At 45.3% G+C, this 1153433-nt stretch overlaps 2 protein-coding genes across 2 annotated transcripts; both read left to right on the top strand.

Moving 5' to 3' along the window:
* Positions 1 to 22208: 22208 nt before the first annotated feature.
* LOC146808939 (uncharacterized) lies at positions 22209 to 46486 on the top strand. Its single transcript, XM_085614256.1, has 3 exons — positions 22209 to 22780; positions 44357 to 45174; positions 45472 to 46486. The coding sequence occupies exons 2-3, from the start codon at positions 44748 to 44750 to the stop codon at positions 46359 to 46361; spliced, it is 1317 nt and encodes a 438-aa protein (XP_085470382.1). The 5' UTR covers positions 22209 to 22780; positions 44357 to 44747; the 3' UTR covers positions 46362 to 46486.
* A 468960-nt stretch (positions 46487 to 515446) lies between these two features.
* KCNN4 (potassium calcium-activated channel subfamily N member 4) lies at positions 515447 to 1113925 on the top strand. The gene is made up of 9 exons (XM_085615741.1): positions 515447 to 515939; positions 706614 to 706709; positions 745590 to 745996; positions 841597 to 841732; positions 910412 to 910522; positions 992153 to 992271; positions 1023955 to 1024024; positions 1068280 to 1068447; positions 1111085 to 1113925. The coding sequence occupies exons 1-8, from the start codon at positions 515649 to 515651 to the stop codon at positions 1068439 to 1068441; spliced, it is 1392 nt and encodes a 463-aa protein (XP_085471867.1). The 5' UTR covers positions 515447 to 515648; the 3' UTR covers positions 1068442 to 1068447; positions 1111085 to 1113925.
* Positions 1113926 to 1153433: the final 39508 nt, after the last annotated feature.

The raw sequence follows: 1153433 nt of genomic DNA, 5'->3' as shown, positions 1-1153433 counted from the left end.
TGTACTTCTACATTATGAATTTTTACAACTGGAAAAGAACGACGAGATTTACAAAACTCCTGAAAATGACCAGTTCTCTTGCATTTGCCACACTTTCTATTCAAAGCTGGACAAGATGGGAAATTTGCAATGTGGTTTTTGTTGCCACAGCGAAAGCAAAAAAAATTCTTAGAGTCTTCGTTAACTTTAATAGCAGCTACAGTGGAAAATTCTGAATTGTCTGAAACATATGAAATGGGAGAATGACCTTCTTGACCTGACAATGCCTGTGAAGATATAATGGAACGCTCAATACTTTTTCCAATGTCAATAACTTCAGATAGAGAAGGATTACGACAGGTTAAAAGACGTTCTTGCATTTTTTTTGAAAAACAGTTAAAAACAAATTGGTCTCTGATGGAGACATCAGTATAATTTTCAAATTCACAGGTAGAGGCAAGAACTCTCAGCGCAGCTATATATTCTTCGACTGATTCCTCACTGGCTTGTTTCCTTTTAAAAAAACTGTGTCTCTCCAAAAGGACGTTGGGTTCATCTGAATACTGTCTTTTAAGCTTGTTAGTAGCTTCAATATAAATATTCCAGGTGCCATCGCCAGAGGTTCTAGGAAATGGAGGCAGGTTGTCAAAAACTTTCTGAGCTGCGATCCCAAGATGATTGTAAAGTAGAGCTTGCTTTCTTTCCGGAGAAAATTCTTTCCCATCGATGGCAACTAAATAATTTTCAAAAATATGAAACCATTGTTTCCAAAGAATTTCTGGTTTGCCAGGTCTTGGCAAAAATGGAGGAGGATGTAAGGCAGCGTCTGAAGCAGACATGAAGACACCAAAAAATAAAATTCCAAACAAAGGCAATAAAGTACTTTTCTTATGGTGAAAGCCTTTGAAAATGAAGAAATCCGGATGTTTCCGCTTTAAATACAAATAGGAGTACTCCTAATATCTCTAATGCAGTTATAGAGATCTTTTGGAAGATAAAAGCTTTTAACAATGAAGAAAATCCATTAATATGAAGATAAAAGCTTTCAATAATGCAGAAAAATCCATTAAAGAACGTTCCTTTAGCCAGGAAACAGTGAGTGGTTAGTTGCTAGGATACGAGCAACAAAGGCAGTAGTTTGCGTAGGATAGAATGTAGCACTTATCACAGAGCGCATGAAATCTGCCAGAGAACAATGAGCGGCTTGTTGCTAGGAGATGAGTAAACGCCGAGTAAATGCAGACATCAGCTCCCGCTCGTGTTAGATACAATGTAGCGCGAGAAGGAGCTCGCTCACGGCAGCGCTCGCGTTGGATACAATGTAGCTCGTGAGCAGGCTTACTCTCGAGGTACAATGACGGTTGGGCCTCGCAACAAAGTCTGAATAGAAGGCAAACGTAAAATAAAATAAGGTCCAACCTTTCTCTGCGGGTCCTTTCGTGAAACAGGAACAAATAAAATTGTTTCTTCAACGAACTCTTGATGAAGCAGGAACGAAGAATCCGGCGAATCTTCTACGATGAAGGACGAGAGTTGTTCGAATAATTCTACCCCACTTCTGGTACCAAAAATGTGGCGGTAGATAACAACTCGAGAGTCGCTTTACTGGAAATCTTTTATTCTTTAGAAATAAAGTCTCTTAATAAACGGACCCGCAGAGAGACCGTTCTGTCACGATGAACGAGTAAGCTAGAATGACATACTCGCACTCACATTCTAGAATACAACATCATGGAAGAAACAAGAAATAAAGAAGAAATACTTACAGGGATACTACACAGCCAGAGCAGCGCGTTATCTTCCTTTACAGGTAGGGCCCTGGCACTAGGAGTGGGAAGGGGCTGGGATAGAGTAGAACGAACGATAGAGTAGGGGGGTACTGATCTCTCTCTTTCTTTCTCGTTACAGGTCTCCCTCCCTGCTGTCCCCTTCCTTTCCTTCCCCCACTGGACCACCTCATAGAGTCTGTGAATATCTATTTCAGACCTTGAGGGTGTCGAGAGGTGGACCCCTATAGAGCAACGCACGATCCTGAGGATTCCTGGCCGCGACAAAAGGAGAGGGACTGTGCCTGCCATATCCTGATCAAGGTGAAGACATCTCCGGAGCCCAGCCCAAGCCAAGAGACTCCAAGAGCCAGCTGACTGGCATCCTGTTCGCAGCACAGGAACACGACAGCTGAAGAAGCCTGCTGGGGCGAGATGGAAGGCCAAAGCTTTTGACCCGCCACCAACCGCCGCCATGCAGCACTAGGGACCAAAACCTGACACACAAAGTTCTCACCCAGTCTGCTGAACGAGTAGTGCCATCAGACAGCAGCTGGAACCTCCAGGGGGTGAGTTACGGACCCAGAAAGGATTGACCTTTGATCATGATACTGAGTGACCGGTAGTCTAGTGGCCACTAGACTTCTGCCAGCACCCATAGGTCTTCAAGCGGCATAGTTCTTGAGACCATGATCACCTCACCCCATTCGTGGAGGGAGGAGTAGTCACAGCAAGACCCCGTCAACTGCATCCACAGTATCCTTTGCGAATCTTCAGCATCCTTCATGCCCTGCATCGATGACCACTTCCATAGGGAAGCCCTGCAAAGGATAAAAGTGCCTGCAAAATGAACTGAAGTCTATTTCACCTGCTGAGGTAACTGTTTCTGAGATCCTTGCTGGTCCCCCTGACTAGCTCCTCACTGGAATTTTCTCCCAAAAAGACTCCGAGTGGCAGCATTACAGCTAGATCAAGGTTTTGCTGAAAAAGTTTCTACGTGTCAAATTTGTAGAATTTAACAGTGCTTGTTCGTGGGCGAGTGAAATGCTTTGATTACCTACACTTTGCAAATTCTATATCTCTGGAACTCTCGTGGATCTTTTTTGTTATGGTGTCTAAAGATGTATAAAAATACAGGCTATTTTTATAAATTGATATCAGACTTTTTGGTATCTTGTTAATTTCTTCTTCAATTCTTTTGGTGCTGTTTAAATACTTTACACGTGTTGCTTTGTGTAAGCCTTACTGCTCAGAGCTACAGCTAACCAGGGATGAGCTAAAGGTTTGACCTAAGGGTCCTGAAGGGGTTGGTAAGTGTATTAGACGGTGAGGTGGCACAACCACACTATAAATAATACACCCCATTTCCTCACAGCACACTATTGGGGAGTACACCACTTTAGGCCGTATTTAGGAAGAACGTAGATAACTTTGATCACAAACTGTTAATTCACTTGTTTGTTATAAAAACAGCACAGTTTTTTATCCTGTCTGCAGCAGTTAGCAAGGAACAGACAGACAGAAATAGTATGGATAAAAATAAAAATTGTGAACAAGTTGAATGTGTAATAAATCCTGTGAGTGTGGTGCTGGAGGGGGTCTGAGGGTGGAACAGTGAGACATGGTTTAAGCAGAAGTTCAAGTTTAGTGCCTTCTGGATAATGGAGTAACGAGAAGTTGAGTCTGTTGCTGGTAGCATTAGGCTTGTAAAAGTGAATTTTAGGATCAGCTCACAAATATCACATCAACACAGGGTCATATAACACACATCAATTGTTCAGTATTTAGGGTTTGTTTCTAGGATCCAAAAGTAATATTCTAGGGCAATGTCCGGGTTTTCTCCGTCACTGTTTGACAAATCTTGTGGGATACCCTCTTTCTTTCTTCCTAAGGATGAGAATGTCTTATTAATGGAAGAAATCCTCCTTACTTTGACATATTCTCATAATTCAGAGAAACTGGCCACAAATAATGGGGCTGATTACTAGAATACCTCAAAAGGTGTATCCAGAGCAACATCTTAACTAGTTATTGGATGGATTCTATTATTATGGGTACAATGAGTTACTAGACCTTTACCCTGACTAATGTGAAACTGTACCAGCTAATGTTCATGTATTTTCTACATTGTTTCATAATTTTGTCACTACTGTCACAACGCACTGCCATGGTTTTAACTTGGAGAACCTTGCCTAATGTGTTTCGCCCATAGAAGCCTTTCATAGAAGACTTTATGTACAAAATATTACTGTGAATGCTGTTTTTGTGATTAACTCACTTGGTCTAGCATCAAATGAGTTACTTAACTGTAACTGTGATTCTCTGGCATTGGTATCTTTCATAGATTCACATGCTTGAATCATTCCCCATCGTCGAAGTAAGAGCCCCTCTGTAACTTTACAACAGTAGTAAAAGACAATGCCAGTTATGAAAGCCACACTTTTACTAATGAGGTGAGAGCCCTTAACATCTCGGATTTAAAAGTACAAGAGTTGAAATATCAAACCATGCAAGCATTGTCTGAGATGAGCCTCTCTTTGGGGGAAATGATGGTCCGCATGTACATCTATGAAAGATACCGATGGTGGAGAGTCACAGTTACATGTAAGCAACTTGCTGAAATTTCCAGCATTGGATCTTTCATAGATTCAATGCCTGAATCTGAATATTAAGCTGTATTATGATTTCAGTACATTATGTACATTAAGTAAGGATGGTCTGGATATAAAAATAAGCAGGCTGAACTTACTTGAATAAATGATGGATCACTGTATCTCTGTTTGTAACTGCTTCCACGCAGTAGTGTCTTGTGAAGGTGTGTCTGCTCCGACATATATTGCTGATCGGCAAATGCCTAATAATGGCTCTGCTGAAGAGAGTGCTGATGAAGTAGCCATGCCTCTCGTAGAATGGACTTTAAATGTCTGAGTTAAACTCTTCCTGCCTTTGTGTGATATAGTGCTATTATCGCAGCTACCCATTTTGAAATTCCCTGTTTTATTACAGGGTACATTTACGTGGTACAGAGTAAGAAATTAGAAGCTGGTTGTATATTTTTATTTGCTTAGTGTGAGAAGCTTACCTGGTATATGATGTACTCTTATGTAAGTGGACACCCTGCACCAGTCCAGACAACCCCTATGGGGATTTCGGAGGTCTTAGACAACCATACAAAGCCCTCTAAGTGGGAGCTGTGGAGAGCAGCCTTCAGGCTTAGTCCAGAAGGAGTGAAAAGCAGCTTGTTTTACCAGAACACAATGTTATATGTATCGATTAAGTGAAAATGAACCACACAAGGTATTTATAAAAATATGTATTTATTATATAATACTCTCTATCAAATACAGATATCTCTTACTCAGAGATATGCAGAAGGCACACAATACTTTCAAGTAAATCAAGTAAATAGCATGAAATACACAGTAGGCCCCAGGGGGGGACAAAACCATTCACTAAGAATGTGGTATAAGAACCACGACTTGGGTCAAGACAATGTCGAGAGGATGTAGAAATCATGGGGACTCCCGGAACCACCCAAGGTGAGTGACTAGGAACCCCACGGAGAGCGTGTTCTGTGTGGGAGCACGACCACATGCTCCATACAAATCAACGTAGAGTTTTAAAGATTAAAGACCCTTCCCAGTGAACCCTGAAGAAACCCCGTAGGAGACAGAAGGTTGGAGAGCCACCCCACCTGTGGATAAGCTAGTACCCACGTTACCTACACCAGAGAAGCCAGGTGCATAGGTGTGAAGTCAATCAGTCAATCAAAGAAATTTATAGAGCGCGCTACCTACCCGTAGGGTCTCGAGGCGCTTGGGGGGGGGGGGGGGGGTGCCGCTACTGCTCGAACAGCCAGGTCTTGAGCTTCTTCCTGAAGGAGAGGTGGTCTTGGGTCAGGCGCAGGTCGGCCGGGAGGGAGTTCCAGGTCTTGGCGGCCAGGTAGGAGAAGGACCTTCCTCCAGCAGTGGTTCTGCGGATGCGTGGGACGGTGGCGAGGGCGTGGCTGGCGGATCGGAGGTGGCGTTTGGGAGCGTAGAAGTTGATTCGGCTGTTGAGGTAGCTCGGGCCTTGGTCGTGGAGAGCTTTGTGTGCGTGGGTAAGGAGGCGGAAGGTGATTCTCTTGTTGACCGGGAGCCAGTGCAGGTCTCTTAGATGTCCGGAGATGTGGCTGTGACGTGGGATGTCGAGGATGAGTCTGGCTGAGGCGTTCTGGATGCGCTGGAGTCTCTTCTGGATCTTGGCGGTGGTTCCGGCGTAGAGTGCGTTGCCGTAGTCCAGTCGGCTGGTGACGAGGGCCTGGGTGACGGTCTTCCTGGTCTCTGTGGGGATCCACCAGAAGATCTTCCGAAGCATGCGCAGGATGTTGAAGCACGATGAGGAGACGGCGTTGACTTGCCTGGTCATGGAGAGGGAGGAGTCCAGGATGAAACCCAGGTTGCGTGCGTGGTCTGTCGGTTTGGGTGCGGTGCCCAGGGCGGGGGGCCACCAGGAGTCGTCCCAGGCGGAGGGCGAGGAGCCCAGGATGAGGACCTCCGTCTTATCTGAGTTCAGCTTCAGGCGGCTCGTCGTCATCCACTCGGCTACCTCTCTCATCCCTTCGTGCAGGTTGGCTCTGGCGGCGGCGGGGTCGTCGTTGGTCAGGGAGAGGATCAGCTGGGTGTCGTCGGCGTAGGAGATTATGTTGACGTTGTGTTGGCGTGCGATGGCCGCGAGAGGGCTCATGTAGACGTTGAAGAGAGTCGGGCTCAGTGAGGATCCCTGAGGGACGCCGCAGATGACTTCGGTGGCCTCTGACTTGTATGGTGGTAGGCGGACTCTTTGTGTTCTTCCGTCGAGAAAGGAGACGATCAATTCCAGCGCCTTCTCCTGGATTCCGACGTTGCTGAGGCGCTGAGCTAGGGTGCGGTGGCAGACCGTGTCGAAAGCCGCGGAGAGGTCTAGGAGGATGAGGGCCGCTGTTTCCCCGTTGTCCATCAGGGCTCGGATGTCGTCAGTGGCGGCGATGAGGGCGGTCTCGGTGCTGTGGTTGGCACGGAATCCGGACTGCGATGGGTCGAGGGATCCATTCGTCTCGAGGAAGGCGGCCAGCTGTTTGTTGACGGTTTTCTCGATGACTTTGGCTGGAAACGGGAGTAGAGAGATGGGGCGGTAATTCTTGAGTTCGGTGGGGTCTGCTGTAGGTTTCTTGAGTAGAGCGCTGAGTTCGGCGTGCTTCCAGCTCTCGGGGAAGGTGGCGGTGTCGAATGAGGTGTTGATGATGTCCCGCAGGTGGGGTGCGATGACAGCGTCGGCTTTGTTGAAGACGTGGTGAGGGCAGGGGTCGGTCGGAGATCCGGAGTGGACGGAGTTCATCGTGTGGACGGTGTCTTCGGTGTTGACCGGGGTCCAGGCGCGGAGGGTGGTGGTGGGTGGAGTTGCTGCGGTCGTGGCGTGGGTCGGATGGGTGCTGAAGCTGTTGTGTATGTCCGCGATCTTGTTGTGGAAGTAGGAGGCGAGGGAGTTGCAGAGGTCTTGCGAAGGGGTGATGTCGTTGCTTCCGGCGTTGGGGTTGGAGAGCTCTTTCACGATATTGAAGAGTTCCTTGCAGTTGTGTGCGTTGTTGTCCAGTCGGTTCTTGAAAGCCGTCTTCTTGGCGATGCGGATCAGTTGGTGGTGTTTCCGGGTGGCAAGCTTGAGGGTGGTCCTGTTGTCCGGCGTGGGTTCCCTTCTCCAGGCTTTCTCGAGGGCGCGGCAGTTCTTCTTGGAGCTCTTGAGTTCGTCGGTGAACCATGGGGCTCTCTTGCTGCCGGGTCTGCTGGGCGGGGTCCTCAGTGGGGCGAGTTCGTCCGCGCAGACGCTGATCCACTTCGTGAGGTTGTCGGCGGCCTGGCTGGGGTTCGCTGAGCTGGCCGGAGGGTGCTGGCTCAGGGAGGCGGCGAGCTGGTCGGCTGTGATCTTGTTCCAGCTTCTTCGGGCAGCCTGTTGCTGGTGGTGGTGGATGGTCGTTCTTCTGAAGGTGAAGTGGATGCATCTGTGATCCGTCCAGTGGAGTTCTGTGGCGTGGCTGAAGGCGATGTCTTTGCTGGATGAGAAGATGGCGTCGAGTGTGTGTCCGGCGAGGTGGGTGGGGGTGGACACCAGCTGCTTGAGTCCAAGGTTGGCGAGGTTGTCGAGCAGGGTGCTGGTGTTGCAGTCGTTGTTGTTCTCCAGGTGGAAGTTGAAGTCCCCCAGGAGGATGTAGTCGGCGGAGGGGAGGGCGTGCGGGCTGACGAAGTCGGCGATGTCCTCGCTGAATTGAGTGCGTGGTCCCGGAGGTCGGTAGATCAGGGTGCCTCTGAGGGTGGTCTTCGGGTCGGTGTGGATCTGGAAGTGCAGGTGTTCGGCTGAGGGTGGGGAGTTGTCGGTGCTGGTCGTGATGCGGATGGTGTTCTTGTGGATGATGGCGATGCCTCCTCCCACCTGGTTGGCGTTGCGATCCTTCCGGGTGATCTTGTATCCTTCTGGGATGGCGATGGCGATGTCGGGCGCTGAGGAGGCGTTCATCCAGGTCTCCGTGATGAAGGCGACGTCGGGGGCTGTGGTGTCGATGAGGTTCCAGAGTTCGATGGCGTGTCTGTGGACGGAGCGGGTGTTGAGCAGGATGCACTTGAGGTGGTAGCTGCTGGTGTTCGGCATGGCAGGTGCTGGTGTCGGGCAGGTCTGGATGCAGGTGAACTTGCAGGCGTGGCAGCTGAAGGGTCCGTAGGTGTGCTTCGGAGTAGCTCGGTAGCATCCCTGGGTCCCGCCGGTGTTGAGTGCGATGAGGGTGGCGGCGTTGTACGTCAGGCGGGTCGGTCGGGGTCCTCGAGGGCCAGGGGTCCTGGCACTGGGCGCGGTCCAGGCGCGGACGGGCGCAGACGGGCTTACCTTTGGCGCGCCTTCGGCGCACAATCGGCGCGCCCGCTGCGCGTGACCGCTGCGCGTTCGCACGGTCGCCATATATGGCGAAGTGCGCGGGTGGGCGGGGCAGCTGGGAGGCGGGAGCGGGGAGGGATACAGAAGGCAAAAGGGGCGGGGCTTAGCGGCGGTGGCGGGAAGCGGGGGGCGGGGAGGGAACAGAGGGACAGAAGAGGACAATGCTGACAGTTAGGAGACAAATGCAGAAATCACAAAAAATAACAAAAACAGATCTAAATAGGGTTGACAGGAGGCAGCAGGGCACAGGAGCAACCACGGACCTCGAGGCTCGAGGGAGGGGGCATGGTCAAGCGGCAGCAGCCGGGCAGCGAGGCACAGGGCGGAAGGGGCACACGCAGCAGCTGGTGGCCGTGCGGCGCGGGGGTGTCCTACAAGTAGGTCACACTCACCTGCGTCGCACGGTCGCCATATATGGCCAAGTGCGCGGGTGGGCGGGGCAGCTGGGAGGCGGGAGCGGGGAGGGATACAGAAGGCAAAAGGGGCGGGGCTTAGCGGCGGTGGCGGGAAGCGGGGAGCGGGGAGGGAACAGAGGGACAGAAGAGGACAATGCTGACAGTTAGGAGACAAATGCAGAAATCACAAAAAATAACAAAAACAGATCTAAATAGGGTTGACAGGAGGCAGCAGGGCACAGGAGCAACCACGGACCTCGAGGCTCGAGGGAGGGGGCGTGGTCAAGCGGCAGCAGCCGGGCAGCGAGGCACAGGGCGGAAGGGGCACACGCAGCAGCTGGTGGCCGTGCGGCGCGGGGGTGTCCTACAAGTAGGTCACACTCACCTGCGTCGCACGGTCGCCATATATGGCCAAGTGCGCGGGTGGGCGGGGCAGCTGGGAGGCGGGAGCGGGGAGGGATACAGAAGGCAAAAGGGGCGGGGCTTAGCGGCGGTGGCGGGAAGCGGGGAGCGGGGAGGGAACAGAGGGACAGAAGAGGACAATGCTGACAGTTAGGAGACAAATGCAGAAATCACAAAAAATAACAAAAACAGATCTAAATAGGGTTGACAGGAGGCAGCAGGGCACAGGAGCAACCACGGACCTCGAGGCTCGAGGGAGGGGGCGTGGTCAAGCGGCAGCAGCAGCTGGTGGCCATGCGGCGCGGGGGTGTCCTACAAGTAGGTCACACTCACCTGCGTCGCACGGTCGCCATATATGGCCAAGTGCGCGGGTGGGCGGGGCAGCTGGGAGGCGGGAGCGGGGAGGGATACAGAAGGCAAAAGGGGCGGGGCTTAGCGGCGGTGGCGGGAAGCGGGGGGCGGGGAGGGAACAGAGGGACAGAAGAGGACAATGCTGACAGTTAGGAGACAAATGCAGAAATCACAAAAAATAACAAAAACAGATCACAGGGCGGAAGGGGCACACGCAGCAGCTGGTGGCCGTGCGGCGCGGGGGTGTCCTACAAGTAGTGGTGTCAAAAACCGCTGTCGAACCCAGTGGAGGACTTCAGGAAAGTGCCACTGCTGAAGAAGGAGAAAGTGTCCGGTGGAATTCGAAGGTAGATTCTACTTGAGAGATACCTGCAAGCAGAGGGGACAGAGTCTATGTCACTCAGGAGTGACCAGGAGATCTGGAAGACGAATGCCCACAAACGTCCGGAGTTGCAGGAGAGTTGACGAGGACCTTGACTCTGCAGCTGTGCGGACCAGGCGATGCTGAGGAAGACCAGGAGCTGTCCCATGCAGGATGTCGAATGCTGAGGGGTCAGTGTCCGGCGGGAGCACCAACAAGCCTTGGCAAAGGCAACCCATGCAGAATTCAAAGAAGCTGCAATGTCAAACCAGCAAGGTCCAGGGGACTCACCACTAGCAGGGGAGTCAGGGCAGGCCCCAAGCAATCAGTGGAGCCCAAAAGAAACAAAGCTGACCCTCAAATGGAGCCACAGGCCAGAGGCACTGGAGTCATGAGAAGACCTCAAGCAGCTCACCAAAAAAAGCAGGCCACGATGCAAACAATGCGGTGCGGCCAAAGATTCTGGTCACTGGAGATGCTCGTGATCGGGGCTATTAGGAGCCCAAAGATTTTCTTGGAAGGAAGCCAACAAGCCTTTGCCACTGCAAGTTGACGGGGTGCACAGGGGTTCGATTATTGCAGCCCTCACGATGAATACTGGCCTCAAACTTGGTGGGAGGGTAGGTCAGGCCTAAAGAATTGTAAAGAACTATGGCCTGTGTTGCAGAACCTTTCAAAGTCCTGAGGAGCTCGGGATCAGCAGATCGGTCGACTTAGTTGCGGTGCCTCCTTCACTTCAAAGGAGATTCCTTCAGGTGTCTTTGATGCCCGCACGCCTTGGAAGGTTCCTGTATGGTGCACAGGCACAGATGAAGGAGCAGACTGGAAGGGGGATGAAGTTGAGCCCAAACAAAGTCCAATGAAGTCCAGAGTGCCCAGAGGGTAGAAGAAGAAGTGGTGTCTGATCTGAATCTTGACCCACAACGAATCTAGGGACCCAGCCACAGGTAAACCCTTAAGTACCCTTAGGAAAGGGTTGGGACGATTCAGGGGAGCCTCCCTGGGGATGATCTGGACAGGAGGGAGGTTACTCCCATGTCCTTTGTCTAGTTGCGCACCAGAGCGAGAGCCAAATGCTCCCAGAGCTGGTTTGAACTGGGCTATGCACGAACGCACCAAATATGCCCCTCATTGTCACTGATTGGCTCTGACATGTACACTCACACGAGCCCCAATACACTAAATCAGCAAGAGGGCAGAATCGTGCCTCTGGTCGGCAGCAAACATTTTGTGCTGTCTGGGTCTAGAAGGCTGGCACTGGGAACACTGAGAACCTAACAGAGGGCTCTTTCAGTGCTTGGAATCATACCATCCACACCTCTTACAGTGTGGGGGTATGAATCCAACATGTTTGATACAAACATGATAGGATTTGTTGCAGCCAAATTCGAGATGGTCATCGCGTGAATATGCAGTGAAACTCTATATTGTATATGGCTGCTTCACTTACAAACCGGGAGAATGTACTCCGTAGGCAGTAGGAGTGTCCTGCTCATGCAGGGGCTCCCACCACTTAGAACCATGCACCCTGCCTTCAGGATTGCAAAGGCCTGCTATGGGGTGACTTATAGGTTTTAAGTGCAGTGACCCTAGATATAGGAAACCTATATCTTTAGTAAGTGGTGCTAGCACAGGCAGCAATGGCAGGCGTTTAGTTCCATTTCAAATGGTCTCCCATGGGGACCTCTGGGGTACCTATGCCCTGTGTACCTTAGTAGCATATACTAGGGACTTATAAGGGTACCCCAGTATCCAATCTGGGATGTACCTAAGTACTGAACATAAAAATTTAAGGGAGGAACAGACAGACTGGGGTCCTGATTAGCAGGATCCCTGTCAGACAATTCAATCACAGCTTAGTACCAGGCAAAAAGTGGGGATAACCATAAAGGCAGATCCTACTTTCTTACACTCAGTTCTGGCCAGACAGAATTTGAGCAAACACAATAAGATGATAGACGGAGTGCTGAAACTTTTCAACCACTCTCCCCAAGTCAAGAGATCTGGGTTTAATCCATTGTTCTTTTGCTCACTATGCCACCCCAGTTTGGACCCAGCCATATGCAAAGCAGTCTTGACCCTGCTCCTCATGGGAAGAGTCCAGCCCGAACTGCCATGCCAGGTCCTCCCTGGACTGGAAACAAGCATCCTGGGACTGGTTTCAGGATATCACCACTCATCGGCCAGGCTATATTAAATCCAGTGGCACAGCGAGCAAAGGACCCATGTGTGGGCATACCCTTGGTCACTTTGGGCGAACATAGCAAACACAACAAGATGATGGATGGAGTGCTGACATTTTCAACCATTTACCCCCAGTCAAGAGATCTGGTTTTAATCCTTTGTTCTTTTGCTCACTATGTCGCCAAAGTTTGGACCCTGCCATATGCAAATTAGCCTTGACCCTGCTCCTCAGGTGAACAGTCCAGCCCAAACTGCCAGGCCAGGTTCTCCCAGGACTGGAAACAAGCATCCTTGGACTGGTTTTGCTGTATCACCCCTCATCAGCCAGGCTAGCTTGAATCCTGTGGCACAGAGAGCAAGAGACCCACATCTGGGCATACCCTTGGTCCCTTAGGGACAACAAAGCAAACACAACAAGATGAGGGAAGGAGTGCTTACACTTTTCAACTACTCACCATCAATCAAAAGATCTGGCTTTAATCCATCGTTATTTTGCTCACTTCCACCTCAGTTTGGACCCAGCTCCTCCTGGGAACATTCTAGCCTGGGCTACCAGGCCATGTCTTCCCTGGAAAAGAAACAAGCATCCTGGGACCGGCTTTTAGGTATCACCCCTCATCAGCCAGGCTAGCTTGAATCCAATGGCACAGCGAGCAAGGGATCCACATTTGGGCATACTCCTGGACTGACTGACTGACTGACTGATACCCGAAACCTATCCCAGGATGCTTGTTTCTGGTCCAGGGAGGACCTGACCTGGCAGTTCGGCTGGACTGTTCCCATGAGGCACACAGTGAAGATTGATTTGCATGTGGCTGGGTCTAAACTGGAGTGGCATGGTGAGCAAAGGAATGATAGATTTAACCCAGATCTATTGAGTGGAGGTGAATGTTTGATTTTCTCTGCATTCCGTCCATCATCTGTGTGTCTTTTGCTTTCTCACCCTAAGTGTGCCAGGTATGCCCAGACGTGGGTCATGGGCTCACTGTGCCATTGGATTCAAGCTAGCCTGGCTGATGAGGGTCAAGATTGTTTTGCCTATCGCTGGATTCAAACTGGAGTTGCATAGTGAGCAAAAGAACGATGAATTAAACCCAGATCTCTTGACTGGGGGTGAGTGGTTGAAAAGTTTCAGCACTCCGTCCATCACTTTAGCGTGTTTGCCAACATAATTTAAGACACCATTTGACATCCAATGAGTGGCGAGCTCCTTCCGCTGGATTTACTGGATTTGCAAAGAATGTCTTGAGGATTACTAGTTCACTGAGGTGAGATTAAGTTGGAGCTTTAGGTATCAATTTGGGGTTAGTCCTTGGTATGAATTTATCTTTTGAAAATTGCAGGAAATGATATGTGATGGTAAAGGCTTGGATCTCACTCACTCTTCTTGCCAATGTTTATGGCTAAGAGGACAGAGGAATGTAGTTTTCCGGGTTATCACCTTTAAGGTTGCTTTATAAATAGGTTCCATTAGAGCTGCCATCAATAGTGAAAGCAGTGCATTAATCTCCCAGGCCACTGAAGGTGGGAACAATGAATGAGCCTTTAGAAAACTCCTTGACTACTCTCCGTGACCTTATAGATGGCTCACTCGGTCTTCATTTGAAACGTGAGATAACTGCCTGGTGAGTCCTAATTGAGGCATGCTTAAGTCCCGCTTTTGATAGTTCTAGAAAAAATGGGTGAATCTGATGGACATGAATATGAATGGGATGGAGTCCATTAGTGAGACACCACATTCTAAATCTTTTCCATTTAGCGGTGTATGTTTTATTTATTGATACAACAAGTTGATTGTGCCAGGATGTCCTTACAGCCTTGTGTTACATCTAACTGTTCAAATTCATGATGCTCAGGAGACAGGCCAGTAATTAGAAAGTTTGTGGATTGGGATGAAGTTTTTGACCTCAAAATCTGCAAAGAAAATCCATTGACACCTTCAGCAGGATGAGTGGTTTTTGCACTCGTTGTAGCAGGTCCAAAACCCGGTACTGTCTTGACAAGGGTTCACTTTTTAATTTGGATGTCAGTTTTGGTTGGAGGGGAATCAGCAGAAATGCATAAGCAAACATCTTCTACCACCCTATCAAAAGAGCATCTCCCAGGTGTGCAGTTGTGGATGTCTGATTGCGTAAGAGAGGCATTTCGAGTTCTTCCGTGTAGCAAATAGGTCTATTCTTGGTTTTCCAAGGTCTGGAATATTTGATTTAGCACAGTGGCTGTAGGAAACCGCCTCTCTGTGCAGTGTACTAAAATGAAGTACACTATGTAGAGAGTGCGAGAGATCCTCAAAAGGCAGGTAGAGGCAAAAGTAGATAATACTAACTCTTTTTGTGGTAGTGTGGGAAAGCAGCTAGGTTTACACAAGAGTAGTGTTAACCGTATGCTGTACTCACAGAAGCAATAAATGAGACACAGACTCAAGAATAAATTAGACCTGGGTGTAAAACTCCACTCTCCTCACGGAGTTTGCGGATTTGGCAACTCCACGTTCCATGGAGAATGCAGAGTTACTGATAAACTCCACACTACGCAATGGAGCGGAGGTTTTTCTTGGGCAGTTGCACTCGAAATGTCTTTTTGCGTGTGCGGGGTGGTATGAGAGACTTGCCAGGTGCTCGTGAGTGCCCACTTGATTTTCTAGCTGCCCACAAGCTCCTGCAAGATTTTGCTGCTACTAGCGTTGCTTTAGGCCGCACCAGCGACTTCCAGAGCTTCTTTTGTGATGAGCGCGAGTGAGCGCAGTCGACCGTGGCTGCAACCTGGGAACGATTCTCTCCCTAAGAAGTAGCTAAATCTCCTCAAAAAGACAATTTGGAGTTAAAGACCATCACAAATATACTGTTTGTGTTGTTGTTTTGTGCGAGGAGTCCTTATTTCTTTTTAACTTTTTTTTCCAACCGGAAGGAAGTGACGCAGAGTCTCCAACTTCCAGTTTCTCTCCAGCAGGCTCCTCCCAGTGCTTTGTCTGTATCCTGGTCACTTTCCGTTTGGATTTGGAGCTCGAAGGAGCCCTCTCCTTGTCTGCTGCATACATACAATTGGATTTAAGGCCTTTGTATTGGAGATTTCACAAGTAAGTTGAAAAAAACTGTTGTATAAAGGTGTTGTTTGTTCGAAATGATGGACACTTTATTATCAAAGTACATGCACAGAGGTGAAGGACACTGGAGGAAATGAAGGACACTTCATAATCAAAGTGCATCCACAAAGATGAAGGGCACTGGCAGAAATTAGGTAGACTTCATAAAGTGCATCCACAGAGGTGAAGGGCACTGTCAGAAATGAGGGGACACTTCATAATCAAAGTGCATCCACAGAGGTAAAGGGCACAGGCCCGGGTACAGAAATAAACAAAGGGTGCTGAAATGTGAGGGTAGATGAGGGACAATAAACAGCTAAAAAGTGGACTTGAAGAACACATAAATAGGTGATTACAATGACACAGATGAGAGGCACAATTAAGTAGAAATGGCACAGGTAATGGGTAAACGTTGGTGACATATTTGGCTAATTTCAGTTGAGGGGTATGACAACCGTGATTGGCATGGTTGGGATTTGCAGTCTCAGGTGAGGGATTGTTAGACCTGGATATTTCATTTAGATTTTTGGCCTCTGTTTTTGACCCTGTTTTTGTTGGTTTTAGTACTCTCAGTACTTTATCACAGCTGCTCACTGCTAAAGTGCATATGCTCTCTGTGTATATTGTTATTATGGATTTGTGTTTGCATGACTGGCTTATTTGATCTACTACTAAGTCCCTAGTATAGTGCACTGTGTGTGCCCAGGGCATGTAAGTCTAATGCTGCTAGTGGGCCTGCAGTACTGACTGTGCCACCCACACAAACAGCCTTTCAAAGGGTTCTCAGACCTCCCACTGCAGTGTCTGCGTGCAGTCTGGTAGTGCCATGTCGACCTGGCAAGTGCACCCACTTGCCTGGCCCTTTCCTTCCCTTTTATTACATGTGAGTCACCCTCCAGGTAGGCCCAAGGTACCCCCCTGGGCAGGGTGCAGTGTATGTAAAAGGTAGGACATGCACTGGTGTGTGTAATATGTCCTGATAGTGAACAGTAGTGTATTTCGTTTTTCACTATTGAAAGGCTCTCTGTCCCATAGGATAGAAAGGGAACTTGTTTATAACATCTTATAAGTATAATTTATCATTGGGACAAGATGGGAAAGTGAAGTTTAGTATGCCTGAACTCAGAATCTAAAGATGCATCTTTTAGTAAGGATGATTTTTACATTCTGTGTTTGCAAATACCACTTTTAGAAAGTGGGTATTTTCTTGCTTAGCCATCCTGTGTGCCCCTACTGGTTTGTTGATTGACTGTCTGGCTTTGGAGTGACAGGGTCTGGGGATGTGCATTCTCTGTAGACAGCCACCAGGGGGTTGAGGTGTGTCCTGCCTTTCCTGGATGAGTCAAGGCTGAGCTGAATAGACCTGGGCTGCATTTAGAGTAGGGGTAGGAGATTTCCTTTCACCTGAATGGGCCTGGTCTGCCTTACACAATGCTGTCTTCACCTCCTGCCAGGAAGCTGCACCAGAGAGGACAGGACTGGTTTTGACTGAGCACAGAGCCTCTCTGATACCAAATAACAAGCAGAAATGCTGTTTAAATATTGGGGCCCAGACCCCAGAACTTTAGAATACTTCTGGACTCAAAAGGAACCTCTGCCAAGGAGAAAGCTAGGAAAGCTGAAGGAGAAGTACTGCCCCTTTGCTGTGTGCTGTCTGGGTTTGGCCTGCAGTGGCTGTTTCTGCAAAGGACAGGGCAAAGACTTTCCTGTGTGCTGTATATCCTGCTTGAAGAAGCATGAAATCGACCTTACCTCCTGTTCTGAAGTCTCAGGGCCACAAAAACTTCACAACCAGCTCCCCTGAACTTCCTTGCTGGGAGTTCTGACATGTCAAGAGGTGCCTGTTGCTGAAGTGGGCATCTGGAGGTTGTTTGTGCTGTTGGGAGCTGGAAAAGAGACGCAAATATGAGAAGCGCAATGCATTCGCACCTGTTACCGACGGATCGCCGCTGAAGAAACTGAGGCAGCGCCCGCCTGCAGCTGGAGGAATCGCCGCACGCTGAGATCACTGCATCGATTCAGACACAGGTCCTGCTGTGCAGCTGCAAGAAACAACTCATCATGGGACGGCGGCTAGAGAGACCAACGCAGCACCATTGCCACAGCCGCATCAAGCACCGATGCATCCCCAATCCCCATGCATCGTACGCGAGCTCCAAATCTACAAGGACACAGGGGCCGCAGTAAGTAACTGACGCATCAACTCCCCGCACAGTAAGAAACCGACGCATCACCTTCCCTTTAGTAAGGAACCAATGCATCACCTCCCCTATGTGGCAGTAAGTAACTGAAGCATCACCTCCCCTGGAGTAGTGAACTGACGCAACACCTTCCCTGCGCGTAAGGAGCCGACTCATCACCTTCCCTGCAGCTGTTTTGTTTCTGATTGTGACGCATCCAAGCTACTTTGTGTTGAGAGTGTCGCATCTATAGTTTGCTATGGACAGAACTGTTTTTACCTTCTAAGAAGTACATCTTGATAACTGTATTGTGGATTTTTGTCATTTTGTTCTTGCTGGTTTAGATAAAGATTACATATTTTTCTAAACTGGTGTGGTGTCTATTTGTAGTGTATTCACTGTTTTACTGTATGTGTGGAAAAGTGCTTTACACCCCGCCTCTGACATAAGCCTGTCTGCACGTGACAAACTACCAAGGTGTTGAGCAGAGTTTAATTTTGGAGTGTATCCCAATTACTCTGACTAGGAACATGGGTCCATACTTGGACAAAGGTAAAAACCATTGCCAACTAGAGACCCCCATTTCTAACAGTGGTCAGTGGTCCAAGCTATGGTGCAGTTGAGGAGTATGACAACCGCTGATTGGCATTGTGGGGATATGCAGTCTCAGGTGAGGGGTCCAAGATATGGTGTAGGTGAGGGCACAGAAACAAGTGGTTGGGATATAGATTCTCAGGTGAGGGGTACAAGTTATGGAGCTTTTGAGGGGTATGTTAACAAGTGTTTGTTCTGGTTGAGATGTACAGTTTCAGTTGAGGTGTCCACTTTATGGTTCAATTGAGGGGTATGACAACAGGAGATTGACATGGTTGATATGTACAGTCTCAGGTGAGGGGTCCAGGTAATGGATCTACTGAAGGGCGCGAGAACAGGTGATTGCCATAATTGGGATGTGCACAACTGCTGCAGCTAAGAGTGCAGCGGCAGTGGGGCTGGCTGGGGGGCGGGGAGGGAATTCGAGAGACGACCACAAGGGAGAATTAAATACATACATAATTTCTCCCTCGTGGTCGTCTCTCGAAAGCCCCACCACTCTTACCTGCAGCAGCCGCAACTGGATGTGCAGTGTCAGGTGAGTGGTACACGTTGTAGTGCAATTGTGGGGGGGGGGAAATGGGTGATTGGGATGGTTAACATGCACAGGGCCAGGTGAGGGGTCCAAGTTATGGAACTACTGAAGGGCTCGAGAACAGATGATTGGCACGGTTGGGATGTACAGTCTCAGGTGAGAGGTACAATGTATGGTGCAGTCGAGGGATATGACCACAGGCGATTGGCATGGTGGGGATTTGCACTCTTGGGTGAGTGATACAAGTCATGGTGCAGTTGAGGGGTATGACAACAGGTGTTTGGCATCATTGGGACCTACAGTCTCAGGTGAGAGGTACAAATGATGGTGCAGTAGAGGGATATGACCACAGGCGATTGGCATGGGGGGATTTGCACTCTCGGGTGAGTGAAAAAAGTCATGGTGCAGTTGAGGGGTATGATCGCCAGTCCTTCACATGGTTGGGATGTGCAGTCTCAGGTGAGGGGTACAAGTTATGGTGCTCTTGAGAACTGTTGATTGGCATGGTTAGGATTACAGTATTAGGTGAGCAGTCCAAGTTATGCTTCTCTAGAAGGGAATGAGAACAGGTGATTGGTATAGTTGGGTTGTAGCTTCAAGTGATGGGTACAAGTTATGGTGCAGTTTTCGGGGACAACAACAGGTGACTGGCATGGCTGGGCTGGCATGCACAGGCTCAGGTTAGTGGTCCAGGTTATGGTGCTCTTGAAAGGTACGGGGACTAGTGATTGGTGAGGTTGGGATGTACAGTTTCAGGTGATGGGTACAAGTTATGGTGCAGTTGTCGGGGACAAGAACAGATGACTTGCATTACTGGGCCGGCATGCACAGGCTCAGGTTAGTGGTCCAGGTGATGGAGCCCACGCTCCATCACAGGTTATGGTGTTCTTGAAGGGTACGAGAACTAGTGATTGGTGAGGTTGGGATGTACAGTCTCAGGTGAGTGGTCCAAGTTACGCTACTCTAGAAGGGAACGAGAATAGGTGATTAGTATAGTTGGGTTCTACAGTTTCAGGTGATGGGTACAAGTTATGATGCAGTTGTCGGGGACAAGAACAGGTGACTGGCATGGCTGGGCTGGCATGCACAGGCTCAGGTCAGTGGTCCAGGTTATGGTGCTCTTGAAGGGTACGAGAACTAGTGATTGGTGAGGTTGGGATGTACAGTCTCAGGTGAGTGGTCCAAGTTACGCTACTCTAGAAGGGAACGAGAATAGGTGATTAGTATAGTTGGGTTCTACAGTTTCAGGTGATGGGTACAAGTTATGGTGCAGTTGTCGGGGACAAGAACAGGTGACTGGCATGGCTGGGCTGGCTCAGGTGAGTGCTCCAGGTTATGGTGCTCTTGAAGGGTACGAGAACTAGTGATTGGTGAGGTTGGGATGTACAGTCTCAGGTGATGGGTACACGTTCTGGTGCAGCTTCAGGGGACAGGAACTGGCATGGTGGGTCTGTACAAGCTCAGGTTAGTGGTCCGAGTTATGGTGATCCTGAGGGGTGTGACAACAAGTGATTGGCGCAGGTCAGGGGCGCTAGAACAGGAGAATACCACGAGCTTGGCTGAGGAGCGCTGGAACAGATGAAGGGCATTAGCGAGTGGTACTAGAACACAGAGAATTTTAAGGCATGGGCAAATTGGGCAATTGTCCAGGGCCCCCGCCTTCCCCGGGGCCCCAGGGAAGGGACACTTTTTCTCTATCACCGATGTGCGTATTCCTCCTCCTCAGCTTTTAACGCATTGTGTAATATTAATTGGCATTATAGGCTTAGAATTATCTGAAAATAGGCATTAAAATACAAAGCTGTTCCCGAACATTGGCCCCTAAAATATGTGTAGCCCAGGGGCCCCAAAAACCTTAAGATTGCACTGCTGGAACGGGTGAATGCACAGCGCACGGGCTCCGGCGAGTAAGCCGGGTTACTGGCACAGATGAGCAGCCTGGCAGGGTGGCCTGGCATTAAACACGTCGTGCCTTCCACCTGCCCAGAAGGAAGCGGTGGAAAGTTCCCGCTGTGGCCCATCTCCAGTTGCAACAAGGCTCAGTAGATTTCCACAGGTACCAGGATGTTGGAAAGACACATCAGTGCTTCTTAAGCCACGCCGAGTCACGTGAGGAGAAAGGGATTGTTGTGTTGTGTTTGTCTGGTGTCCAGGAGGTGAGGGTTCCACACAGAGTGGCAGCAAGGCTCTGGGGAGGTGCCAAGTGTCATTGATTTGCGGCGGTTCAGGGAAGGCGAGGACACGGAAGTTCCGGAGTGGTGAATGTGGAGAAAACGATGTGCGTCGGCCCCTGGAGCCACATCTCCTCTGGAAGGGCCGGCCCCGGCTGCTGGTCAAGCGGAACTACCAGCAGCATGTCCAGGGCATCACTAGGGGATGAGAGGGTTCCTCCTGCTCCCGGTCCAGCTCGGAGAGCCTGGACAAGCAGGGAGCGGTGGGCGTGTGCGCGTGCCAGAGAAGGGCTGTAAAGCTGCAGTACATACATGGCTGTCCTTCCTACACCTTACCATGTTAGAATTAGGACGAAAGAGCTTAGGTGCTGCAGGAGGTCAAACTCCAGCCCCTACCACATGCCCCCCCCCATAGGAAGGACTTGAACTTCATGTAAGATTTTTAAATAAAAGTCATCAAATGTCATGCCTCAGACTTTGGACGTTATTCCCCTTTTCAAGGAAGTCCATGCCTTCAAATTTGCGAGTAAATCAATAAAGTAAATGTGTGAAGTTCCCGCCTATGCCCTTCGGACTGCGTTTTACATTCAGAACCAAACCAGATGACAGAGCAGCCAACAGGATTTGTAAGACCCCAGTTTGAGCTTTGAGGGCCCAGGGAAGGGCTCAGGGGCCTTCATCTGGAAGCAGATGTGCCATACTCCAGTCTTAGGTGTGACTTACTCCTGAGCCGTGCCTGCTCAGGAAGACATGGAAGTATAAAACTGCGGGTCATCCAGCTTAAGAATACTTCTGAAGCCAGGGCAAACCATGAAATCACAACACAGCACTGACTTCAACTTATTTTTGGAGTTTAGGGGCATTTCTGGCTTTGAAAACATCAAAAGAAGTGCTGGGTAAATAAATGAAGCACTTACAGGACATCAAACCATGGCCAGCTGTCACACAGACTACCTTTCCTCCATTGTAACCAGGGCTCGAGTCGGGGTACCACGCGGGTGGACGGCGTCCCCCCACTTATTTTACCAGGTTTTTCCGGGTGGACGCCGTCCCCCCTGCCCAAAAGCTGGACAGCATTGTGTGAGCAGAGAGAGCCCGGGTGGGAGGGAAGTTTCCCGTAAATTACCAAAGATATGCTCATGAGATTCCTGTTGTGACGTCACTTCCGGTGACAGCGTCCCCCCACTTCTTTTCATGGGATTCCTGTTGTGACGTCACTTCCGGTGACAGCGTCCCCCCACTTCTTTTTTTAGGACTTGTGCCCTGATTGTAACTGCTTCCCTTCTGCTCCTTCAAAACATTGGGGTGCAAAGTTTTGAAACTTGCTATTTAACTACGAGTAATCCTGAACTTTTTCCCTTAAAAACAAACAAACTTTAGATTTTTCTGTGGTTATAATTAATACCTTTTTTACACGGCGAGTATCTGCAGCTGCGGCCTGAGCCCTGCAGGTGTGAGATCTGCTCTTTACATTTGCCATAAACAATAATACTTTGCGGCGGACACGGAACTGAGCTGATTCTTCCTTTCGGGGCATTTTCCAGGAGCCAGCATCACCCTGGTGGGATTTCCGTCCCAGGGTGTATCTCCAGCCTGGGCCGCAACATACCCTGGAGGGACTGCAAGTCCCAGGGTGCCCTGCGAGACACGTCACTGCACAGGTGCGGGGGAGGCGCCCAATCGCGCACAAAAGCGATGCCTCTCTTCCCGCAGTGCGGGATGCGCGCGGACCGTGCCCCGGTGAAGCTCGGGACAAGGGAAGGCCTGTCCTTGCCCGTCATTCCCAGGAAGAGGCAGGGCAGGGCCACCCGCCTTGGCGCTGATTCCTAAACACTGCCATGCCGGTAAGACTTTGTGGACCATTCATTTGACTTATAAACATCCAGTATTTTCCTATTGTACTGCACGACCTTGTATTAACCTTCCCACTGCCAGCATGGACTTATAGTTCTTTACTGGCAGGGGCTGGTGGTGAAACCAGGAAAGTGTGCCCCTGTAACCCATTTGAACACTCGAGTAAGCTACCTATGCATTGCAACAGACTGGTTAGTACCTGAGTCATTTTTCATTGTAACCACTGAACATTTAATTTCCTCGTGTTACTTATTTGTGTCTTCTTCAACCGACCCACTTGATTGTATTTTGTCGCCCAGTTGCATCTATAGTCTTTTGCCTAACTCCATCCCAGCCCTATCTGGTTCACTCTAGTGGAGAGGCTGTACTTCAGCTTTGATTGATTTAAAAATGGGTAAGCGCGGGAAAGGGACCACTTTTTCTCCTATGCTCCCAACCTCAATTGACAGGATGCTTCAGAGGGCTATAGGGGTTGTAACCTCTGAAATAGAATTGGCTGAGAGGCACCTGTCTCTAACTCCAGATATCTTCTGTCAGGTGCCTGAGCCATCCTCTCCCAAGCTGTAATCCCTGTGTCTTCCCCTAGGTTATTAGAGTCCATACTCAGGCCAACAGAGTCCCTCCCACCTACACCGCAAGAGGTACGACTGAAGCCAACAATTCGTAAAGGCGAAACCACCACTAGTACATCCAACAATGGGAAGCGTAAAATTGGAAACGGGGCAGGAGCTACGAGGAAGAAAAACATCGAGTCAACACCTAGTGTTAACAAATTAGCTAGCACTGGGGGAGCAGCAGGACCCCCACTGACCCTCAGGCAGACCCTGATTGTCCATCTTGGGTACGGAACCTGTCAGCGGATCTAGAGACCCAGTTGAGATCTACTGTGAAAGAAGAGCTTTCTCATTTACTCGACCACATAGACACAGGGCATTTAATTGATGGTGTAGGCCCAACATCCCCTGGGAAGTATGGTCCCCCGAGGGATGGACTCCCCAATGTACCAATGGGAGCCAGTAGGGCAGTGGATTATAGCACTGAGACAGCTGAAACCACTTTGTCGCACTCAGAAAGGCAAGGCACCCAGCAGGCCCAAAACCCAAGGACTGTTACTGGGCCCAGGAGCCTTATTAATGCCAAAGGGAGTCACAACCCTGTTTCCCACAAGGGGGGTTCAAACAAAAGCAGACCTGCTCGAATAGAGCCCCGGGAAAGTAGGGAAGGGGCGGATCCTGTGGAGGATGCTGGGAGAAGACATGAGGTAGTGACTCTCCCGACTATAAATACACCCCCAGCCTCACTTCAGTATGTCATTATACTGACAGGAGTACCCGAGATTGAGGACCCCCAGAGGGAAACGCAGTTGGACTTAAGGAACAAATGCCTTTTCTAGTTGGCTAGGCACAGGCAGTTTTCTTACGACAGGGCAGGAGAGATTTTAAAGGTACCCAGAGTTGGCTGGGTGGGTATGAGACAAAAGACAATGCAAGGGGACTGTATAGTAATCAACTTCAGTAATCCCCTGACTAACCACACTTTAGAAGGTCAGAATTCCTGTCACTATGCACCATGTACAGGGATTAGGGTTTACACATTGAACTATGTTTATTCCCACAGTCATAGCCAACCTAGGACCCTTAACACAAGTGCTCCAGTTAACTGGTCTCAAACATCCAACGGTGGGCCCACCCCCCAGACCTCTTTTATTTAACATTCCAGTAGCGAACAGATTTAGGCCCTTAGAGGAGGTGGACTGACTCGCACTGGAAGATTGCCTTGTCCCTGGTCTTGGGCGCCGGGGGTCCAGTAGGGATTTAGGGGAAATTAACAGTGGCCAGTTGAGACATAATACTCCCTGCAATAACGGGGTTGACCTAGGGGTTCAGCAAATCGAAACCCCTCGGGGGGCCCTTGATCTTTCCGGGGCTTGTGTAAAATCATTTAGCAACCCAGTTCTCATATCTCAGACCCCTTAACCTCTATTCCATCCAGGGGAGGTCCCCACTTGGAAGTAGCAGAAGTAGCCCACTTGGTCCAGCTTAAGGTACCCAAAGTCCCTACTCCAACTGCCGTAACGCCCTGTGTGACAACTCTAACCCTGACCAAAAGCTGAGAGTCCTTTCCTGGAACATCGCTGGATTAAAAAGCAAACTGCATTGCCCAGAATGGGGGCTATTTGTTGAGAGATATGACATGTGTATGTTCCAGGAAACCTGGGCAAGGGATTACATTGTGAGGATGGGGTATGCAACTTTCAATGTGCTGGCAATTTCGGGGGGGAAGAGGTTGACCCTCAGGGGGCTTATGTACCTGGGTTGCCACGCACCTGGACTGTACAGTGGAGCAGCTGAATCCCCTGTCCAATGATATTCAGTGTACTGTACTCACCTTTTCATCTAGCTTCAAAATTGCCTTCGTTAACATCTATTCCCATCCTGTAAGCATATGCCACGAATCCCGGACCATCGACCAACTGAACACCTTCATTGATACAGTCCCCCCGAATATAAGACTGGTTATAGGGAGAGACTTTAATTGCCAATTTGAGCCCCCTGCTGCCCCTACTGATGCATTCTTTAGTGACGAGGATCGACATTGGTTAATCCCTGACCCTCAAATCCAACCAATAAAGGCCTGGACCCGGTTGGCACTCCAGATCAATGCAGTTATATTAACCCATTCCCTTAGAGCGTGCAACGTCCGCACACAATCAGATAGACCAGGAAAGCTAACCTTTAACAGAATCAGACAATCTCCCCTGCTGGACTATATTCTAGTAGAAACAAAACTATGGCAGAGGGTTGTTGACCAAAACGCCTTGACCATGGAGCTAGAGTTCCCAGATCTTTATAATTCCACGGCCAGCGGTACCCCCATAGATAGTAATATAACACTCGCTAACAATAGAAGGAGAATTAGATGGGGAACAGTTGAGCAGTCATGAGAAAAGGTAGCCAATTTATATTCTCTAACTATATTGCCCTTGTTAGAAATGGGGGAGGCTGTCATGATATTGGACTCTTCCCAAACCTTCACCAGAATAGCAGCATTGCAAGTAGAATTGACGACCAGCTTCACTAATATATTCTAGCCTTTGACAACCCAAATGGCGTAAAAGGGTGCCAAACAAACCTGGTTCAATAATACCTGCCATAAGGACAAGAGAGCCCTCATAGATGCCATCAAATGTATGGACAGATACCTAATTAAACAAATGAGGGCCCTCTATTGAGACAGTGCCCAACAAGCTAAGAAGAACTGGGAGTTAGAAAGACGGGATGCCATTAAAACAGCTTTGTCTAAAAGGGATATGAAGGCGTTCTGGTCACTAGTGTGCACAGATAGTAGCGAAGGGAAGCCAGCCCTAGAGCCTAATATTGCTGCGGCCGTATGGAAGTCTCATTCCCAAGCTCTATACACCATTGAGGAAGTTTCAGACTTTAAATACGAATCACCCTTAACAATCCCAGGGATTGTTTTTGAAGAGGCCCAAGAGTTTACTTTAACATGAGTCTTAAATGCAATTAGGAAGCTTCTTGTTGGAAAAGCTCCAGGACTAGACAAGCTAGCAAGGGACCTATTTCAGGTAGAACCAGAAATCTGGGGACGCTATATATGGGCAATATTTAACTCTATCCTGAGAGGTATGGCGATCCCTGAAACCTGGCTAAGGGCTGAAATCTTCCCAGTCTTCAAAAAGGGTTCACGTCTCCTGCCGACCAACTATAGGCCGATCAGTTTGATCGATGTCACCCAGAAACTGTTTGCCAGGACCCTCCTCGATCGCCTTCACGTATGGATGGAGGAGTGTGAAATCTTGAGTCCTTACCATGACGGTTTTAGAAAAAACATCTCTACCATCGACCACATTTTTAGGCTCCAACTATTATACTGGAAAATGATGTCAATAGAGAGTGCCAGCCTCTATTTGATATTTGTTGATCTGGAAACGGCCTTTGATTTGGTCCTCAGAGACAAGCTATGGGAGATACTTAAACAACTAGGAATGCCCCCTACCTTCTGGCATTGATCAGGAGACTGCACGAGGGCAATTTTGCCCAAGTAAGGTATGGGAAATTTGGGGAGTTAACCCCTCGAATCCCAGTTAATAGAGGAGTAAAGCAGGGGTGTATGCTTGCCCCTACCCTGTTTTGTCTTTTCATGAACGCTCTGGTTGCCCAATTAAACTATGTCCAGGATAATGATGCCCCAAAGCTGGTGCATAGCAAGGTGCCCGCAATGATGTTTGCGGATGTCACCTTGCTGCTGTCTAAGTCGCCTATGGGCCTCCAGACAGTTCTTGACAGCTTTGCAACATTCTGCAAAAACAGGGGGCTGGAGATTAACACATTAAAGATCAAATTTATGGTCTTCAATCCAGTCAACACATCCCACCCAAATCCCTCCATAAATGGTAAAATGTTAGAGAGGGTAACTGTCTTTGACTATCTTGGTGTTACTCTGTCCGAAACGTTCGAGTGAGGTCCACAACTAGCCAAAGCAAGTCTCAAGCTAGCTCAGACTGTGGAGTGTATTACAAAAATATATAGGAACTCCTCCCACAAACCGGCTGGACCGGTGGCTGAGATCTACAAAGTGCAAGCCAGGAGCCCTGCAATGTATGGAGCTGAACTATGGGGCCATCGCCCCGCTGGGGGACTGTCTAAAACAGAGAATAGTTTTGAGACAGTTGGTAGGCCTCCCGGCAAGTACCTCATTCATCCCCCTACCGCTGGACCTAGGAATTAGACTTATTGCGGGGGAGACTGGACTTATACCATTAACCTTTTGGCGTAGACTGTGGGTATCCCCGGAACTAGTAGTTTATCAGTTGGAGTTAAAGGAGATTCTAGGCCTCCCAGTGTGGGCAAATTACCATGGTTTTTATACATAAGGGATGTATGTTGTAGACTAGTTATTCTAAACTTATTGAGTAACCCTGAGGTAGTGTGCCCCAAAAACTCATGCCTAGAACTAGTAAGAGCCTACAGATTGCTCAAACTAGCTGACACCAAGGGGTACACTGGACTTGGTCACCTGATTTCTTAAATATTAAATCTGAGTATCAGATTGAGCCCTTTCTGAATGATATCTAACCCACTATGGCAAGGAATTTATACATCCAGTTTAGAGTAGGGACCTTGACGCTTCGTGCCTTCACCAACAAATGGCGAAAAGCGACTCCCCTTGGGTGCCCTGCTTGCAACTGTGTCGATGAGACTGAGCTTCATGTTTTTTTCATTTGTCCTGGCTATAAAATAGCCAGACGCGATGGCTCGTCCAACTTTGCAGGAATCTGGGGTGTAGGCAGTGTAGGGAGGCTTTTAGAATTTTGAAAATTGATACTCACCCACCCATTGTTTTTGCCCTGCCCCGATTTTTAAACTCCATGTGGCATAGACGTAGGGTGCTGCTAAACTCACCACTGCAATTATAAATCTCCCATAGTGCATACTTTGTCACATTCTAATTATTTTAATCTTTTTTCCTACTTTTAACCCTTTTCCACATTCCATAACCTATATTAATGATGAACTGAAATTTGAATTTACCAAAATGAAATGTGGATATTTTTTTATGATGCTCCAGCCTTGCTCAGGGAACTTGATGTGGTATTTGAGGGAGGTCGAGAACAAGCTATGAATTCTATGAACCTCCCACCCTCTGATAAACTTTAATGTTGCCAAACATCCTAGTTGTGTTTTTATTTTATTTGTACTTATTGGCTTTTGTTATGTGTTTTTACTGCTATTGTTTATATTATTTACTTTTTATGGTCTACATCGACCAAAATAAAGTTTGTTGGAATGGAATAATACATAGCCAGACAACTGAAGAAGGCTAAGGTAAAAACGGCAGAGGGTCTGACGTACATAAATTGTGCAATATACACCTGTGCATCAGGATGTAGCATACTTTCCAGCCTGGAAGCATGAAAATGAATACCCCACACACAGAGCTCTGTAGCATACCTCTTTATTCTTCAACATACGGCTATCCTCTGCACTCCTTATGTCATAACCTTTAATAACCACATCTTAATACCTCCTAACAGATTATGTAATCCCCCCTAGAATCCACCCATAACCTCTTGGGGTGTTAGCGCACATGCTGTAGATAAAAATACATCTCCCCTTTTTTTAAATAAAAAGTACAAACAACATGAACCTTATATTTCTTCAATGAGTCTTTGAGGTGCTCGAACTGGTCTGCCAGATTGGGTGGCCTGTGGTAGTTGAGTTGCACCTTGATTCTGCCCTGATGACACAAGTTTGGATGTGTGACCTGGACATTTAGGCAAAGTCGGCTTGCTCATGGTCTTGAGAGCTAAAATGTGTTGAAGTAGATGTTTAAAATGGGACGAGTCCCTGGTGATGGACTTTCCATGACTCTGCGCAATCCCATATGTCCTTTGTAGGTTACAACTCTTAAAGGGTCAACAGCAAACGAAGGTCTGTTTTCCAATTCCGTTTCTGTTTCACCTCTATTGTAGATTGTTTCCTTGGCGCTTTGGTGTTGATCTGCATTTGTTTTCATCATGCACTTCTGAGAAGTGTCTGTGTGAAGAACCTTATCGGCACTCAGCAATTCGTCCAATGTCCCTTGCGGTAGTAGGTTCTGATAGCTCTCCCAGATAGCAAGGTGGAAGGACTCTCACAAGTGGTGGAGTGAGGAGTTGACTGATAGGCACGAAGGGCTTGACACAGGGCTTGATTCAATGATTCCTTCAATCGCTGTTCACTAAATCACTTTTTTGAGGGAGCCCATAAAGTGTTCAACAACACCATTGGCTTGGGCCTAGAGAGGTGTTCTCTTTTGACACTTGACATTGAGTCGAACGAGAAACTCATGGAATTCTTTGCTATTGAAAGGCAGGCCATTGTCAGATTTGAGAATAGCGGGATGCCTCACACCTCAAAATTGTCATCAAGCCACTCAAAGATTTTGTCATGGGTTGTTGAAAGGCAGGCCATTGTCAGATTTGAGAATAGCGGGATGCCTCACAATGCAAAATTTTCATCAAGCCACTCAAAGATTTTGTTATGGGTTGTTGATTAATCTTCTACCAACGGAAAACGCGAGTATTCTTCAGTGACTACCATAAGATGATGTCCATTTCCTAGAGGCCCAAAGAAATCAACTCTCACCCTCTTCTAGGCGTGCAAAGGAAGGTCAGACATATTCAATGGATTCTGTGTCACCTAGGGGGATAAGCAGTTACAAAGATGGCACAATTCCAGCTCGTTTTCAACTCGTTCATCTAGATGGGAGAACCACACTCGGCCACTTAGAGCTCTCTTGGTGGCTACAATGTCACAATGTCCTTCATGGGCTAGCTCACTGTGGCGGCTCCTCCACTATGGCGGAGGAGCATCGCCCCACTGCTTTCAAGCAGTGCGAGAGGGGGAAACATAACATGATAATAACATTTTGTTATTATCATGTTATGTTTCCTTTGCGGGCGGGTGGGCTGGGCTGCTGTGCTCGTGGAGCAGGGCAGGTACGGAGTGGTTTGCCCACTCAAGTGCGTAATGACTGTTTGGTCGGCCCTCTCGTGCCGCCCAAGCCAGTAATGCACACTTTTTCTTTCTCCAAGCTGGCTGCCATGTAGCCTGCTTGGAGATCAAGCCGAGGCTCCCATTCCCTGGTTGAGCGTCCAACCAGGACGCTCACAACATTGGTCAGGGGAGCCTGGGTGCCTACCAATCACAATGCTGCAAGCAGCGTTGTGATTGGTCAGTAGGGCCTGGCTGTGCAGTGCTTCTGGAGAGGAGCTGGAGCAGAGAAGTAGAGCCCAGCGGGAAAGTAAGGTCATTAAAAAAAATTATTATTATTCTTGACTACTCGCCATCCGCACACCCCCCACCCAGCGTGACCCGCGAGCCGCCCACCCCGCCACCCGCTAGCCATGCTGGCCGCCAGGGCCGGACTGACTACCGGGCGTTTTGGAATTCTGCCGAGCAGGGGGCTGATTTCACTGCGGTGGGGGCTGATTTCGTTCATGGAGACCTGCGTGTACTTCGAAATAGTTAAAGCAAAACGAATTTCGTTCAGTACACGCAGGTCCCCATCAACGAAATCAGCCCCCAGCTCAGCAGCATTCCAAAACACCCGGTAGCCAGTCCGGCCCTGCTGGCCGCCACTGCTAGCTCAATGACTTGCTGTCTCAGGCTCTCGGGTATGACAATTCTCGCGCCTCTCAGTCAGTCAAATAAGTCTTTATTTGTCCGGAGCCATAAAAGCACACACAAAACAATAAAAACATGATGCATTAAAATTCCTGACATTTTTGATCATATGACAATTTTAAATTACTCAAGATACAGGATCAGAGAGACAAGCTGATGCATAACAATTTGGATAAGATTCCATTTGATAGCCCAAGACGCCAATACTGAAAGCAAATTCAGCATATGAAGGGCTCATTCAATTGACAGAAAATGAATGTATGTTACTTGCATTCGTCTATTAAATTTTATGATAAAGTTGACATTCATACTTTGCACATTGAGAGGTGATTGTACTAAAATTAAATAAATGTAGCAGGTTTCAAACACACATATTTTACTCAAAATCATCCATAAAATTCATATGTGTACCTAATGTGAAACGCTGATTTTATAAAATCTAACATCACATGACAAATTTCTAGGGACCTTAGAGACTGCAGGAATATTAACACTTATTTATAATGTTTCAAATTTGACTTGCAAAATAATGGCGCCAGGAAAGAATGTCTCGGCCCTGCGTACAAAGTGCAAAACAAAGTAAAGTGGTTAATGCATTGTGTCGAGATGTTATTGCGCCCACAAGGTGGTAAGTCCAGTTTCTAGGCCCCTGGCTTGGGGAAGGCAATGGGCGCAGCCAAAAAATGTGTAAGCCAGTGGCGATACGTGGGGTTCATAATCCACCGTAAATAATGCTCCATAGAGCGTGTTGTCGACACATGGGCATTAGTAACAATTGATTCTTTTGCCTGGGCCATTTCTAAGTGTTTGTTCATGCAGTGTTCCAAATATCGTTCTTTGACACGTGGATTATATTCTGGCCCGATTGTATGTGAGTATTTATATAAATCTAGTAAACCTGAACCATTGAATTAATTAGTCAGGTATTTTTCTGTGGTATGAGAGCCTTGGTATTTGATCTACCCCATCAAGTGACAGGCAGTTGCTGATGCAAGTTTTGGTCAGGCCAGCTTCGGATGAACCCCAAATTTTAACACAAAGTAGTAGAGGGGCTAACCAGATTAGGGCTTCCAGGTATGACATCACAAGTTCCTCATGACAAATTAGAGTGGCTTTGTCTCTCGGACCGACAATAATCTATGCATGAAGAGGTTTTCTGCTCGTTGAAGGATGCCCGCTCTGCTGTAGCCCCATAGACCAGCACCATATGCTCCCACTGTAATGCACTTACTCCTATATAGGCTCAGTATTTCTATGAGTGGTTTGTTTCTTAGCTTATGGGCATCTATAAATATCGCCTCAATAGTCCTACTAAAAGTCTAAAGTTTAAGAGGTAAAAGTGGTGTTCAACTTCATGATTGATTAAAAAGAATCCCAAGATAGTTATAATTCTTCACCTTTGCTAAATTTTTATCCCCCATAATAATGTGCTTGGGTGACCACATGTCATAATATATGACGTTCTATTATTTACCTGGATATCTAGATCTGGAGACTATTTGCAGTACGCGCGATCTAAACTGCATCATCAGCATATAATAAAATTCAAATAGACTTATTTCCAATGCGTGGCATATCCTTTTAATGTTTCACCAGAAAATTACTGATCTCATTAATATAGAGCAGGAAGAGAAATGGGGCCAGGATGCACCCCTGCCCGACACCCCTGGTGGAGCTAATGTGGGGAGAACATTCATCAAGGGGACCAAAATGCACCCTTACTGTGAGATCTTGGTGTAGTCGCCTAATAAGTGTTAAGAGTTCAAGCTCCACTTCCCTTTTGCCCGTTAGATTCCACAGCTTAGAGTGGTTCACAAGATCAAAAGCGCTTGACAAATCAATGAAAGTCAGGTGCATGGAGCCCTTTTTCGCCTTAACGCTCTTCTCCACTATATTAACTAAAAATGTAAGCATTGTTTAATTGTCCCTATGCCGGGTCTAAAGCCATATTGGACTTCAGGCAAAATATTTTTAGCCAGGGCCCTGTCTTCAAGGTGGGAGAGTAATATTTGCCCTAAGATCTTGGTGCTAGATTCTATCAAAGAGATTGGCCGTTAACAGATCAGCTGGGACCGATCCCCTTTTTTGGATATAGGGATTACGCTGGCAATCTTCCAAGACTCAGGGATTGGCCCCTGGACTATTGATCTGAACAAGTTTGTAAGTAGTGGAGCAAATATGGGATATTTGATTTAAAAATATCAGCTGAGACATCATCCGGTCCCAGGGCTTTTCCTGAAATACTCTTTTTATGGCTGTAATTACCTCATGGACTTCAAACGGGGTTTGGAGCTGCCAGAGAGACTCAATAGCTGGAATGTAGGTTAGCCCTTGAAACTTAGACATATCTCCTGCTGATAAGATTTTAGTGAAATGAGAAACTCATGATCTGCTAGATTGGGTAGTCTGAGGTAATTAAAGTTGCATATTGATTCTTCACTAATGACACAGATTCAGATATGTAAATTGAACACTTACGTGAAGTCGCCTCACTCATAGTCTCAGGAGCTGATGAGAGTTGGGTTGGATGTTTAAAATGGGACGAGTCCCTGGTGATGGACTTTACGGAACACTGCTTGAATATCGTGGGCCCGATTCACAGAACTAACTTAAGACAAAATCCTAAACTTACTACCATTTTGGTATTCACAGAAGGCACTTACTCATTTTGGTATTCACAGAAGGCACTTACTCATTTCGGTATTCACAGAAGTTAGGAGTCCTAACTTTAGGACTCCTAAATGCCTTCTGTGAATACCGAAAGCCTTAAAGTTAGGATTTTTCTCAGTTTAGAAGTCCTAAAGTTAGGAGTCCTAACTTTACTACTCCTAAACTGATAAAAATCCTAATTTTAAGACTTTCGGTATTCACAGAAGGCATTTAGAAGTCCTAAAGTTAGAAGTCCTAACTTTACTACTCCTAAACTGAGAACAATCCTAACTTTAGGACTTTCGTTATTCACAGAAGGCATTTAGGAGTCCTAAAGTTAGGACTACTAACTTTACTACTCCTAAACTGAGAAAAATCCTAATTTTAAGACTTTCGGTATTCACAGAAGGCATTTACGAGTCCTAAAGTTAGGAGTCCTAACTTTACTACTCCTAAACTGAGAAAAATCCTAATTTTAAGACTTTCGGTATTCACAGAAGGCATTTAGGAGTCCTAAAGTTAGGATTCCTAACTTTACTACTCCTAAACTAAGAAAAATCCTCATTTTAAGACTTTCGGTATTCACAGAAGGCATTTAGGAGTCCTAAAGTTAGGACTCCTAACTTCTGTGAATACCGAAATGAGTAAGTGCCTTCTGTGAATACCGAAAATGAGTAAGTGCCTACTGTGAATACCAAAATGGTAGTAAGTTTAGGATTTTATCTTAAGTTAGTTCTGTGAATCGGGCCCCATATGTTCGTTGTATGTTACAACTGTCAAAGGGTCGGTAGCAAACAGAGAGTCTGGTTTCTGCTTCCATTTCTGTTTTACTAGCACCCAGTCCACTCCACTGAAGACTGTTTCCTTGGCTCATTTATCTACATATGTTTTCATCTTGCACTTCTGAGCAGTGTCCATGACACGAACCTTATCAGCACTCATCAATCAGTCTGATCAATCAGTTTGATGTCCACTGCAGTAGTTTGGTTCTTATAGCTCTTGCAAATAGGAAGGTGTCAGGACTCTCACCAGTTGTGGAGTGAGTAGCTGATTGATCGGTATGAAGGTCTTGACACAGGGCTTGATTCAGATGATTTCTTCAATCAATGGCCGCTGAATCACCTTCTTGAGGGTGCCTATAATGTTTTCAACAACACCATTGGCTCAGGGCCAGACAGTTGTGCTCTTTGGATTCTTGACATTGAGTCGCACAAGAAATTCCTTGAATTCTTTGCTATTGAAATACGGGCTATTGTCAGATTTGAGAAAAGCGGGAATGTGCCACGCTGCAAAAATGTCATCAAGCTGCTCAATGACTTTGTGTCATGGGTTGTCGATAATAAGTCTTTCACTGAGGAAAAACATGAGTATTCATCATTGACTATAGTATTTCTCACACAAAGTGTCATACGGAAGTGTTTAGTACAGAAGAGAAAAAGAACGACAGTACTACGCATCACATTCAGCGCCAGGACACCTTCGGGTAGCAGTTGCGCTCTATAAGTGCCAATAACATTAACATTAACAGCTATCTTATATTACTTACAAATATTTGTAACTCACACTAAATATAGGGTTGTGAAAATGACTACAACTTGAATGAGGTAGAACAAAAGGAACAGTGTGTGTAAAGGTGGGCATAACAATTATATGGACGTAAACCCTCACTCACCCAAGGGTGACGTGCTTCATCATTGGGTTCCTTCCACACACCGGGACCACAAGGTACCCAGTGTGGGCTACAACTTCCCCTCAGTGAAGGAGCAGGAGTGTTTTTGGAAAGCATGTGAATGTGTCTACACCTCTTTTGTGTAAATAAGGGGAAGAGTGTAAAAGGGGGTCATAGATAGAACCAACCATACGCAATTTGTCATAATCAAATTCAGAAGATCTGGTGATCCTAAATCACTGTATATAAGTCGTTTCTACCAACTCCAGAGTCTTATCACCAGCAGGACCCACTAAGGATTCCTGTTTTGTGGCGTTGTCCGGCTCTGGGGGAGTGCACCGCGAGTCAGCTTATGTACAGTGATTTTAGGATCACCAGATCTTCTGAATTTGATTACGACAAATTGCGTATGGTTGGTCCTATCTATGATTTATTTTTTGTTCACATAATTGTGCAGAGTGACTAGATACTATGGTCCTGGTGAATGCCCCGAACAACTCATTGTCATTTAGGGCAGAAACATGTTGACTGCTAGACAGGGTAGATATCCATAACCCTGTGTCTTGTTACTTTTTAACTCTATCCAGTAGGACTTTAGAATAAAGTTTGGTTGTATCTACTGAGATAGTTTTAATTCACACACTACACCCCCTTTTGCACTCTGCCCCTCATTTACACCATAGAGTTGTAGACACACTCACGTGCTTTCCAAAAACACTCCTACTCCTTCCCTGAAGGGTAGCCCACACTGGGGACCTTCCGATCCCGGTGTGTTGGAGGAACCCAATGATGAAGCATGTCACCCATGGGTGAGTGAGGGTTTACATCCATATTATGGTTATGCCCATCTTTACACCCACTGTTCCTTTTGTTCTACCTCATTCAATTTGTAGTCATTTTCATTACCCTATATTTAGTGTGAGTTACATATTCATTATTGACTACCATGAGATGCTGTGCATTTCCTAGAGGTACCAAGAAATCAGCTTCAACACTCTCCTAGGCATTCGTAGGAAGGCCAGACATATTCAGAAGATGCTGCGTCACCTTGGAGGATAAGCAGTTACAAAGATGGCACGATTTCAACTCTTTCTTAACTTGTTAATTTAGGTGTGGGAACCACAATTGGGCTTATTTACATTATATTGGAGTAGAGCAGCACCGCAGGCCTTCTAGCTCGCTGCTCTGTGTCAAAAGAAAGGGGCAGGAATGTGCCGTATACACGTGATCCTTTTTGCCAGCGCCAGCACACAAACTGCAGCCGAGTGCCAATGCAGGCACCCTTGCGCCATGATGCAAGGGTGTCTGTGTTGTTTGCATGCTTGTTTTCTTGCAGCAAGGGACACCTTCCTGCACAAAAACAATCCAATCAAAAGAGACATTTTCCTCATTCTATGAGGAAAAACAAGGAGAAATGTGAACATTTCTTCTCATTATGCCTACTTTGGGAAGGCGCTATGTTGGTGCTGCCCCCAGATTTACGCGATGTTGTAAATATGGGGCAGTGTCAAAAACCATGGGTGTTACGTAGGAACACTGACAGCAACACCCATGGAACACCTCTTCCATGCTGAGTAAGGCATTGCCTTACGCCATATTTACAAGGCCATGAAAAGTCATGCAGGGTGGCTTTGCGTGGCCTTATAAATATTGGCCAGCATACTGTGCCTCCGGAGCATCACAAAAGTGACGCTCCGGCAGTGTAAAAGTGCCACAGAGGAATTGTAAATATGCCCCTTGTTTTCTTGGAGCTCTCTTGGTGGCTACAATGTCACAATGGCCTTCGTGGGCTAAATCAATGACTTGCTATCGCAGAATCTCAGGTATGACAATTCTCGAGCCTCTCAGTCTGATACCCTCTTGAGTGACCGATAACTCATCCTTTACATTTTGGAATTTTTTTAATTAAACATCATCGGCAAAAGGTCAACTGCTTTTCTTCCAAGATCGTGTCATTTTAAGGTCTTTGAGGATGAGAATGTCCTTATCTGCATTGATAGTAGCAATGATTTATTCAATGAATAGAGCTGTTGGCGTGCTAAACCTTACAATTAAATTGATATACTCTTCAGCCGTTCTGGATGTTGAGATGTGGTGATTGAGTGGGTTTTGATCTTTTCCTGACTTGTGTACAATCACATAGTCGTACTCTTGCAGTCGCAACCCCAACCTTTCAACGGGAGGAAGCACCTTAGATTTTGGGTTTCCAAAGACAGTGATCAATGTTTGATGGTCTGTAATAAGAGTGAAATGTTTCCCATATAGAAACACATAAAAATGTTTACAGGCCCACACTACAGACCGAGTCTACCTTTCTGGCTAAAAATAGACATGTTCTGTTTCAGACAGGCTCCCACTGGCATCAGCTGCAATGTGTCTCTGAGCATTTGGATGGCCATTATGTTGTGCAAGAATCATCCCCAGCCCCACCGGATTTGCATCGACAATGATCTCAGTATGTAACTTGGGGTCAAAATAGGCCATTTCAGTCGCATTCTCAATCACATGTTCTATGTCTTTGAATCTTTGGTCACATTCAGAAGACAGTTGAATTGGGACATTGCGTTTTGTTAAGTCTCTTAATGGGGTAGTCACTGTAGCAGACACAAATGTAACTTGGGCAATAACTGGCCATGCCTAAAATGGATTGCAGCATGGTTACATCTAGTGGGGGGCAAGTAGGTGACAATGATTGCACTCTCTCTGGCCAGAATTCATTCCCCCATCAGAGAATATGTGCCCAAATAATTTAAGTTTGGTTTTTTGAAAGTCACACTTTGCTGCATTCAGAGTGAGAACTGCATCAGTAAGTAATCGGCACACTTGTGTAAGAGCCTTGTCATGCTCCTTTTGTGTTGTCCCAAACACTAGTATGTCATCATTGTAATTGAAATCATGTGTAACAGGTTGAATAATTTGGCGAATGACATCCTGAAATATCTCCGCAACCGAAGATCTTCCAAAACTCTGTCTTTTATATCGGAACAGAGCACCATGAGTTGAATAAGTAGTAATGTACCTACAATTCTCTTCCAGCTCGAGTTGATGGCATCCTTCGTTCATGTCAAGGCAGGAGAGGATCTTGGCTCTGTTCAGCTGCATGATCATGTCTGCAATGTGGGGGCCAGGATCTAGTCCCCTCTTGATTGCTTTGTTTGCCTGGCTCATATCACCACATGTGCGCACTGTACTTTTACTGTCCTGTTTTGGCACCGCAACTATGGGCAAAACCCACGGTGTAGGACCTTTCAATGATGTCATGCTTCAACAGTGATTCTAGTTCTTTCTCCAAGACTGCTTGTATATGAAAAGCAACTCTGCGGTGCCATTGGGCATCATGGCAAATGTCCTCATTAATATGGAGTTGCACTTAAATTTTCTTGAGTTTCCCTAGACCATGGAACAATGATGGGAAATTGCTTACAATTTCAGACTGAGCACGTAGGTTGTAATTGATATATGTCAGTCCCAAGTTGGCAGCAGTGGCAAAGCTAAGTAGGCATATACTAGGTGAAGTTCCTGGTAGGACATGAATAGGTGCTTGCACTGATGTCCACTTATGTTATATTGTTGCTGTAAAGGACCCTTGACTTTGTAATGGTTTTGAAGCAGCCCATGTGTATACCTCCATATTTGACAAATTAAGGCGAGGCACATGAGATATGCTGTTTTACTTTTCTACTGGCATGATGTTAATCGATAAACAACTGTCTGTTGAAGGGTGCGGACGTCATTTGTGGCGGCGAGGAGGATGGTCTCGGTGCTGTGGTTGCTTCGGAAGCCGGATTGGTAGAGTTCCAGATTGTGACTCGTGAGCAGTACCCCTGTGATCGGCTCTGCATGGCATCGTCAGTGTCGTCTACACCGGAAGTGACGTGCGCTTTCCTTATATAGGCACCACACCAGCGAGCTGACGTCAGTTACTTTTCGCAACTTTCCACGCCCAGAGCACAGAGCCATGAAGAACACTGTCCAATGGTTTGGAAATCAGGGGTCTAAAAGGGTAAAGCCCTGTCCCTTGAAATTTGTTTACAGAGAGGGAAGGATGGGTGGGTCAGTAAGGAATCTGTGGCTAGAGACACAGTCTCTACCAGATAAGGCATTACCAAAGGTAAGGAATGTGTTCCTCCGGTAGAGCATTCTAGCTGCAGATCCCTTCCCTCAGAATAGATGCTCAAGCAATACCTCCCCAGTGGTGGATTTGTGGATCAACTTCACATGAGGAAGTCATGCAGGACCGAACCGGCAAAGTGTCTGACCCGACAGACCTGACTGTCCATGCAGTAGTGTTTTGTGAATGAGAGGTTCACGTTGCAGCTTGGCAGATGTCCAGGACCATAAATCCAAGTGTTAATGCAGTGGTCATAGCCTTGGCTGAGGTGGAATGAGCCTGCAAGCCCTTATAGAGTTGCTTCTCGGTCAATATGTAGTAGATTTTAATGCAAAGCACGATCCACCTGGAGATGGCTCATATCTGCACAGCCTTCCTCTTCTTCGCTACGACATTCCCCATGAAGAGTTGGTTGTACTTTCATGTGCAGTCAAGGTAGAATGACAATGCTCTTTGTGGGTCCAGTCGGTGAAGTCAATCCTCTTCCTTAAAGGGATGTGGCAGAACATAAAAAGTAGGCAGAGTGACAGACTAGCCTATGTGAAAGGGAGTAGCAACCTTCAGCAGAAAGGAAGCTCTAGTCTGTAGAACCAGCTTATCTGGGTAGATGTTCAGGTAAGGAGCGTGTTCCTCCAATAGAGCATTCTAGCTTCAGATCCCTTCCCTAAGAATAGATACTCAAGCAATACCTCCCCAGAGGTGGGTTTGTGGCTCAACTTCACATGAGGAAGTCATGCAGGACCGAACCGGCAAAGTGTCTGACCTGCCGGACCTGCCTATCCATGCAGTAGTGTTTTGTGAATGAGAGGTTCACGTTGCAGCTTGGCAGATGTCCAGGACCATAACTCCACGTGATAATGCAGTGGTCATAGCCTTGCCCCAGGTGGAAGCCCTTAAGGGCTTGCAGGCTCATTGCATCTGGGTAGATGTTCAGGTAAGGAGGCTTGGATGGCAAAACCTGAAGCTCACTGACCCTCCGGGCAAATGCTCTCACCACCAGGAAGGCCATCTTTATTGTAAGCAGCCTGAGAGGACAGTTGTGCAAAGGCTCAAAGAGAGCACACATCAGGAACATCAGAACCATATTACGGTCCCACTAAGGCATAATGAAGGGAGAACGAGAAATAGGTTGCAAACCTTTCAAGAACCTATGTACAATGGGGGATTGGAAAAGGGAAGGTTGGTCAGGCAACCTTGCAAAAGCAGATGCAGTAGAAAGGTAGCCCTTAACAGTGCCCAGAGCAGAGCCCTGCTGGGCAAGGGAAAGACTAACAGAAGAACTTGAGAGAAGGGAGCAGAAAGAGGGCCAACCTGTTTCTCTCCACACCATGCCACAAACATGCCCATAAACTTGTACCAACGGCAGACATCTACCGTTTTGGTTGAGAGTCTCCTGGCTGCCAGAATAACATTGCAGACTGCAGGGCAACCTGATCAGAGGACCAACCGCCAAGCACAGCAGCTCGGGATACCAAACTCTCCGAGCCCAGTCCGGACCCACAAGAATCACTCAGGCCAAGTTGTTCCTGATCTTTTTGAGAACTCTGGGCCGGAGTGGTATGGGCAGAGAGGCGTACAGGAGGCCTGACTGTCACTTGAGATTAAAAGAGTCTCCGAGTGAGAGTCACCTTGGAAACTCCAGCACGCAGAACTGCTGACATTGTACGTTCTCGGCAGTGGCAAACAGATCTAACCAAGGCTCTCCCCACAGCTGAAAGAGACCTGGCACCAACTCTGGATGGTAACCCCATTCGTAATCTGCCAGGCATCTTCAGCTGAGTTTGTCTACCCTGGCATTTAGAGAACCCACCAGGTGTTGAACCACCAGGAAAATGCTCTGATGTTCCAGCCACGCCCAGAGATGCAGGGCCTCTTGACAAAGGGTCCACAACCCACCCACCCTGTTTGTTGCAGTACCACATGGCGGTGGTATTGTCTATGAACACCTGCACTAGCCTTCCCTTGACATAGGCCAGAAATGCTTTTTATGCCAGCCGGATCACCCAGGGCTCCAGAAGGTTGGTGTGGAGTCTGGATTCCACCAGAGACTTTTGATCTCCACCTCTCCCAGATGGCCGTCTCATCCCAGGAGTGACGCATCTATCACAACTGTCAGATCTGGTTGGGGATGGAGAGGGGTCTGCCACTGACCCAATGGAAGTTCATTGGCCACCACTGAAGTATTTTGCAGTTACCTCTGATATCTGGACTATGTTGGTTAGATTTACCTGATGCTGATGCTGCGCCCACTGGAACTTCAAGCCCCACTGCAGAGCTAGCATATGCCAGTGAGCATTTGTCACCAGTAGGATGTAGGATGCCATGAGGCCCAGCAGCCTGAGTGTCTCTCACTGAAATCCAGGATCGAGGCCAAAATATCAGTAACATAGCCTGATTATCCTGGACATGCCGTACAGGATGATAGGCCCGAAACTGCACCATGTTCAGAACAGCTCAGATGAAAGGAAACATCTGAGAGGGAATCAGGTATGACTTGAGCATGATGAAAGTGAACCCCAACAAATGCAGAAGGTCTGAGGTGGTCTGGAGGTGGGAGACGACAGCCTGGGACAAGCCCGCCTTTAACAGCCAGTTGTCTAGATAGGGAAAGACTGGCACCTCTGATGTCCGCAGATGAGCTGCAGCCACCGCCATGACCTTGGTGAACATCCGAGGGGTGCTAGAAAGGCCGAAGGGGAGCACAGCGAACTGAAAGTCTACATCAGGACCGAGAGTGCTCGTGTGTATCATTCTGAGTGACTTTCATTCTGCAACTACAATGATGTTTTGAATGCAAGTTTCTGCAACAATACCTGAGGATGTTTATATAACCTGCCACATAGTCTAAATGGGTAAAATGGACCAGGACCACCGCCAAACGAAGTTATCATTTGACCAAAAAAACGATCTGTAAGACACTCTGACAAAGGGTACTAAACAGCCAGAGGTCTCCAAATACAGCCTGGCTTCAGAGGATGATGAAATAAAGCTCAAACTACTGTTGAAAGACATGCAGAAAGCAAATGAATGAGAATGTACCACATGAAAGAGGCTAGGCAAGTGTGGAACAGGAAGACACACTTTAAAGGTGCAGGATCCAGTACCCCAGTATTCACATCCACTTCAAATTCGGTACAAGATAGAATTTCACAGATTGGCTAATAGATTCATAAAATGCAGAGGGATTAACAGCCCTTTAGTTAAATTTGCAGCAACAACAAATATTAGAACACAATAAAAAGATACCACACAAAGCATGCAGGAAGAATTGATACGGTTTGGAGACATATCTCTGTAATGCAGATGATGATAATGTCAGAGGATGAAAAACACTGAAAATGGAAACATTTCTTGATATCATTCGGAGATGTGAATGAAAGTAAGTCAAGTGCAGTAACTGTACTCTGTAGATCTGCAGACGAAAACACTTCAAATGTAGATACTGTAAAAGAGGTTTTCTGTCATTGAAACCTATAAAGGACACCACACATCTTGCCCATACAGAAAAGAAATCTGTACCTTTTCCATTAAAAACAGAGCTTAACCACACATCAAAGAAAAAGATCAACAAAAACAAACAAGCACTGGCATGGCAAAAAGGACTTCTAGCCATTAGATTTTAGCCATGTTGTACTTTGCGGCTCCATAATCCCACAATTCCAATAGCCCTGCTGATGCTGTAGAAAACATTTTAGGGTACAGTTGAACTCCTGGGCCCCTTTATTTCCAGGTATTATTTATGTTGTAGACCTGGCCAATTATTAACACAAGATTATACAGTGAGATCAATTGTAGTAAAGCTTACTGCCCAAAAAAGATGTAGACTGTCAATAATAAACGTGAGAGAGGTAGGTGGTGGGGAGCCCTGAATAGGGCATGGAGTGCCCTACGGTACAGTACGGAGGCAATAGAAGAACGTCCAGGGAGTAAAGGGGGTGGGCAATGGGGATAGTATGGCATTGTCAATGTCTTTTAGCCTTGCTTAAACTGCTCAAAAATGTGGAGGATGCGAAACTGTAAGTGCTATACAGGCACATGCATCAAAATTAAAATTAGCGAATTCTTAATTGCAAAAAATAAGGAATCGCAATTAAAAAATCGCTATCTTGAATGCATGAAGCTACTCGCGAATAAATAGCGAATCGCTATTAATCGCAAAAACGATAGTGAGGACACAAAAGCGACTCACAAACCCAGAAAATCTCAAATTGCGATCTCGCTATTAGCAATCTCGCTATTTGCGAAATCGCTAATAGCGAAAATCACAAAAAGCGGGTCGCATTTTTTATTTTTTTATTATCGCATTAAGTTGTTGAAGTTGTTGAGCTCACTCACTGTTGATGGCTAAGTATACTAATACCACTGAAGTAAAAACGTTATCAACTAACACAGCAGCGCGTAACACACATGTTGATTAGTCCACCTTCTATGTTCACGATACCACGTTAAGACACCATACATAACTTGCACTTAACCGGCAGACGCGAACCAAACACACTTACACGCGGTAGCTTCTGAGGAGAGGAGCGCGTTATTATGACTAACCGGTAAGCGATTCGGGCAGGGGCTGGGAGCTCCGCGCATGGGAAGGCACTTTTGATACAATATAGCACGGAGGGGAAGGACGAATAGTGGCGCCGCATGCTACTCCATAGGTTCGTTATAATCACGTAGGCACTATCAACACGCCGATATTAGCGAAACACAAGGCGTTTAAGAGGCACGCTAATAAATCACACAACGACATTGACAACGGAATGCATGACTTTTAGGAGGCACGCTAATAGATCACATAACGACTCTTTCACGTATACAGTTAACCACATTGCTGAGAGTGAGCACAAACATAGATGCACCTTTTAAGAAACCACAACTAGTATGGTGGTGATTATATCTTGTTTGGTGGAGAATCCCCTGATTAAAGGAACGTTATTTTTGCTTTTCCTAGACATTCCCCTGAAGAAGGCAGCAAGCCAAAATGCATAGGGAGAAAGAAATGAAATCGCTTTGTATAATGCAGAAGTGATGCATGTTGGGATATGAAGTTCCAATTGGAATGCAATTGAAATAATTGTGAAACAAAAGAATTAAAACTTAAAGAAGTTCAAGCAAGAAATGATGTGAAGAGAGTTTTCATTTTGGCTGTAGATACAGCAATTCGACCTGTGCCCAGGGAGACACCCCATGGAGGCAGGGTTGCGACCACGGTGATCACAACCAGGGAGTCATCCAGTCCATGCTTCATTCAGTGCCCTAAGGAGCTCAGAGGAGGAGGCAGAGTACTGAAGCTGACCTGGAATACTTCCTAATCTGTATCCTGGTACTTTGTCAGACACAGGATGGACAAAACATCATCAGGGGAGAGTGCCACGCCCAGGAAGAGAAAGATGAAGTTCTCTGAGAGGGAACTGGAATATCTAATTGAGGAGGTCAGCAGAAGCCATGATAAATTGTTTGGCAAATTGTCTCTGAAAGTGCCAGAGGCAGAAAAGAGGAAGATATGGCTGCACATCAAGGCAAAGGTGAATGCTGTGGGAGTCACACACCGCAGCATTGATGACTTAAAGAAAAGGTGGTACGACCTGAGGATACGTGCCAAAGAGCGCATGGCCGAAAGGCTGAAGGAAGCAGGTGCCACAGAAGGGGGACCATCGACTGCACCCACCAACACAGCCCTGGAGGACCTTGTTGAGGCGACAATCCAGCCTGAGGAAGTTGTTGGAGTCACACAGCTGGACACATCCGGCGCAGCAAGTACCACAGAAGGTAAGATGCATGCAAGCTTTAATCCTTTGCGTTGTGTATAATCGTGCACATCCCCCCAGGCAAATCAGTGTACAGATCAAACTCCAGGCCACGTTTCCCCTCATACACTAAATGCATCATTGGAGTTGTAGTCATGTCAGCCAAGTGGGCATTTAAAAGCAACAATGGCAAGCAAAACACACCAACACTGCATGGCAGCCTGTTTTTCTAGTCAGTGATTTAATCTGAGCAAGTATGACAAATGAAAAACAATTGTAGGATTAACCAAAATTAACATAGCACTATTTACCATTACAGATGCAGCTGAGGCAGACTCCAAGGATAGTGACCGCCTTCACATCTCAGAGACACCTGCTGAGACCAATGTAGAGACTCCAGTGGCCCCAGCATGTACACCACCCCCACCACCAAAACGCAGGGCACATGTACCCTCACTGCAGCCAATGGAAGCTGAGCTGACTCCAGCACCCACTACAGGCCCGAGCCAGCCACGTGTTGCAACACCAACTCCACCACAAGCACAGGTCCAACCAGGACAATGCCGCTGGTCCAGGGCCTGTATTGCTGCACGTGATGAGCAGGCAACGAATGTGTATGGTGACGTAGAGTCACAGATGTTACACACCCAGCGTCTGCAGGGGAAACACATGGGCACAATTAATCAACAGATCTCAAAGCTGGCAAAGAACATCAGCACAATGGCAGACAGTGTGCGTGAGCTGACAACAGTGGTTGCTGAGGGTACTCGGCAGACAAACTTGAGCCTACAGGAGCTCACCAGGGCGGTGCTTGCAGGACAAAGCACTAAGCGGAGAAGGCATTGCCAGAGCTTGATCCGCATGTCAGCGAATATAAGGGCCATCAACAAGCTCAGCAACAACACTGCGCTATTGGCACGGCGCTCTGTGGCAGCCCAAATCGATTTTGGACATTTCTGTGGGGATGTTGCCAGGGCCTTAGGACAAGTGCCCACTGCTGTGGAACACATCCAGTCCGGGACTGTGAGTGCCATCAACTTGGAAGGGGAGGAGGGGAGTGAGGAGGCATCGAGCCTCCGTAGCCTGTCGGTGCCTGTGATCACTGCCAGGAGGCGCAGTTCACGCAGCACCACATCCACAGTCACACCTCAGGGTGATGTTGCAGAGGCAGGCGAAAGGAGGCTGGGGGTACGTGGCAGTAGGCGCTAGCCATGCATATCCTCCTATTTTTGGCTTTGGTGGTGTAACCATGGTCAATTACAACGTAGTGATTGCTATCCAGTGCTTTGAACTTTTTCATTTGACTTCACACCTCAATGCAATCATCATCCTAATTTGCACTATTCTCTTTGTTGATTGACATGTGCTCATGTTAATAAAACATTAACGTTCACCATTTAGTTCTTATGGCTCATTATTACTTACCTCAGAAATGATATTGTGTGATGTGTGCACTTCTCCTTTTCCCTTCTGCGGAGTTCGCAACATGTGCTTGTTGGTGATGTGCGGGTGGTTGGTCGTCCCCATCAGACTCACTGTCGGACATCTTGATGTGCATGCCTCTTCTGGTGGCAATGTTGTGCAACATAGCACATGCAGCCACTATCCTGGAGCAGGTCTCTGGACGGTACTGCAATGCTCCACCAGTTTTGTGTAGAATACAAAAGCAACTTTTCAGTATTCCGAAAGTGCGTTCAATCACATTCCGTGTGCTGATGTGTGCCACATTGTACCTCTGCTCATGTGGTGTGGCTGGGTTGCGGTATGGTGTCAAGATATAGTCCAGCACCGCGTATGGGCTGTCACCTACAGGGTGGAAAGCAAAGGGTTACCCACAGTTATGCAATTACATTTGTTTGTTGATGTAGCAAATAGGTATATGTGTGTAGCAAGTAGATGTCCCTCGCCAAATTCACCCCTAAGCAGACGCCTGTGGATGCCACTGTGCCAGAATATATAGGTGTCATGGGTGCGTCCAGTAAATTGTGCCACGATGTCCGTTATGATATGCTTAGCATTGCACACAACTTGCACATTAATTGAGTGATAGGATTTCTTGTTCCTGAAGATGTATTTGTTGTCTGCTGGGGACAGCTAGGGACATGCGTGCAGTCTATGCATCCGATCACATAAGGGAATTGGGCTACCTGGTAGAAGTCAAGTTTTGTCTTATTCAATTCCTGTGGGGTTGTGGGGAAGGTGATTTGGGTGTGGATCCTTGTCATCATGGCGCACTCACGAAAATCCTCTCCTGTATCCTCCTTCTGCGCTGGGCTGCTGCATTGATCCTCGTCCTCCTTGTCAGCATGTAGAGGGCTGCCATTGTGAAAGGCTTCAGGGGTCTCCCGAGGCATTTTTAAAGGGTTTCAGATTAGTGGCACCTGTGCGAATGTTTTTTTTCTTTTTTTTAACTTTACCACCTGATTGTGATTCCCCTTATTCTGCACTTGCGATTTTCTTGTAATTCGCTATTTGCAATTTTCTGTGCATTGCATTGCGATTCTTTAATTGCTAATCGCTATTTGCGGGTTAACTGTTAAGGATTCACACTGTAGCTTCTCTCTAATTTTGCGGCTGGTGTTTTGCGATTTTCTTGCATTTACAGTATTTTGGTTGCTGCATTGGAAACTGTTTGTTTTGCGGTCGCAAACGGTCTATTTTACCGATTCGCAATTTTTGCGAGTTGATTTTGGCTTGATGCATGTGCCAGTAAGTGACTTAAAAATGAATTGTGTAGATATATATGGATAGATGGATAAAAGATAGATAGATAGAGAGATAGATAGAGAGATAGATAGAGAGATAGATAGAGAGATAGATGGATAGAAAGATAATAGATAGATAAAAGAGAAATAGAAGGGAGGTAGATAGACACATAGATAGATAAAAGATAGATGAAAGATAGATAAATAAAAGATAGATAGACCGATACAAGATGTATGGATAGATAAGAGATATTAGATAGACAGATAAAGACAGATAGATAGGTAGATATATTGATAGACAGACAGACAGACACTGTCTGTCTGTCTGTCTGTCTGACTGTCTGACTGACTGACGTGAATGTCTTCTAGAGCCAGCGCATGCCCTGTCGAGAGCCGAGACCTAAAAGTAAGGTATAGTTCCTGGTTTACTGCCACCTACTAATAAATTCCTGCTACAATGCTCTACAGGTGAAGAGATGCCCATAAACATTAAGGGCAACAGCATGCATTCCACACTGGGACTCAAATAGAAAAAATCCTGGGCCTGTTTTAGTGTACTTTTGTTTCGTTTTAGTTTGTTGAATTTAAATTACATCTTATAGCTTCATGAAACCAACACAGACTGTATGTAATAATAATTACATTCTGTTCCGGCCACTGGCATTAATAAGAGTCTGCTCAGTCCTGGAGACTGAATCATGGTGTGTCTCTCAATTTGTTCTAATTTTTATGGCACACAGACCAGTCTGGCCTATTGTTTATGTTCGGGAACATGAACGTTTTTTTTACAGGCCTTCCCAGAGAAAGGGGAAGTTATAAAAGGTGATGCCACCCACCCAGAAGGAATGTCATGTGTGGATTGGGGGCAAACTCCCAGCTACGGGGAAAGGATTCAATGGCGGTGGAGAGAAGTAGAAAATGTCCATCTCTCACAGACCAAAAATCCATTTAAAGCACAAGGCCATCACTTCTTATCAATGCTGCCGTGGATCATTATCCCTTCCAGTGCTTGGGATGGAACTGGCTTTGCGCCCCCGTTTTGTAGTGGGTGAAGCTTTCCAAAAAGATTTTGTCGATGTAATTTCTGTACAACTCCTGTGTCTTTAAATAATGTAAAAAATGCCTTGAAACTGCAAGATAGATTAACCAACTGCAGAGCTTGTGCGCTCGCATCATGGCCAGTCCTTAGAGGACGTTTGGTGAGCATTCTTTCCAAGATGTGAGCACTATTAGCAGGCAGAAATGGAGGAAACACCTGGAAGACATTCTGCACTCCATAATACGAATGGGAGGAAGATGGTGTGTTTGTAATTAGAGAAGTGGTGGGGGGATCCTGATAATTATGAAAAGTGTGCACAGGGCAATTAATGCTCTCTCTCACAGCCTCTAAATATGTGTATTCCACAAAAAAGCTCCGTATTTTTTTGCAATCACCAAAGCCAACATCCCTTCAGCTCCCAAAATCAACTGGGCATAAAAAAGAAACAAGGTCATCTAAAATAAATTGCAAAACTCTGTCCAGTGGCTCCTCCCCACAAACCTAAAAAGTGTAAAAGTAGGCACAATGTTAATGTTCTCTCTCTCTCGCACCCCTCCTGGGTTCTTCCCCCACCCTCTCCTACTACAGGGTACGGTCACAGGTGAAGCATGTGGAAAGGAAATAAACGGCGCTCCCTGGAACAAATCTGCATTGATAGCATGCTCTTGGCAAATGTGACGTGAAAAGAACAATATTTACAGCCCTATTCATGAAGGAAACCTGCAGCAGTGATCCGGATGCTGCATTCCTCTGTGTGTAGATGGCACTGGGAGATTAAGTGAACTTAAATGCAAACAATAACACCAGCAGAAATCAATGAAAAAAATAGTCCACAAAACAACGGATAAACAACCAAGGCACAAAGATGCAGTACTTGGTCCCTGCTTTGTGGGAGGAAATGAAAAATAAAAAGGAGGGACAAAGAGGCAGGACTGACCACTAGCCAGCAAGGATTTTTAAAGAACACTCAAACAATCAAATGAAAAGCAGGGGGCAGGCCTTAAGCCCACACAGAAGTATATACTAATGTATATGTAAGAAGTCTCTAAAGCACAACCTTAAAATCCCTGCAAACAGAAAAATGTAAAAAAAAAGTTCAAGTAAAACCTTTTAGATAGAAGACACAACTAGATCCTCCGAAACTAAACATAACCCTTTAAATAAGCCAGTGTCCTTCACAGCGTTCTGTCCTGACAGCGCTCTCTGTAGCGGTACCAAACTGTTATCATCAGCACCCATTTGGCGCCAATGAGAGCAACCAACTTCATCATTCTGTTGTGGTTCTGCAGTAACTGGTCTCGCCATTTTAATACAGAGGACTGCTGCCAACGACTGTACGGCATCGATCTTTGTTACCCTGACTACTCTATATCGAAAGGAAGTGGTATTACCCACGTCCTGAGCCTTTATTCAACTTCTACCCTGTGAGGAACATCATAGGAGACATATGTTTGATTTCTTTTTTGGATACATTTTCTACTTTTGCGATCCTGGTACGGACTCAACCTTCTGAAGACCTAAGATTCACCTGTGTATATATTGTTTACAAATTCCTATCATCTTCCCTGAAGTTGACTGTGGCTTGTTTGGGTCCCTTACCCTAGAGGAAGTAATTAAATGGCCTGTTAGAATTCATTAGTCCTGCTATCTAACTGTGCCCCATTTTTCATCAGCATAGGTTTCCACTGGTATCAGTATTCGGAGTGTTATATCTGTGGCTTTACTGATGATGGCGCTTGGGTTGCTGAAACGCGCATAGACTTGATCCCAAGAAGATTCATCCATGATCGAAGCCACTCTATTGTCTCTCAGAACAGATTTTCTTATTGAAATATTCTTTTGTTTATTGCATTAATGGACACAAAAAACTATCCCTGTCAACTATTAGTAATAACTATATCAGAAAAATGTTGCTATGATTGCAACAGTTGTACCCAAACAGTATCAGATCAATTTACCTGATATAGATTACATTTGATTATGGTATTTACCCCATGAGAGACAGTTGTGTTATGAATTACACTGTTTTTAAACTGTCATGAATATCATTGATTTTAACCGTATTTTGATATAATAAAAGGTTATTTTATATACTGTATCCATGTGTACATATAGCCTTCTTTAGAATGAATTAGCCATTATTTTATATAATGCTGAGTTAAAGAGTAGTTGCCTAGGTTTGTACAATTGTTTTTTCCCTGCCCTGTGAACAGTGGCAGGGGGTCCTGATATATGCACCGACTGCTGTAACCTTGTGACACAGGATTTCTTCCAAAAACAACAAGTCTGACCAAGTTCCATTTTCATTTGGGTGCAGACTTTACAGCATTTTAGAAACTTTTATAACTTTTCTAAGTTTGGTAAACTTGGTCCAGGAAATGGCCCCCATTGATGCCTGGATTTTAGTCCAGCTCCCAACATTTTACACACAATATTTCACAACTTTCCGCTAATAAAAATAAAACATTTTCACATGTAACTTTCTTTCTTCCTTATTTTTCAAGTTATCATCCACTGACACATCCACCCAAGCCTAATTCAATCTCACCCAAATGGGAACCAGTTTTGACTTTGGTTTCCTGCCCCTACAAACTCAAATTGATTCTTGCCTGTGGTGGAATGGGGAAAAAGAAGATAAACGACCAAGCGCTTTTGTACATCCCATTGACCTGAGCCAGTTTGATTCCTTCCTTGATTATTTTTAGAACCTCTCAATCATTCAATTTGTCTGTGGTTGGCACAGAGGCCATTTCTTCTACCCTATGCTGTTATGCTTTTAAAACTCTTCCATTTCACCGTAGCAAAATTGGACACTGTTCTCCATCAGAATACTTTTCGGCATTCCCTCCCTCCTGAAGATGCCTTCAAAGAACTTTATCACTGCACCAGATGAAATGCACCTCAGACATGAAATTGTAGGCCTTTGGAAAAAACCGGTCTACAGCCACCAACAAATAGGGAGTTGATCTATCACCTCTAACTAGCCCTACAATATCATCTAAATTTCCTCTCATGGACCACATAGTACTTCACACCACACCATTAGGTGCACATGTATCTTGTAGACTGTATCACTGTCAGAACATTCACTGCAATTCCTGATAGACTTTTCCACTTCTAGGTTTAGGCAAGGTCACAAAGTCTTCCTAGATCCTTTCTTTAGTCTTTACAATGCGTTAATGGCATTCATGGGATAACATAATGAACTTGTTCCTGAGACCGTATAGAAAAACTAGCATGGTACCCCTAAACATGAGTCCACCATCCTAAGATAGTTCACATTTCACTGCCCAATAAGGCTTGCAGTTCTGAACTGGCAAACCCATCAAGGGTCTTCCCTCAGAGATACACCACAAACAGGTTGCCAGGAATTTATCAAATGCCACCTCTCTCTTCTACACTTCCTCTATAACCTTGAGTTATCACACATACACTTTCCTCCAACCACACATCATCTTCTTTTCAACCTTCCCTATCCTCTTCAAGTGATACCAATTGTCGCCTCGCCACCACTGTTTGCTGCTGCTGATTGCCACTGGGCAGTAGGACTCACATGACCATAATCCCCATGGCATTGAAGGAGGTAGGGGAGTAAAAAGGCACCACAAAGGGGCGGAAGTAATTTACAAAAACCCACAGTGCAGGACATGCCCCGGTGCGGCCCACAGCGAACACCAGGCCAAAAGCAGGCCCGTCTGCACCTGCTCCAGACCAGACTGGGTCACCCCTCTTGGCTCATTGTCTTCTCTGCTGGAACATGGTTAAGCGTAAATCCAGTAGGGTTAATTTACTGGATAAGCATCCCTGTACCAGTTCCTCTATTCTTACGTACATAACGTCGGCAGCTGGAGTACTCAAGGAAGAAATTAACGTAGTGGAAGAGCAATTAGGCTTAGGGCAGCGATGAGGGTTCAGCTGACATTATAAACAAAGGTGACGTTCCATGCACAGGTGACCCTATTTCTGTTCCACTCCCAGGAGGTAGCACTCATACTACTCAGGCTTTAGGACATCAGCAGCCCCAGAATGTCATTTCTGTAATTCAGTCGTTCAGCAAAGGGAAAAAGAATACTAGTTCTCTGAAGAGCGATCTGGAGAGGGGATAATGGGAAAGGAAGGGGAGGCCTTCGCAAGCACACAGCCCTTGAGTTTTGGTTGAGGAGTATTTCAAGAGACTTCAAAATCTTGTACAAAGTCTTTTGACTCTTGTATTCAACGATTAAACAAGATGAAAAGCGTGGTCTCAAATTTACTCGAGTCCATTAATGCTCCAGTGAAATCTAATGAGCTAACCGCAGTTGTCCCACCTAGTCTGAGTGGGAAGTCGGCCCATACTTTAATGCCCCCCCCCCAGAGTAATAATGTAATTTGTATGACATGTCTGCCAGATACATTTGTTCACAGGGAAGATTCCCGTACGATCTCTTTAGATAACAGAGGTGGGCAAAGTAATGATTGGGGGTAACGGCCTCCAACTCTAGTCCAACTCCCGCTCTCAATATGCTGCCCGTGCACCAGGGAGGTCCCAGAACTCTTCTGAGGTGACCTACTCTGATCATAGGGGTGTAGGGAACCATGCTAAACCTCTACTTGTGGCATCAATACTTGACTTAGTACCTGGGCCAAGGTGTCGCCTCTAGGGAAAACGTTTTTCACAGTTGAAAAATAAGGTTCTTCATTGGCTGAACAGGTGTTTGGACTGGGGCCAGTTTTTTCATCCGGTAAACATGGTCAGAACCGTTTCTTGGGCAGGCAGGGACGTTAAAATATTTGGGGGGAATTGTTTTGTGGTGAACTTTAACAACGCCTTACTCGCTGGTCATCTTCTAAGGGCCCTAGCCTCCCCTAAGGAACCATAGGCTGAAACTTTGTCTTTGATGTTGGGTTCTACAGGCCACAAGGTTTGACTTGTTATGCTGGACACTCCCTTCAGGGGAGAATTTAGCCATTAGGGTTTTAGAAAGCATTCATTTTATACCTACAGACAGCCGATTTGAAGTATTTTTCAACTGGGACAACGTCCCCTTCTCCCTCCCACATGGACTTCACTGTTCCTCTCACTTACTCGGGGTGGAAGGGATTCTCGAAAGTGTTAAGATGGAATATTGCAAGCTTGGCATATAAAAAGGAAGATGTTCATTGGTGCATTTTTTTAAAGGAATTTCACATTATATGTTTACAGTAAATGTGGTATGTGGGAAGTAATTTCTCCCTGGAGGGCTATAGCTCCCTCGTTATTCCTTCCATCCCAGCTGTGCATCGGAGGGCCAAGGGTGGCCTCCTAATTTTAATTGTCTTACGTCTGAATTGTCAAATCAATTTACTGGATACTGGTTCCCAGAATCTAGCAGCTATTTTGCTGTGGTTTATAAAAGCCAGGAGTTTGGTAATCTTGAATTTGTACAACTCTAACTTTACTTAAAATTCTGATGTTCGTGTGTATGCGCTTAAAAGGTTTTTAGATAATTATTCTAATTTTAGAAATATTTTTATATCAATTATGTTGATGGGTGAATTTAATGTAATGGCTCTTATTTTTTAGACACCAATAAGTATGACTGTGAGGTAACAAATTCGGAACACTTAAGACATTTGAAACATGGGGGCGTGGCTTGCGCGCCGCTGCGAGATGGCGGTCTGCGCTTGAGCTCTGCGCTGAGCAACGGCCGACGGAGGTTTTGATGCCGCTGCGAATGGCCCCCTTTACGCCAGAAGGTGATATCATGCCTACGATGCTGTCGTGCATACTTTGAGGAGGTTTCCTGATCTTTGGTGCTGCCGGTGACCGTATTTTGGACGTCTGGTGGTGGCGCTCGGTGTTTCTACGAGCGGCCGCCATTTTGTCTCCTCATTGACGCAGATATTTCTTCTCCTCAGCGGACTGGTCGGAACTGAAGATAACCATGAGCTGGTGACGTTTTTAAGTCTATTTTTTTTTTCTTTCTTCCTGCTGCATTGCTGCCGTCTGTGAGCTTTTTTTTGGGGGGGATTTCTTTTCCTCAGAACGCCGACAAGGCCTATGTAAGGGGTTTCTTGGCTTTGGTTTTTTATGCCTTCGAAGCTATTTTTTGAGGTCGGAAGGAATCCTTTGGTGCCTGCATGGCTTACTACTTTCATAGGTGGTTCCTTGTCCTGTCGTTGGAAGCCGCATTTAGTACTTTGCTCTTTTCCGGATGTATGACGTTACAACGCACACTATTACAACGCATGCACTTACAACGCATTTTTTACAACGCATAATCCATTACAACGCATGACATTACAACGCATGACACTACAACGCATTTTAAAAAAATACCTTTACAACGCACTACCATTACAACGCATACTACCTTTACAACGCATACCATTACAACGCATAATATTAAATTACATTTAAGGTAAGTATTAGATAGTATAGGGGTAAAAATTACTATTCTAACTCCAGGGGGTGCAACAGTAGGGTAAGTGTTGGATAGTGTAGGGGTAAAAATTACTATTCTAACTCCAGGGGGTGCAACAGTAGGGTAAGTGTTGGATAGTGTAGGGGTAAAAATTACTATTCTAACTCCAGGGGGTGCAACAGTAGGGTAAGTGTTGGATACTGTAGGGGTAAAAATTACTATTCTAACTCCAGGGGGTGCAACAGTAGGGTAAGTGTTGGATAGTGTAGGGGTAAAAATTACTATTCTAACTCCAGGGGGTGCAACAGTAGGGAAAGTGTTGGATAGTATAGGGGTAAAAATTACTATTCTAACTCCAGGGGGTGCATCAGTAGGGTAAGTGTTGGATAGTATAGGGGTAAAAATTACTATTCTAACTCCAGGGGGTGCATCAGTAGGGTAAGTGTTGGATAGTATAGGGGTAAAAATAACTATTCTAACTCCAGGGGGTGCATCAGTAGGGTAAGTGTTGGATAGTATAGGGGTAAAAATTACTATTCTAACTCCAGGGGGTGCATCAGTAGGGTAAGTGTTGGATAGTATAGGGGTAAAAATTACTATTCTAACTCCAGGGGGTGCATCAGTAGGGTAAGTGTTGGATAGTGTAGGGGTAAAAATTACTATTCTAACTCCAGGGGGTGCAACAGTAGGGTAAGTGTTGGATAGTGTAGGGGTAAAAATTACTATTCTAACTCCAGGGGGTGCAACAGTAGGGTAAGTGTTGGATACTGTAGGGGTAAAAATTACTATTCTAACTCCAGGGGGTGCAACAGTAGGGTAAGTGTTGGATAGTGTAGGGGTAAAAATTACTATTCTAACTCCAGGGGGTGCAACAGTAGGGAAAGTGTTGGATAGTATAGGGGTAAAAATTACTATTCTAACTCCAGGGGGTGCATCAGTAGGGTAAGTGTTGGATAGTATAGGGGTAAAAATTACTATTCTAACTCCAGGGGGTGCATCAGTAGGGTAAGTGTTGGATAGTATAGGGGTAAAAATAACTATTCTAACTCCAGGGGGTGCATCAGTAGGGTAAGTGTTGGATAGTATAGGGGTAAAAATTACTATTCTAACTCCAGGGGGTGCATCAGTAGTGTAAGTGTTGGAAAGTATAATGTAATATTATGCGTTGTAATGGTATGCGTTGTAATGGTAGTATGCGTTGTAATGGAATGCGTTGTAAAGGTAGTTTTTAAAAATGCGTTGTAGTATCCTGCGTTGTAATATCATGCGTTGTAATGGATTATGCGTTGTAAAAAATGCGTTGTAATGGTAGTGCGTTGTAAAAGTTGCGTTGTAAAGGTTGTTCCCCCTCTTTTCCTTTTTTCTTAGTGTGTTTTTATACAACCTCGGGCATTTCCTTTCCGTGTTGTTACCGGAAGGGTATATTTTGCGCCTGTTGTGGGGGTGTGCTCTATGGCTGCGAATATGGGCCCGTCATCAAATGCTAAAGATGCAAAAGACTCTAAAGCGTCCCTCAAGAGGTCCAAACAGGTTTCCCCTACACCTGAGTCTGTTTTGAAGGACCCTAACGCCACTCTTGAGACTATCCTATCGCGCCTTAATGAAGTGCATGAGATTGCGCAGTCTACTAAGACTAACACAGATTTACTGCAAGTGGAGGTGTTAGCCATTAGGAATGATTTCAAGGCCCTTTCCCTTCGTGTTTCAGACACAGAAGCACGTATTAGTGGCGCTGAAGATTCCGTGCAAAAGCAATCTAGATCTCTCTGTCAGTTAGAGCGCTCAATGGCGGCATTGCGGAAAGACCTCACTGAGCAAGAAGATCGTAATCGCAGATCCAATCTGCGTATTTTTGGTCTTCCGGAAGAGGTGGAGAAGGATGCACCTTCCTTGATTGATTTCCTTTATCAATGGATTCCCTCTACGCTGCAAATTTCTTTTCAAAGGGATTTTGAGCTGGAACGTGCACATCGTGTCCCTACCTTTCGCCCTAAGTCCGCTACTCAACCTAGAGCAATAATTTTTAAACCTCTGCGCCATCAGCACACAGAACAAATTTTGGCCCATATGCGGAAGGTTAGAGTTGTCTCGTGGAATGGTCATCGCATTTCCATTTCTCAAGACTTTGCCAGAGACACAGTAATTCGGAGGAAGGGGTTTCTTAATCTTCGGAAACGTTTATCTGAGATGAATATCCCCTTTTCTTTTGCGGGTCCTTCAAAATTCCGAATTACTTTCAAAGGTCGTTCCAGAATCTTCGATGAACCTACTGACTTGGCCTCGTTTTTAGATAATCAGATGGAGCTACAGATGGATCTTCAAACGGAGGCCTCGCTCGTGCCTGGTTCTTCTGGCACCTGATGAGGTTTATATTCTGATATCTCTTCTTCTCTTTGCCAGATCTCTTAAGCTTCGGTGCTTTTAGATCTGTGTGGTGGTCTTCATGTCCATGGGTTTCGTTGTGTCGTTGTCGTCTTCTGGTGTTTCCTCCCTATTCGTTATGGTTAGTGGTCTTTCTGGTCGTTAGTTTTATTGTGTGATTCTTCCAATATTTTGTGATAGTATCTCTTGATGTTTTGTTTTCTCTCCTGCTCGCGTGTCGTCCTCCGCACCCCTCTCCTTCCCAGTTTGTCCCTCGCCGTAGTAGGTCCTGACCTGTTTCTTAGTCCGTTGTGTGACTTCTTTCTTGTTGCCAAATTTCATGTGAGACGTGGTTTTTTCTCTCCTTGTTTTTTGTCTTTTTTTGTCTATGGTAGTCTTTTGTTGTCTTAGTTGTATGGAACATACCACTGTTCTTTGATAGTATTGATGTTTAGTTTGCGTTCAGTCTGAGTTGTAGTTGCATATTGGATGTTTATGTTCTGCTAAGTTAGTGTTAATATGCCTCCTCTATATATTTTGTGGTTTACTTTTTTTTCACTGCTATTTTACTGTTTGATTAGCTCATTTAATTATTGATTATATTTTTCGACTAGGTCGGATTTCTATAGTTGTTTTGTAATTGATAGACTTATGTTTTTCTATTTTTATATTCATATAATTATGTGATTCTTATCTCTTTTAGCTATTTGAGTGTATCCGGTTCTATATATTTGTTGATAATTATTTGTAAGCTTATTTATAGATTCTCTATATATCTATATATAATATTATTCTCTTATTTTTCTGCCCTAGGGCTTCATTGTTTGATGCATTGAGATGTTTATTACATACTATTCTCTACTATGTCTCAATTACTGTTTCTCATAATGTACCATATAATATGCTTTGGAATGTATTTTCTTATCTCTTTTTCTTGCTCTTTTCTTCTTCATGATGCCTGCTTTGTTTTTTGCTCTACCTAATATTATTATTAGCTCTTCGCTCACTTTTCACCAGCGCTTGGTTTCGTTTTTGCTTTCTCTCTTCTTTTCTGCTTTCTCAATTTCTATGATATGTCTTAGTTGTTACTTATTTATCAATTTGGTTCAATGTGATGCCGTTATGGATTTTAATGCTTACTGCTTCCAGTATACTATAATTAACTATAGTTCATATTGTTTAGACAGTTCTTACTTTTATACACATATATTCAGCTATGTATTGTGTTGGGGCTATTTATGCTGATGTTTCTTATCCCTCTGGTTGGACCCCTTGCTCATTTTTCCATGTTCCCCCTTGTATGAATTTGGTCTTTTTCAGACCTGCCTTTTGGGCCCTTTTCTTTCTCTCTCTGCTGGGGGGGGGGGGTGCTAGTGTGTGGTAGCGGGCTTCCCTTGATGTTGTAGTTCATATATCATACATGAAATATCTTTTCCTTCTATTTTTGATTCTATGGCTGGTTTGAACATTCTTTCCTTTAATGTAAAAGGGTTAAATCACCCAGTTAAAAGGTCGAAGATTTTAGACTATTGCAAATCTTTCTTCGGATCTAGTCCTTTTTCAAGAGACAAAGGTCTCTGCAAAGGAGGCGTTATTTCTGAAGAAAGAATGGGTTTCTGATGTTGCTTGTTCAGATGCTCGTGGTAAAAGGAATGGTGTAATTACCTTAGTTTCTAAACACTCTGGGTTGTCTATTGTCTCTTCTGAGCAGGATACAGAGGGTCGGTGGTTGCTCTCTAAGATGTCCGATGGTAATGGCGATCTCTTTGTCATGAATATCTACGCCCCTAACAAGGATGACCCGTCTTTTTGGAAGGCAATAACTAAAAAGCTTAATGATACACCTCATTCTGGCAATCTTATTGTAGGTGGAGACTTTAATTTACCAATGGATCCTTTTCTGGATAGGAACTCTGCCTTTAATTTTCGACCACCTCAAGCACATAAACATCTGATTAATATGTGTTCTCTGATCCATCTTCAGGATTTCTGGCGTCTTCATAATCCTACGGGCAGTGATTTTTCCTTTTTTTCTTCCCCTCACTCGTCTTTTTCACGCATTGATTATCTTTTGGTTCACTCCTCTCTTGTTCAATCTTCTTCTTCTCCGCTTATTCATCCTATCTTGGTTTCAGATCATGCCGCGGTGACTTTCACTCTTATGTCTTTTGCCCCTAGGGCAAGATCTCGTCCGTGGAGACTAAATACAGAAGTGTTACATGACGATTCCCAGGTTCGAGAATTTTCCAATGACATTGAGACGTTTTTTCTTGAAAATGTTGGCTCAGTCAGCTCTCCTGTGGTTCTCTGGGATTCTTTTAAATGCACTTTCCGTGGTCAGGTCATTAAGTGTATGTCAAGAAGGAATTCAGCGATTAAAAAGGAGCTCACAGATTTAGCAGATGATATTAAACGTCAAGAGTCCCTTTTTCGTCATTCTCAGGATAAGGCCTGTCTCCAGTCTATTAAGAATTTAAAGTATAAGTACAATACTATAGTCACCAAGAGAGCTCATATTGGTCTCCAGGCTCAGAAATCTAAGAAGTTGCTCTTAAAAAATCGTGCGGGTAAAATTCTTGCAGCCACATTAAAGCTCCAGGAATCCTCTTGTAAATCCTCCCAAATCTCTTCTATTACTGACCAGTTTGGTAAGAAAAAATTTAAAACTGAGGAAATTCTTGAGGTTTTCCGCGATTTCTATAATAAGTTATATACCCCTTCTACTCAAGCTTCCTTTGAACAATGCCAGGAGTTCTTGAAGTCAGCCCCTTTGAAAGTGGTACCGGAAGAAGATTATAACTCGTTGAATGGTCCGATTACATCTGACGAAATCATTGCTGCAATTAAAGCTACTCGTTCTGGTAAAGCTCCAGGCCCTGATGGTTATCCTATTTTGTTTTATAAAACCTTCATATCTGTGCTTGTGCCGAAACTTCAATCCCTTTTTGACGCCTTTATTAAAGAAGGTTCTGTCGCTGGCTCTGCTGCTGATGCTACTATTGTTGTAATCCCCAAAGAAGGGAAAGATCATTCAGACCCCAAGAATTTTCGTCCTATTTCCCTTCTCAACATGGAGGCTAAGATTTTTGCTAAAATCTTGGCTAAGCGTTTAGAGTCCTTTATTCCGCAATTAGTTCACCCTTCACAAACAGGTTTTGTAAAGGGGCGTCTTGCACGGGATAATATTCGTACTTTTTGTCATATTCTAGGTGCAGCTAAACGATCTAACCTGCCGGCGGCGGCCTTGGCCCTGGATGCTGAAAAGGCCTTTGATAAGGCTTCTTGGCCTTTTTTACGAGCTGTTTTATGTGCACACAACCTTGGTGAATCCTTTATTCGAATGGTTATGTCTCTTTACTCCCGACCTAGAGCTAACATAAGAGTGAATGGAGCTACGTCGTCCTTTTTCGCCAGGGGACTAGACAAGGCTGCCCTTTGTCTCCTCTCTTATTCTTGTTGTCCATTGATCCTCTTCTCAGAATGATTGATGTACATCCTGACATTAAGGGGTTCTCTTTTGGTTCTCATCAGCTAAAAACAGCTGCGTACGCTGATGATGTCCTCATCTTCTCGAATGATATTGCTCGGGCCATTCCTGCCATTTCTGATACGATCTCTGTTTTCTCAAAAGTTTCAGGTTATACCCTGAACAAAGATAAGATAGAAATGTTCCCTCTAAATGCTTATTGCTTCTCCTCTCACATGGGCTCGGCGGGCTTTAAGTGGCAATCCAAGCAACTAAAATATTTGGGTATTTATTTTTGTTCCACCCTTTATGCTACGGTTACTTATAACGAATCTCAAACTATTCTTAAGGTACGAAGTCTTTTAGACAATTGGTCTCCGAAGCATATTTCGTGGTGGGGCCGACTTCAAACTCTTAAAATGATGATAACACCCATTGTTAATTTTGTTTCTTCTATGCTGCCGGTAAAGCTATCTGATACCTTTTTTCATGATTTGGATCTATTAACTTCCAAATTTTTATGGAATAACAAAAGGGCTAGAATTGCATATAAATTCTTGCGGAGGTCGTATGATATGGGAGGATGCAATCTTCCTGATTGGGAGAAATATCAATCTGCTTTTCTGGCCTCAGGGTGCGCTGTGGCTTTCCTCTCCCTCTACTCATGTTCCAGCTTGGTTGCTAATTGAACAGGAACTGGCCTCCCCTCTTCCGACCGTCGCTTTTTTAACCACGAATACCCTTTCTATTCCATTTTCTAGATCTATTATTCTAGACACTATTGCGGCGTTACGCAAGGTTGATAAGAGATTGGCGGTCCCACTGCAAAAAACCACTTGGTCATCTATTTGGCGGAATTCCAAATTTAAAATCAACATTGATTCAGACTTGGTGTCTTACTGGGCTGGCAAAGGTATCTCTCTTGTCAAACATCTTTATGATTCTAACAATCATCCTCTCCCTTTTTCTAATCTGGCTCAACAATTTTCTTTATCTAATCTAGACTTTTATACCTTTCTTAAGATTAAGGTAGCACTTGCTAAGGTACACCTGCATCCTTCCTCCTCTTTGATTACGCTTTTTCAATTATGGATTAGGTCTGGTCATGTGGCTTCTAGTTTTTATAAATTTTTGTCGTCTTCTACACTTCCTTCCCAGACTGTTACACAGCAAAAATGGCTGCATCACTTTGATCATGGGGTTACCGACCATATTTCTTCAGACACTTGGCAAGATATTGGGAAATGTTCTCTTCGTAATAAAATTGCCCCTTCATTAATGCAATCTAAGTTTTGTTCTATTAATCTTCTTCATTGGACCCTCACTCGTTTATACTCGCTAGGTTTAAAAGAAGACAATCGTTGCTGGAGCTGTGATCTTGCACCAGGCGATTTTCAACATATGTTTTTTGACTGCTCTCTTCTTCAACCCTTTTGGGGTTTAATTCACAAACCTCTAATGATTATCTTTAATATCAAGTTTCAACTCTCTTTCCCATTAATTCTGTTAGGCCCGTTGGCGGCCTCGGTCCCTTTGCCTTTAGATTCCATGGAGGTACAATTATTGGATCTTTTACTAACTATTGCTGTCAAAGTAATTCTCATGGATTGGAAATCTTTCTCTTCAGTCTCTTACCATACTTGGTGGGCTTCCTTTTTAAGGAGTGCTCATACTTCAGTTGATAATGCCCATATCTCTCCTTCTATATCTAATGGTGTGTGGAAGGCTCTAGATATGTATATGGAAAGGGCTTCGGAGGGTTTGGTGGAACAGTACCCCTTTTGATTTGTCTGGTTAATACGCTCTTGGTTGTTGGGTGAATCCTTTGGAAATCCTTCTCTCTCCTTTTACTTCTTCTTGTCTTTCCTCAGCCTTACTCTATTTTTTCTTTCTTTCTTTCTTTGCTTTCTTCTTTTCTTTCCTTCCTTACCTAAAATATTATCTGATAGTGATACTTTTGATAATTACTTCCTCCAGTCATTATTTGATGTTTCTATAATTTAATTGATTTTCTGTTATATACAGATTATTCCATATTGTATGCTCCAGCTGATATCATTTGTATCACTTGTACTTGTATTTTATGTTTTCATCTGTTCCTTTAAAATAATAAACTCTTTTGAATTAAAAAAAAGACATTTGAAACATGGAGATTTGATGAATTCTGCTATATCTGTCTTCAATCTCCATTTTATTGGATTCCCAGCCTGGCTCATCGGGTCCAGTTAGTATTCCTACTTTTACTGGTAGAGAAAACCTGCCTATCATAGGTGTTATTCTCATTAACTTGAGCTTGCTTCACTCACCTATAGAATGTAAGGTTTTATGGGACGGCCGGAGTGACCATAACACGCGGATAGCCTCTTTTGAGTGGAATTTTGGAATAAATGGTAGGGTCCACAATTATTTGCATGATACCACCACGGGACGAATGGTGTACACAAAAATGGGCTCCGATTATGCCCATAACATTTTGCACAAAGATACTTCAGAAATGCGCGCACACGTTTTTATGTGTCTCAAGGATAGTCTCCTGGTTAATCTAATTCTGCTGTCTTTTAATTATATTTGTGGTGCAGGTAAGTCTATGTTATCTAGGCATGGCAATAGTACTCCCATGAATAGGTGGTTTGACCACTCCTGCCCCAAAGCCCATTGAGAATTAAAGATCTCACTGAAACAAATTCCTGGAGACAGTGCTTTAGTCTTCTTCTGTCGAGCGAACTGTAAATCAGTTTTAAGGATCATAGACAGCAGCAGCCCGTGCAGGCAAGAGCGGTGGGGCTGGGTTGGGGGGGGGGGGGGGGCGTTTGACAGATGACCACGAGGTAAAATAAAATAAATAATGAATTTTGCCTCTGCGTCTAATGCCAAATCCCACCCTCACCCGTCCCTACCACCCCACCATTCTTACCTGCACGGACCTCTGCTGATCATAAAACACAACTACGAAGGGAGGCTTGAGAAGAACATACTTTTGCTTGTACCAAGAGAAATAGTGAACATTGTTAACTGTCCACCTGTTTAATCTTAATCCAAGGCCTGAGTTATCTTCATACATCTCAGAGGATTCCTCAGTGAAGCATCTTGAAGCTTTTTATGATGACTCAGATTGTACATCTGTTGCTTCTTTGCTTGGTAAAAAGTCAAAATTGAGCTTTGAATGGAGGAGGTGGAAAAGGCTATAATTGCCTTACCAAGTAATAAAGCCTCAGCTCCGGATTAGTTCCAGGCAACTGGTTTAAATATAACGTTGAGTTGTGGGCCCCTCTGGTCACTATACATGTTGATGCTGCAGTGAGTTATAGATTGCCAGACTCATGGTCCCGCTCAGTATTCGTGCCAGTTTTCAAGAAGGGTTGCAGGGGATGAGGAATGTAATATGTGAGGTCATAAGCAGTGCATTGCGGGGGCGTGAGTTCTATTTAGCTTAAGTAACTATAACTGCTGAATTCACTGGTTTTGTACGAGTAAAATCTGAGCCTTACTATAACGTCCCAGTAACCTTTGATTCTTTTCATTGAATTTCTAATGATTTTTTTCTATTTCCAAACTATAATGTACCTGTGTAAAACAAAAATCCAATTTCCACTGATGTGTAGAACAAGAAAGACGTTCATTCCCATGAACAAGGCGATGGGTTCGCCAAAACGCGTTGGGTGTCTGTTGTTGGGCTGTGAGCACTTGGCTGGTTCACAAAGATAATTCCAATAAAGAATTAGGCCGCAACATGCTGTCAAATTGTGTGTCATTCTTCTACTGCATGTAAGTGGAAGTTGGATTTGTGTTTTGCATACCAGTGGGCCACCTCGCCCGGACGCACTCCGGCTGTCTTGGACTTCAGAGTGAGAGGTACTCTGTGAGCAGCCCATACATATATATCAACACTTCTCTCTCACCAACTCAAGAGACACGCACTCCGGTGTCACAAAAAGTCAATCGAGTTGTATAAAAAAACAGTTTTATCGAAGTTATATAGTGCTATCACAGTGCAGCAAAAACAAGAACGGCGTGTTTGGCTGTTCAGGATGCATTTTTCCCGGGTTAGTCATGTGATGATCAAAATACCAATAAGGGGTTATTCCAATCCGGGTCGGACACCTCTCCGAGAGCTGTTCGTAGCCTTACCTTGCGACCGACCCGTACCCGGACCCGGTCCGTCCAGTTGATGAAGTACGATGCGCATAACTGCCAAAAATCCGACCGACACGTAGGCTGTGATTCAAGCTCCATTCTCTGTCCGAGCCGTAACTCCTAACGCCGAACCAAGTCGCCCGGAAGCAGTATCCATAGCAGTTTCCGCCCGGACAAGTACGATGCGTACTTCCTACGCGCTGGACGGGTTGCAACGTACGGCACGTCACAGCATCCGGAAAAGAAACATATCAGGTACGATTCGCGCCACAACTCAATCCACGGCTATGAGACGGACCAGCTTGCAACGGGTACGAGACGGAGCAACTAGCAGCGTGTACGAGACTAACACATCATGAATCCCATCGCGCAGGTCATACCAGTACTCTACATCTATGACCGGATCAGGAACAGACGCGGACGGCGCAGATGGTAAGTCAGACACCCACCACACAAACAAACGACACGTACCTGCAAACTGTCACACCCACACAGGGGATCCATATCCTGGACACTAACAGGCCACCATAGGGGTTGTATGGCCAGCACCCAGAGGGCTCATGTTCCCCATCACCACTGCCACCCCCACCCATAGGGGACATGTTGCCCAGTACTCCTGCCACCCCCACCCATAGGGCTTATGTTGCCCATCACTACTGCCACCCCCACCCATAGGTACTATGTTGCCCATCACTACTTGCACCCCCACCCATAGGGGACCTGTTGCCCATCCCTACTGCCACCCCCACCCATAGGGGACCTGTTGCCCATCACTCCTGCCACCCCCACCCATAGGGGACCTGTTGCCCATCACTACTGCCACCCCCCATAGGGACTATGTTGCCCATCACTACTGCCATCCTACTTATAGGGCTTATGTTGCCCAGCACTCCTGCCACCCCCACCCATAGGGGACCTGTTGCCCATCACTACTGCCACCCCCACCCATAGTGGACCTGTTGCCCATCACTCCTACCACCCCCACCCATAGGGGACCTGTTGCCCATCACTCCTGCCACCCCCACCCATAGGGACTATGTTGCCCATCACTACTGCCACCCCCACCCATAGGGCTTATGTTGCCCATCACTACTGCCACCCCCCCCTCATAGGGTGTATGTTGCCCAGCACTCCTGCCACCCCCACCCATAGGGGACCTGTTGCCCATCACTCCTGCCACCCCCACCCATAGGGGACCTGTTGCCCATCACTACTGCCACCCCGACCCATAGGGACTATGTTGCCCATCACTACTGCCACCCCCACCCATAGGGGACCTGTTGCCCATCACAACTGCCACCCCCACCCATAGTGGACCTGTTGCCCATCACTCCTGCCACCCCCATCCATAGGGAACCTGTTGCCCATCACTCCTGCCACCCCCCCATAGGGACTATGTTGCCCATCACCACTGCCACCCCCACCCATAGGGACTATGTTGCCCATCACTACTGCCACCCCCACCCATAGGGCTTATGTTGCCCATCACTACTGCCACCCCCACTCATAGGGCTTATGCTGCCCAGCACTCCTGCCACTCCCACTCATAGGGGACCTGTTGCCCATCACTACTGCCATCCCCACCGATAGGGGACCTGTTGCCCATCACTACTTCCACCCCCCATAGGGACTATGTTGCCCATCACTACTGCCATCCCCACTTATAGGGCTTATGTTGCCCAGCACTACTGCCACCCCCACCCATAGGGGACCTGTTGCCCATCACTACTGCCACCCCCACCCATAGTGGACCTGTTGCCCATCACTCCTGCCACCCCCACCCATAGGGGGACCTGTTGCCCATCACTACTGCCACCCCCACCCATAGGGGACCTGTTGCCCATCACTCCTGCCACCCCCACCCATAGGGGACCTGTTGCCCATCACTACTGCCACCCTGACCCATAGGGACTATGTTGCCCATCACTACTGCCACCCCCACCCATAGGGGACCTGTTGCCCATCACTCCTGCCACCCCCACCCATAGGGGACCTGTTGCCCATCACTACTGCCACCCGACCCATAGGGACTATGTTGCCCATCACTACCGCCACCCCCACCCATAGGGGACCTGTTGCCCATCACTCCTACCACCCCCACCCATAGGGGACCTGTTGCCCATCACTCCTGCCACCCCCACCCATAGGGACTATGTTGCCCATCACTACTGCCACCCCCACCCATAGGGCTTATGTTGCCCATCACTACTGCCACCCCCACTCATAGGGCGTATGTTGCCCAGCACTCCTGCCACCCCCACCCATAGGGGACCTGTTGCCCATCACTCCTGCCACCCCCACCCGTAGGGGACCTGTTGCCCATCACTACTGCCACCCCCACCTATAGGGACTATGTTGCTCATCACTACTGCCACCCCCACCCGTAGTGGACATGTTGCCCATCACTCCCGCCACCCCCATCCATAGGGAACCTGTTGCCCATCACTCCTGCCACCCCCCCCATAGGGACTATGTTGCCCATCACTACTGCCACCCCCACCCATAGGGACTATGTTGCCCATCACTACTGCCACCCCCACCCATAGGGCTTATGTTGCCCATCACTACTGCCACCCCCACTCATAGGGCTTATGCTGCCCATCACTCCTGCCACCCCCACCCATAGTGGACCTGTTGCCCATCACTACTGCCACCCCCACCCATAGGGGACCTGTTGCCCATCACTCCTGCCACCCCCACTAATAGGGCTTATGTTGCCCATCACTCCTGCCACCCCCACCCATAGGGACTATGTTGCCCATCACTACTGCCACCCCCACACATGGGGACCTGTTGCCCAGCACTAATGCCACCCCCACTCAGAGGATGTATGATGCGCCACACATCCATCATACACCAACACTAGGTAAGTCAGTAAAATACATCCCCCTAACATCATGAGAACAGTGTGTAGTCTGTGACAAATGCCCACAACAGTGATCATGACTTCGAACATACAATGTAACTACCATCACATGTATGACCAAAAACTGAGTGTGGCCTACACAAGGCAAGCATCACTAGCACTGTGGCAATGTAAAAATAACACCCCCTCACTGTGTAGAACAAAAGTCAAGTGGGGGGCTTCCAAACTGCAGCAGATGTTGAGCATTGTGGTGATGGGGTCTAAACCCCCCCTCATCACAGTGACCAAAAGGTAAGTGGCATCATGGACAAAGCTGCAAATGCCAAACAGCATGTATGTTTTCTGGTCCCAACACATGAAACACTTTGGGGGCAAAGTAGTGGTTGTGTCCCATACCCACAGAGATGTGGTGAGGCTAACAGTGCTGTGATAACCTAACATACTCTCGGCCATGTGCAGACAAGCACCACCCATGGGGGATGACAATGCATACAGTGTACAATGACACAAAAGCAGAAGTGACCATCACAAAGCATACACACATCTCGAAAAAAGACACACTAATCAAAACAACCTCTGTAGACTGTAGGTGTCAGGTCACAAACTCCCATTCTATGCCAGCAATGGCACCTGACAACCAAGATGAATGTGCACAATGATGTGATATGACTCACAGAGACAGCAGGGTAAATCACAAAAACAACATTCAGACAATGGCCCACAACAGCAATACCAATGCACTAGTGCAGATGCACGAACACAAGCAGGCAACCTCACACTGCACATCTGACACGTGTGTGTGTGTCTCAGTATCCCCAGGCAACTACACAACACATGAGGGGGGATGACCCACAGTGAGACAGATGTGGACACAGTGCCATACAAAAGTAACCCATCAATGGGCCCCCCTTAGTGGGCAATCAGGCATTGTGAGATGAGAGGGAGCACAACAGACACATGTGACACAAGCTGGAATGAACAGCAACTAACACAACAAGAGACTGACACACAACAGCACTACCCCCAGGGACCAGACATTGGGGTGACACAAGCATGCATGATACCTCCACTGTGCTGACAAAGCTAGATGTTGTACAAACTGTGAAACCCAGACATGTGTCCTGTGCCACAAACGTACATCACACCTAGAGAAACACAAATCACTCAGCATGACCTGTCATCCATGGACAAAAGGGAGCTAGGGGCCCATCCATGCAAACATTTACATCAGTCCACCCTCAACACCACACACCCTGAACGACACCAATGTGCATCTGTGAGGCCCACATGGACAGGTTACATTGCACATGCACCCATGACAAACACAGTAATGTTGGGAGGAACTAAGGTGCACAGACTCCTCACACAAGAACAGTTTACAACCCTGGTGAATGACAGACATACTGCACAGTATGCGGTACATGGCCATGACGTCAAAGCTCACGTAACCTGCGGCATACCTGCCACAGTCCCAGGACAATGCAGAAGCCAAGGAGACCCACAAGGCACACATGCTGACACCTGCAAACATTGCAGCTCTGAACCGGACAAGTGGGATCAGTCACACAAACGTACACATGTCTCAATCACTGAAAGGTACCACCTAGGGACAACTACATGATATTGCGAACAAACAAGTGCCTTGGGGACCTCTGACTGTGTCCCATCTGCGTCTGACAACATCATCACCACTCAGAACTGACAAATCCCAATGATGAAACACCAATTAACAGTAGTGTGTCATGCACACACACATCTGGTAGCCCATGGCAAAGCTGTAGGATGAACACAGTACCACTCAGCAAGCATCGACAACAGGAACATATCAAGGGAACACTGCCTGTGTATGAAAAGGGATGTGGACACACACACAAACATGCCTACACAACACACAACATGGGCCCTGGCAATGTCACGGAACAACACCCTTACTTGAGGGGACTCAACTCCTGTGGAAGCTCAGCTGTGCCAAACATAGCCCCAGCAGGTCTCAGTCATGTCAGCAGAACACTTGGTCAGTCAGCCATCAGTTACCACACAATGAAGGCTCTGGTCACAACAGCCTGGGTACTGCAGTGTCCCTTAAGTCATCTGCACATACTCAATACATATGTCCAGCAAGTTGCACAGAGGACCCAGTTGCTTCTGCAACAATGATGCCCAAACTTACATGTCCAGTGGAGATGCGCCCACAGTCAGGGAAATAGACAAATTGGACAATGGGAAGCACAACATAAGTCCATGTGTGCAAGCCACAGATGTGATCATGCAAATGAAATGTTTACAGAGTGTCCACTAATTGCTAATCATGACACACCCATTTAGCTGCAAAGGATGATATGGATAACGATCAGAATAGGATACACATCTCATGGACCACATGGAGTACCTCACATCAACACCTGTGGGGCACAAGTCAGATGGGGTGGGTGCCGGCACAACTGCAGTGGGCAGGTCAGATGGAGTGGATTGGGTCCCCACTGCAGTGCCCAAGTCAGACGGGGTGGTCGTAGACTCCACTGCAGAGCCTAACTCAATGGGAGCGGAATGGGGCTCAGGTGAGGTCGGCAGGGCAGAGGGGGGGACACAGTCCCCACATCAGTGGCATTAACCGTCTGACCGGGGGTGGAAGAGCAAGTGGTAGGGGGGGAGGGCCTCAGCATTTTGGGCATGGTGTATCTGTGGGTGGGGGAACCTGGGGCAGGGTGTGGCGGGGGAACCTCTGGAGTGGTGGCCTGGGGGATGGAGGACGGAGACTTCACCGTGGAGCTGGGGGGTGGGGTCTTGCTCTTCCGTCTCCGGGGGGGACTTGCGCCTGGGGGAGGGTGTCCAGGTGTGAGGGGCACTCCCCTGTGTGTGTGGGGACTTCCTCTTCCCCTTGTAAGATGGATCTGCTGGGTCGGTGGGGAAGAGGCCAAGGTCACAGAGGAAGAGCTTCTGTGGAGATGAGGTTGCAGGTGAGGCAAGGGAAGGGGGCTGGGAGGGAGAGGTATTGGAGGACTGTGGAGTGGTTGTGGATGACTGTGTGTGTGTTTGCAAACCATCCCCTGTGAGTGTGGTATCAGTCCCCTGCACTTGCTTGTGTGCACGTCTAGACCTTGGTTTGGGTGTTTGTGTGCTGCCCATGTCTGTGTCTTTGTGAGAATGTGCAGGTGTGTGTGCTTGGGACAGGTAGGGTGCTAGGAATCGTGGGTGGTGCAGGGGTAGGAAGGGTGCGGGACTGTTGGAGGAGGGACACTACTGCTGTCAGGGAGGAGGCCATAGACTGATTGGTCCTCTGTAGGGCAGACATGCCCGATAAAATGCCCTCCATGAACGACACCAGTTGTGTCAACAGACTGGTGTGTGCATGGAGGACACTCAGCATTGATGTCTGCCCTACATGGATCTGTCTAAGTAAGTTCTCAGACTCCTCACTCAGGGCAGCAGGGGACACAGGGGCAGTGGGTGCGCTGCCTGGCACAAAGGAGACATGTTCCCGAACACGGGAGCCTCCACGGACCTCTGGGATGGGAGCCGATGGGAGGGTGGTGATGATGGTGGTGGGGGCGGTGGCGGGGACAGCCTCACTAGCTGGGGTTTGGTGGCTGATGACACCCACCTCCACAAGGGAGCCATCCTCCGAGCTGCTGTGGCCCTCAGCTGGGGTGGATGGTGCTGAGGACTCCTCGGTGTGGCTCCACTCGCCCTCCGTGCCACTGGGTCCCCCCGAATCCTCGCATTCTGTCCCAGTCAGGCTCTGTGGCTCCTCCTGGTCCGTGGAGCTGTCCCCTCCTGTGGCCGTGGATGTATCTGGATAGAAATAGGAAAAAAGAGAACAACATCAGTCACCTGCACTGACTGCACACACCACAGTGAGTACTTCACATCACAGGGCAAGCCCCGGCATCATCAGCTGAACACTGCTCAAGTGCTCACACTGTTTAGAATAAGCCAATTGTCATTCTCACCATCAACCATGTCACTCATATCCCTCCTGGACTTGCACCCATATGTCTGTTGCATGTTGGATGCTAATATCCCAATGTGCCGACATGCACCACCCACACATTTGTTGGACATGCAAGTGAACATGTAGGAGTATGTCACTATACACACAGCACATCTCTTGCCACTGACTCAGTACAGGTGTCCATATGAAGGGATGGGCAGAGACTCATTTCACATGCTTGTGATGCATGCTAGCAACACACACTATGATGTTCTCATGTCCTGATAGTCAATGCCACAATGGGGTGCATGGAGCACACTTGAACACAATGCAGGATCACTCATAGCAAGTTAAATGCCATGGCACTGGCATGCCTGGAAAGTCAATCAACACTGTCTCCTGACACAGGGGCAGGGCATCCAGACAACAACAGTATGCACTGTGTCACAATCATAGCTCAGGGGTAAAGCAAACTCTGCAGCTGACAAGTGCACTTGCCCATCACCTGCAAACAACATATCCTGGACCCAAAAGACCCCACATCATACAAATCAGACATATGAGTCTCTGCGAACACAACTCCCTGTACATTAGCACATCAGTCTGCTGTGCATGTAACCCAGCTGCCTGAAGTGCACAGTTGCATACACCATTGTGCACTATCAAATGATCACGCACCTATATGTCACACAGGTCTTGGCTCTCATAGTCACATCTCAGATGTCCAGGCTGGCCCTCAAACTCATGAACACCCCAGTTATACATAACAGGAAGCCACACCACAATGACACAGGGGCAGACACCTGAAGGCACATGTCACTAAGCACAACCTGTAAATTGATACACAGGAGTGGGATTACATAGTGTTTCTAAATGCCCTTGAGTAGGCATGACTGCCCAGGTCTACGTGAAACAGTGTTTAGCCCTGGACAGTAGTCAGGTGGCTAAGCAAGTGTGACACACTTGATATACATACTCCTGAGGCAAACACATTGGAGTCCCCTGCTGCATGGGTTTGTTTGAAATACCCCAGCCACATGTGGCAAGTCAGACCAGCAATTGGAACACATATCAAGGGCACACACACATCACATGTCCGATCTCAGGCATTGGGTAAACAATTGACCCACCCATGAAACACACAACAGAGTCACGGGAACAGATGCTTTCCGAAAGCTGAAGCATAACTGACTGCAGGGACACAGTGCCCTAGTGACACAAGCAACAGACTGTAGGGACCCCACCTGTGGATCAGATGAGGAGGGTGCATCACGCAATTGAGGGACATGAGTATTGGACTACAAGACCTACGTAATGTGGAAGTGTGACCAGGCCAAAAGACTGCAATTAGCATGTCCGACATAGTACACAGATTAGGCATGGATTTACCCCCTCCTTGCTGCTGTCTGGCCTTCAGCTGCCTTTCCAGGTCCGGGAAGACCACCGCCAGTTTCCGGAGCATGTGGGGGGTCAGGGTCCAGTGTCCGCCCCTCCTGCAAGGAGGCAACAGCTTCAGCTGGACCCTTGCGATCCTCCGGGTCCAGCCCCGAAGGTCCTGCCACCTCTTCTGGCAGTTGTGGATCCGGCGCTTGTAGAACCCCACCGAACAAATTGCCCGGGCGATGGTCAGCCATATCTCCTGCTTCTGGTGGGCATCAACCTGTGTGGATGACAAAGTTAAAAGTCCATTAACACACATGCCCCATATTTGTGCTGCACACATTTGGATATACATGTCATCATCACAAAGGGAAATGAGTGACACAGGTAGTGTATCCATGGAAAAGGACAAATGACCCGCATGTCTGACATGTTAACAATGCCTGGGAAGTTTAAGCTTGCACAACTGCACTTTAGCTGCAGAACACCTGTTCATTACATGTACCTACACACTTTGGGGGATGAAAGTACTCAGTGAGTATGCTTGCCACTGGTGTACACACTGCTGGTACTGCTAGTCAGACAACATGCATAATTAGGAAGGCAGTGGACTGCACACTCACCTGCTCCCCTGGTTTCCCATACAGCTTGCTGTACTGTGGAAGGAGCCCATCCAGCAGGGCCTGGTTCTCTTCCTCAGTGAAGGCTGGGGCCCTCTCCAGAGTAAATGCCATAGCAGTAGCCAGAGGATGCAGAGACAGCAGCAGTGGTAGCAGGGATGTGGTCCAGTAGTATGTAGTGCAGGCAAGTGAGCTCCCTGGGGGACAGCCAGCCCTATATCTGTGCGGCAGAGGCAGACTCTGTGCCATGTGTCCCCAGTGATAGGTCCAACACGGATGCATTCTATGAATCTGGCCAATCCATGAAAATGTATGACTCATACACGTCTTCCGTATCGTTCAAATCTTCACCTTCATAAAACCCTAGGAATTGCAACATTGTTGTAGGCATCCAACTGAATTTCCAGCGCACAACTCGTACAAGTTTTGAATCTGCATCCGTCTCCATGACAGTCCAGGACCAATGGGTGCGCCCGGCTCGGTCAACTGACTGTACAACGCGTATTTTGAAAATACACATGCACCCGTCTCCATACGATTCAATGGCCAAGGTGTACGCCTGTCTCGGACCATGCCTGCCCGACACGCATGCATGCTAGTCATCCGCGTCGGACCTCATTGCAGTCAATGGCAAAGCGTACGCACTGCTCGGTCATGAACCGTGCAATGCGTACGCATTGTCACCCGTGTCGGACCTCATTGCAGTCAATGGCAAAGCGTACGCACAGCTCGGTCATGAACCGTGCAATGCGTATGCATTGTCACCTGTGTCGGACCTCATTGCAGTCAATGGCAAAGCATAAGCACGGCTCGGTCATGAACCGTGCAATGCGTACGCATTGTCACCCGCGTCTGACCTCATTGGTGTGACTATTTGACGGCTTCAACACACAATTACTTGCCAGGGACACATGTGCACACCTACCACACTACAGCATTGGCCACACAGTGTCCCATGGCATGTAAGGCTCCATTCCCTGTGTGTTGGGGGGGGGGGGCAACATTTGGTTTGTTGTGTGACACTTTTGTTCAGCCACTCCCAGGCTGTGCACGTGTTCATGGGGGCAGAATCCTTTGTGTGTTGTGCACATTACCACTGTGATGTGCAACTGTACAATTATGGGCATGAGTCATGGACACAGTTGCAGGTTGGATACGTTTAGAACATGTCACATACACCCGGAGTCCTGGGAGTGAAGGCATGTACGTCACAGTGAGACCTGTAGCCACAATTCTGATTTACACCCACAGTTTATGTGCATGTTGTGTCTCTATGTGGCTGATCAAATGTGCCCAATAGGAGACAGTCTCCACATCCATGTGGTTTGTGCATCAACCTTGATGTTGTGTGTGTGTCTAAGAGACCTACATGTAGGGCCTGCAGAGACGACAGTGGCTACTACCTGTGGAACTCACGCTTGCCTTGTGGCGTGTATGCCATGTCATGCCAGTGTCGATGTGGCAATACAGGGACCCTGGTTATCTGCATGGCAAAGATCTGTGATGCCTGGGAGACATCAGGCCTCACTTGTCACTGTGGTGTGTGTTTGTAACGTCACAGCAGTACATAGGAAGGGTGACACAGCCCAATGATTGGCCATTGCACTACATGGGACTTATGTGGCCATGTGGACTTGAGATGTGAGGTGATGTCCATCTAGGTGACATATGTGTCCATGCCCAACAGCACACACCTCAGTACATTGTGTATTGTCATGATGTATCATGCGATATTTTGCTTGGTCATGGCCACATGGGTGGATGAACCGACAATCTTCCTTTGTGCATCTCTGTTCTGCAGGGCACCAGCTGTCCATAGACCGTTCCCAGACCTTGAAACCATGCAGGAACGTGACTGCATCCGACGGTACCGCTTCACCAGGCCACTGATTGAGGAGTTGGCGGAGCAGTTGGCGCCACATCTGCTACCTGGCCGGACATACCCTACAGCACTGCTCCAGAGGTGAAGGTGATGGCAGCCCTGCACTTCTTTGCTACTGGTACCTTCCAGTACACTGTGGCTACTGCTGGTGGTATGTCACAAACTATGTTTAGTCGTGTGCTACGCGATGTCTTGGATGGGATGTTGTATTTCCTTGACCTGTACATCAAGTTCCCTAGCCCATCTCAACTCCCTGAAAACAAGGATGCCTTTTATACACTGGGGAGGATGCCGAACATCATCGGATCTATTGATGGTACACATGTGGCCCTGATACCACCACAGGCACATGAGCAGGCATACCGGAACAGGAAACATTTCCACTCCATCAATGCTCTGGTGGTATGTCTTGCAGACATGTGTATCAAACATGTGTGTGCACGTTTCCCCGGTTCGCGCATGATGCCTACATCATGAGGAGTAGTCGCATTGCAACGCGGATGTCACAGATGCCAGACCAGCGTGCCTGGCTTGTCGGTGTGTACTGACTGTTTACCATTGTGTGTGTTTGGCAATGTTGTATTCCGCACTCCTGCAAAACTCAGCTAATTGTTCAATTGTTTGTGTGTAGGTGACTCCGGATAACCCAACATGTCGTGGTTGCTGACACCCCTCAGGAACCCTGTGACACCAGCCGAGAGACGCTACAATGAGGCACATGGTCGGAGCAGGAGGGTGATTAAGCGGACATTTGGTCTCCTGAAAAGCTGCTTCCGCTGCCTGGACAAGACCAGAGGGGCCCTCCCATATGACCCTGCAAAGGTGTGCAAATTTATCCTTGTATGCTGCATGCTACACAACATGGCAGTGCGGAAGAAGGTGCCTCTCATCCAGGATGACGGTGACCGACCTCCGACACCTGTGGAGGATCCTGGCCTGGGCCACGATGCCAGTGATGATGAAGATGAGGGTGACGTCCGCACACAGCTCATCAACCACTTCTTCACCTGAATGTGAGTTTACAGGGTAGTTATTTATGGAGTTAGCCTGAAATGTGTTGTGGCTGCTCTGTTGCTGTCTGAGTGTGTCTGTGTGCCACTTGACTAGATGCGTGCAGTGATGTGTCCATTCAGGTGCTCTGTACTCCACAATAGTGTAGTACTGCTAACTTGTTTCTGTGTAGGTTTCTTGTGACATGTTTTGTGCATGTTTATTGCATTTCTCTCCTGATCTGCTGTGCTTTTGACTGTGTCTTGTGTCTGTCCTTCCCAGGGTACTTTGCCTGTTATTTGGTCAACACTGACCCCCAACACCCAGAATCCAACACCAGTGTGGGAGTAGTCAATTGCTATCAAGTGATGTGCCACACACCCCTGGACTTCAATTCTCAGACACTCTGTGACTGTGTGCCCACCATAACGTACAATTGCCTTGCAACTATTTTAAGAATAAACATGTTGCTGATGTGTAATGAACCTGTGCTATGCTTTGTTAGGTGCGTTGTCTGTCTTCCCACATCTGAGTGACATTTGCTTACCTCACCTGTGGACTTGTTACCACTGACTGTGGATAGGTGTTGTGTCTGTGCATACCAATGGGTTTCAGGTCAACATCATTGTGTGGGATGAGTAACATGGCCATGGTGAGTATGTGTGTGGTGCCATAGTGGTGTGTCTCCCGCACATGGGTCACATCACCATGACTCACATAACGGTGGTCACATTGTTGTAGTATTTGGCATGCACTGTGCTGTTTAGCAGATCAACATCTCCATGACACATAACAAGTTGGAATCACAACAGAGGCAAGTATGGTGTACTGGTGAGTTTATTTACGAACATGTGTGAGGAAAGTGCACAGGATGGTGGGTGCTGTACATTGGGTTTTGAATCCAAAGTTCACAGTAGAGTTGGAAGTGTTGGTAGATGAAATGTCCAGAGTAAATTCCACAGTCATCTGCTACATTGGACCAACATGAACCCTCCATGTCATGTGGGCGAGTTGTGTCCGATCAGACAAGGTGAACGGGTTGCGCACAAAGAACATTGTCCAGAACAGGGTTAGAGGCCCTGGGGAATGTGCAGGGATTTCTGCGTCTCACATGTCCTTCTTTGGACGACCCCTCTTCTTCTTGGGGGGATCTCAGGTGCAGGCCTCTGCGGTGTAGGGGACTCTCCGCCAGAGTCCTCCTCCCTCCCTGTGGCACTGGCATATGGTGTGGCAACAGATGTTGTGGCCACACAGGGAGGTGTGGACATGTTTGTGCTGATCTGGTGGAGGCATTGGAGTATGTCTTGATGCACTGCACTAAGTGCATCCCACTTTGCCTCCATGCAGGCATGGTGGGGAGCCTGCTCCTGTTGTATGTCCTGGATGTTCCCTACTACCTGTCCAAATCCTTCAGTGCTATCCTGGTACGCATCTACGATGCGTGCCAGTTGGGGGTCATCATGCAGTCCAGACCCCTCTGCAAGGCGCGCCCTCTGCCTCCCACCCCTCCCAGCACCCCTATCCACACGGGCAGGACCAGCGGCAGCACGCACAGGTGACACTGGGACCCCTTGGGTGTTGTTGCTGGTGGCGTTGGCTGTAGTTTCCGAGGGGTCCTGTGTCCCTGTGCTGTGGGTGTTCTGTGGCCTTGGTCTGTCAATGTTGGCGGGGGTGCCCTGTCTGTTTCCAGATGCTGGAGGCATGGGTACAGGTGGTGCAGATGTTGGTGCTGCAGGATGACCAACACCAGAGGCGCCAGGTTGTTCGTCGTCATCCGAAGAGGACAGAGACAGAGTCAAACCAGATAGCTCAGTGTCCACCAGAGTCTGGGACTGGGAACCCTCTTCATTTGGTGCTGTGTCCCCAGCACCACCTGTGTTTGGAAGAGACACACAATGTAAGTTATGTTTCTACAGGCATCAATGGTTCACAAACATGACATTTTCTACTGTACGAACGGATGCCTGCCTGTACACTGCCTTGTTCCGAGTTGTCACGGACAGAGATTGATAATGTTGTTGCACATTGCCCAGCCAAAATGAAACATTTCAATGTGCATGTTGAAGTGTGTGCATGCCCAGCTCATGGATAGATTCGTCTGTACATGACCATTACTACTCAAGGGTCATCATGTTGCTGAAACAGGTGTGTCATCCCTGTACACATGTGAGATTTAACAAGGACATGCATGCTATTCCACTGGGGATATGTTGTACTATTGGGGCATGTGTGGTAGCAGAGTTTGCTAGTCTTTGTGTGCCACATTGGTGTATTGGTACGACATGGTCACAGTCCGGTATGCCTGTGATCTCTTTGGAGGAAGTTTTTTTTACAGTGTTCCTAGTTCCCATCTCATTTCATACAAGTGATGTCACCATCGTTACTGAGTTTTGTACGTGCATATGTGATTTGACTTGTCAATGTTCTCCATGGTGACATGGATTGGGCAAGGTAGCACTCTGGCTTTTCAATTCTCATGACCGTGAGGGCCGGTGGTGTGTGTGTTGCAGTTTGGCTGCTGTGAGTAGCATGTCTCCTCCAATGCTGTCCAGGTTTGAACTTGTGTCTACAGTGTCTATGGTAGTGAGTGGGCGTGTTGTGTTGGGGATGCCTATGTTTCAGCACGATGTAGGAGTGGAACGCAGCTCACAACAGCACCGAGTGTGAATGCAAACATGCTATGGTTTCGGCTATATTGGTGTGTCCATTCCATTCACTGTCAGATGTCCCCTGTCAATGATGTATATGTGAGTTCCTGTGTGTTTTGTGCAATGTACCATATGTGGCTCTCCACATTTGTCATCTGCAAGACACACCTCCCCTGCCCGGCCAGGGGGCACCCCTGGACACTGCATCCCCAGACAATGATTTTGAACATATGGTTGCAATGGCTGTGTGTGCGACCGGGTTTTGTTTGGCCAGTGCATATGTGTGATTGTCAGCCACATCATTTCTCAGGCCCAGTGTCAGACATCTTGTCAGTCCCTTCCCACTCCCTGTGAGGCGAGCATGGTTCAGTGTGTGCTTGCTGGGCCATGTGGGTGGCTGGGGATTGTCTGTGACTGCAACTCCCATCATGCTCTTGGCTACACCCCCTTCTCAGCATGCCCATACTTCCTTCCTCTTGACTCTGCTTCCCTGTGAGGGGGTGTGACAGCAATGGCAAGATGGCTGACTGTGAAATCCTGGTGTTTGTTTGGCTACAAGTCCAAAGAGAGCCCCTGTGCTTCACACAGCAGCACCCAGTACGGTGTATCGTTTGCTGATATTACACTGAGGTGTGGGTCAATGCATTCTACCCGGTGAGTTGTGTGGAGTTTGTGTTGAGGGGGGTGTGTGTCTCTACATGCTTTTAAGTATGGTCAGAGCTGTCAGTCCTCCTTCCCACCCAGCCAGACATCCCACCATGAAACGTGCTTCCATTGGAGGGCGTGCAAGTTGTCTTTCAGAATGTCAGTCAGTGGTGTCCTGCTTCTGATTTGCACACAATCCTTACCAGGGCCTTGTGCTCCGCACAGCAGGACCCAGTGTCAGCCATCTTGTCAGTCATTTTCCACTCCCTGTGATGTGGGCATTTTTCAGAGAGGTCTTGATGGGCCAATTTGGAGGGGGAACATTATCTGTGACTACAAACCCCATCATGCTTTTGGATACACTCACTTCACCTGCATACCCACTATTTCTTCCTGTCAGGCAGCTGCACTGTGAGGTAGTGTGTTTGTATTGGCAAACTGTCTGACAGTGTTTATTTGGCTTTGTGCCACTGCCTTGCTCTATTTGTTGGTAGGTTTGTACATGTCATGATACAGTTCCAAGTCACTATGAGATAGCAGGTATTGTGTTTGTCTGACTAGCATACACAATTTGGGATGATTATCTATTGGTTACTGTGGCTTTGCTAACGGTGCATGGTTTCACTGTCCCCTTGCCACACAATATTGAGTATGTTGTTTGTGTACTCACCAGGCTCTGGTATGTCTGCTAGACCATGAACGCTCTCTAGTGGTAGGATGACCCGCAACTTCTCCTCCCAGGTCCTGAAGTAGACTGGTTTGGCAGGAGGGCCACCGCCAGTGTGCTGACTCAAGGCGAGATCTTTCTCGATGAGTTGCTTGACCCTCCTGCGCACGTCATACCACCTGTTCTGGATATCATCCTTTGTGCGCAACATTGTTGCTTGTGCGTTCACCTTTTTCACAATCCTCGCCCACATCTTTGTTTTCTGTGACATGGGGGTCCTTTGGACCAATGTACCAAACAAATATGGCTCTACTCTGATGATCTCGTCTACCAGCACTTCTAACTCATCATCTGTGAACTTTGGATTCTTCTTTGGGGGCATGGGGATGGGTGGTGGTGGCGAGTGATGTGTGTGTGAGGGTGCAAGTGAGGGTGGGTTAGTGTTGGGTTTGCTGGCTGTATGTGTGTGTGCTTTTGGTAAGGTGCTAATAGTGTATGAGTTGTGTGATGGGTGAGTTGTGAGTGTGTCTGTGGTTGCTGTGTGATGGTGTTTGCTGCGGACTGCTGCCTCCTATTTGCAAAGGATCATGGTAGTGATTGATGTCCTTTATATAGGTGGAATTGTGGGTGTGTCTTTGTCCCAGGTTTTTTTTATTTTATATTTATTGGCTTTGTCATTGCTTGTTTGGTCATTTTTTTTGTCTTTTTTCCTCTGGGTTTTCTAGGCATGAAGGAGACGTTCTTCTGACTGAGATGGGCGCTGATGTTGGCTCGTACGGGCTTCTCCGCCTCGTTCATGCTGACTTTCTTCTGTTTCATACGTGTCGGTCGCGGAGATCTCTATTGCTTGAGGGCCCTGTTTTCTGTGTGTGTCGGTCATGCGGCTTGGGCTCCGTGCAAGTTGGTCTGGGTTTACACGCATTGCATCGTACTGCGCAGATCGGACATCACGGGTACGTGTCGGTTGGGTTCATTCCGGGTACGTGTCGATCGGTGCAACTCCCGTCGATTTTCCGGCCGAATCACTATTTTCCCTTCGGCTCGGTCGTACGGCTTGTATTCCGTACGTGTCGGTTGTAATTCACACGTGTTGCATCGTACTGCACGGATCGTATGGCGCCGGTCCGTGTCGGTCGGTCTCTGGTCTGGGTCCGTGTTGGTCGGTACGTTTTGCGGCCGGAATTAGAATCGGACCCTATATGTAAAGCAATGACATAGACATAGTGAAGTAGCCAGAGATTTCGAAACTCTTCAGCAAATGGTGGCAATCTAATCCTATGTTGACAAATACTAACAAATACAAGAAAGTAATAATACATGAAATAGGAATAAACGAAAATCATGAAATAGCAGTCAGGAAAAATCAACATTTATGGCTTGTTGCTTTTCATATCCTAAAACACACATACAGCGGTTCTGGCTGCTAAATATGTCCATTTAACAAGTCCCACCAAAGCTGCCGAACACTGTTAAGATGGCTGCTCAGTTCAGTGTTCGGCAGCTTTGGTGGGACTTGTTAAATGGACATATTTAGCAGCCAGTACTGCTCAGCAAAGGCACGTTCATAGTTGACTTTAAGTCGGAGATTTTTGAATCAGAGTTTGAATAGCCACTGGGCGAAATACTTACTTGTATGTGCCTGAGGACTGCAGTATGAATATCCCCGGCAGACGAGGAAAAAGGTTATAGTTAACAATGCATTCCTAAGCACAAACGATGTCAGACTGCAATGGATTTTTTTTATAGCAAATAAGTGGCAGCTGATATGGGAACAATTGAAGGGGGGATGAAAAACGTACCATTCGCTTGTCGAAAACAACAGCAAGTATTGGTAATAGCAAGACTGCGTGAAGTGTTGATATTTGATTGACATTATTTACTTGATATGAATTTTGCTACAGGATGTCATTAAACATTTGACTTGACAAGATGGTGACAGAGAATAATGGATTGAACTCTAATGGCGCAGTCCTGCCTTTGTGTCCATTCTCGTGCAGAGACAGAATATCGAATCAAAAATATCGATTTACACAAATATCGAGTAAAACACATTGTGGGACAGAGATCGACAGACAAATTCTCGTGGACAAGAATATCGAATTTAGGTAAGTAATATTGATTTAAAAATATCGAAGTGTAAAATATCATTTGCATAAATATAGTTTTTTATGTATTTATTTATTTTTATAAATTTTATGTATTTTAGTATACATTTTATATGTATGTGACCTATGGGGCCGATTACGATGGCGGAAGTACCGCCACCGCCAGCCATGCGGTGGCTGTCCCTCCGCTTTCGGACCACAATTTTCCCCCACCACATAAGGATGGCGGAGGGATCCAGACTGCGACCTGTCCACCACGGAACCACCACAGGCAATCGGACCGATTGCCTGGCGGAGCGGTCTGCATGAATAAAATGGTGGCGGTGCCTAGCAGGCACCGTCCACCATATTATGATGCAGGCTGTCAGCCAGCCTTTCCATGATGGCAACACCGTCATGAAAGGTTGGTGGAGATCCTATTTAGGGGCCAGTTGCAGGCCCACAATGGGGGGAATGTATGTGCACTGGGGGAGTACCCATGGCACCCCCCTACATTTCAGGGCACTACGTGGCAGGCACCAAGTGGTGCCTGCCACGTAGGGCCCTGAAATGCACAACAAGCATTTTCAACATTGCAGCAGGTTCTGCTGTCAGCAGCACCCGCCGCAATGTTAAAAATACGAGATGTGACTGCCTTAGTGGCGGTCGCATCCTAATATGGTGTGCGGAACAGCAGCATTTATTGCAGATGGTCCCGTTCCCCACCACAATGGCAGACGGACTCCATCGTAATCGGCCCCTATGTTTTTTTTAATAAGATTTGTTTGTATTTTTAATACATGTGTTACATTTTTGTAGTTATTAAATATTATTTATTTGATTTTTTCGCTTTTAGTTCCATAGTGGGTTGTGGATTTATAGGGGGATAGGGTAGAAAGTAATTTAATTATATTACATTCATTGAATATTTTTTATTTATTATTTTTTATTTAATTAAGCTGTTATAGTGTTAAATAGGTAAAATAAGTTATTAATGAATTAATAAGTGGTTGTTAATTTTAATTAGATAATTGGCAATCAACTATGGTAATTGTGTAATTAATTATATGTCTGTGTTGTGGTGTTTATAGGTGTAAAGGGTGGGAAGTAATTTATTTTTAATTGATGAATTAATAATTGGTTGTTAGTTAATTTTAATTAATTACTTAGTAATGAATTGTGGTAATTGTGTAATTAATTTTAGGTGTTGTGGTGTTTATAGGAGTAAAGGGTGATAAGTATTTAGTGTTTAATTTATTATTCTATAGTTATTCAATAATGTTAATTATTAGATATTTTTTGTGTGTAATTTATTTTTTGTGTGTTTTTATTTTTAAAGGGGTAAAAGGTGGGTATTAAATACATTTTTAAATATTTAATAATTAGTCGTTAATAGTAATAGTTTTCTTTTAAAAATAATATTTAATTGCGTTTTATTATTTTATAGTTTAATTTATGTGTGTGTGTTGTGGATAATATAGTGCTAAAGCATGTGTATGCAATGAATGTTTATTTTTTAATGAATGCGATTTTTTTTAATTGATTATTAGTTATGTTAACTATGGAAATAAATGTAATAAAAAATGTTGAAGTGTTTTGTTATTGGTGTGGGGTCAAAAATAAAATAAATGCCTTTATGTTTTAATTAATTGTTTTGTTTGTTAATATTTGCTACTTTTAAATAATTATTGTTTATAAATGTATTTATTAATTTATTTTACATATTATTTGTAGGTTTTTGTTATATGTAATGATATTATAAAATGTGTTCTTTTTATATGCTTAATATATATTCAATTTTATATCTTGAAAATATTGTTTATTTATTTTTATGATTTTAAAATGTTGTAATACTTTTTGGGTTTTTTCAATCGTTTAAGCGTTATTAGTAATTTTTGTTTCTCTGCTATCCAACACTTTCTCTAATGTTGTAATCACTGGAGTGGGAATAGAAATATTTACCCCTTCCGCTATCCAACACTTTCCCTACTGTTGCACTCACTGGAGTGGGAATAGTAATGTTTGCCCCTCCCCTATCCAACACTTTCCCTGCTGTTGCACTCACTGGAGTGGGAATAGTTATTTTTACCCTTCCGCTATCCAAAATGTTCCCTACTGTTGCACTCACTAGAGTTAGAATAGTACATTTAATTCCTCAGCTATCCAACACTTTCCCTACTTTTGCACTCACTGCAGTGGGAATAGTAATTTTTACCCCTCCGTTATTCAACACTTTCCCTACTGTTGCACTCTTTGAAGTGGGAATAGTAATTTTGCCCCTCTGCTATCCCACACTTTCCCTACTGTTGCACTCATTGAAGTGGGGAGAGTAATTTCTACTCCTCCGCTATTCAAACATTTTCCCTACTGTTGCCCTCACAGGAGTTGGAATAGTAAATGTTATTCCTCAACTATCCAACACTTACCCTATTTTTGCATTCACTGCAGTGGGAATAGTAAATTTTACCCCTCCGCTATCCAACACTTTCCCTACTGTTGCACTCTTTGGAGTGGGAATAGTAATTTTTGCCCCTCAACTATATAACACTTTCCCTACTGTTGCACTCTTTGGAGTAGAAATAGTATTTTTTTCCCCTCCGCTATCCAACATTTTCTCTACTGTTGCCCTCACTGGAGTTGGAATAGTAATATTTACCCCTCTGCTATCCAACACCTGCCCTACTGTTGCACTCTTTGGAGTGGGAATAGTAATTTTTACCCCTCTGCTATCCAACATTTTCTCTACTGTTGTACTCTTTGCCTCTCCGCTATCCAACACTTTCCCTACTGTTGCACTCATTGTAGTGGGAATAGTCAGTTTTTACCCCTCCGCTATCCAACATTTTCCCTACTATCGCACTCACAGGAGTTGGAATAGTAAATTTAATTCCTCCGCTATCCAAAACTCACTCTCCTTTTGCACTCACTGGAGTGGGAGTAGTATTTTTTATCCCTCCGCTATCCAAACTTTTCTCTACTGTTGCACTCACTGGAGTTGGAATAGTAAATTTAATTGCTCTGCTATCCAACACTTACCATACTTTTGCACTCACTGCAGTGGGAATGGTAATTTTTACCCCTCCACTATCTAACACCTTCTCTACTGTTGTACTTTTTGCTCCCCCCCGCTATCCAACACTTACCATACTTTTGCACTCACTGCAGTGGGAGTAGTAATTTTTACCCCTCCACTGTCAAACATTGTCCCTACTGTTGCACTCACAGGAGTTGGAATAGTAAATGTAATTCCTCTGCTATCCAACACTTCCCCTAATATTGCACTCACTGGAGTGAGAATAGTAATTTTAATCCGCTATCCAATACTTTCCCTACTGTTGCACTTAACGTATTGGCAAATTTAAGTTTAATTTTTTCAATAGTCACATTTTTTAATTTATTATGGAATGTTTTTTTAAATTTTACATATATATATATATATATATATCTACTGGCTGTCGCTAGTAGATAGTTCTAGTTAGGACCGTGTTTCCATAGGAAATCCGCAACATTCTATTTGGAATAACTCTGGCGCCGGTTGACGAATCCTCACGAAATTTTCAAAATAGGTGGGGTGCTCCGCTCCGCTCCTACCCTGAAAGTCTCGGGGGGGGGATTCGTCAAGTGGGGGCTGAGAAAAAAGGGGGGTCCCAAAACGCGTTTTTCCCATGCAATTTTCCATAGGGACCTTTAGTCCAAGGTACAGCCCGAACGGCTGAACAGAATTACTTGAAATTTGGCAGAGAGGTAGTCCTCAGCTCAGGGATGTGCCTTTTCCATATATGGTGTCAATCTGTTCAGTAGTTCCTGAGAAAATCAAAAGTAAAACCACATACATATCTGGGCGGAGCCTAACGACACATCTCATCGTGAGATCTGATTGGCTGTCAGTACTTCATCTAAGAAGTGTTGGCAGCCATCTTGGGACCAATATACATGATAGCACCTCATTAAAAAGCATTGCAGTTAATAGAAGGTTTTAAGACTTTAGTTACATTATAAATCATTTGTTGATGGTACCATACTCATTTTAGGAATTGTGGTGTGTTCTAAGGTGATTTTACCATGTGAAAAAGCCTTCTGCTGTGATATCATGAACCATGTTTGAGAAAAAACAATTTTCTCATGCTTTTACCACAGAGGTTTAGAAGGTGATCTATAAGCTAAACTGAGAGCATATTTTCTGTAAATTCACATTATCTTTCTCGGTCATGTAAGAATGAAGTCTGACATTCTCAGTAAAACATGTACATCCAACAGGGGCAGAGACTTTCAGTTGATTCCTTTGTGTTCTACTGCAGCTTCCCAGAGTGCTCTAAAGAACAACTAGAGCGCTAACAGTCTTACTTATGACAAAAGTATGGCACACCTGAAGCCATCTTGATTGGAATAAAGTGGTAACACTTAAAACATTTAATTTACAAAGGAACAAAATGAGGGGGTTCATTTTGCCATATAAATTATGATTAGTGCTGCAGAAAGAAAAACTAGGGCACATTTTGACTTCTGAAATTCTCTTTTATTTCATTAAAAAATTCTGACATGCAGACTGAAACATGCACTTTGAATACCAGCAGCAGACTTGCCTGGTGAGCAGTAGCTTTACTACAGTGATCTAAGGAGCAACTAGAGTGCTAACATTCAGAATTTATGGAAAATGTGTGACATATCTGAATGTCTTCTTGATGGAATCAAAGTAAAAAACTGAAAGTATTTCCTACTGAGGAGACTGCAGTAAATGAGGAAATTAGGAAACTTCATAACAAATCTCCTAAAATGGCCACCAGAGACAAAAGAGCCCACATGTAGCCCAAATGTAGCCCAAATATCACCCAGATGTAGCCCAAATGCAGCCCAATGACAGAAGTGTGCAAAACACTTATTTTTTGTGTATTTGCAGTTTTATATAGTGCAGACTTGTCAGGTATTGGAGTGCTTTACATGAGCATCGGTTACATCACACAAGATCAAATTCATTTTGTTTGTAGACATGGGGAGATTAAGTGATTTGACCAGAATCACAGAATGTTGAGCTGAAGCAGAAACTCCAACCTGGTTCCCCAGTTGCAAAGTCTGCAGCTCTGGAAGTAACACCACACCCTCTCCCCTTGGATGCAACATTTAATCAAGTGGTCAACTGGATAAAAAAACTAAGATTACAAATAATTTAAAAGTTCTTTGTCGCTATTTGAAAACTCAGAAAATATGTCCTCATTTTAGTTTTTTAGAGCACTAACCATAATTTTGATGCAAATAAGACCCTTTCATATATGTAATTTCTAAAGGAAATGCTCTAGGCATTACAGTTTTGATTACATCAAGATGACGTCAGGTGTTCCACACTTTTGTAATAAATATAGAATGTTAGCAATCTAGTTGTTCATTGGGATACTGTTGAGAGGCAGAGGTCAGGGGCACGGACTCTGAAAATTGAAGGCAGGTAGGAGAGTGCAGAGGCAACAATTTGACCACACTAGGCAGGCAGGAAGGGCAGTGGCAGCACAACAGACTATGGAGGGCAGTGGAAAGGGGGGCAGGGGCAACAAACCAACAATACAGGACTGGCAAGAGAGGCTGTGGCAATATAATAGACCATTGTGGGCAGAAGGAAGAGGCAGCGGTCATACAACCATACATGCCAACAGACCCGTTTCAGCCAGGAAACGTCCAATGTTTTTAAGCTCAAATGGGCTTTACTTGATCTGTTTCCTGTCTACAATCTTCTCTTTTTCAATGTAACTCAAAGGGGAAAATCAATACCCCAGTTTCATTTCAAAATTTCCCTCTTACCAAGTTCAAAATGTTCGCAAGTATGGTAAATTGGATCATGGTAGGCAGGAGGAATTGGGGTAGGGACATGGACTCGGATAACAGAGGACAGGAGGGACATGGAGAGGGGCACCAAACTGACCCTACAGGGCAGGCATCAGGGTTTGCAGCAGCACAATACACCACACAGGGCATGCGGGACGGGAGTCCAGCACAACAATCCATAGAAAGCAATAAGGAGGGGACAGGACCATGCACATGGACAACAGACAACAGAGGGGAAAGAGGCAGGAGAGAAAGCTGTAGCATAACAGTCCATAAAGGGCAGGAGGGAGGGATCAGGGGCATTACAATGGAACCGACAAGCCAGGAGGGAGGGAATAGGGGTCTGCACATGGAAACAGAGGGCTGGGGGCAAGGGGCAGGGCAGGAGCAGCAAGATGACCATGGAGGTCAGGCAGGATGGGCACTAGAAACCAGACACACCATGGAGAGCATCAGTGAGACTATGATGGCATACACACAGACCAGGAGCAGCTAGCTGACCACACAGGGAAGGTGGGAGGGGCCATGGCAGCACAGAAGACCATGCATGGCAAGCGGGAGGGTAAGTGGCAGCACAATGGCTATGATGGGCAAGAAGGAGGGTGCAGGGGCATGCACAAAGGACCATGGAGGATAGAAAGGAGGGTCAGGACCTGGGCACAGACAAGAGTTCAGGGGAAGGGGCCTCACAACAGACCGCGTGGGGCAGGCAGGAGGAGCAGTTGCAGCACAACAGACCAGGGAGGGCAGAAGGGTGTGGCAGTAAAATGGACAATGGAGGACAGGAGGAAGGGGATAGGGGCATGTCATGTGGACAGGCAGTGTGGAGGTGGCAGGGACAGGTTACAGTCATCTGACAATGCTAGGCAGGTGGGAGGGGAGCTCAACAGAACACTCAAAGTAGATAGGAGTGGCAGGTCCATGGAACATGGTGGTCAAAAAGGATGGAGCAGGGGCATGCACAAAGACATCGGAGGGCAGGGGGAAGGAGAATAGGGGCAGCAAGCTAAGCACAGAGGCTAAGCATGAGGTCAATGATGGGCCATAGAATTGGGCAATGGAGGGCAGGAGGAGTGGACTGGTACATCATGCTAAATGGAGGGCAGTGGCAGCACATCATACCATGCATGGCAGGAGGGAGGAGGCTAGTCCATGGATTCAGACAACAGAGGATAGGGAGGAGGTGGATGGGGCAGCAAGCTAACTGTTCATAGAAGGTGGCTATTAGGAACTTTATTGTTTTTAAAATGTGTGTCTGTGCGAACTACTTAAAATATGAACAAGTATGCAGCATAATCTCACTTTTATTCAGGAAGAAGAGGACGTTTGGGACTGTGACTCCGGGCTCACTTGGCAGAAACATCCCCTGACCCTCCACCCCCCCATCGCAAAATGTAATGCCCGTGAAAAGGGTAGGTGGACGCAGTGTTATATAGAACATAGTCCTGAGAGCATGATTGAAAATGAAAACTAGATATAGTATATGGTATAAACTATGCACCAAAAAGTGTGATATAATTTGAACCGGGCCTTGAAATATTATATGCAATACATTGTGCGCAATGACAGATTCATTGGAGAGCGCGAGATAGCACAGGCACTAGCGCTTGCTATGTGATATACGCCTTGGAGTGTAATATGCATAGGGCAGTGTTGTATAACCTAAGTAGTCTCTAAAGTTGTAATATAAAATATGTGCTGGGTAGTGTAACATTGCATATGCACTGTGACAAAGATATGGATCCCAGATTATAATATGTATGGCATAGCGTTGTGCTTTTAACATAGGCATCGAGGAAGGCACGTTAGATGGGGCAATATAACCCATGCGAAGGCAAGTGTGGCATGACATATTCACGGGGTGGTGTTACAGTGCACATGGGCTAGAGAGTGTCATAGCATACGCACTAGCTGGTGGAATACAACACAGAGGTGTGTGGCACTCAGTGGGCACTGGTGGGTGTAACACAGCATTGGGCTCAGCCAGGAGCACGCTGTGACTCTCAAGTGAGGTTTGTCTCCTTTCCAGAGAGTAAAATAAAAAGTATTACACATCCGGCGGTGGATGTGTGTTTTATTAACCGTGAGGGGGTTTCTTGCATAGTTTGGTCGAATTTTTGTCGAATCCCCTTTGAATGGCTTGGTGTGCATGTGTATTAAATGTGCCCGTCAATATCTACCCATGTTTGTATAAATAAACGACAAGGGTGTCTACTTGGAGAGTACCCACCAGCGGAGGCGCCGGGATTAGGCACGGTAGGGTGTCAGACATGTCAGAGCTTCACTAGCGGTGTGAATACATTCTACGTGGATTCATTGTATGCATAGTCGCCTTTTAATGAATATCACGCAAATCGTCATGGTGATAGGTACATACGGTTTGTCCAGCATGTCCTAGGTGTTTCTATAAATATATATATTTTTTTAAATAATAAAAATCAAAGGCCGGCCACGGGGGATGGGGTCCCCGGGGCCATAAGTGGCCTGAGGAGGGGGGCAACACAGCCCCCCTCCTAAAGAATAAAGAAAATAAAATAGGCCATGACCCGGGGGTTAGGGTCCCCGGGGCCGATTAAGGCCTTGGGAGGGTCAAATTAATTTTTTTCAACAAAAAAAATTAGGCTGCAGGCCCTGGGGTATGGGGGTCCCCAGGGCTAATAAATTAGAAAAAGAAAGGGGGCCACACAGCCCTCCTTCTAAAAAAAAATAAAAATAAAAGACCGGCATCGCGCCGGAGGCCATGCCCCCTCCTTGCAGCACTCTGCAAACGCGCCCCCTGGCCAGTTGTAAGTTGAGGAATTAATTCCCCTTCAATACTGAGGGTCCCTGAGGGCCAACTAGCCCAACAGGTATCTCAGTATGCGCCAGGGAGCTGCGTTGCAGACAGGTGTTCTGAGGCCACGCCCCTTTTTACACCTTCATGCAACGCAGCTCTGTGGCGCTTACTGGAGGTACCTAGTGGGCTAGTTTGACCCTAGGGACCCTTAGGATTCAAGGGGACTTAATCTCTCAACTCAGAACGGCCACAGGGTGGGTTTACACAGTGGTGAAGGGAGGGGACGGGGCCTGAGGTGACGTGTGCAAACACGCCCTGTGGCGCGTTTTTAAGTTGGGGAAATAATTCCCTTTCAATCCTGAGGGACCCTGGGGTCCAACTAGCCCACCAGGTGCTTCCAGTAAGCACCACTGCTCTGCGTTGCAGAGAGGTGGTGCAGGCCGTGCCACTTTTTACACCTCTCTGCAACGCAGCTCTGTGGCGCTTACTGGAGGTACCTAGTGGTCTAGTTGGACCCTAGGGACCCTCAGGATTCAAGGGGACTTAATCTCCCAACTTAAAATGGCTACAGGGCGTGTTTACACAGTGGGGAAGGGAGGGGACGGGGCATGAGGTGACGTGTTCAAACACGCCCTGTGGTGCGTTTTAAGAGGTAGTTTTAATCCCCTGCCCTATTATATACTAGGGGCTTACAGAGGAGGTCATGTTAATCACAGGGGGACCCCAACGCATAGTGTGCCCTAGTGTATGTAGGTGTTTTCACTGTATTCTGAGTGTCTTTTAACATAGCACTGGCTCTAGGACTGGTTAGTCAGACTCAGTTACCACCAGTATCCGTCTGAAAATATTGAGGGTACAGGATGATTTTGCAACAAGGCTTGTTTCTGCTCTTCTGTTTGTTCTTTCTGCACGTTATACTTCTTCCTGCACTTTTCTTCGTCTTTGAGGACTTCTGTTGCTTCTTTCTGCATTTCTTTTTTTTCTTTCTGTGCGTTTTTCCTTCTTTCTTCACATGTCCTATCTCTGTAGGCATAGCTAGAAATTAGTATTTAAAAAACCTTTGAAATTCACTGAAAAAACCATAGGTTTCAGGCACGTTATAGCTAGGAATTAGCATTTAAAAAACCTTAGAAATTCACTGAAAAAACCATATTTGAAAATTTTAATTTCTATTTTCGAATGTGTGTATCAAAGGTTATATTAGGGGGAGAGGAGGTCTGCCACTCTATCACAAGGATGATGTCATCAGTGATGTCATTGACCATGTCATGAGTGATGTAATATGTGACGTCATCAGCAGTGCATTGCGGGCGCGCGAGTTATAGTTAATAGAACTAACTATAACGGGGGAATTTCTATGGTTTTGTACGAGTGAAAAGTCCAGCTAACTACAACGCCCCTGAAACCTATGGTTTTTTCAGTGAATATATATATATATATATCTATAATCTACTGGCAGTCGCCAGTAGATAGTTATAGTTAGGACCGTGTTTCCATAGGAAATCCGCAACATTCTATTTGGAATAACTTTGGCGCTGGTTGACGAACCCTCGCAAAATTTTCAAAATAGGTGGGGCGCTCCGCTCCTACCCTGAAAGTCTCGGGGGGAATCGTCAAGCGGGGGTTGAGAAAAAAGGGGGGTCCCAAAACGCGTTTTCCCCATGCAATTTTCCATAGGGACCTTTAGTCCAAGGTACAGCCCGAACGGCTGAACAGAATTACTTGAAATTTAGCAGAGAGGTAGTCCTCAGCTCAGGGATGTGCCTTTTGCATATATGGAGTCAATCTGTTCAGTAGTTCCTGAGAAAATTGCAGTTAAAAGCACATACATATCTATAGCCGGACACCGTGCGCGCACCATGCGAGCACCCTAACGTTCGCGAGCGTAATTCTGATTGGTGGTTACATGTTAGTCAACGTTCGAATCGGTCGAAATCAGGAAGTGTCGGCAGCCATTTTGTTTGTTTTCAGTGCGAGAGTGAAAAAGGAAGGTGGCGAACATGAAAAGGGGGGCAGGGTAGAGAGTTCCTGACCCCCTAGCCTTTGTCAGGGGGTCCCTGAAGGACCCCGAAGGCAAAAAATTTTTTTTAATTTTTTTTAAAAAATCGCGGGGGTGCGCGCACGGTGAAAACCCCCCCCCAAAAAAAAAAATTTTAATACGTAGTTTCTTGTAAAATAAATATATAAAAAAAATAATAATGCATATATAACTTAGCATTTCAAAAACCGTACAAATTCACTGAAAAAAACATAGGTTTCACACACGTTATAGTTAGGAATTAGCATTTAAAAAACCTTGCAAATTCACTTAAAAAACCATAGGTTTCACACATGTTATAGTTAGGTGGATATTTCACTCGCAAAAAACCAATGAAATTCCCCCGTTATAGTTAGTTCAGATAACTATAACTCGCGCGACCGCAATCCACTGCTGATGACGTCACATATTACATCACTCATGACATGGTCAGTGGCATCACTCATGACATCATCCTTGTGATAGAGTGGCGGTCGCGCGAGTTATAGTTATCTGAACTAACTATAACGGGGGAATTTCATTGGTTTTTTCCGAGTGAAATGTCCACCTAACTATAACCTGTGTGAAACCTATGGTTTTTTAAGTGAATTTGCAAGGTTTTTTCAATGCTAATTCCTAACTATAACGTGTGTGAAACCTATGGTTTTTTCAGTGAATATATATATATTCACTGAAAAAACCATAGGTTTCAGGCACGTTATAGTTCGGAATTAGCATTTAAAAAACCTTAGAAATTCACTGAAATAACCATAGGTTTCAGGGGCGTTATAGTTAGCTGGACTTTCACTCGTACAAAACCATTGAAATTCCCCCGTTATAGTTAGTTCAGCTAACTATAACTCGCGCGCCCGCAATGCACTGCTGATGACGTCACATATTACATCACTCATGTGATCCCCAACTTAAAATGCGCCACAGGGCGTGTTTGCACACGTCACCTCAGGCACCGTCCCCTCCCTTCACCACTGTGAAAACGTGCCGTGTGGCCGTTCTAAGTTGAGAGATTAAGTCCCCTTGAATCCTAAGGGTCCCTAGGGTCAAACTAACCCACTAGGTACCTCCAGTAAGCGCCACAGAGCTGCGTTGCATAGAGGTGTAAAAAGGGGCGTGGCCTCAGAACACCTGTCTGCAACGCAGCTCCCTGGCGCACACTGGAGATACCTGTTGGGCTAGTTGTCCCTCAGGGACCCTCAGTATTGAAGGGGAATTAATTCCCCAACTTACAACTGGCCAGGGGGCACGTTTGCAGAGTGCTGCAAGGAGGGGGCGTGGCCTCCAGCGCGATGCCGGTCTTTTATTTTTTTTATTTTTTTAAGGAGGGCTGTGTGGCCCCCCTTCTTTTTCTAATTTACTGGCCCTGGGGACCCCATCCCCCAGGGCCTGCACCCTAATTTTTTTTGTTGAAAAAAATAAATTTGGCCCTCCCAAGGCCTTAATCTGCCCCGGGGACCCCAACCCCCGGGTCATGGCCTTTTTTTTATTTAAATTCTTTAGGAGGGGGCTGCGTTGCCCCCCTCCTCAGGCCACTTATGGCTCCGGGGACCCCATCCCCCGGGGCCGGCCTTTGTTTTTTATTATTTTAAAAATATATATATTTATAGAGACCCCTAGGACATGCTGGACAAACCGTATGTACCTATCACCATGACGATTTGCGTGATATTCATTAAAAGGCAACTATGCATAGAATGAATCTGCATGGAATGTATTTACACCGCTAGTGAAGCTCTCACGTGTCTGACGCCCTACCGTGCCTTATCCCGGCGCCCCCGCCGGTGGGTACTCTCCAAGTAGACACCCTTGTCGTTTATTTATTCAAACATGGGTAGCTATTGACTGGCACATTTAATATACACGCACACCAAGCCATTCAAAGGGGATTTGACAAAAAATCAACCAAACTATGCAAGAAACCCCCCTCACGGTTAATAAAAAACACATCCACTGCAACGTTACACTCCCCAGCACATATTTTATATTACAACTTTAGAGACTAGTTATGTTACACAACACTGCCCTGTGCATATTACACTCCAAGGCGCATATCGCATAGCACGTGCTAGTGCCTGTGCTATCTCGCGCTCTCCAATGAATCTGTCATTGCGCACAATGTATTGCTTACTATATTTCACGCCCCGGTTCATCTTACATCACACTTTTTGGTGCATAGTTTATACCATACACTACATCTAGTTTTCATTTTCAATCGTGCTCTCAGGACTATGTTCTATATAACACTGCGTCCACCTACCCTTTTCACGGGCATTACATATTGCGATGGGTGTGGATGGTCAGGGGGTGTTTCTGCCAAGTGAGCCCGGAGTCAGTCCCAAACGTCCTCTTCTTCCTGAATAAAAGTGAGATTATGCTGCATACTTGTTCATATTTTAAGTAGTTCGCACAGACACACATTTTAAAAACAATAAAGTTCCTAATACCCACCTTCTCTGAACAGTTAGCTTGCTGCCCCATCCACCTCCTCCCTATCCTCTGTTGTCTGAATCCATGGACTAGCCTCCTCCCTCCTGCCATGCATGGTCTGATGTGCTGCCACTGTCCTCCATTTAGCATGATGTACCAGTCCACTCCTCCTGCCCTCCATTGCCCAATTCTATGGCCCATCATTGACCTCCTGCTTAGCCTCTGTGCTTAGCTTGCTGCCCCTATTCTCCTTCCCCCTGCCCTCCGATGTCTTTGTGCATGCCCCTGCTCCATCCTTTTTGCCCACCATGATCCATGGACCTGCCACTCCTACCTACTCTGAGTGTTCTGTTGAGCTGCCACTCCCCTCCCACCTGCCTAGCATTGTCAGATGACTGTAACCTGTCCCTGCCACCTCCCCCCCTGCCCGTCCACATGCCATGCCCCTATCCCCTTCCTCCTGTCCTCCATGGTCCATTTTACTGCCACACCCTTCTGCCCTCCCTGATCTGTTGTGCTGCAACTGCTCCTCCTGCCTGCCCCGCGCGGTCTGTTGTGAGGCCCCTTCCCCTGAACTCTGTCTGTGACCAGGTCCTGACCCTCCCTTCTATCCTCCATGGTCCTTTGTGCATGCCCCTGCACCCTCCTTCTTGCCCATCATAGCCATTGTGCTGCCACTAACCCTCCCGCTTGCCATGCATGGTCTTCTGTGCTGCCATGGCCCCTCCCACCTTCCCTGTGTGGTCAGCTAGCTGCCCCTGACCCCCACCCACCTTCCCTCCATGGTCCGTGTGTATGCCACCATAGTCTCATTGTTGCTCTCCATGGTGTGTCTTGTTTCTAGTGCCCATCCTGCCTGACCTCCATGATCATCTTGCTGCTCCTACCCTGCCACCTTGCCCCCAGCCCTCTGTTTCCATGTGCAGACCCCCTATTCCCTCCCTCCTGGCTTGTCTGTTCCATTGTAATGCCCCTGATCCGTCCCTCCTGCCCTTTATGGTCTGTTATGCTGCAGCTTTCTCTCCTGTCTGTCCATTATGGTCAGCTAGCTACCATTGCCTCTTTCCCATCTGTTCTCTGTTGTCCATGTGCATGGTCCTGTCCCCTCCCTATTGCTTTCTATGGATTGTTGTGCTGCTCTCCCGTCCCACATGTGCTGTGTGGTGTATTGTGCTGCTGCAAAGCCTGATGCCTGCCCTGTAGGGTCAGTTTGGTGCACCTCTCCATGTTCCTCCTGTCCTCTGTTATCCGAGTCCATGTCACTACCACAATTCCTCCTGCCTACCATGATTCAATGTACCATACTTGCGAACATTTTGAACTTGGTAAGAGGGAGATTTTGAAAAAAAACTGGGGTATTGATTTTCCCCTTTGAGTTACATTGAAAAAGAGGAGATTGTAGACAGGAGACAGATCAAATAAAGCCCATTTGAGCTTAAACACATTGGACGTTTCCTGGCTGAAACGGGTCTGTTGGCATGTATGGTTGTACTACCACTGCCTCTTCCTTCTGCCCACAATGGTCTATTATATTGCCACAGCCTCTCTTGCCAGTCCTGTATTGTTGGTTTGTTGCCCCTGCCCCCCTTTCCACTGCCCTCCATAGCCTGTTGTGCTGCCACTGCCCTTCCTGCCTGCCCAGTGTGGGCAAATTGTTGCCTCTGCACTCTCCTACCTGCCTTCAATTTTCAGAGTCCGTGCCCCTGGCCTCTGCCTCTCAACAGTATCCCAATGAACAACTAGATTGCTAACATTCTATATGTATTACAAAAGTGTGGAACGCCTGACGTCATCTTGATGTGATCAAAACTGTAATACCTAGAGTATTTCCTTTAGAAATTACATGTATGAGAGGGTCTTATTCGCATCAAAATTATGGTTAGTGCTCTAATAAACTAAAATGAGGACATATTTTCTGAGTTTTCAAATAGCGACAAAGAACTTTTAAATTATTTGTAATCTTTATGTTTTTTTTATCCAGTTGACCACTTGATTAAATGTTGCACCTTGGCGAGAGGATGTGGTGTTACTTCCAGAGCTGCAGACTTTGCAACTGGGGAACCAGGTTGGAGTTTCTGCTTCAGCTCAACATTCTGTGATTGTGGTCAAATCACTTAATCTCCCCATGTCTACAACCAAAATGAATTTGATCTTGTGTGATGTAACCAATGCTCATGTAAAGCATTCCAATACCTGACAAGTCTGCACTATATAAAACTGCAAATACACAAAAAATAAGTGTTTTGCACACTTCTGTCATTGGGCTACAAGTGGGCTACATCTGGGTGATATTTGTGCTGCATTTAGGCTCTTTTGTGTCTGGTGGCCGTCTTGGGAGATTTATTTGTTATAAAGTTTCCTAATTTCCTCATTTACTGCAGTCTCCTTAGTAGGAAATGCTTTCAGTTTTTTACTTTGATTCCATCAAGAAGACATTCAGATATGTCACACATTTGCCATAAATTCTGAATGTTAGCACTCTAGTTGCTCATTAGATCACTGTAGTAAAGCTACTGCTCACCACGGAAGTCTGCTGCTGGTATTAAAAGTGCATGTTTCAGTCTGCATATCAGAATTTTTTTAATGAAATAGAAGAGGATTTGAGAAGTCACTCAAAATGTGCCCTAATTTTTCTTTCTTCAGCACTAATCATAATTTCTATGGCAAAATGAACTCCCTCATTGTGTTCCTTTTTAAATTAAATGTTTTAAGTGTTACCAGTTTATTCCAATCAAGATGGCTTCAGGTGTGCCATACTTTTGTCATAAGTAAGACTGTTAGCGCTCTAGTTGTTCGTTAGAACACTCTGGGACATTCTGTCATTGGGCTATACTTGGGCTACATCTGGGTGATATTTGGGCTACATTTGGGCTCTTTTGTCTCTGGTGGCCATTTTGGGAGACTTATTTGTTATGTTTCCTAATTTCCTCATTTACTACAGTCTCCTCAGTAGGAAATACTTTCAGTTTTTTACTTTGATTCCATCAAGAAGGCATTCAGATGTGTCACAAATTTGCCATAAATTCAGGATGTTAGCACTTTAGTTGCTTATTAGATCACTGTAGTAAAGCTACTGCTCACCAGGGAAGTCTGCTGCTGGTATTGAAAGTGCATGTTTCAGTCTGCATGTCAGAATTTTTTAATGAAATAGAAGAGGATTTGAGAAGTCACTCAAAATATGCCCTAATTTTTCTTTCTGCAGCACTAATCCTACTTTCTACGGCAAAATGAACCCCCTCATTTTGTTCCTTTTTAAATTAAATGTTTTAAGAATTACCACTTTATTCCAACCAAGATGGCTTCAGGTGTGCCATACGTTTGTCATAAGTAGCACTGTTAGCGCTCTAGTTGTTCTTTAGAACACTCTGGGAAGCTGCAGTAGAACACAAAGGAATCAACTGACAGTCTCTGCCCTTGTTGGATGTACATGTTTTACTGAGAATGTCAGACTTCATTCTCACATGACTGAGAAAGATAATGTGAATTTACAGAAGATATGCTCTCAGTTAGCTTATAGATCACCTTCCAAACCTCTGTGGGAAAAGCATGAGAAAATAGTTTTCTCTCAAACATGATTCATGATATCACAGCAGAAGGCTTTTTCACATGGTAAAATCACCTTAGAACACACCACAATTCCTAAAATGAGTATGGTACCATCAATAAATGATTTATAATGTAACTAAAGTCTTAAAACCTTCTATTAACTGCAATGCTTTTTAATGAGGTGCTATCATATATATTGGTCCCAAGATGGCTGCCAACACTTCTTGGATGAAGTGCTAACAGCCAATCAGATCTCACGATGAGATGTGCGGTTAGGCTCCGCCCAGATATATATGTGATTTTACTTTTGATTTTCTCAGGAACTACTGAACGGATTTACACCATTTAAGCAAAAGGCACATGCCTGACCTGAGGACTACCTCTTTGCCAAATTTCAAGTAATTCTGTTCAGTCGTTCGGGCTGTACCTTCGACTAAATGTCCTATGGGAAAATGCATGGGGAAAACGCGTTTTGGGACCCCCCTTTTTTCTCAGCCCCCGCTTGACGAATCACCCCGAGACTTTCAGGGTAGGAGCTGAGCGGAGCGCCCCATTAGTTTTGAAACTTTCACGAAGATAAGTCAACCGGCGCCAAAGTTATTCAAAACAGAATTTTCAGATTTCCTATGAGAACTCGGTCCTAACTATAACTATCTACTGGCGACCGCCAGTAGATAATATATATATATATATATATATATATATATATATATATATATATATATATAATCGGCAAATGCCCAAAAGCTTTAGGAGGTCACTCACAGCTCGCCTTCCATCTGGAATAACTTTTAACACTCGCCTCCAAACTCCCGGTCTGATTTCCTTTAGCCAACGCGTTTCAAGTCACACAGACTGTTCTTCCTGGGCTGTTAGTGAAATGAGGTACAGACTCGTTTTCCATCAGTTTCAGCTCTTTTATCTAAATATGTGGCCCCCTAGTGGGCCTGGCTCACGTTGTTCAAGCCACTTTGCATATTGGGAATCGTAGTCCTGGAAACAAGTTGAGTTTACCCTGAGTGGGTGTATCATTCATTTAACATCTTTTAACTTTTTAAAATCCTTTTAGTAAGGTCCGGTCACCTGGTGCAAGTGTTCTTTTCATTAGACTTACTGTACTGCAGTCGACCGGGAGCAGTTCCCGATCACAGCCTCCCATTTCATTTCCAGGGATGGTGCCCCTCCTCACGGCTCAGGCGGCCGTGCAGAAAATTGTATATGTATATGTATATATATATATATATATCTATATCGACTTCAAAGCATTCAGAGACTTCCAGCACTCGGCGACAATGAATACACAAACTCCTCTTCGTTGGTGAATAGAGATTTTTATTACTCCCTTCTGCCTTCCATGACGCGTTTCGGCCGGTAAAACGGCCTTGATCACATGAGGCTGGCTTTGCGAGAGACATTTTTAAAGTAGCAGCACCCGTGTCACATGATATATAGACATAGAAGATATACTGTTTTGAACAATTAATTGTCCTGCAGAAGAAAGATTTTATATACACAAGCGGTTACAGCTCTGCATAATATACTTGTTTTTAAAGCAATGTATAAAACAAATAATTAACATACATCCTTTAAAAAATATATATGGTGTGTTTAAAGCATAAATGTTTTTAACATGATTGTCACAGTACTAGTAATCATAATCGAATAACTGCATAAATTGTTGAATGCTTAAAAATAATGTCACTATGCTGTATGGATTGACTGAGAAGGTTCATGAGAACGGGCAATGTATGAATATCATAATGATAGGAATTATGTTCCTCGCCCTGCCATGCCTTCTGAAACAATCATATTTGTTCAAATGTAAGGTACCTGGTAATATTGGAAGACAGAGCAAGAATACCGGGCCTATTCATATTGCTGCATAAATGGAAATTTGTGAGAATTGGTCACCTGTCTGATGCAATGTGTCCAGGTGATAGTAAGGAGAAAAGAGATACCATAAAAACTAAACACTCACAAATATAATTATGGGATGTGTAAAACTGCAGTTAAAAAATATATTACTAAAAACGTATATCAGTCTATCTGTAAAGTGACCTCCCTTAAAGCTGATCTGATATATGATGAGTGCATGTTTATAGATGTGCAAAGATTGCCGTGAAGTGCAAAGTGCAAAATTTGTCTAGATCTAAAATGTTGAACTAATATGCACAATCAGATAGATCAAATGGGAACTGTGGATAAACGCTTATAAATAAATATATTGTTAAAAAATATATTATTAAAAAGTGCTGACATAATTAAAGATAAAAGAAGTGGTGCGCGAGGTAAAGATAAATACCAGTATAGAAATAGAAAATATATATAATAAGTATATATAAAAAAGGAAGTTTCATGTCAATGTTAGTAGTATTCCTGTTATGAGAAGAGTATAGTCACTAGAGTTCATCTGTATCATAAGAAGGTGTGAAGGGCTTCCGTGGTATTTAGTCCAAATGGGGTTTTACTGTCCAGTTCTATTATCATGCAGGTCTCAAGTTGCCTTAGGATGCGTTCTCTGTTGCCTCCCCGTTTTAATTTGGGGATGGCATCAATCACAAAATACGTGAGGTAGTTAAGATCATTTTGATGTGTAGTTATGAAATGGCGTGCCACCGGGTAGGTGGCATCGTTGTTCACAATTGCTCTCAAGTGCTGTAAGATACGAGCATGCACTTGGAGTTTAGTACTGTCTACGTAGTTGAGGCCGCACGTGCATGTGAGGATGTAGACCGCATATTCAGTACGGCAGGTGTAATGCCCTCCTATTTGAACTGGTGTGGGACTAAATGGAGTGCTGTAGTGAGTTCTATATATTTTATATATAATTTTAAAGTTTAAAAATTAAATAAAGATAATAATAAATATCTGTATATGTATACATTTTTATGTTGGGCTTTCACACTGGCCAGGCGTTCCTGATCATTTAGGACATAATATTACGATGCTCGCAGTCTACCATGTATTTTACGTCACAGTTAGTCACTTGTGAGGTGCTCCGGTACGTTACTGCTTTCCGAGGCGTACAATATATTTGTCATTGTAATTCAACCTCACATACGTGGAATGGTAGAGGATGTTCATTTGTTCATCTGCACTGTTGGTCTTTCATGCATTTCGGTACTTTGAATCTGTATTGCATTAAGCTATCAACAATGTTTACCTATGCTGACATTTCCAAGATGCAAAAACAACAATTGATGGACAGAATGCAGAACAATGTCATACATTCACCCCAGTACAGAGATCTGGGCCTAAAACCATCGTTTTTTTGCTCACCATGCCATTCCAGTTTGAACCCAGCCATATGCAAATCAGTCTTGACCCTGTGCCTCATGGGAACAGTCCAGCCCGAACTGCCAAGCCAGGTCCTCCCTGGACGGAACCAAGCATCCTAGGACCGGTTTCGGGGTTTCACCCCTCTTCAGCCAGGATAGCTTGATTCCAGTGGCATGGAGAGCACGGGACTCACGTCTGAGCATACCCGTCCCACTCGGGGTGACAAATGCAAAAACAACAATTGATGGACAGAATGCAGAACAATGTCATACATTCACCCCAGTACAGAGATCTGGGCCTAAAACCATCGTTTTTTTGCTCACCATGCCATTCCAGTTTGAACCCAGTCATATGCAAATCAGTCTTGACCCTGTGCCTCATGGGAACAGTCCAGCCCGAACTGCCAAGCCAGGTCCTCCCTGGACGGAACCAAGCATCCTAGGACCGGTTTCGGGGTTTCACCCCTCTTCAGCCAGGATAGCTTGATTCCAGTGGCATGGAGAGCACGGGACTCACGTCTGAGCATACCCGTCCCACTCGGGGTGACAAATGCAAAAACAACAATTGATGGACAGAATGCAGAACAATGTCATACATTCACCCAGATCTGTTGACTGGGTGTGAGTGTTTGATTGGTTCTGACGCTCCGTCCATCACCACCCACTTTTGTACCGCTTTGTTCGCCATAAGTTGGCAGGGTATGCTCAGACGTGAGTCCCTTGCTCACTTTGCCACTGGATTCAAGCAAGCCTGGCTGAAGACAGCTGAAATGCCAGAAACCGGTCCTAGGAAGCTTGTATCCGGTCCAGGGAAGGCATGGCTTGGCAGTTCGGTCTGGACTGTTCCCATGAGGCACAGGTTCAGACTGATTTGCATATGGCCATGTCTGAACTGGGGTGGCAGAGTGGGCTAAAGAACGGTGATGGATCAAACCCAGATCTGTTGACTGGGTGTGAGTGTTTGATTGGTTCTGACGCTCCGTCCATCACCACCCACTTTTGTACCGCTTTGTTCGCCATAAGTTGGCAGGGTATGCTCAGACGTGAGTCCCTTGCTCACTTTGCCACTGGATTCAAGCAAGCCTGGCTGAAGACAGCTGAAATGCCAGAAACCGGTCCTAGGAAGCTTGTATCCGGTCCAGGGAAGGCATGGCTTGGCAGTTCGGTCTGGACTGTTCCCATGAGGCACAGGTTCAGACTGATTTGCATATGGCCATGTCTGAACTGGGGTGGCAGAGTGGGCTAAAGAACGGTGATGGATCAAACCCAGATCTGTTGACTGGGTGTGAGTGTTTGATTGGTTCTGACGCTCCGTCCATCACCACCCACTTTTGTACCGCTTTGACATTTCCAAGATGGCGGACGCTGTCTTTCACACAGTCCTATTTTGACTCCACTGCCCTCAATAGTTGTGTCCATTGTATATAGTTGCATAAAGTTATTCATTACACGGTTCCATGTGAGCAAGGCTGCGGACGCAGTCGAAACGCGTTATGGAATAAACCTGGTCACTATTATAACCTGGATGTGTCGTTTACTGACCTGAGAGCGCACGTATCTTTGAACTTTGGTGACATTTTTATGTTTGTGTGTTTATATTTTTCTAAATTTCATTTATTTGTTATATTTAGTTAAAATGTATATTACATTTAATTTGTATTGTTAGCAATAATATTAATATTTAATATATTTACTATATACTATTTTATTTTACATAATTTTTGAATCGATATTTTTTACATCTATATTTTTTACCTGGGTATTTTTGATTTGATATTTTTGTACTTGCATGTTAAGTTATTGGAGTCGATATTTTTGCAGTCTATATTTTTTTCGATATTTAGAACATCGATGTTTGTTACATCGATATTCCATCAGTGAACCGTCCATTCTCTGGCCACCAATGGGAGAGCGGTATGTAGAATTTAAACAGATTTGAGGGAATAGCGACAACAGTACTGCAAAGGTATCCTAGAATAGAAAAAAAAAACCTGAGAAATTCATTGAAAAAACATAGGTTACAGGGACATTATAGTTAGGAAATAGAATGAAACAAAACTTAGAAATTAACTGAAAAATCCAAAGGTTAAAGGGACGTTATATTTAGGCTGACATTTCATTCGTACAAAACCAGAGAAATTCAGCTGTTATAGTTAGATGAGCAAACTATAACTCGCACCCCCACAATGCACTGCTTATGACCTTACATATTACATCACTCAGAGGGTGCTCTATACAGGAGCTGCTCTCCACCTAAATTTAGGAGCTACCCAGAGTTATCTTCTTCTTTTTTGCATAATTTATGCGTCACTCTATGCCTGCAAGTGTATTCTTTTAGATATATATCTATATATACCTGTCTGGGCATTCAGCGCAGGGCTGTATGTATGTATGTGTGTGTATATATATATATATATATATATATATATATATATATATATATATATATATATTCCCTACTGGCGGTCGCCAGTAGTTAGTTATAGTTACAACCTAGTTTCCATAGGAAAAGCATTTTTTGATTTGCTAATAACTTTGGCGTCGTTTGACGAATCTTCGCAAAATTCTCCCAAAAAAAAGTCTATACAGGTCAGCTCCTATCCTGAAAGTTTGAGGGTGATTCGTCAAGTGGGGGCTGAGAAAAAAGGGGGTCCCAAAACACGTTTTCGCCATGTTAATTTCCATAGGAAATTTTGCGGCGAGCTACAGCCCGAACTGCTGAACGGAATTCCCCCAAATTTGGCAGAAAGGTAGAGCTTGGTTCAGAAAGCGACCTTTTTTTTAAATGGTGTAAATCCGTTCAGTAATTTTTGAGAATTTCAAAGAATAAGAGTAAAAAAAAACAATTTCCCATGGGAAATTTTGTGCAAGGCTAGAGCCGAAACTACTGAACGGAATGTCCCCAAATTTTGCAAAAAGGTAGTGCTTGGATCAGAAAGCAACCTTTTTTTAAATGGTGTAAATTCGTTCAGTAGCTGCTGAGAAATTAGAAAAATAAAGGTTTTGATATCTGGGCAGAGCTTCACTGTGATTGGCTGTCAACACTCAAAACCAGGAAGCGTTGGCAGCCATCTTGTGACTCGGTAGAAGTGAGTCACCAGAAAACAGAGAAACAAAGGTATAAAACAAGAGAAGGGGGCATGGTAGAAACACACTGACCCCCAAGGCCTGCTCAAAGGGGGCCCAGAAGTACCCTCAGGGCCAAAGAAAGCATTTAAAAAAATATATTAATCAGAACTATTCGAGGTGGGGTCGCGGGTTCTGGCGTTTTATTTTAATGAGACCCCGGGGTGGGCTAGGTCCCGGGGGCATTCCTTAAAAAATAATACCAGGGACTCGGTGGGCCTGAGGGGGCCTGCTGGGGTCCCCGCAGACCCGGGGCTTCACTCATGTTGGGAGGGGGGATGCGCGGCCCCCCTCCTGGAGCCCTCCATGTGCTTATAACTATGGCGTTGTTTGACGAATCTTTACTAAATTTCCCAGAAAGGTTCTCTTTTTTGATCAGCCCGTATCTTGAAATATTAGGGGTCCAAAAAAGTGATTTTGCAATGCATTTCCCATAGGAAACTTTAGACAAGGCTACAGTTCAAACTGATGAACGGAATTACGCCAAATTTGGCAGGGAGAAAGGTCTTGGTCCAGAAAGCGTGCTTTTGTTGAAATGGTGTACATCCGTTCAGTAGATTTTGAGATATTAAAGGAAAAAAGATATATATATATATATCTGGACAGTGCCTAACTCCTGAGCACAAGCTTGCCTCTGATTGGCTGCTAACACTTCAAACCAGGGAGTGTTAGCAGCCATCTTGTGCCTCGCATCAAGTGAAAATATAAAAGAAAGGTCCCGGGGGCAATTTAATAGTCTGGAGCTCTGTCTGTGTGAGATACCGCTTTCATGCTGCGCCTCCCTACATCAGCAGGTAACGTACCCTTTTCCACCATCAACAACATACCTCCAACAACATTCTTGGGCCCACTAGTCTCCCTCTGCGAACCATTTGTTGGCTTACAGCTCTTCGGGTGCGAGTTCTCGGGCCCACAGTTGTATCTGTGAAGCCATGACTGGAAATATACCGCAGGTCTCTCTCTGCGAGATACGCTCTTCACGCTCCCTCTCTCCACATCACTGTTCCGCAGCTATCCCTTTGCAAGCTGACGGCCCTCACCTTTCCCAATACCAGTCGGCCCGCAGCTGTTCCTCTGCGAGCCGGCCCGCAGCTCTCCCTCTGTGAACCGACGGGCCGCAGTTCTCCCTCTACGAGCCAGCCAGTCGGCTCACAGCTCTTCATCTACGAGCAAGCCCGCCGGCTCGCAAGTCTCTGACAACAGATGCAATGGAGCCAACGATCATGCAGGTCGGACACTCAACACTCCTCCGACACCCCCGCCAGTTACCCCTTGTCCGCCATCCTCCCTCAGCCCCACCCCCCACAAATTGGTAATGTTCTAAAATTTTTAATATGAAGATGCTTGTGAGGTTGGACAAATAAGAATCTTAGTCATGTATGGATTTACATATACATTTTTTTATTCAAATAAAACTATGTACAGCCATGTCGTGTCATCGCTGGACCATTTGTGAATCACAGCCTGCAAGACAAAAAGAAAGATAAGATGGTGCATCATGCGTCCAGCAAAGGAGAAAGAGAGAAATAGTGAGGGAGAAAGAGAGAGAGAAACAAAGAAAGAGAGAGAGGAAGACAAAGAAAGAGACAGAAAAAGAGAGAGAGAGTGAGAGAGAGAAAGAGTGAGATACAAGTAAGAGAGGAAGAGAGAAACAGTGTTAGAGAGAGGAAGAGAAAGAGAAACAGAGTGAGAGAGGAAGAGAGACAGAAAGAGTGACAGAGAGGAAGACAGAGAAAGAGTGAGAGAGAGTAAGATAGAAGGGAGAGAGAGAAACAGTGTGAGAGAGAAGAAGAGAGAAAGAGTGAGCGAGAGGAAGAGAGAGAAAGAATGAGAGAGAGGAAGAGACAGAGAAAGAGAAAGTGTGAGAGAGAGAGAGAAAGGAAGAGAGGGAGAGGGAGTGTTGACACTGGAGAAAATCTTCGCAGCTCACCTTTGTGTCACCGGTGTGTCTCAAACTACGTGCCGGGACATAGTGCACCCTCAAGTTTAGTCATCTGAAAGATAGTATAGAACTCCCGTCACCCAGAGGTGTCTGTCTGGCCTGCGCACCCAGGCTGCTGCACCCCATCCTTCCCACTGGCCAGAGGTGTCTGTCCTCTCCTGCACACCCAGGCTGCTGCACCCCAACCACTCCCACTGCCAGAGGTGTCTGCCTGCTCCTGCGCACCCAGGCTGCTGCATACTATCCACTCCCACCGCTCAGAGGTGACTGTCCGCCGCTGCGCAAACAAGCCTCTCTGCTCACCTTCTGCCACCAGCATGTGTGTAAGAGGGTGCACCACATGCCGAAGCAACTTTCTACGCCGTTGTCGGGATGGCCAAGCATCATTGCAGGTTCTACACGCGTTCAGCTGTGGTGGTGTTGGGGGGGACGTTGATTCGTGAATCACAGCCTGTTAGATAAAAAGCAAGATAAGATTGTGCATCATGCGTCCATCAAAGGAGAGAGAGAGAAAGAAAGAAGGAGTGAGAGGAAGACAGAGAGAAAGAGAGAAACAGTGGGAGTGACAGGAAGAGAGAGAGAGAAAAAGAAAGAAAGAGTGAGAGGAAGACAGAGAGAGAGTGAGAGAGACAAAGAGAGAGAAAAAGTGAGAGAGAGAGAGAAAGAGTGTGAGAGAGGAAGAGAGAGAGAAAGTGTGAGAGAGAGGAAGAGAGAGAAAGAGAGAGAGGAAGAGAGAGAGAGAGAAAGAGTGAGAGAGTGAGGAAGAGAGAGAGAAAGAGTGAGAGAGGATGACAGAGAAAGAGAGAGAGTGAGATACAAGGAAGAGAGAAAGAGAAAAACAGCTCACCTTTCTGCCACTGATGCGTCTCCAACCACGTGCCAGGATATAGGGCAGCCCTCAAGCTCAGTCATCTGAAACATAGTATTGAATCAGTAATGGATGAGTACATGCAAGTTCACAATGTGTGAATCACAGCCTGTAAGACAAAAAGACAGCTAAGATGGTGTGTCATGCGTCCAGCAAAGGAGAGAGAGAGAAAGAAAGATACAGAGAGAGGAAGAGTGAGAGAAAGAAAGAGTGAGAGAGAAGAAGACAGAGAAAGTGAGTGAGTGAGAGAAAGAGTGAGATAGAAGAAAGAGAGAAACAGTGTGAGAGAGAGGAAGAGAGAGCGAGAGTGAGAGAGAAGAAGAGAGAGAAAGAATGAGAGAGAGGAAGAGACAGAGAAAGAGAGATTGAGAGAGAGAAAGGAAGAGATAGAGAGTGTGAGAGAGAGAGAAAGAGTGTGAGTGACAAAGGAAGAGATGGAGAGGGAGAGTGAGTGTTGACACTGTGGAGAAAATCCTCACAGCGCACCTTTTTTGCCACCGGTGTGTCTCCAACCACGTGCCGGGTTATAGGTAGCCCTCAAGCTTAGTCATCTGAAGCATAGTATGGAATCAGTAATGGATGAGCACATACAACTGCGCATGCCTAAATCGCTGTCCCGCCTTTGTGTATCGAGGCTAGTGTACCCCATCCACTTCCACTGGCATGTGCCTTTTGCTTAAATGGTGAAAATCCATTCAGTAGTTCCTGAGAAAATCAAAAGTAAAATCACATATATATCTGGGCGGAGCCTAACCGCACATCTCATCGTGAGATCTGATTGGCTGTCAGCACTTCATCCAAGAAGTGTTGGCAGCCATCTTGGGACCAATATACATGATAGCACCTCATTAAAAATCATTGCAGTTAATAGAAGGTTTTAAGACTTTAGTTACATTATAAATCATTTGTTGATGGTACCATACTCATTTTAGGAATTGCGGTGTGTTCTGAGGTGATTTTACCATGTGAAAAAGCCTTCTGCTGTGATATCATGAATCATGTTTGAGAGAACTATTTTCTCATGCTTTTCCCACAGAGGTTTGGAAGGTGATCTATAAGCTAAACTGAGACCATAGTTTCTGTAAATTCACATTATCTTTCTCAGTCATGTGAGAATGAAATCTGACCTTCTCAGTAAAACATGTACATCCAACAAGGGCAGAGACTGTCAGTTGATTCCTTTGTGTTCTACTGCAGCTTCCCAGAGTGTTCTAAAGAACAACTAGAGCGCTAACAGTCCTACTTATGACAAACGTATTGCACACCTGAAGCCATCTTGATTGGAATAAAGTGGTAACTCTTAAAACATTTAATTTAAAAAGGAACAAAATGAGGAGCTTCATTTTGCCATAGAAAGTATGATTAGTGCTGCAGAAAGAAAAATTAGGGCACATTTTGAATGACTTCTCAAATCCTCTTCTATTTCATTAAAAACTTCTGACATGCAGACTGAAACATGCACTTTCAATACCAGCAGCAGACTTCCCTGGTGAGCAGTAGCTTTACTACAGTGATCTAATAAGCAACTGAAGTGCTAACATTCTGAATTTATGGCAAATGTGTGACACATCTGAATGCCTTCTTGATGGAATCAAAGTAAAAAACTGAAAGTAATTCCTACTGAGGAGACTGTAGTAAATGAGGAAATTAGGAAACTTCATAACAAATACATCTCCCAAGATGGCCACCAGAGACAAAAGAGCCCAAATGCAGCACAAATATCTCCCTGATGTAGCCCACATGTAGCCCAATGACAGAAGTGTGCAGAACACTTATTTGCAGTTTTATATAGTGCAGACTTGTCAGGAGTGCTTTACATGAGCATTGGTTACATCACACAAGATCAAATTCATTTTGGTTGTAGACATGGGGAGATTAAGTGATTTGACCAGAATCACAGAATGTTGAGCTGAAGCAGAAACTCCAACCTGGTTCCCCAGTTGCAAAGTCTGCAGCTCTGGAAGTAACACCACATCCTCTCCCCTAAGTGCAACATTTAATCAAGTGGTCAACTGGGTAAAAAAACATAAAGATTACAAATAATTTAAAAGTTCTTTGTCGCTATTTGAAAACTCAGAAAATATGTCCTCATTTTAGTTTTTTAGAGCACTAACCATAATTTTAATGCAAATAAGACCCTCTCATATATGTGATTTCTAAAGGAAATACTCTAGGTATTACAGTTTTGATTACATCAAGATGACGTCAGGCGTTCCACGCTTTTGTAATAAATATCGAATGTTAGCAATCTAGTTGTTCATTGGGATACTGTTGAGAGGCAGAGGCCAGGGGCACGGACTCTGAAAATTGAAGGCAGGTAGGAGAGTGCAGAGGCAACAATTTGACCACACTGGGCAGGCAGGAAGGGCAGTGGCAGCACAACAGACTATGGAGGGCTGTGGAAAGGGGGGCAGGGGCAACAAACCAACAATACAGGTCTGGCAAGAGAGGCTGTGGCAATATAATAGGCCATTGTGGGCAGAAGGAAGAGGCAGTGGTAGTACAACCATACATGCCAACAGACCCGTTTCAGCCAGGAAACGTCCAATGTTTTTAGGCTCAAATGGGCTTTATTTGATCTATCTCCTGTCTACAATCTCCTCTTTTTCAATGTAACTCAAAGGGGATAATCAATACTCCAGTTTTTTTTTCAAAATCTCCCTCTTACCAAGTTCAAAATGTTCGCAAGTATCGTACATTGGATCATGGTAGGCAGGAGGATTTGGGGTAGGGACATGGACTCGGATAACAGAGGACAGGAGGGACATGGAGAGGGGCACCAAACTGACCCTACAGGGCAGGCATCAGGGTTTGCAGCAGCACAATACACCACAGAGGGCATGCGGGACGGGAGTGCAGCACAACAATCAATAGAAAGCAATAGGGAGGGGACAGGACTATGCACATGGACAACAGAGAACAGAGGGGAAAGAGCCAATGGTAGCTAGCTGACCATAATGGACAGATAGGAGAGAAAGCTGCAGCATAACAGACCATAAAGGGCACGAGGGACGGATCAGGGGCATTACAATGGAACAGACAAGCCAGGAGGGAGGGAATAGGGGTCTGCACATGGAAACAGAGGGCTGGGGGCAAGGGGGCAGGACAGGAGCAGCAAGATGACCATGGAGGTCAGGCAGGATGGGCACTAGAAACAAGACACACCATGGAGAGCAACAGTGAGACTATGATGGCATAAACACAGACCATGGAGGGAAGGTGGGAGGGGGTCAGGGGCAGCTAGCTGACCACACAGGGAAGGTAGGAGGGGCCATAGCAGCACAGAAGACCGTGCATGGCAAGCGGGAGGGTTAGTGGCAGCACAATGGCTATGATGGGCAAGAAGGAGGGTGCAGGGGCATGCACAAAGGACCATGGAGGATAGAAGGGAGGGTCAGGACCTGGACACAGACAAGAGAGTTCAGGGGAAGGGGCCTCACAACAGACCGCGCGGGGCAGGCAGGAGGAGCAGTTGCAGCACAACAGACCAGGGAGGGCAGAAGGGTGTGGCAGTAAAATGGACCATGGAGTACAGGAGGAAGGGGATAGGGGCATGGCATGTGGACAGGGAGGGTGGAGGTGGCAGGGACAGGTTACAGTCATCTGACAATGCTAGGCAGGTGGGAGGAGAGTGGCAGCTCAACAGAACACTCAGAGTAGATAGGAGTGGCAGGTCCATGGAACATGGTGGGCAAAAAGGATGGAGCAGGGGCATGCACAAAGACATCGGAGAGCAGGGGGAAGGAGAATAGGGGCAGCAAGCTAAGCACAGAGGCTAAGCAGGAGGTCGATGATGGGCCATAGAATTGGGCAATGGAGGGCAGGAGGAGTGGACTGGTACATCATGCTAAATGGAGGGCAGTGGCAGCACATCAGACCATGCATGGCACGAGGGAGGAGGCTAGTCCATGGATTCAGACAACAGAGGATAGGGAGGAGGTGGATGGGACAGCAAGCTAACTGTTCAGAGAAGGTGGGTATTAGGAACTTTAATGTTTTTAAAATGTGTGTCTGTGCGAACTACTTCAAATATGAACAAGTATGCAGCATAATCTCACCTTTATTCAGGAAGAAGAGGACGTTTGTGACTGTGACTCCGGGCTCACTTGGCAGAAACACCCCCTGACCCTCCACCCCCCATCGCAAAATGTAATGCCCTTGAAAAGGATAGGTGGACGCTGTTATATAGAACATAGTCCTGAGAGCATGATTGAAAATGAAAACTAGATATAGTATATGGTATAAACTATGCACCAAAAAGTGTGATATAAGATGAACCGGGGCGTGAAATATAATATGCAATACATTGTGCGCAATGACAGATTCATTGGAGAGCGCGAGATAGCACAGGCACTAGCGCGTGCTATGCGATATGCGCCTTGGAGTGTAATATGCACAGGGCAGTGTTGTGTAACCTAACTAGTCTCTAAAGTTGTAATATAAAATATGTGCTGGGGAGTGTAACATTGCATATGCACTGTGACAAAGATATGGATCCCAGATTGTAATATGTATGGCATAGCGCTGTGCGTTATAACATAGGCATCGAGGAAGGCATGTTAGATGGGGCAATATAACCCGTGCAAAGGCAAATGTGGCATGACATATTCACGGGGTGGTGTTACAGTGCACATGGGCTAGAGAGTGTCATAGCATACGCACTAGCTGGTGGAATACAACACAGAGGTGTGTGGCACTCGGCGAGCACTGGTGGGTGTAACACAGCATTGGGCTCAGCCAGGAGCACGCTGTGACTCTCAAGTGGGGTTTGTCTCCTTTCCAGAGAGTAAAATAAAAAGTATTACACATCCGGCGGTGGATGTGTGTTTTATTAACCGTGAGGGGGGTTTCTTGCATAGTTTGGTCGAATTTTTGTCGAATCCCCTTTGAATGGCTTGGTGCGCGTGTGTGTTAAATGTGCCCGTCAATAGCTACCCATGTTTATATAGATAAACGACAAGGGTGTCTACTTGGAGAGTACCCACCGGCGGGGGCGCGGGGATTAGGCACAGGGGGGCCACGCGGCCCCCTTCCAAATTAATTTTTTTCAACAAAAAAAATTAGGGTGCAGGCCCTGGGGGATGGGGTCCCCAGGGCCAATAAATTAGAAAAAGAAGGGGGGCCACACAGCCCTCCTTCTTAAAAAAATAAAATAAATAAAAGACCGGCATCGCGCCGGAAGCCACGCCCCCTCCTTGCAGCACTCTGCAAACGCACCCCCTGGCCAGTTGTAAGTTGGGGAATTAATTCCCCTTCAATACTGAGGGTCCCTGAGGGCCAACTAGCCCAACAGGTATCTCCAGTATGCGCCAGGGAGCTGCGTTGCAGACAGGTGTTCTGAGGCCACGCCCCTTTTTACACCTCTATGCAACGCAGCTCTGTGGCGCTTACTGGAGGTACCTAGTGGGCTAGTTTGACCCTAGGGACCCTTAGGATTCAAGGGGACTTAATCTCTCAACTTAGAACGGCCACAGGGCGCGTTTACACAGTGGTGAACTGAGGTGATGTGTGCAAACACGCCCTGTGGCACGTTTTAAGTTGGGGAAATAATTCCCCTTCAATCCTGAGGGACCCTGGGGGCCAACTAGCCCACCAGATGCTTCCAGTAAGCGCCACTGCTCTGCATTGCAGAGAGTTGGTGCAGGCCGTGCCCCTTGTTACACCTCTCTGCAATGGCGCTTACTGGATGTACCTAGTGGGCTATTTGGACCCTAGGGACCCTCAGGATTCAAATGAACTTAATCTCCAAACTAAAAACGGCCACAGGGCGTGTTTACACAGTGGTGAAGGGAGGGGACGGGGCCTGAGTTAATGTGTGCAAACACGCCCTGTGGCGCGTTTTAAGTTGGGGAAATAATTCCCCTTCAATCCTGAGGGACCCTGGGGGCCAACTAGCCCACCAGATGCTTCCAGTAAGCGCCACTACACTGCGTTGCAGAGAGGTGGTCTAGGCCGTGCCCCTTTTTTATACCTCTCAGCAATGCAGCTCTGTGGTGCTTACTGGAGGTACCTAGTGGTCTAGTTGGACCCTAGGGACCCTCAGGATTCAAGGGGACTTAATTTCCCAACTTAAAACGGCCACAAGGCGTGTTTATACAGTGGGGAAGGGAGGGGACGGGGCAGGAGGTGACGTGTACAAACACGCCCTGTGGCGCGTTGTAAGAGGTAGCTTTAATCCCCTGCCCTATTATATACTAGGGGCTTACAGAGGAGGTCATGCTAATCACTGGGGGACCCCAACGCATAGTGTTCCCTAGTGTATGTAGGTGTTTTCACTGTATTCTGAGTGTCTTTTAACATAGCAGAGGAGGTCATGTTAATCACAGGGGGACCCCAACTCATAGTGTGCCCTAGTGTATGTAGGTGTTTTCACTGTATTCTGAGTGTCTTTTAACATAGCACTGGCTCTAGGACTGGTTAGTCAGACTCAGTTACCACCAGTATCCGTCTGAAAAAGTTGAGGGTACAGGATGATTTTGCAACAAGTCTTCTTTCTGCTCCTCTGTTTGTTCTTTCTGCACGTTATCCTTCTTCCTGCACTTTTCTTCGCCTTTGAGGACTTGAAATGAAAAGTGAGGTTTCTATAGCGCGACTGTCACTCCTGACGGAGTCTCCTGGCGCTGCAGATAACTGAGAACTAACTGTGACTGTACAGGCTAGATCATAGCTAAAGAGGAAACATCTGTTAAACCGAAAATCCAGGTCTTAAGGACTCTTCTAAACAGATCTTCACATTGAATCGCTCTTAATTCTTTTGGCAAGCTGTTCCATGCTTTTGCTCCCAGAACCGTGGCTGATTTCCATCCTTTAGATGACATTTTAAACCTAGTTATTGCAAGTAAGTTTGCAGAGCTAGATCTTAATGTCCTTGTTGTGGAGTATGATTTAAATCTAGTGGAGAGATAAACAGGGCCTACTCCACGAGAAGCTCTAAATGTCGTCAAAAGCAATTTGAACAGGATTCTTTTATGAATCGGAAGCCAGTGCAGAGTCTTCAAAGCAGCAGAAGCAGACGCTCTACGAGGAAGTCCCAAAACCAGTCTGGCCGCTGCATGCTGAACTGCAGTGTTGAGCAGAGTTTTAATTTTGGAGTGTATCCCAATTACTCTGACTAGGATGATGGGTCCATACTTGGACAAAGGGAAAAACCATTGCCAACTAGAGACCCCCATTTCTAACAGTGGTCAGTGGTCCAAGCTACGGTGCAGTTGAGGAGTATGACAACCGCTGATTGGCATTGTGGGGATATGCAGTCTCAGGTGAGGGGTCCAAGATATGGTGTAGGTGAGGGCACAAAAACAAGTGGTTGGGATATAGATTCTCAGGTGAGGGGTACAAGTTATGGAGCTTTTGAGGGGTACGTTAACAAGTGTTTGTTCTGGTTGAGATGTACAGTTTCAGTTGAGGTGTCCACTTTATGGTTCAATTGAGGGGTATGACAACAGGAGATTGGCATGGTTGATATGTACAGTCTCAGGTGAGGGGTCCAGGTAATGGATCTACTGAAGGGCACGAGAACAGGTGATTGCCATAATTGGGATGTGCACAACTGCTGCAGGTAAGAGCGGAGGGGCAGTGGGGCTGGCTGGGGGGCGGGGAGGGAATTCGAGAGACGACCACAAGGGAAAATTAAATACATACATAATTTCTCCCTCGTGGTTGTCTTTTGAAAGCCCCATCACTCTTACCTGCAGCAGCCGCAACTGGATGTGCAGTGTCAGGTGAGTGGTACATGTTGTAGTGCAGTTGTGGGGGGAAAATGGGTGATTGGGATGGTTAACATGCACAGGGCCAGGTGAGGGGTCCAAGTTATGGAACTACTGAAGGCCTCGAGAACAGATGATTGGCATGGTTGAGATGTACAGTCTCAGGTGAGAGGTACAATTTATGGTGCAGTCGAGGGATATGACCACAGGTGATTGGCAATGGGGGGATTTGCACTCTCGGGTGAGTGATACAAGTCATGGTGCAGTTGAGGGGTATGACAACAGGTGTTTGGCATCATTGGGACCTACAGTCTCCGGTGAGAGGTACAAGTCATGGTGCAGTTGAGGGGTATGATCGCCAGTGCTTCACATGGTTGGGATGTGCAGTCTCAGGTGAGGGGTAGAAGTTATGGTGCTCTTGCAAGCCATGAGAACTGTTGATTGGCATGGTTAGGATGTACAGTATTAGGTGAGCAGTCCAAGTTATGCTTCTCTGGAAGGGAATGAGAACAGGCGATTGGTAGAGTTGGGTTGTAGTTTCAAGTGATGGGTACAAGTTATGGTTCAGTTTTCGGGTACAAGAACAGGTGACTGGCATGGCTGGGCTGGCATGCACAGACTCAGGTTAGTGGTCCAGGTTATGCTGTTCTTGAAGGGTACGGGAACTAGTGATTGGTGAGGTTGGGATGTACAGTCTCAGGTGAGTGGTCGAAGTTCCGCTACTCTAGAAGGGAAGGAGTATAGTTGATTAGTATAGTAGGGTTCTACAGTTTCAAGTGATGGGTACAAGTTATGGTGCAGTTGTCGGGGACAAGAACAGATGACTTGCATTACTGGGCCGGCATACACAGACTCAGGTTAGTGGTCCAGGTGATGGAGCCCACGCTCCATCACAGGTTATGGTGCTCTTGAAGGGTACGAGAACTAGTGATTGGTGAGGTTGGGATGTACAGTATCAGGTGATGGGTACAAGTTATGGTGCAGTTTTCGGGGACAAGAACAGACGACTTGCATTACTGGGCTGGCATGCACAGGCTCAGGTTAGTGGTCCAGGTTATGGTGCTCTTGAAGGGTACGAGAACTAGTGATTGGTGAGGTTGGGATGTACAGTATCAGGTGATGGGTACAAGTTATGGTGCAGTTGTCGGGGACAAGGACAGGTGACTGGCATGGCTGGGCTGGCATGCACAGGCTTAGGTTAGTGGTTCAGGTTATGGTGCTCTTGAAAGGTAGGAGAACTAGTGATTGGTGAGGTTGGGATGTACAGTCTCAGGTGATGGGTACAAGTTCTGGTTCAGCTTCAGGGGACAGGAACTGGCATGATGGGTATGTGCAAGCTCAGGTTAGTGGTCCGAGTTATGGTGATACTTAGGGGTATGACAACAAGTGATTGGCGCAGTTCAGTGGCACTAGAACAGGAGAATAGCACGAGCTTGGCTGAGGAGTGCTGGAACAGATGAAGGGCATTAGCGAGTGGTACTAGAACACAGAGAATTTTAAGGCATGGGCAAATTGGGCAATTGTCCAGGGCCCCCGCCTTCCCCGGGGCCCCAGGGAAGGGACACTTTTTCTCTATCACCGATGTGCGTATTCCTCCTCCTCAGCTTTTAACGCATTGTGTAATATTAATTGGCATAATAGGCTTAGAATTATCTGAAAATAGGCATTAAAATACAAAGCTGTTCCCGAACATTGGCCCCTAAAATATGTGTAGCCCAGGGGCCCCAAAAACCTTAAGATTACACTGCTGGAACAGGTGACTGCACAGCGCATGGTCTCTGGCGAGTAAGCCGGGTTACTGGCACAGATGAGCAGCCTGGCAGGGTGGCCTGGCATTAAACACGTCGTGCCTTCCACCTGCCCAGAAGGAAGCGGTGGAAAGTTCCCGCTGTGGCCCATCTCCAGTTGCAACAAGGCTCAGTAGATTTCCACAGGTACCAGGATGTTGGAAAGACACATCAGTGCTTCTTAAGTCACGCCGAGTGTACAAACACGCCCTGTGGCGCGTTGTAAGAGGTAGCTTTAATCCCCTGCCCTATTATATACTAGGGGCTTACAGAGGAGGTCATGCTAATCACTGGGGGACCCCAACGCATAGTGTTCCCTAGTGTATGTAGGTGTTTTCACTATATTCTGAGTGTCTTTTAACATAGCACTGGCTCTAGGACTGGTTAGTCAGACTCAGTTACCACCAGTATCCGTCTGAAAAAGTTGAGGGTACAGGATGATTTTGCAACAAGTCTTCTTTCTGCTCTTCTGTTTGTTCTTTCTGCACGTTATCCTCCTTCCTGCACTTTTCTTCGCCTTTGAGGACTTGAAATTAAATGAAATGAAAAGTGAGGTTTGTATAGCGCGACTGTCACTCCTGACGGAGTCTCCTGGCGCTGCAGATAACTGAGAACTAACTGTGACTGTCCAGGCTAGATCATAGCTAAAGAGCAAAGATCTGTTAAACCGAAAATCCAGGTCTTAAGGACTCTTCTAAACAGATCTTCACATTGAATCGCTCTTAATTCTTTTGGCAAGCTGTTCCATGCTTTTGCTCCCAGAACCGTAGCTGATTTCCCTCCTTTAGATGACAATTTAAACCTAGTTATTGCAAGTAAGTTTGCAGAGCTAGATCTTAATGTCCTTGTTGTGGAGTATGATTTAAATCTAGTGGAGAGATAAACAGGGCCTACTCCACGAGAAGCTCTAAATGTCGTCATAAGCAATTTGAACAGGATTCTTTTATGAATCGGAAGCCAGTGCAGAGTCTTCAAAGCAGCAGAAGCAGACGCTCTACGAGGAAGTCCCAAAACCAGTCTGGCCGCTGCATGCGGAACTACCTGAAGCCTTCTCAGGGAAGACTTATTCGTCCCTGCGAGGAGGCTGTTACAGTAGTCCAGCCGAGATAGTATGAGAGCTACTGCCACTGTTTCCCTGGCTGCGAGCGGGATGAGATTAAAAAACTTTTTGAGTGTTTTGATATAACCGAAACAGGTCCCTGGTAGTTTTGAAACATGGGGCTTAAAGGACAGAGAAGAGTCAAACAATACTCCCAGATTTTTTACAACCTCAACGTAGAGGGAGGGGCTACAGTATCATCTGGCCACCAGTCTTTGGGTCGGAACAGATTGTTTTTTCCGATAGGAAGGATTTCTGTTTTGTCAGTGTTACAGCAGAGATGGTTATTGTTCATCCATTTGGTGACTGCCGTAAGACAAGCTTTAAAGTTTTCTTCCGCTTCTGTCGATCTCTCTTCTAATGACAGAATAAGTTGGGTATCGTCAGCGTAAAATGTAATTTCAATCCCAAAAGCTGAGATTAGTGAGATAAGCGGCGCCATGTATATATTAAAGAGCAGGGGACTGAGAGAAGCCCCATGTGGGGCACCAGTTGAGACAGTGAATTAAGATGAGAGACAGGAACCCAAAGAGACAACCTGTTTTCTGTTAGACAGAAAAGATGTAATCCAGGCCAATGCAAGGTTAGTGATGCCACAAGATCGTAGTCTGTCTAGAAGGATGTCATGGGAGATGGTGTCAAACGCGGCAGACAAATCCAAAAGGATCAAGACTGCCTTTCTGCCACTATCCGTGATGAATTTTAGGGTGTCTGATATCTCGAGTAAGGCTGACTCTGTCGATTGTTTAGGGCGAAATCCAGACTGGCGGGGATGAAGAATAGATGTAGACTCAGTGAAGCTAGAAAGCTGTTTGTACACTATTTTCTCTGTGATCTTACCCAGGATTGGTAAGAGGGATATAGGTCTATAATTAGATAAAATTGATGGATCGACGTTCTGTTTTTTTTTAGGGGTTTTATTATAGCAAATTTCCATTCCTTGGGTAAAATACCCAAGCCTAAGGAGGATTTCACTATACTATTGATAATCGGGTTCACAACATCAATGATGTGATGTAAGAGAAAAGGGGGACATGCGTCCAATGGTGAACCAGATTTACAAGCTAATATGGCCTCTTTCGTTTGAGCCAATGTAGCAGCTTGAAATGAATGCAGGACAGGAGAAATCATTCCATGGTCTGGTATTTTTTCATCAGTGTGATCTCGAGGCCTATAAGTCTTGAAATTCTTTTGGATGTTCTTGACCTTGTTATCAAAATAAAGTGCAATTTTGTCGCAAAGTGCAGAAGACGGAGGGATGGCAGAATGCAAGGCTTTAGGGTCTGTGAAGAATTTTACAATTTTGAATATTTCTTTTGCTTTTTTCTGCATTTCTTTTTTTTCTTTCTGTACGTTTTTCTTCTTTCTTCACATGTCCTATCTCTGTAGGCATAGTTAGAAACTAGCATTTAAAAAACCTTTGAAATTCACTGAAAAATCCATAGGTTTCAGGCACGTTCTAGTTAGGAATTAGCATTTAAAAAACCTTAAAAATCCACTGAAAAACCCATAGGTTTCAGGGGCGTTATAGTTAGCTGGACTTTTCACTCGTACAAAACCATTGAAATTCCCCTGTTATAGTTAGTTCAGCTAACTGTAACTCGCGCGCCCGCAATGCACTGCTTATGACGTCACATATTACATTACTCATGACATGGTCAGTGACATCACTCATGACATCACTGATGACATCTCAAATGACATCACTGATTACATCATCCTTGTGATAGAGTGGCAGACCTCTTCTCCCCCTAATATAACCTTTGATACACACATTCAAAAATAGAGGCTAAAATTTTCAAAAGAATGGACATACCAATACCAGTTACAACAACCTATTCAGTAATTCTAAGATCCACACACACAGCCACTCATTCACCAACAGTCCTATACAGTCACTCATACATGTACTCACTCATCATATGTACTCATACACCTATACATCCTGTTACACAACTCCACTCATCCATAGAGTTACTCACACACATAGTCACTCATGCTAATAAAGAATCAAACATCCATTTACTTGCATATACAGTTATACACACACCACCACACTTCTACAGAAACTTACACATACTTAGTCTTTTAAACAATCACTTATAGAAACACATACTTATTCATACAGGAACTCTTCCAATCTCTCACATATACTCGCTTATATACACCAATAGTCACATATACTAGTTTAAAACATATGTAGTTACTCATAAAGATACTACTGAGACAGTCATTCACTCACTAACACACCAATGCACACACTCATCCACCCATACAGTCCTGCACACATGCTGTCTTCAATACATACAAACAGTGAGTCACTCATTCATGCACCTATGTACTACGTAATACCCCCCACCGAACCATACAGACACTCAGACACTCATACTGATACTCAAAAAACCAACTAATAACCTATATAGACACTCATGCAGCTACTCACCAACCCATGCAGCCACTTATACACAAAGTGAGAGACTGATACAGATATTTACATATTTAAACATTACTCACTAAGCCATGTATTCACTAAGATGCACTTAATCAGTCAGTTATACAATCAATTTTTCAAAAACAAATCATCCATTTAGACACTTATATACCCATTTATTCTTCCATCGACCTTGAGATATACATATATAAAACATATGTAATTTTCAGAAAAACACACATTCACTGGATGATGTCATCAGTGATGTCATCAGTGATGTCATTTGAGATGTCATTAGTGATGTCATGAGTAATGTCACTGACCATGTCATGAGTGATGTAATATGTGACGTCATCAGCAGTGCATTGCGGGCGCGCAAGTTATAGTTAGCTGAACTAACTATAACGGGGAATTTCAATGGTTTTGTATGAGTGAAAAGTCCACCTAACTATAACGCCCCTGAAACCTATGTTTATTTCAGTGAATATATATATATATATAAATATATATATCCAGCACCTCTTGCTTGTATTCGACCGCCGCAGCTCCAGACCATAGGGCACGTCGCCTATGCGGACCACCCAAGCTCGGTTCATAATAAATCACAAAAAGCTTTCCCTCGACCAACAGCAAAGGATGACGACACCGTGTCTTGCCACAATATTGATTTAGTTGTCAGCTGTCAATTAAATCAATATTGTGGAAAGACACGGCGTCGTCATCCTTTGCTGTTGGTCGAGGGAAAGTTTTTTCTAATATTTTATATATATATATATATATATATATATATTTCCACAGTTTTACTCCCTTGCTTGGAGGCGCACTCAGGAATCAAGCAGGACCCCATTCTTTTGGTGCAGAGTCCTTTAATTTCAGCAACCGGCATTCTTTTAAAACCAATACAGATGCCCTACGCGTTTCAGTGCTGCTTGCACCTTGTTCACGGGCTGGTGTGCTATTTACTGGCAGATTCTCGAGGGCGCCAGGTCAGCTCCTTTAAATATCTGTTGCCCGCCCCCTGGTGGGCTTGCTTCGGTGCAAAACAATTAAGAGGCATTATGGAGCTTGAAGTCTTCCTTCGTGTACCGACGCCCTGCAGTGATTGCTGTCATCAATAGTCCTTCATTTCAATCCTTTTTATTTCCCTCCAGTGGGTTGTTTGTGAAGAATCCAGTTTTCCATTCACGCTGTTTGAACTTGACCCTCTGCTACATGCTGAGACTCCGGTGCCTCGCAGCAGTCCATGTCTCTTTAATGGCGGTGCAGTCTCCACGACCGAGAACTGGCCGTAATATGTATTTCCACAGTTTTACTCCCTTGCTTGGAGGCGCACTCAGGAATCAAGCAGGACCCCATTCTTTTGGTGCAGAGTCCTTTAATTTCAGCAACCGGCATTCTTTTAAAACCAATACAGATGCCCTACGCGTTTCAGTGCTGCTTGCACCTTGTTCACGGGCTGGTGTGCTATTTACTGGCAGATTCTCGAGGGCGCCAGGTCAGCTCCTTTAAATATCTGTTGCCCGCCCCCTGGTGGGCTTGCTTCGGTGCAAAACAATTAAGAGGCTGGTGTGCTATTTACTGGCAGATTCTCGAGGGCGCCAGGTCAGCTCCTTTAAATATCTGTTGCCCGCCCCCTGGTGGGCTTGCTTCGGTGCAAAACAATTAAGAGGCATTATGGAGCTTGAAGTCTTCCTTCGTGTACCGACGCCCTGCAGTGATTGCTGTCATCAATAGTCCTTCATTTCAATCCTTTTTATTTCCCTCCAGTGGGTTGTTTGTGAAGAATCCAGTTTTCCATTCACGCTGTTTGAACTTGACCCTCTGCTACATGCTGAGACTCCGGTGCCTCGCAGCAGTCCATGTCTCTTTAATGGCGGTGCAGTCTCCACGACCGAGAACTGGCCGTAATATGTATTTCCACAGTTTTACTCCCTTGCTTGGAGGCGCACTCAGGAATCAAGCAGGAGACATGGACTGCTGCGAGGCACCGGAGTCTCAGCATGTAGCAGAGGGTCAAGTTCAAACAGCGTGAATGGAAAACTGGATTCTTCACAAACAACCCACTGGAGGGAAATAAAAAGGATTGAAATGAAGGACTATTGATGACAGCAATCACTGCAGGGCGTCGGTACACGAAGGAAGACTTCAAGCTCCATAATGCATCTTAATTGTTTTGCACCGAAGCAAGCCCACCAGGGGGCGGGCAACAGATATTTAAAGGAGCTGACCTGGCGCCCTCGAGAATCTGCCAGTAAATAGCACACCAGCCCGTGAACAAGGTGCAAGCAGCACTGAAACGCGTAGGGCATCTGTATTGGTTTTAAAAGAATGCCGGTTTGCTGAAATTAAAGGACTCTGTACCAAAAGAATGGGGTCCTGCTTGATTCCTGAGTGCGCCTCCAAGCAAGGGAGTAAAACTGTGGAAATATATATATATATATATATATATATATATATATATATATATATATATATATATACATACACATATATATATTACTTACCGGCGGTCGCCAGTAGGTAGATATAGTTAGGACCTATATTCCATAGGAAATCTGCAACTTTCTATTTGAAATAACTTTGGCGCCAATTGATGAATCTTTGCAAAATTTTCCAAACTTTTGGCCAGCTCTGGTCCGCTCCTATCCTTAAAGTTTCACGGTAATTCATCAAGCGGTGGCCGAGAAAAAAGGGGGGTCCCAAAATGCGTTTTCCCTATGTATTTTCCCATAGGACCTTTAGCCGCAGCTACAGCCCGAACTGCTGAACGGAATTACACCAAATTTGGCACAGACTCATGCCTTTTGCTTAAATGGTGTAAATCCGTTCAGTAGTTCCAGAGAAAATTACAGTTACAAATACATATATATCTATGGCCTCGGAGGATCCGCGCACCCTTCCGATCACGAGCTGAATTTTAATTGGCTGTCAACACTCTGAATCAGGAAGTGTTGGCAGCCATCTTGTGCCTCGGTAGAACCGAGGCACAAGAAACCCCCCCAAAAACTTCGCCAAACGCGAAAAGGGGGCAGGGTAGAAACCCCTAGGCCTGCCCAGGGGATCCCACAAGGACTCCAAGGCCCAAAAAAGTATTTTATTTTTTTTTTAAATGGGAGGATGTGCGCTGGATGAGCGCTGGATGCGCGCATCCTGCCGATAGAAAAAATAATCAGCGCGGGCTCCCGCTCTAAATATGCTAATTAAGTGTGGGGGGGTTCCAATCCCCCCACACTGCCCCGGGGACCGCCACCCCCGGGGATCTAACATAATATAGGTGGGGGCTCACAGCCCCACCGCAGCCCCGGGGACTGCCACCCCCCCGGGGCTTCTTTAAAATGGGTGGGGGGCAATCAGGCCTCCCAGCCCCGGGGGCCGCCACCCCCCGGGGCTTCAAAACATTTGGTGTGGGGGGCTCTCACGCCCCCCCAGCCCCGGGGACCGCCACCCCCTGGGGCAACTTCAAAATGTGGAAGGGGGGCCGAGCGGCCCCCCTCCTGGATCCTTGTATAGGCCCTGGGGACTGCCACCCCCCCAGGGCCGGCTCCTGCAGTGTCCCGGGGTGCCCACACCCCGGGACAATGTAGTTTGCAATGACAGGGCGGGAGCTGGCACCCAACGAAGAGGGCCAGCCCCAGGGGATCGGGTCCCCGGGGCTAGTAGTTGCCCAGGAGGGGGGCCATGCAGCCCCCCTCCTAAAATAAAACAAAAAGGCAAAAAAAAAAGGCCCCGAGTGATGGGGTCCCCGGGCCCATAAGTGGCCACAGGAGGGGGGCAAGGCAGCCCCCCTCCAAAATAAAAAAATAATTAAAAAAAGGGCCATGTCCCGGGGGATTGAGTCCCCGGGGGAAAATATGGCCTCGGGAGGGGGGCCGCTCGGCCCCTTTCCCGATTTAGAAAAAAAAAAAATAATAATTGGGGTCAGGCCCTGGGGGATGGCGTCCCCATGGCCAATAAATTAGAAAAATAAGGGGGGCTACACAGCCCCCCTTCTAAAAAAAATAAAAAGACGGGATCGGGACGGAGGGCACGCCCCCTCCTTGTACTACTCTGCAAACGTGCTCCCTGGCGTGTTTGCAGAGGGGGAACTAATTCCCCTTGAATACTGGGGGTCCCTGGGGGCCAACTAGCCCACCAGGAACCTCCAGTATGCACCAGGGGGCTGCGTTGCAGAGAGGTGTAATGAGGCCACGCCCCTTTTTACACCTCTCTGCAACGCAACTCTGTGGCGCTTACTGGAGGTACCTGGTGGGCTAGTTGGCCGCCAGGGGACCTCAGGATTCAAGGGGACTTAATCCCCCAACTTAAAATGCGCTACGGTGCGTTTGCACAGTGGTGAAGGTAAGTGGCGGGGCCTGAGGTGATATGTGTGCAAACACGCTCTGTGGTGCGTTTTAAGTTGGGGAATTCATTCCTCTTCAATCCAGAGGTCCCCTAGGGGTCAACTAGCCCACCAGGTACCTCCACTAAGCGCCACAGAGCTGCGGTGCAGAGTCTTGTAAAAAGGGGCGTGGCCTCTGAACACCTCTCTGCAGCGCAGCTCCCTGGCACATACTAGAGGGACCTGGTGGGCTAGTTGGCCCCCAGGGGACCGCAGGATTGAAGAGGAATTAATTCCCCAACTTAAAACGCACCACAGAGCGTGTTTGCACACGTCACCTCAGGCCCCGCCCCCTTCCTTCACCATTGTACAAATATTCCTCTAAAATCAGCCGAACAGCGAATTCCGATTTACTCACCTGCTATCAGGAGAGAACCCAGTGCTGCATCTTTTAGCCCAGCACTGACCCTGAAAAGTAATTCTAAGCGTACTTACCAGTAACTTGTATTTCCTTCCATAGGAATCCATTGTGTGGTTTTCAGCAGAAAAGTTTCTAAGTGTCTATTTTCACAAACTAAAAATATTCCTAAAAAATCGTCTGTTTGACTTAAACACATTCTTTCAACTATTTACAGGAGATTCACCAGTGCTGGATCCAGGATCCACCACTGAGTAAGAAATAGTAACGATAACACTACTTACCTGCTAAGTGACTTTTCTGCCATAGGATAACATTGTTGATTCTATGTGAAAAAATTTCTGTGTCAACTTTTAAAATACCATAATATTCCTTAAAAATCACTACTGTAACCAAAACGCTTTTACTCAACTGTTTACAGGAGATGTCCAAGGACTGAATCTAGGATCCAGTCCTGTGGTTAGAAAAGTAATCCATAAAGTAACTAATTGCATTTGACTAGAAATTCACATTGAGCTCAATGTTGCATTGTGTTTGAAATTGTGTTGCCCATTGCAACTGTAACTGTAATCAGTATAACAATTAATACATTAAAAATTGTCATTTACAAAACCTTTGAAATTCACTGAAAAACCCTTTGGTTTTGCTTTGTTCGCCCTAAGTTGGCAGGGTATGCCCAGACGTGGGTCCCTTGCTCACTTTGCCACTGGATTCAAGCTAGCCTGGCTGATGACGGCTGATTAGCCAGAAACCGGTCCCAGGATGCTCGTTTCTGGTCCAGGGAAGACATGGCTTGGCAGTTCAGGCTGGGCTGTTCCCATGAGGCACAGGGTCAGACTGATTTGCATATGGCCATTTCTGAACTGGGTTGGCGGAGTGAGCTAAAGAATGGTGATGGATTAAACCCAGATCAGTTGACTGGGGGTGAGTGCTTGCAATGTTCAACACTCCGTCCATCATCCCCTTTGGTTTTGCCTTGATATATGTGACATCATCAGCAGTGGATTGCGGGCGCGCGAGATGTAGTTAGTACAACTAACTATATCGGAGGAATTTCAATGGTTTTGTTCGAGTGAAATGTCCAGCTAACTATAACACCCCTAAAACCTATTATTTTTTCAGTGAATTTCCAAGGTTTTTTAAATGCTAATTCCTAACTATATCAGGCCTGAAACCTATGGTTTTTTCAGTGAATTTCAAAGGTTTTTTAAATGCTAACTCCTAACCTTATCAGGCCTGAAACCTATGGTTTTTTCAGTGAATATATATATATATATATATATATATATATATATATATATATATATATAACATACGTGTGTGTGTGTGTGTGCACATATTATCTACTGGTGGTCGTTAGGACCGTGTTTCCATAGGAAATCTCAAAATTCTATTTTGAATAACTTTGGCGCCGGTTGACGAATCTTCGCGAAATTTTCAAAACTAATGGGGCGCTCCGCTCAGCTCCTACCCTGAAAGTCTTGGGGTGATTCGTCAAGCGGGGGCTGAGAAGAAAGGGGGGTCCCAAAATACATTTTCCCCATGCATTTTTCCATAGGACCTTCAGTCGAAGGTACAGCCCGAACGGCTGAACAGAATTACTTGAAATTTGGCAGAGAGGTAGTCCTCAGGTCAGGGAGGTGCCTTTTGCAGGTCTGGTGTCAATCTGTTCAGTATTTTCTGAGAAAATAGCATTTAAAAGCATATAAATATCTATACGCGCGCACCGTGCGCGCACGGTGCGCGCACGGTGCCGTGCGCGAGCGAAATTCTGATTGGTTGTTAGATGTCAGTCAACATTCGAATCGGTCGAAATCAGGAAGTGTTGGCCGCCATTTTGTCTCTCGCACTGAAAAGGAAAGGGGGAAAAAAGGTGGAAAACGTGAAAAGGGGGCACGGAAGAGAGTTCCTGACCCCCTAGCCTTTGTCAGGGGGTCACAGAAGGACCCCCATGGGTGAAATAAACATTTATTTTTTTTTAATAAAAATCGCGGGGTGCGCACACGGTGCGTGCAGCGCACCGTGCGCCCAACGCGCGCACCCCGTGCGCGCAGCGCACCGTGCGCCCAAAGCGCGCGCACAGTGTGCGGTGCGCGCACGGTGAAAAACCTTAAATATATATATATTCACTGAAAAAACCATAGGTTTCACACATGTTATAGTTAGCTGGACATTTTACTGATAAAAAAACCAATGAAATTCCCCCGTTATAGTTAGTGCAGGCAACTATAACTCACGCGACCGCAATCCTCTGCTGATGCTAATACTGTATTTAGACACTTATTTGCCCATGTCTTCTTCCATTAAATTTTAGCTATACATATATTACAAATATTTTTTTTTCATAAAGACACATATGTCATCAGCAGAGGATTGCGGTCGCGTGAGTTATAGTTGCCTGCACTAACTATAACGGGGGAATTTCATTGGTTTTTTATCAGTAAAATGTCCAGCTAACTAGAACATGTGTGAAACCTATGGTTTTTTCAGTGAATTTGCAAGGTTTTTTAAATGCTATTTCCTAACTATAACGTGTGTGAAACCTATGGTTTTTTCAGTGAATTTGTACGGTTTTTTAAATGGTAAGTTACTTTACGCCATTCGTGGCGTGCGCGCCCACTTAACGCAGCACCGCGCGCCCACTTTACGCAGTTAGTGCCGTGCACGCACGGGCACGCGGTGCGCTATGTGCACCGCGTGCCCACGTTACGCTGGATGGGCCATGTACGCACGATGTGCTTCGCGCACCGTGCGCACATGGAGGACATATTATGCGCTTCATTGCGAAAGGAAATCTTTTTTCTTTTCAGAAACAGTTAATAAATATGCCATGCACAAATGGTGCCCTACGGGCACAATTTGCAGACGGGGTAGGGAGAATGTGTTTGATTTTTTTTTTTTTTTGGTAATTTTTACCGTACACGTACGGTAAGCGTAATCGCCGATTTTTCGAAAATAATTTAAATTGATTTTTTGACCTTGTGGGTTCGTTGGGGACTCCATCATCAAGGCTATGTGATTAGGAGCTGTCTAAACAGCCCCTTTACATGTTTTTTCCCTTTGTTAATCCTCCACCCCTCAGAGTGCGAGAGAGAAAATGGCGGCCGCCGCTTCCTGGTTTCGACCGATTCGAATGTTTACTAAGATCTAACAGCCAATCAGAATCGCGCTCGCGCACGTCACCGTACGCGTACGGTAAGCGCACGGTAAGCGCACCGTAAGCTGGCTCAGATATATATATTGATTTAAAGGCTATTTTCTCAGAATCTACTGAACAGATTTACACCAAACCTACAAAAGGCACTTCCTAGACCTGTAGACTACCTCTCTGCCAAATTTCAAGGAACTCTGTTCAGCCGTTCGGGCTGTAGCTGTGTCTAAAGGTCCTATGGAAAAATACATGGGAAAAACGCGTTTTGGGACCCCCCTTTTATCTCAGCCCCCGCTTGACGAATCCCCCTGAGACTTTCAGGGTAGGAGCGGAGCGTAGCGCCCCACCTATTTTGAAAATTTCGCGAGGATTCGTCAACCGGCGCCAAAGTTATTCAAAATAGAATGTTGCGGTTTTCCTATGGAAACAGGGTCCTAACTATAACTACCTACTGGCGACCGCCAGTAGGTAATTAATAAATACATAACTTAGCATTTAAAAAAACGTACAAATTCTCTTAAAAAACCATAGGTTTCACACACGTTATAGTTAGGAATTAGCATTGAAAAAACCTTGCAAATTCACTTAAAAAACCATAGGTTTCACACAGGTTATAGTTAGGTGGACATTTCACTCGTAAAAAACCAATGAAATTCCCCCGTTATAGTTAGTTCAGATAACTATAACTCGCGCGACCGCCACTCTATCACAAGGATGATGTCATCAGTGATGTCATGAGTGATGCCACTGACCATGTCATGAGTGATGTAATATGTGACGTCATGAGCAGTGGATTGCGGGCGCGCGAGTTAGTTATCTGAACTAACTACAACGGGGGAATTTCATTGTTTTTTTATGAGTGAAATGTCGAACTAACTAGAACGTCCCTTTTTTCAGTTAATTTCTACGGTTTTTTAAATGCTAATTTCTAACTATAACGTACCTGAAACCTATGATTTTGTCAGTGAATTTCAATGGCTTTTTAAATGCTAATTTCTAACTATAACGTCCCTGAAACCTTTGTTTTTTTCAGTGAATAGGTGTGTATATATATATATATATATATATATATATATATATATATATATTTCTAAAGCTCCAAAATGCCCCTAGGGCAGACACGCACTCAGACAATTGGCATAACAGCATTTTATATGGTAAAAATGCGCCTCCAGGACAGAATGCCTTTACAGTCTCTTATACATACAGCCGCTGACGCGTTTTGAAGCCACCATGCTTCTTTCTCAAAGCCTCGGCTGTCACATGCAACGTCGGACACACCTTCTTTTAAATTGATACCACGACCTGTATGTGCTAAGAATTATGGTCTTGTGGTAAATATTTCATTACCGGTACTATTTTTTATGCGGTAAAGTTTAGTAAGAATAACTCAGTAAATATAAGAGGCAGAATCCGTGGTATTAGAGGTTTTAAAAGGCTTTATTCCTATACAAAGGAATACAATTCGAATTGTGGGCTTCTATTCCATCACCACGAAAGTTCAGGAAGGAAGGGCATACATTATTGACAGATAATCAGTTTTATAGGAAAATGCATTACAGTGAAACAGATGCAAGAGGCGTAACAGCTGATAATACAGATAAACTGAGCATACGTAACTAATAGAGGCGGTCATATGGGCGTAATTTAATAAACGTCATTATGCATGATGTCACAAGTGGGTGGATCCATGAAAGAATCCTGCAATGTCAGCAGAAATATTTGGCAGAGATGCGCGCGCAGCCGCATGACGTGTGATTGACGTGCAACTAGAGGGTGAAGGGGACTTGACATTTAGCTCTACATGTGGAGACAAAAGTCTGGGGGTTATGTCAACCTAATCCCAAATCATATCTGATATCCTATGTTTAAAGAACTGTGTTATCCAAAAGGAAAGGTCTCTAGGATAGAATCTATTCTATACTGACTGTTAGTGCGTGTACAAGCGTCTAAGTGTCTACATGAGATGCGAGGGGGTAGGAATATTCCATGGTAACAGGGCCATGAATTACTTGCATGAGGACAGCGAGGCCTGGCCCTTTGCACGGTAGCTGGAGGAATGTTTACCTAAACTACTAGACAGGAATGCATCGGATGAGGAGCGGAGTAGATAATCTTGAAGGTGAAATACAATTTTTGGCAGGGAACAGGCTGGATCAGGCACCGTTAGCCGCGCAGGGAGTAGGACAAAGTTCATAGATACAGATGCAGGCTCAGACTGGAGCTTTCAGAGGCAGAAGGCAGGAAAAGGCTTGATGACAGAATTCAGGGCCTACTTGCCTGAATCTGTAAAATGGGGAAAGTGAACCATATAAAGTCGGTGGCCTTTCATACTTAGGAATGGAATATCTGACCCATTCATGGCGGATCTGAAAGAGGACATGTTGACGGTGGACGCACATGTATTTGCGTCTTCAAAACTGGAACTGGAGGGAACATACATGTACTCATAGCATGCACATGGAGCCGTTGGGGTCTACGATAGGGGACATAACTGATCACAAAATTCATATTTCCTCATTCCCTCCTTGTCCCCTACGGACCCTCAGGAGATATCGATCTTCATCAATCCATCGATCTGTTCATATAGCATCATTTGTTCTTCTTTCTTCTTCCGGGATCTTGAACGAAAACTTGGAGGTGGGATACACGATGTGGCACACAGGCCACAAATCGCTGGCCCACATTGTAGACATAAACAGCAACTGAATAGTATGAGAAAGCCAATACCTAGGAAGGATAGGATTCTCCATCCCCAGGCTGACAACACGCCCCAGAACCAACCGGACCAAGTCCAGGTGCCTGGACTCTGGTGTATCTGGCTTATAATCTTATGAAGGCGGGTTATGGCTTTATATACCGACGGCGAATTTTCTGGTATGAAAATGCAGCAACTTGATCCGATGACCCTACAAGCTCCGCCCCTATCGGCCAGGATGACGTCAAGGACAAGGCGATTTTGAAGCACAACAATCCGCATAGCAGACTGCTCTTCTGTTAAATTGCCTAAGGCGGAAATAGTTTCGTTCACTACTGCTTCAAGGGTTCTGGTTAATCTACGTATCAGCTTACTATTAGTGACTGTACCTATATAGGGAAAGAAACCTTTATTGAAATCTGTGTATTTTTCCCATGCTGTTTCAGTGTAATCGACAATTGGGAGATCTCTCTGCTGTCTATTGTGTACTAAATGGGTATTTCTGTGATAATCAGGAGGAGCTAGGAAAACAGGTGGTAGAAGGAATGCTATGTAACAGGTACCATCCCAATCTAGAGGTAGACATATATATGCGGTCTGGCCACATATGAAGTAGGAATGATGGGAAGCTCTAAATGTAGACTTGCCTTGGTCACTGAATTTTATTACAGTGGTGCATTTACTATGGCCCATGTGTATGGAACCATTCTTTCTTACACATAATTCCCCTTTAACTGGGAATACTGACATAGCGGGCAAGATTGGTGTGGCTTCAGATTCAACGTTCAGGATCATGAGGTTAAGTGTAAAATTACCTAATCCATATACTTCATTTTCTAGATCAGTTCCTGTTCTTTTGGGAAGTCCCTCCTTGTTAGGGTAGCAGACTTTAAGCAGAACTAGGTTCAGGTTTCCCCATACCCAGTTGTCTTGATAACCTGCGGAATTTGAATCTAGGGAATTAATCAAACTAAACCATGCTCCACAGGAGCCATTGTGTGTGAACGGATATGGAAAGAGGGGCAAAACTCCCTTATAGTTCTGATAGGGAGGGAGTCGGCCACATATCCAACAATTTGTGGCATTGCTGGTCTGATGGGAATGATGTAACATACTAATGAATGTGTTGTTGCGCAGCGCAAATCTATAGGACAACTCATGCGGAGGTAATTTGCTAAAAGAATGTTCTGCAGTTACATTGTAAGCACGCTTAAGAATAGGGTAATACATATGCAATAGTACGCTGAAAACGATAATCAGAAGACTTAGAAAAAACAAAATTAATAGTGTTACTGTGCAGTGACTACGAAGTGATTTACAATACGCATGCTTTTTAAGCTGTATCTGTTGATTTCTTTCTCTATTCCGGTCTAGAGGATACATGTCAGAGACGAATTCAACCGATTCACCTTGGAGAGGACTTAAACAATCAAATTGTCTGACTTGCTAGACCTTAATTTTAGTTTGTAAAGTTCTGGTTTTGACTGCTCAACCAAGGGGAGCTTTGAGTCTGTTTGTGAGGGAATACAAGGTTGAGTATTCACACTGGATGGTAGTCCATAAAATTTCTTGATATGACTCGAGTGCAACCACCCTTTGCGTCCCTCGATCTTCACGGCTGTCCTTGTAGTTAGTAGAACTAGCTTCGGCGACTTCCACCTAGGCTCCAGTTGGGTCTTCCGGTCGAAATTCCGGACCAGAACCAGGTCACCAGGAACCACGTCATGGGGCTTCCCCTCAGTATTATCGGGAAAAGCTGCGGCTACCTGTGAACGACAAGATTGTAGTGCAGACATCAAGGAAGCCAGGTAATCTGTCAGCATATTACAGTCAACATCAGTGATTTTGCGAGGTATAGGCGTCCCCCACATATTTGGTGGTCTACCGAAGATCACCTCGTACGGGGATAGCCCTGTTCGAGAATGTGCTACCATTCTCATGTAAAAGAGCGCAACTGGTAAGGCTACTATCCAATCGACACCTTTTTCTCTACATATTTTGGACAATCTAATTTTCAGAGTTTGATTATGGCGTTCCACGAGACCTGCTGCCTCGGGATGTCGGACACAGTGGAATTTCCATTGGTAGCCTAACAAAAGGGAAACGTGTTTCATTAGTTCGGATGAGAACGGTTGGCCGTTATCTGAGTAGACAACACGTGGTAAACCGTACCGTGGGAAGAATTCTCGAACTAACTGTTTGGCAGTAGTCGGGGCAGTGTAATCTGAAACCGGGTAGGCTTCCGTCCAACGGGAAAGAGCACAGACAACTACAAGAACATATTTGAATCCTCGACATCGTTCCATCTGGATATAATCCATCTGGAGGACTTCAAAAGAGTGATCAGGAGGTTGAAATCCACCCTGCTCTACGGGGATGCTTTTACCTGGATTAAACTGACAACATATCATACAGGTACGAACTTTTTGTTTAGCTGCTGCTCGCAAGTGTTTGTTGAACCAAATGTGTTGAATGCTGTCTAGCATAGCTTTTTCTCCTAGGTGCGCTGGACTATGTATTGTATTAATGATGACTTGAACCATGGAGTCGGGAAGAAACCATATAGATTTTTCCTTCGTCATCCATCCTTGATCCGTTTGGATCCCTCCTAATTCAGTCCATTTCTTTATTTCTTCTGGTGTAGCATGTGTCTGTATGTCAATTACATCAAGGGAGCGGGATCCTTAACTGTCATGCATTGTCTTTGTCATGTCAGTTGTGTGAGTCTGTTTCTGAGCAGTCTGTTTAGCTGTTCTGTCCGCTAGGTCATTACCCTGAGAAATGATGTCGGTAACTTTTGTATGGGCTTTGCATTTCATAATCGATATTGCAGTAGGTAGATGAATCGCGTCTAATAGGGCTTGAATGAGGGGTCCGTGTTGGATGTGGGCACCGTGAGAAGTTAAATAACCTCTCTCTCGCCATAGTACGCCGAAGTCATGGACGACTCCGAATGCATAACGTGAATCTGTGTATATGTTGACTTTCTTATTTTTGGCTTGAATACAGGCTTGTGTCAGAGCGATGAGCTCTGCTGCTTGAGCTGACAAAGTGTTAATACGATTTGTTTCAATGACTTCAGTGTCTGTTGTGACTGCGTAGGCGGCCACTAACTCTCCTGTACTTGTTCTCATACATGACCCATCTACATACAATGTCAAGTCTGGATCTGACAAAGGGATATCTGTCAAGTCTTGTCTGGGTTTCGTCGTGATAGTAATGACTTCGACACAATCATGTGCCAATGGATCTGTTCCGCCTACTGGTAACAGTGTGGCAGGATTTAACGTATTACAACGTCTGATTTCTATGTGTGGCTGAAATAATGTCAATTCGTAACCGGTAAGTCTCGCTATAGTCAAGTGTTGTGTTTGTGTGCGGTTCAAGAGAACCTCTACTGCGTGTGGTACTTGTACTGTCAGTTGGTGTCCTAACACTATGGCATCGCTTTGTCTGATTGCTAAAGCTGTTGCTGCCACCGATTTCAGGCACGCAGGAAGAGCCTGAGCTACTGGATCTAATGTACTAGAAAAATAAGCACATGGTTTGTGTGATCCTGCTTGTTCCTGAGTGAGTACTGACAAGGCAGTACCTTAGTGTTCTGTAACAAAGAGTGTAAACCGTTTACTGTAACATGGTGTTGCTAAAACAGGTGCTTGGCATAAAGCTTTCTTTAAGCTTTCAAAGGCGTGTGTATGTTCTTGAGTCCAAGGGAGGACAGTCGATGTGGCTGCCTCCTGTGTTGTTAACTGGATGAGTGGTTTTGCTAGAAAAGCATATTGAGGGATCCACTGCCTACAGTATGAAGTGAGGCCTATAAAAGCCCGCACCTCTTTTTGTGTCTTGGGTGGTGGCATGTTAGCGATTAACTGGATACGGTCGGGTGTAAGCTGCCTTCCCTCCTTGGACAGCGAGTGCCCAAGGTAAACAACTCGCTGGACACAGAATTGCAGCTTAGAAGGGGACACCTTGTGCCCCTTGTCGGCCAGAAATTTTAAAACCGTCAGTGACGCTTTTTCACATTCAGGTTCGCTTCGGGCGGTGATCAGCAGATCATCGACATATTGAAGCAAGGCAGTGTTAACTGGCATGTGGATACTGTCAAGTTCTCGTTTCAGTGCTTGGCTATAGATGCTGGGGCTTTCTGTAAATCCTTGAGGTGCGCGTGTGAATTTAAAACTTCGTCCATTTAAACTGAATCCGAACAGGTATTGACTTTCCGGATCTATTGGGACGCTAAAGAAAGCATTCTTGAGATCAATTACAGTGAAGAACGTTGCTTCTGAGTCAATAGCTGTTAGTAATGAAGAGATATCTGGGACCACAGGGTATTGTGGTACAATACATTTATTTAATTCGCGCAAATCAATAACTAATCGATATACTGGTGGTGCTTTTGGATCCGTTCTTTTAAGAATCGGAATTATCGGGGAATTACATACATTGGAGTCGGTTTCGACAACCACTCTTTGTGCAATGAGCTCGTCAATGATTTGCAGCAAAGCCACAACAGCATCGGGTGGTAACTTGTATTGTCGCATTCGTGGTAGTATTACTCCTGTTTTTAGTGTGACTCGATATGGTGTAATGTTCATGCAACCAACATCAGTGGGGCCTTGTGCCCATAAATGTGTAGGTAAATTCTGCAGTCGGTGATCCATATCTCTTGACACGTAGTGACCTTTGAAGTCACGTAGAAATAGTCGTACTCCTTCCGGAGAACAACATATTATAGCTCCTAGAGCTTTCAATGTTTTTATACCTAACAAGTTTTCTGGACATGATTTAGTAAGCAATAAATCTGTAGTACGTGTCAATGGACCAATCTTGAGTGGAAGAGGTTGTGTTACGTCATTAATGATAGGTTTTCCTGAGAATCCAAGGGAAATATTCTGTGAGCCTGAGAGGGGTGCCCCTGGAACTTCACTGCGTCTTATAGTTGTTCTGCTTGCCCCTGTATCAAGTAAAAACTTTCTGTCTTCCCCTAATAGTTCACTATGTACATAAGGTCCCTCTTGGTCTACAGGAACCTCAATAAGGGGTGAGCCAACTTCCCTCTCTAGGCTATTTCATGTGTATCGCTGATAATCGGGATAATCTGCTTGTGCATACTGATACATTTGTTGTGTGGTTGCTTGTGTTGCAGCAATAGGCTGCGCTTGTGGTGGTGCTACGGTCTGTTGTGGAGCTCCCTGTTGCGGAGCTAGTTGTTGCGGAGCTAACCTAGGTTGTGCATGCTGAGGGATTTGTTGTTGATTCTGATCCTGTCTAGGTGGCCGTGGTCTCTCCTGGGTTCTACCTGTAGCAATATTATGTTTCAGGACTGGACAATCGTGTATATAATGACCTTGTTGTTTACAATAGTTGCATGTCCCTTTTGTAGGACCTGCGGAATCACCCTTTAGATGACCATCGGCTGGAACTGACTGTGCAACAAGCATTTTCATTTTCGTATCTTTCATACGTCTTTGTTCGTGTTCTTGTTCTTCTCTAATTCTATTGTGGTGATATTGTAACATCTGTAACATCTGTGATGGGGTATTACCTTGCCAGGTACTTTCGAATTTCAATACTCTATTCTTGACTTGTAGCAGAGAATTTTCAACTAATTTTGTCACAAACAAATGTGGATATGACTCACTACTGGCTTTTATACCACTATTTATACCAAAACATTTTTCAAACCGGGAATAGAAATCACTAGTGTCTTCGTCTGGCTTTTGTTTACAGGCTGATATTGCACCCCAGTCTTCCTTTTTCGTAGTTAATAAACGTGGCAGTACCTGCACTAGTAGTCCTGCTAGTGCTGTAGTCTTTTCCCCAAGTCCTGCTCCTGCAGCTCGGGCCCTTTCTTCGTTTTCTAATGCTGTCCAATCTATCTTTTGGTCTCCCACCTCCCATTCCTTTTCTTTGAGTTTCTCATAAACACCGGCGGGTAATAGGACTTTTAATATTTTCATAATGTCGGGGTAGGTATACTCTCCCATGAGTAACATGTCTTTTATTTCACGGTGGAAACCTGCTGGATCCTTGTCATGGCTGGGTACTACTTTCTTCATTTCTAATAATTCCAGTTTAGTTATAGGCGTGTACACAAACACGCGTGTAAAGTTATTACCGTCACCTCTGATTGGGTGCACTTCGCGTAACGGGTTCTGTCTATCTATGTGATACAATTTTCTTCCCATAATGGGGACTGGAACGTGTTCTGGGCATACAAAAGTTAAATATTGGTTTCGGAATTCTAGAATTTCTTTAATCAAATCAGTACCTGACCCTCTCCATATATTCGTGAGTAGTTCTGTCAATATGTCAGGTAAGGGTCCTGGATCGGAGTGTTGGCTTTTATATAATATAAGGAGGTGTTGAATCATGTATATGCTAGCTAAACGCTGTTCGTATGGGTCAAGATTCAGAAACGTGTGTGCAAGTACATCATCATTGTAGTCGCTGGGACTGTCAGCCCATTGTACTGCTGACCTGGCTAATTCTTGTTCGTACATGGAATCGAGCATATGGTACCCCCTTCGATCTCGGAGTAATTTATCAGCGGCTTGGAATAGGTGTTCAGGGGATCTTGTATTTAACATAGGGGTTTGAAAATGTCGATTATATTCTGGACGTATCGGACGTATCGGGTCATTAAAGCCTCTAGTATTATTATGGGGTCTTCCTCTACCTACATAAGCTATTGTTTCTAATTGTTCTGATTCTTGCTCCTCCTCCTCTTCTGATTCTACTCTGTCTGTTTCTCGTCTTTCTTTATGTATTCGTTCTACTTCTTTGCGGATCTTTCGACACATGGCGATTATACACGCCTGTCTATCATGTTTCTCTTCTGATATGTTCTGACCCCATTTGACAAGTTTTTGCATGGTGTCATGATCTGCCCCGGGCCTGTCTTGATTCCTAATTACACAATTTATGAAAAAACGTAGTAGTTGTCTTTGTACATCCACTTTCTGGTATTCCATAGCTTCGTTAACACTTTCTGAACCTCGCCCTGTTTGGACAAAGCGATATATATTGTCTAGGTGTTCAACCATTCCTGGTATCGTCATTAAATACAATGTAGCTCGTCGTATACGTAGTGATGATATGAGCAATTTGTCCTGTCTACCTGGCACTGGATCGTATCTACAATCCACAAGCTGTTCTTTAAACATGTCGGATGTCGCTAATTGGGGTGTACGTTGGAGTGCTAAATCTCTAAGGGTCTGTTTATTTCTCGGCGGGGTGGCAAACATGTCTGTCGTACCTCCTGTAGCACCATCTGAGGCGCTAGGCACGAAAGGATTCGTTGGACGTAGGATAGAGATTGTAGATGTGGGAAAAACTGTAGACACAGACGGACCTGTGGGAACTTGTGTAGGAGGTTGTAGTCGCGGGGATACAGACGGATGCTCTTGGTGTTGAACACCATCGGCAAGCGGTGTGTGTGGTATGGCATTAGCATACTCGGGAGCTACGTCGTCTAAATAGGAGGAAAGGAAAACGTCCTTTGCTGTTTTGGGATGTGTTTTGGGATGTGCTTTTATCGGGAGCAATGGAGGAGTTAAGTCTTTTGGTATTTCCGGGGTAGCCTTAGGTAACCCATCGGCCAGAAGAGGATACATACCATTCATAAGAGTGTTTCTTTGGCTATCTACTTGTTCTGAGTTTACTCGGGTACCTTCCTCAATTAATAGCTTTTCTCGGGTTTTATTTAAATTCTCTCTACCTTTCTCTTCCTGTCTGAGTGCTTTTTCTGTACGTCTGTATGATTCTTTACGCCATAATTCAATGGCATCTTTCTGTGACTGTCTGGCTTTCTTTTTCCATAATTCTTCTTCTACTCTCATGATGCAATCTGCATCCCAGGTCCCCGCTGCGGGCCATCTCTGACTCTCTGGTAATTCTTTGGTGTAGTCCACCCATAAATCAAGAAATAATACGGCATCTAGGCCATGCTTATGATACATAAAGTATCCTGGAGTGTCCCTAGGTGGAATGGGAACAGCTTCTTCGAGTACACCTTTTCTAGTTTTGATCTGTCTTAATTTCGAAAAGAGCGGCATTTTTAGATCTTATTATTAGAACACACTTAATACAGTAAACACAATAATGAACAGTCATTCACACCACAATGTATAGAACGTATTAAAACATTTAACATTTAACAGTTTTAACGAACAATGATAACTAATAGAAAACTAGTTACTGACATAATACTGACACTAGATAATACTTATTTATATGCAAGACATACTAGATATACTGCTAAACAGTACAGATACACTGCTGAAACAGTGCAGACCGGATTTGTGTACCCAAACCCGTCTTGACCGGCACAGACTATGTGCACGTTAAATGCCTCCCCGGTAATGGTACTCACCGGGTAGCTCGGAACGGAAGGCCTCGGAACGGAACTGAAACTGGACCGGACTGGACTGGACTCGACTGGACTCGGAACTTCGGAACCTGGTGGGCCTCTGTATACCTCGGATCTTGCTCTCTCAGCTAGGCTCTGGTCGGGATACTTCGCACTTCTCACCGCCTCGTCTGGGTGTTGATCGCAGCCTCAGTCGCCCCCGCTTGGCCGGAGGGAGATACAGGAAATCCTGCAGGTACGCGTTTTTGTCCGTTCAGCTATGGCAGGAGACCGGGCCTGCAACGCACCTCCGGCGCGTGAGATGAGAAAGTGTCCCTATTCGGGCGCCAATTTATGTGGTAAATATTTCATTACCGGTACTATTTTTTATGCGGTAAAGTTTAGTAAGAATAACTCAGTAAATATAAGAGGCAGAATCCGTGGTATTAGAGGTTTTAAAAGGCTTTATTCCTATACAAAGGAATACAATTCGAATTGTGGGCTTCTATTCCATCACCACGAAAGTTCAGGAAGGAAGGGCATACATTATTGACAGATAATCAGTTTTATAGGAAAATGCATTACAGTGAAACAGATGCAAGAGGCGTAACAGCTGATAATACAGATAAACTGAGCATACGTAACTAATAGAGGCGGTCATATGGGCGTAATTTAATAAACGTCATTATGCATGATGTCACAAGTGGGTGGATCCATGAAAGAATCCTGCAATGTCAGCAGAAATATTTGGCAGAGATGCGCGCGCAGCCGCATGACGTGTGATTGACGTGCAACTAGAGGGTGAAGGGGACTTGACATTTAGCTCTACATGTGGAGACAAAAGTCTGGGGGTTATGTCAATCTAATCCCAAATCATATCTGATATCCTATGTTTAAAGAACTGTGTTATCCAAAAGGAAAGGTCTCTAGGATAGAATCTATTCTATACTGACTGTTAGTGCGTGTACAAGCGTCTAAGTGTCTACATGAGATGCGAGGGGGTAGGAATATTCCATGGTAACAGGGCCATGAATTACTTGCATGAGGACAGCGAGGCCTGGCCCTTTGCACGGTAGCTGGAGGAATGTTTACCTAAACTACTAGACAGGAATGCATCGGATGAGGAGCGGAGTAGATAATCTTGAAGGTGAAATACAGTTTTTGGCAGGGAACAGGCTGGATCAGGCACCGTTAGCCGCGCAGGGAGTAGGACAAAGTTCATAGATACAGATGCAGGCTCAGACTGGAGCTTTCAGAGGCAGAAGGCAGGCAAAGGCTTGATGACAGAATTCAGGGCCTACTTGCCTGAATCTGTAAAATGGGGAAAGTGAACCATATAAAGTCGGTGGCCTTTCATACTTAGGAATGGAATATCTGACCCATTCATGGCGGATCTGAAAGAGGACATGTTGACGGTGGACGCACATGTATTTGCGTCTTCAAAACTGGAACTGGAGGGAACATACATGTACTCATAGCATGCACATGGAGCCGTTGGGGTCTACGATAGGGGACATAACTGATCACAAAATTCATATTTCCTCAGTCTCCATAGTGTGTCCAACTATTATCTTCACTGTTACCGGCAAAGTTCCAAGCCCCTAAATGGGCCTCCATCCCAGAGTTGCACTTAAGATCCAGTAACAATTGTCCCACATAAAGGCAAAGCCAATGCGAAGCCTCTTGGCACCCACAGATCCAGGGTTGGTGCATGTCCTCGCGGCAAGGGCGGCTGCGTTTTACATAAAGCTCCAAAATGACCCTAGGGAGACACGCACTCAGACAATTGGCATAACAGCATTTTATATTCACAGATAAAACCAAGGTTAAAGGGTTGTTATAGTTAAACTGACTTTTTACCCATACAGTACCATAGAAATTCAGCCGTTATAGTTATACTTGTGTTAAAGAGCTATGGGGCATGTGAATGAAAATTTAGCGATTACCAATTTGTGATTTTTACCGAATCGCAAATAGGTAACAGCTATGTATATTGTATGTAAAGAAAGCACATGAAATTTCCGATTACTAAAAATTTGCATTTGCAAGTAGTGATTACCTTTTTGCGAGGGTTGCAATTAGCGAATCGCAATCAGGTAATCGCTAATTGCTAATGTCGCCCTTTGGAGCAGCATGATGACCTCACAACCAGGAAGTGAGGCTTCCCATGCTGCCGCAGAGTGTCTGAGGCTGTGTAGGAGGCTGAGAGCAGGACCTCAACACTCAGGATCACATCCACAGTGCAGAGGCAGATGCAAATACCCAGCACGGCACCCACGGAGAACACAAAGGAGGCTGAAGGCCAGCACTCCTAGCAGCGTGAGAGCTGGTTGGTTGGTTGTCCCTATCCAAGACCCCGGCCACAAAGGAGGGCTACGCTTGACACAGCTCAGGGGTCCTGCGCTCCCTGACACCTTGCATACTTTAAATGCAAAACTTTCCTTCAGACAAACTCCGAGCGCTCACAGTGCTCGAGGATAACAGGAGCGAGATCCCCCCTCCCCTCAAGCCTCCACCTCGGCTCTCTCTGGGCAGGACGTGGCTGTGTCAGTCCCCAGTGCTCTCGGTGTGTGTGTGTGTGTGGGGGGGTGTGCTGGGGTTTGTGTAACAGGGAGTGGGGTGAGAAGGGCACCGGGGAATCTTACTTGTTCCCGTTTCTAGGCCATAACTTTGGGAAGGGCAGAGTAATGGGACATGCTAGCACAGCTGAGCGAGGTGCAGAAACCTACAAAGAAGGGACGGGGTGTGAGGAGGGAAGGGAAGAAGAGGTGGCGGGAGAGGAGACTATAATGAAAAGTAGGTTTAAATGGGGACGAGAGAGAAGAGAAAAGAAGAAGCGCAAAGAAAACCGGAGGAAGGTGAAGCGCAGAGAGCGAGAGTGTGAGGAAAGAGAGAAAGAACACTAGATGGAACAGAAACGTACAGACACCTAGGAAGAGAAGGGGCAGGGGAAGCGAGAGGCAGGCAGCGACAGAGCCGGAGGAAAGGTATGAGTGCATGCATATTTATATTCAACTGTTAATGTATCGATTTGATATTTATGTGTAAATATCATCTGTGAATATAAGGTTTGTTTGTGTAAGGACTGTTGTATTGTTTTCGATTTTTGTTTTTTAAAATTCCAAATAAGTCATAATCAAGTGATCTGTTTTGTTATTTTATGTTATAATTATTTGGCATCGGCTGTTAGGGGTATTGCCTTATAAACCCCACTGCGAACGGTGTCTTGTCACCTTCTTTTAAAGGATTTCATGGCAGACTGGGTCTTTCAGTGCTCATGCCATGTGATTTGTGCAGTCAGTGTGACAATGTTTGATTGTTGTTAATGATATGTGTTGTCCGTTTCTTGGGTGTGGCCGGAGGTCTATCTACCAGGTTTATGCGCCAACTGGTGATCTGGTTTGTTTATTATCATACAAGTTTGCATATGTGTGTATTAACTTGATGTTGTGGGTGCTGTTTGTGAACTTGGATAGCCAACTGATGCCTTTCGTGGGCTGTGTTGTGTGGAGTTAAGGAGCTCTGTTTACACACATTCTGTTGTATGTTGGTGGGTCCTGATGGTGTGTGCAAGCGCTGTTGTGGGCACAGTAATATACATCTAAGTGGTACATCTGTGCAGTGCTGTAAGTGTGTTAGGTGTTCCATCTAATATTTTGTATTTTATGATGCTCTGCGCTATTTAGAGCTGTTGTGGGCACACTGACACCCGTGACTCTATGACATATGTATATCTGACCTGGTGTTTGTTTGCCCAGAGTTCTGTCTAACTCAGTATAATATTTTGACTAATTAATAACATGGCGTTACTGAGCGAGGATTACCAGGTTGAAGACATTCCGCCCAACCAAGGCAGTAACCAGATGGAAAATAAACTATCTCCACCCCCCTTCCCACTTTGAACCAAACGTTTCAGGGAGGGGGAGTCGTATACAATATCTTCTTGTGCAAGGAATAAGATGCTTCCAAATTACTTTACCCTTTTACTGCCATGCAGTGAGTAGACCGATTAGGGCAGCGTTCTCATTATATCAGTTTAACAGCCTCTTTCATTATGCCGTGGCTCCTGTTATATCTGGGTCTGGATTCTTGCAAGGTTCTCACTTTGCCACCTTTCCACAGCACTGCATACAGGGACTAGAAGTAGGCGGGAAGCGCTAGTTCCTGGTTTGGAATGCCCCATGAGGCTGTGCACACCCATAAACTTGCATGTTAAAGGGTATTCACTAACTACTCTGCAATGTATAGCATCACTCAGCAATTGCATAGGACTTTTTAGCGTGGCACACCGGAGAGAATACGCTTTTTACAGATTCAGCGAGCAACACTAAATTAACGCATTTCACTTTATTAAGGAGAGCAGAGGCTGCCAGAACAAGGACCACAGTTTATAATTTTAAGGTTAAGACATCTGTAATTGAATTCCTCCACACTCTTTACTAAGTTGGCTGGCCTGTCATTTTTTCAGAATTTGCGTTATAATAATAAATTCCAGCGTATAAATCATTAAGGGCCCATATTAGCTCTCTGTACCTCCAGTGGTCTCTCTGTATATGTGTTAGCCTGTCTTCTTATCTATCAGACCATGCGTCAGCTTCATTGTATGTTTCTATGCCTCCAGGTCTGTGTCCTGGTCCGTGGTAGGTAGAGCCTCCAAGACAGTGCATGCGCTGATGTAAGGCATATTGTGGGGTTTCTAAGACCATACATTAGCTTAGAGCCCTCCCATTGATTACAACTGATTGGATCTCCTGCCATTCTCTTTTGCCTGCTTCTTATTCGAAGGGTTTCCTTCTCCAACCTGTGTCTGCCCCTCCCAAGAGCACTGCCAATTTACTTGCGTCCTTCCCAGTGCTTAATTTGTGCCGGTGGTGTCCCACAAGAAAGCCTAGGGTCTCGAGTTGGGTAGAGCCAACCCAGGTCCACCCTTCTTTTCAAAACATTTGAGGAACAGAGGAAGGCAAACTCTGAAAAGGAAAGCTTACAGCGATTCCATCTCAAGCCCCGGAGGGTTTGGTTACTGCCCCCTCCCAATGAGTCTGGTGATAATTATACATCTAAGGATTTCTGGAGGAAAGGAAGTAAGTAAATCAACAGAACGTATAAAGATCACCCCTTCTCTATGCTCCTTCTTTAAGGTTCAGTCCAAAATGCGAGAAGCACATAACTCCATATCCCCTTAGTTCTCTCCTAGTGGTCAGAGCAGAGTCACAGGAAAGCTACAGCAGAACTGTGGAGGGGGCAGGGGAAGAAGGGGCTGTCCCTCAGTATCAGCTTTTCTTCCCCCATTCACACCTCACTCCTTTGCTTCTCTCCATTTTTCCTTCACTTTCTGCCCTACGTCCACGTTTCCTCTTAATGGCCGCCTCCCCTCATTTACTGCTTTTCATTTTACACCTTTGCATCTTTCATTTACACTCTCCTTTCATGCGATCCCCGCTGTCTGCTCTTCTTCCCTTGCCTTTTACTCTTTCCACTTTTCATTCTCATCATGTTTCACTCCAATCTTGCATTCTCAATCTCCTGCTTTCCCCACTTCTTTTCACATTCTTTGTCTACCTTTGTATCTTTGTATCTATCCTTGCCTTCAGACATCTCCTTCTTCCTCCCTTTCCCTTTTATGTTTTTCCTTCTCATACATATCTTTATATCCACTCCAGGAATCTGTGTTTGATCTCAGGGTCATACATTTAAATCTTGGTGTGGTCACTCAGTCTTTCATCTTTCTGGGGTCGATAAAATGAGTGCCATTGAGCTGGATAGCAACATTTTGAATTTGGTGTCAAGGCCAGCTCTGGTGAATATGTGCTTTACAAATATACATGGTGTGTTAAGGACACATAAATATATTTTAATCTTTTGTTTTTCAATTTCTTTGCAATATTATACTGTCATTATTCCCTCTGTCCCTGCTTCATCCAGTACCTTTCAAACTCGCATACATTCCCTTGACCTCCTTTCTTTCCTTCGTCCCATATTTTTCCTTTTTCTCTTCCTCCGCCCCTCCAGCCATACCTCCTTTCTTCTTTCCATTCTTGCTTCCATACATCCTCATTCAGTCCCCATCCTTCCTCCCTTGGTGCACTTTTTCCTCCATTTATTCCTTACTTTCTTTTTTTCCCTTCTCCTTCCTTCACCCCATTCTTTAATTTCTTCCTTTCTTATCCTCAAACCTTCCTTCTGCTCTTCTTCCTTTCTTCTTTCTATTTATCCATTACACATTCACTTCTTTTCTCGCACTATTCCCTAATTTCTTCCTTTCACTTTTTCTCATTTTCTCCTTCTTTCATCCATCACTTATTTGTTTCCTCACTCCAGTACTCCCCTTCGCGCCTGCATTTTTTTCTGCCTTCTTTAATGTATTCCTTCCTTCATCCCTTCCTTTCTTTTGAACAGCGCAGTGCAAGCACATTCTCTTTAGTTTGCAAAACTGCTTCAAGTACTCAAATGACCTTTCCTAAAGCTCCATTTTGAGTTTTATATACATCCTCTAATTTGAGTTCATTTTTAAGTTGTTGTCATAGGCTTCCTAAATGTTATATTATGTTATGTAATATTGATTTGTATAGTGAACTAATCACTCAAGATCGTATCCAGGTGCTTGGGCAGGTATGGAGGTGTGAGGCCCCCGAGGTAGCGCTGATGTGTTGAGGCTTATGGGTATGGGCGGAGCCAATAAATTAAGTGGGTGGAGCCACTTGAGGAAGTGGGAGGAGGTGGGGGAGTGGGTGTGGCCCCCTAAAAAAAATGTGAGCACCTGCTCTTAATATTTTACAAATTAAGCACTGGGACCAACTAGCCCACCAGGTACCTTCAGTAAGCACCACAGAGCTGCATTGCAGAGAGGTGTAAAAAGGGACCTGTCCTCGGAACACCTCTCTGCAACATAGCCCTGTGGCACTTACTGAAGGTACACTGCAGGAGCTGGCCCTGGGGGGTAGTGGACCCCAGGGCCATCAAGGGCTCAAGTAGGGGGGCCCCCTCCCAACATTTTAAGCTCCGGGGAGGTGGGGGTCCCTGGGGCCTGAAGGTCCGTAACAGACCCCCGCATTTCATTACAAAGTGCCCCTGGGAGGTGGTGGTCCCCGGGGCAGTGTGGGGGGCATGAAGCTCTTGCTCTGGAGGGTTCGCGAAGCCACCGCGCCCACAGATATAGAAACATTTTCTTTTTCTAATTTCTCAGGAACTACGGATTTACACCATTTAAAAAAAGGGCTCTTTCTGAACCAAGACCTACCTTTTTGCCAAATTTGGTGTAATTCCATTCAGCAGTTCGGGCTGTAGCTTTGTCTAAACTTTCCCATAGAAATTTCCATGGGGAAAACCTGCTTGTTGAATCACCCCGAAACATTCAAGACAGGAGCTGACCAGAGTGGGCCACTAGTTTTGAAAATTACGCGAAGATTCGTTAACCGGCCCCAAAGTTATTAGGAAAAGAAAAAACGCTTTTCGAATAGAAACAAGGTCCTAACTATAACTACCTAATATAGAACACCCACCCTCTATGCTTGCTCAGGGGGTCCCACAATGACCCCCAGGGCCAAAAAAAGCATTTTTTTAAAAATAATTTAGGCGGAATTCACTTTGGGGTCGCGAATCCCACAGAAAATGTAAAATAAAATGAAGCACGGGCTCCCGCGCTTCATTTTAATGAGGCCCCTGAGTGGGCTAGGTACCAGAGGCAATGTGGTTTAAATTTGCGGGGGCCCATGTGGGCCCTGACAGCCCCGGGGACAGCCACCTCCCTGGGGCTAAACTAAATAAGGGCGGGGGCCTCGTGGGCCCCCCAACCCCTGGGGACCGCCACCGCTCCAGGGCTGAAATCAATAATTAGTGTGCAGCGCTTCAGCCCCCCCACACTGCCCCCGGAACTACCACCTCCCCAGGGCACTTTGTAATGAAATGTGAGGGTCTGTTATGGACCCCCGGGCCCCAGGGACCACCACCTCCCTGGGGCTTAAAACATTGAGAGGGGGGCCGCACGGCTCCCCTACTGGAGCCCTTGATGGCCCTGCGGATGGCCACCCCACAGGACAGGCTCCTGTGGTGTCCTGGGGTGTCCACCCCGGGACACTGCTGTTTGGCATGGCATGGCAAGAGCCATGCGGCTCCCGCCCTGTCATAGCAAATGCTGCTTTGCTTCCTTGAAGCAAGAGCAGGAAAACTTGCTCTCGCTTCAATCAAGCAAAGCAGGATTGTTTTTGAGCAAGGGGAGCTGCATGTCAGCAGCTCCCATTGCTCAAAAGCAATGCCGGCTGCCTCAGGAGGCGGGTGAGCCGGCGGGACTGTGGGGGCATTGGAACTCCCCCCACGTTCCCCAACCATGAGACACAGCCCAAAGAGATGGGGTCCCCGGGGCAAGAAGTGGCCCGGGAGGGGGGCCATGCGGACCCACTCCCCTGCAAAAAAAAAGATCAAATAAAAAAATGGAAATGCCAGCCCCGGGGGATGGGGACCCCGGGGCTAAATTAAATAGGGGCGGGGGGCCTCATGGGGCTGAAATCAATAATTAGTGTGGGGGGGGCCAACTAGCCCACCAGGTATCTCCAGTAAGTGCCACAGAGCTGCGTTGCAGAGAGGTGGTCCGAGGCCACGCCTCTTTTTACACCACTCTGCAAACGCGGTTCTTGGTGCACTGCTGGTGGGGCGATGAGGTCCTCTTGTGTCCTGAGGACCTCAGGACACAAGTGGACTTCATCCTTCGAGCAGCCATGCGACAGAAGCCGCGTTTGCAGTGTGGTTTAAAAAGGCGCATGGCCTCAGAACACCTCTCTGCATTCCAGCTCTGTGGCGCTTACTGGAGGTACCTGGTGGGCTAGTTGGCCCCCAGGGACCCTCAGGATTTATGGGGACTTAATCCCTTAACTTACAGAGTGCCAGGGTGGCACGTTTGCACAGTTGTGCAGGAAGGGGGCGGGGCCTGATATAACAAGTTAGCAATCTTGCTGTGTGGGGCTTACTGGAGGTAATAAAAGGGGTAGTTGGCCCCCAAGGTTGACATAGGGGGCTAACTACCCCTCCTGTTACCTCCAGTAAATCCCACAAAGTGTAATTGCTAAAAGGTGTTTGGAGGCCACGCTCACATTTCTCCACCACTCTGAAAATGAGACTGCTATGTTATAGTTAGAAATTAGCATTTAAAAAACCTTTGAAATTCACTGAAAAAACCATAGGTTTCAGGGACGTTATAGCTAGAAATTAGCATTTAAAAAACCATTGAAATTCACTGAAGAAAACCATAGGTTTCAGGTGCGTTATAGTTAGAAATTAATATTTAAAAAAAACTTAGAAATTCACTGAAAAACCATAGGTTTCAGGGGCATTATAGTTAGTTGGACATTTCACTCAGACAAAACCAGAGAAATTCTGCCGTTATAGTTAGTTCTGCTAAATATAACTCGAGCCCCCGCAATGCAATGCTGATGACGTCACATATTACATCATTCATGACATGGTCAGTGACATCACTGATGACATCACTGATGACATCATCCAGTGACTCTGTGTTTGTTTAAAGTTTAAATATGTTTTATATATATGCCAAGCTGCATTGGAAAACGGGTGGGTATATAAGTGTCTGAATGGAGGATTTAATAGGTGTGTGACTGAGAGGTGCATTTTCAGAGTGGTGGAGAAAGGGGGCTGGGCCTCCTACCAGCTCTCCGGAATCCTACTGTGTAGGACTTACAGGCGGTACCAAGAGGTACCAGGAGGGCTTCTTGGCCTCCATCTCCCAACAAGTAGTGCAACTTAAGCCACGTTTTCAGGGTAGTAGAGAAAGGGGATGTGGCCTCCAAAGACTTCTCAGCAATCCCACTGTGTGGGGCTTACTGGAGGCAACAGGTCTTGTTGGCCCCTAAGGACTGTAAGCAGCCAAAGGGACTTCATCCCCCAACCAACAGCGATGTCACTGACCATGTAATGACTGATATAATATGTGACGTAATCAGCAGTGCATTGCTGGGGCGCAAGTTATATCTAGTTCAGCAAACTATAACGGCTACATTTCTCTGGTTTTGTACGAGTGAAATATCAGCCTAACTATAACGTCTCTGCAACCTTTGTTTTTTTCTGTGAATCTCTATGGTTTTTTAAATGGTAATTCCTAACTATAAGGTCCCTGAAACCTATGGTTTTTCAGTGAAAAAAAAAAAAAATATATATATATATATATATATATATATATATAACAAGGCCTAATTTCAAAGAATACATGTATTTGAAGGTCGACCATCCCACCATTGCAACAAGCTACTTTCTTTTTTTTTTATTTTTTTTTTATTGAAATCCATATATTACACAAATTAGCATCTTAATAATCATACATCAGATTAGCAGGACTTATAATTTAACATAAAACACCTAATCAATAATTCAACAAGCTGACAAATCAGAAACTGCATTTTAGATCCAACGAGATATAACACATATTGTCTTAAAACAACATCCATTGCCCCATATTCCCATCAATTTTAAACATATACGCAGATCTTACATTCCTAAAATATGAAACATGTAAAATCATATATCAAAAGTGTAACTTGATCCTATTTAGTTTACTAAGATCGCAAGAACTATTCTAAACGAAATATAGTGCTACTACTTTTCTCCTAAGCATCATAAAAGTCAGGAAACCTCCGATGAAAATTCCAATTCTGCAGATTAAGCATCATCATTAAAAAACTCAGCCCAAATCTTATCGAACATCTTCAGCTCACCCGTTCGTAAGACATACGCTCGTTCACTTCTTTTAACCTGTGCCATTTTCCGGACCAATTCATATTTTGATGTTATTAAATCCGATCGCCATCTTTGGAGTAGAAGTGATCTGACAACAGCCATTCCGATATATAGGAATTTAATTGTTTTGTCAGGTAGGCTGAGGTCTGGATCATAACCAAGCACTATCAACAGAGCATTGGGCCCACTTATTAATATGCATTCTGTTGTTAAATAATCAAAAATGTTGATCCAAAATTTCTATATCAGGGGGCACTGTAATATTATGTGCATCAAATTGGCAGAAGGGTGATTGTGGCACCGAAAACACTGCCCCGATTGGTTTGGATAGGCCTTGGCTATAAAGCTAGGAGTTCTATACAGTAGCCGCTTACTAAAGAATAACATCCTTCGCCAATTAGCCCCTCTGACCGTGCTGAAATTTCATTTATTAATTGTAGACCAAACATTTGCAGTGATTTCCAACTCCTCATATTTTTCCCATTTAATTATAGCCTTAGCCTCTAAATCTTTCCCCTTGATTGAGGCTAGACGATTTTTCCAGTCCCCAGTTTTTTTTAAAACCGTATCTTCTAATAATTCATGAACTAAACTTTTCTGATTGATAATCTGGGCCAAGTCGAGATTACTAAAAAAACTTCCTAAGAGGGTTATATGACCCCAGGAGAAGAAATCTTATATTCAACCATCTATCATTCCACAGGAAATCCGAAAGTTTCCGGAACCCTGCCTTAGTCCAATTTTGAATGATTATAGACGAATCTTTAATTCCTGCAGAGGAAATCAGACCCGCTATAGGAGTTTAATTATTAATTGCTAAAATTGTGTATCTTCTATAGAAAGCCTGACGTTTATGATAAAACTAATGTAGACACTTATAACGTACTAATTTAGGAGATCTAAAAATTGATAGTGGGCAATGGATCTGGTTTTCTGTACAAATTAAATTCATGGAACAATTTACAAAAAAACTGAATGTAATTCCTGCTTAAATCTAGACATATATTGTGCGAAGTATGCATAGTAATATTCCTTCAAATTAGGGAGAGCTAACACGCCGTCTGCCCGCTCCTCATATAAAGTGCTCAGTGCGATTCGGGGGACCTTTATGCCCCAGAGAAATGATGTAAACATAGACTCTAGTTTCATAAAAAAGGAATGAACTAAAACAACTGGAATTGCTGAAAAGAGAAAGTTAAAAAGTGGAAGCACTGACATTTTGATCAAAGCCACCCTGCCTAGAATAGATAATGGGAGAGAATGCCATCGGGTAAACAGATCTTGAACTTTTCTTAATAATGGAACGAAATTTAAATCATACAGGGCCAGATGTATCAAAGGGTTTTATCCATTCTGTGTCTATGGGAAAATGTGTTCGTACATATGGCCCATAATTCCAAAATCAATGGTGAGAAGTAAACCTCTAAATATCTCTTCGGATTTGTGTTTAAACATGAGATAATATCTGGGTGCAAATCCCTAGATGCCCCACCGCCGCAAAGTAATTTTTCTGTTTTTTTCAAATTAATTTTTTACCCTCCAAATGCCTCATACCGTTCAAAAATCTGGAAGGCCTTTGCCTGCACTTCCTTCTCTGGCTTTATAATGAGCATAATGACATCAGAATATCATTTTATTTTATCCAGATTTGGAAGCGGACTGCAAATATCCATATTATTTCTTATAGCTATCGCGAGGGGTTCAATAAAAAAGGCAAATAGCACCGGGGATAACGGACATCCCTGTCTGGTTCCTCTTTTGACTTTTACTTGGCCGGCATTAGCTGCATTAATAATAATGTTGGCCTCTAAATTCGAGTATAACTTCTCAACCAACCCCGTAATTTTAGAGGGAATACCAAATTTACCCAAGAAACAGATTAAAGATTCCCATATCACCAGATCAAATGCCTTTTCAGCGTCTAAAAAAAGCGCTAATGCTGGTATCTTCTGGGTATCAAAATAGTCCAGTGCCTCCACTAAAAAGTGCGTGTTCATGCCAAGTTGCCTTCCAGCAATAAAACCATTTTGATAATGATGAATTAAATATGAAGCAATTCCATTAAAACGATTAGCTAAAAGTTTAGTTATTATTTTGAAGTCCGAGTTTAAAAGCGTAATGGGGCGATATGTGTTGGGATCCTCACTATTTTTACCTTTTTTAAAAAAGCTGATTACACTTCCTACTCTAAATGACAGAGGAATAGGCCCGCCCTCGAAAATTGAATTTATAACTAATAGATAGTCCCCAATTACACCTAAAAACGTTAAAAAAATTTGTCCGGCAGACCATCCGGGCCGCAGGCTTTATCATTTGGAAGATTTTTAATGACCTCCCCTAACTCATCATTTGTAAAAGGGCTCATCATGTGCCCTTTATCCTCCTCAGATAGCCCAGGTAATTCATATTCCGGAAGAAAATCTTCCAAAGACGATATATCAATTGGTAATTGCTGGCCATAGATATTCCTGTAGTGTTGGACCATTATCTCCTATTTCTCCCAAATCCTCAGTACAAGAACCGGAGGTGGGGCATCTCAATGCCAATATTTGATTCCTTGCGGCCCGTTCCCTAGCCTGCCATGCCAAAAATCTCCCAGTGTAATTACTTTCTTTATAGATCTTTTGCCTCTTCATCAGCTAGCACAGATAACTCTGGTAAAGTCAGAATAGACCCTTCTGGGGCCGCCAGAATAGGATGACCCCTGGACCCTTCTCCAACTGATGGGTTTATCACATCTGAGGATGGAGGGGTGGAAAGATAGAGAAGGCTGCCAGTCTTGGTGTTTAAGTTTTCCGGGCCTAAGTCCAAAGAGTTATCAGCTAATAGGAGGTTGTTACCTTGCATCTCCTGCTCGGCTCCAGCCAAGGTCCCACCCTATTTGGCTTTGAAAAAAAATAGGGTACTTTCTAAACTCTGTAGATTCCCCCACTACGCCACCGGATGTCGGTGTAAAAGCAGCAGATATTGCTGAATCCGCCCTTAAGGAAGCCATCTCACTAGGGCTTATGGAGGAGTCGTCTGAATCCGCCAGAGCTGTTCCCTGAAGGTTTTGTTTAGTGGCCTCAGCACATGCCATCTCAGCAAATTCAGATAGAAGAGGAAGGTCTTTTCTGAGTGCGGCTGCGTGGTTCGACCACGCCGCAACCTGGCCAACTCGTTTTTGGGCTTTTTGGACCAGATTCGGAGACACAGACTGAACAATCCCTTTAGGTCCTTTGGTGAGCTTTCGCATGATGTACTGCTTACCAAGCACTTCTGCCCCTGTGCCAGTCGCTGACCAGAAAATGCTGCCCAATTTACTTAAGGAACCTTAAAGGACCCTATGGAGCATTCCCAGCGACCCTCAACCAAGGTGAGTAAAGGACGAAATCTTCACTTACCACCTCTTGGAGAGAAACCTGGAGCTTCAGAAAAATTATCTCCAATCCTCGTGTCTGGGTGCCACAGCAGTCAGCGCCCGTGAGATCCAATCAAGACCAGAAGTATCCTGGCTCTGAAGAAAGAAGAGTTTTGTCCTGCGTCTTCAATAACGCCAGCTCCAGAGTCTTCTATTCCTGCTGTTCTGTTACTGCTGCATTACAGGCTCCTCGTGCTTAATGAAACTGGGTTCCAAAGAGGAGGAAAAAAAAAGGTGCATCCAGACGGAGAAATATAGATCCCTTCCCTCCTCAATTGTTGTAACTCAGCCCTGCCCGCTAGAGTATCAAAAAATCTGGTTACTGAAGCTCCGCGGCTCTGAAACCTCAGCTTTGTCAGCGGCGGCGGTGGTTTTGTGGCTTCTTGGCTATTGCTGGTGTCTGACGTTCAAGGGGAAGTGAGGGGAAGTGGCTGCGTCCTCTCTCTCTGTCGATCAGCCTCGCGTCTACACAACAAGCTACTTTCTACCGAAAGTGCATAAGTCAATCACGAATCTGCCGGGACGACCAATAGTAAGCTCCATCGCATCTCTGCTTGAAACAGCATCCCTATTCGTTGACCTCTTCCTAATGAATTATGTATCTAAGAGATACAATGGACTGCCTCAATAAAATTCAGAAAACCCCATGGAAATGATTGATTTGATTTTTAAATTTATCGAGCGCAACGATTGCCGGAGGGTGTCTTGGCCCTTGACTTGGCTGGACGTATATAAAACTGAGATGCTTTAACTAGCAGGCCATGTTTTTAAAGATTTCCTGAAGGAAATTAGAGAGGTGCTGTTTTTAATCGCTAGTGTTAGAAGATTCCAGGTTTTCGCAGTTCCTAACAGAAAACTTCTGCCTCCCCATCGTGCCTGTCTGTACCTGGGTATTTGAAGCAGTTTTAGCTGTGAGGATCTGAGATTTCTAGGTGGCACATAACATTTCAGATGTGATTTCAGATATAGGGTACCTGTGCCCTGGAGTGCTTTAAATGCAATACATTGCGATTTAAATATTATTCTTTTTTTCACTGCTAACCAGTGCAGCGCTCCTAGTCGATGTGACACTGATTCATATTTTGGAATGTCCAATATCAATCTGGCTGCAGCGTCCTGGAAGCGCTGTAGTTTTTGTAGATATTGGGTCTGGATCCCCACATAGAGGGTGTTACAATAGTCCAACCTGGACAGCGCTAAGGTGGTTACTAGGGTTTTTAGAGCATCGGCGGGGATAAAGGAGCGAATCTTCCTTATCATTTTCAGAATACCCCAGAAAGTGGAGAGATTATTGATTTGGCCGTCAAAAGTCAGTCTATTATCAAAGATCACGCCTAGATTTTTAGCCTTGATGACAGGTATTGGGCAATCTCCCAGGTTTGCCGGCAACCATTTCGGCGACCAGACTGGAGGGTTAGAGCCTAACAGCAGGACTTCTGTTTTCTCCCCATTCAGCTTTAGGCAATTGGTCTGCATCCAGATGTTAACATGAGACATACAATTGTTAAAGTGATCAGCAGTCTCGTCCTCGTTGTTAGTTATGGACACGACGACCTGGGTGTCGTCTGCATAGGAGATCACGGAAAAGCCAAACTGCCTGATCATTGAGGCCAGAGGAGCCACATAAATGTTAAACAGCGTGGGGCTCAGGGAAGAGCCCTGAGGCACCCCGCATGGTAGATTGAAAACTTTGGAGCTGGAGCCGCCCAGTTCTACTGAGAAGGATCTATCAACAAGATATGAGGTTAGTAGAGCAGTAGCGGATTCCTGCAAGCCCAGCTCCGCCAATCTGTCAATTAGTATTGTGTGATTGACAGTGTCAAAGGCCACCGATAGGTCTAACAAAATCAAGGCAGCCTTCCCTCCTTCATCTAGCGATTTTCTAAGCTCCTCAGTTGCTGTAACCAGAGCAGTCTCAGTTCCGTGGCTCTCTCTGAAGCCATATTGGTAGTGATCTAAAAGATTGTTTGAGGAAATATAGGAGGTAAGCTGGGTGTTAAGCAATTTCTCCAGTACCTTTGATGGAAATGGTATTCTGGAGATTGGCCGATAGTTACTAGGGTCCTCTGGATCTAGATGGGGTTTCTTCAACAAAGGTAGTACGGAAGCTACCTTCCAGGCCTCAGGGAACTATCCTGAAAGTATTATTTCAGAGAACAGTAAGCCCAATTGTTCACTAAGTATTTTAGGAAATAGATGGTCTCATCATGGCAACAATAGATGTAACATCTCTATACACTACGACCCTCCACACTGATGGAATAGCCGCTGTTAGACACCGCTTACAAATGAGATCCATAAGTTACTAGAAATGGTAACATACTGTTTACATCATTGCATATTTCTCTTCAAGTGTGACCTCTTCCGACAATGACAGGGGACCGCAATAGGGACATCTTTTGTGCCCACCTATACCAACCTGCTTATGGCAGTATGGGAGGCCGAAGTTCTGAAGACTCAAGGTAAATCCAACATCAAAATCTGGACAAGATTTATTTTGACGATCTCTTCGTAATATGGGAGGGGGATCGCACGGATCTTCAGAACTTCATTAATTCACCGAACAATAATAAATACAATTTATCCTTCACATCTACGATCAGTGAACCAAGTGTCATCTTCTTGGAGGTGGTAGTTTTCGTTAAAGACCAAAGGCTATGCACCAAGATGCACAGAAAACCCACCTGTGCAATATCATTCTGCACGCCAATAGCGGACATCCACAAAACTTAAAACGGAGCATACCTTATGGAGAGATGTTGAGAGCGAAAAGAAACTGCTCAGAAGTCTCTGATCTGAAAATTCAACTAGATGAAATGAGCAGCCGCATCCTTGACCAAGGCTATCCGATGGAAGTCATTGAAATCGCAAAAGTCAAAGTAAAATTGAAAATAATAAGAGATCTCTTAACACTACGCAGAGAGAATCTAGAGGAAAATAATAAAGAAGATGTAACAACTCAACTGATCATCGATTTTAATACCCAGAATAAAGAGTTAAGAGAGATCATTCAGAAGACCTAGACAATACTGATGCTACATGAAACCTTAGAGAGAACGCTGTCTTCAAGTCCATGCATCACGTACAGGAAAACAGCCTCCTTTGGAGATATTTAAAAGCAAAGCTATTTAGAAACAACAAAAAAAACAAATACATCTTTCTGGCTAAATAATCCTGGCTTCTGGAAATTCTCAAAATGTAGAGCCTGCGAGCATGGCCAAAACTCAATGACATACCAACTCCAGATTGAGAAAATTGAACGCATACAAGATCACATCACATGTGAATCAAAGTATATGGTGTATATATTAGAATGTCCCTGTAAGAAACAATATGTGGGAAGCACAATCAACAAACAAACTGAGAACCCTACAACATCTGCGGGCCATCAAGAATAAAGACTTTACCTATTCAATGGCCAAGCATTTCCATGAATGTGATAGCCAACAGTTAAAATACTTTGGCATAAAAATGATGAAGTGAAGAGAATGAGGAGGTGACAGAAAACTGAATTTAAGACGAAAAGTATCACAACTCATTTTAGCAATCGGCACTGAAAACCCATATGGGCACAACCTGGATGCAGAATTGCACATTCATTTATAAAAAGGGACATTTAATATGTGATAAATCAAATATTGGATGGCAATGAAAAGTAAGTTTCTGTCGACCTCAGCTTCACACACAACCAAGAAGAGAAAGGAAAAAAAAGAATCTTTAATGGGACAAACTAGTATTCGAATAATGCTGTGCTGTTTCATCTGTCTTTTATTAATTTGACAAAGCTCACACAAATTTGCAAGAAACATCTATGAAATATCTTTCAATGCAATGGGTCAGAAGAGTTTTACATGATCAGACAAAATTGGAGGATATGAACCTTCCCTTTATTCACCTCTCTTTAAATCGAATTGCTGAAACTCCAACTAAGGCATGGTATAGGGATTGACGGTTGTACTTCACGATGAAACTCTGATGAAATGATAGAAGCGTAGACTTATTGGGTTTTAAGTCAAAATGTACTTTACATTGAATAGAATGAGAACTTCTTACCAATATTGCACAAACGCACTAGTCACTTTGTCAATTGGTAGCTTTTCCAGAACTTTATGTGTAGATATGAATTGAGTAACATTGAGGGATTGACAGTTGTACTTTACGATAAAATGAACTACAAGAAAAATATTACCTATACCATATGAATCTACACATTGTATTATATGGAGAACTCTGATGAAATGACAGAAGCGTATACTTATTGGGTTTTAAGTCAAAATGTACTTTACATTGAATAGAATGAGAACTTCTTACCAATATTGCACAAATGCAGTAGTCCCTTTTTCAACTGGTAGTCTCTCCAGAATTTTATGTGTAGACATAAATTGAGTAACATAATTTCTTGTCGGAAATATATTAGAGTTGAGAAAAAAATTGTAATTGTGTAAAAGAGACTCCAAAAAAAGTCCTCCCATTGCTTAAATTTGAATTAATTTCTCTGTCAGGAAAAATAAATATTTGCACCTGCACTTTGTCATTATAGCAATTTAATATACTTCGCATATGATATGATAAAATGGCTGATGAAAATTGCGATTGTTTGCACATGAGGATTAGCAGTCTAATTACTGAATAGCAGTAAAAAGTAATGAGGGATTATACACTTGAGCACTTTCAGAGATATTCTAGACAAGATGACTCTATGGGAGCCTAAACGTGTAGACTGTCCTTAATCGTTTGATTTGCACTATGGTGTGGTAAATAAACGCCTTTAAAATGTACCTTCTGTTGTTGTGCCGTGAACTCTCTCACCGTGTGGAGGAGCGTAGGAATCTTGGACACACATATATGTATATATATTTTGCCTACTGTCACTCGCAAGTAGGTAGTTACAGTTAGCATGTAGTTTCCATAGGAAGAGCATTTTTTCATTTGGCAATAACTTTGGCAGGGTTTGACAAATCTGCACGAAATTTGATGCAAACTTTAGCTGCTGTCCTTTCAATTTCAGGGTGATCCGTCTTGCGGGGGCCGATAAAAAGGGGGGGCCCAAACACTTTTTCTCCATGTTAAATTTCATAGGAAACTTTAAACATGGCTACAGCCCGAACTGCTGAACGAAATTACACCAAATTTGGCAAAAACGGAGCTCTTGGTCCAGAAAGCACTCTTTTTGTTAAATGGTGTAAATCCGTTCTGTAGTTGTTGAGAAATGTAAAGATTTCTCTGATATACAACTGTGGATGTGGTGGATCCGTGACCCCCTCCCGATCTCGTGCCTGAGAGCTGATTGACTGCCAACACTTCAAAACGATGTGTTGGCAGTCATCTTAAGGGGGCAGGGTAAAAAAACCCTGACCCCCTAGGCCTCTTGCAGGTGTCCCACAGGGACAAATCAGGGCATAAAAAAAACATTAAAAAAAAAGTTTGGCAGGAATCGCAGTTGATCCACGAATACTGCTGCAAATTTTTTAAAAAGGAAGTGCTGGTTCCTGCCGTTTGTTTAATTAGGCCCCCGGGTGGGCCTGGGGGCAATTAAAAATAATGATGGGGCCATGTGGGTTCCCCACAGCCCTGGGGACCGCCACCTCCCTGGGGCTAAAGACAAAGGAAATGTGAGCCCTGGGGACCGCCACCTTACCGGGCCTATATTCATTAGTAATGAGAGGAGGGCTTCTGCCCCCCATGCAGCCCCGGGGACTGCCACCTCTCTGGGGTTAATTCATTCAAACGCGTGCGGCCATGCGGCTGCCCTGCAGCCCTGGGGACTGCCACCTTTCCGGGGCTGTATTGATTAATAATGCGTGTCATTTGAGATGTCATTAGTGATGTTGCCAGTGATGTCACTGACCATGTCCTGGGTGATAGAATATGAGGTCATAAGCAGTGGATTGCGGGGACGCAAGTTTTAATTAGCTCAGCTAACTATAACTGCTGAATTTCTCTGGTAATGTATGAGTAAAAAATGAGCCTAACTATAACTTCTCTGTAACCTTTGGTCTTTTTCAGTGATATATCCACAGAAAAACACTCGTTGAAACCTCAGGACCCGTGGAGGGTGGGAGCACCCGGTACCTTAATCCCAAAACATCCTTTGTAGTCACACGAAAATAATGCACTCTCAGGACTTGTGCAAAATTCTAAATCAGGAAGTTTATTGTTGCTTCCACGCTACGCGTTTCAGCAAAAAGCCTTGCTCACATGTAGGAAGTTAGATGTCAGTCAAAGGTAAATACCAGTTTCCACATACATCAAAATAGAATAATAGAAAAAGGACTCCCATTCGTCATGATGTTACACAAAAAGACAGCAGCCATCTTAGCGCTAGTGAGAGTTACATATAGGCATGTAAGTAACCAAGTAATACGCCTCCTGGAATTACACTGTACAATTTAAATGAAGCAGTGAATGTATATATTAAATGCAACATGTGAAAACATTCATAAAAATGGTCTTATTTTATATTTTTTTATATACACTCCTCATTTCAGTTAACACCTTCACCAGATGGCGTCACTCTATGCTGCCGTACTTAAGTCAATAAACTTTATTGTACACAAGTCCTCTCTACCCAATTAACAAAATCAGCATGTGGGAATTCATTAACCTGTGATGGTACTAGTGCGAAAAATAAACAAAATGTGAGAACAATGTGAAGGTGATAAACAAAGGTGATTAACACCCTTGAAACCCGTTAAACAGTTGCACTGGAATCCGTACCCAAACATTGTATCCCATGTAAGTGGGATCTCAGTGGGTTAATAGAATGTTGACTCCTCCAGGTGCACCCAGTCGCCTGTTATACAACAACGGGCACAAGTCAAAGCCCACTTACAGTGTGGACCGTTAACTTACACTTTTACCTCCCACAACATACTTGGAATGAGTACATGTACATGGTTAACTAAATATATAATCTGCGTTGGGAAAGTGCCCTATTTATCATAGGATAAGTGTAACCATGTTCTCCTGAGACATGAATATAATATTGCAAAATCGATTTATCACGCCTCTGAAAGCCAATGCTATTAATTCATTAAGAAAGGGCTAGTGCCCAAACAACATACTATATGTAATCTGAACCTGTCTTCAGTGAGTAAAGCCAACCCAGCACACAGTAGAAATACTGCAAGTTAAGAAGTGCAAAAAGGAGAATAGAAGGAAGGGAGAGGAGAGAAGAAATATATATGTAAAATGTATACTATAATAAATTCCATAATGAGAGCAGGACCAGTAACACGAAATGAAATTAAATCAAACCAGTGTGCAAAGTCTTGACTGATGTGAAGCTGCATCGCCATGTGTCACCGGAAAAAAGGTTAGGGTACCCGTGAAATAGCTACCAAGGTAGTGTGGGCCCCTTCCTTTCCTTCTGAAATAAAAGAAACAAACAGGGAGAAAGATGTTAAAAACACTTTATGGCCCAGTCATGTACCAAATTGCCACACTACACCATGTACTGAGGACAACTAAATGTAAGCAATAAATCCTAATTCTCAGACGAGGAATGAACCACTCCTATGCTTCATCTTGTGTATAGATGTACACTAAGGGCCAGATTCCCAGAACTAACTTAAGACAAAATCCTAAACGTACTACTTTTGGTATTCACAGATGGCATTTAGTAGTAGTAAAGTTAGGATTTTGTCTTAAGTCTGTCTTAAGTCTGTCTTAAGTCTGTCTTAAGTTTGTCTTAAGTCTGTCTTAAGTCTGTCTTAAGTCTGTCCTAACACTTTTGGTATTCACAGAAGGCATTTAGTAGTAGCAAAGTTAGGATTTTGTCTCAAGTTTGACTTAAGACAGAGTTAAGACAGTCCTAAGACAAACTTAGGACAGACTTAAGACAAAATACTAACTTTGCTACTACTAAATGCGTTGGGTGCACAGTTTCTCTCGTGTTGGGTGCGCGGTTCCTAACACGTTGGGTGTGCGGATCCAAGGAAAAAAACCTGACATTTTTGGGAGATAAACATCAAGCTTAAGTGTTTTGTTCTTGAGTGGCTCTAAAAAGAGCCGTTGTGTAAATTGACAGTTTTTGGTACTTATAAGTAAGTACCTATACAGAGTATAAAGTTGTTGAGGAAGACTGTTTCCTTCATCAGTAAAGTGTACTCCATCTCTCCTCTACATCTCTTGCATATGAAAGCGCAGATTGTTATTGTAAATGGACCCCATTCTATAGTCTCGGAGAAAAGCAGTTTCCTAGCTTTCTCAATTTGTGGACAAAAATGATTGGACCAGTTCCATTTCTGCCTTTGGCATATGTTAGAATACACAAAGGCAGTTTTGGGAAAAAGTGAAATCAATTCTGCATACATGTCCTTCATAAGCATTTCCAGACCTACACCAGTCAAAGTGCCTAGGTCATTGCCACCACAGTGCACTATTATGAGGTCAGGGTGTTGGATATGCATAAAGGATTTTACCAATGGCATCAATTGGTGCCACTTTAACCCTCTCTGTCCAATCCATTTAATGTCTGCATTTGGCAAACCTAGGTCTTTGTGAATGCCTTTGTTTTCTGCATACCTTTGGCTCCAGAAAATATAGCTGTGTCCCACAATTCACACTCTAAGCATCTTGAAGGGAGGTCTGGATGCACTCAGATGGTCTCTGTAAATGAAATGGCAGTTTGAAAAAAAAGATTTTTCTAAAATGGTGGCTAAGATGCAGTTTTGAAAAAAGACAGTAAATCATTGGTTGTTTGACAACCTTCTACACTGAAAGGTAGGGTGCATGTTTCTGTTTTTTAAACGCATGATTCTTATTGGTTAACAAAAAGTGATCGAAAGGAACATTATATATGATAAGCTGATATGTTGAAAAGTCAAGCACACTTGCTGTTTTGATTAGCAACATTGTGTGCTGAACTTGTGACCTGTGTGCTCAGTTCAGTGTTCCATGACCTCTTTCTATGGTAACACGCAGAAGGCAGATTGGGGGTAGGGTTCAAATTTATGTTATTTGGAAAGGGTTGTATTGTTTAACCAATAGAAATGTGTGTTAGCTTTTGAATTTATGTGGGAAGGAATGAGATTTGATGTTTACATGTGTATGTGTGGAAAATGAGAGGGACACTTTGCCATTCTTTGGTTTTGCTGACAGGTGCACAGTGCAGAGATTCTGTATAAGAAAATCTGGTGTGTGACTGATATACTTAATCTACAAAGCAACTTGAAAGGTGAGTTATTTAATTGTGAGGGGATGTATGTGGTCTATTTTGATTTTAATCAGACTAATGTATTTCTCCTGCTAAAGTGCAGGGAGTACTTTTCTTTGTCTACAATCTTATTGACAGTGTGTGTGCATGTATAAATCATTCTGTGATAAGCATTTGTGTTTTTCATGTGTTTGCAGACAGATAACTGTGCTGTTTTTATACACTAAAATGTAGTATTCGTAGATTAAGAAATGTGTTTTGGTATAGTGCAAGGGGTAGTGTTGTTTGTCTAGGATCACAGTGAGTCTGTGTGCATTTAGGAATCATTTTGAGAGAAACATTTTGGTACTAATCTGTAGTAGTAGATTTTCTGCAATGCGTGCAGTCACCTTAGATCTTGTAGACTAGTAAATGTGTTTTGTACAAGGGATAGTTGTCTGTCTACAATCACACTGTGAGTCTGTGTGTATTTGGGTAAGCATTGTGAGCGAAGCATTTGGTAAAATTATGTATTTGCTGACAGACAACTGTTTTAAAACCTGTCTTGTTGTCAAGTTTTAGTAGCATTAGAAGCCAGTCTTTGCTTATGCTTTGATTAAATGAGTCAGACTTTGATACTAAAGTGCAGTCCTGAAATATGTAGATTGTGTGCAGTCCCCTTACCCCTTCCACAGTAGTGAATGAGTTTTGGTAAACTCCTAGGGATAGTGCTGCTTGTCTAGAATCACACTGTGAGTTTGTGTGCATTTGGGAACCACTGTGAGAAGCATTTGGTAACATCGTGTATTTGCTGATTGATAACTGTTTTAAAACCTGTCTTGTCAAGTTTTAGTAGCATTAGAAGCCAGTTTTTGCTTATGCTTTGATTAAATGAGTCCGGCTTTGACACTAAAGTGCAGTCCTGAAATATGTGGATTGTGTGCAGTCTCCTTACCCCTTCCACAGTAGTGAATGAGTTTTGGTAAACTCCTAGGATAGTGTTGCTCGTCTAAAATCACACAGAGTCTGTGTGCATTTGGGTAAGGATTGTGAGAGAAGCATTTGCTAACATTGTGTATATGATGACAGATAACTGTTTTAAAACCTGTCATGTTGTCAAGTTTTAGTAGCATTAGAAGCCAGTCTTTGCCTATACATTGATCAAATGAGTCAGGCTTTGACACTAAAGTGCAGTACTTAAATATGTAGATTGTGTGCAGTACCCTTACCCCTTCCAGACTAGTGAATGAGTTTTGGTAAACTTCTAGGATAGTGTTGCTTGCCTAAAATCACACTGTGAGTCTGTGTGCATTTGGGTAAGGATTGCGAGAGAAGCATTTGGTAACATTGTGTATTTGCTGACAGACAACTGTTTTAAAACCTGTCAAGTTGTCAAGTTTTAGTAGCATTAGAAGCCAGTCTTTGTTTATGCATTGATAAAATGAGTCAGGAATTGCGAGTTTGCACATTTAAACCTTTGGTTTGCTTATTTGCACATCGCTCCCCCTACCTACACTTTATCCAGTGAAGTGAGAGCAGGCCGCCATCTAACTCGTACTTTGATTGGCGCTCTAGGCTTCCACCAAAATACATATTTAAGCCGATGCCAGCGCGAGCGCGCTAGAAGACACCTGAGGCTTGAGCCGGGTGTGAAGGAAGGCGCGCTAGTCAGCGAGGTATTTGGTGAATCTTACATTTTGGTTTTAAGACTTTTTACATAAAAGCTGTGATTGCGAGTTTGCACATTTAAACCTTTGGTTTGCTTATTTGCACATCGCTTACCCTACCTGCACTTTATCCAGTGAAGCGAGAGCAGGCCGCCATCTTACTCGTACTTTGATTGGCGCTCTAGGCTTCCACCAAAATACATATTTAAGCCGATGCCAGCGCGAGCGTGCAGCGGACGCGCGCAGCGGGCGCGCCGCTGGCGCGCCGAAGGCGCGCCTAAGGCAAGCCCGCTGCGCCCGTCCGCGCTCGGCCCGCGCCCTGCGCCAGTACTCCTGGCCGGTTCCCCATGGTCCCTTCGGGGCGCCAGACCTACTCTAGCGAGTCACTGCATACGCTTAATGTCGCAAAGCTTAATTGTAAGCGTAAATGCATTTATCCTGATATTTCACCCGGTCCCAGTAGCACCACATGCACTAACTGTGGAATAAAGATACAGCTACTCGGACACAAGACGGCCAATAACAGAAAATCGAAATTGAGGGCAGGAACAAGTAATGATATCAAAGGTCTGATACTCAACGCTAGATCACTAGTAAAACATAGCACGGAACTCGCTCACCTCATCGAAAATGAAGGAACTAAAATAGCCTTCATAACGGAGTCATGGACAGATGAAGCCTCTGGCCCGGACATCGTTAAAGCCACACCCCCTAGTTACATCTGCTATAACCAGAACAGAATTAACAAAAAAGGTGGTGGATTAGTTATAATCTATCACGAGTCCATCAAAGCCACCTTTAATAATTCTACTAACTCCGACTGCGAGGCATTGGATTTTTGCCTTCGCCTCTCCCATCGATACACGTTTAGAGGTACGCTATTATATAGACCTCCTGGTCCCAAAGCAGGGTTCTTAGCACAAGCAAGCACCTGGGTGGAAAATGAACTAGGATCAAGTTATTACTCGATCCTAGGAGACTTTAACTTCCATCGGGAAGCTGAAGGGGACCCAGACACGATCAAACTCATTGAGTTATTCAAGACAATTGACTTAACTCAACAAGTTACCGGACCCACTCATAAGGCTGGCCACACTTTGTATGGTATTTTTACTAATAACACAGATGTTACTTTTAGGGAAATGCTACCAGTGACCTGGTCGGATCATAAAGCAATAACTTTTATGATCTCACCCTCCAGGCATAGCACAACAAAAACCACGGCTAACCATACGGAGTATCATTCCTGGAAAAAAGTTAACGCCGATGACTTAAATAATCACCTGAAAAAATCTCTCCCTATTATTCCTGAAGATTTGGAGGCTGCAGCCATCAACTATTCCAAGTGGCTGGACTCAGCTTGCACAGAATTGGCTCCCAGGAAAACACGCCACAATTTCAGAGTCCGACCATCCTCCCCATGGTATTTGCAAGACCTTAGAGAACATAAACGTGCCTGTAAACGTTTAGAAAGATTATGGCGCATTAACTATGATTCTCAGGACAAAAAATCCTACATGATCTGTTTATCCCTTTACAAACAACACCTTCTTAAAACCAAACAAGACTTTTTCGCTGCTAAAATCAAAGAAGCTGGAAATTCATCTAAGGAACTATTCAAAACGGTAAAAACCCTCGCTGAGCCCACTATCCCCCCGATAGAATACAGCCAAGAACTGTGCGACAAAATAGCAAACTTTTTCTTTGAAAAAGTCGATAATATCTTCTCTACTTTTACACACTCAGCCAATGTCTCAATCACATTAGGGTCGGCAGAACTCACATGATTCTTCCAATAACTCTGGGACGCTAAATATTTTTTCTCACACCTCCTCCGTCGAGGTTCTTAAACTCTTGGAGTCTACTAGATCAGGCTCCCCTATGGACCCCTGCCCCCTTTCAGTACTTAACCTAGCTCCTGAACCAGTCACTGAAACCCTCAAATCAATCTTTAATTCCATTTTCGCTAAGGGTTACTTCCCCAGGACTTGGAAAACAGCATCCATCCTTCCGCTACTAAAAAAAACCCCAGCTAGATCCCCTGGACCCAAACAACATCAGACCTATATCTAGGTTCCCTTTCCCTGCCAAAATAATCGAAAAACTCATGAACATACAACTTAGCAGATTCTTAGAAGAGGCCCAGCTACTAGACCCCACTCAGCATGGTTTTAGAACAGGACACAGCACCGAATCGGCGCTAGTCAAATCAACCGAAGAAATCAGAGTTACTTTGGATCAGGGTGGAAGGGCTGCAATGATCATGTTGGATCTGTCTGCAGCCTTTGACACGGTCCATCATGGCTTATTGATGGACCAGCTTCAAGAAATTGGTGTCAAAGACAAAGCATGGAGCCTTATCAAGTCTTTCCTAGCAGACAGAATTCAGGCGGTCTCGCTGGGAGACATTACTGCTAAAGCCTTCTCCCTACCATGCGGGGTGCCACAGGGGTCCTCCATCAGTCCCACTCTTTTTAATGTATATGTTAAACATCTTGCACCCTTGATAGAATCCTTTGGCTTCAACCTTACATCCTACGCAGACGATACCCAGATTGTGGTATCAATTCTACCTGATGCCTTAACTAGTGTAGCGGAAGACTTTAAAGAGTGTATGACAGCAGTAGGCAGATGGATGACTCAAAACTGCCTCAAGCTGAACTCCAACAAAACTGAGGTGGTTTTGTTTGGAAATGATCCTAGTTTCTGGACACCTACTTGGTGGCCAGACTCACTGGGTCCACTACCTACACCTTGCAGGAAAGTCAAGAACCTGGGCATTAGCATCGATGATAAACTTTTGTTTAAGGACCAAGTTAATTCAGTAATTTCCTCTACATCTTTCATTCTGAGATCATGTAGGAAGATACTGCCTCTGCTCCCCAAAGAATCGCATAGGATGGTGATTTCGGCCCTTGCCCTATCCAGACTTGACTACTGTAATAGTCTCTATCTTACTATTCAGGAAGAACTACAGAAAAAATTGCAGTTATTGCAAAATGCAGCGGCAAGACTGATATCTGGCATTCCGAAATATGCCTTGATCTCAGCTGAGATAAAAAAACTACATTGGCTACCAATAAACAAGCGAATACTGTTCAAGGCGCTGTGCATGACACACAGAGCCCTACATAATAATGGACCCCTCCATCGTTTAAGGCTCTTTCAATGGTATTCTCCTGGAAGAACTCTGCGGTCTTCCAAGGCCAAATTTGTCGCAGTCCCCAAAGTAAACAAAGCTATCTGGGGAGGGCGCAGCTTCCTGGCAAAAGCCACCAAGGCCTGGAATGCACTGCCGCCATACCTGAGACACATAACCAACCACCTAGAATTCAGGAAGGCGCTCAAGACCAGCCTTTTTACACCTTAATACCCCTAGCCGCTGCCATTACTCAGGAGGGTCTTCTGTTCTACAGCGCCAGGACACCTTCGGGTATTAGTCGCGCTCTATAAAACGGAATAACATAACATAACATAATAAAGTGCAGTACTGAAATATGTAGATTGTGTGTAGTCCCCTTACCCCTTCCACAGTAGTGAATGAGTTTTGATAAACTCCTAGGGATAGTGTTGCTTGTCTAGAATCACACTGTGAGTCTGTGTACATTTGGGAACCACTGTGAGAGAAGCATTTGGGTACTTCATATCTTTGAATACGCATAACTTCTTTCCTGTTCTCAAGTTTTGGTAGAATTAGAAGGCAGTCATTGCTTATGTATTCACCCAGGAACTGTCCTTGCAATACTGTAAACATTCAGTTAATATTCAAGTAGTAACGGAGTGAGGCAGGCCTTAGCACATGCATTGATTCAAATGCTTATCCACTATGCATGCAGTCCTCTAACCATCTACACAGTTCTCTTTCACACCTTTAATTCCACAGCCAGTATCCATACAATTTCCAGCAAACCCCCTGTCACTCCCCGTGTACTCCTCTAGTGACCCATTCAGCACCATGTACTAATCCATTCACTGCGCCAAAACCCAAAAACTTAAAAATTCACCCAGACCCTCTGTTTGCAGTACTCTAATTATTCAGACAGTATCCAAGTACTCACGCAGCGAGCCAGGCCTTACAACATGGACTGCTCCAAACCCCTATCCAGTATGCATACAGACCTCTAGTCACCTACACACTTGTCTTTCACTTCTTTAATTAACTAGTCAGTATCTATATACTTCAATAAACATCCTGTCACTCATCTTGCACTCATCCAGTGACTGATCCAGTACCATAAACTAATCTCTTCACTGCGCCAAAACTGAAAAACTTAAAACTTTTACCCAGGCACTCTCCTAGCAGTAGTCTAATGATTCAGTCAGTTCCCAGGTACTCATGTAGTGAACCATGCATTACCACATAGACTGCTTCAAATGTCTATGCAGTATGCATGCAGTCTTCTAACATACTATACACTTTTCTTTAACAGCTTCAATTCTCCAGTCAGTATCCATGTACTTCCAGCAAACATCCTGTCACTCCCCTTTCACTGCTCTAGTGCCTTATTCAGCACCATGTAGTAATGCATTCACTGCGTCAAAACTGAAACACTTATAAATTCACCCAGGTACGCTTCTTGCAATAGTCTAATCATTGATATAATATAAACTTTATTGCGTGATTTAAAAGTAAACCATTGCAAATACAAACATTTAAAATTCAAGGTTAATTTAAGACGATAATTTCATAAAAAGTTGATATGTATGGATAATAAGGTAAAACTTCAGTTTAAAAAGTCATATTCAAAGGAGCCAGAAGCAGCAAGTGAAGATTTAGCAGCATTATTCCAATGGGGGATCGCAGACTCTGGACAGCTCAGTATGTTTTTTTGCAGCGCACTCCATAAATCTTACTAGGGCACAATTTAGTTTAGTGTTCCTAGGATCGAAACACGCCAAAACTGCTGCTCTACAGCTTCTAATCATGTTTCTATTCCAGTGATGCTTGAGTAAAGCCCGTCTCTCTGTCAATAGTAGAGGACACAGGCATATGATGTGTATAATGTCTTCTTTGGGAGACCCACAAAGTCGGCACTGTACTTTTCCATGTTCTCTTTTCCATTTTGGCCGATGTGTCAACAGATTGATGACTCCCAGTCTCAGTTTTAAAAAACTTAGTTTCGTCCGAGCACTAAACAATGTGGTAAGGTACGGCTGTGGGATTAGTAAGGCATAGGATTGAAGGGTCATCCACCCATGACTTCTTTTTGCGAGGCTGGCTTTGTCTTCCACTCTTGACAATTGTTTAGTGCTGATTTTCGCTAGCCTTTTGAATTCCTTCTGACTGGCATGCAGGATCCAGAGGTCATTTAGGCACAGAGTTTTTAAGCCTTTTGACCAATATTCGTGTCCTGCTCGCCATAAGTTGTTATCAATGCAGGCCCACAAATGGTAACCTAAACTTCCCTCCTTTGATGACCTCAACTTGTGACAGCACACGAGGAAGGACATGGCTCTAGCCAGTCGTTGTTTGCAGATGCCAAATTCCAACCTGATTTGTGCAGGTGATGTGTGGTTTGGTAATTTAAACACGGACCTGTAGATATTAGTGATTATTTTATCCAGATGGTCACTGTCCAATCCTTTTAAAGCTTCACTGCCATAAGTTAGAGTGGGAATGATTTTTGCCTGAGCCACCTGAAGTGTGGGTGCAAGAGTAGGGCCTTGAAGTTTCTTTTGAATTATACCGATTGCAAAGGCAAGTGCCGTGCCCTTCCTTTTTTGCTCTTCTAGTTGGGATTTGTATTTTCCGTTGTTGTTAAAAATGACACCAAGGTACCTTTGGCAGTTGGATTCGACAATGCGTTCGTTATTCAGAGCCCAAGACAGCTTCTTTGCTTTCCTTGAATGCACCGCTAGAATTTTCGTCTTCCTGTTGTTAATGCGAAGCTCATTATTGTTGGAGTAGTCGGAAATAGCATCCAGAAGTCTTTGCATTCCGATCTTTGTTTTACTTAACAGTACCACGTCATCAGCATATAATAGGTTTGTCAGCGGCAAACCGGATAATTTAGGAGCGTGGGAATTGACCTTATTGAGAACTTCGGGAAGGTCGGCTAGGAATAGATTGAAAAGTATTGGGGCCAAGACACATCCCTGTTTGAGGCCTTTTTCTGTCGAAATCTGGCGAGACAGTCTTGAGCCGTCCCCGATCTTAATTCTAACCCATGTATCCTGGTGCAGGAGTTGTATGGCTCTTAGAAGGGCCTCTGGAATGTTGAAACTGGACAGCTTCTGCCATAATTTGCTTCTGTTGACATTGTCAAAGGCCGCTTGATAGTCGATAAACCCCATATAAAGTGAACAAGAGCAGAATTTAGCTTGGTCAATTAGGCATGAGAGGGACATGAGATTGACTGAAGTTCCAGTGTTTATTGTGAAGCCTGTTTGATTCGGGGGAATTATGGAGTTTTCCACAGCCCATGACCTAAGTGAGTTTAGCAGCACTCCCGCAAAATACTTTGCTTCGTTGTCAATGAGTGCGATGAGGCGGAAATTCCCAGGAGATTTTTTGTCCCCGCCTTTAAAGATTGGTGCAAGGATAGATCCACGCCAGGAGGGCGGTATGATGTTGTTTTGGAGACATGTGTTGAAAAGGGGGCTTAGTTTCGCAGCCCAAAAAGTTGGATCTTCCTTGAACAAAGCTTGAGGAATTCCCCCAGGGCCAGGCGCGACATCCTGACGTCCTTTTTTTATTATTTTCTCAATTTCGCCCTTCTGGACTGGCACTAAGTTAGCGCAGCTCTGGATCGAATGAATTACTTTTATTGGTGCCATTTTGTGGCCGAGCTTTTTTGAAGAGTTCTGATGAGATTCTGATGAGATTCTGAGGCAGTCTCTGATTGTAGTAGTGTGTCCCTGAAAGGGGGATATTGATCATTAATGCGCAATTCCTGGTCATTGAAGTGGGAAGAAAGATATTCAACCCACTCTATTTCGAGAATGCTCGAGGAAGCGACTTTGGAAGAGCGTCCAGATGTACTATTGATTGTGCGCCAAAACCTGGCAGAGTTGTTTGATTTAATATCGTACTGTAATTTGACCCAAAACAGGTTCCATTGGTTTTTGCGTAGTTCACGTTTAGCTTTCTTAAGATGATTACGTGCCTCTCTCAGTTTTTTTATTTTGCTGGGATCCGATGGGTCAGTTTTTAAAGCCCGCCATGAGCGATTCATTGCTCTTTTTGCAGATAGTATCTCACCGTTTGAGCGCGGCATGTTCTTTTGATCAATTTGGCTTGCATGTTTTGTTGGTTTCGCAAATCTATCCGTAAGTTCGGTAGCAAATATTGACCAGTTGGCACATATATTGCCCGAGCACGTTTGGCGCTCAATTATTTGTTTGGCCTCGGCTGATATGGATTGAAGATTCTTAAGGGAACATTTGATGCGTTTGAGGTTGATTGTGAGGCTCTCAGATGGCAAGTCCCTTACCTTTTTATGTTGTGTGAGGCCAGTCCTCAAAGTAATTTCTTGCGGGCAATGATCACTTTCTATTCTGTTTCCAAGACAGTATCCAGCTACTTGATGGAGCAAAGAGATGCTGACAAAGGTATAGTCGATTAATGAAGTGCCTTTTTTCGATAGGTAGGAGAATCGAGGTGGCTTGTCAGCAGGATAACGTCCGTTTAAAGCTCTTAGACCCAGATTTTCGAGGTTACCTTGTAGAGAACTTCCGTGAGAATCCTCCTTATGCCAACCCGGCTTGGCTTGCGGTGGGATCACCCAGATGCTATCGTGTGATTTGGTGACCTCATTTTTATGAAGAACTGACATTAACCACATGTTAAAGTCACCAGTGAGTAAAATTTCTGAATTTGGAAAACCTGTTTGCGCTCTTACTACTGATGCCGATACTTCATCTGCAAAGGATTTCCTGGATGCTGTATTTGGGCGAACATAGACGTTCATGAGTGTTAACCTCCATTTTTGGCCATTGTTCACGATAAGAGAGATTCCCACACATTGGAGGCGATTTGATGAGGCCGGCAAGTCCCAGGAAGTGACTGCGTTTTTTGTTGATATATAAACTGCTAGACCGCCACTCCCCCTTCCCGGACGATTCAGTTTGTGCGCTGGAATGTGGTGGATTTTGAAGCCTTCTAGATGATGCGGTGCCATGAGCCATGTCTCTTGTAATAAGAGTATGTCAAAACCCCGAAGGTAGGGAATGGTAGTGTTGTCCTCGAGTTTGTTCGTGAGGCCATTTATGTTCCATGAACAGATTTTTAAAGGAATCTTATCGTAGCAGTCCACCCTGCTAGGATGTCAGCGTAAAAGACGGGTTGTATTCAGGGCGCCGGCCAGCCATGACCAAGAACCCACCTCGTCCAGATTCCTATTTGTTGTGCACCCATCTTCTTTTGCTTTCCTCATTGGGTGGGCAGAAGTGGGAGTTTTATTACATGCTCCCCTAAGGACGGAATAAACTGTACCCCTCCCTACGCTTCTATTTACAACACCGCAGCTTCCCTGTAAAACGTGTGGGTAACCCTCTTCCCTTCCCGGTTGTATCAGTATTCCCCATTGTTTGAAGGTGTCGATTGACCCTAAAATTTTGTTCATTGCTTCAGCAGTTTTCCAGGTGATTTTTGTAGAATCATTTGATTGGCCTTGACATGGTGCGATGAATTCTACCGAGATTATGTCTTGAGAGGTAATTTCATCAGACAGACCTAACGCTTGTATCAGCTTTAAAATGTTACCCCGATTTAGGATATCGTGGCTGCCTTTAGACTTGTATTCTGGATAGAAGAGGGTAGAGTAGTTGTCCCCACTCCGAACTGTGCTATTTGGCCTGGGCATTGCCTTGTTTTATCCATGAATGGTAATTGCGCTATTTTTATCAAAGGACCCTTGAAGGGGATCTCATTGCGCGTAGTGTCAGGCTTTTCATTATTTACATGACCAAAGTTCCAGTTTTTATTTACTGGGAGTGGGCCCTGTTGATGATTGGCACAGGTTGCTGGATCTTCCAGCTTTAAGATGGGGCCTCCAAGCGGCCTTGTCGCAAGACTCGGAGCATGATTCACGTCTATTTCGTTCTGCTTGATGTGTATGTTGGGGGGAGCCAAGTTGGTGGTGGTTTTTTGTTCTTTTGCATCAATGGGCAAGTATTTTCCCGAAGGGACCGTTGGTGGTTCCTTTACTATTGGCGTGCTGGAAGTGAGACTCTTCCTTTTGTCACAAACTTGATTGATTGGTTGTGCTTCCGTTGTTGTTCCTGGGACAGAGGGAGTTACTTGCTTGACATCTCCGGAAACACCAGGTGGTCCAAGGCTGTTAAACATCGGGTAGAGGTTTAGGACTTGTTTGCCCCTTTTCATTTTATTGCGTCCTTTCCGCTTTCTCTGTCTCTTAACTTTCCCCGCAGGGTTTTCCTCTTCTTGTTCAATTGAAGAGAGAGGGTTGGAACTGGCTCTACTAGTAACCTGCTTCCCTCTCGTGCCACCACTTTGCGCCGTGTTCTCTTCGGGTCGTAGGGAGTTGTCAATTTCTTCCACACTTGGTCTTAAATTAAAGACTGTTTTAGATTGACGAGCTTCGCTTGGATTTCCTGGGTCTGTATCGCTACCGTTCCCAGAGGTAGGTGTAGGTGTAGCTTTTGCTATTTCTTTTAAGTCCGCTACCAGCTTTTCCATTATGCCCGGAAGCGAACTGAGTTTCTCCACAATAGGTAAACATCCTTGCTGCGGGCGATCTACAGTTTCCTGGGCCCGTCTGATCAGACTGTTTAGATTTGAGATCCTTTCGTCGATTTTGGCAACGTATACGGCAAGTGTGTTTAAGAGGCTGATTTGTATATCCATTTTGTCAGCCTGATAGAGCATAGCGTCTGCTGACTTTTGAAGGATATCAAGGGCGGTGGCCCATGCATTTTCTTGCGAGGGTACCTCACCTTTGTCCTGCCTTGAATTTGCTGGTGGCTTGGGAGAGCCAGGATTTGAATTCCCATATGAGTTCAACATTTTTGCCCATTCCGTTGATTCGAGATAGGAAAGCTCCTTTATGACACCCTCAGCGTCTTCTGTGTTCGTTACAGTTTCATTATGCACTGATTCAGATTTGCATACACAGTGAGAAACCTGTTGGTTGCAACCACCCCCCCCCAGAGAAGGTGCCTAGCTTTTCCGTCATAAGGGAGGTGTTAATACCCTTAATAAAGTGAAGCGCAGATTCTCTGTTTTGACTGCACGGGATGGTTAAGCTAACTTCAGGAAGCGTACAGTTGAGATTTCCCAAAATCCTGTTGTTTTCCGCCACTGATTCAGTGTCAGTTTCCTTTATGATGAGGTCAACAGTCCTTGGGCCCCCGTATACTGAGCGATCCTTGGAAATAATCACCAGTGGGCTTAGGGGGGTTGGGAGCCCGGTGATGTTCTTGTTGCTAGAAAAAAACGCTGACCCAGCGTCCTTTAAGTAGTTGAATTTTGTTGTTATCTTCGGTTGGTTCCCTATAAATTTACTGGCCCTTGTATCAGAATGCTTCTTCAAGGCCTGGGGCTCGATAACAGTTGTGGTGTCGGTGTCGCTCAGCAACAGAATAGGTGACCGACTTGGGTCAGAGACTGTCCTCTCGTTTCTCCCTTTGCTTTTCTTTTTCCTTTGGGGAGCCGTCGTCCTCACCCTGCCAGATCTCATCTCAAGGCAACAAAGTAGAGGGGGACTTGACTGAGGAAAAGCTCACGGGACTACTGCCGGACTTCTGCAGCGACAGGGCTTTGATCAAATACTACCGGCCAAATGAGCGCTGCACGATTTCCATTCAGTCAGTATCTAAGTACTAATGGAGTGAGGCAGGCCTTAGCACATGGATTGATTCAAACGTGTTTCCCCTATGCATGGAGGCCTCTAAATACCAACACAATTGCCTTTCAGACCTTCAATTTATCTGTCAGTATCTATAAACTCCAATAAACACTCTGTCACTTTAATTGCACACCTCCACTGACTCATTTGGCAGTAAGTACTAATCTATTCACTGCACTAGAATCCAAAATCTTGAAAAGATTCACCGAGTCACTCTTTTTGTAGTACTCTAATGATTCAGTCAGTACTCAGGTAGTTTTGCAGTGATCCAAGTGTTACTCTATGGACTGTTTCAAACGTCTATCCACTATGCATGTAGGTCTCTAGCCACCTACATACTTGTCTTTCACACCTTCAATAACCCAGACAGTATTCATACAGTTCCCGCAAACACTCTGTCACTCTCCTTGTACTTTTCCAGTGACCCATTCAGCACCATGTACTAATCCATTCACTGCGCCAAAAGCCAACCACTTATAAATTCACCCAGGCACTCTCCTTGCAGTACTCTAATCATTCAGTCAGTACCCAAGTACTCATGCAGTGATCCATGCCTTAGTACATGAATTGCTTCAAATGCCTATCTAGTATGCATGCAGTCCTCTAACCACCTACACACTTGTCTTTCACACCTTCAATTCCCCAGTCAGTATTCATACACTTCTTGCAAACACCCTGTCACTCCCCTTGCAGTCCTCTAGTGACCCATTCAGCACCATGGACTAATCCATTCACTGTGCCGAAACCCAAACATTTATAAATTCACCCAGGCACTCTCCTTACAGTACTCTAATCATTCAGTCTGTACCCAAGTACTCATGCAGTGATCCAGGCCTTAGCACATGGACTTCTTCAAACACCTATCCACTATGTATACAGTCCTCTAACCACCTACACACTTGTCTTTCTCACCTTCAATTCCCCAGTCAGTATTCATACACTTCCAGGTAGTTTTGCAGTGATCCAAGTGTTACTCTATGGACTGTTTCAAACGTCTATCCAGTATGCATGTAGGTCTCTAGCCACCTACACACTTGTCTTTCACACCTTCAATATCCCAGACAGTATTCATACAGTTCCCGCAAACACTCTGTCACTCCCCTTATACTTTCCAGTGACTTATTCAGCACCATGTACTAATGTATTTACTGCACCAAAATACAAATACTTATAAATGCATCCTGGTACTCTCCTTGCAATACTCAAAACATTCAGTTAGTATCCAAGTACTATTGCACTGAGACAGGCCTTATCATATGGATGGATTCAAACAAGTGTCCACTATGCATGTAGGTCTCTAATCACCTACACACTTGTCTTTCACCCCTTCAATTCCCCAGTCAGTATTCATACACTTCTAGCAAACACCCTGTCACTCCCCTTGCAGTCCTCTAGTGACCCATTCAGCACCATGGACTAATCCATTTACTGTGATCCAAGTGTTACTCTATGGACTGTTTCAAACGTCTATCCAGTATGCATGTAGGTCTCTAGCCACCTACACACTTGTCTTTCACACCATCAATATCAATGTCAGTATTCATACACTTCTAGCAAACACCCTGTCACTCACCCAGTGTGTCGCCTTATAGTACTGTAATCATTCAGTCAGTTAGCATGTAGTCTTTTAGTGAGGTAGGCTTTAGGGCATGAACTGCTTCAAAGTAGTATGCACTATGCATGTAGGGTTTTAACCATCGTTACACTTGTGCTTCAGGGCTATAGTTTCTTAGTCAGTTTTTATATAAAATGTGTTTCTACAGTAATATAATAGTATACATTTAAAAGTTATTAATATACTTTTGTTTGTGATTCTTTTTTACAAATACTGTTTTTCAACGTTAAAATAGAGAAATCATGCCAGAAAAAAAAAGAAAAAGAAAAGAACAGAGACAGGAGAATTACTTGAAGAAACATCAACCACAAGTATTGAATGTACAAGATAATGTGGCTAAACAGAAAAAAATCTTCTGGTAAGATCACAAAGCAATTTATTAAAAATGTTTGTAGGAGCAAACAGAATGTACAGAATGCTGAAACCACTGAGAATGCTTCAACTAGAAAAAAATTTCAAAATAAGCGGAAAAGGAAAAAAGCAAATGTTCAGTCAAAGGAGACAAAGTATGGTAAAAGAAGGCAAAATCAGTATAAGGAATTACGCAAAAAAATATTTTACAAGAGTAGTACATAATTCTATGAAAGATGTAAAGAAATATAAAAAGAGAGCTCTATTTTATAAAAAGAAGCATATTGAAAACATTGTTGAAAAGGCTTTTGAAGTAAAAAGGAAACTATTCATTTTAGTATTAAACAGAATTCGATCACTAGATAAACCAATCCATTTAATGAAGGCCAAAAGTAGGGGGAAAAGAGTAATTAATAGAAAAAAATGTGTGATTTTTTTTTTGGGAGAATGGAAACACAGTTCCAGTTCAGAGCCTTTCTTTAATGAAGAGAGTTATTTACAGAGCAAAAAATTACTGTATGCAGTTGACACCAGTGGTAGAGGTTATGAGGTTAGAGATGGTTGTCCAATTGAAAGAGAAAATGGTTGAAAGAAATGCAGAAAAAGGGATAGCTGATGAAGTTCTAGGGAGACGTCCTAAACACCCTGTGTACACTTGGGATTGCAGTAGTATTTGTAGTGTATGATAGGAATCTATTGATAAATTATGTAGTTTTTTACGAGCATATAGTAAAAAAAAGTGTTTAAACAAAAGATTAAGGTGTTGCAAGGACTAGACCCTTGCAGAGTGAGAAAAAATACTGGTTTGCAAGGTCATTCTCTGGCTTGTCTTTCTAGGAAAGTTTGTCAAAGTGTTTTTCACCATTTCAGGATGCTGGCAGTAAATCATACTCAAATGCGGAAGTTAGTGAGAAGGTTGTATTATGCGAAAAGTCCAGCACTAAAGTTAAATGAGTTGAACAGTGCTCTTTTGCGTGGCTCAGTATCAGATGTGAAGAAGGTTTGTGATGATATTGATTTTTGTAACTTTGGTCCTCAGCAAGAGAGTACAGAAACTGACACATTAGTAGAAAAAATGTTGAAGGCAATGTAGAATCCGTAATTACCAAAGATTTTGAGGATGAAATCACAAAGTTTAAGGTAATTTAAGGTGAAAGACCAAATGTTTCTTGTATTTGTTGTCGGCGAACTCACTATAAAAATCAGACTAGGGGTGTCAATCTGTATTTAAAAAGTGAAATAGAAGATAATGATAAGTGGATGGAATTTGCAACTTATTTGATGGTAGAGGATTGTTTTGATTTGGGATCTGAGCAGCGTATTTGCAAATATTGTTATAACAAATTAGATGAGAATAAAATGCCTGCTAGAGCTGTTCATAATAATCTAGAGTTGGTTGCTATTCCTCCAGAGCTGATAGATTTAAATACGTATGAGTCTATTCTCATTCAATGTGGTCACCCGTTTCAGGCTATTGTTCGTATGGAGCCTAAAACAGGCAAATTACCTCCATCAGAGTTGCAAAGAGGATTGAAAGGAAGAGTTGTGTATTTACCATTAGATTTAAGGAAAAATATTGAAACTATTGGTGTAGACCATGCAGAAAATGAGCCACTAGTCATTCTAGTTAATGGTGTTCCTACTAAGAATAAGAAAATCTGGCAAGAGTTAGTGGATGTTAGAAAAGTGCAAAAGGCATCATTGTATCTGTTAAAAAATAATGAGTACTATAGAAATGTGTTTGTACGAGAAGAAGAAATAGATTTAGCAGAAGATACTGAAACATTAAGTGGTCAAAAAGAAAAAGTGGATATGTCCAGATGTGAAGAAATCTATGAACATTACAGTGTACATCCACTTCATTCCAAAGAGGTGATGGGGAATATGATTGAGTTGTTCCAAATGAAAAATGCAACAGGAAGTCCCATGAGTGTATGGGAAGAGAGCTTGGAAGCTTGTTGTTTCCCGCAATTGTTTCCAACAGGAAAAGGTGGACGATATGATGACCGTCCTGTGCAGATTCCTGCATCTGAATATCGAACAACAAGATTATATGCAGAAGATCCAAGATTTCGACAATGTATCCCTTATATGTTTCATCTTCTGTTTGAAAGTGACTTGTCTGGACTTTCATATGCAGTATATCACATTTTAAAAACTGGAATGCATCTGCAAAATGTAACTGCAAAGGATTTTATGGATAAATGCATCAGAGAGATGATCATTTAGAATCTCAGTTGATTAATCTGATGGCATGTCAGCGTGGGACTAATGAATATTGGTACCGTCGTCATGGAGAACTGAAATGTATGCTACGGAACTTGGGAACTCCTACATGGTTTGTTACACTAAGCTGTGTTGAGTATGCTTGGGATGATTTACTTGAATTTCTTCGAGAGGCAAATTCCAATATAAAAAATATTGAATACAAGACACCTGGAGAATTGTGCTCTTTGGATCCTGTTAATGTATGCAGATATTTCAATCCTAGATTTGAAGCTATGATATCTTTCATCTGCAATAAAAAGAATACTCCTCTTGGAGAAGTTGTGGATTTCATTTGGAGAAAGGAGTATCAAGCAAGAGGTGCTCCTCATATACATATGTTGTTATGGATCAAGGACGCCCCCAAATTTGGAACAGATTCAGATGAAACTGTTTTGTCTTTCATTGAAGATTATGCCACATGTGCTGTACCCAATAGCAGAGGAGATAAAAACTTAAAACAACAAGTCTTACGATTCCAAAGCCATAGGTGTGGAAAATACTGTCGACGAAAGTACAAGTCAAAGGATAAGTTTTATACCAAATGTCGTTTTGGATTTCCACGTCCTGTATTATCCAAAGGAAGAGTGAACAGTTTTATGTCAGCTATGCGACATAACATCACAAGAAAGTCTCCGAAAAATAACTACAACTTAAGAAGAAGCGAAGAATCAAAATACATAAATGACTACAATCCAGTTATTTTATCCATGTGGAACGCTAACATGGATATTCAATATGTTGCAGACAATTCCATTGCTGTTGCTCGATATGTAACATCCTACATTACTAAATCAGAAAAGACTGAATTGAAAGAAATGTGGGAAGAGATTTCTCACGAGAAGACTAAGTAAGAAATTATACAGTTTCAGTTTGAAGATGTTATCGCATCGTGAAATTGGAGCATATGAATGTTCAGATCGGTTATCAACTGCAAGTCTATGTTCCAAAAGTAGAAGAATCATTTGGGTGAGTCTAGGTCTTACAGGAATGCGAAATCGGGTACTGAAATCTGTTCAAGAAATTGAATATTTAGCAGAAAAAGAGTCAGAAAGTACAGATATTTTGAAAACAAATACGTTGGACACATATTACGCAAACAGAAGTCATCATCTTGAGAACATGTGTCTCTATGAAGTGCTGCAAAACTACACTTTTAAACGGAAAACTACAGGGAACATCAATGATGGAAAATATGCAGTGATTAGTTCTGAAGGATGTCTGGTGAAACAAAGGAAAGGAAATGTAATTAACCACAGGAAACTGAGTTGCGACACTGCCAATAAAAGGGAATTTTACTATTTAGCCCTTTGGCAAATGTTCAAACCATGGCGTTCAGAACTGGAATTACTTGGAGATTTTCAGAGCTATGAAGATTCATTTAATGCTTGTAAAGATAGCATACAATGCAGTGCTTTTGCAAATTATGTGAAAATGTTGAATGATGAAATTGATCAAGAAGCTACAATTGCAGCTGAGATTGCTAGAGACAGTTCTCAAGACAGTCAAAGTTCTGCTGCACTGAGTCAAGATCCACTTGGACAACCAATTGTTGAAAATGAAGCAGCAACTGCCATGTATGAGGTAGAAACAGCAATGTATCAAGCTCAAGAAGATGTAATACAGTTAGGAAACTTGGAAGAACAACTACATGTTGAACAGTAACAAATATATGAACAAGTGAAAGAGCAGATTGACCATGGATTACTTCATGAAAAGAAAGGGTGCTCATGTACATCATTTCAACCTATCCGAATGTATGTAAGTGGTCAAGCTGGAGCAAGTTATCTGCAGGAAACAACTGATTCGCATTTGTCTTGTGTTGTCACTGCTCCAACTGGGTTGGCAGCACATAACATTAAAGGAATTACTTAACATCGTTTACTAATGCTATCAGTAGAGCATGAGAACAAATTGGAATACCACAAGCTATCTGGAGAAGCTTGTTGTGAAGTTTCAAGAGTCCTGAAGAAAATTAAACTTCTCATTATTGATGAGGTGAGCATGGTCTCAAACTTGATGCTTGCCTTTGTGCATTTAAGAATGCAGCAAATTCTTAAAACAGAGTATGACGTGATATTTGGAGGAAAACACGTCATAGTTTTTGGAGATCTATAATAATAATAATCTTTATTCGGTTATATAAAAACAGTTATAACCATAAAAGCTTTTACACAGAGAAAAACATATTATCCTCAGTATGCACACAATATGAAATTATTTAGTTTAACACAAATACTTTCAACCCAAATTGGATCTGTGATTATAAATACACTTTAGAAACATAGATACACTTTTTGTGATCAGTGTAGTATTCAAAAATTGCAGGTGCAGCATAGCAGGACGACATCTTCTAAAGCCAAGCTTTCTTAACAACGGGGTCAACCATAAATTGCGATGAACAACATAAAATTTACAAAACAAAACAGTGTGCATGGTTGTTTGTGTTGAAATTTCATCGCAAGGGCACGCCACTAGAGTTCGTTCCCAGGAGTTACATTTTGGGAAGGCTACAAGCCTATGGAAGACGTTTAATCTGAAACGTGTCAGCAGACGGCGCTCAAATTGGGACTCAACATAGGTCAAGTATGGTTCAATGGTGAGAGAAGTCTCAACCATCAAAGAATGTTGGACCGATATTTTACTTGACTCTTTTGTGATCCGTAATTCTTCCAGATGAGAAAGTGCTCTTATTTTTAGGTCTTTCTTCGAAATCTCGGACATTAATTCGGGATTATCATAATATTTGATCAAATCTAAATCATTGAAAAACTTTTTTATATACAGTAGCCATTCTATTTTTCCTGTGTGCTCCAACGTCATGCAATCTGCTATGATCTCCTTTGTGAATAGATTTTTTGATGACATCCAAATACGGCGCCACAATAGAAGAGGTTGGACTTTAGCCAAGTCTTCAATGTGGGCCATACCAAGTTCGGCATGACAGGAAAACGTAGACACACGTTTTGGGGTCATCAGGAGAAATCTCATGAAAACATTCTCTGCAATTTGAAGTACGTTCGTACTTTTATGGCCCCACAAACCTGCCCCGTAGAGTGCGATAGAATGGCATTTTGCTGTATAGATACGAAGAAGTTCTACGGGTGGTCTTTTCCCCAATTTCTGTGAAAATTTTATGAGTGCCATAATTGCGCGCAAAAGATAATGTTTTCTAGCATTAATGGCCGCTTTCCAATTGAGTTTTTCATCAATCAATACTCCAAGGTATGAGTATTGGTTGGTGAATTCCAGCTTCTCTTTATTTAGGAATATTGACTTTCCCCTTTTCCTGTCCTTTCCCGCCACCATTACATAAGTTTTTTTGATGTTTATTTTTAGGTCTAGAGTGTCCATGAACTGGGCATACCTATCAAGGGATTTCTGTAACTCTCGCGGAGTGCGCGCTAAAATTACCGCGTCATCCGCGTAAAGAAGCGCTGGGATAAGACGGTCTTTTATTCTAGGGAGATCCTGGGCCCCCCTCAACATTGCGACCTCCAGGCCGTTGGTATACAAAGAAAAGAGGAAGGGGGCCAGGACACACCCCTGCCTCACACCGCGTTCCACCCGAAATGACTCAGAAACTTCGCCCTGTGTACCAAAACGGACCCTCGACGTAGGGTTAGAGTATAATGCCCGAAGGAGGGTTACAAGGGCTGGATCTATTTCCATGTCAGTTAGAACAGACCAAAGTTTTGAGTGGGAGACGCAATCGAAGGCCGCGGAAAGATCGACATATACCATATACAATCTGCCTTCTTTTGCTGTTACGTATTTCCCCATCAATAGGCTTAAATTCAGTGCCTGTTCTATAGTTCCGAATCCTTCTCGGAAACCAAACTGAATATTTGATAGTATATTGTGGTCTTCTGCCCAGTCTTGAAGTCGTTGTAAGACCACTCTACCCAGGACTTTACCGAGGGAATCCAGAAGTGATATTGGCCGATAACAAGAGACCTCGTCTCTGTTTCCCTTCTTAAAGATCGGGATCATAATTGATTGGGTCCAAGATTCAAGTAGCCCATGCCTCATTGTCGCATCAAACACCCTTTTTAGGATAGGTGCCCATAAGTCAAGTTTAAATTTAAAGAAATCGACTGGGACACCATCTGGACCGGGGGCTTTTCCTCCTTTACTTGCTTTCACTGCCTTAATTATTTCGTTTAGTTCAAAGCTTAGAGGGATCGGAAATAGAGTGTCTTGGGGACTATCCTCCTTCTTCTCATCTAGGTCTATTATTTGAGTTTTACTGAACACTTTAGCAAAGTGGTTTACCCATGTCGGGCCATCAATCGCTACATCGATTGAAGGCTGGTCGCTGGAGTCGGACAGGAAGGGAGTCTTCACTATCCTCCAGAACATCTCTCCATTTTTGGACTGAGAGCTCTCGTGCAGTTGATCCCATAGGGAATCTTTTATTTTCCGCTTCCTTAATCTGCAAGCTAGATGGTAAGAGGTCCTTAGCCGGCGAATTTCATCTTGGTCTCTTACAGATTTTGACAATGCTTTTTTCAAAAGTTTATGAGCTACCGTGCATTCGTGACTAAACCACCCTCTTTTATGACCTTTCTTCCCTTTATTATTACAAGTTAAAAGATTATTTACTTTCTTTAAAATAACACTAAAATTAGTTAATAATACTTTTTGGTTGGTGTTGCTATCTAGACATTTCATGATCGCCGGATAAACGGCTTGGACCACCTTCTTGGTTATTAATTCTGGTTCGATCTTGCCCCAGCTTAAGGCGTAACCATTTTGTTTTGCCAAGCGAATGTTATTTTGGGCAAGAGCAGACATCAGCGAGTATGGTTTAAATTTCCCTGCATCTAGGGTTAGGTTAAAAACCAACGCTGCGTGGTCACTTAATGTGTTAATTATTAATCTAAAATTCTGTGCTCTGGTGCCCAGCGTAGCTGTGATCAAGATATAATCAATTGTTGTCTCCCACCCTCTCCCCAGGTATGTAGCCTGCAATTGTCCTGATATGATATCGGAACTATTTAGGATCATTAGGCCTAGTTCCGACATCATTTCATTAAGTAATTCTCCTAACTTTGTATGGCTGAAATGGGTCTCGTGGTTATCAGTTTCTTCCCCATCCCCACAAGCGCAACAGTTTGACACATTACAGGGATGGTGATTAAAGTCACCGCCCCACACAATACTAGGGACAACTGTCCCTTGTATTCTACTAATCAATGTGAAAAGTTTGTTACGGATGGTCTCAAGTAGTTCTGGTCTCTCTGATTCTGGGAGGTTGTCGTACGAGTTTACTAAAAAGATAACCCCCTTCCCTTCGAACGAGAGTTTTAGAATCTGATAGTTAATATGTAATCTCAGGGGAGTGACTTTTAGCCCAAGTATGGTGTTTTTTATAAATATCGTCAAACCCCCCTTCGCCCTACCATGTATGCCTGCAATAGCCGGTGAAAAATAAGTTTTGTATCCCAACAGATGTTGTTCGTTGGTAGACCATGTCTCTTGAAGACAGATTACGTGGTGGTCTTCAACAAACTTCATAAGGGTCCCATCCAGTACTTTATCTCGTACACCCGCAATATTCCATGACATAAACTGTACATTAATACAAGCGTTTCTTGGGTCTGAGCTTTTACAAATATTAAGTACTTTGTCTGCAGGCGAAATTTCTGCCACTCTTAAATCTGTGACCCCCGCCTGTTCGGGTGATAATTGATGTGACCTCGATAAAATAGAATCAGAAACCCTATGCTGTAGAGGGATTGGTACAGAGGGGGGGGTCCTAATTTCTTTAGATCTAGTTTCCACGGATTCAGATACATGATCCAAAGCTTTGGAAGACGGATGGTGTGATGCGATAAATTTACCAATTTGGGTCTCTTTGATATTAAGTCAATCTACATCTTCCAAACCGCACAAGGCGGCATAACGATTAGAGGTAGGGATATTAAATCTCTGGTATATCTGAGAGTTATTATTCCTTGGAGCCTGGTTTGGAGCTTGGAATAGTTGGTAGTTATTGCTCATAGGTCTACTATTCAGCTGTGGATAGAAAGTATGGTTATGTACAGCTTGGAAGGAGAAACGATGATCCGTTTTACCCCAATTCATAGGAAGATCTTGTTTAACGTCTGGAATGGAGTAGGCGATCAATTCTCTAGGGTAGAAATAGTCAACCAGGTGTGTAGCAATTGCGACCTCCCCTCTGGCCTCAAACCAATCACCTATGCATCTGACCGCTCTGTGATCTCTGAAATTTATGATTATCACATCGCCCTTCTTATCTTTAGGTCTAGTACCTACCCAACATGTACGTCTCACCATAAGAATTTCCCCATTTATATGCGCAGGGAGGGGTCTATTTGAGTTCAACCAATGCATAACTTTATTTTTTAACGCATGGAAGTCCTCCCTTGCACCTGGTGTTAGTTCTGGGACCCCTGTCATGATGACCGTATATGGGGCTGATTCAGGCGGTAGGTCCACCCTTCTGCTTACTGGGAAATATTGTGGCTGGATTGACCAATCATACTTCTCATGATCTGTTATGTCCTTTTTCTTCATAATGGTTGTTTCCGAAGAATGAGTTCTATTTTTACTTTTTTGTTCTTCGGTGTCCTGACTAGTGGCAAATTTCTGTTTATTACCCATATTATTGACCCCTTCAGTGTCTCTACTATATGTTGTGAGCTGTATCCTGCCGTGATCTGCTGTATTGTTAGATGGTTTATCCGCGGAGTTTGCCTCCAAGATGGTGGGCGAATTTGTCAAATGATCATCCGTGGGGAGCCGCACTACCATGGGGGGGGGAACATGTTCCTTCACATTATTTTTAGTCTGGGTATTTATTGATTCAGATATAAGTAAATTATTCATTCCCACTTGTTTACTTAGATCCTCTAGGTGGAGAGTTATTAATCTGGACCTTTCAAGAAGGGGAAGCAAAAGGGATTTGACCATTGTCTCTAGTTTGGCGAGTAAATCGCTCAAGATATCCGGGCTGGATAACGATCCTGAAGTGTTTGTGCACAAAAGAGGAGTGTTTATTGCTACGGAACCTACATGTTTCTGTTTTTGTGTGAGCGATTTAACTTTTTTCTTTTTCATCAAGAGTGGTCTAGTAAGTATGCCTCGTCTCTTTCTTGTTGGTGGTCTAATTACCACAGGGGGGGAGGAAATAACTAAATTTGGTGAGTCCGAGAGCCCCGATAAGGTAAGTGTGATAATATTATCATCAGGCTGAGGGACCTCACCGAGGGGATTAACATGTGACGTATTTTTTGTTATTCCTGGTGTTGAGTAGGATCTAGAAATTCCGGTACCCACATTCACCACCTCTGGAGATAAAATTTTGCCAATTGTGCCCAGTGAAGAGCGTTTGCCTGTTAGAAGGTCTAAAGATAGTCGTTTTTCCGTATCCGCTATCTCCTTCTCCAAGACAGTGGTCACACGCTTAAAGAATTGATCGATAGTGCCAGATACTGGGCCTTTAGATGTGTTTACAGTTAGGGTACGCGACTTATCAACACTTTGTGACATGATGTTATGTTGCGGTAGAGCTATAGCAACAAAGATATCACAGTGAGTCAGTGTCCACAACAGACGAAGGTTTCAGGCAATTTAAAACAGTATGCGATAGATGCTCTCACCATTAAATGAAGGTTAGGGAGGTGGCCCGTCCCGTCCACGATCGTCCTCGGACGGCCTCAGACGGCCCACCCTTTGCCCAGGCTTCGCCCCAGTCTGCGCCCCGCTCGCGTCCCGCTCACGCGAGGAGGGGCGGGAGTTAAATAGCGAGAGGAGGAGGGTCCGGGAAGAGGCACCAGGTGCGTCCTGTGATGGCGAGGCAAGGCACCCTGGGCCTCGCAGTCCCAGCGCGTATCCACAAGCAGCCTTCAAGCAGTTATTCCGCCGGCAATCTTCCTTCGGCACCAACCACTTTAAAAATCAGCGTCCTTTAAGATATCCACGTTCTACGCCTACGAGCGGCTCCCACGAAGTGGGGGCCGCGAGGCGTTTTTGAAGAGAAGAGTTGATGGGAGGAGGGTCCGGGAAGAGGCACCAGGTGCGTCCTGTGATGGCGAGGCAAGGCACCCTGGGCCTCGCAGTCCCAGCGCGTATCCACAAGCAGCCTTCAAGCAGTTATTCCGCCGGCAATCTTCCTTCGGCACCAACCACTTTAAAAATCAGCGTCCTTTAAGATATCCACGTTCTACGCCTACGAGCGGCACCCACGAAGTGGGGGCCGCGAGGCGTTTTTGAAGAGAAGAGTTGATGGGAGGAGGGTCCGGGAAGAGGCACCAGGTGCGTCCTGTGATGGCGAGGCAAGGCACCCTGGGCCTCGCAGTCCCAGCGCGTATCCACAAGCAGCCTTCAAGCAGTTATTCCGCCGGCAATCTTCCTTCGGCACCAACCACTTTAAAAATCAGCGTCCTTTAAGATATCCACGTTCTACGCCTACGAGCGGCACCCACGAAGTGGGGGCCGCGAGGCGTTTTTGAAGAGAAGAGTTGATGGGAGGAGGGTCCGGGAAGAGGCACCAGGTGCGTCCTGTGATGGCGAGGCAAGGCACCCTGGGCCTCGCAGTCCCAGCGCGTATCCACAAGCAGCCTTCAAGCAGTTATTCCGCCGGCAATCTTCCTTCGGCACCAACCACTTTAAAAATCAGCGTCCAGTGCTGACCGCCTACTGGAAAGAAGTCTTGGACGAGGTGGATGAGCACTTTGGGATAGAGCTGCCGCGTCTCCCGGCGTATGTCCTGCTGGGCCTCCCCAATGCCCTAATGTACCCACTGAAGTCCCGCAGGGGTAGGCAGATTGCAATAGCGCTGGGGTCTGCGGTTCAGAACATTCTGGTCCACTGGCGCACATCCACCGTCCCCTCCATCACCGGTTGGTTGCATAGGCTCTGGCACGTGCTGGGGATGGAGAAGCTGTCGCTTACGGTTGCGGGGGAGGTAGACCAATTTGAAGAGCTATGGCAACCCTTTCTAGCGCTGCTGTCCACTGAATTCCGGGAGCTCACCTGCCCGAGGTACCTTAGGCTTCTCAGGCTGAGGCCGCCGGTGACCCCGGCGGACTAGCTTACATGTGAGATGGGGACCCCCGGGGAGGGGGGGGGAGTGCGGGGCTCCTGGCTAGGGCTGCTTTGATGCGGGACCATAGGACGGGGGGGAGGGGGGAGGGTTGTTGTTTTGTTAATGGGAGGATGGGGGATGGGGGGGGGGGGATGGTGTTCTGTTGAGGTGTTGATGGGGGGGGATGCTCTTGCTCAGCTTTGGGGTCTCGGATACGCGCGTGGGATTCCACAGCTTGCAATTCTAGCGTTCAGTCACTGTGTTCTTCCCTCTGAGCCACCGCGCCACCTATTGCCAACCCTCTGGAGATACATCCCCTCTTCTTTGACTGTATTCCATGTATCCTGCCTCCTATCCCCCTCCCCCATGGTTTGTTTTGTTTCAATAAAAAGTTTTAAACATAAAAATCAGCGTCCTTTAAGATATCCACGTTCTACGCCTACGAGATCTACTGCAACTGACTCCGGTAAAAGGACAACCCGTATTTAAAACACTTGCACATGAAGATACCAGAAAGTCTCTTGGTAGCGTTGGTAATGTGAACATTTGGACTAATTTTGAATACAAAGAACTGAATATGCGACAGGCAAATGATGCTGAATATGGAAGTATTCTTCAAGATATAAGAATTGGAATTCTTACAAAACATGGCAAACAAGCTTTGGAGAGTCGATTACTTTGCAATGTGTTTCCAAATGAAAATGTAGTTCCTGCAAAAGTGTACATGAAAATTGCTGAAAATAAATCAGTGATCTACTTAATGCCAACACTGTGCAAGTGTTCCATAATTAACGAAGAACTATTGAAACTGGAAAATGAAGAAATTATAAAAATGGAAGCCATCGATAAAATAGAGCATGAATGAATCCCTATTATTTTGATGGGAAAGTTGAAAACAAAACTGGATTGTTTAGGAAAAAAAATATCTAAAACAGCTGGTTTAGAAAAGACACTATATGCATGTGTAAACTGTCAGGTAATTTTAAGGCGTAATTTGGATGTAGAAAAAGGTTTAGTTAATGGCGCAATGGGTAAAGTGGTGGATTTTGTTAATTATCAGAAAAAAGAAGGAATTGAATTTTTAAAAATTAAATTTGATCAGATTGAAGAAGTTAAAGAAATTGGTCGTTGTTCAGTTAGTTTTTTGCTTGTTAAAGATTTATATGTCCGTAGGAAACAATTTCCATTTTCTCTGGCATATGCAGTGACTATTCATAAAACTCAAGGATTAAGTGTAGACAGTGCATTGGTGAACATTCTACCGTATTTAAAGAGGGTATGGCATATGTTGCTTTGTCGCGAGTCAGAACATTATCTGGTTTGTTTTTGATTGATTTTGATGAGACAAAGGTTACTGCAGATGCAAACTGTGTAAAAGAGTATAATAGGTTAAGAAGGGTGTATGCTCCAAATTTAGGTCAATATCCTGTATTTGAAAAGCGTGTGGTTGGTCGAAAAAGAAGGTCTGAGAATATCTGTTCTGAAGGTGTAGAGAAGGGAAAAGAACAAGATAATGTTGTGATTGCAAGTAAAAAGAAAAAGGACACTGTTCAAGAGATTGTTGGTTATCAGTTTGAAAATAGTTCAGGTGTCAACTGCTATGCTAATGTAGTGGTCAATGTTGTTTTTTATCTTGAAGGTTTGCAAGAATAAATTATGCAGAATCGGCAAAAAAGATTTTGTTCTCTGTTGCATTCTGTTTATGAAAAATTGACAACTGATACAAGTAAAATATAATCTGTTTCAGATGTTCGTAATCTTTTGGATGTGTGTTCTGGTTCTACACAATTTACACAAAATATCCAACAAGATGCTTACCATTTTTGAAAATGAAGGTGTAGAAATAGAAAATATTTTTTGCCTTTCTTACAAATGGGTACATCATTGTGAAAATTGCATGTATACATGTACCACTGATGTAGTCACTGAAAGATTTCTGTATTTAACATTACCAGACTGTAAATCAGTGTCTTTCAATAAATTAGTTAAAGGTGCAAATCAAAACATGGAGTGTAGCCAATGTAAATCAGAAATGTTATCCACATTATTTTTAACAAAATATGGGCGATACATAATTTTAATGATGCAACGTTGTACAGCTGATGGAAGAAAATTGGATACTTTAATAAAGCAATTTGTAGCAGCACAACTATCAATATCAGGAAGGACTTTTGTAGCAATTGCAATAATTTTCCATGATGGTCCTTCCAGAACATCTGGACATTACACTGCCTATCTAAAATGTGACAAAGGCTGAACACTTTGTAATGATTCCCAGTTGGTTTTCAAACAACGTTTGCCTAGGGAATTACCAAATTCCTACCTAATATTTTTAAAGTCAAAGTTTTAGGAAGATAATTCACTCTCTGAGGAATTTATTATTATAATTTAATAGGATTACCATTGGACAATTTACATAAAAAGGAGTGCAAAAATACCATTTGGCCTCAAGGAAAGGTATGTGTTTGAAATATGGACTTTTTCATGCTCATTGATTCGGTGAATATTTTAAAGCGACAACATTTACAGTTTTTATAAGTTAAAGTTATAAAATTTTGTTAGCCATAAGCATTTCATATATGTGTGATTTGTATTTTCTGGTATTTTACTGAGAATAGCATGTTCGGTTTTTTTAAACAATCTTTTTGATTGATTTTTTTTTTTGCCCGCTGTTAAGTGATGAGTACGATTGAAATCACTATTTCTAGTGAAATTCAATATATTCTGAACTGCAAAAAAGGCAAACAAATTACTTTGTTTAAATTATGCTGTGTTGTAAAAAATGTATTATTACATGTTATAACTATTTTTTCTTTTCTTTCACAGATCCTAATTCTAAAATAAGCAATTTACCCCAATTTCCATTACAAAAAAAAATCTAAAAAAAATGTGTACCATTTTTAATTTCTATTACTGTGAAGGTAAGTTTAAACGTACAGTCCGGTCACAGCTTTTTAAATACTGGGGTTGGTATCTACCGGCCTCTGTATGTGGGGTAACAACCTGAGATTGAGTAGGAGTCCGCCCGCTGAGGCCTATTTGCAGGCTTTTTTCAAATTAAAATCAATTTCAGCAGGACAATATGAGCACAGTAACGGAAACTCATTTCCCGCCCGCACTACGACTCCCACAGCACCTTGCGCAGTGTCATTCAGAACGGCCCATCAGAGGGCACGCAATCACGAGTATTTAAAAAGCTGTGACCGGACTGTACATTTCCATTTCACCAACAGCTTTTGAAGAAGATGACTTCAAAATGCGTCGGCGTGATTAGTGGTACGGCTGTGAAAGAGATCAGCGGCTCAGAGTCTTCCATACCAATAAATGAGCTTATGCTTGAAGCTCAAGGTTGTGCTTGAGTGCCTCTCGCTTTGTTGGTTCAAGCAGGAGCAGAACATATTAGGCGGTGGCCATACCGCGAGAGGCACCACCCCATGAATCCAGGGGGCCACAGGGGTTGGTATCTACCGGCCTCTGTATGTGGGGTAACAACCTAGGATTGAGGAGGAGTGGGCCCGCTAAGGCCCATTTGCGGGCTTTTTTAAAATTAAAATCAATTTCAGCAGGACAATATAAACACAGTAACAGGAACTCATTTCCCGCCAGCACTACGACTCCCACAGTACCTTGTGCAGTGTTATTCAGAACGGCCCATCAGAGGGCGCGCAATCACGAGTATTTAAAAAGCTGTGACCGGACTGTACGTTTCCTTTTCACCAACAGCCTTTGAAGAAGAAGATGACTTTGAAACGCGTCGGAGTAATTGGTGATATGGCTGTGAAAGAGATCAGCGGCTCGGAGTCTTCCATACCAATAAATGAGCTTATGCTTGAAGCTCAAGGTTGTGCTCGAGGTGCCTCTCGCTTTGTTGGTTCAAGCAGGAGCAGAACATATATATATATATATATATATATATATATATATATATATATATATATATATTCAATGAAAAACCATAGGTTTCAGCGGCGTTATAGCTATTTGGACATTTCACTCGTACAAAACCATAGACATTCCCCTGTTATACTTAGTTCAGCTAACTATAACTCGCGCGTCTACAATGCACTGCTTGTGACGTCACAGATTACATCACTCATGACATGGCAAATGACATCACTAATGACATCACTGATGACATCCTCCTTGTGATAGTGGCAGACCTCCTCTCACCCTAATATAACCTTTGATACACACACTCAAAAATACAAACTAACATTTTCAAAATAATGGACATACTAATACCAGTTACAACACACCTATTCAGTAATTCCAAGATCTACACACACATCCACTCATTCACCAACAGTCCCTATACAGTCACTCATACATGTACTTACTCATCATATGTACTCATACACCTATACATCCTGTTACACACCGCCACTCATCCATAGAGTTACTCACACGCATAGTCGCACACGCAAACAAAGTATCAAACATCCATTTACTTGCAGATACAGTTTATACACACACTACCACACTTACTTCTACAGAAACGTACACATACTTACTCTCTTAAACAATCACTTATAGAAACACCTACTTATTTGTACAGGAACTCTTCCAATCTCTCACTCTCACATATACTCCCTTATATACACTAATACTCGTATATACTAGTTTAAAACATATGTAGTTACTCATTAGGACACTATTGAGACAGTCATTCACTCACTAACACACCCATACACACACTCATCCACCTATACAGTCCTGCACACATGCTGTCTTCAACACATACAAACAGTGAGTCACTCATTCATAAATCTATGCACTAAGTAATACCCCCCACCGTACCATAAAGACACTCAGACACTCATACTGATACTCAAAAAACAACTAATAACCCATATAGACACTCATGTAGCTACTCACCAACCCATGCAGCCACTTATACACAAAGTGAGAGATTAATACAGATACTTACATATTTAAACATTACTCACTAACCCATGTATTCACTAAGATACACTTAATCAGTCAGTTATACAATCAATTTTACAAAACAAAAATCATCCATTTAAACACTTATATACCCATTTATTCTTCCATCGACCTTGAGATATACATATATAAAACATATTTAATTTTCAGAAACATCCACATTCACTGGATGATGTCATCAGTGATGTCATTTGAGATGTCATGAATGATCTCACTGACCATGTCATGAGTGATGTAATATGTGACGTCATCAGCAGTGCATTGAGGGTGCGCGAGTTATAGTTAGCTGAACTAAATATAACGGGGGAATTTCTATGGTTTTGTACGAGTGAAATGTCCAACTAACTATAACCTCCCCTGAAACCTATGGTTTTTTCAGTGAATTTCTAAGGTTTTTTAAATGCTAATTTCTAACTATAACGTGCCTGAAACCTATGGTTTTTTCAGTGAATATATATATATATTTATTATACTATGTATACATGTGAAAATGTCCCGGTCCGCCTGTTTGCCTCGGTGGCACAGACAAAATGGGTGGAACTGACGTCAGCACGCCGACGAGGTCCTCTTATGGCTCTGATGACGTCCTACGGTGTCGCTAGTAGAGCCGTGTTATTATGACGTCCTTGTCGACGTGGGAGAGCTAGGAAAGAATTTTCGTGGAATGCTGGTGCAGGGGATATTCACCTAAGTGTTCAGGCCAGTCCTTTGGGAGCAACTGTTTATGTTGCCACTCCAGAAACCGAAACCAGTGATACGAGGGCAGAGGCCCTGCAGATGGCACACGAGGTGGGGTGCCCAGTCATGTGCACCGGCGGGGCAGTGAAGTGACAAGCACCACAACCCACAAAAAAGGTAACGAGGGCACTGAATAACACAGGATCTTCTCTTTGTATATGGCAGGAACAACAAAGTTAAAATGCCCTAGTACCAAAATGTAGAATTAGTGCTACAACGGTCTTCAAGAGGACCTGCGATGCCGCTTCTGCCTCCTGTACCCTGGAGGCGGCATATGGGTCACGCGGTACGGTCATACTGCGGTGGGACGCATACTCGTTGACCTCTCATAGCACTGCTCCACACTTCAGGGAGGACGCTTTCCATTAGCTATGTTTTCTGATGATGTGTCGCGCCGGCCCCGTCCAACAACAGAACTCCTTTAGATCCAAACAGATTCTTCCACTTTCTCACCGGAAGTGAAACCAGGCCACGCGGACACTTTCACAATACTACAGCTGGGAATCCACTTTTCGGTAAAAAAAACACATTCCTTCCTCCTAATTAATCAAATAAACGTCTCACTGAAGAAGAGGGGCCAGCTTTGATCGGTAAACAGCCGTTACAACGACTTTTTTACTTTGCGATAACATTACAACGCATGCATTACCACGCATGCGTTGTACATCGCGAAGTCATTACTACACATTTTTTTAGAACGCATGGTCATTTACCACGCATGCATTTACAACACATTTTGTTGTGAAGGTATGTATGGTAAATGACCATGCATTCTAAAAAACATGTAGACGATCCACGTTGTTGTAAGGAAACAGAGGCTGTTCCGTTTCCTCACAACGACGTGCACCGCCCCTCAGAGATGATGTGAAGCAGGAACCACGAGAAGTGAGAGGTAAGGGGGATTGGCCATGGGGTGGTTTTCTTTTTCTAGGGTTTAGGGTAGTGCAATGGTGTTTGGGTAGTGTAGGGGGCTGTGCTGGGGGTAGTGTTTTAGGGTAGTGCAGTGGTGTTTGTGTAGTGTATGGGGTTGATCCTTCATGTAACCATGTTTCAGTAAGAAACATTATCTCCGGCTGACTATCTAGAAGGAGATCATACAGCTGAAGTTCATGTTTATTCATCGACCTTACATTCAGTAAGGCAAATTTTAATCTATCTTGTATTAGTTCCGCTGCACCCGGCTTACCTGGCTCACCAACACACTCCCTTCCGGGTTGGAAATCCTGGTCCCTAGGCTGGATACTAAAATTCCGACAGCAGATGTTGCAAAACAATGTGCTCGAGTCAGCCGCTAAGCAGTGACGGGGGCATTGGCATCCCTCCTTATCCAGCTCCCTCAGTTGCTGCCTACTATACGCTAAAACGCGACGACAGGTCGCGGCATTAACTGAGTCTAATCCGGCATGTTTTCTGGCTCTGGTCTCTCCCGGGTCGCGGACGGGCGCAGACGGGCTTGCCTTGCGGCGCGCCCGCTGCACGCTCGCGCCGCGCCCCCTTTTATATTTGCCAGCTTGTGTAATGACTAGACCGCTCCCCGCTCCAAGATGGCGGCCAGGGGAGGCGCGTCAGAGCCCAGAGACCGTTTCAAACTTCCCGCTACCCACTTCCTTTTCAGTGCTTTAATTCAGGTAACAGCAATTTAAAATCGGTTTCCACACAATATTAAAACAAAGTTTCTAACACCCCAGTGCACAATTTTTAAAAAGCTCGATCTAAAATTCTAATAGCAGCAATAGTTCCCCACAAAGGATATTTAGACTAAAATATTAGCATCAGCCATATATGTCACATAGAACAATGTGCAAAAAACGCAGTTATTGTTTCAGAACAGTGGCAGAGAGCAGCCGCTACTCTGCCCTGGGTCGCGCTCGCGCCGCGCCCCCTTTTATATTTGCCAGCTTGTGTAGTGACTAGACCGCTCCCCGCTCCAAGATGTCGGCATGGGGAGGTGCGTCAGAGCCCAGAGACCGTTTCAATCTTCCCGCTACCCACTTCCTTTTCAGTGCTTTAATTCAGGTAACAGCAATTTAAAATCGGTTTCCACACAATATTAAAACAAAGTTTCTAACACCCCAGTGCACAATTTTTAAAAAGCTCGATCTAAAATTCTAATAGCAGCAATAGTTCCCCACAAAGGATATTTAGACTAAAATATTCACATCAGCCTTATATGTCACATAGAACAATGTGCAAAAAACTCAGTTATCGTTTCAAAACAGTGGCAGAGAGCAGCCGCTACTCTGTCACTCTTGAGGAAGGTCTCCATAAGTTTATCAAATCCTTCCAAGTGCCCCGCGTTATGCTTAACGCCCCTTTTATTCCCCATCTGGGAGCTACTGGGACCCGCCACCACCAGATCTAGGTCACTGAACACCCCAGGGATGCTTTTCACCAGCTCATCAACCTGATCCCTAAGAGGAGCCAGCGTCCTAGAAATAGCCAGAGAGAGGGCTTGGTCCACTGCTGGAGGGAGAAGTTTGGGGGGCCATATCTCCTCCACTTCCTGGTAGGAGGAGTAAAAATGGTTTTCTGGAGAAGACATGATAGCAGAGGGTGTGAGCACAGAACAAATTCCCTTAAAATTCTTAAGGCAGCCCCCTCGCCGGTGCTGCAACACCTGGGCTTTCCCCGAAGCTGTTATAAGAATAGACTGAGGCGCAATACCAATTACCACCACCAGGTGGCGCTGGTCACAAACGTGGCCCTGTGGGGAAATCACCGCGTAGCGGTGTCAAAATTAGGCGAGGGTTGGTCGGGAATCAAGCGGACACTAAAGGAGTGACCGGATTCCCAAACACTCGTAAAGACCAGCAGGAGCGCTCGACGGAGCTGCCTCGCTCGGACCAGACGCGCCTGTCAGGTTCTCACCGCGCGCAGAGCGCACAGCGGGAGAAACTGCGAGGGGGAGAATGCTCTCAGGCAAGAGCCTGCTGCGCAGGGAATTTGAAACAATACCAAGGCAATAATGCTAATAACGTACACAAGTAACGGCTATACAAACAGCAACAGCGTCAGATTAAGCCAAGAATGTAAGGAATGCACTTAACTGATGAGCAGTGAAGAAGGAGGAAGCGGAAGGGACGTCACGATATTATATACGATGGACTGTGATATGATTGGACTATAGTTGCCTTGGAGACTACCCCCCAAAGGTTCATGGGTTGTGTAGTCTTTTGTTTAATGATTGTTGTGTTATGTTTTCTTTGAACTGCTATGCAAATAAAGTGAGGAAAGATATGCATAATCCTTGCCTCCGTCCTGCCATAGAATTCATTAAACTTTATTCGATCTGATTTAGAAACCTAGATCACAAAAGTGTACATAAAAACAGTAAATCCTCTTTCCTAATACAATACAGTGAGAATTAATTAAAACCAGTAGGTAAAAACGGATGTTACAAAGCCCTGCTCAGAGCAACTTCAGGTTAACAGAATCGTAAAGATCATTGTTTCGCAAGATCAATCTCATGTACTTCGTGCAAAATATGGAAAAAGGGGTCCAAGTAAGAAGTAACGCTCCAATACCTGACCAGTCTGCACTATATAAAACTGCAGAAAAACTAAAAATAAAAAGGGTTTTGCACACTTCTGTCATTGGGCTATATGTGGGCTACATCTGGGTGATATTTGTGCTACATTTGGGCTCTTTTTTCTCTGGTGGCCATCTTGGGAGACTTATTTGTTAAGAAGTTGTGGTATTTGCGTTGTAATAGTAATTGTACCTTTAACTCTATTATGTGGAGCGTGGGGTGGAATACTCAATGTCACCATCATGAGTTCCAAACCAGGACGTCAGTTGTTACTGGTGTCCTGGAGTGGAGGTTGTACCGCCTGACGCTCACCTGTTTCCTGGCATAATAAACCTTTATCATCCTCACCACGCATCTTCATTTCTACAATTGGCGACGAGCGGAAAAAGCACCTAACATCAGAGCCCACGTAGCAACAAGAAGAGGAATCTCTTTTATTAATTCATTTTTTTTAACGGAAAAGATCTTCGGCGTGACTGTGGCTGCGCATGAACAACCTTGTGGCGTTTTCGGACCTTAGGTAAAGTATACAGGAGCAGGAATAACTGTTAGGAAAATAAAGAAAAAGAAAAGTCACTTTTGTTGTTGTGGATTGTCGCGTGAGCCAACGGCAGCATCTTTCAAACAGCCGAAGCGAGGTACGTGAGCGGAGTGCTCGCAGCTGCATGCGCATTGTGCAGCCATCAGCAGGCACGTCATTGCGCAAGGTTACGTACGTGACCTTTGCGTGGCGGCCATTTTTACCTACATAAGCCATAAGGAGAGTTAAAAGGAGATCGGAACCGCTATCCTTTTGCCGATTTTGAAACTTTTTAAACGGCAGGATTGTATTGAAAAGCATGAATTAAGAAAGGCTGCAGGAAACAGGTGAGAGAGTGGGGGTGTAATTAAATAACAATATTTTGAGGAGTTGAAATAGTTTTGAGCATTGAACTAGCGTAGTATCAAATTCTTGTGGATTATTTAATTATTTTTTTTTTTGCTGAGAGACTGTACTATGCCGAGAAGAGTGATGAAGACCTTGTGTGGGCAACATTGAATTTATTTATGGATCAAGGAGACAAGGAAACAGAAGAAAATATGGCACAACAGAATTTCACAATTAGTAATCCACATGCATTTTGGGTGAGTGGTTCTCAGCCCAGCATTAAATGGGTAGAGTGGAAAGAGTATTTTGTTAATTATATTGAGGCTATCGATGAAGCAGGAAAAATGAAACCAGAGCAAAAAAAGAGGATTTTACTTCACTCTTTGGGCCCAGTAGGTATAAAAACATATTCTCGCATGTCAAAAAGTGCAGGAGCAGAAGAGAATGTGTTCGACGCTACCTTGAAAGACTTGGATAAATACTTTGCACCTAAAGTGTGCATTGGTGTAGTGAGACGTACATTTTTTCAAAGGAAACAAAATAAAGAAGAACTTGTGGATGACTGGCTGATCTGAAAAGACTTGCGATCGACTGTAAGTTTGAAAACTTACATGACGATCTTATCCGTGATCAATTAGTCATGCACAGTAACAATTTTTCCATCCAAGATCGATTGTGGGTGAATGGAGATGCACCCTTAGATGATATTTTGGTGATTGTGAGAAAAGCCGAGATGTCTGGGAGGTGTGCCACAGTGGTCAAAGAGGCAGAGAAAGACAGTGGAGGTATGTTTAAATTACAAAATCAAACTAGGATCCAAGGACAAAACGTGAATGGACAGTGGCGGAACCAATTTCAAAGGAACACAGTAGTAGAGAGGAAATGGGAAGAGAGAAGATGTTATCGTTGCGATAGCAGAGAACATCTAGCATTTAGTAAAAATTGCCCAGCTTTAAAAAAAAAATGTGGAATATGCGGGCTTTTAGGACATTTCAGCAAGATGTGTCGTAGGAAAAATAGTGTAAAGATTGTGAGTAACAATGAGGAAGAGACTGAAGGTGATGCTGAAGTTGAAGACAGTTGTGTCAAGAGTTTACAAGCGAACTACCTTTTGAATGTAGTGGACAATTGTGTGAAAGGGAAACCAATATGTGAAATATCCTTGGGAGGTGTAAAAGTCAGTGTGTATGCAGATTCGGGGTCGCCTTACACAATTGTTAATGAAAGTGTATGGAAGAAGGAATTTGTGGATAAAATTGGGAAGCATTTAATTCCTACAGATGTGAATCCAGTGAGTTTCACTGGGGAAAAAATTGACATGCTTGGTTTCAGGTGGCTTACATTTTTGTTCAAGGGGAGGTCTGCAAGAGGTAAATTATATGTAGCAAAAAATGGTCCGTCAGTACTTGGTTGGTTTGACCAAAAGAATTTACACACCATCCCCGATCCAAACAGTGTGGAAAAAGTACTCAGAATGGATGAGACTAGCAGAGTGGGTGATGTTTTAGTAAAAAAAATTCCAGAAGTTTTTGGAAATAGTTTAGGAGCACTTAAAGGTTTTGAACATAAAATCAAATAAAGGAACAAGCGGAACCTAAGGTTCACAAAGTAAGGCCAATACCTATATTAATAAGAGAAGAAGTCAATAAAGAGCTTCAGCGGTTATTGTCTAAGGGGGTAATTGAAGAAGTGGAGAGTTCAGAATGGATTTCTCCGGTCGTAATCGCACGCAAAAGCAATGGTAAAATCCGCTTATGCATCGATTTGCGCCATTTGAACAACAATATTGTCATTGAAAGATTTCCCCTTCCAAAAATAAATGAAATGGTTTCTTCCTTAAGAGGGGCGAGTTGGTTTTCTACAATAGATCTATCGGCAGCGTACCACCAGATTATGCTGTCATCTGAATCTAGGAAACTCACGGCATTTATTACACCATTTGGGTGTTACCAATTTAAACGCATGCCGTTTGGTTTAGCCTCAGCTGCTGCTGATGTTTGGAGAAATGAAAGGGGTAAGTTTCTTTCAGGATGACATTCTAGTAGTATCAAAGAATGAGGAGGAACACAACTTTATCCTCTATAAGGTTTTAGGAATATTACAAAAAGCAGGACTAAGTGTAGAATTTAGCAAGTGTAAGTTTGCACAAAGGAGCGTATCGTATCTTGGACACGTAATAAGTGCAGAGGGGGTGAAACCAAAATCATCTTTGGTGAATGCTATCATAGATTCACCTGCCCCAATTAATAAGGATGAAGTCAGATCATTTCTAGGCATGGCAGAATATTGTGCCAAATTTATACCGAACTTTGCGAGTAAAACTTTCAACATACGCTCCCTTCTCAAAAAAATGCAAAGTTTGCATGGTCAGATGAGTGTGGGAAAGAGTTTGAAAGGATTAAAAATGATTTGGGAAGTGTTAATGCCTTAGGCAGTTTCGACCCAAATCTAGAATGTTTGTTGACCACGGATGCAAGTGACAAGGGATTGGGTGCAGTGCTTTCACAGAAAATGGACAATGGCACTGAGAAAATCATTTTATTTGCGTCGAGGGCAGTTTCTCCTTCTGAGAGTAAATATCCAATTATTGAGAGGGAAGCCTTAGCTTGTGCTTGGGCATTAGAACATTTCCGAGCATTTGTCTGGGGGAAAGCAGTTACTATCCGTACAGACCATCGGCCGTTAGTAAGGATTTTAACTAGCGAGGGTAGTGTTGGAGCTTCTGCTAGATTAGCAAGAATATCTATGAGAATGAAAGAATACATTTATCGGATTGTGTATGTGCCTGGCAAAGATAATGTTGTGGCTGACTGCCTGTCTAGACTGCCCTCACCACTTGAAGAATGCCTAGATGATCCGTGGGGTGAATTCAACATTGCCTTAATTCATGATTCGGGTGCACCGTTTATTACTAAGGATGAGTGGATGAATGAACAATCTAATGGCGTGTTGTTACATGCAGTTTCCAATCATATTCGCAAAGGGTGGCCAAAGAAACATCTTATTCGTGGAGATTTGAAAGCATTTTGGGATGTACGGAATGAATTGTCTTTGGATAGAGATTTATTACTTAGGGGTGAGAGGATAATTCCACCTAAGAATGTGCAAAATAAAGTGTTACAATTGTGTCATGAAGGACATTTTGGCATAGTTAGAAGCAAGTTGTTGGTCAAAGGAAATTTTTGGTGGCCAGGTGTTGACATGGACGCAGAGAAATTTGTAAGGGAATGTTCAGTCTGTTCTTCGGCGGATAAATCTTTGAAGACCTTGAGACCTCCAATGAGCGAAGGTCTCATCCCTGATCTTCCTTGGGAAGTGATAGCAATCGATATCTTTGGACCAGTTGGAGAATCAAAAGAATATATATTAGTTGTGATTGACCTGTTCACCAAATGGCTTATAGTTAAAATTGTAGAGAAAGTGGACACTAATGCTGTTTTGAAGTTTTTAGACAAGTTATTTTTATCAAAGGGCTGCCTGTTTGCCTGCTAAGTGACAATGGAGTACAATTCACGTCGATATTGGCGAAGGATTATTTCTAAAAATGTGGGATCAAACACAAAACTACCTCTCTTTATAACCCAAGTGGGAACGGTACTGTTGAAAGATTCAACAGAGTATTAAAAGGTGTGATTCAAGCTGCAATGAGTAAAAGGTTAGAGTGGAAGATTGAATTACAGAAAGCTATTTGGTCATATAGGTATACTAAGCATTCTGCAACAAATGTATCACCTTTTGTTATGATGAGAGGTAGGACTCCGAGATGCAAATTTAACCCGAGTTGGATCATGGGTGGGAAGGTTGAACAATGGTCACCTAGCGAGGTTAAGGAAAATTTAGTTTGTTCACATATGAAAAGTAAAGAGGATAATGATGCACGACATGGCACCAAGAATATCCCTGTTGTGGTAGGTGATTGGGTTCGCATAAAAAAACCGATCAAAATTCCAAAGGGTGAGAGTATGTGTGAGGAACCTCAGCAGGTGGCAGAGGTTCTTCGCAATGCTATAAGACCCAAAGATGGTAGAGTGTGGAACTTGAAAAGTGTTGCTCTAGACCCTAATCAGAAGCATGAAGTAGACACTAGCAATTCTGAGCATCCTACTGATTTTGAGTGGGTGGAGGATTATTTTGATCAAAGTGCCTTACAATCTAAGTTGGGGGTGGACTCTTGTGCGACAAGTAAAAGTTTTGTGTGTGATAAACCATCTATGACAGACCAATCTTCAAAAGGAGTCTGTGAGGAAGTTTTTTCTCCTCAAGACTTCTCTTCTTGTTTGAGAAGGGAGAAGGGGATTGCTAGTACTTCTAATTGTAACAATGAACTTTTTCAAGAAGGTGACAAGGTTGTCATTGCTAAGAGGAAAAGAGTTCTTCCAGGGTGGCTGAGTGAATATGTTAGAGAATAATTTTTCATTGTTATTACTGTCATATTAGACTAGGTATTGTTATTTATTTATTATTTATTTTTGCTTTTCTCTTTGAAAGGAGGGGGATGTGTGGTATTTGCGTTGTAATAGTAATTGTACCTTTAACTCTATTATGTGGAGCGTGGGGTGGAATACTCAATGTCACCATCATGAGTTCCAAACCAGGACGTCAGTTGTTACTGGTTTCCTGGAGCGGAGGTTGTACCGCCTGGCGCTCACCTGTTTCCTGGCTTAATAAACCTTTATCATCCTCACCATGCATCTTCATTTCTACAGAAGTTTCCTAATTTCCTCATTTACTGCAGTCTCCTCAGTAGGAAAAGCTTTCAGTGTTTTACTTTGATTCCATCAAGAAGGCATTCGGATGTGTCACACATTTGCCATAAATTCAGAATGTTAGCACTCTAGTTGTTCATTACATCACTGTAGTAAAGCTGCTGCTCACCAGGGAGTTAACTGGAAGTCTACTGCTGATATTGAAAGTGATTGTTTCAGTCTGCATGTCAGAATTTTCTAATGAAATAGAAGAGGATTTGAGATCTCACTTAAAACATGCCCTAAATTTTCTTTCTGCAGCACTAACCATAATTTCTTTTTTTTTTTTTTTTTTATTCACGCTCGTAGATACATACAGACATACTGGAGACAGGCAGCATTTAGACAAAACAGGATACAAACAGAAAAAGTATAGCTTTTGTTAATCGAATTCACTAATCCAGTCATTGAGTGGTCTCCAGATCTTAAGTCCCTTGATTCTTCCTTTTTTCCCTTTTCGCATATAAAGGGCCTTCTCCAAATTAAAAATATGAAGCATACGCATTTTCCATTGTCCAAAAGTAGGTGGTAACGGATCTAGCCACGAGGAGGCAATACATACTCTAAGTATTGACATAGCAATAAATATAAACTCCATGCTATTATCCACTGGTGTAGATACACCCAAAGGCATGAGTTGGGGGGTTAGCAAAAAATTTCTATTCAAAACATATTGTAAAAATGTTGTAACCTCCTGCCTTAAATTATCCAAAGCCGGACATGTAGAAAAGATATGGACCAGATCCGCCCCCCAAATATTGCATCTAAAAGTCTTATAGCATTGAGCCCTAAGATTTGCTGTAGTTAATACAGTGTTAGCCAGACCAACAGCACTTTCCAACCCTAAGTCTGTAATCTCAAGCCTTTCCTGCCATGTTAAAGAATGTTTCTCGATATCATCAGGAACCCCTTCAAGAAGAGTTTTATAGAGTACGGAAATTGAGGGAGGAAAATCACTGGTGATAGCCTCCAGCAGGGGTATCACAGAATAACCTTTTGCACCACCTCTTTTTTTAGTTATAAAATCACTCAGTTGTAAGAATTTAAAGAAGTCTCTATTACTGAAATTAAATCTATTTTTAATTATTTCAAATGTAGCTGGTTGATCACCAACCAGCAGATCGGAAATTCTGCAGACCCCCACCTTAATCCATCTCGCTAAACATCCATCAGAAAGTGTTGCAGAGATCTGAGCATTATCCGAAAATGGGGTATATCTACTAAACCTGCCCAAACCAAGTTTATTTCTAACATGAGTCCAATTTTTATATGCTGTGATCAAGATCTTAAATCGTGTCTTTTTAAAATAACTAGGCTCATATATTTTTAATAGGCATCCTCTGGCATCCTGACCCATTAAAATCTCAAATATGGAAGGGACATCTTTCAAGATCGGAGAAACGTTTTTATCTGCTCGAAATAAAGGCCAATAATATTTAAATGATGCTGCTAAATAATACATTCTAATATCGGGTAATCCTAGTCCTCCTCTTTCCACTGGGAGAGATAAAAAACAGTTTGCGCGGCGTATTTTTTTAAAAGACCAAATAAACCTAGCGATCTCGCGATTGATCTGGCAAAACCAAATATTGTGAATTTCTAGAGGTATTGTGCGAAAAATATATAGAAGCTTTGGAAGGACAATCATTTTGATCAGATTGCATCTCCCTATTATGGATAATCTCAAATTATCCCATCGACCCGTATCCTTCCTAATTCTAGCAATAATAGGGGTGAGATTAACATCAACTATGTCCTTCATTTGGCCCTTTACTCTGATCCCAAGATATATTGCCTCCTCTACGATTCTTTCATCCATATAGGCCAAATGTTTGTTTAATAAAATCTGAGTTTTACCCCTATTAAGCTTGTAACCAGAGACTCTGCCAAATTTTTCTGCCAAGGTTTCAACTTCAACGAGCGTGTTAGATAGTTCCGAAGTCACAATTGCGACGTCATCTGCATATGCCAGGATTTTCGTTGAAAAATCATTCAAAATAAAAGGAGATATGTTCTCCGAGGCTTCCAAGGCCCTAATAAAGGGATCCATATATAGCGCATATAGCAGAGGGGAGGATGGGCAGCCTTGCCTTGTCCCTCTTTCTATAAAAAAGGGTTTGGAGAGAAAACCCATAATCTGAACCTGTGCTACTGGTTTATAGTAAAGAGCCTGGATTGCCTTAATAAAGCCTTCTCCTAGATTATTCGCTTCTAAACATTTCCAGAGATAGCACCAGGAGACACGATCGAATGCCTTTTCAGCGTCTAAAAAAGCGACCGCTAAGGGAAGCTTTGTAACATCTGAGGCGTCCAATAATGTAATGAGTCTTCTGATGTGATCCTCAGTCCCCCTTCCCTGGATAAATCCGTGTTGCCATCGAGAAACAAGATGTACCATAACTCTATTAAGACGTGAGGCAAAAATCTTGGAGTATAATTTGGTATCACTGTTTAAAAGAGTGATGGGTCTATAGGAGCCCAAGTTTAGCGGGTCCTTCCCCCTTCTTTAAAAATACAACAATATTTGCAAGCCCCCAAGACAACGGTGGGACCGCTCCAGCTTTAACAGAGTTGAAGAGAGCTAAGAGTTCCCTTCGTATCTCCTTAAAGAAGGTTTTATAAAGCTCTAGTGGTAAACCATCTATACCCATAGCTTTGCCGGATGGTAAATCAAATAAGGCTTTCTTTAATTCCTGACACGAAATTTCTAAAACAAGATGAGATGCCCCCTCTTCTGTTAATTTTGTTTGGGGAGAAAAAGAGGGTCACAGACTATGTCCAGGGAGGTGTCTGTTGTGTATAAGGCTCTATAGTAATCTTTAAATGAATCTCTAATTTCTTTCTCGTCTGAAATTACATCACCATTGATATTTCTAACTTGATGTATATGTCGAGCGGATATTTGTTGCCTGGTTTTAACTGCCAATAAACGCCCAACCGTCTCGCTGTATTCATAGCATTCCTGCTTTCTACCTAAATAAATACCAGCTTGCTTATTTAAATACAGATCGCTTAAAGCCGATTTAATTGCAGAGATTGAATCCAGCGTTCCTGTTAGTTCAGACTTATTTCCTACTTTAGTTATTAGTTCTGTTTCCAAAAAAGAGAGCTTCTGATAATAGTTCTTGACTTGCAGGATATGTTTCTTCTTTTTAAGTGCTCCGAAACTAATAGTTTCACCTCGTATCCAGGCCTTGAATGTGTCCCAAACAATCCCTGGTGATGCGGTACCATTATTAATCCTGAAGAATTCCGCCATGCTATTCTTCATGTAATCTCTGTAATCTTTATCTAAGAGGATGGTCCTTTCGAATGTCCATTTTTTCACTATATTCACCATACCGTCCCGGGGGATTTGGAGAACCAAGGGATTGTGGTCTGATAGTAACCTTGGATATAATTCAATTTTTGCTTCCTTTAATAAAAGGGGGGAAACTAAGAAACAATCCAGCCTGGCAAATTTCTGATGGGGAGCTGAATAATAAGTAAATCCCAGATCTGAACCTCTTAATTTAGGCCAAGCATCGATAAGCCCCAGAGTGATTATCAAATCATTAAATGCCTTGCGTATTTGTGGTTTACGTTCTACGGTCACTGTACTATCTGATCTTTTGGCGCCATTGATATTTAAATCCCCGCATAAAACATAAGGCGCTGGCCATGATGGAAGCTCCATTGCAATATGTCTCAAAACTGAAGGATCATCTAATACAGGAGAATATATTGAGGCTAGAGTAAACACGCTTGATCCACATTTAATGGCCATTAAGGTCCATCTACCCAACCTATCCGCAGCCTTTCTATCGCATCTAATACTACTATTTCTAGATAGTACAGCACCACCCTTTGTCCTGCAGTCCTGTGTAGTATGGACAAGTCTTTTAAACCCCAAACTATCTAATAAATTGCTATCTCTACTAGCTATATGCGTCTCTTGCAGACATAGCAAATCTATATTAAAAAATTTAAGATCTTCTTGAAGCTTTCTTCTTTTGTTTTTATCGTTAAGTCCGCAAATATTAATAGAGGCTATACGAATAACCGAACTAGCCATCAATTGATGTCAATTTTCTTGAACAACTATCTGTCGCCAGCTGCACTAAACTGAAAATACTTGTGTCAATTATGTCAAAAACGAGCGTTTTTTTTTATTCCCACCCCCCAACCCCTCCCGATCTCCCCTCTCCTCCCCCCACTCCCCAGCAGCACCACCCATCCCACCCAGCAATGTGGTCACAAACGAGACCTCATTCCCCCGCTGGACCCCCCTCCCCTTCAACGAGGCATTAGGACAAATAGTCCCAAGGATGTGAAGAGCCGAGCTGCCCCGGGCCGTCCCACAGTGATAGAATGAATATATATACTTAGGAATAACATTTAGCAGATTTCAAAGAGATTATTTTATCTTTGCTTAAAGCACAAAGCACACACAACAACACAAAAAAAATACCAAAATAGGCTACATAAAAGGGGAGAGGTCAACTTTTTGATAAGATTATAGAGAGAGTAGAAATAGCTTAGCTGCAGCTTCAGAGGTGAAAAACTTTGTTTGATCCTTACTATCTTAAGTCTAGCAGGATTTAGAAGATACGCTTGAGCACCTTTATTATTAAAAGGGGTAATAAGCTGACGCAGCTGCCATCTAGTTTCAACAGTAACTGGGCAATAATCTGGGCGCACGAAAAACTCAACCCCTTTACCCAACTTCTTTCGATCAGGGCGGGCTAAATCATATAGGGCCTCTCTTGCAAGAAAATTATTAACAGATATTAAAATAGCTCTAGGACGAAGAGAACCCTGTGCTTGCTTTGATCTAGCTCGTTGAGTAAAGGGAGATCTATGGGCGCGCAATATCTCTGAATTCCAGTCCCATTGGGTTAGGGTAGGGAAGGCTTCGATAAATAGATCAATAATAAATCGACGGGCGTCAGATCCTTCCATTCCCTCCGGAATATCAATGACGCGCAAGTTATTCCTACGCAGACGGTTTTCCAAGTCTGTTAATTTCCAAGCAATGTCATTTTTTGCTGCGCTTAAAGTCTCTGTAGTATTTTTCTGAGCTGCTAGCTCATCTTCTAAGCTGGAGATTCTAGCATCAGCCTCCGTGAGGCGCGCCGTAAACTCAGCACAGGATTTCTCTATGCGCCTCACAGTATTCTGCAGTTTGCGACAGGCCCCCTGAGCCCTTTGGCTTTCGGCTCTAGTTTCTTCCCTATGTGCTTTAATGCTCTGAAATATATCTGCCAAAGAAACATTTTCGGGATCGTCTGGCGAATTGATAATGCTACCGCTTACTTCTTCAAATTGTGGAGTAAATGAGTAGTCCCACTGTAGTTTCTCTGATTCTTCTTCAGGAGTAACCAATGTGGTTGGACCCCTATGGCTATTTTTTTTCCGTACGGTTTGAGGATTTTCAGCAGCCAGGTTTTCCTTTTCAACTTCTTGGTACTCACTTGCCTGGCATCCATTAGATTTAGATTTAGATTTAGATTTGGCCGTTGGACTCTCGCAGTCTGATACATCAAATTCATCGTCAGATGAACCAGAAAGAGAAAAAAAATTGCCAGAATCCAGATCCTTAGCACCCTCCTGCTGTGGAGCCTTAGCTAGGCGCTTTAAAGCTATATTACAGACATCAGCCACAGGCGCCTGGGTGTTCAAAGGGTTATTTATATCACCAAATAATCCATCTTTTCTATCTTTTTTCCCAGCCAATACATCAGTAATTACGCCATTTCCAGTAACAAATGCTGCTCCTGAAGTTGATTTTTCAATTATGGCTGTATTTATTGACTCAGTCAGTGGGTCGTCTACAGCGTGATGCTCTGACATTTTCTCAACGTTTAGAACAGAGCCCTGCGAAGGAATATTGAACCCTGCTATGTTGTTTTCAGTATTAGGAAGTGAAGAGGTAGCGTTTTTCTTGCCCTTTTTAGTGAAGATCGTAGGGACTAATGGAACAGCACGCTTACCCCCTTCAGTCTTCCTCTCCCCCGGGGTTGCAGCCCTTCCCTTGATGTTTCCTCCTCCTCCGAGCGCCGAGCCGCCAACAGCTGAATCGCCAGCGGTCCCGCTCTCTGCTGCTCCACGGGCTCTGCCCCGCCCAGCCTTCTGCGGCATCCTGGAGGGTGTTGCCGGATCACCGCCGCACCGCCAGCGCCACGGCCGTCCGGAGAACCAAGCCTGCTTACAACGTCTTCTTGCCGCGGACAGTGTTAGAGAGTGTAGAAACAGCCAGAGCATATCGAAGCGCTAAGCGGCAGGTAACAACTAGCATGGCATAGCGTATTGAATCAAATCAGTCCATCGTCAATCCGCCATCGTTCCATCACTGATTAGCCCGGAGCAGAGAACGCAGCTCATACAGCCACAGCAGCGGCCGCCATCTTGCCCCCTGACTCTGATCACTAACCATAATTTCTATGGCAAAATAAACCCCCTCATTTTGTTCATTTTTAAATTAAATGTTTTAAGTGTTACCAGTCTATTCCAATCAAGATGGCTTCAGATGTGCCATAATTTTGTCATAAGTAAGACTGTTAGCTCTCTAGTTGTTCTTTAGAACATTCTGGGAAGCTGCAGTAGAACACAAAGGAATCAACTGACAGTCTCTGCCCTTGTTGGATGTAAATGATTTACTGAGAATGACAGACTTCATTCTCACATGAGCAAGATAATGTGAATTTACAGAAAATATGCTCTCATTTTAGCTTCATTTTTCTCTCAAACATGATTCATGATATCCCAGCAGGAGGTTTTTCACAGGGTAAAATCGCCTTCGAACACACCACAATTCCTGAAATTAGTATGGTACCATCAACAAATGAATTCTAATGTATCTAAAGTCTGTTATCAACCTTTATAGTTCTCCTTTTGGTAACCCTCAAAATCTTCGAGTCACTACAATGCATTTCAATGGGGTACTATCATATATATTGGTCCCAAGATGGCTGCCAGCAATTCCACGATGAAGTGCTGACAGCCAATCAGATCTCACGATGAGATGTCGTTAGTTTCTGCTCAGATATTGAAACTTTTTCTTTTTCTAATTTCTCATGAACTACTGAACGGATTTACACCATTTAACAAAAAGGGATCTTTCTGAACCATGGGCTACCTTTTTGCCAAATTTGGTGTAATTCCGTTCAGCAGTTCGGGCTGTAGCCGTGTCCAAAGTTTCCTATGGGAATTAACATGGAGAAAACATGTTTTGGGCCCCCCCTTTTTTCTCGGCCCCCGCTTGCCAAATCACCCCGAAACTTTTAAGATAGGAGCTGACCGGAGCGTCCCACGAGTTTTGAAAATTTCGCAAAGAGTCGTCAACCGACACCAAAGTTATTGGGAAAAGAATGTTATGATTTTCTTATGGATAATAGGTCCTAACTATAACTTCCTACTTGCAACCGCCATTAGGTAATATATATATATATATATATATATATATTCTAAATCCACAAATATCGGTAAAAGAGTCAGGCTGTCATGGGCGGTCCGAGATAGGATACCGATACTCCTTGTAATATATTCCAAAACTCTTCTCCAATCCAGAAAGAAGCTCGGACACTCGAAATGCTGCAAATAGTTTTAATGGCAGGGTAAAAAACGACGCGTTTCAGCTTTATGCCTTGTTCACGCTCGTATACATAAATATTCTCCGTGTTTAAATACACTTCCTGGTTGTATGTTCCAAAAATAGAAAAGGGACTCATAAAATCAATGCCCCCCACATCAATGTTACTGTGGCGGCCATCTTAAAAAGATACAAATGTCAGCATTATTGATATAATACATCCACAGTGTGACACAAAACCATCAAAGAATCACATGCTGATGCAAATTAAATTTCAATGTTGACCAGATTACGAGTCCACAATACGAACCGCTAACTCATACGCTGTTGTCCATATGACATATGTCATATGATATTCCAGCACACGTCTAAATTTGAAAGGATTTTTTTCGTGTGGTCACTGTAGAGCGTGCCACAACAGCCACATGCGGAAAAAATATAATACACCTGTAGCAGAAAAGAACATTGAACAATTCCTAACATGTGGAACCACATTTGTCATCTATATTCTTGAATGCCCTTGTCACCTAAGATATGTGGGGAGTACCACTCTGGCAGTTAAAAAGAGAGTGTTGGAACATATGCGTGCAATTAACAACAAAGATCCACACTACCCAGTGGCAAGACATTTTGCCAAGTACCATCTATCCAATAACTCACTTTTATCATTTTTTGCAATTGAACAGATAGAGTTCAAAAGAAGGGGTGGTAACAGAGAATTGTAATTGAGACAGAGGGAGTCATGGCACATTATTAACCTGCAAAGTAAATATCCAGGAGGATTGAATCAAGACGAGGAATTAAGTGTACATTTACGAAAATAACATTTGACTGTTTATTCTGTATATCTAATTGATCTGTATGTCTGTGTATGAAAGAGGTAATTTTGAATAACTTTTATTGCAATTATTAAAGTCTAATCATTTTTTAATTTTGTCATGATTCGACGTCGCCGGCCCTAGCTCGCGAAGACAGCGGGAAGAAACTACACTTCCCAGGAGGCGCGGCAGCCACGCGCGATCACGTAACGTCCCAGCAACCGATAAGACCCGCATCCACCCAGGGGGCGTTGCGGTTTCCAGCCCGCTGTGTACCTCGAACCGTCGGAGCCTCCATCCGACCATTCAGGAGTTGCTGCCTTCCCTCGACGTCGCCACTGCCGGTACCTGGTACACTCGGTGAGTACCGCGACGTACCTTGTCAGCCTCTCAGCCCCCGTAGTCCCGGACCAACGGTCCTACGGAGCCCTCAAGGCAGCCCCCTCTCCAGGAGCCTTGAGGCGCCTTACTCCACGACCAAAGCCCACGGATTTCCGGGCAAACACCCCAGTGCGCGCTCCTCTGCTCACGCCAGGGAATCGAGCATGGAGTAGAAGCGCGAGCACCGCGTGGGTAGAATCTCCACTCTACCGTGTCAGCATTCTGTTCGCGTCTCCAGACTGTCGGGTAGAGACGGAACAGAACGCCTCATCAGTTTACGATCAATCCTCTGAGGGGAGGAAAAACCTTGCCAGCTTGGCGCACCTCCGCCCTTGGATTTCCGGGCGTGGAAGTGGTAGCGCCAACCAACCTCGTGACTCCCTCTCGCAGCGATCTACATCTCATCCTTGCTTTACCGTGAAGTCGACGGGACACTTTCCTGCGGGGGTCAACGGGGCCAAGACATCACCCCCATTTGACCCGCGATCCCTCGTCATCGAGAGACACGAACACCAGGTACCAGGGAACATACCCGCACAATGGGCTGTCCCCATCGTTCGCAGAGACGACGCCCTCTTATACGACTGGGACACATTTCGACTTGAATTCGAGAAAACCTTCGACCGCAGGGCGGATACTTTCTCTGCTGATCGTGACCTCCTTGATCTTCGCCAACACAGCTCGGATTTTATCGGGTACACTAACAGCTTTCGGCGGCTGGTGGCGGAAACGGACTGGCCCGAAACAAAGCAAGCCACGATCTTTTACAGAGGGCTCACCGAGGAGCTCAAAGATGTTTTCACGCAAATAGACCCGCAACCAAGCACCTGTGCAGCCATGATAGAGCTAGCTTCCCGCTTTGAATACCGGCTCAGAGAAAGAAAAGGCGAACACAAACGCAAAGAAAAGACTCCGCTGTCATATGAACACCCCCGCACTCAGGAACAGGCGTCTTCCAGACCAGACCCCATGGAGATAGGGATGGTGCGAGCCTCCCTTACCCTCAGCGAACGAGACCACCGGCGCAAACAGGGCCTCTGTTTATATTGTGGCAAGAAAGGCCATTTCTTGAGGGAATGCCCCATACGCCCCAAGAACAGCTGACTCCGGGTGGGACAAGCAGCAACTATAGCCAGCGACGGACCACCGGGAAACTCAAATGCTTGAAGGAACATGAAAGGAAGCCTTCAAGCTGTCATTACATCCCTTCTATGGAACAAAACACCACCGATGAACCGGACCACTTTTTCATTTCCGTGTTAATTGAGATAGGCCAAGAGTCCCAACACGTAAGGGCGATGATTGACTCCGGAGCAACTGGCTGCTTCATGGATACCAGCGAAGCCCACAGGTTGGGGATTCCCCTTTTGTTCAAAGACACCCCTGAATGTGTTTACGCCGTTGACGGCAAAGAGTTGGAATCCGGACCCATCAGGTACACTACACCTACCCTAAAGATGTCCATAGGAGAGGATCATAGTGAGCGGCTCGCCTTTAACATTATACAAGCTCCTCGATGTCATCTTATCCTCAGATTACCATGGTTACGGCAACACAAACCCAGAATACACTGGGCTACCAACTCGGTAACCTTCTGCTCCCTCTTTTGTCATACCCATTGCAATCGTAGCCAGCCCTCTCAGGAGCCGAACACAATGATCGCCCACCACGTCGCCACAGCTGCGGAGAAGGACGTGACACTCCCTGACTGTTACTCCCACTACAAAGGAGTATTCGACCAACAGAAAGCCGAGGAACTACCTCCACATCGCGACTACGATTGTGGTATCGACTTAACACCCGGAGCCACCGTCCCGTGTAGCAGAGTGTACGTCCTCACAGGTCCTGAAACCCGTCATCTCCGCGAATATCTGGATACCTACCTAAAATTAGGGTTCATTCGCCCCTCCAGATCTCCTGCCGCGTCCCCACTCTTCTTCATACCAAAGGCCAACGGTGAGCTACGCTGCTGCATAGACTATCGCGCCCTCAACACAATGACCATAAAGAATCAATACCCGCTGCCTCTCATCCCCGTGTTAGAACAAGTGCGAGGAGCACGGGTATACACCAAATTGGACCTCCGAGGGGCATACCATCAGGTGCGGATACGTGCGGGGGATGAGTGGAAGATGGCGTTCAAGACCAGATTCGGCCTTTTCGAGTATTTGGTGATGCCCTTCGGGCTCTGTAATGCCCCAGCCGCTTTTCAATTCTTTTTGAACGAGGTATTGAGGGACTTCTTGGACATTTACGTGGTAGTGTACGTAGACGATATCTTGATCTTTTCAGCCAATGCTGATGAACACGTCGGCCATGTGACAGCGGTGTTAAAAGCCTTACAAAAACACCACCTATTTTGCAAACTCACAAAAATGCGAATTCCATGTAACCACGGTGGAATTCCTTGGTGTCCTGCTAACCCCGACGGACAAATCATGACGGACCGCAAGGTACAAGCGGTTGCCCCATGGCCCCAGCCGAGAACAGTGAAGGAAGTCCAAAGTTTTCTTGGATTCTCGAACTTTTATCGAAGATTCATCCATCACTTCTCGCACATGGTGACCCCACTCACCAAGTTAACACGGAAAGGAATCCCCTTCCTCTGGTCGAAGGAAGCCCAAACAGCGTTTGAGCAACTCAAGACAGCCTTCACCACCGCTCCCATCTTGCGTCACGCTCAACCTGATCTTCCGTTTATAGTGGAAGCCGATGCGTCAGACGAAGCCGTGGGAGCAATTCTTTCCCAACGCCATCCGGATTCAGGACAGCTCCATCCTGTGGCCTTTATGTCTAGAAAACTGAACCCAGCGGAGTGTAACTATACCGTCTCGGAAAAAGAGCTCCTTGCAATCAAAGACGCATTCCTGGAATGGCGACATTGGTTAATGGGGGCACAACATCAAGTTACGGTGTTCACAGATCACCGAAACCTCCAGTTCCTGCGATCTGCTCGACATCTCTCTCCCCGGCAGAAGAGATGGGTGCTCTTTTTTGCGGAGTACCACTTCCTTGTCACATACCGACCAGGAACACAAAACAAAAAAGCCGACGCCCTGTCACGACAGACCCTCCCGCACCTCCCTGCAGAAACCCCTGACCAGCCTATCCTATCACCAGAGCAAATCATCTGTAGTGCGAAGACCGAATCCTTTCTGCAAGGGGTGAAGCGAGGGATACAAACGTTCGCCTGGACCTCCTGGCTAAAGAGCCATAAGGAATGGCGCATACAAAACGGCCTCCCCATAAACGGCTCCCGGGTACTGGTTTCCACTCTTAAACTCCGTAAGCTCGTCTTCGCCTGGTGTCACGACCTACCCTGTGCCGGACATATGGGAGGTACCAAAACCCTGGAAAAGGTGTTGCGACAGTTCTGGTGGCCGTCCATTCGACCGGACGTCTTACAGTGGGTGTAGGAGTGCTCGGTCTGTGCCCAAATGAAAGTCGACCACCGAAAGTCCCAAGATCTCCTGATGCCACTGCCTACCCCTATGAACCCCTGGGAACGAATTTCAATTGACTTTGTAGTAGGTCTACCTAAAGATCAAGGATGCACAGCTATAGTAGTGGTTATTGACTATCTCACCAAGATGGGACACTTTATAGCCTGAAAACAGGTGCCCACGGCAGGTGCATTGGCGAAACTCCTCTTAACACATGTGGTGCGACTTCATGGCCTACCACTGGGGATCGTATCCGACAGAGGGTCTCAGTTTACTGCTCGGTTTTGGAAGGTCTGGTGTGAAGCACTGGGCATCCGCTCCTCCCTCTCAACGAGCTTTCACCCTCAAACAGATGGACAGACGGAGAGGCTCAACCAGACGCTCAAGCAGTATCTTCGTTGCTACGCGGATCAAGCTTCGGACAACTGGGTGGACTTGCTATTGGTGGCGGAAGTGGCATACAACAACTCCCAACACTGCTCCACCCATCACTCTCCTTTCTTTCTTGCCGCAGGATTTCATCCGCGCTTTATCCCCTTCCTTCTCCCTCGAGAGAACGTCAGCCTCCCTGACCTCCAATGTAGACTCCGCACCATACGCTCAGCCCTGAAACAGGCCCGTGTACACCTCCGGCTTACAAAGGCCAGATACAAAACACAGGCAGACAAACACCGCAGACCCCCTCCAGTGCACCACAAAGGGGATAGGGTATGGCTATCCACGAGAAACATCCGCTTTAGGAAGCCGAGCATTTTCAATCCCAAATACATAGGGCCCTACCCGGTAGTACGACACGTGAACCCCGTGGCAGTGCAATTGCGTCTTCCACCGCATATGCACATCCACCCGGTGTTTCACGTCTCCCTCCTCAAACCTTCGCTGTGTCCTGTCCGGAGGGTCCCGGCTCCGGTGTGGATACAACAAGACCAGGAGTTTGTTGTTCGGCGTGTGCTGGATTCCAAGTTGGTGAGGGGGAAGTTGTGGTACCTCCTGGCCTGGAAAGGTTACGGACCGGAAGAAGACTCCTGGGAGCCTGCATCGGCGGTGCACGCCGATCGTCTGGTGGCGGCCTTTCACCGTCGTTGTCCTGCCAAACCCGGGGGCCCCGGGAGCGGTGACTGCGGGGTGAAGGGGGATGTGCTGTCATGATTCGACGTCGCCGGCCCTAGCTCGCGAAGACAGCGGAAAGAAACTACACTTCCCAGGAGGCGCGGCAGCCACGCGCGATCACGTAACGTCCCAGCAACGGATAAGACCCGCATCCACCCAGGGGGCGTTGCCTATGATTCGAGTTATCCTCTCAACGGATCTTCGACTACTACCCTTGCGGTTTCCAGCCCGCTGTGTACCTCGAACCGTCGGAGCCTCCATCCGACCATTCAGGAGTTGCTGCCTTCCCTCGACGTCGCCACTGCCGGTACCTGGTAGACTCGGTGAGTACCGCGACGTACCTTGTCAGCCTCTCAGCCCCCGTAGTCCCGGACCAACGGTCGTACGGAGCCCTCAAGGCAGCCCCCTCTCCAGGAGCCTTGAGGCGCCTAACACCACGACCAAAGCCCACGGATTTCCGGGCAAACAACACCCCGGTGCGCGCTCCTCTGCTCACGCCAGGGAGTCGAGCATGGAGTAGAAGCGCGAGCACCGCGTGGGTAGGATCTCCATTCTACCGTGTCAGCATTCTGTTCGCTTCTCCCCATACTGTCGGGTAGAGACGGAACAGAACGCCTCATCAGTTTACGATCAATCCTCTGAGGGGAGGAAAAACCTTGCCAGCTTGGCGCTCCTCCGCCCTTGGATTTCCGGGCGTGGAAGTGGTAGCGCCAACCAACCTCGTGACTCCCTCTCGCAGCGATCTACATCTCATCCTTGCTTTACCGTGAAGTCGACAGGACACTTTCCTGCGGGGGTCAACGGGGCCAAGACATCACCCCCATTTGACCCGCGATCCCTCGTCATCGAGAGACACGAACACCAGGTACCAGGGAACATACCCGCGAGGGGAGGGTTAAGTGGAAAGGGTATAGGTCACCTAGATCCTCATCTGACCCTCTGCTTCTTTTCCTCTAGGTCTCGCACCCAGCTGTTCCTACCCCTCCTTCCCTCGCTCACCCGTCTCCCTAGTCCGCGTGGATATTACCCTTCCCGGACTGGGGACGGACGGGAGGGGGACCCATACTTAGCGTCAGTGTCATCCCGAGGAGAAGATCACAGAGGACCGTGGCAAATTTGTTTTAATTTCAGGAGGAAAGGAAGGGGCCGACTCCGGAAGGGAATCGAGACATACCCCTACCCTTTTCTTCCAGAACATGAGAATTGAATCACATGACAGATAAGAGAACCTTCATATTCCTAATGATATGTTTCAGTTCTTTTCTGTAATTTATAGATTATATAGGGTAAAAGGTGGCACATATATTTAGTATCTTTGTTGATAAGGGTGTGGATCTTTAGTTATGGCGGGGACAAAATTTAGTCACGTACTTTAACAATGGGAGAATCAGTTAACCACGGATAATACGTTTTTTTGACACTATGTCAACAACAAGCATAGCATAATTCTTGACAGTTCAATAAGCTAATGAATGTAGAAAACAGCAATTTTTTATTACATTGTTCTAAGTGTATGTTCATCCAGAGCACTATGCTAATATAATAATGATTTAACATGAGGAACATGTATTTTTGATTATGAATAGGTCTGATTTGAATTATGAACCTAATAATTCAAGTCTTGGTGATACAATGTTATGTTATGTTATGTTATTTTTATTTATACAGCGCACAGCTGCCCCAGCAAAGGGGCGTCCTGGCGCTTTGAGAAGGTGAACACAACACAGCACTAAAAGCTGACAAAAGGAGACGAGACACAACAGATGAGCTAAACAAATAAAAAGGTCTTGATAGCCCGTCTAAACTGAAGGAGCTCATCGATGGCCCGAATTTGTGGAGGAAGAGAATTCCACCAACTCGCTGCCAGGACTCGAAAGGAGCGGCCACCAATTCTGCTCAACTTAAAATGCGGGACCACTGCTAAATTCTGGCCTAGCGATCTAAGAGTGCGAGAGGGGACATAGGGGATCAGCAATTTCTCCAAGATTTGTGGGGGAGTACCCTTTAGGATTTTAAATGCAAAGCAGAGAACCTTAAATCTAATCCTCTGCTGCACAGGGAGCCAGTGGAGAGAGCGCAGAGTATTGGACACCGAGCATCGCCTAGGCAGACCTGTCACCAATCGGGCCGCAGCGTTTTGAACCCGCTGGAGCCGCAGAGATTCTGACTGGTTTATCCCCGCCAATAGGGAGCTGGCATAGTCCAGCCTGGACAGCACTGATGCTTGGACCACCAGCTGTCTTGTGGGTGCATCAAAGAACTTGAGGATGGGTCGAAGTCCTCTGATGATGCCATAACAAGAAGCCGCCACCTTCTTGGTATGACAGATAAAACTCAGAGAAGGATCAAGCCACACCCCCAAGTTTTTTTATCTCTGCCGTTGGGAGGGGAGTCACACCCAACTCCGAAGGCCACCATTTGTCATCCCACAAAGCCACCTGTTTACCAACCACCATAATCTCCGTCTTCTTTGTGTTTAACTGGAGACAGTTGGAATTCATCCAGTTAGCCACTTCCCGCAGACCATCACAGAACCTGGGAGCCTCCAGGTCTGGGTCCCCATTCAGTGTGACCGCCAGCTGCGTGTCATCTGCGTAAGAGACCATGGTCAGGCCCCACCGCTTGACGACCGCAGCCAACGGTCTCACATACAGATTGAAAAGGGTGGGACTCAGTGAAGACCCCTGTGGGACTCCCTGGTCTAGCGGGTGGGATGACGACTTACCGGGCGGGATCGCCACCTGGAATGACCTATCCGTAAGGAAGGAACAAAATCAGTGCAAGGCGGAGCCAGAAACGCCCACCTCCTCAAGACGCCGAATCAGAATCCCGTGCAAGACCGTGTCGAAGGCGGCACTAAGATCTAATAACGTTAGTGCCGCCGTCCGACCGGAATCCAGCACGGAACGCAGATGCTCGACCATCGAGAGAAGGGCCGTCTCCGTGCTGTGACCCGCACGGAACCCGTTCTGGGTAGGGTCGAGAATGTTAAGCCTACCAAGATGGTCTGTAAGAGTGGCATTCACATGGGCCTCCGCTATTTTCGTGGCCCAAGGGAGAAGGGAGATAGGGCGGTAGCTTTCAGGTTTAAGGGGGTTAAGGGTCGCCTTCTTCAGAATTGGCGTGACTACTGCCTGCTTCCATCTAATGGGAACCACTCCAGAAGAGAGAGACAGGTTGATCAAGGACAGCACCGGAGTACGGCAAACCGGTGCCAGGGTCTTGAGTTGGGACGGTTTCAGCGGATCTGCCGGAGATCCAGACTTGATTTTGGCGCTGAGAAAGTCAAACACCTCCAAAGATAAGGGGGGTAAGATGGAAAGACATTCCCCCTCACCTAAGGTGCGCCCAACCTGCTCTAGCATCAGGGAACCCGTTGGGAAAGTGCGATAGATGGCTTGCACTTTTTCATGAAAGAAAGAGGCCAAACCCTCACAATGTGAGTCCGAGCATATTTCCACTGCAGTTGCTCTCTTCGCCATCAAGTCCTTTAATACTTTAAAAATAAGTTTCGATGGATTGGCAGAGTTCTGAAACTGTTGAGCATAAAAGGAAGCGCGAGTTTGACACACTGCCCTGTGATAAATCTTGACCTTGGCCAGATAACATATTTTCAGATCTGGGTCGTACGACTTCCTCCATAATCTTTCGGCCTGTCTACAGGCCCTCTTAAGAGATGCCAAGGAAGTGTCATACCAAGGGCTCGGCTCCTTCCGGTGACACTTGGACCAACACATAGGAATCAGAGAGTCGAGGGCACCAGATATCCACTCACAGAAGGAGTCGTATCCACAATCAACCTCGGTGAGCGGACCTAAAGGAACCTTCTCGAGCTGATGGTAAAAGTCCTCCAGTCTTAATTTGTTCCAGAGTCATTTAAGAACAAGTCTATCCTGAGATAGAAAAGGAGAGTCAGACAAAGAGCATGCCGTTTTCACCAGCATGTGGTCTGTCCAAACCAACTGAGAGGAACCAAGAACTCTGAATCCTTCTAGATTTGTGAAGAACGGGTCAAGAATATGACCAACTTTATGTGTGGGGAAAGTAATCATCTGCGAGAGCTGTAGAGCCTCAAGATCCGCCAGAACGCTCCTAATAGAGGGTAAAGAAGGGCAGTCCAAATGGAGATTAAGATCTCCCACAACATTAAAATTTGCACATCCTAGTGCCTCTATGCTAATATACTGAGGAAGAGCAGCCCTAAAAACAGAATCTCAGCCCGGAGGCCGGTAAATTAATAGCCCAGAGAAGGTAAACTGGTGACTAAACGCTATTTTAAATAGGGCACCCTCACACCCCAAAAGTTCAGCGGCTTTCCACTCGCAAGGATAACACCGTTTGGTGGCCATCGCAATACCTCCACCTCTAGTCGTCCGATTTAAAGTGAAAATAGCATACTCTGGGGGAAAGGCTAGGCTAATTATCGAGGAGTCAGAGTCCTGGAGCCACGTTTCCGTCAGAAAAAGCACATCCGGCGAACCATCAATAAGAAGGTCGTAAACCTCCTGATGGTGCTTTACCACAGATCTGACGTTTAAGCTCCAGATACTCAGGTCCCGTTGTCCTACCCTCTTTATAACAGGCCCCGAGGGGCGTATAAAAGAGGAGGCTTCCAATGACCAAGCACCACACCTACAATGATATGGGCCACACAGCGGGACTACAGGCGAAAACTCGCAGGGTGTACATCGGTCCCGAAGGGCCAGTAGATCGGCCCTACTATAAGTTCTCAAAGGTATAGTCATGATGGCCAGGTCCAGAGATCTGGCGCGAGCCGCGCTTCCTTAGCGCGGACGGGCGCAGACGGGCATGACAATATAATGTATGAGGACTTATATAGCACTAGGCTTAGTACATGCTATTGAACCTGTTTATGACTAGCTTAAAATGGCCGCCATAGTAACGTACACTGTTGTAAAGTAAGGTTTGTTTTCTGTTTGAATACAGTCTGTTTTCTGTTTGAATTCCCTGAAGGTATATACGTGTACACAACCCTCTATTCAATGTGTGATCAAGCCTGCTGTGTCAGGCGAAATGCGTTACCTAAATTAAAAAGATCTGGTGAAAGAACAGCTCTGTGGTGGTCGTTATGCTTGTCGATTTCTGAATATATATATATATATATATATATATATACACACAAGAAAATCCAGCTCCCACAGAAACTCTACGGCAGAAGGCACGGACTTGAGGTGTTAAAATTCAGCATTAATTTATTCAGGCAGGTTGCCCTCAATCCCACAGGCAAAGAGAGATATGCGTTTCGGCTTCATCAAACACTATATATTACCTACTGGCGGTCGCCAGTAGGTAGTTATAGTTAGGACCACATTTCCATAGGAAATCCGCAACATTCTATTTTGAATAACTTTGGCGCCGGTCGACGAATCCTCGCGAATTTTTCAAAATAGGTGGGGCGCTACGCTCCGCTCCTACCCTGAAAGTCTCGGGTGGATTCGTCAAGCGGGGACTGAGATAAAACGGGGGTCCCAAAATGCATTTTTCCCATGCATTTTTCCATAGGACCTTTAGACAGGGCTACAGCCCGAACGGCTAAACAGAATTACTTGAAATTTGGCAGAGAGGTAGTCCCTAGGTCAAGGAAGTGCCTTTTGTAGGTTTGGTGTAAATCTGTTCAGTAGAATCTGAGAAAATAGCCTTTTAATCAATATATATATCTGTGGCAGCTTACCGTGCGCTTACGGTGCGCTTACCGTACGCGTACGGTGGCGTGCGCGAGCACGATTCTGATTGGCTGTTAGATCTTAGTAAACATTCGAATCGGTCGAAACCAGGAAGCGGCGGCCGCCATTTCGTGTGTTTCACTCAGAAAAAAAAGAGTGATATCTTGAAAAGGGGGCAAGGTGGAGAGTTACAGACCCCCCTAACATTTGTAAGGGGGTCAAAGAAGGACAGAAAAGTTCAAAGAAAACATTTATTATTTTTTTTAAAAAATCGCGGGGTACGCGTACGGTAAGCTTACGGTAAGCTTACCGTACGCGTACGGTAGAAAAAAAAAATAAAAAGAGAAATAAAATTCAGATTTAAGTGTTTAGATATTAGGGGGCTCTAAAAAGAGCCGTTGTGTTTATGAAGTGATTTTTTTAGTGGTACCTACAAGTAAGTACCGATGCAGAGTCTAAGGTTCAAGAGGAAGACTCTGTTCCCTTCATCATTGAAGTGCACACCATCTCCTCTATAAATGTCTTGCATGTCGTAACGCAAGTTGTTGTGGTAAATGGAACCCATACCATAGTCACGGAGGAAAGCAGAAACAGATTTGTTGACGTGCTTTCTTGCTTTGTCAATCTGCGGACAGAAATGATTGGACCAGTTCCATTTTTGCCTTTGGCATATGTTAGAAAACACAAAGGCAGTTTTAGGGAAAAGTGAAAACAGTTGTGCAAAGGTGTCCTTCATAAGCATTTCCAGACCTACCCCAGTCAAAGTGCCTAGGTCATTGCCACCACAGTGCACTATTATGAGGTCAGGGTGTTGGATTTGCATGAAGGATTTCACCAATGGCATCAATTGGTGCCACTTTAACCCTCTCTGACCAATCCATTTAATGTCTACATTTGGCAAAGCAAGGTCTCTCACCATACCTGTTTTCTCTGCAAACTTTTCACTCCAGAAAACATAGCAAAAAAAGAGCAGTAAGTGTGCTTTCAAATTGGCAAAGAAATTTCGTTTTGTGACTAATGTGAAAACATGACTCTGTGTGCAAAGAGGAATTATAGGCAGAGATTTATTGCGTGTTGCTCTGGTGATTTCACAGTTGCATTAGATGGAAAGGGGGAGCCATTTTTTGGTGCAGAAGCAGACTCTTAGCACACACCCAGCTGCTTACCATGTGGAATCATGCACAGTATTTACAAGCGAGTGGGGTTTGAGGTTTCAGTCAGTAATGCAAATACATTCAGCATCACTAAGGCTGGTTGCCCTTGCTGGAATGTAGGCAGTCACCCAGGTTACACATGGTGGTGGTCTGAAAAAGCAGTTTGGACATGTGCTTTTAAAAAAATCTGAAAAGTGGATTCATAATGTGCCAGTCTGTAAAAGTGATTATCACTTGTCAAAAAAAAGAGCAGTAAGTGTGCTTTCAAATTGGCAAAGAAATTTCGTTTTGTGACTAATGTGAAAACATGACTGTGTGCAAAGAGGAATTATAGGCAGAGATTTATTGCATATTGCTCTGGTGATTTCACAGTTGCATTAGATGGAAAGGGGGAGCCATTTTTTGGTGCAGAAGCAGACTCTTAGCACACACCCAGCTGCTTACCATGTGGAATCATGCACAGTATTTACAAGCGAGTGGGGTTTGAGGTTTCAGTCAGTAATGCAAATACATTCAGCATCACTAAGGCTGGTTGCCCTTGCTGGAATGTAGGCAGTCACCCAGGTTACACATGGTGGTGGTCTGAAAAAGCAGTTTGGACATGTGCTTTTAAAAAAATCTGAAAAGTGGATTCATAATGTGTCAGTCTGTAAAAGTGATACAATTACATTTTAATTATAAATTAAATTGTTGGGTGGGACAGGTAAGTGAGAAATTAGAAGGTCTCTTTCTTCCACTTTATCTCAAAAAGATTTTTAAAAATTAGTTATTAATTTCTCAAGGATCTTGAGATGTGGTAATTGATTTTTAGTGTTTTTAAAAAAAAAAAAAAAATACGCTTACCGTGCGGTAAAAAAAAAAAAAAAAAAAGTTTCAAAGAAAAAATTAAAAAAAGTTGAGAGGTAAGGTTGGCTCTTATAAGAGCCGTTGGGTTCATACAGGGATGGAGGAAAGAAAGAATGGGAGTATTATGAACGTCTACAAACATGCTGGTCTATCTTATTGTTAATAAGGGGAAGACTGATCTCCCCAAAAACAATAAGACCACCACATCTTGTACACCTCATTTCAACCCTCCCAAATCGAGGGTTGGTGTCCACAGGAAAAGAAGAAGGTGATGCTCCAACATCAGAGGAAGGGCTCAGCTGAGCTGCCGATGATGTACTCGGCTGAGCATCTGAGGCTGGGCTCTGGTGACTTACTGAAGAGTTTTCTCCAGTATGTCGAGCAAAGGTCCTTGGGTGTCTGTCCTGGAGGTGTCTCTTCATAGAGTGATTTCCAAAGGAATATTTCTTCCTTGGATTTCCTCTTGATAAAACACGACCACAAAGTATGCAAGTGACCAATTGAGCATTCACCTTTTTCTCCCCCTCTTGAAAAGTGAAATACTCCCATACAAAAGAAGTCTTTTGTTTCCTCCTTCTCTGGATCATGGTGGTGCTGCTAGCCTCACTCTCAGAAGAGGTCTGCTGTTCTGCCATTGTATCCCAATGTCAATCCAGCTCCTGCTCCTAGAGAATCACAAGCAGAAATGAGGGGAATGGGTGTGGTGTGGGAAGAATCTGGAACTGAAAGTAGTTTCAACCAATGAAAAGTGTTCTTTCAAGCAGTAATGAGGGGAATGGGTGTGGTGTGGGAAGTTTCTGGAAGTGAAAGTAATTTCAACCAATAAAAAGTGTTCTTTGTAAGTCACATGACCTGCCGTGCGCGCACGTGACGCTTACGGTGTGCTTACGAAGCGTGTACGTCACACTCGCGCATGCGCATTACACGCCCCTGCATAACCGCGACGTTGCTTGCGGGTGTACGCGTACGTCACGCACGTATTGCGTATCGCGCATGCGCATTACATGCCCCTGCGTACCCGCAACGTTGCTTCCGGGTATATGCGTACGTCACGCACGTATCACGTACGCGCACCGTACTTATGACGTACGAAGCGCGTACCATCAGCTTACCGTACGCGCACGGAAAAAAATGCATAAAAAAAAAAAAAAACCTTTCCATAATGCAGGATATAGTACATATATTATTTTATACAAAGGCTTACAAAAAATGACAAAAAAAAATTTGCATTTAAAAATCCGTACAAATTCACTGAAAAAACCATGGGTTTCACACACGTTATAGTTAGAAATTAGCATTTTAAAAACCTTGCAAATTCACTGAAAAAACAATAGGTTTCAAACATGTTATAGTTGGGGATTAGCATTTAAAAAACCTTACAAATTCACTCAAAAAAACATAGGTTTCACACACGTTATAGTTAGGAATTAGCATTTAAAAAACCTTAGAAATTCAATGAAAAAACCAAAGGTTTCACACATGTTATAGTTAGCTGGACATTTCACTCGTAAAAAACCAATGAAATTTCCCCGTTATAGTTAGTTCAGCTAACTATAACTCGCGCGCCCGCAATGCACTACTGATGACGTCACATATTACATCACTCATGACATGGTCACTGACATCACTCATGACCACTGATGACATCTCAAATGACCTCACTGATGACATCACTGATGACATCATCCTTGTGAAAGAGTAGCAGACCTCTTCTTCCCCTAATATAACCTTTAATACACACATTCAAAAATAGAAACTAAAATGTACAAAATAATGAACATATCAATATCAGTTACAACAACCTATTCAGTAATTCGAAGAACCACATACACATCCACTCATTCACCAACAGTCCTCTACAGTCACTCATACATGTACTCACTCATCATATGTATTCATACACCTATACATCCTGTTACACAACGCCACTCATCCATAGAGTTACTCACACACATAGTTACTCATGCTAAGAAAGAATCAAACATCCATTTACTTGCATATACAGTTATACACACACCACCACACCTACTTCTACAGAAACTTACACATACTTAGTCTTTTAAACAATCACTTATAGAAACACATACTTATTCATACAGGAACTCTTTCAATCTCTCACTCTCACATATACTCACTTATATACACCAATAGTCACATATACTAGTTAAAAACATATGTAGTTACTCATGGAGACACTATTGAGACAGTCATTCACTCACTAACACACCCATGCACACACTCATCCACCCATACAGTCCTGCACACATGCTGTCTTCAACACATACAAACAGTGAGTCACTCATTCATGCACCTATGCACTACGTAATACCCCCCACCGAACCATACAGACACTCAGACACTCATACTGACAAAAAACCAACTAATAACCTATATAGACACTCATGTAGCTACTCACCAACCCATGCAGCCACTTATACACAAAGTAAGAAACTGATACAGATATTTTCATATTTAAAGATTACTCAGTAAGCCATTTATTCACTATGATACACTTAATCAGTCAGTTACACTAAAAATACCAATTTATTCTTCCATTGACCTTGAGATATACATAAATATAAAACATATTTAATTTTCAGAAAAACACACAATCACAAGGATGATGTCATCAGTGATGTCATCAGTGATGTCATTTGAGATGTCATCAGTGATGTCATGAGTGATGTCAGTGACCATGTCATGAGTGATGTAATATGTGACGTCATCAGTAGTGCATTGCGGGCGCGTGAGTTATAGTTAGCTGAACTAACTATAACGGGGAAATTTCATTGGTTTTTTACGAGTGAAATGTCCAGCTAACTATAACATGTGTGAAACCTTTGGTTTTTTCATTGAATATAGATATGCACAGCTATTCAAAATCAAATAAACAGTCTTGCAGCCTGAAAAATATAATTTTATATATATATATATATATATATATATGTGTGTGTATATATATATGTAAATAAGAACAAAAAAAAGAAAATAATATATGATTATTAATCTACGGAGAGATCTGTTTTTAGCACCATTGGTGAGGGACCTTGCCTCTTATGTGCAAGATTCACAACACTTTTTTAAGACTGATTGAAGGGATAACAATGGAGAACGACATGATATTAATTACCTTAGACATCACAAGTTTATACACGTGTATCCATCATACTCAGGGCTTGCGTGCAATCAAGTGATTTTTAGGTAAAAGGCCACTTAAATTCCAGCAGCACTATCAGATGCTCCTGGACATGGCACAATTCTGCTTAGAAAATAAAATTTTTATCTTCGCAGGACAGTTGTATAGACAACAATGGGGAACTGCGATGGGCACGTGCTTCACCCCCAGCCACGCAAATCTTTTTGTTGGCTGGTGGGAGAAGCACGTGGCCTGGGCAGGAAGGAGAAATGATGGGTTGACAGTATTATACTGTGGGCAAGATGTATAGATGACCGGTTTGTCATTTGGCGAGGCAACCGCTCCTCGGCTGAGGAGTATGTCAAATCGCTGAATGACAACGAGTTAAATCTATTTTTCACTGCTACCATCAGCAGTGAGACAGTCTGCTACTTGGATCTGGATGTATATATTGAGAATAGCACACAACTTACCAGATTGTATAGGAAACCTACTTCAGGTAATTCTACTCTCCACGCAGGAAGTCACCATCCTAAGAGCCTTATTTCCAACATAGCGTATGGGGAACTATTGCGTATTAAACGCAATTGCACCATAGATGCCGAATACCATCTAGCAAAGGTAGGGGCTCTCGAACGCTTCACTACTAGGGGTTATTCCATTAATGGCCTCCGCACAGTGGAAGCTAAAGTAAATCAGATACCGAGGACACAACTATTGATGACTAAAAACACCAAGAGGAAAGGCCTAGTGGGTAAAACTACAGAACCGGTGAGGATGATCACACAGTTTAACAGCAGATCTGCTCAAATTATGCAGACCTTCAAGAGAAATTGGAGAATTCTCCAAACTGATCAGATATTGCGTGGAAATATCCCTCCCAGACCTATGATCACCTACAGAAGAGGAAAATCTGTGGGTGATCATCTCGTGCACAGCCATTTCCAATCCACCCGTCCCAGAAAAGATCTGGTTGCAGACTTCTTCCCTTGCATGCGCTGTAAGGAGTGCAAATATAGCAAAAAAGTCTCCAGCTACAGGATTAAGAATAATGACCCCAAAAACCTGTGGAAAATAAACTTGCTACTCAACTGTCATTCTTAATATACTGTCTACTGCTTAACTTGTCCTTGCAATAAGCGGTATATAGGTAGCACGATACACCCCGCTAAAAAGAGAATTCTGGAGCATATGCAGGCGGTTATCAATAAAGATACTAATTACCCTATCGCCCGCCATTTTGAGGAAGCCCACCAGAGCAACAGAGATCTACTCAGCTTCTTTTGTTTAGATCAGGTACCGAAGAATGAAAGGGGCGGGGATAGAATTAGGAAGTTAAGGGTCTTGGAATCAAAGTATATCATCAAACTTCAAAACATGACTCCTGATGGCCTGAATGAGGATGAAGAGATGTGGGTCCACTTAGACTAGGATTCCTACTCTTCTCCTATGTTTTATTGCCGCACATATGAAACAACATCTTAGATAATACCTTTTATTCTGTAAGATTGTGTCCATCACTGCCCTAGATCTTTAGAGATTTTCTTTCTCCCACTCATTATACACATAGATCACATACATGACATGTAGGAATTTTCCGGATTTAGTTTAAACCAGCGCTTTGCCATTCCAGCAATACATGCAGAATGACCAAATGAAATGCGCAGCTTGTTTAAAGTCAATATGTAGTAAAATGATCATAGATATTGTGGGATTCATGAACTTTAAATCCTAATATCAGCTCAACCATTATGAATTGTATATTGTTTAAGAATTTAGCCCATTCAGGGTGCAATTATGAGGGGTTTGTGAGTTTCTCTTGAGAATTGAAATTTTTATGCACTTTTTATTAAAATAGCTGTATATTTCTCTTCAATTGGAAGAACATGATTAATGTGCATTTCTATCCCCTACACAATGTAATTATTTACGTTTTTCACTATTATCACTGATTATTATTTTTGCACGTTCCAAGATGGCCGCCATGAGTTTAAGCCGCCAATACTGTTTCTTATTTCTATTCTTATTTATCTCAGAATCACATGCACCAATGGGATTGTACTTAAGTCATTTCCTGGCTTGAGGACACCGACATTGAGAAAGGCGTTTTACGCCGAAATGCGTCTGTCAGCACAAGCACTTTAATAAGGAAGATGGACATGGTAAACTTAGAAAGTTCAGAGTGGAAATACCACAAGTCAAGAAAACTCACTGAGTGAAGTGAGCTCAGATAGTGGTTCAGAGGTGGAACAGGAAGATCCTGCTAGAAAAAATGCAACCAGTATAAGGCTCACAGTAACGGATGAGCTTCGTTTTTTTACAACTGGTTCAGAGAGCGGACCATCAAACATCAAGGGGCCGGGGGAAGCCAAGAGAAAGAGGAAGAAGAAGAGGAAGCACAGGAGAGGAGGAGAAGGATACCGGAGGAGCACAAGGAGGAGTAATAGAGAGATCAATGCGCTCCGATATGAGACAGAAATCAAAACAGTAAAATCTAATAACAGAGTGATCAATTTGAGTACCATTGAATTGACCGAAGAAGACAGATCGGTACTGGAATTAGGTCTTTCATACTGCCATGAAAATGAATTTAACTATGCAAGCTGCAGAACGGACCTATATAAATTTGTTTTAAAATTAAAACTGTCTAAATTACACATGAGCAGAGGTATCCATGAATCCATACAATCGGTACAATTTCCTTCAGAAACTATTCCCCAATTAGAATCAACTAATTTAACTGTAATGGACATACCTATTCTTGAAGACATGTGGTCACTACAAAATGAGAATAACGATGAAAAATAGATAACAGACGAGCTCTCAATTGAAAATGCAAGAATTGATTCTACAAATTTGATATAGGAAAGTGAAGATCATACTCCTTTTCACCCCAAGTCACATTTTATACCGCAGATGGTGAGAGACAATCTAAACATCTTCTCTGAAAATGTGATAATGGATTTACGACGATTATATTACAACATGGGGAATCAAAAAATTAGAGTAGACCCGAAAGAAGTACAAATCCATAGAGTAATACGGAAAATTCAGAAAGAACAAGGACTTTTAGTGAAACCCTCAGATAAAGGAGAAAATGAACCAACTAAACAACAGAGAATGTTACAAAATAATTGAGACAATAGATTGCAAATGAGTAATAGATCTATTTTTAGGATGAATAACTGGAAAGAACATAAAATTAACAATCCACCAGGGAGGCCTAGAATTTAATTGTGCAATAGTCTGTTTGAAAATGTTTCTAAGTACATCGATTATTTTTTTTAATCCAATTGTAAAGACACTTCTATCTCATATAAGAGACTCAACGGATTTTTAGAAACACATATACGATGTGAGATGGGATCAAAATATGGTGTTATTAACTCTTGATATTGTCACACTGTATACCAGTATACGACATGCTGATGGATTAAGGACCACAGAACATTTTTTGTGCACTAAACCAATGAGCTTTGTAAACCACAAGATGCTGCTAAAAATGATGGAGTGGTGCCTTACTAAAAACATTTTTATGTTTAGAAATTAAATGTTTCAACAGGAACAGGCGACAGCTATGGTCAGTTGTGCAAATTTACATCTTGGCTGGTGGGAGGAGCAGGTGCTCGGAGGGTCCAAGCTGGAACATTGGACAGATAATATTTTAATCTGCTTGAGGGTCATTGATGAGGTTTTTGTGTTGTGGCAGGGCACGGAAGCAAGTATAGATATATTCATCAATGACCTCAACAAAAACGATCTTAATCTGAAATTTGTGGGACACCATAGCAAAATCTCAATAGACTTCCTGGATGTTAGAATATTAGTAAGAGGGGAGAAACTGGAAACTACAATCTTCCGAAAACCTACAGCAGGGAATACTATTTTACCTGCGGTGAGCTCCCATCCAACGCCATTCATTCAAAGTATTCCATTCGGTGAATTTTATAGGGCAGGGAGAACATGTAGTACCCTAAAAGATTATGAGATAGTGGAGAAAGAAATGATTAATCGTTTCATTCAGAGAGGGTATTCCCCCAAAACCATACACAAAGCCTCAGAGAAAGCTAAAAAATTAAGCAGAGAAAAAGTACTGTTTGAGCCATCTAAAACAGAGAGAAAAAAGAAAAAACTCAGAGAAGAAATGAAAACATAGATTTATAATAACTTATAATACTAAACACTAGGAAGTAAGATCTATTTTAAAGAAGCACTGTCACCTTATTAAAGGAGACCCTACATTAGGCCGTATTGTTAAGAAATATCCCAAAATAACATACAAGAAATCAAAATCCTTGAAAGATCCTATTGTCAAAAGCAAATACCAAGAAAACACAGGTAATCAAACCTGGCTGGAACAGAGAGAGGGATTTAGGAAGTGTCTAAACTAAAAAGCCTGTCTACATGGGGAGAACCTCACAAGTTTTAAAACAGCTTTTAATAAAACTGTAAAAATAAGAGGATATCTAACCTGTGAGTAAAGCTTTGTAGTTTATCCATCCATCCATGGTAACTTTATTTCGGTCAGAAGACCATAAAAGTGCAATAAGATATGTACAAGTACAAAAATAAAACCATAAATACAGACAAGGTTTTAAAAAAGTTACTAAACAATAAGTTATCATGAATAATAGTAGAAGAGAAAGATAAAAGCCCAAAAAGCCATTATTTTATGTTAATAAAACCCAGCCTTCTCCGCCACATACCATATAAAAAGCGGGAAACTACAAAGACAATGAGAGGATCAGTGTCATAAGTTAAAACTCTGCAGGCTTGTGCACATTGTCTAAGACCCAAATTTTTGCACAGAGGAATAAGCCAACATTTTCGAATCGCACTGTATGCTGGACAAAAGAACCGGATATGCACAATATCTTCATTGCAAGTTTTGCAAGCAGGACAATTACCCTCCATCGATTTTTCCCATCTAGATGTCAGCGCCCCAATTGGAATAGAACCATGTCTCAGCTGAGTATACAGTTTTCTTGCCAATGGAGGCTGTACTAAGTCCAAAAATACCTCCATCTTAGATTCAATTTTCACCAATAGGAACTCAGAGGTCAACCTGGCCAGGGAGGTTGAACAGTGTAATGTTTTGAGATTATAAGATCTAACAGCTGCCAATATCACAGACCTTTGAATCCTCACACAACTAATCTCCGGAGTATCCCAGAGTTGGGGCAAACCAACTTGATAGAGGAAAGTCTTTATATGAAGTAACCAGGGTATACTCTTGTACTTTAGCTGCCCCCAAATTGCAGTGAATTCTGCTCTAAAAAATGCAAGCTCAGGCACAGACCAAAGCCTTCTCCAATAAAGTAATGGTCGTGCCGCTGCCAATTCATTAACGGGTTCCAGATCCATATCCAACCGCAGTGGTATGAGAGGCGTGCTCAGAGGAAGGCCAACCAGACCACGCATAAAGGTTTGTTCTACCTTCCGTAAATTGAGTGTATTTGTGTGGCCCCAGAGTTCAGCAGCGTACAAAGCTGCTGGCCTCACCTGTATTTTATAGATCTCTAATACTGGAGTAACAGGTTTAAATATAGAAGTTCTATGGAATCTACCGATACCCCCCGTTATCTGAGATAGCCTCAGGGAAGATTTTGCTACTTGTGCATCCCATACAAAGTGCTCAGTCAGCGTGACCCCCAGATATACAAAAGTTTTAACTCGTTCTAGGGGAATACCACCAAGTACGGGATTCGGGCGGGTGTGCCTCGGGGGATTGAAAATCATAAACTTGGTTTTCCCCATGTTGATCTCCAATCCCAGCGAGGCGCAAAAGGTCATAAACCCATCCAGGACCCGCTGGATGCCCGATGATGTCCGCGACAACAACAAAGTGTCGTCCGCGAACATCAGAGCGGGCACTCGACCAGAGGCCAATCGCGGGGCATCATTGTCCCTGAGACTATTTAGTTAATATATCAGTCCATTAACATATAGGCTGAAGAGTGTAGGGGCCAGTACACAGCCCTGGCGTACCCCCCGAGTTACAGGGAAGCGAGCCGATAGTTCCCCATTCTTCCCACACCTCACCTGTGCAAAGTTCCCTGTATGAAATCGGATCAATACATTTAGTAAATAGGTTGGGAGACCAAGTTCCTCCAACACCATCCAGAGCTTTTCCCTAGGAACCAGATCAAATGCGGCCCGCAGGTCCACAAAAACAAGGTAGAGGCTGCCACCCTCTACTCTTGCAGTTTTCCAATATAGGACCTGGAGCCGGAAGATCTGGTCCAAGGTTGAAACACCCATTCTAAATCCGGTTTGTAAGGGAGTCAGTATTTTATTCTCCTCCATCCAGCCTAACAATCTATCCAATAAAATTCGGCCCAACAGTTTTTGAGTAGTATCCAATAAACTGATGGGTCTATAATTGGATGGGACTAGTGGGCAGCCCTTCTTAAAGATGGGAACAATCTCGGCTCCAAGCCAGGTGTCCGGCAATGCGGAGCCTTGCAGAACCGCATTGAACAGAACCACCAGGTATGGAGCCCAGATTTTTGGTTGGGAACGGAAGAGGTCCCCCGGGAGCTTGTCGAGTCCTGGTGCTTTATTTAGGGGCAGTCTCTCAATTGCAGATTCCACTTCCTTAAAAGAAATGGAATCGAAGTAATTAATGTCGATCCTATCCTGAGGGTCCTGCAAGCTTATCCCTTTCCGAGTACCCAAAAGTCCCGGCAGACTATATTCATGGGGAGAGTCTAAGGGCGCAAGAGTCCCAGGAGCTAGTATATTATCCTGGTCCTGGCACACAAAAGCCCTCGAATCAGGACTTGTGTAAAGTACTTTAAAATGCGCCTCCCACACTAGGGGAGCAATATTTGAGACCCCTTCCTCTCTCGCCCCACTCATCGTTGAGGTGGCGATGCCCCAAAAGGTCTTAGAATCCTTTGTGAGGAGTGCTTGTCTCAGGCCGTTCCATCTGGATTCCTCCCACTCTCTCTTACCCCTGGTTAATTCCTTCTTATGCAGCATTCTAGATGCTCTGATTTTAAGAGTGTCTTTAGATTTAATTGCTGCAAGCAAATCTCTTTGCTATTTTACAAGCATGGTCATACCAGGGGTGTGTTCTAGCCCTTGACTGCCTAGTCCCAGTAACTGGATAGAATACCTTCCCTAGGCTCGTAGTCAACTTCCTATGTATCTCTATAGCCTGCCCAAAGGAGATAAGACCCCCCATTTCACTTATGAGCGGAGTAGCAATCTGATAGATTTCTGCAAGTCGAGTCGGAGATTCCACACATGTTGGCCACTTAACCCTTCTCCTGTTTATATATCGAAATGCCTGTGTGCAAAAGTCTAAATAGGGAGCACAACCTTACCAGCACATAAGAGAATCCTGCAACACAGAAGAGCGATGATTAACAAGGATAGGAGTTAGCCTATAGCAAGGTATTTTGAGAAAAACCATCAAAGCAATCCAACCCTGATGTGGTACAGCTGTATCGCTGAGATACCCAGAAAAAAGAGGGGAGGGAATAGAGAAAAAGAATTGCGAAAATTAGAAATGTATTTTATCCTTGGGTTTGATAGCAATGAGCCAAACGGATTGAATATTGATGAGCATTTGTTTACATGCCTGTATTGAAAACTGCTGTGAAGTTTGTACATTCAAGAAAACCATTTTTTATAATTGAAAATTATTGAACATTTTAGGAGGAGGACAAAGGACACAAGCACTTTAACAATAAGCACTTTATAGAATAATTGGAATAAGCACTAGCACAAGCACTAGCAGTTAAAATAAAAAGAAAAGAAAATAGTATATAAGTATTAATATACAGAGAAAAAAGAGAAATAAATTCAGCGCAAGCAATTTAATAAGGAAGATGGACATTGTAAACTTAGAAATTCAAAGTATAAAGTAGGCAGCTAAGGAACGTTAAGCACTCATGCACTTTGTATATAAAAGGGAACTTTCAATTTTTGTTGTATCTTCTGGCTTTGGATTCATTGAGTACATTTGAAATTGTTATTCAATTAGAGTTTAAAGAAGATATTATGCACTGGCATATAAAAAGTGATTGCATGCAATGTGATAACACCCGTTCCAAGATGACGCCCGAATTTACATGATGTATTGCCTTGACGTGCAATGGGGTTTGTCCTCTGTCGTTGTTAATTTGTCTAACCACTATATGTATTTGAGCAATCTGAAATGAAAATGGGGTTCTGCATTGTGAACAAGGCTGCGTGTAGCAGCTGAAAAGCGTGTAGATACCATCACTACAAAAATTAAAAAACAAGTGATAAACCCCTGGAGTGCTGGTTTATTGCTGCCGAAAGACGGAGCTTGTCTTGTGTGTGTATATATATATATATATATGTGTGTGTGTGTATATTATCTACTGGCGGTCGCCAGTAGATAGTTATAGTTAGGACCGTGTTTCCATAGGAAATCCGCAACATTCTATTTGGAATAACTTTGGCGCCGGTTGACGAATCCTCGCGAAATTTTCAAAATAGGTGGGGCGCTCCGCTCCGCTCCTACCCTGAATGTCTCGGGGGGATTCGTCAAGCGGGGGCTGAGAAAAAAGGGGGGTCCCAAAACGCGTTTTCCCCATGCATTTTCCCATAGGACCTTTAGTCCGAGCTACAGCCCGAACGGCTGAACAGAATTACTTGAAATTTGGCAGAGAGGTAGTCCTCAGGTCAGAGATGTGCCTTTTGCAGGTCTGGTGTAAATCTGTTCAGTACGTCCTGAGAAAATAGCATTTAAATCAATATATATATCTGTAAGCGCGCTCCGTGCGCTTACGGTAAGCTTACCGTACGCGTACGGTGCCGTGCGCGAGCTCAATTCTGATTGGTGGTTACATGACTGTAAACATTCGAATCGGTCGAAATCAGAAAGTGTCGGCCGCCATTTTCTGTCTCTCGCACTGAAAAACAAAGGTGGATAACGTGAAAAGGGGGCAACGAAGAGAGTTGCAGACCCCCTAGCGTTTGTCAGGGGGTCCACGAAGGACCAAAAAGTACGAAAAATACATTTAATAATTTTAAAAAAAAATCGCGGAGTGCGCGTACGGTAAGCTTACCGTACGCGCACGGCAAAAAAAAATTTTAAAAAAAAAAACGAAATAACAATCACATTTATTAAATAAATTGAAGGACCCGCAAGGGAGAAAAAAAAATTGTTACTGTGTAAAAAAAGGCGAGGCGCGCACGGTATGAACTGCGCAACGTGTGCGCTCGGTGCGCGAAGCGCACCGAGTGCCCATTGCGCGCGCACGGTGCGCGCACGGTGAAAAACCAGAAAAAAAAATAAAAAATAAATACATAACTTAGCATTTAAAAAACCGTACTAATTCACTGAAAAAACCATAGGTTTCACACACGTTATAGTTAGGAATTAGCATTTAAAAAACCTTGCAAATTCACTTAAAAAACCATAGGTTTCACACATGTTATAGTTAGCTGTACATTTGGCTCGTAAAAAACCAATGAAATTCCACGTTATAGTTAGATCAGGTAACTATAACTTGCGCGACCGCAATCCACAATGTGTCATTTCAGATGTCATCATTGATGTGATGAGTGATGTCACTGACCATGTCATGAGTGATGTAATATGTGACGTCATCAGCAGTTTATTGTGGGTGCGCAAGTTATAGTTACCTGATCTAACTATAACGTGGAATTTCATTGGTTTTTTACGAGCCAAATGTACAGCTAACTATAACATGTGTGAAACCTATGGTTTTTTAAGTGAATATATATACACACACATGCACAGCTTTTCAAAATCAAATAAACAGTTTTGCAGCGGAAAAAGCCAAATGTTAATTGATAGTCTTCTAAAAAAATTTAAAAAACAATTGCATTAAAAAAAAACACTGATATAAGGATAGTCATAGAAATATATTTTTAATATGACAAAGGAAACTAATGGTGATGTAGACAGGGAAGCTGCAGAACTCATAAACCAGAAAACTGATACTATACCTTGAAGGAGTCACAGACCTCAAATATCATATTATGCTCTGTCAGTGGCAGTTAAGTCAGTTTATTTTTATGAAAAAGGTATAAATGTAGGCATTAGGTCTTAATTGCACCTCATTCATTCCTATGGGAAAGCTGAAGAGTTTCCTATGACTTTAATAGGGACTACCCTGTATGACAAGGAAGATTACTTTAAGAAACTTTTACTCCTCCTCTGGTGACTTCATTATTCATAATAAGCACAAATTAGGAGAGAAAGCCCTTCCCAAATAAGATTTGGAGGAATGAACTTGGGATAATGTGCTTTACGCAAAAAGGATCCTTTAGGAATCCTGCCCCAGCTGAGCGTCAGCCCTAGAATCTGTTTCAACTCAATAATGTCTTATATAAATATGGACAGACCTCCAAGTGGTATCCATGCATACATCTGAAATTAAAATGTTTCTCAGAAGAGCTGCTCTGCTCTTAGTAGAATGGATTTTAAGACGTTTAGGATTTTACAATTTGCTTACAATTTGCTACCAGAGTAAAATGCAAAATACTATTCAGCTAGAAGTGTGCTGTTTTGTAGTGGCTAAACCCATTCTAATGTGCCCATAATTTTCAAATGAATATTCTAATTGTCTGAGGTATGTAGTTTTGTCTTGGTAAACGTTTTTCAGTCTCTTAACATTCAGAGTACGAAAGGACCTCTCCGCAGGAGAAGATGAATTTTGAAAATGTTGGCAAATTAATCTTATTGATATTAAAATGCGATTCTACTTTGGGAAAGAACCCAGATGAGCTTTCCTATCCACTTTGTTCTCATAGAACATAGTGAAGGTTCATGGCAGCATAAAGCCTAAATTTCCCAAATTTTCCCGACTATAGTTACAGTTACTAGGAGCATAGTCATCTCAAACAGATGATGTAAGGATGGTTTAGGCTATGAGTTGGAAGGGGACCAAACTACTTTACATAGGAATTAGGTTCCCAAGATGGGGACGAGCTTCTAACAGGTGAAACAACCATGTGTTTACCCTCTAGAAAATTCTTTCACCACAGGGACTCTGAAGAGAAGATTATGATGGACATTTTCTCTGCATAGTAATAGCTGCAAGACGCACTTTAACTGAGAAGTGCAACCCTGATCTCAATAAGTGGTAAAGTTAAAGGAACTTGGAGGGATCAAAGCTGTTCTCTATCCACCAGATAAGGATTCTTAAAAGCTATGATGTTCTGGTTGATAAATGCTTAGCCCCTGTCAAATTGTTCATATAGTGTGGAGGTCGATTTATTTGCCCATGCTGTATGAGTTCAGGAGCCACGCAGCCAAGTTCAGCTATGGACTATGGGACGCGAGATTTGGGCCCAAGCTTTTGAAGGAGACTCAATCTGTACAGTAGCCTCTTGTGTGGTCGGTTTGCCCAGGTAAAGACGGTCTGTAAACCACAACTGACATGACAATTTCAAACCTATTAAGATCATAGTGGCCTAGCTGTGTGTTAATGATGAAACCAGATGGATGGAGGAAAGGTGCATAGAAGCATCCCTGATCAGTCTATCAAAGTGACATCCCCCTCATCCATAGCTGACAATATTTGGGCCCCTTATTATGTAACAGGTGCACTGTCCTCGTTTGTGCTACAGAGCACTTTTAAACAGGTTTGCAAGGTGTAAACAGGGACAGTTCACTCCATTCCATCAATACCCTGCCCCAAGCCTCTCACAAACTCACATATTAGTGAAAGACAGATCAGTTACTCGAAATAGCCACCCTCTTTTCCACAGTGCAGGGAGCACTTGCCTTCACTTTAAAGGGGGGGGGCAGAGATCCCCTTGCATGTGGGTTCAGGGAATGACTGCACCCCTCTGCAGGGGGATGTCTGGGGTGTCCAAGGCACCACTTTTCTCCTCTTTCAGGCGGCTGCCCTCAGGGGGAAAGAGTGGTGCCTTCTGGTTGTCGTAGTCATTTTGACGCCACCGCAGTAGTTGGACCCAATAGGTTTCCTTGCAGGTAGCGGATGCCATAGAGTGCAGGTGGCAGGCCTCCAGGTTATTATATGGCAAACAAAATGTCAAACTTATGCTTCTTCTTTTTCGTCCAGGCATCACGGACTCCATGAGATCCTGGTGGCAGGTGGAGCTTGCCAATATAATGTTTTCAATCATAGATGGTGGTCTCTCTATTGTGAATCACATGAACTTCCTAATCTATGATCAGACAGAGACTCGTTCACTAAAGTCAGGTCCTGTCTTTAGCTTATAAAAGGCCATGCAGAAAGTATTGGGCACAGTGCCAACACCATGGTCTACCACTAGGAGATGAATCAGCATGTTGATGATAATGTGGTGTCATCAGAGGCAAAGATGGTGGGTGATGTTCTTCAGGCCCTGGAGAGGGGGGTTTAAAAGTCAAGAACAGAAAGACAGATCACTAAGAAGAAGTCTCCTTCTTGGGAATCAAACAACTATACCCAGGAGTAGTCAGTAGGTGCGAGGAAGCAGGCTTTCTGCAGGTTCACCCCCACCTTTTGCCACGATTTTGCACTGGTGTAATGACTCTGACCCTTCAAAAATGTATCCCTAATTGGCATGCATAGACTTACTTGAAAGCCCCCTAGTATATGGTACCAAGGTACCTAGGGCCTGTAAGTTAAAGTGTCTATCGTGGACTGCAGCACTATTTGTGCCACCACGAGTGTGACAGAGCAAAAGCATTGCTCTCAGCCTGCCACAGTTGGCTGGCAAAGCAGGTTTGAACTGCTAACTCGACTTTGCCATTTCAAGCAATGGCAAATCCAAAGCCTTACGTTTTTAAAGTTTGTAAGTCACAAGATCTCATGGCTGCATGTTATGGTCTGTAGATTATGAAGAAAGAGTCAGACACACATTTTGTTTTGAACTGAAATGGTTTATTGACAATATGAAGAGTAAACAATGAATATTTGCCATTATTATGAATGCTATTGACTATTAGTATTGGTTCTACTGGTTTAAATGGTGATGCAAGACCGAAACACGACACACAGCTGATTTTATTAAAGTGGGGTCAGTGGTAAGGGTGGGCGGAATTTGCGAAATTGACTTTCGCAAATTATCGCGATATTGCACAAAATCTCCGCAAGCATGCAAAACTTTCGCGAAGATGCGGAGATTGCTTTTCCCGCCCGTTCGCGATGTGTTTTTGCGTGCTCGCGGGGAAATATATCTCCAACTTGCCCATGCGGTCGCTAATGGGTGTGGCCATCTTGCTCGCGATGCTTATTTCCTGTTGGCGATCGCAATGACGTGTTCGCGATCGCAAACTCTCGTGGGATAGCACGACCAGCTACCAACAATCCAACATCTTGTGGCGCGCGCGAACGGATAGGAAAACTCGGTGGCGAACGCAGGGACCCGGTAAGTCGCACCTGCATGCGCGAGAATGCATTTTTAAAGCGCGAACAAGGAAAATACTTCCGTTTCGCGACAGGTTGCGAAAGTTTTGACATTTTCGCGCTCTCCGCGGAACGCGAAAATGTCAAAATATCGCAAATTCCGCGAACGGAACGAAATTTACCGCCCAGGCCTAGTCAGTGGGCCTACCATATTTCAAATGACACCTCCTTATGTTGTGATGTTGCATCTGGCATAGGTGGGAGTTATTGTGATTATAGGTTTCAGGAACCACTTGGGTGAATTGTGATATGAGGGTGTCACCAAAGGTACTTCCATCTATCTGAATGTATATGTTTGCAATTTAATTGTAGTATTTAGTAGTGTGTGTGTAATAAATGTACTTTTCCTTTTTAAAAGAAAAGGCACTGACTGAACAATAATTTATTGAGTGTTGTTGTTGTGAGCCAGTGAATTAGGATTGCTAGCCCACACCACACCCAGGAGCAGAGAGTCAGGTGCTACAATGCGGTGCCTGGATCCCATTTTGTTGCAATTTTTCCTCCATGCAATCTTGGTCCACCTGTTTGTGGAACGTCTGACTCTGGACCTTTAATCTTGCTTGGCTCTTGCTTGGCTCTTTTCTACCTCCTGATTTCAGGTGGAGTTGATCACCTTTCTAATTATTACCAATGCAGAGTCTACTTCATTAATCAATATATTTTTCCCTCCTAACTATGATCCTCTAAAGCAGACACCTGGCACCTTTAACCAAAGCTGTTTTAGGCAGGGTTACACCATGACTACTGAAGGGAGTTGCAGTTTCGTCTGGCAATCTCAAAGGTACTAAGCAGACCTACATGAAGTCCAATTCATAACAAAAGAAGACACTTTAAAGCCAGATTGCATGCTCTCAATTCCAAAAGGTTGATGTGGCACGAAACCTTCTTGAACTATGTCTTCTGCACTCTGAGGTGATCTATGTGAACAGCCTATCCCATGAGAGAGGCATCTCTCAGAGTTCTCTGTGTCCAAATATCTTGATGGAAAGGAACACCCTTCAGCAGATTTTGATGATGGGCGTCCTCCACTGTTTGTTTTTCCAATAAGATATTTACTTTCAGTTGACGTTGTTCGCAATGGAATTAGGAGGATCTTTTTGGAGAAATAACTGAAGGAGATCACAGCCAGAGAGAATAGCCATTCTTAATATTCAGCACCCATTATTCTCTTCCCATTTTCTGTCACTCTTCTAGGAGGTTTGTGATATTTCCCTCCATCTGTGTCACTAAAGGAGAATGGGGGGTAGCAGAGACACTGCTTCACTGGAGGCTTCTATGACGCCGCTGAGGGTTAATGACCATTTATTCTTTTAGCGCCAATACTGTCTACGCTGCTGATGTTGTTGATGGGGCAGCTAAGGGGTTTGATGTCTCGGAGAGTAGAAAGGCCTGTCAAAAGATCTGTAATGGTATTTGGTTCATTCTGTCTTTTCTAAAGACCAACCATCTTCGGTGCCTCCATCTCTATTTTTTTTTGGGTTTTTTTGTTGCATATTTATATAGCGCGAACTCGACACGAAGGTATTGGAGCGCTTTACATGAGCACCGTATTTACATTACACGTTCAGGCACGGGGAGATTACGTGATTTGCCCAGAATCACAGGATGTGGACGTGAACTCGAGGCTCGAACTCTGGTTTCCAGCACCAAAGTCGGCAGCGTAGCCGACGGACCACATCCTCTCCCCTTTGATGTGAGGCACTTTGCTGTTTTGCCTTATGTTTAAAGCCAGGTAACTGAAGCTGAGAGCTGTGTCCCAAGGTAAGCCAAGACTGTAGCCATGAGCCGCTACATGAGAGAAGTTCAATGCAGGACTAACAACCAGGTTGGAAACCAGCGTACACTTATTCAGGAGTTCCTGAAAATCTTGCCTATCCACTTGGAGCAACCATACTTGCCTAGCAAGGTGGAAATGCTAGCAGCTGAAATGGTTCCTCGCATATACCTGGTCATGGAATACCGGAGTGTTCTCTCCTTATCTTTAGGGAACGTGGACGATGGTCCTGTTGAATGGTATTTCCTAGCCACTGATATAATTAGCAAGCCTGGTTCTGGGTACACTCAAACGAAAAGAGTCTCTTATCTGGAGGCTAACATTTCTTAAAAGCCTAGTAGCAGCTGATTTGGCAGAGGAAGATGCAAGAAACTCTTGCTCTGTGTGAGAAGTTGGCCTGGTATATGCTGGTCACTAGTTAAAGTGGCCACCTTGCACCAGTACAATTCGACTCTTATGGTAGATAGGTTTAAGACAACCTTTTAAAGAAAGCTATCCTAGTGGTAGCTGTGGAGAGCAGCCATCAGGCTAAGTCTTTAGAGGAATGTAAAGCAGCTTGTTTTACCTTATAATCTCTTGAATTACTAAATGAAAGGACACCACACAGGTATATATATAAAATATATATGTATTTATTACTAGACACACTCTACTAATCTCTTTATGAGATTAGAAGTCAAGGACATATGCACGAATCAACATTTCACAACAAGTTAAGCACAAATATGGCTGGGGCCCTAGGGGCGTACCAGACCATATACTAAAAAAAAGAGACTTAGGAATATCGACTTGAGAGGGAACAAGGCCTAGGGCCTTCAGAAGTGCTGGGGCCTCACTAATCCACCCAAGGCAGGTAAGTAAAGGACCCACGGGAGACGCATGCATTGTGAGAACACAGCCGCGGATCCCAATAGACTTCAATGGAGCAAGTCGCGGTTGGAATTTTAAAGATTTAGGATGCTTCGGGAGACTCTACAAGCAAGTCACTTACAGGGTAAGTAGTTCTAGAGCCAACACACACAGGAGCACCATAGTGCTGGAGTTACCTCACCCAGGGAAGCCGGGTGCATAGGTGTCTTTTGGTGTCGGGTCGCGGCGTCGTTTTCAATCGGAGCCAAAGAAGACTTGCTGCTTGTGAAGACAGAAGAAGTGTCCGGTGGAATCCAAAGCTGGATTCAGAAGAAGGAAGACCTGAAAGCAGAGGGGACAGTGTTCAAAGGCACTTGGCAGTGACCCGGGGCACGGAAGATGGATGCCCACAGTCGTCGGGTGATTTCAGGTGATCACGGGAGGTCCAGGAGGTGTCGATGATGACCAGGAGCTGGATTTGGTGTGTCCCACGAAGTCTGCAGCGTACTGAGGTGTCAGCGACCATATTGGAGCCAACCAGCATTGGCAACAGCAAGTCTCGTGGAAAGTGTAAAGAGTCAGCGGTGCAGACCAGCAAGGTCTGAGGGACTCACCCAGCGAGGGTAAGTCAGGGCAGGCCTGGAGCAACCATGGGAGCCCTTTGGTTCTGCAGAGAAATCTTCTGCGGACCCACAAGCCAACCGGCAAGGGATCGTGAAGACGCCTCAGGAGGATTCACTCACCAGGAGCCCACGGGCACTCGGGACGAGGTAGTCCTCTGATCTTCGGAGGAAATCCTGCTGGAGGCTTGGACCACACGAGGTCCAATCCACAAGTTCGTAGAACATTGTGAAGGGGTTGCACTTGAAAATAGTGACCGGTACCCAGGTATTGCAGTACCTCGTCACTCGTGGGGTCCACTTGCCTCAGCGTTGGTGGGGGCTCACGATGGCCTTGGAGAAGTCAGGAAATCTACTTCTGGGGCTGCAGGGACTTCAGACTCCGGCGGGAGTGGAAAAGTTTGCGACTGTTGATTCAAAGTTTTGGTGCCTGCCAAGCAGGGGAGTCACTCCTTGACTCCAAGGGAGATTCTTCAGTCTTCCAGAGGTAGTGGAACATTGAAGGTCCAGGATTCTTCTTCAGAGCGTCGTCCAGGGATATCTAGTTTGCAATGCAAGGGTTCCCTAACTTATACTACAAGGAAGGGAGGGACTAGCTCTATGACCCCACCTATGGGAGGGTCAGGGGAGTGGGTGGCTACACCCACTTCCCTTTGTCCAGTTTCACGCCAGAGCGGGGGCTGGTAGCCCCTGAACCGGTTTGAGCTGGCATATGCACAGAGGAGCCTACTGCTCCCCCAGTGCAGGACTTCAAAGCACTCTAGGAGTGCACCCACCCAGCCCCAATACACTAAACCCTGTCTGGGAGGTGACCACACCTCCCTGTGACAGGATGCCTATTGTTGGGCCTCCTCCACTGCGAGTTTCGGTCAGCAGCAGGAGGGCAGCCCAGTGTCTGTGACTGGTGACATCCATTTTGTGATGCCAGGGCTCTTCAGGATTCGACTGTGTTTCCACAGTGGTTACATATCTATCCCTCTAGAAGGGTAGGATCATACTCCCACACCAGTTACTGGTGTGGGGGTATGATTCCAAAGTGTTTGACACCAAACACAACATGTTTTAATGCAGCCATCCCAAAGTTAGCATTTACCGCTAGGTTATAATGCACTTAAGAGTATATGGTTTAACCGCATCCACAAACAGCTACAGAGAATGGACTCTGAGAGCTGCAGAGGGGCCCTGCTCAGGCAGAGGCACCCCCTCACATGGAAACCAAGCACCCTGCCCTCAGGATTGATAGGGCCTGGCTTAGGAGTGACTGATAGGTTTATATATGTGTGTGTAAGGTGAGATATAGGGAACCTATACCTCAGTGAGGAGTGCTAACCCTACCTCACCCAGGCTGCAGTAGCAGGCCTGTGGTGTCAGATTTAGTCTGCTTTCCAGGGGTGGCATAATACATGCTTCAACCCCTGGTAGGCCTGTGAAGCACCTATGCCCTTGGTACCTAAGGTACCATATACTAGGGGCTGATAAGGTACCACAGTATCCAATCACTAGTGCATCTAATATGCCCTCCAAGTTGTTTAGAGAGGACAGAGAGGCTGGGGCCCTGATTAGCAGGGTCCCAGCCAGACTATAGCCAGAAACCAGTGTAAATATCAGAAAAAAAGTGGGGGCAACATAAGTGCAGATCCTACTCTCCTACAGTCTGCCTATTCAAGGAGATCAGGCATCAATAGAAGAGGTCTAAATGCAGACCAATAAAGTTCACTTTCACATGTAACTAAGGAAGGGGATGGGGGTGCAGGGACTGAAATATTTGGTTTTGCTGCTCCACCTACGAGGGGAGGCATATGTTCTCTGTGAGTAGGAGTAGCCAAATGATGTATCAAGGTCAAGTATACAAGCTGGCAAATAGGCCCTTAGGTAAGGCTAATCAGAGGTTTAAAGGAGTCGTCTCATTTTAAGATTTGTAATTTACTCATTCAAAAGATGCATTCTGCTCGACATAGCTTGTTATATTCCATACAGGTACCCTGATATAGGCCCAGGTAACTTCATAACCCTTCACCTATATTCTTCCCTACATTACACTTATAACGGTTTACAGGGACTGACCTTTTACCTAGATATGACACTGCATTCAGAACGCGGGTTTTTCCCTAGTTCGAAAATCTAATACATTATGCATGAGGATTCTACCATCTCCTGTATAATATCGATGTATAAAGTTCATGCCCAACGTCATCCTTAGGCCGACACAGTAATACAGTGAGATAGGACCCCTAGGGAGACCTATGGGTATATATACATCACATCTTGCTAAAATAGACAGAGGAGATCAAGACTTCCCGGCCGACACACTGACACGAGACGCTGAGTTTCCTGCAGGCAGATACTCCAGCTCGCAGTGGTGTAACATCCCTCGCGGGGTGTCCAACTCGAGACCAAGACGGGGTCCCACAGTCTCTCAATTTAGGTAATGGGGTTGACTCTATCCTAGAGGGATTCTTGGTTTAACACCTACACACATGCCAGGTATACGTAGATCCATCTAGTTAGGTAGACATCGTAGGAGTAGGCATCTTTTTATTAACATGTATTTTATGTACTTGTATGTATTCATGATTACTGCAAGATGGTAGAGCTTTACCATCCGTTTACTTTCATAGTGCTCATAATCCTACATATCTTCTACTGTCTAATGGTTGTTGCAGCTCATCTATTTTACACCAGAATAACAACTGTTCAATAAATACTTATTGAAAACAGCCGGCCTGTGTATTCTGTGTATCTCTCTAAGACAGACTAAGTAAGCACCAATGACTGAGTTAAAAGTAGTACATTGTTTCCACGGTCCTAAGGGATCAGGGTTGTCATGTTCGATGGTTGCCAAGAACTATTCTCTCCTTGGTAAGAGGAGATTCTAGTGGCACTGTGAGCTAGCTGGTACAAACGGCCAACATACCCAGTGGGGGTGTACAGAATCAGTCTGACACCAATCCTACAGTGTATGCTGTCTGAACGTGCAGATCCTGTATAGGTTTTATGGGAACTACACGACAAGCTGAACTTGATGCCAGCTAATGCAGATAAATTCTTCAGCATTGTTGCAATCTTTGACAATGAAAGATTCCACTGTGACGTCAAGCAGTGGTTGGACACAAGAGGATGCATCAAATGATGTCCGGATGGAGAGAGGTTGAATGCCTCAGAGGTGGACCTGCTGTCAACGGCGAGCATATTGCCACAATGCCCATCCTGACATCGAAAGAGAATGCTGTCTTTTCTCCTGGGCATCTCTTTTCTCCATGTTATACCTATTTTTATATCTACCTTTCTGGGAATTTTGGCGACAGTAGATGGACATTTTCTGAAGTAGTTGACAGTCTTCAGGGTGATGACCCTCAGGAAAACTGGAGAAGAATATGAGGATTAGCTTGGGACTTCTTCCCGCCACAGGTATAGCATTTCATAAAAAGCAAAGGACTTTTTAGAAAAATATAAACAATTCCTGTCTGGATACTTTAACTAAACATTGTAAAGATCAATAACTGTAGACTGAAATGATTTTAGAAAGGTTTGAAAGGGTTTTCAAAAGATAAAAAGGCATGAAGGTCGAGCTCACTGCTCCATGATCCTGCCACAAGGAGCTGAAAAGGTCTATGGTTACTCAAAGCTGGGGCTTGGCCAGCAAAATGGCTGACCAGCTGTGCTGAACTGGTGATCCTGAACAATCCTCCAGCCTGCTGGGATGCAAGACCCTCGTACTGCCTCCTCATCTGCACTGGAACCCGTTGGGCAGGCGAGGGGGCTGCTAAAGAGGCATTTGATGCCCTGGGAGCTGCCTGGGAGACCGCTGCAGTGTAGTGCAGCAGGTGATGTCTGGGAGAATGGAGCCACCACAAGGAGAGGTGCCGCCACCTCCTGCCCTGCTATCAGTCTTCACAGAGGGCCTCCATCACCTGGAGAAACAGTAGGAGCACTGCCGTGGTGTCTGTCCTCTGCTGCAGGCCCACTTGGAGGTAGGAACGCGCGAGAAGGGCTAGAGGAGACGCCAGGGGTTGCCACTCTCATGGTGAGGTCCAGCATATGGGGACTGTGCTGGGGGCCTCATCAGTCGCTGCCGGCATGACTCATCCGGAGGGGACGCTCTTTCTACGAGTGAGTAGAGGAGTATCTTCATCTGTTCGATGGATGTTGAGTGCAAGACCTAGACCTTGGTAATGGTGCCGGCGGTGGAGGAGGTTGTGTCGGAGGTGGTGGGTGTGGGGGTGGTGGAGAAGGAGAAGGAGGAGGAGGCAGAGGCGGTGTTGGCGTGCTTGGTTCCACATCTGGTAGTGGAGGTGGAGGCTGCTAAAGAGAAAGCATTGGCGATGGAGCTAGAACGTCCTTAGATGGAGAAAAGGTACTCTGAATCCAATAAATAAATTCTTCTCTTTTTGTGTGCCTCCTGAAGCCTTGAAGAGGCTGGCAAAGTTCCTGAAGATGTCCCACTTGATGTCGATCTGCACATCGATGGCGACTGTCTCGTCTTGATGTCGAACGGTGGTGTCTTGACGCCGATCAACGATAATGCCTTGGCGTCGACCGACAGGGAGAATGCGTGGATGATCAACGGTGGTGTCACGACGTCGAGTGACTATGACAGTGGGTCGATGTCGCTCGACGGGGTGCATGGAAACCGATAAGGACCAGTTATCATCTGCTGTGGGCTGTTTGATGCCACCAGGGTGTTCTCATCATCGGCTTTGTAATTGGCGTAGAAATTCTTCCTCTCGACGTGGAGCGTTGACGTTTTTTGGACCCTGAGCCATGGGTTGACGGTGAACAGGTCGGCACTGTACCCCCTCTCGATGTCCTTCTACTCGACGTCGACCGGGACCGGGGCAGTTTTTCAGCCCTTCTGTGCTGGAGAGCCTTCCAGAGGGTGAAGACAGAGCCCTGGTAGAGGACTGACCCCCTCCTCGCTCTGAAGACCCACCTGAAGACTGAACCTGCTGTTTTCACTATTCTTCTGCTCCTTGGAGTCTAATCTTCTCTCTGTCATGCAGAGTGTGCTTTGAGAAAGTTTTACAGATGAGACAAGAATCAGGGACATGACTTGCCGGCACGCATAGTATACATACTCTGTGATGATCAGTCTTAGCCTTCTTTCTACCCTAGTCTGGACACATCAAAAAGAGATGGTATTTTTGAGCGAAAACTGTAGAAATTCCTGTCAGGAAAATACAGAAAAAGGTAGGGAAAGTCCAAAGGCATTGAGTGAAGTCATTCGGCAAATTCAGAAGTGGATTTTGAAGAAAAAAACTAAATTGGACAAGCTCAGTGCTCCAGGGTCCTGATAGCAGAAGCTGGAAAAAAGGGCTGAAGTAACTGCCACTTGCTGTACATGATGGGATACTGGTGGTCTATGGGTTCTGAAAGGCACAGCTTCTATTTTCAATACAGACAATGGCAGCCTATGAGGCTATTCTGTCCTCAATCCTAGCGCTGCTCTCATGCTGATTAACAGCATGAGAGTAGAGTCTGGACTGGCTACAGCAGCTGACTCTGGTGACGTCACCCAGGCCATGCATGCCGGTGCAACTCGCAGAATCACTGACTATTGGGAAAGCAGTAGTAGAGAGGGAAGTCTTGTGCTTTGGTTGCATAAGTCCAAATGTGCACTTTCAAATTACAGCAGGCCAGGGGTGTCACTACAGCTCACCTGAGCAAAGACAGAGGCATGACTTCCTTGAGCCGACTTGGTGATCCGCGGGGAAGTGTTTGTCGTTGTCTGTACAGCCTGTTTGTTCATCCCATCACTTTAAAATGTTGCCAGCCGCTACTACTATGAATTCTCCTTCACAACAGGACTTGGGCGAGAGTGCTCTTAGATTGCGGAGCAGAAGTCACAATAGTACATTAGACACTTCAGAGGTTTCTGATGGCCAATCCAACTGATGAGTTTATACATGTTGAAACTACAGATAAACACTTAAATCCTTCCAATAGGGTTTATGATTTCTAATTACATTGAAGGGGACATACCACACACTGGTAAAGCTGTCCTCTGGTCACATTTATCTGAGGATTATGACATAATACTAGCTGTGGAAGACTGGCCTTCAGTTTTTATTATGAAGGTGCCCTGGTGGAGGAAGTAATTAGGGTAGTTTTTTCTCCCATCGGTGAATGGGCTGTAAGACAGGCTCTGGCCTTAAAAAGAAACCGAGCGGTGGGATAAACATTCTATTCCACATGTCATTCCCTTGCGCAGTGAACCTCAAACACAATCTAAATACCCTTTAAAGTCAGATGCAAAGTATGGTATTAAAGCAATATTAGATCATTTGCAGTATCGGGGCAAAATAGCACCTTGTCTTTCACCAATGAACACGCCCCATTCCTCCGTCGGATCCTATAGGATGGGTTTGGACTACAGGAAGTTAAACGCACATAGAAGAACATATCTGGTGAAAAACACACATAGAACAGATTTAATGATGGACCTTGTGCGGTAAAAATACAAAACAACTTTCTCTAATGGGTTTTTCAGTCAAAATATAGTGTCTGAAAAAGAGTATCTACCTGCCTTTTGTTTCGACAGGGTAAAGTTCTCGTTTTGACGCTTACCTATAAGCTAAAAGAAAAGTCCTTGCTTATTTTCAATGCGGATTATGGAGATTTTACAACCAGATCCCAAGGTATTGTCATAAATTTATGATATCTATCTCAATGTTGATGACCTGGACGTACACCTAACTAGGGTGGACAAAGTTTCAGAGCTATTAACATCAAACGGTTACAGGATTAACTTTAAAAAATCAAAGACTGGCTACCTTACATTGACCTTCCGCGGGTACGAGTTATTCAATGAAGGCAAGGCCTGGCTTCTGAGTTCCTTCAGAAGTGTGCTATCTTGCAGGCTCCTACCACACTGAAGAAGTTACATTCCCTGCTGGGATTTCTGAATTTTCCACTAACTTACTTGCCCCATTACCGCTGGGCGACCAGAGACCTTGTATGACTTGATTACTTCCAGGTTTTCAGCAAAACAGTGGATGAACAAACAAACTAATATCTTGTGTGGTCTGTTAAAAACTAAATATTTACAAATGAGGGACAGTAAGACCAGCCGAGTTCCTCGAGTCATACCAAGCCACTCCGATTATACCTACATGACCTACAATGAGGGACAGACTGTTCCTATTGCATACAAGTCTCACTTGTATTCCCCATATAAAGCATGTTTTGCTTCCATTGAAAATATGTCACACCAACTTCGAGAGCACATTCAGTATTATGAGAGCATATTCTATATGGATGTCTTCTCAATCAGTGCTACGAACGAAATACAAGCACCCCCTAACCTGCGTGGCAATATAAGGTGCGGTGAAAGATGGCGAATTCCATCTGCACCCACACTAAAACCTTAGGCAACAGCACTGTGCAACATGCAGAAATTCATGCCCTGTTACATGCACTGCAAAAGGCTATCCATCAGTTCCCCCACTAATAGTGTTGGATTTATCCCTCTGCTTGGAAGGGTACAATGTTGATTTACAACACTGGTGTTTGAATAGATTCAAAGATTCAAAGGGAAAATCGATTAAGGATGAACAATTCTGCAGAAGGATAGCTGTCTTACAAGATAATCCATGAGAGGCACACTTTGGGCCATCAACCAGATGGATTTCATGCCAAAGGGAACTGTGCGGCTGACTTCGCTGCCAATGCTGAAATTCACACTGTTTGAGTACAAGCCTTAACCAGATTTCAAACGAAGATTGACACAGATATTTAACAGCAATACATACCACAAAATAAACCAGAAAGCCTCCTGCAGGCTAGCCTCCTAAATGGTTTTACACCCTTAATCCAGATCACACTTCTTTAGTGACTCTATCAAGAGTGGGAGACAGGATAATACCTAACAAGCTGTCCAGATTAGATTTAATCAGGGAAGCTCATGAGGGATTGGAATCTGCCCATGGTGGAGCTGATGCAATCATAGCAATGTTACACAGCAACACTACTGGTGTCTTTCTTTATATACACGGACTATAGACTGCCAGAAAATGTGACATTAGTCAACAGATCATCAATCTACTGTTAAGAGACCCATGACAACTCCCCTTACAGTCTCCAACATCCCATCCACAGTAATTTATTTGGAACATATTGGCCCAATAAATTCTGTTAACCAATATAAATCTGTATTGGTAGCTATTGATTCATTTTCTCAATTCCTATGGGTAGTCCACAGATAAATGTGAGTGATTCAGTGGTTGCAAAGGATTTACAGTGTCTGGTAGCGATCGGCTCAATACATTCAATTTCACTTGGATAATAGGCCTGCGTTCACCTCCAAGGCTTACAGTGATACTGTCAGAACCCCTTTCAGAGGGTCATGTGGCACACAGGGGCTACTGGGCCCAACAGTGGTGGTTGAGGCCTTTTACTCCTGATGTCTCGGGCCCGATCTACTATGGATCCTGCTCAACTGGGCCAAGTACCCCTTCTGCACTTGACTATCAATGTTAGCTGTGGTCCAGCAGTCAAGGCTCTCTGGGAAGGAGGGGATGTAAGAACACGTCAGTGAACACGACTCATAACTCAAAGTGCTAATAGTACAAACAATAAATCAATGTCCAGCCAAATACTTCTTTTTATAAGAAAAATAAGTATTTTATTTCTAATTCTACACATGCAAAGTAATACGAAATTCTGAAGCAACTAATCCCCTTGAGGTCAGGATCTCTAGTACTTGTCAGGCAAATCCCTGCCCCACCCTCCTTCGTGTAATGTGCTCAGGGTTATTCCCCATTCACTGGTGGCCACATCAAGGAATGCAAACTATAAGTCGTGCTAAAGAGTCCCTCCTTCTGACCTTTTTAGGAAATTAGTCAAAGTGGTGCTGCAGCACCAATTGCAGCAAGTTCCAATTGGGCGTAATGGCCCAGTTATGTCTTACCTGCTTCTGCAACACAGTAGATATCTTCAAGCACATACCAGCAAGTCCTGCTTAGTTTGGGGAGGTCGGGCTGCTTGCAACTCTTGTCGTAGCACTGGACAGCGCATGCTTTCTCTCTGGATTGGTGCTGCCAGAGGTCACTCATATGTCAGAGGATCTCTCTGTAAGTTGACTTTGTTCAATGGGATTGGGAATCCTTTCTTCAGCTCCCGAACCGAGCCATTGAGAATGCAACGTCATCAACAGTGTCTTGGCAATCCTCCGCAGTCAGTCATTGTAGCTCCCTTGCAGCTTGGGTCCAACTCGCAAGTCGTACCCTCAGATTCTCCTTTAGGGGGCGGCCTGAATCCTTTGGTAATGTCGGCACCAGCAGCCCTTCCTAGCATAAGGGGCTGTCGCGGTATGTGGTGACAAGGGCGCAGGCCCTTCTAGTCGCTGTACCTCGACCCGGACAGTCACAAGTCTTGGCATACGGGGTCACCTTAACACCTTCATATGGGTATAGCCCACCCTGCACAGTGCTAAACACACAGCTCAGTCTACTATGGTCATCTCCTGGCATGCTGCACACGAAGGACGGCAGGATCGGTGCTAAGCAGAATCCTCACACCTCGCACAGGGAGTCATCAAATTAGGGCTCCGCACTCTGTCGCATGGATTCTGTCTGGAACCAGAACCGTGCCTTGGGATAACAGGATGGTAGGATGTAGGGACTGAGTGTGGTATAAAGATAGAATATCGACGGGAAAATATCGACTAGCATTAATATCGTGGTAAGAATATCGACTGTGAAAAATATCGTAATAGAAAATATCTTTTTAAAAAATATCGTTTCGTGAGAATGACAAAAATATCGATGAACAGAATATCGTTGATCAAAATCTCGTTTCATATAATATCGACAGAAAAATATAAGTTGTTATAAAATTTATAAAAAAATATGTATTATGTTTTTAAAAAACTTACAAAACTCCTACTAGTAATAATATGTGTAAAAAAATATTTTCTACAAAAGAATTGTTAAAATTTTAGTAGCGGGTTATATAGGGGATAAGGGTGGGTAGTAATTTAAAATTTGGTTTTAAAAAAATTTATAAAATATAAACAAATTAGAAAATATTTAAGAAATCCAAATTTTAATTTGAAATTTCGAATTCTTCACGAAATTTAATTTGTAATTAAATTTTATAATTTCAAATAAAAATTTTAGGAGCGGGTTTTTGGTATTATAGGGGATTAGGGTGGGTAGTAATTTAAAAATGTAGTGTTTAAAAATTGTATAAAATATTAATAAATTAGAAATTTATAATGAAATCAAATTTTAACCTCGAAATTTAAAACTTTACACAAAATTTATTTTTTAATATTAATAAAAAATATTACATTAATATTGAAGAAGCGTTATTTTGGTATTATAGGGGAATAGGGTCTAAAAAATAATTTAGATAGAAAAATTTATATTGTTTACTAACCTGCACATTTCCTGACTTATGTTGGATTGGAGTTAGAATAGTAAATTATTATAAAATATAAAAAAATTAGAAAATAATTAAGAAATTTTAAATTTAATTTTAAATTTCTAATTGTTTACGAATTTAAATTTGTAATTAAATTTAAAAATTTCAAATAAAAATTTTAGGAGCGGGTTTTTGGTATTATAGGGGATTAGGGTGGGTAGTAATTTAAAAATGTAGTCTTTAAAAATTGTATAAAATATTAATAAATTAGAAATTTATCATGAAATCAAAATTTAACATCGAAATTAAAATTTCTACACGAAATTTATTTTTTAATATTAATAAAAAATATTAAATTAATATTGAAGAAGCGTTATTTTGGTATTATAGGGGAATAGGGTCTAAAAAATAATTTAGATAGAAAAATGTATTTTGTTTACTAACCTGCACATTTCCTGACTTATGTTGGATTGGAGTTAGAATAGTAATTTATTATAGTTTACTATCCAGCACTTTCCCTGAGTTATGTTATGTTTGGAGTTAGAATAGTAATTTATTATGGTTTACTATCCAGCACTTTCCCTGACTTATGTTGGATTGGAGTTAGAATAGTAATTTATTATGGTTTACTATCCAGCACTTTCCCTGACTTATGTTGGATTGGAGTTAGAATAGTAATTTATTATGGTTTACTATCCAGCACTTTCTCTGAGTTATGTTATGTTTGGAGTTAGAATAGTAATTTATTATGGTTTACTATCCAGCACTTTCCCTGACTTATGTTGGATTGGAGTTAGAATAGTAATTTGTTATGGTTTACTATCCAGCACTTTCCCTGAGTTATGTTATGTTTGGAGTTAGAATAGTAATTTATTATGGTTTACTATCCAGCAGTTTCCATGATTTATGTTGGATTGGAGTTAGAATAGTCATTTATTATGGTTTACTATCCAGCACTCTCCCTGACTTATGTTATGGTTTACTATCCAGCACTTTCCCTGACTTATGTTATGTTTGGAGTTAGAATAGTAATTTATTATGGTTTACTATCCAGCACTTTCCCTGACTTATGTTGGATTGGAGTTAGAATAGTAATTTGTTATGGTTTACTATCCAGCACTTTCCCTGAGTTATGTTATGTTTGGAGTTAGAATAGTAATTTATTATGGTTTACTATCCAGCACTTTCCCTGACTTATGTTGGATTGGAGTTAGAATAGTAATTTATTATGGTTTACTATCCAGCACTTTCCCTGACTTATGTTGGATTGGAGTTAGAATAGTAATTTATTATGGTTTACTATCCAGCACTTTCCCTGACTTATGTTATGTTTGGAGTTAGAATAGTAATTTATTATGGTTTACTATCCAGCACTTTCCCTGACTTATGTTGGATTGGAGTTAGAATAGTAATTTATTATGGTTTACTATCCAGAACTTTCCCTGACTTATGTTGGATTGGAGTTAGATTAGTAATTTATTATGGTTTACTATCCAGCACTTTCCCTGAGTTATGTTATGTTTGGAGTTAGAATAGTAATTTATTATGGTTTACTATCCAGCACTTTCCCTGACTTATGTTGGATTGGAGTTAGAATAGTCATTTATTATGGTTTACTATCCAGAACTTTCCCTGAGTTTACAATTTATTTTTGATCAAAAGGGTATTTAGTCCTCTGGAACGCGTAGACCCTCGGTTTGAGTCGTCACATACTGTAACTACATATTCTGTGGGAAAGTTATGTCAATCCTGGCTGCGACATTCCACCTTAGCATCTGTCAAAGTTCATTTATCGAAGTTACATGACAAAATAGATTTGAATTATTTTGTTAAAGGTCCTGTGGGTGGCAGAACCAAAAGGTGGGCGTATGCTATTTACAACGAAGTGTGGAAATTTTCGCAAATTGAGGCGGCTTCAAGATTGAGAGCTATTGACCAAGCAAACATGGAAAAGGTTTTAGCCGTTATAGATAACAGCATTAGCACTCTCTCTTCCAGAATTTATACATTAGATAATATTGTTTCGTCAGTTGTTGATATTGTGCATGATGATATGTCTGTGTTATATAATGGTCAAAACCAGTTGCGTTCTGTTATGCAGTTTGCATGGACATTGCAGACGTTAAAGGCAGGGAGGGTCCCTTGGGACTATTTGAGGACTACATCGTTATTCATTCCTTTTAACATTACTGATAAGCAGCTATTTATGTCCATGAAAGATGCTACATATTCATTATTACATATTGAAAAATTAGAACCGTTACCTTTCTCTGTGGCGGAAATCAATTCAGTCACGTGGCTTATACACGGGTTGATAACTCTACCGTTCGCACTTCTTAAGTTTACGTCTTGTATGAAACATTATGCTCTGGGTAGATATGAACAGCTGGCCACCGCTTTCATACATGAGGTTTGGTCCCTCCCCTTTACGTATAGATGTACTAGGGACGGAACTGAGGTTTATCTGAAGGGTGAGGAATGTACCACGACACCAGATCATTCCTTGGTATGTAGGCACATTCAATTACACGGTGCATGCAATGTACAAGCCCCGATTTTGGCCTGCGTCCTACGAGGTGTCCCAGTGCCTGTGATTACGCCTTCTTTGACGCTGCTTGCAAACAGTAGTTATTTAATTTTGAATAATGAAGCTTGCTGCGGGATGTTAGTGGGAATCCCATATATAGTAACTGTATCGCAGAGGGTTGTCTGCTGCAATAATGTTCTCTTTTCACCCCCGCACGGGCGGCTGGATGTTTCCATCTGGCCTTCGATTCCAACCTTGAAAGCAGAGTTCAACAAGTTGAGCAGAATAAGAGCTGTATTGTCCCAAAAAGAGGTGTCATTGACTTCCTCTCGTGAAACATTTGTCCTTCACGTTGCTAATACGCGCACTGAGGTACAGGCGGTTTTGAATACTGACCTCCCCCTACATTTCGGAGCTTTGATCCTAACTATTTTCAATGCCTCGTCCACGACCGGCCTGGCTCATTTTTTTAAACTTGTAGGCTCAGGCCTCGTGACCTCTTTCCAAACTATTTTTGGTGTGATTCCGGCATTTTTTCATTCGATTTTCTCGAGCATCTTTGGAGGTGTTCCGCTGCTTCTGGCGCTGGTGGCAGGTGTGCTGCTTTTACTTTTCATACTACGGAATGGCTGCTGTTTCTGTGCCACACGAGCACCTGTCCCGTCTGCATCTTCTTCGTGATAGGATGCTTGACTTTTATGGTACTCTGCCATTGGCGACTTTAAGCCTGGCATATGGATTATCCTTCAGGTATTCCTACTTCACCTGCGTGCAACCTGTATTTCACTGCCTGGATTGTCCCTTTGAATGGCCTCTGGATTTGTGCTTGACCAACACGGTGTCTCCGGTGCCGGATTTCGATCGACTGATGAGGCCCTTAGTGTCTCACGAGTTGGCCTGTTCTGGTGTCCGGATTATGGCTTGTGGTGCGACGCATGGTATCCTGGGTAATTGGGACATATCAACGGCTGCCTACGACTTCTTGGCTATGAGCTATTTAGAGGAACATTCCGGTTGCCCTCTGATTGTGCTAGAGGCTCCGATGGTTGAAGAACACGTATGTTCCTTTTCTTTAATTAATTGGATGGCTGAGACTTTTAGTGGCCCTGCAAACGATTTTTTGTTGGAAGCAGTTGCCACGTATGCTGCCTATACATTCATGGATTAACTGAACTATCCTCCTTTGCGCCTGTGCTACTGGACAGCAACCTAGCGCAGCATTCATTTTTTTTTTCTAATCATTGTGTTACTTATAGTATTTGGATGATAGTAGTTGTTAATATATGAAGTAAATTGTACATTTACTTAGCAAGTTTAAATAATTTTTGTCAGCTATCTAAGTAGACATGGATAAGGTAGTTAATAAATGTTTTTACATGTAAGTTTCTGGTCGTTGTTGATAAGTTCAACATGTTCTTTTTTCACTCTAAAGAAGAACACTTTTTAATTTAGGGAGTTTATCTACTTTATGCTAAGTTCGAATGAAAAAAGCAATGGGATTTTACTTACTTCAAGTGTAGTATGACGTTTTGTAGTTGTAGTCGTAGGTTTGTATTTTCTTCTCTCAGCAAGGTAACTGTTTTTCTCCAAGTTTGGCCCAAAAATGGTAAATTACGTTAAGTGTATAATTGTTTTTATATTAGTGAGTTAATTAATGGTAGCTTTTGATTGGTTCAATTAGTGAAATTTCAAAATCATTGGTCGAGAACGTTATTTTGAATTAGAAAACCGTTAAATAATTATATGTGTGAATAGTTTTGTAAAGTAAAATAGTTAAAAAAAGTGTGTAAAATAAAAGAATAGTGCATATCGAGTTGGTAATAAAAAGGCGATATTTTTTGTATATTTCTATAAGCAGATAGGTCGTCGATGTTAGTGTAGTCGATATATATGTCTAAGGTCATGTTATTTAAAATAAAGTCGATCATGTAGTAGTCGATATTTATGTTGTCGATATTAGTGTGAACGATATTAGGGTTGTCGATAAACAAAAATCGATATTTGTGTGAATCCTTGTTTAAGTATAGGATGACGATATTAATGTAAGCAATATTTTAGTGACGATATTTATTTCTGACGATATTTATGTTAACGATATTCCATCATGGAACCCTTCCCAGAGTAACAGGTGATTTAGCAAGCTATAACATGACCCCCTAGTCCCCTTGGGAACGGTGGAAACAGATCTTCACCTTTCGTTTCCCACTCATGCACTCATGCATGTCCATATTAAAAAACAGGAAGACACAAAGATGGTTAACAATATTGAAACTATTGTGCTCTATTATGAAGCAGTTGTGCTGTGATTAGAAAACTTATCCAAGTAAAATAATCAACATTACTAGCAAACTGTATACAAAAACAGCCCTTCAATGGCAAATTATAAGTCCGTGTATATATGATAAGAACTGCTGTGTTGGAAAACAGCAGCGGTGCTACCATGTTGTGTCTAAAATGTTAGGAGATATTGCTGACCGATCACAGGAAAACAGTACACCATGTTGGTTGACCTTGTACAAAATGTTCAGACTAAATCCCCAAAACAAGAACTGAATAACAATAACACGTGCAGCGTATTTCTGAAATAAAATGGCACAAAAAGAAATGTGTTAAGTGTGAATGTGCATAGCAAATGCTTCTTCCAACATTCTCCACTTCTTAACAGGGCACACTGATCTTGGAAAGCAGGCAGGTAATGGTGCTCAAGGCTCCAGAGCTGTTAGTCTTGGTTGCCCTTGTCGTGTAGTTCCTATAAAACGTATATAGGATCTGCGCGTTTAGACAACATACACTGCGGGATTGGTGTCCAGACTGATTCCAGACACTCTCACCGGGCATGTTGGCCTGTGTACCAGCTAGCTCACAGTGCCACTAGAAACTCCTTTTACCAAGGAGAGAATAGTTCATGGCAACTATCGAACATGACACTCTTGATCCCTCAGAACCGTGAAAACAGTGCAATACTTTTCGCTCAGTCACTCGTACTCACTTTGTCTCAGAGATATACACAGAATAAACGATATGAGCATTTTTCAATAAGTATTTATTGAACATTAGTCATTCTAGTGTAAAAGAGGTGTGCTGAAACAACAACTAGACAGAAACAGATATAAATGATTAGAAGCACTAAAAAGGTAAAAGGATGGTACGTTTCTACCATCTTGGTATAACCATGAATACAGGCAAGTATAAAAAATACATGACAATAAAATGCGTACTCCTACGATGCTATCCTAACTAAATGTACCTAAGTGTACCTAGCATGTATGTAGGTGTTAAGCCAAGAATCCATCTAGGATAAAGTCAACCCCATTACCTAAAGTGAGAGACTGTGGGACCCCGTCTTGGTCTCGAGTTGGACACCCCGCAAGGAATGTTCAGACCACTGCAAGCTGGAGTGTCTGCATGCAGGAACCTCAGCGTCTCGCGTCGGTGTGTCGGCATGGATGTCGTGATCTGCTCTGACTATCTCAGCAAGATGTGATGTTTATATACCCGAAGGTATCCCCAGGGGTTCTACCATGCTGTGCCACTGTTGGACTTAGGATGATGCCGGGAATGAACCTTGTACATATTTATTACTCAGGAGATGGTAGTCCTGCTGAGTTTCCGAGAATCCAAGGATACTCATGCATAATGTATGAGGCTAGCAAACATTGCCCGACAGTCCTGGTCACAGGAAGAAGTCTTGTAGAGCTTCCCATTCTCAAACAGCCCATCTGGGGGCTTAGCAGATGGCAAATTTTGGTGGACAACCTCTCCTTCTTTTAGTCCTTTTCCAGACACCTACTGTAATTTAAAGTCTAGGTCTTTGAAGTTTTATTTGGGTTCTGCTTCTTTTGAAGTGGTCACTTGTCCTTTTCATCTTCCTTCATGAAAGAGGTCTGCCAAAGCAGGAATGAGTCCCAACTCCGACTACACACAGTAATTCATGGGTGTAACCAGAGTTTACACCTGAACGTGTGATATGTGAATCAAAGGGTCCATCTCAGACCCCCAGTCCTATGCTTTAAGACTCTCGTATCAGCCACATCTGCCTTCCTGAGATGTGTCCAGGACCCTTTCTTCTGATCTTATCAATGAATGGAAGAACAGTCTTTTGTAATGTAAAGGGACTCTCTTCCTTCCCTCCACTGTGTCCCCATGCAGCTGGCAGGAATTCAGCAATACACAAATCTGTCTGGGGGGATTTCTCTCAGCCTCATCTTTATCAGTCAGGCCTGGGCTTCCCAAAAGTGAACCCAGGGACCTCTATGTAATGTAGCATTGCAGGTACACTTACTAAGTATACCTTCACTGCACACTTACTGTTCAACACTAGCATCTCCATGCATTGTACCTTTACATGTAAACATGCATTCAGCACACACACTGTGCACACTATTGAGCACTAAAGCTTTCCTATATTTAACCAGGGTGTGCTATTTCAAAAAACATGCACTGCCAGCATCCACAATCATGATATGTGTGCTGCAGAACTCTTCACCCTTCATATGTTGTAGTTCACTCAGGCATGCATACATCCAGAATATGAGGTCCCCGAGCACGCATGGCACAGCACTACATCTCTCTTGTAATGTGTTCCTCTCAGGCATACATACACCCTTCACATACACTAACTACACATGTACTGCACAGCACTGCACCATATTTGCACTGTATCCTACCCGGGCACACATGCATCCAATGTAGTCACCACTGCTGCGCTATGCAGCACTCCACATCTACCTGATGTAAACCAAGTTTGAGTTATGCAAACAGCAGCAGAACTTTAAAAAAGGTGAGTGAGTCTGTAGGTCACACTCCAGTTACACAGGATGAAAAGATCTGGTTCACCAATACTGGTAACTACACAGTATGCTGCCACTACTCTGCTTGTGCTGCCTAACTCCTGGTGAAGGCGGTAGCATTCCACCACTATGAGGTTATCGCTTTGGGGGCTCATACCAGTCCAACAAGACTGAAATTTGGGAGGCAGGCCTATGTCATGGTGCACATGTAAGATCTGTGTTCGACTACAACAAAAACGTCAGCATTAGTGATCCACAATACAGTATAGATGGCCACTCAGGGCAGGGGTATACATCTTTTACCATGCAGAGGACTTTTACGTCCCAATAGATACCATGTCTGCAATTCAGCAACCCGTTTAGAGTAGAATCCAACTATTTAGTTGAACGTTAACCACAAGGGTACCAAGTTCAGGTCTTACTTGTTACAATATTCTGTATGGAGTCCAGAGAGCATTTAATAACTTGCCTAGACGAGTATTGGGGAATGCAGTCCATATGAGGTTCTCTTCGGAGTTCCTATGTCTGTGCCTGGCCTAGATAATTTTGGTATGGTGACGGATGAAGAAGAGTTTGAAATGGAAAAATGTTTGAATATCTTACAGATTATCCAAGAGGTCAGAGATAAGCTGTCTAATGCGAACCATTCTGAAGCTGTCACCAGCCATCAGAAGCCTGTAAGCATTGCTGATAGATGGATCCCTAAAGTAGGGGTTCTAGTTTGTGAAAAGGTCAATGAAAAGCAAGCTTTTGAACCATCCTACAGATCATTCATTATAGTCCCGCGAGTAAAAAGCAAAAGAACTGTCATTCTGCCTCTTTTGTCTGGTTCAGAGAAAAACAGACAGGGGTCTATCAACCACTTGGCAATGCACTAAGGGACCTCCGCTCTACGGCAGACTACTAAAGATACCAATAGAAATTCACAGTAGAACCTCTTAGCCTCTCCCTACTCTAAATGAAATACCCCTTTATGAAATCAGTAACATACTAGTTTGAGTTCCCAGCTGCAGATATTTGAGTGGACTGCTTCTCCAATGCTACACTGACCAATGAATTTCACAGAGGAATCTGATGCTGCCATCACAGCAGTTGCCAATGTTTCACGTAACTCCATGATTTATTACGAAGTACAACCTGAGCCCACATCACTGGAGAGTATGCCTTTTCGGATAATATCTTTTTAAGAGAATGACTGAACTTTACACAGAGGACTTTTGATGATGCTCCCAAGTCACACTATACCTTAAACTGCTTCTTGCCTATCATTCATAACAAATACTTAACTCCACCTTGATCCTATGTCTGGACCACTTTAGGAGTCTTTTACTCATCATATGGCTGGCAACAAGGATCACTGTGCTGCAGCTACTTAATGGAAACAATGTTCTAGAAACAACAATTGCACAACCAGAGGTTTATGTATGACAGACGCATCTTTCATCTCAGAGAGCTCGATAAAAAATCTATACGCATCAAACATCACAGATGATCCTGTGGGTGAGGGCATAGCTTGGGAAAGCACCTACTGAGACATTGCACTTACCTATGTTTTGAAAGTTTCAATGAACAATATAATATTTCCTGGTTCTGTTTTAGATGACTGGGATACAGAGAGTGCTGAAGAAATGATGTCTGATTTACAGGCATATGCCTCTTTGAGCAATGAAGATCCTTATTTGAATTTGGTTGATTACAAAGAAATGTATTGTTAACACCACAGGCACGCTATTACATACATAGAACTAGCTATCCCTGTGAAATATACAACCACACACAATGGAAACATTGTGTAGCTCCACCTCCTAATAGCCACCCACTTTTCTTGAAGAAATGTCCTTACTTCCAGAGTGACAATAGGTCACATCATCTATTTTTCACAAAATCCACGACGACTCCAAAAGAATCTGATCACAATCAAAAAGCTGATCTATTCATATGATTTCAGACAGAACGTGGCCATCCAAGGCTATGAGTATTGGAAAGAAAATGCTCACGAGAAAAGCATTAGGGGAGCCAAATGTTGGCAGATTCACGGCAAAGAGGCCTTGTTGTGGGCCTGCATTATAATTGATTAAATTATTTTCTTGAACAAAACCATCCAGCAGACTACCTGTCCTGGATTTGATACTATGAAAGACTTAAAAAAACATTCTATACCAAAAGTTAATTTGCTTAATAATTGGCAATTATAAATGAACATTTCTGGCTCTGATGTAAATGAAATGATCCAGAATGGAAGAAACACTTCTACTCTGTTCCCTCCTGAAGGTTTGGCTTCATGGCCCTAGGATTCCAATACCTGTTGCTTTCTTTCCAGCTCTCCTGGTCCTAAAGCTAATCGGCATGATCTACGACACAACACACAAATCCCATGTACAAGTTACCACAGAGTGTGGGCAAGACCTGCCAATGCTGGTTAGCAGATTCTAGTCTTCTGACTGTGAAAGAACACTTATCTTCCATCAAAGAAAACATAGTTGTTTCTGACTTTCTACTGGGACCACATCACACTAGACATAAGCGATTCATAGCAACAGTGATATATGCTGTTTATAATGAATGGAAGAAATACTCTGAAAATGAAGCTACAGAAATTAATAGGCAGATAGAGCCGGAAAATCGACAATTTTTAAAGTCATCAACAATGGCATGTATATGCTTTCCAAGACTGTACTCATTGAATCGGATTCTGTCCTCTGCCTTAGACCACTTTAAAGGAAACTTGGGTCTGTTACAACACAGGCAGGCTCAGTTAAGAGCTATTAAGCACATAAATTGGGCTTTACAAACACTCTGATCTGGCTTCATGCTATGGCAACTTTTAAACAAAGCAGCCTTTTTTCAGCCTTAGAAATTTGATCTCAACAGCCAAAACAATGGCTTAAAAGGAGTTCGCATATACTCTGCAGAGTATCGAACAAGTAAAAAAAAAGGATCATTCTCAGTTAATGGCCACCCACCTATCACCTGGCTAACCCACTGGATTATTTCCCTACCAATTTCAACTTTTCATTTTCACGACTGCCAGAAATATAAATCATTAGGCCAGTACGAAATAATGCAGCATACATATATGTTCTATTCGTGGAAGTTTCCTTTTCTTACATGTATTTGAATGAAGATGACCTCTCCCTTCTGTGTGATACCATTTCCTTGCATGGAATGTATAGCGCTTTGATGCCAGGGATAAGTTGCGTTTTATCAGTCACTTCCACTATATCCATTCCCACACCCCATGATCTACTGTACAATGGCTCCTCTTTAGTAGAAAGACATTGTTTTTCTATGTATATAAATGCACAATGCCTTTGTAAAACAATACAGATGTCTTTCACAAACCCTTTTTTAGTAGACTATAGAAATGAAGCAGCATAGGACAGTTTAGCCTCATAGGCTGCCATTATAAGAGCTGAACATATATGTGGTGCCTTTAAGGACCCAGGGACCTCCAGTACCCCATCATGCTTGGCTTGAGGAAGTTACCTCAGTTCTTTCTCCCGGCATCGGCTGACAGGACCTACGAGCCCTGAAGTTGGCCTTACCTGAGCTTTTCTCTTCATCATTCACTTGTGAATTTTATCACAAACAACTTCACTCGAGTTCTTTCAACTCTTCCTTGCTTTTTATGCAATTTTATGGCAAGAATTTTGTCTTTTAAAATGCCATTTTTATTTGCTGAGTGACTTTATGGCCCGGGGACTTCCAATATCCCATCATGATTGGCTAGAAACAGTTACCTCAGTTCTTTTTGAGGTGATGAATGATTATATGTATAAGGCCCATGAGCACATCTGTCCATTCCACCAGGGAAGATGGAGTGTTGCTTAAGACTTATTATAGAAATTTCTCTACGAGAGAACTGTCGTTTCAGGTAAGGAATTATTCCTTCTCTCGTAGGAGATTTCCATGTAAAGTCATAAGCACTGAATAGAATAGCAAGCCCATCCCTACTTAAAGCAATAGAAAAGATAGAGAGTGAATTCTTTAAGCAAATAGATTTTTGAGGGAGGCCTGCCCTAGTATCAGAATCAAGGCAGTAATGTTTGGTGAATGTGTGACGAGAACTCCATGTAGTTGCCTTGCAAATCTCAGTAATGGGGATATTCCACATAAAGGCAGCAGTGGCTGCTTTACCCCTAGTGGAATGTGCTTTAGGTCTGGCTTCAAGTGTTTTAGTAGCTTTCTGACAACATAACAGGGTGCAAGAAACAATACATCTTGAAATGGATTGTTTGCAAGTGGATAGGCCTGTGCGGACCATAATCAACAAATAATTGGTCTGATCTGTGGATTTCACACGTTTTATCAAGGTAAAACTTTAAAACCCTCTGTACATCTAGAGAATGAAGTGTTATCTCAGCTGGTGTAGATGGGTTCTGAAAGAATGTGGGTAATGAAATGGTTTGATTAACATGGAAATCTGAAACCACCTTTGGGAGGAATTTTGGATGAGTTCTCATAACCATCTTGGAAGAATGGAAGACAGTGTATAGTTTGTGAGAACATAAAGGTTGGATTTCGCCACCCCTGCATCCTGATGTGTTTGCTACAAGGAAAGCAGTTTTCCTGGAGAGGTGTTGGAGAGATGCCTTGTGTATGGGCTTGAATGGGTCATGCATAAGGCAGGAAAGGACTACATTAAGCTCCCATGGAGGGGAAAGACGTCTAATGGGATGAAACATTTTCTTCAAACCCTTTAGTAAATCCTTGATGATGGGGATTTAAAAAAAGAGGTTTGTGAAGGACATTTCCAGTATGAAGTAAGAGCTTCCAAGTGTACTTTTATGGAAGAGAAATGGAGGCTAGATTTTGCAAGATGTAATAAGTATGGAAGAATAACATCTTCCTGGCAAGTTGTAGGATCCACACTTTTGGAGGCACACCAGATGCAAAATCTCTTCCACTTTAAGGCATATGCTAACCAGGCAGATGGTCGCTTGGCCTCTCTCAGGATCTCCATACAGTCTTGTGGTTGGTTTAAATGTGTAACAGGAGTCCTGCAGCCAATTTCAAGGAGGAGAGATTAGGTGTACCATCTAGTCTCAGAATTATATCAGCAGGTCAGGTCTGCATGGGAGTCTGAGATGTGAATGCTGTGACTGGTGGAACAGGTCCAAGTACCACCATTGACGTGGCCATTCTGGAGCTATGAGGATCATCTTGGCATTGGAGTGGGACAGCTTGATCAGACTCGCGGGATCAGGGGAATCTGTGGAAAGGAGTAAAGAAATTTGCTGGATCAGTCGATCCATAGGGCATTCCCCAGTGTCCTGGCTGGTAGTACTTCGAGGCGAAGCTGTGGGATTTTTTGTTTTGTGCTGTGGTGAAGAAATCTAAGGTGGGCATGCCCCAGAGCCCAAAGACTCATTGAACGACATTGTCGTGCAAGACCGATTCGTAGTTTTATTGCAGAACTCTGCTGAATTCATCCGCCTGTGTATTCTGCAAGCCTGGAAGGTGAGTGGCTGTGATTCTAAAGTTTCGGGTGATCAACCAATTCCATATTAACTGGGCTTCCAGTGACAATGGCCAGGACACTGTCCTCCCTGCTTGTTGAGGTAGTACATTGTGGTGTTATTGTCCATTTGAACAAGCAAGGTCTGTGACTTGAACGATGGATGCAAAGCCTTGAGAGTTAGATGGACTGCTCTAAGTTTGAGGAGGTTGATGTGATTACACATCTCTTTTGAGGACCGCATGCCTTCGATCTGTAGATGATCCATATGGGCTCCCCGCCCTTAAAGTGATGCATCCATCACTCTGATCTGAGAATGAACCCGTTAATGAAAAGGCATCGCTTGAAGCAGATTGTCAGAGGAGCACTGCCATTTGAGGAAATCCTTCACTTGAAGGGACAATTGTATCTTGTCATCCCAATAGTTCATTAGCTGATCCCACTGGTCCTCTAAGCACACTAAGGACACACTTTTGTTTGGACAGTGTCACTAAGACCTCATGAAAGGTGTTAATGTGATCTATCGGGTAGTCTCTAGGTGTTGGAGAGTCCGTTAAAGTAGGTGAGTAGCGTCCTGTAGACGTGGAATATGAATACCTGGAATGATGGTGAGGTCGCGATCGTGATCATGATCTGGGTCTGTGTCACCAATGGCGATGAGGAGACCTCCTTGGTGATGAATGTCGAGATGTATGGTGGCTGTGAGAATGATGGCTCGTCCAGGAATGCAACCTTGGCATTGGACGAGATGGCCATCTGCGGCTCTGTGTTGACGGAGAGTGAGTTTTCGACGATAACCTATCCTGTCTTGACATAGATCTTCTCTTTGTCAACGTCGAACCAGCTCCCGATGGTTAACATGTCGGTGCCATAGTTTTTCTTGACGTTGATGTTCTCGACGGGGAATGACGCCGTTTTTGAGCTGAAGACCTCTTTTTGGATGTTTCTTGTCCACCAGAGTTTTTTTTTCTTTTTTTGTTTTTTTTAAGTAGGTTTTTATTGGGTAGAAGCAGTGTATTACAAAATCTGCCGCTCACAAAGTCTCTATAAAAGTACTCCCCCCGCTACTTCAATAATAAGAAGGCAAACAGTATAACAATGTACATACAATAAAAACATCTCAGTCAATGACGGCGTTTTCCTGAATGTCCTCTGTGTTACATACATAGGCACAGCACATTCCGATCTCACCCCAGTAATGTATTGTCCGAGTGTTTATTAGAGTTTTAAAAAAAGTACCAGATCATGTGAGGTTATTCCGAGCTCAATTCGCTCTGTGCCTGGACGTATTCCCTAAGAGAAGCCTGTTAGACCTGTCAGCCCTTTGGGTGGTCCCTCCTCATCATTATTTATTTTGTCCCACTTTTGCCTCCAACCCTGTTAGTATTTTTTCCTTTTTGGGAACCACCAGACTTTTTAGTATTGATGCAGATTCAGGGAGCCATTTTATCTACCCCTGGAACTTCTGTCTGAGGGCCTGGAGCACAAAATGGTGGCCACCCATTGTCACCTGTGACATCACTGGAACCTACTAGAACCTTCTGCAACATTCTGGAACCCTGTGACAGTTGGAGGCGGTTTGGAATGTTGGGAAGCTAAGCCGGAGTTGACAGTTGGAGCTGGCAGTTGGCACCTGACTGGTGAAGAGAGAGCAGCAGAAACCTGAAGGAGGAAGGAGTGAGGCAGCAGGGGTGGAAACTTGTGCCTGGAGTGGGGTCCATAAACCCACCCTTGATACTAGTCCCTACTGACTGAGCCCAGCCTGGAGCTCTGTGTGGGAGAAAGCAAGAAAAACCATCTTAAGGACCTGGACAGCAGGAACAGGCCTTAAAAGTAAAGAACAGCGAGTACCTGACCTGGTTACTGGTAACTACCTGAAGTCCGACGTCGAGAAGCCTAGAGACCTGGAGCCCGAGGTGGAGAAGCGGCGCTGACTGGAAAGCAGACGTCGTACCCGGAGCCGCCAGAGGTCGAGAGAGGGCGCCGACGGAGGTCGTGGAGAGTACCAGAGGTCGAGGAGGAAGTCACCCGAGGTCGAGTGAGCGGCGTCGACGGGGGAGTGAAGTCCGCCCTCCGGAGTCGCCGGAGACCGAGGTGAAGCGTGCCGGAGGTCGGGAGTGGAGATCGCACTCCGGAGTCACCGGAACCTGAAGAGAATCGAGCCGAGGCCGCCGACATCGAACCGGAGCCGGCGGAAGTCGACATCGAGCCAAGACTGCCCGACGTCATCGAACCAGAGGTCAACATCGAGCCAAGGCCGCCGACATCGAACCGGAACCGCCTATCGACGTCGTCAAGAACTGACATAGCGCCGAGGCCGCCGACATCGAACCGGAACCGCCTCACGGCGTCGACACGACTCCAGCGGCGTCGGAGCTTCATAAAAAGGGCAGTAAGTGGAATAGAGGGCGCCTAAGGCCCTGTGGAGCCCTGAGAGACTATCCTAGGGGCTAGAGAGGTGCTGGAACCAGCTTGATTGTGCCAGGGGTGAGCTGAGACTGATACAGAGGGGTTGTGTAGTGTGGGAGAGTCAGATCTCTAGATTCCCCCTTGACCTACCTCAGTTTAGGCCTCAGCCTTGTCCAAGCCAGGGAGCATACCCCTCAGGCCATCCACCTAACCACAAGCTGTGACTGGGCCAAATCAGCCCATAGTATTTTAAATGTGATCTGATTTTACAAATGTCATTGTTGGCTGATATTATTTATTGAGGGTACTGTATTTATTGTATTTATCTAAGTTATTCCGGTGATGTATTTATTGTCCTGAGCTAACTTATTCCTGCACAGTATTTATTGCCTCACAGTATTTATTTGACCTGATCCTATTTATTGCACCTGTAAAGTGTTATTATTTATTTGACCTGCACTTTTTAAGGAAAAGCCTTGTGTACTGTGATTGTATTATTATTTATTTAATCAGCAACTAAGAGAAAAGAAGATAAAGATATATTTTCAGTATAATTTTTAAGGTGTAGTGTCGTTTTTGGAACGGATGCACGCATGGTTATTGTGTGGGTATGACGTATGCTTAGCACGGTGCCTGACCCCTGACCACTTGAGCCAAGCTACCACAGTGTATGTCCGGGAAAATCCCATTACCACCCTTCCGGTGTGGGAGTGGGGTTTTTCTAACATAATTGGTGTTCAGTGGTGGGATTGAGCTGTGCCTACGTATACTCGACAATAACTGTGGGTGGTCCATAGGCCTACACCTGGAGTTTTCTCAAAGCGGCCTTCCTAATTGTGAGTTTTTGTTTTTCCAAATTTACTCTGATGGTGGGAGGAGGTATTATATAAGGTACCCCCCTGCATTGCTTCTGTAAAAACCTGTCTTCTGTTCTGAGTGGGCAAAATGGAATTTGTCTTAGAAAATGTGGAAAGTTATACTGTGGCCCAACTCAGAGAGTTCTGTCAGAGAGAGGGGGTGTACTGTCCCCCAGGTGCCAAGAAGGCTGAACTACAGACCATCTTGAGGGCTTGGTGGGAGGCACGACGAGAGAGTAAGGCTGAGCAGGAAGACAGGGATGGAGAGCCTGACAGCGAGGGGGCTGGGTTGTACCAACCTGAGGTGGGGAACCTAGTAGCGGGGCCCAGAACCATTTCCAGGAAGGGCAGCACTGTCTCTAGCGGTGGCTTATCTGAAGTAGAGTTAACTGACCGGAGGGAGAAAAGACAGCTCACATGGAAGTTAGCGGAGCTGGAGAAAGAGAAGGAGGGACAGAGGATGGCTCACGAGTTAAGGCTGAAAGAGATAGATCTTCAGATCCTAAGAGGTAGGGCACACCCTGTTCCTAATGGTGGCAGCAAAGACCAAGAGTTCACTAGGGAACCCAAACCCTACTTGCCGAAGGACATAGTAGCTAGCTATGGAGAGGGTGACGATATCGCCAAGTGGCTAGCGGCCATGAGGTCTCGTTAAGGGCCCATGGGGTTCCAGAGAAGAACTGGGGAGGGGGATTGTACAAGTACATGCCTCCAGCTGGTAGGGATGCATTATTGGCCCTAGAGGAGGATGAGCAGACCCACTACCCCACCATGAAGGTGGCGCTCATAAGAAAGTTTGGACTAACACCCGAAAAGTACAGACAGAAGTTCCGGGGTAGTCACAAACTGGGCACACAGAATTGGGTGGACTTCCTGGACTATGCAAAGAAGGCACTAGAGGGTTGGATTCAGGGCAGTGAAGTGAGGAACTACGAGGGGTTGTTTGATTTAGTACTGAAGGAACACCTGCTCGAAAAATGTTTCCCTGAACTGCGTCAACACCTGGTGGATAGCAAGCTGACCAATCCCCGGAAGCTTGCTGAGGAGGCGGACATTTGGGCTAGTACCCGGGTGTCCACAAGGGGGACTGGAGGATATACTCAAAAGGCCGGACAGGGCGCCCCCAGAAGAAAGAGGGAGGGGAAAAGAAAAAGGAGTTCTCCAAAGGCCCCCAAAATAATTTCCAAGGTAAGGGAACAGGATTCACCCCTAGGGCTAACCCACCCAGAAACCCTAATCCTGGCCATAGTCAGCAGCCAAGGGTTGTCCATTGCTTCGAGTGCGGTGGCGTTGGACACTATAAGGGAGATGCGAAGTGCCCAAAACGACCACCCCCTCCCATTGGAGGAAAGACCCCCGGAGTAGCTAGTGCAGTGCTCGGGGAGGAGATGCCCTTAATTAAGGGAAGGGAGTGGGCGGGTGTCACTTTAGTGTCCCTGGGAGAATGGGAGATGGTTCCTAAGATCCAGGTGCCCGCAAATACCGTAAAGTATGGGCAGTGGGTCACCATCAACGGCCAAAGAGGGGAGGCTCTGAGAGACACAGGAGCCAGTATGACTATGGTACGTAGCCAACTGGTGTCTCCAGAGCAGGTAATTCCCGATGTACTCCACCCAGCTGCGATGGCTGATGGCAGAACAGGCCACTATCCGGTGGCCGAGGTTCCCTTTGAATGGGAGGGGGTTGCAGGTTCACTTCGAGTTGCCGTAAGCCCTGCCGTGCCAGTCGATTGTCTACTGGGGAATGACATGGAGCACAATGCTTGGAAAGAGGTGGAATACCGGACTCATACTGAGATGCTGGGTACACCTGACTGGGCCTGTGTGAGCACAGGGTCCGCGACTACCCGGAGAGGGAGTTCGTTTAGGCTGGAGCCTGGAACAAAGGCCCAGCCAGCTGCCAGTCAAGGGAAGAACCGAGGACAGGAGGAGCCTGCCTCGGCGTCCACACCCCGTAGGACGGATAGGCCACCGGAGGTGGTGGACCAGGAGTCTGCGGTGGGGGATGTCACCAAACTGGAGGACCTACCCATCCCGGCCGAGTGGCACGTGGAGGGAGGCCCAACCAGGGAGGAATTCTGCCAGGGCCAGAGGGAGTGCCCTACCCTTGAGGGGCTGAGGCGTCAGGCCAAAGCCCAGGCAGCAGGGAACGTTGAAGGGAACTACAGTGTTTACTGGGAGGATGGCCTCCTCTACAGTGAACCCAAGGCACCCCTACATGTATCGTCACGAGCCTTGGTAGTCCCTCAACGTTATCGAGCCTTCCTTCTGGAGTTGGCTCACGAGATCCCCTTGGCAGGACACCTGGGGCAAGACAAGACCTTCGCCCGTCTTGTCCCACACTTTTATTGGCCTCAAATGAAAGTGTCGTCCGATACCTACTGCCGGACATGTGTGTCTTGCCAAGCCAGTGGGAAAACAGGGGTGAAGCTGAAAGCTCCCCTGGAACCACTTCCTGTCGTTAGCACCCCCTTTGAAAGGGTGGGCATCGACATTGTGGGTCCATTAGATCCGCCAACGTCAGCTGGTCACAGGTTTATCCTGGTTCTGGTGGATCATGCCACACGGTACCCAGAGGCAATACCTCTGAGGACTATAACAGCACCTGTTGTGGCTAGGGCCTTGATGGGAATCTTTACCCGAGTGGGTTTTCCCAAGGAAGTTGTGTCCGACAGGGGGACCAACTTCATGTCAGCGTACATGCGGGCCATGTGGAAGGAGTGTGGAGTGACCTACCGGTTCACAACTCCTTACCACCCCCAGACCAATGGTCTGGTGGAGAGGTTTAACAAAACCTTGAAAGGCATGATCAGAAGTCTGCCTGAAAGCCTGCGGAGGAAATGGGACATCCTCCTACCCTGTCTACTCTTTTCTTACAGGGAAGTGCCACAGAAGGGAGTGGGCTTCAGCCCCTTCGAGCTTTTGTATGGGCACCCTGTACGTGGACCTCTCAACCTGGTGAGAGACGGATGGGAAAGAACTCCCAGAAAGCTTCCCCAGGACGTGGTGAGCTACATGCTGGCCTTCCGGAGCCAAATGGCTAAGTTGTGGAAGCAAGCTTCTGACAACTTGGAGGCCAGCCAAGCAGTAATGAAGGCGTGGTATGATCACAACGCTCACCCGGTGGAGTTGGAGCCTGGCCAGAAGGTGTGGGTGATCGAACCAGGAGAGCTTAGCGCCCTCCAGAATCGCTGGTCAGGACCCTTTGAGGTATTGGAGAAGAAGGGTAAGGCTACCTACTTGGTGGATCTTAAAACCCCTCGTCAGCCCCTACGGGTGCTGCACGCCAACCGCCTCAAACCCCACCACGAGAGGCCCGAAGTCATCTTGATGATGGTGACTGACGGAGGAGAGGACGTGGAAAGCGAGCCTCTCCCCGATTTGTTTGCGTCTCAAGAGAAGGATGGGTCGGTGGAGGGAGTGATTCTCTCCCCATCTCTAACTCCTGAACAGCAGGAGGACTGCCGCCAGGTCCTGGGACAGTACTCTTCGTTGTTCTCCCTTGTTCCGGGTAGGACTCACCTGTGCGTCCATGACGTGGACACAGGAGACAGCCCACCTGTGAAGTCCAAGATCTACCGGATGTCAGACAAGGTGAAGGCCAGCATTCACAGTGAAGTCACTAAGATGCTGGAGCTAGGAGTGATCGAACCTTCTAGCAGCCCCTGGTCCAGTCCGGTGGTACTAGTGCCAAAAGCTGCACCACCGGGTGCCCAACCGGAACTGAGGTTCTGTGTGGACTACCGGGGACTGAATTCAGTAACCAAAACTGATGCTCATCCGATCCCTAGGGCGGATGAATTGATTGACCGGCTGGGAGCTGCCCAATATCTAAGTACCTTTGACCTTACTTCTGGGTACTGGCAGATCTCTTTGACTGATGGAGCAAGGGAAAGGTCAGCCTTCTCCACACCCAATGGCCACTACCAGTTCTGTGTGATGCCCTTTGGGCTCAAGAACGCACCTGCCACGTTTCAGCGCCTGGTAAACCAGATCCTCACCGGAATGGAGAGTTTCTCTGCTGCTTATCTGGATGACATAGCCGTCTTCAGTAACAGCTGGGAGGATCACTTGCGTCACCTGCAAGCTGTTCTCCAGGCCCTGAGACAAGCTGGGTTAACGATCAAGGCCAGCAAGTGCCAGATCGGGCAGGGGTCGGTAGTGTACCTTGGACACTTGGTGGGTAGGGGAGCGGTGCAACCCCTCCAGGCGAAGATCGAGGCCATCATGGCCTGGGAACCCCCCAAGACACAGACTGAGGTCCGAGCTTTTCTGGGCCTCACGGGATACTACCGCCGCTTCGTGAAGGGGTACGGAACCATTGTAGCCCCCCTCACGGAGCTTACGTCCAAGAAACAACCTCGACGGGTAGTCTGGACGGAGGCTTGTCAGCAGGCCTTCGTGAAGCTGAAGCAAGCCATGTGCGAGGCCCCGGTCTTAAGGGCCCCAGACTTTTCCAAGAAGTTCATTGTCCAGACAGATGCATCAGAACATGGCATTGGGGCAGTGTTATCGCAACTCAATGAAGAGGGTCTGGATCAACGCGTGGTCTTCCTATCCCGGAGACTACTTCCCAGGGAACAGAAGTGGAGTGCAATAGAGCGTGAAGCCTTTGCAGTGGTATGGGCTCTGAAGAAGTTGCGGCCATACCTGTTTGGCTCGCACTTCCTGGTTCAGACCGACCACAGACCCCTTCGTTGGCTGATGCAGATGAAGGGGGAGAATCCCAAGTTGTTGAGGTGGTCTATTTCCCTACAGGGAATGGACTTTCAGGTGGAACATCGGCCTGGAGTGGACCACGCCAATGCAGACGGTCTCTCAAGGTATTTCCGCCTTAGTGATGAGAACTCCCAAGGGGTTGGGTAGCTCTCCCCACTTTCAGCTGGGGGGGACGCGTGTTAGACCTGTCAGCCCTTTGGGTGGTCCCTCCTCATCATTATTTATTTTGTCCCACTTTTGCCTCAAACCCTGTTAGTATTTTTTCCTTTTTGGGAACCACCAGACTTTTTAGTATTGATGCAGATTCAGGGAGCCATTTTATCTACCCCTGGAACTTCTGTCTGAGGGCCTGGAGCACAAAATGGTGGCCACCCATTGTCACCTGTGACATCACTGGAACCTACTAGAACCTTCTGCAACATTCTGGAACCCTGTGACAGTTGGAGGCGGTTTGGAATGTTGGGAAGCTAAGCCAGAGTTGACAGTTGGAGCTGGCAGTTGGCACCTGACTGGTGAAGAGAGAGCAGCAGAAACCTGAAGGAGGAAGGAGTGAGGCAGCAGGGGTGGAAACTTGTGCCTGGAGTGGGGTCCATAAACCCACCCTTGATACTAGTCCCTACTGACTGAGCCCAGCCTGGAGCCCTGTGTGGGAGAAAGCAAGAAAAACCATCTTAAGGACCTGGACAGCAGGAACAGGCCTTAAAAGTAAAGAACAGCGAGTACCTGACCTGGTTACTGGTAACTACCTGAAGTCCGACGTCGAGAAGCCTAGAGACCTGTAGCCCGAGGTGGAGAAGCGGCGCTGACTGGAAAGCAGACGTCGTACCCGGAGCCGCCAGAGGTCGAGAGAGGGCGCCGACGGAGGTCGTAGAGAGTACCAGAGGTCGAGGAGGAAGTCACCCGAGGTCGAGTGAGCGGCGTCGACGGGGGAGTGAAGTCCGCCCTCCGGAGTCGCCGGAGACCGAGGTGAAGCGTGCCAGAGGTCGGGAGTGGAGATCGCACTCCGGAGTCGCCGGAACCTGAAGAGAATCGAGCCGAGGCCGCCGACATCGAACCGGAGCCGGCGGAAGTCGACATCGAGCCAAGACTGCCCGACGTCATCGAACCGGAGGTCAACATCAAGCCAAGGCCGCCGACATCGAACCGGAACCGCCTATCGACGTCGTCAAGAACTGACATAGCGCCGAGGCCGCCGACATCGAACCGGAACCGCCTCACGGCGTCGACACGACTCCAGCGGCGTCGGAGCTTCATAAAAAGGGCAGTAAGTGGAATAGAGGGCGCCTAAGGCCCTGTGGAGCCCTGAGAGACTATCCTAGGGGCTAGAGAGGTGCTGGAACCAGCTTGATTGTGCCAGGGGTGAGCTGAGACTGATACAGAGGGGTTGTGTAGTGTGGGAGAGTCAGATCTCTAGATTCCCCCTTGACCTACCTCAGTTTAGGCCTCAGCCTTGTCCAAGCCAGGGAGTATACCCCTCAGGCCATCCACCTAACCACAAGCTGTGACTGGGCCAAATCAGCCCATAGTATTTTAAATGTGATCTGATTTTACAAATGTCATTGTTGGCTGATATTATTTATTGAGGGTACTGTATTTATTGTATTTATCTAAGTTATTCCGGTGATGTATTTATTGTCCTGAGCTAACTTATTCCTGCACAGTATTTATTGCCTCACAGTATTTATTTGACCTGATCCTATTTATTGCACCTGTAAAGTGTTATTATTTATTTGACCTGCACTTTTTAAGGAAAAGCCTTGTGTACTGTGATTGTATTATTATTTATTTAATCAGCAACTAAGAGAAAAGAAGATAAAGAGATATATTTTCAGTATAATTTTTAAGGTGTAGTGTCGTTTTTGGAACGGATGCACGCATGGTTATTGTGTGGGTATGACGTATGCTTAGCACGGTGCCTGACCCCTGACCACTCGAGCCAAGCTACCACAGTGTATGTCCGGGAAAATCCCATTACCACCCTTCCGGTGTGGGAGTGGGTTTTTTCTAACAGAGCCCATATATCCTTGGGACGAGAGGACGTTGGCAATTCTTCCGTATATAATTCCAGCTGTTCACGGCAGTAAACCATGTCTTTAAGCCACAGATCAGCTTTCGGGCTCAGTCGGCTGTCCCACGTGAATAAGACCCGCCGTTTAGCTACCAGCAGGGCTACTCTAATGAACCCCTCACAACTGTCAATTGGGGGACATATCCGAGCAGACACACCAGTGGCGTACACTGAAGCACCTGGCCAGTCATAATATTTATAAGACCAATCACCTTTTTCCATATTGGCACACTCTCATACATTGCCATGCCAGATGAAGAAAATCTGCCCTATCCAACCCGCATCTCTTGCAACAGGCCGATTCTCTCAAACCCATTCTGTGAAACTTATTATGAGTGTGGTACACTTGATGAATATATTTTAGATGAATGATACACAAGTTGCAGTTTGACGTGAGTCTACCCGTTAACATACACATCTGTTTCCACTCTGTGTCAGTGATCAGTGGTACCACTACCGTGTTCCATCTCTCCAAACGTTTGTCCACCTCATGAGCTGTGTCCCCCTGAATTGCTTTATACAACTTGGTTACCAGCTTCTTTCGATTTGGGGTTAGTAGTATCAATTGCAGCGCCTGCAGTGTTTCTGGTTCCACCGGAAAACTAGTGTAGTGGTCTTTCATTGCTCGTCGGAGTCTATAACAGGTGTACTGAAATAATGGTGTGGGATATTGTATGTAGGCTAAATACCTGCTCACGATATACCTCCCTCCTGGATATAGATCACTCATGAGTGTGATGCCTGCCACTCCGAGAGCTGTGACAGGGCCGCGCTCACGGGCCACTGATAGGGCAGCATGCCCTGCAAAAGGTAATGCTGGGGCGTACAAAGGAAGTTTATGAGTTTGCTTCCCAATCTCTTGCCATGCTGCGATGGTGGCCTCTATTGTGTTTATCTCAGATTTAGGCGTCTGTCTGTTGGTGTGAGTAATGATGCTCCTCAATTGTACTGGGTGCGCATCCCCTTCCTCTACGGCTACATGCGGAATGGAAGCATGTGGCTTAAACCAGTAATACGCATATTGAGCCTGTCCACATAAGTAATATACATAGAAATCCGGCGCATTAAATCCCCCTTTTTCATAAGTCAATGTGTGCCAGCTAATCCTCGGTTGTTTATTCCCCCATACCAACTTCAGCAGTTGAGGAACTTTAGGAAGAACGACCATCTTGATCAGCGCTATGCGATCTGCCACGGACAATGGCAAACCAACCCAGCGGTCAATTTGCTGCGCTAGCAGCGAGTATGTCCTACCATAATTCTCTCTAATCACTACCTCAGGATCTCGGTGGATCCACACCCTTAAGTACTTTACTGGCTCTTCGGACCACATTAGGGGAAATTCGATCTGGGGCAAGGCTGTCACTAATGTTAAAGGAATAATAACAGATTTTTCCCAATTTATCTGAAGACCCGAGAAGAGGCCGAATTTAATATATTCACGGATAACCTGGGATAGATAGCGTTGCGGTTCACGAACATACAGGACCATATCATCCGCGTATAGAGAGATTCCGACCTGTCTATTTTGGAAATTCAGAGCAGCAGCCCTGTGGGTCTGTCGAATTTTACATGCCAGCGGCTCCAAAACTATAGCGAAAAGTAAGGGGGAAAGGGGACAGCACTGTCTGGTGCCACGCTCTATACAGAAAGGCTCTGATGTGAGTCCGCCCACCCTAACCCTCGCAGATACTTCAGTATATAGAATCTGTATCCCACAAACGAATACGGGAGGAAACCCCATTCTGTTTAGAATGTGCCACATGTATTTCCATTCTATAGAGTCAAAAGCTTTCGCAGCATCCAACAACACTGCGACTGCCGAAAGATCAGGATTGAGCACATGGAACATAGCAAACATGGTGTGGAGATTCAAGGAAGTATAGCGGCCCGGTATGAACCCAGCTTGGTCCGGGAGCACAAGAAGTGACATTAGGGGCTGTAGCTTGGTAGCCATAATTTTTGCTAATATCTTAGCATCTAGGTTAATCAATGATAACGGGCGATAGGAGTCGCATCGCAAAGGAGATTTGTCTTTCTTCAGCAATGTGATAATTAAGGCTTGCCTCATCAATGGAGGTAGTTTGCCTGATTCGTGAGCCTCTGCATATACTTCAAGCAAGTGTGGTATAAGGAGATCTGCATACGCCTTATAAAATTCTGCTGTTAGGCCATCCGGCCCGGGAGCCTTATTATTGGGCAATGAAAAAATCGCCTCCCTGATATCGCGCTCTTCAATAGGCAGACTTAAATATTTCCTGTGATCATCAGATAGCCCTGCACAGGCTGTGTCTCCTAAATAATCATTCATCGCTTCATCATTCATGCCTCCTCGAGTAGTATACAGGGAAGCGTAGAAGCTACGAAATTGCTCTACTATAGCGCTTTGAGAATAGTGAGCTACCCCATCATCATTAATTATATGATCAATCGGGGGATTGTCTAGTCATTCTGAAAGTCTATTTATCAACACTCTCCCTGGCCTACCCCCCTCACCATAGGCCCTGGCTACGTGCCTTTTGGACAAATATTTAATTTCCGTGTCCGCTAAAGAGTTATATTCCACTACATGTTCATGTATTCTGGCCAAAACCTCAGGGGATGGTGCACTGTTATATTGAGATACTCGATCCCCGAGCTGCTGTTCGATCTTATGTAATTGTTCCCGTATATCTTTAAGAATTCCCGCTGAGGTGCTACAAATCCCTCTGATCGTCGCCTTGAAGGCATCCCACAGAATCGCCTGACTGTCAACAGAGCCCACATTCTGCTCAAAGTACCGTGTAATAGCAGTTTTAATACTCTCAACATAAAGCGGGTATAACAGTGTGTCTGCTCGAATGCGCCATGTGAATGGACGATGCAGGTTCGCCGGTATGATCATGTCCAGCACCACAGTATTGTGGTCAGACAGAGTCCGTGGGAGCGTGTGGACCCCCTCCACCCAGCCATTAGCTTCCGCATTGAGCAGCCAGTAGTCCAGCCGAGACCAGCTGCTAAATGCTGGGGATATGTGCGTACCTTCTAGGACACCCTCATGTCGCAGGCGCCAGGCATCCACTAGCCCCATTTCCACCATTACATCCCGGATACATTGTGCCACTTTAACCATGCGTGCCCCAGCTGGGTTGGATTTATACACATGTGGGTCAAGGTGTGTATTGAGGTCACCCCCCCCACCCCAAATAAGTGCAGCCTCCGGCCAAGTTCGCAAAACATTAATCATTGCCAGGAAGGGCGTAGCATCATCCACCGCTGGTCCATCTGTGTTGATTATCATCACCAATACTCTACCCAGCATGCCCTGTACCATAGCCCAGCGGCCCTCATTATCCACGCAAGTCTTTACAGGCGTGAATGGCACCCCCTTCTTGATTAAAATAAGAACTCCCCTCGCATATGTGGAATACGATGAAGCAAGACGGTAGGTCGCCCATCTGCGCGCAACAGCACCTTCAGTGTGCCTATGTAAGTGAGTCTCTTGCAACAGAGCAATTTGCACCCTATGCCTGTCTAGTTGCGCCAACACTTGCCTGGTCTTTTTAGGCGTATTTAAACCTTGGACATTCCAAGTCATACATTTATAAGATTCATCCTTCATCTATGGTAAGAAACAAGGCGGAATTCGCAATTCACTGTTCCAACAGATATGTATACAAGCAACACAGAGGTAAGGTTTCAATGTGTCTCCAATTTGTGTGCCAATGACTGGAAAAATGAGAACAATCCCCCCTTCCCCCACCCACTTCAGCAACCCCAATTCGCTAAAGACCTGCCCCGTAGAAACCTTCCACCCCAACAAAATTAACAAACCATTATATCCCAGGTGGGGAATACCCATTGGGGGTGTAGCAGCGTGATCCACTCCTAGATCTACTAGGGAGGGGACCGCCAATATTCAGTGACTTCCCACCACCATAGCCATATCGTTATTCACACCGAAATCACATTAGGTAAAGCCATCCACTAAGACCCCTGCAACCCCCCAAAGGCTAGCGCGGGTCAAGGAAGCATACAATCAACCTCTTGACTCTTCACATGCAGAATCAAACTCTTGCGCAGTGAAACAAGAACACAAGAAAACTGCCATGGTTCAGACTGCAGCATACGCTCACATCAAAATTCAAAACAACGGAGCAAATGTAGGATCACAGCAAAGCAGTACAAGAACAAGCAAGTGACTCAGACAATCCACACAGTCCATATAGTCTGAGAGTTGGACCAACTCCATGTGCGGGGCAAAGCTCCTCTTACTATTCAGTCATCGATGTCTGATGTCTGGTCCGAGGATTTTTGCTGATGTTTCAGGGACCTGGCGTGGTCCATCGCGTGCTTAGGACTTGTGAAAAGCCTGTCATCCGCTGCTTCCCCAATGCGCAGCCTGGCTGGATAAAGCATCGCATACGGGATCCGTTCCTTGATCAATACCTTCTAGACATTTTGCAATTCCTTCCGCACTGCTTGCACATTTGCTGTAAAATCCGGGTAAAAGGATAGAATATTATTTTGGTAGGTCGTTGTGCCCTTTTGATGTGTTGTGCGCCGGATAGTGTCACGGTCCCTAAAATTTAATAGCCTGGCAATTATTGGCCTCGGAGGAGCGCCAGGTGGAGGGCGCGTTGCCATAGCTCTGTGAGCACGTTCAACCGCAAAGAGGGTAGATAAGTTATCAGTCCCACATATTTCGCAAAACATCTCCTCCATATAATCCTCCAATCGCCCCACATTCGTAGACTCTGGAAGGCCCAAAACGCGAATGTTATTGTGCCTTGAGCACACTTCAGTATCCTCATTCTTTGCTTGAATGACAGCTAGGATTTTCGCAATGTCTGATGTCTTTGCAGCAACCTGTTGTAACCCCTCCTCCTCATCGGAAATGCGCTGTTCCGCCTCTCCAAGCCGCGCCGCCTACTTGTCTAGCTTGGCAGAAAAATGATCCATTCTACCGTTTAGAGCCTCGATCTTGCCATCTATTGCTTGGAGACTTTCGTGAATTGCGGCAAGCAATTTCTCCAACGCTGTAGGGGCCTGCGAAGAGTCCAATTCTGAATCTGAAGCCGCAGTTTGCGCCGATGTGGGTCCCTTCCGCGGTTCAAACGTGAGACGCGGTTGAATCTTCTCCGATTTGCCCATAATGCCTCCACCTGCCTGCCCGACTCACACAGTAATTATGTAGCGCCTCCTCACTCTCCCAGCCACAGGCCGCCTCCAGCGAAGCACGAACCAAGACACAGGCAGCGCGGTCAGGGAGATGCCCCTGGAAAAGTCCTCCACAGATTCTCAGTCTCTTTATCCACACAAGTATAGCGTATGGGGTGGAAGGCGGGGCAGCCAGCTCGTCACAGCCAGTGTGTTATTCCACAGTGTACTCCAGGCGGCAACTTCTGACTCCCATTGAGGACCAGGAGGAAGCTCAACGCATCATCCACACCGTTCTGGCCCACAGCAGTAATGGAAAGAGGGAGGGTGGGGGCACCCACGACAAACAAGACGAAGTAGACTCCACACAGGGGCCCTATTCCGATACCTATCCACCTCTCGAATCTCTAGCGCCCATTCCAGCCAGCGTGTTCATGGCACATGTAGGCAACGAAGCAGCGGTGGAGCCGCACACTCTATAGTCGCGTCGCCAGTCGCATGAAGGGAGGAGGGGGAGAGGAGATCTCAACAGGGCCGCGCCGCAGCAGGAGAATGCCGCCTGGCGCACCCACTGTCTCGTAGCGAGCCCGCGACCTGCCCCGACAGTCCGCGCCGGCTGCTAGCATAGTTCCAGGTCCTCAGGCACCATGCTCTGGTCCTCCGCTCACAGCCAACATCCACCAGCTCAGGTAAAGACGCTTAGCCCAGCTGCGAAGGCAGCGTCACCGCAGGCAGCGCACTCCGCCTCTCGTTCCGGGCCGGCCAGCGTAGCAGTCGATGAGGCTCGTGCAGCTCCAGCACACAGTGAACGGATCCTCCGATCTCACCGCGCTGCCATTATCGTCACGCCGGCTCTTCTTTTCCGCCGCTGATCCACCCAATGTATGCACACCGCGGCTCAAATTATATCGCCACAGAGGTCTCGACGTCAGCAAGGCAGTTCCATTAAGTTGAACAGCAGATGGCTCAATGGGGGAAGGATAGAGTCAGGATAGTTGTCGGCGGCCGGCAGAGCAACATTAAAGTACGGCCATCTTGCCGAGCACAAAGCCACGCCCCTTTGTCCACCAGAGGTTGCTGATAGAGCCCTGGTAGTGATGAATACAGGCCCCAGCTAGGCCCGGAGGACATAAGGGTTCGCTCTCCTGCAATGGAATCTATAAGGAAGTTGGCACGGAAACTGCAAAGTACAAAGACAAAGTTTATTAACCCTTAAGGGTGGTCCTACAATCCATACAACACCCTTCAGTATTGCATAGAGTAGCACAAAGAACTTGCGTACACGGTCCCCTTTTATACACAACAGAGGGGCTCATAAGTGGGTGGATACAACATGAGGCAAAGAATATTACCTTTTATGGACATTTTCGATACAAGATCAATATGTGGGCGGAGCTGACACACTCCTTGAGCCCGCGAAAACATGGTCAAGCAAGGACTAACTGATAACAGATGTGGTCAAGCCTGGGCATGCGCCAGACGGACAAAGGAGCTATTTATAGACTGTTACTAGGCAGATTGCAAGAGCAACTAACACGAAGATAGGACTCTTCTTGTGTTGAGCACGTGGAGACATGACAATACAAAATGGAGTCCAGACTTTAGTCAACATAACGAAAAAGACATGTTCTAAGGAAGGAGAATTCATGTCTTTAGTAAATGCTTAATCACATCGTCGTTTCAATTTACAACAGACGACCCTTTCAGCATTTACTGAAGTCATCCGGTTTGTTAGGATAATCATCATATATGTCAATTGTCATCATTTCTTTTACTTCTTTAGCTAAATGTTTCTGATAAGTGACATCGGCAATAGCTTTCTTATCGGGAATACAGAATGATACACATAAGGAACAGAGCAAGGGACCACATTGGACACAGATGCAACAAGAAAACAGAACTGCTACGATTATACAAAGACCAGTTAAAACCTTCCACCCCCAAGCAGTGATCAATGCCCAAAACCATCCAGAAAAGGACCAAGTGCCGTTTTCTGTATGGATTTCAGCTGCAATTTTATGTAACCTGTTGATAGCATTATAAACTGACGGCGTGTGGTCAGGGATAAACACACAACAACTACTTCCGATAATTTTACAAGCTCCACCTCGGTCGGCTAACATAACATCTAGCACCATACGATTCTGCAATGCAACAATTCTAGTAATCTGTAATTCTTCCGTAAGATTCCCAAGAGCAGCAGCGGTTTGGTTTGTCACGGCCTCTACCACTCTTGTTAACCTTCGAACTTTCCTACTATTTAGGGCAGCTCCAACGAAGAAAAACAATCCTAAATTAAAATCAATATACTGCTGCAGACTAGTGTCAGTCTGATCCACATCATCAATTGATAGAGTACGTTTATACCTATTTACAGTCACATTATTTAACAACTTCAAATCCTTATGATAAGATGCAGGTGCCAAAAATACAGGGGGCAATAGGAAGGCTACATAACATACCCCAGACCAACCGGCTGGCAAACGGTAATAACCTTTATTTCCACATACGAAGTATGTATTATGGGATGCTAAAAAGGTACTGTTATTCAACCCATCGATGTTTAATGTGGTAATGCAATCACTAACACCAACAGGAATATAACCCACACTCTGGACACACAGGTCCGCTTGAGCTTGTGCCACTTGAATCACAAATCTGTCTTTTCCCACAGTGTCTCTGGTGTTCGTGAAAATATAAGGAATCGATTCATTGTCTGGTCGATACTCTTCCCATTCCCAAATTGTCCCATTCGCTTGCGGATATCCATCTTTATCCTGATGACATTCTTTATTGAGTCTGAAGAGTAATCGTCCCACTGTGGGCTTCCGGGTGGCAAAAAGCAAAGTGTACCATGCTCTACAAGAGCCATTATGAGAGAAAGGAAGAGGTATGAATGGCGTTCCTCCTTTCTTCTGGTGAGCTGGCATCATACCACATATCCAACAGTTCGTAGCATTCGTGGCAACGTGGGTGTGATGCAACATCTGGATGAAAGTGTTATTCAAATAAGACTGACGATGCTTCAATTCTTGATACGGAAGGGTATAGAAGTAGTGCTCCTCAGGCACGGGAGTAGTCAACACAAGTAACTTTCGAGCAGGAGTCACATCCTCCACGAACCATGTGGTTATCCCCACAATAGCTACTGTAAGCATAAAACCTGTTGCACAAAGGATTTTCTTCTTCTCCATGTCAAAAATAAGAATCAATATCTTCCTGAAACTAAAAGGTTTGTCAGAACTCTTCCCCTTAGGCAGCGGTCGATTTCTTCACCAACGGGCCAAGACGGGTGTCGCTACACTAATGCAGGGCTGATCCCCCCCCCTTGCCTCATTGGCTCTCCGTTTCACTAACCCAAGGGCCGTTCTGACAACATGTCCCGGTACTGAAGAATTCACTTCCTTGGCCTGAGATGATATCGCTTTCCTCCAGGAGTCGCGTGGTCCGGAAAGAGCTCCTCAGTGTCGTTCGGTTCCCCACCACGGCCTTTCTCTGCAGTCAGAATTTCTCGTTGATCGGTCAATACAGCAGACTCCACCAATCCGGGCGGTACTTTGCGGCAGTGCAGGGAATGGATCCAATTCTTTCTGTTGGAAACTCGCACAGCCGTCCTCGTTGCAAGTAGGACCTGCTCAGGACCAACCCATCTCGGCTCCAAGCTGTTCGTCCTGTCAAAGATCTTCACCATGACATAGTCGCCAGGCCGGAGACTATGTCCTTCACCGGTGGACCGAACAGGGAGCGCCTCCCGGACCTGTTGATGAATAGAAACCAAGTTATCCGTTAACTGCGCCAGATAATCATTCATCATTACACAAGGTGGATGTATGACGTTACAACGCACACTATTACAACGCATGCACTTACAACGCATTTTTTACAACGCATAATCCATTACAACGCATGACATTACAACGCATGACACTACAACGCATTTTTAAAAAATACCTTTACAACGCACTACCATTACAACGCATACTACCTTTACAACGCATACCATTACAACGCATAATATTAAATTGCATTTAAGGTAAGTATTAGATAGTATAGGGGTAAAAATTACTATTCTAACTCCAGGGGGTGCAACAGTAGGGTAAGTGTTGGATAGTGTAGGGGTAAAAATTACTATTCTAACTCCAGGGGGTGCAACAGTAGGGTAAGTGTTGGATAGTGTAGGGGTAAAAATTACTATTCTAACTCCAGGGGGTGCAACAGTAGGGTAAGTGTTGGATAGTGTAGGGGTAAAAATTACTATTCTAACTCCAGGGGGTGCAACAGTAGGGAAAGTGTTGGATAGTATAGGGGTAAAAATTACTATTCTAACTCCAGGGGGTGCAACAGTAGGGTAAGTGTTGGATAGTATAGGGGTAAAAATTACTATTCTAACTCCAGGGGGTGCATCAGTAGGGAAAGTGTTGGATAGTATAGGGGTAAAAATTACTATTCTAACTCCAGGGGGTGCATCAGTAGGGTAAGTGTTGGATAGTATAGGGGTAAAAATTACTATTCTAACTCCAGGGGGTGCATCAGTAGGGTAAGTGTTGGATAGTATAGGGGTAAAAATTACTATTCTAACTCCAGGGGGTGCATCAGTAGGGTAAGTGTTGGATAGTATAGGGGTAAAAATTACTATTCTAACTCCAGGGGGTGCATCAGTAGGGTAAGTGTTGGATAGTATAGGGGTAAAAATTACTATTCTAACTCCAGGGGGTGCATCAGTAGGGTAAGTGTTGGATAGTATAGGGGTAAAAATTACTATTCTAACTCCAGGGGGTGCATCAGTAGGGTAAGTGTTGGATAGTATAGGGGTAAAAATTACTATTCTAACTCCAGGGGGTGCATCAGTAGGGTAAGTGTTGGATAGTATAGTGTAATATTATGCGTTGTAATGGTATGCGTTGTAATGGTAGTATGCGTTGTAATGGAATGCGTTGTAAAGGTAGTTTTTAAAAATGCGTTGTAGTGTCATGCGTTGTAATATCATGCGTTGTAATGGATTATGCGTTGTAAAAAATGCGTTGTAATGGTAGTGCGTTGTAAAAGTTGCGTTGTAAAGGTTGTTCCCCCACAAGGTACATCATACACAGTCTTAGGTTTTGGTGGACCCCAAATATTCATTGGGCGTCCAAAGACAATCTCGTACGGTGTAAGACCGGTTCGAGAGTGCGGTACCGATCTAATTGACAATAACGCCAGCGGTAAAGCATCTGGCCAAGTCAAAGACGTCGAAGCTTGGATTTTTGCGATCTTGAGCTTCAGTGTACCATTATACTTCTCGACTAGTCCCGCAGATTGAGGGTGAAACACTGCGTGGAACTTCTGGGTGATGCCCAGACCCTTCAAAACATACTTTATAACATCCGCTATAAAGTGGGGTCCGTTATCACTCCACAGAAGTCTACAAACGCCATATTGAGGGAAGAACTCCTTCAACAGCATCTTGGCGGTAGTCATTGCAGTATTGTCTTTCGTAGGGTATGCCTCAACCCATTTGCTAAAGGCACAAACCACTACTAGAACATACTTCAAATTGTTACAGCGCTCAAGCTGGATGTAATCCATCTGCAAAACCTCAAAGGGTGCAGTAGGTGTTACAAATCCTCCTGCTGGAGTTCGAGTACCCTTCCCTGGGTTGTACCTCAGGCAGATCATACAGGTCTGCACCACCCTCTTTGCCGTGCTAGCAATCTCTGGATGCTCCCAGACTTGGGTAAGCAATTTTACAATTGCGGAAGCTCCAACATGTGCTAGCCCATGTGCCATCTGAACCATAGGTTGTACAAAAGCCGTGGGTAATTTCCATCTATCCATCTGCTTATTTCTCCAGCAACCCTCATCGTCCAATTCTCCCTCACTGGACCATTGCTCCCGTTCTTTATCAGAAGCGGTCCTCTGTATTTCTCGCACTTCTTCCTTCGCATCGTGCCATCTTTCTACTTGCGACTTCACTACATACATGGCAGTAGCACCGGGCTGCATCGCAGTCTCCCGTGCCACCCGGTCTGCTAACGCATTCCCTTCTCCAACTTTATCGACTACTCTCCTATGGGCGCTACATTTAACGATGGCAATTTTCTTCGGATATGTCAATGCAGTTAAAAGATTGTGAACTAACTCCCCATGCATTATTTGTACTCCATGTGACGTTAAAAACCCTCTCTCCTTCCAGAGCAGGCCGAAATTGTGCGCTACTCCGAAGGCATACCGGCTATCTGTATAAACATTCACACACAATCCTGTACTGAGCTCACATGCTCGTGTTAATGCTATCAGTTCCGCTGCTTGAGCTGATTTCTGTGGAATGCGTGCTGTCTCCACTATTGTTTGCAATGTGGTAATTGCATACGCTGCTGAAGTCGTACCATCTGGTAGCTTCAGGCATGACCCGTCCACCCACAGTTCTCCATCCACATCTGGAAAGGGCGTATCCTGGAGATCAATACGACCCTTTGTTTGTTCTTCAGTCAGAAGAATACAATCATGTGCTTTCTGTGCTTCAGACTGAATCTCGGGGTATGGCAACAATGTGGCCGGATTTAAGGTTACGCACCTCTTTAACGTAATATGAGGAGCCAAAAGCGTCAGCTCATATCCCGTTAAACGGTCGCTGGTCAAATGCTGCGTCTTTGTCTGATTAAGCAGGGCATCAACAGCATGGGGGACTAATACCAACAGCTTATGAGATAACACAATTCCCTCGCTTTGGCGTATTTACACGGCTGTCGCCGCAACCGAGCGAAAGCAACCAGGCAACGCTCGGGCAACAGGGTCAAGTACAGCCGAAAAATATGCACAAGGGCGCTGCTTGTCGCCGTGCATCTGCACTAAAACTGATAATGCACATCCATCTTTTTCATGCACATACAGCGAAAAAGGTTTTGTATATTCAGGAGTCCCTAACACTGGTGCTGAACAAAGGGCCTGTCGCAATTTCTGGAAGGCAGTGTCACACTCATTTGACCAAGGAAGCGGAATAGGTGTGTCTTTTGTCAAAAGGGCTAACAATGGCTTGGCTATGTGTGAAAACCCTAGTATCCATTGCCTACAAAAAGAAACAAGACCCAAAAATGCACGCACGTCCTTCTGCGTGGACGGCGTCGGCGTGTCCAGAATTACTTGGACACGATCTGGTGTGAGTGCACGCCCCTCCTTAGACAAAAGGTGACCCAGATAAGTCACCTTTGGTCTACAGAACTGCAATTTCTTCCGAGATACTTTGTGATTGTGGGATGCCAAAAAGGAAAGCAAAGACAACGTACTCGTTTCACACAACTCCGGAGTGTCGGCCGCCAGCAAGATGTCATCGACATATTGAATGAGGGCGACACCCTCGGGCAGAACAAAGGAGTCCAATTGTCTTTTCAAAGCTTGACTGTAAATGCTAGGGCTTTCCGTGTACCCTGAGGGATTCTACAAAATCGATAAGACCTATTATTTAGCGTGAAACCAAAAAGGTATCGGCTATCGGGATGAATAGGAATCGAAAAGAAGGCATTTTTCAAATCAATAACTGAAAACGTGGTCGCCGTAGGCGGGACCAAAGTAAGCAACGTCGTGATATCAGAAACCACTGGGTACTGAGGTATCACGATCTTGTTTACTTCTCTCAAATCAATTATAAACCGATAGACTTTGGCATCCGTATCCTTTTTCAAAATGGGTAGAATCGGGCTATTACAGACGTTGTAGGGAACTTCCTCCACTACTCCCACCTTAATCAAATCCTGCACAATCTGTATAAGAGCCTCTTCCCCCTCCTGGGAAATACGATACTGTGGGAGGCGTGGTAACACCGCCCCCTCCTGGACACTAATGTGAACAGGCGGAATCACCATCTGTCCCACATCAGTATCCGAAGTGGCCCACAAAGCACAAGGGAGGGTAGCTAACACAGCATCCTCTGCAACCACACACATCCGTTCAGACCGGGGGTAATTGTCATTTAATATCACCCGCACTCCAGCAGGGGAGCAGCGGATCGTAGCTCTGAAGTGCTTTAACATATCAAGGCCCATAATGTTGTCCGGCGTGTTCGGGGCAAGCAAAAACGGACAGGGTGCAGAAAAAGAATCAACCTGAAATGTGAGGGGCCGCGAAAGAGGGCTTCGGGAGAGTGTACCGTCAAACCCTACCGATGTAACCATTCAGCCAGATGGGGGAGCCCTCGGAACCAATTGTTTAGACAGCGCACTACGAGTCGCTCCTGTATCCACTAGGAACTGATCAGTAGAACCCAAAACCTCAGCTAATACGTAAGGACCCTTCTGATCAACCGGCACCTCAACTGATTCTAACCCCCATCCAACGCGTTCCTATGCATGCTGAGAATCATGGTACCCAGAGCGGTCATTCCCCGACACTTGATACTGGTTTTGTCGATCGAAAACATTAGGTCTATCTCGTTGCTGCCCGGCAGGGTCAAAACGAGCGTGATCGTTAGAATTCCCTCTAAAATTCGAGAAACCCCCTCTACCTCTCGGGCCACCCTGATTATGTCCCTGACGCGAAGCATGCAACGCCGGGCAATCTCTGGCCCAGTGTCCCGATTGCTTACAATACGCACATTGATTCTTGTTCAAATCAGATCGGCCCGAGGGAGGACCATAAAATCCTCCCCTACCTCTATTGACACCCCAGCGGACCATATACTTGCGCTAACATCACCTTCGTTTTTAAATCCTTCGATTTCTTCTCCTCCTGTCCCTTCGCTTCTGGCTCCTGGCGCTCATAATACTGAGCTATAGTCAGGAGGGCTGTCGGGGTCGCAGTGGACCAAGAACTTTCACTCGCTTTTAGGCGGGCTGCGATCGCCGGTAGTAAATTCGCCACATATTTATCAGCAAAGAGGTGTCGACCCGTATCATCCGTAAGTGACTGCCCACTAAAATCATGAAACGTCTCCTCAAAGCGCGTAAAGAAATCTGCAACTGATTCGTCAACTTTCTGCTTACACGAGGCTAGCATATTCCAGTCAATCTTTTTAGGGGGGATGATTGTCTTCAACTTAGTCAGAATAGCAGCAGGGAGATCTAAGATAAGCTGAGGTGGTTTCTGCGCGGGCTTCCTCTCCCTATCCTCATCCTCCAGCTCAGACCACCGAGCTTTAAAAGCGGCAACATCGTCCACCTTCCGCACAGATCGCCACATATCTGGTGGTAAAATAAGCCCAAAGAACAGATCTATATCTGCTAAGGTCATAGTACAAGAATTCAGGGCCCCCTCCACTTCTTCGTAGAAGGCCGCTGGATTCTTGCGGGGATCAGGCAATGCATTTTTTAACGCCATGACATCAGCCCTATGCCAGGGAGTATAAACCCAATTGTACACAAAATATCCCTTAGCATCGGCGGAGGTAATATCCGAACTAGTCCCCGCTCCTTTAGGAGGAACATACAAAGGTGCCGCCTCTCGCATTGGTTTAGCATGCACTAGGTCACTCTTATCTGACTGGGAGGAGGATGAGTGGCCATCTCCGGTATGCGAATCCGACTGCTTCTCCTCCTCAGCTTGTTGGCGTGCTTTCTCTTTAAGGTCCCTCACCGCGTCCCGCAATGCAAACAGCCGCCGAACCGCATCAGGCGCCTTAGAGGGAGAGAAAACACCATTACGCAATGCTTTAGCATCTGATACCACATCGTCAGGCTCAAAGACACTGGAATATTTCCGGAAAGCAGCAATCACTTCATCAGAAAAGTGGCCCAAAAAATACAACTTCTCTCTATCCTGCCACTTCTCCCAAGAATTCAACAACTCAGCAAGGGATACCTTGCCCTTAAGTGCACGATAGGAAACTTGCCGAAGCTCACCCATTCGGTCAGCCGATAACATGGACCGCGTGTCTACCTTACCCGACACCGATCCAGAATCCGGTGGTCCCGGGGCAGACGCGCCAATATAAGGGGGCGGAGAGCGATCTAGTAAATAAAAATCATCGTCAGGATTATTAAGGACAGGATAAAGTGACTGACGGACAGCATATTGACCCGAGACTTGCAACCTACGCTCTTTCTCCTGTCTCTCCGTCTGTTCTCTTTCCTCCCGACGCTTCGCTTCCTGTGCTCGCACATGATCATTCTTCCGTTGCTCTTTATCAAACAGCGCTTTTTCACGTTTCTCTCGCTCACGCACTTCCTTCACCCATAATCGCACACATTCAAACATGTCTTGCCGAGCACGCCGTTTACACATACACTGTTCCACATACTCAATCTTACGCATATCAAACGATCCATACAAAGGCCATCGCAACTCAGGATCCTTCTTGGTGTATTTCCTCCATATCGTGCTGTACATTATAGAGGAAAGACCATGCTTCACATACATATCCCTATTAGGAGTCCCCTCTGGGGAGGCTAGAGCAGATTCCTCGAGGTTTAACCGGTTTCCAAAACAGCAGCACCACTTACGGAGTGCGCTAAAAGCAGGCATGCTCAAAAATAATGCAAAATATGCAGTATTATCAGAAATGGCACTTAAACGTTGTGCCGTTCAAAGTTACACAGTTCCGGAGAAATATCTCCACATTACCTGCCTATATGTGTTGCAACGCATATATTCTAACAATAGCCAATACAAGATATGACCGGTCATCACAAATCAAACTCAAATAGCCAAACCAGGCTTCAAAAACTCGGAGCAAGTACCGTACAACGGTTCTTACCAATCAAGAGTCCAGATTCCAACTGCCAAGCTCCAAAATTCGCCCAAACGGCTGTCACGGCAGGACCGACAGAAGAGGTCTCAGTCGAGGACCGGCGCCACCCAGATGGTCAGCTCGGAAGGGAAGGAAGAAAACCTCGGGATGCCAGGACTAAAGTGCCTCTGGCAGTGATCACATCCCCGGCCAAATTCCTCACCTTCGTCGCGACCAATCCTTCGAGCATCCGAGTCGCCGATGAGCCCCACGTGACGGGCGCCAATTGATGAATACAGGCCCCAGCTAGGCCCGGAGGACATAAGGGTTCGCTCTCCTGCAATGGAATCTATAAGGAAGTTGGCACGGAAACTGCAAAGTACAAAGACAAAGTTTATTAACCCTTAAGGGTGGTCCTACAATCCATACAACACCCTTCAGTATTGCATAGAGTAGCACAAAGAACTTGCGTACACGGTCCCCTTTTATACACAACAGAGGGGCTCATAAGTGGGTGGATACAACATGAGGCAAAGAATATTACCTTTTATGGACATTTTCGATACAAGATCAATATGTGGGCGGAGCTGACACACTCCTTGAGCCCGCGAAAACATGGTCAAGCAAGGACTAACTGATAACAGATGTGGTCAAGCCTGGGCATGCGCCAGACGGACAAAGGAGCTATTTATAGACTGTTACTAGGCAGATTGCAAGAGCAACTAACACAAAGATAGGACTCTTCTTGTGTTGAGCACGTGGAGACATGACAATACAAAATGGAGTCCAGACTTTAGTCAACATAACGAAAAAGACATGTTCTAAGGAAGGAGAATTCATGTCTTTAGTAAATGCTTAATCACATCGTCGTTTCAATTTACAACAGTAGTGGACTGACCCTCTCCTCGCTCTTTAGGATCATGTGCAGACTGCATCAACTTCCTGTGCTGTTCTTCTCCGCCCTGGAGGCAAATCTTTCCTCTATCACGTACAGTTCACTTGGGAAAGTTATTGCAGTGTTGACAGTCTTCAGGAAGATGACTTGCTGGATGACAAAGAATACAGACACCATGAGGGTCTGTTTTGGGTTTTTTCTCCCATAGGAAGGGCATTTATTGAATAAGATGGCATTTTAAAAGACAAAATACCCCAATCCCTGTCAGAGAAGTGCATAAGATGCAAGGGAGAGTTGAAAGATGTAGAGCGAAGTTGTTTTTGATATAAAATTCACAAGTGAATTTTGAAGAGAAAAGCCCTAGAAAGGCTGATTTCACTGCTCCTAGGTCCTGCCAGCTGATGCCGGTAGAAAAAATGGAGGTAACTTCCTCTAGCCAAGCATGATGGGCTATCAGAGGCCCCTGGGTCATTAAAGGCACCACATCTATGTTCAGCTCTTATAATGACAGCCTATGAGGCTAAACTGTCCTATGCTCCTTCATTTCTATACTCTACTACAAAAGGGTTTGTGAAAAACATTTGTATTGTCTTACAAAGGCATTATGCATTTATATACACAGACAGCTCTCCTGATACCTTTTGTATCTACAAAATGAACAATTTGACTGTTGTAACCTTCTCCTACAGGCTGCATAATATTTATTTTCTTACATGACTCTGCAGGTCTTCCCGAAAAAAGGCAAACATCTACTCTTCAGAAAATATATTGGAAAAATGCTCTGTAGTGGGCGGGACTAATCAGTGCTTATGACTATACATGGAAAGCCCCTACAAGAGAACTAATGTTACTTGTTGCGGCTTAAAACCAGGCCAACTCTATCTTATTACGGTTTCTAAAACAGTACCGTGTTGTGGAAGGACCTTGAACCCACCGCCTCAACATGTAATATAACATTTCCTGTGGTCCAGTATTGATATGAGAGGCGTGCGTTTTGACAACATTAGCAAATTAGTCACAATGCGCCATATGTACGAAGCCGTTTTGCAATTCCGAACAGTGTCAATCACTATTTCCGGCCGTTCGGAAATGCAAAACGTTGTGTTCATCTGTACTGTGCACAAAAGATTTCCAAATTCCAATTAGTCGCAAAGTGGCAATTTTGGAAATGCAAATACAATCAATTTGTTTCAGGTAGTAATCGGGTAAAAACTATAAAAAGTCACCAAAATGCAACCTTGCTCTTTTACAATGGCAGCTGTGTATGTCTCAGTGAGACGATTGAGAATTTTGGCTGGTAGGCAGAGATAGAGTGGATATTTAGGGTGAGGGTCACCCCGTTTGAACAGGCTGAGGAGGAGCTTTATGAGCAGAATAGACAGAGTAGTAAGTTAATTTTGGATCTAATTGCTAAATTACATCCTGAGCTACTACCCCCAAAAGGCAGAATCAAGGCAATTACACCACATGTGAAGGTATTGTGTTGTTTACACATTTGAGCTTCAGGCAGTTACCAGGGAGTTATAGACGTAGCAGTGAGAGTTTCACAAAGAGCATTTACTAGTTATTTTCATAATTTCATAATTTTAATTTTTTGGACGTCATGGTTGCCAAATTGTACTGATTTGTTATTTTCCCATCACTCCCCAAGACATCCAACACCCTACACTAATGTTTTATAGGATTGCAGTTTCCAAACGTTATTGGTTGCAGATTACAAATTCTATTCATCAAGTGTTTAATAGAATGTTTATAAAATAATCAAATTGTTTCTCCTTCGAATAGTATTTAAGGAGACAGTGCATATGCCTGGCGCTCTTGGATACTGACACCATACTTGAATCCAAGAACCAGAAGGGAAACGCAGCACAAGGCACATAAAACAATGCGATCAATAATTGAACTGACATTTGGAATACTAAAATCATGTTTTAGATGTCAGTGTATGTCTGGTGGAGCACTACCCTGCAGACCAGAGACCTGTTGCAAAATCATTGCCACACGTGCTATCCTTTACAACATAGCCATGAGGAAGGGTCTTCACAATGTCAGCATAGACCCAGAATCAGACTCAGAAGACAAACTACCACCACTACAGCAGGACAGGACACATGCAGCAGAGGGTTGAGCATGATGCACAGAGATCACAGACAACTATGTTTAAGGTAAGAATGATGAACACATCTAAAAAATAGCCAACACACATGATGGTAATTTGGTTCCATTCTTAGAAGATCACCTTTTATTCAGGTTGTAATTATGTTTTGTAATTGTGTATAATCAAGTGTATCCTTATAGGATGCCATTGTTTAAACAAAGCAACAAAGTTTGCAAATACAAACAGAACAATCTTGTAACATACTTCTGAGTGCATAAAAAAGTTACATTTTACGACCGCTGGTGTTGGTCGCTTTCTCAGCCGGACTTGGCTGTGGAATTGGGGATATATCTGTGCCGAAACATGTGGCAGTGTGTTCGCCTTGTAAAGCATTGTTCTGTATCAGATATGCCACTGAGGCTAAAGCCGCCTTTGCCTTCAGGTGGTAGTATTATGTTGGGGACTTAGAGGTTATGTGTCTGAATGTTCTCCAAAGCGGTGGTCACTTGGACCAGCCCACAAGCTACATTTTGTCAGCAGTACCCATGTCATTTTGAATGTTCACAATTCTCCTGGAAAGAGTGGTGATGGCTACTGCCAATTGGTTAATTGATTTTGTAAATGCGTAATAGCGTCCCATGTGCTACTTGTGCCTGCACTTTGCATACATTGCTCCCTTTCCACGGCAGCAATCAATCAATCAATCAATCAATCAGAACATTTGTAAAGTGCACTACTCACCCGTGAGGGTCTCAAGGCGCTGGGGGGGAAGGAGGGGGAGGGGTGCTGCTACTGCTCGAATAGCCAGGTCTTGAGTAGCCTACTGAAGGATAGCAGGTCCTGGGTCTGCCGTAGGAGGATGGGGAGGGTGTTCCAGGTTTTGGCGGCAAGGTGGGAGAACGATCTGCCGCTGGTGGTCGCTCTTCGCATGCGGGGACGTTGGTGAGGGCGAGGTCGGCGGAGCGGAGCTGGCGGTTCGGGGTGTAGAAGGTGAGTCGTCTGTTGAGGTATGCTGGTCCGGTGTTGTGGAGTGCCTTGTGTGCGTGGGTGAGGAGCTTGAAGGTGATCCTCTTGTTGACGGGAAGCCAGTGCAGGTCTTTCAGGTGGGGGGTGATGTGGCTGTGGCACAGGATGTTGAGGATCAGGCATGCAGAGGCGTTCTGTATGCGTTGTAGTCGTTTCAGGAGTTTGGCTGAGGCTCCTGCGTAGAGGACGTTTCCATAGTCAAGTCTGCTGCTGACAAGGAACTGGGTGACCGTTCTTCTGGTTTCAGTGGGGATCCACCTGTAGATCTTGCGGAGCATGCGGAGGGTGTTGAAGCAGGAGGACGAGACGGCGTTGACTTGCTTGGTCATGGAGAGTGTCGAGTGGAGGATAAACCCCAGGTTGCGTGCATGGTAGGTGGGTGTTGGTGCTGCTCCCAGTGCGGTCGGCCACCAGGAGTCGTCCCAGGCCGATGGGGTGGAGCCGAGGATGAGGACTTCCGTCTTGTCCGAGTTCAGCTTCAGGCGGCTGATCTTCATCCACTCGGTGACAGCTTTCATTCCTTCGTGGAGGTTGGTTTTGGCGGTGAGCAGGTCCTTGGTGAGGGAGAGGATCAGCTGGGTGTTGTCGGCGTAAGAGATGATGTTGAGGTTGTGTAGTCGGGAACGTGAGCGAGTGGTGCCATGTAGATGTGGAACAATGTTGGGCTGAGGGATGATCCTTGGGGTACGCCGCAGATGATCTCGGTGGCTTCGGATCGGAAAGGGGGAGGCGGACGCTCTGAGTTCTGTCTGAGAGGAAGGAGGTGGTCCATTCCAGAGCCTTGTCACGGATCCCTGCGTCGTGGAGGCGTGTGCGTAGGGTGCAGTAGCAGATCGTGTCGAAGACGGATGATAGGTCCAGGAGGATGAGGGCCGCGGTTTCGCCGTTGTCCAGCAGGGCCCTGATGTCATTGGTGGCGGCGATGAGGGCAGTTTCGGTAATGTGGTTGCTGCGGAATCCGGACTGGGACGGGTCGAGTATGCTGTTCTCCTTGAGGTAGCGGGCGAATTGTCTGTTGACGGTCTTCTCGATGACCTTTGCCGGGAACGGGAGCAGGGAGATGGGTCGGAAGTTCTTGAGGTCCTTTGGATCAGCCTTGGGTTTTTTGAGTAGGGCGTTGATCTCTGCGTGCTTCCAGCTCTCTGGGAAGGTCGCGGTCTCAAAGGAGACGTTGATGGCCTTGCGGAGATGGGGTGCAATGGTGGCGCTGGCTTTGTTGAAGATGTGGTGTGGGTCTGACGGAGAGCTGGAGTGGACGGAATCCGATGCTCTTGACCTTTCTGCAATTACAGCATTGAACATGACATGCTTTGCAGTTACCTATTAACTGTGTTTATATATACTCATTTATACTTTATATGTATATACCAAATCTCATGAGATTACTTAGAACATAGAATTTTATATATCTTATTACTCTGATAGCATGGATATTACAGTCAAAATTCAGATGTACAAGTCGGAGATGACGTAAAGATAATAAGGCCTGACTCCATTTTAAGTAGGCTGAGGGGTCCATTTTCAGTATGTTTGTAGAATCATTAACATAGTTGCCTTTGAAGCAGATGTCATCTGCTCTTATCTTTCCAAGAGCCTGTGAAAGTGTCAAGTAACTCTGATAAAGACATTATCAAGACACCTGACATGAATTCAGTCTGGAACAAGTTCCTTGTTATCTCAATTTCAAGGCCAACAAGAACATAAGACTAAACAATGTAGTCTGAATTGTATTTTGTGCCTTATTTGTTTAAAAGTAAGCGTCTTAGACTAGCATCTTGATTCTCATTGGTTATTATCAAACCAGTGGAGACTGGTGGGTTTTAAAAGATGTAGGGAGTAAATTTTCAACCCAAATAGAAAATGCGCAAGCACATATGAACAGGAAAATACAGGTGTGGGGGCGAAAAGGGGCTCCCCTGTACGAACATTTTGAAAAATATATTCTAATGGTTGATTTTAAAGCATCTATTTACTGCACATTTCTGGAAAAATATGATCCAGGCTGACTCTGAGTGCAGGGGATGTTTACTCTTTTTGTAGACTGGCCTTATTTTGGGTAGTCTATGAGTGAAGGTCCCCTGAACTCAGTACTCAGAGGGCAAGATGACAAGAGAGAACATTAACTTGCCTACAATTCACTTTGCAAAGCTATCAAAACAGGTCAGAGTTTGTGAGCGCCTCAGCCTCTCCTTCAATGGGTTTACAGTTGGCAGCTCAGCACTTTATTCTTGTTTACACCATATAGGTTTCATATTTTATTTTATTACAGTAATAGCTTGCTTTGTATAGAGAATCATTACCACTTGTCTGTCGTTTTGAATCACTGTCAGTAACAATCAGGTGTTACCATTACCCACTGTAATAGTCCTTATGTTACCAAACTACAATACTTTAGGGGCCATATGTAGGTAACATACTATTTACCGATTCATAAATACCGAATTTTACCGATTCGGTATTTATGAATCGGTAAATAGTATGTAGGTAAACAATCGGTAATTATTACCGATTCGGTAAATATCGGTATTTATGAATAGGTATTTACCGAATCGGTAATAATGCATCCCTTCCCATTCATTCCTATGGGCCTGGAGGCCCATAGGAATGAATGGGAAGCCATCTACTATTACCGATTCGGTAAATACCGAATCGGTAATAGGGGAAGCATAATCATGGGTGGCAGGGTGTCACATTGACACCCTGTTGCACCCCTGATTCGTGCATGTGTGCACATGTGGCGCACATACATGCCCTAAGGGCATGTATGTCTGCCACATGGCACTGTCAAAACAGCAAAAAATAGATTTTTGAAAGGTATTCGATATTTATCACCAACCTGTATTTGGTGGTAAATACCGAATCCTGAATACACTGAAACACTCACTTGAGTGCTCCCTACATATGATTTAAGGATTCGGTAATTTACAGATTCTGTATTTTACCGATTCGGTATTTTACCGATCCATTACCGATTCGGTAAATTACCGAATCCTTAAATCATGCCTCCTACATCTGAAGTGCCTAAATACCGGTCGGTAACGGGATATTTACCGAATTTCGGTCGTTACCGACCGGTATTTAGCTACCTACATGAGGCCCTAGGTGCCTAGCCGGGATTTGAACCACTGCAACCACAGGTTGCAGTAGTGAACGTTTAACTCTGTACGCACTTCTGCCAGCTTGTGAGAGGTTCATGATAGGTTATGGCCTTAGAACTCACATGCAACACAGCACTGGAGACACCTTGCATTTTAAAGCCTCAATATTCAAGACAGAATATTTAAACTGGCTGAGAGTTGTAGGGTAATCGGTACAGTCCTGTTCACATGTATCGGGTGATAATCAATTATAGACTACTATAACAGTGACTTATAACAGTGATGTAGATCGGGGAGGTTCAGTGGGAATCAGGACAGACCCTCGAAGGGGGAGACAATCTGCACATGTTCCCACCAAAGCACTGCTTCCAAACAAAACTGATTTAACCATGACAGTCACCCCCTTCCCAACCTGGCTCCAGGCCTCAGCTTGCCATGTAGTTCCTACAAATCTATATAGGGTCTGCACATATAGAGAACATAAACTACGGGATTGGTCTCCAGACTGATTCTCAACACCCCCAGAGGATATGCCAGTCTGTAGAACATCTAGCTCGCAGCGCCACTACAAGCCTCACTACCTTACCAAGGAGCAAATTGTTTTTGGCAACTATCGAACATGACAACACTAACCCCTCAGGGATTGTGGAAATAGTACAGTACTTTCCGCTCAGTCACTCGTGCTCACTTGTTCTCAGAGAGATATACAGAATACACGATGGGGAAATTTATTGAACCAGCGTCTTTCCAGTATAAAATACGTATGCTGCAACAACCATTGGACAGAAGCAGATACAGATGAGTACAAGCACCAATAAGGTAAATAAAAGGTAGAAATCTACCATAGTGCTAAAACAATGAATATATGCAGGCATATAAGTACATGACAGTAATAATGAGTATTCCTACAATGCAAACCCTAACTAGATGTACCTAAGTGTACCTAGCATGTATGTAAGTGAAAAGCCAAGCATCCCCCCCGGAAAGAGCCAACCCCCTTACCTGATGTGGAAGAATGAAGGACACCGTCTAGGTCTCAAGTTGGACACCCTGTGAGGGATGTCAGACCACTGAATGCTGGAGTGCGTGCGTGCAGGTACCTCAGCGTCTCCAGTTGGCATGTCAGCATAGAAGTATTTTTCCTCTGGTTTGCCCAGCAAAGATGTGGTGCTCATATACCTGAAAGGTACCCTCATCGGGTGTCATGGTCCTGTGGGCATATCGGCCAAGGATGACGATAGTGGTGACCCTTATACAGAGTTAATATGCAGAAGATGGTAATCCTCATGAATAATAAATGAGGCTAGTTTTTGGAGAAAACCACACAACATTTATGCAGCACCTAACTAGGTAAAAGGTCAGTGCCAGACCCGTAATTTAGGTCGTCCATTTTAGGACAAATGTAGGTAAAAGTTTGTGCAACTACCTAGGCCTATATTGGGGTACATTGGGGTTCTTAACAAGCTGCTCCTTCGTGTAGTGCTGAGCAGTCCTCCCTGATGGAAACAGCGAGGTGACCCCAGCTCAACTGGGACTGAGGACAACAGCTGGACCCCCTTCAGATATACAGTATGGGCCAGCGTTGGCCCACATCTGGAATAGGACATCCCTTTGTTTGAACGAGAGAAGTATCAAGAAGCAGAGGGCCGCCATCATGGTCCTTGCAACAAACTCACTCCCTCCAACACCTAGTTAACAATCAGAGGAAAAAGTGACACGCCTGATAAAAATCTGAAGCCCTTCTTCAATGTATGTCACCCCCACAGGCCCCAGCAAAACAGCTGGTCATAGAAATCTTCAACCTCCTCCCGCATACCAACTTGGAAATGCTAGGTCTGTGTTTTTTTTCTTTATTTTTGCTATTATATGAACTCTGTTCTTTCATGAGCCAGGTTAATAATTCTTCAGTGGTTGGGGTACATCTCTGGTTTTCAGTACTTTCCGTCTCAAAATGAAGAAGTGCAGGCAATCTACTGGACAGGACTAGCTCATTTAAAGTATTGTAAAAGTGCACATACTGATGGTTTTTTTATTTGCAGTGTGCCATCGATTTAACTCTCCCATAGCATTTCAGAATGCTGCATTTTGTATAATATGTCCTTATGTAGTTAGCTGCCAGTGTAACATGCAGAAAGTCTGAGTGCACAATCACCAGTCAGTGTCCCTGTGAGGGGTAGGTCACTCTTGCGTTATCAACTGGCAATTCTCACAACTCGTAAAATGGAATGTAAAATAGTGTCTCAGACACTGTTTGCAATTCCTAATGGGGTCACAAATTGAATGCCTCATTAATATTCATGAGGCAGGTGCCATTTGCGACCCCATTAGGAAAGGCAGGCACACCCAGGGATGGTGGCCTGCTGGGGTCAGATGACCACCATGTCTGTGACTACTTTTCAAGTAAAGCAGTTTAAAAAATTTTAATGGCAGGCACTGGTCCCTGGGACATCTTCCTGCTCTTAAAAATATTTTCGCACCCATTCAGAAAGGGGAAGGGGTCTCCCGGGGACCCCTTACCATTTGCGAGTGGAATATCACCTACTTGAAGTAGGTGGTAAACTACGAGTATTTTGCAGTCGCAAATGTGGTTGCAAAACAATGGTGCATTCCATTGTGACTCGCTATAAGGAAGGGATTCGTAAACGCTATTTTGCGAGTTACCGACTCGCAAAATAGCGTTGTTACATGCCAGGATCATTTTTTGTGGTCGCAAATGGGACGATTTCCCGTTTGCAACTGCAAAAAACAGTTGTACATCTGGCTCTTAAATCCCAGTGCCTGTTCACAGCTAATGACCCTATCGAGTTACGCTGCTTGCATACTCTGCTGTCACTGTCTACATTGTGCACACTCAGTCTCCACTCCCATGCAGTCAATTATATTCCTCCATGCAATCCAGGATGTGCTAGTAGTAAATGAACTGTGTGTGTACTACGTTTAGTAATAAGCGAAATGCATTAACCAACGGGGAACCCGAAATGCCTTTGAAAACATAATATGAATGAATGAAAATAGTAAGTACACAAATAGGGCCATGTGAATATAGCATTCCGCAGCCCCTCGTAGCACCATAAAATGTGTCTCTGTGTAAATGCAATTGTACATTGTGCTTGTTCACTCTGGTTCCATTCTCAGTGAAGATATCACTAATTTGCCCTCATGCACTGCACTCACCTTACACCAAGGAGTTTCAATTCACAATCAGATGCCCTGTGCCATCCTCCATTCACAAAGTGTTATTAAAATAGTGCCGGAGAAGTAGTGGTGGAGCATATACTGGCTGAGCTACCCACAATCCATACCATACAAATGTTTCAGTGCTTTCTTTTCCAGTGACCTTAGTTCTCCTCCCGCCACGCACTGTCAGTCAGCGCACAATCAGATGCCCTTATGCCATACATCAGTGTCACGTTATAGAGAACAGTGGTCCCTATTCAGGAGGAATACAGTGTGATAGATAACCATACACTTAGAATAGAATGTATGTCTTTTGTCCAGCCGGACAAGAATTTATTTTCATAGTATTTTTCAAAAGTAGTATCAAATAAAACATTCAAATGACAAGTGGGCACAGCCGTGACCAACAGAACACAAGACAGAACAATGAACACAGAATTGGCCAAAAGGCAAGCCAAAATGGGTCTGTACAGTTGTTCTCAGTGTAGACAGACACAAATTAATCATTTAACACCGTTGCACAATGTGTTATAGCTTGAGTCTAGTGCATAGGGTGTTTGGGTGTCGACGACGTTTCGATGCCACATTAAATATAGGGCATCATCTTCAGGACAAACAAATAATGCACTGCTGTCTTGATAATATATCACAACTTTTTACAATTCTAAGGTGGCAGAGAGTCAACGGTTCATTATAGGCGCAGGAGCGCTCAACATCTGGGCTTTGGGGGTTGCTGACACCAGCGGGATCAATTCTGTTTGCTTTATGGCAGAAAGTCCTGTTGGGTGCTGTCTGCCAGCTGTTGGAGAATGCACGATCGCATTACTTCAGTGAGCGTGGGCAGTATCGCCGCATCTGCTTCGGAGTTTCAATGGAGACTGATAAAAAACAAGAAGGGAACATTGAAAGTATATGGACGAATGAGAACTATAATACTTATTTTAAATTGAGAAACAAACAGTAATATATGAATCCAACCTAGACCATATGTTAGAACTGGAAGAAGATGGTTTCGCAAGAGTATGGAAAAATGAGGGGTGCCATTCCCACCAAGTTATAGATTTCAGTGTAGTAGAAATAAGGAAATCCAAAACTTAACAATCCGTAGGAGCTAATACAGGTTTATGGGGTAAAGACCTAAAAAGTTAAATAAAGAAGGATAACGGTGCTTGGATATCAAGAATATGAGTTATAATATTCCATGTATCAGACCAAAACTGATAAATAACAGGACATTTGTATAATAAATGTTGTAAATCTCTAGTCATGGTATTACAATGCAAACAATTCAGGGTATCTAAAAGTTTAGCTTCAAAAAGTTGATCTGGAGTCCAAAAGCATTGGTATAATAAATAAATAGTTGTTTGTATGAAAGTAGTCAGGAGATGACTAGCAGTGTTAGCCTCCCATATCCGTCCATGCCACACTTGAAAAGTGGATATTTATGTATAATGGCCATTTCTGAGTAAAATGTATAAAGGCGTTCATAGGAGTAGAAAGTTTTGTACATACTTTAGAGTCTATGTGTTCTGCATGACTACACATGTTAATGCAAAACTCCATACTAGAAAATTGTGTCATAGGTAATTTTGAGGATACGCATTAAGAATGGTATTAAAAAAAAAGGGGGTTTTGGGGGCACGGAAGGATCTATAATACACTGCTTTTCCTACTTTTCTTTTTTCCATTTCTTTCTCTCCTCTCTCATATCTTGTGGGCGTATTTGTAAATGTAACAGTAAAGACAGTAAAGATAGTAAAGACAGTAAAGATGGATTAAAACAGGACAGGAGCTCAGTAGGAGTGCTATCTACTGGAATTTCCAGATAGATAAAGTAAGGGTTTCCCATGGGGAGGGGGGAGGTCTGGGTGGGCACGGGGGGGGGTGGTGCAAGTAAAAATTTCTAAAAAGTCCTCTTTTTTTGCCCGTTGTTACATTCTTTGGGTATGGAGAATCATGATTCTGCAAGAGAAAGTTAGTATTATTAGTATCGCTAGCATAGGTTTTTCTTTTTGTAGCTATGGGGTGAATACCTGGTTGGGGGTGGAACTTGTCTCTATGGATAAGCTTAGAGTTCTTTCATGGAACATTAATGGCCTTCGCTCTAGCCCAAGAAAATGGAAGATTATGCAGTATCTCCGAGATTTTGATGCTCAAGTATTGATATTACAAGAGACGCATCTTACGGAAAAAGAGATGCTTTCTTTAGTTAAAAAAAATAGATGGGTCGATTTTTGTGTATCTACTACACAAACCTCTAATAATAGAGGGGTCGTGATTATCTTTAAAAAATCATTAAAAGCCAGGTTAGTTGAAAAACTTGTTGATTCAAGTGGGAGGTGGATTATTGTTTCTGTAATTATAGCTGGGGTCCGAGTTACCATAGTAGGCTATTATGGGCCTAACCAGGATAACCCATCAGTTCTAAGTACCGTCTTCTCCCATCTTCTTCTTTATCCAGAACCGATCATCCTGGCTGGAGACTTTAATGTGGTCTTAGACCCTCTTCTTGATAAATCTTCATCTAATAGACCTATATCTTCATCTAAAACTAGGTCTCTTTTACTTGAAAAAATGAAAGAGTTCGGATATGTGGACGTATGGAGGCTTAAATCTGGTCTAAGACAGGGCGTCTCATTTCGAACTACAAATATCAACACCAGTCGAGGATAGACTTAGCATTGGTCAGTCAGGAATTAGTTAAACTGGTGCAAAAGGTCTACTATCTCCCCTTTCATCTCTCTGACCATGCTGCTCTATGCCTTGAGCTGGTTGGGCTGTCGGAAACCACTGCCACTGCCAGAACATGGTCGTTTGACCGCTCGTTCCTTAATGTTCCAGATGATATTTCTTTTTTAAGAACTGAAACGCAGTATTTTTTTGAAAACAACACTGGCTCAGCTTCGTCCGGCTCTGTATGGGACGCATTTAAGTCTGTTTTGCGTGGCCTAATTACCAACAAGGTCTCATATAAAAGGAAAACTTATAGAGACACGGTCATCTCGTTGGAAGCAGATTTAGCTATGGTTCAGGATAATATCTTGTTACATCCTGTCGCTCCTCCAGAAATATTAGAAGAATGGCAAAATAAAATACTTACATTAAAGGGGGAACTGGGTTCCATACTGAACTTACGAGTTCTTCAGAGATGGGAGGCCAGTAAGATGGCCCACTTTGAATACGGGGAAAGTGCGGGAAAGCTTTTGGCTTGGAAAGCAAAAACAGATCGTATTAGAAATAATATTGATCAAATTTTGGCAGAAGGTACGGTCCACTCAGCGGACAATGATATCAGAAATGCCTTCCGTGATTATTTTAAGAACATATATCATGAGGATAAGAGCATCGATGCACGACAAGTTGATGACTGGCTGAGTGGAGTATCTCTTCCCTCTCTTTCTCCTGTTCAGAAAGTTGCCTTGGATAGACCTATCACAAAAGAAGAGGTAACTGGAGCTATCTTTGGTAGTAAGAAGGGCAAGGCATCAGGTCCGGATGGCCTCCCTTCGGAGGTTTATCAGGTTTTATTACCAACAATAGTTCCCTTCCTAACTCAGCTGTTTAATCAGATCTTTTTGGAGGGGGTGTATCCTCCTGAATCTTGGAACGAAGCCTCTATTACTTTGATATTAAAACCTGGTAAACAGGCTGATAGCTGTGGGTCATATAGACCAATTTCTATTCTAAATTCAGATTACAAGCTTTTTTCATCTGTCCTAGCTAAAAGGTTGGGAGAGGTGGCACCCTGTATTCTACATCAGGATCAGCGGGGCTTTGTGAAGGGTCGCCAGCTCTTTGAGTTGACCTATGATCTGATGGGTGCTATCGACATGGCGACTACGGACTCCTTGCCCTTAGCTGTTATCACGTTGGATGCCGCCAAGGCCTTCGACAGGGTGAATTGGACATTCCTGTCGGGGGTCTTGGCGAAGTTCAATATTGGCGAGGGTTTCCGTGGAGCGGTCGGTTTGCTGTATCGGAATCCAACAGCTTCTGTATTAGTCAATGGTGAATTGTCAGATCCCTTTAATATCACTCGGGGTACCAGGCAGGGCTGCCCACTCTCCCCTCTCCTATTTGATTTATACATCGAGCTCTTTGCCCAACGATTGAGGGATGATGTTAATATCAAGCCCTTTATCTATAGGGGATGGGAGAGGAAGGTAGCCCTGTATGCGGATGACATACTAATTTTTTCTTCTGACTTGAGTACAGCATTACCCGCGATCATTGCACAGGCCAATAACTATGGTGAGATGTCAGGTTACCAGATTAATGCATCCAAAACAGAGATGATGATATGGAATGAGGCTGAGCCAGTGGTAGGGGTCCAGCCCAACTGTTCCATGCGGTATCTCGGACTTAACATCGTTAGAGATATAGACAAAATTGTACCGCTGAATCTAGACATAGTGACAAGAGATTGTAGAAAGCTTATGAGGTCGTGGTCTTCGCTCTCCCTTTCCATCTTGGGTAGAGCTAATTTGGTAAAGATGTTTATTTTACCTAAAATTTCTTTTCTGTTCAACAGTATTCCATTGTACTTTGAACCTTCTATTTTACAAAAACTGCAAGGTTATATTAGTTTGTTTATTTGGAATGAGCATACACCTCGGATAGCATGGAAAAAGATTAGACGCCGCAGAGAAAAGGGGGGATTAGCAGCACCTGATTTACAGCTATATGCTTGGGCTTTCCAACTTTCCCATGCCAGGATGCTGCTTAAGATGCCAACAAATGTGGGTATAGGAAGCATGTTTGCTGCATTATTGAGAGGAGGGGGAGTAGACCAGAATGGTTTTTTGTTTAAATTTGGGGATCCCAAGTTTTTTTAAAAGATTAATTTGAAGATTTTGTTGGGTTTCATAAGAACATGGGTCAAAATAAGAGGTGCAATAAAGGTGGGTTATTTCTCAGGTAGGTCACCATTATGGAACTCTCCCGGTTCCCCGGTGTGGCTTCTTGACAGCTTGGCAGCACCTCTGAGAGAGGCGGGTCTGGAAATTTGGGGAGATCTTTTTTTTGATGGAGTTTTGCTATCTTGGGACCACATACTAGCTAGAGTGGGGTTAGGTCTCTCTAAATTTAAATATCTACAGATAGCAAGTTGGGCCCGTATGCAGAGCTCTGTCAGAGGTAGGTTCGAAATAGGTGGTGAGAGTAGTATAGTGACCTTGTTGATGGATAGACCCCCTGCACCTAAAGAGATTTCGTTTTGGTACAACTTGTTACTAGATGAAGTTGATGGGGAGTTTGCCTTACCTGAGACATTATGGAGTTCCTCTTTCCCAGGGGAAGACCTTGAGAACATCTGGTATTCCTCTTGTAAAATCTTATGGGATACGGTGAAGCCATCATGGTTATGTAGGAACCACCTTTTTACTTTACACAGGGCTTATTACTCCCCACAGCGGCTATCTAAATTTTCTACTGAATCCACTGTGGCATGCCCTAAATGCGGATTGTTAGCAGCCTCGGATCTACATATGTTTTATGAATGCCCACTGGTGTTACCTTTTTGGGATGCTATTAGCACACTGTTGACAACATCTGTGGGACATCAAATTTCAATTAATGCACTGTTCGTAATTTTTGGAACATCACTGGAAGTTCAAGGTTCGGTTAAAAAGCTTTTGTTTTATTGTATCCTACTTGCAATAAGAGAGATATGTAGGAAATGGAAGGATCCACTGCCTCCCACCTTGCTGGACTGGCGCTTATCAGTATTGCGTACATCAAAAATAGACCTAGTAAGATCGGGTAATCCCGAAAAACGAGACTTTTGGCACCTCCTGAATTGGGCCCAAGTGTGTGCTTGGGTTTTTTTTTTTCTTTTTTTTTTTTTTCCCCCCACATTGTCCGATGATTAACGCTGCTTGGTCTGCTCTCCCTCCTATATATGGATATACCCAGATATGGCTATTTAACAGCAGCAACATTGCCCCTATATGGATTAACATTTCGCGGTGTTTACTCTGGAGAGTTTCTGAACAACACTGAGTGCTATCCTAGTATGTGAGAGCACTACCAGTTTATCTGTGACAGTGTATCGTATCACTTTTTCTCTCCTAGAGTTTCTATGCGACTCTCCAAGGGCAAAATGAGGACAAAAAAAAAAAGAATGGTATTACATAGTAACGCATACTTAGGAAATGAAGACAAAGGTAAATTATATTTGGCTTAAAGATCATCAAAAGTATAAAACAGATTTCCATGACATATATCAGTAACAACGAAAATAGCAGCAACAATCCATAAATTCCAAAAAGAAATATGTTTACTGCCCACCGGCCATAGCCTCAAGATCGTGAAGAGCACAGGAATGACCTCTGGCCAGACCATGCTTCCAACCTCCCCAGGGGCACCCAACCCACATTTTCTTTTCTTTTCCTTTTTCCTGCAATACCTGTTTACACGCTTCCAGGCTCATAGTACCTCAGTACCAGCTTTCATGCTACTGTGGTAGCATGGGGTGGAAGTTTGTACAGCAGCTCCCGAGGTACTCCCACAGCATCTGATGGGCCAACCCTGGGGGAATACCATGGTACCCGCAGCCCAATGTATTTTTTTTTTACCTTTGGGGGTCTCTTTGTGCTGCCCGTACAGTGCCTTGGGGTCAAACTGTCTCTACCCTGCTCCCTTGTTACGCCATTTTTGAAAACCTTTTCCAGGATATGTTCATAAAAAAAAACAAGGATAAAGTGACGATATAGTTAGATGTTGAAAGAAGGTAACAACTAATGTTTAAAAACAAAAAAACTCTAAAAGTCACCAGTTAAAATGTACTGAATTAACTATAAAGTATGCCTCTGCCATGCACTGCTACTGACTTCACGAACTACATCTCTCATGACATGCTTAGTGACATTATTGATGACATCACTGTTGACATCACTAATGACATCATACAATCTTTGTAACACCATCCTATCAGAATTGTGGATTTGAATTAACTCAACACACTACACCTCTGGATAATTGTTTGCTCAGTTTTTTCAAAAACTTCAAATGACCCACAATTGTAAATCAAAAAGCCGGCAGGTATACATTTGCCACTGTAAATACATCTTTTGTCAAGCCCTATTGACTACACTTCGTAGTTTAGTAAAATACATTACACACATTCAATGATTATAACACCAGTACGAGATAAATCACCAGTAAGAGGGACACTCCTACATTCTACATTATCCAATAATTTACAATACCTTGAAATGAACATTTACATCTTATAGAATTTGTCTATACCACTGTATTACAACTATTTACCATAGGCCTAGACACCCTTTGGTGGATAATATATTGTCAACAGCAGCTTTTGCCTTTCAAACTGATATTTTTAGAACAGGCTTTGCCTTTAAACCACAGCCTAATCTCAACCATACCTCTGCAACTCACATCAGGTGTTTAACATAGAGTACTTTTTCCACCTTAAACTTAAGTGATTTGTAAACGGTGTTCGATATAACTTTTAAAATGCACTATTACAGTTGTCTCCAGGGCTTATGCTATTTCCATGCTATCGACCTGCAGGTGTAGACTCAGTTACTCTATGCTGTACATGACAATGGTGTTTTCACTGACATCGACAATGATGCCATTTAACGTGTCATGAGTGATGTAATATATGTGAGGTCACAAGCAGCGCATGGCAGGGGCAAAAGTTATAGTTAGCAAATTAAACTATTACTGGTCAACTTCAGAGGTGTTTTGGTTTTTAAACATTCGTTTTTACCTTAATCCAACACAACTTACTATGATGTCACTTTAACCTTTGTTTGTTTCAGTGAATTCAAATTTTTAACGCAGGCTAAGCTTCCATTAGCATGCCTATCTGTAATGTCACTTTAACCTTTCTTCTGCATATTTGTGTTCCAAAGGACCAAGTTACTTACCTTCTGTAGCACTCTTTCTGTTGGATAATCTAAAAAGTCACAGATTCCTCACCTTGTGTACAGCCCTGGGCACCAGACTGGATCTACGGAACTTTCTCAGCAAGTCCCTCATGCGTTGGTAGGTTGTATTGTGCCACCTTGTGAGAAGTTGGCCTGGTATATGCTGTCCACTAATTAAAGTGGGCTCCAAGTACCAGTCCAAACAACCCTCATGGTGATTAGGTCAAAGATAACCTTTATAGAAAGCTATCCAAGTGGTAGCTATGGTGAGCAGCCTTCAGGCCAAGTCTCGAAGGAATGGTAAGCAGTTTGTTTTACCAGAATGCAACCTTATAGTATTGGTTAAATGAAAGGGAAACCACACAGTAGTTATAAAAATATGTATTTATTGTATATAACACTCTCTAGTATCCTCTACACAAGGATAGAACACAAATCAAATAATACATTTGCAAAGAATCAAACATAAGTAGCACAATACAAAGTGGACTCCAGGGGGAGACCAAACCATATACTAAATAAGTGGTATAAGAACCACGACTCTGGACTAGACCTAGTCTAGAAGGTGTAGAATCATTGGGACCCCCTGGATGACGGGTGCAGAGTGAGAAGACAACTGTGTGCTCCGTACAATTCAATGGGAAAGTTGCGGTTGGAGAATTAAAGATTAAGGACCCTTCCCAGCAGATTACGAAGACAACCCTTGGAACTTAAGAAAGCCACCCCACCTGTGGATACCTTTGTACCAGTGTTACCTATCCTAGAGGAGCCGGGTGCATAGGCACAAAGTGGCGCCGGAAACCCTCGTCGTTCTCTATGGATGTCTACAACGAAATGCTGCTGCTGGAAGTAAGAAAAGTGTCCGGTGGAATCCAAACATGGATTCTAGATGAGAAGAACCTGAAAGCAGAGGGGACAGAGTCTGGGTCACTTTGGAGTGACCAGGGGCTCGGTAGACGAATACCCACGGATGTCGGGTGCTTCAGGTGTGTTGACGGTGATCTTGACTCTTCAGCCGTGCAGATCAGGAGATGTCTTGGACAACCAGGAGCCAGACAAGCAGTCCCACGAAGGATGTCGAGTGCTGAGGGGTTAGTGTCCGGTGGGAGCACCAACAAGCCTTGGCAGCGGCAAGCAATGCAGATAGTCAAATTCAATGTCAATCTGGCCCAGCAAGGACCAGGAGACTCACCACAGCAAGGGGAGTCAGGGCAGTCCTGGAGCAACCAGGGGAGCCCAAATCAGGCAAAGTTGACCCTCAAGTGAATCCACAGGCCGAAGGCACAGGAGTCGCAAGGGGACCTCAGGATACCAGCTAGCAGGGCACAGAGTGTGAGGATGCCGGAGTCCTTCTCAGAAAAGATGCGCTGGAGACAGGGCTACAAATGGCCCAATGCACTAAATTGTTGCATGATAACAAGCATGTGCAGCTGCAAATAAACGCGGTGCACAGGGGTAGGGTTATACGGTCCCCACGAGGGATATCCGCCTCAAACTTGGAAAGAGGGCAGCTCAATCTCAAAGACCTTCAGAAACCCACCTCCTCTGTTGCTGGAGCCTTCGGAGTCCGCAGGAGCCCAGGATCAGCAAACCGGTCAGATGCATTACGGTGCCTGTGTTTGCAGGGAAGTGACTCCTTCACTCCAAGGGAGATTTTTCTGTTGTATTGGAGGTCCACAGGGTACTGCACGGAGCCTGTACGTATCATGGACACTAGCGAGACTTGGACCGGCAAGGGTAGATAAAGTCGAGCCTAAGGGCAATCCAGGGCGTCCAGACTGTTGAAGTGTAGTGGTATCTTCTTGCTGAATATTGTCCACGTAAAATCTAATGTCCTATAGCCAGGTAACTCATTTTATACTCACGGGAGAGGGTTGGACATATTCTAGGGACCCTCCTCTGGGAGGGACAGGACAGGGGGGAGGCTACTCCCATGTCTGTTGTCGAGTTTCACGCCAGAGCAGGAGCAAATGGCTCCCAGAACTGGTTTGAGCTGGACTATGCACAGGGACACCAAATGTGCCCGTGAGACAGACTTTCTGGCACTGAGGCAATGCACCCATCCAGCCCCAATACATTAAGTCCTTTCTGGTAGGTGGTCACACCTCCCTGTGACAGGATGCCTATTGTACTGCCTTCCCCTGCTCGAGCTTGGCTTAGCAGCAGGAGGGAAGACTCATGTCTGTGTCTGGCAGCATCCATTTTGTGCTGTAATGTTTGAGAAAGTTGGTACCGGTAGACTTGGGTACCCCCAGAACCTCGGTTCTGAGGGGAGGAATCATACCTCCCACACTAGTTACTGGTGTGGAGGTATGATTCCAAGGTGTTTGACACCAAACACGATATACTTCGTTGCAGTCGTTTTTGAGATGGCATTTACCGCGAGGTTATAATGCACCTCTACCTATATGTCTGGTAGTATCACAAACGGGTAACAACCTTTACAACAAAGTCATTACATCGCACTACCTTTACATAGCAGTCATTACATCACAACATCCTTTACATCGCATGTCATTACAATGCAGCCATTACATTGCATGCCACTACAACGCATGTCATTACAACGCTTGTCACTATAACGCAGGCATTACATCGCAAGTCATTACAATGCATACCATCACAATGCATAGTACCCTTACACTATCCAACACTTACCCCACTGTTGCACTCACTGGAGTTAAAATAGTATTTTTTACCCCTACACTATCCAACACTTACCCTACTGTTGCACTTAGTGGAGTTAGAATAGTAATTTTTATCCCTACACTATCCAACACTTACCCTACTGTTGCACTCACTGGAGTTAGAATAGTAATTATTACCCCTATACTATCCAACACTTACCATAAATGCGATGTAATGGTATGCATTGTAATGGTATGGGTTGCAAAAGTATTATGCAATGTAATGGAAGGCGTTGTAAAGGTAGTTTCTGAAAATGCTATGTAATGGCATGCAATGTAAAAGAATGCGTTGTAAAGGATGTTGCGATGTAAAAACTGTGTTGTAAAGGCATGCATTGTAAATGTATGCGTTGTAACGTCATACATTCCAAACAAACAAACAGCCCGGGAGAATGGTCCCTGAAGGCGGTAGAGGGGCCCTGCTCATGCAGGAGCACCCTCTCACGCAAAACCCAGCACCCTGCCTTCAGGATTGATAAGGCCTGCTATAGGGGTGACTTATAAGGTTTTAAGTGGAGTGATATATATAGATATAGTGAGCCTATATCTCTCGTAAGTGGTGCAAGCACCAGCTTACACAGGCTGTAGTAGCAGACCTGAGGTTCCATTTGGCATGGCCCCTCAGGGGTGGCATAATACATGCTTCAGCCCCTGGGAGGCCTCTGGGGTACCTATGCCCTGGGTACAGGTGTCCCATATACTAGGGACTGATAAGGGTACCCCAGAAGCCGATCTGGAGTTGTACCAAAGTACATACATATCAATTTAAGGGAGAAAGCAGATAGGCTGGGGTCCTGAATAGCAGGATCCCAACCGGATTAGTCAAAACAGTGGGTGCAAAAAGCAAGCAGTGGGGGTAACCATAAGAAGCAGCTCCTACTTTCCTACACACTTCCATCTGGTCTATCCTGCAGTGGGTGACATTGAGGCCCCGACTTAGCTGCCATCTTTGCATGTGTAAGTCAGTTTCCTTCTGATATCTGTCTTCTCCGTAGAACACACAGCCTTTAATTATCAGTTTGTGGCAGCGTGCAATTGCAAGGCAAAATAACGTTTTCTTCTGACAGATACTTCCAAGTGCAGATTCCTCACTTTATGAAAAGATGCCAAAGCAGTACCTCCCTAGGTAGCGTGTCTGTGGAATTGCTCAAACTAGGAAATCCAGTATGACAGAATGGGCAAAATGCCCCACAGTCCAGACCTGCCTATCCAGGCAATAGTGCTTTGTGAACATGTGGAGTGGCACCCACATAGCAGTCTGGCAAATTTCCAAGATTGGTACACCACACACCAGCATGGTGATAGCAGCCTTTGCCCTGGTAAAAAGAGCACATAGGCATTCTGGGGGCTCTTTCTTGGCCAGTCTTTAACAGATCTTGATAATCAAGACAATCCATCTGGAGAGAGTTATTTTCTGAACAGCTTTCTCATTTTTGCACTGGAGAACCATACAAAGAGCTGATCGCCCACCCGATATTCGTTGCTGCGATCAATATGAAAGTCTAGGTTTCTCCTTGGGTCAAGGTGATGAAATATTTCTTGCTCTTTAGTTGGTTGAGGCGGGGCAATAAAAGATGGTAGGGTGATAGATTGCCTGATGTGGAAAGGCATTACAACCTTTGGGAAAAATGTTGCTATTGTCCTGAAGACGGTTGTCCGGTAAGAAGGTAGTGTATGGCTGCTGGATAGACAGTGCCTGTTTTGACCCATGTAATGCACTTATGTGATAGCTATGAGGCATGTCATCTTTGGCGTAGGTAGGCACAGAGAACAGCTGTGCACTGGTTCAAGCTGGCAACATATGAGGAAAGTGAGAACCAAATGAATGTCCCACCGAGGCATCACAAATGGTATTGGCAGGAACATATGGGTCTGCCCTTTCATAAAATGTGTCACAATAGATGGTTGATCATTTAAATGTAGAAAGGCCAAAGGGGCTGATAGTTAATCTTTGTTGGCACAGCAAAGCCTTGATGGACTAATGAAAGAGAAAATTGGTGTGTCAGACAACTGCACCTGTAGAGGATGAATATTTCAGGAGGAACATCAGACAACAAAGTCTCCCAGCGTCCTGAATGAACTGTTTCAATAGAGGGACACCTGGTTGCCAAGATGACACCTATGACTAGGGGAGGAAATTAAAACGCCATTACTGTCTCTGCTTAACTTCCACGCATGGAGGTGGAGGTTGTGCATGCTTGGGGTGCAAGACCCTGCCCTGCTGCTGCGATAGGAAGTCTTCCTAAAGGGGCATCTGGGTTGGAGGAGAGATGGTCATGTCCTGAAGTTCTGGGTACCACACTCTCCACATCCAGGGGCAGATTTACCAGAAAGTGACGCATCTGTAGAGATGCGTCAATTTCCTCACCCCACCCTGAGAAACCCTTGAGCCACCATGGATGCGCTTTATTTACAATAAGACGCACCATGGTGCAAGGATTGACAGATGAGTCCGAAATCCTGACGCATCTGTTGGGACAAAAGTCACGCATTGCTAGAGTCGTGTCGCAAGCACGATGCAACTCCAGCAGTGCATTTTGAGGCCTATTCCCACTATACTGCGTCAATCCTTTTGGTTGGCACATCAGAGGCTGTGGGAGTACACTTTTACGAGGATTTCCTGCGTGGGAACGCCCACCCTGCATACATTATACCTGACGCAGGTGTAATGTAACGCAGGGCTTTACAGCTTGAAGCATCTCCCTAGATGCGTCACGGTGTGAATTGGCTGCCGTTGCATCAAAAGAGACGCACCAGCGGCACAAAAATGTCGCAAGGGGCTTGTAAATCTACCCCCCAGTCCAGAGCCACTAGGATGGCTTGGTCCACCGGTCTTTCCTGATCTTCTTCAGAACTCTGATCAGGAGAAGTAGCAGCGTGAAGGCGTACTTGAGTCACAAGCTCCAATCTAAGAGAACGGTGACTCAGAGTGAGAGCTGCCTTGAGAATCCAAAAGTGCAGAAGCTTGGACACTGCGTGTTGTCTGAGATGGCAAATTGATCGATCCACAGTTTTCTCCTTTGCTGGAAGATGCTCTGTGCCACTTTTGAGTGGAGCCACCATTCAGGATTTAAGCAATGTCAGCTGAGTTTGTCTGCCCTGGTGTTCAAAGATCCTGCTAGGTGTTGTATGATCAGGAAGACACCCTGACCATTCAGCCATTTCCAAAGGCATAAATTCTCTAGGCACAGGATCCATACTCCCCACTCCACCCTGTATCTTGCAGTAGTGCATCCCAGTAGAGTTGTCTGTGAGAGCATGCACTCGTCCCCGCTGAATAGACAGGAGGAACGCTTTCAGTACCAAGCATATTACCCACAGCTCCATCAAGTTGATATAGAGACGGGCTTCTGCCGAAGACCAGAGTCCTCTGATCTCCACCCATCCTAGCTACCCTCCAGGTGCCTTGGTGCTGAGCCCACTGAAACGTCAAATACCACTGCACAGCCCACATGTGCCTCCTGGTGCAGTCCACCAGCAGGGTATAGAAGGCCAAGAAGCCAAAAGGTCAATCTCACTGAGACCCAGGTCGAAGGTTGGTCCAAGGGGATCACAGCCCAAATGTCCTGGACTCATTGAGGTGGAAGGAAGGCTCATAAAAGCTTCGTGTCCGTAAGGGCTCTAATGAAAGGGAGCCTCGAGGAGCGAGTCAGGTGTTACAACATGCACCTCGTGCGCGACGTACTCTCGCCACAGAATGCTGACGGCTGCTCCAAATGACTCCGGTGATATGTAACACAAATATGTTGACTCCCTAGTCACACCCACCCTCCACTGCTCAGACACTTTTAGTTTTTATTTTTAATTTTGATATATTGCGCAAACTTGACCCAAAGGTATCAGGTATCAGAGCGCTTTACATGAGCACCAGTTGCGTTACACAGGGACACATTCATTTTTATTCTTTTTTTGCTAGGCACAGGGAGATTAAGTGATTTGTCCAGAATCACAGGATGTTGAGCTTCATTGCTGAGACTCAAACCCGGTTCCCCAGATTTGAGATCGACCACCTTAGCCGTTAGGCCACATCCTCTACCGCTTCTTCCGTAGTGTCAGCACGATTACAAGAATGTGTTCAGGATTTGATTATTATGTGACAGTCAACACTGGCACTTTATAAAATTGGCAGCCGCCACTCCTCACACCTTGTCAGGGCCTCCTTCAGTGGCATAACAAAACTTGAGGGGGCTCCCCTGCAATGTGCGTGGAGGGGACCCCTCTGAGCTCAATCAGCCTCTCTCTGGCCGACGTACTGTGCTGAGGGGGCCCCCTGAATCTTTGGGAGCCCCCGCACCATGGGGGCTGCGGGGGCCTGTGTTACGCCCCTGGCCTCCTTCCGTTACTCAGGGACTAGAATTATGAGATCTCGGCTCCACCCGATCTCCGCTGCCATGTTTGCCTATATAAACCACACCCTTTCGGCTCTAATAAATCAGTATGCTTACTCCAAGCTCCCCTGGACCTACTTGTGACCACTCCTCTGACTAGTCAAGGCCCTTTTGGACCTAGCTGTAGTACCTCGAGGCAACCATCTTGCTTGCTTCTCTCCTTCTTGCTGTCTTTCGCTCTCTCACTCACTTACTCACTCACTCTCAGTGACCTCTAGCACCATTTTTGTCTCTGTGCCCCTTTGTGCCGTTTTCCCTCTGTTTGACCTTTTGTGATCACTTTGTGCCATTTCATCTTTATCCTTTTTTTAAACTGTTTTTATTTTTTGTTTTCAACATAGAACAAGTGATTTCTGCAATGTTTTTGCTAGTCTGTAGTAGTTACATCTTACATCATGAGACAATTCTCCCAATCCAGCTCTAGCACACCCAAACCCGTCCCTTTCCCCTTTGCCCCACCTCAATCTGAAGGAAGGACCCCGCCTCGATCTGTACTTCTGTTGTCCGGCTCATTTTACCCTCCCAGCATTTAATGTCCTCAGTTCTGGGTCTTATGTCTCCTGCCCTTCCCAATTCAAGCTATAATGCTCCCTCCACCTGCCCAGACCTCAAACGTCCCTGGGTAACCTTGGCTGAAGTAAAGCCCTCATTCTGCTTCCATGCCCAAAGTCCACTGCCTTTTGGTCGTAGCAAACCCCACCTTTTAGCTAAGTCCCTTTTTGTCACTATGAAATCCAGGCTGCACAACAGTAGGTCGGCCCTGGTAGGATGTACTGCTGTGTCCTTGGGTTAGTTGCATTGAGCACTGTTTGCAGTTCCTTCACGAATGTGGCCGGTGAGCCACTTTGGTTGGACACTCCCAGAGTGGGTGCAGAAAAGTGCCTTCAGCTCCCTTGCACCTAAGACACATGGGGCTCGGGCCGGCCGGGTTTAAGCAGCCAGCTTCAATTATAGTATATTCTGTGGAGGATCATAAGTTGCACAAGCCTCAGTCTGGACTTGATGGCCACCTCTCTGGGCTGCATTAGCAGATCCTCCCAATCAATATCTTACATTGAGACTACATCCCTTCCAGTGTGGCCTGGAGTTTCCAGAGCCTGTCTGGCTTAATACTCATGATCATGCAGTATATTTGTGAGACCACCTTGGTTTAAATCTCTTCATCTAGTGGTTTGCTTTCTATGGAGATACAGTCTGGGGTTGTTGTTAAATGTAAATCCAGTATTTGTAAAGCACGAACAGCTACCCGAAGGCATCCCGGCGCTGGGGGCTGTCGAGAAGATTACGCAAGCTATTGCCCAGAGTCACATGGTGCTGGACTGACCTGCCGCCGGTGCCGGGGATCAAACCTGAGCCCCAGATTCCAGCGTCAGTCGCCCTGGCCTTACAGTGTACCCCATTGACAATGGTGTGTGTTTTGTTAACTTTCACCTCGAAGCCCAGGTATCAACCAACTTTATCCCAGGAGACCAGTGTGGTCCTAGTCAGCCCCAGCAAGGACCTCCTTGGTGGGCGCTGTGCACCTAGTTTATGTACTTATTACTGTCCATATGCGCTCTCTCAAGCCTCGACGCTGGGTCACCTCTTGGGGCAAATCTCCATTTGTTGATGGTCTGTAGTTGGGGCGCATGCTAGGACTCATCGATGTCTGGCAGGGCCACTTCCCCACTGCAGACTTTGTAACGTGATTCGTGGTATAACCCTGTTCCACAGTAAGGTCCTAGTGGTCTCGTTGACCTTGTCAAAGTATGTGTCTAGGGTTATAAACGGGGTGTTCTGCAGCTTATAGAGCGATTTGAGCCGCGTGACCATTTTAAATATTGCTGCTCTTCATAGCAGGGACAGGGGAAGTCTCCCCATCTCTCTGCATCCACTTGATGCTCTCGAAGAGCTACTTCTATGTTTCATTCTACAGAAAGAGATCTGGGAGAAGTGATCTCAACTCCAGGGTACTTCAATCTTTCTCTTGTAACTCGAAGATCCCTTCCCATGTACCCAGTGCATGCAGTACTGATTTTTCTCAGTTTCTCCTATATCCCAAATACCTTTCAAAGGCCCAGAAAATGGACAAGGACATGGGTTGGACATCTCTGGTTTTGTGGGCTACAGAAAGACTTTGTCTGTCTATAGTTGGATTTTTTTCTGGTTGCCCTCCAACCTCTGAGAGGCCTCTCACGTCAGCCAGTTTCCTCACACAGCACACCAGTGGTTCAAGGCAAAGTTCAAAGAGGAGGGGGGAGAGTGGGAAACCTTGCCTGCTACCCCTTTCAAGGAAACAGGTAGTGGGCAATTCTCTATTAACCATTACCGCTGCTTTTGGCAATGTATAAATTAGGACCACCGATGTGCACAAATTGGCACTGAAACCAAATGCTTTTAGTGTCTGTTGTAGATACCCCAAGCTAATCCAGTCAAAACTATTTTTCTGCATCTAGTGACCATATGGCTAGTTGGACCTGTGAGTGGCCCAGCTTGTCAATCCAGTTGTGTAGTCACTTGAGATTGAGGCGCGTCACCGTGCCCGACAAGAACCTTTTCTGATCCTTCTGTATTAACGTGCTAATTATCTTCACCAGGGGTGCCTCCATCATTTAGGCCAGCAGTTTTCATGGTAAGGAGGGAGATGGGCCTGTAAGCCATGCACAGGTTTCTGGCCTTACCAGCCTTGGAAATCACCATCACAGTCATGTGACACAGGTCAGGTGGGAGCTCCCCTCTCTCCCTCGTCTCCCTAAACAACTTTAGCAGTGAAGGTCCCACTATATTAGACTACTTTTTTTACAGCTCCGTTGGGTATCCATTGGTCTCTGTTGTTTTGCCATTTGGAATACCTTTTGGGACCCCTTGAGTTGTTCCAAGAAGAACTCTTTCTTCATTGATATGCGGCTGTCAGGGTTAATGGATGGGAGGAATAATTTGTCTAGAAATTCCCTTATGTGTTTGTTCAGGGGATGATCACTTCTGTGGGTATAGAGTGTGGTAGTAATCCACAAATTGCTGTGCTATAGCTGTATCGGAGACAATGTTTTTCAATTGGATTTGTCCATCCACCTATCCACCTCTTCTCCCTTGCCTAGCCACGTCAAAAATGACCCCAGCTTATCCCCTATATCATATAGCCCTCATTGTTGCACTAAGACGACATGTTAGCCTCTTGATTCTCCGTGAATCTATATTCCACCCTCAGGACCTCCTGCCTTCGGAGGGTAGTAAAAGAGCTCATCTTATGTCGGCTTGTCTCTTGGTCCTTAATTTCCCATTCTAACATCAATAGCCTTCATTCTCCAAGTTGCTTGACCTGTGCCACTAAGTTAATGAACCCTGCCTCTGAGGGAAGTTTCGTAAGCTTCCCATGGTGTGGTGTGGGATTCTACTGTGCCTGTAATGTGTTGAAAATAAAGTTCTTCTATTTCTGAGAAGGTAAGCAGAGACAGGGCCCAATCCACCTCGTGCATCCAAACCGCACTCAATCGCGGTCAGCCACAACCTTCAGCTTTCTCCTGGCCTTGTGCGACTAGATGTTCGTGGTTGGTGCTCTGATCTTTTAAGCGCTCATTTTTACTTAAAAAACTTTCAAAATGCATGACTCCGGTTCCATTGACTGGATTTTTGTTGTATTGGTGTCAAATAATGTATTACATTTTACTCTATTTTACCAACTTGGTGTAGGATTTCTTGTGCTGTGTTTTTAATGTATTACTGTTTAAGTGCTGCATAAATACTTTACATTTTACCTCTAAGTGGAGCATGTGTTTATTAAGAAGCAAGGTAACCCTGTGAGTCAAGAGGGACCTAGGGTTTGTAATGTATTCTAAGATACAAGGGTCCCTATCAAAGATGTATGGAGCAATGGTACACAGAATCACATTAAGACCTGTGTTGATTTTATCCAAATGGGAAAGCAATGTATTTATTACACAAGCAATCAAAAAAGAACAAAGCAAAGCAAAAACATGGTGCAGTGGGTAAACAGGTTGGAAGTCAACAGATTGCCAGACCTCAGGCCTTTACAAACACAATGCAACAAACACCTTGCGCTCCAGATGAATTAAAATGAGCCAGTTTGGAGTCAAGATGTGTTTGTCGACGACGTTTTGATCCCGACTAGGATATGGGGATCATCATCAGGACACAAAAGTATATGCCTGAGAGGTTGCAGTGGGGCAGAATACCAATGTACTGTAAGAAAGACCCCTTGCAACAGAGCTGGTTCCAGTTAGGCTAACGTGGGGAAATAAATACTGTGGCAGAGTATCGATGACCACGCCCCCATACAGCAGGAACACGTTGCAGGATGAGGTTGAAGCCGGTAGTGCACAGTGGCAGGATAGAGAACCCGGGTGTGGCAGAATACTGCAGTATTCCGCTGCACCCGGGTTCCTTATCCTGCCACTGCGCACTACCGGATTCAACCTCATCTGCATCGAGGTTCTTCAGTATGGGGTGTGGTCATCGATACTCCGCCACAGTATTTATTTTCCCAGGTAAGCCTAACAGTACTCTGCTCCTCTGCTTTTGTTGTCTGTGCCCCCTTACTGTGTCTCTGTCTCTGTGTTTCCACTCCTGTGCCCCTTTTCTGACCTCTATGAGCCCTTTGCATCCTACTCCTTACCTGACCCTCGCGCCTCATTTTCCATCTAATTTTATTCGCGATTGCACTGCTCCCAGCCCTGCTCACCACCCCTAGGCTCCTCCCAGGACCTACTTAATTGTGGCTGCATCATGGCCACGCAGTAGATGCTTGCAACAGGTGCGCTGCTGCCACGTCAAAGGTGTGCCAAAGCCAAGCCCATCTACACCTTGCTGCATCTGGACTGCGCTATGATCCCTGGTCTGACCAATACCCAGGAATACTCAGCAGAGCTCCTCCAAATTCACAACCTGGGACTGCAGTCGCCAAATTTCTGATGTGCAACTCTGCAGAAGGACTCTTCCCATGCAGCCACTGCTGTTTCACATGCAGCAGCTCAACCGCCACACAAGCACCACCTACATCCACACCTCCATAGAGTGCAAGACCACCTGCATAGAGCATCTGCAGTTGAAACTATGAATATTGGCCAATTTCCCCCTGAATAGAACGCTAGTCTACCACTCACCAGGCCCACAAACAAACTTCACGAACAACATTGCTGATTTCATCGCCCCTCTCTCCATCAATTCCAAAGCCAGTCCAGGAGACCTCAACTTCCACCTGGAAGATTGGATCAATCCCAATTCAGCCACACTCCTTGAAAGCTTGGGGAACCTCAGACTGACACAACAAGTCACCGAGCCCACACACACTGCCGGACACACCCTTGACCCTGTTTTCATCTTGTTCATCAGCCTCAAGGTTGGTGCAGCCTTGCCACTCACCTGGAATGGCCATATCATCGTCCACTTCCAGATCAACACCCCACTTAACAAAACAACCACCACCACAGGTCAGGATTGCCGAAGCTGGAAAAACATCACGGAAACAACCTGGTCACACAACGTACCCAAAGACCAGCACAAACACACTGGAGACCTAGCCAGAGACACCAACCATTTTGACAAATGGATCTCAGACTGTGCTGATGCCCTGGCACCCAGCAAACAAAACCACCAGGTGATAACTCGTAAGCAGGCTAACTGGTACATGAAGAACTCTGATCAACCAAGAGATACTGCAAATAAATGGAGCAAAAATGGAGAGTTAACCAGAATGAATCTGGCAAGATCACCTACAAATGCGCACTAAGATGCTACTACCAACAAATCAGAGAAACCAAGAAGAAGGCCCTAGCTAAGTGCATAGTACTCAGCTCCAAAAGCAGCAGGGAGATCTTTGTAATCATCAAGGACTTTTCCTCCCCAAAAGACACCACCACCAATATCAACCCCACTTTAGTTACTTCTTCAGCAATAAATCACAACTATCTACAGCAATTTTGACCCTCAACTGAACCCCAGAAGCCTTGCCACTAGCCTACAGATGGAAGACACAGTCAGCACCATGTTCACATGAAAACCAATCACCACAGAGCAGACAGCTACCATCATGAGTACTATACACCCTGGAGCCCCTGAGAACCCGTGACCTCGCCACATATACAATATAAACAAAGAGGGGGACCCAGGAGCCAATAAAGGTCCAGTATCCATGCTCCATATGCCAATATCAAAACCAAAAGGGGGATACTGTTCCTATAGCATGGTGCAAATAGTCACCATTGCATCAAGGTGCAAAAAGTCACCTATTGATTAAAAAGGAAAATTGAAAGAAGAAAAGGAAAAGGGAGAGAAATCCTAGGTGAGAGGGACCCACCAGTGAAGTGAAAGGACACATGTAGTCCTCTGTTGCCCTCACACACCCCAAGGAGTGTCATGCTTCATCATCGGGCGTTTGCTCCTCGTGGGGCCGGCGCTGCAATTCCCCACGGGTCCCCCGAAGGGTCTCTTTGTCGGAGATCTTTTAGGACTGCCGGATGGTGCATGCGGGTGTGTGGGGTGGGGGTCTAATGAGGGTCAAGGTAGTGCGTGCATAGTGATGAGTCGGTGTGTAAAGGGTAAACGTGCAGCAATTGTTGGGATTGTATACCCTTCACAGACTAGACTACTGTGTAAAATCTTGCCCCTGCAGCGCATTATGCCTGGGTGTGAGCAAGTTTTTTTACAAAAAATAATGGGGTGACCCGGTGTCCCTCAGAACCTGGGTATACGTATTATATGAATACAATGGTTCTGTCGGGGAAGTTTCAATTGCTTTAGGGTGTTCACAGTATAAATACATTACATGTAACACATATCCATAAGTAAATATAACAAAACACACCCAAGCTGAATTTTTCAATCGGTATTATTTTTAGAAAAAAGGAAATGACAAATAAACGAGGCTACAGTTATACAATTGACAAATTTGTGAAGAAAGAGTGACATGTAGTGGTAAGTACAGACGATACACTGTAGTATGACAGATAGAGAAATCACAAAAAGGTTATTTTAGGGGGGATACAAATTTTGATTATGTCCATATGATTGATCACATATGCTTCATCATCATGTGTAAGTTAATTTTTGAACTGAAGCGTTGTGTAGACTCATAGTATGCGTCGACGTTTCGACCCTATGTAAAGCGCAATATTTAATACGCGTCACGGCGGGTCTTCCTCGGGACAGGGGGGTAGGTGTGTAGCCTATGGAATAAAATGAAAAGCTGATTTGGGGGTGTGTGTTTAAAAGAACAGAAAATAAATGGATGTTCCATTAGGTAGTGGTGCTTACCCTGAGCAGAGGGTCATGAATCACTGCGCATGCGTTGGGTTTCTTAGTCCAGCAAAAAACGATTTAGACCTATGGGGTGATAATATAGTTTATAGAACTCCCAAGGTTGTGATAGCTTAAAGCGCAAGTTAATCACGGAGCTGTGAAACATGGTATTTATTGAGACAATCCTTAAATGAAAGCAAGTCACAACGGTAAACAATTCTGGCATTTATTTAACCAAACCAACAAGGAATGGAAATATATAATTAATCATTTACTGAAAATGCCAAGGTTAAGTCTAATTAGAGGTGAAGACCTCCGCGCATAGGCAATGCTATTCAAAGTTATTTAAACATGTTGAAAATCCTGGGGCAAGCCTTAAAATGAAAGCAAGTCACAGCGATAAACACTTCTGGCATTTATATAGCCAAACCATAAAATAAGGAAAGCTAATTAATCATTACTACAGAAGCGGAGGTTAAAGAGGAGGTCAGTCTATTTAAAAGTGAAAATTCGAGCATAGACAGTGCTTTTCAAAGTTAATGAAACGTACCTCAAAAGATATAAGAATCTTGGAGGTCTGGGAATAATTTCCAAGGGTTAATCTTTATGAGCCAGTCGGATGATTTACTGCAACATAAGTGAAAAGGAAGGTTTTAAGAAGCGAAGAGCTTCTAGAGGTGGGCTAATCAAAAGATAAGAGCACTTTAAAATGTGAGTTTACCACGATCTGGTGGATGCACGTCTCTTCCAGTTCTCAGTCTGATACAGTACTGAGGCTGGAGACAAAGGCCTGTATTTAATGACAGATTGACGTGCCTGCAACGTGCACGTTATCCCGTGACGGTGAGAGCAGGGAAAGACAACACCTGTGCTCTGTTACCCTGGAGTCAAGGGATGTGGTGTAAATTCTGAATGGTGCATGTGAAATGCTCACACATGCTCAATTAAGCAGGAGTCAAGGGATGTTGTGTAAATTAAATAGTGTATGTGAAAGTGCAGGTATGATAATCAACGTCAAGCTCACTGTTCAATATCACAATGACATGTGTTTAACAATGGTTTAACACAGATGAAAATTATGTCAACAATTTAAATACAGTCCTGCCAAACATTGAGAATAACATCATTGTTCAATATATGAGTAAAACATTTAGCATAGTGACATGTTTAAACAGATGAGAAAACATTTCAACAACTTAAATAGAGTTCTGCCAAACATTGGACATAATTATTCTAAAAAAAAAAAAAAAAAAAAAAAAAACCCAATTCAATTAAGTAGTTCAGCGGAATGTGTGATTACATGGCAATTCTATTTCGTGACAACAGTCTAAGGCAATTACGTAGAGGAATTGCGTATATGTACATCATGGCACATGGAAAGTGGACTAGAGACCTTAGTTGAGATTGCGCAATTTACAAAAATGAATCAGATTCGCCTGTTGTTTTCTAGAGAGCTAGCGTGTTGGTAGATAGAGTGAACCCGGTTGGATATAAGGTTCTACAGTCTTATCATTTGCTTGTATGTCTCCTCCTGTTCGTTCAACCCAGTTTTGACTGAGTCTAGGAGGTGGATCCATCTGCATTCTTTGAAATTAAGTTGTTGGAGTATGCTGCCACCCCTGGGATGTACTGTGGCCTTTTCAATTACCCACCATTGTAGGTCATCTGCAGTGTGGTCATTTGTGGTGAAATGGTCAACCAGGGGAGCTCCCTGGACATTGCATCGGATTCTACTTTGATGCTGCAGGATCCTGGTCTTTACTTTTTGAGTTGTTTGACCCACGTAAATTTTTTCACAGGGGCATTTAATGGCATAAATCACATTGTGACTATTACAGTTACTGTGATGTCGCAAGTGATATGTCTTTCCCAGGTGTTGAAAGGCAGTACCCGTTCGTGTAAATTCACAGGCCTTGCAAGCACTACACTTGAAATGTCCGATTAGTGGTGGTAGATTAAGTTGTTGTCTCAGGTCTCGTGGTTTCTCGGTTTCAAGAAAGGAACTTACTACATAGTCTTTGATGTTTTTGGCTCTTTTAAAAGCAAACATGGGCTTCTCCTGTATCCCAATTTCCGTGCTTACCAAATTCCAGTATTTTAGTAGCACCTTCTTTATTTCATGACTGCGTGTGTTGAAGGTGGTCACACATACCAATTTCTGAGTATCTTCTGTGTGTGGTTGTATTTCTAGGAGAGTTTCTCTGGGTCGATACCAGGCTCTTTTCCGCGAACGATTTAGGAGGCCCTTGGGGTAACCACGGTCCCTTAGTTTCTTTATGAGAATGTCTGTTTCTTTGTAGAAGTCGCTTCTTTTGGAACAATTCCGCCGTAGTCTCAGGAATTGACTCACTAAGAGAGAGAGAGGGCATTCGGTGTGCGAGCCATCAACACTGCATCGTCGGCATACAGTAATGCAGGCATCGATCAGGAGCCGTATACATCATGCAGATGCAGCCAGTTCATAGGTACACAGGCTCACTGCCCGCCCTGTTTTATTTAGAGGGCATTTTAATTATTTCACGTGCACCTTACAGTTTTGGTCCTGAGGAAGCGCCAACGACCACTAAGGCAACAAAGGCGCGAAACATGTTGACCTACGACCTTGCTCACACCCAGGCATAATGCGCTGCAGGGGCAAGATTTTACACAGTAGTCTAGTCTGTGAAGGGTATACAATCCCAACAATTGCTGCACGTTTACCCTTTACACACCGACTCATCACTATGCACGCACTACCTTGACCCTCATTAGACCCCCACCCCACACACCCGCATGCACCATCCGGCAGTCCTAAAAGATCTCCGACAAAGAGACCCTTCGGGGGACCCGTGGGGAATTGCAGCGCCGGCCCCACGAGGAGCAAACGCCCGATGATGAAGCATGACACTCCTTGGGGTGTGTGAGGGCAACAGAGGACTACATGTGTCCTTTCACTTCACTGGTGGGTCCCTCTCACCTAGGATTTCTCTCCCTTTTCCTTTTCTTCTTTCAATTTTCCTTTTTAATCAATAGGTGACTTTTTGCACCTTGATGCAATGGTGACTATTTGCACCATGCTATAGGAACAGTATCCCCCTTTTGGTTTTGACTCGCCACATATACAACATGATCAGCAAAACACTCACCTGCATCCTAAACACCTCCAACACCACTGCCACCTTCCCGGAAACCTGGAGACATGCAGCCGTCAACTCATTCCTACAGAACCCCTTTTCAGGGCCAACACAGCTAGCAAACTACCACTCATTCTCTTACTGTACTCCGTTAAGGTCATGGAAAAAGTAATCAAAAAGCGACTCATGGACTACCTCAATGAACATGGGCTTCTAGACATCACACAATCATGCTTCAGACCCAACCACAGAACTCAGACAGCCATCATCGCAAAAACAGACAATATCAGGATGATCCTCAACCGAGGGGAAACAGCGGTACTAATTCTGGTCGACCTATCAGCAGCTTTTGACCCAGTCTTCCACGCTTCTCTGATAAGAAGACTCCACAAGACTGGCACCCAAGGACCTTCCCTCACCTGATCTGCTCCTACCTAGCCGTAAGAACTCAGAAATTCCACATGCCACCTTACACTTCAGAAGCCAGGAACCTCATCTGTGAGTCACCCAAGGATCTTCACTAAGCCATGACTCTTTTCAGCCACGTTGCACCCATATTACACCACACCTCAGGAGATTCCACTGGCTACACATACACAAATGCACTAAATTGAAACTCAGTGGCGGCTCGCTGAGGGGGTGCTGCAAGGTGGTGAGGCGGGGTGGGGGAGCGCAGGGTGGGGGGGTAGTGGCCTCAGACATACAAACGGCAGGACTCAGAGTAAGTCTTACTCCGATTTCTGTCCGTCGTATGTCCGAGTCCACTACCCCTCCACCCTGACCCCCCCACCCCGCAGCACTCCCTCAGCGAGCCGCCACTGAAACTCAATATAAACACACATACATGGCACTACACAACATATGCCCCACCTATCTTAAAGGTTAAATGCACTTTCACTATCCCTACAGACACCTCTGCTCAGCTGAACTCTCTGTGCCATAACTACCCCTGCATACTCAATTTTGATTTGATTCGATTTCATTATTATAAAGTGCTAACAATTACCCAGAGGTGTCTTGGAGCTACCTATGACAGAGGGGACCAAGAAGAAAAAGTATGAAATTTCCCAGAAAACATCACTCGGAGATCCAGGGAGAACAGCCAGGTCTTTAAGTCCTTCCTGAACCTAAGCTGAGAGGTGGCATTTTTCAGGTACCAGGGGAGACGATTCCAGTGTAATGCCGTACACCGTATCAGACTCCTGCCTGCCCAGGTAGTTCGTCTGTGAAGGGGAACAATCTGATCTCAAACTGAACTTGAACGGAGAGTCTTTTGGGAGATACCATCTAATCTTGTCTCTAAGGTACGTCTGGCATGGCCCTGTGGGGCCTTGTAGGCTGTGCAGAGTCCCTTACAGATTATGCATTTTCTCACTGGCAGCCAATGAAGACTACTGATGGCTGGAGAGACTGAGCCAAATCTAGGAATCTTTGTGATAAGTCGAGCTGCCACATTTTGTACAGTCTGCAACTTTTTCAGCTATTTCTTGTGAAGTTCAAAAACCATCTTGAGCATGTCTGGTGATAGAAGTAGGGCAATTTTCCTAATTACACGCAGAGAGAATAAGGTGGTTGAAAAAACTTTCTTTATTTGCTCCTTATAGGATAATCAGACATCAATCATGACACTCAGATTGTTTCACCTTCACTACTGGTTTGGAGAGAGAGACCATTTCTTGGGGCCTCCAGCTAGGGAAGGAGAGCGAAGCAGAGCAGAGACATCGTAACTTCTCAAACCTCTTCCTCAAAGCATGGAACGATCTTCCACAGCACATCAGAGCCTCACATCACTTCTAGAGTTCTACAAGAAGCTGAAGACCTGGCTTTTTTAATAAAACCCCTGGAGATCTCGGCCTACCCACCTGTGACCTGCCTGGATACCCTCACGGGTAATTAGAACGCTATACAAATCTGTACAACATAACAAAACATAACCGTTCATTTTGATTCTAACGTGAGTGATGCCATTCATATGACTTAAGTCTCTTTTCTCTCTAGAGAAGGCTGGCACGCTCCTAGAACTGAGGTACCATGCAGGCGGTACAAGTGGGTGGTTCTAAAGTGGGAAACCTCTTGTGGCTCAGAAGGATGGATGGGCTCGCCTACCATAGAACTAAGGTTGCCAGTGACAGAAGTCTATTTTTTTATAGAGTCAGTGGTGCAAATCTAACCCAGAACTGAAGTGCCACGCTATTGGTAGAAATTGTTTTGACTCCAGAAGAAGGTAGTTCTCGCCTATTGCTGAACTGAGGTGAGGCCCTTGGAGGCGATAGAAGACTTTTGTGACTCTAGCGGTGGTTGGTGCTCATCTAGTACATAAATGAGGTGCCATCCAGGTAGTACTAGTCTATTCTGGCTCTAGAGGAGGCTGGTGCTCACCTAGCACATAATGAGCTGGTAGATGTCTATTTCCAATCTAAAGGACAGTTGTGACCGACCAAGACAGTCAGTTGGTATTGCTCCAGTCCCAACGCCTAAATTTAGCCTTGTCAAAGTCCAGAGGCTACGCCCACCTGGATAAGGAGCACTTTGTCATTATCTGCTTCATTCTGTGTATGTCCGGCATGAATCTGTGCACATTTCTTTTCCTTGGTGAACTCAGGCATGTTAGCGGTCACATCAACCATGAGAACTGTGTATATCTTTCTCTGAAAGACAGCGAGGCAGTGTATACACAGACAACATGCCAAAATGATACCTGCTATGGCAACCAGAAAAATAAGGATCTTCTAACCCCAAGTGGCGAAGAGGCCCCAGAACCGTCCTGTGTATGGCCATGTACCATTCTCCTGATGTATATCCGAGGCTATTTTATCCAATTTCTCTATAACAGCGTACACAGTGGGGGCATGGTCAGAAATGTACACACAACAGCTACTGCCAATGACGAAACAGGCCCCACCCCAATCAGCTAGGATAACATCTAAAAGCATACGGTTTTGGAGGGCAACAAGTCTTATAGCCTGGACCTCTACTGTGATATTTGTCAAAATTCCTGCAGTCGTATTAATGACTCCTTCCACCACTCTAGTGAGCCGTCTAATATTAAGACTATTAGCCATAGGGCACCTGCATGGTATGATGCCTTTCAGTGCGTCTGTGAACTGATGCAACTGTCTGATCTATGTCATCAGTGGTAATCATTCTCTTAAACTGGAGCACATGGACACCTCTACGCTGTAGGTGGTGGTCCCTATGGTAATTGGGAGGGGCTATATACACAGTTGGCAAGAGGTAAGAAAGGTAACACCTTCCCGACCACCCTTCAAGAAGCCAAACATAACCATGAGCTCCACAAACAAAATAGACATTAGGTTGCGGGATCAATGGAGGACTATTTGTAGCTCTCAAGCTATAAGTAGTGTTGCATCTGCTCTCCCCCACCTCTATTTCTCCAGCCCCCTGGACACAGAAAGGAGCCATGACATACACCACTGACAAGGGTATCAGCTTATCTTCAGTAATGTTGCAGGTCTGAAAGGACTAAGAGTATTCTGATGCGTTGAACTGTAGAAAATTGTCCCTTTCCACCTGAGACAAATTTCCTTTCCTCACTTCCTTGGACGCATGCATGCAAGAGCTCAAGAACAACCTGCCAAAGGCTCTCGGCCTGTGGGAGCACCGGGAGGTACTCTATGCTGGAAACGTACATTCTCAATCAGGGTACGAGGACTAGCACTTTTTCGTTCCAATGTATCAGCCTGGTGAAATGAACGGACCATGCTGAGAAATTCAAACCACCCCTCACAGCTACTAGCATATGACAATGGCATGGATAACAAGTTCTCACCTCTATGAGTTACTGAGGGCAACAATCCACATACCCAACATTTTGTCGTATATAAGCAATGTGCGTTTGATGCAAGGTCTGAATGAACACATTATCTTTATAAGACTTCCTGTGCTCCTCCTTGTAAGGCACCAGAGTAACAAAGATATGCTCGGGGGGAGCAGGTGTAGTACCAATCAAAGTATGTACAGGATATTTCTCCTCCAGAAAACACGTTACCCCATGTATCAATATTAAAGAAATTAGAATAATTGCTACAAACACAACTTTACTTTTCACATACCAGGAGGACCAGACAGGCCCATCCCGCTCAGGACGCAGAGATGTGAAAGGCTGCTCTTGCTCCTGAATAGGGAGACCAAAGGGATACAATCTTGTAAAGCAGCGGAAAGACTTACACTTGGAGCCAAGCTGGAATAAAAGCAAGAAACTGAGACAATATATATATTGTTCGTTAGGCGTAGGCACTGTTGAGCACCGGTGGTGGAGCCGTTCATCTAGCTCGGATCCAGATCCCACGTTGCAGGGCAAAATATCTTCTCCTCAGAAACACAGATTGTTTGCCCTGATCGGTGACTGTCCAAATAACGCACCAATCTCCGTGTCCCTAAGCTATCGTTGGTACCACGGGCAGGGTACATTCGTCCTATTCTTCAGCAATGCAGTCTATCCCTACTAACCTTCCCTTTGGTGCACTGTTCCCCTTACGGGGCGCAAATTGTACCTCAACACTCCAGGCACAGCGAGATCAAAGAACAAGGGGTCAGGCTCAAGGGGACCAAGGGGCAAAGGGTCAGTTTGGCAGGTCGGTGCATTGGGGCTCAACTGGACGTGACTCAATCACAGGTGGGCCAACAGGCTGGGGCTCCTGGATGGCCTTAATTTCAGGTGGCACCACCTCATTCAGCACTTCATGACTCTCCTCCTCCGTCAGTGCCCACGTGAGATGGGCGTTGAGGAAGGGAATGAACCGTGGCACCTGCTCCGTCTCACAATCCCCAATCCTGTCCACGACCCACTGGTCGTAGGACAGCGGGAGGGACACCCCCTTGCAATGAGTGCTGTGGATCCAATTCTTCAGACTGTCGACCTTTACCACTGTCCTGGTGGCCAGATGGACATGCAGGAGTCCCTTTCAGTGTGTCTCAAAACCGCTCTTCCACTGAAAATTCCGGGCCAGGATCCAATCACCTGGCCTTATCTCGTGACCCAGGCACTCTGGATGTTGCTGCAATGTTTCAGCGATCTGTTGGTGAATAGAATGCAAATTTTTAGTCAACTCGTAAAGGTAGTCTATAAGCAAGGTGTAGTCGATGTCTGAGAACCTATGAGGTCGCAGGACGCCCCAAACATTTGCTGGGCGTCCAAACACGACTTCACACGGGGACAATCCTGTTCTAGAGTGAGCCGTGACTCTCATAGACATTAGAGCTAGGGGTAAAGCATCTGGCCACTGCAATCCTGTGCTCTCTTTGATCTTGGCCATTTTCAGCTTGAGAGTACCATTGTACTTGTAGACCAAGCCTGCTGATTGAGGGTGGCTCACTGCATGAAACTTTTGCCTAATGTGCAACCCTTCGCACACCAGTTGGATGACCTTGGCATTGAAGTGGCTGCCATTGTCATTCCAAATCAAACAGGGCAAACCAAAACGCGTGAAGAACTCTTTCAAGAGTACCTTCACCGTCCCCATGGCGGTGTTCTCTTTAGTGGGGTAGGCCTCAATCCATTTACTGAATGCACAGACAGCCACTAACACATATTTCAGGTTATTGACTCTTTCCATTTCGATGAAATCCATCTGGAGAACCCCGAAAGGGAAGGAAGGCGGTGCAAAACTGCCAACAGGGGTGGGGGTACTCTTCCCAGGATTTTGCATCAGGCAGATCATGCAGTACTTACCAGGTGGACTGCAACTTTGGAAATATTGTCATTCTGCCATACGGGGTCTAGCAGCTTGTAAATCCCTTTCGCATTTATGTGTGCTGGCCTGTGCGCCATGGTAACCACAGGGAGGACATAGGCATCCGGTAACATCCATCTCTGCTTTCCGGATTTGTCAGTCCAGCACCCATCCTCATCCAAATTAGCCGTGCTCTCCTGCCATGTTGCTAACTCCTCAATTGTTGCCTAACTCTGAATCTCCTTGACGTTCTCCACTGTATTCTCAAACATCACACACACAGGCACCCATCTAGCAGGACCTGCCACAAACATCCTTTTCATTTTGGTCCGTGCTGTCTCCTTCCCTGTCTGATCTGCAAATGCGTTCTCCCTCCCAACATCATCAGTTATTGCCTTGTGAGCACTGCACTTCACTATTGCTAATTTCTTAGGGAGTGCCAGGGCTGACAAAATCGTTGAATTAGTGGGCCGTTCTGTATTCTCATTCCATGGGACATTAGAACCCCCCTCTCCGCCCAAAATTATGAGCCACGCTAAACGCATACTGGCTGTGAGTATATATATTGACAGCCAATCCCTCACTCAACTCGCAGGCACGAAGAAGGGCCACCAACTCTGCAGCTAGCACTGATTGATAGGGAACTTGTGATGTATCAACTACAGTACGTAGGGTGGTGATAGCATAGGCAGTTGTTGTTGTGCCATCTGGTAATTTAAAACAAGAGCCATCGACATATAGCTCCCCTTGGGGTTCAGATAGGGGAACATCAGTCAGGTATACCCGTCCCCTCGTCTCTTCCTCAGTACGGAAGATGCAATCATGCACGTCTGTCTCCCCACTCTCAGAAAGGAGGGGTAGTAATGTGGCTGGGGTCAGGGTAACACATCTTTTAATGGTGACATGTGGTGCAAATAGGGTCAGCTCATAGCCAGTCAGACGTGCACTGGTAAGGTTCTGCGTCTTTGTTCTGTTCAAAGTGTGTCCACAGCATGCGGGACCTTGACTGTGAGATCAGTATCGAGGACGAGCCCTGCCGATTGTCGGATAGAAATGGCAACAGCCGCGACTGCACTCAAACAGCTCGGGAGGGCTCTGGTGACGTTGTCAAGCAGAGCAGAGAAATAGGCACACAGCCTTTGCTTACCTACAAAGACCTGTGTTAAGACAGAGAACGCGAAGACAGCCGTTTCGTGTACGTGCAACAGGAACGGCCTCTGATAGTCTGGTGTGCCAAGCACAGGTGCAGAGCAGAGTGCTATTTTTAGTTGCTCAAAAGCATGCTGACAGTCATGCGTTCAAGGCAGGGGTTCATGCACATCTTTAGTGGTTAGGCGCAGCAAGAGCTTCGTTCGTAAAGCAAAGTTAGGGATCCAGTGGCGGTACTACGAAGTAATACCTGTAAAGGTTTGCACATCCGGTTGCGTCTTAGGGATGGGCATCTTAGTTATAGCAGCAATGCCCTCAGGTGTTAGTCTCCTTCCCTCCTTCGACAGTAGGTGACCTAAGTAGGTGACCTCCTGTCGACAATATTGAAATTTAGAAAGGGACACTTTATGTTCATGATGGGCCAATATAACAATAATTTAACCGTTGCATCCTTGCAACCCTCTTCAGTATCTGAAGCTATTAAGAGGTTGCCCACGTACTGCAAAGGACATTACCTGTGGGAAGGACGAGGGAGTCCAATTGGCTTTTTAAAGCTTGGCTATAGAAACTAGGGCTTTCAGTATAGCACTGAGGAGCCTGACAGAATCTAAAGCTTCTGCCGGCCAGGGAGAACCCAAACAGATACCTGCTATCTGGGTGTATGGGGATGCTAAAGAATGCATTCTTCAAATCAATGACAGAAAAGTATGTGGCAGAGGGAGGAATCATGGTCAGGAGAGCAGTGATGTCGGGAACAACAGGGAACTGGGGGACCACAATCTTATTCACCTCACGCAGGTCAATCACAAAGCGGTAGACATCAGGGTGATCATCTGGGGAACCCGATGGTGCCCTTTTTAAGATGGGAAAAATAGGGCTATAGCACACATTCGCAGTCATCCCCTCAACAACCCCAGACGCAATCAAATCCTGTATAATCTGCAGCAGCACCCGTTCTCCAGCCTTTGGTATCTTGTACTGGGGAAGACGAGGCAGCACAGCATTTTCCTTAACTCTGATGGAGACCGGAGGTATCTGCAACAGCCCTACGTCTGTATCACCTGTATCCCACCAAAATGTTGTCAGCACCTTCTTAAACTTAGCGGGAAGGGGCTCATCCTTTGACAAACACTGCTTAGAATTCACTACATTGGGTCCTATGCTCATATAGACGCCATCCGGGGAGCACAAAATAGTCGCATGTAACTTCTTCAACAAGTCTAAACCCATTAAATTATCTACACAGTTAGATGTCAATAAGAAGGGTGAATCTACGGTAAAGGGACCGATAGTCAGCGCCAGTGGCTCAGAGATGGGGCTCACAACCGGTATACCTGAGAAGCCTACCAAAACTTTATTTTGGCCAGACAGGGCTGCGCCTGGGGACCAGTGAAAGAAAAACCGAGCTATTCATTGCACTTGTGTCCACCGAGAATTTCTTAGCTGACCCCTGCAGATCAGCAGTAACATAGGGTCCCCGCTGATCCACAGGGATCTGAACTGATCCCTCACCCTGCCCTTGGCTGTCCTAGCCGTGAGTAAGTCCCGTCACTTTGTCCAAATCATAATCATCATGTTAATACTGTCGCCCCCTCGAGTCATTGAAATAGTTCCTCTCAGACCGACCTGGCTGTTCCACTCCTCCCCACTCTCCGCCATAGCCACCTTCTCCCCGGCCTCGTCTTCTGGACCCCCCTCCCCTCGGAGCCTCAACCCTTTGCAACAGCGTCGGACACTCTCTTCACCAATGCCCCTCCTGCTTACAATATGAGCATGGTTCGGCCCCACGGGTGTAGTATTCCTGCTAGTGCAGGGCAGCTGCTGGACCAGACCACTGCACCGTCCTCTACAGTTGCCCCGTGACGCCTGTTGCATCAACACCTTCATCTTCAACTCCTGATTTTTCTTCTCTACTTTCTCCTTCTCTTCGTTCTCTCTGCACTCGTAATACTGTGCCATACTTAATATTACTGATGGAGAGGAGGTAGTCCAAGTCCACTCCGAAGCCTGCAACTGAGTCACGATCTCAAGAAGCAAGTTCGTAACAAACCTGTTAACAAACAGCTGGACGCCTCCCTTCATCGACAAATCCTGTCCTCTAAAATCCCAAAACACTCCTTCAAACCTAGTGAAGAAGTCGGATACACTTTTATCTTTCTTCTGGCTGTATGCTGTTAACTTATCCCAATTTACTCTTTTAGGTGGGATCAAGGAGTGCATATACGTGATAAATCGACCTGGCAAAGCTAGTATCTCAGCCTAAGGCTTCTCACCAGGCTTCCTCTCTTTATCCCAAGCCCTGATCTCACCCCAAGTGCCACCCAACTCCACTAAGTGGTCTTACGTGTGCACCTACCGCCAAATATCAACTGGCACCTGCAAACCGAAAAACATCTCAATATCGGCCAGCGTCATCACCGTCAAAGACGCAAACTCTGTCAACTCTTTGTAAAAACAGTCGGATATTTTCTAGGGTCTGGCAATTGAGTCTTAAGAGACAAAACCTCTCTCCTTTTCCAAGGAGTATAACCCACTGTTCCTGGAAACGGGCCTCTACTCGCTGTCTGATGACTTGTTCCTACCCACTTCGTAGCTCTGGTATTTCGGGGTGGTAGATGGGATGCACTTCCCTCATCAGGAACGGAGACACTGCAATCGGGCTCTTTTTGATCAACCTGCCTAGGTATCCAATCAACGTGGTAACATTAGTAAAAATGTCATTAGGGGCCATGCCAGCTGCATACACCCTGTCCCGAATATCATATATAATTTCTGGGGCAAAACCATTAAAACACTGCTCCCATAGCCCAATCAGGGTAGCAGACATATGATTGAGGGCATGCTGTTGTACATACGGAACACATCCTCCACACTGTAAATCGGACTCCGGGTCCACTGAGAGGCCTGGTCAGCCACCATCTTCTTCTCTGCGTCACCCACATCAGACCAAATTAACACTCGCCCCATTCTTTCCTTAGCAGCCTCCCGATCCCCACCATCCAGTCCCCGCACCGGTGTGCCAGCATACAACATGGCGAGGAAAGTGAGTGAGGAGAGGACACACTCGTAGATGTTACGGGAACTGGGGACACTAATGTCTGTGTAGTGGGTGTAAGCGAGAGAGGTAGGGAAGAGCCAGGGGCAACGGGCACAGCAGATCGGCCTATAATTGCTGCAGTCTCGGCTGATGGAGCTGAAGAGGAAATGATGGGTGCTCCATTTGAAACGGCTGAGTCAGGGTCAGGGGAACCGAAGGCAGAAGCATGGGAGGCAAGGTGCTGGGTCGGCAGGGCTGCTATATATACCCTTTGTGGGTCATAAGGAGGTGGCGGTCTCACATCTCACAGATCCTCCATGAAGGGATCGCCTTCTTCGTGTGTAACATAAGACTTATCGCATTGCAATCTAAACTTCCGGTCAGCACACTCTATACCCTTCTCTATCTTCTCTCTCTCGTACGCTATTGACTTTTGTGTTACTATCTGCATCTTCCCTCTCCGGGCCTCCTTCTCCGCTCTTATCCGTCTTTGCTTAGCTTTCTTTTGCCATACCTGAAGATAGTCAAACATTGACTGCCGGCTTCTTTTTGCAATCAATTTATCCTGCAAGAAGTTCAATTTCTGCTCATCAAAAGTACCTGTCAAAGGCCACTGAAACTCAGCATTGTCCCTCGTATATTTCTGCCATACTGTACTAAACATAATAGGGCCAAGGCCATGCTTCACATACAGATCAAAGTTTTGAGTGCCTTATGGAGGTGCAGGCTGCCTCTCTTCCAATCGAGCATCAGCAGAACAACAACGGCACCTCAAACAGCAGAACTTGCTAAAACAGGGCATCTTCAAGAATAAAGAGAAACAAATTTGATAGTTGTACCCGACATGTGGCTTACCAATTACTTCTCACAGATCCGTCCTTGGACCTTACTGAATGCTCACACACCAAAAACCGCTCCGCAGGCCGCACCAATTCTTCAAATCAGACTCCGCATCATAAGTCCTAAACACTAGTCAAACCCCAGGCGTTTTCAAGAAAAAGCCAAATTCACCAAGTCGCCTGGCAGAGGGTTCACAGATACCATGAAGCTCCAAAGCGGTCCGCAGATCTATCAAGTTCACAAACAAACCAAGAAATGGTCTCCAGACCATATCCAAATCATGCAAGACGGTGCCATATTTACCAAGAATTAAGACAAACTCACCTGGTGCACACAGGTCGGACAAAGTTATTCTCCACTGTCGACTCTTCTGACCAAACGGCCAATTCCAAGGGTTTCGCCTTTCATGACCCCAGCCGGGAGGACCACTAGACGAGTCTCCGCCCGATCAGACAGGCAGGGCAGCTGTGAGAACTAAGCTCGGTCGTGTGGGATCCCCGATCTGCCTGTCCGACCTGACGTGACCGCGCCCTCCACACCCGATTGCGGGCGAGGATGGGACCCCCGGTGGAGTCCCTGTTCAGGTGCCAAATGACGGAAGTGACCCGATTAGGGTCACCTGGGTCGTTCACAACCACCTCTCTGCCTTCTCAATAAATGAAGAGTCGGCCAGACAGTAGCGAATACAAACCAATTAGTTTATTACTAATACGCTGCAGCGGAACTCAGTCTGACCAGTCTCCTGAGATGACTGCCGAGGGACTGACCCCCGTACACACGGTAACAAAATATGCATTTCCAACACCTCTAAAGTCCCGTTCAAACTGGAATTTTCCAGCTCAGGCCATGGTGAACAAAGAAGGCAAACAAGGATGAGCCATAGCACAAGGCTGGGTAAATGTTATCTCGACCCCAAGGCCACTTGACCAGTGCTTTCCATTCTAAGATGTGGGAAAGGGTTTATCTAACAGCAAAGGAATGCAACAATAGATCGTACATTCAATAGTGCAGTGAAGCTTCAACCTTGAGAAGTACAAGCTGTAGGCGCAGAGGCAGCCTTTCTGCTGAGGCAAGCATTATAAGACAGGAGCTTGATCTCAGTTACAAAATAAGATGGTGCCAAGAAAGTTGGCGCCATGAATGCTAACTTAACACGGAGTAGAGTATAAGCAGTGAAAAGGGAACACTTCAAGTCTGTGCATTATGGTAATAACAGTTCAAATCTAACAGTGCTTTGACATTGTAACATTCTAGGTGTTTTGAGATTGTGAGTAACATTCTAGGTGCCTTGACATTGCCTTGACATTGTGAGTAACATTCTAGGTGCCTTGACATTGTGAGTAACATTCTAGGTGCCTTGACATTGTGAGTAACATTCTAGGTGCCTTGACATTGTGAGTACCATTCTAGGTGCCTTGAGATTGTGAGTAACATTCTAGGTGCCTTGACAGTGTGAGTAAAATTTTAGATGCCTTGACATTGCCTTGACATTGTGAGTACCATTCTAGGTGCCTTGACATTGTGAGTAACATTCTAGGTGCCTTGACATTGTGAGTACCATTCTAGGTGCCTTGACATTGTGAGTACCATTCTAGGTGCCTTGAGATTGTGAGTAACATTCTAGGTGCCTTGACAGTGTGAGTAAAATTTTAGATGCCTTGACATTGCCTTGACATTGTGAGTACCATTCTAGGTGCCTTGACATTGTGAGTAACATTCTAGGTGCCTTGACATTGTGAGTACCATTCTAGGTGCCTTGAGATTGTGAGTAACATTCTAGGTGCCTTGACATTGTGAATAACATTCTAGGTGCCTTGACATTGCCTTGACATTGTGAGTACCATTCTAGGTGCCTTGAAAGTGTAAGTAACATTCTAGGTACCTTGACATTGTCTTGACATTATGAGTAACATTCAAGGTGCCTTGAGATTGTGAGTAACATTCGTGGTGCCTTGACATTGTGACTACCATTCTAGGTGCATTGACATTGTGAGTAACATTATATGTGCCTTGAGATTGTGAGTAACATTCTAGGTGCCTTGACATTACCTTGACATTGTGAGTACCATTCTAGGTGTTTTGACATTGTGAGTAACATTCTAGGTGCCTTGAGTTTGTGAGTAACATTCTAGGTGCCTTGGCATTGCCTTGACATTATGAGTAACATTCTAGGTGCCTTGAGATTGTGAGTAACATTCTAGGTGCCTTGAGATTGTGAGTACGTTTCTAGGTGCCTTGACATTACCTTGACATTGTGAGTAGCATTCTAGGTGCCTTGAGATTGTGAGTAGCATTCTAGGTGCCTTGAGATTGTGAGTAGCATTCTAGGTGCCTTGACAGTGTGAGTAAAATTCTAGATGCCTTGACATTGTGAATAACATTCTAGGTGCCTTGACATTGTGAGTACCATTCTAGGTGCCTTGAAAGTGTACATTCTAGGTGCCTTGACAGTGTGAGTAAAATTCTAGATGCCTTGACATTGTGAGTACCATTCTAGGTGCCTTGAAAGTGTAAGTAACATTCTAGGTACCTTGACATTGTCTTGACATTATGAGTAACATTCAAGGTGCCTTGAGATTGTGAGTAACATTCGTGGTGCCTTGACATTGTGACTACCATTCTAGGTGCATTGACATTGTGAGTAACATTATATGTGCCTTGAGATTGTGAGTAACATTCTAGGTGCCTTGACATTACCTTGACATTGTGAGTACCATTCTAGGTGTCTTGACATTGTGAGTAACATTCTAGGTGCCTTGAGATTGTGAGTAACATTCTAGGTTCCTTGAGATTGTGAGTACGTTTCTAGGTGCCTTGACATTGCCTTGACATGTGAGTAACATTCTAGGTGCCTTGACATTACCTTGACATTGTGAGTACCATTCTAGGTGCCTTGACATTGTGAGTTACATTCTAGGTGCCTTGAGATTGTGAGTAACATTCTAGGTGCCTTGAGATTGTGAGTAACATTCTAGGTGCCTTGAGATTGTGAGTAACATTCTAGGTGCCTTGAGATTGTGAGTACCATTCTAGGTGCCTTGAGATTGTGAGTTACATTCTAGGTGCCTTGACATTGTGAGTTACATTCTCGGTGCCTTGAGATTGTGAGTACCATTCTTGGTGCCTTGACATTGTGAGTAACATTCTAGCAGTTTTAGAAGAAGCCTGGTACATTTGATCAGCACTTTGTGAACTGCCACATAAAACATATATTATGCACACACAGTACAGGTGCAGTCTGACCAACATTTGCCCTACGCTCTGGAACCTTGGCCTGGACGCTAGCACGCCAGTCTGCACATTGGCACCCTCCGTGCACTACTCTGGCAGGTTTCAGCAGCACCATTGCGCACTGCGCCTGACCCGCTCCTTTTCTAGCCGCATAGCGCACCGAAGCAACCTGTCGTGTCTGAGTAGCACCCTGTATATTATCAGAGCAAAAATCCCGCCACACTGAGCAGTGCCCAGCAGATCTGAGCACCAGCCTGGCACAAAGAGGCGCGCCCTGTCATATCAGGGCAGTGCACTGGTGCAGCGAGCACCGCCCTTGCATGTTTGATTCATAGACCCCTGCCTGACAGATTCGCCCTCTGGCGAATACAGCAGACTCAGGGGCACAGATGAAGCGTCAGCAAGAGAAGAGCGCTGGCGTTCAGAACGATTCCTAAGCTCCGGATACAGCGCGTGGACATGTGTCTCAAAGTGTGTTTGAACGCACTACCCCCCAACTCCCACCGCCCTGACGTGCCAGTAGCAGTGCCGTGGGCAGGGCAGGGAGCCCCACATGACACCAATGATTACACGCTGTGCGCCAGAAGGGCTGGAGCGGCAGGGGGAGGGGCTCCGATCTGCCTCATATCTGCTGCCAACGCCCCGCGCAGGACCCCGGGCGGGTGCACAGCAGATAAGGGACCCGTGGACTTCTCCTGGCCTCCAATAGGGTTTGTTGTTACTGCGCCCGGGGCGCCCCGCTGTATGCCATGCCCACCTAGAGCACTGCACACAGCTCTGGTAAAGACCCGCAGCCCTGACCCGAGCCACCCCTGCTATCGCAGGATTCAGGGAGGAGCACACCTGTGCGCAATGCCCCTGAAACTCGAGCTGTGCTATACAGTGGGCATACACACAGCTCCCCCAAAGGATCTTCTCTCTGATCTGCCTCAGCCCCCTGCTCACCCACTGCAGGTTACTCACACAACTGCTGAGCCCCCTGCTTCCCCGCTACAGGTATCTACACACAACTGCCTGAGACCCCTGCTTCCCCGCCGCAGGTATCTACACACAACTGCTGAGCCCCCTGCTTCCCCGCTACAGGTATCTACACGCAACTGCTGAGCCCCCTGCTTCCCCGCTACAGGTATCTACACACAACTGCCTGAGACCCCTGCTTCCCCGCCGCAGGTATCTACACGCAACTGCTGAGCTCCCTGCTTACCTGCTACAGGTATCTACACACAAATGCCTGAGACCCCTGCTCACCCACTACAGCTATCTACACACAACTGCTGAGCCCCCTGCTTCCTCACTACAGGTATCTACACACAACTGCCTGAGACCCCTGCTTCCTCACTACAGGTATCTACACACAACTGCCTGAGACCCCTGCTTCCCCGCCGCAGGTATCTACACACAACTGCTGAGCCCCCTGCTTCCCCGCTACAGGTATCTACACGCAACTGCTGAGCCCCCTGCTTCCCCGCTACAGGTATCTACACACAACTGCTGAGCCCCCTGCTTCCCCGCTACAGGTATCTACACGCAACTGCTGAGCCCCCTGCTTCCCCGCTACAGGTATCTACACACAAATGCCTGAGCCCCCTTCTCCCCTGCTACAGGTATCTACACTGTTACACACAACTGCCTGAGCCCTGGCTGCTTCCCCACTACAAGTATCTACACCCAAGTGCCTGAGACCCCTGCTCACCCACTACAGCTATCTACACACAACTGCTGAGCCCCCTGCTTCCCCGCCACATGTATCTACACACAACTGCCTGAGTCCCCTGCTTCCCCGCCACAGGTTACTACACACAACTGCTGAGCCCCTTTCTTCCCTGCTACAGGTATCTACACACAAATGCCTGAGCCCCCTTCTCCCCCAGTACAGGTATCTACACACAACTGCCTGAGCCCCCTGCTTCCCCACTACAGGTATCTACACACAACTGCATCAGTCCCCTGCTCACACACTACAGGTATCTATACACAACTGCTGAGCTCCCTGCTTCCCCGCCGCAGGTATCTACACACAACTGCCTGAGCCCCCTGCTTCCCCGCTACAGGTATCTACACACAACTGCCTGAGACCCCGGCTCACTCACAACAGCTATCTACACACAACTGCTGAGCCCCCTGCTTCCCCGCCACAGGTATCTGCACAGAACTGCCTGAGCCCCCTGCTTCCCCGCTACAGGTATCTACACACAACTGCCCGAGACCCCTGCTCACCCACTACAGCTATCTACACACAACTGCTGAGCCCCCTGCTTCCCCGCCACAGGTATCTGCACACCACTGCCTGAGCCCCCTGCTTCCCCGCTATGGGTATCTACACACAACTGCCTGAGCCCCGTCCTCCCCGCTACAGGTATTTATACACAAATGCCTAAGCCCCCTGCTCCCCCGCCTCATGTATCTGCACACAAATGCCTGAGCACCCTGCTTCCCCGCTACAGGTATCTACACACAACTGACAGAGCCCACTGGTACACCGCTACAGGTATCTACACACAACTGCGTGAGCCCCTTCACCCCAGTTACAGGTATCTACACACAAATGCCTGAGCCCCCTGCTCCCCGCTACAGGTATCTACACACAACTACCTGAGCCCTGTCCTCCCCTGCTACAGGTACCTACACACAACTGCCTGAGCTACCTATTCCCCCGCTACAGCTACCTACACACAACTGCCTGAGCCCTGGCTGCTTCCCCACTACAAGTATCTACACCCAAGTGCCTGAGACCCCTGCTCACCCACTACAGCTATCTACACACAACTGCTGAGCCCCCTGCTTCCCCGCCACAGGTATCTACACACAACTGCCTGAGCCCCCTGCTTCCCCGCCACAGGTTACTACACACAACTGCTGAGCCCCTTTCTTCCCTGCTACAGGTATCTACACACAAATGCCTGAGCCCCCTTCTCCCCCAGTACAGGTATCTACACACAACTGCCTGAGCCCCCTGCTTCCCCACTACAGGTATCTACACACAACTGCATCAGTCCCCTGCTCACACACTACAGGTATCTATACACAACTGCTGAGCTCCCTGCTTCCCCGCCGCAGGTATCTACACACAACTGCCTGAGCCCCCTGCTTCCCCGCTACAGGTATCTACACACAACTGCCTGAGACCCCGGCTCACTCACAACAGCTATCTACACACAACTGCTGAGCCCCCTGCTTCCCCGCCACAGGTATCTGCACAGAACTGCCTGAGCCCCCTGCTTCCCCGCTACAGGTATCTACACACAACTGCCCGAGACCCCTGCTCACCCACTACAGCTATCTACACACAACTGCTGAGCCCCCTGCTTCCCCGCCACAGGTATCTGCACACCACTGCCTGAGCCCCCTGCTTCCCCGCTATGGGTATCTACACACAACTGCCTGAGCCCCGTCCTCCCCGCTACAGGTATTTATACACAAATGCCTAAGCCCCCTGCTCCCCCGCCTCATGTATCTGCACACAAATGCCTGAGCACCCTGCTTCCCCGCTACAGGTATCTACACACAACTGACAGAGCCCACTGGTACACCGCTACAGGTATCTACACACAACTGCGTGAGCCCCTTCACCCCAGTTACAGGTATCTACACACAAATGCCTGAGCCCCCTGCTCCCCGCTACAGGTATCTACACACAACTACCTGAGCCCTGTCCTCCCCTGCTACAGGTACCTACACACAACTGCCTGAGCTACCTATTCCCCCGCTACAGCTACCTACACACAACTGCCTGAGCTACCTATTCCCCCGCTACATGTACCTACACACAACCACCTGAGCCTTTTGCTACCCACTACAGGTATCTACACACAAGTGCCTGAGCCCCCTAATTCCCAGCTACAGGTATCTACACACAACTGCCTGAGTTCCCTCCTCCCCCGCTACAGGTACCTACACACAACTGCCTGAGCCCCCTCTTCCCCCGTTACAGGTATCTACACACGTGCTCTTCCTACCCATATCTACACACCAGGCGCGCGACCGCCTATTGGGCTGAAAGTGCTCGCCCCAGCAGTCTGTAATCACGTGACACAGAAAGTAATTGGGACAATAACTATCTGGCAATGAGTTTGCCATCACAAAAAAGCAAATTAACGGATTGTGAAATTAGAATGTAGTTGTGGTTTATTTTATGTCGTAGTGCTTCGAGAGCTTTCAGAACTTGCTAAGTTATTTTAAGTGAAAAGAAGAAAAGAAATGTGGCATTGCGGCATGCGTTTAATACATATTTGTCATTTTATTGTACAAATCATAGCGCCTTTCAGATTTTTCTATGTGCTGGAGCAGGTGCTACTAATGCGCAATTTAATGGTCCTCAGTTTACCGGTCTGAGAAGGATGGAAGGCTCAGCCTGCCTTGTGGAAATCAAACATTTCACCTGAAAATAACATGATATGTCAGTAGAAAACATTCAACTGTGTGAGGTCTCAATCACTCTACCTAAAAGGAATGTGAAGATGTGTGTGCATAAGTGCATATCTCTGGGGTAGACACATGTGTCAGTTCTGTGCTGTCTGCTGGGATCTCTATGCGATCACCAGCGTTCGCTTTGAATCCCAGCAGGGCATGGCAGCCTTTCATCTTCCCGAGACTGACAGCCCAGGTATCAGCTAGCCGGCGATGGGGCGCTTGTTAGCTACAGTGCAGTAAATCCTGAAGCAAGTCACGGGTATGTATAAGAAAAGGTGAAATGTACTTGTTAAATAAAAACAAAGGTGCAAATGAAAGTTAAGGTTACAATGGAGACAGACTGAAAACCCAACAAAGAAATAGTATTGAAAGACTTCTGGCAAGGTGATTTTTTTCTTTTAAAACAAGCTAGCAGTATACAAATAATCCAACTTTCCTGGAAATATATATATAATCAAGTGGTGCGTTGTGGAGTATTTATGGTAATTCTGAAGTGGACAAAGGTTTTGAAAAATACTGTAATCCGTGTTAGTGAAACGCATCTTGATTGTTCTGCTGTTGCCCTATTGTGCCACCAGCAGCAGCAGCATTGATGAGGTGAGCTGCAAATGTGGCTACTTCACTCAGGACAAGGCGGGCAGAGGGTGACGCAGATACAAATATTTTTTTGCCCCCTGCACCTTTCCTGCTTGTGCCCCTTGCACCCCTAATTCTCATCGGAAATATCATGGCATGTTGTTTTTGCATTTTTTAACAGTTTTTATTGAATTCCAACAAATAGAAAAAAAAAACTTTTAACAGCATATGTGTTAGGTTATATACAGGGCCACTGGAATTATGTGGCACAGGAGGATCACATTATGTGTCAGGGTTAACTAAATTGTGCAGCAATGAAAGGCAGATTATGTGGCTTAAGAAACAAGTTACTTACCTGTACACTGTGGTTCTCCAGTATTGATATCTTTTATAGATTCACATACTTGAATCTTCCCCATCGTCATGGTGTGAGTCCCACGGTAACAGTAACAAAAGAAGTGCTAGAGCAGAATTGATCTGCAAACTACTGTGCATGCCCCCGAAGTGCCGCTGCTGGCCTCATTCCTCTAAACATTCTGCCAGCCGCAGGACCTCCTCATCCACTCGTCCGTCTGGACCTCCTGGGAGTTTCATTCCTTCCTTCTTCACCTCTGCTGCAGCTGTGTCCTATCCTGGGCAGCGAAGCTGAGTGGCAGCACGGTGGGGCTCACACCCAACTGCTGCTCCCGCAAAAGTTCCCAGGCTGACCTAAGGGCATTGCCGCTGCGGCGCATGCCCCTGTAACCTCTGCCTGCTGGGGGTGGCCAGGGGCGGGGTTTGTCCACCACCCCGCACGCCTACGGCATGTAAGCCGCTCTTGGTCCCAGGCGTCTGCTTGGGGCGGGGTCACCGCGGAAGGCCAGTGCTTCGAGCTGTGGGGTTCTAGCACACTCGACCGCCATGAGTGCCTTCTGGGTCCTGGGAGGCTGTTGTGGCCGCTCATGCTTTCCCTGCAGAGCCATATACCCGTCCTGTAGACTGCCTCCTTGAGCCCTGGGTAGGCTGCTGCTACCTCCTACTGGGACAAAGATCTGCCTAGGTAAGTGAGTGCTGAAACACACGGCTGGGACCCACTGACTGGGACTGGGACTGTTGCCATTGGCTGCTCTTTCTCTCGGCTTCTGCCTTCCCTCCTGATCTGATTGCTTTTCCTCCTTTCATATTTTGTGCTCTTCTGTCACGCTATTCACCTTCTGCATCCTCTGTTGTTTTGTCACTTTATTCTCCTGCTTTCTGCATTTTCTCCTCCCTTACCGCCTGTCACGTTGTGTCTTTCCTCTCCATGTCCCTGCAGCTGCTAGTCCCCTGCAGCCCAGCCATCCTCCTGCACAGCTCTCCCCTTTCCTGCTTCCCTGCCCCCTGCTGGCCAGCCCTTCCCGTCATGCCAATCCATGGTCACTGCAGCGCGTCTCTGCAGCGGGCACGCCACAGTGTGCGACAAAGGCACCTGGAATGCTCCCATAACCACGGACCCCGGTCCTTGGACTATCCCCCGCTACAACGCCACAACCCTCTACACCCTCAACACCGGACACCATACTGTCTGCCGCCGGGGATCACTGAATGACACCCAGAGTCCCTTCCCCTGTAGACACTGCCGCTGCACCTTCCCATGCCACCACACACCAGGCCCACCCACTGCATGACCAACACATACCAGACCGACTCTCTCAGCTGTGTCCTGCTCAACACACGCTCCCTCCACAAACACATAGAGGAGATCTGAGACCACCCTGCCATCGCCTTCCTCACGGAAACCTGGATGAACTCCCCCTCTGCCACCGACATCACCACAGCCATCCCGGACGGCCACAAGATCATTCACAAGGGCAGCATCAACAAACCGGGTGGAGGCATCGCCATCGTATGCAAAGGCACCCTCGACTCACCACCCACTCAGACGACCAAGCAACCAACATGGAGCACCTTTACTTCCAGGTCCAGACCAACCCATACACCACCCTCCGCGGCACCCTCATCTACAGACCTCTCGGACCCTGTCCACCCTTCAGCGACTCTATCCTCTACTTCATCGCACCCCACGCTCTTGTCTTCTCTGAGTAAATCTTCCCCGGTGACCTCAACTTTCATCTGGACAACCCGAATGACAAGAACACATTGTCCCTGCTGGAAAACCTTGCCACCGTCAGACTCAGACAACGGGTTACCTTTCTGAACCACTCAGCGGGACGCTCGCTCGACCCCGTCTTCTCTACCAATGATAATGTCTCCTTCAGCCACACATCCGAGCTGCCTTGGACCGACCACTCTTGCATCACTTCTCCTTCACCAAACTCACCATACACCACCACGTTCACCGCTACCCTCGCAGAAGCTGGAACAAGGTCACTGAAGAACAGCTCCGGACGCTAATACCTCAGCTCACAACCTCCACCAATTGCTCTCCAAAAGCACCAATGCATTGGCTTCTATCAAGAAAGTGCCAGGCAAATCACATACAAAAAAAGCCAGTTGGTTCTCCCCTGCCCTGCATGAGTACAGGCAGTACTGTAGATGGCTCAAAAAGAGTTGGAGGACGACTGCTCAGCCTTCAAAACCGCTGTCACTTCACATCATCACCTCATCAGAACAAAGAAAGAGGCCCTAAAAGAAAGGATCAATCCTTACGCGCACCACAGCTAGGAAATTTTCACCATGGTCAAAGATTTCGCCAAACCCAGCACAGGGACAGCAGACATCCCACCCTCACAAGCCCTCTGCAAGAACTTCAGCGCCTTCTTGCACCACAAGATTAAGGAGATCTATGACAGCTTCAACAACTTTGATACCCAAGACCCTCTCACCTCACTTGCAATCATCACACCCAAAGACACCAGACCCCAGCAGACCCTCATCAGTTGGACACCCCTGACCACTGATGACACACTCAAGATCATGAAGAGCATCCACTCAGACTCACACACAGAACCCTGCCCCTACCACATCTTCAACAGAGCCGGCAACTCCATCGCCTCCAAGCTCTGCCACACCATCAACTGCTCCATCAACTCCGCAACATTCCTGGAAGACTGGAAACACACAGAGATCAACCCCTTGTTGAAGAAATCCTCTGCCGACCCGAAATACTTTTTTTTTTTTTGTTAAAATTTTTATTAGAAACCGTTTGTACACAATAAAATACAGACAAGGGCCTACAACCACCAGGGCCGGCCGCTATGGAGCCCGAGGGCCCGCAGTGCAACACCACACATTCAAATGAACCAGAGGCAAAGCTCCCGGCAGTTCGTGAGCACATGTAACAGGCCGCGGCCATAGGCCAGTAGCAATCGGAATAAACAGTTTCATTTTTAATTAAATATAAAACACACTCAAGGCAATGAGAGTCCGAAATAGCAGCGTGCTCTTCCCAGGACTGGGAACAACGTATAGTGTCCAAAGCAGTTCTTGTCTGGAAGCGGTAGAGGGGGGCAACGGGAGAGCAAAGCATAAACACACCTCATACCATCCCGCAGAATGCGTGGCTAGGGGGACAAAGCAATATTGATCTCTAATGGCAGAGGCGGGATGCAGATACGTCCTCGATATAAATTCCATGGACCCCATACCTTAGTCCACTTCCCTGGTTTGCCTCTCGCCACATACACCGTCTTTTCCCTGAACATACACCAGTCCATATTCTCCTTCCATACCTCGATCGTGGGCGGCCTCGGGGAGCCCCACAGCTGTGCAATGTTACGCTTAGCCACCATGTACCCCAAGGTCACCCACTGCGTCTGTGCCGCATTACAATCATTCAGTTTCCAGACATTCAACAAGCACCTCCTAGCCTCTGGCAACAGAGCAACGTGCGTGACCTCCTCCATTACGGTGTGGATACCGTTCCAAAATCGCACAACCTCCGAACATTCCCATAAGATATGGAGAAAGGTACCCGACAGGCCATCGAGTAACCCATGCGCAGCAAACCGGGCCCAGTGACATACACTCTATGAAGGATCTTTAGCTGTACGAATCGTAAGCGGGCCGGGATCGCCACCTCTTTTGGGGAGGCGAAACCCAGTCCTCATCGTCCAGTTCCAAGCCATCGCCCGTCCATGCCTCCCGCAGACGGAGCAGCAAGTCCGCGCGATCGTTAATGAGTTTTTTATAAATCAGAGAGATGGTGCTGTCGGGCACGTAGCCATCCAACACTCTATCCTCCAGTGGGGAGTACTCGGGGATAGCAGCAACGTCTGGAAAAGCCAAACATAGCGCATGGTAGACTTGAGCATACCGGAAGTACTCTCTATCTTTTAATTTATATTCAGTTTTAAGCATTTCAAACGTTTTGAAAGACCCCTTCGCCCAAAGATCACCCACCTTACATATACCAATCATATCCCATTTCTCAAAGCCTTTCGATCTCCACAAACAGCCCAACCGCGCAGAGGCATACAACGGCGTCGCCCGAGTCAAGCGATCCCTCCACCCCATTGCAGCATTCGCCGCGTGCCACACACATACCGCAACCTGCGTGGGTCCTGTCAACCGCGTGTCCGGGGTCACTGAGTACAGCGCTCTATTATAGTCTCCGCCCGGGAGCAGAAATGTATCCATCTCGAAGGCCGGATTCAGGGCAGGACCGTATATCCCGTGGTTCAACGACGCCAACTGAGAGGCCCAATAGTATCGTTTAATATCGGGGAGGGTGACCCCCCCATCGTACCAAGGGAGCGTCAACTTGGCGAGAGCAATCCGCGGCCGCCCGTCTCAAAACAGTTGGCGCTGAAGACCCTCCACCTCCCGGAAATAACGGGCTGGCACGACATCTAGAGTATTTTGCAAAGCGTACAAAAAGCGAGGTAGCGACATCATTTTAAACAATGCCGCCCGTCCAAGTGGCGAGAGCGGAAGTCGGCGCCACCTCGCGACGTCGGCCTTCAGTCGCTGGAGGGGAGGGAGAAGGTTTCGCTCATAGCGGACCGCGGGATCAAGTGAGATAAAGATTCCCAGATATTTGAACCCCAGGGTAGCAATCTGGATAGGGCAATCCCGTGGCAGGAGGGGGGCCTCACCCGAGAGGGCGTAAACACACGACTTGGCCCAGTTGATGACCAGGCCGGAGTTGCGACCAAAAGAATTCAGTACGTCCACCAATACAATTAGCGACTGTCGAGGAGAGGTGAGATACAGAAGGATGTCGTCCGCGTAGAGGGAGACACGGTCTTCAAACTCCGGCGTCCATCTAATGCCTCGCAACGACGGCTCCCAACGCAACCAGGCGGCGAGAGGCTCCAAAGAAAGTGCAAAGAGAAGGGGTGATAACGGACATCCCTGCCGCGTACCTCTCCCCAGTGCGAAGGGAGCCGATACCCTACTATTCACCACCACCTGAGCCAGAGGGTCAGCATATAGTAATTTTACCCAACCAATGAACTCAGGGCCGAACCCAAATTTCGCCAACATGGCCCAAATATATGGCCACTCCAAAGTGTCGAACGCCATAGTAGCATCTAAAGATGCCAAGATGGCCGGCTCACGTATAAATTCCGCTCTAGCAAGCACGCCGTGCAACCGCCTCAAATTTAGAGCGGTATTCCGATGAGGTATGAAACCGGACTGATCCTGATGAATCAAGTCGCCCACGACCCGAACCAGCCGATTAGCCAATACCTTGGCCAGAATTTTGGGTTCTGCATTCAACAGCGAAATGGGCCTATAGGAGGCGCAGCGATTTCGCGGCTTCCCCTCTTTGTGTATCACAACTATGTTGGTGAGGCATTGGTCGGGGGGGAGGAAGCCCGCCGCACGTGCCGCGAGAAACATGTCCCGAAGATGCGGCGCTATCTTATCGGGACGCAACTTATATAGTTCGATGGGAAGACCATTAGGACCCACAGCTTTACCCGATGCGATCGAGCGAGTGGCCAGAGCGATCTCATCTGACGACAACTTCGCCTCCATCAATACTGCATCAGCCTCCGATAGGGTTGGCAATGCAATGTCTCTAAGCAACAGATGAGAATCTTCCTCCGAACGCACAGAAACCGGAGAGTATACCCCGCGAAAATGGGCTGCAAAGCAGTCAACGATCTTCACCGGGTCAGTCACACGCACTCCATCCATTCTTTCCACAACGGGCACCACCCTGCTCGCTCTCTCCTTCTTATCCAACCAAGCAATCAACTTTCCGGCCTTATCCCCCACATCATACAGTCGTCCTTGCTGCTCTCTACTCATCCCTTTAGCGGCTTCCGTGACCAACGCTCTATAATCTGATTGTTTGAGGCTGAGAACATGCACTTTCTCATCAGTAACTCCCCGCTCCAAGTCCTCCTCCTTTTCAGCTATTTCAGTTTCCAGGCGAACCACCTCTGCTCTCTCGCCCCTCTTAGCATGGGAGATAAGGGGCAAGGCCTGCCCCCTGACCACCACCTTCTAAGCCTCCCATATGGAGACGGCCGACGGCACCGACCCCACATTATCATTAAAGTAGTGATCAGTGGACTTGACCAGCTCCGCGCGGATCTTAGGGTTACGTAGATACCAGGGGCTAATAGGCGCAACTCTCCCCTCTGCCCCAGGGACAACCCTCAGTTGCAACCATATAGGGGAATGATCAGAAATACCTCGGGCTAAATGACACACCTCCCCAATCATCCCAGCCTGGATCGCCGGCATAAGCATGTAATCAAGTCTCGAGAGACTCCCATGGGCCCCCGAGTGAAAGGTGTATTGCGCCTGACCCGGGTGCATCAATCTCCAGCAATCTACAAGTCCCAAAGTGTCCAAAAAACCACTCAACCAGGCCTGAGCCCTAGGGAGATCCCTGGGGGGGTGACGGTTCTCCAACCCGGAGACAACGGCATTAAAGTCACCCCCCAACACCAGAACCCCCCCAGGGAGTCCCAGGACCAAACACCCCAAATCAGCAAATGTAGCCGTCTGTAACCCCGGAGGCACATACACAGCAACGAGCGAGATAGTCCTACCCTCCCATCTCCCCACCAGTGCCACATAGCGCCCCCTATCATCGTGAAGCACCTCATCAACTTCCAATGGGAGAGAGGCCCTAACCAAAATGCCCACTCCCCTAGAGCCAGAAGTGAAACCAGAGTGAGCGGCAAGGCGATAGCCCCTCCTATTTAGGGCATGGAAGGAGTTCCCAATCACATACGTCTCCTGCAGGAAAACAATGTCGGGCGAAATCCGCTTCAAAAACTGCAGCACCACCCCGCGCTTGATCCTGTCCCCAAGTCCATTCACATTCCACGAAAGGATTCTCAATCCCCTACCCCCCACCCCACTCCCGTGCATGATACCCACATCCCGGAAAGCACAACCCGGCAGAGAACTTCACATTGCCTTGCGAAACAAACAAACAATCCCCAACAACCCCCCTCCCCCACAATCCCCAAACCACAACTCCCCCCTCCCTGCACCCCTGCTTGAGCCCGAACAGCCCCCCCAACTCGCAGTGTGCCTGTCGCCCTAACATATACCACAAAAAGAACCCCAGAAGGAGGAAAGGGCCCCAATAAGCTCCCTACAACCCCCAAGCATTTGAAGGGCGTAATGTGCCAATCTAGGGTCCAGTTGAGCCAAGGTACAAAACGTCACCAGTTCAGTCCATTACCAGGAACCAAGTTCTAGTCCTGCGTCACCAAATCCCGTCCGCTCTCCGCTATCCGACTGTCTCGATCCTGTGCCCGAGGCAGGGCATCCAACCAGTCTCCAGCCGCCTCCGGCCGGTCGAAAAAGTGGGAACGACCCTGGAACTCAACCCGCAGCCGCGCCGGGAATAACATCGCATATTTCAGCTCCATCTCTCTCAAGCGTCGTTTGACACCCGAGAATCCCAGCCGTTGTTTCTGAACCGCTTGCGTGAAGTCCGGGTAAAAGCTGACATTAGAGTTCTCAAACTTCAGCGGCCCGGCAACCCTCGACGCCTGAAGGATAGCATCTCTATCCCGAAAGTTAAAGAGCCGGGCGATTATAGGCCGCGGGGGAGCACCCACTTTGGGCGCACCACCCGGAATCCTGTGGGCCCGCTCCACTGCAAAGAACTTGCTCAGTCCCTTGGGCGCGAGATGATTGGTCACCAGATCCTCGACAAAAAGATCCACAGCAGATTCCTCCGATCTTTCCGGCACTCCAATGATACGGACATTGTTCCGTCTAGCCCTGCTTTCGGAGTCCTCAAGGCCACGGTCCGTCAGATCACTGGCTAGCCGCAACCTACGGACCTCCGTCTGCAGGGCGGCCACGTCCACAGTCAGACTCAACGCCGCTTGACTCAAGGAGTCGACCCGCTCGTTAGTTTTGGACAGGTCTGCCCTGACCAAATTCACATCGATCAGGACCGCGTCCAGTTTATGAGCCAGGGTATCAAACTGCTGACCCACAGCGGTCTTCATCTCCTCAATGGCGCCCATGACGTCCAGCAGGGTCAATTCCGACAATGGGCGGGAGACCTCCTTAGACCTCTCAGGCGATTTATGCGAGCCACCAGGGGATCCCTTTGCCTGCGCATAACGATCCATGTTATTGACCTGGGTATAGGCACCCCTCCGGGTTGACTTGGGTTTCGAATTGTCTCCGTCTAGTCTCGCCGCCATCATCCGGAGGCCCCAAGGCCGGCACCCGCCCGCACCAGGAAAAAAGGGACCAAGTAGCTAAGTCAGTTAGGCACAGCCGTCGCCGACAGTCAGCCCATGTATAATCCGAGAGTCAGGCCAGACACTTCGCCATCCGCGCCCCTCGGAAACACCAGAGTCTCGCGGTCGATATCAAAGAGCAAGCTTGAAAACGAAAGTGAAAGTGCGGGGTCCGTGGCAGGTCAAGCCCAGCCAGCCGCTGTTGTTCACTTCGTGCCCGGGCACATCACCAGCTCGAGATCGGGACCAAGGCAAGAGCAGGCCGCAAACTTCGGAGTACAACCATTCCGGGTCCCGGCGTCCGATCTGAATTTAGAAAACGGGTGGCACCTCAGCGCAAGTTCATCTGCAAAAGCCCATCAAGTAAACCAGGATTAAGTCAGGATAGACGTGGGAGGTTGCGGAGGCCCTCGAGAGCCGTAAGCCTACGCGGCCATCTTGGTTGCGCGCTAGGCTCCTCCCCCCGACCCGAAAGACTTTAAGAACTTCAGACATATCTCTCTGCTGTCCTTTCCAGCCAAGGTAATTGAGAAGGCAATCAATGCCCAACTTTTCGAGTTCATCGAGGGGAACCACATCCTGGACCACGTGCAATGCTGCTTCCGAAGCAATAACAGAACAGAGACATCCCTACTTGCCGCCACAGACGACGACCGCACCCTCCTCGACTGAGGCAAAACTGCAGCCCTCATTCTCCTGGACCTCTCGGCTGCCTTCAACACCATCTCCCTCCGTACCCTATGCGCAAGACTCCACTATGCCGGAATCCACAAAAATGCCATGGAATGGATCAGTTCCTTCCTCACTGGCCGAACACAGAGTCAGGCTACCACAGTTCCGCTCCTCCCTGAGCCCCATTCCCTTCAACATATACATGGCCCCGCTCACAGCCATCGTCAGGAAGCACGAATGACACCCAGCTGATCCTCTCCCTCACCAATGAACCCACAGTTGCCAAGAGAAACTTACACGACGGGATGCAGGCTGTCACCACCTAGATGAAGGACAGCTGCACAAGCTAAACTCAGAGAAGACCGAAGTCCTCATCTTGGGCTCCACCCCCTCCACTTGGGACAACTGCTGGTGGCCTGCAGATCTTGGACCTCTGCCCACACCCACAGACCACGCAAGAAATTTCGGCATCATCTTGGACTCCACGCTCATCATGAAACGCCAGATCAACGCAGTCTCATCATCTTGCTTCCACATACTACGCCTGCACCGAAAGATCTTCAACTGGATCCCCACCGAGTCCAGAGAGACGGCCACCCACGCTCTCATCAGCAGCAGACTCGACCACGGCTTTACACTCTATGCCGGCATCACCCAGAAACTCCTCAAGAAACTGCACAGCATCCAGAACGCCTCAGCCAGATTCATCCTCAACATCCCCCACCGCAGCCACATCACCTGCAAACTGAGAACCCTATACTGGCTCCCGGTCAACAAAAGGATCACCTTCAAGCTCCTCACACACTCCAACAAAGCCCTACATGACACAGAACCACTATTGTTGAGGATATCCTGTGAGCAATACTAGCCCACGTTAAGGCTTAACTCTTTCTTGGAGCAGGGAAAGAAATGATCAATTTATTTTATTTTCAGAAAGTTTTCGTCCTTTGCAAGTAGAACTTCAAACGCTTAATGTCCAATTAATGCAAGACTATCTCTGCGGGCAAAGATGGATTGAAGAAAAAAGAAGGCAAAATGACTGGCTCATCGAGGTAAAATGTTGACAGTACTTTGGGGATGAATGAAGGATTAGTGCACAGCAGTACTCTGTCTTCAAAAAACTGTAGGTAAGATTCTTTAATTGTGAAAGCCTGAATCTCACTAATATGCCTGGCAGATGTAATGGCTGACAGAAATGCCACCTTTCATGAAACAAATTTCAATTCGTACTTATGAATAGGTTTGAACGGAGATCTCATGAATTGCAACAAAACAGTGTGATAAATTTACCTCCCCATTCACAAGCTGGTGCTAACAGCCCACAGCACCGTTAAATCAGCGATAGCAGCTGCAAAAAACATTGCCACAGACGACCCGCGCAACTATCGCTAATGAGCTGCAGAGTGGGCGTTCCCGTGCCAAAAGCCGCAACAACATCACACCTCAACATTCTCAACAACCAGCCAGATCGGCGATAAAAACACAAAATAGGTGATAAGGCGCGTTAGCACCAGGAAATCTACACCTGCTCTGACCTGGTGTAAAGTCGGACTGCAGCCTGCACCACAAAAGGGAGCACAGCCCAGGGCCACATTGGTAGGGCAACAGGTGCCATGGAGCCACCCATCATGCGGCCCGGACACCCAAGAGGGCCACAACACCCACCGACACCACCCCAGGACCACAACCCACACCTGGAACACCCCCCCGGACCACCAGAGATGCAGTGCAGACCCCAGGAAGAGTACCAGCTGCACAGACCCAACCTCTGACAATGTCACCATCCACCACAGGCTGAAAGGGACAACCATCCCACGCATCCCGACCATTCTCGCCTAACAGGCCTACGGCACAAGCAGAGTTGACAACCAACTTCCCACCCCACACCAAGCCGCCGGCTTGGCCTCACCTGTTGGCCCCTGGTACCCCCCAACCAACACCCACCAGAGTCGGAGGACTCACACAGCCAGCCACAACCAAGTCCCCCACACCTGAGCCGTACATCACCATCACCCTAGTATCCCAGTCCCCATTCGTCCAACACAATGCGCAAGATCCACTGGAGACCAAGCAAGGACCATATACCCTAGCTGGATGCACGCACATATTGGGGGCAATCCACAGCACACATGTCCTACCTGTTCCCCCTGCTGAAACAGTACACAATCACCACAACAGGAAGCACACATCTCACATCAATGTGCAGACAACATCAGAACACCGTGGAACCTCCAACAATGTCGCCACCAAATACACAGCCAGTGTGCACGACACCTTCATTCTCCGTCAGTCCATCATCAACCAGCGAACCCAGGATGGCAACAAGGGAAATGCACAGCCCCTTGGCAAGTTCCAAATTGACACCCCACTCACCTCAACACCACAACCATGCAACTCACAACCCTGGCAATGCACACGTCACAAAATCACAACCAACATGCAGAACAACATGCTCACCCACCAGACACGACAGAACAACTTCCAATGGGAACCTGGGCAAGCCCTGAACATGAGCCATCAACGGCATGGCACCTCAGCCACACAATAGCCGAATGTGGGGAGAGGTGGCAAATAGGCATGTGTGAAGGATTTAGAACCATGATTGGAAAGGCACACAATGCCAAGAGTGGCGGAGATGTGCTGGACAGACCGCAGTATGCAGGACACACCCATATCCATGGCGACATACACCTCTGGTGTATGGAGTGTAGTGGACAGTGGACGCAACCATGCCACCCCAGCCAGTGGCGGACCTCACGTAAATGTTGCCTGTTACGCCCCCCCCAAGCGTGACCGGAGTGGGATGGCCCGGCGTACACCACGCCAGCGTAGGGGTGTGAATAAAAAGCACGTTGCCCTGGGTGTGGTCCTCTTCCGGAAAGCCTAACGTCTCTGCCGGGGCGGCGCCTCCCACCCCACCACAAGGCCAACGCCGTCCTTGTGAGCGGAGTTGCCTGAGATGCTGTGTGCCTGCCTGACCCCGGCACGCTGGACAACGAACCCATCAGGCCCGCCCCTGCGCAGCCGGGCCACACTGACCACCTGCCGACACCAGCGTGTGTCAAGGAGGGCCCACCACGTGCCGCTGCAAACTCCAAGCCTGAGGCACGCGACCCAGGCAGCATCCTCAGACCATAACGGCCTCCACGATACAGGCCCACTTTAGTCCTTTTTCGTTGACTTATTCTACTGCCGCCTTCGGCCTACTCTTTGGCCCAGTAGGTCCCACATGTGAAACTGTGTCCTGAGTCATGAATGGCAGCGAATCCAAATCTGGGCCAGCGGCCACAGCACCAGACCCCACTCGATCGGTGTAGCATAGTTCCATATGGGCATCTTGCGACACGTGGTGCCACTAAGCCTGTTCAACGCCAGCCGGCTACACGTGGATGAGGGACCAGGACTACCCTGCGGACCAGTAGGTCCCACATCCAGCTCCTAGGCGCAAATCACGAATGGCAGAGTCCACACCAGTGGTCGCACGGAGAGGAGTAAGAGGAAGATGCGGCTCAGTCCGGACAAAAGCTGGGTCACATATATGGAGGTGACCGAACACGTGGTGCCACTGAACCTGAACTACGCAGGCCGGTGGGGCCAACCAACCTATGCCGGTGACACTCAGTGAATGGTCCGTGCTGACCGCTGCCTCCGGCCTACACTGTGGTCCAGGAGGTCACAGTCTTGATTTGGCAATGGTGGAGTCCATGTCAGTGTACCAGCATCATCGCAGACTGCATCCCCTCTCAGCCTCAGCACCCGTGCCACTGAGTCTGTTACCCGACATTCATGGACATTCTCTGGTCGTGCATTGGTGGCGTCTGAGTCTATGGATGAGGGGCTGTTTTCATCTTCATGTAGCTGAGACTGAATTGGTGGTGAAAACGAGGCTGGGGCTTTCCACTTCTCCATTTGCTGCTGCCTGATGACATCAAACCTTCCGCATCATGCCCTGGAGGACACCTTCCTCTGTCCCCCACAAGCCTACGCCACATTCACTTTGGACATCGATGAGGACCCGCCCAGTGCGTGTGGACCTACCTCAGTGCACCGCAAATCACCACCCCGTTGCAAGGTGCCTGTGCTGGCCGCTGTACATCAGTGGCCACTAACTCTGTGCTGGTCAGGTCCTGGACCCCTTCTTCTGAGATATTGGATGGCCTCTGAGGCGATGGCCTGAGGTTCATCAACGCCATGTGTCTGTGGCCCTGCGCTGTCCGCTGCCTCCGGCTTCAACTGCGGTCTACCAAGGCTCACACATCAAATCGAGGCCTGACCGGCCCACCGCAAGGACCAGCTCCAACCACAATCTGCCAGAGTCGAAGCGGTGGTCCTGACGGCCTTACAGAGTTACTCACACCTGTCGTGGATGCCATTATCAGTCGGATACCCTGCTCGGCACTCCAGGTGCCCCTGACTCAGTGCACCGCAAGCCATCGTACGTTACTGATTGAGTTTTGTGTTGTTGAGACGTTGCGCAGCAATGTCACTTCAAGCAGTGTGGGAGACCTCGGACGCTGATAAGGAAGATGATGCAGGTCTAACACACCCCACTGCATCTGCATCAGGAATGTCTCAAAGGGACACAATCTGAAGCTTTTCCTTCATATGGGCACGCTCAGCTGTAGTGCTCCTACCTCAGTGCACTGCAACTCACGGACACTTCTGTTTGCATGTTGTGTTACCTCAGGACTTTCACCGTTCCTCCCATGTTGTTCAGCAGTTGACTCCGTCATTCAGGTGTTTTCAGTTTCCGTTGCACTGTTGTCCACTGTTCATGTGGTTGCCAGCGCCAAGCACTCCATGCGGGCTGGCTTGCACTCACCTCACACGCATCCAGCACAGGCGTCACTGTACATGTGGCCCTGCCAATAAAGGGGCCAGGGGCATATGCACATAGCCACTACAACATAATCTCTACGTGTGTCCCTGTGGTCTCGTTGTATGCATGAAGGCCTTGGGCCCTAGGACAATACATTGTGCTGTGTACATCGGATGCAGACATGTCACCGCAGGCAGCGGGTTGGAGCTTGGACTTGTAGCTTTGTCGTCACCCACTCAATTCGTAACGGGAGTGGCCAGGGCCATCGTAGGCCGTGCCAACGTGGGTGTGTGATTGCTATTTGCGCGCCCCTGGGCTTGGTTCTGTACTGTGCATGTGCATCTGCATGTGTCTCTATTGCAGTGTGGGGCTCCTTTGTGGGGTGTGGGTTGTCCCTGAGGGTGATAGACACCAACGTATGTGTTCTAGCTCACCTTCCATGGGTTTGGCACCCACCCCCACCTGTTGGGCCACCTCCTTTGGATGTGCTGACACATGGCATTGGGGTGCCATATGTGGGTGGGTGAAGTGTCGTGCACCATCTGTTCTTGCGGGTGCTTCCTGCTGTGTGGTCTGTTGCAGGGGCTGTGTTCTCCTCTGAGTAGCTTGTCTACCCTGGTCCTGGTGGTGGGTTGCGTGGGATATCCATGGGCCGTTGTAGGGTGTCGTTTTCGACAGTGTGGCGGTCCTTTCGGGCATCACAGATGTGTTGTCTTCTGTGCTCTGCTGGAGGAGTTGTGTGCCCCTCTGCACTGTGAAGGGGAGATGCATGTTGACATTGTGTTAACATGTATGTTGGCGAATTGTTCTGGTTTACATGCAGTTTGTATGGCAATGTACATTGTGACTGTTTGTGAGGTGCTGGATTCTTCTGCGGAACAGTGTAGATTTGGACTACCTGACGGATGTGAGGTCGTATGCATACATTTCCATTTCACAGTTTCCTGCTCTGTCATCGATGTGGGTGTGCTGTTCTTGCTATGTGTGTGTGCTGCAGTGTGCCAAGGGGATGAGGGACATGATCCTGGGTAATTGTGGGTGTGCAGTGTGCTACGCCTCATTGTGCATGTGTGTCATTGTGCCCATCTCCCCCCGTCCCCCCAGTCCCTGTCCGCTACTTTCCCTGTTGATGTTGTCAGGTCCTCTCGAGCTGTGTCATTACTCCCTACTCCTTGCACCATCTCCACACAGATGACTGTGGCCTGGGTTTCCTCCAGCTTCTCCTCTGGTGCTGGACTGCCACCTCCTGTTGCGGCCTCTTGGCCTCTTCCGTTGGCCTCCTCGACACTCTGGCTGCATTCACGGTAATATGCTTGTGTGTCAGTCGCTGGTAGTGTTCTGCCACCTCCGTGACGCTGGTTTTGTTTTTCTGCGGTCTGCACCCTGTCTTCCTCTCCCTTTTCTCCTTGGCCTTCCCAGAGCCTGTTGTTCCTTGCTGTGGGGGTTGTGGGGTTCGCGATGTCCTCTGCGCTGGGTCAGGGTGCATCCATGTTGCTCTGTCCTTAGGCTTGTTTCTGGTGTGTTGTTTCTGTGGTATTTTATGGTGCATTTTTCCGCAAGACGCGTGGGATTTGCAGGCCTGTGGCTGGTTTTCGCTACTTTTTGTACCGCGATTGGCCTCACCACATGATTTTCCGCGTTTCGCATTTTTGCAGCGTGGCGTTGATTTTCACGCTGACATTTGACACATTATCTGGTGTCTATCGCATGCTACCGCCTTGTTGCGAATTCCACGTTGACACGGGGTTATTTTCCTGCGATAGGCTTCGATATAGAAAGTTGCGTTACGCTACTCTTGCGGTAGTTATCACACGTTCTTGTGAATATATCCCTAGGTGTATCTTAATAGATGCATGCTTACGGCCCGATTTGGCAGATGTAGTAGATAAGGTATCAGATATCTGTTCAAGTGTCTTCAAGAAAGGATGGCAAGACTGAAAAGCATACCCTGAGCAGAATCTTTTCCAGTTTACTGAGTTGCATTTGAGTGTTGAAGGAGAGCAGGCTTTTTGAAGGATGGATTTGCATTTGTCAGAAATAGTTATCGCTCAGACTTCTGCATGATGAGGGGCCAGGCTGACAAGTTGAGAGTGCAAATTTGTGGGTGAACCACTTGGCTCTGGTTCATTTAGAGGAGATCCTCAGTTGGATGGAACTGAATGGGTGAGCATTCTAATGGGCGATGAAGCTCAGTGTACCAGTATTGCCTTGTCAATGCCGGGACAATTAGAATAAGGGTTTACTGACAAAATATCGAAACCACAAATATTGTGGGACATAATTATACTGTCAAGAATATCGAGCACAAAACTATCGATATCCTATACTTATAATGCAAAGATTGGAAAAAAATATTGTTATACACTAATATTGAACACAAAAATATCGTTTTTTGATATAATAATTGTTAAACATAGTAAACAATAAATATATTAATATTAAACAGTAATATGATGTAAATTAAATATATAAATAATTAAAAATTATATAATTTTCTTTATACTTATTTAAAAAATCCTCACATATATGTATGCGTTTATTTAAACATAATTAATTGAAAACTATTATTCAAATAATAATTATAATTTATATTACAATTTACTACTTTTTTTGAAATCTTAAAAAAAGAAATATATATATATATATATTCTTGATTACTTTTTTGCCCCCTTTGTTACCAATCTGAGCTCATACTGCCCTGATAGTACAGACTTCCTGAGTAGGAAACATGATGTAAAATGAGAGGAGACATATATGATGATATCATTGGATGTTTGTTTTCTATAAACATGCATTGACCAAAAGAAGAGGGTCAATGCTTGCATGTATTTCTTTCAAGGTAGGCCCATATCAATGTTGGATCATACAAACATGCTGCAATCCATGATGCTGTACTGCTTATAACAGAATATTTTTCTTTTTGAAAGAACATTGTACAGACAGAAGTCAGGTACAGCTATGGGCACCTGCTTTGCCACTACCTAGCGAATTTATTTCTGAGATGTTGGGAAGAGCAGGTGGTCTGGGTGGAGACTAATGAAAAATACACTTAACGTATTCCAATTTGGATAAGATATATTGATGATCTATTCCTAATTTGGGATGGTGATGAAAGTCTAGCGTGGAATTTATCAATACCCTAGCCGAAAATGATTTGAACCTTAGATTCACACATAAGTATAATAGAACTTACTGTAAATTCTTGGATGATAGGTTGCATACATCGCTCTTTAGAAAAGAGACAGCAGGAAACCGCATTTTCCATGCGCCCAGTTATCATCCTGCTCCACTTATTCAAAGCTTACCTTATGGTGAATTCCTGAGAGCACAACGTATTTGCAGTATGGATGACACTTCCATTAAGCAATATGACGTTATGACACAGAGGTTAAAAAAGACAAGGGTACTCCCACAAGACGTTATCACAGGCAAGTGTAAAGTTACAAGGTGTGAAGCAGGAGGACGTTCCATTTAAAATAAATGTATCTGCTAAGAACAAACAAGAAAATAAAATCCTAGACCAATCACCACCTACAATAAAAAATCTAATCAATTCAGAAAATGTATAAAACGACATTGGAGTTTAGTGACATTGGATCCAGTGATCTGTACCACAATAGGAAATACTCCTCTTGTAACATATAGGAAACCCTGGTCATTGAAGGATATCTTAGTACATAGCTTTCAGGATCCTACATCGGCTATACCCTGGATAGGAACACAGGGGAGTTTTTACACTTGTAATGCTTGCAAAGCCTGTAGACACAGTCAAAGCTGCAAAAGCTATACTACTTGGAATGGGAGGACTAAATAAATGTTGTTAGAAATGGGATTTGTGGCTGGCTACGGCGTGCGCCAAAGCCAGGCAGAAACCGCCACTCTAGTCAGGGCAAGGAAGTTACACGCCCATGATAACCCATGCTCACCCCCTTGGTAGCTTGGCACAAGCAGTCAGGCTTATCCCGGAGGCAATGTGTAAAGCATTTGTGCACGCACCCAGCAACAACATCCCAGGTCCACCACAAAGGAAACTCCACACAAGGTTATATATAAAAATAGCCTTTGTATTATCATAACATATTAGAATAGTACGCACATATTATACACTGTGCCAACGGGCACTGGGCAATATTTACAAGGGATTATTTACACCTGACAGGGCCAACTGGACCACTGTCAGTACCATCACAAAGTGAACTTAGTAACTGTAGAACTTATCATAAACAGAGAACATAACCAGTAACTACTGGTAACCACTGTACTTAGCATCAACCTGTAACATAAACCACATTATGCACAGTATCACATTAGGCGCCAAACGCATTGTACGCCAAACTCATCAGCATAAACACATTATGCAATTCTCTCACAAGTCTAAACCCATTAGACCCTAACCTCCTAAGCATAACTACATTAGGGAATAACTCTCACTAGCATCAACCATTATATGCGAACCAACCTCATAATCATAACGCACATTTAGAGGTATCAACACGGGTGCGTAGATCATTCTACATACATTACATTTCCTAGCACCCAAGAATCACAGTAGGACCTGGCGCCATATAAATCTAACAATCCCCCCCTGGCCAACTGGCCATCTCAGGAAGTGGACTCAAATGCCCTGTGTCCAAAAATGTCAGGGCGGCTGCCTAGGCAGCGAAAGACAAGGTGCGCCATTGCACAAACCTAAACGTTGCAGCTGCCCACTACTTGCTGGGCAGCTGAGAAAGATGGGGCGAAGGAGTGCGTCTCACTCCTAACTTAAAACACATGTCCCTCAAAGAAAGAATACCCTAAACGGTGCAGTTGCCCACTACTTGCTGGGCAGCTGGGAATATTCAAATGAGGCATGGGCTCTCAATGGCCCTTAAAACAAATTTGCGCCCTTCGTTGGAGCCACGTAGGCTCTGAAAATCACTATGCCCACATTGGAGCCACGGGGGCTCTGGGAATGATTAATGCCCTAGAAACAAATGCCAACGTTGGAGCGGCCCTATGGCAGGCGGGGCCGCTCAAGAAAGAAGCACTGGCACCAAACAACATGCCCCCCAAAGCGTTGGAGCCACACGGAGCTTCTTAAAATAAACATGCCCACTTCGTTGGAGTGGCCCGCTCTCTTGCGGGACCACTCAGCGCCAATGCCACCACAGTGCCGCGATCGACACCAACAATGCGCCTAGCCTCCCCCTGTAGCCGTCTTAACTCATTGGCTCTTGGCGGGGGGTCTTTCGACGGCGCCACTTCTCCCTTCAAGGTCCAGCGCGGGGTGGGCTCCCGCCTGGATTCATTGGATTCTTCACCCGGCCCCCCTCCTGGGAACCAGGACTCGGCACCATCCAGTGCGGGGCTTCCCTTCCTCATGGGAGCCCCGCTCAGCACTCTTGTCACCGGCGGGCGGGACTTCCTCTCCCGGCAAAACGTGCCTGACTTCCTGGTCGGGAGGACCGGGCCGCAGCGGCTCCTTCTTTACTAACAATATAAAGCGGGGTGGGCACCCGCTCAATTAATAAAAGCAAAGTCGTGGGGTGGGCACCCGCACATTAATTAAATTGAAAGCGAAGATGCAGGGTGGGCACCTGCTCAATTAAATAAAAATAAGCGGGGTGGGCATCCGCGAAACAATGAAAAATGCGGGGGAATCCCTACGTCAGGATTCCCTCGAAGGTGATTGCAGCCCAGCGCTGCGAGTGGAATGCAGAAGCGCTCCCTCCCAGAATAAATACAGCGCTCTGAAAGAAAATAGAAATAAAGCGTTCACGAGGCGCTAGGAGGTAAAAAAAACACAAAGTCCCAAAGAGTAGCAAATGAAGCAAAAGGTCCCAGTAGTCCTTTAGGCATCTAGGGGCAATGCAGGGCCCAGGGGCCAGCACACAGGGTCCTCCAGCAGGGAGGCAGCCCCCATGGCGGTCCCTCCGGGGCCCCACCAGCAGCAGGACCCCCTCCATCAGGAACAGAACAGGAACTGAACATTTTAATGGGGTCACAGCCCCTATATTTATACCACTATTTCCCTTGCCTAAAAGGTGCAGGTAATGGGAGAACCAGATACAACTGGTTCAGGAGCACTTTGTTTTGCTCAGCTCCACTCTCTATTCACAGGACAGGCCAGGGACATCAGACGCACCACAGGAGGTGGAGCCAGCATTGTGAAGGGAAGGCCCGGCCCCATTCAGGTCCCAGGTGCAACTCCTCCCTCCCATCTACATGCATATCTCTCCATTCACCACCGGGCAGACTCATCCTGGCTCCTGGAATTCCCCAGCCCTCTCAGCTCCTGTCAATCACAAGCCAGACAGGCAATTCACATCAACAGCACACAGACATGCCAACCTCTAGAAGTGGCACTTCTCCACCAGTCACAATAAATCTGCGCACACCATTACGCAGCATTTATTCTCATGAGTTCGCACATACCAAACTCGCCCCTGCACTCCTCTCACATCAGGCACTACCATGAACACACATATCCCCCATGCATTCCTATGGGAGGGCAGGCCAGTCTCATACAATGTCACACAGAGCGCACGCACTTTACACTGGGACACAGTGCTAAAGTGCCTAGAGGCCTAAAACTACTAACACTACATAGGGAAAAAGGCCAGGATAAATGCAAAAAGTTTAGGGGTGAACCTGCCAAAAGGGCCAGGTCCAACAAATTTGAAAATGTATAACATGCACCACTGATTTTGCCATACACGTCCTGGAATGCCCTTGTGGCTTTTGATATTTCAGTAGAATCAAGTTATCGTTGAAGATGAGAATACTTCAACATCTACAAGCTACAACCAATAAAGATTTTAACTGTCCTTTAGCTCAACATTTCCAAATCATGCATGATAGTAATAGCGATCAGATAAAATTCTTTGAAATTGATCGCTTCTGGAAGCACACAAGAGGGGGTGACAGAGAGAAATAATTGCAGATTTTAGAATCAAGGTTTATAATCTGAATACCAGAATACCTAATGGTATGAATAGCAGTGAGGAATTCAGTATACACATTGGTAGATAGAAATTTCCTTTACTATCTCTCGTATCTCTTTCAGTAGATACTTATTTTAACTCACGAATATCACTCATTTCACTAAGCTTTCACTCACAATGGCACTTTTAGTATAGGTTGATACCGATAATCTTACAATAAGGGCACTGACCCTTGATTGTTTATAAATAAAGAAATAATAAAAAAACGGAATTTCAGCAATAATAGGTGGTTTCTCTTATATCTGAATAGGGAGCCCATATTCCATAATTGTAGTTAGTGATATTTTTCACAGGCAGAATATTGGGTGACTGGTTGGTTGTATATATATATACACTGTGCTGTTTCAATATTTTCACAAATACTCACACTGGGGAACATATTGGACATTTTCATATACTTGTCATCAATTGATGAATTTGTTACGTTTATATAAATTCTGAATTTGATTAATTTTTGTTTCATTATCAATTTAATTTATCTTATGAAACGAAAAGGATTGGGCATTGCTTATTTCACACTGTACAATAATGGATTTTGCAAAGCATGAATTTACAGGTAATTTAACCTGTACAGTATTTTGTTTATGTCCATCATGTTACTGCTTATTTCCACGGTGAGTGCAACACATTCTGTAAACTTGACAGAGGCCCCTTCTCTGAAACGTGTTGTTTTGCAAAATAAACATTTGTGCTTTCACTTGGTGTGCCGCATCCGTCATTCAGGATTTATGGAATGGATTTTGTTCTGAATATTTATATCACATATACAGGCACTTGCAGGGGATAATCCCAGTCAGGATTTATTGCCACACAAACAACTATCAACAACAAACGCGTTTCTGCGGGACGCCTTCTTCAGTGTTGACGACCGCCGCGTTACACCTCATTTAAATACATCTACACACATCCTGCTTGGGGGATAATTGAACGAGAGGCAAGGCATTCGAAGGTCAGACAATGCAAATAGCCTCCATCATGCTGGAGTGGTAAAATACCATGATTAGACTCTTGTTGTTTATACCTGAAAATCTCTATTACTCTTACTGAGCTTAAGTACAGAGACCTACCCTCTTTACAGAGAGAATTGTCTTTAAAGATAGTGATACACTTAGTCTTCAAGGCAAGCGCTAACAAACAGCAATGTTAGATTATAATTTATAATTTAACATCAACACGACTACGTAAATGGTGGTGATTCAAACAATGATAATCAAATGGCATAGATATGCTTAATCTCAAATCATGCTCTGGATGGGCCGTTGCCATGAAGGCCATGTAGATTCTCTTGAACATGTGCTGGTAAGAGCCAGTTTCAATCCAGCCCTGAATGGGCATAACCCCTCCCGAGTTATTACCTACTCGTCTCCAACCCACAACTATACACACCTATTTACAAATGCACCCCTAAGTCCTACCCCATGTTGAGGCCCATCGGTGATTTCGTCACCATGTCGCGGATATAGCGTGATTCTAATCTACGCAAACTTTTCTCTCTGTCCCCTCCTCTCATGTCACGTGGCACATGATCTATGGAAAAATATCTCAGCAGCTGTCTATTGCTGCTGTGATACTTTTGGAAATGTCTTGCAACAGGGTAGTTCTGATCTTTGTTGTGAATGGCCCGCTGATGTCCTTAGATGCGGACCTTTGCTGGATGGATAGTACTCCCCACGTACCGTTAGTTACACAGGCACGTGAGGCAGTACACTAACAATGGGGTGGTGCAGTTCATAAACTTAGTAATATGAACCGATTTAGTTAAGCCCCTTACTTTATATGTAGTTACCTTAGTGCTGTTCCCACAGGCCTTACATCTACCGCAGGGAAAGAAGCCTGATAGGCCTGAAATGCTTCTTTGCCCTTTAGGGGTGACAGATGACTGTCCACCAGCTGGGCTCTGATGGAGCGAGTTCTCCTGAATGTGTCACCGATGGGATGGCAGTGCCTTTCCTATAACTGTGTCAGACTTCAAGATCTGCCAGTTGGCCTGCATGATTTTACGTACGCTGTTAGCTGCCCTCGAAAAGCTTGTTATGAGCCTAAAGTTGTTTTTAGCTAGCTGGTGATCCTTTTTACTCCCATCCTTTAATAGGTCTGCTCTTTGTTGCTACCTTCAGAGTACTGCTGCTGTACCCCCTTTCCTGGAATCTTTGGATACTCTCGGATTTCTCTCTTGCATAATCTTCTTCCCTTGAGCTATTCCTTTTGATCCTCAGTAGCTCTCCAAATAGAATGCTGTTTTTCAAATTGCTGGGATGACTACTGTTTGTGTGCAGCACTGAGTTTCCAGCAGTTGACTTCCTGAAAAGAGATGTCTATATTTTTCCCTCTGCTACAAATATTCTCAAGTCCAAAAAGGTGACCTCCGTCGAGCTGATATTGCTCGTGAACCTGAGGTTCAGATCGTTGGAACTGAGATATTCAATATATTGTAGGGCTGATTCCTCATTGCCTCGCCATATCAGAAAGAGGTCATCTATGTAATGTCTCCAACTGACAGTGCTCTCCACCCACCTGTCACAGGCATCTGACCAGGCCACCTGCTTCTTCCACCAGCCCACAAACAAGTTTGCGTACCTTTGGGCCAAGCAGGCTCCCATGGTCGTTCCCCTCAGCTGTTTGTACATATGTCCCTCAAAGATAAATATGTTATTATGTAGGCAAAAATATAGGAACTCTATCAGCATCTCATTGTGTTCTGCATCTTTTAGGGGCGATTTCTTAGAAAATGCCTAGTCGCATTGATTCCATCATGATGTGCTATTCTGGTGTATAAACTAGCCACATCTAAAGTGGTCATGAGGAAGTCAGATTCCCATGCCACCCCCTCAATATGCTTCAGAAAGTCCTTCGTATCTCTGGTGTACGATGATAGTTCCAACACATTGGTAAATAAGAAATAGTCAATAAACCTGGACAGAAAAGCAAACTCCTCCACTGAAAGCATTCCTTTAGCATGCCATTTCAAGATTTACTGATCGCAATCCCGTATGCTATCCATGTACACAAGGACTGTTATTTCAGAGTATATATATCATTCAACAAAACATCCCCAGTTGAAGACGCACTCGAAGAGCAGATACATTCCACTGATTCTTTTATTAAAGGAAACGGGCATTTTCATTCAGAAGCATATCTTGCCTTACGCATTTCAGAGCAGCAGCTCCTTGGTCACAGACCTCATGAAACTGCACAGAAATAGTGAAAAGGCACTGCCCTATGCATGTCCATTTATTTGGCCCTCAGTGGGCCTCACAGGTGAGTTCAACTAAGTTTTGCATGCTTGCATCAGTAGTGCTCTTTCAACATTCCTTTACCTTTAGTAGGTTTCTGTGCTGTAGCAGAGTGTTCATTTAATGTAAAAGCCCTCCAGTGGGCCTCTGAGATGAAAATGTTCAGTTTATTTTTTCCCTTCTGCTGTTCCACTAAGGAAGACTCGGAGTAGTTCCATGTGCTCGTGGCCCCCTGACCTTGACCTTGAGGGGTGGCACAGTCTTCTCGAAGGACTGACGTTGCTCCTTGGTCACAGGCCTCATGATATGGCACAAAAAAGGTGAAAAGGCACTCCCCTCTGCATGTCCATTTATTTGGCCCTCAGTGGGCCTCACGGGTGAGTTCAAGTAAGTGTTGCATGCTGGGATCAGTAATGCACTTTCAAAATTACTTTGCATTTAGTAGGTTTCTGTGCTGTAGCAAAGCAAAGTGTTCATTTAATTTAAAAGCCCTCCAGTAGGCCTCCGAGATGAAAATGTTCATTTTCTTTTTTTTTCTTTTCTGCTGTTCCACTAAGGAAGACTAAGAGTAGTTCCATGTCCTTGCGGCCCCCTAACCTTGACCTTGAGGGGTGGTGCAGTCTTTTTGGCTGGAACAGCAGAAAATAAAAATAAACTGAACATTTTCATCTCAGAGGCCCACTGGAGGGGTTTTAAATTAAATGGACATTTTGCTACAACACAGGATGAGTCATCTTTTTACTAGCGCGATACCAACTTGAACCTTATATTTTATCTGATATCATATCTAAATGTTGATGTGTTCAATCCGCCAGTGCGCCTGCTCATACAATGTATTAAGTGCACTATTGTGTCACTGAACAATTTGCAGTACGGTTTTATCTTATGGATAGGTATATAATTACCATTCATTGTTCCTTGAATGAGTATTTCAGGACTGTGCCATTAACATTAGAATGCATTTCACTTACTTTGATATGTCGGTTTGCACATTGAGGTACACTGTGTATCACATGATGAGCCATCTTTATACTAGCGCGACACCAACTTGTTATTGAACCTGATATTTTATCTAATATCATATCCGAATGTTGATGTTTTCAATCCGCTAGTGCACCTGCTCACACAATGCATCAATTGCAGTATTGTGCCACTAAACAATTTGCATTATGCTTTTATTTTATTTTTTCTTATGGACAGATACATCCTGAATAATTTTGGTATTTTACCTTAATTTGTTCCACAAATTAGTATTTCAGGACTGTGCCAATAACAGTATTTTGCATGTTACTTACTTTAATATGTTGGTTTGCATACTCCAAAATGTACAACACGTTTGAGTTCTACCCCTGATCTTTGTCCTTCTTCATCGTTTCCTTGCAATTTTAAAAAGGCACATGTGATCAAGGCTGTTTACAGCCAAAACGCGTTGTGTAATTAAACAGCTTCAGCAACTATTTTGGAATGTTTCCACTGTTCCTGAGATAGTTATAGTTAGGACTTAATTTCCATAGGAAATCCGCAACATTCTATTTGGAATAACTTTGGCGCCGATTGACGAATCTTCGCGAAATTTTCAAAACTTTTGGCCAGCTCCGGTCAGCTCCTATCCTGCAAGGGTCCCCGGGGCCCGGAATTGGCCATGGGAGGGGGGCCACCTTCCCGTAAATATATTTTTTTAATTTTAATTTGTGGGTGAGGCCCTGGGGGATGGGGTCCCCAGGGCCCCAAAAAAGTAAAAGGAAGGGGGGCCACACAGCTCCCCTTTCAATAAAAAGAAAAAAAAAAAGACGCAATCGTCCCTAGGCCCCGCTCCCTCACAAACACACTCTGCAAACGCGTTTGCAGACATGTCACCTCAGGCCCCACCCACTTCCTTCACCATTGTGCAAATGCACCCTGTGGTGCGTTTTAAGTTGAGGAATTAATTCCTCTTCAATCTTCAGGGTCCCTAGGGGCCAACTAGCCCATTAGGTACCTCCAGTATGCGCCAGGGAGCTGCGTTGCACAGAGGTGTTCAGAGGCCACACCCCTTTTTACACCTGTCTGCAACGCAGATCTGTGGCGCTTACTGGAGGTACCTTGTGGGCTAGTTTGACCCTAGGGACCCTCAGGATTCAAGGGGACTTAAACTCCCAACTTAAAACGTGCCATGGGGCGCATTTACACACTGGTGAAGGGAGGGGACGGGGCCTGAGGTGACGTGTGCAAACACACCCTGTGGCGCGTTTTAAGTTGGGGAAAAAATTCCTCTTGAATCCTGAGGGACCCTGGGGGCCAAGTAGCCCACCAGGTACTTCCAGGAAGTGCCACTGCGCTGCGTTGCAGAGAGGTGGTGCAGGCCGGGCGCCTTTTTACATCTCTCTTCTACGCAGCTCTGTGGCGCTTACTGGATGTACCTAATGAGCTAGTTGGACTCTACGGACCCTCAGGATTGAAGGGGAATAATTTCCTCAACTTAAAACGCACCACAGGGCGTGTTTGCACAGTGGTGAAGGGAGGGGATGGTGTAGGAAAGTGGCTCTATATATACTGGAGCGAAGTAAAATCAGCCGAACTACGAATTCCAATTTACTCACCTGTTATCAGGAGAGACCTCAGTGCTGCATCTTTGAGCTCAGTACTGATCCTGAAAAGTAATTCTAACCGTACTTACCAGTAACTTGAATTTCCTTCCATAGGCTAACATTGACTGGTTTCACTTGGAAATTCTTCTAAGTGTGGAGTTTTGGAAACTTAAAATATTCCTCTAAAATGAGCCGAACTACGAATTCCGATTTACTCACCTGTTATCAGGAGAGACATCAGTGCTGCATCTTTGAGCCCAGTACTGATCCTGAAAAGTAATTCTAACTGTACTTACCAGTAACTTGAATTTCCTTCCATAGGCTAACATTGACTGGTTTCACTTGGAAATTCTTCTAAGTGTAGAGTTTTGGAACTTTAAAATATTCCTCTAAAATGAGCCGAACTACGAATTCCGATTTACTCATCTGTTATCAGGAGAGACTTCAGTGCTGCATCTTTAAGGCCAGTACTGATCCTGAAAAGTAATTCTAACCGTACTTACCAGTAACTTGAATTTCCTTCCATAGGATATCATTGCCTCCCACCCCTATTCCTGTTTAATAGTTTAATAGTACTCCCGTTAGTCATTGAGCTGACGAGCTGGCGGATGAAGCACCTGCATGCCTGTGAGAGGTACATGACCTGAGAAAGATGTTGGCAGCCTACTCAGCAAACCCCACATTTCAATGACTGTAATGTCTACTGATGACGCTTAAAGAACCAGAAACACGTGTCTAGAGATCAGCACTATCTGCGCCAACTGTGGCGAAACACTCGAACACTCTTGAAGCAAGCAAGTAACCGAAACTGCATTTACCACAATGCCAGGGGCGAACCTTGCTCGGAGGTGAAGCGGTGGGCTCCCACCCCTGTTCCTGCTTAATAGCACTCCCATTAATCATTGAGCTGACGAGCTCATGGATGAAGCACCCGCATGCCTGTGAGAGGTACCTGACCTGAGAAAGATGTTGGCAGCCTACTCAGCAAACCACAAATTTCAAAGACTGTAATCTCTACTGATGACGGTTAAAGAACCAGAAACATGTGTCTAGAGATCAGCACTATCTGCGCCAACTGTGGCGAAACACTCGAACACTCTTGAAGCAAGCAAGTAACTGAAACTGCATTTACCACAATGCCAAGGGCGAACCTTGCTGGGAGGTGAAGCGTTGTGCTCCCACTCCTGTTCCTGCTTAATAGTACTGCCGTGAGTCATTGAGCTGACAAGCTCGTGGATGAAGCACCCGCATGCCTGTGAGAGGTACCTGACCTGAGAAAGATGTTGGCAGCCTACTCAGCAAACCCCAAATTTGAAGGACTGAAATCTCTACTGATGACGGTTAAAGAACCAGAAACACGTGTCTAGAGATCAGCACTATCTGCGCCAACTGTGGCGAAACACTCAAACACTCTTGAAGCAAGAAAGTAAATAAAACTGCATTTACCACAATGCCAGGGGCGAACATTGCTGGAAAGTGAAGCGGTGTGCTCCCACCCCTGTTCCTGGTTAATAATACTCCTGTGAGTCATTGAGCTGACGAGCTCGTGGATGAAGCACCCGTATGCCTGTGAGAGGTACCTCACCTGAGAAATATGTTGGCAGCCTACTCAGCAAACCCCAAATTTCAAAGACTGTAATCTCTACTGATGATGGTTAAAGAACCAGAAACACGTGTCTAGAGATCAGCACTATCTGCGCCAACTGTGGCGAAATACTCAAACACTCTTGAAGCAAGCAAGTAACCGAATCTGTATTTACCACAATGCCAGGGGCGAACCTTGCTGAGAGGTGAAGCGGTGTACTCCCACCCCTGTTCCTGCTTAATAGTACTCCCGTGAATCATTGAGCTGACGAGCTCGTGGATGAAGCACCCGCATGCCTGTGAGAGGAACCAGACCTGCGAAAGATGTTGGCAGCCTACTCAGCAAACCTCACATTTGAAAGACTGTAATCTCTACTGATGACGGTTAAAGAACCAGAAACACGTGTCTAGAGATCAGCACTATCTGCGCCAACTGTGGCAAAACACTCGAACACTCTTGAAGCAAGCAAGTAACTGAAACTGCATTTACCAAAATGCCAGGTGTGAACCTTGCTGGGAGATGAAGCGGTGTCCTCCCACCCCTGTTCCTTTTTAATAGTACTCCCGTGAGTCATTGAGTTGACGAGCTTGTGGATGAAGCACCCACATGCGTGTGAGAGGTACCTGACCTGAGAAAGATGTTGGCAGCCTACTCAGCAAACCCCAAATTTGAAAGACTGTAATCTCTAATGATGACGGTTAAAGAACCAGAAACACGTCTCTAGAGGTCAGCACTATCTGCGCGACCTGGGGCGACACACTCGAACACTCTTGAAGCAAGCAAGTAACAGAAACTGCATTTACCACAATACCAGGGGCGAACCTTGCTGGGAGGTGAAGCGGTGTGCTCCCACCCCGGTTACTGTTTAGTAGTACTCCCGTGAGTCATTGCGCTGACGAGCAGCTGGATGGAAGCACCCGCATGCCTGTGAGAGGTACCTGACCTGAGAAAGAGGTTGGCAGCCTACTCAGCAAACCCCAAATTTGAAAGAATGTAATCTCTACTGATGACGGTTAAAGAACCAGAAACATGTGTCTAGAGATCAGCACTATCTGTGCCAACTGTGGCGAAACACTCGAACACTCTTGAAGCAAGCAAGTAACTGAAACTGCATTTACCACAATGCCAGGGGCGAACCTTGCTGGGAGGTGAAGCGGTGTGCTCCTACCCCGTTCCTGTTTAATAGTACTCCCTTGGGTCATTGAGCTGACGAGCTCGTGGATGAAGCACCCGCATGCCTGTGAGAGGTACCTGACCTGAGAAATATGTTGGTAGCCTACTCAGCAAACCCCAAATTTGAAAGACTGTAATCTCTACTGGTGACGGTTAAAGAACCAGAAACATGTGTCTAGAGATCAGCACTATCTGCGCCAACTGTGGCTAAACACTCGAACACTCTTGAAGCAAGCAAGTAACTGAAACTGCATTTACCACAATACCAGGGGCGAACCTTTCAAGGAGGTGAAGCGGTGTGCTCCCACTCCTGTTCCTGCTTAATAGTACTTCCATGAGTCATTGAGCTGACAAGCTCGTGGATGAAGCACCTGCATGCCTGTGAGAGGTACCTGACCTGACTAAGATGTTGGCAGCCTACTCAGCAAACCCCACATTTGGAAGACTGTAATCTCTACTGATGACGGTTAAAGAACTAGAAACATGTGTCTAGAGATCAGCACCATCTGCGCCAACTGTGGGGAAACACTTGAACACTCTTGAAGCAAGCAAGTGTCTGAAACTGCATTTACCACAATGCCAGGGGTGAACCTTGCTGGGAAGTGAAGCGGTGTTCTCCCACCCCGGTTCCTGTTTAGTAGTACTCCTGTGAGTCATTGAGCTGACGAGCTCGTGGATGAAGCACCCGCATGCCTGTGAGAGGTACCTGACCTGAGAAAGATGTTGCCAGCCTATTCAGCAAACCCCACATTTCAAAGACTGTAATCTCTACTGATGACAGTTAAAGAACCAGAAACACGTGTCTAGAGGTCAGCACTATCTGCGCGAACTGGGGCGAGACACTCGAACACTCTTGAAGCAAGCTAGTAACAGAAACTGCATTTACCACAATACCAGGGGCGAACCTTGCTGGGAGGTGAAGCGGTGTGTTCCCACCCCTGTTCCTGTTTAGTAGTACTCCAGTGAGTCATTGAGCTGACGAGCAGCTGGATGGAAGCACCCGCATGCATGTGAGAGGTACCTGACCTGAGAAAGAGTTTGGCAGCCTACTCAGCAAACCCCAAATTTGAAAGACTGTGATCTCTACTGATGACGGTTAAAGAACCAGAAACACGTGTCTAGAGATCAGCACTATCTGCGCCAACTGTGGAGAAACATTCGAACACTCTTGAAGCAAACAAGTAACTGAAACTGCATTTACCACAATGCCAGGGGTGAACCTTGCTGGGAGGTGAAGCGGTGTGCTGCCAACCCTGTTCCTGTTTAATAGAATTCCCGTGAGTCATTGAGCTGACGAGCTCGTGGATGAAGCACCCGCATGCCTGTTAGAGGTACCTGACCTGAGAAAGATGTTGGCAGCATACTCATCAAACCCCACATTTGAAAGACTGTAATCTCTACTGATGATGGTTAAAGAACCAGAAACACGTGTCTAGAGATCAGCACTATCTGCGCCAACTGTGGAGAAACATTCGAACACTCTTGAAGCAAACAACTGAAACTGCATTTACCACAATGCCAGGGGCGAACCTTGCTGGGAGGTGAAGTGGTGTGCTCCCACCCCTGTTTCTGTTTAATAGTACTCCTTGAGTCATTGAGCTTACGAGCTCGTGGATGAAGCACCCGCATCCCTGTGAGAGGTACCTCACCTGAGAAAGATGTTGGCAGCATACTCAGCAAACCCCACATTTGAAAGACTGTAATCTCTACTGATGATGGTTAAAGAACCAGAAACACGTGTCCAGAGATCAGCACTATCTGCGCCAACTGTGGCGAAACACTCGAACACTCTTGAAGCAAGCAAGTAACTGAAACTGCATTTACCACAATGCCAGGTGTGAACCTTGCTGGGAGATGAAGAGGTATGCTCCCACCCCTGTTCCTTTTTAATAGTACTCCCGTGAATCATTGAGCTGACGGGCTCGTGGATGAAGCACCCACATGCGTGTGAGATGTACCTGACCTGAGAAAGATGTTGGCAGCCTACTCAGCAAACCCCAAATTTCAAAGACTGTAATCTCTAATGATGACGGTTAAAGAACCAGAAACACGTGTCTAGAGGTCAGCACTATCTGCGCGAACTGGGGCGAGACACTCGAACACTCTTGAAGCAAGCAAGTAACAGAAACTGCATTTACCACAATACCAGGGGCGAATCTTGCTGGGAGGTGAAGCGTTGTGCTCCCACCCCGGTTCCTGTTTAGTAGTACTCCCGTGAGTCATTGAGCTGACGAGCTCGTGGATGAAGCACCCGCATGCCTGTGAGAGGTACCAGACCTGAGAAATATGTTGGTAGCCTACTCAGCGAACCCCAAATTTGAAAGACTGTAATCTCTACTGATTACGGTTAAAGAACCAGAAACATGTGTCTAGAGATCAGCACTATCTGCGCCAACTGTGACGAAACACTCGAACACTCTTGAAGCAAGCAAGTAACTGAAACTGCATTTACCACAATACCAGGGGCGATCCTTGCTGGGAGGTGAAGCGGTGTGCTCCCACCCCTGTTCCTGTTTAATAGTACTCCCTTGGGTCATTGAGCTGACGAGCTCATGGATGAAGCACCCGCATGCCTGTGAGAGGTACCTGACCTGAGAAATATGTTGGTAGCCTAGTCAGCGAACCCCAAATTTGAAAGACTCTAATCTCTAATGATGACGGTTAAAGAACCAGAAACACGTGTCTAGAGGTCAGCACTATCTGCGCGAACTGGGGCGAGACACTCGAACACTCTTGAAGCAAGCAAGTAACAGAAACTGCATTTACCACAATACCAGGGGCGAATCTTGCTGGGAGGTGAAGCGTTGTGCTCCCACCCCGGTTCCTGTTTAGTAGTACTCCCGTGAGTCATTGAGCTGACGAGCTCGTGGATGAAGCACCCGCATGCCTGTGAGAGGTACCAGACCTGAGAAATATGTTGGTAGCCTACTCAGCGAACCCCAAATTTGAAAGACTGTAATCTCTACTGATTACGGTTAAAGAACCAGAAACATGTGTCTAGAGATCAGCACTATCTGCGCCAACTGTGACGAAACACTCGAACACTCTTGAAGCAAGCAAGTAACTGAAACTGCATTTACCACAATACCAGGGGCGATCCTTGCTGGGAGGTGAAGCGGTGTGCTCCCACCCCTGTTCCTGTTTAATAGTACTCCCTTGGGTCATTGAGCTGACGAGCTCATGGATGAAGCACCCGCATGCCTGTGAGAGGTACCTGACCTGAGAAATATGTTGGTAGCCTAGTCAGCGAACCCCAAATTTGAAAGACTGTAATCTCTAATGATGACGGTTAAAGAACCAGAAACACGTGTCTAGAGGTCAGCACTATCTGCGCGAACTGGGGCGAGACACTCGAACACTCTTGAAGCAAGCAAGTAACAGAAACTGCATTTACCACAATACCAGGGGCGAATCTTGCTGGGAGGTGAAGCGTTGTGCTCCCACCCCGGTTCCTGTTTAGTAGTACTCCCGTGAGTCATTGAGCTGACGAGCTCGTGGATGAAGCACCCGCATGCCTGTGAGAGGTACCAGACCTGAGAAATATGTTGGTAGCCTACTCAGCGAACCCCAAATTTGAAAGACTGTAATCTCTACTGATTACGGTTAAAGAACCAGAAACATGTGTCTAGAGATCAGCACTATCTGCGCCAACTGTGACGAAACACTCGAACACTCTTGAAGCAAGCAAGTAACTGAAACTGCATTTACCACAATACCAGGGGCGATCCTTGCTGGGAGGTGAAGCGGTGTGCTCCCACCCCTGTTCCTGTTTAATAGTACTCCCTTGGGTCATTGAGCTGACGAGCTCATGGATGAAGCACCCGCATGCCTGTGAGAGGTACCTGACCTGAGAAATATGTTGGTAGCCTAGTCAGCGAACCCCAAATTTGAAAGACTGTAATCTCTACTGATTACGGTTAAAGAACCAGAAACATGTGTCTAGAGATCAGCACTATCTGCGCCAACTGTGGTGAAACACTCGAACACTCTTGAAGCAAGCAAGTAACTGAAACTGCATTTACCACAATACCAGGGGCGAACCTTGCAAGGAGGTGAAGCGGTGTGCTCCCACTCCTGTTCCTGCTTAATAGTACTTCCATGAGTCATTGAGCTGACAAGCTCGTGGATGAAGCACCTGCATGCCTGGGAAAGATACCTGACCTGACTAAGATGTTGGCAGCCTACTCAGCAAACCCCACATTTGAAAGACTGTAATCTCTACTGATGACGGTTAAAGAACCAGAAACATGTGTCTAGAGATCAGCACCATCTGCTCCAACTGTGGCGAAACACTCGAACACTCTTGAAGCAAGCAAATAACTGAAACTGCATTTACCACAATACCAGGGGCGAACCTTGCTGGGAAGTGAAGCAGTGTTCTCCCACCCCTGTTCCTGTTTAGTAGTACTCCCGTGAGTCATTGAGCTGACGAGCTTGTTGATGAAGCACCCGCATGCCTGTGAGAGGTGCCTGACCTGAGAAAGATGTTGGCAGCATACTCAGCAAACCCCACATTTGAAAGACTGTAATCTCTACTGATGACGGTTAAAGAACCAGAAACACGTGTCTAGAGATCAGCACTATCTGCGCCAACTGTGGCGAAACATTCGAACACTCTTGAAGCAAACAACTGAAACTGCATTTACCACAATGCCAGGGGCGAACATTGCTGGGAGGTGAAGTGGTGTGCTCCCACCCCTGTTCCTGTTTAATAGTACTCCTTGAGTCATTGAGCTTACGAGCTCGTGGATGGAGCACCCGCATGCCTGTGAGAGGTACCTGCCCTGAGAAAGATGTTGGCAGCCTACTCAGCAAACCTCAAATTTCAAAGACTGGAATCTCTACTGAGGACGGTTAAAGAACCAGAAACACGTGTCTAGAGATCAGCTCTATCTGCGCCAACTGTGGCGAAACACTCGAACACTGTTGAAGCAAGCAAGTAACTGAAACTGCATTTACCACAATGTCAGGGGCGAACCTTGCTTGGAGCTGAAGCGGTGTGCTCCCACCCCTGTTCCTGCTTAATAGTACTCCCGTGAGTCATTGAGCTGACGAGCTTGTGGATGGAGCACCCGCATGCCTGTGAGAGGTACCTGCCCTGAGGGAGATGTTGGCAGCCTACTCAGCAAACCTTAAATTTCAAAGACTGTAATCTTTACTGATGACGGTTAAAGAACCAGAAACACGTGTCTAGAGATCAGCACTATCTGCGCCAACTGTGGCGAAACACTCTAACACTCTTGAAGCAAGCAAGTAACTGAAACTGCATTTACCACAATACCAGGGGCGAACCTTGCTGGGAGGTGAAGCGGTGTGCTCCACTCCTGTTCCTGTTTAATAGTACTCCCGTGAGTCATTGAGCTGACGAGCAGCTGGATGAAGCACCCGCATGCCTGTGAGAGGTACCTGACCTGAGAAAGATGTTGGCAGCCTACTCAGCAAACCCCACATTTGAACGACTGTAATCTCTACTGATGTCGGTTAAAGAACCAGAAACACTTGTCTAGATATCAGCACTACCTGCGCCAACTGTGGCGAAACACACGAACACTCTTTTTTTAGTTTTTTGTTTACCTTTGGCAATATTATTATAATATTTTTGTTGTTGTTGCTATTTAAACATCTTTTATTGATTTTATACATCAACTACACAAATAGCAAAACAGTATCCGATTAGCATATTATTTATACATTGCGTATCAAATGCGTTTTTTTCTCATCTATAAGCTGATCTAGGCATTATTTCTGAGGACCTCCCTAAGTTCTTAAATAACGTTGCGACATTTCTTGGGTACATTAACGTGGGTCCATGTTTGTAGAAAAGTGTGCGCTCTTATGACTCATGCGAATCCAACAGAAATCAGCCAAGTTATACCATTTAGATAAACAAAATCACGTTTTCTCATTTTATATCGTATTAAACTTTGAAAGAATTATCATCTACTCAAAAAAGGAAACCAAAACGTGCTGGTAACATTCCATATTATCCATAATCTCATCTCATATAGTATTGGTTATTTACACAGGTAATGTCTTGTTGGGAGCTACAGTAAGTCACCTCCCAAATTGTCAAAGTGCCAGGACCCTCAAACCAGGGCACGTATCCGGCCCTTAACTGGTCTTTGTGGGTTACTCGCTTAGGTCCGGATCCGATTCTTCTGCTGGGGGGGTACAAATATTGCCACGGAAAGAGTTCCACTTACCCCACACCCGCTCCCACTTTTTAGGGCACCCTCTGTGTGTAAAGACTGCTTTTTCAGCCACCATTGCTCTATCCATTACTTGGCACCAGTGTCGCTTCAGGTGGGCCGTGGGCGCACCCCAGTGTTGTGCGATGTTGCACTTAGCTAACATGATCCCCAGAGTCGCCCAGTACCTTGCAGCGTGATTAAGGTCGGTTGGCTCCCATATATTAAGGAGGCATCTTTTTGGCTCAGTCGAAACTTCAAAGCAACACACCCGGGTAATGGTTTTCATGACCGTCTCCCAATATTGTGCTATGCGGGGACAATACCAAATCGTGTGGAAAAAGGTGCATCGTGTCCCGCATCCCCGCAGGCAGAGCGGCGTCTCAGCCCGGCTGATTTTGTGAAGCATGGTTCTAGTATAGTATGTCCTATGCAGGATCTTCAATTGCACCAACTGTAGTCGGGACGGGATCTCCACCTCACGCGGGGACTCCAACGCCTACTGCGAGTCCTGGTCATCCATGTCCCCTAGGTCAATCTGCCACTTGTCTCTTAAAGCTTGTGTGGGATCTTTCTGATTATCAATTAGCTTACGGTAGGTGAGAGAAATGGCTTTTTTGGTTAGATGATCGGTAAGGAGGCGGTCTTCGAGTAGTGAGGATTCGGGGAGAGCGGTGTCTCTGGGTATGCTCCTTGTAAGTGCATGCTTGATTTGTGTGTAACAAAACTGTTCTGACTCGGCCATTTGATATGTTGTTTGTAGTTGGGCGAACGTCACCACTTCTCCCTTTTTCCAGAGGTCCCCAATTTTCGAAATACCAATAAGGTCCCATCGTACAAAGCATTTGCTGTAACGGAGCATGCCTAGATTAGGCATGTCCCAAAGTGTTGTGAGTTGTGTGAGGAATCCCTCCCAGCTGAGCGTTTGTTGCGCAATGAACCATATGCTTATTGTGTGTGCAGTGGGGCCGATCCATGTGTCCTTTTTGCTTTTGTGGTAAAGTGCCACTAGGGGTCCGTCGGCCCCGAGAGCGTGCCTGTCAAGCCGGAGAACCGGCTCCCCCTGCGGGGCATGGATCCACTGGTTCACTATGATGCACTCGAACACTCTTGAAGCAAGCAAGTAACTGAAACTGCATTTACCACAATGCCAGGGGCGAACCTTGGTGGGAGGTGAAGCGGTGTGCTCCCACCCCTGTTCCTGTTTAATAGTACTCTCTTGAGTCAATGAGCTGACGAGCTCGTGGATGAAGCACCCGCATGCCTGTGAGAGGTACCTGACCTGAGAAATATGTTGGTAGCCTACTCAGCAAACCCCAAATTTGAAAGACTGTAATCTCTACTGATGACGGTTAAAGAACCAGAAACACGTGTCTAGAGATCAGCACTATCTGCGCCAACTGTGGCGAAACAATCAAACACTCTTGAAGCAAGCATGTAACTGAATCTGCATTTACCACAATGCCAGGTGTGAACCTTGCTGGGAGCTGAAGCGGTGTGCTCCCACCCCTGTTCCTTTTTAATAGTACTCCCATGAGTCATTGAGCTGACAAGCTCGTGGCTGAAGCACCTGCATGCCTGTGAGAGGTACCTGACCTGAGAAAGATGTTGGCAGCCTACTCAGCAAACCCCAAGTTTCAAAGACTGTAATCTCTACTGATGACAGTTAAAGAACCAGAAACACGTGCCTAGAGATCAGCACTATCTGCGCCAACTGTGGCGAAACACTCGAACACTCTTGAAGCAAGCAAGTAACTGAAACTGCATTTACCACAATGCCAGGGGCGAACCTTGCTGGGAGGTGAAGCGGTGTGCTCCCACCCCTGTTCCTGTTTAATGGTACTCCCGTGAATCATTGAGTTGACGAGCAGATGGATGAAGCACCCACATGCCTGTGAGAGGTACCTGACCTGAGAAAGATGTTGGCAGCCTACTCAGCAAACCCCACATTTGAAAGACTGTAATATCTACTGATGATGGTTAAAGAACCAGAAACACGTGTCTAGAGATCAGCACTACCTGAGCCAACTGTGGCGAAACACTCGAACACTCTTGAAGCAAGCAAGTTACTGAAACTGCATTTACCACAATGCCAGGGGCGAACTTTGCTGGGAGGTGAAGCAGTGTGCTCCCACCCCTGTTCTTGCTTAAAAGTACTCCTGTGAATCATTGAGCTGACGAGCTCGTGGATGAAGCACCCGCATGCCTGTGAGAGGAACCTGGCCCGAGAAAGATGTTGGCAGCCTACTCAGCAAACCTCACATTTGAAAGACTGTAATCTCTACTGATGACCGTTAAAGAACCAGAAACACGTCTCTAGAGATCAGCACTATCTGCGCCAACTGTGGCAAAACACTCGAACACTCTTCAAGCAAGCAAGAAACTGAAACTCCATTTACCACAATGCCAGGTGTGAACCTTGCTGGGAGCTGAAGAGGTGTGCTCCCACCCCTGTTCCTTTTTAATAGTACTCCTGTGAGTCATTGAGCTGACTAGCTCGTGGATGAAGCACCCGCATGCCTGTGAGAGGTACCTGACCTGAGAAAGATGTTGGCAGCCTACTCAGCAAACCCCAAATTTCAAATACTGTAATCTCTACTGATGACAGTTAAAGAACCAGAAACACGTGTCTAGAGCTCAGCACTATCTGCGAACACTGTGGCGAAACACTCGAACACTCTTGAAGCAAGCAAGTAACTGAAACTGCATTTACCACAATGCCAGGGGCGAACCTTGCTGGGAGGTGAAGCGGTGTGCTCCCACCCCTGTTCCTGTTTACTAGTACTCCCGTGAATCATTGGGCTGACGAGATCGTGGATGAAGCACCCGCATGCCTGTGAGAGGTACCTGACCTTATAAAGATGTTCACAGCCTACTCGGCAAACCCCACATTTGAAAGACTATAATCTCCACTGATGACTGTTAAAGAACCAAAACCAAGTGTCTAGAGATCAGCACTATCTGCATCAACTGTGGCGAAACACTCGAACACTCTTGAAGCAAGCAAGTAACTGAAACTGCCTTTACCACAATGCCAGTGGCGAACCTTGCTGGGAGGTGAAGCGGTGTGCTCCCACCCCTGTTCCTGTTTAATAGTACTCCTGTGAGGCATTGAGCTGACGAGCTCGTGGATGAAGCACCCGCATGCCTGTGCGAGGTACCTAACTTGAGAAAGATGTTGGCAGCCTACTCAGCAAACCCCAAATTTCAAAGACTGTAATCTCTACTGATGACGGTTAAAGAACCAGAAACACGTGTCTAGAGATCAGCACTATCTGCGCCAACTGTGGCGAAACATTCGAACACTCTTGAAACAAGCAAGTAACTGAAACTGCATTTACCACAATGCAAGGTGCGAACCTTGCTGGGAGGTGAAGCGACGTGCTGGCAACCCTGTTGCTGTTTAATAGTACTCCCGTGAGTCATTGAGCTGATGAGATCGTGAATTAAGCACCCTCATGCCTGTGAGAGGTACCTGACCTGACAAAGATGTTGGCAGCCTACTCAGCAAACCCAACATTTGAAAGAATGTAATCTCTACTGATGACGGTTAAAGAACCAGAAAAATGTGTCTAGAGATCAGCACTATCTGCGCCAACTGTGGTAAAACACTCAAACACTCTTGAAGCAAGCAAGTAACCGAAACTTTATTTACCACATTGCCAGGGGCGATCCTTGCTGGGAGGCGAAGCAGTGTGCTCCCACCCCTGTCCCTGTTTAATAGTACTCCCGTGAGTCATTGAGCTGACGTGATCATGACTGAAGTACCCGCATGCCTGTGAGAGGTACCTGACCTTATAAAGATGTTCACAGCCTACTCGGCAATCCCCACATTCGAAAGACTATAATCTCTACTGATGACAGTTAATGAACCAAAACCAAGTGTCTAGAGATCAGCACTATCTGCGTCAACTGTGGCAAAACACTCGAACACTGTCAGAGCTCACCTTCAGCTTCTCGCTGGTTTCTGTAGTCTTGCACAGGAACAGAAGTCGCAAACTTCCCGACTCCCACTACTAACCACTCAGCCCCGAGAGAAGTTACTTGGCGCTAACTGATCAGTGAGGGGGAAGGGGGAAAAGTGGATAAGATAATAAACAATAAGAAGAGACTGGTCCTGGACCTTCTGGTTTTCTGTCTGGAATCTTCTTCAGCCTTTGATCTGCCTACCGAAGTCTCCTAAGGAAAACTAAAAACACAACAATTATATGTTTTCCCTTCTCTACTCTATCCTACTTCTTATTCCTATAATTTCTTGTGATTAGCTACCTACCCAAGATCCTAAGACACCTTGCCTCTCTTCTTCACCCAATGTTCCCTTTTTCTCTTCCTTGTTAGAGTGGGTCCTTATTATCTGTAAAACATTTTTCATTGATTAATCACCTAATTTATTCTTTGTTCGTATTATGTTACTCCTCTACTCTTTTACCTACCGGGTGTGTTTTATTTGGGCTTTTTCTTTAAACCTTGTAGTTTATTCTTTTCTTTTTACATTAGCTATTGTCAGTTTGGGTTTTTCTTTCTTAAGCTCAAAATTATTTACTGTTCGCCTTCTTTCCACAGGAAACCTCAGCGCAGATTCGACTCTGGTAAGTTTTCTCCACAGATAGTTTTTTCTCTATCCTTTTAACTGTCTTTAATGCCTTTTTGATTTACGCCTCTTTAATCTTGTTCTCAAAATTAATTTATCCTCTCTTATTTTCTTTACAGGTTCCAGCGTTTTTAAAACAACCGCAGTCAACGGTAAGTTTAATTGTTCTCTCAAATTGGTATTCTTTCACATTTACGTGACAACATTACTATTCCTTAAAACACTCTCTCGTTAATCACTTAGCTTTTCTTTTGTTTTCTTTTCAGGTGTAGCAGAATCACGGCTCGGCTCCGACGTGAAGAAAAACGAAGCTCCGTGCTCTGCTCCGGAATTTACTTCAACACGGAAACTCCGTGTGCATCTTCTTTCTTCAGGTAAATATTATTTTCAGTTCTATGACTAGAGAAGGGTCACTAAGGTTCAGACTATTCTTCAAAAATCTAGGATTTAAAACTTCAAAACTACGGGCGCTAGAATATCTACCTTCTCTAAGGAAACACATTAGTGAAGTGCGCAATACTGCAGGTGTGCGCGCGTCACATCAGCCCTCTCTGGATTTGAAAATCAACTAGACCGCACACCCCAGCATCTTAGCGGCCATCTTGGAGTTGCGGACATGCCACCAACTCGACCACTGATGTCTGGTTTTCGACCCTGTGGCACCGCTAGAGTTTAACCGATTGCGAATCTCTTTGGGACTTAAACTAGGGATCCTGACAGTACCCCCCACCAAAGATGGTCCTCCCACCCTGGGTTTGGTTGGATTGCGCTGATAAAAAAGTTTTATGAGTCTACGAGCATGTACATCCGAATCTAATTCCCAAGACCGCTCCTCTGGACTGTAGCCTTTCCAATCAACCAGGTAATACAGTTTTCCTCTAACTAGTTTTGAGTCTAGAATTTCTTTTACCTCAAACTCCACTCCGTTGTCTAGCTGAATTGGGTGTGGCATTGATTCTTTCCTCAGATTTGGAACTGCTTTTTTCAATAGGGAAACGTGAAACACTGGGTAGATTTTGAATTTAGAGGGTAAAGTCAACTTATAAGTCACTGGGTTAATTTGCTCTGCAATGGGGTAAGGACCAATGAATCGGGGTTGGAATTTTCGGTTCCCTTTTAATCTTAGATTTTTGGTATTCAACCAGACTTCGTCTCCTATTTCTAAAGGAGGAGGTTTCTTTCTTTTCTTGTCTGCGTACTTCTTATACCTTTCCTTAGCCTGTTCTAGATTCTTTGATGCTAATTCATGTACTGAACTTAAATGAGACACCAAGTCCTTTACTGCTGGGACTGAGAGCTCAACATCTTGTACTGCGGAATTTGGATGTCTTCCGTAATTTAAATAGAACGGAGAGTACCCAGTGGACACATTCTTTGCGTTGTTATGAGCAAATTCTGCTGTCCACAAGTAGTCAGGCCATTCCCCATCCTGTTTCAAGGAGAACAATCGTAAGTATTGCTCCAATTCCTGGTTCACTCTTTCCGTTTGTCCATCCGTCTCCGGATGGAAACTGGTGGAAAAACGAATTTCTACTCCTAATCCTTTCATAAAAGCCTTCCAAAAATATGAGACAAATTGAGTTCCCCGGTCCGATACTATGACCTTGGGTATTCCATGCAACTTTACAATCTGTGTACTAAAATGATTTGCTAACTGTTTCGCTGTTGGATTTCCCTTTAAGGCCAAAAAATTTGTAATTTTCGTGTATGCATCTACTACTACTAGGATTGTGTTTATTTGATGACATGATGGTAAATCTGTAATTAGGTCTAAGGTGATTGTGTGCCAAGGATGAGGAGGAATGGGCAAGGGTTGCAACAGCCCCTGGGGAGCATGCCGTTCTGATTTTCCCTGAGCGCATATCTCACAGGTTTTCATATATTGTTCTATATCCTTATTCATCTGTGGCCACCAATATTTTCTTTTGATTAAATCTGCCGTCTTGAACTCTCCCTTGTGCCCAGCTAACAGATGATCATGACATTCCTGCAAGGCTTGCTTCTGCAACGCTATAGTTGGCAAATACAATGCACCTTCTTTGTAAGGTAATTCATCTCGAACTTCTCTTCCATGCTCGTGTTGAGCCCAATCCAGCATTTCTTCGGGGGTCAGAGCTTGGATCACCTGTTCCTTGAAGTTCAGAATATCTGTGGCACAGATGATTTTAGTGTCTGGTATGATCGCTTGAGCACTGAGTGGGTTCTTTTCTTCTCCGGTTCCCATTCTGGACAAGGCGTCCGCCTTTCCATTTTGCGTACCCGGCCGATAAGTTATCACAAAGTCAAAATCAGCAAAATACAGTGACCAACGAAGTTGGCGAGGTGTTAGAGTTCTGGCTGACTTCAGAAATTTTAGATTGCGATGGTCCGTGTACACTGTTACCACATGGTGAGCTCCCATTAGATAATGTCTCCACTCCTTGAAAGCGTCTTTTATAGCCAACAACTCTTTTTCCGTAATTGTATAGTTAATTTCAGCTGGCGTCAACTTTCTGGATCGATAGGCCACTGGGTGCAATTGGCCAGTTTCTTTATTCCTTTGAGAAAGTACCCCACCAACCGCAAAATCAGAGGCATCTGTCTCCACATAAAAGGGCTCCATCGGATCGGCACGAAGGAGGATGGGCGCAGTAGTGAACTCACTCTTCAATTCCTTAAAGGCTTGCTCTGCTTCTTCTGACCATTCGAATCGTGTCCCCTTCTTCAGTAATCGCGTCAAGGGTAGTATTCGTCGAGAAAATTCTCCAATAAACCTCCGATAGAAGTTTGCAAATCCAATAAACGCTTGGACTTCTTTGACACTGGTGGGTGACTTCCATTCAAGAACTGCCTGAATCTTCCGTCTGTCCATATGAATTCCTGTTGGCGAGATCACGAAGCCCAGAAATTCCACCTGTGAAACTCCAAAGGCACATTTTTCCAACTCGACAAATAATCTGTTCTCTCGAAGTTTTTGTAGGACTCCTCGAACTTGTATCTGGTGCTCCTGCGTATCCACTGAGTAAATCAGTATGTCATCTATATATACAATAGCGCATTGATCAATGAATTCACTGAGTACATCATTTATAAAGTGCTGGAATGCTGCAGGAGCATTACACAAACCGTAGGGCATCACCTGGTATTCAAACAGCCCCAAACGTGTCCTGAAAGCCGTCTTCCACTCATCTCCCTCTCTAACTCGAATAAGGTGGTACGCTCCCCTTAAATCCAACTTCGTAAATATCTGTGCTCCCTTGATCTGGTCCAATAAGACAGAGATAAGAGGAAGAGGATACCTGTTCATTTTGTAATTCGATTGATGGCTCTATAGTCGATACACATCCTCAGCTCGCTCTGCTCCTTCTTAGGCACAAAAAATAGTGGCGAGGACACAGGGGATTGGGAAGGACGTATAAATCCATTTGCCAGATACTTGTCGATATACTCTCTCAGGTGATGATTCTCTTGTTCTATCAAGGCATACACCCGACTGCAAGGCAAATTCGCCCCTGGTTCCAGGTCTATCTTGCAATCGTAAACACGACGAGGCGGCAATTGCTCAGCTTCCTGTTCGTTGAAAACATCTTCGAAATCTTGATATTCCGGTGGTATTGATTGCGTATTGATTACGCACACAGAGACTTCGGCCGTACATAAGGCGTGAGCCGGGTTCTGTTTACTCATTTCCTTTAAGACTCCAAAACAGTTCTCTCTACAATACTCTGAATTCATTTCGATTGTCCTGTCATTCCAATTTATTGAGGGATTATGCTCAGTGAGCCATGGAAGCCCCAATATGAGTTGAAACTGAGGGGCATCGATTAAATTAAAGTGAATAGCTTCTCTATGCCCATCTTCTCGAATCAACTCAACCAATTCAGTGTGACTTATTATAGGCCCAGAGGATAAATTGGTACCATCAATTGCTCTAACTGGCTCACCCTTTGCCTTGGCGATTGCTTGCAGCCCAATCTTTGCCCCGAATTTCAGGTCGCAGAAATTGCCTGTGGCTCCTGAGTCCACAATAACCGCAACTCCTTTCATTGCTTCTTGACGGAATCGTATTGTCATGGATAGAATCAAATGCGGTGAAGACGACTGTAATGTATTTGCCAACTGGTGTTCCTGGGGAGTTGATTTCTGATTCGCATCCACCTGCACAACTCCTTCTACATGTGGTGCTGCGAGTTTTCCTTCGGCTTAAATGAACCCTTTGGCTTTTTTGGACAATTCCGCACAAAATGCCCACTAGAACCACAATACATACATAAGTTGCTGACTAGTCTTTTCTCCTTTTCTTCCTTAGTAAGTGGCCCCCGAATTGTTCCTATTTGCATAGGTTCTGATCCAGAGAAACCTTCTGTGCCCTTCCCAGCTTCTGTCTTTGCTCTGTCGAAACGTGGAACCGTACTCCTGAATTTTCGCCTTTTCTCTCCTCTCCGCTCCCCTTGCCGGAAATCCAATTCTAGTACCAGATCTATAAGGGCGGAAATTTCAGTTGGACGGTTCGGTATCTGAGCCAAACCGTCTTTTAGTTCATCTCGCAGACCTCTATAGAAAATTGCTGTCCTCTTACTTTCCGGCCAATCAGTTTCCATTATAAGTTTGTTGAACTGGGCCAGGTAAGCCACTAAGTCTCTATTTCCCTGCTTCAGCTCCAATAGTTCATTATCTACAGCTTGAGATATCCGTCTTCGGTCAAAGATTCTCAGAAATTCTTTCTTGAACTCGTCAAAATTCTGCAACAATGGATCATCTCGTGAGACTATCGGCATTGACCATGCCACATCATCTCCGCTTAAGTACGACAAAATGAAGGCTACCTTAGATTGCGCATCAGGAAAGATAGAAGAGCGACACATGAAATGAAGTGAGCATTGTGTAATAAACACCTGCGCCTTTTGGGGGTCCCCACTGAATCTCTCGGGTGCTGCCAAAGGTATAAATGGTGACAAGGAATGTATGACTTGTGGTGTTAGCTTATTTGTGTCTCCCATCGATGTGGTTGGACCCTCCCTTCCAGCAGGGTACGGTTGCCTTATTCTCTGTGCTAGATCTGCCGTCTCTTTCCTTGAATTCATGACCTCCTGCCTTAGACTTTGATTCTCTTCTTTAACCGCTACCAGTTCCTTTTGTATTGCCTCTAGGACCGACCCTAAGGTCTGCAAATGTATTCCCTCAACCATTTCTTTTCTGTTCGGGTGCAAGATTTAGGACGTGGGCACTTCACTCTGTCAGAGCTCACCTTCCGCTTCTCGCTGGTTTCTGTAGTCTTGCACAGGAACAGAAGTCGCAAACTTCCCGACTCCCACTACTAACCACTCAGCCCCGAGAAAAGTTACTTGGGGCTAACTGATTAGTGAGGGGGAAAAGTGGATAAAATAATAAACAATAAGAAGAGACTGGTCCTGGACCTTCTGGTTTTGTGTCTGGAATCTTCTTCAGCCTTTGATCTGCCTACCGAAGTCTCCTAAGGAAAACTAAAAACACAACAATTATATGTTTTCCCTTCTCTACTCTATCCTACTTCTTATTCCTATAATTTCTTGTGATTAGCTACCTACCCAAGATCCTAAGACACCTTGCCTCTCTTCTTCACCCAATGTTCCCTTTTTCTCTTCCTTGTTAGAGTGGGTCCTTATTATCTGTAAAACATTTTTCATTGATTAATCACCTAATTTATTCTTTGTTCGTATTATGTTACTCCTCTACTCTTTTACCTACCGGGTGTGTTTTATTTGGGCTTTTTCTTTAAACCTCGTCATTTATTCTTTTCTTTTTACATTAGCTATTGTCAGTTTGGGTTTTTCTTCCTTAAGCACAAAATTATTTACTGTTCGCCTTCTCTCCACAGGAAACCTCAGCGCAGATTCGACTCTGGTAAGTTTTCTCCACAGATAGTTTTTTCTCTATCCTTTTAACTGTCTTTAATGCCTTTTTGATTTACGCCTCTTTAATCTTGTTCTCAAAATTAATTTATCCTCTCTTATTTTCTTTACAGGTTCCAGCATTTTTAAAACAACCGCAGTCAACGGTAAGTTTAATTGTTCTCTCAAATTGGTATTCTTTCACATTTACGTGACAACATTACTATTCCTTAAAACACTCTCTTGTTAATCACTTAGCTTTTGTTTTCTTTTCAGGTGTAGCAGAATCACGGCTCGGCTCCGACGTGAAGAAAAACGAAGCTCCGTGCTCTGCTCCGGAATTTACTTCAACATGGAAACTCCGTGTGCATCTTCTTTCTTCAGGTAAATATTATTTTCAGTTCTATGACTAGAGAAGGGTCACTAAGGTTCAGACTATTCTTCGAAAATCTAGGATTTAAAACTTCAAAACTACGGGCGCTAGAATATCTACCGTCTCTGAGGAAACACATTAGTGAAGTGCGCAATACTGCAGGTGTGCGCGCGTCACATCAGCCCTCTCTGGATTTGCAAATCAACTAGACCGCACACCCCCGCATCTTAGCGGCCATCTTGGAGTTGCGGACGTGCCACCAACTCGACCACTGATGTCTGGTTTTCGACCCTGTGGCACCACTAGAGTTTAACCGATTGCAAATCTCTTTGGGACTTAAACTAGGGATCCTGACAAAGACTCTTGAAGCAAGCAAGTAACTGAAACTGCCTTTACCACAATGCCAGGGGCGAACCTTGCTGGGAGGTGAAGCGGTGTGCTCCCACCCCTGTTCCTGTTTAATAGTACTACTGTGAGGCATTGAGCTGACGAGCTCGTGGATGAAGCACCCGCATGCCTGTGCGAGGTACCTAACCTGAGAAAGATGTTGGCAGCCTACTCAGCAAACCCCAAATTTCAAAGACTGTAATCTCTACTGATGACGGTTAAAGAACCAGAAACACGTGTCTAGAGATCAGCACTATCTGCGCCAACTGTGGCGAAACACTCGAACACTCTTGAAACAAGCAAGTAACTGAAACTGCATTTACCACAATGCAAGGTGCGAACCTTGCTGGGAGGTGAAGCGGTGTGCTGGCAACCCTGTTGCTGTTTAATAGTGCTCCCGTGAGTCATTGAGCTGATGAGATCGTGAATTAAGCACCCTCATGCCTGTAAGAGGTACCTGACCTGACAAAGATGTTGGCAGCCTACTCAGCAAACCCAATATTTGAAAGACTGTAATCTCTACTGATGACGGTTAAAGAACCAGAAAAATGTGTCTAGAGATAAGCACTATCTGCGCCAACTGTGGTGAAACACTCAAACATTCTTAAAGCAAGCAAGTAACCGAAACTTTATTTACCACAATGCCAGGGGCGATCCTTGCTGGGAGGTGAAGCAGTGTGCTCCCACCCCTGTCCCTGTTTAATAGTACTCCTGTGAGTCATTGAGCTGACGTGATCGTGAATGAAGCACCCGCATGTCTGTGAGAGGTACCTGACCTGACAAAGATGTTGGCAGCATACTCAGCAAACCCCACATTTGAAAGACTGTAATCTCTACTGATGACGGTTAAAGAACCAGAAACACGTGTCTAGAGATCAGCACTATCTGCGCCAACTGTGGCGAAACACTCGAACACTCTTGAAGCAAGCAAGTTACTGAAACTGCATTTACCACAATGCCAGGGGCGAACCTTGCTGGGAGGTGAAGCGGTGTGCTCCCACTCCTGTTTCTTCTTAATAGTACTGCCGTGAGTCTTTGAGCTGACAAACTCGTGGATGAAACACCCGCATGCCTGTGAGAGGTACCTGACCTGAGAAAGATGTTGACAGCCTACTCAGCAAACCCCAAATTTCAAACACTGTAATCTCTACTGATGACGGTTAAAGAACCAGAAACACTTGTCTAGAGATCAGCACTATCTGCGAACACTGTGGCGAAACACTCAAACACTCTTGAAGCTAGCAAGTAACTGAAACTGCATTTACCACAATGCCCGGAGGCGAACCTTGGTGGGAGGTGAAGCGGTGTGCTCCCACCCCTGTTCCTGCTTAATAGTACTCCTGTGAATCATTGTGCTGACGAGTTCGTGGATGAAGCACCCGCATGCCTGTGAGAGGTACCTGACCTGAGAAAGATGTTGGCAGCCTCAGCAAACCTCACATTTGAAAGACTGTAATCTCTACTGATGACCGTTAAAGAACCAGAAACACGTCTCTAGAGATCTGCACTATCTGCAAACACTGTGGCGAAACACTCGAACACTCTTGAAGCAAGCAAGTAACTGAAACTGCATTTACCACAATGCCAGGGGTGAACCTTGCTGGGAGGTGAAGCGGTGTGCTCCCACCCCTGTTCCTGTTTAATAGTACTCCCGTGAGTCATTGGGCTGACGAGATCGTGGATGAAGCACCCGCATGCCTGTAAGAGTTACCTGACCTGATAAAGATGTTGACAGCCTACTCAGCAAACCCCACATTTAAGAGACTGTAATCTCTACTGATGATAGTTAAAGAACCAAAACCAAGTGTATAGAGATCAGCACTATCTGCATCAACTGTGGTGAAACACTCAAACACTCTTGAAGCAAGCAAGTAACTGAAACTGCTTTTACCACAATGCCAGGGGCGAACCTTGCTGGGAGGTGAAGCGGTGTGCTCCCACCCCTGTTCCTGCTTACTAGTACTCCCGTGAGTCATTGAGCTGACGAGCACATGGATGAAGCTCCCTCATGCCTGTGAGAGGTACCTGACCTGACAAAGATGTTGGCAGCCTACTCAGCAAACCTCAGATTTCAAAGACTGTAATCTCTACTGATGACGGTTAAAGAACCAGAAACACGTGTCTAGATCAGCACTATCTGCGCCAACTGTGGCGAAACACTCGAACACACTTAAAGCAAGCAAGTAACTGAGACTGCATTTACCACAATGCCAGGGGCGAACCTTGCTGGGAGGTGAAGCGGTGTGCTCCCACCCCTGTTGCTGTTTAATAGTACTCCCGTGAGTCATTGAGCTAACGAGATCGTGAATGAAGCACCCACATGCCTGTGAGAGGTACCTGACCTGACAAAGATGTTGGCAACCTATTCAGCAAACCTCACATTTGAAAGGCTGTAATCTCTACTGATGATGGTTAAAGAACCAGAAACACGTGTCTAGAGATCAGCACTATCTGCGCCAACTGGGGTGAAACACTCGAACACTCTTGTAGCAAGCAACTGAAACTTGCAGTACTCTAATCATTCAGTCAGTATCCAAATACTCATGCAGCGAGCCAGGCATTAGCACATGGACTGCCACAAACCCCTTTCCACTATGCATGCAGTCCCCTAACTAACCAACACACTTATAGTTCTGCACTTATACATTCAACAAAAAAAATAATATTTCAGTTTCAATATTTTAAAAAACATTTTTATTTCATTTTTATTAAAAATATATAATGTAATTTAAAAAACTAAAATATGTAAAAATAAACAGTTAAAAAACAGTAGAAAATCAGTATGATAAAATACATACAACTATTATTACATTTTAAAATTATCATTTAAAAAACCTTCGAAACTCACTGAAAAAACCATAGGTTTCAGACATGTTATAGTTAGGAATTAGCATTTAAAAAACCTTAGAAAGTCACTGAAAAAACCATAGGTTTCAGGGCTGCTTTAGTTAGCTGGACATCTCACTCGTACAAAACCATTGAAATTCCTCCGTTATAGTTAGTTGTACTCACTATAACTCGCGCGCCCGCAATCCTCTGCTGATGATGTCACATATTACATCATTCATGACATGGTCAGTGACATCACTGATGACATCACTGATGACATCTCAAATGACATCACTGATGACATCACTGATGACACCATCCACGTGACATCAGATACACCTCATCATACACTAGTATAACCTTTCATCACTCACTGTAAAATACAGAGTACCATATTTGAATCCATTGACACACCAATACAAGTTTCTAAAAACCCACTCAGTGATTCCTAGATCCACACACACATCTAATCACTCACCTATAGATTCACTCATACATGCTGTCAATGATCAATAGAACACTATCAAATATACTTATACTCCTATATCGACATTACACACCAGCACACATCCTTTTCACTTATGCTGTCATCCTACTCATTTATGCAAACAATGAATCATACTTACATTTACTCAGCTACACACTTATACAAACACCACTTCATTTATTCATATAGATAGTAACTCATACTTAGTGTGTTATAAAATCACTATTACAAGTATACAGTTATCCATACAGTCACTCATACAATCACTGAGTCTTATGTATACTTATTTATATACAACAACTGTCACATACACTGCCTTTTATTTTTCTAGTTTGTTGGACATGTACCATTGAGAGATATATTTGCTCATCACCACACCCATAAAGATATTCACTCACCCAAACAACTTTTATAACATGTGGTCTTAACCTCATATATCAACTAGTATTCACACATCTTTCGGCAGTCACACCCACCACTGAACCACACACACATTCACTCTCCCATACAAATACTCAATTAATTAATCAATAACTAATATAGACTTTCACATAGCTAGTAACCAACTGGTGCAGCAGTTTACACAACAACTGACAAAGTGATACAGATATTCACACAGTTTAGACACTATCCAATATATTTAGTGAGACACTTTAAATTAGTCACTTAGACAGTCAATCACAGTGCTACTAAATCCTCCATCCAGATATTTATATTTATATATCCACTCATTCTTCAATGCAGATTGCTATATATATAATAGATATTTAACTAATGAACCAAACCACATTCACTGGATGATGTCATCAGTGATGTCATCAGTGATGTCATTTGAGATGTCATCAGTGATGTCATCAGTGATGTCACTGGCCATGTCATGAATGATGTAATATGTGACATCATCAGCAGTGGATTGCGGGTGCACGAGTTATAGTGACTACAACTAACTATAACGAAGGAATTTCAATGGTTTTGTACGAGTGAAATGTCCAGCTAACTGTAACAGCCCTGAAACCTATGTTTTGTTCAGTGAATTTCTAATGTTTTTTAAATGCTAATTCCTAACTATAACATGTCTGAAACCTATGGTTTTTTCAGTAAATATATATATATATATTACCTACTGGTGCTCACCAGTAGGTAGTTATAGTTAGGACCTATTATCCATAGGAAATCCGCAACATTCTATTTGGAATAACTTTGGCGCCGGTTGACGAATCTTTGCAAAATTTTAAAAACTGGTGGGGCGCTTCAATCCGCTCCTGTCCTGAAAGTCTCGGAGTGAGTCGTCAAGCGGGGGCCGAGAAAAATGGGGAGTCCCAAAACATGTTTTCCCCATGCAATTTTCCATAGGAAACTTTAATCGCAACTACAGCCCAAACTGCTGAACAGAATTACACCAAATTTTGGCAAAAAGGTAGCCCTTGGTTCAGAAACATGCCTTTTGGTTAAATGGTGTAAATCCATTCAGTCGTTCCTGAGAAAATCAAAAGTAAAATCACATATATATCTTGGCGGAGCCTAACCACTCATCTCATCGTGAGATCTGATTGGCTGTCAGCACTTCATCCAAGAAGTGTTGGCAGCCATCTTGGGACCAATATACATGATACCACCTCATTAAAAAGCATTGCAGTTAATAGACGGTTTTAAGACTTTAGTTACATTATAAATCATTTGTTGATGGTACCTTACTCATTTTAGGAATTGTGGTGTGTTCGAAGGCGATTTTACCATGTGAAAAATCCTTCTGCTGGGATATCATGAATCATGTTTGAGAGAAAACTATTTTCTCATGCTTTTCCCACAGAGGTTTGGAAGGTGATCTATAAGCTAAACTGAGAGCATATTTTCTGTAAATTCGCATTATCTTTCTCAGTCATGTGAGAATGAAGTCTGACATTCTCAGTAAAACATGTACATCCAACAAGGGCAGAGACTGTCAGTTGATTCCTTTGTGTTCTACTGTAGCTTCCCAGAGTGTTCTAAAGAACAACTAGAGCGCTAACAGTCCTACTTATGACAAATGTATTGCACACCTGAAGCCATCTTGATTGGAATAAAGTGGTAACTCTTAAAACATTTAATTTAAAAAGAAACACAATTAGGGGGTTAATTTTGCCATAGAAATTATGATTAGTGCTGAAGAAAGAAAAATTAAGGCACATTTTGACTTCTCAAATCCTCTTCTATTTCATTAAAAAATTCTGACATGCAGACTGAAACATGCACTTTGAATACCAGCAGCAGACTTCCCTGGTGAGCAGCAGCTTTACTACAGTGATTTAATGAGCAGCTAGAGTGCTAACATTCAGAATGTATGGCAAATGTGTGACACATCTGAATGCCTTCTTGATGGAACCAAAGTAAAAAAACTGACAGTAAATCCTACTGAGGAGACCGCAGTCAATGAGGAAATTAGGAAACTTCATAACAAATAAGTCTCCCAAGATGGCCACCAGAGACAAAAGAGCCCAAATGTAGCACAAATATCACCCAGATGTAGCCCAAGTATAGCCCAATGACAGAATGTCCCAGAGTGTTCTTAAGAACAACTAGAGCGCTTACTGTCTTACTCATGACAAAAGTATGGCACACCTGAAGCCATCTTGATTGGAATAAACTGGTAACAATTAAAACATTTAATTTGAAAAGGAACACAATGAGGGGGTTCATTTTGCCATAGAACTTATGATTAGTGCTGAAGAAAGAAAAATTAGGGCACATTTTGAATTCTCAAATCCTCTTCTATTTCATAAAAAAATTATGACATGCAGACTGAAACATGCACTTTGAATACCAGCAGCAGACTTCCGTGGTGAGCAGTAGCTTTACTACCGTGATCTAATGAGCAACTAGAGTGCTAACATTCAGAATTTATGGCAAATGTGTGACATAACTGAATACCTTCTTGATGGAATCAAAGTAAAACACTGAAAGCATTTCCTACTGAGGAGACTGCAGTAAATGAGGAAATTTAGGAAACTTCATAACAAATAAATCTCCCAAGATGGCCACCAGAGACAAAAGAGCCCAAATGCAGCACAAGTATCACCCAGATGTAGCCCACATGTAGCCCAATGACAGAAGTGGGCAAACCACTTCTTATTTTTTGTGTTTTTGCAGTTTTTTATAGTGCAGACTTGTCAGGTATTGGAGTGCTTTACATGAGCATTGGTTACATCACACAAGAACAAATTCATTTTGGTTGTAGACATGGGAAGATTAAGTGATTTGACCAGAATCACAGAATGTCGAGCTATAGCAGAAACTCCAACCTGGTTCCCCAGTTGCAAAGTCTGCAGCTCTGGAAGTAACACCACATCCTCTCCCCTAAGTGCAACATTTAATCAAGTGGTCAACTGGATAAAAAAACATAAAGATAACAAATAATTTTAAAGTGCTTTGTCGCTATTTGAAAGCTCAGAAAATATGTCCTCATTTTAGTTTTTTAGAGCACTAACCATAATTCTGATGCAAATAAGACCCTCTCATATATGTATTTTCTAAAGGAAATGCTCTAGGTATTGCAGCTTTGATTACATCAAGATGACGTCAGGCGTTCCACACTTTTGTAATAAATATAGAATGTTAGCAATTTAGTTGTTCATTAGGATACTGTTGAGAGGCATAGGCCAGGGTCACGGACTCTCAAAATTGAAGGCAGGTAGGAGGGTGCAGAGACAACAATTTGACCACACTGGGCAGGCAGGAAGGGCAGTGGCAGCACAACGGACTATGGAGGGCAGTGGAAAGGGGGGCAGGGGCAACAAACCAACAATACAGGACTGGCAAGAGAGGCTGTGGCAATATAATAGACCATTGTGGGCAGAAGGAAGAGACAGTGGTAGTACAACCATAGATGCCAACAGACTCGATTCAGCCAGGAAACGACCAATGTTTTTAAGCTCAAATGGGCTTTATTTGATCTGTCTCCTGTCTACAATCTCCTCTTTTTCATTGTAACTCAAAGGGGAAAATCAATACCCCAGCTTTTTTTCAAAATCTCCCTCTTACCAAGTTCAAAATGTTCGCAAGTATGGTACATTGGATCATGGAAGGCAGGAGGAATTGGGGTAGGGACATGGACTCGGATAACAGAGGAGCGGAGGGACATGGAGAGGTGCACCAAACTGACCCTACAGGGCAGGCATCAGGGTTTGCAGCAGCACAATACACCACACAGGGCATGCGGGATGAGAGTGCAGCACAACAATCCATAGAAAGCAATAGGGAGGGGACAGGACCATGCACATGGACAACAGAGAACAGAGGGGAAAGAGGCAATGGTAGCTAGCTGACCATAATGGACAGACAGAGAAAGCTGCAGCATAACAGACCATAAAGGGCAGGAGGGACGGATCAGGGGCATTACAATGGAACAGACAAGCCAGGAGAGAGGGAATAGGGGTCTGCACATGGAAACTGAGGGCTGGGGGCAAGGGGGCAGGAGCAGCAAGATGACCATTTAGGTCAGGCAGGATGGGCACTAAAAGCAAGACACACCTTGGAGAGCAACAGTGAGACTATGATGGCATACACACAGACCATGGAGGGAAGGTGGGAGGGGATCAGGGGCAGCTAGCTGATCAAACAACTAAGGTGGGAGGGGCCGTTGCAGCACAGAAGACCATGCATGGCAAGCAGGAGGGTTAGTGGCAGCACAATGGCTATGATGGGCAAGAAGAAGGGTGCAGGGGCATGCACAAAGGGCCATGGAGGATAGAAGGGAGGGTCAGGACCTGGGCACAGACAAGAGAGTTCAGGGGAAGGGGCCTCACAACAGACCACGTGGGGCAGGCAGGAGGAGCAGTTGCAGCACAAGAGACCAGGGAGGGCAGAAGGGTGTGGCAGTAAAATGGTCCATGGAGGACAGGAGAAAGGGGATAGGGGTATGGGGCCCGATTCACAGAACTAGCTTAAGACAAAATCCTAAACTTACTACCATTTGGGTATTCACAGAATGCACTTATTGCTTTTGGTATTCACAGAATGCACTTACTACTTTTGGTATTCACAGAAAAGATTTACGACTACTAACTTTACGCCCGCACTCGGGCTGGAAATTCCGTCCCAGAGGCGAAGCTTCCGGCCCGGAGGCGGAGCTTCCGGCCCGGAGGCGGAGCTTCCGGCCCAGAGGTGGAGATTTTGGCCATGGCTACATCTCCGCCACTGTCCGGAATCCCCACCTCCGGACCGGAAGCTCTGCCTCCGGCCCGGAAGCCCCACCTCCGGGCCGGAAGCTCCGCCTCCAGGCTGGAATTTCTGGCCTGAGTGCGGACGTAAAGTTAGTAGTCGTAAATCCATTCTGTGAATACCAAAAGTAGTAAGTGCAGTCTGTGAATACCAAAAGTAGTAAGTTTAGGATTTTGTCTTAAGTTAATTCTGTGAATCCGGCCCATGGAATGTGGACAGGCAGGGTGGAGGTGGCAGGGACAGTTTACAGTCATCTGACAATGCTAGGGGCAACGCAGCTCCCCTCCTAAAGAATTGAAAAAATCAAAAAAGGCCATGACCCGGGGGTTGGGGTCCCCAGGGCCGATTAAGGCCTTGGGAGGGCCAAATAAAAATATTTCAACAAAAAAAATTATGGTGCAGGCCCTGGGGGATGGGATCCCCAGGGCCAATAAATTAGAAAAAGAAGGTGTTCAGAGGCTACGCCCCTTTTTACACCTCTATGCAACCCAGCTCTGTGGCGCTTACTGGAGGTACCTAGTGGGCTAGTTTGACCCTAGGGACCCTTAGGATTCAAGGGGACTTAATCTCTCAACTTAGAACGGCCACATTGCGCGTTTACACAGTGGTGAAGGGAGGGGACGGGGCATGAGGTGACGTGTACAAACACGCCCTGTGGCGCATTTTAAGTTGGGGAAATAATTCCCTTTCAATCCTGAGGGACCCTGGGGGCCAACTAGCCCACCAGGTGCTTCTAGTAAGCACCACTGCTCTGCGTTGCAGAGAGGTGTTGCAGGCCGTGCCCCTTTTTACACCTCTCTGCAATGGCGCTTACTGGATGTACATAGTGGGCTATTTTGCCCCTAGGGACCCTCAGGATTCAAGGGGACTTAATCTCCCAACTTAAAAAACGGCCACAGTGCGTTTACACAGTGGGGAAGGGAGGGGACGGGGCCTGAGGTGACGTGTGCAAACACGCCCTCTGGCACGTTTTAAATTGGGGAAATAATTCCCCTTCAATCCTGAGGGCCCCTGGGGGCTAACTAGCCCACCAGGTGATTCCAGTAAGCGCCACTGAGCTGCGTTGCAGAGAGGTGGTCCAGGCCGTGCCACTTTTAACACCTCTCTGCAACGCAGCTCTGTGGCGCTAACTGGAGGTACCTAGTGGGCTAGTTGGACCCTATGGACCCTCAGGATTCAAATGAACTTAATCTCCCAACTAAAAACGGCCACAGGGCGTGTTTACACAGTGGTGAATGGAGGGGACGGGACCTGAGTTAACGTGTGCAAACAAGCCCTGTGGCGCGTTTTAAGTTGGGGAAATAATTCCCCTTCAATCCTGAGGGACCCTGGGGGCCAACTAGCCCACCAGGTGCTTCCAGTAAGCGCCACTGCGCTGCGTTGCAGATAGGTGGTCTAGGCCGTGCCCCTTTTTACATCTCTCTGCAACGCAGCTCTGTGGCGCTTACTGGAGGTAACTAGTGGTCTAGTTGGACCCTAGGGACCCTCAGGATTCAAGGGGACGTAATCTCCAAACTTAAAACGGCCACAGGGCGTGTTTACACAGTGGGGAAGGGAGGGGAAGGGGCCTGAGGTGACGTGTGCAAACGCCCTGTGGCGCGTTTTAAGAGGTAGTTTTAATCCCCTGCCCTATTATATACTAGGGGCTTACAGAGGAGGTCATGCTAATCACAGGGGGACCCCAACGCATAGTGTTCCCTAGTGTATGTAGGTGTTTTCACTGTATTCTGAGTGTCTTTTAACATAGCACTGGCTCTAGGACTGGTTAGTCAGACTCAGTTACCACCAGTATCCGTCTGAAAAAGTTAAGGGTACAGGATGATTTTGCAACAAGGCTTCTTTCTGCTCTTCTTTTTGTTCTTTCTGCACATTATCCTTCTTCCTGCACTTTTCTTCGTCTTTGAGGACTTCTGTTGCTTCTTTCTGCATTTCTTTTCTTTCTTTCTGTTTGTTTTTTCTTCTTTCTTCACATGTCCTATCTCTGTTGGCATAGTTAGAAATTAGCATTTAAAAAACCTTAGAAATTCACTGAAAAAACCATAGGTTTGAGGGGCGTTATAGTTAGCTGGACTTTTCACTCATACAAAACCATTGAAATTCCCCCGTTATAGTTAGTTCAGCTAACTATAACTCGCGCGCCCGCAATGCACTGCTGATGACGTCACATATTACATCACTCATGACATGGTCAGTGACATCACTCATGACATCACTGATGACATCACTGATGACTTCATCCTTGTGATAGAGTGGCAGACCTCCTCTCCCCCTAATATAACCTTTGATACACACATTCAAAAATAGAAACTAAAATGTTCAAAACAATGGACATACCAATACCAGTTACAACAACCTATTCAGTAATTCTAAGATCCACATACACATCCACTCTTTCACCAACAGTCCTATAAAGTCGCTCATACATGTACTCACTCATCATATGTACTCATACACCTATACATCCTGTTACACAACGCCACTCATCCAAAAGTTGAGGGTACAGGATGATTTTGCAACAAGGCTTCTTTCTACTCTTCTGTTTGTTCTATCTGCACGTTATCCTTCTTCCTGCACTTTTCTTCGTCTTTGAGGACTTCTGTTGCTTCTTTCTGCATTTCAATTTTTTTCTTTCTGTGCGTTTTTTCTTCTTTCTTCACATGTCCTATCTCTGTAGGCATAGTTAGAAATGAGCATTTAAAAAACCTTAGAAATTCACTGAAAAAACCATAGGTTTCAGGGGCGTTATAGTTAACTTGACTTTTCACTCATACAAAACCATTGAAATTCCCCCGTTATAGTTAGTTCAGCTAACTATAAATTGCGCGCCCGCAATGCACTGCTGATGACGTCACATAATACATCACTCATGACATGGTCAGTGACATCACTCATGACATCACTGATGACATCTCAAATTACATCACTGATGACATCATCCTTGTGATAGAGTGGCAGACCTCCTCTCCCCCTAATATAACCCTTGATACACATATTCAAAAATAGAAACAAAAATTTTCAAAACAATGGACATACCAATACGAGTTACAACAACCTATTCAGTAATTCTAAGATCCACATACACATCCACTCATTCACCAACAGTCCTATACAGTCACTCATACATATACTCACTCATCATATGTACTCATACACCTATACATCCTGTTACACAACACCTTTCATCCATAGAGTTACTCACACACATAGTCACTCATGCTACTAAAGAATCAAACATCCATTTACTTGCATATACAGTTATACACACACCACCACACTTACTTCTACAGAAACTTACACATACTTAGTCTTTTAAACAATCACTTATAGAAACACATACTTATTCATACAGGAACTCTTTCAATCTCTCACTCTCACATATACTCACTTATATACACCAATAGTCACATATACTAGTTTAAAACATATGTAGTTACTCATAATGACACTATTGAGACAGTCATTCACTCACTAACGCACCCATGCACACACTCATCCACCCATACAGTCCTGCACACATGCTGTCTTCAACACATACAAACAGTGAGTCACTCATTCATGCACCTATGCACTACATAATACCCCCCACCAAACCATACAGACACTCAGACACTCATACTGATACTCAAAAAACCAACTAATAACCTATATAGACACTCATGTTGCTACTCACCAACCCATGCAGCCAGTTATACACAAAGTGAGAGACTGATACAGATATTTACATATTTAAACATTACTCACTAAGCCATGTATTCACTAAGATACACTTAATCAGTCAGTTATACAATCAATTTTTCAAAAACAAATCATCCATTTAGACACTTATATATCCATTTATTCTTCCATCGACCTTGAGATATACATATATAAAACATATGTAATTTTCAGAAAAACACACATTCACTGGATGATGTCATCAGTGATGTAATTTGAGATGTCATCAGTGATGTCATGAGTGATATCACTGACCATGTCATGAGTGATGTAATATGTGACGTCATCAGCAGTGCATTGCGGGTGCACGAGTTATAGTTAGCTGAACTAACTAGAACGGGGGAATTTCAATGGTTTTGTATGAGTGAAAAGTCCAGCTAACTATAACGCCCCTGAAACCTATAGTTTTTTCAGTGAATATATATATGTATGTATATATATATATACCTAATGACGGACGCCAGTAGGTGGTTATAGTTAGGACCAAAGTTGACAATAACTTTAGTGCCGCTTGATGAATCTCCATGAAAATTTCATAAAACTTCCCCTTGTTGGTACAGCTGCTGTGTTTAAAGTTTCAGGGTGATCTGTCACGTGGGTGTTGAGAAAAACGCATTTTCCCCATGTTAAGTCAATGAAGATTTTAAATTTTTTTAACATGATTACAGTCCGAACTGCTGAACTGTATTACACCAAATTTGGCAGAAAGCTAGATGTTGCTCCAGAAAGCGTGCTTTTTCTGTGGCTTGATGTAAATCTGTTGAGTAGTTTTTGAGATATCTATCTTTAAAAACATAGATATCTGGGGACGTGAGTCCTTGCAGTGGACTTGAGAATCCTACAAAAATTTGATTGACTGACAATATTGGGGGGGCTCACAGACCCCCCCACCCTGGGTACCGCCACCTCCCGGGACTAATTTAAATACTACCAGGGGGGCCTCGCAGACCCCCCCGCATTAGGGACCGCCACCTCCCTGTGGCACACTGTTTTTTTTAAGTAATGCGGGAGACTCTGTAGGACAGCCACCTCCCTGGGGTACATACTTTTGTAAATAAAAAAAGTGGGGGTGGCCCTATGGCCTCCTCCACTGTCCCTGGGTCTGTTGTGGATCCCGACCCCAGAAACCACCACCTCTCCGGGGCACATGTGACCAAAAAATGGGGGGCCCACCCAGCATTCTAGAGGGAACAAGAGATGATTTTTACCTATTGAGTTTGAGGCCCTAGGGATTGGAACAGTTATAGACAGGCCTCTGTGGACGTCTTTGCCGACTGGAAGGAGGGTCCTTTGATTAACCAATCATCCAGGTAGGGAAGTACCAGGTGACTGGACCGTCAGAGAAACGCCAGCACTGGCATCATGCACTTGATAAATACTCTAGGGGCTGACTTTAGCCGAAGGGTAGCACCTAGAATTGATAATGGCACCCTGCAACCTTGAATCTGAGAAACATTCGGTGCTTCGGATGTATTGAGACATAAAAATATGAGTCTAGTAGATCCAGGGAAAGAGATGGTCCCCTGTGTCCACTAGTTGCAGAATCTTATGAAGAGACAACATCCTGAAAGGTTGTCTTTTGGTGAACTGAGATCCATCACTTGCTTCCACTTTCCTGACATCTTTTTGATCAGAAAGAAATGGGAATAGAAACCTCAGTTGTGTTGATTGTGCGGCACCTCCTCTATTGTTTTTTTGGAGAGAAGCAATCGGATTTCTCTTTTGAGAATTGCACTCTGACGATGGGAAGTCTTCCATGGCGGAAAATTTGGAGGCTTTTGAACAAATTCTATGGTGTCACCATGCTGCAATATGTCTAACATCCATTTGTCTTAAGATATGAGCTACCATTGATTAAAGAATTTGGATAACCCATGACCTAATTGAAGTGGGACTGCGGTGACAGGGGCCTGTGGTACATCATTGTCTCCTGTTGGTATCTTGAGACCTTCATCCTGCTGAAAGGCGTCAATGACCCAGATGTCTAGAATATGTGGACATTGTGGTTGGTCTGTAGGACTAAGTGGAATACTGTGAGCAGAAATCCCTGTTGTGAGCAGTGGTTAATTTGTAAAAAAAAATAAAGTGTCAGGGCTCTTGTCAGGAGGCAGCTTGCACTAGCCCATTTTTCTTGTAAGCGGCGCCTAAAACAGAACTCCTGTGCCTACCAAAAATGAATGTTTCTGTGCTCCAATACCTTTGGGTGGCGTTCACGCTATACCCACGATGTTCATGACTAAGTGCCGGTGGTGAGCACCGGAAAAGGCCGGCTCAAATTAGGCACTTGTTGTGAGTAGGGTTCAAAGCGCTGCTGGAATTGCGGACGAGCGGTATGCTGGCCTCTACCCCTGCCTCAAAAGGGCTGAAACATCCTCTGCTGCAAGCTGCTGAGTGACTTGGACGTGTCTGTGTCTGACTTGATTGACAACAATGCTTGATATGCTTCCCAAAAACGAACTCTCCGTCGAACGGCATGTCCAGTACCTTGGCCTGCACCTCTGGATTGCATGAAGTCGCCTTAAGCATAACTGGCGTCTCAATACAGCAGCTCCTGCCATCCCTCTGAAGGTGGTGGGAGAAATATCCTTGCCCATATCTATGATCTAGGACGAGGACTTTTCACCTTCTTCCAGAATATCTCTCAACTCTTTTTTTCTTGTCCTTCCGGAGATACTCCAAAAGAGATGAGATGTCAGACCACCTCTGTTTTAGAATGACAGACACCACAGATGCTGGAGTCTTCATTAATTTAAGGGTCTCTTGCCATATAATACCCACGATAGGGATAGCACTAGTGATGCGTTGTGTTCCTGCTGTAGAAGAAACACTCTGATTAGCTGGCATAGGAAGGTCGAAGCGCTTAGATTCTAAAACAGATCATAGAAACTGACGATATCCACAGGCGGTGAATCTTCCGGTGCTGGGATAGGAGATGTTGGCATTAGTGAGATGTTATCATCCCACTCATCATGGACATTAGGATCTGTCTGAAGATCCTCCTCTTCTAATTGCTGCTCATCACTATCCTGGAAAGAATCCGGATTTAATACAGGTGGTGGTATAGGCCTGTCTTTCTGAGGCCCAGGTGTAGCCTGCAGAGCAGGAGGTGCGTCGGGGACTTCCTGCCACGGTGGAGACTGGTGGGCGAAGTTGGCCTCAGGAAGCCATTTATTATAGTCATTGAGCATCATACGCAAGTTTGTGACCAGTGAAATCAGAACATTGATGGAAGGTTCCTGAACATGATGCTGCTCATCCTTTTGTTCCTCATAAGGATAATGCGCCTGGAATGTATCAACTTGTTAAACAGAGGTAATTGCCTTCAAGTTAGACTGGCTGATCACATTCTGGTTTCTTGTCCTCAGAATCCTGTCACTTCACCCTTAATTGTGAAGGCTGTATGCAGTGCCAAAAATACCTTCATCCTCAGATTCCTGAAAATCCTGGAGGCAGTGGAGACATTTTTGAAAAGTCCTGAGGGATGGAGTTTTACCCCTACAAGGAACACGCTGGATGTCATTCTCCCCCATCGACCAAGTCGTCAACGGCATTGACGACGTGATCATGGGCGGAGGCACTGATGACGCGACTCTGAGAGGAATCTTCATCGATGGGCCAGCAGTGGGTGCAGCCTTCAATGTTGAAGTGGTCGACGAGAAAATCTTCATCAACGGAGACGGTCTCATCGTCACCGATGACAGTGTTGTCGTCATGATTTTCATCAACGATGCAGCCACCGACATCGTCTTGACCCTCAATGTAATGGAAGTCGCCGTCAATGGTGCGGATGCTCCTGGAGAAGTAGATATCGAAGACGGTAAGTTCTTCATCGACGGTGATTTTTCTTTGAAGAGGGCTCCATCAAGGGACTATGAGGAGCAGTAGGCGGTGCTAAATCAGACCTTTGATGAGAGGAAGAAGGACCAGCTGGCTCCTTTCTTGATGTTTTTTCTTCATTAATTTCTCTGCTGTGAGACCTTAATTCTAAGGTATTTTAATAGCAGTATATTTATGACTGCAGAGTCACAGCACACAAAAAGATAGAGCAGTCCTATCTTTTTATCCCCGCAGTCGTAAAGCTACAACTAGTAAAATACCTTTGTGAATAGCACACAATCGTAAACTTACATAAAAACGTAAGTTTACCTTTGTGAATCAGGCCCTCAGTTGCAAAATGCATCAACTTGAGGTCAGTCCTACGCTGCATGTAGGGAGGTTCCTTCACACCGCATCTCCATAGACACTCACTCAATGTGATTCTAGCAAAATGGGCAAGTTGTATGTAAGTAAGTTACAGATAATGCAGGATTTTTAATTGGATCGATCTGAACACCTCTTGCATTGCCACCTTTGAGGGATGTTTACATGCTTCTTCCCAATCTATATCTTCCAGTGTGTCAGCATACTTCTACCACTGCTTCTAAGGATCCCTGGTATATCTGTGGTGTTGTAGAGTAATGTTTCTAATGCTTTTGATATTGCTTTACTAAGTAGTAGTTTGAGAAAACTCTGTATTTAAGTGGTGAACTATGGTGAAGGCTATCTACTTATCTTCGCCAGTAGATAGTTATAGTTAGGACCGTGTTTCCATAGGAAATCCGCAACATTCTATTTGGAATAACTTTGGCGCCGGTTGACGAATCCTTGCGAAATTTTCAAAATAGGTGGGGCGCTCCGCTCCGCTCCTACCCTGAAAGTCTCGGGGGGATTCGTCAAGCGGGGGCTGAGAAAAAAGGGGGGTCCCAAAACACGTTTCCCCCATGCAATTTTCCATAGGGACCTTTAGTCCAAGGTACAGCCCGAACGGCTGAACAGATTTACTTGAAGTTTGGCAGAGAGGTAGTCCTTAGGTCAGGGATGTGCCTTTTGCAGGTCTGGTGTCAATCTGTTCAGTAGTTCCTGAGAAAATCAAAAGTAAAATCATATATATATGTGGGCGGAGCCTAACCACACATCTCATCCTGAGATCTGATTGGCTGTCAGCACTTCATCCAAGAAGTGTTGGCAGCCATCTTGGGACCAATATACATGATAGCACCTCATTAAAAAGCATTGCAGTTAATAGAAGGTTTTAAGACTTTAGTTACATTATAAATCATTTGTTGATGGTACTCATTTTAGGAATTGTGGTATGTTCTAAGGTGATTTCACCATGTGAAAAAGCCTTCTGCTGGGATATCATGATTGAGAGAAAAATATTTTCTCATGCTTTTCCGAAAGAGGTTTGGAAGGTGATCTATAAGCTAAACTGAGAGCTTATTTTCTGTAAATTCACATTATCTTTCTCAGTCATGTGAGAATGAAGTCTGACATTCTCAGTAAAACATCTACATCCAACAAGGGCAGAAACTGTCAGTTGATTCCTTTGTGTTCTACTGCAGCTTCCCAGAGTGTTCCAAAGAACAACTAGAGCGCTAACAGTCCTACTTATGATAAACGTATGGCACACCTGAAGCCATCTTGCTTGGATTAAAGTGGTAACTCTTAAAACATTTAATTTAAAAAGGAACAAAATGAGGGGGTTCATTTTTCCTTAAAAAGTATGATTAGTGCTGCAGAAAGAAAAATAGGGCACATTTTGAGTGACTTCTCAAATCCTCTTCTATTTCATTAAAAAATTCTAACATGCAGACTGAAACATGCACTTTCAATACCAGCAGCAGTTTTCCCTGGTGAGCAGTAGCTTTACTACAGTGATCTAATGAGCAAAAAGAGTGCTAACATTCTGAATTCATGGCAAATGTGTGACACATCTGAATGCCTTTGGAATCAAAGTAAAAAACTGAAAGTATTTCCTACTGAGGAGACTGCAGTAAATGAGGAAATTAGGAAACTTCATAACAAATAAGTCTGCCAAGATGGCCACCAGAGACAAAAGAGCCCAAATGTAGCCCAAATATCACCCAGATGTAGCCCAAGTATAGCCCAATGACAGAATGTCCCAGAGTGTTCTTAAAAACAACTAGAGCGCTTACTGTCTTCATTATGACAAAAGTATGGCACACCTGAAGCCATCTTAATTGGAATAAACTGGTAACACTTAAAACATTTAATTTAAAAAGGAACACAATGAGGGGGTTCATTTTGCCATAGAAATGATGATTAATGCTAAAGAAAGAAAATGAGGGCACATTTTGAGTGACTTCTCAAATCCTCTTCTATTTCATTAAAAAATTCTGACATGCAGACTGAAACATGCACTTTTAATACCAGGAGCAGACTTCCATGGTGAACAGTAGTTTTACTACAGTGATCTAATGAGCAACTAGAGTGCTAACATTCAGAATTTATGGCAAATGTGTGACATATCTGAATACCTTCATGATGGAATCAAAGTAAAAAACTGAAAGCATTTCCTACTGAGGAGACTGCAGTACATGAAGAAATTAGGAAACTTCATAACAAATAAATCTCCCAAGATGGCCACCGGAGAGAAAAGAGCCCAAATGTAGCCCAAATTCACCCAGATGTAGCCCAAATATAGCTCAATGACAGAAGTGTGCAAAACACTTATTATTTTGTGTTTTTGCAGTGTTATATAGTGCAGACTTGTCAGGTATTGGAGTGCTTTACATGAGCATTGGTTACATCACACAAGAACAAATTCATTTTGGTTGTAGACATGGGGAGACTAAGTGATTTGACCAGAATCACAGAATGTCGAGCTGAAGCAAAAACTCCAACCTGGTTCCCCAGTTGCAAAGTCTGCAGTTCTGGAAGTAACACCACATCCTCTCCCCTAAGTGCAACATTTAATCAAGTGGTCAACTGGATAAAAAAACATAAAGGTAACAAATAATTTAAAAGTGCTTTCTCGCTATTTGAAAACTCAGAAAATATGTCCTTATTTTAGTCTTTTAGAGCACTAACCATAATTTTGATGCCAATAAGACCCTCTCATATATATTTAATTTCTAAAGGACATGCTCTAGGTATTACAGTTTTGATTACATCAAGATGACGTCAAGCGTTCCACACTTTTGTAATAAATATAGAATGTTAGCAATCTAGTTGTTCATTAGGATACTGTTGAGAGGCAGAAGCCAAGGGCACGGACTCTGAAAATTGAAGGCAGGTAGGAGGGTGCAAAGGCAACAATTTAACCACACTGAGCAAGCAGGAAGGGCCGTGGCAGCACAACAGACTATGGAGGGCAGTGGAAAGGGGGGCAGGGGCAACAAACCAACGATACAGGACTTGCAAGAGAGGCTGTGGCAATGTAATAGACCATTGTGGGCAGAAGGAAGAGGCAATGGTAGTACAACCATACATGCCAACAGACCCGATTCAGCCAGGAAACGTCCAATGTTTTTAAGCTCAAATGGGCTTTATTTTATCTGTCTACTGTCTACAATCTCCTCTTTTTCAATGTAACTCAAAGGGGAAAATCAATACCCCAGTTTTTTTTCAAAATCTCCCTCTTACCAAGTTCAAAATGTTCGCAAGTATGGTACATTGGATCATGGAAGGAAATGGGGTAGGGACATGGACTTGGATAACAGAGGACAGGAGGGACATGGAGAGGTGCACCAAACTGACCCTGCAGGGCAGGCATCAGGGTTTGCAGCAGCACAATACACCACACAGGGCATGCGGGACGGGAGTGCAGCTCAACAATCCATAGAAAGCAAGAGGGAGGGGACAGGACCATGCACATGGACAACAGAGAACAGAGGGGCAAGAGGCAGGACCATAATGGACAGACAGGAGAGAAAGCTGCAGCATAACAGACCATAAAGGGCTGGAGGGATGGATCAGGGGCATTACAATGGAACAGACAAGCCAGGAGGGAGGGAGTAGGGGTCTGCACATGTAAACAGAGGGCTGGGGGCAAGGGGGCAGGGCAGGAGCAGCAAGATAGCCATGGAGGTCAGGTAGGATGGGCACTAGAAGCAAGACACACCATGAAGAGCAACAGTGAGACTGTGATGGCATACACACAGACCATGGAGGGAAGGTGGGAGGGGTTCAGGGGCAGCTAACTGACCACACAGGGAAGGTGGGAGGGGCCATGGCAGTACAGAAGACCATGCATGGCAAGTGGGAGGGTTAGTGGTAGCACAATGGCTATGATGGGCAAGAAGGAGGGTGCAGGGGCATGCACAAAGGACGATGGAGGATAGAAGGGAGGGTCAGGACCTGTGCACATACAAGAAAGTTCAGGGGAAGGGGCCTCACAACAGACCGCACGGGGCAGGCAGGAGGAGCAGTTGCAGCACAACAGACCAGGGAGGGCAGAAGGGTGTGGCACTACAATGTACCATGTAGGACAGGAGGAAGAGGATAGGGGCATGGCATGTGGACAGGCAGGGTGGAGTTGGCAGGGACAGGTTACATTCATCTGACAATGCTAGGCAGGTGGGAGGGGAGTGGCAGCTCAACAGAACACTCAGAGTAGATAGGAGTGGCAGGTCCATGGAACATGGTGGGCAAAAAGGATGGAGCAGGGGCATGCACAAAGACATCGGAGGGCAGGGGGAAGGAGAATAGGGGCAGCAAGCTAAGCACAGAGTTTAAGCAGGAGGTCAATGATGGGGCATAGAATTGGGCAATGGAGGGCAGGAGGAGTGGACTGGTACATCATACTAAATTGAGGGCAGTGGCAGCACATCAGACCATGCATGGCAGGAGGGAGGAGGCTAGTCCATGGATTCACACAACAGAGGATAGGGAGGAGGGGGATGGGGCAGCAAGCTAACTGTTCAGAGAAGGCGGGTATTAGGAACTTTATTGTTTTTAAAACGTGTGTCTGTGCGAACTACTTAAAATATGAACAAGTATGCAGCATAATCTCACTTTTATTCAGGAAGAAGAGGACGTTTGTGACTGTGACTCGGGGCTCACTTGGCAGAAACACCCCCTGACCCTCCACCCCCTATCGCAAAATGTAATGCCCGTGAAAAGGGTAGGTGAACACAGTGTTATATAGAACATAGTCCTGAGAGCACGATTGAAAATGAAAACTAGATATAGTGTATGGTATAAACTATGCACCAAGAAGTGTGATATAAGATGAACCGGGCGTGACATATAATATGCAATACATTGTGCGCAATGACAGATTCATTGGAGAGCGCGAGATAGCACAGGCACTAGTGCGTGCTATGCGATATGCGCCTTGGAGTGTAATATGCACAGGGCAGTGTTGTGTAACCTAACTAGTCTCTAAAGTTGTAATATAAAATATGTGCTGGGGAGTGTAACATTGCATTTGCACTGTGACAAAGATATGGATCCCAGATTGTAATATGTATGGCATAGCACTGTGCGTTATAACATAGGCATCGAGGAAGGCACGTTAGATGGGGCAATATAACCCGTGCGAAGACAAGTGTGGCATGACATATTCACGGGGTGGTGTTACAGTGCACATGGGCTAGAGAGTGTCATATCATATGCACTAGCTACTGGAATACAACACAGAGGTGTGTGGCACTCAGCAGGTAATGGTGGGTGTAACACAGCATTGGGCTCTGCCAGGAGCGCGCTGTGACTCTCAAGTGATGTTCGTCCCCTTTCCAGAGAGTAAAATAAAAAGTATTACACATCCGGCAGTGGATGTGTGTTTTATTAACCGTGAGGGGGGTTTCTTGCATAGTTTTGGTCGAATTTTTGTCGAATCCCCTTTGAATGGCTTGGTGTGCATGTGTATTAAATGTGCCCGTCAATAGCTACCCATGTTTGTATAAATAAACGACAAGGGTGTCTACCGGGATTAGGCACGGTAGGGCATCAGACATGTCAGAGCTTCTTCACTAGTGGTGTAAATACATTCCACGTGGATTCATTGTATGCATAGTCGCCTTTTAATGAATATCACGCAAATCGTCATGGTGATAGGTACGTACGGTTTGTCCAGCATGTCCTAGGTGTGTCTATAAATATATATTTTTTAAAAATAATAAAAAACAGTGGCCGGCCCTGGGGATTGGGGTCAAAAAAATATAATTAGGAGACAGGCCCTGGGGGATGGGGTCATGAGGGCCAATAAATTAGAATAAGAAGGGGAACCACACAGCCCCCTTCTTAAAAAATTAAAATAAATAAAAGACTGGCATCGTGCCGGAGGCCACGCCCCCTCCTTGCAGCACTCTGCAAACGCGCCCCCTGGCGAGTTGTAAGTTGGGGAATGAATTCCTCTTCAATACTGAGGGTCCCTGAGGGCCAACTAGCCCAACAGGCATCTCCAGTATGCACCAGGGAGTTGCGCTGCAGACAGGTGTTCTGAGGCCAAGCCCCTTATTACACCTCTCTGCAACGCAGCTCTGTGGCGCTTACTGGAGGTACCTAGTGGTTTAGTTTGACCCTAGGGACCCTTAGGATTCAAGGGGACTTAATCTCTCAACTTAGAACAGCCACAGGGCGCGTTTACACAGTGGTGAAGGGAGGGGACGGGGCCTGAGGTGACGTGTGCAAATACGCACTATGGCACGTTTTAAATTGGGGATATAATTTTCCTTCAATACTGAGGGCCCCTGGGGGCTAACTAGCCCACCAAGTGCTTCCAGTAAGCGCCACTGAGCTGCATTGCAGAGAGGTGGTCCAGGCCGTGCCACTTTTTACACCTCTCTGCAACGCAGCTCTGTGGCACTTACTGGAGGTACCTAGTGAGCTAGTTGGACCCTAGGGACCCTCAGGATTCAAATGAACTTAATCTCCCAACTAAAAACGGACACAGGGCGTGTTTACACAGTGGTGAAGGGAGGGGACGGGGCCTGAGTTAAGGTGTGCAAAAACGCCCTGTGGCCTGTTTTGAGAGGTAGTTTTAATCCCCCTGCCCTATTATATACTAGGGGCTTACAGAGGAGGTCATGCTAATCACAGGGGGACCCCAACGCATAATGTTCCCTAGTGTATGTAGGTGTTTTCACTGTATTCTAAGTGTCTTTTAACATAGCACTGGCTCTAGGACTGGTTAGTCAGACTCAGTTACCACCAGTATCCGTCTGAAAAAGTTGAGGGTACAGGATGATTTTGCAACAAGGCTTCTTTCTGCTCTTCTTTTTGTTCTTTCTGCACGTTATCCTTCTTCCTGCACTTTTCTTCGTCTTTGAGGACTTCTGTTGCTTCTTTCTGCACTTCTTTTTTTTCTTTCTGTGCATTTGTTCTTCTTTCTTCACATGTCCTATCTCTGTAGGCATAGTTAGAAATTAGCTTTTAAAAAACCTTTGAAATTCACAGAAAAAACCATAGGTTTCAGGCACGTTATAGTTAGGAATTAGCATTTAAAAAACCTCAGAAATTCACTGAAAAAACCATAGGTTTCAGGGGTGTTATAGTTAGCTGGACTTTTCACTTCTACAAAACCATTGAAATTCCCCCGTTATAGTTAGTTCAGCTAACTATAACTCGCGCGCCCGCAATGCACTGCTGATGACGTCACATATTACATCACTCATGACATGGTCAGTGACATCACTCATGACATCACTGATGACATCTCAAATGACTTCACTGATGACATCATCCTTGTGATAGAGTGGCAGACCTCCTCTCACCCTAATATAACCTTTGATACACACATTCAAAAATAGAGACTAAACTTTTCAAAACAATGGACATACCAATACCAGTTACAACAACCTCTTCAGTAATTCTAAGATCCACATACACATCCACTCATTCACCAACAGTCCTATACAGTCACTCATACATGTATTCACTCATCATATGTACTCATACACCTATACATCCTGTTACACAATGCCACTCATCCATAGAGTTACTCACACACATAGTCACTCATGCTAATAAAGAATCAAACATACATTTATTTGCATATACTGTTATACACACACCACCACACTTACTTCTACGGAAACTTACACATACTTAGTCTTTTAAACAATCACTTATAGAAACACATACTTATTCATACAGGAACTCTTTCAATCTCTCACTCTCACATATACTCACTTATATACACCAATAGTCACATATACTAGTTTAAAACATATGTAGTTACTCATAAAAACACTATTGAGACAGTCATTCACTCACTAACACACCCATACACACACTCATCCACCCATACAGTCCTGCACACATGCTGTCTTCAACACATACAAAGAGTGAGTCACTCATTCATGCACCTATGCACTACGTAATACCCCCCACCGAACCATGCAGACACTCAGACTGATACTCAAAAAACCAACTAATAACCTATATAGACACCCATGTAGCTACTCACCAACCCATGCAGCCACTTATACACAAAGTGAGAGACTGATACAGATATTTACATATTTAAACATTACTCACTAAGCCATGTATTCACTATGATACACTTAATCAGTCAGTTACACAATCAATTTTTCAAAAACAAATCATCCATTTAGACACTTATATACCCATTTATTCTTCCATCGACCTTGAGATATACATATATAAAACATATTTAATTTTCAGAAAAACACACATTCACTGGATGATGTCATCAGTGATGTCATTTGAGATGTCATCAGTGATGTCATGAGTGATGTCACTGACCATGTCATGAGTGATGGAATATGTGACGTCATCAGCAGTGCATTGCGGGCGCGCGAGTTATAGTTAGCTGAACTAACTATAACGGGGAATTTCAATGGTTTTGTAGAAGTGAAAAGTCCAGCTAACTATAACACCCCTGAAACCTATGGTTTTTTCAGTGAATATATATATATATATATATTCACTGAAAAAACCATAGGTTTCACACACGTTATAGTTACGAATTAGCATTTAAAAAACCTTGCAAATTCACTTAAAAAACCATAGGTTTCACACATGTTATAGTTAGCTGGACATTTCACTCGTAAAAAACCAATGAAATTCCCCCGTTATAGTTACTGCAGGCAACTATAACTCACGCGACCGCAATCCTCTGCTGATGACGTCAGATATTACATCACTGTATTTAGACACTTATTTACCCATGTCTTCTTCCATTAATCTTTAGCTATACATATATTACAAATATTTATTTTTCATAAAGACACATATGTCATCAGTGATGTAATATCTGACGTCATCAGCAGAGGATTGCGGTCGCGTGAGTTATAGTTGCCTGCACTAACTATAACGGGGGAATTTCATTGTTTTTTTACAAGTGAAATGTCCAGCTAACTATAACATGTGTGAAACCTATGGTTTTTTAAGTGAATTTGCAAGGTTTTTTAAATGCTAATTCGTAACTATAACGTGTGTGAAACCTATGGTTTTTTCAGTGAATTTGTACGGTTTTTTAAATGGTAAGTTATCTATTTATTATTTTTTTTTTTTCCAGTTTTTCACCGTGCGCGCACCGTGAATTATTATTTTTTTTTCAAAATCGCGAGGTGCGCGCACCGTGCGCGCTCTGTGGGCGCTCGGTGCGCTTAGCGCACCGAGCACCCACGGGTCGTATTCCATGCCGTGCGCGCTCAGTGCGCGCACCTCGCGATTTAAAAAAAAAAAAAATTGTCTTTTTCTCCCTTGGGGGTCCTTCTGTGACCCCCTGACCAAGGCTAGGGGGTCAGGAACTGTCCACTCTGCCCCCTTTTCAAGTTCTCCACCTTTTTTTTCCACCCCTCAGACTGCAAGAGACAAAATGGCGGCCGACACTTCCTGGTTTCGACCGATTCGAATGTTTACCGACATCTAACAACCAATCAGAATTGCGCTCGCGCCCGGCAGGGTGCGCGCGCAGTGCGCGCACGGTGCGCGCGTATAGATATTGATATGCTTTTAAATGCTATTTTCTCAGGAAATACTGAACAGATTTACACCAGACCTACAAAAGGCACTTCCTTGACCTTATGGCTACCTCTCTGACAAATTTCAAGTAACTCTGTTCAGCCGTTCGGGCTGTAGCTGTGTCTAAAGGTCCTATGGTAAAATGCATGGTGAAAACGCGTTTTGGGACCCCCCTTTTTCTCGGCCCCCGCTTGACGAATCACCCCGAGACTTTCAGGGTAGGAGCTGAGCGGAGCACCCCATTAGTTTTGAAAATTTCGCGAGGATTCGTCAACCGGCGCCAAAGTTATTCAAGATAGAATTTTGAGATTTCCTATGGAAACTAGGTTGTAACTATAACTATCTACTGGCGACCGCCAGTATATATATATATATATATATATATATATATATATATATATATATATATATTCACTTAAAAAACCATAGGTTTCACACATGTTATAGTTAGCTGGACATTTCACTCGTAAAAAGCCAATGAAATTCCCCCGTTATAGTTAGTGCAGACAACTATAACTCACGCGACCGCAATCCTCTGCTGATGACGTCAGATATTACATCACTGTATTTAGACACTTATTTACCCATGTCTTCTTCCATTAATCTTTAGCTATACATATATTACAAATATTTATTTTTCATAAAGACACATATGTCATCAGTGATGTAATATCTGACGTCATCAGCAGAGGATTGCGGTCGCGTGAGTTATAGTTGCCTGCACTAACTATAACGGGGGAATTTCATTGGTTTTTTACGAGTGAAATGTCCAGCTAACTATAACATGTGTGAAACCTATGGTTTTTTAAGTGAATTTGCAAGGTTTTTTAAATGCTAATTCGTAACTATAACGTGTGTGAAACCTATGTTTTTTTCAGTGAATATATATATATATATATTCACAAAAAAACAAAGGTTACAGGGACATTATAGTTAGAAATTAGCATTTAAAAAACCTTAGAAATTCACGGAAAAACACAGGTTATAGGAGCGTTATAGTTAGGCTGACATTTCACTTGTACAAAACCTGTGAAATTCACCCGTTATAGTTAGCTGAGCTAACTATAACTTGCGCCCCCCCATGCACTGCTGATGACATCTCAAATAACATGCAGCATGCAATGCAAGGTAAAGGGGCACTTAGCCAACAGTTTATTTCAATCAGAGTATCGGCCAACCACTTTGCATATCTAAAAACCTCAGAATCCATAAATTATTCTCTGCCACATATATTTATAAAGCACCCTCATATAGGGAGATCATGTTATTGCATTCTCTATCCCCCAAAGTTCACTAACTAGCACATCTTTGCTCACCAAGCAAGGCATTGGTTCAAGCACTAGTACAAAGAGCTGCTGGGACAAGTGGCAGCCTTGTCATAGCCTGTAAACCAAACTAAAAAGGAGGAAGTGACAGCATACCATTAACCTTCACCCTTTCATTTGAGGTAGTATACAGGAGTCTTACCCACAATAGGAACTTTGAGCATAGTCCCATTTACCAAATCAAAAGCCTTTTGGGCATCAGGTGATAAAAGAACAATCTGTCCCCTGACTCATTTAGCATATTTCAGAAAAGACTGCAATCTACACAGGCACAGTTTTGTTGACTAGTAAGGCATAAATTCAGACTTATCTGGATGCATGAGTCCATTTTAACATTGCCATCCTATATAATCGGTTGGCTGTTACCTTCGCCAAAATGTTACTCTCAGTATTTTGCAGGAATATGGCCCATTCATGGTGCGTTTCTGAGGTGCTTTCCGGACTTTATGCAATAGCGTTATTGTGGCAATTCATGTCCACACTTAAGTCTGGTGGCACACCCTCAATCAATGTAGCCTCTTTCAAATATACACAAAATATGTGTAGGTGGCTGGCTCAGTATATGGTGTTTACCCATTGGTGAGGCACAGTTCACTGAGTCCAGGCAACCCACAGTGATAATAGAAGTGGTTCCTGATAACCAAAGCTCTCAAGGGGTAGCAGTGGAGAGCAGCCAAGGCTTATTCAGGAGGGTGTAAAGCGGGTACATTAACATACAGGTAAGTATAACACATAAAACACATGGGCACCTATGGGAGGACTAAACCAAATGCTAAGTAAATGGAATGTGAGGTGAGTAGCAAACCATGACTTACACCCAAGGAACTAGGGACCAGGGGGAGCACGTAACCACCACAGGTAAGTAACTAAGAGTTGTCTAGCACCCGTGTGTGTAGGTGATACCCCAGGTCAGTGTCCAAAGGATAACGTGGGCAAGTCGCGGTTGGAGTTTACAGTTTCAGGACCCTTCCCAGAGAATACAGAGGAAACCCCTTGGAACCAGGGAGGTTGTAGAACACCCCCGCCCGTAGATACCCTGAGAAGCAGGATACCTACACCAGGGAGCACAGGTGCTTAGGTGCAAAGTGGTGTCGGAAAAGTCTGTTAACGTCAATGGTGAACCTCGACTGTCCGGCTGCTACAGAATCTCATGGACCAGGTCAGTGGAATCCAGATGTGGATTCTGGATGAAGAGTACCTGCAAAAAGAGGGTACAGAGTCCAAACCACCTGGATGTGTCCAGGACGAGCAGAAGCACAATGCCAGTTCTTAGTGTAGCACAGAGGTCTTCAAGGTGCTGCTGTGGAGCCCAGGCAAAGTTGCAGAGGCACAGGATACATCCACGAGCTGTACCACGTTGGTTGACGAGATGCAGGAAGGTCAGTGGCCGACAGGACCCCCAACAAGCCTTGGAAAATGCAACAGAAGTGTTGCATGATGAAATGTTTAGTTGCAGACCAGCAAGGTAAGTCGGCCGGCCCTCAACAAGCAGGAGAGCCAGCAGTAATCGATGGAGACCCCAGGAGGATGCTCTGGCAGCAGGCATAAGGAGTCATAGGGAGGCCTCAGCAGCACAAAGAAGATAGAGGCCTACATCACAGGAGATTCAGTGGGGATGTCACAATTGGAGTTGTGTGATGCTTGAGGCTGGGGCTTCTTGGAGATCAAAGATCTTGGGCCAGGGGAGACAATAAGTTTGGCAATGGTAAACAGATGCAGTGCACAGGGATGTGCTTTGGAAGGCTGGAGAGGTATTGCAGTTTCCCATTTTGTCCAGAAGACATGTCAAGCCTCTGGGGAGCCACCAAACCACCACCTATGTTGTAGAGCCTTGAGGTGCCCGTGGAACAGCACGATCCACAAGTCGGTCGTTGTTGTTAAGTTGCCTGCGGATGCAGGGAAGTGACTCCTTTACTCCGATGAAGATTCCTTTTTTGCTAACTTGATACATGCTGAGCCCTTGGCGACTCAGGAGTATGCACAGCCACAGAGGCTGCAGCACTTGGAGGAGCATGGATACAAAGTTGCAGCTTCTTACCGGAGGCAGTCTTGTCTTGGTTCCTGGCTCGGTCCAGCAGCAGAGTTCAGTGTCCTACAGCAGAAGACTCTTTAGACAAATCTTCACATTAAGCTAGTCAGTTCTTGAAGACAAAGTCTGGATGAATCTAAGGACCCACCCTCAGGTGAGCCCTAAAGTAACCCAGAAAGGGGGTAGGACTACTTCTGCGGTGACCCACCTATCGGGGGAGGGGGTCAGGGATGCTACTCTGGTGGACTGAACAGTCAGATGCTCCCATGGGCCTCTGTCCATCTAAGATTCAAGACGGAAAAATCAAGTAGCCACCTGGAAGAGCTCTAAAGCCCCTTTCCAGGGTAGCAGCTGGGCAGTGGGGGGGGGTCGCTCCTCTGTCCCTTGTGTAGTTTTGCACCAGAGAAGGAGCCAAGGTCTCCTGAACTGGGGCAAACCAGTTTATGCAAGTAGGGTACAAAATATGTGCTTCTAAGCAGTCTGGAGGTGCTCGGAAGCACCCCCACCCTAGCCCTTACCCCGAATTCTTCCTTTTTCTCGCCAGCTCTAGGGATTCCCTATCAAGTGCAGATGCTCCCTCATCAATTTGAGCTTTGCCTTCTCAAATCTGAGCATGCTGTACCCTCTATCTAAAGCTTCTACCTCTATTTTAGAGTGGATTGACCCAGCGTGAGATGCTAAGGAGAGTGGGTATGAGGAGGACCTGTTCCTCCTAGGAATCCTCTGTACCAACCCAGGGGGAGGGAAAATGGGCCTACTGCTGAAACCTCCTTCTGTACGATCAGTACCTTTAAAGATGTAGGGTTGTCCATTTCTGATTCCTGATGGCCATATCCAGAGACAGAGCCAGCAGTACTCAGTAGTACCTCCTGCTCCTGTCCTATAGAGTCATCCTCCCACCAAGGTCTCCCTGATCTAAGTGTCTCCCAGGATTCTGGAAGACATTTTGACAGAGTATCTCTAAACGATAAGCCCTGATAGGATTACGACCTGTCTTGAATTTTCTAGTTTTACACAGGCCCCTTAGTTCCTGGATCCTAAAGTCACTGTCCCCAGACACCTGAGTCTGGCTAGATTCCCCAATAGTAAGTAGACATGATACTAGTGTAGTGTATGGGTATCTCCCCTGCCTAGTATTCTACACTTTCAAGGGATTGGAGAAAGGGCTATGCCAGACCCCTGGCACTCAACCCAAAAGTTTAGCAAAATACACTACCTATCCAGTATAGTGCATTCCCAAGTTAGTAGTGGTTTCTTGTGAAACCTCACTTATGACAAAGTGGTAAAGCAATGCAAGTCTTATCCCACCACTAATGTAGGAGACTGGCTCAGTATATGGTGTATACCTGCTGGTACACTGAGTCCAGGCAACCCTTAGTGACAGTAGAAGTGGTCCCTGATAACCAAAGCTCCCAAGGGGTAGATGTCGGACAGCAGCCAAGGCTTATTCAGGAGGGTGTAAAGCGGGTACATTATCACACAGTCAGTCAGTGAAGCTTACACACAGGAAATAACTACACCAGTGTTAGAAAAATACCTTGTATTTATTATACACCAACACTAAAACTACTTTGGTATCTCTCCTACCTGAAGATATCAATATACAAAAAATATACTTCAAAACAGGTAAATAAAGCACATAAAACACATTGGGCCCTATGGGGGGGCGGACCAAACCATATACTAAGCAAACAGAATGTAAGATGACTACCAAACCAAATTTAACACTCAAGACACATCTCCTAGCCCTCAAGATGTCATCTCTTATCATGGATCGACAGCCCCTTACCTGCCTAATCCAATGGATAGCTTTGTTTTTTAGGGCTTCGCCATATTTAGATTTTTTGTTACAGTCGAGCTGTGGTACATTAATCATGTAGATGTTAAACTGAGGAACGACTTTGGGAATTGAGCATGGCCTTAGAAATAGGGGACCTCGCTACAGCCTTCCGGTCGCTTGAGTGGGTCATTTACCTTAGCAATGTAGGGTCTGGTCAGACCCCTACGGTGTTCTTTGTGACCTCCTCGAGATATGGCGTGATTAGGTGTATTGCAATGGTGGCCCCCCTTGCTGCCACCTCAGTTATCAACTAGAGGTGCAGGAGTGGTGATTAAACTGTTAGGTATTACTTGTGTGCTATGGGTGGAAGGTGATTTGAATTAGCTATCGTGGGTGTGCTCGAGGAGCTAATGAAGGATGGTATCTTGGATGTATTGTGGTAAATAATTTAATTACCGGGACTTAATTTGATACAGAAACATAATAAAATAGCTCAGTAAATAAGAGGCAGAATCCGTGGTATTAGAGGTTCGGAATGGGCTTTATTCCAATGGTCGATTATAATCGGTTGCTCCAAGTTCCATCACCACGAAGGTTCAGGAAGTGAAGTACATACGTTATTGACAATCAATTACTTTTATACAATAAGCATTACAGTGAAGCAAATACAAGAGGCGTAACAATTGATAGTGGAGATAATATATTCATACGCGGCAAAGATAGGCGTAACTGGGTGTGTTTAAAGAACGTCATCAGATGTGATGTCATAAGAGGGTGGTTACATGAAAGAATTTCGCAATGTCAGCAGAAATACTTGGCAGAAATGCGCGTGCAGCAGCATGACGTGTGATTGACGTGCAACTAGGGGGTGAAGGGGACTTGACATTTAGCTCTACATGTGGCGACAGAAGTCTGGAGGGTCAAGTCAACCTAATCCCAAATCATATCTAACATCCTATGTTTAAAGAACTAAGTTATCCAAAAGAGAGGTCTTCTTAGAGCAGAATCTTATTCTATACTGACTATACTGACTGTTAGTGCGTGTACAAGCGTCTAAGTGTCTACACTAGATGCGAGGGCAGGAATCTTCCATGGTAACAGGGCTATGAATTACTTGTATAAAGACAGAGAAGCCGGGCCTTTGCTCGGTAGCTGGCAGAATGTTTACTTAAGCTACTAGACAGGGATGCATTGGGCAGGGAGCGGAGCAGATAATTTTCGAAGGTGAAATACAGTTCTTGGCAGGCAGCAAGCTGATGTCAGGCATCGTGAGCCGCGCAGGGAATGAGACAAAGTTCATGGTCACAGATGCAGGCTCGGACTGGAGCTTCAGAGACAGAAAGCAAGAAAAGCTTGATGACAGAATCAGGGCCTACTCGTCTGAACTGTAAAATGGCATAAGTGAATCATATAAAGGCGGTGGCCTTTCGTACTTAGGAATGGAATATCCGGCCCATTCATGGCGGATCTGAAAGAGGACATGTTAACGGTGGACGCACATGTATTTGCGTCTTCATAACTGGAACTGGAGGGAACATACATGTACTTGTGATTCATACATGGAACCGTTGGGGTCCAAGATAGGGGACATAACTGACCAGAAAAATCCATATTTCCACATTCCCTCCTTGTCCCCTACTTGCCCGTCAAGAGATATCAATCTTCATTAATCCATTGATCTGTTCATATAGCATCATTTGTTCTTCTTTCTTCTTCCGTGATGAATGAAATCTTGGTGGTGGAATACACGATGTGGCACACAGACCACAAATCGCTGGTCCACATTGCAGGCATAAGCAGCAACTGAATAGTATGAGAAGGCCAATACCTAGGAAAGATAGGACCTTCCATCCAAAGGTAGATAATACACTCCAAAACCAACCGGACCAAGTCCAGGTGCCTGAGTTCTGGTGTATCTGGCTTACAATCTTATGAAGGCGAGTTATGGCTTTATATACAGATGGCGAATTTTCTGGTATGAAAATGCAACAGCTTGATCCGATGACCCTACAAGCTCCGCCCCTATCGGCCAGGATGACGTCAAGGACAAGACGATTTTGAAGCACAACAATCCGCATAGCAGACTGCTCTTCTGTTAAATTGCCTAAGGCGGAAATAGTTTCGTTCACTACTGCTTCAAGGGTTCTAGTTAATCTACGTATCAGCTTACTATTAGTAACGGTACCTATATAGGGAAAGAGACCTTTATTGAAATCTGTGTATTTTTCCCAGGCTGTTTCAGTGTAATCGACTATCGGGAGATCTCTCCTTACTCTATTATATACTAAATGAGTATTTCTGTGATAATCAGGAGGAGCTAGAAAAACAGGTGGCAAAAGGAATCCAATGTAGCAAGTACCATCCCAATCTAGAGGCAAACGTACATATGCCGTCTGACCACATATAAAATAGGAATGGCGGGAAGCTCTAAATGTAGACTTGCCTTGATCACTAAATTCTACTACAGTGGTGCATCTACTATGGCCCATATTTATGGAACCATTCTTTCTTACACATAATTCACCTTTTACTGGAAATACTGACATGGCGGGCAAACTTGGATTAGCTTCGGATTCGACATTTAGGATCATAAGATTAAGCGTAAAATTATATAATCCATACACTTCATTTTCTAGATCAGTTCCTGTTCTCTGGGGAAGTCCCTCCTTGTTAGGATAGCAGACCTTAAGCAAAACTAAGTTCAAATTTCCCCATACCCAGTTGTCTTGATAAACTACAGAATTTGAATCTAGGGAATTAATTAGACTAAACCATGCTCCACAGGAGCCATTGTGTGTGAACGGGTATGGAAAGAGAGGTAGAATTCCTTTATAATTCTGATAGGGAGGGAGTCGGCCACATATCCAACAATTTGTAGCATTGCTAACCTGATGGGAATGATGTAACATACTAATAAAAGTGTTATTGCGCAGCGCAAATCTATAAGACAACTCAAACGGAGGTAATTCACTAAAAGAATGTTCAGCAGTAACATTGTAAACATGTCTAGAAATAGGATAATATATGTGCAACAATATACTTGCGGTAATTATTAAAAGACTTAAGAAAAACAAAATTAATAACGTCACTATGCAATGACTCCGCAGTGATTTACAGTACGCCTGTCGTTTCAACATTTTTCGGGTGTTATCTCTATTCAGGTCCAAGGGATACATGTCAGAGACAATTCAACCGCTTCACCTCGGAGAGGACTTAAACAATCAAATTGCTTGACTGATTGGACCTGAGCTTTAGTTTATAATGTTCGGCATTACTCTTTTCAACAAAAGGAAGTTTTGAGTCAATGGGTGAAGACACACGAGGTGTGGTATTCACATCTGCTGGTAGTCCATGAAATTTCTTGATATGACTTGAATGAATCCAGCCTTTTCTGCCTTCGATCTTCACGGCTGTCCTCGTCGTTAATAACACGAGCTGAGGCGACCTCCACCTAGGATCCAGCTGAGTCTTTCGATCAAAGTTCCTCACTAAAACGAGATCCCCCGGAATTACGTCATGGGGTTTCACTTCAGTGTTGTCAGGAAAAGCTGCAGCTACCTGTGAACGACAAGATTGTAGTGCAGACATCAAGGAAGCCAAATAATCTGTCAGCATATTACAGTCAATATCAGTTATTTTACGTGGTATAGGCGTCCCCCACATATTTGGTGGTCTGCCAAAGATCACCTCATACGGGGATAGCCCTGTTCGAGAGTGTGCTACCATTCTCATGTAAAAGAGTGCAACTGGTAATGCTACTACCCAGTCGACACCTTTCTCTCTGCATATCTTGGACAATCTAATTTTCAGAGTCTGATTATGTCTTTCTACGAGACCTGCTGCTTCGGGGTGTCGGACACAGTGGAATTTCCACTGATAGCCTAACAAAAGTGAAACGTGTTTCATTAATTCGGATGAGAACGGCTGGCCGTTATCTGAGTGAACAACACGTGGTAAACCGTATCGTGGGAAGAATTCTCGAACCAACTGTTTGGCAGTAGTCGGGGCAGTGTAATCTGAAACCGGGTATGCCTCCGTCCAACGGGAAAGAGCACAATCAACTACGAGAACATATTTGAATCCTCGACATCGTTCCATCTGGATATAATCCATCTGGAGGACTTCAAAAGGGTGATCAGGAGGCTGAAATCCACCCTGTTCTACGGGGATGCTTTTTCCTGGGTTGAACTGACAACAGATCATACAGGTACGAACTTTTTGTTTAGCTGCTGCTCGTAAATGTTTATTGAACCAAATATGTTGAATGCTGTCTAGCATAGCTTTTTCTCCTAGATGTGCGGGACTATGTACAGTGTTAATTATAACCTGGACCATTGAATCAGGAAGGAACCACACAGATTTTTCCTTCATCATCCATCCTTGATCCGTTTGGATCCCTCCTAATTCAGTCCATTTCTTTATTTCGTCTGGTGTAGCATGTGTCTGTATATCAATTACGTCAAGAGTAGGATCTTTAATCGTCATGCAATGTGTTGGCGTCGGGACTATTGTCTTTGTCATGTCGGATGTTTGAGTTTGAGCAGTCTGTTTAGCTGTTCTGTCAGCTAGATCATTGCCTTGAGAAATGATATCAGTAACTTTTGTATGTGCTTTGCATTTCATAATCGATATTGCAATGGGTAAATGTATTGCATCTAATAAGGCATGAATGAGGGGTCCGTGCTGAATGTGGGCACCGTGGGAAGTTAAATAACCTCTCTCTCGCCACAGCACGCCGAAGTCATGTACAACTCCGAATGCATAACGTGAATCAGTGTATATGTTGACTTTTTTATTTGTGGCTTGAATACAGGCTTGTGTCAGAGCGATGAGCTCTGCGGCTTGAGCTGACAAGGTATCTATGCAATTTGTTTCAATGATTTCAGTGTCTGTTGTGACTGCGTAAGCGGCCACTAGTTCTCCTGTACTTGTTCTCATACATGAACCATCTACATACAACGTTAGGTCTGGATCTGACAATGGGACATCTGTTAAGTCTTGTCTGGGTTTCGTCGTGATTGTAATAACATCAATACAGTCATGGGCTAGTGGGTCTGTTCCGATTACAGGTAAAAGTGTGGCAGGATTCAATGTGTTACAACGTCTGATTTCTATATGTGGCTGAAACAATGTTAGTTCATACCCTGTAAGTCGTGCTATAGTCAAGTGTTGTGTTTGCGTTCGATTCACAAGAACCTCTACTGCGTGTGGTACTTGTACTGTCAATGGATGTCCTAACACTATGGCATCGCTTTGTCTGATTGCTAAAGCTGTCGCTGCCACTGATTTCAGACATGCAGGCAGAGCCTGAGCTACGGGATCTAATGTACTAGAAAAATAAGCACATGGTTTGTGTGATCCTGCTTGTTCCTGTGTGAGTACTGACAAGGCAGTACCTTCTCGTTCTGTAACAAAGAGTGTAAAATGTTTTCTGTAACATGGTGTTGCTAAAACAGGTGCTTGACATAAAGCTTTCTTTAGGCTTTCAAAAGCTTGTGTATGTTCCTGAGTCCAAGGGAGAACAGTCGATGTGGCTGCCTCCTGCGTTGTCAACTGAATGAGTGGTTTTGCTAGAAATGCATACTGAGGGATCCACTGCCTACAATATGAAGTGAGGCCTATAAAAGCCCGTACCTCCTTTTGTGTCTTGGGTATTGGCATGTTAGCTATTAACTGAATGCGGTCGGGTGTAAGCTGCCTTCCCTCCTTGGACAGCGAGTGTCCAAGATAAACAACTCGCTGGACACAGAATTGCAGCTTAGAAGGGGACACCTTGTGCCCCTTTTCGGCTAGAAATTGTAAAACTGTCAGTGATGCTTTCTCACATTCGGGTTCGCTTCTCGCGGTGATCAGCAGATCATCGACATATTGAAGCAAAGCAGTGTTGACTGGCATGTGGATACTGTCAAGTTCTCGTTTCAGTGCTTGGCTATAGATGCTGGGGCTTTCTGTAAATCCTTGAGGTGCGCGTGAGAATTTAAAGCTACGTCCATTTAAACTAAATCCGAACAAATATTGGCTTTCCGGATCTATAGGGACGCTGAAAAAAGCATTCTTGAGATCAATTACAGTAAAGAATGTTGCTTCGGAATCAATAGCTGTCAGTAATGAAGAGATGTCTGGAACTACGGGAAATTGTGGCACAATGCACTTGTTTAATTCGCGTAGATCAATAACCAATCGATATACTGGGGGAGCTTTTGGATCAGTTCGTTTAAGAATCGGAATTATCGGTGAATTACATACATTGGAGTCGGTCTCCACAACCACTCCTTGGCCAATAAGCTCGTCAATGATTTGCAGTAAAGCCATTACAGCATCGGGGGGTAACTTGTATTGTCGCATTCGTGGTAGTACCACTCCTGCCTTTAGTGTGACTCGATATGGTGTAATGTTCATGCAACCAACATCTGTAGGGCCTTGTGCCCATAAATGTGTGGGTAAAGTCTGCAGTCGGGAATCCATGTCTCGAGACACATAATGACCTTTGAAATCACGTAAAAACAATCTTACTCCTTCCGGAGAACAACATATTATAGCTCCTAGAGCTTTCAGTGTTTTTATTCCTAACAAGTTTTCTGGACATGATTTAGTAAGCAATAAATCTGTAGTTCGGGTCAAAGGTCCTATCGTAAGTGGAAGAGGCTGTGACACTTCATTAACAATGGGTTTTCCTGAAAAACCAAGGGAAATATTCTGTGAGCCTGAGAGGGGTGCCCCTGGAACTTCACTACGTTTTATGGTTGTTCGACTTGCCCCTGTATCGAGTAAAAATTTTCTATCTTGGCCTAATAATTCACTATGTACATAAGGTCCTTCTTGATCTACAGGGACCTCAATAAGGGGTAAGTCAACTTCCCTCTCTAGGCTGGTTCATGCGTATCGTTGATAATCAGGATAGTCATACTGTGCGGTCTGGTACAGTTGTCGTGTCGTGGTTTGTGTGGCAGCAACAGGCAGCGCTGGTGCTGCTGGCACAAACTGTATAGACTGTGGTGGAACTGGCATGGACTGTGCATGTTGCGGAGCTCCTTGTTCATTCTGATCCTGTCTGGGTGGCCGTGGTCTTTCTTTTGTATTACCTATGGCGATATTATGTTTTAAAACTGGACAATCGTGTACGTAATGACCTGGCCTTTTACAGTAATTGCATGTCCCTTTTACAGGTCCTGTTGAATCACCGGAATGTGTCGTACCCTTTTTATGTCCTTCAGCTGGAACTGTCTGGGAGACTAGCATTTTCATTTTCGTGTCTTTCATGCGTCTCTGTTCATGTTCTTGTTCCTCTCTAATTCTATTGTGATGGTACTGTAACATTTGTAACATTTGTGATGGAGTGTTACCTTGCCAGGTACTCTCGAATTTTAATACTCTATTCTTCACTTGAGGCAAGGAATTTTCAACTAATTTTGTCACAAACAGATGTGGGTATGACTCGCTACTTGCTTTTATACCACTATTTATACCAAAACATTTTTCGAATCGGGCATAGAAATCACTAGTGTCTTCATCTTGCTTTTGTTTACAGGCTGAGATTGCACCCCAGTCTTCCTTTTTCGTAGTTAATAAACGTGGCAGTACCTGTACTAATAAACCTGGTAATGCTTTAGTTTTATCCCCAAGCCCCGAACCTGGACCTCGGGCCTTTTCTTCATTTTCTAATGCTGACCATTCTATCTTTTGGTCTCCTACCTCCCACTCTTTTTCCCTGAGTTTTTCATAGATGCCAGCAGGCATTAATACCTTTAATATTGTCATAATGTCGGGATAGGTATACTCTCCCATGAGTAACATGTCTTTAATTTCTCGGTGGAAACCTGCTGGGTCTTTGTCATGACTGGGTACCACTTTCTTCATTTCTAACAATTCTATTTTCGATATGGGCGTATATACAAATACGCGTTTAAACTCATTGTCCTCGCCTTTTATTGGGTGTACTTCTCGTAAGGGATTCTGTCTGTCCATGTAATACATCGGTCTTTCCTTGATGGGCAATGAAACATGTTCTGGACATACAAAAAGAATGTACTGCCTTCTGGATTCTAGTATTTCCTTAATTAACTTAGTACCTGAACCTTTCCATCTATTCTTGAGTAATTCAGTCAGTATTTCAGGTAAAAGACCGGGATCTGAATGCTGACTCTGATATAGTATAAGGAGTTGTTGAATCATATAAATCCCGGCTAAACGCTGTTCATCTGGGGTGAGATTAAAAAATGTGCGTGCTACTGTATCATCACTATACTTTCCGGGACTGTCAACCCAATGGACAGCTGACCTGGCTAATTCTTGTTCGTCCATAGAATCGAGAAAATGATAACCCCTTTGTTCTCGGAGTAATTTGTCAGCGGCTTGGAACGAATGCTCGGGGGACCTTATATTTATTATAGGTGTTTGGAAATTCCTGTTATTATCTGGACATATCGGACGTATCGGATCAGTAAAACATCTGGTACTATTACAAGATCTTCCTCTACCTACATAGGCTATGGTTTCTGACTGTCCTGTGGGCAGTCCTGATCCTTCCTCCTCCTCGTTTCGTTCAAACTGGTCTACCGCTAGTCTCTCTTCGTGTAGGCGTTCTATTTCTTTACGGATTTTTCTGCACATGGCTATTATACAGTTTTGCTTATCATGTCTCCCTTCTGATATATTCTGGCTCCATCTGGTAAGAATCTGCATTGCTTCCGGGTCTACCCCAGGTCGGTCTTGATTTCTGATCACACAATTTATGAGAAAATGTAACAGTTCCCCCTGTATCTCCACTTTCTGGTATTCCATAGCTCTGTTAATACTTTCAGAATCTCGCCCTGTTTGGACAAAATGATATATATTATCTAGATGCATAGTCATTCCTGGTAACTTCCCTAAATACACCGCGGCTCGTCTGATACGCAATGACGCCAGGATCATTTCGTCCTCTTTGCCGGGCACCGGGTCATATCTACAATCTACAAGAAGTTCCTTAAGCGTGCGGGAATTTATGAGTTTGGGGGTACGTGAATGTGCTGACTCTTGAAAGGTAAGTTTATTTATTCTGGGTGGCGTAGAAAAAATATTGGTAGCACCTCCCGTAGCCCCGTCTGGAGTATCGGGCGTGAAAGGATTCGTCGAACGCGATACAGCGACTATAGGTGTGGACACAGCCATAGAAGTAGCTGTAGGAACAGATGTAGAAACAGATGTGCTTGCCGGAACTTGTGTCAGGACTTGTTGCTGTAAAGATACAGGTACTGGATCTTGGCGTTGAATATCCCTGGCAGGCGGTCTATGCGGGGCGGGATTAGCATACTCGGGAGCTGCGTCATCTAAATATGAGGAAAGAAAAACATCTTCTGCGGTTCTAGGATGCCCTTTAGGATGTACCTTTATTGGAAATAATGGGGGTGGCAAGTCTTTTGGTATCCCCGCACTAGCCTTAGGTAATCCCTCGGCCAGAAGGGGATACATACCCTTCATAAGGGCATTTCTTTGTCTGTTTACTTGTTCTGATTTTACTCGTGTACCTTCTTCAATTAATAGATTTTCTCGAACTTCATTTGAATTCTCTTTACTCTTCTCTTCCTGTCTACGTGCTTTTTCTGTACGTCTATGAGATTCTTTACGCCATAACTCAACGGCGTCTTTCTGTGACTGTCTGACTTTCCTTTTCCATAACTCTTCCTCTACTTTCATGATGCACTCTGCATCCCAGGTCCCAGCTGCGGGCCACCTCTGACTTTCTGGTAATTCCTTGGTGTAGTCTACCCACAAATCAAGAAATAATATAGCGTCTAAGCCATGTTTATGATACATGAAGTACCCTGGAGTGTCCCTAGGAGGAATAGGAACGGCTTCTTCGAGTACCCCTTTTCTTGTCGTGATCTGTCTTAATTTCGAAAAGAGCGGCATATTGAAAACTGATCTGATACTTGATTTTGAACAAACTTAATACAGTAAACACAATAATGAACAGTCATTCACACCACAATATGCAGAACGTACTTAAAACATTTAACATTTAACATTTAACTGAGCAACAATGATGATGACGATTTAAGAAAAACTTAATCACTAAACATAATACTCGACTTTAACTGAATTATTCTGAATTCATATACTTGATATACTAGATATACTGCTAAACAGTACAGTTACACTGCTGAAACAGTGCAGACCGGATTTGTGTACCCAAATCCGTCTTGACCGGCACAACCTATGTGCACGTCAGAACGCCTCCCCGGCAATGGTACTCACCGGGTAGCTCGGAACGGAAGGCCTCGGAACTGAACTGGACTTGAACCGGACTGGACTCGACTTGAACACTTCGGAAACCGGACTCGACTTGGGACTTCGGAAACTGGTGGGCCTCTGTATACCTCGGATCTTGCTCTCTCAGCTAGGCTCTGGTCGGGATACTTCGCACTTCTCACCGCCTCGTCTGGGTGTTGATCGCAGCCTCAGTCGCCCCCGCTTGACCGGAGGGAGATACAGGAAATCCTGCTGGTACGCGTTATTGTCCGTCCAGCTGTGGCAGGAGACCGGGCCTGCAACGCACCGCCGGCGCGTGAGATGAGAAAGTGTCCCTGTTCGGGCGCCATTCATGTGGTTAATAATTTAATTACCGGGACTTAATTTGATACAGAAACATAATAAAATAGCTCAGTAAATAAGAGGCAGAATCCGTGGTATTAGAGGTTCGGAATGGGCTTTATTCCAATGGTCGATTATAATCGGTTGCTCCAAGTTCCATCACCACGAAGGTTCAGGAAGTGAAGTACATACGTTATTGACAATCAATTACTTTTATACAATAAGCATTACAGTGAAGCAAATACAAGAGGCGTAACAATTGATAGTGGAGATAATATATTCATACGCGGCAAAGATAGGCGTAACTGGGTGTGTTTAAAGAACGTCATCAGATGTGATGTCATAAGAGGGTGGTTACATGAAAGAATTTCGCAATGTCAGCAGAAATACTTGGCAGAAATGCGCGTGCAGCAGCATGACGTGTGATTGACGTGCAACTAGGGGGTGAAGGGGACTTGACATTTAGCTCTACATGTGGCGACAGAAGTCTGGAGGGTCAAGTCAACCTAATCCCAAATCATATCTAACATCCTATGTTTAAAGAACTAAGTTATCCAAAAGAGAGGTCTTCTTAGAGCAGAATCTTATTCTATACTGACTATACTGACTGTTAGTGCGTGTACAAGCGTCTAAGTGTCTACACTAGATGCGAGGGCAGGAATCTTCCATGGTAACAGGGCTATGAATTACTTGTATAAAGACAGAGAAGCCGGGCCTTTGCTCGGTAGCTGGCAGAATGTTTACTTAAGCTACTAGACAGGAATGCATTGGGCAGGGAGCGGAGCAGATAATTTTCGAAGGTGAAATACAGTTCTTGGCAGGCAGCAAGCTGATGTCAGGCATCGTGAGCCGCGCAGGGAATGAGACAAAGTTCATGGTCACAGATGCAGGCTCGGACTGGAGCTTCAGAGACAGAAAGCAAGAAAAGCTTGATGACAGAATCAGGGCCTACTCGTCTGAACTGTAAAATGGCATAAGTGAATCATATAAAGGCGGTGGCCTTTCGCACTTAGGAATGGAATATCCGGCCCATTCATGGCGGATCTGAAAGAGGACATGTTAACGGTGGACGCACATGTATTTGCGTCTTCATAACTGGAACTGGAGGGAACATACATGTACTTGTGATTCATACATGGAACCGTTGGGGTCCAAGATAGGGGACATAACTGACCAGAAAAATCCATATTTCCACAGTATTACGGTCTTCTATGATAAAATAATTTGGAAATAAGTGTGGATAAGGTCCCTATTGTTTCTTTAAGTGCCATGATTTCCCTCTGTAGGTCAGCATTGGTTGGTATTATATCAGTAACCTGGGTCCTGCTGCTCCCTCGGCCGGTAATTATATTCCTCCCACACACTTCTGTGGTACTGAGCCCCGTGCCCTCCTTATGTGAGTGTACATGTAACTTTGTCATCCGCAAGGGGTGCAAATCTATTGCTCAAAGGTAGATCAGATAGAATCCTACCCTGGGCTTCCCTGGCAGAGGGCTCTTCCGTTTCATCAGGGGCTTTTATGATCCGTTTCTTACTCGCTGCTTTTTTTAAATAGGCTGGGTAAACTACCTGGGCCGTTATTGGCGACTACAGTAAAAGGGGAGGGGGATGGTTGGGGGACCTTATGTGAGGGAACAAGCGTGGTGTTTGGTGGTGCGGGTGGCATGAGCAATCCCTCACAATCGGAAAGTCAAGACTCAATTTGATCTATCACATTCTCCCCACGGTCCTCTTCCCTCTGATCCCCCGGGCAGAGATTCTGTGGTCGTTTTTTTGGTCTTTTTCCTCAGGGCTCCTCCCGTAACTCCTTCAATTACTTTCCGTTTTCCCATATTTGAACCAGCTGCAGATGGACGGAACAAAACAGAAGGACTAGTTATTACTAAGGGGATCAGGGAACCAGACTTTGCTTTGGAGGAGAAAAAATAGTCACAGTACCTCAGAAGAAATCAGTCTGTGGTCGTTACGCTTTCTAGTAAGAGATTTCAGGGGGGTGGCCCAGCCTCACCCAGGCTCTGACGGGCAAGGACGGGCCCACCCTTGGCCCGCGTGTGTCCCACGCTGCGGGGGGAGGCAACGCTTTGTAGCGCGATGAAAGCTCCTCCTCCTCAGTTACGGCAGTCGGAGAAGCACGCGTTGCACCCTGGGACTTGCAGTCCCACCAGGGTGTGGAGCGGGCCTGCAAGGAAGGAAGAAGAGGAAAGCTGTAGCACCCTGGGATTAAGATCCCACCAGTGTGTGATGTGGCGATGGTTCCTGCCCCCAAGGGTGGCCCAGCCGAGTCCCACAGTCAAGCAGCATCCCGCGCTGCGGGGGGAGAGGCAGCGCTTTGTAGCACGACGGAAGCACCTCCCCTTCAGCTGCGGCGGTCGGAGAAGCGCGCGTTGCACCCCGGAACTTGCAGTCCCACCAGGTTGTGGAGCGGGCCTGCGAGGAAGGAAGAAGAGGAAAGCTGTAGCACCCTGGAATTAAGATCCCACTAGGGTGTGATGCGGCGATGGTTCCTGCCCCCAAGAGTTGCCCAGCCAAGTCCCACAGTCAAGCAGTGTCCCGTGCTGTGGGGGGAGATCAGCGCTTTGAAGCGCGATGGAAGCACCTCCCCCTCGGCTGCGGCGGTCAGAGAAGCACACGTTGCACCCTGGGACTTGCAGTCCCACCAGGGTGTGGAGTGGGCCTGCAAGGAAGGAAGAGGAGGAAAGCTGTAGCACCCCGGGATTAAGATCCCACCAGGGTGTGATGCGGCAAAGGTTCCTGCCCCCAAGAGTGGCCCAGCCGAGTCCCACAGTCAAGCAGCGTCCCGTGCTGTGGGGGGAGAGGCAGTGCTTTGTAGCGCGATGGAAGTGCCTCCCCCTCAGCTGCGGCGATCGGAGAAGCGCGTGTTGCACCCTGGGACTTGCAGTCCCACCAGGGTGTGGAGCGGGACTGCGAGGAAGGAAGATGAGGAAAGCTGTAGCACCCTGGGATTAAGATCCCACCAGGGTGACATGCGGTGATGGTTCCTGCCCCCAGGAGTGGCCCGGTCGAGTCCCTCAGTCAAGCAGCATCCCCCATGAAACTAGGGACTAGGGGGAGCACGGATCCACCACAGGTAAGTAACTAAGTGTTGCTAGGCGCCCGTGTGTAGAGGTGATACCCTGGGTCAGTGTCCATAGGATAACATAACGAAGTCACGTTTGGAGTTTTACTGCTTCATGACCCTTCCCAGATGACCCAGAGGAAACCCGTTGGTACCAGGGAGGTTGAAGGACAGCCCACGTATAGACACCCAGAGAACCAGGATACCTACACCAGGGAGCCCGGGTGCATAGCTCCGAAGTGGTGTCCGAACCGCCCATTGACATCAATGGAGATCATCAGTTGTTCGGCTGCTACAGAGTCTCGTGGACCAGGTTGGTGGAACCAGATGTGGATTCTGGATGAGGAGTACCTTCAGAAAGTGGGGACAGATTCCCAACCACCTGGAGGTGTTCAGGAGGAGCAGCAGCACATTGTCAGTCCTTACAGGAGGTACTTCACTGTAGCAAGGAGGTCTTGAAGTTGTAGCTGTGGAGCCCAGGTGGCTTTGCAGAGGCACAAGAGACTTCCACCAGCTGTCCCACATTGGTTGAAAAGATACAGGAAGGTCAGTGGCAGGCAGACGACCAACTAGACTTGCCAAATTCAACAGACGTGTTGCACAATGAAATGCTTACTTCCCAACCAGCAAGGTCTGAGTCACTCACCCAAAAGTGGTATGTCTGGGTCGGCCCACAGCAAGCAGGAGAGCCAGCAGGAATCGATGGCGACCCCAGGAGGACCTTATGGTAGCAGGCTGAGTGAGTCGAAGGGAGGCCTCAGTAGCGCACGGAAGATGGAGGCCCACGTCGCAGGAGATGCAGTAGGGAGATCACTCTTAGAGCTGTGTGATGCTTGAAGCTGGGGTTTCTCGGAGCTTGAAGATCTTCGGTCATGAGAGACAACAAGCCTTGGCAATGGCAAACAGATGTGGTGCACAGGGATGCGTTTCCGGTAGGATTGCAGTCTCCCAAGTTGCCGTGAAGATAGGTCAGGCGCCTGGAGAGCCACCAAACCAGTACCTATGTTGTACAGCCTTGAGGTGCCCATGGGACAACAGGATCCACACACCGGTCGTCATCATTGAGGTGCCTGCGGATGCAGGGGGGGAAATAAATCCTTCACTCCAAGGGAAATTCCTTTGTGTTATCTTGATGCATGCAGAGTCCTGGTAACTTAGGAGGATGCATGGCCACCGAGACAGCAGCACTTGGAGGAGCACAAAGACAAAGTTGCAATAGTAGTTGTCCTACCAGAAGCAGTCTTGCTTTGGTTTCTGGCTCGGTCCAGCAGCAGAGTTCAGTGTCCCACAGCAGAAGAGCCTTTAGACAAATCTTCACATGAAGCAAGTCAGTTCTTGAAGACAAAGTCCAGATGAACCTAAGGACCCACCCTCAGGGGAACCCTTCAAGTAACCCAGAAAGGGGGTAGGACTACTTCTGTGGTGACCTATCTATCAGCGGGGGTAGCAGGGACGCTACTCTGGTGGACTGGCCAGTTAGATGCTCGTAGGGGTCTCTGGTCATCCAAGATCCAAGATGGCAGAATCAAGTGGCCACCTGGCAGAGGTCTGGGCACCTTCCAGGGGAGGAGCTGGACAGGGGGGTGGTCACTCTCCTTTTCTTTGTGTAGTTTCACTCAAGAGCTGGAGCAAAGGGCTCCTGGACTGGGGTAAGCAGGTTTATGCCCTTCAAAGCAGTCTGGAGCCGCTCGGAAGCACCCCAACTCTAGCCTATGACACCTATTTCTGAAGGAGAGCTAGCTACGCCTTTCCTCTAAGGGAATCCTTTTCTTCCTTCCCCTGCTCGACTTAAGCTCAGCAGAAGGAGGGCAGAACAGTGTCTGGGGTCAGCAGCAGCCCTGGCTTGCACGCATACCCCATTAGGCTACACAGGTAGACATGGAGGAGACCTTTAAGGAGCCCCCCAGTACATAGGCTCATGCAACTATCACTGGTATCAGTGTAGTGGCATGATTCGAACATGTTTGATTCCAAACATGACTGGGTTCGGCGAAACCATTAGGTGGCTGGACATCTCGACTTTGCCAGGGTCTAATACAGACCTTAAAATGGCTTCCCGGCACTTAAAACGTCAGAGAATGGACTCAGGGGTTTGTAGGGGTATCTTTGCTCATACAGTGGCAGCCTCACACTTAGAGCCATGCACCCTGCCTGCACCCTGCCTGTGTGCTGTAAGGCCTACCTTAGGGAGTGACTTATAGGTTTTAAGTGCAGTGACTGGGATACAAGGAAAACCTCATATCTGAAGTGAAAGGTGCATGCACCATTTCATGCAGGTTACAATGGCAGACCTGCAGACACAGTTTGCATGGGCTCCCGTGGGTGGCACAATACATGCTGCAGGTCATGGGAGACCTCTGGTGTACTAATGCCCGAGTTACCTTAGTACCATATACTAGGTACTTACAGGGGTACACCAGTATACCAATTGTGGGGTGTATAAAGTACTTACCAATCAATTGAGGAGAGAGAGAGCACAGACACTGGGGTCCTGATTAGCAGGATCCCAGTGCACTACAGTTAAAACACACTGGCACCAGGCAAAAAGTGGAGGTAACTTGGCCAGAAAGATCCTACATTCCTGCAATATGTGCTGCCATTTAACTAGAATAACCTGCACATTTCAGCAGGGAACCTATTTGGTCTAAGGGCCTTCCCTCCCTTTAATTGACTTGAAGTTCTATTTCTTCACTGTCACATCCGCTTCCAGCCTCTTCCTGTCTTCTGCGCTCATTTGTAGAACTGGTAACTGCAAAAAATTATCTTTGGTGTCTGACCATCTGACGTTCAGTCCCTCCGGCAGGATAGGGCAGTCCGGCAAAAGGAACTGGAAGAAACTGGACATAACTAATTTTATGTCTGTATTAGATTCTGCTCCTTTGGAAGAATTATTTAACACTAAGGACATAGAGATTGTAGCCACAAATATAAACAAATGGCTACTTGGAGCTCTAAACATCTGTCTCCCGTTGGCATGCACAAAATTTACATCTCACAATGCTCCTGCGCCTTGGTACAACGAGGAACTGAAGGTAGCTAAATCCAAGTGTAAACGCTTGGAACGCCTTTGGAGGACAGACTACTCCCCTGTAGCCTGCATGACTTACCGAAAAGAACTCAAACTCTATCATAAAGCATCCACGGCTAGAGCTACCTACGTGGCGAAATCTATTTCAGATGCCACCAACAAATCCAAAATTTTGTTTAATCTTGTAAGAGAATTAGCGGGCTCAAATGCTTCAGCCAAACCCCCTTCATTAAATAACGCCCAACGTGAAGAATTGGCGCGTTTCTTCACAGATAAGATCGATACAATTCACCAGGACATAGTAAAACAACATCAGACCCAAGCAGGGTTAGATCGGGAACTTGACCCGAAGATGGATGTCATCTCTCCTGCGCCTTATTTGTCTTACGAGCCACTTACAGTCTGGCCTGAGATGAATAACCAGGGTCTCCAAGACATTTTAGGGAAAGTTAAATCTGGTTCTCCCAGCGACCCCCTCCCAATCTCTGTACTTAGACTTTTTGACACCCCTCAACTTTCCATCATCTGCCAAGCTCTAAATCTATCCCTTTCCACAGCAAAGGTTCCAGCCATGTGGAAACATGCCATGGTGTCACCCCTCCTTAAGAAACCATCGGCGGATCCGAAAATCCTGGCTAATTTCCGCCCAATATCCCTCTTACCCGCTTTCTCCAAAATTATGGAGAAACATGTCCACACACACCTTGCTAGGTTTTCGGAGGCAAACAACATACTACATCCCTCCCAATCGGGTTTCCGCCCTGGCTTTTCAACGGAGACAACTCTGCTTGGTGTGATGGAAAATCTTCGCCTCTTAGTCGATAGAGGTGACTCCGCTGCGCTGATCTTACTTGACCTCAGCGCAGCGTTCGATACCATCTCCCATGACATTTTGTTAAACTCACTTTCCACCATGGGCATTAGGGGCAAAGCATTAGACTGGATATCATCTTTCCTAACTCTCAGGACGTTTCAAATCACCTCCAGTACTGCGACCTCAAATGTCCACCCATCCCCTCACGGTGTCCCTCAGGGCTCGGTGTTAAGCCCTCTGCTCTTTAACTTATACGTTACTCCGCTTGCCCAGATCGCTGAAGCTGCAGGTCTAAACATGTTTACCTATGCTGACGATTCCCAGATCATATTTTCACTCTCAAATGGAGATCATGACTCCTCCTCCCTTCTGCAGTCTGGCCTTAGGAACATCTCCACCTGGATGAGTAAAAACATGCTCAAACTTAACGGTAGCAAAACGGAGGTTTTGACTTTGGGCCCAAATCAAAACCTCTGGAACTTAAGACACTGGCCATCCGAAATGGGCTCCCTACCCACGCCATCACAAAAAGTTCGCAATCTAGGCATTATCATTGACAACGGCCTAACCATGGAGCCCCAAGTCATTAACCTGACATCCACCTGTTTCACCATCTTGAGGTGGCTTAGGAAAATCATTTGGATGCTACCTGACGACACTCAAAAGTCCGTTGTCAATGCATTAATCACCTCCCGTTTAGACTACGGAAATGTTCTTTACCTGGGGTCTTCACAAGCAATCATGCGTCGCCTGCAATTGGTGCAGAACGCTGCAGCAAGACTGCTCTGCAAGTGCAATAGAAGGGAACATATGTCCGGTCATCTTAAGGCTCTCCATTGGCTACCTATCGCAAATAGGGTCAAATTTAAAACACTCAGCCTTATGCACAGAATCAAATGGGGCAATGCCCCCAGTTATCTGCAAGCCCTTGTGCGTGCTTACACTCCGGCTCGCTGTCTGAGATCTTCATATCAAGGTCTTTTCTGTGTACCCAAAGTTCGCCTTGCGAGGATGGGGGGCAGATCTTTTTCCCTACTGGGTCCCAAGCTTTGGAACTCACTTCCTCAGCATCTACGTCTGGAAATCAGCCATACCCGCTTCCGCAAAGCCATCAAGACCTGGCTCTTCTGCCAGTAATTTGCTCCAGCCCCTCCTTTGAGTTTTTAGATCTGCTCAAGTGGTTAATATCTTTTAGCGCCGGGAAACCCTTTTTGGGTAGCTGTCGCGCTTTAAAAATCTAATAAATAAATAAATAAATAAATTTGAAATATGAAATACCTGGCCAGTACTCACTAAACGTAATATTTGTAAACACAAAAGCTACTCAAAGTTTATTGACTTTTAGACTAAGTTTCAGATATTAGAACATTTACAAAACTAGAATATTTATGACTGTACGTTAAGGATAATTAACTGATTACTGTGCACTGTGGTTCTATTTGTTTCTATAATGCTGATATATCTTATCAGGTGTAAAGTTAAGTTTAAGAATAGTAAGAGAAATACAATACAAGACAGAGAATTTATTAAAACTGGGGGAGGATTTCTGGGAAGACAACCACAATCAGGTTTGGGGATGTCAGGTCTTTAACCAAGGTAAAAGAGGGTGGGAAGAAATGGGTTCATTTAGAGGGACGATCAGTGCATGAATTTGAAAACATCTTGTGTAGGTTTTTGGTCTTTTGTAGTATGTACTTCCTTTCAGAAGATCAAAAATCAAATGAGGTTGGAGTTAGGATTGCCAGTGTGCCTACTTCATGCCTGTTACAAACAGTAGTCTAAAGAATATTTGCAAATAACTCTTATCTTCCAATTAAAATTGCTCCTCATTTCCAGTTAGCCCCACCACTCTTTCTAGTTGACAGATGCATGCACTTACAATTCTTTCTGCAAGAACCTTGTTTTGCTATTAGTTGCTGAACACAAATTCTCAGAAATATCCTAGAATTTCATAGTCTTACATTGAGCTTTTCTCTAGACACAGTTTCCAAATAGTGTAATGTAGTACTGTGTGCTATAGTGCCTTGACATGAAGGGCCCACTCCCTCCTGACGGCAAGATAGTTATAAAGTTATAACTCCTGTTATAAAGTTCTCTCTTGAAATGCAGTGAAATTAGCGTATGCTGGTAAATGTAATATGAACAAAATATATAAAGAAATGTGCTTAACTAGCACCATTTGCCACCACTTTTCCAAAACTGGATTTTGGGCCAGGGCACACAAATATCTCCTAAAAGTTGTTTTTATTAAGCCTTTTAGGGTGAGAGCTATGAAATGGTTCCAGTGAATTTTAGAATGCAAAAGAGTGACCCAAGAACTAAAACTCGAAATTCCAAATCATGCTGCAGGTCAACAGCATCTTAGAATGCAACATTTGTAATGCCTGCTGCTAACAATTTCTTGAGCAAGAACAATAAACCCACTGTAAAATGTGTTCTTGTTATGCACTTTATGATTCAATAAACTCCACTTATTGCCCAGGAAAATGATATAGCCTATTATGCATTATACTAGAACACCCACAAATAATTTTCACTTGGGCTTTGGAGCTGTTTTGGTAATTGCTGTTCAAAGTTTTAGCCCCTACCCCCAACATTTGGGTCTGGTTGCGCCTCTGGTGACCCCCTTGCTCCCCAGTATAGGTATCTAGATAAAACTGCCTGAGCCCCCTGCTCACCCACTACATGTATCTACACACAACTGCCTGAGGCCCTGGCTCCCCCACTACAGGTATCCACACACAAGTGTCCCAGACCCACATCCATGCAGTATTCAGACAAAGTATTGAGAAACAAAATATTGAGTAGCTGAAATATCGAGTTTAAAATATTGTGATGCACAAATATCAAGAGCAATATCATTGACAAGTATATCGATTTTAAGGTGAGTAATATCGATGTTAAAAATATCTATGGGCCTCATTTGCTAGAAAGTGCCGAAACGCGGCTCCGCAATCCCTTTGGCTGCGCCACGCTGTGGCACTTTCAAAGCACAGGGATGCAACATATTTACAATAATATGTCGCATCCCTGTACTTTCCCCTGCACTGGCGCACAATTGGCTGCCATGCTCCGATGCAGGGTGCAAGGATGCCTACGTCAGGGGGATGATTGTTTATGTACAGGAAGGGTTCCCTGCCTGTACATAAACAATCTGAACAATCTGAACAATCTGAAATGGCGTTCCACAACTTCTATATGTACTGCATTAGCACACATAGAACTTGCAAAATTTCCTTTTTCTAAATGATGGTTTATGTGCAGGAAGGGACACCTTCCTGTACATAAACAATCACCAAAGGTGATTTCTTCATTCTATGTGTGTTGCAGAATGCAGCACGCATAGAAAGAGGAAAAAAACGAGGAGAAATAAATACATTTCTCCTCGTTGCACCTCCGTTGGGGAGGCGTAGCATTCAGAAGCATTTCCAGGTTTACGATTTCTTGTAAATGTGGATATGTGTCAGGTTCCATCGGTGTGGCGTGGAAACACCCACAGCAACACCCATGGAACACCCCTTTCATGCAAAGTGCTGCATGTAAAGGGGCCGTATTTACAAGGACAGGAAGAGCCACGCACTACTCCAAGTTAACCAATACCTGTAAGCAAAAAAAAGTCAACATTCTCCCATACCTTCATCATCTGTCAGTGTAATCTCCTTCCCGACATGATCTCTCCTTGCGCGAAGCAGTAATCTGCTCACTACCACCTTCTCCCTTTTCAACTCATGTGACGTGACCCGCCCCTCCAAATCGATCAATTACGTTAACATCCTCAACCCTCATTCCTACAGATCCCATACCGCACTGCTTCGAACACCTCATTAGCACCGATTTACTGTTTGGCCAATGTTCGTTAATTGCACTGACCCACTACCTGTTTGGGTTCCCAATTTGGTGGACGGTGCCTGCTAGGCACCACCACCATTTTAGGCACCCTGCACCGTCCTACAGACAATTGGACGATTGCCTTTGGCGGTGAAGTGGCGGATGGACTTTGCATCCGCTGCGGTACCCAGCACTATCCTAATTGTGCGGTGGTAAAATCCTGTGCGATGGTGGAAGGACCGGGCCGGCGGTGGCAGTCTTTCCGCCATCTTAATGACCCCCATAATACAGCTGTTAAAATATATTATGTGTTTAAAGTGAGCTACTCTCTTTCTACTGTGCACAAACTGGAGTGAGAATAGTAAATTTGACCCCTCCACAATCCAACACTATTCCAACTGTTTTACCGACTAAAGTGGGAATAGTAAATGTTACCCTCTGCAATCCAACACTTTACCTACTGTTGCACCAACTGGAATAGAAATAGTACATTTTACCCCTCCTGGAGTGGGAATTGTAAATTATTACCCCTCTTGAGTCCAATGCTTTCCCTAGTATGGCACTGATTGGAATGGGACTGGTACATTTTACCCCCCCACAATCCAACACTTTCCCTACTGTTGCACCAACTGTATTGAAAATAGTAAATTGTTACCCCTCATGAGTCCAACCTTTTCCCTACTGTTGCACCGATCGGAGTGGGAATAGTAGTTTTACCCCTCCACAATTCAACACGTTCTCTTCTGTTGCAGTGACTAGAGTGGGAACAGTGTTTTGTACCCCTCCTGAGTGCAATGCTTTCCCTTCTGTTGCACTGACTGGAGTTGGAATAGTAAATGTTACCCCTCCGCAGTCCAACACTTTCCTTACCACTGCAGTGACTGTGTGAGATGTAAATGTTACTCCTCCTGAGTTTAAATGATTGCCTTACTGTTTCAGATATTGGAGTGGGGATAGTGAATGTGTTATTCCTGCAATTTTATGGTTTTGTTCATATTGTTTACAGTTATATTATTATATTTTTGTGCATTTAAGTTTATATAGTTTTTTATTACCAGTTAATATATACTTTAAGAATAAGATCAGCACAGTGCTGTCCATGCCAAGCTCGAAAATGACAAAAGCCTTTTACCAGTCCAGGCACAGTATTACAGCTTTGGATTGGTAAAATTGCATCCAAGAAAACGTGAAATTAATAAGAAAGCAACCTCTGACACGTGTTTCTTCAGAGAGGTTTAGCTTTGTTGAGACACAAGGGAGAACCCAGTATAAGTCAAAACAATACCCTTTTAGGCAGAGAGTGGTGCATAAATTATGAAAAAAAGAAGCAGAGAACTCTGGGTAGTCCCAAGTTTAGGTGGAGGGCAGATCATGTATAGAGCACCCTACAACACCAGCGATACTGAATTTGCTCACCTCAAATGTCTGCTTTTCTATCAATGTTTTTAGGCTACTTTTGTTCATATTGTTTAGATTTATATCACCATGTTTCTGTGTATGAAATTCAGCAGATGTCATTGACCATGTCATGAGTGATGTAGTATGTGAGGTCATATGTAGTGCACTGCGGGGGCACGAGTTATAGTTAGCTCACTAACTATAACAACTGAATTTCACTGGTTGTGTACGAGTGAAACCTAAGCCTAACTATATAACATTTTCATTGAATTTTTAAGTTTTTTAATTCCATTTTCTAACTATAACGTCCCTGTAATCTTTGTTTTTTTAGTGAATTTCTATAGTTTTTTAAGTAGTAGTCACATTTGCAGAGTGCTGGAGAAAGGGGGAGGGGTCTCCCACCAGCTCTCATGAATCCCGCTGTGCAGGACTTACAGGAGGTACCAAGAGGGCTTCTTGGCCCCCAAGTCCCTCAGGAGTAAAGTGGACTTCATCCCCCAGGACGTCTTTGGGGGCCAACTGTTACCATCCTGGTGCACTACTAGTTGTGGGGTGAGGTCACCTTGGCTCTTGAGGGTTCTTGGAGGCCAACTACCCTTTCTGTTAGCTCTAGTAAGCCACACACAGCAGGATTGCTAAGAGGTTGTCAAAGGCCACTCCCCCTTTCTCCACCACTTTGCAAACGCGCCACCGGAGCTCAATAGTGCTACTCAGCATGCTAATAGGAGGTGCTGCAGGAGTGTTGGTGCAAAGCTGTGTTTCTGCCTGTGACCAAGTACCAAGAAAGGTCTGAAACACGTTAGTCTAAAGAAAGGAACTTCAATGCCAAATGTAGTTTTTTAGCCTCATTAAATACATTACCTGCTTGGGAGTGCATCTTCGAATCGTGGATACATTTGGTTTTGATGTTTATGCGACAGTCCAGTTGCGAAGACAGCACCACCACTGCAACTGACAGGTGGGTCTGCCTTAGGCAGTCTCATTGAATGCCTGTGATCAAGGAGCTGCAGCTCTGAAATGCCTAAGCCAGAGAAATACTTCTGAATGAAGAAATGCTAGTTTGCCTTAATAAAGAGCTGTTGGAATTCTTCTGCTTTAATGTGCGTCTTCAATTGAGGACAAATTGTTTGCATCATATTTATGGCAGTCCAGCCATGAAGACTGCACCACCCCTCGAGCTGGAAAAGGAGGTGACGAGGTACAGAATTCCTCAGAGTCTGCGATCAAGAAGCTGCTGCTCCGAAATGCGTAAGGCAGAGAAAGACTTCAGAAAGAAGAAATGTTGGTTTGCTTTAAAAAAGAATCATTGGAATTCTTCTGTTTTAGTGTGCATCTTCATTTACACACACACATATTTTTTTACTTGTTATTTTTTTAGTTTACAAAAATGTGTTCATTGTAACATAAATTATTAATATTATTTTAATACTAGTTTTAAATTATATGTATAAATTATATATGTTTTTAATAAGTGTAAAATGTAGCTATAATTTTTAATTATTTAAATATATTTAATTTACATTGTTAGGTTTTTAAGGTTAATATATTTACTACTTACTCTCTAACTAAGTTTATAATAAAAAAAATGATATTTTTGTGTTCGACATTAGCGTAAACTGATATTTAAAAAAATTTTTTTTGTTATTTACATTATAAGTGTAGGATAACAATATTTTTGTGCTTGATATTTTTGACATTATATTTATGTCCCACAATATTTGTGGTTTGGATATTTTGTCAGTGAAGCCATACATGCTACCGCAGAGCAAAGATTCTAAGGCATATCCTTCCTGATTCCCAGTGGTCCATATTTTGGTAGTATGGAGGGCAGTAGGGTACTGCACCCTGAAACTGCAAGGCACCAGCTGCAAGTGAGCTGTTAACCCATTGCTGCTTATCAGCTGTTAAAAAACAGCACTTTCTAAAGGAAATTCCATATTCAAGGTAACAAGTTTAGTATTTGTGGAATTCTTTCTATGTGCTACAACTGTGACATCTCCATGTCACAATTTAATGATGTAGTGGGATTGCTGGTGTTTTGGTGGGGTGCACCTTGCAAACGCAGGTGAACCAGGACAAACTGGAAATTCACCACATAGAAAGCACAATCATTTGATTCGGGGAAATGCACTGGGTATTGCCTTTCCAGGGTGGTTACATAACTCACAGAACTCCACCACTGCCTGTAGATAACAGGAGTGCAGAGGAAGGGATCTCACCACAGGAAAAAAAAATCCTATTGAGAAAAAAGAGGGAAAATCATGCACTAACACATATTTGCATATTATTTATGCACGCTGATTTTTTCACCTGATGGAAAATCAGAATACGCAAACCTTATAGAATGGAGTCAATTTTGTAGATTCTCTGGAGCATGTGCTGGATCCATTGAGAATCCGGAAGAAGTTAATGATCTTCTCCAAATATAGGAATTACCCTGTGGAAGCAGAGACTTTTTAAGTTTAGACCTGAAATCCATCCCCCAGTGTTTAGAGAATACCAGTCATTTTGCCTATTTTTTAAGGTCCAGTGTTTGGAACCCTACAAACTGCACTTGGATACAGGCACGAGCACAATAAATCATTGCAGCGGTGTCCCGGACCGTTTTGCCAATGCTAGATCCCAGGCAATGGTGCCTGTATACATTCAGTGTGTTTTTGTCATAAAGAACAATCCCTTTGGGCTCCTTTATCAAAACATACCAAAATGACTTTCAATCAGTCATCTCCAACCCATTCGTCAGCACTAAATAGAAACCAAAAACATAATATAAAATATATATATTTATTATTTTTAGTATCCTTGTAGATTCATATAATGTACAAAAAGGTTAAAAACACATATATATAATCAGTACATACAATACAAATATATATAATGTGCAAACATAAAGATTTAGTCAGGCTTTACTTAAAAAAGGATTCGACACCCAAATAAGTCAAATATGCACTCCAAGTTTCAGAAGAACAGGTATTTTTTACAACACTGGAATGATATATGGTCACGTTCCTCCTTTCACTCTTTGCTACTCAGACCAGGTGTTGCTTGGGTGCTTTCCTTAACCAAAGCTTCCAATCCTTTTTTAAGTAAAGCCTGACTAAATCTTTATGTTTGCACATTATATATATTTGTATTGTATTTACTGATTATATATATGTGTTTTTCACCTTTTTGTACATTATATGAATCTACAAGGATTCTAAAAATAATAAATATATAGATTTTATATTATGTTTTTGGTTTCTATTTGGTGCTGATGAATGGGTTGGAGAAGAATGATTGAAAGTCATTTTGGTATGTTTTGATAAAGGAGCCCAAAGGGATTGTTCTTTTTGACAAAAGTGTCTATTGTTGGTGTCCTGTCCCTTTGGTTGAGTAGGACCCCTCTCTTTAATTTCTACATTCAGTGTGCTTCACTGATCTTATTTTCCTTTCCGGTAGGACAGACTCACTTCAAGGTCTATCCGATTAATTTTGTGTCCAAGCGGTGTTCTGGCTGAGATCCTCTGGAAGTCAAAATCAAGCCTTGGCAAAGTCAAAGAGCTATAGGCTTTGTCAATGAGTTCATCCATGTAGTACTCCAGCATGCCTGCGGTTCAGCGTGGCTAAGTAAGTGGCATAAAGGAAAGTGGTGTGGAGTAGAATATCATAGAATGGAGTGGCGAGGACTGGAGTAGTGTCGTGGAGTGGAGTGTAATGGAGTGGAGTATCATGGAGTGGTTTTTAATGGAGTGGAATGCCGTGGAGTAGAGTGGTATAGAGTGGAGGGGCATACAGTGGAAGGGCATAGAGTGTCATGGAGTGGAATAGATTGAAGTAGAGTGCTGTAGAGTGAATTGGCTTATAGTGGAGTGGCATACAGTGGCGTACAGTAGAGTAGTGTAGAGTGGAGTACAGTGAAGTAGTGTGTCATAGAGTAGAGTGGAGAAGAGTGGAGTGGCAGATTGGAGAAAGGTTAGAGCAAGTTGAGTGGAGTGAAGTAGAGTGTTGTAGAGCGGAATGGCATAGAGTGGAGAAGAATGTCATAAAGTGGCAAAGAGTAGAGTAGAGTGGAGTGGCATATATTGGAGTAAAGTATCATGGAGTAGAATGGCACTGAGTGGAGTAGAGTGTCGTAGAGACAAGTAGCATAGAGTCAACTGTGGTAGAGTAGAATGGCATAGCATAGAGTGGCATAAAGTGTCATTTAGTAAAGTGGGGTAGCGTAGAGTGGAGCGGCATGGAGTGCATTGGCATAGAGTGGGGTAAAATGTTGTAGAGTGGAGGGACCATTAGTGGAGGGGCATAGAGTGGAGTAGCATAGAGTGTTGTGGAGTTGAGTGGCCTCGAGTGGCGTGCTGGGAGTGCTGTAGAGCGAAGTAGTAGAGTGTAGTACAGTGTTGCAGAGTGGTGGGGCATAGAGTGGAGTAGAGTGGAATAGAGTGGAGTCATGCAGAGTGAAGGAGAATAGAGTGGAGTGGCATAGAGTGTCGATGAGTGGAGTGGCAAAGAGTGACATATAGTGGAGTGATCTAGAGTGGAGTAATGGAGTAGAGTGGAGTGGCAGAGAGTGGAGTAGACTGTTGTACAATGGACTGGATTTTCATATAGTGGCGTGTCGTGGAGTGTCTCTAGATTTGAGTGGTGCAGAGTGGAGTAGAATGTTGTAAAGCAGATTAGAGTGTCATAGAGGAGAATATCATAGAATGGAGAGTCATAGCATGACGGGCCTGGAGTACTGTGGAGTGGAGTGTTGTACAGTGAAGTGGAGGGTTGTAGAGAGGAGGGGCATAGAGTTGAGGGGCGTAGAGTGAAGTGGCAAAGAGTGGAGTAGAGTGGCCTGGCATGGTGTAGAGTGGAGGAGTGGAGTGGAGTGGCGGGGCCTGGATTAGCATGTCGTGGAGTGGCATAGAGTGGAGTATCATAGAGTGGCATTGTGTAAAGTAGAGTGGCGTACATTGGAGAATAGTAGAGTGTCATAGAGTGGAAGGGTGAAGAGTGGAGTAAAGTGTCGTTGAGTGATGTAGATTGGAGTGGAGTAGAGTGGAGTGGCATAGCATAGAGTGGAGTACAGTGTTATAGAGTGGGATGGCACAGAGTGGAATAAACGGGTGTGGAGTGTCATAGAGTGAAGTGATGTATATCGGCATAGTGTGTCGTAGAGTGGGGTGGGGTAGAGTCTAGTATCGTAGAGTGGGCTGCCATAAAGTAAAGTGGCTTAGAGTGGAGTGTTGTAGAGTGTCCTGAAGTGTCGTAGAAGGAAGTGCTGTAGAGTGGCCTACAGTGAAGTGGAATAGAGTGGAGAAGAGAGGAATAGAGTGGAGTGGAGTGTTGTCTGGTGTAGTTTCTTCAAATAGAATGTAGCAGAGTTGAATGTCGAAGAGTGGAGTGGGATAGAGTGGAGTGGTGTGTCATGGAGTAGAATGTCATAGTAGGGCATTGAGTGGAGTGGCGTAGAGTGGAGTGGCATGGAGTGGAGTAGAACACAATGAAGTGGCATAAAGTGGAGTGCGTAAAGTGGAGTATGTATGGAGTGGTAGTGCACTGCCATTTCAGACGACACATTTTCAATGACCATTACATTTGCACATACAGTTTTACTGATAACACTATGCAGCGCACAAAAGATAATGTATGGAAATGGCATCATCTTGTGTATTGATTTGTTTTGATCATATTAAAATATTTGTTTCTACTACACTTCAGAATTACAAAAAATGAGCTTAATTTGTGCTTTCCTAATTCTGACCTACTCTAAAATATTTGCACAGTTCATTTACAGACATTTACATTTTGTTGTGTGCTAGAACAGCAAGATTGGCACATAAATCCTCTCACTTTGAAGTGAGAGAAAGAGAAGTATACACCATGCTCCCTTGGAAGACAGAGCCTAACATTTGACTTCTGTCTTTGAACACAAATCAAATGTGACATGGTAAGAAGAAAATGTAAAGGCCTGTTTATAGAAACCAAGCACTTGTGAAGGAATACAAGGAGCAAGTCAGAGAGGTGGTACACAAGATATGCTCTACAGCAGAGACAAAGACATGGTGGGCAGCCTACAACTACTAAAGCCAGCAAATAGAAAAGAAGCATATGAGAGTTACAACCCACAAAATAATGGTAAGCAATGGGTGGAATGCATTCCCAGGGAAGCTTTCAGAATACCCCAAGTAGTCTTTTCACAACCAGAGAACAATGCTGTCTGGTAGGCTTTGTACCTAATGAGCACAACTAAAAGGAACCTCACCATCCAGTCAGAGCACACACAGCTGTCTATCAGAGGAAACAAAGATACACCTGTGGAGTTCAACTTCCCAAGTTGTTAGGAGAGACACAGAGTTTTACAAGTGTTTTTGACTCTCTCAGGCTCTGGGTCTACGTCAAATATATTGTTGTATATATGCTCTGTCGAAATGGTAGGTATGTCTGTCCATGTATTTCAGTCTGCTAACAACCGTCTGACAGCACAGAAGGCAGACTAACATGTATTACTACTTATCTGAACGTATTTTAACCAAACATAGCATCATCAAGATTGGGTTAAATCAGCAAGTTTTCAAGTTAATTCCTAGCCTGAAGCAGGCACATAACCCTACAAACTACTGTAACATTATTGTAATTAAAGGCCACAGTATCCACAATGATCTCTGCGGTGACAATTTTAATCCATAGATACATCTTACACAAAATACAAATCTATGACTACACTTAAGACCTATGCAGCTAGAACAATACTGCTCAGCACAATTATTTGGTTACAGCTTGTAACCAGAGGGTACCAGAGAGATTTTTATCAAGTGCATTAAACACCAGGGATATCCTGCCAGCATTATACCCTACAAACAATGGCGTTACGCAAAATGTTGCGGTCCCCAGCACAATGTAATGTGCGGCCCTGGAGTCTCCCTGATTTGACAGATATTTATTTGTTGGGCTCAATGAGGGTCCCCTGAAGGGTTCAGAACCTCCATAGAGGATCGGAGCCGCCTCTGTCATGCACCTTCACTGAGCCTCTGTCTGCCAGCAATATTTACTTGAAAAGTTTGAGATTTTGCTTCTTTCTGCTCAGAAAGCAGAGTGGCTTTCCCGATGCGTGTTCTTCCATCAGGCAATGGCATGGCATATGGGCTGACGAGGGCCCCTACCAATACAAGAAATCCTGGTGCTGTGGGTGCCTCCCTTATGCCCTGTCTCAAACCTGCAGGATATACATAGATTCTTGAACAAGTGTATCAACCCTATAAACCAGTTTGAATGCAGTCTGTGTGTGTCTAATTAGAAAGGGCGGAATAGTGTAAGTAGTCCATCTTTCCTCTGTGCATAGGGTGACTGTTATGGATTATGCTCTTCATGGTGCCAACTCCCATGACTCCACTCCTCATGATTGCATTCCCTTTCTACCACTATTTCCCACTCTCCAATTTTAGGTTCCCGGAGAAAGTATTTTCCATTTCCAGTAATGCTTACAGGAGTGAGAATTTTCCATGAACAAACATGTAATGAACAAGACTTGCTATTTCAACATCCCCTCGAACCCCAAGGGTTTGGGTTCATGTCCAAATGATTTTGATCCTGAATGTTTGCATTCCCAAAGACTACTGCATAGCCACATGATTGTTATAATGTTCTGTTTATTGTTTGCAGTTTGGATCCCGGCCCTCAGTGTTGTTTTATTTGGCTCTGTACATTCGTTATTGTATATTATTCACATTTTGATGCAATAGTAGGCTTACCCTCTATAGTACGTTGTTGCACAATAAGTCTTCCTCACTAAAGCCAAATAAGGAATGAGTTCTTTATTACAGCACAGGGAACAATCAGCTTAATGGAGTGGGGACCCACAGCAACTGCCATCCAAAAGACGATTGTTATGGAAACCTCTAATCAAACGCTTCTATAATTCTACTAGAATGTCACACATTCCACTCCGCATATATTAACAGATAACTTAGATTAGGAAATTACATTAAAATATAACAGCAGAGCAACTTCCTTTATATACAACGGTTGATAAACCATGGATAATAAAGGAAGATACATTAAGATAAAACATACAGCACAAGAGTTGCAACTGATGTTAAAGAAAATATAAAATTAGAGGAAACCTCAGACAGACAAAAATAACACCACTGTCAGCAGTGAGCAGGTAAAACTGTATGTAATCAAAGAACAGATACAGACCCAGCTTACACAAGGACAGAGTAAAGGTAAGGGTCCAGAAGAGAGCAAAACACAAGATCAGCAAGTTCAGTAAAATAGGAAGACATGATTAACAAAGCTTGGAAGAATTCATGATCACAGCGCACAAGCACACACTCCATTCCCATTATTAGCAGAGTTGTAGTTCAGAAAATATGTGGTCAAAGGTAATTCAATAGTATAGAAAGCAAGATACGAAAACCTGAGAACAGCAGAACAAATACACACTCGGGAAGGAGAGGTTAAAGAACAATGTTTCATCAAAGCTCTGTCAGGATTAAGATCAGGGAAACCAAGGACATGAGTTCAAGGTGTGGTGTTTACATGGAAATATATAATTAACTCGTATTATTCTGTGACTTGTTATTGCTTTTTAAGATGATATCTATGGGGACGCTTGCACGACGCCTTTCAAGATGGCCGCCTGAGCTCGGAGGTCTGCGCTATGTCAGGAGATCTTCAGGGTATTTTGGTGTATCAGCACTGTTTCCTGGATTCCATGGGGAGGTCTCTGCTGTGGAACGTCCCCTGAACATGATGCTGCCTTTTGGATCCTTCCTCCTACCTCTGACAATATAAAACGTCGTGGGATACCTCTTCCTGCCTTCCTGCCACCATTTTGTTTCATCCCCTGACTGGAATATTTCTTCTCAGTTCTGCTTCTCGCATAAGGTACTGTGTTTGCGCATTGGCTATTGAGACTTGCATCTTTAAATCACAGTAACTTGCTCTAGCTATTTTCGAGGGACATTTTTCACTCCGCCTGTCTTTTTATTTCTCATTTTTCATCAAAGGGAGAACTTATTATTTATTTTTTTCATACTGGATCAATTGGAACTTTTTATTTCATGGGCAGATCTAAACATCTGTTGCATCCTAGCAAAAGGTCTACTGCCGGCCTGCCTGTGACACACTCAGCTTCCTTGGCACCCTCTATGGATGACTTGCATAACCCTGTCAGTATGGCTCATTATAATTTTTCCAAGGCAGTTTCTTCCTCCATTGTGTCTTCAAAATTAAATTAGCCCTCATATACTAACAAAAGACTCAAACAAGATTCTCCTTCTCCACCGAAACCTGCTGCGCCTGCGTCTTTCGACAGTGTTCGGGAGGAAATATGTGCTATACAACCATTTATAGAGGAAACCAATTCACACCTACAGGTATTGGATACTAAATGGTTTTTGCTTGACTCCAGGATATTCACGGTCTAACAACAACATCATTATTATACCTCTATAATAATTTCATCATTAGAGAAGGAGGTGACTCTCTATAAGAAATCTGCCGAGGATCTCAAAAATAGGAATAGGTGCAACAATCTTCATCTGTATGGTCTTCCTGAGCGTATCGAGGGAGATGATCCTGTGACCTTTTTCACCTCTTTTCTTTCGAAGCTTTTGGACCTCCCTGCTTCGACTTCTCTGAACATCCAACATGCCCATAGGCTGGGCCCTCGCCTCTCTTCTGGATCTGCTCCCTCAAGACCTCATGGCGTGATCCTTCTCTTTTTTACATTCACAAACATTTTGCAAGTCCTAAATGCAGCCAAACTTATGAAACAGCTAATATGGTATGGTTCTAAAGTGTTCATATGCCAAGACGTCTCTACAGCAACAGCTAAACGACGGAAGGAATTTCTAGATCTTAGACCAGCTTTATGTTCCATTAGTGCTCGATATGGTTTATACCATCCTTGCTTGTTCAAAGTAACTTCAAAAAACACATCTACTTTTGAAGAACCTGCAGACCTTCGAAGATTTCTTCACACCCACTCTGCGACTACCATGGATACAGCTGGTCCTCCTTCCATAACGTGACTCTTATCTGATAGTCTCTCTGATTTTTTTAAAGGCTCATGTAACGCTCATTCCAACCCTCATTAATCATTTCCTTTGCAGGTTATGTTTTGGTAGTTATATCTGTTTAATCACCCATCTTGTATTTTTTGTTCTTATTATTTTCATTATTATTATTATCGTCTGGATTCCCTATATATCAATTTCCATAACCTTGGCTCCTTTTTGATTTCCCGACGTGGACCGTCTCTCCAGTTGGATGTGACGTGTTTGTAGTCTGTCGCCAGTCCTAGATTTTTGTCTGTTTCCCCTTCAAGTATGTATTACAGTCGTAATGTTTTGTATAACATGTACGGTCTTTTCTTATTATCTCACTTATTCCGTCTCATTTTTCCCTTCTCTTTTTCTCTTTCCTTTTTCCCATTGTTCTCATCGGATTTTTCATTCTATATTTCTCTTCTCTCAATATTCTTCTTCTTTCCCTATATCAATGTTGATCGTATGATCTTATATCTAAACCATTTCCTTTACAATCAAAGTTGTTTCCTGGAATGTGGAAGGTTTAATTAATCCTATAGAGGCAGAGAATATTATCTCATTTAGCCACATATAATCCTGACTTAGTTTTACTGCAAGAGACTCATTTGACAGAGACAGAGGCTTTGAAACTTAAAAGGCAATGGGTGGGTTTAGTCTTAGTGTCTCCTACCACCACTTAGAAAAATGGGGTCATTATTCTAGTTCATAAACGTTTGAAATGCTCTGGTATATCTAAGGAAATTGATTCAGAAGGTAGATGGTTATTAGTTAAGTTGCTCATTAACAATATTTCTCTTACAGTTTTTAATATTTATGTCCAACTCAGCCGGATTATTCCTTTTGGCCTAATATCACAAAACAATGCATTCAACATAAAGATAAATTCTTTATTTTAGGAGGTGACTGTAACCAAGTTATTGACCCTTTCATTGATCGACAATCCCAAATCCATTTCATCCCTCACAAGACCCACAAACAATTTCAAAGTACAATATCTCAGGCAAACCTTGTGGATGCTTGGAGACTTTGTAACCCTGACAATACAGAATTCTCATTTTTCTCTCCCCCACATGGTACTCTGACCCGACTGGACTACATTTTTCTTTCTCTTGCTTTAACACAGAACCCTATTTCCTCCTCAATTGAAGCCATTGTCATTTCTGACCATACCCCGGTTGTTGCTGATTTCGACTTGCTCCGCTAACACCCTAAATCTTCTAGATGGAGGTTTAATAATTCTATCATGATGGACCCACTCTTTTCTTATTCTTTCATTTCATTTATGGAGGAATTCATTTCTTTGAATACGTCTCTAGATACTTCTCCTTCACTGCTTTGGGACCCTTTTAAAGCTACAGCATGTGGCTTTATTATAGACTTTATTTCCTAGAAAAATTAACAGTTACTTAATCAGCAAAATATCTTGATAGCCAATATCAAATGTTTAGAACACCAATTTTATACTTCTTCATCTGAACCTGCCTTACAGGACCTTGTTGGGGCGAAACTCGACTTTAATAAAACAACTACTGATTAGGCCGCATCTGTTCTTCTCCGAACAAGCGCTCGGTATTATGGTGGACGTAATAAAGCTGGCAAGCTCCTGTCAAATTATCTTAAATCTCGGCAGGAACATGTTTTGATAGATTCCATTGATTCATCAGATGGAAAACTCCTCTTCAAGATTCAGGATATTTTAAATGAATTCATGGAATTTTATAAAACTTTATATACCCCAGAGTCCTCTTCACATCCCTCTTCTATCGATACATATCTTAACCATGACCCATCCTCATCTCATGTAGACCTAGACTCTGTTTTATCCACCCTGGAAATATCTCAATCTTTAAGGCTTCTTAAGAAAAATAAGACTCCAGGCCCAGATGGTTTTATTGTAGAGTTTTATTTACACTTCTCAAATCTTCTTCCTCTAAAACTGTGACAGCTCTGTCAATATTTTCATACTACTGGTAAGGCACAGGGTACTTTTTTAGAAGCTACAATCTGTTTAATCCATAAAAATGGTTGTAATCCCAAACAGTGTAAAAATTACCGGCCTGTTTCCCTAGTGAATGTGGACTATAAAATCTTTGCAAAATTGCTTGCATTGTGTCGTGAACCCCTTTCACCTAAACTAATTGGTTTAGAGCAATGTGGCTTCCTTAAAGGTAGATTAACATCTGACAACTCTTGTTTATTATTTAATGTTTTGAATAAGGCCTCAACTCTTTCATATCCTTTAGCTGCAGTCTCCATTGATGCCGAAAAGGCTTTTGATAGAGTGAACTGGTCCTTGTTATTTAAAGTGCTTGATTGGCATGTTTTTGGTCTTAAATTAATTTTTCTGATCTCTCTGTTATATTCAGGTCCTAAAGCTTCTGTTGTACTTAAAGGTCTTGTCTCGCAATTTTTTAATTTACAGCGAGGTGTATGCCAAGGTTGCCCTCTTTCACCCCTCCTTTTTATTTTATCACTTGAACCCTTTTTATCTCATATCCGCCAGAATACACCTATATCTGGTTTTATTTATGATGATCAACATTTGAAGTTATCTGCCTATGCGGACGATATCTTGCTCTTTATATCTCATCCCGTAACTTCTATCCCTCCTCTTTTGCAAGAAAGTTCTGATTTTTTCCTTGTCTCAGGTTATAAAATTGATTCTGACAAGACAGAAATTCTCCCCATCACCAAATTTCGTTTTAAACAACATTTTGATGCCACTGGGTTCCATTGGAACAGTTCTAAAATCAAATACTTAGGTATTTGGTTTAATAATTCCACATTAGACTCAGTTGAAATCAATATGATGGAAGTGCTTGATTGTATTTCTAAACTTCTCTTCTCCTGGAACCCTCTCTTTCTCTCTTGGTGAGGACATCTTGATTCTATTAAAATGATGATTTCTCCATTTTTAATATACATTTTTTCTATGATTCCCACTCACATCCCGAACGTTTATTTTAAAAAGATTGATTCCCTGCTCTCTAACTTTTTATGGAACGATAAAAACTCTAGAATTTCTCCATCACATCATCGTAAACCTAAATCTGTGGGAGAAGTGAATTTTCCCGATTTTCGATTGTACCACAAGGTCTTTTGTCTTCGACTAGCTTCTAAATGGCTTCCTACTGAAGTCTCCCCTTTTACACCTTTGTGGGTCACAATTGAACCTTCCTTACTTGCACCTATTTCTGTTAAGGAGGTTCTTGCCTTCACAACAAAGGTCAATGTTACCTCTCTTCCGCTGTTTAAACACACTTGTTCATTATTAAAACCCCACTATCAATTGGACATTATCTCTAGGGATGCTTTCCTTCAGTCTCCCTTTTGGTACAATCGTCTCATTACCATTAATAATAGGCCTCTTGCCTGGAAATCCTGGAGACTTAAGGGAATTATCTGGGTTCAGGATATGTTTGATGGTTTATCTCCAGGTTCCTTTCCCCAATTTCAGAACACCTTTAAATGCCCACGCTCGTTCTGGCACTCATGATAATAATTCTGAACGTTTTTATTCTCTCCCCCTTGATCTATAAACATCTTCTTACCCATGATGTTGTTCACTCTAAATCTAAGATAGAAACTGCTTGGGAGACGGATCTGGGCTTTGATTGGAGCATAGATTTTTTTAACAAACTATGGGATAGGCCTTTGAAAATTTCTAGATCTGCCTCCACTACTCCGTCCATGTTCCTTCTTTACCATAGATTATATTTTACACCCTCATCCATAGCTAATTTTACACATACTAATGATAAGGCTTGTTGGACCTGTCTTTCTACTATGGCTGATTTGATGCACCTGCTATTTTTTTGACCCGCTGTCTCTTCCTTTTGGAAGGATGTTTGGAAGCGCCTTTCATCTATTTTCATCCTACATACTCCTTTATCAAATACTATTCTGTTTACAGGAAGTTTATCGGAGTCATTGTAATGTAGTGTAATGTAATGTAAATATAGTTTATAAAGCGCTGCTCATGCCCGGGGGCGTCTTGGCGCTATATAATCTGATCTAGGTCCACTACGGGTAAAGCAAGGGGGTGAAGGTGCTTTTATCCATCCCGTGAGAAAAGCCAGGTATTTAAGGCTTTTCTGAAGCTCAGTAGGTAAGGAGCTGTTTTTAGAGTTGATGGCAAATGATTCCAGAGTGTTGCAGTGGTCCTGTAAAAACTCCTTTCCCCCAGGTGGCCTTTTTAAAGGGGGGGCCTGAGCGTAGTGCTCTTGCCGGTATGTACCATTTAAAGTTTTTTCTTAAACTGGTCATGCCCGAGTCCGTGCAGAGATTTAAATGCTAGGCAGAGGGCTTTGAATTTGCAACGTTTTCTGACTGGCAACCAGTGCAGTTTTCTAATGGCTTCTCTCGCTGATTCGTATTTGGGGATTTTAAAGATGAAACGGGCAGCAGCATTTTTAAAAAATCTGGAGTCTATTCATAAGGCTTGATGTTAGAGTGAGGTAGAGGCTATTACAGTAATAAAGACTCGTAAGGACCGTAGTCATGGTCACTGTTTTTAAAAGTTCTGGGGGAGGTATTTTTCGATGTTTCTTATCAACCTTATGGAGCAAAAGGATGCAGATGTAATTTTATTAACTTTGAATTTCAGTTCATTGTCTGACATTACTCCTAGGTTCTTAACCTTAGTTGAGGGTGTAGGTAGTGAGTCCAGTTCAGGCGGCCACCAGTCCGGTGTCCAGAGAGAGGGTTTATTGCCGAAGACGATGACCTCAGTCTTTGAGGCATTCAGCTGCAGGCAATTGCAACCCATCCAGTTGCTTAGCTTTCTCATACATAGGCTGAATGCCTCACCTGGGTTGTTATCACCATTAGTCAGTGACACCACAATTTGGGTGTCATCGGCATATGATGCAAGGTGAAACCGGCATTTTTGATGATTTACGCAAGTGGCGTAACTTAAAGGTTAAAAAGTGTTGGGCTTAGTGCTGATCCCCGTGGAACTCCGTACGGGAGAGAAAACTGCCCATTGCCACATTTTGTTGTCGATTTGTCAGAAACGATTTCAGGAGATCCATTGCTGTGCCTATTATCCCCAGGCTCTGGAGCCGGTCTACTAAGATCTGATGGCTGACCGTATCAAAGGCAGCAAAGAGATCAAGGAGAATCTGCGCTGTCATCCCCGCTCTATCAAGAGCTTCTAGTATTTCTTCCGTTGCTTCAATTAGTGCTGATTCGGTACTACGATTTTTCCTAGATCCATGTTGGGTGTCATGCAGTAACTAATTAACATCTATGTATCTGAGATCTGTTGGTTCATTATTTTCTCGGACGTTGGACAACTTTGGTGTCTTCTGCAAGCATCGGGCCTGGAGACTAATCTCCAAAATAATAAATATATGGCCTTTAACACAGGCAGTACCACTCGTTTAAATCCCAGCCTAAATGGGCAAGCTTTAGAAAAGGTTAATACCTTTGATTACTTGGGCATTACACTTTCCTAAATCCATGTTGGGTGTCATACAGTAACGAATTAACATCTATGTATCTGAGATCTGTTGGTTCATTATTTTCTCTGCCAGTTTAGCAGCGAAAGGGAGTCTCGATATGGGGCGATAATTGCTGGGATCCGCAATGTCCAGATTATCTTTTTTAGAAGTGGAAGGATTGAGGCAAGTTTCCACTGGGAGGGGAAAATCCCTTTGGAAAACATATTGTTAAGGATTTGTCCCAGGTATTGTGCCACTTGGGCAGGTATCATGTGCATGATGCTAGGCGGGCATGGATCTTGTGGTGCACCAGATTTAATTAGTGGAATTAGGTCTATGAGTTATTTCTCCGAGGGGGTCTTAAAGGTGGAAAAGCTGATTCTGCCCTCTAGGTCAGTTGGAGCTTGTTCATCCAGGTGATTAGCTACTTTATTTGCTGCAAATATTGTAAATATTAACAACCTTCTCTTGAAAAAAGCTTGACAGTGTGTCGCAAAAGTCTTGATTTGTACCTGCGTGACATGCGCTAGTTGGTGTAGCCAGCTTTTTTACTACAGAGAAGAGAGTTTTATTTGCATGGCAGGCGGCTTTGATATTCTCTGAGTAATAGGTGGTCTTTGCTGCTAGGATGCCATCTTTGTGTTTTGCTAGTTTAACTTTATAGATGATCTTTTCCTCTGCCTCATAGTTTTTCCTCCATTTTTGTTCTTGTCTGCGACAGTCCTGCCTTGATAACCTGGAATTCTCATTGTACCAGGGCTGGGACTTTTTTGTTGTTGTGCTTTTACGTGTACTGTGTTCAACGCAGTGTTTAACCAGTGCGTAAAGTTTTCAACATTTTGCTCCAGATTATCCCCTAATTGTCAGGGGTTGGAGGTAGTTGCATCTCCTAGGTCAGCAGAGTGTATTTTATGCCAGGCTCTGCCTATGGATTGTTGAATAGGGTGCTTGTGTTTGATGGTTTTCTCGATCTTTATTAGCCATTTAATCGCCCAGTGGTCAGATCAAGTCACTGGAAAACATGGCAGTAAATTGATGGCCACATTATTAGAGAAAATGCCATCCAGCATGTGACCTGCCCTGTGTGTTGGACCTTTGGTTATTAGGGAGAGTCCAAAGGCATCCATGGCATCGATAAGTTTTTGAGAGTCAGGGTCCTTTCTTTTTTCCAGATGGAAATTGAAATCTCCCAGTACAGTGAAGTTCTCATTGATAATTAGAGATTCTATCACCATACTGAGTTTATCAATAAAGCTTCTCCTTACTCCTTGCGAACGATATACTAACATCCCCGTTATTGCTGATGAGTCTGGTGGTTGTACCGAGAAGGCTAAAGCTTCACAGCTTATAGTGGTTAGTGGTTCGAATCTTGTTTTGAAGTGACTGCGATAGAATATCGCCAGTCCCCCTCCTGTTTTTTTGCTGTCTATCCAATCGATATAGGGCAAATCCAGGGGGGGTGGCAGTGACGATATCCGGGCTGGAGCTAGGGTCTGCCCAGGTTTCTGTCACAAATGTCACATCAGCATTCTGGGTTTGGACAAGATCATAAAAATCTAGCTGGTGTTTCACCAGAGATCTCGTGTTTAGTAACATTCAGGAGACATTAGGGTTCTTGGGGCCAGAGAGCTTCCTTTGCTGCTGACCAGTTGTTCCTGCCTGATCTGGATTACATCCTAATTTAAGGCAACCAGTTTGTTTAGAGTGGTGAGGGAGGCATGAGGTTATAGTGGGGGTATTTGATCTTAGTGCCAATAGTGTGCTCAAGAATAACTAATGCCCTGGTTTGGATGAAAGGACCAGGGGGACCGGCACTGGGCGCGGTCAGGTGCGGACGGGCGCAGATGGGCTTGCCTTTGGCGCTCCTTAGGCGCGCGCCCGCTGCATGTCAGCACCACAGCCTCTTTTTATACTGCCAAGCCTATCTGGGTAGGGAACACTAGACCGTCCCTTCTCCCAAGATGGCGGGTTAAACGTGGCCCAGTGGAAGGGAGTCACCTTGATTCACCGATACCTCCTTCCACTCAAACAGCTGACTAATGGCTGCAATGGACCGGGGAGATATCGACAGAGAAGAAGGAGCACTGCCTTTCCAAGATGGTCGCGCTTCAATCTGGAGGTTAGTGCAAATGAGCAAATTAGTGCAAAAAGCGCAAGTTAGTGCAAATGAGCGAAATTCACATGTGATTTGCTTTCTTACAAACTAGGACTAAGACCCCTAAGAGAAAAGCTAAAAACAGTTAAAAAGGTATATTGTTTTAGGATCTAAAAAGCATTAAAAAGCACACAGATAAATGCGTATGTCTATTCTTGCCTCGTAAGGTTTAATCTGTCTTTCCTGATCAGCTGCGCGTCAGCACCATAGCCTCTTTTTATACTACCAAGCCTATCTGGGTAGGGTACACTAGACCGTCCCTTCTCCCAAGATGGCGGGTTGAACGTGGCCCAGTGGAAGGGAGTCACCTTGATTCATTGATACCACCTTCCACTCAAACAGCTGACTAATGGCTGCAATGGACTGGCGAGATATCGATAGAGAAGAAGGAGCGCTGCCTTTCCAAGATGGTCACGCTCCAATCTGGAGGTTAGTGCAAATGAGCAAATTAGTGCAAAAAGTGCAAGTTAGTGCAATGAGCGAAATTCCCCAGTGATTTGCTTTTTTATAAACTGGGACCAGGACCCCCTAAGAGAAAAGCTAAAAACAGTTAAAAAGGTATATCGTTTTAGAGTCTAAAAAGCATTAAAAAGCACACAGATAAATGCGTGTGTTCTTTTTGCCTCATAAGGTTTAATCTGTCTTTCCTGTTCATTGGGATTGTCTTTACATGAAAAATGTTTAATTAACTTGATGTTGGCCTTAGCCTTCCAGCAAATGTCACTTAACTGGAAATGATGCTCAACTAAAATTTCAGTCCTATTGGAACAATGTCTGTCATTATCATAGATTAGATATTGCATTTGCCTCCTTTGTCAAACCATATGTAAATAGGGATTTATTTTGGTCTTAGTTAACCAATTATTTAACTAAGATTTCAATTAATATGTCACATACTCGTTCTGAAAATGTTCAGCCTTCAGAAATCATTATAGTCTCTGCTTTCTCCCCTACATTAGTTTCCACTTTTCCTTTCATTATTAAACTGCATTTCTGATGTTTTAAGTATTTACATACTTCTTTAATAGGTTTATAATTTGTACTCAAGATCTCCAATTATAGAATTGTTTTATATTCCCTTTTCTATTTTCCTTTTTTCTTCCCTCCTTTCTTCCTATGTTATTGATAAAGTGAAAACAGCTTTCTACTCTGCTTTATTGCCTATTTCTCCATTTTTATTATATTACAGATATATTGTTTTTCATGGCCTATTTTTTATGTAACTGCTATGTACTTAATAAAGCTTGTTGAACACAAGATGCTATGCATGAAGTCAGCATAATATGGATATAAGAAGCTGCCTGCATGTAGCAAATTGACAGAGTCTTCAGTCCTAGGTGGCTGACTGTCTCCCGGTTATATTGTAAACCTATTTCATTTTGCCAACGACCTGTGTCTTTGATTTTTTCTTTCCTTGTTAACGTATGGCGAGCCAGATAGTAGTCAAGTCCAGTCGACTGTGCCCCGATTGAATAGAAGTGCACATAAATCAAGGTAAGCAGACAACTTGTTTGACTAAAGTCTGTCTGTTTACACGGGCGGGTCTTCCTGAGGTTGTGCCGTCACATAGGTGAGACTGACTCTGACTACGTACCTCTTTGAGTATGTGACACATGTTTTTGTCAATTTAAAAATATATAACAGAAAAGTGATGTTTTTTATATTTTGTGGATTCCTCATATTCCAGAAAAATATGAGATGAGGTATGACCCAAGTTAGACCGGATGATTAAATCTTTTATATTTTGTGGGATCCTCATATTTCAGAAAAATATGAGATGAGGAATAACCTGGGTTAGACCGGATGATAAATATTTTATATTATGTGGATTCAACATCAAAGGGGGGAATGGATCACTTTTCCCTGCAATACCAGGGTCAGGTGTGGTAACCTACCTAAAAACCCTCAAGCACGTACAACAACAAGAGCGATATATCTTGATTCTCTGCCTCTAGGGACGTGAAAGCATCATCATTGGGTTTTGTTTTGAAGTGCTTTCCTCCACCTGGAGGTAGGACCACCGGTTTGTACAGTAGTGACCAGAAATAGGGTGAGAAGTGCAGTGAAGATAGGTGAGAATGAATTAAAATTGCCTTCTTCTGCTTCCCAAACACTCTTTATTCGGAAGGAGTTGTGGCAAGGTTAAAAAGAGAGTCGGTACTTCTATAGAAAAGTTACTGCTCTATGGCCCCATCCTGTTCTAGTAAAGGTCAAAAGGTCGACATGTTTCAGCCCCGTATTCTCGCCCAGGAGGGGTCGAAGGGCTTTCTTCAGCACCTACATAGAAAACAAGGGTCACAGATATTTATAGTACCCGGAGAGGGTGGTATATCGACTCACCCTTGTTCTTGGCCACAGGCCAGTAGTACCTGTAACTGAAAGGACAAAAAACAACAAACAAACATAACACAAACTTTCATATGCGCTTCATGTCATTTACATAAGTAGTCCAGAAAGTAGTGTTAGGCCAGGTGGTAAAGCCAAGGAATACTCTTGACAACTTCACACAATGGTGAAAAAGTGGTGAAATATACGTAAGAAAAGATGCAGCACCATTACAGTTATCATTAAAGAGTTAAGACTACATTGTGGTTCATGGTAAGTATGTTGGCATATTCACTGGTGGTAGACGCGTGATCTTTGGTAAACATGAGGGATTAGGCAAGCAAACAATGCAACAAAGCAATTAGTGCTGTTTCAACTGGTAATCTATTAACAAGGGCTTTATCTCCGCTTTTTGGGCTATAAAAGCCAAAGAAGCGGAGATAAAAATATCGCCCTATCAACAACAGGGCGCTAACATGCAAAATCGCATGTTAGCACCCTTTTTCACTACGCTTCCCTTTGCATCTCTAATGAGATGCAAAGTGGGCGTTCCAGATCAAAATAATAGGAGAAATGTCGCTAAGCGACATTTCTCCTTTATGAGGAAGAACAGCGCGGGGTCCACCGTCTGAACACACACCTAACAGGGTTGAACGATGATATTCCCTGGCACGCATTCTCGCAGTGAGACCTCCCATCTGGCGTTTATAATCATCCATGATGCTTTACCGAACCAGAATCTTAAGCATGGTTCATACCTCTCAGCAGTGTGATAAAATAGAGTCCTGCACCTCTATACTAATCCTTTAAGTCACTTGAAGTGGTCGATCGCCTGTCACCCACTGTAACGACCTTTTTAATTAAAATCCAACAAAGAACTTGGATAACCACTGACTCCTTGATAAACCGCTACACATAGCAACATCTGACCAAAAAATTGATGGCCCGCCTCCTGGGATATGTAGAGTCTAACTCTTGAAACAGGGTGTAAGGATACATAATTTCTTCCCCACTCTTGAAAGATATGCTATATGGGGTATTTACATTGAAATAACATTCCTGACTGGCTATTCCTTATACTTTAAAAAGTAATGCATAATGTTCCAAGAAAAACATGTCCCATTATATTATTTTATTTTATTCTGTTTTGTTAATTTATTTTTTTCCAAATTAGAGGCCTCAGAAAATCTGATCGCCCCATACATAGACTTGCTACTATGTGCACTCCCGTCCTTAAAATCAACCTTGGACTGGCCCACGCAACCGGAGCTCCGTCAGAGGCACGAACAAGTAAAGAAGCCTGCTACAATCAGGTGAGCGCTCAGACCGCTAGCTACTGGGGTCCTCTTCCCTTGCGACTGCGCCCGCTGACCCCATTCCCTTCTCACACCGGCAGGCAGGACCCTCTGCTCGCCAGCTCTCCGTTGAAGCCGCATTTAGGCTACATTCTGGTACGTGACCGCTTCTACTTGAAGCCGCGATGCATGTTAAACGCTGACACACGCCGCTCCAAATCCACTACCAGGCAGCTGCAAGTGCGAGCGCGTTTAGAAATATTGTATTGTCATTCTGCTATTAAACAACATAAGTTCTTTAACGCGCACTGGTTGTTTAATTAAGCAAGCAAGCTTTGACACTTAGGGGCATATTAACAAGGAACAGGGAAAATTAACGCTAAGGGTGCTTAGCGTTAATTTTTTTAACGCCCGCTATCGCTGGATAATATCGCCTGGTTATCGTGTTATTAGCAACACTAACCGCCTAGGCGATAAAAAATCCAGCGATAGCGGCATTTTGGGAGGTTATCGCGGGTAATGCAGCGATAAAACTACAAGGATAGGGATATCCTTGTTGATAGCCCATGGTGGATTTAGCCATGTAATCCACCTCCCATTGGATTACATGGCTAAATCTGCAAAATTCGCAGATGTAAAAAAGCAGCGTTAACCGTGGTTAGCGCTGCTTTTTTCATCTCTAACAGGGTTAGCGTGAAGAAACACAGAAACCTCTACCTAAAAGAGAGACAGTCACCGCAGCCTGGAATATGAATCCCATAACAGGCCACTACCCTTGTGGCGCATGCTCGGTGTGTAAACTGACTCAACCTACAAAGCCATACAACTGACACCAAACTTGACCTGGACAATCCGGTACCATACTAACTGCAACACAACTCATGTAATCTACATGATAATTTGCCCATGCGGCAAGAGGTACATTGGTATGACCTGTCGCAAAATCAAGCAGAGAATTTGCCAACATAGGAGCAATATCAAGTGCAAAAAGGTGACCACCAAAATGAGTAAGCACTTTATTGAAGCAAACCATACAGTTGAGGAGCTCGAATGGATCGTCCTAGAGATACTGCTGACCCGAGATTACAATGCAGAACGGGTTCTTTATGAGAAAGAACAGCGCTGGGTCCACCGTCTGAAAACACACCTAAAAGGGTTGAACGATGATATTCCCTGGCACGCATTCTCGCAGTGAGACCCCCCATCTGTCGTCCATAATCGTCCATGATACCTTACAGAACCAGAATCTTAAGCACGGTTCATACCTCGTAGCAGTGTGATAAAATAGAGTCCTGCACCTCTATACTAATCCTCTAAGTCACTTCAGGCCAGTGTGAATAATGATCAATCAATCCTGTTGGACCTGACATCCTTGGCGTGGTTTCTCTCTTACTTTTTGCCTTCAACCCTTCTGTTTAGCTGACATTGTTTTTGCTGGCTTTAGGCCTGCACTCTCTACCACTGCTAACCAGGGCTGCAAGTGCTTGTGCTCCCTCCTTAAAACCTGGTAGAATTGGCTTATACCCGATTGGCATATTTATTTTACTTGTAAATCCTTAGTAAAGTGGCACAACCTGTACCCAGGACCTGTAAATGAAATGCTACTAGTGGGCCTGAAGCACTGTTTGGGCTGCCCATTTAAGTAGCCCTATAAACACGTCAGGTCTGCCTTTGCTGCCTGTCTTTGCAGTTTTAAACTGCCATTTCGATCTGGCAAACAAAACCTTTTTCTAGACCTAAACCTTTCTTTTTAATACATATATGTCAACCCTAGGGTAGGCCCCGGACAGCACACAGGGCAGAGTGCAATGTATTTAAAAAGATGGACATGTACTTTGTATTTTTACATGTCCTAGTGGCGAAAAACTCTTAAGTTTGTTTTTCACTATTGCTAGGCCTACTTCTCCCATAGGATAAGATTGGATTTCCCTTATTACATTTAATGAGCTGTGACTTCCAAATGGGCAGGTAACCAGTTCATGTTTGGTGTCTTTGAAATTGTAATGAAAAACCATTTTGTTTGGTAAAGTCTGATTTTAAATTACAATTTAGTAAATGGCACTTTTAGAAAGTTAAAGTATACAAAAAAGTGATGGCTGGAATGCTTGAATTAATCTCAGCCACTGGTAATTACTCGGCTGCATCCCAATCCATCCCTATTTTTCACACTATGTCACCTCAGTTTGGACCCAGCTATATGCAAATCAGTCTCGACCATACTCCAATCGGAACAGTCCATCCCAAACTGTCAAGCCAGGTCCCTACTGAACCTGAACCGAAAAACAACCAACCCACCGGTTTCGTCCTAGCTATGGGCTCATCAGAGGGTACCGCTTGATTCCAGTGACACAGTGTGCACGGGACCCACATCTGTGCATTCCCGTTCCACTTAGGGTGACAAACTAAAGTATACAAAAAACTGATGGACGAAATGCATAAATCATCTCAGCCACTGGTAATTACTCCAGGCCGCATCCCAATCCATCATTATTTTGCACACCATGTCATATTAGTTTGGACCCAGCTAAATGGAAATCAGTCTCCCAGTGGTGACAGAAAAAAGTCAACACCAGCTACAGGACCGTTCGTCCGCTGACAACTCGTATGTCAATGTTACTAGCACCAGGGCCATACACAAACGCAGGTGTAGTGGCGACTCAACACATAACACATAGCTAAAACCCATTAACATTGCCAACACCTACAGCTCTCCAATTGGTGAGACCTATTGGCTTTGCCAATACTTGTTCAACAAGTAAATACCCTGCCTTGAATGTTATAATGCTTGGGTTCTAGCACTATGAGAAATGAAAGATGGCTTTGAATTGCAATCTTATGTCTCTGGTACCCCATCCCATTCCCCCTTAGAAATGCCGATCACTGATTCACACCTTGTCTTTCAGAAAGCAGGAGTCTGGCAATACATGAGCATTGTGCACGTTCAGAAAGTAAACAATGTGAAAGGTCCTGGCACAACCATTGGGCACGTATCATAAATTGGTGGTGCCCAAGCCCCATAAGCCCCTATAACTTGGCGCATACCAGCCGGACACAGCACCTTCCTTCTCTGCCACCCGCACCATGGGACTCCTCCAGGCGCCACTGTGGGGCTTCTTTGTGCTGTGCCTCACATGTCCTCACACACAAGCTCAGGAGCCAGAGTTCAGCAATGGGTGCCCAGAAGGAAGCTGCTACCCAGCTGCAGGCGACCTTCTTATTGGCCGAGCGCAGCAGCTGAAGGCAGACTGCACAAGCCTGAGTGATATTGTATAGTGAACCACCTGCAGTCTGTCTCATCAGTGTCCCTACCACATACTCAACAACCTAGCAAAATACATGTAACACAAAAGAATCCCGCCCTTGCAACCTCTCCTCTTATATTTATTGCAAAACGTGAACCTTGGCAGAATTGTTTCTTGAGTATCTATCAGACCAGACAGTGGCCACAGTCGGATGGACAAGCAGCAGGCTTTGTATGCGTCTGTCCAAGAGTGATTTTAAAGGTCTGTGGGAGGGCTCTATTTTGAGACTCTCGCAAACCCTTTGGAGTGTTCGTATCCAGTTTGCAAAGGCTAGAAGCGTGCCTTTGAAATCTGTGTTAAGAGAAGGTAGAGGGTCCAGCGGAGGGCTGCCTGTGTGCTTTGTGGCCAGGCCCGAGCTCGCCCGACGTGTGGTCCTGGGTACGCTGAAGTGCTCCACCATGCCCAGGGACCGGTGCATGCGAGACTCCTATGCACCATCTGATGTTTGGGAGGTTACCACTGATCTTTGGCAATATGGCCCCAGGTCCACTGTACTTGCCCCCTGTACCCAGCCGACTGGTAATAGGGAGTCCTTCGTGGCCGACATGGAAGCACCAACTTGCGCCAAAGGTGAGCCCACGGCCACCTCTGACTTGGATATCCCCGTGGACTGTCCCACTCGGCCGCCCTCTCTCACTCATCTCAACCCCCAGTCCATGCGCTGAATTCAGCAACACCGAAGCAAACTTTTGTAGCCCCATCAACACCCTGCAGGCCTCTGGGGATCTCTGCTGCTGCCTTGGAGTTGTTGAGGCAACCGGGAGGATGGACAGCATGGGCATGGGGGGAATCTGGACATCACCATCTCGAGGATCCCTCCAGACCCTAGATAACTGCCCTGAGAGCAACAGCACCCTGAAGGCTTGGCTGAACGTGCACTGCAAGAACCCCAGCAATGGCAAGAAGACTATGCTCTGTAAGTATGTAATATATAGTTGTCCAACATTATTTGCTTCAACTCTTCCTAAAATGTAATCTTGAGTGAATTCGCAGCTTGTATACAAGTATCTCTAACTGCTAATTTCTGTAGTAGACATATGAACTTGGCGTGATGGCATGCACCACGCCTAGTTGTGGTCGCGCAGGGAATGCACAGTGGGGAGCTATGATGACACGTACACGATCAGAGGCAGTATCGGAGATGAACCCCGAGTGGTTGCCTCCCATTTTATTCACTCCCCGCGAGCCAGGATGACAAGCAACTGCATCCTGTGTGCAACATAAGCAGCAGGACTGCTGACCTGCTACATCCCTTTCCAACTTGGTCTTGCAAAGAGTTTATGATTTTCAACACGCAAAGACTTTAAGCCCCTGGCTTGCTTGAGAGTTCGGACGGAGACTATAGCAATGGGACTGACCTCAACAAGGCGACTCAATATGTAGGGGTGTACTCGGTGAAGTGCATTGGTAAGGTCCTGGTGTATCTGCCGGGCCTCCATACTGGGCGCCCCTTTTGACGGTGTCTCTGCCTTCCCTGTCCAGCCATCACCTGTCCTCTTCCTCTGTCGTCAGGCCTGAATCATAAGGGGATGGTATAACTTCTTTAAAACAGGAGATATTTTGTAATATTTCCTCAAGTCCCTTCCGAGCCGTCACCATGGTGTCATTGTTAACAGTGACTGTCCAGGTCCTGGGTTCGTATGGGGTCCTGAACTTCCACCCTGAGCTGCAGTGATCTCGGCCCGGCCCACATCCATATGCTGGCTTGTTCATTGCGCTGCTTGCAGCGTGCTTGGGACTTTTGGATTTCATGAGGTGGTGATGTCCACCCTGGATAGGTGGGGATCAGGTCTCTCCGTGGCCCGTTGAACATCAGGGCCCACAGGGTCTGTTGGGTTGTGCAGTGGGGGGGGTGCTCCGGTACTTTCGGAGGAACAGGTAGAGATGTTGTTCAGGATAGACCTGTTTGCCGGTGGCCATGCATAGTGTCTTGTTTAGCGTGCACATGAACCTTTCAATGTCCTAGTTGGCTTGCGGCCACTGTGGGGTAATATGGTGGTGCTGGATCCCTCACAGCTTGAGGAACTCAGCAAATTCAGCCGCATGGAAGCTATTATCGCTCTGGATTTCTGAGGGAAGGACAAAGGTTGCAAACACGTTTTCGAGAACGGGCGTGTGAACAGTTAGGAGCACGTATAGAGAACTGTCCCAAGAACTCCAAAATGGTGCACGCGCTGCCCCAGCCCGTAAGTGAGGTTAATGCTCGACAGAGCCTGAAATGCAAACAGAGCAACGGGGGATAAAAAGAGACCGTCAACAAGGAGCAAAGGAAGGAAGGAAGAAAGGGAGGCGGAAGGATCGATGAAGACGCAGAAACTACTAGGCAGCGGAGAAACAGAGCAGGAGGAGCCAAGCGAGCCGGAAGAGGACGGAGACATTGTCAACGAGGAGAAACCTGACGATGCTGTAGGATACCGCTTAGGGAGCAATACGGTTGAGTCCAGTACTCGTACAAGGGAAGCGGAAGCTGCCACTCCCCTCCCCACAGCCCAGGAGGGTCGTGGGTTAAGGCAAGTGTCTCGGATACCATTATTTTAACTAAAAGGTTGGTGGGCAGGGTTGCGGGACGCACCACCTTAATTGTCACTGTTTCTTTCTGCACTGAGGCACAAAGCATGGCAGAACAACGGTGAAGAGTGCGCACTAAACCCCCTCCCTTTTTGCTTTGTGACTGAATGTTACTTGGGCCATATCCTTACCCCGCTTTACTTTATCTTTCCGGTTCCCTTGTGAGGAGATGACCCCGACGGCGTTAACTTCAGGAGTACAAGACAGGATCAGACCCTATTCCCTGTTTAACTGGTGACCCGGACCGAGACTAAGGCCAAGCTATAGAAGTATTCTCATTTTGCTGTTGTTCTAAACTCAACTTATCCATCCCAAGAAGTATCGGAACTATACTGTTTTGTCAATAAATATCACTAACCCTTACTCCAGGCTTGTGTATCATTGAGGGAGAGACCACTCCGGAGCACCCCTTGAGTGCGAATCCTTTCATTTGATGTCAGAGGTGGGACTGGAGTGTCTAGCCGGCATGACACAACCCATTACAATGGAGACAATAATAACCCATTTGACGGAGGGCCAACAACACTTACAGCTAATCTTTGAACAACAGACTAAAATAGCCCAGAAGGAACGCGCTGCCCTCCATTTCGCTCTGAAAGACCAAGCGTCCCTTTTGACAACTAACCAGCAGGTACAGGACACAGCTATTCTAAGATTCACTGACGCCATCTCAAGTGCACGGGTGCACCCCAACGTACCAGGGAGTGTACTACAAAAGTGTCAAGAATGTGATGACCCTGACTTCTTCTTTGTAAATTTTGAATGGGTCGCCACCACAGCTGCCTCGTCACCATGGTCACCAGAAAGGTGGGGTCAATACATAGCCCCATTGTTGTCGGTGAGCTTCAAGCCGCATACCAGGCAGTTAATCTGGCGGGGACAACCGCCTATCCAGACATAAAAAAGGATATATTCGAGCACTTAGGTTGTGACCAGGAGTACTACCACAGTTGTTTCCGGAAAGAGAAATAGTCTGCAGGAGACAATCCATAAGCCCTATATTACTGAATACGAGATCTAAGAAACAGTTGGTCACAACCTGCATCTTCCTCCATAGACGACCTCACTGAAAAGGTCTACTTGGAACAATATCTAGAAGCACTCCCCTCCAATACCAGGGCATGGATCAAACAACATCCCAACCACACGGTCACGGTAGCTGTTGATCTTGCCTGTGCCTATCACCGGTCTCCTGAGTTTAAGGTCCAACCCCATCGTCTTCCCATCAGCCTCCCCAGACCCGGAAGTAGGGCCCCTACTCCACCCACAGATCATAAAATTCCACCAGCCTTAAAACATCCTCCCAGACCTACCTTGGGAACAGGTTCTTTACAGGGACCCCAGTGCTTCCACTGCTCTGAGTGAGGACACGTTGCTCTAAATTGTCCTAGACGTACCCCTCCCCAGGAGCCCATGGAAGTGGGGAATGCTCGTTGACGGGTGTTAGTGGCAGGAGGGCCCCCAGAGAGGTACACAAAGAAAATTAATCTTAATGGGAACCCCATAGTGTGATGGGTGAAGTCAAGAATTTGTTGCTTTGTGGACGATGTCTTGACAAGCTCCCGAAGTCTCGAAGAAAAAAAAGGGAAGAAGGAGCCTTATATTGTGAACCCTGTCATGTCTTGCCTGCTCCTGTCCTTCTTTACCCAGACATGCCACATCACCAAGTCGGCGCTTCTGAACAGTCCAGAGGGACGATGATACCCTACATCATGCCTGGGCCCAAGCACAAGAGGTCCACCCCAAAAAGGTAGGCTCCTTTTGTGAGAAAAGAGGCCTGTTATATAGGATTACCCAGGAGAATAAAAACACCAAGGAGCAGTTGTTGGTCCCGAAAGCCTTTCGGGAACAAGTGCTAGACCCAACACACAGTCAGACAGGTGGTGGTCATTATGGTAAAGAAAATACCCTATTAGACTGTTTTTACTGGACAGGAGTATACCAGGAAGTCGCCCGATTGTGTGCTTCCTGTGTTAGATGTCAGTTAGTCAATGCACCAGTCCTTCCCCGTGCTCCATTACAACCACTCCCCATCATTGATGTCCCTTTCAAGAGGATGGGTATGGACCTAGTGGGCCTGTTGCTTACCTCAGGCCGAGAACACCAATATATTCTGGTATTGGTTGATTACGCTACACGCTATCTAGAGGCAATACCTTTAGCCAGTACTACCAGCTCAGCAGCAGCTCAAGCCATGGTGTCTTTCTTTTCTCGTGTTGGTTTCCCTCATGATATACTAACTGACCAGGGCACCCCGTTTGTGTATAAACTGATGAAACAAGTATGTGAAGTTTTAGGGATCAAACAGATACGAACAGCAGTATACCACCCTCAGACTGACGGTCTAGTTGAAAGGTATAATAAGACCAATAAAACAATGCTTAGACAGGTCATAGACAAGGCAGGACGAGACTGAGACCGCCAATTACCTTTAGTACTGTTTGCCATTCATACACACAAGCAGAAATCTACGAGGTTTTCACCATTTGAACTGCTGTTCAGAAGAAAACCCCGTACCCTACTAGACATGGCGGTTGAACAATGGGTCGGGGAGGAAGATGAGAGCAAACCCCTGTTTCAGTACTGCACGCCCCTTTTATGACACCCTTGCTACACAATGGGAGGAGGTACACACTAATATGGAGAAGGCACAAGACCAACAAAAACAACACTATAACCAAAAGACCAAACTAAGGGCATTTCGGGTGGGAGACCATGTACTCATTCTTCAACCCAGTATAGAGAAAATGTTATTGGCCACATGGCAGGGTCCCTATCAAGTCTTAGAGCGGATCACTCCTGTCACATATCGCGTGTCTGTAACCCACTAACCCCAAACAGGACAAGCGTACCATGTAAACCTCTTGAAAGCCTGGGAAGGACCCCTGCCTGTGTCTCTTTGCACAAAAACACGCATACATCAGGTGTCCCTAGAGAAACCCCATGAGATTTCCTTAGCCCCAGAATATCCCAACAGAAGTGAGTTTGTTCATTTCGGACAACAACTCACAGAGGAACAGAAACACCAGCTCCAAGATCTCTGTGACTCCTTCTCCACTGTAGTCTCCGGAAATCCAGGATGCACATCATTAGTCAGGCATAAGATAATCATGGGAGGAGCTGGTCTAATACGGTTAAGACCCTACTGTATTCCAGCTGCAAGGAGACAGGCTATTGACCAGGAAATAAAATCCATTTTGGAAGCAGACATCATAGAACCCTCCCACAGTGCCTGGTCGTCCCCAATCGTCCTGGTACCGAAACCCGATGGAAGTATAAGATTCTGTATTGACTTCCGTCAATTAAATGCCATATCAAAATTTGATGTCTACCCAATGCGCCGGGCTGACGAGTTCATAGAGAGGTTGGAAAATGCCAGAGTGATCCCCTTTGGTCTTCATGGCGCCCCCACCACATTCCAAAGGCTAATAGATGTTCTTTTATGCTCCCATCAGGAATATGCTGTCGCCTATCTAGACGACAAAGTCGTGTACGGCCCAGACTGGGAAACACATCTTCTCCATCTAGGGGAACCTGCACACACTCCAACGAGCAGGTCTCACTATGAACCTTAAGAAAACAACATTCAGCACAGACCACATAGAATATCTAGGTTACGATGTTCAGGGAGGATGTATCAGGCCACAAATAAATAAACTAGAAGTCATCACCAAAATCCCTCGTCCCACGGTTCTTTTTTGGGGCTGGTAGCGTATTATAAGAGGTTCATTCCACACTTCTCGGATACAGCCAGCCCCCTCACACACCTCCTAACAAAACCAAAAGTAGGAAAACCCATCCTATGGTCCAGTACTTGCGAAAACAGTTTTTGCCAACTAAAAGAGTCCTTATGTAGCTCTCCTATCCTAACTTGCCCTGATTGCAAAAAAAAACTTAGTTCTGCAAACCAATGCCTCTGATAGGGGTCTCGGTGCGGTCCTATCCCAACCTGACAGTAAAGGGGATCTACATCCTGTTCTTTTCCTTAGTAGGAAGTTATTCCCCAGAGAGACCTGGTACACGACTATAGAGAAAGACTGCTTGTTAGTAAAATGGCCATGGGGGCCCTTCAGTATTATCACTTAGGTCCTTCCTGTTTACTGCTCACAGACCAGGCTCCTTTAACTTGGCTTCCCTTACATAAATACTCCAATCCTAAAATTCTTTGCTGGTTCCTTGCTTTACAGCCATTCAACTTTCAGACCCTGCACGTCCCGGGTAAGCTGCAGTCAAATGTGGATTTCCTATCCCATTACCCTGTTTCCGAATGACCCTCACATCCATTAATGGAGGGAAGGCAGTGTGAACAGTTCGGGACATGTATGGAGAACTGTCCTGAGAACTCCATGATGGCGCCCGCGCTACCACAGCCCGGAAGTGAGGTTAGTGCGCCAAGCCCCTTGACAGAGCCTGAAATGCAAACCCCAGAAATCCGACTGCTAGACAGCAGAGCAACGGGGGATAAAAAGAGACCGTCAACAAGGAGAAATAAAGGAAGGAGGAAAGGGAGGCGGAAGGATCAAAGAAGACGCAGAAACTACGAGGCAGTGGAGAAACGGAGCAGGAGGAGCCAAGTGAGCCCGTAGAGGACGGAGGTACCGTCTACAAGGAGAAACCAGACGACGCTGGAGGATACAATATGGTTGAGTCCAGTACTACAAGGGAAGCGGAAGCTGCAACTTCCCTCCCCGCAGCCCAGGAGTGTCGTGGGTTCAGGCAAGTGTCTCGAATACCATTATTTTAACTAAAAGGTTGGTGGGCAGGGTTGCGGGCCGCACCATCTTAATTGTCACTGTTTATTCCTGCACTGAGGCACGAAGTATGGCAGAACACCGGTGAAGTGTGCGCACAAACCTCCCCCTCTTTTTGCTTTGTAACTAAATGTTAGTTGGGCCAAATCCTTACCTCGCTTTACTTTATCTTTCCGGTTACCTTTTGAGGAGATGACCCCGACGGCGTGGACCTCAGGAGTGCGAAACAGGATCAGACCCTATTTACTGGGTGACCCGGACAGAGACTACGGCCAAGCTATAGAAGTATTCTCGTTTTGCTGTTGTTCTGAACTCAACTTATCTATCCCAAGATGTATTGGGACTATACTACTTTGTAAATAAATATCACTAACCCTAACTCCAATCTCATGTATTATTGAGGGAGAGACCCCTCCGGAACACCCCTTGAGTCCGAATCCTTACAGGGTGCCACAAGGACAAGTGCAGAAGAGGTGATAACTTCCACTACTGGATATTTGGAGTGGGAATCCACGTGGACAAGGGTGGTTTTTCCATCGGGAAAACTCCTAAAATCCATGCTTAGTTTGGACCAGGGATCATTACATGGTTCTTCCATGATCACCGGAGCTGTTCGTTCTGGCATGCTTGTCATCTGGCATGATGGGCGTCTTTGCACTAGGTCTTCTACCATCACTTTCAGCACCGGGAACCATACTTTCTCTCTCATCCCGACTTCATTTTGTGGCACTTTGATGTCGACCATGTGCCAGTTGAGTGACCTACAGTCTAAGTGCTTTGGGGACCCAGATGGGAGACCCTCGTGGTAGGATTCCATGTTGGGTAGCACTAAGCTTGTCTTGCACCCTCCACATTTCTGTCAGTGCTTCTTTGTCCTCCTGAGCCCAATCGGCCACATCCCGGAGGAAGTCTCTCCAGTATCTATCTTGGATGGCTTTGAGAACCAGTGCGAGGACTGGGTCTGATTCTGCTGCCCTCTTATTTCTTCGCAGGTCAGAGCTCAGGGACATGCTGCATTCTAAATCATCTGGATATACTCCTCAGCCTCGTCGGTGTGTTCGTGTTTCCCCAAGGGTGTTGGGTGGCGAAATAGGAAGTCTGCCGGGTTCTTGGACTCCAGCTGGTAGAGCACCTCTATTTCGTAATGTTGCAGCTGATTGGCCCACCTCTTGATCCTCGATGGTGGGTGAGGAGCCAAACCCTTTAAAAGCCGGACCCAGGGCTGGTAGTCAGTCACAACTTTAAATGGCTGGCCGCTCAGGTAGAGGTGGAAGTGCTTGCATGCGCATTTGATGTCCAATGCTTCTTGTTCGATCCGGTCGTACTTCGCCTCCGTCGGGGTCAGCGCCTTGCTTGCAAATGCAAGGGCAGCCCATCGCCCAGGCTCCTGTTCTTGAGTCAGCACTGCCACAAGCCTTACGGGGCTGGCGTCTACTAACAGGTACTTGTGTTTCCCGGGGTTAAAATATACCAGCGTGGCTTCACTGAGGAGGGCGTCTTTGATCTTCTGAAACAATTCTTCCTCTCGGGGGCCCCAGTTCCACTTAGCATCTGACTTTGTGAGGGCCATGAGTGGTTCTGCCAGGGTAGCAAGGTCAGGATTTAACCTCCCGCAGTAGGTAGCCATGCCAAGGAAACTCCTCACTTCGAAGGGTGTGCCAGGAGCAGGTGCCCGTTTTATTGTTTGTGACTTACTGGGGTCTACTTGAATGCCTTCTTGGTTGATTACATATACGAAAAATTCCAGGGATGGTTGGAAGAATGAACACTTGTTGCGGTGTAGTGTCACCCTGTGCTCACTGAGGCGTTGCAGCGTGTCCTTCAGATGTTTATGGTGTTGTGGTGCAGTGATGGAGTGAATGAGGATGTCATCGCTGACATTCAGGACGCCGGGGAGGCCGGATAATGTTTCACGTAAGGTGTTCTAGAAGGCTTTGGCAGCTGACGGGATCCCAATATTCAGGAGCTTGTACCGGCGTAGCCCAAGTTGTGTGCTGAAGGTTGTTATGTACCAGTTTCACCCCTTGCTGTTCCAATTTCTCAAGATCTTTCGCCACCAGTGGTCCTAGGTGGACCGGAATGTGGCGGTGTCTCAGTGCCACCGGTGCAATTTGCGGGTCAATGTGCAACTTGATTGGGGCAAATTTGAGGCAGCCAAGGCATTGGAATAGCTCGGGGAATTGATCTAGTAGGCTATCAACTTGGTGTGTCTGGACATTCCTAGCGGAGGAAACTAGACTCAGGTCTTCGTTGGTGTGGTTGCTGATCAAGGTGTCCGCCTCTTGGCCAATGACGTGGATTGTTGTCATGACTTCTTGCTCATCCGACCTCCCAGGCACTGACATCCGCACTTTAAGGGGTAGCAGGGAGTGGTTCCCATAGGCGAAGATCTATGTTTGGTTACCGCGAGACTGTTGGAAGGCGAAATACGAACGTTGGAGCAAGTAGTGAAGACTCCGCGTCAACAATCAAAGCAGTGCGTCTAGAATTATCAGACTCAAGTTCAACTCGTAAGAATCCTTGATAAAATTTGTTACAGAGTAAAGAAGAATTTTCTTATTTTCACCCCGGTGTTACTCGGCCACACCGTATGATTCAAATAAGATTCATTTTCGCCTGCGTTGCTGTTTGGTCCTGAGGAGAACCCAAAAATTGAAGAGGGTTCGCGACTGCCGGTGGGAGCCCGCTTTTGCAGGAGTCAGCCAGCCTGAAGCACCCAAGAACTCGCCGTGAGGGGAACGGCTTAGGGAGAGTGAGCAGGGCTAATTCAGCCACAGTTTTTACCGGCGCCGCCGTGAGGGGAACGGCCAGCATCCCAGGACTCCATCCCCCAGAAGCCTCCCTGCCAGGCGCTCGCCTTTGCTGTCATCAGGCAGCGCCTGGCTACTACATCAGTCTCGCTGGTGCCCCGCAGCGCGGGACGCGCGCTGGCGTGCCCGGCCGTTGCCCGGGCAAAGCCCGCGCCAAGGGCGGGCCCATCCGCGCCCGTCAGCGACCGAAGGAGGCCGGGCTGGGCCAATCCCCCAACGTTACACAATGGGTAAGCGTAAACAAGCTGCATCCTTAGAAGGGAGTGGGAAGAAAGCGAAGGTGCCTCGCAAATCTGAATCTATTATCTCATATTTGTCATCCGCTGTTGGGGTGCTCTCAAAGGAAATTGCTAATGCAGAACTTGAACTTGGACTGGTACCTCCTATTGTGCCCTGCGATCCTAGTGAGGGAGTGGTTACACCATATATCCCCCTAGACCCCGTAGTGATAATTTCCAATCCGCCGCTTTTAAATGAGCTTGTTTCTTCTACCCAGGGCGTGGTAGATCAATCGGAGTCACAGGCTCGTGCCAACGCGGGTGTTGCGACAAACTGTAAGAGGAAGTGCTCGAAACGGTCCAAACCTAAACTGGTAAAACCAGCATCGAACTCGGAGGAGCATTTGGGGACCCCTATGGCAGACATCCCAGAAAATCTAATCGCATCACGGATGGAACATCTACTGGTCGGAATTGCGAAAGACATTGTGGAGACTCTTAATGCATGTGTAGCAGACTTGCTTAAAACATGTTCTAGCTTGGTAGCCTCCATTAAGGAGCTTCATCAACAGCAGCAGGTGGGAGATAGGGTGGGATCAGACCACCTACATGGGCTAGAAAGAGGTAATGGTGTTTCTTCTGGACCATTGATTCAAGCAGACTCCCCCAGGGAAGGCATCCCCCCTTGTAGGGAGTCGTCATTGGTCCCCCCCCACCAACCGTACAATCGCTACAAACCACCCATACGGATAGCCATAGGGCGGGCGTGGCCAGTAATGATGATTCCCAGCCCGCAGTGAGGAGCCTGAATCAGGATAGAGGCAGCCAGGTTATACTTGATCTTCCCCCGGAATCTGTTCCCCTGGTTGCCGTCTTTGTAGGGGTCCCCCCGCTTCAAGTGGGCATATTGGAATCTACGCATGACCTACTGAGGCTTACCAGATCATGGTGCTCAAGGCACAGTTGTGGAGGTCGGGACATATCTTCAAACATCATTATGGCCAGAAGGGTGGGGTGGGTGGGACGACGCCCAAAGCGACTGGTGGGTGATTGTGTAATTATTAACTTTAATAGATCAAACATTGCTGACAGTCTGTTCTGGGATGGCTCTGGGATTAGACAGGGGGAAATTAGAGCAGTCCCCCTTGGGTTTTTCTATCAACCTACCCCTCAACTCCCTTATGGGTTGCACAACCATCAGGTTTTAGCCCGCAACTTAAATTATATCCCGCCCCCACCCCATAAGCCCCACCCTCTACCAAGACTACCTTATTCGGGAGGGGTCCAAAATCTTGGAGCCCCGCAAATGCCTGTGGGTTCCCATGCTTCTCAGAATATCTTGCAATCACATCCCTCGATTCTGACCTTGAACAATTATTATTCCCCACTGTCAGATTTGGCAGATAACGATTGACTGCCTGATTCGGCTCAGTCACCTGATCCCTGTTCTGCTTATTCTGCGGGTGGGGCTAGGTGCAAATTACTTAGCTGGAACGTGGCTGGGATAAGCTCTAAAAGAGCGGACCCATCCTGGTTGGACTCCATAGGCAAATATGACATTATTGCTATACAGGAAACGTGGGACCCCTCTATTAACTTCTGTCTGGATGGATACTCTAGCTTTGTCATCCCTGCTGTTACGGGGGGGGGTCGCCCCAAAGGGGGTTTACTGCTTCTTTCTTCACTACACCTGTCGGGTACTTTTACCCGGCTGACTACGGAGTCTAACAACTTCCTGTGTGTCGAATGGCTGGCCTCCCACACTTTGAAATTTTTACTAATTAACTTTTATAATGCAAGAGAAGGCGCTGATCTCACACAACATGTGGCCGCCTTGCAATCTTTTATGTTGGAATACAGTCAGAAACAAAACACTGGTTTCGAGTTCGTCCTTATGGGCGATTTTAATATTCACCCTTGTATGGACGAGTGCTACTTAAAGTGCCTTGATGTGTATGAGGGGCTGGTTGGCGCCGTAGCTCCTCATTTTGAGCATACTAAGCAGGGGGAGGCCCTTGAGGTTCTCCTCGCCACCACCAATATCTTTGAGTCCAATCTTATAGAGGTTGGAGGCAGACCCTCTACCTTTAAAGGCTCTTCCCGGGGTTCAGTAATTGATTTTTTTTTTTTATCCTCCGGTATTTTGGCTAGGGTCCTTGCCCACACAGTCATCTCATCTATACACAGCGATCATAATCCGGTATTTTTGGAGATGGCTTTACCGAAGAGTTTGGGCACAGCGCATTATGCCGGTCCAAGAGATCTCCCCTTGACTGTGAAAGACCAGGGACGCAGGGTAAAATGGGCCAAGGTGGTCCCTGCTTCTTTTTTAGAGGAGCTCTGTGCTAAGATGGCTGGGCCCTGGGCCACTTGCTTGAACAAACACTCGTCCCCAGAGGAGGTGGTCGGGGCCTTTGAGGCCATTTGCGCGCAGATCTCCAGGGATCTGACTACTACCAACTCTCGCCGAAATAGTAGTAACCCCCCGAGATGGTTTGACGGGAGTTGTTCTAGACCCATAGGACCCTGTATGACGCGTTAAAATAGAGCCCTAGGGATCAGGGGGAAATCTCACACGCGAGAAGGGCCTATAAAGCGGCCATTGCCAAGAGGAAAAAGGCAATAAAATCTGAAGCTTGGAACAACCTTCTATCTATTGATGTCCTTCGGGACAGCGGCAAGTTTTGGGCCACAATAAATAACCCTTTCTTTTCGGATGCTGAGGGTACCACCCAGGACTGTGTAATTCAGGATGAGCTTTGGTATGACCACTTTAGCAAAATTTATGGGGCATGTGGTTCTAGCTCTATTAGTGGTCCTTTTCCCTTAGTTTCTTGCCCCTTGCCTTCTTCATTTTTTGAGCTGGGGGATGTGGAAAAGGCGATTAAGGATTCTGCCAGTAATAAGGCACCTGGTCCTGACGGTGTTCCAGCAGACCTTTTTGCCTATTCTCCGAGTATTTGGGCAAGGATTCTAGTCAATGTTTTTAATGCTATTTCAAGCCATAGGTTTCCAGCCTCATGGGCTACTGCACTAATTATACCCGTTTTTAAAAAGGGCCAACGCGATGATCCCGCCTGCTACAGACCTATCTCCCTGCTAGACTCTGCAGTTAAGATATTGGGCTGGGTCTTACTTGGTAAACTCAGGGGTGCTCTAGATAGTCGGGGCATTTTGTCTAACCTGCAATATGGTTTTAGAGCAAAAAGGGGGACTCTGGATCAGTGTCTAAATCTTCAGCTTTTAATTAGTAAATATACGGTGGCGAAGGATGGGTCCCTGTTTATGGCTTTCATGGACCTGTCCTCCGCCTTCGATTTAGTCAACCGGTCAAAACTCTGGTGTATCATGATGGATTTGGGTATTGATCCGCCTTTAGTAAGTTTTCTCGCAGCCTTGCACCAGGATCTATCCGCATCTGTGAGGGTCACACAGGATGGGAAATGCACGAAGCACTTTAAGTCAGAGAGAGGGGTGAGGCAGGGGTGTATCCTTGCCCCCCTCCTCTTTACTATCTATATTAACGGTCTGGAGGGCTCTCTGGGGGTTCCGAGAGCAGATGCGCCGCGTGTAGGGGAACTGGTTGTTCCGGTTCTTCTTTACGCGGATGACGCAGTTTTGTTGGCTCGCACTGCGGTGGGGCTCCAGAGACTGCTGGATGCCTTTGGCGCCTTCATGGCTGCTCTGGATCTTAGAGTGAACATTAAAAAATCCCATTTTATGGTTGCGGGGAAACAGTGCAAAAAGGCCAAGTCTAGACCCCTGTTTTGCAACGGGGAAGAGATTTCTAGGGTTAAGGCTTTCTGCTATTTGGGTGTTCTTTTTGATGAAAATGGCTCTTGGGGCCCGCAAATTAAATTGAAACGTAACTCTGTAGCCAGGTCTACCTCAGCTGTGATGAGTTTTGCCAAGAAGCTGGGGGCAAGGCCTATGGAGGCCCTGCTGAAAGTCTATACTGCAAAAAGCCTGGCTATCGCCACTTACGGCGCGGCTCTGTGGGGCTATGTTACGCAGGATTTGATTCAAGTCGCAGAAAACAGATTCCTGCGTTCATTGCTTTCAGTTCCCCAATCAACCCCTGTTTTTTCCATTCATGCGGAGGTTGGGTTGGGCTATGTCTCTGATAAATTGAAGCTGGCCCCATTGTTATTCTGGGTGAAAACTTGGTTAAACCAGGAAATTTCTCTTAACCATCAGATTCTGAAGGACGTTTTAGCCTTAGACCATGCTAACAGAATCCCCTGGCTAGAATATATCAGAGTGGCGTTCTCTAGCTTGGGGCGTCCTGAGCTTTTTTCATCCCCCTCACTTATAGTTAAAGCTGATATTGCCTGGACCAGGCAGTTTTTTCTAGATAGGCTCACTATGGACCGCGAGGAGAGGGAAATTCGAAAACCAAGTGTGAGAGCGCATTTTCTGCTTCTCTCGTCTCCCTCGCTGGAACCCTATCTAAATATTGTTTCAAACCCGTTCCATAGATTTTTATTACTCCGTTTTAGATTTAACATGATCCACTATTCACTTGGCTCTTATTTGTCGTGGGCTAAGCCCGAATGTAGCACACCTTGCCATTGTGATGACTTCTCATGCCAGGACACATTGCACTTTATTATGTTTTGCGAGTTTTATTCTGCAAGCCGCAAAAAATATTTACTTCCTATTTTAAAGGAAGCCGGCTTCTTACAAGTCAGACCTGCTCTGTTGTTTCTTCAACAGCTGAGCAGTACTCGCATTATCTTTAGTGTGGCAAATTGCCTGGTGGCTGCTATGCGCTGCAAGGCGAAAAAACCCTTTTAGCTTGTGCAATATATGAGTGATTTTTAATGAAATCTTTATTATGTTTGTATGTTGTTTTTACTATATGGATTTATTGTAACCTTATTGTGTATTGGATATGTTATGGTACATGCCTTTTTTATGATCTTCTGTGCTTTTATGATTTTTATTAATCGAATAAAGTGTTTTTTGACTGACTGACTATGTTCGGGAGAGTGTTAGGGGCAGCTTGGGTTGAAGATGTTTGTACTGCTGGATCACCATTATGTTGACCGATACCCCCGTATCGATGATGGCTTTGACCTTGGACCCCGCTACCTTGATGATGCATGTTGGCTGTGGTCTTCTGCAACATTTCAGCTCCTTCGTGAAGGAAATGAGAAAGGTCCCTTCTTCATCGTGAGAGGAGTCTTCAAGACATCTGTATGATTTTCCTGCCCCCTTGGGGTCATGCTGTTGTGCTATGTTTGTGATGGATAGTTGGCGTACTGTCTTTGTCAGTGGTCTCTGACTTCTGGTGTGTTTTCCTCAGGACTTCTTCTGGTAGACTACCGCAAAATAATAGGGAATGCCGCAGTTGGCACAGGTCCATCCCTGCGCGGGGCACTCACTGGGGGTTTGTTCGTCACGACCGCAGTACCCACACTTTGACTTGGTTTTTGGGAATTTCTATTTTCTGTTTTTGTTGTTCCTGTTCCTTGCCCGGATTGCATAAGCTCGCTCTGTCTTGATTTTTACTGGTTTCTCTTGCGCTCTTGTGAGGGCTTGGCCCATTTCGCTGGCCCGCACCGCCAACAAATTGTGCGTTCGCGCCAAGGTCAGGATGTCTTCTAGGTTTATATTGCATTGGTGCAGGATTAGGCCTCTGAGTACCTTGTCTCGACATCTTTGGATGACCAGCGTCCTGATCTTCTTGGATGGTTGTCCGCAGTGCAGGTGCTGGCCAGTTCACGTAGCCTGGCATAGAAGGTATCAATGGATTCTCCTTCATGTTGTTGGGCTTGGCACAGCTTGAACCTCTTGAAGTCCTGGTTGAGCTTTGGGTCGAAGTGGCAATGGAGGGCTCTCACTGCTGCGTCATAGTGTGTGGCAATACCTGTGTCTGTTAGGTGTTTCAATAGCTTTAATATTTAGTCTCCGGCATAATGGAGGAGCAGCGACCTCTTGACGGCTCTGTCCGTCTCTTTTGTGACAACAAAGTAATTCTCGAGCCGCTTCATCCAGATTTTCCATCATGGGTACGCCGTTGACGGGTCTTCTAGTTCACTGAATGGTGGCAGCACCACGGTGAGGGTGTGCTGCACATTGGCCGTCTTCTGGAGAGGGACTCAAGTTTCATCCGCCATGGTGAGTTACTTCTGTATGTCACCTTGATTGTCCCGGACTGTGGCCAGCTAGATTTTTCTTCCCCCACTTCGTGGGCCCACACCCGCTCGGGTCATTGTAGGGATTGCTGGGATCATGACCTGTCTTGACCATGGTCTTTCAGAGCTTCTTCCTCTGTTTACTTCAATGTTTTCGGCCCTCCTTGTGGTCCCTTTTATTGTATTACTCCTTTTTTGTGTTTAAAAAAACTAATTTTTAGTCTGTCCTTCTCATTTTTTAATGGGAGACTGTTTCAGTACCACCGAGGGGCTCTGGCTCTGGCAGGGTTCTGCGCATGCTTGATGTGCCTCCCTGAGATGGTATTGCCGGGAGGAGGCCTCCTGGGAGTACACATGGCATTGTGGAGGGCAAGGCGAGGCCCGCTCACCGCTCAGTCACTGCGGAGCCCCTCTTCTCAGTGGGCAGTGTGAGAGGCTGGCTAAGTATATGGTGCCCACTTATGTAAGTGTAGCACCCTGCACTAATCCAGACAACCTAATGGTGATTTTAGTGGTCTTAGAAAACCTTGCAAAGCTCTCTAAGTGGTATCTGGGGAGAGCAGCCTTCAGGCTTAGTCTAGAAGGAGTGTAAAGCAGCTTGTACTTAACCTTATGGTATAGGTTAAGTGAAAAAGAATCACACAGTGTAGTTATAAAAATATCTATTTTATTACAAACACTCAATAACACATTGTATTATCTCCTACCTGGAGATAGAAACACAATATTTAGGAAATAGAACATGTAAGGGGCACAAATACACAGTGGTCTCCACGGGGAGACCAAACCATATACTACAATAGTGGTATGCGAACCATGGCTCAAGTCAAGAAGGGACCCAGAAGATGTGGAAGAGACCCGGGGACCCAAGGTACCACCCTAGCTGAGTATTTAGGAACCCCACTGAGGTTGTGTGCAGAGTAGGAACACGACCGCATGCTCAATGTTAGTCAATAGGTAAGTCGTGGTTGCAATTTTAAAGAAGAAGGACCCTTCCCAGCGGACCCTGAAGAAACCGTGAAAGATGGAAGGTTGGAGAGTCACCTCACCCGTGGATATCCCAGGAAGCAGGATAACAGCACCAGGGGAGCCTGGTGCATAGGTGCCAAGAGACATCAGAAACCAATGTATACCACAATGGAGGACTTCAGGAAAGATGCCTTAGGAAAAGAAGATGAAGGAGTCAGATGGAACCCAAAGGTGGATTCAGGATTCAGGATTTGGAGAGAGAATGTAGCCTTATGGCTATGGCTTGAAGCTGGGGAACTGGGTTCGAGTCTCGGCATCAACACTCGACATCCTGTGATTCTGGGCAAATCACTTAATCTCCTTGTGCCTAACAAAAAGGAATGTGTCCATCTGTAGCGAAACTGGTGCTCATGTAAAGCGCTCTGATACCTGATATCTTCGGGTATAGTTCACGCTATATAAAACAAAAACAAACAAAAAAGTACCTGCAATCACAGTGGACAGAGTCTATGCCATTAAGGAGTGACCAGGAGGCACGGAAAATGAATGCCCACCAATGTCAAAGATGCAGGAGAGGTTGACGGTGCCCTAGAAGTTGCAGCTGTGTGGACCAGGTAATGCTATAGGTGACCAGGAATTGTTCACGAGCTGGCCCATCTCGCATTTCGTGAGCCATGGGGTCAGTGTCCGGCAGGGGCACCAACAAGCCTTGGCAGCGGCAAACAACGTAGTTGGCGGACCAGCAAGGTTCAAGTGACACACCTCGAGCAAGTAAGTCGGAGCAGGCCTAAGCAAGTAGGGGAGCCCTCTGAAGCCAAAGAATTACCCCAAGAGGACTCAGGGACCGAAGGCACAGGAGTCACAATAGGGAAGCACAAGCAGCTCACCAATAAAGAAGGCCCACAGTGCAGAGGAAGTGGTGAGGGTGAAGATCCTGGCTGCAGGAGTTTCTTGAGGGAGGAACTTTTTGGAGCCGAAGATCTCTGGAGGAGAGTCAACAAGCCTTGGCAACAGCAAGTCTGCGCAGTGCACGGGGGTCTTGTTCCAGAGGTTCCGACGAGAGATACTGGCCTCAAACTTAGTATGAAGACAGTGCCGGCCTCGAGGGAGTAGCAGAATCTCCACCTGTGCTGCTGAGCCTTTCAGAGTCCATAAGAGCCCAGGATCAGCAGACTGGTCAGCTGTGTTGCGGTGCCTGCAGATGCAGGGGAGTGACTCCTTCCCTCCAAGGGAAATTCCTTCACGTGTCTTGGATGGCCACAGGTCTGGTGAAGAACCTGTATGGAGCACAGGCACATACGTTGCAGAAAAGAAGCAGGACGACGAGACCAGGAGAGCAAGAATCTTCCCCGTTGCAGTCCCGGTTCCCAAAGCGAAGTCCAGAGTGTCCACATGGTCGAAGTTGAACTGGTGAGTGATCTGAATCTTGTCCCACGACGAATATAGGGACCCACCCACAGGTAAGCACTTAAGTACCCTTAGGAAAGGGTTGGGACGATTCAGGGGGCTATCCCAGAGGAGAGCCAGGTCAGTAGGGGGGATACTCCCATGTCCTTTGTCCAGTTTTGCACCAGTTTTTGTGCCAGAGTGGAAGCCAAAAGCTCCCTGAACTGGTTTGGACCAAATGTGCTCTTCAAGCAGTGTGAGTGGCGCTGGTAAGCGCACCCACCCTGTCCCAATACACTAAACCCTGCCTGGGAGGTCATCACACATCCCTGTGTAAGGATACCTATTGCTCTGCCTTCCCCTGCTCAAGCCTGGCTCAGCAGCAGGAGGGCAGAATCGTGTTTCTGGTCAGCAGCAGCCCTAGCTTGCTGTCCGGTTCTAAAAGACTGGTACCAGGAGCACTGGGGTCCTCCCAGAGGAGCTTTACAGTGCATGGAATCAGACCTCCCACACTGTTTACGGTGTGGGGTATGGAAGGTATGATACCAAACATGACAGGGTTTGTTACAGCCAGTTCAGAGATGGTCATCGCCTGATGGTGCATGGCCACTCCATATGTCGTAATGGCTGACACACTTACAGCCCGGGAGAATGGACTCTGAAGAATGTAGGGGTGTCCTGCTCATGCAGGGGCACCCTCACACTTAGGACACAGCACCCTGCCTTCAGGATTGAAAGGCCTGCCTTAGGGGTGACTTATAGTTTTTAAGTGTAGTGACCTCAGATATTAACCCTTTCGATGCGCATGACGGAGCGGTTCCGTCATGCGCGTCGGTTGCGCTGTTCGCATGACGGAACCGCTCCGTCATGGCCCCGCCTGCCCGCGCACCGAACCTTCAGCACAGCGCGGAAATCCGCGCCGCGATGAAGGGGTTAAGGAACCTTTGTTGTAAGTGGTGCTAGCACCAACTTACACAGGCTGCAATGGCAGGCCTCTAGTCACAATTTGAGTGGTCTTTCATGGGTGGAATAATACACGCTTCAGCCCATGGGAGACCCCTGGTGTACTTATGCCCTGCATACCTGAGTACCATATACTAGGGTCTTATCAGGGTCACCAGTAGCCAATCTGGAGTGTACCGAAGTACTCACCATGTCCAAATTAGGTAGGAAGCACAGAGACTGGTGTCCTGGTTAGCAGGATCCCAGTCAGACTAGTCAAAAAAACATATCAACACCAGGCAAAAAGCAAAACCATGCAGAAGGATCCTACCTTCCTACTTAACCTCCCCCACTTTCCCCCCCCCCCCAATGAAAGGAGATAAGGCTACCTTGCCCAGTTGAGTCTTTACTTCGTAAGTGGCCATTTAAGGAAGGTCCTGCACTGGCATAGCTACTCCTTAATTTATGGTCCCCTTAGAAGTTCCTCTCCTGTAGGGGCTTGGATCTTCTCAAAAGTTGGGGGTGTCTATCTCTCAGCTGCTTGAGCCAAGAGAGAGGCTAGTGGGATGTCTGATTAGGGAAATGAGGCCCTAACAGGGTTGGTCACAACTTCCTCAGAGCACTGGCCATAACAGAGGCCTTTCTCTTTAGGACTGACCAGTACTTATCCCTGGGATAAACCTTGTGTTGCTTACAGCGTTGAACCTGTTTGGCTGGAACAATGTAGGGCCAGTGAAGGTTTGGGACAACATTGTCCCACGTTTTTCTTTGCCCAATGGAGTCCATTTGTATTGTAATTGCATTTATATAGTGCTTACCACCACTGACAAGTCATAAAGTAATATAATGCCATGGAATCGATACAAATGCTATTCAATGAAGAGGTAGTTTAACCAAAGTTTTTTTTGTGAACAAATCTAAATTTTCAAATCCAAAGTCAAGAGGTAATACAGCACAATAATATATCCACTGGCAAATAAGTGTCAAAAACAATTATCATTATTTATTTCTCATAATGTATATATCAGAATTTTCTATACATATATACACACATTTACATTTAACACCTTTTCTCTTTACCCCACTACTCAATAAGGATGCTATAAATAATTTATCAAACCAGCATTCCTTTGAAATGAAGATCACTCTCTTAAAGAGACTCAAAGGTTCATCTATTCCACCATATATTTCTAGAGTACTCTTTATATCTATTTGATCATATTTGACTTCATATGGGTGTCTTCAATTTGTATGTCGACGCGTTTCAGCCCTAATTATTTCAGGCCTCTTCAGGACTAGGGCAGTTGAATGTGCAACTTCACGATTTCAACCTAAAAATTAAATACACCTTTTAAACTACATATGTACAACATGTTTGCCATTATTGAAATATATATACATGTGGGAACCGTAGACTCCACTGACAAGGCTTCAAAGAATTTTTTCGGCAAGTAGCACGCTTTTCCGAAACCCACAAAAGATAAGTGGTGTATTAGTATAGTGAAAATATGAAAGTAATTTGAGTGGTGGATATGTTAGTCAGTTATTTGGATTGAGAAGGATAGCAAAGGGGTAGAAGAGGTAAAAAGGTTTGCATTTATATAGTGCTTGCTACTCCTGATGAGGTGTTGAAGATCTTTTTTGGTGAGTAGCATTCTACTCCGGAACCCAGAAAGGATAAGTGGAGAATTAGTATAGTGAAATATGAAATTAATTTGAGTGGTGGACATGTTAGTCTGCTATTTGGATTGAAATGGATAGTGGAGGGATAGAAGAGAAGGATTTGGAATTTTTGTTTGGTTGTTTTGGAGCTCATAGCAGTAGGAGGAGGCTTGGGATGAGTAAAAGGGAGGTGAAGGGGATGAGTAAAGGGGAGGGGAGGAGTCAGAAGGAGGGTTTAGAATTGCTTGTTTTGGGGAATTGGAATAATAAAAAGTGATATGAGATGATGCAAGGAGGGGTGGAGTAGGGAAGCGTCTCGAAAGGGTTATTTTGGGGATCATAGGAGTGATGTGGGGTTTGGGATGAATGAGAAAGTGGAGGTAATGGATACATTGATAGAGTTATATGGTGAGAAATAGGCTAGTGCATTGGAAAGAGTAGTAGAAAGTGGTTTGAGATGAGTCAGAGAGTTGAGCTAGAAGATATATTGTGAGCGGTATAGGGTGAAAAATAGGGTAGTGCATTGGATATTCTGAATTAGAAGAAAAGTAATAAATAAGTAAAAGTAATAAATATATAGATCCAAAAGTAATAAAGATATATATCCATAAGTACATGGAAGGTATATAGCTGCATAAAGGAAGGTAGTATATTTAGATTAAAGATGCATTGAATAACCCTGGCTTTCAAGTGTTATACTTTAAATTAGTTGTATTTGTTTATATAAATATTTTTTAGATCAATAGTGAAGCAATTGTAGATAAATAGCTATGATAAAAATATTTACTTATTTATGCAGTCACTGATATACATGTTAAAAACATGGAATAATGTAACTATCAGTAATATGTACATTTCTTAAGCAGAACTAATGAATATCTATATATAATAATTTGTTTAAACATAAGTGTTCTACACATTTATACATAGCAAAACACATATTTGGGAAACATATCTATAGTACAGATAAATGCTTATATACAGAGAGATGTGCTGCATGTTTATATCTTTTTTTGTTGTTTATTTATGCTTTTCCGTTTTCCATACAAATAAAACAGCAGCAAACAATATACAATCTCTCAAAATGCAGCATTGGCATAGTATGCACTTGACATTCACATATATTACGTAACTCATAGTGCGGCATGGTACATCAACCAGGGCATACGGAACCACAGATATAACATTCCCATAAAATACAGTGCAGGGTGAACATATGCAAGTGAGCAGACGACCAGCTTTGGGGCCTCAAATATCAGCAATTCTCAACAGATAGGACGTGAGCGGTCCCCAGATATCCCGCGGCTTGGACGTGGCGGGTAGCTCCTCTGCATAACATGTGAACTGATCCCAGCAGTAGGTCAGATCTTGCAACCATAGCTTAGTGGTGGGTACTGCCCTACTTCCCCAGAACAGGGAGATCCTACGCTTAGCCAATAGCAACGCTATGGAGACAAATTTCTTGTTGGATGGATTCACCTTAGCACCAATCCCCAGCACACACACTTTTGGACCCCATTCTACCGCTTCATCAACCATTAGACCAAGAACTCTCGTAATGGAGCTACAGTATTCATTGATTTTGGGACATGCCCATGCTAGATGATAAAAGTCAGCCCCCGGGGTTCCACAACGCTTACAAGTGTCAGCCGGCTGCAGCCCGTATCGATGAAGCTGCGCCGGCGTGTAATAGAGCTGATGCAAGTATTTATAGTGTACTAATCGCAGATTACCATTGGCTGTCAGTTGACCTGTTAGACAGCAGCTATCCAACCAGTCATTCTCAGAAAGGGGCTCTGGCAGTACAGCATTCCACCTGGCCAGCGCGGCTGACTCTCCAAGTGGCACATGCTTCTGTGATGTGTTATAAAGCCGGGTAACTAATTTGGCTCTAGACGTAGTAGTGTATAGCAATTGCAGTGCCTCCAGAGTGGGAGGCTCGGTAGGGAAAGTGGGGTAAAGGGCCCGCATCGCAGAGCACAGTCTAGTGTAGGCAAAGAGATGCATAGTGGAAACGTTGCCTCTGGCACTTATGTGATCCGAAGTGATGAACCGGTCACTCGGGAACACATCTAACATTGTGACCAACTCCATGTCTTTAAGGGTTTGCCGCATGCCAGCCTCACTAGTGACCGAAAGGTCTGAGTGGTGGAGGAGCGGCATTCCGGGTGCATATAATGGCAATTTATGCGCTCGCTGACCAAATTCGTGCCAGGCCCTAGCCGTAGTTTCCACAGTATCGACTTCCCCCTTTTCAAATACCGTATAGTGATTCACTATCATCGCCTTAAGCGGTATAGGGCTCACAGCACCGGCCTCTACTGCCACATGCGGAATATAAGCTTGATCTTGTTGCCAATAATAGGCATAGTGCGCCTGTGCACAAAGGTAGTATAGGTGAAAGTCAGGCGCTGAGAAGCCACCTTGATCATAAGGGAGGGTAAGAATCTCCCACCTAAGACAAGGCTTTTTACCTCCCCTGCCTAGCGTGATCAAGAGGGAGGGAAGCCTGTCAAAAAAATGTTGCGTCAGGTGCACTGGGATGTTCAAAAAAAGATACAGAAAGCGCGGGAGAACCACCATTTTCATCAGCGTTATCCGATCTGCGCACGATAGCGCCAACTTAATCAACCTGTTTACCTGCCTCTCAAGCCGCGTGATGGCAGTGCCGAAGTTAGCCTGTATGATGGCTTGCGGGTCCCTACACAGCCAAATTCCTACATATTTTACAGCATCCGAGCACCACGTTAGAGGATAGTCTACGTCAAATTGCTGCGTACTCTCCTTGAGTGGCAATATGGTCGACTTGGACCAGTTGATGCCCAGGCCCAAGAAGCGTTTGAACCGAACATATTCCCGGAAAAGCTGCGCAAGAAACCTCGCCGGTTCCCGGACATACAACACCATGTCGTCCGCATACATGAAGACTGCAAGCGGATGCTGCAAAAACCGCAAAGCCGTCTGGGCATGACGCTGACGTAAGATACAAGCCAGGGGCTCTAATACCAGAGCAAATAACAGCGGGGATAATGGGCATCCCTGCTGTGTACCCCGCTGGATAGGGATTGCTTCCGAGAGCTGCCCATTAATCCTAACCCGGACCACCGGATTGGTATATAATAATTTAATCCAATTCGTGAAAGCAAATGGAACCCCCATGCGATGCAGGACCATGATCATATACGACCAGGATATCGAATCGAATGCTTTTGCAGCGTCTAGGAGGACTGCTACCGCCGGCAGTTTGGGCTCCAGAACATGCATAACTGCAAAAATCGTATGCAAATTGTGCGACGTGGATCGAGTGGGGACAAATCCCGACTGATCCGGAAGGACCATAACAGGAAGGAGTAATTGCAGTTGAGTGGCTAACACTTTTGCTAAAATTTTAACATCCGTGTTGATAAGAGATAAGGGACGGTAAGACTCGCAGCTGTCAGGGGCCTTCTCCGGCTTTAAGAGTGCATCCATTAGTGCCTCACGCATGGTGGGCGGCAAGCACTGAGCTTCATTTGCCTCGTCATATAATTGCAGGAGACATGGGGCCAACTGGTCTACATATTCTTTATAGATCTCGGCCAGTAATCCGTAAAGCTGCTATAGCATCACGCACTTCACCCAATGTAAGCGGGTGCATTAGGAAATCTTGCTGCCTACGTGACAGCCATACCGAAGCAATATCCTCAAGATGGTGCTCGAGCTTGGCCGCATCAGCTGTGGGCTTATGGGCATATATCCCGGCATAATAGTCTGTAAAGTAACGTAGAATATTCGGCGTATCATAGTATGTGCCCGCATCAGTGGTGATTGCTTGAATCATGTGTGCCCTATTCTGGGGTTCCAGTATAAGGCTAGCCAACACCCAGCCCGGCCTGCACCCCTCCCCATAATAGCGTGCCTTGCACCGATGTGACGTATGATTTATTTCTTGGTCAGCTATTGCATTGTACTCCACTATTTTTCCCTTAATGAGCGCCAACGTACTGGGGTCCGCTCGGTCATCATATTTGCGTTCTAAATCACCGAGTTCCTTTTCCAGCATAGTCATGGAGCGACGTAATGACTTTAATACCCCGGCCTGAGGACTAATACATTTCCCCCGTATGGTTACTTTAAATGCTTCCCACAGCATTTCCATAGTCTGAACGGACCCTGTATTGAATGCGAAATAATCAGAAATAGCCTCCCGGATCCCCTCCTTAAACACCTGATCTAGTAACGAGGACGATTGTAAGCGCCACTGAAAGGGAGGAGGAACATGAGATGGCAAAGTTATGTCCAAGGCTACCGGCGAGTGATCCGCCAGCGTCCGAGGCAGATGCCTCACCATCGTGGCCCATGTGCAGACTTCCGGCGTACCTAGCCAGTAGTCTAAGCGGGACCAAGACTGTTGCGCATATGAATGACACATACCCTCTCTATCGTGCGGGTGCCTGAAGCGCCAGATGTCCGTAAGATTCAATGACCGCATCCCATCCTGCACAGCCCTAGCAGCTCGTCAGGGGGGCAGAGCTGTCACAGACATCCGATCCAATGCAGGATCTAAAACTACATTAGGTTACCCCCACAGATAACCGCAGCAGGCGGTAGTTGGTAGTTTACACCATATTTTATCAAAAAAGGCGGGATCGTCCACATTGGGACCATACAAATTCACAATGGTCAATTTTGTGTTATACAGCAGGCCTTGCACTATTATAAAGCGTCCTTCGACATCCTCATCCACATGTGTTGGCACAAACGGAACACCCCTTTTGACAAGGATCATAATGCCCCGCACATACGAAGAGTATGAGGCAGCCAGTTGCACCCCCGCCCATCTACTCACAGTCTGTGAGACATTCTGTTTAGTAAGATGCGTCTCTTGCAACAGGGCAATGTGGATATGATGCCGGTCTAAATAAGACAACACCTGTCTCACTTTCTTGGCATTATTAAGACCCAGCACATTCCAGCTAATCCAGGAAATATTAGACTGTTGTATATCCGTCATGCCCGCACCCTTTAGTCACAGAGCCCATCACACAATCTAGAAAGCATGAGTTACACCAAACCGTGCTCGTTGTACCAGACCAGCCAATGCCAATACAATACGATATTGAACCCCAACCGCCCCTCCCACCCACAGCAGCAGGAAAGACATACTGCAAGCAAACCCCCCCGTGAACATAACATAAACAAAACTATCCTTCTCTCACAACCCACATTGAGCAAGACATGGAGAAAAACAGCGCCCCCGTAAGGTTGCCCAAAGAAACCCCATCAACAAACTAAACCTTTTGGGGTATTCCCATATAGTGGGTCGCTAGTAGCGCTTCGGTCCCCCGCATAGACAGGGTGGGCCGAGATAGGTAGAGTCAGGATAACCAACACATGACGTCCCATCAAATGTCAGTGGCTGATAACCCCAACCAATCAATGAGACAGCAACTGGCGTTGTGTACTCCCCGGAGCCTGAACTTCTGCCGACATAACGCCGATCCATGACACGACCCCATCTAACAGAAGACAATACCCTATGAAAGCCTATCTTAATGCAGGTGCTATCCCGAAAGCAGAGACCAATCAAACACTTTGCACATAAAAGACTGTCATCATAGGACTAGCAGTATAGTTATATGGAACTCCAACAAAGCCGCACGGGCTCAGTCTTCTGGATCAGAATTCCCACCCTTCTCACGTGGCATCTCCTGTCGTTCAAGTCGCTGGATATATTGAAGAGCTTCTTTCGGCGTCATGAAAATACGCGCCTTCCAATTGTGTTGGATGCGTAAACAAGCAGGGTAAAGCATGGCATACTGAATCTGGAGGGTTTGCAGCTTTTTCTTGACCGTTTGAAATTCTGGGCGAGCTTGCTGGACTGCGACCGTGAAATCAGGGCATAGCTCTATCTTCATCCCTTGGTACTCCAGCCGACCCTTTTCCCTAGCCAGCCGGAGCGCAGTGTCCCTGTCCCTATAATTCAAAAGTCTGGCAATTATAGGGCACGGAGGAGCACCCAGGACCGGCCGAGCAGCCAGAGAGCGGTGGGCTCGCTCGACTATGAGCACCTTTGAGAAGTGCTCCGCCCCCAGCAATGTGGTGAGCATCGTTTCGACATACAATTTCATGGGGCCAGTGTTGGTGGTCTCCGCAACCCCAGCTATGCGAAGATTATTCCTGCGTGAGCAGGCTTCAATGTCCTCATTCTTTGCCCTGATTACCTCCAGTATTTTTTCCATGCTAGCACACGTCGCACTAACTGCCTCCACACGATCTTCCGCTGTCGAAATGCGCTGCTCAGCTTCTGCAATCTGTGAGTCGTGTTTCGTAATCTTCGAGGCCATAGTATCCATACGCATGTTAATGTGGTCGATCTTGGCGTCAATAGTGTGCAGACTTTGTTGCATACTGAGCATCATACGCTCCAGTTTCGTAGCTGCACCCGCCTCCAGGTCAGGTTCCGTGTCCGAGGCGATAGGTGTTGTGGCTTTAGTGTGCTTCTTAGCCTCAAACTGCAATTTGGTTTGCTGCTTGTCAGCTTTGCCCATTCTGACAGACTGCTAGCTATCAATCTCATGAGCTGGGGCGCCTCCTGAAGTGTCAGAGAACAATGAACCAGCTCGCCCCGGGACGTGACCAGCTCAATCCAAGTAGAAACAGTCCCGCTCTATAGAGCCCCAGTGCTGCAGAGATTAAACCAGTGGCAGGTTACAGAAGCCGGCCTCAAACGCAAAATGCCCCCAGACCGACAGGACACAGTCCCCAGCGCCGCCAGACAGTGGTAGGGCAAAGCACACTGCGCAGCAGATTATCGTTCACGAAAGGCCACCACTGTGTAGAAGCAACAAGGCAGGCGCAGTCCTGTTCAAGGAAACCAGGGAAGCGAGCCGCTCTCCGCGCCAGTAGGAGTCGCAGCCACAGCTTAGGAGTTAGATTGCCACTTGTAGATTGCAAACCATGGCCCGGTATAGTACATGCAGGGCAAGCAGGCTTTCAACCAGTCAGCACAGAGTCGCCCCCGACACCTCCAAATACGCCAGTAGCGGCTATCAGCGCCTTACCGCATACGCTGCAGCTGAGGGTCTGTATGAAGTGCCAGAACCCCACACATCACTCAGTGGGCACCAATATATCCGTAGGAGATGGAGCCAGCTACATGACAAAACCCTCAGTATTGATGGCAGGCAGGCGGTGTACACTATGTACTGTAGGGCGGCCGGGGCTAACAGTTCCCAAGCAATGGAGTAATCCTCAGAGGCGACCAGCGAGTGCCGCTGCCAACTGTCCCCAGGCACTGCGGGAGTCTGTATGCTACCAATAATATGCAGGAGCTAGTTAAAGTTCACACAGCGCACTCTCAAGCACGAGGCAGCTGCAGAAGCAGGCAGCAGCAAAGATTGAGCCGCCACCTCAGCCACGCGGGGCCCGCATCGCGTGCAAAAGGAGTCCCCCGCTGCCAGCCAGATAACGGCTGCCGCGCTGCAAACCCAGACGTGGCCTCAGCCAGCGCCCAAGCCCGCACGCACCACCTCCGGCCCGCCGCCCGCAAGCCCCTGGAGAGGAGTCCCGCCCTTCAGTCGCAGTCCGAGGTGGAGGCCGGTGGGCAGATGGCGTCCCTTAGCCCCTCCGTCCTCCGAATCCGCGAGGCAGCAGCCGGCGATACCAACAGCGGGGACAGCCTCAACGTTGACACCAAGTGCCAGGGGCCAGGCAGGCGTCCCATACAGCAACGACCCTCCGCAGAGCCTCAGCAGCCGCTCTGTTGCGCCGGCCAGGGACTAGTGGATCAGCCCATGCTCCGGGGGGCCGCCATTTTACCGCAGGTGAGGCCCAGCAAGAAGATGTGAGATGCTGGCAAGCAGAAGCATTCAGGGCCCCCAGGAAAGCTACCAATGTGTTCCTCAGCATTATGCAGCCAGTTACTGTCCCAGTTCAGCCATGGATGGCGCCAGGTAACGCAGATATTAGACGGATTGTTATCTCGGCCAGCAGAGCTGCACTAGAGTGCGGCCATTTTGCTCCTGGCTCGCTAGCGCCCCCTGCATGTTTCTATCTTTTAGCACATGGTGGTTATGTGGGAGAGAGCCAATTCTTGAGTAGTTTTCTGTGGATTTTATGTTGAGGGTAGAGAGTTCCATATTTTGGCTGCTTCAACAGAGAATGATGTGACACCCATTGTTTTTTTTCTTGTATCTTGGGATTTTGAGGCGAGATGCAACTCTAGAGCGGAGGTTCCTTTGTTGAATGTGTTAGGTGATTTTGGGCACGATGTAGGTAAAATCAGTTTTGCGAGTCCTTAATAGCGATTTTTAGTGGATCGCTAGTAAGGACTCGCAAAATGGAATGTATGTAGGAAACGCAATAATAATTGTGATTCCTTAATATTCCTTAATTGCGAATAGCATATTGCGATTCACAAACAAGGAATACCTTCCCATTCATTCCTATGGGCCTTGAGGCCCATAGGAATGGATGGGAATTGCGCACGCAATTTGCGAGTACCCAATAGGTACTCGCAAATTGCGTGCGCAATTTCAAGGGTGCAAGGGTTCCAAAAGGACACCCTTTTGCACCCCTGAAATGTGCATGTGTACATATGTGACGAACATACATGCCCCAAGGGCATGTATGTGTGCCAGATGGCACTTTGAAAAAAGCAAAAAAGTGCTTTTTTAAAGGATATTGCAAATTACCACTAACATGAAGTTGGTGGTATTTTGCGATTCCTTAAGGCAATATCGCAATTTGCAATGCCTACTAGCATTGCATTTATGAATCGCAAATTGCGATTCTCTAAATGCTTGCGCAAAATGAGGAATCGCAATTTTTGCGATTCCTTATTTTGCGAGTAGGTATTTGCCTTCCTACATTGCACCCAGCTGAATTGCGATCGCAAACGCTGAAATTCAGTGAATTTCAGCGTTTGTGATCGGAATTTGGCATGCTACATCTGGCCCTTTATTCCCAATGAAAAGCTGTCCCGTTCCATGTATCGCTTTGTGGGTGATACAAAGCAGCTTGAACGTGGATTTTCTGGCAACCGATAACCAATGCTGGGCTTTCAAGGCAGGAAGGATGTGGTCTTGCGGTTTTATATGTAAGTGTAGTCTGGCAGCCTAGATCTGAATCTGCTGTAGAATTTTCGTGGTAGTTAAAGGTGATCCATGGTAGTGGCTATTGGCGTAATCGAGTTATGACAAAACAAGGGAGATAATAGCCTGGACCTTGTGTGGAAATCCGAAATGGGGGAAGATTCGTTGAAGAGTTTTTATAGTGACAAAGCTTGATCTTGGTAGTTTGTCCACTTGGGCATTCATCACTAGGGTGGAGTCCATGGTCATTCCAAGGTTTCTTACTTCCTTCGATATTTTAGGCAGTGTTCCCAGATCATCAAGCCACATGGCGAGCGGGTCATAATGTTTCCAATTACCACACGTGAGTATTTCCATTTTGGAAGCATTAAATTTGAGATGGTTCCACATCATCCATTGATCCACAGCTCTGCGACAACTGAAAATTGACGAGTTTCCAATGTTTTTGGGGCATTGCAGTTGTAGGAGTATTGGCGTGTCATCTGCATAGTTTTATCATCTGAGGTGAAATTGATTGATCAGTGCTGGTAATGACTTCATGTAGATGTTGAAAAGCAAGGACTTTTGTGAAGTACAGTTTGAACGAGAAAGTTGGGGTATGGAAAGGTGGGGTATGAATCACATTCGTTCTGTAGCAAAGGTAGGACACGATCCACAGTAGAGCAGTCCCCTCTATGCCAGCTTTGTGTAGTTTTTGTATCAGAGTGTCATGGTCAACCATGTTAAAGGGAGGTGAGAGGTCCAAGAGAAGTAGTGCAGCAACCTCGTTACAATCAATTGTCTTCTTCAGGTTATCCCAGATGGAAAGAAGGGCAGATTCTGTGCCTCTTCCTGGACGGAATCCCGTTTGGAAGTCTGAAAGTATGGCATTCTTTTCAATGAATTGTGACATCTGGGTGAAAGCTGCTCTTTCTATCAGTTTGCCAAGGAAAGGTCCATTTGAAATCAGTCTGTAGTTGTCAGGGTTCAGCTGGTTCAAGTTTGTTTTCTTCAGTAATGGGTGTATGTATGACTTTTTGAGTTCATCTGGAAACATTCTGGTAGTTAAGAAGTTGTTTGATTATTCTCCTAACTGGAGTGGCAGCAGAGGCTGTTAGAAGAATTGTCTTGAAGGTTTGCGGTGGACACAGATCAGGAGAGCTGCCAGCAGGCCTGCTTGCTTTGTCCAGGTCCATAAATTCATCATGTGAAATGTGTTGAAAGAAACAGAGAGGTTGGGTTGGAGTATTCTTGGATTGTAGCTTTGTAAAAGGGTTAGTGCTGATGCTTTACCTCTGTTTTAAGTATGAGTCCAATGTGTCCGCTTTGTCCATGTAATGATTTGCCAGTGTGTCTGTGAACTCTTGAGTAACAGGATGAGCTACTTATAGGCAATTTAGTTTACGAAATTCATTAGGAATTTTATAGAATTCTTTATTTGCAAATTTAGCATTTTGAATTCTGGATGCATGTAAGGTGGTTTTAGGTGCGTCGCTTAGTGTTAATTTATGTTGGAAGGCAAGTAAATGTTGGTCTGACCATTTAACTGGAGTCATTGTTTGAAAGGTAACTAGTTCTGTATTAACAAAAATGACATCTAGGATGTGTCCAGCGATGTGTGCGGGTGCATGGACAATCTGACGCAGGTTCAGTGCTTCTAGGCCAGCAATTATTGTTTTCGGATGAGGCATATTTGGTTTATCAAACAAAATGTTGAGGTCACTCAGAACGCAATCCCCCTAGCATCTTGGTACCCTCTGACTGGGCACTTGTGGGTATCCCAACATAGGACAGTGGCAGGAAGTGAGTCTCTGCATATCGCAATATTAACAAACTAAACTGTGATGAACAAAAGCCCATGAATAACCAAGTAGGCTGTGCCCTCACCCAAGGCATGACCACCAAGTGACCACATAATCAGAGCTTTAAACCCCCCAGCTTGTACCCACACGTCGTCTGGCAAGTAAACTATTTTTGTACCTTATTAGACAGGAGCACCCGCACCGTCCTATATATTCTATTAGAGATGTGCTAGGGCAAATAAGATGTACACAACTGGACATTCATGACTAAACGTTACACTACACTTTATGCGTCCAGCAGACAAGGGGACTTCCACCAAATAGGCACCTTTCTGGACTCTGCTTAGCTACCTACTCTATCTATTGACCAACATCTAGAGTTAGATTCCCCCTTATCAGTAGATGAGATTCGGGAAGCACTTGCATCACTGGCATCGGGGAAGGCACCAGGCCCCAACAGACTTCCTACAAAGTTTTTAAGACATATGCGGAGGTATTGGTACCATGCCTGCATGCGCTCTACATTGGACAGCTCAGCCCTTCCCCCCTCATTATGCACTGCTAACGTAGTCTCCTTATTGAATCCAGGCAAGGTCCCATGGCCCTGTGGTCTTACTGGCCCCTAGCGATCTTAAACACGGATTATAAAATTCTGGCTCACAGGAGGTTAGGAACAGAGCGGGTCCAGCAGGGGGTGTTTACACTGAATTCAACAGCATGCTGTAAATTAGCACTCGAAGGCAGGGAGCTTCAAAGAGCCCATCACCTTTGGTATGCAAATCTGGCTTTCCTCAGAGGTGAGGGAATGCTGACCCCACCAGCCCCCCAGGCCAGGGTTCATATGGCACCTGGACTGGCAAGAAAATTAGTAGTCAGAGAGCTATGTTCACCCTCAGGCTAGTTCCACCACTAAAATGGGCTAACCTGAAGTGGACACGAAAATAAAAAGTCTGCCATCTTGGTGATGGCAGAATTAGGAACTCTGGGACAGGGTTATACCCACTTCCCACAGGAAGTGGTCATATAAGGGGCGTAAGTAGCCCATTGGCTACAACCCTACACACCCCCAACACCCCATAATCTAGTATTTAAAGGATCCCCTGGCACAAAAAAATCAGATCCTGCCGACCTGAAAGAAAAAGACAGACACTGAAAAGTTGCAAGAACAGAAGACCAGCAACTGATTTGGTGCCAACCCTGCCAGCCTGCCTGCTGTCTTCAACAACTGTGCCAAAGATAACTCATCCTGCAGTTGCCTGTGTCTCCAAAAGCCTGGGCCAGCCTTCACTCAAGACCCAGGAGCTAGCATGGAGTAGCAGAGCTGCTCCCCTGCATCCTGCAGGCACCACTGCACCCGTGCCCCTAGCCAGAGTTGAAGTGGGCCAGCTGTGCCAGTGTTGTGCCCTGACCCTCCAGATCTGAAGGCCACCTTGGGTTTGCCAACTGTGGACTTCCCTACGCTGCCTACAGCCTCTTTTTGCAGGCCCCCTCTGCCACAAGTGTCTCCAGTGACAAGAACCAGATGCCTCAAAACACCTCTCCACCCGGCCCGAGGAGAAGAGTACCAAAGATGTCCTCACGTCCCTGAGCATCGTGAAACCAAAACCCTCTTGTTGGTTCATCCAGACTAGCCTCCCAGTCCCAGCGGCTGTGTGACCAGACCGATCATCATTGACTTACACCGGGCACCAGACGCTGTATAGCACACCTGCACCGGGCTGCCCCAGTGCTGCCTAAGATGACCTTCTGGTGCTGCCTTGGACCTTTCCCTGTATTCACCTTAAGTCCTGAAGATTGGTCCCGTTAGTCGCTGTGAAGTATCTGTATGCAGTATATGTCTTTCTTCCATAGGATAACATTACAGCTTCAGAAATTGCACTAAGTGTTGGTTTTTGAAAACTATAAACTTTTCTATTTCGCATCTGGAGGTGTCACTTGCTAAGTGTACATGGGAACCCTCAGATTGCTGAGGATTCTTCCCCTGGTGAGAACTACTAGGCTAAGGGTCCCGAGTCTATGGATGAGGGGATTCCTCTTGGCAGTGCGCCCTGTGGGGTCCCCTGACATCCCTGGCCTCTGCAGCTTACTCAGGCAGGGCAGAGAGGGTCAGTATATCTGCTCCAGACTGGCTACCTCCTTGGAAGGCTTCCCTGTCCTCAGTTAGTCTGGCAGGACAGACCTGACCTCCCTGGGGCAGTTTCTTCACAAGGGGTAGGATCAGTTCCCTGAGGAGGCTGACCCTCACCTAAGGTCTGGGGGAGAAAGACCTTTTTTCCTCCCTTGTGCTCTCTGTTGGAGAGGGGTGATCCATTTTTTCAGGCTCCACTGTTCTTGGATTTCCATGGGGTTGGACTGGAGCCCTGAGGGTCACACCAACCTGCTCAGGGAGGCCTAACATTTCTAGATGGGACTTCAGTTTTACTTCAGCCCAGGCTGAAGTTCCCATATCATAGCCCAAGAGGCAATCTACAGGTAGGTGTGGGGACACTGCAACCCTTTTAGAGCCAGGGACCCCTCCCCATCTGAGATTGACTATGGCCATGGGATGATCTATCTTAACACCATCAGTGTTGGTCACCTGATACATGTACCCATCTAAAAGCTGAAGTGGGGACACCAGTTTCCCTGTCACCATGGTGACACTAACTGGGCTACAGCTTTCTGACCATTAATCAGAGGCTCCCGACTACTTGCCCAAGGTATTGAGACTTACAGTAAAAGTGGCACAACCCATGCCACCATCACAGACTAAGGTGGCCTGTGTGGGGGCTCTTGCTAAGCCAGTATCCACCTCAGTACCACATGAGAACCCAACTAAACTTTTGGGTGCACTACTATAATCGGGAGGGCTACTACTTGGGGCACTAGGGGTGTAGTCGTAGAAGTAGTAGTCGTAGTAGTGGTGGTATTCTTATTGCTGCCTTGGGGCAATTTGAGTCCCATTTCTTGTGGCCTTTCTCTTTGTAGACACAGCAATAAGATTTCTTTCCAGGGGAAGAAGGAGTTTGGGCCCCACCCCCAGAGGAAGACTTTTGGGGAACTTCAGAGAACTTCTCTTTAGACTTATCCCCACCTTTCTTTTGGGCCTTTGAAGAATTCTTCTTCTGGTCACCACCACCTCCATGGTTTTTCTGCTTAACCCTGGTGTGGACCCATTTGTCTGCCTTCTTTCCCAATTCTTGGGGAGGGGTCAGATCAGAGTCCACCAGGTACTGGTGCAAAAGTTGATTATTAGGGATGTGCTCCCTCATTAACAAACTGTACAATCCTTCATAGTCCTGTACTTTGCTTCCATTAAGCCAGCCTTCCAGAGCCTTAATAGCACTACCAATGAAATCTACCCAGACCTGGGTGTGTGTCTTCTAGGTGTCTCTGAATGTAATCCTGTATTTCTCAGTGGTTAAGACAAACCCATCAATGAGTGCACTCTTCAGAACTGAATAATTGTCAGCATCCTCTTCTCTAGCAGTGAGGAGCTTATCTCTTCCTTGTTAGCAAAGGAGAGCCATGGGATAGCTTCCCACTTCCCTTGAGGGACCTTCTGAACTTTATAGGCCCTCTCTAAAGCAGACATCCATTTCTAAATGTCATCCCCCTCCTAGTAAGGAGGGACTATCCTGCACAGGTTCCTAGTGTCAAAGGATGGTTCCCTGATTCTAGGTACCCTTGGACTGCCACCATGGGCATCTAAGCCCAGATGTGTTCTAGCTTTTTGGACTTCCAGGGCCTCCTTGTCACAGGGCCAACTGATCTCGCTTGAGCTTGAGTCTAACTCTCTCAAGTTTAATCCAGTGGTATTCCCTCTCTAAGGAGTCCTCTCTCTCGCTAGAGATTGAGGTCCCAATGGAATGTCGGAAGCATTGGACTCAGCAGATGGAGATCTAGATCTCCTCTGCCTGCTGCTCCAAGGAGGAATAAAGGGGGGCCTACTTCTAAGGACATCTGCACTATCCCCTGGATCAGAGTTCATCAAGATGGAGTCCTCAGACTCCTGTTGGTCATGCTCAGAATTAGGGCCCCAGGGGGTTACCCTCCTGGCCCATCTTATGAAGCATCCTCGCCCACTTTTTCCTGATCCTCTGGCCTGTCAGGTTTCTGGAGATCATTTAGGATAAGCAGCTCTAAGAGATGCTTGGTGGTTGGATTGTATGTATGTATGTATGTGTGTTCTTATATAGCGCTCGACTTACCCTTGGGCATCTCGGCGCTTGCATTGGGAACCCGTCCTGGCTTTTTCCCTGTGAGATAACCCGTACTGGGCATCCCCAAGGTGAAAGCCAGGCATCCCGCCGCGGGGGGGCCGTAGTGGAGATTAGGCAAGCTATTGCCCAGAGTTGCAGAGTGTGAATCCATGATTCGAGTAGGCACCGAAGTGAGAATTATCGAGTCCGTGGAAGCTAGGGCTCAGACCCTGCCGCGTCGGGAATTGATCCCTGGTCCCGGGTCTGACCTCTGCTTCAGGGTATGCCTCCTCTAACCAGTGAGCCACACTTCTCCACGACAGGATTGCCACCTGTCTTTAAATTCCTAGAAGTACACTAGGTCCTTAGTTCCTGGAATTTAAGACCACTGTATCTAGAAGACTGGGCCCCATTGAGGTCCATTACTAAAGACATGTTGAGGTGTAGTGTGGTGTTGCACCTACCTACACTAGCGGAAACTAGTTTCCAAGATTGAAGCAAGGGTTGTGCTCGACCCTTAACAACCAATCTATAAATTCAGTAGAACTTACTTAGTCTATCTAAATATTATATGTGCCTAATGCTAGTGATGATTTTTCATTTAATCCACACCTAGATTAGCTGGTAAAACAATTCAGGCTCGAATCCCAACCAGGCACACCAATGTGAGAGGCTGGCTTAGTATATGGTGCTCACTTATGTAAGTGTAGCATCCTGCACTAATCCAGACAACCCTTTTGGTGATTTAAGAGGTTTTAGACAAGCTTAGAAAGCGTTCTAAGTGGTAGCTGTGGAGAGCAGCCTTAAGGTTTTATCCAGAAGGAGTGTAAAGCAGCTTGTTTTACCAGTACTTAATATTATGGTATAGGTTAAGGGAAAAAGAATCACACAGTGTAGTTATAAAAATATGTATTTCATTACAAACACTCACTAACACATTGTATTATTTCCTACCCGAGATAGAAACCCAATATAGACAATACTTAGGAACTAGAACACGTAGCACAAATACACAGTGGTCTCCAGAGGAGACCAAGCCATATACTAAAATAGTGGAATGCAAACCACCACTCAAGTCAAGGAGGGACCCTGAAGACGTAGAAGAGCCAGGGACCCAAGGAACCAGCCTAGGTGAGTATCTAGGAACCCCACAGAGGTCGTGTGCAGGGTGGGAACATGACTGCGTGCTCAATGTTAGTCCAGAGGTAATTGGTGGTTGCAAGTTTAAAGAAGAAGGAACCTTACCAGCAGACCCTGAAAAAACCCTGTGGAAGATGGAAGGTTGGAGAGTCACCCCACCCATGGATACCCCAGGAACCAGGATATCTAAACCAGGGAAGACGGGGTCATAGGTGTCAAATGACTTCGGAAACTGCCGTACTCCACAATGGAGGACTTCAGGAAAGATGCCTCTGGAGAAGAAGATGAAGGAGTCTGGTGGAACCCAAAGGTGTATTCAGGATCAGAGGTACCAGCAAGCAGAGCAGACAGAGCTATGCCACTCGGGAGTGACCAGGAGGCACGGAAGACAAATGCTCACCGATGTCAGAGCTGCAGGAGAGGTTGACAGTGCCCCTGAAGTTACAGCTGTGTGGACCAGGTGATGCTATAGGAGACTAGGAACCATTCACGCGCTATCCCACATCGGATGTCGAGAGCCATGGGGTCAGTATCCGGCAGGGGTACCAACAAGTCTTGGCTGCGGCAAACAATGTAGTCGACGAAAAAAGTGCAATGTTGGGACCAGTAAGGTTCAAGTGCCTCACCGCGAGCAGGTAAGTTGGAGCAGGCCCGAGCAAGCAGAGTTGCCAACTGAAGCCAAAGAAGACCCTCAAGAGGACCCACGGGCCAAAAGCACAGGAGTTGCAAGAGGACCTCGAGTAGCTCATCAATGAAGAAGGCCCACGTGCGGAGGAAGCAGTGAGGGTGAAGATCTTGGCTGCAGGAGTTGCTTGAGGTTGGAGCTTCTTAGAGCCCGAAGATCTCTGAAGGAGAGAGTCATCAACCCTTGGCAATGGCAAGTCGATGCGGTTACACAGGGGTCCCGTTCGAGTGATTCCAACTATGGATACTGGCCTCAAACTCAGTATGAAGACAGTGCAAGCCTCGAGGGAGTAGCAGAACCACCACCTGTGATGCTGAGCCTTTCGAAGTCTGTGCGAGTCCAGGGTCAGCTGTGTTGTGGTGTCTGCAGATGCGGCGAGTGACTCCTTTACTCCAAGGGAGATTCCTTCAGGTGTCTTGGATGTCCACAGGCCTAGTGAAGAACCTGTATGGAGCAAGGGCACAGACGTTGCCGAAGACCAGCAGGACGACAAAACCAGGAGCAGCAGGAATCTTCCCTGTTGCAGTCTCGGTTCCCAAAGCGAAGTCCAGAAGAAGTCCAGAGTGGCCAGACAGTCAAAGTTGAAGTGGTATGTAATCTGAATCTTGTCCCACAACTAATCTAGGGACCCACCCACAAGCCCTTAAGTGCCCTTAGGAAAGGGTTGGGATGATTCAGGGGTCCCTCCCAGAGGAGGAGCTGGACAGTAGGAAAGATACTCCCATGTCCTTTGTCCAGTTTTACGCCAGAGCGGGACCTAAGGGCTCCCTGAACTGGTTTGGACTGGAGTATGAAAGGAGGGCACAAAATGTCCCCTTCAAGCAGTCTAAGTGGTGCTGGCAGGCGCCCCCACCCTGTCCCAATACACTAAACTCTGTCTGGGAGGTGGTCACACCTCCCTCTGACAAGATACCTATTTTCCTGCCTTCCCCTGTTCAAGCTTGGCTCAGTAGCAGGAGGGCAGAATTGTGTATCTGGTCTGGTCAGCAGGAGCCCTAGCTTGCTGTACGGTTCTAGAAGACTGGTACCGGGAGAATGTGAGATGCTGGCCTGGTGTATGCTGTCCACTAGTTATAGTGGGCACCTTGTACCAGTCCAAACAGCCCTTATTAATGACTAGGTTAAAGTCAACCTTTATCGAAAGCTATCCTAGTATAGCTATGGAGAGCAGCCTTCAGGCTACGTCTTGAAGGAATGTAAAGCAGCTTGGTTTATCAGATTATAACCTCTTGAATGCCCAAATGAAAGGAGAACCACACAAGGTATATATATAAAATATATGTATTTATTTCTAAACACTCTCTACTAACCCCTTTATGAGATTAGAGAGCAAGGCACACAATATTACAGTACTAAAACGACTGTATTAGCACAATACACAGTTGGCCCCAGGGGGAGACCAAACCATATATTAAGAAAGTGGTATAAGAACCACGACTTGACTAGACACAGTGTCTAGAGCACATAGAATCGCTGGGATCCCAAGGAACCACCCAAGGTAGTGACACAGGGGACCCACGGGGGACGAGTGCAGTGTGAGAACACAGCCGCGAGCTCTGTCCAATCCTATGGGTACCATATATCAGGGTACACCAATAGCCAATCTAGAGTGTACCTAAGTATTCACCGTGTCCAATTTAAGGATGAAGCACATTGACTGGGGTACTGGTTAGCGGTATCCCAGTCAGACTAGTCAGAAAACCATAGCAACCACAGGCAAAACGTGGGGTAACCATGCAGAAGAATCCTACCGTCCTACAGTCGGCGATACTGGAGCTGGTGTCCAGTTATGGGGCTGCTAGAGGCTGCAGCGGGGGTCGTGGGCACTTGTGGCAGCGGAGAGGCAGCAGCCGCTGGCCAGGAGCGTGTCTCGGCCTCTGCGGGTGGGGGTCTACTGCAACACTCTGGTGGGGGAGTGTGGGGCACTGCCCCCCAGTCGCCAGTGTGATGGCGCACCCCAGGCCTAGTGGTGGTCACTGGTTATGCAGGGACTGCACAGTGGGCACAATGACGACACTACATGATCAGTGTACATGATCAGTGGCGGTATCGGAGATGAACCCTGAGGGGTTCACTTCCATTTTATTAACTCTCCGCAGGCCAGGCGTGGCCCGGAGATGACGTGCGACTACATCCGGTGTGCAACATAAGCAGCAGAACCGCTTGCCTGTAACACTTAGAACCATTCTTATGTGACTTTAGAGTTTATATGTTTGTTCGTATATTTTATGTTATTTATGTACTCTAAAGTCCTTATGTAATGTAGCGCTCTGACACCTTCGGGTAAAGTTCGCGCCATATAAAAGCGCATAAATATATAATAAATATGTTTAAAGCACTCTAGTGTGGGTGCAGACTCGACATGAAGCCGAAGGGATGTTTCTGCACAGTGCAGCATGTGGCCGGGTTTACTCCTGTATTGCGTGGTGTGACATTGTCTTCTCGCGCGGCATTATTTTTGGTGGCGAACATTTTCAATGGAAACTGCAGAACTAGTAAAGGCTCCCACGGAAACGTACACACTTTGTATAGAAGTTGGTATTGGGTACGTTTTTCATTGTATCGACCTGTGGAAATTGCTGGATAACGACACAGACAGAGTCCGCAGCCCAACTTGCCTTTAGCGGTTTAGCATGCAGATTGCGCCCCCAGGGTCACATAATTGCCTTTTCCTTGCCACATAATGCATACAATCCAGCCGCATAATTCTGTCCTCCTTTGTCTTTTATTAATTCCAGTGCATGTAAACATCTACCAAGCCGGGCATGGGTGATGCACTTTAGCCGGTGCCCCTCCTTAGTCAAACTGGCAGCGTCCTCGGCGAGGAGGCGCTATCCTGCCAGCCAGCCACCAAACTCTGAAGCAGCCTCAAACTACCGTCACGTGCGTCTGAAGAGATAAAGAATGAATAAAGTTCAAACAGTCGGAAAAGAGACCCGTCGCTGGGTCTGAAATCTGATCGCAACTGGGCCGGCGTGATCCCCACCTTGTTAAAAAAATAAGTTAGTCATAAACGACTAAAAACAGAAAGAGTGAAGGAGGGCGCGGCGCGCCAGCAAGTGCGCACTTGGCATCCTCCCTGCCGAGGAAGTCGGCGACTTCCGCTACTCCTGGCCTGCCGGTGATCTGGAGGGGGTGGCACGCACATGGGCCGAGGGGGTTGGCCCGTGTTTACAACATGCCTTCCTGCTGCCCCGGCTAAGGAAGCGCACACGGAGATGCAGGGCAAAGGCGAGGCCACTGAGGTGACCATTCTGAACCCCGGCAACAGCGCGCAGCGCCATGGCGCGCGCAACGACAACCTGCGCAAGCTGCGCCGGCGCCAGGCGCTGGTGGAGGAGAAGAAGTCACTGGCCGCCTGCAGCCTGGTGTTGGCGCTGCTGGGCATCCTGCTCATGGTGCTGCACACCGAGCTGCTGTGGTTCGGGCACTGCCAGGTGAGCGGCTACTTTACTCCCCTGTCTTATGAAATGGAAGTATCACCTTTTATACTGTGACCGACATGGCGCCTAGAGGCGGTTCAGTGGGCACTGCCTAAATCTAAATAGGATATAGTTACACCTGGCCCTTTTTAGCTTCTTCCAGGTGTGCGGAATATAGTAACCTCGGCAGAAAGTGTGCGCTAGTCTGTGGAGCAGCGAACGCGTTGCCCGGTCTCCGCGGCACACCACCTGTTCGCTAGCTTTGAGGTACATCACCTGATGCGCGCGCTTCACAGAAAGGCGCAATGTGGCAAGGAGGGCTGGGGAACCATACATATACCATCTGTACCTCACCCGACACCGGTTACCTATTCCTTGGGACTTCCAAAAGAAAAGGACGCCTGAAGAAGTCTTAACACGGTCGGCCCATTAAAATAGCTCCACAGACTGAGTGGAGAAGAGAGCTGACGCAGCATCGTTATGCAGCCCCCACCACCATGCTAGCCAAAATGAAATAACATAGATGGGGTATTTGGAAAGCTCAAGACCACCACAAGGGGGTGCTGCTACTTTGCGCTAATGTGAGATGTTTGATATTCCCCAACTGAACCTATACTCGTGTTATTATCACCTTCCGAAGGATGAAAGACTGAGCAGCCCTGCCAGGATCCAAACCTGCTAAGTTGGATACCTCAGTTGTATCAGTTGTCTGGGGTATCAGTTTCTCTCTTGGCCTAACCTATTTCATCTTTCTCTCTGGTCCTCTTTTCCCCTTTTCCCCCTTTTTTTTGCTATTATTTTGGTCCTTCTTTCATTTCGCCAGTTTCTCTCCCTTTCCTTTGCACCGTTTCCCTTCATTTCTTTCTCACTTTCCTTAATCGCCTTCTTTATTCCCAAATTACTTTTTTATGTTTTATTTATTTTTGCTTCCCTTCTTTTCTATTCTACCTCCCTTCACTTGTTTCTTTCCCTCTTAGCTTTTCTCAGTTTTCTCCCTTTCTTCTTCTCTTAATTCTCGCCTTAACTTATTTCTCGTTCGTTTTTACCTTTCAACTTTAATTTATGTTTCTTTTACTTTCTTTTCAGGCTTTCTTCTCTTGCTTCCTTCTTTTGTTCATTCGTCCTTACTTTTATATAGCTCATATTAATGTCCTTCTGTCTTTCTCACTTTTGTTGTGTGACTTCTCTTACAGTGTTTGTCCAATCTTTCTTTTTCGTGCCTTATTCAGCTTCCTTTTTTTTCACTGCTTTCTACTGTCATACATTTCTTTTTATTAAACGGTCAGTGTTTCTCCGATTTCCACCCACCCATCCGTTTCGTTTTAGCCTTAGTTCATTCTCCTGCCAAAAATGTTCCCTCTATTCCCTTTACTAGACGGCACTCACTAGTTAGAACACGTGCACAACCGGATCTACTTCGTTCGTTGCATATGATATGCACATGTTTTAACAATCGGAATAGAGCCAGCAGGCTGTGAAAACTTTGCACAAGATAGTTGGCCAAACCCATATGTTTGGTTACTTGACACTGAAAATCTTTCAATGACTGAGTGTGTGTGGTTGTGTGGATGGGTTATTGTGAGAGTCAACAGTTAGTTGGAGGGATACGTGAGTGACTGGATGAATGAGTGAGTGAGCACATATTTAATGGGTGAGTCGATGAATGGATGAAAACCTTTGAATTCGTGAGTGCACAATGAATGCCTGAATGTATAGATCAATGCATACATGGATAAGTGAGCAATGGTTCACATTTAAACCACTCATAGAGGCTGAGGACTCAGCAGTAACGGTAGTGCCATAAAATACAAAAACAATGTACCAACAGATGATAAATACCGAACTACGGCCATTATGCAATTGTAAGCATTATCCAGGCCGGCGGGTATTGTGAGCACCTCCCCATGTCTTTGCAGACACTGCTTGTGCTTGCAGTCCTGTACTTTACTGAGATAGCCTATTGCATTCTGGGTGTTGTAGTCTTTCCTTGCTTCCACTGAACTAATTAGACTACCACACCTGAAATATATGATTGTTAGGTGAAATATTCAGGATTGGAGGCAGTGCTGCAAGACCCTGGATGGAGGTGGCCACACTAACTGGGGCGAGCGCCATCACTCTAGCGTGTCTCCAGTTCACCTGCGATTACAAGCACTACACCAGTGCAAGCAATGCACCGGAGTGTTCACCATTGCGCCAAGAAGCCCGCAGTCTGCCCAGGATTGCCAGCATTACGCGTTTTGAGATTTGCCCTTTCCTTGAGTTGCTCTTGGCGTATGTGATCACTCGGTATCGGGCATGCATGCTGAGATGCGCCCTGAGAAACCACGCGTGCAGCCCGGTTTTCACCATCACGTCCAAATCTTGGCTCTGGTTTCACATGTATTTATCTGTGACATTTATAAAGTGTCGCGCGTGTCCATTTGGCTACTCGAGAGTCCTGGAAGATTAGAACATAGACACATTAGTTCCTAGAAGGGGCGTGTCCGTGTCCGATGTTCCTTAGTTGTGACCTCTTAATGCCTTGCCTCTCTGCCGTCGGCAGCCTTGAAGGGTCTCTCTCTGCAGCTTGCTGCGCCACATGTGGATTGTTCGGCTGCCAGCTCAGGGTTGGGTTCCTTCGCCGCGGGCCGCGAACCTCCAAGGAGCAGCTTCTGTTTGTAGCCGCTTGAAGGGCCGCTGAGTGACGAGGCGAGCAGGCAGTGAACTTGGAACCCTGTTGAATGGTGGGCGCGGACGCCAAGCAGGGGGGTATTTTCACTTTCACGCAGTCAGCTTTGTGGACAATGCGGATGACCTCAAACTTGCTCTTTGCCTGCACCGGGAGCGCGTTGAAGGGTAGCCCGGGCCCGTTCGGCAGGTTCTGGAACATTCTCCCTCCGAAATCGGAAGCCTCTGCCAAGTGTCTCTGGATATTAAGGGATCCCATGAGCCGGTGACAATACAGAAGTCAAGGCGTGCCGTGACCCATGCTCTCGTGTACTCCACGCACAGCTAACTGCTCAGGGGAAGGAATGCAGGCTATGTTTGATTGGCATGAGAGGTGCATATGAACCCTTTTAACTACTTTTAAAACTAGCATGGGTGCTGGATGCCGTGACGGAGCCAGAAAGTGGGTATAAAGGTTTATTTACACGTTAGAAATACACCCACCACTGGAGAGTGTCTGGCAGCTTCAGGAACAAACAGCAGCTGGCGTAACTTTGTTGGGAGACACCTGAGGCTACATGGAAGGAGCATTATCACTTAAAACAAGCACATCCCATCGATTACCTACTGCGACACCTTGCCCGTTTCCAGAAAAACAACAGAAAGTGTGATGGGTGCATATGGTGCGCTTGAAGCAGATGTTAACAAACATAAAACAATATACAGTCACGAAGTTTTCTCAGTGGCTTTGTTTGACAAACTTCAAACTTTCGTTTCCCTGGAATTATAGGATGCATGTGTAGGGTAAACCTGAATCAATGTTAATAAAACGTAAAGCAAATCACAGCCGTTGAGTTTGCTGGGCGCCTTTCTTTGATACACTTCCAGCTTTCTTTTCGCTGGTTCACTCGTCACATTGGACTGCACATCCTGAGAAGGTTGAACATGTGAAGGCTCTGTACAAGAGGTGCTATTGATGGCAACCTGAACGAACCTCAGACCCTGGGAAGATTGGGTACCTGTTTGCACCTCCTCTGAATACAAGGTCGCCTCTACTGGCTGCAACCAGCGAGGCCATTTACAACCTTCTATTTTATCACTACCATTGCCTCTTATCGACTCTGCTTGTTGTTTTCAAATGATGGATTTAGGCCCAGATCTCTGTACTGGGGTGAATTTATCACATTGCTCTGCATTCTGTCCATCAATTGTTGTTTTTGCATTTGTCACCCGAGTGGGAAGAGTATGCCCAGATGTGGGTTCTGTGTTCTCCATGCCACTGGAATCAAGCTATCCTGGCTGAAGAGGGGTGAATCCCCGAACCGGTCCTAGGATGCTTGTTTCCAACCCACGGAGGACCTGGCCTGGCAGTTCGAGCGGGACTATTCCCATTGGACACAGGGTCAAGACTGATTTGTATATGGCTGGGTTCAAACTGGAATGGCATGGTGAGCAAACAAACGATGGATTTAGACCCAGATCTCTGTACTGGGGTGTATGTATGACATTGTTCTGCATTCTGTGCATCAATTGTTATTTTTGCATTTGTCACCCCAAGTGGAACATATATGCCCAGACGTGAGTCCCGTGCTCTCCATGCCACTGGAATCAAGCTATCCCGGCTGAAGAGGGGCGAAACCCCGAAACCGGTCCCTGGATGCTTGTTTCCAGTCCAGGGCGGACCTGGCCTGCTAGTTTGGGCTGGACTGTTCCCATTGGGCACAGGGTCAAGACTGATTTGCATATGGCTGGGTCCAAAGAGGAATGGCATGGTGAGCAAAAAAAAGATGGATTTAGGCCCAGATCTCTGTACTGGGGTGAATGTATGACATTGTTTTGCATTCTGTCCATCAATTGTTGTTTTTGCGTTTTGAAATGTGAACAAGGTTACTCTTGTTTCACTAATCTTTGCTGTGAAGAAGAACTGAACCCTCCCTTACCTTTGCTACTTGAACTGCTGATGAAAATGTTGATACACCTGTCTGAAATCTCTTCGGATTCTTTATCAAATCCCAATCACCAACGTGTAAGTCTGTGTTCTCAAAATTCGTCCCTGCATCAACATATTGCTTCATTTGATTTTGGTTCTGTAACACATAAAACTTTATTTCGCCACCTGCCTCTATTTCCTTTCTGTCACCTTTACACCTCAACCAATCTGGAAATAAGTTTGTGTGTACTTTTGCCCCCTGATTAACATAAAAGGAGCTACTCCAGTGGTGGTACGAGGCGTTTTGTTATAAACCCATACTCTTGTTTCCACAATATCCTGTACATTCTGCCCTGAAGATAAGGCCGTTTGGATGCCTTCTTTAACTAATCTGTTGGCCCTCTCCACAAACCCCTTGGAGGATGGACAATAGAGGGCCACTTCGAAGTGTTGTACATCATGAAATAAAAATAAAACATGCTCATATGGTGTGATGCAAAATGTGTTCCATTGTCTGCGACTATTGTCTTGAGAAAACCCTCTAACGCAAATATAAATTGCAAAAATTGAGCATCACAAAATAAAATTCTTAATCCATTTTAAGTAGTAATCAAATAGCAAAATTAAATATGGTACCTCGTCATAAACTTTGGGTAGTTTTGGAGGAACTGGGCATTCCACCTTATTTGCTCACCCTGATCAAGCGATTACATACTGGAAATTTCGCACAGGTTAGATATGGGAAGCTCGGGGAATTGACTTCACGCTTCCCAGTGAATAGGGGTGTAAGGCAGGGGTGTGGTTTGAACCCCACACTGTTTTGTCTCTATATAAATGCTTTGGTGGAACAACTAAACCGAATCGCCAATATTGATACCCCAAAGCTTGCCCGTAACAAGGTACCAGCAATGATGTTTGCTGACGATACCTTGTTACTTTCTAAATCACCTATGGGCCTCCAAAGGATTCTTGACACCTTTTTTATATTCTGCAAAAACAGGGGGCTAGAGATTAACACAGCATATGGTATCTAATCCTAGCAGAACTTCTCGTCCCAACCCCACCCTAAATGGCACCCAGCTGGAGAGGGTGGCAGTCTTTGATTACCTGGGTGTCACGTTAATGGAAACCTTTGGGTGGGGCCCGCACCAAGAAAAGGCAGGCCTGAGGCTAGCTCAGATGACTGGGGGCCTAGCAAAATTATATAGGAACATAACATCAAGACAACTGGGTCCGTTAACAGAGATTTACAAAGTTCAAATTAGGAGCGCAATCATGTATGGGGCTGAACTCTGGGGACATCGCCCTGTAGGTGCACTGCTTAGAACTGAGAATACGTTTGAGACAACTCTTGGGCCTACCGCCAAATACTCCTCTTATCCCCTTATGCATGGACCTTGGCCTTAGACCCATAAATGAGGAAATTGAGTTGCGACCCATGACCTTTTGGCGCCGACTATGGGCGACACCCGAACTACTAGTTTACCAGTCGGAACTCAAGGCGATACTGGGGCTTCCAGGGGTGGGAAAAATATCTTGGCTGGCGCATATCAAAGACTTGTGCTTTGGACTGGGCTGGCCAAATTTATGGACCCACCCGGAGGAAGCGTCTCGGTCTATTTCACGCCTCGAGCTAGTTAAAGCTTACAGACTTTTTAGATTGGGAGAACTCTATAGGAATGCTAAAATGGTTGTTTAACTTCTGAATTTTTTTATTTTAAAGACCAATATTTATTTGAGACTTTTCTTGATGACGTCTGTCCACTTGTGGCAAGGAAACTTTACGTCCAATTTAGATGGGGTTGTCTAGCAGTTCATGCACTTACAAACAAATGGACCAAAGCCTCCCCATCTGCCTGTCCGGCCTGTGAGAATCAGGAACAGTCCCTTACACATGTTTTCTTTTTTTGCCAAGGTTATATTGCAGCTAGAAGGTACTGGCTCCTACCAATATGCAGGAACCTGGGGTTCAGACAGACACGGGAGGCTCTTAGAGTCCTGCGAACTGGAACGCACCCCCCGATTATTTTTGCAGTGTCCTGCTTCCTTAATTCCATGTGGCTTAGGCGTCGCAAGTTCTTAAATTCCACTAGTGCAGTCTAAACGTACCTTTTCCGTCTTCCATAGCTTTGAACTTATTAAATATGAACTCATTGTTTTAAATCTTTTAAAATTTTAATAACTTTTTAACTTGTCATTAAGGTTGTATAATGAATTGTTATCGGCTATATCCTGTGACGCTTAACATTTTTTTTTATGTATCATATGCTTTTTTTTCTGCTGCTTTTATGGTCTGTAATGATCGAAATAAAGCTTGGAAATTGGAATTGGAAAATTAAATACGTGTTGTTACCAGATAACAAATCAATGTTCCTGAAAAATCCCCTTCCACTTTTTCCCATGGATTATCTGGAAACGGCAGCTGATGAAGCGGTGTGTCAATGGGTCTCCAGTGCTTGTCTGAATGGAGAAATTCAGTAAAACCATCAATGATAAATTTTACCTGAGCATCCACGTAAGGCCAGCAGTTATATTTCTTTAAACGTTTACAAGTTTTAGTGATACCTAGGTGTCCCTGAGGAGCTACACAAATAATGTCTTTTCTTAGACTTTCAGGGGGAGCAAACACATCATGGCACCTGACCTAATCAGCAATGACAGACAACTCGGTAGCCACTTAAGGAAAAGTTTTTAGTTCCCCTGACAGATTTCTACTTTTCAGCCATCCTTTGATTACGAAATGCTTAACCCTATTGAGTGTTTCATCAACAGAATAAGCATTTTGCCAAGTTTGTTCAGTTCTTTTAGGAGCACATTCCACTGCAGCTACCACACACACATTCAGTGTCATCCTGGTCACTATCAAGTGTTTCTTCATCCAATGCCATTCCTGATAGCCGATCGCCATTTAAGTTCTTACCCCTAGGAAAATGTATAACTTCTAAGTGATACTCTTGCATCTTGGAAAGTAAGCATACTAGTCTACCAGTTGCTTTATGAGTGCCATCAAAGGTTTGTGATCTGTATAGGATTTAAAAAACATGCCCCCATATGCAGCTTTTGAATTTTTGTACAGCCCATACGCTTCCAAGAACTGCACGCTGAATTGTACTGTAGTGTGTTTCCCCTTGTCTTAACATCCAGGAAGCAAAAGCAACCGTCCGTTCTCTTCCTGAGACCCACTGACCAAAAATGGCACCTAGACCAGATAAACTGGCATAAACAGTGATTATGCATTTACAAATATCCTGACATGGACGTTACGCTAAAGCTTCATCAATACATTTTTTGACACTTTCAAAGGTGTTACTCAGGTCATCCGCCCAAATTAAATTTACACGTTTTCTTAACAGCGCCCCTAAATATTCTAGAGTCTGAGCACAACCGTGAACAAAACGAGCATATTACTCCGTCAGCCCTAAGTAGGAGTGGAGTGCATCCCTGTCTCTTGGTGTAGCAGCATCACAAATGGCTTTAATTAGAGAACATTTGGGCCTAATACCATCTGAGTTCATGTGCCCCAAGCAATCAAGCTCTTGTATGGCAAATTTGCATTTGCCACTTCTTACTCTCAAACCAGCATGAGAGAGCGTAAACAACAGCTTACCCAGGATCTCATTATGCGCTTCCCATTTGCCAGCAAATACCAATATATCATCCTGATATGTCTGAACTCCTCGCATCTCCCGAAAAAGATTATCCATGAGTTTCTGGAAGACACTTGGCGCCGGAGCAAGACCAAAAGGCAGTTTTAAGTATTGAAAAGCTCCAAATGGAGTTACAAATGTGATCAGTTCTTGAGACTCAATCAAGAGTGGTATCTGGTGACAGGCTAACCATAAGTCTATGATTGAAAAAATACTTGTCCCCCCTCAATTGGCGAACCACGCTTGAATCTTCGGGAGAGGATGGCAGTCAATGAGAATGATTTTATTTAATGAACGCAAATCAGCACAATGTTGACTTCTCCAGATTCTCTTGTTTGACAGGTTCAGGACACCACCAACTCCACCCACCACAAGTGGTGAAACCCACATGGATGAATCAGATGCTGTGATAACCCCTTCAGAACATACGTTTTTCAACACCAATTTGAGTTAATCCCTCACGCTCAGTGGTATAGGGCGAACCTTGTGAAGTTCTGGTTGGGCATCTGGTTTTAGCTGATGTGATGCTCAAACCCTTTAACTGTATCCACACGATCACTAAACACCTCATTGTGTTGATCACGAATCCTTTCAATTCTAAGTGTGAGTGTTCTTCTACAAATGCTATTGGCATTTCCCTTAAGACTACTCAGTTTTCAGCACCAGATATGAGGGTCAACCACATTCTAGCTAGGTCTTGCCATCCAATTATATTTCTTCCCTTGATGGGCACATACATCTTCTTCAGGATGTCTCTGCCCAAACAATCCAATTTTGACATAAAGTACCCAAGCATTTACATATCCTTTTCCCCAAATGCCTTGGGATTAATAACCATTTGTGCAAGCGCAACCTTATCACCCCACTTTTCGTGAAATGTCACATCTGATTAAATTGTAATTGGTGAACCAGAACTTCTAGATTCACGTCTCAAATCATCGTATCACACAATGGGCCTTTTACTCTATTTTAATTGACCAAAGCATTACATTCAAACGTCAAAACGACATTACCCTGTCTCTCTGCATACATCTGCATCTTCTGAAATCTCTATATTATTAACCCTTAAAGACTTTTTGGCACTATCTTTGCATACCACTTGGAAATGACCTACTTTTTTACACAACAACCAGCGCTTTCCTATCGCTGGGCAATTCATACTAGTCCACAATGTGAGTGTTTGGCCCACATCTGAAACAAAAACTGTTGAATCTCTTGGTGGTTGTCTTACTACTAGCTTTTACAACATTAACAGTATTTTAACGGTATTCCCAGAATCATCACTATTCATAGCTAAGGTATTCACTGAATATACATTGTGAACTGCTTTTGAGGAAATCATGGAACGTTCTATTCCTTTTGCCAAATCAGTAGTTTCAGCTAATGTAGGATTTCTGCAGCTCAGTAGTCTTTCTTGTATTTTCTTTGAGTGGCAGCTAAATACAAACTGGTTTCTTACGTAAGTGTCACTATTCCTCCTCCCCCAGGCTTTTTTCAAATATCCTGCTCCTCTCTGCACTCCTGCCATACCCTGGTTGCTTTTGGGTATACGCAGAGCTGTTGGGAGGGACTTCGGAGTGCCCTGTCTATGAGGTGCGGTGGGGCCATGGCAGATAATGGGTTGGAAGTGCTGCCTGGATCCAAGATGGCACCCCACATCACTGTTGGCAAGAGGCGGTATTGTTGAAATCCAGGGTGGGGTACACACAGCAGACCAGGGCCCGGGGCTGATGCGGGATGAGACTTGTGCCTCTGACCCCCTGCTGGTTACACAGCGCATTACATTCTGGAGACTACACTGCCATGGGTGAGAGCGACCGGGGCTACGTGGACGTGCAGCTTGCTCATCAGCTGGGTGATTTCTGGTGTAGGCCAGTAAAGTTGGAAAGCCACAGGGCCATGCCGACCTTCCAGGGTTTAGACAGCTTGATCATGGGGATTGGCACTTTCTAGTGAGAGTCGAACAGGGGAGTGCTCCTTCTTCCCTCTGCTCCCTCAACTGTGTGGATATTCCCCAGAATTTGGCAGCAGGGGCAATGTATGGAGCCCATAGGATGAAAATCACTGAGCTGAGTGACTGATGTTGAAGATGCTGGTGAGCATTTCTTGGGGGTAAGATCTATTTGCTGCATTCAATACTGTGTCCCATTCCATTCTTCTGAAACAGCTGGCTGGTATCAGGGTGGCTGGTCTTGCTCTTAGCTGGATGAAGTTCTTCCAGGAGGACAGCAAGTTGACTGTTTGAATGGTCCCTTATTCGTCAGACAGCAAGCCACTACACTTTGGGGTGCCACAGAGTTCTTCTTCAAGTCTGACCTTGTTCAGCTTCTGCGTGACCCCATCATCTGTCATTATTAAGTCTTTTGGCTCTAAGGTCCTCTTTCAAGCTGACAACACTGGTTCTCTCTTTTGATCCATTGCCAGCCTGTATGTAGGCCACATTTAATATCAGTTCATCCAGGGTTATTGAGTGGATGAAAGCGGGTTACATGTAAATAAATTAGACTAAAATAGAAGTCTCATGTTTCTGGGCCAGAACAAAGATCATTGGTTCACAAACTGTTGGCCTGAACATCTTCCTCCTCCACCACAACCAATTACAGTGGTAAAGAAATCTGGGAGTAAAATTTGAGTGTGACCGCTCTTTTTGGCCTCAAGTAATGTAGGTAGTCGCCATGTGTATAGAGTTGCTGCAATCCTTAAAAAGTTTCAGGAGATGTTCTGCCTACATGATCACGTAAAACGGTGGCCCGTGCCTTCATCTTATCTAGGCTGGACTCTGTCAACATTTTCTAACTTGACCTTTCAGATGGATTGATAAGCAGCCTACAGATAGTTCAAAATACTGATGTGCAGCTCATTTTGAAGATCCCAAAATGGGCCCCTGTCATTCATTGGCAACCTGTTTGTGCATTTTACAGGTTTGGGCTCAGATATCTTTCAGACATACCCTGCACTACAGGCCTATCAGGACTGTCCGATCATCTGATGCCTTGCTGGCACAGATCCCCAGGTTCATTCATACTAGATCTGGAGACTGCTCCTTCTCTGTTGTGACGTTAAGGAGAGCAACTTACCCCCATTTAATTTGTGTTGCACCCGCAGTGAGACTATTTCGGAAACATTAAAAAACAAGACCATTGGTTATTGTATGGTATTGCATTGCGACATTTAAATAGCGGTTACTACTCCTATGTGTGGCGCTAAAGGGCTTGCTTCCATGGATAGCACGCTACACCATGTAGTATTTGAGGCTGGAAGTGTTTTGTCTTTGTTTTGATCCTGTGTCGGAAGTGTTTCCATGTTGTGCGGGAGTACCCCAGAGGAGCAGTTATCTTGTATTGGGGTGCAGCGCTGAGCAGTGTGATGAATATCCATTCAGAGATGCTGTGTTTAAAGCTTACGGTCCTGAGTAGGCTTAGAGGGTGGAATGGTGGAGAGGTCTGCTGAGATAAATTTCATTAATATCATCCCAAACATGATTGTCAATGTGCGGTACCAAGAAGGGATCATAGTATGTTGCTAGTCGGGACCTGCAGTGTTGGATTAAATTAGAGCCACCCATTGGCCTGTGATTTATGGCAGATTTCTTCAGTTATACTGTGCCTGTGCAGTTGGTGATTGTGAGAAGTTGGCCATATATATGCTGTCCACTAGTTATAGTGGGCACCTTGTATCAGTCCAAAGAACCCCTTATTGGTTATAGGTTAAAGACAACCTTTATTGAAAGCTATCCTAGTGATAGCTATGGTGAGCAGCCTTCAGGCTAAGTCTTGAAGGAATGTCAAGCAGCTTGTTTTACCAGTCTATAATCTCTTGAGTCACTAAATGAAAGATATCCACACTAGGTATGTATATAAAATATATGTATTTATTACTAAACACACCCTCCTAGTCTCTTTATGAGACTAGAGGTCAAAACACATAAGTTACACTTCAATAATCACAGTAAAATAGCATAAATACACGTCAGCCACTAGGGGCGAGCCAAACCATATACTAAAATAGTGGTATAAGAACCACGACTTAACTAGACACAAGGCCTAGAGCCTGTAAAATCGCTGGAACCCCAAGGAACTACCCAAGGTAGTGACACAGGGGACCCAAGGGGGCCGTGTGCAGTGTGTGAACACAGCCGCGAGCTCCCGTTAGATTCTATGGGGAAAGTCGCAGTTAGATTTTTAAACATTAGGGACACTTAGAAATGAGTCAGGACCAAACCCTCTTGGACTTAGGAAGTTCTAGGGCTAGCAACCACGGGAGCACCGGAGTACTCGTGTTACCTCACCCGGGGAAGCCGGGTGCATAGGTGTCTATTGGTGTCGGGTCGCGTCGATTTCAATGGGAGCTGGCGAAGAAGTGCTACTGCCATGAAGATGCGAAGTGTCCGAAGAGATTCAAGCCTGGATCGAAGATGAGAAGAACCTGAAAGCAGAGGGGACAGAGTCTGGGTCACTAGCCAGTGACCAGAGAGGCGATGAGCAGATGCCCACCGATGTCGGGTGATTTCAGGTGAAAGAGGTGAAGCTTGACTCTTCAGCCACGAGGACCAGGAGGCGTCGAGGATGACCAGGAGCTGGATTCGAGCTGCCCCACAAAGGATGTCGAGTGCTGCAGCGTCGGTGCCCAGATTGGACACAACAAGCCTTGGCAACACAACCCACGCAGAAACGAGAAAGATGCTTCGGTGCAGACCAGCAAGGTCTGTGGGACTCACCACTTGGTTGGGAGTCAGGGAGCGTCTGGAGCAACCAGGAAAGCCCAAGGAAATACAAAGTTACCCCCTGGGGGACCCACCAGTCAACGGACCAGGGATCGCGAAGGGACCTCGAGAAGAAACACAAAATGGTGGCCACGGGTCACTCGGAATGACCAGGCCAACAATCTTCAGTGGATTCAGTGCTCGAGGTGGGGGCTACAAGTCAGCCCAGCACGACTTCAAGAGACGTCGAGAAGTCAATGCACTTGCAGGAATTCACGGTGACCAGGAGTTCCGGTTCCACGCTACTCACGAGGGCTGTGAGTCTCGGCTTTGCTGGGGTCTCGGATTGGCCTCTGAGATGTCTAGAAATCCTCTTCCGGGGCTGCAAAAACTTCGGAGTCCGGCGGGAGCTCCAATGATGCAGACCGACAAATTGCTTCGTTGGTGCCTGCCAAGCAGGGGAGTCACTCCTTGACCCCAAGGGAGATTTCTTCAGTCCTCTGGTCTTGAGCAGAGCGTTGAAGGTCCAGGATTCAGCTTCAGAGTTTTGTCCAGGGTAATCTAAAGTCCTAAGGACAGGGGTCCCATACTTATACTAAGGTAGGGGGTTGGACATACTCTGGGGACCCACCTATGGGAGGGTTTGGAAAGAGGGGTGCCTACACCCATTTCCCTTGTCCAGTTTCACCCCTGAACCGGTTTGAGCTGGACTATGCACAGGGACACCAAATGTGCCCCCAGTGCAGGACTTCAAAGCACTCAGAGAGTGCTCCCACCCAGCCCCAATACTCATAAGCCTGTCTGGGAGGTGGTTACACCTCCCTGTTACAGGAACCCTATTGTGCAGGCCTCCCCTGCCGAAGTTTCAGTCAGCCAGACCCGTGTCTGTGGCTGCAGCATCCATTTTGTGATGCCAGGGCTCTATTAAGTTTCTACCGGGTATACCAGTGCTGTCATGTCTCTACCTCTCAGTTACCGGTGTGGGGGTATGATTCCAAGGTGTTTGACACCAAACACAACATGTTTCCGTGCAGCCAGTCCAAAGTTAGCATTTACCGTTTGGTTATAATGCACTTAAGAGTATATGGTCAGGCAGCACTACAAACAGCATCAGAGACGGGTCTCCGAACGCTGTAGAGGGGCTCTGCTCATGCAGGGGCACCCTCTCACATAAGAACCAAGCACTCTGCCATCAGGATTGATAAGGCCTGCCATAAGAGTGACTTATAGGTCATATGTGTGTATATAGGGTGAGATATAGTGAACCTATATCTCAGTAAGGGGTGCATGCACCACCTTACCCAGGCTGCAGTAGCAGACCTGTAGTGACATTTTGGGTGGCTTTCCAGGGGTGGCATAATACATGCTTTAGCCCCTGGTAGGCCTCTGGGGTACCAATGCCCTGGGTACATAGTATACCGTATACTAGGGACTTATAAGGGCACCTCAGACCAATCTGAACTGTACCTAAAGTACATGGAATCATTTTAGAGAGGAAGCAGCTAGGCTGGGGCCCTGATTAGCAGGGTCCCAGCCAGACTAAAGTCGAAAAACAGTGAAACACCAGCAAAAAGTGGGGGTAAACATGTGAAGCAGATCCTACTCTCCTACGGTGATGCATGATTTATTGATGTGGGCTGGACCAGTACTGGGTGATGGATATGGCACTTACCAGCTTAGTCTTATGTGAGTGTAAGTGTGTCAAAGAGTAAAAGGAAATTATTAAGCAGCCTGTATGAACTACAATCGACTGTCTGACTGCTGAGTGTTATGGTGTTAGTTTTAGTATGGGTCATATATTGTACTGTAATTGCATTATATGGCACTTACTACCCCTGATGAGGTATTGTTGTACTTTTATGCTGGGTAGCAAACAGTTCCAAGTCCCAGGCTTAGGTTTTTTTTTTTGGGGGGGGGTTATTGTGGATCGTTTGCATTAGTCTTCAGCTCTAATGGAACTTTCCCATGCCTTTACTCCATTTTCTATGTTGGATAGGACGCAAGCAGCGTCCTGTGACTAATTTGTCTCTAAACCTTTTTCTGTACCTTGTTATTTTCATCAAGGCTCTTCCTTAAGCCCGACCCTTTTGAATTTGTATGTCTCCCCTCTGGCATCCTTGATCAGGTCTTTTGGACTCCGCTCTGTCCTATGCAGATGACACTCAAATCCTTGTCAATATCATCAATGGAATCCAATCTACTGCTAACAACTTCCACGACTCTATGTGGGAAGTTAGAGAGTGGATAAGCCAGGTTTCTTGTGTCTGTGTTAATATTCTTTGGATACTTAAGAACTGTTTTCCTTTTCTTAGCAGGACTCATGTCAGAAAGTGGTGGTGGCTCTGATTTCCTGCTGATTGAATCACTCTGGTTTTACCTGGGTGTTGCTGTAATAGATGGCGGGACCTGTAGTTGGGCTTCCTAATAGGTGTGTTTCTCTACCCCTAAGTAGAAGTGTGCTTTCATTCTATGCGGTTGAGTCAGTCAGTTGTGCTGACTGGGTCAACAGTTGCTGTGCCATGCCAAGTTCTAGTTGCAAAGTGTTATTATTATATTACTTTTGACAGACATGTAAATAACATGGAAATGTGATGTTGAATTGGCCTTAAGGAACTTTGATAAGATGCAAATAAATATAAAAAGTGAAATACAGTGAAAATGGAGCAATGGCCAGATTCGCATCAACTTTCACTATCTGAGCACAGGTTTGCAGTTACTCATTAACCATTAGTGTATGTTCTGATGTGCACTGCCAGTCGCTAATCCTGAGTCCATGCTGGGAGCTCTATCACCCGGCAATATTCAGTGCATTCTCTAGTTGGCACCAGCACTCATAAATTCTGGACTCGTGCCCAGAATTGCACAATTGCTTACAAATCGTAGCTGCATACCAAGCTTTGCACAATCATTCATTAATCCTTCGTGCATTCTCAGATGTAGCCAGTACCTCAGCAGTCCTTTGTTCATGTTCATATTCGCCCCATCCATCAGTAACCCTGAGCACAGGCTCAGATTTTCATCATTACTCAGTCTTATTAGCAAGCCTGGTACAGCCTCGCCCTCCATGCCAGGGAGTCTCCGTCACTTCGCTCTCGGGAAAGTGCTCACCCTAGCACCCACACAGAGACCTTGTGAGAGGAGTGGCCGTGCAAGCAGGCATGCAGCGATAGTAGTGCGCCTGTTTTGGTGGAAGTGAGCATCAGAGAAGCAGCTACAGGTAAAGGGCATCTTCAGCTGCCTGGCACCCAGGCACAGAGCTCCATCACGCATCACTTACACAGGCACCAATGTTTGTCAGCAACTTGTCAACCCGAACTGTCGACTGGTCCACAAATGTAGGAGTCATCATTCCAGCGCATTGCATCTCAGTAGCATTCCGCGACAGCCGTCGTGTTCAGAACCAGTGGCCGCGTTAAGCTTTGACAGACACTATGGTAAATCCGGAAAGTTTCAGGAAGCCTGTCAATAGAGCGCTCTTCCTGCCTATGGGGTCTCTGCTGCTGATGTAACGCCATCTTCCACCTCAGCTGCTATTCGTCCTGCCGATAACTATAGTAAACCAACAAAAGTCCATATGTCGTGACTGGCCGTCCCCACTTCCAATGGCTGGTATGTGGGCTGATTCAAAATGTGAATGAAAGTTGCAACAATTATTAGCTTCGGGGTGGGGGCTGAATCGCTGCCTCTCTGTGTATTATTGTGTAGTGATGTCATATCTAGATTAGACCTAAATATATGACTCATCTGTGCTAAATGTTGGTTAGCTTACAGTGGACTTAGAGCCCACCCATTCCTTACCATTGATTGAATTCAGTCACTCTCTATAGGAAGCTGGCTAGGTATATGGTGTACACTCTGGAGTGAAGCACCCTGCACTAATCCAAACAATTCTTATGGGATTTTAGAGGTCTTTGATACCCACAGAAAGCTCTCAAAGTGGTAGCCGTGGAGAGCAGCCTTCAGCTTATCTTTGAAGGAGTGTAGAGCAGCTTGTTTTACCACATTTAATCGTCAGTGTAGATTAGATGAAAAAGAACCACACATTGTTTTATAAATATGTGTCTATTTATTACACAACACAATCACTAACACATTGGTATATCTCCTACCCAGAGATATCAACAATACACAAGAATACTTCAAAGTAATCAGGTAAGTAGCACAAATATACACTGGTTTTCAGGGGGAGACTGAACCATATACAAAGAAAGTGGAATGCGAACTGCAAAGGAGAATGGGACGTGGACCGTAAGACTCAGAGGAGCTGGGGACACGAGGAACCACACAAGGATCCCCACGGAGGCTGTGTGCACAGTGGAAACACAGCCGCGTGCCCAATGGAAGGCAATGGAGAAGTTGCGGTTGAAGTTTGAAAGAAGAAAAACCCTTCCCAGAGGACCCCAAAGAAACCCTTTGGACGACAGAAGGTTGGAGAGCCACCCCACCCAAGGATGCCCCGGGAAAATGGTTACCTGCACCAGGGAGTCCGGGTGCATAGGGGTGAAGTGATGTCGGAACCTGCCGTAGACAACATTGGAAGACTTCAAAGACAATGCCTCTGGGAAAACCTGTGAAGAAGTCCGGTGGAATCCAAAGGTGGATTCTTGAAGAAGAGAACCTGCAAGCCTAGGGGACAGAGTCTATGCCACTCAGAGGTTACCAGGAGGCACGGAAGCACAATGCCCACCGATGTCCGGAGAATCAGAAGTGATGATGATGACCTTGTCACAGCAGCTGTGAGAACCATGGGATGCTGAGGAAGACAGGAGTTGTGTACGAGCTGTCCCACCTCGGATGTTGGCTTCTAGATGGTGGTGTCCGTCAGGAGCACCAACAAGCCTGGGTAGCCGCAACTGGCGTGGAAAGCGAAGAGATGCAATCGTTGTGACCAGCAAGGTACAAGGCACTCACCAAGTGCAGAAGAGTCAGAACAGGCCCCAAGCAAGCATGGGAGCCCACTGAAGCAAAGGAAGACCCTCGAGAGTACCCATAGGCTGAAAGCACAGGAGTCGCAAGAGGACCTCAGGCAGCTAACCAAAGCTGGAGGTCCACTGTGCAGAGGATGCAGTGAGGATGCTGATCTTCGAGAGATGAGGTGCTGGAAGTTGGAGCTTCTTGTAGCCCGAAGATCTCCATAGTGCAGAGCCAACAAGTCTTGGCAACAGCAGGTCAACGCAGTGCACATGGGTTTTGCCCCAGTGGCTCTGACGAGGGATACTGTCCTCAAAATTGCTGAGAAGACTGTCCAGGCCTCTAGGGAGCTACAGAACCCCCACCTATGTTGTTGGGCCACAGGAAGACCGTAGGACGACAGGAGCAGCAGACTGGTCAGCTTTGTTGCTGTGCCTGCAGATGCAGGGGAGTGACTCCTTCACTCCAAGGGAGATTACATTGGATGTCCTTGATGCCCACAGGCCTTCTGGAGAACCTGCATGAAGTACAGACACAGACAAATCAGAAGACTTGAAGAACAGTGAGATCAGGAGCAGCAGGAGTCTTCCTTGATGCAGTGTTAGTTCCAGTCGAAGTCCAACAAAGTCCAAGTATCCAAAAGGTCGAAGAGTGTCTTGGTTTCAGAGGAGAGTCTTGTACCATGACAAATCTGAGGCCCCACCCACTGGGGAGCCCTTAAGTACTCCAGGGAAAGGGTTGAAACAATTCAGGGTCCCTACCAGAGTTGGCGCTGGACAGAGGGGAAGATACTCCCCTGTCCTTTGTCCAGTTTTGTGCTACAGCAGGAACCAAGGGTTTGTTGAAGTGACTCAAACCGGAGTATGCACAGATTGGCACCAAATGTGCCCTTCAAAGCAGTGTGGTGGCACTGGAAAGCGCCACCACCCCTGCCGAATACACTAAGTCCTACCTGGGAGGTGGTCACACCGCCCTGTGACAGGAAACCTATTGTTCTACCTTCCCCTGCTTGGGATTAGCGCAGCAGCAGGAGGAGCATCAACTGTTTATTTTTCCTTTTTTCTATGCACACTGCATGTGTTTTCAAGATGTCTCCCTCATGTGCTTCTTCACCCTGTGTTCCTATTTATCACCCCCCCCCCAGTTGGTATTCTTGCTTTCCCACACCCACCTTCCCTTGCAGTGCTTGCTTCCCCATCCACCCCTTGTCCATTTGCTCCCCCAACCCTGCCTGCCAACCCTCCGTTGTCCTTTTGCTTCTCCAGTTTATTGCCGCCCACCCTCCGTTATCCATGTTTTCCCTTGTTCTAACCCTGACCCGCAGTTGTCCGTGTGCTTCCTCATACCCTCCTGCATGCCCTTCATTGTTGTTGTGCTGCCCCTGCCTGGCCGCCAGTCTTCTAATGAATGCTTGCTTCCCCATCCCCTTCTGCCCGGCTTCCATTGTCAGCTTGCTTCCCCTTCCGTCCTGATCTCTGTTGTGAGATTGATGCCCAAGCCCCTTTCGCCCGCCCTCCATTGTCAGTTTACTGCCACAACCCCTTCTGCCTCCCCTCTATTGTTAGCTTGCTTCCCCAGCCCCTTCTGCTCACCATCCACTGTAAGCTTGCTTCCCCAGACCCTTCCTCCTACCCTCAAGTGTGTGCTTGCTGCCCAGAAGCTCCTGCCATTGTCAGCCTGCTGATGCAGCCCCTCCTCCTACCCTCTATTGTAACCTCCACCTATTCACTCTCCATTGTCTGTGTGCTTCCCAATTGTCACTTGCATGTTCTCTCCCCCACCCACAGCTTTCTCTCCCACCCTCTGTCCGTGTTGGCTCATCTCCCAACGGACTATACTATGTGCTTGCTTTTGTAATACAAAAAAAGCACACCAGCACTTATCGCGTCATATTGTTTAGAAAATTATTTTCAGTTTTATTGCAGGACAGCTGCACTGCTGCACAACATGGCTAAAAATGATTGCCAAAGCCAAACGCTCTCATAAGCGAGACCTAGTGGCTTTGCCAATGCTTGTTCTTCCTATGTAAACATAGTAAAAAAAGAACTTCACTTTAAGCCTTTTTTTCACCATGGTAAAATATTTTATTGGATATATGTAAAGGAGTTCAGGTACCAATTATTCAAACACTAAGGGCCATCTTATGAGTTTGGCAGTGTGGCAGCAGGCCGTCACACCAGCGCCCCGCTGCTACACCGCCAAACCCATGATGTGTCCACTGACTGTAATCCAGGTCGAGTGGTCCTGGGGCAGCTGGCCCACAGCAGTGCCATGTTAAGGCTCATATGTGAGCCTTAACAAGGTACCGCAATAAGAACGCCATTTCGCTTTCGCGCAGGGCTTGGACTGTCAAGTCCATGCACTGCAGGAACTGGGGGTGCATGCAGTCAGAGGGGCACACCATGTGCCCCTCTGAATGCATCCCCTGGCGCAGAGGCAACAGGGAGCACTATAGGGCCGCCTTAGTTTCCTCATGCCACACTTTTCATCACCGATGCAAGACCGCCAGGGATTGCTAATCCCTGGCGGTAGCAGTGGTTCTGTGGCAGTTCGACATTATAGTTAGGTGTTTGAATGAGATATGAGCTAACGTTAAAAAACACTGAAATACTCCTGTTATAGTTTAGTCAAGAGCCTGGACTTTGGAAACAAGAGATCCCCATGAGACTACTTCTGTTGGCCAGTGAACTGTAACCCACATCCACGCCCACCCTCACAGACCACAACAGAAACCTCGGTATCATCCTAGACAACAAACTCACATTAATAAACAGGTGAACGCAATGACCCCGTCCTGCTTCCTCATTCTCAGAATGCTCTGCAAGCTCTTCAGATGGCTCCCCACATACACAAGACACACTGTCTCCCAGGCCCTCATAACCAGCAGACTAGACTATGGTGATGCACTTTGCATCAGCATAGCCAGCCAGCATACTCAAAGACTCCAGACCTCCCAAAACACTGCTGACAGACTCTTCCTAGATGTCCCCTGAAGCGCTCACATCACTACCTACTTCACAGAACGTTACAGCCTACCCATCCAGAAAGTATGCCAATTCAAACTGTTTGTCCACACCTAGAAAGTCCTCCACAACACCGGACCTGCGTACCTCAACGACTGGCTCCAAATCTACCATCCAGCCAGACAGCTGCACCCAGCCTCACTCGCCCTCTCAAATGTTCCGTGCATCCACAGAAGCAAGTCAGGAGGGCGCTTCTTCTCCTGCATTGCCGGCAAGACCTGGAATGACCTCCCTCAACACATCAAGACCGCCCCTTTTCTCAACATCCACAAGAAACTGAAGACCTGGCCGTTCAACTAGGAGCCCCATCCAACCTACGTTACTGCTGCAGCACCTGGATACCCTCACAGGTGGTAAGTTGCGCCATACAAATCAACCTAACATAACAGTTGAATAACTGTTCAAATGAATGGCAAAACAGGAATGAGAATGTGGGTTAGGTGTTTGCTCAAGGATGGGTGCAGAGCCTGGCGAAAGGCCAGTGCATGATGGAAGCAGACGTCATCGTTTTTTGAAAACTGTAACTTGGATATTTCTGTGTTTTTTTTGGTTTATTAACTTTAGCTCATGTTTCAAACCAACACCTAACTATAACTTCACTTTAAGCTTTTTTTTCAGTGAATACACACACGCACGAAAACACACATATATACATGTTTCCCATCCTTGCGGGGGCTCTGTGTGCATACTTGCCTTGTGGGGAATAACCATTACCAATATTTTGAAAATGCACTAATAACAGAAAAATGATAAGAAAAAAATCATGATACAGGCTCCTGCTTCAAATTTGCGAATATATTGTTATTTAATGGTGCACACAGGATCATACTTGTGGGGACTTGAACAAGTGCTACCATCCTTGCGATGACCTACTCACAATTACAATTTGGAATTAAAGGCAGGCAAGGCACATAGTTAGATCTTTATTTTATTAACAACATACACAAATAACATCATAATATATTTATATATGAATTAACATACATATCACAGGCCTACATAAAAGATGGATTATGCTAATAATGTGTCAGAAAATATATACCGTGATTACCGAAAGGCACTTAAAACTGTACATGACTAATTGCATAGTGCTCAAGATCTTAAAACTAAAACATAAAGAGATTAATAGATGGAATCAAGCAATATTATCAAGTGAAACCCAGAGTTTGAATATTTCCTTAGATTTTTATCTAAGTAGCTATTAGACTACATCTCTCTAGAAATGCATGTAATGCTAATGTCTTAATTGAAATTGTGCGTGATGATGCCCACAGAGGTGGTATATGTTCACTGCATTAGGATGGTGTGTTATGATGCCCACAGAGGTGGTATGCAATTGAAGTAGAGCTATGGCCGCTGCAGATATACTATTTAAAGCTGTGACAGGGTTGTAACAGTTTTAATAGTTTATGTGTTTTTTAGCTCAAACCTAGGCAGAGGTACAGTGTGAAGATAATTATATTGAAGTACCCACAGATATAGTGTATGATTATTGGAGTGTTGAAGTCCTCACAGAGATTGTAGTGAAGGTAATCATGTTCAAGTCTCCACAAAGATAATGTGTGATTATTGGGACTTTGAAGTCCCTACAGAGATAGTGTGTGAAGAGGATTGTGATTAAGTCCCCTTGAAATAGCATGTAAAGACAATGCTCAAGTCCCTGCAGAGAGAGTATGAAGATAATGATGTTCATGTCCAAACAGAGATTGTGTGTAATTACTGGAATGTTCAAGTCCCCACAGAGATTTTTTGTTATTATAATGATGTTCAAGTCCCCACAAAGATAGAGTTATTATAGTGATGTTCAAGTCCCCAAAAAGATAGGGCCAGATGTATCAACATTACATTTTGCGAGTCTATAATAGCGAATTTTACCGATTCGCTATTATTTTTTTTAACATCTTTTTATTGCCATTTATATATGATACAAGAATACATCCAATATAATTATAGTATCAGTACAAGAGGAGCACCTCGTTCTGTGTAAGTATTCAGTTTTCAGAGAGTTACAACAGCCAACTACAATGGAAACAAAGGACTTCTATATTCATCCGATCTCTTGCCCACATTGAGTGTCGTCCCAGACAGGCTTCTCAGCATATCATGGAGGTTCAATGATGTGATCGCGCTCTGCAGTCTTAGCAACAATAGGGGAGTCAATACGACGAAAGTGAATAAGCCATTGAACAGGAAAAGATAATAAAGAAACAAAAAGAAAAGAAAAAGAACAAAACTAAAAGAAAGGAAAACCTCATATCCATAATAACCTACAATAAACATACTACAACAACTAAATACAAACTGCCAGGGGTCTGTCTTGCCAATTCGCTATTATAGACTCGCAAAATGCAATGTATGTGGAATCTGGTAATATTTTGCGATTCCTTCGCATTCCTTAATTGCGACTCGCAAATTGCGAGTCGCAAATAAGGAATGGCTTCCCATTCATTTCTATGGGCCAAGAGGCCCGTAGGAATGAATGGGAATCGCATGCGCAGTTTGCGAGTACCCAATAGGTACTCGCAAATTGTGAACGCAATTTCAAGGATGCAAGGGTTTGAAAAGGACACCCTGTTGCACCCCTGAAATGTGCATGTGTGCACATGTGACGCACATACATGCCCTAAGGGCATGTATGTGAGCCACATGGCACTTTGAAAAATGTAAAAAAGTGCATTTCTCTAGGAAATCGCAAATTACCACCAACTTGAAGTTGGTGATAATTTGCGATTCCTTAAAGCAATATTGCAATTTGCGATGGATGCTAGAATAGCATTTGGGGAATCGCAAATTGCAATTCTCTAAATGCATGCACAAAATAGGGAATCGCAAATTTTGCGATTCCTTATTTTGCATGTGGGTTTTTTCTTCCCTACATTGCACACTACGATTTTGAGATCGCAAACGGTAAAATTCTGTGAATTTCACAGTTTGCGATCGCAATTTTGCTTGATACATCTGGCCCGATAAAGTGTTATTATAGTGATATTCAAGTCCCCACAAAGTTAGTGTGTGTGATTATAGTAATTTTTATGTCCCCACAGGAATGTGAACATAACCTTGTTCAAGGCCCCACTGAAATAGTCGAAAAACAATGTTGAGGTTTCCACACTAATAATGGGTGAAGATAATGGTGTTCAAGTTCCCACAAGGATGGTGTATTATTATGATGATGTTCATGTCCCCACAGAGATAGTGGGTGAAGATAATCATGATAAAGGCCCACTGAAATAATGTGTAAAGATAATGTTCAAGTCCAATACAGAAAGTGTGTGAAGATAGTCATGTTCAAGTCCAGAGATAGTATGAGTTTAGGCACATAGCCATGTTCAAGCCTCCACATGGATCGTGTGGGTTTATAGGATTGTTATAGCCCTCGCAGAAATGGTGGTTATTGTTATGTTCAAGTCCCCACATGTATGTAAAGATATTCTTGTTCAAGATCCCACTGAAATAGTGTGTAAAGACAATGTTCAAAGCTCCACACAGATACAATGTGAGTATACAGATGTTTACATTCAAACAGAGGTAATTTGTGATTATAGGAACATTCAAGTGCCTAGGGAGAGATAGTGTGTGAAGATAATCATGTTCATGTGCCCACAATGATAGCGCATGACTAATGTGATGCTAAAGTCCTCACAGAGATTATGTTCTGTTGTAGGGATGTTCCGGTCCCCAAAAACAGTGTATAGTTATAGGGATGTTCAAGCCCCGACAGAGATAGTGTTTGAAGAGCACTGTGTATATATATGTAGAGCACTGGACCGAAACAAGTTGGGCATTGTACCTGCATGCAATAAAAATAGCAGAGAACACCTCCTGCGAGTGCGTTTTCATCACTGATGCTTCGCCAACAAAAATTGGTATCAATATATATGTATATATATATATATATTTTTTTTTCCTCGTATTGCTCCTTCTGTCTCCCCACGCCCAAGGCAAGCAGGTCGTCCAGTGACGGCGGAGCACACCGACTTCTAAATTTCACAAATGAATAATTGTAACGACCACCACAGGGCTAATCTTCCACCAGATCTTTTAATTTAGGTAACGCGTTTCGCCTGACACACCAGGCTTGCTCACACATTAGGTAGTGGGTTTAGGTCACGTATATACCATTCGGGATTTCAGGAAATGATGAAAACAGAAAAAGGGGACTACAATCCTCGTATCAGTAGTCAGAAAATTTGGCGGCCATTTTAAGCTAGTCAATTGCATGTCCAGTACTTTGTTACACGTTTGTATTTCTCATCACAGAATTCGTATTTTATCAACATAGTGTTTCTAATTATTCCTGAATATTTAATGTAATTGTTATTAATCTATCACATATATCTCTGAATATCTTCATTTGCATTCCATCAGCATAGTGCTCCAAACAATTGCTCAATATAATATGCTGGACATGCAATTGACTAGCTTAAAATGGCCGCCAAATTTTCTGACTACTGATACGAGTATTGTAGTCCCCTTTTTCTGTTTTCATCATTTCCTGAAATCCCGAATGGTATATATGTGACCTAAACCCACTACCTAATGTGTGAGCAAGCCTGCTGTGTCAGGCGAAACGCGTTACCTAAATTAAAAGATCTGGTGGAAGATTAGCCCTGTGGCACTGGCCCAAGCATAAACTGTAGTAGTCTCCATATGTATATTGACAATTGTATTACTTGCATGTGCTTCTCCATGGTCACTGTGATGTCAGTGCCATGGTGATGGAGTGTTATACTTTGAATCTCCAGGCTGACCAGTTGGTTCCTGGGAGCTGTGGAGACAGGCTGACATTAAACCTCTCTGCTTCATGTAAACTGTCTGCAGAGTGATTACTACAAAATTGGCGACGAGATTGGTCTCTGTCTCCACCCACGCGTACTAGGGCATACCTAGTGAAGTTAGACGTTTCTAACTTCGTATTTTCTAAAGTTATCACGATCAACGTCAAGACGACGAGAGGTAGACGACATCGTTACGACTAGAAAATACAACAGAGGTCCTTAGCAAGGGTGACGACGTATGTGGCAAGCGCGACAACGTTTAGCCAGTCTCCCGAAGTTAAACGGACTCTAATCTGGATAATACAAACGGAGGTGAATGTGGTAAAAAGGAGGTGGTCGCGTTACCTTCTTTTACGTGATTCTGACGACTCGACCTTCCATCCGTGACAGCAATCGTCGGGAGGCTCCATACAGTCCTGCGTGAGTTTGTTTGACATTTCCTTCTTGGCTCCTGTCAGTGGATTCCGTTGTGCTGATCGACACGGTCCCGCTGCTGCCTAGAGAGGAGTGATGACGTACTGGAACGTACGGTAGGATTCAGCGAACAGCGGTGTCTGACGAACGCACGAAGTGTTCCCGGACTGCACATGCGCAAGGGAGCGAGGAGAGTACTGCGTCGAGCGTCAAGCGTCACCGCCTGAGAGGAACCGGTAGTATCTATTTACTGCGTCGAGCGTCAAGCGTCACTGCCTGAGAGGAACCGGTAGTTTCTATTTCTGCTCTGAAGAGTGTGCAACGTTGGAAGTGTGACGGAAGTCTCTTGTGTGGTTAAGTACACACAGTTATGCGTTTTTTTTAGTGACTATCTACTGTGCCAGAACAATTTGGGAAAAGTGTTGGTAACACAATATCTGAACGTTTTGAACATCGGTGGTAATATACGTTTATTTATCTTTCTTTTTGACATTTTTACATTGATGTGAAGAACCGGAGCAAGTGTATTGACCATTTTAATAGTCTACTGCAAGGAAAAGACTGAGCTAACAGGCAAAGATATACAAGGATATGAGTGAATCATTCTATCTTGTGTTCCTTGGAGGTCTGAATGTGTAGTACCCTGATTGTGTAGTACCCTGATTTTATCTCAGTTATCCATAATTTCGCAAACTGTCATTTAATTCTGAAAAAAAAGAGGAAAAGAGGGGATGAAGGTTATGGGTTTTTATTTGATTTAAAGTCGTATAGTGAATAAGCTTGTTTAGACTTTAGACTTGTAAATCTGGTCAAGTTCATTTGTTGTGTGGGGTGTGGTTTTAAATAAGGCAACATGCAAAATGTACAAGCTCCTCCTCCTTTTTTACAGCTTCCAGGAGATCCCCCAGTTAAGTGGAAAATTTGGCACAGAGCTTTTGAAAAGTATCTTGGGGCAATTGGGGGTTCGAGATTCAGTGCTGAGAGGAAGAGATTTATTCTTGAACACAATTTAGGATTTGAAGGACAAGCTGTACTTGAACATCTACCTCCGATACCTGTAGTAGTAGGTGAAGAGGCTTTGAATGAATACGATCAAGCATTAAAAATGTTAGAAATTCAGTTTGATGTGGAAAGCAGTTTAGTAGTATCCAGGCATAAGCTCTTTACCAGGGAACAAGGAAGTGGAGAAAGTATAGTTTCTTATGTAGCAGCACTAGGCATATTAGCGTCTGAATGTTAATTTGAACATTTTTGTTCACAGTTAATACGTGATCAAATTGTAGTTCATTGCCGTGAAAAGAAAGTACAACAGAAATTACTCACACTAAAGAATACTTCTTTAGAAGAGACAATTAGTATTGTGAAAAGTATAGAATTGTCTGAGAAATCTTCCAATGAACTTAAACCTGAGAAAAGTACAGTAAGTGTGGTAAAAGAACATAATGAGGACAAAGGGTAAAAAGATTCGAGAGAAAGCAGCGATAAAAGTAAAGTCAGCAACGATCAGAGAGGTGTTAGATTTCCTCAAAACAAGTTTGTGTCAAGCAAATTAGGGAAGAAAAGTAATTATGCGAGGAACCTGTGTAATAAGTGTGGTTTCCCTTCGCATTTTCCTGATGCACGGGTGTGTCCAGCCAAGAATGCTATGTGTCGTAAGTGTGGGAAACCAGGTCATTTCGCAAAAATGTGTATCTCTCGTGGGAGTGTTAATGTAGTTTATGCAGAAGGTACGAGACAAGATGTTTGTGATGAGGTTATCAGTTCTTTAACAGATTTTGTGGTGGTTGTGAAGGATGATTTGGAAGATTGTGTTGATCCTGTGGTTGATATTTTGGTTGATGGTAAGTGTCTTAAATTACTGGTTGACTCAGGGGCAAGAATGACTATGATAACAGAGGAACTTTTTGAGGAAGTTTGGGGAGATAAGCCTCTGAATCCACCGGACAGAAGCCCCGTTTCGTATGAAGGGAGACGCATTGATTTGAAAGGGTTTTTTGATGCTTCATTGGTTTTCGAGGACAAATGCATTCAAGGGAAAGTCTATGTAGCAAAAAAAGGACTGAACATTTTGGGGTGGTACCATCAGGGGTTGTTCAGGATGACGCTCAGACCTGGGACTTTGGAACAAGTTTCTATTGTGCATGATGAGCCTAAAGATTTGGGGTTGGGTCCTTGGTTGGGTAAGTTTCCTAAAGTTTTCAGTGATAAGTTAGGATGTATCACAGGATTCAGGCATGCAATCAAAGTGAAAGAGGGTGTCTTACCCGTGAAGCATAAGTTACGGAATGTACCGTTTAGCATCAGAGATGATCTTTCTCTTGAGCTCAAAAGGATGTGTGAGAATGGGGTAATCGAACCAATTGAGTCGTCCTTGTGGTTGAGTCCCTTGGTCGTGGCCAGGAAGAAAAATGGCAGTCTCAGGGTCTGCATTGATTTGCGCAGCCTTAACAGAGAGATTTGGGTGGATTCCCATCCTCTTCCACGCATTGATGATATTCTTTCTAAGTTTGCTGGAGCTAAATGGTTTTCTAAGATAGATTTGGCTTCAGCCTATCACCAGATTGAACTAGATCAGAACTCCAAACATCTAACTGCTTTTGTGTCTCTAGTTGGGACTTTTCAGTTCCGGAGGATGCCCTTTGGATTGGCTTTGGCGGCGGCCGTTTTTCAACGGGTCATGGAAAAAGTATTGGATGGGGTCCCAAACACAGTAGTGTTTCAGGACGATATTCTGGTGGCCGGCAAAGACAAGATTCAACATGATGAGAATGTGTGTAGGGTTCTAAAACGGTTAGAAATCAAAGGGATAGTAGCGAATAAGCTCAAGTGTATGTTTGGAGTGCAGTCAGTAGAATATTTGGGGCATCGTATTTCAGGCGAGGGTATAGTACCTAGAGAAGGTTTGATTGATGCAATATCCAATGCACCGTGTCCTGGATCTAGAGATCAGGTATCCTCATTTTTGGGGATGTGCGAGTTTTATGCCAAGTTTATTCCAAATTTTGCAGGGAAGACGGCCAACATGAGAGAGCTATTGAGGAAAAAGACTGTATTTTGTTGGAGTGCTGAGTGTCAGATTGAGTTTGAGCAAGTAAAAAAAGAATTGGCTACTTGTCAAATTCTTACCCCTTTTGATCCGTTGTTGCAGTGCACAGTATCGGTGGATGCTAGCCTTGATGGTTTGGGTGGCATGATATCTCAGATCAAAGAAGGGAAGGAGTATACTGTGGGGTTTGCGTCCAGAGCTTTAAGACCAAGTGAAAAGAACTATTCAGTCATCGAGCGTGAACTGTTGGCGTGTTGCTGGGCGGTTGAGCGTTTCAAGTGTTTCATCTGGGGAAAAACGTTTAGACTGCTGACGGATCATAAACCGTTAATTCCTATATTAGAAGGGAAGGTAGTAAAAGACCACACGCCTAGGATTGCTAGGTTGAGTGCGAAATTGTTGCAGTACAACTTTCTTGTTGCACATATTTCGGGTGGTAAGAACACAAGGGCCGACTATTTGTCGAGATCACCTTTACCTCTAAAAAATGATGAAGGTGATGTAGACATAACAGATGAGTGTATCATCGCAGCTGTTGATGCTTGTTGTCTTGGTACTTTTTCTGAAAGTGATTGGTTTCGTGGGATGGAGTCTGATAATCTTCTCAAGAGAGTAAAAGAACTCATAGTGTTGGGGTGGCCTAAAGAAAAACATTTAGATCCTGATCTTCATCCTTTTGCAAAGGTTGCTGATGAACTTTCAGTAGAGGAAGGTGGTATGATCATGCGAGGAGACAAGTTTGTGCCCCCAGTGTCTATTAGGAATCGTATAGTTGAGTATGGCCATGAAGGACATTTGGGTCAGACCAACACGAAAAGAAGGATTAGGGCGGTTTATTGGTGGCCTTCCATGGATCATCAGATAAATGATGTTGTGGAAACGTGTTTGACGTGCTGTACGAGTGACAAAGTGATAAAAGTGTCATCACCGCCGGTACAGCATATTGAGAGGCCTGATGGTCCTTGGTTAAAATTGGCCATAGATTTTGTTGGTCTATTCACCATTTTGCCTAATAAATATAAGTTCGCTCTGGTGGTAGCTGATTATTTCAGCAAGTGGTGGGACGTACATTTTATGACGGATCCAAATTCTAGAGAAGTTATTAAGTTTCTTCAGGCTCTTTTTGGTAGAGAAGGATTTCCTAAGGAAATAATTTCGGACAATGGAGTACAATTTACATCAAAAGAGATGTCAGATTTTTTGTCTCAGTCAGGTATTACCCATCGACGAGTGGCGTTATATCATCCTCAAGCCAATGGGTTCATTGAACGCAATAACAGAGTGTTGGTGGAATGTATTCAGTGGGCTGTCTCGGGTAAGGTGGACATCATGGAGGCGGTCCAGAGCATGTTGTGGGCTCATCGAACGACTCCCAACCCATCAACTGGATCTAGTCCCTTCGCTTTATTGCGAGGGAGGGAGGCTTCATTTTATATGTGCCCAGCTTGGATGAAAAAGTGGGAAGTGTTGTCCAAGAATTGTGGAAGTGGTGGTAACAAGGAAGGTGTACGTGGTCCTGTTGCTGAATCTGAAAGAGATGCTGAAGTTTACTCTAAACCTAGGATTAAGATAGGGGATTGGGTTAGGATTAAATCTCCTTTGCATATTCCCAAGGGTTTATCTAAGTTTGGTTCACCAGTTAAAGTAGATGCAGTGTCACGTTTTGCCATAAGAGTGAATGGGAAAAATTGGTGGAATCTTTCTAGAGTCTATAAGGTTCCAGTGAAAGTGGTAACACGTTTGGGTTTAGGGTCAGATGATTTGAGCCAAGCTCAACCACAAGTGGGGGAGGAGTCGTTGCTTATGAAATATGTCCCTCCACGAAGAAGCAATAGGACAAGTGTTCCACCCAATCGTCTAGATCTGTAGTTTTAAGTTGATGGGTGAAAAGCAATAGGACAAGAGTTCCACTCAATTGTGTAATTTTGAATTATGGGGTTTTGTGGGCTATGCTTTTGAGTTTGCTGTTTTCATTTATTGTTCTACATTTGGGAGGTATTATTTATGTGTTTATGGTCATGTTTAGATATAATTTTATGCATGTTTTTTATGTTTCTTTTTGTTTTATGATTTCTTGAGAGAAGGGAGATGTTGTAGTAGTCTCCTATATGTATATTTACAATTGTATTACTTGCATGTGCTTCTCCATGGTCACTGTGATGTCAGTGCCATGGTGATGGAGTGTTATACTTTGAATCTCCAGGCTGACCAGTTGGTTCCTGGGAGCTGTGGAGACAGGCTGACATTAAACCTCTCTGCTTCATGTAAACTGTCTGCAGAGTGATTACTACATAAACCTTACACAAGCATGGTATTTCACATTACAACCCATGTCTTACGCGCAATTTCGCATGATTTACGGACTCTGGAACTTTGGAATCTTGGACTTCTTACAACTTGTCCATACACAATGTACGTGCTCATACAACGGCTGCCCCTCATATGTTTGACATTATCACGAACTGTTAAAATTGTTTAGCACGTGCACAATTATTGATTGCACTATCCTACATGTTGACACGTAGATGCAGTGTATTTCAGACGAGAATCAATTGTTTCGCACTTTTGTGCGCATAATTATATATATATATATATTGTCTTGCGGGAGTGTGTATTTTGGACTCTCGTTAGCATGCCTGCAACACAGTGCATAGCTCGAGATTTGGCTGTTTTCAACTGTGGGGCACATAATAGAAGCACGCTGTGCATGCACAATTATCGACTGATTGCATGAATTAATGATGCGATGTGCAAATGCACAGATGATTTGTATATAACTATACATTATATTTGGATTTAGGCATTTTACATGCAAGATGTACAATTTCGTTACAATTTCTGACATTCGATTCAGTTTGCATCACAACATTCCAATATGTCCGCCATACTCACGACATTTGTGTACGATTTACTTTTGTTGTCCCTTGTCAGTTTTCATGTTCTTAAACTTTATCAGTCACCTTGCTGTTTGCACCCACTGTTACGTGAACAAGGGTTTGCAAGGAGCTGAAACGCGTCGTAATATTAAACACCTCTTGAAACGATTTGGATGTGGAGTCCGTAGTTACTGAGAGCGCATTAATTTGTGACAAACCTGGGATATTTACAGCCGGCATGCTCCGCCGGCGTATGCGCCACCTCTCTTGGGTCCCATGCGGTCAGAAGGAGCGCTGATGTTGGGATATATATATATATATCTCTGCGTATACATATATATATATATATATATATATATATACATATATATATATATATATATATATATATCAACTTCTTGCGGTCACCACTAGGGAGTTATAGTTACATCTGCTGTTTTTGTGTTGCTAACAACTTTGGCACCGTTTGCTGAATTTCCACAAACTTTCCTAGAAAGGTGCTTCTTTTTGACTAGTTTGTGCATGGAAAGATTCAGATCCAAGAAATAATGGGCGGTCCCAAAACGCAAAATCCCCATGCATTTTCCATGGATGTCTTTAAGACGGGCTACAGCAAAAACTGCTGAACGTAATTACACCAGATTTGGCTGCAAGCTAGATCCTGGTTCACAGATTGTGCTTTGTGTGCTTTGGTGTAAATGTGCTCAGTACCTTTTGAGAAATTAAGGTAAAAAAATTATCGTATATTGGGACGTTTGGTCCGCGGGAGTTTAAAGAGACACATTTGGGAGCGCCATTTTATAAATAGAGCTTTTTGATTGGCCTAGGAAGCTTTATTTCCCTTGAGCCCTTTCACTCCCATGGGAGTCAGACTCCGGTGAGAGTAAGCACTCTGATTGGATGCCTGCAACATGAAAAAAATGTTCTGGCAGCCATTACAGGACTTGGGGACTTAGTCCCCTGTTCTGAACATGTTTAAAAAATATATATATAATGGAGCAGAATAGGGATACCCTGACGCCTTAGGCCCGATCAGGGAAACCCAGAGGGATACCCATAAGGCCAAAAATGAAAAGAAATTGGTAAAAATTGCTGTGAACTCGCAAGAAGCCCCGGGATCATAAACAATTAATGCATTCTGGGGCTGCTTATTTTAATAATGGGAATGGGGCATGTGGCCCCCTCTCCCAGTCTTTACAGGCCCGAGGGGCTCAACCCAGGGCCAAACTTAATATATATTAGGAGGGGGAACATGTAGCTCCCTCACCGAGCCATCGGTGGCCACAGGGGAGCACACCCCCAGAGCCAAAAAGATTTGTTTATGAGGGTGAACGCATGGCCCTGCTCCCTGAGGCATCAGAGACCCTGGGGCCAAAATCATTGATTTAGGGGTTTGGGGCCATGTGGCCCCTCAACTTGAGCCATGACAGGCCCCAGGGACCCCATCCCTGGGGCCAAAACTACTGTAAATGGGGAGCGAGACAGCGCGGTCCCCCCTTCCTGAGCCATTAATGGTCTGGGTATCACACCCCCTGGGTCTCGCTCACATGAGCCCACCCCTGGTCCATAGCAGTTTCCCTGCCCGCATCTGTGCAGGCAGGGAAACCTGTGTTTGCTCCCGCTTGGCAGGAGCATTTTTTATTCTCCCGCCACACAGGAGCAAAGACAAAGTCTACTCCCAGCCTGCGGGAGCATAGATACGCTCCCGCCAGCTGAGAGTAGACTTTTGATCTGTTTCCATGCCCGCACTGAGGCGGGCAGGGAAACAGATCAAAATATTGCTCCTGCCCAAAGGTAGCAACTTTAGTATCTGCTCCCTCTGACAGGGAGCATTGCCGGCCTCTGTTGCATGCGGGGAGCCCAACTAGTATATATATGGTGGGTGCCCCAGGCGGTCACCAGGGCACACACCTTAACAGTAAAAGCCTTGGGGAATGGGTTCCCAGCGGATGCAAAAGGCGTGGGGAGGGGTGCGATGCGGGCCCTTTGCTTTCATTTTTAGTAGTGGCCCTGGGGTATAGGGTCCCTGCAGCCTAAAAAGGCTAGGGATGGGGGGGCCACCTGGCCTCCCTCCCCTTTAATTGTAAAAAAGGGCCCTGGGGGATGGTGTCCCCAGGGTCTAACAAGGCTAGTGGAGGAGGGCTGTGCAGCACCCCTCGCCTTTCAATAACAAAATGGCCGTGTGGATGGGGACCCCAGGGCCAACAAAGGCTCATGGAGTGGGGCCATGTGACCCCTCCTCTTTAATTAAAAGGAACGGCCCCAGGGGATGGGTCTCCAGGGCCTAAAAAGGCTTGTGGTGGGTGACCACGTGCCCCCCCCCCTTTCATCTAAAAAAAGGGGCTGGGGGGGGGTTGGGATTCCCAGGGCCTAATAATGCTCGTGGACGAGAGAACACGTAGCATCCTTCCCTTTAATTAAAAAAAGGCCCTGGGTGATATAGTCCCAAGGGCCTAAGAAGGCTATGGGGGCAACGCTGCCCCCGCCCTTATAATTTGAAAAAACAACCCTGGGGAATGGGGGCCCCAGGGCCTAACAAGGCTCAAGGAGGGAGGCCACGTGGCCAATCCCCTTTAATTGTAGTAGTAGCCCTGGGGGATGGGGTCCCCAGGGCCTGAAAGGGCTCGGAGAGGGGGGCAGCACAGCCCCGCACCCTTTATTTCAAGTAGTGGGTCCTGTCAACTTTAATTTAAAAAAATAGGGCCATGGAGTATGGGGTCCTTTGGGCCTAATAAAGATCGGGGGTTGCGCGGTCCCACTCTCCTTTATTTTAGGTAGTGGCCTCGGAAGATGATGTCCCCGGGGCCTAATAAGGCTCCGGGAGGGGACTCCTTCCCCTTTATTTTAAGTAGTAACCCTGGTTGTTGAGGTCCCCAGGCCAAGCAAGGCTTGGGTAGGGGGGGCCACATGCCCCTCTCCCCTTTAATTCAAATATGGTCCTGAGGGATGCGGTTACCAGGGCCTAAGAAGGTTTAGGACCTTCCCTTTTATAAAAAAGGCCCTGGGGGATTGAGTCCTCAGGGCCTAATAAGGCTCAGAAAGGGGGGCACATGGCCCCTCCCCTTTAAAAAACATAAGGTCCTGTGGCCATCCCCCACCGCGCATGGTTAAAGTAACTGTATAGTTACGTGTGATAAAAATACGTGATTTTTTTTTTTAAATCCTTCGAAATTTACAGAAAAAAACCAATGGTTATAGTTAGGTGAATATGTCAGTGACAACATTAACATTTGAATTTTAAAAAATCTCTGAAAGTTCCCCATGTATATTTAGCAGAGCTAACTATAACTTGCGCCCTGCATGCACTTCTTATAACCTGTTCTATGACAATATTTATGACATCACTATTGAGATTTCAAATAACATCATTGATGACATCACTGAAAACATCATCCAAGCTTCTATTGTACACAGTGCTCTATACACGGGTATAGCATTAGAGCTATGAAAGTAAGTTCAAAATAGGTTTGAATATTATGAAGCATCATTAGTGCTATTATGCATACAGCCCTATATTTAGAAAGCTTGTGTTATGTGCAACATTTACCCTATAACAAGCACTTCATGGGTAGCCAAGTTCATTTTGACTATGAAGCACAATCTGTATACAACTGTTCAGAGAAAACCAAGTTCCTCCAGATACTGGAGCCCTGTTACATAACTATCGCCATACTAAGGACAGTCTTTACCTGTATCAAAACCCTGACAGTCACAGAACCTACATTGAGAAAACAAGCTGATATGAGGAGAAAGGTGGGTACTGTAAACTGTGTTTACTCTACGGAGAATTTACTCTGTACCACACTATTTGCAGACATTGAAACTCTCATGAAAAATACACCACAGAGTATTTAAAAAGTATTTAGGACAGTGTACACTCAAAAAAGAGATTATGAGCTTAAAATAAACAAGGTATTTCCCTTAAAGAAGAAGCATGGGGAAAAAGATCTTCAGCAGTCCGCATTCATAAAATTGTTAACTGCTGCAAAAAACCTGTCTATGCTAGATGATATGGCTTGTCTGAGCAGGCGCTCTTATGTCTGAGCAGTATTCCACTCGCACGAACCACAGAAACAGCAGCCATTATCACCTGTACTTATTCAAAGGGGTTAAAGTCTAGGTTTGTAGAGCTCAGACTGGGGAGTAGAATTTGTCGGGTCACACCCCGGTAAGGCGGAATCCCACAAAAAAAGAAGAAAGTTGTTGACTCTGTAATCAGAGTAAGTAATCTATCATCCACATTTTGAGCATCTGTCCTTCCATGTTACAGCTAAGGAAAGACCTATCATGAAGAGCCTTCAACCGTCTGGGGATCCGAACCTGCCGCCAGGCTCGAAATCAGAGAACAACATGCTAAATGTTAAAATCTTTAAGTTTTTTCAAGCTGCTGCTGCAAGACTAAGCATAGCCAAGAAAAACACTGATTTGGTAGCTGGATTTAAAAACCGATTTACCCCCGAGTTGATCTTCATACCATGTTTACTATTTTGCTTTTTTTTGCACTTTCTCCACCACATTTTAACTTTCTGGCCTTCTGCTATTCTGGTGCTACCCTGCACTTTGCAGCTTTTTTAGCACCTTATTTAATGGTACGAGGTGGACAATCTCAAAGTGCATAAACAGATGATGGTAATTGCGGCACTCAATCTGGTGTGAAGTAACCTCACTTAGGTGTTGTGTCTTGCTGCTATTCTGTATTTGCACTTCTATCAAGCACTTCATTTACTGTTTATGGGTGGATGATCTGAAAGTGCAAGACAGTATGATGATTATTGCGGCATTTAACTCGGTCCAAGGTAACTACGCTTGTTCCTGCCAAATAAGGCATTGTGTCTCGCTGTACTTTGCACTTTCCCTCTAATATTTTAGTCAAGATCCTTATTCAGTGTAGCTTGTTGTTTTAACTTTTTCTATTATGTTTGCAAATTGTTTGCCATGTTTCTGCAAATATTATGTTTTAATTATCTTGTACAGCATAGACTGGCTGAGTTTTTGATAAGGTTTTAATTAACTGAACAATAAGTTAATACTACCACATAATCAACGTATGAAGGTGCTAAAGATCATACTACCTGTAGCCTTCACACTGTGGTGAAAACTTTACAGATATCCCATCTTCTGAAGCAAAACAAGCACATGTACATAAGTTAGTACCTGGTGCACACAGTCTTCTATGTTAAAAAGGAATTGTCATGCTGAGATTATTCTGTTTGATAACTGAAAGCTGCTTACAATACTTAGTATGCAGTACGGAGAATGTTTGTCCTGTTGGAAACTTTTTCTGCTGTAATACAAAAACTTGTGTGGAGCATAATAATCGTCAATTGTCACTTGCACACAAACTTACTCTTCAATGCTTAGATTTCTAACGTGTTCAATTCCTCTACACAGCTATGATGTATTAGGAGCACATGCATTTTGTACACACTTACACCCATTAGCCAGACACAGGCTGTAAAAAATTAGGTAGAGAAGTACTATGGTAGGTACCCGCCACTACGTAAACTATAAAACAAACTAATACTCACTGGATGATGTCATCAGTGAGGTCATCAATGATGTCATTTGAGATGTCATCAGTGATGTCATAAATGATGTCATAGAACATCTCATGAGTGATGTAATAAATAAGTCATAAGCAGTGCATGGCGGTGCCAATTTATAGTTAGAGCTGAGAACTATAACTGAAGAATTTCTGTGTTTTTTTTCAGTTCAAAACGTTAATGCTGTCTCTGATATGTTCACCTAACTATAGCATTACTTTAACCTTTGTTTTTTCCAGTGAGATTACATATATGTATATACATTACCTACTGGCGGTCGCCAGTAGGTAGTTATAGTTAGACTGTAGTTTCCATAGGAAAAGCGTTTTTTGATTGGCCAACATCTTTGGCGCCATTTGTCGAATCTTGGCGAAATTTTCAAAACTAATGGGACGCCCCGGTCAGCTCCTGTCTTGAATGTTTCGGGTTGATTTATAAAGCTGGGTCGAGAAAAAAGGGGTATCCCAAAACGCGTTTCCCACATGTTAATTTCCATAGGAAACAGGCTACAGCTCGAACTGCTGAACGGAATTTCACCAAATTTGGCAAAAAGTTAGCTCTTGGTACAGAAAGCGACCTTTTTTAAATGGTGTAAATCAGTTTGATAGTTACCGAGGAACTAAAAAAGAAAACTTTCGATATCTGAGCACCGAGGAGGAGTCGTGACTCCTCCCGAGCATGAGCTTCATTCTAATTGGCTGCCAACCCTCCAAACCAGGAAGTGTTGGCAGCCATCTTGTGACTCGGTAACCGAGTCACAAGAAATCAGTGAAAAAAAGGTAGAAAACAAGAAAAGGGGACCGGGTAGAAACACTCTGGCCCCCTAGACCTGCTCACGGGGTCCCACAGGTAACCCCAGGCCCCAAAAAAACATTTTAATAAATTGGCAGAATTTGCGCTGGGTGCACGAATCCTGCCAAGAAAATAAATTAAAAAAGAAGCGCAGGCTCCCGCACTTCGTTATCTGTAAGCCCATGGGTGAGCCAGGTCCCGGGGGCAATGCCAAATTATATAGCTGGGGCCCCTGCAGCCCGGGGACCGCCACCTCCTCGGGGCTATACTTATTATATGCGGTGGACACATGGCCCCCCGCAGACCCTGGAACTGCCAACCTCCCTGGGGCTTGTTTTAATAAGATGCCGGGGCCTCTCAGGCCCCCCAAGCCCCAGGGACCGCCACCTCCCCGGGGCTTCATTTAAATAGGTGTTGGGGCACGCAGCCCCCCCCGCTGCCCGGGGGACCACCACCTCCCCGGGGCTAAAATTTGCATTTAAATAATGTGTGTGGGGGGCCTCATGGACCCTCCCAAGCCCTGGGTACCGCCACCTCCCCGGAGCTTTCTACAATTATTTGCGAGGGGCCGTGCGGGCCCCCCAAGCTCTGGGGACCACCACCTCCCCGGGGCTTTAGAAACATTGGGAGTGGGGCCGTGCAGCCCCCTCCTAGAGCCATTGATGGCCCTGGGGACCGCCACCCCCCAGGGCCGGCTCCTGCAATGTCCCCGGGTGCCCACCCCCGGGACATTGCTGTTTGCTATGGCAGAGTCATAGCAAACACTGCTTTGCTTCATTGAAGCAAGGGCAGCAAAACCTGCTCTCACTTGAATGAAGCAAAGCAGTATTACTTTTGAGCAAGGGGAGCTGCATGCCAGCAGCTCCCCTTGCTCAAAAGCAATGCCGGTTCCCGCAGGAGATGGGGAGCCGTTGGGACCGTGGGGGCATTGGGGCTCCCCCCATGGTCCCCAACAGTGAGGCCGGGCCCCGGGGGATGGGGTCCCCATGGCCAAAAGTGGCTCGGGAGGGGAGCCACAAGGCCCCCCCTCCCCAATAATTATAACATTTAATTTTTTTAAACGGAAAGGCCGACCCCGGGGTCCCCGGGGCCATAATTGGCCTTAGGAGGAGGGCTGACCAGGCCCCTGGGGATGAGGTCCCTGGGGCCAGAAGTGGCCAAGGGAAGGGGGGCCAGGCGGGCCCCCTCCCGTACAATTTTTCTTGTTTTTATAATAAATACGAGGCAATGCACCGGGGGATGGGGTCCTTGGGCTATTATAGGCCTCAGGAGGGTCACCACGCGGCCTCCCTTCAAAATAAAAATTAAAGAAAATGCTGGCTAGGCCCCGGAGGATGGGATCCCCGGGGCCAATAGCGGCCCAGGGAAGGGAGGCCACACGGCCCCCCTTCCCGTTTAAAAAAAAAAAATGCTTAGGCCCTGGGGGATGGGGTTGCCGGGGCCAAAAAATAGAAAGAGGGCCACACAGCCCCATTCTACGAATATAAAAAGCCGGAATCTCGCCAGAGACCCCGCCCCCTCCCTGCAGCACTCTGCAAACGCACCCCCTGGCGCGTTCTAAGTTGGGGGATTAAGTCCTCTTGAATAATGAGGGTCCCTCCAGTAAGCGCCACACAGCTGGATTGCCGAGAGGTGGTCTGAGGCCAAGCCCCTTTTTACACCACTCTGCAAACGCGCCTCTTGGTGCACTGCTGGTGGAGCGATAAGGTTCTCTTATGTCCTAAGGACCTCAGGACACAAATGGATTTCATCTGCTGAGTAGCAGTGTGCCAGGAGCTGCGTTTGCAGAGTGGTGGAAAAGGGGGCGTAGCCTCGGGCCACTCTCAGGAATCCAGATGTGTGGTTCTTACTGGAGGTACCTGGTGGGCTAGTTGGCCCCCAGAGACCCTCAGTATTCAAGGGGACTTAATCCCTCAACTTAGAATGCGCCAGGAGAGGCGTTTGCAAAGTAGTGGAGAAAAGGGGCGTGGCCTGTGTCCGGCTTTCAGCAATCCCACTATCTTAGACGTACTGGAGGTATCAGGTAGGCTAGTTGGCCCCTAAGGAATCCCAGCAGCGAAGGGGACTTTAATCCCCATCCAAGAGCGAGCCAGGAAGTACGTTTGCAGAGTGGTGGAGAAAGGGGGCGTGGCCTGCTATGACAACTTGTTACCTCCAGTAAGTCCTACACAGTAGGATAGCTAAGACGTCTTCAGAGGCAACGCCCCCCTTTCTCCACCACTCTTCAAACGCCTCCAGGCAGACTATGGATGGGGGTTAAAGTCCAATTTACTCCTGAGGGACTTTGGGGCCAAGAAGCCCTCCTGGTACCTCCTCTAAGTCCTATGCAGCGGAAATCCTGAGCGCTGGTCGGAGGCCCAGCACCCTTTCTCTACCACTCTGCAAACATGACTACTACTTAAAGAAGCATCTTTCTGCACCTCTGACTTAGGGGTAGTTTTAACCCCCCTACCCTATTATGTACTAGGGCCTTAGAGAGGAGGTCATGTCAATAACAGGGGTACCCCAACGCATAGTGTTCCCTAGTGTATGTAGGTGTTTTCACTGTATTCTAAGTGTCTTTTAGCATAGCACTGGCTATAGGCCTGGTTAGTCAGAGTCAGTTACCACCAGTACCCGTCAGCAAAAAGTTGGGGGCACAGGATGCCTTTGTAACAAGGCCTCTTTCTGATCCTCTGTTAGTTCTTTGTGCACATCTCTTGCTTCTTACTGTACCTTTCTTCATCTTTCTGGACTTCTGTTGCCTCTTTCTGCATTTCTCTTGCTTCTTTCTGCGCCTTTCTTCCTCTCTCTGTAAACATGCGCCTGCTCCTCCATTTGAGCTAATGTATAGAGCCACATTGCAGCATCTTTCTTGGAAAGTTGCCTTTTTAGTAGCAATTAATTCTGCCTGGAGAGTCAGAGAATTACAAACCTTGTCATCCACTGAACCTTACTTGAGTTTCAATCACAACAGGGTAGTCTTAAATACACACCCTTCTTTTCTTACCAAAGATGTCTCAGAATTCCATGTTTATCAGACAATTTCTCTTCTTATTTTCCTCCTCAACCCCTCTTCTCCAGCAGAGAGATCTCCTCACTCTTTAGATTTAAAAAGAGTAGTCTTAAAGTTTTATATGGATAAAACTAAACCTATTAGAAAAACAATACAACTCTTCATTAACTATGATCCTTTACGCACAGCTTCATCTAAGCATACAATAGCTCATTGGATAGTATCCCTCAAAGCATATTTCTACCAATTAGCAAGTAAACTTTGTCTGGTAAACCAACATCACTTTCTACTAGAGGAAAAGCAGAATTTAAAGCTTGGATTAGAGATGTCCCTCTTGCAGAAATATATGAGGCAGCAACTTGGAAATTATTTCATACCTGCACAAGACATTATTGTCTAGATGTAGATTCATGAAATTATTCCCTTGTAGGTCAAGTAACTCTAGGACATTTACTTAAATAACCATTATTTTTTATTAATATTATATGGTTGCTTTCTTAAATTGACAGCTGCTAAATTGGGATATGCTTACTGCTCTATTTTGTTCTGGACTATCAGTGAGAATCCTAAAATGGAGAAGAACAGGTGTTTACATGTTATCTTTATTCTGCATCGTAGGTATTCTCACGGAAGTCATGAACAACCCTCCCCCCTCTAACTGTAAATGCGACACAGTGTTATATAACTCCTGTATGGATTTTTTTTTTTAAACGGAGCCTCTGAGGCAAACTGCCACTACAGTACATTTTGGGTAGTGGAAGCAGCTGGATCTCTTAAAGCAAGAGTGTATATTATGTGCATCAGATGCATTTTTAACCATACAGGTACCTTTCCCTTCCATTATCTCTGTAGTTATAGCAGGGTGTTTTATTTCATTTTTGATTATATGGCACATTTCTACATTAATTGCTTCAGTGTGGTTTGCTATCTTATTTATATTCCTGTAGTTTTCTGCAAATACAAATGCAGTTAAAGCTGGCCTGTCATAGACCTATGGAGTTATGTGATGTTGGAGTTAAAACCTCAATGGTGAACTGTCTGGTAACACCTCCATAAGTCTGTGACAGGCTAGCTTTAACTGCATTTTTATATGCAAAGAAGTGTTCAAGGAGTTCCAATAATGGGTGGGACTGTTTTACACTCATGACTATCAGTGAGAATCCAACGATGCAGATAGAGATCTTTATCTATCAGCTACCTAGACGGGGGATTGAAAAGTGCATTCACGTCTGTCCACTGACCTCATTGCAACAGCAATACTAAGAGAAGCTTTGGGGTCGCTGAACCCCTTTAAACACATTCAAAATGGTCTGCACTGATGACGTAGGCAACTATTGCCATTCCACTGAAGGCTTCTGTCATGAATTACCCTCACACATCTACTTCCTAGTTCCTAACAGTACCAACCATATCCCCGTCACTGTCCTCACCTGCCAGTTTGATGTTGCTGTAATAAATTTTATGAAACAAGTACCTAATAAGCTAAGCTGTAAACCTAATCAGCCAATTTTCTTTAAATTAGTTTTCTAATTTTTCTTTGGCTGATTGGACTTGCCTCTCAACAAAAGCAAGCGAAGGAGCTTGCACATCAATGTGTGAAATGACCTTATAGGAGGAAGAGGCTGAAGGAGCACAACAGGTGTTTGGAGGCTTTTTTATCTTGTCTTTCAGATGAGGGGCATCTCCTGCTTCCATTGCTCTCCCTGTTTTCCTCAGCACTTGCCCTTAGCAGAGAAAGCTTCCTTTGTGTCCGCTATACAGGAGGAGTGTTGCCCTCCCCTTCCAGCAGCCCAAATAAAATAAAAATAAAACAATAATAAACCGTGGTTTGTTATCATTTTATTATGTGTCCTGGAGTCTTAGGTGCGGGGCCTGGGGGATAAAAGGCACCAACGGGAGTGGTATGCACTTTTATCAGTGCACATGACAGTTTGGTCAGACGTCTCAGGTCGACCAAACCGCCATGCGCACATTGTATGTTCTCCATACAGGCTGCATTACAGCCTGGGTGGAGATCATTCCCAGGCTCCCAGTACCTGGCTGAGTGCCAAACCACGGAGCTCAGACCAATCACAACGCTGCACTGCCTTAGAAATTTACTGAAAAAAAACAAAAGCTATAGGGACGTTATAGTTAAGAAATATATATTTTTTTAAACGTAACAAATTTACTGAAAAAAACAAAGGTTACAGGGACATTATAGTTAGGCTGGCATTTCACTCATACAAAACCAGAGAAATTCAGCAGTTCTAGTTAGCTGAGCTAACTATAACTTGCACCCCCTTAATGCTTTGCTTATGACCTCACATATTACATTACTCCTGACGTCACTGATGACATCTCAAATGACATAACTGATGGCAACATCCAGTGACTGTGTTTTTAAAAAAGTTTATGAGTGTTAAATATATATACCAAGGTCTATTGGTGAATCAGTGGATGTATAAGTGCATGTATGGATGATTCAGTGGGTGCATGACTTACTATATAAGTGAGTGATTAAGTGTTTAAGTGAATGTATGGGTGAGTGACTAGGTTATGCGAATGTCTGTATCAGTCTGTCAGTTGGTGTCTAGGTGGCTGTATGGGTTAGTGAGTGGGTACGTGAGTAGCTGTATGGGTTATTGATAGTCTGAGTACCTGTATGCGTTTCTGTGTGGGTGGGTGAGGGGGAGTGTCACAGCCTGCATGGATCAGTGAGTGGGTGAGTCAGTGGCTGTATGGATTAGTGAGTGTGTCTGTGAGGGCTGTATGGGTGACTCAGTGTGTGTATGGCTGTGTCAGTGAGTGAATGGATGTGTCAGTAGTAAATGGGTGAGTAACTGCATAAGCAAAAGGCAGTATAGGTGAGTGTTAGGAGTATATGAGTGACTGTATGTGTGAATTAGTGATTGTGAGAGTGGCATACGGATGAGTGTGTGCTTGTGTCAGTGACTGTTTAGGTGAGTGAGTATGTGTTAGCTTCTGTATGAATAAGTAAGTGGGTGTATGTATAACTGTATAAGTGAGTAAATGGCTGTGTAATTAACTCTGTGGGTGAGTCACTAGGTGTATGAGTAGCTCTATGGGTGACTGACAGTATGAGTGGGCCGCAGAGCCAGTCGAGGGCGGTTCCCTGTATGCTAGCATTGTGGAGTCTGACTGTGAGAGTGTGGTGGGAGACGGTGTTGAAGGATGCAGAGAGGTCGAGTAGGATGAGGGATGTGGTGTGGCCTTGGTCGAGGAGCATGTGGATGTCGTCTGTGGTGACGAGGTGGGCGGTGTTGGTGCTGTGGTTACTGCAGAAACCGGATTGGGAGGAGTTGAGGATGGCGTTCTCTTCGATGAAGTTTGTCAGCTGGGCGTTGACGATGTTTTCGGTGACTTTGGCTGCAAAGGGAAGGAGAGAGATGGGTCGGTAGTTCTTAAGGTCCGTCGGGTCTGCAGAGGGTATCTTGAGGAGGGGCTTGACTTCTGTGCATTTCCAGTAATTGGGAAAAATGGCAGATTCGAAGAAGGCGTTGATGGTGTGTTGTAGCTCGGGCGCTATGGCGGCGGAGGCTCTGTGGAAGATGTGCTGCGGGCAGGGGTCCATAGGGGCTCCTGACTGAGTGCTCTTCATGGTCAGGGTGGTATCTTCGTGGTGACCGAGGACCAGGCGGTGATGGTGGGCTGGCGGTTATCGCTGGAGGGAAGGGTGGTTTCTGGAGTCTGCTTGCTGAATTTGTTGTATAGGGCCTTGATTTTCAGGTGGAAGTAGGAGCCGAGCTTGTTGTAGAGGTCCTGGGAGGGAGTGACGCCTGTGGCTTCGCTGGGGGGTTTGGTGAATTGCTGGAGGATGTTGAAGAGTTCCTTTGAGTTGCTGGAGTTGGTGAGGATTTTGCTCTGTATGAAGGTCTTCTTGGTGGATCATATGCGTTGGTGGTATTCTGTCATGGCGTTTCTTGTAGGTGGTCAGGTCTTCTGTGGTTTTGCTGTTTCTCCATAGTTTTTCAAGACGTCTGCAGGAGCGTCTGGCTTCTTGGAGGTCGGTGGTGAACCAGGAGGCCTTCAGGGGGTGTTGTCTGTTGGTGGTGCAGAGAGGTGCGAGCTTGTCTGCGTAGTTGGTGATCCAGAGGTGTAGTTCCTTGGCTGCAGAGTTGGTGTCAGTCGAGGCGGGGGGTGTGGATGAGGGTGAAGTTGAGGTGCTACTCTGTGACCTTGCTCCAGTTCCTTTGCGGAGGGCGTGGAGTGGGTTTGTGAGCAGTGGTAGTGTTGAAAGAGAAGCGTACGCAGTGGTGGTCCGTCCAGAGGGGCTTCGTGGTGTGGCTGAAGCGGATGTTGTTCCCCCTGCGAAGATGGAGTCGAGGATGTGTCCTGCCTTGTGGGTGGGGTTGGTGGTGAGCTGTTTCAGTCTGATGTTGGCGAGGTTGTCCAGGAGGGTGGTGGAGTTAGGGTCACTGAGGTACTCGAGGTGGAAGTTCAGGTCTCCGATGAGTATGTAGTCCATGGAGTCAATGGCGTGGGGTGCAATGAGGTCAGCAATGATAGTGGTGAACGAAGCACGAGGTCCGGGGGGTCTGTAGGCGAGGGCGACGTGAAGAGTGGTTCTAGGGCTGGTCTGGATCTGGAAGTGAAGGTGTTCATGGTGGCGGAGGAGTCGCTCGTGTTGGAGGTGAAGAGTCAGAGGGAGCTCTTGTGTGCAATGGCAAGTACTCCTCCTGGGCGGTTGGGGCGGTCCTTCCTCTGGAACTTGCATCCATCGGAAATGGCAGTGGCGATGTCAGGGCGGAGGAGGTGTTGGTCCAGGTTTCTATGAAGAAGGCGATGTCTGGCGAGAGGGTGTCGAGGAGGTCTCAGATCTCTATGCCATGTCAGTGTAGGGAGTGTACATTGAGGAGGATGCACGTCAGGGTTTCGTGATGCTGGCGTCCAGCATGGGTGCGGGGGTCGTGGAGGTGCAGAGGATGGTGAAGGATTGTCGGCAATGTTGGCAGGAGAACTGGCCGTGGGTGGTGTTCAGCATAGACAGCAGGCAGTTGTTGCTCCTTCCAGGGTTGAGTGTGAGGAGGGCAGCAGAGTCGTAGCGGCGGGAGGTCAGAGGACGAGGGTCCCTGGCGCTGCTCGCGGTCCGGTCGCAGACTGGCACAGACAGGCTTGCCTTTGGCTTGCCAGCGGCGTGCCCGCTGCGCGTGGCCTCCATTAAATAGGGAAGGGGGTAGGGAAGCGCAGCTGGGAGGTGGAAGCGGGAAGCAGGCAGGGGGAGAGGCTGCGGGGGCAGCAGCGGTGGGGAGGAACGGTCAGAAAATCACAGTATCAAAACTAAGAACTAAGAATAACTAAGAATTACAGAGGCACAAACAAGAACAACACAGACAAACAAGAACACAGCAAAACGGGCACAATAACAAACACACAGAAAATGGACACAATACAGACCACAGCGGGACCAGCACGAGAGCAAGGCTCTCCCACTGGACCACCAGGGCCTCAAACACCTACCAGCTGAAGTGAACGGGGTTCAGCTGCACTACAGCAGAGCTGCTGGGGAAGAGAGCAGGTCTCTGAGCAGGAGGTCAGAGGTCTTGCTCGCACTCCCTCGCAGCAGCCGCCATTAAATAGGGAAGGGAGAGGGAAGCGCAGCTGGGAGGCATGAGCGGGTAACAGGCAGGGGCGAGGGGCGAGGGGGCAGCAGTGGCAGGGAGAGAACGGGCAGAAAATCACGCAAACAATCAAAACTAAAAACCAAGAACAACTAAGAATTACAGAGGCAGAAAAAACAACAACACAGGCAAACAAAAAGACAGAAAAATGGGCACAATAACAAATACACAAAAAACACAATACAGACCAGAGCAGGACCAGCATGAGAGTAAGGCTCTCTCCCACTGGACCACCAGGGCCTCAAACACCTACCAGCTGTGGTGAATGGGGTTCAGCAGCAGCTGCACTACAGCAGAGCTGCTGGGGGAGAGAGCAGGTCTCTGACCAGGAGGTTCTGTGGATGATGTCATCAGTGATGTCACTGACCATGTCATGAGTGTGTAATATGTGAGGTCATAACCAGTGCATTGCGGGGGGCTGAGTTACTGCTGGATTTCTCTGGTTTTGTCTGAGTGAAATGTCAGCCTAACTATAACGTCCCTGTAACCTTTGGTTGGTTCAGTGAATATATACATATATGTATGTATATGTAGAAACCACAATCCTGTAGCACCGACCACTTGGTGAAAATCAGGTACGGACCCCAGCATGCTTTTTCAGAGTGAAGTGCTTTATTGCAAGTGCCCAGCATTACGCGTTTTGATCGCGTTGCCACGGTCTTGATCACATGATATATATATATATATATATCACAAATGTCAATAACTTCATAAATCTGTTACGCGTTTCGACTGACTAGCAGTCTTGATCACACACATAGGCGATGTTACATAGCCTCTTAAAACATAGTTCAGGGACTACTAGATAATTTCAGTGTCGAGAGAAACACACAGTGGCGGCCATCTTAGAATGTGTATCTACTGTCAAAATATGCCCGAATGTATATGAAGATGTTACATAGGCCCAGTGCCAGAGGTGCGGGGAGGGATGCACCGCAAGTAATAAGAGATAGTATGAGTGTAACAGAGTTGAGGGTCTGCTGCCAGTCAGTGCTGCACATGTGTGGGTATGTACTGGGAAAAATATCCCCTTCCCAACAGTGTGTGCTGTGCAGATCCTGCTGGCAGCCTGGATGAACACGTGGAAATGAAGTGAAACAAAATGAAATGTCATTGCTGTGGCCCACCAGCGGGTATGGTATAGAATGTCCTGGGCCACAACTTGTTAGGGACCCAGGTGGATCAAGAACAAGGCTGCGTGGACTGAGTGTACAATGCCATAAAAGTCCAAAACTCAAAGTTCAGGGTGAACGACGTCCAAAACACAAGGACACATTGCCGAGAAGGTACTATTGAAATAATAATAAAAGTGAATAGCTCCTTATCTCGTGCACGTGGAACACCAGGTGGTCACTCCATGAAGAAATGGGTAGGGTACTAGTGTGGTAGTCACCGACTCATTTCGGTGGGCCCCTTCCTTTTCTCCTGTAAAACAGACAAATATATACAACATTAGATTAAAAACATGGGGTATAAATATAATTACTAGACTTCACAGTGGGGGAGAGGATAGAAGCTAGATACAGGAACAGCAGAGATGAAAGTAAGAACACAGTCAGACCAAAGGATGATGGTCTAATCTTCCTGGAGATGTATGCCCAATTCTTCATCCATATTGTGCTCAACTGAATACTTTGTTTCTAGAACAACAATGTATCTGGAGTTCCTCCTCCTGAGCTTGAGCATCCTAATGCTTCCTCTGGAATCTGGGTGCACCTTTTCTACTGTAAAATATCTCAGTTTAGAACTGTCAGAAAAGGGATGGGTTTGGAAGTACCTAGCTATATGAAATTATCTACTAGTCCTTCAACTATGTTTTCAGAAGCTATGTAACGTCACCTATGTGTTTGTATCATTGTGTAATCAAGACTGCTAGTCAGTCGAAACACGAATCACTACATTTGGTTTTCGTTGACTGAGTGTGCGTCCTTTTGGAATTCGTGGTTTATATTGAATTGCCAGCAGGCTTTGCCAGCTGGCGTGCCACCTCCCACAGGTCACGGATTTCTGTAGGAGTGACTTGTGTTTTGATAGATATTTATATATATAATGATGTCATTGTCCCCCATGCCAACCGCTTCTCTAATTTCCTCCTCTTGGGTGACTTGAACATCCATGTAGATTGCCCGGGGGCTTCTGACTCCAGGGAATTAATGGATTGTTTGATCTGGCAGAACTGACCCAGTGGATCAAGTCTCCCTTTCACAAAGGAGGACATACGATCGACTTGGTGTGTTCCAACTTTGCCTCGTCCGTTACTGACCCCCTTCAGGTCACTTGGTCTGATCACTATTTGGTCCGGTTTTCCTCTATTGCTTCGGCCCAAAGCAAGCCTGTACGGAAGATTGATATCCGCGTCCTTTCCAAGGCCCTTCTACATTCACGCCCGTCAGCATCCCATGATCTTGAACGAGCGGTAGATAGCTTTGCCACCTGGATCAGTCAAGGGTTTGGCTCTGCTTCTAAACTCCTTTCTAATAGGCGATCAAGGCTAATTCTATCTCAACCTTGGTACTCTGGCACTCTTAGAGAGCTTAAATTGGGATGTAAAAAAACTGAAACAACGCTGGCGTCGGGAGTACTGTCCCTTGGCCAAAATTGCTCTTCGCAAAGCCCAGAGAGAGTACTATGCAGCCATTGGGGAGGCGAAAAGTTGCTTTTATGCGGAGCGGATTGCCAAGGCTAATAATGATAGTAAGGAGATTTTCTCCATTGTCAGAAGTTTTCCCTTCCATCTTCATCGCAATGGTGTGAGGAGCTGTCTTCTTTTTTATTGAAAAAAAATACAGATCATTCAAGATAGCCTCGGTACGGGCTCCCGGGTGCCGAGGGATCCCTCTTGTGCCCCTTTCAGCTCCTACCCCATCGGCCCTTCCATTTATGAGGTTTTTGCCCATAGTTGGGTCTGATGCATTGGCCATCCTCAAATCACTGAAGTCGGGTTCCCCGACAGACCCATGGCCACTGCATCGATCACTGACACATCTCGGATTTCTACGCATCGTACCAGTCTGACGCATTACCCGCAGACCAGTATCGTCTTGGTATCGACGCATCAAAATCCCCCTACAGATTGGATACGTGCGTGCAGCAGAACTGTCGAATCACCGCCACAAGGTCTCAGGAACTGACGCATCTCTTTGTGTTCTTGATGCTTTCCCATCCCTGAAGCTGTTTGGCCTTGTGAATTGTGTCGCAACTACAGGTACTTTGAGAGAAATCATGCATCCATAGTTTTCTATGGACCAAGTTGTTTGAAACCTTTTTAAAGCCATATTCATATTAAATGCACGTTGGTTTTTTGTCGTTTTGGCCTTCTTGAGTTTAGATAAAGATCGTTTATTTTTCCTAAATTAAAGTGGGGTCCATTTGTGGTATTATCACTGTATTACTGTGTGTTTTGAGTACAAATAATTTACACATTTCCTTTCGGCTAGGCCTGCCTGCTCGAGCCAATATACCCGGGGGGGGGGGGTGAGCAGGGGTTATCTAAAGTGTGTATCCCCCTTACCCTGACTAGAAGCAAGTGTTCCTATTTGGACAAAGGTACCTACCTCTGCCAACTAGAGACCCCCATTTCGAACATACATATTTAGTGCTCTATGCATATATTGACAATTGGGAGTTGTAATTGTGGTCCCATCAATGATAAGCACAATAGAAAAAGAAAATAACCAGGCAAAGGAATAAGATACCAATAACAAAACTGTCCTGAGGGTCTGAGTGCTAAAGAAGCATAGAGGGACCTGCTTTAATTTGTATATTTCTAATGGTCCCAAAACATTCACATCCTTATGCTGGAGGTAGGGGAGGAAAGGGAAGGCATCACAGTCTTCCCAGTCAAACAGGTTTCTGTTAGTCATCTAGACCACTTCAAGGGGATTCCATGGTCCCTCACCTTGCAGAGGGCCATCCTAAATGTCCTCCTCATTATCATTGTTCCTGCTATCACAAGCTCCAAGCACCTCCCCCCAAAGTCCTGCAGTGGGCGATGTCTTATCTAATCAGGGCTCACTCCTCTGCTCTCGCCCATATGTCAACATCCCTTTCCCATGTCACTACCGCTGGGTTCGTCCCAGCTCTCCATCGCATTGCTATGAGTCTTCTTGCCAGGACCAACACCAAGTCCACAAATCTTGAGCCAACTTTAGGCACTTTGTTTCTAGGAACAATCCTCAGAGGCAAACCTCCGCTGTGCAAGGGAGAGAGCAATCAAGCACCCCATTAGGTGTGGCAACTACTGTATTCCAGAATACTTGCAGTGCCGGACAGCTCCACATCATGTGTCCGAAATCTGCCTCCGGCTCCATGTATTTAGGAGGAGTCCGCAGGTCTCCAACATGTATTACCTGCAGTCTCTGGAGGTTCAGATCAATAACAGTCCACTTCTGCACACAGAACCCAGACCTTTGTTGATACTTTATTGATTTGCTCTTTTTTAACACCAGTCTAGCTAACCCTTCCACCACTTGCAATCTAACATACCACCATCATGCCTTGTGTGGCATTTCTGTTAGAACTGCCTTAATTCATATAGAAATATAACACATCTCTTCTGAGCCTGTACCGGTAAATTGCGCTGGTAATACCAAAAGGGCATATGGTTTATTTCGGTGCAGTACAAGACAAGGGAGGTAAGTGTATAAGCAGCTCAGCAGAATTTTGGAAAAAGGTGCAGCTCAGGAAACGCAAACACCCTGGCAGAAAATTGGCAGAAAATCATTTGTAGCTGTACCTGAGCTCTGAGGGAGTATCATAACTTGAAAAGAAAATTAAATGATCTCAGCCGTCATTTTCTGTTTGAAGAAAAGGGCTACCAGATGGTTCAGCATGAAACTCTAACTGGTGGCGCCAAGATGAAGGGCAACCATACTGAAAATTGTATTTTGAAAGGAGGAAGAGCTTGTAGTAAATGACCCATCACTCAGCTAGTCTTCAGCATTACGTTTATTCTATACAGCCCCGGAGTCCAATGCCAACCTCACCCACAAACCAAGTGAACATGATGGAATTTAGAATCATTAAATTATATACATATCATAAGAAATATTTAAGTAACACAAAGAGAAGGATCTACAACAAAGAGAGTACTTAACTGGAAACTACTGAAGGATGACTAACAACACTACAGGGCTTCACAAGAAAAGGAAGGTTGTTAGTGATTATGTTGGAAACCCGTTTTGCAGGTATATTGTTACAACTGTGGCTGTTTAGAATGAAACAGAAAAAACCTGACTCACGATTTGGGCTTAACCAATGATATCACAATGGCAACTGTGTTCATTTGTAGGTTTGGCCTGGACAGCGCTTGTGCTGTGTTTGTGAAATCAATTGTATTTAATATAAATCTTAAAAGGGGCTTACATTCCCCTCTCTTGCTTTTCATTGGTTCCTGTGCTTGCCACTCACTTTTCCTTTGTTTATATTGGCTGTAGCATACTATTTCCTGTTATTCCTCTCGTGTGCTTCTCTTATCAGTATCCTGAGGCCCAAGTACTGTTTTCATCCGCCTTGTGGGACATTTTGTTCTTTTGCTTTTCCCTGAACAGCGCTTGCCCTGTGCTTGTTTTTCTCTCCTTGCACAGCTCCTCCCTGAGCCAAGTGAGAACATGCACGTGCCCTTCCACACCTGCGCTACTAGTGCCCAGAACACCAACAGCCGCCGGTGACAGCTGCTCCGCCCTGTCCGTGTGCAACAAGCCTCATCTGTCACAAGTGGAAGCCAAAATTTAGCTCTTCCTGCTACATTTTTTAAAGACCTCAACTTGGCCATTCTGCCTCTTTGGTTGCAGATTATTCATGAATCTCTCCTGCAGGGGGGCATCCCGGATTGCCTCAAAATTGGGCAAGTCACGCCCATCCCTAAGAAGCCCAACTCAGGTTTATCTGATCGCAACAACTTCAGACCGATCACTAACATCATGACGCTAGCCAAACTGCTCGAGAAATGCGTCCACAAGCAGCTCTGTAATCATATAGAGAAATTTCAACTACTGGACCTCTATCAATCCTGTTTAAGAGCAGGACATAGCACTGAAACTGCACTAAAGCACATTGTGGATGATGCCCTGAAAGCCCTGGATCAAAATGTCCTTTGTCTTCTGACCCATCTGGACCTGTCTTAAACATGAAACCTTGATTATTCTTCTCCATCAGAGAATGGGTCTAGCTGGACTGGTCATAAATTGCTTTACATCATTCTTACATAACCAAACACAAAGGATCAAAATCAACCAGTCCCTTGCTTCCAGTACCCAGGTCAGGATTGGAGTTCCGCAAGGATCCGCACTCTCGCCCACGCTCTTCAACCTATTTATGGAACCTCTCACTGTCATTCTAAACCAATCTAACTCTCACTACCACATGTATGTGGATGACACACAACTTTACTTGAAGGTCTCCTCTCTAGATGACATTAAAACTTTAAATGAGGCTCTTTCACAAACGCAACAATGGTTAGCCCAGAACAGTCTTCTAATGAATACCCTCATAACTGAATTCCTGCTGATTGCCGCAAACAATCACTCTGCACAGCCCTGAACTGCACCCCTCACGTGGTTGATTCCGCTAAATCGTTATGCATTACTTTGGACAAATTCCTGAATATGCAAGCTCACATCAGTGCCACTATCAGGGGAGCCAACTTTCATCTTAACACCCTCAAGAAAATCAAACCTTTCCTTCAGACCGATGACATACAGCCTGCAGTACAATCCCTTGTGATCTCTCATTTTGAATATGGTCTTGTGACCCTTGCAGGGCTGGCTAAAGCGAGATGGGCCCCTCTCAGAGCCACACTCAACGCATCGGCCAGGCTCATTACAGGCTCCAAAAAACACGATCACATTACACCTGACCTTGTGCAGCTTAACTGGCTGTCTATGGAAGCGAGGATTCATTTTAAAATAGCTTTCCTCACGCATAAAGCCTTGCATCGCAACACTCTAGCCTATCTGGCAAACAAGCTTGTTTTTTCTGGCTCGGGACGGAACTTAAGAAGTAAGTCCATACTTCTCTTAAAACCACCCAAATTCAAGAAGAAAAGTACATGCAAACATGCATTCTCCGGTCTTGCGCCGAGAACCTGGAACGCTCTTCCTACTGAGATTAGAGCCAATCCTTCCACTGCCTACTTCAAGAAACAGGCCAAATTGATTTTCCTGAGTGATCACTAACTACATCATCGTGATCTTTTTTACATGTCCCCATGTTGACAGACTTGACATTTATCCCAACATATCTCTCTCCATTTATTTCATACTTGTTTGTCAACTGTTATTTTACCCTAGGGCCCTCACCCTACAGTTTTGTTACCTATTTTACTATACTATGCTGTAAATATTTTGTTGAGCTCACTTTTGTTTGTGTTACTGAATGTTACAGGAAATATTTTACACCCTAGGAGAATTAATTCTACAGTGGCCCTATACCAGATCCCTGATCTTGAGGTGTTGACCTTTACTGTACGGAGTTTATTCATGCTTTCACCTTTTGTACAGTGCTCTGATACCCGCAAGGGTCGTGTTCGCGCTTTATAAAACTTTCTAAATAAATAAATAAATGTTGGGGCCAGGCATTGAAGTGCTTGCCCTCTGCTTGTGTTTGCGCTCCATGCGAAGCTACTCCCTGTGCCAAGTGAGGGGCGTGCACCCAGCCCATCCTGCCCAGTGCTACTGGAGCGCAATGCCTTTCAGAATACCACAGTCCTGCCAAGTATCACGCAACAGGCGTTAAACTAATGCATTTCAGTGTGGTGGTGCGCATCACCGCACTGAAATGCATTGTCACGCAAAATAGCCCCTACTGAGCTGTTATGCAGGAGCACTAGTAACCATGCACCACTCAGCGGTACTGAACCTAACGCTGGAGGGAGGAGTGGCAGTGCGCCCTGCACTCTGCTCACGGGGCCGTCTCGGAGTCTGCAGCTGTGGCTGCTAAGGGTTACAATGTAACATTTATACTAGGATTCACCACCGGCAGCAGCAGGGCATATTTGCTACATTCATAACTTCCGTGACTCAGAGTCAGGAGGTCAGGACGAGTTTTCTAGCACACGCGTCGTGCTGCAGACAGCGGCCAGAGTTAAAGTTTCAACAGGCTCGCACCACGGTTAATTTAAATTAATACAAATGTTGCTCCAGCACCGGAGGGAGCCGACCCACCGCACCGGGGCGCCGGCGGTTGAGGGAACCACCCGCGGCAGGCCTTGCGCTGGAGTTGTTCAGCACATAAGGCGCACCAGTCTCTCCACGCAGCTGCTGAAGATCAGAAGGCGGAGTCGTTGAGGCCACGGCAAGGGCAAAGTGAATGCAGCCTGGAGTGTGAACTCTCTCTTACTCTGATTATAAATATGCTTTCACTATATAGGGCTTGCCGCACCCTGTCATCCTCCTTCAACCGATCCGGGTTTTGCTGATCCCTGTCTTCCTCCTTCACCCTTGTTGATCCCCCGGTCCACCCACCTTGCGCTTTGTGTCTTGCGCCTAACAGTCAACTTGCCATCCCAAGGGCCCTTGCTAAGCCATGGTGTTGTGGCCAGTAGCTATCGCTTGTACACCAGCTTTTGGTCCCCGCAAGTGGCCTAGCTCCCAGTTCACTTCCCCACAGTTGGCCTCGGGTCTTCGCCGCATTTGCGGTGACTAATGGCAGGACCGACCCTGCGACCAGCCTTGGGAGCTCCACCCTGAAACAAGATATCTGGGGACTAACTCCTATCATCTTGGAGATGCTGGGCTCGGGTACAGGTAGAGTGGTGACAGGGAGAGCATGGTGTGGGAATATAGTGGCCAGGGGTTATGGTTAGGTATGGGTCAGGTGTGCAGGTTGTGAGGGGTGGCAGGAGGCGACACTTCTAGAGGCTTTGCTTTTCAGCGATTCACTCCACACATTGACCACAGCTCGACGTGATTTAAGAGGCTTGCATGAATGAGGAAGGGCTTTGCTGCATAGTGACCAAGTGTGTGTTTCTGTCCCCTCCTTTACGTTTGCGGTTTATTTCTCAAAACCGCTGGGTGTAATTTAAAACATGTTTCTGACAGTCCTAAGTTGTCTGCTATGTTGTATGAGAGATTACTGCACCGGCCTCAGCCTGTGAGGATAATTCAAAATGGTGTTTGACAGCCTGTCTTGTGCTAGTCAGCTGAGACTGTGTGACTCTTAGGCAGCTCACATGGACAGAGAGACCATTTCTGGTGCTTTGCAGCAGTTTTAAAATCTTCTTGGAATTTCTTGTGGCTCAATGGTTGTAAATTCTGATATTTATATGTTCCCGTCGTCTACATTGCTTGATTTAGCTAACAAGAAAGTGTCACTCATAGTCGTTGAAATGTCACTCATAATTGCACTGAAATTATTTTAATGTCACACATAGCTATCTGAAACCACCAGCCGCCGGTGACAGCTGCTCGGCGCAACAAGCCTCATCTGACAGGGGTAGAAGCCATGTTGGGGTCAGGTGCTGAAGGTCGCCACTTGGGAATGTGAAACGGTTGCCTTTAGCCCAGTGGTCACTCTACATTGTTAACTTGTATGTCACAAAAGCTACGAGGAAGGCGACCATCTCGTAGAGAGGAAAAAATATATTATTGGTGGAAGGAAAGATGCAGAAATAAAACAAATTATCTTTTCAGTTAAAACAGTATGAAACCAAATTGCAGTCTCTATAACAAGGTGTCCACATTTACAGTAAGTGAGCTGTAGTAAGTTGACACTGTTATGTATAAGAAACAGGATTTACACAAATAGTAATATAAGGTGCTTCTTTTTAATCTAAACGTTAAATACTTTAACATGTCCCAATGTCTGCGAGAGCTCCTACATACACTGAGAGGGAAAAGTGATACCCAATGGTAAGAATTCTTACGCAACGCTACGGCACTGACAGGTATTTAGGCTTTGCAGAAAGCTTAGACTTGCTCTGCCAGTACAGTTCAACAATCAATCTGGGTCATTTATTTAATGTCTATTTTACACATTCCAAAACTCTTCTGTTTCCTAGGACTTTGCATTTCGCTTTTCATGGGCGCTCTTTAACTGATAGGGTTATATTAGTGCAGGCACTGTGGCTTCACGCTGTCCATCTTTCATTTCGATGACCTTGCACATTCTTCCATTGTGACGCAGTTGACCTGGTGCAGTTCGGATCACTAAAATTCCCCCTGCTTCCACGGACAGAATGATTTCTCAGTCGCACGCATATACACACATCACACACTGGTGGGGCCCATAACACCAACATTCATTCCCTCAAACTATCCGTGCCTACAAAGGGATATAAAATCCAAACCACAGCTGTTCGCTTTGATAGAGGAAAACCACTTCTACTGAATCACCCTAACAATTCCTCCATCAGGAGGTCAATCGGATCATTTTGTTTAATGATGCTTTTAACTCTCAACTTAATTAATAAACATTTCAAAGAAATAATCACCCGACACAGTAATTCAAATAATGATTTTCTTTATCTAATTCAAATGCAGGTTAAATCCTAATAATGTAATATTATCTTTTGTCATATTTACCTATTCTGGCTAAATGTTGTTCTCTAAGTCAGAACTGGTCCTTAGTAAATTCATCAGAGTTCTAAAGTCTCCGTCCTCTTCCGTCAGCATAAGGATCTCTGATCATCGATTCTCCATCAATAGCTTCGGCATAAAGTGACGTCTAGCGAAGAGCAGCAGCGCTTCCCTCTCTCGTCTACTAATATTTATACTAAAATTTACATATAACAGTTACATTTTCTCATTTCCCAGGCCCACGATTGGCTGGATTCAAATATATCTCAATACATTTAGGAAACATTTTCAAATTTTCTCATGTGGAAGAAGTCTCAAAGTGGATGTATGGGAAAGACTAATCCCAGGTCCAAATGTATCAGTTCGTTGGTAATAGGTTGAGTTCGACAGTTCACTTTTTTCCATTAGCAACATTTGCTTCACGTTCAGGGACATTGGCACCTCGCCCAGGGTAGTCTTCATGGGCATGGTCTGACAGGTCACACAAGGGACACGAACGAAGTCAGTGCAGGCGCCTTTCTCCATTGTTCGAATGATGAAGTAATGTACTCTAGTTAGGTTTCAGTCGGCGGCCATCTTTTGGTAGGCCAGAATAGTCAACTTTAAGCAAAGAAACACAAAATCGTAATTAATACATAGAAATGATTAAAACAGTGTTATTCCCTTGCTAATACCCTTATGTGTATGTATTTATCTAGCCATATGCAACATTCAAAGCCATTAATGCTGGTTTATTTAAGCGCAAATCACATTTAACACTGCTCAAGCAACATCTATCGTTTTAATATGCATACAACTTAGTTCACTTATTAATTTTAGCCATGCCAATGCATTCCCACGTGTATTCTCTTGGTTAATAAGGTTGATTTAGTACCTTCACATCAAGCCATTAATTATTATAATTAATTATTAATCATTTTAATATAAACTTATATAAATGGATTGGGTATATAAAAAGAAAACATTTTATCCGCTCCATCAATCCCCCCTTTGGTGATTTTATTACCACAAACAAAACCCACAAAAAAAATCATTTTATTTCCCCTTTTATGGAAATTCGAAATGTTTTCTTGCTCAATTAGAATTCTGTTTCCTTTTCATCTTCTCTTTTGGTTTTGTCATACATACTCTCCTTCCATTCTTCCAATTCTATTTCATTAAAATCTCTTTCTTGTTTCTTTTCCTTCTTTTTGTAAATTTCTCGTTTAACCTTCTTTTTATTTCTTCTATGTCTACAACACATACATCCTAATCTAAGTATTAATAATATGAAAATCACACACGTTAATGGAAATAATATTTTCCCTAATATAGTACTACCTAATTTACCTAAGAAAGCTTTAATAGCAGCCATCTTATTACTAATTCTAGTCCAGATACTTTCAACCTCCAGTGGTATTATTTCATCATGCAGTTCTGTAATATTCTTGATATATACTTTTAGATCTTTGCTTTCATCAGGAATGTAAGTGCAACAATGTTGAACTTTCAGCATTCTACAGACTCCACCCTCTTTTGCCAATAAGATATCAAGGGCAAGTCGATTTTGCATAATCATAGCACGCATGGCAACCATTTCAGTGTTTACCAAAAGAAATCCTCCAGCGGTGCTTGTTGACAAGCGATCCACTATGGTTGACAATTTCCGAATATTATTTGCATTCAAAGATATTCCCACTGCTGGTATCAAGGCTCCAAAAATATCACCTACAATTTCTAACCAGGTTTCTCTTCTGCTACGCATTAGTAGGTTATGTGGTCCACTATTTTCTACTCTATCCATGTGAAAAATCTTTGGAAAGACCAGGCCAACATAACATGTGCCATACCAATGGTCGGGAAACCTGTAATAAGCCTTATTCCCACAAATATAGTATAGTCCAGGGAAAACTGGATCTTCTCCGCCTCTAAATCCCCATCCAGATGCAATAAAATATGTATCATGACACTCACTTGTCCCTATATAATAATAATCATATTGGGATCTTTCTCTCATAATGCATAATTTGCCTTTCTGTGGTGAATCTATAGCTATTGTTGGTCTAGCATCACCCTTTGTCTCCTTTTTCCCATCTATTTCCCAAATGTTTTCCCCTTCTTTATGTCCTTCTGCATTCTTGTGTATTTTCAATATCCTCTCTTCGACCATATCCAAAAATGTTTTCTCTTCTGTCTTCAAACTGCAAGTTAAATTGTTTTTAAAAATATATTCTAAAGTTAGTTCTTTAGTTTCTATAAAAATCTCACCTAGTACGTTAGCAGCTTTAGCTGGATTCAATTCATTATTCATGGGCAATTGTCCAAGAATATCATCTATATTAGACAAATTATTTTCTAATTTCCCTACTTGATAAAATATACTAGTTAAAACGCTACATGTTATTCCATAAGTTGCTGGGATGTGATGATAAGTAACCCCTTCTGAAACAGAGGCAGGTAACTGCATGCATACATAGCAATCCCTTACATCCATTGTTTTTACATATTCATACAATAATTTTGAAAAAACATTTCTAGAAAAATCAATTATTGACCTATCCTTGTGCATATGCTCAGTGCTTGTTCTAAATGGAACTACCTTTTGTGAACTCTTCACTATATTAGTCATATTCTCTGTATGTCCCTGTAGCGTATCTAAGGTTACTTTGAAAGAGATCAAAAGAGCGAGTATGCTCCAAAGTAGCATTAATAGTCCTGTACAACAACAACATGTCTTGCACCATCTTCTCATAAAGGTACATCTACTCTTGTTATCATCTATGTTAGCCATCTTGTTAAAATTAACCGTGTCTTTTGACTTAGCCTCTTCTACTCCGCCTCTTGTAGCTTTCCTGCAAGAGCTAAGCCCTTATCAGGTGATCCAAATACTTCAATTTCTTTTTCAATCCTTTATATTTCTACAAGGACTTATTTGAAATTGCTCAGCTTGGCCTCTCGTCGTTTTTCACTTCCTTCTCGTCATCCACATACAGTATTTCCTGATCTTCCGCTTCTTCTCCAATATCGGATAGGATAACTCTCAGGATTTCCGCTGTTTCTTCTTCCTTCACCACTCTCAGTAAAGTCTCCTCTGGATTTCCTTGACTATCTACCTCTTCTCCTTGTTCAGGCAGTGCCACGTACATCCATTCAGGTGACTTATACTTCTGATTTGGTTTTCTCGATCGTTTGTTTGCTTCAGACACTTCTGCCTCTCCCTCCTTTTCTTTGTGCTGACTGGTTACTTCATTCACTTGTTCAGCTTCTGAGGGTTGACTTGTGTCAATCGATATCTCAGTCTCTTAATTTTGTTTGGCCAAAGATCTCCTTTAGCATTCCTTCTTGTTTTGCCGTCTTTACTGTTTCTTTCCTCAATCCAGGTTCTTTTCCTTAGAACTCGACCCTCTGGTATTTCAGTCTCACTGTCTTCAGATTCTGTCTCGTTTGGTTTTTCCTTTTCAACAGTCTCTTTTCCCACCTCTTGTGTTGGCCCTACTTCTGTCCCTCCTCGGGTCTCCGGCACACAATTTTTCTGCTGACTACTTGTCCCTTCACCTAGCTGGGTGTTGCAGTTCCCTACACCTCCTCGGGGTTCTTCCGCAATCTGTCCTTCTCTTTCTGTGACTGTCCCTTCTTCTCCTTCCAGTATTTTCTCAGGTGGAACTTCTTCTACTCTCTCATTTGGTGTAAATGTTACTTCTGACTGGACATTCTTTTCTTTTCTTCTTTCTGTGCTCACCACTGGCGTTTTGTTCGCCTCCAGAATCTGAACCATCTGAAATCTGCAATCTCTTCCTCAGAATTTCTTCTCTTGGAGTCTGAACTAGTCTTGGCTCCTTTTCCCCCCTTTCAGGATTTTCTTTTGACTTTGCATTCTCATCGCCTGAATCATCACTTGATCCCGAATCATCGAAATATTCTTTCCCAATGCTATCTGCTGGATTTGGAACTCTCAAAGTGTGACCTGCATGTATCCAATTTTTCAATCCAGCACACTTTACGGCAGTTGTTGTGGTCAAGATGACTTGCCTTGGCCTTCCCAACCTTGGAACCAAGAAATTCCGTCTTCTGTGGACTTTTATTCTCACCCAGTCCCCTGGGCTCAAATCATGGGCTGTTTTCTTTTCAAGTGTGGTGGCATCCGTTCCAACCTGGTGAAACACAGAATGGACTGCGTCAGCCAGGCCTTTACAATAATCCAAAATCATGTCATCAGTTATTGTCATCAATTTGTTGACTGGAACAAATGCGTGTCTCATGCCACGTCCCATGATAATTTCGTGGGGACTTAAACCTGTAGTTCTGTCTGGAGTGGATCTGATGGTCATCAAGACTAGAGGCAAGACATCAGGCCATTTCATTCCTGTGGCTAAACACATTTTCCCTATTCTGTTTTTGATTGTACCATTCATTTGTTCAACCACACCAGAAGCCTCTGGTCGATAGGCACAATGTAGCTTTTGCTGTACACCCAATGCTTCACAAATCAATCCCATGATCTCATTGTAAAAATGTCCTCCTCTGTCTGATTCAATGGTCACTGGGAACCCGAACCTTGGGATGAATTCCCTCAACAAGAGCTTAGCCACTGTGATTCCATCATTACTTCTGGTAGGGTATGCTTCCACCCACCTAGAGAACAGACAAACTACCACCAAAACATACCTCAGCTTGTTATAAGGTGGCATTTCAATTAAATCTATTTGCATTCTAGTGAAAGGTCCTCCCTCCCGGCCTATGGTGCCTAGACTCACCACGGTTTTCCTTCCAGGATTGTACTGCTGACATATCAGGCATCTTTGACAGAGACTCTCTGCTATCAACCTGAATTTTGCATTGTACCAGGTCTGCTTAAAAGCCCTTATAATGGCATCCCTTCCCAGATGTCCTTGGCCATGATACATCCGTGCCATGGTTGACATCATGCTATCAGGCATTACTGGTCTTCCATCCCGATAGACCCACACATGATCTTTCTCCCTTGCTGCACAACCTGCTTTTACCCACTGCTTCATTTCTTCATCACCTGCTTCATCCTGCAACTGTCTCACTTCATCCCATGTTCCCACAACGTTAGTAAACATTAAGGAGCAAGAAGACATTTCCCTTTCCTTTGACCGATTAATAGAATACTGGTTTCGTGCACAATACTGAGCCATGTCATTTGCAAAACGATTCCCTGTAGTGATGTAATCACTTCCTTGACCATGAGCAGCACATTTTACCACAGCCAGTTCTTTGGGCATTTGTATTGCCTCAAGCAATTTCCCAACCACTTCTGCATTCTTTATGGGAGTTCCACTTGAGGTCAGGAAACCTCTTTGTAGCCACAATTGGCCAAAGTCGTGGACAACTCCGAAGCCATACTGGCTATCAGTCATCACAGTCACTCTCACATTCCTCCCAATTTTGCATGCTTTTGTCAATGCCACTATTTCTGCTACTTGAGCGGATTTAATTCTTTTCAAAAGTGATGCTTCTATAACTGCTGAAACTGTGCATACTGCATATGCTGCACTCAACACTCCTTCATCTGTTCTCAGACAAGATCCATCCACAAAAAACACATAATCACTTTCTGGCAATGGCAGATCTCTTATGTCAGGTCGAGGTTTCGTGCAATAGTCAAGCACATCCAGACAATCATGATCAACATCATCTCTTATCTCCACTCTCTCTGCATCAGGCAAAAGTGTAGCTGGATTCACATTCACAGATCTTTCCAGACTCACATTGGTTGCACCTAGTATGACCGTCTCATACTTAGTCAGCCGACTATGTGACATGAACTGTGTTCGACTCCTTGTTAAAAGGATCGCCACACTGTGAGGTACAAACACTCTTACTGGATACCCCATCACGATTCCTTCTCTCTGCTCTAGGCTTCGGCATGTAGCAGCTACTGCTTTCAGACATCCTGGCAGACCTACCGCCACTGGATCTAACATTGACGAGAAATATGCCACTGGTCTCCTTTGCCTTCCATGTTTCTGTATTAACACTGAGAGTGCACATCCGTTTCTCTCACTGCAGTATAACTCAAACTTTCTCATAGTCTGGCATTCCCAGAGCTGGGGCTTCGCAAAGACTGTTCTTTAGCTGTCTGAATGCTGCCAATTCTTCTTTGTTCAGTTCAAGGGGGTCTTTAACCTCGCTTTTCGTCAATTTTACCAATGGTTTAGCAATCAGGGAGAAGTTACTTATCCATTGACGACAGTAACCAACCATTCCTAAGAACATTCTCACCTCTCTTTGGGTCATTGGAGCTCTCATTCCTCTAATGATTCTGATCCTGTCTATGGTTACTTTCCTCAGCCCTTTTTCAATGGTATGACCCAAATATTGTACTTCTTTTTTACAGTATTGCAATTTTGTCTGAGATACCTTTAGTCCTCCATCCGCCAAATGGTTCAGTAAAGCTATTGTGTCCATTTCACAAGCTTCGCGTGTCTTTGACGCCACCAATAGGTCGTCAATGTACTGAACCAAAACCGAATTTTCAGGCATGGTAAGACTTTCCAGAGATTTCTTTAGCAATTGATTAAAAATAGAGGGGCTCTCTGTGTACCCCTGTGGGATTCGGCACCATGCCAAAATACGCTCTCCAAACCGAAATGCAAAAATCGGCTGGCTGTCATGATGCAACGGAATGGAAAAGAAAGCCTGACACAAATCAATTACTGTGTACCATTCTGCATCATGGGGAATCTGATACTAAATCACTGATGGATTTGGAACAATGGGACAACATGACACAACAATCTTGTTAATCTTTCTCAAATCTTGCACAATCCTGAATTTTCCATTAGGCTTTTTCAGTCCCATTATAGGTGAGTTACATGGACTGCTCAATATTTCTCTTAACACTCCTTGCTGGATCATTTTCTCAATTAAAGGTGTTACTCCTGCAATTATTTCGGGTGTCAGTCTGTATTGTGGAATGTTTGGGAAAACTGCTCCTTCCTTTACAGAGATTTTCACTGGGTCTACATTTCTCATCAGGCCTATATCTTCTCCAGTGAAATCCCAGACTGCTGCCTTCACTGTCTGTTTCAATTCTGGGGGCAATTCATCTGGATTGAATATGGCATAGGTTCCAGCAACCTCATTCTCTCTGTTAGCTATGGTCATTTTATACAGAACATCCTCATCTGGTGTTTCAAAAGCTATTCCGTCTGGTGTACAGAATATGGTGCAATTCATTTTGCACAACAAATCCCTACCTAGCAAATTCACAGGACTGGTGTCACACACCACAAATCGGTGCATGTCTGAGAATTTCCCTATTCTAACCTTTACCGGTTCAGTAAGGTACGTTCTAATCTGGGTGTTTCATACACCAACTACTTGGATTTTTTCATCCGAAAGAGGAAGATTTTTCACGTCTGCTGATCTGACAGTAGATCGCGTAGCTCCAGTGTCTACTAGAAAAGTAATGCTTTCATCATTAACTTTCCCATCCACAAATGGTCCTGTCTGATCTATTTCTAGAGTTGCGCCAAGTACGCACCCTTCTTCCTCTTTTCGGCGCCGTCAATAAATCTCCTCTGACTCACTCTCGTCATTTCGCAGCCAATATTGTGACACAGCGCTCGCACGTTGCGGTTTGTTTACCTGTTCTTCATTGTAGAATCTCGCTTCCTAGCTATATCTTTGGGTGTTCCTGCTTTGCGGTAGTGTTGGTTTTGGCACCTGATTCTGTGGATTAACTGCCTTCTGCTGTTGCGGCGGTGGGCCACTCCCCTCACACTGCACCTGTGGATTTAATGATGGATTTTCATTATTAATACTTGGTGGATATTTACACTCGGATTTCCAGTGCCCTAACCTTCCGCAATTGTGGCATGGAAACTTCTTTTTAGCTTCTTCTATATTACCCTTTCCTTTTCCTGAGCCAAATCTTGGTTTAATGCCTGGGTTATTGGCTTGTTCAACCAACTGAGCTTCCTGTCTCTCTGTGACTTTCACTTGAGCCCACATTGCCTTTTCTTTTAGTTTTCGCTGCTTTGCCTCAATCTCATCACTAAAGTATTTAGCATGCCTTAGGATCTCGTCTATTTTCTTGTTCTGCCAGTCCACGGTATGCTGCTTAATCATGTCCCCAATCTCGGGACGCAGACCATACACAAATCTGTACATAAAATGACTCAGGTCCTTTTCTCCCAGATTGTCATCCCCACTGAACTGTTTGAAAGCTAATATTAGCCTTTCATAGTAAGCGTGAACTGACTCTTTCGCTTCTTGATGGGTTCGATCTATTTTAACCCAGTCTGTTTCTTTGGGAGGCACTTTGTTTTTCAAGAACACCATGACCTGTTCATATTTCTTCATTACCTCTGGGTCTGGTGGTCCTGTTTTGGGATCTCTCGGGTATTCTTTAGTTGGACAATCTATGACTATCTTGCATTCTGCCCACAAGTCTGCTGGCACTATTATATCAAACAGACTATTCAGGTCAATCCACAGCACTTTTGACAATTTAACGAATCTGTCCACCTGTCTGTACCACTCCACTGGCTTTTCTCGTAATCGAGGGAAGTCATTTGTAAATGACAAAATGTCCTGTCTTGTCCATGGAACATGCACGTATCCCCCTCCTGGAATCTCTCTCATGGGGAACTCTGCCACTACCTTTTCCTTTTCTCTCACAGGAAATGCTGGAAAAGTTCTGTCTGAGGTTTCATCCCGCTTCCTATACCACCTGCTTTTCCATTTGTCCACATCTCCCCATTTCCTCAACACTGTGATTATGTCCCTAATCTGCTCTATTCGTCCTGCAGTGTTCAGATTCTCAATATCCTTTTCCGTGAAATCCACTCGGTAAGGCTTCTGTAAAGCTTTTACCTTGTCCATGTCAATTCCCATTTCACTTGCTATTTCTGCTAGTCTGTCATGTAAATTCTTAGCTCTCCAAGTGACACTTTTGCACAAAAACAATAGTTCCTCATCTTGGTAATTTTTCAGCTTTTCTGTGGGGATAGTTCCTACTATCAATTCTTCTAACACCATCCGTAATTTTGCCACATCAATGGTATGGGATTCTTTCTCTTTACCTTGCAAGCCCTTCAGCCATTCGCTCAATTCATCTGTAGTTATACCCACTGATTTTTCTACATTCCCTGGTTCTGTCAGTCTCTGTGGTTCTAATATTGGTCCTCCTACCATTCTGCTTCTCTCTACAGTATCAGGACAATAAAATGGGTTATTTGACACATGTAATTCACCTTCACTCATAGAGTGTCTCCAGGAATTCTCTTTTGCTCTCATCAGGGGCTGTTCTGTCTGTCTATCGTTCACATACGGGACTGTTAGACCGTGCTCACTTTCTTTCTGCTTCTCAAAAATAGGCATAACAGGACCTACGGTCACAGGGACTGTAACTGCTTCTAGATTTTTCGTCAATTCTCTTATTTTCTCTGTCAGTTCTAATGTGGTTTTGGCTAGTTCCCTGGAATTTTCACTCTATACCTTATTTTCCATTCCCCGTTCCCTAAGAGAATTCCTTCTCTTTACCTCTGGAGCGGTTGGCGTTTCTGATTCCTGCCTGTATGGAGGTGGACTTTTGTAAAACATGTCATCTAAGACATCATCTTCTGTGTCATTCGCTCCGTACCTTCTGGTTTCTACGTTGTTTTCTCACTGGAAACAATCCTTCAGTCATACTTGCGTCTCGCCACCTTCTCATTTGGTCACAATGAGTTTCGCGATCGTTTGGCCGTCCGAACATATATCGATATCTACTGCCATTTCTCTGTTTTTCTCGCTCATGCATCTCGGCTTCCCACTCTGTCAACGCCTCAAACTGCGTAGGTCTAGGTCGCTGATCTAAGCTCATCATCCTCTCCCTTAAATTCCTTAATATTGCCAAATTAAAGGAACCATTTTCTGGAAACGCTAAAACTCCGTCTTCCTTTGTATACTTCGCCCAGTTGTCTAGCCAAATGCAAGTATGGTGCTCATATTTCGCAACCATAAAGGATGCGGGTGTCTTTGTCGGAGGAATTAACTGTCCTTCCCTTGTCACAATCTCTTTGTCTTTCACGAACCACCCCTTGATTTTACTAAATAGGGATTTCTTCTTCTTTTCGGCTGAATGATAATACATTTTCCCCTCTTTCGTGAACCCCTAGGGTTTCCGTCAACTCTACCGTCTCTAGTCCAGTAGCAACGCGACTCTCACTTACACACCAATCCTGGGCGTCTACGTCACTGTCACAATCCTCAAATCCCTGCACGACTCACACTAACGCACCAATCCTGGAGCGTCTACGTCATCCTGTACTTCTCCCAATCCTTTCGCGGCACACACTAACGCACCAATCAGGGCGTTTCTGCTGTTCAGACCCACTGTCCAATCCCAGCGCGGTCTTCCTGACGTCAACAGTCGCTGCAGCAGCTCCTGCTCCTGTCTACTGTCTCCAGTCCACCCCTCCTTTACAAAACTACTCGGCAGACTTTGTTTCAATTTTTACGATACTGTTAGTCACAACATACAAACATCTCCATTGTCTGCTTCGCTAACCACAGAATAGCAATAGACCTTTCCCACGAGAATTCTGCTTTTCCCGAGAGCAGTGCCCTACTACAGAATCATTACTTTCGTTGATAAAGTAGCACATCCCTCTACTTCACCCTTCTATCAAGCATCAATTAACTGTTTTCTCCGGAATTAAGACACATAGTTGGAAACGCAATGCTCCTGAGAAATAAACCCAGAGTTCCGCAATTAACCTGAATGCTATATCATTCACGCACTTTCACACAAGAAAATGTAGTACATTTACACAGAATCCTGTCTTTTCTAAGAAGAGCGAACAGTCTGTCCTATTACAGAATTATGACATATGTTAACAAAGCAGCGCTTACCTCTACTTTGTCCTTCTAACAAGCTCAGAGAACACCTGCTACCTTTTCAGTGATAAGCGTTATCGGTATGCCAATTGGTTTCCGGGTACTTAAGAGCAAAATTTCACAGGTAACCCTTTGCTATCATTCACACTTCTCTCACACAGAGAATTTCACTAATGGCAACACACGGCGATGTCACCAAATCAAACCCAGACAATGCGCCGTGCAACTTCAATTGTCATGTTCTTCCCGTGTACCTACGGGCAACCACAATCCCGTCTTTCCCGAGAGAAGCACTTACCTCTGCTCTACTCCGGAATTGTTATCAATTCCCGACTTCCTACCTCCCAGAAGCCGTACAGACAACATAAAACTCAATACGACTTCAACATATAGTGTTAGTACATATACCAATACCAATCAATAATCAATAAGCTATATAGATGCCAAAATCATTAAACCAAAAACAATAAAAACCATCTCTAGCTACCAGAAATACTGGTGCAGTTCGGATCACTAAAATTCCCCCTGCTTCCACGGACAGAATTATTTCTCAGTCGCACGCACATACACACATCACACACTGGTGGGGCCCATAACACCAACATTCATTCCCTCAAACTATCCGTACCTACACAGGGATATAAAATCCAAACCACAGCTGTTCGCTTTGATAGAGGAAAACCACTTCTACTGAATCACCCTAACAATTCCTCCATCAGGAGGTCAATCGGATCATTTAGTTGTTGTTTTGTTTAATGATGCTTTTAACTCTCAACTTAATTAATAAACATTTCAAAGAAATAATCACCCGACACAGTAATTCAAATAATGATTTTCTTTATCTAATTCAACTGCAGGTTAAATCCTAATAATGTAATATTATCTTTTGTCATATTTACCTATTCTGGCTAAATGTCGTTCTCTAAGTCAGAACTGGTCCTCAGTAAATTCATCAGAGTTCTAAAGTCTCCGTCCTCTTCCGTCAGCATAAGGATCTCTGATCATCGATTCTCCGTCAATAGCTTTGGCATAAAGTGACATCTAGCGAAGAACAGCAGCGCTTCCCTCTCTCGTCTACTAATATTTATACTAAAATTTACATATAACAGTTACATTTTCTCATTTCCCAGGCCCACGATTGGCTGGATTCAAATATATCTCAATACATTTAGGAAACATTTTCAAATTTTCTCATGTGGAAGAAGTCTCAAAGTGGATGTTTGGGAAAGACTAATCCCAGGTCCAAATGTATCAGTTCGTTGGTAATAGGTTGAGTTCAACAGTTCACTTTTTTCCATTAGCAACATTTGCTTCACGTTCAGGGACATTGGCACCTCGCCCAGGGTAGTCTTCATGGGCATGGTCTGACAGGTCACTCAAGGGACACGAACGAAGTCAGTGCAGGCGCCTTTCTCCATTGTTCGAATGATGAAGTAATGTACTCTAGTTAGGTTTCAGTCGGCGGCCATCTTTTGGTAGGCCAGAATAGTCAACTTTAAGCAAAGAAACACAAAATCGTAATTAATACATAGAAATGATTAAAACATTGTTATTCCCTTGCTAATACCCTTATGTGTATGTATTTATCTAGCCATATGCAACATTCAAAGCCGTTAATGCTGGTTTATTTAAGCGCAAATCACATTTAACACTGCTCAAGCAACATCTATCGTTTTAATATGCATACAACTTAGTTCACTTATTAATTTTAGCCATGCCAATGCATTCCCACGTTTATTCTCTCGGTTAATAAGGTTGATTTAGTACCTTTACATCAAGCCATTAATTATTATAATTAATTATTCATCATTTTAATATAAACTTATATAAATGGATTGGGTATATAAAAAGAAAACATTTTACCCGCTCCATCAGACCAACCGGAGAACATTGAAAAAGAGTCATGCAAGTAAACCAGGCAGGAGCGAGCCAATAAGGGCTTCCCAACCGTTCCATAGGCGGGCAGTCACAGCGAGTCAAGGCATATATATGGACATAGTGGACAACCTGGGTACATGTTAAGTTTGAATTTAATTGATTTGCTTCTCTTTATCAAATCTTCAGAGGAGCAAAGAACAGAAACCGCAAAACGAATATAAGAAGAGATAAATAGCACATGTATTTTGTAAATAGCTCAATATTTTTGAGGCAAATAAATTAAGAATTGGCCAATAATTTGTTAAAACATTTTCCAATTGTTTAAGAACAGTTCCTCTTCGCTTTGTCTTGAGGATGCGCCATTTTAAGATGGTCGACTTCGGCACACAGAGCTTAAGGCACGTACCAGCCCTGTCTCTCTTATTTCAGTCGTTAACGTGTCGTTGCCTTGCCATACGGCCCGCAATGGAGGAGTGGGCGTGGCTTAACACCAAAATGCCCCTATTTGGCCAATGAAAGTTTGAGCCTATAGAACGATGGTGCCTGGGGCAGGGTCACAGACTTGATGCCCCTCCAGCTCTGATTGGTTACACGTTTAGGAAGGTGGATAAAAAGGAGATCGGAGATGGTCCGCAATATGACATGCATTAGCCAATGACTGATGCCAAACCGCAGTTACAGCCTGCCAGTGTTGCGGAGGTGTCCTTAATAGAATTGAAAATTCTTGTCGCGACAGCTAGAATTTTTTGTATTCTATGTCAGTCCACGGAGGCTCTGATTATGCTAGTTTAAAGTTGTTCCTCCACCGTAGAGGCTACATCAACAATCGGTTTGTGATAAAACATTTTAAATGTTGAATCAGAGGGCCAATCTGCCGCACTGATAATGTCTTGTAACCGGGACCCGGTAGAGAAAGCTTTAAAGGCCATTGCCCCTCTTACAAAATGTGCACCAAACATTGCAGTATCAATACCTGCTTGCCTTAATAACCAAGTAACCCACCTGGGTAAAGTTGCTGCAGTGACTGGGCGGAAAGGTCTCTGTAGTGAAATCAACAATTGCCCTGCAACATCGTTTCTGAATAATCTAGTACAATCCTCATAACATTTCAAACATTGTACCACACATAACTTGCTATGATGAGGAAACACAGGATATGAAATACATTTGGGATTTCTCTTTGTCCTCCTTGAACTTGTGAAAGATACTACCGAAGGAGTAAATACTCTACCTGCTAGATCCAATGCTCGCACATCCGAAACACGTCTGCAGGACACAAGACATAACAACACCGTAAGTTTTGCTGACAGTTGCTTACGTGATAATCCCTCGTTTGCTGGCCAATTCTTAAAGGAAACGTAACACTACATTAACATCCCACAAAGAAGAATACTTGGGCTTCGGAGGGTTAACCAATCGGATGTCCCTCACCACTTTACACACCAGGGGATGTTCCCCCACCGGTTTACCATCCACGTATGGATGTCCCGCTGAAATTGATGAACGAAAATTATTAACTGTCCGATAGGCCATGCCTGACTTTGCCAGTTCTGAAAGAAAATTAACTATCATATGGATACCGGATCCCAAGGGATCTCCTTGCCGTTCAGAACACCAATTAACCCATCTACGCCAGGCTGATTCATATTGTTTGTGCATAGCGGGTGCCCAAGATTGAGATAGGAAGAACAGAGTCTCCTGTGAAACTCCAGGCACTTGCCACTGTCGCCTGAAAGTCTCCATGCCATGAGTGATAATTGGTCTTGCATCACCAGCGGATGAGGCGAGCCCAGAGGGTACTCCAGTATCTCTGGAAACGAACGTAGACGCACTGGTGACGCACAGGCCAAGGTCAGAGCCACCGGAAACCACGCCTGTGTTTTCCAACATGATGAGACCAGTATCACCTCCGCTTTCTGCAGGCAGATCTGTGCTAATACCCTCGGGATTATGGCGAATGGCGGAAAGGCATATAGAATGCCTGTTGTCCATGACTACAGGAATGCATCCGAGCTGATCGCCAGAGGATCTGGACGCCAGCTGTAAAACCGAGGTTGATGTGTGTTGAGTCTGGACACAAACAGATCCATTGAACATGGACCCCACTTGTTGTTCAGATCCCTGAATATTCTGGGATGCAGCCTCCAATCGCTGGCATCCCGTAGGTACCAGGAATTCTAGTCTGCTCCAAATTGAAAGTGCCCGGAATGTACTCTGCCGTCACAGATATGTGATGATCCAGGCAATAATGCCAAAAGTCTTTGGCTATCTCTACCAGAAGGCGAGACCTCGTGCCGCCCAGACAATTGATGTATCGTACTGCTGACACATTGTCCATTCGCAGTAGAATACAGCAACTCGCTCATTGCGGTGAGAGTGTCCGAATCGCAAATGAGTCTGCAAGAAGCTGCAGGCAGTTCATATGGAGTTTTAATTCCTCCTGGGACCACTGACCCCCAGACTCCACAGAGCCGCATCGGGCTCCCAAGCGCCATCTGCTGGCATCAGATTCTATGACTATCTCCGGGATTGTCTGCAAAAATGACCTTGCCATTCCATGCGTCCATGTGGTCCAACCACCAAGTCATCTTTGTCCGGGCCTCTTTGGAGATCAGGATTTGTTCTGCATAACTCAAAACCTTGTATAAGTGCAGAATCTTCAATCCCTGAAGCACCCTGTAATGTAAGGGCCCCGGAAATATCACCTGGATTGATGCAGCTAAAAGCCCCACCAGTTGGGCAAGCGTCCTCAAGGCTATATTCGGAGAGGCAAGCGCCCTCCTCAACTCCTTCTTGATAGCTACTCTCTTTCTCAAAGGTAACAGTAGCTGTGCTGCAATCGAGTCCACCTGAAACCCTAGGAATTCCATTGATTGTGTTGGAATCAGAATAGACTTCTGCGCGTTGATGACGAATCCCAACTCTTGTAAGAGTTGGACCGACCAGGTCAGATGATTAAGAACCGGGTCCATATTCTGTGCCATAATCAGAATATCGTCCAAGTAGATTATAAATCTCATTCCTCTTTCCCTCAGGTACTGAACTATGGGCTTTAGCAACTTGGTGAAACACCAAGGGGTGGACGAGAGACCAAATAGCATGGCCGAAAACTCGAACCATTGGTCTCTCCACTGGAATTGCAGAAACCTCCGGTGAGGAGGAAAAATGGGCACTCCCAGATAGGCATCTTTCAAATCCAGATGCACCATCTAATCCTTCTCCAACAGGATGTCTTGTAGCAAATGTATGCCTTTCATTTTGAAATGGCGATACACTACCCAGGAGTTGAACTCTCTCAAGATTTTGCACCAGTCTGAAACCCTGGTCCTTCTTGGGCACTAGAAAATTGTACTTACAAAACCCTGCGGGTGTGGAAATGTTGGTACTATTGCCCCTTTTTTCAGCAATTATTGAACCTCTTCGTCCATGAAGGAAATCTCTACATGGGAAAAATGAAGGGGCGGAGGAAATTGTGCCTGATGAGTAGAGCCATAAAATTCTATTTGAAACCCTCGTACCGTCTGAAGTATCCAAGGGTCATGTGTGAGACTCTCCCACCTGTGGTGGAACAAAGCAATACTACCTCCCACCATGGTGTCCCCAGTTTGCATTAAGTTTACCTGAGTAAGAGGTGTCTCCAGAGAGATTGTTCTGTCCTTTGTAGCCTCCTCTGTTTTGTCTACCTCTGCCACCGCGATTGCGTGTAGGGTAGAAGTTGGAGGGTTGGACACCGCCTCGACCACGTTGTTCGAAACCTCGAGAGGCCTGGTTAAAACCTCGGCCGGTCGCTCGACCTCTGAAGCGCCTGGCCCTATTAAAAAGGGCAGTTTGAAAAACTTTCTTAATGTTCGACTGTGCTTTATCCAGGACGGAGAATGTGGCCATGTACTTCCCCATCTTTTTTACAAACGTATCCCCAAAAAGCATGCCATTTGCCAGGGTGCCTGGTTCTGTGGTTGCCATTTCTGCCAATTGAGGGTCAATTCGCATAAGGAAAGACCTCCTCTGTTCTGTCGATAGGGCGCAGTTCGCTTTACCTAGGAAGCACAAAGCTCTTTGTGCCCACTCCAGAAACTCCGAGGGGTCTAACGGGGTGTTAGATTCTTTGGTGGTTACTGCGGCATCCTGTCTCTTGGTAGGGGGTACTGAAACATCGAGGAGCTTATTTTGACACCCCCTCCAAGCACAGTTGAGCCCTTTCTTAGGGTCCTTTGCAAATTTCCTCATAAATGTGGCCATATTGGGGTCTAACTCCGGTGTCTCTGCCACTTTTCCCAATAAGGAAGGTCTGGGGCATTCAGATCGCAGTGTAGCCCGAACTTCTTATTCGAAACCTCGCCTTAGGTTTTGCTGCACATAGTATGCCACCTCAACACCGGGAACCCACTCGGTGGACCTTGGGTGCATTATGTTTCTGGGGTCAAACAATACATTTTTATTCTTCTGCATGTCTTCTACGTTATGGGACTTGCGCCTACGCTTCGTCGCCTTTTTTGGAGCTTCTGACTTCTGATCCTAATCAGACATGCCAGGCGCGCTAGGAGAAGACTCCTCCGTCTCCCCTGTATGTGTCATAGACGTGTTACCAGACTGAGGGGAACCAACATAACCATGATCTCTCATCACATTATGTGCCATCCATGCGAAAACCTGCGCCCAGGTATGACTTGAAGATTCCCCTTGCGAAGCACCAAACTTTGCTTGCCATAATTCTTTATCGGTTTAGTAAACGGTTGTAAGGCTTTTATTAACGCCCTGTTTACAGAGCCCTGGACGTGGGTATCCAAAGCCTCTGCCAATTGCTCCTCCATTTGGTGCTCATAAGGCTCTTCCTCATAATCTGCGTACTCGTTAAACTCTACCAACTGATTTTCCTCCTCGGCGTAGTAGGCCATTGTGCTGCAGGAGGTCTGGAGGAGCTTTAGGGGGGGGGAGACTCAGGGGTAACTTTGTAATATAATGATCCTTATCACTGCCTAATCTACCCCTACGTAATTAAGAAAACTCTCCCTATACAAACTGATTTATTTACTTAGTTAAATACTGTATTGCTGTATAATGTATTGCTGTGGAGGGAGCCACCCATAATCTCCCTTCAGGCAGAGCCCTGATCCGGAGTGCGCTCTGGTAACCGTTCAAAAAGGGACCGGGAATCGAGCAGCCAAGCTGTGCACCGATGCGTGACGCGCCGTCCGCAGAGGAAAAACGAAAGCGGCGGTTCGCGCATGCGTGCACAGCATGGGAGTGAAAAGGAGACTGCTCCCCAAGTGCGCCAAGCGCGTCTGTCCCGCTCCCACTCCACCGAAACAACGCCCCGCGAGTGCCGTAGCGCCTCTAAAGTCAATTTGAGCAACAGTCACCAATGAAACAACAATTATGGTCAAATACAAACACACGCATAAAATTAAAACGGAACGCGCGTGAAGCGCGACTATAAAGCACCCGTATCGGCGCAATCGTTTCCAAATCCTTAATAGCTGGAAAAGAACAATACAAATCATTCCATATATCACTTCATAAATAGAATAGAAAGGTACTTATCTCGCTGTTGCAGCAAAGAAAGAGGAAGAGAAAGATCATACATGGACTCTCATGTATGGGACTGATGTGTGATTGGTGCATACGATGGAGGGGGTTGTCCTTCCGGGGTATGCTAATTTAAAGTTTATTGGCTACTGTTAATGTCAGTAAAGTAAAGAGAAGCATATTCAGAGCCTCCATGGACTGACATAGAATTGGCTGCAGGTTGTCATCAGATGAGATTTTCCTTATTTCTTTCTTTACGCTTTGTTTAATTTTTTCCTTCTTCCGCACTTTGTATCTTTCTTCCTGCTCCCTTTCTTTTTCATCATTCCTCTATCTTGCTTTATTCTTCCCCCACTTTTCTTTTCTTTCTCTCTCACTACTTTTCTTTCTTCTTCCATGTCTGTCTGTCTGTCTTTCTTTCTCACTCACTGTCACTTTCTCTAATGCCATGCCCTTTTTCCTTTCTTTCTCTCCCTCCCTATCGTAATGTTCCTCCCTTTTATCTCTATTTTTTTGCTCCCTTTCTTACTCCATCCCTTCCTTCCACCCCTTTTTTATATACTTCCTCTACTTCACTTTTATTCTTTCTACTGCCCCTTCTCTTTTCCCTAACTCCCATCATCCCTCACTTTCTCGATTCTTCCCAACCTTCTTCCCTTTCTCTCTTCCATCTTCTGTCCCTCACCTTGACTTCTACTATTCTTTCAGCGTTTAGCTTCTTAAAACAACGCTCTATGGCTCAAGAGACATATTTCTTTTAGAAATGTATGAAACATTTGTTTAACTTGCCAAATATATATTGGTAATGATCCTAGTTATGGGTGCAATGAATGCTTGGTTTTTCATCCACCTTTACCCTATTCTCCCCATAGCTGCACAAATGTCAAGCCTACATATCAGTGCATGTATTTTTATCATAGTACCACCCCATTTATCAAATCTCTCCACTTTATAATAAAACCAATAACAACACAATATATTGCCTTTCTTAAGTCATAACACATCAACAGACTTTTAATCACTTATATTGCACCAAACTACAACTTACAACAACAAATAAATTATTATTAATCACATAGGCGAAACCAAATGCATTTACCAGTGCTTGTTAATATTCAGTTTAGTAAATAAGGCGCACAGCAGTTTCTTCTCTGTATTTGCACAAGTCTCAGGGCAGCCTGAAACTTGCCACTAATGGCTCTGTGGCAGAAAGCCAGGAGGCCCAGGTAGTGTGCGTGAGCTGCTTGTGCTTCCTAGGAGACGCCACGTTTCTCAGCTCCCGGATGTCCTGCGGTTTCTGAGCTGCATTTTTCTGGGAATTTGTCACAAACCCATCTAGGTGATCGCACTTCCAGTACTCACCTGAAAAGTAAAGATCCTACTTTACCCATTGCCAGTGCTGTTGTGAATCCAATGCCTTCCATAGACCCTGCTGAATGAATAACAACTCTCGTGCCACTCTGTCCGCAGAAGAAGAGTTGTTCTATGCGCTAAGGTGTGCCAGATCATGTGACTCTGTTGTCTTAGTGGCAGCCAGTCACATTACATGGTTTTAAGAGACTGTGACCGGTGACCCCGCCTACTTGTCTGAAATTCAAATATTCATTGTTTTTCCCTCAACTGACACACGTGCCAGAGGCACTTCCTCTTCATCTGATCCAGGCTGCAGCAGGAGGAGTTCTTAAGGCAAATAATAGGAGGGCACCAAATTATACCTCCGGGAAATAACTCCAGAACAATATATAGTAATGTACTTTTATGTCTACAAAACACTGTTGCCACCAGACGCGCTTCAAGCCAAGCTGTAACTGTTCCCTCAGTAACTCTGAGTGCTCAACAGTGTCGGCTCCTCCGCTAAGGCGGAGGAGCGAGGCCCCACTGCTTCAGCTGTAAGCTGAATACAAAAAAGAAAATTATAATAACGTTCGTTATTATCATTCTGTTTTTTGCATTCAGCTTGAAGCTGAAGCCAGGCGGGAGGGTTGGTCTCTCCGCGTCACTTCGGGAGGAGTGGTGGCAGTACCTAAAGTGCGCATGACGCTTTGGCCGGCTGTCACGGGCTGGCCAAAGCGCCATGCGCACTCTGCATTTTCTCCATGCTGTATTACAGCCAGCATGGAGAACATGTACACCCTGCCAGCCCCTGTCTGAGCGCTAAACTATGGCGTTCAGACCAGTCACAATGCTGCTGAGGCAGCGTTGTGATTGGTCAGACAATTCTGGGAGGCTGTGTGCTTCCTGCCAGGAGGATGGAGAAAGAAGAGGCGGCGGCCGGCAGTAAAGGGGTAAGTACATTTTATATTTTTAATTATTTCCCCCTCTCCCCCGCCTCACCAGTCGGTAGCAGCTGCTACTGGTGCAAAACATAATCTACAACCGACAAGGTATAAAACACTTAAGAAACACATGGACAATTAAGTGGGCTAACACATTACTTGTACCTCTAACCACTGCACCTACTCAAAGCGATTGAGTTGTGACGCCCATTACAAAGCATGAACATGGCTACTCTCTAGACCTTCTCATGAGCCAAGGCCTTCCTGTCCTTAGCCAATAGGCATCTATTGCACACTTTTGATGGGCATGCTCAAGCTTTTCATTTGTAACAAAGGTCTGTCCAATCGCATCCAATGAACATCTTATGTTCTTGGTTAGTCTCACGTGCATGGACTAACCCCAGGGAACAAAATGACATGGGTACACCTACCTGTGATGTGCTTGCCAATTTTTTCCGCGAAAAGACTAAGGCCACCGAGCTCGACATCAAATCTAAGTAGGCCATCCTGCAACCTGTGGCCCAAGACACTAAATGTTGCGCACAACTCAAAGTTCATTTTAATACTCCAGGGAAAGTCATTAAAAAAATGCCTCATGGCACACCTCCTCGCCAATCTCTCAACAAATAATCTTCAAGCAATCAACCCCTCCAATCACTTCTCCGACCCCCTTCCACCTGCCCTATTCAATTTGTTAAAAACAACTATCCTACCTCTATGGGCAAAAATAGTAAACGCCTCTCTGGGACAAGGCTCTATTCCAGACTGTCTTAAAATAGGACAGAAAGCTGACTCCACACCATCTGATCTCAACAACGACCTCCCTATATCCAACATCCCCTCTCTGGTGAAACTGCTGGAGAAATGTGTACAAATCCAATTATGCAACCATATTGAGAATTACAACCTCCTAGACAGTCACCAGTCTGGTTTTCATCAAGGCCACAGCACAGAATCTGCACTCACACACATAATGGATGACATGCTAAAAATGTTTGACCGCAACTAATCATGCCTAATGATACTTCTGGACTTATCCTCCGCCTTTGATACGGTCAAGCACGACAACCTACTGTCTCTATTGGAACGAAGGATGGGCCTCTCGGGCAGTGTTACAATGCTTCTCCTCCTACCTAAATAACAGAACACAAAGAATCAAGATGAAGAATTCACTATCTCAACGCTCTGAGGTCACCCTGGGCGTTCCACAGGGATCAGCCCTATCACCTATTCTTTTCAACCTATCAATGGAACCCCTGGCGAATGCATTGAAAGCAGCGAATATTCTATATCATCTGTATGCGGACGACATCCAACTGTTTTTGAAAATCTCCACTCCAGAAGACTTCATTTCCCTCAATGCTATTCTACAGAACCGGCAAAGCTGGCTCACTAACAACCACCTCATGCTGAACACCAAAAAAACTGAATTCATTCTCATCTCGCCACCGAATCACACACCTAAGATAGACCTATGGTTGAAACATCTAACCTCCTTTGACAGTGTTCCCTTCATCATTGACTCCACAAAATCCCTAGGAGTCACCATAGACAAACACCTGAATATGCAGACGCACATCTCTAATGCCACTAAGGGAGCTAATCACAAGTTGAATATACTAAGGAAACTCAAACCCTTCCTCCCTCAGGCCGACCTAAAAATGGCAGTGCAAGCCCTAGTGCTTCCAAGATTAGACTATGGAAGCACCACTCTTTTCGGTCTCCCCAAATACAAGCTGGCTTCGCTGAGGGCATCACTTAATGCTGCAGCAAGACCGGTATTATGAACAAACAAAAAGAAAGATCCACATCTCTCTGACCATGAAAGCTCTGAACTGGCTGCCCTACGAGGCAAGAATATACCTGAAGGTTGCCCGCATGACCCATAAAGCACTACATAACAATACACCCAGTTACTTAGCTCTAAAGCTAGAAGGTCGGGAGGTTGCAGACAATTACGAAGTGCGAGTACTTTACTTCTGAAACCGCAATCCTTTCACAAGAAGCAAACTGGTTGCTGAGCCTTCTCAGGAATTGCACCAAAGATTTGGAACTCCTTACCTCCAGGGATACGTGGAATCTCTTCCTTTACCGCATTAAAAAAGAAGCAAAAATACTACTAATGAAGAAATTCATGTCCTAAGACTTAATTCTAAGCTAACACTGAGTCACCCATACATCATTGCCTACCTCCGGTGGACTGAAGGAGATTATTATACGTATGTTTATTACCACAGCCACTTCATGCTCATTTGCTGTATTTAGTGTAAAGATCAACTGGCCACGAGTCTACTATACTATCCAGATACCTCATACCCATGATTGATCGAAGGAGAATATTCTATGTATGTTTATTATCACAACCAGCTAATGCTCAATAACTGTATATAGTGCAATGTCTTGCTGGAAACGGGTCCCCTATGTTACCCACATACTATATACCTCTTTTGTAACTATTGACAAATATCAAATGTTTGTATACTACCTCATTCTTTTATGTTTTACACAGTATACTGTAAAGCCCTCTGATACCCTCGTGGGTCACGTTCGTGCTATATAAAACTTTACAAATAAATAAATAATGGACGTCATTTAGGGATCGCCAGGAGTCCCATCTGCGACCCCTACCTTGCCTCTTGCGACCCCTGGCACTGCCTTTGAGACCTCTGAACTCAGAGGTGGCAAATTCAGTACTAGGAACACGGGGGCTGTTCGTCCTTATGGATGTCGGTTGGGGGCTTGCTTTACTTTTTTTTCCTGTCAACTTTTTATTACACTAATAGTGAATAAAATATCAGTCACTATTAGTGTAATAAAGAATAGAGTACAATTAGCTGGAATATGTCCGTCTCCGGCAGCTGAGGTAAGTAAAAAATACTCTTAAGCGCAGTGGCGGCCGGTAAGTTTAGGAGGGGGGTGCAGACAGAACACACACACACACACATACACTTAACAGTCACAGCCATGCATTCACATGCGTGCACAAACACACAAACATCCATTCACAACAAACATTCAGACATACACACACGCACCAAACAGTAATTTAAAAGAAAACACACACTTACCTGCAACCAGCTCTACCTTGGAGGTTCCAGGAGGCTTGGGACTGCTGCCTTATCTCATTGGCTGACCTAAGGCAGCAGTCCCAACGTCATCACAGAGTGGGATGGGGTCAGTCAGACTACTGAACCCACCCCACTCTGTGATGAAGTATCACTGATTGACAATCGACCCCGGGCGCTTCAGGGCATAAAACTGAAGTGCCCAGATGCGAGGCAATCAGTGACGCTACCCCTCGTCACTGAGGGAAGGGCCTCAGAGACCTTTGCTGAGCTGAGGATGTTACACCCACAGGTGCTGTGACTTCCTCTGCCGAGCAAAGTTCAGCTCAGGCGCCTGCGCATTTAGCACATGTCTGGCTCCTGGCTGCCTGACCCGAAAATGAACAGTGTCTGTCAGACGCTGTTCATGAGGAGCAAAAGGTGGAGGGGCGTGGCCCCTCAGCCCCAATAGACTGGCCGCGGCTGTTTAAATGTATGTTATCAGCATGCTTGCCAGTAACAGTCTGTTTATGTTACAGAGAGTGTGTGTATATGTGAATGTGTGTGTGTTTAAGCACGTGTGTCAGTGAAAGTAAAGGCCAAATGGGGTGTGTTGCCACATCTGCTACCCTAGGAATGTTGGTGAATTGAAGTTCATGCTCACGTGTGCTACATTTATTGTAACGGCTACATCATGAGCAGGGATAGACAGTCCCATAAAACTGTAATGTAGAAGCATGGATAATAAATTAATATGCCTTGGTATTCTCTGCACAGCAACATGGTGTCCATCCTCTTCATAAAAATGGAATGATTCATGATCAGTCTCACTTCTTCCAGGCGTGGACAAGAGACATTCACTCTATCTCTCCCTTTAAAATCCTCACAACTGGAATTTGCATTCTACAGCACTTCACCAGGCATGCAAAAAGCCCAAGAGCTGCTGTTGTGTTGATCTCTATTCTACAACACTTCACGAGGCACGTCAAGAGCTGCCGTTGTGTTGATCTCCATTCTACAGCACTTCACGAGGCACGTCAAGAGCCCAGGAGCCACAGTTGTGTTGATCTCCATTCTGCAGCCTTCACGAGGCACGTCAAGAGCCCAAGAGCTGCCGTTGTGTTGATCTCCATTCTACAGCACTTCATGAGGCACGTCAAGAGCCCAAGAGCCGCCGTTGAGTTGATCTCCATTCTCCAGCACTTCACGAGGCACGTCAAGAGCCCAAGAGCCGCCGTTGTGTTGATCTCCATTCTCCAGCACTTCACGAGGCACGTCAAGAGCCGCCGTTGTGTTGATCTCCATTCTACAGCCTTCACGAGGCACGTCAAGAGCCCAAGAGCCGCCGTTGTGTTGATCTCCATTCCACAGCCTTCACGAGGCACGTCAAGAGCCCAAGAGCCGCCGTTGTGTTGATCTCTATTCTACAGCCTTCGGGAGGCACGTCAAGAGCCCAAGAGTCGCAGTTGTGTTGATCTCCATTCTCCAGCACTTCAAGAGGCATGACAAGAGCCCAAGAGCCGCCGTTGTGTTGATCTCCATTCTACAGCCTTCACGAGGCACGTCAAGAGCCCAAGAGCCGCCGTTGTGTTGATCTCCATTCTACAGCACTTCACGAGGCACGTCAAGAGCCCAAGAGCCGCCGTTGTGTTGATCTCCATTCTACAGCCTTCACAAGGCACGTCAAGAGCCCAAGAGTCGCAGTTGTGTTGATCTCCATTCTCCAGCACTTCACGAGGCATGTCAAGAGCCCAAGAGCCGCCGTTGTGTTGATCTCCATTCTACAGCCTTCACGAGGCACGTCAAGAGCCCAAGAGTCGCAGTTGTGTTGATCTCCATTCTCCAGCACTTCACAAGGCATGTCAAGAGCCCAAGAGCCGCCGTTGTGTTGATCTCCATTCTACAGCCTTCACGAGGCACGTCAAGAGCCCAAGAGCCGCCGTTGTGTTGATCTCCATTCTACAGCCTTCACGAGGCACGTCAAGAGCCCAAGAGCCGCCGTTGTGTTGATCTCCATTCTACAGCCTTCACGAGGCACGTCAAGAGCCCAAGAGCCGCCGTTGTGTTGATCTCCATTCTACAGCCTTCACGACTCACGAGCCCAAGAGCTGCCGTTGTGTTGCTAATGGGCATGTGAGGTACACGTACTGACGTACACAATTGCTTATTGGTCCTTTGTCACAATTATTTAACAACATCCTTCCTTATTTAAAGTGCTTGAACACTTACAATGTCATAAGGTAAATTGAATCTGTGTGCATTCCACCACTTGTTATTATTAATAGCTAGTTCATTGGCAATTGCACTTACTCTAAATCTCGCACGGACACTTAACCATCATTGTGTAGCGTGACGTATTGTGTGTGTACAAAGCACAATGACTCAAGCAAAGCAGGTCCCCAATCCGTTAGCTCATATTGCTTTCTAACACTTACCACCGAGATCATGATCAGTGGTAAAGTCTCAGCTCATACCAGCCACACTCTGGCGACGTTAGTGTCATTTGCACGAGTGTTGTGCCCCTGCGTGCACTACGAGCTCCAAATGACCCCACTGCTGTTCTGCTCTTTACTTTATAAAAGGAAGTCTGAGACTCTGCACCCTGCGTGTGTGGCTGTACGCGTGTTGTTGTTCCCACCTCCCTTACCAAGGAACAGGAATAATGAATTCAGTCAGCTGTGAGCCTTTGTGTCCCGAAGAACCACTTACTGCTTTCCTTTCTGGGATGGAGCCAAGCCCGCAAATAGCACGAGACCAGAGGCCCAGATCTGAATCCAGGAAGAAACTTTATACCAGCAGCAGCCCCACCTCCCCAATGTACTCCACTTGCAACGCGAAATTAAATACAGTTATCAAATGCAGTGTACGTACAATAACACGGGGCTCGGGGCTCCAGAATTCCACCCACTTCTAAGAAGTGTCATCAACATCTAAATGTTTGACAATATCTCGGATGTTATAGCACAAGTGTTTCTAGAGGTGCTGAATATGCGGTTTTACACTCTGGCCCACAGCAAGGTATTTAGGAGACCATTACATCAAATCCAGCAGCCAAGGAAACGTCAGTGCAGCTCGAATGCACTGCCACAGGCTAAAAGACCCACACTGACAGAATCAAGGAAATGAGATGGGTTCAGTAAGTGTAAGAACCTCTGAAGTGGGTCGTGGACCAGCCCGCTCGGTTGCATCAGAAACCTTGAATTGAGATTCGGGAATCAAGTCTTGAGAGCAATCCAGAAATCCTCAATAACATTTCCCGCCAAGCGGTCATCGCGTTTGTATTGCCAATCTAAGTAGGGCACAACAGGACACAATGGTACAAGCAGTATATTCCAGTCCACTGTCTATTACTAACTTCTCCTTGTTTTAACAACAGATATTAGCAAAAAAAGAGAACTAGATCAATTAGCATTTAACTCATAATTGCCACCACCCTTAAAATTGGTGCGAAAACGTTTGCAAACAGGTTTTTTGCACCCGCGTTGAGTGTTGCAGAACAACTTCTAACACCAGCAAACAATGTGGAACTCAAGTATGCAACAGTTAAGAGCAACCTTTCAATGTGATGCGCCCGCAGCAACTTCATACACTCATGGCAGGTGTAATCAGCTCATATATTTTACCCAATAGCTAATGGGCTACTTATAAAACAAGTATTCGGACACAGCTCTTATCTGGTGGTCTAACATTGAGTTACTATCTAATTAAACTCCCAGATTTGTCACAGCTAATTTGGGGCCTCGGAGAGAAGCCAAGAGATCTGGCCACTATTGAGAACACAAGAGTTGGGCCATACCAGGATTTTGGTTCTACTGCTGTTTAACTTCAGACAGTTGAAGCCCATCCGATGCGCCACAGTGATCCACAATGTCTGCCAGAGGATGGACATATAGGTTGAAAAACGTCATGCATAAAGACGATCACTGAAATGCACCGAAAGAAATAAGCAGAGGCGTGGATAAAAAAAGTTTTTTGCCACCTGAAGACTCAGAGCTCTCGGAAAGATCTAAACCGCTCTAAAGCCGTGTTACAAGTCACACAATCCACCAATCAAACAATCAATATTTGTAGAGCGTGCTTGCTATCCCGAGGGCTATCTAGGCACTGCGTGAGGAGGTGCTACTCAAACAGCTAGGTTTTGAGTCCATTCCTGAAATCGGCGAGGGAGGTAGAGGTTCGGAGGTGGATAGGGAGGTCGTTCCAGGCTTTGGCTGCAAGGAGAGAGAAGGGGCGACCTCCTGCTCGGGTACGATGGATCCGGGGGATGGTAGCGAGGGCGAGGGAGGCAGATCGCAGGTGTCTGGGGGTCAGATGGAAGGTCAGGAAGTAGTTGAGGTATTCTGGTCTTGTGCCGTACAGGGCTTTGTTTAAAAAAAGCACTATGGGGCATACCCAAATGACCCTCCCATACCTGGGTATAGACACATCTAATCTGTATAAAGAAAAACAGCGTAGAGGGATAAATCTCTTGTTTTATTTAAACACAAGAAACAATGAATTTTCTTGGCAATCTATTTTTTCTTTTATCAAAACTTTCAATAATTGATTTTCAGAAGCGGATATCTCTTAGTAGACATCAGAGTACTTTACACGTAATATATTCATAAACAAACACAAGACGGTTCATTACACTACAACCTCTATATACAACTTCATACAACATATATACATCTTATATACATGACAATGTATCATATATAAATAAATTCCCCTGACTATTGTTACAAGTATGTACACAGGGTCTACTTGACAGAGGTAGACAGGCCAGCTGGCACATGATGATGTACTTGGGAGCAACTGTCAGGGAAACTCAAACCAATAAATGGCTAACAAAAAGGCTGAGAGACAGGTGGGAATTCAGGGTCAAACACAAATTGCCCAAGGAGAGCTTATTAGGACATCTGTCCTCTTGAACAATCACTTCTGTTGCAGAGGCATGAGGTGCACATGTTGCATAGACCCCAACTAGATATGGCCTGTACCTAAGCAGCACAACTGTCCATTCCTACACCTCTCCTTCTTCACGTGCTTCTCAGCATCTCTCCCCAATCAGGCCTCGTAGGAGTTGTGAAGCTTTCTGGTGCCAGACAGACATTGGCCAAAAAAGGCCAAAAAGTCATCCTAATTTTTCACTTGATCTGATAAATAGTTGGGGTGAGGGTGGCAGTTACGAATGATCTGGCTAAGTACATAGATTATTTATATGTTTCCTTAGTTGGTTGGGATTCAGTTGCAGGGAGGATGGGATTGTCTCTAGACCATGGCATTTGGGGTTAGATTTGGGGAGGGGTAGAATGCAACTCCTAGACGGATAGAACATGAGGTTATTGGAAAGTGGTTTATTAGTAGTGGTAAATAAGCATCTACCACTGGCAATAAGGCCACTGACACGGTCTACGGCTTAGTCCAGGTATCAATAAATTATCCCCATACTCAACCCTTGCTAGGTTGACTGCCAGCAGGCAGGCTTAACTTAGGAAACAGGTATGTAAAGCATTTAAAAACACCAGTTCAGTAAATAATTAAGGCACAACACATAATAAAAATCCCACAAGAATTTATAAAAATAGGAAATAATTTTATCTTTAAAATGACACCAAAACGGCAAAAAATGTAATGTAGTGAACCAGAGATATTAATTTTTAAAGAATAAACACTTTCTAGTTTGTAGAAACCTATAGTGCCACTCAGGCTTGACCGGAACAAAATTCAGATTTTCCACAGCATGGGTGGGTAGAAAATCATGATTTTATTAAAGACACGAAGGCTGATATTATGCATATTTCTTTAATTGCAACTCACAGCAGCAACACCAAACAATGTAAAGAATTTAGAACATTTGTTTAACATTACAAAGTCCATATCATCCTGTGACAGCCAGCCATATTCCTTCTTTAAGCTGCGAACAAGTCAAAAGATTTACTCCATTTCCAAAACTAAATAACGTAAGTGAAGAAATCCAGAGAACGAAAAGAATCTCTTCTGTAGATTACTTCTTCACATCACCACCTGAAAGTCAAGAACAAAAAATATATCAATGGGAGGGAAAAAAACAGGGAGGGATAATATCAGCCTCTGTGTCTTTAATAAAATCATGATTTTCTACCCACCCAGGCTGTGGAAAACTGAATTTTATGGCAAGGCACGGAGGCCAATTTTATGCATGTTTAAAACCTTGCCATAATATTCCTTACAGGACAATCCACAGGCTTAAAGTAAAACTTCTTAAACACAGAATCAGAAGACCAATCCGCCGCGGCTAAAATGGCTGTTAAACCACCACCCGAGATGAAGGCCTTAGAGGGCATTGCCCCTCTTGCAGAATGTGCGCCAAATGTATTTAAATCGATCCCCGCTCTATTCATGACCTCCTTGACCCAAAAAGACAAGGTAGGGGTAGATACAGCTTTATGTGGAAACTTGAAGGAAATGATTAGTTGTGTTTCCGAAATGTTCCTAAGAGATTCAGTCCTCCTTTCATACTCACGTATACATCTCACAACACACAGCTTTCTACAATCATCAAAACTCGGGTACAAAATTGATCGAGATATAGTCTTGGTTCTTTTAGAAATAGAGAAATAAACGCCTTCGGGGACAAAACGACGTCCTGTGATCTCTAAAGCTTTCACGTCTGAAACTCTCCTGAAGGAAACTAAATACAGCAACATAACCAGTTTCAAGGAAAGATCTCTGAGACTTAGAAATTCATTTTCGTACCAACTTGCCAACTCCTTCCATATGATGTCAACGTCCCAAAGAGATGAATATTTTGCTCCAGGAGGGGCTTTTATTCTAACGCTTCTCAAGAGTCTCCTAACTACATCATGCTGACCGATAGGGATGCTATCTACCAGTTCATGACCAGCTGAAATTGCCGACCTTCCAATATTAACGGTACTATAAGATTTTCCTTTAAGGAAGATCTCTGATAAGTAGTTAACTTCAACTAAAGGAGCTGATACTGGATCCAAATTCCATCTCCCCATGCCAACCTGTAGGCCTTAGAGGTCCCTGGGGCCCATGAGTCTTTAATGAGTTTTGAAGCTTCCGGAGATAAGCCTGACATTTGCCATGCTCTCCCGAAATCAACCAAGCCATTAGGTTTAAATGTCCCTGAAGAAGTAAGTCGTGAAAATCTCCTTCTGCGTTGGTTAGCAGATCCGGAACATTCGGCAGAAGTACTGGGTCTGCAATCAACCTCTCCATAACATCTGGGTACCAGACTTGAGACGTCCAAAAAGGGGCTATTAGAACTATGTCCGATCTGTCCATCTTTACTTTTAATAGGACGCTCTGAATGAGAGCAAAAGGGGGGAAAGCGTAACAAGGAGACTCGTTCCAAACTTGGGAGAGAGCATCCACCGCCTCCGCAGTTGGGTCCGGTCTCCAACTGTAGAACCTCTGAACCTGTGCAATGATTCGATTTGCAAAAAGATCTAGATTGAAGGGACCCCACTTTTGATTCAAGGATAAGAATATTTGACTCTTTAGCCTCCAGTCGCTGAAGTCCTTTAGTTGCCGAGAATTCCAATCCGCAATGGAATTGTTTTTCCCCGGCAAGTACTGAGCTAAGACCATGATGTTTTTGCTTAGGCAGAAATGCCCAAAATTTTTTGCCAAATCTGCGAAATCCTTCGAACGAGGACCTCCTAGTTTGTTCACATATCTTACAGCTGAAATGTTGTCCATCTTCAAAAGAATGCAACATTTCACTTTGTCCTTTGCAAAACTCTTTATTGCAAATGAGCCTGCTAGCAATTCCAGGTAGTTGATATGCATTTGGCTCTCTTTCCCTGTCCATTTTCCCCCGGTAGTCAATGATCCACAGCTGGCTCCCCAGCCCTGAAGGCTCGCGTCTGATTCTATGATCATATCTGGACTCGGTCCAAAGATTGCCTTGCCGTTCCAAGCCACAAGAATCTCTAACCACCAAGTTAATTCCACTTTGGACTCTGTGTCTAATAGGATTTTCTGAGAGTAGCTCACTCCCCTGTTCAGATATAAGGTTCTCATTCTCTGTAGTTCACGGTAGTGAAGGGGAGCTGGGAAGATCGCCTGAATAGAAGCCGTGAGAAGTCCTATAACTCTCGCAACCTGTCTCAGGGGATCCCAAACACAAGCTAGTAATTTTCGAACCTCTCTGCGAATCTTACTGACTTTTTCCATCGGTAATTTCAAGACACAATTCAAGGTAGAGATCTGAAAAACAAGAAATACAGTCTCCTGACTGGGTACAAGACATGATTTCTTTATATTTACTATGAAACCCAGATCTTCTATAACCCTTACTGCAAGAGTCATGTGTTCCTGAGCTTGAACCTTGTCTACTAACATTATGAGAATGCCGTTCAGATAAATTAATAGTCTTATTCCCCTTGACCGTAACCAAGCAGCTATGGGTCGCATCACTTTTGTGCAGCACCAAGGGGCAGAAGCCAAACCAAAGGGAAGGCTCTTGAACCTCCACATGGTCCCTTTCCAAAAGAATTTCAAGAAATCTCTTTGATGTACGCAAACTGGAATAGTCAGATAAGCATCTTTCAGATCCAGGCGAGTCAACCAATCTCCTTTCCTTAAGACATCTCTCAGCATGTTAATACCTTCCATTTTGAAATGGTTGTATTCTACCCATTCGTTCACATCCTTCAGGTTTATTACAGGCCTCTTTGTTTTGGCTTTTTTCTCTACCAAAAAGAGATTGCTTACAAACCCAATACAAGAATTTCTATGGCACCTTTGTTTTCCAATTCTAACACTTCCTGAGTTACCAATTCTTCTTGCTCTTTTGCGAATCTTAGAAGAGGAGGTCTCCTTACCTGAATTGGTTTGGCGACAAAATCTATTTGGTAACCTGAAACTGTCTGTAATACCCAAGGGTCCGGGGTAATTTCTTTCCATCTGTCCAAGAACAGAGCAAGTCTTCCACCCACCTTTACAAGGGAAGATAAATGGGCGTTTAGAAAACTTACCTTGGAATCTAGATCTTCTTTCGCATCTAAAGCGACCTCTTCCTCCTCTCTGTCTCTGAGGATAGAATCCTGGGAAATTTTAGCTTGATTGGTAACTTGCACCCCTAAAGCCACCTCTTGAGAAGGAGCCTCTTGAAATACCAGATCCGCGGCCGGGGAATCGGCCCTGCATCCTCCCGGCCGTGCCAAAAACTCTTCTAATGTCCTTCTGGACCTTTTGGATAGAGTTAAAAGCTCCTGCGTATTTTGCCATTTCTTTTACAAACTCTTCACCAAAGAGTAATCCATTTGCTGAGTGTCAAGACTCTTCTCCAGCAAGGTCTGCCAATTTTGGGTCTATTTTCATTAGAAGACTCCCATTAGCATTTCCCAATAAGCAGATTGCCCTTTGGACCCATTGACGTAAGTCCACTACATTTATTATGCACTGTTGAGTATATGCCTCCTCGCAGATATCAAAAATGTTAGTCAAGGGGCCAAAGACATCAAGGAGTCGGTCTTGGCACCCCTTTAATCCCTTATCAAGTCCCCTTCATGGATCTCTACCCATTTTATCAAGAAAGGTGAGCATCTTAGGGTCTAGTTCGGGTGTGAACGCGACCTTATTGGCTAGTGAGGGTCTAGGACACTCTGATCTCTTTAGGCATTTCTTTGCAAATCCAATACTCTACTTTCCCTAGTGGTTGAACCCTTGGCGGCCTGGGTTCGGGGTGACCCGGTGCTCCGTGGGTTTGAAAGGTCCCAGTCACACTCAGACCGCATCGCACTATATGCGGATGATGTCCTTTTCTTTATGACAGACCTGTGGTTTTCGGGACCCCACATCCTACAAATCCTTAGAGTGTTTAGGGAAACCACCGCTCTACACACCAACCCTGCTAAATCTGTGCTATTCCCAATATGCGGCAACCAGGGACGGGGCACTTGGGTGTCACAGCTGTCGCATGCAATGGGAGGTTTTAAGTATTTGGGAATCTTCATATCGCCATGCCCTAAGGTCTCATGGACCAATATAAGCCCACTGCTAGCGAGTTTAAATGCAGAAACAACAATATGGTCCTCCCTTCTACTATCACAATATGGGCGGTCTGCCATCTTCAAGATGGTCTCCTTACCCAGAATTCTATATAGACTGCAAAACTTCCCGCATAAGATTCCACGATCCTGGTTCGCACAAGTGAATGGAATTTTTCTGGAACGGGGGTGCGATCAGGGTAACGTTACACCCTGGCACACAGTCCACATACTGTGGGGGAATTGCAACTGCAGATGTCTATGCGTATTATGTAGCCTCCCATGTCTTGATAATAAATGAATGGTGGTATAACTCCCCCACTGACCCGACTTTCGCACTTGACCACGCGGCAATGGAAGGGACCCCCCTTCTTCAGCTCCTCTATAGCTCTAATAAGCTGGAGTCGTTGCCTTCGGCAAGTAGAGTAGTGATACAGCTCTTGCGAACTACGGTCAGACAGATGGGGTGGTGTGGAACGCTAACCCAAATGACTCCCTTGTGGAATGGTACATACCTCCGTCCAGTGGCGGCTTTGTAGGGCTTCTGTGGGTAGGATTCGTGGAGATATCGACCCTGCGTGATGTAAGGCAGTGTACTACATTGAAATCTTTCCAGCAATTGCAAGCTGATTTTCAATTACATAAGAGCTAGTTTTATAAATACCTTCAACTCCACCATGCTTTGAACACCCTGATTCAGGCCTTAGAGACCTTACCGGAATTCCATCCGCTGGAGGGGTGCCTATTAATGGGTTATCTGGGCCTACACAAAATTAGACAAATCTATCAAACACTGACAAACCATACCCAGACTACCGTCGACAAGACTAGACAAGCGTGGCAGGTGGACATTCCAGGCTTGACGGACGACTGGGCAGAGGCCATTGTCAGCCCTCGGGGCGCGGCTGTTTCAAGGCGGTACCATCTTATATAGTTCAAGTATCTACACCGTGCATATTATACCTGAACCAGACTCTGGAGGATGGGCGTTATTCAGTCCCCGACATGCTTGCGACGTGAAAGGGAAGAAGGGACATTATTACACACAGTCTGGAGCTGTTCCGCGTTGCAACCCTTCTGGCACAGGGTATCCTCTTGTCTCAGTAATGTATTATCATGGGAACTTCCACATGACCCACAACTCTTCCTTCTGCACAATACAGATGAGATAGGGGCAATACATACAAACAGCATTTACTCTTTTTGGCCCTCACTATCGCCAAACGTGATATGATATTGCACAGTTGTGGAAAGGGACTTCTCCCCCGACATTGGGCAAGTGGAAGGCAGAACTAGATAAAATGTATGAGTGCCAAAATTGTGGTATTTTTAGCTCACGGCTGCCCCCAAAAACACGGAAAAATGTGGGCTCGCTGGGCAACATATCGAGGGATTGCACTCCCCCCTCTCCCATCGATGGACCCTTACAGAAATCACTGTATAGATACATTTTTCTGGACCTATTGATTCCACATTATGTATAGTCTGTCACTCTATGAACCACTTGAGTCTGGAACAATCTGCAAACTTGTTTACGTTATGTGCCCTGCATGTTTGCAGGAATTGCAAGTGTTTAAAATGTCGGTATTCCTCCTTTATTTGCTTTTATACAGGTGCTTGTAGGGCTACGGCCCAAACTTCACTGGAATAACCAAATAAGATGTATATTAAAAGAAAATTACTATTCCAACTCCAGCAAGTGCAACATTAGGGAAAGTATTGGATATCGGAGTGGATAAAATTACTATTCCCACTCCAGAGAGTGCAACAGTAGGGAAAGTGTTAGATAGTGGAGGGGTAAAAAATATTATTCCCACTCCAGCAAGTTCAACAGTAGGGAAAGTGTTGGATTGCAGAGAGGAATACTTTACTATTCCCACTTAAGCAAGTGCTAAAGTAGGGAAAGTGTTGGATTGCGGAGGGTAATAATTTACTATTCCCACTCCAGAAAAGTTATTAATATTAATTAACAAACAAGTAATTAATAAAAAATTATTTACCTCCCACCATATTCCCCTATAAATTACACAACCAATATTGTAAAACATAACACAATTAACATAATTAATTAAAAATCAATTAATTAATTATTAACAATTAACAAGCAATTTGAAAACAAATAGTAATACATTAGTCAGTCAGTCAGTCAAAGTTACTTTATTCGGTTCATAGCAAAAACCATAAAAGTACGACGAACATAAAACAATACAACCATTGTAAAAACATTTGACATAAAATTACAGACATATTAAAAAACAAATACATTTTTAGTCAAAATTCAGAGGTGATATACACTATAACCATGTGATCTTTTTCCTCAATCTCATTGAGATTACTAAAAAAGTGGCTATGTTAAATATCTCCCAAGGAGAACCCAACATCTGAAGATACATGAGTGCTGGTTTTACCTGTCTGAAACCTTTATTTTTTATTAGAGGAATAATGTATTTTTTACGGATTAAAAACAGGTGGCCACAAAAGAAGATAAAGTGCGTGGTATCTTTAATGGAAAATCTGTCGCATGAACAGATCCCCAAATCCTTCTCCTTTGTCCAACCAGGGGAATCAGTAAGTAAAAGATGGAATTTGTTCATTCTGAACCTGATTAATAAAAAACGGTGGTTCATCATATTAACAATACCCAGGTAAGGCTCTAGACTGTTAGATGTAATAATCAACTGATGAGCCTTTACAGTGGGTTTGAGTAATTCCTTTTCTTCCCTTATTAGCATTGCCCTCTGTTTATGGGTGACTTTAACCCATTTTAAATCCCCCTTTACTATAATGCTTGGATTTTCAAATAACTCAGGTCGACCCAGGTACCTGGCTAGATACTTAATATAAATCAATCACGGGATAGTTTTGCCATACTCTAAAGATAGGCAATCTTTTAAAATCGCGTGATTCAGTTCTAGTTCAGGATTTAGCCAAATTGAAATCCATTTCAGGAGTGGGGCAATAGCTATGCGATCCGTTAAGTAGTCAATCCCACACTCTTGGTGGACAATATAGCCCGATGTTGAGCAGGGGAGGGATAATAAAGATTTTAAAAATCTATCTTCTACAACCTGCAGATCAGAGATATTTTTAAATCCCCACAAATCAGCACCATACAATGCAATGGAGGTGCATTTGGCTACGTAAATATTCAACATAGCTTGCATGGGCTTCACCCCCAGTTTGCGTCCAAACTCCAAGACAGCAAGTGTGGCCCTAACAAAAGCATTACGTTTGGCAGCTAATTGTGGGGCCCAGGTGGACTTGTCATCAAAAATGACCCCCAAATAAGGGAATCTCGTAACCCGTGATAAAACATGACCTTCACAAAACATAGTCTTTACTCTCTTTGATTTGGTACCCACAATCATCACATGGGATTAGGAGAAATTCACTCCAAGGTCAAGTGCAATCATGAATTTTGCAAAATAATCTAAAAGATTTTGGAGCCCTACAGCCGTGCGTGCTAAGAGCGCGGCATCATCAGCATACAGTAATGCTGGAATGGCGAATTTGCCTGCCCTGGGAATGTCCTTGCATGACTTAATTAGTGTAGAACCCAAATCGTTAATATAAAGTGTAAAAAGCAGGGGGGCTAAAATGCATCCTTGCCTAACGCCGTTAGTGATTCCTATCTTATCCGTGGAATTGCCAAGACGGTTGTATCTGACCGTGGCAGTGAGGTCTCCATGAAAATCCGCTAGGAAATAAACAATATTAGCATCTATTCCACATTTAAGTAGTAACCCCCACAGTTTTGAACGATTTACTCGATCAAACGCCGAGGACAAGTCCATAAAGGCCAGATACAAGGCCCCTTTTTTAGCAATGGTATACTTGCCTATTAAACGTTGAAGGTTCAGGCTCTGGTCTATGGTCCCGCGGCCCTTGCGAAACCCATATTGTAGACACGAAAGAGTGTCTTCTAACCAATCAGTTAGTCTGCCCAGGACCACACGCCCCAGAACCTTCACAGCTGAATCAATAAGGGAGATAGGCCGATAGCAGCTGGGGTCCCCCCTGTTACCTTTCTTAAAAATGGGTATGATCACTGATTCGGACCAAGTGTCCGGAATCCCAGCGACACATACCCGGTTAAAAACATTGGTTAGAACTATGGACCAAGTCTCAGGATCAGATTTGAAGAGGTCCGCTGGGACGCCATCGGGGCCGGGAGCCTTATTACTTGTCATTTTACCGATGGCCTCAACCACCTCTGTCTTAGAGACTAATAAAGTATATGGGTTCACAATAGTGGAAGAAATACTCGATTCACCACAAGTGCCCATTTCATAGACTGATTTAAAATGAGAGTGCCACGATTGTTTCCCAATGCCGCAATCTAGTTGATCATTACCTGTATCACAAAAGAAGGGTTTATTAACCACTGACCAAAACTTTGCACTATTTCTTATAACATCCACACAGGAAAGTTCTTCCCATGCTTCCTCCCTGATCGTCTTTTTCCTGGCATCCAAAGTTTTCTTGTATTCTTTTCTCAACCCCGAAACCAAGATCCTGTTTACTGGCTTAGATTTCAAGGCGGCCTTCAGCTTTCTGTTTGCGGTTGAACAGCTTTTATCAAACCAGCTTAGCTCAGCCTTATCCTTATGTTTTCCAGGACAGCTCAAATCTGCTAAGATCTGACTACAAATAGCAGAATATGCCACTAGAACCTCATCATCCCCTGCTTCGAGGTCCAGGCACGTATTTAACTCAGATCCTACCTTACTTTTTAAGTTATTTTAAAAGTCGCCTGGAATTACTTTGCTCCATCTAATTCAACGATCCTGATCTGATGGGCGAATATCGGATTTATCCACGGTTGCTTGAGGTTTAACAGGTTTTTTAAGAAGGTGCCAAAGACTAAGGGTCACGGGATTGTGGTCACTAAAATGGGTCCAGGTCGTCATATAACTTTTAATATTAACCCCAAAAGCAGAGCTAACAAAAATGTAATCAATGACTGAGTCTTTCCCAGTTCCTTTAAAAGTGGGGATAATTTCGCCCGCCGTAGACGGGAGAAACAAACCATGGTCTGCCAAAATAGATTCGAGAAGATCTCCCGCCACTGTATGTTCAAAATGTGCAACCCCTGATTCAATTGGTCCCAAAGGATCCGAGGGGAAGCATTGAAGTGGACAGCCATGGATGTTAAAATCACCCATCACTATGGTGAGGCAATTCTTACTGTTAAGTTTATTAGTCTCCTTGTGATCAGCTAAAAAACTGTTTAACGCAGCCAGGTGATCGGTCGTGGCAACTCTATCATATGAATTGTAAAAATTAACTACCAAAAAATCAGATCCCTCATTCATCAAGATAAAAATGGCCAAGCAATTTGACGAGCCAGTTTCTAGTTGAGAAAATGAACCGGGTATGGTTGCTGAGATTAGAGTAACCAGCCCACCCTTCGCCCTCCCAGAACTAGTCGGGGTGGCAGATACGAAAAAACTCTCATACCCGTCAATATACAACGTATCCTCTGTGTCCCATGTCTCTTGCAAACCGATAATATCACCCGAGCTGATTAGATCTCTCCAAGCAGGATCATCTAATTTACTTTTAGACCTGCTATATTCCAGGAGATCAATTTAGATAAAAGACCCGGTGATTCCTGATTTGGTCCTACTGAGATGGAAACATGATTTGGTGGTTTCACGGCTAGAGGGACAGGAACTCGTGTGTCAGGGGTAATAAATTGATCACGAGTCCTTAGTCACTCGATTTCTTCCAGATTGGAAAAGACATCAAATCTATTAGAGACTGGGACAGCAAAGTTATTAATAGGACCGAGTCTATTAGGTTGGACAGAAAACGTTGATCTAATGTGGGATGGAGGATAAAAGAAACCCAAGGGGAGAATATTCACGTAGCCTTTATGGATTCTCACAGACCCTGCCTGTCTTAGAATATCATTTACCAACCCTGGGGATCTAAAGCTTACAACAATACAGTCTCCCTCTAGATGTTTAGCAGTCTTTCCTACCCATGGTACCCTTGTGATCATCATGAAATGCTTATTGAGGTGATGACCCAGAACCGTTTTATTAGACAAGTGGTGAAGAGCCTTGTTTTTCAGAGAGGTCCAGTGTTCCTTTTTGTCACACTCCAATTTGGGCACATTGGCTAGAATTATAGTGTAGGGGCATGCCTCAGCCGGTAAATGTAAGGAAAAATCCCCTCCTTGCTGAGGTGCAGGAAAATATGGGCCCCCCTCCTTAGTCTGCATTTGCCCTTCGTTTCCTAGGGTCTTACCTAAGTTATCTTTGGCTGATTGGAAAATATTAGATCCTAAGCAGTTGGGCACTACAGGAAGGACTGGTTGTTGTGAAGGGGTGATCATGGAACTCAACAAGTTATCTACAGAAGTCTTAATTGTGCTTAATGTATCCCCTACTGCAGTGTTTGAGCCTGTTTTAAGCACTTTACTACTGAGGTGAGATTCCATAATACTAATACGGTCCTCAATACGCTTCAGAGTAGCTATTAGGGGCTGAATAAGTGACGTGAGATGTGCTTCCATAGTTGTAACAATACTAGACATAAGTGTCTCCCTACTCTGGTCCGCACCTAAATTGGGACTAACACGCCTGCTCTCACTAGGATCCACACTATCTAAGTGAAGAGAGCTAGGATTAACTCGCTCCGACCCAGAAACAGTGGTAATAGTCCTTGGTTGCTTTGCCTGCTTTCGATTTTCCACTGGGTTTTTATTAGCTTTTCTTTTACCCGTGACAATTTTCCCCCCATTGATCATAATATCATTTTTAATCCTGGACTGTCTAGTATGAATGGCCACAGGTGAAGGGGCTATACTGTCTGTGCTTAAAAGTGTAATAGCGGTAGGATTACAGTCTTCCACAATCGACTCACTAGGAATCACACGGAGATACAATACAGCCGGTGTGGCATTGGGGGAGGAAATGTCGTCTGAGGGTAACGGGATACTTAAATGTCCAGTGGGCTCAAGAGATAGTCGGCGTTCAACCAGGGCGATTTCATTCACTACGGCAGTTTCAGCCTGTTTTAGATAATTGTCCAATGTCCCCATGCCTGCAGCCCTCGTGCTTGATTTAGAATGCCCCCTTGTCATGACTCACACAGGTGATGGATAATATCGCAAGGAGTGCTTTGTAGAACTCACCCCAGAACGGATGGCGATGACGGGTCTGGCTAGATGTAAGGGGGTAGTCCCAACCCGACCTCCTTCGTCCTCTGACGGCCTCAGACGGCCCGCCCTTTGCCCGGGCTTAGCCCGGCGCCCGCGCGCGCGCGTCCCGCGACGCGGAGGAAGCAGCGATCTTTTATGCACCTCCGGGCGCTTAGATGTCGTCAGGGAGCGCCGGGGCACCTGGGAGTTGTGGTTTTCCCCGCTCCGGGCAGCGCGATGAGATGGCAGCCTACACCCAGCGAGGGAGCACCAACAGAGTCAGCGGCCAGAGAAGGAGGGCAAGGACGGCAGCCCCATCAAGAAGCAGGTCAGTCTGGTAAGTTTTTCAAAATTCGCGCTTTCCCGCCCCACCAAGGAAGCAGCGATCTTTTATGCGCCTCCGGGCGCTTAGATGTCGTCAGGGAGCGCCGGGGCACCTGGGAGTTGTGGTTTTCCCCGCTCCGGGCAGCGCGATGAGATGGCAGCCTACACCCAGCGAGGGAGCACCAACAGAGTCAGCGGCGAGAGAAGGAGGGCAAGGACGGCAGCCCCGTCAAGAAGCAGGTCAGTCTGGTAAGTTTTTCAAAATGCGCGCTTTCCCGCCCCACCAAGGAAGCAGCGATCTTTTATGCGCCTCCGGGCGCTTAGATGTCGTCAGGGAGCGCCGGGGCACCTGGGAGTTGTGGTTTTCCCCGCTCCGGGCAGCGCGATGAGATGGCAGCCTACACCCAGCGAGGGAGCACCAACAGAGTCAGCGACGAGAGAAGGAGGGCAAGGACGGCAGCCCCGTCAAGAAGCAGGTCAGTCTGGTAAGTTTTTCAAAATTCGCAATTTCCCGCCCCACCAAGGAAGCAGCGATCTTTTATGCGCCTCCGGGCGCTTAGATGTCGTCAGGGAGCGCCGGGGCACCTGGGAGTTGTGGTTTTCCCCGCTCCGGGCAGCGCGATGAGATGGCAGCCTACACCCAGCGAGGGAGCACCAACAGAGTCAGCGACGAGAGAAGGAGGGCAAGGACGGCAGCCCCGTCAAGAAGCAGGTCAGTCTGGTAAGTTTTTCAAAATTCGCGCTTTCCCGCCCCACCAAGGAAGCAGCGATCTTTTATGCGCCTCCGGGCTCTTAGATGTCGTCAGGGAGCGCCGGGGCACCTGGGAGTTGTGGTTTTCCCCGCTCCGGGCAGCGCGATGAGATGGCAGCCTACACCCAGCGAGGGAGCACCAACAGAGTCAGCGGCGAGAGAAGGAGGGCAAGGACGGCAGCCCCGTCAAGAAGCAGGTCAGTCTGGTAAGTTTTTCAAAATTCGCGCATTAATTCACACATTTAACACTATAAAATACCTTTAAATAAATATATACAAAAATTAAAAAATATATTAAAATTCAATTACTTCCCAGCCTACTCCGCCTTCAACCCACAACCCGCTCTTAAAAAAACGACACAATTACCATAATTAATAATGAATGAATAAATATTAATAACTAATTAATAAATACTTATTATTAAAATACAGTCTACAATTAACAATATAAAATAATAAATACATAAATATTAGTAAATAAAAAATATTAATAATTGATTATAATTCAATTACTTCCCACCCTACTCCCCTATAAACCCACAACACACTCCTAAAAAAATGACACAATTAACATAACTAACAATTAATTAATAATTAATATCACATTAATAACAAATTAATAATAAATTACTCACTACAATTAACAATATAAAGTATTAAATACATACATATTAATTAATGGAAAATAATAATTAATTATTATTAAATTAATTCCAACCCTACTCCTCTATAAATCCACAACCTGCTCCTAAACAAATGACACAATTAACATATTTACAAATTAATTATTACTAATTAACAGCCAACTAATAACGAATTAATAATAAATTAATTAATGCAATTACCTATATAAAATATCAAATACACAAATATTAATTAATAAAAAATATGGATTCATTCATTATTATTACATTACTTCCCACCCTAGTCCCCTAGAAACCCACAGCCCGCTACGGAACTAAGCTCAAAATTAAATTTACAAAAAATGAATAACTTCTAAAAATGAATAATACATTTATTAAAATTAAATTACTTCCCACCCTATTCCCCTACAAAACCACAACCCGCTACGGAACTAAAACGCAAAATCAAATTAAAAAACATTAATAACTCCCAAAAATTAAACACATATATTAAAAAACAAGTGCAATACTTACACAAAAAAATAGAACAAAACATTTAAAATACACACTAAAATACATGACACTAACTAAAACAATGATATTTTTAACAACGATATTTTAGCAAACGATATTAATGACTTCGATATTTTTAAAAACAATATTACTTACCTTAAACTTGATATTCTTGACAACGATTTTCTGACAGTCCATATTTTTAAATTACCGTATTTTGCACTCGATATAAGTGCAAGTCGACATTGACAACTCAATATTATGTCTGTTTACCAACTTGGAGGCCCTGGTCAAAATTTTACATTCGGAACTTAGAAACTTTTCTGGAGCTTTGTCTTCCAGGGTATCTCGATGCTCTTCACTGGTCCGGATTCGGTGAGGTTTCGCTGGCTTGACTTTCAGGGAGCTCCTGGTCAAACTCCGAAAGTTGGGCCTCTGGAGCTCTTCCGGGCCGGTTGAAGGTGGCCTGCTTGGTTGAGTCGGTCACCTTATGGAGCTTTTTTCCAAAAATGCTCTAAACTTCTCCAGACCTCTGGAACTTCTTCCTGATGTTCCTCTTGAGGGATCAAAACAGAATCCCGGAGTCTGGATGCTCCAAGATGGTCATTAAAAGTTTGGGACCACAATTCCCACAATGCACCTGGACAAAACACTTACAAGCCCACTGGGCACACTCCAGGTAGTGGACTCCCGGTAATGATGATGCAGGTGAGCTCTGTTAACCAGTAGCTTGCAGGAAGTCCACTGTTTAGAGCTTTAGAAGCAATGTACATCCACAGGGCTGTTGTTCCAGATACTGCAGCAGGTTCAGTCAGTCAGAATGCAGGGGCTGGTGGTGCAAATCAAGTTTCCTGCATGGCAAGCCTTCTTCTTCTCTTAGCTTCAAGCAGCAGATCTGAAAGGCTCTTCACTATTGGGTCAAGCAGGAGAGCCCTCCTGTCCAATGAGGTATAAGGCAACACCCCAGAACATGACCAATTACTCCAAAGTGTGGATAATCCTCTCACAGAAAGCACTATTCCTCCAAAATTCATCATGGCTGAAATCTCAGCAGCTCATAAAGAGTTAACTAAACCATCTCTCAGTAGGGCTCATTTCCATAGCTCCCCGCCCCCTATCATCTGCAGATTCCTTCCTTAAGCCTCCTATCTGGCTGAGTCAGAGGAAATGGGGGTAGACAGACCTGGCACTCCCTGCCTGTCCTGTTCCACCTTTGAAGCCTCATGCTTTATGATGCCTCCTCCCTGCTCTGTCAGTTCTATGTATCAGAGCTTGCGCCAGCACATAGCCTCTCCCCTGATGAGCCACTTATCCCTTCATCAAAGCAGCCTGACTAATTCTGTTAACTATGACCACTTAGGGAAGACTGCAGGAAACTGAATTTTGGCTTACAGACAAAAAAAGTCTTATAACACATTTTCTGTACAATTTAGAATAGGTTCAACAATAGGATATTGTTGGATTTATTAATACCATTCTCCCAACACTTTGAATTATATTTGCATCCAACTCCTAGCAAAATTTATGTATTCATAAACAATTGCAATGTTATCCTAAGAGGCTAGGCATCTACAATTGGGAAAATGAAAGGTACAATTTCTCCATAACCAAGGCATATAAAACATCTTTTATAAGGGCCCTGCTTATAGTTACATGCCCCCCCACTCACCCAGGAGACCTTGGGGGTCCTGAATATAAAATATTAGCGTAGATCCTCCATCCACAGTGATCATAGCACCAAAGTTGATTTGGGAGGCACTTTACTACAATGGGGGAAGTGAAATGTGCACTTTCTCTATCAACAGGCCATATAAAACAGCTTTTATAAGGACTCTGCATATAATTACATGGACCCCCTCCACCCTTAGGACACCTAGGGAAACCCGGGGGGTACCTAATATGTAAAAATAATGTAGAGTATCACTTTTTAAGTGCCCCTGCCACCAAAGTTGAGCTTGGGTACAATTTACATTTAAAAACATTTAGTACTCCAGAGCAGAACTGCTTTTAAAATGACCTCAGGCTCTCAGCAGCGCACACATGCAAATGCAACAAAGGCTGCTGGCCTCTAAACCTCCATGCCCTATTATATACTAAGGGCTTTAAGGTAGTTTAATCCCCCTGCCCTATTATCTAGTAGGAACGTATAGGGTAGGTCATGCCAATTGTAAGTGTACCCTATTACATAGTGTCCCCTAATGCATGTGGGTATTTTCACTGTGTTTTTATAACACTGGCCCTAGGCCTGGTTAGACAGAGCACAGGGACAATCAAGGTCAGTTGCCAACAGCACCAGTCTGCAAAAAAGGGGGTGTACAGGGCACACAGATGACTTTGCAACAGAGGTTATTAGTTTCATTTCGTGGGGAAGGGGTTTTCCTTTATGTATGACTGTATGTTTTCCAATTTCCTGTCGAGATAATACTGCTCACCTAGGATATGTCATGTGTGAGGGCAGAGTGTGTGCTGTTCTTACCCAGTACATCATGTTCTGTGGAACTTTGAGTCCTGAGTAGATCCAGGGAAATGGGCACAGCAATGGGCAATGACCACCTCCGCATTACACATCACCTGCAGGTTGAAAGGCCACTGGAGGTGTTTTGACACATGGGTACAGTTTAACAGCCCAACACCCTAATGACATATTAGAATCCCCCAATTCCATAATGCATAGCCTTCACAGCTTTTTCTGGTTTGGGTCTCGAGGGAAAACAATACACTGGGACACAAATCTGGGTAAAGGTTTTTGAGACCTACATCAGGACTTTGAAAATGCAGGAGGGCCATAGCCAGCCCACTAGTGTCTGGAACTCCGGTGTGAAGAGAAAGAACAGCACCGCCAGCAGTTTCATGCGAGGGGTGGCGGTCCAAATGCCTACATTGGGTTCCAGGGCATTCCCAAATGCAGATAGAAAGAGCTAGATCCTCTCAATGCTCGGCCAATGTGTTGTCAGGACAAAGGCTGTAGACATGTTCAGAGGGTTTAGGCATCTCTTGATGAGCCGCGGCCTTGGTCTCCATCTGAGGCGTCATCCTGGTTCCGCCTCTAAAGGTGTAGCTGGATATGGATTCGGATTGCATTCGACATGAACGAATGGCTGATGTGTGCTTCTTACTTGATTGTGTGTGAGGTGAGGACTGGTCTGATCTGCATTTTTACAAGTCTGGAATGGCACCGGCACATTTGGGGATTCCTAGCTGCTCACTGAATGCCAAGAGTTGTTCTGGTTTTCAGCTTTTTTCATGCCAGGGTTTTCTTTTAGGATGGCAATTTGTTTACATTTGGATTTGAAGTGGTATTTAGAGGTGCATTTTATCAATTGCCATGATATGCCACATGATGTGGTCAGGTAGACCTCTTCGGTGGTATTTCCAGCCGACAGGCAGCGTGTGACGTGTAATTGGCCTGAGTCCTAATACCAGTTCAAACCATGTGGTAATACTGCTTCACAGGCCAGTTATCAGAGTCACAATCTGTCTCTGTTCCCAAAACTTCTCATGCTACACATTCTGGTACCACTGCTTCCACCAAAAGGTGGGGAGTAATGTCCATTTGAAGGAGTCTCATATTCTTTGCAACATGTATCATATTAATTTCAGAAATGCAACATAGATAACGTTTTATATTAATTTCATTTCATGTATATTCATTTCAGAGCATCATAATTTCAATATGTCATATTCCTCTTAATATGTCAGTCACGTCAGCATATTTCACTTTCATTTCAATGGATGTCATATTTATTTTGGTGCTAGCTGTATTCTTGTTAGTGAGGCCCGTATTCATTAATTTTGCTACATGTTATACGGATTCTGAGGTATTATAGTTGTCCTGAGACATGCTACATTTATTCTTGTGTTTATATTTGTTTTACTCTGTGCTAAGCATTTCAAGAGGTGTCATAATTGTAGAGCTGTGATTCTGAAATGCCTCGCTTCCCGTACACCCCCTTCTCTGAAAGCGTCGAGTATCAGTTTGTGACGCACACGCCTGGCTGCAGCCGCAGCTTTGAGGAGAGTTCCCTCACCATGAGCTTTGAGGTCACAGAAAGAGTATAAGGTCAGACTGTAGGATCACGCCAAGAGCTTGACCCTGCAGGCTGTGATATCTCTGCATGGACCTAGCTCCAGACTGGGACTGTTAGACAGTCGCGGCTGTAGAAACTCTCAGAAAGAAGAGGCAGGAAGCAGATAATGACGAATCTGTCTTTATCAGTGAAGGGCATCCGTCCAGTCCGAGGTCAAGCTTGTATTGCCTCTTACAACCTCCTTAACGGATCCCACTCCAACGCCCAACATTCAAGCATAAACATAATAAGATCACGAGAAAGCCAAGAGCGTCGGCGCGAGCGCCATGCCCGTGACTACCTCGCGGAACACAATAATAGCAGGGACACCCAATAACAAACGAGAAGAACCCGCGCGCACCCGGCACTGACATTACTACAGAACCTGACACCAGACTAGAGTTTTAGCCCAGACGCCGACATTTCTCCAGAAACGTCATATCACACTGTGACATCACTCAGGTAGCCTCACATCAAAATGTGATATTGCAGCGGCTAGAGCGATCCTTAGACCGAAGCCTAGATCGCATATGACCCCCATCCTCAAATGTTTGCACTGGCTTCAAATGAAAGAAAGAATCAAGTTCAAAGCCATGGTGATATTTTTTAACGGAAACGGCCTCAACAACGCAGCCGTTTCCACGCATAACATTAACCACACATACATTACAACGCATGCCTGGTTACCACGAATAGCCTTTACCACGCATACCTTTACTACGAAATACGAAGTAAAGGCATGTGTGGTAAAGGCTATTATTCAAAAGGGGGCTTGGGGGGGGTCTTCCCCCCCCAAAAAAAATGCGAAAAAGAAGGGGACTTGGGGGGTCTCCCCCACAAAAAAACTCACCTGTTTCTTTTGCAATGTGGAGGCAATCGGTGTCGCTAAAGGAAACGGAAAAACACTTCCGCTTCCTCTTTACCACATGCAATGTCACAGCAGAAGAGCTTGAAGAGGAGAGGTCGAGGAAAGGTAAGGGGGATTTTCGTTTTGAAAAAAAAATGTAAGGGATGAGGGGGTTGTGAAGAGATGGGGTAAATTATTAGGGTCAAGGGGAGGGGTATTTGATAAAAGGGTTTGTGGCTGGGAATCGGGAGCAGTTTATAGAATTGGGGACGAGATCGGAGATAACCTTTACCAAAAAAATGCCATTAACATGCAGAGATTTACAACAAAAATCGTTGTAAAAATATGCGTGGTAAAGGCATTTTCGTGGTAAAGGTTATGCGTAGTAATTGCATTTGCGTTGCAACGCATGCGTGGTAAAGGCATGCGTTGCAACGGAATGCGTTGTAACGTCATACAACCTTTAACGGAAACGGCCTCAACAACGCAGCCGTTTCCACGCATAACATTAACCACACATACATTACAACGCATGCCTGGTTACCACGAATAGCCTTTACCACGCATACCTTTACTACGAAATACGAAGTAAAGGCATGTGTGGTAAAGGCTATTATTCAAAAGGGGGCTTGGGGGGGGTCTTCCCCCCCAAAAAAAAATGCGAAAAAGAAGGGGACTTGGGGGGTCTCCCCCACAAAAAAACTCACCTGTTTCTTTTGCAATGTGGAGGCAATCGGTGTCGCTAAAGGAAACGGAAAAACACTTCCGCTTCCTCTTTACCACATGCAATGTCACAGCAGAAGAGCTTGAAGAGGAGAGGTCGAGGAAAGGTAAGGGGGATTTTCGTTTTGAAAAAAAAATGTAAGGGATGAGGGGGTTGTGAAGAGATGGGGTAAATTATTAGGGTCAAGGGGAGGGGTATTTGATAAAAGGGTTTGTGGCTGGGAATCGGGAGCAGTTTATAGAATTGGGGACGAGATCGGAGATAACCTTTACCAAAAAAATGCCATTAACATGCAGAGATTTACAACAAAAATCGTTGTAAAAATATGCGTGGTAAAGGCATTTTCGTGGTAAAGGTTATGCGTAGTAATTGCATTTGCGTTGCAACGCATGCGTGGTAAAGGCATGCGTTGCAACGGAATGCGTTGTAACGTCATACAACCGTTTTTTAAAGCACTCCATGGCTTAGGCGCTGAGTACCTTAAGAAGCGTGTTAACTGCTAAACTCCGACTAGGACCTTAAGATCCTCTCCTGCAGATCTTGCATGCATCCCCAAAATACGCCTAGCATGCATGGGGGAAGATCCTTCGGGTTTCTGAGTGCACCGACATGGAACAGCTCACCTGCTTCATTGAGAGCCTCAGCTGACCTGTCAACGTTCGGGAAGCACCTTAAAACATGGCTTTTCAAGAACGAGTCTGACTTCAGCGAGCTGCCATCGGTGTCCACCTCAGCGCCAGGACGCTCTAGCTTGAGTAGCTGTGCGCTATGTCAAATCCTTCTCGTTCATACAGGAACCTGGTGTCAGATATTGATATCACTGCATAAACCTGGCAGCAGACAATGACCATCTACAAAAGCTGACATTAGGTTGTGTCATCACGCCGGAAACCCCATATCCAAGTGTGATATCACTCGAGTTACCTTGTGTCAGAAGGTGAACCGGACATTTGACCATTTCGTGACGAAAGCCACCTGATGCCAGATGGACATCTGTGAGTTCAACCCCAACAGAAAGCAGCCAGGGGGCATTCCTACCGACAACGCCGATTAACTTCTCCGTGTATTTAAAATGTTACCTATCAACACGCCCAGGATTTCGTGTACAATGAGACAGAAATAGGAACAGAAACGCGTCCATTGTGCCCGTGGAGGCAGCGTGGAGGAAGCAGCCTGTGGAAAAGATGACTCCAGTGACCGCTGCCTCTCGGGGAGACTCTTGTATTTCCTCCCGAGTCACACAGAGCTTGTGCTAAAAGGCTGGGTATTTCCAATGATGGGAAGGAGGAGGTGCCAATAACATGGAGTGGACTTTTTTCAGTAGTTTTGGAATTGCGCGCTTGGTGTGATATTGTGAAAGTGATACGTTTAGGGAATTCCCTAAAACTTTGTATCTGTTTGAGCTGACAGCATCACATGAGACATGCGGAAACATTAGTTACTACACTCTCCTTCCTCGAGTTAGTCATGGCCCCTCCCCTTCCTCTACACTGCTACTGAATGTCCATATGGGATTCATGCAATGTATCAATAAAGACTTGACAAGATAGCATCACGTATTATCTAAACTAGCTACACTGTCTCCTGCTTGATTGGGGGACTCACCCTGTTACTGAAAGCCCCTCAGGTGGGATTGCTTTGCATGTGAATTCAATTATTAAATGAAGACATTGCCCAGTGCTTGTCAGGAAGGCGTTGTTTAAGAGAGAGGGAAAGGAATAGAAAGCAATTCTTAATGTAGAACATTATCAGTATTGAAAACCGTATTATATTCTTCTGAGAACTCAGGGTCGAGTCGACGACCAACCGCTGTCGATCCCGAAGGTTACTTAAGGGCTTACGTCTTATGGGAAAGTAACGCAGCGCGGTGCCGCAAGTTATTTTGCCGCGCCACGCTGCGTTAGTGTCCAGGCAAAGGGATGCAACATATTTACAGAAACATGTCGCATCTCTGTGCCTTTCCTTGCGCTGGCGCACAAACTGCTGCCATGTGCCGACGCAGACACCATTGCACCATGGTGTAAAGATGCCAGCGTCGTGGGGAGATTGTTTTTGTGCAGGAAGGGACACCTTCCTGCACAAAAACAATCACTTGAGGTGATTTCCTCTTCCAATGTGTGCTGTAGAATGCAGCACACATTGAAAGAGGAAAAAACAAGGAGAAATGAAAACATTTCTCCTCATTGCGCCTCGCTACGCCACCCCTGGGGGTGCCGTAGCATCCTGACGCATTTCCAGATTTACGATTGCTCGTGAATCTGGAAATGCATCAGTGGACATGGATGTTGCGTGGGAACACCCACATGAACACCCATGTCACACCCCTAACACACAACGTGTTGCGTGAAATGGGGCGAGATTTACGAGCACACGTAAAGCCATGCAGGGGGGCTTTACGTGTGCTTGTAAATTTCACGCAGCAGGTTGTGCCATCGGTGCATCACTCAACATGACGCACCGACAGCGCAAGGGACTCAGAAATAAGCCCATTGGTGTTTCAGGTGTAGTGACGGAATCCGGAGACGCAATCCTGCACTTAAGTAAGGTTTTTACCTTCCATAGTTATTTAGGGATTAGGGAGTTGATGACCCATAGAGGGCAAAGTGAGATGTGAACTCTGAAGACATTGTATATTTTGTTTAACTCAAATTCGTGGTCTTGATAACTTATTTTTTGTAAAATGTAAAATCTATGCAAAGTTCTTCTACGATACACAAATCGATATACGTTTCGTAATGATTCTATAAAAAAGTGTTTAACAAACAATCAAAATAATGAAAACGTATGAGTATGCCACCAGTTGTTTTCTTCTGTAAATTGGTTTTAGACTGGAATTTGGAACCTGTAAGTCATTATGTGGTGTGTAGATTACACCGAATATAACATTTGCAATTTAGCAATAAATGGCTGAATCTGTATTGTTTGCATGCTGTCACACGTGCTGTAAGTAGCGATACTGGGCCACATTTTAATTCACTGTAGGTGGAGGGCAGCTCCTTTAGATGGAGCGACCTGCAGCATCACCAGCACTATGAATCTGCTCATCTCAAATGTTTGTTTTTCTATCCCAGTTTTTCTGCATAGGGTTAGAACAGTGCCATCCATGCCGAGCTAGGAGGGGACACAGGCTTTTGGATTCTTGCATACTTTATGCAGCACTCTGAGCCTGAAAGTGTATTGCCGTGACTTACACTGGGTGCTCCCTTGGGCCTGGACAGAGTTAAACCTCTTTGAAGGGCTCTAATAAGAGTGAAACATGTGTCAGGGGTTGCATTTATCCATTCTAGGGTGGCTTGGATGTTATTTTACCAATCCAAAGCTGTACTGCTGTGCGTGGAGGGGTAAAAGGGTTTTATCAATTTTCAGCACGGCGTGGATGGCCCATACTAATCTTATGCTTATAGTCTTTGCTGTAAAAAGGCAAAAGGCTTTATCACTTTCTAGCTGCGGTAAGGGCACTGTGCTCATCCTATGTTTAAAATCTATGCTAGAAAAACAGACATTTTTGGTGAGCAGATTCAGATTGTTGTTGGTGTTGGGTGCTCCATAGAAAGGACCTAAAGGTGGGCCTGACGGGTAATACCATCTAAAACCTGAAACTACCAAGAGGTCCTGCTTTCTTTTTTGCAGAATTTAAAGCACTCTTAGTCTGAAAGGGTATTGTTACTAAATATATGATATTTACGGACGTGGATCCAACAGATCTCATGCTGAGATCTGATTGGCTGCCAACACTTCAACCAGAAAGTGTTGGTAGCCATCTTGTGACTCAGGCTCTTCAGAGTACCAAGAAAAAAGGTGAAAAAAACCATAAGGGGCAGGGTAGGAATACCCTGACCCCTTAGGCCTGGTAGTGGGGTTCCACAAACTTTTTTTTTCTTTAAATTTTGCCGTGTATGTGCAGCAAAATTGAAAAAAAAACACTTTTTTCTAGATACCCCTCTATCATAAATGGAAGAGAGGGGGCGCACATGGCCCCCACTCCACAAGCTGGTTTCGGCCCTGGCGATCACATCCCCTGGGACCCGACCAAATTAATTAAGGGGGTGGGGCCACGAGGTCCTCACCTCGGGCCATTTTTAGCCCCAGGGACCACCACTTCCCTGGGGACCACCCTTACGTATATTGGGGAGGGGAGCCAAGGGCAATTGCTCGGAGCTGCATTCTAGTCCATCGTTTTTCACCCACCATGCCATTCTAAACAAATGCAAATTAGTACTGACTCTGCTCCTCATGGTAACAAACTGTCCTGAATACCAGATGAGGCCCTTTCTAGAGGTGACCATTTACTTCATTGTGATGCACAAAGTGTGATGGATATGTCCAGACGTTTGTGCAGTGCTCACTTTGCCACAGTAACTAAGCTGCACCCGACTGAATAGCCCAACTATGGTGAAACCAGCCTTGTGTTGCTTGTGTTCTGCTTCAGTGAGGACCTGCCTTTGCAGTTAGGTCTTGACTAATCCAATGGACAGGGATCATGGCTGATTTGCATATAGCTGGGCCTAATTTGAGGTGGCACTGTGGACACAATGGACTGGGATGCAGCCCTGAGTAATTACCAGTGGCTGAGGTTAATTCAAGCATCCCTCCCATCACTTTTTTGTTTACTTCATTGCCATGCCCTAAGTGCGATAGGAGTGCCCACATGGGAGTTCCATGCTCACTTTGCCACTGCAACCAAGTTGCACCTGATTGAAGAGCCCCAACTAGGCTGAAACTGGTCTTGGGTTGCTTGTGTTCAGTTTCAAAGAGGACCTGGCTTGGCAGTTAGGCTGGACTGTTCCTATTGGAGGAGGATTAAGGCTAATTTACATATAGCAATATCTAACCTGAGATGATATTGTGGGGAAAAAAAGATGGTCTTGATTGCGACCCAGAATAATTACCAGTGACTGAGATAAGTTCATGCATCCCTCCTGTTACTTTTTTGTTTACTTAAGTACAAGAGGTAGCAGATCCTGTCCTTTAGGGCTCCACTCAGTTCACAGCTAGCAGATCCAGTCCTCTTATATGTTTTCTCACAGTGAGAAAGTACATTATTGGTTGTAGTGAAAGGTAGTTCTCTTCAAATGATAATTGCACTGTTGCTTACTAGGTCCAGGTAGGTCTCAGAAATTCAAACCTGAGCGCCCCGTTGTTAGCAGTAGCACAGATCAGACTGGCTTAACTTAGGAGAAATGTGTAAAGCATTCATCAGTACCAAAACAGCTAAAAAGTAGAAAATGCATCACAGTAAAAAATAAAACACTTCAGTTTTTAAAAATAGAAAAAATTAATGAGCAAATAGACACCAAAAGGTAGAAAAATGTAAGGAACTGTAAATATGATTTTTCAAAGTTTTAGAGGTTTCTGGAGTCAAAAAGCACAACACACCAACCATGGGTATCTGATCTCACTAGAACAGGTCAAAGTCAAAAGTAAATGCCAACCGCGATGGAACACGGGTTAGATACAAGGACCAGGTTCGGTCTGGTGGAAAGTTTTACCTTCTGAATTCTCTAGGGAACGGAAGTCTAAAATGCTCAGTGGGGCAAGTCAGCAGGCTGTGGCTGAGATGGCTTCCACGAGGTTGGGTACCTGTTGGACGAAGTCCAAGTGAAGCCTTTGAATTTTGGCTGGAAAGCTCCAAGCGGCTCAGGGAAGGTCCCTCATTGGGCAGATACTTGTGGGTGCTTTGCTTGTTGAAGATTTCTACTTTTAGACTTGGAAAAGTTTCTGGAAGTCATACTTCTTTCAGAGGGAAAACCAGAAGGTTGAATCCAACTGGCGATGAGATATCGGTGGCTGTGGCTCTGCGGCACTTTAGTGGTAGGCTCTGGTTCTTTTTAGCAAACGTCCATCCAATGTTGGGCACTACTTGCAGGGTAGGACTCAATCTCGCACAAGCGTCCAACAGGGGCAAGGGCAATTCTAGTTGGAAGTTGTCAGCTGGGCACAGCCGAGTCTTGGGCTTCTTGCAGCATGTTTGTTCCTGCAGATTAATATTATTATTGGGGTACTCATGGTGTCCTCTTACATCTAAAATCCAGTTTGTGGCAATCACTGTACCCTCAATAAACCAACTACAGATGTGTGGTAGAATAAAGTTGGGTTTTCCCGCAAACAGGCAGTGGATACAAAGAATTGTTTCATAATCCTCTTTTGTTTCCTTTCAACTGTCCTCTCACTGTTATATGTAAAAACCCAGAGACAGAAGCCTGGTAGAACAAAAGTAGGGTTTTCAGCAACATTAAGGTAGATACACAAGAACTGTTATGCCATCTGGTTTCCCTTCTTTTCATGTGTGCCCCAGCGTTATATGTACAAACCCCGAGACAGAAGTCTGATAGAATAAAAGTAGTGTTTTAGTAACCAGACAGTGCGTACACAAGAATTGTTTTGGAATCTAGTTTCTCTTCCATTCAAGTGTGCCCCAGAGTGCTACATGTAAGCAGACCTGTCAAGCAAGATTTGATAATCAAGCTGGATTTGACACTGTAATCTCAAAAAGATTGCCCACAGCCCCCCCCCCCACCCCCCTGCAAGGTTCAGAGGGGTCATCTCTGCCCATTTAGGTCAGCCTATTATTTGCTGCTAGGGCACCCTTCACACCATTTTTTCACCTATTCAAATGCTAATTTCTGTCTGGCCGAAGTGGCAGAGCAAATGCAAATTTAAGGTCAGATTTATGTAAGTTTGAGACAATGCGACACAAGACAACAATGCAAGTTGCTGCAGGTGTTGAATCAAAGGGAGAGACCAGAAATGCTCCATATCTACTAAGATACAGCACAGTTCTGGTCTTGGGGCACTTCTGGCTGCCTAACGCCAATGTAGGTACCCTTGTGCCACAAAGCAAGGACACCTGCATTGTGGTCAGAATACGCAAAAAAGCAGTCACAAGGGGAAATAAGATATTTCTCCTGATTATGCCAATCTTAGGTAGGCACATGATTTTGGCACAAACCCATGTATACTGGCGTTAGTAAATTTAGATTTGCATCAGTATCCTTGGGGGTGCACTGGAACACCCATGCACCACTGATGTAATACCTCACCAATGCAAGGCTGAGCTTGGCACTGCCTTGTGTTTCTTTTGGGTAAAATGTTGCACAAAGCAATGCAAATCTAGATTTGTGTGGGACTGTAAATAAAAACATGGACTTTATGTTGTGGTTGTGCCACAAAAGTAGCACAACCAAACTTGGTGCAAAATCTTAGTCAATCCAGACCTAAAAAAGGGGAGAGGTGTGGCGCCGCAGCCAAGGCGACTGACTCTGGAATCTGGGGATCGCGGTTCGATCCCCGGCGGCAGATTAGCCCACCACCATGTGACTCTGGGCAATAGCTTGCTTAACCTTCGTGATGGCCCCAGCGCCTACGGCCCTTGTGGGTCATTGTTCGCTCTTTACAATTGTGGATTATTAAACCTCTAGGAACTTCTGGCAGAGGAAAGGTAACTTTCTAAAAGTTACTGTCACTTAATGTTTATTAAAACTCCAATTTCAGAATTGAATTGGATTTAAATAACTTTTAAAATAGCTAGACTCATTCCCGAGATACAGTATTAGGCTTTTAATCTGTACTCTGGTTTCTACATAGGACAGTGAGGCCTACCACAGTGAAAATAGCTTTTGGGTGCCAGTCAGTGTAAGGACACATTAACAATACATCTCCACAAGTTCTACTTTTAAATAGCATGCTTCTTGCCTTGTGAGTGACAAGGCCTACATAGGGTAGGCTTATAAATATATTAAAGAAAGGTTTTGACATGTTAAAAGGTTTTATTTTGAATGGTCGAATTACAATGTTGAAATTGCCAAAGTGAAGCTACAGTGGTAGGCCTGAAGAAATGTTTTACACTGCGCTGTAGTCATGGCACAATAGGTGCTGCAGTCCAAGAATCACATTTTACTTACAGGCCCAGGATACATTTTGTACCATATGTTAGTTGAGTTATATGTAAGTTAAATATACCAATTAGGAATTAGCCTGTTCTACCATTCTTAAAGGGGGAGCATGTGCACGTTACTACTGGTTAACATAGGTAAAGTCACAGAGTTCTAGAGTCAGCAAACAAAAAATATAGGGTCTGCAAAAGTAAAAAAATCCAGGGTGACCAAACAGAGAATGCAGATTTCCTACAGGTGTGTATGGCGTGCTGCCTTTAAATCGTAATAGTGTCAGAAAGGTGCTATTTTTATGAAGGTCATTCCAGTTCAGAAGAACCTGGGTGGACAACTGGGATATCGCCTTCACTTCATGAGTAATAGGTCGGCAGCGGATGACAGCTCAATAGTGCACAGGGGGAATATGTACGGCTCAAACCCACTTTTTTGCACAGTCTGTCCCATACTCGTGATGTACATGTAGTGGTGGATATGTCACAAGGGTGGTTGGGGGCTGGGGTACCAATCAGGGAAGGGAGGGGGAGGGTAGCTGCTCCATCTTTCCCAAATGCCGTGTGAAGCAGACAATTCGACGGTTCTTGCAGTATATCACAAAGATGGCATAAGCACATAAGTCATATAGCTCTACGTCTGGTGCTTTAAATCCAGCATGGTGGAAGGGTAACTTAAGGATGTCCCATTTGTCCCTGGACAGGTTTTTGACCATGCTAGTCTGATAAGCTGGGTATTGAGCATGCTAAAACAGGAGTTGGTAAGTGGCAGGAGTAAATTCGTAAATAAGTAAAGCAGTTTCAGAAGTATTACCATCTTTATTAATCCTATAAGACCAGCAGGTGAGAGTGGAAAGGAGATCCAACGTGTAACCTGCTCTGTGATTTTATGGATTGTTGCACCATAATGTTCACGCATGACAACTTCCCTGTCACAATGAATCCATATGCCTTGATATTTTGGGGTCCCATGCACGACTCGAGGGGAGTGTCTGGTGCAAATGTAATCAGATTATTTATCCGAGGGGAAATATGAGACTTGTTCCAAGTAATATTAAGTCCAGCGAGTGCCCTGAATTTAACATATTCTCTCACGATTGTCTAAGACATTTGCTTGGTTTCCTAAATTAGAAGGTCATATCAACATATAAGAATATTAAAATATGCGGACTGGTGTATTTCAACGCAAGCCCTGAATACTGTTGACGGAACTTAGTAGCCAGAGGCTCTAGAGCCAACGCAAAAAGGATGGGTAAAAGGGGCCAGTCCTGCTGAGCTTCCTGGGAGACAACCATAGGAGCAGAAAAAATACTATTGACGCAAACACTAGCCATCGACGTTACATAAAGCAAGCAAATCCACTCTATGAATGTCTGTGGCATTCCCATTGGTGCAATATTACAATAACATACTCCCTTTCCAGAAAATCAAACAGTAGCAATATATTGGTCTGGATTTAAGCACTGTTGCAGCGAAAACAGGGTACGCAGGTTATTGGTCGTTGATCGGCCAGGGGTGAAGATAGACTGGACCGTTTTTACAAGGTTGGACACAGGAAGTGCAGCAAATTGACAATCTGTTTAGCCAAGATGTTACCTTCACATTTCAGCAGTTATAGAGGCCACTATGACTCCCTCTGATGGGTGAGTTACTTTGGCTTCATTAGTGGAATAATAACCACCTTGTGCATAAAGGGGGGGGAGCATATGTCTCTCTCAGGCTTCCTCAATTACAGTAAGTAAGTGGGGGGCTAGGATATCTGTACACCGCTTGTGAAATTTGGCTAGGAGCCCATCCGAACCTGGTGTTTTACGTGTAGGAAGTTCAGCGATAACTACCAAAACCTCAATGAGCGTAGATGGTTGTTTGAGAAAGAGACGAGGCATGTCATCCAGCCAACCTAGAGTGACATCCCCTAAATCCTCAGATATCTGAGTCAAGTATCTCAACCCCATGGTTGTGTATAGACTAATCAATTATGTTGAGAACAAAGGAAATATTTGAGCGGTGTCTTGATGAAGGGTGCCATTTGGGCCTTTAACATCTAATATGTCACAGGCCGCCATGGTCGTCTAATCATAGTAACAAGGGATCTGCTTGACCGTTCACCCTCTTTGTATGCCCTGACCGTTGCATATTTACTGTGATGCATACATTCTCTATTCATAACCTCCATGAATTCAGTGAGTTTAGACTTAACTGGTTCCTTAATATGCCTCCCACCCCCTGCGTGAGTGCATGTGCTAGTGTATTTATTTCATTTTCTAAGCAAGACAGATGTGTAATGGGGAGATTTCGGTATACCATTATGCTTAGCTATGCATTTACCTCTGATTGTCACCTTGAAGGCCTCCCATATTGCACTCATGAGGTCTACAATGCCCAGATTGAGCTCAAAATACTCCAAGTTTGCCAATCTGAGTTTATCAGAGAGTGCCCTGTCTAACAGGGGCTCTGGTTTTAATCTCCATTAACTCCTTGATAAGATGACGACGGCACCTGCAGAGAGAGGAGCAGAGGCACATAGTCAGAAAGTGCCCCACCTCATGTACCAAGGGTCTTACATCCCTTAAAAATAGCTTGTCGTCTAATCTTGACCATACCCCATGCACAGTAGAGAAAATGTGCCCTCCCTGGTCAAAGGGCTTCTATGCCTCAATATGTCCAGTAGACCGCGGTCATTCATAATGGCTCTAGATGATTGGCTCCATACATTCTACCACTTGCAGTGGTCTGGGATCTGTCCATCTGCTTCTGTAGTGTACAGTTAAAACTGCCCCTGCCCCAATATTAGCGATTGTGTTTCTGTGGAGAGCGCCTTTCCCCAAAGCGCAACCCGGGCCGTAGCAGTTGACATAAGTGAGTTGAACACGGCCAACTTTGCCCCACAAAATTGCGTGTTGATCATGTTCATCTTGGAGGAAGTCTTTGGCCCTATACTGTGTGCCCTTTTATTAATATGACCACGCTGCACGCGCAGGAGTATAAAAAGTCACGCAGCCCACTGAGGGATAACTTTAATTCTAAAAACATGCGCAACTACCCGCTGCATGCTCTTTCCATCACATGTCAAACTGCACCTCAGCTTATCACTTCTTGTAACCAAAAGCGGTGCCATTTACCAATTTATCGCGCTTTACAAATGTGGATTTATTATTATTGGTTCCCTCCCCGGCAACTCGGCCTTGAGTCATAGAGATTAGGCGTCCAGAGCTGTCGCCTCTTGAGGGTTTCTGCTGACATGCCCATGTGTTAAGTGACTGGTTTGTTCTTTCTTGTGGTCACGTGACTCCTCAAGGACTGGCATTCCTTTTGGAAGGTGTGAATCAGAGCTCCAATGAGGTCAGGCCACCGCCGCGAAAATGCGAAGCCTTCATACACCCAATGTTCATTTTGCATAGACGCCACAGATTGCAAGGCCCGCACATACACATCTGCGCTGTGGCGGCAATGCGTGTAGATCAGAGTGTATGTGGGTGTTACACCTGGCAAAGGTGCTTGTTTGTTTTCAGTTCTTTGGCCTTTCTTTTCAGTATGCAGATTCTTCCACCTCCGGCGCAATCCTTTCTTCTCACTGGATTTGATGGTGCTGTCACTCTTGCACAGGGAAGTTCATGGCAGGGGGCACAAAGGAGCAAATGAATATGTTGCCAATTCCGGCATTTTCACGCTGTATGGTTTGGAAAATGCTCTGCGAGATTCTCGGGTCTGTTTTTACGCGAAGGGTGGTGCATTTTGCTGTGGAGGTGCCTGCTCCACACCCTCTACTGAGAAGGCCATCTCCAGGCCGCTCTGTGTGAGTTAGAGCCTCTCAGTGGAGGCCCAGCCATTGGTGCACCCTTGTCCCTCAAGGATGCACGGAAGCCGCTTCTTGTGGCCATGGTTCACTTATTGTTAAAGTGCGGTGAAGTTTCGTTAGGTGTCACATTTGGTAGGTGAATATGCCTTTAAAACTTGTTTTTACCACATGTGCTGTGCATTCAAAGACAGGTCATATGTCCCTGGTTGCGGTTTGGGTTAGCGGTGGTTGATTTGCCCTCCTAAAAGCATTGACATGTCATGGCATTGTTGCTTGTCTTAGAGATTGGGTGGACGTTGCTTGAGTTCTACCGGGCTGAAAGCTTTCGGAGTGCACGTGGTGAGTCGGCCACCTTGGAGGCTATGTTCCTTAAGAGATAATGTGTAACAGCATCCATCAGGGGGTAGGTGTCCTCCGCCACAGCAGACTACCTCGTGGGCGCGAGTCGGTCAATGGCATAGGGGGAGGGGCCCGTTTTGGTTGTGTCCGTCAATGGCTCTTGGCCAGGAAGGAGGTGTGATTTCTCGGTTATTGCCTGCGTTGGGCCAGGCAGGCTGACCTATTGTGTGAGTTCTTGTGTGGCCAAGTGCAACATCTTTCAATGTCCACTGCTTTACCAGCCTTTTGTGTAAGTCGTTCATCGCCCCCGGCCCAACATCGTATTCTGGTGGTTATGCATTGCGGATGTTCTTAACGTATTTGGTATCTCAGTAAATGTTTTAAATAGACCTGGGGAAGCAATGATCTGCCTGACTTTGCCTGGGCTCACCAGTAATGACTATGGCTCTCACTGTTGGTAATCCTCATCAGGATGGGCACGGGGCCCGTAGGTATCCCATGTGCATTTTGATTCAAATAATATTTACACTGAAAGGGTTTGGGAGTGTAAAACTTTAGTAAGTTTGGCTAGTAGTGTTGGTGACCCAGCCTTACCATGCCTGAACGGAGGCATTTTCAAGAGTATATGCCTGTTAGCCACAATGATGTCTCATTTATCTTATGCAACTAAAAGGCATAGTCAAGCCAGTACTGATGATGAGAGATGGGAGGTTGATTGATAGTTTTCCTGCCGCAGCTGGGGACTGGGCCTGGTTTCGGGGGGGCTTGGTTGCAATGCTTTGTTTCATTGGCAAATGAGACCGAGTGGACTTGGAACACCTAGTAAATGCGCGGTGTGTTGGTGGCCGGCTGTATGCCATAGCCAGTGCCTGAGCATGCTGGGTAGCACTGCAGACCAGTTTTACTCTGGAAAGCACTTGTAGCTGCGCAGGGCTCCCTCGGTTCTGTCGGGGTCTTTTATATTAGCCGGGCCGTCCTGGGACGCTTCAACACCATGGTCGCGAGCAGGGGGAGGTGTCACTTTGCACCCAGCACCTAGGCTAAGCAAAGAGTTACGCCTAGTGTTGAGTGAGTGTTAATGTTACCTGGTCGTTCATTGGGGCTCCTTAGGGTAGGATGACCTAGCGGCAAGGAACAGCTAGGGTGGTTTACGTGTGCTTCAGCGATCATGAAGAAAGTATGCATCGCGGGCCCTGGCTCACACGGAAGTGGGCTAAGATCACACTCACCACAGGTGCCGAGGCCTGCTCTGATGCCTGGCATTGGGGTCCCAGGTTACTTCTAAAATAGCTAGGCCTTCAGATGCTGAAAGGATGTCCGTTGTTATTTACTCGACTGGTAAACGATTGGTTATTTCCTGGGTCATCCGCGGGTGTAGAGCGTTAGGCTCTTGTGGTCTTTCCATCGGGTCGGTTTGATGCGGGATGGTGGTTTTTGGGCACAGTCACGTGGTGGGTCTTTTTGTGTCTGACTGGGGATAGCCTTCCTTTAATCTCCCCATTTGTCACACACGGTTGTAAGACGGGGGGCAACTAGCCCTGTGCTGATTGAGTTGTTACTACTGTTATTAGTAGTAAACACATCAGGTACTCGTGGTACTGTTGATGAAAAAGGGGGTGGGAGCACACTGACTTCACATCGCAGCGTCATTACCTCTGAGCATCGTGGTAGATGTAGTTCATTGTTTTTGGCACAGGACAAAGTTCGAAAAGTTTCTTGGCTCAATACCATAATTTTCAAAGCGTATCCCTAGACACGTGTTTCTGGATTTCTCCGTCATCAGTAGGGAAAAAATAGTAGGTTGCTGGACATGCTGCCGCTTAATTTTCTCAGGCACAATTCCACTCTGGGCATGCAGGCGCTCCCAAGCTCGTCAGCTCAAATTATGGTATTGAGCCAAGAAACTTTCCGAACTTTGTCCTGTGCCAAAAAGAATGAACTACATCTACCACGATGCTCAGAGGTAATGACGCTGCGATGTGAAGTCAGTGTGCTCCCAGTCACAGCCTTTATTGTAAGAAAATGTGAATTTAGGCTAGATATCAGTTCCATCCTCACCCCCATAAGTTACCTGAAGGCTGCCCTTGTTTTGCGCTGTTTAGAATGGTAGATTAATTTACGTTTGTGGGGTACAGGGGTAGTGTTTTGGGGTGCATGACTAATGTGGAGCGCGGTCTTTCCGTTGCGCAGTTTAGAGATTTAAAGTCTCAGACTCTAGTTCAAAAGTGTTTCCCTCATAGGTTAGGGCTTGTTCTTTAAATATAGTTAGAGTGCTCTGTCACTCTGCCCCGCTCGACTAACAGGCTGGATGCACTGACGTAAGGGGCATTGAATATCAGGTTTATGGTTCCGCCAGGAGCGGGCAATACATTTCAGCGGTGGCCGTGCTGGGGAAACTCAGATGGCTTGCAATATCTGACAATTTTTTTAATACGATAACTAAAACCTTTACAACACACCATCTCACAAGGGTCAGTGCCATCTCACAAGGGTCAGCGCCATCTCACAAGGGTCAGCACCATCTCACAAGGGTCAGCACCATCTCACAAGGGTCAGCGCCATCTCACAAGGGTCAGCACCATCTCACAAGGGTCAGCACCATCTCACAAGGGTCAGCGCCATCTCACAAGGGTCAGCACCATCTCACAAGGGTCAGCACCATCTCAAAAGGGTCAGCACCATCTCACAAGGGTCAGCACCATCTCACAAGGGTCAGCACCATCTCACAAGGGTCAGCACCATCTCACAAGGGTCAGCGCCATCTCACAAGGGTCAGCACCATCTCACAAGGGTCAGCGCCATCTCACAAGGGTCAGCGCCATCTCGCAGGTGGCATGTTGCTCTGTTCCATCCTTTTCTGAGCAAAATATAACATGCTAGACAAATATTGGGATTATTTAATAAAAAATACACACACTGCAATTATACATCGCATACTGCGTAATTGAGTCTTAACCTAAAGGATCCTTTTCAGCCATCCAAGTTGGAATAGAGTGAGAGCCTAGTGATTCGTTCTTCCCTGTTTTACGCCATCCCTCCATTCCTCTACCCAGCAAACTCTTTCTCATTCTCACATTCACCAGCTCGCTTTTCATGTAGGAAGCCCTTGAGAGACCTAAATAGAAGCAGGAAGAGCTGTGTAGATGCAACACTGCAACACTCCCCACACACTCGCAAGCAGACGGAAAATTGTTCAAGAGTGAAAAGTCACATTCATTATTTTTAAAAAGCCCGAAAAATTGGCTTTCCCAATGCTTGTTTTAAACTCCATTGAAATACCTGGCCTCTCATTAAGCCAATCGTGTACCGTGTTCTCTAATGAAACGTTGTCTACATACTGATGCGACGATAACAAAATAACACGTACAATTGCTTACCGTCTGCTGTATGTTTGTACAGAAGGCGTCTTTGCACAGCATGTGGTACTCACCCCTATCTAACCCAAAACGTACCAAATTGTACACACATTTCCAGAGGCGGGAAGGAATCGTCCAATCTCAGCATCGAACAGTGTCCAGGTTGAATCACGCCTCCGCTGTTTTCGGTGCTGCTCATAAATTGTCGTTGTACAGCGGACGTGGCATCATCAGAGACATAGCTTCGGGGGGAGGGGGGCGGTGGGAGTTCACCCCCTAATAAATGGATTTTCTAGAAAAGAGTTGGATACAGGTGCCTTCAGCCGGGTACTGTGGCTGCCGGGTGTCACGGTGCTTAATTTGAGCCGGGGCCCAAGCTACGCCCATGGGCTTCATTACCACGAAACAAATGCATATTTAGAGCTCTTGCCAATGCCAGTATCAGCCCCTGTGTGATACCCAGTCCACAGTCGCCGCAGTGTTCCTGAGTAGCTAAGGTCATTTTGAACGTCATTTCAGATGGTTTTTTTGCAGTCTCAAAAGCTGATGTATTGAATTGTACCGAATTATACCACACAAGCAAGTCATTGTATTTAGTCAAGTGAAATGGCAGTGTGCCACCATTGCAACTCAAAAAGAACTAAATAAACTAAGGAAGGAAATAACAGGCCTCACAACACTCCATGAAAGCAATTAAATGGCCGCATGCCACAGAGGAATTAGGAAATACAAAAGGACTACGAAAAGTTTGGATTATTCGCTGCTCTGAGCGAACAGCAGAAACGAACCAGGGGGACATCCTGTAATACTGGCGACAACACACGTGACTGCACCAGCCCTGGGAACCCCGTCAGGAAAACATTTCAAGTCTGCTGCCAGTGGTCAGTCTCTGTAGCGATCCCTGCTGGACAGACTGCATTCTGCAGGGGAGGAACATTCTGTCCCAGTCAGGGGCGGGACAAAGTCCAGCCGCAGGGCTATGGGTCAAAGAATCTTCCGTGGACCAAGTGACCAGCAGGAAGTTGCCAGTGAACAAGAGGTGAACTATGCTTAGACTGGACGGGTCCATTTTTGCGCTGTCCAGCATTTTGCACAAAAAATGGAATGTGACGTGAAAAACAGCCAGTCAGTTCGTTCATTCTGTTCCCATGCTTCTGTGATAAGATTTTTACCGAAATGAAATCTCAATCATGTGACGTGGCAAATTAGCATAATCTTAAGAATTTCGCACAATAATGTAATGCCAAATGACACAAAATGACTCCAGCGTTAATGGAATTTTTCCCGGGCCTATTCCCTCCAGATCGGCTCTTAGATTTCCTGACAAGAAATGCGGCAGCCCTGGTTTTCTGGAGGGGTGCCTGGGCCAGACACCCACATCTGGAGGACTTTGTAGAAGGCATGCTATCAACAAGGGGACCAGAGAGACTGTGCCCATGTTGAGATCCGGGTTTACATAGAGCTGATGTATAGATACCTACAGCAAGAGTCAACTGGCATAGATTCCACCCCTTCAAAGGGCTCCTGAGATTGGAGGGTCACGTTGGACTTTCACGAACTGCCCTTGTTTCAGCCTGAGAGATGCCTCTGTAAGGCAGGTGTGCGCGTTCATGTTGGACTGCAGGAGGCTGTGTGCATGAAATGACAGGAAGGAGGAGGCGAAGCTTAGCTGTCCCTTGGAAGGGACCGGTAACACACTCCAGGTCTGAGGAAAAGACCTATTGTGGAAGAGACCTGCAGGAGGAGCGGCTGTTACCTGCCGTATTGAGAACCCGCATCAACAAAACGTAAAGGCCCACCCGATGAAGGTGAAAACAGGAGCTCTTATGACTATGAGGAGCTGCCCATATCAGAGGGCTGATGTCGCTGCCAAGCCCAACCCAAAATACATTATTTACAGCGAGCTCCCCATATCGTCTCTATGTCTCTCGTCGGTCTTGCAGAGCGTGGCTTTGCACCAGGGGATCTCTGGGCGATGGAAGGGTCGTTCAATCCTCGGTCAGGGAGCGATGGTGGCCGAAGAGCCAAGCCTTGAGCTGCCCCCAGAAGGCCTTCAAAGATGGAGGGGGGTGCAGCAACGCAATCTGCAACAGCCTCTTCCCCGGCACGCGACTGCTACCACCACCAATCCAGTCCTGGACCGGTGGTCACCTCAGAAGCACTGTCACACAGACCAACAGGTACGCCTGGGCTGTGGCACATGGACAATCTCCCTTCTGCTGTCTTTGCTGGTGGATATATTCACAGCGTTCCATGCATATGGCTTCTGTGACTCAAGACATTGCCAACGGTATAGCACACTGACTGGCCAATCCAATCCTTGCACGCTGTGCCGATACCTGACGCTGATACTCGGCCGGACACTATCCATCAAGTGTACGTCATCGCTGTTTGACGTCGCTTTCTTCTAAAAGTCAAAGCCTAAGAGGAGGGATTTGTCAGTTCAGTTAGAGGTGTCCTCTGGAAGGCAGGGACACCAGGTACTACTCGTCACAGGGTCAGCCCTGTGCCCACCCATAGGCTGAGGGAAACTGGACTGTTTGGGAGTAATGTGACAATTCAAAACCCCCAAACTACTGAAGGTACTGGTTATTGTGAACTATTCAACGACAACGGCGCCCAATTCGTCTCTCACGTGATGTCACATATGACATCACAGCATGTCCTCATCAATGGCATGTCTTTAAGGCACAGTGTTGCGATGTCAACACTTTTTGTAAGTGTAAATGTAGAGCTGGGTGTGTGCCGTCAATCAAGAACCTCCTTAAATGGCATCTGGCGAGAAGGCGGCTCGGGTCACCGGAGGGCAGGGATGTGGTGGGGCCGAGAGTTCAACCAAGTAGACGGCGGCAGGCCCTTCTCGCTTCCGACTGCCATGTCCTGGAACCTTCTCTCTTCTGCAATAAAAGCCATGGACAGTCATTTCCGGTTTTGGAAACTGATTAACACCTGGTTCTTGTCTTTAACGGTGCGAGTTTTGTTATTTTCTTTCTTGTCCTGAGAGATTTGCTTCTATTTAGCACCAAGATGCCTCGGGGTAAAAGAGCGCTTTCGAAGCACACCTCATATCATATCACTGTACCAGTGGGTTTGGTCTGCAAACCTTATATTTGCAATTTACAGACATAAAGTAAATGAAATAATGTATTTTATGACGAGGCCTTTGACACTCTGGATCGGATCTGTGAAATGTGTATCAGATTCCAATGTGCGTTCCGGTAAGAGGGGCACATTCCAAACTCGGGCCTGTGCTCTTAGCCCCCTCATCCTCACCTGGATACGCATTACACGTCTATGCCCGGGCGTCACTGCTGGTGTGTGAACCGGCGGACACAGCCTCGCGGCGGCTCAACTGAAGGCTCGGAGATCCCTGCCCGACCCATCGCCTCGATGCGAACGAGGCGCTGTGGGAGCCGCGCGAGCGCCGGTGGATTCCGTGCTCGTGTTTAGGACTGTGCCTTTTAATACAGCACAAGTAAAACATGATGTTCTTTCTACGGATTTATCAATAAGGAATGCGCTTCCTTGACATCAGAGTTCTTTCTCACAACGAGCACGAGTTCCTTGACTACCGCTCTTTGGCGCCGGGGGCACTGGGAGGCGGAGGAGGGTGGAGCCAGCGCAATCAAGTCTGAGTCAAAATCAACAGTGACAAGCCTCACAAAGCCAGTGCCAGTTACCTGTTACCGGGTCTTTACATGGAACAGAGACAGAGGCAGCTGCGTGTTACTCATAAAGAAGGCACCGCGCGCTCCGGAAGCGGCTTCTCGCCTGGTGCCAACAGGGCAAAGCCAGGCACGCCAGGCACTCACTCCCGCGGTCGGCCCCGCCTCCTGAGACTTCTAGAGCTTTGAGACTGAGGCCCCTCACGTATCCGAGACCCCCCAAAGATTCGCAAGCGCCGCCATCTGATGAATGTCAGATCCACGCCAAAGCGCTGTCTAGAAATGTCTGATTTGATCAACGCTTAAGATCCAGACAGAAGGTTTCTTACTGTAGCAGGGATGGATGGCTGGACGGCTGCACACAGTCAGAGATGGCCATGGCGGTTCACACACAGGCTACTCAGCTGTTCACCAAGACCACCCGTTACCCGCAGGTGGGGTTGAGGCTGATCTACGGCTCAAGCCTCCGATGCCCTGTGCTAATCTCAGTAGCTGAAGCTTTCCCCTTCATATTAAAGACTGAACACGCCTGCGCTGCCTTTGGCACGTGCTCATGGGCACCCTCCCAACTGTATCAAAGGGGTAGAGGCACCTTGACTCACTCATGCTCACAGTCTCCAATCTCCCAGTCATATGGCATTTTAATATTCGTGTAGACAATCTTGCAGATGCCTGTGCAACATCTTTTCTTGAGGCCAAGAACTCCCCTCTATTGGCTCAATTACTGAACCAGCCCACACACGCCGCGGGCCACATTTTACATCGTATTTTCTAACTATTCTAATATCCTTGTATCTCTCCTATTCCCCCTTGGCAGACCAAGTGCCTGTTTAAATTTCATCTGAAAACTGATGCACTGTCTCGGCCCTTGCGTACTAAGCTGGCACAGTCCTAGACCAAAGTTAAATGGGCAATTTCTCCATGACCCTCAAATCAGCACCCCTGGCATGTTTTTACAAGTCCAGCAGTTAGGGGAGAGGCCAGTACTGAACTTGGAGCTAGACACTGGGATTAAAAACAACCTTTGATACAAATAATAAAGAGTTTGAGAAGTACTAGCATTACAGGAAGTGTGATGTGTTCGTGTCCAAATGGAGTTCCATGTGGGTATAGAGAGAGTGTGTTGCAAATGAGATTCCCATAAAAGTTCATTTTTACTCTTGGGGCGGGTGGGAAGAGAAAAATTGAGATATTTATATATATGAGAGGCCCGAACGGAGGGAGAAGTAGATGTTGGTTCTAATGGAGGATCAGAGGAAGAGGAGGGTATTCCAGAGAGAAGAGAGAGTTGTTGAGTTAAAAGCAGTCTTAAAGAGTTATATTTACTAAAGGGAAGTGACAGGCAAACAAAATTAGGCTGATCTTTCTGAGAAGATATAAAATGCATATCTTGTAGTAAGTGTTTAACCTGGATAATCCCTTTAATCACCCAAACTTTCCAAAACAAAGTACGATTGGAAAGTTTAATGGATTTGTTGTGCCATAAAGAGGAATCTAGGAATTGTTGCAAAGGAGAAAGAGATTTTTGAAGGTCCGGGTTAAAGATTAATATGAATTTATAAATAGTAGGGGACTTAAAAGAATGAGGAGATTGAGTAAGATTAGCTAACAAATAAAAAGGGAACGGGTAAACCACAGATTCATCTAGTCTATACCATACCGGCACAGAAGATTAATCTGGAGAAGACAGATAAGGTAAAACCTGACGGAATAAAAAGGAGGAATGATATTGACAAAAATTGGGAAAATTAACACCTCCTTTGTCTTTAGGAGCAGACAAGGAAGATAAAGATATACGACCTTTCTGGCCGTTCCAGAGAAATTTACTTAAAACACCATTAAGAGTTTAAAAGAATTTTAAGGGGAGCTTCACTGGTAGCATGGACAAATAGAAGTTAATAACAGGGAGCAGAATCATTTTGGAAGTGTACAGCCTGCCCCACCAAGACAGAAATAAGGGAGACCATTCCTCAGCCATACCAGATATTCTTAATAAAAGGTCCTACAAATTAAGTTGAACCGTTCTAGCAATTGGAGAGGCGTATTTCACTCCCAAACATGTAATGTAGTTAGAATTCCATTTTAAATCAGTCCCTTCGAACATACTTCTTAAACAGTATTTATTTAATGAAAGCCCTTCTGATTTAGAAAAATGTAATTTATATTCGGACAAAGCAGCATAAGAGGATAAAAGATCAGTGGAAGCGGGCAAAGAGATAGAGGGATAAGAGAGATATAATAGAATTTCACCCGCGTAAGCAGTGTACTTGATTTCAATGGATTTGTGTGTGAAACCGCGAAAAGCGGAAGAATGTTTTAAAGAGTGAAGAAAGGGCTCAAGAGATAAAATAAAGAGCAAAGGTGAAAGGGGGTAACATTGACGAGTGCCTCGCTGAAGAGTAAAATAAGCAAATTCCTTTTTAAACAGAGTGTCCAAAGGTATCCGATAAGCAATCAGGGATTCATCCAGGAGATTAGAGGTTTAGAAATCAGATACGTATGACGTAGTAATGGTACACAATAAATCCGGTGTCCAGTCAATGATGTCTTTTAAAAAGCACAGGGAATGAGATAACGATGAGCAACAAAACAAAATAAAAAGTTGAAGCACTGTTAGGACTGAGATACAACTCCAAATCCCTTTATAGCATTTTCAAACGAAAGCACAGTGTGTGCGTGTGTGTGAGAAATGAGGGATCAGCTGAGGTCTTCGGCATAGTTACCACCATGTGCATATGTTTCCAAAGCAATCCTTTCACCGTTGCCCCGCAGTTATTGGAATTTTTGGCCATCTCTTTAATGTATAGCTCAAGGGGGAGTAATATGTGGAGCTTAAATCCAAGAGATTTAGCTGAGGCAATCATTTGTGGTGTGGGACCCGTATCCATGAATTGATTTTGCCACTTGGTTGAAGTTCCTGTTCTTTGGGGAGAGAAGGAGCAATTCAGTCTTCTGAGGTGTAACTCTAGTTTGAAGGGCTAGAGGTGTGGCATAGCGGCCAGAGCAGCCGACTCCAGAGCGCGGGGCTCGCGGTTTGTTCCCCGGCGGCAGCTGAGCTCAGCATCATGTGACTCTGGGCAATCGCTCACTTAATCTCCCCGACGGCCCCAGGGTCTTGAGACCCTTAGGGGTAATTAGTTCTCGCTTTACAAATACCGTATTATTATATATATTTTAGTTGTTATCCAGTTTTCTGTGTCCATAAGGGATCATGTTCGAGGCTGTTGCAACATTCAGTTTTAAGGTATACTTGAGTATAATCCATCCATTGTTGAAAAGAAACAGCAGGTTTTGTTAGAACTTCACCTAACGGTTCCCGATAGAGATTGAATAGCCTTGTGCTCTGCCGTATTCCACAAGGAACTGCAACAAGAGCAGATCATTTTTTTTTATTTTGATGAGTTGAGTTCTGTCAGGCAGATATAATCAGAATTTTTCTTCAATATCAACTCAGTTTTGTAGAATTTTCAGTAGGCTTACATGGTCAACTGGTTTAGCGGCTGGCAATAGGTCGAGAAAAAGAGGCGGGAGTGTCTTTCATCCAAGAGATGACGATTATCACCCACAATTCTGAGGATGGAGGTTTCCGTGCCGTGACCCACCAAGAAATCAGATTGTAAATGGCCTTGGAGATCGTTGCTATTGATGCATTTCTTCAACTTGACTAGCTCACGTCTGTCAAGGATCCTTGGGAGTAAGGGGCTGGGCCTGTAGTTTGTTCGCACACCAGGGTATGCGTTAGACTTCTCAAGCAGGAGGCGGGCACTGCCTACCTTGAGGGAATCTGAGGCAGAGCCCTGTTTCAAGATGGAGTCGATGAATTGCAGCCAAAGAGTGGGGAAGGTGTTGGTGTATCCTTTGGCCGGAGGAGGTGATATGGGATACGAAACAAAGTTGATGGCTTTGTGTTTTCAATTATCATTTTCAGCACATCTGGGGTAATGGGGCAGGGGAGGAAAAGAGCATCACATGTGGGAACGAGATTTTTCGAGATGTAACTTGGGTTTTCTATTTTATTTGAGGTAGGATATCTGGGTATATCAATCCCAATGTTTATGATTTTTTTTTTAAATGGGAGCCTAAATCACTGTTTTGCATTATATGCTGGGAGCTGAGGTGCCAGACAGGCAGTAAAAGATGTTCATTCTTACAGGTTTCAGTGTTGTTTTAATGATCTCCACCATGAGGCGTTGGAAGGCAGGGGAGTATAATGACTTTGCATTTGAGGGATTGCTTGTGGATGAATGTAACCTTATATCCATTTTCAGAGCTCTGTCGTGGTAGAAAATGTTGTCATCTGAAAAAATAACAAACTGCAGGATAGGCTGAACCATTTTTCCTTTAGATCTAAGACATCACTGTGATAATCCATGATGAGGGAATGGATATGTATGTGGGGTAAGAGCTGAAGACCTCCACTTTAAGAGTGGTATTGATGTTGTGTGTTGCTAGTGATTCACTTTTTATTAGATAATGTAATTGGCAGAAAGATCACAATTTTTGTTTGTGGACTTCTACATGGGTACATTTGTTCATGGTATAATGTATGAGTAAATAGTAAAATGGAAATAGAGAAGAAAGATGCATGTGGTTTATTTAACTAGTTGAGGAATGGGGAGTTGTCACACAATGTGTGACTGCTGGCAGGAGTAATTTGGGTCATTTTCCCTGGTGTTAAGAAACACCACATTTTCATTTAACTGTTGCTATAACGACAAAAACTATTGATTCCTTAAATGAATTAAGGTTGCCATGTTAAGACGGGCATTATTGTTTTAGACCATATTATGGTATGCGAATATGGTGAAAAAAGGTATTTAAATTGTAGGTATGGCGAGGTTAAACTAAAAATAGTAATGGGCACGACTATAAACGTGGGTTATTTTATATTCCGGTGTTTAAAAGGATACGCTTGATTAGATGAAGTTGGTAGCTCGTTTGGTTTCATTTATATGATTGAAACCTATTCAAAATGGCGCTCGAAAATGTGTGTCTGGTTTCACTTGTTACTATTGAAACCTATCCAAAATGGCGCTTTTTAAATTACGGAGGAGTCACCTCGTTTATTTTGCTGGCGTGGATAAACAGGGAGTGGGAAACGCGACGCGAGCAGACGCGAAGAGTGTTCCTGTATCCGGGGACGTTGCTAGTGTGAATAGTAAGTACTAGGAGAACTGTATAATATATTATTGGGGGGTGGCATGTAGTAGCGTTAATAATTAGGACTCTTACTAAGAATCTGATGATTATTATTATTTATAGGTCTCCGTACTTCAGAGACTTGGATGAACAATTCTGATTAATGCTTCAATAATAAATTCGCTAATGGTCACAAACAGAGTTCAATGAAAGCAGGTGAGACTATACTTCAGTCGTTATTGTAGACTTGAGGCCTGACAGACACAATATTCTTTTAGTGCAGTTTTATTTAGAGCATAATTTACGTTTTAGGTAAATGTGGATGACTGAAAGAGATCATTAGGAAGGAGTTACGGCCAATATTGCTGTCAAAGTGCATGAAGGTATGTGTATATTATTAAGAAGTTCTGTTTATCCTCGCCATTCTTGCCTCTTGTGCTTCGCAGTGTGTTTTACTAGGTGTGTTTTTTGTACTTTTTGGAACTTAGGAGACAGTTATACAAGATTAAGGTACCGATTGGATTTATTTAGAGGCATGAATATATGGTGTGGTTCACTGTTGGGAGAATGGTGCCATCACGAAAGTGCTTAGTGTTCACTGTTACAATGGTGGAGGATTATCTGGAGTGGCTATCCAATTGATGGGTCAAAGTGTTTAATATATCAATTATATGTAAATATGTTATTATAATAACAGTGTGAAGTCACACAGCATGTTTTTCCTTTGCACATGGAAGTAATGTGGGCTATTGGACATGAAACAATTGTGTTTCTATACTCCAATGTATATTATTTATTGCTTCCAGCCCTGAGGAAGTCGCATGGGTTAATCCCTATCGACGAAACGCGTTGGGAGTGGAAGAGTGTTATGAATAAAGAAGTTTGGAGATTCAAATGAAAATAAAAGAAGAAGAGAAGCCCACATTAATGTGTTTCTAGTTTTGTGACTGTAACCGGAGACGTTGATGGTTAATTTGCGAGTGCTTCGACAAGAGAAAATTCTAGTTCTTCTGATGGTTAGACTATATTGTAGGGAATTTACAGATTATGAGTTTTGTGATATTGTGCGTGTGTTAATCTGTTTGCAAGTATGGTCAAGTGAACTAGGGAAACGTGTGTGCAAGTAGGTTTACAGTGGGTTTCTGTTGCTGGGTCTAAGAGGAAGGGATCCTAGAAGCAGATTTTTTTATGTGGGAGAGATGGATGAAGAGTGTGTTCTTGGAGGCTTAATTTGCTAGTTATATGATCCAGATATTGATTGATGGCTTGGAAGTCGCCCTCAAGGAAATAGAGACTGTGTTTTTGCTTTGAGGAGTAGTAGCGATTTGCAGAGTAGTAACAGATGTTAAGTCACACTTCACATGTGGATTTCGAATTAGGGTGGGCAGGACCTTTGAAGGAGTTGGCTACTCCGCCTGGTGCGATCAGCCTGGCTGGGCTTGGAGACGAAGTCGTGGGGCTATCAGTTGGCCGGAGGTCTAGTCAGTGGGGTCATTCAGAGAAGATGTGTCTGATTCCACTCGGAATTGAAAGCTGTTGGGGGTGGGGGTTGAGATGGGTCTGCAACTACAGTGTTGTCACTGTCAGTGTTAGGTTCTGGCACATTCAGGTTTTGACCCTGGCAGTGTCAGACAGTAAAAATAAATAATTAATTACCCCCACACGAGAGAAAACTTTCATGGTGTTGGAGCCATTACTTTGGTAGTTTGTTTTTGGTCAAAGTAAAAACTTTGAAGAATTGGGTGTCAGCATCTATCACCAAAAACATATACACACTTAACCTTTAAATGGCTTTGTATAAACCGCTGTGATGGCGGTTTACCAAAACCCATAGAGTTCACCGCACGACTAGCAGTGAACTCTAGATTTAGCAGGGGGAGTGAAGGCAGGGTGGCGAAGGTAAAATCCTTCACCACCCTCACTACATTTACTCTGTGCACTCAAATCTAAAGGGGCCCACTGTCATTTTCTCAGTTTCTAAAGACGCCTTCGACTTCCATCAGCACCCATGTTATTATTTGCATCCATTGATTTTATTATGAATGCTTTCTGTGTGTCCTTCACAGCTTCAAGTTGAGGATGCGGGAAGCATTGGAGTTCCCCAGGGCATCCTAGATATTCAGTTTTTTTAATCATGGTATGGGTACCAGCCAATAAAAATATTTAACCAAATACACCATTTTTATAACTCTTACTGGACCTCCATATTTGTCCCGAAAACATATATATATAAGAGCTCTTGGAATCGGTTGAGGCCACAAAGGTGCTAACTCACCTATCTTGGTGAGAAGAGACACCTATGATGAAGCATGCCACCATTAGGTGGGTGCGGAGCATTCTCTCATAATTTAAATTATGCTATAGGATAAAACTCTTTACACATATCTATATGGGCTCCCTAGCTTTCACATTCTGTAGTGAGAATAGTTGTCCTTCCAAGCTTGCCAACTATTGGATGTTACTTGAAGACACATTATGCCATGGGTCCTGAAAATTGTGTTGTTCAGATGTACTTTAAAATGTGGGCTTGCAGTTACACATTCACACGGAAAACATATGCAGTGGAACAGAGAGTGATCGTTACTTGGACATTTGCTGTAAATATTAACCTATCAGTTGACATTCAAAAGGTAATGGTAAAACCACTCTTCAACTGATGGCAGTTAACAGAATACTTAAGTACTGGGGCAAGTTACCTGATATTTACAAAAATACATTCTACCCCCTTCTTTGAAAGAATATTATACACAACTTTACACCGAGTGTAATTTTACAACGCCTGTCAGCTATGAATTTACCAAGGATGTCCTTAAGTTTATTTACAAAGCTTTGGAAGCAAGTGTCTGCAACCTGAAGCACCACTTGAAAGAAAGAGCGAGGAGACTGGGGAGTTTGAGCTATCTGAGGAAACCTGCAGCACGCTTGGGTGAACCACCATTTACTAGAAAGAGCGAGGAGTATCAGGAGTTTTAGGTATCTGAGGAAACCTACAGCATGCTTGGGTGAGGACAGGCAAGTGATCATGTATTACCAAGTTCAAAGAAAATGGATAGAGAGTATGCTGTTTATTGTATCTCACCCCAGATAGACTTGGAAACTGTAATCACACCTACAGAACACTTTCTAAATAGAGTGGAAAGCATAGCTGTACAGTGGGAATCAGTACTTAATTTGTAGAAAATGAAGTGCCAACTCCCAGAGTATTTCTCTGAAGTCCACTGCAGCTGGTGCCACCCCAGCACCTGCCACCACCCTAGCACCTGACACTACTACAAAATGCAAGTGGCAGTAATACCTACCTGCTGGTTTTTAAAAATCATATCAAATCACCACTGAGACATTCTCCTGAAAAAAACCAAATTGTGCACACAGTGCCACCATGTGGTGGATAAATATGTGCCAGTGTTTAGAAAAAGCAGCCGGTGCCTAGCACCGACAAACACCAGCACAAATTAAGCCACTGCTGGGAATGCAGACCCATCCACTTGTATTTGTATGCCCAGCATTTCACAGTCCACAAGGACCATAAAACACTAATCCACCTTTCAGAAGGACACTTTACAAGTCTTCTTTGTGCATTGAGAAATGAGCTCTGAAACTACAAGAATATTAGTTTATGGTGGAGTACAAACTAGGGTCACAAAAACCTACAGACTATTTGTCCTGGCATGGCTGATCTGCCACGCCAGAGGAGGAACACATGGTACAGGAGGCTGAAGAAAATACAGGCTTTGTGGTGGAGATATACTGGCTGCTGCAAATCGGCTTGATCGAGATGGCGAAGTCGACTGAGAAAAATGACTCTCTAGAGATGGTTTCAGAAGCCATACAGACTTGAAATGGAATTGCTGTCAAAGACAGCTTGTCTCACCAGAGGCCAAAGGAGCAACAGGAGCCTGTATCCCTTCAGACATGATTTGCCCACCTCCATGGAAGCGTGACTTCTAATGGGTCATCATGATGAGTTTAGTGCCAAGAGTGATCTAGCTTAATTAGGCAGGCCATCAAGGCATGATTTCAAATCTTTAACAAGGTGTGGTTTCCGCAGCTTGACGTTGGGGTAGAGAATGATTGAAAACTGTAGGAGGCTGGCTCTATATATAGCATACCAAAAAGAGGTATGCTGTGCAAAGAATCAAGTTATCCCTTAATGAGTGGACAGGGGCTTGCTCTAGCAATTCCAAGGTGCTCTATCCAGGGTAGTGTGGTCGAGCAGCCTTAGGCTTATCAGAGGAGAGTGTTACACATTTGTTGCACACACAAATTCAATAAATGATGCACACATTCAAAAATGGAGTTGCACATCAATTTAGATAAAATAACAGGTATTTTTATCCATATTTTGAAACCAAGAACTTCTTAATTAGGTAAGTACTTTTTCAGCATATACGTTTTACAATTTTAGCATGAGGAAGCAGTCGATCTTCCAAGACCCAGGCGGCTCGGGTGAAGAGTGTTTGTAGCCGGCTGGCTCTTGTGCATCAAGGTCCTCACTGTTGTTGGTCAGGACCTGCAAGAGGGACAACAACAGGACAGCTGGACCACTCTCAGTGCTGTTCTCTGCAGTCCTGGTGTATTCAGGCTTGGCTGGAAGATGGATCTGACCTTCTCTAGTGTGCTGACCTTCTCTTGGGTGGCTACTGCGCGGTTGACCCGTAGACAGCAGTTTCTTTAAAAAGGGTGTCACGGTCGGTGCCTGCAGGTTGCAGGGTAGTAGCTCTGCTACTCCAAAGGAGATGTTAACTGATTGGCAAAGTGATGGCAACCCTCCGGGGCTTATGGAGGATGCACAGCTGCAGGACGAGGTGGGTCCTTGCAACTGTCGAGTCTCTGCGTGACAGGCAAGGTTTGGGGCCAAAAGTCCACAGCTGTCTTCAGCTCTTGCTGGGGTCGGCTCTTCAGTGTCCTCTTTTTCTTTTCAGTCAGGGGAATCTAAAGTTCAAGATTCAGGGAGCCCCCTAAATACTACATTTAGGGGCGTTAGGGGAGTGGAGAGTAGTAGCCAATGGGCTACTTACCCTTGGGGTCACTATGCCCCCTACATGACCACATCTTGTGAGATGTGGGCCTAACCCTATCCCAGTTTCCTAAATTCTGCCATCACCAAGATGGTGGAATTTTCCTTGAGTGGGGCACATAAGGCAGCTCACCTTAGCGGTGTGACTGACCTGGGTGTGTTCCACGCCTACTTTGCATACTAATTTTCCGCCTGTCCTGGTGCTAAATGGGCCTCATGGCAGGGGTGGCATTCCCAGGTCTGTGGGATGCCGTGGGCGCAGATCAAAGGCAGCATGGCTTTGAAGCATCCAGCCTTGGTATGCTGATTGCTATCTGTTGGACTTGGCCCTTTTTTCAGGGTCATCCCTGAACTTTTTGCCTTCCTCCTAGCCTTTTTTCTGACCGGGTGTTGGTGGTTTTAGGGGTCTGGGAACTTTAGCACTGCTGTCCAGTGTAAAGTGCGTGTGCTCTCTGTGGTAAACACGGTAAAATTGGTCTACACCTGTTTGGCATATTTAATTTACCTGTCAGTCCCTTGTGAAGTGGTATCTCAGATACCGAGGGCCAGTAAATTAAATTCTACTGGTGGGCTTGCAGCACTGATTGCGCCCCCACCAAAGTAGCCTTTCAAACCTGTCTCAGGCCTCTGCAATTGCAGGGCCAGTGCGCGTAGTGTTACTGCCGCTGTGACGTGAACACCTAAAGTGTATGCCACGTCTGTGACCCCCCTTTTACTGCATGTCAGTCACCCCTAAGGTAGGCCCCAGCTAGCCCTATGGGCAGGGTGCATTGTAGGTAAAAGGTAGGACATGTACCTTAAGTGTGTGAGATGTCCTAGTAGTAACAAACAGACATTTTAGTTTCTCACTGCTGTGAGGCTGCCCTCTCATAGGAATGCATTGGGGATTCCCTGATAAGTGTTTCAGTGGTAATTCCTGATATGAGAGAAACAGCGTGGTCAAGTTTGGTATGTTTGGAACAGTAATAATAAATGATGCGCAATGGTGTGCGCAGATTTTTTATCACTATTTTAGAAATGCCACTTTTAGAAGTTGGTATTTCTGTGTGCTATATGTCTGCCTGCCAGAAGTGTATTGCACGTCTGGCTCTGGAGCGACAGGGGCTGGTTAGGTGTGTGGCTCCAGGGAGGGTAGGGTGAGTCAGCGCTAGGCTGAATAGGAGATCTGCATTTGGAGTAGTGGGAGGAGTGGTCCCCTGACCCTGAATAGGTCTGTGCCTGCTTAGGGGAATGCTGGCTCCATCCCCCTGTGGTGTGTGTGATGACCGAGCCCCATCTGACAAAGTAGGGTGGAAGCCTGGTAAACAGAGTGCTTCAACACCCCCCAGAACCAATTGAGACTGGCTCCCCCAAGCCCTGTGCCAGGTCAGACAAAGAGAAATGCTGTACATATACTGGGGCTGTGACCCCTTGAAAGTGTGCTTCCTTGTGCTGTTTTTGGGGCGCTGCTTGCTGGGCCCCAGGAGGAACCGCCACAATGGATGCCCCTCTGCTGGAGGGCCCTGTGAGCTGGCCTGCCTGGGCCCAGCTGTGCCCCTCTGTATTTCTGGCTTCTAGCACCTCGTGAGCACTGCACTGTTCGTCTTGGTTCCCCCTGGTCTCTGGAGAGTGCTGGTGCCCTGCAGCGCGAGGCTGCGACGTGTCCGAGGGAACCGCGCCGTGGGGATTCCCCCGTGCTTCCAGGAAGCGGGAGCCTACCCCGCATTGCGGTGTCTACAGGAGTGAATTGGCACCTTACCCCGCTGTTGTGTGCCCGGCAGTGTTGCGGTGCATTCCCCGTGCTTTGAGGAGGAGCGAGAGCCTACCCCACATTTGTCCGGAGAGAGGAGCACAGAAAAACGGAAATCAGGCCCCTGTGCCTGGCTGTGGGTGGGGCCTGCTGCTCTGCGGAAACATGCTGTATGCTGCCAATCCAGTGGAAAGGCCGCCGGAAAACAGGCAGAGTTGTTGCCTGGTTGGAGGCGGGGCTCCCAGTGCCGAGGAGAGCCCCATGTGTGCCAGATCTCGTGGTGGGGACCGGAGCCCCGCAGGCTCCCAGGTGAAGGGTGGCGCGGGTCCCCAGTGCCGAAGAGGAAGCCCCAGTGAGTGGGGCTGCCCTTGAGCCTTTTTCCTTTGTGCCGAGAGCAGTACCAGAATAGACCCGGTGAGGGGGGTGCTCGTCAGGCACAGGAGGTGCCGATTTAGGGAAGAGCATAGCTGCGCCTCTGGGATAAGCCTGACTGCTCGTGCCAAGCTACCAAGGGGGTGAGCAGAGGTTATCTTCAGCGTGTAACTCCCTTGCTCTGACTAGAATGGTGGTTTCTGCCTGGCTTAGGCGCATGCCCTAGCCAACTAGAAATCCAATTTCTAACACGCTCTATCCTGTTCGGAGGAGCTGTAAACAACACCTGCCAGAGCAGACGTTGTTCCTGACCTTTGAGAGTGGGGCTCTTACCTCCTAGGGGGTCAGGAGCACATCTGTGGTGGCAGGCGGAACTGGACCAGTCAGTCTGCACACTAGTGGAGTAGTAGGTTTCAGGGGGTACCTCTCCAGTACCCTCTCTCAGTATGTATTAAGAAATCCATTACTGGAATCAGTGAGGGTTTATTAACACTAGATGTTTGATACCAAACATATTTGGTTTCAGTGAAGCCATCACATGGATGGAGAACTTGTTATCACCAGTGCCCACTACCTATACTCAATATGGCTTCCCTGTTCACTTGCAATGTTTATGAATTGACTTATATATCACAGGGGCATATCCGCTCATGCAGATATATCAACACATATAATATAAAATAATGCACCCTGACTTAGGGCTCTAAGGCCTGCTGTTGGGGTGACTTACATATATGGCATGCAGTGTCTGTAGGCATGGCACACAGGAGGTGTGCCATGTCGTGTCTTCGGCTCGTCTGCATCATGTCACGCAGCCTGCAATGGCAGTTTGCATGAGTGTGGTGAGGGGTCATCGACGGGTGACAAAATACATGCTGCAGCCCTTAGGAATCCTCTTAGTACTCATGCCCTAGGTACCAGGGGTACCATTTACTAGGGACTTACAAGAGATGCTAAAGGTATTGCTAATTGGGGGAACAGTTTTAGGATAAGAGATCAGGCACTGGAGACCTGGATAGCAGGAAACCAGTGCACTTCTCTCTATATTGCATCAATTACCAGGCAAAAAGTTGGGTGACCATGTTAAAAAGGCACACTTTCCTACAAAGACATTTTCAATGTGCCAAGTAGAAGGGGGGCTTCCAACCCACCCGCTTCTGTGATCTCCCATAACGACTGCAGAAGTGGTGGGTCCAGGCCAGCAGCGGAGTTTGGGAGTCTGCCAGATGTCTAATATATGTTAGTGGTTATCGCTGACTATTCTAAGTACTCGGAAGTGGATGTAATGAACAGTGCTGCTGACTGGGAAGCCATCCTGAAACTGGAGGAAATCATTGGTTTAGTCCAGGAACTAAGCACTGACAACAAACTCACATTTCAGGGGCAAGAGACAACTGAGTACCTGCAATCTTTGATGATTAAACGCCAAAAGATTATCCTGTGGTGGCCGCAGGCCAACGACAAGGTCAAGCATTTTATCCGGACACTGTTGAAAGCTATCTGGATTGCTCATGCCAGTAAACAACATTTAGAGGGGGTGTTATTTGGGCGAGAGTACCCGCTGACATCTCAAGTGACCCCAGGCAATGTCCCAGTCAGTTGTGCGTGGTGTGCATCATCATACTGCAAAATACACATAATGAGGTTCATGCATATAATTGTTAGGTTATCCACTCATTCAACACCCACTCGAACACCTCCATTTACTGCCCAATAGCAAGATGACTGGATAGTTGCACCATTTAGCTCTGGACCACTTAGGTAAGGACAGCGGCACCTATCGTTGACTGTTGCAAAGTGTGCAGGTCAATCTCCAAGAAAACAGAACCAATAAAGGTTTGCCACTTTTCTAATAAAGATACTACCATGGCCTTTACAGGCTTGGCCCTGTGCGTCAAAGTAAATGCATTATAGCTTACTATATAGAGCGGATTTGAATTCTGAGGTTATTCGTACTGTGGTGGTTTTGTAATTAGGATATGCTATACTCAGATGACTCTGTGCCGAGATGGTCCTACTATGAATCGTATCAGTGCTTCTATATTGGGTCCACACTAAGCAGAAGCTATTCTAAGATGATTTCATACTGTGATAATTATATGTGGAGACCACATATACTGAGTGGAATCTACTGTGAAATAATCGTACATGGGGATTATTCTATACTGGGTATATTTTATGATGCAATGCTTCTATACTGACATTCTTAACTGGGTATATGCTTGGCTGAAAAGATTTAGGGGCATATGCATCAAGGTAATCATCTGCGATTACCAAATAGCGAATTTTAAGGATTCGCTATTTCGTAATCGTAAATGTCTATGCATGAAGAATTTGCAAATATTTTTGCGAATCCTTAACATTCCCTAATAGTGATTCTCAAATTGTGATTCAGTATTAGGGAATCCATTCCCATAGGAAACTACCAAATTGGTAATCGTAAATTGTGAATGCAATTGCAAGGGTGCCAGGGGGCCTAAGGCCCCGCTGATGCACCCCCAAAAAAGGTAAGTGTGCACATGTGGCAAACACACATGCCCAAAGGGCCTGTGTGTGTGCCACATGGCACTTTGAAAAATGCACTTTTGTGCATTTTTCAAAGGATTCTCAAATTACCATTAACTTGGAGTTGATGGTAATTTGCGAATCCTAAATGCATCTTGAAAATACTACATGCATCGCATTTAGGGAATCACAAATTGCGATTGCCTAAAAGCACTCGCAAATTCTGCGAATCGGTCTGTATGCGACCGGTAAAATACTTGATGAATGTGCCCCTGTATCATGTATGATTCTGTACTGAGCAAATCCTGTTCTGCGTTGACGCAATTACTCCGTGAGGAGATATGATACTTTATTCTACATGGAGATGAGGTTACAAGTTAGGAGAATATAAAATGCCTTTGCCAGCACTCTTACTCATTGCAAGATTTACAAAGGTTCCTTTTTGCATTTGCCAAATAGCGATTCTCAAGAAATCGCTATTTAGGAAATGCTAATTGGTATGTAAATACCCTGCGATTCCCTAATAGCGATTCCTATTTAGTAGTCAGACAAATATCTTTGTGACGGGGAGCAGGCGGGCAGAGTCTTCGCCAATACTCTCGCACCAACTCATGCTCCCCAGCCAATTTGAGGGTGTATACGATCTGGTGCTTCCCCAGTGTAGTGCGATTTCCCACTTGCCCAACTTTAGTGCCAGGGAGATGTGGCAGCGGGTGGGGCGGGTTATGTTTTGAATATTGCTCAAGAGGGCGACTAGCGGTTCAGGAGACAGCTCTGCTTCAATAATGGCAAATATGTGTGCAAACACAGCTACACAGGACATGTCCAAGTCAGGTGTGCAAAATCCACCCCAAAGTTATGGCACTTGATACATTGATCAGATTTGGTGTGACCGAATTTGACGATATCTAGCGGGGAAAGGTAGCAGCGGTATATGGATTTAAAATGTAATAGCTTGTGCCTATGACTAATAGAGATGTGTTAAATTTGCATACAGCAATATGTACATATTTTATCAATGAGTGGCACCCCCAGTTCTGTCGCCCAAACTGCCCGCACCTGTGCAATGGTGTCCGGCCTCAGGGCGATACATGAACATTACAGTCTGGACGTCATATGTCCTCCGTGCGTGTCGGCAATCGCTATCATGAGAGGTGGAAAGTCCTCGGGGGGAGCATATATGAGGGTATAAGCGATCGCAAAGTATGCTAGAGTCACAAGAAAAAAAGAGGTCCATGTATGAGGTGTCCTGTGCTTGTGACTTGTCAGCCAGGTGTAGGACAAATGTTTCCCCTGTAAGTGGAAGCCACAGGTTATCACCAAAGGGGAATGCCTTAGAGTAAAGGGAACCTCAACCCAACTGTGCCAGGCCGAGCATGTAGTAGATACAGTATTGATGTCCATAATGTCTAGCGGTAGGCCCCTGGGGACTATCTGTGAGTGCAGCGGTCCATCCAAATTGGGAAACCAACATGGACCATGCTCATAGGGGAGAGTAAGGGTATCCCAGCAGACACAAGGTTGAGCCCTGGCCCACACCAGGTGCATGAAGATACTGCGTAAGGTATAAAAGAAGGATTGCGGCAGAGGGATGGGGATATTAGTAAAGAGATATAAGAAGTGGGGGAGCACAACCATCTTAATAATAGCCACCCGTCCAGCCATGGAGAGGGGCAGCCAGATCCAACGGTCCACCTGCATAGTGACATCTGCCACCACCGGGCCATAGTTATGCTGCAGAATTTGGTGTCTATCTTTATGGAGGTGAATGCCAAGGTACCTGATACCGTCTGTAGCCCACGTGAGAGGGTAGTCCGCAGACGCTGGCTGGGAAGTGTCTGTCAGTGCGAGAAGCTCCAATTTTGCCCATTTTATACGGGGCCCGGAGAGGTCCCCATATTGTGCAATCTCCTGCATGAGTGGAGAGAGCTTGTCCTGCGGATGTCAAATAATAGCAAGATGTAATCGGCGTAGAGAAAAAGCAATAGGGGACCGAGAGTGAGCTACAGCCTGCGGTGTGAGTGAAGATCCTGCAAGGCGTGGACTGGTGGGTCCATCACAATCATGAAAAGGAGGGGGATATCGGTCAACCCTGTCGGGTGTCTCGCAATATAGGAAATGCATCAGTAAGTGCACCGTTGACCCGCAGACGTGCCGTAGGGTTAGTATATAAAAGTGTTATCAAGGAAATGAACAGGGGCAATGCCAAGTTTACCTAGGACAGCTTTGAGAGTCGAATGCCTTTTCGGCATCTAGCAGGGCCGCGACCGCCGGCGTAGAGGGGGAAACTTTGTTGAGTGCAGCAAAGAATAATAATAGTGCGCATACACTCCCTTCTGATAAGGATGGCCACTGCGAGACACCGCTTTCGACCTTTGGTGCTCCGGCGCAGGGAGCGAGTCTGGCTCCAGAGGATGTGTTTCTGTGACCCTAACTGGACTGTGGGCTCATGGACTGTGACTTTGAGGGTCCCCTGATGTACTATCTTACACTGCCGGTTTGCATGACCTCTGTCCGTTTTCCAGCTGCTGGACTCAATGTCCCCTCCCCCTCGCTCCCTCTATGCCCCATTGGGACTTGTTTTTGTATTATTTATGCTCTGGTAACTGATGTAATTTTGTACAACTGTTTTCTCATGTAAAGCGCTCTGACACCTCTGGGTCTAGCTAGCGCTATATAAAACTCTGCAAATAAAATAAATAAATAAACATGGTTGAAAGGTTGAGCGAGGTCGAACGTTGTGGAACAAAGCCGGATGGGTAGGGGAGATCATTTGCTCCATCAATAGAGCTAGCATAGTGGCGAGTATCTTAGTCAGTATTTTTTTATCTAGATTTAGCAGTGCGAGAGGTCGGTGGGGTCCTTGCCGGGCTTTAGCAGTAGTGTGGGCGGGAGCATGCAGAGGTTTAGTGATTTGTCATACAGTGCTAGGAGTTGCGGGGAGAGTTCTTGCTTAAAGGCTTTATAGAAATCTCTGGTTAACCCGTCGTAATCCCGGCGCCATGGATCCATCCAAAGTGTTGATGGCCAGTCTCACCTCCTCCAGGGTCAGTGGCGCACTAAGAAACTCTCTGCTGGCCATCTGTGAGCCAGACCTTTGTGATATCTTTAAGATAGGTGGATAGCTCAGAAGATCTATCAGAGATATGGGCAGCCTAGAGCTCCTGGTAGTAATGCTGGAATTCGACCAAGATATATTCCCCGCCTGTGATAGCCGCTCCAGAGTCCGTTCGGAGTTCAGCCACGTAATTATGCAGCCTGTTCGGACGTGGTGAACGTGCAAGGGGGCAGCCAGGTCAGTCCCCCTCTCCAAAGCGGCGGGCCTTGGCGTGTTTGCCCATATGTGCAATCTCCCTATCCGCAAGTTCCCAGAACTCCGCCAGTAAGACCGAGCGCTGGTGCAATCGGGCATCGCTACCAGCCACAGTCGCACCATCCAAATCCTGTCGAGCGCCCTCAACCCGGTGCAGCTGGGTGCGAATGTCGTGGAGGATGCGCGTGTTCTTTGAGATGCTCACTCAGCAAATATGCGCTTTAAAGGCCTACCACAGAGTGGCCTGAGTGGAGACCGTTCCTGTGTTTAGTGTGAAATATTCGATGGTAGAGTCGAGGAGATCGCCACGAAACACTTAATCACTGTGGAAATGACAGCTGCTTCCCAGCCGCATCCGTGTGGAATTTGTAATTTAAGCAAAACAGGAGTGTGGTTCGAAAGTGTCCATGGAGAACAGCAACCTCAGTGACCCACAGGTGGACACTGGTTGAAAGGAACCAGTAATCCAGTCATGTCCAGATGGAGTGGGGTGCAGAGTAGAACGTGAATCCCGGGGCGGGCGGGTGGTGAGTTAGCCATAAATCTAGAAATGAACATGCATCAGTGATGTGTCCGGGGCATGTCACTGGGTTGTGTGCTAGTGGAGTCACTGTTCAAGCTGTGTGGCATATTGATGTTGCCGCCCAGTATTCATTGGTCTATCTCCAAGCTGTCCAGGCGGGAGTATAAGTCCTGAAAGAAGTCATGGTCGTCAATGTTTGGGGCATATATTTTTACTAATAAAATATTTTGGTCAGCTAGGGTACCCTGGGGAAGTATGTATCGGCTACTCGGATCAGAGTAACATGTGCGACAGTGGAAGGGAACGCTTTTATGAATCAAGATACAGGTGCCACGTGAATATGAGCTGTTACACGAAAAATAAAGATGCTGGCCTAAGCTCTGGGAAAAAGCATGGTCAGCGCAGGGGGAAAAGTGTGTCTCTTGTAAGAACTTGATTTTAATATGTTTATTCAGGTGTGATAGCACCTGCTTCCCCTTCCGCGGATTGTTAATACTGCGTATGTTCCATGAAATGGCAGAGAGTTCAACCATTTTGGTCACAGTGGTTAAGGATGAGGATATACTAAAAAAATACATTCCTGGAGGACAGATAGCATGTGATGACATGTACAGTGTGAAGTGTGATGTAGTATGCTGTAGCAAAAGGCAATTTAACATTAACAAAAACCAACCCCGCAAGTCTCCTTACCCCCACCCACACCAGATTAGAAAACAACCAGTGGATCCCAGGTAGTAAACTAAGAAGAAAAGGAAAAGAAAACCCCAATACGTAAGAGTTGGTGATCACCATGGGAGCTTAAAGACAACTCTGCCACCGACAGCCCATCAATAGAACAAGTAGATAATACACATATTAATCTACCGCTAGAATACATCAGTAATGGGAACTAAATGTGGTGCCATGAGCGTCAGTGTCCAACAGCAGAGGACCTGGCCATACCAACAAGGATATTCCTGAACCGTTAAGCAGATCACCGTCAGGTGGAGTCATCACGGGGAGGTGAAGGCGACTTCCTGGAATGCTCCAGCCCAGGGTGAGTAGGTGACGTCCGTCAAAACTTGAGTGACCCTGCACGTATATTTTTATAGAAAGCAGCCACTTCAACAGGTTATCCAAAACAGTAGTACGTCCATTATGTTCCACCCGCAGGCGGGCGGGATAAAGCATAGCGTACCAGGTGCCCATCTTACCAAGTGTGTTCTTAACATGGTTAAATTTCCGTCTCGCCTACTACACCATTGGAGTAAAGTCCAGGACCAGTGAAATACTTGCACCTTGCTGTCAAAGTGGGCCTTTCTTGCATGCCAAGCGGAGAGCGATTTCTCTATCCCAGTAGTTGAGGACGGGAGCTATCAGGTTTCATGGGGGGGCACCCTCCAGAGGCCAAGGGCCCTGAGAGCTTTGTGTCCACTCTACAGCAAATGTAGTTGAGAGGCTGGAGCGACTGAAAAGATCTGACAGCAGTTGTTCTAAAAACACTTTGGGATGCCTCATGTTGATAGTCTCCGCTCTTCCAGATATGTGCCGATTATTCCTACGGGACCGGGCTTCAAGGTCCTCATTTTTGATGGCCACCAGTTTTAGTATGCGTCCTAACTTGTCCAGTCGTTTCTGCATAGTGGTGGTGGTGTCTTCCAAACCAGAGATCTTCTCCTCCACACACTTTATCCTGGCCCCCTGCCAATCCAGCTGCTCTCCCAGCTTGTCTATACAGCCTGCAAGAGTGTCGAAGAGTGCATCCATCGCGCAGAAGCCTGCTTTGATTTCGGCCATTATAGTGGACGTTACTAGGGGTAGCCACGTCCAGACTATGATCCGTGGGCTCATCTCTGAGTGGGAACTGCGGCCTCCAGGTCTTTTAGTGCAGTCGGAAGTGAGTCGCTGTTGTTTGGGGTCAGTGCGGTCCATAGTGCGACAGTGGTACACACTGGTGGCAGCAGTAGGGGACACAGTATCCAGTCTCACAATGTTGACAGTGCAACGGGGCCACTGACCTGGATTGACTTGAATTGGATTGGATTGACATTTGTAGAGCGCACGAATGCCGGGGCGTCTTGATGCTGGGGTGAGAAGAGAGGGAGGACCAGTGTCAACAGAACCGACACCTTAAGTCCTGGGAAACAGCCATGTTTTTATTAGCTTCCTAAAAGCTATCCTGTTTGGTTGGAGTCTGACTATGATAGGTAGTTGGTTCCACGGCCTGGCCACACAATGAGATAAACTCTTACCACCCCATCTAACTCTACGAACTTTCATGGCACAGATGAGACCAGAGTTAGCTGATCTAAGACTTCTTGTGGGGGCATGCCAGTGGAAGATTTTTTGGAGGTCTGCAGCCCCTCCGCCATAAAGTGTCTTTTGAGCCAAACATAGGGCCTTGAATTCTAGACGTTGCTCTATTGGAAGCCAATGCAACGACTTGATGGCATCCGACGTAGGGTGACCTTTGGGAATATTCAATAGTAGCCGCGCCGCAGCATTTTGAATGGACTGCAATTTAGTCTTCTGTGTTTTAGCCATGCCTAGATATAGAGCGTTACAGAAGTCTAAAACTAGAGCCACTACCACCGTTTTCCTTAACTTCAATGGGATAAAAGGAAACACCTTCCTAAGTAGCTTCAAAATGTAGAAGCAAGTGGAGGTTACGCGATTGGTCTGGGCCACAAACCCAGTTGTTTGTCAACTATGATCCCCAAGTTCTTAACTTTGGAGGATGGTGTTGGACATATGCCTGCCTCTGTTGGCCACCAGGTAGGGTCCCGGAGGGACGGGCTGCCACCAAACTCCATCACCTCTGTCTTATCCGTGTTTATTTTCAGATAGTTGTCATTCATCCAGCTTCAGATGTGAGTCAGACATGCATGGAAACCCGCAGCCGCTGACGCCACCTGATATGATACAGAGATGATAATCTGTGTGTCGTCTGAGTAAGACACAAAAGAAAATCCTTGCTGTCTGATGAGACTGGCGAGTGGGGTGACATAGATGTTGAATAGAGTTGGAGACAATGCCGATCCCTGTGGGACTCCGCAAGGCAGGAGGAATGTTTCAGACTGTTGATTTTCCCAATACAAAGTCTGTTCCCTGTCTTCTAGAAAAGAAGATAAGAGGGACAGAGCCGCCTCCCCAATTCCCACCGCCTTCAGCCGCTGCACTAACACCGTGTGATTCACGGTGTCAAATGCTGCCGTTAGGTCAAGGAGGATGAGGATTGCTCTACCCCCCCATCCACCTGTCTCCGAATGTCCTCTGTTGCCATGACTAGCGCGGTCTCGGTCGAATGACCTGCCTGAAATCCGTGCTGACTTGAATCCAACAGGTTATTGATGTTTAGATAGGACGACAGCTCCTGATTTATTGACCTCTCAAGAATCTTGGCTGTGAACGGCAGACAAGAGATAGGTCGATAATTCTTGACCTCCAGTGGATCAAGCTGGGGCTTTTTGAGAATTGATCTGATGCAGGTTTGTTTCCAGAGTAGAGGATAAATCCTGGATTGCAACACTTGATTTAAAAAGGGGGTTAGGTGTCTGCTAATAGCCCCGGACGCCATATGCATGACAGTAGGTGGACACGGATTCCTCGGAGATCCTGATAGCAGGAGTTTATTTACTTCAATAGGGGACAATGTACTAAACGTATTTAACTGACAAGGCTGCAACTTGTCCTCTATTATAGTGGTTTGACCATTGTCTTTTGTCAGCCTATTAATCCAAAGGTCATCATAGATTGTTTGTATCTTAGTTTGGAAAACGTTAGCCATATTGGTACATAAAGCGGGGTCAGGAATGAAACAAGTGTTCTGACGTGGTCTTGATAGCAATTGAGTGTTTTTAAAATGTTCCTTAGTGGAGTTATTGGCCTCCTCTATTTTTGTTGAATAATAGCTCTTTTTAGCTTGTATGAATGGGGAGACCAGTCCTGGTTGGCCCTTAGTGGGCCAGTAGTGTGGCCTCAGCGTTAAGCCGTGAGAAGTGTGGTTGATCAGCTGAACTATGTATATAGAGAAAAAAACACAAGAGGGGGGGTATAAGAGTCATGTAGTCTCAGGCAGTGCAGCGCCAATATGGCAGAGCGTTTGAGCGCAGACCTGAAGCGGACTGATCCCCAGGGAGGTCTTCCAGTGTAATGGTGGCCTAGCATGCTGCCTGCATGGTTGCAGGATATCCCAGTCAATAGGGAGGCTCTGGTAGGTACTCCTAAAGTGGCAACAGATTCGGCCCTCCGCTGTGAGGCACTTTCAATAATAGCAGGTCATGAGGGCAGGCGGCCCCGCATGCCGAGGGTCCAACTTTAAGGCCATATGGGGCCAACCCTCATCGCCTTCCCTCAGGCCCGGAGCCAGTTCTCCAGTCACAGGCGGTACGAGTCTGTCGCCAACTCAGCTCCACCGGCGGGTACATCCCCGGCTACAGCGACCTCAGCAGCTTTAAAAGAGACCACGATCCGGCTGCTGCAGAGCCAGGCAGGGATCAACACCGAGCCAATAGGCGCGAGGCGGGCCTCGGCCGAATCTGGCATCTATCTCATATAGTATGTTGTAGGCCAGTTGTCATCCGCACCAGCGGGGGCACCGCACTGGGCGACCGAATCCCGCAGTTGCTGGGCCCAGCCACCGCTTTGGTAATGTGTACAGTAAGGAGGGGGCGAGAGTAGAGCTCATGCGCAGCGCCGATGGGATCGGGTGATCCTCAGGCTCATCCGCGGCCCCTGCCCCACGGGGCCTCCTAGGTGGTGTCAGCCACGCAGTCCTGCCGCCTCCAAAATGATGCGGTGCGGCTCCCACCCCACAGTGGAGTGGCTTCCCCGATCCATCAGGCCCCCAGGAGTCATAGCAGGACACACATCTCGTTGATGATAGCGGTGATTACAATAAGACACAAGCCGCTGGAGCGTCACAAAAGTGCGGCCATCTTGGTGGTGGTCGTGGCCACGCCCCCTCAGTACCTTAATTACTTTGTAAAACTCTGAAAGACCAGTATTCCAAGTCTGGAAGTCTTGGGTAAAGAAGAGCAGGTCTATTTCACAGCTGCATTTATTTGACTGACACATTTTTCTATAATTACTGTTTCTGGGTGTGCTGTGAGGGCCAGTTGTTTTATAGTTTTAGATGTGTCCTTTGAAATCCTTTCCAGGTAGATCACCTCAAAAGTGTTACAAATGATGTCCAAGTAGTAGTAAATGTTTATTTCTGAAACATTTATTCCATAAAACATACATTTGATAAAACATTTCATTTCATAAAATATCCAACATTTAGGAAATACATCTGAGCTCCAAAGTCCTGCAAAAATGCAGATGTGCATAGTAACAATATAAGTATTTCGTAGCCATTCTATGCCCCTCTTCCAGAGGCTGTGAAATATTAAGTTATTTCACAAGTTCCTTAAAATCAGATAAAATATATGGTAAAACACAATAAGTGTCATTTGCCTCCAAAATATTGTACAGCTACTACAGATCAAGCCTGCTACTTAATTGAGCCTCTTCCCCACAGGACAATTGTAAATGGTTAAAAGTTGGGAATACCAGAGCCAATTTGCATTTCAAGTTAACGAAGGGCATCTATGGCCGACAAGTGTTTTCAAACTATCTGATTGACCAATCACAGAGGGGAGACGAAGCTGCTTGATATATGGCCCAGCACTTTGACAATCAGCCCGCTCAGCCAAGCCTAACATTTCTGGCCTTTTTCTTTCCTTATGAGCCCCACTGAAAATAGGTCTTTGCTTAGAGTAGCCACTGTGTAGATAGATGTACCACCCTTTAGCAACCTTAGGGCCCCAGTGTGTCTCCTAATGGCTAGATAGTCGCACAGTGGACAAACCCATTTGCTTCTCGGCTTATTGTATGCCGGGCACAAAAACACGACACGGCTTATGCTTTCTTCAGGTGTCAAGGAGCACAGTGTGCATAGATCGTTCAGATCAGGGCTCCTGCCAGCACTCTGCGTAGATGTAAAGGTCCCTACTACAAGCGTGTCATAACAAACCTTCACATATAGGGTCTTTGCCAATGCCAGTTGCTGCTGGGGAATATCCCAAAATAACCTCATATGAAGGGGTGTATTTGGGGAGCAGGCATTGGTTTGTTAAGCTGCCATGGCTAGCAGAATGGGGGAGATCAGCTTGGATATGACCCCATCGCCCAACTTGTAATCATTCAGTGCGGCCATTGAAAGTCCCTCAGTCATTAACATGCAAACACGTGCAGTCCGTGCTGTAAACATCAGAGTACATATGGAAAGAGGCTTCCTAACTCAATCATATGTGCGAAGCATTAGTGCATGCAATAACAATCTTAAACACCAATGTGGGGATATGAAAAGGGATGCATCTTGCATTACACTTTTGCCTGGACATACCACGAAAACAGACCCTCTCAAATCAAAAGGGCAGTCTTACAGGCTTGCAAAGGGTGCACGAGACTCGCCAGATATCTTTAATGCTCTCTGACCCAAAGCCCTAAATACAGCTAATAGCAGAGGACGCACAGACGAGACGCCGTGGGGCGTGGGATTTAAAGGGAGGAGAGTATGGCGGCAAGTGGGTAGGGGAGCCAGAGAAGGCCCTGCCCAAGATGGCTGCCGATTTAGCTCGTAAGTGCACATTTCATAGCGGTCACTCACTGAGTTGGAGAGGCTCCTCCGGGTCACGGGGAATAAAGTCAGAAACCTGTAGCACTCTAAGCCCACTGCCGCAACAGAGAGCCTTCCTTCAGGCCACCTTTCGTGGGCAGCATCTGGGGTACCTGCCACTCCTACCTGTCTCCACGTGCTGAGAGAATGAGGCTGAGTTGTGATCAGAAGCCAGTGCTAGGGTGCAGGTGCCCTAGTCCTCTGCAACAGAGCCCTGGTGACTTCGAGAGATGCAGCGGAAGCGTTCCTGTGCATTAAAATGTCACTCGTCTGCCATCACTTTCCTCACTATCTGATTCTTTTTTTTCTGTGTTTTATCACTCTCTCCACCCTTATCGTCATTGAGACATAGCTTACTGTTTCTCGTCTGGGAAAAGTCCAAGCAGTCGGTTGTGCAAACAATGCGTCATTGTGCGTGTAAATAAGCCAAGGCTGTGCAAACACTTGCAGACACATTGCTGAGCACTCAGTCAATTTTCGGCAGTTCATTTTCACCAGCGGAAGCCTGTCGCAGATACCAGTCAAGGTTCCTGGAAGTTTAGGTGGTGTAGATAGGAAACTTGTTGTATTTGGGACAACACATTACTCTGGGGCTCACAGTCAAAGAGGATTATTATATAGAATCGGTTTCGTTGCGCTATGAACAGTAAAACCCATATGGGTTTTCTGAAAAACCAACAATTTCCTTAAAAATGTATTACGGGCATACCTTTTTTTTTTTTTTTGATTTCAAAAGAATTTTATTATTTTAAAAGCGCAAATATGAAGCATAAGATACAAGCCAAAGTGATACAATTGATATCGGACAATAAGGTAATAGATACATTAATGTAGAATTAATAAATAGGAGAGCAAATCATTGTCATACATTAATTTACAGACATCCGATAAATAAATTACTTAAGAAGGGAAGACCCAAAATGATAACTGGCAAAGATATATATCAAAAGTATCACCCACAGATGGCAAATTAGGGAGAAGAGGAAAGAGAAGAAAGGAAAAAAGAAAAGACGGAAAGAATAAGAAAGAGAGGAGGAAAGAAAAAGAGAGACAGAGAGAAGAAAAGAAAGAGGAGAGGATTTCCAGAGGAATCACCCAACACACAGGACAACACTAACCAGACAAATCAAAGGGATATTGCTCCACCAACCCTTCAGATGCCAACTCCATGTACGAGTCTAAGGCTTTCCAAACACCAGAGGAAATAGAAGGAGAGAGATGAGCATGGTCCACTGACGTATGAGCACTTCGTAGAAAGGAAACCCAAGCCCACCACGTATGGTAAGAGACGGACGAAAAAGATTTCCACTCCATGAGAATTACTTTGACTGCAATAGTTAACAAGAGGTCCAACAACTGTAACTCCATGGGATCTAAGGGCAAAGGGACTGGGGCCGCCAACGGACCCAAAAGAACTAATGGAAAAGACAGGTGGAATTTGATGTTAAAGATGAGCATGAGGTGTTTGTGAACTAAATCCCAGAAGGGGTGGAGAAGGGAACAATCAAGGAACATATGTTGAAAATCGCCTGGTAGAAGCCCACAGCTCCAGCACAAGTTGTCTTCTTTGAGATTGAGTGAATATAGACGAATGGGAGTCCAATGAAGAAGATTAATAGAGAAAAATTTAGACTGTGTTAGAGAAGGGGCAATTTTGTTACGAAGAGACAATTTACCAATATCTTGCCAGGTATCAGAAGAGATATGAGCAGTAACACTATGATCAAAATGATGTATCCATTTTTGTTGTGTGACAGTTTGAGAAGGGAGTGTAGAGGACGATAAAAATTTGTAAATCCGCGACGCAACATGACCAGATCTGATCCAAAGCTGAAAGAGCGTAATCATAGGGGAAGAAGGATGAAGGTGGACTTTAGCAAGTGCAACCTTAATCTTAAGAAAAGTATAAAAATCCAAATTAGATAGAGAGAATTGTTGAGCAAGGGATGAGAAAGGGGAAGGAGCATTGTTGGAATCATAGAGATGCTTAACAAGTGAGACACCTTTCCCAGCCCAGTAAGACATCAACTCAGAGTCAATATTAATTTTGATTTTAGAATTACGCCAAATAGACGACCACCTAGTTTTATGTAATGGAATCGCTACTCTCTTATCCACCTTACGAACCGCAGCAATAGTGTCTAAAATAATAGAGCGAGAGAATGGAATAGAAAGGGTGTTTGTAGTTAAAAAAGAAGCAGTCGGCAGTGGGGAGGCCAATTCCTGTTCTATTGTCAACCAAGCTGGAACATGAATACCTGGAGAAGAAAACCAAAGGGCACCCTGGGACGCAAGAAAAGCAGTTTGATACTTCCCCCAATCAGGAAAATTACAGCCTCCCATATCATAAGGTTTCCGTAAAAATTTATAAGCCATCCTAGCCCTTCTATCATTCCATAAAAATTTAGAAGTAAGCAAATCAAGATCATGAAAGAAGGAATCAGAAAGCCTTACTGGAAGCATAGAGGAAACAAAATTAATAATAGGAGTGATCATCATTTTAAGAGTCTGCATACGGCCCCACCAAGAAATATGTTTCGGAGACCAATTTTCTAAGAGACGTCTCACCTTAAGAATAGTTTGGGCTTCGTTATAAGTAGCCGTAGCATATAGGGTGGAACAAAAGAAGATGCCCAGATATTTTAGCTGTTTAGATTGCCATTTAAAGCCAACCGAACCCATATGAGAGGAGAAGCAGTAAGCATTTAAAGGAAACATCTCCGTCTTATCTTTGTTCAGAGTATAACCTGAAACTTTTGAAAAACGAGCAATCGTATCCGAAATAGCAGGGATGGCCAGTTCAATATCATCAGAAAAAATGAGAACATCATCTGCATATGCAGCTGTTTTTAACTGATGAGACCCAAAAGAGAAACCCTTAATATCTGGATGCGAGTCAATCATTCTAAGGAGAGGATCAATGGACAACAAAAATAAGAGAGGGGACAAAGGACACCCTTGTCTAGTGCCCTGACAAAGGTTAAAAAAAGAAGACGTAGCTCCATTCACCCGTATATTAGCCCTAGGTCGGGAATAAAGAGACATAACCATACGAATAAAGGAATCCCCAAGATTATGTGCACATAGAACAGCTCTTAGAAAAGGCCAAGATACCTTATCAAAGACCTTTTCAGCGTCAAGGGCCAAGGCCGCCGCCGGAAGATTAGATCGCTTAGCGGCCCCAAGAATATGACAAAAAGTACGAATATTATCCCGTGCAAGTCGCCCCTTTACGAAACCTGTTTGGGAGGGATGAACCAATTGAGGAATAAAGGACTCTAAGCGTTTAGCTAAAATTTTAGCAAAGATCTTGGCTTCCATGTTAAGAAGGGAAATGGGACGGAAATTTTTGGGATCTGCGTGATCCTTCCCTTCTTTGGGGATAACTACAATAGTAGCATCAGCCGCGGAACCAGACACAGAACCATCCTTAATAAAAGCATCAAAAACGGATTGGAGTTTCGGGACAAGCACGGGAATAAAGGTTTTATAAAACGCAATAGGATATCCATCAGGACCAGGAGCTTTACCAGACCGAGTAGCTTTAATCGCGGAAATGATTTCATCAGAAGTAATCGGGCAATTTAATGATTGATTATCTTCCTCCGAAACGACTTTCAAAGGAACCGACTTCAAGAACTCCTGACATTGTTCAAAAGAAGCTTGGGCCGAAGGGGTATATAAATTATTATAGAAATCACGGAAAACCTCAAGGATTTCTGCAGTTTGAAATTTTTTCATACCAGACTGGTCCGTAATAGAAGAAATTTGGAAGGTATTACAAGAAGATTCCTGGAACTTTAAAGTGGCTGCAAGAATCTTGCCCGCACGATTTTTTAACAGCAATCTCTTAGATTTCTGAGCCTGCAGGCCAATATGAGCTCTCTTAGTGACTATAGTATTGTATGAATACTTTAAGTTCTTAATAGACTGGAGGCAGGTCTTGTCCTGAGAGTGACGAAAAAGGGATTCCTGCCGTTTGATCTCATCTGCTAGGTCCGTGAGTTCCTTCTTAATGGCTGCATTCCTCCCTGACATACACTTAATGACCTGACCCCGGAAAGTACACTTAAAGGAGTCCCAGAGAACAACAGGGGAACTGACTGACCCAACATTCTCAGTAAAAAAAGTCTCAATGTCATTGGAAAACTCTCGCACCAAGGACTCATCATGTAAAATTTCTGTGTTGAGTCTCCACGAACGAGCTCGTGCCCTAGGGACAAAGGACGTAAGAGTAAATGTCACTGCGGCGTGATCAGAAACTAAAATGGGGTGAATAAGCGGGGAGGAAGAAAATTGAACCAGAGAAGAGTGAACCAAAAGATAATCAATGCGTGAAAAGGACGAATGAGGGGAAGAAAAAAAGGAAAAGTCACTACCAGTGGGATTATGAAGACGCCAAACATCCTGAAGATGGGTAAGAGAGCACATATTAGTCATTTGTTTGTGGGCTTTAGGGGGACGAAAGTTAAAGGCAGAATGCCTATCCAGGATGAGGTCCATTGGCAAGTTAAAATCACCACCTACAATAAGATTGCCAGAGTGAGGGGTATCTTCGAGCTTTTTGGCGATCGCAATCCAAAAGGACGGGTCATCCTTGTTGGGGGCATAAATATTCATGACAAATAAGACAGCATTACCATTGGACACCTTAGATAGTAACCAACGTCCCTCTGTATCCTGTTCAGAGGAAACGATAGATAACCCAGAGTGTTTAGAAACTAAGGTAATTACCCCATTCCTTTTACCACAAGCATCCGAACAAGCAACATCAGAGACCCACTCTTTCTTCAGAAACAACGCCTCCTTGGCAGAGAGCTTTGTTTCCTGAAAAAGGACGAGATCCGAAGAAAGAGATTTACAATAGTCCAAAATCTTTGACCTTTTGACTGGATGATTTAACCCTTTAACATTAAGGGAGAGTATATTCATTCCAGACATAGAACCATTATCAGGAAAAAAAGATATTCCCTATGTGACAAATGGAGCGCAACAACCAGGAGAGCTAAGCAGCAGACCTCAACAGCCAACACAAAACAGGGTGAGACCAAAGTGGAAATCCGAAAAGAAAAAAGGAAAGAGGAGGAAAAAGAAAGCAAAGGAAAACAGAAAAAGAGAGAGAGAAGGGCCAATCCGGCAGGTCTGAAAAAGACCAAATTCATACAAGGGGGGACATGGGAAAAAGAGCGAGGGGCCAACAGGAGAAATAACAACAACAGCTTAACAAGCCCCAGAACAGTGCATAGTTGATTATACATTTTAAAGGAAAAACTATCTAAAAACTAAGAGCTGGAATCAATTATAACTTAGAAAATAAGCGAAATGAGAGACTATAAAGGCAACATGTTTGACCAAATTAATATATATATAACAATTAAAATGAATCATAGAGAGCGGTAAAAGCAGCAGAGAGAGAAAAAGGAAGCACGTTCAGGCAATAAGAGCTGATGGAAAGTGAACTAAAAGATAACATTACTATTAGGTAGAACCAGCCCAAAACGGACTCCATCAAGAGAAAGAGGACCATAATGCAGAGAAAAGAAGAAATACAATCTAAAGCATACTATATGATACAATATGAAACAATAGGTGAAACATACTAAAAACGGTATATAACATCCTGTCAATATAGAAGTCCGTAAATCCCTATGGCAGCTAAATAAGAGAACTAATACTACATATAAATATGTAAAATCTATATACAAATTTATAGACAACTGGCCATGAGTAAATAAAGCCATATACACCAAAACTGGCAAAATAAGTAGACTTGCCTAAGTAGGTGGACATGTAGGCAAGAGAGGCATAGATCTATCAATTTACAAAGCATCTATAAAAAACTAGCCTACTCAAAAAAGACAATTAATAACACAATGTACTAAAATCACTCAATGAAAAAATCAATAAAGAAGGTATAACTAACAACTATATGAATGACCCATATTAACTCTAAATATAGTCATAAATAAATACCTAGTAAACAGATATAATTAAAACACCTAGACAAACCATACAGCAACACGTTAATAACGCAAATAAAAAGACAATGACCAACTCCAAAAAATACGAGATAACAGAAAACAACCATGAAGCAAAAAGACCGACCACAAAAGGATAGGATAACCAAAATTCACCACAAAAGTCGACGCACATACCAAAGACAAACAACGGGAAAGGAAAAGGACCAAGACCTAATACGTCGAGAAACAAACTGGGGAGGCAAGGATTAACAGGACGACACGCGACCAGGAGTGAAGGCAAGCCAACATGAGATGCTACGACAAAAAATTAAGGGGTTTATACAATAAAACTAACAACACTAAAGACCAAAACACCATAACGATAATAGGGGAGCACCAAGAGGCGACAGAAATACGTCAAAACCAATGGACAAAAAGACCACCACGCAGATCTAAAAGCAGCTAGACTAATAGATCTGACAAAGACAAAAAAACAATGGATTATGTATAGCCGCATCAGGTGCCAGAAGAACCAGGAACATGTGAAGCCCCCGTTTGAAGCTCCATCTGCAACTCCATTTGATTATCCAAAAACGAGGCCAAGTCCGCAGGTTCGTCGAAAATTCTGACACGACCTTTGAAAGTAATGCGGAATTTTGAGGGACCAGCAAAGGAGAAGGGGATATTCATCTCAGACAAACGCTTCCGAAGATTAAGGAAGCCCTTCCTCCTTATCACCGTGTCCCTGGCAAAGTCTTGAGAAATTGAGATACGATGACCATTCCAAGAGACAGCTCTAACCTTCCGCATATGGGCCAAAATCTGCTCTGTATGTTGATGACGCAGCGGTTTAAAAATTATCGCTCTTGGTTGCGTAGCAGACTTGGGGCGAAAGGAGGGGACACGGTGTGCCCGTTCCAGTTCAAAATCTTTATGAAAAGAAATTTGTAGTGTAGATGGAATCCATTGATAAAGAAACTCAATCATGGAAGATGCCTCTTTCTCAACATCCTCTGGAAGACCAAAAATTCGCAGATTAGATCTACGATTACGATCCTCTTGTTCAGTGAGGTCTTTCCTCAATGCTGCCATGGAACGCTCTATCCGCGTGAGGGATCTAGAGTGCTTTTGCATGGTATCCTCTGCGCCACTAATCCGTGCTTCTGTACCTGAAACACGAAGGGAAAGGGCCTTGAAATCATTCCTGATAGCTAACACCTCCACCTGCAATAAATCTGTATTAGTCTTAGTAGACTGCGCAATTTCATAGACCTCATTAAGGCGCGTTAGGATGGACTCAAGAGTCGAATTAGTGTCTTTAGAAGCAGACTCAGGTGTTGGGGAAACCTGTTTGGACCTCTTAAGAGATGCTTTAGATTCCTTAACGTCCTTAGCATTCGGTGAAGGGGCCATGTTCTCAGCCATAGGGCAAGCCACCTCAATAGGAACAAAATACCCCTCCTCAGCTATAGTGATAGCAAGAAATGCCAGGGGCTGCAAAACACTCAATGTGCAAGATGAAAAATGGACAGGAAGAGATAATGTACTTGCATCAAAAAACGCCGAACAGAGAATATGGCAGGCGAACCCAGTCAGAAAAACCACCTCACAAAAAAAAAACCATGTGCTGCAGGCGAAAGTAGGCCCTCACCGACTACGAAAATAGCCAAAATAAAGCTCAGAGCAAAAAAGCCTCACATAAGGAAGTGGCAGTGCGTCTGACGGATAATATGGTAGCAAAAACCTCAACAAGTTCACACAAGGGGCAGCACTGCAATAGGCGGCAGGAAAAAACAAAATAAACTCAATAAAGGTGAAAAAAAAACGTCACCAGCTCCTGTATGCCTCCACTCCTGACAGGATAATCCAGTAGCGTCGTCGTGTAGAAGCGCAAATAGAACTCCCTCACAGAAGAAACAAAATGGCGGCCGCTCGTGAAACATGAAGCGCAACCTTAGAATGCCAAAAAGTGAACTCTGGCCACTTTCCACCTCTAGAAAACTCCCTCGTAGGATACACGGCAGTTTCCCATGTAATATTCCATCTTCGGCGCTGAGCGGGGCAATCCTCAGCGTCGGCAAAGTCTCCGTCAGCCCTCGCTCTTCACGGAGCTCAAGCGCGAACCGCCATCTCGCCGCGGCGCGCAAGCCACGCCCCTCCGGGCATACCTTTTTTTAATCAAAATCTTGCACACCAGAGTGCAGGTCAATATCACAACCCCATTTTTTTACACCACAGATGTGTTTTGACCATGGAATTAAATAATCGTAGTCACATAACTGGAATGTAGATTATTTTGGCGCCAGTGGGATGAAATGTCGAGGTTCAGCATCACAGCGGCGGCGCCCGGATGATGTTGGCTCGTTGTGAATTTTTGAAGACGAGAAGAGAGAGTGGGCTGGACCGCCCTTCACCCGGAAGTGATTCGATGTTAGCAAGATAGTGAGGTCATCGCTTTCTAAGGGCAGCACACAGGTGCAAATTGTGTGATTATTTATTAGAACAATTCCGAATTTAAGAGATGGCCAGGTATGTAACTTATTATTAGTTAAAATAATAAAGAAACACGGATCTCTTGGGTAGGTGGCTTATCACACAACGATAGCCGCCACGGTGACAGCTTCATTTGGCAGCCTCAACAGAGAGGCCAATGATCAAATGGGCAGACAAACTGTCTTCCACAATCATAACACAATTCTACAGGTCCAGTCCATCTCCCACCAGAGACCTGAAGCCAACCCTTCTAGTCAAGAAGAACAAGTTACATACCTTAGATAGAGCCTTACCTGGAAAATACTCCATCTTAGCCACAGATTCCATAATTTAGAAAATTCCCCAGGTGTCAGACTGGATCTGGAAACTCTTGAGCAGTACCTCTGTGCCCCAGTAAGTGGCATTGATCACCTGCCTATGGGCATCGTTGAGGTTGGAAGGGACGTGCCTATATAGGCATCACCCCAGTGCACTGACATCAGTTTCTTTTTGTGACATTTTCCCGCCAGAAGCACAAAGCCGCAGCAGAAGGACGATGGAGGAGTGTACAGATACTAGAGGGCTTTGTTAGACAGAAAATCAATTTTGCAGAACTGGGGAAGTTGGAAAGGTCGCTAAGGAATTTGTGGCTAGATAGTCTCTACCAGATAAAGTGCTACAGAATATAAGCAACTTGTTCATCGGATAGAGACTTCTAGCCACAGATTCCTTACTTTAGAATAGATGCCCAAATGATAACTCCCTGGCTGTCCGCCCTCTTGGATTCCATATACAGAGGTAGAAAACGCACCAGGATTGACTTTGGAGGTGGAGGCCGGGTAGACCAGACTCTCCAAGGTGGGGTGGGGTACTGGGTGAGGAAAGCTGGGTCTCAAGGAGTGGAGCGATGGCAGCAGGCAATGGACCTGTGTGGGTCTGCGAACAGATTCAGACCAAAAAGTCCTAGAGGAGCAAATGGGCAAAGTGCCCGTCATGACGGACCTGACTGTCAGTGCAGCAGTGTTTCATAAATGTGAGCAGAGAAGCCCACGTAGCAGCCGGGCAGATGTCCAGGACAAGGACTCTGTGTGCTAATGCAGTGGACACAGCTTTGGCTCTGGTGGAGTGAGCTTGAAGGAGGCTGCGTCTAGGGCAGTGTGTAGCAGACCTTAATCCAGTGTATAATCCATCTGGAGATGGTCCACTTCTGCACCACCTTCCCTTTCTTTGCCCCTGTTAACCCAACAAATAGCTGATCATCCACTCGCTGTCCTCTGCTGATTTCGATGTAGAACGACAAAGCTCCTTTGGTTCCAGGCAATGGAATCTCTCCTCCTCTTTGGAAGAAGCGACAGAGCGAGGAAGGTCAGCAGCGTGAAGCATTGGCCAACGTGGAAAGATGCCACCACAATTTGTAGAAAAGAGGCACATGTGCAAGGAGCAGTTTATCTGGGAAGAAGTTGGTGTATGGAGAGTGTACAGAGAGCGCCTGCAGCTCACTAACCCTCCTGTCCGATGTAATGGCCACCAAGAAGACTGTTTTGATCATCAAGAGATGCAGAGAACAGCTGGGTATGGGCTTGAAGGGTGAACACATCAAAAAGGTTATAACCAAGTTTTGTGGAAACATATGTTGAAGTTCATTTAGGAAACGATTGTCACAAATGACTTGAACAGGGAGAGCTGATCCGGCAACAGTAAGAAAATCAAAAGATGCCGTTTAACTGTGCCCAAAGCAAAACCTTGCCGGGCTAAAAAGAGAACAAACAGCAATACCTTGGACAAAGATGCAGAAAGAGGATCAACATACATTTCAGCACACCAAGCTGCAAACTTTTCCCAACAGCAGACGTATAAATCTTTGTTGATGGACGTCTGGCTGCCAGTATCACTTCGCAGATGTCTGAGGGAACATCAAAACTCTCGACTGCCACCACTCAATCTCCACGCATGAAAGCAGAGCATATGCAGGCTTGGGTGAAGCACTCTGCCCTTCTGCTGCACATGATATCTTTCCAAAGGGGCAGCCTGCCCGGGGAACCAATGCCCATGCTCAGGAGTTCTGGATATCATACTCTCTGCCCCCAATCCGGCGCCACAGGATAACTTGTGCCACGTCCATCCTGATCCTCTTCAGCTCCTGAGGCAGGAGTGGTATTGGCCGAAGTTGTACAGCAGTTGGGAGAGATTCCCCTGATGCTGTAAACACTTGGATTTCAGGTCCCCCTCCACAGACCGCATATGCCGGACGGGCATGCTTTACCAGCAGGATGCAGGATATGAGACCCAGCAGCCTCAGAGTCACTCTCCCGAAACCCAGGTAGAGTCTGAAACAGTCGCTCCGGAGGGGTGGCGCAGAATGGCACTGTGTCCAGAATGGCTGCATTGAAAGGGCTTGTTTGAGAGAGAGTCAGGTGTGACTTCAGCATGTAGTAAGATCCAGCAAATGCAGGAGGTCCGCAGTAGTCTGGAGATGGGTGACAACTGCCTGGGATGATCCCACTTTCAACAGCCAGTTGTCAAGGTAGGGAAAGACTAAAACCCCTGATCTCTGCAGATGGGCTGCAACCACCTCCATCACTTTTGTGAACCCTCGCGAGGTGCTGGTAAGGCCAAAGGGAGCCAAACAAACTGAAACTGCACCTGACCCATTGTGAGCCACAGGTAACGCCTAAGGGCTGGGAGGACGGGCATATGGAAATATGCATTCAGCAAATCCAGCGTTACAATACATTCTCCAGGGTCCAGGGCAGACAGGACCTCAGCCAATGTGAGCATCTAGAATTTCCCCTTTTTCAGGAAGCAGTTGACTGGGCATCTAGAATAAGGAGGAGGCCTCTGTCCTTCTTTGGCAACAGAAAGTAGAGGGAATAGCAACCACATTCTATTCCTTATGATGGCATCTTCTCTATAGCTCCACTGGCCAGAAAAGCCTGTACTTCCTGGTGCAACAGAGAGAGGTAATCCTCTTTCATGCGATTAGAAGATTGTGGCATGTGAGCAGGGTGTCATTGAATGGAAGGGCATAACCCCACTGAACAATGTGGAGCACCCATTTGTCTGAGGTTACAGACCGTCATCGGGGCAGGTGGTGTTGGATTCTGCCACCGACTAATTGCCCATAATTTTGTGAGGGTCTATTAGAGGGGCTCAGAGGCTGTGGCTGCCAGGGGGTTGGAGGACTGGGGCAGATTTCTGGTCTTGTGTCTCACGAGGCTCGAGGGAACAGCATCCATGACCACAAAAGGATTGAGGAGTCTGCTGGCCTTGGTGGCTGGGTGGAAAAGAATGCAGCTGGTAGCCCCTACTGTAGCCACTAAAGGCCCAAATGACAAAATGAGGCTTACGTGGGGCCCTGAAGAGTTCCAACGACCAGTCAGTGACTGCAGTCCTTAAAAGGTTTGAGCACCGAAACTTCGATTATCACACAAATGAGTGCCATCAAATGGCATGTCCATAAGGGATGCCTGGAAAATCCCCCGAAAAGCCCTCAGCCATGTGTGGGGATGAAGTTCTACCAACTAAGCAATCTTTCTACCTAGCAAGTCTGGTGTGTTCAGTCGAAAGCATATTGTGAAATTTGCTGCATCCATTTCATCGGCAATAGCTTGGGACAGGATTACTCAGACCTCCTCTGAGACCATTAATCAATTGCGATTTATAAAGCGCAGCTAATCACCCAATAGGGTATCCAGGGGCTTGCAGGCCTGGAGGCTTATTCGAACAGCCAAGTCTTGAGGGTCATTCGGAATTCCGGAAGTGAGGTCATGGTCTGGAGGTACGTGGAGAGGCTGTTTCAAGGCTTTGCTGCAATGCGGTAAAAAGAAAGTCCTCCACTTCTGCTTCGGTAGATGTGGAGAGTATGGGCAAGTGAAAGGGAGGCAGAGTGTAGTCTTCTCAATGTTTGGTGGAAGTTCAGGCGGTGGTTAATGTAGGCAGGTACTTGGTTGTGTAGAGCCTTGTATGCATGGGTCATCAGCTTCAATTGGAATCTCTTCTTTACAGGAAGCCAGTGGGGTCTCCTGAGATAGGTGTGAGATTTGGGTTTGTCGGGGAAAGGCGTAGGATGAGGTTGGCTGTGGCGTTCTGTATGGTCTGAAGTATTTTTTAAAAGGTGTGCAGTGATTCCTTTGTAGAGGGCATTGCCTTGATCCAGTCGGCTGGTGATGAGGGTGTGTGCCACAGTGTGTCTCATGTGTAGGGGTAGCCGCTCGAAGATCTTACGTAGCATGAGCAGAGTGAGGAAGCAGTTGGAGGAGACGGCATTGATCTGTGATTGCATGGTGAGCATGTTGTCATTGATGATTCTGAGGTTTCTGGCATGGTTGGTGGGGGTGGGTGCGGATCCTAGGTCTGATGGCCACCAGGGGTCATTCCATGTGTTGCTGCTGTTGCCAAAGATCAGTACTTCCGTATTGTCTGTGTTCAGCTGCAGACCATGTACGACACTTGTGCATCCAACTTCCAAACTGTGTGTGAATACTGGTCCAAGAGGCATGTTTTGTTCATGGACCACAGTGCAAGGCTGATGGAAGAGAAAATACTCTTGCCAAGGATGTCCAGCCTCTTGGATTCCCTATCTGGTGGTGTGGTAGAAAACGCACCAAGGTTGAATTTGGAGGTGGAGTCCTGGTAGACCAGGCTGTCCGAGGTGGGATGGGGTACTGGGTGAGAAAAGCTGGGGTCCCAGGATTGGGGTGATGGCAGTAGGCAATAGACCTGTGCAGGGCTTGGCCCAGGCCCCAAGCAGGACATCAATAGAGAAGAGGTTAAAGGGTAGAAGAGGTTTTGTGGGTACTACTCTAGGTTGAAACACCTATGTCAAGATTTTAGTCTTGACTGCTACCAAGAGCAAAGTATGGTCCAGAACCTCAGTGCCCTTCTCATCATGACAAAGGAAGCCCCTTCCGCTGTAACTACACTAGGAGGAGAGACTAGGACGGTGTCAGGAGAAGTATCCAGACCACTGGCACCTGCCAGTTCCTCATACCAGTTATCCTCGGCCAAGGGCTCTTCCAGGGGGTCGGGATAACCAGAAAGATCCTCAAATCTACCCAATCGTACTCCTCACAGGTTGTGTCAGAAAAAGGAGGAGCTTTCTCCGACCCAGATGGTCGTGATCTGGTCGGCGCCGGAGTTGACGTGGGGTGATGCCGATTCGGCTCGGTATTGGGTATGACGATGAGGTTGGTGCCATCGAGGGGCATTGGCAGCTCCAGAAATAACACCATTTGACTGGACTCGTGCACAGGTTGCAGTCCCATTACTGTAACTGATCCAGGAAGGGCTCTAAAGGGACCGTCTGGTGCGAAGAGTGAACCTGCAGGTGGGAATCCAGCTGGGGCACCTTACAAACCCATGGGGCCCAAAGGTACTTCAGAAGAGTTGGCTCGGTCAAAGGTGAGGTGTATAATTCATCAGATGAGCCACCTGTTGTCTGAAGAGGGGACATGGAGAGGGATGAACCACATTGACCTGTATTTGTGTTGTATTGCTCTGCATTGTTATGGATCACTGACGGAATATCGACGGACCAAATATCGATCTACAAGATTATCGAGTCTAGATTATCGATGGACAGAATATCAACATCCTATCTTTAAAAAGGTAAGTACAAAAATATAAAAAGCAAAATATCGTTGTTTAAAATATCGTTGTATAAAATATTGTTTTTTTTTTAAATGTCTTAAAAATAATATAAAATTAACTATATACTAAATATAATTATTAAAAACATGGAAGTCTAAAAAAATGTTAAACATGATAAATAATAAATGTAACAATAAAAAAATAAACATACTTTTTTTATATATAGATATATTAACTTAATAATAGTAATACCTAATTATTTTATTTATTTATAACATGTTAGAAACATAATAAACATTATAAATACATATACATAAACCTGTCATATAAATATACAAATAAAATATATCTATCATAAATAAAAATATTTCAATTAATAATTATTTGTAAAAAATATTTTACACTACATTAACTATAACAGTAAATAAAATGTTGATTAGCGTAGGAGATAAAATTACTATTCCCACTCCAGAGAGTGCAACAGTAGGGAAATTGTTGGATAGTGAAGGGGAATAATTTACTATTCCCACTCCAGCAATTGCAACAGTAGGGAAAGTATTGGATAGCGGAGGGGAATAATTTACTATTCCCACTCCACAGAGTGTAACAGTAGGGAAGGTGTTGGATAGCAGAGGGGTTAAAATTACTATTCCCACTCCAGTAATTGCAACAGTAGGGAAAGTGTTGGATAGTGGGTGGGTAAAAATTACTATTGTCACTCCACTGAGTGCACCAGTAGTAAAAGTGTTGGATAGCGGGTGGGTAAAAATGACTATTCCCACTCTAGTGAGTGCAACAGTAGGGAAAGTGTTGGATAGCAAGTGGATAAAAATTTCTATTCCCACTCCAGTGAATGCAACAGTAGGGAAAGTGTTGGATAGCAGGGAGGTAAAAATGTATATTCCCACTCCAACAAGTGTGACAGTAGGGAATGTGTTGGATAGCGGGTGGGTAAAAATAACTATTCCCACTCCAGCAAGTGCAACAGTAGGGAAAGTGTTGAATAGCGGGGGGTAAAAATTACTATTCACACTTCAGTGAGTGCAAAAGTAGGGAAAGTGTTGGATAGCGGGTGGACACAAATTACTATTCCCACTCTAGTGAGTGCAACAGTAGGGAAAGTTTTGGATAGCGGCTGGGTAAAAATGACTATTCCCACTCCAAAGAATTGTACAGTAGGGAAAGTGTTGGATAGCAGGGGGGTAAAATTACTATTCCCACTCCAGTAATTGCAACAGTAGGGAAAGTGTTGGATAGCGGGGTGGTAAAAATTTATATTCCCACTCCAGCAAGTGCAACAGTAGGGAAAGTGTTGGCTGGCGGTTGGGTAAAAATTAATGCTCCCACTCCAGCGAATGCAACAGTAGGGAAAGTGTTGGATAGCGGGGAGTAAAAATGACTATTCCCACTCCAGTGAGTGTAACAGTAGAGAAAGTATTGGATAGCAGGTGGCTAAAAATTTCTATTCCAACTCCAGCGAGTGCAACAGTAGGGAAAGTGTTGAATAGCGGGTGGGAATAATTTACTATTCCCACTCCACCAAGTGTAACACGAGGGAAAGTGTTGGCTAGGTGAGGGGAATAATTTATTATTCCCAATCCTGCAAAATAGTTAATATAAATTACCAAATAATACATTTTTCAAAAATAATTTACCTCCCACCATATTCCCTATAAACGACATCACCAATATTCTTAAATATTACACAATTAACATAATTAATTAACAATTAATTAATTGACTAATAACAATTAACAAGCAATTTAAAAGCCATCAAAAATAAATTAGTTCATACAATTAAAACGATAAAAGAAGTTTAAATAAATATTGTATATAAAAATTAATACCATTTTTATTATAATTAAATTACTTCCCACCCTACTCCCCTATCAACCCACAACCCACTTCTAAATTACTCAATTAACATATTTACTAATTAATTATCAATAATTAATATCCAATTAATAACTAATGAATAACATTTTTTTAACACAATTAACAATATAAAATATTAATTGCATACATATTAATTATTAAAAATATGAATTAATCATTTATCATTACATTACTTCCCACCCTACTCTCCATCAACCCACAACCCGACCCTAAAACAATTAAACAATTAACATATTTATCAATTAATTATTATTTAATTAATATCTAATTAATAACATTTTTTAACACAATTAACAATATTAAATATTAATTACATAAATATTAATTAATTTAAAAAATGAATTAATTAATTATAATAAATTACTTCCCACCCTACTCCCCTATCAACCCACAACCCGCTCCTAAAAAACTTACACAATTAACATATTTACCAGTTAATTATTAATAACCAATTAATAATTAATAAATAAAACATTAATTAAAACAATTAACAATATAAATGATTAAATACAAAAATTGTAAATTAAATTACTTCCCATCCTATTCCACTCTAAACCCACAACCTGCTACGGAAGTAAAATGCAATATGGTATTTAAAAGTTTTTTAATAACTTATAAAAAAATTAATAAGAAATATATTATAATTAAATTACTTCCCACCCTATTCCACTATAAACCCACAACCCACTACAGAACTAAAATAGGCAAACATTAATTACCATAAAATAAATTATTTCTAAAAAATTCTAACATACATTAAAAAATAAGCTATACTTTTAACACATATACTAACATGCAGAACACCATTTTTTTCTCGATATTATGGTCAATGATATTTTTACTAACGATATTACTAACTTCAATATTCAGTAAAACGATATTTCTTGCCTGCATGTCGATATTCTTGTTGACGATATTCTTGCAGGTTGATATCCTGTCATATCGAGATTTAAACATCGATATTTTGGTATATATCGATAACCAACGAAGATTTTGAGTGCAACAACAACTGATGGTAGTTACTACGATAGAAGGCCAAGGACCTTCCGCACAACCAGGACCTGCAGCAGTGCGGAGTTATCATTGTCAGGAAACTAGGAGCCTCAGGGTAAGTTCACAGATCACCTTGGGATTCATTGCACGACAGTCGGGGCAGGCCTTGGAGTCGCAGCCTGCCTCCAGGCACCCCAAGCAAACCAGGTTGGGGTCTGTCGCAGACATCTGCCTGTGACACAAACCACGGGGATTAAACCCAACATTATTTTTAGGGGACATGCACACTGGGAACTTAGCTCAAAACAATTTCAACATAAAGTCATGAAAGGTAGTCCAAAAATGGACTAAGGTAGTTCTCTCCAGATCTGCGCTGATGGAGCAAAAAGAAAAGAACTGATGTCGACACGTTGGGGTGACGCTTATATAGGTACCTTGCACATCACTGCTGTCGTGGACGACACCAAGCTGTTCGACGCTATCTACCGGCACGCAAGGGTACTGCTAATTTCCATATACCGCGTGAAGCCTGGGGAATATTCTACGGTAAGGAATCCCTGGCTTGAACTCCCTATCAGATATATGACAGTGATTTTACCCTCATGAAAAATAGAGATATATGCTGTTAACTGGTAAGAATGTTTCTGTTTTTTTTTTACTTTCACTCTGTGTTAGCTTATCTTATCTTAACAAACTGAAAGCCTCTAACAAATTAAATATCACATTGAACTAACTGTTGAAGCGCCTGAGACTTTGGGCTCTATTACGATGGCAGGTGGAACGGCAAAAGGGACCGCCCGCCGTAGGTGCAGCGGTCCCACCATTCGAATTAGGATGTGCCCGCCACACTGGCGGGTGCATCACGCATTTTTACATTACGGCGGGCGGTGCTGTAATCAGCACCTGCCGCAATGTAAAACATGACAGGCACCGTGCGGTGCCTGCCACCTTGTGCATGCAAATGCAGGGGGGTACCGTAGGTACCCCCCATGTGCACCCCCCAACATCCTCTACAGGCCCCCAACAGCAAAAACCGCATGCCTTTCCATGGCGGCAACGCCACCATGGAAAGGCTGCTCTCCGCCGGCATCCTGATAATCATATTGTGGCAGTTTTACGTCGATGAGTCCACCAGCGGAAAAGCACGGGATGGTCTTCCCGTCCACCACAGACCCCCCAGCCATCCTAATGTGGCAGGGGGTCAATCACGGAAGGATGGCGGGCGTATCGCCCCCGCCGGGCCGGCGGTGGCTACTGCCAGCCCGCTGGGGGCGATCCGCCCGCCATCCTAATAGGCCCCTTTGTTTGCAATTTTTTTATCAAACTGAAGAGAAAAGAAACAAATAATATCAAAAACTTGCTACGCGAGAATGTAGTTACATATTTCAGACTGATTTGAATATGAAGTGTAACTAATAAGGAAACTGAAGGTTTTGCCTGCACTGTTTCTAACCTTTCTAAGTAAACAGACTGATACATACAGATCGTAGTTCAATCCAGCTCCTAATGTTGTCCGCATTTCACAGTAAAATGTATATATGAAAAATGCATTTAAAAGAAATGCAATACATTGATGCTATCATGAACCCTCCCAGCTCCCTTGGATTGACCCTCCATACAGACCTGTCCTTAAAAGAACACATCACCAAGAACATCAAAGCAGCTTTACCTCCTGAAAAAAACTGAAACCCTTCCTACCTGAAACCGACTTCAGACCTTTGGTGCAAGCCTAGCGGCAATGCTCTGCAGGCTACCTGACTCCACACTGGCGTCCATGAAAGACACCCAGAACTTCTATCCAAGGGCTTGAAAAGGTTTCACCCCATCACCCCTACACTCTTGCAACGGCGCTGACTCGACAATATCATCTTCAGGGCCAGCTGCGTCACCTACAAGCCCCATAGAAATAACATCCCTGCATAACTGGCCATGAAATAAACACCCCCAGGTGGACAGCCCCAGGCAAGCTATAAGGATGTCACCAGACTGGAGACACAGACATGCAATTAGAAAAAGACCAGAAATCATAGCATCTTCATCCAAGTTTGCATAATCTAGTCATCATCCCTAATGGAAACAAAAAGGGTCCAACCATCCTCCACTGTGGAAATAAATGATGACAAAACTGCCCTACCTCTTTGCAAGCAACCTTACATTGTAATCCTTCATGTATGTATATAGTTCAGTGCTCTGCAGCTACCCAGCCAGCTAAGACCATGCTCATGAGATTCAGAACCGATGGAACACTTTATTGATGTCTGCCGTCTATTAGCTGCAAGGAGTGACTTTTTTAGGATTCAGGCAGTCAGTTCCACATAGCACTTCTTTATGATTGCACCCTCTCTTTGGAAGGAATACACTACCCATCTAAAGGGGATGAATGTAGGGAGGACATTACCTGAATCAATACTGTGAAATTGTAACTTCAAAATTCAATAATTCACAAGTGACAGTTTCTTGAAAAAACTATGAAATACTCAGCACTTCTAAAAATACTAAAACTAGCACACAAAAAAATGACAAATCGAGAGGAGGGAGAGAAAAAAAGTTACAAGAAAAAAGAGTGGAGGAAAGGTTTAGAATTGATGCAGATCAAGGCCCCGCCCCCACAGGTCCACAGTGAATGAGATACATACAGGCATATCTGTGGATCAGAAATAAGACTTCTTTAGACATGCCAGACCTTTGTTTATATGGGGCCTCCAAGTTTGGTACTGCAATATCAAGAAATAACTCAGTAAATAGTTACCAATCTCTATTAAACAGTAACCTTAATCACTGATAATAACCGGATATTTTGGTAAGTAAGAACCAGTAGCAAAGGCGATAATTACAAATGTAAGCAAAAGTTTTGTTCCAAACATTTAATTAGGGAATAGTAGACACCTGCAGTGTAGTCTTTCCTACTGTTTTAGAAATGTACCTTAATTATACCTTTTCTCTCGCCAGCCCTTATGTTGACTAATGCTCCAAGTCCCTGGGCAGAGGGCTTGTCAGTCTGTCAACATCTCGAGGCATCCAATGTCCACTGCCTCTACTGCTAAAACCTGTGGCTTTTTTAAGAAAACCTTCACACTGAGTAAAATAAAATTATGATCTGACTTTCTCTCATCTTAATATGAGCATAGAATCCGCTGTCCAAAATTTAGTTGTATAAGATAATGGGAATTGTGTGTGAAATGCATAATTCATAGGCACAATACAGACCTATACATAGCATTACTAATAAAGTATTAGTAATAATCAGTAACACATTTATAATTTACTTACAAGCCCACTGCAAGTATCATGATGTTGTTCGGATATGAATTTACCTTAAACAAATGAAAAGACAAGAGGCGTTTGGTAAAACAGGAACAAGTTGGTTTAATTAAACACTGTGGCAGTCTCGGTGTACAAAGTTTTAGCTGGTATTATATACATTTTGGGAGGTACAATAAAGTCATTTTCTACATTCCTGGAAAGCATCTCAGTAATAATTTAACAAGCTTGAGCATTAGATAAGGACACAGATGGCTTTTGACTTCGAGGAGACTTCGAGGAAAGCTGATGTGGGCCATTGTTTATATGTCAATCAATCACAGCATTTATATAGCGCGCTACTCACCCGGAGGGTCTCAAGGTGCTTGGGGAGGGGGGGTCCGCTACTGCTCGAACAGCCAGGTCTTGAGCTGCTTCCTGAAGGCGAGGTGGTCTTGGGTCAGGTGGAGGTGGGTCGGGAGGGAGTTCCACGTCTTGGCGGCTAGGTAGGAGAAGGATCTTCCTCCTGTGGTGGCACTTCGGATGCGGGGGACGGCGGCGAGGGCGTGGTTGGTTGATCGAAGCTGGCGTGTGGGAGTGTAGAAGTTGACCCGGTTGTTGAGGTATCTTGGGCCTTGGTTGTGTAGGGCTTTGTGTGCGTGGGTGAGGAGTCGGAACGTGATTCTCTTGTTGACCGGGAGCCAGTGCAGGTCTCTCAGGTGTCCGGAGATGTGGCCGTGTCGGGTGATGTCCAGGATGAGTCTTGCTGAGGCGTTCTGAATTCGCTGGAGTCTCTTCTGGAGTCTGATAGTGGTTCCGGCGTAGAGGGAGTTGCCATAGTCCAGTCGGCTTGTGACGAGGGCCTGGGTGACCGTCTTCCTGGTCTCGGTGGGTATCCACCGGAAGATATTACGTAGCATGCGCAGGATGTTGAAGCAAGACGAGGAGACGGCGTTGACTTGTCTGGTCATGGCGAGGGAGGAGTCCAGGATGAAGCCCAGGTTGCGTGCGTGGTCTGTTGGTTTGGGTGCGCTGCCCAGGGCAGAGGGCCACCAGGAGTCGTCCCAGGCGGAGGGCGAAGATCCTAGGATGAGGACTTCCGTCTTGTCTGAGTTCAGTTTCAGGCGGCTGTTCTTCATCCACTCGGCTACGTCTTTCATTCCCTCGTGTAGGTTGGCTCTGGCGGTGGCGGGTCGTTGGTGAGGGAAAGGATCAGCTGGGTGTCGTCGGCGTGAGAGATGATGTTGAGGTTGTGTTGGCATGCGATGGCCGCAAGGGGGCTCATGTAGACAATGAAGAGGGTGGGGATGAGCGAGGAGCCTTGAGGAACGCCGCAGATGACTTCGGTGGCTTCTGATCTGAACGGGGGGAGGCGAACTCTCTGTGTCCTTCCGGCGAGGAAGGAGATGATCCATTCTAGTGCCTTCTCTTGGATTCCAACGTTGCTGAGGCGCTGCTCTAGGGTGCGGTGGCAGACAGTGTCGAATGCCGCGGAGAGGTCCAGGAGGATGAGGGCCGCTGTTTCCCTGTCGTCGAGCAGGGCTCGGATGTCGTCAGTGGCTGCGAAGAGGGCGGTCTTGGTGCTGTGGTTGGCCCGGAAGCCGGACTGCGAGTAGTCGAGGGATCCATTCGCCTCGAGGAAGGCGGCCAGCTGCTTGTTGACTGTCTTCTCGATTACTTTGGCCGGAAACGGGAAGAGCGAGATGGGGCGGTAGTTTTTGAGTTCGGTGGGGTCCGCAGCTGATTTCTTCAGTAGGGCGCTTAGTTCGGCATGCTTCCAGCTCTCCGGGAAGGTCGCGGTGTTGAAGGAGGTGTTGATGATGTCCCGCAGGTGGGGCGCGATGACGGAGTCGGCCTTGTTGAAGACGTGGTGAGGGCAGGGGTCGGTTGGCGATCCGGAGTGGATGGAGTTCATCGTGCGTAGGGTTTCCTCGGTGTCGATCGGGGCCCAGGCGCAGAGGGTGGTGGTGGGGGGTGCCGGTGCTGTCGTGGGGTGCGCTGGCTGTGTGCTGAAGCTGTTGTGTATGTCCGCGATCTTGTTGTGGAAGTAGGAGGCGAGGGAGTTGCAGAGGTCTTGTGATGGGGTGATGTCGTTGTTTCCGGCGCTGGGGTTGGAGAGCTCTTTGACGATGTTGAAGAGTTCCTTGCTGTTGTGGGCGTTGTTGTCCAGTCGTTCCTTGAATGCGGTTTTCTTGGTGGTGTGGATCAGTTGGTGGTGTTTTCGAGTGGCGAGCTTGAGGGTGGTCATGTTGTCTGGTGTTGTGTCTCTGCGCCAGGCTCTTTCGAGGGTTTGGCAGTTCCTCTTGGAGCTCTTGAGTTCGTCGGTGAACCATGGTGCTTTCTTGCTGCCGGGTCTGCTGGGCGGGATCCTCAGCGGGGCGAGGTCGTCTGCGCAGTTGCTGATCCACTTCGTGAGGTTGTTGGCGGCCTGGCTGGGGTTCGCTGAGCTGGCGGGGGGGTCCCGGCTCAGGGAAGCGGTGAGCTGGTCGGCTGTGATCTTGTTCCATCTTCTGCGTGCAAGCTGTTGCTGGTGGTGGTGGATCGTGTTCTTTCTGTAGCTAAAGTGGACGCAGCTGTGGTCCGTCCAGTGGAGTCCGGTGGCGTGGCTGAAGGTGATGTCCTTGCTGGAGGAGAAGACGGGGTCGAGTGTGTGTCCGGCGTAGTGGGTGGGGGTGGTCACCAGCTGCTTGAGACCGAGGGTGGCGAGGTTGTCCAGCAGGGTGGCAGTGTTGTGGTCGTTGTTGTTCTCCAAGTGGAAGTTGAGGTCCCCGAGGAGGATGTAGTCAGCGGAGGGGAGGGCGTGTGGGCTGATGAAGTCGGCGATGTCTTTACTGAATTGTGTGCGTGGACCCGGGGGTCTGTAGATGAGGGTGCCTCTGAGGGTGGTCCTGGGGTCGGTGTGGTTCTGGAAGTGCAGGTGTTCGGCGGTTGTGAGGGTGTCGTCGGAGTTGCTCGTGATGCGGATGGTGTTCCTGTGGATGATGGCGATGCCTCCTCCGGTCTGGTTGCCGCGGTCCCTCCGGATGATCTTGTAACCGTCTGGGATGGCGATGGCGATGTCGGGCGCTGAGGAGGCGTTCATCCAGGTTTCCGTGAGGAAGGCGACGTCTGGTGATGTTGTGTCGAGGAGGTTCCAGAGCTCGACGGCGTGTCTGTGGACGGAGCGGGTGTTGAGCAGGATGCACTTCAGGTGGTTGCTGCTGGTTCTCGGCTTGGTGGGTGCGGTGCAGGTCTGGATGCAGGTGAACTTGCAGGAGTGGCAGCTGAAGGATCCGTGGGAGCGCCTCGGGGTGGCTCGGAAGCATCCAGGGATCCGGCTGGTGTTGAGTGCGTTGAGTTCGGTGGCGTCGTAGGTCCGGCGGGTGGGCTGGTGTCTGCGGGGGCCAGGGGTCCTGGCGCTGGGCGCGGTCCAGGCGCGGACGGGCGCAGACGGGCTTACCTTTGGCGCGCCCGTCTGCGGGGAAGGAGGGAGGGAGGAGCAGCCGGGAGGCGGGAGCGGGGAGGGTACAGAAGGAAGAAGGGGGCGTGGCCGCACGCACGGCGGCGGGGAGCGGGGCGGGGGGCACAGGGGGCAGAGAGGGAAACGGCACAGAACAACAATGTGGAAAACAATATTAAAACAGCCAACAACAATGTGTAAACAGTACAGAATGAGGCCAAACAATGAAGGAAATATGCAGTCAAAGATCGAACACAATCACGCTCCTACAGCGGGGGGCGGGGTCGTCGGGGCAGGCTCAGCGAGGCTGAGGGCAGCAGCGGGGAGGAACGCACACGCTACAGCTGGTGGCCGCGCGGCGCGGGGGTGTCCTGAGAACAGGTGTTAGGCATGAGGAGCGCGCGATAACTTACTGTGGTGTGCATGTTGTGTCATGATTGGCTGAGTGTTTCTATCTACATGTGTCTCTCTCCTTTTCCAGCGCCGCATGCCACGGACGGATGAGGTGTGACACCTGGCATTAGCGGGTACCACCAGTGAATCCTTCATCCTTAGATACCCGACGGGCTCGCTGGATGGTCTCGTATACATTGTCATGTTGATTCACTGTGTTAATTTGAGCACATTTGAGCAGCAGCACCCATAGGTCCTGAAGGCAGTCGCGACACCAGCTGGGTCAATGGCTGAAAATGTTTGACCTCTATGACACACGAGCGGGTTAAATCCTTCCCGCAGTGCCACGATGTCTTTTAATCCTAACCTAGGGTCACTCTATTAAAGTAGATGTAGCGAACCCATAGTTAGTTTTAATCACTTTTCTTTCCTCTTTTTTACTTGCTCTGCTGCCCTCACCACCCCAAGCTCTACTGTTGGGTTTTTAATATGTACCTCCCTTGGCACAAAGGCATCCTCGAGCTTCTCCTTCTCAGTGAAGGGGCTGTAACACGTATTGTGTCTAGGCATCACGATACAGGGAGATTCCCCAATGAGGAAGCATGCCACCATTGGTGGGCGAGGGAAACCGTCCTAAGAAAGGATTTCTCCTGGGTGTTAGTACCTTCATTAGCAAGGCAAGTAAGGATCCCAGACCCAAGGGTTTACTTTTGTGGTGAAATATGTGAAGTAGGGAAGCTAACATTTGCGAGTCTTTAAACTTCTCAAGCGCTCTTTTTGTGAAATGGCAGTGTTAACTCCCCATCAGCTAGAAAATAAAGGTGGGGGAGAAAAAGAAAAGGAAACGGAGGAGACAGGGAAAAGTGGCTACTTAGAAATCAAGCATTGGCAAGGCCATTGGGATTCATCAGTAAACGCCCAAGGAACTGGCTTTGAAAATGTGTGTTTGCATGGCCATTTTCTAATGCAATAATAGCCACAATGCACGTGTATGCAGATGGGAGCCACCTGGGCATGCATTCTCTACTAAAGAAAAGCCATTCTAAGATGGCCACTGATGCATACTCTTGTGTGCACATTCATCGTGACGCCCTGGCAGCCATTCCGGCATTTCGGATTTTTTAGTAAGCTCAAAAAAACAAAAAGCATTCAAGAGGGTGAAAAAATGAAGTAACTGTTGCACTTTACAGCCTAAGGCTATTTGTAAATTAAATAAAAGAAACATAATGACAAAATGTTTTAAATGACACGCGTTGGAGATGCATCAGATGAGTGCAGGTAGGGGAGGGTAGTAAAGACAGATTACACAGGAGGTGGTTGGATAATGAAAAGAGAAGCTTAAAGGTGGGGAATGTTGAAAACAGAAAGAGAGAGTAGTGGTACAGATATGTGAGTAGGAACAAGATGAAGGTACAGAGACCGTGGAAAGACATGACTGCAATGAAGTGAGGAAACGGAATGGAAATCAGATCGGTATCAGAATCTATGGCACACTTATGGAATGGAACGTCGAAGGGGCCTCGGCTCTCCTCGGGTAAGGCGACCATAAGGTACATCTTAGTGGAATGCCCTCTCTGTGGCGGGGCTCTCAGCTCTGTTTGAGCACCGGAGCCCCTAGTTACATCCTGAGGGAATATACTCTCTTTATCACAGTGTAAAAGCGGTTACTGCATTCCTTGTTGGTTAAAGTTAGCACCAGACTTTTTCAATATCTCGGTGTCAAGATACATAGAATGGCAGGCCTCCGTAGAAACCTGCAGTGATTCAGGAGCTGTGGGTATGACCCCGTCCTCTTCCAAGTGTTGTGGCTCAGTGACTCTGCGGGGCATGTCCTCTACACTGGGGCAGGAGTAGGTGACACCCTGAGCAGGGGGACCAAGTGTGCCTGATTTGCTAGGACAGGCCTGGTTTTTCACCCGCAGATTTCAATTCCATTTAGCACATGTCCCAGTTTTCAGAAAGGATTGAATGAAGAGAGACACACGTTTTGATGTGTTCCAGCGAAGAACCAGGTAGTAGCCCATATCAGTCAACAATTTTGATATTGGTAAACTCTGTCAGGTAAGTCATTCTGTATCCCTCGGCCAATGAAAAGTAGTAGCCCTGCATTGAGGTTTGTCGAATGCGGCAGTTTTTTGTTTTGAAGATCAGGCCACCCTTACCACAGCAATAACGAGGGTTTCGCCGTTTAATAATCCTTGATGTTGATAATGGCTTCCACGTGTACCCGGAGTGTTTCACGCCCCTCGATGACTCGTTCAGGAATTGATGTAACTTTGTGTGCCTGGACACTGACCTCTTTCAGCACCCTTGCTGATCACAAGGTTTTCCAGGCTTGCTCCTGGGGGAGGAGGTGGGACCTGGTCCTTTCCAGTCTGGAGGGTGAAACTGACCCTCATTCCCTAGTTGATGAGCCGGTTGACAATTCCACCTCTTCTTGACTCTGAAGCTGCCCAATCTCAATTCCTCAGTCTCCCAGAGACCCTCTTTTGACTCAGGCCACCCTCCTTAAAAGCATGAAAGTGAGAAAGGCAAGCTACACACACACACACAATTGTCCTTTCCAGACACCTTGCCACCTTAGGATGGTCTTTTGTTGAAACAATTGGTACGGTGAAAAAACACCCAAATAGAAAAAAAAGATCAAATCCTTCCCACTGCGAAAAAAAGAATGAACCCTGTATTAGGCATCCTTAGATGTCGAAGCCCCCAGTCGCACATCAGCTCTTAAAGAAGGCAGAAGTGTTCGGGAGCACTGAGAAGAGCAGTGTTGGCGATGTCAATAGGTCTTGTTAGTGAATGAAAGTGTCACGGAAGAGTTTAGGGGCTCAATAACTCATCATAGATATACTCAGTCATTCATCTTTACACTTGTGTATTTATTCATCCATTCACTGACCCAGTCTTACATTCGCCATTTGACACAACTATAATTAAAAGAGTAAAGGAAAAGAAAACATGCTGCAGTCTAAACACTGCGGGCATATGCTTGCAATACCAAAACTAAATATAGCAGTGTCTGAGCAGTAGAACCACGGGGTTGGCCATCTTGGAATGGTAAATGATGGTAAGTGATACACTATGGACAACAGCATTTCATGATGGTCTACTGGTTTAGAGGAAGAGGCTACATGAGATGCGGCAGACTGAAGAAGAAATGAATAGCGACAAGCGACCCGTTGGCACTGCCTGTAGGACTTTAGCATCCTGTCCACAAAAAATTAAATAAAAGGAAGAGAGGTAAAGAAAGGATAAGGGAACTACAATAGGAGCAACATAAAAAATCAAAGGACTTTCCATTCAGCCATAACACTGAAATGCACCTATTTTCCGGCTGATGTGCACATGTGATCATAAAATGGCATACTTCATATGGCAAGACCACCATTGACTGATGTGGTCGAAAACATTACCCGATGCAGTACGGTGTCATTGATGAAAGCAGACACAGCAATGGCACTAGAGAGCTGACCCAAGGTAATTTTTTTTTTAATTACAAGACCCTGCAGAACAGTTAATCCTGTCAGGCCTTACAAAGATTATTATAGCAAGAATTGTTACAGTGCAGATCTTCTACCCCTTGGGTTTGCTAGAGGGGGTAACCAATACCAAAGGTCTTCCCTACAAACGTAATCTGTGAGTGTCCAAGTAACAAAATACCTGTCTGTAGGTTTAAACACAGAGAAATAACAGTCCACTCTTGAAGGCCTATTGTCTTTAACAAACGCCCACATATGCTTTTTACAATCAATATGTCAGGCCTACTGCCTTTATTATAACTTTTAATAATAAACCGATCAGACCCATGGCATCTGAAATATCTTGTCCTAGTGAACGAGGCAGGCCTATCGCTGTTGTCATTGACTTGTCGCCTTAATCAAATCAGGCCTCCTGTATTGAGCTCAAGCTTTCTCCCAAGGCAACAACCAGCCGCACAGTCATAAAATGACAAAAATATACAAAACTACAGTTGGCAAAGCAAAATGCTATCTCTCCAAAGCAGGCACAGCAACGATTCTCACAGTGCAAATCTTTAATACCCACAGTTTGCCAAAGGGGGTAACATGCACCAAATCCCTTCCCTTCTTCAGGAAATCTGTGAGTTTACATTTAACAAAATATCCAACTGTAGGCTTTAACACAGAGTAATAACAATCCACCCTTAGAGGTTTTGTTACACTTATTTGCAAATCCCGCGTACACTAACAGTTTCATGGCACTGAGGTAACAGTAATATTGCGCGCAGCGTGCCGTTGAATCCTATGCGAGTCGCAACAAGCCAAGTCTTCAAGAGTTTCCTGAACATAGATTAACAGGGGTCAGACCTGATATCAGGTGGGAGGGCGTTCCAGAGGCAGGGGGCAAGTACAGAGAATCTGGAACCGCCAAGTTTCTTTATTGTAAATGAAGGAATGATGAGAAGGTTCAAGTGCATGGATCGCGGGTTACGGGTGAATGTGTATTTTTGAATACGGGCTGAAATGAAAGCAGGGCTGCTACTCTGTAATGATTTGAAGATGATGCCGCTGGCCTTGAAGATGGAGCGCTGTTCTACTGGCAGCCAGTGCAATGTTCTCAATAGGGGGAGATGTGGCAATTCCGAGGTTGTCGGTATAATAGCCTAGCTGCTTGGTTTTGTACTAATTGGAGTCTTCGGTTCAAGCCTTTAGGAAAGCCCAAACAGAGGGACTTTGTATAATCTAACCTTGAGGGAACCAATACAATAATAACCTGAGTCAGAGCTTCAAAGGAAAGATGTTTTCCAATCTTTCTGATTTTGCGGAGTTGTAAGAAGCAGGGTGAAATTGCAGCCCCTCATTGAGGTTTCATATGAATCAAAACTTCCAGGCTCTTAGCTGATTTCTTGGACTGAGGGGGGGGGGCTGCCCATTGTGGCAGGCCTACATGTGAAGTTCCATAGGTCATATTTGCTTCTGGTGATGACAAGCTCAGTCTCATCAGAGTGCAGTTTGAGTTGATTATTATTCATCAAATCATGAATAAATAACATTGTAACAAAGTTGTTTGCATTCCAATGAGTTGTCGATGGTGAAGATCAATTGCATGTCATCCACGCAGTTGTAAACTTTAACCGTCATATAATTCAGGGAGTACACTAGAAGGGGTATCTATAACTTGAAGAGATAGGGGGACATGAAGGATCTCTGGGGTACTCCACAGGTTAACCTCAGAGAGCTGTACTGACTGAGACCAGTCCTTCAGGAAGGAGATGGTCTACCCCAGAGCAGTGGAGGCCAGCAGCCTCAACATGATCCAGCAAAATCTCATGGTCAACCATGTCAAAGGCGTACACAATTTCCTGAGTACTGAAAATTCAATAAACGTACAATCTCATAGTAGTCGACAGTATGCATTTTTTTCTTTATTCAGTCTTGACAGTATTCAATCTTGACAGATGCAAAATTCATAGAAGTAGCCAGTAGCCAACACGTTTCGTCATGGTAAAGACTTCACCACTGATTTCCTCAGAAGTTGAACCTAACTTCATAATACCCATGTGAGCATGATAATTATTCTCAGCACTAATACACCGGGTGCAAAACCATCATCCCAGAATCAGATGTGCACCCCAAAAGTCAGAATAAGATGCTTGTGTAGATCTGCAGAGAGACCAGACAATCCACGTTGTAATTAATACTCCTCTAAAACTGATAGACATGTCTATGATAGCAAGCTGAAATATATCAGATTGTTAGGAAACATGCCCATGTCTACAGTAAAAGAGCTGTAATTAGCTCAGTGAAAAATGTCTCATGCGTTCTCACATCCAGCCACCGTCTCTCCTATCCAAAGTGATTAAAACCGTCACCAAGTTAACCACCAGAATAATGTTACACACTCAATTCCTTATCCATAGTTCAATATAATCATCTCATCCATAGAGAGTGCTCCACAAAGTAATTCAAATCTAAAAATAAAATTCAAAGAGTGTCGCAGATATCTCCATATATCCCTGACAACCATGTGAAAGGCCGGCACGAGAAAGAGAAGTACCAGTGCCTGGGTAATATCCCTGTCAGCTTCCTCGCGTAGGTCATCGATGACTGAGAGGATGACCGCATCAGTATAGGGGGCTGGCCGAAAACCAGCTTGATGGGGGTCAAGGAAGTTAGTTTCCCCCACAAGAGAGCATATACACCCAGCTACGTGGGCCTCAAGCACTTTTGCCAGGTAAGGTAGCAGAGATATTCAGAAATAATCGCCGACTTTCTTTGGCAGTGGAACTACTATTGTCTCATTGAAGGAGCTGGGGACCATGCGAAGACTCAAGGACTGATTAGGAAGGGATAAGACTGTATCAGGAAAAAAAACAGAAGACGGTTTTTAGGAACTTGGGGGGCAGGGATCTTTGGGAGAGCCCAATTTCACTTTGTTCAGTAGGTCCATGAGACACGCCTTTCTGATAGCGGGCAGCTCAGACATTATAACTGGGTTGCTGTCTTCCAAAGATGATGCCATGTAAGAAGAGCTTTATGAAATACTGGCTTTGCTTGTCGTGATAATGTTAATAAAAAAACTAATTGAGAGCCTCATATAGGCTCCGAGTAGGTGTAATTGTAGTGGTCACTCTGTCAGGATTTGACAGTTCTGCCACAATTCCAAATATCTCCTTCTACTTATCAGTCAATTTTTATAATTTTGTCCAAGAAGAAGGCCTATTTAGCTTGCATAATAAGTATTTTATATTGTTTGTAAGATGTGACAAATAGGCTTCTTTTTTGTCAGAAGAGTATGTTTTCCACCGTTTACATTCGGCTCAACATAGTTAAAGTTTTGGAAATTATAAGTCTTCTGAAAAACATTTTGATGCACCGTGGCGCTTGGGTGGTCTAAGTTTATGGAGAGGAGCATAAATGTTGCTAACTTCTGTCGGCCATTTTGCGATTCTTTCCTCGTGTCTGTCTAACCTTAGATTTGTATGGGTCAAGAAAGTTGCCAGAGATTTACAAAAGGAATCAATATTGGCTTAAGGCCAATTTCTAGAAAGACTTACAGCACTAAGTTGAGGTTCAGGAAGGGCCACAACAGTGAGTAAAAATTTGAATAAAAGTGATCCGACCATGCGTAGGGCACTACAGATAGGGTTGATACTGATAAGTTCGAGGTTCAGACCTGGTCCAGTGTATGGCCTTTATTGTGGGTTGGTGAGAACGCGATTTGGGTAAAATTTAGATTGCTAAGAAGGTCTGTGAGATCTGCGAATGATCGACCGCCAGTATCTTCATTTGCCAAGTAATTGATGTCTCTTATGATTACGTTTTTCGCAAAGTCAATTACCAAAAGCGAACTGTGCTCCGCTAGAGACTGTGAAATATGAGGCATAAGACCGGGGGTCTATCTGCCAGAGCACCGGTTAAGGAGGAGGTTGGGGAAATAACTGATAACAACCAGCTCTTTATCGGTTTTAACAGATGCATTTCACAATACATAAGAATGACCAATTGCCTTTGTCGTGACGTTTCATAATACGCAGATCTCTCCTATGGCCTCTGACATAATGGTTCCCAGTGAACGAATCAGACCTACAGCTTGTCACCATCACAAACTTAGGCCTACTGTTTTGAATATTAACTTTTGTACAAGACAACCATGAGGCACATAGTCATAACATTGGGAAAGCAAACAATTCACCCTAAATTAGGCTACTAGCGATGATCTTTGTCTTGCCACCACAGCTAATCAGTCATGCTGTATTGATTATTAGCTTTTCCAAAAGCTGACAAGTGCAATACAAGTACTCTTTTTAGTTGCACACAAATTCAGCCCAGTCACATCCTGTAGCCAAGGGACCCAACATGTCCGTAGAGCCCGCGCCCCTCTCTCAGTAGCGCACTGAAAGCTCTTTTTTGTTGATTACATAAGGTCGAGGGGCAGAAGCTCTATGAAGGCAGATCGAAAAATGCATGGTGATTAATATAGCCCTTGGCATCACTTACTGCTCTTAAACACACAACTACACCCTGAAGTCTAAAGTTGATGGAAAGGAGAGGCGGCTGGGACTGGTAGACAGAAGTACTGGCTCCATGACTGCCCTCCTCCCATCTCTTCTGATGCCAGAGAAAAACAAATACCAAAACCTATCTACGAATCTAAGACACTCTAAGAGCATTACAGTGCGCTGCCTTTAACCTCCATAGGTCAAGCTCTATTCTATTGTAAGCCAGGTACTTTATGGGTGTCAGGGAGACTTCTGTAAGTAGCCATACTGCTGTTGGCCCAGGCAGCTGGATAAACCAACCAAATATTAGCAGCCACTAGAAGGTAAACAGTTTTTTGTTAGGGCAGCAAACAATGTATGGTCACTCAAAACGTGCACACTATCGTGTGGGCGGAGCTAAAGCCGCACTGCAGTACTGCTGAAAGCTCTTTTTTAGGCTGATCACATAAGGTCTGGCAGCAGCTGCACTGTGAAGCAACAACCAACAAGGCACTGCCTGACTGACTCTAGCATGATGGGATAAGGCAGCTCCTGGATTTTTCATTGTTTTTCTTTTTTCCAGTTTTTCAGTTTCACTCCACCTTGTAATTTGCATACCACGGAGTATGGTAATAGCTAGGTGTACAAGTAGTGCCCCCTGGAAGTTTCTGATCTTGGAAGGGGGGGAACACCATAATTCCATTTATATTACTCCGTTCCTAGTAGCACAAATCTAAAACTTCTGTGGTTTGCCTACATGGTTTGCACCAGGGTTTCCTGGCTGCAGATCCTGATGGCTTAAACCCTCGTTTTTGTGCAGCTATCATTTGATTTGGAAACCTGATGCAGTTGCAAACTCTTGTTTGTGACCTACTCTGGATTTGTGCCCAACTCTGAATGAGAGCATGAGAGCACCTTTTCCTGTTTTCTGCATCTGTGGTGTTTTTAGACACGGTCTGTCATATGTTTACTTTGCCTGACTGCATATGTATTTTTTTTATTAAAATACAGCAAATATTGTTTTTCTGTTAAAATTGCTTTCAGTTTGAAACCATGTTCAGCAAAACATGCAAGCCTTGACAAGCATCACGCTCCACTACTTTACCATTTCCTTTTAGATTCAGTGGAAGATTTTGTGTTTCGGGATGCAAAAGCACTTGATAAAGACAGCTTCACTTTCAAAAAGCTTTTTAGGTCTCGCCTGATACAGCGCATGCGCTGGTCTGGCCGAGACATTTAGTCAGTGGCATTTCGAAGTGCTACCAAACCAAAGGATTTTCCCCTACCACCAGCTTGCGATTACGCGCACAAGCGCGTGCCTCGCTCCACCCCTCCATGTGCCTCTCTGTCCTGTTCTCCTTTTTTGCGCCCCTCCCTCTCCCCAGCCACAACCTGCCCTTTACCCTCTTTACTCCTCTCGCCTGTCTCTGTTCCCTCCCCTTTCTCTTCTTCGCGTCTGTCCATCTGTCTCCTCATTCCCCTCCCGCAGTTCCTCTGTGACACTCGCGCTCTCCTTTCTCATGCACCTTGGCTCCTCCCCTCTATGCCTCACCTTCGTCTTCTCCCATGTTTCCCTCCTATGCCATCCTTGCTCCCAGTTCCAGCGCCGTCGGATCTTGCCCTCGCGCCCCCATGTTTCACTCGTAACGTTTCCTGTTAGTTCTTCTCGCGCGCCCTGTCTGCCGCCATCCAGCTTTCTTACTTCCAGTCTCTCATGCCTCACAGCATAATTCTTGTTTTACCGTGGTAGCAGTTTGTACAAATTACGGATAAGTAGCTGCGCATTTTCATTCTTCAGATTAGTCCTGCTAAAGCGCACCTAATGTGACATGGTCCACCTTTTTTTATTATCGATAACGTCCTCATTGGCAGTCATATGATCGGCGTGGTTTGGTGCGTTGCTCCATGCACTCTTTGCAGTGCATGTTTCATACATATCATATTTCTTTCTGTCCATGGACCTTTTGTGTTTGCTGCCTTGCTCAGCTGGGTCATTCTTGAGTGTTATGCACTTGTTCTTCAGTGGCGAATACATCGTGGATGTAGTTTCGGGAATCAGTTCACAAGGGAATTATTGGTTATTGTCAGCGAATAACGACAGTTGTATATGCCCATGCTGCCGTTTGTGGCTGCGTTGGGCTTCGTTCTTTCCGCTCTGTTGTAGACTGGAGCATGCATGGCTGCAAGTGTGGGTGTAGAGTGTGGTCCGCGGGGTAAAGAGGAGAAGTTTAGCTTCACTTTCATACATCGATGCAGTGATGAGAGAGTAGCACATCCATACTTATCTTTTATTTGCATCTTATTCATTAGCCTCCTGATGGTCACAGTTGGGAGTTTTGGACACCCAAAGGACTGTGTTGTTATAGGCAGTCTCCAAAAGCGTAATGTTATTTACTTAAGACCACATTGGTCGGCGGGCTTAATTTCTTAAACACTTGTGCCTTCCGGTAGCAGACATCGCGTCAAGTATAGCACCTGAGGCCCGTGTTTAAGATGAGCTGTTCAGCTGTGTTTAAGTTATTATTGAGATATTTAGGGGTGCAGACGTTACAGTAACATAGGGTCTGTAACTTTACCTGATGCTATCCCCAGTACCGGCATCACTCTGGACCACCACAGCATCACTCTACAGCGCCACAGCGTCAAACAGCATCACAACAGCAACAGTCAGCAGCACCACAGCATCACTCGGGGCCACCACAGAATTACTCAGGGCCAGCACAAAATCACTCAACGCCACCACAGCATCAGTCAGCACCACCACAGCGTCACTCAGGGCCACCACAGCATCACTCAGCACCACCACAGCATCACTCAGCACCACCATAGCATCACTCAGGGCCACCACAGCATCAGTCAACATCACCACAGCATCAGTTAGCAGCACCACATCATCACTCAGCGCCACCACAGCATCACTCGAGGCCACCACAGCATCACTCAGTGCCACCACAGCATCACTCAGGGCCACCACAGCATCACTCAGGGCCACCACAGCATCACTCAGGGACGCCACAGCATCACTCAGGGACGCCACAGCATCACTTAGGGCCATCACAGCATCACTAAGGGCCAGCACAGCATCACTCGGGCCACCACAGCATCACTCAGCACCACCACCGCATCACTCAGGGCCACCACAGCATCACTCAGGGCCACCACTGCATCACTCAGGGCCACCACAGCATCACTCAGGGCTTCCACAGCATCACTATGTGCTACCACAGCATCCCTCTGCAGCACCACAGCATCAATCAACATCACCACAGCATCAGTCAGCAGAACCACAGCATCACTCAGGGCCACCACAGCATCACTCAGGGCCATCACAGCATCACTCAGGACCAGTACAGCATCACTCAATGCCACCACAGCATTGCCCAGGGCCAGCACAGCATCACTCAACGACACCACAGCATTACTCAGTGCTTCTTACACTTTTTAATTACAACTTCTTAGCATGCTGCACAGCAGCCACACTTCTCAATAGCGCAGCTTAGAAACATTGGCAAAGTCAATAGCTCTACCTAAACACTTAAAAGGCGCCCCAATGCATCGCCAATAGGTTTCGCCTTTGGGACATTGTAAGTGTTTAGTTATCCAGCACAATATCCTTCATTAAACAACATCAAGTGTTGCATGGCTAAACACTTATAAGATCCCAAAAGCGAGACCTATTGGCTATGCCAATGTTTGTTTTGGTTGTACCAGTGCAGTCCCTTACCAGCTGAGGAGAAAGGAAGAGAGGAACATGCAGCATTTCCTTGTCATGCGTCTTCTTCTTGGGTAGTGAGTTGATGGGTTCTCCACTCCTGGAGAATGAACATTTAGTAAACTAGCATTTACCCTACGCATGGCTCCATGTTCTTCTATTTCCTTTTCCCTGTTCTCCCTTTGTGGCACACCTTTGAATTTCAAGCTTATTATCTGTTTTCTCAGACTAAAGGCTTCATTTACAGTTTGGGGAGAACTGAAACGACTTCAATATATAGAGTAAACTCTAAATACGGAGTAGAATTTACCAAATGAATTTCCTCCACCGTAGGGATGCTACAATTGAGGAATGATGTGGCAATTGGATACTAAAGAAATTGTGGTAATGGAATTCAAGGTCTGCAAAGTGTAAGTTAATAATAATAATCCATTATTTGTAAAGAGCAAACATATCATCCCTTAAGGTTTCAAGGCACTGGGGGCCGTCGGGATGATTAAGTGAGCTATTGCCCAGAGTCACATGATGCTGAGCTGAGCTGCCACTGGCGCCGGGGATTGAACCGTGAGCCCTGGCATCAGCCGCTCTAGCGGCTGCTCCACACCTCTTCAAGCAACCATGAGAATATTTGTTTCATTAATGACCGTAGCCAAGTAGGAAGCTGCTTTGGGTAGCTTTTAGATATTAGTCTATATAATAGAGGATGTGTATGATCGTTGGGGCTAGTTTTTAGTGTCTGGTGCTGATATATCACAAGGTCTTGGAAGATTGGCTTTCCCATGGTGGGGGTGCTCAGGTTAAATGACTGGTGCCATTAACCTCACAGAGCCAATGAGGCAGCATGTTTGTCCAGATGTTTGTCCAGATGCCATTTACTGCCTGAATGCTGGTAAATATTGATGGAAATGATTAGCTTCTTGAGTTTACATCAACTGCAATTGAAAGAAGTCACCTTTTAACATGTGAAGCACAAAGAGAAAATGCAGTCTGATAGGCTTACATTGAGAGAGGAGAAAAAGGAAAGGGTCCCTTTAAGAACATAGAAGGAACCCCTTCACACAATGCCTTCACAGGAAGTCAGTTCTGTTTTTTCATCTCTTTCACGCAAGATCTCTGAATATCGTAGGTGTTTTCACACATCTAAAAACCAACTTTTTCTAGTGAGAATCATTTTCAATCCATTTTTACCCAACATATTATCATCTCTACTGTTGAGTAAACATATTCTTCCACAAATCTGACACATAGTTTCTGTCAGATTGCCTTCTCTTTTTACCAACTGTTATTCTTGTGTAAGGAAGAGGGAAAGTTCTGAGGCACACAAAGTGTGTGTGGTATGCCTGTCACAATCTCATGAGGCAAAAGGATTAGACATTTGTAGTAAAACATTCTGCAAAGTTAATGTCATTAATGATTATATTTTGAGTTTATTAGGACTATTAATGAAGATCTTACGATGCAGAACTAGTGGTTTCCTGCAAATGACTCGTACTAAGTTTACTTGGTGACTGGGATTCTGTTGCCAATTCGCCTAGTCATGCAAATGTGTGATAAGGAATTGAGGTAGTCTGGTACACTTGTGTAAATGTGCAAGTCTGAGGAACCAAAGAAGGTTCAGGGGTACAGGAGAGTGAATGTCACCAGACATTCCAGACACACCAGACATCAAGACTCCTGGTTGTGTATACCCGTGAAAGTGCTGTACTACTGCAAGCCCCTCAGCAAAGAAGATGTGTCCGAGAAGGGAATTCTCCCACCCCACAGCCACCTTTGTATGACCTCTGTGGCAACCTCTCCAACTATTTCCACAACAAAATCCTCAACATCTAGAGCAGCTTCAACCCCCAACACAAGACCCAAAAGCTCATCAACCAGCCACCCACCACCACCAAATCGGATCACCAGATCACAAACTGCAAACCCCTCACCCCAGATGACACCACCATAATCATGAAAAGAATCCATTCCCGGCCCCCACCATCCTCTGCCTCCACAACCTAGGAGGAACTCTGATCAGCTCCCACCACACCATCATCATTAACACCTCCATCCAAAGTGGAACCTTTCCAGACAGCTGGAAACACCCAGATATCACTGCTCTCCTGGAAAACCCACGGCTGACCCAAAAGAGCTCATCAACTATAGCCCCATCTCACTCCTTCCCATCTAAAATCATGGAGTATGCTAACAACAAATAACTCTCCTATCATCTCGACACTACTACTAACTACTAAACATCTTGCAGCCTGGATTCTGCAAAAGCCACAGCAGAGTATCTGCTCTGCCAGCAGCAACCGATGACATCTGAACCATCATAGACAAAAGAGACATCGCCGCACTCATACTACTTGATCTCTTCGCAGCCTTTGACACCGTCTCCCATTGCACCCTCCTCGCAAGACTCCACAACTCACAGGCCCGCTCTCAGGTAGATGGCCTCCGTCCTCTCTGACTGGAACCCACGGATCAGGCTCCTTCCCCTGCCTCTGAAGCCAAGAAGCTCATCTGCGAAGTTGCCCATGGATCATCGCTGAGCCCTACCATCTTAAACATCTACATGGCACCAATTGCCCATGTCATAATGTCCCACGGATTCAACATTGTATGCTATGCAGAGAATACCCAGCTCATTCTCTTCCTCACAGACAGTAACCACATAACCAGGACCGACTTCAACACCTGCATGTCTTTCGTAACAAGCTGGATGAAACAGAACTGTCTCAAGATCAACACAGATGAAACTGAAGTCCTGATCTTTGGGCACCAGGGGTCTCAAAGGAATTCTCGTCCCACCAACCGTGCCAAAAACCATGGCATTATCATGGGCGACAAGCCAAACAAGTGAACTTCGTCACTTTCTCCTGCGTCTTCATCCTACGAATGCTCCGCAAAATATTCCATTGACTCCCCACCAAATCCAGATGGATGGTCACCCAGGCCCTCATCACCAGCAGACTAGACTATGGTAATGCACTCTACGTCAGCATAACAAATCAACTCTTAAAAGATTTAAGACCAGCAAGAACGCTGCCGTCAGACTTAACCTTAACATCCCTCACAATTCACTCATCACGCCCCACCTCAGAGAGTTGCGCTGGCTACCAATTCAGAAGAGTTGCCAATTCAAACAGCTCACCAATGGATACAAAGCCCTCCACAACATCGGACCTGCCTACTTCAACCACTGCCTCAACTTCCACCAACCCACCAGGAAACTGAGCTCAGCTTCACTCCACCTGGCACAAATACCCGCATCCGCAGGAGCAAGGCAAGTGGACACTCCTTTTCCTACATTGCCGACAAGTCCTGGTACCATCTTCCACACCACATTAGGACTTCCCTGTCCCTTCTCACCATCCATCAGAAATTGGAGACCTGGCTATGTGTCTGGGAGCCCAATCGGCTTACTCACTTACTCCAGTGCCTGGATACCCCTCGGTTGATAAGAACGCTATACAAATCCACTTCACATAGCATAACAAGGGAGGATCTGTGGTGTGCATGGGCAGAGCCTGGTGTTGAAATTAGATTTGTGCCTTCAGATGTGGGGCTGCAATAATCATGAAGTTCAGATTATCTCCAAAAAGTCAGTTAGCTGTTGTTGATAAATGTATTGTGCTACTGTAGTATAGAAGCCCCCACCATGGGTAATCCCTGTGGTGCCTGCTAGTATCATGACTTTCTCTGGAGACCTTACACCTCAATGGATTTTATCAAGAAACTGTTTACACACACAATTGTGCCTAACCAAAACTGCATTAGGCTGCCTTGACCACCAGTGAACTGTAAGTGGGCAAAGCATTGGTCACTGTGAAGGCCACCACACCGGTCATTGAGACTGGACATAAGTCAGACTACACTACTGCTATTAGGAGCTTGAGACTGGCTAGGTAGTGCACGCCGCAAGACATATAAGCAAGATTCTACACAAGAGTAATTGGTATGCTGATTATATGGGTGATCCACAAAAGAGGATTGATTACTTTCACTCTCTCTCAGTACTAATCATGACGAACTGCCTATTTCTCACACTCTGAAAGGTAAGATAATTTACTGTGTACATGTGGCAGGATAGATGTTCCCCAGTTGCAAACACCTAGAGCCTGTGTATGGCGACTAGCATCGGGAATGACAGACAGACTCATGACTTTGATGTGAGTACTGCATGTTGTGACTTGACCTTGTTAACTGCATGAGAATGAACAGGCCTTCTCAGCACCAGTGATGCAGTTTAAAATATAGACCTATTCACATACGGGTGTACTAGGAAGAGGTACTTGACTTTTATCCTATCCTTAACTTACAAGGTCTGGTGGGGTGTGATCCCGTCATCTGCATGAGGATAAAGTAACAGTCTATCTCCACCCTCAGAGCCCAGTTACCCCTCCAAACGGCCAGATATTGACTGTATCATCGTCTTTGACCCTGTAAAGCCCTCCGCTGCCTTTCGGCTACGTTTGCACTATACACATACAAATTACAGACATATTTGCATACATGCAGAGAGTGGGATTGAATTACATCAGGAGTTCAGAGATACCAGTCTGTTCTGTACAGTGGGTGATGTCAAAAAGGCAGGAGGTGGAGCTCAAAAGAAGTGCTCCCTGCAATGTCTGCCAAGTAGTGTCTTTAAAAATGATGACCTGGAGTACACAGAGAATTGTGTTTCAATTACCACACTCCTGCTACCCCTTCCATGACTCCCACCCACTTCCCATCGCTTTGTCTAGAGGATTTGCTTTTGAAGTGCGAGACACCTTCTTCCTTCTAACACTGGGCTTCTTTTTTGTTCCTCAGTGGTATATGTATTTCTTCATAATGAGGTGTGCCATCAGCCTCTGTACAGGACTGCTTCTGCTCCTCATTGTCGCCTTCCACACCAAGGAGATCCAGGTAAGTGCTTCGAAAATATGTATCCTCTTGTAGCATATGCATAGTTAAGCATGTTTATGGATACACAAGTCTGGATTTTTAGGGCTGGTGTGAATCAGTTTGAAAAGAAGAAGCATTTGAGAACAGAGGTAGCGAGATACAGGCTCTCTGTTCACATTAACCCTATACAGTATGCCACAGCAGCAGGGTAGTGATGATGCCCCATCCTAAATTTCTCCTTAAGGTGGTCTCAGATTTCCATGTCAATCAGACTATTACCGGACCTACATTCTTTCAAACCCTCTCGTCTCCTGCAGAGAGATCTCTTCACACTATTGATGTTAGAAGGGGTTTGAAGTTCTCTCTAGATAGGACAAAATCCTTCAGAAAATCAAAACAACTCTTTGTCAACTATGGTCCTCTACGGACAAGCTATAATGCCGCTTCCAAACAATCCATATGTAGATGGATTGTCTGCTGCTTAATCCTTAGTTAACAAAAAGCAAACAAAACCATATCTGGAAAAACTAGGACCCATTCCACCATGGGTAAAATCAGCTACTGCTGCTTTGCTAAATAACACCCCAATTGCTGAGATTTGCAAGGCTACAACTTATCTTGATTTGGATGCTAAGCCTGGTGCACAGGTGGGGCAAGCATCTCTAAAGAATTTGTTGGCCTGATTTTAGTTTTATCCAATTTGATCTCTTCCTTTGTGGAACCTTTGAGGGACAAGCTTGCTATTGAGAGCTTATGATTAGTAATGGAGATCTCCTGAGCGAGAAGCAATGGTTTCTTACCTGTAATCCTAGCTCTCTCTCAGGGGAATCTCCATTAAAATCATAAGCAACCCTCACTCCTCCCTCATGGAAGAGATAATAGGTGTATACCACTATACAACTGATTCAATCGTCAAAACGAACTGAGTAAAAGGGCACCTACAGGGCATGGTGGGACATTGGAGGTCAGAAGGCCCTTAAAGGCGCAGTGTTCTATTTACATACTTTCAATGCTGCAGCCTATGTAGACTGCATTGCTTTGCATTATTCCTTAGATTACTTTAAAAAGAAGCAAACAGTGTTTGTGTTTTTAAAAGACCACTTTTCATTCTTGTTTAAGTGATTTTTAAGGGTAGACCTCTTTTTTCCTCCTAAAATTGTAAGTAATTTCATAAAAATTGGCAAAATAGCCTTTAAGGCTGCAAAACATTAACATGTCAAATGTCTGTCATATTGTCTGTCGGCCAGAATTATGCTCAATGGGTCATTGACTAGGCGTTTTGACTAGGCGTTTTGATAGCCATAGAGGCATGCGGCAGGTTTGCCCTTGTCTCCTCTCCTTTTTAGGTCGAGGGACCATCCGGTCTGCCGAAGGCAGAACCGGAAGTCCGGAGATTTAATGTTTTGGAGAAGAGGGGCTTGAACCCGCTCCTCTTCTCTCCTCTTCTCCATTGGCTGGCCTCTTGAATGCTGGCCAGTCATTGGAGAAGAGGATCGTCTCTCCGAACAGGCCCCGTCCTTTTCGGATTCGGGGGCGTGTTTTTTGCTACTTTTCTCATTTTCTCCTCCAGCCAATGGCAAGAGGAGAGAAAAGAAAAACACGCCCCCGAATCCGAAACCGCCGCTGCCTTTCTCCGAGGTATTTCTGCTTCGCCTCAGAGAAAGGCGGCGGCGGAATGCTATGAGACTGCAACGGGGATGGTGTTCCGTTATTTGCGCTACGGGGATGGTGTTCCGTTATAGTACTTATTTTTGTTAAACCCTGCAGTGATTCAAAGCTGTCAGGGTCATACAAAAATCTGTGCAGCTGCTGCTGAACCCATCGAGCTACCACAATGGCTTCATTTGTCGGGACTTCCTAATGACTTCCTTTTCTGGCGCCGGTGCGCTGACATACAAGTATTTCCCTTTCGACGTCTCCTTGTCAGGTTGAAAGCACCAGAAGGTGGGGCGCAAAGACTGATATGGCGTTTCCTGAAATGATGCATGCGCGCGCTCCTTCCAGGCCCCCTCTCCCGCAGTGATTGCTTCTTCCTAATACATCAACCCGTTTAATGGCGAAGCCAAGAAAAGGCACTCCCTCTCTGTTTCCCTGCCACTTTTCACTCTTTCTTTACCCTGCCTCTGTCCCTTTTATTCCTTCGCCGCCCTTGCTCCCGCCTATGAAAAATCAGCAAATAAAAAATTACATTAACCCCACCCTGACCTCGACTACATAATACACCGAGGGCTGATGGGTCGCCTTTGGAGTAGTGTTCGGGAGCTGTCAGTCTCCGCCGCCCCAAGTACAGCCTGGGGAGCATTTACCGGATAATTAATATATTAAATGCATGAAAAATAGTTTCACAGGTGCCCCCCCCTCCTTCCTCCCGTGTGCCGTGATATTTTCAGAGGAGGCGGGGGCGGATGAATGCCAGAGACAGATACAGCCAGGCCGCCATCAATACCGCAGCATCCCTTGAATGGCCTTCATAAAAACTGTTCATAATTTTATGGCTTCATTCGCGGTGGAGCACCATAAATGCAGACCATATTTTTTACACTCAGGACGCCTCATAAAAAAAAAAAAAGTTGGCTGGAGGATAAAACGCCAGCAGCACACCTGAGGGTGAAGGATGGAGAAGGGCCACACGTTTGTCCTCTGCGACCTGAAAAGCTTCCAATCCTGATGAGCCCCACTGAATAATTATTAATTGGCAGTCTTTATCGCAGCTTTTTTTTTTTTAATGCTGACTGCATAGCGGTTGCCTTTTACAAGGATGATGGAGGGCCGGCGGGGCGGCCAAGTCCTATAACAGTGTCCTTCACCTTTAAGAAGTGGGGAGGGGGCCTGCGTCCCCTTCCCAAGGCAAACTTCATGAGCTGAAGCACAGATTTGATAAATAAATTATAATGCGAGCAGGGTAGCAATAAAAAACAAGCATTTACAATGCAATGGTCTCGGCATTGGTAAAGTTAGAGCTATTGGCATTGCTCATGACATTATTTTTGTTTATGTTTTTGTTTTTAAAACATTTAAAAAAACGGCATTGTTATTTACAATGTCAATAGCTTAATCACTCTCAAATGCGAGACCTATTGCATTTGCACCCACACACAGAGCCACACACACACACACTGATTAAGCTATTGACATTGTAAATAACAATGCCGTTTCTCTACATGTTTTAAAAGCAAAAACATAAACAAAAATAATGTCATGAGCAATGCCAATAGCTCTAACTTTAACAATGCCGAGACCGTTGCATTGTAAATGCTTGTTAATATTTACATCAAGTCATTTGCCCATCTACTCAGAGTAATTCCCTTCTGTTCCCTGCATTATAGCAATATGATCTCATTATATGCGGATGATTTGGTCGTTTATACATCGACCCTGTTCAGACTATTCCTAGGGTGGAAAGACTGGCGGAAGAGTTTGGGTCCTTATTGGGGTATTTAGGGGCATATCAACAACAACCGGCGATAATTATCGCTGAGCGCACTTAGCGCCAGGATAATTATCGCCGGCTAGCGCCGATTTTCATCGCTGAGATAGCGTGCTATTAGCAACGCTTATCTCATCAGCGATAAAAATCCTGGGGATAACTGCCTAACGTGAGATTATCGCTGGAAACCCAGCGATAATCTCACGTTAGCTTGTTGATAGGGACAGACAAACTTAGCCATGATATCCTCCTTCCATAGGATATCATGGCTAAGTCAGAAAAATACCAGACGTAAAAAAGCAGCGTTAACCGCGGTTAGCGCTGTTTTTTTGTCTCTAATAGGGTTAGCGATATTCTTGATAATAGGAGAAATGTCGCTTAGCGACATTTCTCCTATTATTTTACTCTGGAAAGCCTCCTTTGCATCTCATTAAAGATGCAAGGGGAAGCGTAGAGTAAAAGGGTGCTAACATGCGAATTTGCATGTTAGCACCCTGTTGTTGATAGGGCGCTAGTTTTATCTCTGCTTTTTTGGCTTTTAAAGCCAAAAAAGCAGAGATAAAGCCCTTGTTGATATGCCCCTTAGTGAGCAACTCTGAGTCGGAGGTAATGTGTTGGGATGTAGCAGATTGGAAAAGGAGGCGTAGGCAGAGATAAAGTACCTGGGCATTGTAATTGTCAGCCCCCTGGAGGAAATAACGCGGCATAATCTAGGGAAGGTGGCAAAGGAGGTGGATGTATTACTAGCTAGATGGAAGAATTTGCTATTAACAATCTACAAATGAGTGAACTTGATTAAAATGTCGATTCCACCCACATTCCCAAGATCACCTATAGACAAGATTCAGGGGAAAATAACAAGCTTTATATGGGCCTCAAGTGGGGTAAGGCTAGCGTGGAAACAGTTGAGGCGCAGACTTGTGAAGGGGGGCCTTGCCCTGCCAGACCTGAATATGTACTGTATGGCCTTTCAGTTTGAAAACTGCAGGATGCTTTTGGGTACTCCGGACAGTTTAACCAGAGTTTGCACCCATTCGGGATTCCTCAGGTACCCAAGAGTGTTTGCGGAATGGGTTGAGCCATCCATTAAGGAGGACCAGAATAGCTACCTGGGGGAGCTGCCTTAATTACTGGGGGTACTACCCGGGGAAGTATTAAAAGATAGGACTGGGGGCTCCTTATTGAGGTTCAAATATCTGCAGTTGTCACTCAGGAGATGGGGAACGCTTGGGAAGATGAGCCGTTATTACAGGAAATGAGGCCTAAAAGTAAGGAGGTTGCCATCTGGTATTGTAAGTTTTTGGATGCTGAAGATAGAAAAATGGTGGTGCCGCAGTCAGTATCGGAAAGATTCATCCCGAAGGCTGAGCTACAATTTATGTGACAAACATCTTTGAAGTCTGTGGTCAAGCCAGCTAATCTTAAGCGAAATCACTTTTTCACCATCAACAGACTATATTGGACCCCTCAAAAGATTGCAAAGTTTCCACACGATCCGAACCCCCAGATGCCGAAGATGTGGCCATTTAAAAGCTAACGATGAACATTTATTTTTCACCTGTTCTGGGATCAGAGGGTTCTGGGAGGACGTTGAGAATGTTCTAAAGGACATCTTGGGGTCAGTATCAAGCTAAGTCTAGAGCTGGTTCTGATGCTGGTGGATATGGTCTCACACAGCTTTTTGAGTAAAACACAGAGGGGCCTGTTGTTTTATCTTGGACTTTTAGCCAGGAGAGAGATCTGCAAGCTCTGGACTGATCCATCTCCCCCCGTGCAACAGAGTGGTCAAAGTGGTATAGTGGACTTGTGTTTTGGACACTGAGAGTAAGCTTTTTTTGTAAATGTTTTATTGAATGTCCAGTCATACACAAGCACTGTTACAAAATATCAGCATTAATATGCCATCTACAATAGCTTGTAGAAATCGTATATACATTAAAGAAGAAAGGATGTCACATTTCTGCCGGTACGGACATTTACCATCTATAGTCCGACAATGAAACCTTTGCCATGTCATCGGAATATATACACATGAATCATTCAATAAACAATTTGCAACAACTTACTTGAAAAAAACAACCCTCCCCCACCCCCCTGGGTCACCATAGGAAGCACTTCTCCGCATATTACAGCATAGACTAATCGATGTCTCGCCCTAGACTAACTGCTGTACCCTCATTCTCAGAACTACCGTCAGGCAGAGCCCCTGCTTCTGGACTCCCTTCACCTGTTTGCATTTCCTCCCCAGCTTGGGAGAGGGGTGATCTCCCCCAGGTATCTCCGAGATCATAACACACCACAACCTCGCATCATCCTCTAACTTGTTGTCTCTGCGAAGACGTCGCCTACAAATCAATTCTGCTGTGGCCCACTTTAACCCAGTCTTCCATTTTGGGGGGTTGCGGGCTCATCCACTTCATTGCAATCCTCCTTTTAGCTAGCACCAGCCCCAACTTTAGGAATCTTCATGTAAGTGTAGTACATGTGCTGGGTTTTTCTCCTCGTTGTGCATTCTCTGGGCTTGTGGAATGTTCCTGTTACTATGTTCTAGGTTGCTTCATGGTTCTGTGTTCTCTCCTTTGGCAGTTGCATTTGGCTTCTGCTGTGGAGAGTCCGCTCTTGTGTTTCCCGTGTAACTAAATAAAGCAACCTGTGAAGTAAGCTGTTCTGGACTTCGTTCTATTTACAACAATTTTGGTGACGATCTTTCATCAGCCCACGCTTGGCACTACTGCTTTTAAGTCTTCAGCACAAGAGCGGAACATCTCTACACCTTCACCCTCCAAATGACGATCTTACAGTACGGCTTCTGGGCCTGGTGAATACGAACAGACGAGCTTCTCTGCGTGGTTGAACTTTCCTGCGCTGCCAGCTCTCCGTTTTGTTGGTCTTTCTACGGATTGTGTTACGCGTCAAGCGTGAGGGAGAGCCAAACTTGTGAGAGACGATTCGCTCTGGAGAAGGTATACTTTGAACTTAACTGGTGTTGAGACACTCGCGACTCACCTTTTGGTCTGGTTCTGGTTGCGGGCACGATCGGCGTGGGAGTGACAGTTGGTGCGACAGGAGCTCCGCCACTCATGAAGGTTCCCCTCCTCTGATGACATCATCGAATCTTCAACGCTGACTGGTTCACGGATAGAATCCTTGTCACGGTAGGAGTTTCCTGCTCCGCTCAGCTGTCGTCAAGCGTCTTGTTACGTTTTCACGTCTCTGCGTCATCGACGTGGCGGCATCTTTGTTTAGTACTGTTTCCAGGACAACACCTTCTCTGTCAGCCACCGAGCTACGGAACTCGGTTTTCGAGCGCATTTGGCTGGCGTTTCGTTCCCAGCAGTGACACACGGGTTGTGTGTCTCATCCGTTCTGGTGTGGATTTATTCCGTTTCAGGTACTGTCTTATTGCCTTGCATTGTTTTCTCTCTCATCACTCTACAATTGCTTTCGCCCAATTCTCTGTTTTGTTGTGGGTGCAGAGCGGTCAGCCATGACCAATGAGAATCCCTCTGTAGTTCTCCCTCCTAGTTTTTTGGCCCTTCCAGGACAACCTAGCATTTCTTGGGACGATTGGTTTCCAATGTTCGACAACTATTTGGATGCTCTAGATGCACAAGAATATTCCGCAAAACGGAAAAAGGCACTATTACTAGGTTCTTTGGGCAAAGAAGGTCAACGCATTTTTCGCTATTTACCCCAAGCATTACAAGTTAATGGGCAACCTGTTCCTGACGAATATAAAGAGGCCATTGGTAGGCTTGAGGTAAGATATGCGAAGGAGGAGAACTTGGTTATGAATAGATACAGGTTCTACACAAAGAGCCAGAGAACAGGCGAGTCTATCGATGACTTTGTTGCCAGGTTGAGAGAGATGTCAGTGAAATGCAAGTTTGGGGGAATGACGGATGAACTTATTAGGGATCAACTTATTGTACAGTGCAATAACAAGAAGATCCAGGAGCGTCTTTGGGCGGCGAAAAATCCTAATCTACAGACTGCAATAGATTTAGCTAAAATTGTTGAGGAGTCTCAAGGGTATATGAAGGAACTTGAAAAGAAGAATCCTGGTGACGTTAATGAAATTTCCTGTCAGGAATGCTCAGAACAAACTTACTCTTCTGGAGAACAAGTTGATGTAGCTGCAGTCAAGAACAAGAAGCTTGTCAAAAAAGTTCCTTTCGTCAAAAATCCCGTTACACAGAAGTCGCCTGTAACTCGCATGTGCAACAGGTGCGGCAGCACTGTTCATTCCTCAGACTCCAAGTTTTGCTTTGCAGCCAAACAAGAATGTTTGAAGTGTGGTTGGGTGGGTCACTATGCGAGAGTTTGTCGTAGCAAACCTCGTTCTTCTGTGGCTTCTGTTGACGATAGTGCATTATTTGATGAAGATGGCCACAAAATTCTTGTGGTTGATGGTGATTCATCTATGGTGTTGAGTGACAGACTTAAAGCCAGGCCTAAGGCACTTTTCACCATAGATGGCAAGGAAATTCACTTAATGGTGGATACAGGTTCTAGGTACACCATTATCCCACATGATCTTTTCTTGCTCAATTGGGGTACTAGGCATCTTTTACCTAAAGACATTTCCCCGGGTGGTTATCAGGGCGAGACCATTGATATTTTGGGGTACTTCAATGCGTACATTGTTTTCTCTTACAGGAACATACAAGGGAAAATTTATGTTTCTAGGTCAGGCCCGGCAATTTTGGGTTGGGTTCACCAATATGACTTGGCAATCATTGTCAACCCCCGTGCCTCACCACAGGTGATGATTATTGAGGATAATGAGTTGGAAAAGATTTTGGGTGATGCTAGCGCTGTATTTAGGGAAAGTTTGGGTCAACTCAGAGGGTACTCTCATCGAATTGTTCTGAGGGAGCATTCCATCCCAGTGCAGCACAAGGTCAGGCGTGTCCCAATTGTTGTTAGACAAGAGGTTAAGCACATGATCGATGAGATGTTGGCTTCTGGAGTAATTGAACCAGTTGAAGCGTCACCTTGGGTTTCTCCCATAGTCGTCACAAAGAAATCGGACGGCAAGCTCCGTTTCTGTGTTGATTTAAGGTCCTTGAATGATTGTGTGGTTGCGGACACTTTTCCCCTTCCCAATATATCCGAGTTGGTTACTACGTTACATGGCGCTAAAGTATTTTCTAAGTTGGATCTTAGAAGTGCTTATCACCAGATTAACTTGCATAAGGACTCTAAGCATTTAACTGCCTTCATTACACCTTTTGGCACGTTTCAGTTTACTCGCTTGCCTTTTGGGCTTAATTCAGCTGCCAGTGTATTTCAAAGGATGGTCTCCAACCTTCTTGAGGGAGTTGGCAATATGGTCTACTTTCAAGACGACATTTTGATCTATGGGCATTCTGTGGAGCAACATAATGTCACCCTTAAGATAGTGTTGGACAGGCTTTTGGTGGCTGGTTTGACATTGCGCAAGGATAAGTGCAAGTTCTTGTCTGAGTGTGTAGACTACTTAGGCTACACCATTAGTGCAAGTGGGGTGAGCCCGAAAGAGGATCTGTGTAGGGCGATTCGCTCTGCTCCTCAACCGCAGGCTAAGGACCAGTTGCGGTCCTTCATGGGGCTTATCGAATATTATGCTAAGTTCGTCAAGAATTTTTCTGACAAGACTTCTTGCATGAGGTCACTGTTGAAGAGAGGGGTTGGTTTTGTGTGGTCTACAGAGGTACAGGAATCTTTTGACGCTATTAAAAGAGAGATTTGTGAGGCAAATGTCCTTACCCCGTTTGATGTTAAGAAGAGTTCTGTGGTGACGGTGGATGCCAGTGCTACTGGTCTAGGGGCTATGCTTTCACAAATCTCTGGTCAGGAGGAGCGTACGGTTGCTTTTGCGTCACGAACTTTAACAGAGGCTGAGAGGAATGACTCTGTTATTGAAAGGGAGGCTCTGGCAGCTTCATGGGCAGTGGAACACTTTCGTACCTACCTGTGGGGCTTGAAGTTCGTGCTCAAAACCGATCACAAGCCTCTCGTTAAGATTCTCTCTCCGGGAGGGACGGGAAAAGGCTCGGCTAGATTAGCTAGGCTTGCTTCCAAGCTTCAGGAGTTCCAATACACTGTCCAATATATTCAGGGTTGGAGAAACACACAGGCTGATTGTCTTTCAAGGTTGTCGCTAGATTGGAAGACTGTGGGAGCTCCGCCATTATCTGAGGATGACATTGCGGTTGCTTCTATTGAGGATGCTGTGTTTGTCGGGGAGGGTGTTTTTCAGGCTGTTGATTGGGAGCGTGAAATGTCTGCTGATGTTACGTTACAAGAAGTCATTAAGCTTATCAGGCTTGGTTCTAGGAGGGAGAGTACAATTTCGGTTTCTGTACGTCCTTTTCTAAAAGTTTTGGAGGATCTTTCTCTTATTACGGATAATTTGATTGTCAAAGGAGAAAGGTTTGTTCCTCCTGGTGGTTTGAGAAGGAAATTGTTGGCTCTAGCCCACGAGGGCCATTTGGGCCAAACTCTCACACAACGTCGGTTGAGAGATAACTTCTGGTGGCCGGGTATGGATGCTCAGGTGGTGGACTGGGTGGTGAATTGTCCTACTTGCAAGGAGGGCGAAAAGAGACTTAAGGTTGGTCCCAGCAACTTTCAAACTCACATACAAAACCCTGGTTCGCCGTGGCACAGTATTTGTTTGGACTTTATTGGTCCAATGGGTGTCATGAGAAGGACAGGTATGCCATTGTGGTCGTTGATGTGTATTCAAAGTGGTTGGTGGTGGAGTTCACTAACAACATTACTACTGAAAGGACAATTGAGTTTGTGGGTGTTTTGTTTAGAGATGAGGGTCTTCCGTCTGTGCTCATCACGGACAATGGTACACAACTCACCTCTTTGGAAATGCAGTCTTTCCTTAAGGGTTGTGGTGTTATTCATCATCGTACCTCCTTGTACAACCCTCAGGGTAATGGGATTTGTGAAAGGGCTAATAGAGTGGTGAAGGGCATCATTCAGATGGCTTCCTCTGAGGGTCTCATTGTAAGGAAGATGGTCAATGAGATGTTATGGGCCTATCGCACTACATCCTTGGTTGAGGGTCAACTGTCACCTTTTCAAGTTATGAGAGGGCGCACTCCTGGTTCCAAACTTGTTCCTGCTTGGATGAAGCGGGTGGTGTCTTTGCAAAAAAAACCCACTGCCGTTGTTTCTTCGTCCACTCGGCGTCCTTTCCGGGTGGGTGATTTAGTTAAGGTCAAGAGTGGTAGAATTGCAAGAGGGTTGTCTAAGTTCAAGGGCCCTTTCACTGTGAAGAAGGTCTTGGACAATTGTGTCATTTTAAACAATGGGGAGTGTTGGAATTTCAGACGAGTGGCTCTTTATGAAAGGGGGTGTGTCTCTGGCCAGTGGGTGTGAATCTTCTTCAGTGGAAGGTAACAGTGGTTATCTTTTGGCTCCTTTGCCACACGATTCTAGCTCCGTGTCTCCTGCTTCTCATGTGGTTGGTGGGTGGGGAGATTCGAGTTCCTCTGGTGTTCACTCTGCTCCAGATTCTATTCCTCTTCCTTTGCCTTTGCCACGGGGTCGGGTTCAAAGGTTCAGAAGAGCTCCAGCATATTTGCAAGATTTTGTGTGTTGAGGGTTTTTTTTTTTTTCTTCTCTTTCTTTTTCTCTTTTCTTTTCATTAGAAAGAAAGAAGATGTGTAGTACATGTGCTGGGTTTTTCTCCTCGTTGTGCATTCTCTGGGCTTGTGGAATGTTCCTGTTACTATGTTCTAGGTTGCTTCATGGTTCTGTGTTCTCTCCTTTGGCAGTTGCGTTTGGCTTCTGCTGTGGAGAGTCCGCTCTTGTGTTTCCCGTGTAACTAAAAAAAGCAACCTGTGAAGTAAGCTGTTCTGGACTTCGTTCTATTTACAACAGTAAGCTTCCTCCCTTTAGGTCTGGGAAGAAGCCCCAGGAGTACCTCCTTATTAGAATAGGGCAGCGTCCACCCCGTCACCTACCGTATAACATTATTACATTGCCAAGTCATATGTAGGCATTGGGCGTCGCACTGACCACACCTCGGACATTGAGCAGAGCGATCTGGGTATACTTTATGGAGGATATATGAAGTCAGGTATGTTTGATGAACGATATTAAATTGGGAAAGCTTGAATCTCACATTGGAACTAATTTGTTTGACCCCTTTGTGTACCCGTTTCCATTCTGATTCCGTCAAGGGCTCCTCTAGTATCCTATCCCATTTGGCTTGAACCGGAAGTGGTTCTGCCGCTAAATCCTCTCTTAATGCCTTATATATATGAGATATCAGTCTGCAGTCACCTGCCAGAGATGTAAGAACATGAAGTGTGACAGTCATGGGCGGTTCTTCCGGAAACTTTGGCCAAAGCTCACATGCCTCCGCAGGAATCTTTGTGTATTGAAGATACTGGCCCCTGCCCAGTTCAAACATGGATTCTGCTTCTTCCCTGCCAAGGAACCGCTGCCCAAGTACAAATCTCCCATCCTACAGCAACCTCCCTCCGTCCACTTAGTAATAGTCATAATTTGACTTATTCGTTTGAACCGTACCACTGCCCATAACGGTGCCTCCGGAGCATATGGTGCTCGTTTCATCACTGTCTTCACCGCTGTCTCCCAGATCGCAGCCATGTGTCATATAAGATAGAGAAGTTGCGCGGGTTCCCTTGATCCCATCATAAGGAGATCCGGTAAAGGAGTCCCACCATGGATTCCTTCCAGCAGCCGCTTCTCCCAATTATCATTATCATCTAGCCACTGTACTGCGTGTTGTAACTGTGTCGCCATATAGTAAAGGCTAAATCTAGGAACCTCCAGCCCCCCTCGTTCCCAAGTCACCCTTTTGCGTTTAGAGCCCCATAAGAGGTCAACCAGCAAGCAATCCAGTCTACGAAAATACTTCCAAGGGATACGATGGAGAGAATTTTGTATAGTGTATAAGCAGCATGGAAGAACCACCATTTTTATTAAGTCGACCTGTCCCATCAACGACAGAGGGAGGTCACGCCAGAACTCAATGGAGTTTTGAACCCCCATCACAAATCTCCCCATATCGGTTCTAGATGGTCTTCCGATGTGTGCGTCAGCCTCACCCCTAGATAGCGGACCTTATCTACAACTCAGCTCATTCCCCCCACAGGTAGTTCACTCTCCACAGTGTCACGCAGGCTTCCCATGGGGAAAAGTTTTGATTTCCCAGGGTTGAGACAGAGTACAGAGATTTCCCCGAAGGTATTTAGCTCCCGAAGGACCTCTGGAACTGCCATCTCAGGGTGTCAGAGGTATACCATAGTGTCATCTGCATACATGGACACCACGTAAACAATTGTTCCCAACCGGATACCCCATCGCTCCATCCGGTGTCTAAGAACAATTGCCAGAGGCTCCATCCCAAGGGCGAAAAGGAGTGGCGACAGGTGGCAACCCTGACGAGTACCCCGCTGGAGCGCTAGACCATCAGATACCTGATTCTGGAGGCAGAACCGAGCCATTGGCTTGCTGTAAAGAAATTTCAGCCACCTTATAAAGTTGTCTCCCAATCCCATCTGGGTGAGCACCGTCCACTAATAATCCCACTCAACAGAGTCAAAGGCCTGTCGAATGTCCAATAGGCATAGGGCCCATTCAGAATTCTGAAGATCCGACGCATGCCATAAATGTGCGAGCCTTCGTAAATTTTGTGTGGTATTCCGGCCCGGGACGAACCTGAACTGGTCAGGGTGGACCAGTCTAGTCATATGTGGCAGAAGACGCACCGCTAACACACCACTTAATATTCTCATCAATATTTAGGAATGCAATAGGCCTATAGAGAAGATCTCTATCAGGCTTAAGAATCATGGAGACTAGTGCCTCCATCATAGTGTTAAGGAGGGTCCCCTTGTCTAGCGCCTCGTTATACACCTCGTGAGGGGATCCACCAACTGTGGGGCAAACGCGTTGTAAAACTCAGCCGGGAGACCATCACTCCCAGGGCACTTGCCAGTCCTCAGCTGTTGAATAGAGGTCAATAACTTATCCCTAGTCAGCGGCGCTCCGAGGGCTCCAGACTCGTCCTCCCCAGAGTGGGAAGTACCATGTCCTTAAAAAATTCCAAAAATGTGAGAGGGCGAGTCTGGGTGGCAGTGAAGCAGGTCCGAGGCAGGTGAGTCGCAATTTCTTCTATAATCGCATCTTGTGTATATGTTATGTGCCCTTTGCTGTTACGTAGCTGCAACACCAGTGTGTGTTCTGTCTCCGTCCTAATAAGACGAACCAACAACGCTCCGGACCTGTCGCCCTCCATATAAAGCCTCTGCCTATATGTGGTGTAGTTATGTTTCTCCAAACGCGACCAAGCTTCCAACAATTCCCCCTTGACCCGTGACCACTCAGTTCTATCTGTGGGGGACTGATATGATGCGACTTCCAGGGCTTGTAATCGCTTCTCTAGGGATTTGATATCAGCATTAAGCTGATGAAAGACCCCATATGTGGTCTTCAAACAGACCCCCCTAATAACAACCTTCTTGGCCTCCCATTCCATAGATCTAGCAGCAGTGGACCCCCAGTGTTCCCCAAAGTAATGTTGGAGGGCGTCTGTCACAGTCTGTACGTATGGGGGATCAGTAAGGGCCACCGCACGGAGTTGCCACAAAGGAATGGGAGGTCGTCCCGGTCCCGAGGTCAGAGTTAGCAGCATTGGCGCATGGTCCGACAAATATCTTGGTAGGTAGGAGATAGCCTCTGTCATGGCTGACAGGCCTGCAGTAAGACAACAATAATCGATCCGTGAGAAGGTGTTGGCTACAGGAGTATAACAGGAGGACTCTCTCTTAGCAGGGTTGCGCACCCTCCACTCATCCCTTATTTACATCCCCTGTAAGACACCCAGAGGAGATCTCATCATGCGAGGTTTAGTATTGTCTTGGGGAGGTTCCCTATCTAGCGACCCTCCCAGCACACAGTTAAAGTCTCCAAGGAGAGGTATTTCAGCCCCTATTTACGGTGTCGCAGCCTTCAGTACCGCCGGGTAAAAATCGGGGCAATCTAAGTTGGGCGCATACACATAAATAATGCACAGCTCCCTCCCTTCCCATCGCCCGAACAGAATAACGTACCTCCCCTCAGGGTCTAAAACATGCTGACGGTGTTGAAACGGGATCCCAGGTGCCTCCCACACCACTGTCCCCCGTGCAAAGCAAGAGAAGGATGTGGCATAGTTCTCTCCCCTCCATCTTTTCTGTATACACTTACCCCATATGTGAGTCTCCTGCATTCCCGCAATCGCTACCCTGTATCTCTTCAGGAATGCATGCACTCTGCGGCGTTTATCAAAAGCAGCCATCCCCCGAACATTCCAATTGAGGAACTTCAGCATTTGGACTGTCATGACAGTGTGTTAAAAAGGTGCGAGATGTGCAGTTTTGCCTGCCTAGGGCAGTTCTTTTGTCTTCCTCGATGCCCGTGCTGCATGGTGCTATCACTGGTAACCCCAACAATCCCCCAACAAACCAATAAACATCCTAAAACTGTAAATACCCAACCCCCACCCCCTCCTACGGGCAGTAGTGTAAATGTGATCATACCTTGCCAGATAAACAACCATACATACCGCCCCATACCTCCCCCACTCACCCAACAAGTGTCGTTCAAACGCTGTGCAAGAGAGTTGGTTTCACCGGGGCGCGAGATTGCTCTCAAGCTACCCAGGCAGACCTTGTCTCTGGTGGAGGTGTCGCTACTCCGGCGGCAGACCATTTCTCTATCCTATGCAGTTAATAGTACAACCTTTGACCAATTTTATGATCTGTTTGAAGGGATAAAAATAAAACACAGTATTACAAGGGTCAAGCAACCGTTCCCTCATTCACAGAAAGCACAACCCCCAGGAATCCCCGACTGAAAATTTCAGACCAGGCTATCTCAGTCGATGCCAGATTCAAACCCAACAGCAACTTATCTGTACAGTTCCAGAGTCAGTGCATCACTTTGTTTTGAACTCATTCATGACCTCTGTCTGGGCCTTCAATTCCATGACCAAGTTCCGGCATCGCCTCCACCAAGTCCGGGACAACCTCTGAATCTGAGGCCTGAAGCATGCCATAGTGTCGGACCGTGATTCGGCCCAAGCTCATCGTTCTCTTCGTCGGCATCTGACGGGTGGGCTGCCTACGGCCTTTCAAGGTGGATTGTGAAATATGCGAGATATGCGACCCGGCAGAGCTCGTAGAGGGGACCAGGCGTCTTCCCTCCAGGGCCCTGGCGTCCAACCAGTCTCTGTCCTTCTCCGCCGAGAAAAAGGACAGAACATGACCCTCAGATTCCACCCGGAGTTTTGCAGGGAACATGAGGCTGTACTTAAGGTTCAGATCCCTGAGCCATCGCTTGATTGCAATAAATGGTTGCCTCTGTTCCTGGACTCTTTGGGTATAATATGGAAATATTGCTATGGAGTGTCCTTCAAAAAAGAATCGCTGTCCACTACAAGAGAGCTGAAGCAGAAGATCCCTGTCTCTGAAATTAAACAATTTGGTAATAATAGCACAAGGGGGCGCTCCAGTTCTAGGGGAGGCAACCAACGCTCTGTGTGCCCGCTCGATGCTGAAAAATTTCGACAGCTGTTTAGGAGCCATTTCCCAGGTAAGCCACTCCTCCAGGAACAGGTCCACTGCCGGTCCCTCCGCTTTTTCAGGGAACCCCACAAATCTGAGATTCCCCCTTCTCAACCGACCTTCCGAATCTTCAGCCCGGTCTTCAAGTTTGATCACTTGACGTTTCAGTTCCACCACTGTAGAACAGAGGTTCTTGACTTCTGTGTCTTTTTCCGTGACCGTTACCCTGTCCGAAACCTTTCTAAATCACAACGCAGCAGGTTGACATCAATAACCACGGCATCGATCTTACGGATCATATCGTCCTGAGTCGACTGCACAGCTCGCATAACGTCCAGCAGCATTGGGGAATCCTCACCAGCCCTCTCCCTTACAACCTTATCCGGAAGTCGGTCCTCATTTCTATCTGGGCCATGAAACAGAGGCTGGGCGTAGTTCAGTATTTTATTAGATTGCGATTTTGCCGCCTTGTCTTTTTCCATGGGTCCTGACTGTTCGTACAGGCAGTATCCTAGAAACCCCCTTCCGGCAGGGGGGTGGGCGCGAGCTATTCTTCCCTCAGTGGATTAAACCCGAGCCAGGGACACGGTCCTGTATGCTCCTAATGCTCGTGTTCGGGCCCCAATATGGGATATCGCACTTGACTCAAGACTCACCCCTCAGATGGTGCCCTTCAGCAGACTACTGGGTATCAAGACATTCAAGTCAGGGGCATCCGATGCTGCTCCATGCACTTATGCTATTTTTGCCACTCCACGGGCCTTCAGGACTTGTCCCAAGGATAGATTCCCTGCAAACCCCGTCACATCCCTGGTCTCTGCCCGAACCTCTGGCCACAGCCGGGTATAGTCGTCCCTGATCTCACTGTCGCACCAACTTCACTATGTGTTGTCTCGCCATGATCTTATACCTCCAGTTGCCCCTCTTTTGTGCTTCCTGCGTCTGTTGTTGTAGGCCTGGGCCCTAACTCCAGACCGCTCTCAAACAGTGGGGGGACTGGAGATGCAGCCAAACTCCCGGCTACCGGACAAGGCGGTCGCACCGCGACAACCCCCACTCAGCAAGATGTCGGAGGCAGTAGCAGATGAAAGGAACGCCGACCCCTCGTGCGACGTCAGGCCACTCCCAGGAAAGTAAGTCTCACCACTGCTGGCACGGGGGTGATCCCACCAGCAGGTCTCTCAGGCAAGCCTCCCCGCTCCTTACTTGGGTTTCGTCACTGGTAAACCCACTCCGCCGGGGTCCGGGAAGTGCACAACCCCTGCCACACAGTCCGGCCTCACTGGCCCGGTCCCCCAGATGGCGACCGCACCTCAATTAAATCGGGGCTCCGATGCAGCACGCTCCAGACCTTCCCCTCCTCTGATCAGCCTACTTAGGGCTCGCTGAAGATAGACCCACTCTGTCCAGGAGGCCCGCAACACAGACAGCGCAGTCTGGCCCCCGCTGCCTGACCCCAAGATGGTGGCCGCACCTCAACTGAATCGGGGCTTCAGCGCCGATGCAGCACGTGTCAGACCGGGCCCTCTCCTCCTCTCCTCAGCCCTTACTTAGGGCTCACTGAAGATAAACTCAACGTGCAGTGTTCCAGGAGGCCCGCAACACTGACAGCGCAGTCCGGCCCCCGCTGCCTGACCCCAAGATGGTGGCCGTACCTCCGTTCGGCCGGAGGCTCCGGCTCCTATACACCACGTCCCGGGCTGCATAGTCTCCTTTTACCGCTGGACAGAGGTCTCAGATGGCATCAGATGTGTGATTTTTAGCCCTCGAGGGCCAGGATCCTGAAGGATATTGGTAAAGCGCGGGCCACCGCACGGAGCTCTCCACAGGTGTATCTACATGGCCATGCTGGCAAGCCACCCCCCTCACCCTCACTGAGGGTAAGCTTGGCGGAATATTCGATGTGGAGTGGTATGTTGGTACCGGAACCAGCAGAACGAGTGATCCGATGATTACACTGAGGTGCCGCTATGGGTGACGGGTCATTTGGCTCATCAGTGCGGTGGGGCAATGCAAATGCAGCAGGCTGTGGGCCGGATAATAATCGTGTGATAGCCTGAGTTTGTAGAAGCTATCGTGATATGAGGTCATAAAAAAATGTCTGTCATGTATTTTTCTTGGCCTTTCCGAAGTAAGGCAAAGTAGATTTGACTTTGAAAGAACTGCTCCAAAATCCCTGCACGTGGGAGGGACTTTAGTGCATATTATTATCAATGGAGATCCCCTGAGAGAGAACTCTCTTTTCTCCAGACACAACCTAATATTTTTCAAACCCAGTACTCTTCCCCTCTTCCCTTCAACAACACAAAAGTTGAAACTTTGGTGTCGACAGTTGGAGTAATGCTTATAGCCCACAACCGGTTCTTTAGCTTGCTAACCCAATCTAATGCATTAACCAAAGACAGCTGAATATTATTTTTAATGACCCTGTTGCATCGTTCGGCTAGCTTATTGTTTCAGGGATGGTTAAAAAAAGTGGTAACATGTGTGATTTGAGGCCCCTGATGAAATCTCCCAACTCTCTAAAAATCGAATGAGGTCTGTTGTCAGTGACAATTTCATGAGGCACTTCTTCCTTAGAAAATATATTTTCAAAAATGCTTGTCTTTGAATACAGTTACACTACTAACAGAACCTTGGATTACACTCCTAAATAGAAAGCAACAATATCAACCACAATTTTAGACAAGGCTTTTCCCAGCACAGGAATTGACGACACAGTGCTAGACACAGTAACTTGTGACTTGCCGCTGTTAGTATATGGCATACCTATCTTCACAAATTTCTCCACAGACTTAGCCAAACTCAGCCACAAAAATACCTCTTGTATCCTTTGCTTCCTGCCTCACAAACTAATGTGGCCCTCAGATACTAATTCCACCACTTTGGACCATAAGGACAAAGGTACACCTGAAGTGTAAAGTGTCATTGACTACGGGCAGTTCAGTGAAAAATGGCAATAAGCATCTACACCTGTATCCAAAACACTAGAATCAGGCAAGCCGCCTTTTACGAGCTACATAACCCTTTTATAGAGTTTCATCCTCATCTAGAGCGTGCAACCACTCAGCATCAGTGACAGCACCACCTTGTGACAGTCATCAAAATGCTAATCACAACATCAGCGTCCTCTAGAAACTTTTCATTATTGTAGGAAATTGGGTTACCGGTTTGGGGGTTGAAACCCTACTCAAGCAGAAACCAGAATTATTGTCAGGGTGTAGTCACAAGCTACCCCAAATAACCTGTGCTTAACCCTCTGGTAGCTTAGCACAAAAGCAGTGAGGCTTAACTTTAAGGCAATGTGAGAAGTATTTATGCGGCACTTCAAACAGTGATAAATTGGAAACACAACACAAGAAAACTCCAACACCAATTAAAAAATATAGAGCAAGATTTAATAGATTAATTGAGATTAAAACAACAAAAATCCAATTAGTAGACACGGAGGTATGCAGTTTCAAATATTTTAGTGAAAATAGTACCTAAAAGCACAGAGTGCAAGATGTGGGTTTCTGGTTGCGCCGGACTGGGACAAAGTCACAAGTTCAGGCCAACCGCGATGGAGGGCTGGTCGTATACAGGGACCAAGTTAGGTCCGCTGAACAAAGTACCTTAAATCCTGGGTTGTGGAGAGTTGCGAGATCCCATGTCGAGGATGCGTCGTGAAGCGACGATTCAGAGGAAGCTGCAGGCTGCAATGCATGGTCCTGTGTCTGGGATGTGCCGCACGCTGCGAGGAGATGCATCATGCTGCGTTGATTCTGCTCACTGGTCCACAGCTGGGATGATAGAGCACCTTTAGGCTACCCTCCAAGGGTCTAGGCCTGGGGTGGCACCACTTGGTATGTAGGACTCATAGCAGAAAGAGTCCAGGTGCTGGGTTCTAGGTGTTTGGAAGCCTTTTCTTTCCCTGAGGCTCTGATCAGGAGCCCTGTCAACTAGTCCTTGAAGTCACTGTAGTGGACCTGGGTTCAAGATGCAGGTTTAAACCTTTTCACTCAGGCAGCAAGGCATCTGGGCAATGGAGTAGCAGTCCTTCATGCAAAGCAGCACAGCAGTCCTCCTGAGTCTTCTACAGACCCACAGGTATACTGAAGAGTTGAGTGTGAGTGTCCATCACATATACATGGTGCCCACTTCTGGAGGTTTCCAGCCCAAAGGATGCTTGGAATTTCCCGCCTCCCTGCCCTGGCCCTAGCTTATCCGGGGTCACAGAAGACTAGTGCCAAACCCTTAATTAGTGTGCTCAGGCAGAAACTTTGTGATGTGCAAGTGTGGTAGGTGACAGCTCCTGCCCCTCATCAAGTCAAAGATGGCCCATTGCACCAACATCTATTCCCCCTTTGTCTCACTGTCTGGGAGCAATACACAAAGACTGTCAGTTACACCTAGTCATGTGACCCAGGATACAGGCAACAATTGATTAGGACATAAAAATGACAATTTTCTAAAAGTGTTGATTTCGGAATTGTGACTTAAAATCCAACTTCACCATTAAATAGGGTTTTAAATTACAAGTCTTTTAGACACCAAACATGCCATTCCAACTTGATCCCAATTAAAAGTTAGCACTTATTAAATGTAATAAGGTAACCCAATGTTAGCCTCTGGGAGAGGTAGGCCTCAAAGTAGTGACAAATAAATGTAGGAATTTCTCACTACCAGGACATATAAAACTTAAAGGTACATGTCCAACTTTTTAAAAACACTGCACCCTGTCGTATGGGCTGCTTAAGGCCTATCCTGGGGTGACCTATATATATTAGAAAGGAAGGTTTAGTCCTGGCAAAAAGTTTATTTCATTAGGTCAGAATGGCAGTTCAAACTGCATACACAGTCTCCAGTGGCTGACCTGAAACATGTTTAAAGGGCTTCATAAGTGGGTGGCACTTTCTAGTAGCATTTAATTTACAAGATCTAGGTACCTGTAGTACCAATTTACTAGGGACTTACAAGTAAACTAAATGTGCCAATTGGGTGTAAGCCAAATTCACTATATTTAAAGGAGAAAGCAGAAGAACATTAGCACTGGTTAGAAGTAGAGAAGTGCACAGAGTCCTAAAAGCCAAAAAAAGAAAAGAAAAGTGTTCAGAAAACAGGAGGATGAAGAAAAAGGTTTGGGGATAACTCTGCAGAAAGGGCTAAATCCAACATGACCTCCCTGCACCCAAAAGCCATGGTAGACTAATCAGTACCTTGATGGGCTTCCCTGCTTAGATGATAGAACATTGACAAAGGTTCTGTTAGGCAGTGGGACTTATCAGTTCTACACCCTTCTGAACTCAATTGGATCCATCAGTTTACATTTTCTGTTAGTGTCAAGAGCCAGGTCCCAGACTATCCACTACCAGGTGAAAGCTGTAAGCGAGGACATCGGATAGGACTATCTTCCAGCCCTGGGGCTAACATGGAGTCCACTATGGGCTCCTGAGGGTTCTCTGACCTCTGAGGTTTCTCAAAGTGGGGGGCAACAGCCCCGGGTGTTAGTCACCCTTCTTCCACTCTCCTTCCCTCCAGTCCAGGAGTGGTCGCACAAGGCTGGTCCCCCAGCCCAGGGTCTGTATCCTGAGACTGATCAGGGGACCTGGGGGGAGTCGTCCCTCACTCTGCCCCTCCATCTGGGCTCCCGTAACCTGGAGTGCCAGGGCATCCTGGACCGTCTCCCCTCCCAGCACTCCTGACACCAGGGCAACTCATTCCCCATGATGCAGTCTATGGGCATCTGGGGACTAATTATTACCCTCCTCTGGGTCAGCCCCCAACCCCACTCCAGGGATGAGGTGGAAAAGTCCTTCCCCTGGGCCTCGGTTACCCTACACACCTCGCCAGTGTACTGCTCTGGAGAAACCAGCCTTTCCACAGCCAGGTCTGGCTAGCCAAAGTGTCTCAAAGCAGTGACAGGGATTCCATTTACCTTCACCTAGTGGAAGGGATGACTTTCACCCTCAGGGATCACAAGCTCAACCTCTGAGTCTATTCCCCAGCTAAGAGAGATCATGGATGGTCTATAACCCACCCCTGGGGACTACTTAGCCCTAAGGCTACATTGACTGACTGACTGTTGAGTTTGCTCCAGTGGGTGGCTTCTTTGGACAGACAGTACCCTCGCGTGTGTCCTAACTAGAACAGTGAAAGCAGCGGGTTAGAAATGAGGCGCTTTAGGCCACCGCCTACCAGAATTTACTCCTGGTTTCTCAGAAGGGGCATGCAAAGCCTTTCCTCCAACCTTATTCTGGGACTTGCCTGTCTCTTCCTTGAGCTCCCCATCCATCTGCTGGATGGAACCTGAACCATTCTTCTTTGAGTCCCTCCTGGGTACCCTCTTGTGGGCCCTGGTGCTGAGCCAGAAGTCTGCCTCCTTATCAAGCTCCCTGGGGCCTGTGACCTTACAATCAACCAGGTGTTGGCACACCTCTGCAAAACAAAGTCTGTACATGTGCACTATTCTAACCAAATTGTAAAGTCCTTGGTATTCATTTACTTCACTGCCCTTGACCCAACCATCCAGAGCCATGCAAAAGGAATCCACACAATCCACCCAATACTGACTGGAAAGCCTCTGGCTGTACCTGAACCTCTGCCCACACTTGTCTGGGGTGAGGCCATACTTCCTGACAAGGGTGTCCTTCATGGTGGATACATTGTCATGTCCCTCTTCTCTAGGGACAGCAGGAAGTCCCTCTCTTCACTAGGTATGAGCCTCCAGAGACTGGCACCTGCAATCCTCCTCAGGCACGCTACTCAACCTCATAGGTTTCAAACAACTTTGGAATGTGGATCCTTCAATTTCAGAGGGCACTGTGGGTAAGCTGACACCATTATTGTTGGACCCGGTCTGCTGGGCTCTGATGTCCAGCTCTCTGAGGGTAATGAGCCAGTTGCTCCTAAACAAGTTTTTCTTCCAGGTTTCTTTTCAGCTAAGGCCTTTTCAGCCTCAGCCTTTCTATCCTCTGCCTCTGACTTGAGCTTGGCCAGCTGAAGCTTGAGCTTTCTCTCAGCCTTCCTGTCCTTTAGCACCTATGGGGATAGGCTGTTTGAAGATATACTGCTCCCTGGCCTGGGACGGGGCACTACTCCCACGGGCATGTTGTCCCCCCTTCCAGGTGCTGCAAATCAAGACTTGTGTTCAGGTCCTGTCCTCAAAGATGCACATCCTCCTCATCATTCTGGTCCTCTGCTGTTGCCAGTACTTGCTGAGCCTCTACCCTGGCCCTCAAGGCCACATGGAGTTCCAGTTTTCTGGTACTCATGTTCACTGGGAGCCCCCTCTCCTGGCACAACCCCTTGAGCTCAGCCACACTGTAGACATTCAAGTTGGCAATCTAAAACTCCATCCTTGCAGATAAGATCACAGACACAAACAGTCAGGTAGGATGAGGGTGAATTTGAAATACAAAAAGAGCTAATCAATGGAGAATGTAAAGAGACTCGAAATTGTCTCAACGTATTTATCTGGCATTTTAGTGTTACAGAAAATCACTGTATGACTCTGCACATACACAAGTTCAAATCCCACCACTGCCACCAATGTAGAAAATGGGGCTACTGGTTGAGAGGAGTGGAACCCTACGCATGCAAAAAACGCAATTTCTGTCAGAGTGAAGTCACAAGCAACTTCAAATGAACCTGTGCTTAACCCTCTGGTTGCTTGGCACAGAAGCAGTGAGGCATAACCAGGGGTATCTGGTCATGCCAGAACGGGGCAAAGTAACAAGGTCAGGCCGACCATGGTCGAGTGCTTAGGCCCGCTGAAAAAAGTACCTTAAATTCCGGTTTGCGGATCATTGTGAGGTCCTGCGTTGAGTATGTGTCACGCAGCCGCAGTTTAGAAGTCACTGCAAGGAGATGAGTTACACTGCGTCACTTCCTCTCACAGGACCATAGTTGGGCTGGCAGAGCACCTTCAGGCCCACATCCAAGGGTCCAGGCCTGGGGTGGAACAAGAATCAACATGCTAGGTTAAAGGTGTCTGGAGCCTTTTCTGAGGTTCTGATCAGGAAGCCAGCCCATTAGCCCTTGGTGTCATTCTGCTGGTCTTGGGCTCAATATGCAGGTCCAGCTCTTTTCACTAAGGTAGCATGGCAATAGAGTAGTAGTCTATAATGCAGAGCAGAGCAGGATAGCAGTTCTGAGTCTTCCACAGGTCAAGAGGTGTAGTGAAGAGTTGTGTCTGAGGTTCCATTTTTTTTTAAAACCTGGTGCCCACGTTGATGCAGGAGAAGGTTCTGGAGGTTTACACAGCCAGAGGTGCTTAGATTTTCCTGCCTCCCTCCCCTAGCGTGTCTGGGGTCACACAATACTAGTATCAAGCCTTTTGTGAGTGTGCTCAGGCAGAGGCTTTGTGATGTGCAAGCATGGTAGATGTCAGCTCTTTCCCCTCTTCAAGTCAGAGATGGCCCATCCTGCCTTTGTCACACTGTCCTGGGCAATACACAAAGAACTACCAGCTACACCTAGTCATGTGACCAAGGATACAGGCTGCAGGAACCAAATGGTTAGGGCAAGAAAATGGCAACTTTCTAAAAGTGTAATTTTAAGAACTTTTACTTAAAATCCAACTTTACCATTAATTGCAATTCTTTAGACACCAAACTCGATCCTCCTACTTGCTCCCAATTGAAAGTTAGCACTTATTATATGTAATAAGGTAACCCAATGTTATCATGTAGGAGAGGTAGGCCTCAGAGTAGAGAGAAACTAAGGTAGGCATTTTTCACTACCAGGACATATACAACTTAAAAGTACATGTCAAACTTTTTAAATACACTGCACCTTGCCCTATGGACAATTCAGGGATTACCCTAGAGGTGACATATGTATTACACAGGAAGGTTCTGGGGTTGACATGCAGTTTAAAACTGTTTACACGAGCTCCAGTGGCTGGCCTGAGACATGTTTAAAGGGCTACTTAAGTGGGTGGCACAATAAGTGCTGCAGGCCTACTAGTAGCATTTAATTTACAGGCCCTGGGTATAGGTTGTACCACCAATTCTCTAGGGATTTACAAGTAAATTAAATGTGCCAATTGGGGTGTAAGCCAATATCACCATGTTTAAAGGACAGAGCACAAGCACTTTAGCACTGGTAAGCAGGGGTAAAATGCACAGAGTCCTAAAAGCCAACACAAACACGTTCAGAAAACAAGAGGATGAAGGCAAAAGGTTTGGGGATGACCCAGCAGAAAGGGGCAAGTCCAACAATCAGTAACAACAATAGTTTACACAGGCAACCCCGAAAGACAATCTGCTACAATATTCTTCACATCTGGTACAAACTGCATATGATATTGTCACTCCTGTAGCCTAAATTGCCATTTGCCAATTATCTAGGTGGATTTACTTGCTCTCCTGGTGGTAAAAGGATTCACAAAAGGCTTGTGATCAACCCAGATGTTAAATTCAGATCCTTAAAGATATTGTCGAAAGTGGCCGATTTCCCACCAGCATGCTAGAGCCTGGCATTCCACGATCGAGTACGATGATTCTGCCCCTTTCAGAGTCCCAATAGCAAAGCCACAATCTTGCATTAGCCTTCCTCTGTTGAAGCAACACCAAATCCCTAGCATCAGTCAACAATATTCTAGAGTCATGGGTGTCAAAATGTTTGAGCAGTACGGCCTCTGCCGCATCTCATTTTACTTATTTGAATTCAATCTCTCAACTTTCATATCGTACAAATCCCTACTTTTTCTTGAGTAATTTGTGCATGCAATTAGTCATTTCTGCACACTGAATAAAGTGTGCATACAATTTGTATCTATTGAAATTTGCTCTATATATTTTGGCATAGGTGTTTTAATAGTAGCAGGAATAAGAGGTTCCAATTCTTGGCCAGAATGTTTATAACCCAGATAATCTATACTGGCCACCCCACATTTGCATTTTTCCATTTTTAATGTAATGCCTTTCTCTTACGGTATGGAGAACACTTGTACTAGTTTCCTCTAGATAACACCGTTGCTAGATTCCTACCTATCAGGCATAACCTTATCTTCAGCATAAATCAAAAGACTGGCATGGTAACATACAACCCCTTCAGTACATTTCCATAAAGCACTGGAACACTGCAATAGTGGAGGTCAGACCAAAGGGCATTTGTTTGAAAATAAATATCCCCTCTGGTATTATAATTTGAGTCCTTTATCAAGATTCTTCATGCAGGACCGCCTGGTGGTAACCTGAGGCCATGTCCAAGGTGGAAAAAGCGTTCACCCCTTGCAGAAGTGACAACATTTTTGTAATGTTGTGCATGAGATGCCTAACCACCCAAATCCTGACATTAAGTTTCCACACATCCTGAGAGACCCGTTGGCCTTATGGCCCACCACTACTGGGGACAACCATTCAGAACCTTCTAAAGGCTCTATAATATTTTGTAAACATAATTTCCCAATTGATTTCCTTAATTCCTGTCTAACAGCAAGAAGCACCCGTCTGATTGTACGCATTAGAGGGCCACTCCAGATTTTAGTGGAATCTTATTCTTGAAACCCTTTAGGTTATCTAGCTTTTCAGTAAATTAGTACTTCTACTGAGACTGTTCCAACAAACAACTGGCCTGGCAGTTCAGGCTGTGGTATTCCCACTGGAGCAGGCTCAAGACTGATTTGGATATAGTTGGACCCAAATGGAGGTGGCATGGTGTGTAAAATAACGATGGACTGGGATGCGGCCTGTGCAGTTACCAATGGCTGAAATAAATTCAAGCATTCCATCTATCACTTTTTTGTATACTTTAGTGTGTCACCCTATGTATCACGGGTATGCCCAGACAATGGTCCAGTGCACACTGTGTCACTAGAACCAAGCTATACCTAGCTGATAAGCCCTAACTAGAGCGAAACCAATCTTGGTTTGCTAGTGTTCCAGTTCAAGGAGAACATGGCGTAGCAGTAAGGACTGGACTATGGCCATCGGAGCTGGGTCAAGACTGATTTGCATATTGCTGGGTCCAAACTGTGAAGGCATGGTGTGCAAAAGAATGATGGACTGGGATGAAGGCCTGAGTAATTTACCAGTTGTTGAGGTGAAGTCAAGCATTTAATCCATCATGTTTTTCTATACTTTATTGTTCCATCCGGCACACTCTCATACACTCTTTCATTAGAAGAGCTCCTTTACGAAAGTTGGGGTTCCGAGATTATTTCCAGTTTTTTTAATGTAACCACTCCAACAAACATGATCTGTCCTTAGCCACATAAACAGTAGCAGGAAGAGTTTTTCCCTTGAATGTCACCACACTGTAAAACTCCCTCAATACAAATGTTAGCTTCCCGCCTTATGCCCCTCGTCCAACAGTGAACTTCCTAAACACGATTTCATGTTTTTGCCCACTGCTAATTGTACTCATTGTGAAGGAAGATCCTAAATCAGCCTTTATGTGCACATCCATACCACGGTAGGATCTCTTTATCACATTCAAATCCACCTGCAAGACCAATACCTCATCACTCTCGGCTCCTCCAGCAAAAACAAAATCCACACTTTAGCTCCTTCAAAGCCCCTTCTATTGAAGACCTCGCAGACATACTCTCTGACATGCCACTTCTTAAGAAGATGATGTCTTACCTTTCTGCTTCATCAAAGCTCTCTCTGTGAACGCTCTCTCACTGCTACTCACCATTGTCAATGCCTCCCTCACTCAAGGCATCTTCCAAGAAGCTCTCAAGACAGGCCGGATCCTCTCAGTCTAAACAAAACCTACACTAGACCCTGGTGACCTTGGTAACTACCAGCATATCACTCACCTACCATTCATTGGTAAGATCATTGAAAAATAGTCTAGGCTGAACTCCAAAATCACATTAGTGCTAAGCATCCTCTGCATGACTACCAAATTTGGCTTCACTGCAGCATGGATGCCTCTACCTTACATATCGTAGATGATATCCTCTTGAACACAGATGAAACAACCCCTATTCTCTGAGATTGCTGGACCTCTCAGCTGCCTCCAACATAGTCAACCATTCCACCCTCTTACACATACTGATGTCTCAAATAGTAATCCCTGGCAATGTGCTTCACTGGTTCTGCTCTTACTTTTCCAGCCCACACCAGTTTGTCCATATGGGGAACTTCAGGTATCAAACAATCCCTACCGCCTAGGAGTTCCTCTGGGTTCCATACGGCCCCGTCACCTTCAACCTCTTCATGGAGATGTTTGGTGCACTATTCACAGATAAGCGCATTAAGATTTACCAATATGCCAGTGATGCACAACTCTATTTGAATGCATCCTCTGCTTCAGACATCCAGTGCCTCAAACAGAGCCTGTACATCACCCAGACCTGGATGTCCAGCATTTACCTGAATCGTAACCCAACCAAGATAGAATCATTGTTTTTTGCCAAGAATAGTGCTCAAGAAAAATTACAAATCTGGCTCAACTACATGAACTATGACAACATCGAATTCCAACTTTCACTAAATGCCAAGTCTCTAGGATTCACCAAGGACACCAGCCTCACACATTATTAAAAAACAAGAATGGCCAGCAAATAGCTGTCTCTTCGAAAGAAGCTGAAACTGTTTCTTCCAGAAAGAGACTTCAGAATTGCTGTTCAAGCCCTCATACTTTCATTTAGGGATGGTGGCAATGCCAAGCTCCATGGCCTCTTATTGGCATCCGTTATGGGCATCGTAAACCCTGCAGCACATCTCCGCCAGGGCTTGCAGAAATATGATCACATCACCCTCATCATGATGAAACTCCATTGGCTTCCCTTGCTGGCAGGCACCATCTTCAAAACCATCAGCATCATTTATAAAGCAACCACAACCCCCTTATTTTACAGTCAACCTCACCATCTTCTGCGGGTCTCCGAACATAGGCAGCAGGGACTACATCAGTCACTGAAAGAAGGTTCAAGTTTATTTAATAGTGCATAGCTTATTAAAACCATTATACTAATGAAAAAAAGAAAATATATTTGAAACATGCAATTCACAATAATATACAAAATTTCCAAACTCCGTTTTCATACTTCTTTCAAATCTTTTGTAAAACCTAGGAGGGTAGACCAAGGAAGGAGCCTAACATAGATAACATTTTCATCCAGCAGGCTTATTCCTGACGTCTTTCTTGGTGCAATTTGCAAACATTTAGTAAATTTACAATTTAAAATGATGTCTGTTGCTTTAAAACAGGCAATCGCAGCTTGTCTACACTTGCGCATTCCTCTCTGATTAAATGCTACCTTAAGCAGAGCCTTTCTCTCACTTAACAGACCTTCACAAAGACAGGTTATATGAGTAATAGTCTCATTCCCGGATCCACACAAACTACACAAAAACGTATTCAAGGCCCATCACCACCATGGGCCAGACCAGGTAGGAGTCCAAAATGATATCTTATAAAGATGATCTTTTTCTTCCTTAACCACCTGGTTCCAAGTAAGGCTGCGGCTTGATGGTTTTATACTCATTTATGACCATCCGTGAAAGGGACCTGGCTGAAAAGGACTCTTTATTTGTTGTCTGGGAGAGTTTCTTCGTTATGCGGCTAATCGCTTTTTTAAAAGCATCATAGGAGAGGCTACTTTCACAGAGTGATCGAGCTCCCCTGTCGTCTAATGTTTGATCCAGATACTGCCTATTTGGTGCATTTGTTCTTACACAAATTTCTTCACAGAGTGCTTGACAAAGCTGATTTGCAGTGGTTAACTGTAGACGCTTCTATACTTTGATATAGTTCCCTTTTCTTGCAATGGTTTGATTCAATTGAGAAAACTCAAGCCTTATCTGTGCTTGGGAGGTATAATCAGGGAGCTAAAGATTTTTGTGACTATCCCATTCAACATTCTCGCACCTCTCCCTCATGGTGCTTTTCTTCCATAACTTATACTCGGCGATAGTTTAGCTGCCATTACATTTAACAAGGGCAGATAGCTTGGGCCATTTAATTATCGCTGTAAGGTACGGAAAGCAAGCAATAGCAATCTTGTCTTTGGTCCTGAAAAGAGCTCTTATCATTAGATAGGACTCTGAGGTACCTATAAGATTTAACAGCCCACAATTCTTGCCCTCGCAGGTACCATTTATATTATTTCAGTACTTTTTTACTTATTTCCATTGCTTTTGTTTTCCTCTCATTTATCCGCATTCCATTAGCCATTGTATACTCTGATAACCTATCATAAGTCGTCGCAAACCAATTTTAGACACCATCTAAGGGGGAATTGAAGTTTGGTGGACAGGTAGCTTGTCATAAACATGATAGTTATAGGATCTGACTTATTACAAGTGCCTTTTGTTTTAATGCCCTTGTCATAAGTTTGATCGGATATCCATCACAAATGTGATGAAGTACCCATATCCCAACTCTAAATCTCTAAAGAAGCCTCAAGAAGTGTAAAAGATTCAAAAACAAGGCAGCAGGCCTTTTCCATCCATGCACCCAGGATCTGAAACAACATCACTAAATCCATCAAGACCGCCTCGACAGTGCTGTGAAGTGATGTGTAGTCGCATCTCTTTAACGAACACTGCATCGCAATCCATTACCAGCCCACAAACCGCTACCTCCCCTATCGCTCATTGACTTTAGGCTTGTCTTTGACCTTATACAGTGCTCCACAGGGCTCCGCTGCCTGTTGTCTAGGTTTGTGTTCTAGAAATACCACATACAAACATACACACATAACACAACAGTTTCATCAGTTGAGCCTGACACCTTGAACACTTTTTCAATGTCAGGACATTCACGGACTTTCGCTGTAAATGTTGACACTCTTGCAAACCTTTGCACAGTGACCCCTTCTCTTACACTTGTTACATATTCTGTTCATTGAAGGACAACACTGTGCATTGCCCAAATGCCAGGGAGCAAGCTAAGAAGCAACTTCTTTCCTACCTTCAAAGATAATATTCTAAATTCTGCATTCTAATCCTATAAGAACATATGCAATTTTGAGGGACAGCGATGAGTAAAATCATGCAGTAGGTAGTCTATAAGGTAGTCATCCGACCAGATCACAGGGTATTCTTCCCTCACAGAAACAGCAAAAAATTGGGTTGTTGGTTGACTGGGGTGAGAGCCCTGGTCAAGCAGCAACCACAATCCTTGTCAGGGTGATGCACAAGCCAAGTCTAAATGAACTTGTACAAACCTTCTGGTAGCTTGGGACAGAGCAGTCGGGCTTAACTGAGAGGCAATTTGTAAAGTATTTGTGCAACACTTCAAACAGTAATAAAGTGAAAACACTACAGAAAAAGGATCCAAGACTTCGTTAGAAGAATAGAACTTTCTGTAATAAATATATCAAGAACAAAATTACAAAAATCCAATCAGTAGAACTGGAGATATGCCATTTTAAAGATTCTGATTAAATTGTGGCAAAAAGCACAAAGCGCCAACTGTGGGTATCTGGTTGCACTGGACAGGGACAAAGTCACAAGTTCAGGCCAACCATGATGGAGCACGCACCGGCTACAGGGACCCAGTTAGGTCCACTGAACAAAGTACCTTAAATCTTGGATTGTGGAGTGTTGCAAGAATCCGTTTCAAAGATGCGTCATGCACCCAAAGCGATGCGTCCGTTCTTTGGCTGTGATGCGAGGGCCTGCATTGTCGTCAAGGATCCCGTCTGCGGGGCCTGTGGTGCGAAGCCCAGCGGCGAGGATGCAGCACAAAGTCCTGGCAATGTGCTGGTTCCGAGGAGCTGTGAGGCTGTGATGCTGAGTCCGACATTGTGGTCGAGGCTACCGTCGAAAAGGGTTGCAAAGGCCTGCGCAGAGGATGCATTGCGAAGCGGCGGTTCCAATGGGACTATGAAGGCAATGTGGGATTTTGCGATGGGTCTAATCCACGCATCAGGCATCAGTGGGGATGTATTGGTTATGCTCAGGTTTCCTCTGCACAGCAGAAGAAATGCGTTGGTTCTGCTGGATCCACAAAGGCAGGTGGAGCATATCAATCCCATTTCCAAGGATCCAGACCTGGGGTGGCACCACTTGGGAGGGTAGACTCACAGTTGACAGAGTCCAGATGCAGGTGCAAGGTTGTTGTAAACCTGTTGTTTTCCTGAGGCTTCAGATCAGGAGGCCAGCCAGCTAGCCCTTGGAGTAACTCTGGGTTCTGGATTCAAGAGATGCAGGTCCAAACCTTCTCCACCATGCAAGAGGGCAGTAGGTTAGCACAGCAGGGTGGTAGCCCTTCAGAGCAGCAGTCCAGCAGAGTGGCAGACCTATCAGCAACACAGTAGTCCTTCTTCCTCGCAGATTATCCACAGGTCTAGAAGTGTTCTGTAGAGTTGGTGTCTCAGGTCCAGTATTTAAACCCAGTTGTGCTTTCAAGTGGGGAGAAGCTTCTAGAGGCATGCCTTTAAAGTGCACAGGTGCCCTGCTTTCCTGGCCCTGGCTCCATACTAACTACAGCGGGTATATAGCCTTTTATGGGGAGGTAAGGCACAGCCTATTCAAGTGTAAGTGGGTTGAGCCCAGCTTCTCCCTCCCATCCAGCCAGTGATGGCCCATCCAGTCACACTCAAGCTCCCCATTGTGTGCGGCTGTCTGGGAGGAACACACAAAGCCTAACTGTCAACTACACCCAGTCATGTGCCCCAAAGACAGGCTGCATGCAGCAAATGGCTAAGGCAGGAAAATGTCACTTTTTAAAAGTGGCATTTTCAAAATTAAATTGAAATTAAAATCCAACTTCACCATAAGTTAAGATTTTCTTTACAATTCCAGAGACACCAAACATGAATTTACTACCTGTTGCCGTATAGAAATTATACTTATAAAATGTAGTAAGGTAACTCCAATGTTGTCCTTTGGAAGAGGTAGATCTTGCAGCAGTGAAAACCGAATTTAAGAGTTTTTCATTACCAGGACATGTAAAACTTAAAAGAACAAGTCCGACTTTTAAATAGATTGCACCTTGCTCTCTGGGCTTTCCAGGGCCTACTCTGGTGGTAACTTATTTGTGTTAAAAAGGAAGTTTTGAGTCTGGCAAAAGGTTTACTTTGCCAGATCGAAATGTCAGTTTAAGTTGCATGCATACAGGCTGCAATGACAGACCTAAGGTGAGAGCACAAGCACTTTAGCACCGCTTAACAGTGGTAAAGTGTGAAGAGTCCGGAGGCCAGCAAAAACGAAGTCAGCAAAAACAGGTCTGAAGGCAAAAAGTTAGGGGGGGTTGGGGGAAACCACACTAAGGGTTCCAAATGGAACCTCGTAAGTTGGTGTACCACTTCCATGTTGATTAATGCTGTTATTGCTTTGTTTGTAGTATACAGATGTAGCTGGGTATACTCCATCCTGAAATCAAGTTTTTTTAAATGTTGAACCCGTCTACCTTCAATATAATTTCAATATAATTTCATTATGTTCGGAGGAGAACACCTCCTCTGAAATAGTTATATTGAACATTGCCGAATAAAAGCAAAATCTCAGTTTGCCATCCTCAGTCTCCTTGCTACTGAGGTGGGATCATTTGTTCCCACCCGTCCTTCCGCAAATGATGTTCGAGGCTGAGAGATCTGCTTGGGCAGTGCCTTGCTCTCTCTGTGACCTTGCTTAGAGCACTCCTGCCCACTGACATCTGAAGCCACCTGCATCGACTGCAGTTCGCCTAGAGAAGTCCCGTCTTGTTGTTTTTGCTCTTAGGTCATTATTTGGGCGTCTTTTCAAATGTGTGCAGTGTTCTCTTTACAGAAAGCTGCCGCTCCTCAAGCGCGCAGTGCTGTTTTCATTATGCGGCTGACCGCTGCCACATGCTCTGCACGCGCGGGTCACACCGCAGCGGGACTCCAGCCAAGACTGCTGCTCCCTTGGGCGGACGAGGCCCGCAGACGCGCCTCACCCCTCGATGGTCGAGGGATTTTATTTGACCACATTGCATCCTTCCCTACCTTGCAGCGAACTGCCTTTTTAACAAACACACTGGAAAGGGGGCATGTCGCTACTAGCAGTGTGCTGTGTGCCCCGCGGTGTCCTCGGGGCTGAGGAGACTGCTTATACGATGGAGAGGTGTGGCTCACTAGGTAGAGGCGGCAGACCCGTAAGCAGAGAATCGGCCATGGACCAGGGTTCAATTCCCGACGCGGCAGGGTCGTGGACCAGGGTCAAAATGGACTTGATAATTCTCGCCTCGGTACCTACTCTAACCAGGAACACACTCGGCAACTCTGGGCATTAAGCTTGCCTCATCTCTACAACGGCCCCCCACAGACGCCGGGGATGCCTGGTTTCACCTTGGAGATACCCAGAAAGGGACCATCTCACAGGGATAGCCAGGACGGGTTCCCCAGCGGTCCACAGCGCCGGGACGCCCCCGTTGGTGGGCAGCTGTGCGCTTTACAAGCTTACAACATTTACATTTACATGTCGTCATCGAAACCTAACAGGGTTTTCTGCCATGTGACTACAGCACGAACTGTAGTTTCATTTATTGGGCTGCATGTGTAACACAATCAATAAACACCATTGATAGCCAGTGAACTACTATCTTATGTAATTATCCCTTAAGGATTTAACATAACACTCCACCATTCCCAACCCTATACTGCTTAAAGTACCAGCGCTACATGGTGTCATGAGAAGGGGTGGCTCTTGTGTCACCTGAACTCGCCTGACTTGCACCACGTGACAGAGTCCCTAGAAAGGGCGAGGGGAGCGCAGTGACAAACAGATGCCACCGTGCACATAAACATGTGCAGGATCAACTGTCCCGGTTCCTAATGTACTCAAAGGTTTCCAAGTGCAAACAGAGAATGGCATTTGTGTATACAGCAAAGTAGGTTCCTGGCGGCGAACACCGCACAGGGCACTTTTAAAATGCCAGTGCGTGGCGCAGGCTGAAAGACACCACAGGAGTATTACAGCGCCCCTGTCTTCCCTTATTACAGCTCCTCCGTCTTCCCTTATTACAGCGCCTCTCTTCCTTTAGTACAGTGCCGCTCTTCCCTTATTCTAGCGCCTCCGTCTTCCCTTATTACAGCGCCTCTCTTCCTTCATTACAGTGCCTCTCTTCCTTTATTACAGTGCCGCTCTTCGCTTATTACAGTGCCTCTCTTCCTTTATTACAGTGCCTCTCTTCCCTCATTGCAGCGCCTCTCTTCCCGAACCCCCTCTTTGTGCGGAGTGCATGTCAGAGGCCGACTGAGACCCCACCTGTGTGTAGGAGGCTCGGAGCGGCACAGATATTGTGTGCTGGATTGTGTTATCAGTGCCACACGTCACGCACTCCTTATCTCGAGTACGCAGGGGGTTCCTGTAGTCAGACACAGCCCTGGGACTGTAGATTGGATCTGCGAGGCCCTTTGAGACAAGGGCGCTCGGATGTGTCCTCGGTGTGCACAGTGGAGACCGTTGTGAGTCAGGCGTCTGCTTGATCTGGGGCTCTCCGCTGCTAGGAGCTGGGCTTTCAAAGCCTATTAGCACCGCATGCATACAGCAATCCGGCACCACATACATGTGCTGTGCATACACATGCTGCATGTATGGTGGCCTTTATAAGCACCGCATGCATACAGCAATCCGGCACCACATACATGTGCTGTGCATACACATGCTGCATGTATGGGGGCCTTTATAAGTACAGCATGCATACAGAAATCCGGGGGTGCTCTCCATGCACCACATACATGTGCTGTGCATACACATGCTGCATGTATGGGGGCCTTTATAAGCACCGCATGCATACAGAAATATGGCACCATATACATGTGCTGTGCATACACATGCTACATGTATGGGGCCTCTATAAGCACCGCGTGCATACAGCAATCTGGGGGTGCTCTGTGTGCACCACATACATGTGCTGTGCATACACACACATGCTGCATGTATGTGGGCCTTTATAAGCACCACATGCATACAGCAATCCAGCACCACACACATGTGCTGTGCATACACATGCTGCATGTATGGGGGCCTTTATATGCACCGCATGCATACAGAAATCCGGCACCACATACATGTGCTGTGCATACACATGTTGCATGTATGGGGGCCTTTATAAGCACCACGTGCATACAGCAATCTGGGGGTGCTCTATAAGCGCTACATGCATACAGCAATCCGGGGGTGCTCGGCGTGCACCACATACATGTGCTGTACATACACATGCTGCATGTATTGGGGGCCTTTATAAGCACCACATGCATACAGCAATCCGGCACAACATACATGTGCTGTGCCTACACATGCTGCATGTATGTGGGCCTTTATAAGCACCGCATGCATACAGCAATCTGGGGGTGTGCACCACATACATGTGCTGTAAATACACATGCTGCATGTATGGGGGCGTTTATAAGCACCACATGCATACAGCAATACGGCACCACATACATGTGCTGTGCATAAACATGCTGCATGTATGGGTGCCTTTATAAGCACCGCATGCATACAGAAATACGGCACCACATACATGTGCTGTGCATACTGCATGTATGGGTGCCTTTATAAGCACCACATGCATACAGGAATCCGGGGGTGCTCTGCGTGCACCACATACACATGCTGTATATACACATGCTGCATGTATGCGGGCCTTTATAAGCACCGCATGCATACAGCAATCCGGGGTTGCTCTGCGTGCGCCACATACATGTGCTGTACATACACATGCTGCATATATAGGGGGGCCTTTATAAGCACCACATGCATACACCAATCGCATACATATGGCGCTAAGACCTCAAATATCCCAAGTCTGCACGAACCCTCGCGAGTGACCTGGTTTCTTGAGCCTCTCTCTGCCCAACGCAGACACTCTCACAGCAGAGCACACATGCAGGCCAACTGAGTGTCTTTTGAGTACTGTGAGTCTGGCCAGCTTGTTGACCTGGGAGAAAGAGTTCCCAGTCACCAATGCCTCAAATATCCCCCACGAATCATTGGCAAAGCAAGAGACACAGTGTGCACACGTGTCTTGGAGACGCAATGCTACAAAATCAATGCTGACATGTAAGAAACCTTTTTAAGCCATGTCTTCCCTGAACAAGAACAATAGCAACCCAAGACAGGGTTTGCCCTTATTAGGGCTCATCCGTCAGGTAGAGCAGGATTCTAGTGGCACAGAACCCACATCTGGGCATACCGTCCCACTAAGGGAGTCGCACTGAAGAATAGACGGGGTTTGCCCTTATTAGGGCTCATCAGTCAGGTAGAGCAGGATTCTAGTGGCACAGAACCCTCATCTGGGCATACCATCCCACTTAGGGAGTCGCACTGAAGAATAGACAGGGTTTGCCCTTATTAGGGCTCCTCGGTCAGGTACAGCAGGATTCTAGTGGCACAGAACCCACATCTGGGCACACCGTCCCACTTAGGGAGTCGCACTGAAGAATAGACAGGGTTTGCCCTTATTAGGGTTCATCAGTCAGGTACAGCAGTATTCTAGTGGCACAGAACCCACATCTGGGCATACCGCCCCACTTAGGGAGTAGCACTCAAGAATAGACAGGGTTTGCCCTGATTAGGGCTCATCAGTCAAGTACAGCAGGATTCTAGTGGCACAGAACCCACATCTGGGCATACCGTCCCACTAAGGGAGTCGCACTGAAGAATAGACCGGGTTTGCCCTTATTAGGGCTCATCAGTCAATTACAGCAGGATTCTAGTGGCACAGAACCCACATCTGGGCATACCGTCCCACTTAGGGAGTCGCACTGAAGAATAGACAGGGTTTGCCCTTATTAGGGCTCATCAGTCAGGTACAGCAGGATTCTAGTGGCACAGAACCCACATCTGGGCATACCGTCCCACTTAGGGAGTCGCACTGAAGAATACAAATAAGTGACAAATGGAATGCTTGAATTTAATCCAAACCTGGGGTGGTGGGGAGATCCCAGTCTATTGTTTGGACCCAGCCATATGGAAAACAGTCTTGACCCTGCTCCAATAGGAACAGTCCAGCCCGAACTACTATAGTGCTCACTGTGCTACTGTAACCAAGATAGATCCGGCTTATAAGTAGGGCTCCCGGTTTCATGGTATTTATTTTTTCGACATTTCCATCTGTATATATCCATATTTATTGTTTGCTCTTTTTTCCGTATTTATCCATTTTTATTTTGAGTTTTCAGTATAAATGAAGCTGCAATGGGTATTTTTCCACATTTATTTAGCTGATAAATGTATATAGGCATTTAAATGTTCAAAAGGTTTCAGAAGTTTACAGTGCAATAGCATTATCTAAAAACAATTATAAAATAGCATAAGTAACTGTAAATCTGCACTTAATTACGTTTAATTAGGAAATCTATTGTCTTTTTAATTTCCATATCACTCAATTTCTACACCTACTGACCTAGCACTCATGATTGACAATAGAATAATTCATCCAAAGAAGGCCTATTTTATGTATTTTTCTGTATTGAAAAGTAAATACATACAGGAAAATAAATAGTTTTCTGTCTATATTTATCTGTAAAAATCAGTAGAAACGGAAAACTGGGAGCCCTACTTATAAGCCCTAATCAGGGCAAAACCTTTCTTGGGTTGCTTGAGTTCCGGCTCAGGGAAGACCTGGCCTGGCAGTTCGGGCTACACTGTTCCTATTGTAGCAGAGTCAAGATTGATTTGTATATGGCGGGGTCCAACCTGAGGTGGCATGGTGGGCAAAAAACAATGGACTGTGATGCTGCCCTGAGCAATTGCCAGTGGCTGGGATTAATTCAAGCATTCCATCCACCTCCTTGTTGTTGCTGATGGAGAATAGGCAAAGCATGGTTTTCATTTGTCAGTGTCAGCCTAGTAATTCACAATGTGATGCCATGACAAATAGAGAAAGCTAGCTTCCATTATTCGCGGCCTCATTTAGCATAGCATACTGGCCCACTGTTAGACAGAAGAGCAGTGCTAGAAACCATGCAATACTTGCATAGCGAAAACTTACAAGATGAAACATAATCTAATTTCTCACCTTGTGTTCTCTATTCAGCTATTTATGAATGATAACTCATTGGAAGACTGGCAGATTGCGGTCAATGCTAAGAAGATGGGCTGGATTCTGCTGGAGCTTCTCGTCTGTCTGATCCACCCTTTCCCAACAGGCAGCGACTGTGGAATCCAGGATGATCCCTACAATGTCAGGTTCCTCTCGGACATGGACACCATTCTCTCCATCCTGATGTTTCTTCGCATCTACCTGCTCCCCAGAACAATCCTCCTGTACAGCCGTGTGCTTGTGGATGCCTCATACCGCAGCATTGGCTCCCTCAACAAGATCAAATTCCAGTACCAGTTTGTTCTAAAGATCCTAATGAACACCTACCCCGGGCGTCTCCTGCTCATCCTGGCCATGGGGCTCTGGGTGATCGCATCCTGGACACTTTCTGTCTGCGAGAGGTAAGGCTAGTCAAAAAGTGAACAATGCATGGCACTTCCAAACTTCTGTAAAGCTGTTTGTAGATGAGACCTAAAAAGGCAACAGGTAATCTTAGATGTTATCTCACACAATTCAAACATATTGTATAACAGTAGTAAGACTCATGTCTAATAAGACCAAAGAGGAGGACGCTGAATGAAAAGTTGCAGACTGGGTGTTGGATATTGCAATGTGGTTGTGACGAGTGCAATAACCCCCGGATCTACCCTCTCATGTTAATTTCCTGTGCTAGTACATACCGCATATTTCAAATGCATTAAGAGTGATAGCTATGGCCCTTTGGGGACTTAGCAGGTGATAGGGATCACCTTCTCCTGTCTAGCAGCGGAGACATAGAACAAGCTACCCTTTCATCTACGGACCTCCCCATCTCTTCTAGAGTTCCAAAAGTCCCTGAAGACCTGGCTATTCGGCTCATCAACTGGACCTTGCTAGTGTCTAGATGCCCTCATGGGTGACAAGAAGTGCTCTACCAATCTACTGATTGATTTATCTGTGACCAGGAGGGGCCCGTGTGAAAGAACTGGTATTTATTGGGTACTTTGGAGGAGAACCAGTGGAAAAAGTAGCTAGTGAGTCCCATTGAGAATTTGAAGATGTTGGCATAGTCAATGGTGTCAAACGGAGAATCATTATCAGGATGCAGGGGTCATGGCAGCAGTCTTTGTGTGATCTCAAGCCAGACTGGTAATCATGCTTGAGATGATTGACGTTGGTATTATCTTGGAGTTTAGCATAGACTGCTTTTTACATGTTCTCACTGAGCAAGTGATGGGCTGGTGGGTGGCAAGGTTATCAGGGTCTTTTGTTGGTTTCTTCCGGAGTAGGAGGATGTCGTGAGAGCTTCTGGGAAGATGCCTTGTGTGAGGGAGGGAGGCAATGACAATAGTGAATGGGGGTGCAAGATCTTCTCCAGCGAGAGCTCTTCTGAATGATGAGGGTAAGATACAATGTCCATAAGAGATGGCTCAGAGAAGGTTGAGGATGTTGATGAGATTGTTAGGAGATATGGCCTTGAATGACACCCATTAGGGGATGCGATATAAGTGAGGGATATGAGGCTCCGGAAGGGGCTTGAGGCAGCGCTTTAATGTTTTGACGAGCGTTTGACTGCTCTTGGCAGCTTCATTGATAATGTTGGTGTAGGTGTGGCTTTGGCTGAGGTAATGAGTTGCACAGGGACGTCAGTAGCATAGGGATGTCTGGGGTTCAGTTAGCCACTTATTTTCTTTCCTGTCTGTGGAAGGAGAATGTGTTGTATTCCACAGTGTAAGCTTAATCAAAAGTGTAATTTACCTTTGGGAATCAGGCCCATAGTCTTGCCTTTTTAGTGGACTTTATTTGCATTCTGGCACTTTTCATTCGCTTTTAACATTCTAAGTATGGGCTTTCAATTGTAGTATTCAAACTTATTTTCGGCTCACCAATGGTCAGGACTAGTAGAAGATGGCATACATGAATGCGGCCACTTAGCAAGGAGGGTTGCGCCCCATAAAAGTTACTGTCGGGCTGCGCTTTTTGAAACTGCAGTAGATGCTGAACCCAAATCAAAGCAAGTCATATTTTCACCACACAAGTAAAGCTTTCCCTTGCATGCTGTCAATTGCAAACACCTAAAAGGTAAATTCAAAGAATAAAATGGGGGCTTGGGAATTTAATTCCACCATATACTTGCATTGTAGTTGAGGAGGTTCTGAGAAGGCTTAAGCCAAAATAACTGTATTTGTAGCTTAACGAATAGGAGTCTCCAATCTAAATTGGAGTATTGGCTTGTATGATAAGCCATTATCAAATTGAGCACCAGAAAATCCACTACAAATTATGAAATTAGATTATGAGAATCAAAAGTAAAGGTATGTACTGGACACCAAATCGAAATACTCAAATAATGAAAAGGTGCTCTTTCTGTGATGTCACTGAAATGCTCACCTGCGACAAAATCAAATCACATATTAACAAAAGGAATTCAGGCAATTGTGCACATAATGAAATATCACAAACATCCATGAAAGGAGTCACAGGGGAGCTTCAGGACAGCAGAGCTTCTGCATAATGCTGTAGGTGGCAACTGAAACTGGAGCAGTCTAGACTTCAATCCAGCCCGGGCCAGAGACTGATTTTAAACAACCTATGTTATTCTATGGAGCATCCGTCGCCAGAACAACCCCAGGCCTGGAGAAAGGCAGTTTCGCGAAATCTGTGAACAGCTCTCAAGGGGGGGGGGAGGGGGGTGCAGCTATAGTCCTAAGGAGCAGGTTGTAGTTTTACTTGTTTTGGATTGGCTTCATCGTGCCCCATCAGAAGGCAGATCCATCAGATTGTCTTGGAATTCAGGTGACAAGTTGGAGGTTTGGAGCCAGGCGTGCCTTCTGAGATGTAAGTGACCGTAGCCAGGGCCTCAGAATCCACTGTGTCCAGACCAGATGTAATAATGTGGATGGAGGCGTTCTGGCCGTCTTGGATAATTTCCTAAAAATGACCCCTCATGTCCTCCAGTACTTGGGGTGCAAGGGCCCAGGGTTTGGAATGAAGGGTTGCAGTGCGGAGGTAGATCGAGGTTGCTGTGGGGCCGGTTCCAGTGAAGTCATTGGAGCAGGGCCGTTCCAAGGAGGAACTCGCTCCATGTCAATCAACCAGCTTTGGCCCTGAGGACGAAGGTCCCGTGGGAGTGGAGGGACGATGAGGCGAGTTAGCTTTGGGCTTGAGTCAGGCCTTGAATGTTGCCGACTCCATCATTCATCTATGTCCAGAAAGAGCTTCGCTTCCTGCTCTTTTACAGCTTTGGGGTGGATACCATGACAGGCTTTGCAGGTCCAGGAGTCATGATCCGAACCGAGCCAGCAGAGGCGGGCAGAGTGAGGGTCTGTAATGGACATCTGTCCGTTGCAGTACTTACAGCGTTTAAATCCAGATTTCTTATGGGGAGACATGGTACTGCACAGGTAAGCGAATGGCTCCAGATCTTCGTGAAAGGAACATAGAAAGGGAATAAAATTAGTTACTTACTTACCTGTAACTGCAGGTCTCCAGTATTGGTATCTTTCGAAGATGTGAATGCTTGAATCATTCCCCGTCATCGAAGTGGGGAGTCCCACAGAACCATATTAAAGCAGTATGTAATAGTATCATAGGCTACAATGGCAATGCAAAGGCATTTAAATAGCATATCGATGTATTTTTCAAAAAGAACCAATCAGGTGATAACACCCTCTAGAACACTCCAAACAGAGGCTGAGTCCTTCAGATTTTCATGCACAAGAGGGAATAAATAACCCCGATCTGAGATTCACATGCTTGAGTCAGAATAGCAAGCAGTTTTATAGTGAAATATATATAGAAACATGAAAAGGTACCCTTGAGGATGGTGGGTAACAGTGGAGGACATATCCATAAACATATAAAGGTAGATCTATAAAATTATTCTATATATACATAAAGAAATATTTCTCCAGCGGGACGCCTGCAAAGAGGGCAGCTGAGGTACGTGCTGCTCTTGTGGGGGGCGCCTTCACTCTAGCTGATAGTGGTTTACCAGCCTTGCTATGACAGAATTGTATGGCGACAGAGATCTATCTGGCGAAGGTAGCTTTCGTGACTGCCGTCCATCAGCTGATCAGATTTTCTGAATTGCTTGGTACGATGTAGATAAAATTTGAGACAACGTTTAATGTCCAAAGTGTGGAGAGACCTTTCAGCTGGAGATTCCAGATTTGGAAAGAAAGTGCGCAATATAATAGTTTCATTGAGATAAAAATCGCGATGGAACCTTGGGGATGAACTTTGGGTTTATTCTGAGAAGTACATCAGTGAAATGCAAGAAAGATTCCTGAATTGTAAAAGTCTGAATTTCACTGACTCTTCTAATAGACATGAAAGCCAATAATACAGCGACCTTCCAGGTGAGAAATTTGAGATCTGTCCTGTGAAGGGGCTTGAATGGCGACTTCATCAGCTGCCGGTGAACCACTTTGAGATGCCATTCTGGCGGAGGAGCCCTTACTGGAGGGAAAGCTCTGAACAACCTCTTCGTGAATTGTTTGACTATCCTAGTGGAATAGAGAGAAGGAGAATGAGAGGATCGCATGAATCCAGAAATTGAGGCTAGGTGAACTTTTACATTTGCATGTACCAATACGGATCTAGCCAGAGAGAGTAAGTGTAGGAAGGTGGCTCTGTATTTACTATACCAAAGTAAGGTATAGTGTGCACAGAGTCCAGTAGATCTCCAGAGGTATTACAAAGGCTAAAGTAGATAATATTAAATGCTCTCTTTTGTGGTAGTGTGGTTGAGAAGTTAGGCTTTTCAGAGGTCTGTGTTAAGCATCTGTTGTACGCACTCAGACAAGAAATGATTACACACACTCAATGACTTAATCTGAGACCAATTGTTTGTAAAACTATTAATTTTTGTATGTTTATTACTTAGAACCAAATATACTTTGTTACAGTAGAATACTTTTTGTAAAATCACAATTTGTTAGTATAAAAAGTGGAGACTGCATTTTTCGAACAGTTCAATGTTAATCTATGGAAGGAAAACAATCATGCAATTTCACAGGTAAGTACACAGTCTTTGGGTTTTAGAACCAACACTGGACAAGGGTCAGGTAAGTGTAGAGTCTGCACCACTAGCGGCAGTGGTGCGGCTGGGTGTAGAGGTCAAATTCCGCCACTGACCCCCAACACACACCTTCAGCAGCACAGAGGCGGCCAAGTGCAGAGTGCCAACACAGCGTTGGGCACCCAATGTAAAGTTATGGGGACTGAAGATTTCAAACAAGGGCTTCAGGCTCGGACCAGCAGGTTGGACAAAGGAACCAGTGGCTCTGGAGGTAAGTTAGGATGTTGAAGGGTACCTGGGCACCATTGGTCAGCCTGGGGGCTGCAGTTTCAGGGGTGTTCTTTGAGGACAGAAGATCCTTACTGGAGCTAGTCGCGGTTAGGGGGTCCTTAAAGTTGAGGCTGCAGGCATCATTGTGGGGCCCAGGAGCGGTGACTCTGGGGTGGACTTCAGCTCAGGACCACTGGGGAACCTTCCTGGAACTGGTGAGCCACTTAGACTCGGCCCGGAGGCGTCGGGTGCAGAGGTGGGTCCGGAGGGCTGGTTGTGCTGTTCAGCAGGGTACTGGAGCTGTTATTGTTTGATTCTTTGTGGACACGGCCGCTGTCCTCAGGAGTTCTTGGTCTTTAGGGAAGGCAGGCAGCCTCCCAGGGTTGTGAAGGTCACTGGGCCTGCAGGACGAGTCACTTTTTGGAGCAGGTTTCTTCAAGGGCTGCAGACAGGCTGGTAGAGCTGGGGCCGAGTTAGTTGTCGTCTGGAGTCTTCACTGCTGCACAGCTCTTTGGTCCATCTTCCTTTTTAGGTCACCAAGAATCTGAGGATCAAGGTTCAGGGGTGCCTCTAAATACTCAATTTAGGGGCGTTACAGGTACTGGCAGGTAGTAGCCAATGGGCTACTTACCTTTAGGGTGACTACACCCTTTGTATGTGCACTACCTTTGGGGAGGGGGAATACCCTAATCCTATTGGCTAAAATCCTCACAACCAATAAGGAGGATTTTTAAAAGGTGGGGGGGCGGGTTCACTTCATCTCAGGACACCTCAGGGGTGGTCCTGGCTGAGAGGGGACACAGCTCTCCAGCTTACTATTTTTCCTGCCGACCTAGAGGCGAAAAGTGGGGCTTGGTTAGGGGGAGGGCGGGCATCTCACCTATCTGGAGAGGCCCTGGCTAGCATAACAAAGGGGAAGAAGCATTTGAGTCTCACCACCCTTGAATGCTGTTCCTGCGTGGGTGAAGATGTGAGGCACCCCCACCCAGAGCAGACTTTGCTTCTGGCCCACAGAAGCACAAGTCTCCCACCTCAGGGAATCAGAAACATGTCTGGAAGTGGCAGGCTGGTGCAGACCAGTCAGCTACACAGATGCGGTTGGGTAGGTTTTCAGGGGGCAATACAGAAAGTATTGTATCCCGGTATCAGCTCCATATATAGAAATCCCAGGGTTTGACAACCTGTGATATGAGAAGTAGCGGGTCCTGATGAAGGTGGCTTCTACGTCTCCTTATGCCACCATAACGCGTTGACCAAGTCCTTTTGAAATCCTACTATTGTTTTAGTAGTTCCCCTTTTAGGGTTACAAAGACTGTTATCAACCAATAAGCGTCAACTGGGATAGCTATTGAGATTTATTTATAGGATGTGTATGGTATGTGGATGTATGAATGAGTAGTATGAGTGTTTAGTGTTCTCTACCTGGGTATGATTTGGAATAATAATTTTGTATTAGGGAATTGATGTAAATAATGTGCAATGTATAATTGTGATAATGTCTTAAATGAAGATTGATTTATACATTTAAAAAAAAAGGATAATTTAAAAACAAAATAAACAGGAGTAAAGAAATAAATTAAAGTGGTAAATTGGTTTTGTTTGTCTAAAAGCCCATGTTGCTCTATATGTCTTAACAACATTTGACTAAATACAAGAAATTAAATATAGGTCTTGAGGGAGCGTTATCTGTTAGATTGTCGAAAGGGATTTCTTCGACATTGGACCAGTGGAAGTCAACTCCGATGTCGACGCTGACTTAGCTGAGTAAATCACCTTGGTGGATGACATAGGAGCATTGATAGCTGCTGCCATCAAAGTCTTCAATGATGAAGGCTTCGTCGACAAACCTGTGGTGACGGTTGACGTCGTTGTTGATATCAGCGTCGACGGTGGTGTCGTCGATGACAGATTTCTGAGAGGATTTTTTGTCCTCGACATCAATGGGTTTTTCTCAGATTAGTTAGAATGTTGGGGGGAGGCCTTCCCTGTTGAGATGAGGTTAAGTTTCTCCTTTCGCAGGGGGTCTTTATGGTGTGTCTTAAAGCCTTTATTTCCCCACAGAAGCCCCATGGTTACAGGATCTTGACCTTTTGTGGGGTCTGTCAGAGAAATCGCTGTCCTCATCAGAAGAGCTGGATTTCTGGCATTTAGACTTCTGGAGCCACAGAAGTATCCTTCCCTCTCTGTCTCTTAGTGTTTTAGAAGAAAAAGTGTACCAAATCTTGCACTCCTTTACTTGATGTTGAGGGTAGAGGCAATAGAGACAGTCTGTGTGGATCATCCACATGCCGCCTATTCTTCCCACAGGACTTGCAGGATCTGAAAAGGCCTTTCTTAGAAGACTCAGGCATTGTAAATGTAGAAAAGGTGAGTTATACAGGAAAAAACTGAGCACCCTTCACAGGAGGTGCAGTAGAAAGTCTGAGGGACTCAGCCTCTGTTTGGCATGTTTGAGGGTGCTATTGCCTAATTGGTTATAGTTCAAGTTTAGTCCTTTTTAGGTCTTGCCTACGCAGCGCGCATGCGCTGCTTAGGAGGACCTTTAGCCATCGCTCTGCTGTTTTTGGAAGCACATACTCGTGCTTGTGGTGGCATCCACCTTGCGGGAGCGAGCAGGGGCACGCCCACAAGCACGAGTAGGTGCTTCCAAAAAGAGCCGACTGCACGCACACATGCACCACTCCCAGGCCAGCAAACACACGATTGCAGTGTCAGCAGTGTGTTTTGCTTTTACTGTGACAAGCACGTATGTGCTTTAAAATAGCAGCATTAGTTATTCACTCGTGCACAGCTATCATTTACTCTGTGTTTTGCTTCTACTGTGACAAGCATGCGTGTGCTTCAAAATAGCAGCATTTGTTATTCACTCGTGCACGGCTATTATTTACTTTGTGTTTTGCTTTTACTGTGACAGTTTTCTCATCACTTCTTCCCTCGTGCTCTATCTTGCTTTCTTTTTTTATCATTCACTCTGTGTTTTGCTTTTACCTTTTCTCACTATTTGTCACCACGTCCACCACCACCACGTCCACCACCACTACCATGTCCATCACCACCACCACCTCCACCACCACCACTACTTCCACCACCACCACCACGTCCACCACCAACACTACCATGTCCACCACCACCACATCCACCACCACCACCACCACATCCACCCCCACGTCCACCACCAACACCACCATGTCCACCACCACCATGTCCACCAACACCATGCCCACCACCACCACCATGCCCACAACCACCACCACGTCCACCACCTCCTCCACATCCACCACCTGCACCACCACCATGTGCACCACCGCCACGCCCACCACCAAGGCCACCACCATATCCACCACCACCATATCCACCACCACCACCCCACCACATCCACCACCACCACCACATCCACCACCATGTCAACCACCACCATGTCCACAACCACCACCACGTCCACCACCATGTCCACCACCACCACCACGTCCACCACCACCACCACGTCCACCACCACCAACATGTCCACCACCACCACCATGTCCACCACCCCCACCATGTCCACCACCACACGTCCACCACCACCATGTCCACCACATCCACCACCACCACATCCACCACCACGTCCACCACGTCCACCACCACCCCCACCACCCGTGACAGGTAAAGTGTCACTGGAGGGCAGGGGTAATAGGAGTGTCAACCCCGGCTGTACATGGGACATTTAAGGATGCATTGGGTGCAAGAAGACGGGAATAGGGGCTAGAAGTATTAAACCAGACCCAAGATACATTTTGAAGAGGCGCAATGTCACAGGGGCTCCTGTAAAAGCACTCGCAGCATCTCTACCTCACAGTGGCATACCTGCATGAGCCACTCACTCAAAACAAGCATTGACATAGCCAATAGGTCTCGCCTTTGGGACCTTATAAGTGTTTAGCCATGCAACACTTGATGTTGTTGCACAAAGGCTATTGTGCTGGATAACTAAACACTTGCCAATTCTTGTTTAAAAAGGACATAGATAGGCTTTTAAAAGGACTTAGAATTGCCATTACAGCCTATGATATTATTAGATACTACTTTACTATGGTACTATGGGACTCCCACTTCGACGATTGGGAATGATTCAAGCATAGAAGTGTAGCTCACTGGTTAGAGGAGGCATACCCTGAAGCAGAGGTCAGACCCGGGACCAGGGTTCGATTCCCGACGCGGCAGGGTCTGGAGCCCAATTGTCCACGGACTCGATAATTCTCGCTTCGGTGCCTACTCTAAGCACGAGTTCACACTATGCAGCTCTGGGCAACAAGCTTGCTTAATCTCCACAACGGCCCCCCGCGGCGGGATGCCTGGCTTTCACCTTGGGGATGCCCAGTGCGGGTTATCTCACAGGGAAAAACCAGGACGGGTTCCCAATGCAAGCGCCGAGATGCCCAAGGGTAATTTGAGCGCTATATAAGACCGCACATACATACATACATACATACATACATATGAGTCTATGAAAGATACAATACTGGAGAACTGATGTCCCTGCACCAAAGTGGGCGCAATATGGCTTTGTGGATTTTACTTGGTGTCATTTTCGCCGTTGTCCGAGGTCAGCACTACCTTCCCTACCGGTGACATGAGAGCTTTGAAGTTTTCCAAATCGAATCTGACCCATGGGGTTTTACAAGTGAGAGATCTGCAGGTAGAAGTATCCATCAGAAACAGCAGTTACTGACTCAAAATGGAATGCAGTATGCCTGTTTTGGCATGATGTAGGATGGCACATAAGATACTGAAGCAATTTTGTCCTCCATATTATGGGCTGAAAATTCTGTGCTTGGGTGGTAGGTCATTGGCGTTCAAGACGTGGTTTCTTCTCACAAAGAAATGTTAACCCCTTCCAACAAAGTTGATGTGCAACCCGGTATTGCTGCACTCTGACTAAACATGGCTGGTGAAAGGCACAGTCAGAGGGAATGAAGATGACAAGGGGAAATACTGTGAGAGAGAGACCTAAAGAAAGGAGTGAGGGTAATGATGTTCTTTAGCAGTCCAGGAATGGTACTTCTTGCTCTCCCTCCTTCACCAGCCTTGAGAATTGCTAAGAATTTTTTTTAGTTGCACGAGCTTGTCCAAAGGGTATTCAACCGCTTTACGTGACCACCAGATTACATTGCATTAGGTCATATTCCCTTTTTCAATATTTTTGTTTTGAGGCACAGGCAGATTATGGGACATATTATCAAGCCAGGCGACAAAATTATCCTTCACATCTAACATGGGCTTCAATTGGAATTCCATAGAGCATATTATCAAGCCCATTATCGCCGTTTTAGCGGCAGTTTTCTGCCGCTAAAGCGGCGATAAGTTTATTGCCTGGCTTGATAATATGCCCCTAAGTGATTTGCCCAGAATCACAGGATGTTGATCCCACGCCAGGACTCGAACCTGACTGCCCAGTTCCAAAGTCAGCAGCTATGGCCGTTAAGCCACGTCTTCACCTATGATGGAGTACTGCCAGAAATAGGTCTTAAATAGGAATGATGTCCCTTAGAGAAGTATGAGAGCCCACAAGAGCATCCCTCCTCATACAAGAGTGACTCCTTCAAGTCCCATTGCCAAGTGCTGATCTTGTGCCTACGCATGAATTACCACCCCCCCCCCAGCTGAGCTCTTCATGAGTTTTATGACCTGTAAGGTTGGAGCACTAATAATGACGAGAAGGGACCCCACTTCTGAGTTTCCCAAGGTACAGTCGTCCCGAGCCATTTTACAGTAATACCTGATAGTGTAAACACATACTGAGGTGTAAGGCACAACTCATAACCAAATGACAACCCACGTTTCATGGTGCTTTTGTCTTCATGCACATTAGTGCCTGAACTCCGTGAGCTACTTCTAGTTGTTTTATTGTTTCATAACTTCTATAGAATAAATACATATTCATTCATTAGCATTGCTGTCCACTTCATAGACTGGGGTGTACAGTATTCTATTTATTCAACCCCTACATAGTAAACAATGTTGTCGTGACATCAGGACATCTTCATTCAAAAACACCACTCTAGCCTCTCTTGGATGTCTTATTCAACGTTGACAATAAACCCTATCTTAGAGAGGATCTTACTCCAAACTTGTGATCACATTAATAATTCACAGATTTTTGATAGATGGCATTCTGTTCAGCTCAGAGGAAATGTGTTGTAATCTAGTTAGAATGTTATTTCTAGAATATGGCGATGTCATATAGAATGTTAGTGGGGGAAGGTTCAGACTGGAGCAGGAGGTCGTGATGAACGGAGACTTTTCCACTCTTATTCCTGATTAAACATCAGACCAACACTACTCAACGTGTAAAGAGCTTATTTTCAACACTGGCGACGAGGATGGGATACGAACCCACGCGTGATACGGTAGGGAAGGTGTATGTGGCTGAACGGGGCGATAACTTGTTGGGATGGAGACATCAAAGGGATTTGGGGATTATGCTCAATCCCAATGTCCAAGATCCCAAAGACCAGGTCATGTTGGTTGATGATAAGGATAGGTGTGAGTTTGGGAATGAGCAAGGTAATGAATGTATTAGGAGGTTTCCTGAGGTCTTTACCGATAAGTTAGGTTGCCTCAAAGGGTTTGAACACCAGATCATTCTTAAGGACAGAGCCATGCCTTGTGTTCATAAAGTGAGGAGGGTACCCAACATGATGATGGGACCCCTCAAGACTGAATTCGATAGATTGTTGAGTCTGGGTGTTATTGAGGAGATTGAAGCCTCAGAGTGGTTGGCGCCCGTTGTTTTGGCCTCAAAGGATGGTGGTGCTGGGGTCAGGATGTGTGTTGACCTGAGAAGCCTGAATGAGTGGATCTGGGTGGACAGGCAACCCTTGCCAAATATTTCTGAGTCGTTGAGTATGCTTAAGGGGGCGTGCATTTTTAGTGTGTTAGACCTGTCGTCTGCATACCACCAGATTCCCTTGCATAAAGACTCGAGGCATCTCACCTCGTTTGTGACACCACTTGGAGCCTATCGGTTCTTAAGGATGCCATTTGGGTTGGCTTCAGCTGCGGCGTGCTTTCAAAGAATAATGAAGAAAGTGCTGGGTGAGGTGAAGGATATATTGTTCTTTCAAGACGATATATTGATTTATGGTAAGGATATAGAAGGACATAATAGGACTTTGACGGAGGTTTTGGAGAGACTTAAGGAAAAGGGGTTGACTGTGAAGAAGGAAAAGTGTTGTATTGGTGTTCACACTGTCACGTATCTAGGTCATTTAATATCGGGGCAAGGAATCCAGCCCAAGCTTGAACTTGCGCGGAGTGTGGTTGAAGCTCCTGTGCCAAAAGATAAGGAGCAAGTGAGATCGTTTCTGGGGCTTGCTGAGTTTTACTCCAAATTTGTCAGAGGGTTTGCGAGTGTAACTGAACCTATCAGGGCTCTGCTGAAAAAGGGGTCGATCTTTGCGTGGTCGGAGAAGTGTCAGGAAGCTTTCGAGGTTGTCAAAGGGGAGATTGGAAGGATGCCCACTCCTGGTCATTTCGATGTTAATAACAAAACGATCTTGACTACAGATGCCAGTCTTAAGGGATTGGGAGCTGTTCTATCCCAAGTGGTTAATGGTGAGCAGAGAACGGTGGCTTTTGCCTCAAGAGCACTTAGGGATGCGGAAGTCAATTATTCGTGCATAGAGAGGGAAGCTTTAAGTGTGTTCTGGGCTGTTCAGCATTTCAAGTTTTATTTGTGGGGGATACCATTTTTGGTGAGGACGGATCATCGCCCACTGGTGCAGATCTTCTCTTGCAGACATAGCGAACATATTACTCCTAGGATAAAACGATGGAGTGAGGGGTTGCAGGAGTACAATTTTGTTGTGCAATATATACCAGGTTCCAGCAATAAGACTGCAGATTGTCTTTCTAGATTGCCGGTTAACACAGTAAGTGGAGGTTGTGAAAGTGACGTTGTGTGTTGGGTGGTTGAGCCATCCTTATCATTGGAATCTTGGATTGAGGGAGTTAACAAGGATAAAACCTTGGAGTCACTAAAAGACTGGGTGACTCAGGGTTGGCCTGACTGCAAAACCTTGGATTCGGAAATGAAAGCTTACTGGCTGGTAAGGGATGACTTGTCTTTCACTGGGGGTAATCTCATGAGAGGTGAGAGGGTGATTCCTCCAGTTGAGTTCAGGGAGAGAATTGTTAACACGGGCCATGAAGGCCATTTGGGGCGGAGTCTTACGAAGGCTAGAGTGAGAGAACGGTATTGGTGGCCAGGGATGGATCGCATGGTTGAGGAGGTGGTAAGAGAGTGTGTATCCTGTGCCATTAGTGTTAAGTCACATGTCATTAGTAAGGCTCCATTGTCTCCTGTTGTGGTTCCTGATGCGGTCTGGTCAAAGTTGGGTTTGGATATTGTGGGCCCTTTTGAGTTGCTGCCATCATATGAACGTTTTGTTATCTTGCTGGTAGATTATACCTCTAAGTGGGTGGTTACCAAGTGTGTGAGTTCTGTGACCACGAAGGTGGTTATTGACTTTTTGAAGGATGTTTTCTCATCGGAGGGGTTTCCAAAGTTTCTTGTCACGGACAATGGTGTGCAATTTGTGTCCCATGAGATGGCTGAGTTTCTCAAAGATTATGGTATTGTACATCAAAAGACGGCATTGTATGCTCCACAGGCTAATGGGTTATCTGAGAGGATGAACAGGATGGTAAAAGATTGTGCTCAACGGGCATTGACTTCGAGGGTCTCGTTCAGTGGGGTTTTGAGAGACACGTGGTGGGCGCACCGTACCACACCCAATGCGGTTACTCAGGTCTCGCCATTTGAGATCTTGAGGGGCAGAAAGGCTACGTCGAAACTTAATCCTGTTTGGTTGCCTGTGTCCTTTGGGCCTGTGGCGAGCAGAGAGGATTGTCGTAGTAAAGTCTTAGAGTATCAGCATAAGTACAAGGCTGATTATGATCTGAGAATGAGGGTTAAGTGCAGGAAGTGGAATGTAGGGGACAAGGTGTTAGTGAAGAATCCTAGACATTGTTTGAAAGGAGAGTCCTCTTTCCTTGGTCCCTTTACTATTGTGACTATCAGGAAGAATGTAGTGAGAGTAGATTCTGGTGCTATGTGGAGCATGTCTAGGTTAGTGAAGTATCGGGGCAACTCTCACAGTGATGATGTAGAAGGGGGTGGTTGTGAGAATGGTGTGGAATCTCGAAGTGGGATTCCTGAGAGTGGGGGTGCTGTGCCATTTGGTGTGCGTCCTTCAAGAGAGAAACACATGCCAAGGAGATTCAGTGATTATGAGTTACAGTAATTGTAACTCTGGGTTGTATCTCCTTGAAGGGTATGCTCAAGTTATGCTAAATTGGCAGATGTTTAGTGTTGTTTAATTGTATTTTTATTTTTATTGCTTATTTTCTGTATTTCATTTTAGAGTATGTTCATTGCATACATTGTTTATTATTTTCTCTAAGTAGGGGGGATGTGTTGTAATCTAGTTAGAATGTTATTTCTAGAATATGGAGATGTCATATAGAATGTTAGTGGGGGAAGGTTCAGACTGGAGCAGGAGGTCGTGATGAACGGAGACTGTTGATGCCTTTCCACTCTTATTCCTGATTAAACATCAGACCAACACTACTCAACGTGTAAAGAGCTTATTTTCAACAAAATCATTAATAGGTGCAGAGTTAATCAAAGCATCACTGTCTCTTCCGCCCTGCACGTTTTCACCTCCTGACCACACCGTCTCTGTGGAGTAGGTACTTCTGTGCATCGGAGGCTTTGTTGCTTACACACAAATGTGGGTCATAGATCTACACCAGACCTTAGGAGGAAGATCATTCTGTTAGCATGATGATTGCTTCACTTTAGCCCTAAGTGTTATCAGAGCATCACACTAAATCCCATCCGGATGAAAGTTATGCTGACAACATAAGGGCCATGAGACCTTCGGGTGATGTGTGCGCTAAATAAATGTTCCTTGATTTGATTTCCCAAAGGACTTGAATTCAGAATTTCTCTCTCCTAACTGGAATATCCTTATTCATTTCATTGCTCTTTGTTCCCCCCAAACTCCTGGTTCTCCCCCTCGTTTAGCATGAGACCCGCTGGGTTTCTATCAGATGAATGTCAGTTGGCTCCACTGATGGATCGCCGGTCACTGTGGTGGTCACTCCACCCTATTTAGGGCAGGGTAACTCAGATTTCTGCCTCCAAGGCCGCCTCATTAAAGATTTGCTTTTACAAAACAAAAACAGCAGGAGCAGAGTTGACAGGTGTTACTGTAATAGTGGGCCAGTGAAGACTTTGGTGATTCTAGGCCCAGCAGAAGGCAGGGGCTACTGGGCTTGACCCATGGCACTGGAGGTCATTTGCCACGGATGTCTCAAGGTTTATCCTACTATTGTGTTACAAACTGGGATAAGGACAACCCCTGCCACACCTGACTCTCGGGGTAGCAGGGGGTGTCAGTCACAGGCGGGTATCGTGGAGGGGTGCACGGGCTCAGCACTCAATAATAAACCAACAGATGCAATAATCTTAATGTACAGCCCAGTGCTTGTCTTTTCAAGAAAAAAGTACTCTAATCACACATCTGTACTAAACACGACACCAAACCAATAATCAGCCAAGTCAGTATCCCTCAGTGTGACTCTCTCCAGGCACTGCACCCATCCCTCTCCCTTTTCTATCTGCCACTCCCTCCCGGATAGCTGCCTTAGATCTGGCTCCTCCATCCCCCTCTGCTGGAGTCAGGAGTTAGTGCAAATCAAGCTCAGGTGCAGTATTATTTCCACAGTCGAATGCATGCTCAGTCTTTTAAGTCTTACCCCCGTCTGGCTGGCATGTTTAAAGTCTTGTTCACCTCTTCTTATCAACAGTGTCCCTCATGCATATCCTGTGAGGGCATTTGGCTGACTTGCAAGTGCTTTGGAGGACGAGTCTGGGCCCTGTCAGTCAGGGTGCCCACCCAGCTTCAGTCTGTGGAACCGAGGTACCTCGACCACTTTTGGCGCAGGTATGGGTCCAGCCGTGGTGGTCTTCATAAGCAGTTATGCAGCCCCACCTGTGCCAAGGACAGATGCTGCCTGGGTCTGCCTGGGGCATTCACAGCAGTCATGGTCCCTGTTAAGCCCACGACAATCACACAGTTGCAGCCCACATCAGGGCCTATGGCATTCAGTTGGGCTAACAATGAGCCCAGTGTTGTGGTTACTTCAAGGAACCAGAATGAGAGACCAGGGGCTGCCCACAGGACACATGGGTCCTCTCTATTTGACCCTTGTGCAGGCAGATCTCACTGAACATCCCACATACACCAGAGACGTGCTGGGCCTCTCTCCTGGACAGTCTCTCATCCTGCAGGGCCAGGCACCTTCCCTCCCTCAGCAAACAGGTATACATCTAGATCAGTGGTTCTTAACCTTTTAACTTCTTGGGTCCCCCAATTAATCATTACTGGAACCCGGGGACGCCTGCTTCCCAATCATTATTGGAATCCGGTGACCCCACCACTGGGTCATGAATGCTAGCTGAGGGCCCCCAGCCTAAGCATTGTTGATGAATTAAACCACAAAACAATACAGAAAAAATACAGAAAAATACTGTCAAACAAATACATAATGTCATGGAAGCCACAAGTGGATGCTATGTCCCTAAAACTCAGACAGATCACTGGGACTATAGTGAAGGAGCACAGTACTTCTTTTTCCAAGCCAATTGACCCAGCTCTACAGGTTTACGATGCTAACGCTCTGGGCTCATCTTTATACTCCTCAGAACTCTGGGGGTTTCTAATATATCTGCTTCAACCCTCTCGGAGAGCAAGTTATGGTCTATAACCGAATTAGCCCACTATGCCATGGCCCTAAGAGACTTTATAGATGCAAACAGACTCCATATGCAAACAGACTTCATAAAATAAAGTGGTTACAGCAAATGAAAAATCTATCAACTGACATAGGTTTCTCAGACCCCCGGGGAGTCACAGGTTGGGAACCACTGGTCTAGATGCTTCTGGCCAGATCTAGTAGAAAGTGCAGACTTCTGGTAATAACCCTCACCTCGGGGAGAATGTCTACCAAGCAGCCACTAGCTCTGGTGGTACAACAGTTTTTGAGCATGCTGCAGATCATTCCTTTCACAAAGAACTATGAACAGCAACAAAGTGAGGTGGTTTGGGTCCCACTTTTATACACCTCTCATAGACAGGATGTGAATTCACTGTCTCAAACACTACAGTTGGTTTGAGGTGGTTCTTTTTTCAAGTATTTTCCACAGGCTGCTCTCCAGACAAAGCCTTTGCGCAGAGTGATGCTTCTCACCGTAGGTAGCACTGGGGCTGACCCCAACCTGCAACACCCACAAAAGAAGCCCAAAGAGATGCGAGGTTTCTGCACCTGATGGATTACTTAGGGACAGACAAAAAGGCAGACCCAGCTAGAAACGTCATAATAGCCTGCAGTCCAACCCTCACCTTTACCATCTCTTTACAGCTCTTCTCAGGAAGACTATGCAGAAGCTTCTTGCAAGCATGGGTTCTTGTGTCATTACTAAAGGTAGTCATGTCTATTCTCCTCATTTCAGTGTCTCTCCAGCTACAGGATTGTAGGCAATACCCTTCCACTGTCTGGGAGCATGATCTTCACCACCCACCTTGTACTGGGCAAGGCCAGGGGCCCAATGACCTAGAGTATCTAGCCTTAACATTTTGGTGGTTGATCCTAAGGCATGGAATTCTTTTGTACTTGAATCTTCGCAATCAAGAAAGCTGCTCTCTGTCATAGGTATTCAATAATGAAGGATCCTTTTGATTTCACATGGGTCCTTGACATCAAATGATCATCACAAATAAATGATACCATAGCCGCCAAGCAGCTGGTTCTTTTGTCATCATTCAACGCGTCAATGTTGACAGAATATGTCAGAAATAGCAGTCCGCTGACAACTGTGGCTCAATGTTCTGGGCTTTCTTTTAAGGGAGTCAGTGGCATGACAACACGCTCTGAAGAGAAGCACAACTAGTGATACCGAAGCACACACAGTCAGTCAAAGTTTTTACATAAAGAGTAATTCCATATTAAGTCCATAAATCCTAGAGTTGATTTGGTGAATTGTTCCAACAACAACTGGTATGTGTTTCATCAAAGTGAGAATTCAAAAAGGCTCAGTAAAAGTTGTAATGAAATCTACCTCAAGTGAAAGATAGTATACATAAAATACAACTAGGATAACAAACCATCCAAGGAATAGAAATAAGACACTGTAAAATAGAGAAAATGTGTATGGTAGTAACCTTCAAAGAAATGCAGTGCTGGTTAGGCGTGATGCAGTAAATGTAAACCAACAATTGTCTAGTGTGGCACAAAGTAATGCATATGGCGTGATAAGCCTATGCTGATTTGTATGTGCTGCTGAAGTCTAATGAGTTCCTGCCCTGAAGAGTAGCTAGTGCCAGGAAGAAGAGAAGGTGATCCTAACCCAGCTGCTGATGCAGAGTATCTTCTGTATTGTTCCAGCTTTCAAGGCTGCCGGGATCCCTTATGGATCTTAATGTTAGGTACAGACTGCTAGGTGTGTAGGGGGACAGGGTGGAAAGTTTCTTAATTAACCATTTGAATTACAATTATTTATAAATTTATATTTTTTTTTATTGAACAATAGCTATGCAAATTGATTAATTGTTTTTAGTTTTTTTATTTATATATTTTTTTAAAGTTAATTATTATTATTTTATGAAGAATTTAATATTGTTTCTAAATTGATGGGGTTACTCACATATGTAATGTGTTTGAAGTGAAGTGTTTTCCCAAATTTGGCTTAGATTGCAGTAGGAATAGTAAAATGAACCTCTTCGAAGTTCAGCACTTTCCCTACCGTTGCACTGTTTGGTGTGGGAATAGTACATTTCAGCCCTCAAAATCCAACGCTTTCTCTACTGGTGCAGAGACTGGCATGGGAATAGTAAATTTCATCCCACCAAAGTCCAACACTCTCACTACTGTTGCGCTGTTTGCAGTGGAAATAGTAGGTTTCACCCCTCCAAAATCCAATGTTTTCCCTATTGTTGCATAGACTGGCGTGGGAATAGTAAATGTTACCTCTCCAAAGTCCAACACTTAACCTACTTTTGCAATGACTGGCCTAGGAACAGTAAATTTGACCCCTCCAAAATCAAAAGCTTTCCCTATTCTGCACAGACTAGATGGGAATCGTAAATTTTACCCTCCAAGCCCAACACTTTCTGTACTGGTGCACTGTTTAGAGTGGGAATGGTATATTTCACCTCTACCAAATCCAACGCTTTCCCTACAGTTGCACTGTTTAGAGTGAGAATAGTAAATGTAACCCCGTCAAATTCCATAACTTTCTGTATTGTTGTGTAGACTGTAGTGGGAATAGTAAATTTCACCCCTCCGAAGCCCAACGCTTTCGTTAATGTTACAGTGACTGGAGTAGGAATAGTAAACCTAACTTCCCCAAAGAAACTCCCTATTATTGTGGTGGCTGAAGTACGAATGGTAAATCGAATTCCTCCAAAGTCAAACGCTTTACCTACTGTTGCTTAAACTAGAGTGGGAATAGTATATTTAATATTCTTTGGCCCACATGCATCAAAGCAAAAACCGGTCGCAAACGGGCAGATTCTCAAAATCTGCCCCTCTGCGACCAGTATTTTTGCATTTGTGTATAAGTGGCTGCATGGGTTGGTGAGTAGCTACATTAGTGTCTATATGGGTTATCACTTGGTTTTTCGAGTATCAGTATGAGTGTCTGAGTGTCTGTATGGTTCAGTGGAGGGTATTACTTAGTGCATAGATGCATGAATGAGTGTGTCACTGTTTGTATCTGTTGAAGACAGTATGTGTGCAGGACTGTATGGGTGGATGAGTGTGTGTATGGGTGTGTTAGTGAGTGAATGACTGTCTCAATAGTGTCTTTACAAGTAACTACATATGTTTTAAACTAGTATATGTGAGTTTTGCTGTATATAAGTGAGTATATGTGAGAGTCAGAGATTGGAAGAGTTCCTGTATGAATATGTCTGTGTTTCTTTAAGTGATTTTTTCTAAAAAGTAAGTATGTGTAACTTTCTGTAGAAGTAAGTGTGCTGTATATGCAAGTAAATGTATGTTTGATTCTTTATTAGCATGAGTGACTATGTGTGTGAGTAACTCTATTGATGAAAGGTATGGGAACGTTAGAGCAGTGTGTAAACCTGGATCTTTTGATTGGGAAGTATACACAGGCAAAGGAGGGCAACTTATATTTATGCTTCGCTGATCTGAGTAGCGCCTTTGATTTAGTTGATCATTTGATTTTATGGCCCGTCTTGCTAGAAATGGGTGCTCCAAAAGATATAGTTTACTTTTTAGCAAGATTATATGAAGTTTTAACCAGTAAGGTGCGGTATGGATCTTCAGGTGAATATACCCCCTCCTTTAAAGTTAAGAGAGGTATTCGCCAGGGGTGTGTACTGGCTCCATTATTGTTTTCTTTATTTATTAATAATGTGGATGCCGCCCTGAAAAAATTTGAAGCTGATGCACCAAGGATCAAAGGAAACCCCATCCCAATTCTTTTATACGCGGATGATGCGGTTTTATTATCTCGGACCCCCATTGGGCTCCAGCGCCTTATTGATAATTTTATTATATTTATTTCTAAAAGAAAGCCATTGATTAATAAATCAAAAACTTTTGTTATGGTTTGCGGCAAAAACCCAATAACAGCTAGACATTTTTATATAGAGGACTTTAAAGTATCAACTGTTAAATCTTTCTGTTATTTGGGTATTACTTTTGCCGGAAATGGGTCATGGGCACAGGAACAGGAGAACGCCCGCCTCAAGATGGAGAGAAATATTAATGGGATCTTTAGATTTACCACCAAATTGGGTAACCGCCGTATTAAAGACATGATGACAATTTATGAAGCTAGATGTACCTCTGCTGCCCTTTACGGTGCCGGCATTTGGGGACACACCCAAGCGATTCCTCTTTTACATGCTGAAAATGCCTTTTTAAAACGCTTGTTGTGTGTCCCCTCTTCTGCCTCTACGGAACTTATCCACCGGGAAGTGGGCATTGCTTACATATCGGACACTGCTTCATTACGACCCCTCCTCCTATGGAAATCCATTTGGTCAAAGGAAGAGACCAAGTTTAGTCAATCTATTATACAGGACTGTATTAAAATGGAAAAATATTTAAAAATTCCATGGCTTAAATATATCTCGCACTGGTACAATTTTTTTTTAAATTATGATATACGGTCGGACCCCTGGTGTGTAGCCTCTGTTTCTAAAAACGAGATCAAATTAGCTTTTCGTATACAGCAATCAAAGGATCGTTTTAACGCACTTAACAAACAAACCACTATTATGCTCTATCAAAATTTTGAAGTTAAAGATGGTTTTCAACCTTATTTGTCATTTGTGACTAGAGCATCACATCGTTATGTGCTGACACGCCTCAGACTGGGCACATTACATCATCTAGTTAATTTCCCAGTCATGAAATAGAGTTCTGCCCAATGCTGCCCATGTGATGGTACATCTCACCAAAGCTGTTGCCATTTTCTATTAATTTGTAATTTTTATTCAAATTTTAGAAAGTTTTACTTGAAACCTTTATTTTTATATTATAATATCAGGTCGGTTAAAGATGCTATGAAGTTGCTTTTTAAATTAGAAAACCCAGGCTTGTGCTTCAATTTAGCCTATTTTATTCTGAAATCCATTAGTATCAGGAAATCTATGTCTTTTTATCCTTGATGTAGAGCCCATATGGACCTCTCAGGTACTGTATTATTGCATATTGCACTTTAGTCCCTGCCTAGGTATTAGGAAACTCATGTCCATTTATTTCTTGACATTTAGTCTATTTGGATTTCTTATTTATGTATTACTGTATTTTGCACTATAGTCCTTGCCTAGTTATACCTTTTTCATAAAATCTATTTTTAATAGCTAATTTGCACTTACTGTTCTTGTCACTATGAAATAACGATATTTATTGGTACTGTATTAACGCATTTGCACTTTACGTATTGAGATTATTATATGCGTATGACATTTTTTATGTACTTATATTAAGGATAAATTTGTCACAACATTCATGATATCTATTTTTAATAAGTAACTTGTACCTATTGTTCTCATCCGTTAGTAAATAAGGATATCCATTTGTATTGTATCAAGGCATTTGCACTTTACATATTGGGTTTATCATATGCTTATGAACTCCCATGTACTTGTCTCAAGGATAACTCTGTCTCTATAAGTTGCTGTTTACGTCTATGCTTATATGGCTGATGTATATCAACCGAATAAAAGTTATTTGAATTGAAATTGAGTGGCGGTGTGTAACAGGATGTATAGGTGTATGAGTATATATGATGAGTAACTACATGTATGAGTGACTATAGAGGACTGTTGGTGTATGAGTGGATGTGTATGTAGATCTTAGAATTACTGAATAGGTTGTTGTAACTGGAATTGGTATGACCATTGTTTAGAAAATGTTAGTTTCTATTTTTAAGTGTGTGTATCAAAGGTTCTATTAGGGTGAGAGGAGGTTTGACACTCTATCACAAGGATAATGTTATCAGTAATGTCATTTGAGATGTCATGAGTGATGTCATGAGTGATGTCACTGACCATGTCATGAGTGATGTAATATGTGACGTCATCAGCAGTGCATTGTGGGCGCGCAAATTATAGTTAGCTGAACTAACTATAACAGGGGAATTTCTATGGTTTTGTACGAGTGCAATGTCCAGCTAACTATAACGCCCCTGAAACCTATGGTTTTTTCAGTGAATTTCTAAGGTTTTTTAAATGCTAATTCCTAACTATAACGTGCCTGAAACCTATGGTTTTTTCAGTGAATTTAAAAGGTTTTTTCAATTACAATTTTTAAATGTATTAATTGTAATATTTATTTTTCTGATACTGATTTACTGATTTACTACATTTTTTTAAACTATTTATTTTTAGATATTTTATTTTTTAAATTACATTACATACATATTTTTAATGTAAATTGAAAAAAATGTTTTAAAAAATATTAAAATTCTATTTTTTAATATATTTTTAAATTTATTAATTTTATTGTCTTTATTGTCTTAAAAAATATATATATTTTGGGAGTCGCACACCCAAAGCGTACCTTTCTCGATCACTGAGTAGGATCCGCATAGGATGTGCGATGGGTGCGCATTGACCTGCGTGATTACTATGCGACTGATACGTAACTTCAAGCGCAAATGCGACATTTACGTATTACGTTACGCGACGTTCGCGCGCTTCCGCGTGACATCATATACGTACTCGATGCGCTGGGTGCGCGAATCCGCTAAAGTTTTTGTATGTCTAAAAACATATATATATATGTATTTAATAAAAAATACTAAGGCAAGACATTATCTGACTTAATTATAAAAATAATATTCTTTTAGTTTTGATAAACTTATATTACTTTGAAATGCAATTTCGCGAAGTCACCTGGGTGCGTGCTGCCTGTGCACAACCTACGCGGACCCCATGTGACCAGAAAAAAAGAGATTTGATTGGTTCATAACACACCCATTTCAATCATTCTTCTTAGACTTTCTTTGGAGCAACAACTCTACTACGAAGAACCTCATTTTTGGGTGATTGCACACCTATTTTGGATTTGGATTGAAAAACAGTGGCTTCTGGACAACAAGAATCATCTGATTCTGAACATTCAAACACTGAAGAATTTCTACAGGAACCACCATGCCCTCAGAGGTATTCTTCCATCGTCTGGAAATTTTTTATATTTACTGAAGGACAGAAGAAAGTGAACGCTACCAAGGTCACTTGCAAAATCTGTAAGGCTGTACTCTCACGTGGAGATCCTAATAAGAAATATTCTTGCGGGACCTCAAGTATGTTAAAGCATTTAAAATGCCTTCATCCTGTGAACCTAGCACATGAGGAGTGCAGAAGACTCCAGGAGAACCCACCACCAACGCCGGCAGTACCAAGCACTTCGGGGATGTCTCTGTCTAACCAACATCCGGACATACGTCCCCAATTTGCCGAAGCAAAAATACACTGCACTAAGTGTAATAGATTGCTCTGCTATGGGGAACAATCTGTTGATTTGGTTTGCCGAGCAATTGACAATCATCGGTGCTAGAGTTTTGGGTTTTTTCCCCTTGAAGTTCATGGTTTTGTTCGACCAGTTGACTTTTATTTCCTTCCAAAAAAATCAAAAAAACATTCAAAAAATCAAAAAAATATATATAAAACTACAAAAAAAGAAAAATTATTTTCAGAACTAACTACTCTGGTTACAAAAAGAGCTACATTTGTATGCTAGTGTGTGAAAGTTTAGATGAATCTATGTGTAGTGCATAATTGACTGAATGAATGCATTTGTAGTGTATGGTGAATGTATAAGTGCAGAACTATAAGGAAGTGCTGCAGCATGACACTGTAAGCTCTTTAGCTACAGTGTGCTGTGGTACTTCCGAAGCATAGGGATGCAACTTATGTACATGAATATGTTGCAACTCTGTGCTTCCCTCTGCACTGCTGCATAACCTGCAGCCATGCGGTGACACAGGCACCCTTGCACCATGGTGCAAGGATGTCTGTGTCGTGTGGAGGTTGTTGTTGTGCAGGAAGACACACCTTCCTGCACAAAAACAATTAGTAAAGGCATTTTCTTCTTTTAATGTATGCTGTGGAATGCAGCATGCATTGAAAGAGAAAAAAAGAGGAGAACTGAAAATAATTCTCCTTGTTGTGCCTTGCTACACCAATTGGAGGATGCTGCAGTATTCACACACATGTGCAGATTTATAATTTCTGACAAATCTGGAGATGTGTCTTGTTCTATGAGTGTTCTGTGCAAACACACACAGCAACACCGATAGAACGCCCTTTCAACGCATAGTGGTATGTATGATGAGGTCGTATTTACATGGAGAAGAAAAGGTACCCAGACTGCCTTTTCCTCTCTTTGTAAATATGTAAGAGTGTCTTGCGCTATAACTATGTTACAAAAAGTTACATATTGTTGGCACAGGATGCTTCTAAATTTGCCCCATAAGTGCTTAGGTATTGGCAGACTGTTACAATAAGAACGTATTGCTAGTTCATTGTTTGAAAAATTGCATGAGAGTGATAGGAGGTAAGCACAGATTTATGTCTCCAAAGATGCTCAAAGAAGAATGATTGAAATGATTGCGGTTCTTCAATAGGTACAATGGGAAATATTATGAACCAATCAAATCTTTTTTTTTTCAGGTCACACGATATCCTATGACAGTGAGATTCCAAAACTACATAGGTATAAACTGGGTGTTTTCAAGACTGTATTAATACTTCTAGCTTCTTGCAGATCTGCTTGCATAGTATAAAAAGAAATTAATTTGTACTAGGGTTAATGGCTAGGCCAATACTTAACTATATGAGTAATAAGTAGAGTAATTTCAGCACTGCAAACAGAGAACAATATGAATTTATAAGTACTTACGTTTTGGCAAACTGATAGGACACGTTTATAGATTAGTGAAGGGAAGGGATGGGGCCTGATGTAACATGTGCAAACACACTCTGTGACATGTTTTAAGTTAGGGAATTTTGTTTTAATCCTGAAAGTCCCTGTGCCCTACTAGGCCACCATGTCTCTCTATTGAATACCATACATGTGCGTTGTAGAGAGGTGCTCTGAAGCCATGTCCTATTTTATACCTCTGCACTGCAACTCTCTGGCACTTTCTGCACATATATGATGGGTTAGTTGGCCCCCAGTGACACTCAGTATTTATGTTAACTTTATCCTGAAACTTAAAACGCCCACAAAGCATCTTTCCACACATATCTACTCACTCCATCTCCCCTTTCTTCACCTGTGTGCAAACACAGGCCATTGTGCATTTTAATACTTAGTTAAACTTACCTTCACAGTAATAGAAATAAAAAATGCTACACATTTTTTCCAGTTGTTTTTTATAATCTAAATTTTTGAAAATGTCATATTTTAGAATTAGGATCTGTGAAAGAGGAGAAAAAATATAGTTATAATATATAACAATATATTTTTTACAACACAGCATAAGTTTAACATTTTACAAATTATTTTCTTTGCCTTTTTTGCTGTTCTCAGAATATATTGAATTTCACTACAAACAGTGATTTCAGTCGTACTCATCACATAACAGCGGGCAAAAAAAAAACAATCAATAAGATTGTTGAAAAAAAACCAAGCCTACATCCTCAATAACATACCATATAATACAAATCACACATATATAAAATAATTACTACTAAGAAAGTTTTCTAACTTAAATTTATAAACACTGTAAATGTTGTTACTTAAAAATATACACTGAGAGAATGTGCAAGAAAAAGTCCGTAATTCAAAGATACACCTTTTCTCGAGGCCAAATGGTATTATTGAAATCCTTTTTATTTAAATTGTCGAACAGTAATCGTATTAATATATATTAATAAATTATTCAGAGGCCAAATTATGTTCCTAAAACTTTGGCTTTAAAAATATTAGGTAGGAATTTAGTAATTCGCTTGGCAAACGTTGTTTAAAAACCAACTGAGCATCATTACAATATGTCCAGCCTTTATCACATTTTAAATAGGCAGTGTAATGTCCAGATGTTGTGGAAGGACCATCATGGAAAATTATTGCTACTGCTACAAAAGTCCTTCCTGATATTGATAGTTTACTTGCTACAAAATGTTTGATTAAGGTGTCCAGTTTTCTTCCATCAGCTGTACAACGTTGCATCATTAAAATTATATATTGTCCATATCTTTGTATAAATAATGTTGATAACATTTCTGAGTTGCATTGGCTACACTCCATGTTCTGATTTGCTGCTTTAACTAGTTTGTTGAAAGACACTGATTTACAGTCTGGTAATGTCAAATATATAAATCTTTCAGTGTCTATGTTAGTGCTACATGTAAACATACAATTTTCACAATAATGTTCCCATTTATAACAAAGGCCAAAAAGATTTTCAATTTCTTTGCCTTCATTTTCCAATATGGTAAGCATATACATTAGAAATTCCTGAGCATCTTGTTGGATATTCTGCGTAAATTGCGTAGAACCAGAACATACATTCAAAAGATTACGAATATCACAAACGCTTTGTATTTTACTTTTATCAGTTCTCAATTTTTCATAAACACAATACAACAAGGAACAAAATCTTTATTCCCGAGTCTCCATAATTTGCTGTTGCAAACCTTCAAGAAAAAAAACAACATTGACCACTACATTAGCATAGCAGTTGAAACCTGAACTATTTTCAAACTGATAACCAACAATCTCTTCAACAGTGTCCTTTTTCTATTTGCTTGCAATCACATTATCTTGTTTTTTTCCCTTCTCTATACCTTCACTACAGATATTCTCATACCTTCTTTTTCGACCTATCACATGCTTTTCAAATACAGGATATTGACCTAAATTGGGAGCATACACAATTCTTAACCTATTATACACTTTTACACAGTTTGCATCTGCAGTAACCTTTGTGTCATCAAAATCAATCACAAGCAAACCAGATAAAGTTATGATTTGGGACACAGCAACATATGCCATACCCTCTTTAAACACGGTACTTCCAATGTTCACCAAAGCACTGTCTACACTTATACCTTGAGATTTATGAATAGTCACTGTACATGCCAGAGAAACTGGAATCTGTTTTCTACGGACATATAAATCTTTAACAAGCAAAAAGCGAACTGAACAACGAGCAATTTGTTTCACTTCTTCAATCTGATCAAATTTAATTTTTAAAAATTCAATACCATCTTTATTCTGATAATTAACAAAATCCACAACTTTGGCCATTGCTCCATTAACTAAACCTTTTTCTACATCCAAATTACGCCTTAAAATTACCCGACAGTTTATACATGCATATAGATTCTTTTCTAAACCAGCAGTTTTAGATATTGATTTTTCTAAAGAATCCAATTTTGTTTTCAACCTTTCTGTCAAAATAATAGTGATTCCTTCATGCTGTATTTTCTCAAAGGCTTCCATTTTTATTATTTCTTCATTTTCCAGCTTCAAAAGTTGTTCGTTGAATATAGAACACTCACGCAGTGTTGGCATTAAGCAGATTACAGATTTGTTTTCTGCAATTTTCATATATATTTTCTCAGGAACTATATTTTTATTTGGAAACAAATTGGAAAGTAACCGATAATGCAAAGCTTGTTTACAATGTTCTGTCAGTACTCCAATTCTTATATCTTGAAGAATAGTTACATAAATAACATCATTTGCCTGTCGCATATTTGTAATGAGTTCTTTGTACTCAAAATATGACCAAATGTTGACGTTTCCAACACTACCCAGAGACTTTCTGGTATCTTCATGCGCAAGTGTTTTAAATACTGGTTGTCCTTTTACGGGAGTAAGTTGCAGTAGATATCCAAAAACTATGACATATTTTCCTACAAATAACACGTCGTACTCTGTTTTAAGAATTTGCTGCATTCTTAAATGCACAAAAGCAAGCATTAAGTTTGAGACCATGCTCACCTCATCAATAATCAGAAGTTTCATTTTCTTCAGCACTCTTGAAACTTCATAACAAGCTTCTCCAGATAGCTTGTGATATTCCAATTTGTTTTCATGCTCCACAGGTAGCATAAGTAAACAAAGCAATGTAATTCCTTTAATGTTGTGTGCTGCCAACCCAGTTGGAGCAGTTACAACACAAGACAAATGTGAGTCCGTTATTTTCTGTAGATAACTGGTGATTCCTTTAATTAAGAAACTTTTTCCTGTTCCAGTTGTCCACTCACATACATTCGTGTAGGCTGAAATGAGGTGCATGTGCATTCTTTGTTCTCATGAAGAAATACATGGTCAATCTGTTGTTTTACTTGCTGATATATTTCTTTCTGTTCAACATTTAGTTGTTCTTCCAAGTTGGCTAAGTCCATAATATCTTCGGGAGCTTGATGCATTGCTGTTTCCACCTCATTCATGGCGATTTTCAACAATTGGTTGTCCTAGTGGATCTTGACTCAGTGGAGCAGAGCTTTGACTGTCTTGAGAACTGTCTCTAGCAATTGTAGCTGCAATAGTAGCTTCTTGATCAATTTCATCGTTCAACATTTTCACATAATTTGCAAAAACAGTACATTCTATGGTATCTTCACAAGCATTGAAGGAATCTTCATAGCTGTGAAAATCTCCAAGTAATTCCAATTCTGAACGTTACGGTTTGAACAGTTGCAAAAGTGCTGAATAGTAAAATTCCCTTTTATCAGGAGTGTTGCAACTCAGTTTCCTGTGATTAATTAAATTTCCTTTCCTTTGTTTCACCAAACATCCTTTGGAACCAATCACTGCATATTTTCCTTCATTGATGTTTTCTGTAGTATTCCGTTTCAAAGTGTAGTTTTTAGCACTTCATAGAGACATATGTTCTCAAGATGATGACTTCTATTTGGATAATATGTGTCCAACATATTTGTTTTCACAATATCTGTACTTTCCGGATCTTTTTCTGCTAAATATTCGATTTCTTGTACAGATTTAAGTACTCGATTTTGCGTTGCAGCAAGACCAAGACTCACCCAAATGATTCTTCTAGATTTGGAGTATAGACTTGCAGATGATAACCGATCTGGGCATTGATACGCTCTGATTTCTCGATGGGATAACATCTTCAAACTGAAACTGTATAATTTCTTACTTAGACTCTTCTCGTGAGAAATCTCTTCCCACATTTCTTTCAATTCCGTCTTTTCTGATTTTGTATTGTAGGATGTTACATAACGAGCAACAGCAATGGAATTGTCCGCAACATACTGAATATCCATGTTAGCATGCCACATGGACAGAATAACCGGATTGTAATCATTTATGTATTTTGACTCTTCGCTTCTTCTTAAATTGTAGGTATTTTTTGGAGACTTTCTTGTCATGGTATGTCGCATAGCTGACATAAAACTGTTTACTCTTCCTTTTGATATTACAGGACGAGGAAATCCAAAACGACATTTTGTATAAAACTTTTCCTTAGACTTGTACTTTCGTCGACAGTATTTTCCACAACGATGGATTTGGAATCGTAAGACTTGCTGTCTTAAGTTGTTTTCTGCTGTGCTTTTGGGTATGGCACATGTAGCATATTGTTCAATAAAAGACAAAACAGTATCATCTGAATCTGTTCCGAATTTAGGGGCACCCTTGATCCATATCAGCATATGTATATGAGGAGCACCTCTTGCTTGATACTCCTTTCTCCAAAAGAAATCCACAACTTCTCCAAGAGGAGGATTTTTTTATTGCAGATAAAAGACATCATAGCTTCAAATCTATGATTGAAATACCTGCATACATTAACTGGATCCAAAGAGCACAATTCTCTAGGTGTCTTGTATTCAATATTTTTTTGCCTCTCGAAGAAATTCGAGTAAATCATCCCATGCGTATTCAGCACAGGAACCATGTAGGAGTTCCTAAGTTCCTTTGCATACATTTAAGTTCTCCATGACGACGGTACTAACACTCATTAGTACCACGCTGACATGCCATCAGATTAATCAGCTGAGATTCGAAATGATCATCTCTCTGATGTACTTTATCCATAAATTCCTTTGCAGAAACATTTTGCAGATGTACTCCTGTTTTCAATATGTGATTGACTGCATAGGAAAGTCCAGACAAGTCACTGTCAAACAAAAGATGTAATATATATGGAATACATTGTTGAAATCTTGGATCTTCTGCATACAATCTTGTTGTCCGATGTTCAGATGCAGGAATCTGCACAGGTCGTTCATCATATCGTCCTCCTTTTCCTGTTGGGAACAACTGCGGAAAACAACGAGCTTCCAAGCTTTCTTCCCATACACTCATGGGACTTCCCTTTGCTTTTTTCATTTGGAATAACTCAATAGTATTCCCCATCACTTCTTTGCAATGAAGTGGATGTACACTGTGATGTTCATAGATTCCCTTCACATCTGGACATGTCCACTTTTTCAATTTGTCCACTTGACGTTTCAGTATCTTCTGCTAAATCTATTTCTTCTTCTCCTACATACACATTTCTATAGTACTCATTGTTTTTTTATCAGATACAATGTTGCCTTTTGCACTTTCCTAACATCCACTAACTCTTGCCAGATTTTCTTATTCTTAGTAGGAACGCCATTAACTAGAATAACTAGTGGTTCATTTTCTACACTCTCTACACCAATAGTTTCAATATTTTTCTTTAAATCTAGAAGTAAATATACAACTCTTCCTTTTAATCCTCTCTGTAAATCTGAAGGAGGAAACTTACCTGTTTTAGGCTCCATACGAACGACAGCCTGAAACAGGTGCACACATTGAATGAGAATAGACTCATAGGTATTTAAATCTATGAGTTCTGGAGGAATAGCAACCAACTCTACATTATTATGAACAGCTCTAGCGGGCATTTTATTCTCATCTAATTTGTTATAACAATATTTGCAAATACGCTGGTCAGAACCCAATTCAAAACAATTCTCTACCAACAAATAAGTTGCAAGTTCCTTCCACTTATCATTATTTTCTCTTTCACTTTTTAAATACAGATCAACAGTCCTAGACTGATTTTTATAGTGAGTTCGCCGGCAACAAATACAAGAATAATTTGGCCTTTCACCTGAAATCACCTTAAACTTTGTAATTTGATCTTTAAAATATTTTGTACTACTATGTTCCACATTCTCTTCAACATTTTCTTCTATTAATGTATCTGTTTCTGCACTCTCTTGTTCAGGACCAAAGTAACAAAACTCAATTTCATCACAAACCTTCTTCACATCTGATACTGATCCACGCAAAAGAGCACTGTTCTACTCATTTAACATTAGTGCTGGACTTTTTGCATAATACAATCATCTGACTAATTTCCGCATTTGAGTATGGTGTACTGTTAACATCCTGAAATGGTGAAAAACACTTTGACATACTTTCCTAGAAAGACAAGCCAGAGAATGACCTTGCAAACCAGTATTTTTTCTCACTCTGCAAGGGTCTAGTCCTTGCAATATCTTAATCTTTTGTTTAACAGATTTTTTACTATATGCTCATAAGAAATCGCGTAAAATATCAATAGATTCTTGTCGTACACTACAAATACTACTGCAATCCCAAGTGTACACTGGGGCTTTAGGACGTCTGCCTAGAACTTCATCAGCTATCACTTCTTCTGCATTTCTGGGAAACATTTTCTCTTTCTCAATTGGACAACCATTTCTAACCTCATAAGCTCGACCACTGGTATCAACTGCATGCAACAAATCATTGGTCTGTAAATAACTCTCTTCATTAAAGAAAGGCTGAGAACTTGAACTGAGTTTCCATTCACCCAAAAAAATCACAAAAATTAGTTCTGTTAATTACTCTTTTACTCTTACATTTGGCATTCATTAAATGGATTGGTTTATCTAGTGATCGAATTCTGTTTAAAAGTAAAATAAATAGTTTCCTTTTTACTTCAAAAGCCTTTTCAACAATGGATTCAATATGCTTCTTCTTTTTATAAAATAGTGCTCTTTTTCTATATTTTTTCATATCTTTCAGCAAATTAAGAACTACACTTTTGTAAAATAAAAAAATGTACATATTTCTTTGTACTGATTTTGCCTTCTTTTACCATACTTCGAATCTTTTGCATGTAAATTTTCTTTTTTTCTTTTCCTGTTATTGATTTTCTTTTGTCTAGTCGAATCATTGTCATTAGTTTGCACATTCCACACACTGTTTGTAGGCTTTGAAAGTTTTTTAATGAATTCCTTGGTTGTCTTACCAGAAGACTACTTCTTTTTAGCCACATGATGTTGGTCATCCAATACTTGTTGTTGAATTTTCTTCGAATAATTGTCCTTTTTCTGTCCTTTTCTCTTTCTTGATTTTTCAGGCATGATAACTTTATTTTAATGATGAAAAACAATATCTGTAAAAACTAAACATAAATAAATGTATTTTAATAAATGTATAAATTATACTTTTCAATTATTATACAAACACACATTCTATATAAAAACCATTTAACCACTTTCTTTTCTCTTCAATAATTGAAATTGTAACACAAGATGCATACATAACTGTATAGGTGATTACAGGTCTGCATGTGTAATGGACATAGGTTTGTACCAGTGTTTGTGTTAAGCCCTGGGACATTATATGAGTACTTACTCACTGACTGAATGATTAGAGTGCTGCAAGGAGAGTGCCTGGGTGAATTTATAAGTGGTTGGGTTTTGGCGTAGTGAATGGATTAGTACATGGTGCTGAATGGGTCACTAGAGGAGTGCAAGGGGAGTGACAGGGTGTTTGCTGGAAGTGTAGGAATACTGACTGGGGAAATAAAGGTGTGAAAGACAGGTGTGTAGGTGGTTACAGGATTGAATGCATAGTGCATAGGCGGTTGAAGCAGTCCATGTGCTAAGGCCTGGATCACTACATGAGTACTTGGGTACTGACTGAATGATTTGACTACTGCAAGGAGAGTGCCAGGGTGATATTAATAAGTGTTTGGGTTTTGGCGCAGTGAATGGATTAGTACATGGTGCCGAATGGGTCACTAGAGGAGTGCAAGAGGAGTGACAGGGTGTTTGCTGGAAGTGTATGGATACTGACTGGGGAATTGAAGATGTGAAAGACAAGTGTGTAGGTGGTTAGAGGTCTGCATGCATAGTGGATAGGGGTTTGTATCAGTTCATGTGCTAAAGCCTGCCTCAGTGCATGAGTACTTGGGTACTGACTGAATGCTTAAAGTACTGCAAGGAGAGTGCCTAGGTGAATTTATAAGTGTTTGGGTTTTTGCGCAGTGAATGGATTAGTACATGATGCTGAAAGGGTCACTATGGGATTGCAAGAGCAGTGACAGGATGTTTGCTAGAGTGTATGGATACTGACTGGGGAATTGTAGGCCTGAAATACAAGTGTGAAGGTGGTTAGTGTCAAGAATTCCTGTCATACAAGGGAAACACGCCCTTATGTAAACAGGAGAGCTGTTACATAACTCAAGGGAAACACGCCCTTATGTAAACAGGAGAGCTGTTACATAACTCAAGGGAAACACGCCCTTATGTAAACAGGAGAGCTGTTACATAACTCAAGGGAAACACGCCCTTATGTAAACAGGAGAGCTGTTACATAACTCAAGGAAAACACGCCCTATAAAGGGAGGAACCGGGAGGTACAAGGCTGTCGGATATTGTGTTTACACCGACGTACCTGCTTCGTGAAGAGCAGTGTTCCGGAGTGGTGCTCCAGTAAGGCAAGAACGGAGGTAGGTCGAGTCGTTACTCCCTGGGCCGTGTCTTGCCCCATCGTCACCTGTGAAGGACCCGGAAGCTCTACCGGTCAACCATTGAGCTTCGCTTTTTGACTCGGCTGAGTCCAAGCGCAGTGGCGCTTTTGCTGGTTGGAGTCGTAACTCCCAGCCCGACCAGAGACACAGGGACTGCCAGCTGTAACGCACACCAGGAGGTGTTTGCCGCGTTACAGACTCGGAAGTCCACAGGATCGATCGAGCGGCTGCTCTCGGTTCAGTCTTCTTGCTTGTGATTGGGGTATCGGTGACGCATCACCAGGAGGTGACTCCGCGTCCCGGTGCAGTCTGAGGAAGAGGTTGAGCGGCTGCTCCCTTCAGGTAGAGACCCCGGCTGGGTGTTTCCCTGACTCCTCGATTCTCCCCAACACTCTTCGTGCCCCTCACAGCCTACCGATTGGCATTGTCGGCCATTTCATTTCTGCCCTCTGTTGGCATACGCCGGGATCGGCGTATATGCAGAGGACGGTTAGGACCATCCGTGCTGTGGGCTGGTAACGTACTTAGCCTGGAGGATTCCAGTGACTATAACTTTTGTTTGTTCTTTGTATTTTATTTGCCTTCATTAAAAGAACTAACCCTTCACAAGTGGTTGCGTCCTCATTGTCGTGTCTGTTAAACGATCCTGAGACGTTCAGGGCGTTACAGTTAGAGTTAACTGGTTTGTAATTCTACCAAAACGTGAGAACAGGATAGGTTTTTAAGCAATTATGTGTCTGCAAACACATGAAATACCAAAATGCTTCTCTCAGAATGGTTTCTAAATGCACACAGACTTATAGTGTGATTCTAGACAAGCAACACTATCCCTTGCATTTTACAAAAACACATTTACTAGTCTACAAGTGGTAAGGTGAGTGCACACATTCCACATATTTTAGTACTGCATTTTAGTGTAGAAGCCTGACTAACTTTGCAAATACAAAAGCAATGACTGGTTTCTAATTTTACCAAAAAGTGAGAACAGGATAGGTTTTTAAGCACTTATGTGTCTGCAAACACATGAAATACCCAAATCCTTCTCAGAATGGTTCCTAAATGCACACAGACTCACAGTGTAATTCTAGACAACAAACACTATCCCTTGGATTTTACCAAAACACATTTACTATTCTAGAAGAGGTAATGTGACTGCACACATTCCACATATTTTACTACTGCACATTAGTGTAGAAGCCTGACTCATTTTGCAAACACATAAGCAGTAACTGGTTTCTATTACTACCAAAACGTGAGAACAGGATAGGTTTTTAATCAGTTATGTGTCTGCAAACAAATGAAGTACCCAAGTGCTTATCTCAGAATGATTCCCAAATGCACACAGACTCATAGTGTGATTCTAGACAAGCAACACTATCCCTGGCATTTTACAAAAACACATTTACTATTCTAGAAGAGGTAATGTGACTGCACACATTCCACATATTTTAGCACTGCATTTTAGTATAGAAGCCTGACGCATTGTACAAATACATAAACAATAACTGGTTTCTAATTGTACCAAAACGTGAGAACAGGATAGGTTTTTAAGCACTTATGTGTCTGCAAACACATGAAATTCCCAAATGCTTCTCTCCAAATGGTTTTTAAATGCACACCGACTCACAATGTGATTCTAGACAAGCAAAACTATCCCTTGGACTTTACCAAAACGCATTCACTACTTTGGAAGGGGTATGGTGACTGCACACATTCTACATATCTCAATACTGCACACTACTGTGAAAGCCTTACTCATTTTGCAAATTTGGAATTGAAGGTGTGAAAGACAAGTGTGTAGGTGGTTAGAGGACTGCATGCATAGTGGATAGGCATTGGAAGCAGTCCATGTGCTAAGGCCTGCCTCAGTGCATGAGTACTTGGGCACTGACTGAATGATTAGAGTACTGCAAGGAGAGTGCCTGGGTGAATTTATAAGTGTTTGGGTTTTTGTGCAGTGAATGGATTAGTACATAGTGCTGAAAGGGTCACTATGGGATTGCAAGAGCAGTGACAGGATGTTTGCTGGAGTGTATGGAATACTGACTGGGGAATTGTAGGCCTGAAATACAAGTGTGAAGGTGGTTAGAGTTAACTGGTTTGTAATTCTACCAAAACTTGAGAACAGGATAGGTTTTTAAGCAATTATGTGTCTGCAAACACATGAAATACCCAAATGCTTCTCTCAGAATGGTTTCTAAATGCACACAGACTTATAGTGTGATTCTAGACAAGCAACACTATCCCTTGCATTTTACAAAAACACATTTATTAGTCTACAAGGGGTAAGGGGACTGCATACATTCCACATATTTTAGTACTGCATTTTAGTGTAGAAGCCTGACTCATTTTGCAAATACATAAGCAATGACTGGTTTCTAATTCTACGAAAATGTGAGAAAAGGATAGGTTTTCAAGCAGTTATGTGTCTGCAAACACATGAAATACCCAAATCCTTCTCTCAGAATGGCTCCTAAATGCACACAGACTCACGGTGTGATTCTAGACAAACACTATCCCTTGCATTTTACCAAAACACATTTACTAGTCTGGAAGGGGTAAGGGGACTGCACACAATTCACATATTTTAGCACTACACTTTAGTGTGGAAGCCTAACTTATTTTGCAAACACATAAACAATAACTGGTTTCTAATTCTACCAAAACGTGAGAACAAGATAGGTTTTTAAGCAGTTAAGTGTCTCAAACACATGAAATACCCAAATGCTTCTCTCACAATGGTACCTAAATGCACACAGCCTCACAGTGTGATTCTAGACAAGAAACACTATCCCTTGGTTTTTTCCAAAACACAATTACTAGTCTAGAAGTTGTAAGGTGTCTGCACACATTCCACATATTTTACTACTGCACATTAGTGTAGAAGCCTCACTCATTTTGCAAATACATAAGCAATGACAGGATTCTAATTCTACCAACCGTGAGAACAGGATAGGTTTTTAAGCAGTTATGCGTCTGCAAACACATGAACTACCCACATTCTTCGGTCACATTGGTTCCCAAATGCACACAGACTCACCATGTGATTCTAGACAAGAAAAAATACTCCTTGCACTTTAGCAGGAGAAACACATTACTCTTATTAAAAACAAAATGCACCACATACATCCCCTCACAAATTAATAACTCACCTTTCAAATTGTTTTGTAGATTAAGAAGTATGTCAGTCACACACCAGATTTTCTTAAACATAATCTCTGTATTGTACTGCTTTCAGGAAAACCAAAGAATGGTAAAGTTTCCCTCTCATTCTGCACACATATACATGTAAATATCAAATCACATTGCTTCCCACATTAATTCAAAAGCAAACACACATTTCTATTGGTTACACATTTCAACCCTTTCCAATTGACATAAGTTTGAACCCTACACCCAATGTACCTTCTGCCTGTTACCATAGTAACAGTTCATGGAACACTCAACTGAGCACACAGGTCACAAGTTCAGCACACAGTGTTGCTAATCAAAACAGCAAGTGTGCTTGACTTTTCAATATATCAGCTTATCCTATGTAATGTTCCTTTCAAATAGTTTTTGTTAACCAATAAGAAACATGCTTTTAAAAACAGAAACATGCACCCTAGTTTTCAGTCTAGAATGTTCTCAAACAACCAATCTTTTCTTTTTTTTTTCAAAACTGCATCTTATCCACCATTTTAGAAAAATCTTAGATTTCAAACTGCCATATCATTTACAGAGACCATCTGAGTGCATCCAGACCTCCTTTCAAGATGCTTAGAGTGTGGATTGTGGGACACAGCTATATTTTCTGGAGCAAAAGGTATGCAGAAAACAGAGGCATTGACAAAGACCTAGCTTTGCCAAATGTAGACATTAAATGGATTGGACAGAGAGGGTTAAAGTGGCACCAATTGATGCCATTCGTTAAATCCTTTTTACATCTCCAACACCCTGACCTCATAATTGTGCACTGTGGTGGCAATGACCTAGGCACTTTGACTGGGGTAGGTCTGGAAATACTTATGAAGGACACCTTTGGAGAATTTATGTCACTTTTCCCCCAAACTGCCTTTGTCTATTCTAACATATGCCAATGGCAGAAATGGAACTGGTCCAACCAATTTTGTCCACAGATTGAGAAAGCTAGGAAACATGTCAATAAATCTGTTTCTGCTTTTCTCCGAGATTATAGGATGGGGTCCATTTACCACAACAATCTGCGTTTCAATATGAATGGCATCTATAGGAGAGATGGTGTACATTTTACAGATGAGGGTAACAGAGTCTTCCTCATGAACTTTAGACTCTGTATCGGTACTTACTTGTAGGTATCAAAATCTGTCAATAAACACAACAGCTATTTTTAGAGCCACCCAAGATCTAAAGACATAAGCTTGATGTATATCTGAATTTTTTGTTTTTTTGTTTTTGCTTGGAGTCGCGCTCCCAACGCAAGATAAATCGTGCAGCTGATGCGCTGGAGTCGCGCACCCTACACGTTTGAAGTCGTTCACCCAACGCGTGCACACCAGGAGGCCGCACTGAGCGCCGAGTTGGATGCGCGACTCCTAATTGTATCGTAAAAAAAAATGTGCACCTATCACTAATTTCTATTCTCCCCGGGGACCCCATCCCCCGGTGCTCATATATAACGTTGGGGACCGTGGGGGGCGCCCCAATGCCCCCACGGTCCCAGCCGGCTCCCAGCGTCCTTCGGGAGCTGGCAATGTTTTTACGCATCGGGAGCTGCTAACATGCAGCTCCTCATGTGGAAAAGCAAAATAGTTTGGGTTTTGAAAGAGAGGGCAGGTTTCCCTGCTCTCTCTTTCAAAATCCAAACAAAGTTTGCTATGACAGGGCGGGAGCCTCGGCTCTCGCCCTGCCATAGCAAACAGTAGTGTCCTGGGGCTGGGCACCCTGGGACACTGCAGGAGCCAGCCCTGGGGGGTGGCGGTCCCCAGGGCCCTCGAGGGCTCCAGGAGAGGGGCCGTGCGGCCCCCCTCCACAACATACAAAGCCCCGGGGGGTAGTGGTCCCCGGGGCTTGGGGGGCCTTTGAGCCCCCAACCATTTTTGAGAAAGCCCCAGGGGGTAGAGGTCCCTGGGGCTGGAGGGGCCTTTGAGCCCCCCACCCATCTATTTTGCTGTGGGGGTGGCGGTTGAGCCCCCCCACCCATTAATGTTGTAGCACCCTGCATGCATTCGCCGTTTTTTAAACAAAAAGAAAAACATTTACGGCCCTGGGGGTCCTTGTGGGACCCCCTAAGCAGGTCTAGAGGGTCAGAGTATTTCTACTGTGCCCCCTTTATGAGTTTTACACACTAGTTCCACTGATTTCTTCAGCCTCGCTTCTACCGAGGCACAAAATAGCTGCCAACACTTCCAGGTTTGGAGTGTTGACAGACAGTTGACAGCCAATTAGCATGCAGCTCGTGATCGGGAGGGTGCGCTCAGGGTGCGCTCAGGGTGCACGGATCCAGCGCGGCCATAGATATATATGTGATTTTGATTGTCTAAGGAACCACTGAACGGATTTACACCATTTAACCAAAAGCATGACTCTGAACCAAGGTCTACCTTTCTGCCAAATTTGGTGTAATTCTGTTCAGCAGTTCGGGCAGTAGTTGCGACTAACGATCCCTCTGGAAAATTGCATGGGGAAAACATGTTTTGGGACCCCCCTTTTTTCTCGGCCCCCGATTGACGAATCACCCCAAGACTTTCAGGATAGGAGTGGACCAGAGTGGGCCACGAGTTTTGTACATTTCGTGAAGATTCGTCAACCGGCACCAAAGTTATTCCAAATAGAATATTGCGGATTTTCTATAATATATATATAATATATATATATATATATATATTCACTGAAAAAAACATAGGTTTCAGGGGCGTTATAGTTAGCTGGACTTTGCACTCGTACAAAACCATAGAAATTCCCCCGTTATATTTAGTTCAGCTAACTATAACTCGCGCGCCCGCAATGCACTGCTGATGACGTCACATATTATATCACTCATGACATGGTCAGTGACATCACTCATGACATCACTGATGACATCTCAAACGACATCACAGATGACATCACTGATGACATCATCCAGTGAATGTGTTTTTTTCTGAAAATTACATATGTTTTATATGTGTATATCTCAAGGTCTATGGAAGAATAAATGGGTATATAAGTGTCTAAATGGATGATTTGTTTTTGAAAAATTGATTGTATAACTGACAGATTAAGTGTATCTTAGTGAATACATGGCTTAGTGAGTGATGTTTAAATATGTAAATATCTGTATCAGTCTCTCACTTTGTGTATAAGTGGCTGCATGGGTTGGTGAGTAGCTACATGAGTGTCTATATAGGTTATTAGTTGGTTTTTTGAGTATCAGTATGAGTGTCTGACTGTTTATATGTGTTGAAGACAGCATGTGTGCTGGACTGTATGGGTGGATGAGTGTGTCTATGGGTGTGTTAGTGAGTGAATGACTGTTTCAATAGTGTCTTTATGAGTAACTACATATGCTTTAAACTAGTATATGTGACTATTGGTGTATATAAGTGAGTATATGTGAGAGTGAGAGATTGAAAGAGTTCCTGTATGAATAAGTATGTGTTTCTATAAGTGATTGTTTAAAAGACTAAGTATGTGCAAGTTTCTGGAGAAGTAAGTGTGGTGGTGTGTGTATAACTGTATTTGCAAGTAAATGGATGTTTGATTCTTTATTAGCATGAGTGACTATGTGTGTGAGTAACTCTATGGATGATCGGCGTTGTGTAACAGGATGTATAGGTGTATGAGTACATATGATGAGTGAATACATGTATGAGTGACTGTATAAGACTGTTGGTGAATGAGTGGATGTGTATGTGGATCTTAGAATTACTGAATAGGTTGTTGTAACTGGTATTGGTATGTCCATTGTTTTGAAAATTTTAGTTTCTATTTTTGAATGTGTGTATCAAAGGTTTTATTAGGGGGAGAGGAGTTCAACCACTCTATCACAAGGAAGATGTCATCAGTGATGTCATCAATGATGTCATTTGAGATGTCATCAGTGATGTCATGAGTGATGTCACTGACCATGTCATGAGTGATGTAATATGTGACATCATCAGCAGTGCATTGCGGGCGCCCGAGTTATGGTTAGCTGAACTAACTATAACGGGGGAATTTCAATGGTTTTGTACGAGTGAAAAGTCCAGCTAACTATAACGCCCCTGAAACCTATGGTTTTTTCAGTGAATTTCTAAGGTTTTTTAAATGCTAATTTCTAACTATGCCTACAGAGATAGGACATGTGAAGAAAGAAGAAAAAACGCACAGAAAGAAAAAAAGAAATGCAGAAAAAAGCAACAGAAGTCCTCAAAGACGAAGAAAAGTGCAGGAAGAAGGATAACGTGCAGAAAGAAAAAACAGAAGAGCAGAAAGAAGCCTTGTTGCAAAATCATCCTGTACCCTCAACTTTTTCAGAGGGATACTGGTGGTAACTGAGTCTGACTAACCAGTCCTAGAGCCAGTGCTATGTTAAAAGACACTCAGAATACAGTGAAAACACCTACATACACTAGGGAACACTATGCGTTGGGGTCCCCCTGTGATTAGCATGACCTCCTCTGTAAGCCCCTAGTATATAATAGGGCAGGGGATTAAAACTACCTCTTAAAACGCGCCACAGGGCGTGTTTGCACACGTCATCTCAGACCCCGTGGCCTCCCTTCCACGCTGTGTAAACACGCCATGTGGCCATTTTAAGTTGGGAGATTAAGGGCCATATGTAGGTAAAACGTGTTTTGCGATTCTCTAATTGCAATTTTTAGGGAATCGCAATTAGAGAATTGCAAAACGGAATGTAGGTAGGATTAGCGAAATATTTTGCGATTCCCACCTATTCCTTATTTGCGAATCCCAAATTGAGATTCGCAAATAAGGAATACCTTGCCATTCATTCCTATGGGCTAGAAGGCCCATAGGAATGAATAGGCAGACATTCTCAATTTGCGATTCGGAATTAGAGAATCGCAAATTGAGAATGCAATTTCAAAGTTGCAAGGGTGTCAATAGGACACCCTTTTGCACCCCTGAAATAAACATGTGTGCACATGTGGCGCACATACATGCGCTAAGGGCATGTATGTGCGCCACATGGCACTTTGAAAAATGCAAAAAAGTGCATTTTTCAAGGAATTCGCAAATTACCACCAACCTGAGGTTGGTGGTAATATGCGATTCCTTAAGCCAAAATTGCACAACTTGGGTGCTTCCTACATTGCATTTAAGGAATCGCAATTTGGGATTCCTTAATTACATTAGCAAAATAAGGAATCGCAAATTTTGCGATTCCTTATTTTGCAGGGGGGTTTTGTGTGCTACATAGCACACTGCCCAAATTGCGATCGCAAACGCCGAAATTCGGCGAATTTCAGCATTTGCGATCGCAATTTGGCTTCCTACATATGGCCCTAAGTCCCCTTGAATCCTGAGGGTCCCTGGGGTCCAACTAGATCACTAGGTACCTCTAGTAAACGCCACAGAGCTGCATTGCAGAGAGATGTAAAAAGGGGCACGGCCTAGACCACCTCTCTGCAACGCAGCGCAGTGGCGCTTACTGGAAGCACCTGGTGGGCTAGTTGGCCCCCAGGGTCCCTCAGGATTGAAGGGTATTATTTCCCCAACTTGAAACGCGCCACAGGGCGTGTTTGCATACGTTAACTCAGGCCCCGTCCCCTCCCTTCACTACTGTGTAAACAGGCCCTGTGGCCGTTTTTAGTTGGGAGATTAAGTTCATTTGTATCCTGAGGGTCCCTAGGGTCCAACTAGCCCACGAGGTACCTCCAGTAAGCGTCACAGAGCTGCGTTGCAGAGAGGTGTAAAAAGTGGCACGGCCTGGACCACCTCTCTGCAACGCAGCTCAGTGGCGCTTACTGGAAGCACCTGGTGGGCTAGTTAGCCCCCAGGGGCCATCAGGATTGAAGGGGAATTATTTCCCCAACTTAAAACTTGTCATTGGGCGTGTTTGCACACGTCACCTCAGGCCCCGTCCCCTCCCTTCCCCACTGTGTAAACACGCCCTGAGGCCGTTTTTTAAGTTGGGAGATTAAGTCCCCTTGAATCCTGAGGGTCTCTAGGGGCAAAATAGCCCGCTAGGAACGTCCAGTAAGCGCCATTGCAGAGAGGTGTCAAAAGGGGCACGGCCTGCACCACCTCTCTGTAACGCAGATCAGTGGCGCTTACTGGAAGCACCTGGTGGGCTAGTTGGCCCCAAGGGTCCCTCAGGATTGAAAGGGAATTATTTCCCCAACTTAAAACGCACCACAGGGCGTGTTTGCACACGTCACCTCAGGCCCCGTCCCCTCCCTTCACCACTGTGTAAACGCGCCCTGTGGCCATTCTAAGTTGAGAGGTTAAGTCCCCTTGAATCCTAAGGGTTCCTAGGGTGAAACTAGCCCACTAGGTACCTCCAGTAAGTGCCACCGAGCTGCGTTGCATAGAGGTATAAAAAGGGGCGTGGCCTCAGATCACCTGTCTGCAACGCAGCTCCCTGGCGCATACTGGAGATACCTGTTGGGCTAGTTGGCCCTCAGGGACCCTCAGTATTTAAGGGGAATTAATTCCCCAACTTACAACTGGCCAGGGGGTGCGTTTGCAGAGTGCTGCAAGGAGGTGGCGTGGCCTCCGGCGCGATGCCGGTCTTTTATTTATTTTATTAAGAAGGAGGGATGTGTGGCCCCCCTTCTTTTTCTAATTTATTGGCCCTGGGGACCCCATCCCCCAGGGCCTGCACCCTAATTTGTTTTGTTGAAAAAAATTAATTTGGCCCTCCCAAGGCCTTAATCGGCCCCGGGGAACCCAACCCCCGGGTCATGGCCTGTTTAAAAAAAAAATTCTTTAGGAGGGGGGCTGCGTTGCCCCCCTCCTCAGGCCACTTATGGCCCCGGGGACCCCATCCCCCGGGGCTGGCCTTTTGTTTTTTATTATTTAAAAAAATATATATTTATAGAAACACCTAGGACATGCTGGACAAAACGTATGTACCTATCACCATGACGATTTGCGTGATATTCATTAAAAGGCGACTATGCATACAATGAATCCACGTGGAATGTATTTACACCGCTAGTGAAGCTCTGACGTGTCTGACGCCCTACCGTGCCTAATCCTGGCGCCCCCGTCGGTGGTTACTCTCCAAGTAGACACCCTTGTCATTTATTTATACAAACATGGGTAGCTATTGACGGGCACATTTAATACACATGCACACCAAGCCATTCAAAGGGGATTCGACAAAAACTATGCAAGAAACCCCCCTCATGGTTAATAAAACACACATCCACCGCCGGATGTGTAATACTTTTTATTTTACTCTCTGGAAGGGAGACGAACCTCACTTGAGAGTCACGGCGTGCTCCTGGCTGAGCCGAATGCTGTGTTACACCCACCAGTGCCCGCCGAGTGCCACACACCTCTGTGTTGTATTCCACCAGCTAGTGCGTATGCTATGACACTCTCTAGCCCATGTGCACTGTAACACCACCCCGTGAATATGCCACACATGCCTTCGCACGGGTTATATTGCCCCATCTAACGTGCCTTCCTCGATGCCTATGTTATAACGCACAGCGCTATGCCATACATATTACATTCTGGGATCCATATCTTTGTCACAGTGCATATGCAAGTTTACACTCCCCAGCACATATTTTATATTACAACTTTAGAGACTAGTTAGGTTACACAACACTGCCCTGTGCATATTACACTCCAAGGCGCATATCGCATAGCACGCGCTAGTGCCTGTGCTATCTCGCGCTCTCCAATGAATCTGTCATTGCGCACAATGTATTGCATATTATATTTCACGCCCCGGTTCATCTTATATCACACTTTTTGGTGCATAGTTTATACCATATACTATATCTAGTTTTCATTTTCAATCGTGCTCTCAGGAATATGTTCTATATAACACTGCGTTCACCTACCCTTTTCACGGGCATTACATTTTGCGATGGGGGTGGATGGTCAGGGGGTGTTTCTGCCAAGTGAGCCCGGAGTCAGTCACAAACGTCCTCTTCTTCCTGAATAAAAGTGAGATTATGCTGCATACTTGTTCATATTTTAAGTAGTTCGCACAGACACACATTTTAAAAACAATAACGTTCCTAATAGCCACCTTCTCTGAACAGTTAGCTTGCTGCCCCATCCACCTCCTCCCTATCCTCTGTTGTCTGAATCCATGGACTAGCCTCCTCCCTCCTGCCATGCATGGTCTGATGTGCTGCCACTGCCCTCCATTTAGCATGATGTACCAGTCCACTCCTCCTGCTCTCCACTGCCCAATTCTTTGGCCCATCATTGACCTCCTGCTTAGCCTCTGTGCTTAGCTTGCTGCCCCTATTCTCCTTCCCCCTGCCCTCCGATGTCTTTGTGCATGCCCCTGCTCCATCCTTTTTGCCCACCATGTTCCATGGACCTGCCACTCCTATCTACTCTGAGTGTTCTGTTGAGCTGCCACTCCCCTCCCACCTGCCTAGCATTGTCAGATGACTGTAACCTGTCCCTGCCACCTCCACCCTGCCTGTCCACATGCCATGCCCCTATCCCCTTCCTCCTGTCCTCCATGGTCCATTTTACTGCCACACCCTTCTGCCCTCCCTGGTCTGTTGTGCTGCAACTGCTCCGCCTGCCTGCCCCGTGCGGTCTGTTGTGAGGCCCCTTCCCCTGAACTCTCTTGTCTGTGCCCACGTTCTGACACTCCCTTCTATTCTCCATGGTCCTTTGTGCATGCCCCTGCACCCTCCTTCTTGCCCATCGTAGCCATTGTGCTGCCACTAACCCTCCCGCTTGCCATGCATGGTCTTCTGTGCTGCCATGGCCCCTCCCACCTTCCCTGTGTGGTCAGCTAGTTGCCCCTGACCCCCTCCCACCTTCCCTCCATGGTCTGTGTGTATGCCATCATAGTCTCACTGTTGCTCTCAATGGTGTGTCTTGTTTCTAATGCCCATCCTGCCGTACCTTCATGGTCATCTTGCTGCTCCTGCCCTGACCCTTGCCTCCAGCCCTTTGTTTCCATGTGCAGACCCCTATTCCCTCCCTCCTGGCTTGTATGTTCCATTGTAATGCCCCTGATCCGTCCCTCCTGCCCTTTATGGTCTGGTATGCTGCAGCTTTCTCTCCTGTCTGTCCATTATGGTCAGCTAGCTCCCAATGCCTCTTTCCCCTCTGTTCTCTGTTGTCCATGTGCATGGTCCTGTCCCCTCCCTATTGCTTTCTATGGATTTTTGTGCGGCACTCCCGTCCCACATGCCCTGTGTGGTGTATTGTGCTGCTGCAAACCCTGATGCCTGCCCTGTAGGGTCAGTTTGGTGCACTTCTCCATGTCCCTCCTGTCCTCTGTATTCCGAGTCCATGTCCCTACCCCAATTCCTCCTGCCTACCATGGTCCAATGTACCATACTTGCGAACATTTTGAACTTGGTAAGAGGGAGATTTTGAAATAAAACTGGGGTATTGATTTTCCCTTTTGAGTTACATTGAAAAAGAGGAGATTGTAGACAGGAGACAGATCAAATAAAGCCCATTTGAGCTTAAAAACATTGGACGTTTCCTGGCTGAAACGGGTCTGTTGGCATGTATGGTTGTACTACCACTGCCTCTTCCTTCTGCCCACAATGGTCTATTATATTGCCACAGCCTCTCTTGCCAGTCCTGTATTGTTGGTTTGTTGCCCTTGCCCCCCTTTCCACTGCCCTCCATAGTCTGTTGTGCTGCCACTGCCCTTCCTGCCTGCCCAGTGTGGTCAAATTGTTGCCTCTGCACTCTCCTACCTGCCTTCAATTTTCAGAGTCCGTGCCCCTGGCCTCTGCCTCTCAACAGTATCCCAATGAACAACTAGATTGCTAACATTCTATATTTATTACAAAAGTGTGGAATGCCTGACGTCATCTTGATGAATCAAAACTGTAATACCTAGAGCATTTCCTTTAGAAATTACATATATGAGAGGGTCTTATTTGCATCAAAATGATGGTTAGTGCTCTAAAAAACTAAAATGAGGACATATTTTCTGAGTTTTCAAATAGCGACAAAGAACTTTTAAATTATTTGTAATCTTTATGTTTTTTTACCCAGTTGACCACTTGATTAAATGTTGCACTTAGGGGAGAGGATGTGGTGTTACTTCCAGAACTGCAGACTTTGCAACTGGGGAACCACGTTGTTCATTAGGATACTGTTGAGAGGCAGAGGCCAGGGGCACGGACTCTGAAAATTGAAGGCAGGTAGGAGGGTTGAGAGAACAGAGGGGAAAGAGGCATTGGGAGCTAGCTGACCATAATGGACAGACAGGAGAGAAAGCTGCAGCATACCAGACCATAAAGGGCAGGAGGGACGGATCAGGGGCATTACAATGGAACATGCAAGAGAGGCTGTGGCAATATAATAGACCATTGTGGGCAGAAGGAAGAGGCAATGGTAGTACAACCATACATGCCAACAGACCCGATTCAGCCAGGAAACGTCCAATGTTTTTAAGCTCAAATGGGCTTTATTTGATCTGTCTCCTGTCTACAATCTCCTCTTTTTCAATGTAACTCAAAGGGGAAAATTAATACCCCAGTTGTTTTTCAAAATCTCCCTCTTACCAAGTTCAAAATGTTCGCAAGTATGGTACATTGGATCATGGAAGGAAATGGGTTAGGGACATGGACTTGGATAACAGAGGACAGGAAGGACATGGAGAGGTGCACCAAACTGACCCTGCAGGGCAGGCATCAGGGTTTGCAGCAGCACAATACACCACACATGGCATGCGGGACGGGAGTGCAGCACAACAATCCATAGAAAGCAAGAGGGAGGGGAAAGGACCATGCACATGGACAACAGAGAACAGAGGGGCAAGAGGCAATGGTAGCTAGCTGACCATAATGGACAGACAGGAGAGAAAGCTGCAGCATAACAGACCATAAAGGGCAGGAGGGACGGATCAGGGGTATTACAATGGAACAGACAAGCCAGGAGGGAGGGAGTAGGGGTCTGCACATGTAAACAGAGGGCTGGGGGCAAGGGGGCAGGTCAGGAGCAGCAAGATAGCCATGGAGGTCAGGCAGGATGGGCACTAGAAGCAAGACACACCATGAAGAGCAACAGTGAGACTGTGATGGCATACACACAGACCATGGAGGGAAGGTGGGAGGGGGTCAGGGGCAGCTAACGGACCACACAGGGAAGGTGGGAGGGGCCATGGCAGCACAATGGCTATGATGGGCAAGAAGGAGGGTGCAGGGGCATGCACAAAGTACGATGGAGGATAGAAGGGAGGGTCAGGACCTGTGCACAAGAAAGTTCAGGGGAAGGGGCCTCACAACAGACCGCACGGGGCAGGCAGGAGGAGCAGTTGCAGCACAACAGACCAGGGAGGGCAGAAGGGTGTGGCAGTACAATGGACCATGTAGGACAGGAGGAAGAGGATAGGGGCATGGCATGTGGACAGGCAGGGTGGAGGTGGCAGGGACAGGTTACAGTCATCTGACAATGCTAGGCAGGTGGGAGGGGAGTGGCAGCTCAACAGAACACTCAGAGTAGATAGGAGTGGCAGGTCCATGGAACATGGTGGGCAAAAAGGATGGAGCAGGGGCATGCACAAAGACATCGGAGGGCAGGGGGAAGGAGAATAGGGGCAGCAAGCTAAGCACAGAGTTTAAGCAGGAGGTCAATGATGGGGCATAGAATTGGGCAATGGAGGGCAGGAGGAGTGGACTGGTACATTATACTAAATTGAGGGCAGTGGCAGCACATCAGACCATGCATGGCAGGAGGGAGGAGGCTAGTCCATGGATTTACACAACAGAGGATAGGGAGGAGGGGGATGGGGCAGCAAGCTAACTGTTCAGAGAAGGCGGGTATCAGGAACTTTATTGTTTTTAAAACGTGTGTCTGTGCGAACTACTTAAAATATGAACAAGTATGCAGCATAATCTCACTTTTATTCAGGAAGAAGAAGACGTTTGTGACTGTGATTCCTTGCTCACTTGGCAGACACACCCCCTGACCCTCCACCCCCTATCGCAAAATGTAATGCCCGTTAAAAGGGTAGGTGAACACAGTGTTATATAGAACATAGTCCTGAGAGCACGATTGAAAATGAAAACTAGATATAGTGTATGGTATAAACTATGCACCAAAAAGTGTGATATAAGATGAACCGGGCGTGAAATATAATATGCAATACATTGTGCGCAATGACAGATTCATTGGAGAGCGCGAGATAGCACAGGCACTAGCGCGTGCTATGCGATATGCGCCTTGGAGTGTAATATGCACAGGGCAGTGTTGTGTAACCTAACTAGTCTCTAAAGGTGTAATATAAAATATGTGCTGGGGAGTGTAACGTTGCATATGCACTGTGACAAAGATATGGATCCCAGATTGTAATATGTATGGCATAGCACTGTGCGTTATAACATAGGCATCGAGGAAGACACGTTAGATGGGGCAATATAACCCGTGCGAAGACAAGTGTGGCATGACATATTCATGGGGTGGTGTTACAGTGCACATGGGCTAGAGAGTGTTATAGCATATGCACTAGCTAGTGGAATACAACACAGAGGTGTGTGGCACTCGGCAGGCAATGGTGGGTGTAACACAGCATTGGGCTCTGCCAGGAGCGCGCTGTGACTCTCAAAGTCTGTGACTTTCCAGAGAGTAAAAAAAAAAGTATTACACATCCGGCAGTGGATGTGTGTTTTATTAACCGTGAGGGGGGTTTCTTGCATAGTTTTGGTCGAATTTTTGTCGAATCCCCTTTGAATGGCTTGGTGTGCATGTGTATTAAATGTGCCCGTCAATAGCTACCCATGTTTGTATAAATAAACGACAAGGGTGTCTACCGGGATTAGGCACGGTAGGGCATCAGACATGTCAGAGCTTCACTAGTGGTGTAAATACATTCCACGTGGATTCATTGTATGCATAGTCGCCTTTTAATGAATATCACGCAAATCGTCATGGTGATAGGTACTTACGGTTTGTCCAGCATGTCCTAGGTGTGTCTATAAATATATATTTTTTTAAAATAATAAAAAACAGTGGTCGGCCCTGGGGATTGGGGTCAAATAAATATAATTAGGAGACAGGCCCTGGGGGATGGGGTCATCAGGGCCAAAAAATTAGAATAAGAAGGGGAACCACACAGCCCCCTTCTTAAAAAATTAAAATAAATAAAAGACTGGCATTGTGCTGGAGGCCACGCCCCCTCCTTGCAGCACTCTGCAAACGCGCCCCCTGGCGAGTTGTAAGTTGGGGAATTAATTCCTCTTCAATACTGAGGGTCCCTGAGGGCCAACTAGCCCAACAGGCATCTCCAGTATGCGCCAGGGAGCTGCGCTGCAGACAGGTGTTCTGAGGCCAAGCCCCTTTTTACACCTCTCTGCAACGCAGCTCTGTGGCGCTTACTGGAGGTACCTAGTGGTCTAGTTTGACCCTAGGGACCCTTAGGATTCAAGGGGACTTAATCTCTCAACTTAGAACAGCCACAGGGTGCGTTTACACAGTGGTGAAGGGAGGGGACGGGGCCTGAGGTGACGTGTGCAAACACGCACTATGGCACGTTTTAAATTGGGGATATAATTCCCCTTCAATACTGAGGGCCCCTGGGGGCTAACTAGCCCACCACGTGCTTCCAGTAAGCGCCACTGAGCTGCATTGCAGAGAGGTGGTCCAGGCCGTGCCACTTTTTACACCTCTCTTCAACGCAGCTCTGTGGCACTTACTGGAGGTACCTAGTGGGCTAGTTGGACCCTTCAAAGATTCAAATGAACTTAATCTCCCAACTAAAAATGGACACAGGGCGTGTTTACACAGTGGTGAAGGGAGGGGACGGGGCCTGAGTTAACGTGTGCAAAAACGCCCTGTGGCCTGTTTTAAGAGGTAGTTTTAATCCCCCTGCCCTTTTATATAATAGGGGCTTACAGAGGAGGTCATGCTAATCACAGGGGGACCCCAACGCATAATGTTCCCTAGTGTATGTAGGTGTTTTCACTGTATTCTAAGTGTCTTTTAACATAGCACTGGCTCTAGGACTGGTTAGTCAGTCTCAGTTACCACCAGTATCCGTCTGAAAAAGTTGAGGGTACAGGATGATTTTGCAACAAGGCTTCTTTCTTCTCTTCTTTTTGTTCTTTCTGCACGTTATCCTTCTTCCTGCACTTTTCTTCGTCTTTGAGGACTTCTGTTGCTTCTTTCTGCACTTCTTTTTTTTCTTTCTGTGCATTTTTTCTTCTTTCTTCACATGTCCTATCTCTGTAGGCATTGTTAGAAATTAGCATTTGAAAAAACCTTTGAAATTCACAGAAAAAACCATAGGTTTCAGGCATGTTATAGTTAGGAATTAGCATTTAAAAAACCTCAGAAATTCACTGAAAAAACCATAGGGGTGTTATAGTGATGAGTCATGAGTGATGTAATATGTGACGTCATCAGCAGTGCATTGCGGGCGCGCGAGTTATAGTTAGCTGAACTAACTATAACAGGGGAATTTCAATGGTTTTGTACAAGTGAAAAGTCCAACTAACTATAACACCCCTGAAACCTATGGTTTTTTCAGTGAATTTCTGAGGTTTTTTTAAATGCTAATTCCTAACTATAACGTGCCTGAAACCTATGGTTTTTTCTGTGAATATATATATATATATATATACATATATATACATTTTGATCTGAATGAATCAGCGATGGTACCAGTGGTGCTGAGCGATTCACTATTGTTTTGGCTAAAATTTTTATAGCCCTTATTCAAAAGGGCCAATGATCTGTACGTACTCAAAGCAGTATGGTCTCCATCTGGTTTAGGAAAGGAAATAATTATAGCCTTGCGTAGGGAAGTAGGAGGATAAAAAAGTATTGTCATACATTTGTTGTAAATGAGGGGCCAGCTGCACCGCATGCATCTTGTAGAATTTAGCCAGTAGGCTGTCAGGTCCAGGTGACTTGCAGATGCTCTAATAGCTTCTTGTATTTCAAACGGAGTGATAGGGCCATCTAGGTCCATCTGTTGAGCAACCATGATATAGGGAATGGGCAGTGCTGAAAGGAAAAAGTCAATATTTTTAGAGTCATCACTGAGGGGCCGTTTTAGATAGCTTGTGGTCAAACCTCCGCCTGCTATCACGGCGGTCAAGAGACCGCCCAACAAGCAGGCAGTTGTCCGACCGACGCATTACGAAGCGACCACTAGTCGCAAAGTCATTCTTTACACAGGGGCTTGTGCTACGGCCCGTGAAAAGGGCTGCAGCACAAGCTGCAATGCAAAGGAGCCCTTCCTGCACACCCATGCACGTGTGCCATGGAGGTGAGTGGGGGGCACCACATGTGCCCCCTGACCACAAAGGATGGGGGCCCAAACTCCATTTCCGACAGCCTTTTAATGGTGTTCCTTCCGACGTGAAAAGACTGTCAGAAAGGAATACTCTAATCCTAATGGCGGTGCCTTCTCGGCACGCCTCCATTCAGGATTGCAATTCCGACTGCCGCCCCTTCGGGATCAGATGATCCTGTCATAGGCGACGGTCTTCCCCTCAACTGCTTATGGTCCGACCACCTTCATTGAAATACAGTGGTCAGACCAAATTTGTGTCGTGGTCGGACCGCCACTGATGGCCCAACGGTGTGCGGTCCAACCGGCATCATAATCAGTGCCTTAGTGTCGACTGGTATGGTGTAGTGGCGGTATAGCTCAGTGTGTATTTCTCTTTGTGTGTAAAGCAGGGTGCCACCAGTGGATCTTAGCTATGATATGGGGTGTTCAGGCTGATCTTGTCTGATGGGGAGAGGATTTGGCCTAATGACTAGATCGGTCGACCTTGAGGCTAGGGAGCCAAGTTTGAGTCTCAGCAGGGGCACTCAACATCCTGTGATTCTGGGAAAATCACTTAATCTCCGCATGCCTAAAAAAATTAATGTGTTCGTCTGTAACGCAACTGGTGCTCATGTAAAGAGCTATGTTGCCTTTGGGTCGAGTTCGCGCTATATAAAACTTCCCAAAAAATAAATAAAATAAGCCAGGACAAGAGGGGGCTGGACCTATCAGCCATCGCATGTACCCTGGCAGAGTGGGCCTCGTAATTGAGTCACCATAGGCTTTCACGTAGGGTAGCATGGGTGCTACGTGTCTCTGCTAGAGTAGGCACGCATGTTAGAATGGTGACAGAACAGGTCTCAAAGTCTAGGAGCTTGCATTCGACTTGTGACATATCCCTCACCACTTATCAGAACATCCCGCCACTCACCCCCAGACAGTGGCCCCTGAGCTTTACCTTTAATGTGTCCCACTCTATTATTTTCAAAGAGGCTGTGTTAGAGTTTACTTCAAAGTACTCATCGATAGCAGTGGCAAGTGAGGCATGAAAAGGAGGGTCCTCTAGTTTAGCAGCCTGCAGCCGCCAGGTGAGGAATGCGCGGAGAACCAGTGTCCCATGTGATATGCAGGTATTGAGGATTGTGGTCCGAGTGAGAGCGACCCAGATAATCTGTTTGTCTGACAGAGGCCAATAAGTTAAAAGTACTGAGCAGACGATCTATTCGTATGTGTAGTTTGTGTGGGGGGAGTGAAAGGCGCACAAATGAGTGTTGGGACTGCGTGTTCACAGACATCCACTATGTGCCAATGATGGAGCCAGTCCAGCAGTGCCAGCGCATTAGAGGTGGCAGCTGTGCATGGCAAAGGAGGGAATGAGCGGTTCAGGTCATTGTCTAGCACACTGTTGAAGTCTCGCCCAATGAACCACGGGAGACCACCCCATCTGGAGAGTACATTAGAGATAGTATGTGGGAATGTGATTTGATCAATTGGGGGCATACATATTACCAAAGAGGGTAAGCCTTCCATCCAATCTATCCTTAAGAAATATGAAACGATCTTCTTTGTCTGTGATCACCTCTTCAGCCGGGAAGACTATTACAGGTATAATCCAGATCAACAACCTGCGAGACTAGGACAAAAAGTCAGTGGCAAATTCCTTTACTGGCCAACAGCGCTGCAGCCTGGTCGCTTCCACTAGTGTCAAATTAGAGTCCTGCAGCAGTGCTATACGCTTGGCGTGGTGCTTAAGGTATGAATATACCACATGTCAGCGGGTTGGAGTATGTGTAGGAACGTGCTCTGTATATATTATACTAAAAAGAGGTATAGTGAGCAGAGAGTCCAGTAGATCCCCAGAGGCTTTACAGAGGCTAAAGTAGATATTAATTCTCTCTTTTGTGGTAGTGTGGGCGAGCAGTTAGGCTGATCAGAGGGTAGTGCTAAGCATTTGTTGTACTCACAGTGGCAGTAAATGAGGTACACACTCAATGAACAAATCGGAGACGTTCTTCAATACAAAAAGTAGACTTTGTAATGTTAACCTATGGGAGGAAGAAAACATTCAGCATACAGGTAACATCAGGTTCCAGTTCCAGTCTTTGCAAGTTAAGGCAAGTACTGGGCAAGGTTTAAAACAGTACCAACAGTACACCACCAGCTGCACAGGGGCAGTTGGGTGCAGGGTGCAAATACAGGGTCGGACGCCGAATACAAATCAATGGAGATTGCTGAAATCGGAAAGACGCTGCTTACAGGTAAGTAGGTAAGTAACAGTGGCTTGGGAGACCAGTCTCCAGGGATTGAGACCAAAGCAGCATCAACAGTGCACCACCAGCGGCACAGGGGTGGCCGGGTGCAGCGCTGAGTGCCCAATGCAAGTGGAGAAAGGCCAAATCGGAAAAGGACTGCAGGCTGAGGCCAGGAGGCTGGTCGGGGAAACCCAACAGCTGGAGAGGTAAGTTAAGATGCTTGGGATGTAGGGCCAGCGTTGGTCCTCTTCACCAGGGCCCAGGGCGAACAGGGGTTCCTTTTGGTGTTGGAAAAGGCTTACCGGGACAGGTCGCGATTGAGGAGGTCTCCGTGCAGAGGAAGCAGGTGACGTCAATGAGGCCAGGAGGGATCACCTAACGATGGACTCTGGCTCAGGAGCGCAGGGGAACCTTGTTGGTGCCGGTGGGCCTCTTCAACTCGGGCCAGATGAAGCCTAGTTTTGCAGTCTTGTAAGGCTGTTTCCATTTGATGAGTGGTCAGTTGAATCTCAGAGAGGGATTGATCTGTCACACTCACCCAATCCACTAATTTACAAAGGTTAGCGTGCAGCAAGGTTAGGTCAGGCACGACAGTGTCAATTTTAGATTCCAGCGATGTGCGGGTCTTTTCTACTGCTGCCAACACCATGTCAATTTTGTCTTCAAGGGAAGAAGGGTGTCCAGTATGATCTGGAGAGGCGGAAACCCCATCATCTGACGTTAGTGTCGCAGGTTCAGGGTGGATTTGCTGCTTGCAGGTGCAGTGTGTCACTGTCCCAGCACCGGAGCACAAGCAGCCAGACATGTGCTGGTGGTGCCTGGTACTATAGCTGTAAGTCTTCACCGCAGCAATCAGAGCGGTCCAGAATTTGTCACTGTCGTTGGACAGAGGTGCCACTGCCGCTTCTGAGGGTTTTGTGGTAGGTCACAGGCATCTGAGGGCACCAGGCAGGGGCCACGGCAGAGGCATTCAGCTTGCATAGATGAGAGGGCAGCCGACTGAAGAAGTGGTCCTCCACTGCGGTACCTGTCAATTGGGTGTATACCTGGCTGTTATTCCAGGTTTAGACTCCCTTCCTTGCAGGCAAGATTAGGGCAGTTGTGGGCCTGGCTGTGCAGGGGCGGGCATGACGGGTTCGGGGACCAGCGGCCCGGGGTGCAGCAGGCGCACAGGATCGCAGGCAACACCGCTTACGGCGACGGTGTCGCCCTCGTGGCAGGGTGGGAGGCGCCGCCCTGGCAGACACGTTGGGCATTCCGGAAGAGAACCATGCCCAGAGCTACGTGCTTTTTATTCACACCCCTACGTGTGCCTGGCGTACGCCGGGCCAGTCCACTCCGCACACGATTACAGGGGGAACGTCAGAAGCTACATTTCCGCGATCTTCCTCACTGGCTGAGGTGACATGGTTGCGCCCACTGTCCACTACACTCCATACACCAGCAGTGCATGTAGACATGGATATGTCTGTAGTCTGCATACTGCAGTCTGTCCAGCACATCTCCGTCACACTTGACATTGTGTAGGTTCTCATTCATGGGTCACTTGCCTCCTTCGCACATGCCTGGTTCCCACCTCTTCACACATTCCGCTATTGTGGGGCTGAGGTGCTATGCCGTTGATGGCTCATGTACATGGCTAATCAAGGTTAACACAGTATTGTATTGTATTGTATTTGCATTTATATAGCGCTTACTACCCCTGACGAGGTGTCAAAGCGCTTTTTCAGCGAGTAGCACGCTACTCCGGGACCCATAGAGGATTATTGTTTAATCAGTATAGTGAAACATGCAAGTACATTTTAAGTGGTGGATAGGTTAGTCAGTTATTTGTATTCGGAAGGATAGCAGAAGGATAGAAAAGGAAAAAAAAGGTTTGTATTTATATAGCACTTGTTACCCCTGATGGGGTGTTGAAGCACTCTACTCCGGAAACCCATAACGTTTTAGTGCTGAATTAGTATGGTGAAATATGAAAGTCATTTGAGTGGTGGATATTAGTCAGTTATTTGGAGTGAGAAGGGTAGCGGAGGGATAAAAGGGAAAAAAGGTTTGCATTCATGTTTCACCTGTTACCCCTGATGGGTGTTGAAGCGCTTTTCTGGCGAGTAGGATGCTACTCCGGAACCCATAAAGGATTAGTGTTTAAAATTAGTATAGTGAAGTATGAAGTAATTTGAGTGGTGGATATGTTATTCAGTTATTTGGCTAGAGAAGGGTAGGTTGCGGGATAGAAGAGGGAAAGAGGTTTGTATTTATATAGCGCTTGCTGTGGTTTTGAAGCACTTTATTGGCGAGTAGCACGCTACTCTGGAACCCATAAGGATTACTGTTGAATTAGTATGGCGAAACATGAAAGTAATTTGAGTGGTGGATATGTTAGTCAGTTGAGCTGTCGTGTCTGGTGGGTGGGCATGTTGTTTTGCATATAGTCTGTGATTTTGTGACCTGTGCATTGCCAGAGTTGTGAGTTGCATGATTGTGTATTTGAGGTGTGTCGTGTGTTCTATTGGTACTTGCCAACGAGCAGTTCATTCCCATAGGTGCCATCCTGGAAGCGCTGGCTGATGATGGACTGTAGGAAGATGAGGGAATCATGTACACTGCCTGGGTAGTTGGATACGACATTGGTGAAGGCTCACCAGTGGTCCACTATTGCCTGCACTTTGATGGTATGCGTCTGCTTTCTGTTGCTGTAATTGTGTGCAGTGTCGGCAAGAGGCACAAGTAGGACATGTGTGCAGTCGATTGCCCACAGCACATGAGGGAATCCAGCTATGGCGTATGGTCCATGCTTGGTCTCCAGCTGTTCCTGTGCTTTGTGAGGGACGTATAGGTACTGGGGTACCAAGCTGATGATGGAATCCAGGGCAGGTGTGAGGAACTTGGATGGGGCTGGCTGTGGGACTCCTCTGACTCTGGCGGTTGTTGGTTGGAAGGTCCCAGAGGCCAACAGGTGCAGCACAGCCAGCAGCTTTGTCTGAGGTGGGATGTTGGTTGTCCGCTTTGTTGGTACCGTCAGCCTGTGGGCATTGATGGTCCGGATGTGGAGGATGGTTGTCCTTTTGAACCTGAAGTGGGCATTGACATTATCTGGTGATGGGTCTGTGATGCTGGTGCATTTCCAGAAGGTCCGCTGTCTTGTCTGCACTGCCTCTGTGGTAGTCCTGTGAGGGGGGAGTTGGGGGACGGGGGTGATGTGGCGGACCTGGGAGCGGTGGCGGTGTGTGATGTTGCCCTATTGGAGTTCCAGGATGCATGATCAGTGGCGCCATGGCATCTGTTGTTCTTCATGTGTGGCTGTGGTCTGGGCTCCCTTTGATGGTGCAGATTGTCGTCCGACTTTACACCAGGTCAGAGCAGGTGTTAATTTCCTGCTGCTAACGCGCCTTATCGCATGTTTTGGGATCTTATCGCCGATCTGCCTGGTCATTGAGATTGTTGAAGTGTGGTGTTGTCACTGCTTTTTGCTCGAGAATGCCTTATCTGCATCTCATTAGCGATAGTTCCCGCGGTCATCCGTGGCGATTTATTTTGAGGATGATATCGCTGGAAAACTGGTGATATGGGCTGTATGCACAATCTTGTGAATGGGGCGATAAATGTATCGCGACTTTAGCTGCAATAAAGTGCCGATAACTCCGCAATAGGTCCTTGAGAATATGCTTCTATGTTTGTTAGATGCCGCAGAAGATATGGCACATATTTTATTTTTCTGCCCAGAATATGCTGCTACTAGAAGGAAATGTATATGACCAATGTTTCTGGGTTTGAGGTCTAGGAAAGTTTCGGAGGCCCTAAGAATATTAAAACCAGATAGCTCACGATTAATTGAATTTGGTGTCAGTAAATTTTTGGTTGCCGTGAACCATATACTGAAAAAGAGAGGATTAAAATGTTAATGTCTGTAAAGCACATTATGTTTTACTGACTGATAGTTATATTGATGATGAATTAGAGCTGATTAATTTTAATTTGTGTCATATGCTAATGTGTTTTTTTAGGGTAATTCCAACTGAAACAAAAATCCTCCCTATTAACATTTTCACATCTTTTATGTACGCACTGTGCACTTTATGTAAGTAACGCCTGAGTACTCTTGAACCAGTGCACATTGTCAGATATTACAGTGGGCATAGCGGGCCCTCTGAGTGCCGATCTAACTTGTACTAATATGTTCTTTTTTAGGTTTTTGCCGAAACTAGGTTTTGTTGAGCAGGGACTTACCCTTGTGTGCATTAGCATATATAGATATAAAATGTTCATAAACTTTTTCAATATTTTAAATTAGCGTCTGCAATGAATTGGGCGTCAGTTGATATGAAATTATCTTATTATGAAAATGCACTTTGCGCCTTATATTTGTACATAGATTTTTAATGATATTAACTCACTATAGAGATGTATTCTAAACTGGACATTTTGGGGCCGATTCCGATCCTGGAAAAACCGGGTATGAACCGTCGGACGGAGCGTTTTCTCCTTCCGACTCGTACCCGGGAAAAACACCTTACAAACCCGCAAGTACGATTCGTACAGAAACACCATTTCCGTACGAATCGTAAAAAACACCGACTGGCTAAAACATACCCACAATTCCGATCCGGGACACCGCGTACGCGACATTCACACAGAGTCAGGCAGCGTTTTACGGACCAGCAAGTACGATTCGTACCCACAGCACTTCGCACTGCAATATTTTTACGGGACCCAAAAAGTGCCGGAAAAGCTAAGTAAGCCACGATGCACGGCGAAAAGGGGGCCCGGTACGCACCGTACCCCCATCCCTACACGTCCGTGCCGTACCCCAGCACCCCCCCATATCCGCGCCGTACCCCAGCACCCCCCCATGTCCGCGCCGTACCCCCACCCCGTAGGTACGGAGCGTACCACCACCCCATAGGTACGGTGCGGACCCCCACCCCACCCCCGTAGGTACGGAGCGTACCCACACCCCACCCCCGCAGGTACGGAGCGTACCCACACCCCCGTAGGTACGGAGTGTACTCCCACCCCACCCCCGTAGGTACGGAGCGCACCCACACCCCCGTAGGTATGGAGCGTACCCACACCCCCATAGGTACGGAGTGTACCCCCACCCCACCCCCGTAGGTACGGAGCGTACCCACACCCCCATAGGTACGGAGCGCACCACCACCCCGTAGGTACGGTGCGGACCCCCACCCCACCCCCGTAGGTACGGAGCGTACCCACACCCCACCCCCGTAGGTATGGAGCGTACCCACAACCCCGTAGGAACGGAGCGTACCCCCACCCCACCCCCGTAGGTACGGAGCGTACCCACACCCCCGTAGGTATGGAGCGTACCCACAGCCCCGTAGGTACGGAGCGTACCACCACCCCCGTAGGTACGGTGCGGACCCCCAGCGCTACGCGCTGGGGGTCCGCACCGTACCTACGGGGGTGGTGGAGCCTACCCACACCCCCGTAGGTACGGAGCGTACCTACGGGGGTGGGGTGGGGGTACGGCGCGTACATAGGGGGGGCTGGGGGTACGGCGCGTACTTGGGGGTGGGGCTGGGGTGGGGCTGGGGGTGGGGCTGGGGTGGGGCTGGGGGTATGGCGCGTACGTGGGGGGTGGGCTGGGGGTGTGTTCGGCACGTATGCGGGCACATGTTTGGACGTCTCCATGGTTGCCATGGGAGTTCGCTCCGTACGGTGTTTTTTCCATACGGTTGTGCATTCGGACGGACGGGACGGATCGTACTTGCGCGCTCGGACTTCAGTTTACCAATTCGTACGTAAATCTGTCCGGGGACGTGTCGGACACTGTTTCCGACCCGAGGACGTGTCGGGGAATTTTCCCAGTGCGATTCGTATGGATTTTTTAACATACGAATCGTACTTGCCAGTTTGTACGGGACTTGTACGATTCGTACGGAAAAAAATCCGGATACGATTCGTACAGGGAATATTTTTAACAGATCGGAATCGGCCCCTTTATGTTTATTTTTATTTTCTCTCTCTTTCTTTACAACGTATTTCATTTTATTATGACGTTGTTCTGCACCTTTATGGTTCTTGGAACTGAAATAAAGTTTGAAAGAATGAATGATAAAAACTCAGGCACAAAGCAGTTTATTATGATTTGGAAATAATGGCTGACTGGCCACAGCTATCGTTCAAGATTGATGTTTGATTTGAGAACGGAGGTCTTCTAGAGGGATGACAAAGTAATAGCAAAACATGAGAGATAAATAACACATATTTCAATCGCCCACCATGGTACAATCAAATTCATGGTCTAAAAATGTGAAATTACATCAAAAGCGCAAAACAGATTTAAAAAATATTCTCAAAGTTGAAAACTTAAACACTAAACATTTGGTTAGGATGAAAAAATTACATCAGTTGTTGTTTGAACTTGATGTTTTAAGAACAAAGGTCTCGTAAAAGGGTGTCGATATAATAACAAGGCAGGACAAATGCATAACATGTTTCAAATCCTGGACACCGTTATTGCAAGACTGCATATATTAGATGATTTATACCATTTCGAGGTTAAAACTTTTAAGGGAGACATGTTTAAGCTAAGTAATAACCACTGCTCATACCGTGTAAATATAACACCAAAACACTTCACACACTAGGCACATGTGCAACCCATACCAGACACAATAGTGCCTTACTGATTAACTCTCCTAAAATCCACTCCTCTTCCTTTTAATATCATATCCACGCACAGTTACATAGGACAGGATGAGAACACAACTCTGGTAGTGATGCACGACACTAAACCCCTTCCTGCATAGGCCACTCTACAGTCCCACGCTATTTCAACAAATCACAGTCTGCTGAGTAACCTGCTACTCATCTGCCAAAGTGCTGTGGTTCCACATCAGACGTATGAATTTTAAGTGCTATATAAATGCAACTACAATACAATGCCTGTGGTGGAAATTAGGTTACTGGTTGATTGGAGTGTGAGACCTGGCCAAGTAGCAACCCCAGATTAACCTGTGCTCAACCCCCTGGTAACTTGGCATAGAGCAGTCAGGCTTAATTTAGAGGCAAAGCGTGAAGTATGTGTGCAACACTTGAAAGAATAAAACAGTGTCAACACCAACCAAAAGGATCCCACACCAGGTTTATCAAATTGAGCCTGAGCTTTCTTTAATAAATAACACAAGACCAAGACAACAAAAATCCAATTAGTAGAACCAAAGATTTTGAATTTTTAAAGTTTCCAGTGAAAAAAGTGCCAAAAAGCACAAAGCGCCAACTGGGGATAGCTGGTCACGCCAGACCGAGACAAAGTCACACATTCAGGCCGTGATGAAGTGCAGGAGGGCTATAGGGACTCAGCTAGGCCAGCTGAACAAAGTACCTAAATTCTGGTTGCACAGAGTTGCATGGATCCATGTCGAAGATGCGCCATACAGCCGAAGTGATGCATTGGTTTGAAATACTGTGAAGCAGCGGTGCGATGTCCTGTTGCTTCGTCGACAGGGCTTACGATGCGAAGTTGTGGCATTGGCAATCTGGTGCGTCGGTTCAGAGGAGTTGCGAGGCTGTGATAAGGAGTCTGGCAACCTCGAGGCTGCCGTTGACACTAGATGCAACGACCTGGGCTTGAGATGCGCTGTCGGTGATGTGCCGGTTTCGAAGCCTGTGGGATGACACAGGTTTTTGCAACAGGTTCAATCCATGCAGCAGCAGCAATGCATCGGTTCTGCTTGAGGATGCACCCCTCAACTAAGGAGATGCGTCAGTTCTGCTCGAAGATGCACCACTCAACCCAGGAGATGTGTTGGTTCTGCTCGGGGATGTTCCGCTCAGCAGACAAGATGCATAAGATCCCGCTGGCAAGTATCTTAGGCTCACTTCCAAGGGTCTAGTACTGGGGTGGCACCACTTGGCAGGGTAGACTCACAGATGGCAGAGTGCAAGCAAAGGTGCAAAGTTGTTGGAAGCCTGTTATGTCCCTGAGGCTTCAGATCAGGAGGCCAGCCAACTAGGCCTTGGAATCACTCTGGGTGCAAGAGATGCAGTCAAGTCCTTCTCCCCCAGACAAGAGGTTAGAACAGCAGGGCAGCAGTTCCTCAGAGCAGCAGTCTTTCAGCAGCACAGCAATCCTTCTTGGCAGAGTATCCACAGGTCCAGAAGTATTGAAGTGGTGTCTGAGGTGCTTCTTTTATACACAGTTGTGCCTTTGAAGCGGGAATAAGCTTCTAGAGGCATGCCTCTAAAAGTGCACAGATGCCCTGCCTTCCCTGTCCCGGATCAAGACTATAGCGGGTATGCAGCCGTTTGTGTGGAGACAGGACACAGCCTATTCAGGTGTGAGGATGGCCCCAGGCTCCTTCCTCCCATTTTTAGGTCTCGCCTAGCGTTGCAGCGCAAATGCGCTGCCATCGCTTTGCGAGGCATGCAGTATACACCATAGTGTGGAAGCTTTGTGGACGCTCTCCGGCCCATCTTCTTCATTGGCTTAGGTTCTAAATGCTGCCTTCCGATTGGTTGTAAGCTTGTTAGTCCCTCCCCATAACAGCCATGTCAGCCATTTGTGTCCTTCCACGGCTACTGGCACCTTCACAGCACAGACTACTTTCTTCCTGTGCCCCCCCCTCCTGCAGTCCGATGCCTTCTCTCCGCCGCCCCCCCTCGTGCCTCGCTGCCCACACGCATTGCTATTTGCAATGCAATAGGTCTTGAATAAATGCGAGTCCTATTGCATTGCCAGTGCTTGTTGATATTACTCTAATCTGTTTCACTCAGTGCTTTAGGGTCACAACATTATATAACCTACCCTGTAGATGAGACAATATCCGCGGTTCAGCAATTAGACCAAAGAAAATGTATGCTCTCCGGCTTTCCCTTATTCGCCGTACCAATGTCAGTGCCGGCAGAGCCCACAAGAGGGCAGCAGAGCTCCAAACAAAATGACTTTGCAGCAATTTATTTTCAAGACAATCAAACTGTCCGTCTTAGAACCATCATTTCAATGTACGCTGCAGAATATGAAAATTCTCAATTTCCATACATGTGGGCTAAGTAAAATTCAGCAATCCAATACACTTAAGAACTGATTTCAGACATTTTCAATTGTGCGCCCCAGGGAGTATTGTCCTCTTGTTCCGATGACGATATTGCTTCAAGAGGAAAGGTTCATCCATTTGTTAAAAAGAGCGGCTTAAGTGTTTTTTACACTGGAAAATAAACATACAGGATTTAATTTTAAAAATCCGAGATTTAAGTAATCGAACATTCCTTGTTGAGTACAAACGTGTCCCCTACCTCTCCTGGCCCGACCAGTCTCCTGAATGTGACAATCTCTTGGGGCTCCCAGACATTTCCCAGGCTCTGCTGCAGGGTAAACCGTGTGCAGCTTGTTCTAAAACCCACTGCATAGAAAATATGCAGTAAGTATGTTTTAAAAATGACTTCAAAGGTTTCTCTTTACTACAGAGTACATGCAGTTCTCTTAGTTTATTGACTTGTTCAAGTAAGTGAATTGTGTAGATGTGGTGCGCCAGACCCCTGGACTGCTCACTTCACTGGTGTTCCATTTTGAAATAATACAGCCTGCTGTGAGCGCTGTGTGTATCTCCCAGTATCTCCTCAGGCTTGCCCAGCACCATGCTGTCATGACACTGCTAACTGCGCCAGCCGGAGTCCGCGAGTCAGCTGACTCTAATTAATGTACGCTATAGGCCCGAGGCAGCTGGGCTGTGTTAGGGCCTCTCACATCCTGTTAGGTGGTTCTGCAGTATAAACACAAATCCTTGCTTCTTTTAGTGTTAATTCTTAGCGAAGCCATGTGACCTGCTTTCTAGCTGTCCGTTTATTTTTCTTTTTTTCTTAGAGGTGACATCTGAGGCTAATATTAGTAGTTACTTCACACGTCTTACATTCTTGCTTACAGCATTCGCTTATGAATAAGGTGGCCTCTGCAGTGATAGTTTTACCGACTTAGTTCACCCCACTCCAAGTGAAAAACCTTTTCCCATCACATTAATTTTTTGCATGGCCTCGTCTTGAACAACAAACACCACCTGGTAAAAGTGATTTGTTTTATACTCCTTGTTTTACCATGCTCCTTTTCTTTTATTTTTGTCTAATTGGCATTGCTTCTGCCTGTTTATTCTTATTAGTCAATACATTATGCCAACCGAAATTCACAAGTTCATTATATGATCAGCATTGTACAAGAGAAGCAATAAAATAGCAATAGAATAAAATGCTTCCTATCACTTTTATGAAATATTTAAGTAAACAAAACTCGGTGTCAAGGACAGATGAATGGGCATGGTCTTCAATGCTATGTCATGTGAAGTCATGCTCGCCCTCTTTCATATCTGCCAAGGTTTCAGATTGCTATGTATGATATTTTGATAATTTTGTTGTAATTATGACTCAACCACCTCATGAATTTGCAGCAGTTTTAAGATCTTAGAGTTTCTCGTTGCTCAAATGGGTCAGATTTCGATATTTATGTTTCCCTCATCTTTTATTGGTTGATTTTGCTGGCGAGAAAAGTGTCACTCATAGTGGTTCTAATGGCACTCATAATTACACAAAAAGTATTAAAATGTCATACATAGCAATCTAAAACCTTGGCAGCTATGCTCTTGGGTAATTTCCGCGTTTCCTGCCTCGTGCTTCAGCTGCTCGGTGTTTCTCCCACCGGGGCACTGGAGCAGTAAACCCCGATCCCTGCAGCGCACAAGGAACTTCACTTCCATTACAGTCCATTAAAGGGGCAAGTTGGTCAGAGCACGAGCCCAAAGCACTTCCACACGTGGGGTGTGGGAGCCTGCGAGTGGAATGTAAATAGGAAAGCACTGCGCCACAGCGGGATGAGTGCTGTGTGCATCGTTGAAGTAAAAGTATTTTTCAGATGCGTCAGTGCTTAATTTGGCTCTGCTCGGAAGCCCTATTAAATAAATGTCAGCGGGCTGAATACCAGGACTCTTGTGGTAAATAAAATTCCTTTACCGGGACTGAATTTGATACAGAAACATTATAAAATAGCTCAGTAAAATGAGAGGCAGAATCCGTGATATTAGAGTTTCGGAATGGGCTTTATTCCAGTGCTCGATTATAATCGGTTGCTCCAAGTTCCATCACCACGGGGGTTCAGGAAGTGAAGTACATACTTTATTGACAAGAAATGACTTTTATAGTACATACATGACAATGAAGTGAATGCAGTAGGCGTAACAATTGATAAGGAAAATGACGATTTGTTCTGCGTAACCAGAAATGGGTGTAATAAGGAGTAAAAAGGAACATAATTGGTTATGATGTCATATATAGGTGGATCTATAAGATAATACTTGGCCTAGATGCGCGCGCAGCAGTATGACGTGTAATTGACGTGTAACTAGGGGGTGAAGGGGACTTGACATTTAGCTCTACATGTGGAGACAAAAAGTCTGGGGGGTCAAGTCAACCTAATCCCAAATCATATCTAACATCCTATGTTTAAAGAACTATGTTATCCAAGAAAGAAGGACTCTCGGACAGAATCTATTCTATACTGACTGTGCGTGCGTGTACAAGCGTCTAAGTGTCTACACTGAATGCGAGGGGGTAGGAATATTCCATGGTGACAGGGCTATGAATTACTTGCATAAGGGCAGAGAAGTCGGGCCTTTTGCTCGGTGACTGGAAGAATGTTTACTTAAACTACTAGGCAGGAATGCATCGGCTGAGGGGGAAGCAGATAATTCGAAGGTGAAATACAGTTCTTGGCAGAGAATAGGCTGATGTCAGGCTTCGTGAGCCGCGCAGAGAATGAGACAAAGTTCATGGTCACAGATGCAGGCTCAGACTGGAGCTTTCAGAGGCAGAAAGCAAGAAGAGTTTTGATGACAGAATCAGGGCCTACTTGCCTAGACTGAAAAATGGCATAAGTGAACCATATAAAGCTGGTGGCCTTTCATATTTAGGAATGGAATATCCGGCCTATTCATGGCGGATCTGACAGAGGACAGGTTGACGGTGGACGCACATGTATTTGCGTCTTCATAACTGGAACTGGAGGGAATATACATGTACTTGTAATATGCACATAGAACCGTTGGGGTCCAAGATAGGGGACATAACTGACCAGAAAAATCCATATTTCCACATTCCCTCCTTGTCCCCTACTTGCCCTTCAAGAGATATCAATCTTCATTAATCCATTGATCTGTTCATATAGCATCATTTGTTCTTCTTTCTTCTTCCGTGACGAATGAAATCTTGGTGGTGGAATACACGATGTGGCACACAGACCACAGATCGCTGGTCCACATTGTAGACATAGACAGCAACTGAATAGTAGGAGAAGGCCAATACCTAGGAAGGATAAAACTCTCCATCCCCAGGCTGATATCATATTCCAAAACCAACTGGACCAAGTCCAAGTGCCTGGGTTCTGGTGTATCTGGCTTACAATCTTATGAAGGCGAGTGATGGCTTTATATACAGATGGCGAATTTTCTGGTATGAATACGCAGCAGCTTGATCCGATGACCCTACAAGCTCCGCCCCTATCAGCCAGGATGACGTCAAGGACAAGACGATTTTGAAGCACAACAATCCGCATAGCAGACTGCTCTTCTGTTAAATTGCCTAAGGCGGAAATAGTCTCATTCACTACTGCTTCAAGGGTTCTAGTTAATCTACGTATCAGCTTACTATTAGTAACGGTACCTATGTAGGGAAAGATGCCTTTATTAAAATCTACATACTTGTCCCATGCCGTCTCAGTGTAATCGACAATGGGGAGATCTCTCCGCTCTCTGTTGTGTACTAAATGAATATTTCTGTAATAATCAGGAGGAGCTAGGAAAACAGGTGGCAAAAGGAATGCAATGTAGCAGGTACCATCCCAATCTAGAGGTAAACGCATATATGCAGTCTGACCACATACAAAGTAGGAATGGCGAGAAGCTCTAAATAAAGATTTGCCTTGATCACTGAATTCTACTGTAGTGGTGCATTTACTATGGCCCATATGTATGGAACCAACTTTTCTTACACATAATTCACCCTTCGCTGGGAATACTGACATGGTGGGCAAGACTAGTTCAATTTCGGATACGACATTTAGAATCATGAGATTAGGTGTAAAATTACCTAATCCATATACTTCATTTTCTAGATCAGTTCCTGTTCTTTTGGGGCGACCCTCCTTGTCGCGGTAACAGACCTTGAGTAAAACTAGGTTCAGGTTTCCCCATACCCAATGATCTTGGTAAACTGCTGTGTCTGAGTCTATGGAATTGATTAAACTAAACCATGCTCCACAGGAGCCATTGTGTGTAAATGGGTGTGGAAAGAATGGCAGGACTCCTTCATAATTCTGATAGGGAGGGAGCCGACCACACACCCAACAATTAGTAGCATTACTAGTCTGATGGGAATGATGTAACATACTAATGAAAGTGTTATTGCGCAGCGCAAGTCTATAAGACAATTCATGTGGAGGTAAGTCACTAAAAGAATGTTCAGCAGCAATATTATAAACATGTCTAGAAATAGGGTAATATATGTGCAACAACATACTTGTAATAATTATTAAAAGACTTAATAAAAACAGAATTAATAATGTCACTATGCAGTGGCTACGCAGTGATTTACAATACGCCTGTCGTTTCAACATTTTCCGGGTATTTTCTCTACTCAGGTCCAAGGGATACATGTCAGAGACAATTCAACCGCTTCACCTTGGAGAGGACTTAAACAATCAAATTGCTCGACTTGTTGGGCCTAAGCTTTAGTTTGTAAAGTTCGGTTTCAGTCCTTTCAACCAAAGGAAGTTTTGAATCAGTCTGTGAGGGAGTGCAGGGCACAATGTCTATATCCGAGGATAGTCCATGAAATTTCTTGATATGACTTGAATGAATCCAGCCCTTGCGGCCCTCGATCTTCACGGCTGTCCTTGTGGTCAGCAGGACCAACTTGGGTGCTTTCCACCTGGGCTCCAGCTGAGTCTTTCGGTCGAAATTCCTCACAAAGACCAGATCCCCCGGAACCACGTCATGGGGTTTCACCTCGGTGTGGTCGGGAAAGGCTGCAGCTACCTGTGAACGACAAGATTGTAGTGCAGACATCAAGGAAGCCAAGTAATCTGTCAGCATATTGCAGTCAACATCAGTTATTTTGCGTGGAATAGGCGTCCCCCACATATTTGGTGGTCTGCCGAAGATCACCTCATACGGGGATAGCCCTGTTCGAGAGTGTGCTACCATTCTCATGTAAAAGAGTGCAACTGGTAATGCTACTATCCAGTCGACACCTTTCTCTCTGCATATTTTGGACAATCTGATTTTCAGTATCTGATTATGTCTTTCTACGAGACCTGCTGCCTCGGGGTGTCGGACACAGTGGAATTTCCACTGATAACCTAACAGAAGTGAAACATGTTTCATTAATTCGGATGAGAACGGCTGGCCGTTATCTGAGTGAACAACACGTGGTAAACCGTATCGTGGGAAGAATTCTCGAACCAACTGTTTGGCAGTAGTCGGGGCAGTGTAATCTGAAACCGGGTACGCCTCTGTCCAACGGGACAGAGCGCAGACAACTACGAGAACATATTTGAATCCTCGACATCGTTCCATCTGGATATAGTCCATCTGGAGTACTTCAAAAGGATTATTAGGAGGATGAAATCCACCCTGTTCTACGGGAACGCTTTTTCCTGGGTTAAACTGGCAACAGATCATACAGGTACGGACCTTTTGTTTGGCTGCTGCTCGTAAATGCTTATTGAACCAAATGTGTTGAATGCTGTCTAGCATAGCTTTTTCTCCTAGATGTGCTGGACTATGTATGGTGTTAATTATAACTTGGACCATTGAATCAGGAAGGAACCACACAGACTTTTCCTTCATCATCCATCCTTGGTCCGTTTGGATCCCTCCTAATTCAGTCCATGTCTTTATTTCGTCTGGTGTAGCATGTGTCTGTATGTCAATTACGTCAAGAGTAGGATCTTTAACTGTCATACAATGTGTCGGTATCGGGACTATTGTCTTTGTCATGTCGGGGGTTTGAGTTTGAGCCGTCTGTTTAGCTGTTCTGTCGGCTAGATCATTGCCTTGGGAAATGATATCAGTAATCTTCGTATGAGCCTTACATTTCATAATTGATATTGCAGTGGGTAGATGTATTGCATCTAATAAGGCATGAATGAGGGGTCCGTTCTGAATGTGGGCACCGTGGGAAGTTAAATAACCTCTCTCTCGCCACAGTACGCCGAAGTCGTGTACAACTCCGAATGCATAACGTGAATCAGTGTATATGTTGACTTTTTTATTCGTGGCTTGAATACAGGCTTGTGTCAGAGCGATGAGCTCTGCGGCTTGAGCTGACAAAGTATTTATACGATTAGTTTCAATGACTTCAGTATCTGTGGTGACTGCGTAAGCGGCCACTAATTCTCCTGCACTTGTTCTCATACATGAACCATCTACATACAACGTCAGGTCTGGATCGGACAATGGAACATCTGTCAGGTCCTGTCTGGGTTTTGTCGTTATAGTAATAACTTCAATACAGTCATGAGCTAGTGGGTCTGTTCCGGTTACTGGCAAAAGTGTGGCAGGATTCAATGTGTTACAGCGTCTGATTTCTATGTGTGGCTGAAACAATGTAAGTTCGTACCCTGTAAGTCTCGCTATAGTCAAGTGTTGTGTTTGTGTTCTATTTACAAGAACCTCTACTGCGTGTGGTACTTGAACTGTCAATGGGTGTCCTAACACTATGGCATCGCTTTGTCTGATTGCTAAGGCTGTCGCTGCCACTGATTTCAGGCATGCAGGCAAAGCCTGAGCTACGGGATCTAATGTACTAGAAAAATAAGCACATGGTTTGTGTGCTCCTGCTTGATCCTGTGTGAGTACTGACAAGGCAGTACCTTCGCGTTCTGTAACAAAGAGTGTAAACTGTTTTCTGTAACATGGTGTTGCTAAAACGGGTGCTTGACATAAAGCTTTCTTTAGGCTTTCAAAAGCTTGTGTATGTTCTTGAGTCCAAGGGAGAACAGTCGATGTGGCTGCCTCCTGTGTGGTTAACTGAATGAGTGGTTTTGCTAGAAATGCATACTGAGGGATCCACTGCCTACAATATGAAGTGAGGCCTATGAAAGCTCGTACCTCCTTTTGTGTCTGAGGTATAGGCATGTTAGCTATTAACTGAATGCGGTCGGGTGTAAGCTGCCTTCCCTCCTTGGACAGCGAGTGTCCAAGATAAACAACTCGCTGGACACAGAATTGCAGCTTAGAAGGGGACACCTTGTGCCCCTTTTCGGCTAGAAATTGTAAAACTGTCAGTGATGCTTTTTCACATTCTGGTTCGCTTCTTGCGGTGATCAGTAAATCATCGACGTATTGGAGCAGAGCAGTGTTAACTGGCATGTGGATACTATCTAGTTCTCGTTTCAGTGCTTGGCTATAGATGCTGGGGCTTTCTGTAAATCCTTGAGGTGCGCGTGAGAATTTAAAGCTACGTCCATTTAAACTAAATCCGAACAAATATTGGCTTTCCGGATCTATTGGGACGCTGAAAAAGGCATTCTTGAGATCAATTACAGTAAAGAATGTTGCTTCGGAATCAATGGCTGTCAGTAATGACGAGATATCTGGGACCACAGGAAATTGTGGCACAATGCACTTGTTTAATTCTCGCAGATCAATAACCAATCGATATACTGGCGGGGCCTTTGGATCTGTTCGTTTAAGAATCGGAATTATCGGTGAATTACATACATTGGAGTCTGTTTCCACAACTACTCCTTGGGCAATGAGCTCGTCAATGATTTGTAGTAAAGCCACTACAGCATCTGGTGGTAACTTGTATTGTCGCATTCGTGGTAGCACCACTCCTGCCTTTAATGTGACTCTATATGGTGTAATATTCATGCATCCAACATCAGTGGGGCCTTGTGCCCATAGATGTGTAGGTAAAATCTGTAGTCGGGGATCCATGTCTCTAGATACATAGTGACCTTTAAAATCACGTAAAAACAACCTTACACCTTCCGGAGAACAACATATTATGGCTCCTAGAGCTTTCAACGTTTTTATTCCTAGCAAGTTTTCTGGACATGATTTAGTAAGCAATAAATCTGTAGTTCGGGTCAGAGGTCCTATCGTAAGTGGCAGAGGTTGTGACACTTCATTAACAATAGGTTTTCCTGAAAATCCAAGGGAAATATTCTGAGAGCCTGAGAGGGGTGCCCCTGGAACTTCACTACGTTTTATAGTTGTTCGACTTGCCCCCGTATCGAGTAAAAACTTCCTATCTTGGCCTAATAATTCACTATGTACATAAGGTCCTTCTTGATCTACAGGAATCTCGATAAGGGGTAAATCAACTTCCCTCTCTAGGCTTGTTCATGCGTAACGCTGATACTCGGGATATTCATACTGTGCGGTCTGATACATTTGTCGTGTTGTTGTCTGTGTGGCAGTAACAGGCAACGGTGGTGCAGCTGGCACAAACTGTATTGGCTGTTGTGCGGCTGGCATGGCCTGGGCATGCTGCATAGCTCCTTGTTCATTCTGATCTTGTCTAAATGGCCGTGATCTTTCTTGTGTTTTACCTATGCTGATATTATGTTTTAAAACTGGACAATCGTGTACGTAATGACCTGGCTTTTTACAATAATTGCATGTCCCTTTTACAGGTCCTGCTGAATCGGAATGTGTCATACCCTTTTTATGTCCTTCAGCTGGAACTGTCTGGGAAACTAGCATTTTCATTTTCGTGTCTTTCATGCGTCTGTGTTCATGTTCTTGTTCCTCTCTAATTCTATTGTGATGGTACTGTAGCATTTGTAACATTTGTGATGGAGTGTTACCTTGCCAGGTACTCTCGAATTTTAATACTCTATTCCTTACTGGGGGCAGGGCATTTTCTACTAATTTTGTTACAAACAGATGCGGGTATGATTCGCTACTGGCTTTTATGCCACTATTAATACCAAAACATTTTTCAAATCGGGCATAGTAATCACTAGTGTCTTCATCTTGCTTCTGTTTACAGGCTGAAATCGTTCCCCAATCTTCCTTTTTCGTAGTTAATAAACGTGGCAGTACCTGTACTAGTAAACCTGGTAATGCTTTAGTTTTATCCCCAAGTCCTGCTCCTGCAGTTCGGGCCTTTTCTTCCGCTTCTAACACTGACCATTCTATCTTTTGGTCTCCTACCTCCCACTCTTTTTCCTTGAGTTTTTCATAAATGCCAGCAGGCATCAATACCTTTAATATTGTCATAATGTCGGGATAGGTATATTCTCCCATGAGTAACATGTCTTTAATTTCTCGGTGAAAACCCGCTGGATCTTTGTCATGACTGGGTACCACTTTCTTCATTTGTAACAATTCTATTTTTGATATGGGCGTATATACAAATACGCGCTTAAACTCGTTGTCCTCGCCTTTTATTGGATGCACTTCTCGTAACGGATTCTGTCTATCCATGTGATACGTGGTTCTTTCCTTGACGGGCACTGAGACCTGCTCTGAGCATACAAAAAGAATATACTGCTTTCTTGATTCTAGAATTTCTTTAATTAATTTAGTACCTGGACCTCTCCATTTATTCATAAGCAATTCAGTCAGTATGTCAGGTAAGGGACCAGGGTCCGAATGCTGACTCCGATATAGTATAATGAGTTGTTGAATCATATAAATCCCAGCTAACCTCTGTTCATCTGGGGTGAGATTCAAAAATGTGCGTACTACTGTATCATCACTATATTTTCCGGGACTGTCCACCCAATGGACAGCTGCCCTGGCTAAATCTTGTTCGTCCATAGAATCGAGAAAATGATAACCCCTTCGTTCTCGGAGTAGTCTGTCGGCGGTTTGGAACGAATGCTCGTTAGACCTTATATTAATTATAGGTATTTGAAAATTCCTGTTATTATCTGGACATATCGGATGTATTGAGTCAGTATGACATCTAGTCTGATTCCTATTACAAGATCTTCCTCTACCTACATAGGCTATGGTGTCCGACTGTCCTGCGGGCAGTCCTGACCCTTCTTCCTCGCTTTGTTCGAACTCGTCTGCCTCTAATCTCTCTTTGTGTAGGCGTTCTATTTCTTTACGGATCTTTCGGCACATGGCTATTATACAATTTTGCTTGTCATGTCTCCCTTCTGATATATTCTGACTCCATCTGGTAAGAATTTGCATTGCTTCCGGGTCTACCCCCGGTCGGTCTACATTTCTGATCACACAGTTTATGAGGAAACGTAACAGTTCCCCCTGTATCTCTACTTTCTGGTATTCCATAGCTCTGTTAATACATTCTGGATCTCGTCCTGTTTGGACAAAATGATATATTTCGTCTAGATGCGCAGTCATTCCTGGTAACTTCGCTAAATACACTGCGGCTCGTCTGATACGCAATGATGCCAGGGTCATTTCGTCCTCTTTACCGGGCACAGGGTCATATCTGCAATCTATAAGAAGTTCCTTCAGCGTGCGGGCACTAATGAGTTTCGGTGTACGTGAATGTGCTGACTCTTGAAAAGTAAGTTTATTTATTCTGGGTGGCGTAGAAAAGATGTTGCTGGCACCTCCCGTAGCCCCATCTGGGGTGTCGGGCGTGAAAGGATTCGTTGAACGTGACACAGCAACTATAGGTGTGGACACAGCTATAGAAGCAGCTGTAGGAACAGATACAGAAACAGATGTGCTTGCCGGAACTTGTGACTCGATTTGTTGCTGTAGGGATACGGGTGCTGGATCTTGGCGTAGGACCTCCCTGGTATGCGGTCTATGTGGGGCGGAATTAGCATACTCGGGAGCTGCGTCATCTAAATATGAGGAAAGAAAAACATCTTCTGCGGTTCTAGGATGCCCCTTAGGATGTACCTTGATTGGGAATAATGGGGGTGGCAAGTCTTTCGGTATCTCTGGAGTAGCCTTAGGTAATCCTTCGGCTAGAAGGGGATACATACCATTCATAAGGGCATTTCTTTGTCTGTCTACTTGTTCTGATTTCACTCGGATACCTTCCTCAATTAATAGATTTCCTTGAACTTTATTTGAACTTTCTTTATTCCTTTCTTCCTGTCTACGTGCTTTTTCTGTACGTCTATGAGATTCTTTACGCCATAACTCAACGGCGTCCTTCTGTGACTGTCTGACTTTCCTTTTCCATAACTCTTCCTCGACTTTCATGATGCACTCTGCATCCCAGGTCCCCGCTGCGGGCCACCTCTGACTTTCTGGTAATCCCTTGGTATAGTCTACCCATAAATCAAGAAATAATATAGCGTCTAAGCCATGTTTGTGATACATGAAGTGCCCTGGAGTGTCCCTAGGAGGAATAGGAACGGCTTCTTCGAGAACCCCTTTTCTAGTAGTGATCTGTCTTATTTTCGAAAAGAGCGGCATCTTGAGAACTGACCTTATACTTAATCTTGAACACACTTAATACAAAAGCACAATAATGAACAATCATTCATACCACACTATGCAGGACGTTTAACACATTAAACATTAAACATTAAACATTTTTAACCTTTAAAATAAACAACAATGATGATCGTCTGCATAACTAATCACCAAGCATAACTCTTGACACTAACTAGATACTTCGGAATACTTGATATACTGCTAAACAGTACAGATACACTGCTAAAACAGTGCAGACCGGATTTGTGTACCCAAACCCGTCTTGACCGGCACAACCTATGTGCACGTCAGAAATGCCTCCCCAGTAATGGTACTCACCGGGTAGCTTCGGAAACGGAAGGCCTCGGTAACTTGAACTTGAACCGGACTGGACTCGACTTGACTCGTCGGACACTGGGCTTGACTTCGAACTGGTGGGTCTCTGTATACCTCGGATCTTGCTCTCTCAGCTAGGCTCTGGTCGGGATACTTCGCACTTCTCACCGCCTCGTCTGGGTGTTGATCGCAGTCTCAGTCGCCCCCGCTTGACCGGAGGGAGATACAGGAAATCCTGCTGGTACGCGTTATTGTCCGTCCAGCTGTGGCAGGAGACCGGGCCTGCAACTCACCGCCGGCGCGTGAGATGAGAAAGTGTCCCTGTTCGGGCGCCATCTTGTGGTAAATAAAATTCCTTTACCGGGACTGAATTTGATACAGAAACATTATAAAATAGCTCAGTAAAATGAGAGGCAGAATCCGTGATATTAGAGTTTCGGAATGGGCTTTATTCCAGTGCTCGATTATAATCGGTTGCTCCAAGTTCCATCACCACGGGGGTTCAGGAAGTGAAGTACATACTTTATTGACAAGAAATGACTTTTATAGTACATACATGACAATGAAGTGAATGCAGTAGGCGTAACAATTGATAAGGAAAATGACGATTTGTTCTGCGTAACCAGAAATGGGTGTAATAAGGAGTAAAAAGGAACATAATTGGTTATGATGTCATATATAGGTGGATCTATAAGATAATACTTGGCCTAGATGCGCGCGCAGCAGTATGACGTGTAATTGACGTGTAACTAGGGGGTGAAGGGGACTTGACATTTAGCTCTACATGTGGAGACAAAAAGTCTGGGGGGTCAAGTCAACCTAATCCCAAATCATATCTAACATCCTATGTTTAAAGAACTATGTTATCCAAGAAAGAAGGACTCTCGGACAGAATCTATTCTATACTGACTGTGCGTGCGTGTACAAGCGTCTAAGTGTCTACACTGAATGCGAGGGGGTAGGAATATTCCATGGTGACAGGGCTATGAATTACTTGCATAAGGGCAGAGAAGTCGGGCCTTTTGCTCGGTGACTGGAAGAATGTTTACTTAAACTACTAGGCAGGAATGCATCGGCTGAGGGGGAAGCAGATAATTCGAAGGTGAAATACAGTTCTTGGCAGAGAATAGGCTGATGTCAGGCTTCGTGAGCCGCGCAGAGAATGAGACAAAGTTCATGGTCACAGATGCAGGCTCAGACTGGAGCTTTCAGAGGCAGAAAGCAAGAAGAGTTTTGATGACAGAATCAGGGCCTACTTGCCTAGACTGAAAAATGGCATAAGTGAACCATATAAAGCTGGTGGCCTTTCATATTTAGGAATGGAATATCCGGCCTATTCATGGCGGATCTGACAGAGGACAGGTTGACGGTGGACGCACATGTATTTGCGTCTTCATAACTGGAACTGGAGGGAATATACATGTACTTGTAATATGCACATAGAACCGTTGGGGTCCAAGATAGGGGACATAACTGACCAGAAAAATCCATATTTCCACACTCTCTAGAATTGAAACCACCCAGGCCTCTTTAATCCAGTGTCTGAAACCCTTGGCTCGTTTATTCCTCTTGCTGATTCCTGCTGCGTCCTTTTGTGAAGGTACTTAAGTCTTTCTCATCCTCCTTCTTTCCCCTTTGTGTGTTTAGGTCGAGCATTCAAGACTTCTTGTATATACTTTAGTATATACTTATTATATACTTATATGTGTATGTACTATGTGGGCTCTGGAGATCAGCCCTAGGACTTGTCTGCTTCCGCTTAAGGACTTTTTTTCGGTTCAACTGCCTCTATTTGTCTTGATAGAAAATGGCCAGCAGAGGTCAGTAAAATACCAGAATCACTTTAGCATGCTCTAGATTCCAGTCCATAGAAATTATCTTCCACGAACACCTGTAGACAAAAATATTTTTTTTAAATCTTGTATTTTCAGTGATATGACCACCGAAGGCCCTGATTTTATATTAAAACAAGCATTTGCAATGCAATAGGTCTCGCATTTACGTGAGTTTGAGCTATTGACATTGCAAATAACAATGCCTTTTATTTTTGTTTCCGTTTTTAAAACATAAATAAAAAGCATTGTCATTTACAACGCCAATAGCTGAAACTCGCATAAATGCAAGACCTCATTTTAACTGTGTTGCCATAAAACGTGGCTTAGGCATCATTTCAGTACATTAATCCTATCAGCAAACCACGTGCCCTCACCCGAAATCGCAGGGATCGCAAGAAAGTAATTCAAAGGACACGTCAAAGGTTCGACTGCTTTTATGTCTCTAATCACATGGTAATGGGAGGTAAATGCAGCAACCGAGATTCATTTCGTTATCACAGTTCTGTCATGACACAAGGCCCTCTTTGTAACCGGTATCTTCAATCGGACACGGACAATAGGTTATGAGAAATGAATAAATAAATAAAACAGCCAAGGGGCATGTGATCATTGTTCCTAAGATCATATCAACGATTGTGGGAGGACTGCAGCATGTCACTTAAAAAATAAACGCATTTCATCAGGGTTTAAGTCTTGTACTTTTAAATCACAACTAGACAATAACTTCGAGTTTGGAGTCATGTAACTATAAAAACATCTATAATACACTAGAAGACGGGAACATTAAGCCCTTGCCTCAAACTCACGTCTGCTATCAGAGGCTTGCAGCTGGGAAATGAAAAGCGCCCCTTGCCACATGCACCGCAGCAATCAATGACCTCTCATTGAAACCGAGTATTGCAATGTTGAAATGAGGCCCGATGCTGAGCATTACTGCACGCTGAAATCCTACCTCAAGCCTGACAAGTTAAAGATTGGATGCAGAATAGGGCATGCATACGTTAATGTACGTTCATAGCTGGTCAGCGCAGCTCGTCGTTCCTACCACAATCCTCTGATCTAAAAAAACGAACAGCAGGTCAATCTTTATAAGGTTTGCACTACAGTACACTCGCACAAGTAAATAGTACACCTTAAATTACAGGTGGATACAGTTAGTGGAATGTACTTATTAAAGTTCAGCATGCCATTTCTAAACGGTCAGTCAATTAGGTCTATAGTTTGACCGAATATGTATGCCATGTAATTTTATTATTTTATGGAGTTTTATATAGCGCGAACTTGACCCGACAATTGTAATTGTTTCTAAACTATAGATCTACAAAAGTAGACATTATGCAGCCTAAACTCAATGAATTGCAGTATGCAGCCAAGATTCCAAAATGGAAGTTTGACTAAGTCACTTTGTTTGATGTAGACTGAAAATATGAAGAGAAAAAAATGTGAGCGAACGGCGATATCTCGTCGGACCTAATGGTTTAAGTGTAGTTTGATCGTGACCAATGCCCGACAAGATGATGAAAGTTGTGTGTACTGTGTTCATAATTTAAGATGTTTGTTTTTTAGCTTAAATAATAAATAAAAAAAGCCCGTTTGGTAGGACACAAAAGAAGCACGTAAATTGATACGGGACAGCAGTCGAGCGTTGTAGTCCACTAGATGCGTCCAAATTCAGAAATAAATGCACCCAAATTCTTTTTTGGGTGTAGTTACAATTCCAAAAGGAGAAGATTAAAAAGTGACGGGAGGAAAAGTGGGTGCATGGGGTGGTTTGCGCAATGTGGGGATATCCTGAGAAATTGCTTATTGTTAAAGAACACCAGCTTTGGCAAACTGCATCTGTTTGGGACAAGGCATGTGGCACAGAAGTATTCTGGTAAAAACAAGCAAGAAGGGCCGGGCGAGAAGGGAGGGGGAATGCGAGGAGCCTGAATACAAGTGAGACGAGGGTGAAGAGAATGTCTCCGTGAGCCTTGTGCTCGGCTGGCGCCTTGGGCATGTTTACTACGGGAACACATGGGAATGCAAAGCCATTAATCAAGCAGGATGGCTCTGTCTCCACTTCACGCCCAGGGAGGAGGGAGATGCGAGCAGAGCATCAAAGGGCTGGGTGAGAAGGGAGGGGGGAATGCAAGGGTCAAAGCGGCGAAAGTGAAAGTAATCGAGCAGAGCATCAAAGGGCTGGGTGAGAAGGGAGGGGGGAATGCAATGAGCAGAGGAGCAGCTGTGCACGTGCATGTGATCGTGCACTCAAGGTTTAGGCCAGCCAAAAGACTGTGGGTAGCACTTTGAAAATCCCACATATAAAATGTCTCTTCGAGCCTTTGGCTTGCGAGACCTAAACAGAGCTTTGGACTATACCATTTCCTGCTGAAAGGCAATATTTCTCTACATATGTTCCCATACCTGGCATGCCACGCAGTTTGGTGCTTACTCTCCCTCCATTTTAAAGAACAGTAGATGTTCAGCACCCAGGCTAATGTGCTGCATAGCTAAATACATATAGGTTCCCAAAGGCGAGAACGATTGCATTGCAAATGCTTGTTTCAGTGATGGCCCATTTAGTCCAATCTAAGTTCCAATTCTGTGTGGCTGTCTAGGAGGAATACATACAGCACAAACTGACAACTATACCTAGTCATGTGACGACCAGAGACAGGCTGCAGGCACCAAATGGCTAAGGCAAGAACATGTCAACTATCTAAAAGTGGCATTTTCAAAACTGCAATTTAGAATCCAACTTCACCATTAGTTAGGATTTTAAGTTGTGATTTCAGAGACACCACACATGAAGGAGTAATCTCTTTCTATTTGGAAATTACATTTATAAAATGTAATAAGCCAACTTCAATGTTATCAAATGGGAGAGATAGGCCTTGCAGTAGTGAAAAACGAATTTAAGAGTTTTTCACTACCAGGACAAGTAAACCTTTATGGTACACATCCAACCTTTTAAATACACTGCACCCTGCCCTTGGAGCTGTCCAGGGCCTACCTTAAGGGTGCCCTATATGTATTAAAAAGGAAGGTTTGGGCCTGGCAAAGGGGTTGCCTTACCAGGCGGTTATGGCAGTTTAAAATGCTTACACTGGCTCTGCAATGGGAGACCTGAGACATGTTTAAAGGGCTACTTAAGTGGGTGGCAGAATCAGTGCTGCTCGCCCACTAGCAGCATTTAATTTGCCTATTGTGGGCACTTGTAGTGCACTTTACTAGGGACTTATAAGTAAGTAAGGACGTATGGTATGAGCTAATGCTACCATGTTTTAGGGAAAGAGCACAAGCACTTTAGCACTGGTTGGCAGTTGTAAAGTGTGCAGAATGCTAGGGCCAGTAAAAGGGCAAGTAAAAGAGGTCTGAAGGCAAAAAGTTAGGAGGATATCACGCCAAGCATGCCAGGTCAAACAACATGCATGGAGGCATCCTTTTATCTCTCTACCAATATTCATACCAGGATATGTAGTATAGCACAGGTGCATGCACCATTTGGCACAGGCACTCAGACAAAGGTGTCGTTCATTTGTAAGGGGCTACCCCCTACCCAAATGAGCCAATAAGGTGTCACACTGGATGGGCACACAGTACGTGTCTGCGTAAAGCAGATACAGAAGCGGCCTCACAAGCATGCACAAGCAATTCTGCAATAAAGGGGCGATCCAGGAGTGTGAAAAGCTTGCACAAATGGCCACAAAATGTGTGTGGCAGTTGCATAATTCAGCTCTAGATGTTCGGTGTTCATTCAGTGAGGCTATAACTAAGATCTGAGAAAAATGCTGTTAGCTACTTTTACAATAAAGCATTTTGCAAACTGCAGTCAGCAGACTCACTAGGGAAGGTGACTCCAAGCCTGAAAAAAAGGCTTCTGGGTTTTACACAGGAGATTTGAATTCGTCTTTGACAATGGGTAGGCCAAAGACTGGCACAGTGCCCTCTCCCGCCTGCCAAGAGAACATTACCTAACAGGCACACAGCACACCCACCAATCAGTTAAGTTAAGCAGCTCACTGCCTGACGAATAATTGTTCTCACTGAGAAAGAAGCTTTTGGCAAAATAAGCCTTTTTTTTTACAAATAGCGAATGTTCAGGAGCTAGTTGCAGGATCATCGGTTAATTAGAACTGCAGCCTTTGTTAAACATGGATGTCTCGAGAACATTTGATGGCTGTCCTTGAACTGCACATTTCCTTTGCAAGCCATGTCCCATGTGATGATGCATCTCTGAAGTCACTGATGATGTATGTTACGTTTGCGATGTCACGGGCGAGCGCTTGGGCTGTGCTTTGGGTACATAGAGTAGATAACCAGAACTCTAGAATTTATATTTTTGATTATAACCATAGTGTTTCTTCAACCACTTGGCTGTTTAGTTTTCCAACAACTGCTCAGCGCGTTTTTTGACATTTCAGGCACTTTGAGGAGAAGCCTTCCTAACTGTTTTCTACAAAAGAAAACAAACCAAATTAGCATTCTTTTTCTCAATTGTTAGAAAGTATAAATGTAGCCATGGTTTACTATTCATCTTCAAGGCCTGAGAAAGTAGCTAAACTATTACAAAATGTTGTTTCACAAATAATGGGGAGGGGGAGTGCTGTGTAAGAACGCACGTGCACTTTTGTTTCTAAAAAGGTTTGCGGTGATAAGATTTCTCTTGTCCGAAGCAGAGAGAATTTTCTTATAGTTTTTGCAATTTTCTGTTTTAATGCTAGTCATTATTTCCTATTTTTGCTGTTTTTACCTACTTGCAATTGGTGACGGAAAAAGATGTAAAGCTCATGGGGAAACCAAGAAAGCTAGAGAGTATTCTGAACACAGCAAGGCGTCATTTGTGTAGGTCTCGCAGGCTTTTTCCGAAGAAAGAACAAGTTGTTTACCTGTACACTGTGGTTATCCAGTACTGACATCTTTTGTAGATTTACATGCTTGAATCTTCCACGTCGTCAAAGTGGGAGTAATTATAATTAGCAGTATAAAGCAAAGCCTCCTACAATAAAAACAAAACTAGAGAGATTGTATACCAATCCACATCATTTTAGGTAGAACAAAACTTCAGGCAATTAGATGGCAGCTCCTAAATAATTCCTCTCCGTTCGAGCCACCCCACCTCAGCTGTGTACTATATACATACATTCATAATACTCAGTTAACTCTCAGTCAATCAATGTGGTGAGCGTCTGAAAGGGGAAGTGAGAGGGAGATGTGAATCTATACTGGAGAACCACAGAGTACAGAAAAGTAACTTTCCAATATTGATTCTGTCATGGATTCACAAGTTTGAATCAGAATAGTATGCAGAAACAAACTTGAGCCAATGTAGAAATCATGCGGAGGTGGGTAAAATAAAACCCTATAAGTTGTATTTATATGTCTAAACGGTATCGATAATCACGATACTAATAACAACAATAATATTCATAAGAACAATTACCACAATAATGCTTGTAATAAACATTATAATAATAGTGCTAAAGTAGATCCCCTCATTGAAATAGATTGCGATGAGCTGCTTGACCCACTGCAGCGTCCTGGTAAGTGGCATCGAGACATTAGTGGCCTGTGATGGTGTGCCGGTTTGTCCAAGTTGCAGCCATACAGATATCATGTAGGGATACTCTAGCAAAAGTCATAGTGTACATCCATTGTTGTATCAATCAGTTCGGAGGATGTTCTCTGTCCACCCTGAATAATAGACTTCACCTCCTGCTTTTTTACTTCAGGCAGGTGGTCTGTAAACAGCGCTAAGTCTGACCACATTTGGCGATCATATCTGCCCAGTATCGCTAAAGCGTTGGACGCTCTTATGGTCATAGGAGCCATGGCTGAAAAACATCTCCCTATATTATCTAACCTCCTACCTTCCTTATCAGGAGTGCTGAGCATGGTAGAGTTGGATTTTTAGATCTCTATTGTGCCTCCTGCATCGCTACCGCATCCAGGTGAGGCTGTCCTGTCAGGCAGGTTGGAGTGCTATCACAAGCCTTATATTTCTAGTCTAGTCTAGGCATTACCGCTGTAACAGTAGCTGGCTTATTTGTGACCTTAAGACCTTCAGCCCCGAGATAGTCAACTATTGGAATTTACCTCACTTCTTCCTGTTTCTGTGAAGTCATAAAGGAAGCAGTCTGGTTGTTTGACCATTATTGGCACATCAGACCATTTCACAGCCCTTTCTAATACAGCATGAAAACACCCTATATCATCCGGGCGAGAACTAGGCACTGGAAGCGTTGGGAGGGCTGATATTGGAGTCACATATTCATCCCATTCACTTCCCGTATTTGTAGCCTGGTCATGAGGTATTTCTCTCTTTTCTGGCTCATCACCATCATCATCCCCTTGATCTATGAAGTCGTCACGGATGGTAATCGGATCCATCTGTCTTGGATGGGGACAACCCTTTGCTGTGTCACTGCGCTTTTTTCCTGGGTCAATAATCTAGGAGATCGTGAAGGATATCCCGCTGAGGACAGCATCATTTGTTGTTGTTGTTGTGGTGGAGTGTCCCTTTCTGGGAAATGTTTATAATTGGAATGGTGGTCTGAGACCAGAGCAAAAATAACCTACATCATTGGTTCTTGGAATGACTGCTCCACAAATGCTTCTTTGTAAGCATAATTTTCATGGAACTCCTCGCAAGATCTTTCTCTAACTTGTTGTCTGTCTCTAAAGAATAAATTTCCAGTTAAGCATGATGTTTCATCTTGTTCGTATTCCTCATTTGTCTCTTGGCATTTTGCATGTAGCTGGGATGGACTACTTGCAACCCCAAATGGTCCATCATCCTCAAGCTCATCAGTAACCCCAATTTCCAAAGACAGGCTGTTAGATCTGGTCAGATCTGATCATCAGAAATAGCCTTCAACGGGCCCATTGATGGTGCTTTCATTGATGAACGAAGCGAAACCTTTATTATCAGCATCAGAGTAGCCGACGACGAAGTTATCAATAGAGCGGTCATAGACAGTGGCACCAATGGAACATTCATCAACAGTGTCAGCAACGGCGCAACCTTCATCGATTTGGTTGAACAATGTGGGACTCAAGGATGACCCCTGTGAGACACCACATCTCAACGGAAAGATGTCTGAGGCGCATGCTTTATCAAAGACCTGAAAAGATCTATTCTCCAGAAACGAGCTGACCCATTGAAGGGCCAGGCCTGACACTCCTGCATTCTGGATCCTCTTAATGAAGGTCCTCTGGTCCACTGTGTCGAAGAAGGATGGTGGCTACAGTACCTCATAGATCCAATATAATTTCTGCCTGTTCCAAGACTGCCGAAAGTGAGGTTTTGATTTTATGATTGGGCTGGAACCCTGTCTGGGTGGGATGCAGGATGTTGTTGCCTTCTAGGAAGTTCGAGAGGTGTGAGTTGACATATTTTTCTAGCACCTTACTTAGTCCCGGGAGTAGAGAAATAGGTTGGAAATTCTCAAAGCAGCATATGTCGTGGTTGGGTTTCTTTATTATAGCTTTCACCATAGCATGTGTCCACACTGCGAGTAGTATTCCTTTTGCAAGGAAGAGGTTTGCTATATCTGCAATGACTGGGAGAAGAATATTGGCTGTTTTTACAAAAATGTGTGGAGGAGCAAGGTCGAGTGGAGACCTGAGTTAACTTTCATCAAGAGGCATAAAGGTGTGTGTGTGTGTGGGGGGGTTATTGTCCAGAACAATAAAGGCCCGAAAATGTGACCAAGGAAATGTCCTCAATTTGTTTTTGCTAAAGGCTATTGGGTAGCTACTTGTAAACAATTTGGTTATTAGTTGTTCAGGATGTGAGTCCTACACAAGTAATCGGTCCACAATTGTTTCTCTAGAGGGAACCCAATCCCCATTGTAGCAGTTGACTCTCTCAGGGTAGCGAATCAGAGCAGTCAATGCCTGCTCAGGGGAAGTGGAATGGTCTAGTAGTTTCCATTCACTGGTACGTAGCAACAACACTCAATAAGTTATTGTATAGTCAGTGCATTTTCTTTGAAAAAGGAAAAGTTAATTTCTAACACAGACACTAGTAAATACTACACATTAAATTACAAATATCAGGCAGATGGAAATACTGTTGGTGACACCCTCAAATCAAATTTCACCCTGAGTTAGTCATGAACCTCATAATCGCAATAAACCCCACCTATTCGAGACGAAATCTCACTATATAAGGGGCGGAATACTTTCAAATAAGACAGGACTACTAGCTTTGTCAAGGGTTCACACGTACAAATATATAAAGCTGGTCTATAGGCTTTACTAAGGAGTCACCACATTAATATACAAGGCAAGCCTATTGGCTTTGTCAAGGAGTCAATGGCATAGTAATCATGTTAGGATGCTGTAGCCACTAGCTTATGGAAGCTGGTGGGTGAAGGTCTGAAAGATGCTCATGAGGATACCTGCTCCCAAACGGTCATTTGCTAGAATATAATAAAGTCATCATTGAAGCAAGATGATGGAAAGAGGATACCAATGATTATGAAGAGAAAGAGGGATCCAGAAAAAAAGATGTGAAGTGAAGACCCAAAGAATTCTTGAAATCGTGGATAAGACCCCTTTAAAAATATGTAGCGGCCCTGTCAAGTGTTCTTTAAAGTTGAAGCAGCGGTTGTGGTGTATGAGGGGCGAAGACAGGAGAATGTAAATCCGCGTAATGGGCTGGTGCTTTGTGTCAGTTGACAGATGACCCCAGCTGCACAGTGCACAGTTAGAAGGTCAAACAAGCATTGGCATAGCCAATAGGTCTCGCTTTTGGGACCATATAAGCGTTTAGCCATGCAACAGTTGCATAACCAAATACTTATAAGGTCCCAAAAGCGAGACCTATTGGCTATGCCAATGCTTGTTTCTGTTTATTACTGCTCTTTAGTAATGGCGGCGCACGGGTGCCACCATTACTGCATAGAAGTAATAAACAGGAAAAAAAAACTGGCTCACGGAGAACATCAAAGCGGCCGCGAAAGTGAAAGTGAAAGTGATCGCGATCACGATCACAATCAAACATCAATGCGGCCGTGCGGCCGCAAAAGAGAGGCGCGCGTGCCCGTGCTCTAGGCTACAGTGGTAGCACTTTTTTGAGCCCTCACAAAGAGTCTTGCCAGACCAGCGCATGCGCTGGGTCAAGCAAGACCTAAAAAGTGTGCTGCTGAGGATTAAGGAACATCTCTCTGTGCTAAAGTAACCATACTTCCCCATTATGATTCAAAGTGCAATGGCTATTGTATAGAAGGGAACATCTGAAGCTCTATGAGGAGCAGGAAATACCACATCATTCAAAGTAGGAGCATCTGTAATCTTAAAACATACACAAAAACAGAATACAGCCCTCAGCAGGGGGAGTTTCATTCGGGAAGCTCGCCCGAGGAGTCCACGAGAGGTTGAAACTGTGGAAGGAGGAGGAGGAGTTCTAAGCTGGTACTCCAAGCCAGACTTCGAAATTCACAAAAGCCGTGTATTGTAATGGAGATGAACAATAAGATGTTCCAAGAAGGACAGCCGTTTTATTGAGTTTCAGTGATACTGAGATAGAATATTACATTTATGCAGGAAGTGTCTTATATTAGTTCAAAACTTCCCAGATGCAACAAACAGTGTAATGAAATGCAGGAAGGGGCAGAGATCAAACAATGCCCCACCCAGATGAGGGGAGGATCTTCGACTGGAGCTAGGGGACTGGACTGTAAGTGTTGAATCCAAAAGGGCCTAAACTGTGCTTTTGAACTCACGCTTTTAGGCATTCTGTGAAACTTAAACCAGAGTGTCTCTATTAGGAACAGCCTATGCTGGAATTGATCTCAGCCGCTGGTTACTCAATGTGCTCAAGGCAGCATCCCAGTCGACTGTTCTTTGCCTCTCAGGCAGAAATCTGCCATATGCAAATGTGTCTCAATGTGAACAGTCCAGTCCAAACTGCCAGGCTAGGTCCCTTCAGGTCAGGAACTCAAGCAATCCCTGACCGGTTTCGGCCTCTGTCGGCCACTTCAGTAATGAGTAGCTAGAGTTGTATGGCACAGTGAAAACAGCACCTACCTTTTGGCATACTCGCCAAACTTGCGGCATCACCTCTTGTGTGTTTGAAGTAATGCCCTAAGTGGCCATGGGTATGCACAGCTGTGGGTTCCATGCTCACTGTGCCACTGGAACCAAGCTGCTCCCGACTGAAGAGGCCGACATAGACAACATCGGTCTAAGGTTGCTTGTGTTTCAGTTCAGACGGGATTGTGCCTCCTGGAGCAGGATCAAGGCTCATTTGCATATGGCTGGGTCTAATCCCAGAGGTCCGAGTTGGCACGGTAGGCAAAAAACGATCAATTTGAATGCTACCCTAAAAGTCTGCCAGTGGTCAGACAATTTACGAGCATTCATCCCATCGCCATTTCTGTGTCCATCCTACTATGGCTTTGCAAATAGGGCCAAGTACAACCATTTCCAAGGTTGACTCCCAGGCTAGTGAGTGCGAGCAGTCCCAGGCTTTTCTGGGAGGTGGTATGGGGGCATGAGGTCAGAACTCAACAATCACACAACAGTACCAATGCTACACAGTTCAATCCAGCATATAGGGTGGTACTTCAGATCATGGTTTTTCTGTGGGCACTACACCCCTTATCCTCCTCTCTCTGCTCTCTCCCACTCAGCTGACTCTAATTGGATATGTCGCCGATCAAAGCTATGGTAGAAAAGTGAATAAGGCTAAGCGCACATTACATTGCCCTACAAGTCAAAAGCTCGCGAAGTCTCTGTTTATTCAAAGTCTTACCTCTAGTGTCGCAGTAGTAAGATATCAGTCTTTAGTCCTGCACTTCAGTCGGTGTAAGCTCGATGGCTCAGTCCCACTGCAGGTGGAGCCGCGATCCTGTGCAGCTTCAGCAGTAGACCCCAAGAAAGTTGGGTGCAGCTTACGTCTTCTCCCAGTGCAACTGCCTGGAAGGTTTGGCATTGTTTGGTCGACACTAGCACCACAGGGCAGGTGCCTGTCACACATTTCTAGGCTGACAGCAATTGTGGCCCCGGCCGTGACTTATTCGTTCATTGATGCAGTTGCATGCTGACCCCGGCCAGCACACCCGGAATGGCAGATGCAGCACGATATGCATGGCACACTAGATATAGCCCCGCCGCCCCCTCACCCCCCATCTGGGCCAGTAGACACAGCAATGTAGATGCAGCCTGACCTGTGCCGACACACATGGCAAGGCAAGTGCAGCCTGACCTGTGCCGACACACATGGCAAGGCAAGTGCAGCCGACCTGTGCCGACACACATGGCAAGGCAAGCGCAGCCTGACCTGTGCCGACACACATGGCAAGGCAAGTGCAGCCGACCTGGTCTGACACACATGACAAGGCAAGTGAGCCGACCTGGTCTGACACACATGACAGGGCAAGTGCAGCCCGACCTGTGCCAACACACATGAAAAGGCAAGTGCAGCCGACCTGGTCTGACACACATGGCAAGGCAAGTGCATCCGACCTGGTCTGACACACATGGCAAGGCAAGTGCAGCCGACCTGGTCTGACACAAATGGCAAGGCAAGTGCAGCCGACCTGGTCTGACACACATGGCAAGGAAAGTGCAGCCGACCTGGTCTGACACACATGACAAGGCAAGTGCAGCCGACCTGGTCTGACACACATGGCAAGGCAAGTGCAGCCGACCTGGTCTGACACACATGGCAAGGCAAGTGCAGCCGACCTGGTCTGACACACATTGCACGGGAGTTGCAGCTGCCACAGGCCACGGTGCGGATGCATTTAGAAAGTGAGATCCTCTGCACCATGGATGTCCCAGGGCTTTACTCTCTCAGGCACTCTGCTTTATCTTAGTGTCACTCATGCCAGTAACCCACTGGGCTTCTCCTTCTGGACAGTCTGCTCTCTTGCAGGGTCTGGCAGACTCCTTTCCTCTCTCAGCAGACAGACAGACTTCCAGTCATTAGGCAGACCATCAGCTACTCCAGCAGTACGTGCAGACTTCAGGTGAGGTCCCCTCACTTTTGAGAGGCTGGCTATTAGGAAGACACCAACCCTGGTCACAGAGCAGCCCATTACGTAATCTGCAGGGTGCCCTCTTCCTTGAGTATGGAGAATGTAGAGCTGGCGCCAAGTTGGTTGGATTGGGTCCCACCTTTGCACACATTTTTTAAAACTGGAAGTGGAACGATTGCTTCAAACATTAAAACTGATTTGTAGTATTTGTCTTTCAAGTATCATTCTAAGTCTGCCCCCCAGACTCAGCCATTGTGGAAAGTGATGCTTCTCAGAGCCGATAACACTGAGCCTGTCTCTAAACTTGAGCCACCACACAATGGGCACAGAGAATTGTGAGGTCTCTGCAGTTAGGAGTCATCAGCATCTCTGAAGGAGGTATCATGGAAAACGGGCAGTCCTGACCTAGAAACGTCTTCAACTTGAACAAAAAAAACAGCAGCCCCACCCTTCACCCCTTCCATTCCCAAATGGCAGTGCTCAGGATGAACTGATCAGAAGCCCTTTGTTATCAATTTCTTCAAATAACTTCTCAAGGTAGCCCTGTCTCCATCCTCATCACGTCAGTGTGTCGATGTCCACCCTTCACCCACAGGAATGCAATACACTTCCACTGTCTGAGGATACTGTCTTTATCTTCCTTCTTGTGTCATAGTAAACTAGGTGCATCCAAAATGGATCCCACTAATTACAATACTCAAACAAATACATTCAGGATAACAGCACAAACTTCGGGTTTTCCAACTGATAGCACAAGCATCAAGTTACTTACCTGTAGACTGTGGTTCTCCAATATTGGAATTTTTCATGGATTCAAATGCTTGAATTATCCCTGTTGTTGGAGGGAGTCTCACAGTATCATTATAAAAAAGTATTTCCAATGCAATAGGTCTTGCATTTGTAAAAGTTGGAGCTGTTGGCGTTTAAAATGACAATGATTTTAGCTTTTTTTTTTTTTTGCAGTGGAGTCATTTGCAAAGCGGTATTGCCATTGGTATTTTTAACACCAACCTCTACCTTTGACAAATGAGAAAGTGTTATAAGCTGAACACAACAGCCAGAATTATTTGCATGCACAGCTGCAAAGTGATACTGGCATTCCTTATAGAGTACATATTGGAATGTAAATAACCGAGCAGGCTATGGCACGGCTACTGTTATACTGACTGTTGAAACTAGGCAAGCACTATCGGGCAACCAACAGTGGTCTACCACGTTGCAAATGCAGGCTGCAAAGTCCCCAGTTGCCAGGAAAGAGGGAGCACTAAACCGGCAAAATTTAATTTTGCTTGGGGCTTTTAAAAAGGAGGCACCAGGCATGTCTGCAAGATCTGAGAGAGCCTTAAAGGTATATCTGTGACTATACCTTGGTAGAAAGTAGGTTTTGGCGTCTCTCTGACCCCCTTTCCGTCTTATACTTCCAGACTGTTCCTTAATTCCTCAATCTATCCCACAGCGCCGTTCCAGAAGGCAATGAACGAGAGAGAGGAAAGGTGGAGAATAGAGGACAGGGAGAGAAGAAAGAAGGGGGCGTCGCTGTTGCAAATGTGTTCCTTGAAACGTGCTTATATTAGGGTGACCAACCGTCCGTAAATTTCACGGACCGTCCGTAAATTGGCCCTCACATCCGTTGTCCGTGAGGATCCCTTTTATGGACGCCTTTTGTCCGTAATTTTGGGCTTTGCAAGGAACAGAGCTGTTTCCTGTGAGAGGCCTCGGCTCCCTGATGGGGCCACCTTGCACTCATCTGCGAAACACAAGAACAGCCCCATCCCGCCCATTGTCATTCTGTATGCGGCTGATTGTCACTTACAGAATGACAATTGGCCAGTCTGGGCTGTGAAAGCATGTGGTGGCCTCCTCCAGTCTCGTTCTAGGGCAGGGCATTCTCTTAGTGTTAGATGGATGACATTTGAATTTAAGACTCCTCTTAGGTGGTGGTATGGAGCTTGACACTGAACACTAGTCTAGATAGCCTATAACTTGGGACCTCATTTTGATTTTCACACAAATCTAGGTGTGAGCTGAGCATTTAGTAAACACCAGTGACACGGGGTACAGCATTTTTCAGGTGACATGTTGCACTTCATTCAGTGTTGACGTGTTTACCCCCAGAATGAGGAATAACTGTTTACCTGTGCATGTTTTGTCCGATTCCAAGGTGCAGAAACTTAGATTTTGCACATTTCAATGTGTGATTTGAGCCAGGATTTGACTGGCGAAAATCAGGCAGGCACATAGATACCTGTGGGGTGCACAATCAATGCCTTACTCAAATTCCCAAATCTGCTGCAGGTGGGAGTTGGCGGACAAATTGGGATTAGCTCTTGTTTCAAAAGGGTACCTGGTGCACTTAAGGGGACCACAGCACACAAACTGTAGGATTCCCATTACTTACCGTGACACAGACACTTTTCTTTACCAGGTATTCCTCCAAAACACTATTGCAACAAAAGGGAAAGATACACCAAGCAGGCAAACAAAAAGAATATGTAGAAGAGAAGTACCACGATTACAGTGTACAAAGTAAAAAAGTTAAAAAGAAGATCTTATAGTTCTTTCACAGTCTCATCATTTCAGAGCTGAAGCATTGTTAATATTATATACAACGAAGCCATAGTTGCTGCTTTTTTATTTATTTTATGCAACTAACATCCATTGACAAAGCCAATAGTCTTGGCTTGTTGTAGGTCTAATGTTACTAGATGCAATTATAGAAAAAGCAAAATACCAGCTCAGCAAATATTTTTTTAGCTTAAGTGTTTTAAGCCAAGCCCTTATTTAAATCAGACACCCCCCTTGGAGAGACCCCCAGTTTTGTTTCATTCTATGTAAAGTCCTCGAATCAACACCATGTCACAGTCACCTCACGTCCTGGCACTGTGAATCATGCATGACTCATGACTTCCAAGTTTTCAGACTGCCTATGTGCAGGTGCATAGTGAACCCTTCCCTTTCCCACCCCACCCTTTGCTTTAAGAACTACAGCAAGGGTGAAGTTCTTGATGGGCCTCTTCTGTCTGCAACTAGATAGGTGGGTGGATGGGTGGATGGGTAAAGTGTGGCTGGAAGGATGGGTAACTAAGGGGAATGGAGAGAGAAAGGGAGGATGGATGGATGAGTGAAAGCATGAATAAATGATTGGCAGAATGGATGGGCGAATGGGTGCATGGATGAGTGAAAAGAAGAATGTAAAGATGGATGAGTGAAAGAATGCATCATGAGTGAAAGGGAGGGTGGAGAGCTGGAAGAATGGATGGTTGGATGAGTGAAGTGGTGGATGGATGAGTGACTGGGTGGAAGGATAAGCAAGTGAAAGGATGGCTGGATGGGTGAAAGGGTAAATGCTTGGATGTATGGGTGGAAGACTGGATGGATGAGTGAAAGGAGGGCTTGGGCGAAAGGGTAAATGGTTGGATGGATGAGTGAATGGATGGGTGGAAGAATGGATGGATGGATGATGGATGGTTGATTGAAAGGGTGGATGAAGGGATGGATGAGTGAAATGATGGATGGAAGGATAGATGATGGATAGGTTTGCAAATGATTGGAAAGGTTTGGATATGGATGGGCACACAGATGGAAGGACAGAATGAATGGTGAAAGACTGAATGATGGATGAAAGAATTAATGGATGGCAGAATGTAAATTATCATATGAAATACCACAGACCTGCACAGTTGCTCAAAGATGCACTTATACCAAATAGACGTGAAGTGCACGATTGTCTCAACCTAATATAAACTTATTTTGACTTGTACCTAAGTGATTGTCTACTTACTTTTATACTGTCGCACAACTTCCTCTAATGTGTCGGTAAAACGTATCTTTTTTCACAAAGTTCTGTCCTGAATTTTGACCCTCTGTCCTGCATTTTGAAACTTACCGTCCTGAATTTGCACCCATGCCAGTTGGTCACCCTAGGTTATATACTTAGCAGCTAGTTTTATTTAGAGAGCTGTGATTGGCTGATGTGACTTCTAAATCTTTCACTGATGTGATGCAAATACTTGACGTTTTACTGCGTTAAGAGCCAGAAAGGTGTTAGGGAGTGTGGAGAAAGAGCACGGAGAGTGCAGCGAATGGCAACAGACGTTAACTAACCTATTTGTGCCCCAAAGCTTAAGATCCCTGTTGAATTGGAAGCTTTCCATTTAATGCGATCCCCTGAAACTAGAACATGCGTCTTTAAGACAAAAGGTAATCAAAGTCCCACAGGAGCACTGATGTGAAAACGAGCAGAACATTGTAAAAGAACCCTGCTGCCTGCCTTTAATGTTACTGGGAAGGAAGACCTTCACATTTTGGACGGCAGCTGTAAGTAAACAAGAAAGACGAAAGAGAAAGTAGAACAGGAGATGGTAAAATAACAAGGATGAAGAGTAGAAAGGAGGTGGAGAGAATTTTGGGGAGGAAGGAGGGACTGACGACAGAAGCCATGAAAAGCTATGAAGAGAGAAAAGAAAAGGCAACGTGCAGACATAAAGACGATTTATTAGCTCTTCTGAATTGAGAAATTGCTGCCAAGTGGATCCTGATGGAGGAATGGGACAGACCTGAACTTGCTAGATGAAGCTGATATGTAAGAACCTGTTTAGGTGGTGAGGAGACAGAATGGATATTCTGAGAGAAGCACCAAACACAGAAACGTTTTCATTTGGCTCCTTAAGTGTCGTTTGTAGAGTCCGCTCTGGCTTTATCAAGATTCTCTCTACCATCTTCAGAGATATTTAAGAGATGGGACTCCTTGTGCTCAGCAGTCAGGAAGACACATTGAGTGACTTCTGGTTGCAATGTAACACCTGGCCGCTGGGCAATGTCGATAAGTTTGTTATTGGTTTGAAACGAATGTGAGGACATTCTGAGTGGAGAAGTAGCTCTGTGTACCACTATTGTCTGGGCCATTTTGTGGCAAAGAAACAACATCCTGGAGGTTCAGTGAAGTCATGTAATCTCCCTTATTTAACAGCTAGAGTATTTCCTGAAGAGTAACCATCCAACATGATTGCTTATTTAGTCATTTGTTTAGCTGTCTTAGATTTAGTAAAGGTCTCCATTCCCCTGACTTCCTTTTTATGAGGAAAAACTGTGAACAGAAACCGAAGTTTTGCCGGGAGAAGGGCACAGTCTCTATTGCACCTTTCGAGAGTATTTGGCTTATTTTCAATCTGTAGGAGGAATGGTAAGGGAATCTATGGTGTCTCCCTTTCTTACTAATTTCAGAACCTATCAGTATGTAGTTATATACCTCCAGTTTTTGTAAAAGTGGGATATTTGTCCCCCTATAGGATGGGATGGAGACGTGGCTGGCACCAAGATGGTATCAATGGTGCCTAGAAGCATTTTGTGATTGCTGCTGTGTTGCCAACTTTATTTGAGGTGGTTGTCTGGAAAAGGAAAAGGGTGGAGTTTGTGTATATTGTTGATGGTGGTATTGTTGAAAGCAGCCCTGCTAAATCACCCGGTAAAGTTGATAACAGTAACACTGGTATCCTACTTTGTAAGAGCTATGACCTCGGCCCCAAGCACTTCAAAAGGACTGGCTTCTTAGGACGCCCAAGGATCTTACTGTGTCCATGTCCACTTTAATGGATTGTAAAACATCCAGGTTTCTCTACAGAAAAAACTGACCAGAGCTTAGGGAGAATCCCTTCACACAACATGCGGTAAAAGTCAGAGGTATGGTGGCCCCTGAGAGGAGGAGTGATGAGGCTCCTGGATTCTAAATGGATGAAGTGCGGTTCTTTTCAAATGATGTGGATAGGCTAACGAGGTGACCTCTCCAGGTTGTTAACGCCTAGCTTTGGGACAGCTTTTCTATTACAATACTGTGATGCTCTTGCCTTGATGAAGGGGATGGTTCAAGCAAGTGCATCTATGAAAGATCCAGTACTGGAGAATTACAATAATGTTGTGAGCATTTGGGTTTTTTCCTCTCTGGTCTAGCTGGATGACAGTGAGTCACTGGAGACCTTAGTACCACTTCAAGAAACTGTTAGAAGGACTTTTTCAGTGACATGGAGGATTTGGCTCTGGCCCACAGGTGGGTTTTCTCCTAAAAATACAAAACTCTTTCATCATTCCGGAAGCAGAAATTGAGCGAGTGTTCTTAAATCAAGCAACATTAACACCTGTCAGTTAGAACACTTAGAGCTGCCTGCAAAGACAATAGAACGAACTGCTGGATAGAAACAAGTTATTACTATTCTGGAGAGTAATCTTCAGTTTGCCAGAAACATTTGTCTCAGAAGATAAACACTGTTTTAATGTATTGTGATCACAGGCCTTGCATCTGACATGTTGCCATATTTATCTTCCCACAGGCAGAACTTCAATGAAACAGAGCACCTCATTGAGGCCATGTGGCTGATCCCTATCACCTTCCTCACCATTGGATATGGGGACACCGTGCCTAGCACTATCTGTGGGAGGATTGTCTGCCTCTGCACAGGGGTCATGGTATGTTATGAATGCGAATCCTGCAATTCCCAGCATGCATTACCTTGTTTATGACTGTAACCCACCTGAAACTGGCTTACCAAGAGATATTGGTCTGTATATCTAGAGCATGAGTTGCACTTTTTCTGAGAAATCGTATGACCCCTCCCAACCCACCTGCCCTTTTATTTCCTCCAACATGTTAGAGAAGTCATGTTAAAGTAAGCTTAGAATCTGTCTTTACTCTTTACACTCAGACCCTGTGTCATTTGGTGGTCAAGGATTCCTTCCATTGTTCAAAATGACTCAAATGCATGTTATGTTTTTTCTCTTTCCTAATTGGATATAGTCACCATTGCACCAGTGCTATGCTGGCTGGACTACCCTGTTAAAGCAAGAATCTAGTTTCTGAATGTGAGGCTGTTAAAGCTATATTTCAAACATTACGTGAATTAATGCTTTATTATAAACTTGCCTGCTAAACATCCCCTAGTCTCTCTTCGCATGCCTCTTGTATAACAGGAATAAAACACTGGTAAGACACTGAATTCTACATTTAAGTTTTATTGCAAGAGAAAATGAAATATAGATTCTAACACAGAAAAAAATGCCCTTATCAATGGTAGGATTTGGCTTGTGGTTGCTGGGCAGCTTGGGCTTTCAACTGTTTTAATCTGCACCTTTTTCTGGAAGTTTAACATGTAATTAAATATTGTTGAGTATCACAAGCACTTGAATGATCTTGAAGTGTGTAATAAAGTCAAAGCTGCTGTTGAACTTGATCCTATCTGCAGGGCCATCCCCAAACTGTACGCCTTCACCCTCCTGGTTTCTGAATTGTGTTTGTTGGCTTTTGCTAACCAGTGCTTAAGTGCTTGTGTTCTCTCCCTTAACCATGTTGAAATTGGCTTACACCCAATTGACACATTTAATCTGCTTGTAAGTCCCTAGTACCAAATGTAGCCAGGGCTGGTAAATATAATGCTACTGCTGGGCCTACATTGTGGCACTCACTTAAGGAGCCCTTTTAAACATGTCTCAGGCCTGTCATTGCAGCCTGTGTGGGCAGCTTTAAAATGACATTTTGACCTGGCAAAATAAAATTTTTGCCAGGCTTAAACCTTCCTTTTTAATTCATACAATTCACTCCTAGGATACGCCCTACACAGCACAACGGGCACAACGCAGTGTTTAAAGGTTTGGACATGTACTTTTAACTTTTACATGTCCTAGTAGTGAAAAACTCTTAAATTCATGTTTCACTACTGCTAGGCCTGTCTCTAACATAGGATAACATTTAGTTACCTTATTACAGTGGTCAATATGGGCCGGTGCTTGCCAGTGGGGCCCACCGGCACTCATTTTTGGGGATCGACATTTTTTTTCCTCTTCAGATATTGATCGAAAGCAAGGGAGAGGAAAACACACAAACGTTAAAGAAGGAGGAAGAGGAAGACGGGAAAACCGACACAAAGGGAGAAAGCAGGAACCTGCGAGACCTACAGAAAGGAGCAGGGATTGTCTGGTAGTGGATTAAAGAACAGGAGATGGATTCAACACCACACAACCTTGTAATTGGCTCACCGACTTTTAATAGCAGTGCTGGAGCATAGTTAAAGCACAGGCACTCATTCCTTTACTAATTAAGCACTGCCATAAGGTACCCTAGAAAAATAAAAGAATGTATGTCAAATGTGTCTCTGAAATGGTGCTTTTCCCTCTGGTTTAGCACAGCGCTCACATCAACTCTCAGAACAGAATTATCTGATGCTGTTTGCATAACTTTGCGTCACAGAGCATGTCTTTACATCATGTACACTGCTCTGAGTCACTCGATCACTTCCGCTAAAGTTTAGTAAGGAAAGTGCTACTTACCCAGTATGCATCTGTTCTTGGCATGTAGAGCTGTAGAATCTCATGCTATGCATAGATCGCCATCTAGTGTTGGGTCCATATGTTTGCACTTTGTTTTTCTTCGAAGAAGTCTTCCTAGTCACGAGGTAGGTGACTCCTCCTTTAGGTGAAAGTGCGCATGGTCATTGACTCCATCTTCAGATTGTTTTCCGCAGAGGGTGAGAGAATGGAGTAGTAGTAAAGAATAGAGATGTCCATGCGTATGTATATGTATAATGACAAGAGAACCACAGCAGCTACAGCTACCCGGGGAGGTGGGTGGGCACATGAGATTCTAAAGCTCTACATTCCAAGAACAGATGCATACTGTGTAAGCAGCATTTTCCGTTTGAGGCATGTGAGCTGTAGATCACATGCTATGCATAGACTATACGGCAGTCTCCCCCAAGCGGTGGCTATCCTGTAACTGATGGAGTTGTCTGAAAATAGGTTTAAGTACTGATTGGCCCACATTAGCTTGTTGTCTGGCTAACACATCTACACAATAGTGTTTGGTGAATGTGTGTGGTGTAGACCATGTTGCAGTTTTGCAGATGACAGTAATAGGGATGTTCCCTAAGAAAGCCATAGTAGCCCCTAGCTTACGAGTGGAATGTGCTCTAGGAGGTACTGTTAGAGTCCTTTTGGCTTTTGCATAGTAAATCTGAATACATTTAACGATCCACCTAGCAATACCTGACTTGGATATAGTATTGCCCTTGTGAGGCGGTGCAAAAGCGACAAAGAGTTGTTTGGTCCTACGAAAAGATTCTGTTCTCTCCGTGTAATACAACAGTGCTCTTCTAACATCTAAGGTGTGTAGAGCTAGTTCTGCAACTGAATCAGGTTGAGGGAAGAACACAGGTAATTCAGCCGACTGATTTATGTGAAATGCAGATACCACCTTAGGTAGGAATTTGGGATTAGTACGAAGAACTACTTTATCTTTATGTAGCGGGAAAAAAGGTTCTTCTATGGTTAGTGCCTGTAGTTCACCCACTCTCCATAATAAAGTGATTGCAATGAGGAAAGCTGCTTTCCAAGTGAGGAACTGTGTATGGGTTCAAATGGTGAGTCCATAACCTTGTGAGGTCTATATTAAGATTACACACTGTGGCAGGTGGAAGTCTTGGTGGTATAAATCTTTTTAGGGCTTCCATAAATGCTTTGATTACAGGCACTCTAAAGAGCGATAAATGTTGTCTATTTTGAAGATAGGCTGCTATTGCAGTGAGATGCAGTCTGATGGATGTATAGGCCAACGCTGACGGCTGCAAATGTAACAGGTAGCAGAGAATGTTTTGTATAGAAGCATCAAGAGGGTTGATGTTATTGTTATTGCAATAGATAATAAATCGTAGCAGGCTAATGTGGTGGCCTTCTGGCCTCCTTAATAATGTTCATACAATCTGGTGGGAGGTTCAGATAACCAAACTCTATGACTTCAGGAGCCAATCGCGAGGTTCAATTGTTTGGGATCTGGGTGTTTGATTTCTCCATGGCTCTGTGTGAGGAGACTGGGAGTTAAATGTAATTTTTGATACGGTACCAGAGAGAGTTCCAACAGGGTTGTGAACCATGGTTGACGTGCCCATGTTGGAGCTATTAGGATTAGTGTGAGAGATGTTTGCCTGAGTTTCCGAACCACTGATGGAATGAGTGGGAGAGGCGGAGAGGCGTAAGCAAATATTCCTGACCAGTTCATTCATAGAGCATTGCCTGTGGATAACGGGTGTGGGTACTTGGAGGCGAAGCTTTGGCATTTTGCGTTTTTGGGTGTTTCAAACAGATCTATGTGAGAGACTCCCAAAGCTCGGATGTATCGGAGGAGAACTTCAGGATGAAGTTCCCATTCGTGTATTTGATACCTTTGCCTGCTGAGGAAGTCTGCAATCTGGTTGTTTACTCCTGGGAGGTGATCCGCTAGGAGATAGATTTTGTGGTGAAGCCCCACCTCCAGATGTCTTGGGCTAAGTGGGACAGCTGGAGAGAGTGTGTCCCCCTGTTTTTGTATGTAATACATAGCAGTCATGTTGTCGATTTGATCCAAAACAGCTTTGCCAGACAGGTGATCTTGAAAAGCTTTGAGAACTAGAAAGATTGCCATCAGCTCTAAATGATTGATGTGGAGCATCGTTTGCTGTTGACTCCATAGGCCTTGTACTGTGTGTTGCTGAAGATGAGCTCCCCAGCCAGTAAGGGACGCGTCCGCTGTTAGTACTGTCTGTGGATCCGGGTCTATGAAGGGCCGTCCTTTTGACAAATTTTGTGTGTTCCACCACTGCAAGAGAGCGATGAGTATAGCCGCTTACCAACACTAGATCAGTTAATAGATTGTGAGACTGGTTCCTCTGGTTCCACTGACTGGCTAAGCATTCCTGAAGTGGACGCATGTGCAACCTGGCATGGGTAACGATCATGATGCAAAACGCCATCATTCCCAGCAGTTGCATATAAACTGGAGCTGGAAGTGATTGATTGGTCTGAAACTGAAGAACTAACGCCTGAATGTTTCGAATTCTGGCCACGTTGAGAAACGCCAGAGCGTTTTGAGTATCTAAAGTGGCTCCTAGGTAGTTCTGAGTTTTGGCTTGTGTATACTGAAAGGGCTCCCATAGATTTAGCCACTTCAGTATCTTTCTTCATCTTTTCAAGTGAAGGATCTACCACTGGCCCAAAAAGGTGTTCTTTATCAAAAGGTGTGTTCAATTTGGAGGTCTGAACCTCAGGTTTGAACCCCGATATACGTAGCCAGGCGTGTATTCTCAAAAGGACACTAGTGTTTACCGCTCTGGCAGATGTGTCAGCAGCATCTAGGGAGCACCTCACTTAGTTGTTTGAAATGAATTATCCCTCACGTACCAGGTCTTGCTATTTAGATTTATGTTCTTGGGGTAGAAATTGGATGAGTTGTTCCATTTCATCCCAATGCGCACGGTCGTATCTGGCAAGCAGCGCTTGTGTATTAGATATGCGCCAGAAGTTAGCTGCCTGGGAGGCTACCCTTTTATCTGAAGCATCGAGAAGCTTTGGTTCCTTATCGGAGGTGGAGTGTCTCCAGTAGTTTGGGAGTTTGCCCTCTTGCGTGCATTGGAGTCTAAGGGTAATTGTCCTTTTATGTACATTGGATCAGATGGTGCAGGCTTAAATTTGTTATCCACCCTAGTGGTGATGATACGGGCCCTGACAAGATCCTTAAATATGTTGTCTACATGCCTGGTCATTCCTTTAAGCATGGGTTACATATGTGTTGACTTTTGTGTGCTGTTCAATGTTTCAAAAAGGAAATCCTCTTCAATGGATTCTTTGTGGAGCTGCACCCCATGGTAATTGCCAGCCCTGCCTCGCAATTCAATATAGCCTACACTGTCATCTTGGCGGAGAGGGCCTGGTAGGCTATAGGTCAGGATCATTGTCTGTGGGCGAGTCAGTGTTGTAGTCGTCCCACTCATCTGTAGGTCCTGGCTCACCATCATCATTATCATCATCCCCATCACCCTGATTGTCAGGAGTATGTGGTGGTGAGTGCTCAGGTGAAGTTGGTACAGGTAGAGACTGAGGAGAAGTTAGTGATGGAAGAGGAAGAGGAGGAGGGGAAGGGTTAGTTCCAATAGTTCTCTTCTTTAAGGGAATATAATAGTCCTCTTCAGTATCAGTTTTCCTCTTTAGAGTAACTTTAGTGTTAATGTGTCCAGTTTTATGATGCATGTACAATACTTTCTGTCTCGGGTCCGGTTTTCAGAGCAGATCGCCGAAACTGTGCTTTTCAGGTGATTTTGGTGCATCAGTCTGTTTCGGCGCCGAAGTTTTTGATGCCGACTGCTTCTGGTTGGTGTCTTCGGATTCGAAGTATTTTTCGGTGCCGAGTGATGAGGTTCGGAGCCGGACCTGGGCTTCGATCCCAAAGGCTTTGGCCCGGTGCCCGACTTGGAACGGGGCTTTTCAGAGCCGGAAGGTTTTTTGACAGGCTTTGGTGCTGAGCCGGTAGGCGGGGTGTCAGAAGCGCGGTCTCGGTGCCGACCGGGGCCTGAGGGTGCGGGTTGGTCCGGAGCCTTCTTTTTTGGTTGACTTGGGAGTCAGGGTGAAGAAGGGATTGTACTTACAGTACGTTGTCCATGCGGGATGTCTTCATCCTGGTCGGAGCCGTCCTATGAACCGGAGATCGGATCCTGTTCCTCCTCAGCCCCGATAGCGTTGCCAGCTTCTTCTTCTGAATCAGGTCCGAAGAGGTCTGGAATGGCGCCTGTGTGTTGGCGCTGCATGTCGCGTCATCGAGCCCGACGGTCACTAAGCGTCTTTTTGGAGCGGAAAGCCTTGCACGCATCGCAGTCCTGTTCTCTGTGTTCTGGTGATAAACACAGATTGCACACTTCGTGTGAGTTGTTGCGCGGGTATTTCGTGTGGCACCGTGGGCAGAATTTAAAGGGAGTTTGTTCCATCGACTACAAGTAGAATCGAGGCGGTTAGGCCCAACGGCCTACCACGAGCTCTCCGATTGAAAGATGTTTTTTCTCGAAATAACATGATACACGAAGAATGGAATACGCGATCAGAAACAATACCATCAAGGGTGAGAGTTCTACGCACCGAGGGAAACCGAAGGATCAGTATCGAACTGGAGCGCAGCGAGTAATATCTAAAACCCAATGGCGGAAGAAAACAATCTGAAGTTGGAGTCGATGACCATGCACACTATCACCTAAAGGAGGAGTCACCTACCTCATGACTAGGAAGACTTCTTCGTAGAAAAATAAAGTGCAAACATCCGGACCCAACACTATATGGCAATCTATGCATAGCATGTGATCTGCAGCTCACATGCCTCGAACATATAGGCCAAAGTTGATCATTTTCTCTGTAAAGTAAACTGTGCTGAGCTAATCTGCTGCCCTGCCACTCTGCTGTCTCAGCGAAAAGGACTGGCGCTACATCTTGAACCCAGGCCCACAAGAGTGGCTCCAAGGGCTTGCTGGTGAGCCTCCTGATCAGAAATTCTGGGACAGGAAATGCTGCAACCATCTTGAAGCCAGCACCTAGACTCTGTCTGCTGTGAGTCTTGCCTTCCCTCCCAGAGTGGTGACACTCCAGTCCTAGACCATTGGAAGTGGGCCTGAAGGTGCTCTTCCAGCCCAGCTGATGGTCTCTTGGGTAGAACTAATGCAGCGCAACGCATCACCTCGCAGCTCCACATCGAAAGCGCCACTGCATGAAGCATCTCTGTTGCTAGACCTTGCATCGCAACGTGCAGCTCCTCTGGATCGCATCTGCATTACACATCCCCAGTGCAGAACTTCGCATTACAAGCCTTTAGAGTTTTATATAGCGCAAACTAGTCCTGAGACATCGGGTATCAGAGCGCTTTACATAGCACCAGTTTAGTTACAGAAGGACACAGTCATATTTTTTGTTAGGCACGGGGAGATTAAGTGATTTGCCCATAATCACAGGATGTTGAGCGTCGTTGCCGAGACTCGAACCTGGTTCCCCAGCTTCAAGGTCGACCGCTGTAGCCGTAAGGCTACATTATCTCCCCATCGGAACCGCAGCTGCAGACACATCTCTGATGCAGGACCTCACATTGCAGCCCGCAGCTTTTATGCAACCGCCGCTGTGCAACGTATCTTCAACGCATCCTCTTCATGGGATATCACACCGCTCTGCAACCTAGATTTAAGGTACTTTGTTCAGCAGGCCTTACTTGGTTCCTGTATTCAGCCCGCGCTACATTGCAGTTGGGCTGAACCTGTGACTTTGTCCTGCTCAACTCAGTAGGCGCTTTGCGCTTTTAACCATTACTTTTACCCAAATCTTTAAAATTGGATATCTCTGATTTTACTGATTGGATTTTTGTCATTTTGGTGTCAAATAATATACAACATTTTACTTTACTCTATTTTTCTAAATTGCTTTGGGATTTTTCTTGTGTTGTGTTTTCACCTTATTACTGTTTGAAGTGCTGCAAAAATACTTTATAATTCCCTTTAAGTTAAGCCTGACTGCTTTTTAGGTCTCGCCTGAGACAGCGCTCTAGCGCTGCTCTGGCGAGACTTATAGTAAGCGAGTTTTGGAAGTGCAAACAGTGCTTTTCAGGCCTCCAAATACAGTGCATGTGCGCCGGCCGCGCGCACCATTTGGCAGCCTGAAAAGCACTGCCTGATCACTTCGCGGCCCCTTTGATGTCCTCAGTGAGCCGCGCGACCACTGAAGACATCAAAGTGCACGCCATTTGCACTGTGCCCGCCCCCACTCCCCCCTCCCACTCCCTCCTCGTCAACTTCAGTGCGCGCTTGTTCTGCAGAGAGTTTCTCCCAAAATACACTTATGCGATATAAGGTTTATTACGAAATGTGACTGGCCAATTACCAAGGTCAAAAGATGCCCTTTTTTATCGGAAGTGCAAAGAATGATGCATCCACTGGCCGAAATGTACTGGGTCCCTCGCAAGATCACTTACAAAACATTTTGCCATAGTGAAGCAAATGGGCGGCTAAACCAAAACTTAACAAGCATTTGCAATGCAATAGGTCACACAGTTACGAGAGTATCAGCTATTGGCATTGTAAATAACAATGTCTTTATTTATGTTTTTAAAACAAACACAAAAATAAAAGGCATTATTATTTGCAATGTCAATAGCTCAAACTCGCGTAAATGCGAGACATATTGCATTGCAAATGCTTGTTTGCTAAGCTACCAGAGGGTTAAGCAGAGATTAATGTTGGGTTCTTTGTGGCTTCACCCTGACAAAAATTGTGTTTGCTGCTACAGTAGGGATTCACCTCCCTCAACCAGTATCCCAGTTTCCTGCAGCTGTTCTGAATAGAGGACTCTGAATAATATCCTGTATGGGCCCCAGAAAGTGTCTTTTTACTGGCTCAACAAAGAGCCTCGATAGACAAATTGCAGAGAAGAAACTCATCGGCTCCGCCTACAAACAGACCTGTACAGCTTGTGTGGTACTACAACTCAAGGTAGGCAAAGTGACTAGAGCTTGGTGCTGCTACTCTAGAGAGGAGCAGAATTCCAAGCTGTGGAATAATCTTCCCACCCCTGTCTTTCCCGCCTGATGGATTCCCACAGCTCAATGGTGCAGAGATTTACTGAGAGAAAGTCTTGGAGAAAATAGGCAAAACATGAAGCATTTCGTGTTTTATTTATACCAATTCCTCATTTACAAGTTAAAAACATAAGGGGGCATTTACCACACTCCGCAGGCGTCCCACTCAGAAGTAATGGCATTTATTAGGGGAAGTGAACACCTCTCCCACATTGGACCCACTGGAAAGGAGGGCTTTGGAAGTGGGAACGAAACAACAGGGTGGCGGTGAGATGACAAACGCCTTCCTTTGCTCCAAAACACAAACCAGTTGAAAAGGCAGCACAGCGATTTGTGTTATTTTATATTTCTAGTGGCAGTAAAAGGACTGTAACAGCAGGAAGAGTGTACAACACGCCACTGCAGTAATAGGACGCATACCCGCCAAAAAGCTTGCCAAGTTGACTCTCTTGGTTGACTTGTGCTCCACCAGGCGTCTCCTTGTGATTGTGCAGCTTCACTGGTCTGTAACCAGTTACAGCCTTAAAACAAACACCATCTGCATTCTTCTTCATCATTCATCACCCTAGAGGAACCCATGTCCCATTGAGAGCTGGGTCCCTGGTGATGTATGAAGGACTGGAAAAGCAGCTCCTGGCTGTAGATGAGAGAGCAAGGACTGATGCAGGAACCAACTGCTCGTCATGCAAACTGAGGGCGGTCATTCAGAGTTTGGCTGATGGGATGCTCGTCACACATGTGATGGATAGCCCGTCCGCTGTATTACAAGTGCTATAGGTTATAATTAAGGCTCCCTGTTTTCCGTTTTTACGGATTTTTAAAGATAAATGCAGACAGAAAACATTTATTTTCTTGTCTGTATTTATTTTTAAATGTGGATAAAAACGGAAATTGGGCTGCTTTTTGAGTAACTCTAAATACTCTCTGCCATGACTGCCAGGCCAAGAGCTGTGTGGATTGATAGGTAAAGGGGCTAAAAAAGAAAGACATTTTAGTAAAGAGGCTTTAACAGTAGTAGATATGCGCAAGGTTGATACAGAAATGTGCATATTTTCTTAAAACTGCATTAATTTATCTTCTGCGGGTGTTTACAGCATTGAAACCTAGAAGGCATTCAAGCATGAGTGCATATTTACCGGTTATATAAATGTGGAAATATATTAATTTCAGCTTCAGTTTTCCACAAAACCCAAAATAAATATGGATAAATACAGATAAAATTAGCAAAAAATAAATATGGATAAATACAGACGGAAATGTCAAAAAAATAAATACCATAAAACCAGGAGCCCTAGTTATAATGCACTTGTAATGCAGCGGACGGTTTATATATCACGTGTGTGACGGAGTATCCCATCCGGCAAACTCTAAATCAGGCTTAAAGTGTGTTAACCCAAGTCATATTCAACTGGGGTTTTAAAGAGGCAATCCAGTGGTCTCAAAGTAAGTTTAGCAAGATGAGTCCTTATTGAACCCTACTCCCACTAGTGCCAGTAGAGGGCCATTGGCAAGACTGAAGAGTGGGGTCATCCGACCACTAACAGGGACTCTAGAACGTGGAGATCAACACGATATTATTGCATACCAATGTAACCACCCTGGCATTGCGCTCAAAAGCATTCTCATCCCATGTCAAAGAGGCAACATAAATTTGAGAACACAAATTTGGCCATGCTGGGCTTGATGGGTTGGGGACCTCACTCAGCATAGATGTTTCTGAGGACTTTTTATTCATTACATAATTCACATCTGGCATTTCAGATATGGAGGGATATTTCACACATCATACTGAACATTATTATAATATTAGTTTTGCAATTAACTATATAGGATGTACAATCTAATTTCTAGATATTGAATATAACATCCAGAACAAAACACAGAAAGGAACTGTTGCACCTCGCCCTCTCTGCGGGGTCACCACAAACATTTTGCCTGCACTCCTTTCCTTTGCTTGAATCGTTTTTGTTGGCTTTTAGAGTTCTGTGCACTTTAACACTACCAACCAGTGCTAAAGTGCTTGTGCTCTCTCCTTCAAATGTGGTAAAATTGACTTACACCCAAGGTGCACATTTTATTTACTCGTAAGTCCCTCGCAGATGTTACTACGTGCACCACGGGCAAGTAAACTAAGTGCTACTAGTGGTCCTGCAGCACTCATGTCCCACCCAGTAAAGTAGCCCTTTTAAAACATGTCTCAGGCATGGCACTGCAGCCTGTAGTGCAGTTTTAAACTGTGATTACAACCTGGAAAAATAAACACTTCGCTAGGGCTAAACCTTCCTTTTTATTAAATATAGGTCACCCCAAGGTAGGCGCTAAAGGCTAATACAGCAGGGTGCATTGTATTTAAAAAGTAGGACATGTGTGCTTATGTTTTACATGTCCTGGTAGTGAAAAACTCCTAATGTTGTTTCTCACTACTGTAAGGCCTATTTCTTCCACTCGGTTACCTTATTACATTTAATAAGTGATAACTTTGGATTGAGAACAGATACAGATATACTGTTTAGAATAAAATGAATTGTAAGTTAAAATCCTCTTTAATGGTAAAGTCAGGTTTTAAGTTACAATTCTGAAAATGCCACTTTTAGAAAGTTAGCATTTTCTTTCCTAACCATTTGGGCTTTCTGCCAGTATCTTACAGTGAATGGCTCTGGTGTTGGAGTTTGTGTATTTCTACATGATCTTGACACAAAAGGGGCTTAGGTGTGGACTGGATGGGCCATCCTGTCAGGATGGTGGGGCGGAGATGTGCCCTGTCCTACTTACAGCACACCCAAAGGAATCTGACACCAGGCCTGGCCTGCCCTGTCTTTTGTTACCCCAGACCGTTTGAAGCCTTGACAGGGCAAGGGGAAGATGCTTTCAGAACTGGACGTGGGGGTAGTATATGCAATCCCGCCACATCAAAGGCTGGTACCAGGTATACATATAGGGCCCGATTCAGAGAACTAACTTAAGACAAAATCCTAAACTTACTACCATTTTGGTATTCACAGAAGGCACTTACTCATTTTGGTATTCACAGAAGGCACTTACTCATTTCGGTATTCACAGAAGTTAGGAGTCCTAACTTTAGAACTCCTAAATGCCTTCTGTGAATACCGAAAGTCTTAAAATTAGGATTTTTCTCAGTTTAGTAGTAGTATAGTTAGGACTCCTAACTTTAGGACTCCTAAATGCCTTCTGTGAATACCGGAAGTCTTAAAAATAGGATTTTTCTCAATTTAGTAGTAGTAAAGTTAGGACTCCTAACTTTAGGACTCCTAAATGCCTTCTGTGAATACTGAAAGCCTTAAAATTAGGATTTTTCTCAGTTTAGTAGTAGTATAGTTAGGACTCCTAACTTTAGGACTCCTAAATGCCTTCTGTGAATACCGAAAGTCTTAAAATAAGGATTTTCTCAATTTAGTAGTAGTAAAGTTAGGACTCCTAACTTTAGGACTCCTAAATGCCTTCTGTGAATACCGAAAGCCTTAAAATTAGGATTTTTCTCAGTTTAGTAGTAATAAAATTAGGAGTCCTAACTTTAGGACTCCTAAACTGAGAAAAATCCTAATTTTAAGACTTTCGGTATTCACAGAATGCATTTAGGAGTCCTAAAGTTAGGACTCCTAACTTCTGTGAATACCGAAGTGAGTAAGTGTCTTCTGTGAATGCCAAAATGAGTAAGTGCCTTCTGTGAATACGAAAATGGTAGTAAGTTTAGGATTTTGTCTTAAGTTAGTTCTGTGAATCGGGCCCATAGGATCTCCAGATCCACTCATCAGAACACTCCTGGACCAGTGGGCACTAGAGAAGAAGGACTGGTCTGCCATCAGAAGACTGAGCTGCTGCTACCACACCCCTGTCCTGCTGCTTTAGGATTGCCTTACTCTCTGAGAGTGAAGTCTCGACCTGCTCCCTTCATCCCTGGCTAACCTAAGTGACTCCATGGGTCAATTGGCTGACCTCCTGTCTGACCTGTAGGTAGACAGCAAGCTCCAGAGGAATCCCCGCAACTTCCCAGCTGACCTTGTGCACTGGACTTGCCTAGGCCTGCAACTGGACCTGCCTGAGCCCTATTGGCCTCTGCTGGAGTGAGTTCCAGGTCCCAACGAAGTTTCTTTCCAGGTCCAGGACAGTTGGTTGGCATCAGTTTAGCTCTTCTTGAGAATTAGGAGAAATCCTGAAGTTTTGGGCTCTTTGTGACCGCGAGTGGGCCAACCACCAACACAAAGCTTCAGTGAACCCGACTCTTCGTGCTACAGTGACCGTCAGCGTTGACATGCAACAAGAGATCTGCACTTTACACTACAGCAACGACAACTCACGGTGACTGCTATCCAGCCTGTGCATGACCAGATAACTGCGAGTGGTGCTTTGTGCTTTTAGGCACTATATCTGTCTAAAACTTTGCAATTCTAATATCTCTGGTTCTATTTGGATTTTTGTCCTCCTAGTCTCATAACATTTCTGAATTGGTTTAGGATTTTCTTACATTGTGATGTCACTTTATCACTGTTTGTGTGCTGCATAAATACTTTACATTTTGCCTCTAAGATAAGCATGACGGCGTTTGTGCCAAGCGACCAGTGGGTTAAGCACAGTTTAATTTAGTGACTTTTTTGTTTCATCCTGACAAGGATTGTGGTTGTTCCCTGGGAGGGGTTACCATCCCCCTCAAACAATAATCCACTTTTCTTAAAGGCTCCTCTTCAGGAAACATACAGCCTACAACTCTGTGTACATACAGAAAGTGCACTCCTGTCTTTCCAGATTAAAGCTATTCAGCTTGGTAAAATGGCCCTTTGAAGGTACTACTGCAGTCATGATGAGGAACAGGAAGCAAAAAGGACATATGTTGATTATAGGTGTAGTCAGCGATGATAAAATGCGGGTGTCCTACAGACAGCATGGAGGAGGATACTAAGAAGCCCTAGACACAGTAGCGGTCTGTGGAGGGAGTTCGGTGGGGCAGTGAGGCGGGGCATGGGAGGGGCAGGGTGGGGAAATGTAAACACCGGAATATGGATGAACGGAGGTAAATACACATTTAAATAAATAAAACAAATTCCTTTGCGCACGCTGCATCGCAAAATGCGATGCAGCGCGAGGAACGAAATTCGTTTTATTTATTTACATGTGTAATTACCTCCGTTCATCCATTTTCCGGTGTTTACATTTCCCCGCCTCACTGCCTCACCGAACTCCCTCCACGGACCGCTACTGCCTAGACGAGAAATGCTAAGACCTGCCAATAGAAAGAATAGTGATTAGTGGAAACAGAGAATGATGACAAACAATTATAATAATGATAATACTTTTGGTGGTGCTGACTATAAGAACATAGATAAACATTACCATTTTGTGAATATCTCAAAGCTCTTGATACAATGATACATGAGATCCTCTTATGTATAATAAATCTACAACACCCAGATCAAATTTCATGGTATACAATGTGTTAAAGCAGACAACAGAGGAAAAGATTTCACTTTACATTTTAGGGATCATGTACTTAAGGGTAGTTCATGTGGGCCATAATCAGGATAATAAGATGCAATATTTTGTTACAACTGAGTTTTAACCCCATGGCTGCTGAGCCTTTGCCCCCTGGAATGCAAATCCCTTTTTGGTTATTTTGAGTAGTTCGAGCTTAGGCCACCATAACCTTTTTACCACAAAAGGTATTCAGGCTAAATTTGCGTCCTTTTCTTCCAACATACTGGAGAGTCAAGAGGTAGCCAAGGATTGATGAGTTCTGGGAAAATAGCCATAATAGAGCAATATTTTTTTGAGGGGAAAAATAGAAAAAAGTGCTCTACAAAAAAGTGTCTGGGTTTTTTTCGCTGAAAAATTGCATCGCCAAAAGGTTTGATGTTTAAAGGCACAATTTTCCCATTTTTCAGGAACACACAAAGCTGAATAATAAAAAAGTAAAAAGGTATTTTAGGGAAACCTACCAAACCTGTACATTTATTTAAAACTAGACACCAAGGGAAATCCCGAGTGTGGTGACTTGTTTGGCTCCCAACAGGTTTTTTTTTCCCAGAATACCTTTAACTTTTACTAAAATTCTAATTTTCCTCACATTTCTTGAGGAAAACTTCTCGAATCTTTATATTTAAAACTAGACACCAAGGGAAATCCCGAGTATGGTGACTTGTTTGGCTCCCAACAGGTTTTTTTCACCCAGAATAACTTTAACTTTTACTAAAATTATAATTTTCCTCACATTTCTTGAGGAAAACTTCTCGAATCTTTAGGGAGCAACACATTTTTTACAACTTATCATTCCCCAAGTCTCCTGATAAAAATAGTACCTCCCTTCTGTGGTATGGGCTAGTGCCCGTGACATGGACACATCCCAATTTCCCACTGACAGCTGACTCTTTTTTTGCAATGTGGCTACCTATGCATTTTGGGCCCTAGGTCAGCTGGCCCCTTGGGAAACCTTGCAAACCTGTACATGTTTGAAAACTAGATACCTTGGAGAATCCAGGGTTGGATCACTTGCGTGGCTCCCACCAGGTTTTCCTACCCAGAAAGCCTAGCAAACCTCAACAGTTGACTAAACACACACATTTCCTCACATTTCTGTGAGGCATACTTATAGATTCTGTAGGGAGCCACAAATGTCCTACCACCCAGCATTCCCCCAAGTCTCCTGATAAAAATGGTACCTCACTTTTGTGGGTAGGGCTGGCGCCCACAACAGGAAAGGTCCCAAAATGCAACATGAACACATCACATCGCCCCACTGAAAACTGACCATTGTTTTTGGGGCCCTAGATTATCCATCACCTAGGGAAACCTAATAAACCTGTAAATGTTTCAAAACTAGACACCCAGGGGAATCCAGGGTGGGGTAACTTGTGTGATCCCCACCAGGTTGTCTTATCTAAAGACCTGGCAAACCTCAAATTTTGACTAAAACCACACATTTTCCTCACTTTTCTGTGAGAAAAATGTCTGGAATCTGTGGGCAAACACACATTTCCTACCACCCAGCATTTAACCAAGACTCTCAATAAAAATGATACCTCACTTGTGTGGGTAGGGCTAATGCCTGGCAGAAAAGGGCCCAAAATGGAACATGGACACATTACATTATTCCACTGAATGCTGACCTTTTTTTCAATGTGACTAGCTGTGGAATTTGGGCACTAGGTCATCCAGCACCTAGGGAAACCTAGCAAACCTGTACATTTTTTAACACTATACACCCCGGGAAATCTAGGGTGGGGTGACTTGTGCGGCTCCCACACAATTTACCTACCCACAAGATCTTGCAAACAACAAACTTTGACTAAAATACACATCATCGTCATATTTCTGTGAGAAAAACATTTGAAATCTGTGGTGAGCCACAAATGTTCTATCTCCCAGCATCTCCCCAAGCCTCCCAATAAACATGGCACCTCACTTGTGTGGGTAGGGCTAGTGCTCGCAGTAGGAATGGGCCCAAAATGCAACATGGACACATCACATCTTTCCACTGATAATGGACCTCTTTTTTGCAATATGACTAGCTGTGGATTTTGTCCCCTAGCCTAGCTGGTACCTAGAGAAACCTAGCAAACCTGCACATTTTTTAAAACTAAATACCTAGAGGAATCCAGCCTGGGGTGATATGTATGGCTCTCGCCAGGTATTCTACCCAGAAGCCGTTGCAAACCTCAAACTTTTTCTAGAAAAAGGAAAACATACTCATCTGTAATCCTAGTTCTCTTCCACTGGAATCCTCATCAAAGTCATAAGCAATAAATGGCCGGTTCCTACGTGCAGGGATCCCGGAACACATCGAATAGTATACATATATGTATAAGAAGAATTTGCACCATAACACTTTATACATATGTTTGCAGTCGAAAAAAGGTTTAAAAGGGTCATATTTCACTAAATCTTCATTTCAAAAGGAAGTCAATTGCATAGACATGCCTCACTGTAAAAAAGGTGACCATTAAAAATCTTTCACAAACCTTTGTAAAAGGAAAAAGAAAGGGAATATGAAGCATTGATAGCCAATAGGTTGCAATGCAAAGCATAGAATAGAAAACTGGCCCTATGCCTTTAAGAAACTCATAGTACCAACTGCACCCCATCATGCCTCACAAGTGATAGTTAGGCCAGGTCATTTTTACCGAAATTAGGAATCCTGGGTGAAGCAATTGTTGAGAGCTGGAATATAATAGTTCTTGTCCAGGGAGGCGGGAGGGTTGCTTATGACTTTGATGAGGATTCCCCTGGAAGAGAACTAGGATTACAGGTGAGTAACATTTCCTTCTCTTCTAGGGGATCTTCATCAATAGTCATAAGCACTAAATTGAATAGCAAGCCTTTCCCATGAAAAGGCAGACATGAAATAAAAGCAGCTCCAACCATCACCGAAACAAATGCTTAAAGAAGCCTGTTCTACTTGAGTATCTGCTCTGGAGTCTGCATCTGGACAGTAGTGTCTAGTAAATATGTGAACAGATCTCCAGGTATCTGCCTTACAAATCTCTGAAATTAGAACATTGCCAGGAAGAGATATGTTGAATGTGCTTTAGGCTTCTCAGGTAGGAGTTTCACTGCAATCTAGTATGAGAGACTAATACATGATCAAATTCATCTAGAAATAGATTGTTTAGAAGAAGGCAAGCCTGTAGGTGTTGGACCATAGATTATGAAGAGACGGTCTGACTGTCTTATAGCTTTGGTTTTGTCTAAATACATTTTTATGAATCTTTTCATATCTAGAGAATGCAAGAACTTCTCAGCTGGAACTGAAGGATTAGGGAAAAAAGTGGGTAAGAAAATAGTTTGATTTATAAGGAAATCTGAAACCACCTTAGGTAGTAAACTGGGGTGTGTCCTCTTAACCACTCTATTACCATGGAAACTGTGTATGGATCTGTGGAGCATAGAGCATGAATCTCACTAACTCTACATGGAGAGTTAATAGCCACTATAACAGCTGCTTTACATGTTAGATGTTGTAAAGTGGCTTTCTCTATGGGCTCAAAAGGGAGCCCCATTAATTGGGAAAGAACAATGTTAAGTTTCCAAGGAGAAGAAATAAACTTAACTGGTGTAAAAAACTGTAGAAGGCCTTGTAGAAAAGCTTTAATCACAGGAACATTAAAAAAGTAGGTTTGTGATGGAGACATCGTATAGGCAGTTATAGTCGTAAGGTGAACTTTGATAGAAGAAAACTGTAAGCCAAACCTTGATAGATGAAGAAGATATGGTAAGATTGCCTCTTCGTGACAGGAGGAAGGATTGTGGTTTATCTGGATGCACTAAATGCAAAATCTCTTCCACTTGAAGGCATATGATTTTCTTGGGGAAGGACGCTTGGTTTCTCTTAGAATGTTTATGCACTCTTGTGGAAGACTTAGATAGGCATATTGTAGGAATTCAGTAGCCAAGCGGGCAAGCTCAGTGATGGAAGAATTTGCCTCTTAACTTGTATATGAGATCCTGTCTGCACGCCAAGCTCTTGTGTGGTCGCTCTGACAGGAAAAGAAGATCTGTGAACCACCACTGCAATGGTTATTCTAATGCTATCATTATCATTTTTTGGGGGACTTTTAGAATTGGATGAACACTGTTGGTATGAGAGGGATTGGGGGACATGCATACAGAATGAGTTCTCGTGGCTTGTCCAGGTAATGCATTGTTGTTGTATTGTCGGTCTGAAAAAGCAGGGAGTTGGTTGTTATTGATGGAAGGAAGGACTTCAGGTCCTGAAAGACCGCTCTTAAGTCTAGAAGATTAATATGATAATTCTTCTCTCTGTTCAACCATACCCCTTGAGTTTGCAGGTGTCCCAGTTGAGCTCCCCAACCCTGGAGAGAGGCGTCTCTGATCAAAGTTTGAACTGGCAGATCCTGATGGAATGGTATCTCCACAAATAAGTTCTGTGGTTGATTCCACCACAGAACAGATTGGATCACATGTTGCGAGAGGGTTAGTTTCTTTCCCCAGTGATCCGAGAACTGATGCCATTGATCTTCTAGGGTTTGTTGTAAGGGCCTCATATGAAGCCTTGCATGTGAAATTAGAAACATGCAAGACGTCATTGACCCCAGTAGAGATGCAATCAGCCTCGCAGTTGGATGATGAGTATGTAAGAGATTGTGACACTTTAGACCTCTCCTCCAAAGGATAAACTTTTGTGGACTGAGTATCTAGTATTGCTCCAAGGTATTGTATCTTTTTAGTTTAGGTAGGTAGTAGACTTTTTGAGATGTACCTGCATTTCCAGTAGTGCATCAGAACACTAACTAACCGGTGCAACTTGGAGAAGTTGAGACGCGGTTACAGGTCCCGCTGACAGGTGTATTACGACCTGCCTGACAACTCTCGGTATAAGTCAACCCTATTTGGGGGAACTTCCAAGAAAAATGTTGGGACGGCTAAAATAATAAGTGTGTTCGTACTATCACATTTTGAGACATAGAAAAAGGATCCACGTGACTTCCATTAAACCACACAGTAGGGAAGGTGTATCATTACCTGCTGGTTACGGCGCAAATTCGGCTGTGGTAAACCGTTCACGATTGTTTGGATTGTTCGATCCACAAGAAAAGGACCCATACTGATGGGATACTGACCTGCCTATCATTAAGACTGAACTAGTGAAGAAAGGAGTGGCCGTACTTCTAATTGAATAAACACGGGGAGAGACACTGTTTTGCAGTGAGCCTTGAAAAAGTCCGTATGGACGAAACACGTGTCGGCTGTTATGTGTTGTAATGATACTTGGACAATACAAGAAAGAAAAATAAAAAATGAGAATCAATGAACATCTTTGAGCTTTTTGTGGACTCTAAACATTTATCTGCTTTTGATATATAAAACATATGTTTGACCAATACCTATAATGTGCCTCAACTGATGGGTAACTAGCGTGGGATATCCTCCGGGTTTTTCGACGGGTCTATTGTCCCTCCTAAAAGCAGAGGGGGAGTCTTGGTTTGAGAGCACTATAGTATTATCAGGAGAAAAAGCGTTCATATAACTGATGGGAAGGCATAATAAGAAACGTGTAATGTGGATGTGCATGTAATCTCTGGCAGACTGCTGCTTAGGTTCATGTGTGTTAAGACTTCACACATCCTACTCTGCATTTGCTCGTGGGGCAGCAATTTGGTTCAGAAATGGCACCCCTTTTCGCTCCTAGAACAATGTATTGACTCTAATGGGAGATATGTGCTAGTGCACGGTCTATTAGATGGGTAACACTTATTATTAGGGAGCCTCTACTCCCCGAACACTGAACAGGATAGGTTTCTCGAGACCCTTAGTAACGCGCTGGTGGGTTGGGAGGGATATCCATGGGTCATAGGTGGGGATAGATCACACCCCCCCCTCCAGGGCACGGGCAGCAGAGAACAGGCTGAGGCCCTGCAGACATGGGCGGAGGGCTGGAGTGTGGGAGACATATGGCGCAAGATGCACCCTAGCGCCAAAGAATATTCTTTTTTCTCCGCGCCACACGGGCTACATACACAAATAGATAGAATTTTTTGCTCATCTGCCATATTAACACATTCTGCTGACACCACATACTTGGGTAAAACCTACTTGGATCATAACCCACTAGAGGCTACATTGCTATGGAGGAGGATCCCGACTCCAATACCAACTTGGAGATTACACCCCTCACTGTTGGAGGATCCGCTATTCTATAATACCCTCTCCACGGTCATAGTTAACTACTTTACTGAAAACGCAGAAACAGCAAGTACACGCCAAATTGAATGGGACGCATTTAAAACTGTGTTACGGGGAGTGGCCATCAGCACGAAAGTGGGGGCACGCATCGCTTTACTCGACAAACTAAAATTAGTGGAAGATCAGCTGGGTACACTAGAACGGGAGGCACTTTCGACCGATGCACACAGGTTAGCACTGCAAGAGTCATCCATAACACACACTGAATTTCTAGAAGAGCTCCGCACTCTGGACTACCGCTTCTACACACAGAAACAACACGTGTATGCAGACAGGGCAGGCCCGCTGCTTGCTAGAATTCTTAAAGATGCACCATCAGTGACGCCTATTCTTGAAATAAACACCCTGGAAGGCGTTTCTGTGAACACCAAACAGGAAATCAATACCGCCTTTCGGGAATATTATGAACGGCTTTATGCACCCCCGGTAGAATCAGGAGATGACGAATACGAACTATTCTTTGCTGACCTGCACCTTCCACAAATACTTAGTGATCGCAAGACGGATCTGAAAGGGCTCGTCACGAGTATGGAACTTAAAGCAGCAATCAAAGATCTCCCACGTAATAAGGCACCGGGCAATGATGGTTTGCCTATAGAATTCTATGCCGCTTATTCGGAATTGTTGGTTCCCCGCCTACAGAGCTTATATCAGGTGGCATTTGACGAGGGCCACCTCCTATTCACCACACTACAGGCGACAGTGATCTCGCTCCCAAAACCATGTAGGGACAGTAAGGATATGGCAGGCTACCGCCCCTACACTTCTCAATACAGATTACAAGATGTTGAGTAAATTGCTAGCGAATAGAGTCCTACAACACATACCTCGACTGATACATACAGATCAGTGTGTTTTTTTACCGGGTAGATGTACAGCCCTCAATATTCGGAGGCTACACCAGGTGATGTCTCATACACCCACCGATGCCCACTCACGGGGCTGTATTTCCCTGGATTTACACCAGGCGTTTGACTCCCTGACATGGAGTTATATGTTGACTACACTACCCAAGTTTGGGATTCCAGCAGAGTATATACAATGGGTAACTCTACTATATACGAACCCAACAGCACGTGCACGAACAGGTGCCCATATCTCACAACAATACCAGATAGCACGGAGCACCAGACAAGGGTGCCCACTCTCACCATTATTATTTATATTAGCGGTGGAGCCACTATTACTTAAACTCCGCAGTTCGGCAGCTCACAGAGGTATACGAATGTAGGGAGAGGTACATGTCGTCTTGGGGTATGCTGATGACCTCATCCTCTATTTTAACAACCTGGATGAGACTTTCGACCCTATCCCCACTCTATTTAGCACATTCCAACAGCTCTCAGGGCTCTCTATCAATGAAAACAAATCATATGTATACTTTTTTAAAGATACAGCTAGGGCAGAACCAATTCGCTTTGGACGCTGGACGTTTCAAACGGCACCCGTTACCTTTAAATATTTAGGGGTCCAGATATATTGAGATGTGGCTGATATACTCGATGGCAATCTAACTCGCACTATAACTACGCTCAGAGAGCAGATACAGTTTTGGACCTCACTGCCTATATCAATACCGGGGCGTGCGGCCATTACTAAGATGGCGGTACTCCGAGGCTGTTATATTACTTCGTCAACATACCTATCATGATTCCGCTCCTGACATTTAAACTACTGGACACCCTTTTGATTGAGCTGATTTGGGGCTCAGGTCGCAGACGTATAGGACTTTCTAAAATGCAGCTATCTACAAGGCAAGGGGGACTGGGAATTCCAGACCTGCGGGCTTATTGTTACGCAAGTCAGCTGCAATGGTTGGCATACTGGATTGCAGGCCGTAATTTACGGGAAATTGCTATGACTTCCCAGGCATGGGAACGAGGAGAAATACATGCGCTGTTACTACCAAACAGCAAAATTCCTTTGTCGTCACCGCCACATCTAAGGACAGCCTTGTTATATTGGAAGAAGACAACGCGGTACACAAAAACACCTGCGCCATATGCTCCCAACATTCCCCTGATGGGAATCCCTTTACCATCGGGGTCGGTGTCCCGTAGGCGGATAGAGGTGTGGGCGGAATGGGGGGTGATCACACTTGGCTCTTCTTTTACCAATGGGATCTTACTGAATCATGATGCATTTGTGAGAGAAACGGGAGCGCTGCCTTGGCTATTTTTGCTTTATGCACACATGACACAATATATCCGTACAGTATGGGCCCCAGGGGGTGAGGAATCACCAACGCACGCATTGACACACATGCAATATTTGATGGGCAGTGGTCGCCACTTGACGAAATGGATCTACCAAGGTATCCGTACACATTCATTGGTGTCACTTCAGACGACCTGTGGAAAATGGGACGCAGATATTGGTCGTGCACTCATGGATAGGGAATGGGCCTTAATGCTGGAATACCCATGGAAGATATCAAGGAACCCAAAGTGTAAGTTCATACAGCTCATGATAGTTCACCGGGCATATCTGACTCCACACAAACTGAGTTTAATGTTTCCGGATGCACCAGATAGTTGCCCCCAATGCTCGTCCACACACGCGGACTTGCTGCATATGATATGGGACAGCCCGAGGTTGAGCCACTACTGGTTCTAGGTGCAAGACATGGTTAATACGGTTGCCCCAATCCGGAATATTAGAACATTGGAATATTGTCTACTAGGGCTAGGACCTAAGGGAAAAAAGGGAAGTCCTGCCCGCAAATTTGCTAAATTGGCATTGATCTTAGCTCAGAGAAACATTACCATGAAGTGGAAGGCCACTAGATCACCCTCAGTAATGGACTGGTACAATGAGGTGATTAGATGGGGTAAAGCAGAGGGAGCGGAACTCAAACGGGTGGAGCCCAGGGGGCTGCGAAAGATACCAATTTCATTGGAATGGAACGCTATGTTGGAAGAATTTGTGGCCCTAGATCTGCAGCCGTAGAAGTGAGACACACACACATAAGTGCACAGAGATGATCACCACAGCGGGAAGAAGCCAACATTAGAAGAAGGACATGCTGAATGTCTTGATTAGGTCAGGAAGTATACATGGGCCACTATGCTTAATTGTATTGTACTGTGTTGTTGACTGAGGAGCATGTATACTAGAGGCCGCCTGAGTCCGGGTTGAGAGGGTGGTAGAATTCTTTGTTTGATTTATTATTGATGATAATGTACGGTACCAGATGACAAACATTGTTTATGTGATATGAAAACCAATAAAATTATGTTAAAAAAAGGCCAGTTTTCTATTTTATGCTTTGCCTTGCAGCCTATTGGCTATCATTGTCTCATATTCCATTTCATTTTCCTATTAAAAAGGTTTGTGAAAGATTTTCTATGGTCACCTTTTTTATAGTGAAGCATGTCGGTGAAATGCTTTTCTTTTCAAATGGATTAACTCCAAAGAGCATGGGCATGACGTGTTTCGGACATTGCCTTTCTCAAATGCCCGCTCCTCCCCCGATCTACCACAGTTCCATTTAAATTCTTCCAGTCACTCCGCCATTGGTGGCTCTCCTGATAGGCCAGTTAAAAGTCACACACAGACCTGCAATCCCAGTAGTAAACTGCAAGTCCCAGCATGCTCTCTCACCACATGCTAGGCAAGTGACTTCAGCCGGCAATGTCTGTAATACAAAACTATCAGGATAACATTAAGAACGCTGTTCAGGGCTTTGGAAGTTGCGGCAGTTTAAAACAAATACTCCTCCCGAGTCCCCAAAACGCCTCAAACCACACTGATCCGCTCCTTGGGTGGCCTGGAAAACGCGGATACAGTGATCCGGATTCCTTTGTGGAGTCACAAACTGCAGTTAACAGCGGCACAGATACCACGAGTGGGTGTGGTGGGTCAGAGCCTATCCATTACCATGAATACAAACAGTAGCGGTCCGTGGAGGGAGTTCCGTGGGGCGGTGAGGCGTGGCGGGGAAATGTAAACACCAGAATATGGAGGAACGGAGGTAAGTACACATTTAAATTAATAAAATGAATTTCGTTACGCCCTGCATCGCATTTTGCGATGCAGCGCGCGCAAAGGAATTCGTCTTATTTATTTAAATGTGTACTTACCTCCGTTCATCCATATTCCGGTGTTTACATTTCCCCGCCCCGCCACATCGCCCCACGGAACTCCCTCCACGGACCGCCACTGAATACAAAGAAAGTGCCAAAGCTGCCCCGGATGACTCTGTCCTCTTGTTAAGATGGGTCTCCTCCATGTGCGCCCAGGACTTGCACACAACATATGCCACGAAGAGATCCTTTATGTATATAAAGTACTACGGTACAAATTATTGCTATACATATATTTATTTATTTATAAAGTTTTATATAGCACGAACGTGACCACCGGGGGTATCAGAGCGATTTACAAAATATGTGGCAAGAGGGTACATGTACACAACCAAGAGTAACCAAAGAGAAGGAATCATATACATAAAATATCAAAGCAGGAGAAAATAAACAAAGTGATAATTACACAGTCATAGGTGGCCGAACATCCTCATGAACCTTAAATGTCCAACATGGTAAATATCGATTAAAATTTCACAGTCAAAAGTGATCAAACATTCTCCTGAGTCATAAAATGTCAAGGCCGCAATATACAAAGCGAAAATTCACAGACATGAAACGTCCAAGCATTCAAATGGTCCAGGCCGCCGGGCCACGGATCGACAGTTAGGCCACGGCATCAAGTGGCGAGGCCAGACTGAGGTAAGAATTTCTTCATTAGGAGCCTTTTGGCTTCTTTCTTGAAGAGGAACGTGGAAGGATTCGTCCTGAGTTCGGGGGGGCGGGGGTTCCAGATCCTTGGAGCCATACCAGAGAAGGCACGATTGTAGGTCTTTTTTTTCTTGAATTTATGGGGTTTGAGTAATAGGGTGCTGGCACTTCTGGAGGCTCACTAACCACATGAGGGCTCCAATTTCTGCGCGAGGTATTGCGGAGTCTGGTAGTGGATGACTTTGTGTGCCATGCATGCAATGTTTAAGTGTATCTGGGCTTCATAAGGAAGCCAATGAAGGGCTAACAAGTCCGGAGAGATATGGTTGACTTTTTTGTGCCAGTAATGAGCCTAGCAGCAGAATTGAGGGCAACCCTAAGAGAAGCTGTCTTCACTCTGGGCAAGGCACACAGCATAGCACTTCCATGGTCCAGCTTTGAAATCACAAGGGCTTGCACTGCAACGTTAAGGTCAGGAGCAGGAAGGTAGGGTTTGTGTTTTCTGAGGATGTTGAGGTGGAACTTTGCTGCTTTGGTGAGGGGACTGATGTGCTTCTGCATATTTAGGCTTTTGTCTAAAGTGATCCCTAGAGAGGATGCCGAATCCACGAGATGAGGTCTACATTTCAAAGTAGTAATCTGAGACAGCCATTGGTCCATGTCCAGGGATTTTTTCTGGGTAGAGATTAGGAGGAACTCAGTTTTTAAAGCATTAAGCTTCAGGTGATTGCGTGTCAGCCAACATTGTGTTTCCAACAGAATTAAGTTGAGGGATTGAACGTCCTCAGCAGAAGCGATCTTCAGGTAAAGTTGAGTATCGTCCACGTACATGTGATAATGAATGTTGGATGATTTCAAGATTTCTGTCAGAGGCACCATGAACAAGTTAAAGAGTGTGGGAGATAGTGCTGACCCTTGTGGAACTCCAAGAGTAACCGGGGCCGGGTGAGACAGGGATTGGTTCACCTTGAAGCATTGTGATCTATTGTGAAGGAAAGAGGAGAACCAGTTAAGTACAGGCCCAGACAACCCCATCCTGTGTTCCAGGAGGTCAGTTAGGTTATCGTGTTTGACCGTATCAAAGGCTGACGCCAGGTCGAGAAGGATCAAAAGCAGGCCTCATTATGGTCCAACATTCTAAGTGCATCATCTACGATGTGCGTCAACGCTGACTCTGTACTATGGCCAACGCGGAAACCAGATCGACAATGGTCCAGGAGGTGGAAATGATCGATGTGGTTAGAGTTGGGCGAGCACACATTTCCCCAGGAGCTTTGCCAAGGTGGGGATGTTGGAAATTGGGCGAAAGTTATGAAGATCCGTGGGATCCGAGGATGATTTCTTTTGAATCGGGGTAACTTGGCCCGCTTTAAGGCAATCAGGAATATCACCTTGACTGAGAGAAGCATTTACGATCCTAGTCCAGAGTGTTAGTAGGGAGGATCTGACTTCCGGGAACAGGTTCGCAGGTAGAGGGTCGTTGTAATGATTAGAACGTTTCAAAGACAACAGCATTTTGCGTATAGTGAGTTCATCAACCGTTTGGAACGAGCTCTCGGAAGCATTGTTTTTGGGGAGGTAGGAGAGCGCAGGGAATGTATCTGCACTCGGGTGATGGAGGGAGGTCTGTGGACTGCTCGACAGTTGCTCAAGATCGGCGTGTAAGTCTTATTCAATCTTCAAGGACTTCTCCGAGAAGAAATCCGCAAACTGTTCACAAGTCGGCAGCGATCCTCGAACCAGTGGTGGGAGGTTGGTATGACTATTAGATTGAGCCTTGATGATTTCGAACAGTTTTTTGGGCCGTTTTTTTGCTTGGTCAATTTGAGTTCTGAGGAAGGTAGCCTTTGAGCACCTGATGTGTTTATTGTAGAAGCACCTCCGGGATCTTAATTGGTGGAGGTGTTCGAGGGAGGGATGGGATCGCCACCGCCTTTCTGCCAGTCTTAAGTTTCTTCTTTCAGAATTAAGACTCTCATTGAACCAAGGTTTGGAGGTTTTGGCGGACTGTCTTTTAAGCTGTACCGGTGCAACCGAGTCTAGTATATTAAGCATAGCATTGTTATAATGGTCCGTAAGGTCATGGACATCCGACATGCTTGAGGGCAGGGGCAGGATTTATCGCAGAGGTCGGTCAGATATTGTGAGTTGATGTTCCGTAGACATCTTTTCACCTATTTTAGGTTCTTAGTACACATATATGTGTACTATTTGAAGTGCTCCGGGATCCCAGCACGTAAGCGGTACTATTCAGTGCTTATGACTATTGATGGGGATCCCCTGGAAGAGAACACATTTTCCTCATATTTCTGTGCTAGAATGTTGTGGAAGCTGCACATTTCCTACCACCTACCATTTCCCCAATAAAAATGGTGCCTCACTTGTGTTGGCAGGCCTAGTGACAGCAACAGGAAAGTCCGCAAAATGCAATGTAGAGACATCAATATTTCCTGTGACAAAAATGATCTGATTTGGCAATGGTTGCAGCCGCGGTTTCTTGGCCTAAGATTATCGGTCATCTAGGGAAACCTACCAAAACCAGGCATCCAGGGAAGTCCAGGGTGGTGTGCCTTGCGTGGGTCCACAACGTTTTTTTACCAACAGTGCCATGCAAAACTCTAACTATACCTAATATAGCACATTTTCTTTGCATTTATGTTACATAAACTTTCAGAATCAGCGGGAATTTCTACCATCCAGCATTTCTCCAGTTATCCCAACAAAAACATTGTTCCACTTGTGTAACTGTGCCTAGTGCCAGTGACAGGAACCGATCACAGCAAGGTCAATGAGTGTCCATTTGGGAGTTTTCCCATTGAACTTAGATTGATCCGTTCCTATCGCCGGCATTAGGCCAAGCCACACAAGCGGGGCAGCATTTTTATCGGAAATGGGGGGGAGGGGACACTGAGTGGTAGGAATTTGGTGGATTCCTTCTGATTCTGGAAGAATACGTCACCGAAACGCAAGGAAAATGATGCAACGTTAGACAAATATGATGTTTGCAGGGTGTTGTGGGTATGAAAACTTTGTGGGATCCTCAATAAGCAGGCCACCTTGTACTTCGCTGGGTGCCTAGATTTCAGAAATGCCAGGGTTGGTAGGTTTTCTTGGGTGGCCGCTAAACTCAGGCCTAAAAACTGCAGCTACTCCTTATATTGATGTTGCCACATTGCGTCTTGGACCCCACCCTTTTGCGGGCAGTAGACCCACCCACACAGGTAGGGTACCATTGTTATCATGTGGGAACTCTGTGTAGCATGAACTTTGCAGCTCCCACAGATTCCAGTACTTTCAGTCACAAAAATCTTAAGAAAAGATGATTTTTAGCTTATGTTTGAGGATTGAAAGGGCTTCTGGGTATGAAAACAGTGTGGGGTTCACGCAAGACACACCACCTTGGAGTCTTCCCTGGTGTCTAGTTTACAAAAATAACTTGGGTTGGTAGATTTTCTCTATAGACAATGTACACCCTTGCAGAGAAAGACATAAAAGACTAATATTACTGCACAATCATTTACTGCTGAAGAGTGTGAGTGAAAAGCTCAAAATGTAAACAAAAGATTTCATGAAAATGAAAATGTAGAAATCGCTGTTATTATAATTTTCCAATTCTGAATCTGTCACTCACAGGAAGGCACCAAACCCTTTACAGGTTATTCACACACTTTTCATGTGTCACACACACAAAACCATTCACACCGCTAGCCATGGGCCCAGCACATTAGAACACTCATATCAACAAACAGTAGCACTCAAGGGCCCATCGCTTTTATACATCCACAGGGCTGACACAGCAATCACACCACCTGGCAGCTGGCAGAGTGTGTGGACTAGCGTTTGGCTGGCAGTGTACGTGTAGTGACCAGTAGCAGGTCACTACACACACAATGCTGCCAAATGCCAGTTCACACACACTACCATCCAGAGGCCAGCTGCACACACTGCCAGCCACACAAACCACCAGCCAGATGCAAATTCAGACACAACCTAGAAGTTGGCAGAATGTATGGAATGGCATTTCAGTGTTGGTGTGTGTGTGTGGTGACTTGCTGCTGGTCACTATACACACACAGTGGCAGCCAAGCGCCAGTCCACCCACAGTGCCAGCCAGGCATCAACCATACACACCGTCAGCCAAACACCACTCAGACATCACCACGAAGCTCCACACCACTTTAAGGTCTAAAACACTCCCACAATGAACAGATCACACAAACACACAAAGTACAGACAGGAAAAAATAAAACATCTAACTAAAAACAGCATTTATTTTTCGCATAGAAAGAACCAATTTATTGATGGTAGATGAAATACCAACTGACTGCATACACAACTGGTGTAACTAAGCACATCAAACTACTGCCAAACAGGTGTCTAAACAAAAAAAATATTGCTATACAGACCACAGTCAGTTCTCTTTTACGCTCAGGGTTGCCCCCAAAACTTGTGTTGTGTATGGTACAATTTAAAACATGTGGGCACACATAGGCCAAGATTAGAAGGACACTCGGGCAGTACATACAACTCTCCTTTCATGCTCCTCTTCAGACACAGACTCTACATCTGAAAAGGAAAGTCTTTTTTAAGTGTTGGAGGAATGCATTAAAAAAAGGGGCGATCCTTCAATCTAGCCACTTTCTCCACCACTTCGACTCTAGAAACACATGCCAGCTCAACAGCAACAAGGCTGCCTATTCCAGACTGCTGAAACTGTACAAAACTCATCTTGGAATTTGGAGAACAATCTTTGAAAACAACATAGCCATGCCAAAAGAAGCAAATGAACAGCCAATTTCTTGTACTAGATATATGACTTTCGAGTAGCACTGTAATGCTCTAACCTTTGATCTACTCAATCTGCACCTCCCATGTGCTTGTTATAGTCTAAAATGCACATAGCTTTGCGCACTTGTGCTGTCTCACCCCAAAGAGTCAAAGGTGAAGTGCTTTCATCATGAATTGTTGTGAGCATGTGGACTTCTCTTCTCTCTGAAAATTTCAAAGCAAGAAGCTCATTACTACGCAAAGCACTACTCAGTCCCCTTTCAAGTTATTTACACACAAGCTCATTAGGGTATCCTTTACATTTGGAGCAGATTGTGCCACATGCCACAGTGCCCACCTTGAACAATTTCTTAAATAATTTCACACCTCTGTAGAAATCGTACACGTATAATGATGACCTTTATTAAAAAGTCCTCTGGCAAGTTCCAACACAATTTTTTCACTGACTCCAAAAGTGGAAGAGCAACCAGGTAGGCCAAGTGAAGAATCCCTACCTGTGCACACCCCAAAATTATACCCATAACCATTTGCAATTTCACAGAGCATATGCATCTTCCTACCATAATATGCTCTCTTGCTGGGAGGGTATTGTCCGAAGACCAAACGGCCTTTGAACAGAAGCAGTTACCCAGTAACTGGCATTAGGCACTTGAGTTTCTGATATTCAGATGGTTTTTACAGCGAGTCACAGCTATGCAGTCATCCGTGTTATCTGATAATACGACCACCTCGCTGCTGCTGTCAACCACAGAGCTATTGTGCTACAGTGCTACAGTGTCTGCTTGTGTCTGCTTGTCCTCTGTGGCTTCGACCCCTGTTAAATGCCCTGTAAAAAGCATTTACCTAACTTGCTTGCCTGATATAGTTTTTCTTGTGCCTAATCCTCTGGCCGGTGCCGGCGCCCTTCTGTGCCCCCACGCCTGGGGGGGAAATTCAAGCATCCTCTTACTCACGTTAATGCTCATGTTCAAGTTCACGCACAATCTGCTACTCGTGACACTCGTAATACTTTCTACACTGTTTACCGTTTCTTCCATGCTGGCGCTCCCTCACATTCGTCTGTTCTCTTCTGCTTCCGGATGTCATCTGCAGATAGGAGAGCGCTGATTTTTAAGCCTCTCACGTCCCACGCATCTCACGTGATCTGTTGCCTGGAGACACTCGGAGACACTCGGAGCTGGGTGATAAATAAAGGAGAGAAAAAAAGGGAGCTAGGAAGTAAATGCAGATGAGGCCTAGACGTAACAGCAGCAGTTGGAGTTGCAGTAGCAGCATCAGACACAATCCAAAAACGAGGGAGAGGCAGTGCTTTTTTCAGCTGCCCTGCGCAGTTGTAACTAGGGCTGGAGCTGGAACTCGGGGGTCCCCCTTAGCTTCGTCCGTCCCATATGCTTCAGCGTCAGTATTGGGGATTGGAACAGCAATCAATACTGTTTCGCTATTAGTGTGGGTGTCTACATCTTCACCTGGTATATTAAAACAGGGAAAGCTTCAGAGAGGAGATCAGTGGGGTGTACTGACGCCTGCAATATATCAGGTAATATATCAGGCACGGGCAGTTACGCCTCTTAAGCTCTCTAAAGCCTATAAAGTCTATAAAGCTCATAAAGCCTCAGAAATGGGGGAAAAAAATACTGGAGAGAACCTGAAGGACAAAGAATTTAGAAGAGACGGAGTGGAAGGACACACCCTGGCAATAGAGCAAGTAGCAAATAAAGACACCCTTGACAATGAAAAGGGGGACGAAACAGGTGAAGCAGGTGAACCCTTACAGGGAGAGACATCGTGCTCATCGAACCCACAAGATTTTGAGGACACAGTAATTGAGCTGACATCAGCTCAATATACAACTAACAAACACAAAGGTCCTGAAACCAGAGGAATTAAAGCAAAGGAGAAAGAACTGACAAAGGACCCAGTTAACGACCCGTCAAGAAAGGAAGCTCTGGAAAAAAGTAAAATTAAAGATAAAAATATGGAAAGAAAACTGGAAAAAGAAAGAGAAAGAGAAAAGATCAAACGAAAGGAGAGAGAAAAGGAGAAAGAGAAAGAGAAAGAGAAAGAAAAAGAGAAAGAGGCTGCCAACACGAAGGTGAAAGGGATTGAAACAGTGGAAGATGCTAAACTGGAACTAATGGCTAAAAAAGCGCAGAGATTGCAAACGATAAAAAATCTTAAAGCAATAGCAAAAAATACTGGCTTAAGTGAACCTTCACAACCAAGAATCTCTAACATATTTAGCCCCTTGCATAAGGATTGCCAGCGCAATATAACTATGAATGACCAGGAAACGAAGAAATTGATCCCCTTTTCCAACTTCTCTAATCTACAAAATCCTTCAGCGGGGGAAGAAGTACACTCTCCCCTGGATGAAGACTCTGACTCAGAACTATACGAAACAGGGATGTCTATCTCTAGCGGCTCCAGCCAACTAAGCAATTCAAGAGACTCAAGCCCAAGTGCACGAAGGGGAGCCGTATCTCTGGAGATCACCGGTCCCAATGATTCAAGAGTATCTAGGGAAATCAACATCAGGAAAAAAAAAAGTGGGGAAGGGAAAAAAAGGTCAAAACACAAAAGAGAACGAAACATGCTGAATGAGGAAACTACAGACCCTGGTAATAACACAGATTACGTCAGCAGCAGACCTAATCCCCCTCGGAGAAGCCCAAAGATTAAATTACCAGAAGAAATACCATGTCAAAACCCGGGTGCACAGGGAAATCAAGAAAAAACCACCGAACCCTCGTTGTCCCAAGTGCTCTCCTCTATAAAAGACTTCCATGAGGATGTCAAAAAAGAGAGCCAAAAGAACCGCATGGCTATTGAAAAACTACAAGGCGCTGTGAAGAAAGTGGGCAGTATCTGCTCCGAGATTTCAGAAAGAATTGCCAGCGTAGAAACTCGTACTGAGAACCTTGAAACCGATGTTGCGACGCTTCAAAAAAAAGAAACAGAACAAGATGGAATAATAAGGGATCTCATGGCCAAAGTGGAGGATCATGAAAACAGATCCAGAAGGAATAATTTAAGGTTTCTTGGTATCCCGGAGAATTTTGAGGGACGCGATGCCCGGGGTGCAATGATCAACATACTCAAAACATCATTTCCGGAACTGGATGCCTGGGACATGGAAAGGGAAGTCCAGCGGGCTCATCGTTTTCCCCTAATGCAATCAAAAAACTTTAACAAGAAAAATCAATATCCAAGGGCAATGCTGGTCTGCTTTGGGAACTTTCTCCTTCGGGAAAAAATCTATGATCTGGCTAGACCTACCACCCAGAGAGAGCACAAGGGGTTTACATTTTTCTCGCCAGGCCAGATTTTGCTCATACCACTGTGGAGCGAAGATGGAAAATGCGTCAGCTAATTGAACCATTTGAAAAAATCGGAGCAAAAGTATTCCTCCAAAATCCGGCGCGCTTAAAAATTATTTTTAAAGGTGTAACAAGAAACTTTAACAGTGAAATACAGGCGGAGGACTATCTTCGAGAAATTTCAGAGACAGCCTCTCAAAAATCAGGGAAATAATCTAAAATCAGATATAATTTGCAGTAAAGAAAAGAATACATAAGAGTAATTAACTATCACAATGTGTATTTTGTAGAAGGTATATTGTGGGGAATTTGTGGAATTATAGTCTGAAAGACTTTAGGAATTTAAAAGTCTTAGGTAAAATAACCTTTGTAACAACTATAAAAGATAAGCATATCATATATTTATATCAAATTAGCCTAGTTCACAGGACCTGTTTGCGCAGATGTCACACCCCTGGACCAAACTGGCCCAGGTAACCTTCAAAAGTGGGGGTGGGGGGAGGGGGGAGGGGAAGGGGGAAGGCCGGACAGGTCAGACATAAAGGATGGCAAATCTATGTCAAAATGTATAGGGATACAACAGCAGGGACTATAGGAAACCAGATCATCTGGGTAACAAAACAGGGCACTTTTATTATAGCAGCATGGCTGGGATAAAAGTATTATCTTTGAATATTGGCGGTCTGAATGATCTTAAGAAAAGGCAAATGGTTGTGATTGGGTTACAAAACTGGGGAGCTAATGTCGTATGTATGCAGGAGACGCATATTGAAGGGTCTCAGAGCCTGCTGTTAAATACACTAGGGTATAAATTGGTGTGTGCTACCTCACAAGGTGCTAAAAATCGGGGGGTTGCTATCCTGGCTAAAGGGAGAGGATTGATGTTCAAGAATTCCAAAACTGATAAACATGGCCGGTGGGCTATCACCAATTGTTGCCATGAAACTGGACAAAATATAACAATTTGTGCTATTTATGGGAGCAATAAAGATGAACCCGGGGTCTTCGATGAGGTCTCTAATGAATTATCACACTGGCCTCTTCCGGCTTTGATCTGTGGGGACTTCAATATAAACCTTCCGATCAACTGGTCCTTAAAAGATGACTGGGTCTATAAAGGACGTAAGCCTAAAGTATATCGCTCTCTTAAAGATATGTGTCTTGTACATGGACTTGTGGATAGCTGGCAGACTTCTAATATCAACACTGGCGACCTTGGCTATACCTTTTATTCAAACCCACATCGCACGCATACCAGAATCAACTATATCTTACTTTCTAACTCATTAATCAAGAACTCTAAAACTGTTAAATTGCCCCGGGTATTATCTGATCACAACCCTCTTTTCTGTACATTGACTATTAGCTTAGCTAAATCAGAGCCTACTTCATGGTCATTCGAAAAAGCATTACTGAATGACCTTCAGTATCGTATTCATATGAAAGATTGGATACCCAAGTTCTTAGCAGAAAACATCAATAGCACATCAATAGAGGTTGTTTGGGATACATTGAAAGCAGGGGTCCGGGGTGAAACTATCTCTTATTCATTCAGAGTAAACAGACGAGAGGAAGAGGAGCTACGGAGGTTACAGGATGAACTTAAGGTAGCAGAAGTAGGACTGATTAGTGCTACTAGCAACATAGACATATCTGGGGATATTTCTAGTACCTTAGCTCAAGTAGCAGTCGCCAAGGCAGCAATTACTAATATATTTTCAGACAAGGCAATTCGGAAAGCCACGGCCGGAAAAGAATTAATTTATGAAGTTAATGAGCAAGTGGGACATCAATTGGCAATGCGATTACAACAACAGGCCAATGTTAATCTAATAAGGGAGATTGTAGATCCAGTAGAAGGCCAGTTAAAAGACTCAGAACAGATTAAACAAGCATTTTGGCGGTTCTATAAAGAACTATATACGGATAATGGTAATGGAGATATCATAGAAATAGAAAGATACCTAGAGAATTGTGAAACCGTAAAGCTCGAGGTAAATACACAGCTGGCTCTAGAGGAAACTCCAAACATGGAAGAGATTTTGATTGCAGTCAAGAGTCTTCCTAAAGGAAAGGCAACAGGATTAGACTGTATTCCATCAGAATTCTATAGTATTTTTATAGAAGAAATTAAATATATACTCAGGGACTTAATTATACATATCTTCTCTGGGGGAGAACCTCCAGGCTCTTGGTCTAAAGCCAAAATTGTCATCTTTGCCAAAAAGGGGAAACCACCAGAACAGCTAGGATCATACCGTCCAATAACCCTTATAAATGCTGATTCAAAAATATATTCCAAAATCTTGGCAAATCGAATAGCACCTATAATACATAAAGTAATCGCTAAAAGTCAGCATGGTTTTGTTCCTGGAAGATCAACGATAAATCATATTCAGAGGGTCATTACACTTTTTGACGGAACAGAAACTACCAGAGACCCTATGGCCCTGATACTTCTGGATGCAGAGAAGGCCTTTGATAGGGTCTCCTGGCAGTTTCTCTGGAAAGCTATGGCGACGGTGGGATTTCAAACTAAAATCATACAGGCATTACAAAAAATGTATAATAATCCTAGTGCTGTTGTATCTGTTAATGGAAGTTTAACCAAGGAAATTGCAGTTTCCAGGGGAACTCGGCAGGGATTTCCTTGTTCGCCATTGCTTTTTGCAATATATATTGATTCCTTCATTCGTTATTTGGAGAAAAATAATCGTATAACCTCTATTATATCACAGGGATATGCAACAAAAACATTAGCATATGCTGACGATATTGCTATAGTTACTGCCGACCCTGGAGTAGCAATGCTGACCATAGAGGCTGAAGCCAAGAAATTCGGGTTGGTCTCTGGCTATGCATTAAATCAAGGAAAGACACAAATTGTGCTGAATCAAAAAATCTCTTTAGATGATCCTAGGGTGGTGAAGGGAGCGACATATCTGGGTGTTACAATTTCCTCCAATTTAGAGGAAGTTGTGGACTTAAATTTTAAGCCATTACTAAATACAATACAAAAAGATCTACGACGGTTAGACAATCTCCACCTGTCTATTATTGGAAGAGCTAATGCAATTAAAATGGTGTACTTTCCAAAGATATTATATTTATTTAGGGCAGTTTGCCTAGAAATCTCTAATCAGTGGTTTACAGTAATGGAACGTACCTTTTATAGATTTGTATGGTCTTATGCTCAACCCCGACGGGCATATAAATATCTTACTCTTTCTAAAGATAGAGGAGGGCTCGCACTCCCCAACTTAAGGAGATACTATTGGTCATGTGTATTATTATACAGCAAGGAATTATTACAAAGTCCAAATAACACAGAGGAACAAACCGTTTCAATTTTTCAGCTATTGGTGGGGAATTCCTGCTATGGCTATTTTTGGAAATACATACATGACAGCTACCATAAAAAAGTCAAATTTAAGACTCTCTACAGTTGTTTTAAGTAATGGAAGGCTATCAAAAAAGTATTAGGAATCGGACGATTTTCATACTACACCCCAGTATTAAATAACCCAACACTTCCAGCAACTATCTTTAAAGATAACTGCATTAATAAATGGTCTAATTTGAGAATAATACAACTAGGTGATTTTTATACTAACCAGGGTATTAAATCTTTTGAAGTTTTGAAGGGAGAATATGGCTTAGATTGGCGGGACTTTTTTAAATAACTTCAGATTAGGGCCTTCCTAACTCATAAATCTGGACTAAAAACATTATGGGAAGAATCTACTGTAGTAGAGACAGTTATACATTCCAGGAAACAGTCGATTGGTGGAGTTTTCGAGTTATTGTTGGACAAGCTCCCTGACGATCTAGACAAAACGGCAATAAGGTGGCAAAGTAAACTTGATATATCTAAAGAAGGATTTCTTGGCTCTTACCAATTAGCACAAACGCTTCTTATTTCTACCAAACTTGTGGCACAATTTTATAAAACCTGTTTTTTTCTCTACTATACACCTAACAAGATTGCAAAATGGGGAACTGGTATTGGGACTTGCTGTCCGAGATGCAATCTATTTAAAGCAAATTCTATCCATATCTTCGCCTCTTGCCCAGTGCTAATGCCTCTGGTACAAGATATAGAGAGGTTTTTAACCGCTGTTCTACATAGAAAAGTTGTCTTGTCACCAGAGGTAATGGTACTTGGGGTGGAAGACTTAGATAAACCTGAAAATGGTTATGATTTTATTTTTGTTGCCATGGCCGTCTGGCGTTTATGTCTAGCCTCGGCTTGGCTAGACCCGTTACCACCCACTTTTCAACAGTGGCTAGCTAGACTTTTAGCGGTGCACAACATCGAGATAGCTATATACAAGCGGAAAGGGAAAAGGCGACGTGAAAGGGGCATGAACATCTGGTCTCCTCTCACATCCTGGCGAGAGCAACAAATCTGATTTATTATCAATGTTACGATGTATTTATGTTATTGGTTGGATTGGGGGGTTTTTCTTTCCCTGTGAAGCATTGAATATGTCTCGCAAAAATTCCTATAATGCTTATTTAAGTTTTACATACATAAAGTATATGATTTTAATGTACAGAATGCTTACCTGTCCGGGGGGGGGAATAAATATGTTAAAACCAATAAAAAATATTTTTTTTAAAAAATGAACAGAAGCAGAGACTCATCCACAGATATATCTTTCCCTAAGACTTGGATCACTGAGAAATGATCTACTAAATGGTCAAGCACTGGCCAAATCTTGAAGAGACTGTCACAATCTGGGCAGTCTTGTTGCAATGCTGTAGCATTATCCACAAAATGCAGCTTCCACTTCAGAAGTAAATATTGGTCGGGACTCATGGTTGCTGGAAATATAGCAGTTGCCATCCAGGGACTAGTAAACCAATATAAAGACTGTGATGGCTTTCTTAATAATCTCATCAACAAAACTGAACCCCAGAACTGCTCAATCTCAGGGAGATTTGTGGGAGTCCACCAGGTAGCTCTAGTGATGGTCTTAAATGTGGCACTGTTGTCCCTCAAAAATTGTTCTGCATACAAATTTGTCTGCTCAACAATATCATCCAAAAACAAAGCATCAATAAACAGTTGAAAAACATTGATAGGCAAAATGTTCTCTGTAATGACTGTACACCCTGCAACACCATTAAAGGCAAGCAAAACAGGCTGCAGTACACTAGGAAAACCCAGGGAGCAGCATGTCCAAAGGGAAGCCTTTCAGCTCCTGCCTGCAATTCAGCTTGCTCTTGCTGCACTACTGGCATATCTAAAAGTGGCATTTCATCAGCACTAATAGTGGATTCATCATCAGATGATTCCTCTCAGTCAAAAACTTCACTGCTACAATCTTCAACTTTATCCTCTGCCTCAGATGCCGGGTCATCTCAGAGCCATGTTCAGACCAGATTCAAAAAGCAAACCAACAACCTGCTGGGCAGTCAGCCTCTGGGCAACCATAATGCTTACTAATGAAAGTCAACAACAATAAACACAACTGTGTCAAATTAAAACTCAACAAACTGTGACTGTATCAAACAATAAATATAACTATTGACATATAATGATCTAGAAAACACTATCAATACAAATCATGCAATGAACTATATACTCCAAAAACACCTCTCACTTGCCACAGATAGCTAGACTGAGGATCAGCTGCACCTACTCTGCACAGACACAGCAAGCACTAACAATATCCCAATAGAAATGAAAGACAAAAGAAAATTACACACGACAACACAATACACAACTTGCACAAATCCATAGTGAATTTGGCACACAATAGAGCAGAAGCTAGATATGCTGCAATTACAAAGGAAAATTGTACCCTTGAAGGAGAGCGATCTGGAAAACAGTCAAAACAGCACCTGGATACCCTCCCGGGTGATTAGCCTCACTTTACAAATCTCTGTGCCTGGACCCTCCTAGTATAGTCAGGATAAATGGATATGGTGTGGCTCTCAAAGGAGCATTGTCCTGCCATCGTGGAGGCCTTAAGGATGCCGTCCCGGTCTTTAGGATTTGCACAATCATGGCCCTAGGGGGTGGCCCTGATGGGCGATGCGCCGTTATGGTCCTATGATCCCTTGCAACTGAAAACATGCGTGACAGGCCCTCCTAGCTTAGTTATCTAGTTATTGCTGAATCCAATCCTCAAGAAACAACTCTGCATTGTCCCCTTCGGCAAGCTCTGGAAATCCGAAGAAGTAGAGGTTGGTATGGTGGGAGCGTTTTCCACATCTTCCACCCTGTCTTCAAGAATCCTTGCTGTCATTGTCAGCTTAGCCATCTGATCTTTCAGTGTCTTAACATCATGTTGTAGTTCTGTAAACATGCCCTGGACTGTGCAGATTCACGAGTGGGACGTTCACATCTAACAAGACTGCCTCAAGCTTCACCTCCAGGTCTGTCCGGTAGCCATGGATCACCGTCATCAATTCAGATCTTGAGGGTTCCCTAACAGGAACCTCCTGTCCTTGTGACCTCTGATACTCCACCAGTCATGTCGTACTTTGCGAGGCGGACTGCAGACTCATATGCTGAATCATAGTGTTAACATGTTGGGGTATGGCTGCTATCTCCTTACCCATGGCTGCACCCCCTCTTTCTCAGGTTAAACCTGTAATCTCTAGAGCTCTCCCAACAGTACTGGGAGCCACTTCCCCAAGGCAACAACCCACTCCATGGGCAATAAGATGACCAGGTCTGGCAGAAAAGACCAATAACTCCATCCTTTGGTCTAGCCACCTCCATACACCTGCTAGTTACCCCCCGTCCCCCACACAGGGTTGACGCAGTCTCCAGGCTCACAGGCTCACAGGCCCAAGATCTATGGCCTCAGCCAGTCCAGGCATCAGGCATCCGCAGACGTGGGCTGAGGGTACCTCCAGACTATTCGCGTCTACCAAGTGCAGATTGTCCCAGAAGGGAGAACCTTGCCTCCATCCTTTGAGGTGTTCGGCAAAGAGGCAATGGGTAGGGCATCTCAGCTTCCTTCGCTGCAGTGCTCGTAAGTCGCTTCCCTAAGCTAGGCAACTCAGAGTCTCAGGCATAGATAGTGGCACCATGGAGCCTAACTTCTGAATCAAGCAGGACCCCACACGAGCAGCTTCCCGCCTCAGTTCTCAGGCGCGCCTCTCTAAGTCCATCACTTGGGTCGCACAAGAGAGGAGCGTACCTAGGGAAGATGGGCATCACCAGGCTGCTTACTACAAACTTCACTGTGTGACCACTGCTAACTGAAGGCATGGGTCCCAACTCCGTTGGTACCCATGACTGCTCCCAACATTGGAACACACATGAAAGCAACAAGGAGCAGCCCTAGAGCAGGTCTTGCTCAGGATTATGCAGGATTCAGTGCTCGGTGGTCAGAGAGATCAGTCTTCACGTCCAATCTGCCATCTTCCTCTGCCACACTCTCTTTTTTGTGTTTTGAGGCTGAGGTAGCTCGCCCCATCTCATCTTGCCCTTTTGTTGACTACAGTGGATCTATGTGAAATGTGCGAAAATGAAAAATGCTACAATGGAGAAATAAATCAATGATGATTTAAAAAGAGGAATTACTAATGGGGAACTTTGAATTTTACATAGGTTGCCACTAATGCTAACACTAACATTAGCTCTTGTACTTAACTCTAACACCACCTCTTATCCTAAATGTAACTCTATTCATAACCCTTTCATTTTTAGGTCGAGCCTAGGCAATGCTCATGCACTGTCAGAAAAACCTGCTGTAATGAATAAAACACCTTTTTTTCCCGCCCGCTGCTTACCATAGATTGACTCCAGTGTCGCTCTTGTTTGCTGCCTCCTAACTTGTTTGCATAGCCGATATGTCACTTCCATTGAAGGATGAGGAACACCAGCCAAGTATAGTTTTCTCACACTTTCAGGGCTTATCTGTTGTTTGGGAGAACTCCTTTTCTCCTGCTACCCTTCCCCGCACTACAAGCCCAGCTCGTGTGTTCGGTGCTATGCGTGTTCAGCTTCAGCGACCAACTTTTTTTTAATGATAGTTTCCTGCACGTCACTGTCTAATTTCCCTGCAGCTGATTCTCTCCCTCACCAAGGAACCTACAGTTCCTAAGAGCAACTTCCATGACGAGATAAAGGCAGTAGCCGCCTGGATGACTGAGAGCTGCCTCAAACTCAAATCTGACAAGCCCGAAGTCCTCATCCTGGGTTTCACTCCCTCCGTATCAGACGACTCCTGGTGGCCAGCAGCACTCCCACGCCCACCGACCACGCACGCAACCTCAGCATCATCCTCAACTCCACGCTATCTACGAACTGTGAAATCAACGCCATACTGTCCTCCTGCTTCCACATGCTCCACCTGCTCCAAAAGATCTTCAAATAGATCCCCACAGAGTCCAGGAGAACGTTCACCCAGGCACTCATCAGCAACAAGCTTGAATATGGCAACACACTCTATGCAGGCACAACCCAAAAACTCCAAAAGAAATTGCAATGCATTCAGAACGCCTCCTCCAGACTCCTGGAGATCTCTGGCCAAAAGCCACATCTCTGGTCACCTGAGAGACCTTCACTGGCTTCCGATCGACTGAAAAATCACCATCAAGATCCTCATGCATGTCTACAAACCTGGTTAATGCTCAGAGTGGAAAGCAGTTAATGTGATCCTTATCAGCTGTTTTCCTTTGCCGTACATTCTGCTTGCTTAATGTTCCCTACTCTTGTACACATGCTTGAAGCCATGAACACCCTCATGCTGCATACAGGTGGTACTTCCCTCGCTTTGAAAAACAAAAATGAGTTTTAGGACCTGCTTCAACAGCGCCACAGAAATGAGGACACCTCTACACCATCTCGCATACAGCGTTTGATTTAAAAAAAGGTTTTTAGTCAGTGTCGTGGTGTGGTAAATAAAATAAATATTACCGGACTGAATTTCATGCGGAATCTTAAATTAAAGTAAATAGCTCAAAATAACAAGAGGCAGAATCCGTGGTATAAGAGGTTTCTAATGGGCTTTATTCCATTCAAAATGGCCGACTCGAGTCGCGGCCCTCAGGTTCCGTCACCACGAAGGTTCAGGAAGTGAAGTACAATAATTTATTAACAGACATGTATTTTTATAATAAGTACATTACAATGAAACGAATGTAGAAGGCGTAACATTTGATAAGAAAAATGACGTGACAGTGACATAATCGAAACTAGGCGTAATAAGGAATAAAAGAAACATGATTGGTTAGAATTATCAGACATAGGTGGATCTATAAGATAATACTTGGCATAGATGCGCGCGCGGCAGCATGACGTGTAATTGACGTGCAACTAGGGGGTGAAGGGGACTTGACATTTAGCTCTACATGTGGAGACGAGAAGTCTGGGGTCAAGTCATCCTAATCCCAAATCATATCTAACATCCTATGTTTAAAGAACTATGTTATCCACAAGGAAGAGACTCTCGGACAGAATCTATTCTATACTGACTGTGTGCGTGTACAAGCGTCTAAGTGTCTATATGAGATGCGAGGGGCAGAAAACTTTCCATGGCAACAGGGCTATGAATCACTTGCAGGAGGACGGAAAGGCTGAGTCCTTTGCTTGTGAGCTAAAGGAAATGTTTACCTAAATCACTGGACAGGAATGCATCGGCTGAAGAGCAAAAGAGATAATTCGAAGGTGAAATACAACTTCTTGGCAGACAGGCGAAAACTAGCCGAGGCAGGCACCGTTAGCTGCACAGGGAGTAGGACAAAGTTCATGGATACAGATGCGAGCTCAAGCTGAAGCTGTCAGAGACAGAGAGCAGGGAAAGGCTTTGAGGACAGAATCGGGCCTACTCGCCTGAACTGTAAAAATGGAGTAACTTAGCCATATAAAGTCGGTGGCCTTTCATACTTAGGAATCGAATATCCAGCCCATTGATGGCGGATCTGACAGAGAACATGTTGACGGTAGACACACATATGTTTGCGTCTTAGAAACTGGAACTGGAGGGAACATACATGTACTTGTAACATGCATATAGAACCGTTGGGGTCCAAGATAGGGGACATAACTGATCAGGAAAATCCACATTTCCACATTCCCTCCTTGTCCCCTTCTTGCCCTTCACGAGACATCAATCTTCATCATTCCATTGATTTGCTCATGGAGCATCATTTCTTCTTCTTTCTTCTTCCGGGATCTTGAGCGAAAACTTTGATGTGGAATACACGATGTGGCACACAGACCACAAATCGCTGGTCCACATTGCAGGCATAGACAACAACTGAAGAGCATAAGAAGGCCAATACCTAGGAAGGATAGAACTCTCCATCCCCAGGCTGATATCACACTCCAAAACCACCCGGACCACGTCCAAGTGTCTGGATTCTCGTGTATCTGGCTTACAATCTTATGAAGGCGTGTTATAGCTTTATATACAGATGGCGAATTTTCTGGTATGAATATGCAGCAGCTGGATCCGATGACCCTGCAAGCTCCGCCCCTATCGGCCAGGATGACGTCAAGGACAAGACGATTCTGGAGAACAACAATTCTCATCACTGATTGTTCCTCTGTCAGATTGCCTAGGGCGGCTATAGTCTCGTTTACTACAGCTTCAAGAGTCTTGGTGAGTCTGCGTATCAGCTTACTATTTGATATAGTACCTATATAGGGAAAGATACCTTTATTGAAATCTACACACTTGTCCCATGATGTCTCAGTATAATCGACAACTGGGAGATCTCTTTGCTCTCTATTGTGTACTAAATGAACATTTCGATAATAATCAGGGGGAGCTAGGAAAACAGGTGGCAAAAGGAATGCTATGTAACAGGTACCATCCCAATCTAGAGGCAGACGCATATATGCAGTCTGACCACATATGAAGTAGGAATGGCGAGAAGCTCTAAAGGAAGATTTACCTTGATCACTATATTCTACTGTAGTAACGCATTGGCTATGGCCCATGTGTTTGGAACCAACTTTTCTAACACATAATTCACCCTTAACTGGAAATACTGACATAGTGGGCAGAATTAGTTCAACTTCGGATTTGACATTCAAAATCATAAGATTAGGTGTAAAATTACCTAATTTATACACTTCATTTTCTAGATCAGTTCCTGTTCTACTGAGGTGACCCTCCTTATTAGGGTGACAGACTTTGAATAAAACTAGATTCAGATTTCCCCATATCCAATGTTGTTGATAAACTGCTGTGTCTGGGTCTATGGAATTTAATAAACTAAACCATGCTCCACAGGAGCCATTGTGTGTGAACGGATGTGGAAAGAAAGGCAGAACTCCTTTGTTATTCTGATAGGGAGGGAGTCGGCCACACACCCAACAATTGGTCGCATTACTAGTCTGATGGGAATGATGTAACATACTAATGAATGTGTTATTGCGCAGCGCAAGTCTATAGGATAATTCATGTGGCGGTAGGTCACTAAAAGAATGTTCATCAGTTATATTGAAAACACGTTTAGAAACAGGATGATACATATGCAAAATCATACTCGTAATAATTACTAAAATACTCAATAAAAACAAAATTAATAATGTCACAATACAGTGGTTACGCAGTAATTTACAATAAGCATGTCGTTTCATTATGATTCTGGACTCTACATGATTCAGACCTAAGGGATACATGTCGGGACAGATTCAACCGCTTCACCTTGGAGAGGACTTAAACAATCAAATCGTCCGACAGTTTAGATCTGGACCTGAGTTTCTGTTTATAGCACTGAGAGTCATTCAGTTCAACAAAAGGAAGTTTTGAATCAGTCTGTGAGGGAGTGCAGGGCACAGTGTCTATATCTGAAGGTAGTCCATGAAATTTTTTTACGTGACTGGAATGAATCCACCCTTTTCGTCCCTCGATCTTCACGGCTGTTCTTGTGGTCAACAGGACCAACTTGGGTGCTTTCCACCTGGGCTCCAATTGACTCTTCCTGTCGAAATTTCTCACAAAGACAAGATTACCCGGAACAACGTCATGGGGTTTCGCCTCAGTGTTGTCGGGAAAGGCTGCAGCTACCTGTGAACGAGAAGATTGTAGTGCAGACATCAAGGAAGCCAGGTAATCTGTCAGCATATTACAGTCAACATCAGTTATTTTACGTGGTATAGGCGTCCCCCACATATTCGGCGGTCTACCAAAGATCACCTCATACGGGGATAGCCCTGTTCTAGAGTGTGCTACCATTCTCATGTAAAAGAGTGCAACTGGTAATGCTACTATCCAGTCGACACCTTTCTCTCTACATATTTTGGACAGTCTGATTTTCAGTGTCTGGTTATGTCTTTCTACGAGACCTGCTGCTTCGGGGTGTCGGACACAGTGGAATTTCCACTGATATCCCAACAGGAGTGAGACATGTTTCATTAATTCGGATGAGAAAGGCTGACCGTTATCTGAATATACAACACGTGGTAAACCGTACCGTGGGAAGAATTCTCGAACTAGCTGTTTGGCAGTAGTCGGGGCAGTGTAATCTGATACAGGGTACGCCTCTGTCCAACGAGAGAGAGCGCAGACAACTACGAGAACATATTTGAATCCTCGACAACGTTCCATCTGAATATAATCCATCTGGAGGACTTCAAAAGGATGATCAGGAGGCTGAAATCCACCCTGTTGTACGGGAACACTCTTTCCTGGATTAAACTGACAACATATCATACAGGTACGAACTTTTTGTTTAGCAGCTGCTCGCAAATGTTTGTTAAACCAAATGTGCTGAATGCTGTCTAACATAGCCTTCTCTCCTAAATGTGCGGGACTGTGAACTGTAGCTATAATGACTTGAACCATGGAATCAGGGAGAAACCACACGGATTTCTCTTTCGTCATCCATCCTTGATCTGTCTGGATCCCTCCTAGTTCAGTCCACTTCTTTATTTCTTCTGCTGTGGCATGTGTCTGTATGTCAATTACATCAAGTGTGGGATCCTTAATTGTCATACACTGTGTTGGTGTCTGAACTATTGGCTTTGTCATGTCGGATGTGCGATTCTGAGCAGTCTGTTTAGCTGTTCTGTCAGCTAAATCATTGCCTTGAGAAATGGTATCAGTAACCTTCGTGTGTGCTTTACATTTCATAATCGATATAGCAGTGGGTAGATGTATTGCGTCTAACAAGGCATGAATGAGGGGTCCGTGCTGAATGTGGGCACCATGGGACGTTAGATAACCTCTCTCTCGCCACAGCACGCCGAAGTCGTGTACAACTCCGAATGCATAACGTGAGTCAGTGTATACATTAACTTTCTTATTTGTGGCTTGAATACAGGCTTGCGTTAGAGCAATAAGTTCTGCTGCTTGGGCTGACAGAATATCTATACAATGTGTCTCAATAACTTCAGTGTCTGTTGTGACTGCATACGCGGCCACTAAATCTCCTGTACTTGCTCTCATGCATGATCCGTCTACATACAACGTCAGGTCTGGATCTAACAATGGAACGTCTGTCAAGTCTTGTCTAGGTTTCGTCTTTATTTCAATGATTTCAACACAATCATGAGCTAGTGGGTCTGTTCCAATTACAGGTAATAGTGTAGCAGGATTCAATGTATTACACCGTCGGATCTCTATGTGTGGTTGAAACAATGTCAGTTCATAACCGGTAAGTCTTGCTATGGTCAAGTGTTGCGTTTGTGTTCGGTTCACAAGAACCTCTACTGCATGTGGTACTTGAACTGTCAATGGGTGTCCTAATACTATGGCATCGCTTTGTCTGATTGCTAAAGCTGTCGCTGCCACTGATTTCAGGCACGCAGGCAAAGCCTGAGCTACGGGATCTAATGTACTGGAAAAATAAGCACATGGCTTGCGTGATCCTGCTTGATCCTGAGTGAGTACTGACAAGGCAGTACCTTCGCGTTCTGTAACAAAGAGTGTAAAAGGTTTGCTATAACATGGTGTTGCTAAAACAGGTGCTTGACATAAAGCTTCCTTTAGGCTTTCAAAAGCTTGTGTATGTTCCTGAGTCCAAGGGAGAACAGTCGATGTGGCTGCCTCCTGTGTGGTTAACTGAATGAGTGGTTTTGCTAGAAATGCGTACTGAGGGATCCACTGCCTACAATATGAAGTGAGGCCTATGAAAGCCCGCACCTCCTTTTGTGTCTGGGGTATTGACATGTTAGCAATTAACTGGATGCGATCTGGTGTAAGCTGCCTTCCCTCCTTGGACAGCGAGTGACCAAGATAAATAACTCGCTGAACACAGAATTGCAGCTTAGAAGGGGACACCTTGTGCCCCTTGTCGGCTAGGAAATGTAAAACTGTCAGAGAAGCTTTTTCACATTCTGGCTCGCTTCTCGCGGTGATCAGCAGATCATCGACATATTGAAGCAGTGCAGTATTGACTGGCATGTGGATACTGTCAAGTTCTCGTTTCAGTGCTTGGCTGTAGATGCTGGGGCTTTCTGTAAATCCTTGGGGAGCGCGTGAGAATTTAAAGCTGCGCCCATTTAAACTGAATCCGAACAAGTATTGGCTTTCCGGATCTATTGGGACGCTGAAAAAGGCATTCTTGAGATCAATTACAGTAAAGAATGTTGCTTCGGAATCAATTGCTGTCAACAATGATGATATATCAGGGACCACAGGGAATTGTGGTACAATACACTTGTTTAGTTCACGCAAATCAATAACCAATCGGTATACTGGCGGAGCAGTAGGATCAGTTCGTTTAAGAATCGGAATTATCGGTGAATTACATACATTGGAGTCTGTTTCTACAACTACTCCCTGGGCAATTAGTTCATCAATGATTTTCAACAAAGCCACTACAGCATCATGCGGTAACTTGTATTGTCGCATTCGTGGTAGTACCACTCCTGCTTTCAATGTAACTCGATAGGGTGTAATGTTCATGCAGCCAACATCCGTAGGGCCTTGTGCCCATAGATGTACTGGTAAAATCTGTAGTCGGGGATCCATGTCTCTGGACACATAGTGACCTTTAAAATCACGCAAAAACAACCTTACTCCTTCCGGAGAACAACATATTATGGCTCCTAGTGCTTTCAGAGTTTTAATTCCTAACAAATTTTCTGGGCATGATTTAGTAAGCAATAAATCTGTAATTCGTGTCAAAGGTCCTATCGTAAGTGGTAGAGGCTGTGATACTTCATTAACAATAGGTTTTCCTGAAAAACCAAGGGAAACATTTTGAGAGCCTGAGAGGGGTGCCCCTGGAACTTCACTACGTTTTATGGTTGTTCGACTTGCCCCTGTATCGAGTAAGAATTTTCTATCTTGACCTAATAATTCACTATGTACATAAGGTCCTTCTTGATCTACCGGAATCTCGATAAGCGGTAAGTCAACTTCCCTCTCTAGGCTGGTTCATGCGTAACGCTGATACTCAGGGTATTCATACTGTGCAGTCTGATACATTTGTTGTGTTGTGGTTTGTGTGGCAGTAGTAGGCAACGGTGGTGCAGCTGGCACAAACTGTATGGGTTGCTGTGAGGCTGGCATAGACTGTTGCTGAACTGGCACGGACTGTCCATGCTGCATAGCTCCTTTTTCATTCTGATCTTGTCTAACTAATCGTGGTCTCTCTTTTGCAATACCTGTAGCTATATTTCGTTTCAGGACTTGACAATCATGTACATAATGGCCTAGTTGTTTACAGTAATTGCAGGTTCCCTTTACAGGAACTGCAGAATCACCAGAATGTGTCACGCCCTTTTTGTGACCATCTGCTGGTACTGTCTGAGAAACTAGCATTTTCATTTTTGTATCCTTCATGCGTCTATGCTCGTGTTCTTGTTCATCCCTAATTCTATTGTGATGATACTGTAACATTTGTAGCATTTGCGACGGAGTGTTACTTTGCCAGGTACTCTCGAATTTCAATATTCTATTCTTCACTGGAGGCAATGCATTTTCCACTAATTTTGTCACAAATAAATGTGGATATGAGTCACTACTTGCTTTTATACCACTATTTATACCAAAACATTTTTCAAATCGAGCATAATAATCGCTTGTGTCTTCATCTTGCTTTTGTTTACAGGCTGTGATTGCACCCCAATCTTCCTTTTTTGTAGTTAATAAACGTGGCAGTACCTGTACTAGTAAACCTGGTAATAGTTTAACTTTATCCCCGAGCCCTGAACCTGCGGCTCGGCCCCTTTCTTCCTCTGCTAATGCTGTCCAGTCTATCTTTTGGTCTCCCACTTCCCACTCTTTTTCTTTCAGTTTTTCATATATGCCAGCAGGCAAAAGCACTTTTAAAATCGTCATAATATCAGGAAAGGTGTACTCTCCCATCAGTAACATGTCTTTAATTTCTCGGTGGAAACCCGCTGGGTCTTTGTCATGACTAGGTACTACTTTTTTCATTTCTAATAATTCCATTTTTGATATGGGTGTGTAAACAAATACACGGTGAAACTCATTGTCTTCGCCTTTTATTGGGTGCACTTCTCGTAGAGGATTTTGTCTATCCATGTAGTACGGTGCTCTTTCTCTGGGGGGCAGGGAGAGAGAATCTGGATTTACAAAAAGGACGTACTGCTTACGTGACACTAATATCTCTTTAATTAGCTTGTTACTAGAACCTCTCCATCTGTACGTAAGTAGTTCCGTTAATATATCAGGTAAAGGACCAGGGTCAGCATGTTGGCTCTTATATAATATGAGGAGTTGCTGAATCATATAGATTCCAGCTAAACGTTGTTCATCTGTACTGAGGTTGAGAAACGTGTGTGCTACGGTCTCATCACCGTATTTTTCAGGACTAACAATCCAGTGAACGGCTGATCTGGCTAATTCTTGCTCATCCATGGAATCGAGGAGGTGATAACCCCTTCGTTCTCGTAGTATTTTATCTGCGGCTTGAAACGAATGTTCAGGAGATTTCAGATTTATTACAGGCGTCGGATACGTTCTGCTATTATTTGGACATACAGAGTGTATTGGATCAGAAAAACATCTAGTATTTTCACAAGATCTTCCTCTGCCTACATAGGCTATGGTCTCTGACTGTCTTGCAGAGTCCCCTGATTCGGACACTTCATCTTGCTCAAACTCGTCTGTTCCCAATCTCTCTTCATGAATACGCTCTATTTCTTTACGTATTTTTCGGCACATGGCTATTATACAATTTTGCTTATCGTGTCTCCCTTCTGATATATTCTGACTCCATCTTGTAAGAATAAGCATTGCATTCCGGTCTACCCCCGGACGATCTTGATTTCTGATCACACAGTTTATGAGGAAACGTAACAGTTCCCCTTGTATCTCTACTTTCTGGAATTCCATAGCTCTGTTAATACATCCTGGATCTCGTCCTGTTTGAACAAAATGATATATGTTATCTAGATGCGTAGCCATCCCTGGTAACCTTGCTAAATACTCTGCGGCTCGTCTGATACGTAATGATGCCAGGACCATTTCGTCCTCTTTACCAACCACCGGGTCATATCTACAATTTACAAGAAGTTCCTTAAGCGTACGTTCATTTACGAACTTAGGTGTACGTGAATGTGCTGACTCTTGAAAAACAAGTTTATTTATTCTAGGTGGTGTAAAAATACTGCTAGCACCTCCCGTGGCCCCATCTGGGGCGTCGGGTGTGAAAGGGTTCGTCGAACGTGATACAGCAACTATGGGTGTCGATACCCCTGTAGAGTCGACTGCGGAAACAGATGCGGAAACAGATGTGCTTGCCGATGCTTGTATCGGGACTTGCTGTTGCACGGGGACAGATACCTGATCCTGACGTTGAACCCCTCCGCCAGACGGTCTATGTGGTGTGGCGTTAGCATACTCGGGGGCTGCATCGTCTAGATATGAGGAAAGGAAAACATCTTCTGCGGTTCTGGGATGCCCCTTTGGATGTACCTTAATTGGAAATAACGGGGGTGGCAAGTCTTTTGGCACCTCCGTAACAGCCTTAGGTAGTCCTTCGGCTAGAAGGGGATACATACCATTCATAAGAGCATTTCTTTGTCTATTTACTTGTTCTGATTTCACTCGGATACCTTCCTCAATTAATAGATTTTCTTGAACTTTATTTGAACTTTCTTTACTCCTCTCTTCTTGTCTACGTGCTTTTTCTGTTCGTCTGTGAGATTCTTTACGCCATAACTCAACGGCGTCTTTCTGTGACTGTCTGACCTTTCTTTTCCATAACTCTTCCTCCACTTTCATGATGCACTCTGCATCCCAGGTTCCCGCTATGGGCCACCTTTGACTTTCCGGTAATCCTTTGGTATAATCTACCCATAGATCAAGAAACAATATGGCATCTAAGCCATGTTTATGGTACATGAAATGTCCTGGAGTGTCTCTAGGAGGAATAGGAACTGCTTCTTCAAGCACCCCTTTTCTGGTAGTAATCTGTCTTAACTTCGAGAAGAGCGGCATATTGACAACTGATCTGATACTTACTCTTGAACTTACTTAATACGAGAAACACAATAATGAACAGTGAACAATGAACAGTCATTCATACCACAATATGCAAGACATTTTCTGAATACTTTAAACATTAAACATTAAACATTATAACAATGATCGACAATGATGACAGTCTGCCTAACTAATCACCACGCTGAATTCTTGACAATAACTGAATACTTCGGAATACTTGATATACTGCTAAACAGTACATATACACTGCTAAACAGTGCAGACCGGATTTGTGTACCCAAATCCGTCTTGACCGGCACAACCTATGTGCGCGTCAACACGCCTCCCCGGCGATGGTACTCACCGAGTAGCTCCTTGAAACGGAAGGCCTCAGAGAATGGACAGGACTCGATAACTGCGGACATCGGACCCTCTGGACGTCGGAATTTCGGAAAACCTGGTGGGCCTCTGTATACCTCGGATCTTGCTCTCTCAGCTAGGCTCTGGTCGGGATACTTCGCACTTCTCACCGCCTCGTCTGGGTTGATCGCAGCCTCAGTCGCCCCCGCTTGACCGGAGGGAGCTTACAGGAAATCCTGCTGGTACGCGTTTATGGTCCGTCCAGCTGTGGCAGGAGACCGGGCCTGCAACGCACCGCCGGCGCGTGAGATGAGAAAGTGTCCCTGTTCGGGCGCCATTATGTGGTAAATAAAATAAATATTACCGGACTGAATTTCATGCGGAATCTTAAATTAAAGTAAATAGCTCAAAATAACAAGAGGCAGAATCCGTGGTATAAGAGGTTTCTAATGGGCTTTATTCCATTCAAAATGGCCGACTCGAGTCGCGGCCCTCAGGTTCCGTCACCACGAAGGTTCAGGAAGTGAAGTACAATAATTTATTAACAGACATGTATTTTTATAATAAGTACATTACAATGAAACGAATGTAGAAGGCGTAACATTTGATAAGAAAAATGACGTGACAGTGACATAATCGAAACTAGGCGTAATAAGGAATAAAAGAAACATGATTGGTTAGAATTATCAGACATAGGTGGATCTATAAGATAATACTTGGCATAGATGCGCGCGCGGCAGCATGACGTGTAATTGACGTGCAACTAGGGGGTGAAGGGGACTTGACATTTAGCTCTACATGTGGAGACGAGAAGTCTGGGGTCAAGTCATCCTAATCCCAAATCATATCTAACATCCTATGTTTAAAGAACTATGTTATCCACAAGGAAGAGACTCTCGGACAGAATCTATTCTATACTGACTGTGTGCGTGTACAAGCGTCTAAGTGTCTATATGAGATGCGAGGGGCAGAAAACTTTCCATGGCAACAGGGCTATGAATCACTTGCAGGAGGACGGAAAGGCTGAGTCCTTTGCTTGTGAGCTAAAGGAAATGTTTACCTAAATCACTGGACAGGAATGCATCGGCTGAAGAGCAAAAGAGATAATTCGAAGGTGAAATACAACTTCTTGGCAGACAGGCGAAAACTAGCCGAGGCAGGCACCGTTAGCTGCACAGGGAGTAGGACAAAGTTCATGGATACAGATGCGAGCTCAAGCTGAAGCTGTCAGAGACAGAGAGCAGGGAAAGGCTTTGAGGACAGAATCGGGCCTACTCGCCTGAACTGTAAAAATGGAGTAACTTAGCCATATAAAGTCGGTGGCCTTTCATACTTAGGAATCGAATATCCAGCCCATTGATGGCGGATCTGACAGAGAACATGTTGACGGTAGACACACATATGTTTGCGTCTTAGAAACTGGAACTGGAGGGAACATACATGTACTTGTAACATGCATATAGAACCGTTGGGGTCCAAGATAGGGGACATAACTGATCAGGAAAATCCACATTTCCACAGTGGTAACAAATTAAATGGGAGCTGTAACCGCAGTTTTTTCCCCCCAAAATATACATGTGACTCGTTAACAGAAAAAAAACTCGGAAACTCTAAAATCCACAAGCAAGAATGTTTGATTTATTTGTATATGTTTAGTCACATTGCACGTCTTTAGTTCACTCGCCGATCGCATGGATTTATCTGCCTCACCTCGGTGTAGGGGCCTCCATCTGAATATGATGAACCCCACCCCCTCCCCCTCCCACTCAACACACTCATCTCACATTGCCCACCTCCCTACAGTGTTCTCTTCTCTTGCTCTGCTGCTGGCAGCTGCCTCCCTTCTCTCTTTCTTCCTCTTATTCCCTCTCTTACTGTCTCTGTCTCGCTCCTCCTCACTTTCTGAAAACTGTAACTTCAACAAACGGCTCTTACCCTCTCTTTCTTCTCCTTTCCATTATTTGTTCCTCTGTGAAATGGATCCAAAAAAGTAAGAAACACTTTTGCGTAAATATAATCTTATCCGACATTTTTGTATTCCAAAGTGCAGCTTTAGGACACAGACAAAAAAGGTCAAAATACACAAAAAAAAGCAAGACAGAATGGTTGCAAAGTGGCCAGATTGGTTTTATTCCGTTCCGTTTGAAAAACTTTATTCGACAGTTAAGTCATGAAAGTATCATACATTGACCATCTACATACACATGGATTAAAACATAAATTAAAACAAAACAAAATTTCATAGGCACACAATTTTCAAACTTACACCTGCTCTAATCACCAGTTTGAATTAACAATATTGATGTCTAGTAAACCATTTAATTAGAAAAACATTCCAATTTAATTTGATTTAAACAGATAGATCAGAAAACAGAAAATGAGTAAATACATGACTTCAAACAAGCGCCAATTCATTAGGCGCTTTAGTATTTAACTGTCTGAACCGTATTATCCAGGCCCACTTTATATACTTTGCCATTGCTATTGCAATTAATGGGCTCGGATCTGAACACACGATTCTTAGTGCCTCTTCGTGCCTTCGGGTACCTAAAAGCCAACAGACAGGTAATACCCATTTTTTGCGCGGGAGCTCATAAAGAGGACAGAAAAAAACAAAATGGCTCAAAGATTCTGTCGTGTCCCTGCATTTTGGGCATTTATCCAGGGACCCTTTAGTCCATTTAAATGTAAATGAACAAATAGGGAGAGTACCTATCCTAAACTGGAAATAAAGTTTGCGATCAATTGGTGCTTCTATCAAATCCCAAAAAAGTTCCCGTCTGGGGTAAGCCTTGATCTCTAAATATCTAGCTGTTAGCTGGGATGTACACCCCTTTGAAACAGATTCCATGGCAATAAATTCCCAGTACTTGGCTTTAACAATTTCTTTTGGGGGAAAGACAGCATTTTGAGGATTATCCCAAAGGTTGCTCCAACCCAATCTATAAAGTAATAGCTTGATAGACCTCAACCAATCTATTCTATGAAAGAGGTCTTTCTCCATTATTTCTTTTAGGCCCGAAGCATAATGCTTTAGCTCCTCAGTTGACCAGATCCTACGCCAATATAGCAGTGGTCGCAAATTAGCGGTGTCTTGTAGGGTTTTCAAACCGAGGTCCCAGAAAAGAGGTAACAAGGGAGTACTTTGTGGTACGCCAACAACTTTCCGTATAAACTCGCTCTCCATAACATTCAACCGTTTTGGATTATTTCCATACCCCCATAGCTCAGAACCATATAGAGATGAGCTACGTATCTTCATCGAATAAACTTCGAGGAGTGGGGCTATTGGCTGAGTCTGCGAGTTTTTAAATCTTTTTAAAAGGAAACCTGTCTGTTGTTGGAATTTCATAATAGAAAAATCTATTTGACTTTTCCAACGCATATTCTTCTGTAATGTTACTCCCAAATAAGTGAAAGCATCCACCTGTTCCAGGGGAGAGCCATTCATAACTATTACACTACTAAAAGGTTTGTAAGATCTACACGGGTTGGGGCCATTCAGAACCATAAACTTGGTCTTGGAAACATTTATTTCCAAGCCACGTAGCAAGCAGAATTCTTCAAAGCGTCGGAGGGTTAGCTGTAAGCCACTCGGAGTTTTAGAAATCAGCAGCGTGTCATCCGTGAACATGAGAACAGGAATGCGGGTTCCAGACATTGCCGGAGCATCTGATGGGACCCAGGAGAGGAACTCGGCCACCCCGTTCACGAAGAGTGAGAACAAGGTCGGTGCCAAGACACAGCCTTGCCGCACTCCTCGCTCCACGGGGAAAGACTCCGTTACTTCGCCCTGCCGTCCCCACCGGACCCGAGCAAAATTGCTCTCATGTAAGCGGACGACCAATGCCAATAACTCCGGCGCCATCCCCAGATCCTCCAACACTTGCCACAGCTTGTCACGTGGAACCAAATCGAAGGCCACCCGCAGGTCGACAAACACAGCGTACAAAACCCCTTTTTCTAAAACCACTGTCCTCCAATAGAGGACGATAAACCTGAAGACCTGGTCTATGGTGCTGGTTTTAGGGCGAAACCCGGCCTGTAATGGGCTTAGAACATTACTAGATTCCATCCAGGTCTGGATTTTGCCCAAAACCAGCCTGCCCAAGATCTTTTGTAAAGCATCTATCAAGCTAATGGGCCTATAATTACAAGCCAACGATTTATCCCCTTTTTTGTATATTGGGACGATTTCGGCACCTTTCCAAGAGTGCGGGATCGCCATTCCCTGAGCTATAGCATTAGCTAGGTGTGTAATATACAATGACCACTTCGTTCTGTTATACAAGAATACATCGGCCGGGATACAGTCCATGCCGGGTGCGCGACCCTGGGTAACCATGTCAAGCGCAATATCAACCTCCCCGACACTGAACACGGGGGTATCACAAAACGGCCTCTCCTGATGAGGTTTACTAACTTCCCCAATACCTTTTGAATACTGAGACTTAAAGAAGTCTACCCAAGAACTCTGGGGGACATGATTGTGAGGACTGTCGCTAATTTCGCCCTTTTTCCATTTAAAAATATTCCAGAATTTTTTCTGGTTTTTATCAGCACATGCTGCTTTTAGGTCTTGCCACTCACGTTCGTTCCAATCCTTTTTTGCTTTCCATAGGACTTTTTTGTGAGTATTGCAAGCTAATTTGATCTTACTTGCATCCTTTGATATTAGAGCAAGTCCCAGATCAGTACGGGCTTGTTTACAGGAGGCATTGTACCAACCCTCCTGTTTGCTTCTCAAGGCTTTCTGTACTACAGGAGGTCTGCAAAAACATGATTTTAGTTTAACAACTAGTTTTTCATGAATTTTCTCAAATGTAACTAAGGGCTGCCCTAAATTATCTACTGCCGTAATTGACGTCAGCGCCTCTTCAACATGGGACTCGATGCTACCTAACAGGTCTGGGTGTTCTACTACGTTACGCCATTTGAGGTGACGTTCATTGTTTGATAGAACTACAGCTAAACCAATCTTTTCAGGAGTTTGATCTTTTCTATCTCTCATTCCCAAATCAAAGATAGCAACTAGGGGATTGTGGTCGCTTTCTATCCGTGTCTCGACCACCATGTCTACTAGTGTATGCCACATCCTCAAGTGGACTAGGAGGTAATCTATATTACTTGCCCTAGTACCATTGACAAACGTTTTATTACACATCCTATCTGATTTGGTTCTGCCATTGGCCGCCCTCAACTGATTGCCCAGGCAGAACCCTTTCAGGAACAGGGCCGCCTCTGTCCACTTACCGACTACCTTTGTCTCAAGCTGTGGGACACCCCATTTTGAATCCTCTTCTTCTGTCAAAAGCATGTCTTGAGACCCTAATGGCTCAAAAGTCGTGTTAAAGTCTCCCGCAATAAGTGGGAGCACATCGATAGGGCTAGATTCAACAATAGTATTTAATGCGGATATCACCTCAGATTTTTTCCCGCCTGGTAAGCCCCTTGCATATACATTGTATATGTCAATTTTAAGGTTTTGCGAACTGGTCAGCCTAATTCCCAATATATCGGCGTTCTGTGTTTGGGTGGTTTGAACTTTACATTCCAGGTTCTGTTTAACCCAGATGGTCAGGCCTCCTGATGCCCGCCCCCTGGGTTTTTTCTCTGCTTGAACAAAAAAATTCAAATATCCCAACATGAACACCGGCTCAAGTGCCCATGTCTCTTGGAAAAGACAGATGTCATGCTTGCTGATAAAATCTACCCATAGGGGAGATGATAGTTTGGAGCCTATAACCGCCACGTTCCAAGATAAAAACAATACATGACCTGCAGAGACAGATCCCCCTTCCATACTCCCTACAGTAGATATAGGGGAAGGGGCTATATCTTGCCCAAGGCAAGGGATAATATCAATGCCTAAGATTTCATTTTGACATTCAGCAAGGATGCCTTGTTCTCTAGCCCCGATCATATTTGTTTGGTCAAAGGATATATTAACATCTCTGCCATCAATTATGTTAGGCGGCTCACTTTCACACATACCCTCATCTACCATTAGAGCCTCATATGTTTTTTCACAGTTGCCCGATGTCGCTATGGATACATGTGGCATTGCATCATTAAAGTGTGTTCTACCATCAGCCAGTCAGTCACAGTCCGCTATCCCAGAGAGTACATCAAATCTATTAATGGATCTTATGTCCTCAAAAAAAGTTCCATTTGTCAAGGGGCCCCTACGTGTAATCCCACCTGGAGGCAGAGACTTAGGTACATAGAAATAAGACAGTGGCATTGTACATATCAGAGCCGAAGGGTCATTTTGGGGCCAAGAACAGATATATTCCACGCACCGCCTATCCCTAAAATTAATAACAACACAATCCCCCTTAGATGACTTAGGGCTTCTGCCCACCCAATTTACTCGCCTAGCATATAAAATCTCAGCACGCATATGGGCCGGCAGTGGTCGTTTGGCATTGAGCCAGTGTATACATTTGTTCTTTAAATCCCAATAGGATTCCCTTGCTCCATTCGCCAGATTAGGAACCCCAGTTAAAATCACCACATAGGGGGCAGCTTCAGGGGGTAAGTGTAGATCAATTAGGCCTGGAGAGGCCTGTACGACAGGCTGAGTAGATGGAGGCTGCCTGTCAGTTCTTGCTCTACTTTCCCTAGGACTATTTGGTGTCGGGTGTGGGGAGAGATGTTCAACTACTACCCGGGTGTCCACTGCTGAAGTAGGATTAATGATGTAAGCAAAGACTTCAGGGACACGAAGGTCGTTTACAGGTAAGCAGGTGTGGATTTATTCAGATATCAGCAAACAGCAACCTCTCTCCAGCTGGCCAGACACATAACTGCCAAGCATGGAATACAGCTTAATAGATAAACACTCTAAGAACACCCTACAGCTTCTAGAGTGATAGAAAGGGAAAGGACACAAAGGAAGGGCTACCAAAACACACAGATAAGTATTTACAACACATCTTCTCCCTTACAGATGAATTTGGATAAAGATTTAACTAAAAGCTAAAACAAAAATAAATAAAACATGACTAAACTACAACACCAAATATTATGTTCCAGCCACTACTATTAACACAAATAATCATTCAAATACGCAGGAGGTCTGCAAGGTCTAGCATTTCTGGTTTCTACAGGCGAAGAACATTCTTGAACGTTGACACTCTGAAAAGCATCACCACCACCCTCCTCCCGCAGAGAACTCGAAGAAGAGGATGGAGTAATGTCACATGGAATAGATAACATATACCCCGAGTTCGACACAGGGTCCAAGTCACCCTTAGTAGAAGTATCACCCACACCAGACTTTTGATACAATGCCACTCTCCTCAGATTCCACCTCTCACCATTATCTAGTACAACGTAATTTTGAAAAGACTCCTTAACCCTATAGGGACCTCTGAAATTATTGAGTCCCTTAGTTATTCTACCAGGTTTAACTTTCACCAAATCCCCAGGTGAAATAGACACGGTAGATGAAGGAGAACAACTCCCATTAAGAGTGCTGCCACCCCTGTTTTTGATCCAAGAAGGATTTAACTTAGTACCAGGACGTCTACCCCTCATTAATTCAAAAGGAGACTTCCCACACGAATCATGAGAGGTAGTGCGATATGCCCATACCATATCCTGTACCATTTCGTCAGCAAAACCACCAGATGTACACGACATTTGAATGATTCCTTTGACCACCCTGTTGGCTCTCTCACAAACCCCATTACTTTGGGGATTATAAAGAGAAGTACGGTGATGTGTTACACCGCAAGAGGATAAAAACGTACACATACTATGTGAGGTAAGCTGAGTGCCATTATCAGTTATTAAAAAGGAAGGGCACCCCTCCTCATGGAATAAGCCCTTAAGAAACTTAATGGTGCATTCAGTAGTGATATCTCTAACAAAACTTACTGTGAGCCATTTAGAAAACAAATCAACCACTACAATAGCAAAACGTTTTTCTGAAGGAAGCTCGTTCATGGGACCAATAAAATCCAAACAAATACTATGCCATGGTTGTTCAGGAATCGATATGCAACTCTTAACTTGGACAGCTGTAAGTTTTAATCTTTTTTCACTATCCTTGCAAAAGGAACAATTCTCTACCCAAGAAGAAACCTGTGCATCCAATCCTGGCTACCAAAAATCAGCTTGGGTGAATGTCTGGCCCATATGGCCTTCGTGGGCCAAACTTATTAGCTTAGGTCTCAAGCTAAATGGAGGAATAAACCTGTCTCCCCTCATGAGGATATAGTCCCCACAGACTGATAATTCATCAAATACTTTGACATATGGCCTAACGGAGGGTTGGACACAGCTCTCCCTTCTAACACCCAATTTAACCATGTCCATAACATTCAACAATACCGTATCCTTAGACATCGCGGAAAGCCACTCCTCTCTATCAAATGTACCTTCGCCTAAAGCTAATACATCCTGGACCCATGCAATAGCCACGTCATCTTGGTCTTCAGACTTATCCACATTACACTCCACATCCTTAATACTCAACCTGGACAAACAATCGGCCTGTATATTACGCCAACCTTGAATATAGGAAATATCATACTGGTATTCCTGCAGCTTCGACGCAAGTCTCGCCAACCTAGGAGATCCTTTGCCAGCACCACCTGGAGATAACACTCTTAGCAATGGTTTATGATCCGTCATAAGCTTAAATCTAGTACCCCAAAGATACGTCCTAAAGTACTGCACACCCCATGCTGCAGCCAAAGCTTCTTTTTCAATTACCGAGTAATTTTTCTCTGAACTTGTCAAAGTGCGTGAAGCAAACGCAATAGTCCTGTCACCATCCGGGTACCTTTGCAACAGAACAGCGCCTAGACCCGTTGCACTTGCGTCAACCATCAGAATAGAAGGGCGTTTTATGTCAAAAGACGCTAACACTTTCGCCCCACACAATTCACTCTTAATGGCGTTAAAGCACTCTGTGTGAGAACTATCCCAAACATACTTAACACCTTTTTTTAAAAGAAGTCTTAATGTCAATGTTTTGTCTGAAAAATTTTCCACAAACTTTGAATAAAATTCAATAAGTCCCATGAAGGAGCGAAGTTGATCCTTATCTACAGGACAAGGCGCTGAACGTATCGCTTCCAACAAATTTTTTTTTGGTTTAACGCCTTGTGCTGAGATCTCATACCCTAAATATTCAATTTGTTGCACCAAAAATAAACACTTCTCCTTGCGTAATGTTAGCCCCGCACTCTCAACCCTGTGTAACACCTCTTTCAGAACGTAATTGTGGTCCTCGATGGTTTCACCGAAGATCAAGATATCATCCTGAAAGAAGACTGCCTTCGTAATACCTTTAAACAATTCAGTTACCATCCGTTGAAAAACACTGGCAGCCGAGGTTAATCCAAAAGGAAGCCTAGTGAATTGGAAAGTGCCCTCTGTGGTAATGAATGCAGTCAAATTTTTTGATTCGTCATGTAAGCGAATCTGGTGATATGCACTTTTAAGATCTAGTTTGGAGAAATATTTTGCACCATTTAGGGTAGAAACCAACTCACCAATATTGGGTAGGGGAAAGGTATCTGCTATGACATTCTTGTTAAGGGATCTAAGGTCCACACAGAACCTAATTTTCCCATCAGATTTCCGGGAAATCACAACCGGAGAAACCCAGGTTGAAGCTTCTACCGGTTCAATAATTCCCCCTTGTTGCATTTCATTAATCAGAGATTTGACTTCATCTCTAACTGTAAGCGGAACTCTTCTGAGTTTGTGTTGGACTGGCAGTGAATTATCCTTTAACAAAATCTTATGTACATAGCCTTTCAATTCCCCTAACTCTTCTCTGAACACCCTGCTTGCTCCCTGAATTATATCCTCAATGGACACCTCATCTACTACCATCACCTGACAAGATGCTCTAGGATTCACAATGATATGTAGATCATATTGGTGAATCCATCCAAGAATAGGGGGCCCGTCCATGGCAACGTAAACTTTGCCTTGGATAGATTTGCCTGAAAAACTAATAGTCGCATCAAAATAACCTAACATGTCAATCCGTTCACCTTGGTATCCTGTGGGACAAATATCACATTGTTTTAGAGGTTTATTTCCCCATTCTTCCCTGAACAGTAGTTCGGGAATTATGGTGTACCTCGAACCAGTATCAACCATCAAGGTCACCACATGACCATTAATATCAAATTCCGCCTTTGGGCGTCTTTCACGCATCTCATTGATTACATTGATATCCGTGTCAGTTTCATTTACAATCAAAATTTTATCATTCTCTCGTCTAATCTCAATATTGTTTTCTTCCACTACCGCTACTCTCGCTTTCCCTTTATATCTGCACATTTTTGAAAAATGTCCCATTTTCCCACACTTTAAACATTCTTTGTTATTCGCAAAACAGAATTTTGCATCAGATGAGTGAGCATTACTTCCACATCTTGAGCAAAATTTTGTTGGAACCCTTACAAACTGACGTTGTCTCTCAGGAAATTTTGATTTCGATTTTAGCGCAGCGATAGATTCATCATCTCCACATTCGCTCTCAATGGGATTCTTTTCAGACACCTCGGATACTTGTGCTTGAGCACCTGACTTTTGCAATTCCTTCATGCAAATTTCAGACTGTTCCACAACTTTAGCCAAGTCCACGGCAACCTTCAAAGACGGATTCTTGGCCGCCCAAAGTCTCTCCTGGATTTTTTTATTGTTGCACTGAACGATTAATTGGTCCCGAATCATTTCATCTGCCATAGTCCCAAAGTTACACTTGACAGATAACTCTCTCAAACGAGACACAAAGTCATCAATCGATTCCTCAACACGTTGTTTATTTTTATAGAATTTGTACCTATTCATCACCAAGTTTTCCTCCTTTGAAAATCTAATCTCAAGTCTGGACATTGCATCTTTGTATACATCTGGAGATGATTGACCACTAGCTTGCAGCGCTTGAGGAAGATACTTAAAAATTCTCTGTGCTTCTTTCCCTAAAGCACTTAACAACAACGCTTTTTTCCTCTTAGCTGGAAATTCTTGACCATCCATGGCATCCAGATAGTTGTCAAACATAACTATCCAATCCTCCCACGGAATTTCAGGCGTGCCAGCTTCCTTTAAAAAGGGTGGTGGGAGTGCAACAGTGACTTGCTGTGCCATATTTACGGCTTACTGTTATTAAATATTATTATTTTTTTTTTAAAGTACACACACAACGGTTAAAACCCAACTGTTACTCTTCCAATTCACCACTTTAATGGTCACACTTGAGTTTTGTTGCCCTTTAAACTAGGAGCTGCAATGAGGCCACAGGATGCACTTACTAGCGTAGCACCAGTTGCTCCTAAGCGCGTTGCTGTAGTACACAGAATGAGCTCAGGACGTCATGTAACGCACCCTCTAAATTGCGTAGAAGGTAACGATTCCTTTGGCTTTAACACACTAGCGTTACGAGCGCTGAATGTTTACTTCCCGGTATCCAGGCAACCTTCCGCTGGCAGAAACCTTCACGCGAACGCTGACAAGGTTGCGTCTCTACGTAGAGACAATGTTGATGCCACGGTATCCAGGCAACCTTGAGAATCGGCGCATGCGTGGAGAAGGCTTACTGTCGATGACGTGAGCACAACGCTTCTCGGCAACAGGCGAAACCAGCCAAAACGAAGAAAATTACGGAAACATCCTGCGAGGCCACAAGAATGTCTCTCAGCACGCTGGATCCAATCCGCTTTTGAAAAGAAATTACTGCCTGACGATATTCCGAACCACGCTGTAAACACTGTTGAGTCAGGATCCAGCCAGCTACTAAGATCGTCGCCAAATGATGTAAGCAAAGACTTCAGGGACACGAAGGTCGTTTACAGGTAAGCAGGTGTGGATTTATTCAGATATCAGCAAACAGCAACCTCTCTCCAGCTGGCCAGACACATAACTGCCAAGCATGGAATACAGCTTAATAGATAAACACTCTAAGAACACCCTACAGCTTCTAGAGTGATAGAAAGGGAAAGGACACAAAGGAAGGGCTACCAAAACACACAGATAAGTATTTACAACAATTAAACTCCTGGGGGATAGAACAATTATCTGGCGCAGAAATAATCAAATTACTGGCAGTGGATTTGGACTCAATACGATGACCTATTACGCCAGAACGCTCTTTTAACGAACTCTGGCCTTGTTTACCACCCCGAGAATTACCCGAGGCAAGTGAAAGTTCCATACATACAAGTCTACTTTCAATAGAACCTAACCTTTCATAGATGGGGTCACATAATTTCTTAACAATACTTTCCAATTTATCCCAAAAACATACTGTATCTGTTACTTCCACATCTAACAGCCCCAATGATGGTAATGGGTATGCCCTTGTTTCGATTGTTAAAGGCTTGGGACATGGGGGTGTAACCTTCTTTGAAACAGAGACAAGGGGATGACCAGCCTTAGTGTTAGCGTTCTTCCCAGCGGCTTTCTTTTGATTACCCCTACAGTTTTTTTTCAGAGTAGTGGCTAGTTGTTGCTGGCCGGAAGCCACATTTAAGTTACTGGTTGAGCGAGTCTTAATATTTGACAAAGGTTTGGAAGTAGAGACCCCACTATCAATATTTGCAATGTCAGCATTATCATCCAATATTTCAATCAGTGACGAGGGGCATGTCGTTGGCTCATTAATTCGTTCTTCCATCACAGGAGACACTGGACTCAAGGAATCCAACCTTACAGGCTGGCCACACGGAGGTGATCTTGAATTAGCCATATTCCCCAAAGAGGACCTCTTGTCACAGAGAATGTCTAATGATAGTCTTTTTTCGGTTAGTTCTATATCCTTAGCAAGGGCTGATTGCACTCTCACCAAGAAGTTATCCAATGTTCCCATTAGTGCGCCCCCAGACGATTGCAGAATAGGACCGTCCCTTTTGGGTTTTTTATCTATTTTTGGCATCTAGTTGCAACGTCTTTATGCAAAAACCCACTGAGTTACAGACGTACAGTTATTAGCTTGCACTTACCCAGCATCAAAAGCTAAAAGCAATAGGTGTTAGAGAAGGGTCCCGTTCCGTTCTCTGGCGTTCTCGGACGGGCTCAGACGGGCCCGCCCTTGGCCCGGGCTTTGCCCGGCACGCGCCCGCGCGCGTCCCGCGAAGCGGGGGCCGTGCTGAGTGTTATAGCGTCAGGGCGGGAGGGCGGGAGTACGGGAAGAGGACACAGCTGTGTTCAATCGCGGGGCTGCTGGTCCTCGCAGTCCCGCATTACATTTGCTTCCTCAGATGGCAGACACCAATAGGGATTTTAGCAGCTCCTCCGTTCTTCAGCGCTCATTAGTTACTTCGGTTAAAAAGTTTAGGAATAAAACCAGTCTCAAACTCCAACCACGAACGGCTCCCGCGAAGCGGGGGCCGTGAGGAGTGTTATAGCGTCAGGGCGGGAGGGCGGGAGTACGGGAAGAGGACACAGCTGTGTTCAATCGCGGGGCTGCTGGTCCTCGCAGTCCCGCATTACATTCGCTTCCTCAGATGGCAGACACCAATAGGGATTTTAGCAGCTCCTCCGTTCTTCAGCGCTCATTAGTTCCTTCGGTTAAAAAGTTTAGGAATAAAACCAGTCTCAAACTCCAACCACGAACGGCACCCACGAAGCGGGGGCCGTGAGGAGTGTTATAGCGTCAGGGCGGAAGGGCGGGAGTACGGGAAGAGGACACAGCTGTGTTCAATCGCGGGGCTGCTGGTCCTCGCAGTCCCGCATTACATTCGCTTCCTCAGATGGCAGACACCAATAGGGATTTTAGCAGCTCCTCCGTTCTTCAGCGCTCATTAGTTCCTTCGGTTAAAAAGTTTAGGAATAAAACCAGTCTCAAACTCCAACCACGAACGGCTTGGTTTTATTCACAGCTACAAACATTAGGACAACTTTACAGAGTTTGTCAGTGAAGCGCTACTTTCGTTTTCTCGTCTTTCTTTAAGCAACATTGTTTCCCCGGGTGAGGAAGTGCACCATTCCTGTAGGTACTGCAATACCTGGTTGATGCATAGAGTGGAAAATGTTTAATGTGATCCTTACAAGCTGTTTTCCTTATTTTAGTTTATAAAATGTGTACCGTGGCTTTATGTTCAGGGATGCGGTCTTTTTAAACCATATGTTTTGTAAGAATATAAGCAAGAGATAATGAAATGGGTCCCTTTGGGCCCCTGTAGTCAAGTTCTTAACTTTTCATGCAAAAACACTGATTAATTTCTGTATAATAAGTGTTGTTATGTAAAATACCTTGGAACATCTATAGGAGCGAAGTAGATGTTTGGGGTCCATGCCTTTTATTAATATTTAACAATCGACGCCTTGTCATGGGTTGTAAGCGCTATATAAAAATATTATTTCCTGGATGGAGCACCAATTCCTCCTACTTGGGGAGGGGATGAAATTATCCCCATACATAAAAAGGGATCTCCAGCTGATCCCCGCAACAACAGGCCCATTAATCTAATTGACTGTTCCCAAAAAATATTTAGTAGCATACCAATTAATCAGCTGCATCTATGGGCAATTGCTCATTTAATCTTCTCAAAGGCCCCCAGCGCCGGTAGACCTCTCCGGAGGTAGCTGTGCGCTTTACAAATGCTGGTATGATGGATGTGAAAAAACACAAATTCTGTCACCCCTCCAGGAAGGGTTCAGGGAGGGTATTAGTACAGTGGACCACGTCTTCAGGTTTCAATTCATTTTCTGGAAGACGGTCGTCCTAAGTAAAGGCAGCCTTTACATTATATTCATTCGGCGTTTGATTTAGTACCCCGTGTGAAACTATGGCAGGTTCTGGCAGATTTGGGTGTTCCTGGTGACCAGGTGACTTTATTAATTAGATGACAGAGCAGTAACTTTGCACAAGTCTGCTGTGGATCTACAGCCCAACTAACGCACCCCTTCCCTGTGGATCGGGTGGGGGGGGGGGGTAAGCCGGGCTGCGTCCTTGCCCCACCCTTTTCTCCCTTTATTTAAATGATTTGATTTCCTTCTTGAATAATTGGAATTGAGATGGGCCCAGGCTGGCTAATGCTAAGATCCCAGAATTGATGTTTGAGAATGATACCCTCCTCATATCTAAAACACCGATGGAGTTACATAAACATGTATGTAGTTTTGAAAGAGTTTGCACCCAGAGGGGTCTAGCAATAAATGTAGATAAAATATTTGATTTTAAATCCCGATAACGCCACTCAAGCCAATCCTAAACTAAGTGGTGACCCCTTAGATCGTCTTCGTGTTTTTGACTACCTGGGGCTGACCCTTACTGAACACTTTGATTGGAGATGCCATTTCGAAACGAGAAGGCTAAAATCAACCCAACATAGTGGGGTGTTAAGAGCACAACATACCTCACACTTCTGCCCAATTTCCCCAGCAATCCAAATGTATAATATGCAGGCACTAGGAGCGGACTTGTATGGGACCGAGCTATGGGGGCATAAGGATATTTCTGTTTTGTTAGTTAGTGAGAATCGCTTCTTATGCTAGCTATTGGGTTTACCTAATAGTACACCACTACTTCTACTTAGGCTAGACCTGGGAGTCAGGTCTATCAATGAGGGGGTGGGGATTAGGCCCATACCTTTCTGGAGACAGGCTTGGGCATCTCCAGAACTGCACTCCTATCGAGCTGGCCTTAAAGAAGTGCTGGGGATTCCAGGGTCGGGAAGCATACCTTGGATAAAATATGTAAAAGATACTTTGACCAAGGAAGGGTGTCTGCATCTATGAACACAACCGGAGGTCCCCCTGACAGTTATTAAAGCCCTGTTAAAGTGGAGGTACTGGCAACATAAAATGCATCAACCTCTGGCATTCTCCTCTTATGACACCCTGACTGACATGGAAAGGCTGTCGGAAACTGATATAATCCCGACAGCGGAAACGCCGTTCTTAAGGGATTATGAGGAGTTGCTGACCAAGTGACGGGCTCCATGAGCCCGTCAGAAGGCATCATTCAGTCCCTCCAACTGCTACCTCCGACCGCACGCATCCTAATGCATCGGTTGGAACACAGCAGTTGATGCGGTTCGGACCGCAACCGACAAGCTGTCGGTTGCAGTCTGAAACGCATCATAATCAGGCCCTTACTCTTCCATTAACTATGAGTGTTTGCTTTTTCCAGCATGTTGTTACTTATTTTGTCAGGGAGCATATAACTCTTGTCTCCCCTCCCTCATAACCTATTTCCCATTTTCTGGTTCTCCAGCACCGCAAGATCAAATGATTGCCAGTATCGCTATGCATATATGATCACTCCACTGCAAATAAAAAACAAAAGTAAAAATTAAGCCATTTTCAATGCAAAGAGCTCAAATTTTCACAAATGCGGGACTGATTGCATTGTAAATGCTTGTTAATTAATGCTGCACTGCAGCTCCTTATTGTAGATGTGTCATTATGGTATTTCAATATCATGACTTTTTTATTTTCATATAATGCCAGTTTCAATGTTATACTTCTTTTGCAAGTAAGGCAACTAACTCTGACAGACAACCACCCAGCATCTTATCCTGCTATGCTCTGTTGTTTTTCAGGGAGTAGGGTGCACAGCTTTGCTGGTAGCTGTGGCTGCTAACAAGCTGGAGTTTACAAAGGCGGAGAAACATGTGCACAACTTCATGCTGGACATACACTACATGAAACAGGTAGGAATGTGTAAGTAACCTGGTGTCTATGACATAGCTTGCTTTAGAATTTCAGCATTACCAACAAGGTGAATTTGGAATAGGTAATCACCACGCTCCTTTAGAGCAGAGCGCTATTTTTATGCCACAGCAGTTGTGTTTAGCCATTTGGAATCTTTCTGTTCTACCTGGAGACTTCTACCTGTAGACTAAATGGTTATTTTGTTGTCCTTAGAACGGTAATATAGAATGCATCAATCAGGAATGACCAACCAGTCCCCCACCCCTTGGAATAGCAGTGGCTAGAGCCACAACCCATACATTTTTGATCTGGCTAATATGAAAGTTACTCAGTCCAAGAGGTTTCCTATGACAGTAAAATCTGTCAATAAAACTCATAATATTTAAGTATGTCATGACTGTGGAACCATGCTAGGCAACAACTGTTATGTTATGTTACGTTACGTGGATTTTATAGCTACTAATCACCTGTGAGGGTATCCTTGTGCTTAGCAGGTGTGTGTTGCTGGCCTTGAAGAGTCTTACTCAAGGAGCCAGGTCTTAAACTTCTTGCAGAATTTGAGAGGTGATGGGAAGGCTCGAATGTGGTGCGGAAGGCTGTTCCACACTGTAGGTGCAACGTATGAGAAAGCACTGCCTCCTGCTCTGCTTTTGCGAATGTGCAGTGCATGTGAGAGTCTGACTAAGCGAGGTGCCTGCTGGGTTGGTGGAGCTGCACAAGGCTTTTCAGGTAGACAGGACCTACGACTGTTCAGGTAGGCAGAACATTTCAGCTCTAATCTAAGGATAAATCATTGAAACATAAAGCTGTTTACCAAAGAGCAAACCATGTACTTTTTGGAGAGCTATGACAAAGAAGACTCAAGACACCTTAGGGCCAATATTTCCTAACCATCAGCTCATGCAGTAGTGCATGCTGCACGAGCAAAAAAGAGACAACTACAAGTTGGATTTGTGGCCCTGTATGTACTAATTTCAAATGACCACCAATCTGAATGGGCAATTTTTAAAGCATCTTTGCAGGCGCAGATTTTCCCCCCTATGTTTCTTGTCTGAAATATTACAGGTATGTCAGTCCATCCATTTTTAACAAGCTTTCTGTTTTCTTTTTGTTTGCAATACCTACTTGTAGTCAACATAAGATATGGTTGTGTACCCTCTATGTGATATCTTCGTGTGGAAGCCATATCCTCAGAATTCCACATAAGTTGGTGATTTTCCTTTTCTGGTGTTCGTCCAGTGCACTGCTTATAACCTCAGATAATACATCACTCTTGATATTCAATGACTCCATTCATACCATCCTTATTCACATCTGAAATTGCAATATTGATAACAGTGCTGTGCATGGTGGAGGTGCACATTACAGTTACTTTAGGGAACATGTTCTAGTTACTTTAAATAACTATAACTGATGAATTCCAGCTTTTTTTAAGTTTAAAATATTATGTTTTAACTGATATTTTTGCCTAACTATAAAGTCCTTTCAACTTTTGTTTTTTTCCCAAGGAATTCTAAGGTTTTAAATAAAATTAAAGTAAGCTATTATTACAATTCCTAACTATAACATCACTTTAACCTTTGTTTCTTCAGTGACCATGTATATATACCTATACACATACAGATAGATAGATAGATAGATAGATAGATAGATAGATAGATAGATAGATAGATAGATAGATAGATAGATAGATAGATAGATAGATAGATAGATAGATAGATAGATAGATAGATAGATAGATAGATAGATAGATAGATAATGACATGATCCAAGCTACGTTTTTACATATTACTGTAAAAACTAGTATGGCATTAGAGGCCTGAAAGTAAGTACAATATAGCTTAAAATCAAAGTAAGCCATTATTACAATTCCTAACTATAACATCATTTTAGCCTTTTTTTTTCATTGACCATGTATATATACCTATACACATACGCATGCACACAGACACACATACATATATATATATATATTATCCAAGTTGCTTTTTTACACATTACTCTGTAAATTAGTATAGCATTAGAGGCCTGAAAGTAAGTACAAAATATCTCAGAATTTGAAGCATAATTAATTCCATCACAGATGCAACTCCCTTAGGTATAGCAAGCATGTGTTCTGTGCAATATTGACCCTATACCATAAACTTCACAGGTAGCCAAGTTCACATTAACAGTCAACCACAGATATATGGGGAACGCTCATTGCACACAGTGTTCAATATGTATACAACTGTTCAGAGAAAGCCAAGTTCTCCAAGACACACAACGTTTGCTCCAAAATGAATCTCCTACTATAGACAGCTTTTGTCTGTTTCAAACCCCTCACAGTCACCAAACATACACTGAGAAATGAAGTTGATATGAGTAGAAACTTGGCTACTGTAAGCAGTGTTTACTATATGGAGATAGTTTACACTGTACAGCACTGTTTGCAGATAGTGTAACTCTTATGACAAATACACCACAAAGTATTAAAAAAGTATCTAGTAACAACAATGTACACTCTATGAAACACTTTTCAAAAAGCCACTACTCGCTTAAAATAACCAAGGTCTGAAGGTACTGTGGTGAAAGCTTTACAGCTAGCCCATCTTCTGTAGCAAAAGAAGCACACATACCTAGGTTAGTACATATAGTCTTCTATGTTATGTAGAAATTGTCCATGCAGAGATGATTCTATCTAATAACTCAAGGCTGCTTACAATGCTTAGTATTTACTATGTCTAATCTTTACCCAGTTAGAAACTTTTTCTGAAGAACAAAAAAACCTTGTGTGGAACATACTGGTTACAAGTCATCAACTGTCATCTACACACAAAGTTACTCTTCAATTCAAAGATTTATAATGTGTTCAATACCTCTACACACCTATGATGCGAAGCACTTGCACCCAATAGCTGGACACAGGGTGTACTAAATATGGTAGAAAAGTAATATGGTAGTTATCCGCACCTATGTGAACTATAAAACAAACTAACATGCTCATTAGATAATGTCACTAGTGATATACTCAATGATGGAATTTGAGATCTCATCAGTGATGTCATAAAAAATTTCATAAGTGATATAATGTGAGGTCATACGCAGTGCATGGCGGGGACACAAGTTATAGTAAGCTATGCTAACTATAACTGGTGAATTTCTGTAGTTTTTTTTAGTTCAAACCTTCAATGTTGTCACTGACATGACCAAAAACAGATCTTTTTAGTACATCTAAATATAACCTTACTCTAACCTTTGATTTTTTTCTGTGAATTTCTTGGTTATTAAATTAATAATTTATTACCATATGTAAAGCTAACCTCTTGCTGCACACAGCTAGGCCCTGTGACCAATCAATCTGGAAGCAGCCAACACCCCCCTGCCTGCAGACAGCTAACCATACGCTGTGCACAGCCATTCCATTGCGTGCTGTGTGGGTTTGGCCACAGGGCCTGGCTTATAAAGTGGCCCTGCATCCAACTCCCTGCTGGAAGCCACCCAGAGGCAGTCAACCCTATGCTGCGCACTCTCTTTGGTCATGCCTGACATGGGGTTAGTCCTGCAGCCAGGCCCTGTTTAGAATTCCCCGCAGGCAGCCGACCCTAAGCTCCATTGAGAGCTTTTGGTGTGCTTAGCATCGAAATTGGCCTTCGGGCCCCGGGGAGCCAAAACATATAGATGAAGGGGAGGTGGCGTGCAGCACCCTCCCCAAGCCTTAACTGGCCCTGGGTACCACTTCCAATAAAAAGGGAAGGGGGCATGAGGCACCCCACATGGGCCTTATTAGGAGGGACCCCCGGGGACAAAATGTAAATAAAAGGGGAGTGGGGTGTACAGCACCCCTCCCGAGCATTTCTGGGCCACAGGAACCCCATGCCCCTGGGGCCAAATTTAATATCAAAGAGGAGAGGGGTGTATCCCCCCTTCCCGAGCCTTATTAGGCCCTGGGGACCCCATCCCCTGAGACCGAGTAATTAAGAAAGGGAGAGGACGCACAGCTCCTTTCCCTGAGCCTAATTAGGCCCTAATGGGCCAAACATTTAAATAAAAGGGTCCTACCTCAATGGATGAATGTGATTGTTCCTCGTGGGTCTTCGTACAGAAATCAGTGCCAAAATGGATCCTCGTGTAGAGAAGACAACAAGACCACAGACAAAGAGTTGAATCACCAAACAAGGGTACTTCCTCTTAAATATTTGGAGTAAGTGCTTCTTTGCTTGGTGGAGATTTCCTCATATACCTTTCCATCAAGAATGCGCCATCAAAATCGGTCGGAAACTTACTCTGTACTTCGGGTGAATGTATGAGATTGTTCTGCTTTCTGTCCATCAATTGTTCTTTTTGCATTTGTCACCCCGAATGGGACGGGTATTTCCAGACGTGGGTCCCGTGCTCTCCATGCCACTGGAGTCAAGCTATCCTGGCTGATGAGGGCTGAAAGCCCAAAACTAGTCCTAGGATGCTTGTTTACAGTCTAGGGAGGACCTGTCCTGGCAGTTCGGGCTGGACTGTTCCCATTGGGCGCAGGGTCAAGACCGGTTTGCATATGGCTGGGTCCAAACTGGAATGGCATGGTGAGCAAAAAAACGAAGGATTTAGGCACAGATCTCTGTACTGGGGAGAATGTATGACATTGTTCTGTATTCTATCCATCAATTGTTCTTTTTACATTTATCGCCCCGAGTGGGATGGGTATGCCCAGACGTGGGTCCCATGCTCTCCATGCCACTGGAGTCAAGCTATCCTGGCTGAAAGCCCGAAACCGGTCCTAGGATGCTTGTTTCCAGTCCAGGGAGGACTTGGCCTGGCAGTTCGGGCTGGACTGTTCCGATTGGTGCAGGGGCAAGACTGATTTGCATATGGCTGGGTCGAAACTGGAATGACATGGTGAGCACAAAAACGATCAATTTAGGCCCAGATCTCTGTACTGGGGTGAATGTATCACATTGTTCTGCATTCTGTCCATCAATTGTTCTTTTTGCATTTGCATACTCAGCAACAATTAAAAGGCAGAACCTAGGACTCTGCTCTCAGGCCAGGAAATAACAAGAAAAAACGCACTTGTCTTGGACAGTCACTACAGAAGGGATTAGGCCTCAATAAATCAACAATGCATTCACCTCCATCAAGGATTTTTCAATGTGTAATTGTAGAAAAATCACACTGCATTTTTAAGCGGGAGGGGAGGGGAGGCCAAACAGCCCCCCTCCCCAGACTCATTAGGCCCAGGAGACCCAACCCCTAGGTTATATTTTGTTTAAAGGGAAGCGGGGCTGTACGCCTATTATGGACCGAGGGACCCCATACCCTGGGGCCAGCATAATTTAAAGGTGGGTGCCTTGGGTGGGTACTGGTGTCATAAGAGTCTCTGAGGTACCCAGGGCCCCCACCATACAAACTTTGGAGGCCACAGCGGGAGGTCCAGGGCCTTCGCGGCCCAGCCGTTTCCCCACATTCTGTGAGAGCCAGCATTGCTCCTGCTAACAGGGAACTGCTATTTATGCTTCTCCCTCCAGGTGGGAGCAATCTGTTGATCTGTTTCCCGGCCCGCATCAGGGCAGGCATGGAAAAAGATCTCAAGTCTGCTCCCAGACTGCAGAAGCATTTTTAAAGCTCCCGCCAGCTAGGAGCAGACAGTGTTTTTTATTTTTCCTTTCAGATTTATATAGCTGAAACTCAACCCAAAGGTATTGGAGCACTTTACAATAGCACCTGTTATGTTACATAAGGACACTTTCATTTTTGGTAGGCACGGGGAGATTAAGAGCTTTGCCCAGAATCACAGGATGCTGAGCCGATGCCGAGGCTCGAACCTGATTCCCAGCTCCAAAGGCGGCAGCTCTGGCCGTAAGGCCACATTCTCTCCCACATTTTCCCCCATATTTGTTCTCATTTGGCAGGAGATTAAAAAATGCTTCTGCCAGCAGGAGCAAACATACGTTTCTTTGCCCGTGCGGGCAGGGATACCAGTGCATCCAGAGGTGGGATCTCCAGGACACATTATGTGAGCCGGCCTTGGGGAATTGGGGTCCCCAGGGCTATTAAGGGCTCAGGGAGGGGCACACGGTCCCCTTCCCTTTTAAGTAGATAATCGCCCCCCTGGGGAATGAGGTCCCAAGGGCCGTTTAAGGCTCCGGGAGGTAGGTCGCGTGGCTCCCCCTACCCTGTTGGGCCATTTGGGCCCCAGAGGTGGAGTCCACGGGGCCTGTATGGCTTGGATGGGGGGGCGTCTGGCCCCCCCTCACCTTTGTGGAATATTTCAGCTGAAAGAAAGCACCTTTTTGGAATTTTTGTGGAGATTCATCAAACTGGGCCAAAGTTATTAGCAACAGAAAAAATGTGTTTTCTATGGAAACGCTGACTTAACTATAACTGCCCAGTGCCAACTGCATGTATGTATGTATGTATGTATGTATATATGTATGTATGTATATATGTATATATATATTCACTGAAAAAACCACAGGTTTCACACACATTATAGTTAGGAATTAGCATTTAAAAAACCTTGCAAATTCACTGAAAAAACCATAGGTTTCAAACATGTAATAGTTAGCTGGACATTTCACTCGTAAAAAACCATGAAATTCCCCCGTTATAGTTAGTTCAGCTAACTATAACTCGCGCGCCCGCAATCCACTGCTGATGACGTCACATATTACATCACTCATGACATGGTCAGTGACATCACTCATGACATCACTGATGACATCTCAAATGACATCACTGATGACATCACTGATGACATCATCCAGTGAATATGTGTCTTTCTGAAAAATAATTTTTTTAAATATATGTCTATCTAAAGGTTAATGGAAGACAAAATGGGTAAATAAGTGTCTAAATGGATGTTTTTTTTTGCAAAATTAATTGTATAACTGACTTATTAACAGTATCTTAGTGAATACAAGTATTAGTGAGTAATGTTTAAATATTTATAAATCTATATCAGCATCTCGCTTTGTGTATAAGTGGCTGCATGGGTTGGTGAGTAGCTACATGAGTGTGTATATGGGTTATTAGTTGTTTTTAGAGTATCAGTATGAGTGTCTGTATGGTTCAGTGGGGGATGTTACTTAGCGTATGGATGCATGAATGAGTGACTCACTGTTTGTATGTATTTTGAAGACAGTATGTGAGCAGTACAGTATGGGTGGATGAGTGTGTGTATGGGTGAGTAATTGAGTGAATGACTGTCTCAATAGTGTCTTTATGAGTAAGTCCATATGTTTTGAACTAGTATATGTGAGTATTGATGTATATAAGTGAGGATATATGAGAGTGAGAGATTGGAAGAGTTCCTGTATAAATAAGTATGTGTTTCTATAAGTGATTGTTTTAGAAAGTAAGTATGTGTAAGTTTCTGTAGAAATAAGTGTACTGGTGTGTGTATAGCTGTACATGCAAGTAAATGGATGTTTATTTGCATGTGTGAGTATGTGTGTGAGTAACTCTATGTATGAGTGTAGGTGTGTAACAGGATGTATAGGTGTATGAGTACATATGATGACTGAGTACATGTATGAGTGACTATATAGAAGTGTTGATTAATGAGTGGATGCACATGTAGATTTTGGAATTACTGAATAGGTTGTTCTAACTGGTATTGGTATCTCTATAAAATTCAAAACCTTAGTTTGTATTTTTCAATGTGTGTATCAAAGTTTATATTCGGATAAGAGGAGGTCTGCCACTCTTACACAAGGATGATGTCATCAGTGATGTCATTTGAGATGTCATCAGTGATGTCATGAGTGATGTCACTGACCATGTCATGAGTGATGTAATATGTGACGTCATCAGCAGTGGATTGCGGGCGCGCGAGTTATAGTTAGCTGAACTAACTATAACGGTGGAATTTCAATGGTTTTTTACGAGTGAAATGTCCAGCTAACTATAACATGTGTGAAACCTATGGATTTTTCAGTGAATTTGCAAGTTTTTTTAAATGCTAATTCCTAACTATAACGTGTGTGAAACCTATGGTTTTTTCAGTGAATTTGCAAGATTTTTTAAATGCTAATTCCTAACTATAACGTGTGTGAAATGTATGGTTTTTCAAGTGAATTTGCAAGGTTTTGTAAATGCTAATTTATGAATGTATTATTATATTTTTTAAATATTTATTTTGCAATAAGCTACCTATGTATATAGTTATAGATTGACTGTATCCTGTAATATGGAATGGCTCAGCTCTTTTTTTTTTTTATTTGGATAAAGTTGAACAGCATAGTTAATATCTTCTATAAATTTATAAACACTTAAAAAAAAAAAAAATTTTAAAGGGTTTTTGACCGTGCGTGCACGGTGCGCGCATGCGTACGTGCTCCGTGTGCGCATGCGTACATGCTCCACGTGCGCATGCGTACGTCGTGCGAGCGTGCTCCGTACGCGAATGCCCGCGTGCTCCGTACGCGCGTGCTCCGTACGCGCATGCGCGTACGGAGCACGCACGTACGGAGCACGCACACATGCGCATACGGAGCATGCGCACATGCGTACGTGCTCCACGTGCGCATGCGTACGTCGTGCGTGCTCCGTACGTGCGTGCTCCGTACGCGCATGCGCGCGTGCTCCGTATGTGCATGCGAGCGTGCTCCGTGCGCGCAACGTGCGCGCACCGTGCGCGCACGGCAAGTCATGTGATTAAGAAACAACACTTTTCATTGGTTTATAGTAGTTTCGGGTCATGTAATTAAGAAACAACACTTTTCATTGGTTTATAGTAGTTTCAGTTCCAGAAACTTCCAACACCACACCCACTCCCCTCATTATTTCTTCTGATTCCCTGGGAGAAGGAGCTGAGCAGCTTTTCCAGTACTCCAGTACTTGAGAATGGCAGAGCAGCAGTCATCTTCTGGGAGTGAACAGGAGACCCTTGTGCTACAGAGACAGAGGAAACAGAAAGACTCTTTTATATGGCAATTTTTTACATTTCCAGAGGGGCAGAAGAAGGCGAATGCTCCAAAAGTCACCTGCACTATTTGTGGTGTTGCCTTATCAAGAGGAGATCCTAAAAAGAAATACTCTTTTAGTATTTTCACTATGATCAGGCACGTTAAAGGAGTACATCCTGTGGCTTTAGCTCGAGCTGCTAGAGACAACCCTCCAGCAGCTCAGCCGAGCACATCTGCAGCAGCTCAGCTGAGCACATCATCGGCAGCTCAGCCGAGCACTTCATCTGCGGCGGCAGCTTCACCTGCTTCTGTTCCTCTGGATATGCACCCTCTGTTCAAGAGGGCGCATATACGGTGCAATGCGTGCAATGCTCTTCTCTCTTATGGTGACACCAGCATTCCCCTAATAGAGAGCAAGATACAGCAGCACACATGCGGCACCCCCTAATTCTTTTCATTTTTTTGTTCCTCTGTTCCTCAATTAACACAACGGCTCTTTTTAGAGCCACCTAACATCTAAACACTTAAATTTAATTTTTAATTCTATTTTTTTAATGATTTTTTTCCGCCGTGCGCGCACCTCGCGACGGTGCGCGCACCTCGCGATTTAAAAAAAAAAAATGTTTTTTTCACCCTTCGGGGTCCTTCAGGGACCCCCTGACAAAACTCTGTACCCTGCCCCCTTTTCACGTTCTCCACATTTCTTTATCACTGTCACACACAAAATGGTGGAAGACACTTCCTGATTTCGACCGATTCGAATGTTGACTGACATATAACCACCAATCATAATTACGCTCGCGCACGTTAAGGTGCGCGCACGGTGCGCGCTTATAGATATTTATGTACTTTTAACTGAAATTTTCTCAGGAATAACTGAACAAATTGACACCATATATGCAAAAGGCACATCCCTGACCTGAGGACTACCTCTTTGCCAAATTTCAAGTAATTCTGTTCAGCCGTTCGGGCTGTACCTTCGACTAAAGGTCCTATGGGAAAATGCATTGGGAAAATGTGTTTTGGGACCCCTCTTTTTTCTCAGCCCCCGCTTGACGCCAACAATCCCTGGATTCCAAGTGGCGCGAGTACTGGCGTTCTGCAAAGGCAAGTCAAATCCACCATTGCTTTCCCCTCGGCGCAGGAGCGCGCTTTCAGTTACTTTCCCCCTTGGCGCAGGAGCGCATTAGGGCACACTTGTGACCCGTGTAGAAACACAGGGTCGCCTTAACCTTACTGCACCGCTCGTGCTCAAGCGCAAGGCGGGCACTATTCTTGGTACCTCGGCGCAGGAGCGCACTTTCAGTTCTTTTGGGGTTCCGTACCTTGCCCGGAGCCGCCTCAGCCTCAGTCTTTACTTTACAGCTCGCACTCTCCACGGAGCTGACAGGATATTTGTCATTGCGGTACGGAAGCGCGTTCAGTCACCTCTTACGGCTCGTGCAGAGGCACGGAGCCGCCTGGCACCTGAAACTCTACAACACTCGAACAGTTCCTCTTGCACCACGCGCCCCGTGGGTATCACAGGAGCGCGTCTCTTCCCCCATACGTACGCCAGTAGGACCTTGCTGGGAAGCGTTCTGGGTAAGATCACAACTGAGGGGTTTTGGTGTTCCCGGTATGTCCTGGATTGCATGTTCACTCGGCATAGGAGTGCCCTCATTAAGTGCTGTTCGGGACATTGTTTCCTTTACCCTCAAGCCGAAACCTTCCTAGAAGTGCTACACCCCAGGTGACTATAACATCTCCTTTTGTCGGTTACATCTGTCTTGACGATTTGTGTTTGAGGTGTGTTTGATACCCATGTGCTTCATGTTTTAGGTTACGCCCACCATCAGACCCCCAGTGGATTCAAGGCATCTTCCCCAGCTGTCCACGTCTCCTCTGGCTGCCTCACCCGGTTCCCTTGTGGTCCTAGGTAGTATCCACCCTATCTGGGGGGCGAAGGGTACTGGAGGGGGTTGTTCACGTCGCCCCTGCGGAATTACCCCACACAACTAACGGTAAGCGGTGTGGGGACTTGACAGAATACGAAGCCCACGTTGCGTATTCCGCCTGGATGACATGGACAACCCTACGGTTACGTTATAGGACATAGCCGCCATGCTGACTACCATACAAGCAGAAAATCGTAGTTTGCGACAAGACATAATGACCCTACAGGGGCAAGTGGGCACCGGCCTTACCGGGCCCTGGGGGGCAACCCCGACGGTCAGGGCCAGGCAAGAAGGGTTAGTGAGGCCCCCTTTGTTTAACCATGGGAGTCCCGGGCCTTCTTCCCCTGCAACAGCTTCTCCCATACAGGTCATAGCCCCACATCTCGCACAATTAGCCACACCAGAACGCTGTTATGGCGACAGCTCAAAGTACAGTATCTTCCTTAATCAATGTCACCTTCACATCATGGCCCGTGCGTCCGCCTTCCCGGACGATGCCTCCAAGGTAGCCTTTGTCCTTTCCTATCTGGGAGGTGATGCCGCTCAATGGTCCATACCCTTGGTAGAAAATGATGAACCTCTGCTCTACAACTTCCCGGTGTTCAAGGAAACCATGCGACGTATGTTTGCCCGTCATACGTTCGTTCAAGCTGCAGATAACGAGTTACTCAATTTGAAGCAGGGTAACGCTGACCTGCTACACTACATAACCACATTCAATAGATTAGTGGTAGAAGCCTGATGGCCAGAAACGAAACAGGTGTTGGTTTTTTACCGGGGCTTGCGTGATGAGCTGAAAGACCTCATCTCTCAAATAAGCGAACCACCGGAGGAGATAGGCCCCTTCATCGACATGGTAGTCAAGCAGAATTACCGGCTCCAAGAACGTCGGACTGAAAGAACTAAGTGGGGGGAGAGCAGGTTCCCCATGTATAAAGAAACCACTAAAGCCCAAGATACCATAGAACCCATGCAGATAGGTGGCATCAGTGGCCCCCTAAATAGAGAAGAAAAAGAGAAAAGGAGAACCCAAAACCAATGCCTGTATTGCGGCAAGAGCGGTCATTTCGTCAGGGACTGTCCGGTGAAACCCCTCAAACCAAAAGAGAAGACACCTTTTGCTCTTCCCATAGCCCGAGGAGAAGGGCTGGGAAACGGGGCAACCCAGTAGTTAACAGGGTCTGTCTACTGGGGTTGCCTGCTGAGAAAAAACAGGCCCCTACCTCCCACAGTGTTCCACGACACATGGGTATACCAGTGCACCTACGTTCCCCCTCGGCTCTATCCTGGCACGTCACGGCGTTAATCGACTCAGGAGCAACAGGCAATTTCATTGACACCCGGTTCATGGCCAACCTGGGTATGTCCCGTAGAGAGAAGAAAAAAACAGAAACAGTTAAGGCAGTGGATGGCACGGACCTCACCTCGGGGCTAATCCGCTATCAGACCGAAGACCTAGAAATGAAGCTGGATAACACGCATACTGAGGTCATCGCCTTCGACGTGATTGACGCCCCACAGTTCAAATTAATACTGGGCATCCCCTGGTTGACACAACATAATCCTCACATAAATTGGGTGACCAAGGAGCTCACGTTAACATCAACCCATTGTAGGTCGTCATGTTACCCCTCAACGGAACGCCATATCCGCAGGACCGTGCAGGCCTGCGCACTGCCGCTCCACGAGATTGGGATCATCGTGCCAGGGGGCATCCCCATAGAATATCTGGATTTGGTCCAAGTGTTCGACAAAAAAGGCGCAAACACGTTACCCCCGCATCGAACCTTCTACTGTAGAATCGACATCATTCCAGGATCCACACTTCCCTGCAGCCGTGTTTACTCCCTCACAGAAAAAGAGAACGAACACCTCCGCAACTACCTCAACGAATACCTACAGAACGGGTTCATCCGTCATTCGCGGTCTCCTGTATCTTCCCCTCTTTTCTTCGTGGCAAAAAAAGAAGGGGATTTGCGCACGTGCATCGACTTCAGGGCGATAAACGCCATAACGATAAAAAATCGGTACCCGTTGCCACTGATCCCAGACTTGTTGGACCAATTGAAGGATGCAGCGATCTACACGAAATTGGATTTGCGCGGGGCTTACCACCTAGTCAGAGTCCGAGAGGGGGACGGGTGGAAGACCGCCTTCCGAACACGGTACGGTTTATTCGAATATCGTGTGATGCCCTTCGGGCTCTGCAACGCCCCTGCTGATTTCCAATTTTTTATTGATTAGGTGTTACGGGAGTATATCGACCGCTTTTGTATCGTCTATATAGACGACATATTGATCTACTCAGCAACCATGTCAGACCATGTACCACACGTACGAGCTGTTCTCCAGCGGCTACAACAGCACGGCCTGTACGTCAAGCTAGAAAAAAAGTGTTTTTCACGCCACCACAGTGGAATTTTTAGGACACATCCTAACCCCGACCGGCATGGAGATGGACTCCAGGAAGGTGAACACTATAATACAATGGCCATCTCCGGACTCCGTAAAACAAGTCCAGAGATTCTTGGGTTTTGCGAACTACTATCGTCGCTTTATCGCTGGTTTTTCCAAGATAGAGAGCCCCATCACTTGCTTGTTACGAAAAGGCACGCGGTTCTGTTGGAGCAGAGAAGCCGAAAACGCATTCCAAGTATTGAAATCATGCTTCACCTCAGCACCAGTACCAAGGCACCCGGATCCCAATCAGCCCTTCATAGTGGAGGCCGACGCCTCACAAAACGCATTAGGAGGAGTATTGTCACAAAGGGACCCCGGAACCGGCTTACTCCACCCGGTGGCTTATTATTCCAGAAAACTACAGCCAGCAGAATGCAACTATACAATCTCAGACAAAGAGCTGTTGGCCATCTAGGCAGCTTTCGGTGAATGGCGCCATTACCTAAAACACGCCAAACACTCCGTGACCATCTTCACCGATCATAGAAACCTACAGTTCCTCCGTTCAGCAAGGGCTCTAACCGCCAGACAGTTAAGGTGGACTCTCTTCTTTAACGAATATGACTTCAGGATTACCTACCGGCCAGGAAGGGAGAACGCCAAGGCCGATGCCTTGTCTAGGCTAGACGAAACCGAAAACAACCACCCCGCTACAGAGCCAGCACCCATCATTCCAGAACATCGCTTCCAAGGAGCAATGATCACCTCCTCCTTTCTATCCCAGCTATGCGGAGACCTGGAACAGAAAATACCAGAGGACTGGACACGTAACGTCCAGGGGGTAACAGAACACGACGGATTCCTGTACAAAGGAAAAAACTATTACCTCCCATTAATGAGTCACCAACAACAGGCATTGTTCCTGTGCCACGATCATCCATTGTCTGGACATCCCGGATACCAGAAAACCAAGGACCTGATACAAAGACATTTCTGGTGGCCAACTCTAGCCTCCGACACACAGACACACATCGCCCGCTGTACCGTGTGCGCACAAGGAAAAACCTCCACCCAACCTACGGTGGGATTGTTACATCCGATACCGGTTCCCCCCTATCCTTGGCACATGGTTTCGATGGACTTTATCGTGGAGCTTCCTGAAACCAAGACAGGTGATACCATCCTCACCATTGTGGATCACCTCACCAAAATGGTGCACTTCGTGCCCCTCAAGAAACTCCCAACCGCTGCTGAACTAGCAGTGATTTTCGTACACAACGTAATCCGGCTACACGGCATTCCTTCCGTTCTGATCACAGACCGAGGGACCCAATTCATATCCCAATTCTGGAACGAGATCTGCGGCCTTCTGGACCTGGAAGTACGCTTGTCCTCCGCCTACCATCCTCAAACAGACGAGCAGGCGGAGAGGACCAACCAATCCATGGAACAGTACCTCCGTTGCTTGCTGCTCACTATTGACAAGGAATGGTCCGAAGTTTTATGGTTGGTGGAATATGCATACAACAACAACAAACATACAGCAACCGGACTCTCACCGTTCTTTTGTCTTCAAGGCCACCACCCTAGGACGACACCATGGGAAGACAACCGCACCAGCGATGTACCCACTGTACAGGCGTACCATTCCTTGCTCCGTTCTATATGGCAACAAGCCCGCTTTGAACTAGCCAAAACAAAAGAGACCTACAAACACAACACAGACAAACACCGACAAATCGAACCCGATTACAAGGTGGGGGATAGAGTATGGGTGTCCATTAAATACCTCAACACCCATGGACCCAAAAAGCTGTTACCCCGTTTTATAGGTCCCTTTCCCATAGCACAGGTGATCAATCGAGTTGCCATGAAACTAACATTACCTACCCAAATGAGAATCCATCCGGTCTGTCATGTTTCCCTCCTCCGACCCGCTCACCCCGACTGTCCAACTACTACACCTCCACCCCCAGTCCTCAGAGACAATCACGAGGAATATGAGGTCCAAGCTATTCTCGATTCCCACAGGACCAGGGGTAGACTGTTCTACCTAGTAGACTGGAAGGGTTATGGTCCCGAAGAGCGATCCTGGGAACCCCTGTCCCATGTCCGTCACGCACCCGGCTTAGTCCGCGCATTCCACCTCCAGCATCCCCAGAAGCCGCGTCCTGCAGCCCCAGTCTAGCCGGTAGGGTGGGTCTGTTTTAGGGGTGGGTGCTGTCACGTCCTTCCCCCTGCTGCTGTGGCTGGCGCGCTGAATCATTTGCCCATGCGGGTGCCTGCGCACCCTGGGAACTATCGAAGAGGGTCAGTGGTCTAGTTTTTAGACGTGACCCGCCTCGAACCAATGACCAAGCACTTCCGGGAGCAAGTCTATTTCACCCGCGAAGCCAACGAACTCTGGGCTTCGTATTGCCGTCCCGAGCCTACGCAGGAGCGTGGCTCGATCTGCAACCGGACCCTCGTCCGGACCGCGCAAGGGCGCCAACAATCCCTGGATTCCAAGTGGCGCGAGTACCGGCTTTCTGCAAAGGCAAGTCAAATCCACCATTGCTTTCCCCTCGGCGCAGGAGCACGCTTTCAGTTACTTTCCCCCTTGGCGCAGGAGCGCATTAGGGCACACTCCCGACCCGTGTAGAAACACAGGGTCGCCTTAACCTTACTGCACCGCTCGTGCTCAAGCGCGAGGCGGGCACTATTCTTGGTACCTCGGCGCAGGAGCGCACTTTCAGTTCTTTTGGGGTTCCGTACCTTGCCCGGACCCGCCTCAGCCTCAGTCTTTACTTTACAGCTCGCACTCTCCACGGAGCTGACAGGATATTTGTCATTCCGGTACGGGAGGGCATTCAGTCACCTCTTACGGCTCATGCAGAGGCACGGAGCCGCCTGGCACCTGAAACTCTACAGCACTCGAACAGTTCCTCTTGCACCACGCGCCCCGTGGGTATCACAGGGGCGCGTCTCTTCCCCCATACATACGCCAGTAGGACCTTGCTGGGAAGCGTTCTGGGTAAGATCACAACTGAGGGGTTTTGGTGTTCCCGGTATGTCCTGGATTGCATGTTCACTCGGCATAGGAGTGCCCTCATTAAGTGCTGTTCGGGACATTGTTTCCTTTACCCTCAAGCCGAAACCTTCCTAGAAGTGCTACACCCCAGGTGACTATAACATCTCCTTTTGTCGGTTACGTCTGTCTTGATGATTTGTGTTTGAGATGTGTTTGATACCCATGTGCTTCATGTTTTAGATTACGCCCACCATCAGACCCCCAGTGGATTCAAGGCATCTTCCCCAGCTGTCCACGTCTCCTCTGGCTGCCTCCCCCGGTTCCCTTGTGGTCCTAGGTAGTATCCACCCTATCTGGAGGGCGAAGGGTACTGGAGGGGGTTGTTCACGTCGCCCCTGCGGAATTACCCCACACAACTAATGGTAAGCGGTGTGGGGACTTGACAAAATTAAGTGAAATTTCTGCCCCCAGTGGGTGTCATGTGACAGAAAGGAATTCTGGTACTGGCAGTTCTGCAAAGCTGTAGGGTGCTCTATACAGGACCTACTCGGCACCTAAACTTGGGAACTACCCAGAGTTCTCCGCTCCTTTTTTGCATAATTTATGCGGCACTCTACTCCTGTAAAGGTATTGCTTTGATATTGATGTGTGTGTGTTATACAGCAGCAGTCACCACTGTGTAGTTATAGTTAAGACCTAGTTAACAAAAGAAGTTTATCCACCTCACTTCCTTCCTTCAAAGTTCCAGGATGATCCGTCGAGTGGGAACTGAGAAAAAAAGGGGGGGTCCCAAAACTTAATTTATCCATGTAATTTCCATATGAATTTTAGAACAGCACTTCACCCTTGACAGCTGTAGGGAATTAAACCATACTTGGCAGAAAGCTAGATTGTTATCCAGAAAGCGTGTTTTTTGTGATTTGGTGTAAATTCGTACAGCAGTTGCTAAGAAATTAAGGTTGAAAAGGTTTGTATTTCTGGATGGTTGGGTTCGCTGGACTCTCGCAGGAGTCCCACGGGCATGTAACATTAAATAATGGAGGAATCTAATTGGCCGAGAGACCACTTTTCCATTGGATTCTTGCAGAAGTGAGAAGCTCCAGCGGGAGCTCATGCTCTGATTAGCTGGTCGCAACATGAGAGGAAATGGCAAAATTATCTTAGTTTGAATTTAAAAAAAGCCTCAGAAAGTCACTTAAAAATACAAAGGTTAAAGTGGCGTTATAGTTAGATAAAAATGGTAGTTGAAACATAATATTTCAAACTATAAAAAACACTGAAAATCACCAGTTATAGTTATTTCAAGTAATTTGCTCCCTCGCCATACACTGCTTATCACCTCTAATATTACAAACTCAGGACAGGTTCTATGAAAGCATTGATAACATCACTAATGGCATCTGAAATAGCATCATTGAAGACAACTCTGTGCGTGGCAGGGGCCATAAAATGTTACTGCTAAAAAATTTGTGAGCTGTTAAGCTCAACTCGGACAAGACCAAAGTACTCATCCTGGGACCCCCCCACCTCAGCGTGGGATGCCTCCTGGTGGCCCGCTGCACTAGGAACTCCCCCCACACACACACACGGACCACGCACAAAACTCGGTATCATACTGGACTCATCACTCACAATAAACCGCCAGATCAACGCCGTCTCCTCATCATGTTTCTAAATGCATCGCCTTCAACAGACATTCAGATGGATCCCCACGGATTCAGGAAGACGGTCACCCATGCACTCATCACCAGCAAACTTGACTAAGGCAACACACTCTGCAATGGCAGCACCCAGAAACAGTTCAGGAAACTACAGAACGTTCAAAACGCCGCACCCAGACTGGTCCTCGACATCCTACGCTGCAGCGACATAACACAACACCTTCGTCAACTCCCCTGGCTCCCAGTCAACAAGGGAATCACCTTCAAGTTCCTCACTCATGCCCACAAGACTCTGCAAGACACGGGACCAGCATATCTGAACCACCCTCTCTCATTCCACGCACCCGCCAGACAACTTCGCTCTGCACAACTTGCCCTGGCCACGTCCCACGGATGCACAAGACCAAAACCTGGTCCTCGACATTCTACGCCGCAGCGACATAACATAAAGTAGACCTATTGGCTTTGTCAAAAAGTCACCAATATTTATAATCAAATGTATTTTATATATCCAAACACTGCAGTGTTTAATAATAGTGATTGTCACAAATTATTTTCAATAAAACATTTAAAACAAACATTAACATGTCTTTAAGGAGATGTTTTACATTTTCAGGCCACAAAGTGCATCTATAAAACCACCCACAAGGGCTACCTGCACTCCTGCTAAACAGAATACAGGAGTGCTTTGAAAATAAAGGTAAGCCCTCCAGGCATCATGGATTAAGTGACCTAGGAGACTTACTGGGATTTTTTTTAGAATATATGTTGTTTTTTCGCATGCATTTACAACGCATGCCATAACAACGCGGTCGTTACAATGACTGCGTTGTTATTTCGCATACCGTTACAACGTAAGTCGGAACAACGACTTGCGTTAGGGGGCGCTGGATGTTGGAAAAGTATAATTTACTATTCCAACTCCAGTCTGTGCAGACACTAGGGAAGATGTTGGGTTTTAAATCCAACACCTTCTGCCCCCCAACGCGAGTCATTGTTCGGATTTGCGTTGTAACTGTATGTGAAATAACAATGCGGTCAGTGTAACGACGTTGTTATGGCATGCGTTGTTAAGCATGCGCGGCAAACGCTGTTTACCATTTTGTTTATGTTGTTGGGGAGCCCCCATAACATTTTTAAAAAAATGTTTAGTGGTGCCCCTGCTTCTTCAAGGGGCACAACAAGCGTAAAGAAACTATTATGACATTTCTTCCATTGTATATCTCAGAATTATGTATCCTGGTCTCTCATCTGCCTTTAAATATATACGCTACAAACTCCTTCTTTATTCGCGGTTCTCTGTTTCAGGTCTCTTGACCAGGCTGAAGTTGTGCCTAAGTTTTCCACAACCTTCTAAGCAGTTGCCTGATTATTTATTTTTAAAAATTGATTTATTATTTGGTGTTAGCACAAAAAATAACAATATACAGCTAACCCTAGCAGTCCAGAGTCAGACATTAACATAAAAACATTGTACAGGTTTTAGGACCATCAGGTCTGTAATCCTGAATTACGGGTTGAGAATTGAAAAGAACTGCATTTCTGTCACACCCATCATTCATGGCGTCTGCCAATATTCTTATCTTCTCCTTGCATCTAGGGGGAAAAAAGGGCTTAGGGGGATCCCTTTCCTCTCATTAATCTCCTTCAGTGTCCACCTAGCCTGGTCTAGTTCCCTGCAGAGCATTGCCATTTGGGCTGGAGTAGCCTGAGGCACCCTCAAGTTGTGACCGTGGGGTCTATGCTGTCTCTCCTATCAAGGATAACACCTCTGCCCACATTCCCAAGTCCCTCTCTGCATTCACATCTTCGCACACCTTTTGCAAACACCGTTCCTCAGCCACGTTCCCATTCTCCCAGTTTTGATCGTCATTGCCTCACTCAGTGGAGAACCCAGGCCAACCAATGGATAGCATTTCTTCATCTGGCCAAAAGCAGCCAAAGGGATGAAAATCTATAGCTTATTTTTTTGCCATGTTTCGGCAGTGGCACTAATCCTAGTAGGCATTGTTTGACTGTTAAAGTCAACAGCAATCTTGTTATCCTACAGAGGTTATCTACCACCTCCTCCCAGAACTCCCCTATGCCACTGCATTATCAGGTCCTAAGTAGGAATGTTGCCAGTCCCCAGTTGCAGTGTGGGCATTTCTCAGATTTTGCTGGGAAATTTCTCTGCGAACCCTGTGACATGAAGTATACAGGGTGCAGGTAATAAAATGTGTAAGCTTGAACCTAGAGTTACTGGTCACTTCTTGGACCTGCACACATGCTCTAATCTATTCCCTGCCTGACACAGGCTCCTGCAGTGTCTCATTCCATTGACCCCAGGTTCGTACTAAGTTAAAGGGTCTGTCGTCATTCATATAAATGTGTGAGATCGGTTCTGTCCTCTACTATATCCCTGGTCAAGTATTCGTTTCAGTATCTATAACTCTGCTGGTTCCTGAGGGATATCAGCCCAGATCTCCACGACCGTAGCGCACATTTTGGAAAACTGCAGGTACAACCCTGGGCTGAGATCAAATTCCTGCTGAGCCTCTGCGAACATCAAAAACATATCACCTGCACAGAGCCCCCCCCACCCTCCTAGTCTGGCAGCTCCACTCCATTCACTGCCTCATATTCATAATGGTTTGAATCTGTTGGAAGAGTCTTAACCACAACACTGGTAACATTTTAGCATACTGAGTCCTGTGTAGCACACATTTGACTGCCACCTCCCAGGCCACTGCCACCTGACACACCCCAAATGGATAGCCTCCCGTCTCTCACAATCCTGCCATTAGTCGCTGTTCGAGCTCGGCTTCCTCCATCACTCCACCCAGTAGTCTCTTTTCAATGTTTTGTCGCTCATCGCAGCATTCCACTGCATACTGCAGTAGTCCCGCTAGAAAATACATCAGGAGGTCAGGCAGACTTTCTCCCGATCTAGTTTGGGCATCTACAGTTTAACCCTTCAGAAGGAGGCGTAGTGCGCATTTTTCAATCTTAGAATCAGACATTCATTCCGGGTAGCTTCTTTTTGTGTGTACTAGGGTGGTAGGAATACCATTTTACTAATCAATACTCTGCCCACGACCAAAATCAGGTGTGTGTTCCAGAACTGAATTGAATCACTGAGGCCTGTGATTACTCTAACCATATTGTAGTTATATTGGTCCTCTGCGGCATGAGCCACCTGTGTACCAAGTATCAAAAGGTCCGCGTTTCCCACTTGAGTTCTGGGTAAGGTAGCTCTGCTCTCTCCTCCATGGTCTGTCCCCTCAGTGGAAACAGAACCTTTTTATGCTTAGTAAGCTGTAGTCCCAAGGCCAACCCAAAAGTCTGGAGGGCCTGTAAAAGTAGGGAAATGGAGCGTTCCGGCTGGATTAGGTGGACAAGAGTGTTATCCGCATACATTGACATGATGTGTGCGATACTCTCCACCCATATAAGCTACTCCATCAGCACAGGTCGCAAGTGCACGGCCAGTGGTTCCACGGTCAGGGCAAACAAAAGGAGAGAGAAAGGGCAGCCCTATCTCGTCCCTCTGGTGATAGTTTCACTCTCTGCTTTAACACCTCCAGTGCAGACCCTTGCTACCGGGCGAGCATATAATAACCTGGTCCATTGAAGGAATTGCAAGCCAAATCCCGTCTTATTAAGCGCCATCCAGAGATATTCCAGTTCAGGATGTCGAACACCTTCTCAATAGCTAGCGCTTCAAGGGCTCCTTGCGTCCCATCTCTCTTTATCATGTGCATGACATGGGATAGCTGCCAAAAATTCATGAGTTCCCATGCCTAGTAGAAAGTCACACTGATCTTTCTTGATCAGGCATAACCCTATTCTTTGGAGGCGAGTTGCCAGGGCTTTAGAGAGTATCTTAGCGTCTGCATTGAGCACTGACAGTGGGTGGTAAGCAGTGGTCTCTGCCTGGCTTAGGTAAGGGATCATGACAATCGTAGCCTCTCTCCTGCAGGCCAGAAGCACTTCCTGCTGTCTGGCCGCTCACAGTGTTTCCATCAATTTAGGGCCCAACTGAGCTGAATAGGCTTGGTAAAATTCAGCCGGAAGTTAATCTGGATCCGGTGACTTACATCTGGTTAGCTCTTTAACGATTTCTACTAGCTCCTCACCACTGAGGTCAGCCTCTAGTGTTTCAAGTTGCTCTTCTGATACTTTGGGAAGGGTCACCTGGTATAGAAAATTAAGCATTCAGCTTGGCATGTGTGAAACCATTTCCCTACAAAGTTCCTGCAGATGCACCCTCAGTGTCCCGTTAACCCCTTCTGCGTGGCAACAGTTAATCCATCAGGACCTTTCAAAGCCAGTATTGTGGGGGTGTTTTTTCTCGCTTATGCAACAATGCCAATAGGCAGCCTGTTTTGTCCCCTTCAGCATGGAGTTTTTGTCAGTACTCGGGTCTCGTGAATCAACACTCAGGTCTTATAAATCAATCTGGTTTGTCTCGCATGGCACAAATTCTGCTTTTAGTGTTTAACTGTTGTCTGCATTTTTTGGCAATCTCCAGTGCATCCAGTTTTAAGTCAGCCAATTGCTCTCCACAATCTTCCAGGTTACTTTCCAGGTGTTGGCATGTGTCATGTATCTTGGTGAGGCACTGCCCCTACAAACCACCAAGAGGGCTTCCCACTCTGTTTCTCTGTCAATCGCAGTCATCCAGTTTGTCACAAAGTAGCTAGTTAGTAGTTCAGCTAGTTCTGTTCTATACACATCAACTTGAAGTGCACCAGAGGACACTCTTCTGGGGAGGACACAAGTTCTTGTCCTCTCCACAGTGTAATCCAGTAGGAATGGTGAGTGATCTGAGAGAAATCTTGCCATTGCCAAGTATAATATCCCACTGATTCTGTGTGCGATCCTCCCTGTAAGCAAGAAGCTGTCTTGTCTGTTGTAAGCGTTGTGAACCGGGGTGTCGCACGAAAATACCCTACTGTCAGGGTGGATTGTCAGTCATCGTTTCCGTTAGTGTAACAGCCATAATGGGTTTCTTTCCTTGCTTGAGGGATGCCTGTCTTCATACTCATCCAAAATACAGTTAAAATCCCCTGCCCATCCGAGTGGCACATCCAGGAAGGGGATTAACTCAGCCCTGGTTTTTACATAGAGATCTCTATCGTGCGTGTTGGGGACCCGGATATTTAACAGGCACACTTCGCAGCCATCCAGAGAGACATATAGCAATGCAAATCCACACTCCATATCAGCTATGAAGAAACACATTTGGATAGTTCCTTGGTTTCTGTTCCTTCCCATCTAACAGGGGAGTTTCTTGGAGAAATGCTCTTCAGACTGTACTCTATGTTGTTCCACAAATGTGTTTGTTTAACCCCCGAACATTCCAGATTAATTGAGACCATCATCATATAACAAAACATTTCTTCTTTGGGCGCCCTAGAGAGTCTCTCAAACCTGTCCCACTGATGTTCCTCACCATGCCTCCCCACTTCCTGCACCCTGGTCTGGACATAAGACTGTAATAACACTGAGCAAACTGTACATTCCCTTACCCCACATCCCCTGTAAAGGCATGCTTTCACCACCTGTGTCTCCCCGCCATATTAGTCGCAATCTTATTCCCGCCAGCCACCTCAGAAAATGTGGCACACAGCTGGCACTGACCATTTTTCTAACTGCGTAATGGTATAGCATGGGGATCACAGTTGATTCTCCAGTCTCTGCGGATAAGGTCCCACCAGGGCTGGAGGATGGTGTCACCCCAGAACTTTCTACTTCATATCTATATCAACCTAAACAAACTGTTGTTTAACTCTGCATGAATACAAGTGTAGATCCAGTTACAGATGTACATGGTGCAGGTTAATCGGCTTCTGTGGGTCCCCCCAATAGCTCCTGCTATCAGAGCTAGACCCCTTCCCAGGAGAGGGGTAGGCAGTAGGGTGGAGCCAACAAGCAATGTCTGCCATCACTGCCCTTAGTACACTGGTCACAGATGCAGGCACACCGTCATTGATGTCAAACCAGCGCTGAAAGTGGGGCAGGGGGAGTTGTGGGTTTCAAGAGTACCCTATTCTCCTTTTAACAATCAAATCTAACACAGTCTATTTGTATTTGTATTTGTATGGAGATTTATATAGCGCATGTACACCGACAGGTCTCTTAGCGCTGACAGAAGGAGATTTGCAGAAAGCCCGGCAAAGACAGTCCTGGTGACAGGAATCTTAGGAAGAGTCTCTAAAAAGCAGCGTTTTCAATAGCTTTCGAAAGGGGAGTAAGCCTGGTTCTTTCCGTAAAGCATCCGGCAATTGGTTCCATAGATGTGGCAGGATAACGGAAAAGGCTCGCCCGCTCTTGGAAACCAAATTGCTACGGGGGCAGACTAGCTGGAAAGCATCTGCAGATCGAAGTGGACGTCCTGGAACATACTTAGCCAGGCGATCCCTAATGTAGCTAGGGGCTTGACCATAGAGGGATTTATGGGCGATACACAGGACCTTGAATTTCGCGCGTTGTCTAACGGGCAACCAGTGTAGTTTTAAGAGCAGAGGTTTCCATCCTGAGAGGGTCAGGCAGTCATGTCAAGGGTGACTCATGTTGGTCGAGTTTGCTGTGTCACCTATTAGTTCCTCCAGTCTTTCCACTGTCATTTTCCCTGTGACTGCTTCACTAAGGCTCTGGCTTACTCTGCCTGTAAGCCTTATAGCTCCAAGATCCCATCCCTACAGACCACTACTCTGGGCTCTAATTGAGTATCCCTCTGACTCCCTTGGAGGTATTGTCCAGGCAGTCAAACCTGTCGTCGCTGCTGTGTCAATGGACTGGGCTCTTCACTCGACGTGTCCTGAGGATGGCTTCTATGCAGTCCCATTGCTGTTTTGGCTCTGTGAAAAAGGATGTTTTCCTCAGTAGATGACCTTTAATTTCACAGGGAATAGAAGTATGTATTGTGTGCCCATAGTTTTCACTCTCTGTTTGACTGCACCGTAAGGCTGTTTGAAGCACTGAGCTCTGTGTGTGTAGTCTTGGAATATACGGATGACATGATTATCAAGAGTCAGATGTCTGCCTTCTTGGATCACCTGCAGTATTGCATCCCGGTCCCTGTAGTTGAGAAGTTTAGCAGTTATTGGTTTGCTCGTGCACGTGGTGGTGGTTTTGGGGCCAGTGACGTATTGGCTCTTTTAGTAGCAAAAAAGTCAGAGCTCAGCTGGTGCAATCGCGGTTTGAATCCATCACTCCAGGAACAGTTCTGGAGTTGTCCCTTCAACTCCCTTAGGGAAAACGAGGAAGCAGAGGTTGCATTGCTGCGAACACCCCTCAGCATTTTCAACCCTTTCTTCTAAGTTTCTTGTGAGTTCTGTGAGCGTTTCCACCATTGCCGTCCGCCCCTGGACTCTTCCCATTGAAGTGCTGTTACATCGCGTTCAGTGGCCAGGGATCGTTCAGACACATTCCGCAGATCCACCTGCAGCAGGTTAACATCTTGAGAGATAAAGTCTATTTTTGTTTCTACCACTAAGCGTGATTTTCCTATCGTTGCCAAAATTTGGGCGCTTATGGTCCAGCCAGCTCATGTGGTCCATCCAGTTACAGTCCCTTTTAGGCTCTCCGCTACTCGACTCATTCTGGTGGCAGCAAACAGATTCATTTTGTTTTGTTGGGTGGTCCAGTGCACCCTATACTTGTCCATCCTAGCATCTCTAAGCTTTTGGAGGAGGGTGGGTGGGGGTGTAGTGAAACCCACCTTCCAGTGCATAGTGGTCCCCGCAAGCAGCTCGCTTTAATCGTAGGGTCTCTGACAATGAGAGAGTCTTGAGGGTTTCCCAGACGTAGTTCTGGGGGGAACCTAGTGTGCTGGATTCCACCTCCAGTCGTCAGTAGCCAGTCCTTTCACTTTGCCTCCCCACAGTCCCCGTCTATCCTGCCGCAGTGGAAGGGGTTCCATGTAGACTGAGCCAGCTCAACTCTGTCTCTCCCCTACTTCTGGATATCGATGTCACTAGATGGTCTCCTGCTATCTGCACGGCTGTGCTGCGCAGGTCTCCTAGGGCCATTTCCTCTCTAGTGGCGTCTCAGTGTGTCTACGGTTGGGTCCTCCGGGCGCCAGCAGTAGCACTCCATACAGTCCCTGCTGTACGGCTCTCCCAGGGCAACCCTCCATTCCAATGACGCTCTGCCGATCAGTGCAAGGACCGATTGTAGTGTTGTGCACAGGCCCACAACGTGCGTCAAAAGAGACCACACGGACACGCTATTACAGTGGTGGTCATCCGTTAACTGGCCACGCCCGGAGCCCCGGGCTCTTTATTACTTTCCCCTGGCATATGCCAGGTGTTACTATTACAGGTACGCACACAGGGGTTCCTGGTACTATTACCCCTGCGTGGACCCTACAGTGGTGTCACCCATGACCCGGCAACACTACATTCCTCCTTTACCAGGAGATGCAAAACATCTTAAACAGACAGAAGTAGAAAACATCAAAGAAACTTAAGGTGCGGCTAGAGTCCAGACTCCAACATATCTCTCACAACAACTCTTACTTGATTACGTGGTATAACAACATCCGTCTGTTCATGGATGCTTGCACCTCAACCACCTCCCAGTCAGCCGGACACAAAGTCTTGGTACTTCTGAGAGGGCTCAGGGTGGGGCTGCAGCCATTAGCTCCCTTGGTCACACCTTGTCGAGGGCTCTGGCGCGGAATCTCCCTGCTCTGGGGTGTTTGCTGCGCTCGGACTCCTGTAGGGAGAAGCTGAGGGCTCACTCTCCAAGACGTGAGGATTGCTGGGCAGTGGCGTAACAAACAGATCCTCTTAGAATGCCTCTGGATCGTGCTCTTGATCACCTTTGCTGTTGGTGTCTTGAGGGCTGCTTGTCACGGCCTCTTCTGGTGAGCCAGCTGCTAAGGAATTGCCGGTGGTTTCCTTCAAGACTTTCTTGAATTGAGCTACATTCCATGTCACGCACTCTTAGCCTCTCCTGGCTGTCACTCTTGTGCCTTTGACTTCGTCCCCTACCCACGAATCCAGCTCAAACGGGAGTCTGAATTTTCCTCCTGGGTGGCGGTCTTGTACCAGTACTCAATCATCAACTTGGATAGGACTCACTCTAGCTCGCCGTCTCCGTGAGGCGTATTCATTGGTGCAAGCCTTCTGGGCATCTGACTGATTTGAGGACTTGGCATTTCTTCCCATGCCGGGTGATTAGGGATGGTATCTATCACTGACCGGCCAAAACACTGGACGACTTCTGCTGCCAATGTTGTTGCCACTATTTCTTCTTCTGGGTAGTGTGAGTAATCATCTACACTGACCAGCATATGTTGTCCTATGGGGAGGCTGCCAAAATCCGTGCTCACTCTCTGCCAAGGGGCACTGGGCCCTGCTTCAGTGATGACCAGTGCTGGGCGGTCTGGCGGGCTCGTGGTGAGGCAAACTGGACAGTTCTGTATCGCAGCTTCTACTTTCTGATTCAAACCCGGGAACCAGACCTTGCTCCTGAGCCGATTCTTGGATTTCACAATGCCTTGCTGTACTCGGTTTGCTAAAAGTGCTGCCATCAGTGTGAGATCTTCTGGCAGTACGAGTCATGGGCCTCTGAGCAGGGACCCATCGCTGGTTACGGACAGTTCCTGGCGGACATGATATAGTGCCTTCAGGGTTGCTTGGGCCGCTTCTGTGAGGAAGGATGTTGGGTTTTGCAGTGGCCGCCAGTCTCCTGTGGTGACAGCCGCCATGGCGATCTGCAGGCAGTCATCGCTCTGGGTGGCATTGACTACTTCCTCCAAGGACATCGAAAGAGGTCTGGATCTGTCCACAATCATTCTGACATACCCCTCGGTCTCCACCACTTCTGTGGCTTCAGGAGGTGTGGCTAGTTGGGCATGCCGCGACAGGAAGTCAGCAGGGTTCTTGGTGCTAGGTCGATATTCGACGGTGAATTGAAATTCTTGAGTTGCAGAATCCACTTCTCAATTCTCAGGAGAGGTCTTGATGATCCTTGAAAAAGCAGAATCAGTGGCTTTTGGTCTGTGACGACAGACAAGGGGTGGCCATAGAGGGAGATGTAGAAATGTCTGCAGCCCCATAGGATAGCAATTGCCTCACGCTCTATTTGTGAGTATCGTTTCTCTGTGGGTGTGAGGGTACGGCTCGCATAGGCTACTGGCGCCCATTCTCCGCATTCTTGTTGTTGAGCTAGAACTGCCCCCAGGCTGATGGGAGTGGCATCCACCACGAGCTGTGATTCTTTCAGGGGGTTGAAGTACACCAGATTGGTGTCTACGGAGAGAGCGGCTTTTGTCTGCCTGAATGGTTGTTCCTGATCCAAACCCCACACCCACGGGCTGGAAGACTTGGTAAGGTCCCTGGGTGCACCAGTGATGTCTGACAGTTTCTTTATGAAACATTCGCAGTACGTTACCAGGGCCAAGTGAGCTGCAGATGCCTGAAATGGACGACGGGGCTAGGGCATCCTGAATGTCCTTCACTTTGTTGGTGTCAGGTCCGATGACTTTGTCTGATAAGCGATATCCAAAAAAACGAATGTCCTTTCTTAGAAAGTCACACTTTTCTCGATGCAGTGTGAGTTTGCATTCTTTGAGTCGAGAGAAGACATTGTGGAGACAAGTTAGATGCTCTTCCTGCATGGGGGCATGAACAAGGATGTCGTCGCTCACGTTGAGCACGCCAGGCAAACCGTGAAGGACGTTCTTTACAATAGTCTGAAAGACCTTGGCCGCTCTGGAGATGCCAAAGGTGAGCCTGGTGTATCTCCAGAGTCCTACGTGGGTCAAGACGATGGTGATGAAATGGGAGTCTGAGTGTGGCGGTATCTGATGGTAGCCGGACTGGAGGTACATTTTGGAGAACCACTTTGAACCTGAGAGTTCACTGATGATGTCGTCTATAGTCGGTGTGAGGGGATGTTCCTGTTTGATCTTTAAATTTGGGACTCTCATGTCGACACAGATGTAGTCGACGTCCGGCTGCTTGTGCTACTACACCACCACTATGGGGGATACTCATGGGGTGGGGCCACGCACTCGCTCAATGATACCAGTGGTGAGCGGTTTCCAAAAGCGTATACTTGCATGCTGCTGTTCCGGAGTGCTGGTGGATCAGATAAGCTGTGGTAGACGTCCGCCGCCATGAGATTGATGGTGGCTCCTGTGTCAATGAGAGCAGATACAGGTGGTTCTGCACTCTGATCCTGCACATGGGGGCGGTCTGGTGGGTGGCTCTGAGGGTGTCTATTGTCCTCACCACATGGACGACTGCTGCTTCATCTTCATTCATGTCGTTATCGGACATGTTGTCTGGGTGTGGTTCTACTGCACGCACTATCTTCTGTGGCCCTCTAGACCGTCGTCCTTGCGAAGAGCAGCAGACTTTGGAGAAGTGGTTTAGTTTGCCACACTCACTGCACATCTTGCCACTGGCTGGGCAGGGTCCAGTGTGGGGGTACAGGCCACCGCACCATCCGCACGTGTGATTCTACAGTCCTTGCTTGGCAGGGTTTGAAGCTGGTTTGGTGGGTCTAGGCTTACCTCCACATGTTTCTTTTTGCATGGCGTTAACTGGTTCTCCCTTAATGGTGGTATGAGAGTCTATGTGGGACTGCTCGGGCCTTAGAAAGTTCTTAGACCGCCCTAATGTCAGAATGTCTCTCATGGACATGTTGGGCTCTTGCAGGATACGTTCTCGTAATTTTAAAGAGGTACCCCCTTGAATGAACTGGGTCCTGACGTCATCTACTTCGTCTGGAAGGGTGCAGGTGCTGGCTAGTTCTCTCAAATGTCATAAACCGATTCGTTTGCCAGTTGTCAGGCCTGGCGCAGGAGAAACCGTTTGTAATCTGGGAAGGCATACGGCTCGAATGTGCAGTGATGACATCTCTGAGTGGCGTAATTTCACGGGGGACCAACTTCGACCACGGACTTTGATATCTTGTGAATGTCGGCTCCTCCTAAGTGAAGAAGCATCGGGCGTCTGCGTCATTCCGTAACTTTGATGTCCTCAAAGTACGTCTCCCGCCATTCAACCCATGCTTTCCATTGAGCAGCTTGTGAGGGGGGTAGCCCGTGTGCTGTGAAGGATTCTAGTGGTGGGACTGACGCCATGAGGTTGAGGGGTGGTGTCAAGCGGCGGTGGACAGATTTTCTTTCAGGTCACAGGACCAGGTGTAAGGTTTGCGGCGCAGGATGCATCGGCGCAGTTGCAATGTCGTGTGCACGGTGGGTGGCAGGTGCACTGACTTGGTGCACCTACTGGTCGTCGAGACTTGGAGGTATTCCTGAGCCTGCAGAGTGTGGGAGCGGGGGTCGCACCACCTCTGCGGCCTGGCAGTGTCTTGGCTCTGCTAGGTTGTTTATGGTTTCACTTCTTCACCTGTCCTTTCCTGCTTTCAATTGGGTGTGCAGTTGATGGTAGGGCACTCCATCACAGGAAGCTGTGCCACGGTAAGGAATGGAATATGGCCATGTACCTTCTCTACCGTTATCTCTGCATGGCCTCCATCTTAGGTCCGTCTCATGGGTGCTGAGGCCCGCTGGGTGCGTCTTCATGGTAGGGTCTCATAAGGGTAACTTTTATTCTGTTTAAACGGTCTTTCATGGTTAGGGGTCCGTTGACACTGTCTTTTTTGCTAGTCATCCCCACTTAGAGCCCAGACTAGTTCAGGATACCGAAGGGTAGTAAAGGAGCCCTAGGATTTTACTGCCATCAGCTAACTTACCAGCCACACCCCCCAGCTGCCTTATTCTTTATGTTGACTATTATTATTCCACATGATCATTGCAAGTTTCCACATGGTGCACAGAAATTAAGTTTAACATTACAAAAAGATAAAGTTCTTTTCTCCCTTCTATTGATGTGAATGCAGGAAAAGTAAGCTATATCTCTAGTTCTGTATCCTTACCTTTGAGAGAGGGCGAGAGTGTTTGCTAAACAGTCCCCTGTGCTCTAATCTCTGTATCAGTTTCCCAAGTAGAAATGTATTTTTCCATGACGCCATCTACCAGGTAGGACATTGACCCCACAGATTCTGAATCTGTATCAGCCCCTGAAGTCTCCAAGAGCGAAAATAACTGTTTGTGCCTTTTATCAAGGCCTCCAGCAAGCATGGGGCAGGGTGCCACCTCAGCTTTAAAGGTCCCAGATCTTATTGCCCTTGATTATAGCATAAAGACATTTTGGGCCATATGTAGGAAGCCAAATACCGGTCGGGAACGGCCGATTTTCGGTAAATATCCCGTTACCGACCGGTATTTAGGCATTTTTGCTATGTAGGGGGCATATTTCAGGATTCGGTAATTTACAGAATCGGTAAAATTACCGAATCGGTAAAATTACCGATTCGGTAAATACCGAATCCTGAAATGAGATGTAGGAAACACTCTGAGTGTTGTGTAGGAATTAGAATTCGGTATTTACCACCAAATATAGGTTGGTGATAAATACCGAATACATTGCAAAAAGCAATATTTTGCTGAAATAAGAGTGCCATGTGGCAGACATACATGCCCTTAGGGCATGTATGTCCGCCACATGTGCACACATGCAGGAATCAGGGGTGCAACAGGGTGTCAATGTGACACCCAGCCACCCTTGTATGTGCTCCCCCCATTACCGAATCGATATTTACCGATTCGGTAATGAGGCATACCTTCCCATTGATTCCTATGGGCCTCCAGGCCCATAGGAATCAATGGGAAGGTATGCCTCATTACCGAATCGGTAAATACCGATTCGGTAATTACCGAATTTCTCCGATTCGGTAACATTTACCAAATTATTACCTACATACAATTTACCGATTCTTAAATACCGAATAGGTAAAATTTGGTATTTAAGAATCAGTAAATTGTATGCCACCTACATATGGCCCTTTGGTCTTTTAATGTTTTTGTGACTTTTTTGCACTTATACATTTTAGGATGAGAGTCTACACTTTTGTGCTATGCTTTCCACACAGAGAAAGAGGAGATATTACAAAATTAAGAATGTAATGTGACATATCTCCTGACTCAAGTAAAACTCAAAATTAACACTAGGTAGAAAGAATGAGTAGATAAAAAACACTTTGTTCTCTATAAACATTGTATAAGACTCCTCAGCCAAGAGTGCCTACATCTTGCGTTCTCTATTGACTGAACCAATAAGGCAGTCTTCAATGTCTTCTTGGGAGAAGCGCTTACAGCTGAGTTGACAAATCTCTTTTTTGATCATCCATCATTCTGGGCCTTCAAATGGCCCAGCAGACTGTGTCGCTGCATTTAAAGCAGCCGCCTAGTGGCTCTGATTTACCTTCTGCCTCAGTTTGCAATATAAATAGCGGGCCACGATTCCGCATCATGATCTGTGTTTTAGAAGGCACGGAGGATCCAGCTTCTCCTGTTTCAATGAGACAGAGATGTTGGAGGCCGACTCCATGGCTGTGGGGGCTAGGGGTCCTGTCGGATCTGTTGCTCCACTGTAGGTCTTCCACTCTCCCTGCACCGCTGTGCTGCTACCAGCATCTTGCAGTACCCATGGGAACCCACTCAACTGCTTGCTGTCAGTGCAACAGTGAGGATAATAGGATACACCCTTGACACAATATTTCCAAAGCCTGAACTACCCATGGCAAACGCTATCACTGGAGCTTTGCTCGGTATTGGTTCAACGGTTGGCTAAACCTCTGCTAATAGACTGTCTCAACTTGAAGGAGAAGCCCACTGACCTTGTGTTAGTTACAGGACACCTCTAGTAAAGTGCTTCTGCACCTACATTACTTGTCTGTGAACCGGTCTCTGTAACTTTGTTTAGCAGCCTTTCTGACTAGATACTATGTCTAGGCAAGGGGTGAGGGCCATACATTCAGCCAAGACACAAATTCAGAAAGATATTCCTAATTTTCTGAGCTGCAACCCGCTGATGCCAATGTCATCTGTCCCCCAGTCTGTTAGTGACCCCCACGACACTGCACTCTTCATGGGCAGCAAAGGAACTCTTTAAAGATGTTTCAGTAGATTGCTGTCCATTAAGAAACAAGTGCAGGCGATATAAAGGAAGACCTTACCCAGGGTTTGAATGAGCTATGCCTTGAGCTGGGCTCTAAGATCAAATCCCTTGGCAAGGATAGTGAACACTGAGTAAGAACAGAGCAGAAGAGAATCTAGTCTCAAACTAATGGAGGCAGCATGGGACAATATTCAGTAGTTTGCAAAGTTACTAGTGGATAGAGTTGTAGAAATGTCCTCCAGGTATGATGACTTGGGGTACCACTGCCAAGGAGTAAACAACCCAGTGCATGGCCTGCTAAGAAAGATATGTAGTAGGAATTGTCTTTTTGTTACTGGATGAGCGACTCCTTATGCCCAAGTTGGCAGAGTCCACAGAAGTAGCCCAACATGGAAAAGCAATCCTCAGCATCTGAGTTATCCATGCTATATTCTCCTATTTCAAAGAGATGGAATCAATCAATCAATTAGCATTTATAAAGCGTAGCACTATCACCCCTACAGGTATCTGGGCGCTGAGAGTGCCGTGTCTCTGTCAAAAAGCCAAGTCTTGAGTTTCTTTCTGAAGTCCGCCAGGGAGGGTGTCTTTCACTGGTGATGGGGCAGGTTGTTCGAGAACTAGCCGGGGATGTAGGAGAAGGAGCGGCCCCCACTGCAGTCGTGGCAAATTGTCTTGCGGGCAGGTGGAAATTCATTCAATGGCTGATGTAGGATGGTCCTTGGTCGCGTAGGGCTTTGTATCCATGAATTAGGTTCTCTAACTGCCTTCTGTTCCGGATGGGGAGCCAGGGGATGTTTCCGAGGTGGGGGTGTGGGTCATTTTGGTCTGTTTGGGGAGGTCCAGGATGAGTCCGGCTACGGTGGTCTGTATGGTCTGGAGTTTTCTGAGGTGCTGGGTGGAGATTCCAGTGTAGAGGGCGTTGTCATAGTCGAGGCGGCTAGTGGTGATGGCCTGCTTGACGGCCTTTCTGGTGTTGACTGGGATCCATCTGAAAAGTCTGCGGAGCATGCAAAGGGTGTGGAAGTAGGAGGAGGCGACTGCATTGACTTGTCGTTTCATAGTAAGTTGGCTGTCGAGGATGATGCCCAGGTTGCGTGCATTGGTGAAGTTCTGCTGGCCACCAGCTGTGGTCCAATATGGAGTTGTTCTACCCGAAGATCAGTATTTCTGTTTTGTCAGATTTGAGGTTAAGGCAGTTGTCTCTCATCCAGTTGGCTGCATTGGTCATGGCCTTTGACTCGGATGGCGGTCCCTGCATTTTTTGTTCCAGAAAGGGAACTTCATGGAATGCTCAGCTATACTGCTGCTGAGTATATAAGGTACAGAACTCTTATGGGGTTAACTGTGGAGCTCCCTAATAAGCTGGTAGGTCTGTGTTATTGCAGGCAATGTTTGGGTAATACTTGTAAGATGGTAATGGGTGAGTTGGTTTCAAGGGTTTGTCATACAATAACATCCACATCTACTGACATGGCTCTGCTAAATGCCGCTCCTGTGTCTCCAGGGTCAGCTAATTTCAAGTGCTTTTTATTAAATATTAGGTCTTTGCCCAAACATGCAACTGAATCGTGGGACTTGCTGGATCCCTCAATGCCTGAAATAGCATTCCTAATGGAAACATAGCTAAACTGTACTGCCTTACCTGCCATTACAACTGCACTTCTTGAAACCTATCGCATGTTAATGCTGGATAGAGAAGGCAGGCCTGCTGGGGGAATCAGAGTTGTTTTTAAAGACACTGTCAAAATTTCACTATTGGACACTTTTTTTTCTCTGATTGGATAGAGATTTATGTTTTTAAATTTAAGCTTTCCCCCAACAAATGCAGGCGTGGGGCCTTAATCCACCGGCCACACGGCCCCCCCAAAAAAGGGGGGGGGAGAGGGGAAAGAGAGGGAGGGGGGCCACCCTGGACTCTCCCCGTCCCGCCCGTCTACCGTGCAGGGATCCAGTAGCTGTTTCTAGATGAACAGTGGGTCCGGGGCGTCTGTGGCATCTTCGTCAGTTACCGCTTTGAACTGCTCTAGTACTTAGGCCCACTCTAGGGAAATTGGTATTTTCCTTAATCCCCTATATTCCTCACGACTGGCGCCTCCCCCTCTGCCACCGCCCATCTAATGACCTCCTCTCTCCATTTACCCACCCGTGGGGCAGTGCGAGACTCACACCTAAAGGCTGTTTTAGTCATCTTCAGTCTAACTCAAAAAGTTGTAGGCCTGACTCATATTGCTGGACATATCTTGGATCTGATCTTTACCAACTCTGTTCCGTTGACATGTGACAGCCCACCACAGCTTCTCTGGTCGGATCATGCCAATATTCATTTTCAGAATTTTCACTTAGGAGGGCACAATACAACAAATTCCACAGACTTGAAAGTAACTAGACAATGGAGGAAGATCTTGCCTTATTCTTTTACAGCAGTGTATACGCCTCCCGCTTTGGCTAAGGTAACTGAACTTAAAGTTGGGCTGTTCGATCATGAGAATGCATTAATGCTTGCTATGGATGAACTAGCATCTCCGAAATCCTGCGGAAAAAAAGGTCTGTGTCTTTTATGCCCATGGTTCACCCAAGAATTGTGAGAAAACATTATGTAAAGAGCAGGAAAGGCAATGGCGTCAATCTAAAAATCCTGCTTCCAAAAGCACGGTATAGGATGGCGCTGACCAACTATCACTGTAATTTAAAACAAGCAAGAAATATGCATATACCAAATCTAATCAGTACTGCTGTAAATTCCTCTAAGGAGCTGCAAAACGTAACAATATCCTTTAGTAACCCTTCAGCTTGCACTCAGAGTGCTCTGGCATCTCAAGCCTTGTGCCACTCACTATCAGTTTGAGGAAAAAATAAATAGGATATATGAGAACTCCTCAAATGTAACGCTACAGACTGTTGTGAGTTTGGTTTCTGATAGTTTTAACAGCATATATACATCCACTCTTGATCACTTTACTAGTGTGACAGTGGAAGTCACTCTGCATACCCTAGCCGTGGCGAAATCTGGGTCTCCTTTAGACATCTGTCCGGCTAAGGTCTTAACCTCCCTTTCAGAAACTCTTGCTCCTGCAGTATGTTGCTTGTTCAAGCTATCTATCATGAGTGGAAAAATACCTTCAGCTTGGAAAGCTGCACAGGTGCTTCCTATCCAGAAGAAACCTCATGTGCCATTGGATGATTTAACTATCGCCCCAACTCATTGCTCCACCTGTTGGGTAAACTGCTCGAAGGCCAGATTTACACTCAACTCATGGCCTATTTAGAGGCTAATCATCTTCTAGATCCCTCCCAATTTGGGTTTCGACCTTGCCACAGCACGGAATCCATTCTAGTGGTTGTTACAGATCACATTAGATGTGCTCTAGACATCAATAAACCAATTATGTTGGTTCTAATTGATCTTTCAGCAGCGTTTGACACCGTCTCACACTCACGCCTTCTGGAGCGGATTTGAGAGTGTGGCATTTGTGGTTCTGCTCTGAGTTGGTTTGAGGATTTCCTCACTAATAGAACTCAGACCATTTCTCCGGGATCTTACAGATCCCGCACTGTTTAGCTGGATAAAGGCATTCCCCAGGGCTCCTGTTTGAGCGATATGCTATTTAATATTTATGTGGCACCTTTAGCCATGAGAGTGAAATCTTATAAATTGGATCTGTATTCTTATGTGGATGATACCCAGCTTCTGACTTCCTTTGACTGTGATTGCGACATGGTAAAAGAATGTTTTGCAAATGATCTGAAAGCCTTAGCAGGGTGGATGACAGACAATTGACTTCACTCAATGAGGGAAAAACTGAGATCATGCTATTTGGAAAGGCTGCCAACCTATGCGCCGTGAACTGGTGGCCGGAAGAACTTGGTACTGCTCCAACCTCTAAGATGGTTGTTAAAAATCTTGGAGTGTTCCTGGACCAGTCCCTAGCCATGGAAGCCCTGGTCCGAAAATCTGGGGACTTTGTTTTCAAATGTTACGTTTGTTAAGACGGGCCTTCCCGCTTCTTCCTTTATCAATTAGGAAGACCGTGGTCCAAGCCTTAACTGGATAATGGCAAGGCTTAACTTGCTTCTATCAATGAATCCTTGGTGACAAAGCTATAGGTGAAACACATCAGCCCACCTTATCTGCAGTGCGTCTGCAAGGTCCTCATCTGCTCCTCTTTTACGATCTTTACATTGGTTACCTGTTCATATGAGGATTGTCTTGAAGATCTGTTGTATGACTCACAAAGCCCTAATGGGGAAGGGCCCCAATACCTGTCCTCGAGACTTACCCTGTACAATTCCGAAAAGGCTCTTCGCTCCCGGGGAAAAAAGCTGCTGATAATCTCTTGGATTAAAAAGTCTCACTCAGGGGGCAGAGCGTTCTATCTAGCTCCTCTCTACGGGAATGCCCTCCCTGTTCATTTACGTGTCTGTACGGATCACCTCAAATTTAAGAAATCGCTTAAAACTGAACTATTTTAGGCATAGTTTCTTTGGTGACAGAAGGCTGCTGCACCAAGATATCCCTCAGGGGGTGATTTGTGTGCAATATAAATGATTATTACATAACATATAGCATGGCATTGCAAAAGTTGGTTTTGGCGTTGGTGAGGTCCTCCGTGAGCAAGAGGATGAATTTAGCATTGTCTGCATAGGAAATTATGTTGAGTCCATGGGCTATGACGACGTCTACGAAGGGGGCTAAGTAGGAAGAGGCCACCTTGGCTGCGATGTCACAACTGTTATTCATGCACCTTGTTTTAGGGCATGTACTCAATGACACGCCAGAGGCAAATTGATTTTAAACCATCACAGAGAGGCATGTAGGATGGAGTCACTACTTTGTAGGGAAAAATAAATCTCACCGCTATACTATAAATGGAGATGCTTTGAAAATTCTTCCAAACACTTGGCATCGATTTGACGCCGAATCTGAGGAGGTAAAGCCCACCTCTGCCACTTCAAGGAGACAAAGTGGTACAAAAGGGGGTGGTGATGGACAGAGCATCAGAACCAATCAAACACTCTCACCCAGTCAACAGATCTGGGTTTAATCCATCACCGTTCTTTAGCCCACTCTGCCACCCCAGTTCAGACATGGCCATATGCAAATCAGTCTGACCCTGTGCCTCATGGGAACAGTCCAGCCCGAACCGCCAAGCCATGCCTTCCCTGGACCGGAAACAAGCTTCCTAGGACCGGTTTCTGGCATTTCAGCCGTCTTCAGCCAGGCTTGCTTGAATCCAGTGGCAAAGTGAGCAAGGGACTCACGTCTGAGCATACCCTGCCAACTTATGGCGAACAAAGTGGTACAAAAGGGGGTGGTGATGGACAGAGCATCAGAACCAATCAAACACTCTCACCCAGTCAACAGATCTGGGTTTAATCCATCACCGTTCTTTAGCCCACTCTGCCACCACAGTTCAGACATGGCCATATGCAAATCAGTCTGACCCTGTGCCTCATGGGAACAGTCCAGCCCGAACCGCCAAGCCATGCCTTCCCTGGACCGGAAACAAGCTTCCTAGGACCGGTTTCTGGCATTTCAGCCGTCTTCAGCCAGGCTTGCTTGAATCCAGTGGCAAAGTGAGCAAGGGACTCACGTCTGAGCATACCCTGCCAACTTATGGCGAACAAAGTGGTACAAAAGGGGGTGGTGATGGACAGAGCATCAGAACCAATCAAACACTCTCACCCAGTCAACAGATCTGGGTTTAATCCATCACCGTTCTTTAGCCCACTCTGGCACCCCAGTTCAGACATGGCCATATGCAAATCAGTCTGACCCTGTGCCTCATGGGAACAGTCCAGCCCGAACCCCCAAGCCATGCCTTCCCTGGACCAGAAACAAGCTTCCTAGGACCGGTTTCTGGCATTTCAGCCGTCTTCAGCCAGGCTTGCTTGAATCCAGTGGCAAAGTGAGCAAGAGACTCACGTCTGAGCATACCCTGCCAACTTATGGCGAACAAAGTGGTACAAAAGGGATTCAAGCAAGCCTGGCTGAAGACGGCTGAAATGCCAGAAACAGGTCCTAGGAAGCTTGTTTCCAGTCCAGGGAAGGCATGGCTTGGCAGTTCGGGCTGGACTGTTCCCATGAGGCACAGGGTCAGACTGATTTGCATATGGCCATGTCTGAACTGGGGTGGCAGAGTGGGCTAAAGAACGGTGATGGATCAAACCCAGATCTGTTGACTGGGTGTGAGTGTTTGATTGGTTCTGATGCGCCGTCCATCACCACCCCCTTTTGTACCACTTCAAGGAGACAGTCAGATCTTTTGGAATGACAAACCAAGGCGAAAGAGTATGGGGAAGAGGGCAAAACCAGTTAAGGGGAAGTGGTGACTTTGGAGAGGATGGGGAGCAGTGTTAACATTAGTTACAGGTGGAACTCTGAGGTTCCCCTAAAAATGAAGACTTACCAGGGGAAATTCCAGGTATGATTCTCCGGTAGTTTCCAATTTTCAGTCAGCTATTTTAGCTACTTTCTGCCCTCAAAATTTCTGGCTGAAATGAACCGGATCCGTGCTAATTTTATGGCCTTTGTAACTCCTATGTGGATAATAATGGGAATAGATGCCTGCAGTGGGGTTAATTTATAACTTGTAACGAGGCACCAAGTGTCTGAACTCTGCCTTCAGAAGAGTAGCGATCTGGCACCAATCAAGTAAAACATTTGCCCTGACTCAATTCTTAAGTCTCAATTCTTATGTCTCAATATTCCAAACACCAAAAACAGCAAGAGGCTTTTTTTTCCATAGGAGGTCCACATTCTTATCAAAGCTGTGAGTGACATGGATGGTACATATTTAATTATCAAATGGAAGCGCATGTGATGGGAGCTAACTGTCTTGAGAGATTATTACCTACATTTAGATCAGGAATTCCTCCTTTCTTGTCATTAAAATTGCATAGTTTTTTGTTAAGAGACTAGTTCTGAGAAGAAAATGTCACTTAGCATGGGATGGCAGTTATACTGTATTGAGAGGAAGAACCTTCTATGAGGTAGATTCCCAATTACTTAATAACCGCCCAAGAGAATTAGGCGTGCAAGGCGAGAAATATACCTTGTGTTCTCACGTCCGCTGATTGATGATGTCTTCTTAAAAAGCTTGTTCATCTTCTTGGCCTGTAACTCAGATATCTCTCTCCTTATTATTTTTGATCTAGCCACTGTATGTAAGCGGAGGTTTGGAGACAGATACAATGGTTCTCAATTTAACAGTGGATGAACAAATACATTGGGTGATCTCCGTAACTTCCAAGGTGGTAGTCCAGTGCTAAATAGATAGCACTATGTTGAACCAGAGTCAACTGGGGAGTCTTAATACTCTTAGGTTAGAAGCTGAAGTTAAATGCCTGATATTAGACTATAAACTATGCTATTCTGGTGTGTTATCCCAGGTGGATTTGTATGGCACAGCTTATCACCTTTGAGGGTATCCAGGTGCTGGAGAAGGAGCGCGGGCCCAGCGGTGCTCCTAATTGAGCAGCCAGGTCATCAGGTTCTTGCGGACGTTCAGAAGTGGAAGAGCAGTTCTGATGTGTGGAGGAAGCTCATTCCAGTTTTTGGCGACGATGGAGGATAAGGACTGCACTCCTATCTCGCTTCTGCGGATGCGCACAATTGGTGCACAGGAGGGAGATGTAGCGTGGTTGTCTGGAGGGAGGGTAGAGTTGGAGTCAGTTGTTGTTCTAAGCTAGTTTTGCGTTGTGGAGGGCCTTGTAGGCATGGATGAGCAGCTTGAACTTGCAACGTTTCTGGAAGTGTAACCAGTGAAATTCAGTGAGGTAGGGAGTGAGATGGGCTTATAGGAAACATCTAGGATGAGTGTTTTGGTTGGTCTTGTGTCTTGCGTGAAGTGGTTGGAGATGCCAACTTAGAGTGTGTTACTGTAGTCTGCTAGTGATGAGGGCCTGGGTGACCATTTGATTGTGTGTGTGGGTAGCCATTTAAAGATCCTGCAGAGCATTCTAAGGATGTGGCAGCAGGATGCCATCACAGCACTGACCTGATTGTTCATCGTGAGTTCGTAATTGAGGACAATGGCAAGGTTTCTGGCAAGGTCTGGGGGGGTGGGCGTGGGACCCAGGTCGGGTGGCCCCCAGGAGGAGTCCCATGGGGAGTTCTTATTTCCGAAGATCAGCATCTCTGTTTTGTCCACGTTAAGTTTGAGGCAGTTCTCTCACATCCAGTTGGCCGCATTGGACATGCAGGCAGTGAAGTTTGTGTTCTTGCCGGTTAGGAAGAGGAAGAGCTGACTGTCATCGGCGTAGGAGACAATGTTGATACCATGGGTTCTTATCATGGGATGAGGGGTGCTATGTATACATTGAACAGGGTTGGGCTGTAGGAAGCACCCTGGGGTACCCCGCAGACAAGCTTCTTGTGTTCGGAGATGAAAGTGGAGAGTCTGACTCATGTCCTGTTGGACAGAAAGGAGGCGGTCACACTTGATTCACCCAAAATCAGCACATATGAAACACTAAGTATCATGGCTAAGGAGAAAAAAGACTTAACAGAATGAATGAGCATGTTATGGAAATATGTTGGCAAAAGCACTAGGACGTACAGAACAGAGGTACATCTCTTACTTATTTGCAATTAATATCACACCACATGGAAGCTGCAACATATCTACCCTCATGCAGATGCAAACTGACAGCCAGGCTGCAGGCTTCAAGAAGGCACTTTATATGTATGGTGAAGATGCCTGAAACTGGCTGTATTCGGGGAAGATGTTCTCTGGACTAAAGAATCCACCTAGTGATACTCTAGTCCCTCAAACCCAAAACAGAGTAAGCGAGAGACCATCCATCCAGAGCTCCATGAGGGGACAGGACAAAACTCTGTTCTGGCAGTGCATATGTGGAACTAAATGGTCTACAGCGGCGTCCGTGAAGAGATGTAAGGCATTTACACCAATGCGCTGCTACTTCACGTTCACCTAATATTCTTGCTATGGAGCATCTTAGTTTCACATAACATGATCAGGAGTCTAAATGAGATCATATATGGAAACTGGTAACAGAATCCTTGATGCTGTTCTGGCTCTGCTCTGCCTCTCACATGTGAGAGTCTATCTAATTAGTGGACTCTGAGAAGATTGGAATACCTGCCCCTTAGCTGTCTACCTCTCTGAATTATGGAGGGGTTGTACAGCCTGGCAAGGAAAGGGAAATCTGACATGACAGATATTTTGGCAAAGCAATGACTAGTTTAGGGGTTGTTGGAAGAAAGAGCTATGTTAAAGCGGCGATAATGGGCTTGATAATATGCCGCTGAGAATTCCAATAGAAGCCCATGTTCTGGTGTGCCCCTTGGTTTGTAGTGGTGCAAGTGTGATCGCTACAATTCATTCTAACATAATAACACTGACGTTCTGTATTTTCTGAAAATAAGTGTTTACATGTATAAAGGTCAAAATGCCATCTTGATAAGGGAAGACCGCCTGCAGCTGTAAAGAGGGTCTATCGAGTAGATACCAAATATGTGTCATAACATTAACTGAAATAAGTGATGTACATTGTTTCTAACACTCTAAGCAAGAGGCAATGGGATACTTAACGAGCTGGTGTTTCAATTATCCAGTATAAATAGATAATGGTATTTTCCAGATTTGCAGTTCTTTCTCTCAGGCGTGCAGCGATACTGTGCATTACCTGGAAAATATTCTTGGTGCAGAGTCGCGAACAAGGGGCAGGAATCAAAATGAACAGTAAAAAATCAAAGGTAATGAGGATGTGTAGCAGGGCGTCCTCCAATCTCTGTCAAATGCCAGTCCCCTTCTTGGAGTGTGGATCTGTGCAAGAGTTCTACAGATAGGACCAAGGGGTGCAGCCTCATTTCTGAATAAGAGCTTGAGAGGAGAAGTAATCACAGGGACACAACGATGCAGGGCTCTGAGCAGAGGAGTTGAAAATCTCATCCCAATAGTGAAAAGTCACATGGGGCTTGATCATGGTAAGTGCCTGAGTCATCCTGCCCGCCACTGCATATTTGTGTTTCTGAAATAGAGAAAGAAACTGCCTGAAACAGGATGTGAATCAGTGCTGCTTGTTGCACCTTTACAATTTAAGGAGAAAGAAGTCCTAAGCCTAGCCGTGGAGGCTTTCTACTTTGACTTTGCGATGAGTGGTATTGTATGGACGGCCATTGAGAACTCATGGTCATTCTAGCCGTTTACGGTCTTGCCGGAGACAGGCTTTGCTCTCTGCCAGATCTCGTTTATTTGCACAAAAAAAGATTCGAGTAGTTGGACATCCAGCTTTTCAGTTTTGCATTGCCGAGGGGACACAAAAAATAGTGGTTGCAAAGCGCAGCTTCCCTGAAACACATACTGCCCTTTCACTTCTACTGCACTGTTGCACCTTCTCAGATCAGTATTGACAACAGCAGCAACCCCTGTCGCCACCTTGACAAAAACAATAACAAACGTTGCCAGCACAGTAGAGACAACAGCAGCAATCGCTGCTGTACCACAAGAGCCAATGCAGTGATCATAGCTGCTGCCACCATAGCAAGGGAGACAGCAGTAAAAACTGCCCCCAGAAGGTTGAAGCGATAGCAATGACCAAAGGAGTAAGCTCAGCAGCAGCAGCAGCTGTCGACAAAGCATGCACAACATCAGCCACAACAACCAGCACAGCAGCAACAATAGCTGCAAGTACCGCGAGGACCACACTAGTGTCCACAACTGCAACGATAAAAGGGACCACCGGTGAGAACACAGCTGCCACCATAGAAGGAACCCAAGCAGTGGCCACAGCTGCAACTACAAACACAGCCAATAGCATCAACCACAGATACCACAGCAGCAGCAGCTACAATAACTCCAACAACAGCAGAAACCATGACACCAGCACTAGCCGGCAGCAACTCGAACCACAACAGCTGCAACCACAGCCACCACCATAATAATATTAACAATAACTGCAACAGTAGTTGCAAATACAACAGGAACCACAGCTATTAAACCAACTTCAACCACAGCAGGGACCACAAGAGTAACCACAACTGTGAACACTGTGAACACTGTGGGGCATAGCAGCAAAGACAGCTGTAAAAACAGCAAAGAGGACAGCTCCTACCACAACAGGGATAACAGTAAGCACAACAGCAGAACCACAGCAGTAACCACTGCTCAACCACAACAGCTACACAAGCTGCCACGTTAAGAAGAAGAATCAGCAGTTGCCAGCAAGGTAGGGACAAGAGTAGTTACCATAGTTGTAACACAGCAGGGACAGTAGTAATAACAAAATATGCCACAACAGCAGGAACCACAGTATTGACAACAACAACCAATGTGATAACAATAACTGGAATCACAAAAACAGCATCAGCTACAACTGTAGCTGCTATCATGTTCACAACAGCAGCAGCAATGCTTCCAGCACAACGGAAGCAGCAGCACAGTACTGATGCCAGCTGCCACAACATTAGAAAACAGCACCGATCACAGCCATAACCACAGCGAAGACAACACCCGCCATGATGGTTTCAGGACACATCAAGAACAGCTGCTGCTACAGCATAGTCTGCATGAGCAACCACAGCTGTAAACTCAGCAGGGACCACAGCAGTACCCACACCATGCCAGAGACACCATCAGTACTAAAAGCAGCCACCAAGGCAGAGACAACATCACTGACTATAATTGACACCGCAGCAGGGTCCACAGCGACATCTGCCCCAATAGCAGAAACCACAGCAGCGACAACTGCCATCGCAGCAATAACAATAAAATCAAGGTATGGGTGCTGCTGTTTTCTGTACCTAGTCCCAATGTAGAGCCAACAGCTGATGTAACCACTTAGCATATATCTCAAACCTTAATGATTACTGTGGCTACCATTCATCTCAGCAGTTGGTAATTATTCTGGGCCGCACTGCAGTTCATCAGTTTTTTTTGCTCATTGTGCACTACAGGCAGGGGTGAAACATTTGCAAACAAAACTTAATCCTGCTAGAGCAGAAACAATCCTGCTCAAAACGCAGAGCCATGTTCTTCTGAGTAGAACACAAGTAACCCCACAATGGGGTCAGCCTAAGGGGCTTCATCAATAAGGTGCATCTTAAATCCTAAGGCACAGTAAGCAGTGAACTTGTGTCTGAGTATACCCTTTGTTCTTATAGCATCTAACTGAAACGTAAAAACAAGCAGTGGCAAATTCAGTAGTTCTGTCTTTAATGTGGAAACAAATGTGAACACAGACTATTTGTACCTTGTCTCTGTTCAACCCACCTTTTTGCATCTCCTAAGTCTGTAACCAGCTTTTTTTTTAATTCTCTAAGTTTGTGATGCCTTGTAGCAGGTAACAGAGTGACAGGGCCCAAATAGGTTGCGTGCATTTGTCCATGGTTTGGTTTATGTCCATTAGCACACTAAAACATGACCTATTCGTTTTTCCAATGCTTGTTGCACCTTTTGCAACACTATGAAGTTAAGAGGGATTAAAGCCTTTGATAGCACTGCACAGCAAAATTATGGGAGGGTTTCTTCTTAAAGTGATTATCATGTGGAAAAGAAGTGGAAACTCTTATGAGTGGCTTAACAACAAATGGAAACTCTGGGGAACATGTCACTGGTTGGGTATCCATACCAATAACCAACACTAATGATTTGAGAAGCTGACAATGACAGGCCCATGTGGCGACTTAAGGCCTGGTACTTGGTGGACGAGATGTGTACTGCCCACTTATATCAGAAGCTTCAGTCGTATGCTGATTTGAATGCGGAAATGGTCGAGTCCCAAGATAACCTGTGGATGGCCAGCAAGGCAGTCATGGGGTAGAGCTAAGGCGGTCCTTTGCAAACAAGCCCTTACCAGCCTAGAACGGGTGTCAGAGTTGCAGCTTGTAACCCTCGAGTGCCAACACCAATGGCGGGAGGATGCTCACGCTCTATGGTAATTAGAAACCTGCAGCACCTCTCTCCGTCAACTATGCCTAGAGGATGCCAGGCACCGTGGGATGGCCTCCACGAGACGTGTTTACAAATGGGGGATAAATCCGGGAAACTCTTTTACTGGTTGGCGACACACGATGCTGCCTTTTGACTAATCCCCATGATTCCTTCTTCATCTGGACTAAGTCTCTCCTCCTCGGACATTTCAACTGAGTTTGCTCTGTATTATAGCTCCTTGTCGCTGCCACCCTGAATGGGAAGGTACTCATCCCCTGGTCCCTGCCATACCACTGGTGACTTTGGTCAGTGCGGACATGGCAGATCTTGAAAGACCCTTGCATCTGAAAGAGGTAGCTGATGCCGTTGGCAGACTACAATTGGGAAAAATGCCCAGAGCAGAGGAGTTCCCGATCAAATACTACTATTTCTATCGGGAGGCTGATGATCAAGCGCACTTCCCCAAGGAGTTCCACCGGGCCACAATTGTGGTTCTCCACAAATCAGGGAGACCCCCCAGAGGCTTGGCCCTCAAAGTCCTAGTTCCCTTACTAATACGTAAATAAAATGTTTTGCAAAGATCCTGGTAAACCGCCTCCTAGAGCTGCTGTCCTCCCAGATCAACGCGGTTTGGAGTCCTGCAGCAGTACAAGGCATTGCATTTGCTGAGTACATATTGCTCTGTCCCACCAATGGCACTTCGGAGACCCCGTGGACTGCTGATGGACTTTGAGAAGACGTTTGACTCACTGGACTGTGGATTTCTCTTTCTGACCCTGTTTTCGGTCTTTTGTGAAGGTGTTTTGCTTTCACCCCCAAGCACAGGTCAGAGTTAACAGCATCTTGTCCTCCCCCTTTCCAACTCAGAGAGGCATCAGGCAGGGCTGCCCCCTTTACCTGTCGCTTTTCGCCTTTGTGATTGAGACCCTAGTGGCCTGGGTTCAGCACAACGCCCAAATTTGGGGATTACAGTGGCAAAATTGTCCGGAAGACCGTTTTGACATATACACATATGACACCGTATACACATTTGACATGTTGCTTTTTCTCTTCCAGCCACACGTCATCGGCCCGGCTCCTCCAGATACTCGAGCTCTTTAGTAATGCTTCTGGGTTGGTCAACTGGGCCAAATCACTCCTTGTCCCTGTCCAGGACAGCCGGACGATCATTGATTAGCAAGATTGCATCCCTATCCATAGATTGAGCTTTCCCCACCTGGGAGTAAATATTGCCTTGGAACCAGAATTAACCTGGAGCCTCAATTTGACACTGCTGTCGCTTCAGACACCCCGGGACCTGTACAAATGGGCTGCCCTCCCACTCAATGTCCTGGGCCATGTCACACTCTTCAAAATGATTGCACTTCTGAGATTTCTTTACACACTGCAGAACTTCCCTTTCTTTGTTCCTCAATCCTGGTTTATTGGGATAATCGGGGCAATACAATCCTACCTGTGGGAGAATAAGCCCCCAAAAATAGCCCTTTGTGACTGTGTCTAAGCACCCTACGATAGTGGAATGGGAATGGCTGACATTCAGTTGTACTACTGGGCCTCGCAGCTTCAAGACTTTGGCGGAGCTGGGGACCCAATGTTCTGCCTGGAGGTATCTCCCATGGGCTGAAACTTTTCCTGCATTTGTTATTCAGCAGCCTGAACCCCAGTTCCCTGCCCAGGCCTTTGAGCATCACTCTCCTGTGCTGGCGGTGTGCCCTCCAACGAATTGGGTGGGACCATTGATTGACACAGACAACTCCTCTATGGATTGGTAGATGGATACCCCAGGTCTCTAGCCCGAATGGGTTTCAACAATGGGACCATATAGGCATATCCCACCTTGGGGACCTTTGGGAGGGCTTGCACATGAACACCTTTCAGGCCCTTTAAGAGGAATTCAATCTGCATAGGTCCCAGTTCTACCGATATTTGCAGCTTCGGCATCCACTGCAGGATCTTCCAGAGTACAGGCCCTTGAGGCACAGATTTTACTGGGGTAGCTGGGTCATGTGGCATCTCACGGACATATTAGTCCCTGGTCATGAACTCTGCTGACCCCTTTCGGGCTCTACAAACTAAGAGGGAGGGATGGGTTGGCAAGCTTGATGATGCCAACTAGAAAGATGACAGGATGGCCCCACGTGAGCTGTCATTCTCTCTTACCTATGCCTGATCCAGCTGAAATGTCTATGTGCTTCCTACCTCACCCCATGGCTTCCAAGGAGGATAGGAGCATTCCTTACCCCCACATGCCCAAGATGCACTAGCTCTGACAGCAACTTTTATCACATGATATGGACGTGTCCGTTCATCTTCAAGACATTGTTGCAGGGAGCTGGCTCTGTATATGCTACATCAAAGTAAGGGATATATTTGTAGTTCCAGACAACGGCGGACACAGAGACTGCACTGACCTGTATAGTTCCCTTAGTGTGATTCATTAAGTAGAGTAAGCGTGCACAAAGACAAACTCCAGCACTTGCCGTTGAGAAGTGCCAACTGCTATGCAAAAAATTGAAGGGGAGTGTTGGTGGAGTGGTGCACTGCTTATTATTACGAAGATGATGGTCAATGACTCAATAAGTCTTGTTAAGTGATAAGTCTTATTTATTTCCCAAGACATAGATTGCCAGCCAACGCGTTTCGTTCATTAGATGAACTTCTTCAGGGCATGTGTAGGCGTACTGGTCAAATCACAATCTACAGATACAGGTAGAAATAGTTCAGCGCGAGGACCACCATGATAAGGGCCTAGGTGCGCAGTGTTTCTGTGAAGCCGAAACCAAAGGACTCGTTCCCTCACGAAAATGATATCAAAGTAAGGTATAGTGTGCACAGCATCCAGTGGATACCTAGGGGTAGAGCAGAGGCTAAAGTAGATAATACCTTACTCTCTTTTGTGGTAGTGTGGTTGAGAAGTCAAGCTTATCAGTGGGCGGTGTTAAACATTTGTTGCACACACTCAGGCAAGAAACAGTGGCGGCTGGTGACATTTGAAAGTGGTAGGGCGTAAAAGTCGTGGATGAGTGTTATGTTGCCAGCTAAGCGAGGTAGCCTGACTATCATAAGGGAGGTTCTGGAGAGTTTCAGGGCAAATCATTGCTTTATAAAATTATTAGTAGAAGTGCATGATTGTTAAAATGTAATGTCCACTACAGTGAAAATGTGCATTATGTGAATGGCAGTGTGCTACTGCACCATCCTTTAGTAATATATTTGCACACCATCCTTTAGTAATATATTTGCGACAGCAAGCCCAAAACGGCATGATCACCTATACATCTCCCATAAACAAGACTAATTTCACAGAATATTCTTTGCAGTTCTCTACAGGCTGCTCCGGTTGCAACAAGGAAATCAATGCCAGGGACAGGTGGGCTTGGGTGATGTTCCCAGTTAGATGATACCAACACGATCCCTGTATGCCAGGACAAATTTCAGACCACGTCCAAAACACAGGGCCTCACCCTGTGCTGTGCTGAACATGCCAGGAAGCCAAAAGGCTGATAAATTGATTTCTTTCCTGGTGTTCTGACATAAAACCCAATCAGCTTTATAGGACACAATCTTAAAACTGCCCCAGCCCTTCTGGCTCCTCACTAGCAACTTCCAATTCAAAATCTCATTTCACAAAAGTTTGGCCCAGCTCTGTTAGCAGGTGGAAATGTGTTCTTTGGCAGTGACGATTAAATGTCAATCAAAGCCCAGACGCCCTCACCCACCTCCTACCGGTGCTTCGACACTACAGGGATAAGTGCTGAAGAGGAGTCACCACTGCCCCCTGGGAATGGTTTTCAGAACACCTTCCCTTTTCTCTGTAAGTGTCTTTCTGTCACCACCTAACGGGACTGCGAAGTGCCGATTAAAAGCAACTGCCCACATAAGATAACAGGGAAATCTGAAGCAATACAACTGACAATTATGAATCAAAACAGAGAACGAAACACCACATTTTAGCAGCGTGACGAGTCAAGTCAGAAGAAAGACTGAGAACAAGTCACTAATGAAAACAAATTAAAGAGAGAACATTCAAACCCATGAAAAATCTGTGCAGACCAATACAAGGAGACATTTTACCTGCACAGTCTGAGGCATTCTGTAATACTACGAGGAATGATCTCGTCATACACGCATGTAACACAACTTGCGAGTCATTGCAGCGGCCAGAGCGGCTGACTCCAGCAAAGGGTTCACAGTACAAAAAAAAGTATATATAAAACGGACACCTTAAAGAGCGAAGTATTTTAATCAACTATTTTGAAACTTAAGATAGAGCATTGCCCAGTGCAGGGCTATGAAAGTGAGGACACCACAATAACTGTTTACATAAATATTTAGTGGGTTTTGCATATCTCCCAGCCTGTGCCCGATCGGAAGTGCTTACTCCCAAAGCATTAGTAAACGTTGAGTGCTTGATTACGTAAATACAAAAAACTACCAGCCCTATTGCAAAATCCTTGATTATTTATATAAGCACAGTGTGTGGTAATATTCTTATTTCCAGGATTACTCCTTCAGCGTGCTCTGCAAACAATCTGTAAGCAAGGAATACATGCAGGGCTGGGTGGAGCATTAGAGACACTTTAATATGAGCCACATATAGCACTAAACAAACAGACAGGGAGGTTTCCACTGGTTACAGGCATCCATTGCTCTCTTTCTGTAAGTGAGCACTGTGAAAAAAGGAAATAGAAGCTGTCTCTCAAACATGCTCGTAACAGCATACACTGCTTCTTCCAGCCACGGCCGCCATGCTCGCGGGAGGGGGGGGGGGGAGGTGTTCGAGGTTGCTGGGTGGGGAATAAAAATTTTAAAAAATAAACTATACCTACCTTACCACCAGGTACCGTGCGCCCTGCCTGGCCTCCGCACCTAGAAGGTGCAATGCTGCAGCCGGGTCCCGAGGAAGCAGCACCGAAGCAGCCAGCAGGCAGCCTCTTTCACCTACCCTAAACCAATCACATTGGTGAGGCGCAGGGGACAGCGCCCCAACACCCGCCATTTTCTCTATGTAGGCTGCATGCAGCAGCCTACATAGAGAAAAAGGGAGAGTGGGCGGTCCTGCTCGAGGGCAGGGGGGGAGTGGCTTACCCACTGTTGTGGGTACTGACTGTTTGGTCGGCTCCAGGGCCGACCAAACTGTCACTACCCACAACAGTGGGCAAGCCACTCCCCCCTGCCCTCGAGCAGGACCGCCCACCCTCCCGCCCCCAACCAGGCACTTCTGCTTTCTCGCAGTGCGAGAAGCAGACACATAAAATGTAAGTTTTTACCATTTTATGTTTCTGCCTTCTCGCACTGCGAAAAAGCAGTGGGACGACGCCCAAACGCCCCTATGGTAGAGCCGCCACTGGCAAGAAATGATGTCACACACTCTAAGACTGGATCCGGATCAATTGTTTGTATACAAAGTTGTTTCTTTGTTGTTTTTATTACTAGAACCAAGATTTACTCAGTTGAGGAAAGTGATACTTTCAATACAATAATATTTTGCGAGATACAGTGTGTACTGGTTTTGCATTAGATAAAATGGGTTGCAAGCTCTTTAGAATACTTGTAACTACATTAGATTATTTTCTAGTTACTTTGTATTTACTTTTCTAGTTTGGGGTGAAACAAACTCATAACGGAGAATGACCTCTACAACGCGGTCGTTACACCGCGGTATGTTTACATCGCCAGCAATACAATGCAAGTCGTTACAACGACTTGCTCTGGATGGCGCTCTAAGCTAAGGAATAGTATGATTTACTATTCCAACACCTTCCCTACAGTTACGTAGGCTGGAGTTGGAATAGTAAATCATACTGTTCCTAAGTCCAGCGCCATCCAGCGCAACGACTGTAATGAACGCGATGTAAAATACCACGTTGTGAATGTATGCGTTGTAACGTCATACATTCACTAATAACACAGTCTAGGCATCACAGTATATCAGTAAGCAGATTAACTCTTTGGAAGACAGTAAGTTACTTTGTTGCAGTACAACACTTAAAAACTTTTTCAGGGAAAAACCCACCATACAATTGAACGGAAAAAAAACAATGTGTTACGTTTGCAAGTAAGTGAACAGTTTTGGTAACTGAGTTTTGGGGGGGAGAACCAAGATTCCCCAAGGTTCAGTTCAGCACTCCAGGTGCACCACCTCCTGCACTAGGGCGTCCGGGTGCAGAGCTCAAGGGTGCCAGTGTTACCCAATAGGGCACCTCGTTGGTAGCTGCTCACGGGCAGGCCACGCGGTTTTGGGAGGCAAGCTCCTGGGTTTAAGGCAAGAGCAAAGGGAGTGCCAGGTCAGCACCAAGTCCTCATCACCAGTGGCGCAGGGGCGACAGGGTGCAGGGTGTTTAGGCGGGGTCGGTAGCCCAATGCTTTCCTATGGAGCTTGCCGGTCGAGGAAAAAGTCTGCAGGCTGGAGCCAGAAGACTGAAAAAGGGAACCAGTGACTGGAGGGTGAAGTTGGAGAGTTGTTGGACATCAGGACACCATCAGTCGGGACCCCCACGGCTCAGGGTCTGGGGTTGCAGGGGTGTCTTTTTGTGTCAGGTTCTCCTCACAGGTTCCGGTCGGGGGACCCTTCAGGAGGAGGCTGCAGGCGTCGAGGAGAAGGTCATCCAATGCTGGATCCCAGGCCAGGATCACCGGGCGACTTCGCTGGGCTGTTGGGCCACTGGGACTCAGGCCGTGGGCGTCGGGTGGAGAGTGGTGACGGCTGGCTTGAGTGGTTGTTGGATAGGTCCGGTATCCTCAGGCGATCAGAGTCTTTTTGGAAGGCATGGCGGGCCCCCCGGGTTCTTAGAGGCTGCTGGCTGCAGGACTCGCCAGTTTCAGCTTGCAGGGGTTCCAAAGGAGGAGGCAGGCCGATAGAGCTGGGGCCAAATCAGTTGTCATCATCCTCTTCTCTGCAGCACAGCTCTTCGGTTCTTGTTCTTCTTGTCAGGTCCAATCTGAATTCTGGGTTCAGGGCTGCCCCCTAAATACTGTATTTAAGGGGTCTCGAGGTAGTAGCCAATATTTGCACATTTCCGAAATTGGGATACTCATACTAGCATGAGAATTATCAGTCATTTTTTAGAATGACTTCTTTTTTACACAATGTCTTTCATTTGGAAGGCAGAAATGCATCGAAAGTCAATAGGTAATAACAGTTCCTTTACAAATCTGAATTACCCTAAGTTTCCCGATAAAAATGGTACCTCACTTGTAGGGGTAGGCATAGTGCCCACGACAGGAAATGGCTCAAAACCCAACGTGAACACACCACATTTTCACAACGCAAAATTATCCTTTTTTAGCAAAGTGCCCAGCTGTAGTTTTTTAATCCTAGCTCTGCCGGCACCTAGGGAAACCTAGCAAACCTATACATTTTTTAAAACTAGACACCCAGGGGAATCCAGGATGGGGTGACTTGACTGCCTCCCACCAGATTCTGTTACCCAGAATCCCTTGCAAACCTAAAAAATTGCCCAAAAATACACCTTTTCCCCACATTTCGCTGGTGGAAAGTTCTGGAATCTGCGTGGATCCACATATTTCCACCCACCCCGCGTTCCCCAAAGTATTCCGAGAAAAATGGTACCTCACTTGTGTGGGTCAGCCTAGTGCCCGCGACAGGAAATGGCGCAAAACGTAAGGTGGACACACCTCAATTTCGTAGCGAAAAATGACCCTTTTGTGGCAAAGTGCCTAGCTGTAGTTTTTGAACCATAGCTCTGCCGGCACCTAGGGAAACCTAGCAAACCTATACATTTTTGAAAACTAGACACCAATAGGAATCCAGGATGAGGTGACTTAACTGCCTCCCACCAGGGTCTGTTATCCAGAATCCCTTGCAAACCTAAAAAATTGCCAAAAAAAACACATTTTCCCCATATTTCGGTGGCGGAAAGTTCTGGAATCTACTTGGATCCACAAATTTCCACCCACCCAGTGTTCCCCAAAGTCTTCCGAGAAAAATGGTACCTCACTTGTGTGGGTCAGCCTAGTGCCCGCGACAGGAAACGGCGCAAAACGTAACGTGGACACACCTCAATTTTGTAGCGAAAAATTACCCTTTTTAGGCAAAGTGCCTAGCTGTAGTTTTTGAACCGTAGCTCTGCCGGCACCTAGGGAAACGTGGATCCCCCAATGTTTCCTTACCCAGAATGCCCTGCAAACCTCAAATTTAGCTGACAAAAATACATTTTCCACACATTTTTGTGTGGGAAAGTTGTGGCATCACCGGGCTGACACAAATTTCCTACCACCCAGCATTCCCCCGGGTCTCCCGATAAAAAACGGTGCCTCACTCGTGTGGGAGGCCCAAGTACCCGCGACAGGCAAGGACCCACAACGTAGTGAGGCAGCATGAAAATTGCCTACCTCAAAACGACCTGGTTTTGCAAGGGGGGTCACCTGGGTTTTTGGCCCGGTGCTCGGCGGCCACCTAGGGGAACCTACCAAACCCACACATTTCTGAAAACTAGACACCCGGGGGATTCCAGGGAGGTATGGCTTGCTTGGATCCCCCAACGTTTCCTCACCCAGAATGCCCTGCAAACCTCAAATTTAGCTGAAAAAATCACCTTTTTCACACATTTTTGTGTGGGAAAGTTGTGGCATCACCTGGCTGACACAAATTTCCTACCACCCAGCGTTTCCCCGGGTCTCCCGATAAAAACGGTGCCTCACTCGTGTGGGAGGCCCAAGTACCCGCGACAGGCAAGGGCCCAAAACGTATTGAGGCGACATGAAAATTGCCTACCTCAAAACGACCTGGTTTTGCAAGGGGGGTCACCTGGGTTTTTGGCCCGGTGCTCGGCGGCCACCTAGGGGAACCTACCAAACCCACACATTTCTGAAAACTAGACACCCGGGGGATTCCAGGGAGGTATGGATTGCGTGGATCCCCCAACGTTTCCTTACCCAGAATGCCCTGCAAACCTCAAATTTAGCTGAAAAAATCATCTTTTTCACATATTTTAGTTGTGGCATCACCGGGCTGACACAAATTTCCTACCACCCAGCGTTCCCCCGGGTCTCCCGATAAAAACAGTGCCTCACTCGTGTGGGAGGCCCAAGTACCCGCGACAGGCAAGGGCCCAAAACGTATTGAGGCGACATGAAAATTGCCTACCTCAAAACAACCTGGTTTTGCAAGGGGGGGTCACCTGGGTTTTTGGCCCGGTGCTCGGCGGCCCCCTAGGGGAACCTACGAAACCCACACATTTCTGAAAACTAGACACCCCGGGGGATTCTAGGGAGGTATGGCTTGCATGGATCCCCCAACGTTTCCTTACCCAGAATGCCCTGCAAACCTCAAATTTAGCTGAAAAATTCACCTTTTTCACAAATTTTTGTGTGGGAAAGTTGTGGCATCACCGGGCTTACACAAATTTCCTACCACCCAGCGTTCCCCAGGGTCTCCTGATAAAAACGGTGCCTCACTCGTGTGGGAGGCCTAAGGACCCGCCACGGGCAAGGGCCCAAAACGTAGTGAGGCGCACTACATTTAGGACCCTTGCCTGTTGAGGCGCACTACGTTTTGGACCCTTACCTGTCGCGGGTACTTGGGCCTCCCACACGAGTGAGGCACCGTTTTTATCAGGAGACCCGGGGGAACGCTGGGTGGTAGGAAATTTGTGTCATCCCCGTGATGCCACAACTTTCCCACACAAAAATGTGTGAAAAAGCTCCCATCGGCCTCCAAGGGGGGCAGAAAGACTGTCATTTTTGTTGGGGGGAGGGTGGGTGCATTGGCGTGCCAATTTCGGGCAGCCCACACCCTAAAAACAATTGCGCCAAAAAAATCCCTGGTGTTTAGTGGCCTTTCTGCCCCCCCCCGAATGGGCAGATTAGGGGCCAATGCCCCATCTGCCCCCCGGGGGGGGCAGAAAGACTGTAATAATTGGGGGGTGGGGTGGGGGCATGGGCCGTATTTTTTTTTTTTTAATTCCCTGGTGTCTAGTGGTCTTTTTGCCCCCGCAGGGTGGCAGATTGGGAGACAATGCCCCATCTGCCCCCCAGGGAGGGCAGAAAGGCTGTAATGGTGGCGGGTGGGTGGGTGCATTGGCTTGCCCGTTTCGGGCAGGCCGCACCCTAAAAAAAAACTGAAAACAAATCCCTGGTGTATAGTGGGCTTTTTGCCCCCCGAAGGGACAGATTAGGGGCCAATGCCCCGTTTGCCCCCTGGGGGGGCAGAAAGACTGTGATAATTGGGGCATGGGGTGGGGGCATGGGCCTGCCCAGTATGGGCAGCCCCCACCCGTATTTTTTTTTTTTTTAATTCCCTTGTGTCTAGTGGGCTTTTTGCCCCCCCCCCCCGGGGGGGCAAAAAGACTAAATTATGGCAAAATTATTTGGGGGGAGCAAAGGCCCTTGCCCAAGGGGCCGCTCCCCCCTCCCTGGTGTCTAGTGGGTGGATCCCTGCTTGGGGATCGCCCTCCCCTCCCCTTTCCAACGATACCTCTCCCGTCTTTCTACGTCCTCAGGGGGCTGAACCTTCCACAACAGACAATTATAAAAATATATATGTGATCTGCACATACAATTGAAGACAGTCTGTTCATTTAATGATAATTCACACTGATGTATGTTCCTTCAATCTTTATTTTCTTATTACACTTCGCAGTAGCTACCACATATATATTTTTATAACACCATCCAGGTTGCCCCTGATTTTTCCCACCTGTCTTCCTGCTGAAAACATGGTGAGACAGGATGGGGGCCTGCTCCTGATAGCAGGAGCGGGAGGGACCTTTTAAAGCTCTCCTGCCACAGATGGCTCTTCCTGGCCTGGGGGAGGTGTGATCGCCTCTGCCCAGGAAAGGCTTTGTATCTGGGCCCAGGGAGTGAAGGCTCCCACCCCAGGGGTCCAGAAACTTGTCTTGTGGTGGCAGTACGGTGTTTGCCAGTCAGAACCCCACCCTCTAGAAGGGACCCCTGAGTGCAGGGGATAAAAAGTCTGACACTGGAATCAGTGCAGGGATATTATTTTGAGATGTTTGATACCAAACATCCCAGGACTCAGTAAAGCCATCATGGTGCTGGGAAACTCGAAATGACCAGTTTCCAGACCATATACTCAGGATGGCTTTACTGGGCAATTATAATATCTAAGAATAGCCTTCGATACTATAGGGTCCTGTTTGAATATACAGATAAGTCCTCATATGAGGTATAGGGCACCCTGCCTTAAGGGTGACTTTACTAGGCCTCATGCGGTGCTGGGCAGGCATGCATGTGTGTCATTTCGACTTTTCACTTTTAGCTGCATCATAAAACACAGGCTGCAATGGCAGTGGTGCATGTTTGTGATGAGAGGTCTCTGAGGGTGGCATAATACATGCTGCAGCCCTCAGAGGCCTTTCCCTGGCTACCATACCCTTGGTACCATAGGTACCCTTTACAAGGGACTTACAGGTATACCAAAGTTGTGCCAATTGTGGAAAGAATGGTACAGGTCAGGGATAGAACGCAGGCCCTAGGAACCTGATTGGCACGGGCCCAGGGCACACTCAGTAAAATTTCATCAGTGATCTGGCAAAGCGTTGGGGGCAACCATGCAGAAAGGGCACTTTCCTACAATTGTCCAATATTCTGGAGAGACCTATTGACTGCCCCCCTGTGCTGCATTGCTGGGCATACTGGAGGGTTTGGGAACATGCTCTATTTGGCATTGGAATTGTGGTGGCTAAACATAAAATTACATCCCATTGGACATCCCTCTCACCACCCACCATTACTGTATGGTGCTCTATGATGGATTGGTGCACCCGACATCCCTCTCACCACCCACCATTACTGTATGGTGCTCTATGATGGATTGGTGCAACCGACATCCCTCTCACCATCCACCATTACTGTATGGTGCTCTATGATGGATTGGTGCACCCGACATCCCTCTCACCACCCACCCTTACTGTATGGTGCTCTATGATGGATTGGTGCACCCGACATCCCTCTCACCACCCACCATTACTGTATGGTGCTCTATGATGGATTGGTGCACCCGACATCCCTCTCACACCCCACCATTACTGTAGGTCCTCTATGATGGATTGGTGCACCCGACATCCCTCTCACCACCCACCATTACTGTATGGTGCTCTATGATGGATTGGTGCACCCGACATCCCTCTCACCACCCACCATTACTGTATGGTGCTCTATGATGGATTGGTGCACCTGACATCCCTCTCAGCACCCACCATTAATGTATGGTGCTCTATGATGGATTGGTGCACCCGACATCCCTCTCACCACCCACCATTACTGTATGGTGCTCTATCATGGATTGGTGCACCCGACATCCCTTTCACCACCCACCATTACTGTATGGTGCTCTATGATGGATTGGTGCACCCGACATCCCTCTCACCACCCACCATTACTGTAGGTGCTCTATGATGGATTGGTGCACCCGACATCCCTCTCACCACCCACCATTACTGTATGGTGCTCTATGATGGATTGGTGCACCCGACATCCCTCTCACCACCCACCATTACTGTAAGGTGCTCTATGATGGATTGGTGCACCCGACATCCCTCTCACCACCCACCATTACTGTATGGTGCTCTATGATGGATTGGTGCACCGAGGCAGAAGAGGCTGTTTACAAATCCCACGACTGCCCTTGCAAACACGAGAACATCTGGTGGGCATGTTATAACATGGAGAGTGATGGACATATTCTGGCTTGATGTTTTACGATTTGATGTCTCTGTTGTGCAGATATCATGCTTTGTACTGAGTGCTGTGGTCTGTGTTACGTTCTTTACTCTTCTCACAAAAATCATAAAACTTTTGATAATTAAAAAAAAAAGAAAATGTGAATCTTGCAATTCTGATCAACGAGCAAATACCTTTTGGAATGGATCAAGACAAATGATCTGAAACCCTATTGGAATTTGATTCCTAAGGAAGTGTTGCCATGTATGGCAGATGTGTTCTTTTGTACTCACTGGCATCGATCAATGGATTTGTGATTCAATGTGAATGTATTTGTAATGCAAATGTATATATTTGCACTTATTAAAGAAGAAAATCTATATAATTCCTGAAGTTTCATGTATTTTCACTTTTGAATCTTGAGTATGGAAAATGTTTCCAATATTACCGCATTTATATATGAACTTTGTCAACCATGTGTTGCTCAGCCCAGTGGAGTAATCATCGCCAGCCTCATGCTCTGTGCTGGTTGGATGCATCCTCCCACCTCCACGCGAGTGCTTGCACTGAACTGAAGAAGGACCACTTTAGAGCTCCAGCCCTCTGTCCTTCCTGCTGGCTTCCTCCACGGTGCTATCAGTGCATATGTTGGCAATTTATCCCCAGATGTATTGGCTTTGCCACTGCATGTTGTATTCTGTAGCAAGGGCCAGTATAAGCAGAGAGGGTGATTTTAACTGTACAAGTAGGAAGGATAAGAATTTAAGAATTGTTTTCGTATTTTACATTGATAGTGTGTGTATTGCTTTTAGCTAATCTAAACATTATAAAGCTTTGGACCTAGCACTACATCATCGTGGTTTCATTGATGAATTATCGGAAACGAGGGGAGAGGGCAGTTTGTAGCCAGGCAAAGGGCAGAGAAAAGAGTAGAGGATGTATGTGTATGTTATTTCAAACCTAGCCGAAGGCTAGTGGAATGAACTGAGAAGAGAAGTAGGGGCAAGTAGCGGTATCATGGAGGGAGGTGGGGGCAAGTAGCGGTATCATGGAGGGAGGTAGGGGCAAGTAGCGGTATCATGGAGGGAGGTGGGGGCAAGTAGCAGTATCATGGAGGGAGGTGGGGGCAAGTAGCGGTATCATGGAGGGAGGTGGGGGCAAGTAGCGGTATCATGGAGGGAGGTAGGGGCAAGTAGCGGTATCATGGAGGGAGGTGGGGGCAAGTAGCAGTATCATGGAGGGAGGTGGGGGCAAGTAGCGGTATCATGGAGGGAGGTAGGGGCAAGTAGCGGTATCATGGAGGGAGGTGGGGGCAAGTAGCGGTATCATGGAGGGAGGTAGGGGCAAGTAGCGGTATCATGGAGGGAGGTGGGGGCAAGTAGCGGTATCATGGAGGGAGGTGGGGGCAAGTAGCGGTATCATGGAGGGAGGTGGGGGCAAGTAGCGGTATCATGGAAGGAGGTGGGGGCAAGTAGCGGTATCATAGAGGGAGGTGGGGCAAGTAGCGGTATCATGGAGGGAGGTGGGGGCAAGTAGCGGTATCATGGAGGGAGGTGGGGGCAAGTAGCGGTATCATGGAAGGAGGTGGGGGCAAGTAGCGGTATCATAGAGGGAGGTGGGGCAAGTAGCGGTATCATGGAGGGAGGTAGGGGCAAGTAGCGGTATCATGAGGGAGGTGGGGGCAAGTAGCGGTATCATAGAGGGAGGTGGGGGCAAGTAGCGGTATCATGGAGGGAGGTGGGGGCAAGTAGCGGTATCATGGAGGGAGGTGGGGGCAAGTAGCGGTATCATGGAGGGAGGTGGGGGCAAGTGTGCGGTATCATGGAGGGAGGTGGGGGCAAGTAGCGGTATCATGGAGGGAGGTGGGGGCAAGTAGCGGTATCATGGAGGGAGGTGGGGGCAAGTAGCGGTATCATGGAGGGAGGAGTTCAACGGTGGCGAAGCCGTGCAGATGTGTGCCTTCAGAAGTGTGGAGAGAAAGCAGCGTGGTCCCTTTGAAGTGAGCGTTGAAAGATGTGTTGCACCAGTGATCTCCATGGTCAATGAGGAGCAATGCTGCAGAAACAGACACTGAAGCAGCTGTCATAGCAGAGGTTAGTGATGGAGGCATCGGTGAGGCATCGTTCTTGGACAGAGGCAGTAGAAAAAGGTACCTTAAAGTGGGAGTAAAATTATGTACAATACCAAGGAGACGAGTGGCGTCTGGAGTCAAGGAGGTGCGGTACTTTAGGAGTTACAGTAGATGGAGGTGCAGTACCTTGAAAGGGAGGGCGTAAGGATGTGCAAATCTTGAATATGTGTGGTGAAAAGGAAGAGGAAACTGTATGAATATATGGAAATGCAGGGGGAGATGTACATTATAGGTGAGGGTGAAAATATGTGTGGCAAGTGAATTAGTGAAGTGGAAAAAGGAAGTGCAGTAGTTTGATAGTGAGTAGGAGACATTTTAGCGAGGTCATAGGTTAGAAAGATATGCAATTCTAAGGAGTTGAGTGGTGAAGAGGAAGAGGTGGAAACTTTAAAGGCGAGTCTAGGACGATGTGTGGTACCATGGAGGTTAGGTGAAAGCGGTAAGGATGGAAATTCTGAAGTGAGGGTAAAAGTAGGTGTTGTGCCTTATACGTATGAGTCTTCTAAGGAGTATTAGTACATTGCAAGTGGGGTTAGAAGGATATGTACCATGGCGGTGAGTGGTGAAGGGGGTGCAGTCCCTCGGAAGTGTGGGTAGAAAGTGCACCACCATGGATGTGAACGATGGAGCTTTCGTAGCCCCTGCACTTTAACCAGTGCAGCTGTATGTTGTCATAGAAGCATGATACTTGTATAAATATAAAGCCCACCTTTCCTCCTACAGCTTCGCTGTGGAAGACACCATATTCATGAACTCAACCAGACCTTCCGTTTTCCTTTAACAAAACGGTGGACCGGTGGACGAAATCCTACCCAAGAACACCGACCATGTGGCCGATTCTTTCCTGTGCGGCCTTCCCGCCTTTCTAAAAGGTGCTTGTCGCCAGTTCCCAGTGGTGGTGACATTTCCCCCTGGCTGCAGTCCTTTAGAATCCTTTGCATCCCCAATTCCAGATGTTGTAGCAGGAGCTGATCCCTCACACTGACTCACCTCCTGTTGCACGGCTGCCTGAGCCTGTGAGAGGCTATCCTTGCCCTTTCCCATGCCCACTGAAGGACAGCTGTCATGACTTTGTGCATTCATACCGAGCGCATAAAAAGGAGCCGGAGGTGGAAATGAGATCCCAGAAGTGTTGTCCATCCTTCACCAGCGAGGCATGTTTAGAACTGGGAGAAGTGCAATTGGCCAACCTTCCTAGAGGAAGTCATTGCGCTGCTCTCAGGAAGGAGCCGTCACCAGGTCATTCATCGTAAGACATTGCGGGGGACCCTCTCACCAGAAGTGCCCTGGGAGAGAGCCAGTTCGCTCATCTGCTGACAGCAGGCAGCTCTCCAAAGTTGCTTGCTGCACCATCATGGAACGGTGCTTGCCAAGGATCTCCCAGAGCTTCCAGCCCCTTCGCTAGCAACGGATGGCACAGCTGGATGAAGTTTAGCTTGTGATATGTGGTCAAGCCATCCACTGTGCATTCTGTTAGAGCCATAAAACAACCCCACCACCCTCACAAACCTATCAAGCATCTACAACCATGGATTGGGTTAACAGTGAGAACGGTGGAATGGGGGGGGGGGGGGGGGGGGACGGAAACAATAGGCCGGCATCAGCCAACCTGGCACTTTGTGACTATACATAGAAGAATGTTTTCTCCTACAGATGAGAATGACGTTTTTATGCTATTCTACATGCAATGCTTGAAATGGTTTCATGTACAACATCTACACAAGTCTACATGAACATTTGTAGTGTGTCAGTAAATACTGACACAAACTGGTTTCGGATAACACATCTGTATTGTACCGCTAGGAAGCTCACAATTTGCAGGTCTACGGAATGCGCTCACTAGCGGTGGCACTTGGATGCTCCTGAGGATGCAATCAAGCAGTGGAGACACTACATCTCCTCCCAACTTCTGGCGACAGATGTAGTGTTTAAGGGGGTCTGGCACTGGTAGAAGGGTGAAAGGCCAGAAGTTCAGGATGGGAAGTGTGCAGGAATAGGTGTACAGAACTCAGAGGGTTCCAAACATGTCCCTCCTTGGCGGTTCTGCCTTGTGAGTGCGCTCGATGGAACGGCACCTGGAGCATCCTTTAGTGTTCTCAAGAGGGATGTGACGCGAGTGAGTGAATGCTTCGGATCATGGACCGTTGAGCATAAGTTATGATGCAAGGATCCTGATCATACAATAAATGTGCCTTGCGAGAGCCTTGGTCCTACCTGAGCCCTTCTTCGGGTGAGAGAGTGCTTTCAACCTCTTCTTCCACTATTGATCATCATGTACTTCATCCTCCGATGACAGTGCGGGCAGGCGTTGCATTTTGTGGGATTAAAGTTCTGTTCCTCCACAGCATATTTCAGGTCGCCCACCAGTAGTGCCACGAGCTGTATCCTTAGCGCCTTAGCATTGCCAAGGCCATCACTGCCTTTGTGGACCAAAATTCAACACTGGACTCAGTTCGTCTGGTTTTCTTCTCACTCCCTGGCAGAGGATCAGCGTTGGCTACTGCGGTGGATGAACTACGCTGGATACTGATGGAAGAGCGGAGAGCAGCGGTGGTATCACTTGACCTCTCTGCAGGCTTCGAGTCCATCTCTCATTCTATCTTGCCGGCACGACGCTATGAAATTGGAATTAGGAACACAGCCTTTGTTTGGGAACATTGTATTTACAAGATAGAGCCCAAACAGTTATCATCTCGTTTCTTCTATTCAACTTCTAAACTGATCTATTCAGCCGCTAAACCAGTGAAACAAGGGTCCCTCGAGGCTCTTCATTAAGTTCCACTTTAATAGCTGTGTCCTTTCAATAGCTCATTTGATCACCATACGGTTTTATCTTCATTACCTATGAGCACAATAGAAACATTATAATTTGTTCAGCTGATCCTCTGGGACGCACCAAGGTGTAATGTGAGTGCGCCTCCCCACAGTCACCCTTTGGATGAATATGCTTTGGATGGAGGTAAATATACAAAAACCGGGGATACTCCTGCTTGAAGACTCAACTGATGACTGATCGGACAGCTGAAGGCCGTCGAAGTTGAGTCCTCCACCCACCCCAGTTGCTACAGTCAAGGATCTCACCCAGAATGCGCACGTTAGGAGAGTCACACCTTCTAGTTGTTATGCTACATCTACAGATTATCGCAAACTACTCCAGGCTGTAACTAAGTGATCGCCTGCCACTGCTCCACTCATCAGCCCTCAACATGAGAAAGAGCCGAATGTCGCTCATTCAGGTTACAAACAGACAGACACTGGAGTACTCTACCTCTTCATCGAGGACAAGACGTAAATTAATTTCGTTTTGGGAAATCTTTGAAGAATCTATCATTTTAACATCAAACTTTAACCCCTATTATCTTTGCTTGCTACCACCAGCATGCGCTTCTGGGTAGCTGCTGCGCTTCAGAAGAATTTCTAACACAATACAACATAACAGCGTCTGGCAGAGCAGCTGAGAAATCTGCTTTCGGGAAGCTTGATAATGTGCAAGGCTTTCCTCAGAGCAGCCATGAAACATCTCCCAATACCATTGACCTGAGGCCACAAAATCGTGGTCTTTCTGTGATGGGAGCTCATGTATGAAACAGACATCTTGAAATCCTTTCTGTTGAGCTTTGGGCCACTGACGGATTTTGTAGCCTCTGGTATGTCATATGGGGGATCATCTGTCCATGTCCCTACCTCTGGAAATGTGGATCATTCATCGATGACACTAGCCGATACTGTCCTCTAGCAAGTGGCCAAAAGACATAACTGAGTAAAACAAGATACCCTGTGGTAGCAGAGACAGCTCTGCAGCCCGCACTGTACGTTGCGTATTGAAGCTTTGACATCCATGAACCAAGCATGCCTTTCTTCAACTCACTAAGAGAAAGGAACCGCAGCCTTTTGAGCAGCAAGATGCTTTGGTGACCACTGAGTGCTGGTTCCACAACCACCTTTTGCAGTGCTTCTGGGATGACCAGTGGAGCACCCCTCATCAATAGCTCTTTTGTGTGATGGATCGGGGTACGCTGTACATAGGTGAAGGGCTTTAGTTCCCTGAGGGTTCCTGCGGTTAATCCTTCCTTCATTCTGTCAAGGTCTCGCCAACGTATTAGTTTGGATAGGATAAGTTATGGCACTCTGGAGACCTTGATGGAGGTCTTGATCATACGCTTGTTGTTATTGGCAGGGGGTTGGCCATCTTTCCTGATCCATCAAATGTCTTCCTCTGCAATGGAGGGTCGAGACGTCGTAGAAGGCAAATGGAACTTTACAATAAAACTCAGCAAGTGTATAATCCTGGGCAGGCTTATACGCTTTGCAGCGCACTAGTCCTTCAGTCACAGGCCTCATCATTCAATGCACGGTGACATCCTAACCCTTAAGTTAGCCAAGGGTAGTGACGAGACTCTGGGGCTCAGTTACAACTGTGAAAGCCCACTGCGACACCCATCAATCAGGAAGCTTGCGAAGGAACTTTGTCTGGATCATGGTTTTGTGCAGCAGTTCTCTTCTGAGCTCCCCCAGTGATCGGGTGTTATAGTGGGTGAATGGAGCTTTTGTTAAAGGCTCCCAAACTTTTTGGAACTCCAACCAGAGTTATCCTGCTCCTGAGAAGGAAAGTGCAACTTGTTGGCGTGTTGTATCTCATGGGCACCCATGGAAGCCTTAACATTCAAGAACAAATACAAATGTCCATACAGCATTCAAATACTTCCCACGCTTGCTCAGACGTCTGATGGCATGGGCAACACCAGGCTGTGGGGACTGTGGGCTGGGTTCATGTTCAGCTAGAAGGGCCTCCAGACCAACCCGGGCTTGCATCGCAAAGCCTTGCGCATGTAGTGTAGGCTTAGACTTAGATGAATAGCTCACATTTGCAATCTGGACGCCAGGCAGCCCTGCGACCACGCGCGGCTCTTGTCCTCTCCTCGTAAGTCCGGAGGGGCACTGGCTGAAACTGTTTTAAATGTGCCTGATACAAAACTATCCTTTCCCAGGAATGCGCGAACACAGTACACATTCTCCAGACAGACGTTGATCTAACAGAGTCTCCTTTCCCTTTGTGGATCAGTTTGCCTGCTCTTCCCGAAGAAAATGTGTCCATAAAGGTCAGCACAGGCTCACACATTTTTTTCTTCCACGTTAAGTGTAACATTGATGCTTCTCAAAGCAATATTCGTCATTTCCAGGATTAAGAGATCTGGGGATGCCTTGGACAACTTTCCATTGTTCTTCCTGGAAAGCGTCAGTTGCGGATGATGCACCAGAGCTGAGGCACTTGTATCTCAAAAAGGCCTGTGTTAGCAGCAAACGTGGTAACGTAGCACAAAAAGTGTCAAACGTGGCAGCACGATTGTGCACCATTAAGGTGTGTTTCACCTCCTGAAAGTGGGAAGCAGAGGAACTGGTGTTCTCATTCACTGGCAAGGTTCGGCTGCGCCCTGTCCCTGCAAATTCAGATTTAGACTCGCAAGTGCCCTTTAGGTTCAAGACTAAGAAGAGATATCCGGGTGAGCGCCCTAATAACGGCTGCCGATGCTCTGCTGCAACGGGGTGCTGGCTCCACGTCCAGGTGCTGCTGAATGTTGACAGGGGTACCCCAGACATGCTCGGGGTGATCTGCCTGTCCTTCACGTGCCAACCCCCTCAAACACTCTCGGGCACATGTTCACGCAGTGACGTGCTTTGGTTCTTCGAGGCTGGCGGTGGGAAGCAGCGCACCCGCAGACGGCCTCGGTAGGCGCAGATCTGAAGCTCGACGGGCACCGGTGTCAGCCTCTGCGTCAATGACACAGATACTGAATGAACCAGCTTGTGTTTATTTAGACTTCACTGAGCAAAAGTAAGAAACCAATCCCGAGAAGGTATGACACATGTGTGATCCTTATGTGTAGACGTTCACTTTTAGGATTAAATAGATTTTTATTGATTTTCAAACAGGCAAGTAACATAATCACTCTCTTAAATCCATAGGCCGGCAAGGAAAAGGGGATTTGGAATGGGTGAACGAGGGGAATAATAGCCGCAAATTTCAAGGAGAGGAAGAGAAGAAGGGAAGAAAGTAAAGAGCGCTGGGAGAGGAGAGGGGGAGATGAGAGGGAATGGGTGAATGCGCTCACGAAGCAATATCAAAGGGTTCCTTCCCAATCTCTGCGCGACATCGTAGACGGATTACGCTGTGTCTGATCTGTGTCCATTGAAAGACAAAGCACACGTAGGTACGTTGGGCAAGAAAGTTCCCGAAAAGTGGTGGATAGGAATTTCAAACAGTGGCCCTAAGTCTTTCCAAAAGAAGAAGTAGCGTGTTCCACGATGGAGTTAGCTTCTCCATACTGAGTAAGTCCCAACGTTTGTGTAACCAATCAGTGTGGGTGGGCGTGGTATCTGTGCCACATTTAGATAACAGACCCTGTTTAGCGCAGAGTGCTACGGTAATGGCTCTTCGACTCGCATATGTCAGTGCGTTGAGCAGATCCAGAAAAATGTAACTAGGAAAGCGGGGTGTATCGGTATGAAACATCTCAATAGCTGCGAGAACATCGTCCCAGTAGCGGTGTAGCTTGGGGCATTGCCCCAATAGATGAGACAGGGTTCCTGAAGTGTCGCAGTGGCGTCAACAGTGATCATCGCTTCCCCTTTTACACCTAGCGATGCACGCAGCCGTGTAATACCAAAAATGGGTCATCTTAAGGAGAGTCTCCCTACCGGAAGCACTGCAAGCGGAGGTGCGAGCCCGCTGCAGAATATCTGACCATTCTTTGCCAGAGAACTGACATTTGCATTCCAACTCCCATCACGCGCGGGCGGGGGAGGCCGAGGCGCGAGGGACAGTGTCCAGGAAAGCGTAGATGTCAGAGAGGATACGGTGGTCAACCTGCCTAGAGTGAAGCCACTGCTCAAAAGGAGTGAGTAGTTTGCTCGCGTGAGGGCGTATCGAAGTGGGGGTCAACCAGTGTCCAATTTTCATGTAATACCATCGCTCCACATCAGGCACCCCAAATTCTTTTGGTATATGGGGGAAGTCTAGTGGACCCTGGACATCGAAGAAGTTTGCATTCTTTTGCAGTTGGCGTCTTGCCAATGAGAGAAGGATGTGCTGTGCAGTGCAGGGGGAAATCTGCATTCCCAATAACTGGTGTAAGTGGGGAGATGGGGTAGAGAGCTGCTTAGATAGGCTGAGTTGGTTCCATGACCCGACTGTTGCCCCCACTGCTGGGAAAATATACACCCCAGGTGGGCAGTGCCTCTGTGGAAGCCATGGAATTTTCCAAATGTGTATACCCGCAACCTCCTTGTCTAAAAAGCACTAGTGTTTTGCTGCCATTCCACTAAAAACCTCAGCTGTGCCGCCTGGTAATATCTTACCAATTGTGGGATTGCTAATCCTCTCCCAACCATCAGCAGGTATGATCATTCCCTGGCCATCCCAGGGCGTTTGTCTTTTTAAATAAAAGCTTCAATGAGTTGTTGCAATCAACCTTCACTGACGAGGGTTGTGCCAGCTGACCGGCAGGCGACATGATCATTTCTACGCCAGTAAAGACATTACCAGAAACTCAAGGAAAGGAATCATTACAAGTTCTGTAATGTCCTGCACCAACTCAGTTATGTCATCTTCTACCAACACACTGCTCCCAATGGATATTACTTCACATACTCCGGCCCATCCGAGCGCTCATGCCAGTCCGCTGTTTCATATGTGTTGGTATGTTTCCATTTGTTTGGGATGCAAATCAATAGACTAGGAGTGCCACACACGACTCATCACTGAAGAGTGGTGGGGACTTGCGTGTTTTCTGAAAATGTCCCATTTGACTACAGCTATTGTGCTTTTCCTTCAGTACCCACGACCATCGTGTCGAGATGTTTTAAGTCATGGGTACATTGGGCAATTTCACAGGGCCCTTGGAAAAAGATCTTTCTGTCTATCTTAATTATGTCTTCATCTCAACCATTAACAGTCAATACTGGTTGGCATTATGGGGCTAGAATTAGCAAAAGATGGGTGATAAAATGAAAACGTTGTTCTGGACACGGACCCATAAAGTATGTCTTGCCCCCAAACTTCTTAAGATAACACTGGATATGTCGATTGGAAGACATAGCAGTTGTGAAGTATCTGAAGTTTTCCTTCAAATTGAAATATGTGTCAATATCCCTATATCAAGATGAAAACAGTGCACCAGAGGCTATTTTTGTACTATTCTTTCTTCATCTCTGTGGCAGGTTTAAAAATCATGACTCATACAATCAGTTGGAAAAGAAACCTGCGCTAACTCCAAGTTAGAAGCCTGAGAATATTTATTAACAAAAAAATAACCTTCAAATCACACGGTTGGGCAATAAGGGGATCCCCTAACACACAGTGGTTATAAAAGGTAAGGCACACCTGCATGGTATTTAAAAGTGGGACATGTTGAAAATGAGTGTTAACATGTTCCCACAGTGACAACGCCCAAAAAGCTATTTTCACTGTGCAGGACTTCTTAGCTGTCCTGTGTAGAAAACCAAAGTGCAGATTAAAAATAACAATACTGCTAATCCAGGAAAGGGACTAGTTAGAAACAATTACAAAAAAAAATCATTTCAATCAGTGGCAGCTGGCATTTATGGGGAGGGGCTGAGGGTGGTGGCACATGCTAATAATATATTAAAAAAATTAAAAAAACATGAACATGGCGTCCTCCGCTGTGGGTTTATTCTTTCGAAGAAACTGGTTGTTGAAACTCCCTTGACCAATCCTGGCGCTGTTCACAGCATGAGAGCAGCGCCCTGATTGGAGGGAGCAGCCTTACTTGGCGCTCCCCAGCACACTGGAGGCCTGCACTTGCTATGAATCAGCTGTCTTAAGATAGCTGAGTTAGAGATGTTTAACGTGTGCATGTGTGGCTGGCCGTAGCAAGATGGCTGGCCAAAAAAACATATGCACTTTAAACAGTACATAGATAGCCCACCCTCTTCCCTGCTGCTGTAACTCAGCAGGCCCCGCCCTGATACATTATTCAGGACGAGTGGATGAAAAAAAAAAATGGTAAAAAATTACCATTTTATTTTTCATCTCTGGGGCTTTGGGAGGGGCTTTAAAGTGGGGCGGCGCTCCTCCTCTCCAATGGCGCTCCTCCTCTCCCCATTTATTTGGATTGTTAATAAATATTAAGGACAGGTAGCATTTAGAAAGTTAACCGTTATCTACCTGAGCTTTCAGATGGCTAATGTGTAGTAGCTTGCCAGCTCCTCTCAGCCTTGAATGAGGTGTGAAATTCCTCCCAGGAGCATGCAATAGGCTGACCTGAGGGGTCAGAGATGACTCCTCTGAGCTCAACAGAATATGCAGGGTGGGACCTGTACCCCCCCTGTTGACACCCATGTGCCAAAACCTGCATGATAGAGCTATCTGGAGTGCTTGTAAATGTTTTGCACAGTTCAAAGAGCGAACAGGATGCTGCGACAATTCTTGTGTAAAACCCTTCTTTTGTCCTGCCTGACTTCAGTCTACAGCGATTGCTTCAAGCTGGAGCTTAGTGTTAGATGTGGGAGGACATTATCACAGTGCGCTTGCCACATACACTCCTAGCCCTCAGAGCCCACATTTAGTGTAGCTGAAGACATTCCCTATCTCGAAAATACCCTCACACAAGGTATTTTGGGCCTGTTAGCAGTAAAGAAAACAGAAACTATTACAAACAAGCATTTGCAAAGCAATCAGCCTCGCCTTTGGGACCTTATATGTATTTAGCTATGCAACACATTAGCCTGAGTGCTGAAACATCTACTGTTATTTCACATGGAGGGAAAGTAAGCCACAAACTGCGTGACACACCAGGTATGGGAACACATGGTGAGAAATATTATCAGCGGGAAATGGTATAGTCCAAAGCTCTGTTTTTAATATAAAATCAGGGCCTTCGGTTGTCAAATCACTGAAAATACAAGATTTGAAAAAGATAGTATTGTCTGTGAGTGCTCGTGGAAGACAATTTCTGTGGACTGGAATCTAGAGAATGCTACAGTGATTCTGGTATAGTACTGACCTCTGCTGGTCGTTTTCTATCAAGAAAGTTAAATAGAGGCAGTTGCCAGAGAAATAAAAAAAAGAAAGTCCCTCAGCAGAAAGCAATTCTGGTGTTTTACTGACCTGTGCTGGTCGTTTTCTATCAAGACTGGTAAATAGAGGCAGTTGAACAGAAAAAAATCCCCGAAGCGGAAGCAGACAAGTCCTAGGGCTGATCTCCAGAGCCCACAAAGTACAAACACATATAAGTATATGATAAGTATATACTAAAAAAGCACTTTATATGTCATTTGATGCTGAAAGGGTAGTAAGGGAGTCTTTGAAACCCAGTGTCTGTGGATACCTAGCCCGTAATCTCACAATTTTTCCGACACCCAGTTATTTAACCCTCCCGCTGAGCCATTGGGAGCGTGGCCTTATATTTCGCCTTAGGGCAGGCACTATTAAATATGCACTTAGCTTTCCTTTATGGAATTTTAACGACCAATGTGTTGAGCCATGCCCTTGTGACTCCCAGAGCAGGCAAACAATTTTACATTTCTTATTTTTTTGTAAATTTTACATGAAGTACATTAAATGGTTTTTAACGCCATATTTCAAAAAACTAAAACCACTTAGCCTGGAACTTGCATTTTCAATGATTTTGTCCCTGGATGACGATGAACTTGTCTTTCGCGTGAGCTCTTTCCTAAAAACTGTGGTTCGTGCCCGGTTAACAATGTCCTAAAGTAATATGGTTTACTCCTCATGTGCAAAACAGTATTTTAGTGTCTAATTGCATGATTTTATAAATGTTTTGTCTTTTTTCTGTACTTTTATGGATTGTAATGATCCGAATAAAGTTTTCATTGATTGATTGATTGATATACTAAAGTATATACAAGAGGTCTTGAATGCTCGACCTAAAAATAGGTAGTTCAGGGCCTGGGAACCTTCACAGGCTGGTAAAGACTACAAATCTGAACCCTCTCTCAGCCTTCCTCAGAAAACTGCTGGACTTGTATAAGGATACCATGTGGGCTGAACCTGCTGTATTTGGCATCTGTGACCTGTGAAAAGGGCCTGAGGAGGTTGGATCCCCAAGCAGAAAGATCTCCAAGGATTATAAGGCTGATCCCCAAGGTGGCTCCAGGAGCATAAATAAGTTGAAGAGGACATTCCTGTGAAGTGTCAGAGCTTACCACAGGCAACTGGACATGGACTAGAGTTCTCTGTTGCCCTTCGCATGACACCCTTTGAGAGTGCCCCTTGAGGCCCTGTTAAGTGTACACAATTGTGGTTATTTGTGCACTAAAAGAAGTTTGAGAATTGTTTTTAAACGTTTGCGCCAGAGCTCCTGAGCTTCAAGGGAAATGACCACAAAAAGTATCCGACTATCAGTTCAACAGCCTCAGACTGAAATTGAAGTTGATATATCAATGCTTCCTATTTCAACCAGGAGGACTCTGATTCAGGCTCTGATTATGAGCAGAATCGACTATTGCAATGCTCTGCTTCTGTCAACGCATGAAGCCTCCCTAGGTAAACCACAGGTCATACAGAATACGGCGGCCCGTCTAGTGACGGGATTACCGCCCAGGACTCCCTCTATGCCTTTGTTAACAAAGCTTCATAGGCTCCCAGTGAAGAAAAGAGTGGAATTTAAGATAAGATGCATGGTCTTTAAGGCCTTAAATAAGCTTAGTCCTTCCTATCTTGCCAGGAAATGTAACACCTATACTCCCTTACGCTCTCTTAGATCTGGATCTAAAAGATTACTTTCTATTCCCAGAATCAAGAAGTCGCGTACTGGTGGTAAAGCCTTTTCTTACCTTGCCCCAAGTTTCTGGAACAACCTTCCACAATACCTCCGTACTGATATGACCTTTCTCCAGTTCAGAAAGCTTCTGGAAACTTATCTTTTTTAATTTGTTTGCCGCGGTTGTAGGTCTGTTACAAGCGCAGAGATACCCCTTAGGGTGATTCAGCGCTATGTAAAATTATAAAATAAATAAATAAATGAACCTGGCAAAATTAGAAAAGATTATGTCTGGAATGTAGCCGGGCTCAGGACTAATTTGGCTAATACAGATTGACTGACTTTTATCGAGAATGTTTCTATGCTTTCAAGAAACATGGGCCATATCAAGTTTGCATTTAAGTGGATATGCAGCCTATAACATGCCAGCGTAGTCCTCTAGGACAGGGAGGGCAAAAGGGGGGCCTTGTACATTGATTTCCATAAAGCTTCCGGAAAAGGTGTTTTTAAGCATCTTACCATACTATCAAATAATCAGGGTGTCACAGGCAAAGGGTCTTATTTTTGTGCTAATTAACTATTATAATTTTTTTAATAAATCAGAATAGGAGGGGGCTGGTAGATAATCTACAAAGAGTTTTAGGCATCAGCTGTCATAGTGAGAACACTGAGACATATGTCATCTGGGGGACTTTAATGCTCATTCATGCAGTCTACCTGCATAGCAGTTTTTTGGCTGCCTCGTCCCACAGGAGGAAGGGCAAACACACTTTTCACAGAACGATTACAGGGTGGCAATAAACAGGTGCTTTATTAACAATAATCCGGCCTTTGCCAATGAAGTCTGTGGCCCGCCTTCACATTTGTTACCATTTACAGGTTGAGGGGAGGGGTCCACAATAGACTTTATTTTGGTCACGGAGAATTGTACGTCTTACATAACTGACTGGAAAACCCACATCAACTGTGCAAGTGACCACAACCCAATTAGCATCAGCATTCAATTGGAAGGCAAGAAATGTAGTAGTGACCCTCAGGACCCTGTGAAAGATACTGAGGTGTTAGGATGATGAAATGGTACAAGATGAATCCTGTGGGTTTTTGACCAACCTGATAAAGGGCATGGAGAAATCCTTCGAGCTGTTTACTTGAACACAGAAATCTAAAGAGGGCCTTGAGCTCTACGACCAAAGATAAAGTGCAAATTTTACAATGAAGGGGTGAGTATAAGTCAGCTCAGAAGGCAAGGAAGGCAAGGAATAAGAAGATTAAGGCAAGGAATAAGAAGATTAAGGCAAAGGCCTGGGATGCCGTTATAGAGGCCAGCGAACTGTGGCTAATATGGCCTTTTGACAGATCATCAATCAACCCTTTTTTTAGGCGCCCAAAGGCAGTTGGCATTGGTAATGTTGTCAGGACAGACCACTTCAGCACTATTTATGCCATGCCATGCTTACCCTTCAGAGGGATATATGAGAAGATTCTCAAGGAATGTCAACTAACTTGTGCTTGGCCACCGGAATTCACACTAGAAGAAGTTACCCATGGCCAAACAGCTAGTCGCAACACGAAAGTGCTGGTACGAATGGGGTTTCAGTTGATGCTTTCAAGGACAACCTGTGGTCCTCCTCCTGAATAGTTTTTTTCTAGCGGTATGTAACGCTGGCAAGTTAGGCCCATAGTCCATGTACTTACTGTTCCAATTTTCATTAAAGGAAACCTTGGGGAGCCCAGATGTTATCAACCCATTTCTCTGCTGGACTCCCTGGTTAAAGTGTCATGAAAGATCTTGCTAGTCAGGCTAGACTCCTGGGCAAAGGAGCACAAGATTCTTTCAGCAGAGGGTATGGGTTCTGAATGGGCCTCAGAACTACTAAACAGTTTGATTATTGATAAATATACTGTGCAAAAAGGGGGTCACTATACATGGATTTTATGGCACTCGCAAGCGTGTTTGATTGTGTTGACCACAGCACATTGCGGTCTTTGAAGGGGACCTGGGTGTGGATTCAGATATAGTGAAACTGTTGAGGGAAATTTACTGTTGCACATCTGTGAGTGTGCGATATGGGGACACTTGGGAGTGTATGTAGGCATTTAGCCTTAATAGGGGGGGGTCAGGCAGGGCTGTGTCTTGACCCCATTTCTATTTTCACTATACATCAACAGGCTATAGAAGTGAGCTGATGGGTCATGTAAAGAACTGCCATGGGTTGGTCAGTGCCCTGTTCCTGACCTCCTTTACGCAGATGATGTGCTGCTATTGACTCATACCACTAGCCCCCTCCAACAGGTTTTCGAATTTTAAGGCAAACTTAGACTGAAATGTCAACTGTTACAAGTCTTTGTCATTTTTAGAGGGACTACTAAAAATAAATACCGTCCCCTGTTTTTCAACAACGTTTAGCTATGCCCAGTCTCCTCATTTCTTTTTTTGAGGGTACAATTTGATTTCAGAGGCAATTGAAAAGACTTTGTAAGGGCAAAACAGGTTCAGTTTGAGAAACCGTTTTCTGCAGTATTGAGGCTTGCCAGGCACCTGGGGAAACTGTTAAAGGAGATGCTTCAGATATATAAGGAATAGCGTGTCAGTAGAGTCACCTACGGGGCAGGTGTATGGGGACATGCAAAGACTAGCCCCATACAGGCCCTTGAAAAGAAGTTCTTGAGGCGACTACATGCTGCCCCCCAATCGAGCTCCTCGTATGTTATCCACTGGGGCTCAGTTTTGTGGAAAAGCTTAGCCTACTGCACCCTCTTTTATTATGGCATAAGATCTGGACACAAGAGGAAGCTTCTTTTAACAGATTAATTGTACAGGATTGCCTGAATAGTGATCTTGCCCAAGAGATCCCCTGGGTGGGAAATGTCAAACTGATGTGTAGTAGACTGGGCAGACCTGAATTTTTGAAGGACCCCGAGAGCCTTATGGGGATATATAGAGATGAATTAAAGCACATAAATGTCCTTAACCTTGAAGAAGATAGGGTTAAGAAAGAAAGCTTAAAGCTGAACGGTTACTATATTTGGAAACTACATCCAAAATTGGGCTGCAGTCCTATTTGCTGTGGGTAACAGATAGTTACCACAGGTTTCTGTTAACCTCATTCAGACTGAACACCATCCACTTTCAGGGCTTATTTCCAAAAATGAATGATTGATGTGGTATCCATACGGGTTTTCCATGTGGCGGGTATCATCTCAAAGCACTATGAGGGAAGAGGGATTATTAAACCATGGATGCTGAGGCACAGTCTTAGCAACTGTAGGCCAGCCCCGGCTTTTTTCCAACAATTGCAATCTATTAACATTTGTCTTGCAGTTCTAACTGATTTTAAATATGATTTTAGCATTCACATGTAATTGTTTTTATCGACTATTATGAACCTGGGTCTGAAGTTTTAGATGGTTATTTTATTGTGTAAGGCACATCTTTCACCACTTATTTACGTTCTTATTTGCTTGGTACGTAATTGTTATTTAAATTGAAATAGTGCATTCTCAACAGTGGCAAACAGATTAAATCAAGGTTCTCCCCATTGCTGGAAGATGGAATGTGCTACCACAGGGTGTAACTGCCGTTCGTAATCCGCTAGGTGTCACGGCTCACTTCATCCGCCCTGGCATTCAAAGATCCAGCCTGGTGGTTCACGACCAGGGAAATGCTTTGGTGGCTCAGCCAGTTCCAGAGGCTTAGAGCCTCCTGGAACAGGACCCGGACCTCACCCTCTCCTGTTTGTTGCACTATGCGGCGGTGGTGTTGTTCTTGAAGACCTGAGCAAGCCTCCTTTTGAGGGTTGTAAGGAAGGCTTTCATCACCAGGTGAATGGTCCACAGTTTGAACAAGTTGGTGTGGAGCGTGCGCCTCCGCCAGAGAACAGAGTCCTCTGACTTCCACCTCAAATGCAAGAGGCCAAGTAGTTTCAAAACCCCTGAGATCCAGGACCAAGCGTGAAACATCAGGATCATAGCTCGCATGTCCTGGACACGTTGAGCCAAAGGTAAGGCTCGAAACGGCACGGTATCCGAGAGGATTCCGATGCATGGGAGCTTCTGCAAAGAACTCATGAGTGACTTTGGTGCGTTGCTTGAGAAACTCGGCAGAGAGTGGGAGTTTTGCTGTTGTCTGGAGATGGCCCTCGGCATTCAGGGATGAGCCTGCCTTCAAATGCCAATTATCAACGTAAGGGTAGACTGGAATACTTGGCCTGTGATGATGTGCTGCGACCACCGTCATCACTTTTATGACCACCTGAAGGACACTGGTGAGGTTAAAGGAGAAAAAGAACAATTAAAGAATGCAGTTGACCCAACTTGAAGCACAGACAGCCCTGGTGGGACTCCATGAAAGGAATATGAAATTAAGGATTCTGTAGATCCAGCACTACCATCTAGAGTCCTGGATTCAGGGAAGCTAGAACATGGGACAGCGTTAGCATCTAGGAAATAACCAGAATAACATCACGCCCTTATTTCCAATGACAGAACCCTCTCCCTTTAACCAAAAAAGCCTGGACGTCATACTGTAAAATGGACAAATTGTCCCCCATAAGCCTCTCTGATGTAAGTGTCATATGCAGCGGATCGAACAGAAAGGGCAAAGTGTAACTCTGTTGAGCTTTTTGGCGGACTAACTTGTCGGATATAATGCTCTGCCATGACTGCAGGTAATGACTTATTGTGCCTCCTACAGGGTGGCCATGTGCTGCCGAGGTCTACCTAAAGCAGCTTGGATGCTGAAGCAGGAGGGGCAGGGGGCTGGGTAGTGATGCAGGCAGGGGGATTGAGTTGGTCATTGTCTCTGCTGGCCTAGACGTTGCCGGCTGTATCTCCTGGCCCAGCTTTAAAAAGACTGGGAAGCCTGCTACTGAGGAGGCGAGCCTTGATGATGGATCTACACCATACCCCTTCCTTAAACTCAAAAGGGAAAGAAGTGTTAGGGATACTGATATATGGGTGCAGAAAGGCAAAGGTAGCATGCTGTGGCCTTGCTGTTTTCTAAAGTGCTCCAGTACAGTGTCTACTTTTTCCTCCAAATAGGCAGGTGCAGTCAAAGGGCAAATCCATTAATGATGCCTGAACATCATGCGAAAAACCATGAGTCTTGTCCAGGTGTGATTCCGAAGCACCAGGCTGGTACTGACGACCGTGCCTAAGCAGTCTGCAGTCTGTAGTCCTGAACAGATTACATACTTTGCCTCATCTTGGCCAACCTAAAATATTTGTGTGAGTTTGGAGTCGAATTTATGTCAGACTGCCAGCAAGATCTTGTTGACCATGTCCTACAATGCATGTAAGTACCATACAAGGTGACAGCTAGCACTAACAAAGTGAAGGGCAGGACTGGCCGAGGAAAACAACCTTTTTCACAAAGTCTCCATACGTTTCAATTCCTATCGGGAGGTGCTGAAGGAAACAAGTTCAGATTCTCCCTAGTTGTAAATGCCTGGACAACTAAGTTCTCAGGCGTGGGATGCTAAGACGAAAGGCAGGGTCACCTGGGGCTTGTCTGTAGCACCTGGCCACTTGCCTATTTGCTGTCATGCAAGAGCAAGGCTTGGCCCAAACGCCCATTAGCGTGTCAGTTGGGCCTTATTAAAAGGAAAAAGTGTCTCTGAATGGGTTAACGGGGCAGGGATGCTTTCCCTGTTTTGTGATGAAGAGAAAGTACTGTGATATTACGCATTGATAAAATAAAGAATAATAATTTGTGACAAAGTCTTTCTGAGCCTACAACACATTAATACATTTTTAGGATTCGTAACTACTAATATTTTTGTAGGTTAGGCGGGCATTTTCTTTTGTATCTGTCAACGTCGAGCCAGACTGCAGAACCTCTGTGAAGATATTCATTCTGGCCTCTATAGAAGAGAGCTGCAAGTCTAAAACTTCAGCCATGTGCTTCGTCACTATAGTACATGAGGTTGATTCTTCTGTTGGAGAGTGAGGGGGTGAGGTGGGGGGTCACACAACCCAGTGTCAAGGAAAGTGTCCAAACCACTGGCCTAACCCCTAAAGCGGGCTGCTGCCACCATATTAGGTGGATGCATTCCTGTCATCTATATTGTTATCGCCCAGGCCATGTTGGTCATAATCGGAATCCGACCCAAAGATGTTGTGGAGTATTTGTGGGCAGTTCCTAGATAATGGCAAAGTCCAGTCAGAGTGTGAATGAGGTTGGGTTGGGACTTGCATGGAACGCAACTTTGGTTGAAGGAGGGTTGTATTTGTTTTGCAGTGGTACAGAACAATTGAGTCCACCTGTGGCTTTGGGGCCTGCAGCAATGTGGCCAAAATTGGGATTGATTTTGGTGTCGGAATCTAAGGGCCTGATTACGAGTTTGGCTGTCCAACTGCCACGGTGGCGGTCCCAGTAGACCGCCACGGCTGCAGTCTCCCACCCGCCGTATTACAATGTACACTCGCCAACAGTCACTGGAAAGATCTACAAGGGGGTACCGAAGCGCTGACAAACTCCTGCGCTGCATTCTTGGACCCAAGCTATCTGCACTGTCCTCCTTCAAAATGAGGCTTAAATGTCAAACACCCAGACAAGCGAGGTTCAAGCGGATCTAAACGAGGCTTGAGAAGCGGGATTCAAATAACAAACGTGTTTGGATTCAGAACGAGGCTTCGTTTCAAGCCTCGTTCTGAATGCTGACTCATTTATTTTTTAAATCCTGCTTCTCAAGCTGCTTTTGACAACTTGCACATCGCTTGTCTGGGTGGTGTGGGTTCAGGGCCTGGGGTGGTGCAGCGCTACACTCCGCTATGTGTTGGCGTATGGAGTTTTTGCAGAACTCTGCTCTCCAAGCGGAGTGCGGAGTGACAAAAACTCAGTGAATTTTGCCGGCCGAGCAGAGTTTACGCTCCGCCCTTAATTTTTTTACTGCAGTGTACATATATACATGATACATGTGAAAAAAAAACTACTACCAGTACTTTCACATTGCTGGAGTTGGGATCAAATGTGTCCAGTTCAGTCAATGGGTAAATAGTATAAAGTGGGCTTACTTGGATTTTGGTGCCAACAGGGCTGTTTACGTCGGGGTCAAGATGCTATTGCAAAGTAGAGCCCTGGAGGAAGGTATCCATGTCAGTGACTGAATGGCTGAGTAAGCAGGCCAAATACTTCAATTCTGTCGACTCAAAGCAGGCAGTCCCACTTCCACAGTCGGCTCGTCGGTAAGCCAACTTGTAATTCGAACGGCGGTGAATTTCTCAGTACCGCTCAATGACAGCTGCTTTCCCCCGACCACCGTCAAGTCAGTTGGCGATTGGCTGACGGTGTCTGCGGTGCTCCGGCAGTTTTTCATTCAGCAAACTCGTAATAAGGTGGGTGGACCGCCTAGTTTGCAGTTTGAAGACTGACAAACTCGTAATCTGGCCCTAAATCAGGTTGTGTGCAGGAGCCTGAGTCCGAGCAGATCCCGCAGAGCGTGGAAGAGGCACAGACGGCATTGATGATGGATCTACCAATGGTAATCTGACTGGAGGCCTCCTCGGATTCATGGGGTCCAAAGGTGCACAAGAGGAAGCCTGATGGGTGCCGAAAACGCTCAATAAGGCTTCCTGAAAGCCTTATTTGCTGCGACCTTGCAGACAGACCTGACAGTTTGAGGTGCATCATAATAGGTTGGCGCATTAGTTCCTCAGTAGTAAACCGAGAGGCACAGTGGCATTTGCATGACTCCACTGGTTGAGAGCAGTGGGACGGGGCAGAACCCTGCTTTATTTTCTTGTTTTTCTGTGACTCACCTGATGATTTTGAATGCGAAGAAGATTTTTTGTAAAAACAGACTCAAAAGTGGGAACTGGTCAGTGCCCTTGACTTTGACCAGTAGCAGGACTCATGTGTCTTCCATCTGTACACAGTGATGTGGAGTTTGACTCTGTATTCCTGGATCGCCTTGGGATTCATCTGGGTGCAGCTTAAACTAAACCTTAACTAGGAGTGGTGTGGCAAACTTAAACACCAAAGAAATCCCTCAGTGGGGATCCTCACAGACATCTGTTTGTGACAGTGTCTAAAAGGCTTATATCCTGTGGTTGTACCTGGGGACATGTTACCTTGCACACTGTGAAAAGAATTTTGAGCAAAAGCACATAAAAGATGAAGAAAAAAGTTTGGGAGTGAGTGAACTACAGATCCAAGTCCAAAGGCACAGAGAGAAAGGAACTGACGTCAGCAGGGTTAGTTCTTGCATGCGCCTTTGATATCACTTCGGTGGCAGGACAAAGCTGCCGCGGAGCCGCAGGACACCACCTGCTGGCACGCAGGACAAGTAGTGCTCTGAAAACTCTTCAGATCCAGTCTGGTGCCTGGGGGAATTCACATGATCAGGAATTTGTGATTAGAAGTATCCATGAGAAACTTTGATAATATTACAAAGATTGTTTAATTCTGACACACAGAAGAACCTATGCATATTCATGCCATTCTTCCCAAAACTGTATTGGGTGTTCTGGGATTATTTGTTCACCTGTTTAGGATGTTTATATAGTGTCGAGTGTCAGAGCACTAAATCTATGCACCTAGAAGTGTTTCAAGATTTACGTAAATGATTGAAAACATTAAATTTGAATACATAAAGAAGAGCCTCCGGCATCCTCACGCGAGAAGAGATAGAATGTCACAACACGATGCAAAGTTTGTAAAGTTCTATGCTTTACAAATGTAACTTTCAGAAAGGAATGAGATAAAGAGCAAAGAACCGAGTCTACATGGGGAATGATCTTCAAAGACAAGGCGCGGGACTGAAAAGGCATCACCTTAAAACACAGGCTGGGGACAGGGTTCCATCTGGTTCCTGAAATGAGAAGCTGTAGAGAACGAGTGAAGGGAAGAGACAAGGATCTCAGACAGTGGGGGGAGCTGTACCTTTGCATTCATTTTGCACCAACATTAGCATACCTGGAACGCTGAAAGAAAAGAATAGGTGGAAACAGTACACATTCTGGTGTAGCTTTATTGGTTGCTTAGAAATACTGCCTCTGGAAAGCAAGGTTGAATCCTGAAAATGTGTTATTGAAGTATTAGTTTGGAAACACCAGAGGAGACACCAATGCAGTATTAACACAAGAATCAAGAAGCTCTAGGATATCAGATAACAGGACAAGGTAGAGTAGAACAAGGTAGTGGGAAACGGTTGGGAACAGCTCTTTACCCACAAGAGAATGACAGAGAGGCAGGAAACAAGTGAAGTGAAGCAGTGTAAGGGTTCAGAGGACGAACCTCAAGTCTGTCATGGAGAGGAAGAGACTGGGATTCTGACTAGAGGATTGGAAAATTAGAAAAAACACTTTACTCATGTTAACCCACTACTCTTCCTCTATGTTTAATCCTTGATGTTTAATCAACAGATTAAATGTGCTGCAGCCAATGTTCTGCGTGAAGCCTGGCTGGTACACAAACATGCCAAGAGGAAGGAACCCGCGAGCGTGAGACAGCACCAGCGGTACCTACTGAGAGCCATTCACACGTGAGTATATCTGAATGCACTTTACACACTGACCTTGGTTTACCACCACACTCCAGGGCGCATCTCTTCCAAAGCCAGACCTCAGCCTCAGGCTCCAAATGGATCATGTTGTGAAGCAGACCATATCCATCCGCTGGATAGAGAGTGCTTACTCCAGCACCACAATTCCCATCTCCACCTCCTATTGGATTAAGGTAGCAGATGCCCCTCTGAAATTAACAACTGTTTGGATTGTGTCATCCATGGCAAACAGAACCAGTGGAGTTGAGCACTAAAAAGTGGAAATATTTTCAAATGTATACAGATAAAAGCTGTAGAACAGTGCTGCCCACACCTTTTAGAACCACAACCCAATTTTTAGGAAGACAAACTTTTGTGCCCCGCTCAGCTTTAATTGACAGGAGGCGGGCACATTTTTTAATGTGACTAAAGCCTATCGTGTGGTAGCGCACTGTCATTTACAGGCACCACATTTTCCCTTGAAATGGCCAATAAATTTACACATACATTCAGTTTTACTGATGAAACTATATTGAACTTAAATGACAGTGTGTGGAAATCGGTTTCAGTGAATATTTCTCATTAGTGCATCACCACATAAAGTGTCTTGATTTTTTAATCCTATTAAAATCACACGTCACAATTAAAAGAAAAAATGTGCTTTATTTTTGTTTTGCTTACTGCTGAATGTGTACAATTTATTTAAAGTTATTTACATTTTGTTGCATGTTACAAAACAATGAATTTCTACTGCCTTCTCTTTCTTAGTCTCTGTACTACAGCAAGAAGACTGTCACATAATTCACTTTACATTTCTCTCTCTAAGTGCTATGTGAGAGGAGTTTGTAAACACCAATTTCCGTGTTCAAAAATAAGCAGCAATGTGTCGGAAGACATAGCCTGACATATGACTTCTGTCTTTAAAGCAAAGCAAATGTGACAAGATAAATACAGAATTTAAAGCTATCTTTATTTATTGCTTGGACTTTGGTGACCTACAGCAATTTGACTGTACACCCAACAGTGGGTTGGGACCCACAGTTTGGGAAACAATGCTGAAGAAAATGTATTTTCCAAGAAAAGGACAGTACAACACAGTACCTAAAGGAAGTGAATTATTTCAGTTAAGTGTAGTCATTTTCTCTTCTTAAGCAAAGGCAATTTGCAATACTATTGCTACAAATACTGGATTACTCCTCGGCAGGTAAGTGTTGGAGTGGTTCTCTTCACCAAGCTAGACCTCTGTGCCTAAAGGTGGTCTGCTTGTGGCTGATGGATGCAAAACCTTGTGCACAGAAGAAAATCTCAAATCTTTCTTTTTGTGGCACTTGCCTGTTTAGCAACCACACTGACAGTGAAATGCACAGTATAAACGCAGAAGCTGAGTCTTTAAAGGATATTGATCTATAATAGGCCTTACTAAAAGCCACATGAAAATGATTCCACTAGCAGGTTCCAAATCCCTCAAAGCAGCAACAACTGTGAGAAATTGGGTTTTTGGTTGAGGGGGATGAAGACCCTTCTCAAATAAGAATCACAATCACTGTCAGGGTGAACAACAAAAGTTACTAAATTCACCTGTGCTTAACCCTGTGGTAGCTTGGCACAAAACCAGCAGGGCTTAACTTACAAGCAATGTGTAAAGTATTTATGCAGCACTCAAACAGTAATAAAATGAAAATGCAACACACACAAAATCCCACACCAAATTAGAAAAATTGAGTCAAATGTAATAAATAACATGAGAGCAAAACACTACAAATCCAATCAGTCGATAGGAGATATGCAATTCCAAAGTTTTATGTAAGTATAGCGCCCACAAGCACAAATTGCCACTGCTGGTTATCTGGTCATGCTACACCAAAGAAAGTCACAAGTTCAGGCTGGCTGCGATGGAGCATAAGCGGGATACAGTGACCAGGTTTGTTCCGCAGAAAAAGTTACCTTCTCATAGTCCAGTGTAAACAGTCGTGGTGAAGGAGGCCGCCAGGAGGAGCACGTAGAGCATTGCAAAAAGTCGTCGCTGTACCACAAACAGCAGGTTGGGCATGGCTGTAGCGGGAAGACCCTGGTGGGGGTTGAGGATGATCGTTGTTGGAGCTTCGTGTTGGTGGTCAGTGCTGGATGTTGTTCCTATAGCGCGAAGTGCAGATCCTAGGTTGCCTTTCGTTGCTCTAGTATGAAGACTCGGTTCCACTGGAGCTTTGCATTAGCGGTCGGCGAGATTTCAACTGGAATGGGTCTGTTTGTGGTCTCAAAGAGCCCAAAACCTCAGGATCTCTTATGTTCTTCAGAAGAGGAGCTCACCTGGGGAGGCACCTCTTGGGAATCAGGAGCTCAATCTACCAATGGCCCGCAGGGCACAAGCAGGTCCAATTGCAGGTCAAGTGCAGCAGGTCCGCAGGGCAGTTGCAGGGAGGCCTCTTGAGATTGTTCCGTCCTTGTAGCTCAAAACAGGAGGTCAGCCACTTGACCCTTGGAGTCACTGTGCCTCGGATGAAGGGAGCAGGTCCAGTCTTACTTCTCAAACATCTCAGACAACAGGACATGCCTCAAGCAACAGGGCAATCCTCTGGCAGCAGGGCAGTCCTTCTTCTGTAGTATGCACAGGTCCAGGAGGGTGCTCATGAGTGTGAGGGGAGTGAAAACCCTTCTCAAACTACAACCAAAATCACTGTCAGGGTGAACTACAAATGTGCCAGTTTTGAAGTGGAAGAAACTTCTGGAGTTTCACCCCCAAAGATGGTTCTGGAATTTCCCTCCTCGCTGCCGCCTTGATTCCAGGATGTCTGGGGTGACAAATGGCTAGTGCTCCTTTGAGATGTAAGTGGGGCTGTGCACAGTTCTGCCCCCCATCCTGGCCAGATGGCCCATCGTACCAACACCTAATCCCCCTTTGTGCCACAGTCTGGGAGGAATACGCAATGGCCAAGACTTATGAACGTTTACATATAAACTTGACATACATCCTAGTCATAATTTTCTTTTTTGATTAGTGATGCTGGACTACAATATAGAGCGTGAGGGAGGTTTTTCCACATGCACTTGCTACGGACCATTGAATACAATTTTTGGACCTGGCAACACTTATCTTTGGACTGTTTTCGTACCACATTAAGGTTGGTCTGACACTTCTTCTCACATTGGTTTGAGACTGAATTGGCAAATGACATTACTATCACTCCTTTGTCTGGAACTTTCTATATTTCTTATAAAATCACGGGTGCTTATCTAATCTCACCATCTGGATATTCACATTCTAAATTGACCTAATCTAGAGTCTCTACTTAACTCTTGCTTGTCCCTATATTTATAACACCATTCCAACTTTTTTCAGCTATTCACAAGCTTTAACCTGTTCTCAATCCTTCATCGTATTCTCTCGACTTATTCAAATTTACACTAATTGTACATTTTCAAGTCAAAATTACACAGCCTTGAAAAAATCATACAGTGATGAAACACATGGTAGCTGTTTCTGTGAAGCGAAAGGTGAAGGTAAAAACTCACGTGAGGTCAGGACGGCACTTCAGGGTGTTAGATGGCCGGTAAGCTCTTCTTTAAGTTCGCTACAGCCGTAGCGTTCTGTTTGACAGCGTGGTGCTGATTACAGTGACGGTGCACTGTAGGGTATTGTTGTTTTTGTCTGGATAAATCAATTTCTTAGGCAGCAGCGTGTGTCAGCTGCAGTGAGGCCTCCCAAGTAGGCTCTGGGTGAAGTGCCGTCCTGACCTCACTTTGAGAACCCGGCCGGGTCCTCACGTGAGTTTTTACCTTCACCTTTCACTTCACTGTCACAGAGGCAGCACTCTCTTCATCCAGATGTCCCTACATCGTTAGTCCTGAGGAGACCCCCACTGATAGAAGGGTCGAAACGCCGTCGACAAGTAAAAATTACGCAGCCCGTATCATTGTGTACTGAAGCTGAAAAAATACTGTATAAAAATGGTCGTTTTTCACAACTGATGGAAACCGTGTACATAATAATTCACTTTGTATATTCACTTATTGGTTCCATTTCTTCACTTGGGGACACAATGCACAAACAGTACTACTTTTGACTAAAAGAAGTGTACCTATTGTTTAATTATTTATTTATTTTTTCATAAAAAATGTTATACCGAGCAAACTGTGTAGAAAGTTTTTCTTGCCCTCTGACATTAGATGGTCCTTTTATTGCGAATGTGCACAAGTATTTCAAATATTAGTTCTATTTATCCACAGGAACCATTGTTTTCTTATATATAAATATTACCCTGGTTCCATTGTGAGTAGGGTTCCCCTGTTACTTCCTTAGGCTCCTCAGATGCAGCCTTTAAATGCATCACTGGGCACTCGAAACAGCTCTTGAAATGATACTGAAATTACTGAAGCGCTGGCAGCAACACACGTTGAGTGCTCAGTCCAGTTCAAATAATGCACTTGGCAGGCACATTCAACGTACAGAATAATCCAAATTTCAGAAGCACATCAGCAATATGAAAGTACATTCTTTCATAAATTCATCGACAACCATAACTAAGCTCCTTCTGCCCTCTGCTGGCCAACTGGCCAACTTTAATATGGGTTTTGCCAATAAATGCATCCACTGGCAGGCTAGCAAGTCGCAGATCTGGATTCATTACACTGCATTCTCAGCATTCAGTTAACACCCAATCTTCTTCACAGATCAGCTGAAGACAGCATAATGAGAAACTATTCCTATAAATGTCACCTTGATTTGATAACTGTCATCCATGCACAGAGTTCTTGTTCAAAGTACTTCTAATTAATTTCAGTGAAGCGAGGCCGATAAAAAGATTGTTTGCATAGCTGTCTCCTTTTAGCAGGGCTGGTCTTTCTTCACATGGGCATCCAGCTTAAGCACTTAGACAAAACGTTGGGTACTGGCCAACGTTTTGTCACTTGTCTATGACCGGGGGTGGAGGTACCTCAATGTCTGTCGCCTGCACAGACTTCAACGCGTCGCCAGTTATGTAAAGATTCACCAAAGATATAGTAGACAAATATCCAAGTTTATTCTGTCCATTAGGTTACCTCCAGCTTACTGCTTTCCCATCCGCTCCTGCTTCAATGCACCAGCGAATCCATTTCCCCCACATCCTAAATTCTATATTACTGATGCAAAGTTCTACCAACTCTACAGTTCACTTCTTATTTGGAAGACCCCTAGGGGGCTTCAGACCCTGATCAACAAGTTAGTGGGCTTTGAAAAACCAGAGGCCTTACGTTGAATGTGTCAAAAATGAAATACATGGTACTTGGGACTGGTGTAGTTAGGAATCGAGTACCAAGGCTTGGCAATGAACTTTTGGAAAGGCTCCACTGTTTCAACTATCTGGGGGTTAAATTATCTCATCAATTCAAGAGTAAACCTCAACTCAATAGGAGATTACTGTTAATACAACATAGACTAAAGCAATTCTTTGATTGCACAAGAGAACTGCACAAGAGGACTCGATCCAGCCCAATATTTCTGGCTCTTGAAGCGTACTGTGCTAAAGCACAGACCGGAGCACTTTTGGTGGTGTGGAGAGGTGTGGTGCAGCGGCCAGGGCAGCTGACTTCAGAGTTCACGGTTCGATCCCGGATCCGGCGGCAGATCAGCTCAGCACCATGTGACTCTGGGCAATATCTCACTTAATTTCCACGAAGGCCCCCAGCGCCTTGAAACCCGTAAGGGTGAGTAGTTTGCTCTTTACAAATACTGGATTTGTTTGGGGTGTACTGACACTCAGAAGTTGTCTATAGCAGAGAATATTTTTATAAGATCTCTTTATCAATCCCAGCCAGCACTCTCACCATCCCTCTTTTTATTTATTGAGTCATCAATAGAATCTCTGACATGGCACAAATGAAGTCCCTGGTATATTGGATATGTCTCTGGTCTACACCGGAGCTAATCGAAAATAGGGATTCTCTTGGGGAACTGGTGAATATGAACGATGCTATGAGGGTCCCATGGCTCAAGTTTGTAGCAAGCCAGTTCAAGAAGCTAAGCTTGCAGATACTATGAGACGACTAAGGAAATATTTGTAAAGCTGAGACTGATGGAAAAAAAATCCCGCTACTGGGCTTATGTCTGCGAACAATTTATTGTGAGTGGAATAAAAGGGCACTTAAATCAGTTTAATAATATGATTCTCTCTTATTAATGTATTTGTCGGCAGTCTACTGATTAAGAACGGGCCTGAATTGTTACTTGGGTTCTCCCCTTTAAATGAGAACGTTATAGGAATGAATGAATTTTCCTTACTGATGAAAGAAGACCTGATTATGTGGCTTGATCTTTAGAGAAACCTGCCAACTTCTCATCTCAGTTGTTCTTGATAGTATTGGATGGACATAGACGACAGAATAGCCAGAGGAGAAGTCTTGAATTTCTAAGCATGGCCATTTTACACATAATTCTACACCCAGTTGTCTTTTGTAACCTTTTGCCACGTTGGGAGTGGATTTGAGATTCCTTTACCCACAGAAGCACCACATGAGAAATGGGGAAGAAGAGAGGTGGTGCTTTAGCCCATCAAGAGACTACACCGCTTTTCCATGAACATACTGAACTTTGCAAGCGCCTTGAGGCCCTCAAGAGCGCCTTGAGACCCTCACGGGTGAGTAGCACACTATATAAACCCCTGATTGATTGATTGATTGCTTCCTCTACATGGTCACTGTTATGGATAAGGCTGCTTTTGTTATCGTTGTTGTTAGAACTGGCAGCCTTAGAGTTGTCTTCCCCCAAACATTTTGCCTTCTCCACTACTGTTTTGCTGAAAATCGTTTATGTTGGTTTTAGGACTGAATGCACTCTACCACTGCTAACCAGTGCTAAAGTGCTTGTGCTCACTCCTTTAAACATGGTAAAATTGGCTTACCCTCAACTATCACACTTAGGGCCTAATTTCGATGCAGTTAGGAAAGCCTCCTAACAGCATTTGGTCTGTCCAAATCGGATCGGGAACGTGTCTTTCCGACCGACCGAGTACGATGTGAGTTAGGCATTAGGAATATCCCAATCTGAATCCGATGGCGTTCGGACTGACCGAGCTGTACATAACAGAATCGTACGTCTCTATGGGCCGCTTTCTGAACAACCAAGTACGATGCTGGATTCAGACAGCCTTCCCAAATTGTACTGTCTGACTCGAATCAGCATTCGGAATCAGACTTTGGGGGCCCATAGCAGGCCACCCTGCAGATCGAGCCTTCCCAAGAGGGCCCGTGCGGGTACCCATGGGTCCCTGCTTACCAGTCATGCACAGTGTGGCAGGCACCAGGGGGTGCTCGCCACAGGGTACCCGATTTTCCCCATCAACCCCTTTCTTCAATGTGAGGCTATGTATTCGGTAGGAAGATAGGCTCCCATTGAAGTCAATGGGAGTCCGACCGAATCGTATCTGGAAGCACCCAGATGCATCGTACTCGGTCAGTCAGACTTTCCCGATCTGAGTCTGTCGGACACCATTCACAAACCCATTTGGTCGGGAAGATTTCCAAACCACATCGGAATCGGGCCCTTAGTCCATAGAAGCTTGAGGGGTATGCAGCACTGATTGTGCCACCCAAATAAGTAGCCTTTCTAAGAATAACCAGGCCTGTCATTGCAGCCTGTGTGTGCAGTTTTAAACTGCTATTTCAACATGGCAAAATAAACTTTTTGCCAAGCCTAAACATTTTTTTCAAACACACATTTCAACCTGAAGGTGCCCCCCCCAAACAGCCCACATGGCAGGGTGTATTGTATTTAAAAATGTTGACATGTACTTTTAGGGTTTACATGTCCTGGTAGTAAAAAAACTCCTAAATCCATTTTTCACTACTGCAATGCCTACCTCTCCCATAGGATAACATTGCATTACCTTATTACATTTAATAAGTGATAACGTTTGATAGGAAGAAGGCAGGAAAGTCATACCTGGTGTCTGAGGAATTGTAATTTAAAATTCTCTTTAGCAGTAAAGTCGGATTTTAATTCACAATTCTGAAAATGGCACTTCTAGAAAGCTAAAGACACACAATTGATGGACGGAATGCTCCAAACTGGAATGGCATGGTGAGCAAAAAAATGATGGTTTTAGGCCCAGATCTCTGTACTGGGGTGAATGTATGACATTGGTCTGCATTCTGTCCATTAACAGTTCTTTTTGCATTTGCCATCCGGAGTGGGACGGGTATGCTCAGACGTGAGTCCCGTGCTCTCCATGCCACTGGAAGCAAACTATTCTGGCTGAAGAGGGGTGAAACCCCGAAACCGGTCCTAGGATGCTTGTTTCCAGTGCAGGGAGGACCTGGCCTGGCAGTTCGGGCTGGGCTGTTCCCATAGGGTACAGGGTCAAGGCTGATTTGCATATGGCTGGGTCCAAACTGGAATGGCATGGTGAGCAAAAAAATGATGGTTTTAGGCCCAGATCTCTGTACTGGGGTGAATGTATGACATTGTTCTGCATTCTGTCCATCAGCAGTTCTTTTTGCACTTCTAGAAAGCTGGCATTTTCTTGCCGGAACCATTCGGTGCCTGCAGCCTGTTTCCTGGGTCACATGACTAGGTGTAGTTGGCAGTTGGTCTTAGTGTATTCCTTCTAGACAGCATCACAATGGAGGGTCTGGATTGTTGGCAGGATGGGACATGTCTAGCAGGATGGGGGGATGGAGCTGCCATCTACCACACTAGCACCTCAAGGGTACTCGCTTAGCTCACACACAATGACTTCACACTAGTCTTACTCTTTATCCACAGTAAAACAACAATTTAGAAGCGTTGCTGTTAAGACATATGAAAAAAATATGTCTAACTGTGGTAATGTTCAGCTGTGATTCCTCACGCATGGAAAACTACAGGAAAGCACAAAGAAACATTATTTGCCAGTACTACATGGCTTCCCTTCTGCCCAAAAACAAAACAAAAATTTAAAAAAGCAACACAACACAAGAAAGTAAAGAAAAACAAAAGAGTAAAACAAAACAGCAGAATAATACCAGGAACTTGCTCAAGATGACTATAACTCTAGAGCTTCTCCTTGGAATCTCACTCCTAGGAGACCTGAATATCTTGCAGCTCTTATTGGACAAACGTTCCTTCCCCATTTTATCCCTCTCACCATAACAACCCGGACTGACTCTCACCTAGACAGTTCTGACAAGATTCCACAAATGCCAACCTTCAACTTGAACCACGTTACTACCAATCTTTACCACTCTGGCCGGTTCACCATACTTGTTTTTCCCTTTTTTTTTACATGTATAATAGACTTTCTCCAGACCATGTCCCCGACTTCGAAGGGGAACTGTTTTGGCACTCTTCTTATTATCATACCAAAGTTTCTCTTTAACCTGTGTCTGAGTCATATTCTCATTCACAATAGCCGTATGTTTCTTCGCATTACAGTCTGATTTGAGCCACTTGCTCCTCCATCCAGGTCTAAAACTAGTGTTCACTTATCTTCCTCTCAATAGCTCGAATAGCAAAACTTTGGTAGATGAATGAGGTGTTGTTCTGTAAAACCATAACATGCTACTCAAAGATCTGGTAATGTCATGGTTCCCTGAATTGGCCCACTTTATATACTCCCCCACAACACGGTTCATTCTCTCCACAAGAACATTTGTTTGTGGGTGGTACAAAGCACTCTTCAAATGCTTTATTCCACATGAAGCAAAGAAAGCTTGCAACTCATTAGTTACAAACTAAGTTCCATTGTCAGATACAAGAATCTCCGGGAACCCTTCTCTGATGCAAACTTACCTCAAAACGTCCACCACACTCGATGCATTCAGTTCCCTGACCATCTTAATTTCTGGCCATCTAAATGCATAGTCCATAAGTGCTGAAATGTACCCGGATCCACCGTGCAAGGAATCAAAGGGCCCCATGACATCAATGCCCAGTTTAAACCTTGGACCAGAAAAGCACTCAATAGGTAAAAGAGGAGATGTTACCACCTTGAGGCTCTTATCAGCTGCTCCACACACAGAACAATTCCCCTCCTCCTCAAAAATCTCTGCTTCCATGCTCGGACACCAAAAGGTTTCCCGAATGCGACGCTTGGTGAGAGAGGCTCCCAAATGTCCGTCATGGGCTTTTCTGATAATAGTCCGCATTACCAAATGGGGTGAAATTAGCTTATCAGAACGTGACAGCATACCATCTTCGATAGAAATTTCACTCTCATTCTTACAGTAAGGTTGTAATGAAGGGTGCAAAATCTTTTCCCTAGGCCAACATTTTCTAATTACCTTACACACCTGCTGTAGCAACGCATCATCCCTCAATGCATCCATCTAGTCTTCTTCAGAACCAATATTGAGTTCAGATATTTCCAACGCAGCTACCAAGCAATCCTCACAATCCTCATCAAACAGCTCATTGAATTCCAAATTTTCATGTTTATCCTTTTTGTGTGGGAAACGGGAAAGGAGGTCAGCCTTCCCATTCCTTCCTCTTGAATTGTGGGTCACATCAAATTGGTATTGTAATAATAATTCTGGCTAAACAGGGGTGAAACCCCAAAACCGGTCCTAGGATGCTTGTTTCCAGCCCAGGGAGGACCTGGCCTGGCAGTTCGGGCTGTACTGTTCCCGTAGGGTGCAGGTTCAAGACTGATTTGCATATGGCTGGGTCCAAACTGGAATGGCATGGTGAGCAAAAGAACGATGGATTTAGGCCCAGATCTCTGTACTGGGATGAATGTATGACATTGTGACCATTCTCAAAATCCAGGGGGTAGCATTTGCTTACACCACTCCCCAGAATGGTGACTGAAGGCTTGGATACGTCTGCAGTTTGAACCGCCTTCACCCATACATATGGACAACATTTCTCAGTGCTTACAACCAAGCTAGCAGTTCTCAATAACTGAGCACTGTAGCTCGGCATCCCTCAATACTCTGGACGCAGATGCCACAGTGTCTTCACTATCCTCAAACTTTTGTGACAAAATAGCTCTGAGCCCCACCTTGCTTGCGTCAACCGTAATGCAGCAAGTCAGATCTGGATCAAAAGGTTTGAGAGCCTTGCTCTTTCTTAAAGTAACTTGACCAGAACAAAGGCAGAAACACAATTCTCAGACCACACAAATTTGCTCCCCTCCTTAAGCAAATTGCTAATGGGGCAAACTATGGTAGCAAAATCTGGAATGAACCTAGAGTAATACTCAAATAAACCTAGCAAAGACTTAATACCAATATTATTGTTGGGGGAGGGGCATTTACAATGGCTTCTACAAGACCGTGCCTAGGTCCGATCCCTTCCTGTGATATCATGTGACTTAGGTATTCCACTTCATTGCAAAAAAAACTTACATTTCTCAGTCTTGAGGACTACCCCATGTTTCTCAAAGACATTGTGCACATTGAACATAATAACAGCATGAGATTGGGCATTCTTGTGAAAAATAAGCACATTGTCCTGGAACACCAAAACGCCATCCACACTTTTTAGTAAGTTCTGCATTACCCTTTGAAAAACCACAGCAGTAGATGCCAAGCCAAAAGGCATGCGTCAGTATTGAAACGTACCGAGTGGAGAGGTGAAAGCAGTCAAATGACATGAGTCTGGATGTAATTCTATTTGGTGGTGAAGACTGGCCAGATAAAGTTTAGGAAATAACTTGGCCCCTTAAGCACATGCAAACAAATCACTGATTTTATACTAGGGATGCGAGTCAACCCAAATTTCCTTATTGAGCAACCTCAAATCCACACATACACCTAACTGCCCACACCTTTTGTGAGCCACGACAAGAGGAGATAGCCACAAGGATGTTTCAGTGGGTTCTATGATCCCCTTGTCACAGAAATTCATTCCTTTACAATAATCTTGTACTTGAAGCATCGAATTTTCCTTCTACTTCTGTCCCACATCATTGCAGTCAACTACCAAAACTTGCTCGCTGGCACCTGGCCTTAATACCATACCAAACAATCCTTGTAGAAACCACCGCATTATGTTAAGGCCCTTGAGTGAAACATACAACATTTCCCTGATCTTCCTCCCCTTAAACACCAATTTGTCCTCTACAAAGCCTAGTAGTTCAATCCTGTGTCTTTCATAGGAAACAGACAAAAGGTCTGACAGCAACAAACTTCTGTCGCCCCACATCTCCTCAAACAGCTGCTGTGAAATCATGGTTATTCTAGCACCCGAACCCACACTCACCTCTGCTATCGGGTCAACACAACGAGCCAGATCAGTGTGTGCATCCCTGTGCGCTGTGCCCCGGAATCCAAAAGGTGTGTGCAATCCAAAAAGTGTGCGCATCACCGTGTGCTGCTTGCTGCCTGAACTTCAGAGATACTTAATGCTTGCACTAAAACTGCCGTTGGAGAGGCAGATGCTTTGATAAACCTAGATATAGCTTGGAGGAGATGGAAGACAATGACAAATGCCCTGCAATAAACTGGACCGCATGGAGATCTTGCAATAATTGAGTGAAAATGTCCACCGCACGTGTGTTACGTGAAATTCGGGAAGGTCATGTTGCTCCCAAGATGGCAAAGATCGTAAGCTAGACCACTCAACATGCAGCATCAAAATTTCTGCCGTTACCTCCAAGATGGTGTTGATTGTAAGCTAGATCGCCCAACTTCCAACTAAAATGGCTGATGTACGGAAATGCCTCTAGAGTGAGACCGAAATGATGATGCAGCACCACTAGACTACAGTTTAAGAGACTTGGGGGCATATGCATCAACATTGGCATTTGCGATTCCTTATTAGCGAAAAATAAGGATTCGCTAATAAGGAATAGCAAAAGGCTATGCATGTAGGAATCGCTATTCAAATAGCGATTCCTTAACTTTCCTTAATTGCTACTAGCAAATTGCGAGTAGCAATTAAGGAATGCCGTCCCAATCATTCCTATGGGCCTCCAGGCCCATAGGAATGAATTGGAGATTGCATGAGCAAATTGCGAGTACCAGTAGGTTCTCGCAAATTGCTCATGCAATTTCAAGGGTGCAAGGGTGTCAAAATGACACCCTATTGCACCCCTGAAATTGATATGTGCACATATGTTGCACACACACATGCTCTAAGGGCATGTGTGTGCGCAACATGAATCTTTGAAAAATGCACAAAAGTGCATTTTCCAAACTTTTAGCAAATTACCATGCAGTTCATCTTCATGGTAATTTGCTCCCCCTATTAGCGAATTCGCTAATTTTTTAACTTTGATGCATTGCATTTAAGGAATCTCAATTTGGGATTCCTTAAATGCTATCGCTATTTAAGGAATCGCTATTTAAGGATTCCTTAAATAGCGATTTTTGCTTTTGGGTTGATGCATTGGGATTGGGTATTTTTAACTCAATACCGGGAGCTATTAGCGAATCGGTATTTTACCGACTGGATTTTGGCTTGATGCATGAGGCTGATTGTCTGCTACTAACATGAACAACAATTTTAGAAAAGGTTGGTAAACGCTAACAACAGAGGGCCAGAGCAGATTGGAGGCGATGTCAGCAATAACAGCAAATAGCACTGGCACAAAACATTTTCTGCCAGTAATACACTAACTTAACAAAATACAGCTCCCTGCTATGGAACTTTATAGGCCTTCCTTAGGGGAGACTTACATATAGTGCTACGTGATGTGGTGGCTTTACCACAGACTTTAATTGCAAACTCGATTTAGCAGTGTACACACTGTTCTTCATGTCTGCAATGGCAGGCTGGGAGCCATTTTGTCCTTTATCACGTATAGGGTGGAACATATAGTGCTGCATCCATATGTGTACACTGTGCCTTACATGCCCTGGTATACCATCTACTAGGGAATTATAAATAAGTCAGTCCTTGCCAACTAGGGGTTGCTAATTCAACACATCTTTTATCAGGGTTAGAACCCTGGCCCTTATGTCTGGTTATCAGGCCTAAGTGCAATATCAGTATCGAAAAACCAGCAGCAGTAGTCCAAAAAGAGGGTATGAACACGCAAAAAAGAAGCCATTTCCTTACATTATCCCAAAATGTTTCTCTGTTCACCAAGTCAAGTGCTGCCTGGAAGAGACGTTACAACAAAAGAGAATATTCCACTTTGTCAACTTCCTAGCTATTGCCCATATGCTGAAGAAATGATTTGCTGTTGAATGGCTGCCTTTATATCATATTGGTCAACAAGTATTAGACTACTTTAATCATCATTCCTTCAGCCTCTGGAGTATAAACTTTGCATAGACCCGACCCACAACGTCTATTAGGCTTACTTGAGTACAATTACTTGGATTACTGGGAATGCCATTTATGAGTTTCACCTGCACAGCGGTGAAATCGCTTGTATTTAATATATCTTAAAAGGGGGCTCTTATCAGTTCCCACAGCCGAATTACTGTGTTCATTTGCTTTTGTGTGGAACTTTCTTTTTTAACTTTCCCTGGCTGCACGCATTTAAGATACTTCTACTAAAGCTGTTCACACTGTTTAAGCCCCATTCACTATCAAGATAAGATCTCTTTCCACAGAAAAGGCAGACAACTTCTAACAATCTGCTGGAATGCTTGCTTTCTATTACTTAGTTGTGTAAAGCAGAAGCTTTAGCCTTAGAACTTCCTATTCATGCCTCAGTACCTTTCTTTGCACTTTGTAGGCATTATCGGGTTAATTTTGGCAACTAAATCTATTTGGTCACCATGATCGAATTCTAAATGTTGTAATAAACATTGCATGTTAAAAGTAAATATACAAGCACTATGCTGTATTTATATACTAAACAAGCAGCCACTAGTGCAGTTAGCTTGCAGACAACAGGGTCGTGATTTGAATGGCCCTGCCGGTGCAGTAGCACTAAGCCCAAACACTGTCAACTCCTCTAAATACATAATATTGGTATATTTGACTACTAAACAGGAAGCCAAAATTGTAGTTACTTTGCAGTTAAAGTTAAAGGGACTTGATTTAAATGGTGCAGCAGTTGCAGTGGCACCGGGGCCAAAAGCTCTAGGGACGCCACTAAACCCAGATTATTGCTACAATTAAAAAATAAACAGGCAGTCATAAGTGCAGTTACCTTGTAGACAACAAGGTCATGATTTTAACGGTGCAGCAGGTGCAGTGACACCAGGACCAAAAGCTCTAGGCACCCCACTAACCCACTAAACATCTAAAATTGCTAGATTTTACTATTAAACAGGCAGTCACACGTGCAGTTGTCTTGCAGGCAACAGGATCATTATTTGAATGGTGCAGGAGGTGCAGTGGCACCGGGCCAAAAGTTATCAGAACTTCTCCTAACACCTAATATTGCTATATTGTACAACTAAACAGGCAGTCACAAGTGCAGGGTCATGATTTCAATAGTGCAGCAGGTGCAGTGGCACTAGGACCAAAAGCTCCAGGCACCCCACTAAACACTGATTATTGCTATATATTACAACTAAACAGGCAGTCACAAGAGCAGTTGTCTTTGAGGCACTAGGGTCATTACTCGGATGGTGCAGCAGGTACAGTGGCACCAGGCCAAAAAGTTGTTAGAACTCCTATAAACACCCGAAATTGCAATATTTTACTACTAAAAAGGCAGTGACAATTGTAGTTACCTTGCAATTGAAAGATGCTTGATTTAAATGGTGCAGCAGGTGCAGATAACTGGAGCCAAAGGATGTCATAACTGTACTAAACACCAAATATTGCTATATTTTACTACTAAACAGTCAGTCACAAGTTCCGTTTTCTCACAGGCAATGGTCATTATTTGAATGGTGCAGCAGGTGCAGTGGCACCAGGCCCAATAGTTGTCAGAACTCCTCTAAACACCTAATATTGCTATATTTTACAACTAAACAGGAATTCATAAGTGCAGTTATCTGCAAGCACTAGGGTAATGATTTCAATAGTGCAGCAGGTGCAGTGGCACTTGGTCCAAAAGCTCCAGGCACCCCACTAAACACCTAATATTGCTATATTTTATTCCTAAACAGGCAGTCACAATTACAGTTGCCTTACAGTTCAATTGACTTGATTTGAATGGTGCAGCAGGTGCAGTGGCACTGGGGCCAAATGCTCTAGGGACCCACTAAACCCAGATTATTGCTGACCTTTAATACTAAATAAGACAGTCACAAGTGCATTTATCTAGAAGGCAACAGGGTCATGATTTGAATGGTGCAGCAGGTGCAGTAGCACCAGGACCAAAAACTCTAGGCACCCCACTAAAAACCTAATATTGCTATGCTTTACTACTACGCAGGCAGTTACAGGTGCAGTTACATTGAAGACCACATAAATTAGTTATATTATTTACCTCCTTCATTTCATTTTTGTAAAATGTTGCTACTACTTACCCACAATATGCCACTAGTAGCAGCACAAATATTGCCTTTTTGTAAATAAACAAGTCATAACACTTCACCAGACTTTCTGTAACTTGTATTGTTCAACTACTCAGAAAGCTACAATATACCACAAAAACAGCTTAATATTAATCAGATAGGGGAAAACCTAATGTATTTACCAATGCCTGTTGTATTTGGCTTTTATAATAGTCAGTTTTCAGCTTTTGTGAATCATTCCTGTTAGAGTTATAGCCAAGGTCACTGGAATCACGTGATTCTGCAGTCACTGCTATTTTAGCTAAAGTAAGTATTTGCCGCATTTGCCCATTAATCCATAATCTGCTGCATAAACAGATTTTAACAATTTTTTTTTTTTTTAGCTCAAATGAATCAAAAGTCACTAACAACATGATATGGGTTCACGAGTGTTGTAAGACCCCAATCAAAGGTTAATTGGTCGTATTTCAGTTGCTTATGTATGTATTTGGTTGCTAAACTGGTACCCAGGCAGAATTCCCATGTGTAAAAATTGCAAAACAATGTAGTTATACTATCACAAGATGCATAGCGTTATGCCACATAATTTGCCTTTTCTTGTCACATAATTTATTCAGCCCTGCCACATAATTTGGTGCCCCCTTGCCACGTAATTCCAGTGTCCCTGGTTATAGCATTAAATACTACCAAGAATACTGAAGTAATACTATCAAAAAGTGGGTGGCATTATACCGCAGAATTTGTTTTTCTTACTGCATAATTTAGTCAATCCTGCCGCATAATTTGGTGCCCCCGCCGTATAATCCCAGTGTACCTTGTTATAGCCTTAAATACTACGAAGAAGAAACAAGCCCACCAATCGACATTAGACTTTATTATTGCTGGGAGATTATTCGAACCTGCTGATCTTGAAAGAGAGCGTGCCTTACTATTTTCCAACTCTAATATTAAAACTCTGAGGGCCATATGTATCAAGGCGAAATGCGATTGCAAATGCTGAACATCGCAGAATTTCAGCGTTTGCGATCGCAATTTGGCCTAGTGCTATGTATGAAAGCACAACTGTCTCGCAAATTAAGGAATCACAAAATTCCTTATTTTGCAAAGGCATTTAAGCAATCGCAAATTGCGATTCCTTAAATGCAATGTAAGAAGCACCCAAGTTGTGCGAATATGTCATAAGGAATCGCAAATTACCACCAACTACAGGTTGGTGGTAATTTGCGATTTCTTTCAAAAATGCAAATTTTTTGCATTTTTCGAAGTGGCATGTGGCGCACACACATGCCCTTAGGGCATGTATGTGCGCCACATGTGCACCCATGCTCGTTTCAGAGGTGCAACAGGGTGTCATTTTGACACCCTGGCACACTTGAAATTGCATTCTCAATTTGCGATTCTCTAATTGGGAATCGCAAATTGAGAATGTCTTCCCATTCATTCCTATGGGCCTCTAGGCACATAGGAATGAATGGGGAGGTATTCCTTAACTGCGAATCGCAATTTGCGATTCGCAATTAAGGAATATGTAGGATTGGCAAAATTTATTGCAAATCCTACATACATCGCGTTTTGCGATTCTCAAATAGCGATTCTCAAAAATTCGCTATTTGAGAATCGCAAAACCTGACATTGATACATATGGCCCTGAGAGCGTTCACTGTCAACCACATATTTTCTTTGGATGGGCTCAATGTAACCTACACAATAGGTTTTTTCCAGGCGGTTTATTCAAGATGCTTCTGCAACATGCATTTTACTGCATTTTGTGTCCTATCCATCCTGGATTGGACTAATTCCCAGAATTCTTTTAGAAGATATTACTGTATCATTTCTTCCTAATTTTCATTTTCTCTCCCACATACTTCCCTCGCTCTCTGTGAGGAAATGACATTTTTAGCATGGTCCCCCCTACGTGTATGGACGGATCATGCTGGTTTTTGACACTGAGAGGGCACTGAGGCCTGCCAATCAGACCTCAGTGTCAGTGCCCTGTTCTTGTGCATGTAGTGTATGCTGACTTGGCTTACACCCAATTGGCATAAACTAACTTGCCTATAAGTCCCCAGTATGTGGTACTGAGGATACCTAGGGCATGTAAATTAGAGAGTCAGCCCAGGGATTTGCAGCACTGGGTGTGACACGGGTAACACAAGCCTCCCAGTCCCCCATTGCTGAGTGGAAAAGCAGTTTTAAACTGCGAGCCCAACTTTGCCATTTAAATCAATAGCAACGCCAATCCTACCCCTGCAACATGTGTGAGTCACCCCTATGGCAGGCCTACCAAATCCTAAGGCAGGGTGCAGGGTATTTCACGGGCAGAACTTGAAGTTTACAAGTCCTGACAGAAAAAATGCAAAACTGTCACAGGCCTGCCAACTGACATGGTGCTGACGTGTATCACATGATTTCGGCTAGCTTCACATAGTCACACGGCGAGGAGCCGAAATCACACAGTGGCAGGAAAGACAAGTTAGAAACCACTGCCAAGAGTGGATTTACAGCTCGTCTTTGCAGACAGTATACAGACGTTGTCCATTAAGGCGAGTGAAAATATCCCAGGACATCGGCGGCAGCCTCAGTAGCTCTTTGGTTTTTTTTGGGTTTTTTGGGAGGGGACAGGTCGATGGGGTAGGGGACAGGCCCCTCCGGTAGTTCTGGGCCTAGAGCCCCTTCGCACATGGCAAGATATATTTTCAGGTTGGCTGGTCTGCTGTCATCTTTACTGGGGAAAGCCCAATTGGCGAGCACAGTGTTACTAGCTGTCCCCTCAGCTGTGCTAACTCCTGAAAGGTGGGACCAAAGTTGATCATACAAAGTATCAAACAATTCGATACATTAAGCCCAACTTTAACACTGTTGCCATTCTGTTGCCTTCATTCTCCTGTGCCCTTAATAGTTGCACATGGGAGTTTGTCCCTGAGACAGCTTCAGCCCTCCTGGGAAGACATGTTATCGACTCTCAGGAAAGGTTGCAATAGAAGCCTTCACTTGAGAGAGGTGTCACCTCTCTCCTGCGAGGAGTTACATGGGTGTTAGTCCAAAAGGCGAGCTTCAAAGGAGAAGTAGACTTTGAAGAGCAAATGGGAAACACTTGGGACATGAGCTGCTCTATTGTCTAGGGAGACAGGCTGGCACCAGGGACAGGGAAGAGTAACTGAATCAGTTGCCAAACCAGTTTTCCAGATGCAAATAGCCCCATGGCAGCCATGCCTCTGGGTTGGGCTAGGGATATCTGGACACCAACAGAAAGATTCTGCCATATTGGAAGTGGGCAAAATGGCGCATCTTGGGACAGCCGGATGCCACACTTTGCAGAAAGTGGTCATCAGAGGAAGGGAACCTGGTAACTCATTGGCTACTAATTGCATCTTACAGTGAGGGCTTTTTCTGATCTCGAATGGACTTGAAGAAAGACCGAAGAAGGACGACTCTACTGCACCAAGGATCTGGCAAAGAGAGGCTCCACAGGTGTGGACTGGTGGCTAGAAGAGGAGATGGGACTGTGTATGCTGTGTCCTGCTCATGGAGAAGTCGTCTCCGGAGTCCAGCCAAACAAGAGACTCCAATGTTCAGCTGGCTGATGACCATTTTGCAGCTACTACAGCTGAACAAGCTCTTGGGGCAAGTTTGTAGGCCAAATCTTCAAGCCGCTGTTTCTTATCACAGTGTATCACCAGACAGAGACCAGGACTTGAAGCTCAAAGTTGCACCCAAGTCTGCTGGATCCTGGAGAGCCGTTGGGGTGTCGCTTGGTTGGGCAAAGGCATGTTATCATCCAGGGAAGTATTCAGCTGTGACCTTAATATCGAGAGAATGGTGGTCCAGTGGCAAGTATTCTGCCAGGGTCGAGAGAACTTTGAGGAGCGTTGACCCCAGTGGCTAGGACTGCCTCACCAAGTTCGTGGACCGAGGAATAGCCACAGAGAGACCCCCATTGACAACATCACATCCACAGCATCCTGTATCCCTTGCATCAGGACCACTTCCATGGGAACCTACAGCAAAGGCATACAAGTGCCCGGAACTCACTGAAGACTGCTTCTACCTTCGAGGTAACTGTTTCGCCGTTCCCCTCGACTGACTCTCTGCCAGAGTTGGATGCCTAAAGTAACTCAAAATATACACATTGATATTTACACAAGTTTTTCCTGAAAAAGTTTCTTATTGCCAAATTGGTTGCATTTGCCAGTGCTTCTTAAGTAAAAAGTGCACATTTACTATAACTTGCAAATTCTGTATCTCCGGAACTCTCCGGTGGCTTTTTTCCCTTTTGGTGTCTAAAAATGCCTTAAAATTAAATCTATTTTTATAAATTGGTGTTGGATTTCTTGAGTGTCTCGTGTATTTGGTGCTGTTAACACATGTTCCTTTGTGTAAGCCTGGCTGTTCAGAGCCACAGCTAACCAGGGTTGAGCTAAAGATTTGACAAGTAAGTGTATTACACTGTCAGGTTCCACAACCACACCATATAAATACACCCGATCCCTCACACTCTCTTTTCCTTGTTTTTTGATAAGGTCCTCAGCTGGCTCTTTAAATTTTGACACAGGGGGTCAAGCTACTCCTTACTTTTTCAAATGTTTTATTTTGCTGTTGGCAACCTTTCAGTCTTTCAGTTGATATTCTATCATTAAACATTTTACAACTTCAAGTCCTCCTTCCTTATACCAACTTTTTATGCCAATGTCCTCTAACTCAATATTTTCAATCTTCTACTGTATTTGTAAATTAGCTAATCTCTCTACCATCTATCCTATAACCGCATTGTTAGCCGTCTAGGGAATTCTACCTGTACAATAGGAATTTATTTCCCTTTCCACAAGCACGCCACCTTTTAATAATGTTTGCAGAGTATATTGATCACTACCAACTAATAAGAGTACACGAAAGTCAAAGATTAAATTAAAGTACCAGATTAGAATGAATAAAACAGTCTGTGAGACAGCTCTCTTAATGTGGTAAGCACATAATAATACACCCTTTGTACATAATTCATCATGTTTGTGAACTCTTGCAAGATCTCCAATTAGTAACATTACAGAGTTTGAAGCAAACTTCATATAACCTTCCAAATCGTCAATAAACTAAACACGTTAAATTGTCTCTCATTTTACTGCTTACCAAACAGGTTTACAAATACATTAAACACAGTTAGATAATTCTTATTTTTGGTATTTTATTACAACACTATTTTACTTATCTGTATCCATGTGTTAGTCTTATTACTTAAGTAAGACAAGACTACAGCGCACAGACTGCATTAGTCTATCACACAAAGCTCCAGCACGGGAAACAGTGTTTGTAATGTCCTGGAGGGGGTGGTCAGCATACCCTCTCGAGCTTCTCACCAGCCTGCAGTTACGTACCTCTTCACCTACCCCAGGCTGGCATTGCTCATCATCAGTAAGCCATGTCCTCATGTTACTCCTCCCTTCTTGTTGGACTCCTGGGATCCCCGGCCTTGTTTCTGTGCCACTGCTAATAAATGGCTCTCTTCCTATAGGCCTGCTGTTCATTAAATCCATACCCTGTCACTAGACTTTCTAGTGACCTTATGTTAGACCTGGCACCTTGGCATGAGTTTCCCTTCCACTTTTTTGCTGATGTGCCTCATTGTGTTTTGTTGGTGTTAGCTGCTCAGAGCACTGTGCCACTGCTGATCAGTGCCACAGTGCAAGTGCTCCCTTTGAAAAGTGTATACATTGATTGGTGTCCATGATTGGTTCATTTGGTTTACTGTCAGCCCCTAGTAAAGTGCACCAGGAGTGCCAGGGCTTGTAAATACAAATACCGCTGGTGGGCTTTCAGCACTGGTTGTGCCACCCACAGAAGCGGCCTAGTAAAATGTGTCTAGGGCCTGCCACTGCAGACCCTGCGTGCAGTCTGGTACTGTCGCGCTGACTGCGCAAGTGCACCCACTTGCCAGTCCCTAAACCTTCCCTTAACTACATATTAGTCACCCCTCTGGTAGGCTCAAGGGCAGGGTGCATGGTAGGCATAAGGTAGGACATGCCCTGATATGTGTGGCATGTCTTAATAGTGAATTACAGCCATTTTCGTTTTCACTATTGAAGGCTACCTGCTCTCCATAGGCCAGAATGGGCTGCTGGAGTCACTACACGCTGTGACCCCAGTGGACTCATAGAGCATGGTACGAAATCATATTTAGTATGCCTGAACTCAGAATAATAAAATACTTCTTTTAGTAAAGTTTATTTTAATATCCTGCGTTTGTAAATACTACTTTTAGAAAGTTAGTATTTACTGATCTGGCCATTCAGTCCGCCTCTGCGCTGTGTGTGTGTGTTCTGCCTAGCAACAGTGAGGAGCAGGGCTGGGGAATTCCAGGAGACGGGCTGGATGCCAGGTGGTGGGGAGAGAGATTACACCAGGATGGGTGGGAGGAGTACACCTTGACTCTTGAATAGACCTGTGCTCTGCCAGCACAAAGCCTGCTCCGCCCCCTGTGGAGCGGCTGATGTCTCTGCCCTGCTGCTGAAAGGAAAGAGCAGAGTCACCACAACACAGTGCTCCAAAACTGGACTGAGCCAGGCCCAGGCCCCCTGGCGCTAAAGAACAAAAGAATCACTGTATAAAAGTAGGAGCCTGGCTCCTAAGAAATCAGATCCTATTTACGCAACGACGAACCTCTGCCTGAAGGAGAAGGACCTGGAGAAGCTGAAGGAGGAGTACTGTCTCTCTGCCTGAGAGACTGGCCTGCAGTGGGTGCCTGTCTGCTGGAAGGAGAGGAAAAGACTTAAAGAAAAGACTTTGATTCAACTTGTGCTGAACTATCTCCAAGGGCTTGCTAGAGAACTTGCCTCCTGAACTGCGCCCCAGGAACATTGGGCGCTACCCCCCCTTTGAGGAAGAAGAGACTGCCGTGGGTGATTTTTCACTGCTGACCCCGGAGAACCTTGTGCCTTTATCTCGCTGAGCAACGCGACTTCTGCTGCTGGAACAGCTGTGAGCAACGTGACGGCCCACCAGCCTGAACAAAGTAAGCAACTGCCCCCATGAGCCGTAGCTCGCAAAGTAAGGAGGAGATCCCTGTCCAAAGCACCGAGCTCTGCGACCCCCGGGCCGCAGTAATCACCGTGAGGACCGGGCGCACTGTTCGCCCCAACCGGACTAAGCTGACAGCGCACTGCGCTGAGATCTCGCCCCCAGGCTGCCCCTCCTGCCTCTGCCTCTGCCCTCGCTGGTGTGCTGTGAGCTGAAGAGTGCCCCCACGAAGCATCCGCGTCTACGGAGGAGCCGGGACCAAGACGCGACGTGGGACACTCATGTTGACCTCTGCAGCCCGCCACGAACATCCCCTGCGAAGAGCCAAGGTATTTGTGCCCCTTCGCGCTAAACGTACGGCCCGCACTGCCCGTTGTACGAGCCGTACCTGCCTTTGAAGTATTTTGGGCTGGTGCGTACATAGTTCGACCCGTACTGATCTTGGGTCTGGTGCCGAAGTTGGAATCGTACCTGCTTTTAATATCCTGCTGTGACTGTGCTGGCTGGTGCCTGGGGCCGTAGTCTTACTGCCCGTGTCCGCACCGTCCCGGTGCTGCCGTCTGAGTCCGACGCGTCCCGGACGCTGTACGAACTGTACAGCATCGTACTCTATCGCCGGCGCTCACGCGGGAAGCGTGGGGCTTGGCAAGTCAAGCCGAGAGCTAGTCCGACGCGTCCCCACGTGAGTACGGCCCATATGGTTCAAGGGCGGTAGACGCATCCCTCACGCGAGAAGCGTGAGAAACGGCACGACGTCCGTAAATAACTGTACGAAGCGGATTTAAAGCGCTACGAAGCGCCCAACACCCTAAAAGAACCTCTTTTAAGTAGAACTGTGCCATTTTGAAACCTGTGGACTGCCCTTAAGCTTTGCAAGTAACTGGAACTTTAATTTACCAAGAGACCTGTATTTGTGCAACCTGCCTGAAAGAAAACCTTTTATATAAAGACTTCTATTTTTGATAAATACAGCCTTGTGTCTAGAGGGTGAGCAGGGGTTATTTTTAAAGAGGTGATCCTTTGCCCTGACTTAGAGGAAAGGGTCCCTGCTTGTCGCAAGTGCATACCTGCGCCAACCAGAGACCCCGGATTCTAACACCTTAACAGCTCGTCATCAAGAAAATTGCCCCTCAAGAGAGCACAATCTCTTGGTTGCCTAGGAATGATTCACATGAAGGACAAACCCACTGATAAAATGAGTAAAGTAGGACCCAAACAAGAAAGACCATGCACTTTGTTCACTCTCTGAGTCACCAGTATATTTTAATGGAATCCAACAAGATTAAGAGAAAGAAACCCTTTGAGGCCCCATTCAGGGTACAGCCTCCAAAGTCAAAGAAACAAATTTAGAAGCCTTTGAAAGAGAGGCTCTACCACAGAATATATGTTGGCTCCATTAGGAGCTATGTAGAATCTGCAGGGCTCAACTTAAAATCATCATCTAGCCCACTGGTAGGCAAATGAAAGAACATTAACCAGTACTTAGGTGAGTCGATTGATGATCTAAGGCTCATAACAAAACCTTTGCAATTCACTTTTGTCGTATCAGGCTGTCCCTATGACAGGTTTACGCACTCTAGGAGATGGGGAACAGAACATGAACTGTCAGCAGAGGGCAACACCGAAACAGGTTAGTTACAGAGAGTTCATCAAGATCACAGACTCCCGGGAAACTATGTTAATTTATATCTTTAGCTAGGAAAAAGAGGAAGGGAAAGGGGTTGCAGAGATGTAAAATGATTCACTAGTGGTGTCATGAGCGCCTCAACAGGAGGGAGATAATCACGTTGTTCAGCTTCTATCTGTGTACAATGTAAGTCAATCTGTTCACGAAGTCACTCTTGACAGGTGGATGACTCTTGGATGGATGGCTTCCAGCCAAATATCTTAGGCTAGTGCCCACTTCACTGGTTAATTGTATAAGGCAGAGCTGGTGACAGTAACTCCCAGCTTTATGACCCAGATATGGTATGAGGTTTTTGTTGACCATGAGGATCATCATTCTCTTTTTATAAAGCTCCCTTCAGCTCCTTAATGTTAATTAGAAATGGAGTTCACTGGGAATAACTCTTTCCTTCAACTGAAGGAAACCCAACACATGGGGTCCCGTGGTAGTGCCCAAACTTTAATTTGACATATTAATGGTGATCAAAATGAAGACACTGGTTGAAATGAGGACCCATCAAAAGGCTGACCCATTAGAACAGGTCGCTCATGGCCTCCAGCAGACAGGGACATGGAGGGGTTGACTGAAAGTCTCCTGATTCCAATATGTCAATAATATATTCAGCCAAATGAGGCAGAAGATGCTCCAGGGTTTCTGGGGCCACCATGCTCTGCCTGAACACTTTGTAAGAAAGTTGGGCTAGGTGGGAGTGCCAGAACCCTCTCTGGGAGGGATTAAAGTCCACCACCAACCAATTCTCAGGCTTTATGCTAATACATCAGGCCTTATGCAATGGGGTAGGTGTAGAGATCCAAACCTCCATAAACAGACTGCTACATGGAAAGATGTTGCAAAATCTTGCAAGGTGGATTAGCAGTCACTGGAGCAGTATTCCCAGGTGGATACCACTTCAGCCAATTACAAATGCCCAGATGTTTCCGCTCCTGGATTTATAGGGTGTGGGGACATCAAAATCAGGAAAAGCTGACTGGTAAAATCATTTGAAGGGGCAGTTGCAGTAGGTCTGAGCACAGGTACAGCCAGCCACTGCCTTACCTCTGCAGCTCCACAAGCTTCTCCAATGAAAAAGAACATCCCTAGGCAACAAATGGTCTAAACAATAATAAGACCTAATCTAACAAATGTATGATGTCAAAGACTCAGTGTACACAAACACTCCATTAAAACTTCATTTTATTGATATAAATTCATTTGATCTGATCATAGAAAATGTATATATAATTCTACAGATGTAGAGTACTCAACAATATCATAACAACATACTTCACAACTTAAACACAACAGAAAAATACATAAGACAAACATGTGCATTTTGACTAAACATGACAAAAGACAGATATGTTTCTAATACAAAGTTAAGTCTAATTATGATAAGTCAAATCTTTCAAATAAACCATAATGTAATCAAGTGGCTGATTGATGGATCTGCTCATAATCTATGCGGGTTTCGGCATGCAGGATGTCTTCCTCAGGAAAGCCACAATAGTTCTGTTGAAAGAATGAAATATGAACCATGTAGAAGATAAATAACGTATATAGACGAGGGATAAGGATATGTATGGACTCTCTAATAGTGTCATGAGGCGCTTGAACCCAGGCTACCTGAAATAGAGTCAACGCTAGGAATGGAGCATATATCCAATAAAACTGTATTGAAATGCAGTCTAAGTATCGACGGTGGAAATGGAGTCCTTCTCAATGGGGAAATGGACTATCACTGTGAGGGTGCTGCCTCATGTAATCACAATGTTTGAATGGGATTCAAAAGTGATCCCTGACTGACCGTCTCGCTGAGTGAGTCTAAGCAAGAGGAGCGTTCTGATCAGTTGCTGTCCAAGGACTTTCAATTTGTAGCAGGGGGTCCTTTATTTTGACACTCCAAAAGCTTCTTGCAGTCCCCAGATCAATGTAAGACCTATTCCTCATGGAATGTGGAAAGCCTGCAATATTGGACCTGGTGTTACCTGTTCTACATGACATGTAATCTCCCAGTTCGGGAAGAATAACCCCAAATACTCAGATTGAGAAGTGCGGAAACCAGCCAGTAACTGTTACTGCCAACTACACAGTATGCCCACACCTAAATCTGGAAAACTTGGAATTGATGCGTATGTAAGAATACCAGAACCACCTTGGGAACACAAAGTAGTCTATTACTAGCGTCTCTGTACATGTGCACCCCATTGCAGGCATTCATATGTTCCCCCACTGCCTTCACAAGAGGCCAAGCTCAACTCAAAGGGGAGCTCCTTGTACTCTGCTTAAGTGGAACTTGAAAGTAAACAAACTTCAGTTTGATCATAAACGCCAAATCACCTGTTTGGAATTCAAGCCCAATATGGCCTGGGTGACCACATTAAAGTACCCCTTGTAGGGAATTGTTTCTAAAGGTAATAGTTATAGACAGTTCAGAGGGCAGCTTATTTACCAATGCCAATGTCTCGGAATAGACCCTAGTTTCCTGTCACCTCAGAGTCTGAATTGCAATGGATTCAGAAAGTGCAGTTTTTGACCTTCTGCCATAAACAGTCAAAGGTCTGGATAGGGCGGGGTATAGAAGACTGCAGTAAGAAAGGCACCCACAAGGACTAAGATCTTGACATGCTTATATCAATTTAGAGAGGGCAAGACCCTGCAATTTGAACCACGGTGGGCCCATGACGTATTCACAGAGCTGGTCCTTGTGTGCCATTGCACATACCCGCTAAAACAATGGGATTGAAGGTGGCATGAACAATCAATCCCAGTGCATCAATACCAGTGGGCAGCTCACACTAATTTCTGGGATTCTGCCTACTTTACAAGCAGGGAAGACATCAAAGGTGTGTTATCCTACAACTTAAGAAGGGTGTGAGTACACCACATCCATCCTAGCACTCAATTTACCCAATGCATCATGGTAAATGCAGTGCATAATAACACTTACTTCAGTAGTAGTCTTTAATCTTTCACCCTTCTTGGTGCAGCCTGTGCTGTGTAACACTAAGCATGTGTTTCTGGATTCATTCCTTCATCAGTAGAGATCAGCAAGTTATTTTTTGGGGTGCTGTAAATGCTGCTCAAAGTCTTTTCAGATCTCTGTACCACTCACTGGGCGCAGGGGCATCAACACAAGCTCATCAGCTCAGAAGCTCAAGGGAGCCTGTTGAAACAGAAGGAGAGTGAGAACACTCTACCTCACATCCCAGTACTCAATTTGCCCCAATGAATCAAGGCAAATGCAGTGCATGATAACATTTACTTCAGTAGTAGTCTTTTCTTTTTCACCCTTGATGGTGCAGCCTGTGCTGTATAACTTTAGACATGTGTTCCTGGATTCATCCCTTCATCAGTAGAGAGCACAAAGTCATTTTGGGGGTGCTGGAAATGCTGCCCAAAGTCTTCTCAGGTCTCTGTACCATGCACTGGGTGCAGGTGCATCAACACAGGCATAGCAGTTCAGTAGCACAAGAGCGTCCTTGCACATACCAGCACTCAATTTGCCCCAATGTATCATGGTAAATGCAGTGCATGATAACACTTACTTCAGTAGTAGTCTTTACTTTTTCACCCTTGTTGGTGCAGCCTGTGCTGTGTAACTTTAGACACGTGTTCCTGGATTCATCCCTTCACCAGTAGAGAGCAAAAAGTCATTTTGGGGGTGCTGGATTTGCTGCCCAAAGTCTGCTCAGGTATCTGTACCACGCACTGGATGCAGGTGCATCAACACAGGCATATCAGCTCAGTAGCACAAGAGAGCCTTTTCAAACAGGAGGGTGGGAGCACACCACCTCACATACCAGCACTCAATTTGCCACAATGTGTCATGGTAAATGCAGTGCATGATAACACTTACTTCAGTAGTAGTCTTTCATTTTTCACTCCTGTTGAAGCAACTCGTGCTGTGTAACACTAGACATGTATTAAACAACTCATTCCTTCATCAGTAGAGAACAACTAGTCAATTTGGGGGTGCTGGAAATGCTGCCCAAAGTCTTCTCAGGTCTCTGTACCACTCTCTGGGTACAGGTGCATGAACACAAGCTCGCCAGCTCAGTAGCTATCGTAAGCATAATGTAAGCAGCTTCTGCTACACTCATTGGTATGGGCATATCTTACCAAGGAATCATCTGCAAATGACACATGGCAATAATGTATTGTATATTACGGGAGGAAATGCGCGCCTCATTACTTCTCCTTACTTTTCATGATGATTGAAGGTTATGTTAGAAATAGGATATACAGTTGTCAGAGGTATGCACCCTATCCAAGTTGGGACCACATCTCTAGCCAGGGTAAGTCAGATACACACCCTAAATTAACCTGTGCACACGCTCGGACAGCTTGGGACACAGCAGTCAAGACTAACTTAAGCAGCAATGTGTAAAGTATTTGTGCAACAATTATTACTGTAAAACAGGGAAAACACCACACACACAAATCCAGACCAGCTGAATTTAATTAACAAAACAAGACAAGACAAAATACAATAAGTAGAACTGGAGTTATGAATTTCTAAAGATTATCTTGAACTATAGTGTTTAAGATCATGAGCCACCAACTAAGCTGATTTGGTCGCACGGGACCAGGTCAAATCTGAGAAGCCAATCCAACCGCGATGGAGCAGTGGTAAGACACAGAAGCTACATGTGCCCTGCTGAAACATTACCTTCTCGGATCAAAAGTGCTGATGGGTCGTTGTCAATCCGAAGGTTGGAGGTGTTGAGTCAGCAGCCTCGCCGTAGGGTACCGCATCATCTTCAAGCTCCGGGTGATGAAGCCAATGTGTTGCAATTGAGCCACAGTGTCAATGCTGTGGAGACCTCAAAGCGGCGATGCATCGGCGTCGATGGCGAATGCGTCAGTTCTGACCGGCGCAAAGCAGGTGATGCGTGAACTTTCACAGAACAGCCAGGAAAATACGCCTCCAAGGGCCCAAGACTGGATTGGAAGCATTTGGCAGGGCAGGACTCACAGTTGGCAGAGTCTAGAGGCTGTAGAGGGTTGAAGGAAGTCTTTGATGTCCCTGAGACGTCAGAACAAGATGCAAGCCAGTAAGCCCTTGGAGTCACTTGGTTCTGGGGATGTAGAGATTCAGGTCCAGTACTTCTCACCACCAGGCAAGGGGCAGCAGGCAGCAAGGCAGGATTCCAGAAAATTCAGCAGAGTATCAGTCCTTTCAGCAGCACAGCAGTCCTTCTTCCTAGCACAGTGTAATCAGGTCAGGAGTGTACTGAGTTGGTGGTGTCAGGAGTTGAGTACGTATACCTAGTTTTGCCTTTGAAGTGAGGGGAGACTCAAAGAAAGGCATTTGAAGGCCCTTCCTGCCCTGGCTCCAGACTCACTACAGGGAGGTATGCAGCTCTTTGTGTGGGGATAGACACAGCCCTATACAGGTGCAAGTGTCAGCTACTCCTTCCCTTCTATCTCACGAAAGCCCATCAGCTTGGTGATGGGCATCAGGATGTGAATGACACACTTCAGCTCCCTTTGTGTGTGACTGTCTAGAGGGAATGCACAAAGTCCAACTGTCACCCACTCCAGACGTGTATTCAGAGACAGGCAGAGGCACAGAATGGCTAAAGTAAGAAAAGGCTAATTTTCTAAAAGTGGCAATTTCTGAATTATAATTTAAAATCTGGCTTCCCCATAAGCTTTGAATTTAAACTATGAGTCCAGAGACACCAAATTCCACATTTCCATCTTGTCCAGTGGTAATCAGACGTATAAAATGGAATAAGGTAACACCAATGTTAGTCTACTGGTAAGATGGGCCTTGCAGTAGTGAAAAATGAATGTAATTTATTTTTTACTACCTGGACATGCAAAACTTAAAAGTACATGTCCAACTTTTTAAAGACACTGCACCCTGACCTTGGGGGGTGCCAAGGGCCTATCTTCGGTTCAGCCTACACACCCCGCTCTGCACTGGCAGGCCTGAGATATGTTTAAGGGCTACTGAAGTGGGTAGCACAATCAGAGCTGCAGGCCCACTGGTAGCATTTAATTTACAAGCCCTGGGCAAATGTAGTGCACTTTACTAGGTACTTATAAGTAAATTAAATATGCCAATTACGGATATGCCAATGTTATCTTGTTTTAGGGAAAGAGCACCTGCACTTTAGCACTAATAAGCAGTGGTAATGGGCCCATATACCAAAGCTAGCAACAATGAAGTCAGCAAAACAAGAGGTCAGAGGGCAAAAAGTTAGGTCTAACAGGTTCCATTTAATGAATATCTTCTGAATTTCAGTGGATGATAGCCTAGTTACATATATTTATATTTCAATGTGTAAGTAAAACATAAAGTGCCTAATTCACAAAGATGACGTTAGACTTTGAAACTAAGTTTAGACCAAAAATCTAACTTTACTACTTTTCGATATTCAAAAAGGTAAGTTATGAATAGTATCTTAATGACTACGGAGTTTCCACACTCAGGGTGGAGTTTCCAAACTGGGGGCAGAGATCCACTCCAAATGCAGTGATTCCGCCGCAAGTGCGGAGTGGAATCTGCGCACCCAGGCGGAATCTGCGGAAACTCTGCAGTCGTAAAGATACTATTTGTAAAAACCAAAAAGTAGTAAAGTTAAACTTTTGGTCTAAACTTAGACCAAAACTCTAACTTTACCTTTAGGAATAAGGCCCAAAGATTCTGTGGCAACACATAATTTTCATCTCAGCGATGACCATTCATCTATAGATAAGAGTATGGCATGTGACCCTATACCTGTTGTGTTTTTCAGATTCCGACGCAAGAGGTTAAAGCAGAGGACGCTGCAGGACAAAGCGAATGCTATGGTGGATATCTCAAAGGTGCGTCTCTGAAAAGTTAGGGAAAATTATGCCAACCTTGTTAGTCCACTATTCTAACTACAGCATGTGTATTATTACATCATTAATACAGTACACAGGCCCATTAATATACATCTCTTATGACATGCAGAACACCTCCTATTCTAGTGATAACATTTATGCACCTCTGAAAGTATACATTTTGTATGTCCTGCAGCACATATACAGATAGCCACACACAGCTCCATCGATTCACCTCTATATTGTTCTGTCAATGCACCAGGATTTCTGATATTTCCTTTCTATGATCCATATCTACTGGTCTGCTAAAGAAATGAATCCTGCATTTTAACAGATCAACTACTACCTACTACCTCCAACGCCACTACTATATTATATTAATGACCCATCTACTAACCTGTTAATGTACCATCATTAGTTAATCCGGTATCAGGGTACATAGATTTTCCTATCTGTTGCACACTGCACTGTAACCAATGTTTCAGAATATACATATATTGGGCTTTGATTCGTAAATACTGTCCAAGTAGCATCATTTATTTTATAGCAAGGAATGCAATGCATTATTATTACGCAAACATCCACAGTAACTGCAGTTTTCTTCATCCGTATCATTTTGTGTTCTCTCAGTAATTACATTTCTGTCACAGTCTATGATTACAATATATACAGGGGGTAGTGGTGGTATAGGCAGTCGCACATCAATCCTGGGAAAACATATTTATGAATTAGATGTCTTCAGTTGGAAGCAAAACAAAATGATGTTTTGATGCCTCTCAAGGTAACAAGAACACCCCACTACCTCGGATGTCACTGCACGTGAGTTCAGCCAGAACCCTGTGTCAAATTCATACAAAACCCATACCTCAGCACTCCCAATATTTAAATCTCTATTCATAAACAATATATAAGACAAACATCCCATGTGTATTAAATATGACACCTCACAGGAAACACCAGTATAGAAAATTATTCTGAAGATTTCATTCTATTTAATGTTTTGCAACATCTTTTTTTCTTTTTTTTTAGTATTTATCAAAAAAAATTTATTTTTTTGTGCATATCATAATTATCTTTTCTCTATTTTTTGTGCTCATATGGTCATAGAAACATTTACAAACATAGACAAATTCATATAAACATTTTATATCATATTAAGACATTGATTTGAAAAGAACCCCTATACAAAGCCATCAAACCTACATTCACAACTCTCATTCCCACAAAGCATACTATCAAACATACCACACAAAGATGGACAATAAAATACACATCCGAATCGGGATCCTACTAACTACATTTATCTAACAAATTTTAAGTATCAGATTTAGCATTTGTAAAGTTGGCCCGATTTTTCCTCATTACTTCCTCTTTCATATGGTTCTTGGGTAGGATTCCCAGATGTGTAGTAGATGGTCTACGTACGTTTCGGTGAAATACAAATTTGTATCACCTTGTTCAGGACCAACAAAACATTTCTTTACATCTGTAATGTGAACTGGGGGTTCTATGAGTTGTTATACGTGGGATTGTATCAAGTTCACTCGGCATCTCACTCCATTCTTTTCCATCACGCACACTGGGTGCTGGCTCTGCGCCCCCCATCGGGCACACCTCCTCACCTGATAGATGAGAAAATCGTCCACTTCAAGGACCACAAGGCGCCACTATTCCTGGCATCTCTTCTCCAGCAGCTGCCAACTTCTGTCCATTCTTGGATGGCATGATCCATCTCCTCACAGTAGTCACAGGATTGGGGGAGTTTAACTTGTGAGAGGCCTGTGCCCTGGGAATCCACAAACGCACCCAAGGGCCGTAAGACAGTGACCTGCTTCCTAGGTATGGCTCTCATATTGAACAAATGATGCATCACAGTGAGGTGGAACCTCCCATTATCTTCTTCTATTTAGACCTGGGAGTACACCCTCATTAGATGGGTGAGGGGTAAGATGATGGTCCTCAGCCAAGAGGAGGTGAGGGGCCTCCAATGCCGACCAATTGCCCACATCTGGGAAAATCTACTATCCTGACTGAGACCCCTCGGGCCCTACTGACCCGCCTTCACTAGCTGACAGCCATGAACCATCCCCACCCCCAGTACCCATAGACCATTTACAATAGAGGGACACTAAAAGGGGCCTATATTAGGGTTTCCTCACTTCCAACAGCGGCCCACGGGGTACCCTCCTATTTCTTATTCCACCCCATTGGGCATGCAACCCCTTGCTCCTGCTGTCCATCCCCACACCTCACTCTTTACCCTGTCCTCCCCAGCCTATGGTCCTCCTTCCCACTACCTGGCTGCTGGTTATCCCCACTTGAAGAAACCCCCTTACCCACCCCAATACTCCTACCCTCGCCCAGGCCAGCTGTCATCCCCATTGGATCTATATATGAGCCGGCAACCTGATGCCCCACTACCCCCACCACTATTCAATGATAATGCAGGGGGATATAGCATATTGCATGCCGGGGTGTGGTTGGACTTGTTTCACTGTATTTCTGACATAATGCAATAAAAGCTGTCTAAAAAACAATGGGGGACTTGAATATGGCTGGCTAGTCAGGCAAAGCAAACACCAGTCACAGACCTGGGTTGAATCCATCATCGTTTTTTACCTCACTTCGCCACCTCAGTTCAGATCCAGCTATATGCAAATCAGTCTTGACCCTGTGCCTCATGGGAACATTCCAGCCAGAACTGCAAAGCCCGGTCTTCCCTGAACCGGAAACAAACATCCTGAGACCGGTTTCGGGGCAACACCCCTCATCAGCCAGGCTAGCTTGAATCCAGTGGCAAAGTGAGCAAGGGACCCATGTCTGGGCATACCCTGCCAACTCAGGGCGAACAAAGCAAACACAAGGAGATGATGGACGTAGCGCTGAAACTTTTCAGACACTCACACCCAGTCACAGATCTGGGTTGAACGCATCATTGTTCTTTAGCTCGCTTTGCCACCTCAGTTCTGACCCAGCTATATGCAAATCGGTCTTGACCCTGTGCCTCATGGGAACAGTCCAGCCCGAACTGCCAAGCCAGATCTTCCCTGAACCGGAAACAAACATCCTGAGACTAGTTTCGGGGTAACACCCCTCATCAGCCAGGCTAGCTTGAATCCAGTGGCAAAGTGAGCAAGGGACCCATGTCTGGGCATAACCTGCCAACTTAGGGCAAACAAAGCAAAAACAAGGAGATGTTGGCAGACAGAAGAAAGCAGACAAGGCTAAATACCCCTGGACAGTTCCTATTCCACACCCCTCTGAGAAATAGAAACTGCATATTGCAGGACCTGTGACAGCTTGGCTTACCAGGGGTCCACATTATTGTCCACACATCGTGCATATTTGCTCCATCTCTCCGTTTGAGCAGATTTGGTGGATGGGGTGACAAAATGACGTCTACTGCCTCCGGTGGCAGCTGAATAGAACTCAATCTCAAAGCATGAAGGTTGAGACCTTGGAGACTTGGGTGGAGAACCATTCCCCCTCCCCCCTTCCCCCCCCACTGGGAGAGAAGGTCTGGCCTTAATGGCAGATGCAGCGGGGGACACATGGAAAAGCTCAGAAGGCCTGCATACCACACACTACTTGGCCTATTAGGGCCCAAGACATTCTTATTGCCCAATCTTGGCAAATCTTCCTCAGAAACTGAGGAACCATGGGTATAGAAGGAAACGCGTAGTGAAGCTGAACTTTCCACCTCAACTGAAATGCATGCCCCACGGCTAATCTCAATGGATACTGGTGGGTGCAGAACTGCTGGCACTGAGCATTTTCTAAGGAGGATAATAAATCCACATGAGTAGAGATATCGTGGACGACCCCCAGTAGAAGACACCACTCCTGATGAGCAAGATAATGCCTGTCAGCTCTGACATTCAGAGACTCTGCTAGGTGATTGGCAGTGGGCCATATTCCTTGGCGTTGAGCCCAAGACCCTACAACCCCCTGGCTTGTTGATGTACCACATCACTGTTGTGTTGCCCATCAAGATCTGGACCTCAGATGGAGGGGAGGAAGGCCTTAAGCAACAGCCAAATCACTCATAGTATCAACATGTTAATGTGAAGGAACTGGTCTTCTGGAGATCAAAGGCCTCTGATATCCATATAGACTTCCACCCTAGGGTGGAGGCATCCGTCACTGGATTAGTCCTGAGGAGTGAAGCCCATCCCATGTCTCAGGTTTACTTCATTCTCCCACTAAACGAAACCACTTCCAACTCATGATTGAGTCTGACAGGTATCCCATGTACTGGAGCAATGGCTGCGGAGGCACAACTGCAGGTCCCTCGTGTGCCAACTTGCATGCATGATTAGGAGAATGCATGAATCTAGCAGACCTAGAAATCTTAGCCCTCTCAAGACTGCTGGAAAGATGGAACAATTTCCTAAATGCCATCGATCCTTTGTGCAGGGGGAAAGATGCGGAGAAGGATTGTGTCAAGTACCGACCCCATGAACTGGAGTTGTTGGGAGGGCCACAGATGAGATTTGGACTTGTTGGTTGTAAAGCTCAGGTGGAAAAGCATGGATGCTGTTCCATGCAGACACCACTTCTGGTGAATCAGCTTTGATCAGTCAGTCGTCCTGATACGGGAGTATTGGGATGCCCAATCTCCTGAGACAGGCCTCCACCACTGGCTTCACCTTCAGGAATGTTGCAGGGTGGATCCACGGCCCTTTAGCACATAAGAGATCAAGATGGGTATCTGGTCGCGTAAGACTGGGGCAAAGTCAAAAGTTAAGGCCGACTGCAATGGAGTGTGGGTCAGATACATGAGGTGGATTGGGCCTGGTATCGACTTAACTTCAGACTTAGAAGAAATTTTGAAGAAACGTCCAGGAGAAGGTAGAGTCCAGTGGGACAAAGCAGCAGGCTGTGTCTGAGGAGAAGGGGTCATCACCTGAGAACACTGGACGAGGCATAGATGAAGCCATGAACGACGGCAGGAAAAATCTCAGAGCGGGGAAAGCGAGGAGGTCATTGTTGATGGGGAGACTGTCATTGTCGAGTCCGGCAAATAAATTTTGCCTTCGGATTTATACAACTGTTTGGAAGATGAAAACCACCAGTGGGACAACGCTGCAAGCTGTAGTCGAAGAGGGCTTCACAAAACCTGATAGCGTCACTCGGAAGTCCAACTGAACAGGATTTAGCGCTGTAGAAAAACACACAAGGAGAGTTACTGCAAAGTCAGGTGACCGGTGATGTACTTTTGGCGAATAGGTCCAGGGCTTTTGTTAGTTGTTCTGGCACTTTCAGGTGAAAATCTTTCTAAGTCCCAACTTTTAGGGTTAGGCAACGAGCAGTACCTCTAACACCTCTTCCAAGGGTCCAGGACGTAGGAGCCACCACTTGGGAGGTTAAGACTCACTGGGTTCAGCATCTCTGCAGCTTGTTGTGCCCTGGTACCTCACAAAGGAGGGCAGCTACCTAGCCCTTGGAGTCACTCTGGTAGTCCTGGGTTCAAGGAGATTACTGGTTAGCAGTAGTAAAGTCCTAATACCAACAAAGACAACATTTAGAAAACAGGAGTGGTGAGGTCAGAAGGTTTGGGAAAAGACCACACCCAGGAAGACAGGTCTAACAATGACCTTGTGATGGTATGAATGAATGAATCTTTATTATTTAAGTTAATTAAAACCATAACAATATTTTGATAAAACCAGACATGTTGTAAAAAATATAATATACATGGTAAAAGCATTGGTCACCAGTAGTATATTTACAGAGAGAGAGTCATGTCTGAACAATTTGTCACAAATATAGTATACATATTGAAAGCTGATGGTCAGCAAAGATACATTTACAGACAGACGAAACAATATTTGAACAAATATGCCAAGGGTTTTTTCTGTTGATAAAGTGCTATTGTACTTGTTGGGATACTAGTTCAGATTAATTTCTCACATAAAAGTACACATTTTACCAGGTTGCAATTAAGTTGTGGGTCGTTTGGATCAAGAAACTTTAGTATGGCAGATCAGCTGGTATGAATACCCATAGCGTTAAAAGATTTTTATAGCAATAAAAGCCTATTTGGGTATAAAACGGGACATATGCAGATTAAATTAACAAAGTTCTGCTTTGATGCACCATATAGAGTGCAAGACGGCGGTTCATTATATTTCCAGGTTGGTTGACCAGCATTAGTCGGTAATGACCCAAGGCGTATGGCTAGCAGCTTCCTTTTTAAGTGTATGGAGTATGTTATACTCCGGTATGCTGCGGGTTGTAAAATCGAATATGATTACAGTACCATCCATGCGGGAGAGCGCTTACTGAGTATAGTTTTATCTTCCATTAGCGAGTGCCTTTTTCAACTTTATTTTGTCGAAATGTTGTGTATGGAAAGTTCAGTTGCCAAATATCTGTCACCTTCATTGACTTTATCAATAACTGCAGGTACTGGTTATAGGCTGATTGAGGATCATTCTCCTGAGCTTTACAGATGGCACTATTAAGTGGGTTCTGACGGTTTGACCAGATTTTGTACCATAGTTTTATTGTTGCGTACCTTCTTGCTATATGTTGCTGCAGTAGTCCAAATTCCAGGCTGGTCTGTGCTGGGTAAGAGTTCCACGGTAGTCCACACACTGTTTTGTATGTCTTTATTTGCATTCTCTCAAGGATTACTGCATCTTTACCGTATTGTACTTCACGGGCATAGGCTAAGGTCGGCAGGAGTTTTTATGACAGCCAGTAGTGGTTTAAACGATGGACCACTTAAACTCTCCACTATGGTGCAGAAAGCATATATCATCCCATTTCCTTTCTTGGTTAAATTATCATTATGCGTTTAAAATTGAATTGGTTGTCTATATGTAAACCAAGGTATTTGTAGTTTGGGACTACCTCCTGGTTCAGGTTATCTAGCTTAAACTGTTGTTGTGCCTGCAATCGGAGACTTATGGTCATGACTTTTGTTTTTGCTATGTTTATTTCTAATAAGTTTGTCTTTGCGAAGTGTTCCAGTTCATTGATCCCTCTTTGGAGACCTACTTTTGTTTGACTTAGCAGAACTATATCGTCTGCATAGGATAAAAGCATTAGTCGTAGTGGGCCTAGGCGCGGCGAATGCAAGTTCGCCTGATCCAACTTTGGGGAAGAGATCGACTATAAACAGATTAAACAAGTGAGGGGCTAAAACGCAACCTTGTGTCAGCCCAGTTTCAGTTTGTATTTTCCTCTTAAGTCTGGTGCCGCCTGTTACTTTAACTTGCATCCACGCATTTGTGTACAGCTGCATTATGGCTCGGAGGATAGGGGCTGGGAGACCCCACTGCCTTAATTTGTTCCAAAGATTCCGCTTTGAAATGTATGAAACATACATATAGACATTTCCGCTGTTGTATGGTCTTGTCTGCCATTAAGCATAGGGCTAGGATGTTAGTAATTGTGCCCGAGCCCCTGCGAAATCCAAACTGGTTAATAGGAATTATGTTGTTGTTTTCCGACCAGTGTGCCAGGTCTCTCAGAACTAGAGAGGTGTAATATTTTGCTTCCGAATCTATTAGCGCGATCATTCTGTAGTTTACTGGTTCCTTCCAGTCGCCTCCTTTGTATACAAGATTAATTATGGCCCCTCTCCAGCTTTCTGGAAGAATGCCTGAACTACTCACTTCGTTGTATAAATGAGACAGCGGAGAGGCCCAGAAGTCGGGGTCCGATTTGAAAAACGCCTGGGGGACACCTTTGGACCTGGGGCACAATCCATTCGGCCTGATCTTATTACTTTGGAAACCTCGTCTTTTGTGTATTATGTTGTAGAAATTTCAATTATACAGTTCGCAACTTCCTTAACATTATGGGATTTTCCTGTATTCGATGATTTGGCCTGTCCAGTACGGCTATTTGAGATCGATTGGATAGTATCGGTACTGGGCCTTCTCAGTGTTAGTTCTATAGTTTTATTGTCATCCTTCATTGGTAGGTATTGAGGGGACCTTGTGATGTTAGACAACTTCAGGCTTTCATGGACTAGTGGGGAAGTCCACTGCTACCTCTGGAGAGGGCAGGATTAGAAGGTACGCCTTGAAAGTCCTGAGCCTGATCTCCAGTATCCCCATAAGTGTACAAATATAGAGGCTCTAAATCTATACCAAAGATATCATGTAGAAGATTTCTATGTCCCTCTTCTTTCAGGAGACGTTGAGCATCCCTATGGGATCTATTCTGCAGAGAGACATCAGGCTGCAGCATCGGTGATGCTGTATCCGGAGCTGAAGGTGGAGATGACGACACAGGCAGCAGTGCAGTCTACAGCATCGAGGGCTGCAATGTCAAATACCAGAGAGCTGGGTCGAAGCAATGTGGTCTTGGCATTGGATCTCTTATTGAGGTGCTGAGAGGCAGTGGAGCCAAATTTGAAGTTGATATGGAGCCAACGGTCCTCAAGGGGTGCCAGGTGGCAGCGTTGCCCTCGAGAAGATCAAGTACATAGCATTAGGGAAAGCTCCCGGATCTGAACCTGACATGGAAATTCAGGAATGGATGCCCCAAGCTGAGACGATGAAGGCCCTGGTGCTGAGGAATCTGAGAATGTGTGTGGCCGATCTGGGGCTGGATCTGCTGGAATCACCAGAGCAGGACACTAGGAGAGGGTATCACAGGGACAAATCAACTAACTCTGGCTCCAAGGGCAATTGTCCTGTGGAAAATGGAGAGCAGCAAGGCAACTTTCCTTTGGATGACTTCTTACCCTTTTATGCTTCGTTTTTTGGCCCTTTGAGGATGAAGATGGGGACCAGAGCAATGCCTCGAGCATTTGTAATCATTGGTCCTCCCTAGACCAGAGAAGAACCACAGTTACACCCAGGGTCTGGCCCGGGGAGGGAACTAGAGGCGTTAGGGCACTAGAGAACGGTCAGCCTCCAACCAAAGCTATGAACCACAGAAAGGACCGTTCCTAGTTGTGTCTAAGAGATGCCCAATTTAGTGGGGGCAAATCACAAAAATTGACGGACTGGCATCACACACCACCAGGTGTCATGCTTCATCATCTGCCAGTCCTCGCCCTCTAAAAACCGCGTTTGATAGAGGGCGGGCATACACCTGGAGACAGGGATGCACTTCTAAACTAAGTGGGGGCCCAAACAAAAAAAGGAGTGAGTGAATTTAAAAACCATCATAGTATACCTGAACAATTTTTATTCTATGGGGTTACTATGTGGGATTAAAATATATAAGTGCGGTGAGTGGGGACGTTATCATCCCGTCGCCGCTGTGAATCAGTGATTGTTAATAGGGGGTCAACATGTTTCTGCCTGTATTGTCCACTTGGGTACGTGGCATTCGCCAGGACCTTAGATATTGGGCTCCAATCTTACCACTGGGGGCGTAGGCCTATAGCCAGCTGCCACCTGTTTAGAGAAACCTGTAAGAGAGAGGGGATGAGACAAACATATAATACTCAAAATGGTTGTCATTCGGTAGACCTTGATGTGTCACAGTCACGCTCCATACTTACTGCTCTCTCCTAAAGTGAAAAAGGTGAAAAATGTATATGAGTGTCAGGCATCTGTGTTCACTCTGACATTCATGTGAATAAAATAGAAGTCTTACCCTATTGGAAAAACCTATTTGCCCCATGGGAGGGCTAGGGGGGAAATCCTTGTGGCCACATTCTGGTGGGAGACGGTAAAGGATGAAGACAAAAGGGTTAAAAACCAGACTGGTTAGGAAGGTATATAAAAGATACTGAATTAGTTAGCAGAAAAAAACGTCAGGGCGGGCTTGATCTACTATAGTTTCAACCAGTTGGAAGAAGACATCAGGACACCAACTTACAGTTCAAGGTGTACTCCCTGCTAGAAAACCTATCGCTGCATGCGTCCAGCCTCCTCCCCGGTGACATTAAGTGTAGTGTGCAGCAAGCTTTTATACTATTGGGTGGAGTCGTGGCATGCGATATGGGTTTCAGGTGAGCGTGGCGCACAGTGATGATGCCGCATTTCCTGTGTCCTGAGCGAAGCTTGCAGAAGAGACTGCACGTTGCCTGTTTGTTGCCTGACCCTCGTGGGGGTGTGTCAGCACATGGCGCTGCTCTATGACACGCCGCTTCCTGTGTCCCGTCATTAGCTCAGATAATTGCCTGGGGTGGGGCGGGACCAGCTCTGGTCCAATGAGAGCGCCTACCATAGTTTATGGAGATACAAGGGAGTGATTTAATGTGTGTAGACATGTTATACAGAAATATGGGGAATATGTGCCCCGCTCATGACTATTATTTCATGACGAGAGCAGTTTCGAGTATTTACACAGAAGAAAAGAAGAGAAGACAAACCCAGATTGTTTACAGTCAGGGTGACGGTGTGGTTAAACCCACAATTAGTGCACAAGTCGATATTACGGCTACCACATAATTGCGGATCAAGATGAATCTAGTTTTAGGGAGTAAGGGAAACTGCGTCTAGCTCTATTCACATGTATTACTGTGTCTATTGTTTGTGTTTTTGTCTTTATAATGGGTACTGTTAAAGTGTATGTTGTAGTGAGCGCTTAGGGAAGTTACTTCATTTGTAGCCATGGGATATCATCGTTCAATCCGTTTTTCCATGTCCCAAGGCGAAACACCCAGCGCTGTTCTCTAACATAAAGGACATGTGAGAGGCAGCCATTGCGCTTCTGTACTACTTCCAGTACTGTCTATCTTAGATCTTTGTCAGAGTGTTCTTTCTCAAGGAAGTGTTTTGTTAATTTGGTGTTATCTTTCTTTCTTCTGATAGTGCTCCGGTGCTCACTAATTCTGGTCTTTACACGCCTAGTAGTCATGCCAACATACATGAGTTGGCAAGGGCATTTGAGTAGATACACTACATTCTCTGTGTTGCAGTTAGAAAAGTTCTTCTGAGTCCATGGTCGCTCAGTACCTATGTCCACTTCTTTTGTGGTGGCCGTGAATTGGCATGATACGCAATCGCCACAGGGGTAATGTCCAGTTGGTCGTTGGTGGCCCCATAGTGTCAGTTGGTTGTCATCTGTAGCGGCTGGTGGTTTTGTATGGACTAGTTCATCCTTGATGTTCCTACTGCGTTTGTACGCAAATAGGGGTTGGGTCCAGACTTTGTCGCTGGTGTTTAATATGCGCCATTTCTTTTGTATAATGTTCTGAATTTTTTTGGACGCTGGGGTAAAGGTGGTGACACACACCATCCGGTTGGCCGGCTCCTTTGGCGTATTTTCTAGAAGAGCTGCTTTTATGGCTTTGGGGTGCATGCTTTGATAGGAAGCGCCAGGCTCAAGAGTCGTGTTTGGACCCCTGGCACCAAAGAACAACATGGGGGTCCCTGTTGAACATCTGCCCCTCTATGTAGCCCCCCTTGCCCAGATTGTTAAATCTTGTGGCTTTGATGTGATATCATATGTGGATGACAACCAGCTGATCATCTCGTTTTGTCAGGATTCTGACGGTGTAAAACCCTGATTCATGGGCTGCATGAGAAGAATCGGATGACTGCGAATTGTCTTCAACTCAACAGTAAAAAACAGGAGTTGTGCTGTTTGGAAAGACCAAGGACCTCTGGTCCCCTGGCTGGTGGCCTTCAGAACTTGGGGCTTCCCCCTCCACCCCAGCTCGTTATGGAAAATCTGGGCATCAAATTAGAGCAGGCGCTATCCATTAAGGATCATATCTCTGCAATCTGTAGGGCCTACTTTGCAACCATGCGGCTACTGAGGAAAGTCTTCCCTTGGATACCATCCTCTGCAAGGAATACTCTATTCAGGCCCTAGTCATTAACTGCCTTGACTACGGCAATGCTTTGCTCATGGCCGCTAAGTATACCCTCTTGGCCAAACTCCAGGTGGTGCAAAACACGACTGCACACCTGGTCTGTAATCTCCCAGCAGACTGTCACTTGACGCCGACACTGACGACCTTACAGTGGCTTCCGATCCGAAAGCGTACTGTTTTCAAGATCTGCTGCCTCACCAACAAAGCTTTGATGGGAGGAGCCCCCTCTTACTTAAAGGACAAACTGCGGTATGATTGTCCTGCAAGAACGCTTAGATCAAGCGAAAAGGCACTTCTGACCGTTTTCCGCATTCACACTTCCAGATTTGGTGGGAGAGCTTCTTCCTTTATCACCCCATTACTTGGAATCTACAGGTGAGGAATCTGCAGGTAGAAGTATTCATCAAAAATCAGGGCTATTACAATGATACATAAATTTAACCTACTATTAGCCAAGCACAAAATCTGCTCTCAGAAGCATTACTGTGATATCTTACACTTCAAGAGTCTGAGGTAATTCAGGTTCTATGCAGTGCCAGACCCACTTGTTAGGCTTTCTTTCTTAAGTAGTTAATGATGCTTTTCTGTTCCAGCTTGTAGTACTGAAGAGTTGTACCGGATGAACAAGTTACTGACCTTCGGTGTTGATCTTTCTGGTAGGGACTATATTTAACTCAGATTGCTCACATTTTGAATATTCTCCAGGCATCAGGCTGAATCTGGAAACTTTTCAACAGTACTTCTGCATGCTGGAAGGTGGCAACCTTGCATTTCCACATGGATGCCTTTCCGCTTTGGAAATGAAGTGTGGGGCTATACAGGTGACACTCCTGCACAGTGATATCAGTTGCTTTGGAGACTGTCCGCACTCCCCAGACACAGAGTCCCAAAAACAAATCCATAGACTGTATGTAGATTCTTAGACTTGGCATTAATGGATAAAGCCCAACCACAGAACGGGGATGATGGGAGTGTCTGTAGGGAATCCACTGCTACAGAGAGTCTCCACCAGAAAGAGCATTACCAAAAGCACGCAACTAGTTCTACTGATAGAGACTTCTAGCTGCAGACTCCTCACTTTTTGAATAGATACCAGAGCAGTACCTATTTGGAGGCGGGTCTGTGAGAGGACTCAAACTTAAAAGTCCTGCACGACTGAGCGGGCAAAACTGCCCCTCTCAGCGAACCTGACTATCCAGACAATAACGCTTTGTTGACCTATGGAGGGACTACCACATAGCTGTCTGGCAGATGCCTAGGACAGGGACTGCATGTTAGCACAGTGGCAGCAGTTTTGGCACAGGTATAATGAGTGTGCAGTACTTCTAGAAGCTGCTAATAGCCAGTGTATAGATCTTGATAAAGAGCAGAATCCAGCTGGATATTGTTCTCTTCTGCACTGCCTTGCCTTTTCTTGCTCCAGAGCACAACACAAACAGTTTATTGACCACCCAATGTTCTTTCGTCTGATCAATGTATAAGCTCGGGGAGCTGATGGGGTCCAAGCGATGGAATCTCTTCTCCATCTTAGAGGGGTAAGGCAGATCATAGAACCCCGGCAGGGTGATGGTTTGACCAACGTGGAACAGCATTTCAACTTTCAGCAGAAGAGATGACTGAGTCCACAGAACCAGTTTGTCTGGGAAATAGGTAGTATAAAGTGGATTAACACACAGAGCGTGAAGCTCAGTCACTCCCCATGCTGAGGTGATGGCGACAAGGAACGCAGAGCTGTATGGGACAGGTGTCAAGGGGCTCAAACGGAGTGCACATCAGATAAGTCAGAGCCAGATTAAGGTCTCATTGGGGCATCACAAAAAAAGAATGGAGGAAAATATGTGGTAGCCCTTTAAAAAATCACAGACCAGTGACTTGGAGTGAGGGTTGATCTGGAAACCGTAAGAAGGCTGAAAGGGCCAAAAAATAACCCTGAACTTTGCCCAAAGCAAAGCCTTGCTGGGCAAGAGACAGAACACAACAGAAGGTCAGATAACGTGGACTACATTGATATCCAGATATCCAAGCAGACCTGCAGAAGACTAGAGAAGAAATGGCGCCACAACCAGGCAGCCCTCAATAACGCCAGCCGCAGACACCACCAACTCATCAGAACGGCCAAAAGGACCTTCTTCAAGGAATGCTTCGACAACAACGCTCACAACAGCAAAGAGCTCTTCAACATTGTGAAGGAACTTGCCAACCCCAGATCCAGCTGCAATGACATCTCGTCGTCACAAGACCTTTGCGACTCTCTTAGAAACCTTCTTCCACCGTAAGATCACAGACATCCACGACAGCTTCAACTCCCAGACCTCTCCAACAGCCGCCGACACCCCAGACTCACCGCCCCCCAGTCACACCGGCTGTCTGACCTTCTGGAACCACATAAACGACGAAGACACCATGAAGACCATGAACACCATCCACTCCGGCTCACCATCTGACCCCTGCCCCCACCACACCTTCAACAAAGCGAGCTCCATCATTGCACCCCAACTCTGCAAGATCTTCAACAGCTCATTCGAGACCGCCACCTTCCCAGAAAGCTGGAAACACGCAGAGATCAACGCCCTGCTCAAGAAACCCAAGGCAGACCCAAAGGACCTCAAGAACTTCCAGCCCATCTCCCTGCTCCCGTTCCCGGCGAAAGTCATCGAGAAGATAGTCAACAGACAACTGACCCAATTCCTCAAAGAGAACAGCACCTTGGACTCGTCCCAATCCAGATTCCGCAGCAACCACAGCACCAAAACTGCCCTCATCACCACCACCGACGACATCAGGGCCCTGCTGGACAACGGCAAAACCGCGGCCCTCATCCTCCTGGACCTCTCGGCCGCCTTCGACACCTTCTGCCACCACACCCTTCGCACACGCCTCTACAACGCAGGGATCCACAACAAAGCCCTGGGCTGGATCACCTCCTTCCTCACCGGCAGAACCCAGAGAGTTTGCCTCCCTCCATTCCGATCTGAATCCACCAAGATCACCTGCGGCGTACCCCAAGGATCATCCCTCAGCCCAACCCTCTTCAACGTCTACATGACACTGCTCGCCAACATCGTCCGATCGCACGACCTCAACATGGTCTCATACGCTGATGACACCCAGCTGATCCTCTCCCTCACCAAAGACCCCGCCACCGCCAAAACCAACTTCCACAAAGGAATGAAGGCCATCGCCGAGTGGATGAAGAGCAGCTGCCTGAAACTGAACTCAGACAAGACAGAGGTCCTCATCTGCGCTGACACCCACCGACCACGACCGCAACCTGGGGTTCATCCTGGACTCCTCTCTATCAATGACCCAACAAGTCAACTCCGTCTCTTCCTCCTGCTTTAACACCCTCCGCATGCTTTGCAAGATCTACAGATGGATCCCCACCAAAACCAGAAGAACGGTCACCCAGGCCCTCGTCACCAGCAAGCTGGACTACGGCAACGCCCTCTACGCGGGAACCAAGGCCAAACTCCAGAAGAGACTCCAACGCATACAGAACGCCTCCGCACGCCTCATCCTCGACATCCCCCCCCACAGCCACATCACCGCCCACCTGAGGGACCTGCACTGGCTCCCCATCAACAAGAGGATCACCTTCAAGCTCCACAACACCGGACCAGCATACCTCAACGACCAACTCTACTTCTACACCCCGAACCGCCAGCTCCGCTCTGCCGACCGCGCCCTCGCCACCGTCCCACGCATCTACAGAGCGACCGCCGGCAGCAGATCATTCTCCCACTTCGCCTCCAAGACATGGAACACCCTCCCCACCCACCTACGACAGACCCAGGACCTGCTGACCTTCAGGAGACTCCTCAAGACCTGGCTGTTTGATCAGTAGCTGCTTCCCCCTCAGTGCCTTGAGACCCTCACGGGTGAGTTGCGTGCTTTACAAGTGATTGATTGATTGATTGATTCAGTGAGTCAATCTGGCGAGTGCCGCAGCAAGCCACAAATTTGTCCCAACGACATGCAAATACAGTTATCATCGAGGGATGCCTGACTGCCAAGATGACATCAACCTCATCCGGAGGCAGGGTGAAGGTGCTCAGCTGTTGCTGCTCAATCTCCAAGCATGAAGCTTGAGATTGCAAAGGCCGAGGTGCAGAACCCTACCCTGTTGCAAAAGTAGGTTCTCCCAGAGGGGAAGCCTGATCGGAGGATATATGCTCAAGCCCTGGAGTTCTGGATACCATACTCTCCATGCCCAATCAAAAGCCACTAGGATGACTTGGGCCTGGTCTGTCCTGATCTTCTTTAGAACTCGAGGCAGGAGTAGCATTAGCAGAAAGACATACAGGAGTCCCAAGTTCCACTTGAGGCAGAACGCATCTCTGAGTGAGAGATGCCTTTGAAATTCCATTATGCACAAGTGCGACACTACGCGTTCTCAGTGGTGGTGAGCAAATCTAGTCAAGGTTCTCCCTATTGGTAGAAGAGACCTTGTGCCTCCTCCAGCTGTAACCACCATTTGTGATGCGCTAGGTGCCAACGGCTCAGCTCATTCGCTCTAGCATTGAAAGATCCTGAAAGGTGGGTTACCACCAGGAACATTTTGTGGTGGTCCAGCAATTTGCAGAGGTTCATGGCCTCCTAGCACAGGGTCCATGACCCCACCTACCCTGTTTGATGCAGTACCACATGGGGATGGTGTTGTCTGTGAGCACCTGTACCAGACTCTATTTGCAGTTTATGGACAGCAGGAAGGCTTTCTGCACCAAGTTGAAGGCCCTCAGCTCCAGGAGGTTGGTGTGAAGCAGGGACTTCACGAAGACCAGAGGTTGCTGATCTCCACCTTTACCAAATGGCAGCGCCAAACCAACCCGTTACAGAATGGCTCAGTTGAATGGAAGCATCTGAGAAGGAGGCAGGTATGACTTTGGCACATTGATAGTGAACCCCAGAGATGACAGGAGGTTTGCGTAATGTGGAGGTGATAGGCAACTGCCTGCGGTAAGCCCTCCTTCAACAGCCAGTCATCGAGGTAAGGAAAAACTGGTACCCCAGACCTCTGAAAATGAGCTGCTGCCATTGGAATTGGAGAGCATACTCCTTGCGAACCATCTGCAGGACACACCTGTCCGAAGGGATCTCCATATAACCCAAAAATAATTGTCAGTCTGCCTCCCACTGCGTGGCTGTGCTCTGTCAAGGGAATGCTAAAGAAGTTTGGCAGGTGGGACTGTGGGGGGTGTCACACTGGGCAGCACGTTGACTTTAGCTGCGCAGGTGCTAAGCACCTCGGCTGCAACTACAAAATTGCTGGTTCCCTTGAGGGGGTTGGACAGGCTGGCGGTAAGGGGTGCATCGTTTGAAACCATGAAAGGAGCGCTGAAACTAGTGAGATGGCGAGAGGCCCAGACAGCAAGCTGCTCTCTGCATTCCATTAAATGGCATGTCCATCAATGAGGATTGGACGTTGCTAGAGAACTGATTAGATCGCAGCCACGCATGATAGCAAATGGCAACACTGGTGCCGAAAGCTCACTCAATGGAATCGGTGGTGTCCATACCACAGCATACTGTGGACTTCACCACATCACGACCACCTTGAACTTCCTGGGCCAAGACAGGGCAAAAGTCATCAGAAACACCTAGGAGGACCTGAGCCACCAAATCCCAAAGGGCATGGGAGTAACAGCCCAACAAGCAGCTGGCACTGACAGAACAGAGGGCTAGACAGGTTGAAGAAAAGTCCCTCTTGCCAAACATTTCCACATGTTTAGATTCCCCGTCAAGAGGACTGGAGGGAAACGTTTTTCGATTATCCCGAGTTGTGAAGACCTAAACTACAAGCCTGTCTTGTGAAGGATGCTGCGAGAGAAAAGCAGGGTCACATGGAACAGGATGATCATGTATGGCAACTTGTCAGCTGACAGGGGCCCCAGAGCAAGGTTTGGCCCTGACCCCTAATAAAGTGTCCATCAAGGCGTCATCGAGTAGGAGGCGAGGCTCAGCAGAAGTCTGCCCAGGTTGTAGGACTTCAGTCGGAACATTAGTTAGATGGAGCTCAAGAACCTCAGCCGCCCTAAACTTAGACTTCAGGTTTAAAATTAAACTACAGATCTAGGTTTACCTTTGTAAGTGGGGCCCTATATGTCCCACAGGCTGTCACATTTACCTGTTCCATCTCATCACAGAATGGGGTTGAGGACAGGAGCCTCACTTATACCAACCAACGCTGTGGTGAGTTGGTAAAGGGTGGTGTGAAAAAGCAAGATGATGAAAGCTTGAGTCTGCACATGAACATGTCTTCAGTTTATTGCTCAAGTACTTGAGATAGGAAAGAACAGCGTACCTGCTTCAAGGGTCCATGGACCACCTAGCAGCTGAGGAGCAGCACAGAAATATGAAGGTACCTAAAAAATTAACTCTTTGGGGGGGGTGTGGCCAAGATGGCATGTTGCATTTTCGATTCCGGCCTGTGCTCTTCTTTTTTTTTTACAATTTGCATTGATACCTTGAAGGTGTTAATACACCAAACAGATGCCAGGGACCCTCTTTTGATTGGGGACTTAGCTGGCAGACAAATAATTCTGGCCCCAGGTCTTTGTCGGACGTGGAACGCTCCTAGAACCCAGGGCAGGCCGGGAAGGAGCTGGGTCCAGTACTGTTAAGAAATCCGCTACAACTGGTGGCACGTGCAAAGGCTGCGAGCTTGAGAAGCACCAGTCATATTGCCAGGCAGATGAAGTGAGCTCTGAAGATGCAGAAGGCTGGCCTTGGACCTCCATTGCAGGGACGCCTACACAACCTTGCAGCTGCATGGGGGAAACAAAAAGATGCCCTAGATATCTCTTGGACGACTGGGCACTAAACATCTAAACCTCTAACCATCTAGCGCTACCGGATGAGTCAACTCAGCCCTCTGCCTGGCCACAGGCGGCAGAGCAGGAAACCTTTTTACCCCCCATGTGGGTCCGCCTGCAGCTTTAGAATCCCTTCAAAGGCCCTGACGGACATCGCCCTCCATCAAGGCTGTCAGTAGCTCCATAATATATCCCACAAGAGTAATTGTGCAATGCGTTGCTGATCTCAGCCAGTGGAGCAGCTCTGAACAAATTGCAAGTGGTCCAAAACACCGCTGCCAGACTGGTCTCCAATGCTCCTGCCCTTACCCCCTCCCTTCACCTCTTGCAGAGACTGCATTGGCTGCCAGTGCGGAAGCGAATCCGCTTTAAGATCTGCTGCATTGTGCATAAAGATCTAAATGGCAAAGGCCCCAGTTATCTTGCAGAGAAATTGTAAAAATATCAGCCCCCCAGGACACTACGCTCAGGGACCAAATCTCTACTTGTGGTCCCACGCTGTAAAAAAGCTGGGCTAGGCGGGAAAGCTTTCTTCCACTTAGCCCCTACCTTTTGGAACCAACTTCCAATCCATTTGCAGAAATGCTCTGATCACCTTCAGTTCCATAGGCTTATGAACACTACATTGTTTTAACCTATACCCCTGTTTCTGACCGACTAAGCAGTTCACCGCAGAGATACCCCCTGGGGTGTGATTCAGGCGCTTTATAAATCTTAAATCAAATCAAATTAAAGTGGTCCCAGGGGTCTGGCCAGCACTGGAGGAGTTATCTGTGGGAGACTCATTGTAGGTTAAACCCTCTTGGCCCCATAGTGCCTGCTCCTCACTGAAGAAGATCGCAGTTGTCTGCGTGCATGGTCCCTCGAGTAGAGTAGGGCCACAAGAAAGGTATGCAGGCTCTCAAAGAAAAGAACAGCTACGGGCAGCCTGTTTGCATACCTGGGCAGAATGGGCTAGATACCAGGGACACTTCTGGGGCTCTCTTGCCTCTACGGTAGATTGCCACAGGAGGTCAGCCTTAGATACATTGGATTATTTAGGAAAGACAAGAGTAACTATATTCACATGGAACCAGGGCATGTAATGTATTACAAAATCAATGGTTCTTGTGGACAATGTACGGATAAATGATTGTGTAACTGTATGTAGCAAATTCAGACTAGAGACTAAGATGTCAAAAGGAGAAATTGTTATACACAAAACAATAAGGAGTCCAATTCTTAGTTATACAAGTAATAACTGTATTGAAAATTCAATAGTGCTTGGTGTCCCATGTGAAAAAGAACCAAAAAAGAAATGTGGCACAATCAATATGTACAGGGTTTCTTAGATAAATTTCAACGTTGAAGCGTGCACTCAGAGCCGGAATCTAAATTCAGGTATGGTGGGAGACGGGGCGGGCTGGCAAAACCAGCCTTGCTGTACTGTACGGACCGAAGATGATAATCCGCGTCCACGGAAAAGGATGATAATAGTGGGCTGCCAAAGTCAGCCTTAGAATGCCAAAGCTGCACACTCCAACGGCACATATCCCTTGGGGCTCGTACCATTTTGGAATCCCACATCCTGAAGAGTATAATTCCATTATACTGGTCATCCCCTCCCCACCCTCTCTGGGAGCCCGGCTGGGCCTTACGTGAGTAACACTCCCTTAGTAATTCTCACTTTGTATGATGTACACTTCTTTTTGGGTCTTATTGCCCATTGAACCTGCAGATGTCCCTTATTTTTAAGGTCATGATGAGACCCCCAACCCTTTACGCCTTTGACTCGTGTTATAACGAACCACTTCCGGCCTCTTTGAATTAGAAAGCTGGCCCCTGTAGGACATTGCTCATTTGTGAAAGGTTGTTGATGTTCAACACAGGGTATGAGAGGATACGGTCACTACTTAACTATATAGCCGACAGCCTAACCACACATATGCTTACCCAGTATCCCTTAACCCGCCATAAATTATGAATATTACAACTGTAATTGATAAGGGCCCTAATGCCCGTAACAAGAGGGCGGTGGTCTGGTAGGATCTTTGGGATCAGCAGCCAGATGTTATATACCTGCAGGTGACTCACCTATTGAAAAAGGATCTGGAGAGATTCAGGTATATCCCACTTTTGCCTCTGCCCATACTAGGCAGTGAAGGGTATCCATTTTATGTAGGCACAACTTTCCCTTCGTAGTTTTGGAGACCAGGGTTGACAAGAAAGGCTGATACCTTACTTTTACTAGGACACTTCAAGGCCACTTGCTTTCTCTAGCTATGGTTTATGCCCCAAATGTTTCTCAAAACGCATACCTACTAGAATTTCTCTCAGTACTGTCTGGGACGGGGAAGGGGCACATAAACCCCTCTGGAGACTTCAGCAAGGTATGAAAACCCCGAAAACCCAGAGAGGTGGTTCAAAATGTGAGGTACAAGTCTCAAAGAGACAATTAAGAGAGCTCTGGATCCAAGTCTGATTGTGCAGAAAGAAAGGAACGCATATGACAGCACGTTTGAGTGGCATCTATACAAGCCCGCACATAATTTTCAGAGCAGAATGGCATCAGTGTGGAGCCACAAGGTGCCACCTTCGAGGGTACAGAGGTACTGCTGAAAAGTTTCTGGATAAAGTGTAAAGCCTGGCTAATATTAAAAAGGTGAAGAATCTGCAGATTGAAGTCTTTATGAGAAAGTTGTAGACTACTGGATATTTCAGGTAAGTGTTGGTGCCCCCCTCTCCCATCAGCCCTGATGGTGTTGTCTGATCCATGTGGTTTTCTGCTCCACACTCCATGTGGTACCACATGTATTTCCCAGGTTGCAGAGTAGCAGAGTATATATAGACCACTCTGCACTCGTTTTGAGAACGCAGGGATGACATAGTCAGGGACTTACTCCCAAACCAACAGAAAGGGTCAGCCATGAAGGGCATTGCAGCTCTTAAACCGGAGGATCCTGTATAAATTGCCTTGTGGTAGCGGCCTATCAGAACCTCCACTCATGACACAAAATGCACACACACTGTGGATCACTTCTGGTACTTCCCGCTTTGAGACCCTGTGAGACAGTGGAATTGTAGTCTGCAGTGCACTGTCACACTGTGGATCGCTTCTGGTACTTCCCTCTTTGAGACCCTGTGAGACAGGGGAATTGTAGTCTGCAGTGCACTGTCACACAGTGGATCGCTTCTGGTACTTCCCGCTTTGAGACCCTGTGAGACAGGGGATTGTAGTCTGCAGTGCACTGTCACACAGTAGATCGCTTCTGGTACTTCCCGCTTTGAGACCCTGTGAGACAGGGGATTGTAGTCTGCAGTGCACTGTCACACTGTGGATCACTTCTTGTACTTCCCTCTTTGAGACCCTGTGAGACAGGGGAACTGTAGTCTGCAGTGCACTGTCACACTGTGGATCACTTCTTGTACTTCCCTCTTTGAGACCCTGTGAGACAGGGGAACTGTAGTCTGCAGTGCACTGTCACACTGTGGATCACTTCTGGTACTTCCCGCTTTGAGACCCTGTGAGACAGGCAAACTGTAGTTTGCAGTGCACTGTCACACTGTGAATCACTTCTTGTACTTCCCTCTTTGAGACCCTGTGAGACAGGGGAACTGTAGTCTGCAGTGCACTGTCACACTGTGGATCACTTCTTGTACTTCCCGCTTTGAGACCCTGTGAGACAGGGGATTGTAGTCTGCAGTGCACTGTCACACTGTGGATGGCTTCTGGTACTTCCCGCTTTGAGACCCTGTGAGACAGGGGAATTGTAGTCTGCAGTGCACTGTCACACAGTGGATCGCTTCTGATACTTCCCGCTTTGAGACCCTGTGAGACAGGGGATTGTAGTCTGCAGTGCACTGTCACACTGTGGATCGCTTCTTGTACTTCCCGCTTTGAGACCCTGTGAGACAGGGGAATTGTAGTCTGCAGTGCACTGTCACACAGTGGATCGCTTCTGGTACTTCCCGCTTTGAGACCCTGTGAGACAGGGGATTGTAGTCTGCAGTGCACTGTCACACAGTGGATCGCTTCTGGTACTTCCCGCTTTGAGACCCTGTGAGACAGGGGATTGTAGTCTGCAGTGCACTGTCACACAGTGGATCGCTTCTGGTACTTCCCGCTTTGAGACCCTGTGAGACAGGGGATTGTAGTCTGCAGTGCACTGTCACACTGTGGATCGCTTCTGGTACTTCCCGCTTTGAGACCCTGTGAGACAGGGGATTGTAGTCTGCAGTGCACTGTCACACAGTGGATCGCTTCTGGTACTTCCCGCTTTGAGACCCTGTGAGACAGGGGAATTGTAGTCTGCAGTGCACTGTCACACTGTGGTGCAGGTAGAAATGCTGTTGCCAGCACGTCCCCCAGCTTGTATTCTGTGTGGGCAGCAGTACTTCAGCAGCTTAAGGTTGCAGAGCACAGTAGAGTGAAGAATCGCTCTTAGTCATGGGCATGCAAAGGAGATTGTGTGTTTTTTATGCAGTTTCTTTTTTGTTGTGTTGTGGAAGCTGGCTCTGAAGTACAGCTTAAATCAGGTGCAGGTGACAGGCAGTTACTGGAGAATTATTCGCCGATAATTTTAACGCCGTGCTTGATAATATGCCCCTGAATATCCCACTGGCTGCCACATTTACCTCTTCCATCTCGTCACAGAATAGGGTGAGGACAGGAGCCTCACTGATCTCAACCAACACTGTGACGAACTGTGAGAGAGTGGGGTGAAAAAGCAAGAGGATGAACGATAGATAGGTGGGTGTGTGCAGCACACAAACATGCCTTCAGTTTATTGTTTAAGTACTCGAGTACTCAAGGTAGGAAAGAACAGTGTTCCCGCTTCAAGGATCCATGGACCCCCAGCAGCTAAGGAGACACACAAACACCTGATGGTAAGTAAAAATGAACTCTCTGGGGGGCAACACCAAGATGGCATTTTAGCTGGACGCATTCCATCTTGGCTCCCGGCCTGTATTATTCTTTCTCTTTTTCAATTTGACTCGATTGCCTGGAGGCGCCGCTTCACCTCACAGATGCCAGGGACCCTCTCTTGAACGGGGGATTGCCTGGAAGAAAAGAAATTCCAACACCGCATCATTATCGGATGGAAAACGCTCCTGCAACCCGGGGCTGGCAGAGGAGGAGCTGGGCGTAGTGCAGAGTAATCTACTCCAACAAGCGGATTAGGCGGAGGCTACGAATTTGGGAAGCAAAAGCCATATTGGCGGGCAGGTGGGGTGAGCTCTGACAATTCAGAATGAGCTGGCCCTGGAACACCATGGCAGGAAGACCCACACAACCCTGCAGCCGCATGGGGAATGCAAGGTTGTGCCCAAGATCTCTCTTGGACGCCTGGCGCTAAACATCTAACGGGTGTGGGATGAGTCAACCCAGCCCTCTGCATGGCAACACACAGCAGAGCAGCAAATCCTTTCCCCCACAGGAGGATCTACCGACAGCTCTTAGGATCCCTTCATCCAGGCAGTCAGCAGCCCCACAATAAATCCCACAAGAGTAATGAGAGCGTTACTAGGGGTCTGGCCAGCACTGGAGGAGCCATCTGAGGGAGACTCACAATAGGTTAAGCTCTCTCGGCACCATGTTCTCCTCTCCATCATGCCTGCTCCTCATGGATACCAGATACCAGGGACGTGGACACTTCTGGGGCACAAGAGCCAGGCGTAGGCTGGAAAACATGTCTATATCCAAAAAGACCTGATGGACAGCTTCGCACGTTTGTGGTGTGTGATAAACTGGGAGATAAATTCCATCAGGACATTGACAAAAGACTACACTTCAAAATACTGCAACTTCATACAGACATTGACTCTGTGGGCCAACCCATCATGGAGGTTGAAACCAGATGTAAGGCTCTGCGGGGAAAACAATTTGCTATGTGTTCTCTTGCCTCTACGGTATATCGTCAACTGAGGTCAGCCTTGAATAAATTGGAGGACTTCGAGAGCTGCTCTCAGAAGGAGAATTTGTGGATACTAGACCTGAGTGATGGCATCCTAGAGCCTAATGTGAATGCCTTTGAGATAGCTATCTTTACGGAAATGCTGGGGATGAACACAGTGAAGTGTGCTTCGAAAGGGAGCACAGGGCTGGTCCGAGTCAGATGGGCCATCAACAAAGACCAAAGACGTCTTGGCTAAATTCTGCTACTACTCAGAAACTGAGGTAGTCCTTAAAAAAAGCCCTGAAGCTTGGCAATGTCACATTCCAAGAATACACATGCCTCATCTATCAAGATGTAGCGCAGGCTACTCGACAACGAAGAGCAGAATTCAGGCCGATCACTCAGAAGCTGTAAGAAGACAGTGTGAAGTATCGCTGGAGTTGCGCCTTCCGATAATTTGTTTTTAATAAGAAGGAAAAAGTGTTGGAGAGAGCCAAGGCCCTTTGATAGTTGTGAATCACAGAGCCTGAAGACCAGACGGTCGATCATCTCGGAAGAAACAGGAGACATGTGGGTGGAGTCACCCGTGGAGCTGCACTGCCACACGGCAGGATTCGGAGGATCAAGAACGACTTAAGCCGGTGGACCTCCGGACTGTCTACTGGTGATACTGACTTCATTACCAGTTGGTGGGCTCATGACCCAGTCCCCTCTACTTGCATTCCTATTTTTGATGGCCAAGGAATTAGGACCCAACTGTGGCCAGGGGGCTTGTGTAGAGGGACTTATTTTGATATACACCTGTTTTGCTGGGTTAAGTTAATTTTTGTTCAACACAGGGAATGTGAAGAAACGGTCACTACTTAACTAAAGTGCCAGACAGCCTATCCACTCCCTGTCTCCCCTAACTCCCCTGTCTCCCCTAACCCAACATGAATGATGAATGTTACATCTCAACATATTAAGGGCCCTAATGCCGCCAACAAGAGGGAAGTGGTCTAGAAGGATCTTAGCGATCAGCAGCCAGATATTATATGCCTGCAGGTGACACCCCTATTGAAAAAGGATCAGGAGAGATTCAGGCATATCTCACTCTTTTTTGCCTCTGCCCATACTAAGCATTGAGGAGTATCCAATTTAATCAAGCACAACTTATCCTTTTTAGGTCTCGCCGAGCGTTGCAGCGCGAATGCGCTGCCATCGCTTTGCGAGGCATGCAGTATGTACTGTAGTGTGGCAGCTTCCTGGAAGCTCCGCCCACTCTCTGCTCATTAGCTTTTGTCTTAAATGCTGCCTTCCGATTGGTTTGAGGCTTGTTAGTCCCTCCTCATTCATCTTTTGTATCCTTCCACGGCTATTGGCCCCTTTACTCCTAACACTAATTTCTTTTAGGTCTCGCCTAGCGTTGCAGCGCGAATGCGCTGCCATCACTTTGCGAGGCATGCAGTATATATTGTAGTGTGGAAGCTTCGTGGAAGCTCCGCCCACTCTCTGCCCATTGGCTTTTGTCTTAAATGCTGCCTTCCAATTGGTTTGAGGCTTTTTAGTCCCTCCTCATTCATCATTTGTATCCTTCCACAGCTATTGGCCCCTTTCTTAACACTATTTTCTTCCCTGTCTCCCCACCCCACCGCCCACTCCCTCAATCTGTGATTTCTCACCCTCCACAGCACCCCCCCACCCCTATTCGTGTTTTCTTGCCTGCCGGCACTTTCGTTTTCATCTTTATTATTGCCACCCTGAAATATGCGAGTTCAAGATGCGTGCTGTACAATAACTTCTTGTGTTTAATTAACTTGATTTTAATGTTACTCTAAATATAAGACTCTAGGCAACATTCGGGGTATTCATGGCAACTGACACCTCTTAGTTCATAAATGGCATTGCTGTCGGGCGGGAGGAGCGACAGTGTTTTAACTCATGCTTAAAACAAGCACTTTTAATAACTTCCTCTCAATTCAGTGCTATAATCTTGTGTACTGAGGTGACGCGCTAAAGAAATGCACTTTTTTGAATTCTGAAGAGACATTATCGCACATTTACATCATGTTTACTGTATGATTAACATGCCGATCATTTTCACAGCTCGCCAATTGGCTCGTATACGCTTGGCTCATCTCCGGCTGGTTCTACCTGCTAATTAATATATTAGCTTGTGCACCTCTAATAAAGAGAGATGAATGGATACATGACAGTGAGCCCGGTAGATGGTAGAGAAATAGACTGGTGCAGACAAAAAGACAAAGTCAGTCTCCATTGTCTCACGTCAGAATCATCACTTTCAATAACCTGGAAATCTGCCGGCAACTCCCGCATGCCCCAACCTCATCCCCCTCACCTATTCTTAGCAGAAGTGGCAGATTCTGAGCTGTGCCCTGCTGGTGCACCCCTCTCTGGCCTATTCGGAGCAGAGTGGATCCATGCAGGGGGGCGAGACACATGACAACATAAGGGCCACAGTTCACCTGGTTGAAAAGGCTACACTTCATTCCTGGATGCAGAAAAAGCCTTCAACTGCCTGGCTCCCCAGCACAATGAGAATTGAACCCTGCTTTTTAAATATGATTTTGTACAGCTAAACGTGCCCCACAGCCTGGGTCAAGCTCAATGGTCAAACCTCCCATGTCTTCAGGCTGCACTGGGGCACGAGCCAGGGATGCCCTTCGCCTAACACTCCTGTTTGCCCTTATCATACAGACTATAACATGTCACATCCGTCAGTCCAAGGAAGTAGAGTTGCAGGGATTCCGTCTTGAAAAAAGAACTAAGCCTGGGTCCACAGGACGTCATAATGTAGGGACTGAGTCACCATGCCACATCAGTACCCATGGGCCCAAATCCGACTAGCTCATAGTGCCTTACCTCGTAACCTTCCCAGAGTAACAGGTAAACTGTCACCCCAGAACTGCACCCCAGAACACAACACTTCCAGGGAACCGTGAAAAAAGGTGATCACCTTTCATTTTGTCACTCATGCATGTCCATAATAAACAAAATAAAGACACCAGGTAAGTTAACAATATTTATTGAAACTGTTGTGTTCTATTATGAAGTATTTGGGCTGCAATTAGAAAACATATGCATGCTAGTAGAGCAATTAGCAGTAAAAATAAACGATACACAATGAGAAGCCCTATCATGGTAACTGATATATCTGCCTCAGCTTATCCTCACTGTATGGGCACAATGATATATCAGAGATCTCTGGGATTAGAACTAGCCTTCATTCATGGCATTTGTAGTTAGGTAGTCTGTATCGCAGGTTGTACAAAGCTTGTATGTTTGTCTCAGGACCTTTCTCTCTGAAAGAATTCTTCCCTCTGAATGCAAAGGGCAAACCTCTGTGTATATAAGAGATGCTTTACTGAAAATAGCGGATTGTCTTTCAGTGTTGTGTCCAAGTGCCAAGCTGTGGTACTGACCAGTGGCGGCCCATGCAGGTAAGCGCAGTGAATTGGGGGGGGTGAAAGTGACACACGACGAGAGGTGTGGCGCAGCAACTAGAGTGGCTGACTCCAGAGAGTGGGGCACACAGTTCGATCGCCGGCGGCAGCTCAGCACCTTGTGACTCTGGGCAGTAGCTCACTTAGGGCCATATGTAGGTAAATTACATTTACCGATTCTTAAATACCGATTTTTACCGATTCGGTATTTATGAATCGGTAAATGTAATGTAGGTAAAAAAATACCGAATCGGTAAGTGTCGGTATTTTAGAATCGGTATTTACCGATCCGGTAATGGCAACTGGCTTCCCATTCATTCCTATGGGCCTGGAGGCCCATAGGAATGAATGGGAAGCCAGTTGCCATTACCGAATCGGTAAATACCGAATCGGTAATGGGGGAGGCATCATCATGGGTGGCAGGGTGTCACATTGACACCCTGTTGCACCCCTGATTCGTCCATGTGTGCACATGTGGCGCACATACATGCCCTAAGGGCATGTATGTCTGCCACATTGCACACTTCAAAGTGCACAAAAATGCATTTTTACACCTATTCGTCATTTACCACCAACTTTTAGTTGGTGGTAAATAACGAATCCCCACACCCACGACACACTCCCCCTACATCTCATTTCAGGATTCGGTATTTACCGAATCCGGAAATGATCCCCCTACATAGCAAAAGCCTAAATACCGGTCGGTAACGGTATATTTACCGAAAATCGGCCGTTACCGACCGGTATTAGGCTTCCTACATATGGCCCTAAATCTCCCCGACGGCCCCACGTACCTTGAAACCCTTAGGGGTGAGTAGTTTGCACTTTAGAAAAGTCCAGATTTAGGGAAAATAAATAAATAAATAAAACCACTTACCTTGTGCTCACCGCCTCCGTGATGCCGCAAGTGCAAGGTAAGTGGTTTTATTTATTTATTTTTTATTTTCCCTATTCCGTTGTTTGTTACTCCCCGCTGCCCCTCCCCACCGAGCTCACCTGCATGGGCCGCGACTGGTACTGACCGAACACAGCAAAAACAGGCCCTGTTGTTGATTGACCTTGTACGAAGTGTTCAGTCGGAGTCCCAGGAAATGAACTGAATTATAAAACCTGTGCGGTGTATTTATAAGACAACATTGTGGCACAAAAACAACGTGCTGTGTGTAACATTTGCAAAGCAAAAGCTGTCTACAACTTGAAGTCAGGCTAAAATAAGGGAGAATTAAGTGGGCCCTAAAGGAAACACACAACTGTAGAGTGTATTAAATTTGGTGCCCGAGAGATTACGCTCTTTCCTTTATGCAGACATCTTGCTGACCTTGAGGCGTCACCACAATTGTCCCTCCCAGTAGCGACAGCCCTTCTGCATTTTTTTGAGCCAATCTCTGGCTACAAGATCAATAATGATAAATCCAAAACTCTAAATGTAACCTTTGTCTGTGGCTGAGGTGGCCTCTTTAAACAAAGACTTCCCCTTTCCCTGGGCCAAGAAATCCATCAACTATTTAGGGGTAGGAATCACTAAGAGCATGGATTAACTATTTCAAGCAAATTACCCCTATGCTTGCCGACATCAGCTAAGACTTAAACATCTGGGGTAATGTGATGATATCATGGGTGGATAAGATGAACACCATTAAAATAAATGCACTCCCATGCTTGTTATATATGTTTCAAGCCTCCCGATTTAGGTAGACGAGGGATACCTCAAGAAAATACAAGATATGTTACAATTTGTCTGCAGAGGAAAGTCAAAGCCGTCTGCTGCCTGTCCGCCAGATTAGGACTTTTCACCTGGTTCGAGGGGTCAGTGCTTTGACGGTCCCAGGAGGTGAGCCTTAGGAACTCCCATGTCCCTGTGCACCCCCCTGCACAGGAACATGGGGCTGCATACAGATAGGGAGACACACCATGTGCCCCCCTGCATGCACCCCCGTGCACAGAGGCACCAGCAGGCCCTTCTTAGTTTCCTCACCACCACCCTTTTCAGGGCAGACTCACCGCCATGAAAAGGAGAGCAGTGAGAAAACTCATAATATCCTTAGCAGTGCAGCAGCTGCATCACCAACATATTATGGCCTCTGACTGATGCGCCACCACCACGGGTGTTGTTTTGTGCCCATGATGCAACAGGCAAGCAGCGTATGGGACAGGTGACCCCAGTGATAATAAAAGGGGTACGCATGTACGTAAGGCCAGTTGGGCGTACGACGGCGATAGTAGACCACACTATCGACTCCTGTCGTTATTCATTAATATAAGCCACCCCTTTGACCCCCTCATGCGTGCCGGTGCAGTCGAGTGATTCAGGCACTCACCCGACAACAGCTGGCGACGAGGGTGGGCGTGCTCCATTCTCGCATCGCGTAGCGGCTGCGAAGGTCTCCCACCGACCTTGCGGTGCTCGTGTCACGGGTCACCGGACCACAGGAGTACGGTGGTCTTCAGCCTGAGGTGGAGCGGTCCTAGCCGGTGCTGCGGCACGTCATGAATTGGACCCGAACTGCCCACGTCTGCTGAGGTGAGCCGCTGTTACGCTGCAGTCATCAGGCCTGCCTGCCGCGTGTGAGACGCTCGTAAACGGTCTTGTGCTCCCGACGCCCACGACTGCGATCAGCAGTCAGTCCTGCAGGCGCAGGGGGAGAAAAGCCCGTGAGAAGAAGGCTGCTGCAAGGAGCTGATAAGCACAGGCTGCGAGAGGCATCTATGCTGCTAATATAGGAATATACATGCATATCAAGCAAGAGGGCTGCAGGAGGCAAGTCTGCGTGAACTCTTTTACCAAATAAAAAGAGAGAGGATATTAAGCACATACTTATGTGTTCTGGGGGAAAGTAAGAACAGCTTGCAGAGCAGTGAGCACCAGCAGTGCTGGTAAACAAAAGTGAAAAGCACCAGTGTCAGGAGGGACACAATATAAGGCAGCAGTGGGTAACCATGTCCACGATTCCCCCGATAGAGCCCTTCATAGTGGAAGGTTCCCCTTCCTCACTTTCACCAAAGTGGAAAGACTGGGTGGGACGCTTACTCATTTTCTTCGAGGCCACTAAGGTCCATAAGGATCAGAAAAGAGCCATGGTATTACATCTAGGGGGCAAGCACATACACAATATCACCAAAACACTCGCAGAGGCTATGCCGAGAACTCACCACACACTGATAAATGCTCACAACGGATACTTTGAACCGATGGCTAATCAGGACTACGAACCGCGTCAACTCCCAGAAGAATCCCTGGACACCTTCCATGCCCGACTTAAGAATTTAGTGTCCACGTGCGGATTCCGCGACAAAATGGAAGAGATTAGGGGACAGATCATTCAGGGCTGTGCGTCTGCCAAGCTCCACAAATAGATTCTAGAAGAGTCTGGGAAGCCGCCAGCAGACATACTGACGTTGGGACGCACCAAAGAATTGTCCAAGGCCCGAGGGGCCCACATGGAAGCGGCCCTCCAGTCACCAGTCAAGACGAAACCGGTGAATGCTGTCACGACCCGGCCAGCGACCCGGTGGAACAAGAAAGAAGCGGGAACCGCGTCTTCAGGGTAGGCGAAAACCTGTGGGCACTGCGGAGGACCACCCCACAAAGCAGCAGAATGTCCAGCAAAGGGCAAAAGATGCTCTGGATGTGGGCGCTTCAATCACTTTGAAAAGGTCTGCAGGTCCAAGAGGTATCGGAAACCCTGACAGGTGGTCAACATGGTACCAGAAGGCGAGAGAGAGCCCAGTGATATGGATGATGATGACGAGGAAGAGCGGGTGGTACATAAAGTGCCCATGATTGGAACGACAACCGGGAAGGCGCGACGACTGCCCCAATGTAACATCCGGGTGGGCCCTCAAGACGTCATGGCCGTGGTTGACACAGGTGCCACAATCAACATCATGGCCTCTGCTCTGTATGAAACCATGACTCCTGCGCCAACGCTACACCCTATAGCAATCACCGTATTCGCCTATGGTCAAGACACACCCCGGAGGATACGGGGTCGATTCAGGACCCTAATCTCCCATGGCACGCACTCCATCAACACCAACGTGTACGTTACGGAGGATGGGCAGGGCATGGTATTAGGATGCCGAGCTGCGGAAGACTTGGGAGTCGTGACATTTGCATTCGGAGTGCACCAGGAATCAGTCCAGCCCATCTTAGCGGAATTCTAAAATGTATTTGAAGGAATTGGGAAATTTAAAGGCAAAGAGAAAGAGGTGCATCTCCATATCGACCCCACTGTACAACCTGTGGCTCTACGCCACCAGCGAATAGCTTTCCACTTGCGTCCTCTGATGGAGGAAGAACTGAAAAAGCTAGAAGCGGCTCGCATTATTGAAAAGGTAACGGGGCCCACTCCATGGGTCCCCCCAATTGTTGTCACCAGGAAGCCCAAGCAACCAGGAGCAGTTAGAATCTGCGTAAACATGAGGCTGCCAAATGCGGCCATCAAAAGAGAGCGTCACATTACCCCGACCATAGATGACCTGATAGGGGAAATGGCCGGGGCCTGTTGGTTCTCCAAGTTAGACCTGAGATCTGGGTACCATCAGCTAGTGCTGGATGAGGCATCCCGCAATATTACCACGTTCTCAACTCACGTTGGTCTTCGAAGATATACCCGCCTAAGTTTTGGGGTGTCCAGTGCGGCAGAAGTGTTTCAAAACATAATACACAAACTAATTATGGACATACCGGGAGTCATCAACGTCAGCGATGACATTATGGTGCACGCCAAGACCATCCCGGAACACAACTCAATCCTGACTCAGGTTCTTCGCCGACTACTGGATGCCGGACTCACTCTCCACCGGGAGAAGTGCGAATTTCTAAAGAAGAAACTACAGTTCTTTGGCTACACCTTTTCTACTGAGGGAGTCAATCCAGATCCTGAAAAGGTCCGGGATATTAAGGATGCTGCAGCCCCCGCCAATGTCACCGAGGTCCGCAGTTTACTTGGTATGGTGAACTATTGTGGGCGGTTCATCCGAGACCTCACAACACTCACCCAACCACTGAGAGAACTCACAAAGGACTCCACTCCCTGGAAGTGGGACCAGGAACAAGCCAAGGTCTTTAGGGACATCAAGGATTCACTCTCGGAGGCGACCACGCTAGCGTTCTTTGATCCGGGGAAGATGACCTTGATTGCAGTGGACGCTGTCCGACTGGACTAGGTGCCATGTTACTACAACAACAGCACCCGGAAAAAGACTGGGCCCCAGTAGCCTTTGCCAGCAGATCCCTCATGGACACAGAGCTGAGGTACTCCCAGATAGAGAAGGAGGCCATTGCCATACATTGGGGGTGCCGCCACTTCCATCTCTATGTATATGGCAAGCCATTTGTGGTGGCGACTGATCACAAGCCCCTAGTGGCCCTCTTCTCGGGGACATCCACCAAACCGGCGCCCCGGATTTAAAAAATGGAGGTTGCAGGTACAAAATTAAAACTGCCGGGTGGAGTATCAGCCAGGGTCCAGGAATCCTGCAGACTATCTATCGCGTTACCCAAGAGCAGCCACGGAGCAGGAGAAAGAAGATGCAGCTGACAGAAAGGAATACGTCAGGTGCATCACAGCCCGGTTTTGTCTCATTCCACTTTCCATGGAAGACCTCCGTGAGGAGACAAACAAGGACGACAGCTTACAACGGGCCAAAGAAGCTCTAAAACATGGCAACTGGCACAGGGCCAAAGAAGAATGGAAAATACTGACGGTAGACGCCCAGCGCATCATGGACAGCTTGTACCACGTCTGGAATGAGCTCACTGAGGATACAACTGGATGTCTGCTGAGGGGACATCGACTGGTAATCCCAACGGCCCTAACAGCCCGAGTTGTTCAGCTAGCCCACATTGGTCACCAGGGGATGGTCAAGACGAAGTCGAGGCTCCGAACCAAGGTATGGTTCCCCCTCATGGACGAGCACTAGTAGAAGCCACGGTCCACTCCTGTTCGTCATGCCAAGTGACCGGAGACTTCCCACGTCCAGCCCCAATAATTGCCGAACCGAGACCTCGGTTGCCCTGGTCAGGTGGCAGCTTAGACTTTGGCAGCCTCCCTGATGGCCTATACATGTTTGTAGCTATTGATGATCACTCCAAATACCCTGAAGTCGAGATCATAGCATCGCCCAGTGCCGCCGAAGTGATCCCAAAACTTGAGAAAGTCATGGCGACTCACGGTCTCATACAAGAGCTGAGGACAGACATTGGACCCCCCTTCCAAGGGCAAGAACTGGCTACCTACCTCGTTGCGCTGGGTATTCAACACCGGAGAATTACCCCAAGATGGCCGCAAGTGAATGGGGAGGTGGAAAGGTTTATGCGGACATTAAACAAAGTAATACGCATTGCTCATGACAAGGGGCAGTCAGTAGAGTTGGCCATCTTCAAGTTTCTACGAAGCTACCGCCAGACGCCCCACACCACCACTGGAGTAGCCCTGGCCCATCTGCTCATGGGGACAGTAATCACAGACTCAATTCCACATCACCCCAGTGGCGCCCCGAGATGCTTGATGACTCTCAAGTAGATGCTCGACGTCTACGGGCCCACGCTCAAGTCATTCAAGGGCGGAGTGAGCAACCCATGCAGCTTGCAAAAGGTGACCTGGTGCTCAAAAACAGGATAACCAGCGGCAAGTTTCGATTGCTTTATGAAAAGAGCCCGTGGACTGTTGTGAACGTTAAGGGTACCCGAATCATCGCGGCCTGAGGAAGAGAAACAGTAGCCAGAAAGGTGTCGTACTTCAAGAAATACCAGCAGGCCGCTTCACCGCCTGAGCCATCCAGGGTGGATCCCTGCCCAGGTGCCCTGGCACCGACTGATGCCACCAGGGACCAGATATCAGAGACATCCCAAGCTGGAGGTCGTGTTGAAGCCCCTGACAGTGTTTCGACTCCTGACGAAGGGCCAGTGAGTGAAACGTCGGAAGAGGAGCGTGGCAGCTCCAGGAATGATCGAGGTGAGGTGACGTCTGGTGCGGAAGCAAGAGAGACTCTGGGGCGTGGCAGGTCCCAGTACCACCTGCGAGAGAATCTGGAGCCCACTCGCCGTTTGCGAGATTATTTCACGTAAGACTGTTCTCAATTGCATAAGTAAATGCTGTTCCGAGTGCGCCAGAAATTGTTAGAAAATGCTACGCATGAGTAGGCGCTGTGTTTGCGAACTTATATTGGTTTGTTGTTTGTTGGGGAGGAATGTTGTGCTGTGACCATGACGCAACGGGTACGCAGCGTATGGGTCAGGAGACCCCAGTGATAATAAAAGGGGTAGGCTCGTACATAAGGGCAGTTGGGCGTACGAGGGCGATACCCAGTAGACCACACTATCGACTCCTGTCGTTATTCATAAATATAGGCCACCCCTTTGACCCCTCATGCGTGTCGGTGCAGTCGAGTGATTCAGGCACTCACTCGACACAACACACGGGATCAAAGATCCTGGTCGTAGTGGCGGACCTGTGGCAGTCTCACCACCGTAGTCGTAATATGGTGCGTGGACCGCCAGTCTGGTGGTTCAGGGACTGCTACCATGGGTTTGGCGTCCCATGGTACCGCCAAATTTGTAATTAGGCCCTATGTCAGGACTTTGGACTCTACAGAGAGTCGGACTACATGGATTTCCAACCAAACCCCTTGCCAGGTTGGGGAGGTAATTAGGATTTGGATTGATTGGGAACAATCATGTAACTCCCAACCCAGGTTTACCCTTGTTAGAGGAAAGAATGACAAAGTGTTACTTTGTGAAACTGATTCCTTTTTAGGTCACCCTAGCATTGCAGCACATGCGCTGCTCGCTTTGCGAGGCGTGCAGTATTCAGTATAGCGTGGAAGCTCCGCCCACTCTCCGTCCATCTTTTTCATTAGCTTAGGTCCTAAATGCTGCCTTCCGATTGGTTTTAGACTTGTTAGTCCCGTCTCATGATGGCCATGTCGTCATTTGTATCCTTCCATGGTTACTGGCCCCTTTACTTCAAACACTATTTTCTTCTCATGCCCCCTCCCGCAGTCCATGACTATTTTTCTTATTACAGCCAAGCCAAGAGTTGCATCCGAGCCGTGCTGTAGGACAGATGCACGCAAATTCTCAGAATTAGCAAGTGAAGGGGTCAGACAGTTCGAAGGCTATGGAATGTGTGTTCTTCTAACTAAAGTGCACCCTGAAAGTCTGCATGGCATACAATAAGACGGTGTCAGCACTTGTTAGGAGATCAGCTGTACTGCATGAGAGAGTCAGCACTTCTCACTGGGGCTGTTGTAATTTCATTAGTACATGCCTGCATTTCCCAGAAGGGCTACTCCCTCCATTCTTTTTCTATTCTCTTTTACCGTCCGCCGATTCCCCAGCCCCTCCATTCACGTGCTAACCCTTTCCTTCCTCCTTTACTTTCTTCTCCTCACTTTCTGATCATTTCTATCTCTCTGCCTCGTCTTTTCTCGCCAATCTCACCCCTCCTCCATGTCTCGCTATTATCCCTATACTCCATTCTCCTGGCTGCGGTCTTTGCTATCGCGTCAAGTCTGCGACACCCCAGGTGCAGGTAAGCTTTATTTATAGCATATCATGTCCCTGCCCGTCCAAGCATATCCTCGTGCTCCTCAGATGCACCGTGTCCTCTGGACATCAACAAGTCTTTACTGCAGGTGTAAATCATATTTGCATTTTGTTCTGGAGCCTCTCCTGCCCTTCAAGAGGACACCCAGCCATGTCTTTGTGATAAAATCTTCCATTGGAAACCTCTGCACTGCTCTGTATTTTGCTAAATTTCTTTGTGGGGTTGGGTGAAGTGGAAGGAAAGCGAGTATTGTTCCCTTGTTGGGTTTGTGTAAAAAATTGCATTACAGGCGTAATCCTACAGCGAACCGGAAATCTCCCAAAGCACTTGCTGTGCAGTGTTGTCCGTGACAAAATGAAGTAATGCATGTATTGTTTAATGAAGGATTGTGCTCAATAGTGTTATTTATACATTCCAAAGTGCAGCCTCGGGACGAGAGTGAAAGGATCAAAATACGAAGAAAAAAACTAAATAAAGCAAGGCAGAGTGGTCGCATAGTGGCCAAATTTCGATTTATTCACAATCACACACATTAGCACCACTTTACCGACTTTGCCATAATCACAGATGGGGATCTCTGACAGAATATCGATTCCAACAATATCAGGGACATAAATCTTGAGTCAAAAATATTGATATTGATTTCAAAAATATTGTTTCCTTATACTTAGGTACCAAAATATATATTTTTTAAAAATTGCTTTACACTATTATTTAAAAGCATGCAAAAAGATTATTTTAAAAATATATATAAATATATAGTTTAAAATAGTAATTCTTAAATATTTTAATATCTAACCGTATTATATTGTAAATTAAATGCATAACACATAAAAGTATTAATACATCATAAAGTATTAAATAAAACATACACATATTAATAAATCTAAACCAATATATTAACTAAATAACAAAATGAAAGAAATATAAATATTGTTTTTATTGTTTCTTTAATATACAAAATATAAACATATATGTACAAATATTATAAAATTATAAAAATAAACAAATATATATATTTTAGTAGCATAAAAAAATATAAAAATCTCGGAATAATACTATACCCACTCCAGTTGGGGCAACAGTAGGGAAAGCGTGGGACGTCAGAGGGGTACCATTTGCTTTTCCTGCTCCAGTCTTTAAAAACAGTAGGGAAAGTGTTGGACTATGGAGGGGCAAAATTTACTATTCACACTTGAGTCTGTGCAATAGTAGGGTAATTATTGTACTCCGGAGAGGTAAAGTTTACTATTTCCACTCCACTCTGTGCCACAGTAGGGAAAGCATTGGACTCCAGAGAGGTAAATATTACTATTCCTACTCCAGTCTGTGCATTGGCCAGCATTGGCCTTCAGAGGGGTATTATTTACTATTCCCACTCCAGTCTGTGCAACAGTAAGGAAAGCGTTGGACTTCAGAAAATAAAAACTTACTATTCCCACTCTAGTCTTTGCAACAATAGGGAAAGCAGTGGCTTCAGAGGGGTTAAGTTTAGTACTCCCACTCCAATCTGTGTAATAGTAGGGAAAGCATTGGACTCCGGAATGGCAACATTTACTATTCCTACTCTAGTCCCACTCTCAGTAGAGAAAGCAATGTACTCAAGAGGATTTAACATTTTCAGTTCTCACTCCAGTCTGTGCAACAGTAGGGAAAGCGGACTTCAGAGAGCTAACATTTCCTATTTCGACTCCAGTCTGTGCAATAGTAGAGAAAGCATTGTACTCCACTGGAGTAACATTTACTATTCTCACTCCAGTCTGTGCAACAGTAGGGAAATCATTGTACTTCAGTGATGTGTAGTACCTACCAATCCATAGTACCTGCACATTGTCTAAATAACATTAACTACGGGCTTGGTGTCTAGACTGCTTCCAGACACCCCCGGAGGATATGTTGGCCTATAGACCTGCTAGCTCCTAGTGCCACCGCAAGCCCCTCTAACCTACCAGGGAGCAAATGGTTTCTGGCAACCACTGAACATGACAATCCTGATTCCTCAGTGATCGTGGAAATAATACGGAACCTTTCGCTCAGTCACTCGTGCTCACTTATTCCCAGAAAAATATACAGAGAATACACAGTGGGAAGTTTTCAATACTATTTATTGAACCAATGTTATTCTTGCATAAAATATGTGTGCTGCAATGATTAGTAGACAGAACCTGATGACCCTGATTACAAGCACCAAAAGCATGAAAAGTAGATATAGTTCTACCATGGTGCTAAATAATTGTATATATGCAGGCATATAAACAAGACAGTAATCTAGCATACTTCTACTATGCGAACCCTACTCTAAGTGTACCTAGAGTGTGTGTAGGTGCAGAGCCAAGACTCCCCCAAGGGACGATCCAACCCCATTACCTGATGGGATAGAGCAAAGGACCCCGTCCTAGTCACGAACTGGACACCCCTCACGGGATTTCAGGTTTGCCGCATGGTGATTTCTCAAAATGATACAAACGGTTCTGTCGGGTAAACAGTATTGCTTCTAGCAAAAAACCTTCATTGGTTTGATTATATGAACACACATAAAGACCATAAATAGTATTCAAAACAACTTTATGAATTGCATCATTCATGAATAACTACTTACAATGGCTGTCAAAGAATAACCGTGAAACATTTGTGACAAAGTGACATATAGTGCTCAGTGCTGTGGTGAACGGTGCGTAATATATACAGTGTGATTTTTGGAGGTATCGATAATTTAAAAAGGCCAGAAAAACAAATATTTGAAACAGTCTGCAGACGGATTGAATAAGTCTTTATGCAGAGTCTTTTCAACTGATCCTTGAAAGAATGTCGACGTTTCAACCCAAGGTAGCGTTACTAGCTAGTCAATACCGGTCTTCATCAGGACAGGGAGTGACAGCCTATGGAATAGTAAGGAATACGGTCAAGAGTGTTCAAGAATATGGATGCCGTGTAAATTCGACGCATGCAAGGTGAAAACTCACCAAAAAGGAGCCCAACGTAGCTCCTGGGGCGGTGTAGACAGATGAGCAAACAGGAGCAACTGTCTCCTGTAAGACGTGGCTAGGAGTCTAATTGAGAAAATAAAACTGTATAAGACATGGCCCTAGAATGGCTGTCAAATAAAGGGATTACCGGAAATACGCTGGTGAACTCACCCGGTAATAGGATATATTCTCTCTCCAAATTGGTTCAAAAGGAGGAAATTCATGGAGTTGGGTAACCTCTATGTCGTATTAGTGATCCCCCTGAAGTTCTGTATGGACAAGTGAAAGTCAGTCAGAACCATGCCATACCTCAAGGTTTATTTGGTGAGCAGAAATAATGATAATGAAGAAGGGACTCACCCGCAAAAGGGAATGAATCTCTTCCAAGGCGGCAAAGGGGCATGGGCAGCAAAAGTCTAATAACCTCAGAAGGAGCGAATCACACTGAGGTCCTGTGAAATAAATAACGGGAACTTAGTCTTATATAATACCATCAAGTAGGGCGAGGTGTCTAGATCAAGTGGGGCAGGGTGTCTAGATCGGGAAGAACTCCGCTCACCTTAAATGTCAGCCCGGCAGGGAGCAACTACTTCATGTTTGAGCGAGCGCAGGCAAGCGTCCTGTCTCTAGAGATATCTGTCGGTGAGTGTTTGACAGACGCTGTCAATTAAATGACTGAATGAGGCGCGAGTACGTAGCGTGAGCAACCGCGTCATGCGTTCGTTGCTAGGGGACGCTCGTTGTGCGGGAAACTAGCCGGGAATGGGTGATTCCTGATTGGATATACGTGGCTTAAGCAACTACGTCAAGCGTTCGTTGCTAGGAGACGCCTATCGTGCGCGAACCAACTCCGGAGTGAATGATTAATTAAATACCACAAATTCCTGAATAAATGAGTGTTAAAGGCGGTCTTGTAATGGAGCGCGGAATCCTAAACGATTCGGAGACTAGCAAGGCTGGTGTGAGTACGTCGCGGTATATGAAATACCGCTTGTTACCTAGAAAGCAATTATGGTGCTCAGCTCATGAGAATTCAGCAGTGTGTTACCCCGCAGTGTCCTCTATCTGTATGAGAGTGCAATGTCAACAGTTGTGGTTGAAACGGGAATTATACTTATAGGAGACGAGTTCATAAATTAAATTTAAGTTAATCCAGTAGTGGCTTCAATAAACATGTGCCACGGACGTCGAATCTAAATGATCATATGATTGATGTTAAACCAATGCTTATTACTACAACCAGGACTTTTCTGCATGTATTGTAGTGTCATACATACAGGCTATTCATGTATTAAAAACATTACACACAGATTTGTAAAAGTTACGTTTAAAAGCATTCATCAAACAGTAACACGCCAACATATTGCGGATATTTTGATTACTAATACAGTAATCTAGAAAACTTAGTCTGAGACATAATTGAATAAATGGAAGGTTTGCGAGGCCAGAGCTGTCACAACATCTTCACAGTTTCTTCAAAGTTGTTCAGCATGGTCTGTACCAAATTGGGCAAGTAAGAACATATACAAGAAAACGCACCAACATGTAGCAGTTACTTGGTGATTTCTCAGCATGCAAGGACCCTCGGTGTCAGCGGAAGTACCTCCTCTACTAATTTATCGGGATGCTCATCTTTTATAATAGAAAGCAGCTTTGCGGTGTAAGCATAGATTAGTGATGTTATGGATATATAGATAGCCCTGCCGTACCGGGGCTGAATATAGTGATGATATTTGTACATAGTGTGAAATGAGGCCTTGTACATGATGTTCAGGGCGTTGTATTAATGTTGTGCGAAGCTAGATGTAAAACAAGTTTAGTTTAGGAGAAACAAATCCAATATTGTGATGCGTGCAAATGTGTGCCAAAGGTCACAGCTGGAATTTTTATTTGTGAGGACAATGTAAGAAAGTGAGCTGCTTCGCTACGTGGGCCTAACTCTGGAATATAACACCAGAGGGGTAATATTTACTATTTCCACTCCAATCTGTGCCACAGTAGGGAAAGCCCTGGACTCCGGAGGGGTAAAATGTACTATTCCCACTCCAGTCTGTGCAATAGTCGAGAAAGCGCTGGGCTTTGAGGGGTAAACTTCACTATTATCACTCCCGTTTGTGCTACAGTAGGCAAAGCGTTGCACTCTGGAGGGGCTAAATGTATTATTCCCACCGCATTCTGTATAACTGTAGGCAAAGTGTAAGTAAATCCCTGGACTCCGGAGGGGTAACATTACTATTCCCAATCCAATCTTTGCAAAGCTTTAGATTCCAGAGGGGTAAAAACCTACTATTTCCACACCAAGCTGTGCAACATTAAGGAAATCGTTGGACTCCGTATCTAAGGCATGTTGTTCCTGAAATGCGGGAACTCTGACACTCATAAGTGTCTTGGTGGTGAGCAGATTCACCGGTTGCGGGATCCTAAGTGACCTGCTTCGTCAATCGTTTCGCATCTCTCTCATGTGACACGCCGACTGCATGCTCATTGCATGCCGTGTCTGATTCACAGGGTACCTCGAAGGTGGGAGATGTACCCAGAGTTGCGTTGCATTCTACCTCGTGTGGCTCTGCTTAACTTGCAACTGTGACCAGACTGGTCTGGTGTAGCCTAATCATCGTGCGCCAGACGTGGTGCCTCCTGTCAAGGGAGGTAACAGAATTTGCAACTCTTCATTGTGTGTGACTAGAATTGCCTGGTGCACCCCATTTCAACGTGCATCGTCATAGTGCCTCATTTCCAGGTAGGTACAGAATTTGTAACTGATCGTGATTGAGATCTGAAGTGTCTGGTGCAACTCATAACAGCGCACACCAGACGCTGTGCCCGGATTACCTGAGAGGCTTACATGTGTTTCTCCCCATTCATTGGTTGTTCCTTTTTTTACCTTTGTCGTGGGAGACCAATAGCCTTTTCTCACCTGGCCCCTCCCGAAGATATCTTGGTAGCAGGTATTAGTGAGAGAGATTCACTGGGTTTAAGGAATACTTCCGAGACAGTTCAGAAGTGTGTTAAGAGACTGCATGACTCCATTGTGCTTTGAGGCCTGTGGGTGAACTTCCCGAGTGGCTGCTAAACTCCCCTTGTTTAACATCTTCCTCTTAATAGAACTTGCTACATGCCTCGTGTCTGGGTGGCGGGGTTTGTTATTTACTATCCGGGGTATAGGACAATTGGAACAAACTATTCGGTGGAGGGTCACAGAGTCTGCAGAGGATGTTATCCATTGACTTGCTGGGTACTAGTAGCACTGCATTAGGGTGCTGATTGCGTATGTGTGCAAGAGCATTCTGTACAGACTGTGCTGGCTACCTGTCACACCATGGAGCTGTGCAGAGTGTGTGTGAGTGAGAGAGATAGTGTATCGAACACCTGTGATTCACAATACTGCCCAGCGGTGCCCCGTTATACGTTGATTTGGTGCCAAGAGAACAACACATCTGACATTGGGTTTTCCCACATGGCTCTGGCCCGCAGTTCTGCTAAAAAGTGTTTTTGTTTCATGTATGACCATATTGTTGATATCGTTGAGACCCGGGGTGTACCACATAACTGTGTGGGACTGTGGCCTGGGGTGGACAGCGTGTCACATTGCATAAGGGTGCTCTCTGTGTGGGGAGGGTAAGATTTGGGATTGTCCCCACGTACATACGTTTGCTATAATAATCATACGAGTGGGCTTGGTACTGTTAGTAATAATTCCAAATGTGTTTTATCCCCAAATGTACCTGATGTTCATGTTATAAACAATGAATATGTGTGTTTAATACAAACGTTTTTACATAAATCTTGTGTGAAGTCTCTTTTGTGATGCTCTGTGCATTTATCATTAATGTCTGCTTTTTCTTTGCATTACACATTGCCTTTTGATTAAGCCTGACTGCTCAGTGCCAAGCTACCCAAGGGTGAGCACAGGTTAAGCAGCACGTGTGATCACCCACCCTTGAAGGGAGTGGTACGTTCTACCTGGCTAGGGGCATCTCTTCAGCCAGCCAGAAAGTACTGGTTCCATCAGCAACCCATTAGGAATCACAGTCATCACAGGGATGGTGGCCTGCTGAGGTCAGCAGCCCACAATGTCTGTGATTGCCTTTGAGTCAAGTTTTTAATTTTTTTGTTGAAATGCAACCTGTTTTCCTTAAAGGAAAACAGGATGCGTTTCAACAACAAAAAATTATAAGTTTTGTTTCCATCTTTTAAGAGCAGGCCACTACCTGCTCTTAATAAATGTTGTCCCAATATTCACAAAGGGGAAGGGGTCCCCTGGGGGCCCCTTCTAATTTGTGAATGCATTACCACCAACTTTGAATTGGTGGTAGGTGCAAATGTTTTGCGACTGCATTTCGGTCACAAAACATTCTGACATACCAATGCGATTCGTTATTTGGAAGAGACGCCCTAAACACATCCTTTCAAAATACTGAATCACAAAACCCAAATTGCGATTTGGTAACACGTTATTGAATCCCTGTTTGGGCTTTGGACATTGTAAAAAGCATTTTTCTGGTCACAAGCGGGACAATTCTGTGAATCAGCTCGGTTGTGATCGGAAAAAAGGTTCGTACATAAGGCCCTTAGAGACAACAGTGTGTACGAAAGTGATAGAAGGATGTGAGAAAAGCACTATCAATTGGGTAGAAGTGTTTGGAAAGGAAAAGGGGTGTAGAGAAAAAAATGAGTGAGGTGGATGAGGAGAAAAAAAGGATTGACTGTATTCAAGAAGGTCAGGCAGGTTTGAAAATGAGATGCAACCATACAAAGGAGGACTACGCTACTGGACATGCTAGAGACTAATATAATGGCCTGTCTATCTGTTTTCTATAGTTCTTGCTGTCTCTTTCTCGGCTGAATATCTTACGTCTCTTTACCTAGATGCAGATGATCATGTACGACTTGAACGCCAACATGACCTGCACCTACTTGGACTTGGAGAAGAGAATTGATTCCCTGGACAAAAAACTGGATGAGATCACACGTCTCATGTCAGAAGCAGTTCAGCAGCAGAGGTCCTGCCAGGGGTCTACAGCGCAATAGAAACAGGTATTGTAGAATCTTTCCCCGAGAGCTTTCTACAAAAATTCGGGCATTTATTTTCATTTATTTGATAAGTTTTATAAAGCGCAAACATGACCTGAATCGGTATCAGAGCACTGTACAAAGGAGCGTACGTGGAATGAGGTAAAAGCATGAGTACAACATCATGTGAGGTACATGAAAAGCAATAAAGTCATAGGGGAGCACAGGGAAAAACAAAATTGCAATGTTGACCCAGGATAATCAGCCCATACTTTGGGACATGTAGAGTTCCAGAAAAGCAATAAATCAAAAGGGCACGTGAGGAGACACCAATAGAACTTTGGACCAAAAAGTATAAAAGAATGTCAAACAGGAGATGAAAGTAGGTTAAGATGGCTCCAGGACTATTGCTGTAAATGGTCATTCAGGAGTAGCCATTTGATGTTTTTTGAATGAGGTGGTAGAGGGCTGAGATCTGAAATCAGGAGGGCATGCCTGTATACCATAAACACCTTTATTGATGTTTAAGACCTAAGACACTCCCAAGACACTCCACCTCATTAGGTCACACCTAGGCAGCGCACATGTGATGTCTGCAAGACCGGTTGTTATGTCCTCTGTGGGCTTTTGGCATGCCCATGAATTGCCATTTGTTCATTGTTGTGCCATTAAGAAATGAGGGCATTTTATTGATGAATTGGTTCTGATTCTCCCGCCTTTGGGTGCTTGGTTCAAGCCCAGGGGATTTCACTAATTGGTTGCTTTGGGTTGTCCATCCCAACATATCCACGGTTACTCCTGGTCGGCCATTGCAACGTATGGTTACCAGATGGCCTCACAACTTCGCACGTCACTGTCACTTGCTCTCCCCGTGTGGTCCCCCTCAACCCTCCCACAACCCTTGTTTGCCTGCCATACAACCACCCACTTATTGGCCACATCTCTGCTGTCCGCAAACTACCTGGATATACCTTGTATCGCAAAAGCACGACGGGGAGTCTCCCTGCCCTTGATCTTTTTTTTTTTATTGTGTAGGCTATTGGCATCATTTTAGACATTCGGGCTGTTTCACAGAGCAATGCTGTGTTCGGCATATTTCCCAAAACTCAGCACCACTCAGTAGGGCTGATATGCTCTCTTTGTAAAGTACTGCACTCGACGCAGTGAATGAAGTTATTCAGTTCTTTATTCGTAATCGCCAACACAGGCTTCAGGAACGGCTGGAGCGAAAACGTCAGTGCGGTTCCGTGATCAGCTATCAACTGTCAACGGACAGTTGTCAGCTGATGACCTTACAGCTGGTACGGTGTTCCAGCTGGGACAGCACAAGAGCAATAACATTTACGGTGTCCGCGCAGGGACACAACAACAGTGGTTACAACACATCCTCCCTCTTTGGAGGAGAAGGAAGGGGGGGGAAGAGTAGGAAGGAGAGAGAGAGAGAGAGAGAAAGAGAGAGTGAGGAGGGGTAAAGGGGTGCTATCTACTCACAAATGTAGTCTCTGAATTGTATCGGTGGGCCTAACAGCCTACCTACCGTGCTTCTACCTACAGGTTCAGTATTGTCCTGTGCAGGTGGTGTGGGCAGCATACGCCTGACTCTTTTATGGTGCGTCCACATGTCCAGAGGGGGCCTGCGTGCCGTGATTATCCTTTGCCGTTTGCACCGTGGGTAACTCACAGTCAGACTCATAGTCAGATGCACCAAGTTGTGCAGTGTCGCTCTTATGTTCTTGAAAGGCGCACCTGGCAAACTCATTATGCGTGGTTGTTTTAGTGTCCTTCAAGGGGTGTCTGTAGGCAGAGAGGTTGGAGAAGTGCCACACCCTACCGTCACTAAGGAGTGCGGAGTTGCAGTACACTTCACGCACAGATAACGGAGGTGTATATTTGTCCTGCCCTTTAGTGATGTGGCCGCTTATTTTTACCTTGACAATGTCTCCTTCCTTGAGCTCTACAGGTTTACTCCCGTGTCTTTTGTCATATATTTCCTTGCTTCTGGACTGAGATTGCCGAATCCTTTCTTGAACCTGATGAGTCGACCAGCATACCCTCTTTGCAGCTTTAATCCAACCCACGTTGTCCATCGATAAAGGAGTTTGTCCCCGCATCAGTTCAAAAGGGCTGTGTCCTGTTAACTCACACAGTGTTTTTCTGTAGGCCCATACTGTCCTGAGTGTCTCTTGTCTCCAGTTTAGGTTGTTGCTGTTTGCTTGCTGAATTATTCCTTTTATAACCCTGTTGAATCTTTCAACTGCTCCGTTTTTGGCAGGGTGGTAGACAGATGTCGTTTTCTGTTCTATTTTGTTCTTTAGAATGTAATTCTTGAAGATATCTGACATAAATTGAGCTCCATTGTCACTTACGATTTGTTTAGGGAGACCCTCCCGAGTGAAAATGTTGTCCATTAACTTAACAATGCTTACAGCATCATGTTTGTTAGTAAATTTAACCTCGTGCCACTTGGTAAAGTGGTCAATCATAACAATTATGTACCACTTTTCTTGCTCATCAGATACAGGACCCATTATGTCCACACCAATTCTTTCCCATGGCATGCCTGGGCTGGGAATGGGTTGCAGGGGTGGTCTGAACGTCACTTGTGCTTTATCTGAGTCCATGCAGAGAGCGCACTCCCTGACTGTTCTCTCCACATCTAAGCTTATGCCACCAGTACATGTTTTTAACTCTTCCTTTTGTCTTCACAATGCCCAAATGCCCTTCGTGACACAGCTTGAGTAATTTGCTTCTTATATTATATGGTGGCACAAATTTTCCGCTTCTGAGAAGGAGCCCGTCTTCATGTGACAATTCATTTCTCACCTCCCAGAAGGGTTTGATTTGTTCTGATTGCTTGTTTTTGCAGATCCATCTCTGGTTCATCATCTGTATCACTTGACCAATGGTACTGTCCTTGTCTTGTTCCTTGAACCATTCCTCTTTCGAAATTCCGCTAGATTGTTCAAGTACCCTGGCAACGGTGCTCTCATCCAATTCACAGATTTCGTCATCGCTTGACTTACCTACTGGCATTCTACTTAAAAAATCCGCTACCACGTTTTTTATTCTTGAGACATATTGGATGTCATACATGTAAACGAATACACGAACAGATAGCCTGGCTAGCCTCAGAGAGGCTGTGTACAGACCTTTTGTGGTGAAAACTTTGGTTAAGGGTTTGTGATCAGTGCACAATGTGACTCTTCTCCCCCAAACAAAGTGCCTGAAATGTTCTAGAGCCCACACGCATGCAAGTGCTTCACGCTCTATTACTGAAAAGTTCTCTTCCGCAGGGGTGAGTGAACATGACGCGAAGGCTATGGTATACTCCCCACCCTTTGAGTCTTTTTGGGTGAGTACAGCACCCAAACCCTTGTTGCTTGCGTCCGTGGTCACAAAATTTTGTAAAGACGTAGCAAATCCTTGTAGGGGTAGTGCGGTGCACATATCCCTTTTAAGATTTTTGAAAGTTTTGTCACATTCTGCTGTCCACACAAATCTGTTCTTTAGTTTTAAAAGTTGCCTCAATTCATATGTCTTGTGTGAAAAATTCTTGATAAACTTGGCGTAGAACTCAACCATTCCCAAGAATGACCGCAGTTCATCTTTATTGGTAGGCACTGGCGACTCTTTTATGGCCTGAATTAGTTATTTTTTAGGACTTATACCATCCCCGGTTATTTGGTGGCCAAGATAGTTTACAGAGTTACTAGCAAATTTACATTTGAGATGTTCTGCTGTTAACCCTTTATCGTTCAGAATTTCTAGCACCTGCTTCACCCTTTTGTCATGTTCTGCTCTAGTTCTGCCCATGACCAGGATGTCATCTTGAAAGATTAGAATGTCAGGGACCTCTTCAAAAATATTATGAATCAGTCTCCGAAACATAGCGGCCGCCGAAGCGAGACCGAAGGGAACTCGCGTAAACCTGAAACATCCAAACGGTGTTATGAATGTTGTCAATTTCTTGCTTTCCCGATGAAGAGGCACCTGGTGATATTCAGACTTTAAGTCAATCGTGGAGGACCACTTGATGCCCTTAGTGGTAGCCAGCATTTCACTGATTTTGGGGAGAGGGTATTGCTCTACAACTATGTTCTTGTTCAGGTCACGCAGGTCCATGCAGAGTCTCAGCTTGCCATTGGGTCATTTGGCGATAGAAAGTGGTGCGACCCGATTTTTTCTATTATTCCTTCTTATGTCTGTTCAGCATATTTCCCAAAACTCAGCACCACTCAGTAGGGCTGATATACTCTCTTATACAGTTCTCATATAGCACTAACGGGACTGCACCAGCACATCTGTGAATGGCAATGTCACAAAATGAGGGACAGAGCAGGCAACGACCCAGCGAATGGGACTAGGCAGAGATGTAAAACTCCGACATATTGGAGCCATATGTCGTGAACATTTATCTGCGGTGGTGGCGCTCTCCCGCTTGGTTCTTGCAAAAGGTATGACGGCGATTGCAGGTTGGCTAAGGAGCCACCCTACCTAGTAGAGCTCATCGCGGCAAATGGGCGCAGGTGCATGCAAGATACGAATATGTAATGTTTGCATGTGCGGCTTGGAGAGCAGTGTGCCGGCTGTGACTGTAAAAGTGCAGGCCATGTGCAGTGTCGACCTGCTTGATCTGCCCTTCTATAGCTGCACCCTGGAGCCACGCCTGCTCCATGCCCAGAGAGAGAACTGGGGGCTCGGCGGGGCACTGCTGAGGCACTCTTGCAGCCCGCAGGAAGGTGCCTAATGGACTGTGGGGTAACCAACAAACAAAATGTCGTCCTCTGTTGCCAACTTGCCACACGCACCGGGCGGCAAATTCCATGGGATCAGCTCTGCCGCTTATTCACAGACTAAAATGTCTCATTTTAAAATTTGGAGTACACCCCTCATCTCCTGGCGGGGGACACTGTGTACTTGTGGGTGGGGTCAGTGCTCTGTTATATATGTGGGAGCAGCAGGGCACTGGTTTTGACTCTCGCAGTAACATTCTATTGCTAATAACCGCACCTCCAAGAAAAGAATGCTAAAAAAGTAAATAATATCATTCTGTTTTCTTTTTACTCTGCTCCTGTGCATGGGAAATGTTTTATTGAACAGCGTATGCCACAGTAGTGCGAAGATCGTACCCAGGCGTCGTGCCCATTTCTCCTTTAATGATTGTGCCCGGATCCCCACCTCCTGCAATTACAGAGAGGCCCCAGTGATCCAATTTCCCCAGTGCAGTGAATCTGCGGGTCGGGCCCACTTTGGACTGTTTGCTCTGTACCCTGCTAGGTGCAGATTGACTCTGAGCTGAAAAGGTCTGTATTTTTTTTACTTTATTTTCATCAGTTAGGCTGAATGTGTGAAAGGTTGCGGCATTACACCCAGAGTGCTGACTTTTGAACTGGAGTAGTACCAGATTCAAGTCCCGGCGCTGGTGCAGCAACATCCTGTGATTCTGGGCAAATAACTTATTCTCCCTTTGCCGAATTCTTTTTAGGTCTCGCCTGGCGAATGCAGCGCGAAGCGCTGCTGTCGCCAGCGATATCTATTGTTGCTGACTTGCCTCGGAAGGGGGACAGGAGATGTGCACGCGCAGGCTTTTGGCGGATTTGAGTTGGTGTACGCGCCTACAGCCACACGGCGTGCACATCTCCTGTCCCTCTTACCTCGCAAGCCAGCATTTAGTTTCACTTTCGACATATGGAGAATCCCACTCACCCGGTCTGCGGGGGAACGGCGGCTTCCGGAGCACTCCAGCTCCACTACTGCCAGCACGACGCGGGGCTCTCTCCTTATGCATGGGAGCCCCGCACTGCTATCTGCCGCTCTTCACCCGGGCCCCCACCTGGGACACGGGACTTCAGCTCCCACACTGGCTGCACGCGAAAGTGACAGGTACTGCGCATGCGCGGGCAGCCCTCGCCCTCCCAGGTCTCCTCCCCAGCCCGGAGCTGCTTTCTGTTTTGCTTGTTTTTCCAGCTGTGGCTTAGAACATCTGCAGCATGAGTGATGATATGCCATAATATTCGGTTTCATGATTCGATTATGCCGAGTGTTCAGCAGAATTATGACTACTCCCGTCTGTGTCCTAAATAGAAGCTCATATGAACATGTGAAAAGATGGGATATGTTTTTTTTTTCTTTTTACAAACTCAGGTATTTTCTTCCTCTGTCGAGGAACCTTCCCTCTTCTCTCCACTCTCCCCGGAGGGCACCTCATCTCATTAGGTGATGTACCATCTTATCATAAACTCTCTTTACAATTGGATGCTGTCTGGTCTGAACGGCCGAGAATACTTGTCTGGAATCTGATTCTAGAAAGTAAGGGTATCTCTTGTAATGAAACCTGTTATATTGTAAAGCACACTGGCACCTTTGGGTGATGCCCGCGCTATGTAAAAATGCATAACTAAATAGAAGATTCCATTCTCTGTCAGAAAATGGATATCCACGGGAGCACTGCAGCATTAAAGGAGCCCTTCTTCTCTCAGTGTACCCTCTACCAGCACATTTGGTTTTTAAGGTAACGATGCTGTATAAATCTAGAGCTTTACGCCCACTAGCAGTAAAGCCAGACCACGGTAGTACACGCAAACTGCAATGAAACTATTACATAAAGTTCATCAACGTCATGCTTTACCTGTCGTATGGACTTTATTATTACCTGAGTAAGTAAACACCTTTGCAGCTGCACATCTGTCGCATCAGCTTTAGCTTATAATGGACTCCGAAGCGCTAGCAATCGCTGTGTGATGTGATCCGCACATCTGAAGCAACAAAAGTGTTTTTCTGTAAACCACGATTTTTCGCGCGGGGCTACTCATCTACCACAGGAGCTGTACTGGAGTCTCCTTTCATGTCAAATAACACTTTAATAAACCTCTGGGAAGCTGTCTTGGTGTGAAAGTCAACATTATATGTTTTTTAGAATGAGGGAGTTCTCCACCTTGCTTGTAAATGTTCCTGCACCCTAAAACCCCAGTAAAACACATCTCCTGGACTTAAAAATGGCCCCAGTCACGCTGCACAGCACCACACCATTTTAGAGAAGAAATGCACTTTGGCACAAGAAGCCATGCCTGTTCGAGGGAAGGGTGGGTAGAGGAAGATGGAGTGGGCAGGCTTTGTGTGCGAGCGAATGTTGCACAACTAAGGTACCATAATACCATTAATTCACTACATCCTAATTACTGGTAACGGTGGGGAAGTGAACCTAAAGCCTTCTTGTATTTCACACCATGTGATTATGCAAGAGGTCATATTGCAGACGGCAGATTGTGGGACACAACCATTCAATTTACCCAAGGACTGTTTGATCAAAGCAAATGTATGGTCGGCGTAAAGCTGAACACTAGCAGTCAGCATTTTAGTGGATTGGACTTGCATATTGGATCATGGCACGTTATCAGGAGGTGAAGAACAAAAATGAGTACGATTTGGAGAAAAATGGGAGCCTACCATCAACAAGCATTTGCAATGCCATCGGCCTTGCCTTTGGGACCTTATATGTATTATATGCAGCACATTAGCCTGGGTGCTGAAACATCTACTGTTCTTTAACATGGAGGGAAAGTAAGCTCCAAACAGCGTGACACGCCATGTATGCGAACACATGGAGAGAATTATTGCCTTTCAGCAGGAAATGGTATAGTCCAAAGCTCTGTTTTTAATATACGATCAGGGCCTTTGGTGGTCATATCACTGAAAATACAAGATTTGAAAAAAATATTATTGTCTACGGGTGCTCGTGGAAGACAATTTCTATGGACTGGAATCTAGAGAATGCTAAAGTGATTCTGGTATTTCACTCACCTCTACTGGTCGTTTTCTATCAAGAAAGTTAAATAGAGGCAGTTACCAAACACACAATCTGTTGCCTGCTGTAAACATCCCCGGAGAGGAAGTCAAGCATATTTGGGAAGCCAGGAATTCAACCAGTTAGAGTTTTTCTGCTATGAAAACGAACTTTATTACCAAAATCAAGCGCACTTAGGAACAAGCATTAAAAATGCAATCGGTCTCGCCTTTAATTAAGTTAAAGCCATTTGCTTTGCTATACAATGCCATTAGCAAAGCAAATGGCTAAAACTTAATAAAAAGCGAGACCTACTGCATTTATTTTCAATGCTTGTTTTTAAACTGTGATAAGAAGCATATTCCCATCTGCAACTTGGCATATATGGTTTATGTCATGGTCTTTTTTTTATGTACAGAAGTTATACATGGAGGCATTCAATCAGAACAATATGAGTTACCTCCATCCGACAAGAGAAAATCTCATTAAGTCCACCGCTTGATGCTTGAATAGTTCACAACACCAGGGGATTCTTCCTATTTTCAACATATGCCATTCAACAGACAGATGTGGATCACAGGAGCTCACTTGTACTGGCTCTGACACACACATACACATACACACAAACACCACATACACACAAACACACAACATACATATACACACACACCGCATACACGCACATAAACACACACTCCACATACACATACGTACACACACCACATACACGCACAAACACTACATACACGCACATACACACTCCACATACACACACAAGCACACACTACATACACATACACACACCACATACACGCACGCACATATTTCTGTAGGTCCCACGTATATCTTCAACAGAAAGTCACTGCACTTCTCCAGTTTGAGATCACAAAAGTGCTCAATGTAATTAAATTCCATCATCCTCATCCTGCCTTCATGTTTAAAGAACAAGATTTGTCCTCTAGGTTTGAACGCACAGCAAATAGGACAGGAAAATGTCTGGTTTAATCGTCGAACTCCATAATGATTCATTAGGTGCCCTCTCAGGGCTGCTGAGGTTGGGGCCACTCACACCTCTGGGCCCTGGTGCATTGCACCGGCTGTACCACTGGTAGCTATGCCCTGCTCAGGTGTAAGTGATAACTATCAACCGGTCCTAAGCACAGAAATAGAAACAAGGAGGTTAAATACTTGAAGGTGCACTTGGATAAATACAGCGGGGAGCTGAGCAGAATGCATACCCCCAGATGCTGCAGGTGCAGTGGAAGACAGAAATCGAGATTGAAGGGGGGGAGGGGAGGGGTTTATTTGGCGGGCCACAGAACTGCCAGCAGAGGAACTTCAGAGAAGATCTTTAGTACAATAAACGTATTTTGAAGAGCACGGACAGAAACTTTAATACATTAAAGTTGAACATTGTGCAGACTGGCTGTGGCTCTGTAAATGGATCATTCTTGATGTACAGATCGTCAGTGTTTACTATATAGAATGTCACTGGTCAATGTAGAGACGGTCAGTGCTTAATATACAGACTGACAGATTGCAATGCACAAGCTGTCGCAGAAGGAGAAACAGAGGGGCAGTTTTCAAGATACATGCTGTCAGTGCATAGAACTCAGACGGTCAATTCTTAATCTACAGACTGCCAGTGTTTAGTACATAAACTGTCAGTTTTCAATGTACTGACTGTTAGTGCTTAGAAGCTAAACGGACTGTATTCGATGTACAGACTCCATTCTCAGCACACAATTAGTGCTCTCTGTACAGACGGTCGATGCTTGGTGTGTACAGTGAGTGGAGAATGTGTAGCCTCCCGCGGCTCTATGTACAAGATGACAGGACACAGTGTTAATGTCACTTGCCATTATATAAACGCACAGACTGTAAAATCAGATCCTACCGATGCCAAAGGTAGGGAGCGACAAAACACAATGCGCAGAATAACAGCTCACAGATACAGAACTTGAGACCCCTCTGCTCGTCCTACTTGAGACATTGTTGCCAACTGATAGTTTGCAGTGTGCGCCCATCATTCCAACATCTGGTCCGCAGTAATTTTTCCCAGTGCCACTGCACTAGAGTGCCCCCCCACCCCCGACCCATAAAACAAGAGTATACCCTGAAAACAGTGTGCCCTCTTAGCACTTGAGACTGGTCGGCCTAGGTCTCCTAACGGAATCGGTACTTACTGTGGTGGCCGGAGCTCTGCTCATTGCCTGCTCTTGCATCTCCAGGGGGCAGTGGCACAGGGCACTGCTACTGCTGCAGACAGTTCAAAGAGGGCAGCACGGGGAGCACGTGCCGGGCGGACTGGCTCTGCCCCCTCCAATGTGCCTTTGTTTATGTGTTCTCCCTATTCACGGTTAACAGGCATCCCAGCCCTACAGGTGTCAGGCAACGTCAGCGCAGCCAGCCAATCCCAGCACAGCGAACCGCTCAAGCCCGCAGTTGGCCAGCTCTGGCTTTGGTAAATTTCCGACGTGACGTCACACTCAAAGAGGCTCTTAAGGTGGGATCGGCTCAGGGCGTCCTGTGCAGTCCTTCCCCTAAAATGTGTGCGTTGTGAGCCACCTGAACCCCCGAGTGTGCACGCAGGACGCCTGTTTGGACTCAGTTACACCGCTACTCTGTTCGGTCCACGAGGAAGCCTATTGTACCGCCAAGGATGAAACACAAAGGTGCGTGGAGGGCCAACAAGAGCTTTGAAGGCGACTCTAAGTGCACTGCTTAGACTGACAGGCGGCCACAGACACCATGGATACTCGTGCACTCGAATCTAGGCACGCCAGGCAGCACAGACACACTTATTTCGGCAGTCAAGTGTATTCACATGCACTCACGTACAGAGAATCAAAGGTGCACATGTAATTACAGTCCACAGATACAACTCGACTGACAGACATGTGCAAACAGGTGCCAACAGACACTACAGACGCATCAGCACTGGTAGTTTAACACTGACGGGTGATAATAATACAGACATACTAGTAGCGTAGTGTACACACACGTTCCCTCACATACAGACCGGCACTGACAGACACACATCTATTGACAGACATGTACACACGGGGACTCAAAGACAAGAAATGCCTGACATTTATCGCTCAATTAACTCTGAAGTAAATAACGCACCCTCACTCAGCTGCCTTGGCAGGAAAACACACAGAGTCTGCCGGGATCCCCCTTTCCTCCCCGTGACCCCGTGCGCCTCTGAGCTCCGTGCTTGCTTCACAGCTGTGTGAAGACTTTTCTTATCTGCTTCTTAAATAAACAAGCAGATAAGAAAAGTCTTCACGACAGCCATGAATCAGGCGAGCCAGTCCGGCAAAAAGCCAAAGGGAGGCAACGAAAAAACCCTCCTTTCCAATGGGAAGCCAGTGTTTTCCGTAAACGCTGACGCTACCCAATGGAAATGAGGGGCGGGGCTAGTGTCCCCTTCTGGAAACGGACTTGTTTACTATATGTCTCGCAGGCGAGCTCATGCGCGCTCCAACGCCAGGCGAGACCTAAAATGGCTTGCTCTTCCAGATTGCAACGCTCCAGGGAGCATACCAAAAATTCTATACTTTTTAGATGGGTCTGGTGGGCTCGTGGTTTCCCTTGCACCATACGAACATTTTTAGCTGACCGGATTGGCACCTCACTGGTGCAGCAGACTCCGAGCAGTCTGCATGCACTCGAAACGCTTCGGTGCTGCAGCTCTTAGCTCCTCTCACACTAGAGAAATGCCCCGGCCGTAAACACCAGACTTTCCAAGGGGAGCGGAATAATCAATCAATCAATCACTGCATTTGTAAAGGGCGCTACATACCAGAGAGGGTCTCAAGGTGCTGGGGAGGGGGGGTGCTACTGGTCGAAGAGCCAGGTCTTGAGGAGTCTTCTGAAGGCCAGCAGGTCCTGGGTCTGTTGTAGGATGGTGGGGAGAGTGTTCCAGGTCTTGGCGGCAAGGTAGGAGAAGGGTCTGCCGCCGGCGGTGGTTTTTCGGATGCGAGGGACTGTGGCGAGGGCGAGGTTGGCTGAGCGGAGGCTTTGGGTGGGGGTGTGGAAGCTGAGTAGGTTGTTGAGGTAGGTGGGTCCGGTGTTGTGCAGTGCTTTGTGTGCGTGGATCAGGAGCTTGAAGGTGATCCTTTTGTTGACGGGGAGCCAGTGCAGGCCTCTCAGGTGGAGTGTGATGTGGCTGCGGCGGGGGACGTCGAGGATGAGTCCGGCCGAGGCGTTCTGGATGCGTTGGAGTCGTCTCAGGAGCTTGTTTGTAGTTCCTGTGTAGAGGGCGTTCCCGTAGTCGAGTCTGTTGGTGATGAGGGCCTGGGTAACGGTTTTTCTCGTGTCGAGGGGGATCCATTTGAAGATCCTGCGGAGCATATGGAGGGTGTTGAAGCAGGACGCGGAGACGGCGTTGACTTGCCTGGTCATGGAGAGAATGGAGTCGAGGATGACCCCCAGGTTGCGTGCGTGGTCCGTGGGTTCCGGGGCTGTGCCTAGTGACGTGGGCCACCAATAGTCGTCCCAGGCTGATGGGGTGGGTACGAGAATGAGGACCTCTGTCTTGTCTGAGTTCAGCTTCAGTCTGCTGTCCTTCATCCAGTCGGCTACGGCCTTCATTCCTCTGTGGAGGTTAGCTTTGGCGGTGTGGGGATCTTCGGTGAGGGATATGATCAGCTGGGTGTCGTCGGCGTAGGAGATGATGTTGAGGTTGTGTTGTCGTGCGACGTGGGTGAGGGGGGCCATGTAGATATTGAACAGATTCGGGCTGAGGGAGGATCCCTGTGGGACGGCGCAGAAGATCTCGTGGTTTTGGAGCGGAAGGGTGGGAGGCAGACGCTCTGGGTTCTGCCGGAGAGGAGGGATGTAAATGACACACCTGGGCTTCTACATGTGAAAACGTGTACGCAGACGTCTTTCGTAACAAGCCGGCTTTGTTTTCGGTAGTAGACACAAGAAGGGGAAAGCACTCTGACAAAAACTCGTTTTTGCAATGACCTTCCTAATAAGACTTGATTAAGTGAGTTGCTCAGAATCACAGGATGTTGTTGAGGCAACAGTTGAGACTCAAACTCTTTGTTCCTCGGCCCTGAAGTAGGCTGTTCTGTCCAGTGATCATTGCGTGACATTCTTCTCTCCCCCACCTACTTCTCCACTCAGATTAAGCATAAAAAGGAGAGCTTTCTCTGAGACATTTCTAACAGCGCAGCATCCAGCAGGTTAACTGTGGGTCAGAGTAAGCAAAGCTAGGGCTGCATGTAGGTGAAACCAGCAAATAAGCAGCATCAAAAAAGCCTGCATAACTTTAGCCATTACTAGTTTTGCATTGCCATTGTTTATTTTAGGGTTGTACCTAGTGATTCAGTTAACTTTTTTTTATGACTGCTGGTATGGCACTGCACTCTACACCAATCCACTCTACTTATTACCACTCCACTCTATACCACTTCACTCAACTCTAAAACAATCTACTCTACGCCTCTACACCCAATACTATACCACCCTAAGCCACTCTTTTACAATCTGTGCCACTCCACTACACTCTATTCCACTGCAATATACGCAGCGCCACTCTGTGCCACTAAACACAACTTTACTCTACACCATTGCGCTCTACATCACATATCAAGAACACAAAAATCCACACCACACAATTGCACTCCACACAATTACACAACCAACAATTCCAGTCCAACCCACATAATTCCACTCAAACGCCATGCATCCACTCCATACCACAAGGGTAAAAAGACATTGCCATTTACAACACCAATAGCTCTAACTCAAAAAAATGTGAGACCTATTGCATTTCAAATGCTCGTTTTTTTATTCCATCCATGGAGCATGCCTTTCCATGCAGCTCCCCTTTATTCTACCCTTCTAGCCACCATCTTCTCACCATTGATAGTCTTGCCAATGATTCCCAGAACAGGGCTCCACGTTACAAATGTGCCTTACTAGCTGAAAGTTTACGCACAGCCAGTAATTATATATACCCACAGAACGTCGGTGTCGGTCCATCATCATTTCAACTGCCTTCGCTGCCATCATGTTAACAAGCCCACCTTCCCCTACCCTCAAAATAGCAGAATGTGCCGATTGGCCATTCGCCTTCTTAATAGATGGCCTTTTGTTTCTCTCAAATTAAATCACACATTTGTTTAGAGCTAAACAGGCAACTAAAGTCTAAGTGAGACCGTAATAGTTGTCCTTTCTCTTTTGTGCGATTTAGGCTTTACGCTCACGGCACATGGGCAAAATCATGACTTCTGTCTAACAAAGCTTTAACTAACTTCCCAAAGAAGCCCAATATATTTAGAAATGTCGCTGGGCTCAAGGGTGCCCTTACACCTGGCGAGGTCAACATTTTGAGGCTGTCATAGAAATAATGACTAGGGCAAGACCCAAGGGCACCACACATTTTAAAAACATGGTTTAAATTGATTTAATTTGGTCACTTTTGTGATTGGACCAGGGAATTGAATAGCTCAGAATCGTTGTGCCAATTGCTATCAATTGTGGAGGCCTTTGCCTCTAAAACTACGTTTGCTGCAGTAGCATGCGCTGGTAAAGACAACTAGCCTCTGACCTGAAAATCCATCCTGGTTTAAGAGCAAACGCCTGTTATAATATTTGCTTTTTGTGATTATTTCTTTTCCCTTGATTTTAATTGAGCTTGCTCCTCATACCCGCACTCTAAAACTGATTATCACCGCTTTTTGGCGGGTTCTGTCCTTCGGGGAAGCGTGGGAGACCTGTGGAGGCCATTTTGGCTTGGGAACTGCTGGGACATTATCGGGCGCCATATTGTGGGAGTAGGCGGGCAGCCTATGCGCGACCGGTGCATTTAAGCCGGGCAGTTGCACGGGTCAGCTGGACAAGGACAAGGTGACAGAGCACTTACCTGCCTTAAATACCAGCGCACAGTCTACGCAGCACTATTTTCGCATTTTTAAAACGCCTGTTATAATATTTGCTTTTTGTGATTATTTCTTTTCCCTTGATTTTAATTGAGCTTGCTCCTCATACCCGCACTCTAAAACTGATTATCACCGCTTTTTGGCGGGTTCTGTCCTTTGGGGAAGCGTGGGAGACCTGTGGAGGCCATTTTGGCTTGGGAACAGCTGGGACATTATCGGGCACCATATTGTGGGAGTAGGCGGGCAGCCTATGCGCGACCGGTGCATTTAAGCCAGCCATTTGCACGCGCAGCGGTAACGCGCAGTGGTGGGCGCCCTCCCTGCGCCGGAGTCGCGCCAGAGTCCTGCCCGTCTGCGCTCGTCCGCGCCTCGGCAGGGCTAGGGCAGGCCACTCTGGAGGGAGATCATGCTTTCAGCGACTTATCTACGTAGCTGCAGGAATAGGGTGAGTGGCTGCGCGCATGGGGATTTCGATCCTCTCTCTGGTCCTGTGCAGTGCGCCGGGTGCAAGTTTGCACTTCCATTGTCACTGCCTATCAGGGCTCTACAGCCCCTACCCTGCGTTACTACCGTAGTGGACCGCTCAGTGGTCCCCCATCGGCAAACCTTCTTTAAAATATTTCACCTAAATGTAAGATCGCTGGTCTGCCACTATTTAGATGTGTTTACATTACTCACAGATGAAAGCCCTGATATATTTTTCATAACCGAAACTTGGCTGCATGACAACGCTACAGCGGCGATAAATCTTGCCTTGCCTGCGGATTATACCATGTACACTCTACACCGTAATTCGAGAGGTGGCGGGATTGCGGCCGTGGTTAAGACATGCTATCCCTGTTTATGGAATCCCATGAGTATAGCGGGTTGTGAAAGTGCCCACTTTGCTATCTCGATGACCCCTCAATTTACCTTCTCTGGTCTGTTAATCTACAGACCCCCTGGCCCTGATGAGGATTTTCGAACAGCCCTTCCAGAGGTGATCTCTTCTTTAGCCCTTAGATCAGCAAATTTCAGCATCATAGGTGATCTTAACCTCCATATGGATGCTCCTCAATCCTCTGTGGTATGCAGTTTTGTTGCAGATCTGGAGGCATTACGATTATATCAGCATATTAGCGACCAGACTCACATTGGGGGCTATCTTTTGGACCCCTTCTTCACGAATTTGGATAATGTAAAGGCATTGCCGCCTAAGCCGATAATTTGGACAGACCACTTTTTGATTGAAATCCAGATCACTTCGGCCGTCTCTCCTTTTAAAAGTACCACACCTATTGTCTTTAAACGCCCTTGGAGGAATTTGAATCTGGAACATTTCCACGAGTTGTTGTTACAACATATACCAGAACATCCTATTGATGTTACCTCCGGATATGATCACTTTTGTAAATGGCTGACCCAGGCTTTAGATACCTTAATACCAGCGGGTTGGAGTAAGACCAGGCCGGGCCATTCTAGCCCATGGTATGATGAATCTCTTAGGCTTCTTAAGGTCGCCTGTAAAAGGGCAGAAAGAGCCTGGCGCAAGGCATATGACTCTATTCTTAAACAGAGATATCAGGCCACCATCAAATCATATCACCGGGCTATTTGCAAAGCACGGGCCGCTTTCTACTCCTCAGAGTTTAAGAATTGTGCAAATCCAACCAAATTAATTTTTAAGGTTCTCAATGACTTAACTAATGTGAAAACCAGAGGGATGGGCAATGGCTCTTTGGCTTATTGTGAAGAGCTGGCGTCTTTTTTCGTGGAAAAAGTGGATGCGATTTACAGGTCATTTCCCTCTTCCATCACATCCTATCCCTAGTCCTCTGTCATCGCTTCCCGTGCCATCTCAGGAAGAGTTTGATTCCCTGGTCGTGAGGGTCAAATCGGGTTCCCCAATGGACCCTTTGAGACCTGCACAATTTAGGGAATCGGCTGAGATCTGTCTTCCGGTTCTTCACGATCTTATCAGGCTATCTTTGACTTCTGGGACGGTACCTATAAAATGGAAACAAGCCATGGTCATGCCGATACTGTAAAAGTCTACGTTAGACCCAACTAAACCAGAAGATTATCGGCCTATTTCTTTGCTTCCATGGATTTCCAAGATTGCTGAGGCCCACTGTTAGAGTCGGGGATCTCTGGTTGGCGCAAGGTTGCCCTTGTGTCAAGCAGGAACCCTCTCCTCCACGTCAGGGCGCAGGATAACCCCTCGCGAATGACCCTTGCTCACCCTCTAGGTGCGTGGCGTGAGCAGCCAAGGCGATTCCTCAGGCGTTGTTGGTTAAGCACTTACAATCATACACACAGTAAATACATCAATCCCCCCAGAAACGGACACCAGACTTGGATATATATAAAAATACGCTTCTTTATGTAAAAATAGGTATATATATCTCAGCAGACTTATCACAAGACCAATAACGTTTTTGCTATGCCACCAGGTTGTAAAGCAGGCAAATGTTCTTTGTTCGTAGCTTCAAATGGATACTTTGTAGTCTCTTGCAAATGTTACTTGTGGTTCCAGTACTCACAGAGATCGGCTCCTGCGAACGGGGAAATAAGGCGTTGCGGGCCCCGAGCCCGATACTGGAACTTCTTTCGTGATGTGGAGAGTCGGCACAGGTCGGTGCGACTCTCAGCTTGGGAAGTGTTCTTGGGTCCTCAATCAGCAGGTGTGGGCACGTAGGCAGGCGCGGCCAGCGACCCTTTTGCACGGCGGTGCCGGAGGGTCTCCACAGCGGGGCGGCGCGGCCTGAGATGTCCGGGGATAGCGAAGCGGGGTCGCAGGGCACGGTCAGTGCAGCTGGATGACCCGGCGTAGATCACAGTCGTCGGACGGTTTCCGGCGGGAGGGGTGATAGCGCGGTCAGCGCGCTCCAGTAGCAGACGGTGACAGGGATGCAGGCGGCCCGGCCCGGGGACAGAGAGCGGCTCTGGACGGAGCGGGGCTCTCACGGGTTTGAGGCAGGCAAGCTTCTGAGTGTCACGGCCCTAGGAGGGGCGATGAGGGGCGCAGTCTCTTTCCAGCGGGATGCACACACGGCTCGAATTGGAGGACGAGCAAAAGCACAGAGAACCCACTGGTCCTGGGGTTCAGTTCAGGGGGCAAGCTCAGATCAAGCCCTTGGAGAATGTTCAAGCACAAAGTAGCAAAGTCTTTTCAGTAAGTCCCTTCCTCTCCTTTCTCAGCAAGGCAAGCAGCAGGCCAGCTCCTCCAGCGTCTTCTTCTCCTTCTAGTCGGGCAGAGGTTCTTTGTGGTAAACAGGATTCTGATTTCTTAGGAGCCAGGCTCCTACTTTTATACCATGATTCTTTTGTTCTTTAGCGCCAGGGGGCCTGGGCCTGGCTCAGTACAGTTCTGGAGTACTTTGTTATGGTGACTCTGCTCTTTCCTTTCAGCAGCAGGGCAGAGACATCAGCCACTCCACAGGGGGCGGCGCCGGCTTTGTGGTGGCAGAGCACAGGTCTATTCAAGAGTCAAGGTGTACTCCTCCCACCCATCCAGCTGTCACCTCTCTACCCACCACCTGGCAGCCAACCTGTCTCGGGGGATTCCCCAACCCTGCTCCTTACTGTTGCCAGGCAGAACACATACACACAGCAGAGGCGGACTGAATGGCCAGGTCAGTAAATACTAACTTTCTAAAAGTAGTATTTACAAACCCAGGATATTAAAATAAACTTGACTACAAGAAGTATTTTATTATTCTGAGTTCAGGCATACTAAACTTGACATTCTACCATGCTCTCTGAGTCCACTGGGGTCACAGCGTTGGCGTGATCCCAGCAGCCCATTCTGGCCTATGGAGAGCAGGTAGCCTTCAATAGTGAAAAACGAAAAGGGCTGTAATTCACTACTAAGACATGCCACACACATCAGGGCATGTCCTACCTTATGCCTACAATGCACCCTGCCCTTGGGCCTACCAGAGGGGTGGCTAATATGTAGGTAAGGGAAGGTTTAGGGACTGGCAAGTGGGGGCACTTGCGCAGTCAGCGCGACAGTCCCAGACTGCACGCAGGGTCTGCGGTGGCAGACCCTAGACACATCTTACAAAGCCGCTTTCTGTGGGTGGCGCAACCAGCGCTGCAAGCCCACCAGCAGCATTGGCATTCACAAGCCCTGGCACCCCTGGTGCACTTTACTGGGGACTGACAGTGAATCCAATAAACCAATCATGAACATCAATTACAGGTACACTTTACCTAGGGAGCACTTGCAATGCGGCACGGATTAGCCGGGGCGCAGTGCCCTGAGCGGACAACACCAGCAAAACAATCGAGGCACACCATCAAAAAGTGGAAGGGAAACTCACGCCAAGGTGCCAGGTCTAACACGTGTCCCCTCCAGCTGAAATGTGGGGAGAACTACCCTTGCCCAGGGGGTTCCTCGTCACTAAGGCGGAAATACCTGGACAGACCGTCAGCGTTGGCGTGATCTGTACCAGGACGGTGTTCCACCGTAAAGTCCATACCCTGTAGGGAGATGGACCACCTCAACAGCTTCGGGTTCTCACCCCTCATTTGCATCAACCATCTGAGGGGCCTGTGGTCCGTCTGAACCCGGAAGTGAGACCCAAACAAGTAGGGTCTTAGCTTCTTCAGCGCCCAGACCACAGCAAATGCTTCTCGCTCAATTGCACTCCACCTACTTTCCCGTGGAAGTAACCTCCTACTGATGAAGGCTACGGGTTGGTCCCAGCCCTCCTCAGTCATCTGTGAGAGAACAGCCCCTACACCATGCTCTGAAGCGTCTGTCTGCACTAGGAATTCCTTGGAGAAGTCAGGGGCCAAGAGCACGGGCGCCGTGCACATGGCAGTCTTCAGGGTGTCGAAAGCTTTCTGACAGGTGTCAGTCCAAATCACGTTCCTGGGCTGCTTCTTGGAAGTCAGCTCTGTCAAGGGGGCAACAATCGTTCCATAGCCCTTGACAAACCTCCTGTAGTACCCAGTGAGCCCCAGGAAGGCCCTCACTGCGGTCTGCGTCTTGGGGGGTTCCCAAGCCAGGATGGTCTCAATTTTGGGTTGCAATGGTGCCACCTTGCCACTCCCCACTTGGTGTCCCAAGTACACCACAGAACCCTGCCCGATCTGGCACTTGCTTGCCTTGATCGTGAGGCCTGCTCGGCGCAGAGCCATCAACACTTCCCAGAGGTGGCGCAGGTGTTCGGGCCAGGTGGCACTGAACACTGCGATGTCATCCAGGTAGGCGGCACTGAACGCATCCAGCCCAACCAGTACCTGGTTGACCAACCTCTGAAAGGTGGCAGGGGCATTCTTCATTCCAAATGGCATGACTCGGAACTGGAAGTGCCCATCTGGAGTAGAGAATGCTGACCTCTCTTTGGCCCCATCGGTCAAGGCGATCTGCCAGTACCCAGACGTTAAATCAAACGTGCTGAGGAACCGGGCAGCCCCCAGCCGATCAATGAGCTCATCAGCTCTGGGGATGGGGTGCGCGTCAGTCTTCGTTACTGAATTGAGTCCTCTGTAGTCCACACAGAACCGGAGTTCAGGTGTGGCTCCCGGCGCAGCAGCCTTTGGGACCAAGACCACGGGGCTGGACCAAGGACTGCTGGAGGACTCAACCACCCCTAGCGCAAGCATTTTGGAGACCTCCTCCTTAATGCAAGCTCTGACCCTGTCAGTTACCCTGTAAGCCTTGTGCTTCACAGGTAAGCTGTCTCCTGTGTCCACATCATGGACGCACCAATCTGTGACACCAGGAACCAGGGAGAACCTATCGGGAAACTGCCCCAGCAAGTGGCGGCAATCTTCCTGTTGTTCGGGCGTCAGGGTGGGTGAGAGGTTAACTCCATCCACTGACCCATCTTTCTCAGAGGCTACTAAGAGGTCAGGAAGAGGCTCGGTCTCCTCTTCCATTCCATCATCAGTGGCCAGCAGCATGCCCACTTCGGTCCTTTCTAAGTGGGGCTGAAGGCGGTTAACATGTAGGACCCTCAAAGGGTTCCTGGGAGACTGCATGTCCACCAAGTAGGTGATAGGACTTTTGCGCTCCACAACCTCAAATGGACCTGTCCACTTATCCTGAAGTGCACAAGGCTCCACTGGGGCCAAGACCCACACCTTTTGTCCAGGTTGAAGCTCTACCAGAGTGGCATTCCGGTCGTACCACCGCTTCATCTCCTCCTGGCTGGCTTCCAGATTTGCCTCAGCAAGTTGCCTGAAACGCCGAGTCTGGTTTCGGAAGGCCAGCATGTAACTGTATACAGTCTGGGGAGGTTTCCTGGGAGATTGCTCCCAGCCTTCCTTTACCAAACTCAGAGGTCCTCTTACCGGGTGACCATACAGAAGCTCAAAGGGGCTGAGCCCTAGAGACTTCTGTGGCACCTCTCGGTAAGCGAAGAGCAGGCATGGCAAGAGGACGTCCCACTTACGCCTCATTGGACCGTCCAGGCCCATGATCATGCTTTTGAGGGTTCGGTTGAATCTCTCAACCAACCCATTTCCTTGGGGGTGGTAAGGAGTGGTGAACTTGTAAGTTACCCCACACTCCTTCCACAGGGATTTCATATATGTGGATATGAAATTGGTCCCCCTGTCGCTCACCACCTCTAGAGGGAATCCCACTCGGGAGAAAATTCCCATCAGTGCTCGTCCCACCACGGGGGCCGTCACTGTCCTCAGAGGGATGGCTTCAGGGTACCGGGTGGCATGGTCCACCAAGACCAGGATGAACCTGTTGCCCAGGGCTGTCTTGGGGTCCAGAGGCCCCACAATGTCAATACCCACTCGCTGGAATGGCGTACCGACCACGGAGAAGGGCTGCAGAGGAGCCTTGTGCTTCCCTCCGCTCTTACCACTTGCCTGGCAAGTCTGACAGGTTCTGCAGTAGGAATCTGAATTCTTGTGCATTTGGGGCCAGTAGAAGTGGGTGACAAGCCTGTCATAGGTCTTGTCCATCCCCAAATGTCCTGCTAAAGGCACATCATGAGCCAGCCCCAGTAGGAAGGTTCTGAACTTCTGGGGTACCACCAGCACACGGGCTGACCCAGGTTCAGCAGCCTTAGGCTCGGAATATAGGAGGTCACTCTCCCAGTACACGTAATGTGTTTTGGCCTGAACACCATTGGCCTGGTCTGCAGCCTGTTGCCGCATACCCACGAGAGAAGGGCATTCTTTCTGCTCCCTGCAGAATTCCTCCCTGGAGGGACCTCCTTCTTGCTGCCAATGGGTCAGCTCAGGCAGGTCTCCCAGTTCGGCAATCTGTTCCCCGGTAGGCTCCAGAGCATCCCCCTCAGGGTCTACTTCCTCCTGGGCCGTGGGAACTTCGGGGGCCGGTTTCCCGCGCCTCCTGCGCCTTCTCCCTAAGGCCGGTTCCTGGACCTCTCCCTCAGGCTCCAGGACCCTCTCAACACCCCTACTGTCTGCCATGGACCGGGTGGTCACGCACGCCCAGTCGGGTAGACCCACCATCCTCAGATGCGTGGTCTTCTCCACCTTTTCCCAAGGGGAGCTCTCCAGGTCGTTCCCTAGCAGACAGTCTACAGGCATGTCAGTTCTCACAGCGACTTGTAGAGTACCAGAGACCTCCCCCCACTCAAAGGGAACTTGAGCCATTGGACAACGGCTCTCTATGTTGTCAGCATCGACAACCCTACAGTAGGCATTGGGTACAATCTGCTCTTGAGACACCAGGTGTTGCCTCACCGAGGTCACGCTGGCTCCTGTATCCCTAAGAGCCTCAACCTTCTTTCCATTGATGGTCACTACTTGCCCATACTTCTTAGTGTTAGAGGGCAGGTAGGTTACAGGGACCATCTCACTGTCTCCTAGCGAGACTAGGGTCATCTGCCCGGGACCCCCACCCTCCTGGACGGCTACCTCCTCCCCAAAGTTAACATTAGCTACTTGCCGGGGTGGAGCACCAGTGGGTGCGGTCTTACCAAACAGGCGACACTTAGGATCAGAGGCAATGTGACCCGGGTCACCACACCTATAACAATTGAAGGGCCCCTTTGGAACAGGTCTACCTGTCGGGGCCCCGTTCTGCTGCGGGGGTGGGGGAGGCTGAGAACCCTTCTGCTGGTTCCCTTGGGGATTACTTTGGGGGCCTTTTTGGAACCCTTTCTGTTTACCCCTGTCCCCCCCACTCTTCTGCTGGGGACCCTGCCCACCTTTGGCGGAGTCTCCCACTTGACCCTTGTGGACCCTGGTGCTGAGCCAGCGGTCCGCCTCCTCAGCAAGCTTCCTCGGGTTGGACAGCTTGCTATCAATCAGGTGCTGGCGTAGCTCAGGAAAACATTGACTGGACAAGTGCTCCCATGCAATTAAATCAAGCAGCCCTTGATAATCATTCACTTTGCTACCCTTCACCCAACCATCCAGTGCTCTGCAGAAAAAGGTCACATATTCCACATACGTACTCTCAGGGATCTTCTTAGTCTCCCTGAACCTCTGTCTATATAGCTCAGGAGTTAACCCATACCTGGTCATTAAAGCTTCCTTCATATGGGGGTATGAGGTCTGGACTTCTAAGGGCAAATCTAACAGTGTGTCCCGCCCTTCAGCAAGGAACCTTCCCCACAACCCCGCTCCCCAGTCTTTCTCAGGGACCCGGTGTGAGGACATGGCCACCTCGTAGGCTCTAAACCACTGCCCTATGTCATCCTTTCTAAAATACTCCTTCACTACATCTTTGGGGATGTACACCTTGGACTCTACCTGCACCGGTGGAGTGCTGCCACCAGAAGGAGCGGTGTCCAAACTTTTCGCCTTCAGCTCCAACTCCTTCAATCTTATATCATGATCCATTTGGCGTTGTTGTGCCTCCAGGGCCAACTTCTGCTTTTCCATTTCCATTTGTCCTGCCAACTTTGCCATCTCCATTGCATGCGCCCTGTCTGCTGCCCTGTCTGCCAGCTCCTCTGGCGACCGGACTCTGCTGGGCTCCTCAAGGTTGTCGGGTGGAACGATGTCCCCCGCATTCCGTGGGTCTCGTGACTCCTTCCAGGCTCTCAACGCCTTGGTGTACTGGGTCTTCCTCTTGAATCCAGCATGGGGAACTCGGAATTTTACACTGTAGCCTTTCAATTGCTCCATCGTGTAGCCTTCCAGTCTCTCCCAATCCACCTCATCTATTCCAGAAATCACAGAGAGCGCTCTTCCAGCAGAGAGTGAGCCAGGCATGGTTGCAGTAATGGCAGATGTCTCAACAAAGTTCAAAAATGAAAACCTGTGGCTGCGTTACTTGGTCTGCTCTCACTATCTGGTGATTAATAATTCACTGTATGCAAATTACAAGTGCAAATCCGAAATCCCACCCGCTGCCAACAATGTTAGAGTCGGGGATCTCTGGTTGGCGCAAGGTTGCCCTTGTGTCAAGCAGGAACCCTCTCCTCCACGTCAGGGCGCAGGATAACCCCTCGCGAATGACCCTTGCTCACCCTCTAGGTGCGTGGCGTGAGCAGCCAAGGCGATTCCTCAGGCGTTGTTGGTTAAGCACTTACATCATACACACAGTAAATACATCAATCCCCCCAGAAACGGACACCAGACTTGGATATATATAAAAATACGCTTCTTTATGTAAAAATAGGTATATATATCTCAGCAGACTTATCACAAGACCAATAACGTTTTTGCTATGCCACCAGGTTGTAAAGCAGGCAAATGTTCTTTGTTCGTAGCTTCAAATGGATACTTTGTAGTCTCTTGCAAATGTTACTTGTGGTTCCAGTACTCACAGAGATCGGCTCCTGCGAACGGGGAAATAAGGCGTTGCGGGCCCCGAGCCCGATACTGGAACTTCTTTCGTGATGTGGAGAGTCGGCACAGGTCGGTGCGACTCTCAGCTTGGGAAGTGTTCTTGGGTCCTCAATCAGCAGGTGTGGGCACGTAGGCAGGCGCGGCCAGCGACCCTTTTGCACGGCGGTGCCGGAGGGTCTCCACAGCGGGGGCGGCGCGGCCTGAGATGTCCGGGGATAGCGAAGCGGGGTCGCAGGGCACGGTCAGTGCAGCTGGATGACCCGGCGTAGATCACAGTCGTCGGACGGTTTCCGGCGGGAGGGGTGATAGCGCGGTCAGCGCGCTCCAGTAGCAGACGGTGACAGGGATGCAGGCGGCCCGGCCCGGGGACAGAGAGCGGCTCTGGACGGAGCGGGGCTCTCACGGGTTTGAGGCAGGCAAGCTTCTGAGTGTCACGGCCCTAGGAGGGGCGATGAGGGGCGCAGTCTCTTTCCAGCGGGATGCACACACGGCTCGAATTGGAGGACGAGCAAAAGCACAGAGAACCCACTGGTCCTGGGGTTCAGTTCAGGGGGCAAGCTCAGATCAAGCCCTTGGAGAATGTTCAAGCACAAAGTAGCAAAGTCTTTTCAGTAAGTCTCTTCCTCTCCTTTCTCAGCAAGGCAAGCAGCAGGCCAGCTCCTCCAGCGTCTTCTTCTCATTCTAGTCGGGCAGAGGTTCTTTGTGGTAAACAGGATTCTGATTTCTTAGGAGCCAGGCTCCTACTTTTATACCATGATTCTTTTGTTCTTTAGCGCCAGGGGGCCTGGGCCTGGCTCAGTCCAGTTCTGGAGCACTTTGTTATGGTGACTCTGCTCTTTCCTTTCAGCAGCAGGGCAGAGACATCAGCCGCTCCACAGGGGGCGGCGCCGGCTTTGTGGTGGCAGAGCACAGGTCTATTCAAGAGTCAAGGTGTACTCCTCCCACCCATCCAGGTGTCACCTCTCTACCCACTACCTGGCAGCCAACCTGTCTCGGGGGATTCCCCAACCCTGCTCCTTACTGTTGCCAGGCAGAACACATACACACAGCAGAGGCGGCATGAATGGCCAGGTCAGTAAATACTAACTTTCTAAAAGTAGTATTTACAAACCCAGGATATTAAAATAAACTTGACTACAAGAAGTATTTTATTATTCTGAGTTCAGGCATACTAAACTTGACATTCTACCATGCTCTCTGAGTCCACTGGGGTCACAGCGTTGGCGTGATCCCAGCAGCCCATTCTGGCCTATGGAGAGCAGGTAGCCTTCAATAGTGAAAAACGAAAAGGGCTGTAATTCACTACTAAGACATGCCACACACATCAGGGCATGTCCTACCTTATGCCTACAATGCACCCTGCCCTTGGGCCTACCAGAGGGGTGGCTAATATGTAGGTAAGGGAAGGTTTAGGGACTGGCAAGTGGGGGCACTTGCGCAGTCAGCGCGACAGTCCCAGACTGCACGCAGGGTCTGCGGTGGCAGACCCTAGACACATCTTACAAAGCCGCTTTCTGTGGGTGGCGCAACCAGCGCTGCAAGCCCACCAGCAGCATTGGCATTCACAAGCCCTGGCACCCCTGGTGCACTTTACTGGGGACTGACAGTGAATCCAATAAACCAATCATGAACATCAATTACAGGTACACTTTACCTAGGGAGCACTTGCAATGCGGCACGGATTAGCCGGGGCGCAGTGCCCTGAGCGGACAACACCAGCAAAACAATCGAGGCACACCATCAAAAAGTGGAAGGGAAACTCACGCCAAGGTGCCAGGTCTAACACCCACGTTAACAATATTTTATCTGCTCATCTTTCAAACTCTGGCTTTCTGCATCCTTCCCAGAATGGTTTTAGAGCAGGCCACAGTACCGAGACAGCTCTGTTGGCTATGGTTGAGCACTTACGGAGGTTGCTAGACTCTGGGCAGACGGCGGCACTGATCCTTCTGGATCTTAGTGCCGCCTTCGACACTGTTTCCCATCCGATTCTGCTCCAGAGATTAAGAGAAGCCGGAGTGGAGGGTACTGCTCTGGACTGGTTTCATTCATTTCTGGCTGAGCGTACTTTTAAGGTGTGTATACCTCCTTATGAGTCTACTCCTCGCCTCATCTCCCAAGGAGTTCAGCAGGGCTCGGCACTTAGTCCGACCCTGTTTAACTTGTATGTACGACCACTAATGGGGGTTGCCAATAAATGGGGCCTAACCCTGGTGTCATACGCCGATGACACACAATTAGCGGTCGTACTGAATGGAAATACTGCGCTGAATGCATCTAATTTTCAGAGAGCCCTTAAGGAGGTGGCAAGCTGGATGACGGATAACCGTCTCCAACTCAACGCCTCTAAAACTGAGGTTTTAGTACTGGGCAAAGAAACTCACCTTTGGGGAGACGATTGGTGGCCGTCAGAGCTTGGTCTAACCCCCATTCCAGTGACCCAGGTGAAGAATCTTGGGGTTCTATTGGATGCTAATCTATCATTTACCCCTCACACAAAAAAAGTTGCGGGTACCTGCTTTGGTGTCCTTCAGAGTCTTAGGCCCATTTTAAAAAATTTTTATGCCTCTACTAGGCAATTAATAGTTCAGGCTCTGATTCTTTCTAGATTAGACTATGCTAGTGCGCTTTTATTGGGCTCTAATCAAGCAGAACTGACACGTCTTCAGCGGGTGCAAAATGCGGCTGCCAGAATGCTGATTGGTCTGCCTAAGTTTTGTTCAGCTAGGCGTTCCATCTCTGATCTTCATTGGCTGCCAGTTAGGCAGAGGATACAATTCAAAGTACTGTGCCTCGCTTTTAAAATCTTGAAGCTGGCCTCCCCTCCTATTTTGGCTCAGACCATTTCCTACTATATCCCTGCTAGAGCACTTCGCTCAACGGGTCAATTTTTGGTGAAGGTTCCCCGTTTTAAAAAAGCTAGAGTGGGCGGCCGCTCATTTGGTGTTCTGGCGGCCAGCCTCTGGAACACATTGCCTTTTTGTATCCGTTCTATTCCTGACTTGCTGCCTTTCAGAAAGGCTGTGAAAACATTTTTGTTTCCTTTGGCGTAATGGTCACTGCTGTAACCTTGTGTCTGGTGTTGTGTTGCTTGTTCTTGTATAGCGCCGGGACGCTGCTTGGCTGTGGCATCTGTGCGCTTTATAAATATAAAATAACATAACATAACAATAACTTTGTTTTAATTGGGTTTATTTTGAGTAACTGTCGTTCACCTCTTCTGCTCAAACATATCCGTCCACCACCCGCACATACAAAGACCCATCCGGTATTCACCAGTATCATACCAGGAATATGTTCTGCAGCAGAAGCAAGGTGCTGCTTTACAGCTGATTGCTACACAGTGTACAAGTCAAGCAGGGGTAGCTCACTTATACGATATACGAAAACCTCATAAGCAAACTCGAGGGAAACGGGAAACCCACATGACTTTTATACTTTTTATGGGGTACACCTTTAAGCCCTTAGTCAGTGCCTGCTGGATGTCCTCAGAGCAAAATGTCCACAGATGCAGGCAGTGGTTAATTTCGAAATAAAGTGCCGGGTCCCAGGATGCAACTGCCCCTGTCACCTCCCACTGGCCCCGACAATGCTGCAAAACTCCAGGACCGAGGGTCTGGGGGCGCTGCTATGACTGTTCTTAGTTTATATTAAATTGCTAAACCGACGTGCTCCCCTGAAAATAGACAGGCAGCGTCGCCACATGGTCGTCTGTCACAGGAAAAGGGCAAGTGTTAAAGAGGTAAATGCCAGCACAGATAAAGCACTGGATGTAGAGTAAATGTGCAACTGCATTGTCTTATTTTTGCCTGAATTTCTTCACATGGAAAAGAATGTGCCGAATTAGCTTCCCATGACCCCTCTAAGTAGTAATGCATGTACGCAGGCATTTACTGAGTGAGTTACAGAAAAACTCCGCCAGATTCCTCGGAGTTTCGCCAACAGGCAGAAATTGACACGTCGTGCTGCTCGTACTGGCATTTTGCACGAGTAGCTCGTGACAGTAGGTGTTAGAAAAATCTTGCTGGATGTCCTCCTAGTCACCAGAAATTGTGCCAGAGGAAGTCAAATCGCACTCATTGTAGCCAAATTACCGTTCTGGAACCTTGCGTGAGAGAATATTCCGCCATACGGCGATGGGCAGATTTTGGCTGTAACTCTGCATTACAAAAGTAATGCAGAGTCGCGAAATGCTCTCAATTCCGCAGACGGAACACAATATTCCACCCCCCCCCCCCCCCAGTGCTGACTCTTGACGACACATGCTTCTGAAGGCCGTTATCAAATATTTCTTGGATACATTTTGGGGTCTTGTCAACAGGCCAGAACGCAAGACTCCCAAACCTGGCAGCTTACAATGAAATAATGAATCTCACAAGGTCTAGGGAAACCACCTTTCGATAAAGTGCACCACAATGGGGTACACTGTGCAAAGAGGCAGCCGAGACCCTTATTGGTTTACAGAGGCAAAAGCAGATAATACGAACGCTCTTTTTTTGTGGTGTGTGGGCGAGCAGTTAGACTTATCACAAAGCATTTGTGGTACACACCAAGGCAATAAATGATGCACACACTCAATGAATGAAGAAGAGACCAAATTTAGAAAAATAGTACTCTTTTGATATAAATATCTAGACCAAGAACTACGGTTGCAAGGTAAATACTTTTCGGAATACGAGAAAATCACAGTAAATGCAATATATACGGTTGTGTGCAGTTACGCACAATACATTTCTTATGGAAGGAAAAAGACAATTGAAAAAAACAATGCAGTACAGTTATTGCATGGCTAGCCTTTAGGAAATCAGAAGGTTCAGGGGCAAAGTCTAAAGTGGCAATGCCAAGTTCTTTGGAGCTTCCCAGCTTTCTTGGGAAACAAGAAATAAAGGGGCATTGTATCTGGCACGCCATGAAGAAAGGGGACCACCAGAAAAAGCAAAACAAAGGGCGACTTGCAGGCAAGTCCGGGGGCTCTCAAGGGAGAGTACAGGTTGCAAGGGCTCTGGCGCGCAAAGATGGCCCTCGCGGTCAAGGGCTTGCACTTTAGAGCGATGATTCTGGAGCTGTCGGGCCACTACTGAGGTGTGTCTCTGTATATTTGTATCCCTAAATATTTGAAAGTGTTATGGGCAATTGTTATTTCACAGTTTCCAAATGGTATAGTCAGTTCCTCTGTGTTTGTGCCGAAGTGCATGCGAGCATTATATTGCACAGCCTGCGAATATTCAAGGATGTGCTACGCGCTGGGACAAATCCACATTGATCTATATGCACTAACTTCGCTACAAGGGGATGTAAATGGTTGGCTAGTATTTTACTTAAAATCTTATACTCTGTATTTAACAAGGAGAGTGGTCGATATGCGGTCAACTTAGTGTGGTCCCTTCCAGGTTTGGGTAGAGAAGTTATTAGTGCTTGTGTTGTAGGGGGGGGTAGAGTGCCTGTCTCGAAAGCATCCTTATACATTTTCTTCAGTTCAGGGGCAAGTTCTTGTGCGTAGGTGGCATAAAGCTCGGCTGGTAGGCCATCTAGTCCTGGGATTTTGTTACTAGGAAGGCCCTTGATTGCTGCTTCAATTTCAGCTAGTGTAAGAGGGCCAGCTAGCATTTTGCTGTTCTCCTCAGTCACCTGCAGGAGTTCTACAGTTTCTAGGAAGGCATTAACCTCTTGGTGTTTAATCTGTGAGGGGGGGAGGCGTGTAAAGTGTCCTGTAATGGTCATAGAAGGCTTCATTGATTTCTGTTTGTGTGACGGCTCTGGTATGCTGTGGTGTCATTATTTCCATTATTGGCGTAGGGGGGAGCATTTCTAAGGATCCGTGCCAGTAAGGTTCCCGGCCTGTCTAATTCTGCGTGCGTTTTGTGTAAATAAGTGCGGTGATCTAATTTGCATAGTTGGTCCAATAATTCCGCATATTTTATGCGGGCCTCTTGGAGGTCCGGTTTTGCCATGGAATCTTTGGCCGCCCTAGTTTCAAGTGTGTGCAATTTCTCTTCAACCGCCTGCAATTCTTGGGTGAACTGGTGTCGGACTCCCAAGGAGGTACTGATATCCATGCCCCCGAGTACTACCTTGAATGCCTCCCATTCCAGTCCTATAGATGGCGCTGTACCTGCATTTTACACAAAGTAATGTGTTATGGTTGATGCTAGTGCTTCCTGGAACACCCCATCTTTTAAGTGGTGAGGATCTAGTCGACATGTAGGGACCGGGGCTGAGACTCACCCCCATGTGAATGAGATCTCCAATGCACTGTGGTCTGAAATTGTTTTGTCTACATAGCCTGCCCGAGTGGTCTGTGTGAGGAACGACGAACTACAGAATATATGGTTGATCTCTGTGTGGTTGAGTAATATGAGTATTCTCACATCCCCTTATTATGACTATGCCATATTTCCCTCAGTGCCCATCCCTGTGTCCAGTTCTGCAACAGTTAGGAGTGACGTATTGATTGGGCCCCGATTAGGGGGAGATGGGACTTATCTACTAGGACAGTGTCTACGACCGCATTAAAGTCGCCGCCAAGTATCCAACGAACGCCTGTCCAATCTGCCAGCGCAGCACTAACTCGGGTGTAAAAGGGTTCCTGATCCGAGTTAGGGGTATATACACTTCCTAGCACTACTGGGTTGCCATCTAATGCACCCTGAAGCAGGATGTATCTGCCCTCCTTATCTATACGTTTCTCCTGTACCACAAATGAGACCCCAGATCGTAACCATACGGCCGCCACCCGAGCAAAAGCAGAGTAGGTCGTGTTATACAATTGACCTCTCCATTTACTCTGTAGTTTGGTGGCCTCTGACATAGTCAAGTGCAACTCTTGTAGGAACACTATCTGTGCTTTGTGCCTTGACAGCTGAGCGTATACTCTGTCTTTTGTGTGGTGATCTCATTCCCCTTATGTTCCATGTAATGCAGTTATAATGTTGTACCGTTTCCAGCCTAGCCATTATTATGAATTAATGTAATCCAGATAGTAAGGAGTCTACGTACGTTAAGGCCCATCAGCATCCCTATTAAAAACAACCCAATACACAGTCCAACTGCTGAACTTGGTTCAACCAAACAATAAAAACAATTCTTATTAAATTTGAATTTCTAAAACTTGATATTGCATGGGGGGTCATGGTTGATGTGTATCACTTGAGAGTTCCCAATACTCCAAAAATAACCTCCCACGAAATAAAAGGGGGGATGCCAGACCCAACCCCCGGGGTCCCACCGCCCATGCCCTAAGTCAGTGTTCAAGTCTCTAGGAGAACAAAAACAGACATCCACTCTCAGGAGAGGGACTAATATAGTTCCTCTGTTGTATATAGTTTTCATGGGTTGCGTTCTCAACAGTCTTACCTCTTCCGGCGGGGAAACCAAGAGTCATCTCCCCGATAGGCATATGTACTACTCACTAGCCACACCACAAGAAGTATACCTCTGGAGTGTCCGACCCGATCATGCAAGTTGCCTTTGCGTGGGTCTTTAGTAGAGAAGTTTGTTTACCGCTTGTGATGACGGTGAAGAAAACAGTGGTGGACTATGATCTGGCTCCGATTGAGATGCGTCTCCAGTAGATGATTCATCATCTGTGATTATTCTTGAGTCTCTGAAAATGGCAGCAGATATGATGGCCCTTCTCTGTCCTTCCAGTGCCTGTTTGGGTTTTGGGGTCGAATCTTCATCCTGTCATTTGGCTGTGGACCGTTGTCGCTGTGATTGCCGTCGTCTGGTTTGTGACTCCTCCATCTGCCTGTGGACCGAATTTATTGGTAGGTCAGGGAAGGTGTGTTCAATCCATTTCCACACTTCTTTTGGGGTGTCGAAGAAGTTACTCCTTTGATCATGCATAATTTTTAGTTTAGCCGGGTATAAGAGCGCATATTTCAGATTCATAGCCTGTGGATGCTGCTTGACTCCTTGATATTGCGACCTTTGTCTCTGAACTTGTAGGGTGTAATCAGGAAAAAAGGAAATGCGTACATTGTCTTTCATGATTGGTGCTTTTTCTCTCGCCACATGGAATATCTGGTCACGGTCTCTGTAATTTAGCACTCTGGTAACTATAGGTCAAGGTGGCATACCCGGTACTCTCCCCCTCATGGGGACCCGGTGGGCTCTCTCAATTCAGAAAGTTTCAGTCAAATGTCCCAGTGGCATTAGTGATTTGAGCCAGGCTTCTAGGAAGAGCGTCTCATTTTGGCCCTCAGAGTTCTCTGGCAAGCCAATAATGCACACATTATTTTGGCGTGACCGTCCCTCTGCATCTTCTATCCGTTCTTGTAGAGTTGCGAGTTGATGTTGCACCCGCTCCAGTTCATTTGAGTGTTCTTTTTGCTTTGGCAGTAGTTCCAGAACTGCCACTTTGTTGGCAGTCACCTTTTCTGCAAGTTTTTATGGTCGTCTCGGATTATTGCAGTATCCACGGTGAGGGAGCCCAGCTGTTGTTCCATTAATGTGCGTGATTGCCTTATTTCTTGCAAAATGAGGTCCAGTTTGTCCGGTTGTTCGCTGTCAGCAGTAGGTGGAACCATATCGGTAGACGAGGCGGCTGAGGCTGCACTGGAGTCTTCAGTCTTCTGGTTTCTGCCCTTTGTGCGTCCCATTTTGAGTTTATTTTAGTGCCTGATTCTGGTGTGGACTTGTGAATTTGTTGTGTCCCTGTTGGTATTGTCTACACAGCAGCGCCTTTGTGGTTAATTTTCACCACTGTTTATTCCTGGCACTCGTTCTGTACCCGATTTCCTCCCCACTACATTAGGTGTTCCGCTTGGCCCCTCAAATGAATGCATTTGCGGTGTTTTAAAAAGGTGCAAGGGCACTTCAGAAACGTCTCAATGTTACACGCCGGGTCGATGTTGCTTTTGATAACTATAGAGCAGTGGGAGCAGTGGAAAGTTACCTCGGGCGCCAGTAGCTGCCAATAAGGGCTTCAAGCCCACATCGGTTCCCTTCTCCAGGAGTGCTTTGGATGTTGCTTTAGCTGTACTCTATCCGGATGTGTGGTGGGGTTGCACAGGACCTTGGCGTCGGTGTTGAGTCACCAGGGCCAACAGGGCCCAGCTCAAGGCTCCCTCGCTGTGACGGCCAGATGCACAGGAGCAGGAAGTATTTAGGCCGTATAGGGCATGCTTCCTTGTGACTCGGGCTAAGCACGGGGTCCTCACCTTTTAAAGTTCCTCATCCTGTTCCGGATCTCGTCTGTCTGCGATATGACTGCAGGAGAGTGCCTCCCTGGTAAGTGGTCTCCTTTCCCGGGACGGCCGGTTTCAGTAGTCCCAGTAGCTAACTCCCTTGTTATCATCGGGGGCTCGGTGGCTTGTTGCATGCGGGATCAGCGATCTCAGATCATACCAGGCAGGTCTGGCCTCCCACCAGCATGCATCAACGCTTGTTCCGGCACATTATCCTGTCGTGGGCTTCACCGGCCACTGTATCGTGCTGCCTACCCAGCCCACCACTGATTACGATCCGGTGCACCGATAACAAAGTCCGACTCTCGGCTCCCGGCCGTCGACTTGCGCCGGCATCCAATATGGGCAGAGGGTTTTCCCAGGTGTTGGAGTGTTCGGGGGGGCAACAGTTTACTTAAGTGGACCCCCAGGGTCGCGACCTCCACCAGTCCGTCGCTCGACTTGTCTCCTCAGGATAAGCCCCTTACCCACGGTGTTACATAGTGTCCACAGCTACCTCCCACTACGGGCACCACCAGACACGATCCGCTTCCGGTTCGCTGCTACCCATCTACGGGGGCTATGGGCACTCCTTGTCGGGGGCTATGGGCACTCCTTGGCTCCGGGCCAGACAGGAGTCTGCAATTCACTCCCTTGGACCTCTCTAGTTGGGGCCCCTGCAGGCCCGCTGCTTAGTTGTGTACCTCCCAGGAAGGCCCCTCGAGCCTTGGAATCGCGTACTTATAGAAGCCCGCAGCGGCCTCTGATTCCGGGCACCGATGGTCCCAGACTGCTCTGGATTACCTTGTTCTCCTTTCTTTTGGGTGCCCGGTGGGGCTAAGGACATTTCCTGCTTTTGGGACAGCTAGAGGACGATGATGTGTTGTTCATTCCATCTTCGCGATAAGGGATCGGTGTGTTCCCCCTCGCCTTCAAGGGCAGGGAGCCGCCATTTTGAGCAGTGTCGTGTCGTCGGACACGTTAGGCACCAGATGAGTGTTACTCTGAGTAACGGTTCGAGTCCACAGGATCTTGCAACCCTCCTCAGTGTTTTTGGGGCACCGATGCCACTTCTTACTAAGTGATATGGCGCGGACGGAGGACCCCGGGCCCGAAGTCCCGCAACTATGCGACCGCCATGTTCGGTGGTTAGCCACGCCCCATACAAGAGATTGGATCAGTTGTTCATAATTGATTCACAGCTCCGTCCCTGAATGAATCCAAAGGAAACTAGCCTGTTTGTTGCAGTTTCAACAATGTTTCCAATTTCAATATCAGGATACATAACAATGTAGGACATCCACATAAGAAAAGGTAAGGATAAGCTATGTGAAAGAGCAATTAAAGTTAAGATAATCTTTGAGAAATAGCAATTAAGTTGTTAGAAGGTTAAAGGAGAGTAGCTGTTAGGAAAGCTACTTGCATTACATAAAGCCCTTGAGAAAAGACAAAAAAGTTGGCACAAACATTGTAAGAGATGTAGACTATAAATATGTAATTATATCTGTTGGCATGCAATGGTGTGAAGCTAAAAAGAGGGGTAAAAATATGATTAATATCAATCGTAGCAAGTAAAGGACGGATACAGTGAGGGTACTCACTGTTCAAAACAATCAAAAACACTAATATGATACTGTAGAGAGATGATGAGTCATGTGTCAGCACAAAGTAGCAAAGTGTGGAGCAGTTAGTGCGCATTAAAGAGGGGCATGAGCCGTATTGATCAAGTGGGTGACTAAACAGGTAGAAGTATGCGCCAGTATGAAAGACAATGGCGTAAATCATATGATCCAGAGGCGCTCAAGGACTATAAAGCCATGTTAACCATATACAAAAAAGCTATCACTACAAGAAAGGCCGAGTACTATGAGGCCAGGATTAGGGAGGCAGATAACACGCAGAAGGAAACATTTAGAGTACTAAAGGAACTAAGTCAAAAACAGGAGCAGAAAGCGAGTGCCAGCTTAGATGACTGCAATAGGTTTCACACCATTTTTTTTACACAAGGGCAGGGACATTCTAATCAACATAACTAATACCCACATCAGTCTTGGCCCCTTGGTTGTGGAAGCACTGTCATGCGGCCACAGCGAGAAACTCTCAACCTTTCCGACGCTAGGCCTAGATTCCATGTCCCACATTCTGTCCAAAGTTAAGTCAGGGTCGCCAGCGGACCCCTGCCCCCCGAGGGTGTTCAAAATGACTCTCCCAGTAGTGGGGAGGGATTATCTCTCCCTGATTAATCAATCTTTGACAACTGGGAGGGTCCCACAACTGGGAGGGTCCCACTGCTGAAAAAAGCATTGGCAGATGTGGCCAACCTAAAGCACTATCGGCCTATATCTCCGCTCTCCTTCTTGGCCAAAGTCACAGAACAACATGTATTTAAAACTCTCTCACTATTTATTGAGAGACATCAGCTACTCCTGGTATGGCAGGCAGGCTTTGTGGCCCACCATAGCACATAGTTGGTGATGCTATCGGTGTTGGATGAGCTCAGACTTACGGCCAATAGGAAGCAGCCTTGTGCCTTACTTCTGCTAGACCTAGCAGCCGCGTTTGACACGGTGAATCACAACCAATTACTGGCCCGTATTCAGGAGATAGGAATTTGTGGGGTGGTGCATCAATGGATCTCCTCTTTTCTGATAGATGGGACACAAAGGATCCAGCTAGCAGACCGAGTGTCCAGTAAAGGTGCACTGACCTGCGGAGTTCCACTAGGCTCTGCACTGTCCCCACTGCTTTTAGACATTTATCTCCAACCATTGGTGGCAGCTCTGGCCCAAATGGACTGTTAGGTGTTCAATTACGCGGATGACACCCAACTGATCCGTAGAATTGACAGATCCCCTCAAGTCCAACCATGTGTACATAGTATTCGCAGATATACAGTCAACGGGATGATGGTCAACTCGCTCAAAGTTAACCCCGACAAAACAGAGGTACTAGCCATCACCACGGAAGTAACCCTTGGACTGACCTCTTCTGGTCACAAGAGTTAGGTGCTACACCCACACCAGTACCGGCTGTAAAGAGCTTAGGCATCAAAATAGACGCCAATTTCGCACTGGTAAATCAAGTGTCCCCCGTGGTTGGGACCTGTGTGGGCCTGCTGAGACAACTGAGGAAACTGGCTCCTCTCCTTTCATTTTCAACCTTACGCATGGTGGTGGCAGCACAGATTGTGTCTCGATTGTATTACGGTAACACCCTGTACATCGGGCTACCTGGGAAGCTGCAAGTAATATTGAATGATGCAGCAAGATTGATTTTCAAACTCCCAAGACGCTCACATGCAGCACCTCTGCTGCAGCAGCTGCACTGGCTCCCAATCAAGCAGCGAGCCAAGTTTAAGGGACTCTGCATTGCTCATAAAGCTCTCCATGGGCAGACTCCAGAATACATCAAGGACCGCCTCAGGAGCTATGTGCCAGGGCGTACCCTCCGCTCGTCTCGATGCAGGCCTGCTGTCCTGTCCGCGTTTCAATAAAACTACCATTGGCGGACAGGCTTTTTCAGTTCTGATCCCCCACCTATGGAACAAGCTACCAGAAAGCCTACGTAGGGAAATCGCTCTTCTTCCATTCAGGAAGAAGCTTAAAACCTATTATTCATGAAGGCTTGGAAATAACACATGCTATGAGCAAGTGTATGGACAGATAGCCGATGGTGGGGTTCAGCCACTCTCTCCTCAGCTCTAAGAGACCTGTTGGTGATTACGTGCTATATAAATACCAATTAACGTAACAGAAGTACAGTGCAATGGATTGGCTCCTCTGGTGTGAAATTCACATTTTCACCTGTGGAGTTGCTTGCCCCACATAGATTAAACATATATTTGGGTCCTTTCCAAATTAGAAAGATGTCATTGATATATCTTTTCTGACAGCTGATGGAACTCAGGAAGTGGTTACTGCCAGAAAATAAATATTTATATTCAAATTTGTCAATGAAGTAATTAACTAGGCTAGTAGTGGACTCTGCTCCCATTTGTGTCCCCTTGCATTGCAAGAAGTAGTGGCAAACAAAGAGGGACTATTTCTAACAGTGACATTATAAAAGATGTAGGGACTCTGAACGGTTGCAGGATGAGTTGAGAATGTTGGCAATAACGTTCATGTCTTCATGCTGCAGAATATTTGTATAAAGGGCTTTAATGTCCATGATGACTAATAAATCAGATCTGCTGTCAAAAGGCAATGCCTATCACTATCAAAGGAGAGAGAGAGGACTAGGTAGCTAGTCCGTATCCCCGGGATTTATATGTGAGATCAAAAAGGACTAGCCTATTTGTGAATTTACATAGACTCAAGACTGTAAGGCAGGGTACAAACCATTTTGTTTGTTCATGAAGCCCTCACCCACCAACCTAGTTGGTGGCATGCTTCCTCATGGGGCCCACCCAGTGACACCGAGTGTGTCCCGGGTGTGCTTCGACGCCTGGATACAGCAGAGCAGGTATGTATCTGAGTGTGCAGTGTAGTGACGTGACGTGAAGGTGACGATTTAAAAGCTATGCAGGGATCCCAGTACCCGAGGGTAAATTATATTTTAATAACTGGGTCACTGCTAGCATTAAAAATGGCTGTTGGATGTTATAGGAATGTTAATTAGGGTTTCCTACATCCAGGTGTGGTCTACATGTTTCAGCCAGGCCTTTGTGGTTAAAACTGGCTTTCCTCAGGACCAAAGTGTGTAGGTGCAAATTACTTAGATTTAAGTGATTGTGTAATTTTGAGAAATGTGTAGCACTCGCTAAGGTGCTTTACATGTGAGAGGGGGATTCCCTCTTAGAGCATTACTGGACATACAACAAGTATGACAGGACACACATACAGGGGAGAGTCTCAGTATGGTTACATATTCACAAGACAGATTGAAGGCAATGCCTCACATATGTGTCTGTTAACGGTCCAACTTTGGGTTTTATACTACACAAGTGCTAAGGCAAATTAACAACTCTCACACATGTTAACCAAATAGCGCCTGTCGCATGGTAAAAGCAATGATTCTAATGCATTGCTATGGAAACACTTCCTAGAAGGTGGAATGATTAACACAAGGAAAGAGATGTATATTTCTGTAGGCTTATTCAAGGTGTGATAGACAAAATCTAAAAGCAATTGCTGAAGGAAGCTGGTAAAGTTCACTTCATAACAGAAACAATAGGTCTGCAGACAGCTGCACTTTCCTGCCAGACCTAAAAATACAATTGCAAGACAGTGGGAGTTACTGTAGAGAATGCATCTCATAGGCAACGGGAGCCAATGTAGGGAGCGCAGTTCTAGACCAATGGGGGCCTTGGCTTGAAGATTTGGTTGAGATGTATGCTGGCACTGTCTACAAGCAATCAAGTTTGGGATTTACACTGATTTGGCTTAAATTTGAACAGAATGCAGGACAGGTATTCCCTGTACAGTGCAGCAAATTGGTCTACTTACAAATTACCAAGTTTTCTAACTTTCGTTTCTGAACCCAAGCAATAAATTATTTCTTTAGTTTTCCTAAACGTTTTTAAGTCCTAGTTGCTCTCACAGAAGCATCCATAAATCTAAAACTCTGAGGCCATCCTGTAACATCTGCAATATTCCTGTGTATAATATGCATGTCATTTTTTTGCGGCGTTGGAGAGGGCAGATGTTCTGTACTGCATATTCGGCATATGCAAGGGGTGTGTTGGTTTGGATCCGAGCAGGGGTGCCGTTTCAGTGCACTGGTCAGATGATAGACCCGGATGGTCGCTATGTGGTGGTCGCGGGGCGGCTAGATGGTAGGGATATTGTTATAGGTAGTATCTATGCTCCCAACTCCGACCAGTCCTCCTTTTTTACGCGCCTTTCTGGCAAACTGGCTCCCTGGCTGACGGGCGCAGTACTCCTGGGTGGCGACTTTAATTGTATACCGATGTCTCGTTGGATCGTTCCCATCCTCCTCTACTGGATTCTCCGGTTCATCGGTTGGCTAAGGTGCAACAGGAGTGGCAGCAACAGTGGGGGCTGAGGGATACCTGGAGAGCGTATCATCCGGCTGATAGGGATTATTCCTACTTTTCGTCGTTACATGCCTTACATGTCCGGTTGGACTCGATCCTTAGCTCCCCAGATGTCCACGGGAAAAAGGTCCATAGTGAATATTTAGCTAGGACGGTGTCGGATCATAATCCTCTGTTGACAGTCTTGCATTGGCTGCGGGATCGTCCCGCCATTCCCACATGGCGACTGCGTCCGGACACCTTAGAGGACCCGGTGTTCCAGGATACTATTGGGTTGGCTATTGATGACTATTTTAGGCTTAACACAGGAACAGCGTCATCTAGGGGGGTGGAATGGGATGCGTTCAAGGCAGTAATTCGAGGGTGATACATAGGCGAGGTGGTGGGAACCCGCAGAGTGTTGCTGGATGATGTGCAGAAAGCAAAGCAACGACTGCGAGAGGAGGAGAGGGAGCGTCCGGAGCACTCGGACAGACATACAGGGCTGCTTGAGGCACGAGAGGCTTTTGCAGTCCAACTTGAGATGCTGAGCTGCTTTGATTTCAAGGCATACACGGACAAGGCGCATGTGGAGCGGGATAAGGCGGGGGCGGTGCTAGCTTGGCTGGCTAACCCGGCGCGTAGGGGCACACAGATACTGGAGCTGAGGGGACCGAGAGGGGAGGCATTTCTCACCCAGAAGAGCATTAATACTTGTTTCCTGCATTATTATGCAGAGTTATATTGAAGCAGATTGGGACCTGGGACGCCGGGCGATGAGGATTTCTTGCCTGCAGCGGGGCTGCCACGCCTGGAGGCTGATGCCTCTGAGATGCTGGGCCGGGACATTGAAATAGGAGAGGTCCGTAGTGCCATAAAACGCATGGCCAGGAACAAAACGCCGGGGACAGACGGGCTCCCCGTTGAATTTTATGCAGCTTATACGGATGCTATTGCTCCCCAGTTGGTGACGCTTTATAACATGGCGCGTTGGGAGGGTGTTCTCCCTGTCTCCCCGCGAGAGGCTCTCATAGTCCCCCTCCTTAAGCCGGGCAAGCCTGCCTGGGATCGCTCATCCTATAGGCCCCTAGCGATGCTCAATCTCGAGTACAAGATTTTGAGCAGCATCTTGGCCAGTCGTCTGATGCCTTATATGATGACGTTGGTGCATGTGGACCAAGCTGGGTTTATTCCCTCTTGCAATACAGCGATGAATATCCGCAGACTCCTGTGCATTATGGGGTCTAACTCCTATGACAAGGAAGAGGCCTGTGTCTTAGCGGTTGATATCGAGAAAGCTTTCGATAGCCTGGAATGGCCCTACCTTTTTAATGTCCTACGAGAGTTCGGACTGGGGGAAAACTTTGTGAAGTGGACGGCGCTGCTTTATAGTGCTTCCACTGCACGGGTAAGGACGGGGGGTCTGATCTCTGGCGTCTGCACGGTCGCTCGGGAAACACGGCAGGGCTGCCCACTATCCCCCCTGTTGTTTGCTCTGGCAATAGAACCCATGGCTGCACACGCCAGGTCGGGCGGTATTTCCCAGGACTCGTAGTGGAGGGAAGAATACACCATATTGCGCTGTATGCAGACGATCTCCTTATGTTTCTGCCGAATACTGGGGATGCATTACGGGGAGCGCGAGTCTTGCTGGAGACCTTGTGGAGGATGGCGGGCCTCAGGGTGAATTGGAATAAGTCCTGTCTGTTCCCTGCCAGGCCGGGGGCGCAGGAGCAGTCGAGGGTGGGGGATGTCTTATGGGAATCCCGGAATTTACCATATCTGGGGACACAGATTTTCCATGACCCCGCTGACCTGCTGGAGGGTAACGTGGGGCGGGCAGTGCGAGGAGCAAAGGCCTGCTTTGAGTTTTTGGGGACTCGTCCGCTGTCGGTAGCTGGCAGGGTTGCTTTGGTGAAGATGATCATCCTACCTCGGTTTCTTTATTATTTTGGGACCCTCCCAGTGTGGATTCCGATTCTGCACATTTTCTGGGACTGCCCGCGGGTGGGATACTTTTGGCGGGAGGGGATGACTGTCCTGCTGACTGTGACAGAAAGGGAGCTAGTGATGTCGCCTGGACTCTGCTTGCTGCATTGGTTTCCGCACACCGCTAAGACCAAGGTTACTAGCCAGTTTATAGATCTAGGGTTAATCCTGGCTAAGCGAGAAATTACCTCCCATTGGAAGGCGAGGCAGGCTCCTAGTTTGGTGAGGTGGAACAGGGAGCTGGTGAAGTGGGCTGGGAGTGAAGGGAATTATAGGCTACAGCTGGCCCGGCGTAGTGGCAGTGAGAAAACTCAGGAAATGGCACAAGCATGGGTGGCACTTCTGGAGTTGCTAAAGCACCCTCCGGGTGATGGTGCGGAGGATTTGGAGGAGAGGGGTGTGGCAGGGGACACTTGAGCGACACTTCACCGCAAGAGCGGGGGTGGGGCGTGGGGAGGTACCTGACTCGTGGGATCAGGAGAGAGGATTTTTCCCGATGTTCTTGCCTGACTTATTGCTGTGTCCCGTGTGGTAGAGAACGTGGGAGGTGGACTGCGAGGCGCATCTGGCTTAGTGAATAGTTTAGTAGCTGGCGACATGCTTGGGTGGGTGGTTGGGGGGGTATTGTTGGGGATGTTTTTGAATAAGAGGGGTGAGTGGGTGGGGGGATTGATGTTCCACTCTGTTGTATTGGAAGATACGTGGATGGTGGGCGGTAGGATAATGTAGCTATCGTATGGAATGGTAGATATGGGGCTAGGCTGCGATTGTTGAACTGCTGATGATACTTCTTTTTGATCCTTGTTATCGTCCAGGCATTGGGCGACGGGGATGTGTTTGTTTTTCACATGAAAATTAATAAAAGTCTGTTTTAAAAAAATAAAATAATATGCATGTCATTTTTAAAAATGCTTCCCAACCTATTTACATCGATTACAAAATGTGTATGTGTGTCCCCGACTTTCTGTGTTTCATTCTTACTATTTTCTTCTCTGTATACCTTTAGATAAAGAAGATATATGGGCCTACTGTATATAAACAATGTGTGAACAGATCGCCACCTGTGTGTGTAGATTTTAGTATTTCTATCTTCACAGGACTGACACTGGAATGTTTCTTTCTATTTCAGACTCTCATCGGGAAGTGACACTGCATCTCAGAACTGCCTGAATAGACTTTCTCAGAAGATGGTGTTGCTACACAGTGAAGAGGCTTCCTGGCCAGTACAGTGTTTACTCTGTATGGGCTGCTTCCTATAACAGGAAAACCCACAGGGCCTTGTTCTGCTCCTAACCAGAAGTGTCTGATTAATCAGAGCACTTGTGGACAATGAGATACTATGATCCACTGTAGCTCATCTACTAAATGACACACACTCATGGGTGGCTATGGGGAGAACATGAGTAGGCTACAGTATTATAAGTGATAGGAGCCCTAAGCTGCCTTCAAGAACTTCATCGCTAGGCTGGTTCACAAGGACTCGTTAAGATCCGCATGACACCAGATACAGGGATGACTGACCAAGCAGTCTCTGGCTACCTGAGGTCAATGGATGTTGCTAGGATGAGGCTAGTTGCAAGATAAGCTTGGCTACAGAGATGCTTGTTGTATAAAGATTCATTGTGGGGCCAGGTGAGAGGATTTGGAGGAGCCGTTTTACATGGTCACAGTGGCCATAGGAATCCTAGGGTTGATTCTAGCGTGGGCAAGCCACAGGCACCAGTCAACTAGCTAGGTTGGCTAAGTTATTGATAATTGTAGAAATGCTTGAAGGATCTATTGAAGCCTGTTGGTTAAAAGCCCTTTTGTTCAAATAGGAATGTTGTCCACACAACAAAGGCAACATCAAATAGGTACATTGTCACTTTTTGCAGGTGGAGGCTCATTCGACAAGGAATTTAGTAACAGATTGCTGGACACATGTACGGCTGGGTTAGGATATGGTTGGCTTACGCTTATGGATACACCAACAAAATCTTCATACATCACAGGAACTTCAAGACTGAAAACTACGAGGTCCTACCACGCCACAGAAAAGATAGGCCACAATGAAAGAAAGACTTTGGGGGTCATATCAACGGAGGCTATAGACGTTGTCGCAGTCTCAAGGTCACAGCAAGGTGACTACAGTATCATACCACCAGAGATTGAAGACACTCCATAGACCATAAGTCCACGTTAATGCGGACATCCAGGGAACAATGGGGTTAAATCACCTGAGGCTGCATATGCTGCACACACCGCCTGCCCAACTTAACTCGACAGTAACAAGACCATCAGAGGATGCAGATGCAGCAAACACTGATAGCCTGAACAGAGCCAAACCTAATACCTGAACGTCAAGTTAACTAGGGCAGTACAAATTCTAGGGAGTGATGTCCCTTAAGGATTCTGATGCTGCAGAGACTACCAAGCTTAAAAGACCCACAGTTCAAATTACTAGAGGCAGTAATTAATAAGAGAGTGAGGTAATGTTACAGTTTTTAGTCATTTATCTTTCAGTTTTCTAATCTTCTAGTCATTCTTGAAGTATCATAGTGGAAGTGTGGCATGCAAATAAAATAATACCTTCATGTCACCTGAGGCTGCAGGGGTAGAAGACAGCAGCTGTCTGTGCGGATTATCATGCAATTTAATCATTGTTTGAAGAAACCTATAGGGTCTTCCATTTCAAGACTGCGGACTCTGTAGAAAACACAAGGCTACTGAGACTACTTGACCAATGTAATTGCTACAGTAAGAAGACTACGTTGGAATACCACGTGGGTCTGTAGATGCTACAGAGACCACCAGGCTGCAGAGGTCACAAGACTATAGTGACTATAGAAGATTAGGAGTTCAACCACTCGGGGATGACAAGCGTACAGAGATCCCCAGATGATGTTGCGATAAGAAAAGCAGCGGGACATACCAAGTGCGAGTGCAGGGACTACCAGGCTATGCTAAGACTCGTAGTGAAAGGAAAATGGAGCCCTGTCACATAAATCCTGAGAACATCCGGTCAAAATATTGCCTTCCACAGTGATTACGGAAGCCCCAAAGCACTTCTGTCAAAGTTATAACATTAATCCTGGCTTTATGAACCATTTGACTGACGCCAGAGGGAGATTGCCTGAAGGATGTCTTCGAGACTTCATTACTCTTCATATCAAGCACACTAAATTTACTTTTCACTCATTTGTCTTTTAACACATATTGAACATTCCTCTGAAGACTGACTGTACACTCCCTCATGCTCATGCAGGGAGGTATGCAGACAAGCCAGCAGGAAACAAATGAGATTTTGTGATAGGCCAGTGTCTCTTGAACCAGCAAGACCAGTGTTGAGTCGTGGCATGCAGCCAGATTAGATAGATGCATCCCTCTAGTAGACACTCAGAAACACTGACCTGTTTCAAACTCTCACAGTTTAGCTTAAGGCAGGTCACCTTTGGCCTCTCAGAATGCACTACACCATCAGGCTGGTGCCGCTACATCTCACGCTAGTCGAGGGGCTCATATCTTTGCCCAACACCCGAGCACTTGGGTAAACTACCTCATGGTCCAGAATTTGGCTCACTTATCCAGGTTTCTAGGACTGTCCTGGCATCAAGGGACACTGCGGGACAAAGGCCACTTCTTATCCTGCCAATGGAAACCATGACAGGGGTGTACCTTATAGTAAAGCTGTTCATAATAAAGTCTAATTCTACCACAGTATAAACAGGGATGTCTTTTAAACACTATGAGAATGGTTCTTTTTCAGTAGGTCGGACTGCACACCTATTTCAGAGTTAGCAGAGTAAGCACAGTATACAGGATCTGCATTTGTTTATTAATTACAATCATTTAGTACCATTTGATGACAGAGATGCCAACTCGCATGGGCTGGTAGGTCCAAGCCTCCATCAATTCTTTAAGTGTGGAGGTTTTTGGGATGTTCATGAATAATAAACCTCCTGTGGCCATTCACATTTGAACGGCTCTGAAACAAGTCTGTTTATTTATGAAAAGATGAGCAGCTGTGCTCCCGGGATGAGAGGATGTGACTATTTGTTGGGTTGTTGGACCGGGTCGGACTGGCCTATCGCCAACCAAGCAGTGCCCGACGGGCTGGTCTGACAGGTCAGTGTGTGGGCCTTTTGTTTACTGTTTGTCTGCATGTTGTATGGTCTGGTGGGCTGGTTTATACTGTTTATTTTTCTATTGAGCCGGTTCCATACCTTGCAAAACACTTATACAGCGTATCTTTACATGTTCGACACTGCCCCAATGTGCAAACATGGACCTCTTTTTAGCTATCTAATTCACTAACGTAGGGCCCACACCTACTTTGGGTCCCAGTCCCACGCTGGTTGGAATAGCTTTACTTAATAACATTCTCTCACAAATCATTCAATCTAAATGATTCATACGCCAATTAGTTTCACTTGTTTGACATATTCTCCCAGTTTCTCTGAGCAAAGCCAGTTACATAGAACCTAGAGCACACAATGTTTAAAAAAGCTCAAGGCTCAAACATATTACATTCTCCGCTAACAAGGAAGTACGTATTAATTAAACAAAATAACTCTTCTAAGATGAAACTATATAACTGAAATATAATATCGCATCATTGTAAAAGAAGTCGTCAGAAATTGTACAAAAAAGATATTGTAACAGCATAGGCGTTTTTAGGAAATTATTAATAATCAGCCGCTCCAGAATTATTGTGTGTTTGACAGAACAATCTTTAGAAAAGCCAACCGATCCTGCAATAATGTGCTAATGCATGGAAACACCATTGTTGATGCATATATTTGCAGGTGAAAGGACATTAAAGACAATCCTATTGGCTTTGCCAATGCCTGTTTTGCTTCCTGTCCAAGTCTGCTCCAAAACAGAACTGTTCTTCCACAAGGGAAAGTGCTCCTTTATGCTAGAAGGGTAATAAAATATTGTTTACAGCCTATAGCCTTTTCTTCCCTAGGAATCCGACTATGGGCTGATTACGAGTGAAGTTGCTATGTATCGCACGTCACAACAGCATTACCCCCAGACTACATCATTTAAGGGGTGCAATAAATAGCACCTATTGCGAGTTCTTGGGGAATAATAAGCAGATTTTGGTGATTAACATACCAAAATCTGCATGTTACGGTAAATACTGTACACATTTCCCCTGTTAAATTTCGTCCGGTTTGACATGCTGAAATTGAACACAAGTTGAGTGAGGTATTTAATGCATTCGATAACATCGAATGTGATAAATTGATCCCAACTTGTAATTCCAATCCATGTGTAAACAGGGGTTGGCACGTGGGTCAGAACACACCAACCCACACGCATTTGAAGTTTGGCGGATGGGATACTCCGTCAAAACATGGCGGATAGCATGTCAGCCGCATTGACTGAACTATACGCTAAAATGCACCTGTAATATGTCGAACAGGGAATCCGCCACATTTGTGACAGAGTATCCCACCTGCCAAACTCCAAGGCTCCTAGTCGTAAAATGAGATCACCTCCATACGCAGACATGCAAACTCTGGGTGGCTGCACTAGCACACAGCTTACAGTCTGCTCGTCCCAGGGAAGTGTTGCAGTTATGAGCTGCAAAAGGGAGGTGTGTAGCCTTCAAACAACTGTCATGTCATTTCAGGGACTGCTTGTTTGTTTGCGTTTTTGGTTGTTTTTACTGTTGAAGTGTGAATATAGCTTAAAGATTCTAAATGGAGTTCTGGTAAAAGACTGGGAGAAGATTTGGCTGTACTGTATAACCCAGAATGAATGAATCAATCAGAATTTGCATAGCGCAGCTAATCACCCATAGAATGTGTGAGAGTGTGTGTGAGTGAGTGTGTGTGTATGTATATATCTATCGAAAAAGAAACCTCTGCTCCACTTGAGGAAAAGAGCACGCACATGAGAGCTATTCAGGTTAAGGTCTCTTTATTGAATCAGGCCTCCTCCGACCCAGCACAGAGAGATGTGTTTCGGTTGTCACAGCAGCCTTCCTCAATCCCTGAGCTGAGATTGTTTGTTTTTTATATATAAAATTGCCCTATGGGCACGTTACATCGATGACCTATTCATCGTTTGGAAAGGCACACCTGAAGAGGCAAGAGAGTATATAGATATCTTGAATGACAATACCCTCAATCTACGATTCACAAGCTATATGAGCAAAACTGAGGTACCATTCCTAGACCTTTCAGTTTTTGTGGCAGATGGCAAAATCTGCACCAAGCTTTATCGTAAGCCCACTGCAGGGAATACAGTTTTGCATTACAAAAGTCAACATCCTCAGTCATTAATTCGAAGCATTCCCTACGGGGAGCTGTTGCGGCTGAAAAGGAACTGCACGCTCCCCGATGATTATACCCAGGCAGCTAGTGAGTCGTTGAGTAGATTTAGATCAAGAGGATACACCAGTGATCTCCTCAATGATACTGCCCTAAAAGTACAGGCAATCGAGAGACAGTCTCTATTGGGCTCAAAAGAGCCTAAAAAGGCTGCCACACCAGAAAATATTGTAAGTCCCCGACTCATTTTGGGCTTCTCTACACAAGCCAGAACCATTAGAGGACTAGTAGAAAAGAATTGGAAAATTCTGCAAACGGATAATGTCATTGGTAAAACCATCCCCGAGCAACCCGAAGTAACCTATCGTAAAAGCAAATCATTGAAAGATCTATTAGTGCGCAGTCATTTTTCTGACAGTATTCTGAAAAAGACTGTGTCTGGCTTTTACCCGTGCCTTGCATGTAAAGCTTGTAAAAATAGCAAAAAGGTTAAAGAGTATATGGTCCCCGGCAGAAGAGGAATGTGCACTATCAACAGGTTCATGAATTGCAACACGAACTTTGTTGTTTATTGTCTGACTTGCCCATGTGGTCTCCAATACGTTGGAAGCACCATCCATCCAGCGAAGAAACGGGTGTTGGAGCACACACGGGCAATCACCAACCGAGATACTAACTACCCGGTGGCTAGGCATTTTGCCGAAAAACATGAATCTCGCAGTGATAAACTGAGCTATTTCTGCCTTGACCATGTCCCCGTCACTGAAAGAGGTGGAGACAGGGTCAAAGAGTTGCGTCAACTGGAGGCACGCTTTATTGTTGAACTCCAGACACGCACTCCGGGGGGTCTAAACATGGAAGAAGAACTGTGGTCCTTCATTGGTTAAATCAAAGTCTAATCCCAGGGGACATCATGTATGCAATTGGATTTAGAAAAACAAAAACATCAGTATATTGGCAGTTTGAGCAGTGTGTGGGATACATGTACACATTTTTCGTATTTTACATTTATTACCAGACAATAGCCCATTGGAGGGCTCTATTTGAATCTACAAAATATTATTGACCCTAGACAGAGTTTTGTTAAATTTTAATATGCCGGGTGATGGAGCAATATTTACAATGAATTCGGTGTGATTAATTATGAAAATATATGTAAGTGAATGAACTGATTTTCTTACCTCCTCTAAGGCAATTTGCAATTTGTGCATATCCGCTTTGCATGCTCGATATGTCTAAAGGGTTTCAGATTGTTTCATACACCCAAGCAACTGCTATGGTTTGATGAATTACCCTGTTAATTTTGTCTTCATTTTTTGTAAATTGACTAGGCTAAAATGGCCGACATACAACGATTGATTTATTGTAATCTATTTGATTAGTCCTTTGTTAGTTTGGTCACTTTCCTTCTTGTCCAATGAAGACAGTGATTATTTATATGTGGCATTTGCGATGCACTAACTGACACTGACGAAGGCCAGGGTGCCGGAACGCGTGTGTCAGCTTTCCACGGAGAGTGAGGAATAAAGATTTACTTTTGGATTACGAGCTCAGAGTGCGCCTCACGTTATCTTGGGAGACGTGTGTTTTGGAGATATATATATATATATGTATATATTATCTACTGGCGGCCGCCAGTAGATAGTTATAGTTAGGACCGTGTTTCCATAGGAAATCTGAAAATTCTATTTTGAATAACTTTGGCGCCGGTTGACGAATCCTCGCGAATTTTTCAAAATAGGTGGGGCGCTCCGCTCCGCTCCTACCCTAAAAGTCTCGGGGTGATTAGTCAAGCGGGGGCCGAGAAAAAAGGGGGTCCCAAAACACGTTTTCCCCATGCATTTTTCCATAGGGACCTTTAGTCCAAGGTACAGCCCGAACGGCTGAACAGAATTACTTGAAATTTGGCAGAGAGGTAGTCCTCAGGTCAGGGATGTGCCTTTTGAATATCTGGAGTCAATCTGTTCAATAGTTCCTGAGAAAATTTCAGTTAAAAGTACATATACATCTATAAGCGCGCACTGAGCGCGCACGGTGACGTGCGCGAGCGCAATTCTGATTGGTTGTTAGATGTCAGTAAACATTCGAATCGGTCGAAATCAGGAAGTGTCGGCTGCCATTTTGTCTCTCGCAGTCTGAGGCAGTGAAAAACAAAGGTGGAGAACGTGAAAAGGGGGCAGGGTGGACAGTTCCTGACCCCCTAGCCTTTGTCAGGGGGTCACTGAAGGACCCCCAAGGGTGAAAAAAACATTTATTTTTTTGACGAAAAAGCACGGGGTGCGCGCACCGTGCGTGCACGGCACGCACAACGCATCGTGGGCGCTCGGTGCGCGAAGTGCACCGAGTTCCCACAGTGCGCGCACGGTGCGCGAAGCGCACGGTGCACGCACGGTGAAAAACCTGAAAAAAAATATATATTAATAAATACATAACTTAGCATTTAAAAAACCATACAAATTCACTTAAAAAACCATAGGTTTCACACATGTTATAGTTAGGAATTAGCATTTAAAAAACCTTGCAAATTCACTTAAAAAACCATAGGTTTCACACATGTTATAGTTAGCTGGACATTTCCCTCGTAAAAAACCAATGAAATTCCCCCGTTATAGTTAGTGCAGGCAATATACTCACGCGACCGCAATCCTCTGCTGATGACGCCCTTGCTCACGGGTGCTGGCGAAGGTGGTGCTTCAAATGCGGCACGTCTGGGGACCACGATGCAGGATTGCCGTGAGGACCGAGCTAGGTGACGACGGGTGGTGGCTCTCCAAGCTAGGTACTTTGTTTGTTGATGAATATATATATATATATATATATATATATATATATATATATATATATATATATATATATATATATATATATATATATATATATATATATATATAATCTACTGGCGGTCACCAGTAGATAGTTATAGTTAGGACCGTGTTTCCATAGGAAATCCGCAACATTCTATTTGGAATAACTTTGGCGCCGATTGACGAATCCTCGCAAAATTCTCAAAATAGGTGGGGCGCTCCGCTCCGCTCCTACCCTGAAAGTCTCGGGGGGATTCGTCAAGCGGGGGCTGAGAAAAAGGGGGGTCCCAAAACGCGTTTTCCCCATGCATTTTTCCATAGGACCTTTAGTCCGAGCTACAGCCCGAACGGCTGAACAGAATTACTTGAAATTTGGCAGAGAGGTAGTCCTCAGGTCAGGGAAGTGCCTTTTGCAGGTCTGGTGTCAATCTGTTCAGTAATTCCTGAGAAAATAGCATTTAAATCAATATATATATCTATGGGCGCGCTCCGAGCGCGTACCGTAAGCTTACCGTACGCGCACGCCGCTGTGCACAAGCGCGATTCTGATTGGTTGTTAGATCTCAGTAAACATTCGAATCGGTCGAAACCAGGAAGTGTCGGCCGCCATTTTGTCTCTCGCAGTCTGAGGGGGTGAAAAACAAAGGTGGAGAACGTGAAAAGGGGGCAGGGTGGACAGTTCCTGACCCCCTAGCCTTTGTCAGGGGGTCCCAGAAGGACCCCCAAGGGCAAAAATTAATTTTAATTTTTTTTTAAAAAATCGCCGAATGCGCGTAGCGTACGCGCACGGCGTAAACGGAGAAATTCCGCGAGGAAAAATTCTGCGAACTTCGCGTAACTATTCCGCGATTACGCGTACCGTGCGCGAACGGCTAAAAAAAAATTTCAAAAAGGAAAGCTTAAAAAAAAATAAAAAAAATTGTGAGGTAAGGTTGGCTCTTAAAAGAGCCGTTGGGTTAATACAGGGATGGTGGAAAGAAAGAATGGGAATATTATGAGCGTCTACAAACGTGCTGGTCTATCTTATTGTTAATAAGGGAAACACTGGTCTCCCCAAAAACAATAAGACCACAACACGTTGTACACCTCATTGAAACCCTCCGAAATCGAGGGTTAATGTCCAGAGGAGCAGAAAAAGGTGATGCTCCCACCTCAGAGGAAGGGCTCAGCTGAGCTGCCGATGATGTACTCGGCTGAGCTTCTGAGGTTGGGCTCCGGTGACTTACTGAAGAGTTTTCTTCAGTATGTCGAGCAAAGGTCCTGGGATGTTTATCCCTAAGGTGTCTCTTCATAGAGTGATTTCCAAAGGAATACTTCTTCCTTGGATCTCCTCTAGATAAAACACGCTCACAAAGTCTGCAAGTGACCAATGGAGCATTGACCTTTTTCTGCCCCTCTGGAAAAGTAAAATACTCCCACACAAAAGAATCCTTTTGTTTCCTCCTTCTCTGTCTGATGATGGTGCTGCTAGGCTCACTCTCAGAAGAGGTCTGCTGCTCTGCCATTGTATCTCAATGTCAATTCAGCTCCTTCTCCTAGGGGATCTCAAGCAGTAATGAGGGGAATGGGTGTGGTGTGGGAAGTTTCTGGAACTGAAAGTAGTTTCAACCAATGAAAAGTGTTCTTTGTGGATCACATGACCTACCGTGCGCGCTCCGTAAGCTTACGGTACGCGCTCGTAAACAAGTACACATGCGCAAACGTGACGCTTACGGAGCGCTTACGGAGCGCGTACGTAAGACGCACTCGCGCATGCGCATTACACGCCCCTGCATAACCGCGACGTTGCTTCCGCGCAACGCGTATGCGTGTACGCGTACGTCATGTACGTATCACGTAAGCGCACTGTAATTATGACGTACGGAGCGTGAAGCGTCAGCTTACCGTACGCGCATCGTATCACGTAAGCGCACCGTACTTGTGACGTACGGAGCGCGTAGCGTCAGCTTACCGTACGCGCACGGAAAAAAATGCATAAAAAAAATAATTAACCATTCCATAATGCAGGATATAGTATAGTACATATAGTACAAATTCACTGAAAAAACCATAGGTTTCACACACGTTATAGTTAGGAATTAGCATTTAAAAAACCTTGCAAATTCACTGAAAAAACCATAGGTTTCACACATGTTATAGTTAGCTGGACATTTCACTCGTAAAAAACCAATGAAATTCCCCCGTTATAGTTAGTGCAGGCAACTATAACTCACGCGACCGCAATCCTCTGTTGATGCTAATACTGTATCTTTAGCTATACATATATTACAAATATTTATTTTTCATAAAGACACATATGTCATCAGTGATGTAATATTTGACATCATCAGAAGAGGATTGCGGTCGCGTGAGTTATAGTTGCCTGCACTAACTATAACGGGGGAATTTCATTGGTTTTTTACGAGTGAAATGTCCAGCTAACTATAACGTGTGAAACCTATGGTTTTTTCAGTGAATTTGCAAGGTTTTTTAAATGCTAATTCCTAACTATAACGTGTGTGAAACCTATGGTTTTTTCAGTGAATTTATATATATATATATATACACACACACAATCAGGCACCTTGCCAAGCACGAATAGCATCTTGTCATCCACATCACAGCAAGAAAAAAGGTTTCCACAGCTATTTTGGCCTACAGATGACAGCTCTGTGAGCGCTCCAGCTAGTCTACGGGTGGCTGCTCTACCCAGGTAGTTGCTACAGAAAGAAAACTGCACTTTACCATGGTCAGGTGTTATTTATTAATAAAATCACATTTCATATTTTTCATACAGCCTTCTTTCGCACACAAGAACGATTTACTTGAAAAATAATACCAGGCAAATAAAGTGTATTACACAGTGGCAGTTGCCATTGTACAGTTAGAATTCAGCCCTACTTTACATTAAAAAGGCAGGCTTTGATTTTCCTATAACTTTGGCACAAATGGACCGATGGCCATCAAATTTGGCAATCAGCATATGCACTCCTTCAAGCCAATTTTCATTCGGTTCTAAGTTAGTGCAGAGGTTCAAAAAGGATGCATTTCCCGATTGTGGTCACCACAGGAAAGTTTGCTTGTAGCTACAGCAAAACTAGGTATGAAATTAGCTTTTTATAATTTGGTGTAAATCTGTTCACAATTTTTTGAGATATTAACATTTGAAAAAAGTGCCGGGTGGGCTTGAAAGGGTTAATGCTTTTCTATAGACTATTTAAAACAATGATTTCCAACATCTCAATTAATCAGTTTACTTTTTCATAAATGTGATTGGCTAATGAAGTGGAAGAATTTTTCTTTTCCACAATCTTGAAAATAGCGATTTTGGTCAAAATTATAATTTGAGATTTGGGGAAAAAAATCGTCAGCAACGGGACGGTATTATGAGAGGTGCCAAACCACAGGGAAAACTGGAGGCCTGAAGCGTGGTAAATGCGGTAAAAAAAAACTGAAATAATAAAGAAGTGTTTCTTATCTGAAATCCTATTTCTCCTTCTCCATTGCAGTCATAAGCACTGAATACTTCCACCCATGTGTAGGGTCCCGCAGACCTTTTTCACCAAGTCACATTTTGTGACTTTAGGAAGAATAGGAAATTCATGTGACACAAAATTATAATTTAGCAGCCTAAAAACAGGCTATCACCAATTCCATTAAATTACTTTTTAAAAGGTGGAAGTTATGAAGCCCTAAAAATGTTCCTAACGGAAAGAAAACTAACATTTTCACAACATCCTTCACAAAGCCTTTTTGTTTTCTTTTAAAGTAAATGATGGGGAAAGACAGGGCAATCTAAGTGTATAGGTGCAACAATGTAACAAAGACAACAAAGCACAGTGCCTCTAAAGGCACTCTGACCTCCAGTGCTGCATCTTGCCCAGTAGGGGGCAGTTGGCTCTGTTCTTTTTTCCAGCTGACATGATCTTGGTGCCTGAGTTCAGCTTTTGTAAGGCTTTTATCCTCTTAAAATAACTTGAGAGCCTTGTTAAAAGTGGTTCCCTCAACGTCATTGACAGCAGAGAGTATTTGTCTGCAATTACCTGACTGGAAATATTTTCTTTTCAACAAAATGCCATCTCTTTTTTCCCCAGCAGCCCAGGAATATGGCCAAAAGAGGCCTTCACTAGGTCTGAGTACTATGTTTGTCTGATTTTCATGCCCCCACCAGATTTCAGCACTGCAGCCCCTCTCTAGATGCACTCTCAGAGAGAGAGAGAAGATTTGCATGCATGGCCAGGTAAAAAGGCACAAAAAGGCGAGGATCCCTGGCTTGAGAGACATCTGAGTGGAGAGTAGAAGCTGCTCCCTGTACCAGTGTCCCTATCTCCCCTCTGAGGACTTCCCCAGGGGGAGATCTACAAAGAGATGGTAAAGTAATACTACACAAAATGTGACTTTGGAAAGAGTGCTCCGGGATTCCTGCATGTGGGCAAGACAAGTCAATGCGTATGATTATCGACGGAGATCCACTAAAGAACTAACGTACAACAGTGAATCGCAAGTTTACCAAAAAATATACAGAGCCGCCATTTTGTATTAGGAAAACAGGCACCACCGTCACAGTTTTACCCAATTATTTCCAACAAAGTAATTCAATCACGCCTGTGGTTGGGTGCTGTGAAGTGCTGCTCCTCTGATGTGCTTGTCTATATACAATTACTGGGCTAACAGACTGTACAATGTGCTGCAAACATGGCAAACGCGCACTGTACACCTTTGAATGGCGATGTTATGTGGGATAGGTTTCTTTTTTTTTCTTTTCCTTTTCTGTGATTGAAAACTAAAAAATAAAATAAAAAAAAAGAAGTCTGTGGTTGGGATAAGGACATGGTAGGATGCGCAGTGTGGCGATGCAAGGGTCTGGTCGAAGATTGTGCCCTGAGGACAACTACAAGTGCACACAGCCAAATGGTAACATTGTCAGCTAATCATAAACAACCTTAGAAATTCACTGGAAAAGCACTGTTTTAAAAAAAAATAAACTTAGATTTTTTTAAACAAAAAACACAGCAAATCAACCAGTGCATCATGGCCCTAAGTATATAGGAGGAGGAATACCATATTCGCATACTATGGCATTTCAATAAGACCAACATGTTATAAGGCAGAACGTAGTTAGCAGAAAAATGTCCCGTCAGGTGACAGTACTGTATCGATTCCACGTCATGCAGACAGGTATACAGTAAAAGATTCATCAATGTCTCACTTGGCTGTTGCATCCATTATACAGTGTCTACAGAATTTACACCTCATAATCCGAGCCCTCATCCAGGCTAGTCACCTTCATCATTAAATTTATAGAGGAGCCCCCACATCATAATTGTTTCCAAGGCACATTCATTGGTACGAGTAAGGCGCATATGGGTCTCCTCTGCCACTCCCCATTCAAGCAAATCATGAAGCCATAAGGACGTCAGCCGCACCCTGGTGCCCACCAACCAAAGGCTAGTCGGCTCTTGGTCAATAAAAGTGCAACCTGGGCAAACTCGTAGGGAATCTTTCATCCTCTGGGTCACGCCACCGCTCCCAAGAGACAAGCCATTGGGGTCAGAAGTACCGCTATGTCCATCAACCTTACTACTTCCCTGTAGAACCCCTGGATCCCAACACAGGCCCAAGACAGATGCAAGAAGGTTCCCACCAACTCCCCGCACCGTACACATCTCACCTCCATCGAAGGGTCCATCTAATTCAGCTTACTATGGGTCACATGGGTGCGATGTAGGAAATTAAAATATAGCAAACATAAATCTATGATTACAAGACACCATCCTCAACAACTCGAATGTGCGCGTCCAATTCGCATCCATAATGGGCTCCTCTAGTTCTCCATCTAGGCCATGCATGCACCATAAGGGGTACTCTCTATGTTTCCCCTGATCGCCCTATACAATAAGGTAATCAGGTGCCTTCTGTACCCCACACTGAAGCAGCCCACCAAGCACTTGAGGGGGCTGCGGTGCCACAGGAAATGCAGTCCACACCTCCCGTGTGGTGCTTTCCAGCTTAACATAATGAAAGAAGCGACCCGGTCCCACTTCATAAGTCTCCGGCTCCTCTTGGAAGGCGATGAAGCCCTATCGGGATACAAGTCACTCGTCACCTGGCAGCCTCCCAACCTCCAGTGTTTCATGGACATATCCAGATCAATCGCCCAGAGATCCCAGAGTCGGAGTTCCCTATCAAAGGAGGCCCTGCGCAGCACCTTCCCAACCACTGCTTCCCAGACTGCTGCAGTATGGGACTGGACGTTCAGAACAACCCGCTCCCCATATCAGCAAGCGCACCGGGGTATCTTCTCCCAGCACATCTATGAACAACCTCTTCTCCTAATTGTCAGGTTCGGCAATCCACTGCACAGCATGTTGTAAATTTGCAGCATAATAGTAGTGTCATATCTTGGAGAGCAAGACCCGGTCTTCCATGTCTTGCTTGAGGACTGACAATGCCACCCTGCTACACCGCCCAGCCCAGACTGGGGAATTTAATAAGCTATCCAGTTTGCGAAAGAACTGTGGCCTGAGCGGAAACCGCATTTTGGACAAGGTAGAGGCAGCAAGGAAAGAAGACCATTTTGGCCACTGCGGACCTACTTATCACTGACAAGGGGCGTCTTTTCCAGAATGCTACGGAGCCCTCAAATACCTCCACAACTCTATCTACATTTAAGTGCTTATATATTGCCTTGGTGTGTGCAACCTGTTTACCCAAGTATCTAAATCCCTCTGTCTCCCACCGGAGGCCCATCTCCAGCAGTCAGACAGTCGGTGTCCCAATCACATTCCCAAGGGGCACAAGTGACTTTCGAATATTAACTCAGAGCCCAGACACCCTTCTAAAATCATTTAGTAATCCCATCAATATTGGCACTGACCTGCAGGGGCAGTGAAGAAAAACACAGTTAAAGGTTATTAGAACATTGGAATGTTGGGAGCTCCATTGAAGACAATGGAGTGCTCCATGCTTCTACGGACCGGTAAAGGCCCACAGAGCAACATTCCAATGTTTTACAAAGGCCTCTCGGAGCTCGAGGGGATTTAAATCCCCTCGAGCTTGGAGAAGCCTTTGTTTTATTTGTTAGAACATTCTGCCCTCTAGTGGTAGAATGTTCTAATAGCCTTATAGCCCTTCGTAGCAGGGCTATACCGGCTATTAAAGTCCTGTTCTCTTGTTAAAGTCCCTCGCCTTCGGCTCGGGCCTTTAACATGGGAGCGGGCCTTTAATAGCCGTAGTGGGCTATAAGGCTATACTAATGATTCAGTAAGACAAACTCAAAAAAGCTCTGACATGAGCAACTTATAAAATCAATGGAAAAATACACACTGTCTACCAAGAACAAAACATGGCAGATATGATGTGTGTTCTGTAAAGCATATCAAAACTCGCAAATTTCAGGCATCTTTTGGATTTGTCTAGAAACTGATTACGGATAGATGTTGTTGCCCAACCCATACATGAGTGTCAGAACCCATTTCAATTGATCTTTCAGATACAGAATATGGGTATTAATCAGAGGGTCTTGAGTGTTTCGGGCCTCTAGTAAAGATTCAGTTTTTTGGATTTGTGATCACTGAACCTAGCCTTTAACTGTCTTTTTTCAGTGAACATACATACATTTATTTAAATTATACTTCAAATATGCCCTTCCTAATGATATGGAATGTGTAGCTTTTATCTCTATATGGCTTTTTACAACATGCTCTCTGCGTTGAAGCGAAAGTCTCGGACGACAACAGCTGCTTGTGAGAACAGTGGAACTGCAATACAAACACTTGAGTTGTCTCTGAAAGGCAGCTTCCAACACGCAAACAATGTAAATAAAATACAAATCCAATGGTTTCTTGAAGTAATATCAACAAAAGTACATTAGAGCATCATAATACTTGTCAGGTCTCATTTTTAAATAAAATAAATTATAGTGTAATTTTGGTATCATAGAGAGAGCCCAAAAAGTATTTTTCTTAGTGCCTCTGGAAGAAAACAGATGCTGTTTGTAGTTTTTCTTAGCCTAGGACAAAATACAAAATCCAGATGACTCCTTGGTGGGACACTAACAGCCAGAAGCTGTTGAATTTTTCTTCTTCTTCCCCCAAAACTTTTGCCTACTTATCTCCAATTTTTGCTGAAATTCGCTCTTGTAGCACTTTACCACTGCCAAACAATGCTAAAGTGCTTTTGCTCACTCCACTAAACATGGTTTGATTGTCATATAAATAATTGGCAATTGTAATTTACTTATAAGACCCTTGTGGAGCGCCTTGAGACCCTCACGGGTGAGTAGCTGCACTATACCAACCCTTGATTGATTGAACGATTGTATGACATATACCCAGGGCCTGTTAAGTAAATGGTACTAGTGGGCCTTCAGAACATTGTGCTACCTACTTAAGCAGCACTGTAAAACATGTCCCAGGTATGCCATTGAAGCCTGAGTGCAGTTTTTAAACTATCATGTCGACTTGGCATTTAAACCACCCTGCCAAGCCTTAAACTCCCATTTTATTACATAAAAGTCAACCCTAAGGTAGGTCTTAGATAGCCCATAGAGCAGGGTGCTGTGTAATGAAAAGGTCAGACATGTACTTTTAAGTGTTACATGTCCTGGTAGTTAAAATCTCCTAAATTTGTTTTTCGCTACTGTGAGGCCTACCCCTCCAAAAGGATAACATTGGGGATTCCTGATTACGTTTAATAAGCTGTAATTCCCAATTGGGAGTAGGTAAATATATCATGTTCAGTACCCATGAAAATGTAATGATAAATCCTCTTTAATGGTAAAGTTGATTTTTTTCATTACAATTTTGAAAATGCTGCTTTTAGAAAGCTAAAATAGACAAAACTGATGGGTGGAATGCTTGAATTAATCTCAGCCACTGGTAAAGACTCAGGGTCGCATCCCAACCCATTGTTATTTTTCACACTGTGTCACCTCAGTTTGGACCCAGCTACATGCAAATCAGTCTTGACCCTGCTCCACTCTTAACAGTCCAGCCCTAACTGCCAAGCCAGGTCCTCCCTGAAGACAAGTAACCCAGGATGGGTTTCGCCCTAGTTATGGGCACATCAGCAGAGTATAGCTTTGTTTCAGTCACACAGTGTGGACGGGACCCACGTCTGGCAATACACGCCCCACTTAGGGCAACACGTTAAAGTATACAATTACATGATGGATGTAATGCTTGAATAAATCTCAGCCACTGGTAAAAACATGGGGCGGCATCCCAATCCATCGTTATTTTGCACACCATGTCACCTCAGCTTGGACCGAGCTACAAGCAAATCAATCTTGACCCTGCTCCAATCGGAAGCAACCGTTCCTGGGTTGCTTGTGTTCCAGGTTCAGGGAAGACCTGGTAGTTTGGGATGGACTATTCACATGAGCAACAGGATCAAGAATGATTTGCATATGGCTGGGTCAAAACTGAGGTGGTATGGTGAGCTAACATTGATGGATTGGGGTGTGGCCCAAGCAATTGCCAGTGGATGAGATTAATTCAAGCATTCCATCCATCACGTTATTGTATTCTTTATCTGTGTGTTTCTTGTCCAGCCATTTTTGTGTGCCTCCTGGGGCTGCTACGTCCAGCTACTTTGTTTGTAGCATTCTGTTTTGTGTCACCTCTCTGGGGCAGCCTCTATAGTTTTTCTTCTTTTATAGATAAGACGGTCTGCACAAATATGATATAGACCTTCATGACTTTTATATTCCACTCCAGACCACTCTTCCAGCTTGATGTTTTTAAATACCCTGCAGGAGTGGACGGTACATGTGAGTGTGAATAAGAGACAATATTTGCAGGTTTTTACCAGTCCCTCTGTTGCTTTCTCCATGTGGGAAAGAAGGATTTTCTTTCATGGTTACTCGCACCTTTTGCCAGTGTGTTATTACTGTTGTTTGCTGGGATCCTGCTAACCAGGACCCCAGCATCTGTGCTCCCTTCTCCCAAAATGTCTTTGGTAAGTACTTTTTTACTTCCACAATTAGCCACTGGTGTACCCTTATAAGTCCCTAGTATATAGTACTAAGGTACCCTGGGCATTGGTACACCAGGGGTCTCCCATGGGCTGCAGCATGTATTGTGCCACCTATGGGTGTCCACTTAAACTCGGACTACAGGCCTGCCAGTGCAGCCTGTGTGAGGTGGTGCTTGCACCCCTCACAACATATATACATTTTCTTGCATCTGAGGTCACTACATTAAAACCTATAAGTCACCCATACGGTAGGCCCTACAGTCCTGAGGGCAGGGTGCTTGGTTATAAGCATGAGTGTGCCCCTGCATAAGCATAAGTTAATTCTCCAGATTTTGTAGGTGTAAGTCAGTCATTTTAAGACATATATTGGACATCAGTCATTACAAGATGTCTAACTGTATAATGGCTGCGCCGAACCTGATCATGTTTGGTATCAACATGTTTAAATTGTAACCCAACATCGATTGCTGTGTTGGAGGTATGATCCCATTTACTGAGGGGACCCTTCCGGTACGGCCTTTCAGGGTCTACCAGTAAGCTACTGCTGCTGCCCACCACAGTCACTGTTCTGCCCTCCTGCTGCTGAGCTGAGCTCGAGCAGGGAAAGGTAGAACAATAGGTTTCCTTTCACAGGGAGATTTGACCACTTCCCAGACAGGACTTGGGCTGGGGTGGCGTACTTTCCAGCACCCCCAGACTACATTGAAGGGCATATTTGGTGCCCTCCTTGCATACACCGGTTTGAGCCAGTTCAAGAACCCTTGGTTCCTGCTCTGGCATGAAGCTGGACAAAGGACAGGGGAGTATCCTCCCCTCTGTCCAGCCCCACCTCAAAGGAGGGATCCCGAGTTGTTCTAACCCTTTCCTTGGGTATTTAAGGGCTCCCCCATAGGTAGGCCCTCAGATTTATCGCGGAACAAGACTCACCTCTGAAACCAAGACCCTCTTCGACCATCTGGACACTTGGACTCCGCCTGGAACCGAGACTGCATCAAGGAAGACTCCTGCTGCTCCTGGTCTCGCTGTTCTGCAAGTCTCCTGCCTCATCTGTGTCTGTGCTTTGCTCAGGATCTCCAGAAGACCTGTGGGCATCAAGGACATAGGAAGAAATGAAGGAGTAACTATCCCTGCATCAGCAGGCAACATAATGAAGCTGACCGGTCTGCTGCTCTTGTCATCCTACGGACTTCCTCAATTCACCCGACCAACTAGAGGAGAATTCCTTCCAAGCTGAGACGGGGGTCCTGCATGCTGAATCTTCGACACACAGCGGTCTGACATCCCTTGCGGGTTGTCATCCTCGACGCAGAGACGGGGTCCTTCATTCTAAACCATGAGGTGAGGGTCTGGTCCTTCCCTAGGGGTTTCTTGGCTACAGATACACATAGCTATACACACATGCACCTACACATTTAGGTTAGGCTAGGTACATTTTAGGCAAATGACTTAGGGCGCGCATTTTAGGAATATGCAAGTGCTACTGTTTTTATCTGAATAGCTTCTGGTCATCTAATTAGCACTATGGTAGACATGTATCTGCTATTTACTATACTGGTATTAGGAACCTCTTTTGTATGCTTTTGTCTCCAAATTGTTCCAGCATATATGTTTTACACGAGGCTGTCGATGGACCAATAAATACTTATTGAAATGTCCTAATCGCCATCCTGTGTATTATTTGAGAGAAAGCAAGCAAAAGTGTCTGGGCCACTGGCGTAACAAAAGCGGAGGGGGCCTCCCTGCAAGGTACACAGAGGGGCCCCCATTCCGGATTTAATCCGGAGCTGTAAAGCCCGAGTACTGGGCGGAGGGGGCCCCCTGTAGCTCAGGCCCCCCGCACTGCGGGGGATGCGGGGGCCTGGGTTACGCCCCTGGTCTGGGCGAAACGTACTGTACTGTTTTCCACGATCCCTTAGGAATCAGGGTTGTCATGTTCAGTGGTTGCCAGAGACTACCTACACCACAGTAGAATACACAGAGAGGTAGGTGCACTGTAGAGCAAGCTGGTCTAACGGCTGACATATCCTGTGGGGGTGTCCAGAAGTGGTTGGGACACCAAGCCCTCAGTTTAGGTCATCCAAAACGCGCAGGTCCTGGGGGACTCCTAGGAACTATAAGACAGTGGGCTTCCTTGCTTGCTTGCTCGAGGCATGCTCTGACTCTCCTGCACTTGGTGAGTCCTTTGGACCATTCTGGTCCCAACGATTGCATCTTATCGTTTTCCACACTAGTTGCGGCTACCAAGGCTTGTTGGTGCTCCCGCTGGATACCGACCATGTAGACACTGACATCTGACGTGGGAGAGTTTGTGTACGGCCCCTGGTCTTCCACAGCATCACCGGGTCCCCCTAGCTGCAGCCACAAGGTCCTCGTCAACTCTCCTGAGCTTCCTGCCAAGGGTGTGCATTGTGCTTCCGAGCTTCCTGGTCACCTCCGAGTGTCATAGACTCTATCCCCTCTGCTTCCAGATTCTCCTCTTTAAGAATCCACTCTTGTATTCCACCGGACATCTTCGAAGACTTCTCCAGAGGCCTTTCTGCCCAAGTCCTCAATTGTCATCTACAGGAGGTTCCGACGTCCCTTCACCCCTATGCACCTGGCTTGCCTGGTGCAGTTAACCTCCAAAAGCTTTCTTCGGGGTCCTCTGTGAAGGGTCCTTTTTCTTTAAAACTGCAACCCTAATCTCCTCATTGACTTCCATTGGGTACGCAGCTTGGTTTCCACTGTGCACACAGCCTCCTTGGGTTTCCTGGGTACTTACCTTGGGTGGTTCCTGGTTCTCCGAGCTCTTCTGAGTCCTTTGGTCCAAGTCCCGTTCTTCCTTGCAGTACATAGTTTGGTCTCCTCCTGGAGACCAGTGTATATTTGTGCTACTTACCTGATTTCTTTGAAGTATTTTCATGTTTATTGTTGATATCTCCAGCTAGGAGATATACCAATGTGATAATGATTGTGTTGTGTAATAAATAGGGTTGTTTTATATAAATATTGTGTGGTTCATTTTCATCTAATCTACGCTTTTGATTAAATGTGGTAAAACAAGCTGCTTTGCACTCCTTCAAGATAGGCCTGAAGGCTGCTCTCCACAGCTACCACTTTGAGAGCCTAAGGTTATGAAAGACCACTAAAATCACCATCAGTGTTGCCTGGATTAGTGCAAGGTGCATCACTCCTTTAAGTGTGTCCCATATACTGGCCATCACCGACCTCATCAGGCTGACCTTTATGTGGCCGTATATCTCAAATTGTTTTCTTTTTTATTTAAGGCAGAGTGACTATTTATCCAAGTCCTTACAAATTCCCCAGAAGCCCTATTGGTGTCAACAAAAGGCAGAAACATGTTGACCACCATTTTTAGCCCTATCCCAGAAGACCATTGAATAAAGTTTATCCGCCCATCTGGAGATAGTTTTATCTACAATTTTCTTTGCACTCTGCCCCTCAGTGACTCTCTTTTTTTTTTTTTTTTTTTTTTTTTTTTAAGGGCTCTGTGGTGATGGCAAATAGCAGGGGCGATAAGGGGCAGCCCTGTCTCGTACCCCTCCCGATGGCGAAGGGCGCAGAGACTAGCCCGTTAACCCGTACCCGGGCAGTGATGGTGGTATACAACAAGCGAATATAGCCAATGAATGCCTCACTCATACCCATTCGCTGCAGCAAGGGAAACAGGAATCCCCACTCCAGGGAGTCGAACGCTTTTGTTGCGTCCAACAGCACCGCTACGGCTTGTACATGCGGGGCTAAGTAGTGCAGCACCCCAAATAAAGTTCGAAGATTGTGAGACGTAGAGCGGCCCGGCACAAAGCCCGATTGGTCAGGCCGTATCATGAGCGGCAGTACCGGTTGCAACCGCAATGCTAGCATTTTCGCAAAAATCTTTGCATCCGTATTAATTAAGGACAGCGGCCTATAGGAATCGCAGTGTTGCGCGTCTTTATCCGGTTTTAAGAGGGCGATAATGACCGCCTCTCTCATCGATTCAGGGAGCACACCCGCTTCAACGGCCTCAGTATATACTGCCAGTAGCTTGGGGGCCAGCAGATCCGCATATTCCTTATAGAATTGTGCCGGTAACCCATCCGGCCCCGGCGCCCTCCCGGCCGCCAATGCGCCTATCGCCTCTTTAACGTCGTCTATCTCAAAAGGGCGATCAAAGTACCCCTTTTGGTGTGCATTGAACCAAATGAGCTGGATCGTATCAAAGTATCCCGCCAGCTCCGACAGCGGCGGCGCACCCCGGGTGCGGTACAATTCTTTATAAAAAGTCCGAAACGTATCTAGAATTGTTGGAGGAGTATACGCATGCCCGCCCTCCGGTGTCGCCACTGAGGAGATGAAGGGGGATGGCCGCTGCGAACGCAGCAGTAGAGCAAGCGTCTTGCCCGGTCGGTCCCCCTCGCCATATCTGCGGGCCACCGCCTGTTTAGTCAGAAACTTAAGCTCCCTATCGGCTTCAGCCTGGTACTCCGTGAGCTTGGTGCGTGTTTCCGCCAGAGTTGACGCCGATAGGTCCGAACAGTACTGCACCTCCAGAGCATGCAGGCCGTCTTCCAGCCACTTCAGCGTTCCCCTGATGGTCTTCAGCACCGCGGCCTGTCCCGCGATGCAGTGACCTCGTATTACCACCTTGAAAGCGTCCCACAGGGTGCCTTCCGACGCAACAGAGCCAGTGTTCTGTTCAAAATATTCCGTAACGCGTTGGTATATGTCTTCACGAAACACCGGATCGGTCAGGGCCTGCGCTGGTAAGCGCCACGCGAAGGGCGTCACATATGGCTGCGGCACGCGTAGCATCAGTTCCACTGGCGAGTGGTCAGAAAGGGTGCGCGCCCTGTGCGCGACGTCCGACACCCATGCATGTACCTGTGGGGTTAAAAGCCAAAAATCCAACCTGGACCAAGCTCCCCTGTGTGGGGTGAAGCAAGTGCCCTCCCGCAGCTCGGGGTGCAGAACGCGCCACGAATCTAATAGCTGATAGTCCGTCATTAGGCCACGGAGGAGGTCAGCCACATGCGGGTGATGCACGCGGGCCGCTCCCTCCCTGTCTAGTTCCTGCGAGATTACCGCATTGAAGTCGCCGCCCCACATGCATGCGCCCTCTCCCAGCGACTGTGTCTTGTGCCAGACGTGTCGGAAGAAGTCAGGGTCGTCCGAGTTTGGGCCATATATGTTGACTAGTGTCATTGGCATGTGAAAAAGCTTCCCCTGCAATATTATGTAGCGCCCCTCAGTGTCGGCATGCACCCGATATGTTTGCCAGGGTAGGCCTCGTCGTATTAAAATGGCCACTCCCCGGGAGTAGCTGGAGTAGCCAGACGTGTGTATTTCGCCCCATCTAGCATGTCGAAGCCTCACCCCGGCTACTTGGGGCAAATGCGTTTCCTGAAGGAAACAGATGTCAACTTGGTGTCGTGTCAGATATGCATGGGTCAACCTGATCTTGCGATGGTCATTCAGACCACGAATATTCCAAGTAAAACAACGCAGCGCGGTCAGGTATGTGTGCGGTGGTATTTCCTACGCAGCAATGGGTTCAGTAGCGGCAGCGCGCATGTGGTCCGCAGGTAGAGCTCTCGCTCTGAATTTCTTAACAACAAAAAGAACATGGCAGCGGTCAGCGGCAGGGCCACATCATCCTGTAGTATTACATACAAATGGTGCAGTGTAAGAAAACCAAACAACATTAACCAAATCCCCTCACCACCCACACCAACCCCCCAATCAGGTTGAGACACTCGCCCCCCCCCACCCCACCCAACAACTATATTGCATCAGTGAAATTACGGGAATCATCCCTGTGAGGGCGTGGGTCACCGGCATACTCCCCTGTCCAAAAGGCGACAGGGTGGCCGAACATTACCGCCCATTACCATATACACTATCTGTCCGCGGCGGGGTAGGCCCAACACCGATCCCCACACAAGTTCTCAGTCAATGTACAAGAGTAGTCACCGAACCTCGTATCCCTTGACCTCTCCCCACGGCAGCCACGGCACTCTATAAGGTCAGAGACTCTGTAATAGAGCAACAAGTGATACGGCACAACCAAGCTGTCCGGTGTCTCTATACATTTCAGTTCAACGGGTACATAAAATGTAGGCATAGTTACTCAACGTCGCTAAGCTGGTCGTGCGGCGGTGTCCCCTGCCCGGAACGTTTGTCTCTCAGCGTCCGCTCCGCCTGTCTCGCAAATTTGAGTGCTTCCGTCGCAGCCGTGAAGACCATCGGTTTCCCCCCGTGGTGGACCCTTAACTTAGCAGGATATAATATCGCATATTTTGTCCCCACTTTCTGGAAGATCCGCTTCGCCGGGAGGAATTCACGCCTGGCGGCCTGCACAGCCTGAGTGAAGTCGGGAAACAGTGATATTGCCATGTTGTGGAATGTTAGCTCACCTCTCTCCCGTGCCAGCCGTAGGATCGTGTCTTTGTCTCGATAGTTGAGGATCCTGGCAAGGATCGGGCGCGGCGGCGCCCCCGGCACCGGCCGCGGCCCCAGAGTGCGATGTGCCCTCTCAACCAGGAACATGGCCGACAGGGCCTCACCAAACAGGTCGCGGAACATCCCTTCAACGAAGTGCTTCATAGTGCCAATGTTCGTGGATTCCGCAATACCAATAATTCTCACGTTATTTCTGCGAGAGCGGGCTTCCAAATCTTCGTTGCGACTCTTTATCACCTCCAGGACCTTGTCCATGCGCAGCAGCTGCTCCCGGGTATCACCGCTACTCTCTTCACAGTCGGCAACCCGCGCCTCTACCGCCGCCAGTCGTTCTTCGTGTTGATCCACCTTGTGCGATATTCCGTCCAGTCGCCTGGCCATGGAGTCCAACTTGCCGTCTATCTCTTTTAGGCAGCCCTTCAACTCCCGAAACATGCTCTTGACATCCTCGGCGTCCTGCGTCGGCTCTAGCTGCGTTTCAGGGACCACCGTCTGGGACGCTGGGACAGTTTCAGTGTCCTGAGCCATGTGCTTCCCAAACTGGAGCTTCCTCTGCTTAGCATCCGTCTTCCCCATGGCGCAGCAAAGGGGTCACACCATCAGAGTCTCAGCGGGAGGGTGGGTAGGAAAAATGGGCCCAACAGAGTATTCACAGGCCTTCGAGTCCGGACAAAGTCACGGGCCCACCGTGCCCAATCTGCTCCTTCCCAAGGCCGCCCGGCCGTCTTCGTCGCCAGCGGGAATCTACAACGCACAGTCAGGCCCAGCAGGCCTGCAGCTCTCACCACGTGCGGGTCCGAGGCCGGGAAAGACCCTCCAAATGGGCACACCGCTAGTGACCCGCAGTTGGGGCGGCCGCACAGCGGGCACACACTCCGCAGTCCCTGGGTCCACCGTAGTTCGATAGTTATGCACCGGGCGGAGGCTGATGGAAGGCGCACTCCACCACCCGGGTCACCGTCGAGGGTAGCAGGATTGGCGTCGCTCTCGGGCCGTCCCGTCAGTGCTCAGGAGGCGGGGAGATCGCCGCAGATTAGGGCTCCCCGGGCCATCCGGGGCGCCAGGGACAGCAGGATTCGTCCCCCCTCCGGCAGCCGCGGCCTTTGCACGTCGTGTTCTGGCCCGCGACACGGGACATGCGTAGCTGGGATCCCCGGCCGGGAGACAGGCGAGCCACCGCCTGGGCTTCAAGGGAGCACCGCTCCGGATCACCGCCACCGATTTCGGTCCGGATTGCAGGGATCGGTGCCGCTACGTCCGGGCACCCTCCGCCTCAGCTTTGTCGGGCCAGGATGTCGGCGTAAAACGGATGAACTGACGGATTTAGGCGTTCGGCCGGCAGAGCCCCGTTACACGGCGGCCATCTTGCAGCTCGGCTCGGCCACGCCCCCCCGCCCCTCAGTGACTCTCTAACATCGCTCATCTTCAAAATACCTCAGCTCCTCTCCATTGCGGAGTTGTAGCCCACTCCAGGGACCCTGCGGTCCAATGACAAAGCATGTCAGCATTGGGCGAGTGAGGGTTCTTGTCCTTTAAGAAGCTCTCTTCTGGTAGTAACAAACATATGAAAAAAACACACACACACACTTCTTCCTTTTGCTTATGATTTTGCCAGACATACTTTTTTGTGAATGTAATGATGTATATGGATTAGCGTGTATCTTGTTGGGCCTCTTCCGCTAGATCCCTCGTGTGAATAAGATACTAGTAAACTGTAACAGTGCAGAAAATCCAGCATTGTTAATTTGTATGATCCCTGAGGATTTCTGGGTAACAGGTTTGAAGAATCTAGAAGGTAATTCTAAAGTGGCATGTACTCAAGCAACATTTGTGAATGCAGGCGTCGGCTTCCCTCCCAAAGCAATAGATCAGTTCCGGGGAACCGATCCCCTGGGGGCCAATCAAAGCTGTGTCCCAGGGACCCCATTCCTGGGACACTGCTGTGTTCCCTGTCTGAGAGAGTGAGGGCATGGAATGTCAATGTTATTCCCTACCCACACTTTCCTGAGAGTGCACTGACCTGCTAACCAGACCTCAGTGCCAGTGTTCCAACCCTATACAAATTGCATGCCTATATGGATACCTCCAATTGGCAAGGACTGACTTACATATAAGTCCCTTGTATATGGTGCCCATGGCATGAAAGGCAGAGTGTCCACCCAGGGCTGCAGCACTGTTTGTGCCACTATGTGTGTGGCAAAGTACAAAATGTCTCCCAGCCTGCCACTGCAGATTGGAAGAGCAGTGTTTTACACTGCCAATTTGACTTTGCCATTAGCACCAATGGCAAAGCCACCCCATCCCTTAACAATATATATATGTCTCCCCATGGGAAGGCCCATAGAGCCTATGGGAGGGAGCTGTATTTTATTATGTAAGACATACATTTTTCATGTCTTAACAGTAACCCATTCAAATTGTTGTTTTACCGTGGATAAAGATAGTAGCGTCATTGGGTAGAACAGGGCTCCCAACCCGTGTAAATCCTGAATGGGACTACCTTACTGGATCAAGTAAGGTGTCAAATTAATCATGACATAAAATACGACTTAATGGCAAACTTGGCATCTATGCCACTTTTAAAAGGTAGGCAACTTTTAGTAAGTTGCCACTCTGTACTCCAGCTGGTACAGCGGCCTCACAAAAGACCTGGCACCACAGACAGCTTTCTGACCACCTGAGGAGATGTGTGAATGATTTTTCAACCCAGGAACAAAGGCATTTGACACAGAGAGAGGTGTCACCTCCTCCCACAGTATCACCACTCAGGGGAATAAGCTAAAAGGCACACTTGATAATAATAATAATAATGCATTTATAAAGAACAACAGCTACCTCAAACAGAGGTGTCCCGGAGCTAAAGCAGAAAGTAGGAGAGAAAGTTTTGCAAAGGGGCTAGCTCTGGCTGAATAGCCAGGTCTTCAAAGCTTTCCTGAACTCCAATTCAGATGGGAATAGGCGAAGTTTAACCAGGAGAGAGTTCCATAATCTGGTTATAACCACAGTAAAAGATCTATCTCCAATGCGTGACTTTGCATAACGAGGTACGCAAAGCAAATTCTGGGAGTTCGATCTTAATGAACGTTTTTGCTGATAGGGGCAGATTCGTCTCCTAATGTAGCTGGGACAGTTGCCTCTCAGGGCCCTGAATGCTACCGTAAGGGCCTTGAATTCTATTCGTTTTGCTACAGGTAGCCAGTGAAGCTGTTTAATACGCGGAGAGATGTGATGTCTAAAAGGTACTCTTATGATCAATCTCGCAGCCGCATTTTGCACCATCTGCAATCTCCTGATCAGATATGCAGGCAGCCCCAGGTAGAGGCTATTCGCATAATCCAGCCCTGATGTCACTGAGGCATGAACAATGATTCTGCAACAACTCTCAGGAAGTAAGTGTAAATATTTTCTTAGGCTTCTCAGTATACCGAAGCACGAGGATGCAACATGCCGCACTTTGGGTTTTGAACGTCAAGCCGGTTTCCCATTTCACACCTAGGCCTTTTGCAGTGGTTGAAGGGCGGGGGGGCTGGAGTCCCATTTCATCTGGCCACCACAGCCTGGCCAGTGGGGGAACTGTCTTGCCAACAAACAGGACCTTAGTTTTCACTTCAAATGTGATGCTGCCTTTGGGAGGGAAGTAGGGCGAACACCTCTAAGCAGGATACCTTTTGTTCCTTAGACAAAGTGGAGACAGGGCCAAGGAGGGAAAATTCACCCCCAAACCGGTTCATCCATGGGTGTTTAGCTCTTTGGTAGCCACACCCCTAAGGTGGGCTAAGAAGCTTCTTACAACCAAGGATGGGTTATGCCATCTAGTAAGGGATAAGAATGTGGCACCCAGGGATAGCCAGACGCCATACATCACCTGAACTACATCATTAGGCAGGAGAAGACCCTGTAGCCCATTGGCAACACCTGGCACTCTGACCCTTAGTTCACGCTGAAATCAAAAAGAGGACCAAAAAAGGACTGTTGTGCTGCCCTTAGCCCACACAAAGAGAGGCTGCACCGTAGAGAGGACAGCACCAGCTGCACTTTTGGGCTAGTGAGATTGGAACTGCTCCTACGGCTCCTGACCCTGGGAAGAGTTGGTTTTCCACCTTCACCCACAGCAATGACCCCAAGGATCAGTCGGCTGATCCTCTGGAACCAGCTCCAGGGACACAAAAGCTAAAGTAGCTCAAACCGGCAAAGTGGTAGCCACCTCTAACGTTTTACAGCTGTCAGACACCGAGCTTGCAAGTTGATAAATCCAAGATAGCCAAAATCAGCACCCATGTCTGCTGGACCCGAGAGTGCTGTCCAAGAGCGGATTTGTCACACCTTAAGGACGCTAGCCCCCACTGAAGGACTTGGCTCCAACCGCAATGCAGACTGACCAGTAGCCCAGCATTGTCTGGCCTGCTACTGCAACGTAGAGGACTTCATGCGGCCCTGATCTCTGTGGCCAGGTTCATCAGCAATCACCCATCGACCCACCACAAGGACACCATCGCCGACTGCACCAGAACCGAAGCATCCTTGGAGCATTGTTTTGCCTGCATCCCTCAGCATCAGTACCACTCAGTTAAAGTCTATGGCAGTTGTCTTGTAAAGTTGGGATTGAGCTCCAAAAACGCTCTGGTGACAAAGGTAGCTGCCCAAAGTCTCCTCTCTGGCCCTCTAGACCTCTGTCCTACCAGATTTGGTCACTCAACCTGGGCCGGAGTAGTCAAACTAACTGTTCAAATGTTTTCAAAAGTTTACCATTGTTTTTGTTGACCAATGCTTGTTTGCGGTTGTATGTAAAAGTTTTAATATGATCTTCGGTAGATTTTGCTCATCAAGGTCTCTAAATTTCATTAAAATATACTCTATTTTTATGAATTGGTATCCTCCTTCTTTCGTGTGTTGTGACTTTCTTATTTCGCTGCTTGCTGCTGTTAAATGCTTTACACCCAATTCCTTTTCTAAGCCTTACTGTTCGCAGCCACAGCTACCAAGGGTTGAGCCTGAGGGTAAGTAAACACGCTTGACCGGACCCAAGACAGTATTTGGGAGTGTACTGCACGATAAGGCCCTCCTGCCCTATCATATACTACACCCAAAGCCTCAAACCCAGGCCACCCACGAACAGTGCCATGGTCAGCTGCTGCCGGCACAACACTGGTGCTAGCTGGGAGCCAGAAGCAGCCAGGGGGCATTGGGATATTGATAAGGGGAAAAATCTGTGATTAACAAAGGTCAGTCATTTTCGCTCTGTCTCTGTGCTTAGAACTACATTGGGATTTAAACCCTTGGTATTGTCAATTGTTTACTCTAAAATCATATTAAAATCTCCTCCTCTAAAAATACACCACCGATTGCAGTATTTGGGAATTGGGAGTTGGACGTTTTTTGTTGGGAATTTTTTTAATTGCCAATGTGACTATTATTGATGCATCCATAGCATGACATTGGCTACTTTCTCTCAAAAGTAGAACTTTAACTTTTATCAGTACTATCCTTTTTACTGATGGCATGATCTTCAGTACACTGTAGAGACCTAGGGCATGAATTAGAGTTTGCAGGAAAGTGTCCTGCATAGCAAAAGCTACAAAGTACCCTGCGCACCAAATCCTCCTCCTTTAGAGTCATGCGCATCTAATGTATTTCATCGATGGAGCCCCCATTGCCTCCATCAATGGAATACTTTCTCCGATGGCAGACGGAAAAGTGGGAGGAAGGGCATTACACAGTCCGCCCTGTTTAGGGTGAATGGTGTAATGTCTGTTTCTTTCCTGTCCATCACCACCAGGAAAAACATGGCTATCTGGGACAGGGAAGAAACCATGGCGATCCCACACTCCGAGGCCTTTCGTTTTAATGTTTCAAAAACTAACTTCCACTTTAGTAATTAATTGTTTTTTTTTTTTTTTTTGATTTCAAAGAATTTTATTATTTTAAAAGCGCAAATATGAAGCATAAGATACAAGCCAAAGTGATACAATTGATATCGGACAATAAGGTAATAGATACATTAATGTAGAATTAATAAATAGGAGAACAAATCATTGTCATACATTAATTTACAGACATCAGATAAATTACTTAAGAAGGGAAGACCCAAAATGATAACTGGCAAAAATATATATCAAAAGTATCACCCACAGATGGCAAATTAGGGAAAAGGGGAAAGAGAAGAAAGGAAAAAAGAAAAGACGGAAAGAGTAGGAAAGATAGGAGGAAAGAAAAAGAGAGACAGAGAGAAGAAAAGGAAGAGGAGAGGATTTCCAGAGGAATCACCCAACACACAAGACAACACTAACCAGACAAATCAAAGGGATATTGCTCCACCAACCCTTCAGATGCCAACTCCATGTACGAGTCTAAGGCTTTCCAAACACCAGAGGAAATAGAAGGAGAAAGATGAGCATGGTCCACTGACGTATGAGCACTTCGTAGAAAGGAAACCCAAGCCCACCAAGTATGGTAAGAGACGGACGAAAAAGATTTCCACTCCATGAGAATTACTTTGACTGCAATAGTTAACAAGAGGTCCAGCAACTGTAACTCCATGGGATCTAAGGGCAAAGGGACTGGGGCCGCCAACGGACCCAAAAGAATTAATGGAAAAGACAGATGGAATTTGATGTTAAAGATGAGCATGAGGTGTTTGTGAACTAAATCCCAGAAGGGTTGGAGAAGGGAACAATCAAGGAACATATGTTGAAAATCGCCTGGTAGGAGCCCACAGCTCCAGCACAAATTGTCTTCTTTGAGATTGAGTGAATATAGGCGAATGGGAGTCCAATGAAGAAGATTAATAGAGAAAAATTTAGACTGTGTTAGAGAGGGGGCAATTTTGTTACGAAGAGAAAATTTACCAATATCTTGCCAGGTATCAGAAGAGATATGAGCAGTAACACTATGACCAAAATGATGTACCCATTTTTGCTGTGTGACAGTTTGAGAAGGGAGTGTAGAGGACGATAAAAATTTGTAAATCCGAGACGCAACATGACCAGTCCTGATCCAAAGCTGAAAAAGCGTAATCAAAGGGGAAGAAGGGTGAAGGTGGACTTTAGCAAGTGCAACCTTAATCTTAAGAAAAGTATAAAAATCCAAATTAGATAGAGAGAATTGTTGAGCAAGGGATGAGAAAGGGGAAGGATCATTGTTGGAATCATAAAGATGTTTAACAAGTGAGACACCTTTCCCAGCCCAATAAGACATCAACTCAGGGTCAATATTAATTTTGATTTTAGAATTGCGCCAAATAGACGACCATCTAGTTTTATGTAATGGAATCGCTACTGTCTTATCCACCCTACGAACCGCAGCAATAGTGTCTAAAATAATAGAGCGAGAGAATGGAATAGAAAGGGTGTTTGTCGTTAAAAAAGATGCAGTCGGCAGTGGGGAGGCCAATTCCTGTTCTATTGTCAACCATGCTGGAACATGAATAGCTGGAGAAGAAAACCAAAGGGCACCCTGGGACGCCAGAAAAGCAGTTTGATACTTCCCCCAATCAGGAAAATTACAGCCTCCCATATCATAAGATTTCCGTAAAAATTTATAAGCAATCCTAGCCCTTCTATCATTCCATAAAAATTTAGAAGTAAGCAAATCAAGTTCATGAAAGAAGGAATCAGAAAGCCTTACTGGAAGCATAGAGGAAACAAAATTAATAATAGGAGTAATCATCATTTTAAGAGTCTGGATACGGCCCCACCAAGAAATATGTTTCGGAGACCAATTTTCTAAAAGACGTCTCACCTTAAGAATAGTTTGGGCTTCGTTATAAGTAGCCGTAGCATATAGGGTGGAACAAAAATAGATACCCAGATATTTTAGCTGTTTAGATTGCCATTTAAAGCCAGCCGAGCCCATATGAGAGGAGAAGCAGTAAGCATTTAAAGGAAACATCTCTGTCTTATCTTTGTTCAGAGTGTAACCTGAAACTTTTGAAAAAAGAGCAATCGTATCCGAAATAGCAGGGATGGCCAGTTCAATATCATCAGAAAAAATGAGAACATCATCTGCATATGCAGCTGTTTTTATCTGATGAGACCCAAAAGAGAATCCCTTAATATCTGGATGCGAGTCAATCATTCTAAGGAGAGGATCAATGGACAACAAAAATAAGAGAGGGGACAAAGGACACCCTTGTCTGGTGCCCTGACAAAGGTTAAAAAAAGAAGACGTAGCACCATTCACCCGTATATTAGCCCTAGGTCGGGAATAAAGAGACATAACCATACGAATAAAGGAATCACCAAGATTATGTGCACATAGAACAGCTCTTAAAAAAGGCCAAGATACCTTATCAAAGGCCTTTTCAGCGTCAAGGGCCAAGGCAGCCGCCGGAAGATTAGATCGCTTAGCGGCACCAAGAATATGACAAAAAGTACGAATATTATCCCGTGCAAGTCGTCCTTTTACGAAACCTGTTTGGGAGGGATGAACCAATTGAGGAATAAAGGATTCTAAGCGTTTAGCTAAAATTTTAGCAAAGATCTTGGCTTCCATGTTAAGAAGGGAAATGGGTCGGAAATTTTTGGGATCTGCGTGATCCTTCCCTTCTTTGGGGATAACTACAATAGTAGCATCAGCCGCGGAACCAGACACAGAACCATCCTTAATAAAAGCATCAAAAACGGATTGGAGTTTCGGGACAAGCACGGGAATAAAGGTTTTATAAAACGCAATAGGATAACCATCAGGACCAGGAGCTTTACCAGACCGAGTAGCTTTAATCGCGGAAATGATTTCATCAGAAGTAATCGGGCAATTTAATGATTGATTATCTTCCTCCGAAACGACTTTCAAAGGAACCGACTTCAAGAACTCCTGACATTGTTCAAAAGAAGCTTGGGCCGATGGGGTATATAAATTAGTATAGAAATCACGGAAAACCTCAAGGATTTCTGCAGTTTGAAATTTTTTCATACCGACTGGTCAGTAATAGAAGAAATTTGGAAGGTATTACAAGAAGATTCCTGGAACTTTAAAGTGGCTGCAAGAATCTTGCCCGCACGATTTTTTAACAGCAGTCTCTTAGATTTCTGAGCCTGCAGGCCAATATGAGCTCTCTTAGTGACTATAGTATTGTATGAATACTTTAAGTTCTTAATAGACTGGAGGCAGGTCTTGTCCTGAGAGTGTCGAAAAAGGGATTCCTGACGTTTGATCTCATCTGCTAAGTCCGTGAGTTCCTTCTTAATGGCTGCATTTCTCCCTGACATACACTTGATGACCTGACCACGGAAAGTACACTTAAAAGAGTCCCAGAGAACAACAGGGGAACTGACTGACCCAACATTCTCAGTAAAAAAAGTCTCAATGTCATTGGAAAACTCTCGCACCAAGGACTCATCATGTAAAATTTCTGTGTTGAGTCTCCACGAACGAGCTCGTGCCCTAGGGACAAAGGACGTAAGAGTAAATGTCACTGCGGCGTGATCAGAAACTAAAATAGGGTGAATAAGCGGGGAGGAAGAAAATTGAACCAGAGAAGAGTGAACCAAAAGATAATCAATGCGTGAAAACGACGAATGAGGGGAAGAAAAAAAGGAGAAGTCACTACCAGTGGGATTATGAAGACGCCAAACATCCTGAAGATGGGTGAGAGAGCACATATTAGTCATTTGTTTGTGAGCTTTAGGGGGACGAAAGTTAAAGGCAGAATTCCTATCCAAGATAAGGTCCATTGGCAAGTCAAAATCACCACCTACAATAAGATTGCCAGAGTGAGGGGTATCTTCGAGCTTTTTGGTGATCGCATTCCAAAAGGACGGGTCATCCTTGTTGGGGGCATAAATATTCATGACAAATAAGACAGCATTACCATTGGACACCTTAGATAGTAACCAACGTCCCTCTGTATCCTGTTCAGAGGAAACGATAGATAACCCAGAATGTTTAGAAACTAAGGTAATTACCCCATTCCTTTTACCACAAGCATCCGAACAAGCAACATCAAAGACCCACTCTTTCTTCAAGAATAACGCCTCCTTGGCAGAGAGCTTTGTCTCCTGAAAAAGGACGAGATCCGAAGAAAGAGATTTACAGTAGTCCAAAATCTTTGACCTTTTGACTGGATGATTTAACCCTTTAACATTAAGGGAGAGTATATTTAGTCCAGACATAGAACCATTATCAGGAAAAAGAGATATTCCCTATGTGACAAATGGAGCGCGACAACCAGGAGAGCTAACCAGCAGACATCAACAGCCAACACAAAACAGGGTGAGACCAAAGAGGAAATCCGAAAAGAAAAAAGGAAAGAGGAGGAAAAAGAAAGCAAAAGAGAACAGAAAAAGAAAGAGAGAAGGGCCAATCCGGCAGGTCTGAAAAAGACCAAATTCATACAAGGGGGGACATGGGAAAAAGAGCGAGGGGCCAACAGGAGAAATAGCAACAACAGCATAAAAAGCCCCAGAACAGTGCATAGCTGATTATACATTTTAACAGAAAAACTATCTAAAAACTAAGAGCTGGAATCAATTATAACTTTAGAAAATAAAGCGAAATGAGAGACTATAAAGGCAACATGTTTGACCAAATTAATATATATATAACAATTAAAATGAATCATAGAGAGCGGTAAGAGCAGGAGAGAGAGAAAAAGGAAGCACGTACAGGCAATAAGAGCTGATGGAAAGTGAACTAAAAGATAACATTACTATTAGGTAGAACCAGCCCAAAACGGAGTCCATCAAGAGAAAGAGGACCATAATGCAAAGAAAAGAAGAAATACAATCTAAAGCATACTATATGATACAATATGGAACAATAAGTGAAACATACTAAAAAACGGTATATAACATCCTATCAATATAGCAGTCCGTGAATCCCTATGGCAGCTAAATAAGAGATCTAATACTACATATAAATATGTAAAAACTATATACAAACTTATAGACAACTGGCCATGAGTAAATAAAGCCATATACACCCAAACTGGCAAAAAAGTATACTTGCCTAAGTAAGTGGGCATGTAGGTAAGAGAGGCATAGATCTATCAATTACAAAGCATCTATAAAAAACTAACCTACGCGAAAAAGACAATTAATAACACAATGTACTGAAATCACTCAATGAAAAAATCAATAAAGAAGGTATAACTAACAACTATATGAATGACCCATATTAACTCTAAATATAGTCATAAATAAATACCTAGTAAACAGATATAATTAAAACACCTAGACAAACCATACAGCAACATGCTGATAACGCAAATAAAAAGACAATGACCAACTCCATAAAATACGAGATAACAAAAAACAACCATGAAGCAAAAAGACCGACCACAAAAGGATAGGTTAACCAAATTTCACCACAAAAGTCGACGCACATACCAAAGACAAACAACGGGAAAGGAAAAGGACCATGACCTAATACGTCGAGAAACAAACTGGGGAGGCAACTGGGGAGGCAAGGATTAACAGGACGACACGCGATCAGGAGTGTAGGCAAGCCAACATGAGATGCTACGACAAAAAATTAAAGGGTTTATACAATAAGACTAACAACACTAAAGACCAAGACACCATAACGATAATAGGGGAGCACCAAGAGACGACAGAAATACGTCAAAACCAATGGACAAAAAGACCACCGCGCAGATCTAAAAGCAGCTAGACTAATAGATCTGACAAAGACAAAAAAACAATGGATTATATATAGCCGCATCAGGTGCCAGAAGAACCAGGAACATTTGAAGCCCCCGTTTGAAGATCCATCTGCAACTCCATTTGATTATCCAAAAACGAGGCCAAATCCGCAGGTTCGTCGAAAATTCTGACACGACCTTTGAAAGTAATGCGGAATTTTGAGGGACCAGCAAAGGAGAAGGGGATATTCATCTCAGACAAACGCTTCCGAAGATTAAGGAAGCCCTTTCGCCTTATCACCGTGTCCCTGGCAAAGTCTTGAGAAATTGAGATACGATGGCCATTCCAAGAGACAGCTCTAACCTTCCGCATATGAGCCAAGATCTGCTCTGTATGTTGATGACGCAGCGGTTTAAAAATTATCGCTCTTGGTTGCGTAGCAGACTTGGGGCGAAAGGAGGGGACACGGTGTGCCCGTTCCAGTTCAAAATCTTTATGGAAAGAAATTTGTAGTGTAGATGGAATCCATTGATAAAGAAACTCAATCATGGAAGATGCCTCTTTCTCAACATCCTCTGGAAGACCAAAAATTCGCAGATTAGATCTACGATTACGATCCTCTTGTTCAGTGAGGTCTTTCCTCAATGCTGCCATGGAACGCTCTATCTGCGTGAGAGATCTAGAGTGCTTTTGCATGGTATCCTCTGCGCCACTAATCCGTGCTTCTGTACCTGAAACACGAAGGGAAAGGGCCTTGAAATCATTCCTGATGGCTAACACCTCCACCTGCAATAAATCTGTATTAGTCTTAGTAGACTGCGCAATTTCATAGACCTCATTAAGGCGCGTCAGGATGGACTCAAGAGTCGAATTAGTGTCTTTAGGAGCAGGCTCAGGTGTTGGGGAAACCTGTTTGGACCTCTTAAGAGATGCTTTAGATTCCTTAACGTCCTTAGCATTCGGTGAAGGGGCCATATTCTCAGCCATAGGGCAAACCACCTCAATAGGAACAAAATCCACCTCCTCAGATATAGTGATAGCAAGAAATACCAGGGGCTGTAAAACACTCAATGTGCAAGATGAAAAATGGACAGGAAGAAATAATGTACTTGCATCAAAAAACGCCGAACAGAGAATATGGCAGGCGATCCCAGTCAAAAAAAACACCACCTCACAAAAAATATCGTGTGCTGCAGGCGCAAGTAGGCACTCACCGACTACTAAAATAACTAAAATCAAGCCCAGAGCAAAGAAGCCTCACATAAGGAAGTGGCAGTGCGTCTGACGAATAATATGGTAGCAAAAACCTCAACAAGTTCACACAAGGGGCAGCACAGCAATAGGCGGCAGGAAAAAACAAAATAAACTCAAGAAAGGTGAAAAAAACGTCACCAGCTCCTGTATGCCTCCACTCCTGACAGGATAATCCAGTAGCGTCGTCGTGTAGAAGCGAGAGTAAAACTCCCTCACAGAAGAAACAAAATGGCGGCCGCTCGTGAAAACATGAAGCGCCACCTTAGAATGCCAATAAGTGAACTCTGGCCACTTTCCACCTCTAGAAAACTCCCTCATAGCATACACGGCAGTTTCCCATGCAATATTCCATCTTCGGCGCTGAGCGGGACATTCCTCAGCGTCAGCAATGTCTCCGTCAGCCCTCGCTCTTCACGGAGCTCAAGCGCGAACCGCCATCTCGCAGCGGCGCGCAAGCCACGCCCCAGTAATTAATTGTTTTTAAACGAAAAACTTTACAAACGTTTGGCAGCTGGCCAACAGACAAGGTTGACGGTACCATTCATTAAACGTTTCCTACATTGGCAGGATCTAACATGACGGTGGTTCCTGTCAATGTAGAGAGATGTCCACCGAGCTCTCCGACAACTCTAAATGTGGTGGTCTCTTCCATTCCTGCACAGTGAACTCAGTCTGTCTACGTCTACATCAGGCCCCTAAACTCGGCAGTGAGGAAGTGGCGCACACAACTTATCCTCATAGACATTTGGGAACAGATGTAGGTAATCCACAAATACCGAATTCTTAATACCAAATTTTACCGATTCGGTATTAAGAAATCGGTATTCCTTATGTAGGTAATGAATCGGTAAAAAATACCGATTCCTTAATATTCCTTATTACCGAATCGGTATTACCGATTCGGTAATAAGGAATACCTACCCATTCATTCCTATGGGCTTGGAGACCCATAGGAATGAATCTAAAGCCATTCTGTATTAGCGAATCGGTATTACGAATCGGTAATACCGGGAGGTATTTCAAGGGTGCCAGGGTATCCAAAGGACACCCTGTTGCACACCTGAAATGTGCATGTGTGCACATGTGGCGCACATATATGCCCTAAGGGCATGGATGTGTGCCACATGGCACTTAAAAAAAAATCAAAAGTGAATTTTTAAAGGAATTCGTTAATTACCACCAATTTGAAGTTGGTGGTAATTAACGAATTCTTAAAGCGCATAAGCACTCTTATGTGCTTTCCACATTGCATTTACCGAATCTGTAAATACCAATTCGGTAAATACAGATTCGGTAAATACCAAATCATCACCTACATTAGGAATGGCTAAATACCGGTTGGTAACCCTGAAATTTACCTAACTTCGGGGTTACCGACCGGTATTTAGCCCCCTACATCGGGCCCTTGATCCCCAAGACTCTCAATCAATATTCTCAAAGTTTGTAGCAAGAGTTGTACGCAAGACCAGTCTGCCATGCTTCGCCAATTTTCTGCTTTCTAGATTAAAAGCATCCCATGACTTTATTTATTCCTTGACCATACTTGGTCGATATAAGTTGATTGATAGCATTCAAGTTATAGACTTTTTTTGCGAAGCAGGTAATAATTTGAGCTTAGTCTGTCACTAGCCTAAGTCGTATTTCCAGTACAGTATTCTATTCTATTCAATTCAATTTTATTTTATTTTGTGATGGAACTCCTATGGAGGTCCACAAAAACACATCCTCAGATTAAAAAAAAAAGAGAGAGACAAACTTTACGTACAATACAAAATTCTTCCTTGTACATTGCTATGGAAGTTCTTATATCAAACATACTGAGAGGTGTGCAAGTAGAGCAAAAATACATGATACAGACAAATAACCGACCAATAGATTTCATTTATCGACATAATAAAAAATGTGCAAATAGTGCTATAAATACATAAGACAATAAAAGGAATTCCAAATAAATAGGCAAAAATATTTTTTTTAATTGATATATCTTAAAACAAACCATTTCATTCGGAGTTGACAGAACCAAAGATCGTGCCTCCTGGGCAGGGTGGATATTATATTTAATGAAAACTGGCTTTAAAAAACAATCGCCTAGCACTTTGCAGCTTTGGGCATACAAAAATCACATGATTAAGATCTTGGATTTGCAGCTGGCATAATTCACAAATTCTCTTCTCTCTAGGGGCCTCATGTAGGTAAATAAATTTTACCGGTTCATAAATACCGAGCCGTACCGAATCGGTAAACTAGAACCGGTAAGTTATATGTAGGTAAAAATTCGGTAACAGTTACCGATTCGGTAACATTCGGTAAATACGAATCGGAAGTCACCGAATCGGTAAATACCGAGGTGGTATCCACCGAATCGGTAAATACCGAGGTGGTATTTAGCGAATCGGAAAATACCGAGGTGGTATTTAGCGAATCGGAAAATACCGAGGACACTACCACCTTCCCTTAACTAAGTAGCCAATATCACAATCATGTCATTATAGAAGGTCTCTCAGGCTTGAATAGGGGACCCCATACCTCAAAGATCAGCTTAGTGAAATCACATCACAGGAGCATCAGGAGTCTCCTCGCAGGAAGGCTCGTCTTCGGTCTGAATAATAAACATGACGTCTGAGATATGAAAAGCACCAACTGTCAGGTATGTGCAGCTGCGCGTGTGCCATGGCTAAATCGTGGGTCGAACAACCTAGAGTGGAAAACATGCATTGTGTAAAATTCCAGACTGTGTGTCACAGCATGTACAGACCAAGGTCGCTGCGCAGAGCTTGGGATGGGAACAACAGAATGCACTCGTCTGAAGGAAGTCTCGAGTCAGCAGTTTATTCAAGAAAGAACATGTAAACGCAGTGTCGTGTGCAAAGACACAAATATGGCTACAAAACATTCAACGTGGTAATGCCAACTGAACAATGCATGTACGTATTCAGGGAGAACTCACTACACGCCCCCTTGAGCGAAGCAATATGTAATAGGCAAGAAAAGAGAGAACGCAGAGTTCAGTTTCGTCAGAGCAGAACAGGGCGTAACCAATGCAGCGCCAAAGTCCTACAGTCCAATTAATTGCAGCATACAATTCCAAAAACACAATGCAAGTATAGTAAAAAACTCAAGCAGACCATCAGGAAGAGAAAACGAGAACTAAAAGAAATAAATGTTGCGCCAGGGTGCTGTCCAGTAGCACAGGCGCAATGGACGACAATCCAGTTAATCCATGAATGTATAGGCAGCATATGTGGCCACGGCTTCCAACAAGCAATCGTTTTCAGGGCCACTAAAAGTCTCAGCCATCCAATTGAGTAAAGAAAAGGAACATACGTGTTCTCCAACCAACGGAGCCTCTAGCACAATCAGAGGGCACCCGGAATGTTCCTCCAAATAGCTCATGGACAAGAAGTCGTAGGCTGCCGCTGAGATGTCCCAATTACCCAGGATACCATGCGCCGCTCCACACGCCATGATCCGGACACCAGAACAGGACAACTCGTGAGACACTAAGGGCCTCATCAGTCGATCGAAATCCGGCACCGGAGACACCATGTTGGTCAAGCACAAATCCAGAGGCCATTCAAAGGGACAATCCAGGCAGTGTAATACAGGTTGTACGCAGGTGAAGTAGGAATACCTGAAGGATAATCCATAAGCCAGGCTCAAAGTCGCCAATGGCAAAGTACCATAGAAGTCAAGCATCCTATCACGAAGAAGATGCAGACGGGACAGGTGCTCGTGTGGCACAGAAGGAGCAGCCATTCCGTAGTATGAAAAGTAAAAGCAGCACACCTGCCACCAGCGCCAGAAGCAGCGGAACACCTCCAATGATGCTCGAGAACAGTGAATGAACAAATGCCGGAATTACACCACAAATTGTTTGGAAAGAGGTCACGAGACCCGAGCCCCACATGTTAGATAAAATTGAGCCAGGCCGGTCGTGGACGAGGCATTGATAATACTTTGGATCAAAGAGCCGAAATGCAGGGGGAGGTTAGTATTCAGAGGCGCCTGTTCCTCAGTGCGCGTAGTAGCAACGTGAAGGACAAATATTTTAACGAGAGGAAGTCAAAGGCACCTCTTTGTGGGACAATGGCGCTCTATTCTGCTCAACTTGTTGGACTCTGCTTTCAAGGTTGGAATCGAAGGCCAGATGGAAACATCCCGCCGCCCATGCGGGGGTGGTAAAGAACAGTATTGCAGCAGACAACTTCATGCGAGACAGTTATGTACGGGATTACCACTCACATCCCGCAGCAAACTTCATTAATCATTATTAAATGAATACCGTTTGCAAGCACAGTGAAAGAAGGTGTAATCACAGGCACTGGGATACCTCGTAGGACGCACGCCAAAATCGGGGCTTGTACATTGCATGCGCCGTGTACTTGCATGTGCCTATTGTCTCATGTATGAATCCTAGAAGTGAGAGTGCTAGAGCTAATATCTATAACGGCTTAGGCCTTCTCCATGTTTGCTTGGTCAATAGCTCTCAGTCTGGAAGCCGCCTCACTGTGCGACAACTTGCAGACCTCGTTGTAAATAGCATACGCGCACCTTTTGGTTCTGGCACCCACGGGACCATTCACAATATAATTCCATTCGGTATGCACATTGATGGAGTGGGTGGACTTCCTGATCCTGTAGATGTGCTCTGTGTCAGCTGGTGGACAGAGTGGGATGGGTGTCCCATCAATGCAGCCAATATAATGGGGGAAGTAATTCCTGAAGGAACGGGACAGGCAACTCTGGGATACACCACCCACCGCAGCTGTCACCACCTGAGAAATGCCGGATGCCAGCAGATGTGGGCTGCAGAGCACCTGCACATGTGGGGGTATGGCGTGCGCCCTTCTCATTGGCTGGTCCAGGAGTGGGTGCGGGTCCCTGATTGAGTCCATGATGGTTTCGGAGTGTAGCCTGTACCTCTCATGTATCTCTGCATCAGTCAGCTGGAATAGTGTGATGCGCTGTCTGTGGATGCGTTCCTTCCGTCGCCAAACCCTCAGTCCTGCTGCCTCTAGACGTAGGCGCATTGCAATGACGTACATAGCTGCCAGGGTGTCCACGCTGTTGCATTTTGGGATTGCTTAGCTGCACTGTTGTTGGTTACCACCTGCTTTCAATCCGTGTTAATTACCGACTCTTATTTACCGATTTTCTTGGATTTCTTAATTACCGAGTGC

This window comes from Triturus cristatus, chromosome 7, assembly GCF_964204655.1.
Source record: "Triturus cristatus chromosome 7, aTriCri1.1, whole genome shotgun sequence".
In the NCBI taxonomy this organism is placed as follows: Eukaryota; Metazoa; Chordata; class Amphibia; order Caudata; family Salamandridae; genus Triturus; species Triturus cristatus.
Note: the sequence above shows the minus strand (reverse complement) of the source record. Positions and strands in the feature narration are given on the sequence as shown.

Coding starts and splice junctions, on each gene's coding strand:
- KCNN4 (XM_085615741.1), top strand. CDS start 515,649: ATGGGCCGAGGGGGTTGGCCCGTGTTTACAACATGCCTTCCTGCTGCC. Junction 745,997..841,596: donor ACACTTTCTGTCTGCGAGAG/GTAAGGCTAGTC, acceptor ATCTTCCCACAG/GCAGAACTTCAATGAAACAG. Junction 841,733..910,411: donor GCCTCTGCACAGGGGTCATG/GTATGTTATGAA, acceptor GTTGTTTTTCAG/GGAGTAGGGTGCACAGCTTT.
- LOC146808939 (XM_085614256.1), top strand. CDS start 44,748: ATGGACAAAACATCATCAGGGGAGAGTGCCACGCCCAGGAAGAGAAAG. Junction 45,175..45,471: donor CGCAGCAAGTACCACAGAAG/GTAAGATGCATG, acceptor TTACCATTACAG/ATGCAGCTGAGGCAGACTCC.